Source organism: Aotus nancymaae, unplaced genomic scaffold (genome assembly GCF_030222135.1).
Source record: "Aotus nancymaae isolate 86718 unplaced genomic scaffold, 86718_ANA_hifiasm-v0.15.2.pri h1tg000033l, whole genome shotgun sequence".
In the NCBI taxonomy this organism is placed as follows: domain Eukaryota; kingdom Metazoa; phylum Chordata; class Mammalia; order Primates; family Aotidae; genus Aotus; species Aotus nancymaae.
The window spans coordinates 18,840,155-19,987,218 of NW_026988447.1; the positions used below are offsets into that span (position 1 = coordinate 18,840,155).

The 1,147,064-nt window shown below is 39.3% G+C and overlaps 4 protein-coding genes and 3 pseudogenes across 12 annotated transcripts; 3 read left to right on the plus strand and 4 right to left on the minus strand.

Annotated features, from left to right (window-relative positions):
* The first annotated feature begins 10,987 nt into the window (after positions 1-10,987).
* LOC135277730 (ATP synthase subunit g, mitochondrial-like) lies at positions 10,988-11,297 on the plus strand (annotated as a pseudogene).
* An 81,666-nt stretch (positions 11,298-92,963) lies between these two features.
* On the minus strand, positions 92,964-93,726 carry LOC105729351 (elongation factor 1-alpha 1-like; annotated as a pseudogene).
* Positions 93,727-234,891: 141,165 nt separating this feature from the next.
* LOC105729353 (keratin, type I cytoskeletal 18-like) lies at positions 234,892-236,499 on the minus strand (annotated as a pseudogene). The gene has a single exon (XR_001110227.2). The product of XR_001110227.2 is annotated as a keratin, type I cytoskeletal 18-like (transcript).
* Positions 236,500-258,423: 21,924 nt separating this feature from the next.
* NR3C2 (nuclear receptor subfamily 3 group C member 2) lies at positions 258,424-616,991 on the plus strand. 3 transcript variants are annotated; one of them, XM_012470050.2, is made up of 9 exons: positions 258,424-258,678; positions 263,890-265,648; positions 432,273-432,412; positions 498,269-498,385; positions 548,688-549,038; positions 550,953-551,097; positions 582,018-582,148; positions 587,975-588,132; positions 614,252-616,991. In XM_012470050.2, exons 2-9 carry the CDS (start codon positions 263,892-263,894, stop codon positions 614,405-614,407), a joined length of 2,955 nt encoding a protein of 984 aa, XP_012325473.1. In that variant the 5' UTR covers positions 258,424-258,678; positions 263,890-263,891; the 3' UTR covers positions 614,408-616,991.
* Positions 613,229-950,662, minus strand: ARHGAP10 (Rho GTPase activating protein 10). Of its 4 annotated transcripts, none has more exons than XM_064383837.1 (24): positions 950,290-950,662; positions 861,698-861,793; positions 861,563-861,624; positions 835,904-835,975; positions 824,039-824,140; positions 816,810-816,920; positions 814,971-815,075; positions 808,968-809,097; positions 805,703-805,809; positions 802,489-802,583; positions 778,496-778,574; positions 775,462-775,507; positions 772,412-772,477; positions 744,792-744,866; positions 738,033-738,120; positions 730,521-730,579; positions 722,846-722,951; positions 720,730-720,889; positions 666,694-666,844; positions 645,960-646,119; positions 629,794-629,946; positions 628,577-628,668; positions 619,950-623,763; positions 613,229-615,955 (listed from the first exon to the last, which is right to left on the minus strand). In XM_064383837.1, the coding sequence occupies exons 1-23, from the start codon at positions 950,441-950,443 to the stop codon at positions 623,675-623,677; spliced, it is 2,358 nt and encodes a 785-aa protein (XP_064239907.1). In that variant the 5' UTR covers positions 950,444-950,662; the 3' UTR covers positions 613,229-615,955; positions 619,950-623,674. The 4 variants fall into 4 exon arrangements, with proteins under 4 accessions (XP_064239907.1, XP_064239906.1, XP_064239908.1 ...); XM_064383836.1 differs by having other exon boundaries at positions 613,229-617,516; XM_064383838.1 differs by lacking the exon at positions 835,904-835,975 and having other exon boundaries at positions 613,229-617,516; positions 950,290-950,467.
* Positions 950,663-1,007,536: 56,874 nt separating this feature from the next.
* PRMT9 (protein arginine methyltransferase 9) lies at positions 1,007,537-1,055,624 on the plus strand. Of its 3 annotated transcripts, XM_021666714.2 has the most exons (12): positions 1,007,537-1,007,901; positions 1,010,603-1,010,751; positions 1,017,225-1,017,461; positions 1,017,983-1,018,150; positions 1,020,525-1,020,627; positions 1,022,683-1,022,789; positions 1,028,273-1,028,465; positions 1,031,190-1,031,373; positions 1,033,882-1,034,599; positions 1,047,461-1,047,614; positions 1,051,972-1,052,094; positions 1,052,374-1,055,624. In XM_021666714.2, the coding sequence occupies exons 1-12, from the start codon at positions 1,007,713-1,007,715 to the stop codon at positions 1,052,587-1,052,589; spliced, it is 2,541 nt and encodes an 846-aa protein (XP_021522389.2). In that variant the 5' UTR covers positions 1,007,537-1,007,712; the 3' UTR covers positions 1,052,590-1,055,624. The 3 variants fall into 3 exon arrangements, 2 of the variants coding, with proteins under 2 accessions (XP_021522389.2, XP_021522391.2); XR_010345365.1 differs by lacking the exons at positions 1,051,972-1,052,094; positions 1,052,374-1,055,624 and adding an exon at positions 1,034,989-1,035,289 and having other exon boundaries at positions 1,007,582-1,007,901; positions 1,047,461-1,047,548; XM_021666716.2 differs by lacking the exons at positions 1,007,537-1,007,901; positions 1,010,603-1,010,751; positions 1,017,225-1,017,461 and having other exon boundaries at positions 1,020,560-1,020,627.
* Positions 1,053,385-1,073,031, minus strand: TMEM184C (transmembrane protein 184C). The gene is given in 11 exon segments (XM_021666717.2): positions 1,053,385-1,056,584; positions 1,056,817-1,056,988; positions 1,057,750-1,057,849; positions 1,059,255-1,059,367; positions 1,061,387-1,061,480; positions 1,062,963-1,063,037; positions 1,066,007-1,066,212; positions 1,066,919-1,066,955; positions 1,067,049-1,067,179; positions 1,072,335-1,072,504; positions 1,072,507-1,073,031. Coding segments are annotated over 11 exon segments (1,410 nt in total). The 5' UTR covers positions 1,072,553-1,073,031; the 3' UTR covers positions 1,053,385-1,056,318.
* Positions 1,073,032-1,147,064: the final 74,033 nt, after the last annotated feature.

A 1,147,064-nucleotide genomic window follows, 5' to 3' on the forward strand; every position in this document is an offset into this window, starting at 1 on the left:
ATACCCAGCTAAGACATGAATTTGTATACTAACAATAGATAAGAGCTTTAGATATACATACAACTGTGCATTTATGTTCATGTGTGTGTCTGTGCAAGACCTAATAAAGAAAATTACTTATGGATTCTTTGCAAAATAAAATATTCTTCTAAGTCTAATGTGAGCTTGCTAAGAAAAGAATAAAAATCTAGAGGTCTTTACCACTAGAATGCAGAATATGATATCTGTTGGGGCAAGATAGAGCCTTGAAACTGCTTAAACATACTTAAAACTAAATAACAATTCCTAATATAGTTATAGGAGATGAATGAAAATGCCATAAATAAATGTTTGAAATAGGAATATAATACCAATTCAAAACAATTTATAGCAATATCCCAAAAATAAGCATTCAGATTAAGTAGTTTTGACAAACGGAGCTATTTTAGAAATTGTATTGCTCAAAAACAATGTTATCACTAACTGAATTAAAAAGTCAAATTAAGAACTGAATATATTGTATAAAATGTTTTTAACATCTTAAATAATCAAAACAGTGTAGAAGCATAGAATTAAATCAAACAGGAAAGTGTGCTTGCAAACAGGCCAAGTGCTAACACACATAAGAATTCAATATGGGATAAAATGATGCTTCAAATTAGTGGAGAAAAAGAATTCGTTTAATCAATGGAATTGGGAAAGTCAACCTATTATTTGGGTGAAAAATTGAATTGCTATTCTCAAACCATATCCCCAAACATGTTGCAGATTGGCTAAGAATTTACATTAAAGTAATAAAACAAGATGTTTTATTATTATAGGGGAACATTTACACAGATTTAGCATAGATAAAAGTTTTCTACACATGCCATCAACTCATCCAGGCAAAAAGTATTAAGGAAAATACGGATATATTTATTATACATATATTTAAAACATAGTTTTTCTAACTAAAGCTATATTAAAACTGAAGAAAATATTTTAAACATAAATGCCAAGTAAATGTTTAATATTCTTATTTTATAAAAATTCTTAGAAATCAATAAGACAAAAAAATTCAATTTAAAAATGGCGTATGTGATTTCACTATTAATGAAATGTACATTTAAAAAATAAGGAAATAACATCTTGGCAAAGATTATTTATTTGTAATACCTAAGTTTAGCAAAGGTGTGAAGAAATTGGCTTTTTATACACTGTTGATAAAATTATAAATAAATTCATCTTCTCCTGGGTAACAAGTTTGCTCCAGCTCCTTATGAATATGTGTCCACTTAGACCCAGCAATTTCACTTGTAACAATTTACCCAGAAATAATCATGGAAATGCACAGCTACATATCTATAAAATTAATATAAAGTGATCTGACACTTACCTATAAGATATTCCTTAAAACCTGAAATACAGGTGCCCTGTAGTGATATTTACTGCTCATTGATGCTATCACTAAATATTTGTGTTCCCTTCTAAAATTCATATGTTGAAGTCTAATGTCCGATGTAATGGTATTTGGAGGTGGGACCTGTGGAAGGTAGGTCATGAGGGTGGAGCCCTCATGAATAGGATTAGTGCCCTTAAAAAAGAGACATGAGATTGAGGATGATGGCTATGCCTATAATCCCAACACTTTGGGAAGCTGAGGCAAGCCCAAGAATTTGAGATCCAGCCTGGGCAACATGGGGAGACCCCATCTCTACAAAAACTTTTAAAAATTAGCTGGGTGTATTGGTATGCACCTATAATCCCAGCTACTTGGGAGGCTGAGGCGGGAGGATTGCTTGAGCCTAGGAGATCAAGGCTGCAGTGAGCTATGATCACTCCACTGCACTCCAGCCTGGGTGACAGAGCAAGACCCTGCCTCAGAACAAAAAAAAAACAAAGAAGAAGAAGAAGAAGAGAGATGAATGCCCTCATAAGAAGTGCCACGTGAGAATACAGTAAGAAGACAACTGCCTGCAAAATAGGAAGAGTGTCCTCACCAGACACTGAGCTTGCCAGAGCCCTTATCTTGAACTCCTTACATTTCAGAACTGTGAGAAATAAATGTCTGTTGTTTAAGCCCCCCAGTCTGTGGTGGTCTGCTATAGCTGCCCAAACTAAGACAACTGGAATTAAACATATTTTAAATATGGTATACCTTGGGTAGTATTTGTTAATTGTTCAAATTCATGCTATGTAATTACCCTTAGAACACCTTCAGCCAGGGAAATGTGAATAAAGGAAGATAATGAAACAGCAAATGACTGTGTTGGGCAAACTTTTTTTAAAGAGATAGTGGATTTGCTTAATTTTTAAAAAAATAAAGAGGGAGTTTTTTTAAATGGATGAACAAACTGACAAATCTAGTACCCTTTTCCCACCTTTGCCCAAACAAGAAATTAAGTATGTTGGAACTGTGCTCCCTTTCCATCGTTAACGAAGAATCAAAAGCATGATAGGTTCAATGCAGTGGGTGTCTCTTGCACTCCTATATCCACATCTTCCCCAGGACAAATGGCTCTGGGAACCTAGTGTTATTCCAAAAGTTTGAATCTGTCTGCAAAAATGGCAAATTTAATTGATAAATGTCATGTGTGTTCTCACCACTCCACCAGCTGTCCATTCTCTCATCTCTCTTCATCTCCTCAGGCTTTCCTATTCTTTGAGACACAAAAATATTGAAATGAGACCACTTAACCCCACAATGGCCACTAAGTGCTGAAGTGAAAGAAATTCCACATCTCTCAGTTTAAAACAAAAGCTAAACATGATTAAGCTTAGTGAAGATGGCATGTAGAAAGCTGAGATCGAGTGAAAGCTAGACCTCTTGCACCAGTTAGCCAAGATGTGTTTGCAAAGGAAAAGTTTTTGAAGGACATTAAAAGTGCAACTCCAGTGAATATATGAATGTTAAGAAAGTGAAAAGCCTTACTGCTGATATGGAGAAGGTTTGGTCTGTATAGAAGATCAAACCAGCCACAACACCCTCTTAAGCCAAAGCCTAATCCAAAGTAAGGTTCTAACTCGTTTAGGTTCTTTGAAGCCTGAGAGAGGGAGGAAGCTGCAGAAGAAAGGTTTGAAGCTAGCCGAGGTCAATTCATCAGGTTTAAAAAAAGTCTCTGTAACCTAAGGGTGCAAGGTAAAGCAAGTTATCTAGAAGCTCTAGCTAAGATAATTGATGAAGGTAGCTACACTAAACAACAGATTTTCAGTGTGCCCAAAACAGCCTTGTATTGGAAAAAGATACCATCTATAACTTTTCCTAGCTAGAAAAGAGAAGTCAATGCCTAGTTTCAAAGTGTCAAAGGACAGGCTGACTCATTAAAGGTTGATGTAGCTGATGTCTTGAATTTGTAGCCAATGTTCATTTATCATCCTAAAAATCCTAAGGCCCTTAATAATGATGCTAAATCTATTCTGCCTATGCTCTGGAAATGGAATAACAAAGCCCATATGACAGCACATCTGTTTAAAGCATGGTTTGCTGAATATTTTAAACCCACCAATGAGACCTACTGTTCAGGAAAAAAAAAATTCATTTCAAAATACTACTGTTTGCTGACAATACATCTAGTTACCCAAGAGCTCTGACAGAGATATAAAAGCAGATCCATGTTGTTTTCATGTCTGCTAACATAACATTCATTCTGCAGCCCATGGATAAAGGAGTAATTTGACTTTCATGTCTTATTATTTAAGAAATACATCTTGTAAGGCTAGAGCTGCCATAGATAGTGATCCCTCTGATGGATCAAGGCAAAGTAAATTGAAAACCCTCTGGAAAGGATTCACCATTCTAGATCCATGAAGAACATTCATGATGCGTAGGAAGAAGTCAAAATATCAACATTAACAGGAATTTGTAAGAAGTTGATTCCAACCCTTGTGGATGATTTTGAGGGGTTCATGAATTTAGTGAAGGAGGTCACTGTGGATGGGGTGGAAATAGCACGAGAACTAGAATTAGAAGTGGATCCTGAAGATGTGAATGAATTGCTGCAATATCATGATAAAACTTGAATGACTGAGGAGTTTCCTCTTCGGATGAGCAAAGAAAATAGTTTCTGGAGAATAAATCTACTCCTAATGAAGATGCTGTGAATACTGTTGAAATGATGACAAAGGATTTAATATTGCATAAACGTAGTTGATGCAGGAGTGTCTGGATTTTAGAGGATTGACTCCAATTTTGAAAAAAGTTTTTTTTTTTTTTTTTTTTTTTGGGGCGGAGTTTCGCTCTTGTTACCCAGGCAGGAGTGCAATGGCGCGATCTCGGCTCACTGCAACCTCCGCCTCCTGGGTTCAGGCAATTCTCCTGCCTCAGCCTCCTGAGTAGCTGGGATTACAGGCACGCGCCACCATGCCCAGCTAATTTTTTGTATTAGTAGAGACGGGGTTTCACCATGTTGACCAGGATGGTCTCGATCTCTTGACCTCGTGATCCACCCGCCTCGGCCTCCCAAAGTGCTGGGATTACAGGCTTGAGCCACCGTGCCCGGCCTGAAAAAAGTTTTATGAGAGTAAGATGTCATCAAACAGTGTCACATGTTACAGAGAGATCTTTCTGGACGGGAAGAGTCAATCAATGCAGCAAACTTCACTGTTGCCTTATCTTAACAAATTGCTACAACCACCCCCATCACTGCCATTATCAGTAATCACCACCCTGATCAGCCAGTAGCCATCAATCAACCTCAAGGCAAAACTCTTCACTAGCAAAAAGATTACAACTTGTTGAAGTCTAGGTGATCATTGCTATTTTTAAGCAAGAAAGTATTTTTGTTTAAGACTTGTACATTTTTAGACATAATGCTATCAAATACTTCATAGACTACAGTTTAGTGTAAATATAACTTTTATATGCACTGAGAAACCAGAAAATTCTTATGACTCACTTTATTGAGATATTCACTTTATTAGGGTGGTTTGGGGCCAAGCCTGCACTACCCCTGACGTACGCCTATACTTGAATTGCTCAGTTTCCTTCAAACCAGTAAGTGCTTTGAGTTGTTACTTCTCCCTGATTGTAAGTTCAGACCTAATCAGAATTGTTCATGATTGTGACAGACATGAGTCACTCTCTTGAGATTTCCTACATTTGGGAAAGTTCACTTCTTATGAGTCTTGATAAGAGATCAGCTGAATTACCTTTAGAGAAGTAGATTGTCTTAACATCCTACAAACATTATTCTTGTTCATTTTGTTAATAATATAACCGTAAGCTGTAAAGAATGGAAAGCAATAAAAGTCTTAAGTAAAACGTGCCTGGGTAAAATTTACATCTACCAGAAGATTGGAGATAAAACCACAAAAATATAGACACCTAATATTAACTTCTCTAAAAGATATTTTTAGGGGGACTTGGTCTCTCACATTCAAAGGGAATGACATGGTGGAGTAATTTGTGCCCACTACAGAAGGGCACAACACTTGGAGCATTTTAGTTTCAGGAGAGAAAATATAACCATTTTGCATATACCATCTGAGCAGTTATGAAATATGCTAACAGGCGCCAGTATTAAGTAAGGGCCCAGAGGAAGAGAAGGTGCTTCAGCTGATCAGGGTGTACTGGAAGCAGCTCAACTACTTTGCCTTCTGCCCAGAAAACCCAGTGATATTCCAGTGGTTGTGTTGGCAGCCAGCTGTATTAGGAGAATCATAGCAGAAACCATAAATCTTTGTGGGCAGGATCTTTACCACTTTCTCAAGTGCCGTGCTTATTTCGAATAACAGATCCTGGCTTCTCCCTGGTACCTGTTTACAAGAAAACATATGACCATGGACCCTGGAACTCCACATTACAAGTCTGATATATAATCCACTTGTCTATAAAGTCGGGTGTGCCCCAAGGGTTGCCTTACCAAATAGATATGAGCACACAGAACTGAACTTGATTAAACACAAGTTAAGTTTGGAGGCTCATTGCCATCCCTTCCTCTATTCTTACTTAAGGTGTCATAAAGAGCTTCTACAATCAATTGACTGAAAAGGGACAAATCCTGGATTACAGAAGGTTCTACCCAAAATACAGGCACTAAAAAAAATCCAGCTTTCCATCTATGAAACTCTGGTGCGGTTCCCTTGGTGGTCTTGGTAGCCAAAGCAGGAATGCTTATATCAGAGACATTTAGTACAAAAATGGAACTTGGAATTAGTAAGTGGGCAATGCCACCTGGCCAGTTCAGGATCTTTATACATCTAAGTGAATAGGGGAATAAAAGGGATGTGGGTGTTGACTTTTGAGATGGATCCTGACTGTTAAAAGAGATTAGAAGTACTGCTACACAACTAAGAAAGTAGGAAATGTGGATGGAACTCAAAGAATGCCCTGAGATGCTTCTAGGTACCAACATGTTCATTGACAAAATTAACTGAGAGACCACAGCATCTGCGTAGGAAAGACAACCAAAGGTTAAGGTTCGTCAAGAATGAACCCTTGTGACACTCCATCAGATAAATAATCTTGAAGAGTTGAGGTGCCAGTGGAATAGAAAAAATAGATACATGAAAGGAGTAATACAGCAAAAAAGTTATACTTATCAACTTCAGGCTCATGAACAGTTACAGAAAATAGGATTGCAACAACTTGTGTTTTCTTCCTTTCTTATGTTTATATATTTAGTTAACTTCTTTCTTCTTTCCAATCCTTTTTTCTTACTATTTTATGTAGGACATGTTGGTGCTGAACAGCTTTTCAGTTTGGCCCACAGGATTAAAACGGATTACAAATTAACTAGAAGAAGAATGAGTTTGTCAGGATCTGGGGATGAACAAGATTTTGTGTTGCTCCCCTTAGAGGGAGGAGGCAAATGCATTTTTTATATATGCATGTTAGTTGATTACGTTGCATGGAGAAGTTTCTTTAAAAAAATATTGAAAAAACAGTTTGAGTTGATGTTACACACTCCAAAATGGATTTCAGCAGACATCTGGCACTCTTCTTCACTTCTCAGTATCCAAACAGCCTTCTTAGTGAGAGACACAACCTATCTCTCACTATAGAAATGAAAACCGCCAAGTTCTCGCTTTTCCCTTCTCCCTTGCAGGGCATGAACCTGTGACAAAGGCTCCACCAGTCATACTCGCCAACCTTAAACTCAGGAGGTAGTATCAGAAAGAAACAGGACCAAGAGAATCCTCTCTGGCAATCATGATGTCTTAAACAAGAACAGTTCCTGAGGCAATTGCAGCAGTGGTGCTGCTATGACCACTGAGTGTGGGTGGTGTGGAATCAGCATTTAAGGGTTTGAGGTGGATGCGTTTTCCTCTTCGGACAGATTCTGTAACACTATTTTGATGCTTTCCACACCTCTTTAGACCCCATAGAGCCATATAGTATGTTCTTTTTCCATTTCCTAATACATTTTCTTTTGTTTTTCAGGGTTTTTCACTTGTTAAATTGAGGAAATTTTCTATATAATATCTTTTAAATAAATCTTTTTGCTGTTTAAATTGGCCAGGAATATGTTTTTGTTACTTACAACTAAAAATACTGCCCATAGAGTTATTAATGTTCATCACAGTACTGTTAATAAGAACAATAATTGTAAGTTGACGAGCATCCGAAATATGGTATTGGGGTCCAGTGAACGTTATTATATTTGTACCACAGAATACTAGTACTCATTTTGAAAGAACATTGCAGGATAAACTTAATGAAATGAAAGTGTTCATAATGTACTGAGTGGAAAAGCATGTTACAAGTTGCGTAGAAGGATACAGATTTATAATTGATACCTTCTTTATCATTTACATCTGTCTATCCTATATTAGTGATCTGTCACTGGAAAACTAGTTATTCTAGAGCTAAGCAGCTTAAAACAACAAATATTTCTTCTCCCCTAGTTTCAAGTCAAGAATCTGGGAATAGCTTGCCTGGGTGTTTCTTGTACACGGTCTCTTACGAAATTACAGTCAAGTGGTTGTTCAAGGCTACAGTCCCTGGAGACATGACTGAAGCTGAGGGAACCTCTTCTACACCCACGAAGATTACAAAAGGCTTTATTTCTTCATCATATGGACCTTTCCCTAGGACTGCTCACAATCTTCCTTTCCCCAGAGAGGAAAGAAAAAGAGAGAGAGGACATGCTTAAGATACAAGTACAGCCTTTTATAATCTAATATTAGAAGTGACATCCTACCACTAGAAGTAAGCCACTAAGTCCAGCTCATGTTGAAGGGAAGGATAACTAAGCTTCACCTCTCAGGCGGAGGAGTATAGAAGGATCTGTGGTATATCTGTAAAACTGCCATATACACTCTACATATAAAAATATTTAAAGATATGATATTTTATAATAAACACATTCAGAAAAATACATGGTATAAATATTATGCATATTATTAAAATTCTCCCATAATTCTAAGTGTATGTGGGTGTTTGTGTGTGTAATAAAGTACTGTCTGTGCCAACCCCTCTCTTAACAACTTCTGGTGAATTACCACAGAGCAGAGTCACCTCTGGGAAGGGGTATATTTTGAACTGTGTCTACAATTGGGTTGCACACAGGTACAGATATAACTCTCAGACTACAGGAGGTGAAAGGGTGATAATCCAAAGTTCAGATTTCAGGGAAGGACTATGGGTCCCTGAGAGAACCCTAAGGAGAGAAATACCTTGGTAAAACGAACTGGATGAGGGTCCCAGCTGGAGAAAATTAGTGGTTCTGGATCCTAAAGAATAATGGCAGCCAATACTGTCTCCACCCCACAATGTCTCTGGAGGAAGATGGCTTATTAGGACCTCTCATTGCAACAGTGCACCAGACAGTTGCTAGCAATAGATGAGTGAGTAATGCAAGTGAAATCTATCAATGTTCCAATGTGAGGAATGCCTATAAATATTCAGAGTGAGCAGGAATAGGAAAGAGAACTTTGCAGAAGTCTCGTGTTCTTTAGCTAGTGAGATCTGGGTGTTGATATTATTGTGATCTCATTTCTATCCAAAGACTATTTGATAGATTCAGAGTGGATAAATGCCAAAAAGTTAATATTTTTTGCCAATCTGTATCTCCTAAGCTTTTTTATAATTGATACATATTATTTTATAATAATAAAAAGTTAGTTTATTAAGACAGTTCCTCAAATATGAAGAAAAATCAAAGAAAGATCAAAAGAAGAAAGATCAAAATGTAACAGAAATTAAAAGCAGGACACAAAACTATATACAGTAGGAATCTCATTTATTTTTAAATGGAGATATATGGTAAGACAAAGTATTAATGCAGTTAAATGTGCTTTACATGCATATATACTCTTACATATATACATTAAACTATCTTGATATCTACATCTGTATTTATTGCTCTATATTTATTGAGGAGGAGAAAATCCAGAAGGAAACATAGCAAAATGCAAGTAGTTATTTTTCATAGGGTTATAAATTATTGTCGTTATCTTCTTTGCACTTTTCTGTATTTTTCCAAATATCTGTAATGAGTGTGTATTACCATTACAATCAAATTGTTAAAATGAATATTTTAAACAAGCAAAAGGGAAATAAATTATGATACTTTCATGTAATAAAATAATATGTAACTATAGACTTAATATGATATTTTTGAAAAGATAAATGATATGATTACGAGTATAAAGGGGTTAAAAATTATATCATAAGCAATGTGACATCAATTGTGTGTGTGTGTGTGTGTATGCATATATAAATATATATATAAACAGGAATTTGAATGGAATTCTTCCTGTTGTCTTAGAATTTTGGCTGAAACCCCAAAACTGAGAACAATGGGTTATAAATAACCCGTATTCTAAAGAGAGATGTTAGACCTATTCATGAAGGATTCCGAAAAGAGAGCAGAACTGGTCCAGCAGTTATCAACTCCCACCACCCACCTCTAACCTATTTAAGTGAAGTCTAAAGTTCAAAAGTTGATTAAAGAGCATCTTTAAGAGAGAAAAGTAGTCAACTTCAAAGGGAGTACAGTAGCATTTTTTCTCCCTTCAAGCCCTTCGTTAAATACTCCAAAAAGAAACACATGTAGAGAGGCAGGATGTCCACAAGACAGGGAGACAAACGTCCCTCAGAGGCCCAACCCTGTAGAATGGTTAGGCCCATTGTTGCTATAGGACTAAAATAAAATGAAAGTTCATTACACAGCTTGATGTGTTTCTCTTGGATTTTGAGGTGACTGTAATTATATATATAATTTAATGTATAATTATATATATAATTATATAATCTATATAATATATAATTATATATAATATATATTATATAATTATATATAATATATTATATAATTTTTTATATTATATATTATATATAATTATACATATTATATAAGATATTTCTTTATATATAAAATATATAATATATATTATATATATTATAATTATTATATAATTATATATTATATATATTTTATATATTATACATATATAATATATATATAATATATATAATTATTATATATATTATAATATATATATCTTAAGTATAATATTAGGTATATATTAGGTATATACTATAAATTATAAATTATAATTTATAATTAGGTATATATTATAATTTTATATTTTATATATTATAATATATAATATGAATATAACTTTTATATTTTATATAAAACATAAAATAATATATAAAATATAAAATATAAATTAGGTATATAGTATAAAATATGTATTAAAGAGAAGAATTTGTATATATATACATAATTTAAATATATATTATTATTTATATATATCATTTTATATATATTATATATTATTATATGTAATTATAATAATATATTATATATAATTATTTATATATATTAAATTATATATATATTAAATTTTATATATATATATATATATAGGGGGTTATAAAAAGTAACCCAACAAATCTGAGAAAGGATAAAGCAGATATTCCAGAATTTTAAAAAATATTTTTATCTGCATTTTAAAACTCAGTTGATGTGTTTGTGAGCAGATTAAACACAGCTGAGGAGAAAATTAAGCAGTGTAAAATAGATTAGAAGAAAGTGATACAGCTGGTCATTTGGGGTGACAAACTTTTCATCCTAGAATGATGGCCCAATTTGTTCATAACCTTGCAGTGAAGGCCTCAACACTGGTGAATGCTGCTGTGACTTATTTGAAGCCTTGTTTGGCCAAATTTTGGTATACACCAAGGTTGAGCTGATTCCTCCACCCCCTGCTGATATCCCTACAGCTATTCAGAGCTTTAAAAAATAGTCAGTAGTACTCAAACTGTTAGTTTCAAACAGCTTACAGTTAAGGAAGCTGTGCTGAATAGTTTGGTGGTCACTGAGGTGTGGATGTGCTTTTATATTGGAGAGATCAGAGGCAAGTGTGGCATCCTTGGCTACAATGTTTGAAGACAACACTTTAACATTTAATTATATGTGATATATTATTTGAGTGTTCTTGGACCATGTGTAATCAGATTGCTATCTGAATAAAATGTGTCAAAAAGGAAAAGAAAAGAAACTCTCCTAAGCAACATAAAGAAATAAATAAATGGGGTTGAGGGGTAGACAAAGCAAAGTTAAGAAAAATTGAGGATAGAGTTAGCGTTAGCATGTATAACAAATTTTTTATCAGAGCTCCAGAAGGAGAAGTAAGAGTGAATGAGGTAGAGGCAATATTTGGGAAGATAATGGCTGAAAATATTCTAGAAGTAATAAGAGACATCAATCTTTAAATTAAAGAAACCTAATATATCCCCTCCCAGGAGAAATGGCACATTATAGTAAAGAAGCAGAACACTAAAGACAAAGAGAAGATGTTAAAGAAGCCAGAGAAAAACAAAAGATTACTTTCAAAAGATCAACAATTAGACTGACAGCTAACTTTTCAAGAACATTAGTAAAACCAAAACATAATGGAATGATACTTTCAATGGGCTGAAAAAATGGACTTTCAATCTAGAATTCTGTATCCAAAGAAAATACATTTTTTCAAAATGAGGAAATAATAGATTTTTCTTGCAAATAAAAATTAATAAAGTTTGCCACTAACAGATCTTTACAAATAAAATTCTAGATGACATTCTTCAGATAAAATAAAAATGATCCCAGTGGAGTGTCAGAAAGCAAGAAAAAATAAAACAGCAATGAAATTAGAAAATATTTGAGCAAACATAAATGAATTTTTACTATACAAAACCATTAACAATCATAATGTATTATTGAGGATAAAAATAAAATTAAGATGCATAGCAAAATAACATAGAACAAAAGAAGAGTAATGGGATTAAAGTATTTTAGGATTTGTATTGCTTAGGAAAGAGGTAAAGGTATCTTTTGACATTAACTTCTGATGTGTTAATTATTGACATTATACTTTCTGGGAAAGTGACTAAAGGGAAACATAATGTCCAACTTTCAAAGTACTAAAGGGGAAGAGTAGAATAATCAAACATAACCCTGAAAAGGCAAGAAAGGATAAAAAAGACAGAACAATTTGAAACACTAGTAATTTCATCATCTATATGCACTAAATGTTCCATTTCAAAAAACAAAAAACAATTATGCTATATTTTTAAAATTCCAACAATATATTAGTTATAAGAGATACAACATAAAAGTTGAAAATAACAGAATGTTTTTCATATATTTACCAGCCATTTGTATGTCTTCTTTTGAGAACTGTGTCTTCAGATCCTTTGCCCATTAGTTAATTGGATTGCTTGGGTTTTTTTTGTTGTTGTTGAGATGTTTGAGTTCATTGTATATTCTGGATATTAACCCCTTGTCAGATGAATATTTTACTAATATTTTCTCCCATTCTTTAGGTTGTATTTTCACTTTGTTGCTTGCTTGATTTGCTGTGCAGAATTTTTTTCATTTAATATAACCTCATTTGTTTATTTTTGCATTTGTTGCCTGTGCTTTTGAGGTAATGTGGTGTCTATTTTATTCTTATACTTGATTTTTGTAATTAAAGGAGCTTTTACCACTAATCTAGCACTCACTTGTTAAAGCGAACTTTCAGCTCCTCTCTCTAACCAGGTACACATGAGACATTCTCATTTATACTCTATAGGTGCAGAAGCAGGGTTCAAGCTGCCCATGTCAAATATAAAGGATGTCTAGCCTCATTAGTGACAGTAGTGGTCAAGCCTGAGGGTGGAACATAAGAATTAGGGACCAACTCCAAGGTCTGTGGTGTTTGGACTGGACTTACTGAAATAAGACCTACAACTAGGCAAATTTCATGAATGTGTAAACATCACTGGGGATTTCTGAAAGTCTGGGAAAATGAACTTAAAAAGATTAGACTTCCTGGTTTAAGCAAATATAAATTAGGATTCATCAAGATTTGGCTAACTATGTTAATGAAATAGCATCTGTGTTCACCAGCTGGTAGTGCCTTTACCAACTTCCCTAGAATGTATTTAGAGAGACCCCAAATTATACAACTTGAAACTATGCAATGAACATGTAGCTCAGGCTGCTTAAGCAATTAAGGTGAAACATGTTTGATTCCATTTTTTAATTGGGATAAAAGATTTGTAATAGGAAGCTAATGCATTTTAAGGTTCTTTTCTTAAAAGATGTTCCCCTGACATCCTTTCAGCTCCAAGCTGGTGCAATGAGGTTTATAGCTGAAAAGCAAAAACACAGGTTAGGTTTATGCAGGTGGAGACAGTAGCATAAACACTGATAGGCGGCAAGGAAGGGCGGAGGACGTTTAAAATAATACATGGTTCAAAATGCTTAAAACACTTGGCAAAGCAGGACTAGAGAAATAGAGCTACAAACAGAGAAATAATAGGCTAGTGTAGTAGTTCGGTTTGATTGTTTTTCTCACTCTGTCACGCAGCCTGAAGTGCAATGGCACCATCTCAGCCCACTGCAACCGCTGCAGTTTTCCCCTACTATTAACATTTTGCATTATTAACAGTAGTATGGTACATTTGATCAAATTGAAGAACCAATATTGATACATTACTTTTTTTTTGAGACAGAGTCTCACTCTGTTGCCCAGGCTGGAATGCAGTGGTGCCATCTCTGTTCACTGCAGCCTCGACCTCTTCAGCTCAAGTGATCCGCCCACCTCAGTCTTCCAAGTAGCTGGGACTACAGATGCACGCCACCACACCAGGCTAATTTTTGTATTTTTCGTAGATAGGGTTTTACCATATTGCCCAGGCTGGTCTTGAACTTCTGAGCTCAAGTGATCCACTCACCTCAGCCTTCCAAAGCGCTGGATTACAGGCATGAGCCACCATGCCCAACCCATGTAGTAGTTTTTAAACTGAACTTCACTAAGCCATTAGAGTTTTGTCATAAGAGAACCACTGTGCAAAGTAAGACTGTTCCCCATCCCAACTTCAACCAGACAAGTAGTCCATCTACATGGAATTGCATTTTAAGAATGCTTGTGCTGCTTTTGAAAAGATTGTGTTAAATTTTAAAACCATTTGTAAGAAGTAAATAGGTCTAAATAATTCTTAAATTGCCCCCAGTGATTAACTGCGGAACCTAAATAAAGTTGCACAGAAGTCTTAATATCACCATTTCTTTATATAATGTAATCATGCATGATCGTGACCTCAGAAAAATACTGTCTCTCACTATGTGCTAGAACCCTTGCAAGTACTTTACATGCATCATTACAACAAATATTCACAATAGCATTTGGATGCCAATGCCATCTTTACATTCTACTTATAGATAATGAAACTTAGGCTTGGTGAGTTTTGCAAATTACCCAAGGTAAAAAGATAATAATTGTCAGAGTCAGAAGTAGAGAACTCTCTCCCTTCAGAGTTCAGGCTCTTAGCAAAGTGACAATACTTGAAAGCAATAAGCAGTTAGTTTATAACATCTAAAGCATCTGAGCTACAAAATAATCTATGATCCATCCTCTCATTTATACCAGATCATGAATATAAATCTCACTGAAAGAAAAGCAAGATTATGGGGTAAAAAATACAATTTTTTTTTGAGCAAACATATACAACGTACAGATCTTCATCAAAATTCTAGATTGCTTACTAGTTTATTTGTTTGTTTTAAGGTTACTATGTCATTGTGTATTTAGCCACTTTTTCTTCCGTTTTTTTCCTTTTTACACTTTCAAACACTCAAAGAAACTAATCACATGAAAAAATGGTCAAAAGTATGGAAGAGAGAAAACGCCAAATGAAAACCCGGCAGGAAATTTGATTGCTGTGTTTTATTGTCTTCAGGGAGAGAAGGGAGGGGCTTCCAAAATGCTAATATTAGTAGTTTTCTGATTCATCCCTTTATCCCCCACAGCACCTGGTATATTACTTTGCATATGTACATAATCAACATTTAAATGAATGGATGAATGTATATGAAGCTTAGAGTTCCAAAATGCTGTATTTCAATTCTCTCTCTCAAATCTAACACCATATATTCACTATGGTTTTGAAACCTGATCCCATTGAAATGAAAAACAGAATTTGGGCCTATTAAGGGTATAAACTCTAATATTTTGAGGTTTCATATAACACATACTGCATCTTTATATAAACATGTTTGTATAAGCCATCATGTAATTTGCTTATAAGGCTGTTCTATCATATATAATAAACTATCCCAGAACTCAGTGGCTTAAAACAACAATTTATTATTAACTCCATGACTGGTGTTTCTTATGTGGTTGTAGTCCAAAAGCCACAGGCAGCCTTGACTGGGCTGGTCATCCAAGGCTGGCAGTAGATAATGGTGGCCAACTATGGCTCAGCTGGGGCTGCCAACAGGAACTCCTACACATGGTTTCTTCTTGTGTGGATTTCTCACAGCTCAGCAGATGGGTTCTGAGAGGAAATATCCCAAAAGATCAACAAAGTAGCTTTGAAACTTCTTATAACCTAGCCTCATAGACTCCAGAGCACCATTTCTGCCCCATTTTATTAGCCGCACTAGTCACCAAGCCCAGCTTATATTCAAGGAGATGGAAATGAGACTCCATCTCTTGGTGGGAAGAGCAGCAGACATGTACAGGGAAGAGAGGGATATATGGTAACCATCACTGGAGACTATCCGCCACAAATGCTTGCTACTTATAAATGTTTAACAGATTAACGTGAGCTGCTACATCTGAGGGTTGTGTTGTATTTAAACTTCCTGAAGTCCTCCTGGCATAATTATGAACTGAGTATTTGCATTGGACAAAATATACATTTGGGTTATACATAATATTTTCAGGGGACAAAATACAAAGTTCCAAACCAACTCCATTCACTGAAATAATTTGTCAAACTAGAGAGTAGTTTCAATGGCTAAGACAATTTCAAATGAGTATACCTTGGTTACACCTGAGAAAACATGTGAAACAATGCTATCATTATCTCCTAGTACTAAATCCTATTTCTTCAGATTGACAATCTTATACGTTAAAAATGTAGTATGTAGTCTTACCACTTCTCACAGCTCTTTGTGTGAAACAGTAAAGAATAATTTGCTTTACCCTGCTAATGTACTCAATAACTAACATTAAGGAGGAAAGGCTGACACTTTTCTATAATTTGTCATAATCTATTTCCTTTGCACATTAATTTAAACTTCATGAAACCCAAAATAGGTAGATACAATTAGCTCCATTTTGCAAATACAGAAACTGCAGTTCTTAAAGGTTTAGAAACTTGCCCAAGTTTAGAAAGCTTTAGGCTTCAGAAACTTACCCAAATGGCGGAAATAATGATAGGTTCCTAATTTTTTTTTCTTGCACTCCCTTGTCTCATGAGGCAAAGTGAGTGTGTCCCACATATATGTACAGATGGTTCCCAAACTTGTGATGGTTCAACTTAACCATTTTCAACATTACAGTGGTGTGAAAGTGATAGGCATTCAGTAGAAATCACACCTTGAGTAACCATACAACATACTGTTTTTCACTTGCAGTATAATACTCAATAAATTATGTGAGCTATCCAACATTCTATTAAAAAATCATAAATGATTGTGTTAAATGGTTTTGTCTAACTATAGACTAATGTAAGTGTTTTGAGTATATTTAAGGTAGGTTATGCTAAGCTATGATGTGCAGGAGGTTAGGTATATTTAATGCGTTTTTGCCTTATGATATTTTCAATTTACAATGAGTTTATCAGGATGTAACCTCATTACGTCAAGTATCATCTCTGTGTGTGTGTGTCTGTATGCATAGACACACACGTGCTCTTCCTTTCTCTCTCCATAACGTGTATCTGTATTAATTACATAGTACAAACTCTATGTATACACACACACTCTTCATAAAGAAGGTAGTACTGCAAGAATATTTGCTGAGATAAAGAAGAAAAAATTGCTTGAAAAGGAAAATGTAGTCTAGTCACATTCCACTGGCTCATCTGATATATGAAAAATGAAAAAGAAATAGCTATATTCATAAAGAAATCCTAGAAGAATGCCTCACTTTCAGTTATTTTGGGAATGGAAGTGATTCAAATAGGTGAGGAAGGACATGAAACAAATTTCATTATAAGGATATATTGGATGCTGTGCTCAATCTACACTCCTATCAAATATACTGAAAGAACACTATAAGTAACGCTATATTATATTATTTGCCTTATGATTAAATCTTGACATAAACTGGTCAAATAAATAACTCAGTAGGAGAATCTGAAGTAATATTTGCACAACTGCTTTTTGGAAGCAATACTCTCACCTTTCCAGAAAAGGGAAGGATTAGATAATTTCACGCTTTCAGTAAAAGCCTAAAATCAAAGACGACCAAAACATCGAATCAAAGTCTGAAAGATAGATCTCTTGTATTAGTCAAACATTGGCACAGATGCACTCTTGAATGTGGAGAATTAAAATTTAAGTTGTTTATCTCTGAGACAGATTTAATTTAATATCATGCAAGGCAAATAGACCTTTACTTATTCTGTTAAAGTAGTGCTGAATCAATTATAGCTACTGCCTATTTAAAAAGAATAAAAAGAAAAGAAAAATGTAGCAACAATCATTTGTGTGTGTCCAAAGAACAGAGATTTTACATGTTTATGAAATCATTTATCTTTGTGATTAATAAGCTAAAAATATGCAGTTCTCTTGGTCCTTTGCTGTAATGGACATCAATATTCTGTATGTTTTAGAATAGGTAATAAAGGCTGACATGGCAACTAAGGTCAAATAATCCTGCTCTGTTTTGTACAATCTGTCTCACTAGCAGTATATTCAGTAAATATTCTTTTTTTAACGATGGAATTTTCTCCATAGCTAATCCATAGTCACAGCTGCAATGCCTGACATAAAATATAGATTCAATAGATATCTTGGGATTGAATTGAATGTGTCATTTTCTGTTCTATATAAGGCCCACATTGAGTTATAGACAAGGCCTCCTGCTTAATTTCTGGATGTTTTGTGAAGTGTACATAACCATATAATTCCTACACTGTATCAATGTAGGGAATTTACACCTCCCTTAACAACTATGGCAAGTGACTATAAGGCTTTTCCTTCAAAGTTGGTTTATAGATAAAAATCACAAAATGTGTGGAAGAATACCTCCTCTTTCTTCCTTGTTTAAAACTCACACAGCTCTAACTGATTGCCATGTTTTATGAGCACCCAGCAGTTGGAGAAACAAGTCTTGTCTTTCAAATAAATCTCTTATCTCTGTCTGTGTTCAAGACTCAGGTCTGCTGCAAAGGCTTACGTCTAATGCAGTGTCACAAACTCTAAAATTGGAGTCATTTAAAAGTTTGTCCATGTCCTCTGTGAGATAAGAGATTGGCAGTGTTAAATTTGTAGATAACCATTAAGGTAGTGATCCCAAAACACTATGTTTCTAAGCAACATCTACTAAAGTAGGGTGGCATTTGCTGTACTTGACCTAGTCTACCTAATCAAAGCTCCTGCCCCTTATAGCAATCAACAAAAGGTATTTCAGAGGAAGGGATCTAACTTTTTTTCTTTTTTGCTTCTTAAAAAAATAGTACAGCATAGGAAAAAGCACCGCTTGGAAAAGACTCTCAACCCTAATTCCCAGGGGCAATAAGCTCATTTTCAGAAGCCTTAAATAACCTTTCTCTCATATCTCCACTGACCAGGCTATAGGTGGCTAATGCTGATCATAAAATTATCCAGTACTTCGGAAAACCCAGACACTTGCCTCAATAAATCTCACTCAGATCATACAGCCTGCACTCAAGAGCAATTCTTGCTCTCCAAGAACATTTCTTTCTCTTTTTTAATCCACTTTTGCTTTCTAAAAGATATCCTGGGCTGTAAGATGTGGTTTCTCAGGCTAATGGGGTGCCAATTTATTCTTCAGCTTGACTCATGCCTTCTTCATATATGAAGCAAAACAGTGGTAACCTTTTCTTAAAGGACAGTGGTTGACCCCATGTACTTTGCTCAGATTCTATAAACTGAAAACTCTCTTATCTCAGAAGAAGCTGCAGATGCTCTTTGGCCTTAGAATGTCACTGAAGAGTTCCAGGGTACTGCAGATGAACACATTTAAAATTGAAGGTCAATATAAGGGTGATAGGATTGACTGCCAATTTCAAATATTGAAGGCGCATTTCTGTGAAAATGCATTCCTCTTATAATCTGATATCCCCACTCTTTATATAAATAAAGAACTTCATGACAGTTTTACTCATTCTAGCACAATATTGTATACAAGATATCTAGAAAGTTTTTCTTTTCGGTTGAGTTACATTGTGAGGGTTTTTAAACCATTCTAGAGGAGACCCAAACAATAAGGAACCAATCAAGCTTTTCAATGGTAAACTTAAGTAAGGTTTAGCACATTTTGTTTTTCAAAACCCAGGATAATCTCCTACAATTCTTTCATTAAACTTTATCATTTATGAACTTTCAAAACTAAAAGAAAAAGTATGTGTGCTATTGTTGCTCACAGGAAATTGGTATATTTGTGTATTTATTCAATTCTTCATTAGCTATAGAATTACAAGAGATGTTTCAACGGAAAAAACTTAGTGGCACTGAACAGGATTCAGATCCCTCCTGATCCACTGCATAGACCCCTTTCTAGCATTTATTGAAATAACAATACCTCGCATCGGGATTATGGAATTCAATTAGAAAATGTATGAAAAGTCCCCAGTAAAATACCTAGCACAGAGGAGACAGATCCAAGATGGCTGATCACTAGCAGCTCAGGCTCGTATCTCCCAGTGAAAGCACAGAGAACAAGAGGACGCCACACTTTCAGACGAATATTTGTTGCTCATGGACCAAGAGATTCCCAGTGTAGGAGCCCCACGGGTCGCCAGGGTGACTCTTGTGGCCGGCGCAGCGGTTTTGCTGGTGCCTTAGCGCGGCAGTTCTTGGTGCAGAGTCCGGAGGTTCCCAGGCAGAAAAGCACCATCGATCTTAACACCGCTGTTTTGGCCGGAGCAGTGGATTGCTCAGATTTCAGCGATGGGAATCAACAAGTTGGACGTCCGCTCAGAGACCTAGTTAGAAAGTCGGTAATTACAAAGACGACAGAGGGATAAATACATAATGAAGGGAAGAAACCAGCCTAAAAAGGCAGAGAATACTCAAAATCAGAATGCCTCTCCCCCTACAGGGGATCGCAATTCCTCATCAGTAACGGAACAAGGCTTAATAGATTACGAGTGTGTTCCAATAACAGAAGCAGGTTTCAAAAGGTGGGTGATAAGAAACTTCTGTGAATTAAAAGAACTTGTTCTAACCCAATGCAAAGAAACTAAGAACCTTCAAAAAAGGTTTGACGAAATGTTAACGAGAATGGACAATTTAGAGAGGAATATAAGTGAATTGATGGAGCTGAAAAACACAACACGAGAACTTTGCGAAGTATGCACAAGTTTAAACAGTCGAATTGATCAAGCAGAAGAAAGGATAACAGATGTCGAGGACCAGCTTAGTGAAATGAAATGAGAAGACAAGATTGGAGAAAAAAGGATAAAAAGGAATGAGCAAAGTCTCCAGGAAATATGGGACTATGTGAAAAGACCTAATTTACGTTTGATAGGTGTACCTGAACGTGACGAAGAGAATGAATCCAAGTTGGAAAATACTCTTCAGGATATCATTCAGGAAAACTTTCCCAACCTAGCAAGGCAGGGTAATATTCAACTCCAGGTAATACAGAGAACACCACAAAGATATTCTTCAAGAAGACCAACCCCAAGGCACAAAATCGCCAGATTTATTAGGGTTGAAATGAAGGAGAAAATACTAAGGGCAGCCAGAGAGAAAGGTCAGGTTACCCATAAAGGGAAACCTATCAGACTTACAGCAGATCTCTCAGCAGAAACCCTACAAGCCAGAAAAGAGTGGGGACCAATATTTAACATCCTTAAAGAAAAGAACTTTCAACCCAGAATTTCATATCCAGCCAAACTAAGCTTTACAAGCAAAGGAAAAATTAAATCTTTTGTGAACAAACAAGTACTTAGAGACTTCACCACCACCAGGCCTGCTTTACAAGAGCTTCTGAAAGAAGCACTATACATATAAAGGAACAACCAATATCATCCTTTCCAAAAATATATCAAAAAGCAAAGAACATTAACACAATGAAAAATTTACACCAACTAATGGGCAAAACAGCCAGCTAGCATCAAATGGCAGTATTAAACTTATATATATTCTAATTGGATAAAAAGTCAAAACCCATCGGTATGCTGCATCCAGACCCATCTCACATGCAACAATACACAAAGACTCAAAACAAAGAGAAGGAGGAAGATTTACCAACCAAACAGAGAGTAAAAATAAACAAATAAATAAAAAGCAGGAGATGCAATTCTTGCCTCTGATAAAGTAGACTTTAAAGCAACAAAGATCAAAAGAGGCAAAGAAGGACATTACATAATGGCAAAAGGATCAATGTAACAAGAAGAGCTAATGATTCTAAAGATCAATGAGACAGAAAATTAACAAGGACATCCAGGACTTGAACTCAGACCCAGAACAAGTAAACTTAATAAACATTTATAGAACTCTCCACTTCAAATACACAAAACACACATTACCACCTCACACCTATTCCAAAAGTGACTACATAATTGGAAGTAAATCACTCCTCAGTAATCGCATAGCATTTCATAGGTTTAAATGAAATATTGGTTAGCTGCTTGTTTGTTATTTTCTTCCCTTATTCCTTCCTGTCTACATCATTAAGTATAATTATTGGTATAAAAGAGGTTTTCAATACCCATTACTAAACTGCATTCTAGCCTGGGCAAGAAAGCAATACTCCCATTCTCTCTCTCTCTTTCTCTTCCTTATTCTTCCTCTTCTTCATTCTTATTTTTCTTTCTTTCTTTCAAAAAAAAAAAAATACCTAGCACATACGGATCACAGTAAGTATTTACTGATCTCCACATAACCAAATACGAAGACAGGATAAATATTAGACAAAGATTCCTCATCCAACGCAGATGATGAGACCAAGGCCTTAGAGAGCTTGCCTAATTTTATAAACCAAAAGATTTGCACCATTTTGGTTTTTCCGAAAGAATTTTCACTACCAAGTAAGAGATCAGTGGGCGTAAACTCATTCATTCAGCCTAAAAAAAAGTCTTTAGGTTTACATCACTCTGAGGAAACATTAAAATTTCATATTTCTTTCTGAAGTCTTATTTCTACTGAGTTAGTGAACTTGTCATCTGTATATAAAGAAGACTCGCTTTCAAGGAGAATGAAAAATGGTTCTCTTCTATAATCAGGGACTCACCGCTCTACCTTCCCCGGTAACATCAGCCATCATGACTCTGTCTCCCTAGCAACCATGTCTCTATATCAGACAGCTTTATTTGAAACAATCATCACTGAAGAAAAGGTAGTCAAAAAAGAGCTCATGTAAAAATAAAAATAAAGCATGAAATAACCATGGGAATAGGTATAATCAATGCTTCCTTGGGATGCTAAGCAATTTTCTTTGTATAATTTTAACAAAAATTAAAAGAGCAGAGATTTGTCAGAATGCATATGTATTTCATCAGGTTAAAAACTTTGTTTCAAATGTTATGCTAAAAGAATGTGACTGATAAGATATAATAGAGCTGCAACAAAACAAGAGGCAATTCTGTTCACACTAGAAAGTTCTAAAAAGCAACATGGCAAATATTTCCTGAGACCTTTGTGTTACTAAACACAATTTTGATACAACAGTCTGTACTTTGAGTCTTTCTGCCCCAGGGTCTCTGGGTGAGCTAATTTCTATATTGAGTTGGTTCTCAGCGCCAAAGGTCTGAGGGAACACAGGAAAGTTTAAGCAAACAGCTCACTTTATTTGAAACGGATTTAACACTGTCATCAGGAACACTGCGTCCCTCGTGGCCTCATTTTATGGCCCATGCACCTGATGGGCGAGTTCCTGCCAAACTCATTCCTCGGTACCTGCCAAGCCTTCCCCCTCAGGCCCTCCATGCAACCTTTATCCCACTCCTCACTTCAAATTCAGGATTTTCTCAGCCCAAGTAGGTGATCTTCAATAGCCAAACATCAGTTTCTGATTGCCAGTGGACTAACCTCAGTTCATATCCGAATGAAGAAGATACAAAAAAAAAATTATATAAAAACTCATTGATATTCTAAACCAGGAAATGTCTCCTATGGAAACTAAGCAAACAATATTAGCTAAAAAAAAAATATCTATCAAGCCTTAAAATCTCAGCCTACACATAGGGATATGGTATCTTAGGGAAAAGATTTAAAGATAAAAGCTTTAATAATAATAATGTGTTTACAAATGTTTAGCATCTTCAACTTTAAAGCATTTTACTGTGTCTCATGTTGTTATCTTAAAAAGCTTTATGTAATACAAAAAGGTAAACCGTTATTACCCTCATCTCATAAACAATGAAATAAACACAGTAATCTGTTCAACATCATGTAGTGCATCTGTGACAGAAATAGAACTAGATGCAAGGTCTCCTAACTGTAAGCTGGACACCGAGGGAAATTCTGGGCCTTTCTAATTAGAGTCGACTCGAGCAGAAAGCCCTTTACGTTGTGCTTCAGTCTTTCTGGGTCCCAGGTCAGTCCCAGCTGAATTTATGTTCTCTCTCTCCTTTCAGGCCAATCCTGTTGTACTTGCTCCCAACTCACAGAGAAACAAGAGACTATGCTCATTTTAAAATCTGGCTTTGCTGCTCTACTTGCAAGGAATGGAGAATGATGGGACCATCAGACATATGCCACTAACCAAGATATTTAACGAAAGACCCAACAATTTTGGCAATATTTACCTACTCAATACTTCCTAGGCCCTCAGCACTGTTCTAGGCATTCGGGAAACAAAAACTAAGAGAAGAGACAGCATCCTCCACCCTCATGGGGCTTGCATTCCAGGAGAAGGAGACGGATAGCAAATTATAAATATAATATATAGGTACATTATATAGAATATTAGATCATGATAAATGCCAAGGGGATAGATACAGGGCCAGGTAGGGAGTTTGCTAGAGGGTAGAGATGCAGGTGGGGGTACAGTTATTAAGCTGGGTGGGCAAAGTATGGAACAGTGTGGAACAATAGGCATTACAGTCAGTCCTCTATCCAGCAAAATCTAATGAGGGAAAGGGAACCAGAGAGAGAAGGACTGACAATAGACAATTACTTCCAGACACCTGCCATAATGAACACATCTAATACTAACAAGATACACTGTCTAGACACTGAAAAGTCTAGGGAGACCTAACATATACAAGCCAGTTTACATCCCCCCAAAATTTCTGGGGTTATGTCCCTCCCAGGGCTGACCTATCAGATTATAAAGTGTGTTGGTTTCTCTGCTCAGGCTGCAGAGTTTCCCATGTTTCATCATCCTCCTTATCAGAGCTTGCTCCTTCCTGAAGATCCATTCTGGGTGCAAAAGACTCCTTCCTCTAGGTATGTCCTTGTAGTTAGCACCCACCAAGCTCTGGAACCAGGTTTCGGTTGATTCCAGATCAACTGCTGTCTCTCTTCGCCATTACGGCTGGACCTGTCAGCCAGGCACTCCTGGGTTGATGGGCTTTAATTCCACTTGCTTTCCATTCAAGGCTATTTTACCCTAAAGCACAGTGCTTTCCAGAGGGAGCCGGACGCTGGAGCAGCTTAGTGCATTTTTCTCTCTCCCTACAGCACCACCAGGACATAACCAAGCTCTGTCTTATTTAGGATATGGCTCCTTCCTCCTCTGGTCTCTTTTCCCTCCTCCCACCAATCTGCAGATTCTGTTTCCCATAATAATTTACAAATCTCTGTTTTCTCTTCCAAATTTATCCAAATTGATCAGCACTGCTAAATTCTTCTACTAAATTCTTCAGCTATTTGAAACATGATAGCTCTTGGATACAAATTGCTTCCTTGTAGGAATTATTTCTCCACAATCAAGAATGTTCTCCACAGCCAAGCTAAAGCAGAAGGTCAGGTTCCAAGGCAGCAGGTCCTTCAGCTCAAAATTCAGCTTCTGGAAAATTAAAATGGATACAACCATTAGGACAGCACCTAAATATGGTTTAAACCTCTACTACCCTTCAATTGTATGGTGACCATCCAGAGCACAGAGACTGAAAAGGTAAGTCGAACATAACAACAACAAATGAAAAGAGAAATTTAACCAGGAGGGAAACATCCCACAAATGGAAAATAATATAATAAACTATGGTATATCTTGAATTCTTGAAAGGCTTGGTATTAAATATATTAATAGCAAGCAGATATACTCAGACAAGGACTGTTTTTTTTCCAAAAGGAACCAGAAAAAGAAAGCAGAAATATTCACAAAACTTACTTTAAATGTGTTTTTTAAAAACATCAAAAGTAACAAATGGCATTTTAAATGTGACAATTTATATTCCAGTGATAATACCAATAATAAAATTAAACTGAAATTAAGAAGGAAAAAAATCATATAAAGCAAACTACGTCATGAAAAATTTCTGCCCCACTGGTCATCACGCCTGTGTCTAGCTCTGGTCCTGCCACTATCCAGCTGTGTGAAGGGGAAACCTTTGGGCAAGTTACGGAATGTTCCTCAGTGAAACCTCTGACAAATATAAAATGATTTTTTGAAAAAGATCTTCAAGTTCCTTCCAGTTCTGAAGTTGTATGAATCTTCTGATGGTTTACATCAGATTATAGAACCCACAGGTTATAAGTTCTTTAATCATTTATTCCTGTCCCACTAGTTCTAAAACTCTATTCCTGTCCCATTGGTTCTAAAACTCTAACTATTATGTCAATTTGAACTAGATCATCATATAAGTTGAAATATTGGTCCTACAAAGTAAAGTCTAGAAAATAAATTGATATCACTCAAAATAATGTATCTGAGATTCAGACTCTTTTAATCAAACACATTCAGTAAAAGCCAGTCTTTCTAGAAAAGCTAAAATGGTAATAATTCTTTTCACTATAAAATTCAACTTGGGCAACCCACAAATTATCTATATAATTTATCTTACAAACAATAATAGACTTCTGTCTTAATTATTTGAAAAGAAAATGGAATATGAATTATTTCTTCTCATTACTTTTTCCCCCATGTTCTAAGAAAAATTTTAATGAAAACAAATTTATTTTCTTGCTTAGGGCCAGAAAGAAAACAAAACTACCTAATTTTAATTTCTACAGCTGGGATGAGAGAGCTTAAGCCGAAAAATATTTAATCATCCAATGTATTGAGTATTGTCAGGATCAGAGCAGAGCTCTCTGAATAAGATGACCATGCTGAATTAGAAGAATGGCAGCAAAATAGCAACTGGATTTTTCTCAAGACCATAGCAAATGTCCTTTTCCACATGCACCAGTTCTCGAAGTGTTTCATACCAAAGATCTATCAAAGATTAATTATTAGTAAATTAGAAAGACATTCTTCTAGTCCTTACACTTTGTTTTACTTGCTGGATATCCCTAGAAACCAACCTAACTCAGCTTACTCTTATTTTTACAGCCAAATCATAGCAAATCTGGGACAATCTTAACTTAGATAGTCAGCAAGGGATTCTTTGATATTGAATACTTCCAGTTACTTCTAAACAATAAAAATAGCCAACTCAAGACTCTCTTATGGAATGTTTTTATTGCTTATTTCATCCTTTATTTACAAATATTTGTTGTGTGCCCTCCATGGAAGCACTATTGTAGGCCTTTGGGCAAAGATCCTTGCCCTTGTGCCTTTGAGAAATCTTACATTCTAATTCAGAGGGACAGACAATAGACAATACACATTATTAATGAGTGAATCATACAGTGTGTTAAGAGATGGTAAGTGCTATGGGAAAAAGAAAAAGTCAAGTAGGGTGAGATAGAGAAGGTAGACAAGGATAGTATGGGCCAAGGTGATATGGGGATAGCTGGAAAGATGATGATCCCATCAACTGGTATTGATGAGGTGCAGGAAATAGCAGGTTGCCAGAGGGGAGGGTGGTAGGACATGTAGCCTGGGGTTTGGATATCAGGAGTCCACCTTTAGATACACTGAGATTGACACTTCTATTAGAAATGAGCATCTGATTATACGTTTCATTCTACATTATGTTAGCACAGAGCACCAGAGTAATTTTTGTCACATTCACTCAGAGGTTGGGGAATAGTTGGAAATCCCTAAAGGAGAAAAAGAAACAGATGTTCAAATGAGCCATTAGCCTTCTAATGAAAAAGATCTGCAAATATCTTAGATTTCAAGATGAAGAAAGTTAAAATCCTTTTGTCTAGTATGGACACAGCCACATAAGAATAGTTGTGCTAGCTTTTCTTTTCAAAAATGTAGTAAACTTTGAAGGAAACAGACACTTGAGTCCTAGCAGAGAAAGGCACAAACTATAAACCACAGGGAGAGGTTTCACAAAGAGAAGAAATGAACTTCCCTGGGAATATGGAAACCTAACACAAGCTAATTCATCCCACACACACCCCGTTTTCACAGATTCTTATTGTCCAGAGACCAGAATCTAAAAGAAAGAATGCTACAACCAAGAAAATGTCAGCAATGACCATGACCTCTTGCTGAAGAACATGTTGTATCAAACTTAGGAAAAGAAAGTTGCTGATTAAAGTATTGCCTAAAAATCTCTGATTTTATGAAACCAGATAATGTACTATAAAAATGGCTACATACGCTTTTTGAAATAAATATTTTAAATAAACATGATAAAATTGATAATATATTGACCTTTTTTAAAAAAGATCTCCCAGTAAACCGAGTTGAAGACTTTTAAGAAGAGAATGAGTAAGGGGTTGCTGCTCCCATTGAATACACTAGACCTTCGTATACCTAGAATAACTCTCCCTCTGTATCACTTTCAGAATGCTGCAACTCAGATTCCCCTCATCTCCATCTTCATCTGTGCCCCAAATCAAGTATCTAAAGGTCACACAACAGAAATAAACCCTCTCATATCATCCCTGTATTTCACACTTTTAAAGTACCAGATTTATATTAAGCAGCTTATAAAATCATAATGGGTTGCAAACAATGTATATATACATAAACATTCACACAAATACAGATGCTATATGTATACATATACACAATACATATACAAATACCAGCATATATGCATATATACACACAAACTATGTATATTCATAATACACTATATGTATATATACACAGACACACACAGACACAGTATACACACACACACACACACTTAGATGTATATTTAGTATCTATTCAGTTCCTTAGCATACTTATCTAGTTATATCAGTAGAGACTTGGCATATGTTGCTAATCTATTGATAGCTACGAAAAGTCTCTGAAGTTCAATGTAACTATTGAGACAACATTTGAAATAATTCATCCCGATTTCACTATTCACCACAGGAAAATGACCAAAATATTGGAAGTGATGAAAGAGATTAATTTTAAAGCACTTTTTAAAGTTATTTCTAAGTATGTCTTCGATAACCATAAATGAATTTTTAAAGATAACAAAAATGTAATTAGAAAAGAAAATTCTATTTGCTTCATAGCTACAGTCGAACTGAATCAGATTACTCGGATTTGGTGAAGATTTCTGCTTAATTAACATTTTATGATTCATTTAAAACGTCACATAAATTCTAGAGCATTGCTGAGCCAAGCCAGATTTGATCTGTTGGCATTTTATTACATCTGACAAGCCATAATTTCATTAGTTTTCATTTCTGTAGTGTTTAACTAACGTAAAAAATTATGTTAACTATAAGTAAAAACTTATTATCAAAAGAGTTATTATTATGTTGCTTTCAGCCTGTTTATTGGACAGTAATCCCATTCTCTAGCTTTTAGGGAAAAGATGCAACTCTCAGTTAATTAGCGTTTCATTGCTAGTACCCCAGAGCAAGCACAGTTAAGTGTTCAATGTTCCAAAGTAACTGGCAAAGACTTAGAAGAACCAGGACATATAAATCTGCACTAACAACTTAAGTTAATTGGCAAAATGGAAATAAATACATGAAGTTAGTGATTACCCCACACTGAAATGAAAGGAACAGCTGACAGTAAACACAATCCAAGCACACAAGTTCAACCAAGCTTGTACAAGTGACAAGACACTTCACTGGGATTTCGAATGAAATAGTGTGCTTGGATATCCTCTGTTGAATCACTCTACACACATATTCAAAAAAGAAATATCTATATCGACAAAGGGCGGCAATAAATAGCAACACTTTATATGTCTTCACTTTTCCTAAAATATACACTAGTAAAATAGGGGAATCCCTTTGTGAATATAGAAGAACGCCTCAAAAAACATGATTTTCCTATACAAATTATAAAAACTGTCACTGTAATGTTGAAAAAAAAAACCCTAATCTACAGCACAATATTTGAGTGATGATACATAATGGAGAGATGTTTCTACATATTTGATAATCAAACATTCATATGCCAATAAAATGTTAATACACCACAGATCACTGGCACTACTCTAAATGTTACCACAAGTTTTGTTATTATTAATTATTATTATATCTTTAGCTTTGTTGCCTAAAGTCATTAAATAGAATATAGAGCATGTATTCTTCAGAACACAGGTGTTTTGGGATTTTTGTTCTCTTGCAAAGTTCAACCATAGCAAATCATTAAAAAAAAAGTTGTTGCTTGAAAATCCAAAGGTGGAGTTTAGTAATAAACTGAAACAGATGCTTTGCAGCAAGGGAAGGACAGTGCAGTGAGGCCATCAGTGTTTGCAGGGCAAACACCACATCAGAATGGTAGGTGCAGCCTGCATATTTGACAGTAGCTCTCTGGTACATAAAAAATTCCCACAAAGCAAATGGTAACAGAATTCATTCACAAGGCCAATATTAACTTTGTCTTATTTAAATGTACAACAATGGTATACTTACCCCTAACTGCAATTAGTAAAGGGGTGCCTCACCCCTTTACTCCTCTTGAATCCTGGTGAAGTGCTATGGCTGGCCAGGATGCTCATAGGCTGCAAGGTCCTGAGGACCTGTTCCCCCATTTGACTTTTCCAGACCCATCTTCATTCCTCACTCACCTTGCCTCCGCATTTCCTATGTTGCCATCACAGCAAGCTGCACCCCATTTTCAGACCCCCACATGCCTTTAGGACTTTTTTTTCAAGAACATCGGTGACTGGCTGATGCCTCCTCATCCTAGACCCAGCTCAATTGTCATCTCCTGTCTGAAGTCCTCCCCAGTTTCTTCTCATAAAGAGTGGTTTAGAGCAAGAGACGTATGCTTGAAAAGCCAGTTCTGTCACTTACTAGGGGTATAACTCTTGTTCCACAGATGAACTCTGTTTTCTCATTTATAGAATGAGAATATTAACCTGTGTCTTTCACTGTTAGCTGCCTCTCAGAGCTGTCACTAAAACTGGATCTTTAGCACAGTACCTGGCACAAAATAAATATTCATAAACTGCTGCTATAATTATTATCTCCTGGTCTCCCAGAACACTTTGTTCTGCAATAGTGTTTATCAGATTGTGTAAGAACTGTTCTTTAATCTCCTCAACGAGATAAGCTCTGCTCAGCTTTGTGTCTCCAGTGGCCATTATATGATGATACATGTGTGCTTAACTAACGTATGAACAGTAAAACAATCATCACCCATGGTCATAGTTAATGTCATTTACATTCGTGTTTTAAAATATTCTTAATTGAAGCTTTTAAATATGGCTCTTTCTTATCCACAAGTATATGGATGAAATGAAAATAGAAGAGTATAGTTTCATGGGATAGTGTTTCAGAAATCAGGGGCACCAGGCACTTCTGGAAGTAGAGAGGAAGGCAGGTCTGAAAATAGGAAGGTCCAAGACAAGGTCTGTCTTGGGGAAACTGAGTCTCCCTGAATGTTGCAGCCCTTGGCCAAGGCGTGTGGAAGAGTTTTCACAATAGATAAGGTCACAGTCAAAAACTACAGCAGAAGAAAGCAAACCAGCACAGAAAAGAATCAGCTGATATAGAAACAGCATAATTCACAACCTAAAAGTTATGGGTAAAAAGCAACTTAAGATTGTCTTCAGTGCTGAATGAAATCAAAGAAATTATATAATTTGCATGTTTTAAAATGCAACTAAACAGAAATACTAGAAATGAAAACTCTAATCAGTAAAATAAAAAATCTTAGTGTATTGATTAAAGAATGGTTTGGGCACAGGTTAAAAAAAAAGAATTAATGAATTATAGAACAGATATAAAAAAGAAAATGACCAGAAATATATCTGGAATCTCTAAGCATAAAGATCACTGTACAACTTCAATATTCAGAAAGGCAGTAGGATATACAGAGATAGTGAAAGTAAACTAAATATGTAATAAATTCTCTAGTCAGATTGATTCTTTTCTAACAGCATGTAATACTACATATTCAACAACCATCAAGTTATTTATTGTATCTGGAACAGAACTATATCAATTGATTCTAGCATCTAATATTTCCAGGAAATAGTTATTTATATTTTGCCTAATACTAAAAATAATAAACCTTCATATTGATATATGATTATAAAATTATTTCAGAACTTAAGGAGGATACATGGTTAAGTCAGACTGCCTCAAAACATCATACACTGAAGCTAACTTAGAAACTTTAGGCAACCATATAAGAAATCTCAAACTTGGTGATTTCTAGTGTAAATTGTGAAGCAAACATAATTAAACTTGACCTTTCATGCTGAAAAAATTTTAAAACACACATGATACAAGAAAGATTTTCAATTATCTCCTTAGACATACAACTAATAAAATTTCAGAATCAGAGAGAGGGAAAGAGACGACCTGTGGGAGTCATTTGGCCTTTAGTTAGGGACCGAGGTTCTCCAGTGATTTCCTGGTTGCAGGACAGGGCTGCATACACACCCATGTGGTGGTGGCACCAGTTATAGAACTAAAGTATCCTTATACAGCTTCAGAAAGAACATAATCTTCAAGAACAACTTGTTAGAAACACACGATGACCCAAAATGCCAACATGACAAAGATAGGAACAGAAAGATCTCATCTCAAAGGTAAAAATAAAGAAGGGGCTGATTCCGGTCCTTTTTCCACCAATATCAGAAATATTTTTCATAAAAACCTAAAGTTAGAGAGGACACAGACATTTTATATCGTCTAACATCAGTTGTAAAAGAAACCACTGGGAAATGTTCTCCAAGACTAAATGTGATGCAATATTAACAAGAATAACAACTCCTTGCATTTAGGTAACATGATTAGAATTGGAATTTTATTTTCTCATCTCTACTTCCCTGTGGACAGGTGGAGCACGCTGCTTGCCACCAGTTTACAGGGAAAGAAGCTGAGAAACCTAGTGGTTAAGAGACTCGTCTCGTGTTGCCCAATGAATGGACCAAGTAGGATCTTTTCATTTAACCATTAATGTGGTTGTTTTGAAATAGATCTTGCTCCTAGAAAGGACTGGAAGCAAAGTGGGAAAACTCACCTTTGTAAGAAGGATTCTCAGCTGGAGTTGGGATAGTCTCATTCTGTGTCCAGAACTGAACTCGCCATCTTCCTGCCAGAGTTCACAATCTATCTAGCTGCTCAACTTCAACCTCTCCTTCTCTCTCACGTCCAGTGTAGCACCAACTCCTGGCAAGTCTAACCTCTAAATGTTTCCCAGTACTTCTCCCCACCCCACTGCCACTGTCATCACTAGAGATTCATGATCTCTTGCCTGGATTACAGGCATCTTAGCCTTCAGACTTGCCCTCTCCAATCTACTTCCTACTCTGCCATGACAGTAATTCTTCTAAAGCCACATCGGATAAAGACTGTACTTTGCTATGTCCCCATCAATGAAATTTTTACTTCAGCATAATGCCCACCTTCTGCAATGGCTTATAAAGAAGCCCTAGTTTATCTATCTGTTTTCCTCTTCTATCACTTGTTCTCTTACTCACCACATCCCAATCACGCTACATCATTGCAGTTCCTCTGTTCCACCCTTCCCTTTCACCCTTCAGAACCATGTCCATGCTGTTCCTGCTGCCACGAACATCCTTCCTTTCCCCATCCCTTACACTAGTCAATTCCTATTCACATAGCAAAGCTCATTTTAGCTGTCATTCTCTCCAGAAAACCTCATAATGTTGTATTTACTCTAACTTGCCTGTATTCCCAATCTGACTGTATATATTATAAAGGCAGGGCGTGTGTCTGACTTATGTACCACTGAATCCCCAGTGGCTTGCAGTGCCCAGTAAATATTTCTCTTTATATAGTTTTTAAACTTGTATTGCAATATAGAATAGCTACAAAACATGCCCAAATCATAAGTAAATAACTTAATCCATTCTTACAAATTGAATATACTCTGTATCTAGGACCCATAGTAGGAAACAGAGCATCACTTACACCCCAGAAATGCCCCCACGTGCCCCTTCCACTCAATATACCCCCATGGGTAATCGCAATCCTAATTTATAACAGCATACGTTAATTGTATTTGCTTTTACTTTACAAAAATCATATAGTACATTTGCTTTTGTGTCTGAATTCTTTTGTTCAACATTATGTCAGCAAGATTCATATTGTTGCATGTGATCATGCATTTTCATTGCAGTAGTGCCCAATAAATATTTATTAAGTGAAGATAATGAATGAAATAACAATCACTAAACTCCAAAAGAGGAAAAAAGTCTCCACATGTCATGGAATGAAGGAAATGGATCAAGTCCAATCTTCAGCCTGAATCCCCCAAAGTAACAGGAGATATAAGAAATGACATAATAATATGTGCCCCAGGACCCTTCCCCATGTCATAATAGTAAATTGAAACATCAGCAGCAATAGGATCACTCCTCCTTTTCTCTTGTTTTATCGTTAAGGTGTGTCACCTTTATCATCAGAATCACAGAGCCAGGTGCAAAGGGCATCATTTGAATTATAGGATGGTGACGAACACACCTTCCTGGATGTTACAAGCAAGCAATACAGACGTTAAATGCTGATTTACTTCCTGCTTTTTGTGCTTTACACTATCCCTTTTAATATGCTAAACGGTCTATGAATCCCATCTGTCAGGAATTAAAGATGCACAATGCAAGTAAAGGAAGTAGCAAATTTGATAGAACAGGGGCAAAATACAGGGACGGAGGGAGGATGCATTGACAGTATCAGGCAGGGAACCTAGAAGGATTGCCTTGATCCTCAACTCTGGCTTCAAATGAAAATCACTTGGAGGAAATGCTGATGGCTGGGCTCCATCCCAGACCAAAATGTTTCAGGATCACTAGGCATCAGTATTTTTTCAAACCTCCCCAGGTGGTTTGTACATACAACCAGCTTTGAGAACCACCAGTTAAAAGCAAAGACCAGAGGGAGACAATAAACAGACACACCTGTAGATGTTCCCAAACTTTATTATAGGGAAAATCACCTGGAGAACTTGTTTAAATTGTGGATTCTCCCAAAACCACTCCACTCCACCTCTAGAAGATCAGATTCAGCTGGTCTGGATAAGCCTAGGGCTCTACATTTGCCACAATCTCCCCAGTGATCCTGAGGGAGTAAAAACCCCAGGGAAAAGATGGCTAATGAGGATGAAGAAAGAGAAGAGAGGTGGAACTTCAATGAAGAGGATAACTCTCCCTAGCCTTGGTCCAGAGCGAGCACGCTAAAACTCTGTCCTGAAAGAGGTAACAGACTTTATTTTTTTCCTAAAATGAAGTTTTGTATAGATAACATATAAGTACTTAAAATTTCATTTGCCCTTAAATTTAAATCTCTCTGAAAGCGTGTGAATATACTAAATGGGCACCGATTTACCTCTTCACTTTTTCCTTTACACAACAGTAAACCCACCATGCCAGACTGAAGGGGACCCACTATTGAATAGTTTCTAAAATGCATAACTTATAAAATGGCAAGCTCTATAACCATGAGTGTGCTTTAATAGGATGATTCCATGATAATAAGCATCCTTTAAATTAACAGATAGCTTTTAGGAAAGCCAGTGCAAAGACTTTATTTGTATGACCAAATGTGGAGGATACATTAAATGGCCTCTGAAGTTCCTTTAATTATAAGAAATGAAGAATTCAATTTGAGAATTTCTGGGGTGTTTTTCCCCTTGACACCTCCTAGATCATTCAGTTATCTGCTTTCACATTCCAAGAGATTGCAATGTAAAAATTAATACAAAGAACAGCTACTGTACAAGATAGTATTCAACAAAATTTAAGTGAAGGGTGCATCCTTGAGCATGGGAAGAGAATCCTAGCCACCTAAATAAGGACCAGTGGGCAAGTCACATGGCCGAGCCCTGAGTGGACCTCAGCACATGGCTCAGCTGTTCTGGCTCAATTTTCTAACCTGTAAAATGAAGTGACTAATATCAGCTACCATAGACTGAGCTCCTGTGTACTAGGATTTTTGTGCATACCTTTTTGCAATAATTCTATGAGTTATTATTATCCCCAATTTATAGACGGGGAAACTGAGACTCTAAGACAGTTAGGTAACTATCCCAAGTCTAGTTCTTGAGTGGTAGAACAAGAAGCCAGTTTCACTCTTCTTGAAGCCCTAAAGTTCCAGGGCCATGTCTGGCTCATCATGGCAGCCCCCAAGTCTTGCCCACGCAGCACGTGCCTGACTCACTTAGGACCATGTCTTCAGTTAGGGAATCAACCCAGCTCCAAAATCATTCCAGCTCCAAAATCATTTCATTTATCCTTCCAATTATGCTATTATATATGCCTCAAGAAATGGATACTGGTATGAATATCTCAAAATAAATTTCCTAGCCCCAAGATGAGAAACATTTGAAAAGCTCAGTATTTGGTTTCAGGAGAGTTGGACAGGGGAGGGTTGAGAGGGTTTTGGTAGCAATTTGCTACAATAACCAGAGAATAAGATAGAAAGAGCCTAGATGGACTCCTTTCCTTCTTAGTTTTGTGACTTTAAGGCCAGTTAGCTAATCTCCATTTCCTCATCTGTGAGAGGCAATGTGAATTCGTGATCCCTGTGACTCATTCAAACACTAAACTTCTATTGTATGCAGTCCTTTTTATTTTAATAGAATGCTATCCACCACCTCGGTTTCACCTGTCCCTGAACATTCACTCACCTAGGAGAAAATCTGTCTGATTTGCACAGGAGTGTCTAAACAAAGGTGACTACTCAGACCTATTGCCTATTATATTTATCTGAGAATCTGCAGTTCTTTTCTACTCCTTTTAGACTGTAGGTAGTCTCTTTTTCAGATGACAGGGAGGGGTAAACCAAACATTATATTTAGAGTGAGAAAAATTCTCTCATTTCACTCAACACTCCTTGAGTGTTCTTTTTACCAAGATCAGCCCACAGTGCATTTGGAAAACTATAGAAAACTGTGCAAATGGAAGTTTTGTTAGACAGCTAGCATGTTCAGGAAATGGAAAGGGCCAGTGAGCCAAAAATTATTACAGATTTAGAATGTTACACTAAACAATTATGATCAAGGGGTCACTCTGGGGTAATTCTTAGAACAGTCAGATAAGCAGAAACAGAGATCTGGAGATGCCTACAGACCACCTGGGAGAGGGAATAGTAAACCAAGCTCAGGTCAGAGGTAGCTTTTTTGCAGTTGGACTTCAGAAGGTAGTGATTACTTCTCTATCATCCTTTGAATCTTCTCATTTTTCCATTCCACCTTTCCTTTTACTCTTTCAGTTTATCTGCATCACACACCTACTATGTGCACAAAGTAATACAGATCAAAGAATCCATAGGAAAAGGGCCAGCTTTTTTGGAGGAAATATTGGGGAGACACATACACACAATCAAGTGCCATGAAATAATACCGGCACTAAAAACTCAGACTTTGGAAACAAACATATCCGGGTTTTAATCCCAGCTCTACTAGCCGTGCAAACTTGGGCAAGTTATTTATACTGAGTAGAGCTTCCTCATCTGCGATAAATTGATGGTGATGGTGTCTGCTTCATAAACTTGCTGTAATGACTTACATAGATAATATGTGTAAGGGAGGTTATGGTGCCAATTGTAGATTTGGTCCTTCCAAAAGTGGTAGCTGTGCAAGGTGAGCAGAGATGAGAGGGTAATCCATGCTAACCAGGGCTGCAGTTTAGGCTTCCTAGATTCTTAACAGGCTCCACTGCCTTTGACTCCAAAGAGCATTCTCTTCTTCTTAAAACTCACTTGATTTTGCTGTAATTACAGTAGCCTGATTCAGTGTTTATCTCTTGAACTTTGTACAAAGCTCTCTGACTCTTTGACTCCTATCTCTCTTATCTCTTCACAACTCTTCCCAAGTTCTCGTCCTTGATCCTTGCATCTCCTGTCTTAACCACATTCCTTCCCATGGGTCATCTGCCACAGTCGTGCTTCTGATGCATTCACCTCCGCCTTCAGAGCTGACTGGAACTCCAGATGGAAAGGTGGAGCATGCAAAACTCCAGACACAGCAAGGGTTATAACATGGTCCAGAGGACAAGGTGCTGGGGGGTGTTGTGGTCTAAGAATGTTTGAGCTCATCTCAAGTACAGGCTGTCTGCTAAGGTTGGCCTCTGCCGTCAACTTCTCTGCATGGGAGGAAACACTGCCATGAAAATCTTCCTAAAGCATTGCTTTTATTTGTTTGCTTTCCCCCTTCTAGGTCTCCCTGTTACCTACTCTCTCAAACATGGCCTTCTCTGCAGGGTCCCTTCTGTGTACTCAGTCATATATTAAGCACCTCTCCCCAAAGCTACTCTCATCAAGCCACCTCCTTGCTAACAAATTTGGTAGCTTGTTTTTTTTTTTCCTAAAGCAATAATAGATGTAAAAGTGTTTAGCAGTTTGCCAGGCACAAAAACACTGGTCAATGACAGCCCTGTATCAATCCCAGCATGATCTGGGGAGACCATAGGAACAGTTTCGTCTGTTGTATGATCACACAAGTATGGGTGGGTGAGTGTCTGTTTTTGCCATTTCCAAGTGGTGACTCCACCTTTTCCCTGCTTCCTTCCCACAGAAGCCCCCAGAGATGGAACCCTCTTTTCTTTCCCCTTAAAAAAGAAGACTTCTGACTTGTCTCCTCACAGTACTGAAGAATCTCTAGACACAGGATAGAACCCTAATAGTCAGAGGGGAAAACAACTATCACTCAATTGTAGGTCAGGATGTAGGATATTTATAGAGTGTAATTGTAATACACAACCTTAATGGAAACCTGTGGGAAGAACAAGCAATATTCTAAACAGTGACTTGATCCTTTTTGTACAATGGAGAGTTGTTTTTTAATTGCACAGTTAAATCTGGGTCATTTGGTTGGAAGGACAGTGAGATTTATGCTTCCCTGGGGATTACATCTTCTCAACTACAAATCTCAAGACCTAGCTGGCATTCACAGAGAGGAAGAACTCATCTTTTCACCCATTGAATAAATATGACACATTATGGCCACAACTCCGGGGGAAAAAAATTTCAAGAACCTTTTACCAAAGAAGATGATCCAAGAAAGTGAATTATGCAAATAATCACATTCTGGTAAAACATAAAAAGAGATATACATGGCTAGCGGGACTGAAGCAGGCAGGAGATTATGTATTCAGAGATCTCTCAATATCTTCACAGGTATACTGTTATTTGAACTGGAAAGATAAGTAAGATTTTTGACAGAGGAGAAGAAAGTTTTATAGTCAGAGTAGCATGAGCAGAGAAGGGACATGGAGGCCTACATGGGGAACAGTGAATAGTCTGGTCCAACTAGGATATACAATATATTTGCAGGAGTAAAATAAGACAAGGCTGGAGGGGAGGTAAAGGTCAAGACATGAACGACCTTGATTTTTAAGCTAAGACATTTGGCTTTAGTTTAATGGTAAATGCAAACCCACTGAAGGATTTTAACAGCCATGCTCTGCACTGTGCTTTATAAAGTTTAGTCTCCCAGATGATCTTAAAATCTTTGCCTGTGAATTAGTTAAGGTCCTCACCATTGCTTGCAGCAATTATTGGTATAGTAAGCAGTCTCCCATCCAAAACCAATTACCTGGGGGTATACACAAATAAGTAGATGGTTTGTTGTGTGATATCTTTCTTGTTTAACCTACCAGACTCAGTTGTAATCATATATTTACCTAATTCTTCTTTCTATTAGACTGTAAGTTCCTTGATGGCAGACCAATACCTCTCAGGTCTGTATATCCCCGCTTCTCAGCACAATGTTGACACACAAAAGATTGTTTTTGTTCACATTCCTGCTTATGCTCTCATTCATTCACTGAATGAGCAGGAACACCAGACAGGAGGTTATTGGAATGAGCCAAGTGAGAGATCAAAGCTTGAGCTGAGGTTGCAGCATCAGGAGTAGACACGAAAGACATTGTGAAAATAGGCTAAGCCCTGGAACGCTTTCTAAAATAATAGTGAAAAACATAATCTCATTTTCTCTTTGCTGAGTTATAGGCCACTGTAGTAAAAAAATGACTTGCAGAAAATATAAGAAATCTTCTTCTACAACTGCCTCATGTATGTACACTTAGGTGTGCATTGTGCACACATGCATGCATGCACACACACACACACACACAGCATCCTTGATGCCTGATTTTACTACAATAAAAAACAAAATAAAAGAATAACAATAACTCAAAAAAGCAGTGAGAATCAAAAGAAGCAGTCAGATAACAGGTTCCTTCAAAACAGACAAGGACCTAAGAAATGATAATGACTAACAAAATGGACTTACAAATAGTCGTGATAGAGCCACTGATCTAATCTTTTCACCACAAGAAAAGAAAAAGATTGGGACATCAGTAATGGAAAAATGATGTTAGAATGGCTAAAATCCAATACACTGACAAGAAATGCTGGCAAGAATGTGGAGCAACAGGAACTCTCATTCACTGCTGGTGAGAATGCAAAATGATAAAACAACTTTGGAAGACAGTTTGGCAGTTTCTTACTAAACTAACATACTCTTACCATATGATCTAGTAATTGCATTCCTTGGTATTTACCCAAATGAGCCAAAACTTATGTCCACAAAAAAAAAAAGCCCGAACATAAATGTTTATAGCAGCTTTATTCATAATTGCCAAAACTTGGAAGTAATCAAGAATGTCCTTCACAAGGTAACAGGGTAAACAAACTGTGATACAGCCATATGATGGAATATTATTCAGCAATAAAAAGAAACAAACCATCAAACCACAGAAAGATGTGGAGGAAACTTAAATGCATATTGCTAAGTGAAAGATGCCAATTTGAAAATGATACATACTGTATGATTCCAACTATATGACTTTCTAAAAAGGCAAAACTATGGAGACAGGAGTTTAGAAGGAAAGAGAGAGGGATGAATCGGTGGAATTTTTAGAGCTGTGAAACTGTTCTATGACACTGTAATGGTACATATACTACATCAAACATTTGTCAAAACACAGAGAATATACAGTCCAAAGAATAAACTCTAATGTAAACTATGGACTTCAGTTAATAATAATGTATCAGGTCGGGCATGGTGGCTCATACCTGTAGTTCCAACACTATCGGAGGCCGAGGCTGGTGGATCACTTGAGCTTAGAAGTTTGAGACCAGCCTGGGCAACACGGCAAACCCCATCTCTACAAAAATTAGCTGGGTATGGTGGCACATTCCTGTAGTCCCAGCTACTTAGGGGGCTGAGGTGGGAGGATCGCTTGAGCAAGGGAGGTCGAGGCTGTAGTGAGCTGAGATGGCACCACTGCACTCCAGCCTGGGTGACTGAGCAAGACCCTGTCTCTAATAATAATAATAATAATACACAATGTAGCAATATTGGCTCTTCGATTTTATCAAATGTACCACACTGCTGTTAATAATGCAAAGTGTTAATAGCAGGGGAAACTGCATATGTAAGAGTGTAATATATGGAAACTCTGTGTACTTGCTGCTCAATTTTCTCTAAACCTAAAAAAAGAAGTTCATTAATTTAAAAAAATATGAGACAAGTAGAATTAATTCTATACTATCACACCATCTAAACACTGTCTTAAACTGATAATAATCTGTCGATCTATATCAATCTTGGTCCAAATGGGAAAATATAAAGCACCGTAAGCATTTAAACCAGAGAAAATTTAATATCAAGAATCGATTACATAGGTAAGGGGGAAGGTGAGAAATCAAAGTAGATACAGACAGGCCAACTGGAATAACAGGAAACTGCTACTTCCCTAAGCTGAAAAGACAAAGAGAGAAAGACATGTTATAAAAAGCCAAGGACTTGGGCCATAGAGAAAGCTGAAACTATAATGGCCCATGAGGGCTGGAGCTGCAGGCAAGCCACTGACACCAAACTAGATCACACCCGAGGAAGTGAAAGATGAAAGGAGTATTGTGTTTCTCCACTCCATCCACACGTTAGTCTCTTGTAGGTGCTGTTTGTTAGTGAACCATGGTATCATGGGAGGCTGGGCAATGGGCATTCAGCATTGGCTGCCCCTGTGATGAAGACCAGAGTAGGATAAGGGAAAGGAAAGGATCGGGGCTGCCTGTCCCAAGACTAGCATGCCATCTCACACGCACACAAATGATAAATACAATAATAAGACCTCTCGAGGCTAACTAATCTGATTTTCAAAATGCTTTAACCTTGGCAGTACATTTTTAAAAAAAAGACAAGCACAGAATAGATATTAAGGCCTAAATTTGCAGAGTAACCATAGCGATTTATTCAAAATACCAGTCACTTCTGCCCAGTCTCCATGTCATTTCTTTTACTATCTACTCACCACCAACTCCCAGCCCTAGGAAGGCTGACTTGATTACATGACACCTGAGCCAATCAGAGTCTCTCTCCTAGGGACTGGCAGCCAAAGACACCAACTAAAGACATTCTGTCTATAATGACAAGAAGACGGGAAACAAGGAAAAATCAGACTTTCAAGCTCCCAGAGAAAGATCATGAGATGCACCCTGTTTATTCAAGCTAGTTTCAGTGGGTTTCTGTTTTTGCTAACACCATCCCTAAGATAGTTAGCTATGAAAAGAGCTATTTCAAATTTTCAGATTGAAGCTTTTCCTTTACCCGTGATAACAGATATGAGATACATGACAGGGACATCTTATTATAGCTTAGCATTGATTGGACCCAAATCATCAGAGTATATATTGGATATATTTGCATGGGATTTAGAATAACAGACCTCAGACATTAGTTGCAATCAAAACAAAGCTCAGAAGAACATAAAGAAGTAAAAGTTAAGGCTACCAGCTGTCTCACAACCAATAAAAACATTTTCTAAGCCAGTTGTAAGAAACATCCAAAAACACAGGTGTAAGGAAGATGCCCAGGCTGTAGGAGGAAATGTTGAAGATATCCAAAGGCAATTTTTAAAAATTATTCACTGAAAAGCCCTGTGTCAGTCTTTTTTCAAATGCCAGGGCTTAAAGGAGGCTGTTGATTTATAAAATAATAAACTATTTCAATACCAGCTTGTTATCCTCCACATTTTTCTATTTTGCTTCCCTTAAAAATTTTCCCCTTCATCCATAAAGAAATTCTAGAATTGAGGTGGAATAACTGAGCCTCTCAGCGTCTATCACGTGGCCTCCACAGGGAGTTGTATAGAAACACATGTTTGCATCTGTGTAAGTTAGTTAGGCCAGGATTTTCATCTGACTCTATCTTGGGGTGGAATATGACCTTACTTATTTGTATGCTGCAACTTAACATTAAATTCCCCATAACTATGACATCATAGGAAAGCATTTACTAAAAAAAATTTTAAAAACTATTATGGGAAAGATAAAGTTGGCATGATTATGTGATACGTGATTAAAGTTCAGACTGCTATGGCAGCAAGTGGTATATTGCATATGTTACAGCAAGATGTACAAGATATATCGTATTTTGCTTTACAAGATGTACAAGATATGTTGTGTTTTGACCACCTGTGAACAGTTATTAAAACTATTGCCAACAGTGCCTAGGCCTTTGACAAACCAGATACACACGCAGTGGATGCAGCACATATATTAAAACAAGCTCACTGTCCATAGAGATGAGAGTAATCAACTGATTGGGATTAATCATATCACATGAGGAAAAGTTAATTTTTCAAAAAATGGTTCTCTTGTGCAATGGTTTCCAAACCTGGCTAATCACAAGAGTTCTATTCTTTAATAAGTTGGGGAGAAGCCTGGTTTGAGACTAATGACTTAGAGTATTTTCCAATTGTCGGCCAGAAAATACTGGTGATGCCAAAATGAAATTTAACGTGACTTAGTCAAGCAATAAACAGCTTCACTGTCTTCCTGACTTCATGGATGTTTTGAGGTAACGTATCCCCTGTTGAGTGTTGTTTACAAACTGCAAAATCTTATGCTTATTATGAGAGACATAGAAATCATCTGGCTGCTTATTTCATACATGAGGAAATAAAAGTTCAGAGAATGTTGAAATGAACAAGTGTTTTGAGCATCAAAGCGAACATAACATACTCTAGAACTGAACTTCAAATATGTACAAGTCTGTCTTTTATCTAAAAGAGGCAGTGTTCTTTCTATCCCATGAAAATTAGCAGCAGATCCTCAATCTCTTGTCAAATTGAAGATCTGCTGTTGGATGAGTACATAGCTAATAGAGAAATTCTCCTTTTTATCCCCATCATATATAAAATTCCTAAAAGAAACCTTACAAAAAATAAGAACTATTCATTTAAGAGCTATATTACTTTAATCACTTAGATTGCATGCATATCCCTTTCCTCTTGTTAGAGTGAAAATACCCAAATTAAGAGTTCTTCTTTCTAGAAGATCTTAACATAGAAGTTTTGTAGCTAAAGACATTTTTACACTCTCTGGACTGCATTTTAACAGGCAGGTATTTTTAGAACAGTGCAGCATTCTATAGTCTGTCAGGTATTTAGATCATCTTTCAACAGATGTCATTTTAAAAGTCACAATTTTGTGTACATTATCTCATCTGATCTTATTTAAAAACCTTTGAAGTAGGATATTTTAATCATGTTTGCAGATGAGTACAATGGAGTTTCAGAAAGCTAAAGCAAGTCAGACTAAGAGACTCTAAGAAATGACTAACCCATCAAGGACTACACTAGAATCACTCACGGGGTGAGGGGAATTTTAAAATTCAGACTCCTGCGCACTGCCCAGTGCTGCTGAATCAGTCTCTGGGGGCACAGTCCAAGAACCACTGAGATTGTCTAATCATTTCCTAGCTATTTTCTGGGTCCTGGGGCTCTGCAGAGGTGGCTTAAGGACTGCTAGAGGAGAAGAGAGCTTAATGGCTGTCCCAACTCAGCATTAAATCTTATATATATTAGGTTTTTACTTATGATTTCATTTAGAAAAAAAAAGTAAGGTAAGTGTTCTACTGTTAAAAAAAAAAAAAAAAAACCACACTGAGATACCATCTCACACCAGTTAGAATGGCGATCATTAAAAAATCCGGAGACAACAGACGCTGGAGAGGATATGGAGAAACAGAAACACTTTTACACTGTTGGTGGGAGTGTAAATTAGTTCAACCATTGTGGAAGACAGTGTGGCACTTCCTCAAGGACCTAGAAGTAGAAATACTATTTGACCGAGCAATCCCATTACTGGGTATATATCCAAATGATGATAAATCGTTCTATTATAAGACACATGCATACCTATGTCCACTGCGGCACTGTTTACAATAGCAAAGACCTGGAACCAACCCAAATGCCCATCAATGATAGACTGGACAAGGAAAATGTGGCACATATACACCATGGAATACTATGCAGCCATGAAAAACAATGAGTTTGCATCCTTTGTAGGGACATGGATGAACCTGGAAACCATCATTCTCAGCAAACTGACACAAGAACAGAAAATCAAACACTGTATGTTCTCACTCATAGGCAAGTGTTGAACAATGAGAACACATGGACACAGGGAGGGGAGCTTCACACACTGGCATCTGTTGTGGGGGACTAGAGGAGGGTAGGGAGTTGGGGAGGGATAACATGGGGAGAAATACCAGATATAGGTGACAGGGAGATGGAGGCAGAAAACCACATTGCTATGTATGTACCTATGCAACAATCCTGCATGTTCTGCACATGTACCCCAGAACCTAAAGTGCAATAATATTTATATAAATTTTAAAAAGGCATCTAAATTTTTCAGATGAAGAACCAGTGCCTTAAAGGCCCCCCATCAAACAGCTCATCAGGACCAATCCAGCTTCCGATGCTTTGATGCCTGTTCCAGGGTTTTCCCTTACACTACAGTAAATCTTTCTGCTGTCTAGAAAAGTGCTCAGCCCAAAGCCTCCGCTATTGCAGAAGATTTACAAATACCAGATGCATTCACATTAATATAAAATTAGCACTTCAATGGAGCTTTTCAAACCATAGTATTATGGTTTTCACATGAACCACTAGGTGAATCAAACAGACTGTGGGAATTTTAAAGCAGGAAGATGAAGACTTGATGGTTTGGGTCCCTGACCTTCACTGTTTGATCATTAGAACCCTACTCCAAAAGTAGCCAGGCCTCTAGCTGTACCTTCCCTCTTGCTCTACTTCCCCGCAGCTCTGTTCCCTTGAAGGTGCAGAATGTCAGGGACAGGATCTTTTTCTCCCCTTTCATTAATTTTCTACCACCTGTTTGGGACAACAGGGTCCATGAGTTCCAGTGAAAGGTCCCAACTGCACCAGGGTCAAGCTCAATGTTTAGGCTGCCTTTTCCGAGGGAGTCCAATCTAGGCAACTGAAAATAATTAGTCCACCTGTAATCCCAGCACTTTGGGAGGTCGAGGTGGGTGGATCATGAGGTCAAGAGATCGAGACCATCCTGGTCAACATGGTGAAACCCCGTCTCTACTAAAAATACAAAAAATTAGCTGGGCATGGTGGTGCGTGCCTGTAATCCCAGCTACTCGAGAGGCTGAGGCAGGAGAATTGCCTGAACCCAGGAGGCGGAGGTTGCAGTGAGCCGAGATCGCACCATTGCACTCCAGCCTGGGTAACAAGAGCGAAACTCCATCTCAAAAAAAAAAATAAAATAAAATAATTAGTCCAATTTAGACAACTGAAAATAATTAGGAGGAGGAAATCCCAAGGAAAATAAGACTCACCAAATATTTCTACATTTGTATACATGCCTTGATCAAATAGAATAAGCATTTGATCATTGGAGTTCCTTGTTTTTCTCTCTCTCTCTCTTTTAACCATGGATTCTTCACACCCCTCATTAAAACTGTAAATGAAACCTCCTTAGGTGTGGTGCTGTGAAGCAAGTGTATACATTGAGATCCATATTCTGTGACTGGATTGCATAAAAGTATTATAATAATATATCCAGCTAAGAGATTCACAAGTACCTTTAGAAAGTGGTAATGTGTATATATATCCACTTCTTATCCCTAGTTAAATATGTAAGTATCTAAAGTGCATATTTGTACTAGAGACATAAGGAACTCTGCATAGCCTCCATCAGCTCCTTAAGCCAAGCCAGGCATGGCTTGTACCACATAACCTCACTGGCACCTACGTGAGACCAGGTACATCAAGGTAGGCATCACTGCAACCTATGAGTGGGTGGGTTTTGTTGCATAAACACATTCTGAAGATGAAGTCTTGACATGTAGGGAGACACTGCAATGACCTTGTACACACTGAAGTCAGGAGGGAGCAGAAGCTTTAAATAAACAGAAGAAAGCTTCTAGAAGGAAGAAAGCCAAAACAGATACTCAGAGAAAAGCTAAGACCCCATGAGTGAGATTAAGAAAAAGCAGTTCAGAACTCTTCCTTCTCAATGAGTTTCCTCTTCTAGTTCTAAAAAACCTCTCTCTTTCCAATAAGCCCCTATTGCTTGCTTTGATAGAGTGGTTCTCTATGTCTTTCAACCAAAACAAAAATGCCTAATATTTAGCACAAAGGAGGAAATAGCAAGAAATATTTAAATTGTGTTTGATTTTACAAAAGAGCCTTACATTTGGAAACTCCTGACTTCACAGTGTTCAAATGATCTACTTAAAGATAAGTTTGAACTTTCCATTAAAATTGAATTATCTGAGTGTGGTTGTGTTTTTGTATGTGTTTGTGCAATTTTAAGAGAAAAAAATGATGCTATCTGAAACAATCAAAATTGGGGCCATGTGCTATTGGTACTTTCCATTAAAAAATTTAAAATTCACTGGCCAATAATAATTAGATCAAGCTTGTCCAACTCACTGCCCTCAGGCCACATGTGGCCCAGGATGCCTTTGAATGCAGCCCAACACAAATTAATAATCTTTCTTAAAACATTATGAGATTTTTTGCGATTTTTTTTCTTTTTGTAGTTCATCAACTACCATTCATGTTATTGTATTTTATGTGTGGCCCAACACAATTCTTCTTCTTCCAATGTAGCCTAGGGAAGTCAAAAGATTAGAAACTCCTGATTTCGAATATTCAACTACTTTATATGTTTTTCTAACAAAATAAGGAGTTTAATTTGAACAAAATTAAGCTACCAATTCAGCAGATTGAGGGTTAAATGAAAGCTTAAAAAGTCTGTGAGTTTTCCACAATTCTTTTCTTCTTTAACTTTTCACTAATTTGATGTATCTGAAAAGAGTCTGCCCAAATTTTTCAAAATAAAATTACCTCTGGGCTTCGACCACGCATTTTTCGAGCATGGATAATTTAAATCTAAAAGATATTATTTCAGAAGGCTTTGAATGACTGAAAGGAAAGGCTTATAATGAAAATTACTTTCTCCTTCTAACACAGCATTGTATTGTAATATGGAATTCTCATATACTCAAACATAGCTATTTCCTCATATGCTCCCACACAAAATAGAATCTAACTCAGTGCTTATCATGGTTCCAGAGACTGGGCACTGCAGGAGCAATCAGAGCCCAGGATGTACCGGTGGCTCTGCTTCTAACACTCTACATGACCTGGATCTATGTTATACTGATTCTAATTTTATTTCTGTGAAAAATATGGAATTAGATTAAATTGGCAGCCACTTATTACACTTAAAATGACATTTGCCTTTTAGCTGAAATTTTCTGGAGGCTCATTTGGAGATGGAAGTCATTCAGGGTACACTGTGTAGAGTAGCTAAGCTTTCTAATGAACTGTATTCCCTTTCCATACCATGGGCATAATGGGAGTAACCTGCTTAGAGCACCACAGAGGATGATTCTTTATCTACTACAATAAGTAGGGGCTAGTATTCAAAATCAGCTCTAAGGCCACTTCCTGCACAAAATGATATGATTTGAATTCCAAATATACAAAAGGTATCATTGTTTCCCCTATCAACTGACACATGGAGTAGAAATTGGAGTTTTGACCCACACAATGTTACAGCAAAGATTTTCAGTGACTGATAAAATGGTAACCAGGAGGGTTTGAGGCTCTCAAGTCTGAACTTAATCCTAGAGAATACCAACACATAATACAGAGGGGATAGTGGGTAGAAGGTGGTCATGACAAGCCAGAGGTGGTTGAAGGTATGCAAAAGTACTTCTTTAGTTCAGAAAGAAGATAGGATATAGAAACTTAAAAATTAATAGAGAAAAATAAATTTAGTTATGAGCCCTAATTGGTTTGGTATAACCTCCAGAAGAAAAAAAAATGAAAGTATACCTTTAAAGTCAGAATTAAATGCGACCAGTAGAGTAGAAGGCAGGAAACGAAGCAATAAAGCAAACATAGCATACGAGATAACATGAGAGAACCTAACATGTTTTAACAGAAACTCTGATAAATGTAAATGATTTAAATGTACAAGTCAAGAGAAAGACTTTTAAATTGAACCAAAAAGGACAAGATTTAGCAGTACATTGAGTATAGCAGGTATACTAAGGGCAGTCAGATATAGGAAAGCTGAAAACAGTAGAACAGAGGAAGATGTATCAAAGACGTAAGATGAAAGCTGAACCTTAGGTTTCAGCCTGGATGTCATCAGTCCCATCCTCACAACAAGAAAAAGCCAAACAAATAAACAGATAATCAATAACTTTTCTTAAACCCATCAGAGAACTTAGTTTACAAGGCAAACTGTCTTTTCAAAATCTAGAGAGACAAATCCAGAGATTCACAGCCAAGATCTACCTACCTTGGGCAAAAGCCACTGGTGCCATAAACTGGTAGGAATACTTAAATGGCAATTTTGATGAATTGCTGGAGGCTGAGTGTAGATTAGCTTGGGAGAAAGAAAAGTCTGGGACCCATAGGCTTTACCTCAAGATGAAGATAAACCACATTCTGGGCCATAAGGCATATCTAACCAAACTTAAAAGAATAAGAATTATACAAAGTCTATTCTCAGACCACAATGGAAATGAACTAGAAATCAATCGATGAAAGATAACTGGAAAAATCCCAAATATTTGGCGGGCTTAACAGGGGAAGAGAAACAGTAATCTTTAAGAAATACATACAGAGCCCTCTCCATTAATAAAAGTCCTACTCTTACAAAGAAATACTTTATCAGAACCTCATCTGATGGCTGTGAGGGAGGAGATTCCTCTCACTTCAGCCCCCTTAACCTTCTTAACTCACCTAAAGGGGTGACTCTATAAGAATAAACATTTGTGAAGGTCACCAGCCAAAGACCCAGACTCACTAAAAGACTACAATTGAACTGGAATATTATAGAATGTTCTCACACCTTACCTCCAGAACTACAGGGTTCCAGAAGCATGATAATGGATTACAGATAAAAGAACTGCAAGAAATAGACTCTTTCTGATGAGGAATACTTAGAGAAGTCAGAAGTCAAAAGGGGAGTTAAAAACCAGGACACAAGAGGAATTTGAAGTCTCTGGCATCTATAGCTACAGTGAACATTAAACAAAGACTAACTCCTCCCCAGATGCAAATAAATCCTTAAACTAGAGGCCTCATTACTTTAATTTCTACAACTGATTATAACATGCCCAACTTTCAACAAAAATTGCAAGGCACACCAAAAGGCAAGAACAAAACACAGTCTGAAGAGACAAAGCAATCATTAGAATCAGACTGAGATATGACACATATTTTAGAATTAGCAGAAAAGGAATTTAAAATATCTATGATTAATATGTTGAGGGCTCTAATAGAAAAAGTAGGCAGCATAAAAGAACAGATGGGTAGTATAAGCAGACAGATGGAAGCTCTCAGAAAAAAATTAAAAATAAATGCTATAAATCAAAAACACTGGAAGAGAAATGAAGAATGCCTTTGATGGACCCATCAGTAAACTGGGCACAGCCAAGGAAAGAATCAGTGAGCTTAAATATATGTCAATAGAAACTTCACAGATGAAAATGCAAAGAGAAAGATGAATGAAAAAATAAAACAGGGAACATCCAAGAATATTGGAGTAAGTTCTAAAGAAATTTGTAGTGAATTCCTATAATTTTACATTGCCTTGGCATCCATTTTGAATATAAATTGAACTTTCTCATACCAGAAGCAGAGCTAAGTCACTGTGGACACAGTTTCCATTCTCCACCTCCTTCTAATTCCTCAGTGTGTTCATTCCAGACATCTGCCCTATACAATTACCTCCTGGTGACCACATTCCCATGGGACTCCTGAATAGTACTTAGTTGACTCACACCACTGACCCCACATCCCAAATGGACTACACAGATATAACACAATGACCACCTCTCAGTCACAGTGTGACCTCCTAGAACTTACGCCATCTTGTTTTAAACCCATCAATTAGAACTCTCCTCAGGAAGTCAGCTCGGATAATGCCTTGGACCTCAGTAAAGGCTTCAATGCACAGGTTCTTCTCTCTTGCTCCCACCAAGCATGCTTGTCTCAGTTGGCTCCCCGTTTCTCCCATTAGACCTGAGAGATGTGGCACCCTCTTTTCTCTGGGATATGTAAGTAATAAACGGCTTCTGTTATTGCATGTGTGTTGGCGAGTTGCCTCCTCTGTGTCTTACTTGACCAACACACCAGAGCCTAACTTCTTTCCTCATCAGGTCTCTTCTAAAGAGTGACTGTCTTAGTAGGAATGAACTGGACACAGATCAGACAAGAGTCACAAGGAGATGTGTCATTCAAAACAAGTTTTCTTTCAGAGGAACACCTGGTCATAGGTCAGACATTTAGGCATTAGGCAGTAAGCCAAGATATAGATGTATACCATGAAAGGCATATTGTGGACATCCACAACCAAGTATCCTATGTTACCATCAGGACAGGGCTAAAGTTTATAGTCTCTTTCCAGAAAGAGGCCTCAAGAACAAATTAGAAGAAAATACCACAGACTTGGGTTACACAAAGAGAACACAGAGAAAACAGAGCAGCAGAAACATTTGAAGTACTAATGGAATACTCAGAAAACACAAAGCAGAATAAATATCAAAAACCCCTATAAATGTTAAAATGTTTTCAAGCAGAAGGAAATTCAAATATAGATAAATACAAATATATTCCCATATAAATAAAGGAAGAGTATCAGAGAAGAAATAAAGGTAAAATAAAATATTTTTATTTGTCTTAATTGATCTGAGAATAACTGTTTAATAATGGTAACAATGTGTTGCAGCATATGTACAAATGAAGTGAATGATAGCAATGTCACAGAAGGAAAGCAAGCAGGACTAGAAATACTCCATTATTAAGTATCTGTATTGCATTTGAAGCAAAATCATGATATTTGAAGGTGGATTTAGATTAGTTTAAAAAATGTATGTTGTAAAACCTAAGATAACCAGTAAAAAAATGTTTAAGAACTATACTTTTTATACACTATGAGAGGAATTAAACGGAATCATATAAAATGCTCAATTAAAATCAGAGAAAAAAGAAATCTCTGTCAACAACCATAAAACAGAAACGTGTTTTACATAAATCCAAATATACCATTAATTTCTTTAAATGTCAATGGTCTAAATGCAGCAATTAAAAGACAAAGACTTGTCAGCATGGATTAAAAAAACTATCTTGACTCATCCAAGGGGAAGCAAGGGGTAACTATACATTGTCTACAATAAGCTCATTTTAAATATAAAGACACCAGCAGATGAAAAGCAAAGGGATGGAAAAATAAAATGAGTCAAAAGAAACTGGAATATTTATATTAATTTCAGACAGATGATGTGGACTTCAAAACAAGGAAGATTAGAGACACAAAGCAGCACTACATACTAGAAAAGCAATTATCCATAAAGACATAACAATCCTAAATGTGTATATACCTAAAAACAAAATGCCAAAACACATGAGACAAAAACTGATAGAAATGAAAGAAATAGACAAATGTACAATTACTTTTTAAGAGTTCAACATCCCCCCCATCAGTAATTGATAGATCAGGTAAGCGGAAAATAAAGATATAGTTGACCCAAATGGCACCATCAGTCCACTTGATCTTAATGACATTTACAGATCACTCCATCCTTCAACTGCCAAATACACATTCTTCTCAAGCTCACATGGAGCACGAACCAAGATAAACCACATTCTGGGCCATAAACCACATCTAACCAAACTTAAAAGAATAAGAATGATACAAAGTGTGTCCTTAGACCACAATGGAAATAAACTACAAATCAATTGACAAAAGATAACTGGAAAATCCCCAAATATTTGGAACTTAAACAACACACTTTAAAATAGCACATAGCTAAAAGAAGTCTCAAGAGAAATTTTAAAATATTTTTAACTAAATGAGAAGTAAAATACAACTTACCAAAGTTTGTGGGACACAGTAAAAAAAAAAAAAAAGTGCTCAAGAGAAGTATATAGCATTACATGCACATATCTTTTAAATGAAGAAAGATTTAAAATCAGTAACCTAAGTTTCTGCCACCAGAAACTGAAGAAAGAATACTTAAGCCTAAAAGCAAGTTGAAGAAAAGAAATTATTAAAATTGAATCCAAAGCAAATAGAATTGTTATCTGCATCTGATAAAATAGGGGAGAAAAATGAAGTCTATGAAACTGAAAGGCCTGGTGCAGTGGCACAAGGCTGTAATCCTAGCACTTTGGGAAGAAGCCAGCAGATCACTTGAGATCAAGAGGTTGAGACCAGCCTGGCTATCGAGGCAAAACCCTGTCTCTATTAAAAATAAAAAAATTAGGTGGTGCACATCTGTAATCCCAGCTACTCAGGAGTCTGAGACAGGAGAATCGCTTGAGACCAGAAGGCAGAGGTTGCAATAAGCTTAGATCTCACCACTGCACTCCAGCCTGGATGATAGAGAGCAACTCCATCAAAAGAAAGAAAGAAAGAAAGAAAGAAAGAAAGAAAGAAAGAAAGAAAGAAAGAAAGAAAGAAAGAAAGGAAGGAAGGAAGGAAGGAAGGAAGGAAGGAAGGAAGGAAGGAAGGAAGGAAGGAAAAGAAAGAAAGAAAGAAAGAAAGAAAGAGAGAAAGAAGGGAGGGAGGGAGGGAAGGAAGGAAGGAAGGAAGGAAGGAAGTCTGTGAAATTGAAAACAAGAAAACAATGAAGAAAATTAACAGAACTAAAAGCTGGTTCTTTGAAAGGATCAATGAAACAAATAAACCCTAGCCAAGCTAACCAAGAAAAAATTGAAGCAAATACATAAATTACCAATATCAAAAATGAGGCTGGGTATCATGGCTCACACCTGTAATCCCAGCACTTTGAGAGGCCAAGGCAGGTGGATTACCTGAGGTCAGGAGTTCAAGACCAGCCTGGCCAAACTGGTGAAACCCGTCTCTACTGAAAATACAAAAACTTAGCAGAGCATGGTGGTACATGCCTGTAATCTCAGCTACTTGGAAGGCTGAGGCAGGAAAATCGCTTGAGCCAAGATTGCATCACTGAACTCCAGCCTGGGCAACAAGAGTGAAACTCCATCTCAAAAATAAATAAATAAATAAATAAAAGAGAGATCACCACTACTGTCCCCTTGGACATTAAAAGAATATAAGAATGCTATTAATAGTTCTATACTCAGAAATATGATGACTTAGATGAAATGGACCAATTTCTGGAAAGATACAAATGACCAAAACCCACAAAAGGGGAAATAGCCTAAATAGCTCTCTATATATTAAATACATTCAATCAATAATTAACAATTGATCACTTTCTAATAAAGACAATACCTGGCCCATATGGTTTCACTGATCAATTTTACCAAAATTTTAAGGTGGAGATGATATCAATTCTTCATAATTTCTTCCAGAAAGTAGAAGCAGAAAGACTACTTCTTAGCTTATTCTATGAGATCAGCATTACTTTACTACTAAAATTAGACATAGCTATTTATAAGAAAGGAAAACAAAAGATCAATATCTCTCATAAACGCAGACATAACAAATTGAATTCAACAATGCATATCAAAAATTATACATGGCAACCATATGGGATTTATTTCAAGTACGCAAGGCTGGTTAAACACTTAAAAATCAGTCAGTATAAATCACTGCATCAATAGATTAAAGATGAAAATTAATGTGATCATATCAATTGTTGGAGAAAATAATCTGACAAAATTCCACACTTCAACAAATTTACAGGAAGAAAACAAACAACCACCTTCACAGTCTTCTCAAAAACATGTTACTCAGTCTAATCATAAGAAAACCTCAGACAAATCCTCACTGAGAGACATTCTACAAAATGCATGACTAGTAGTCATCAAAATTATCAAGGTATTCGAAAACAAGCAAGGTCTAAGAAACTGTCACAACTAAGAGGAACCTAAGGCGATGTGGTAACTAAATTTGGATGAATTCCTTGATTAAAAAAAAGGATATGAGAAGAATACTGAGGAAATCTGAATAAAGTATAGACAAGCAAGGCACAGGCAGTTGAAGAAAAATACACCAATTAGACTATATAAAAAAATTAAACCTGGCCAGGCACAGTGGCTCAAACCTGTAATCTCAGCATTTTGGGAGGCCAAAGGTGGGTGGATTACTTGAGGTTAAGAGTTCGAGACCAGACTGGCCAACATGGTGAAACCCCGCCTCTAATATAAAAATTAGCAGGGCATGGTGGCAGGCACCTATAATCCCAGCTACTCAAGAGGCTGAAGCAGGAGAATTCCTTGAACCCAGGAGGCAGAGGTTACAGTGAGCCAAGATCATGCCACTGTACCCCAGCCTGGGTTACAGAGCAAGACCCTGTCTCAAAAAAAAAAAAAAAAAAAAAAATTAAACCCTTATTGCATCAAAAGGCACTATCAACAGAGAAAAAGGCAACCCACAGAATGGGAGAAAATACATGCATATTATACATCTGACAAAATATTAACCTCAAGAATATAAAAAGAACTCCTAAAATCCAACAACAAAAATAACCTTATTCAAAAACAGGAAAAGGACTTGAATAGACATTTCTCCAAAGAAAATATAGAATCAATATGCAAAAATCACAGGCATTTCTATACACCAATAACAGACAAACAGAGAGCCAAATCATGAGCTAATGCCCATTCACAATTGCTACAAAGAGAATAAAATACCTAAGAATACAACTAACAAGGGATGTGAAGGATCTCTTCAAGGTGAACAACAAACCACTACTCAAGAAAATAAGAGAGGGCACAAACAGATGAAAAAACATTCCATCCTCATGTTTAGGAAGAATCAATATCATGAAAATGGCCACACTGCCCAAAGTAATTTATAGATTCAATGCTATCCCTATCAAGCTACCACTGACCTTCTTCACAGAACTGGAAAAAACCACCTTAAACTTCATATGGAACCAAAGAAGAGCCTGCATAGCCAAGACAATCCTAAGCAGAAAGAACAAGCTGGAGCCATCACACTACCTGACTTCAAACTATACTACAAGGTGATAGTAATCAAAACAGCATGGTACTGGTACCAAAACAGAGATATAGACCAATGGAACAGAACAGAGGCCTCAGAGGCAATGCCACACATCTACAACCATCTGATCTTTGACAAAGCTGACAAAAATAAGCAATGGGGAAAGGATTCCCTGTTTAATAAATGGTGTTGGGAAAACTGGCTAGCCATGTGCAGAAAGCTGAAACTGGACCCCTTCCTGACACCTTATACTAAAATTAACTCCAGATGGATTAAAAACCATAAAAACCATAGAAGAAAACCTAGGTAGTACCATTCAGGACATAGGCATAGGCAAGAACTTCATGACTAAAACACGAAAAGCAATGGCAACAAAAGCCAAAATAGACAAATGGGATCTAATTAAACTAAAGAACTTCTGCACAGCAAAAGAAATTATCATTAGAGTCAACTGGCAACCAACAGAATGGGAAAAAATATTTTGCAACCTATCCATCAAAGGGCTAATATCCAGAATCTACAAAGAATTTAAAGAAATTTACAAGAAAAAAACAAACACAAACAACCCCATTAAAAAGTGGGCAAATGATATGAACAGACACTTTTCAAAAGAAAACATTTATGCAGTCAACAAACATATGGAAAAAAGCTCATCACTGGTCATTAGAGAACTGCAAATCAAAACTACATTGAGATACCATCTCACGCCAGTTAGAATGGCTATCATTAAAAAATCTGAAGACAACAGATGTTGCAGAGGATGTGGAGAAATAGGAATGTTTCTACACTGTTGGTGGGAGTGTAAATTAATTCAACCATTGTGGAAGACAGTGTGTTGATTCCTCAAGGATCTAGAAATAGAAATATCATTTGACCCAGCAATCCCATTACTAGGTATATATCCAAAGGATGCTAAATTGTTCTGTTATAAAGACACATGCACACTTATGTTCACTGTGGCACTGTTTACAATAGCAAAGACTCAGAGTGAACCCAAATGCCCATCAATAATAGACTGGATAAAGAAAATGTGGCACATATACACCATGGAATACTATGCAGCCATAAAAAAGGATGAGTTCATATCCTTTGTAGGGACATGGATGAAGCCGGAAATCATCATTCTCAGCAAACTGACACAAGAATGAAAAACCAAACACCACATGTTCTCACTCATATGTGTGTGTTGAACAACGAGAACTCATGGACACAGGAAGGGGAACATCACACACTTGGGCCTTTTGGGAGCTGGAAAAGATAGGGGAGGGATAGCAGGGGGTGGAGGGATTGGGGAGGGATAACATTAGGAGAAATACCTAATGTAGATGATGGTGGGATGGATGCAGCAAACCTCCATGGCATGTGTATACCTATGTAACAAACCTGCCCAATCTGCACATGTACCCCAGAACTTAAAGTATAATAATAATAATAAAAGGAAAATATACAAATATCCAATAAGCACACAAAGAGATGCTCAACATTACTAATCCTTAGGGAAATGCAAATCAAAACTACAATGACATACCACCTCACACCCACTAGGATAGCTACTATCAAATAAACAGAAAACAAGTATTAGCAAATATGTAGAGCTATTAGAACCCTGGTGTACTGTCGGTAATGTAATATGATGTAACCACTGTGGAAAACAGCATGGCAGTTGCTCAAAAGATTAAAATAGAATTTCCTTATAATTCAGCAATTCTATTTCTCATTATACATCAAAAAGAATTGAAAGCAGCATCTTGAACTGGTATTTGTATACCCATGTGTATAGTAGCATCATTCACAATAATCAAAATATGGAAGCAAACAATGTATCTATCAACAAATGAACAGACAAAAAAGAATGGTATAAACATAGAACAGAATATTATTTGTTCTTAAAAAAAGAAATTCTGACACATGTTACAACATGGATGAACTTCGAGGGCATTATGCTAAACTAAATAAACCAACAACAGCAAGACGAATCCTATATGATTCCTCTTATGTAAAGTACCTAGAGCAGTCAAATTCATAAAGGAAGAAAGCAGAATGGTGGTTGCAGGATGTAGGGAAATGGGGATGAGGTATTCTTGTTTCATGGATACAATTTCAGTTTTGCAAGATGAAAGGAGTTCTGGAGATGGAGGTGGTGATGGCTGCACAACAATGTGAATGTTCTGAATACCCCTGAACTGTGTACTTGAGAGTGGTTCAGATGACAAATTCCATTTTATATATATTTTACCACAATAAAAAGATTTTATTTTAAAAATTTAAAAGTAAACACTTAAAATAATAAAAATACCACATGAGCTAATAAATAATTCAGCATAATTACAAAATAAAGATTAACTTATAAAAGTGAAAAAGGTTCTTCTATACTCCAAAACAAACTAGAAAATAAAATAACCCTTTTTAATAGCAATACAAACAACAAAGTATCTAGTATAAATACAACAAAACAATAAAGTACCTAATAAAGGATGAAAAAGATCTTTAAGGAGGAAAAGCTTAAACTCTTTTAAGGACATAAAGTGAGAAGAACTAAATAAATATATAGTACAGTGTAATATTGTAAAGATACCAAAACCACTCAAAATGTTTCTTGCATTTAAAACAGTGCTAATAATGTTCCAGTAACATTATTTTTTTGTAAATTTGGCAAACCTTTTCTAGTATTTTGATGGAAGAATAAAGATTTATAAATAGTTGTCGAATTTTGTTTTTTCCTTTTACAATTGATTTTTTGTATTTATTTTCACAGTAAAAATATCTTCATTACTTTTTCCTGATTATGTAAAAGAAAACATTGTCTTTGTAAGAAATTAGAACAATATACAAAGGCATAAAGAAATCAGCTAGAATTTCACACTTCTCTGTAATGCCCACCTTTGACACACAGTAATAATCTATTCTTTTTTTTTTAAGAGACGGGACCTCACTATGTTGCCCAAGCTGCATAGCACACTGCAGCCTTAAGTCTGATGGGGCTCAGAGCAATCCTAGGACTTGGGCCTAAGGCCCATACATAACTTTACATAGGTATGATCATACCACACATTCTCTCTTTATTACGGACACCTTTTCTCCACTGTCTTCCCCAATTCCATGCAGCCATGTTATCATTCTATTTCTCCATAATCGTATATCCTACACATACATATATGCATATTGTTCTAAATCATTCTCATGGCTATAGAACACTACATAGCATTTGAACCATAAGTCAGTTATAATCATGTCATTAGGCATATTCTTTACTTCTAGTTTTTGGTGAGTATAAACAATAGTACAAGAAGGATCCTTGTATATTATAAATTCACACACTTTTTTCCTTTAATTCCATGGACAAGATTTGTACTTTTATTTCTATAAGAGAGATTTCCAGGAATAGAAGGGTTGAGTAGAAGAGAATGTGTATTTTTAATTTCTGTAAATGTTGCCATATTTCCTTCCCAAAATACTATAAATCTTGACACTCCACCAGTAGTATGTATCGTACTATCCTTTCCTCTACATACTTGTCCAATGAGCCATTGTTATTATAATGTGAATTTTTCTGTCCTTTTTTGAATTTGTGTTTCTTTTCATATTTATTGGCTGTTTTCTGGATTCATATCTATATTCATTTTAATTGGATTGTTCATCATTGAATAATGTAGAAATTGATGCTTTGTCATCTGAGTTGAAAATATATTTTTCTTGTTCTATTAGTGCCTATTGATTTTTATGGGATGTTTTTCCATACAAAATTTTTAATTTTTATATAGTCAAATATTTCTATCTCCTATTACAGATTTTGGATGTCCAGTGTTGCTAGGAAGATTTCAGAAATTCAACTACTGTGTATGTTTTCTCATAGATTTTTGGCAAAGTTTTTTTTGTTATTTCTAAGCTTTTATTCATCTAGAATATTTTTAATACAATGTATTTTTATTTCTTTCCATATAAATAGCCAGTTCTCTATTAGGTCAATTTTGCAAAAAGGAAAATAGCTGAGGACTTAAACTCAGATATTAAGGCATGCCAGAAAGCTACAGTAATTTAAAGTAATGCAGTATTGATAAAAAGACAGATCAATGAAACACAACAGAGAGCTCAAAATATGCCAATATTTTTGTGATATGTGACTTGCTACGTTATAAGGTTGACATCAAAAAAAAGTGAGAGAAGATGAAAGATGGCTTGTTTAGTAGATGGTCTTAAAGAAGGTAGTTTACATGGAAAAATAAAATGAAAAATATAGGTGTATTTCAAATGCGTTAAAGACTTGAGCATGAAAGTTAAAATATAAAGAAAACAGAAGAAAATGTAGGGGAATATCTTGGTAATCATGGGGCAAAATATAATATATACATGTATATATAGAAAACATGTATATATATATGTATTTCTATATATGTGTAAATACATATATATGTGTATATCCATATATACACATTCATAGGGATATATCCCTATATCTGTGTATACATAGATATATATCCAGATATATCCCTATATCTGTGTATACATAGAGAGAGAAAGTTGAATAATACCAAGTTTTGAAGAGAATATAGAGAAATAAGAGCTTTTATGTAACACTGATGTGAGTGAAAGTCATAAGATTTTTCTGGAAAGCAATCTTACTATACTTAATGAAATTGTGAATTTTTATATATTAATCTCATCATAAAAATAAATCCCAGAGAAACTCTTAAAATTCCTATAAGAAACATGTACAAACAGACAATTTGCTATTGCTGCTTTATGTATTTGCCACAAGAGAAACCAATAAATACAGTAATAATGGGTGTGTATTATGGGATCCTACATGTACAAAACATGTTTCATGAAAACAGAATGAGATCAGTAGCATAATACCAGTTGCAAACAGTTAAGTGTGTGTGTATGTATATACACACATTTATATATGTATGTATGTGTATATACATATATGGATACACACTCCTCTCTGCCAAGGTCACTTAGTCAATTAGTGGCAATACCAAGACAAAGCCAAATATACAGACCACTCTATCCTCACTGCCTCCTTTACATAAGCTTTAAGCAAAGGAGCTATAGCTTAAAAGTTGTCAGGCTGGACGCGATGGCTCATGCCTGTAATCCCAGGACTTTGGTAGGCCGAAGCAAGCAGATCATGAGGTCAGGAGATTGAGACCATCCTGGTTAACATGTTGAAACCTCATCTTTACTAAAAATATAAAAAATTAGCCAGGCATGGTGGTGGGCACTTGCAGTCCCAGCTACTCAGGGGGCTGAGGCAGGAGAATTGCTTGAACCCGGGAGGTGGAGGTTGCAGTGAGCTGAGATTGCGCCACTGAACTCCAGCCTGGGTGACAGAGGGAGATTCCGTCTCAAAAAAAAAATTGTCACGGGCTCTTGTTTGCTATAAAATATGCCCACCACGTATTTTAAATCAACTTAACTATAGCAAAGATTTGGGGCAGTATATCTTGGGTTTCTTCTGCCCAACCTCTTTTCCTTTGGGATTAGTCCTCTCTAGCTCCATATGTTTCTGGCGGATTGCTGGTCCCAGAAACCCCTGCATAACCACCACCACAAACACCAAGATGGGCACCTAATCCAAGCTAATTTAATTATGCTCTTTCCCAAGGAATTGACTCTTGAGCAGAACACAGAAACTGATATGGGTGATGGACCCAACCAAAAGAGAAAGCCCCAGACTCCTGCTCATCAGATGGGTGAAGCAGATGTTCCCGTCTTTCTCAAAGTCTGCTAGTTCAGCTCTTTCTTGGATTGTGTGGGTTGCCCAGCCTCTCCCCAAAATGTTTTTGTTGATTAAATTAGTCTTTGTTGTTCTTAGCCTGTCTAAATGTAATATGCTAATTACAATAAACTTGAAACATTCAATAAACAGTCGTTTTTCATGGTACTTTGGAATGTGACTGGGCTGTGGAGGGGGTTGATCTGGATGGCCCATGTTTCTTAAAACAGATTTTCATGAAAGTATAATTTTTTAAGGCTTTTTATTCTATAACAAACAGAGAAATTCAAATTCATTGGATCAGTCATTCCAGAAGGGTCATTTCGGTATCCTAATGTCTGGAGGCACCTTCAGCATTGTCGAGTGTTAGAAGATCTGGAATTACCTGAATGTGAACCTCTCTGACTTCTTTCTTTGCTTTCTTCCTTCCCTACCACCTCTCCCACCTCTTTCCTCATGGGAAGGAATATATAAATCACAGTAGCGTACTGGTTGGATGTAGACAAGGGTGCATTAGTTGCTGGATGACTGTATATTTTCTGAGGAAAAAATTGTTTAAACACTTTCTATTTTTTCCACTACTGAATTACATCCCATGTGGAGTCTGCTACAGAAATTAATGAAGTGAATGAATATATTAAGAAGTAAAATTCCGCTATAGCTACCTAGAACATAAATCATTATAGCAAAAATGCATTTGCTGTTTGTATTTCTGGAACTCAAAATATTTCACATATTATCTCAGTTCCTAACATTTCCATGAGATAGACAGATAACCTTAGGTATGCAGCACCTTTGACCTGGATGTCTAGAACATTCTGTGCACACTTTCTCCTCCTTAAATTCTTATGAGTCAGCAAGATGACAAGGGCTAACCTCCTTGCTTTACGGTAATGGAAACAGACTCGAGAGAGACAATGACTTGCCTGCTGTCAAACTGCAGTTTGGCCGCAGAAGTAGATATTGTGCTATCCCTGGTATCTCCCATAAAAATCACTTAAGAAGATGAGAAATGAGAAGCTTGGGTCAAAAGAAATGAAAAGTGAGACAGAAGAGGGGAGAAAGTGATGGTCACCTTACTTCAAGTTATTAAACTGCTCTCACAAAGCAAACTAGAAAAAAAATCTCTTGGCAAAAAAAAAAAATCTCAGCTAAGACAAGGTCAGTTTCCAGGAAAAGTAAGTCTCTTACTTCCTTCTCTTCCCTTCTACTTATGGTGAGCAAGGTAAGAAAGAGTGAAAATGAGGGAAGGGAAGAACACCAGACCCACAAGGCAATTATCAAACTGTCTTAAAAGGTAAATCAGCACTGATTTTAGAAGGTTTTTTTATGCAACTAAAGGCAGGAGAAGATGACCATGCCTCTACAGGAGGAAATGACTGTCATGCTCTCATTCAGGTTGCCTGTTGACCATGGCTTGGCAATGCAATAGTGAAATGTCTGAAGCTACAAGGGCCTTTGGTGGTAGTAACAAACACTAGATATTACCTTAAGATCCCTGGCATGATATTTTCTTCCACCAAAATTTGAATTTTTTTCAGAGGACACTGGAGCTCTAAACCTTCCCACAAAAGCAAATCCAACATGTTTAAACTACTTCTCTTAATCTTCCCAGCAGATAGTCCAATAGATAAAGGAGCTTTGGTACCAACTCACTTCTCATTCTCTTGATAGAGAAACTAATGATCTAGAGACTTCTATGATGTATTTTTGAGCTAAAACATTACCATATGCATTTATATGGCTTCTTTATTTTTGCACTAACACATACCTTAGCAAGGTAAAGATAAGAAAAGTGGCCGCCCGTAACAAAAACAAAACTTTGTGTGCATCTGGAAAACTTCTTTTGAATGAGAAAAATGATCAGTTGTCAAATGTGATATGGAAGTTATTTTGGTGAATCACATACCTATTTCTATTAGGGAAACACGTCACATGAAATAGTTTGTGCTACAACAGGAAGAGAGCCTCTCTAATAAAAATGGAGCAATAAAGAACATTTCCTTCTAGCCATCTAGTATGTCACTAAATGCATTTCTACCTGGTTTTGTTTATAGAGATAAGACATTTTTAACTATCCAACTAAGCAACAAATATACTGTAAGTAGTTGGACAGAACCTTGTTTGTGTGGACTTTGGGATCAGACCTGATATTAGAGAAATTTGGAAATTGAAGTATTTTCAAAGAAGTTAGAATTCAACTCCACAAGGATTTGCATATTGTTGGCGATCCACTCAGATCACTTTGGACCCCTTTTACCATTTCTGTGCCAACCCACCTCTACCCCTTGCTCCTCACATTCATCTCTGGCTTTTAATGGCCAATACCATCCCCCCTACACTGTCCTCAGAGGCCCTGCCCTCAGGCAACTGGAAGCAGGGCTTTGCTCAAAAATGGTAACAGGAAGTTCCTGGGAATGTATTCTCCTTGCCTGCTCCTCTTTCCCCTACCCTCACTATAGCTCTTAGCAAAGGACTAGCTGGTGTTGGACTGGAGACATCCCAGTTTCTTTGCCTAGGGCCAAGACACTCAGAGATGTGAATAACACTCCAGCCCTCCTCTTTGGGATCAGGCTAAGGCCCAGAAAGATGCCATTTGAAATCCCACCTTTGCTAGGCCTGCCCCCTCTCCCTTCCCAGCTTTCCCTGGAAGTTGCTCCTTAGTAAATGACTTGGCCACAAATCCTCTCTGAGCCCGCTTCTGGGGAAACTAACCTAAGACAGTAGCTGAAAACAACTGATAAAACAACACCATCTGCATTGCCTACTGATCTGTAATTAGTACTGTATTGTATCTATACTGTTCCAAAACAGAATTTTCTCTGAATTAGTTTATACTAATCAACTATAATTCCACATAGTCTACTGATTACCTTCCTAAATCTTTCCATCAAAGAGAATATAAAGCTAAATATCATCATATTGCATATGAATATCAAATTGAAAATTGAAATAATACAAAGAAGATTTAAAAATCACATTTAGCTTTTAGCAGTTTTGAAGATGTTTGGATAAAAAAAATGTAAGTCAAATGCTTTTCAAGTAATTTTTAAAAAAATAATCTGTATTTCTTTATGCCCTTTCAGAGAGATTTGTCTACTTTCAAATTAAGATAGCAGTTATTTAGCTAATAGGATTTAATTTTGAGAGAGGACAAGCTATAAAAATGTTAGGGAGAAAGTCATGACAAATCAGGAGCATTTTTTAAAATGAGTAGTAAATGTTTTCTGACCCACTTCCAACTCATTAAAGTATTTCTGAATCCAACTTAAATCCTTGCCTCAGAACCTTAATAGCCTTTAGTGAGAAAATTGAATTAATTTTTTGAATTTAACTTATAAAGGTCAAAAGGAACATATTTCAGATGACATAGGAAATTAAGTATGTGCTATTTCATTTTCCATTGTTTAGTGCATAATATATCATTTATTTAAAAACAATGAGGGAAAAAATATTTTCATACAGAATGATGTTCATTTTCTAATTAGAAAAACATGATCAGACTCCTTTTAGATTAGTTTTGTCTCTATTGTTTGAAACTGGAAAAAAAAATCCATATCTGATGTGGGTTACATTTTGAATTATAAGTAAACCTATATATAAGCAAGAGTAAGCTGGAGAACAGAAGCAATATATGTCCCTCAAAGCAAATCCAAAATCCAAAAGGTAAATCTGTTTACTCCATAAATATTTTTTGAGCATCTAAGATGTGTCAAACACATATATGCCTCCTCCCCTGATGGAACTTAGTCCAGAAGTTTTCTTCTCAATTTTTTTCCTTTTGTGACTTCTTTGCAGTGTTTGACACTGCTGACCAATGTACTCCCTCAAAATTACCTTCTCGAGAGTCTAGAGAGAGTCTAGACCTCTGAAATATTGATCCTTCCTGGCTTCCTACTGTTTTTCTTCATTTCCTTCAACTCCTTTCTTTTGTTCCTCTCCAAATGTTGATTTCTCCGAGTCAGTTCACATCTAGCCATTTACTCGGCTTGATCTACTCTGCACAAGTTGCTGACACCAGATAAACTTTTCTAATTTCAACTAACTTTCTGGGATCTAGATGCATACTTTTAACTGTCCACTTCACTGCTCCACCTGGATAACCAAAATACTTCAAACTCAAGGTGTCCTCCTTCTTCTCACCAAAAAATAAGCAAAGGGAAAAATTATCCCTCCCTGTCTTACCAATCCCCATGAAACACAGAAGCCCATTAATGACAAAACCAACTTAGCTGCCTTAGAACCTATTATCTGGACCACTTTAATAGTTCCTATCTGATCCTTTGGTTTCCAATCTCTTCCCACTTTTCCACCCAATCAAAATTCATATATTACCATTAAAGTTATCAATTATTAATCAGATATGAATAATATTAATCTTCACTTCAAAATCTGCATAGCCATTTTTTTAATCATAGTGTAAAAGCGAAACTTCTAAATAGCTAAATAGGGTACACAATGCTCTTCCAATCTAATCTCAGCCTGCCTTTTACAGCTTAATCTATACCCAAGCCTATTGCAGATCCAACAGAGCTGGTTTATCATGGTTTCTTGAAATCACCAGGCATTTTCAAGCCTCCGTATTTTTGCTCATGCAATTCTCACTGCCTGCAATGCTCCCTACACCACCTCATATCTGACTCATTCACATAACTGAAAGCATCTTGAAAATAGGTACTGACTTTTATTCATTTTTATACCTTCAGAACATAGTCTGTACTTAGATTCTCTCATGGATGTTCAATTAATGTTGAATTCAAAATCCTTTCCAGTGTGGTTCCCACTTTCTTTTACTGTCTTATCTCTGGCTTTTCACCCAATTTAACAAATTTTCTAGTCAGATAAACTATTCATCATAACTGAACCTATGAGGCTGTCTCAAGCTTCAGCCTCTTTGTTAAATCCTATTCATCCTCTAAGAGTTAACTCAATCTAGACGAATCTATACTCTAGACACGTGTTCTCATTTGTTCTGTGATGGTTTTCCCATTTTCTCTCTTCAGACACACCCGAATGAAATTAGTCAATGCTCTTTCTCAATAACTAATTATCCAAAATACAGTACTTACCAGATTAAATCATATATGTATATGTCTTGGTCTCTCACACTGAATCATAAGATACTTATCTTGTTTCACTTATATATAGCAGAAACTAGCATAATACAAGGTACCCAGTAAGTGACTGAAATTTTGAATGGAATTGATGTGAATTGAAAAATAGACCAGATTAGTTGGGGCATAGGATTCTTATATTCTCATGGTTCGCAACTGTAGCTAACATTAAAATATCATGGGGAGCTTTTATAAAATACTAACACCCCTGCCCCATCTCAAGATAATCTCATTTAGTTGGCCCAGGGAGGGTCCAGCACCAGTACTGTCTGCAATGTTCCATAAGTGATTAGAATGTTGCAGTGATGGTGGCGGGCGGCACTGGAGCAAGGGTCAGATTGCAGAGTTCCGCAGATGCCAGCCCAAGGAAATTCAGGCGCTAGCTTGCCCTGGGGCCACATCCCTCACCATGGATTTGCTGACTGTACAAGGGTCTTCCGAGACTTGAATGAGGGGTAATTTTCCCTAATGAAATTATGCAGTGTCCTGAGAGCTACTTACCCTATCCATGCAAGATACATAGCACTAAAAATCCTCTCTTTTTCTTTCTCTCTCTCTCTCCCTCCCTCCCTCCCCCCTCCCCCTTCAGGTACTTGAAACTAAAACAAACATCCTCTGTCCGCCTCTTGGTCTACATGAAGAGCTAATGTTATAGTGGTGGAACACTGTAAGCACCAACATGGGTTCTCAGACTCCATTCACACACCTTGGCTCATAGCCGTTGCTGGTGAGCAGACCCTCTTCAGCTTGAGTCATTTTGACAGAGACAGCAAAATTTACAACAGCTTCAGCACAACACTTAACAGAATCTGGCATCCCATAAAGCTGCCAGCCAGAACATGAAGTTCCAGGGACGTGACTCCAAGACTGCCTCTGAACCCCATGAACCAAACCCGCTTTTGGTTCATGCTTCCCCCAAGAGGTGGTCACCCTGGCTACATTACCTGGTAGTGCCTAATTTTCATAGGAAGGACACACAGATCTCATGGAATTACTGATCCTGCATCATCCCTCCACCTTCAGACACCATGGCATAGACCCTACGTGTGCAAGGTCTTATCCCATGGTCTGTCAGCTTCAAACCCATTCTATACTCTGCTCTGTGATGCTGAAACTGGGCCACTGCAAATCACATTTCAGCTTGCTGGCTGGCTCTGTCAGACTCTTTTAATATGACTGTTAGAGAGAGATTTCTTCTTTCTGTTCACTCCTGTGGCCTTCCTCTTCCTGGCCACATTGACCAGCAATGCCTACTCTTCACCCTGGTCATGCCAGTTAATTCCATTACCAGCCGTTGAATCCAGGTTGCAGATTTTTTCAACTACATCATGTTGTCTCAAAGACACCAGCAGTAGCCCTCTTTAGAAATATGGATCTTAGTTTCACAGGGCCCCTCCTCTGACTATCAAATACCACAGCAGTGAAGCAACAATCCCATCCCTTCTCAGAAGTCTGAAATCCCAGCCGTCTTGGAAGCCCCCTCCAAGCTTTTAAGTTTTAAAGACTCCAGCCACTTCATGCTGTCAGCCCCTCTCAGCCCTGGGAGTAATAGCCACCTTCTACAGTTGTTAACTTGGAGATATTTTTGTGTTCTCTTTTTCCTTTTAAATTCTTCACTGATTAACTAAAAATTCTTTATGCTAAATTCTCACTTTTAAAATAACTGGTAGCGTTCTTTCCTTTGATTGCATCCTATTATTCTAGGCCTGGCTTTAACAGCAATGTTGGCCAGAATTATGTCACAGTTACTTCTATACCTTGAATCTCTCAGCAGTCTTCATTGGCATCTGTCTCTGTAACCTCAGCCAGAAACACTTGAGTTGTTATATTTGATCCACTACTGATGTAGCAGGGCCACAAGTTATGGACTATTTAGCATGAATTCTATTTACTTACAAAATAAGAATGATATTGGCAGCCTATTCTTTTAGGAATAATGAATATAACCAGGAGATCTTTAGCACTTGTAAGGAATGTTTCCATGGCATCTTTGGATTTACCAATATCACCACCTACACAAGTACCTGGCTTCCTTTCCAGGTCTCTCAGTTGTACCAGGCATTAAAGGTAAAAGGACAAATTACAATGAGATGAATGCTAGGGGAGAATAAGCTCCCTCTCTAGCTAAATAACTCACTCTTACACCATGGTTTCATAGACACGTGATATAAAATTTTCCCTCAACATGCCTTAATATGATGTTTATCTTTAGATTAATTCCAAGGCAGTTGAACTTTTAAATAGATAGACTTACAAAGTATTGATATGTATAAGACTATCAAAACTGATATTCAGGGCTTAATGCATGTAAGTATTAATGTAAGTATGCATTAACCCCTGAATATCATAATCTACGCTTACATTTTGCATGAATTATTTTAATTAATTCTTACACAATCCTACAAAGCAGACTATATTATTATGTCTCTTATTGCAGTTGAGAAAACTGAGACACCACGAGGTAGAAAAACCTGTTGATATTTTCCTATCTCCCATCTCTCACCTTCCTGGCCCTGAGAAGAAGCCTATTTTCCCTCTTAATCTTAACTCTGGTGCCCTTCTCTCTATATTGTTAGCTGGCGCTGTACCTGTCGCTAAATTTATCTGATAGGTTCATGATCCCCAACTTCTTCCCTCCCTTTTTCCTATGGGAGAACATAGTCTGTGTTGATGCTGGGGCGTAAGAACTTATAAGCAGCTGAAGTGGAATTCCGACGACAGAGTACAAAGCCCACAACTGTTTGCTTGCCGTGCTACTATTTTTGTTCCACATACCCACTTAGTGAATGTAGCACTTACATTAAAGGCTCCATATCGTTTGTCTTCACTAATGATCAGATGAGTGATTACTTTTACAACAGTTTAAGGAATTATTATCTTTCACTCAAATCCATTCCATAACTTCCATGATTTGGGATTATAAATATGTTTTTCTATATATTACAGTTTTTACCTTATGAGCTTATGAAAGTTCATTAGCAAATCATGCTAATTGAATATGATGTATTCGTCTGCGGGAATTAAGTTAGACATGGTGGTAAGTTTCTTAGGTCAGTCCACAAAAAATGTGCAGTTGCTCATCATATGCCCAGAAAACTGTGATAAGTAGTAGAATTAAGTAGAAAAAAAAACAGTTGCATTTTACTTTTAAGATTATAAAATAGATTTCTAAAATAATTTGTAATAATTTTTTAAAGCCTATAGAAGTCAGCAGAGGTATAAGAAGGCCAAATCTTGGGGGAAACACACAGAGGAAATAGTAGAGAACAGAAGTGAGCCTGACCCCAAGCTTCACCCAAAGGGAAACTACCACTCTGTTGTTTTCTTTCTGTCTGTCTACACACCCCACAATCAACACAACTATGTTCTCCCATATGAAAAATAGAAGAAAGAAGTTGGGGATTATGAGCCTATCAGACAAATTTGGCGACAGGCATGGTGCCACCCAACAATGTAGAGAAAAGGGTACCAGAGTTAAGATTAAGAGGGGAAATAGGCTTCTTCTCAGGGCCTGGAAGGTGAGAGATGGGGGGCAGAAAGAAAACTCCTCTGAGTGACAGCTTTGTTACCAGAAGTCAATGTGTTGGAACCTGATCAAAGAATGGGAAGAGGATATTTCTTTAAGAAAAAAGCACTTTACTGTGATACCATCACAGGTCAAAGCCATGTAATACATAAGCCACAGGTAAACTGCACGTATTGTTGAGGTCATTTCTACACAGTACTTTCGAGAATCACAATTATCCTCGTTTTCTATTATTTAGTTGTTTAGATAAGATTTTAAACAGATCTTGTTTCCAGGGATAATCTATTACTCAGAAACACTTTTAGCAAAATCCTACTGATAAAGAATAAATCCCAACTGTTTAATTCTGAAGAGATTTTACATTTTTAAGCTGATTCATTTATTCTTTCACTCAGCAAGTATTTAACACATACCATGTGCAGGGTACTGACCTAGATGCTGGAAGATACAACAGTGAGCAAAACAGATAAAAAGTGTCTGCCAGCTGGGCACAGTGGCTCGTGCCTGTAATCCCAGCATTTTGGGAGGCCAAGGAGGGCAGATCACCTGAGGTCAGGAGCTCGAGACCAGCCTGGCCAACATGGTGAAACCCCATCTCTACTAAAAATATAAAAATTAGCCCAGCATAGTGGCATACGCCTATAATCGCAGCTACTCAGGAGCCTGAGGTGGGAGGATCACTTGAACTTGAAAGGCAGAGGTTGCAGTGAGCCGAGATTGTGCCACTGCACTCCAGGCTGAGCAACACAGCAAGGCTCCATCTCAAAAAAAAGAAAAAAATGATGTCTGCCATCAGAGAGCTTGCATGCTAGTTTTATGATAAATGGAGATTCATCTGCAAGTAAATTAATTTTCAAAAAAGTTTCTTTTTATAAGATATCAATCCTGAACTTCAGTATTTATAAATATGTAAGATTTAGGATGCTGTCCAGATAGCTTCAATATTATGTAAATTTAAAGAGAATATATGACATAGGGCAGGCACAGTGGCTCATGCCTGTAATCCCACCACTTTGAGAGGTCAAGGTGGTAAGATCACTTGAGGTCAAGAGTTAAAAACCATCCTGGCAACAAAATGAGACCCCATCTCAACAACAACAACAACAACAAAATAGCCAGGCATGCTGTTGGATGCCTGTAATCCTACCTACATGGGAGGCTGAGACAGAAAGATTGCTTGAGCCCAGAAGGCTGAGGCTGTAGTAAGCCATGTTCACACTACTGCACTCCAGGCTGGGCCACAGAGACCCTGTGTTGAAAATAAATAAATAAATAAATAAAATGGATTCACAGACTGAATTAATTGTCCTCTTGAAGACATATCAGAATTGTCCTCATAAGGCATATCAGCACAAATATGACTTGTGCTGTTTTTATTTTGCCTTATAATTTTTGGCTTATACATGTCTAAACTACTTAAAGCTATTACTTAGAGCACAAACATAAAAGACAAAGTGATACAGGAAATGTAAGGTATGTACCATGATAAGCAACAGGATTTTGTCCTGCTGCTCTGTTACTTCACACCTGTGTGAGTCACAGCTGAAACTCGTCTTTGAATGTGTTTTACACAATATGTAAGAAATTTCGACCTCATCACAGAGGTTCCAAATATTGTCAACTGACCACATATGTGGATACTTCTCTAAGTCTGTTGGAAGTTCTTAATTCAGGAAATAAAAACATGATACATATGTGTCTACTGAGGGCTAGAGGAAATTATCCAACTTAAAAAAAGAATATAATACTGTCGAGAAAAGAAGTGTCAGGATGTCAAAACCTCTCTCAGGTAGAATCTTATGGATAAAGCTCAGCCTTGCTAAATAGAATGACAGAGGATTTGGATATGATCTCAACTTTTAATAGATGTTTTTCTCTGAAAGGGATAACTCAAGTCTATGAAAAAAGATAGTAGATAAAAATTTGAGTGATATCAAATCAGTGAAATGTAATATGTAAACGGGAAAAAAGGCAATACAATTTGATTAGTTTTGACTCCACCAATTCAGAACTTCGGAAGCATTCATGAGGCATTAACTAAAGTTTATCTTTGTTGTGATTTGGGGGAAAACATCTTCTAGGTCGATGTTTCCCAAATTTTAATGTTCATAGGACTGACCAGAGGATCTCACTAAAATTCAGATTCTGATTCTGTAGCTCTGTCGTGGGTCCCAAGATTCTGCATTTCTGCCAAGTTTAATTGAGATCCTTCTGCTACTCATCTAAAACATGCTTTGAGTATCAAGAATTGGAGTAAATCAGTATAAGGTAGATTGCAAAAGGAATGATCAACCAACCAACGCACACTTTCACAATACCCTTGGGGGAAAAATGACTACTTACAAATGATTCTATGTTGTTCATCAAAACAGTTGTGGTAGGAGTTCTACTTGGCAAGATGGTGTAAACAGCTAATTGGAGTTAATTCACATTGTTAAAAATGCAACAAAGGTTTTCTTTAAAAATACTCTGCCAAGTTTTCATTCTAGTTTCTCTTCATTTATATCACCTTCATTTTAATTAAAAAACATGGGAAATTTGGACAAGTAAAATCAAAACAGAATGATATGATTATTCATCTTTAATTCTTGTTGAGTCATTTTCCTATCAGGTTTGAGATCTGCCCATTTACTTACTTATTCGTTTACTAAGAAAAACAGGAAAATGCTGCTGAGAGCAAATTGGAGGGAGATAAATTAAATACAGATCATAAGATGTCTTTCCCTCCCTCACTCCACCCCACACCTGGTGAGATAAACAGGTAAGATTTGTTTAAGGTAAATATTATATAGCCCATACTATAAATAAAAATGCATTAAAAGCTTCAACATGGTGTTTTCATGGGTCACTACCATGGCTGGCAATTAGCTGAGACTATCCAAAAGACTGATGTACCTTAGTCCTATTTGCAGGACATGTTAAAGAAACAGAGATCCTGCGGCATATCCGTCTATATTCACCAATGATTTGGTTTCTGGTGGCAAAAGAAGAGTCCATCTACCAGAGGAAAATAGCAGCAGAAGACAGAGGTGAAGGTGCAACGTCAGAAGTAACAGCAAGGCATCTGGAGTGCAGTAAGGGAGAGTCCAGAGGAACAGCAAGAGACAGGAAGATGAGGGGAAAGGAGAGAAGTACCAAGATGCATCATTCAAGCAAGAGAAAAGGAAAGTAGATGCAAAAAAGATTTTGAGAAGGTGGAAGAACTTTTAAAGCCAAAGTTTTAGCCACACAAACTTCCCTCATTGTGCCTGGAAAAGGAGGTTTCCCAAGCTCCACAGAACACATGTAACACCAGTACCATCCAAGATGGTGGAGAGATTCCCAGGCACGAGTGTATGATCCATGTGGAAAGCACTTTTCTGCTGCAAAGATGCATAGATTGTTTAGTTTTCTGCCATCAAATAATCCAATAATAATTGGCTACTCTATGTCTGAGTTTGTGTTCACTAAGCAAATTTTCTTTTCTCTGGAGGAAAAAAGTCTAACAAAATAAGCACTGCAGTAAACTTGACAATTGTATTTCTCATTATAATTTAATAAACTGGCACAGATGAAAAAAGAAAGATGCAAGGAGGGGTAGAGGAGGAAGAGGAAGAGCCCAGAGATAAACCACGGCTTCAGCTATCCCTCGTCGGAGTAACTTGGGCGTAGAAACCAGGATTTGCCAAGTAAAGTGTAGCCTTGGTAGATCAAACTTCACAAAGTGGGAGTGAAATTAAATACCAGATGAACAGAATCAGATCAGAAATCAAAAGAAACCTTTTGGGCATTAGAGTTAGAAACAATTGAGTAGGAGCCAAAGTAAAATAATAATAATAATAATAATAATAAATAGAGGAATCAAAATTGAAAAAGCAAAGAGAATTGAGGTTCAAGAAAAGAAAGTATGATGTTAAAATAAGCTGTAAATATGGATTTACTTCATTCATAACATTCTTTTTATGGGAATTCCAGTGTAATTCCAAGAGCTCAGAATGTACCTAAAAGAAAACTAAAAGATCTAATGTCTTAAAGGTCTTCTATTCCCAGCCTGGAGACTATCAAAACTTTACCAGATAGCTAAAGCCACTTCCAGCTAGCAGGGGTGGCCATTTTCTCCCATGCGTGCAGGAACAGAGTGGTGAGTCTCCAGCCTCACACAGCTCTTCCTCCCGTTGCATCCCATTGCTCCAGAGCTCTTTCTAGCTCTGCTGAAAAGAACACCAGAGACCATATAAAGGTAAAATAGACAGAAGACATAATAGCTCCCTTAAATTACCTTAACAAGCCACGTGTTCTGACCCTGAGACCATTGTTACATTTGGATAAGTGGGGCCAGTCTCAAATAGAAAGGAAAGAAAGCATTTCGAGCTACTGAGGAATTTCCTTGAGTATGGCTCTTCTATAAATTGGATCTTCCAAGAGCTATGCTGGGGTGAAGAGCAACGATACTGCTGTCAGTCTTTGCTTAAGTTGAGTAAGTCACAGTACTTCTGACAACTCCTATGATTTACTAAGGGGTCGTCTAGACTGATATTTCTTTAGGAAAGAAGAAAAAAATAATAACCAGAGTTACTTCAGCCCTCAGCAAGTCAGAGCCGATGGGTGATCCTGTAAGTTTCTTGACGTCTTTTCTCAGCATTTCTTACTAGTCAACAGGAATCCACACCTGAAGACACCAATTTCTACTCATCCTTCACTCTCTCATTAAGGATGCAATACTCTGCTTTGACTGATCTTTATACCTCTTGTTACTGACTAATGATCTGTTGGTGAATTGAAAATATAGGCCCTGTCCAGCCCTGAAAAAGACATTCCCTGGAAATGCACTAAAATAAAATACTCACGTGAGCGCAATGATCTTACAAATCTCAGTATGTATGTCTTTAATACTCACCAAGATATTTTGTAATAAAAGCAACACTCAATCTTTTCCAGCAAGCACTAATGGCAAAGTTAACAATAAGAATTACAGAGATCTCAAGAGGAAAGTTGCAAAAAGAAATGAGAACTCTGCTCCCACGACTTTTCCTAAGCAAAAGTATGAAGACAGGGAAGTTTTTTGAGGGGCCTCTGCCCATCTCACTTTTTCTAGGTCCTTCTTTCAGCCCTGCCCTCTGAGTTCCATCCCCGCTGCCACCCATGCCCCATGCTTCTATCTGCATCTTGGTGACCCACAGCACACTTGTACTCCTGAAGAAGCTCCATTTAGGTGGAGTTCCTTGGGCAATATCCTACCTAAGGGTAAGACATGGGGCAAAAGCAAGGTGAAAATCAACATGCCTGCCCAGAAACAAAATTCTGATGACCTAAGTTATTAAGTCCTCAATAAAACCAGTTTGTGCTGTCAGAAGTCAGAATAGTGTTGACGTTTAAGTGGGTGGTTAGTGATTGGAAGGAAGCATGGTGGGCTTTGGGGTATTCGTAGTTTTCTATTGTTGACTAGTGCTTGTTCCAAGGGTATGTTCAGTTTATGAAAATTCATTACAGTAAGTGAGCTATACAGTTACTATATGTGCCTTTTATTGTATGTATGATACATCAAGAAAAATGTTAAAATAAAATATGATGGCCTTAGGAATGACACCATGCAAGAGATTAAAGGAGTTCAGAGTAATTCAATATTACCTAAATATTTTAAGAAAAAGCAGAATGACATCTGATGACACTATTCCTTGCAAATATTTTTTCCCAGTCCATCCTTGCTGGGAAGTATAGTTTTGAAAAGGTTTTCACCAGCCCCAAACTGGCTTTCGATGTCTTTATTTTGCAGGAAGTCTAAAGAAAAAGAGTTAGAGGACGTCTCTAGCATTGTCCTGTGAAGAGGGCAAGAATTGCTCAATTGGATCATTTGACCCAGAGGACACTGGTTGATTGGATTATCCATCCAACTCCCCTGGTTCAGAGTCTCATACTTAGCAAGCCATCCATAGAGAGAGAACCAAAATTACATTTATTGTTTAAATTAATAATGTTCTAATTTTACATAAATCTCTTTGGAATACCAATCTTTTTTCAATAGGAAGATCCTTTATAATCTTAAAAAAAAAAACTTATCAAATTATCACATAACTGTAACCGTAATTTTTTATGTAGCAACTGTGTTTGTAGTAACAATGTTTGCAGTAGGCTGGGACACAAACTACTCTTCCCTAAAAAAGCAACTGGTGCAAATCACTGGGACAGGCTCCCTCACTGGCATGTGTATAGGTTGTGTCCCATTCCCTGGGCTGATGCAGTCAGACTGTGGACAATTGCCTGCTTTATCCGTGAATGAGACTATGTGTGACTTCTACTGTGTGTCAGCCATAACAAACCAAGTTATATTGAGGCAATGGAAAAATGTTTTGATGTTTCTATCAGCCTGATTATATTGTGCATTCTCAGATAAGTCTTAAAAGAGATTTGTTAAAAACCAGATCTCTTGAACAATCGCTACTCTGGCAGTAGTAGACTTGGAGGAAAAGAAAAGATCTGGAATTTGATCAGGTGTTTTGTATTAGTTTTATATTAATGGCGTTGAATTACATCATAATACCTGTTGATTCAATGGGATTTGATAATACCAAGAAAGAATCTCATATCACTAAAGGAGAGAAATAAAGGGACAAACATTGACAGGCAATTTTAAATATTTGTAAATACATAAGGTTTCCAAATTTTCCATTAGTCTGTTTGTATGTTTTCTGTAATTAAAATCTATTTTTTTCTGCCAACTGAAAGTTGTTTGTATTCATCTACTTAACTCATTTTTCTCTTCCTTCATCTGTCAGGTATTCCCCTGCTTCAGAATGGAAATATTATACCTTATATATTTCATGCAGATATTTCAAATATGAATTTTCCATTCAGAGAAAATCTTGTCTTTTCTCTTTTGGAAGAACATGTCACCTTCTAGTTCATGTCATCATTTGAAAAATACCTAAAACATACTGTGTTGTTAATCATCTGTTTCTCAGCAATCACAAAGGAAACACTCACAGAAACTTAAAGTCTGGCTCTTAAACATGCCTAAGTCACTATTCTCATACTTTATTCTTCTATACCCCACGCAAAGAAAAGTATCAACTGCTTTCCCAGAGAAACCTTGGAAAAATATATAAGATATCTACATTAGTTTAGATCAATTGTTAAAATAGTGCCTAGTGATATGGTTTGGCTGTGTCCCCACCCAAATCTAAACCTGAATTGTGTCTCCCAGAATTGCCACGTGTTGTGGGAGGACCCAAGAGAAGGTAATTGAATCATGTGGGCCAATCTTTCCCGTGCTATTCTCGTGATAGTAAATAAGTCTCATGAGATCTGATAAACCCATCAGATCTCATGAGACTTATTCTTCCTCATTTTGCTGTTGCCAATGCCATATAAGAAGTGCCTTTTGCCTCCTGCCATGATTCTGAGGCCTCCCCTTAATTAACTGTAAGTCCAATTAAACCTCTTTTTCTTCCCAGTCTTGGGTATGTCTTTATCAGCCACATGAAAATGGACTCATGCAGTAAATTTGTACCAAGACTGGGGTGTTGCTGAAAAGATACCCAAAAATGTGGAAGCAGCTTTGGAACTGAGTAACAGGCAGAGGTTAGATCAGTTTGGAGGGCTCAGAAGAAGATAGGAAAGTGTGGGAAAGTTTGGAAGCTCCTAGAGACTTGTTTAATGGCTTTGACAAAACTGCTGATAGTGATATGAACAATAAGTTTCAGGCTGACGTGGTCTCAGATGGAGATGAAGAACTTGTTGGGAACTGGAGTAAAGGTGATTCTTGTTATGCTTTAGCAAGGAGACTGGTGGCATTTTGCCCCTAATCTAGAGATTTGTGGAACTTGAAACTTGAGAGAGATGATTTAGGGTATCTGAAAGAAAAAAAAAATTTTTTTCTTTTTGTTTTTATTGTACTTTAGGTTCTGGGGTACATGTGCAGATCATGCAGGATTGTTGCATAGGTACACACATAGCAAAGCGGTTTGCTACCTTCATCCCCCTCAACACCTACATCTGGTATTTCTCCCCACGTTATTCCTCTCCACCCTCCTCACCCCCGTCCCTCCCCTAGCCCCCACAACAGACCCGTGTGTGATGCTCCCCTCCCTGTGTCCATGTGTTCTCATGGTTCAACATCCGCCTATGTGTGAGAACATGCAGTGTTTGGTTTTCTGCTCTTGTGTCGGTTTGCTGAGAATGATGGTTTCCAGATTCATCCATGTTCCTACAAAGGATATGAACCAATCATTTTTGATGGCTGTGTAGTATTCCATGGTGTATATGTGCCACATTGACAGAAAAAAATTTTAAGCAGCAAAACATTCAAGAGGTGACTTGGCTGCTGTTAAAAGCATTCAGTTTTAAAAGGAAAACACAGCATAAAACTTCAGAAAATTTGCAGCCTGATGATGCAGTAGAAAAGAAAAAAAAGTTGCATAAGTAGCAAGGAGACTAATGTTAATCCCCAAGACCATGAAGAAAATGTTCCCAGGCCATGGCAGAGATCTTCATGGAAGCCCCTCCCATCACAGGCCCAGAAGTCAAGGAGAAAAAAGTGGTTTCGTGGGCCAGGCCTAGGGTCCCTATGCTGTGTGCAGTCTAGGGACTTGGTGCCCTGTGTTCCAGTCACTCTAGCCATGGCTGAAAGGGGCCAATATACAGCTTGGGCTGTGACTTCTGAGGGTGGAGGCCCCAAGACTTGGCAGCTTCCACATGGTATTAGGACTGCAGGTGCACAGAAGTCAAGAATTAAGGTTGGGGAACCTTCTCCTAGATTTCAGAAGGTATATGGAAATGCTTGAATTCACAGGTGAAAGTTTGCTGCAAGGGCAGAGCCCTCATGGAGAACCTCTGCTAGGGCAATGCAGAAGGGAAATGTGGGGTCAGAGCCTCCACACAGAGTCCTTGCTGGAGCACTGCCTAGTGGAGCTGTGAGAAGAGGGCCACTGTCCTCCAGAACCCAGAATAGTAGATCCACTGACATCTTTCACCATGTGCCTGGGTAAGCCACAGACACTCAATGCCAGCCTGTGAAAGCAGGTGGGAAGGAGGCTGTACCCTGCAAAGCCACAGGGGCGGAGCTGGTGTTGGGCCCACTTCCTGCATCAGCATGACCTGGATGTGAGACCTGGAGCCAAAGAAGATCATTTTGCAGCTTTAAAATTTGACTGCCTCGCTGGATTTTGGAGTTGAATGGCCCTGTAACCCCTTTGTTTTGGCCAATTTCTCCCATTTGGAATGGCTGTATTTACCCAACACCTGGACCTCCATTGTATCTAAAAAGTAACTAGCTTTCTTTTGATTTTACAAGCTTACAGGTGGAAGGGACTTGCCTTGTCTCAGATGAGACTATAGACCGTGGACTTTTGGGTTACTGCTGAAATGAGTTCAGACTTTGAGGGACTGTTGGGCAGCTGTGATGGGTTTTGAAATGTGAGGACGTGAGATTTGGAGGGGCTGGGGTGGAATGTTCTGGTTTGGCTCTGTGTCCCCACCCAAATCCCAACTTGAATTGTATCTCCCAGAATTCCTTCATGTTGTGGGAGAAACCCAGGGGAAGATAATTGAATCATGGAGACTGGTCTTTCCTGTGCTATTCTTGTGATAGTGAATAAGTCTCAGGAGATCTGATGGGTTTATCAGGGGTTTCTGCTTTTGCTTCTTCCCATTTTTGTCTTGCTGCCGCCATGTAAGAAGTGCCTTTCACCTCCTGCCATGATTCTGAATCCTCTCCACTCATGTGGAACTGTAAGTTCAATTAAACCTCTTTTCTTCCCAGTCTTGGGTTTGTCTTTATCAGCAGCAATGAAAATGGACGAATATACCTAGACATAAGTTAAAGTCATCCACATCTAGAGATGAGCAAAAAGCTAGAAATAAAAGTGTCTTATTTTAATTTGTTGAGCTTATTTTTTTCTTTCACAGTTACAGTTAACTAGACTAGTTAGAAATCACTACCACCCGGAATATTACTTCTTGGGTCACATGATGTACCAAAGCCAGGTCAGAGAATCAAAGGAAAAGATGAAAGCCACGACTTCACATCCATAAGCAAAATAGAAAAAAAGAGAAGAAAAACAAGACCCTAGCAAATTTGCAAAACACTTGGGGAGGAAAAAATGTAGCATTCGATTTACAGAAAAAGTTGTTTAATGCCCAGAAACTTCCACCCCTAAGCACAGAATTCCTTTTTTTCCTGACTACTTTAGTGATTATTCCTCTGGCACTAGAGCTGTGAATGATTCTTTATATTATAAAAAGTTTTTTTCTCCTTGTTTGCTAAATGATATGAGCTAATTTAAATTATGAAAGTAAAATTTGACTGTTGCCTTTTGTCCATGAAACACAGTGGTTCTCAACCAGGGACAATTTTGTCTCCCAGGGATCATGTGGCAATATCTGGAGACATTTTTGGTTGTCACAACTTGTGGGAGGGACAACTGCTACTGGCATCAAGTAAGTAGAGGCCAGGGATGCTGTCAAACACCCCACAAGGCACAGAACTGTCTCCTCCTTCTCACTAAGCCTCATTCCAAAAGAATCATTGGATCATTACTCGAGGTCATAGATCTATCTAGAGAAAGTATAGGATACTTACAGCACACCCTGCGATACAGATTAACTTGGTGTGGATATAGAGATCTGATGCATAGATCTACCTTCAGTGAATGAACTGCTGTCCCAACTGTTGCAAATACTATCAGCAAACAGCCTCTAGTTGCCAGCCGAGCTGCTTCAAGATTTGATTCAGCTGCAGGGGCCATCCTTAGCCAAGGCCAAGCCCTTCCAACTGTGGGCCGCAACCAGTGACTGATTGCAGCAAGGACATAAAGGCCTGGCCATTTCAGCCCACCATGGACAACTCTAATGGATAAATATACTCCAGAGCTTCCATAGGAGGTTTGGCCAGCGTTGCAATTCAACTTCTCCTTTTGGCCAATCCTGCTTCTCTCTGAAGATTTTGACTCATAATGTACATCCTTCTTCTCAGTCCCTGAATCAGCATCTGCTGCTGGAGGATCCAACCTGGGACCAGACTCCTTTGTATGGGAAGCTTCTGAGAAGAATAATTTGGGGAACCATAACACTCCACGTGGAAAATAACCAGAAGAGCTTTATGGCACCCACAGAACTGCTGAAGAAAGGTGCTGAGGGAAAATCAGTGGGTGTGGGCTCCCTGTCAAAGTATGAATAACTGAGCTACAGAATCAGGTTAGAAATGCCCCTGAGACATTGACCATGGCTTATTCAAATTAAAGAAAGCTATATGGTTTTTAAAACTCAAAAAGCCTGCTCAGTGCTGGCAAAAACAAACAAACAAAAAAATCTTCCTCTGAAGTTACATTGGGGTATTTTAAAACAAAACCCAAAAAAGTGCTTTACTGTGTCAGTGAAAAAGGATAGCAATTGACCTGTCAAAAAGAGCAGCGATCCCAGCACCCTGAGGCTCCCAGGCTGTTCCACACCCCTCAGCCACTAGACTGAGTCATCTCTGACCACAGATATGTATCTTTATAAGAGGATATAACTGGAAGGTTCTGCTTTGACTGGTTGTGGGCTCAGAAACCCTGGCGGTTACTCAAACCGACTAGGATCTCAGGCTGGGAGCACACCTCTCAACCATGGACCTGTAGAACATGAACCATGGCTATTTTTAGCACTGAGTTGTCCCAACATTGCTGAACCATGAAACCTTGACTTTTGCAAGAGGTTTTCATCTGTGAGAAATAAAAATTGGAATATATTTATTGCAGGAGAGGGTGGGCCATAGAAAAGATTTAAAAGTTATTTGAAACTGAATGAAGAGTTTACACATGCCGGTGTGCAAAGAACTGTATTTTATGGGTCATTATAACTTGTGTACTTATGGAAATTCATTTTTCAAACATTGTATTTATTTTTCTCTATTCTGGTTTTACATGTAGGCATTTATTCCTTACAGGTGATTCCAGCTTTTACAATGCAAAACCACTTCCAGAAATTGTATCTCAAGTGAATCTTCATAAAAATAAGCATAAGCATTTGCATTTGTCAGTTAGGAAATGTTTAATGTCAGTGAGATATTCAATAAACGAGCAAGTAAAATTGAGAAGAAATAAACACAAATGTTTATTAGGCAGTGTCAAACAAGCAAAACAGGAAAAAGTAGAGATTTCTAAAGGCTAGTCCTTATACTCAGCTTCAAAGAAAATCTGGTAAATAAACATTAATCCAGATCCAAATGTTCAAATGTCCTAGGCAATCTGCAGTCAGCACAGTCGTGGTTACACCATAAACCTAGCATTGTGGAGCTCAAGGTCCAATCTGGATGATTTTTTTGCACATGCTTCACCTTAGAGTTTCACAGACACTCAAAGGCAGCCTATTGAGACCTGTGTTCCCCAGCCCAAGGCAATGAGAGCGAGAAACCAGTTAGAAAGAAAAGATGCCTGAAGAAGATGGACTGCCATCATAGGACCTAGATCCCACTAGAAAAGGAACAAACAGAAGAACAAAGAAAGAGACAAAGAAACCTTCTGCTGGGGACAGAGGGAAACAGGCAGTCATCCTAAACAGCCTCTGTGGACACCGGAGAGGAAGGTCTCATTGAAACACTGAGACCACCAAGTACAAGAGCCTCTGAAATGAGGAGCCAGTCAGAAATTTCCTATCGGAGAGTCTGAAATTCATGGTTCTGTCTCATGAAATTGGGTCCCTGCTATATACACTCATGCACTGCATAACAATGATATGGTCAATGGTTAGATACCCGATAGTGATTTCATAAGATTATAATGGAGCTGAAAAATTTGTATCACCTATTAGCTGTCATAATATCTGTCACAGCACAGCACAGTATTCATCTGTTTGTAGTGATGCTGATGTGAACAAACTTACTACACTGCCAGCTGTACAGAAATCTAGCACAGACAATTATGTGCAGAACGTACCATTTGATTAGGATAAAGGACTATGCTATTGGTTTATGTATTTACTATATTATACTTTTAATCATTGTTTTAGAGTGTATACCTATTTATAAAGAAAAAGTTAGCTATAAAAGAGCTGCAGGCATTTCCGTCAGGAGATATTCCAGAAGAAGGCATTGTTATCATAGAAGATGGCCGTTCCATGCTGTCATTGCCCCTGAAGACCTTCCCAGGGGACAAGATGTGGAGGTGGAAGACGGTGATATTGATGACCATGACCCTGTGTAGGCCTAGTGTATGTGTCTGTGTGTTCTTTTTTGACAAAAAAATTTAAAGAAATTTAACAGAAAAGAAGCTTATAGAATAAGGATATAAAGAAATAAAATATTTTGTACAGCTGTATAATGTGTTTGTGTTTTAAGCTAAGTGTTATCACAAATGAGTCAATGTTTTTAAAAAGTTTTAAAGTTTATGAAATTAAAAAGTTACAGTAAGGTAAAGGTAACTTATTCTTGAAGAAAGAAAATTTTTATCTAAATCTATGTAGTCTAAGTGTACAGTGTTCGTAAAATCTGCAGTAGTGTACAACAATGTCACATTCACTCACCACTCACCCACTGACTCACCCAGAGCAACCTCCACTCTGCAAGCTCCATTCATAGCAAATGCCCTATATAAGTCTACCATTTTTATCTTTTTTACCATATTTACCATGCTTTTTCTGTTTAGATTTTTTTTGACAAATCAAAAAGATAACATATTTTCATTTTCCTCAGGAAGTTTATATATATATATATATATATATATAATTGCATATATATATAGATGTATCATTGCATTTTATGTTCTGTGGTACAAGTAAAGAACATGCAGGATTGTGGCATAGGTACATACATGGCAATGTGGTTTGCTGCGTCCATCCCCATCACCTGTATCTGGAATTTTTCCCCATGTTATCCCTCCCCAACTCCCTACCCCCTCCATCCCCCCCAGTCCCCCCACCCACAGGCCTCAGTGTGAGATCCTCCCTTCCCTGTTACACAAATACCACTGTGTTACAATTGCCTACAGTATTCAGTACAGTAACATGCTGTATAGGTTGTAGCCTGGAAGCAATAGGCCATACTATACAGCTTAGGTGTGTGGAAGGCTATACCACCTAGGTCTGAGTGAATATTCTCTGTGATGTTTACACAATGGCAAGATCACCCAATAATGCATTTTTCAGACTGTATCCCTTTTATTAAGTGACACATATAAAGATATATATGCAGACGTATATATGTGTATCTATGTCTTCCTACATATGTATATTTATGTGAGTATATGAATATATGTGTGTAGACACACATTCATAGTCATATATACTTACCTACATAAGCACATACATATGCACATAAACATACATGCATACAGCAACACAGACGTTGAAATGTTTGTTTTTTTTTTTTTTTTTTTTTGCTGCTATAACATAATAGCACAGACTGGGTAACTTATAAAGAACAGAGAAGTTTATTTGGCTCACAGTTCTGGAGACTGAAGTCCAAAATGAAGGGGCCTTATCTCGTGAGGGTGAAGGTCTCCACATGGAGATAGAGGATGAGAGCACTATAAACAGAGAGAGAAAGGGGATAAAACTCATCTTTTTTATCAGAAACTCACTCTTGAAATAATGGCATTAATCCATTCATGAGAGCAGAGCCCTTATGATCTAATAACCTCTTAAAAGTTCCACCTCCCAACACTGTTACATGGTCGTTAAATTTCAACGTGAATTTTAGAGGGGACATTCAAACCATAGCACCTTGGAACTCAGCTACATAAAGAGCTTTTTAAGAAATAAGCCCAAAAGTCATAGACTTATCAATGACTATTCCTCTAATCATATTCTCAACAAAGAACAATTTTGTTAAGAGTTACAGACTCTTCCTTGTGGCCTTATGTTTGTTACCTGAAATCTTCCTAAGTTTTCCAAGATATCTAAGCATGCTTGATATTCTTTGGGTAAATGACAAAACAAGCAGAGACTGGCCTATCATTATGTATTTTTACTTTTCTATATTCTGTTCTCGGTGGTAAAAGTAGAAAAGGATTTAGGAGATGCCATGTTAACATTTGCATTAATTCACACTTTCTTTGGAAGTTTAATCCTATCAGTCAGGAAATGCAAAATTTAAGGTTCTTCCATTTATGTAAATTTTCATGCTTTTAATTGGCTGCATTTTTAATCACTAGGGAGCATCTATTATTTTATTGTCCCATTTTTACAAGATAGCAAGTTAAATTTCATTTGTAGCACTTAATTCTCAAATTACTCATCAGTTTTGAGCTCAAACTAACTACATTTCCATTGCTCAATGCAGAATACTGTTTAAAAGAGTGTACATTTTGCACATCCAAAATGACATGCATGCACAATGACTTTACAATTCACATTGCTAAATGAAGTCACAGAGCAATAAGCGGATTGGTAAGCCAAAAACCTAAAGTTTTTATAAATGCATGAAGGTAGCTCCCCATATCCACATCCCTGGCTTCTCCAACTCCCACCATCTCCTTCTCCTTTGGGCACCTCAATGATCATTATCACTTCAACCAGGGAATAAGCAAGTGGAAAAGAAAAGCATGAAATTCAAATCAGCTTGTTGCTTTTTAGTAGACTCTTCAAAAGGTTTGTGGGAGAAAAAGTCAAAATAAATGGCTAAAATGAAGTTTGGAGAATATGTTAGATTTCATTTATTTATGCTCTCTGCATTTGCCCAGCCCATTAGCACTAATAATTGAAAGTTCGTTTTGTTTATCACAGCGCACTAACCAAAAGCTATTGTTTTAAGTCAAGACCACGAAAACAAAGTAAGATTTTTGTTTTTGCTGCAAGAGGGATTATTATAAAAGTAAACTAAATGACTTCAAGGAAGAAAAAAGAACTAGTTACTAAAAGAAGTTAAAGAATCGTCCTCTCTGAAGATTTTTAGAAATCCAGTAAACAATTCCTTCAATGGGGACATGCTTGGACACAGAGAAATCAATCTGTAATTTCTTAAGGTCCTACACTTTATAGTTTTACATTAATTCACTTTTTAAATGGGCAATCTGTTAATTATTTTAAAAACAAGGGACAATTTGGTATGGCTTAATTAATGATAAACAACCCAGAAGTCCCCAGTCCTTCTCAAACCATGATTACAAAATTTAGCTGCATTCCTGTTAAAATTCAATGTATAATGACCCAAATCTCCACATTTCTAGAATAGTAATAGTGTCCCCTTCTTCATTCATATGCACAAATTATGCAAGATCCCAGGTTTTAAAATTCCGGTTTGTGAGTCAAACATCCTGTGTAGAGCTCCACAGCTTTACCTTCCAAAGAAGTTGACCTGCTGATCATGGCTCTCATGATTTACTTCATCAGTAACTACTGAAACCTGAATATCCTACAAAAATGACCGTGTCCCCAGAACTATGCCCCCTGTTTGCACGGCTACTAAGGAAGTGTTCTGTTGATGAACCTAGAGTTTAGCAGTTTCTTGAGATATAAAGAGAAACACCCCTCACCCACAAGGACAAACTAAATCAAAAAAGAACTGCTTGGGCCCCAAGCATTAATTGTTTTTGTAGCTCCTATTTGGCTCATTGAATCTATACCCACGGTATTTTTAGACAGAGAATTGTTATTCTTACCCCAGAAAAACTATGCTCCAAATCAAGTTGCATAAGAAAATTTGGGCTATGCATATTGAGGTAGGAATATTTAGCTTCAGTTCTCATCTGCTTCTCTCCAGGTACCACATGCAGCTTGACCACATGGTAAACCATAAACCTGAATAGCAAGCTCTGCATTTCCTGAGGGAAATCATAGTGGCTCAACTCAAAATTCCTCACTAAACAAACATTTATTAGATACCTATTGCTAGTATACATTGCATGTGAACATAGGAAGACACCTGCTGTGCCCGGCTAGAGGAAATAGAAGACACTGTGTGAACATCTCAGAGACACCTGATCCAGTCTTGGGGGATCAAGAAGCTTTCCTGGAGGGAGTGACATCAAAATTGCGACCTGCAAGAAGATCAGGAGGCTGTCAGGTAGAAAAAGGTAAATTAGTATATTTCAGGAAAAGAAAATAATTTTACAAAGGACTACACACACAGGAGGACATGTGCTCATGAAACTTCACATGATTCAGCACAGCTGGGGCAGAATAGCAGTGAGACACCACTAGAGCTAGTTGTCAAGCATCTTGAATGCCATGCCAAAGAACTGGAGCTTTATCTTAAGGGCCAGAGATAGTTGTTAATTGCTTTTAAGCACAGGAGTGATAGGATCAAGTTTGTGCTTCAGAAAGATAATTCTGAAATTTTGTTGTAGAAGACTGAGGTTGGAGCCCCTTGGTAGCAGCACAACATACTGTCAGTTTATAAAAAATAATACAATTTCCTGAAAGAGGTAGAATTTGATCTGGGCCTTGGAGTTGGAGAAAGGCCATTTAGGACTAGGAACAGCATGGATAAGGTTAAGGAGACAGAAAAATGCAAGGACAAATTGTGTAATGAGTGGAAAGTTGACTGGGCCAAAGTGTGGGCCTTGAGAAAGAATTTGGTATGCAGTGATGCTATGAGAATAATTGGAAACAAAATCAGAGATCTCAAATTGCCCACTGACTAATTTTATTCTGATAGCAATGTAGACTTTTTAAAGTGTCTTGATGTGATCCAGTTCTAGAAAGATGATTTAAGGAGTGAAGAAATGTTATTTTGTACTCTGTACTGAGACATGAGCTTTTCAATGGAAGAGATCATCTCATTCCTATCTGAATTTTCAGGACCTTGTCATACATTCAGTAGGTGATCAATAAATACTTACTGTTTATCCAGAAGATGGTTGGATGGATGGGTGAGTGGATGTATGAATGGATAGAAGGATGAATGAACAGATGAATCATTGCACCCCCAGGATAAGTGAGCTTTGGGTGAAATAATTTATCTGAGCAAACAAAAACCTAGGAAACCTATAAAATAGGCAATGGGACCCTCACCACACCTGCAGAAGCTAACAGAGAAAAATATCTTCTTTATCCTCTCTAATGAGGTCTGCATCTTGGTTCTCTACAACTCTTTTAAGTGTCTCTCCCAAAAATATTCTGTGTGAACTATCCATTGAGACATTGTTTCCTTCAAGACTTTCTTCAAAATCTTGAACTTTAATAGGTATGAGTTCCCACTTTCCCTGAGGAATAAGGCAAAGGGCTTCCCTTCCTGAGATCATATACTACACCTTGGGTACAGAAATGAAAATACATTACATTTTACAGGGCAACCATGTATTCTTTTCCCCAGAAATGAACATCACTTCTCACACCTAAAATAAAACTCTTAGAACCAGCTCCTTAATTAAAAAGCATAAGTTGTTTCCTTGATTAATTGCACAGTACAGAAAAAAAGACTATGTAGGAGGTAATAATTTATGGTAGCAATTTGAGGTGGTTTTGTCTTAAACTTTCCATGGTTTCATATTGCAGATTTTGGAAAACATAGTACTTTGTCAAAAAGGGAAGGGGTGGAGGAAGTAAAATAAATATTTAAGCCCAGGGAGATCATTCCAACAAATGTTCATTCTTAGATCATCTGTTCTTCATTTCATGATATATGTTATAAACAACAGCCTCACTCCAGTTTTTGCATTGCTGAATACTTTAAAATTCAACAAATATGTTAGTGAACATATATAATGTATTGTTGTAGTTTGCATTCACAGATAACACTACTAATGGAGTTGTTTGCCTTGTATATGGGTAAGGTTAAAAATCTGAGAGACATGAACAGTCTTTCCACATGGGCAGATGCATGGGAGGACTGTCTTATTTTTATAGTTCTAGAGACCATTTTAGAACAAGTCATTTCTTATGACTCTGTCTTTGCTCAATGGGTTACCAATGTCTTTGCTCTAAAAGAGCTACGTGAATTTACTCACTGCCAAGTGGGTCTTTTGGCTGCTGCTATACCCAGAATATCTTAACAGTATAGCAAGGCTGTAAATTGTATTTCAGGATAATAAGTTAACATTTCTTCTTCTGGAACCTACAGTCATCTCCTATTTCAGATTTCCACAAAGCTACTAGTTTTTCTATCTTTTGGTATGGGAAGAACATAGCATTAGGGCGGGATTAGGCGGGATTAGCAACTACAAGTCCATGGTTAAGTTTTACAATTTACAGAAAGGTAAACAAGTAAACCAGAAATGCAAACACACAAAATTGTAAGTTTATCTAAAAGCCAAATTTATTCCATTTAAGTTACTGAACTTCTTTTCATTGTGTTAATATCATGACCTCTACCCTCTTGACAATTTTTAAGTGTACAATATAGTCTTGTTAATTATAGGCACAATTTTGTACAGCAAACTTACTCATTCTTCATAGCTGAAACTTTAAGCATGCTGAATAGCTACTCCCCACTTCTCCCCATCTCCCTTCTCTTACAACCACCATTCTACTCTCTGTTTCTATGTGTTCAAATTTTTTAGATTCCACATCTAAAACGAGATCATGTAGTATTTGTCTTTGTGTGCCTGGCTTATTTCACTTGGCATAATTTTCTCCAGGTCCCTTCATGTTGTCACAAATGACAGGACTTCCTTTTTTGTATGTTTGAATAATATTCTATTGTATGTATATATCACATTTTCTTTATCAATGGATACTTAGGTTGTATGCACATCTTTGCCATTGTAAATAATACTGCAATGAACATAGGAGAATAAATGTATCTTCAAGATCCTGTTTTCCGTTCCTTTGATAAATAACCAGACATGGGATTGCTGAAACATGCGATAGTTCTATTTTTAATTTTTTGAGGAGCCTCCATACTGTTTTCCATAGCAGTGGCAAAACTTTATACTCCTACCAACAATGTACAAGGTTCTAATTTCTCCACATCCTCACCAACACTTGTTTTGTTTTGTGTTATACTAGCTACTCTAATGAAGTGAAGTGATACTTCGTTTTGGTTATGATTTGCATTTCCTTGGTATCTAATGATGTTGAGCAACTTTTCATACACCTAGTAGTCATTTGTATGTCTTCTTTGAAAAAATACCTATTCAATTCTTTTGCTCATTTTGTAATTGTGTTATTTGTTTTCTTGCTATTACCTTATAGGAATTACTTACATGTTTTGGATATTAACCTCTTATCAGATATATGCTTTATCATTATTTTCTCCCATTCTATGGATTGCCTTTTCATTCTGTTGATAGTTTTCTTTGCTGTGCAGAAGCTTTTTAGTTTGATATACTCTATTTGTCTACTTTGTTTTCATTGCCAATGCTTTTTGTGTCATATGCAATGCATCATTTCTAAGAATAATGTCATAATGTTTTTCCCCTATTTTTTCTTCTAAGGGCTTTACAGTTTGAAGTCTTATATTTATGTCTTTAATCCACTTTTAGGTGATTTTTGTGAATGATGTAGGATAAGCATCCAATTTCATTTATCTGCATGTGCATATCTAGTTTACCTAAGATCATTTATTAAAGAGACTCTCCTTTGTCCATTATGTATTTTTGGTTAATTTGTCAAAGATCAGTTGACTAACTCAAAAGATTATTTCTAGGCTTTCTGTTTTTTTCTATTAGTCAATATGTTTGTTTTTACACCAGCAACTACAATTAACTACTGTAGTTTTGTACTGTATTTTGGAATAAAGGAGTGTGATGCTGTGATGCTATCAGTTTTTGTCTTTTTCTCAAAAATCTTTTAGCTTTTTGGGGTCCTTTGTGGTTCCATGGAAGTTTTAGAATTGTTTTTCTATTTTTGTGAAAAAAAAATTACATTAGGATTTTAATAGGGATTGCAGGGAATCTGTAGATCACTTTCAGTAGTATGAACATTTTAACAATATTAAGTCTTCCAATCCATGGACACAATATGTCTTTCCATTTATTTGTATCTTCTTCCTTTCCTCAGTGTTTTGTAGTTTTCAGTATAGAAATCTTTCACATCCTTAGTTAAGTTTATTCCTAAATATTTTGTTCTTTTCAATGCTATTGTAAATGAGATTTTTTTCCCTTAATTTTCTTTTTGAGTAGTTTGTTGTTAATGTATATAAACACAGCTGATTTTTATATGATGATTTTGTATCCTGCAATGTTACCGAATTGGTTTATTCATTCTAATAGTTTTTTTTTTGTGAAGTCTTTAGGGCTTTCTATATATAAGATTATGTCATCTGCAAACTGGGATAATTTTACTTCTTCTTCATCCAGTTTGGATATCTATTTCTTTTTCTTGCCTAATTGCTCTGACTAAGACCTCCAGTACTGGTATGGTTTGAATATGATTTGTCCCCACCAAAACTCATGTTGAGGCTTACTTCCCAATGTGGTGGTGTTGGGAGGTGGTAATTTTAAGAAATGATTGGATTATTAAGAAAAATTAATGCCTTTCTTGCAGGAGTAAGTTCTCACTCTCACAGGACTGGATTTGTTACCATGAGATAGGGTTGTTATAAAGCAAGGATGCTTCTCATGTTTGGTCTCTTTGCATGAGCACACTTCCCCTTCCACTTTCTACTATGAGTTGAGGAAGTATAAGTTACCTCACTAGATGCAGCTGACCAGTCTTGAACTTCCCAGCTTTCTGAACCATGAGCCAAATAAAATTTTTTAAATAAATTACGCAGTCTCAGGTATTCTGTTACAGCATCAGAAAATGGACCAAGAAAAGTACTATGTTGAACAGTGGTAGTGAGACTAGACTCTTGTCTGTTCCTGATATTAGAGGAAAAGCTTTCAGTTTGTCACCACTGAGTATGATGTTAGCTGTGAAATTCTTACTTATGGCCTTTATTATGTTGAGATAATTTCCTTCTATTCTTAGTTGGATAACAGTTTTTATTATAAAAATGTATTTAATTTAAATTTATTTTATTATAAAAATATATTTAATTATTAATGTATTTAATAACAGTTTTTATTATAAAATCTATTGAATCATTTCAATAGATGCACAAAAAGTATTTGACAAAATTTAATTTGTCAAGTGTTTTTTCTGCATCTATTGAGATGATCATGTGATTTTAATTCATTCTGTTAGTGTGGTTTGTCACATTAATTTATTTTTATACATTGAGCCATCCTTGCATTCCAGGAATAAATCCCACATGGTCATGGTGTACAATCCTTTTAACATGCTGTTGAATTCTGTTTGCTGGCTTTTATAGGGATTTTACATCTATGTTCATCAGGAATATTGGCCTATCATTTTCTTCTTTTATATTGTCTTTATTTGGCTTTGGCATCAGAGTATTTATGGCATCTTAGAATGAGTTTGGAAGTATTTCCTACTATTCAATTTATTTTTTCTTCTCATTAAATTTGTTAACGGGTCTCAAAACTCTGTGTCAAATTTTTGGTCAAGTTGTTTCTGTTAAAAAGTACTGATTTTAAAAACTAATAACTTAAAACTGCCACTCACAAAAAAGAAAATCAAAGTGGTTCACAAAACATTCTCCTTTCCTTTTGAAGGCTTTACAATGCATTGTTATCATCAACCAGTCTTTTACTACTAAAGTTAAATTGCCAATTGAAACAAACAGTTCTGAGACCATTCTTCCACCACTGATTAAGACCAGGGTGGTAGATATTAGGGATAACATTCATTTAGCCTTCTGAGGCTTCTGAGCAGACTTCATGACCTTGCCACCTTCCTGCAGTCTTCTTATCCACTACTTTGATGACATCATGGCAACTGTCTGTCTCATATCACGAACAACAAAGTGACTCAGGGGTGGATAGTTTGAGAAGCTCTCGACACACATGGGCTTGCAGAAATCATATCAACAATGGCAGCATCACCAGACTTCAAGAAGTTAGGGGCACCTTCCAGCTTTTTACCAGAACACCAGTCAATCTTTGCCTTCAGCTCAGCAAACATGCTTGCAATGTGATCTGTGTGGCAATCTAGCACAAGAGCATAGCCAGTGCTGATTTGGCCTGAATGATTCAGGATAATCACCTGAGCAGTAAAGACAGCTGCTTCCAGTGGTGGGTCATTTTTGCTCTTACCAGCAACATTGCCATGACCAACATCCTTGACAGACACATTCCTTGACATTGAAGCCCATATTGTCCCCAGGAAGAGCATTACTCAACTTCATGGTGCATTCAACAGATTTTACTTCAGGTGTAATGTTGACTGGAGCAAAGGTGACCACCATACCAGGTTTGAGAATACCTGTCTCCACTCAGCCAACAAGAACAGTCCAATGCCACCAATTTTGTAGATATCCTGGAGAGGCAAGCACAAGGGCTTATCAATTGGATGAGTTGGTGGTAGGATATAGTCCAGAGCCTCAAGCAGTGAGGTTCCACTGGCATTGCCATCCTTATGGGTGACTTTCCACCCCCTGAACCAAGGAATGATAGCACTTGGCTCCAGCATGTTGTCACCATTCCAACGAAAAATTGGCACAAATGCTACTATGCTTATGAGGTGTAAAATTGTTAATTTGAGATCTTCCTTCATTTTTGATGAAGTCACTTTTTACAGTAAACTGCCCTTTTATTACTGCTTTTGCTATATTCCATAGATCATAATATGCTTTGTTTTCATTTTCATTTATCTCAAGATATTTTCTGATTTAACTTTTGATTTTTTATTTAACCCATTGGTTGTTCAGGTATGTGCTGTTTAATTTCCACATATTTGTGAATTTTCCAGTTTTTCTTTGCCATTGACTTCTAGTTTAATTTCATCGTAGTCAGAGGAGATACATGGTATGATTTTAGCCTTCTTAAAATTGTTAAGACTTTTCTTGTGACCTAACATGTGATCTATCCTGAAGAATGTTTTATGTGCACTTGAGAATAATATATATCCTGCTGCTATTGGGTGGAATGTTTTGTATATATTTGTTGGGTCCATTTGGCCTATATTATTGTCCACTGTTTCCTCATTTATTTTCTGTCTAGATGTTCTAGACATTATTAAAAATGGGTACTGAAATCTCCTAGTATTATTGAATTGCTATTTCATCCCTCTGTTTAATCAATGTTTGCTATATATTTATATATGCTTATATATATAAATATATAGCATTTATTAGCATATATAATATATAGCACTTATATATTTACATATGCTTATATATAAGCATATGTAAATATATAGCAAATATTGATTAAACAGAGGGAAGAAAAAGCAATTCAATAAAAGTATGAGATTATGAACATATAGTGGGTATTGAAATCTCCTACTATTATTTATAGATCTATAGAGATATATATATATGTCTAGATATCTGTATATATATGCTCTGATGTTTGGAGTATATTGATTTATAATTGTTATAGTTTTCTTGGTAATTAATCCTTTTATAATTGCATAATGTCTGTCATTGTCTCTTGTGACATTTTTTACTTAAATTCTATTTTGTTGGATATGTATAGCTACTCATATATTGCTCTTTCTTGGTTACCATTTGCATGAAATAGCTTACCATACCATCTCTTCACTTTCAGCCTATGAGTATCTTTAAATTTACAGTGAATCTCTTTTAGACAGCATGTTCTTGGATTTTTATAATCCATTCAGCTACTTTGTATTTTGATTGAGAAATTTAATCCACTTACATTTAAAGTAATTATTGATAGGGAAGGATGTACTGTTGCCATTTTGTTAATTTTTTTTTCTGTCTTGTAGCTCTTTTATCTAGATTCCTCACTTGCTTTGTTTTTTTGGGTTTTCTTGATTTTTAAAATTGATATCCTTTGATTCCTTTCTTTTTAAATTTATCTATCTCCTATAGGTATATTGTTGCAGTTACCACCGTTTATATAAATCATCTTATAGTTATAACGGTCTAAGCCAATTACAACTTCACTTCAATAGCATACAGAGACTCTACACTTTTCCTTCTCACACATCCTTACTTTATGTTATTGGTGCTACAATTTATATCTTTTTATAATATGTATTAACATATTTTTGTAGTTATAGTTTTTTAAAAATACATTTGTCTTTTCACTTTTAAACTAGAGTTTAAAATGGCCTATCTGCCAATATTAGAATATTATAGTTTTCTGTATTTCCATATATTTACCTTTACCAGTAGGTTTTATACTTTCATAAGCTTTTGTGTGGCTGTTCAGCAACCTTTCATTTCAACCTGAAAAACTCCCTTGAGTATTTCTTGTAAGGAATGCCTAGTGGTGAACTCCCTCAGCTTTTGTTTTTCTGGAAAAGTCTTTATCTCTTCTTCATTCTTGAAAAACAGTTTTACTGGAAATGCTATTATTGATTGACTTTTTATTATTGTTATTATTTTTTTACTTAATTTCAGCACATTGATCCCACTCACTTCTGGACTGTAAGATGTTTGCTGCAAAATCCATTAATACTATTAATAAGATTTTCTTGTACTTGAGAAGTCCCTTTCCCCTTGCTGTTTTTAAAATTTATTCCTTGTCTTTGACATTTGACAATTTGCTTATAATGTGTCTCCATGTTGACTCCTTTGGATTCATTTTATTCAGGATTCACTGGGCTTTTCAAATCTGCTTGCCCACTTCCTTCCCCAGATTTGGGACATTTTCAGCCATTGTTTTTGAATAAGTTTTCTGCTCTCTTGTCTCTCTGTCTGTCTGTCTGTCTGTCTGTCTGTCTGTCTGTCTGTCTGTCTGTCTCTCTCTCTCTCTCTCTCTCTCTCTCGATGTGATTGGTCTGCTTAATGTTGTTCTGTAAGTCCCTTACATTTTCTTCACTCTTAATATTCTCCTCTGAGTGGATAATTTTCAATGTCCTTTTTCAAGTTTGTTAATTTTTTCTTCTGCTTTACCTAGTTGACTGTTGAACTGCTCCATGGAATTTTGGTATTCAGTTATTATATCCTTTAGCTCTAAAATTTCTGTTTAGCACTTTTTAATATTTTGTATTTTTTTGGTGGAATTCTAACTTTGGTCATGCATTGTTCTCCTGACTACATTAGCATATATATATATATGCTCTTTCTCGGGTTAAGGATGCTTTTTGTACTCTCAGCTGTTATCATAAATATAGGTTAAATTTTATCAAATGCTTTTCCTGCATCCATTGAGATAGTTATGTGGATTATTTTATTTATTATCTTAATGTGATAAATTAGATTAATATTTTAGTTCATTGATTTTTGAATGTTAAGCCAATCTTGTAATTTTTGGATGGAACTCACTTAGTCATGAGGTAATATAGTTTCATATATTAATAGATTCAATTTGCTAATCTTATATTTAAGAATTTGCATCTGTTTTCATAAGAGACATAAGCCTATAACTTTCCCTTCTTGTGATATTCTTTGCAGGCTTTGAAGTTAGTGATGTTAGTATTATGTTGGTCTCATAAAACAAGAAGTATTACCTCTTTAGCTGATCTCTGAAAAAGTTTGTTTAAGACTGATATATTTTCTTCTTTAAAAGTTTTGAAGAATTAATCAGTGAGGTTATCTCTTCCTGAAGTCCTTATGGGAAAGTTTTTACTTGCGGATTTAATTTCTTTTATATATATATATATAATTTAGGTTTTTCAATTATTTCTTGTGCCAGTTTTGGTAAGTGTATTTTTCAAGATTTTAAAAAGTTCATCTTAGCTGTTAAGTTTATTGCCATAGAGTTGTGCAAAATATAATTCATTATACTTCTACTTTCTTTAGGGAGTATGGTGACAAAAACTTTTCTTTCCTAATAGTAACTATTGTTTTTTTTTCTTTCATTTTTGATGCCTTTCTAGTTATATAATAAAACATTTTTTTGAAATGTTCAAGGATGTAACTCATATTAGTCAGGGTTTCCAAAAGAAACAGAACCAATAGAGGATATACATAAAATATATTTATTATAAGAAATTGTTCATAAAATTACATAGGCTGAGTAATCCCAAGATCTTCAATCAGCAAGCTGAAGACCCAGAAGGGCTGCCAGTATAGTTCCTAAGTCTGAAGGTTTGAGAATCAAAAGAGCTAATGATGTAAGTTTTAGTCTGACTCCAAGTCCAAGTCTAAAGGCAAGAGACTGACATCTTAGCTCAAAGACAGTCAGAGAGAAAATAAAGACTCCCTTACACAGCATTTTTGTTCTATTTAGGCCTTCAATAAATTGGATAAGGTCAACCCACATTGGGGAGGGCAATCTGCTTTAATCAGTCAAATGTTAACCTCATACAGAAACACCCTAACGGACACACACTGAAAAATGCTTAACCAAGTATCTGGGTACCTCATGGCCCAGTGAAGTTGACACAAAAAACTAATCATTACACAATTTTTGACTTTGCCAATATTCTTACCTGCACGTTTGTTTTGTACATTATTTTTGCTTTTATATTTATATATAATTCTTTCGGCTTTCTTTGTGTTTAATTTGCAGTTCTTTTCTATTCTTTTGAGATATAAGCTTTGATGGTATCTTTCCCATTTTTTTCTAACATATACATTAAAAGCTAATAGTATACTCTACTGCTTTACCTATGTCTTATAAGTTTTGATAGGTCCTATTTTCATGACTGGTCAGTTCACAATATTTTATAATTTCAATTGGTCTTTCATTTTTGATGCAGTGAGTTATCTTGAAAAGCACTGATTAAAAATTTGAAGTTTGAGATTTCCAGATATTTTAAGATTTTTTTTATGTTCCTGCTACTTATTTCTGGCTTACTTCCAATCGAGTAGGGAAACATACATTGTATACTTTCAATCATTTCACATTTCTTAAGAATTTTTCATGACTCAGAATGTGCTCTCTTTGTTCAATGTTCCATCACCATGTGCAAAGTGTATATTCTTTCTTATATCAATTGGTCAAGCTCGTTAACGATGCTGGGTACTTTATAAAGAAAAGAGGTTTATTTGGCTTCTGGTTTTGCAGGCTGCACAAGAAGTATGGTGTCAGCATTTGCTTCTGATGGGGGCCTTAAGCTACTTCCACTCATGGCAGAAGGTGAAGGGGAGCTGGTATGTGCAGAGATCACATGGTTAGAGAGGAAGCAAAAGAGAGAGGAGAGGGAGATGCTAGGCTCTTTTTAACAACCAGCTATCAAGGGAACTACTAGAGCAAGAACTCACTCATTACCACAAGGATGGCACCAGGCCATTCATGAGGGATTCACCCTCATGACACAAGCACCTCCCATTAAGCCTCATCTACATGATTGGGGATCAAATGTCAACATGAAGTTTACAGGGAAATATCCACATTATAATATATAAAAAGTTTTATAATTTCTTGGATATCTTCAAATATTTTTCTCTCTCCTTAACAGGTCAATGACATCTAGTTTAAATAGAAGACTCCTGAATTATATCTCTTTTCTTTCTGTAATTCATAGCTATTATTCCATTATTCTGCCTTCTAGTGTTGCAGGTAAGTGGTTGATGATATTCCAATTCATTTTCTTTGGCAGAAAACATTCTTTTTGAATAGTATTCTTATTTGGTTTGAAAATTTATAATATATCTTTATACTTAGATTTCACTATTTTTACAAGTATCTTCAATACTGTATGAATACTGCATTCAATCTTTCTTCAACTTAGAAAAAAAAAATCTCATTTGTTTAATAGTTGCTTGTCTCTATCTGTTGCATACCCATCTGAAATGCCAATTTTTTAAATTTTAGATGTTCTGAAGCTATTCTTTCCTGTCCTTTCCCTCATGATTTCCAATTCTTCATGTTTTTGCCCTGTGCTTTTAAATCTTTCATCCAACTAATCTTCTAAGCCATTAATTGGCATCTCAACAGTAGCCATCTTTTCTCCCATATAAGTTATTCATTTTCAGATGTTCTTTATCTGGATGAAGAAGTTACATTCTGTTTCTGGATGTATTATTATAAATGAGTACTAAACTCATTTATAATAAACTTTGCTATTATTTTCATCTATTGATATGATTGTGTGGGTTTTCTTTTTTAAGTCTTTTTTAATATTGGAAAATACATGGATTCATCTTTGACTGTTAAAGCAATTTGCATTACTGAGAATAAACACATTTAATAGAAATACAGTAATCTTTTTCTTGATTGCCAGATTTATTTACAAATATATTTTAAAGGTTTTTGCATCTATGTTCAGAGATATTGGTCTGTAGTTTTCTTTTCATATAATTTCTGATCCACTTTTGGTAACAGGATAGTGCTGGCCTTTTATAATAAGTTGGGAGGTATTTCCTTTTCTATTTTATGAAAAAGTTTGCATAGCATTGGTATTATTTCTTCCTGAAGTGTTTGATCAAATTAGCCAGTAAAATTACGGATATTTGGATTGAGGGTAGGGGATTAATTCAATTATTGAATTAAGGCAATTTCCTGAATAGAATAAGGATATAAAAAAACCAGGTTTTCCATTTTGTTTACTAATGATGGACTAAAGTTTATTAAAATAATCCCTTTTTATCCTTTTAATGTGTGTAGAATCTGTGGTAATTTCCTATCTTTCATTTCCAATATTGGTAATTTGTGTCTTTTCTCTTTCCTACACCATCTGTCTAGCAAATATTAATCAACTTTGCTGATATTCTCAAAGACCTAGTTATTGACTTCTTTTTTTTTCTGTTTTGTTCATTTTTTCCAACCTCTTTTCTCTCTCTGCTATAGTTTAAAGTGTTTCTATTGTCATATCTTCCAGATCACTGAGAATTTTCCTACAGAATTTACTCTATTAATTTCTTGCAGTCAATTTTTCATTTTAAACATTGTATTTTTTACTTCTGGAAATACTATTTGTCATTTTTATATGTTCTATTTCTCTCCTCTTTATATTCATAGCTCCCTTTATATGCTATAGCTGTTTCTTTGACTGATATTTTCATTATCTCTAGCATTTATAAGTCTGTTTCTATTGATTGATTTTTCTGCTTATAATGAATACATTTTCCTGCCTTGTCATATCTAGTAATTTTATTGGATGTGGAATATTGTGAAATTTATGCAGTTAAATACTGGATTATATTTTTTTCCTTTAAAGAGTGGTGGACTTTGTTGTGACATTCACTTAAGCTAAGTACATTCTTAATTTAAGTGCATACTTAATTTAAGTGAATGTCACAACAGATGATTGTTTTTAAACTTTCTTAGGATGGATTTAGAATAATCTTTATGCTGGAGCTAGACTTGTACTAATACTAAGGCAAGACTCTCATAGGATTTCCACTAAATTGTCTGTGTTTTTAACAAGGACACTCTGGTCTGACTAGTCAGAACTCAAATACCTTCCCAATCTATGTGCGCTCTCAGAATTGTCATGGAGTTTCACCTCAAAAATGCAACAGATTCAAAGGAACTCCTCTGAAAATGCCTGTAACTCTTTTCTGCATGGTTATTTCTCCTTTGGTACTCAGGCCCAAATGTTTAGCTGCCTTGAACTACCCAAATTATTATTTTTGTCTCCCAATTCATTGAAATTACTATGTTCTGCTTGGAAGACCATACATGCACAATGATCTGGAAAATGCCTGCAGACAACAAATCAATTGATGAATAGATTGTAGGGCTCACCTCTTCTCGTGATAACCTTCACCACCTGCTGCCCACTGTCAGAAAACTGTTTTTCCATATATTTGTTCAATTTTCTGTTTCTTCACTGTGGGAGGGTAAGTTAGCCCCAGTTGCTACATATTGCTGGCAGCATATAGTCGATCCATTGATTTATTTAGTTATGAAGCTATGCTTTTGGCTTATGTACTGCACTTAGGTCATTTTGGGGGTATGTGGTTCTATTTTAATTTCTTCACATGTTATTATTGTTTTTCTGTTTGTATCGTTTTCTGCCTATTTTAGTAGTTCTAATTCAATTTTAATTTCTTCAAGTGTGATTACTGTTTTTCTGCTTATGTTATCATCTGCCTATTTCAGTAGTTCTAATTCACTGGGTATGTGGTCTATTTATCACATAACTTTTCTCAGGCTTTTGGACCCACTAAGATGATGGTGACAATGATGATGATGATAATAATGATTTTGGATGCTTTGTGGGTTTGTTTTTTTTTTTTTTTTGTATTTGACTGCTCACTGGGACTAATAGTTGTTAGATTTCTCTAAGAGGCAGCATTCCCCAAAATAGCTAATTGCTCAACAGTGTCCCTTCTCATCCTCTGGTGGATGATCAACTTTGAGAAAGCTTCCCTTTTCCTCACAGTCTCCCAGGCTCAGGGCTGGAATGACTCAATTATTTCTTTTCCTTTGGAAGTCAGGAAGACCAGTAATATTCATGAGAGCCAATGTTACCTATAACCCTCATCCATAATGCTTACAGGATCCAGCTACTTTCTAGAATTGTTCACTTTACAATCCTTACATCCATGCTCTCATGCAGATCTCCAAGTGCTTCTTGAACTCATGGGGGAAACCCCTTCACTATTATTCTCTGCTGGTGCTTCTGCAGAACCAAACACCTCACTGAACCTGGATGCCTATAAACCTCAGCAGAGGTTTAGCTAAGAAGACATAGCTAAATCAAAACTGGACAAGGAAAAAAGATGACAATGTGTCTATTCCCATCAGGCAATATTAATTTTAACTTTCAAGATGTTTCTTTTGGGCTCTCCCGTACGTGTCACTCTCTTAGTACTGTTCTCTAGGAGATAAAAGCTACATTCATAAAATAATCCATGTTGTTGCTTAATAATTTATTCTTCCAATGAAAGCTGTTTGCACTTCAATCACAGCCTTTTATAAACACTAACTTTATCTGAAGGCATGTATCCGTTTGTAGGACTTTTAAATATCATGACAAGCTAGGGAGGAAGACATTTGCTGTGTGAATCCCATTATAATCATCCTAGAAATGGAATTACTGCATCATAGGATGTGAGCACATTCAGCTTTCTTAGATATTACTAGGAATTTTGCCAATAGCGTGCATAAAACTATTGTTACTCCTCACCCTCTGCAATGCTTGAAGGTTTTAAAGTTATGTAAGTCTGATATGTGTAAAATATTAAATTATTGTGACTTTAATTTTCATTATTATTTCCCATTTGGATAACCTCTCCTGTGAATTTACTATTCACATTATTTATTTCCTACTAGATTTTATCTTTACTTACTGGTAGGTGGCCTTTGAATAGTCTGGGAATGAATCCTGTTCTGAAAGGTTGTAAATATTTTCTTTCAAATCTGTCACTTGCCTTTCAGATTATAGTTTTAATATTAGAATTATCAAAGTTATCAATATTTCTGTTAGAGTTGGTGCCTCTAGTTCTTGTATTCTTATTTTAAAAGTCTTTTTTTACCCTGAAATTATCCTATGTATTTTTATAAAACATTTAATATTGTTCTTTGTATTTATAGTATTTTCATCTGGAATTTATTTTGTATGGTGTGAGATATGGATATGACCTAGGAACGTGATTATTTTTCCTTAATCCAAGCCAGTTTTTATTGGGTTATTTATTTTATAAGCCCTGTTTATTATAACTTTTCCTCACTGATCTCCCACTGGCCAGTAAGTTTATTACTGTTTTACCCCAAATTCCCCAAAGATAGTCTATTTCCAGCCTCTCTTGTCTATTTGCCCATCTCTAATCAAGCCCAGGGATCAATATTTTGTTGTTCGGGGAACTGGAATTTTTGAGAAGTTCACTGGTGACTGTCCTCTACTGTAGAATTAAGCTCCAGATTGGCAGAAGGTTGTTGCAAATACCCAACCATCAGAGGCAAGGTAGATGTAATTAATATCATGGCATCTAGACCAGAGAGGTACTTAGCGTGCTTGACACACAGGGATTTCCAGTGATGGTGAATAAATCATGATGTCTATACAGCTGAGATAAAATAGCTAAGTTCTAAATTGTTCGATTTGTGCAATAAGAAAAGAAATTAAGACTCAATGAGCAGAAAGCTGATGTCAGGTATCATAATGGAAAATTGCCTTATTCATCCAGCTTCTAGATCTACATGTGTCAACATTGTTTGAATGGGAGATAAGATCTCTTTGAAGAATGACCCTGCAGTCAACCAGAGGAATATATAATAATTATCTTTCTTGCTTGCTCCAAAGAAGCCCTAAGCTATTTTCCAGGTTAAAGGCCACTGAGTAACAAGTAATACCCAGACCTTCCAAGGCAATGCAAAATACAATCTTAGTCCTCTAATTTGAAAGAGGGCTTGTAGAAGCCAAGTAATCAATGCAGTTATAGCTCAGGATAATCTGATAGTGGGTCCATAGGTCCTTGAACTCACTCTGGTTATTTCCTCACACTAAAATTTGTAATTGATGCAGATATATAAATAGCAGGTCACATTGGCAGGAATGGGAGTTATAGTAGAAAGCCCCTGATATTCGTGTCCTCTGGCCAAGGTAAATAATCCAAAGAAAGTAAATCAGAAGAAATACCACATCTCACAAAGAATTGCAGGGATATCTACTACCATCAAAGAATTGAAGGATGTAGTCGTGATGCATCATTTCTCTGTTAATTCATCTAGGCCTTCACAAATACTAGATGAACAAGGGCAGATGAGGGTACTATAAGCATAACAAGGAGGCAGCTCCAATCACAGTAACTGTGTGAAATATAATGCCTTTACTAGAGCAGATCGGTGCAGATTCTGGAATTTAGTAAGCATTTATTTATTTTACAAAATTTTCTTCTCAGTACCCTGCGTATGGAGAATCAGAGCTAGTACCTTTTCTTAGCAAAAAAGCAATTTACCTTCACTGCCCTGCCTTATAGCTGTTTGACTCTCCTCCCCTCTATTATGTAACTTAATTTGGTACTCGATGATGGAAAAATCTGTGCATATATATATTTATATGTATATGTGTAGGTTTTTTCCTTTGAAATTGCAAAAGGTAACATGTATTTGATCGTGATGAGTTTCCATTTCATTTCCTAAGTTTTCATATTTCTATTCATGGGTAGACTGTATCTGGAGCTCTGTAAGAAATTGGTCAAATATTTCATTTTTTTCTCTTTCAGCAGCATTAAACACATAGAGCTCAGAAGTGAATTTTCCTTTGACGTGCAATAATCTTCAGACATTTTGAATGCAACAAATCTTTTCCATGTTTCCATTTCATAAGGAAAGGGTATTGGCTAAGGGTATTATAAAACTCTCCAGCCATCTGAAGCTCTCTTGCACAATAAAATACATGAAATACTGTAGCGTTAGAGATTGTTGGTTGATTTCAACATACAGTTGAAACTATAACTGCTTTATTTGAATGTTGATATTTCTGCTACTACATTTTTTTTTTCAAATCTTCATGCCTGAAAAACAATGAAAAGCTTTTCACAACCATTCTTAAATTTCTCTATGCATAATTAAATAATAAAAACCTGTTTGGTCCTGCAGAACCCAGACTCCTTTATATCTCCTAATATATTATTTTTATTTCCTGCATGGATTTTGTTAACCTGTCAGGAGTTATAAAACAGATAACAGAGAACTTTAGAGAATTAGTAATCTGTTTTTACAGATGTTCTCTTCTGTACCTCATTAGTAGACCTGATGTCAATCTACTTTCCATGTACTGGCTGAAAAATCTCACCTCAAAGAATTGGACACCAATACTAACACTGTCTTAGAAAAAAAAATGTGCAAAAGTATTCATCTAGTTATTTCCCATTTTCACATTTATAAATAGTAATTTATCTATATAGGTGACACCTTCAGATCGGAAAAATTTCAAGTGGTATATAATGGAAATAAATCTTTAAAGACACTGGACCAAGACACATGAGCTAAATATACAAAGGTCTTGTTTAAGATGACGGTTAGGAAAGTACCAAGAGCAGATTTTACCTAATTGATAATTTTTCATAAGACCACTGATGCTTATCAATAACTATTAGCATAGTAACAAATCCCTCAGAGAGGATGGAAATATTAGACCCAGGAAATCAGAGTGATGTCATGAGATGAGCAGAAACTTTATGGTTAGTTCTGACTTCAGACTTCAGTTGATCACTTATAAGCTGTGTGACCTAGGGCAAATTATTGTGCCTCGGTTTTACCATCCGTAAACTGTAAATAGTAACACATACTTCTGACAATTGTGAAAAATAAGTAATGAAATACATCTAGCACATCATTAAAGCTCCGTGAATGTTAGCTTTTTAAAAATATACATCTCTTTTAATAGGAAAAGACTCAAAAATCAGAAAGTCATGCAAGGTGATTTCTTACATTTCTTCCAGTTTGATGTTTCTGATGACAGGTTTCCAAATGAAGGCAGAAGAATCAGGGAAGCTTGCTTAGCTCTTATTTAGAAATTCAAATGCCACCAAACATCATGTCTGCAGAATGGTGTTCTCATATACAGTCAGTTTCCACTTATACAAAGCAATTTGACCATGCAGCGTATTCACTATACCCCTGGGAGAAAAACAAGTATTCTAGTTAAGAAGATAGACTTTCCTGGGTTGGAATTACAGTCCCTAAATTCAAACTTAACTCCCAGGATATCTCTCTTCCCAACATGCCTGAGAACACAGACTAATCAAGTCCATATATCTCCTACCTTAAGGGAGATCCTGCTAACAGCTTTGTAAATAGTGCTTTTACAAATCTTAAAAGTCAAGATTAACAATAAAAGTAAATGCATACCCATGGGAAAAGCTGATGGTAAAAATGATGAGATTACCTCTTGCTCTCCTCCAGATAAAAAGTTTTAATGTTTCTCTTTGGATTTGTTTTGTTCAAGCGTATTTGGTTTCTCTTGGATTGTTTTTATGTTTTTGTTTCGTTAAAACATATTCTGTTTTTCTTGTATTGTTTTTATGTTTTTGTATTTGCAGCTAGGGTGTGGAAAAATAAAGACAGCATAGCAATCATGTAGTTTCTGAGATTACTTAATGGTTCATTGGATGCCCTCTTGGTAATACTAGGATGTATATTTAAAGAAGTGAAATTATATCTACTTGCAGATAACATCATTCTGTATGTTAAAAAAGATTCCACAAAAAAACTATTAGAACAAATAAATTCAGTAAAGTTTCAGGAAGCAAAATCAGCATACAAAAACCAGTAGTTTATTTATTTATTTATTTACTTATTTATTTATTGAGACTGAATCTGGTTCTGTTGCTCAGGCTGGAGTTCAGTGGCTCACTGCAACGTCTGCCTCCCAGGTTCAAGCGATTCTCCTGCCTCAGCCTCCCTAGTAGCTGATATCACAGGCACCCACCACCACACGCAGCTAACTTTTTTAATTTTCAGTACAAATGGGTTTTCGCCATGTTAGCCAGGCTGGTCTCAAACCCCTGGCCTCAAGTGATTCGCTTGCCTCGACCTCCTAAAATGCTAGGATTACAAGCATGAGCCACTGCACCTGGCCCAGTAGTAATTTTTATGCATAAATAACAGCCTAACTGAAAAAAAATCAAGAAAGCCAGACTATTTATGATAGCATCAAAAAAATTAAAATACTTAGGAATAAATTTAACCAAGGAGGTGAAAGACCTTCACACTGAAAACTATGAAACATTGATAAAAGAAATTGCAGAGGACACAAACAAATGGAAAGATATTCTGTGCTGATGGATTAGAAGAATTAATATTGTTAAAATGTCCATACTCCTCAAAGCAATATACAAATTTAATCCAATCCCTATCAAAATCCAATGATATTCTTTACAGAAATAGAAAAAGTAATCCTAAAATTTATGTGAAACCACAAAAGATCCTGGACAGCCAAACAATTCTTAGAAACAAAAGTTGGCAGTATTATACTTTCTGATTTAAAACTCTGTTACAAGGTGATAGTAATCAAAACAGTATGGTACTGGTGTAAAAACAGACCTGAAGGCACAAGAAAATAGAGAGCCTAGAAATAAATCCAACCATATATAATCAACTAATTTTTAACAAGGGCACCAAGAGGACACAGTAAGGAAAGGATAGTCACTTTAATAAATGAGGCTGGGGAAACTAGATTTCTATGTGCAAAAGAAAGAAATTTGACTTATATCTTATGCTGTACACAAAATTTAGCTCAAAAGTGTAAAATACCTAAATGTAAGACCAGCAATAATAAAACTCTTAGAAAAAAGCATAGGGGAAAAGCTCCTGAACATTGGCCTTGGCGATAATTTTTTTGGATATCACATCAAAAGCTCAGGCCCAAAACCAAAAATAAATAAATGGGATTACATCAAACTAAAAAGCTTCTGCACACAATCAACAAAATGAAACAACATCCTACAGATTGGAAAAAATATTTCGAAACCATATATCAAATAAGGGATTGGTATTCAAAATTTATAAAGAACTGGGACAGCTTAATACTAGAAAAACAAATAATCCTATTGAAAAATGGGCAAAGGACTTGAATAGATCTTTCTCCAGAGAAAACATAAAAATGGCCAACAGGTATATGAAAAAGTGTTCTACATCATTAGCCATGAGGGAAGTGCAAATCAAAACCATCATGAGAACTACTTCACATCATTAGGATGTCTACTATAAAAAAGGAAAATTAAAAAAGATAAATGCTGATGAAGGTATAGAGAAAAGGAAACTCTCATGTGCTGTTGGCAGAAATGTAGATTGATACAGCCATGATGGAAAACAGCATGGAGATTTCTAAAGAAATTAAAATTAGAACTACCACTCCCATATTCATTGCAACATTATTCTAGCCAAGATGTGGAAATGACCTATGTGTTCATCAAGCGACACTTGAATAAGGAATATTATTCATTCCTAAAAAACAATGTGATCTTGCCATTTGCCACAACATGGATGAGCCTGGGGGAAATTACTAAATGAAATAAGCCAGACACAGAAAGAAAAATATTGCATGATCTCATATGTGGAATCTTTTTAAAAAAAATTAAATATACAGAGACAAAAAACAAAACAATGGTTACTAGGGCCAGGGAAGATGCGGGGTGGAAATAGGGAGATGTAGGTCAGTCAGAGGATCCAAACTAGCAGATATGCAGAATGAACAAGTCTAAAGATCTAACGTACAACATGAGGACTATAGGTTATAAAAATTGTACTGCATACAGGATTTGTGATAAATGAGTCGATTTTAGCCATTTTTACCACACACAAAAAAATATGAGTATGTTAAATTATGGATGTCAATTTCTTTCATTTTAGCAATCTTTTTACTATCTAATGTATCATATAACATCATGTTGTACACCTTAAATATACACAATAAAATTTATTTAAAAAATTTTTTAAAACATTGCTTTTAGCACCTTTTTCTTTTTTGAAAGAAGGAAAGAAAAAGAATAAAGAAGAGGAGGAAAAAGGAAGAGAAAGAGAGAGAGAGAATGGGATTATTGCTTTCTTGCCCAGGCTAGAATGCAGTTTAGTAATGGGTATTGAAAACCTCTTTTATCCAATAGTTATACTTGATGTAAACAGGAAGGAATAAGGGAAGAAAATAACAAATGAGCAGCCAACCAATATTTCATTTAAACCTATGAAATGCTATGCGATTACTGAGGAGTGATTTACTTCCAATTATGTAGTCACTTATGGAATAGGTGTGAGGTGGTAATGTATGTTTTATGTATTTGAAGTGGAGAGTTCTATAAATGTTTATTAAGTTTACTTGTTCCGGGTCTGAGTTCAAGTCCTGGATGTCCTTGTTAATTTTCTGTCTCATTGATCTTTAGAATCATTAGCTCTTCTTGTTACATTGATCCTTTTGCCATTATGTAATGTCCTTCTTTCCCTCTTTTGCTCTTTGTTACTTTAAAGTCTACTTTATCAGAGGCGAGAATTGCATCTCCTGCTTTTTATTTGTTTATTTTTACTCTCTGATTGGTTGATAAATCTTCCTCCTTCTCTCTGTTTTGAGTCTTTGTGTATCGTTGCATGTGAGATGGGTCTGGATGCAGCATAGCAATGGGTTTTGACTTTTTATCCAATTAGAATATATATAACTTTAATACTAGCATTTGATGCTAGCTGGCTGTTTTGCCCTTTAGTTACTGTAAATTTTTCGTTGTGTTAATGTTCTTTTATTTTTTATATATTTTTGGAAAGGCTGATATTGGTTGTTCCTTTATATGTATAGTGCTTCTTTCAGAAGCTCTTGTAAAGCAGGCCTGGTGGTGGTGAAGTCTCTAAGTACTTGTTTGTTCACAAAGGATTTAATTTTTCCTTCGATTATAAAGCTTAGTTTGGCTGGATAGGAAATTCTGGGTTGAAAGTTCTTTTCTTTAAGGATGTTAAATATTGGTCCCCACTCTTTTCTGGCTTGTAGGGTTTCTGCTGAGAGATCTGCTGTAAGTCTGATAGGTTTCCCTTTATGGGTAACCTGACCTTTCTCTCTGGCTGCCCTTAGTATTTTCTCCTTCATTTCAACCCTAATAAATCTGGCAATTATGTGCCTTGGGGTTGGTCTTCTTGAAGAATATCTTTGTGGTGTTCTCTGTATTACCTGGAGTTGAATATTATCCTGCCTTGCTAGGTTGGGAAAATTTTCCTGAATGATATCCTGAAGAGTATTTTCCAACTTGGATTCATTCTCTTCATCACATTCAGGTACACCTATCAAACGTAAATTAGGTCTTTTCACATAGTCCCATATTTCCTGGAGACTTTGCTCATTCCTTTTCATCCTTTTTTCTCCAATCTTGTCTTCTCGTTTCATTTCACTGAGCTGGTTCTCGACTTCTGATGTCCTTTATTCTACTTGATCAATTCAACTGTTTAAACTTGTGCATGCTTCGCGAAGTTCTCGTGTTATGTTTTTCAGCTCCATCAATTCACTTATATTCCTCTCTAAATTGTCCATTCTCATTAACATTTCATCAAACCTTTTTTCAAGGTTCTTAGTTTCTTTGCATTGGGTTAGAACAAGTTCTTTTAATTCACAGAAGTTTCTTATCACCCACGTTTTGAAGCCTGCTTCTGTTATTGGAACACACTCGTAATCTATTAAGCCTTGTTCCATTACTGATGAGGAATTGCGATCACCTGTAGAGGGAGAGGCATCCTGATTTTGAGTATTCTCTGCCTTTTTACGCTGATTTCTTCCCTTCATTATATATTTATCCGTCTGTTGTCTTTGTAATTACCGACTTTCTAACTAGGTCTCTGAGCAGATGTCCAACTTGTTGATTCCCTGCGCCGAAATCTGAGCAGTCCACTGCGCCAGCCAAAACAGCGGTGTTAAGATTGATGGTGCTTTTCTGCCCGGGAATCTCCGGACTCTGCACCAAAAACTGGCGTGCTAAGGCACCAGCAAAACCGCCGCACCGGCCACAAGAGTCGCCCTGGCAACACGTGGGGCTCCTCTGCTGGGAATCTCCTGGTCCGTGAGCAACAAATATTTGTCTGAAAGTGTGGCATCCTCTCGTTCTCTGCACTTTCACTGGGAGCTACGTGCCCGAGCTGCTAGTGATCAGCCATCTTGGATCTCTCTCGCTTTTAGCACCTTAATAACCTGGTTTGAATTCTAATATCACCACTGCTAGCTTTTTGATCTTCCACAAATGTTTAACTTGTCTGACTCTCAGTGTCTTCATGTGCATAAAGGGAAAATTACATGAAATTAATTCAGAAAGAATAAATGAAAGTGGCATAGTAGGCGGCAAAATGTCAGTTCTTGCTTCCCACCGTTGTGTTTCCTCTTTGTATTTACCTCATCATGAGAAACTACCAATGCTTAATGAAGAATAGTCTCTCATCTCACTTCATTTATATTTGTTATAATTTTCTCCTTACTAATACATCTTCATCTTCAACAAAACCGAAAAAGTGGTACTAATGAAAAGCAAATAAAGGTTAAGGAATTCTTACAGATTAAAGGAGACTGAAGGGATATGACAACAAAATGAAATGTGATTCTTGATTACATTCTGAAATATAACAGCCATTAGTGAAATATATGGTAAAATGTAAATAAACTCTTCAGCTGTGATAATGGGATTTTGTTAAGGTTAAGTTCTTGATTGCGATCATTGTAATGTGGTTATAGAAGATAATATCCCTGTTTTGGTAAACATATATTAAGTCATTTAGAACTAAAGAAGTATCGTGTTTGCAACTTACTCTCAAATGACTCAGAAATATGTGTGTGCATATAGCTACATATGCATGCATGTGTAGAGTGTATACTTAAACACATATGCCTATGTACATACATATAGCCAATCCTCACTATTGATGGGTTCCATATTTGCAAGTTCAATGCCTCACCAAAATTGATTTGTAATCACCAAATCAATACATGTGACACCTTTGGAGTCATTTGTGGAGATGCACAGAGTGGTGAAAATTTGAGTTGCCAAATAAGCACAAATCCTGCTGAGGTCGAACAAGTTATCCCCTGCCTTTTTGTTTCAGCCTCACAGTGTAAACAAATTTCCTTTTCACGGTCTATTTAGAATAACATTTTTCACATGCTTATGCTTTGTATTAGTGATTTTGCTGTTTAAAATGTTCCCCAGACATAGTGCTGAAGTGCTGTCTAGTGTTCCTAAGAGGAGGAAGTCTGTGCCTTGTGGAGAGAATATATATGTTAGAAAGTCTCTGTTCAGGCATGAGTTATGGTGCTGTCAGCCATGAGTTCATGTTTAATCAACAGTATATTTTAAATAAGATATCTTTAAACAGAAATACACACGAAACAAAGTTTTGTGTTTGTGGAATACAGTTGTGGAAAATGTTGTGTCCAGAGGCTCATGGGAACCTGACCTTGTATTTCCTTTAAGAACAATGACTCAGTATTTGCTAATTCAGTGTTTGCAGTGGCTTTATAGAACAAAACTACGACAAATAACAAGAATACAGAAAGAGAAAGAATGAGAGTGAGAGGACTGATAAAGCAAATGTGGTAATATTAATTTGGAACATCTGGAAGAAAATTATACAAGAATTATTTCACTATTTTTGTAGGTTTTCTGTAAGTCTAACTTTTACAATGAAATTTGAAGATCAAAAGCAAAAAAAATGCTGCACCCTTAGTTCAGAAACTTCTTTCAGGATCAGGAACAATCTAGAGGCAGATAAGGGGAGGTACACCAAGATGTGGGAGTCTGAGAGGCAGGAGTCTGTTCACTCTGGGTGACCCTGAGCAGAATAACTAGGAGAGTATGAATAATGGTCAAGAAAAGAAGTAAGACGTACAAGAGGTATGAAAAGTCCTGGATATGAGAAGAATCATGGGGTCAAAAGCTACTCTGATTTGTGGAAAATTGGAAAACAAGGTAAAAGATAGATTTGAGCAAGCATTCAGATTTAAAGCCTTAAGCAATGTGAGGTGATTGGAAATTCTGCTTGATAGATACTGTTTACATGGCACTGAATCGACCCGATAACTTTAAAATAAACGGGCAGGACCAGCCACTTCCTTCCTCTGCATTAATATTCATCTTTTCACAACATTGTAATTCTTCCAGAGACATTTGTCAAAACTTCTTTTGATTTTAAAAAATGAGGTAAAAAAGAGTGATGAATAACAACAAAAACCTTCTGTTTATGTTGCATCTGGGGAAAAATGTTTATTTGTGTGCTAAAATTGATACATGTGTTTCTTTTGTTATATGGGTTTGGGAGTATCTTTTTGTTTGTTTAGGGAATTAGTACATTTAACAATATATCCCGGACACATTATTAAGTGAATTTGTTATTAGAGTTTGTCTTACTCTGTCATGTGTTGCTATAACAGAATGCCACAGACTGTGTAATTTATAAAGGAAAGAAATTTATTTCTTCAGGTTCTGCAGGCTGGAATGTCCAAGGTGGAGGAACCCACAAATTTGGTGAGGACTTTCTTGCTGCATCATCCCATGGTGAAAGGTAGAAGGACAAGAGACAGAGAGACAGAGAGAGAGACAGAGAGAGAGACAGAGAGGCAGAGACAAAGACAGAGACAGACAGACAGAGATAGACAGCAAGTGGTGGTTGAATTCACTTTTATAACAAGTTTACTCTTGTGATAAATAATCCACACTCATAATAATGACGTTAATCCATTTTGATTACTTCTTTTTTATTATTACTATGCTTTAAGTTCTGGGATACATGTGTAGAACGTGCAGGTTTGTTACATAGTTATACAAGTGTTATGATAGTTTGCTGCACCCATCAACCCATATTCTATATTAGGTATTTCTCCTAATGCTACCCCTCCTCTAACCCCCAACCCCTGACAGACTCCAGTGCGTGATGTTCCCCTCCATGTGTCCATGTGTTCTCACTGTTCAACTCCCACATATGAGTGAGAACATGTGGTGTTTGGTTTTCTGTTCCTGTGTTAGTTTGCTGAGAATGATGGTTTCCAGCTTTATCCATGTCCCTGCAAAGGACATGAACTCATCCTTTTTATGGCTGCATAGTATTCCATGGTGTATATGTGCCACATTTTCTTTATCCAGTTTATTATTGATGGGCATTTGGGTTGGTTCCACGTCTTTGCTATTGTGAACAGTGCTGCAATAAACATACATGTACATGAGTCTTTATAGTAGAATGATTTATAATCCTTAGGGATATACCAACAATGGGATTGCTGGGTCAAGATCCCACTGTCAACATTGTTGCATTGTGGATTAAGTATCCAACAAATGAACTTTGGGGGTACATGCAAACCCTAGTATCCCACCCTGGCTCCCAAAATTCATGTACTTATCATGATGCAAAATACATGTATTCCAACCCAAGAGTCCCTGAAGTCAACTTGTTCCAGCATCAACTCAAAAGTCCAGAGTCTCATCTAAATCAGATATGGGTGAGACTCAAGGCACAATTCTTCCTGACTCAAATTCCTCTCTATTGTGATCCTGTGAAATTAGCAAGTTATGTGCTTCCAAAATACAATGGTAGGACAGGCATAGGACAGACATTTTCATTTCAAAAGAGAAAGGGGTAACTGGTCCCAAATAAGTCTAAAATCCAAAAGGGAAAATATCATTAAGTCTTAAAGTTTCAGAATAGTCTTTGATGTCATGTTCCACATTCTGGGCACACTGGGGAGGGGGCTGGGCCCCCATAGACTTAAGCAACCCCCTACAGTTCTGCTGGGCTCAGTCCACTCAGCAGCTTTCATAGATTGGAGTCTTGTACCTGCAACTCTCCCAGGCTGACTTCTGGGGGTCTTAGGAGTAGTCCCACTTCCACTGCTCCACTAGGCATTATCTTAGTGGAGGCTCTCTGCGGTGGCTTCAACTCCACATTTCCACTCAGCATTGGCCTGGAATGGACTCTCTGTGGTGGCTTCATCTCTAAAGCAAACCTCTTCCTGGGCAGCTAGGCTGTCTGCAACACCATGTGAAATCTAGATAGAGGAAGCCCCACAACTCTTGTGTTCCACGCACTTGCAGAATTAGGACCACATGGTTACTGCCAAAATTTATGACCTGTACCTTCCAAATCAGTGGGTCAAGATGCACCCGTGCCTTTTTGAGCCCTTGCTGGGGTAGCTAAGGAGCACTGTGCCAGAATGCAAAGGACGTAAACCCAAGGTTTCTGGGCACCAAGCCCATGGAGGGCTCTCAGGCCCATCCCTCAAAATCATTCTGCCCTCCTAGAGGTCAGGCATGTGATTGGGGTCAGGCCTCAAATATCTCCAAAATGCTTTCAGGATCATTCAACCAAAGTCTTGATGGTTCCTTCTACCTGGACAAATTTTAGCATAGGATTTCTCGGATACACCTATGGGTTGCTTTCCTGAACCTGCTTTTTTGTTCTCCACATGGCCAGCCTGAAAATTTTCAAAATCTTTCCATTCTGCAATCCTTTTCATTATAAATTCCATCTTTAAGTCTTTTCTTTCATCTTGCCTCATACCATGTGCAGTTAAAAGAAGCCCAGTAACTCCTTCAATATTTTGCTTAGGAATTTCTTCAGCCAGACATTCTAGTTGAGTGCTCCCAAATTCCTCTTTCCATAAAGCCCTAGAACATGGACACAATTCAGCAACATTTTTTGTCACTTCATAACAAAGATGGCCTTTACTCCAGTTCCCAAGAAGATACTTCTCTTTGCTGTCTGAGATTTCATTAGAATGGCCTTTATTGTTCATATTTTTACCAACATTCTGATTATAACGACTTATGAAATCTTTATAAAGATTCAAACTCTCCTTACAGCTCTCCCCTTATTCTAAGCCCTCATCAGAATCATTCTCAACACTCCATTTATGGCAGTCTAGAGTTTTTCTAGCCTGCTCCTCAAAATTCTTCTAGCCTCTACCTACTACTCAGTTCCAAATCTGCTTCCACATTTCAGTTATTGTTATAGCAACAGCCCTGCTTCTCAGTACCAATTTTCTGTCTTAGTCCATTTCGTGTTGCTATAACAGAATTCCACAGACTGAGTAATTTATTTTTAAAAAGAAATTTATTCTGATAGTTCTGAAGGCTAGGAAGTCCACGGTTAGGGGCCTCAAATCTGATAAGAGCCTACTTGCTGCATCATCCCATGACAGAGGAGGAAGGGCAAGAAAGCAAGAGTGAGAAGAAAGCAAGAGGGGCCTCAACTTGTTTTTTATAATAATCTCACTACCCTAATTCTCATGATAATTATCCAACTCCCATGATAATGACATTAGTCCATTCATGAGGGAAGAGCCCTCATGATTGAATCACCTCTTAAAGGTCTCACCTTTCAATATTGTTGCATTGGGAATTAAGTTTCCAACACGTGAATGTTGGTGGAGACATTCAAACCATAACAGAATGTGTCATATATACAAAAGGTGCATAAATCATAAGCCTACAGCTTAATAAAATTTTACAAAGTTGTCAAGAAAAAGAACATTATCAGCACAGTGGTTGTATTCATACTTCCTCCTAGTCACTATTTCCCTCAAAGTTACCATTACCTCACTCCCATAGGTTAGTTTTGTCTATGTTTGAACTCTACATAAACAATATTACACAGTATGTACTCTTTCTTACCTGGATTATTTTATTTAATATTGTCTCTGTGAGTGTCATTTAGTTGTTCCATGTAATAATGGTTTGTTCATTCTTATTTCTGTGTAATATTCTCTTATTTGAATACTAATATTTATTCTGTTTACTACTGAATAATATTTTATTGCTTTCAGTTTGGGGTTCTTATCAATAGTAATATTATAAACACCCTTATATTGCATTTGGTACACACCTACGCTTACTGTTTATACCTAGTTGTGATATTGTTGGGTTATTGAGTATGTGTATGTTCAGTGATCAGTTTTAATCTGTCAAACAGTAGTTATGGTTGTTAAAAAAATTAATATACATTCAATAGTGGTGTATTAAAATTATCCTGGATTTTTTTTATTGTTGTTTCCTATTTTTATTTGACTCTATTCAGAGAATATATTCCACAAAACGTGTACTTCTTGAAAGGTAAAATTGTAATTGTGACCAAGAACATGAACAACTTTAAAAAATATTCCCTGAAAATAAGAGAAAAGTGTATAGTTTACGTTTGTTTATATACACACACAATAATCAAATTGAGACCTGAATAACTTTGGAGCAGCAGCATATTCCAAGACACAAAGACAATAGCATATGAATGCCAATATCCCCAAATAAATATGTAAACTAATGCACTTCCAAATAAATTACAATAAGGTGTTTTTGTATATAAAAAATTATATACAAAAGTATATAAATTTTATATTAAAAATATATAAAAGTACATAAATTTTATTAAAAAGTATATAAAAATTATACTATGTTTATACACAAAGACAATTTTTTAAAATCAACTATCATGAAAAATTGAAACTGAAGTAGTAAAGAGATGCTTGTCCTACTACATATGATGCATTACCATCAGGCTACTATAAACCTTAACAGAATGTGTTGGTAGAGGAATAGCCAAATAGAAAAATATAGAGTCTAAAAACCAATTCAAGTATGTAGAAGCTTTACATATAATAAATATAGTTTTACAATATGTTTAATAAAATGAACTGTATTTAATAACTATCCTGAAATAAATAACATTATTTTTCAGGATCCATCTAGCATAATTGGCTATTCATACAGATAAAAATAATTATACCGTATTTGATATCACACAAAAAATAAATCACATTAATTTAATAACTAAATATTCAAAAAGTAAGTTTATCAGTAGAATACTTAAAAGAATATTTGTGTAACTTTGGGATTGGTGGATGATTTAAGAATATTTGAGAATTCAGAAGCCACAATGATCAATAGATTTGACTAAATAAAAATTAAAACTTCACTTAAAAATTTAAAGATAGAATAGGAGAAGAGATTTGCAATATATTTAACAAAGGTTAACATCAAAGAAAATGATTGAATAAATTGTGTTTTAAACCTAAACATTACTCAGCTATTAAAAAGAATGTGTTAGAAAAATGTCCATATTTTTTGGTCATTTACCAAAATTATTTTTTTAATCTACATTCTGAGAATGTAACGGCAGCAGTACAGCTTTTGGCTCCCCTTGAATCCTCACGTAAAAACAGTCAAAGTAACTAGAGAGAAAATTCAAAATATTTATAACAAAAATTGGTAACAGGGTACCCACCATGAAACCTAAAACACAAACAGAGACAAAGTACCAACAACCACAAGATCTAAATGTTACTGAAACATGTATGAGAGAAAACAGACAGGAGCAAGCATATACCTGATTGACCTCAGAATAGGATAGCAAAAAATAGTCATCTTAAACTTCGGCAGACCAATTTGAAAACAGCAGCTGCATCTAGGAAGGGTTTTGCATCCTCCAGTGGTTTTTAAGGGCAGAGAGCCACAGTAAGGCTAAAGAGTTTGGAGCAGTCTAGACCCTCTGAACTCTTGAAACTCCCTTATAGGACAGGGTCACACACCAAGAAGAAACGTCTGGGAGCCAAATGAAAACTGAGAAGGATTGGTATAAGAGAAAAAAAGAAAAAAGAAAAGCCAAATAAAACTGGGCAAACTGAATAAAGCCAGCAAATCATAGAAGGCAGTATGCCATATATTTAACACTACACAAATACAAAAAGAAAAAGAAAATTTGTGAAGACAGAAAGCTATCTAGACAAAGATTATTCAGAAAATTTAGAACAGAAATCATGTTAAAATGAGAAACATGAAGATATTGAGATCAAATTCCATATAAAATTACTGCAGGACATCTCTGTATACAATAAAATATACCAGAAAGATATATTCAAAAGACAGTAACAGGTATAAAGTACTATTTCCAAACAAGCTAAAAGGCATTAAGACAATGAAAGAACAGTGTAACGTAAAACTACAAAAGTTCAAAACTAAGGTAATGGAACTCAAAACTTAGAAATGAGGGAGAAAATCATTTTAGAAAGCAAGATTTAAGCTAGAAGAAACAGGAGTGAATAAACACAATAAATATTGTCTTAGGGACTTTAGGAGAAAATGGCAGATAGGAGGCAGGACTAACTTGCAGCTCCTACTCAACAGGACAGAGCAGTGTGTGGAGACCCACATCATGAACTTTTGCTCTGAGAACTACTGCAGGAACATACCAAGAAAGCCAAGATAATCCACAGACCCTTTGAAGAAGGTGAATTCCCACTGCAGACTCCGTGGGACAACTGAGAAACACCGAAGACAAAGAGCATCATCTCTTGAAAGCTCTATGGCCCCGCCCACTGCCTGATCTTCCCTAGACTACCACAGTTGATGCACTTTTGGAAGGGCCACATCCTGGCTGGAGGCCAGTCAACACAGAACCAGTGCACTTAACAATAATACAACCAAGGACCCTCAAAGTCCACTTCACTCCCCTATTGCCTCCACCGGAGCCAGGTGCTGGTATCCATGAGTGAGAGACCTGAAGTTGAATCACATCACAGGACTCTGCAGATATTCCCCAGTCCCAGCCTGGAGCTCTGCTGGTTGGGTAAATCAAAAAGAGAAATAACAATCGCTGCAGTTCAGCTCACAGGAAGCCCTGTCCCTAGGGGAAAGGGAAGAGCACCACAACAAGGTAGCACTCTGTGGGGCAAAGGAATCTGAACAGCAGCCCTTGAGTCCCAGATCTTCCCTCTGACATGGTCTACCCAAATGAGAAGGAACCAGAAAAATAATTCTGGTAATATGACAAAACAAGGTTCTATATCAGCCCAAAAAGATCACACTAGCTCACCAGCAATGAATCCAAACCAAGTGAATAGAAGTAGCTATTCTTATATCAGACAAAACAAACTTTAAAGCAATAACAGTTTAAAAATACAAAGAGGGAAATTATATAATGATAAATGGATGCGTCCAAAGGGACATTATCACAGAAAGATAATTGAGAAGATTCAAATAAGCTCAATTAGAAATGAAACAGAAGATATTACAATCAATGCCACAGAAGTACAAAAGATCATTCAAAGCTACTACAAACACCTTCACATGCATAAGCTAGAAAACTTAGAGGAGATGGATAAATTCCTGGAAGCATACAACGCTCGTAGATTAAACCAGGGAGAAATAGAAACTCTAAACAGAACAATAACAAGCAGCAACGTTGAAATAGCAATTAAAAAGTTACCAAGGAAAAAAAACTCCAGGACCAGATGGATTCACAACTGAATTTGATCAGAAATTCAAAAAACTGATACCAATCCTATTAACACTATTCCAAAAGATAAAGAGGGACTCCTCATTAAATCATTCTACAAAGCCGGTATCACCCTAGTACCAAAACCAGGAAAGGACATAGCAAAGAAAAGAAAACTACAGACCTGATGAATATAGATGCAAAAATCCTCAACAAAATATGAGCTAATGGAATCAATTAACATATTAAAAAGGTAATCCACCATGATCAAGTGATTTTCACACCAGGTATGCAGGGATGGTTTAACACCCACAAGTCAATAAATGTGATACACCACATAAACAAAATTAAAAACAAAAATCACATGATCATCTCAATAGATGCAGAAGCATTTGACAAAATCCGGCATCCCTTTATAATTAAAACTTTCAGCAAAATCAGCATAGAAGGGACATACTTTAAGGTAATTAAAGTCATCTATGCAAAGCCCACAGCCAATATTATAGTGAACAGGGAAAAGTTGAAAACATTCCCCCTGAGAAATGGAAGAAGACAAGGATGTGCACTTTCACCACTACTGGAAGTCCTCGCCAGAGAAATCAGACAAGAGAAAGAAATCAAGGGCATCCAAATTGGTAAAGAGGAATTCAAACAGTCATTTTGCTGATGGCATGATCATATACCTAGAAACCCCTAAAAACTTATCCGAAAAGCTCCCAGAACTGGTAAACGAATTCAGCAAAGTTTCAGGATACAAAATTAATGTACACAAATCAGTAGTCCTACTATACACCACCAGCAACCAAGCTGAGAATCAAATCAAGAACTCAATCCCTTTTAAAATAGCTGCAAAAAATGAAATAAAATACTTAGGAATATATTGAACCAAAGAGGTGAAAGACCTGCACAAGGAAAACTACAAAACAATGCTGAAAGAAATCATAGACAACACAAACAAATGGAAGCATGCCTCATGCTCATGGATGGTGTATTAGTCCATTTGCACACTGCTGATAAAGACATACCCAAGACTGGAAAAAAATAGGTTTAATGGACTCACAGTTCTGCGTGGCTGGGGAGGCCTCACAATCATGGTGGAAGGGGAAAGGCATGGTGGCAGCCACAGAAAATGAAAACCAAGTAAAAGGGGTTCCCCTTATAAAACCATCAGATCTCATGAGACTTATTCACTACCACAGGAACAGTATGAGGGAAACCACCCCCATGATTCAATTATCTCCAATGTATTCCCCCTCATAACACTAGGGAATTATGGGAGCTATAATTCAAGGTGAATTGGGTGGGAACACAGTCAAACCATATCAGATGGGTAGAATCAATATTGTGAAAATAACCATACTGCTAAAAGCGATCTACAAAATCAGTGCAATTCCTATCAAAATACCACCATCGTTCTTCACAGAACTAGAAAAAAAAATCCTAAAATTTATATGCAATCAAAAAGAACCCACATAGCCAAAACAAGATTAAGCAAAAAGAACAAATCTGGAGGCATCACATTACCTGACTTCAAACTGTACTACAAGGCCATAGTCACCAAAACAGCATGGTGCTGTTATAAAAACAGGCATGCAGACCAATGGAACAGTGTAGAAAACCTGGACACAAAGCCAAATACTTACAGCTAACTGATCTTCAACAAAGCAAATGCAAACATAAAGTGGGGAAAGGATACCCTATTCAACAAATGGTGCTGGGATAATTGACGAACCACTTGTAGAAGAATAAAACTAGATCCTCATCTCTCATCTTATACAAAAATCAACTCAAAATGGATTAAAGACTTAAATCTAAGACATTAAACCATAAAAATTCTAGAAGATAACCTCAGAAAAAGCCTTCTTGATTTTTTGCTTATTTGCTTAGGCAAAGACTTCATGACCAAGAACCCAAAAGCAAATGCAACAAAAGCAAAGATAAATAGATGGGATTTAATTAAACTAAAAAGCTTCTTACTACAAAGAAGTGGTAAGCAGAGTAAATAGACAACCTACAGAGTGGGAAAAAATCTTCATAATCCATACATCTGACAAAGTACCAATATTCAGAATCTACAAGGAACTCAAACAAATCGTAAGAAAAAAATCCAATCCCACCAAAAAGTGGGCTAAGGACATGAATAGACAATTCTCAAAAGAAGATACACAAATGGCTAAGAAACATATGAAAAAATGCTTAACATCACTAATGTCAGGGAAATGCAAATCAAAATCACAATGTGATACCACCTTACTCCTGCAAGAATGTCTATAATCAAAATTCAAAAAATAATTCAATAAGTCAATACAGAAAATGTGGTAACTATATCATGGAGTACTACTCGGCCATAAAAAGGAATAATATATTGGCACTTGCAGCAACCTAGATGGAATTGGAGACTATTATTCTTTTTTCTAATAGTTTTATAATATTGAATCTTTCTTTTTTTTATTGTACTTTAGGTTCTGGGGTACATGTGCAGATCATGCAGGATTGCTACATAGGTACATACATGGCAAGGTGGTTTACCACCTTCATCTCTCCATCACCTATATCTGATATTTCCCCCCACGATATCCCTCCCACCCTCCCCACTCCCGCTGTCCCTCCCCTAACCCCACCAGCTGACCGCAATATGTGATGCTCCCCTCCCTGTGTCCATGTGTTCTCATTGTTCAACATTCACCTATGAGTGAGAACATGCAGTGTTTGGTTTTCTGTTCTTGTGTCAGTTTGCTGAGAATGATGGTTTCCAGATTCATCCATGTTCCTATGAAGTACATGAACTCATCATTTTTGATGGCTGTGTAGTATTCCATGGTGTATATGTGCCACATTTTCTTTATCCAGTCTATCATTGATGGACATTTGGGTTGGTTCTAAGTCTTTGCTATTGTAAACTAATTCAGGAATGGAAAACCAAGCATTGTATATTCTTACTCATAAGTGGGAGCTAAGCTATGAGGATGCAAAGACATAAGTATAATACAATGGACTTTGGGAACTTGGAAGAAAGAGTGGGAGGGGTTGAGGGATAAAAGACTACACATTGGGTACAGTGTACACTGCTCAGGTGATGGTGTGCCCCAAAATCTCAGAAACCACCACTAAAGAACTTACTCATTTAACCAAATACCACCTGTTCCCCAGGAACCTATAGAAATAAAAAAGTAAAAATTTAAAAATATATATTGTCTTAAAAATTAAGTGATAAAAAGTAGTAAAACAAACTTCTTAAAAAGAAGTGAAAAATAAATAAAAGGATTTGAGAGTAACATAATTAAATATGGTAAAAGATCCAATAAATAGATAATCAAAGGAAATCACCATGTAACAAAACTAGACATTTATAAAAACTTTCCTAAAATAATAAGAAACAATTTTTACAACTAATATTGAGAGATCATAATGTGTACTTGACAAGATAGACTCAGGATGATCAATACCAAGACATTTTAGTGAAATTGCTAGACAATAAAGGAAAATAAAAGCTCTTTAGCTTTTTTAAAAAATAGCACATAATGTATAAAGGGTATAAAAGCATATTATCATCAGACTTTCTGGTATAATATTTTTATGCCAAAAGAAAATAAATATATTAAATGCACTCAAGGAAAGAAAACGTGAAACAACTATTTTGTACCCAGCTAAACAGACCTTAAAGAATAAAGAGCATGAACTATTATAATTTAGGGAATGGTGTTCCCATGAATCCTTCTTGAAAAATCTACTGAGAAAATAACTTAAAGCAACCCAAATGACCAAAGAGACATTTACATAAGTATCAGTGGGTAAGAAATAAATATAGAAATTCATATAAAACTAACTCATTATATGTAGAGACATTAAAACTATTAAAAAGGAGAGAGTAGGGTAGCATAGTAAAAAGTTTTAGCTGTTTTCTGTAATGCTAATTAGTGGTAGTATTGTTATGGAACTGTTATAGCATGGAATAAAACAAATGACTAATTATGATTATTGTTTGTTTTGTTTTGTTTTGAGAGTCTTACTCTGTCACTCAGGCTGGAGTGCAGTGGCGTGATCTCGACTTACTGCAACCTCCTACTTCTTGGTCCAAGTGATTCTCCTGCCTCAGCCTCCCGATTAGCTGGGATTACAGGCGTGCACCACCACGCCAGGCTAATTTTTCGTATTTTTAGTGGAGATGGGGTTTCATCATGTTAGTCAGGTTGGTGTCGACTTCCTGGCTTTGTGATCCGCCCACCTCGGCATTTTTTTTTTTTGAGACGGAGTCTTGCTCCATGGTCCAGGCTGGAGTGCAGTGGCAACATCTCAGCTCACTTCTGGGTTCAAACAATTCTCCTGCCTCAGCCTCCTGAGACCTGGGATTACAGGTGCGTGCCACCTCACCTAGCTAATTTTTGTATTTTTAGTAGAGACGGGGTTTCACCATGTTGGCCAGGCTTGTCTCCACTGTGCCCAGCCTGAAATATTTTAATTGTAACATTTCCTATGCCTTGGAAGAATTCTTGGAATATTAAAAGGACACAGCAGTGTAATACAGACTAGGTTAAGTAAAAATCCTGTAGTTGCAAATTTCAACTAGATGTATCAGTAAGAACATATGAGGTACTTTATGAAGTATGTTTATATCCTAATTCTATACAAAGAAAGTGCCTAGAAACAATGATAAATCCAAAAGCAATGAACATCAGTAGAGACTTGACTGTGGTCTTGAAATGCTATTTCCCAACAAATATGGGAAGTGGTGTTTCCTGGAGACACAATTGATTCTGGTCTGAGAAAGAGAAAATAAACAAAACGAGTATGAAATACCTTGACATACCTGGTGTCATGGAACGTATTAAAAACTCTTAAGGCGATATTTTAAAAAACAAAACCAAAACAAGACTCAGAAACAAGCTTCAAGAGAATTCTCAATCCAAAAATGAAAATTTCAAACCTCAATAAGAATAAGGATTATAGCATGTTAAAACTCAATAAATACAGCACGTTTGAATGCATGATTTTACAATTATGTTCTTGCTTTCTTACTACATTAGCTAGGGCTTCCAGTACGATGTTGAAAAGGAGCACTAGAAGGGAACGTCTTTGTCTTGTTCCTGATCTTGCAGGAAACTGTCTAGTTTCTTACCATTAAGTATAATATTCACTGCAGGGTTTTTTGTAGATGTTCATTACCAAATTGAGGGAATTCCACTCTCTTCCTAGTTTCCAGAGAGTTTCTATCATGAATAGGTGTTGGATTTTGTCAAATGCTTTCTCTGTATCTGATATAATCATGTGCTTTTTCTTCTTCAGCCTGTTAATGTGATGGTTTATATTAATTCTTTTTTGAATGTTGAACCAGCCTTACTACCTGGGATAAATCCCACTTAGTTGCGGTGTATAATTTTTTATACATTGCTGAATTTTACTCAACACCCACTTATGAGTGAGAACATGTGGTGTTTGGTTTTCTGTTCTCGTGTCAGTTTGCTGAGAATAATGGTTAAGGAAGAAATTTCACATTTAACTTCACCCAGTGTTTCCCAACTTCTTTTAAAGAATGAATGCTTTCTTCACAAATTTCCTATTACCATCTAGCAGCCATGGTGTGTTGGAGCCAGCTTGTACAGCTTGTGAGAACTGCCTGGGCACAATTCTTCCCAATTTTGTGTTCAGCGACATCAGGTTAGTAGCTTAAAATCAGCCACGGTGGGAATATTTACACCATAGAAATCAGCAATCTATAAATCAAGACTTCACCTACCCTCCAGCGCCAATTGTGAAATATTTTCCAGCACACCGCAGTTTAGCAGACTCAACATTTACACAAGACATGGAGAAATTCTGCTTTAGATTATTTCTTTACCTGGAATCTGGTGGCCCTTATTAATTTTAAATTTATTTTATTTCTAACATATAATACCTAAGCAAAGCAAGATTTTATTAATCTCAGCATACTAAAATGTATTCATAAAGATTTTTTAAAACACTAAAAAGAAGGTTGGGGAAGAATAGAAGTTGAGAGAGTAAAAGAAATTTAAAGGTACCTCCTATTAATGTTGCTGTACAAGTATAGAAATCTGAGGGCAGAACGAGACATTTATAGTACATTCAATGCAGCAGGAAGAGACAATTCTGGTAATTTTCCGTTGATGTGATGCTGCTTTTCTTGGGCGGTATGAAGTTCTAATCATTTTTGTCTCCAGCCACAACTACCTCTAACACAGCATGTGGAAATAGCTCCAGCTCCCCCCAGGGTAGTATATGAAAGTAGGTCTGGATTTGTATATTTTTGGCTGAAGTGACCAATGTCCTAAAGAATGTTGTCACTTCTACGTGGAACCAGTAAGCACCTCCTGTCAGACTAGTCTGAAATATGTTTCCAGTAAGCGCCATCCTTACTGGCAAGTACGTCATTCCCTTATCCTCTCTCAGCTACTTTCACATAGACTTCTTGAGATTAAAACTTAGTACATCTGCAGAAGAGTGGGACAAGGGCCAGTGGTTGAAGATTTTTGAACAGGTGGTGGCAAGCAAAAGTGTGACAATAGCATCAATAAAGCTCATCTCTATAATGGAAAATTTATTATGACAAAAACCGAAAGAGGCAAATGTTATATAACCAAAGTCCCACCGTTGCCAAGCTTGTGTTGCTGGCAGCAGCCCTCCTTACACAGAATTAGAACACACCACACAGATAAATAATGTTACACGCATCTATGAGAGCAAAGTGGGAATCCCAGCAATGAGAAAACAAACCCAGTTGCTCAGTAACGCAGTGGCCATGTGCCGTACAGTAACTTTGAGCCCAACCCTTGAAGCAAGACTCCAATTCCTCATCCATGGAGTCATGCATACCAGGATTACAGGCTTGCATGCCATAGGCTTCTGAGTGAAAGAGGAAACCCTGATGGTGAATTGTGCTGTGGGTTTTCCTTACACGTGGTGGTAGAAACAGCATGAGCTCAACTAGAATTCTCACTGCAATGGGACTGTTAATGATACAGGCCTTTTGCCATTTACTAATACATGGCAAATCACAGCGAAAATAGATACAAAGTATGTGAATATGTTGATAATACCATTCACATGATCATATTTACATAATTTTAATTTATAAGAACTATATTTATATTTATTCTGAGGAAATTAAGCAGTACACACACAGAGAGCAGGGGAACAAGGGGGAGAGACGGAGAAACTATGTAGATGAGTGTTACCAAGAGGAAGAGTCAAACCTGCTTCTAGGCATTTCCTCCACTGTCAAAACATCTCAAAACATCTCAGACTTGCAAAAGCATCATTTGTTTTCAGTAATTACTCTGGACGTCTCTCCATGCTGACAAGCGAGCTTCAAACATCTTTCTAGGCTTATGTGAGAAGCATGTAGCATTCTTATCTCATAATGAGGCCCATGGGAGTTGAAAATTCTCTAAGGAGTTCTTAGGTCTTATTTTACCTTCTTGATTACTGTCATTTGCTTCCAAAGTTTAACTCTTTATCTGACTCTTAAAAATATAGCTTTCCACCTCTAAATTCCAAATGAAAGGGAACATTATAATCTTGATGATATTTTGCCTTCGTCATAATAGCTTCATTTATTGTGCACTGTTTCCAGTTGCTTTATTTTATGTATTTCTTACAATAACCTTGTGGAGAAGACAGATTACACATAAGGATACTTACATCTAGAAAAATTAAAGAACTTGCCTAGAGATGTAAAACAAGAGATAGAGCTACAATTTTCCCTTTCTTCCTAAAGAGCTGTTGAATGTTCCCGCTTCAATATTCTCCTTCCACGTAGCACCAAATATTCACTATTCCTCTTCATTCTTACTTTTTAAATTTCTTGAGTCAGCCATAGGCACTATAGCCCAAACATTCTTGTGAAAATCAAGAACAGGAAAGTACGTCTCCTAGTTTGTTTCCTACCAGGTATTCCTGTTGAGAGTGAGCCCAGTGAAAAAGTTCTGAACTGCCTCTCAGATTCCCTTCTGACAATGCAGTTCTGAGGAAGAAGGCCATTGCCACATTGTAATTGAGATGAGTTGACTTTTGTGCTGTCTCTGTGAGATATGCCCCTGGCACTCACATTTCCTGGCCCTTAACTTGATGAATGTTGGCACAGCACAGTGGCTTTTGCCTGCAGGAGGCTTAATGAATGATTGCATCCTGATTGACTTCTAGCCCAGACAAAATGCTGAATATTTTCTGTTTCAATACACAGTGGCTCTTCCATTAACATCCAGGTGAGTTTTACATGTAGACCCAAGTCCCTAATAAACTTAATGTTAGATTCAGTCACAAAACTACAAATCGTCCAGTGAGATTTGCAGCATGTGGAGAGATGTCAAGGTCATAGGTGCAAATTTGTAATAACAAGTTTATTTTATGTGCCTCAAAATTAGTAGCCCAGTGAAAACATAAAAATTATTATTAATTTTTCTTGGTAACTGTAATTTTATACAATTAAGTTAGCTTTTTGTAATATGTTACTGCTAGAAATAAAATGTTTCTGTATCTACCTTAGGTTGTGTTGACACAATGGCAATACCACGGGATACCAAGATCCTAATAAAAACTCAAAGAGAGGGAAGCACCAGATTGTACTTTCAAGTATTAGTATGCATAAAGAGTGCAGGTGGATTGCTGGAAAGAGCTCAGGATTTTATCCATGTGTCTTTGGGCAAGGAACTTTTTCTGACTCTAAGTTTCCTCATATGTAAATTGGGGATAATGATGTCATCTTCAGAAAGTACTTGCGAAAGTTAAATAAGATAATGACTATGAAAATATTTCCTAATTGATACAAATACTAATATTTACTAATATGATAGCAAAACCTCTCAATTTATTGGGCTCATGTTCCAATTTTTCAGTTATACTCAGTTTTCAGGGAGGAAGACAATAGATTAATATATTTGTTTATAGATATTTCTTTCATCGCAAAAATCAAGAATCAGAAAAATGTATTTTTCAAAGCATTTCAAAACATTTGTTTGGCATTTCCTTGCTTTTTCTTTTCTAAATTTTTTTCATTATGAGTGATCAATATTTAATGAAACACTTAGAAAATAAACAAAAAGGGGCATGAAATAGTATCTATACCACCACCCAAACACAAATACCATTAACATCTAGTCATATTTATTTTAAAATATTTTCTATACACTTACTTTTTTATCAAAAATTGGACTATGCTATTTATTAAATCATGTAATAATCTCTTTTGTAACAATAATAAATATTATTATTTTTCTTTGCCTTATATCAATAAGGATTCTTCAAGAAATTATTATAGATATTCTCACACACACTATTTTAGTGTATGGCAAAATAACTTATCTAACCATTTTATTTTGTCTATACTGTTTGTCTATTCAAATAATTCTGCAATCAGTGTGAACAAATAGAAATCTTTGCTCAATCTGTCTCCAAGAGGCAAAAATACTTTGATTAAAAACATGAGCTTTACTAAGGCTCTTGAAAAATAAGACCAACTTGCTTTTTACATATATTATATTGATTTACACAACTACTGGCCATGAGGTTATCCATCTCAACACACACTTGTTAACACTGGTTATTATGTGCTCAAAAATCTTTTGCTCAGTTGATTGATAGAAAAAGGTATCTCATTTTAATTTAATTTTCATTCCAATGATGCTGAAATTAAGTATTCATATTTTTAATAACTTATATTTCTAATTGAGCTAAGTCAGTAGTTAAACTATCTCACAGTAATTAAATTTTCCTAAAACTCCTTTGAATTTCCAAATGCTTTTACTTTCTCTATTAGTGATATTATATTCTGAATATGAGGATTTTTTTGGTGTTTTTATTTCATTACTATTTCCTAGGCTGTAGTGAAGTGGTGCCATCATAGCTCAGTGCAGCCTTAAAATCCTGGGCACAAGCCATCCTCCTGACTCAGCCTCCAAAGTAGCTGGGACTAAACACATGTGCCATAAGGCCCAACTAATTTTTTACTTTTTCTGTAGAAATGATGTCTCACTTTGTTGCCCAGGGTAATCTCAAACTACTGGCCTCAAGCAGTCCTCTCACCTTGGCTTCCTAAAGTGCTAGGATTACAGGCACAAGCCACTGCTTCCAACCAATCTTACCTTTTTCTGATTAAAATGACTCTCTTTGTGGGATGTAATGTTTTTGCCTTAAATTCTGCTTTATCTAATAGTAATATTAGTTTTTAAAATTTGCATTTGCCTTGCATTTACTTGCCAATATTTCCAAACGTGTTTTAGTGGAGGAAATTGTAAGTAGTGTATCTCTGAATTTGCCCTTTCATTAGGGTATTTACGAAATATACATTTGATGGTCCTACTAGTATTTTGTCATGCTTCTATCATGCTTTTATATGTATTTTTATATTGTCTTTTAAAAATATTTTCTGGCTGGCTTTCTCCTATATTTTTGTCTGAAGAGAGGGTTTATTTGAGGTGGATAGTACGCTTTGGGTCTTTTGCAGGGGTTGGGTTTTTTGGTTTTGTTTGTTTTGGGGGGGATTTGGTTTTTGCTACTGTTTATTAGCTTTAGCTTGGAAAGAAGAAACTCCATTTATTTCTTAAGTGATTACTATAAAGTTTTCCAAATACAATCTTAATACTATATTAAGCAAGCCAAAAGAGTTAAGGGTAAAGTAATCATTGTCAGCCACCACTGACGGTAAAGAAAATGCTCATGTCTTTGCTTTTAATCCTCTCCAATTTCTAGACTTTAATTTAGGATACCAACTCTGTATTTTTTGTTCTTTAATATCGAAAAAAATAGTCATTTATTTTAAATGGAAAACAAATTTTGTAATCCAAGTGTATTTTAATAATTATGTAGAGTAAGTTGGTCTACATAATTTTTACTAATAATTTAAACTAGTGGCCCTTTGCAGCCACTAGTTTCTTTGCCAAGCATTCTGATCCTCAATGCAACTTGCATTGGTTTAACTCAGTACTTAAAAATTTTTATTCAAGTTGCCTGAATAGCATATTTTGAATTTATGTGTATCAAAGAATGCCTTTCTGTTGCCTTCACACATTGTTAACTTAGCTGGATATAAAACATTTTCGAAGCTCTGTAATAAAAAACAATGAGGAGGAGGAGAAAAAAGGGAAGAGGAAAAGGAAGAGGAGAAGCAGAATAAAAAAATATGTTTTGCTTACTATGTTTCATGTACTCTTCTAAGTACTCTAAATATATTAACTCATTTAGTCTAGTAATAGCCATATGTAAGTACATTTATTATATGCACTGTTTGTTGATGAAAATAAAGCACAAAGAGGGTAAGGACTTTTCCCAGGCTTACATAACTAACTTTCCACAGTGCTGGGTTTTGAAACCAGTCTGGCTCTAGTCTCTCCATGATCTTGACCATTAACTTCTTACTTTATATTCTAGCATTTAATAGTGAAGAAATTAAAAGACAATGTCCTTTATTGGGAACTTGGTAAATCTATATTAACTTTTTATTGTTGCTGTCCTTTGTTTTTCTTGACGTTTAGGTGATGCTGGATTTTTAAGGCATGCATAAGGTTATGTCTAAGTGTGGTTCTGTTTTTATAAAGTTGACCTGTACTTCAATGTACATTCTAGCTCTTGAGGCTGAAATTATTCTTCTTTTTAATTTTAATTTTTATTTTAGATTTAAGGGATACATGTTCAGGTTTGTTGCAAGAGGATATTGCATGATGCTGAGGTTTGGGCATCTACTGATCCCATCATCCAAACAGCGAACATGGAACCCAATAGGAAGTTTTTCAGGCCCTGCCCCTCTCCCTCCCTCATTTTGAAGTCCCCAGCATCTGTCATTCTCAGTCACGTATATCCAAGATTTAGCTTTCACTTATAAGTGAGACTATGGGATTTTTGGTTTTCTGTTTTGGCATTAATTCACTTAGGGTAATGGCCACCAGTTTGCATCCATGTTGCTCAAAGGACATAATGAAATTATCCTTCTTTTCAGTTAGTGTTTCCTTTTTCCTTTGGCCATTGCTCTTGGTTCATCCTTTCTGTTTTCTATTCATAGAAGTCCTATTTTATGTAGGTTAATCTCATAGATGAGTCATCTATGCCATTCATATTTTTCTCTTCTTAATCTCTGAATTCTGGGTAAGCACATTTAATCTTTCACTAAATCAGTTCAGTTTTCACCAGATTCTCTTCTACTATGTAACTCCTCTATTTAACTATGAATTAAACAATGAAGTTTTCCATGTGCATGTAATACTTTCACATCATAGATTGTTTTTTCTTTTCTATTATGTCTCCCCTCCCCTTTCTCTCTGAGCTTTAACAATTTATTTTCCTAAGATGACTTTCCTATTTACTTATCCTACAGAGAAGAGTGTATGCTCACTTAGAGTGGCTTATAATCAAATATAAGACTGATAGGAATTTATATGGGTCCTGCTTAAAGCTCTCACATTTTCAAAGACCTAGAAATAAAGAATAAGAGAGAAATTAGATTCACAGTAAAATTGCATCAAAGGTTCTGAGATTAATAAGTCTAGGGGAATTGTGAAGGGAACTGGAGCCATAGACAATTATAGCAAAGAACTTCATTTCAGTATTTGTACTGAAGTCCTGCTGGAAAAGAAGGCCTTGGCATTACCTGGATCTCTCCAGGATTGCAGCTCCTGACATTTGACACATGTCCCATTTCAGTCACTTCCAACAACTCACTGCTCATTCTACTTGCCACCTTGCTCAGTGGCCAGTTATACAAAGTCTTCCTGCAATGTGCTAAGCGCTGAGCTAATTACTGGAAACATAAGGGGAAACAGACTTTTCTTACTTTCAAGGGTCTAATCGGGGACACAAACACAAAAACAGTGTGTTCTAACATAATATGGTAATAGCTATGATATGCAAATCTTGGATACTATAATGGTTTAGAGAATGGACACATATTATCAGGTTGGACTATACCACATATAAATGAAACTATTTCTGTAGAGTTACTAGTTGAACCAACTCTAATTGAATTGATTTTTGAATGTATTGGGATAAATTTATTTGTTGGTTTGACTTGGTTTGGTTTGATTTGATTTTTTTAACCTCATTAACCAACAATCAGGTTATTTTGTTCTTAATAAAATTTAGCCTTTCTCCTCTAAGTCATTTTACACCAAAATCAAGCGAACAAACTGTTCTTTTCTTCTTGCTTCTTTATATATCTGTGTATCTCAAAAGCTCTCCCAAAAAAGTGCAGACACAATATCATCAACTTATTCTACTCAGACATCAGCAAATCAATTTGCACAGTAAAACAACCATGATCACCAAACTGTATCACAGTTTGTATAGACCATTACAATTCACCTTTAGCGAATTATTAAATAAGTTAGACATGAGGTTTAAAAAATGCATCTTTACATACATAAATAAAATATAGAAATAAATATATAATATATTCAATATATAATACACACATAAATATGTATATTTTATACATAAAATATTATATATACATAGATATACCTATATCTACAGATATATACTTGTGCATATATGTCAGTGTCAGTTTGAAATCTGACCATTCACTGATGGCAACATGTATATAAACATTTGCATGGGGACTCATTCATTATGAAAACCATTATCACTACGTGAAAATAAGGCAAACACCAGAAGACAAATCCGAAAGGAAGACTGAGGATGAAATCTCAAAGCCTTGACAAATCACTGCAATAAGAGATTCTTTTCTCAATTTGCTGATGATCTGTTTCTCTAGATTAATAGTAATCCGATACCATATGTTTAGTTCAACCCCTACAGCTTTTAGTGCGTGCCTCTTTCGGAATCAGCCTGCTAGGTCAGCGGCTTCAGCTGCTTTTGGCAGTGTTTTGATTTTTCACAAGAATTGATATAGTAACTCTGAATCTGAATTTCTTAGATAAACTTTGAAGCTAAGAGCTTTTATCTCTTCAACAGAATATCAGACTGCCAAAGAAGCCAACATATTTGTTTGTATTTGTATTTATCTAGGTATATGATTAGGATTCATAAAAACTCTTGACAGTTTATGGAGACTTTGAAAAACTGACAATCTAGATTGATATTTATGTTCCCAAGTTAGATTTTTTAGCATTCTTTTGTTGGTAATATTATTTATTTTGATGTTTGGATTACATTTCAATACAAGTGAGATCCTAAATGCTTAGAAAAATATTATTCTCTGTACATTTCATCATAAATTGAAGCCTTTTTCATAGAGACATTATTGTTTACCTTTTGAGGGGATTAAGATATCACACACAAGTACATGAAAGACAAAATAAGTGAAAAAATCTAAGGCCTTAATTTATAACAAATTCACCCTATTCACTTTTAATAAACAAAGAGTCAATAAAATGAATGTGCAAGTAAACAACTAGAAAGGCCATTGTTTAGAGATCCCTGGAAGATCTCAGATACTCTTAATTTATAGGAAAATTGATTTCCAGATCTATTTAGATTTTCCTAATGTTTTTTTTTGCCAGGTGAAGCAATATCATTCTCTGAAAGGCTTTGAACTTCATAATTTGAATTTTATGAAAAGGGAGGAACAACAGGTACAGGCAATGACTTCAGTATTTTCAAAGAATATTTACCTCAACCTTCTGGAAGTGGACTGACTTGGAAAGATAGATTTTTTGAGGGACAATTTTTGCCAACACCTGCGGTTTAAAAATACTGCTTGAAGAAGTGTATTTCTTATATTATCTCTAATAATTCATTTAGGGAAAATGACCTTGTTGTGCAACTCTGTTTGGAACTGTTAATTAAAATTAACGAGTATCTTGCTGTTTTGCACTGGCTTGTTTCTTAGATCAAGCTAGTTTAATCTGCACTGGTCTGACGTCCTGCTTGGACAGGCTTGATACTCTGCCAAGCAGCCAGCAATAGACTGTGGAAGGCTAAAAATCTGAGCTGCCAAATAGCAGAGTTCTGCAAGTTGAATTTGGGACATGAACAACAGAAAAGGGAACTGCAGCTCAGAAGTAAAGGTGGCAAAATTCTAAGTTACTCCCAATACAGAGGAAAACTGCTCCCTCTATATCAAAATGATTTCTTACGCTTTTTTCAGTTATCAGTTTAGAACTATGCATAGACATTCAGAAAATTTCAATAATTTCCTAGAATTGGCACTAAAATATGTAGACTCAAGAAATATTGAAATATTCAGGGTCAGAGACCTCCATTAAATCTGATCACTGCTTGTCTATTTTATATCTTTAAAATAATAATAATAATAATAGTAATAATAGTACAATGAATTTGTATCTTATAAAAATCCCAACTTTTGGTTTTAGGATCAGAGACTATTTAATTTTTAAAATATACTTTTAAGTTATGATTGTTTTAATAACATTTGGGATTTCCTAAAGACCTACAAATGATATGTAAATTACCCTTGGCAGATATACACATTCCAGTCACACAAAAGGGGAAACTAGAAAATTTAGAGGGGGCTAGAATGAGCCTCAGATATCACTGTTACTTCCAAATCAGCACAACTAGTACTCTTCTCCCAGCCAACAACACAAGGCATATCATTTGTTGTTATTTATCATATGAAAACTTGGGAGACAGAAGTATTCACAATTTCCTGGCTACTTAGCACTTACACTTTAATACACATGCATTCCTTTAATTATAGTGCTTATGTACAGTCCCTCTATGTGACTACTAGTTGGTAATAAGGGGACTACTATTATGATGCCAGTTGTCTCCCAAAATGATCATAGACTTAACAGAATTTCAATCCAAATCCAGCAGGATTGGTTTTTGGAAATTATCAAGGATTGGTTTTTGGAAATTGTCAAGCTGGCCCTCAAATGTATGTAAAAAGGCAAAGTCATTAAAATATCAGAATTAATTTTGAAAAAAATTATATTTCAAACTATTTTGCAAATTGAAGGAATAATACTATCTTATGTCCAGACCTTCTATAAAGATACAGTAGTCATATAGTATGATACTGAAGAAATGCTTGACATAGATCAATGAAACAGAATAGAGCCCAGAAATAGACCTACACATATATGGTCAATTGATTTTCAATAATGGTGCAAAAACAATTCGATGGCAAAAAGACAGCCTTTTCAATAAATGATTCTGGAACAATTAGCTTTCCATATTATAAAATATAATGTCTTGATCCATACTTTCCATAGCACAAAAAAGTAACTCAAAGTGAATTATATACCTACATGTAAAATTCTAGCTTATTTAGAAGAAAACAGAAGAAAATCTTTATGAACGTGAATTAGTCAAAGAGTTCTTAGTTCACCAAAAGCACAAATCATAAAAAAAAAAAAAGTAGACCAATTGAACTCCAAAAAATTAAACGCTGCTCTCAAAAGACAAGGAAGAGAATGAAAAGACTAGTCACATACTGGGAGAAAATATTTGTAGTACACATACCTGGTTTTTTAAAAAAATTGTATGCATAAAATATAAAAATATCTCTCAAAAGTTAATAATAAGAAAGTAAAAATTTCAATAAAACAAATGGGTAGATACTTTACCAAGGAAGATATACAGATTGCAAGTTAATACATGAAAAGACATTCACGATCATTTGTCTTTAGGAAAACACATTAAACCTACAATGAGATTTGACTAGCCACCGATTAGAATGACTTTTAAAAAGATTTTAAGTGCTGGTAAGAATATGGGACAATGCATTAATGGTGACAATGTGAAATTGCCAAAACAGTTTGGCAATTTCTTATAAAGGTAAACATACACTTACAATAAGAGTCAGTAATCTGACTCCTAGGTATTTACCCAAGTGAAATGAAAGCTTAGATTTACATAAAACCTCTGTAAATGCTTATAACAACTTTCTTTGTAATTACTAAAAACTGGAAACAACCCAAATGTTGCTCAACTAGGGAATGGATAAACATTGTATGGTGCAGCCATGCAATGGATTATTATCACTCAGTAAATTAAAAGAATGAATTATTGGTACTTGCAACAACTTGGGTGACAACGTATTTTGTAAAGAAAATAGGCCAAACTCAAAAGGCTAGGTATGGTATGATTTTGTTTATGATATTCTTGCAAAGGATGCAAACAAAGCAAATCTAGCGGTGGTGAGAGGCTAGGAATGGGGAGCGGGGTTTCTGGCAAAGGGCCATGAGGGAGTCTGGGGATATTAGAACTGTTCTCTAGTTTGTGGTGGTGGCAATGGCGGCTATGGTTACATGGCTATATGTTTACCAAATCTTGCAGAATACTACACTACAAAATGTAAATGGAGGGAAATAATAGTGTTGGAAGAGGTATTACAAAAAGATAGAAAGAAGACAGAGGGGCTGGGCGCAGTGGCTCACGCTTGTAATCCCAGGACTATGGGAGGCTGAGGCAGGTGGATCACGAGGTCAGGAGTTCAAGAGCAGCCTGGCCAACATAGTGAAACCCTGTCTCTACTGAAAATACAAAAATTAGCTGGGCATGGTGATGCGTGCCTGTAATCCCAGCTACTTGGGAGGCTGAGGCATGAGAATCACTTAAAACCCGGGGGTGGAGGTGGCAGTGAGCGAGCTGAGATTGTGCCACTGCTGTCCAGCCTGGGCAACAGAGTGAGACTTCAAAAAAAAGAAGAAAGAGAGAGAGAGAAAGAAAGAAAGAAAGAAGAAAGAAAAGAAGGAAGGAAGGAAGCAGAAAGAAGAAAGAAAAAAGAAAGAAAAGAAAGAAAGGGGAAATAAAAGAAGACAGAGGGCAGAGTTCAGAGTCATTGAGGATAAATGAAGTATTATATTGTTGAGCTAGGGATATGGGCAACATGGGCCAGGGTGAGGATCTCATGTCAGCCAGGTGTTATCTGAGGCATTTGATATATTTGCATCCTTGACACAGGGTAAGTTACTTAACCCCTCTCTAAATCTCCATATCGTCTGTGAAATGTGGATACATAATACGCACTTCATGGGTGGCTCTGTGGCTAAAGGAGAAAACATATATCTTTTGTCTTAGCACAGTGTTGGATGCATAATGCTCAGTGAACAGTAGCTGTAGCAGATGCCTCTGGCACGCTGAGTCACATTCACTTGGCCCACCTCTGCCACAGATGGAGTGGACCAGATTTGTACGTCTTAGAGTCAGACGCACTGACAGCATCCCATCTAGTGCGTGCACCTCTGACGTCTGCATTCTGCCCCAGGTACCGGAAGCACTGCTGGCCCGGCCACAAGTGCAGCCCAGAAATGTTGGGGAGTTGAGATCCCTGGGGCAACCTCAACAAGTGATGCAGGGCAGCCAGTGTCTTCTTTTTCAGGAGGAAAAAATGTGGAGGTTCTAACCAGATCGAGAACGCTTGCTCACAGTGGCAACCACGATAGTGTATGTATTGTCTTCTTTTTCCCCAATATCGTACTTCTTACTCCTTCTCTTCAGCCTCCTGAGATCACGCCTCCAGTTTACCATCTATCCTAATGCCACCTTTCAGATTCTATTTTCAAGAGAACCCAAACCAAGGCAACTATTACCAGAAAGCTGTTTTTTAAAAAGTCAGGTGCAATGATTTCATGAAATATCCATTCCTCATGCCTCCTCTTAGACATCTTTTCAGTCAGTACCATTTATGTTGTGATTTGTAGCTTGCTAAGTATCTAGATTATCCCATTACTCCAAAATTTCATGCAACCGTGAAGTACAAAGTTTACAAATACACTCACCACTTTGCTGCTGTGGCTTCTGTGTCACGTCCATGCTCCACTCAGGGATCTTCCCCCTTTTTGCTACCCAACAAAATAATCTCAGCTTTAAAATAGGTGACATCCCTGTTCTTACAACTCCGATCCCTGCTTCTTCCATTCATGGTAACTTGCCTACTTCCTCCCCATCCACAATACCATTACATCACTGAGCTACTCTGTAAAATCTGCTGGGGTGACCCTGTGGCTCCGAGGTACAGACTCAGCTTCAGTGCTCACAGGGAGCCTTCATTCTCCACACAGAAGAACACAAGGAGCACTCAAGTGAAAAGGGTTGAAAGGAGAAACAGACGTAGCAGTACCCTGCACTACCCCAAGAGATTAATGCTCTCAGGTTCTCCAAACATCTCCTTTTGCTATTTCCTCTACCCCTCACTCCCATTCATAGTTGTTTGGAAAACTGCTTGTAGCTATTTGCAAAATTGACTTATACCATCAAAGAAAACTTGACCCTGGACTGTGGAGCAAATAAGCCCCATTGTAACAAGATTTAACAAACACAAAAGCAGTTTGAAATATTGCTGGATCCTTTAAAATGTAATTATTATCTATATATGGCACTCCACATCTGGTTATGACACCAGGCTGTGCTTTCGATGGTTTTATAGCTTATCCTAGTGCTGTCTAATAGAACTTTCTGTGGTGATAGAGAGGATCTATATCTGTGCTGGCCATTGAGCATTTGAAATGTGACTAGGGCCACTGAAGAACTGAACTTTTTACTTCCTTTCATTTAAATAACCGTATTTAGGTATTCCCTCCTACCTTATTGCACAGGCTTATAGTTTCAACACCAGTTATCACAGAAACACCAATTATCACAGAAATTAAAGGTGTATCTCCTAAGAGGACTCTTTTTTTGTCTTTTGTTTTGTCTTTTGGTTGAGATTGGTAAAATAGGATTTTTCTAAGAAACACTAGTAGTTGAATGTTACTCATTTTAATTATTAGTATACAGAAATACTTTCATGCTTTTAAGTTTATTAATATCCCAAGAGTCACAAACAAGACATATTGCCTTTTCAAAATTATAAGAATTTAAACAAAAAAAGCTAAAAGCCTCTTGAACAGGAAGGCTTTTCTCTAAAACAGAATGTATAGTTTGACACCAGCCTCTGTGTACTCTGGGGCTTCCCTAGAAAGAACAGTTTTAAGCAGATTATTAAATAAATCTGGGCGTCTTAGATTATTTTGTTTCTCTAAATTGGGCATATAAAGAGTCTCCAATAGTGCCATGTCCTTTTTCTTTATTGCCCATATCATTATTGAAAGCCTAGAGACATAAATGATTACTTTTTCCCAATCTAACCTACTTGAAAACTATCAGAATATAGGCAACTAACAAGATCAGGCAACTCATTGTGATCAGTAAAAACATAGTCTAAAATAAGGTCTTCTCAACCATTCCGCAGTTTTGATATTGGCTAAAGGGTACAGAATTTCAGTTATACCAGAGGATTAAGTTCAAGAGATCTATTGTACAACATTGCAAACATAGATATATAATTTTTTTTTTTGAGACAGAGTTTCATTCTGTTGCCCAGGCTGGAGTTTAGTGGCATGATCTCGGCTCACAGCAACATCCACCTCTTGGGTTCAAGCAATTCTTCTGCCTCAGCCTCCTGAGTAGCTGAGATTACAGGCATAAGCCACCATGTCCAGATAATTTTTGTATTTTTAGTAGAGATGGGATTTCACCACGTTGGCCAGGCTGGTCTCAAACTCTACCTCAGGTGAGCCACCTGCCTTGGCCTCCAGAGTGCTAGGATTACAGGCATGAGCCACTGCACCCACTGCAAACATATTTAATAACAATGTATTGTATCCTTGGAAATTGCTAAGAGAGTAAATATTAAGTATTCTCACCTCAAAAAATGTACGTGAGGTAATGCATATGTTATTAGTAATTAACTCAATTTAGCCATTCCACAATATAAGCATATTTCAAAATATGTTGTCCACAACAAATACAATTATTTGTCAACTTAAATTAATTAATATTAAAATGCAGACTACAGCTTCCTACTTCTAAGTTTTTGCTCACAGAACAAAGTGAATGTCTTCTCCTCCCTACGCTATCCATTCAACCCTTGCCTGTTTTAGGTCCTAGCTCAGTTCAATCTTCTCCATGCAGCCCTGTAGAGGTTAAACTTCTCCTGATCTTCAAGAACAAATATTGTCCACATCACTGACTTGTCATTTATTGTTAGTTGACGTGTGTGTGTGAGTGTGTGTGTGTGTGTCTGTGAGAGAGAATAAGCCTGTGAACCATGCCTAGCACATGGTGAGTGCTCAATACCTGTTACCATTATTAATATTATTATTGCTCCACTAGTAGTATCCTAATACCCAAGCATAGTGTCTTAAAATTAGTACATATTCAATAAGTGTAAACCCTATAAAATAACGTTCATGCATGGATGCTTTGCAAGGCATTTCATAGACACATAGAAAAAAGTAAGCAAGGCAGGGGGGACTTAACTAATTATTATGAGTTTGAAAAATAGATTTCACATTAAAATTCTTTTATAAAAGCTTTATCCAGTTTGTGTATACATTCAAATTATAATATATTTAGACTCTTCTCAGGGATAACAGCCCTCCTCCTACCCATCTGTCATGTCAGGTTGCACTGAGCAAATGCTAATCTACCTTTTTGATAGATCATTTGACAATTTCTGGTTTCAGATATCACACGCGAGGTTGCACATCAGTGAACTAAATTTGAATCCATATTGTCAAGTGCATATTTAGAATAAAATTATGTTGCATCTTTTATATAAACTTAAAAAGTAAAGCTGTACATCAAGTGAGTGTGTGCATATAACTTGAATGCAGAAAATAAAAGCAAGGCAAAGGAAGACATTATCTTATTGGCTATGAAATTACCTAATCAACTCAGTTGATTTATGGAAGCAGGTCTAAGCAGCTCTGGTTGAACTTTTGCAGTACAATTTCTGGATGCCCCTTCCATAAATTCATTAAATAAAATGAGCATTCTTTTCATTCTAATTATCTCAGCTATACATGTTAAATATGTTAAAAGCTAAACACAAGCAATAATATTCCTGTCATTTGTTTCATCTGCCAACTCCTCAGAAATAATTAACCTATATTGAGAGAAGTAATTCTTCACTCAAAATGATTTTTACCAATGCAAAGGAAGCAGCATGCAATAAAAATTCATATAACCTAGTATTCATTACCAAAATAGAACTGAAAAAGCACTAACAGCAATTTAGTTTGATACAAAGGAGAAAATTGCTAGTGTTTCCTAATTTCATAGGATAACATTATATTTCAGATTTGCCAGATTTTTTAAAGGTTTATTTTAATTTTAGAGACTAACTTTATTGGAATCGGGAGCATTTGAAGATTTCTCAAGTTTTGAATTGAGAATATTTATTTTTAATGTATTTGAATCCAAAAAATAGCAACATGATTTCTGACCTCTAAAGTTAATAGAGGCAGTGTTACATACATGAGGAACAGCCTCAGTCCCCCATTGCTAACTAGAGAGCGAGAAAGAGACCAAAACAAAGTTATGGGCCAGACGCAGTGGCTCAAGCCATTATTCCCAGCACTTTGGGAGGTGAGTCGGGCAGATCACACCTGGGCTCAGGAGTTCCAGACCAGCCTGGCAAACATGGCCCCGTCTCTACTAAAAATACAAAAGATTAGCTGGGCATTGTGATGATGGGCTCTTGTAATGCCAGCTACTTGGGAGGCTGAGGCAGGAGAATCACTTGAACCCAGGAGGCAAAGGTTGCAGTGAGCCGAGATCGCACCATTGCTCTCCAGCCTGGGCGACGGACTGAGACACCATCTTGAAAACAAAAAAGAAAAAACAAAGTTACGATTATTATGATTCCCTACAGTGTGGCAGCTAATTCGCAAACGACACCTTGGGTTATACATGCATTTTCTAGCCCCTTAATGTTCTGCACCCTCGCGCAAAAGCAGCTGACCACAACACGGTAACACAGCTCTCTGCCCCAGTCAGCAGACAGTCCTGTCCCAACGAAACAAGTACTGTCTTGGAAGTGCTTGGAGGGAGGTTTTTCTCCTTTTGTGCATTTTGCGCGAAGTCTGCAACTGTTCCTCCATTTGCAATTTATCCCTCTTCCCTTATCTTCTTAACTCAGAAGCTCCAACTCTCATATTCACTATCATTTAACTACATATTTTTCCCAGCAAGGGCAAAATTCAAAATTTACTGTGGCCTTATTTTTTAATAATACCTCTCTACTTATCTAATCTTATTTTTTAAATAAGGCCACAGTAAGTGTCCTTTTAACCAAATTAGTGTTAATAATTAGGACTTTTTCTGTCATGCACTGGCAATAAAGTTGTACAGATTTGAGTCGCCCATCCCAATTCTATCTTTTTCATTCTGTTCTTTTCTATTTTTTAGATATGATGTTGCACAACATGAAGGGGTTTTTTTTAGAAAAGCATGCATTGTACTACAGCAGAAAAAAAAAGGTTTGTTTTCTAGTTTAGATTTTCTCAATAAAAAAATTCATCCTTACTCTAAAAATCACATTGCTTATGTTCAGGGTTTAAGACATCATACATCTTTGTTTCTAAGATTACCCCTAAGGCGTTTACAAACCTCCCCTCTTTTTCCCACAACCTCATCTAGCCCTGGATGTGAAAAAACCCTCAATATACGTGGTTGGGTTATTAATAAATCTATTTTAGTGCTGTCAAGTGCACATCAAAAATTATTTTTTTCAAAAATATTATTTAATATTAATTGGTTAAGTCATTAAAGTTTTTTATTCTACCAATAATCTGTGATTTACAATGTGCTACCTATCTAATTATAGCACAGTGACTCATTTCTTCTATTTCATTGCACAAGGCTTCTTGTAAAAGATAAAAGGTTTTTGTTCACCTGTCATCTCTCTTTTCCCTTCACTTCCCATGTTGGTCTTCATCATGTGGACTTTGGGATGCTAGTCACCTGCCTGCTATCTTGCTGACATATTTTTGCAAGTATTTTTGGCATATCACTGAATGGCAAACTTGCCCTTTCTCTCCCAGAGGCTATATACTGTAGCACTTTCCCCCCTAAGCTGAACTCTTCCATCTGTCTAACAAGCAATTAATTCTCTTGACAAAAATAAATAGGCACCAGTGGTAATTTCTAATATGTCAGTTTTTACTACACCAAAAGAATGCCTTGGTCCAGTATGAGTGGTGTTTCTTTAGCTGTTACATTCTTTTAATTTTGTTCATTTTGTTTCTTCCAGATCAGTAAATCTCTTTTTCAAATTAGAGTAATAGAATATCTAAGTTAAAAAGATGAACTCCAGAGCCAGGTTTTTGAGTTCATATTCTCTTCCATTTATTCATGACGTGGTCAAGTTATTTAACTTTCTCGAGCCTCAGTTTTCTGATAGAATTGTGCGTAAATTTAAATGAGTGAATATATATGAAGTGTTTATAGCATTGCCTGACATATAGGAATAATAAATAAGTAAATTATGCTATCATTGTTACCATCATCTCCCCATGTCACTGCTTCTTATGACATGTCATTCCTAAATGTTTTTATGCTGTATATTTGTGGGTATTAAATTATGAAGTACACCTCAGAGTTTCACATACTAAGTTGCAGTAAATCATAGTTAATGTCTTAAAAAACATGCCTATGTGAACACACATGCATGTACACACACACACATCAGGCAGGAATGTTTTAAAATCTTGTCAGCCACACTAAAACACTGACTAGGAACCCAAGGCAGTAGACTTGGTAAAGGGGGAATCTCTCATCTTCGAATGACTCTTCCAAAACAGCCATCTAATATAAGCAAAATAAGGAAGCATGAATTCAAATTATACTCTACGACTTACGTGTGGGAACAAGACATTTCACTATATCATTAATTCACTGAGAAGATAATAAATAGTTACTGTCCTGTGCCAAGCTCAGTGCAAGGAGCTGGGGGTACAAAAACAAACAAAAAAAGTCATGATTCTTACTGTCTCAGTTGATAATCTGGTAGAGAAAATATACGAATAAAACAATGTAGCAGAAGGGTTGAAAACTAAATAACGCAAAGTTTCATGAAAGTACTCAGGAGGGCATGTCTATTTAACCTGAGTGGTCAAGGACTGCCTCCAGAGGAAGGGCTGTCTACATGGAGATCTAAAGGATGAAGAGGAATTAGTGCAAGTCTAGGTGAGACATTTCCGAGGTATGTGAAGGCTATGGTATCTGTGGTAGACCGCATGGACTTAATTGTTTTCTTGGTGCTTGCCTAGCCTCCTCTAGAATAAGAGCAGATTTTTCTGAAAGTGCACTGCTATATATTCATCTCCTAGAAAAGTGCATATACTCTATACAGTGGCATAGAATAGGAACTCTATAAATATTTGTGAGATGAATGAATAAATGTCAACAGCTCTGTTATTTTCCTCTTAGAGCTTCCAACCAGGAACTCTGGTTAGTTTAATCCAATGATTAAACTTGAGGGTTTGCATTGGTACCATTTATGCATGTCAAGGATCTATTGCACAAATAATGGTACATGTCATCCTTGTGTTTATATCAAAAGCTATGGCTTACGCTTCAGTGTTGTTGAAGGGCAAAGAGACAATGAATATTATCTACGTTAAGAAAAGACTGTATCAGTATTTCTTGCCTTTCCACGACCTTTATGAACCGCCTTTAAGATTCAGCTACACATACATATGTGGGTGTGGGAATGAGTATGTTCTAATGTTTGTATGTTAGCATTTTGTGCAGATTCTCAATTATCTTCCCATCCTAATCATAGAAAAGGTGAAGAAAGGAAACCTTATTCAAAGTCTTGGTCAGGAAAATTTACATTCAATGTTGGGTTAAAAATACAACAATTTCAGTTCTCAGTTCAAGACAAAAATGTTGCCATGATTCCTAAGTAAGTCCTAAAGTCCTTCTGAAGAATCACAGTAAAATACTAATTTGAAGCAAACCCAACAAATGTGAAAGGTAGCTTGAGCTTAGTTCTAGGAATCAGTAATCATGCCATAAGCACAGAACAGGTGGGGGAATTGTGAATGAACCAGTGTATCTTTCTTCTTCCCCATTCAGATATGTTCCCATCTCACTGCCCAAACCATCCTCTCCTCCAATACAGTCCCCACTTAAGGTTGATCCTCTCAGGCAATACCTTAAGCTCTCAATTTGTCTCTTTATCCTTTTATCTTTCAAAAGCTCAGCTAAATTGCAGGCTTCATTTCTATGTAGTTGAGGTATTCATGAAAGGCAGTCTGGCAGCCAGTTCAACCAGCTATGCTGTGCAGTCCTTGGCAAGTTACATGAGCTCTCTGAAGCTCTGATTCTCATCAGTAGAAGGGAAAAAAGCCTCAATGGCTATTACATTAGGAAAATGTAATCAATTAATCTGTATTGGCAAGTTTATGATAAAAATACTCATTGCATCCTTCAGAAATATCCACATTTTCAAACATTAGTCCAAAGGAACACAACGCAAGAGATTTTCTTGCATCACTAAGACAATATTGAGATTAAAGATTTTTTGTGCAAATTTTAACCTGCATTTCATGGGCAGCTACCTACAATATCTGGTAGAATGGGGTGCATACAGAAAATGATTAACAAATAGAAATTGCTAGATAATCAAATAGTTATAAATCAATTATTGGACCAGGAGTTAGCCCAGAGCTAAGCATGTATTAAGTGCTTTAATTTTTACCTAAAGGAAACTGGCCACTACTTTATATATTTTAGTGTGCAATTACCTTCTGAGTATATATGGATACTTCCCATAATACCAACACTTTTTATTCATGCTAAAATGCAATTTTCCCTCACACTCACATCTCTGACAAGATACATCCTCTGACATCAGGATACATCCTGCCATTTATTACAATTAATTAGTCTCTTTCTTCTTGCTTGTGGGACATAATCAATGCAGTCTTAGATTCACAAAAATGTAATGTATTAAATTCTAAACAATGAATATTCAGTAAATTCTGATGGTAAGTCAGACAACAAGTACAATTGTACCACGGTATTCATGGGAGATTGGTTCCAGGACCCCAGCAGATAACAAAGTCCTCAGTGCTTGTCTCTTACACAAAATGGTGTCATGTTTGTATATAACCTGTGTACATCCTCCCATATAATTTAAATCGTCTTTAGATTACTTATAATACCTAATGCAATATAAATGCTGTGCAAATAGTTATACTATATAGTTTTTTAATCTGTATTTTTTAAACGGATGTATTGGTTTTTTGAAACTTTTAGGTTTAGGAGTACTTGTGCAGGTTTGTTATATAGGTAAATTGTGTGTTATGGTGGTACTGTTATTTTTATTTTTTTTCCAAATATTTTTCATTTCTGATTGGTTGAATCTGTGAATATGGAACCAATGGTGTGGAAGGCCAACTGTACGTAATTTAGTGGACCACAGAGATGTATTTTACTTCTTCGATGTTTAGTCCCTGAGCATCAACTCTAATAATATTTATAAAGGCAGATATAAACAAGATATGTGTGATTTAGAAAAAAGAGGGTACTTCAAACTGCATAAAGCAAAATTTCTAAAGTTATAGCAACTGATGAAGACTTTACTCAAGCTCTTGAAAGAGTTCACATCCTAGCAGTTTTTGTTTCACTTTGTGATATCTTTAAATTTTTTATTCATTCATTCATTCATTCATTCATTCATTCATTTTTGAAACAGGGTCTTGCTCTGTCACTCAGGTTGGAATGCAGTGGCAGTATCTTGGTTCACTGTAGCCTCAAGCTCCTGAGCTCAAGGGATCCTCCTGCCTCAGTCACCCAAGTAGCTAGGACAATAGGCACATGCCACCATGCAAGGCCGTTTTTTAAATTTTTTATAGAGATAAGGTTTCAATGTGTTGCTCAGGCTGGTTCCAAACTACTGGGTTCAAGTGATCCTCCTCTCTTGGCCTCCCAAGTGTTAGGATTACAGGCATAAGCCATGGCACCCGGCCAACTTTTTTATATTTTTATTTTTTAATTTTTATTTATTTTTAATTTTATGTATGTATTTATTTATTTTTAGAGAGTCTTGCTCTGTTAACCAAGCTGGAGTGCAATGGCGTGATCTCAGCTCACTACAACCTCCACTTCCTGGATTCAAGTGATTCTCCTGCCTCAGCATCCCGAGTAGCTGAGACTATAGACTTGCACCTCCATGCCCGGCTATTTTTGGCATTTTTGTAAAGACAGGGTTTCGCCATGTTGCCCAGGCTGGTTTCGAACTCCTGAGCTTAGGTGATCCCCCTGTCTTGGCCTCCCAAAGTGCTGGGATTACAGGCATGAGCCACTGTACTTGGCCTACTTTTTTTTTATTGTACTTTAGGTTCTGGGGTACATGGGTAGATCATGCAGGATTGTTGCATAGGTACATATATAGCAAATGGTTTGCTGCCTTCATCCCCCCATTACCTATATCTGGTATTTCTTCCCATGTTATCCCTCCCCACCCTCCCCACTCCCTGCTGTCCCTCCACTAGCCCTCCCCTCAACAACTGACTGCAGTGTGTGACGCTCCCCTCCCTGTACCACATGTTCTCATTGTTCAACATCTGCCTATGAGTGAGAACATACGGTGTTTGGTTTTCTGTTCTTGTGTCAGTTTGCTGAGGATGATGGTTTCCAGATTCATCCATGTCCCTACAAAGGACACAAACTCATCATTTTTTATGGCTGTATAGTATTCCATGATATATTTTTAAACAACCATTAAGGCATGTACTTTTTAAAATTAAAGTAAATATATATTCACCCTATTTTGAGATTTGCTCACATCTCATGAAATAATTATATATTCTCTAGGTCATCACAAAGCCTGACTTTGAAAATCACTACCTTGTACCCACTACCTTGTATATTTATGCAAAAATACACAGGATATTATGGCTCCTTTAAGGAATAACTAACCTGTTCATTCTACCCAACAAAGGGTTTACTGGATATAAATCATTTTTTAATGATTTTTGAGGTGATGGAAACAATTTTTTAGAAAAAAAAAGAAATCCTGCAGTGATAGAGACACATAGTAAGTTTATATTTAATATATTTAAAAGACGCATTTAAATTTATATTTAACTTTACAAAGCTTTTATTATTTGAGGTTAATTTAAACAAAGCCATGTGACTCACCACAACATACTTAATATGTCTGAATAGCACAATGATCAGTGTTGACTGTCATGTATTCACCTTCAGTAAGAGGCTGTTTATTTGCAAAATGACATTTCACTGTCTATGAAGATGCAAGCATTCTTATTGCTTTCATACATTTTGGTTTTAAATTTGTGATTTGCTACCCTGGGTGCAATCATCTACAGCCCAGATCAGAATATCTTCTTTTTTTTTTTTTTTTTTGAGACTGTCTCGCTGTATCACCCAAGTTGGAGTGCAGTGGCATGATCTTGGCTCACTACAATCTCTGCCCAGCCAGGTTCAAGAAATTCTTGTACCTCAACCTCTTGAGTAGCTGGGATTATAGGTATGCAGCACTATGCCTGGCTAATTTTTGTACTTTTAGTAGAGACAGGCTTTGACCATGATGCCCAGGCTGGTCTCTAACTTCTGGCCTCAAGTGATATGTCTGCCTCGGCCTCCTAAAGTGCTGCAATTACACGCATGTAATGGTCAGAACAGGTGAATCCATCATACAGCGAGTAGATTAACCATCACCTAGGGCTGACGAGGGGTGGCGGATGGGGAGCGACTGCTAATAGGTACAGGGTTTCTTTTTGAGGTAACAAAAATGAGCTAAAATTTTTAACAATCTATTAATTAGTAATTATTAATGGATAATCTATTAATTATTCATTAATAATCAGTTAATTGTCAGTCAATGTGGTGACAACAGCATAATTCTGAATATACTAAAAACCATCAAATGGCACACTTTAAATGGGCAAATTGTATGATATGTGAATTATCTGTAAATAACACCATCTCAAAAGAAAAAGAAATCGCTTAAAGGTGAAAGCTTTTCCTCCTAGAATGGCAAAAACTTTCTCCATGGGCAGATACAGAAATGATCTGCCACAAGCCCTGAAAAATAAAAATTTGCAAAGGGAAAGGAGGTTCCCTAGCAGAAATTTGCTGCAAAGAACTCAAAATGAAGGCAGTTACTGCTTCTAATATCTGCATTTAAACAAGTGATTCTGGTAACCAGGAAGCAGTTATTGGAGCCTGAGTAGGATTGCTGGATGAAAAGCAGGAAGCCTGGTTAAATTTGAATCCCAGACGATGAATCAAACTTTACTATATGTATGTTCCCAAATATTATATAAATATTAAATTAAATATTATAAAAATATTGCATATTTGGGGAAAGGAATATATTGAACTAAAAAACTATATATTGTCTTTCTGAAATTAAAATTTATTTGGATTCTCTGTACTTTCTGTTGTTCTTAAATCTGGACACGTAGGCCTGTGATTATTTATTTTTAGAGGTGTAAGAGCTCAGAGCAGTTGAACACAAAACCAGGGAAGATCTAGGTAACATTGGGAGAAACTTGTTCCATACCCTAAATCACCTATTTATAAAATAAATAAATATTTAGTTATTTATTTGGTTCTTTATTTGCCCAGCATTATGCAAGACACTGGAGATAACAGAGTAAGAAAGATGGACTCCCAACTTAGAGTCTGGTAAAGACAGACAAGTGAAAATGCAATAATAATAAAATGTGATAAATGATGGAAGATGAGAAGAAGGCAGCAACTGAATAGAAAAAGTCAGAGAATCCTAGGTAAAGGGAAAAAGATGGGCAAAGACTCAGAGATGAACAAGAACATGGCTAGGTCAAAGAAACAAAGTAATTTCATATGAAAAAGTACAGCAGGTACAGAATGGAGAAGGTGTTATTTTAAAAAAGTATAGAGAAATCAGATCCTGGAGGGTTTTTTTTTAATAGACTTCATTTTTTACAGAAATTTTAGGTTCATAGCAAATTTAAGCAAAAAGTATAGAGAGTTCCCATATATCCTCTGTCCCCAACACATGCACGGCTTCCCCACCTATCAACATCTCTCAGAGATGGTACATTTGTTACAATTGATGAACTTATATAGACAACATCATCACCTAAACGCCACAGTTTATACCATGGTTCACTCTTGATATTGTATATTCTATAAGCTTGAACAAATTTATAATGGCATATATCCACTATTACAGCATAGAGAGGAATTCCATTGCCCTAGAAATCCTCTGTGTACCTACTTATCCCTCCCTCCCCTTTAAACTCTGGCAACCACTGTTCTTTTTGTTTATTGTCTCCTCTCCACAGTTTTGTCTTTTCTAGAATGTCAGATGGTTTGAATCATACAGTATGTAGCCTTTTCAGATTGCCTTCTTTCACTTAGTAATATGCTAAACATGTAAAGTTCCTCCATGTCTTTTCATGGCTTGGTATCTCATTTCTTTTTAGGACTAAGTAATAGCCCTTTGTCTGGATGTACCCATGGAGGGTTTCCTTGATTTTGCAAGAGCCTCAAGCATTTGCTTCATCTACCTGTTGGATAATCTTTTTCTGCAGACAGAGGATGTTTAACAGTATTGAATATTCAAGAAGACATTGTAATAAAAACTTCAACATGCCCACTGGATTTAGACACAAAGATAATGGAAACTTGATAAGTTTTAAGTAGAGAGATGGATCAGAATCCAGATTGAAACTAGCGCTAGACTAAATAGGAGGTAGAACAGAGGCAATGGAATAGAGCCAATGAACATACACAACTCTTTCAAGGAATTGGCTCCAGAGCAAAGAAGAGAGTTTTCAGCCTTAGAACTTACAGCTCTTTTTTTCAGCTTTATGAGGTACACGTGACAAATAAAAATTGTATGTATTTAAGATATACAACTCAATGTTTTGATGTACATATGTACTGTGAAATAATTACCATAATCAAACTAATTAATATAACTATCACTGTATTACTCTATTTTCACACTTCTATAAAGAAATACCCGAGACTGGATAATTTATAAATTCGCTCACTATCACGAGAACAGCATGGGGGAAACTGCCCCCATGATCCAATCACCTCCCTCCCCTGACACATTGGAATTACAATTTGAGATGAGATTTGGGTGGGAACACAGAGCCAGACGGTATCAGTTACCTCACATGGTTAGCATTTTTGTGTCTGTGATAAGAATGTTTAAGATCTACTGTCTTAGCAGATTTCAAGTACACAAAACAGTATTATTAGCTATAGTCCCCGTAGCTCTCCAGAACTTACTTATCCCGCGTAACTAAAACTTTGTACCCTTTGATTAACATCTCCCCATTTTCCCCACCCCACCCAATCCCCAGCCCTTGCAACCACCATTCTACTTTCTTCTTCTGTGAGTTCAACCTTTTCAGACTCCACATATAAGTGAAGTCATGCAGTATTTGTGTTTCTGTGCCTGGCTATTTCACTTAGCATAATGTCCTCCTGGTTGTTCATCTATGTTGCCAAAAATGACAGGATTTCCTTCTTTTTTAAGTTTGAATAATAACTACTGTATATATACACCACATTTTCTTTAGCCATTCATCCTCAATAAGCACTTAGGTTGATTCCATAGCTTGGCTGTTGTGAATGATAATGCAGTGAACATAAAAGTGCACCTATCTCACAGTTAGTGGTGTTATTTCCTATGGATATACATCCAAAGGTGGGGTTTCTGAATCATATGAAAGTTCTATTGTTATTTTTTTGCAGGAACTTTCATACTGTTTTCCATAATATCCATACGCATTTACCTTGCCACCAACAATACGCAAGGGCTCCGTTTTCTCCACACCCTCACCAACACTTATCTTTTGTCTTTTGCATAATAAACATGTTAACAGGTGTGAGTTGATATCTCATTGTGGTTTTGGTTTGCATTTCTCTGATAGTTTGTGACATGGAGCATTTTTTTTTCATGTATCTCTTGGCCATTTGTATGTCTTCTTTTGAGAAATGTCTCTTCAGTTTCTTTCCCCATTTTTTAATCAGGTTGTTTGTTACTATTGAATTGTTTGCATTCTTAAAAGAAATTTTAACGAGACAATCTTGAGTGTGATTACATGCTGATGGAGAGTTACTGAGGTCTGTAGAAAGTGCAAGAAGATGGTCTCTTGTGAAATAGGAAGAAAAAATAACTGCCTGAACATAAAAGGAGAAATAGAGCAGTCAGAAATTCAAGGTGAGTGATGAAGGACTGAGCTCCTGGACGAATAGGGTAGTTGACTAGGAACTCACTGTGGCTAGGAAGGAAAGTCAGACAAAATATGAATGATACAGTGCTTCTTTTCACTGAGTAGGTATTTCTAAAGTAATATGAAACCACTATTACACAGACACACACCAATGACAGAACTATTTTAACAACATTTTTGATGTATTATAAAGATTCAAATAAAAAGAACTTCATCTGTAGTAGAATAATCTGTCCTTCGAAGCAGCACACTCCAGAATGAGAGTCTAGAAAAAGCATCACTGCCACCCAACTCCTTAAAAATTCAGAGAATCAGCTTCAATTCTATTATCCACAGTTAGATGCTAGAAGCATTGATCTGAATAATTTAAAACAGCAGATAACTCAAAAGTGATTTAAATCAGGTCCGGAAAAACATAATTATTTACATTAAATTTACATTGTTGATTTGCTTCACTTAAGCAAACATTAAAACTATTTTAAATTCTTGGAGAAAATACTCAGCGATATCAAGGATCAGAAAATGATTAAGTTCAGAGAGAATCTAGAGATTAACAGTTAGCACCAAATGACAAAGAAAATGAATCCCCACAATGGTATTGAGACAAACTTCTTCTTTTCTCTCTCTTTTTTTTTTTTTTTTTTTTTGCAGAAATAGGGAGCAAGGAGGGCCTTGCCATCTTACCAGGCTGGTCTCAAAATCCCGGGCTTAAGGAGACAAACTTCTAACAGAGTAGATTTTTTTCTTCCAGTTACAGAAAAATAAATGATCCCCAAATTTTCAGAACTAGAGCTGTTTCTGTTGTCAACAAGATCTTACTCCTACCCTGAGCTGAAACTTAACTAACTCTAAGTGCACTCCTTCCAACACCCAGACTTAGCTAAATTACTTCTCAGTAATAAACAGTTCTGCCATGTGTGTACATTGAATAAGATGCAGCCAGGACACATGGCCACTGTAATAGAATTACACTCCTGTTACATCCTTCATCTACTCACTCATTCATTCAATCAGTTCATTCAATCTCAGTCATCATTCAAGTCCTACGAGCTTACTGTGTGTCAGGGACTGAGTTAACTGATAACATCACACAGATCAATGACGGAGATGACCTAAGTAAATCACCAATTAAAAACCATGGAATGTGATTTAGGACAGTTATATACTATAAGGGAAAGTAGTGGACTGCTCACCTAAGTCTGGTGTTTACTTAGGAATACTTCCAAAGCAGATTTTTTTTTTTTTGGTTAATTCTTGAAGAATGAGTAAGAGTTAACCACGTTGAGAAGGAAGAGGATCAGGACGGATAATAGGAACAGGGGTTCACTTTGGACAAAGAGGTGAGAGATGTCCTGATAGACACAAGAAAGGAGTTTTCTCTGGCTGAGAGTTACATCATGGGTTAGACCATCAAGAGACTTGTATGCCAAGATAATGATGTCATATCCTAAAGGTTATAAGGATTTATTGATGGAAGCCTTGGAATGACATGATGAGTTTCATGTTTCAGACAATTGCCCTACCTGGACTGGAGGAGTTTGAGGAAAATGTGAAGCAGATAAATAAGTTATGGAGTCTGATTAAGACAGAAGCTGTGGAACTGGAGGCGCTGAAATCAAGAAATACTAAGGGACAAGAAACACAGATTTGGAGATTGGTAAGTGGAGAGCAATGACGGGAAGGAATAGTGGTGACTCACTCCTGTAATCCCAGCACTTTGGGAGGCCGAGGCGGGAGGATCACTTGAGCCCAGGAGTCCAGGACTAGCCTGGGCAAAATACTGAGATCCCTGTCTCTAAATAAATAAATAATAAAATGCTATCATTTTGTCTGGATACAGTGACTCATGCCTGTAATCCCACCATTTCAGGAGGCTGAGGCAGGAGGAGTTAGAGACCAGCCTGGGCAACACAGGGAGCCCTCATCTCTACTAAAAATAAAAGTAAAAATAAATTAACTGGGTGTGGTGGCATGCACCTGTGGTCCCAGCTACTTGGGAGGATGAGGCGGAAGTATTGCTTGAGCCCAGGAGGTGGAGGCTGCAGTGAGTCACGAAAGCACTCCTGCACTCCAGCTTGGGTGACAGAGCAAAACCCTGTCTCAAAATAATAAATAAATGTTAGTTTGAGCATGTAATGAATGTTGGCATTACCTCCCACTGTTAGAGACTATAGCAGAAGAAAAGATTAGAGCAGAAGGCAATGAGTTCATATGTGGTCATGCCAAGGGATATCCTCATAGAGTCACCACAAAGTGAATTAGATCAGTCTGTCACTCAGGAGGCAGGTCAAACCTGGAGATATACATTGGGAGTCATCATAATATGAGTGGGTACAGATAAAGGCATAGCCCATAGGGTGTGGAACAAAGAGGAAAAAACAGAGAAAAGGAAAACACAAACAAAGCAAAGACCTGTACATATTATACAAACTAAAGGATAGTAAGTGTTTTACTCAGTGGGGCTGAAAGGGGTAAGGCTAAGGTAGAGTTCAGCCTTTCTTTATCCCTATTGACTTACCCTGCTTATTCCACTCAAAATAATTTTTAAATGTTTTATTAGTTTGTCTTGATGAATGTTTCTTATTCATTAATTGTAAGTACTTATTCATTAATTGTAAGTGTAAGGCCGGTTGCCTCGCCAGGAGCTCGGACGCACACCCCACCCTCCTTTTCTCCGAAAGCTCGGACACGCTCGGACAAGCTCAGACATGATCGGACATGCTCGGACATGCTTGGGCATGTACCCTTCTCCCCTTCTTGCACAGGCTGGCCTTCCCTTAAAGAGCACAGTATGCAAACGAGGTCTTGTAATTCTAGCCAATAGCAGCCAAGTCTTTCTAGCCAATAGCAGCCGAGTCTTTCTAGCCAATAGCAGCTGAGTAATTCTAACCAATAGCAGCCAAGTCCTGTATGCAAACAAAGGCTCATAACTTTACCCAATAGTAGTCCTGCTTTGCCCACACTCTGCTCTCCCACAACCAATCTAGCTTCTTCACTCCCTATAAAAACCCATGTCTGAGAGGAGTCTGTGCGACTTCTCCGGCCCCTCCTGTCAGACCACAGAACCTCATCCAGGAGCCTGAATAAATTCCTTCGCATTGGATCTTCTTGTGCTGGCCTCAGTTTCTTCGTTTTAAGCTCAGCAAGAACAAACCTTACAGTAAGTAAATATTACTTTTCAAAAATAGCTCCTAAGTTAAGGAAGCTAAGTTAATACATTTGCTTTGGTTTTTTAATTTCAAGAACATGAATCAATCTACAGATCATTTAATATTTATATGATATTATGTTTATTGACACTCATTGACAGAGGAGAATGAAGTATAATTTTGTAGAATGCCTTATGGTATATCACAAATAAATGACTAAAGATTCCTCCTATTTCTGGAAGTAGATGCCTATGCGATATGACTTTTTCTCCCAAAAAGGTAGAGAATCTTTACCCCCTTTCTTACGTTTAGGGACTTTTTGTTTTGTTTTGTTTACTTGGTTTGGTCAGAGATGCAAATGATGCAGGCAGAGACTTGACAAGGCCTGCACGCTGGAGCTGACTCTCTTGCTGCTGGGAAATCTCCCACCACCATACGAACAAGCCCAGGTTAGCCTGCTGGAGGACGAGAGACCATGTGGCACAAAAATGAGCCTCTCAGATTAAGGGCCCTAGATCTAACCAATCTTCCATCCAACAGACATGCAAAGTAAATCATCCCAGACTATGTAGCCACAGTTTGAGCTGCCAGTTGATTATAGATATTAACAAAACTGCCTCAGAAAAGAAGAGCCACCCAATGATTTGTTATGTGACAATGGGTAACTAATGTTACCACCTTCTAGAGTTGAATAAGAAATCATTTAATATCTCTGATATATGAAGAGAACCTCACAGTAGGCAAAATTTACCTCTCTGTGACTTTATTCAGAAAAACATACTACACTTAAGCATGTTTTAGAGTACACAGACATATATTAAATCATAACAATTAAGTATTTTGATTTTCAATCACAGTTAACAGCATGGATTAATTCTGAGTAGAGACAAGCAGCTCTAATGAGTTTTCACCCTGAAGCTACACATTTTTAAACTTGATAATTGTAATGAAGGCACATAATGAGGTTTTTTTAAATCCAAGTAGCACACTGATACTTATTATTGACCTCTTATTTTATTTTTGCTTAAAATCCAATAGATGTTCTAAAACATATTTTGAGAAAGATGCCACAGAAGTTTCTCAAAAAAACTAGGATGAAAATATTTCATAAAAGAATTCATATCGTCACAAAATTTTCAGCAAGATTCTTCTAGGATACCAATCTCATAAGTTAAAACTAGTTTTCATAGAATAATTACAGACAAAGATTATGAATTATTCATCTTTGTATTGCCTATAATCCCTCCAGTTTAGGAGGCTCTTGATATATATTTGTTGAATGAATGAATGAATGAATTATTGAGTGAGTGAATGATTAATGGGCCAATTGCACTGTTTCAGCTTTGTTATATGTGGTTGTTATACTTCAGGAGATGTGATGTGACCCAAGGTATAACTGACTTGATATAATTAATGAGTCATTTCATAACAAGGTTCTACTGGTATTGTACTCATAAATGAAACCATGCTAATGACTCAGAAAGATTCATCTCAACTAAGAGATCCCTTTGTGCAAGTTAAACTTGTCAGTTTCTACCCAGTAGCTAAAATGGATTGTATTCTTCTATCTAAAGAACAAAATCAGCCGATCTAACTTCCACCTAATTTATAAGTCATGTGTGTAGTTATAGACATAGATGTATAAAATATGCATTTATCTTTATATAGAGAGATAACACTACTGGTGGCGATTGTTATCTGAGTGAACAGGTGTGGCTGAAAAATCCTTTGCCTGACCAACTGTTCTTTCTACACTACACACACATAAAGAGTATTCTATGGTTGGCAGCTGTAGCCCTATTTGCAGATCCCACAGCTATTTGTAACCGTATCATTTAAAATAATACTCTACCCATTACCATTATTCATAAATAGCTATACTTCTTCTAACTAATGCAAGTAAAACTGTTCTGCCTATTATCACTTGGAATTTCAGAATTACACTGAATCATATGAAGTTTTACTTTGTGAGATCTTTATAGTTTTTCTTCTGCTCACTGGTTTTGCCTGCCATCCTTGACTTAGCAAACAACTTTGTGAGTATCCTATTGTCACACATTCTTTACACCTGCCCAGTCTCAAAGCCTCGTGCTTCAGTAAGAAAATACACACACTAGCTCATTTAGGCCCTCACTGTCTGACTTATATATTTAAAATTAAATATCACTCACAAGGGGATCTAATAGAACTCTTCAAGAAATAATTTGTTCATGTACTTCCTGACTATTTATTGAACCAGCAGGCACTGCTCTAGGTGCTGGGAATATAGCAACATACTTAGTCACTGCCATGATGGAACTTCTGTTGGATGCACCTTTCTCTTTCCACTTCGGAGCAGCGATAGCATCTCTTCCTTAATATCACTTGGACCACCGTTTTGCGCCTCGTAAGTCCTTAACAAATGCGGATAGGTAGGTCAGCACTCAGGAAACCCTCAGTTCATGCTGGACTTCTGACTGATTCCATTCCCACTCCTGCTTGCTGGATCTCTTGGATCGCCATATGACCTACATAACAAAAAATCATGATTGCTTTTAGCTGTCTATTGCCAATCAAAATAACTGACTACATTGCTTTCTTTCTGCAAACTGAAATTTGATTTTGCTTTCCCTAGATGTATTACAGCCCTGTGGTCCTATGTTTACTCTGCCAAGCTTTACATATGTTTCCTTAGCATTTTTCCTGAGTGCCCTAAATTTATTCTAGGAGTGCTGGTACAGGATCACAGCATGGATTTTAGGAGGCTTGTCTGTGACTTGACGCACTGCCTCATTCTCGCTCTCTCCATGTGTTTTTCAAACACCAGTCTTCATCAGAACACCACATCAGCTGGAGGCAAGACACCAGAAAAGATGAGTAGTAAACACAGATACAAGCTTATTGTTCATTTACCTACTTTCTGGTAATGAACAGCAAGCATCAAGCATCTTAGAGGTTTGCTGGTCAGTTGATTATTTCCAAGACTATATTTTAGAAATCCCAAAGAGAGCAACTGATATATTCCTGTGACAAAAGTTCTTTGACAGATCCTAACTACCCAACTTCATATTTCTTGCTCAGTATAAATTCTCCCAAAAAAAGGGTCTTGCTGCTTTTATAAATTTGGATTCAAGAAGGTTAAATATTTTATTATCCAGGTTTCATTTCCCATTAGATTTTTATAAATACCGTGTAATTGCCAGCCTTCACCCTCTGTATAATCTAAGGCAAAGTTGGAAGAGAGGAGGAGAAAACCCATTTGTAAGCAATACATATACTCCTGGAGAACAAAGAATTGAGATTGTGTAAATTGCTTTGTATCATGGTCTGGATAGCAGATTATGCACGCATATATTTGTTAAAAATTACCTAAATATAATTTCTATCCCTCAAGGCTCAAACCGTAGAACAATAAAAACCAAGTGTTTATTTCATACCTCCTAAGTTCACAGCAGTATACCAATTCCTGTGAAAAGAAAAAAATGTCACTCCCCATGGCAAGGATCCCCAAAACTTTTATGAAGCAATAAGACCAAATAATTAAATGAAAATATGAAAGGGCCGATAATAAAATGTTATACTATTTTAACAAAATCACAAATATCATTTAAAAGCCAATGGTTAATTGAATGGCAACACTAATCAGTGCTAAAGAAACCCAGAGACAACAGTATTCTGAGAAGTCCAGGTGCTTCACTCAAAAGCAAGTACTTTCAGAAAATGGACCAGATGTACACAGTTGGACCCAGACTCAAGGCCTTGTAGTTGGATGAGGCAAGAATTAGCGTGAAAGTGATGGCTTGTCAGGGATGGATAGACACTGGTCACACTTCCTTGGCTGTCCAGGAGCTTTCTAATGTTGGAGAAGTTGTGCCTCCCCAAAGAAGAAGCTAAAAAATTGCTTTCCCAGCTTCCCTTAGAACTCATGACCTGGACTCTCCGATGCACTGACGTGAGACATGAATTCAGAAGTAGATGAAGTGAATGAGAACGTGCAGTGCTGAGCTGATGCCAGCAAGGGCAGCAGGGACAGTCAGCTTCAGAGGCTGCCGTAACAGTAGTCCTAGCTCCAGTATCCTCTGAAAACTTTACAGCCTCTATATTTGGCAGCAGGTTGTGTACTAGAGTAATGTCACACCAGAATTTGAAGATTTTTCCTAGCTGCAAAGTAATCAAGTTTAATCCTGTGGTTATTGTAGAGACTTTATTATTTTAAAAATAATTTTTAGTGATGGGGTCTGATTCTGTCACCAGGTTGGAGTGCAGTGTTGTGACCATAGCTCACTGCAGCCTCAACTCCTGAATTACGGGCGTGTGCCACCACACCTGGCCATTTTTTTTTATTTTTAGTTTGTTTTTTAGAGACAGGGTCTCCTTATGTTGCCCATGCTGGTTGTGAACTTCTTATCTCAAATGATCCTCCTATCTCAGCCTCCCAAATTACCGGGATATAAGCACAGTCCACCACATCTGGCAGGAGAGACTTTACAATGTACCTACTATCTAAAAAATGTCTTATTCTGCTTAAAGTAGTGAAGGTGGGTTCTGTTGTTTGCAACTAAAAACCTTAACAAAGACCAGACTGACTAGAGCAAAATGTGCATCTTGAGTCAATATTTGTCTAGGAAGGAAAAAAAAGTATATTAGTAAAAAGTCCAGAACAAGTTCTGGAAAACTAGAGAGAAAGCAAGTGGCCAAAGGATAGAAAGAGTGCATGATACGTTTAATATGAAGGCATAACATTCAAACAACATTAATGCTGCATATTTGACAGAGGCATGCAGCTCCTCTGCCCCCAGCTGCATTCTTCCTCTTCCTCTGTACACTGCACTCTGGGAGGCTGAACTCTGTCCTCGTCATCACTGGGCTCACCTGCTTTCTGCATTTCAGCTGAGTTCTCCCAGTGAGGAGCACTATAAAGCAAGAGTGTGAGATCAGAGAGTCCATTCTGTTTTGTGTTTTGTTTTTTTGAGAGAGTCTTGCTCTGTCACTCAGGCTGGAGTGCAGTGTTGTGATCTCAGCTCACTGCAACCTCCACCTCCCAGGCTCAAGCTATTCTCCTGCCTCAGCCTCCTGAGAGTCCATTCTTTTGACTCCATCCCTGCAAGTTCTCACAGACTGATACTTATCTTGATCAAAGGTGCCAGCTCCTGTCAGGCAGGCTTTTCTCACCACATTCTTTCTTTAAGTACATTTTCTTACTCTTGAGACATGGGGATGGTGATGAAATTCCAAAGCCACTAGTTCTGGAGTCTAATTTTATCCTCTGGTGTTTCCATATGATACCACACCTCTGCAAATACTATGCTTATAAACACTGCTCCATTTACCCAGTTGAGCATGTTGGGACCCCAACTAATAAAGTATTATAGATTATTTGGGAGTACATGTCTTATAAAACTATAAAACCCTGCAGGGAAAAGATGAACACAACATTCAGAAGAGTGGTCAACCCTAGGGAATAGAAAGAGGAGGAGAGTAATTAGATTAGAGAATGGTAAACAGGAGACACAGCAGGCAGTAACTATCGATGTAATATATATCATATAAACATTTATTCTTACAGTGGGTCATAGAAACATAAATATTTTCTACAGCATTCTTTATGATTTTTATGTTACAGCCCATAGCTTTACATTTTTTTTCACCCTCTTAAGGCTATCTTTCAGTGAATAAAAGTTCTAACTTTAATGTAGTTCAGTTTATTAGTCTGTATGCTTATGATTAGAGCTTTTTATGTCCTATTTAAGAAATCTTTGCCTGTTTAAGAACATCTTAGTCATTAAAATATTCTGCATGTTATTTTCTAGATGTTTTATGAGGTCATCTTTCTCATTTAGGCCCACAATCTATTTCACATCTGTTTTTTGAATGGTGATATGATTTGTATGGTTAACATACTGTGAAATTCTTGTGGCTAATACTGTATTAGGATTTTGCCTTTATGTTCATAAGTAAGATTAGTCTGTTGATTCTTTTTTAAATAAGGGGCTGGTAATTGGCTATTAGTAATATTTCTTCCTTAAATATTTAGAACATTCACCAGACCTAGATGTTTTTTCCAAGGAGGTTTTAAATGGGAGATTCAATTCTTTAATAAAAGTATTCTATTCACACTTTATTTTCTTGCACCAGTTTTCATAAATTGTGGCTATTTCATCTGAATTTTCAAATTTATTGTCATAAAATTTTATCTGTAGTATCCACATAGTTGCAAAAGAATATTTTTATCTTCTTAAACAGAACACTTGGCATCTGTGACGGATAACTTCACTATCACTCAGAACCACCCCACGATTAAATATCAGCCTTATATTTGTATAACTTAAGAAAGCAACGATCTGTTTCAAAGTGAATGTCTGTCTCCACTAGGAGCTAAAAGCTCCTAGTAACTTGACAATAAAACCCATTCATTGGAAACACAACTTACACTTCACCTAGCACTAATTACACAAGTGATAAACGTACAGGCAGCAACTGGGAAACTCAGAGTGCAACTCTGATCAAATCAGAGCAAGAGATTTAGATTTTTAGTTACCAGATTAGAAATAGTAGATAAACCCATAAGAAAAAGCACATATTTCAGAAAAACATGGAGAGTGGAAATCACCAACTTTAAAGAGGAAGGAAAGTGGAAAAAAATTGCAAGAAAAATAAAATAGGAAAGGTGAAAAGTAGAGGGAAGAACTAGAGTGATGGCATTGGTCATGTCAAAGGGGAGTTTAAAGAGGGAAGACTTGGTCAGCCATGTCCAATTTGAATAGTGGTTTTGGAGAATGGGTACTGATTAAGATCATTGGCTTTGATTAACATTTAAGAGACAAGTTTCAGTAAAGTAGGAGATGTTAATGAGGAAGTAAGTAGTTAAAAAATGTGGGTAATGGGCTGTTTCTACTTATTTCAAAGGAATGCCCATACTGAATTGCTGTGGTACCAGTAGTCAAGAGATATTGAAATGTCTCTGTGTAAAAAGAGGGAAAGTTCTAAACTGTAGCCTTACCAATCAAGATGTAAAAAGCATAAACAATTTAAGCAGTTTCAGGTGAGCCAGGCATAACACTCAAAGGTCACGGACATTACAATCCAAACAACAATCCCTTCTTCCTTCAACCTGATATTTAAAATCCCACAAGGCTTTACATTTTTTTTTTAAGCACTGCTTTTCTTCTGGATCTTTGTATCACTTAAAGTGTTTTACCAATCTCTATAATAAAAGAAAATACAATTCTAAGAGGAGTCATTATACTCTATCATTTTAGCTATGTTTACATGAAACAAAGAAGTAATGTGTACCCTGGGAAACTGAGCACAGTGAACTCCTATTACCCTCACTCTGTCATTACATGATTTCTGAAAACATCAAAGATAAAGGACCATCTTAATTCCAGAATCTCAGGTAGCATTGTGATAAGTTTAAAGGTTCTGACAGTGAAGTTATTACCCAATCCTGCACCAAAAAGAAAGATTTTTAAAAGAAGACTCCTTACTTCCAGGAAGAAGTTCTATGTCTTGGACACTTGCAGTATCTTAAAAGAAAATCTTTATTTGTTTTGGTATAAAGAAAGAGATTGGCACAAAAAAAACAAGTCAAGTCATCTCTTCAATAAAGATATTTCTCAGGTTATTACAGAGTAATCTTAATACTTCAAATGAATAATCAAACTATCTCAATATAAAGAGTCTAATTATTTATTTTAAACATCTTCATTGACAACATATTAATTTCACAGAATACATGAATTTTAACCAGTCTAGTGTCTCAGGATACATTTTAGCTTCCCCTTAAATTCCTTCTCTAGAAAAGAGTCTTGCCTTTGTCCTCTATAGCAGAGATGAGCAGTTCTTCCTCCCAGGACTCATGCTGTTGGGGAGCAGGTAGCAGAGGGAATAGGTGAGGTGAATCCTCATGACTCTTCCCCTGCACAGATTTAGTGATTCTAGGCAACCCTGCTCCCTCTTAGCTGGACTAGCGGAAAGTTTTCAATTATAAAAACTTTTTCATACCTTAGTCTTTCTAAAAATAGTTTCCTATAGCTGAATGAATGCATAAACTGAAATTATGAATAGGAGAGGTTTTCCTACTGTAGTCATGTATCATTTAAAGATGTGGATGCATTTTTCATCCTTGTGAAAAACATCAGAGTGTACTTACACAAACCTAGATGGCATAATCTACTACACACCTAAGCTAGATGGGACAGCATACTGCTTCTAAGCTACAAACCTGTACAGCATGTGACTGTACTGAACACTGTAGGCAATTGTAACACAGTTGTAAGGATTGTGCATCATAACATAGAAAAGGTACAGTAAAAATACAGTATGAAGGTCAGGCACAGTGGCTCATGCCTCTAATCCCAGCAGTTTAGGAGGCTGAAGTGGGCAGATTGCTTGAGCCCATGAGCTTACGACTAGCCTGGGCATCATGCAGAAACCCCATCTCTATTAAAAAGTACAAAAATTAGCCAAGTGTGGTGGCAAATGCCTGCGGTCCCAGCTATGTGGGAGGCTGAGGTGGGAGAATTATTTGAACCCAGGAGGTCGCAGCCTCAGTGAGCCCTGATTGTGCCACTGCACTCCAGCCTGGGTGACAGAGTGAGACCTTGTTTAAAAAAAAAAAAAAAAAAGGAGGGGGTAGGAAGGGTCAGCTACCTCTCTGGGGTTCAGCAGACTCAGCCATTCCAGCCTGCCAGCTGTGGAGAATATGAACGGTCTGGACAAGGAAGGACCCACACAACACAGCACAGCTGCCTGGCCAGATCATGATCGGACTGCTTCTTTAAGAAGGACCTTGATCCATTTCTCCTCACTGAATGGGACCTCCCTGAAGGAGCTTTCACCACTCTGGCCATGGTTCTATGGATAGAGATCCAGTCTCTTCCTGGGACAGGGCTCCTGAGAGCGTGGCAGCTACCATTTCTGCAGTTCAGTTGACTCAGCCTTTCAAGCATGCTGGCTTTGGAAAATACAGTCTGGATGAGGAAGGGTCCCATTTCTAACCCCACTGCAACACATCTGCTATATCAAAAAGCAGTGAGAATGCTTCTTTAAGAGAGTCCCTGATCCCATTCCTCCTGACTGTGAGACTTCCCAAAAAAAGTCTCCAACCACCTCCTACAGGTGCAGCCAGGCTAGCAACAGGTCAGTACCCCCTTGGGATGGAGTTTCCAGTGTAAGGAGCTGGCTGCCATCTTTTCAGTTTCATGGCTTTCACTGATGATACCTCTAGGCATGGGAAAAAACAAAGCAACTAGGGTCTGAAGCAGACCCCCAGCAAACCTCAGCAGCCCTATGGTAGAGTGACCTATTAAAAGAAAAACAAACAAAAAGAAAACAACAACATCAACAAAAGCACCACACACTAACCTCATTCAAAGAGAAGCAACCTCACAGACTGAAGGTAGATAAGCCCACAAAGATGAGAATCAATGCAAAAATGCTGACAATTCAAAAAGCCAGAGTGCTTCTTCTCTTCCAAATGACCACAACACCTCTCCAGCAAGGGCACAGAACTGAGCTAAGGCTGAGATGGCTGAACTGACAGAAGTAGGCTTCAGAGGGTGGGTAATATCCAACTTTGCTCAGCTAAAGGAGCATGTTGTAACCCAATGCAGAGAAGCTAAGAATCATGATAAAACAATACAGGAGCTGATAGACAGAATAGCTAGTTTAGAGAAGAACATAACCAACCTGATGGAGCTAAAAACCACAACATGAGAACTTCACAATGCAATCACAAGTATCAACAGCAGAATAGACCAAGTGGAGGAATGAATCTCAGAGATTAAAGACTATCTTCTGAAAGACGGGCAGACAAGAATAGAGAAGAATGAAAAAGAATGAACAAAACCTCTGAGAAATATGGGATTATGTAAAGAGACCAAACCTATGACTGATTGGGGTACATGAAAGAGACAGGGAGAATGGAAACAAGTTAGAAAATATCCTTCAGGATAGCATCTAGGAGAACATCTCCAACCTAGCAAGAGAGGCAAACATTCAGATTCAGGAAATGCAGAGAACCCCAGTAAGATACTCCATGAGAAGATCAACCCCAAGACACATAATCTTCTGATTCTCCAAGGTTGAAATGAAAGAAAAAAAATGTTAAGAGTACACAGAGAGAAAGGCCAGGTCACCTACAAAGGGAAGTCCATCAGACTAACAGTAGACCTTCCAGTGAAAACCCTACAAGCCAGAAGAGAGTGGGAGCAAATTTTCAACATTCTTAAAGACAAAAATTTTCAAACCAGAAGTTCATATCTGGCTTAAACTAAGCTTCATAAGTGAAGGAGGAATAAGATCCTTTTTAGACAGGCAAATGCTTAGGGAATTCATTGCCACCAGGCTTGCCTTGCAAGAACTACTGAAGGAAGCATTAAATATGGAAAAGAAAACCCATTACCAGCCACTACAGAAAAACACTGAAGTACACAGACCAGTGACACTATGAAGCAACCACATAAACAAGTCTTCAAATTAACCAGCTATCATCATAATGACAGGGTCAACTTCACATATAACAATACAAACCTTAAATGTAAATGAGCTAAATGCCCTAACTAAAAGACACAGAATGGCAAGCTGGATGAAGAGCCAAGATCCATTGGTATGCTATCTTCAAGAGACCCATCTCATGTGCAAAGATACACATTGGCTCAAAATAAAGGGATGGAGGAAAATTTACCAAGTAAATGGAAAGCAAAAAAAAAAAAAAAAAAAAAAAAAAGCAGGGGTTGCAATCCTAGTTTCTGACAAAACAGACTTTAAACCAACAAAGACCAAAAAAGACAAAGAAGGGCATTACATAATAGTGAAGTATTCAATTCAATAAGAAGAGCTAACTATCCTAAATATACATGCACCCAATACAGGAGTACCCAGATTCATAAAGTAAGTTCTTAGAGACCTACAAAGATACTTTGAATCCCACACAATAATAGTGGGAGGTTTTAAGACCCCACTGACAATTTAGACAGATTATTGAGACAGAAAATTAACAAGATATTTAGGACCTGAACTCAGCTCTGGACCAAGTGGACCTGATAGATACCTACAGAACTCTCTACCTGAAAACAACAGAATATACATTCTTCTCATCAACACACAACACTTACTCTAAAATTGATAACACAATTAGAAGTAAAACACTCCTCAGCAAATGCAAAAGAACTGAAATTATAAGAAACAGTCTCTCAGACCATAGTGCAATCAAATTAGAAGTCAAGATTAAGTAATTTGCTCAAAACCACACAATTACATGGAAATTGAACAACCTGCTCCTGAATGACTCTTGGGTAAATAATGAAATTAAGACAGAAATCAAGAAGTTCTTTGAAACTAATGAGAACAAAGAAAAAACTTATCAGAATCCCTGCGATGAAACTAAAGCAGTGTTAAGAAGGCAATTTATAGCACTAACTGCTCACATCAAAAAGTTAGAAAGATCTCAAGTTAACAACCTAGCATCTTAACTAAAAGAACTAGAGAATCAAAAGCAAATAAACACAAAGCTAGCAGAAGACAAGAAATGACAAAGGTCAGAGTTGAACTGAAGGAGATAGGGACATTAAAAAGTCTTCAAAAAAATCAACAAATTCAGGAGTTGGTTTTTTGAAAAAATTAATAGAACAGATAGACCTCTAGCTGACTAACAAAGAAGAAAGAGAGAAGATTCAAATAAACACAATCAAAAATAATAAGGGGGATATCACCACTGACCCCACAGAAATACAAACAACCATCAGAGAATACTATAAATGCCTCTATGGACATAAGCTAGAATATCTAGAAAAAAATGGATAAATTCCTGGACACATACACCCTCCCAAGACTGAACCAGGAAGAAACTGAATCCCTGAATAGACCAATAATGAGTTCTAAAATTAAGGCAGTGATAAACAACCTACCAATAACAACAACAACAAAATGCCCAAGACCAGACTAACTCATTCTATGAGGCCAGAATCTTCTTGATACCAAAACCTGGTAGAGATAAAACAAAAAAGAAAACTTCAGGCCAATATCTTTGATTGATGATGAACATCAGTGAAAAAATCCTAAATGAAAGTAATTTATTGCCAGTAGGCAAATCAAATCCAGCAGCACATCAAAAAGCTTATCCACCACAATCAAGTTGGCTTAATCCCTGAGATGAAAGTTTGGTTCAACATACACAAAACAATAAATGTGATTCATCAAATAAATAGAACTAAAGGCAAAAACCACATGATTATCTCAATAGATGCACAAAGGGTCTTCAATAAAATTTAACATCCATTTATGTTAAAAACTCTCAATGAACTAGATATTGAAGGAACATAACTCAAAATAGTAAGAGTTATATGTGACAAACCCAAAGCCAATACTATACTGAATGGGCAAAAGCTGGAGCATTTCCCTTGAAAATCAGCACAAGACAAGGATGCCCTCTCTCACCACTCCTATTCAACATAGTACTGGAAGTTCTGGCCAGGGCAATCAGTCAAGAGAAAGAAATAAAGAGTATTCAAATACAAAGAGAGGAAGTCAAACTATCTTTATTTGCAGGTGACATGATCCTATATCTAGAAAACCCCATCATATCAGCTCAAAAGCTTCTTAAGCTGATAAGCAACTTCAGCAGAGTCTCAGGATAAAAAAAAAAAAATCAATGTGCAAAAATTGTTAGTATACCTATCCACCAATAACAGGCAAGCAGAGAGCTGAATCAGGAATGAACTCCCATTCACAATCGCTACAAAGAGAATAAAATACCTAGAAATACAATGATTGAGGTAAGTGAAGAACTTCTTCAAGGAGAACTACAAACCACTGCTTAAAGAAATCAGAGAGTACACAAACAAATGGAGAAACATTCCATGCTCATACATAGGAAGAATCAATATAGCAAAAATGGTCATACTGCCCAAAGTAATTTATAGATTCAATGCTATTCCCATTAAATTACCATTGACATTCTTCAAAGAATTAGAAAAAATTAGTTTAAAATTTATATGGAACCAAATAGAAGCCCAAATAGCCAAGACAATCTTAAGCAAATAGCTGGAGGAATCATACTACCTGACTTCAAACTATACCACAAGGCTGCAATAACCAAAACAGCATGGTACTGGTACAAAAACAGACACATAGACCAATTGAACAGACTAGAGAACCCAGAAATAAGACCACATGCCTACAACCCTTTGATCTTCGACGAACCTGACAAAAACAAGCAATGAGGAAAGGACTACCCATTTAATAAATGGTGCTGGGAAAGCTAGCTCACCATATGCAGAAAATTGAAGCTGGACCCCTTCCTTAAACCTTACACAAAAATTAACTGAAGATGGATCAAAGACTTAAAAGTAAAACTCAACTCTATAAAAACTCTATTAGAAAATCTAGGCAATAACATTCAGGGCATAAGCATGAGCAAAGATTTCACGATGAAAACATGAAAAGCAATTGTAACAAAAGCAAAAATTGACAGATTGAATCTAATTGAACTAAAGAGCTTCTGCACAGCAAAAGAAACTACCATCAGAGTGAACAAACAACCTACAGAATGGAAGAAAATGTTTGCAATCTATCCATCTGACAAAGGTCTAATATCCAGAATCTACAAGGAATTTAAACAAACAAGAAAAAAGCAAACAACCCCATTAAAATGTAGGCAAAAGACATTAACAGACACTTCTTGAAATAAGACATACATGCAGCCAACAAACATATAAAAAAAGCTTAAAATCACTAATCATCAGAGAAATGCAAATGAAAACCACATTGAGATATCATCTCGTGTCAGTCAGAATGGCTACTACTAAAAAGTCAAAAAACAACAGATGCTGGCAAGGTTGTGGAGAAATATGAATGCTTTTACACTGCTGGTGGGAGTGTGAATTAGTTCAACCATTCTGGAAAACAGTGTGATTTCTCAAAGACCTGGCAGCAGGTATAACATTTGACCCAGCAATCCCATTACTGGGTATATACCCAAAGGTATTATTCTATTATAAAGAAACATGCACATGTATGTTTATTACAGCACTGTTCACAATAGCAAAGACACGGAATCAACCTAAATGCCCATCAATGATTGACTGGATAAAGAAAATGTGATACATATAGACCATGGAATACTATGCAGCCATGAAAAGAAACAAGATCATCGAGATCACAGCCTTTCCAGGGACATGGATGGGGCTGGAAGCCATTATCCTCAGCAAACTAACACAGGAACAGAAAACCAAACACTGCATGTTCTCACTTATAAGTGGAAGCTGAATGACGTGAACACATAGACACGTGGGGGCAAACAACACACAATGGAACCTGTGAGATGAAGGATTGTGGGGAGGAAGAGCATCAGGAAGAATAGCTAATGGACGCTGTGCTTAATACCTAGGTGATGGGATGATCTGTGCAGCAAATCACCACGGCACACATTTACTTATGTAACAAATCTGCACATCCAACACATGTACCCCGAACTTAAAAGGTGAAGGAAAAAAACAAAACCTCCAAACCTATTTCTTAAAAAAAAGAAAAAAATACAGAATGAAAGATTTTTAAATGGTATGCCTATACAGGTGAATGGAGCTTGCAGGACTGGAAGTCACCCTGGGTGAGTCAGTGAGTGACTGGTGAGTGAATGTGAAGACCTAAGACATTACTGTATGCTACTGTAGGCTTTATAAACCCTGTACACTTAGGCTACAGTAAAATTATTTTTAATGTTCTTTCTTCAACAATAAAATTAACCTTAGCTTACTGTAACTCTTTTACTTTATAAACTAATGTTTTAACTTTTGACTCTTTCATAATACTACTTGGCTTAAAACACAAACATACTGGGCTGGGCATAGTGGCTCATGCCTGCAATCCTAGCACTTTGGGAGGCTGAGGTGGGCAGATCACAAGGTCAGGAGTTTGACACCAGCCTGGTCAACATGGTGAAACCCCATCTCTACTAAAAATACAAAAAATTAGCCAGGCATGGTGGCAGGCGTCTGTAATCCCAGCTACTCAGGAGGCTGAGGCAGGAGAATTGCTTGAACCCAAGAAGCAGAGGTTGCAGTGAGCCAAGACCGCACCACTGCACTCCAGCCTGGCAACAGAGTGAGACTCCATCTCAAAAAAATAAATAAATAAATAAATAAACCACACACACACACACACACACACACACACACAAACACATTGTACAGCTATACAAAAATATTTTGTTTCTTTTTATCCTTATTCTATAAACATTTTTCTATTCATTTTTTGTTTCACTTTTTAAACTTTTTTTAAAAACTAAGACACAAACACACACAAGTCTAGCCTACACAGGGTCAGGATCATGAATATCATTGTCTTCCATGTGCACAACTTGCCCCACTGGAAGGTCTACAGGGGCAATAGCACGCATGGAGCTGTCATCTCCTATGATAGCAATGCCTTCTTCTAGAATAGCTCCTGAAGGGCCTGCCTGAGGCTCTCTTACAGTTAACTTTTTTATATATGTAAGTAGAATGAGAACACTCTAAAAGAACAATAAAAAGTACAGTAAATGCATAAACCAGTAATACGGTTATTATTATCATCAAGAATTATGTACTGTACATAATTGTATGTGCTAGACTTCTATATGACTGGTAGGTTTGTTTGCACCAGTATCACTACACACACGTTTGTGTGATGACATTATGACAGCTATGACATCACTAGGCAATAGAAATTTACCACTCCATTGTAATTCTTATGGGACCACTGTCACATATGCCATCCATAGCTAACTGAAATATCATTATGTGGCACATGACTGTACTGTTTTTTGGCATTTTCTGAACAACACAGATCAACAGTCTTGGGCTGTAAGAGTTACATTGTCAATGTTGTAACACCATAGAGTTGGAAGAGACTCTAAAAAGTTCTGGTTCAAACACTTCCTCTTACTGATGAGACAAAAGCCCAGAGATGTGTGGTCACTTACACAAGGTCACACAGTTAATGGAGGATTAAATACTAAAACTCCAGTTACGTTCTACCACATAAACTTTTCTTGCAAGAATACACAACTAATTTATTTTTCCTTCTTTCTTCCTTTTTCTTTTCTTTTTTTCTCCTTTCATTTTTTCTCTTTTCTTTCCAAATTTCCTTCTTTCTGTTCTCTCTCTCTCTCTCTCTCTCTCTCTCTGTTTTCTGTGTCCACTTAGCTGGGTTAAGAGATACCCAGACAGCTGGTAAAACATTATTTCTGTGTGTGTCTGTGAGGATGTTTCCAGAATAGATGAGCCTCCAAGTGAAGAGGATTGAAACTTGTCACACAGGTTTCTCAGTCTAGAAACAACCTCATTATTTGTGGAGTGACTTAAAAAAATAATAATTTGAGAATAATTCCTTATGTATTTTACTTTTTTTTATTTTGCATAACTCAGTGTATCTCCATACTATCCATTTTAACACTGTTTTCCTATAAAGTCATTTAAAATGCATCCATTGAAACTGATTAAAAATTTACAACGCAGGTCAACAAACTTTGGCATGGGTTTCATGCATCCAGGTTTATTTTAGCATGTTAGATATCATTTTCATTTGGTCTTTACCCAGATAGCGTTTTAAAGTTGAAAAAACATAAACTTGAACACTAATGTACTTTGACAAGTAACTGTGATCCAAAGAAGCTAAGTGGCATGCGTACTGAGATCACATAGTTCATCAACAATAGAAACAACTAGAACTCAAGTCTACTGAATGGAAATCCAGTTCAACTGTTTAACTACCACATCATATTGACCCTCCCTCCAAAAGAAAGTTTACAGATCAACGCAGAGCCGTTTGCATCTTTCCAGCCCCAATGTTCCTAAAATAAACTTTTATCTGTAAGTCTTGCTTCAATAATTATTCTTATTTGGGGATGGGAAGGGCAGTGAATGTTTTGATTCTGTGTTCTTTTCTTGGGTTCCACTTTTCTGTCATTGCTGGCCCTTCACTGCAGTTGCCCTACTGAAATGGTAAACAAACCTCCAGGTTCTTGTCTTACATCACCAAAGGGGGAAAAAAGCAGTTTTTTACATCTGTGAAGCAAGTTTCTTCCTGCTTGCCACAAGTCATCAATTCTTAGGAAAATAGCTGCAAATGAAGTCATCTATGCAGTTCCTTAAGGATTTGGGCATGGTAGAAGGTGGCAAATGAGGCTGAACTTCCATGTTTCAACGTTATTATAGAGTCTATATAACTGTACTCTCAGAGGAAAGCTTTCACCTACAATATCTCCTCTTAGTCAACTCTGAAGCCCATCAAAATATTGTTCTACCTCTATAATCTCCTTACTGCAATATTTCCAAAGTGTCTTCTTCTTACTTGCTGAAGTACATACATCATAAAATCTTTCATCACTGTTAAGCACTCCTTGACAGTGTCAGTCTCTTTGATTACCAAACCAGATTCCTCTAGGCCTTCCCCCAATCCCTTGACTAATCTTTAGCCTTCCTTTGCAGTCTTATCCTCCGTCAATCCCTTAAATGTGGTACCCTGCTCTTTTCTCAATATCCAAGCTCCTCTGGCCAGTGCATCTATTAAATCGGCACCTAACTGATCCCTCAGGAAATTACACTTTAGCCCAGATCTCTCTCATATCCTAGCAGATAAATATCTAGAGTTGTGCTAATACAAAAGCCACTACATAAATTTAAGTTAATTATAAATTTAAGTTAATTAACACTTAATATAACCTAAAACTTAATTTTAAGTTCTCACTAGTCACATGTGGCTACTGGTTACCATACTGGACAGAACAAATATAGAACATTTTCATCAATGCCAAAAGTTCTGCTGGATAGTTCTGCTCCAAAACCTTCTACAAATGGCATCGAAATAACTCACCTCTACCTTAAAATGCCTCAAACTTATCTTATATGAATGTCCAAACCCGTTCTCTCACAAGCATCTTCTTTCTTGTCTCCACTCTAACCCTATTGCTACTGCCTTAGTTCCCATAAACTTTGCAAGAGTATCCTAACTGATCTTCCTTCCTATATCCCTGCAACCCTCCAAATGCACTTTTCACCATGCAGCCAAGGACCTTTTTCCAGAATGTAAGTCTGGATGTGCTAATCTCCTGGTAATAACTCTTCAGTTGTTTCCCAGTGACTACATAAGGTAACCACTTAATTTATCATCTGAGTCCAGGCAATTTTGATAATTTGGTGTTATTAATAATTATGCAGCCATAATAGGACAAATTGGAACTCTCAGAAGTAAACAAGTCTGTATGGTCACCTTGCGTAGAGACTAAATTTCTTAGCATAGCTCCTGTTCTCTTACGTGATCAGGCCCCATCTGTGTCTTCAGCACTATAGTCCTGCTTGCCATTCACTGAATGTGATGTCCTCTTTCACACTTCTGAGGATTTGCTTGTTCTAATCCCAATGCCTGGATCAGCCACACCCTCCTTGTTATGCCTGCAAAATTACAGAATTCTAAAAGATGCATGTGGCCGGGTGCAGTGGCTCATGACTGCAATCCCAGCACTTTGGAAGGCCAAGCAGGCAGATCATGAGGTCAAGAGAGTGAGACCATCCTGGCCAACATGGTGAAACCCCGTCTCTACTAAAAGTCTAAAAAATTAGGTGGGCATGGTGGTGCATGCCTGTAGTCCCAGCTACTCCGGAGGCTGAGGCAGGAGAATCACTTGAACCCGGGAGGCAGAGGTTGCAGTGAGCTTAGATCGCACCGCTGCACTCCAGCTTGGTCACAGGGTGAGACTCTATCTTAGAAAAGTTAAAAAAAAACAAAGATGTACATAAGCACTATATATATATACTGTTTTATTTTAAAATAAGTATTTCCTATTTGTAAAATAATATATAATTCTCAGAGAAATTTGGAAAATGTGGAAAAGTTTTAAAGAGAGCAAAATTATCCACATTTCTACCACTCTGAGACAACTACAGTGAATAATTCGTTGTGTATTTTTTTATGTATGTGTACCTTTGTATAGTTTTCTTTCCAAAATTTAATTTTTCTTATTTTCCAACAAGCTTTTATCATGTAATATATTATTTACACTTTATGTCATTAAATAGCCTCTACCATTAAAACTCATAATTACTGGAATTAATTTACTGTATGAAGATATAACAGTTTAATCTTATATTGGATATTTAGATTGATGAAATTTATAAAATTTATAAGAAATTAAATGTTTTCTCATAACAAAAGCAATTCATATTTATTGTAGACTTTTGGAAGAAAAATGCACAAAGAAGAAAAGAGATTTATCACCTTCTAAAAAGTTACTTTTATAATGTTTGCAAAATAAGTCTGTACGAAAATATATTTTTGAAATTGTTTTAAGTCATTCAAAAATATTCTATTTCTAGAAATGTGGACAAGCAAAATTTCAAGAATGCAAGTAGTGTATAAAGGTAAATTTTTATAGCTATGAATATTTTTTAATATTGAATGCTGCCACTAAGCTAAATTCTTCTAAATGTATAAGATTAAACACGTTTATAAGAAATACTTAAGATATTTAGCAGAATTCCAGAAATTCTACCCAGGAACATTAAGATGGAATGCAACCTTTCTGAAAATTTCCACTGCATTTTAATCATGGATGAAACAGAGAGAGGTTCATCTTTCAAATGTTATGCAAAACTCTTAACCATTTTTGGAAATTTTTGAAAATTAAAGTTATTTATAACAAAGATGTAAGACTTAACCAAGTATAATTGAACCTGAATTTGTGGTTCTAGGAAACATAATTGATATATCACAGATAGAGTCACCATTTTCCTTTTCAGCAAGTGAAAGCTAGACTTGTGAATATATGAATACCAGAATATGTGTGAAAGCACAACCATAATTTTATTACTTGCTGCTATTCTGTTCATTTTAAAATTACTTCATTCAATCTTAATTAAACTTTTAATATGCCACATCTTGGCAGGAAAATATCACAACTTTATTCCAGTGGTCTCTACACACTTATCTGTCACAGAAATGTTTTTGCTACCTCCTTTCAAAAAAAGAGATATCAAAATATTTGGAATGGAGACGTAGTGACTGAGTAATACTAATATGGTATTGGATTTTGGAGAAGGTATTTCAGAACTATAAAATATTCATAATTCTTCTCAGCTCCAAGCCCTGAACATATGCATAGTATATGACCTAGAAATTATGGTTGAAAAAACACCATCTTCAGAGATAGGACAGAAATTTCAGTGAACACACCAGCATGTAAACATACCACCAACCAGCTGCCATGGAGAAATTAACAGGCACAGCAGCACTTGGCCATTCTGAACTAGGCCCTGAAAAAGAGCATATGACTTATCACTGTAGGTGGTGTTTGGGATTATCTGGGAACATCTGGTGTGAGAGTGCAGCCAGTAGGCAGTGCACCTTTGCACAGGCTGATTATGGAAATGTAGAAATACTGTCAAACATACCTTGATCTCTTTGGACAAAGAAGGAAAAAAGGAAACCTAATATGAATGACTAAACAAAGCTGAACACAAAGGGTGATGTTTATTTCAGAAGATAGAGTCTTAATGTGTTTACTAGTGAATCAAGTGTGGCATGCACTAACAGGTATGAAAATGTGTACTAATCCTAATATCTAAGGGTGAACCCAAATCAGTTCAGATTTACTTTGCCTCAGTGTTCAGTTTAATTAGTCATTTCAGATTGCCAATGTATTTGGTAGGAGAAGATTTAAACTACAGTTTGCTATAAGTCCATCCTGAGATTCTGTATGGCTTTCACAGAACATCAGAGGGAGAGGCAGGGATCACTGATAGCAGAGTTGATACGAGTTGCCCAGGCTATTGAGATAAACACACAGTTGTCCTAGCACCAGTGAACAGAGATCTGCAGCTCACACTTTTCACCCTGAAATGTGTAATTCCTCCCTCAACTAGGGCATAATGCTAACATCATTTTTTACCTCACTTATAAACATTCTTCTATGCGTAATTATCCACTCAACTGCATTTCTCATTCCTTTAGTAAATGTTATAGATAAAACAAATATTGTTATAGACAAAATCACATTTTCCTTTGGCTTCCAATAGGATTTTGTAGAAGAGATCCCTAAGGAACTTACGCTAAGTTGATGACCACTGCAGGCAAGTGAAAGAAGCTTTCATATTTAATAATAAAACTTTATGAGTGGCTGGCAAGATGGCTAAATAGGAAAGCTCCAGTCTGCAGCTCCCAGTGACACCAACACAGAAGGCAGGTGATTTCTGAATTTCCAACTGAAGTACTTGGCTTATCTCATTGGGACTGGTTAGACAGTGGGTGAAGACCACAGAAGGCAAACTGAAGCAGACTGAAGCATCACCCCAACTGGGAAGTGCAAGGAGTTGATGAACTCCCTCCCCTAGCCATGAGGAACAGTGCATTGCAGCCCAGGTACTAAGCTTTTTCCATGATCTTCGCAACTCACAGACCAGGAGATTCCCTCAGGTAACTATACCATCAAGGCCCTGGGTTTCAAGCACAAAACTGGGCAGGCTGTTTGGGCAGACGCTGAGCTAGCTACACGAGTTTTTTTAATACCCCACTGGCACCTGGAATGCCAACCATACAGAATCATTCACTCCCCTGGAAATGGGGCTGAAGCCAGAGAGCCAAGTGGTCTGGCTCAACAGATCCAACCCCCACAAAGCCCAGCAAGTTAAGGTCCACTGGCTTGAAATTCTCACTGCCAGCACAGCAGTCTGAAGTCAACCTGGGACACTTGGCTTGGTGCAGGGAGAGTCATCTGCGATTACTGAGGCTTGAGTAGGTGGTTTTCCCCTCACAGTGTAAGCAAAGCCACTGGAAAGTCTGAACTGGGTGGAGCCCACTGCAGCTCAGCAAAGCCACTCTAGATTCATCCACCCTGGACAGGGCATCTCTGCAAGAAAGGCAGCAGCCCCAGTCAGCGACTAATAGATAAAACTCCCATCTCCCTGGGATAGAGCACCTGGGGGAAGGGGTGGCTATGGGTGCAGCTTCAGTGGACTTAAACATTCCTGCCTGCTGGCTCTGAAGAGAGCAGCAGATCTCCCAGCACAGTGCTCAAGTTCTGCTAACGGACAGACTGCCTCCTCAAGTGGGTCTCTGATGCTGATGCCTCCTGAAAAGGAGACAGCTCCCAGCAGGGATCCACAGACACCTCATACAAGAAAGCTCCAGCTGGCATCTGGCAGGTGTCACTCTGGGACGAAGCTTCCAGAGGAAGAAACAGGCAGCAATCTTTGCCATTCTGCAGCTTCCACTGGTGATACCCAAGCAAACAGAGTCTGGAGTGGACCTCCAACAAACTGCAGCACACCTAAAGCAGAGGGGCCTGACTGTTAGAAGGAAAAATATCAAACAGAAAAGAATAGCATCGACATCAACAAAAAGGATGTCAACACAAAAACCACATCCAAAGGTCACCAACATCAAAGACCAAAGGTAGATAAATCCATAAAGATGAGGAAAAACCAGTGCAAAAAGCCTGAATATTCCAAAAACCAGAATGCCTCTTCTCCAGAGAATAATAACTCCTCAACAGCAAGGGAACAAACTGGATGGAGAATGAGTTTGACAAATTGACAGAAGTAGGCTTCAGAAGGTGGGTGAAAGCAAACTCCTCTGAGCTAAAGAAGCATGTTTTAACCCAATGCAAAGAAGCTAAGAACCTTAAGAAAAGGTTAGATGAAATGCTAACTAGAATAATCAGTTTAGAGAAGAGCATAAATGACCTGAATGGAGCTGAAAAACACAGCACAAGAACTTCATGAAGCATACACAAGTATCAATAGCCAAATTGATCAAGCAGAAGAAAAGATATCAGAGATTGAAGATCAACTTAATGAAATAAAGCGAGAATACAAGATTAAAGAAAAAAGTATGAAAAGGAACAGACACATATAGGACTATGTGAAAAGATCAAACCTATGTTTGATCAGTGTATCTGAAAGTGATGGGGAGAATGGAACCAAGTTGGAAAATACTCTTCAGGATATTATCCAGGAGAACTTCCCCAGCATAGCAAGGCAGGCCAACATTCGAATTCAGGAAATACAGAGAACAAAGATATTCCTCTAGAAAAGCAACCCCAAGACACATAATCATCAGATTCACCAAGGTTAAAATGAAGAAAAAAATGTTAAGGGCAGCCAGAGAGAAAAGTCCGGTTACCCACAAAGGGAAGTCCATCAGACTAACAGCGGATCTCTCAGCAGAAACCCTACAAGCCAGAAGAGAGTGAGGGCCAATATTCATCATTCTTAAAAGAATTTTCAACCCAGAATTTCATATCCAGCCAAACTAAGTGAAGCAGGAATAAAATCCTTTACAAACAAATGCTAAGAGATTTTGTCACCACCAGGCCTGCCTTACAAGAGCTCCTGAAGGAAGCACTAAATATGGAAAGGAAAAACTGGTACCAGCCACTGCAAAAACATACCAAAGTGTGAAAACCATTGATGCTATGAAGAAACTGCATTAACTAACAGGCAAAATAACCAAGCTAACCTCATAGTGACAGGATCAAATTCACACATAACAATATTAACCTTAAATGTAAACAGGCTATATGCCCTAATTAAAAGACACAGACTGGCAAATTGGATAAAGAGTCAAGATCCATCAGTGTGCTATATTCAGGAGACCCACCTCATGTGTAAATACACAGATATGTCAAAATAAAGGGATGAAGGAAAATTTACCAGGAAAATGGAAAGCATAAAAAAACAGAGGTTGTAATCCTAGTCTCTGGTAAAACAGATTTTAAACCAACAAAGATCAAAAAAGACAAAGAAGGGCATTACATATTGGTAAAGGGATCGATACAACAGGAAGAGGTAACTATCCTAAATATATATGCACCAAATAGAGGAGCACCCAGATTTATATAAGTCCTTAGAGACTTAGAAAAAGACTTGGACTCCCACACTATAATAGTGAGAGACTTTAACACCCCACTGTCACTAATAGACAGATCAACAAGACAGAAAATTAACAAGGATATTTAGGACTTGAACTCAGCTCTGAACCATGCAGACCTAATAGACATCTACAGAACTCTTTGACACAAATCAACAGAATATACATTCTTCTCAGCACCACATCACACTTATTCTAAAACTGATCACATACTTATTCTAAAATTGATCACATAATTGGAAGTAAAACACTCCTCAGCAAATGCAAAAGAATGGAAATCATAATAAACAGTCTCTGAGACCGCAGTGCAATCAAATTAGCACTCAGGATTGAGAAACTCACTGAAAACCACACAGTCCTGGAAACTGAACAACCTGCTCCTGAATGACTACTGGGTAAATAACGAAATGAAGGCAGAAATAAATAAGTTATTTGAAACCAATGAGAACAAAGACACAACATACCAGAATCTCTGGGACACAGCTAAAGCAATATTTAAAGGGAAATTTGAAGTACTAAATACCCACAGTAGAAAGTGGAAAGGATCTAAAACCAACAGCCTAACATCACAACTAAAAGAACTATAGAACCTAGGCAAACAAATTCAAAATCAAGCAGAAGACAAGAAATAACTAAGATCAGAACAGAACTGAAAGACATAGATCCACAAAAAACCCTTCAAAAATTCAAGAAATCAAGGAGCTGGGTTTATTTTTTTTTTAAGATTAACAAAACAGATATACCTATTAACAAAATAGATACAGATATTAACAAAATAGACCCAGATTAATAAAGAAGAAAAGAGAGAAGAATCAAATAGGCACAATAAAAAATGATAGAGGGGATATCACCACTGATCCCACAGAAATACAAACTACCATCAGAGAACACTATCAACATCTCTATTCAAATAAACTGGAAAATACAGAAGAAATGGATAAATTCCTGGATACATACATCCTCCCAAGACTAAACCAGGAAAAAGCTGAATCCCTGAATAGACCAATAACAAGTTCTGAAATTGAGGCAGTAATTAATAGCCTACCAACCAAAAAAAAGCGCAGGACCACATGGATTCACAGCCGAATTCTACCAGAGGTACAAAGAGGAACTGGTACTATTCATTCTGATACTATTACAAACAATAGAAAAACAGGGAATCCTCCCTAACTCATTTTATGAGGCCAGCATTATCCTGATACCAAAACCTGGCAGAGACACAACAAAAAAAGAAAATTTCAGGGCAATATCCCTGATGAACATTGAGGCAAAAATCCTCAATAAAATACTGGCAAGCCGAATCCAGCAGCACATCAAAAAGCTTATCCACCAGGAAGTTGGCTTCATCCCTGGGATGCAAGGCTGGTTCAACATATGCGAATCAATAAACATAATTCATCACATAAACAGAACCAAATACAAAATCCACATGACTACCTCAATAGATGCAGAAAAGGCCTTCAATAAAAGTCAACACCCTTTCATGCTAAAAAACTCTCAATAAACTAGGTAATGACAGAATATTATCTCAAAATAATAAGAGCTATTTATAACAAACCCACAGCCAATATCATACTGAATGGGCAAAAGCTGGAAGCATTCCCTTTGAAAACCGGCATAAGACAAGGATGCCCTCTCTCACCACTCCTATTCAACATAGCATTGGAAGTTCTGGCCAGAGCAATCAGGCAAGAAAAAGAAATAAAGGTATTCAAATAGGAAGGGAGGAACTCAAATTGTCTCTGTTTGCAAATAATATGATTGTATATTTAGAAAACCACATTGTCTCAGCCCAAAATCCTTTTAAGCTGATAAGCAATTTCAGCCAAGTCTCAGGATACAAAATCAATGTACAAAAAACACAAGCATCCCTATACACCAAAATGGAAAAACAGAGATCCAAATCATGAGTGAACTCTCATTCACAATCGCTACAAAGGGAATAAAATACCTAGGAATACAACTTACAAGGGATGTGAAGGACCTCTTCAAGTAGAGCTACAAACTACTGCTCAAGTAAATAAAAGAGGACACAAACAAATGGAAAAACATTCCATGTTCATGATTAGGAATAATCAGTATCATGAAAATGGCCATACTACCCTAAGTAATTTATAGATTCAATGCTATCCCCATCAAGCTACCATAGACCTTCTTCACAGAATTAGAGAAAACTACTTTAAATTTCATATGGAACCAAAAAAGAGCCCACATAGCCAAGACAATCCTAAGCAAAAAAAACAAAGCTGGAGGCACCACGCTACCTGACTTCAAACTATACTGCAAGGCTACGGTAATTAAAATAGCATGGTACTGGTACCAAAACAGATATATAGACCAATGGAACAGAACAGAGGCCTCAAAAGTAACATCACATATCTACAACCATCTGATCTTTGATAAACTTGAGAAAAACAAGCAATGGGAAAAGGATTCCCTATTTAATAAATGGTGTTGGAAAAACTGGCTAGCCATATGCAGAAAACTGAAACTGGACGCTTTCCTTACACCTTATAAAAAAACTAACTCAAGGTGGATTAAAGACTTAAACATGAGACCTAAAACCATAAAAACCCTAGAAGAAAACCTAGGCAATACCATTCAGGACTTAGGCATGGTCAATGACTTCATGACCAAAACACCAAAAACAATGTCAACAAGAGCCAAAATAGACAAATGAGATCTAATTAAGCTGAAGAGCTTCTGCACAGCATAAGAAACTAAAACGATCATCAGAGTGAACAGGCAACCTACAGAATGGGAGAAAAATTTTCCAATCTAGCCATCTTTGTCAGATGACAAAGAGCTAATATCCAGAATCTTTAAGTAACTTAAACAAATTTATGAGAAAAAAAAACACAACACTGTAAAAAAGTGTGCCAAGGATATGAACAGATACTTCTCAAAAGAAGACATTCATGAAACCAAGAAACATATGAAAAAGTTCATCATCACTGGTCATTAGAGAAATGCAAATCAAAACCGCAATGAGATGCCATCTCACACCAGTTAGAATAGTTATCATTAAAAAGTTAGGAATCAACAGTTGCTAGAGGATGTGGAGAAATAGGAACACATTTACACTGTTGGTGAAATGTAAATTAGTTCAACCATTCTGGAAGACAATGTGGCTATTCCTTAAGGATCTAGAAATAGCAATCCCATTACACAGCAATCCCATTACTGGGTATATGTCCAAAGGATTACAAATCATTCAACTATAATGATACATGCACATGTATGTTTATTGCAGCATTGTTCATATTAGCAAACACTTGGAACCAGCCCAAATGTCCATCAGTGCTAGACTGGATAAAGAAAATGTGGCACATATACACCATGGAATACTATGCAGCTATAAAAAAGGATGAGTTCCTGTCCTTTGCAGGGACATGGATGAAGCTAAAAACCATCACTCTCAGCAAACTAACACAGGAAGTTAAAACCAAACACTGCATGATCTCACTCATAAGTGGGAGTTGAATGATGAGAACACATGGACACAGGGAGGGAAACATCACACATGGAGGACTGTTGGGGGCTAGGGGGCTAGGGGAGGGATACCATTAGGAAAAAGAGCTAATGTAGATGATGGGTTGATGGGTGCAGCAAACCGCCATAACACGTGTATACCTATGTGACAAACCTGCATGTTCTGCGTATGTATCCCAGAACTTGAAGTATAATAAACAATAATAATAAAAACTTTACTGTTGCAGAGGCCTTCAAGGGTTTTTAATCACTTTTACATATAATTACTTTATTTTATGATTACAATAACCTAGTAAGCAGGACAGGAGTTATTATCATTATTGTACCAATGAGTAAACTACTCTGGGTTTAGTGATGTTTCGTATGTTGTTCAAGGACCTATGACTAGTAAGTGACCAGGATTTCTAGCTTTACAGTTCAGTATTTGTTCTTCTACACTGTGAATTGAATAACTACCATTTTTTTCAAAATTTCAAGATATACATATATGTCTCTAGATAAGTTTCTGTATCTATTTCTTATTTAAGTTCTATAGGTAGAAATGTAGATAAGATTTATATGGAAATCTAGATTCAGAAATCTAAATAAATTTTTATATGCCTGTGTATGTATAACATTTACTTTGGAATGTGGAATTTCCTTTGAAGTCAGGGAGTAGTGAGAGGATGACCCCTCTGCTCTGCCTACATGGGAAGTAACATAGGAGGAAATAACTCTTCATCCTGGAAATACACAAAGCGTGAGTCATCTATTTAATGTGATGGCAATGGTCTCTACTATCTGAGGTCACTTCTTGTACTTGGAGAAAGTTGGCAGAATAACTTCCAACCCACAAGTCAGGAATTTGGGCTATTGAAAGTTTTATTTAAATGACCTTTCCCTTTTGCAAAGTTTGAATGTGAGGCTTCCTTCCAGTCCTACAGACCTCAGGCTATAAGTAAAATAGAGTAAAAAGAGGAATAAAAATATCAATAAGAGTTGAGTAAATAATGAAAAGTTGATACCACAATAGATGAAGTCCAAAAGACAGTAAAGCATAATACATGAAAATGTCAAGTGAAATGAAGGCAAGATTTGTCTCACATGGTTTGAATTAGTAAAATCTCTTAGGAATAATTGTTATTAGCTGCCAAATCTTAAGAAAGATTGAATTGTATTTGTCAATGCAACATCAATCGGGTCTTATACCGTGCTGTTGTGCTTGGCACTTCAGTAAGTTACTTTTGCACAATTATGTCAACACATTGAGTTAGCCTTTGTCAAGAAAGGCAAGCACTTAAATTCCTGTCAGCCAGTCATGTCATTAAAAAAAGGATCTAAGAGTCAAGAACAATAAGCAACTATTCCTGGCTTCATTAGTGTCTTTATTTTGATCTTTTCCTTTTGACACTCTTTCTCAGGCACATCTGGGCAAGTCTAGTTACATTAAGCCCTGTTTAAAGGAAACTGAAAATTCCACAGTGAAGTTCTCCACTTGACTGAAAGATATTTCACTCTCAGGAAGAGTGGAAATATAGTATGATTATCTTTCACTTTGAGATGCATTTGTAATAGGAACAGGTGCATCCAAGCTAAATTGGGATTAGTAATGAATGGAAGAATCTGTAGTGACTGTTGGAACCAAAATTAATGTGAATAAGGCAGAGAGGCTGCCAGAGAGATGAGATCAAGGATAGATTAAGTATCACAAATCTCATTAGTTGGTACCTAAGACCATAAATAGTAGATGGTTTAATCGCATTTTACAATGAAAGAAAGCATATATTGGGGAAGGAGTGCAATGTTAACTATTAATTAGATACATGAATGTTAAGCTTCATTAGTTCGCATTCCTTAAAGTAAATAAACACTCAGAGATCATGTTCAATTCTCTGCTGACTAATAACGATGTTAGAAACAGGAATCATAAAAAAGTCAGTTCCTGGAAATAGCGTACCTTTGTTTCTCATGCAATCAGTATTTTAAGTGGCTTCATTACAAAGATGAAAATAGTCTTGGCTAATTTTCATTCTCAGTGTAAGTAAGCATTTTTTGCAGTCAGAGATCCTAACTCTGAAACAGGGGAGTTAGGGAGGTGCCTTGTGGTTGGTGAGTCTTCAGAAAGAATCTTCAGGGTCCAAGTCTACTGGGGAGGAATGACTTTATCGTTTGAAGATGCAGTTGAAAGTATGTCTCTATAAGAATTCTCTTTGCAACCATTCATTAGAGCCAAAACGCAAGAATAAAAATGACTGCATTCTCTCCTAATTTTTTTATAATTATTATTTTTGTTTTCTTAAAGTAAGCTTGGAGGGCTTATAATAACAGGCATTTATGTCTTTCTCCTTACTAGAATAGTTAACTACCTAACTTCCCGACAAGGTAGGAGGACTCTATGAGAATAGGAGCCCTCTGTGGGTTTTGTTTATCAATGTAGACTCAGTTATTATAACAATACCTGGACTTAATAAAATCTCAATAAGTATTTTTGGAATAAATGAATGCATTTAAACTGTGTATTTAAACTGCATTTGTGAATGTTAACATCTCTACACCCCCTCTACACCATGTGAATGGTGAAAGATCCTTCTTCATGACCTTTTGAGTTAGACAAGGCTGGGTTCTACTCTAAGCCAATGATCATGATTCCTTAGTTTCCTTTTATATAAAATGAGACTTACAATACTCACTTTGCCTGGCAATCCTCCCCACAACCCTTATCAGAGGAAGATACACTGCAGCATTCCCAGAAGATGCCTGAAACTGTGAATAGACCCAAACCCCATGAGTGCTGGGGTTTTTTTCTATACAGTAGCAGGGAGGTGGCACATACAACATGGATACGCTGAACAGGGTATGATTCATATCCAAGGTAGGAGACTTCATTGCTCTACTTGGAATGGCCAGCAATTTAAAACTTATAATTATTTGTTTCAGGAATTGAACATTCCATTTACTGTTTTAGACATTGTTGACCGCAGGTAACTAAAGCCTTAGAAAGCAAAGCTGCAGATAATGGGAGGACGACTGTCATGTAGATTGGAGATAATGTGCACACATGAACAGAAAGTCCAGCAGAATATTTGATATATATTATATGTGGAATAAATTCAGATTATTTCCACCATTTGTTACCTAGACCATTCTACTAAAGTAACTTAAAATAAAATGTTAAGCCAAAGACTAGTGCGTCCTCTCGTAACCTGAAAAAATTAACCAAGCAAGAACAAGAGATTTGTGGAAGGTTCAAAAAGTCGTGCTTTCTGGGAGCAAGAGGGTCTGTACTAATTCCTACTGAAGGATTTGAGGGCAAAATTCACAGGATTCATCCTCTATTTTTAATTGCACATTGATTTTGGTGTAATGCAACATATGTTTTGTTAGGCCTCTCAAAGCTAATGTAATCTCTTTTTAATACTAATCTTAACCTCATATTTTTTTCAGTTCCTGTCTTCACAACAAGATAAATAAACTTGGAAACGCTACATGATGAATCACTTCTTCAAATAATTATAACATATATTAATTTAGATTATCATGAGTATTAGTTGAACTGGATCAATTCAGCTTTTTTTTATGTTTCACTTCAACTTTTTAGAGTTTAAGAGCTAAACAATACTAAGTAAAATACTTCTTCGCCTTATCAAAACACTAGAAAACTCGGTCTGTGCCTAAGGCAAAGTGGGATACTGTTAGGTGGCATCCTGCCACTTTACAGAGGCCTCAGATCACGCTATTCTTTTTAGCAAATTAAAATTATCCTGAATGACTTGAAAACATCTGGAGAAGCCTTCTTAGCTCCCAGCACTACAGTTTCTTTCTGCATCTGCTTCCACCACACCTTTTAACTACCTTCTCCACCATCATTTCATGCCTTATTCCTGCTTTTCTAATCACTTAACATCCTGCTTCAGTAAGTATGGTTAGGCCTCTGAACCATCAGCGTATCCATCTACAGTCAACTGCAAGATGCAGCAGTGAGACACTTAGAGCAATGAAAACACAGGATCAAGGACAGAAGATCTCCGAGTTCATCACACAGACGCAATAGGTCTTGGCCAGACAACTGACTGAAGCTGGCTTATCTGTATGTTACGGGTGGTGAAAACACTGGCTGAAACAATTCTTCAAGGTCATTCAGAGGTTTCAAGTCTGTGAAAGCATGCTGTAACTGTGCTCTACAAATATTGGTTACCTTTAGGGTTTTTACAAGAGAATCTCTTTTTTCCCAGACTTACTTGCTGAGATAAAGTTGCAAGGCAATTGATAACCACTAAAGAGGTAAGCTACAACAACATTAGTAGACTCAAGCACATTGAAGTAAAGGGTCAAAATAGTCTGAAATATCCAAGACACCACACTAGATGAACAATGCACTGAATTGGGAACTAGGCACAGATTTTTAATTCAGGCTCTAACTCTCACTCTATAAATGGAGAAAGTCACTTGGCAAATTAGCAATTAATTATGTATCACATTACTGTACTAGGTATGCAACTCACATAATCTCTAATCTTAAAATATTATAGCAAGGTAGGTTTAATTATCTCTTTGTAGATGAGGACATGGAGACTCTGAGTGGCTTAGAGCATGACTAAGATTACGGTCATATGAAACAGTAGTTCTCTTTCCAAAGTCCCTCCCTTCCCTACTCTCTCATGTTACTGCTTTCTCCCTTAGTTGTCTGATCTGTGAATTGACTGGTCGCTCCAAAGGTTTTCTTAGGTCCTCTTCAATTCTAACGTGGCGATTGACTGCAGGTGATGAGTACTTGGCCAGTTAGTGGACTGCAAATGATCTATTGAAGTAGCTTGAAATAAATCAACCCCGTGCTTATGAATAGATTCTAAGTGTCCCAAGATGTTGACGCTCTTCGCCCTCAGGCTTGTGGGTAGTGGCAAGGGGAAGCTGGCGCCCCTGGCTCTAGCACTATATGTTCCCTATTCCATTTACTCCAGTTCACTATGCAAGACAATTTTCAGCATGTTAGGACCAAAAGCCTTTGGGAAGTTCTGTAATAAATGCACCACATGGTCACGTATAACACAAAAAATGCTTTGTAGTTTGTATCTATTGAATCTATATCATTCAGGCCATGTTGTGACTTTGGAAATGACTTGAATTCCCCAGCAAAAACCCATAGCATAACTTATACATTCTCCAGCTTGCAGAGTCGGAGTCACAAATAAACTGTAGAAGCAGACAAACTGATTAAGCCAAGAAAACTAAACACAATTTTTGGAGCATAACCTAGGTAACTGGATTTATGTGAAAGTTTATTTAAGCTAATGTTTTGCTACATTTAAAGACGTTTTTGGGGAAATCAGGACATATGTTGACCTTTCCCTGTGGACCAAATCCGTCTTGAATTCTGAGGCACAATATGAAATTCCCCTTAAATGATAGTAATCTTTTCTTTCCATCGATTCAGTAATCTTTAAAGCATACTGCATTGTAGAAACAGCCCCTGAAAACATCATCGACCTAGTTGATATTTAAAAGGTTATCAAGTATGTACATCTTTGAAATATTAAGATTAGAGTTTCCTGGACAAATTATAAAGCTAGCACTTCTTCTTGGTTAGGAGGTCAACTTCTAAACTTTTTAACTAGAAACTGACCTTGACCCTCTTTGTGAAACAAAACTGTGGAAGTACAGTCTGCTATGGTTGCTACAGTATCCTTCTTTTCAGGCAGAGCCTTCGGGGGATGAGAAAGATGCTAAGGACAAAGGAAAATGAGTCAAAAACAAAGGATCTGATGGGCAAAACCTCACCCATGCAATTAACTGAATCAGCCACTTCTTACTGGGGCATGTGCCCTAAAAACCTGCTCTTCCAAAAAAACCAAATACTGCAAAGTGACTGCAGCTGCACCCCACTGCTCCAGTGTAAGACCAGTAGATATGCTCACATTGCATGCTGAAGAAGCAAGTCTCCACTGCTTCTCTCTTCAGTCTTTTGCCAACCTATACTTACTATGGGAACAGTATGGCATCACATAAAAATTGCAGTTATTGAGGCTTGTTCAGATAAAAAGTTAGGATGAAGGTGAGCATGTCCCCAATACAGAATAATAAAATTATTGGTTTTAATCTTCAGTCATAGATCATATTCTTCATTAAATGCATGTCATTATTTATGGTGTACTAATATTATTTTTATTTATTTTTATTTTTTATTTTTGAGACAGGGTCTCATTCTGTCACCCAGGCTGGAGTGCAGTGGTGCAATCTCAGCTCACTGGAGCATCAATCTCATGGACTCAAGTAATCCTCCCACATCAGCCTCCTGAGTAGCTGGGACCACAGGCACATGCCACCACAACTGGTTAATTTTTGTGTTTTTTTTTTAAGAGATGGGGTTTTAACATGGTGCCCAGGCTGGTCTCGAACTTCTGAGCTCAAGCGATCCACCTGTGTTGGCATCACAAAGTGCTGGAATTACAAGCATGAGCCACCACACCCATCTACTGTGCTTATATTAAAGAGTTTAAATCTGAATGCTACTGTCACTGTTGGATTTAGAAAACAAAACCAGTAATCTATACATATAACCACAACAAAGTTTTCTTTCTTCCTCAGAAGTCAAATTAATATCTCATTTTGCTTGTTGTGTTAAAAATGAGAAAGCTGATTGGGGACCAAAGTTTATTATTCTTTAGCACTTGCGCAAATTACAGAATGAAAATAAATTAGCTTTATATAGATATAAAAAGTATCTCTAATTGTGTTTTTTTTTACATATAAATATTGGTGTTTTAAAATATAGACTATAAGAGACTTTTAAATAAGAATACCAGATTTATAAAAACTTTAACTAGGGCTTTCTGGGATAAAACGGAAGAGTTTGCCCACCAACAGTCCTATAAACCAGAACATCTAGAGGCCTCAGAGAAAGATAATATCACGTCAAGCAGGTGATAGAAAGGATTCAATTTTTTAAAAACATACTGCATTAGTGAGGTGTTTATTTTTGTTTTCTCTTTTCAAAAAAAAGAGATATACTGGGAATCTGGCAAACTTTGAGGTTTTAATTTGTCCCTGAATGTGTCATGCTATATCACGCTATATCCCTGAAATGTGTCATGCTACCTCATGTTATATCCCTGAATGTGTCTTGCTATCTCATGCTATATTCCTGAATGTATCATGCTAACTCATGCTATATCCCTGAATGTGTCGTGCTATCTCATGCTATATCCCTGAATGTGTCATGCTATCTCATGCTAGATCCCTGAATGTATCATGCTATCTCATGCTATATCCTTGAATGTATCATGCTAACTCATGCTATATCCCTGAATGTGTCATGCTATCTCATGCTAGATCCCTGAATGTATCATGCTAACTCATGCTATATCCCTGAATGTGTCATGCTATCTCCTGCTAGATCCCTGAATGTGTCATGCTATCTCATGCTAGATCCCTGAATGTATCATGCTAACTCATGCTATATCCCTGAATGTGTCATGCTATCTCATGCTAGATCCCTGAATGTGTCATGCTAACTCATGCTAGATCCCTGAATGTGTCTTGCTATCTCATGCTAGATCCCTGAATGTGTCATGCTATCTCATGCTAGATCCCTGAATGTATCATGCTAACTCATGCTATATCCCTGAATGTGTCATGCTATCTCCTGCTAGATCCCTGAATGTGTCATGCTATCTCATGCTAGATCCCTGAATGTATCATGCTAACTCATGCTATATCCCTGAATGTGTCATGCTATCTCATGCTAGATCCCTGAATGTGTCATGCTAACTCATGCTAGATCCCTGAATGTGTCTTGCTATCTCATGCTATATCCCTGAATGTGTCATGCTATCTCATGCTAGATCCCTGAATGTATCATGCTAACTCATGCTATATCCCTGAATGTGTCATGCTATCTCCTGCTAGATCTCTGAATGTGTCATGCTATCTCATGCTAGATCCCTGAATGTATCATGCTAACTCATGCTATATCCCTGAATGTGTCATGCTATCTCATGCTATATCCCTGAATGTGTCATCACTACAATGTGTCATGCTACATCATGCTTACATCCTTTTCAACAGTTGTTCCCTCTGTCCTAAGTGCTCAGCACTTCTCACAACAAATTTAGAGTCTTCATTTAAGGTCCACTTCTAACGTGACCACCTCAAGGAAGTCACCTTCGGTAATGGTTAACTCGATCCATGATATCCGTGGCTGTGACACTTCTAGTCCCGTACTCCTCACATCGTCTGGTTAAGGAAGTTGCTATTGCTGGATTTTTCCTTATAAGCAGAAACCAAGTTAGACATTGCTTTGCTTTTGCCCTGAGTTTTTCTTAGGATTAAACATAATGAATTAAACCACCTAGCACAAGATTACATGTTTTGTCTACACGAAATAAATGCTTTCTTTGTTATTATTGTAATTATGATTAAGTTGCACAACCCACAGAGAGCACAGCTAAAACTCAGCCAACACAGACACACTGGACTTGAGTGGTGGCACACAGGGTAGGTTCCTCCTATGCACTCAGGCTCCCGGGTTCTTTATTCTCTCTCTTGTGTTCCAATTAAACCTTAAAACATGGTGGATACTTTGTGGTGTGTGTCAGAGAGGTGGAGTGGCAGATTAATGAAGTAAACTTTTCCATGCATTTAGTCATAAAAACAGACTCACATACTTCTGTTCTACTCTCACTGACTTTTGGTAAAATCCTATGTGTATCTGGTATGTAAAACTAATGGGGTTTTTTGTTGTTGTTTTAATGACTAATATATGATAAATTGCAAATGGAATTATTGCATTACCAGCTTGATCTATTTTAAAACTTTGGACACTTTTAACCTTTGTAATTATTTATTCTTAAACATAGGAGAAAACTTTATGTATCAAACATTTTTACAAAAAGGAAATTGCATAAAAAGGGACCAATTGGAACAAATAATAGGTCTGTCCTTCACAGTATTTAATACCATAGATATTTGGAAATGTCTAGATATTTAGAAATATCTAGATTTTTGTTCACATATTGCTGTGATAAACTAAAATCTACTTGTACAGTTTTATACATATACAATGTGTGATTGTAAAGTGATACAACTGATTTCTCATGCTGTATGCAAAATATAGTCTTTATTCTACAGTCATATTAGCTGTGTGCTTTTCTTTGTCTCAGAGTTACAACACATTAAACCAATCATAAATGCCAGTGATGTGCAAATCAGTGTGTTTGATGATCTCAAGAATAAAATAAATCCCCGATTTTTAGGAACTTATAGTTCAGTAATATATATTCCTTGTCTTTGTGTTTTTCTTGCTTTCTCTTATTTTTGACAGCATATGAAACTTTGCCGGCAATATTAGAAACCTCTAGAATATAAAGCAGATTGACTCTCAATCTTTAAAGATTTCAAGCTGAATTATAACAGCAGCATATATGGGTGTAGGAAAGTAACTTTTATAATTAAATATCTCCCTGGTAAACTAACACATATTCAGCACTTTTATTTTATTTTATTTTATTTTATTTTTATTTGTTTGGAGAGACACTCTGTCGCCCAGGCTGGAGTGCAGTGGCGCAATGTCGGCTCACTGCAGCCTCCACCTCCTGGGTTCAAGTGATTCTCCTGCCTCAGCCTCCTGAGTAGCTGGGATTACAGACACGTGCCACCACGCCTGGCTAATTTTTGTATTTTTGCTAGAGACGAGTTTCACGATGTTGGCCAGGCTGGTCTCGAACTCCTGACCTCAAGTGATCCGCCCACCTCGGCCTCCCAAAGTGCTGGGATTACAGGTGTGAGGCCAATACGTTTATTTCAACCAAGGCAACCATGATGCTTGCATTACCACAGTATCAGGGAAAAGTACTTGCTGTTTTAAGTTCCAGTAGCGGAACCCCATCCCTCATGTGCACCTACTCCCCTGTTATTTTTAGTCACCGTTTGAGCAGCATTAGTTTTCTAATTAGTCTGATCAATGGTATCCAGTATGTTCTGTAGCTCTTTGCAACACTCTTTTCAGAAAGTGAATCATTTTATCTAGTAGAGTGCACATAAATTTCCACGACAAAAGAATGTTTACTAGAGTAAAGTATTATAGATTTTTGGAAAATAAAGTCCTGTACATGAAAGTATTAAATACTATGTCTTAGTCTGCTGGGGCTGCCATAACCAAGTAACACAGACTGGGTGGCTTAATCCACAGAAATGTATTTCCTCACAGTTCTAGGGGCTCGAAGTCCAAGATCAAGGTGTCAGCAGGTTTGGTTTCTCCTGAGGTTTCTCTCCTTGCAAATGATGAGCTTCTCACTCTCTCCTCACATGGCCTTTTCTCTGTGCAAGTGAATCTCTGGCGTTTCTTCTTCCCTTATAATGACAGTTCATATTGAATTGGGGATCTACACTTATGGCCTTCTTTAACCCTGGTCCCTCTTTAGAGGCCCTGTCCCCAAATACAGTTGCACTGGGGATGAGGGCTTCAACATATGAATTTGGGAAGGGGGCCGGGGGAGATGAAATTTAGTGCATAACACTTCAACAAAAGATATAAGTAATCCCACTTAAAGAAATTCCTCTAAATATTTCTGAGCATTCTTTCCCAACCTCTGAGAAACTAAATTAGGCAAAGTATACAGGAAAGCTGTCATGGATTTTATTTTACATTTCAGGTTTAAAAAATGCCACATTTGTTACTTTTCTAAATTATCTTTAATGAGATCAACAGGGTGTGGAAAAATCAGATGTGATGATTGTTGGGGCTCCATCACCCCACTTCACTCAGGTCCAATGTAGAGCCCGAAATTCGTATATGGCTGAGAACATTTGGGAGACCCCTGGTGTTCAGCCCTCCACTGGTCATCATCATCACAAGTAGACTAGCCTAGTCCAAGTCACATGATGGCTTCAGGGCTGAAAGGTAGGTGGAGGTTCTGCTGAGGCTAGAAACCTGGTACCTTGGGTCCTACCTCCCTAGGGACATGACAGGGAGGAACACAGCAGAGATTTCTGCCTCTCTTGGAGCCCCCAGACCATTTGCTTACCTCCCTCTCAGATTTAGCAAAGAGTGCTGCCCCTTCCTCCAGCCCTCTACTTGAAAATCTCTCCTCACTGGGGTTTAGAAATGCAGGTTTCTCCTTATATCCACCATTTTTTTGTCACTATTACAAAAAATAAAAATAAGAAAAGGCCTGAACGGAGCTGCCTTGCAGGCTGACTTACTCAGTAGAGACGACAGCTGAGTCTACACAACCCAGGAAAATGCAATGTTCCACATCTGTCTCATCATAGCCACCAGGAGGAGAGCACAAATCCCTTCTAGGAGACAATGAGAGACATCATAAACTAAAGAGATAAAGACATTGAATGAGTTGCATTACAGGCTCTTTCAGTGTCTTTTAAGTCGTCTCTGTTTTACTTTCCTCACCTGCCCTCCATTCTTAGTTTCTTCAGAGTGTCAAAACGAACCTCAGTGTCATCACAGGAAGAGGAAGGCTGATATCAGGAGAGAGTATGTAAGAAGAAATGTGAATTTTGCCAACAACATATTCTTCCCCCTTTCATATGACTCTATTGTTCTAATTTTATCCAAAGCTCTACAAGACTATTCACTTCAAGAAATCTCAATAGTTCAGTGACCATTCTGTAGTCAAATAAATTCTGCAAATGTGTTGATAAGAAATTGGATTGGTAAAATATAAATACATGAATTAGATAAGCAGAGTAGAAAATGTTCTTTAGCTAAGACACCTGGTCAACACCTGTATTCCTTATATATCTCACCTATTCCTGTTAGCTAGCTCTCAGGGTTTGAACAAGATGGACAAGACTGATTTCTGTGTTCTTTGACATTACTCTGTACTTCTACATTCAGGATTCTTATAATAAAAAAGATACTTTGTATAACTATTTTCTGTAAAATTAAATAAAATATAAATCAAATGTCATAATTTAAAAAAATTGTCATGTTAAAGTGTTATCACTAAATTTCCCCACATTAAGATTCTTTTGTCAAAAACTTCTGTCATATTTTTAAAAGAAGTAAAGCATGAAATAATGTGATTACTGGAATTTGCTTCAAAATAATTCAGAGCTGGGGCAGGGAGAGAATGAAAGCGAAGATGAAACAAGACTGACCATGGGATGTTAATTTTCAAGGCTTGTGATGAATACATGTTCAATATATTATTCTCTCTATTTTTGTATATGTTTCGGTTGTTCTATGATAAAAGCTGGAAATGAGAAGTAAAACTTCAAAATTGAATTTAGGACTCCTTACAGAAACGAAGACAGAAACAAATATAATAGAAAGGCCAACTTATAAGTACTTGAGAACACTGGACAAGTGTCAGAGTGATTTGGAAAATTTCAACTACTGCAGTTAAGGCGTTTAGAACCCCAGGGAATTGAGCTCTTTTGTCTTCTTCTGTCATGACTGTGAAAGCTGATGGGTGTGTCAGTCACCCCTCAGAGTGGTGCTCTGGGGAATAACATCACTGTGGCAGCTAGTGCCAACTGGTGCTCATGCTGTTTTCCTATTCTCTAAGGTCTTGTCAATCACTAGCTGCACTTCTGAGAAGAATTGAAAACCAAACCCCAATGGCAATTCTCCATGCCCTAATAATCTAATAACGGGGTAAAGAAATAGCAAAAGGCAAAGATGCTGGCTATTGCCCCCTCCTTTGTCCTTAATCTTCTGGATCCAAGGCTGGCTCTTCTCCTCTTGCTATCTTAATCTTTTGTGTCCCACTGGTGGGCAAATATACTCATTCCAGAATTATCCATTTAATGGGGTAGGGAACTTTGCCAGGTGTTACAAGGAATGCACAGAAGCATCAGCCATTCTCTCTTCCCCAAAGGGCTGGCAACCAAGATAGAATTAAGAAACATAAAGGTGAAATAAGTGAAAAATGCAAGGCAGTGTAGGACATATGCCCACAGAGTAACACAGGTATCAAATACTGTGAGAATTCAGAGTAGAGAAGGACCCATAGTTGAGGAAGTAATTTGGAAAAGCTTCATGGAAAGGATGGGATTTAAATGGAGGATTTACCTATATCCAAATTCAAGGACTGAGTGAGAAGCACATAGTACAGTAGAAAGAGTGAAACAACTGAGTCAGACACATCTGCCCTCCAATTCCAGCTGTTATCTCTGAGCCTGCATTCTCTCTTGTGTAAATCGTGTAAGGTTGTTATAAGGACTTAAAATATTAACATTTGGGGAAATGTCTATAAGTATATAGGTTCCCACTGATTGTTTGCTTTATATATATATATACACACACACATATATATGAAGTCATGGGATAAAAATTTCTAGATCAAAGTTACAGCCAGATTGTAGACATCTTGAGTACCAGACTGAGGGATTTAGACTTTATTCTGTGGGTGTCCAATGTTTAAGCCAAGAAGGTCATGATGAAAGTAATATTTGGGAAAGATTATTGCAGGAGTTATGCAACCTGATTGAGAGGGGAGACTTGATCCAGATAATTCATCAGGTTAATGCAATGATCTAAGCACAAAGTACTAAGGGCTAAGACCAGAGCTGTGGCCAAAGATGAATGTATCATGCAACTTGCATGGGCCCCTTCCAAGGCCTCAGAAAGAAATGCTAGACATACCCTCACAGAGTCATGTGGGTTTGTAAAATTTGCAAAAATAAGATACTGTAGTTGATTAAGATCCCTGTCTCTTTCCACTCCCAGTTCTTCCTTCAATATCACTTTCCTCTTGTTGGGCTCTGGAGTGGCAGTGGGCACTTTGAGAATCAGACTAGGGGGATTTCTGTTGGAGAGAAATCTAGTTTGGGTTTAGTGGGGTATGTTTATGTGGATTTCAGTCACTTCCCTGAAGAATTAGGTTATTATCTTAACCCACACAGAAATGGCTTCAGAAATAGTCCTATCTTACAGTGCCAACTGCCGTGAAGATGCAGAGCCACAGGTTGCAGTGAAACATACCATGACCTAAGACCCCAGAGGCAATGGGTGATAGAGGCAAGAAACTATTTTGAAATGTATGAAGCCATAAGCAAGTCAGTGGAAAATTCTTCCAATTTTCAGTTGTATAACATTGGAAGTGGATGATTTGGTTCTCATTGACAGCTAATCAAAACAGATGTTCTTTCCCATGAGGAATATATTGGACAGTGCAGCATATTCATTATAACTGTATTACCACATAATAATAATAAACATATGATACTTTGTTTCTGTTTATATTGGAATTGTAAAATAAATAGGTGTACGCTGGGCACAGTGGCTCATGCCTGTGATTCCAGTAACATGGGAGGCAGAAGCAGGCAGATTGCCTGAGCTCAGGATTTTGAGACCTGCCTGGGCAACATGGTAAAACCCCAACTCTACAAAAAAATACAAAAACTAGCCTGGCATGGTGGTATGCTCCTATAATCTCAGCTACTTGGGAGACTAGAGTAGGAGGATTACTTGAACCAGGGAGGTTGAGGCTGCAGTGAGTTGTGATCATGCCACTGCATTACCAGCCTGGGCTACAGAGCAAGACTGTGTTGAGTATCAGACTAAGGGATTTAGACTTTATTCTATGGATGTTCAATAAGAAGGTCACAGTGAAAGTAATATTTGGGAAAAATTATTGCAGCAGATATAAAACCTGGTTGAGAGGGGAGACTATATATATATATATGGAGAGAGAGAGAATTCCTAGGTTTATAGAACACAAACATTTGATCCCATCTCACAGTAAGTCTAAAGCAGCTTATGACAAAAAAAAATTGAAGTTTTTTCATAGATTTGAGAACAATTTTTTCTGACATTACCAGTAATGAACTGATGATGAAAGGAACTTTTCCGAACTATTAATAGTTTTTTTAAATTTCAATCTATTAAGTTGGAGAAAGACTGAGTTGTCCTTCTTTCTACAGAAAATATTACACAGTGCTTTGCTTAAAAAGAAGTAATCAACAAGTACATAGTCCCCCCAGAAAAAGAAGTATCAGGGAAAAATCAAGGTGTTTGAGGTATATCAGGCAGTGAATTAATAAAAATGTTGTGTTGTTTTATGAATTTTGTAATGTTTATGATGTTTGTATGCTATGATTCCTTTTCCCAGTCTAAATAAAAATTAACTTCCATGCCCTGAGGAACTGGAAGAATGAAAGTATCCCTTGAATTTGGTTTTTAGATATGGTGGATTGACCTGATGGAAGAGAATAGAAGAGTCTAATATCATCCTGAAGCCTAAGAAACAGATTTCAGTCAAAAGACTGTTTACATCATGTCCTTGCTGGGATTATCTCAAAGTGTGATTGGAAAGAGTAAACTAGCTTCAATCATCTTTTCTTTACTCTTCACTGTCTCTATATAGTATGTCTAAACTTCAAAGACATAATTCTGTGGGCTGTTCATAGATAGTACATGAAAGAAGTTGTAACCTAACAAGTATACGTGAGAAACTGGGAGAAAGAAAATTGAACTTGTTTATTTTTTTGTGTGTGTGATTTTTTTTATTGCATTTTAGGTTTTGGGGTACATGTGAAGAACATGCAAGATTGTTGCATAGGTACACACATGGCAGTGTGATTTGCTGCCTTCCTCCCCATCACCTATATCTGGCATTTCTCCCATGTTATCCCTCCCCAACTCCCCAGCCTCCGCTGTCCCTCCCCTATTTCCCCCCAACAGACCACAGTGTGTGATGCTCCCCTCCCTGTGTCTATGTGTTCTCATTGTTCAAAACCCGCCTATGAGTGAGAACATGTGGTGTTTGATTTTCTGTTCTTGTGTCAGTTTGCTGAGAATGATGGTTTCCAGGATCATCCATGTCCCTACAAAGGACACAACTCATCATTTTTGATGGCTGCATAATATACCATGGTGTATATGTGCCACATTTTTCTGGTCTAGTCTATCATAGATGGGCATTTGGGTTGGTTCCAGGTCTTTGCTATTGTAAACTGTGCTGCAATGAACATTCGTGTGCATGTGTCCTTATAGTAGAACGATTTATAATCCTTTGGGTATATACCCAGTAATGGGATTGCTGGGTCAAATGGAATTTCTATTTCTAGGTCCTTGAGGTATCGCCACACTGTCTTCTACAATGGTTGAACTAATTTACACTCCCACCAACAGTGTAAAAGTGTTCCTATTTCTCCACATCCTCTCCAGCATCTGTTGTCTCCAGATTTTTTAATGATCGCCATTCTAACTGGCGTGAGATGGTATCTCAATGTGGTTTTGATTTGCATTTCTCTAATGACCAGTGATGATGAGCATTTTTTCATATGTTTGTTGGCCTCATGTATGCCTTCTTTTGTAAAGTGTCTGTTCATATCCTTTGGCCACTTTTGAACGAGCTTGTTTGTTTTTTCTTGTAAATATGTTTTACTTCTTTGTAGATTCTGGATATCAGCCCTTTGTCAGATGGGTAGACTGCAAAAAATTTTCCCATTCTGTTGGTTGCCGATTCACTCTAATGACTGTTTCTTTTGCTGTGCAGAAGCTGTGGAGTTTGATTAGGTCCCATTTGTCTATTTTGGCTTTTGTTGCCAATGCTTTTGGTGTTTTGGTCATGAAGTCCTTGCCTACGCCTGTGTCCTGAATGGTTTTGCCTAGATTTTCTTCTAGGGTTTTTATGGTGTTAGGTCTTATGTTTAAGTCTTTAATCCATCTGGAGTTAATTTTAGTGTAAGGTGTCAGGAAAGGGTCCAGTTTCTGCTTTCTGCACATGGCTAGCCAGTTTTCCCAACACCATTTATGAAACAGGGAATCCTTTCCCCATTGCTTGTTCTTCTGAGGTTTGTCAAATATCGGATGGTTGTAGATGTGTTGTGTTGCCTCCAAGGCCTCTGTTCTGTTCCATTGGTCTATATCTCTGTTTTGGTATGAGTACTATGCTGTTTTGATTACTGTAGCCTTGTAGTATAGTTTGAAGTCTAGTAGAGTGATGCCTCCCACTTTGTTCTTTTTGCTTAGAATTGACTTGGCTATGCGGGCTTTCTTTTGGTTCCATATGAAGTTTAAGGTGGTTTTTTCCAGTTCTGTGAAGAAGGTCATTGGTAGCTTGATGGGGATAGCATTGAATCTGTAAATTACTTCGGGCAGTATGGCCATTTTCACAATATTGATTCTTCCTAACCATGAACATGGAATGTTTCTCCATCTGTTTGTGTCCTCTCTTATTTTGTTGAGCAGTGGTTTGTAAAGTGGTTTGTAAAATACAACTAACAAGGAATGTAAAGAACCTTGAAGAGGTCCTTTACATTCCTTGTTAGTTGTATTCCTAGGTATTTTATTCTCTTTGCAGCAATTGTGAATGGCAGTTCATTCTTGATGTGGCTCTCTTTAAATCTGTTATTGGTGTATAGGAATGCTTGTGATTTTTGCACATTGATTTTGTATCCAGAGACTTTGCTGAAGTTGCTTGTCAATTTTAGGAGATTTTGGACTGAGACGATGGGGTCTTCTAGATATACAATCATGTCATCTGCAAATAGAGACAATTTGACTTCCTCCTTTCCTATTTGAATACCCTTTATTTCTTTTTCTTGCCTGATTGCTCTGGCTGGAAATTCCAGTACTATATTGAATAGGAGTGGTGAGAGAGGGTATCCTTGTCTAGTGCCAGATTTCAAAGGGAATGCTTCCAGTTTTTGCCCATTAAGTATGACATTGGCTATTGGTTTGTTGTAAACAGCTTTCATTATTTTGAGATACGTTCCGTCAATACCTAGTTTATTGAGGGTTTTTAGCACAAAGGGCTGTTGAATTTTGTCAAAGGCCTTCTCTGCATCAATTGAGATCATCATATGATTTTTGTCTTTGGTTCTGTTTATGTGGTGAATTACATTTACAGACTTGTGTATGTTGAACCAGCCTTGCATCCCCAAGATGAATCCAACTTGATGATGGTGGATAAGCTCTTGGATGTTCTGTTGCAATCGGTTTGCCAGTATTTTATTGAAGATTTTTGCATCTATGTTCATCATGGATATTGGCCTCAAGTTTTTTTTCTTGCTGAGTCTCTGCTGGGTTTTGGTATCAGGATGATGTTGGTCTCATAAAATGATTTGGGAAGGATTCCCTCTTTTTGGATTGTTTGGAATAGTTTCAGAAGGAGTGGTACCAGCTCCTCTTTGTATGTCTGGTAGAATTCGGCTGTGAACTCATCTGAACCTGGGCTTTTCTTGGGTAGTAGGCTCTTAATTGCTGCCTCAACTTCAGACCTTGTTATTCGTCTATTCAGGGTTTTGACTTCTTCCTGGTTTAGGCTTGGGAGGATGCAAGTGTCCCAGAATTTATCCATTTCTTCCAGGTTTACTAGTTTATGTGCATAGAGTTGTTTGTAATAATCTCTGATGATAGTTTGCATTTCTGTGGAATCTGTGGTGATATCCCCTTTATCGTTTTTTATTGCATCTATTTGATTTTTCTCTCTTTTCTTTTTTATTAATCTGGCTAGTGGTCTGTCTATTTTGTTGATCTTTTCAAAAAACCAGCTCCTGGATTTATTGATTTTTTGAAGGGTTTTTTGTGTCTCTATCTCCTTCAGTTCTGCTCTGATCTTAATTATTTCTTGTCTTCTGCTATGTTTTGAGTTTTTTTGATCTTGCTCCTCTAGCTCTTTCAATTTTGATGATAGCATGTCGATTTTAGAGCTTTCCTTGCTGCTCATGTGGGCATTTATTGCTACATATTTTCCTCTAGAGACTGCTTTAAATGTGTCCCAGAGATTCTGGTATGTTATGCCTTCATTCTTGTTGGTTTCGAAGAACATCTTTATTTCTGCCTTCATTTTTTTGTTCATCCAGTCAACATTCAAGAGCCAGTTGTTCAGTTTCCATGAAGCTGTGCAGTTCTGAGTTAGTTTCTGAATTCTGCATTCTAGCTTGATTGCACTGTGGTCTGAGAGACGGTTTGTTACGATTTCCGTTCTTTTGCATTTGCTGAGGAGTGATTTACTTCCAATTATGTGGTCAACTTAGAGTAGGTGTGATGTGGTTCTGAGAAGAATGTATATTCTGTGGACTTGGGGTGGAGAGTTCTGTGAATGTCTATTAGGTTTGCTTGGTCTAGGTCTGAGTTCAAGTCCTGGATATCCTTGTTAATTTTCTGTCTCGTTGATCTGTCTAATATTGACAATGGGGTGTTAAAGTCTCCCACTATTATTGTGTGGGAGTCTAAGTCTCTTTGTAAGTCATTAAGAACTTGCCTTATGTATATTGGTACTCCTGTATTGGATGTGTATATATTTAGGATCGTTAGCTCTTCTTGTTGCATTGATCCTTTTACCATTATATAATGTCCTTCTTTGTCTCTTTTGATCTTTGTTGCTTTAAAGTCTATTTTATCAGAGATGAGAATTGCAACTCCTGCTTTTTTTTTGCTCTCCATTTGCTTGGTAAATCTTCCTCTATCCCTTTATTTTGAGCCTTTGTGTATCCTTGCATGTGAGATGGGTTTCCTGGATACAGTACACCAATGGGTTTTGGCTTTTTATCCAATTTGCCAGTCTGTATCTTTTGATTGGGGCATTTAGCCCATTTACATTTAGGGTTAATATTGTTATATGTGAATTTGATCCTGCCATTTTGATGATAGCTGGCTGTTTTGTCCATTAGTTGATGCAGTTTCTTCATTGTGTTGATGCTCTTTACCATTTGGTATGTTTTTGGAGTGGCTGGTACTCATTCCTTTCTGTGTTTAGTGCCTCTTTCAGGAGCTCTTATAAAGCAGGCCTGGTGGTGATGAAATGTCTGAGTACTTGCTTGTTCACAAAGGATTCTATTTTTCCTTCACTTATGAAGCTTAGTTTGGCTGGATATGAAATTCTGGGTTGAAAGTTCTTTTCTTTAAGGATGTTGAATATTGGCCCCCACTCTCTTCTGGCTTGTAGGGTTTCTGCTGAGAGATCTGCTATGAATCTGATGGGCTTCCCTTTTTGGGTAACCTGACCTTTCTCTCTGGCTGCCCTTAGCATTTTCTCCTTCATTTCAACCCTGGTCAATCTGACGATTATGTGCCTTGGGGTTGCTCTTCTTGAGGAATATCTTTGTGGTGTTCTCTGTATTTCCTGGACTTGAATATTGGCCTGCCTTGCTAGGTTGGGGAAGTTTTCCTGGATAATATACTGAAGAGTATTTTCCAGCTTGGATGCATTCTCTTTGTCACATTCAGGTACACCTATCAAATGTAGATTAGGTCTTTTCACATAGTCCCATATTTCTTGGAGAGTTTGTTCATTCATTTTTACCCTTTTTTCTTGAAACTCACCTTCTTATTTTATTTCATTGAGTTGATCTTTGACCCCTGATATCCTTTCTTCTGCTTGGTCAATTCGGCTGTTGAAACTTGTGTATGCTTTGCGAAGTTCTCGTGTTGCATTTTTCAGCTCCATCAATTCACTTATATTCCTCTCTAAGTTGTTTATTCTCATTAGCATTTTGTCAAATCTTTTCTCAAGGTTGTTAGTTTCTTTGCATTGGGTTAGAACGTGTTCTTTTAGCTCACAGAACTTTCTTATTACCCACCTTCTGAAGCCTGATTTTGTCAATTCATCACACTCATTCTCCATCCAGCCTTGTTCCCTTGCTGGTGAGGAGCTGTGATCCCTTGTAGGAGGAAAGCTGCTCTGGTTTCAGGTGTTTTCATCCTTTTTGCACTGGTTTCTTCCCATCTTTGTGGATTTATCCACCTGTCATCTTTGTAGTTGCTGACTTTCAGATTGGGTCTCTGTGTGGACATCCAGCTTGTTGATGATGAAGTTATTTCTTTCTGTTTCTTAGTTTTCCTTCTAACGGTCTGGCCCCTCTGCTGTAGGACTGCTGAGGTCCACTCCAGGCCCTGCTTGCCTGAGGATCACCTGCAGTGGCTGCAGAACAATAAGGGTTGCTGCCAGTTTCTTCTTCTGCTATCTTTGTCCCAGAAGGATACCCACCAGATGCCAGTCTGAGCTCTTCTTTATGAGGTGACTCTTTGGATATACAGGGGTCAGGGAGCTGCTTGAGGAGACAGTCTGTCTTTTATAGGAGCTCAAGTGCTGAGCTGTGAGCTCCATTGTTCATTCAAAGCTGCTGGGCAGGTACATTTAAGTCTGCTGCAGCAGAACTCATAAACCTCCCTCCTTTTTTTTTCCCAGGTGCTCTGTCCTGGGGAGTTAGGGCTTTATTTATGAGTTTCTGTTGTGCTGCTGCCTTTTTTCAGGGCTGCCCTGCCCAGCGAGGAGGCAGCCTAGCCACTGTCTGCATGCAGAGGCTTTGGTGAGCTGCTGTGGGCTCCACTCAGCTGCCATGTGAACTTCCCTGCAGTCCTGTTTATGCGGGTGTAGTTAGAACTGCCTCAGCAATGGCAGGCCCACCTCTATAATGGCAGACTCTCTCTGTAATGGCAGGCTGCCTCAGCAATGGTGGGCTGCCTCAGCAATGGCAAACTACCTCTGTAGTGGTGGACTGCCTCGGTAATGGCAGATGCCCCTCCCCCGCAGAGCTGGACCATTCCGGGTTCAAGTGTGCTTGCTGTGAACCTCAATCCAGAGCATTTCCAATTGCTGTTTTTTTGTAGGGATTGGACCAGCCAAGCCTGATCACCTGGTTCCCTGCCTCAGAGCATTTTTTTTTTTTTTTTAGTTGAATGGTTGACTGTCTCCCAGGTGTTCCAGTCACCTGTTGAAAAGGTGCCGGGATCTGTGTGATTTCCCATGCAGTGACCCACTGCACCAGCTGAAACAGCAGCACTGAGATTTGTGGTGCTTTTTTGCCCGGGAATCTCCTGGCCTGGCTCCCTGTTTCAGTCCCCTTTTTAATCAGATGAATGGGTGACTCTGCCTTCCTGGAACTCCAATCGCCAGCTAAAACAGCACCCGGACCCATGTATTTTGTATGGAGAACCACTGCACCGGGGTGCTGGCAAAACAGCTGCACTGGCCAAACCAACCACGCTGGCGACCTGTGGAGCGCCTCCGTGTGGGAATCTCCTGGTCTGTGGGCAATAAAAATCCATCTGGAAATGCAGCATCCACTCACCCTCTGCATTTTCACTGGGAGTTGCTATCCTGAGCTGCTCCTAATTGGCTATCTTGGATCCCTCTGAGGTGGAGAACCTGAACTTGTTTCTTTAACATCCAACATCTTAGATCCGTTGATATGCTAACTTGCATTATTAATCTCCTGTAGAAAGCTATCTCATGGACCATGGAAATATTGTCCATGCCTCTTTGGTTGTCAGAAGTTTTGGGAAAAATGGTCAATAACACAAGTTTGGAGTACTCATGTCTAGCAGAAAATAAATGAAATGAACATCACGTGCCCTCAATGTCCCACTGCCACTACCCACACTGCATTCTCTCTCATCTTCAGCGAGCTCCCAACTTATCTTTGCCCTTATCACCACCACCCCTTCACCCCAGACCATTCTCCAAACTCTGGACAAAGTCATCTTTCTAGTATGCAAATCAGATTATATTATCATGTTCTTACTGCTTTTAGGAAAAAGATACCAGTTCTTAGCATAGAGATATGGATCTCTTCCCAAGCTGTTGCTCCCATCTATCTATGTGGCTTCCATGACAGCTGTGTTATTAATCTTGCCATACTTGATAAGTCTCTTTTTCTGGATTTTAGGACTTGGGACTAAGAGAGTCAGTGGTCATGTTTTCTATTATGTGACCCTTAGAAGAAGAGGTGACTGCAGAGAGAAAGAAGTCAGATGCACAGGATGAACCTAGATGAGTGGGTGCTGATGGTATTCAAGGTCAAATGTCCCTGTGAACTAGCCCCACCCCTGTCCTAGGGCCCTATAGATGGTGCTTCATATTTATAATTAAAATATATTTGAGTTGATTGAAGTGTGCTTCTAGTGCTTGCCACCAAGAGTCCCCATGAATGCAAATAGTTTCCAAGAACTTTTATGACTTGGATCCTATGTAACTGTCCAAACTCATCTTTACTTCCCATCTCACATTTTATGTTCAATATCGCAAACATGTTAAGTCCATCTCGCCTTCAAATCCTTCTTTGCACTTACTCTTCTATTTCTTTATTTATCCTTTAGGTCTTGATTAAAATATGTTTCCTTACAGAAGCCGTTCCTGACTTCTAAGTCTGGGACACATGCCTCTCACAACTGTTGTCCTCCTATAAGAGGATTTATCTCACTGTGTATCATTCCTTATTTGTTTCCTCCCCTGTGTATTTCTTTATCATAAATCCCTTCTGTAAAGTCAGGAGTCATGACTATTTTATTCATCATTCAGTTCTCATTGGCTAACACATGTCAGGCATATACTAGGCTCTCAACATATATATTTGTTGAATGAATAAGTAAATTAGTAATTCAGGCAACATGTGTAAAATAGTAGTAAGTGAATAAAGAATGGGATGAAAACCCATGAATCCATCCCCATCTAAAAGCAGAGCACTGCTGGAACCTACAAATTCCTCTGTTCTTTCATTTTGCCATCCACATCCCCCAGAGGTCACCACTGTCCCAAACTTTGTTGCCTTTATTTCACTTGCTTGCTTTTTCTTAAGGGTCATACCACATACAAGCGAACTTAAAAAGTTTGTGGAAAGTGGAACTAAAAGATAAAAATTAAAATTATAAAAAGAAGAGAAGGAGTTACTATGCAGTCATTAATATTGTAAAATATTTCAAACAATATATGGGTATATGGGCACTTTTGTTAAAGATGACAATTTGAATGCATGTATTTACCTTTGCCTGCTTGGAAAACTCTACAAAATTACATGAACAGAGTCACAAAGGAGAAAGGAGAAAGTGCCTAAGGTTTAAAGAATAGAAGCACAGACAACAGCACATTAGATATGTCAACAAAATGTTAGAAGCTTGAAAGTAAACAGATGCACATTCACCAACTTGACACACCAACAAATGACCGCTGGCCAAGCATGATGCCACTCTCTAAAAGAGAGTCCCCTTCACCTGAATCTGTTCCCTAAATGTGACAATGAGAATAAAACTGAAAGGACAGATGCAGACATTCAGGAGGAATCATGAAGAGGGAAGAGGCCTAACCTGAGGAATTGGAAGGAAGAAGACACCTGTTGAATTTCGTTTTTAGATATGTTGGGTTGATGTGATGGCGCAGAATAGTAGAGTCTAATAGCATCCTAGAGACTAAGAGAGAGATTTCAGGCTAACAACTGTTTAAAGCAGCATCCTTCCTGGGATTATCTTAAAGTGTGGTTGGAAAGAGTAAACTAGCCCCAAAAACTTCTTGAAAACCTCTCATGTATAGGTATTCCTAAATGATAACATTGTATTGCTTATTTTAACTATTTTGAAGTTTATAAACTGGTAGCATCAAACTTTTTTGAAACTTTTAACAACACGCAGTATTTTTTTTGCTTCATCCATGTTCATGTATGTAGTGGTAGTTGACTCATTTTCACTGCTGTATCGCATTACTTTGAATAAACTTTCCACAATTCATTGATCTATTTTTTCCCATTCTTCCAGTCACTCAACTCCCTAGATTCCTTCTATAATCTCTGTGAAAAATTTTATTTCCCAAAGATGGCACAACAACATTTCTCATACCATGTCCTCTTCTCTTTATGATATTGCCACTATCCCACCAGGAAGGGGAGTGCAATTTCCCTCTCTTTGAATCTAGGTGGTCTTGCGACTGCTTCAACCAATAGAGCATTGCAGAAGTGATGCTGTGTGACTTCTGAGACTAGACCGTAAGTCCAATGATGACGCAGCTTGCATTTTGTTCACCAGAACACTCATGCTCTTAGAGCTTTGAGCCACCATGTAAAAAGTCTAACCACCTGGAGGCCACCATATTTTGAGGAAGCCATGCCACATAGAAAGCCCATGTGTGGACACTGCAGTCACCCATCCTGGTTTCCAAATCAGTGCAGCCCAGGTGTCAGGAACATCAGTAAAGGTGCTTGGTGATGGTTCCAGACCCCATCCGTTGAGTCACTCCTAGCCTTTTTGTCTTCTCAGTTGAAGTCCCAGATATCCTAGAGCAGAGACTAGCTAACCCCCATGCGCTCAATCCACTTTTACAATTGTGCCATGGGCACAATTGTAAACAACGATTGATAAGTTTTGGTGTGCAGCTATACAAACCAGAACCATTTCTTAGTAATGTCCTACCTCTCTGCCCCATATCTACCTGGGAAAAATCATCCCCTTGCCCTCAATACCCCTCTATCAGCCAATGTTCTTTTCTCTAATACCCACCATAGTTCCTTCTAACTATATCAGCTCATAATTCTTTATTTAAATACTATAAAAATTCCTTACTAAAATCTTTTTTCTGCCTCTGCCAATTTCACAGGATTCTAGGCCTCCTGCTCAAGCAGAACCACCTTTCAACCATTTATCACGCATTTTAACATTTAGTTTCTTTAAAGACTTCTTTACCTTTGAGTAAACCATGTTTCTCCCAGTGTGGTCCACAGACCACCTGCGTCACAAGCACCTGGGTCCTTATTTAAAATACAGATTCTGGGCAGCACCCCACACATACTGAATCAGGGTCATTACATTTGTAGCAAGCACCCCAGGTGTGCCTTAAGCATCTCAGAATTTAAAATTCATGAATCTCTTGGGAATTATTTAAAGGGGGTGGGAGGTCAGGGCATGTAGCACTTGGAGTAAACTTGAGAAAAGAGACCTAGGAGAACTCAGACAGAAATCCTTTTCTTTTTGTCAACTAAAGCAATTAAAACTCAGTGCTCTATATCTCTTACCCTGTTTGTTTTCCCAGGCACTATAAAATCATGACCCCAAAGTTATACAGCAGATGCTTAGAAAGCATTGCAAGCCTTGAACTTAAGGCAAGAAATAAATTGTCTACAAATCATTAGAAAAGAGGTTCTGATTTTCAGATCATGGTTTGGATTAGTGTCAAGGCTGGGGAATATATTTATAATTTTCAATGGTATTTAAAATTCACAATAGTCATATATACAAACATGCATGAATAACCATTATGTCACTCACCCCAGGCATGGGTATTTCACTAATACTAAACAACCTTTCTGTGGAATTGCTCTCTCATTGTGCACCTTTATAAACATTCTTTCAATTCTGTTTTCTTGTTTCCACATTTTGTTGTTTATATGTTTGTATATGCCCTGACTTAATTCACAAAGAATTTTGAATATTTATTCCAAGTGTATATGAAAACAAATACAGGTCGGGTACAATGGCTCATCCCTGTAATCCCAGCATGAGGCAGGCAGGTCACCTGAGGCCAGGAGTTCAAGATCAGCCTGGCCTACATGGTCAAACCATGTCTCTACTAAAAATACAAAAATTTGCAAGATGTGATGGTATGCACCTGTAATCCCAGCTACTCAGGCTGAAGCAGGAGAATCTCTTGAACCTCAGAGGCAGAGGTTGCAGTGAGCCAAGACTGTACCACAGCATTCCAGCCTGGGCAACAGCGGGAGACGCTGTCTTAAAAACATAAACAAATCAAAAAACAAATACAAATAGTGGCAAGAGTGTTTCTGTATTCAAGTCAGCTGTTACCCAATATTAGAGAAACAGAAGCAAGAAACCATGATTTCCCCATCCCTGTTTATCTGAGAAAATTATAAAATTTGCCTGTTGCTTGTCATGTAATTATCTAATAGTGTTTGAATATAACATTAAGAAATGTGTTGTTAAGTTCCTCTTTCTCAAGCCACCATTTACTATTTGTCTTCGTCTTGTAAGCCATCACAAAATGTGCATGTAAAATGCAGGAAAGCAAGAAATGAAAGAAATAGAAAAAGATGAGGAGAGGAAAAACTGATATAAGGAGAATTCCTAAATAGAGAAATCTATCTCTTATGTCATAAGAATAAATGAATTCTGAAATCTCAGAGATGATTCACTAGATTGCTGCATCACCTTGACACTTGCCTTGTGTCAGTTTATCTTTTTTTTTTTTTTTTTTTTTCCTTGAGACGGAGTTTTGCTCTTGTTACCCAGGCTGGAGCGCAATGGCGCGATCTCGGCTCACCGCAACCTCCGCCTCCTGGGTTCAGGCAATTCTCCTGCCTCAGCCTCCTGAGTAGCTGGGATTACAGGCATGCGCCACCATGCCCAGCTAATTTTTTGTATTAGTAGAGACGGAGTTTCACCATGTTGACCAGGATGGTCTCGATCTCTTGACCTCGTGATCCACCCGCCTCGGCCTCCCAAAGTGCTGGGATTACAGGCGTGAGCCACCGGTCAGTTTATCTTATACAGTGCTCTATTTACACAGACATCTTTCAGTAATTTATAAGTGCTCTGAAAGTAGAGATAAAGTGTATTTTCACTAATGAACCTTAAGATTATGGCAGTTGCTACACGTCCTTTAAGTTCTCTGTCAGATAATTTCTCTCTTTTAATGAGATATAAAAGAGTTCACTTTGCAACATTGAACTATAAAAATAGTAACCACATAAGCAGCAAAATGAATTTAATGCTTAAAAATATATAGATTGGGCTGGGCGCAGTGGCTTATACCTGTAATCTCAGCACTTTGGGAGGTAGAAGTGGGAGGATGGCTTGAAGCCAGGAGTTCAAGACCAGCTTAGGCAACATAGCAAGACACTGTCTTTATAAAAATTTTAAAAATTAAGTGGGTATGGTGCTGCACACCTGTAGCCCCAGCTACTAGGAGGGCTGAGTAAAAGGATAGAAAGGATAGTTTGAGTCCAGTAGTTTGGGGCTGCAGTGCGCTAAGATTACAATTCTGCACTCCAGCCTGGGCAACAGAGTGAGATGCTGTCTCTAAATACACACACACACACACACACACGTACCTACATACAGATCATATATATTAGTTCATTTGATCCTCACAGCAACCCTGTAATGTAGACGAAAAAAGAAATTATTATTTTTTCTGGTTTTTTTACATGTGCTCTTTTTCTTGACACATACTCTCTTCTGATATCTACGTAGCTTCCTCTCACTTCTTCTAAGTTTTCCCTTAAATGTTACCTATTCAGAATTCTCCCTTGACTACTCAAAAAAAAAAAAAAAGTACCCCACCTCCTAGTCTCCCCCATCCCACTTACTCTGCTTTAATTTTCTCCATAGCAGTTTTGCCATATGAAAAAATGTAGTTTTTTGTATGCTTTCTCTATTTGAATGTAAACTCCACAGTGGTGGTAATTTAGTTTGTTTGCTACCATTTTTCCAATCCCAAAAGAGTATCTAGCACATAGTAAATGCTCAATAAACAAGTGAATGCATTATTCCCATTTCATGAAAAACAAGTCAGGAAGTATTGGCTTAAGAGATTTGACCAACATGGCACATCTAATGAGTGGCAGATTAGTTTCTGCATCACAGGTGTTAATTCCAAGTCTCCCTATATTTTCAGAACCATCAGAAAGAAATTGTGCTAACTTGACATACACTATTGACTTCACTGGCATTAATTTCTGGAATAATGTGGACCTTCTTTTGCTGCTTCATGAATGTTATCTGGAGAAAAAAAAGGAAGCAGGCCATGTTTACTAATACTGGATAACATGTTAGGAAAATGTCTAAGCTGAGCCATGGGCAGGGTAATCTGCATCCCACCAAGAAATGATGCACATTTCCTCAGGTGTCAATCTTACTTCGAGGGTCCCTAAACAAGCCTTTTGCAAATCTTTTCAAAGCATTCTTTGCCAGTAAGCAAACAGTGATTTCTTCCACAATGATAGCATCTTGAGAGATGATACTATTAAGATAACAAAAGCCATTCGCTATTCTCATAGTGGACCATTTAGCAGTATGACAGGTATGCAATATTGCATGGACACTGGCAAGGGGAACAATCTTTGCAAATGGGTCCAAAAATTGCTGTGCTTTGGTCATACTATAAGTATAGCAATAAAGAAGACCAATAAAAATTACATGTAATTTTAGACAGTACTTTCCCTTGGCCTTTAAAGATGACTAACACACTTCTAATACTAAACACAATTTAATTTAACCTAACTCACTTAGAAATAGTAAACTCTCTATTGACTACCATCCTATTAGCCTATTAACCAGCCTATCCTCTACTAACCAGCACTTTCAAACAAATCCTAGTAGTGAATGTTAAAATTGCAAGAGGCTTAAGAGATCATCCACTAAAAGTCCATTATTGTAAAAGAAATTTTTGCTAAGTAACTTATGTTATACCCAGTCAGGAAGCAGTGCAGTCAGACTAGCACCCCCAATGTTCCTTCTACTGCACACAGTAGGATTGCATTTTGCACAGGGTCTGCCATTCCTAGCGAACCATTAACTGGATGGATATGAATTTAATGGCCTTGAAGCCTGGCAACATCATGAAGTAATTTTGAATGATTTGTAAATCATTGGAAGGAACATACATTAAATGATCTTCATTACACTATTCATGTTCTTTAGATAGTGTTAGATCTCTGAAAAATTTATAATGTCAGTACAGGTTATATATAATAAATGTTATTAATGAAAATGTTTGTTCAAGCAGTACAATCAATTTTCTGACCAAACCTGAAGGTATAATTTTTTTTTTTGGAACTACAAAGTCAGAAGCCAGTAAGGAATCTGAATAGCTAGAACACTGATAAAGAATTACCTTAGCTAATGCCCATTCTATTATAGTGTAGTCACTCAATTCACAAACATATACTAACCAACTCCCATGTGCCAGTGTGAAAAGCCTTTATAATCTTTTCACTAAACCATTTCCCTCTTCCTTCTAGGCACAACAAGACTACCCTTTTCAGCCTCCACTGTAGTTAGCTACATCCATGCGTGTGAGTTCTGGTCACTGGGTTGTCAGCAGCAGCGATATATGCCATAAAACTCTCCCACATGTGATCTTCCATTTAACTTCCTCATCTTTTAACCAGATGCAGAAAATCTAATGAAACTCTCTAAGAGCTCCAAGAGACAGCAGAGCCACAAGGTGGAAGGGGCCTGGGTCCCTGAGTCACATGTGCAGGGCAGGAATGTAAGTGCCATGGAAACACAATGGACTATCTTAGGAAAGGCTTTCCAGAAGCTCTGGTAGCAGAGATGGACATTGAATTAAGGTTTAAATTGAAAGAAAAGAAAGCAAACTCACCTTGGACAGAAAAGAAAGCATACATAGAACTTTAGATGTGAAAATATTAGATGATGTTTCAGAAACAACAAGTTGTCTAAAGTAACTGGAGTATGTAGTAAAACGCAGGTTAAGCTTTGAATCTTAAGATAAAAATTGAGTTGTGAAAAGATTATGAAGAGGTTTGTGTGCCAAATTAAGGAATTTAGACTTTACCCTATAGGCAGTAGAATCCAGGAAAAGGCTTTAAAACGGGGGAGTGACATAAACAAAACTATCCATTAGAAGGTAAAGTCTGGTACCCTGTGGAAAATAACTTGAAAGGGGAAGCTGGTGTGAGAGGGAGGCGAGTATTAAACTATTGGAAAGTCCAGGCAAGAGACAACGCAAGGAAGGATTCAGGTGGCATCAGAAGAAATTGCTACAAAAATAGATACAGGAGACGATAATATTCAAGCAGCTGTTAGGTGTAAGCCAGTGGTCCCCCAACCATTTTGGCACCAGGCAGTTTCACGGAAGACAATTTTTCCACAGACTGGGGTGGGGGGGGATGGTTTTGACATGATTCAAGGGCATTACAATTATTGTGCATTTTATTTCTATTATTATTACATTACAATATATAATGAAATAATTATACAATTCATCATAACGTAGAATCAGTCCACTGAACTTGTTTTTGTCCTGGATTCCACTGCCTATAGGGTAAAGTCTAAATTATTAAACTTGCCACACAAGACTCTTAATAGACAATCTTGTCTGGGGGTGAAGGGAGACAGTGACAGATCATCAGGCATTAGATTCTCATAAGGAGCATGCAACCTAGATCCCTGACATATGCAATCACAGTAGAGTTTGCACTTCTATGAGAACCTAATGCCACTGCTGATCTGACAGGAGGCAGAGCTCTGGCAGTGATATGTTTTGGCTCTGCTTCTCCACCCAAATCTCATCTGAAATTGTAATCCTCATGTGTTGAGGGAGGGACTTGTAATCCCTACATGTCAAGGGAGGGAGGTGATTGGATCATGGGGGTGGTTCTCCCATGCTGTTTGCATGATAGTGAGTGAGTTATCACAAGATCTGATGCTTTTATAAGGAGTCCTTCCCCCTTCACACTCAGTCTTTTTCTCTCACCTGCTGCCATGTAAGATATGCCTGCTTCCCCTTCCACCATGATCATAAGTTTCCTGAGGCCTCCCCAGGCATGCAGAACTTTGAGTCAATTAAACCTTTTTAGAAGTGACCCAGTCTCAGGCAGTTCTTTATAGCAATGTGAGAATGGACTAATATGGGGAGTAATGTGAGCAATGGGGAGCAGCTGTAAATACAGATGAAGTTTCACAGACTTACACCAGCCTTTGGCCCCAGGGTTGGGGACCCCTGGTGCAATCAGTTAAAAGTAACATTAACCAAGACAGGGAACATAGAAAAGATACAGACTAGAAAGAAAAGATGATAAATTTGTTTTTAATTATGTTGAATTTGAGGTCCAAATTAGAGAAGCTTTCCAGTGGGTATTTTGTATTACACATGTAGAACTTAGAAAAAAAATCAAAATTGGAATTATAAATTTGGGAGATGGCAATGGAGAGATGGTATTTAAGCCAATGGAGTGGATGAGATCTGCCAAGCAAAGAGTATAGAGTGAGAAGAGAAGAAAGAAGAGATCTCACAAGATATTGTAAGAATAGTTAAAGGAGTACAGAAAGGATAAGGAGAGGAAAGTGTCATGAAAACCAAGGGAGGTGAGACTTTAAGACTCCCACATAAGCAGAGGAGGTCAGACCAGACCCTGCAGGGAAACCAGATATGCTAACTAGCCACAGAGTAGGGTTACAGCGCCTGGAACCCTGTCAGACACTGTGGGCATGTTCCAAAGATTTGCCGGAGAATGCAGATCTGTCAATAGATTGAAGTGATAAGTTTTGGCTGGAAGTCAGAGACTGAGCAAAAGGTCAAACATCAAGTAAATGCAGAATCTCAGAGGTGGAGGATTAAGACTGGAGAAAGGCTCCTACTTACCACGTTCTGGCAGAAGGGTAGACTGGGTCAGAATAAACACAAGAGGTGGTCAATTGTTTCCAGGAACTAGAAGCCTGAAGGGCCACTGGAAATTGGCAAGTAGGTATTGTAGCAATTTTGTTAGTTTTGGAGGAAGAAATGGCAAATTACTGAAGGCAGTGAGTGGAGACAATTTCTTCAAGTTTGCTGAATATAAATGGAATTTTGTGTGGAAGCTTGAAGAGTAGGCAGGCTGAAAAGAAGACTCTTTTAAGATATTTGTAGGCTAAGGGTAAGAATCTACGGAAGAAAGTGACATGGAAGATTGAAAGAACACACCATGTAAGAAATCAAGGTGGGAGTCAGATGGGACCAAAGAACCCATGAAGATGCTACCTGCAGAAACAATGTCTTATCTTGCTTTATTGTCTTGGCCAGTTCCTGCAACTAAAACAAAACACCTGAGACTGGATAATTTATAAATAATATAAATTTATTTCTTGCAGGTCTAGAAGCTGGAAAGTCCAAGGTGAAGGTGCTGGCAAGGCCCCACTTCTTAATACTACATATCACATTGCGATTAACTTTCATCATACGCATTCTGGAGGACACATTCAGACCACAGCATTGATCTTGTCTTTTGGTGGGAGAGGGGAACAAAACCAGGAGAATAATATAGATAATGGTGAGGGATACTAAGGGAGTTCATGACGGATGGTCTTTTCTTTGTAAAGCCAGTCTGGGTCATCCACTCAGAGAGCTGGAATGTGGAGGGTGCCACAGGTTTGAAGAGAGAGTAAAGCTTTGGAATAATGGGGCTGCAGAGAAAGAGGACTGTTTGGGATATATGAGTAATTAAATTTGCACTGAAGGCTCAGTTCAGGCAGGGAGTCAGAAGGAGACAGGATGTTCTCTAGAGATGATTAGAGGCAGAGGGTCTGAGAACAGGGAAAGAAAAATATAAATCAGATAGTTTGCCTGCTAGAAACAAAGGAAAGAAAAGAGGATAAGGAATCCAAAAGTGTCAAAGAGGGTATGATGAAAGGACTGATTGACCAGCCTGTCCTGAGTTGATTCTAGGATGAGATCAGAGCCTAGCACAGTTCCTACCACAGTGTCTGACACACAAAATACACTCAACAATGTGGAGTAAATGAATGAACAAGTGAACAAATGAAAGAACAAGCACATGCTGGAAATTCAGGCTGGTTATGGAAGAAATGAAGTGAAGGGCGTGTTCATAGACTGAATGACTAGGGAGGATTCAAGAAGCAGGAGTGCATCCTGAGGCAGAACAGGTTTTGTGGAACTAGAAAAGTTCGAGAAGAGAAAAAATACAAAGTTACCAGCAGAAAGAGTCATTTCAAACTTCAGATTTTCAGAGGAGCAGTTAAAAGTGATCCAGAAGTCTGAAATATAGTTCTGCAAATAGAATTAGTAAAATGAAATGGAGATAAATGTCCATGTAAGGGCAGGCCATTCGATGGCTCATCGGCAAACATCACGATGTCACTATAGTTGACAGTAGATGTTGGAATAGAGAAAAACTGAGCCAAGCTCCAAAGTCCTTAAGGGTTAAGAAGAAATGACCCAGAGGTGACAACAACGAGAACTTGAATATAACATGGAGATAATAACATGGGCCCTCCTTGCCACCTGGAATTCTTGTAAGGATTAAATAAAAGAATAATTGCATAAATGTTTTCATTTGAAAGTAAAAGATGCAAGTGTCCATTATAGGACAAATCATTGTTAAGTGAAAACTACATAAAATTGTCAGAAAGCAGTTTTGGGGAACCAGGATAATACTGAGTCCTCTTCAAGAAGCCAAAATAATGGCCATTCTGACTAGAGTAAGATGGTATCTCATTTGGTTTTTTGTTTTTCTGGGTTTTTGTTTTTTGAGACAGAGTCCCACTTTGTCTCCCAGGCTGGAGTGCAATGGTGTGATCTCTGCTCACTGCAACCCCCACCTCCCAGGTTCAAGCAATTCTTCTGACTCAGCCTCCCAAGTAGCTGGGATTACAGGCACATGCCACCATGCCTGGGTAATTTTTGTGTTTTTAGTAGAGATGGGGTTTGGTCGTGTTTTCCAGGCTGGTCTTGAACACCTGACTTCACCTGATCTGCCGGCCTTGGCCTCCCAAAGTGCTGGGATTACAGGCATGAACCACCGTGCCCAGCCCTCATTTGGTTTTGATTTGCACTTCTATAATGATTAGTGATATTAAGCATTTTTTCATATGCTTGTTGGTCATTTGTGTGTCTTCCTTTGAAAAGTGTTTATGTCTTTTGCCCACTTTTATTTTTTTGAGACAGAGTCCAGCTCTGTTGTCCAGGCTGGAGTGCAGTGGCACAACCTCAGCTCACTGCAACCTCCACCTCCCAGGTTCAAGCAATTCTCCTGCCTCAGCCTCCTGAGTGGCTGGGATTACAGGTGTGAGCCACCACCACCAGCTAATTTCTGTATCACCATGTTGGTCAGGCTGGTCTCGAACTCCTTACCTTGTGATCTGCTTGCCTCAGCCTCCCAAAGTGCTGGGATTACAGGTGTGAGCCACCACACCCAGCCCTTTTGCCCACTTTTTAATGAGATTGTTTTTTGCTGGTAGACTGGATAAAGAAAATATGGTATATATACACCATGGAATACTACACAGCCATAAAAAACAGCAAGATAATGTCCTTTGCAGCAATATGGATGGAGCTGGAGGCCACTGTCCTAAGTGAACTAAAACAGGAACAGAAAACCAAATACCACATGTTCTCATTTATAAGTGGGGGCTAAACCTTGCTATGCTTATTACCTGAATGACAAAATAACCTGAGAGTGGAGGGAGAGGGAGCGTGACGACTGAAAACCAACCTATCGGGTGCTGTTAGGATTATAAATTTGGGAGATGGCAATGGAGAGACGGTATTTAAGCCAATGGAGTGGATGAGATCTGTCAAGCAAAGAGTATAGAGTGAGAAGAGAAGAAAGAAGAGATCTCACAAGATATTGTAAGAATGGTTAAAGGAGTACAGAAAGGATAAGGAGAGGAAAGTGTCATGAAAACCAAGGGAGGTGAGACTTTAAGACTCCCACATAAGCACATACATGCTTATATATATGCATATATATATATATATATACATGCTTATTACCTGAATGACAAAATAACCTGTGCACCAAACCCATACAACATGGCAATTTACCCTCTAACAAACCTGCACATGTACCCCTGAACCTAAAATAAAAGTTTTCTTTTTTTAATTTTTAAAATTCAAAAAAGAAGCCAAAATATAAGAGCAGCAGCCAGAGTGTTTTGATGGAAGCAGCGTCACTTGGAGCAAAGATGGATTTCAATAAAAGGACACAGGCAAGGAAAATCATTTTCACTACTAATGAAGTGCTAAATCCTGGGAGCTTTATCCACATCATCTTAAATTCCCACACCAACCATGCAAAATGGGTATTACCGTCTTCAAATTGCAAATGAGGAAACACGGACTTTGGTTAAGTCACTTTCTGTAAGTTGCACACTTATAAAACTGAGTAGTTAGCATTTGAACCCAGCTCAGGCAGATGAAATCCCATTCCCTTTATACTACATGAAACTTTGATGTATTCAGCACTTTACGGGGGAAACAGAACATGAGCATTAGAATGGTGCACAAATCACTAGTATAAGATAGAGGCAAAGAGGACAACTGAGCTGGAGGGGACTGGAGTGTGGGCACAGGGAGGTGACAAGAGGTGTCTGCCTTTGCTGATGGATGAGACTGGAGATAGAAGGAGTTGGAAGGAAAGCAGGAAGAGAGAAGATGAAATTATCTGGGCTTGCATTTCAACTGGAACTTTGATGTTCAGTGATGTTCATCTGTATGAAGTTCATTACCACCGGTATGGAGGTTAACTGGCTACTTTTTTTATGTTAGTTTTTTTTCATTATTTATATGAACAGTCAAGGAGCCATCTTGCCAGTTTAACAAGCACCCTTCAGGAATCAATTAAAAATTCCTATCTCAGAGGACTTACATATGCACAGTAACAGCTTGGGTTAATTTACTAATTCATCTAATCAGCCTGCCATATTATTAGCCAACTTCCCTAAATCTTGTTATAATTTACACATTAAAAAGGAAATGTCTTCCAAATATCTTTCTGCACAATTAGAAAAAACATATAGACACATCATTGTAGATGATTGGTCATAATTTTAATGTACTTTATGAAGGAAAATGGATAAAATCACATTTTAAAATACTTAAGGTGTTTGAAAACTTCTTTCAAGCAGGGTTTTTTTTTTTTTTTTTTTTTTTTTGAGTGTCATTTTCATGGTCTTGTTTGTGTAAATTTTTTTGGACAAATCCTTTCTTTATATATAACACAGAGATATACATCAATCAGTTTCCAAATGGCTCATCAAAAATTCTGAGTTAGAGAATTTAGAAAAAGCAAGTTATTATTTAAGATGAATGCTGTGAAGCAGGGATAGCTTTCTCAGCCAGAGATTGTGAGACATGCAAAGATCCCATGGAACCCAAAGATGACTGGCCTTTTTTGGACAGCTTCTCTTCTCACTCTTGGCACACATGTTAGATCCCTTAGATGCACTTAGTTGTACTTTGCAATACGTCCCCGGTACCTTGTCAACCGGCCCCAGTATTCTAACTCCAAAACAATGGGCAAGGCTTATGGGCACATTCACACAGCATGCAGAAGAAAATTCCCCAGATTCCCTCCATTACACTTCTCTTGTCTAGTGACATCTTCCTTCCTCTGTTTCCCCACTTGGCCTCTCAAAAACTTTATTGTCCTATGAAATTCAGCTCTTTTTCACTGTCCTTTAGAATGCAGAGAGGAATTAATTTTTTTAATTGTCCTCTAACACAAAGAAGTCATTTATACCCAAATTCTCACTTTACTGATAAAACATTTTAGGCTAAAGCAGGTACGCGTGGCACAGCCGGGAAGAGGATGGGGTTGTTTTATACTGCTGCTTTTGTTGGCCCCACATTCAGTTAGCCCTGAAGATCCTTCCAACTCCTAATTCTATCATTTGTCTGCTCTATGGCTCATGATGAATTTGGCATAAAGTTATAATATATAGTGGCCTAAAATTATAATAATGTGAATGGTTTGGGATGAGGAGACTTTGTGTCTCTACTTTTTGTTGTTGTTGATTTTTTTTCTTTTTTGAGATAGAGTCTCACTCTGTCACCCAGGCTGGAGTGCAGTGGCATGATCTCAAGCTCACTACAACCTCCACCTCCTGGGTTCAAGCAATTCTCCTGTCTCAGCCTCCCGAGTAGCTGGGATTACAGGCTTGCACCACCGCCAGGCTAATTTTTGCATTTTTAGTGGAGATGGGGTTTCATTTACCATGTTGGCTAGGCTGGTCTTGAACTCTTGACCTCAGGTGATCTGCCCACCTCGGCCTCCCAAAGTGCTGGGATTGCAGGCATGAGCTTCTGCACCTGGCCTTGTTCTTGTTGATTTTTTAAATTGATAAATAAAAATTGTATATATTTATGCTGCACAACATGATGTTTTGAATCATGCATAATTGTGAAATAGCTAAATTCAGCTAATTAACATATGCATTGCCTCACATACTTATTTTTTGTGTGGTGAGAATGTTTAAAATCTACTCTCTTAGCACTTTGCAAGTACACCGTACAGTGTTATCAACTATAGTCACCATGTTGTATAATAGAGCTCCTAAGTTTATTTCTCTTGTCTAACTGAAATTGTATATCCTTTGACCAACATCTCCCCAATTCTCCCTCCCCTCCCAAACACCACTGTACTTTCTATTTCTAGAAGTCATATTTTATAGATTCCACATAAAAATGAGATCACGAGGTATTTGTCTTACAGTGCTTGGCTTATTTCATTTAATGTCCTCCAGCTTCATCCATGTTGATACAAATGACAGGATTTTCTTCTTTCTTAAATTTAAGTTTGAATAATACTCCATTGTGTGTGTATATGTGTATATAAATGTGACATGTGTATTATATATGAAATATTTTTAAATGTTTTAAAACATTTCATTGTGTATATGTGATATATGTGAATATATATACATATATATGTATGTGTGTTTGTGTGTATGTGTGTGTGTATATATATATATATATATATATAAAACCTTTTTAAAAATCCATTCATCCTTTATGAGCACTTAGGTTGATTCTGTATTTTGTTATTGGGAATAATGCTATAATTCATATGGAAGTTCAGATCTCTCTTCAACATACTGATGTCATTTTCTTTGTGTATATACTCAGTGGTGGGATTGCTGGATCATATAGCTCTATTTTTTAATTTTTTGAGGAATTTCCTTACTGTTTTCCATAACTGTACTAACTTACATTCCCACTAACGGTATGCAAAAGCTCTCTTTTCTCCACATCCTCCCTAGTACTTGTTATCTTCTGACTTTTTGATAACAGCCACTCTAACATACATGAAGTGATAGCTCATTGTAGATCTAATTTGCATTTCCCTGATAATTAGTGATGTTGAGCATTGTTTCATATACTTGTTGGCTGTTTGTATGTCCTCCTTTGAGAAATATCACTCAAGTTCTTTGCCCGTTTAAATTAGGTTATTTGTTTTGTTGCTGTTAAGTTGTTTGAGTACCTTATATATTTTGGATATTAACTCCTTATCAGATGCATAGTTTGAAATATTTTCTCTCATTCTATAGGTTGTCTCTTCATTCTGCTGGTTGTTTCCTTCACAGAGCAGAAGCTTTTTAGTTTGCTTTGATCCTATTTATCTATTTTCGGTTTTGTTGGCTATGCAAAACCAACATTATAGAACTTTCCTCCTGTGTTTTCGTCTAGCATTTTTGTAGTTTTAGGTCTGATGTTTAAGTTTTTAATCCATCTTGAGTTAATTTTTGTGTATGGTATGAGATAAGGATCTAATTTCATTATTCTGCATGTGGATATTCAGTTTCTCTAAAACTATCTATTGAAGAAATCGTTCCTTCCCCATTGTGTGGTCTTGTCATCGTTGTCAAAAATGAACTGACTGTAAATGGCATGGATTTATTTACAGTTGCCCTTCTCTGATTCTGCTCCATTGGATGATGTGTCTGTTTTTATGCCAGTGCCATGCTGTTTTGATTACTGTAACTTTGTAATACATTTTGAAATCAAGTAGTGTGTGTGTTTATGCCAGTACTGTTTTGATTACTATAACTTTGGAATATATTTTGAAATCAAGTGGTGTGATGCCTCCAGCTTTGTTCTTTTTGCTTAAGATTGCTCTGGCTCTTCAGGATTTTTTGTGATTCCATACAAATTTTACGACTGTTTTTTCTATTTCAGTGAAATATTTCATTGGAATTTTGATACAGATTGGATTGAATCTGTACATTGCCTTGGATAGTACGGACATTTTAACAATATTAATTCTTACAATCATTGAACCCAAAATATCTTTCCATTTATTTGTTTCTTCAATTTCTTTCATCAATGGTTTACAGCTTGCAGTGTACAGGTCTTTTACCTCCTTGACTAAATTTATTATTAACTATTTATTTGTAGCTATTGTAAATAAGAAACTTTCTTGATTTCCCTTTTGAATAGTTCATTGTAAGTGTATTAAAACACTACTTATTTTTGTAGGTTAATTTGTTTTCCTGCAACTTTACTGAATTCATTTATTGTAACTTGGAGACTTCAGGGTTTTCTGTACATAATATCATGTCTGCAAACAGACAATTTCACTTCTTCATTTCATATCTGGATGACTCATTTATTTCTCTTGCCTAGTTACTATGGCTAGGATTTCCAGCACTACGGTGAAAGCAGTGGCAAGAGTGAGCCTCTTTATCTTGTTCCTGACTTTAAAGAAAAAGCTTTCAACTTTTCACTATCAAGTATAATGTTAACTGTGGGCTTGTCATATATGGCCTTTATTGTGTTCAGGTGCATTCATTCTATACTTAATTTGTTGAAAGCTTTTATGCTGAAAGGATGCTGAATTTTGTAGAATGCTTTTTCTGTATCTATTGAGATGATCATGTGGTTTTTGTCCTTCATTCTGTGAATGTGATGTGTCACATATATTGATTTGCATGTGTTGACACTACCTTGCATCCAAGGATAATTCACATTTTGGTATTATGCTTTGAAAGTTTGAGAAAGATTGGTATTAATTCTTTAAATAAAGATTGGTATTAGTTCTTTAAATATTTGGTCAAATTCAGCAGTGAAGCCATCAGGGCCTGGACTTTTCCTTGATGTGAAACCTTTCATCACTGATTCGATCTTCTTACTTATTATTGGTCACATCTCTAATTTGCTAGAATGATTCTTGACTGATCTGAAATGCCCAGATAAGAGGGATAATTTATGATAATTCCTACTATCATATACATATATCACTTCCTGCACTATTTTCTGGTTTTTAGTGACTATGTGAAGCTCGTTAGGCTCATTTCTTTTTGGTTCTCAACTTTAAGTTGTTTAATATATAAAGAAACACCAATCAACCATGCACAAACACACTTTTTGTATAGTTCTACATAGTAATGTAAATGTTGCAGAGGACGGTTTGAGACAAGGTCTGGCTCTGTCTCTCAGGCAGGAGTGCAGTGGCACTACCACAGCACACTGCAGCCTCAAACTCCTGGCCTCAAGCGATCTTCTCACCTCAGCCTCCTGAGTAGCTGGGATTACAGGCATGCACCATTATGTCTGACATTTTTGTATTTTTTGTAGAAATGGGATTTCACTATGCTGCCCAGGTTGGTTTCTAACTCATAGGCTCAGGCGATCTGCCTGACCTGGTCTCCCAAAATGCTGGGACCACAGGTGTAAGTCACTGCACCTAGCCTGTAAATGATTTCATATAATAAATAATGTTTAAAGATACTGAAAGGCAGTGACTATAAAGTTTGATTCAGGCACAGGCTTGCAATGTGTCCAAGAGATAATCTAAAGATGATAGTCCATATAGGAACGTGGCTTAATGTGTTCATGTCTTCAGGCTCTGAATTTCTTGACTCATATCAGGTACCACAGTGTTAATTGAGAACAGTGGAGTATTATGAGACTACAATATACTTATATCAGTTATTTAGTTTATAGCAATTTAGGCTGAGCTCAGCTGGACAGTTGCTCTGATCTCAGCTGGGCTCCTGCCTGTGTCTGCGATTGGCTGTAAATCAGCTTTAGGTCAGATCTGTTGATCTTGGCTGGGCTCTTTCATGTATCTGGGGCCTCTGTTAGCATAACTGGGTTGACTTAGCTCTAGTCCTTGTGGTGTTATCCCCTAGCTAGGTAGCCAAGGCTTGTTCACGTGACAGAGAAAGGAGTCCCAAGAGAAGAGTCTACAAAGTTTCTTAAGTACTAGTCTGGGTACTGCCACATCATTATTTCTGCCACATTCTATTGGTCAAAACAAATCACAAGGTAAGCCCCAATTAAAGGGATGAAGAGATACATTCCACTCCTTGATGAACAGATCTGTGAACTCTCATTGCTAATAGCATGGATACAGGGGATATGGACTATCACTATCATGGCTCTTTTATGTGCCTAGCATAGTGATTGGCTTCCCTGAAAAGGTATGTTTCACTAGCTAATTAATTCAGTAAATGTAAATAACCCTTCTTTCCTAAAGTTGTCCTAATTAACCAGGTGAAAAAGACTAATCAAATTTTTCACTCTTATTAAATTCTATTTTACAAACATAATACAGAGTTGAAATCTTAGAGAAAATGTACCTGGTCCTTTCAATTCTCATTTCTTATACTTTGGGCAGTTAAGAATTTCACAATAGCCTGTGGATTGCTTTATGCTTTCCTGAAGGCAATGCAGAGAAAGTAGCAGCAGTGTTTGATATGCCATGAATTTGGCTCTTGAAATCTCTAGTTGGGCAGCCTCATAGGAACTCATACAGCCTTCTTCTGGAAGGTGGGCCAGTCATCTTTATCAACTACAGGTTGAAAGATATAAAGTACCTTCAGAAACACTTTATTGTAATAGGTAATAGGATCCCTGGATCTTTATTCTGTAGTTTATGTCCTAAAAACTGTTTGAAACCAGTATTTCATTAAGGGCTCCATGATAAGTAGTTTGTTCAGATTAAGCATTTGAAATTCACATTCATATGATGAGCAAGATAAAACTTGAACTCAATTTTAAGAGTCTATTTCTGTACCATACAGCTTTATTCATCCTATTTATGTCTTACAGCAATGTTGAGTTGGTAATACAGTATTTTCAGAAATAAAATTCTATTTACCACAAATGCCTATTTACCTGCTATTTGAAAATACTGCTTTGCTTTCACCTTTTGCAGAAAAATGTGAAATGTACTTTTCTAAGTAACTTGTCTTATATATTTGCCATTTTTGAAATCTCACTCTATGGAGTTTTGAGCATATTTGTTTGTTTGATATGCTTTTTAAAATATTCGGGTTTAGATCTAGTGATGCTGATTCAACAGGCAGATTCCTTTCCTAAATGTGCAGATGTGAGGTGATATGGTGACCTTTATTTGACTTTTTTGGTGGACAATAAATTATAAACCAGGAATGGAGAGTGGCTATTTGCTGGGGCTTTAATTGGCATCTCACTCATTTGTCTAGTTAGCTTAATAATTAAATTTTGCCTAATTTGATATAAGAATTTTGCCAAGTGATGCTCATTTATGAATTTATGACTGTATTAAAGTCTTTCACCTTTAATAATAAAAAGAGCAATACAATGTATTTAGTACATAGCTAGCTTTTGATGGCTTCTACTTTCCTTGAAAATAGGTGCAACCCACCAGATATATATAATTACACAAGAAACAACGAAAAACCAAGTAGAAAACAAAACTTGACTCAAGATTTGAATATGTATAACAGAGCTTTTTAAAGACAGCTTAATTTTCTTTATCTGCTTATATACAGTATATTTTAAGTGAAAACAGACTGATTTCAAAGTAATATTTTTTCAATTAAATGTAGCGCTTGAAATTAAATTTTAATATAAGAAATGCTGTTTCTCAGCATTATGAATTATTTTAGGAAGGAGACTCTCAGAATCAAAATTAGAACTTTTAAAGAATCATTATCAATCTCCAACTAAAACAATGTAGGAATCTCTTGAGCTCAGTATAACCATTTTCTCTTTTATCAAATTGGAAATTGAGTCTATTTGGCAAACCAAAACATTTTAGAAGTGGGGTCAGGGAGGGAAGCTGGAAGCACTAAAGGGAGGAAGAAGAGGAAGTGTTAGAAATGATCATTTAATGTAAACACAGATAATTTTTTTCTTAAAGCCTAATTACTTCATTTTATAAATATGGGTTTCACACTTTGAACTCTGTGGAGGGTTTTTTATTCTGACTTAAAGACAATAGGAATGATTAACTATAGAGATAAAAAATAATGTCCCACTACAAATCTCAGCAGCCATTCCTCATAATTTAACTAAAACCTCTATTGACAGGAAATCCTTATGTGATATGTAACTTAAAAGTAATTAATATATCTATGATGACACTGTGAATTTTATTCTTTAACTTTTTTTTGTCTTTACGGCATGACAATCTCTCAAAGAACACAACTTCAAGTCAACATAAAATATGCAGATTTCTATATGCGAGAGATAAGCCAACTACGCAATCACAATGACTTTGAACTCTTCATCCCAAAGATGCATTGGGTGCATTTTTTATAAACTGAAATAATAAATAATAGATTGGGTCTAAAAGTAATCTATGTTTTTGCTGAGCCATCTACTCCCAAAATATCTGGATTCTGAGTCTCTAATACATTACACTAAGAATTTTATTCCAATCTCAAGCTTTTATGCATGCAAGCAAAGACAAAACCTTGGTAGTTTTGTGTTCCCTTGAAGTCTTTTCTTCCTGTCAACTAAAATAGTTCTTTTTTCATTCAAAACATATAAAAAGAAGCAGGGAGAGATTAGAGATTATGCAACATTCTGCTCCATCCATTCCAGGTTGTCAACTACTCCAATTTATTAAAATGTAGAGTTTTCATTAGAAAAAAGTAATTCTTTAACTCTTATCTAAATTCTTTAGATATTAGATGAGTTAAATATTAAATTCTTTAAAAAACAAGCAAACAAATAAACATTTTCTAAAGGCACAGGCAGCCGTCTGCCCTGCCTCCCCATTCTGAGTGGCTCTTTTCTCAGCCAGCAAGTGGTGCTATAATTTGCTGCAATAATAAGGCAGGCAGGCAGGAAAGTGTCTTTTGGACTTTGCCTGATTGGGAAATTGGCAAGTTTCCTTTTGTTGTCTGATGCCATCATGGAAATATACAGAGATGCTAATTACCCTAATTGTTTGTGCTTAAGATTTAAGTTGTTACACATCACACTTCAAGAGATTCAGAATAATATCAAAGAAAGATGTGTGACTCAGTGAATCTTTGATTCTGGGATCCAATATATGGAATGTAGTTACTACTAACTCTGGCTTTTACTCCCTATGTGATCTTAGACAACCTCAAGTTTCTCTCTATACCTACTCATTTAGCAGTGGTTATTTTCTAACGTTTACTGTTTTGCTTTTTATTTGTCTGCATGTTATCGTTGCAAACATATTGCCAGCCTTAGGTAACTAAGGACCCCTTAACCAATACATACGTATTTATGTTTCATATTCTCTATATTCTACACGTGTGCTGATTGATTTTAAGCTAATTGAATAGTTTCTTTACAAGTCAATTCTATTGAAATTTTATGCCTGTAGAAAGGCTATTCATTCTTGAAGCCATCGTAAATAAGTCCCAGTTCCATTCTCTTCCCTTCCAAGTCGACCCGCTGGATGTGTTTAATTTGCAATGAAAAGTGGAAGAATGCTTAAGGCATATTTTCCAAAAATGTTTCTCTCTGTCAGATGTTAATAGATGTTATTTTTAGGGTTCCATAGTCAAATGAGTTTGTGAAATGGAAGATTAAAATTAGTTAATACAGGTTTTCTAATGGAAAGACTGCTTAGGAAATTTAATATGCTAATAAGCAATTATAAATCCCTGAGAGAGTGATAAAGCATGCGGTTTCCTACTTAGTTGACCATAAAAACCATGATTTTGGAGAGCAGCTCACATGACTAGTTTTCAACAGAACACACTTTGTGAAATCCTGATCTTGAACAAGACAAAAAAGAATGTTAAGTAAATACATATGGCAAGAAGTAAGAAGAGAAATCAAAGACGGTTAAAGTGACACTTAGAATCAAAAGGTGGTATCAGTCTACACATGGAGGTTATGCTGCAGTGACAAATAACCCCAGTATATCAGTGATGTACAAAAGAAAATGTTTACTTTTTGCTCAGGCCTCATGTTGATTACAGGATGGCTGAATGCACTGATTCACATTATCTTCATTGAGAAATGCAGCTGGAAGAGCTTCTACCACCTAGAATGTCACAGATCATCAGAGTAGTGGGAAGGAAATTTGGAGAATTACTTTCAAACTATTAAAAGCTTCTACTTAGAGGTGACCCATGCAACTTCTCCTCCCATTCCACTGGCCAACTCTAACTTAAAGGACATGGGAAAGTATAATGCTACCATATTTCTAGGAGAGTAATAGAATATTGGTGTTGAATGTTCCTAATGACTACACAGAGACAGAGGAGAGCTGCCTTCCCCGGTTCATGCATTTTCCTGTCATCCAGTAACCCATCATTGCAGGGCTATAAAGGCAAGGGCCATCACCTTGACTCAAGACAATTCTGAAGGGTAATCTCAGTTTCAGAGACCTCTAGAGGGGTTGAATGGGGTCTTTGTTAGGTCTGCATCACAGCCCAAGCTCCCTTCTGTACAATCCTCCTTCACCTCCTTTCCACAAGATGTTGTTCCCAAAATCACTCACTAAAGAACTTCTTGCTTGATAATCTCTATCTTAGAACTTACTTTTTTGGGAATCCAGTCTGTTATACTATACAACATATGTCCTTCAATGATAGAAAATATTGTTTTGTGTGTTTTCAAACTTTATGTAAATGGTATAATGCTGTATACACTCAATTTGCTTTCTTCAAATTATGTTTTTTGAGGTATATTCATATTGACTCACATAGCCCTAATTAGTTTACTTTTAACTGATTTTTTTTAAACACCATAAGTTATTTATCTATTCCTTTGCTAGTGAGAATTTGGGGTTTTCCCAATTTTTTACCATCACAATCTTCTGGAGATGTAACTACTTGTTCACATATAGAAGAGTTTTTCTAATACACATATATACCTTAAAAAAGAATGGCAATAAAATAGAGGATCTGCATTCTCAATTTTATTAGATATTGTAGTTTTCTGGATACTAGTAGAGAATAACATAAATGATAATTTGTTTTTCTGTTTCTGTGAATTGCCTATTCATATCCTTGCCCATTTTTTCTATTTAATTCTTGTCTTTTTCTTATTAAGTTTAAAAAATATATATTCTTGATACCATTCTTTGTCAGATATATGGTTTGAAATATCTTCTCTCAGTCTGTGACTTGCCTTTTAACTTTTTTATGATATCTTTTTATAAATAAGCTTTAAATTTTAATGTAGTCAAATTTATTCATCTTTTTTCTTTATGGTTTATGCATTTTCTGTGTTGTTTAGAAAATGTTTCCCTATCTGAAGCCTTGAAAATATTCTGCATTTTTCTTGAATGTATTTATAGTTTCTGCTTTTTACATTTGCTTTATTAATCCACCTGAAATTCATTTATTTTTGTATATGATATAGTAAATACAGTTTTGTTTTATACAGTTAGTCAATTGTTATAGCACAATTTTTTCCAACCTGATATTCCATGCTCATTTTTTTGTTTGTTTAGAAATGGGGTCTCATTCTGTTGCCCTGGCTGGAGTGCAGTGGCATGATCATACTCACTGAAGTCTCAACTCCTTGGTTCAAGTGATCCTCCCACTTCAGCCACCCAAATAGTTGGGACTGCAGGTGCTTAAGCAATTCTCCCATCTCTGCCTCCCAAAGTGCTGGGATTACAGGCAACAGCCACTGTGCCCACCATCCCCATACTAATTTGTAGTGTCACTTCCGTAGATATAAAAATGTATGTTGGGCCCTCTCTTCTGTTTAATTAGTGTGTTGTCTATTTCTGCACTAATATCACTTTGAATTAATTAATATGGCTTCACAACAAATCCTGATATATTAATAACTAAGTCGTCTTTCCTTCATTCTTCTTTAAAACTGCCTTGGCTTTTCACCACCTTTTGTTCTGAGTGAATTCTGGAATCAATTAACTTTCACTAAATAAAATTCTCTGTTGGGATTTTGATTGGACTTGGAACATATTTTTATATATGAATTTGAGGATTATTGATATCTTTATGATATTGAGCATTTCCATTTATGAAAATAGTACCTCTCTAGAGAGATTCCATTTTGCTATAGACATGCCCAATTCCCATGTTTTCTGTGTTGAGATACACTCAAGGGAGTGTAGACATGAAGGAGCAGCCCACACATCTACATGGCTACCCTGTTTTCTCTTTCAGTATAAATGAATTAAACTTGGCACAAATGTGATTTGAAATAAGTGCAGTGCAAGGAGAGAGATCCAAGATGGCCGATTACTAGCAGCTCAGGATTGTAGCTCCCAGTGAAAGCGCAAAGAACAAGAGGATGCCACACTTTCAGATGAATTTTTGTTGCTCACAGACGAGGAGAGTCCCAGCAGAGGAGCCCCATGGATCGCCAGCGCGACTCTTGTGGCCGGCGTGGCAGTTCCTGGTGCAGAATAAACGGGACTGGGTCCCCTTTTGATCGACGTTTGGAGCTCCGGGAAGGCAGAGTTGCCTATTCAGCTGATTGAAAAAGGGACTCAATAAGGAAGCCAGACCGGAGATTCCCAGGCAGAAAAGCACCATGAATCTTGACACTGCTGTTTTAGCCAGCGCAGTTGGTTGCTCAGATTCTGGCACTGGGAATCAACAAGTTGGACATCCACTCAGAGACCTAATTTGAAAGTCAGTAATTACAAAGATGACAGGTGGATAAATTTACAATGATGGGAAGAAACCAGCGTAAAAAGGCTGAGAATACCCAAAATCAGAATGCCTCTCCCTCTATAGGGGATCACAGTTCCTCATCAACAAGGGAACAAGGCCTGATGGAGAATGAGTGCGTTCCATTAACAGAATTAGGCTTCAGAAGGTGGATAATAAGAAACTTCTGTGAGTTAAAAGAACATGTTCTAGCCCAATGTAAAGAAACTAAGAACCTTGGAAAAAACGTTTGACGAAATCCTAACAAGAATAGACAATTTAGAGAGGAATATAAGTGAATTAATGGAACTGAAGAATACAATACGAGAACTCCGCGAAGTATGCACAGGTTTTAACAGTCGAATTGATCAAACAGAAGAAAGGATATCAGAGGTCGAAGACCAACTTAATGAAATGAAACGAGAAGACAAGGTTAGAGAAGAAAGAGTAAAAAGGAATGAGCAAAGTCTCCAAGAAATGTGGGACTATGTGAAAAGACCTAACTTACGTTTGATAGGTGTACCTGAATGTCATGAAGAGAATGAATCCAAGCTGGAAAATATTCTTCAGAATATTATTCAGGAAAACTTTCCTAACCTAGTAAGGCAGGACAATACTCAACTCCAGGTAATACAGAGAACACCACAAAAACATTCCTCAAGTAGAGCAACCCCAAGACACATAATCACTAGATTCACCAGAGTTGAAATAAAGGAGAAAATTCTAAGGGCAACTAGAGAGAAAGGTCAGGTTACCCATAAAGGGAAGCCTATCAGACTCACAGCAGATCTCTCAGCAGAAACCCTACAAACTAGAAGAGAGTAGGGGTCAATATTCAATATCCTCAAAGAAAAGAATTTTCAACCCAGAATCTCATATCCCGCCAAACTAAGCTTCAAAAATGAAGGAAAAATAAAATTTTTCATGAACAAGCAAGCACTCAGATATTTCATCACCACCAGGCCCGCTTTACAAGAGCTTCTGGAAGAAGCACTATACACAGAAAGGAACAACCAGTATCAGTCATCCCAAAAACTTACCAAAAGGTAAAGAGTATCTCCATAATGAAGAATCTACATCAACTAATGGGCAAAATAGCCAGCTAGCATTAAACGACAATATTAAACTCACAAATATCAATATTAATCCTAAATTTAAATGGATTAAATGCCCCAATCAAAGACACAGGCAAATTGAATAAAAAGTCAAAACCCATCGGTACGCTGTATCCAGATCCATCTCATAAGCAAGGACACACTAAGACTCAAACAAAGGGTTGGTGGAAGACTCACTAATCAAATGGAAAACAAAAAAAACAAAAAAAACAAAACAAAACAAAAAACAGGAGTTGTAACTTTCGTCTCTGACAAAATAGACTTTAATAGTAACAAAGACTAAAAGAAACAAAGAAGGACATTACATAATGGTAAAAGGATCAATGCAACAACAGGAGTCAATGATCATAAATATATATGCACCCAGTATAGGAGCACCCAGATACATAAGACAAGTTCTTAATGACTTATAAAGAGACTTGGACTCCCGCACAATAATAGCGGGAGACTTTGACACTACATTGTTAATATTCGATGGATCAACGAGATTGAAAATTAACAGGGACATCTATGATTAGAACTCAGACCTGGAACAAGTCAACTCAGTGAATATTTATAGAATTCTTCACCCCAGGTCCACAGAACACACATTTTTCTCAGTATCACATTACACCTATTTTGAAAGTGACCACATAATTGGAAGTAAATCACTCTTCAGCATTTGCATAGCATTTCACAGACTTAAATGAAATATTGGTTGGCTGTTTGTTTGTTATTTTCTTCCCTTATTCCTTCCTGTCTCTGCTGTTAAGCACAATACTCAGCATAAAAAAGGTTTTTAATACCTATTTTTAGATTGCATTCCAGCCTGGGTAATAGAGCAAGACTCCTGTTCTCTCTCCCCCTTTCTCTTTCTCTTTCTTTCTTTAAAAAAAATATATATATATATATATACATATATATATACTATGTGCAGAATATTAAAACAGCAATCTCTGAATCTTAATACCTTTTTGGTAGTTATGTTCTCAGTGAGATAAAACACCCATAATTGTTTATTATTCAACCAAAGAGCAGTTAAGGGATTTTTCATGTGTAACAGAAAACACAGCATTACGACTACATAAATGATCTAAACTGTCAATGTCTGTGGAGTTTGCGGTACTTAATTTACTTGAATTTTCTGTGAAATATCACAGTTTGGCTTTCTGCGAACTCCTGACTTCCATGATAAAATACCCTCAATTACATTATAATGGAACTAACAGAATTTGTAAACCTGATTGGAAGAAAATAATATATTTTCTGCAAGGGTTGTTTGGTATCTAATAAGAAAAAAGAACTAAGAATTTATCATTAAAAACAACACAGGATTTGTATCTTAGGTTTGCTCATATTTGATACAACTAAGACTAAAGTTACACTATAGGGTGTCAATGGTATGCCTTATAAAGGACCCTATTCACAAATTTATTGGCCATAAATCCTGTGTAGGCACCATTCCATTACATCTGAACAAAACAGCACTTTTAAAGAAAGATAACTGTAAAACAAAAATTTAACCAAAAAATATATGTAATTTTCAACTTGAGATAAGAAAAAAAAAAGAAATAAGTGCAGTGTTTAAGAGTGACTAATACTACACTGAAGGAGCTAGATAATGCCATTTGAAATTATCTAAAAGGCTGAGAAAGTCAACAAAGGAGTTATAATAGAGTTAAGGGAGAGATGAAAAAGTCTGAAATAATATGTGAGAAAGACAAAGAAAACATATTGTTCTGCACTGCTGTATTTCATAAAGGTTGGCATTCATTAATTCAGTATTCATTAATTAATTCATTCAAGAAATTCATTAATTCATTCAATAAACATTCATTGAGTACCCACTATTTCCTAGGCAAGTTCTAGTTTTGGGCAAAGAGTAGGAAACAAAGCCCCTGACCTTGCTGAACTCATTTAGGGGAGGGACTTACAAAACACTGAGTAAGTACTAAGTACCTACTACATGAAAACTGCAAATCACTATTTTAGTCCTCAAGCTGATTATGAGAAGACTGGCCATCATAAAATCACCAAGAGAACAATAACGAATGTCATGGGACATAGTACTAAATATAAACGCAATTAAAAGTGTGAAAGAAAGGTAACTGGTGATTGGGAGTCAAATAGGTTTCTTGGAGGAACTCCGTCTCTTGCTAGACACTGAGATGAAACTCTTCATGCTATGTGAGTAGACAGAGAGGAACTCAATATTCCTGGAAAGGAGAACCATGTGGGCAAAAGCAGATGAGGTTAGATAAATGGAATGAAGCTGGATAACTAAGGAATCTGGCCACCATCAGGAGTTTAACATGCGGAGAGCAATAGCGGGGCCCTCCTCTTCCCCTCTCCTCTTTTTCCTTCTTCTTCTATAGATCTGGAAACCGACCTGATAAAAGCAAAATTGTATCAGTTATCAGCCCAACATTGACATAGAGAAGGCAATAGAAAGTGGAGAGGCAAGGGATATAGTTACTTTGAGCTTGACCCAGTGTGAGAGAATTTGAGATAGGAGAGACAGCATGGACTCTACTCATGGGATTTATCATCAACACGGGGAGGCAGGAGTAATTTGCCTACTACCAAATGAATAAACACTTATAACCCAGATGATTGTTGAGACATCCTGCCCTTTGGCTTGAACCCCCAAATCCAGACATGGTTAGGTCTTGAAACTCCTCATGTTTTCTGCAGATCCCCAAAGGCTGTTATCTTTCATGGCCACTCTGCCTACAGCACCTGCATTCATGTGTGTTTCCTCAGTTTTTCCCCTTGACAAGCCAGAACTCTATCCCTTCAACAGTTTCCATAAAATATGCATGTTCTCCAAGCGTTTTATGAGTTTGCTTTAATTTCCTGAGGAATTGGGAACATGGAGAATAATCACATCAGCCTATACACAACCTCCCAGTGCTTGCTGCTCCACTCTCCTCCTTTCTCTCAAACTTCCATCTCTGCTCTTCATTTCTCCCTTTCTGGATTGCTTGCAAGAGTCTCATATTCTGCTCTCTCTTTTTTTTCTTTTTGACCTCTGAAATTTTTATTGGCCTCCTGCTCCCCAAAGGGTCCCCTGCTTCTGCTGGCCTAATGTCTCAGAACTTTGGTGTCGTTGGTCTCAGACACCACTTTGCCATCCACTATCCAGCTGATGGTGGTCTTTTGGATGGTTTGCATGGAGTTGCTGCTGTTCAGGACATCACCAAGATTGAAGTCCTTGCCATCTTCCAGCAGGCGACGGTAGATGGCGATCTCAGCCTCCAGCTTGACCTTGATGTTCGGCAGGGCCTCCTACTCCTGTACGTGGCGCGGTCCCTCTGCCTGGTCTGTGGGAGCTCTGATTCCAGGTGCAGCAGGATCTTGTTGAGCTGCTCCATCTGCAGGGCGTAGCGGGCCTCCACCTCTCTCGGGCTGTGCTCCAAGCTGGCCTTTAGATTTCTCATGGAGTCCAGGTCGATTTCCAAGGACTGGACTGTATGTTTGAGCTCTGTGAGTGTCATCTCAGCAGATCCAACCTCAGCGGACTGCGTGGTGACCACTGTGGTGCTCTCCTCAATCTGTTGAGACCAGTACTTGTCCAGCTTCTCTTGGTTCTTCCAAGGAAGCTTGTCATATTGGGCTCAGATATCTGCCATGATCTTGGCAAGGTCCTGAGATTTGAGGGCATCTACCTCCATGGTCAACCCAGAGCTGGCAATCTGAGCTTGTAGGCCTTTTACTTCCTCTTCATGGTTCTTCTTCATTAAGAGCAGCTCCTCCTTGAGAGCCTCAATCTCTGTCTCCAGCTGCAGCCGAGTGACATTGGTGTCATCAATGACCTTGCGGAGTCCATGGATGTCGCTCTTCACAGTCTGACACATGACCAGCTCTGTCTCACACTTGACTCTAAAGTCATCAGCAGCAAGATGAGCATTGTTGATCTGCAGAATGATGTAGGCATTGTCCACAGTATTTGTGAAGATCTGAGCCCTCAGGTCCTCAATGGTCTTGAAGCAACCAGACTCGATGGCTCCAGTCTCTGACCTGGGGTCCCTTCTTCTCCAGGTGCTCCCATATTTTGCTCTCCAGCTTCCAGTTCTTGGTCTCCAGGCTCCTCACTCTGGCCAGGTAGGAGGCCAGGTGGTCACTCAGGCTTTGTATGGCCTCCTTCTCATTCTGGATGCCTCCCATTCCTGCCAGAGTCCTGGCCATCCCTGCGGCCAGGCTCCTGGACCCCATGCCACCCCGGAAGCTGGTGGAGCAAGACACGGAGATGTGGGAACCAGAGCCCCCCACACCTGCACAGACGGTGGCCATGCTGCTGACCAGCCAGATGCTTTAGCTGGGTGCCTGGACAGAGCCCAGGGCCTGGTAGTTGGTGGAGAAAGTAGAGTGATCAGTGAAGCTCATGCTGTCCCACTCTCCAGAGGAGAGAGAGAGGAGAGGACTTAGGCTTTGCTGATCTCTGCTCTCTTTTTTATGTAGATCAGTTCAATTCTTCTCTACTCCTCACCCTAAAGGGTCATGTCCAAACAAATCAAGGAACTAAAAACTTTGTAAGTAAATAAACACACACACACACACACACACATACACACACACAAACTTACACACAAAATACACAGGAAAACAAACCAAGGCAGAAAGATAAATCTGCTTCAGACAATATAGAAAAGCTGGGAATATAAGAGGTACAGTAGTTCAGAAAAGGAAAAGATCAATCAAGAAGGGTTCAGTAGAGCAGATAAATGTTGAGCTAGACCCTGAAGAGAGGCAAGAATTAGTATTATACAGCGAGGAGGCAAGAGGTCATTCAAGAAAACCGCACAACCGAAAATGAGCATGGCGTCTGGGAGAAGGCAACCCTTGACTGGGAAACTAGAAGCAAGATAAGGCTGACTGGTGCGGGAAATGTCAGACTGTCAGACTCAAGAGCTTGGATTTCATCCAATAAGAACCAGAATAAGCCCTAACAAATATGCTTTGGAAAGCAAGGAAGCTTTGGGAGTGGTCTCAGAAAAAAGAACCAGGGGTCCAAATACTATCAGAATTGTCTGTTTCTGATCTCTCCTTTTTTGTATAGATTGGCTTTAAATTCTTCTCCTGAAAATGTGCTTTCTCTACCCAGGGGCTGGAGTGATTCAGCAAATTTCTGGCTCACTATCCATGGAGAAAAGGCTTTTGCCTCTTTCTTCAGCTCCAAAAACTCAAGAGAAGGATTCTATTTGGCTTGCTTGAACCAAGTGCCCATTCCTAGAAGCATCACGGTGTTCAGGAAGGTAAGTTCATGGAAAAAGACAGCAGTTCCTAATGGACCACATAATAATTAAAGCATGACCAGATCTGAAGAAGGGAGAAAACAGAGAGTGAAAAAGTGCCTCACGTCACTTCTTTATTCCCTGTGTTTTCCCCTCCTCAAATCCAGACATCACTATTGGGGGATGAGTTATGAATGAGGAAGCAATCACAGTTTGTTTCTAAGACTGTACACACTGACAAGATTTAGATAAGGAAAATGTATTTATTCTTCAGTAAGTGTTTTTTGTTAACAATCCACTATTCTCTCTCTCTCTTTTAGAGATAAGGTATTACTCTGCCACCCATGCTGGCATGTGTTGGCACAATCATAGCTCACTGCAGCCTCAAACTCCTGGGATCAAGTGATCCTCCCACTCAGCCTCCCTAGTAGTTAGGACTACAAGCATGCACCACCATGCCCAGCTAATTTTTTTATTTTTTTTAAGAGATGAGGTTTTGCTGTTACTGAGGCTGGTCTTGAACTCCTGGCATTAAGCAATCCTCCCACGACTCCCTCCCAAAGTGCTGAAATTACAGGCATAAGCCACAGCATGCCCAGCTGACAACCTACTATTCTTAAGTTTCTATTATATCTTCCTTATTTTTCCCTCACTTTTTTTCTAATCTAAGTCATTAGCCAACATTTTGTGTCTTCTTTTAAGCCACCTTAAATTCTTTTGAGGAAAAAGGAAAATATTAAAATCAACTACATAACAGCTGTTATGAACCAATTATGTCAAGACATAGTTCTTGTTTTCAAACAGCTCTGAGTCTAGGAGCTGTGTACCCTATGTACACAAACAGCTATTACAATGGAGAAAAATGATAATGTCATTAAGGAGGCATAAATAAAATTCTGTGAGTTTAGAGTTTGGTTTACTATATGAAATAGTTACCACTGGACCAATATTTTAAAGTAGAATAGAATAGATCAAATAGATCAAATTAAGACCTGAAGATATGGCAATGAAAGGCCCTCTATACAGAGGGACAGCTTGAGCCAATAGCACAGGAGTGATCAAGAGTAGAATGTATTCAGAAAACAGTTCATATTTGACAGGATAAATCTGGGACTAAAAGGGGAGTGGGCCAAGAGAAGTGGAACCCTGCCATACCTGTAGCCAGGTGGCGTGACAAAGTGACAGTTCTAAATTTTTTATACAAAGCTTTATGGGATGTTGTTTACAGGGTAATAGAGGAGGAACAAAGCTGAAGACGTCAAAGAGACTGCAAGATTTTGAGGGTGAGGAGCAGGAAAATTAGCAGCATCTTGGGGCAGATTCATGTTACAAGGTAAAGATCATCCTCACAATGAGATCACTTCCCATTTCTGGAAGAAATTCCAATCCTAATCCCAAGACAGATATGGGTAGAAGAGAAAAGCATCTTCTTTTCCTCCCACATTAACCCTTGCAGGAGTTGGTGGTGGCTCTGTGTGGTCTATGGCATTGGTCCCTAACCTTTTTGGCACCAGAGACTGGTTTCATTGAAGATGGTTTTTGGGGGGTAGGAGGATGGTTTTGGGATGGAACTGTTCCACCTCAGATTATCAGGCATTAGGATCATTCTCATAAGAACACAACCTGGATCCATTACATACACAGTTCACAATAGGGTTTGTGCTCCTGTGAGAATCTAATGCTACAGGTGATCTGGCAGGAGGTGGAGCTCAGACAGTAATGCGGGCTCCTCCGCTGCCTACCTCCTGCTGTGCGGAGGTAGGTACCTCCTGGTTCCTAGCAGGCCATGACTGGTATCAGTCCCTGGCTAGGGGCTTGGGGACCCCGGTCTATAGAACCCACAAGTCATGGAGTCATGAAACCACTCATGGTGTCACTGAGAGGCTCCCATACTTCAAAGAGCTAGATAAGAGTGTTTAAACCTGGCCAGGCGCGGTGACTCAAGCCTGTAATCCCAGCACTTTGGGAGGTTGGGGCAGTTGGTTCACCTGAGGTCAGGAGTTCAAGACCATCCTGGCCAACATGGTGAAACCCCGTCTCTACTAAAAATACAGAAATTAGCCAGGAGACAGGTGTCATGGTGTGCACCTGTAGTCCCAGCTATTCGCAAGGCTGAGGCAGGGAAATTGCTTGAATCCAGGAGGCAGAGGTTGCAGTGAGCTGAGATCGCACCACTGCACTCCAGCTTGGCAACAGAGTGAGACACCGTCTCAAAAAAGAAATGTGTTCAAACCTATAATCCATGCATCATGGAAATTCAAGGCTTTTGTGTCACCCTTGTTGATTGTAGTTGGTTCCAAGATGCCATTTCTTCTGAATTAAGTAAACTTTCCATGTGGGTCCTTATTCCACATCATGTCAGCTCAGATGGGGGACTCATTCTCTTCCTTAATGGCCATAAGTTAGTTGTTCACATATGATGTTGGTATTTACAATAGACTTGACTGGAGGTTTGAGAAATGGAAGGGGGTTCATATAACAGAAAATAGTTTCAAATCAGATTTTAGACATATATATATAAAGACAGAGTCTTATTCTCTCACCCAGTCTGGAGTGCAATCATGCCATCTTGGCTCATGGCAACTTCCAACTCCTAGTTCAGGTGATTCTCACCTCCCTAGTAGCTGGGTCTACAGGCAAGCACCACCATGCCCAGCTAATTTTTGTGTTTTTAGCAGAGATGGGGTTTTGCCATGTTGCCCAGGCTGGTCTTGAACTCCCAACCTTAAGTGATCTGCCCACCTTGGCCTTCCAAAGTGCTGGGATTACAAGAGTGAGTCACTGCACCCAGCCTAGACATATATATTATATAAGCCTCCAATCAATCATCCCACGACTAAAGGATTTTCAAAGGCCCCTCCACCTAACATAGTGCCCAGTCTTGCTCCAACTCCCACTCCATATCCCCTTTTCATGTCTCCCATTTAGAATTGCTTCTGAAAATTTTCAAACTCTTTGCTCTATTATAATGAGAAGTGTTTTTCAGTCATGGGTGATACCTCCCTCTGCCCTTGACACACACTGACAAGGGGTGATTCAGCAATGTGCGGAGACACTTTTGGTTGCCATAACTTTGGGGAGATTACTACAAGCAACTAGTGAGTTGAAGCTGGGTATGCTGCTTAACATTCTACAATGCACAGGACAGCCGGCCACAATACGGGACTGTCCAATCAAAAATGTCAATGGATCCAAGGCTGCAAATCAGTTCTCTCCATACTCCATACTTACAGATATACAATCTTCTTCATCTTTGTATGATTTCAACCTGTGAAGTGTTCACTCCATTTTATCAAAGGAGATTCCTGTTACAGCACACAATGACAACTGAGACCCTAAAGTTTCCTCTAACATGAGCTGCCCTTCTAAGTTATGGTTTTAAAAGGCATATTTCCTCAATACATATAGAATAAAGTTCTCATCCATACTCAATTATACTTTCTCTGCCAGGAAGAGAAAGAGAGAAAGAGGAGAATGTAAATAGTGTGGGTGATTCTGTCCCACGTTCCACTAAAGCATATGCCCCAGAGGAGCGCGAGAAGGGAGATGTGAATCTGATGTTCCTTCAGTTGGTCTCAGTTCCTGAATTGCTCTCATAGTATGAGCATCTCACCATGCTGAGTGTGATTCAAGTGTTTAAAGATACATTTTTTTTTCTTGTACAACATGGCCCCCAAATGCAAGCCAACCACTTTATCAGGTGTTTAGCTGAGAAAACAGCAATTTGTTCCAATGCTGGAGGAAAAACTGGCTGAGTTGGATGGTATAGAGGCCTCAAACATGACACGTAAAAACTGCCATGTATATTATACTTTAAGGGTGAATGAAGGAATTTTTTTCCCTGGGTATTTCTGAATTTATATGCTTTTTTACCTCACCTAATGATTTTAGAACCAAACTCTATGTAAAATGCAACTCCATATTACCAGGGAAGAGGGTCTGGGGGAGTACTGGAGAAGTAGAGGTATTGGAATAGAGCCTTAGGGATATTACAGGTTGGAATGGTGATAAGAAAGAGAAAAGAAAAGAAGGAATGGTGAGTAAACATCAGAAAGGCAAAAAGGACTGAAAGATCACATTGCTACTTTATCAATTTTTAGGGACATCTATTTGATAATTGAATGAAAAGTTTGCTAATTTTATAAAAGGAAAGCTATGTGACAGAGAGCTTAGTTGGTTCCAGTATTGACCTTTCAAAAATATTACTGAGCAATGTAGAATAAAGCAATGTAGAATAAAATAACTAAAGTTACAGTGCAATACTTGGCGAATTGTTAATTCTCTTTTTCTGTGTGCCTAATGTGAAATGTTAGCAGCTAAGCACATTTATCTGTTAATTTCATAAGTACTATATATGTTAGCCGTTCTTTTTTTAATTTAAAAAGCTACCAAGTATATGCCATAAGTTCCAAATACTACTTTGTTTAAATATTAAACAGCAAGTGACAATGGCAGCTTTAGCAGGTGTGCCTTTGAAGTCTGCGTTTATATTGTGGTGAAAGTGACTGTGTGTAAGCGTGTAAACAGTGAGGTTGACAATTAAGTGGTCGCTAGGTATCTCTAACTTTGCTGGCAGTTTCTGCCAGTGGCTCACCCTCAATAATTTAAAATGGAGACTATTCTTTTTACTAAGATGATATTACAGGTCAGGATTCTTCTCTTTCTCCCTTTCTCTTCCTGGCTGGGTAAGTAAAACTTAGTATGGAGAAGAAGTTTGTTCCATACGTACTGAGGAAATATGCTACTTAAAACCACAATTCTTTAAGAGGGCAGCTTGTATTAAAGGAAATTTCAAGGTCTTAGCTGCTCTTGTGTGCCATAACATGGGGAAAAGGCAAATTAACTCATAAATATTTTATAGGTCAAAAACTGTATGTGAGGTTTTGAAAGATAAATGCTATAGTAATCATTTCAGAAATTCCCATTTTAATTAAATACAATATTTTCAAAATTGTGCTGAGGTGCATGGCATAGGCTTTTTAACTTCGGAACTTCCTGAATAATGCACTAAATAAAGGGAAAATTGTTCTCTACTAAGTACTATTTTCAACACATATGATTTTATAATGATTTTCTTTCATTTGGCCACAAATTAAGGATATGGGTACTTTTTCTGGACCAAATTGCTACCCTTTGTTTTCGAGACTTTAGTTCCATGATCCTATGAGGTAAAATTTCTAAAAAGTGGTTGAGAATGCAGAATCTAGATTGGAAATTAAACACTGGATTAGCAATATTAGGGTACTGGGAAGTACAAGGAGTTGGAAGAGTTTGCCTAATGGGTCTTAGTTGACTTATCCAAGAATATTATGAGAAATTATTTGGATTCTAGAGAAAGAACATATGAAAGTCAAAGCTTATACACATTTGGAACAGAATTTGAATCTGGTTCTGTGGGATTCTACTGTTCATATTCTTTTCTCTACAACATGCTGCTCAGCTACTTAACACTCCGTGTTCAGTAATAGTTTCCCAGTATAAATACATTCAAACTTCACTATAATACTCTTACTATAGACTTACACTCTATCCACATTTTTTTATTCTGTATCATGTAAATTAATCAGGGCAATGCAGTAACATATAAACATCAATGTCTCACAGAGTGCACACAGTAAAGATTTATTTGTGACTCACTTCCCAGTCCAGTGCAATGCAGGCAACTGTCTTTGGTAGCTTTCCCGCAGGAAGCAATTCAGAGGTACAATCCCATATCAGACTATGATGCTACCATCCTAAACTTGAGGTCTCTCGGGCATTCATGACAAGGGAAAACAGCTTGGGCAATCATTCCAGGGGGTTTATGACCAGTACAGAAAGTACAACACATCACTTCCACCAAAACACCAGGATCCAGACTCAATCATTTGGACCCAACCTAAATGCAAGGGAGGGTGAAATACATAGCTATTCTGTGAGCCCCAAAAGAGGAAAATGAAGTCAAATTTGGTGAACCCATAGCATTATCTGTTTCACACCATCTAAGAGTTTACTTCTTCAAATAGCAAAAGAATCCTATAAATATTCTCTAAAGGCTGAAGTTAAGTTCATGTCATGGAACACTGGGGGAATGAAATTGTGCCATAAGAGTAGTATGTTTTGCAATGAGTGGGTTGAGACAACAGAAGAGGATATGCCTGAATGTCAGTGAGAGGAAGCCAGGCAGATAGCCCAGAATACCAAATAACCCAGTAAAGAAAATACAAAAAAAAAAAAAAAAAGGAAAAATTATTGATAAGGTCAGATGCCAAGTGAATGGCGAAAAGAAAAGTAAACTGCCGTAGGAGCAAATGGTTTGGGACTCAGAGTATATTAAAAATATCATAGCTAACATGGTTTACTATAAGCCGGCCATTATATAGGTTGTTAATCTCCAGAGTAACCTTATGAGGTAAACCATGTTATCTGATTTTGCAGATGATGAAGCTGAGGCACAAAGTTTAAGTAATTGATCCATAGTCACACAGCTACTCAGTGGCAGAACTGGTATCCAAACCCAGGCCAAGTCTGGCTGCAGGGTCTATGCTTTTAACCTTCATACTTTACTTCCACTATAAAAGACAAACACTGCTGGATTTCTTCTTTCATGAGATACCTGGTATATGACACAAAGGCAACTTTTCAAAAAATGTCCAAGTCTCAATGCACTTTACTACCCACCAATTTATCAGGCTATATTGGCCTTTCTTCTGATCTCATTTCCTCTGTGCAAAGTAATCATTTAAAAGGCTAAACCAAATGGATAGATACCTTACTCCATCATTCTTCTTACACATTCTTCTCCTTGCCATTCCAGCAAAGGAAATCCTACTTTTAAATTCCTCCAGAGTAGGAAGTTCATAAGTTCCTTTGTAACCTGTATCAGTATTTGGCACTCTGAAAGCAAAGTAGATATTTTGCATTTGGAATATATGGGAAATCTGGAATTTTTCACCAAAATTCCAGGAAGGCCAGTAAATCCTGGATAGCATATAAACCCAAAATGGCAGAATGTATGCTTTCTGCAGACCTTTCACACTTCTCTCAAACAGGGGTTGACAAATAAATCTGGGTGTTGTCTCTTTCTTTCTCCTTCGTATCCATCCCAATGGTCGAGTTTTGCACCTTAGGAAGAAACTACTAGTTTTTTTCTTAGGAATCTTTCCTTGGCCATTTATGGTCCAGACATCTCTCAAAAACATTCTGAATAGCCCCTGGGGTAATGTTGACAATGTTTAGTACCCTGGATGGTGGCACTGACTGACCAGGCATGGGTGTCAGCCAACAAGAATGGACACTGGCTGTAAGCACCAGGTCTGGCTGTTCTAGTACTGACCAACCGTACATCAGCCTGTCCCTAACTTTGTGCATTGGTGTTGGGGCAGGCACGCTAAAGGAAACTGACTTCCTGCACATTCTCCCCTGTGCTAACATAATACTAAGCCAGAGGCCTAAATACTAGCTATCTGCCCGTGACAGTGGTAGATTAAAATCTGTGGGGTTTTTGGCTTTTTGTGGAATAGTATTACTTGTAATTCAAACCCTGCTGATTAATCTCGTGTAGCTTAAATTCTTGTTATCTTTCACTGATTATTTTTAGAGATTGGTTTGAGACGGGTATGTCTCATCTCACTTTAAAAAAAATCATTAATTGAATCTAGCCTGTTCTGCAAACTTACCATGTGGCTCAATGAAAAATCAGCTCATCTTCACCAGAATATTTCGCTACCTGATTCCACTATCTCTGTTTATTACAAATGATAGCCTCCCCTGGTTTTGAGATTGTAAATCCAGATTCCAGGGACTGCATACAAGTTGCCAAATGCATCCCGCCCTCCATTCATCATTTCTTACACCTCTCCTTAGCTATAACCTTAGATCTTATGCCATGGTTCAAGCCTATCTGCCCAGTGAAGCTGGCCAGCACTTATGGCAAAAGCCATTAATTGCCCTTCTGTACTTATGCTTGCCTTTTTCTTTTTAAAGTAAAACTCTAGTTTTATTAGGGCACATGGCCGAATCAACATTTCTTGAGGTTTGCTCAGCTAATGCTATGTAGGCAAAACTAATGCATGCAAATTACCAAGTCGAGGTTTTTGCTTTTTAATAGAAAATCATGGCCATGAAGCTGGCGAGGCAGCCTCCACCATACAGATAAAGTCAACACTCTATGGAATTGGGGAGCAACAAGGAACCCAGCTTCCTAAAGATCTCATGTATTAGACTGTGAGCTCTGCAAGGAGTGAAAGAAAAAAAAAGAAAAGAAGGAAGGAAGGAGAGAGAGAGAAAGAAAGAAAAAAGAGAGAAAGAAAGAAAAAGAAAGAAAGAAAGAAAAAAAAGAAAAGTAGCAGAATCTTTTTTCTTATTTCCTATACATTTTCCTAAAGTTCAGTTTCCTAAACTTTTTTCCTATTTGACCCTCTGTATTTTTTGGAAAGTCTTTTTGCACAGGAGCTTTATCCGTACCTAATACATCAGTATATATGAAACACTTGAGTATTATTTCTAGGTTAAAGATCAGCATATTGGGCCAGGTGCGGTGGCTAACACCTGTAATCCCAGCACTTTGGGAGGCGGGTGGATCACTTGAGGTCAGGAGTTCAAAACCAGCGTGGCCAATATGGTCAAACTCCATCTCTACTAAAAATACAAAAATTAGCCGGGCATGCTACCATGCTCCTGTAGTCCCAGCTACCCGGGAGGCTGAGGTAGGAGAATTGCTTGAATCCAGGAAGCGGAGGTTACAGTGAGCTGAGATTGTGCCATTCAGCCTAGGTGTTGCAGGGAGAGACACTCTGTCTCAAAAAAAAAAAAAAATTTAGCATATTGCCAAATAAAGTGAGTTGTTAAACTCACTGAATTCCTAAGCCCTGTCCGATTTGAACTGAACACTTTTTCTAGAATGACAGTCAAATGACTTACCAATCCATACAATTTGGGCTGACCAGAATAATAACCAGTTCAGGTAATAACTTCAGATTAGCATGCAATGATCTACATTATCTCTGCCTTTGGTTGAGTAAAAGATGAGTCAATTAAGAAGAAAGAAGATTGGAAAGTGATCGAAAAAGAGTGCCATTGGAATGTATTGAATTTGACTTGCTTTGTCCTAAGGATCTGTAGTCCCCTAGGTAAGCAGTTCTCCTTGCCCTGAGTTCATTTTCATTCCTGTTCTCAGTTGATTTTTAAATTCCTCCCCTCAACTGAAGCCATGAGCTAGGTTAAGTAGCAACCCCCGTCTGAGCGTTGTTTGGACCTGACTGCCTGGAGGCCATGTTACCTTTTGGATATATTAAGAACGGATTCCGTCTTCTCAAGATCTGGGGCAAGGAGTGACTGCAATACCCAGGGCTTATAACAAAGGGTATAAACTCCCAGGTGATGAAAGTCCTAACCTGCTGTAGTTTTTTCCTCCCTCCCTCTTCAACAGTAGCCCCCACCAAGAAATGTGAATGTATCACTTTTTATACTTCTATAGTAAATATGACAAAATGTTCACATCTGGTAATATGAGGGTGGTGACTACTTGAGTCTGTGGGCTTTTCAATTTTTCTGTGTTCTTGAAACATTATTGAAATTTTATGAAACATTTATAAGCTTATGAGATATTTTATGCTTAACATTTGCAATTAAACATAATAATATTTATAAAGAAGCCATCAAAAACTTTAAGTGACTTTTACAATTGCAAAAAATAAAATTTTAGAACTCAATGGACTACTTAATTTGTTTATTTTAGAACTAAATGGGCTACTTGATTTGTTTCAATTAGCTTTCTATCATGTCACTATCAGGTTAAGGAAATCTAATCTTTTTTCATGTAAGTCTTCCTTTCAAAAACTGTTCATGATGTTCGTCTTTCTTTCAGAACTATTTCCATAATGTATGGATTATCTCTGCACAATGCTCCAATCAGAGAGTACTACTAATTATAACACCGACTTTCCTCACAAGCGAAATACTGGGCATTACTTTTTAAATGCTGCTTACTTCATTTTGAATTTGATTTTAAGAAACACTAGAAAAGTAGCTTTATTTTATTTCTGTTGAATTTCTTTGATTATTCATTAAGTCTGTCTCTATAAAAACAAATTTTATTTATCTTGATTGAATTTCATTTCTCAACTTCTCAAAGAAGTAAAATCCTACAATGTCAACATTGTTTCCTAATAGAGGGATGAAATTGTTATAGAAGTAAACAGGAGGCTTGTGTACCTGAGAAAAATATTGGAAATCCTCTCACAATATGTTGGTCAAATCCTAGGAATGTTGCTTGCAAGGTGAAAGGAATTCTCAAAGGGGATAGCAGTAATGCTTGCACAGCAATATGAATGTAGTCAAGACCACTGAACTGCACACTCACTAAAAATGGTAAAGGTGGTAAACTTCATGTTCTGTGTATTTTACCACAGCTTAAAACTGTATGTTTTGTTTTGTTTTTTGAGACGGAGTTTCACTCTTGTTGCCCAGGCTGGAGTGCAATAGCGAGCTCAGCTCACCGCAGCCTCCCAGGTTCACGTGATTCTCCTGCCTCAGCCTCACGAGTAGCTTACAGGCATGCATCACCATGCCCAGCTAAAATTTTTTTTCATTTTTAGTAGAGATGGGGTTTCTCCAAGTTGATCAGTTTGGTCTTGAACTTCCGACCTCAGGTGATCCACCCTGAGGTGGATCGCCTCAACCTCACAAAGTGCTAGGATGACAGGCGTGAGCCACCATGCCAGTCCTTAAAGATATGTTATTAAATTAAGAAAACAAACAAACTTGGAATGGCCACTGGCTTTGTTAAAAGGGCATCACATCTAATTGATCTAAGCTTCCCATTTGATAAGATGAAAGCTAAAAAAGAAGCATTAGTTAAAATCTACCTCAAGAGTAATGAGCCCATCTTTATGACATACACAGAATAGAGGGAGAAAGGTGATCTGAACTTGACCACAGTTAACTGTCTGGAAAGGTAGCTGAAGCAACAGGATATGGTGGCTCATGCCTGTAATTCCAGCATTTTGGGAGAGCAAGGCAGGAGGACTGCTTGAGCCGAGAAGTATTAGACCAGCCTGGTCAACATAGCAAGATCCCTGTCTCTACAAAAAAAACCTTTTTTTTTTTTAAGAAAACCTAGGAACTTGTTAGAAATGCAAATTCTCAGACTCCACCCAAGACCTACTGAATGGGAAACTCTAAGGGTGAGGCCCAGCAGGCTCTTTTATTTATCATGTTCTCCAGGTGACTCATGCGTGCTAAAATTGGAGAATCATTGTTTTAGATTCTTAGATGTGTGAAGTGTTTGAGGACTCAAGCTGATTCTCAAAAACCCTCTTAATTGGCAGTGTTATCTTCAATCTCCCAAATAAAAATATGGTCTTGGTTTTCTGTAACAAACGTCCAGGGGTAGACAGCTAAGATTTTTTGAGCACAATAACTAGATACATGTACAGTGATAAGTACTTATCCCATTGTAGTATCAATAATCAATATGTGGCTGGGCATGGTGGCTCACACCTGTAATCCTAGCACTTTAGGGGGCCAAGGCAGGCAGATCACCTGAGGTCAGGAGTTTAAGACCAGCCTGGCCAACATGGTGAAACTCCCTCTCTACTAAAATACAAAAATTAGTGGGGCATGATGGCAGGTCCCTGTAATCCCGTCTACTCGGGATGCTGAGATGGGGGAATCACTTGAACCCGAGATGGTGGTTGCAGTGAGCCAAGATCACGCCACTGGACTCCAACCTGGGTGGCTGAGTGAGACTCTGTCAAAAAAAAAAAGTTTCAGAAATAAAAAAACTTAAACCTAGAATAAGTTATTGCCCTGGGTCATAAGTAGGTGATGAAGCCAGAATTCAAAGCCATTCAAGCTGACTCCGCTGTACTGCTCAGATTTGCTTGTCCTGTGAAAAGAACCCATATGAAACACAGCTCTAGGCTGAAAATTTCTGCTTAGACTTTTCATTAAGAAGACATAGCCTTGGGACCCTTTCTTGCATCTTGGGATTTTTGAATTATCTGCAAAAGTTTGTGTTTGCTTGAGTTTCTCCATAAGTGTACTTGCTGTGATTACCTTGATTTGCTTCTTGGGTCCATAGTTTGTTTTTGTTTGTTTGTGTGTTTGTTTGTCAAGGTACCACTAGTATCTTCTAGTACTGGTCTTGTGATGTCATGGAAATAATGTGGTAGATAAAAAGATATGTATATATGATATTGCATTTTGTTCCTTGGCAGTTGCTACTGAATTATAAAAATAACAATTTAGTTTACAAATAAAGGTAATTTAAAAACTGTTAATTACATTTCAGACAAAACATCAGTTCAGTAGTACTTAAATTTGAAATAAAAACAACATAATTTATAAATGAAAAGGTAATAATATACAACTGATCATGCTGAAATGATCAATTATAAAAATAATTTTCCTGGAATTTTTTCTTCTTTAAGATATGTAATTATTGTAAAATTATGTGTCTTGTATCAAAAACAAAAAAGAAAATGTTTTGTGCACACATATCCTAGTAATCCTGACTTCAGGTACTTATTTGATCCTTTACACAAGGAAGTAATCAGCACTATCATCATACATTAGCATTGTTAAGTCTACCCAGACTTTGCTTACAAGATGTGGTTCTACCACATTCATCGTAAAGACCATTACATATTCGTTTTTTCTCTTTGAGACGGAGTTTCACTCTCGTTGCTCAGGCTGGAGTGCAATGGCATGATCTCGGCTCACTGCAACCTCCGCCTCCCAGGTTCAAGTGATTCTCTTACCACAGCCTCCTGAGTAGCTGGGATTACAGGCATGTGCCACCACACCTGGCTAATTTTGTATTTTTAGTAGAGATGGGGTTTCTCCATGTTGGTCAGGCTGGTATTGAACTCTTGACCTCAGGTGATCTACCCACCTCAGCCTCCCAAAGTGCTGGGATTACAGGTGTGAGCCACTGTGCCCATCAAGAAATTTTTTTAAGTACTAAAGTAGGTTTATTTCTAAACATGTCTACTTGTTTTGATAAAATATTAAAGTCTAGTTTTAACTGGCATTGAATACTTCAAAATAGATTATAGTTTAAATATTAAGAATTGACATGTCATATACCTTCCATATAGAAAGTGTTCATTTTAAACATTTTTAAAATGGATATTCAATGTCAAAATGTACATATTAATAAAACTATATAGTACTCTGTGAAAAACAATCTGCATTGAAAAATTTGCACCTGGTTAGAGAAGAGGAAAAGATAGCTAACCTCGACTTTTACTAAAATTGTACATGTCTTTTGAAAAAAGAAATCCCATCAAGCAATTAAAAAATGCTTCATATTGAAAGAGCTAATGGATTAGTAACCCCAAAAGGATTAGAGAACACAAATGCAATATAATAAAAATATCATTTGATATAAGAATGCATAAACTCTCCACTCTACCAGCTAGATGAAGTGGGAAATACTCAGCTGCCTTACTTGGGACAAACTCAAAAGTTGGATTAGGTCTTCGAAATGAGCAGATGACCTATGAAGAAGGGGATTCAGTAGGCTTCTTTAATATTATGCCATTACCCTTCTCTTAGAACAAAAATCACTCAATTTGGGGAGACTACAGGTGAAAGGGAAATTTGACACTTGCAGAGATTTAGTTTTAGTTTGCTTTGTAATGCATTACCCATAGCAAATTTACCTCTATCTTTAGGAATAAAGAAGGCATCTGTCATGAAGCTTCTTACATTTTTTTGTTTGCTGCTTCCAGTGTCACATATCTGACATGTAATAACCTCCCTCTATTAACTCTAATGTTAGAGAGAAGATTTTATTCATTTTGGCTGTCTACACGGCTATTCTTAACCTGGAATTGTAGTGCCAGTTTCTGACACTAAATACACATTTTAAAAAATTTCTTTTAAAATTATCTTTATTATGTGTACCTAGGCATTAGAAAATTAATTTTTGTTTTGTTTGTTTTTGAGACAGGGTCTTGCTCTGTTGCCCAGGCTGGAGTACTGTGGTGCAATTATGGCTTACTGCAGCCTTGACCTTCTAGGCTCAAGTTATCCTCCTGCCTCAGCTGCCCAAGTAGCTGGGACTATATGTGTGTGTCACCACACTCAACTATTTTTTAAAAATATTTTTTAGAGACCAGGTCTTGCTATGTTGTCCAGGTTGAGAAAAATAAAATATAAAAATTCAAGTGGCATCATTTTATGTGGATACCTTATTGCCTGTCCCTGATGCATTAATAACATTTTATATCACAGTAAGTTTTTTTATGGCTAAAGATTAAATCCTGAAGCATTTTTTTTGCAATCATCTTTGCTAGAATTAAAAAAATAGTGTTGATCAAGATGTTGTCTTAGTTGTTACTGACAGCTGTTAAAATGCTGCTAAAAATATAGTGCCAACTACTGAAAAGCTAACTGCTCCTGTGAAGTCCTAATGAGAAATTCTAAATGAGTGTTTCATCAAGTTCAACAGAGACTTACGTTTCCCACACCTGACCCGCTGGATTGTTTCACTTTCTTTTGTGCCTGTTACTGTACATAATATTACAGAAACAGCTTCAATATATAATTTTAATGAGCACACAAATCATGCAATTATTTATGTAAGATTAGCACAGTTATTTAAAGGTGATGAATTTCTTGTACTAAACCAAGAATATATGAAAAAAGAGAAATTGAAAATATCTTTATTGTTATTAAAATATACTGCTCTAAGTTCCTCCCCTTTTTCAACTACTGTACATTATTTCTAAATTTAGAACATCAGTGTAGGCACAGTGAAATCTGATTTGCTTCTAATAATATGGCATACTAATTGTGATGCATGTGCTGTTTGGTGCTCTGTCATCTCAAAATCTGGCCATAAAAATGTATTAAGTTTGCATATTTTCTATTTAAAATGACTACAAATGGAATTAAGGTAGACAGATGAATAAATAGTAAGGTAAACAAACACAGAAAATAACAAATAACCAAAGCTAATAAAAATAATCCAAGTAGTCTAGGAAATTGAGTTTGGACTATTTTGGATATTAACAAAAATGCTGATATGTTTTGTATTTATCTTCTGGTCCACAATTTCTTATTTGCTTGCAGTGTTTATAAACTGTAACGTGTGTTTTGCAATAAACAAAGAAGAAGTTTTATCTTATATTATTCCTCTATTCATCTTCTCTCTCTAATACCCCCCTCCTTTCTCTTTCTGACTCTCCCTGTCTTTCTCAACTCTTTCCAACAGCTGGTAAGAGACTGAAAAAAAAAAAAAAATCCCAGCTTTTTAGAAAGAAAGAAAAAAAATGCCAACATGGCTCGGCTTATTAATGAAGTTAACTAGGACCAAATGCTTAGCCTTTAACTTTAAAAAATTATTGAATATGATTAAATTATACTATACCTGTTGGTCTTTACTTTCTTGTCAGTAAATAGATAATGGAGAGGTACATAATACATTTCAAAATATATATGTTCAATTTTTTTTGGCTTATAATTTTACCGTTAACTCCATGACTCCATGGCTTTCCCCCCACCCCTAAGTGTCAGCTGTTGAAGGAATGGATTCAGAGCAGAGAACTAAGGGGTGGCTCTGCTAAAGCTGAAATAAAGAGCTAGGGAGGATTTTTTCCAACACAAACTTAGATGATATTAGGCTTTGTATCTGAAGTTACATAATAGAGGATGTGATGTCACACATGTAAATTGCAAACGCTGAGTCGTGCACTTTGGTGGCAAACCTCAGGGAGTTTGACATTAATGGGATGGGGGAGGGAGGTGTCCCAAGGTTCAGCGACTGCGAATAGAGGGTGAACAATTGTCAAAAGGGGATGTCTGATGCTGCTTCAAGCTTTAAGCTATCTGGCAGCTACATGAGATGAAGTTAATGTCCTTTTCTGTGTGATAATTTTCCTTTCCTAATTCTTATTTTTCTTGAAAAAATGCTATCCTTTTGCCAGGAAAAAATTCACTTATCTAAAAAGACGAAAGCAACAAACTTTGTTAAGAGACACCTCAGAAAACAACTAATTATTAACATTGCTAGGCACACATGTTTCTGAGGTGACAGGGCTCTCTATGAATGGGTGTTGGAATGAAGAGTATTCCTAACAATCTAAAACCCATCTTCTTTGAAGACATCTCTCTGAGGCATCACTTGTGGGGTGATCCCAAGCAAAGCCAGTGTCACCTTCTCTTCAGATGAGGGAGACTCGGATCTTATCCCAAAGTTGTTCACTTTTCAGGGTGTCACAGGACCACCTTTTGTCTTATAGTCAGCAGAAGAAAATACAAAAGTGGTTTACCTGAGGGAAACTTATCATTCAAATGTTTGGGCAAATGTGTAAAGACTCAGATATCAAAAAACAAATAAGCTTTGCCTATTAATAACTGCAAGTTCCCCTAACATCTCTCCCAAGGGGTAAGATAAGATGATACTGTAAATAAAAGGGCAAATGGACTCCTCATAGGCTATTTTGTGAAAAAGTTTCACAAGAATATCCATATCTGCTTAAAAATTCAATCTTAGCTTTATAATACCAACTGTTTCAAAAGCAGGGAAGATGAAAATTTGAGAGTAGTTGGGGTGTGTGTGTGTGTGTGTGTGTGTGAAATGGACAAAAAGAAACAGAGGAAGAAATCTTATAAATTCCTAAAATATAGCAGTTATAATAACCCCACTGTACACAATAGTTTGATCAAGTCGTCCTTAATTGAATTCATTGTTTAAAATAGTGGTCGGAGTACCTAGATAAAGAATTCTTATAGAAAATCATTTTGTAAAGGCGAAAAGAATAATCAATGACCAGTTTATAAGTTTTAGAAACAATTTACATTGTATAGGTTACCTTAAGTAGGGGGTTCTTTTTATCCAATATTCTCTTATGAAAAATTTCAAACACACACAAAAAATTGAAGGAACTTTACAGTGAATACCTGTATACCTAGCACTTACATTCTATTAATATAGCACTATTAACATGCTTTTCACATATCTATCCTTCTGTTCATTTTATCATTCCACCAATGTCACTGCATCTTATTTGTGATGCACGCATTTCCAAATTAGTTTGCAGACATCAGTGCACTTCTAAATCTTTCTTTTTAAAACTCAGTGAATATTATTTTTCAAAATATTTGATATTTAAATATTTTTTTGATCATCATCTTAAGATATACCTTAAGAATGTCATAAGTATGAACCTAGAAGCTTTTCCTACAAATAAGAAAAGTCAAAAGGTTGTTTTACTAATGGCCAAAATGTTACCTTGAGCCATCCAAGAACCGAGTGGTGCCCAAACTGTGGGTGATGAAGGCAACGGGAAGCTCGCTGTTAGGACAGTGGGAACATGGAAGGAGAAAGGCAGTGATTGTTTTAACAGGGCAGCTAGGTGTTTAACACGGGTCTCTGTGGGAAGGGATTAGCAACTTTCACAGCTATTTAGGAATAAAATGGGAAAGAACCCAAAGAAGGGCGGAGGTGGAGGCGGCTAATACACCCTGTAGAAAAAGGAATGTTAAGCCAGAAAAGGGGTGTGTATGTGGTCAGTTCGCGGGGTTGAGTCAAAAGGGACCACAAGCAGGGGAGCCCGTAACTGGTGGTGACACTCACACTTCTCCCCACTCCCGGGCCCCCATCGTCCACCTAAGGGTGAGTGTAACGGTGCGGGGGAAGAGTCTGGGGCAGAACGTATCTCGCACACCCGCGAGTGCGCGTGAACACGCGCGCACACACATGCACACGCAAACATATCTCCTGACGTGCTGATCTGCGTGGCCGGGGTGGGGGGCGTGGGACTCCGGGGAGGCTCCGCAGAGGAGCAGCGGGCGCGGGAGAATCCCGGGAACTGGGTTCACCTTTCAGTACTCCGCCCCCTGCCGCGTGCTCGCGCGCCGCCGGCCGCCCGCCGGGCCGGGTCACCCCCCTTTCACTTTCGCGTCTGCGTAGGTGTCTGCCCGGGCGGGCGCGAGGGCGCGGGGGCGCGCCAGGCGACGCGGGGGCGCGCGGCGCGCCGCGAACGGAGGGGGAGGGGTCCCGGCACTCGCCCCCTTCCGCGGCTCGCCCCGCGGAGCCGCCTCCGCGGGCGTCTGAGCCGCCGTCAGAGCAAGGGGACCCGTGGCGACCGCCGCTCCCCAGCCCGCTCCCCGCACGCCTCCGCGCTCAGACGCCCGCTCCCTCCTCGGCGCCCCCCCACGGCGGGGGTGGGGCAGTGGCTCGGCGAGCAGGAGAGGGGCGGGGAGAGGAGCAGCCTAGCGGGGTGGGCAGCCGGGAGCAGGAAAAGAAACTTTTCCCTCCCGCCCCCCACGCGTGGTCCCTAGCCTTCGCCTCCCCCCGCAGGTGGGAACTGCACCTGAGGCCGGGCGCGAGGTCTGGGCCGGACTTTGCTGGGCTGCGGGGAGGGCTGAAGCGGGTGCGTGCATTTGGGGCTCAGTTTTCCTTCCGCTCCCGGGCTGTCAGTGGCCGGGGTGGGAGGGCGGCCGCCGGCGCCCCTGCCCGTTTCCCACCGGCGGGTGGCCGGACGCGGTGCTGTCTCCTCCTGCTCGTGAGGGTGTGACCCAGGGAGTGGGGCGCAGGCTCCTCCTGCCACTGCCCCCTCCTACACGCGCTCGGCCGCCCGAGCTGTCACCCGCCACCCCGGGCCCAGGGAGGGGGCGCGGAGAGCGGCGCTGCGGAGAGGCGGGCGCGGGATCCTCCCGCCGGACTTCCCGGCTCCCAGGGACGCCGCCGTCAAAGCCAGGCGGACGCGCAGCCCCGGGAGAGGGACCCGCCTGAGACCCGGCCGCCGCCGCTGGGGGCGGGCGGGTGCCCGCGTCCCCCTCTGCGCGATTTGGCGCTGCTGCCTCGCCGCCTCTTGTAGGGTAACAGCACTATTGCTCTATTGCTCTACGCACCGTCAGCAGGGCGACTCCCGGGATTATCATCCTCTCCATCCTCACCGCCCGTCAGCCAATATTGGACTTGCTGGTGGCGGCGGCAGCAGCGGCGGCGGGAGTCTCGCCGTCCCCCTTCCCCCGCCCCAGCCTCCCCACCATGTCCTAGAAAAGGTGAGTGCAGCGACAGTCACTTTGAGCTGACAGCGGCAAGAGGGGGCCCGGAGAGCGCAGGGGCGGCCCTGGGCAAGGCAGGTTGCGCGCCGAGGGCAGAGGGCTCGGGTTGGCGAGCCGAGGTGGGATGCGGGCAGGAGACGAGTTGCCCGCCGGCGGCCCTGGGGCAAGGGTGCTGGGTGGCGGGCGAGCGATCGCGGCGGCTGCCCCTGCACGGTTCTAACCTAGATTTTGCAAGAAGCTGAGATCCAGGGCAAGACCGTCCCTCCTCAAAAGACCGAGGTAAAAACTTAGTAAAAGAGACACGTCCGTTCCTTTAAGAATGAATAATTCGGCAACGCTTGTTGAGCCGCCGCCGCCTCGCGTGCCCAGGCGCTAGGTCTGGGACTCCCCTTGCTCCCGCCCGCCGCCCGCGCTCGGCCAAGGTGCGATCGATGCCCGGCTCGCCGTGCAGGGAGAGTGCGCGTGACGGCGGGCCCCGCGGGAAAGTTGGGACGCTTGGCGGGGACTCCTGGCTGCGGGGACGCCGGGGGCAGCTCCGCGCTGGGGACGGAGAGGCATTGGAGTCGGGGGTCGGGATCAGCTCGCGGCGCTGCCGCTGTCCCCCTTATCTCCAGGGAGTTCCTGACTGGAGCGGCTGAGAGTTCAAGTCTCCCTGGGTTAGGGGTCGGGAATCTCGAAGCTTAACTAACTGTAAGGAGAGGAAGGGCCTCTGGGCATAGGGTGTCCCCCTGCCCCCCGCCTCGGGCTTTGGCGAGCGCGGAGCGAGGGTGAGGCGGGAGGCCGCACAGCTGCCGCCGCCGGGCTGCGGGTCGCCGCGGGCCGGGGACCAGATTTAGGTGTATACGTCACTGATGCTGACTCCGGGCCAGCCGGGAGCCTAAAACCGGGCCTTATACGCGGAGCTTAAAAGTCCTTACAAATCAAAGTTAAGCCCATCCTTTTGCTTAGTAACTGCAGCATTTGGGTGGGCGGGAGGAGAACCGAGGAGGGGGCGGTTGGAGGGAAACCGAAATTTCTTCGTGCAGACACCCGCGATCCTTAGAAAACAGTTTGGTTCCTTTTCCCCTCCTGTCTGTTTCTCCCACTTTTGTGACCCATCCCCTCCACCCATTATAATGTGAATATCCTCGATGGTAAGCTTGCTTTAAAATTGAACTAGTGGAAAAAATCCAATACTAAAGTAGTAAGTACAGTGACAAAATTATAAGGAAGCAGAGGAGCAGCTCTTGACCATGTCACTGTTTGCATTTTTTTTTTTCTTTTTTTTTGGTGGCAGGGGGCTAAGGGATGGGAGGAACGCTGCGTTTAAAGGGCTTTTCCAGCACGGTTAAAACAAGCAAATTCAAATCCAGTGAGAACGTGATCCTCTTGCTCGCTGGCAGCGAAGTCTGCGGCTGCTCTGCCGAGAGGTAACTAGTGAGACACAGGAAAGGGGCTGGTAGAGGAACCTCGGGGGTCGGGTGAAGCCCACCCGGAGTCCTCCCCGCGCGCGGACGCTGCTGGGCGGCGCCAGGGCTGCCGCTCACCTGGCGCTGCAGGTGGAGAGCGTGAGGGGACGACACTTTGACTGCTCGCGGAGAAACCGACTTCTTCCGCGTCACCACACTTTTCACATCTCCCCAGATATCCTGGGGTCGGCCAGGAGGAGAGCAGGGTGGACGTGAGCAAGTTTGGGGCGGTCGAGCGATGGGGGTAGGGGGCAGCGTGCGGAGGCCGCCTGGTGTAGCCACCGCCCGGCACCCCAAGCTCCCGCCGCTTCTGCGGCTTTAAGGAAGCTGCCGAGTCCAGGCTGTGTCGCAGCAACTTTGTATCAGTCATGTCGCCCGCCTGGTGACTGACAGCCTGGATTGTCCAATAAGAAGCCCGCCTGACCCGTGGAGTGTGGAGCCTTGCTTCTCTTTGGGCCAATAGGAAGGGCACAGTGGGGCGGGATAGCAACCTGAACTTTATCTGGACATGTGACCCGCTTTTAAAAGGGCCAGCCCTCCAGCTGGCCCACTCCCCCTCCGGGCTTTCGCCCGCCCTCTCTCCCTCCCAGTTTTGCCCGCCCTGGCCCTGCCCCTGCCCCCTCCTCTCAGCCCCTCCGCGCCCGGGGTGTCATTGGGCCCGGTAGACGGGAGCCAACTTCAGGCTGCTCGGAGGAAGCCCGTGCAGTCAGTCACCTGGGTGCAAGAGCGTTGCTGCCTCGGGCTCTCCCGCCGCAGGGAGAGCGGCACTCGCTGGCCTGGATGTGGTTGGATTTAGGGGGGCTCCGCAGCAGGGGTTTCGTGGCGGTGGCAAGCGCTGCAACAGGTAGACGGCGAGAGACGGACCCCGGCCGAGGCAGGTGTGTAGGGGTGCTCGGCGGGGCACCGCTTGCCCTGCTCGGCTTGCGGCCGCGGCGCGGGAGCGTGCACTTTGCAGGGAGAAGTGGCTGCGTAATCCGGAGGCACAGTCAGTATGGTGCTGTGTGCTTGTTGTTTTGTTTTGGTTTTCCACTTTTCTCCCCCTTTGGCCACCAGAGGACTATTTTGGGAAAGTTTGGCCACTTTGGATAAATGCCCTCTAACTAGCAGCTTTTAACTGCCTTTGGCAGTGGGAGGTCTACCACCCTTCGCTTTCCCCAGAGATGAATTTCGAATCGTTTTCCCTATATAGTTTTTAAAGGACGTTTGAATAATATTTCTTTCCTTTATCAATTGCGGAAGCTCCCAAATCTCAGCCGGAGGTGTGTAGCGGGTAAGGGCAGTTGAAGGAGATATAGATCCTAACAGATCCTGTATAAAAGGGGCTCTGGAAATTCGTGCATTTCCCGTTCCCTAGCATTCGCGAAACTCTTGAGAGGCTACGCTTTCTATGGCATCAGTTGGAATTTTAAGGGCAAGGGAAAAGGGACGAAGCTGCTTTTGGTGGCATCCTTACCCTGCTACTGAATTTTAGGTGCGTGGCTTTGCCTACTCAATTTAGAAAGACTAGGTTTAAATGATAATGGTTTATAGCACCATCAGTTTTAATTATTTATTATGACACAGGAGTTAGGAAAACTTTTGATAGCAGACTAGCTTTTGAAACCGCTGAATTTTAAAGGCACCAAATTGCTTCTTAACATTTTGTATTGCCATTTCTCTAGGTGCTGTTATTGATGATATTTACATAGTAATTATAACAGCATTCTCCATCTGTGAAGTCCTGCTGTGAAGTTTTAATTTTATGTTTGACATCGTGGCAGCTATCATGGAAAAGCTTGAGAGAAGTTTTAAAAAATAATTTAAAGTGGAGCTTTTTCCTTTAAGGGAGGCATAGTCTGGTTTGGCGATTTTTGGGAAGATCAGGTGGCTCGGTAAATTAGGTGAGTGAATAGAAATCAGGTGTGCTCAGTTCTAACTGGTTCTCCCGCTCTCTTAGGTGACCTTGGGCAGATTTCTATCATTTACCTCATCCATAAAAGAGAGGAACATAATAGTTCTGTAGTGGGGAATGACAAAAAATAGTTACTTATAGTGAACTTTTGCAACTATGCAGCCTAGAAATGATTGTGAGATTCTTAAGCTTTCGTCTTTAAAATACCATAGTATAGCGAAATAAATATAAAAAATGATGACTTTTCTATCATGATGAGATTGGGTTTTGGGGGATGCTAAAAGTGAAAGTGTTTCCAGATAAAATACAAATTCGCAAGGATCTTTGTTAATATTCCTGAAAAAAAGTACTTCCTTATGGAAGAGGGCGATTTAACACAGACTGTAAAACATAGAACTTTAAAGTAAGGTTTTCCTTTGTGAAAACAGCATTTCTTTTGTGTTTGAGAGCCTATGTATGGTTTAAAGTAGCACCTCCATCAGTGCTTTTCCTTTTCCTTACGTGAATTATTTGATGTTTCGGGGTGAGGCCCATTTGCGTAAAAATTAAAGGTTCAGAATGTTTTTTTTGCATTTGTCCTAAGAGAATCTTTGTTATGGTGTCCATTGGAAGCCAGGCAAGTCTGATTTTTATGTCAGTTAGATTTGTATACCTCTATGTGCTTCATTTTATACTTTAGTTACAAAAACTTTTTCTTTATCCTCTGGATATTAAGATCTACGAGGATCAGATTCATCGACTAGTATTTTCAGTATTCACTAGTAAGTACAGGTTGACTGAAATTCTACTAAAGCCATGGTCATTGTGCCAATTCCAAAAAAGATAACCTCAGTTTCCTGGACGATATAGGAAATAAATTCCTAACTGGATCCATTTGTTTACAGAAAAGACTAATTAAAGTGGTAGGGAGACTCAATATAAAATATTTCAATAATGCTATTTAAAAAATCTGATCTTAAAAAATATTTGCATGGAAGCCATGCAGATGCTAGATGTCTTGTATTCTTTTGTGTTTGACTATTGCCAATGTGTATCGTTTCCTTTGTTGAGAGGTGCATTAAGTTGGTGGGGGAAAATACCTTAAACAAACTAATTTAGATTTCAGCAAAGCCTTTTGCAAATTCCTTAATGAGAGTCCTGTCAGTAATGTGGTGAAATACAGCCTATTTTATGTTATTAAGGGAGTTCAAGGTTAGCCAAACAGGACTTGGAAAGTTGTGATCAGCTGTATGATGTTAGCTGATAAAGCACTTCCTTGTCCAAGGCTTTAAGACTGTCTTCGGTGCCCATCATCGCCCATATAGATTCTCTTCAAGTCTTCTGTAGCCTCACAAATGTGGGATATGGTTCTTGTTTAGAGAGTGCTGAAAAGTGCAGATTCTTAGTAGATGTTCTTTGAGAAAAAGATGTAGTGGTAAAATTATTTGGGGAATGCTGGATTAAAAAGTAAACATAATCGCCCAGAGGTTTTGGTATGCAAATTTATGTAGAGACAATTCAAAAAAGCCATGAGTGACCGCCCTCCCCAGAAGACAGTTTGGAGAATGGGTTTTGGAGAGGGGTCTGGGTGGGGGGGTCCCCCTTGAGACACAGGACAGAGAGCCCTCTTGTCTATAACCAGGAAGAGAATGAGGCTGTGTGAGTGAGGCAGAGTGTGCCAGTGAAGGCCTCTGGGTAAGGTTGTTGAGACAAGAGTAACTTCCAGGCATCTGGGTAGATGGTGGTGCAGTTTGCCAAGAGAGCGAATGTGAGTTTGGGGGTGTGTGGGGGTGAAATGTGCAGAAAAGTGTTCCGTTTTGAATACAAAAAGACATATTTATTGTGTTGTTTAATGTATTTGGATCTGAACTATTTATAGCTTAGCTATATAGTCATTCATCTTTAGTGTGGGGAGGACAGAATATTCTTAGGTAGAAATAGAAGCAGCACATAATATTTACTGCTATTTTTCAATGCATAGCTATGACTAAATGGTTTTTTAGTAAAGCATAAAAGGGCAGTCTTAGCTATTTGGATCTCCATTCACTGCTTTTTAGTTTAGTTTCTTTGTCAGCTTTTACTTGGCTTTCATCCGCACCAACCCTTTTGGCTGGAATTACTATTAATAGATAACTACCTTAACCTTTGTAATTTCATTTATTTTCTACTGTCTTGTGATTGATTTTTGATTAGGAATCTATAGGATGTTCTTTAGGTGAAAACATACTATATAATTGATAGATTTTAATGTTCGCAAATTGAGTATTGATATTATAATAGTTGAAAATTTTTTGTGATGTGCTATCCACTTGGGATACAGTGGTGAACGTGATCATTTCTGCCCTTTTAGAACTTAAACTCTAGGGTAAAACACAGAAAAGTAAGAGGTAATTATAATACTTGGACAATTTGGACATTAAAGTTCTTTGTAGGGCTTTGTGCTATCTAAGGCAAATTTATGAGGCCAGTTCAGATTTATCTAATGCAAACTTATTTAGTAACATTATTTTTCAATATTAATTAATATAAGTTCTGTAACAAAAGGACTTCCTGTTTTTTTTTTCCAAGGGAAGGTAGGCAGGGTAGAGACATTGGCAAAGGGGGAAAGGATGAGAGGCCTAAAATAAAGCTTGTATATAGAATGGCAGAAACAGCATTTTTTCAATCAGAACTTTTATTGGGCCTTAGATTCAAAATGTTTGAAAAATGCATAATACAGATTTTAGGAGTTTTAAAATACTAAAATGTACAAATAAAATTTTACTGGGAGTAAGATACGTTTCTTCAGAATGGTGGTTGCCAGCCAGGGGTGATTTTGCCTCCCAGGGTTGTTTGGTAATGTCTGGAGACATTTTCAGTTGTCACAACTGGGGAGGGAGAATGCTACTGGCATCTAGTGAGTAGGGCTTAGGGATGCTGCTAAATGTCTTAGCAATGCACTGGGCAGACCTCCACAACAAAGAGTTGAGAAACTGGTGTAGAGAGAGACCTGCAATCAGATTGCAGCTCCAACACTTAGCTGTGTGCACAGTGCCTCAGTTTTCCCAGTTGTGTTATCTGGATAATACTTTTATCAGTCATTCAGGGTTGTGTGTAAGGATAAATGACTTAATATATGTAAGGAGTTTATAATACTGCATTAAATTATATGGGTAAGAATGTTATCAATAGCCTATTGTAACAATTCTGTCTGTGAAGTAAATTAATCTATAGAGTGCATGGATATGGTTATATATCTGAAACAACCTTGTGGGTTCCTTGAGGATGGGGATTGTGCCTTTTTTGTGTATCCCTACCTATTCACTGACTGGTCTAAGGGCCACGATGTAGCAAGCACTTGGTAAATATTGTTGAATGAATTCTTAAATTTCCAGGACTCCTCTCGAACTTCCTCCATTTACCATTGAGAGTAAACATTTCTGGTTGTTGGGAGTTGTTCTAGCAGAGGTACCACTAGGTCAGGGCGCATGTCGAAGTCCTTGCCAGTATTGAAATACGGAGAAGACACTGGACAGCCCTGAGTTGTCATACAGCCACTCTGAGCTATGGACCATCTTAATCAGAATGTATAGATCTTGACTTTTCAGAACTGACATTAAATTATTTTAATACTAATCTATGTTAAGAAAGGTAGATTTAAAAAAATTCACAAATTATTTTTCCCATGATAATTCACTTGGTATGTTTATGTTTGGAAAGAATAACGTTAATTACATTTCTATACTGTTTTTTAACAAGGCCATATATTAAATATGGAGGTTGGCTACTGTATGATCCAAAGACTCCAAAGGCGTTGGAGTCAGAAGATTTAGATTTAAACACAACTTTGTCACTATGTCTTTGACTTTGGGCAAGTAACCCACCTCACTAAGTCCTCAGTTTCTTTTTTGCCTGCCTTAAAATTCCCAGAATTACTTTGAATATCTACTAAGTTAACATTTGTAAATATTATTTGCAGACTCTAAAGACTGTATTGTAGCAAACATGTTACTTTTATTTAGATCCAAAACAGTTTTATATGATCACTTCTCTTATCTGACATCTGGACAAGTTATAGTCAATACTCTGTTATGTCAGCATCCAAAAAGGTAACCATTTTAAATGTTGCTTATAATAAGTAGAATATGTTTTGTGGCTTAGTAAATGCAATTTTAGAATGTCTTTTAGAGTAATATTGCTATAACTGACTCTAATTTTTTAATGTGAATTTATTTGTTAGCTATGGAGACCAAAGGCTACCACAGTCTCCCTGAAGGTCTAGATATGGAAAGACGGTGGGGTCAAGTTTCTCAGACTGTGGAGCATTCTTCCCTGGGATCTACAGAGAGGACCGATGAGAATAACTACATGGAGATTGTCAACGTAAGCTGTGTTTCCGGTGCTATTCCAAACAACAGTACTCAAGGAAGCAGCAAAGAAAAACACGAACTACTCCCTTGCCTTCAGCAAGACAATAATCGGCCTGGGATTTTAACATCTGATATTAAAACTGAGCTGGAATCTAAGGAACTTTCAGCAACTGTAGCTGAGTCCATGGGTTTATATATGGATTCTGTAAGAGATGCTGACTACTCCTATGAACAGCAGAACCAACAAAGAAGCATGAGTCCAGCTAAGATTTATCAAAATGTTGAACAGCTGGTGAAATTTTACAAAGAAAATGGCCATCGTCCTTCCACTCTAAGTTGTGTGAACAGGCCCTTGAGATCATTTATGTCTGACTCTGGGAGCTCCGTGAATGGCGGTGTCATGCGCGCCATTGTTAAAAGCCCTATCATGTGTCATGAGAAAAGCCCGTCTGTTTGCAGCCCTCTGAACATGACATCTTCGGTTTGCAGCCCTGCTGGAATCAACTCTGTGTCCTCCACCACAGCCAGTTTTGGCAGTTTTCCAGTGCACAGCCCCATCACCCAGGGAACTCCTCTGACATGCTCCCCTAATGTTGAAAACCGAGGGTCCAGGTCACACAGCCCTGCACATGCTAGCAACGTGGGCTCTCCTCTCTCGAGTCCATTAAGTAGCATGAAATCCTCAATTTCCAGCCCTCCAAGTCACTGCAGTGTAAAATCTCCAGTCTCCAGTCCCAATAATGTCACTCTGAGATCCTCTGTTTCTAGCCCTGCAAATATCAACAACTCAAGGTGCTCCGTTTCCAGCCCTTCCAACACTAATAACAGATCCACGCTTTCCAGTCCGGCAGCCAGTACTGTGGGATCTATCTGTAGCCCTGTAAACAATGCCTTCAGCTACACTGCTTCTGGCACCTCTGCGGGATCCAGTACGTCGCGGGATGTGGTTCCCAGTCCAGACACACAGGAGAAAGGTGCTCAAGAAGTCCTTTTTCCTAAGACTGAGGAAGTAGAGAGTGCCATCTCAAATGGTGTGACTGGCCAGCTTAATATTGTCCAGTACATAAAACCAGAACCAGATGGAGCTTTTAGCAGCTCATGTCTAGGAGGAAATAGCAAAATAAATTCAGATTCTCCATTCTCAGTACCAATAAAGCAAGAATCAACCAAGCATTCATGTTCAGGCACCTCTTTTAAAGGGAATCCAACAGTAAACCCATTTCCATTTATGGATGGCTCATATTTTTCCTTTATGGATGATAAAGACTATTATTCCCTATCAGGAATTTTAGGACCACCTGTGCCCGGCTTTGATGGTAACTGTGAAGGCAGTGGATTCCCAGTGGGTATTAAACAAGAACCAGATGACGGGAGCTATTACCCAGAGGCCAGCATCCCGTCATCAGCCATTGTTGGGGTGAATTCAGGTGGACAGTCCTTCCACTACAGGATTGGTGCTCAAGGTACAATATCTTTATCACGATCGGCTAGAGACCAATCTTTCCAACACCTGAGTTCCTTTCCTCCTGTCAATACTTTAGTGGAGTCATGGAAATCACACGGTGACCTGTCGTCTAGAAGAAGTGATGGATATCCGGTCTTAGAATACATTCCAGAAAATGTATCAAGGTAAGTTGGCTCTTTCGTTGTTTTTGAAAGTCATGGCTTTATAAATGTCGAAGGTTAGCATTATCTTTACAGTTGATAAATGGAACACTTCAGATTACTGTTTTAAGGATGGTCATATGGTGCTTCCATTTGCATGTTGATATAATGTTATTTTTTTGAAGTAGAGGGAAAAAAACATTCTTAAAATCACTTAGAAAGTATCTGCGTTGATTTTGAAGGGGCATATGTAGGTGTCCCCCAATCACCATTGCCTGTTTTATGTGTTTGGAAAATTTATGTTTTACTGGCAGTTACCATATTTACTGTAGCAGACTAGTACTAGATTTTTTTCCTTTAGCTGTTTGCTGGTTTACTGAAATTGCTTTAGGTCAGTTTATTCGTGGTCTTAGTCCTTTTTTATTATAGCTTTCTTTATTAATCATCACTTCATCGGTTGTGAAAAATAAAATTGAATCCTGTATCTGTTACCCACAAGCTTCCCTCCCTTCTGCCCTTTTCTAGGTAGGTTAATTATATGAAAGTTGTGGTTTTTCAATACAAATAAATCATTTCCTTAACTGTTGAGGGCTTTTAAAGACTCAGCATATCTAAAATTACTAAGTGGACAATCTTGCTTTCTTATATTGGAAATGAAATATGTAACTGCAGTTTTGAATTGGTATATTTATAACTTTTCAGATCAGCAAGAAGACATATTTTATTTACTGTAAATTATCTCTTGGCTTTCCTTGTTGCAGATAGCATGTTGTATATATTTAGAAAAAATAAGGAAGAGGTTTTAGATATGACTATAAAGGGTGGTTCTAAGTTATACAGTGAATACCTGGATTGGACTTTGCTTCAGTACTGTTTTTATTACTTGGTTGTAATAAATTATTCCTTTATGGACTATATAAAGAGTAGATTTCCTAGGTATAGTTCATTCCTTTGGCATCTAGAACTATGTGGATATTTTCCTTATGTCATGAAAAATTATTTTGTGGGAAATATGTCTATCCCGTTAGTAGGATACAGGGTTTACATGTATTGCTGTAGCTTTCTCCTATTCTGTTTTTTCCCAAACCAAAAGCAAAAACTTTAATTTATGCATTCTTTTCATTGTCATTGGCTCAAACCTTGCTTTTCTTGCTTTTATGGAAGCAAACATTTCATAAAGGATACATTTTTATAGTTCCCCATAGCATGAAGTATTCAATCATATTCTAATGCTGTCTCAAATTATAAGCTCTAACAAGAGTCATGAGATAGCATGGCTGCCATCAGAACCAAACTCAGCATGTGTTTTACTGCTAGTGCTTTGCTTTACTTTTAGAGAAGGAAATTTTTTCATGTGATGTGAATATTTTTGTAAATGATGTTTTAAGCGAGCTGGTATGAGGTAGTATAGCCTGGTAGTTAACAGCATGACTGGTTGAAATCCCAACTCTACTACTTAATTGTTTAGTTTTCTCAAGGTATAAAGGGATTAAACAGTAACCATCTCAAATGTAGTTAAAACAATTTAAATGAGTTAATTTATGAGAAATACTTTGAATTCCTTCCGATATGTTAGTATGCATTATACATGTTTTAGCTATTATGAAATGGTTTTATAATTTTTAGTTTTCTTTTTTCTTATGTGAAATTCCACAGAATCTTTTAAAGAAATATTTAAGCATTTGTTAAAGTAAATATTTGACAATTTCTTATGATCAAACTCATTTTTTAAAAATGATTATGCACTATACCATTGTTATTACAGTTCTATTTATGCTTTTTTAGTTTTAAAACCTTGCTTTGGGTAATGATATTTCTGGTAGAAATACTGCAGATGCAGTAAGTTAAAATGATTGTCTCTTATGTTTGTTCTATATCCCTATTTCTACTATTTTAAATATAGTTTTCATGCTCATGAAGCCCCTCCTGATGGTCCAGTGACCCATGCATAGCCTTAGACATGTTAGTATGAATTAGTGACCTTGAGCCTATCCTGTCTTTGCGGGCACAGGAGGCAGTGTCTTGTGTCTCTTTTTGAGTATTCCAAAATGCTTTATGTATTTGTTAATACAGTCAACAGGGATTCATTCCGCTTATATACATACTGGTTTTGTGCCAGCTAAATTTCCTAAAAACTTTAACTTAAAGCTTTAATGTGATTTGACATCTCTTATAGATTCATGATTCTTTACAGCTTTTCTTGGTGAATAGTATCCAAACCTATTTGTTTTAATGATTATCAGAGTAAAAGCTCAAGGATCAGAGGAAATTTAGATGTTTTTCCAGATTTCAGTGTACACATTATATTTAACCTCATGCAAGTATCATCCTTGGTCTCTTATTTTGAACAAAAAATCCAGCCTTTTTGCCTATTTCTTAAAATATGATCACTTGTTTCAGGGAATATTGATAAATGAATGAATGAAATATAAAGGATCAAGGCAGTGTATAGTGCTTCTAGGTTTAATAGTATCCTTCATCATTAGGTTGAACTTTGAACTACAGTATTTTCTGGTAGATCTCAAATCATGGTTTGAGGGTTCCTGAGACCTTTTCAAGGACGTTCATGAAGTCAGAAATGATGCATTGGTAAAAATATCCACTAAAAATGGAACACAGATTAATGGATTTAGATATAATGGTGTACAAAAGTTCACTGATATTGTTTCAGATTCCACATTGAAACTAATTTTTAAGAAACTATTCAGTGTTAATTTTCAGTGTAGTATCAGAAATTCATGTCTACAATTATCTTAAACAGTCGTTAAAATATTCTTCCCCTTTCCCAACAGCATTTCTGTATGAGACCAAATTTTCTTTATATACTTGAAGAAAAACATAGCACCACACATAGATATGAAAATCTGGCAGTCTTCTATTAAGTGTGACAGTAGTCTTGCAAAAATGTTAAACAGTGCCAGTCTTCTCACTAAGGTTTTTGTTTGGGGAAATACAGTTTCATAAACAGTTTTCGTATTGTTTATGTTAATGCATAATGACTTATTTTTAAAAGATTTTAAAACACTTGTTTTAATTTTTAATTTAATTTAAACTAATTTAATATTAGTTTTAATTTCCAATATGGTATTAATAGCTATACCTCATATAAACAAATGCTCTTTGGGATCCTTCATAGTTTTTAAGAATGAAAAGAAGTTCTGAGATCCAGAAGCTGAGAACTGCTGGTCTGTTCTCTTCTGTACACCCTTTGGAGGTTAATGAAGAAAGAAGATATTACGTTATTTGTATTAGCGTTACTGAATATTATTCTGAGGAAGGAGTGTCCTATTCAAATAGGAAAAGTGATTCTTGCCAGATTAATTTTTTAAACGGACAGAAATGAGTAATGGCTGTGAGGTGCGTGTTGTCTTCATTTCAGTCTGTGGGCATTCTGTGAGAGTGGTGACGAAAGTCATCTGTTAATAATTTCCAGTGAATGAATTGTCTGAGTGCCAAATTGTAAAGTAAATTATGACAAAGCTAAATGTAAAGCCCTTAGAGTGGACGCTGGACCTAGTTGTGTCAGGTAGATTAGAATTCCTCTGCTTGGACATCAACAAAACCTCTCTGAGACTCAGTTTCTTCATTTTAAAGTGATTAAGTTGAACTAATCACTTCACTAATCACTAATGCTCTGCAAGAGCTGCCAATGTAACTTCCTTTGAAGAATCAAAATAGAGTATCCTTTAACATACTTGCTAATCTAGTTGCAAGTATTTTGTAGTCACAAGTCTAGCTTCATGGTTTTCATAGTAGTCTGGGGAGAAAAATATCATTTCTATGTACAATTTTAAAGTAAAAGTGAGGAGGGGTAGTCTATGATTTTACTTGAAAAGCGGAACAGTTTCTGTGTGTGTATGTGTGTGTGTGTGTGTGTGTGTGTGTGTTTTAAACCAGATTTTTTTTTTTAAACAAACTGAAACTTACTATGAATTCCTTGTTCTTTTTATTTACACTATTCCTCATGGAAACAGGGCACTTCTGTTGACATAACACTGGCTGTTTATGGCGATAGTCATAGTCACTTTGATAGCATCATAACACAGTGCTAACATTGACTTAGACTTTTAAATGTAAAGTTTACTGTTTCAAAGGGCATATTCTGGTAGGTCTTAAGACAAGTAATTAGGTATTTATTTTAATATGTGCTGATTTTTTTCCGCCATAGAATGAAATAGTTTAGTAAATAACCTATAGTTATTCTTTTATTTTTCAATTGCCCCTGAAGTTTCCTTGAAACTCACATTATATGATAAACCGAAAGCGTCAGAATTCAGGGAGTTTGTGATAAAGTTTGCCCTTTTACTAAACTTTCAGAATAAACACTTGAGATGTAAATATCTCTATGTAATACGGTGTATGAAAGAATGGTGTGGGGAGGGGTGTGTTTGTATGAGAGAGAGTATTGGTGCTTACTCTAATAAATAAATCCATTACAGCATTGCTTAGGTCATTTGGGAATGAAAACATGTAACTTTCTTTAACTTATTATTTGTCTCATAATATTCTGATTTTGAAATTGCTAATGTACCTAGAATTTCACCAGGAAAAATATTTAAAATATTTTTATAAATTATTTTAAAATGAGAGTTGTTTCTCCTGATATTCATTTTCCATTCACTTATTATATTTCTGGAAGAGTGGTGATAATAAAAAAATTAGTGTTTTATAATACATAAATCACTATGTACAATGTACTTTTGTAAGTTTCATTTTTAAACATCACAGGTATCTTAGGTTTACATGTCAGTATGTCTGCCTCTCATCATCTAAAATACTTGTTTATTATTTATGCCGTACTTTAAAAATAATGCTGAGATAAAAGCCATGGTTTCACTTAGATAACCTCAAATTATTCAACTTAATGCAGTTTTCATACCAGCAACATACTAGGGACTTAGAGCTTTGAATGGGAAGTTCATACCATGAGGACATCACTTATAGATTTGATATTCAATATTGCCTTTTGCAATATTGAAATTCTAGGTGTGTCTGATCTTTTCTGTCCTTGGAATGTTAGAGTAATAGCAGATGTTATATTGAATACCACTAATTTAGGAGCAATACTTTGCTTCTTTTCATACTTTGATGTCATTATGTTTTTCTGCAAAATAATACTTTTTTTTTCACTTTCAGCTGTTGCTTTAGTTTTGTACTACTCATTTGCTCGTAAAATTTTACCTCCACTGCTAAATAATTTATCATTTTCTTTCACTTACTAAATTCAAATTGAGAGAAAAATGTTAGCTTCTTGATTACATTTAAATATATCCATTAACTTGGATATCTTTGATGACATTCCAACATTTATTAGTGAAAACCAAGGAAAAATATAAGCGTGTTAAATGGATAGTGTCTTCATTTTAAACATTAGGGTCTCTGGTTTTAAACTTGTGCAGTATAGGCTTTGTTTTTAGTTTTAAGACTTCTATGTTGTTCCTTATATAGTAAGGTAATGATGAAGTTAAAATGTAATTACATATAAGCACTTGTTAATTTATGCTCTAGAAACCTCTGGATTTATGATTGTTAGTGGTATGGCTAAGGCCAATATTTCTATGTAGAAAAGTGGTAGAAATTGTTTGTGTTTTATGCTAGAAATAGAAAACTGTAGTTTAAGGAAGGAAACGGGACAAACAAAAAGTAATTTGAATGTTTAAAAAGTTAATACCTTAGGGAGAGAGTATGAGATAATAACTGGCTATCTGGATTCATAACTGTGGCTATGACTTAATTTTATTTCTGATGAATGCTTCATTGGTATGTAATGAATATTCACCTTATATATTAGGAGTTGTTGAGATAAATATACAGAAACTGTGATATGAAACTGAAATTTGGCCAGTAAGTGGCAAAATTGACTTTAGATATTCTGACGGGGAGGTTATATGGGCAAGTCTTGGAAAATGGTGATGTGGGGAGTGTTCAGAATTGGTATTTAGACTTGGCATTGAAAATTTTGCAGGGGGTAGGGAGTGCGTACTTCCTGGTGGAGGGAGCTCTATGAGCAAAACCCTGGAGTTGGGGAGAAATCACTGGGTGTGGCTGAGCCTCCTGGTAGGCTGTGATGTGAGGGTTGGGGGTGAGAAAACCTGGAAGCGGCTAGTTGGAACTAGAAGGGAGTTGAACTTGAAACTTACAGTAAGAAATTTATACTCAATTTGGTAGGTAATGAGTTGTTATGGAAATATTGGAGCAGGATGTGGCAGGAGAGGAAGTGCACTTGGGGAAAGGTTAATTGGGCAGCGTATTTGTAGGGTGGATTGGAGCATAAAGAGCCTTGTTAAATTATTTCAGCTGTGTAGAAGGATGGGCACTAGGCTCTCTGGGGTAAGGATGTTGGAGGTAATAGAAAGAAGGGGACAGGTTTGAGATATTACAGAAAAAGCCTATGTAAGCGTCTGTCTTTTTATATAAAAATTAATTTTGAAATAATCACAAATTTACAAAAAAAGAAAGCATAGTACAGAGAACTGTTATCATCAAGGACATTCACTTACATAACCATAATATTACCATCAAAATCTAGATATTAGTATGGATGTTACTAGCATCTACTCTTTTGCCGGTTGTCCTAATAATACCTTTTATAGCAAAAGGATCCAGTTCAGAATTGTGTGTTCTGCTTAGTTGTCATGTCTCGTTTAGTCTGGGGTAGTTCCTCAGTCTTTTCTAGATTTTGTGACTTAATACTGCTTTTGAAAACTAAAGACCAGTTATTTGGTGAAAGTCTTTCCATTGGGTTTTCTCATATGTTTCCTCATGATTCAAATCAACTGATGTACCTTTGGCAGGAGTATCATGGTCTCCTAATGTTAGCATCAGCTTTTGTACCACCATCTCCCACTGGAATGGAAGGATAATGTAACAGAAAGACAGAGGGCAGGATTCCACTCCCCAGCTCTGTTCTGTGCATTCTTCTCATTGCATCCTGTCCTGTGGCATGTGATTTCCATTTAGGTTGTTACTGTTTATTTAGACCACTTGATTCAGGTGCTCTTTGCAGGGTTTCTCCATGATAAAGTTACTCTTTTCCTTTTGCGGGTAGAAGGTACTTTGAAACTGTGCAAGCACCCCATTCTTCATCAGACTTTGTTTATTCATACATTTATGTGTATTGGCGTGGCGTCATTGTTTCTTGTTTTGTGAAGTGAGTTACATACAGACTGTTACTGTCCTAAGTTTTGATGGTCAGGATGTTCCTGATTAAGCTGATGGAAGCCCATTGAGGGTGCTTTCTGTGTCCCTTTGCCTTGTCTCCATCATTCCTTGAGCACATCGTTGCTTTAGGCCCATCTTGTACTTTTCCTGACCCAGACCTGGAATTGGCCATTTCTTCAAGGAGGGTTCCCATCCCTGAACACACTTTCTTCTTTCTGATTGCAGCCTAATGCCACATTCTGGGTCATAGGGACACCCCACTTCCTATGGCTGCCCTCCTTTTCCCACCCATGCACAGACTCCCGTGCTGGACTGTCCTCACCCTGCTTGTGTTCTGACACCCTCCACTAGACCACACACACACACACACACACACACACACACGTACCTTCATGTCTCTGCTTGACTCTGACCTTCTACATCAGGTTTCAGAGCCACCCTTGGGCTCGACAAACCCAACTATAGGCCACCACAGTTGGCCACCCCCCTTCCCCACCTACTTTTCTGTCTTATGTAATGATTTTAGGACTAAATTGTTAAGGAAGAAGAAGGGGAGGAGCTGATATTTGAGTAGAAATAGTAAAGTATGTGGAAAATCAGCAAAAACATCATGTTACCACCTTAACTCTCATGGATAATGATGAGTAATTAAGAGAAATGAAGAGGTCAGCCAGGCACAGTGTTATCCCAGCACTTTGGGAGGCCAGGTGGGTGTATCACTTGAGGCCAGGAGTTCAAGACCAGCCTGGCCAACATGGCAAAAGCCCATCTCTACTTAAAATACAAAAATTAGCCATGCATGGTGGTTCATGTCTGTAATCCCAGCTACTCAGGAGATTGAGACATGAGAATTACTTGAATGTGGGAGGTGGATGTTGCAGTGAGCCAAGATCGAAATGAAGAGGTTGAGAATAGGTTTGGAGTAGAGGTACTGTTACCTTGGCTACATGAGTTTTAAGTGCCGAAACTACCTATATTTGGAAACATTCTTCATATAGTTGGCAGTGTTGGTCTGGAGATCAGAGAGGCCTCTTCATACAAATTGCAATTGAGGGAGTCAGTGTGGATGCTGTTAGGCTGGTGCAAAAGTATTTGCGGTTTTTGCCATTAAAGGTAATATTACTGGCCGGGTGTGGTGGGTCACGCCTGTAATCCTAGCACTTTGGGAGGCCAAGGTGGGAGGATCATGAGGTCAGGAGATTGAGACCATCCTGGCCAACATGGTGAAACCCCGTCTCTGCTAAAAATACAAAAATTAGCTGGGCGTGGCTGTGTGTGCCTGTAATCCTAGCTACTCAGGAGGCTGAGGCAGGATAATTCCTTGAACCTGGGAGGTGGAGGTTGTAGTGAGCTAAGATCATGCCACTGTACTCCAGTCTGGGAACAGAGCTAGACTCCGTTTCAAAAAAAAAGTAACATTACCCAGGGAGGGAATGTGTATATTGATATAAGTACAGTTTAAAGTGCATTTTGTTAGGAACTTGGAGGAATAGTGCCCCACTAAGAAAATGAGCAATACATCCTAATAAAGGAGACAGAATTATGTAGATGACCAGGATTGTGCTAAGTTATAGATGTCAAAGGGAAGAATCAGATAGTCTTAGAATTTCCAGTAAGAGGGCTCCAAGACTATCTAGAAATCTGACCCACTATGGTCTTGGATACTGAAACTAAGGCCCAGAGAAACCACATGGCTTTTCCAGTATCATACAAAGTAGCTAGTAACACAGCTGGGAATAGAATCCTGCCTTTTTGTCTTTGTTGCCTTATCCTTTTCTTCCAATGGGTGATGGAGGTACAAAACCTGATGAGAGGGTTGGGAAGACCAGGAATAGAATCTAAGAGTTGGTGACAGATGGGTGCTGGTGATTTTCAAGAAGGGATTGGATTGGATTGTGATTGGCTAAGGAGTAAATGAGCATTGAAGAGGAGAGCCTGAGGGGTGGGGTGGAGGCACAGTGCTTACTCTTGGGAGTAAGTTTGCTTTGTCATCTGTTTTGGTGACAAAGGAAAAGGGGTAGAGGGAAGAGATGGTAGTGCAAAGAAATGGCAGGTTCAGAGTAAGGATTTTGTTTCACAGGTGAAGTATGAAGAAGGCATTGTGCTGAGACTGAAAATGTGAGAGAGACAAGAGGATTGATGGAGCAGTGTCCTGGGAAGGTGAGAATAGAAATGGGACTGCAGTTAGCCTCAGAATTAAATATTTAATTGTGAGATTGAGCCCCACTATGTTTCGGCACTTGCTGGTGACTGTCATCACTATTTTACAGCTATTAAAACTGAGTTGGAGACAGTATTCGTGATTTGCCTAAGGCCGCACAGTGAAGGCCAATGAAGAAACAGGTATTTGAGATAGAGAAGAAGAAAGCTGACTATCCTAAATAATAGGCAGCCAGATGGATCTTTTAAAAATGTAAATCAGATTATGTGGCTGATAGTTTAAAGCCCTCTGGTGACATTCCATTGCAAGCAGCAGAAAGTAAAATAATTTAGGGTCTGTAAGGCACTAAATTACCAGGCCCCTGATTGCTGTATTTAGAATCTGTTCTTCCTTGCTCATTCCACATACTGACCTTTCTGTGGTTCCCGCAAACGAAGCCTCCTTCCTTTTGGGGGCCTCTGTATTTACTGGTGCCTCTGCCAAGAAGGCTCTGCCTCCAGATTTTGGTTTCCTGCCTCTTTCTTGTCACTCAGGATTATTCAAATGTCAGCCTCTCAGAGAGGCCTTCCTTGATCATCTTATTCAAAGTGGTAATCTGCTGCCTTCTAACACATTACCTTCTTTGGCTGTCTTCATAGCAGTACCTGTCAGAATGATCTCTCTTTACTTCATTTCTGCTGATTAGCATGTAAGCCGCCTGAGAGAAGGATCTCATCTGGCCTGTTACTTGTACATTTTCCATACCTGAAACAGTGCCAGGTATGTTGTTGATGTTCAGTAAATACTGAGAGAATCAATGGATGGATTGACTAGCAGAGGGAGTAGGTGTGTATCTGGCATGACTAGATATTGTTGATTATGTAATATTAAGAAAATTATTAAATGACAGAGTTCTACAGAGTTTAGCAAAAAAAAAGATTGTTTTGACCTCTGTCAGCATATTATTAGGATTTTCCACAAAATACTTAACAAACACTGTTCTTCCTTTTTCTCATCTCAGTGTAATATAGTGGTTGGTAATGATGTATTCCAAGCAATTGATGACTTATACTCTTAGTCTGTACAGTGAGGTTACTTATTTTTAATTCTTACTATAAAATTCACTCTTTTGGTGTGCAGTTCTACATGTTTTGTGAAATGAGTAGTCATGTAACCACAACCGAATTGAAATACAGAAGAGTTCTATCACTCACTAAAATTCTCTTGGTCAACCCTTTTCCTCACTCCCAAACCCTAGTGACCACTGTCTGTGCCTTATTGGTATAATTTTGTTTTTTTCTATATTGTCTATAAATGGAATAGTACTTTATGTAGCCTTCGATTCTGGCTTCTTTCACTCAGTGTAATGCATTTGAGATTCATCCACATCATTGCTTATTTCAGTAGTTAGTTTATGTTTATTGCTGAGTACTATTCCCTTTGGGGCTGTATCACATTTTATTCATCCATTTACCTGTTGGTAGACATTTGGCTTGTTTCCAGTTTTGGCTACTATAAATAAAGCCACTATAAGTATTTACATACACATATCTGCGTGGACATATGCTTTACTTTTTTGTTCAGTAAAAACCTAGGAGTGGAATGGCTAGAACATACAATAGGGGTAATTTCAGTTTTTAAGAAATTATCAAATTGTTTTCCAAAGTGTTTGTACCATGTTAATATTCCCACAAGCAGTATATTAGAGGCCCAGTTGATTACATCCTTTCCAACACTCGATAGTTTTTTTAAGCTTAGGCATTATAGTACACGTGTAGGGGTATCTCATTATGGTACATGTGTAGGAGTTTAGATTGGCATTTTGTTATGTTTTAATGATACCAAACATCTTCTCATGTGCTTATTTGCCATTCATATGCCTTCCTTTTATGCCTACATACTCTTGCCCCTTTTTATTGTGTGGTCTTCATCTTTTTGAGTTCTGTTATCAATATACTTTGATGTAAACTTCTTGATAGAAGACCTAGAACTAAGAGCACAATAGCTATTTAAAATTCTGCATTGTCAGAGGAAAATATAATAGGCAATCTTCAAATTATTTCATCCCCACTGTGTTCTTAATGTGGGTGAACAAAAAAATGAGTATGAAACAAACCAGATGTCCCCACTATATTCCTCTTTAGTTGAGGAAGATGGCTCACATGAGTGTATATAGCCCAGCATTTTTTTTGCCCCCTCCCCAATTATGTGTTTGATTGTGTGACGGGGATAAAGTTGTTATCAAAGATTAGAAAAGGAAGAGTTCTGTGTGAGCTAGAATAGCCAAGGAGACCCTCATACAAGAGGTGAAGATTTCAGTAGATGTTTAAAGATTGGTGATATTTGAGGGGAAGCAGAGAGAGTATTCCAGGAATAAGTAATAGCATAAGTCAAGTGCTAGACAGGACAAATGAAACTTGCCTGGATGGGTTTAATGGTAGTTGAGGAAAACTAGATTATAGACATCGGTGAATGCTGAAATGAAGTTTGGGGCACTGTTAATATAGTGCTATTAAACTTTTTTTAAACTTAGGAATGACATAAAAGGGGGTAGAAAGGTTAACCTGGTAAGGGAAGTAAAAAATAAGGACTGAGACAAAAACACAGTCTAGAGGCTGTCATGCTAGTAATTTAGGCAGATAGAGGCCCAAGTGGTGGGGATAGTGAGCGAGAGGTAAATACTAGAGACAATTTAAAGGAAGAAATTATTGAATGCCAGGTTATCTGACCCAAAACCTGTTCCTTTTCCACTGCACTACTAAACCATGTGTGTTCACAGCACCACAAAAAGTAGATTGCCAAGGAATACAGGAAAGAAAAACACAGGAGTTTATAGGAACAAGGATAAACTTTAAGCAAAAACTTTATCACTCTAATGTAAGAGAAGAGGAGCAAAATAGTTTTGTTTGAATGAAGGTAAAACTTGACAATTTCAATACCAAAATAGAATACTTTTTATTAGACTACAGAAAAAAAAAAAATACCCCCAGGAAATGGAAACAGGAAAAGCCAACTACTGGTTTGGCAGAGTTGGAAAGCAAACTGGTGAAAGATTATGTAAATGAATTAGAAATAGTGACATATGGATTTTGATATGCATACAAGATCTAGGCTTGTTTGGAAGTCTATTAATTGTGTCCTCAAGTAACTGGTGTTTGAATTCACAGTACTCTTTCCAAAAGTAGAAATGTGCTTATTTTCTTCCATCACGTGGTAGAGTTTGTATTTCCTTAAATATTTTTCCAATATGTTTGAGATTCTGGGTGCAAAGCTTCAGGGTATAGAGATGGAATGGGAGCAGATATTCTTAAGTTTATGCCAATTTGGATTCTTTTTTTTTGAAATGGAAATTATATCCTGAGAGGCTTTTGTTCTTGGAAATGTTAGGTATGACTAAAGAACTTACGATCATATAATACAAAGATCTTTTTTTCTGCTTTTCTCTGACGTTTTCATACCCAATCTAGGTAAGTATACATGTGAGTGATTCCCTTGAGACTTCTAAAAGTATTCTGGACTTTCTGTTTGTGGTAGAAATGATCATTTCATTGACATATATTTTGAACTTGGTTGCTATGTGTAAGGTGAAAATAGCATTTTTCCCTCTCTTAAGTACTGTTTTTTAGGGAAATGAAGAAATTGGCAGATGCCTGGAGTAGAGGAAGGAGGAGTTAGAAGCATAGCAACCTTTCACTGTGAAAATCTAAAGCTGATAGCTCCTACATTTGTATGACTTCTGAAACATTCAGATCCATGGGTGGCTCCTGGATGTCCATTAGCAGGTACCCCTATTTTGGAGCTAATTTTCATTTAACAAGTGAAATATTTTTACAAGAGAGTATAATTTTGTGAACTGTGCATTGTTTGAAGGCTGAATTTGTTGCCAGTACCTGAGAATGGAAGAGGTAAAGAATAGAATTTTATGAACATGGCCTAGCCTCTATGATTTCATAATGCTGAAGTATGCTTTTTAAAAAAATTAAATTCTTGGAAATTTTACTCTAGCAGGAATAAATAAATCTAGTATTCTGAGTGTTTTAACGAAAGTAGACATAAAACAAGTTAAAATTAGTGGGGAAAATGGCTAGATGTCCATGACTGTCAGAGTCAGTACGTTGTCAGTATCTCCCAGAAATGTAACTGATATTAAGCAAGCTGAGTTATTTCAAGGCATTGAATCCATGAAGAATGATCAATGTTTTCTCATCATGTTTTTTCTTAGAATGTTGTGATGCTTTTGATATTTCAGTTACTTGGCTTTAAAAGGGGAGTGCCCTTTCCTGGACTTTGCCCAGGAGAAGAAAGAAAGACTATTTTAAGACAGAAAACATGGATATTTTAAAGAGAGGAATACACTGCTATGTGACATACCAGTTCTACTTAGTAAACTCCCTGGAACCTATAACAAACAACAGTGCACATTAGAAGCACTTAATCCAAAAAGAGTTCTGAAGATGGATGGTGGTGATGGTTGCACAACAGTGTGAAAGTACTTAATGCCACTTAACTTAATGGTTAATATGGCAAATTTTATGTATATTTTATCATCATAAAAAAGGTAGTTTATTCCTTAAAAATAGGGAGGTGCTGCATTGTCTAATAAATGCCATATCGTATATGTACTTTGTTCAGTACTGATTTTCATTCAGCAAGCATTTATATAAGCACTTGACTCAGTCAAAGCCTAGTCCTCAGTGTATAAGTCTGTTCTTGTATTACTATAAAGAAATACCTGGAACTAGGTAGTTTATAAAGAAAAGAGGTTTAATTGGCTCATAGTTCTGCATGCTATATAGAAAGCATGGAGGCATCTGCTCAGCTTCTGGGGAGGCCTCAGGAAACTTGTAATCATGGTGGAAGGTTAAAGGGGAACCAGGCAGGAGCAAGAGAAGGGATGGGAGGTGTTATGCACTTTTGAATAATCAGATCTCTTGAGAACTCTATCACAAGACAGCAGCAAGGGAGTGGTGCTAAATCATTCTTGAAGGATCCACCCCTGTGATTCAGTCACCTTCCACCAGGCTCCCATCTCCAGCACTGGAGATGACAGTTCGACATGACATTTGGGTGGGACACAGATCCAAACCATATCACTGGGTATGTGGTCAGAGTGGAAAATTAGAAAGTCCACACTTTTTAGGAACACTCAATCTAGATACATTCAGGATCCCTTTACAAAGTAGGTTATGGTAGGTGTTATTCTGGAGATACCAAATAATGTTTTGATAACATAGGGAACACTTAGAAATTAAATACTACTTCATTAATAAAATTATGTGATAGTTATAAGTAAATATAATATGATTCGTCAATACCCTTGGTTTGCAAACAGCACAGGAACCCATTTCATATTAGCTTAAATAAAAAGAATCTCTTGACTAAAACAAATGGGAATTCAAGAAGTATACCTTAGGCTTGGCAAGATCGTAGGTTTCAAATGGTGTCATCCTAAATTTCTTGGTCTCCATCTACTAGGGCTTTTTATTCAGCTATATTTTCTGGTCAGCATCATTCTGGGCTTATATTTTCATTAGTTATTCAGGTTAAAATGAATAACCTCTCTTGTTAGATTCTGATTTGTCTGCCTTGGGTCACTTGTCCAGCCTTTAGTAGGGGTGTTGTGTGTGTGCTCATATGAGTGGACATGTATGCATGTAGGTGTTGAGGTCTTGGTCTCACCCAACCACATTGACTAAGAGTACAGGAAAATGTATGTTCAAAGAGTTTGTCCAAACAAAAACTGTACCCTATGTCAGTTTCAAAAATTGATCATACAGTTATTGGTCATTTATTAATTGATCAAAAATTGATCATACAGTTATTGATCATTTATTAATTATTCCCTGTTTAAATACGTTGGTCACATTGCTTTGCTAAGCATGCATTATCATTAGTAAGAATTATTATTGAAGTGATAATAATTACTAGATACTAGAAATATTGTGATCTTGTGGAGAACAGAAAATTAATGATTGGAAAAGGCAAAAGCAACATGTTTTTGAGAGGGAGGATCTGATAGTTTTTTTTTACGGAGTACATTTACAAATGCTTTAATAATGAGAAAATTTAGTGCTAATCAGAATGTTTTCCGAAACAGTGCACTGCATATAGATCATCAGTCACTGATACATAAAGAATGTTGTCATTATTCTAAAAAGCTCATTAAATTGGTCCCATGAATAAATATGGCTCTAGACTATCCAGCTCATTATCATCCACCTAGGAGCACGTAAGAAGTGTTTTATATAATATCTTCTTTGGCCCGTTTGCTGAATGGCTTGTCCCATTCTTGATGCAAATAATCTTTTCTGACTATGGAAGAATTACTAACAAAATAAATTTATACCTGCTCACTAGGACGCTATACATACTTGCACATGTAATTTTTCTTATAGCTTCAGAAGATTCATGGGCCCCTTCCTTCCCCAGCCATTTCATAAACCCATGGACTTCAGATTAAGAAGTCTTCCTTTTGGTCATTGCTAAAATGTAACTGTGTAGCAGAAAGAGACCCATCGTGGTCGACTACCAATAGGACATTTATAGTTGAAAATGCAATCTGAGTTGTTTGTTCAGTGGTGCTAAGTTATTCATTTGTTCACATCTCAAAGCGTGGTAAATATTTATGCAAGATGGCTGTCCAGGCAAAAATAAAAACCCATGAAATAGAGAATGCAAAGTGACCCATATAAACAGGCTAGAGATAATATTTGAAAAAGATGAGGATTAAAGAGTTTGCAGATGTTGACAGGTAGAGAGATAGCATCCTCTAGGGAGGATATTATCAGGAGTCAGTGTAATCTTGGTAAATGGGAGAAAATGTTAAGAAATGAATGTATAGGAGAGTGGAAAATCAACTTTGAGGTCATACTTCCTCTTGCTCATTGTATGGCCTTGGGCAAGTTACCTACCTTCTCTAGGAGTGAATTTTCTTCCACATCTGTAAAATAGCGACGCTAACACTCCTTTCTCCTATGCTATGGGGAAATTTTCTGAGCTAATCTATGTAAAGTACTGGCATGTAGAGAGTGCTCAGTAGAAATCTCAGTTCTTATTATTGTTGATTGTCATTAGTTTCAATTAAAATTGAAATAGAGGAATAGGAACAAATAGAAACTACAATGGATACTTAATTACTCATATGAGAGTATGACCTAAGAGATTCCATTTTGAAATGAATTAACAATGTAGTATTAATAAATTTAACCTCAAAACTAACATTATTATAGAGAGAGGAAATTCTTCTAGTTCTTTGTGCCCTTGTGAGAGCCTTAATTGAGAACTCTATTCTCTCAATTTCAAAAATAGAGATTATTATGAAGATAGCTTAGTGATTTTTAAACTCTTTTTTAGAGCAATACAAATGAAGACTAACATTTATATATATCACATGCTCCATGGTGGATTTGATTGAAAAGCATTGTGTGGGTATGTGTGTGGGGGCAATAAAGCAAATAGCACAAGTTTTTGTTTTTGTGATATTCATAAAAATCAATACTCAGCATAAAAATGTGACTCAGTAAGAATTGCTTATTAGGACTATAACATAGGTAAGATAGGCTGCATGGTGATGTACTGTGATAGTTTTCATCTCTACCTCTTTACTCACTTGTAAAAACCATCAGAATGCAAACACAAGAGTGGCTTTATTATAGGAAGAATCATGGACCCTTTCTGTATTTCTGTTTTAACAGTATTTCATTCAAAAACATCAATATTATTATTAACAAATTACTTGGCACACAATTCATAACAGATCATACCCTGTTTTCTGGATTCTCATTATAGGGACCTGTGCTTTGGAGGACAGACCGAGAAGCCAGTAAAAATGTCAGAAATCTCTCCTCCTTCCCCACACATTAAAAGTCACTAAATAGATAATGCTATTCAAATATAAGCACTGTTAAGCAGATGATTACCAAATATATAGTAGTTATCTTCTTTAGACAACAGAAATAAAAACAAATGAAACCCTGTTAGGGGTTTAAATCAGCTATGAAAAATCTGCTGATTTTATATTATTGTTAAACACTGGGCTAGAATTGTTGTTTAGGGAAGGCCCTTGAGAGCTTTTGCTCTGTGGGTTTTTAAAGGTAAGAATAAATTTCATGTTTGAGATGTTTTTGATGTGCCTGTAACCAGAATAGAAGTGTCTTAGATTATAACTTTCTCTCAGATTGAGTAATTCTGTTGTAATAAGTCAGCATATGTTGCCGTCTAGTCTAAAAACTGCATGAAGATAAAAACATATTATATAAAACCATCTATAGTATCAAGTCTTTACAATTCCACTATGCTTAAGATATAATGCCAACACCATACACTAGATAATTTCCAGATGGTTTAAAGAGAAACTCAATTGAGAAAAACACTGAGTTGAACACATATTCTGACTCCTAGATAGAGAAGTCTCTTTATAAGAAGGGAGCAGTAGAAGGAAGTATGTGTGTGCATGCGTGCACACACACATGCATATATACATACAACGGAACATTTTGATTATATAAAAATTGAGGCTGAGCTCAGTGGCTCACACCTGTAATCCCAACACTTTGGTAGGCCAAGGCGGGTGGATCACCTGAGGTCAGGGGTTCAAGACCAGCCTGGCCAACATAGTGAAACCCCGTCTCTACTAAAAATACAAAAAAAAAAATTAGCTGGGTGTGGTGCCAGGCAATAGTAATCCCAGCTACCTGGGAGGCTGAGGCAGGAGAATTGCTTGAACCTGGGAGGTGGAGGTTACAGTGAGCCGAGATCGCACCATTGTACTCCAGCCTGGGCAACAAGAGCAAAACTTCATCTCAAAAAAAAAAAAGTAAAGCAAATACATATGGAGTGTATAATAGTAAATAGAGAAATAGAAGTGAAAGCAACAATTTGGTATTTTTTAAGTCAGATTTTCCAAAAAAGCAAATGGTAGGTAGGGAGCATTGAGAGCATCATTCTTGGATGGATTCCAGTGGGGAGCAGAAAGAGACACAAGTAATTTGGCAGCATGCACCATCAGAAGTAGTGTAATGTGATTCCAGAGCATGGACTCCAGCCAGATGACCTCAGTTTTACTGCTTTTACTAGCTGTGTGATCTTAGGTAAATTATTTAAACTTTCGGTGCCTCAGTGTTCTCATCTGTAAAATGGAGATAATCATAGAATGCACCAAACAGTATCGTTGTAAGAACTCATTTAGTTAGAATATGTAAAGTGCTTAGAAAAGTACATGACCCATAGTAAGTCTTATGTAAATATATTTGCTTTATTATTATTATCATTGTCCTTATATACCTCAAGAGATCCAGTTTCTAGGAGTGTGTCATCAGGAAGTTGTTATACGTATGGAAAAAGATTCATGTGTAATGGTGTTAACGTAGCATAATTTACAAAAATTTAAATAATTTTTCCCAGTGAATTAGTGATTAGCCAAATCTTGATAAACTTATTTTTTTCTTATTATGATATAATAAATGCAGCTATGTCTGTGAAGAAACTTTATAGGAAATTATTAAAATTTACTTTTTTACATTTAATATTATGATATGCAACTCTATAGAAAGAATTTGTGTCTGCACAGTTATGTATGTGAATATTTTATTCTCATTGGAAAGAAATGCATATATTTTACTCTTAGTGAAAGAAAATGCCTCAAAATCAGTGATGTTTATCTCTGAGTAACAGAATTACTGCTTTGTTAATTTTTCGTTTTGTAGTTAGCAAATTTTCCACAATGGGAATATATTGTTTTAGGACAAAAAATTATTAAAAGAGAAGCAGTAATGATTTTATTTGAGAGTATATTAAATCTCTCACATGTAAGAACAAGATCATCTTTGCCTCCAGATGGCACTACCATTTTCACAGAGAAGTAAAGAATTCTGGGCTGATGAGCATTTTGTCAGTTAGGATCTAGGCTTGATGATTATGTTTGTCTTGCTTCCTAAACCAGCCCTAGACGGATGGGTGGAGGGAGGCATGGACCCTGCATCATGCCCCTGTAGAATGCTGCTTTTTTTCTTGCAGATTTTTGCCTGCTTGTGGATTCTTTAAAGTTATAGGGCCATTTGTTTTAACATCTATTAAAACCAATTGAGAGCAAATGAAATTGTTTGTTTATAATAGTCTGAAAAGCAAGGATGATGAATAAAACACATTTTTCATAGTATAGTTTATTTCCTAAGCTAATAGAGCAACTTTAAAGAGCTATTAGGGCCGAATAAAAATACTGCTTTAAAAAAAGTCATTATTCCAACATTTGTTTCTCCTCTATGTTAATGATCTTTCCTTCTGCTCCATCATTCTATCAGGCCTGAAATTTGACCCCTTCAGTTCCTGTGATCCTGTAAGAATGGTTCTTTTAGATTCTTAGGTTAGATGGACAATCCTTTGCTTTTTCTTTTCTGTTTATTATTTTAAGTTGCACTATTCTTACATAATGATCCTTTTACTTAATGAGATGAAGCAAAGTTAACTGAGTAAATAGCAAGAGTTTTATTTATTATTTGGTATTAGGTGAATCACTGAAAATTGAGCCTAATATATTTTTCTGTAGGCAAATCAGTTGCTAAATATTTTAAAGATTTGCATTTATGCATATCATGAAAAACTTACTGTTCTAAAAATAATTTTGTTAATAACCCTAATACTGTTAATAACTTCATGGTTTGTAATTGGCCTGCTGGCTGAATATTCATGGAGTCTCTGGACATAGAAATAGTGACTTACCTAGATTTACATTTATGATTTATTCAGCTGTTATTGCTAGGTAGTATTTTTGTAGTAAAAACTAAATATTTTATAAGACAAAGGCAAAGGAAAATAGTTATCACATAAATTTCCTTTCAGAAGCTCTCATGTCTAACATCAGTATATGTGACAAATTATTTCCCAAAAGTCTTTAATGTATTTAAGTTTGACCTATTGGTAATAATTTTTTAGTATATTTTTCAAAAATAACATTAAGGTCAAAATGCAATTATTTGAGATTGGTAACAACCAAGGTAGATTATAGTATCTACTGGAAAATTGAATTAGTTGGACCGAACGGAGGCCATATCATCTAGACAGGGGTTAGGAATTTTCATATGATGCCTTATTTATCTCTTTCTTTATTATTTTTTAAATTAATTACCAAAAGCAAAGTAATAGATTTGCTTCCCAGAGTTAAAAAATGTTAATTTTTTATTTGGTTCAGCTCTTCCTTTAAATGAGAGAATATTACAGACAAAGTTCGAATCTGATTTAGATCTCTTCCCCATCCTTTTCACTTCCCCTCTGTCTTTGCAGAAGCAGTCCAAATCAAGAATGTCATGTATTTTCTGCCCATGTTTTTATCAAGCACATATAGGTATTTGCATATATTTAGCAATTTTACAGAAATGGAATCTTACCCTTGCAAGCATCTAACGATTTTTGAGCTCTATGTGTGTTGATACATTTAGCTGTAGTTTATTTTACTGTAATTGCTTGATAGTATTCTATCACTTATCTAGTTCCCTATTAATGGACATTTAGATTGTTTCCAGCTTTATTGCTGATAAAAATAATGCTGCAGAGACAGATCTTGTAAACGTCTGCTTAAACACAAGAGCAAAGATTTCTCTAGGATATATAATTAGAAGTAGAATGTCTGGGTAATGAAGAAATGTATACATCTTGCGTTTTATAAACTTTGCATAATGCGTGACAGTATGTTTGTACTGGTTTACGTTCTCAACAGTATGTATAAGGTACTGATTTGCCACATCCTTGCTTATAGTTTGTATTGTGGGTAGGAAATAGTGTATCATTTGTAATTTAAATGTGAATCTCCTCATTACTAGTAAAGTTGGGCATATTTTCACAGGTTTATCAGACTGAGTTTTCTCTTCTATAAATTGCTACTCATCTCCTATTTACCTATATTACTTGTGACTTGATGTGTGTTTATTGATTTGTAAATGTTATTAATCTACACATGAAACTTTTGGTTATGTGAGTTGGAAATATGCTCTCCCAGTCTACTGCTTGTGCTTCAACTTTGTTATAATGTTCTTTTTCAAACAGATGCTTTAAATTTTGATGTTGTCAAAATTTCAGTTTTTACTGCTTTAGGTTTATGCTTCTTTATATGCCCTGCCTAAGAAACCCATCTCTGCTCTTACGTTCACGAAGGCATTTTTCAATGTATTCTTGCAGGTGTATTTATATTTTTCTTTAAGTCTCAAAGTTTTTCATTTGTAGTTGATAAAAGAATTTTTTGGAAACATAGTAGTTACTTTAGGAAATGATGTATTTCTACCACCATCCTTTAAAACAATCCTCACAGTGATAAGGATGATTTTCTATGACATTTAAGAGGCTAAAAACATAAAACAATTATACCCTGTGACTTACCAAGAGTGAGTGCTACATGGCTGTTTAGAAGCTTTCAATAAACACTAGATAAAATACAGAAGTTGGGGCTGTTTATTTCTTGTGTGGTTTTGAGGTTCAAATATTTGTGAAAATGTTGTGCATGTGTGGAAAGATAAAATAGAGGACACTTCAAGTTTTGATCAGTTATTCATTGCAGATTTAGATTGCTATCTTAAACTTCTTTTGAAAATAAATAAGGCCATACAGACTGGAAAAGCTCAAATGATATGTATTTGTGTTCTAAACTCTCAACAGTTTGTCACCTGAGGTATGATGGGGCACTCAGTCCTCCTTCTGGGATGATGCGTAACTAAGTTGTGTGTGTGTGTGTGTGTGTGTGTGTGTGTACATACATATTCACAGTAACGTAGTCTGAGTCAGAGAGGGAGGGTTCAGTCACAGATTAAAAGATAAAAATTATATGCTTTTAGAAAATATAAATAAGTGAAAGAATGTAAGCCTAGAATGTGCTGAAAGTTGAGTTTTTGAAAATACAATTCAAGTTGCCATTATAAGACTCTTAGATGAAGCTAATTTTTGTTCCTAATAAAGGAAGGAGCAGTTTTTTTACTGTTTCTCTCCATTTGTCTTGTTTCTGCATCTCTCTTCCATTTAAATTACCAATAGATAGTGCCTGCATTTTATTATTGAAAAGCTAAATCTGAATCTCCAAACTGTGAATACTTAGCCAAAAATCTAGTTAGAATTCCAGCTTGATCTTTTTTTACTTCACTTATGTATTCGAATACAATTTTAGTCTTCTGAAATTTAACCAGTTTTCATTGTAGTTTTAGGAATAAGTCGGTCCCAGGAAAATAAGTGATTAAAGGGATACATTGCTTTCCTAACAGTAAGAATGGCACAGCTCCACCCACCCCTCCCTGCAAAGAATGAAAGCCACCCATTGGTGTCTGTAGGGGAGGGTGTGTGCAGCAATGGTCAGTGCCGCCTTGAATGTTTATTGTGTTCACTGAGTCTCAGTCATGATGTGCTTTCTAGGCATTAGTCCCTATGGTGACCCGAGGAGACAGGTGTGATAACCCTGCTTTGCTGATGCAGAAATTTAGGCTTTTGAGAAGGTGAGTATCTTGGCCAGGATGGCAGAGTTAGTAAATGCAACAACTGGATATGTTATAGTCCCGCTGTGACCAACCTGGAAACCCCCTTTTAAAAATTGATGCTGTCTTCCTAAAGTGTGCAGTGTTAAGTTTTATAATTGGATTTTCTTTTTCTTTACTTGGGAAGAGATGGGGTAGGAGAGGAAGAAGAGGCTTGGGGTTCCTTCATCTTGGTATGTGTTACAGAGGAAGCAAGATAAAGGAAAAGTGACTATTTATTCTAGCAATGCTGAAGACTAAATTTTGCCTGCTTAGTAGTTAATCTTAGAGCTTGCTCTGGGTGTCTGTGCATATGGCATCTTACGTAAGTATCATTTGATATGACATTGTCTGAAGATGATGTGAGTAGGACAACACTGTCCGGAAGGTTTGAGGACAGATCTCAATAACATTGTGTTGAATTAAAAAGAAAGAAAAAGCAGAGTATCAAACAATATAGACCTCATGGTGCCATTTATATAAAAATCTAAAACCACATAGAATATGTCCATTTGTTTATATGTGCATATAATGGAAGTATAAAAATATGGAACAAAGATATCAAACAAAATTTAATTAGTGCTTGACCCTGGATAGGGAGGGACAGAGGACAAACACGTTGCCCTTGTCTGTAATATTTGAATTTTATATTTGAAAAATATTTGAGTTGGATTTGGATTTCATTAAATGTTAACATCTTTTAAATCTAAGTATTAAGTATATGGATATTTTGTTAGATGCTACATTATTGCTCCTCCTTTTCTGTATTTGAATTTTTTCCCTAAGTGACAGCAACGACAAAATGTGGTCATAGCCAGGAGGATTTGCTACCAATTGCTGTGCCCCAAAACAAAAATAGTTTGGAATCTAGAACTAGCTTCTTTGATTCTTTCTTTGGGCCAGTAGGGGGTGGTGAGGGACGGGGGGAAGGGCAGCTGATGCAACCAGCCAAAATGAAAGACGTTAAGCTCTTACTACAACCAAAAATGTGTAGTTGGAATATAGCAAGAAACAGCATTTTAGGTCTCCTAAATTGTCTAAGATGACATTGAGTTGAGAGCTGGAGTACTGAAGATTATCTGAGGCTTCCTCCTATGGTTTAGTTTGGCTTATGTCTTTGGTGACTATATGTGTTCTGTGTATCTGAAGCCTGACAGTGGTCTGTAAAGCATACGTTTGTCACTACTCCTGGCCAAATGATATGTAATACTCTCTTACTCTGTGGGCACATGAATTATAGCATTATAACCTCCATTATTTTAGGTAAGAAAGAAATCTGAATGGCTAGTCTACAAGTACTCACTGCTTGGAATGACATTTTTTCCCCATCTTAGTCTAAGATGTTCATGTTAACTCACAGATAGGTAAGAAAAATACATTCTTTTAGGGATTCTGCTTCTTTGAGTTGTGAAAGGTCCCTGGTCATGTACATCAGTCACAAGACAAGAAATTGTATTTTAATTTTATTTCCGTATCTTAAACTTTGATGTAAACTTCTGCAGTTAAACTAGGATGTAGTGATAACAGTTCGCTGAATTAAGGCTCTGTAAATTTGAAGCCCATAAACTCCTGTTATTGCTCATCTAAAGGGGAATATACTTTGAACTGAAGATTTGAGAAAATCTGGATTTGTTAATTCTTGGAGGATGGTGTAGTTTCTTGGAGCCATCTCTCTCCATTGCCCCATTTTAATAATGCACTTGTATTCAAAACTTTATTAGATAACTTAAGCACTGTTTCATTTATTGAAAACACAGGTAACTTGACTTGGAATGGTGTGGGTGAGAAGCAGCCAGCTGGTTTCAGATGAGCTGAGTTTAGATAGCATTTGATTACAACTTACATTTCATAACAATGGGAAATATACATGTGTGTACAACATTATTGGCATATTTTCTAAAACTTTGGACATGATTTTTGAATTTAACTATTCAAACATTGAAAAATAAAACATTATTTTTTAAAGGTACCTAATTTTTTATGTGACTTGTACTTAGTAGCTTTTATAGAAAACATCATGTATAATGGTAGTTTAAATATGTTTAAGTAAGTTTAAATATGAATATCTTTCCATTTTAATATATTTTCAATGAACATTTTATTTTATAATATGCTCAGTTTTCAAAAAAATAACCTAGAAATTCTTAATAATTACAGATAATTTTTTAGGTAGCTAATTCGTTGGAAAAGAAAAATAACATTTTTAATATGTTTACTGTCACCTGAGAAAAGGTCCATCAGAAAAGACGAAGTTTAGGTTTAAACGTTTTGACAAAGATATTATGACAAGACAGATAAGGCCTTCATCTAGTGGATGAAGACTTGAGAACGTGTAACTATCCCTGAAGATGGCAAGTCACAGGTTATTTAAATTAGGTTCTGAATAGTTCATGGCTCAATCTGATAAGGAAAAACACCAAGAATTTTAGAGATAGAAGAGAAAATAAAAAAGGCCAATAAACATAAGATTTTTATCTCACTTAATATCAAAGACATAATTAAGACAATAAAATCTATTCCTTGCTTTTCATATTGACAAAATTTTTAGAATAGTTTGCTTTTTAAAATGAGAATGGACATATGCTTCTAATAACAGTCTAAACTGGGATATCCTTTCTGGAAAGCGGGTTAGCAATATGCTAAGAGCCTTGTTGGTTTACCCTTTGACCCAGTATCTTCACTTCTAGGAAAGGATCCTAGGGGAATAATGAAAAATGTGGACAAACATTTACAAAAATTCATTGCAGTATTAGCAAGACCTAGAAAACAACTAATAGAATTATTCAATAAAGTTTGGTATGTTGCTATTATTTAGGACTAGCTTTTAAATATTTTCTAATAACTTTCAAGATACAGGAAAATGCTGTTTCTTATAATCTGAGTGAAAAACCAGGGTGTAAACCAATATATATAGCATGATCTCAGTACTTTTCATATATGCAGAAATACACATTCTTAGATATATTAATAAATCAATTAGATGAAATACACGAAGTAAATATTTCTCAGGTGATATTATGAGTGATTTCATTTTTTCTTAACACTTTTATTTTGTTTTCTACAGTCTATTATTTTTGTAAATAGATAATTAAATTGTTAAAATAGTTGCCTATTGATAAATATGCCTATTGATCAGTAAGAAATGTAATTTAGCATTTTTTATAAAATAAAATATCTTTGAATTATAAGGTTTTAATGGATGATTTGATCATTTCAATGAGTTTAAAAACCTGAGTTTGATGCTGTGGAATATAAAGAAATATTGAATGAGGCCTTTACCTTCCAGGAATAGAAAACTTGGTGGGGGAGTCAAGATAAAACTCTACTGAAAATCCTACAAATAAGACTTCTGAATTTTAAAGAACCTACATCTATAGTCACCTTAAAATAGAAGATGGAAATCTAGCTTATGTTCTTATCACATAAATTTGTTTTTCATCAGTTACCTGATAACTGGCTAGCACTGATCAATATAATTAATTATTTTGATCATTTTCTCTAATTCATTGAGGCCTGTCTTGGCCCATCTGTGACATGTAACACCCCTTTCCTCTGTTTTGATGAAAATTTGAAACACGTTCACTTAGAGGTACTGGTCCCCTGCTAGTTCAAATGTGATAGCTAATAAAGAACATTTTTATTTTGTAGCTAAGGGTATTGATTAGGTCACATGTTGGGTCGCCTCCTGCTTCAGCACAATAGCTGGAGGAGGTAGATGAGAGGGAGCGCTCTTCTAAGGGTGTGTGTAGTTTTTGCTTTTGATGTGCCCTGAAAAATCTAATCTAAAAACTGTTGCTTTTTAACTTCCAGGAAGGTTTTACTGAGGGCATGCTAACAGGTTATTGGGACTTTCTTTACATTAACTTGCTAATATATATTTTTGATTAATATGTGTTAAAAGTCAAGATTGCACATCATTCCAGTAGTAAATAGTGATGGGACAAGGATATTGATGTTTTCTAGTGTGCCATTTTACAGTACTACAGTAAGACTAAAAGAGTTGCTAACTAATGTAAAAATGGAATGGTGAACTAATTTCTTTAGAAGGCTGTATTCCTAATGAAGTGAGGCCTCCGATAGATTTGAGTGATTTACATTCATTTAGATTCATTATGTGCATATGCTTGCAAATCATATTCTTGAACTATGAAAAAAGCTTTTTGGTATACTTGGAAGTCGAGTGAAATCCTGTCTCAGTGGTAATTTATACAGACTTTAACACTGTTTTGTTTGAAGAATAAGCTGTTTAATGAATGGATCAATACAATTTCACAAAAGTAAACTAATCAAAACTAATTATATGTTTGAGAAGCATGATAAAATCATTTTTATATGGGAAAACACATGAAAAAGATACATTTTTACAACCTTGTAAGCCACTTATGGCCATAGACTCTGATTTTAAGACTTTCTTTAGTTGAATAAAACATGATCAAGTGAACCCTACATGTAACAGGGGTTTTTGTTGTTGCTAGAATACATTTCCCCTGTATTATAAATACCATCTTCCTAACAGACATCTGTGACTTTGAGTACTGTATAGTGACTGGATTGAAATTACACTGCTTGGATTTGAATTCTGGCTCTGGACAGTTGTTAGTATTGTCATCTTGGAAGTTATTAATTTTTGTAAGCCTCGGTTTCTCTATTTGTAATAATCTGCTTAATTTACTGGGTAGTTGTGAAGATTAAGTGAATAATACTCACAGATCCATTAGAGCAATGCCTGACACTTATATAAATGTTAACTCTTTGCAAATGGTTGTCATGATTTAATTAAGACATATTTTTAATACTTGCTGTTACATTTTCTTAGGCTAAAACATGTAAGTCCAATAATTATGCAACTTAAACTCACATCTCCCTGAAACTATCGACTGTCATATTTTAACACTGATCCTATACCTACTTTGCATTTTCCAGGCTACACATTCTGATGGTTAAGAAATTGAAACAAATTTTTTCTTAATAATTATCTTGGGCAGCAATGAATTGTTTTATGGTAACATTCTTAGGGTTTAGTATTTGAAAAGTCCTAAATGTAAATATTTAGGATCCTATCAGTCAGATCCTTAGTTAAAGCTTTTGCTGGCCTCCTATTTCTCTTAGGATAAAAAGACCAGACTCATAATATGGCCTGCAAGACCCTGGCCTGGCTCTGACGAGCTTTTTGTCTCATCTCTTACTTCCTCTCTCACAACTTAGCTCCACCTGGGCTAAATTTCTCCGAGTTTTCCAGCAGTGTGTATATACTCTCATCTGTGGGCAGTTTTCTCTGCCCAGGGCAGTTATCTTTCCATACCTCCTAACCACCACAACGTCCTTGCTCACATCTGTGTCCTACCACTTAGTACTCCAAGAATCAGCTTAAACTGCTCCATCCAGAAGGCATTCCAATCTCTGACCTTAAATTCCCCTTCTCTGTACTTACCACTCTTTATACTTTGCCATCAAATTATGTTTATTTTTAGAATTGTTGTTACTGCTATTTTATTATTTTTATTACTTTGTTTTACTCTCCTCACTTCTGTAATGCATGCCTCATGAAGACAGTGCTGTTTACCCCTTGTTCACTATTACCTTTTTTTTTTCTTTTTTTTTGAGACAGTCTCCCTCTCTTGCCCAGGGTGGAATACAGTGGTATGATCACAACTCACTACAGCCTCAGTCTCCTGGGTTCAAGCAATCCTTCTGCCTCAGGCACTCAAGTAGCTGGGACTGCAGGAGTGTACCATTGCACCTGGCTCAATTTTAAAAATTAAAAAAACTTTTTGTAGAGACAGAGTCATGCTGTGCTACCCCAGCTGGTCTTGAACTCCTGACCTCAAATGATCCACCTGCTCTGCCTCCCAAACTTCTGGAATGACAGGTGTGAGCCACTACCCCTGGTTGACTCTTCTTACTGAGACTCGGGAAGTCTAAGTTGGAGAATAGTGGCAAGGCCAGCAAGGCCAGTGACAGGACACCTGTGTGTCAAACAGGCTCTGAGTCCCCCACAGCAGTTCACCTGCCCTTTGCGTATGAAGCAGTTACTTCCCTTTGGAGGTTTTCTCTAACTTCCCCTGAGAGAGGTTATGTTTGTGAAGTGCTTTGAAATTCCAAAGGCCTCTCAAATTTTTATCAGTATAAAGCATTCAAACGTGGCTGGAAATAGGGCAGTTCTTATTGTGAGTAAAACTCAGGTATAAGTGGTTCAAGTAGTCTTCTGTACTCCTTGCTGCAGTGGAATTTTTGGTAAAGTTTCAAAAGTGAAATCCTTCACTAGGGAGAAACAAAGTCTTTGTGCCTTCCCTACAAGTGTGGATGTAACAAGAGGTGGTGTGATCCCCGTGGTGGGCAGGTATGCCTTGAACCTACTCTCCCTTTCCGACTCCCAGCTTGGGAATGTGTAAAAGGAAGAGATGTGTGTGTACACACATGCTGCACATCTGCATAGTTGGCAAAAGATTTGCAAGATATTTTTACTACCCGTGAGAATTGGAGAGAAAAGGGTTATGGCTATGTCTAATGATCTTTTGTGTAGCCCTATGGTGACAATAGTCTATCTTTCTATACAAAGACATATAATATGTCAAATTGCCATTGTTATGATCTATTTCCATCTGTTGGCTCTTCCTTAAGAAAAATAAGTTTATTTTGAATTTTTTGATGTGATATGAGCAGAAGACAATTTTAACACCACTATGTTTCTAGAAATTAATCCTCAAGAATATAAAGTATTTGAAATTTAATAATTCAGTGACTTTGTATACTGACATAATTTGCTAAACATCTAATACATGAATTTGGAACCATCTCATTCTCCACATGCATTTAAGTTTATAAGCTTAGAAGATTCTGCTAAATATATGTTTTTATTTCTGTTTTTTTTAAGTCAGTTAAATTTGATTATACTTTTTTCCTTCAGGTAACATTCTCAGAAGCAAATATTACAAATAAATTGTGAATGTAAATGAAAAACATTACATAGATTTTCATCATTGCCGAAAGTATGCCCCTAAGTACATTTCCTCCTTTTTTTTATTATGTTTTCTTGTGCTTTGATATTATGTTTTAAAATCGTTTTATCATTTTCCTTCCAAAAATTCATCAAGATCCATGTTTATTAGTTTGAATTTGAATTTCTAAATGAGATGGTAGATCATAAGTGCTGGAAAGCGATTGCTTGAAATTAACAGAGCATTACAGTAGCATTGTACTTATGCTTATGAGGAGACTTAAAATATTTTGTTTGCATTTTTGTGCACAGATACTTGTGCTTGCTCTAGACTCTCACAAAAAACAACTAAACAGCACAACAAAGACTCTGGGAGCCTTGGAATGGTCTTTGACCTGTAACAAAATTTTGACGATTAGTGTAGTGTTAGTGTACCACATTTAATTAATAAATGTGTTTTTTATTCCTCTTTTGTTCCATATGTCATAGTTAAAGTTTATTCGATGAACTCTTCTTTTAAGTGAATCCTGTTCTAAAGAAAAATATTAATCAGTGAATAATTTCAGTTTTGAAATGCTTTTATAGACTGTAGTTTTCAGTTATTTTATGCAGGTGTTTCAGGCTTTAAGCCTGCTCTATGAAATGAAATGAAGCCAGCTTGGTCATGAATTTTTGCTTTACAAAATAGTTCCAAATAAAAAGCATCAGAAGAGCAGACTTTTAAACTCAGATACATCTGAGTTCAAAATGTCTGAGCAAAATGTTTATCTTCTGACATGTTATATTCCTTATCCAAGAAACAGGGATAATACCTACTAAAAGGAAAAGGCAAATAACATGTAACATTTGTTGTGGAAGGTGAAACTTTACATAGTTAACAAATTATCACTGCCAGCGTATTCAGTTCCCCTGGTGTGTTTAAAATAGAAAGTACATAAATGGAAACTTGAAAACTTTTGGTATTATTTCCAAAAACATACCTTCATTGAAAATATAAACTAGTTATCAGAGGAAATGTAAAAAAAGCGCTCATAATTTTTAGGACCTTGAACTTCTACACTGGTATTTACTTTCTTCTTTATATTATTTAGGACATTTAAAATTGCAAATTACTGTGATCAAATCTAACACAAGAAAAAGGTTGTCTTAATATTACCTTATTTAAAAATCAGTCTCTGGCTCTGTATAGAAATGTATTTTCTGAAGCATGGGAGCAATCTGTAAAGAATATTTAGAAATAAAATTGAGTAATATTATGTAGAGAGGGCAGGCATTGAAATAGATATTTTTTTCCCTGTCATTAGAAAATAGAACATTTCCCTAAACTTGTATATTTCTATGGGCTTGATCACTTTCCTTTTCAACACTTGACTACTTTCTAATGGAAAATTTCCTTTTGAAGCCATAAGGGATTTAGTATGTAATAAAGATATTACCCAGCAAATGGAAAACAGACCATAACAAAGTATAAAAAATTAGGGGCTAGTGGAATAGAGAGAACTCTTTCTTTTTCCTTTTCAGCATCCAATATGTGGTTGGGTCTCAAATAGTAATTTATTGAAACATACAATTGAAGCTTTATAGTAATATGAGAGGGGAAATGTAAGGATTTTATACTGTAGACTATTTTTGTAATTTCATTTTTTAAATTAGACTATTTGGGTAATACTCGTTCATCAGGTAACTTAATGATTTTAAATGCCTTATAGAATGTGCATTTAAAAATGTGTATGAATGTGTATATGTTTTATACACATACAAATATATGTGCATATTTGATGTAGAATTTTATATAAAGTTTCCTATTGCTCCTCATTACAAAAAAAGACACCCTCAAAACCAAAGAAACCATTATTGTGTGCTCTTTAAGATTTTTCTATAAATTTACTTGTTGTTTACAGCTTGCTATTTTCAATTTAATAACATATTTTGGGTTTATTTTCATGTCAGGCAAGAGTGCCTTTTAAGCTTGTTTCGTTTGCCATTGTGTGTGTATGTTTTAATCTTAATATTCAAAACTTTTAAATAAAATTGAGGCATTTCTCACCTCACATAGTATTTATTGAATGCCTATCATTTGCCACATAGGTACTAGGGATATTGAAATGAAGATATTGAAGTCCCTGACCTCAAGGACTTATATACCTATTGTTGTGTTCATATACAAAAATAATATAAATATTGAAGACATGTTCTGACTGTGAATTTAGCAATTCATCCCAAAGAGGAGCCCAGTGACTGTGCATCTCTACATCCGTCTCTGAAGTGCTTCACTCCTGGATACTTCACGTGAAATTATGTCTCACGGTAAACCTGAAACAGTAAGAACCAGCTTAATTTGAATATAACAAGACATATCCTGGTCAGATATTTCAGTATATCCTCTGCCTACAGTACAGATGTAGCTGCTGGTGTTTTCTTTATTAAATATCGAGTGGCTTTGGTATTAAGTGCTTCATCTTGATTAGCTTCTTCTCCTTCCCTTACTTCCAGTTTTTCCTAGTTCAGAATAATTACTGAAACATAATTTGGTTTCACAGTTTATTGTTAAGAATTCAAAGCCTAGAAGGTAATTGTTACATCTGTCTACTGTCTGTGTGGCTTGTTACTGTAATATAACACTGACCACACCATTGGGCTAAGATTAGAAACATGTACATGGCCTGACACCAGAGCCCCATTGTGGAACCTACAGCCTGGGGACTTCCATACTTAAGATCACGCACCAAAATTCTTCTGCTTAATTTAGCTCTCTAAAGTATCTGCAGTTACCCCATGCCACTTAGGACCTACCTCAGACTGTAACAAAGACCTTAGAGTGGCTTAATAATGATTTAGGATTTTTTGGTTTTGACTCATGGAAAGCTGGTTGCTGGCATGGGTTTAGAAGCTCAAAAGCATGAGGGCCGAGTCTTTGTGATCCCTTTGGCCTTTTCCTTCTGGTCCCAAACATTAGGAGGGAAAACAGAGGCATGGAGAAAAGGATGGTGTCTATTTTAAGAAATACAACTTTATCAGAAGTCTTTAGTAAGCTTCTGCTTGCATCATTTAGACCAAAACGGTGTGACATGACCACCTCTAACACCAAAGGAAGCTGGGAAATGTATTTTAGCACATTGCCACCCTCAACAAAGTAGAGCTTCTGCCAGTAGGAAGACAGGAAAATGGATATTCTCCTAGTAACCTCTGCTATACTTTGACATCAGATGGTAAGCGCCATGTGAGGATGATTCCTCATAGTAGATGCAATGAAGGAGAGAGATGTATTTTCTCACCTAGTTGGTTCACATGGTGGGTATACCGTGAGTCTCACCAGTGTGTTGCCACCATGGTGATTATAATGCCTACCTGGTGAAGTTGTTATGGGAATTAAATGAAGTAATGTGTAAAACATCTGGCCAGCACCTGGCACATAGTGAATACCCACTGTGTTTGATGTTATTAGTTCAGTAAATAATACTTGGTAAATAATAAAATGTGATATTAGATATTCACATTGAATGTATACAATATAATTCTATATATTTAAGGTATGCAACATGATGTTATGGGATAGAGATTCCCCAAATCACAGAATAGAGGAACCCAAAGTTCTGTGTAATTGTTAAAGCAAATTTGTCTTGTATTTCTACACCAAAGCAGTCTTTAAAAACAAACTCTCTATATATGTGTGAAAATATAGCATTAGATCTCTCTTACTCTTTTATGGCTTGGGAACAATCTCAGAGAGCAAACAATGAAGACTGGCTTTCTGAATTGATTAGGTTTTACATAGAGCAAATGTCTACTTCCCAAGCCGCAACTATTAGTATACATTACTATAAGCAGAAGTCAGTCTAGAAAAACAGCCTATTCGTGTTTCCAACCCAGCTCCCTACTTCACATGGGTACACTGCTAGCTCAGCCTTTGAAGGTTTTTGAGCTTTTGATACTTGCCTTAAGAATGTGAGAAAAGTAGACCTGGACATTTAATCAAATCTCAGACTATTGGGCTATAAAAAATTCACTGACACTTGAAAAAGTGTCAATTTCTGACAAATGCCAGTATAATTCTCCTTTACACAGAGACATAAAACGTTTTAAGTCCATGTGGCTTAAAATACAAATAGCTTCTTGAAAAATTAAGATAAATTGAAAGACGCTACATTCTAAATCACTGTTAAATTACCATTCATCGGTATTTTTGGAAGACATTAAAGCAGAAAAGTGTATAGTTTGCATCTGTATTCCAGTAGCCACACAGTGAGCTGTGCCACTACCTAATATGTGTTAGCACTCATATCTGGGTTGATTGTCCATGGGCTTGAATAAAGTAAGCTTTTTTGGATGATTAATCAGGAATAAAAAGCCACGGAAGGTTTCCTAAAAATATTAATATCTGTGATGGTGAGTGTGTGTGTGTGTGTGTGTGTGTGTGTGTGTGTGTATAAACGTTGTCGATGATGGAGAGTAGTGTTGTTTATGAAAGAGACATAAAAGTTTTTTAAAACATGCTAATATTGAAAATTTTTTTTTCGCCGGGCGCGGTGGCTCAAGCCTGTAATCCCAGCACTTTGGGAGGCTGAGGCGGGTGGATCATGAGGTCAAGAGATCGAGACCATCCTGGTCAACATGGTGAAACCCCGTCTCTACTAAAAATACAAAAAATTAGCTGGGCATAGTGGCGCGTGCCTGTAATCCCAGCTACTCAGGAGGCTGAGGCAGGAGAATTGCCTGAACCCAGGAGGCAGAGGTTGCGGTGAGCCGAGATTGCACCATTGCACTCCAGCCTGGGTAACAAGAGCGAAACTCCGTCTCAAAAAAAAAAAAAAAAAAAAGAAAATTTTTTTTTCAAAAATAAGGTTAAAATTATTTTGTATTCTCTTGGTATTTCATTTTGAAAATTTGATACGGATAACCCTTCCAGGAATTAAAAGCTTGCTATAATGAAGATATTTGTTCTACTATTATCTAGTGTTTTGAAAAATTATGTTCTTATTAATTATATATAATACACTGTATACATATATCATTTAACATGTGATGTATATTAATATAATTTTGAAAAACAATGTTAAGTATTTAAAAGTATGGGAATGATACTAGAGTAAATTATGACAGTATTCAGTGGAATATTATGTTGCCATTTTACTGCAATCATGACACTCATGCAGGTGTATAGAATGTTTAATATATACGGAAGCAGAATGCAATCTCTGCAATCTGAGTACAAGCAGGCCTACTGTGCTCAGTTAACGTGAAGGCCAGAGGCAAGAGTGGCCCCTGGTTTAAGGGATGCAAAGTGGTGCTGAAAGGGTGGCTGAAGGGTAGAGTTTGAGTTGGGCAGAGTGGCGAGAATGTTCCTGGAGGGATAACCAGGACATAGTTTACAAAGTGTATTGTCTGTGCCATCCTACATAGGCACTTGTTCTTTTTTCCTAGAATATTCTTCCAGTGTCTTTTATGACAGCTTTGCCTCTTCCTCAGGCTGTGGCTCACCAATTACTCCTTAAGAGGCTTTCCCCAAACATGCTTTCTGAACCCCTCATTCCCACACAGACACAAACATGCACACGCACATACACACAATCATTACTCTTTATCTCACTACCCATTGTACTTCTTTCTTAGTGCATTACAATTGGTAATTATTTTGAACTTCTTAACTTCTTGTTTCTACTAGAATGTAAGCTCCATGAGGGCAAGGGTGATCTGTTATGTTTACAAATTTATGTGTCTTACATATAGAGCAGTCAGTAAATATCTTTGAATAAATGAATCAGGAGTTTAAACTCTGTCCGAAGCACCATTTCTGCTAACCGTGTGGCATTGGGCAAATTACCTTTGAATCTGTTTTCTCATTTATGAATTTGGTATACATATACCTTAGTATCTTTTCTTTTCTTTTTTTTTTTTTTTTTTTTTAATGGAGTTTTGCTCTTGTTGCCCAGGCTGGAATGCAATAGCGTGATCTCGGCTCACTGCAACCTCCGCCTCCCAGTTCAAGTGATTCTCCTGCCTCAGCCTCCTGAGTAGCTGGGATTACAGGCATGCACCACCACGCCTGGCTAATTTTGTATTTTTAGTGGAGACAGGGTTTCTCCGCGTTGGTCAGGCTGATCTTGAACTCTCAACCTCAGGTGATTTGCCTGCCTCGGCCTCCCAAAGTGCTGGGATTACGAATGTGAACTACCATGCCCAGCCCTTACCTTAGTTTCTTATTTCAGATTATAAAATGTGAGTTAAGGTGATATTATACAAATTCAAGATCATTATGTAGAAATACACATACTGCAAATAAAATTATACCCAGTGGTTTTACAGAAGTGTTATTTTATATATTTACTTGGATACTTTAAGGGTACATTGATCAAAAGAATGTACTGCCATCATTTCTAACACTTACTTGATTTGCAAAAGCTTAGCTAGGGTAAAAATATTCTAGGTTAACCTGAACTTGTTAGATAATTAATTATGCAGCTTTTGTGAGCAACACCTATAGTGGGTTAAGTAGCATCTCCTAAAAAGATACGTCCACTTCCTAATCCCTGGTATCCGTGAATGTGACCTTATTTGGAAATAGGGTTTTTGCACATGTAACTAAATTAAAGGTCTCAGGATGAGGGAATCCTGAATTCAATAGCTCATGTCCTTATAAGAGAAAGGAAAGGGAAATTTGTGATAGAGAAACATAAGGGGAAACCATATAACAATGGAGCAGAGAATGAAGTTAAGCCGAGGAATGGCAGGAGCCAGCAGAAACTGGAAGAGGCAAGGAAGGTCTCCCCCAGAGCCTTCAGAGAGAGTGTGGCTGTGAAGACAACTAGATTTTGAACTTCTGGCCTCCACAACTGTGTGAGAATAAATGTCTGTTGTCTTAAGCCACGAAATAAATGTGTATGGTATTTTATGTCAGTCTTAGGAAATGAATTCAGTATCCCAGATATTTTGGGTTGACTGAAAACCAAAAGAAAGTTCAAGTGACAGTTTCCATTTTTGCACTCTAGCTGTATGTATGATGAGCTGCTCACTCTCAGTTTAGAGCAGAAGAACTATTCACATTTATCAGAATTCCTTCAATTAAAAAATTGAAAAAAGGTGCTTGGGGATTAGGAAAAGGAAAAGAGTTTTTGTGTGTTAGAATTGTTAATGAATTATGAGAATGCTATCAGGTAAAATGAAGAATAACAATAAGGAAAGATTTCTTGTTATTTTGTATGCATGTTTGCTAAAGGTGTGATAACACATTTTGGCAGGATTCCCATCTGAGAGATTGGTGGCTCTTTGTATTTTATCCACAGCACAGAGATGATCTGACTGGCCAAAGGCCTCATAGTTCCTAGGCACTAGCGCTAGAATTAAAACCCAGGACTCTGGCTCCAAAAGCTGTCCTATTTTTACTGCACAAGGCTTCCTGAAAGACAGTCAAGATGAAAGCCCATGGCTCACCCAGGTCTGCACACCAGACACTGAGGCCTTGGTGTCAGGAGTGAGGCCACCCTGCTCCTCAGGGTTGCTGGGCCCTCTCTGGTGGTCAGCACAGCAGGTCACAGACTGAGAGAAATTGTGGGGGCTGGTCTTTGCTGGCCACATTTCCCATCATGGAAACCCAGAAAGGATGTTGAGTGAAAGCAGCTGTTGTATATAATCCATGGTATAGAATGCCTAAGTAGCTATCCACACTTCAAATTTCAATAGGGTTCCTGCGGCAAATTTTGAAATTTCCAGAGAACATTTGTACAAGTTAGTTTATGTTTAATACTTAAAGTCTTATAATTCATAAAAAAGAAGGGTTTTTAGATCTTTAAAATAAAAATGAGCAAAACATCAACTTCTATAAATTGAATTGTCCTTTATGTGCAAAGTAGGGATTGGAGAGAACCAAGCTCCCTGTGGTAATATACTTACTGTGTAAAGAAAAGTTTAGAAATTAATGAAATGATTCAAAGTTGCTTTAGAATTATGCAAAGCTTATTAGAGTATACTGTTTTCAGCTAATCAAGAATACATTTTACTTCATGGAATACATGAAAATGATCTGTTGTATGATTTCTAAATGAATTAAGGAACTTTATAGGAACTTGTTTCCAGGGAACCCATACATTTTTGTCCCTATATTATTATTTAGGTTTAAAAACATCAAGTCGTGGTATGAAAGTTGTGCTTGTTTTTCATTGTTTAATGAAACTCTTCTCCTCACTATAGAAGGAAAATAAATCTTTAGTGTTTTTGCAATTAAAAAATTTCAAGTAAAGCTTCAGTTACCTTTCTAAAGTCTTTTTTAGGAAGAGGTGCTTTGTTATAAAAAGTTGAGGGTAATCTAGACATGTACAGAATGGTTGGATATAACTTTTTCTCAAATTGACTTGAACTTTTAATGGATAAAATGAAGAGACTTTGCCCCGGGGAAAACACAACTATTTCAAGTGTTATTACCCATAAGTAGTAACATATGAATTTTTAGTCTGTTTATGTATGAAATTTATGTGCTGCTTTATATTTATGTGATGTATCATGAAATATTGCATATGATATGTTCAGTACAACTTTGGTGTTGGGATTATTCCAGAGAGCTGAGCATTTGCTTAAAATTCAAGACTGTTTTGTTTTAGACATTTGGAATAGAAATCTGTCTAAAATAAATTGCCCGTTTTCCTGTCTTCTTAAATAGATTGTACTGACCAAAACCTTTCCTTGATGAATGATCACACTATGGTTTATTTTAAGCTCCCTAGGAGCTTAGTTGCATTTGCGAGCATAGTGGAATGCCTTGTCCCAAGTATAGCTTCTACCTCTAGCTGCCTGTAAGTACACTGAGGGCAGGATTAACATTTTAAAATTCCTGGCACATCCAGCACAACACATGGTCAATCATTTTGCTTGAATGAATGAAACCATTATGACAAAATATGGTGCCCTTTAGGATCAGCTGATATATTTAGTGTTCTTTGCCATCATAATAAATAACCCCAGACTGCTGTTACTGCTTCCTGCTTTGGGGCTGTTATCTTGTCTGGCTTGTATAGCTCAATATAACATACCTTCTTGCTCTGTCATGAGTTTGGAATATTTAATTGAGTATGGTTCAATATCACGTACAGTGAGAGCAAATAAGCTCTAAGAGCCTGACTTGGTATCTATGTATGAGCACATTTAGCACACACATTTGGTATTATCTGCTTGAATCACAGAAATCTGTTTTACTTAATTTTTCTGCCATTTGCTTCAGTTCTTTTCTTTTGAGAAGTGGATCTCTGCAGGTTAGGATAACCCTTGTGGTACAGTTGTAGCTCCATGACTCCTTGTTGCCATGATTCTCACCTTGTTGGGAACATTAACTGATGCCAGGTTTCCAAAACCCAGAGTTGAGGATTCATCTAAGTGGCTTATCTCACTGCTGCCCCCAGTAAGTGCCTATTCTGGAGGATTTAGGGGGAGAGCCCTAAACCACAAGCCACAAGAGTAAAATTTCTTTGAAGTTGTACATTCTTTCTTAAAAATTAATGACAATTTAGAATCTATACAGAGTGATTCATATTTATTTTGATGTAAAACAGTATTTTAAGTAACTAGTTGGAAAACATTTCGTCTCTCCACACATACACACGTGTGTATTTAAGTGCATATCCTGTTTTTTTTCTACTGTATCTCCCACTTCCCTCATCCCAACACACACATTGATTACCTATCACTTCCAAAACTTTGAGAATGAAAGACAGCTTTATTTCCAACCCAGCAAATCCTGAACTATTTCCCCCTACATTCTGCTTGCAAACTGAACAATTCCTTCTTTAGTTGATGTTTTTTTCCTTCCTATGCCGTTATCATAGGTAGAAACCAGATTATATTTTCAGCATCCTGTCTAGAAATTGTCTTAGCCACATCTATTAAGTTCATTATGTGTATTTTCCATCTTTCAAGTTATCTCAGGCAAAAATGTTACCAATTATTTTACCACAATAAACTGCTGTTTCCCCAGTCTTTATCTTTTTATAATTTTCCTGCTTCTATGTAGTACCCAGTCCCAAAACTGATGCTGCATGTTTTTTAATTTTTATTTTTTGAGACAGAGTCTTGCCCTGTCCCTGAGGCCAAAGTGCAGTGACGCAGTCACAGCTCACTGAAACCTCAACCTCCCAGGCTCAAGTGATCCTTCCACCTCAGCCTTCTGGGTAGCTGGAACTACAGATGTGTACTGTCACACTCTGCTGTTTGTTTATTTATTTGTTTATTCATTTTAGTAGAGTTGGGGTTATGTTATGTTGCCCAAGCTGGTCTTGAACTCTTGGGATCAAACGATCCTGCTGCCTTGGCCTCCCAAAGTCCCATGCCCAGCTGTTTTTTTGTTTTGTTTTGTTTTTTAATGATAGTACTATACTTTCTGGGTAACAATTTCTATATTGGCTTTCTGCTTAATAAACTTTCCAAACTTATTGGTTCAGGCAATATCTATTTATTTGTTCATAATTCTGCAGTTTTGGGTGGGCTTGGCTGGGCAGTTTTCTGGATTTAGCTGGACCCAGTCAGGCAGCTGTCATCCTCTGATGACCTCACTGGGGCTGGAGAGTTTAAGATGGCCTCAATCATGTGGGAAACTTGCTAGGCAGGCCCTTTTCTCTCTGTGTTCTTTCACTATTTGGTAACCTGGCCCAGGCTTCCTGAGATGGCAGCAGGAGTGTTCAAAGAGTGGAAAGGTGAGAGCTGCAATGCCCCTTGAGGCCCAGTCTCTGGACAAACACAGTGTCACTTTTGCCTAGTCCTGCTGGTCAAAATAAGTCATGAGGCCAGCCAAGACACAAGGGGTGGGACATAGATCTCTCCTGTTTATGGAAAGGGAGGAAAATATTATGGCCATGTGTTTTAAAACTGCAACCCCCACTATTCCATAAATTCAGAGTATTCCAGTTGAGAAGCAAAAATTATTCACCAAATGCCAGGGCCTCACTGAGATCATTGGCGTGTTTAAAAAACAACGCAACATTTCAGCATCGAGAAGTTTTACATTTAGCTGAATCCTGATTTCTGTCTTAACAAAATGGAAATCCTGGTAATACCAGTCTTGGATCCTCATGTCCCTGAGGAGCTGGAGCTAAGTAGACTGCCACCTTTAGGTGAGGCGTGTCTTTACTTCATCGCTGTCCCCACCACTGCCCATTCACTCGGGCACGTTGCCCACTCATCTCCCAAAGTATCTGAGCCCCATGACAGCTCCTCATTAGTCAGGGCTGTGAATCAGAATCATCTGCAGAGCTTTTAAACGGCACATTTCAGGGCTCTACCCAAGACCTTTGGAGTTAGGTTTGCTGGCAAGCACAGTCTGGGTGTATGCATTTTCACAAAGCTTCACACTTGCTTCTGCTGTACACCTGTCATTAAGAACCACTGATTTAAGACAATGTTCCCACAGACTCGTGTGAATCATTGAAAAATGACTGTACTTTAAACCTATTTCCCTACTAAAAAATGCCATGTGCCTTCACATTTATTTCATTTCCCTTCCCAGTTTCTCTGTGAGGAAAGCATGTGATGAAACAAAGATAGGGAAATTAATTTGTGAATTGCTGGGAAATCTAATTTTGTCTCCTAAAACTCTACCTTCTTCAAATTTCAAAAAAAACAAAAACAAAAACAAAAACTTCAGCATTTATTACAGCCTGAGGGATCTTCCTCTTGCCAGGAAACTTGTATAGAAACAATACATTTTAGTAATGATCCTTTTACCAGCACTTGAATCTCTACCTATTGAAAAGTATATTTATAAAAATGGAAGAGAACTGTGAACATTAGCAGCTGCTGACTACCTATGGAAGATACTGTAGAGATACAGCATTTACCTTGAAACCAAAGGAAAGCTTTGCATTACTTTAAAGAGGACCGGAAAACATGCATGTATTTTCACAGATGTACATGTCTCAGAAAGAAGCTTTTATTTTAGTAAAATACTTTACAGTGGTCAAAATTATGTTTTTTAGATATAGTGAACTCTAATTTGAGATTCTTTTGAAAGAACCGTGTTCCTTGACCTGCGTTCTCAGTCTTGGTAGCCAGTCCTCTCTTTGTGTCCAGTACACATTCATAGAGCAGTAAGTAAGAGCTGAGCTAGCTCATGGGGACCCGTAGAGCGTGCCCGCCCTCACTGAGTGCAAGTGCAGTGGGGGAAAGGTACAGTGAGAAAAGTGACACTGCACTGCAAATGCCCTAAGAGAGTTTGGATTCATTGCTCTAGAAGTCAGTGGTAAAAAACACAACTTAAATCTTGCTTACAATAAATATTTCTGAAACAGTTGGTTTCTATAGTGAATTCAGTGAAGTCTGAACCTTAAAAGCAGAGTAGGTACGTTGTTATCTTTCCCATTTCGTATTTTAGGACATTCATAGAACATCTGGATTGATAATATAACGTGAAAAGGATCATGAAATAGTTGCTTTAAAATTTCTACTCATGGTCTGTCTCTTCTAATTCAAGTTTCTCTGTTAATATCTGGTAAATGCCTCTATTTTTTCTATCAGATCGTAAGTATATTTTGGAAACGGTATACATTCAGTACGTTTGGCTGACCAGATTATTTTCAGGCCTTTAAAACATTGCCCTAAATTTCAGGTATGGGGCTTTCTGTTTAAACGAAGCGCTTGGTAGTAGTGACTGATTTTGTACTGAAAAAATTATTTACCATCTTGAAATATGTAAAGTTTTTATTTCTCCAAAGGTTTTTTTTTTAAACTACATTATTCCTCCAAAGGTTTTTTTTTTTTAAACTACATTGTTCCTTATAATGACTTGTTATATAAAACATTCTCAGGTCTCTAGTAAAGGAGATATTTGACTTTATGGAGTCTCCCTCTGTCGCCCGATCAGAGTGCAGTGGCCCGATCTTGGCTCACTGCAACCTCTGCCTGCCGGGTTCTAGCAATTCTCCTGCGTCAGCCTCCTGAATAGCTGAAATTACAGGTGTGCACCACCATGCCCAGCTAATTTTTTTTTAGAGTATTACGATGATGGCTAATTGTTATTATACTTTAAGTTCGGGGGTACATGTGCAGAATGTGCAGGTTTATTACATAGGTATACATGTGCCATGGTGGTTTGCTGTATCCATCACCCAGTAATCTACATTAGGTATTTTTCCTAATGCTATCCCTCCCCTATCCCCCACCCCCTGCTATCCTTACTCTAGCCCCCAACCCCCCGACAGGCCCCGGTGTATGATGTTCCCCTCCCTGTGTCCATGTGTTCTCATTGTTTAATACCCACTTATGAGTGAGAACATGTGGTGTTTGGTTTTTTGTATTTTTAGTAGAGACAGGGTTTCACCATGTTGGCCAGGCTAGTCTCGAACTCTTGACCTCAGGTGATCTGCCTGCCTCGGCCTCCTGAAGTGCTGAGATTACAGGTGTAAGCCACCACTCCCGGCCTTGATCTTATATTTAAATACTACACATTTTACTTATTAATATATGATTTGTCAACATCCTGCTAAATTTGGATCAAGGTCATGGCTTTCTCTCCTTTCTTTGGGGAGCAGAAATCTCTGCTTTGCTTGCTCCAACTATTCAATGGATGGACGAGGTTAAACAAAATAGTATCAAGGCCAAAGACAGTATTTGTGAGAATTATACAATATGCTATTAAAAGATTTCTAAAATTAAGAAAACCTTGATTTTTTTTTTCATATTATTGTAGTTCACTTTAAATATGAGATGTACAATTGTGACTCAAAATGAGAAACAGAACAGAAAACTATTTGTGTTACATGTCATGGTTCTATGAAACAGATTTTATAAGCTTTGGGGTCTAATAAGAGGCTGAGCCCCTGTTTGGTTTATAAATATGTGTGGGATATTATTTAGGTCCTCAGAAATAAAAGCAGAGAATCATTTCCTTATGTTATCAGTTCCTCTATGAGAAAGCATATTAAAATATAGAAAATATAATGGTGTATAATTTAGCAACATAATATACAATGTGGGTTGAGAGACAATTACAGTGTTTTATTTCCCTGTATTTTCCATTTTAACTGAATGCATTTTAGCAACAATTGGTTTCTGGCCGTAACATTATTTTAGCTGTTTCATAAAGCTTTATAGCAAATTACTGTGGTGTACCAGATAAAATAAATTCCCGACTTCACTCTTAAATGTCATATTACGAGAAAGCATAATTTTTTACTTTTATAGGTAAGCATGTACTTTATGACAATTTTGGGGGCCTGTCAAAATCTTAGTTCAGGATTGCTGTTGCTAACATTATTTTACTGATTTCCTCTGTATTTAAGATTAAGGGTTCATTTTATGCAACGAATCAACCGTCTTAATGCCTATTTGGTTTATAGTAAGCTGATCTATACAGTGCTGAATTCTGAGGTCACACATCACCCAGTAAACAGCAGCTGCTTGAATAGAAGCTTGTTGTGTTTTCCATTCACACAGTGCCCATAGTGTACCATCTCCTTAGGCAGCCCTGCCTTGTCCTCCTTTCAGGTGATTCTGGCGCTACTCTTTGGCCCTCCTGAATACCTTTCCTGCCTGCCACCTCCCAGAATGTTTGAGTTCCTGCTACAGTCTCACACTTCTTACCTAATCCTAAATCCTGTTTGGGCATATTTTCACCAGAGAATATTGTAACTCCACCCCAAGATACTTTTCTTTTGGAAAAGACTAAAGAAGAATAGAACAAACATTCATTCATTTAGCTCTCAGATGTAATTGTCAACATTTTGGATATTTCTTGCAGACTTTTTTTTTAAGGAATATGTACTTGAAGGATTCCTGATCACATTTCCTTCCCTCCATGCCCAGACATTACCTCTCCCCGGTGTGTCCCTCCTCAGTCTATGTTTTATCCTTTTGCCATTTTCTTATCAAGCCACAAACAATGCAAATGATCATATTACACGTTCTTAATTTGTGTATATAAAAGGTAATGATTTTGAAAGTTGAGGCATAGAGTTACAGGTCAGATTTTTTCAGTAGTCTGATGTTCTTTATAATTTAGATTTCACAATTCTTGTTTCTCTTTATGCATTTAGTATTAATATTTTTGTCCTTAATGCTCTGTTATAGTAACCAAAAGAATGCCTTTTATAAATTTAAATAAAGTAATATATATGTAAGACTTGATGATCTCACTGTAATCACCTTTGGAATGCACAGAAGATGCAAGATATATTTTTATCAGTACAAAACAAGTGCTTTTTGTACAGTTTAGTTTTTAAATTCTATACAGATTCTGTTATTAAACTGGCACATTCTCTTAATACAGTCTTTTTTCTGTAACTATTAAGAGATGAAAGCCCCATCTCATTCCACAAAAGTAATACTAGGAGATAAACGAGGAAAGAAACGAGCAAAGGACAAGAAGACTTCTAAAAGTACAAAAAAATTCAGTATGTTTTTAAGTGCTATATATACTGGAAAGAGGAGACACAGGTAAATTTTCCAAATTACTATCTTGAAGAGAGTGTGTTTGCCTTTGAAACTCTTACCTGTTGAATCCTGAACTGAACACCTTTTATCTGTGTCCTGTAGAATCCTGGCAAAGCACCTGCCATCTTTCTGTTCGTACACAGGTAGGCCAAGTTCTCTCTGCAGTGAGTCCCTTATTATTATTATTATTATTATTATTATTATTATTATTATTTTAACCGAGGTCCCTGCTTTTTGTGCAGGGCCTGACCAGGCTCCTCACTGCTGTTAATTACAAGCTGGATTGCTCCAAAAAACCTGGTTGTGTGGCTGAGAGAGGCTTTCCTGTACTCTTAAGAAGAGCTAAGTGTAATGCTTTGGTAGACGAAAGTGGAAATTTGAGATGAAAGCCCTCTAAGTTGAACATTGAGTTAATTGAGGTATAACATAAGTCTTTACAAAATTGATAGATAGCACAATTAGTTATAATCTGGTAGCCAGGCAAGGCTTTCTCTTGTAAGCTAGCAGGCTGTAGGGTGTCCTGCAAAGGCAAAGAGTATGCGAGCATATGCCCCTTTCCAACCTGCTTGCTATGGATAGGTGTCACCCAGGTCCCCTAAGTGAGGTTGGCTGATCTGCAGAGGAGTAGGAAAGTACCATTCTCATCTGGGTCCTCTGCCAGCCCTGCGACTAAAGATACTTTCCAATTGTCAGCCACTCCTACTGGTTCTTCTTACTTATTACCCTTTTATTAGTATTTGGGCATCACAGTGACTAAATGATAAACAGTTTTAAGAAATAGCTTGGTTCAATTCCGAATAATAAGTGTTTAAAAGTCTCCCCAACTTATATCTAAGCATTCAAAAAATGTTCTATCTGGTTATATATGTTGGAATTGTTAATGGTTGATATAGTTGGATATGATGTTGGGATGTAATGTAAATATACTTTTTGAAGATTGAAATGTTCATGATTTATAATTTAGGAGAGTGACTAAGGCTGATGCATTCCCTCAACACAGGTTCAGCATCTCTAATCTGAAAATATGAGATCTGAAATGCTCTGAAATCTAAAGCTTTTTGAGCACCATTGTGACACCAAATGAAACGCTCACTGGAATGTTTTAGATTGCAGATTTTCAGGTTTAGGATTTTCACCTAGTAAGTATGATGCAAATATTCCAAAATCTTAAAATGTCCAAAATCCAAAATACTCCTGTTCCAGGCATTTTAGATGAAGGATGTTCAGCCTGTACTTTATTGTTTTCCCTAAAATACTGGATTTTTATTGACTTGTCTAATCGGGGGAAAGTAAGCTACCATAGCACGTAAATTATTTTCTGAAGCCATTTTCTCATTTCAGCTTACTAGAATTTCCAAACAAGACATGAATAGAGAGGAATGTGTTTGGCAAAGGTAGCAGTTCAGAATTCTTGGGTAGCTCAGGACTGACTCTAAACAAATTGACTTATTAGAAATGCAGTGTAGTCGCAGGATTTTTAGTGATGTGTTCATATCCTGACCAGGTTTTTGGCCACAAAAAATTTGATGGTAAATAGGTAGCAGGTTGCCTTGATGGTCTTTGTACCACCTGTAAAATACTGCTTGCTCCAAATTTCATAATTAAGACATTTAGAGTTAGCTGTGTAGAATAAAAATCTATCCTCCTGAGAAAACAGCATGCCCAGTTCATATGTTGGATGATGCTGTCACTGTTAAATTCTTAGAGATTACCACAGTTACTGACATAACTTGCCACATCTTTTCTCAGGATACCACTGTTTTTAACACTTTATGCATTGAGATGAGTGTATTTTACCATGAGACATAGTGTTATCACTTCCAGATTCCCCTCCCTTCCAGTGATTTTGTCATGTTCCTTTAAATAAGTTAGCAGCTGGTCTAAACATGTGACCAAAACAATTTGAAACATACAATTGAGATTATACAGTTGTGATTTTTTTTGTTTTTGTTGTTCTTGGGGATATCCATTAACCCACGATAGATATCTGTATCAAAAATAATTCCAGCTATATATAACAGAAAACTCAGGCTAAAGTGGCTTAATCAAATAGGGGTCTCCCTTTCTCTAGTTTAGAGGAAGGCAGCCCAGGTCAGGCAAGTAGGTAGCTTTGTAACATTGTTGGATCTGAGGTTCTTTTTGACTTTCTGTTCAGCCTTCTTTTTGGTTGTTCAGTTTTCATCCTCATGCTTGTTGCCTCATGGTGGCAAAGTGGCTGCTGTGCCTCCAGGATCCTTGAAAAAGGTGAAAGTCAGTGAAAAGCAAAAGGTACAAACCAATAAAACCTGCTTTAAGCTTTCTGCAGGAAAGAAAAGTCAAATCCACTTAAAGAGCTTTTCTGGAATCTCCAGCTGATAACTCCATTTATATAACATTGACCAGAAGTAGGTTTCTTTGCTGTCCATAACTGTAGTGAGGTTGAGATATTTAGTTTCTTAGCTGAGAACTGTAGCTCTGCAGAAAACATGGGTTAAGTCACTAAGAAAAAAGGAGGTTAGACTACACTAGACAGGCACAGGCTGAAGGGTCCATCCCATAGTGCCTGTGTGCCAGAGACTGCAGAGTAGAGAGATCGAGACAAAGTCCAGGAAGAGGGCATGTATGAGAGAGCTACATTTCTTTCCCATTGATTTAAGAGCAAGACAAAACTCTACTATTAGGAACAATAAGGTAGAAGGAAGTTAACATTCTATAGTCCTTTCTCTTGAAATTGACCACAGGGAATTCTTGAATTACAGCAATTTGTAGTGTAATAGAAATTTTGCAGAGCCTGAGTTAGGCGACCGCCGGGCCTGGCCCTAGATCTGCCAATATCTGACTTCATTATGCTGAACAAATCGCTTCATTCTTCTTGGCACAGAGTTTCCTCCTTTCAGCTCTAAAATGAGGGAGTCGAACTAATCACTGTGATCCTTCCAAGGTAAAAGACTTTTTGATTATCTGAGGTCGTTGTTTACAGTTTACTCAGTTTGACTCCAAACTCTCTTTAGACAGCTCTCTTTAGACATCCCCAAATGTGAAGTTGGTTAAGCATAGTATTTGTGGTCATTTTTATGAAAAATTACCATCAGGTTACTTGGTTGCCTTAGTTGTTTGTATGGAAAGCTGAGGTATGCTCCTTTTCAGGAATGTTACCCCTTTGAGACTCACCTGCGGCTCAGACCTGTGACCACACAAGGGAGTGGCCCTGTTAATTTTGGTATTAACGTTGGATTTTCTTTTTTGAACCCTCCCATTCAGAGCTGTGGAGAGAGGGGAGAGAAGTCCTCAATTTCATGTGAGTGAGGAGAGTTTATTCCCAGGTTCATTGTTGTTGGTGTTAAAGTAGCTCCTTTCCTGGGAGTTGGGAGCAGGAGGGATTTAGAGTGGTTTTTATCTTGCACACACCAATAGCATTCCTCTGTTTGTGTTGGCATTCCAGTACAGGGCCACCTTGGGTCCTCCCCTTATCTCTGTCTATGCCTCCAGCAGAGAGCACCTCTGGCACACCCCCTGCATATCTGAAACAAGCAGATGATTAACCCGATGACAGTTGCTCCATCTTGAGTGGCAAAATGTGCCTGAAAGTAACTCAAGGAGGCAGTTGTGATGTCAATTCAGATGATCCTGAGTAATGATGGGAAGGAATGTGAGGGTCTTGCCCCAACAATACTTTGGTCAACCTTCAAGGTTGCAGCAGATCCTAGGGACTGAGAGCGGCACAAGATGTCTGTGGGAGGCAGGCGGTGTGGGGCGGGGCGACGTGCAGCTGAGGTGCAGGAGGAGGACCTCTGTGGAGAGTCTTGTCAGACTTCATTTAGGATGATGAAATTGTGTATCTGTCTTTCTCTCTCTTTCCTCCTTTCCTCTCTCCCTTGCACTTTCTTTCTGGCTTTAATTTAGTATTTAATTCTAAGCAGATACGCCTTTGTGTTCAGTTGAAAATGGTGGACAAAAATTTTGGTCTCTTAAGGCATTTGCCCTTGAATAAGGAAAAAAAAGATTTCAGATAGAAATCTGAGCAACCTGAGGTTTCTGTATGGAATATAAGAAGAGTTGCAATGAATAATTAAGCAAGTTATAGCTAATAAAATATACAGCACATTGCTTCAAACTAAAACATTCTAACTCTGCCTCAGGGATGAATGCTTTTCATTATTTTTTAATTGTTGCCAGGGTTGACCTTGAAGGTCTTGTCTGGCAGATAATTTGTTATGGTAAGAATGAGATAACTAAGCATTTTAGACGAGCTACATGATGCATAGAGTTTCTTCCTATTATATAATTTTGATGTGATAAGTCTGTTTTCCTGAGAATGTATTCATTCATTTGGGTAGTATTTTATTTCTCAGAGCCCGTCTTTGGCAATATCATTGTGGCTGTCCTACAGAAGATCTCCGTAGCTGTGATGCTGATTTCTGAGCTCATGTTGTACTTATGCTTAAGGGACTGCTGACTCCTGATGGTCTGCTAATACCAGAGGAGCAATTGTCCATTTGGACAAAATGGACATGGGAAGATCCAGGACCTACTTTCTAGTCTCAGGAAAATGGCATTCTAGAAGAGCATTCTTCCATGAGTAGAGTTTACAGGTTTTGTGTGGATGGCCTAGTTATGTAGCCTTTGCTACTATTTGGTCTTCCTTTGCAGCTGTTACAGAACCTATAATTGCAGAGTGGTTCAGTAAGCCTAGTTTCTGATATATTTTATAGTTGATTTTGAAGAAAAATATGGTGAACAGTAATTCAATGTTTTATTAGCTTAATTCACTTTGTTTCCATTTATATTGTACTTTACGAAGGAGAGATAATAGAACATTCTGACTATCAAATGATAACCGCATAGAAAATCTCTGTAATTTTCACTAAATAGAACAAGCAGAACCTGTCATATTGGGGAATTAAAGTTAGCAAATATAGTTTCTTATTTGTTTGGAATGTGTACTAAATCTTAAACTTCAGTATTAAGTTCAGAACCACATGGTATTGATATGCATAGTATTAATGGGTTTTATGTGTACAGTTTGTAAAAAAAACAAACTCTTATTCAGTTGATTGTATTTTATATAGTATGTCTTTGTTCAGTATTTCCTCGTAGAAAAAAATAAAGCAGTAATACAATTCTCATGATACTTTCTTCCTGACAAAGAAGACCCAATGAGCTGTTAAATAAATATGATTTATATTATATGAAACATATATAAGAATAAGAAATATAATTACATGTTCTCATATTGATAATTTGAAAATTATCAATTTTAAATTGAAGAAAATTTTAGTTTCTATTACTGTAGAGAAAATATTTGTACTTTAAAAAATTTTTGGTAATAGAAAATATGACTCATATATTATAAATGATAATTTAAATTCTATTTTGGATATGTAGAAAATAGATGCCAAGTAGAGTCTACATAAAATGTATTGGTTTTTCTTCCTTGTAATTGCCAGTGAATCTTGGTTCTAAAAATCCAACAAAAACCCAATTATTGTATTAAGTGTGTAGTAGTTCCTTATTGCTGCCATCATTTTAAAAGGTGCTTATTATTATTATTATTATTATTTTGAGACAGTCTAGCTCTGCCACTCAGGCTGGAGTGCAGTGGCACGATCTCAGCTCACTGCAACCTCCGCCTCCCAGATTCAAACAATTCTCCTGCCTCAGCCTCCTAAGTAGCTGGGTTTACATCCGTGCGCCACCATGCCCAGCTGATTTTTGTATTTTTAGTAGAGATGGGGTTTCACCATGTTGGCCAAGCTGGTCTCAAACTTCTGGCCTCGTTATCCGCCTGCCTTGGCCTCCCAAAGTGCTGGGATTACAGGCATAAGCCACGGTGCCTGGCCAAAAGGTGCTTATTTATAGACCCTATAAAGTCAAACTGTCCTTGGATTATAGTGTTAAAGTTGTAAACTTAGATCGTTTGCACTGGTAATGTTAGTTTACTTTTTTTTTCTACACGGAGTCTTGCTCCAGTGTGATCTTGGCTCACTGCAACCTCTTACTCCCTGATTCATACTATTCTCCTGCCTCAGCCTCCTGAGTAGCTAGGACTATAGGCACGTGTCACCATGCTCAGCTAATTTTTGTATTTTTAGTAGAGATGGGGATTCACCACGTTGACCAGGATGGTCTCGATCTCCTGACCTCGTGATCCTCCTGAGCTGGCCTCCCAAAGTGCTGGGACAGGTGTGAGCCACCGTGCCCGGCCAGTTTATGTTTTAGAATGGTAAATTCCTACCCAAATAGCTGTTGTTTAATGTTTATAAAACTTCATAAAATTGCAGCAAAGCTGTCATGTTTGATTTCAGATATGGTATATTTAAAGTATAAAAAAACCCATAATTTTTAACCAAGGGCAAAAGTATGGACTCACTCTAACAGAAGCAAAAATCTACTAGATTTCTAGGATACTACAAACTGGAGCATAGGAAACACATAACTAAGTTGTCTTGATTTTGTATAAACATAAAACATCTCTTAATACTGTAGACCTATTTCTTCTTAATGCCTCATGCTTGATTTTTCCAGTTCAGAAAGGAAAATGCTAAAAAATTATTCAAAATTGCGGCTTTAATTCCTGTTATAGCCACTTTTTATGCATTATAATGAAAAATGTAGCGTGATGACATTTCATGCTGTTCTACGTGTCACACATTAAAATATCAAGTTGCAAATGTTTTATTTTTCTCAGATTAATTTTGAGAGTATTTTGAGTGTTTTAAAATCTATTTTATAGGACTTATTTATACTTAGGGTAAATTATATTTATTTATAGTTACAAACTGGATTTGAAAATATTTTCTTTGATAAAATTGAGGCATTAGCCATTTACATTTTTTAAGAATTGAGGTGGTGGCAGATCATTTTTTTGTTGGAGAGAAGGGATAGTACCATTCTGCTTTATATGTAACAGAACTTTATTTATGAGATGCTGTTTCCTCCTTTTAATATTACTCAAAGTGACTTTTACTTCACTGTTTTCTCCAAAACAGATCTCTTAGTTGACAGTAGGAAGTTGGTAACCTACACATAGGTTGTGTTGTAAAAACTCAGTATTAAATTGATTACTGCTATATATAGCATTTTTTAAAGAAATTGTTATGAATTAAAATATCCAGACTAGTTCTTTATTAAAATTAATATAATATACATTTATATATAGTTAATATACATTAATTAATATAATGTGCATTATATTAATGTATACTGTCATGGAAATTATAGACATTAATTTTATGTGCTATAAACACAGTTATTGCATTTTAAAATATATATTTTATACCTTTCATAACTCCTCACTGAGTTACTTGTGGCATTGTGGTTCAGTGGCTTTGGAGTTGGACACATCTGTGTTCAGATTTAGGCTTGCCTACTGGTTGGTTTTGTGAACTTGGACAGGTACAATAGCATTAGGGTCTTGTTGTGATGATTAAAATTAATAATGTGCATGAGGAGCAGCTGTTACATAGTAAGTGCTTGATTAATATTAGATATTAAGTGCATGAACCATCTTCTTATTTTATTCTTAGCACCTAGTTCAGGGTCTGGCACTGAGGAGGAGGTGAAATAAATGTTGAATGAATGAATGAATAAATAATAACTAACTCATTAGAGAACCTAGAGAGGACTGCCACTACCTTTCTGCCTTCTAATTTGGAGATTGTTCTCTTTGACTTGACTCTTAACTTCATAAAGGCTTATGTGGAAGGGCTTGGCCTTGTATGAGTCTCAATCAGCCATGCTGCAAGCCTGAGGGTAATACTTGATTCCTCAGAATCAAACTTATTTTACCTACCAGTGAATTTAATTGCCTATACTGATCTATGGTGTGTCTCGGGTGGAGGGAATGGTCAGGACCAGGTTTTTATAAAATAGGGAATTTGTATCGGATCTAGGTAGATGATAGTGGCATAGGAAAAGAAAACTGGAGAAAAGAAAATTCTAGGCAGGGAGACTTGCATGAACAGATGTTATAGAGAGTGGAGATGTATTGGGGTGGTTAGATCAGAACATCTGAAAAAACACAAGTGGCCAGGTGCGGTGGCTCACGCCTGCAATCCCAGCACTTTGGGAGGCCGAGGTGGGTGGATCATGAGGTCAGGAGATGGAGACCATCCTGGCTAACACAGTGAAACCCTGTCTCTACTAAAAATACAAAAAATTAGCTGAACGTGGTGGCATGTGCCTGTAGTCCCAGCTACTTAGGAGGCTCAAGCAGGAGAATGGCTTGAACCTAGGAGGTGGAGGTTTCAGTGAGCCAAGATCATGCCACTGCACTCCAGCCTGGGTGATAGAGCAAGACTGCATCTCGAAACAAAAAAAAAACAAAGCAACAACAAAAACACACATGCACACACACATGTTAACATAGCTCACCAGTGGAACTGGTACTTCCAGTGGAAAGACTATGGTATCATTTCCTAGATGATAAAGTGAGCGTACCCCTGGGTGAGTGAGTGATCCTGGACTGAATGAGTTAACTGTTGCCATCAGCAGTACTTTGAGCTTTTGATTTCTGATTTTATGTTTTTAAAAATAGAAACATTTTGATTGAATTTTCCGTGTTTAAAGATTAGTCTCCACATGAACTTTGATTGTACAGATGTCTTGTTTGTCTTGGGTTTGGACAGTAATGTATTTTGTCATGTAAGAAAGTATACTTTCTCGTATCTAAATTAATAATGAAATGTTTCTGAAGATAATTCAAGTTAATGTTTTATTTTGGTCTAGCAAGTAAAAAGGTCACAGAAATAGGTTTTAAAGCAATTTAGAAACTTTTACAAATAGGAAACAGTGATTAGCATCAGTATATTTTTCTAGAAAAATAATACATGGCATTTGAACAACTGGGCTAGCTCACTTACCACTATTTGCTACTTTTGCTGTAAGACATTGAACTGCTTTTTCCAGATTTTATTCTTATCACAATGTTCTCTTTTTTTTTTTTTGAGACAGGGTCTCACTCTGGTGCCCAGGCTGGAGTGCAGTGGTGCTATCTCAGCTCACTGCAACCTCTGTCTCCTGGGTTCAAGCGATCCTCCTGCCTCAGCCTCCTGAATAACTGGGACTACAGTCATGTGCCATGTTGCCTGGCTAATTTTTGCATTTTTCTTTTGTAGAGGCAGGGTCTTTCTATGTTACCCAGGCTGGTCTCAAACTCCTGAGTTCAAGCAGTCCACCCACCTGAGCTTCCCAAAGTTCTAATGTTCTCTTGATTAACAGTTTTTAGTATTGCAGGATAAAGTATATATGTATTATAAGTACACAAATGTATAAAATTTTATATCAGTCTGTATAAGTTTTTAATATTTACTTTTTTATTAAAGTTTTTTAGTCACAAAATATTAACTATATATGTCTGTTAATGAGATCTAAATATGTAAGAAAAATTATACAAGAATTTAAAAACTCATTGTTGTAGCACTTGTTAGATCAATCTAAACTATACAGGAAAAAATATGCTTCTAAAAATCTACATGCTGAAAAGATGCTCAGCATCCATAGTCATAGGGAAATGCAAGTCAGGACCACTGAGGTACCACTTTATGTCCACTAAGATGAGTATAATCAAAGAGACAGTAACAAGTGTTGGTAAGCATGTGGTGAAAATAGAACTTCCATGCATTGCTGGTGGGAATGTAAAATGGACAATAGCTTTGGATAATAGTCTAACAGTTCCTCAAAAGTTTAAATGTAGAATTCCCATATAACACAGCAATCACAAGAGAACTGAAAATATATGTTCATACAATAACTTGCACATGAATGTTCATAGCAGCTTTATTCATAATGGCTCAAAGATGGAATCAACCTAAAGGTCTATCGACTGATGAATGAATACACAAAATATGGCTTATCTATAGGAGTGGAATATTATTGAGCCAAAAAAATGAATGAAGTACTGATTCATGCTACAACATGGATAAACCTTGAAAACGTTATGCCCAATGAAAGGCACGCACAAAAGGCCCCATAGTGTCTGAATCTGTTTATGTGAAGTACTGCGCGGTTTCTTATAGTTGTACAACTTTGTGAATATACTGATAACCACTGAACTGCACACTTTAAAGTCAGGAATATTATGGTATCTGAATTATATCTCAATAAAAAAATCTACGTGCGTTTGTAATACTACAGCCATTATACTTACCCTAATGATATTTTCAAAAAGATACCTAACTTTCCTTTACACCTTTTTGAATAACATAAGAATCATTTAAATTTATTTTATGAACTTTTTAATATAATCTTTAATTTTAGTTTCCAAATTAGGTGGAGATCAAGGATTAGGTGGTATTAAAGGGTATTGAAACTGAAATATGGACTTAATAAGTGAGCATCTGTGAGGAAGAACAAGAGCAGAGGCCAGGTTTAATGTTATCATGCTTCTTATTATCGTTAAGCTTTGAAAATATGTTTTCTAATTACGGTTTGAACCTTTTACTGCATCTCATCTTTCTCTTTACCACTGGGATCATTAGAAAATGGAAGATGCTTATTTATTGGCTAATATAAGAGAATATGATACAATTTTGTTTTTCTCTCATTTCAAAATTGGCCTATTACCTCTTGTCAACTCTTGTTTCTGAATAGAAGCTTACTTTTACAAATCAATGGTTCCTTAGACCTCTTTGGAAATTTAGCTTAGAAAATCTCCTGATGCCATGTTGATGCTTCTCTATGACATTGATTATCTCTTCAGATATAGCCTGGCTTGTCACCGCGGGACTCTGGGAAGGGAGAGTGAGCTTACTGTGCACATTGCCATTCTGCTGTGCGGTTCTGCTCTGACCATTTGCACACCATGGTTTGAAGCTTTTCCTCTCATCCTAGTGGGGAAGTAGGAGAGCAGCTATATGCCTGCAGGATTCATTGATGAATTTCTAACTACTTTGATTTGAGCATTTCTGGTAGTTAAAATAAATACTTGATTTACATCCCTAAATTGAATTGTTTAAAAAATTATCTTAAGATAATAATATGCACACTCTGAAAGAGATCCAGATTTTCTAAAGGGTTAAATTTAGACACCTAATTAAATTATGAGATAAATTTTAATTTCCAGTCCTTTTTTATTAGTGCTTTATCTCTCTCTAGTGTTATCTTTTAGTTTTTAATCTTAATATGTCATATTGTATGCTCTTTTGTAACTTGCTTTGTTTGCTCTTCCTTTTTTTGAGGTTTTTGCTGGTACAGGTTGACTTAGTTAATTCATTTTCATTGCTATATAGTATTCTATTATATGAACACAATTTTGTTTCTTTTGATGAAAATTCTTTGTAATCTTTATTCTAAATCATAGTGCAATGAATACTTTTCTGTATTTCCTTTTTTGAAGATAAAACAATTCATCTCGTGTGTTAATCTGTTCTTGCGCTGCTATAAAAAAATGCCTCAGATTAGGCAATTTCTGAAGAAAGGTTTAATTGGCTCATGGTTCTGCAGGCTGTATAGGAAGCATGACAGCATTTGCTCAGCTTTCGGGGAGGCCTCAGGAATCTTACCGTCGTAGCAGAAGGTGAAGGGGGAAGCAGGCACATCTTCTGTGGCTGGAGTAGGAGGAAGAATGAGACAGGGGAGGTGCCATACACTTTTAAACAACCAGATCTCCTGAGAACTCTACCAGGAGAACAAACAGCACCAAAGGGGTGGTATGCTAAACCATTCATGAGGGGTCCACCCCCATGATCCAGTCACCTCCCACCAGGCCCCACCTACAACGCTGGAGATTACAGTTCAACATGAGATTTTGGTGGGGACCCAGATCCAAACCATAATCAGCACAGGGTGTGTGTATCTTTTGTGTGTGTGGGGTGGGGTGTGTATCTTCATTGTTTCATACACTGTTGCCCAGTTCTTCTGCAAGTGACAGTGTATGAGTCTTCCTCATTACACATTCTTGCTAACAGTGTTGTTAATGAATTTAATTTTTTTGCTAGGCTCATGGTTATGAATGTTTTCTTATTGTTATCTTTCAATGACTTTTTTTCTTTCTGAAGACCCCCCAGCAACAAGATTGTAGGGAAATGGCATCTTCCTGGTTTATACTCATTGTTATTCCTATAACAACCTCCATGGCCCATGTGAAGGAAGCAGTGATTAATTGGAGTGGAACATTTGATGAGTCCCTCTGGCTTTGAGTTTACACTTATCTCCCTGTATATTTGGCATGTCTATTTCCCAAGTCTGGGTAACCCCTTGAATTGACACTAAAGCTTCTGTGCCATGCTTGCACAGTCTTTACTTCCAGCACACACCCATTTCTGTCTCAGGTCCTGCTGTCTCCTGGAAACTGGGAGGCCCTAATGCTTACATCCCAGAGAAGATCTCTTCTCCATCTGCCACTGAAGGCAAGGAACAAAATAAAGGAAACAGAACAGAAATAAAGTCTCAGGAAACTACTCTGCTGTAGAAGTGTCTGACATTGCCTGACTAAGTGATTCCTCTACTTAGTACTCAAGCTCCCATGAGATGACTCTTCCAGGCTGTAAGTGTTCATATACTCTTTACAAATGTTCACTGTCCTGCTGTTATAAGGATTGTTGCTATGATTTGGGACACTACCTCAAAATCTTTGTTCTTTGCATCATTTCCCAGCTGTCTGCTGCTTTGCTGCTTCCCCCCAATTCATCTGCTTTTTCCTTACCTTTTCTCTTTGACGTTCTTGCCAGCTGCTGTGCCTCCTCTGTCACTGAGCCAGGTACTTGTCTCACTTTATGGACAGCATCTATTTTTAAACAAAACTCTTTGCCATTCCCCACCTATGGGAAGAGCTTCACAATAATTGAGAATATATGTTTATTCTATAGGAAACCCCATCATTAAGTGTTCTTCCCCACCATAGCCACAGGCTAGTGCCCTCATACCATGCAGATGTGAATGCCACATTCACCTTCCAGAGACACTTTCCTTGAACTCTTATCTAAAATGTTATACTCTTCTTCCTGCCCCAAATCGCATCCCCTCATTCCTCCTTTATTTTTTTCTCTTAAGCAATAATCACTATCTAATAATCTATATATTATACTTATTTACCTTTCTTTTGTCTTCCTTCCCTACTAGAATAAAATGTCAGTGAGAAAACTAAAAATTAAATTAGGAATATGTGGTCTTTTATATTGGTAACTAAGATTTAAAAAGTTTTACCCATGCAAATATGTTACTCGATATAATATGTAAAGAAAATGAAATATCAGTGTACTTAATTTTAATTTCCATTTTATTGGGTCATAATTTCAAAGATAGTATAACTTTGAGGAGAAAGAGTTTTTGTTGTTGATTTTAATATGTTGGTTATAAAATTATAAGTTTTCATCTCTGAAAATAAATTAGAAATATCCTATATTAAAATAATGATTGACTCTAATATAATTTTTCTGTTATTCAGTTTACTTTTTACAGTTTCTAATAATATAAGGCTATGTATCAAATCTTACCAAGAAAAATTTAGTTAAAGCTTTTGTTTCAGGTTTAGCTGCCTGAACTTAACAGCAGAACTACCTGCACTGCCAAACGTATGCTTAACCTTTTGAAATTCTGAAGTTAAAACTAAATTAATAGATAGGCTGCATTTTTATAAGTAAAATAAATGACTGCTGCAAGTTTAAGCTAAAACTCTTGGAGCTCTCTCTTACCTGCTTACAGACTCATTTGGCCATATTTTGAGAGTCATTGAGGACAGAGAAATGTAAAAAGGAAAGAGTCTATTGCATGTGGGGCTACATTCCTTCTTTCTGCAATATTTGAAACACACAAAACCAGCAGCACTACACTGAGCCCTTTGTTCTTCCTGTTGGGCAAAACACTAGATAGCTTACTGTAAATATGGCCAACTGCCAAGCTGTGGCGCAGATTCTTTTTTTTAAATACTGTAAACTGGCACGGGCTCAAGAATTACAGTTCTTCCTTCCTTTTATTTACTTTCTCCTTCTACACCAAAGAGTTTCATCTATGGTAAGAGAGAAAAACAGTTGTTGTGGTTGAGGAATAAAGTGCCCAATCGTCATGGTTTTTCTTTTTCTTTTTTCTTTTTTGCCTTACTCCTGACCTTGAGTAGATTTCTTATAAAATAAGCAGAATAAAGTTATTATTCTTAAAAGAGTGATGTCCTTTCATGACCGATATAAAGGACTGAAGTAGAAAAGTGGAATGTGAACTGAGTTCAATTCAGAATATTCGTTAATACCATGCTACTATAAAAATTGATTTTGTATTGGTGTCTTCCTACTTCTCTTTTGTTAATTTCAGAGATATTATCTTGGTGTTACTTGTAGTAATCTTAGAATATTTTGGTCTTAGATTTCATTTTTAACATGCCTGCTTTATTTCTGACGTTAGTAACTTGCCTCCCCTTGTGTTGGAATTTGTATGACTGCAACTGAATTGAAAAGAGGTACAAGGAAGTGTGTGGAGTTCTGCTTTTCAACTGCAGGGTGTGTCTCTTTTGAAACTTTTTTTTTAATTCAAGAAAAAGCTTAGAAATTTTATATTTTTTGAAAGAATGATTTACTATGTGTATTAAAATAGACGAGGCAAACACCGAAGATCTGCATTATTAAAATGACATGACTCTCAAAAAGAGAGAGATGTCTGAAGTCAGTTGATACGTTTTTGATATAAATACCATCTTGTCAAGAACATTTTAACTTTTTGATATAAATACCATCTTGTCAAATACTTTAAATTTTGCAGTTTTGTTTATTTATTTTATTGAGACAGGGTCTCTCCCTGTCGCCCAGACCAGAGTACGGTGCACTTGGCTCACTGCAACCTCCAACTGGGTTCAAGCAATTCTCCTGCCTCAGTCTCCTGAGTAGCTAGGATTATAGGCACCCACCACCATGCCTGGCTGATTTTTGTATTTTTAGTAGAGGTAGAGTTTCACCATATTGGCCAGCCTTGTTTCGAACTACCGACCTCAGGTGATCCGCCTGCCTCTGCCTCCCAAAGTGCGGAGATTACAGGTGTGAGCCACAGCGTCCAGCCAGTTTTGCAGTTTTATTGATTAATTTTATACAGGGAAACTTCTAGGTCTAAGTAGAAATTAAATGTATATTGTAATTATTTTTTTTCAAAACATCGAACTAAGATTTTGTCTTTATCCAGTGCACTGACCATTAAAATTATTTTATACAGTAGAAAATTGACAACATACTTACTTATTAATTTCACTCATTAATCTTTGTTTTTTTTTAAGAAGGAAGTCTCACTAGATATAAATAAAAGGATATTTGTATTGTTTTTAGATACACTGAAAAGTAGAGGGTGTTATGTTTATAATCAGATTTCATGTCAGTCTTTTTGGGAGATAGGGAATCTCAGAAAGCACAGGTGATTAACCAGAGATAGAGAGCCTGCTTCTACTCAACTGATCTGCCAGTTACTGGGACGAAATTTTTAGTAGTCTCATATATTTTTAATTTTAGGGGGATTTCCTTTGGGCTGATTGAAGATAATTTTAAAACTTGGGTAAAATATTGGCCACTTTGCCTCAGTTTCCTCTTAAAAATGAAAATTTAAGTTATTAGACTGAGATCTAAGCATCTGGGAGGTTCTTTTATACATCGACATATATAATTGACAATTGTTATTTTTTCTGTGTTCTCTAGAATTTTCATGTATAATTACACCCATATACTGGATAAAGTAACTAAGTTGGGAGTTAAGAGGCAAGCTTCTTACCCTGGCCTTCATTTAATAATAATCTGACCTTGAGGATATTGAATCGTTCTGGCCCAGTTCCCTCATCCATGAAATAATGAGTAGGACTAGACATTCTTAGAAGTTCCTTTCAATATGAAAAGTCTAGACAAAATTCTATGATTATTTTGCTTTTTTTAAGAGACTGGAATTTATGAATAAGAACATGATATTCTGATGTAGTGAATATTTAATTTATATTCAAAGAATGTAGGTGTAGAATGTTGCATAACTTGAAGAAATTTTTCTTGTATCCTTAGTTCCTACTGATTTTAGGATCATTTTTCTTTTATGATAGGCTATTGTCATTTGATATCATTCATAGAGAGAATGTGAGTAAAAATGGCTTACAGATTAGTATATTTGGTAATTTCGAAGATGTTCCAGTACAGATAAAATCTAGGTGGAGGATACCATTTCATAGCTCGAAAGGCAGCTGCAGAGGACTGTGCAAGGCTTGGAGCCCAGACCTGCATTTAAATCCTGGTTCCATTGTCCAAGAGTTTTCATTCCCAGGATAATTCACCAAAATGTTCTAATTCTGAGTTTTCTTGCCTCTAGGATGAGGATAATAGGATGTCTGTTTCACAGATATATCCTATCAACTGAGTTTAAATTAGATTGCATGTGTGACTATACCTCACTGCAATTTTAACATTAAAAATGTTATCCTTTAGTTCAAGTCAGCAAACCTTTGCTGGTATTCCAAAGTACTCGGCTTGGGAGAAGCATATACATACCTAGATAACAAGACTGTAAGGCATGATGCAGGGTAGTTGGTTGTAAATCAGAAAAATGCGAGTGTGATGCAGCTGGAACAAGGGATTTCAACTGCTGAGATTGTGCAAGACTGCCTACGAGGATAGAGTTGAGCTAGGCTCAAACAACTGGTAGGATTTTACCAGTGGGAGAAGAAGGGACAGAGAGCCAAGAGAGGCTTCCAAGCAGAAGGAAGAGTGCCATCAGCATTGGAGGGTCGGCTATCTTGGTGGAACTTGGCTTCCCTTAGAAAGACAAACAAATAGAAGTTATTCAGGAGGAAATCAGAGTAAAGTATTACTTTAAGAAGTAACGTTTAATTCCATTAGAAATTGATTCTACTTACGTAAAGTACTGGTTTAATGTCTTATCAAAGATATCTGTTTTCTTAGGCTACTTTTCCAAGTCTAAAGCATGCATACGTGTGTCTGTGTGTGTGTGTGTGTGTGTGTGTACACACATACATGCTTCAGACTTGGAAAAGTAGCCTAAGAAAATATGCATATATATGCATATATATATACACATATATATGCATGCCTTGTATGTACACACACATATACATGTGTATGTGAGTGTATAAATCAGATAGTGCTGAAAAATCTTTCAATTTCAAGCAGTATATAAATTCCTCTGGTAGACAGAGTGTTGTACTCCTGGCTTTTAAACTAATTAAAGCAGAAACTTCTTGAAAAGGGTTAAAGTATCTGAAGCATAGTCAGAAATCAGTGGAAGGATTGGGATATTTAATCTTGGTTATTATTCCTTAAAATCATGCTATAACTTAATAAATTTTCTTTGGAATTGATCCAGTGAATGTCTGACTTTAAGTGTTAATGTCTTTGAAGAATAAAGAAGTTATCAGGTTTTTTCCTTTTATGTGCCTTGCATTTGGAAACAAGCCACTTTTTGTAATATTTCATAATGTATTATTTAAAATAAGGTTGGTGTGAACTAGATTGCTTGTAGGCACATTGTATTTCTGGCTGCCAATAGGAAATGTTTTAACATATGAAGAACGTCTCTTTTGTTTGTGTCCTCATCTGTTCACTTTTGGGGATGCTGAGATTGCTGGTCATATCACCTTCAAGGATCTGAATAGGATCACTGAGAACCAGTGGTCAATACCAGGGCTTTTATGTGAAGAAAAGTTAAACTAGATAGAGAAATGAGAGGGAATATGACATATTTTAAAAACAAGATGAGAGTATAGTATCTAGAATTCTATTCCTGTCATTGTCATTAAGTCACCAGAACATTTTCAGAAAATTAAGACATCTTTCTGCTTTAGTTTATCCATGGAACATTTTTAAAGAAAAGAGGATGATATTTAATGTTATTATGTTTGATCAAATAAAAGATCTTTAAATACATTCTGGTTTAAAGGACCAATCTTTATTTGCTAAAACACTATGCAGGTGTATTTTACTTCAAGTTTTAAATATATTCTGCCAAATTGTGACCATGAGATTTTTATACATGAGCAATAACTCATCCCTTGTTATTTTTCTGACTAGGAGGCCAACTGCAGTTGGTATATGATAGTAACAGATATTTCTGGAATGAATAAATGAAAAAATCAAGGGCATAGAAATAAGTGTTGTCATGGAAAACAGTTGAAACCTTGTCGGTCTCCCTCTACTCATTCTAATCTTGTACTGTTTGCCCTCTGTCACTCACTAGCTTATGACTTGAAGCAATGACTGTGTGTAATATATCTAATTTTTATTTTCTCAAGTAAAATCTCTATCACAGTACCTATCTCTCAGGTTAGTGAGGATTAAGTTAGATACTGTTTTTATTTTATCAAAAATTTAAGGGCAATGTGCAGTATAAATTTGACATCTATTCCAAATTTTAGGTGCTTTTGAATATCTTTTCCTCTATTTTTTTTTTCTCCTCTGGTGAATTAGACACTAAATGTAAAGGGATTGGGTGCATGCAAGGTCACTAGGTATAAAATTTTCCAGTTTCCATAAGATGGGATATGCTTGTTTAATTAAGTGGTGTAATGTCTGAGAGCCTCTTCTGTCTCTGTATTTACAGAATTGTAGAATCATTAAGTCATCAAACCCCAAGGGGGTCTCAAGCATTTATCTAGTTTGTTCTGCAGACAGATCTGGAGAAATTTTTACTAGCTGTCTCTCCTACTATGATTATAAGAATTAAAAGTAAAAGCAAGTAGAGGGGTGCAAGAGAAATGGAGATGGTTAATGGGTACAAAAAACAGAAAGAATGAATAAGAGCTACTATTTGCTAGCACAGTGGGATGACCATAGTAAAAAAAAAATAGTTGTACATATTAAAATAACTGAAAGAGTAGAATTGGATTGTTTGTAACACAAAGAATAAATGCTTGAGGTGATGTTTACCCCATTTACCCCAATGTGATTATTATGCACTGCATGTAACCCATAAATTTGTACACCTACTATATACCTACAAAAATTAAAGACTGGAAGGCAGGCATGGCGGCGCATACCTGTAGTCCCAGCTACGTGGGAGGCCAAGGCAGGAGGATTGTTTGAGTCTAGGAGTTCCAGGATGCAGTGAGCCATGATTGCTCCTGTGAATAGCTATTGTACTCCAGGCTGTGTGGGGAACACAGAGAATCTTCCATCTATTATCGGGGGTCAGGGAGCAGGAGGAAGATACTGACCTTCAGTGTAAATTGGTGAAAACTTTTCTAAAAGTAGTGAAAGGAACCTTACATTTGTAATTCCCTAAATAAATATTTGTAAGATGGAGTCTTCTCCTTTATTTTATAGTTAACCAGACTGTGGGAGTGTCATGTGCTTTCTTAAGATATCTGTATTTTAGCACCCCTCCCATTCATCCATTTTAATTTCTTATAAACTTCATAGTTGGAGAAACTCCTACCAAAACTCCTGATTTTGACAGCATTTCATGTAATTTTACTCCTAACAATATACCTCTGTTTCTTTCATGTGTAGACATACTGATACACTCACATGCAGTATTTGAAAAAAGTTATGTAGGAAGGCTAATTATATGTTTCATCTAACCATAACACACTCATGATTACATTCACAGAAAAAACTTTAACAAAATAAAAGTGAATGCCAACCTTCTCCTTGCTTAGTATTTTTTTTACTGTTGAATTATCTTAATTGGTGTGCATTGAGGTTGCTCCAAATGCTTATCTAGAGAAAAATAAATTTTCAATAGGCTGAAAAATTGCCTTCTGAATGCTTGCCTTCATTTTTGTACCTTCCGCGGCCTGTTTGACCAGGTCAGTAATGGGGTTCCTAGGGCCCAAGGTGCAGGTGTCCTCCCATAGGAAGCAGAAGCCCTGCTTTGTTCTGTGGTCACATTGCATGGCTGACTCTGGCCAGTTGTCTTGCACCTGTCACTGGTCATCTATCTCCATGGGACAACTCTTACCATCCATCACTGCTGCTAGGAAAACACTTCAAAGTGCATGCCTTCCTGTGGATGGGCTGGCGGCATCATCTCGGGATAGAAGAAAGCATGTTGTTACTGATTTAGAAAGTTACTGCTTCTAAAAAGGTGGTGCTTGGTTCCAGCCCCTCAATGCCCATCAGTTGCACCCGGTTCTTTGCAGCATATGAAGAGACTGGGACAGCTAGCGTGGCTCCCCATGAGCTCAGTAGCAAGTCTTATTGCCCTTTGCAATATCACTCTTTCCTCACCTTTACTGCCTTTCCTTCTACAAAACTATTCTATTTGTTTTGACTTGTTCTTTTCATTCTCCTTATTAAGATCCTGCCACAGGGACACATAGATGTCTTTGTATGTGGATTGATTTTTAATGACATCAGAGTGGGCACAATCTATTTACTATAGAGAAATGGCAGATTATGCTTTAAAATAAAGAGAAATCGTGAAGAATTTAACAGAAACAGTGAGCGTGATGATTATACTCAATGTGCTAAAGAAGTATTTAAATATCAGTTTTCGGATCTCTTAGCAGTTAAAGTTTGTCAGTTGATTTTATTTATTTTTTAAGCCAGCTCTAATTTTTCATGGCTCAAAGTGAAGTATGTGTTTCTGATCATGCTACCATTTGGGGCATTTATTTATGTGGGCAAATGCTGTCATCATAAAGTGTGTTGGGAGAGTACAAATTAAGCACATTGAAAGGGTTTTATACATGCTAATGTGAAATGGTGTTGTAATTTCTGTTAAATTCAGTTATGGATACCTTAATAAACAAATTTTCTAAAGAGAGCTTCATTTTATCAATTTATAACAAGCATTTTGAAACCATAAAAAATCACAAATAGAATGCCATGTACAGAATCATGAGTTAGATACTTTCCCTTGTAATCCATTCTGGATTAGTTTTGTATAAAGCAGAATAAGGGAAATAATTCTGTTCTCTGCTGACAGGTAATTGCCAAATGTGACCAGCCCTACTTCCCAGGAATTCCAAAAGTACAGACTCTATTTTTTACAGAATGTAATTAAAGGCAGCAAGTGGGTTGAAGAGGGGAGCTAGAATGGAGCTCACAGAAGCAAACTCAGCAAAGGCCAAGAAGGAAAGCTAGTGAGGACCCTGAGAACCAGGGAAAATGTTCCCAGTCTAGCGTCAACAAGTTCTGTCTCTACATGGCTGTATCTTTTGGGAAATCATGCTGGACCAAATAGAGCAGGAGATTAATGAATTGAGATTAACCGCGTTCTGGGTCTCCCTGTGGATGTCTCGTAAATATTCATTTATACCTTTTATTGTGTTCTATCTTTTCTTCGACTCACTCTCCCCAGTGCTGGTTTCCATACCAGTCTCGTCTTTAGGTATCTTTCTGTTGCTTCCTTTCTCCCTGACATTTGAAATTCAGTGAACCATTATATATTGCTATAAAGTGCCAGAGGCCTATATAACTTGCAATAGCTAGGGCCAGGGAAGGATTAAATACATGATTGTGTATATGAAAGTATCATGTTTATTTTATTAATAAAAATATAGCACTGTCATTTGTTACTGCAAATGACAATAGTGCATCACTATGATGTAATAACAATAGCAGAGACAGGGTGGGGAAGCTATTTTCTTCCCATGATTTGATTTTCTTCTTTGAAGAGGTAGTAATTCAGTTGTACACACTTAATGTTAAAGCACATTCCAACCCAAGAACTAAGTAACTATTGTTATACACATCTTCTTCCCACACTAAGGGATTTTAAGCAGAAACCACAAGTGTGCAGAGGCTCAGAGGTGAGAGACACAACATGAATCTCAGCTGGGGTTTGTGAGGCTGTGGAGTGTGGTGGAGAGGAAGAGGGAGAGGTGACTGGGGTTGTGTGGAGAGAGAGGGGCCCACTATCCTAACAAGGGCATCAGGAGAAGTGACGAAGTGATGCATCTGAGAGACATTTAGGAGGCATCAATAGGGAGATGTGGAGCTGATGCATGGTGGGCCCTGAGGGAGGGAAGAAGTTTAAGATGATATGTGGGGACCAGTTTTGTGCACATGGGTAGGTTGTAGAGGAAATAACAGCAGGAGGGCAGATATGAAAGACTGTTGCTTTGGTGCATCTCTGGGTGGAAGGATAGTAGGTAACTTGTAGAAATCCCCCTTGACGTTTTTTTTTTTTTTTGAAAAGAAGAATGTATTTCTTTCTGAAGATGTTTGCATTGTACCTAGGAAAAACACAGGTTTTCAATGTTTTTTTTTAATTGAATTTCTTCTTCAAAGATTGTTCTAGCTCTCCCTTCACTGTCACTAAAGTAATGCTGAGCATAAATCTTTCTTGAATAATGACACATTTTTGTGTAGTTCTCTAAATTTAGGAGGTATATTACACTTGCTTTTGTGATTTTATGGATATTAGGATGGGATTGTGGTTAAGCTAATGAACTGAAGAACTCAATCTGATGGTCTCATTATTCAATCCAGCAGCCTGTCTTAAATTTCAGGCTAATATCTATGTTTATACGTGATTGCTTAGCTAGAGTTCTTTAAGTATGATAATATTGTTCACATTCAACCCAAGCTGAATTTTAATACAATGACTTTTTAAAGTTTATTTAAATATACCTTTAAGCTTTTTAATATTTTATGATTTTCACTTAAATGATGGCATTGTTGATTTCACATTGTAATTGTATTTGTGTAATATGACATAGACTAATAGAGCAACTATGGTATGCCAAAAGTATATGTATAATATTTGGGGTGCTGTATTGACTCAATTGCATTCATTAAAACCATCCATTAATTTTGGGGCAGCTTTTGAAATGTAGCAAAGCACACAGTCTCATGACAAATTCATTTTATTCTGTATTTTGTTACTTTTGGACAGTACCTCAAATGTAGAGGGTACTGAAACCTTTTTGTGGTTTTCAGATGACATGAACACTTGTTTAAATGGGTAAACCTAGAAGTGACAAAATGCAGTTCTGTGTTTATAGAGTATAACATACCTCTTTCTGCCTTTATAAGGGATGTTTCTTACTTATTAAAATAGTACACAGACTTAGCACACCCCATAGAAAATAAGTAAACCTTCATAAATCATAGGAGTGAAGTAGTTTTTTGTAAGTTGGTGTTATTGAAGTCATGTTGCCAGTGTAATTATATACCTAGCTATTCTCTTATGAACAAAATACTAATACAGTACAAGGTCATGTTATTATTTGATATAATAGTCTAGAAAATTAATTCCTGCTATAGTTCTTGGCTGGGTTTTTTGGGGGGTAATTTTAGCTTTTGATATTCAGGATGGAGAGTAGTCCCTCTGGATTTAAGTATGTGAGGAAAGAGAAAATAAAGCGGATTTTTTGATGATTTGGCAGGTCTTATTTTTGCTTCGCGTGCAAGGATTGTGAATGATGAGAGAATAGAGACATTCATTTTGTGTGAATTTAGCAATTTAGACTTTATTGAATTGGTACTCTTGTCTTGAAATTTATAAATGAATTCTAGAGCCAATTATTTTTTTCCATTCTAGAATATCTTAGTATTCTTTTTTTTTTAAAAAAAAGTACATTAAAGAGTAGCTGAATTTGCCTTAGAAATTCTTAGACCTTTCCATCATACAGTTGATGAAGAATGACTACATTTCCCTTCAGTGCACAGTGTGGAGACTGGGCATGTAGACCAATTGTAGTTCAAGAAGGTCAGCCTTATTCAGATGAGAAGAAAGAACTTACTGTGTATGCATTAAATTGTCCTTTCTGCATTTCTAGGAGCCTTCTCATATTTGTCAATTCATGTCTTTCTATTTGGGGTTCAGAAACTGTGGTCTCTATATTTGCACATAGTGAATTTGGGTTGTTTGAAGTCTCCTGACACGGGTACCTTGGTGTGCTTGGTAGAGCTGTAGAGGGTTCTGCTGAAGCCAGGGAGCAATCAATGAGTGCACAGCATTCTTGGAAAGGCACAAGAAAGAGGATTTGGGGAAAGGCATGGAAACAAGTATCTCTTTCTTCATAATTGTTAATATCCTTGTGTATGGATACATCGGCTTTGTTATCATTTTGTTTGATTTAGAAACCAAAGTAAATTTACCTAACATTATATATTTTCAACAGACTAGGTGTTTAAAATTCCGTATTTCCTGAAATCTTTTTTTTTTTTTCGAGACGGAGTTTCACTCTTACTACCCAGGCTGGAGTGCAATGGTGCGATCTCGGCTCACCGCAACCTCCACCTCTTGGGTTCAAGCAATTCTCCTGCCTCAGCCTCCTGAGTAGCTGGGACTACAGGCTGCGCTACCATGCCGAGCTAATTTTTGTATTTTTAGTAGAGACGAGGTTTCACCATGTTGACCAGGTTGGTCTTGATCTCTTATCCACCCGCCTCGGCCTCCCAAAGTGCTGGGATTATAGGCTTGAGCCACTGCGCCCGGCCTCCTGAAATATTTTTAGAAATGTATACAAATATTTGGAATACTAATGTTGGTGGAGGTTAGGAAATAAAAGGTTTGAATTTATGAGATGTACAATTTTCTGGGTATTTTTGTTTTATTTTTAAATTTTGATATTAAAGATGACTTTTGTTATACATTGAAATACTTAAATATTTCCTGTGGCTGTCTTATCAATTGGTGAGATTTTTTGGGAGAGTTGACAAGGGTCTCAGTGGGGTCAGTGCCTGGAATCTACAGGAGTTTGTGAGTTTGGATGGGAAAAAGTTATACTTTTATTTTCACTAATATCTGACTGAAATTTATCATTTCCCTTGATTATGAATGTAGGCAAAAAAATTAGTAGCAACAAAAAACTGTGACTTTGCCACTAATACAAATTACAGATGTTTTCATATCACATTGGTTGTAGAGATCTCAAAATATTTAAGTTACTCACTACTGTAAATTACAGTATTTATTAATTACAGCTAGATCTTATTTCCCACCCTAATAAAGCCATATATTACTGTATCACATTTTAAAATATTTTGATAACTGTCAATCTGATTGATTTCTCAGCAATCTAGTTATGAAACTTAAGAAACATAATTCTGAGAAGGGGTACATAGACTTACCAGGCTGCCAAAAAGATCCGTAGCACAAAAAAAGGTTGAGAAATCCTGGGTAGGGGAACCAAGGAGACAAGTATTCTATAGCTGGTTTTACCAGTACAGGTTGAGCATCCCTTATCTGAAAATTTGAAATCTGAAATGCTTCAAAATCCAGAACTTTTTAAGCCCTGATATAATGTCACAAATGGAAAATTTCACACCTGACCTCATGTGAGCAGTCGCAGTCAAAATGCAGGTGCTCAGCACAGTATATTCAGCATCCCTAAGGGAAAGAAGGCTTTCCTAGCCCCCTTTAGCTGTGATGTGTCTTTTCTGCACATGCCAGGTATGTATCTCCTACTTTTTATTATTAAGTACTTACATGGAAGTAAGTGTTAGGAAAAGGATTGCTTATTGGTAGCATATAGATTCAGAGTAAGGAATGATGGTGTTTTCAAACAACCACAGATTGTCCACATGGGCAGCTGTGATAGTGACACCTTTGCTCTCTAATGTTTTAGTGTACATGACTTCGTTTCATGCACAAAATTATTAAAAATATTGTGTAAAATTAGCTTCAGGCTATGTGTATAAGGTATGTATGAAACATAAACAAATTTCATGTTTAGACTTGGTTCCCATCTGCAATATATCTCATTATGTTTGTGCCAATATTCCAAAATCAAAAAAACAAAACAAAACAAAAAAACCCCACAGCCAAAACACTTCTGGTTTCAAGCAGTTTGGATAAGGGATACTCAACCAGTCACCTCACTGTGTGACCTTGGACAGTCAGGCCATATGGCACATTGTGCCATATGATGACTGCACGGATCAATATAGGAAAGTATTGTGAAGATGAAACAAAGGAAATAGCTGGTTTTAGTATTACGCATGTGAAAGATGTTATTAAATGCAATTGTTTCTTTGCCTTTGTAAGGACATAGCGCATATTGTTAAGGGTTGTTAAGAGGCATCTAATATAAATTCTGCATTCACTCTACAATTTCAGAGTGGCTCAGTATCATTATTCTTTATGGGGAACTGCTATAGGAACACGCCAATTCCAGTATAGTTCCAGAAACATTACCATTTTCATGGAAGCAAAGAGGATTACTTTTCCCTAAATATTTCTTCTAAAATTGATTCCTGTAATCTCCAATTCTGTAATCCAAACTGATGGCTTCAGTGCTCCCCAAAGCAATGTGTCAGTCAGGCAAGGCATGGGAGGAAAGGGCATGTTTCCTTTCCAGCACACCGAGGTGTAGTAGTATGGCGAAGCTCCTTGAGTTATTTAAAGGGATTAATCAAGAAATGTAAGAATGGCAGGAGGGAACAACATACCGAGCACTGTGTTTGGTGCTTTACAAGACTATAGTTTTCATTACAATCTTATACAGATTATAAATACTATGGTGCTTTACAGAGAAGTAAACTGAAATGGGTAGGCAATTTACTAAATTTTCACCTTAGCCACAACTTATTAAACTTAGATTCAAATTCTAGACTAATGGTAAGGGCATATGTTTGAAATGAAATGAGTAAAATTTGGCATTAATTTTGAAATGTGAGATCTTCTTTAGAATTTTTTATCTGTAACACAATTCATTTTTCATTAACATGAGAGACTGAATACAATTTGAGTGGAAGAGTATTTTTACCCTTTTGAAATTACAGGGGAGACTCGATGTAGAGATATATGAAAAGTCTAGACTTTAGTGACTATGAGTAGTGCCGTAATTTCATTTAAAAAATACTATCCCCTGATGCCTGTGACTTTGATACATACATATATTTTGAAGTCTATTAAGTGAATAAGTGACTGAAAAAATGGATGGAAGGTATGTTGTGATGGGTCCAAATTCAGACTAGAAAGAAAACAGAACTTTGATTGGGGATTTAAAATCTCTCTGCTTTTCAGACAATGCCAACAGTCCTAAAGAGATCACTAAAAGCAGAAAAGAATACAAAAGAAATATGTTGTAGGAAAAGTAAATTTGCACGCTGTTGATTAGCCCCTCATGGTCTTCCAGGGCTTTGGCATCTGTCATCTCACATATTGAGGAATTCAGGTGTGGTGGTTTAAAGCAGTGTCCTGTTCACTTTATGGATGGAGCACAGGAAGGCAAGGCAACATTGTCACCTTTATAAATGACATTCAGTACTAGGTCTTCGGATTTAAAGTCTGACCACTTTTCAACTGCATCCCATTGTTGTTGGGTAGTAGAGGAGAGAGAGAAATGGAAAAAATGAAAAGGGCTGAACGGAATGCAGAAAGATGTGGTGAACAGAAACACTGCAAGAGCCTTGGAGCAGGGCCTAAGTCGCTCTTCCTACAATCCCCTGCTTAAGTGAGCCCTTCCCTCTCTCTTTAACCATCCCTCTGCAGTCAGGTTTTCCGGTTGTTGATTCTCTCACATACTCCACAGCAGTTATTACAGTTTGTAATTGTTTATAGGGGGAACTTTTTGGTTAAATGGCTCTGACTTCTTTCAGTCTGGATGGTAAATTCCACAGCTATGGGAACTGTGCCCATTTTCTTCACTGCTGTCCTCTCCACACGCAGTGCCTGAAACTCTGTAACTTTTGAGCAGATGAAGGCTGGAGTGAATATGTACAATTCTATAAATGAATGGAAATAATAGAACAAGCATTGTAGAGGTAAAGGCTCAGACTTCAAATAATTTCAGTTTTTAAATTTTTAATGGCTCAGTTTTAAATTGTAAATTTTTAAATATTTTAAATTGGTGAATAATTGTACATATTCATTAGGTACATAGTGATGTTTTAATACATATATAGTGATCAGATCAGGGTAATTCATATGTTCATCATCTCAGACATTTATCTTTTTTTGTATTGGGCATTTAGTATCCTCCTTCTATTTGAGACTGTCTAATGCAATATTGTTAACTGTAGTCATCCTCAAATGGTACAGGACACTAGAACTTATTTCTCCTATCTAAAAGTAAATAATGCAAACAGCCTGAAATCTTGGGATATGCCACGTGAATACCACACGTGGCATATCCCAATATTTCAGGCTGTTTGCATTATTTCAGGAAATCCGTAGGGACTGAGTGTGGTGGCTCATGCCCGTAATCCCAGCACTTTGGGTGGCCTGAAGCATGTGGATCACTTGAGGTTAGGAGTTCGAGACCAGACTAGCCAACATGGTGAAACCCCATCTCTACTAAAAATACAAAAATTAGCTGGCCATGGTGGCATGCACCTGTAGTCCCAGCCACCCAGGAGGTTGAGGCAGGAGAATTGCTTGAACCTGGGAGGCAGAGGTTGCAGTGAGCCAAGATTTTGCCACTGCAGTCCAGCCTGAGTGATAGGAGTGAAACTCTGTCTCAAAAAACAAAAACAAAACAAAACAAAACTTTAGGGTAGTTATCTGGTTATGTCTCTCAATTTTTGGTTCAGAAAATATAGTTACCTATACCTCAGTAACCATTAAAAGTAAGGTACACCTTGTAAAAATGGAAGGAGAAGGAAGGGCCCTGAAGGCCGTGAACCTCTGTGATAGTCCCGGATCAGGTAATATTGACTCCAATTTAACAGCTAGAGAGGTGGTGAACCAGAGAGATTTAACTTGTCCAGGATTCAGATGATAAGGTGTCAGAGTTGAGATTAAACCAGAGACCACGATTTCCCATTAATTACTCAGTGTTGGAGGAGAATGGAAAAGGACGATCTCACAGGCCCCTAAGGGCAGTAGCTTGCAGAGCTACTTCTGGGCAAGGTTCAATCTGGAATGCTCATTCTTTGGCTTCTTCAAAGTCCTGTCTAATGATAATGTTTGCAATAATTACTGAGTCATTGACAGAATGTTAAATTATGTTACATTTAAAAAAGAAAAGAATATTGGAGCCTGGAGATTTTTATTCAAAATGATGAAAGGTTTAGCACTTTAATTCCGATACTGAGGATTCTTATGTCTAAATTGATTCTGGATAACTGATGTGAGCTATCAATTTAGAGAGTCTATTTTTCTTTAAAATTTGTTCTGGATATATATTATCTTTGAATTTTTAAAAATCCCCAACTTCTACTGGAAGGTTATCTGAAAACAAACACTTCATTGTTTATATTTAGCAGAGATTTATTGTCAGGTGCTAGAATACACTATAATTAATACATAGTCTCTGTCTTCCTGGAGCTTTCAATCTAGTAGGGGAAAAACACACAAAGATAATTACAATTGAGGGTGTTAATGTTGCAAGGGGCCTTGAGTGGCATCCTGAGGAGGCAGTCTATGAGGGTGACAGCTGTGGCCAGAGTCATACACATTATTATGAGTCCCAGACTTCATGAGTATAACATATAACTCACCATTAGTATTTCTTGCCAACCGATACTTAATATTGTGTTATAAGCGATGTTAGCATTATATAATTAAGATGAACACTTACCTGAAAGCATCTATTAAAATCCCTGGTACATAAGATTTTTTAAAAATTCTCTCATAAACCCAGTTAATTACTCTGTGAACTGGAAAAATTTCAATCAGAATCAAAATATTTCAAACTGATTCAAATTATGTTTCTTTTTATAATTCTAATACATCCTAAATCCAATAGGGATGATATTAATATGTCAGATGCTTATAATTCTTTTTTAAGGTTCTTAAGGGAAAAATGGGTTTGTTACTGAAGAATATATACTAATACAATTTTTGTGATGCTTTTGGCTGAGTTGTTTTGCCTAGAAGCACCTTAGCTTTATCGTAAGAGCCTTTAATACACAAATCATAGAGTAGGAAAAGTAATGAGCACACTGAAGGCAGTTACACAGTGTATAGATCTTGGACTATGTTACTATGTTCCACTTGCAGTTGGAGCTTATTTTTTGTTTTGTTTAAAGAAGAAAGCACATAGTGTTACGTAGGACAAAGAACATGTGTACATTATGCGTATATATATATTTATAAATTAATAATGTTAATTATATAATTTTGTTTTTCCAAAGTTCTGAACAGTACCTGATGCTAAATAAGCAAAATGATAATAAAGTGTAAAGTAGGGGGAGATAAGCAATGTCTTTGTATTGCTAAGGTTTTACTAAATGACTTAGGATATCCCTTTTATGTTTTAGTACTTGAGCAGTCTTGCCACAGAAAATTCCATTTCTTCTCAACCACTCTCACTAAGAAATTCCTTTCACTTTGCTCTACTACCTTTTCTTCCTGTTTAGAAAGAAACAAAGCAAAACCCAGGGTTCCTCCTCCACCACTGTGCACCAGTTCCTCATTTGTACCTATTCCTGCCTTATTTTCTCATCCTGAACGCTTACCTGGCTCCAGCCTCTGTAATTACACTGGATAAGCTGATTGTGTGTAAAGATGTAGCTCCCCTGTACATGACATTGCCGTTCTTAAGGTTTATAAATTATTAACCTGGAGGTTTCTGTGAGCCAGTTGAAATGACATGTAACATTCCGTGTGTATACATGCTACATGGGAGAGTGGGGTACACAGCTTGCATGTGTTTCTCAAAGGGGTCTGGAACATCTGAAAATACGGAGAATGTGGGAGCTGACTTTTAGATTTCCACCTGTACCACGATAGCCCCTTTTTTAAAAGAACAAAACTCTTTAAACTCTGATACTTGGACAGCAGTGAAAGATGTACTGATGACTCATTTGTTTTAGCACATATAAAATTTATTGGTACTCGTTTGTTTATCCCTTAGTTTCGTAGATGTATCTGCCATTTGTGAATAGTAAAACCAAAGGTCACTAGAAGGCTTTGTTGTGGGGAAGTGTAGATCCTACACATAACCCAAGCAGATGTGTATCACCTATCGATGATCAAAATCTTAACTTCTATAAGGAACATGTAAGAACTATGTGGTCTGATACCTTCTAAAAATTATATCTAGATTACAAAATGTTCAAATTATTAACTTTTATTTTTTTCTCTTTAAAAACCCATGGTGAGGACAAGGTAGAGGAAGTAAATACATTTGGTCAAATGTTGGGTGTAGTTGTTCTAAGGAAACCAGCTTATAATCTTTTCAGATGATATTTAAGTTGAATAGGTCAGAAAATAAAAAGAGAGAGAGGACTGTGTAACGAAGTTGGACCAAAATCCTAGATTAGCAGAAGCATTTCAATGATCAATTCATTCAAACATTAATTTTTTTCTTTTTACAGCTCTCTCCTGGTAAAATGATCTGAATGAATGATGCTTGAAAAATTATTCTTGCTGTGTGTGTGTGCGTGTGTGTGTGTGTGTGTGTGTGTGTGTGTAAATTGTGGTTTAGCTTATTTTATATGATCTACTTAGTGTTTTTGTAGATGTTTTCTTTTTCCAAGATCAAACTTGGCTAATGGAAATACTCTTCTTGGTATGTTATTACTGTGTTTAAAGGAAATTGCAAGTTAAATATTAACTTATTAGCCAGGTACTCTAATGGATTAGTTATAAGCATAGCTATAAGAGTCTTGAAAATGCAAGCCTTCTGTTTTCTTGAGATTCTAAGACTACTGCTTTTATAACCTCAGTGATTAAACAGTTTCATATAATTTAAATTTAGCAAACAAAGAACTGAGGCATGGCATTTTAATAAGGGATTTACCTTGTGTTGGAAACACGTAGTTAAGTAAATATAGTCCTTTGAAAGAGGATACTTTCAGTGCATTTTCACAATTTAAAGATACTTGTTTTTTTCTTTACAACAGCATAAATTAAAAGGTAAGAACTTCTATTCCCTATGTTTATTCGCTTTTTTCTGACCCTTCTCATCAAACCTTTGCCTTGGTTTTAACATGCCAGGAACTAAAGTGACTGATGTCATGGTTGCACTTTCTTTTAAAATGTCAACTGAAAAGGAAAAGATGGAGATTGACAAACAGAAAAATCAATATAATAAATATGGTATCATTTGGCAGAAGTAATTAATGTTAAAGGAAGAGCCTTTGATGGAGGCTTTGTTGTATGTTACATAAAAGCTTATCATGTTGGGATTTTCCTAGATTCTTTTAGGAAGAAGTTTATAATTTTTAGATAACACAAAAAAGTATTATATTTGGAGGAATATGTGTTTGGATTATATTTGTATAACTGAAGTTATGACTTGGGGAAAACTTCCATGTTATATGTACCATGTTAAAAGAGATGTATAGTCCAGCCATTTCATAGTGTAATGAATTTATATTGAGAGATATACCTTATGTGAAGGAATCTGATTCTCTTAACCACAGAGGATGAAAATGAGGGTGATAATATTAAAAAGCATCAATACTCATTTCAGTAGAATAAATGAGTTTGTCTTGGATTATACTAACACTTTTTAACTACAGAAATGAATGGCTTCTAATTTTAAAGGTTTACAAATGAAGATTTAATAAAGAACCATTTTGGTAAGCTCATTATAAGATAAAAGAAAATATATTTTTTGACTGAAAAGTATTTGCTAAGAATTTTCCTCCACATGTGCCAGATCTGCCTTGGAACACACACGCCACCCCTTCCTCCATTATCTATTATAGGATTATGGATGTTTAGAGTATTTATGAATATATAACATTTTGATTCAGAGTGTTCAAACTATATGAAATTGTCACTGAAGGTTTTCAGTCCTTCCCCATAATAGCAGTTGTTCCTATGAGGAGTCTGTAATACTGCACCTTCTAGATTGCAAACAAAAAGTACTCCTTAACACACACGCACAGTCTTGCTTAACGTGTGCTTTTGTTCGTTGAAAATGTAAGCATATGTGAGAAAGGCTCCTTTACCACAGACTGTTTGAACTACTAGGTCATTTTATCTCTAATTTCTTGCATTAGAGAGTTGTGAGAAAGTCAATTTTTTGTTTTGCTAACAACACTATTTTTATGTACACACACATACATAGGCTACTGAGATAGCATTTTTGTAAATTAGTATACCCTTGGGATATGTACCATATACATTAGGCTACTTCAAGAAGCTGTCTTTTTGATTGTGGAAAATAATTTCATAGGTTTATATGGTTCCTAAGTATTCCTTTGGCAAATTACAATTAATGGTAGTTTTATATTAAACTCCCGATATATTAACATGTAGAAAATTGTGCCTTAATATGCTACAGCATACATGTGACACCTTTATGAATGGCACTACAGAAAAACATCACTTTTTTCTCTCCCAGATGTCTATTTCACAGATGTCTATCTTCTTCAAATGAGAAGTTGCTGATTGTACATTGATATAGTTTTCTTCCAGTTTATATGGTGTACATATATAGAGGGGCACACACAGAAAGTAATGGAACTAGCAAAATCATTTGTACATTTACAACAGATTTTAGTTTTCATCAGTATTTTAAGTTCATCAAATTACTTTTTAGTACCTTGAATAACATTTTCGCAAATATACAGAGATCATACTTTATTACAGCAACAGTGGCTTTCTTTGATTAATATAACATATAAAAATGTTTTTAAAATTTGTCTCTTTTTATTTCCTTGCCTAACGAGAGTTTTATTCTGTAGATCTGAAGTTTACATGTGAAAATTATGGGATTTGTCACATTCAAGATCTTGATTGATAGTGGCACTCAGTAAACACTTGCTACTTGTTAGGTACTAGGCTGAGAACTTCATGCACATGACTGATTTAATACTCGCTAACCTAATGTAGTGGGTGCTAGCCCTGTTCTCATTTTAAAAACAAGGAAATGACAGGCTCAGAAAGGTTAAGTGATTTGGCCAGGGTCAGGTAGCAGGTCCAGGATGTGTTCTACAAAACCGAAACTTTGCTTTTCCTCTTTAGATTTCTGACCAGAAACTTCTTTATGCGAAGTGTTATTATTAACATTGTTTTTGAGCTTTGTTAGTAGATAACTTGCCAATATCCTCCCAGTGATCATAGTGGACCTCCTAGCTTTAACTCAGTTTCGGTGACATTTGTTGTTTGCTAATGATAAACAACTGACGGGATAGCCCTGCCCTTCCTCTAGGGGATGAGAGGTGCTTCAGATGCCAGAGCATCCAGTGAGAGAGGAGTGGTGGCTTTGTTCCCAGGTATCCCAGGAGTACAAAGGTGGCCACTGCCTGGGAAATTCAGGAAGGCTTTATTCTGGATGTTATACCAGGATTGAAGTTAAACAGTCAGTTACTGAAAAGAATCAGAGTGGGAGTCGGGTAGAGGGTTCAGAGTGGGAGTGGGGTAGAGGGTTCAGAGTGGGAGTAGGGTAGGTGCTTCTAGGCAAAAGAGATAGACTAAGCAAAGATGGAGAGTCAGAAACATTATGGTAAATGCAAGGCTTTTAAGCATGTTGGTGCTTATGTGTCACATTTTGTATTAAGCATTCTACTCCATAAAGTAAACTTATGGTGCGTGCTGTAGTTTTCCTTGGGAGTTCTTATCTCTGGCACTCCTCACTTTCCCCAGAAGATATATGGATCTCACCTTGAGAAACCTGACGTATAAGTAGATATCCTGATGTGGGGGAGGGTAAAGAATCTTTACTATAGAACATTTACACTTAGACAATTTCTCAAAAAGAAAGCTCATTTTAAACCTTGGAATGTTACATAAACAAGTGGTAATTTAATTTTGCTCAATTCCATTAAAACTGTATTGTCCCCCCTTTGCTGAAATAATTTAGTGATATTAGTTTTATGATATATATATATCTTTAATAGCAAAAAATCGGCATAAAATCATCACATCACGTCTTACTTTCCATTGCTAATTTGCAGTGCAATGTTTTAGTTCTAATTTCATGTTTCTCCTAGCTACAAGACATTGATTTAATTTTATAACTCCAAAATGAAAATATCCTTGATTAACATGATTCTTTATCCTTCATGATTGAATGTGGAGCAGTTTTATATTTTTTATAAAAATAATTTCATGAAATTTGTTTCTTTTGGAGATACTTTATACATGAATGGCGTTGAAAAAAATCTGTATTTGAATTATTAATCTTCTATTATTGTTTTGTGTCAGGATCTTGTTATTTTAGGATATCTGTCTAGCAGAGGCCTGAATAAAAAACATGTCTTGGCAACTGTTTGTCCTGCAGAAGAGTGTAATTCGTTTTGTTAATACAATTCTTTGGAAAATATATACACATATTTTCAATTATTTATCTTCCTTGGGAGAGTGGCTATCTGCAGGATTGCGTATGTTTAAAATACAGTTGACTCTTGAACAGTGCAAGGGTTAGGGACATTGACAACCTTACGCTATAGAAAATACATGTATAACTGTTGGCTCCTCCCAAACTTAATGGTTAATATCCTGCCATTGATCAGAAGTCTTACTAATAACACAATTAGCCCATATTTTGTATGTTTATGTATAATGTACTATGTTCTTAAGTAAGCTAGAGAAGATGAAATGTTATTAAGAAAATCATAAGGAAGAAGAAATATATTTACCATTCATTAAGTGGATCTTCAGTAAAGGTCTTCATCATTGTCATCTTCATGTCAAGCAGGCCAAGGAGGAGGAGAGGGAAAGGAATAGATGGTCTTGCTGTCTCAGAGGTGATTCCCCATATATAAGGACTTAGGCAGTTCCAACTCATTGTTCAAGGTTCAAATATAATTTTTTACATGGCTAGCTCTATGGTATCTTAGAATCTGTGATTTGTAGAATAATTTTTCAGGCTCTGTAATACTATTTTTAAGGGATGGTAAAATACTATTCATCCCTAAATGAAAGATACCTTTAAGTAGACTCCATTAGGTATGCAGTAGACATCACTAGGATATAGTTTCTTGTTTACATGGGTTGGCCTAAGGTGAAACTCTGTCCTACAAAACATTGAAATCTTGATAAAACATGTTAAGTCAATAAGAAGAGTGATATTAGATCTTCCATTATGACTCACATACAGAGAGTCTGTTGTTTTGAGTAGCAGTGATGGTCTTTCATATAGGAATATAATTATAAAAACAATATGCATTTGTGTTAAAAATATGTTTTTCTACCTTGTAAAACTCATTCATTGTAGAAAACTTACAATTCCAATGTTTGATTTCCCTCCTCTATACCTGTCTATACATATTTTTAAAAGTAAAAATTGTATACTTTTGTGTAAACCTTTAGTAACCACTTACATTTTCTGTATTTCATGAACATTTTCCAGTGTTACATATTCTAGAAAATGTATGTATGTGTATATATGGAAGATGTATATTGTTGACAAAATTATGTTGATGTATTTAAACAATCTTCTATTATTAGACAGGTGGTTTCATATGATGGTTTTGACAAACTGTAAATTTACCATAGACTCTTGGATTTCCATAATTTAAAAATTAAAATGAATTTATATAATGAAAATATATTGGTGTTTCAATTGTATATTTTATCAGGGTTTTCAAAATTAATTTAACTGTAGGGTTTTAATTATAGGCCTTCTTAAGTTTTTTTAAATTGTACTTTAAGTTCTGGGGTACATGTGCAGAATGTGCAGGTATGTTACATAGTTATACACGTGCCATGGTAAGGCAGGATATAAATAAATACTGTATTATCTGGATTAATCATGTCTTGGGAGTATTTCGAGATTGAGACTACTTATTTAGGCAGAAAAATAAGATCCTTCTAATTTTGTAAAAACTGACACATTGCCCTAAAGTGAGTTCTTCACTCTTTTTGCTCTCTGTAATCTATACAAACAGCTTTTGAAGTTTTTAAAATAAGATCTGCCTTGCCACTTCTGGTGTTCTCATTAATGTTTATTCATTCATTGTTTGACTTTATATTTTATGTTATTTTAGAAAATGTGTTATATGGCTTGTTAGCTACTTTACATCTTTAAATCACATTACATAAGAATCTTTATTTTTAGGGGTTTGCTGGTGAGTTTAGTGGTTAGATTATTTGCATCTCTATCCTTAAAAATAAAAACAAAAAGAACCTGATAGTTGGCATTTCCAAAACATTTATTAAAATATGATTTTAAGACTATGAAAAATCTTCAGTTTGCTCTCTACTGGGTTTCATTGTAGATGAAATTTGTTGTTGTTTAATCTTGAAGATGATTGATGTATAATCTTGAATCATCTTGAATAAGATAAATAGAGATCAGTGACCAAATGTACATGATTTCTCATCTTTTCCCAACAGCCTGCTGTTGCCAGTAGGAGAAAATACACAGTGTCCCATTGGGATGAGGCCTTTCAATTTCATCCGAGTGGCAGCCTGCAGTGAGAGTTGCAACTCCTGGGTGAATAGAATCTCAAAGATATAGCATCATTTTGGCTAGATGAACAAGGAGAGAGAGAGAGAGGGAAGGTGGAGAGAGAGAAAGGAAAAAGAGAGAGTCATAGTTGTATGTAGAGTTAAGATTTATTATTTTAGTTAACACAGAAAAGGAAGACAAATACTGAGTGACCTCAAAAATAAAGTATAAGGTAATATCCTGTAATCTTTACTCTACAAATCACCCTTTCTCAAGATGACTTCCAAAAATGAGAGAGGAATCCAGAAAAATGTTTACAAATGTTTTGTTGCTGGACAGTGGGTAGTGCACTTCTCCCAGGACTTATGTCACAAAAATACATCCTCATTGTTTAAGGAAGTCTGCAAGGGAACAGATCTGATTGCTCTATCAGCCGTTCTCCCTACAGCAAGTTAGAAAACTAAAAACCTATATTTCCATTGGTTATTTAAGAATAATATTATAAAATTCCTTCATTTTTCAACCACACATTCATCTACCTTTTCAATATCCTGAGTTTAGGATACTGAGGAAACACATCTTATGGTACATGACCAGCCAAGGCTTAAGAACAGAATAGTGAGACTGCATTTTAAGATTGTCTCTCTGATAGACCCCAGTGTGTGATGCTCCCTTCCGTGTGTCCATGTGTTCTCATTGTTCAACACTCGCCTATGAGTGAGAACATGTGAAGGCAGCAAATCACACTGCCATGTGTGTACCTATGCAACAATCTTGCATGTTCTTCACATGTACCCCAAAACCTAAAATGCAATAAAAAAAGGAAAGAAAAAGAAAATTGTCTCTCTTGAGGCAGTAATACCACCTACAGTATCTAGGGTCACCTTATAGGTAGGCATTTATCACCCTTTTATGACTGAGGAAACCTAGACTCTTGAGTATTCCATTGTTAGTCAATTTATTTGCTCTTTTATTCACTCATGTACTCAAAAAGCATTTGCTGATCACTTGCCAACTGTCCTGGGAAGATGCTGGGGATACAAATTGAACAAGATGCTGTCCTCACCCTGCTCTCAAGTGGCTCACATCTTTGATAAGGCTGTTATTAAGCCATGGGGCCTGGGGTCTGGATAGGCTCTTTCCAGGATCCTACTGCTGACAAAGGTCAAGGGTAGGGCATCCACTGAAAGGTGAAGTAATAGATGGTCCTGATCAGAAAGAAGAAAGAGGCAAATGTTACATATTAGAAAAGACAAATTAGGTTGAGCACAGTGGCTTATGCCTATAATCCCAGAACTTTGGAAGGCTGAGGCGGGCAGATTGCCTGAGCTCAGGAGTCTGAGACGCAACTGGCCAACATGGTGAAACCCCGTCTCTACTAAAATACAAAAAATTAGCCAGGTGTGGCAGCTTGCGCCTGTAATCCCAGTTACTCGGGAGGCTGAGGCAGGAGGATCTCTTGAACCTAGGAGGCAGAGGTTGCAGTGAGCCAAGATTGCTCCACTGCACTCCGGCCTGGGTGACAGAGAGAGACTCTATCTCCAAAAAAAAGACAACTTAGCCTAGAATATGAAATTAATGTTAGAACAGAAGATTAGAATGCATATGCAACACTTTTTATATATTTATTTTTATTTTATTTTTTATTTTTTTAAATCTCAGAAAATATTAATGCATCTCCACTCTAAACAATGGGATTATATATATATATATGTATTATTGCATTTTAGGTTCTGGGGCACATGTGTAGAACATGCAGGATTGTTGCATAGGTATATACTTGGCAATGTGGTTTGCTGCCTTCATCCCCATCACCAATATCTGGCATTTCTCCCCATGTTATCCCTCCCTAACTCCCCACCCTGACTGTCCCTCCCCTAGTCCCCCTCCACAGACCCCAGTGTGTGATGCTCCCTTCCCCGTGTCCATGTGTTCTCATTGTTCAACACCTGCCTATGAGTGAGAACATGTGGTGTTTGATTTTCTGTTCTTGTGTCTGTTTGCTGAGAATGACAGTTTCCAGATTCATCCATGTCTCTACAAAGGACACGGACTCATTGTTTTCTATGGCTGCATAGTATTCCATGGCATATATGTGCCACATTTTCCCTGTCCAGTCTATCATCGATGGGCATTTGGGTTGGTTCCAGGTCTTTGCTATTGGAAACAGTGCTGCAGTGAACATTCGTGTGCATGTGTCCTTATAGTAGAACTATTTATAATCCTTTGGATATATACCCAGTGATGGGATTGCTGGGTCAAATGGAATTTCTATTTCTAGGTCCTTGAGGAATTGCCACACCGTCTTCCACAATGGTTGAACTAATTTACACTCCCACCAGCAGAGTAAAAGTGTTCTTATTTCTCCACATCCTCTCCAGCATCTGTGGTCTCCAGATTTTTTAATGATCACCATTCTAACTGGTCTGAGATGGTTTCTCGATGTGGTTTTGATTTGCATTTAGTGATGATCAGCATTTTTTCACATATTTGTTGGCATCATATATGTCTTCTTTTGAAAAGTGTCTGTTCATATCCTTCGCCCACTTTCGAATGGGTTTGTTTGTTTATTTTTGTAAATCTATTTTAGTTCTTTGTAGATTCTGTATGTAAGTCCTTTGTCAGATGGGTAGATTGCAAAAATTTTTTCCCATTCTGTTGGTTGCCAGTTCACTCTAATGATTGTTTCTTTTGCTGTGCAGAAGCTCTGGAATTTAATTAGATCCCATTTGTCTATTTTGGCTTTTGTTGCCAATGCTTTTGGTGTTTTAGTCATGAAGTCCTTGCCTATGCCTATGTCCTGAATGGTTTTGCCTAGATTTTCTTCTAGGGTTTTTATGGTGTTAGGTCTTATGTTTAAGTCTTTAATCCATCTGGAGTTAATTTTAGTGTAAGGTGTCAGGAAGGGGTCCAATTTCTGCTTTCTGCACATGGCTAGTCAGTTTTCCCAACACCATTTATGAAACAGGGAATCCTTGCCCCATTGCTTGTTTTTCTGAGGTTTGTCAAAGATCGAATGGTTGTAGTAGATGTGTGGCGTTTCCTCCAAGGCCTCTGTTCTGTTCCATTGGTCTATATCTCTGTTTTGGTACCAGTACCATGCTGTTTTGATTACTATAGCCTTGTAGTATAGTTTGAAGTCAGGTAGCATGATGCCTCCAGCTTTGTTCTTTTTGCTTAGAATTGACTTGGCTTTGCAGGCTCTCTTTTGGTTCCATATGAAGTTTAAGGTGATTTTTTCAAGTTCTATGAAGAAGGTCATTGGTAGATTGATGAGGATAGCATTGAATCTATAAATTACTTTGGGCAGTATGGCCATTTTCACAATATTGATTCTTCCTAACCATGAGCATGGAATTTGAAACACAGACACATGAGGCTGGTTAAGGATTTTTTTTTGTAATCCATTATATTTTATTTAACACCTAAAGCATGTTAGATATTTTAGCATTCAGGGTTGTATACAATATAGTTCCTTTCTCTCAACATGGGAAAAAGAATAATAGAAGGATATTTTTTGCACGATTGAAGGCTATTAATTTATTTCATCTCAATAAACATTTACTAATAATAAAACTTGTTTCTTGCCCTTGAGCTCACAGCCATTTAAGACACCTGTGACAGATACCAGCCACTAAGGGCTCTCTCTGTATTAGAGTGTGGCCTGAAGGTGATGGAAACAGCTGAAGGCTTCTAAAAACCAGGGAGGAGCACATTTAAATTTGTATCTTGGCTCACAAGATACAAATTGAAGTGTACAGGTGGCTCATGCCTGTAATTCCAGCACTTGAGAGGCCGAAGCAGGCGGATCACCTGAAGTTGGGAGTTCGAGACCAGTATTACCAACATGGAGAAACCCCGTCTCTACTAAATATACAGAATTAACCAGACATGGTGGTACACGCCTGTGATCCCAGCTACTTGGGATGCTGAGGCAGGAGAATCACTTGAACCTGGGAGGCAGAGGTTGTGGTGAGCCAAAATTGCGCCACTGCACTCCAGCCTGGGCAACAAGAGCAAAACTCCATCTCAAAAAAAAAAAAAAATTTGTATCTTAGATTTACTGTGGTGACTTTGTAAAAATGGATTTGAGGCGATGAGTTAGGAGACTCTTCTAGTAGTCTGAGAAAATATCATGGCCTGAACCAGGGTGTAATTTGGAAATTGAGTTAACTAATTTAAAAAGTATTTTAGAGGTATTTCTAAAATGTTGAGCTTTTTATTAATGTATTAGTGTCAGTTGCATAAAAAATTAAAGGATATGTAGTTGATCTTTTCTATCCAAATACTTATTAATCAAAAATCTTACATGTTATGAATAGCATTTCAATTAGTTTCAGTCTCACCACCTGAAATGCCTTGGAAATTTCCATACTCAGCCACAGGTCAATACACAGATGATTTCAAAAAGGCCAGCCAGCAAGGGCACTAACTTGGGAGCAAACAGACCTCCATACATACTTTGTAATTATGTACATTGATTTGGGTAATTAATCTTTCTCAGCCTTGATATTCTCATCTATAAAATGGAAATATGCCAGAATTGCCTGGGCTGTAGAATTTGTGATGATAAATGAGACACTGAACATAATGCATCTGGGACAATATTAGCTCACATTCTAAGCGATAAGGAAACATTTGTTTTTATTTAGAATGTACTTTCAGAAAAGAAAACTGTATTGTATTTGGCTTATTCTACCGCTTGCATAACAGGCCACTTGTTTGCATGTTTACTGAATTTTATATTTATCCTTTCTTTTTCCTCCAAATGTTTTCCTGCAGCCTCATAACACTACCTTGGGAGCAGTATAGTGTAGTGTTATTTGATAACAACAATATAGACCGTAAACCTTTCTTTTACACTTTTCTGGAGACTCAAAGAAATTTAGCAAGTAATGAAAAAATTGTCTATTGGGAAACAGAAGTCATGAAATTAACTGTGATACTGTTTGTCATACATTAACATCAATAACAAAACATTGAATGTGTTATAAACACTAAGGAAAGTAGTTTATTAGGATTTTTTTTCCCCAGGACACCACCAGAGCCTTTGCAGAAAGGAGAGGATTTTCATTTAAAAAGGTTTGCTGGAGAGAGATCCAAGATGGCTGATCACTAGCAGCTCAAGATTGTAGCTCCCAGAGAAAGTGCACAGAACGAGAGGACGCCACACTTTCAGACGAATTTTTGTTACCCACGGACCAGAAGATTCCCAGCGGAGGAGCCCCACGGGTTGCCAGGGCGACTCTTGTGGCTGGCGTCACAGTTTTGCCAGCGCCCTGGCGCGGTGGTTCTTGGTGCAAAGTAAATGGGACTGGGTCCCCTTTTGATCGTTTTAAACTCCGGGAAGGCAGAGTCACCCATTTACCTGATTGAAGAAGGGACTCAAGAGGGAAGCCAGACCAGAGATTCCCAGGCATAAAAGCAACACAAATCTTAATGCCGCTGTTTTGACCGGCACAGTGGGTTGCTCAGATTTTGGCGCTGGGAATCAACAAATTGGACGTCCACTCAGAGACCTAATTTGAAAGTGGGCAATTACAAAGACGACAGGTGGATGAACTTACAATGATGGGAAGAAACCAGCATAAAAAGGCTGAGAATATCCAAGATCAGAATGCCTCTCCTTCTACAGGTGATCACAGTTCCTCATCAACAAGAGATCAAGGCCTGATGGAGAATGAGTGTGTTCCATTAACAGATTTAGGCTTCAGAAAGTGGATAATAAGGAACTTTAGTGAGCTAAAAGAACATGTTCTAGCCCAATGTAAAGAAACTAAGAACTTTGAAAAAATGTTTGACGAAATGCCCACGAGAATTGACAACTTAAAGAGGAATATAAGTGAATTAATGGAACTGAAAAACACAATACGAGAACGCCGCGAAGTATGCACAGGTTTTAACAGTTGAATTGATCAAGCAGAAGAAAGGATATCAGAGGTCGAAGACCAACTTAATGAAATGAAATGAGAAGACAAGATTAGAGAAGAAAGAGTAAAAAGGAATGAGCAAAGTCTCCAAGAAATATGGGACTATGTGAAAAGACCTAATTTACGATTGATAGGTGTACCTGAATGTCATGAAGAGAATGAATCCAAGCTGGAAAATATTCTTCAGGATATTATTCAGGAAAACTTTCCTAATCTAGTAAGGCAGGACAATACTCAACTCCATCTAATCCAGAGAACACCACAAAGATATTCCAAGTAGAGCAACTCCAAGACACATAATCGCTAGATTCACTAGGGTTGAAATAAAGGAGAAAATTGTAAGGGCAACTAGAGAGAAAGGTCAGGTTACCCATAAAGGGAAGCCTATCAGACTCACAGCAGACCTCTCACCAGAAACCCTACAAACTAGAAGAGAGTGGGGGTCAATATTCAATATCCTCAAAGAAAAGAATTTTCAACCCAGAATCTCATATCCTGCCAAACTAAGCTTCATAAGCGAAGGAAAAAGAAAATTTTTCATGAACAAGCAAGCACTCAGCGATTTCATCACCACCAGGCCTGCTTTACAAGAGCTTCTTTCTGAAAGAAGCACTACAAACAGAAAGGAACAACCAGTATCAGTCATCCCAAAAACTTACCAAAACGTAAAGAGTATCTCTGTAATGAAGAATCTACATCAACTAATGGACAAAATAGCCAGCTAGCATTAAATGACAATATTGAACTCACAAATATTAATATTAATTCTAAATTTAAATGGATTAAATGCCCCAAGCAAAGACACAGACAGGTAAATTGAATAAAAAGTCAAAACCCATCAGTATGCTGTATCCAGATCTATTTCACAAGCAACGACATACAAAGACTCAAAACAAAGGGATGGAGGAAGATTCACCAATCAAATGGAGAGCAAAAAAAAAAAAAAACAGGAGTTGTAACTTTCGTCTCTGACAAAATAGACTTTAATAGTAACAAAGACTAAAAGAAACGAAGAAGGGCATTACATAATGGTAAAAGGATCAATGCAACAACAGGAGTCAATGATTATAAATATATAAGCACCCAATACAGGAGCACCCAGATACATAAGACAAGTTCTTAATGACTTATAAAGAGACCTGGACTCCCGCACAATAATAGTGGGAGATTTTGATACTACATTGTTAATATTCGACGGATCAATGACATAGAAAATTAATAGGGACATCTATGATTTGAACTTAGACCTGGAATAAGTAAACTCAGTGAATATTTATAGAATTCTCCACCCCAGGTCCACAGAACATACATTTTTCTCAGTATCACATTACACCTATTTTGAAAGTGACTATATAATTGGAAGTAAATCACTCTTCAGCATTTGCATAGCATTTCACAGACTTAAATGAAATATTGGTTGGCTGTTTGTTTGTTATTTTCTTCCCTTATTCCTTCCTGTCTCCGTTGTTAAGCGCAGTTATCGGCATAAAAGAGGTTTTTAATACCTATTTTTAGATTACATTCCAGCCCGGCCAATAGAGCAAGAATCCTGTTCTCTCTCCCCCTTTTTCTTTCTCTTTCTTTCTTTCTCTCATAAATATATATATATATATATATATAATAAAAAGGTTTGCTCAGCTCTCAGGCCAGAAAGTGTCTTTGTAGGTATTTGTCATCTATTTTGTTGAAACCCTTGTGAGGCTACCCTAAAGAAGGTTGTATGGCTTTCCTTCTCTGAGTACAATTTCTTTTCTTTTAGTTTTGTTTTCTAGCTGACCTTGACAGCATTTCCAACAGGCAAAATTATGAGTTGTCCCTGGAGAGGTGCTTCATCTCAGACGCAGGTTATAATACAAGAGAGACGTAATGAAACCAGAAAAAAAAATATGTAGAGACAGCCAAATTAAAAGATCACTGACAAAAAGGGACCCTTCTGAGACAGAATGCTTTTAACACCAGAAACGTGAAGGCTTATTTTGCGTAGTATGTACTGGAATTTTCAACAAGAGGTGACAGCACTCAGAGTCTGTGAAACTATTGTTTTATCTATGTCGGGTTCTGGGTTAATGATAAGGAAGGATCTGCTTCAGGCCTTTGAAGTTGTTGCCACCGCTGTGAAACAAATGGATAAATTAATTCAGCAAATAATGAAATATTGTCTAACGGTCATTTCATTTTTTTAATTTCCTTTCTTGAGTTATTTTACTTTTCTTTCTAGAGTTATTTTCCTTGTGCTTGGTAATACCACTTTGCAGCAAAAATAGAGTAACACTTAAGTTAACCTGAGCACTTGAATATGGTTGAAAAGTCGGAAGAAGGGAGGAAAGTCATTCAAATAGTTAAAATAGATAGAAGAAAATGTCTGTAGCAATGCCCTTTTGATAAGGCAATAAACAAGTCACAGCTTTCTTGGATTATTGTATATTAGAAGCAGCAAATTAGGAGCTAAGAGCATACATAGTGGAAGTGGTAGAATAGGACATTAAAACCCTTACAAGTGGACATAAGTACTTAGTGCAGCAATTAGGGAGCTATCTTATCCAGGCAGAGGATCCTATAAACCTCATTAGCTCCCCAATGGCACCTCTGTGTTTACAACCAAGTACAAAAATTAGAGTTCATAATGATGACCCTGGGAAGGTATGATTACATTTATCTCATGCTATACAAAAAGGCAGAGAAGAATAAGATTTCTCTTTGAATGGTAAAGATAAAAGTTTGGGCACATACATGAATAAATTTCATGAATTTGGAAAGCTGATTTTATTCAACTATTATTTTCTGAGCACATCCTAAGCTCTAGATAGTTTCCAAGTGCTGGAGATATAAAAAACAGATACAATCCTTGCCTTCATAAAATGTACAGAATAGTAGGTGAATTGGACATAAATCACATAGTGTAAATTATCACCATGGTAAGTGCTGCCCTGGGAGGACAGAGCATATTGTAACATCATGTTTATGGCTGATAGGGCTGGTGGGGGAATGTAACTTAAATCCCCAACTGAGTGATTTAGACTTACCGAAACAGAGTGTGACTTGAGACCTGGCTGCTCTGAGATGAGCTTTGCATGCTCCATTCTCTTAAATTCTCCAGAGGAAAGGACAGAGAGACACCAACCAAGAATGTCCATTCCTCTTCTCTTCAGAAACACCTGGGGTGGGAAGTAATGTAAAGGAGAAGTACATGGTGCTGGTAGAATTTATAATCCCGATCAAAGTCTTTGGAAGCTGTATTTTCATTCTTTTCCTTGATTTTTTCATCTGTAAAATAGGCAAACAGGGGTGACCTACTATCAAATGAAGTCATTGATGTGAAGCACTTAAGATGCAATGATTGGCAGTTGTAAGCTATGTAAACTACTGCTGCTGCAGTGGTGGTTGGTTGGTTGTTGCTATTACTATAAAACAATGGTATTTATTTTTGTGTCACGAGATTGTAAGCTCAGTGAGTGCAGGGACTGTGGTTTGTTCACTGCTGTAGCCCCATTGGGGCATGCGTAGGTGCTCAATAAACATTTGTTGAATAAATACTTTGGGAAAGTTAGTAGAGAAACGGTATGTAAATGTTTATTTCCAATGGTGCATTTATTGAGGCCAGCATATCTTGAGGGAACACTGATTTTTGGGGGGAATGGAATGAAGAATTATGGGGAAAGCAATAATTTTAGAATTTGAAGAACTTTAGGGATTATCTAATCCAAGATTCTATACTGGTAAGCTAACATGAAAGGAGATGTCGTTTGAAAATGATAGAGTATTCCCTTTTTCTATTCTTTAATTTATTTTCAGGCATGATATGTACTTGGGATTTCAAATAATACTGGAGGAACATTTTGGGGTAGTGGTTAGAAGTGTGAGTTAAGAAAAGGTGAAAACTCTGATTTAAAATAACATGCCAGTTGGAAGGCAATGCAATAAGTTGTATAAAAAAATTTAAAAAATGTACAAAAATATACATAAAATACCAGAGAATTAAATTGCAATAATATAGTTATGGTTTTTCACTCGTTCCTATTTCAGAAGCCATTTGTTGTTCTACCTGTGTTCTAGCTCAAATATGCTTTCCAGTGCTTTTCCTACATGGCTTTACAGCAGAATTTGACCCTTAGGTCTACTTCCTGGCTGTTCAGAGCCTTCTTGCCTTCCATTGTACCACATTGTCTGGCTTTATTGGCTTTTTCCATGTTTTCAGCTCTTCCTTGTCATACCACTCCACGAGTTGAACCACACAGCTCTATCAGAGACAAACTCTCATTAGTGCTCCTTTTTGTTCTTCCAAACTTCAATTACTGTCTATATCAGTGCTGCCCGATAGAAATATGTGAGTCATGATGTAAACTTGACATGTACTTCTAAGTTTTCTAGTAGCCACATTACAAAAGTAAAAAACAGAAGAAAATAATTTTTATAATATATTTTGTTTAGTCTGATATATCAAAATATTATTTCAACATGTCAGTATAAAAATAGAGATCTTACATTCCCTTTTCATACTGTCTTGGAAATGCAGCATGTATCTTATTTATAGTACATTTCACTTTGCCCTAGCTGTAACCCAGGTGCTCCGTAGACAACTTGTGGCTAGTCATACCACATTGGAACCTGTATGTCTGTGGGCTCACAAATACCAAATATTTATCTTTAGTGCATAACTTTCCCTGGGCTCTAAACCCATGATGTGGTGTCCTAGGAAGCACTTCAGACTCAGCCTGTCTACAGCTAAGCATATCCTCTTCCTTTCCTTCCCCAAGCCTGCTCTACCTCCAGTGTCTGCATCCCATGAAAGATGCCTTCATCTACCAAGGATCTGTCCACTGTTCCCCATCATTGCCAGTTCCATGGGCCACGTCACCATTGTTTCCTATCTGGGCTATGTTGGTAGCCTCCTAACTGCTCTTTCTGCCTTCATTCTTGCCATAACACAATGTTGCTCACAATTCCTGCATGGTTCTAATAGTCCCCCCACAGTCTACCATCTTTCCTTAGTTTCCATTGTCTTTAGAATCAAGTCCAAACATGCCTTATTGTATCCATCAAGGGTCACTTCCCTGCCTGCCTTTCTGGGCTTCACCCTTCTCTCTCTCCATTTTAGCCATCCTGCTTTCCTTCAATTCTCGCTCTCACTTTTCTCTGCCTGGAGCATTCTGCCCTCTCCTTTTATGTAGCTAAGTTAATTTTGTCCCTTGGGAGGTTTTGGTAGAGAAGTCTTTCACTGCCCTTGGCCTAGGTCATTCTCCTCACATCCTCTATCGCTCTCATCATTTGTAAAGCCTTGTATTTGTCTTCTTTACTGGACTATAAATTCTGGGAAGGGAGGGACCAGGTTCAACTTTTGCTCTGCCATATGTGTGGTATATAGTAAGGTACCTTGCTTGTAGTCAGTATTTCATGAATAGTTAGAAGGATGAATGAATGAAGACATCCAGAAAGAACACTGTATTAAAGTCCTCAGGTTTAATTAACTTTACTGAGCACACGAATAACCTTTGGAACATCTCAGCCTCTGCTTGAATATCTAGTGATAGAAAGCTTACTAACTAGAAGAATTTCTTCTTTGGAACAAGTCGTTATTAAAAAGCTGTTTCATTATATATAGAAAGTATGTCTTAGGTAAGAAAATGGCTTGTAAACTTTAAAGCATTACCCCCCTCAAAAATACATCACATAGATGTTGTATTGTTCTGAGTACTCTGTTTTAACTTGTCATCGTTGAGCGTGGTTAATAGATGCATCATGGTTTTTATTTTCTATTGAAAAACAATGTATATATTTTTTTACTCTTGCCAATTATTGTCTACAATAGAGAAATACATGTCACCTCATTTTTCATTTTCTGTCTTCTTTACATGGGTCTGTGTTTATATGCATTCATGTGCATGTGTGTATATGTTTTGTCTGTCTCTGAAATTAAAATCTAAAATATCCAGTGTTTTCCATTAGGTCTCATTTGTTACACATTTCTACTTTTAAATTACTTCTGAACCACAGAATCTGGCAGGCCTTTTTGGAAGGCATTTGAGGATAACTACTCTATCTGGAATCCAGCCATTTACAGTATTTGGAAGCAAAGAACAAAGCAAAGCAAATTGAGATTATTTTGTTGAATGTTTTAAAGTTTTGGAAAGAACAATTAAAAAGAAATCCTTCATGGGTGCATGCTTTGAAAACACCAAGTTTTCTCAGCCTTTAATTTTTTGCATCTGAAAACCAACTTGAATTTGTCTTTAATCCCTTGCTAGTCAGTAGAAAGTAAACAGAATTTTCTACTTACATTACGGCAGAATTTCTAATCCTATATGGCCTTGGAGTAATGTTTAAAGGAACAGGATAGTTTAATGGATTAATCACTCTTCTTTACACTATTAGATTCAAATCCAGCAGAGGTCCAATCTTGATGATGTGTGTCATTCCCATTTTTTCTCAAGATAACTCATATGTAATTGTCTGATTTTTAGAATGTCTAAAACCTCTTGATAATGTTAAGCATGTTAAGCAATCGTAGTGATATTGACCTCACACTAATAATCGAGAAGTAGTGGTGGTACACAGATGTGGACTCAAGTCTTGGCTGGCTGTGGGCTGTATTCCAGCTCTTGCTAATAGCAGCTAACATTTATTGAGTGCTCACCAGGTGCCGAACACTGCGCTGCCTGATTTAGGTATGTTATCTCATTCAGTTTTGAGGACAATAGTGGTGTCTCTATTTTATAAATTACGGAGGTTGAGTAACTTGCCAAGTTTACGTAGCTCCCAGTGGAGTTTGAACTCCATTCCTGATGCTTAGCTTTAATGCTTATGCTTTTTTCAACCATCCTGTCTCTATGTTGTTTAAATTTGAGTTACTGTCTTTGTCGTTACTTATAATTGCAGTATTTCATTATGTTGGATATGCTTCTAATAATGCTTTAGTTGACCTAAATATAAGGAATACACGTGAGTATTTTCAGAAAGTTTTAAGAACTCTAGCTATTAATATTTCTGAAAATGTAAACCTGCAAATGGCCATTTATGTTACTTTAGAGGGAAAGTGGGTAGAAGTTTCTCTTCCTTGTTGTAGTTAAGTCAATCCTAAAAAAATGAATAAGGACTTTAGAAACATTCTTTATGTTTTGAATGAAACATGGATCTGTCCCTCTTTCTCTGGATAGAGCTTATGCAGTAGTTGCTATTCAGCAATTAATTTAAAGCCGTGTCAAGAATTGTCACCAATGTTAGTCCTGCTTACTATCATTGAGGGTCAACAAACAGTAATGCAACTGGCCTCAGAATTTTTTTTAGTTGAACCACAGGCCACTCTGCAACCTGTCTTTCTATGGAGCAGTGGTAATTTAGCCCCACGATTCTGAATGTCCAGACCTCAAAAGGAGAATAGTACTTATTACACCTTCTTTTTCCTTTGCAGTTTTTTGGAGTGCATGTTTGTGTATATGAGTTTGTCACCGAGTGGCTTTTGCTACCTAATCTGACCTTTTAAACTTTCTCATATACCTTTAAAATGATTCTTAGGGGGAATTTAGTTTGCCATTTAGAGGAAGTTTTAGTTCTAGTTTCAGAAAACATAGGTTGGCACTGTCTGCAAATCACAATGAGAAATCCAGGCTTCATATCCCCCCCCCACTTCAAACATTGATAAAAAAGAATGAATCTAATAACATTAACAAATCCCAGGGACCAAAAGCATGCCAGTCACTGACAATGGGTGTCCTGGGGAACACGTTTATCAGTGTTCTAACCTCTCTCCCCTTGAAGTTTAAGTAAGTTTAAAAAAAAAAAAAAAAAAAGATAGATGCCCCTGCTGCCTTGGTGCTTGAATTCATGAGATGAAGAGAGCCTGTGTCTGGGCTAAAATAAAGGGTTACACTCTCTTACTGAGCAGTTCTTGCACTGGCACAGAAAGTGAACTTGAGATAAAATAACAAGGACCAGCAGAATGGAGGATGGATGAGTTACATGTGATAGATAGTAAGGCCATCAGTTTTTGCCTGAGTCCTGTAGAGTTGGTGTAATGAGTATCTATCTTTGCTTTGTAGTTTTCAGAGTTTGGGCTGCTTAGTAATCTTTCCTAAGTTTGATTAGGGAAAAGATGCCATGATATTTGATTTAATAATTATTGTGGAGTCAGATGAATTTCATTCTGTATCCAGTTACCATATTAATCTCCAAAATGGGTTATATTTTTCTTTCCAGGAATGGGCTCAAAATCTGCCCTTGTCTTTAATGAACTAAAGAAAGATTACTTTATATCTGAAGTAGTTGCATTAGTAATGGAGTCATTCCAAGCACTTTGAAGTTTCCCATACCCTGAAAGAGATGTCAATTAACCTTATAGCTGAAGTAATTTACAGTAAAAATACAGATAAAATGATTGAAGTAGTATTTCTGTGAAAATCTTACTGTTTCTCTTATAAAAATGGTGAGATTTAGAAATGAGATAAAAAATTTCACAGTTCTTTAATGCTACTGCACGATAATTGTATGTGTTAATAATAAAGGCATAGCAGGGGATTAGAAGTTTTAGTCACTGCTAATAGCAGTTTAAAAAAATCCCCACAGCAGGTTCAGATATGTGGGAAAGGATTATAGTGAAAGCTCAGCTTAGCTCATAAGGGGCTTATTATGGATCAGCAAACTAGGGCTTCATCAGATATGAAATACAGGTGTATTCTCAGAATTGTTTTTACTTTGTGCCGCTTGATACCTCTCACAATACATGTATGGAGCACCCTGGAAAAACAACAGCTCTTGAACCAATTCTTATCAGGTGTTTATAATGGCTCAGGGCCTTGGCTGTAATAAATTTCCTATTAATGTTTGTTGAATTAAACAGAGATCTTTCTGAAATGTAATGCTGACTGTCATGCACCTTTGTCCTGAGAGCATAACATAGGGCTGTGATTGTGTGTGTGTGGTGTGTGTGTGTGTGTGTGTGTGTTATTTGTGGTACAGTTTGAACTATTGTGCTGTGTAGAAAAGCCAGGAGGGCCTTTTGCCAAAGTACCTCGCTATCCACTGAGCTCTGTGGGTCAGGCTGGGCAATGTGACCCTTCATCAAAGGTCTCAGGCTCTAACGTTTGACTCCTTGTACCTGTCTTCTTTTGTATCATTAGCTCTGTTGTTAACAGTGGGCCTGTCTTCAGTAACCCCCTCGTCCCTCTGGCTGGTTACATGTAAAACCAGAGTAAGACAAGTCAGAAGAAGCGACAGAAGCCCTATGTAACATCATGTATGTGCATCCAGTGTAATCCAGTGTGCATCTATGTAAATCCAGTGTGTGATCTATGTAAATCCAGTGTGTGAAGTTGTGACCATAATATTTTCTGCTCAGGAGCTGTTTTGCTTGTCAGTTGTTTTTGACTATGTTGCAAATAGGCAGGGTTTGGGTATGCCTCAATTACAACTGCATGAGTTATTTTCTAGTTTTCAAGTACTTTTTCTTCAAAAATAAGTGAATATATTAAAGTGGTGATGTTTGCAAATAATGCAAGGTATGTTTTTCTGGGTAGCCATTGCTGCTTATGTTTGTTTGTTTTTATTTTTTTATTGATGCATAAGAGCTGTACATATTTTAAGGGTACATGTGGTATTTTGATATATGCATACAATGTGTAATGATGAAACCAAAGCAATTGGGACATTTGTTAGCCCAAACATTCACCCCTTCTTTATACTGAGAACATTCTAATTCTTCTCCCCCAGCAATTTTGAACTATACAACAAATTATTGTTATAGTTGCCCTACTGTGCTTTCAAACACTAGATCTTATTCCTTTTATCTAACTGTATATTTATACCCATTAACCATCCTCTATTCTTCCTTCCCTCTCCTTACCCTTCTCTGCCGAGGTAACCACCAATCAACTATCTTCATGAGTCCACATATGAGTGAGAACACATGATATTTATCTTTCTGTTCCTGGCTTATTTCACTTAATATAATGCCCTCCGGTTCCATTCATACTGCTACAAATGACAAGATTTCATTCTTTTCATGAGTGAACAGTATTCTACTGTTTTATTTGTATCACTTTTTTTTTAATCCATTCATCTGTTGATGGACACCTAAATTATGTATCTCAGCTATTGAATAGTTTGGGCTATTGTGAATAGTACTGCATTAACATGGGAGTGCAGATATCTCTCTGATACACTGATTTCCTTTACATTGCTGGATCATATGGTATTTCTGTCTTTAGTTTTTTGAGGAGCCTCCATGTGTTTTCCATAGTGGCTGTACTAATTTATATTCCTACCAGCAGTGTAGAAGTGTTCTCCTTTCTCTTCATCCTCACCAGAAGCTGGGTTTTTTTGTTTATTTGTTTGTTTTGTTTTTGTCTTTTTGATAAAAGCCATTTTAACTAGGATAAGATGATATCTCACTGTGGTTTTATGTACATTTCTCTGATGCACATACATGATGTTGAGCATTTTTTCATACACCTTTTGGTTTGCCATTTCTTTTGAGAAATGTCTATTCAGATGTTTTGCCCAGTTAAAAAACTGGATTATTTGGTTTTTTAAATTTGTTTGAGTTTCTTATATATTCTGGTTATTAATCCCTTGTTTCATGAATAGTTTACAAATATTTTTTCCCATCCTGTGGGTTATCTCTTTGTTGATTATTTCCTTTGCTGTGCAGAAGCTTTTTAGCTTGATACGATTCCATTTGTCTATCTCTAGTTTTGTTGGTTGTGCATTTGAAGTCTTACCCAAAAAATCTTTGTCTTGACAAGTGTCCAGATGCATTTCCCCAGTAGTTTCTTCTAGTTGTTTCATAGTTTCTGGTCTTAGATTTAAGTCCTTGATTCATTTTAAGTTGATTGTTGTATATGGTAAGAGACAGGGGTCTAGCTTTATTCATTTGCATATACTTACTCAGTTTTTCCAGCTCTGTTTATTAAGGAAGGAGACTGTCTTTTTTCTCAATCAATGTTTTCAGGCACCTTTGCCCAAAAGTGAGTTAGCTGTAAACGCACAGATTTATCTCTGGGTTCTCTATTGTTTTTTATTGGTCCATGTGTCTGTTTTTATTCCAGTACTAAGCTGTTGGTTTACTATGGCTTTGTAGTATATTTGAAGTCAGGTAGTGTGATGCTTCCCCTTCTGTTCTTTTTGCTCAGAATTACTTTGTCTATTTTGGGGTCTTTTGTAGTTCCATACAGATTTTATGATTGCTTTTTTTCCAATTCTGTGAAGAATGTCATTGGTATTTTGAGAGGGACATTTTAATGATACGAGGTCTTTCCATCCATGAGCATGGGATATCTTCCCTTTTTTTGTCCTCTTCGATTCCTTTCATTTTGTAGTTTTTCTGGTAGAGATCTTTTACTTCTTTGGTTAAATTAATTCCTAGGAATTTAAAATTTTTTTTGAGCTACTGTAAATGGGATCACTTTCTCGGTTTCTTTTTCAGATTGTTCACTGTTGGATTATATAAGTGCTACTGATTTTTTTGTATGTTGACTTTGTATTCTGCAACTTTACTGAATTCATTTACCGATTCTAACAATGTTTTGGTCTAATTTTTAGGTTTTTAAAAATATCACGTCTTTGAACAAGAATAATTTGACTTTTTTCTTTCTAAATTGGATGCCATTTATTTATTTCTCTTGTCTAATTGCTCTGGCTAGGACTTACAGTGAAAGGGCTTTTTTTAATTAAAATTTATTTTTCTTACTTCAAATACTGCAAAAAGATATGTTATTGAAAATGTTTTAGATGATTGGGAACATTTATATTGTAGGTTACAAACTGGCACCAGTGCAAGATTCCACCCTGAGATGTGTGTGTGTGGATTTTTTTGTTGGTTTTGTTTTTGTTTTTTTGCCCCCTATGCTTTTATTGTTAATTAAATGAGTTCCTAACTTTTAGAACCAAGTTATTTCTGTTATTGGAAGGATGGAAGTATCAGACTGTCCCTTTGAGCATTATTGGATTTGAATTCCTGCTTGTCCAGAGAAGATATCCCCTTGGGGCTCATGTCCCCAGGTCACTGCATTCACCCTATTCCCTATTCCTCCTTTGTGCTGAGAACAAGGGTTTGTTGCCATTCAGCAATGGGCTTACACTGTTCATCCTGACAACTTTCTTCCTGTATTTTAGCTGCGTAACTCTATAATCATTTGATTTTTGACCTAATTTTTACATGAATACACCAATCCTAGATAAATCATTAGAAAACTTTTACACCACTGGAAAACTGAAGTGCGTAGTAAGATTTCATTATCTTTACTATTTAATAATAAAACCATTTTGCAGGGTTTTTTTTGGAAATAATATTTTTTAAGATCACATAACATTTAGCTCTTTAGATATTTTACCATTTATCATTTGTCTGTAACTATACATGGTTCAATAAAGGGGAAAAAGTTGATAACTTCAGTGATTCTCTTCCAAGATAGTTATTAACACTGTAGAAATAACAGAGATTTCTGAAGGGAAAATGAATTTTGTGAGTTACATTATAGTTTTCCTGTTCCTTGTAATGAAGGGAAGCTTTCTTTTTTGAGAATAAATCCTATTCCTAAATAATAACAATAGTAGAAGAGTCATAATGCTAACCCTCAATGGCCTGTACATGTAGCATTTGATCTACATAGTACATTAATGAGACCCGTTTTATTTAATCCCAGTGCGACAGATGGGGAAAAAATTAGGTATGTAAAGTTTAGGAAACCTTACACTGGATCACAAAACTAGTGAGAAATTCAAGATACAAAGTGCAGGTTTTCTGTTTTTATAAGCACTTAGCCACCATCTGTACCATTTTTCCAAAATTAAAGGGAGAAATACCCTTTCTTCTACTTTCTTTTCCCAAGAAACAAAAACAGAAAGTAAAGTCCCATTTTGTATACTGAAATCATTGCATTATAAGTGTGTTAATGAGGATATGGATTTTCTTTGCCTAAAATCTTAACTTAATTTTAGAAATATACCATATATTCCCCCCCACCTTTTTTTTTTCTGCAACCTCTGCCTCCCATGTTCAAGCAATTCTCAGCCTCCTGAGTAGCTGGGATTACAGGTGCCTACCACCAAGCCTGGCTAATTTTTGTGTTATTTTTAGTAGAGACGGAGTTTCACCATGTTAGCCAGGCTGGTCTCGAACACCTGACCTCAGGTGATCCGCCCACCTTGGCTTCCCAAAGTATTGGGATTGCAGGCGTGAGCCACTATGCCCAGCCTGTACCATATATTTCTACTCATCCACAGGAACATTTTTAACATTAGTGTTCCTTTCAGTTGTTAAAATATAGCCAAACCTAAATATTTACCACATATCGAAACCAAAGCTTACTAGACCAAATTAAATCCTTTTAACAAAATAGATAAATGTTTAACTTAGCAGCAAATCTTGATTGTTAAATATAGCTGAAACTTAATACGTTAATAAAAGAACTTTTCTTCTTTATGTTTCAACTTTGTAGCATCCCTGCTTAAAGTTTGATAAACCAACCCTAAACTGTAACTTTTATATCAGAAGTGGTATTATGAATATCAGGAATCATAAAATAGTGAGAATGCCATGTGAACCAACAGTTAACTTAGGTTTGAAAGGAAAGAATATTCTAATCACATATTCATTTTGAATTGTTTCTCATTTTTAACAGTAAGATATTCATATTGCAGAAAAAAGAAACAACGTCCCCTCTTCCCTTGCCACTGAAAAAGAGGAAACAGCAGCTATTGGCTTTTGATACATTTCCTTATAGACTTCTTTCCTGTGTGCTTTAAAACAACACCAATATATTATCATATTTTCATATATTTTTGTATTCTGCCTGTTTTCTCCCTAACATTATAGTACGAAAACTTCTTGGCTGGGTGTGGTGGCTCATGCCTGTAGTCCCAGCACTTTGGGAGAGCATGGTGGGAGGGACACTTGAGCCTAGGAGTTCAAGACCAGACTGGGCAACATGGCCAGACCCCATCTCTACAATAAATGTAAAACAATTAGCCAGGCATGGTGGCATATGCCTGTAGTCCCAGATACTCATGAGACTCAGACAGAAGGATTGCTTGAGCCTGGGAATTGGAGGCTGCAGTAAGCCATGATCATGCCACTACACTCAGCCTGGGCAACAGAGTGTGACCCTGTCTCAAAAAAGAAAGAGAGAGAGACAAAACAAAACCTTTCATAATTATGTTTTTATACCATTTTAATGGTTAGGTAATATGTATAATTCTTAATCCAGGAACTAGGCTATGCAAGATACCTGTACTTGCTTTCATCCAAAATCTAGAAAACTGCTCGGTCAGGTTAGGGAGAGGGATGTTCAGTTTCTCAGTTGTAGCTTACTTCTCCCCGGGCCTTGCAAAGATTCCATGGTGTGTGTGTGTGTGTGTGTGTGTGTGTGTGTGTGTGTGTGTGTCTCTTACATGGCACTATGGAGGCCTCCAATTATGCTCTTGCCACTAAAATTCCCATTATCCAAGCCTCCATGATCCTTCTGAGTGTGATGGCTCCATGTCTTTGGTGCCATGTCAGATTTGTGACCTTTGGAACATGGGGCTCTGCCTGCATAGTCCTAGCATGTAGCCCTTTTCTCCTAGAGTGCCACCACTGCCTTAGGGCTTCCCTGTTCTTGACATAGATCTCTTTAATGCTGCCATCATCCTGCAGCTCTCAAAGCCACCCATAGGAACACTTGGTCTGATCCCCTCTAGGAGCACAGGCTGCCAGAAGATGTCAGATGTCAGAAGTCAGGTTGTCTGTGAGCCACAGCACTCTCTGACTCTCTGAAACACCATCACTCAAGGCAAGAGAGGGATAGAGCATGCTTGGCCTTTGGAAAGAAAAGGAATTAGAGGAAGGTTACAAAACAAAAATCAATAACTTTATATGTTATTCAGTCTCAGTTGCATAGTATAGTATGGTTTTGCGTAATATACTTGGGTATACTATGATTTTCTAACCATTCCTTTTTCTCTGACAACTGTTTTTTCATGTTTTCAGTGTTGTAAATAACACTACAATGAACATTTTTCGTATATAAACATTTTTCTTTATGATTTTCTTATGGTAAAATCTCAGAAGTAGCGTTATAGGTTATGAAGTTTTTTAAAATTACTTTTTAGACACATAGCCAAAATGCCCTCTAACCCTGAAATTGAAATTGAAAACTGACTAGAACATTCCAGGGGTTACAGCTGTATAGTGAGGAAGGCAGCCTTTTAAAATCATTTTCTTAAGTTTTTAAAAATAGTGACTACTCGGGCCAGGCTCAGTGGCTCACGCCTGTAATCCCAGCATTTTGGGATGCCGAGGTGGGCAGATCATGAGGTCAAGAGATCGAGACCATCCTGACCAACATGGTGAAACCCCATCTCTACTAAAAATACAAAAATTAACTCGGTGTGGTGGCGTGCACCTGTAGTCCCAGCTACTTACTTGAACCTGGGAGGCAGATTTCAGTGAGCCAAGATCGTGCCACTGCACTCCAGCCTAGGGACAGAGTGAGACTCTGTCTCAAAAAAAAAAAAAAAAGAATATTCAAGCAATTCTAATATTACTTTAAATAAATTTTACCAATTGAGCCGAACACACTGGGCACTCTGAAGTACTTGAGACGATGGGTTGTGTCCAGACCGAACAGTAGTTCTGCAGTGATCACTCCTGTAGTTTTACCTGCTTGGGATATGGCCCCCAGCTGTGCAGGTGTCTATGAATTTTCTCATTACAACTAGAAACTCCTTTTTAGTAAGCATTTGTTTAGTATTTATTTCTATTATTTCATGATCATCTGCTTTGTGAGTTTACATGTCTCAGAGATGTACATAAATAAGTACAAGTCATAGATCAAAATTAAATGGTACATTGTTAACATCCACCAGCTTTAATCCAGCTATAATGGGAAAGAATAAGAATCAATTCATCTGTTACAAGTCCTTATGGGCTGAATTATCTTCTCCCACCCTGACTTCCGTGCCAATTTATAGGTTGAAGTCCTAACCCCTAATACATCAAATGTGACCTTGTTTGGAAATAAGGTCATCGTAGATGTAATTAGTTACAATGAAGTCATACTGGAATAGAGTGGCCCCTAATTTAATATAACTGGAATCTTTATAAAAAGGGGAAATTGGGACACAGATACCCACAGAGCAAGAATGTCATGTGAAGACGAAGGCAGAGATTGGAGTGATGCAGCAGGAGCCCAGAATGCTAAAGATTGCCAGCAAAACACCAGAAGCTAGGAGAGAAGCATGGAGCACATTATCTCCCATAACTCTCAGGAGTTACCCAACCCTGCCAACGTCTTGAACTTGGACTTCTAGCCTCCAAAATAGTGACAATACATTCCTGTAGTTTCAGCCATGTTGTTTGTGGTACTTTAAGGCAACCCTAGCACACTAATACACTAGTTCAAGAATGTTTTCAGATAATCTGTTTGATAGCTACAGACAACTTTTTTTAACCTTTTAGATTGGTTGCTTCTTCTCTTTGCCATCTGGAATATATTATCATTACATCGGTGCCAAAATTTTTTATGTGTACTTCCTCATTTGTGTAAGTTTTTGTTTGTTTGTTTCTGAGATGGCGTCTTCTGTCATCCAGGACAACATGCAGTGGTGCAATCTCTGCTCACTGCAACCTCTACTTCCCGGGTTCAGGCAGTTCTCCTGCCTCAGCCTGCTGAGTAGCTGTGATTACAAGCATCTGCCACCAAAACCGGCTAATTTTTGTATTTTTAGTAGAGATGGGGTTTTGCCATGTTGGCCAGGCTGGTCTCAAACTCCTGACAGGTGATCTGCCCACCTAGGCCTCCCAAAGTGCTGGTATTACAGGTGTGACCCATCATGCCCGGCCCATTTGTGTAAGTTCTATAACTAGCTTTGAAAGATGCTTTAAGCATTTTTTTTAATGCTCGTGTACTTTCTCTAAATCAAAGGCTTTTTCATTTTATCCATAAATGTTTCTAGTATTCTTCATAATTTTTCTGAAGGCTTGTGTAATCTTTATGCTCAAGTCAATTATGGTACTTGATGACATCTGGTTGTTGGTATGTTCACTTTATTGTCTCTCATAGTCTCCAAAGTTATTTCAACTTCACAATTTGTTTTCTAATTATCAAACCATATTCTCAGTTGAAAATTTAAAATTTATTTTTAAAGTGTGTAATCAAAAGTAGAAATAAACATGGTTTTTGTCTAGTCTTTCCAAGCTAGTTTCAAAAAAAGCTAGCTTTGTTTACTTCCTAGGACCAACCTTGAAATTACTAATTCCAGCTTTTTATTCCTGTGGACTAAGACTGATCCAGTGGTCAGGGTCCTAGATACAGTCTGTTCTTGTGACAAAAATGTATCTGGCTCATGTTGAAACAACTCTCACACTAATACTGCCTTGCTTTTCTCGATTTTATATCAGCTAGGGGTAGGTTCAGTTATACATACAGAAAAATTGTGGTTTAAATAACATATTTCTCTCATGTAGAAAAGCCTAGAAGGTGGTTGTGTGGGACTAGCATATGGGACTTTGCATAATCTTTGGAGACTCATGGTCATTCCAACTTTTCATTCTCCAATCACTAGGGAGATTTTAAGGAGACTTTTTCTGGAAGTTCCTGGTGATAGCTCTGTTTATATCTTATTGGCCAAAACTTAGTCACATGGTTATATCTAGCTACAAAGGAAACTGGGAAATGTAGTCTTTTAGGTAAACAGCAATGTGCTCAGCTTAAAAATCAGAGTTTGTATGTCTGTGTGTGTGTGTGTGTGTGTGTGTGTGTGTGTGCTAGGAATAAGAGACTAGTTATTAGAGATAAGTTGATGATACAAAAGTGATAACTTTTCTGGTTGTTCATAACATAGAAAGGTTTTCTTTTGTTGGTTTATTTTTGTTTTTTTCTGTGGTCCAAGCTAGTGTGCAGTGGCATGGTGTGATCTCGGCTGACTGCAATTTCCACTTCCCGGCTTCAAGGAATTCTCCCACCTCAGCCTCCCAATTAGCTGGGACCAAAGGCACATACCACCACACCTGGCTAATTTTTTTTTTTTAGTAGAAAGGGGGTTTCTCGAGGTTGACCAGGCTGATCTCAAACTCCTGGGCTCCAGCAATCCACCCAACTTGGCCTCCCAAAGCCCTGGGATTACAGGCCTGAACCACTGTACCAAGCCAGAAAGTTATTTTTTATCCAGAGTGAGTGTGTGTGTGTGCGTGCGTGTGTGTGTGTGTGTTAATGAAAAATACACAAAGTAAACATGGAAAAAATAGGGATTTTATGTATAGCCTTATCTCAAAACACACACACACACACACACACACGCACGCACACACACACTAACACACATTCCAAAAGAAACCTTTGGAGGAAAATAAAAACTTTCTCTAAAACCAAATCAAATTGATATTCCATAAAGAGATAATACTTGTATCCCATGACTATCTCTAACACTCCATAGCACTGGAGGCCCTTTGTAATACCAGTATCTCAGTGTGAGAAGCAAGGCTCTAAAGTCACATGGAAACATTACCCTAGTCTTACTATGCATGTGTGATGTTTTGACTAAGATTCTCTGCAGATGTTAGCATACTAAGGACAGTCTGTATTTTGGTACAGGGCATTTTGACACAAATAAAAAAGCAAAAGCAAGGAAACCTTTTGGAGATAACTACTGTGGATGTTCTCCCAAACTTGATAAATGGGAGGCATGTATATTCATAGAGACATCATCTAGGTATCAGGGAAAAAAGACATTCCCAGTCAATTTGTACATCAAAGGTTACATTATAATGGTTTCATTTTAAAACAAAAAATGTCGTCCTAAAAGATTGAATCTCTTTACATTACCAGAGGTAGTGATCAGTATAAGTACTATAATCTTGGGCAAAAAAAGTGAGGTAATTATTATGTGCATTTATTTGTTGCCATGATAATGTGTTGGCATTATTGAACATATTTCTTTTTCTGAGTTTTATTTAGATATAATTCACATACTATATGATTCACTCAGTTTACAGATTAATGATTTTTAATATATTCATTATCACAATACTTTTTTATAGTGTTACAGAGATACTTGGCATTAATACTATTTTCAAGTTTGTAAGTATCTTTAGGATTTCTGATTTTAGAAAATTCTTTCCAATTCACAGTTTATGGAATGATTCTCCTAAATTTTCTTTTAATACCCTTATAAACCATCAAATTTTTAGAATTTTTTAAAACAAATAATGTACAAAGCCGATAGTTTTACTACATCTCTTCAACCTCATGAGATGGGGCTATGAAGAAGAATGAATGAGCACCAACATGAGAGTTGACAGCTTTTCTTATTACTCAGTAATAAGAGATGGTACTTGGTATGCGACAAGCCCAGATGTCCTCTGTAAGATGTTATGCTTCATCTTATCACATCCTTTGTTCATCTGGATTTGAAACATCAGAATATATAGATACTATCTCCCTTCACATTGTCACCATTTCTCTTTACTAGGGAGCTGCTTCTTTCTGTTTCTAAAATGAAAGTCCATGCATATATATTTATGGAAATGGCAGTTTTTCATAGGATTTCTAGAATTTTTACATAAGTGTAGAAGAAAAAGTTCAATTTAAACTGTACTTTGAAACTTTGTAGATATATCATTTATGTAACTTTCATCCTGGGAATACCTCTGATATGTAAGTTTTCTAATTGATGTGTCTTTATTTTTTGAATGGGGAGAATTACCTTGGTCATTAAATGTAATATTTACACTTGAAAGGCATTGTCGCCTCTTTATACTGCCCCATTATGTTGATGGATGTAGCCCTGTGAGGGGATTTTCCTAAACTCTTGCTCTGCAGATTCTTTTCATGCTCGGGAAATCTATTTTCATATTCATTTTAGTTTTTCTTTTATCCCACCTGCTTCTTTTTTCTTATAAGAAGAAAATTTCAAAGATTTCTAGGTATAACTTTTACTACTAGCAAAATGACTTTTGCACTTGTCAAGAAACCTTATAAATGACAAAGATTGGGATTAGATCTATTTCTATTAACCCATTTTGGACAATATATATATATTTCTTTTATATACTGAATTAGTCCTTTTGCATTACCATAAAGGAATACTTGAGACTGAGTAATTTTATAAAGACAAGAGGTTTAATTGGTTCATAGTTCTTGGCTGTACAGAAAGCATAATGCCAGTATCCGCTTCTGGTGAGGGCCTTAAGAAGCTTAAAACATAGTTAATATAGTGTAGTGCATTCTAAGATTGAATCAGTAGGAGAGAAAGAACAGAAAAGAAAGACTGATTAAAAAAATAGAATAAATACACAATACTCGTGGTTCTTACACTAGAAAATTCTGTAGACCTCGTGCCCTTGGGTGTAGAGGAGTATCACTGTGCTGTTCCGTCCACCAGGGACCCCCACACGCCCTGGAGTCTCACACTCGGTCGGTTTCTTCATGTATGTGACCAGTTTCCAGACCCGTGAAGGTGTTTGCAGTTTTGACCCATGATTGATCTTCCTCACACCATCTTATTTTCTAGTTTTTAAAATAAATTTAGAGGTTTTAGATGTCTACAAAGGTAAAGAATGAAAGGGGAGAAAATAACATAGTTTTATCATCAAGAAATCTAGCAGAAATATGTTTGGAGTCTCGGTGAACCTGCACATTAAAGTCTGGCTTTGAAGTCACCAAGAATTCATTTGGACTCAGAAAGCCCTGGGTTTGAATTTGTGCTTCTCCATATACTGGCTGTGAGACTTTGAATAAATTCTTTAGGCTAGCACAGCATAAGCCTCGTTGGTGGTACTTAACTTGTTATTAGTTTCTTCCCTTTGTTGATTGAAAGTTGAATATAGTTCTGTATTCATGATGACCTCTTTACTAATCAGACTAAAGGATACCAATTTAAGAATCCAGGTTGGCTGGGTAGATAACTCCTGAATACAGAGGAGAGGACAGAAGCTTGGTTGCTGTTATTTAGGAGAGAGCTTTTGAGGGGGCATGGTGCTCTGATTCCCTTTGTGCCAAACTGAGTTGGTCATCATTTCTGTTTCTTCGGCAGGAGAAGACCAAGGAAGATGCTGGGATCTCCTGGAAAGTCAGGGCTTTGGCTTTCTCTTTCCTCCCTTTTGAACATAATCGTGTCCACCTTGCAAGAATGAGAATTTGTGAAGTTTTCGTGTGGGGAGCAGATTTGTCTTGTGTCACATGAATGCCTTTCTTTCCCCTACGCATACCTTCTTCCCTATACTGATTCCTCCCCTCCTTCTCCCTTCTTCTGCATTGGGAAATAGAGTCTCCATCCCCTTCATGCCACCATACGATGTGAGTTTATGTTGCTACAGGCAAAGAGGGCAGTAGAAAGATCCGTTCCTTCCACAGCTGCTGCTGCCATCTCTTTCCTCATCACTCCAGACATTGTTTTAGCAAAAGGAGGCTTGGCTACAAATGGCAAAATCCTGAGCAAGCCAGTGTTGAAATAAACCCAGAGCTTCTGGGCCCCTCTATTGCCTCTGGAAATGGACAAGCTGGGGTATAGTATTAAGGCAACAAAAGACAATTGCAAAGACTAAAATCCCCCCATGAGAAGGAAGAGGCTTTAGGTGCTAAGGATAGGAAAGCACCTTGCCATTAACATGCAGGCGCACGTGCTGCTTTGTGGTTAAGCTGTATAGCCCTACATATAGGTCAGAGGGTGTATGTGAGACGGCAGATATAAGGGAACCAGAGAGAGTAAAGCCAAGCAGGTTAAGTCTGTGCTGAGAGATAAGACCACATAATTTCATCTCAGCTTAGTAGTAATACTAATAAGTCAACTACTAGCAAGAACAACGATTTGTATTTCATTGCTGTGACAGCATGCCCCCACTCTTGTTCAAGCCCTTTGTTCAAGTGTATGCACTAGTGTTCCATTACTCTTTTATCACTTCATTTAGTAAAATCATCAGGAGGTCATTGCAGAGGGACTTTGGGAGCTCCAGTGCCTGGATGTTATCATCTCATTACTGACTATGGGGAAGAACAGGCATTCCAGAAACCATCACGACCGTACCTTTGGAGGTACTCCAGAACACCACTGTTGCCACAATAATTGTTCCCATGATCTGATTAGGATTTTTGTTTTTAGATTGGGACTGAATAAGGTTGAACTCCCATTTCAGGATTCATATATCTTCAGCCAAGTTAGTTACACATCCTTAATTTTAAACTGTACTTTTAAAACCTCCCCTCCAATTTTTGACATTTCACAAATTGAAATATTTCTTTCTATCATTAAGAACATAATATAGGTTTCTTTTTTCCCAGGTAAATCAGTGCTGCATTGTACCATTAATCATTACTTAGAATTGAGGAAGTAAGATATTTTTATTTATATTCCTATTGAGCTACACTGATTGTTGAAGATTTAATACCCTAACCCCACTCACATCTTTTTCCAATTTACTTTTAATTTCTTCCCATTATGTAATATCTACTTATGAAGAGCTGAAAATCTAGAACTGAATAATCAAAAATAATTCTTATTCAACCATGGACTTTTCTTAGATGGTATATCCATAAAGAAGAATTTAAAGTATTATTTTAAATCTTTTAAAATTATTTTAGATCTTTTAAAATTATGTTTTATAAATACATTTAGTGATATCTGTATTACTGAACTCTTTGAATTATTCTTACTTTTCTATTAATTTACACAGCAGATTAATTTTTTAGAAAAAATAAAAAGTTTATATCAAAAAAATATAAATTTTCATGATAAATTTATGGTTATACGAATGATCCAGTCATTTATGATACTGGTTTTCTCTCTCATGCTCATGTAATTTATAAAGCAATATTTGACTTTTGTCACAGATATTTTGCCATATCTTTAATTTACTGGTTTGTGGCAGCGTCAGACAATAAAATACATAAGCCCTGTGGCACAAGCTTCCTTCGTGAAAGGAAGACATTATTAGTAGTGGTGAAGCTTCACCATCACAAAGGTTAAGTCTGTCAGTCCTTGTCTCTAATGTATCATTTAAATGTATATATTATGTAAACAGTGGTGTCAAAATCCTGCAAGCCCTAAAGAAAGAAAAAACTTGAGTAGTTCCTCTTTTAAGGATTGACAGCTTGCATACCATTAAAACAATAAAATAATGGACAATAGTAAGACACTAGCCTGGACCACCTAGCTATGTGTCACTGTTTCCTTTTCTCTGAAGAACTCTCTCACCTTGGAACACTAACATTGGCAACTTTAAACTTTACAAAAAGCTTATAAAGATGCTTTAAAAAAATATTTTAAAATAAAACGTCTGTAGTTTTTACCCCAACCTGGGTCCAGTGGTCTTGCTGGTTGAATTTCATGTTAAAATTGAATTATAAGTTAGCAATTAAGTATATTTTTGAGGATCAAATTATCTGTCTACAAACTTAACAATGGTGTAACTGTAGATTTCTGGCAAAGTGTAGAAATGTGGATGCTTCCTCTCCCTCTTGTCATACTTGCTCAGGTCTTTCATTTTCACCTCAAAGTATGGGATCATATATAGCTTTTGAAGATCTTTCCCCCATATGGTCTTTTTGTGGTTTCTTTTAACTGAGTCCAGTCTTACTTGCCCTCTGTAGAATTTGTGATTCCTTAGTCACAAGTGGAATTGTAGTACTGTGTACTTGCTCTAATAATAAAATACATCTCCAACTTTTGAATCAAAGTTGGGATATATACAGCTTCCAACTTTGTAAAAATGTTCCAACTTCCAACTTTTTTACATCTTTTCAAGGAGAAAGGTAGGTGATAAATGAGACCCTTCCATCACCTGCCTTCTTCCTTGAAAAGATGTAATGCACATTTTATATTAGCCATTTTAATAAAACTCCCAAGTTTATGCTAGCAAGAAAGGCTTGCTGTGTGATATAGGGATCTTAGTTTTTTACTGTTGAACTTAGCAAGAGAATTGCCTGGAGATATGTTTACCATCTTTGGAAGACAGAATACATACAGGAAGAAGAAAGCCAGGCTGCAGTAGGTAAGATTAAGCAAATAAAGAGACTTACAAGCAAATAAAGTTTATAAAATGATAACTGAAGAACCTTTGAGAACTCAGCAGAGTTCTTAATGGAATGGTAGAGAATTCAGAGTCAAAAGCTGGGACCCGTTTTCCCACCTTACTAATTGTGTTCTTGAGTATATCACTGAAGTTCAGTTTTCTTATATTTTTAAAGCATGTCCTATAATACCTACCTCATAGGATTGTCCTTGAATTTAAAAAGATTTTAGCATTTTGCAAAATTTATAATAATATTTTATTAGTAGTTTTTAGCTTACAAAACATTAGAGGTTTTCCAATTGATATAAGATCTATTATGGAACATACCAAAGCATATTATAGTCCTCTACTATGTTAATTTTCTCACAATATTACACATTGGATGGTTCAAATATATTTTTATACATAAAACTTGTACTGAGTGAAATGGACTTGTTTACAGTTTGAAGTATTTCAGGGCTAAGTATGTTTAAAGTGGTTGTGTTTTTTGTGTGTGTTTTAATAGATCACAGTAAGTCTGCTTAATCCTCACAGGAGGAACGCTGTTGGACTGTAGCCCAAGGATTTTCTAAATACTCAGATGTTTCCCTTCTCTGGTAAATTATCCATCATGTTCTATCTCATTTCAGTATGGCTTATTCCCTGCAGTTGGTAATAAAAAAGTCCTGGGTCATTTAAACAAGTAATTAAGAGCACCATTTTACTATGTCTTGCCTTTGAAGAGTGTTAATTTTATTTGTTGTGGGTTAATGATGCATTTATTGTCTATGCTTACAGCTTCTAGTAGTTCAAAGGTGAATCATTCTAAAAGTAAAAAGATTTTTTCTTTGGTGATATTTAATTGGGCTACTGCTCTTTAACAAAAGACATATGCTTCTCCCATAAAAAAAAAAAATCCTTTTTATAAATGAAATGCAAAACTAAACGTAACTCTGAAGCAAGAAAATATCAACTTAGAAAGTCTGATTATTTGCTTGGGAAAATGCCAATATAGCTAAGTTGAATTATCATTTCATGAGACATTTATTTGAATAATGTGGCGTTGTTTAACAGGGAAAGTATCATATACAACTGTATATAACTTGTATAATGAGATACAGTTTTGTACTTTCTTAGTATACTTTTGCAAGTGGCTTTCACAAAAATTCCTTTAGTATTTTAGTACCTACTATATGCCAGGTATTGTACTAGATGCTTTAGTATTTTAGTATTTTAGTACCTACTGTATGCTAGGTACTGTACTAGATGCTAGGATATGTCATAGTAGAGTCAAACAAACCATCAGTGCTATTTTGATAAGTCTCCAGTACACCACTACACAATAAACAAATTAAAAAAGTAAAATGTGATATGTTAAGTGGTGATACATGTTGCCCCAAAATATAGTATTAAATCATAAGCATCACTGTGTGTGCGTGCACATGCACGTGCATGCATGAGTACTGCTTTAGAAAGTACTGCACGATCAATAGAGGCCTCACTGAGAAGTTGATGTTTGAGCAACTGTGTGAAAATTGTAAAGGAGATAGTTATACAACTTCCGGGGGAAGAACATTCCAGACAGAGTGAGTAGCAGATGCAAATATCCTAAGCAGGAGTATCTTGGCACATTCCAGAATCATCAAGGAGGCCAGTCTGGCTGGTGCAGACTAAGCAAGAGTGTAGTGTAATTGGCAATAGGGTGATTAATAGGGCCTTCTCATGTAGGCCTCTGTAGGCCACTATTAGGACTTACGTTGTCACTTGGACAATTGGAAAGTTTTGAGGAAATGAATGGCATCTGACTCATACGTCTCAAGATTACTCTGTCTGCTATGTGATACTAGGGGCCAGGGGCCAAGGTATGGAATCCTGTTTGGATACTATTGCAATAATTCACTTGGTGATTGCTTGAGCATTGTGGTAGTGATTGAGGTGGTGAGAGGTGACCAATTCTGGAGGTATTTTGATGGTAGTTGATTGGATCTGCTGATGTGAAGTGTGAGAGAGAAAAAGATGACTCTGCCGGGTGTGGCGGCTCACACCTGCAATCCCAGCACTTTGGGAGGCTGAGGAGGCAGATTACTTGAGGTCGGGAGATCAAGACCAGCCTGACCAACATGGAGAAACCCCATCTCTACTAAAAATACAAAATTAGCCAGGTGTGGTGGTGTGTCCCTGTAATCCCAGCTACTTGGAGGCTGAGGCTGGAGAATCACTTAAACCCAGGAGGTAGAGGTTGTGGTGAGCTGAGGTTGTACCATTGCACTTCAACCTGGGCAACAAGAGCGAAACTCTGTCTCAAAACAAACAAACAAACAAAGATGACTCCAGGGCTTGTGTTTGAGAAGCTACAAGAATGTGGTTGTCATTAACCCAGATGGGGAAGATTGCTGCAGGTTTTGAGGGGAGAAGTATGTTTTCTTGGCTATGTTGAGGTGCCTATTAGATGTTTAAGTGGATATGATGAGTAGATGGTTGGATTTCAGAATCTGGGCAGAAGTTTGGTTTGGAGATATTAATTTGAGAGTCATAAGAATAGAGCTGAATGAGGTTACCAAGAGAATGGAGAAAAGATCCAAGAGCAATTCAACCCAATCGGAAGATAAGGAGGAATTGGCAAAAGAGATTGAAAAGTACAGCCTAAGGATTAGAAGGAAAACAAAAAGTGCATCATGTCTGGAAAGCAAACAACATATTTCAAGGAGAGTGGGATCAAATATGTCTGATGCTGCAAGTTATAAGATCAGATAAGGCAAGAACTAAGAATCATCCATTAGATTTAGACTGTGAAGGTTACTGGTGACAACGGTAAGCAGTTTTGCTGTGAGTGACCATGTGCGGGGAGTGGGATCATGAGAGTATGGGAGAAGAGAAACTGGAGACGGGGAGCACAGAGAATTCTGTCTGTGGTTTTGCTGCAAAGAAGAGAAATTAATGGTCACTGGCAGGGGAAATGGGATCAAAGTCTTCTTTCTTACAAAGAAATTATGTTAAAGAAGTAATAGCATGCTCATATGCTAATAGACATGAACCAGAAGAACTAAAAGGAGGAAATTGAAGTGGAGCATCATTTCTGAGCAGGCATGAGAATGTGGGGAGCTGACATATGAGACGAAGAGTCAACATTAGTTAGAAGCATCTTTGGGTCATCTGTAGAAACTTGGGGGAACAGAATATACAGGCCCAGCAGGTGCAGGTGAGCAATTGTGCTGGCTGGTGGAGACTTATGAATGCTCTTAAAATCACCTTTGTTTTCTCAGTTAAAGGAGATTGTATAAATAGTTTTGTATGTCCATGTGACAATGAATAGAGCAGGGAAATGCACTGTGATGCCTGGGAGATTTCTGGGCAATCCTAAAGGTTCATGTGCATTTGTTGGCCTTAAAATGAGACCCATAATCTTGGATGAGTTTCATCTAGCCATTTTCAGCTGCATGGATGCAGGTGTGGAGTAGATGGAAACTTGGATGTAAGCACAGGTGGGGTTTTGCTTGGGAAAGTATGATGAAATGAGCACCAGGAAGCCAGAGGAATTGATATATGCAAGTGGAGTGATTAAAAGACACTGGAATGAAGTAATTTAAATTCTAGCATATGTCTATGTAAGTAGTTTAGGAAGAAGTATCTTAAAATTTAGTTAATTTTCATTTAAAAATAATTCTAGTTATTATGATGAAATAATTATATTCGTTCATAGGCCTTAAGAAGCAGGAATAGTATTTTTTAAGCCCTGTGATTTTTTTTTTCTCATTATTTCCTCCACTCCTACCTTTGGAAAGTCTTTATTTTTTGTTTGCTCATTTTTTATTTATTTACCATTGTTATTAAATGTTTATATTATAAACATTTAAAATATATATATAAATATATAAATACATATATAAAAATATATATATATTTATATATATATAAATATATAAATATAAATATATAAATATATATATAAATACATATATAAAATGTCAGATATTATCATCTAATTGTTTACGTAACAATTCTATGAGATTTATAGTTACTATGTTGAGATAAATAAGGAGTCAAATAATTTAAGTTTCTGTACCACATGGCTTCTTGTAGCCATGGGAACTCGGACAATCCCCATAATCTTTCAGGGTCTGTAAAAAGAGGTAAGATTTCTGAAGTCTAAATCTATTCATAAAAACACCATGTATTTTAACCATGTGTATGTGAATCTCTTCTTACTAGATTGTGGGTTCTTTAAGGGGCAAAATTGTGTTTTGTTCATAACTATAGAGTATATATTCAATGTTTATTAAATAACTAGTTTTAAACAGTTTTAACAGGTTGACATCACGTTTGTTTTCCATTTCATGTATTGTTTTTCCAGTACACAATAGTTATAAATGGTGGTGTCCCTCCCCTATTTTTTCTTTTCTTTTTGTTTTTTACACAATATTTTAAATTGACACATAATAATCATACCTATTCATAGAGTACATAGTGATGTTTTGTTACGTATAATGTGTAGTGATCAGATCAGGTAATTATATCCATCATCTCAAACTTTTTTTTTGTATTAGGAACATTCAATGTCCTCCTTTGAGCTATTTGTAATTATATGTATGTATTATATATATATATATTTTGAGACAGGTTCTCACTCTGTTGCCCAGACTGGAGTGCAGTGGCATGACCACAGCTCACTGAAACCTCTACCTTTCAGGCTCAAGTGATCCTCCCACCTCACCCTCCCAAGTAGCTGGTACCACAGGCATATGCCACCATGTCTGGCTAATTTTTTGTATTTTTGGTAGAGATTGGGTTTTACCATGTTGCTCAGGCTGGTCTCAAACGCCTGAGCTCAAGTAAAGTTCCTCCCAAAGTGCTGGGATTACAGGCGTGAGCCACTAAGCCTGGCCTGGAAACATATTATTGTTAACTGTAACCATCCCACATGCTATGGAACACTAGAATGTACTCCTCCCTTTTAGCTGTAATTTTGTATCCTTTAAGACATCTCTCCCAATTGCCCCTTCCCTTCACCCTTCCCAGCCTCTAGTATCCGCTGCTCTACTTTTTGCTTCTATGAGAGATCAACTTATTTTTTGGCTTCCACATATGAGTAACACAATGTTTAACTCTCTGTTCCTTTGTCATTAGTTGGTACTGATCGTGTAGTTGTTTAGAGTAAATACATCAACTTTATATGCTGGTGGCTTTCAAGTAGAAAACAGACTAAGATCTTTGGGATTCATATATGCAACAAATTTCCCTACCGTATTTCTAGGGTTCAAAATGTTTGGGGGTTTATTATTCTTTAGAAATTTTCCTCCATAATTCGTAAGGGCACAGATACTAATTTGGATGCTGCTGATGTGTTTGTATGGGTTTGTATTTGTCGCTTTCTAGAAAAAAAAGACTGGCTGCTCACCTCTGCAGATCAGCAGATGCCTCCCTCAAGCCTGAGAGACACCCAGACTTGGAACTTTGCATGTCCTTGGGTTCTTGTAATGAACCCAAACAATGTGAAGTTTCTTAAATGTTTGGTGGTATAGATAAAAAGAGAGGCATTGTATCTCACAGACCTCATAGGTGAAACTTAGAAATCCACGCTTAGAGAATTGCCTTCTCCACTGTCTCTGTTAAGTCCTGTTGCCTTGTGTTTTCCTCTGATCCTGCACCTGGGGGTCTTGTCTTCTCTAGTTCCTCTGTGCCTCAGTCCTAACTTTTTTTTCTTTTAGAGTATTTCCAAATGCCCTCTTTATTTTTTTTTAAGATGATGTAAAGCTTAGCTTTATGCTGGCTCTTTTTGCCATATATAAGCTTATCTAAAACATTCTCCTTCATTCAGTAGGACCTACCATCCTTAAAAGATCTATTTGTTTTCATCCTTTGTGACTTTACCCTTCCCTTTGGGGAAGAAGCTTGTTCTGTTTCCTGACTACCCTCAAGGTAGTGCTGGCACCATCTCTAGATGATTATGTATTGTTAAACAAATATAAAGATGAAATCGTGAATGAAGATCACATGGGCGTGTTTGCCTTTGTGCATAACTTTATGCCATTCATAAAGTACAAATTCTCATGATTTAGATATAAAAGATATTTAAGTAGTTGCTCTGTGTTGTGCACACATCTCACATTCTCTGCGTCTCTTCGTTTGTCAGATGGAGCCTACAAATCTCATTTGATCTTCATATGAGTCTATGAGTTAATACTTTGAACATATTTTATGATTCTGTTGAAAATCATATAGTAATAACTGATTGATTTCCTTAGCTCACCATTTTATTTTCACCTTCTAGTACACAACACATTTTAACTGCTATAGTAAGGTAGATCTGAAGTCATAAAAAATGACCAATCCCCGAGAGAAATCAACAGAGAAAATTGTCTTAAGTGGAAACATTCTTTCAATGATAGTTGTCATTTCTCTTTGCCAAGTTTTTCTTTTTTTGCGTTTTTAACCTAATAAAGTAATATAGTAGCTAACTCTCTTAGCGTTTGATTATAACATGGTTTCTTATCAGTGAGGCTGAAATAGAAAACAAATTGAATTTAAAAACACTAAGTATCACAAAAATATTCATGTTCAAGAGAAAGCCTTTCCTCTACTATGTTAAGATATTAAGATGTAAATTAAGGAAATAGTCTTAAGAGTTATTTATGTAACCGTCAAGTTTAATCCATTAATTCTATTAAAAGAGACACACAGTTGTAAGCAAGTATTATCTTTTAACTATGTGTTTATTCACTATAAAATTCCTTTTATCATTTCATTTGCCCCATAAGATATATGTGCTAAAATCTATTTTTAATGTTTTACAGCATATTTATAGGGCAAAATTATGCATTTAACCCTATGAATGTGTTTGGAAACCATCTGTTAGAACTTACTGGAAAATAAAACTTCCTTCATTAATGTTTTTTTCCTATTTTTGGAACTTAAACATTTAATATTATCCTTCCTAGTCCACAGTGAGAGATGAAACACATTATTGAAAAGCGAGTTCTATTGTGTTCCCACAGGGGGAATCAAACTCACTGTTTTGTAGTCTGGCATATTCCAGAATTGTTGTGTTATAAAAATAAACATTTCTGATTTATTAAGGCAGGAAATAAATTTATCTAGTTGATGGTAGTTTAGTATTTTAAACTTCAGAATATGTTGGAAGAATATACTTGATAGACTTACCCTCTGATATAGGAGTGATAAATTGATTCACTTGAAAATTCACTGAGTTGCAGAAGGTGAAAGAGGTGAATGTGAAAATAACCCAACAGTGTTTCTGATTTCAAGGAAGCTAATAGAGCTGTAAAATATGCATAATAATTCATAGCCGAGGGGATATGATGAGTTTCAAGACATGGGTATATTTAAGACCCTGTTTTACCACTTGCCTCCTTAGGCAGTTAATTGATTGCTTTTCATTTCTTTTTTGAAAATGGAGGTAAGATTTCCTAGAACATTGTCTGCTAAGCTGCAGAGAGAGAATTCAGTTTGTGAAAACATGTCTTAAACTGTAAAGTACCATGCAAACAAATATAAGGCAGTGGGATGGCACATATTTTTGTCCAAATAGCTATTATGGAATAGTCCATTTCAAAATAGAATCACTTTTGTCCTCTCCATGAGTCTATCCTCAGAATCCTTTCCATGGCCATCTAGCTCTGGCAAGTCTCCTTTCTGAGAACTCTGGGAGCAGCTGCTTACTTGACATATACAGTAAACGCAGTTGGAACAGCGAGGAAACATATTGAATTGATAACTTCTATGAGTTTTTATAAAACATGCTTATTCCTGAGAGAATGTTCACCTGTTTTAATAGTAGCAGTGTTTCTTCACTTCTGTGTTGTCAATTCAAACCAAGTTAACGCCTGCAAGTCCCAACTTTTCCTAGCTTTATGTCATAAGCTTTCATGCTTGCACAATGTACTGCTTTGCTCAGAGAGGAATTTATGTGCATAGCTGCAGAAGAAATTTGTCCTAAAGTTCTCTCAAAGAATATCCTTTTCTTCGTTTTTAGGTTTTCAGAGGAGTTTCACAAGTTGTGATTTTTCTTTTTTTTTTTAAGAAAGAATGGGATTCTTGCAAAATGATCCAGTGGACTCTGTTAGTTCTTCAGTACAATGCTGTGCCCTTTGCCTCACCTGTGTACAGGCCTGGAAAGTGGGATCACAGCAGATGGGACCTAGAGTCCCCTCTAAAAGACTCTACGTTTGTTGGGAAAAGTAGCACCCTCAGCTTCTGAAAGGCTGACTGTTGCCTCTTTTTTCAATGGCTTTAAAAGAAGACTGTGTTTTATTCTGAGGGGAATGGAGGAGAAAAAATTTATTCCTTCCTGGACCCAAAAGATAATTGATCTAGAACAAAAATTGAGAAAACGTAGAGCAAGATTTGGAATTAATTAGATGGGAAATGAACAATTTCATACTTTTCCATGTATGTATACCAGGATTTTTTGTTATTCCAGTAAAACCAAAAAAGCTTTGCAGTTTTTTCTCCTTTATTTTGCAAATGAAGTTTTATTTTATCATTTCATTGACCACTCAAGAACTGCAAGTGATGATGAAAGATTTTTTTTTTTTTTTTACTCCTTAGTTGAGCTAAAATCTGGATTCTTGTGCCACAACTGGGAAAAATTAGGCACGTGGACACATTGACCTCACAAACTGAATACCACACATGAGCTGAAGAGGCCGGATTCCTCCCCACTGCATAAAGAACGAATTCCCAGTGACTCCACCCATTATCTCAGTGTTCAGGCAGGCCCCCAAGTCTGTTTCAGGCACACCTAGACAAGGCCCTGGGCAGGTTCCCTTATCTTCCTCTTGTATCTATGATTCCCCCCTCTAAAGAAGTACATCTAACTGCCATTAGAATAAGGATAAGAAAGAGGATAAAGACCAATCTTAACTACTTCCTGCTGACAGAGGGTGCTGTTTTGGGAAAATGGCAGTCAGGTCTCCCTCAGAGGCCTATCTAAAGGTCTCCACAGCAGGGGCCATTGTCTGGGGGTCTGGTTGCATGATAGTTTGGAGTTGGATGGCCTGAAGGCAAGAAGAGACAAACCGAGTTAAAAAAAAAAGCACATATCAAAATGAAACAAGCTGGGGTAAATCCCGAGGCCTTTTACCAGTTTGTACAGGGAGAGGGAGGCCAAAAGCCCACCTGGTTAAAACAAACAACAAAAAACAAAAAAAACAAAAAACACTTTTATCCTTTGGCCGGCATGTCAGGCTTCTGGGTTCCCTTCTTCCAAACCCAATCATTAGCCAACCAGTTTAAGGTTTGGGAAATAAACTTTTCCCAGGTTGGTGGATGCATCCTAGGGGAGTGCCCTATAGTACGGCAACACAAATGCCTGTGAAGAGAGGACAGCAGAGGAAAAAGGAAACCAGGGTTCAGGATGCATTTGAAAGGGGTAAAGACTGAAGACAAATGACAGCTCGTCTAGAAAGAGGGGAGCAGGCATCCCTGGTTCCTCTCTCTTCCCCTTGAATACCCAAGGTACGTGAGAGAGAAAAAGTGAGACATCCCTTTCTTTCTTCTGTCCTCGCATCCCTGAGACCTGGTGACCACGACAGGATGCCGCCCATGGGAGTCAAAGTGGCTTTCACCCATGTTAACAAGAGGACCTAGGGGATGGAAATATCCGCTCATACCATGTATGCCCTATCTCCCCGGTGTGAGGAGCTTTGAATTCTCTAGACCTCATTTATGTCATGGATGCTAGCATGACCTTTATTCATGAAATGGAAGGCTTGGCTTAATTGTCAGGAATTAGTGATGATCACTTGCACTGTGCCTTTGAACTTCTGTTATTGTCTGCCTCTGGATCCCTCAGATCCAGTTTTATTTTCAAGGACTTTGACCTGAAGTTTGTAATGGAGTTTGGGACCCAAAATGTGTCTCCAGGCGATCAGCCATGGGTATATGGACTCCTTAGCATAAGCTGAATGCTAAGGTAAAGCTGTGGAATTGAGTCCTCCTCCAACAAGGGATAGAAAAGGATGTCTTGTGACATGCCCAGATAACTGGTGGCTATATGTATATAGTTATGCTTGCTAAGATTTGGGTGCATGGGACTTGGCTTTGGTTAGCCCCCTCGGTCTTACTTTCCCAAAAAGGAAACCTATGGGTGATGGGCACCCTATTTATTCCCATCACCTGGCAGGATTTGCAGGATAATTGCTTAGAACTAGAATATTGAGCTCAAGCCTGTAATCCCAGCACTTTGGGAGGCCGAGGTGGGTGGATCACAAGGTCAAGAGATCGAGACCATCCTGGTCGACATGGTGAAACCCCGTCTCTACTAATACAAAAAAAAATTAGCTGGGCACGGTGGCGCGTGCCTGTAATCCCAGCTACTCAGGAGGCTGAGGCAGGAGAATTGCCTGAACCCGGGAGGCGGAGGTTGCGGTGAGCCGAGATCGCGCCATTGCACTCCAGCCTGGGTATCAAGAGCGAAACTCCGTCTCAAAAAAAAAAAAAAAAAAAAAAAAAAAAAAAAAGAACTAGAATATTGATCCAGTTTTTTACATTACCCATTCCTCTTGTTCCTTCTGAGCTGCAGCTGGAGATTGCTAGTTAGTTCACAGGAATAAGCAAGATTAGTCTAAAATGTAGGCAAAAACTTAAAAACAACTAATGAGTCTAGAATTTAGTGGCAAATATATGTTTTGAAATATAATTTGTCTCTCTAGTCCTCATTTTTGTTAAAATTATGATAGGACTGAGTTGTTTGCAAAATAGACTTTAGTCTTATACTTGGCCTGATTATTTGCATAAAGTACAGCAAGAATACTTATTTCTACATAGGCCTTTTAGTCTGGCTTTGATGGAACTCTGTTCCACAAGGAATCTGAGATAGGACTTTCTAAAACTGAGCCCATCCATGGGTTTATACCCTCAAATACCTGTAAGCTGGGTAAATTTTTCTCTTCTTGAGGTCTCAAGAGCATGTGGTTCCTGGGCCTGCTGGAAAGTGATATTCTTTACTCACCATAGGTTAGGAACCCTGTATGGGGACTGTGTAGACAAGGTGTGAGGCCAGTTTTCCCAAGGGGCTTTTTATCAGCTCTTCAAGTTGAGCTTGATTCCTTAAAGGGAAGCATACCCTTTCAGTCAAAGCGTTGGTAAAACAACCAGTTTCTCCAGTTGTGTCCTATTGCAAAAGAAAATGGATTCTTATTTCACTGATACAAACTACTATATTGTCATAAATTAAGAATGCTCACAGCTAGTTTCCAAATTCTGGAGAAGCTAGGTAGAGAGAGACAAACATGCTCCAAATTTCGTTCAAAGAAGTATACCTTTCTCAATTATTAAAGGCCATAAATAGCTCAAAATAAGTTTTCTTGACTCTGAAAGACAAAACAAAGATCAGCAATGTTCCAAGAAGAAGTCAAAAAGATTATTTCAGTTTTCTATTGTTCAGTCCACTTAATTAACTCTTGTTTTGCTTGATATTTGTAAACATTTTAGCTCTCCATGAGTCCTGTACTTTTTTTTTTATTCCAATGTCACAATCTCCCAAGTTATCAGAAACCTGCATTTGAAAGTGCCTGTCAAATTCCATAGCCGATTATAAACCATATTTTGAAGAAGATCAAAACAGGACAACAATTATCTCTGAATAACAAAATGTCTGGGATAGTTATAGTCAGAAACACAATTGAAAAAGAAATCTGGTTATCCCTGTGGTTTACAGTAAGTTAGCATAACAATCTTAATTGTGATTGATAGCATATACTCAGACATTAGAATTTTAGAAATACCATACAATTTTGGAACATATATTATTATTCCTGAAAATACAACCTGAAGATTAAACATCATTTTGGCAATCCTATGTACCTAAACACGTCAGGTAACCCTGTATACCTCTCTTCTGGGTGTTCCAGTGGCCCTCTGTAGCATCCAAAAGCTAGGAAAGACAATTTTCAAACTGAAATTTGATTTTTGGAAGCCTGTTAAATATGTGAGAGGTTTAAAACACTTGATGTTATGAAATAGAATTCTGAATTACCAAGTTATTTATTTTTCAAAAATAATGACTCAAATTTTAAAAAGCAAAAAACTTTTTATAACACTTTACAAATTTTGTTAAAGAGCACATTAGGGCCTAAAGAGAATCTTATTGTGCTTTTATTTCAATGCTCAATTTGTGGAAAAGCTATATAATACCCTTTTGAATTTAGCCAGATGTTCAGACATGGAATTTTGTTTGCAAGATTAATTTTTATAATCTTTCCATAACTTGTTTAAACTTTGAACATTATCTTAACTATTTCAAAACAATCCTTTAACCCTAGGCAAAAATTTACATTTTGACAGGGTCTGCATTTTACCAATAATCTTTAAGGTTGTTTTTATTTCTCAAAGATTAAAATCATATGAAAAAAAAGAAAAATTAAGTCACATGAACCAGAAGATACCACACTTTTATCTTCCCTTTAAGAAATATTTGATCCAAGCTCGTATCCTTCTTTAAGTCAGTTAATTAGAGATCGTTTTTATAGACATCACACATGTAATACATATATAACTACACAGACAGAAGAAGATACACTAGTTATAAGATTTTTCATTTGCCGTCTCCTGATTGAACTATTGGCCTCTGGGTGGAGCCCTTTAAGAGCAAGGCTAGGAAAGCATGTAGTTTCTAGGGCCTAATAAACAGGTGTAGCTGATAAAGACAGACTTTGACAGGGATCCATCTGCCTCTAATTGCTGGGGCTCCATGAGGAAAACGGAGGTCTCTCCTAAAATGGAAACTTTAGTACCTTTTCTGCTTTCCCCAGGCCTTCAGAAATTATCTTAGGGCCTCTCAAGTGTGCATTCAGAATAGCAAGGCAAGGCCAGGCACAGTGGCTCATGCCTGTAATCCCAGCACTTTGGTGAGGCTGAGATGGGTGGATCACCTGAGGTCAGGAGTTTGAGACCAGCCTGACCAACATAGTGAAACCTCATCTCTACTAAAAATACAAAAGTAGCTTGGTGTGGTGGCACATGCCTGTAACCCCAGCTACTTGGGAGGCTGAGGCAGGAGAATCACTTGAACCTAGGAGGTGGAGGAGATCATGTCACTGCACTCCAGCCTGGGCAACAACAGTGAAACTCTGTCTAAAAAAAAAAAAAGGAAAGAAAGAAAAGAAAAGAGTAGCAAGGCAAAATAAAGAAAAATAATTCAGTTGACTGAGAAAAAAACCTTTTTCCAACAAAACAAGTTCCCAAAAGAGAAAAACATAAAGGCCTTTTAAATATACCTACAACATGGATATCCACTTTTAATTAACCTGAACGCCCTGCAAGAAAATTGTTTTAAATCCCTTTTTACCCAACTTTAGCTGTGACAAGCAGCCAATTATTTCTGGCTTTTGAATTTCACCGAAGTTAACCTTTCAGGTGCTCAGAGAAAGGAAAGTTCAGGGCTTTTCATGGAGTGGAAGAGAATCGAGAATCAACAAATGGCAAAGGTCACACAGATATCAAACAAGAAAGGACTCATTTTCTAAGCTGGGATTGAACCTGGGTCACCATTGTAAAATGGCGGAAGCCAAACAAACCATTGCCATGTGGTTACAGGTCACACTTTCAAGGACATAAAACAAGATGGAGGCCTGCAATAAAGTTTGCCACTGACCAGTTTGCTGGGCTGGCTTCAACAGTGGGCCTATCGAGTCCTGGGCCCACATCCCTTCCTAAAGTACCCCTCTTTCTGACAGAACCATACAGTGAAACATGTAAAGCATACCATATTGGCTACAGCTTAAGGCCAACCTCATGAATCCCTTTTGATAATCAAAACTTTACAGAGAATATAAGCAGTGGTAGCCGGGGTCCTGGTCTAGCAAAACAGCTTCTAAAAGGAAAAAAACAAAGCCTTTCGCATAAAAGTTAACTCCTGACACGGTGGAGAAAAGAAAAAACCAAACAGCTGTATGTGCAGGGAAGATGCTCTGGGGAAGACCCTTATTCTTATGCATATGGTTTCTCCAACAGGGAGAGGAACTTCTAATTTCTGTTTCTTCCCTGGAGCTTGGATGGAGCTCTATCCCTTGACTGGGAGAGGGCAAGACTCTCTGGACTTGTGTTGGAGAATGCTGGCCAGCCTGCCACACGGGAACTTGGGCCAGGTGCCCCAGCCCCAGTCAGGAGGGGAGGCATCCAGATCCACTGCTTACCCATCCAACCACGCGAGTCTGTGGCTGTTGGGTGAGGTAGTGCCATTACAGTCCCAAAAAGAGAAGGACAATGCATAGAAGAGACTGGGTTGGAACAAAGCCAACTTTCCCAACCCCCGAGAGCAACAGGGTAGGGAGTGCAGTTTCCTCTACCCTCAGAAGACATCCAAGGACAAAAAGCCTCAGAAACGAAAAGGAAAAAGATTTTTTGATCCACATTTTACTAACCTTTCCTCACGTCCCCCTACAGGCCACCAAAATGATGCAGGCCTTTTTGCTCCTTAGTGCCGCTACAGTCTAGGTTCTTGTGTCACAACCAAGAAAAATTAGACACGCGAACACATTGAAAGGTGAGGAGAGCAGAATTTATTAAAAGAAAGCTCTCAGCAGAGGTACAATAAAATAAAAAAAGATGAGGTCCTGCCAACAGGCTTTCACCTCACAGATTGAATACCAGGCCACCACACTCGAGCTGAAGAGGTCAGACTCCTCCCCCTTGCATAAGGCGAGGATTCCTGGTGGCTCCACCCCATTCTTCCACTGCACAGGTGGGCCCGCAGTCTGTTGCGAGCGCACCCGACAAGGCCTTGGGCAGGTTTCCTTATCTTCCTCCTGCATCTATCAATAGTAAATTAAATAGAAAAGTATGTACAGGTAGCTTATTCATTAAGTATATATTTTAAATATGAAAGCCTTATATAAGACACAGCATATTTGCAGTAGCATTTATAATTTCTCTGAAGCAGGATAACTAGAATTTGTGTGCCTTTTTGAACTCTGATCAGCCAAAGTGCTAATTAACAGTGGGTGATGAGAGACTGATAAGGAGTAGCAGTTCTGCAGAAAACACTCTTTTGTGATTACTCAGCTGTATGTTCTAAGACATCCACGTAAATCATTTGATCATTTTGTCATATTTCAGTTCCTTAATTTGCCATTATTGATTCTTAATTTAGCTGTACCTTTGCTAGTAAAGAGGAAACTAAATTAGCAATTTGTTCTTATTTTATGCCACTTCTTTATTTTGGTTAAAAACCAAAACCTGTCAATTCTAAAAATAGTAATCAAGGTACAACCCATTTCCATCACCCCAGTTGTTCCCCTCCCCATCTCCTTCTAGTGGCCATTACTGTTCAGGGTTTTGTTTGGCTTGGATTACTTATAGGTTAGTTTTGCATGTTCTAGAATTTCATGTAAATGGAATCATGTAGTATGTTTTCCTTCTGCTTACCATAATGTTTTTGAGATGTATTTATATCATATGTAAAATTGTTCTTTTTTATTGCTGCATAATATTTCATTGTCTTGAATATACTACAGTTCATATGACTTTCATTGTCCATAGGCTCCTTCTTTGAATGTTCTAATATGAGTCTTTCTGAGGACATGTTTTCATTTTATTGGATAAATATCTAGGAGGGAAACTGTTGGACCTTGAAGCAGATAGGTGTTTAGTCTTAGAAGAAACTACTGGACATTTATCTACGGCGGTGAGAGCACTTTACGCTCCTTCCGACAATGCCTGAGAATTCTTTTACTTAACATTCTCACTAGCATTTTGTGTTGTTCATCTTTTTCATTTTAGCCATTCTAGTAGATACTGTTTGTTTTTTTAATTTATAGGTGTAGTTTAAAAGAATTCTGTGGTTGATTTGAATGTGATGAATTATTCTAAGTTATACCTATGTATTTTGGTATTTTTAATTAGAAAATGCAGAGTCTTTTCAAACTTGCACAAATGTTTTTGTTCTCTGGTTTGAGTGGAGAACTTTGATAATTAAATACAGTATCAGTTTTGTAAGATAACTAGGCAACTATGATCCATCCTTACATTTAATATGGAAATTTATGATTTTAATTCATGTGTTTGTTAATTAGTCAACAAATGACAATGGTGTGTCATTTCTTCATCGATTCATTCAGTGTCATTTCTTCATCAATTCATTCACTTATATACGATTTTTCCTTGTGATTGTCTAGCAGCATGGTCCAGTAGAGCTTTCTGTGTTCATGAAAGGGTCATTCTATGTTAGTACGGTAGCAACCAGCAACATGGGGCTCTTTAGCACTTGAAATGTAGCTAGTGCAACTGAGTTTTTAATGTTTTTTAAATTATTGCTAGTGACTACTTTACTGGATGATAGTGCATGTCTAAATAAATATATTTAGGTGTTATCTGGTCTTCTATTGTAAAACAAAGAAAATGTTTTCCTTATTTATATACTAGAAAGTGCAAGCCTGGCTGTAATCATTGCCTTTAATGTCTCTTAAATTTTTGATGTTTGGAATTTTAAACACAAAATACTAAGTATTGTGAAGTTATATTTTGTGTAGACTTGGTCTAAGATTATGTAAAATTATAGCCACCCATAAAAACATGCATTCTGCTGGTCAGTTGTTGCTGTGCATAAAATGAAATGGGCAGCTGATCCAGTTCTCCTGTCTTTATAGCATTGGAAAGCTTTCTCACATGTTCCATTTATGTTATAGGTATGTGTGTTTTTTTAATTGGTCAGATCATTTGAGCAGACTGAAGTCATAAAGACAATGAATCATTAAAAATCTAGTTTTCTTAAGAATGAAGTCATTTGGTTTCAATGATTATGTGAATATGAAAGGTATAATGTCTCGCTGTGAAAAAGGAAAACAAAATATTCTGATTAGACAGTAGTCTTTCACTGTTGAATATAATGGGTCAAAATAAAATATCACTTGTTTCTGCTTTTCCCAATCTAAAATCTTTTATAGATCTTAAAGAACAATTGTGACTACTGCTTTTTTTGGGGTCAGTTCCCAGAAAAGCGGTACCATCCTTAGGTGATGCTGGAGCATGGATAAGTAAGTTGACAGTGAAAAAAAATTTACTTTCATTCTTAAAATAATCTTTTAAAATAATAAATATTAAATAAATACATGTTTTGATCATGATTTAAGAAGGATGTGAATCCAGTGAAATATTTTGTGACCTTTCCAAGTTTACCCTTGGTCTGCCTAGCCCTGTCTTGATGACCATTCTTGACATTTTTTTTTTTTTGGCCTCAGCTCATAGTAAGGATCTCTCTGCATCAAGCAGAGCCTTGACTTGAATAAAATTGTCTTCTGTGTTCTGTGTTTGCCATGTTTCTGGATGAAATGGGTTGATTCTGTAAAAACAAAACAAAACAAAACAAAACAAAACAAAAAAAACTCTTAGCGCTCTTGTCAGGCTACAGTCTGTATGTGTTCCAAATTGTGTGGGTAAGGTAGGTAAGATCACGTCACCTGCCACTGCGACATCTTCATGATGCACTAATTGCACCCTTTTTGCAAGGGCCTCTGTGCTAGGGGATGTGGTGACATGAAGATAAATTAGTCTCCTGTCCTTATTGACCTTAGGTTCTAATGGGGGGCAGTAGACATGTGTTAGACAAATTCACAGTAATGCCACTGGTGAGAGTATGGGAAAGCATGAGCTCAGGTATCTTGGAAGCACAGAGATGGGCATGTGGAGGGGCTGGCAGTGAGACATGGCCTTACAGGCTGGGCAGGAGTTTTGGTGGGCAGAGATAGCAGAATAAGACATTCTAGATGGAAGGGATGATATAGATACCAGCCCATAGACCAGTTATATCAGAAATGTCTATGCATTTAGTATCTAGAGTGTAGCATGCACATGGGGAAGTAGCACTGGATGGAGGGAGTTGGATATTGCAGAGGGAGCCTGCTGTGAGTGTTCTCAAGCAGCACTGGCTGTCGCTTTTGAATTTTATCCAGGATAGTGCTTATTTACATATTTAAATATATGTCTGAATTCATTATGTTTTCTTCAAATGTCTTCAGATTTTTCTTTTCTTATTATGTCAGTATATCTTATATATTGACTTCCAAAAAAGATCTGACAATATAGCTTATTCTAAAGAAAAACTTCCATTTTGTAGAATGCCTAAGATCAGGTAAAATACAAGATCCTCCCATCTCTTTTACCTTTTGTGGTTTTCATTATTTTCGTTGATATATTTAAATGGATTTTTAAATTTCATATTTTATTAATATTTAAATAAGATGAGAATGCTTATTTCATCATCATCTGATTGACCGTGCTAGAAAGTACATTTATTTTTACTTTGTTTTTTGTAGAACCAGGGTCTTACTCTGTCTCCCAGGCTGGAGTACAATGGTGTGATCATAGCTCACTGTAACCTTGAACTCCTGGGTTCAAGCGATCCTCCTGCCTCAGCCTCTTTAGCTGGGACCACAGGCATGCACCACCACACCCTGTTGATTTTTTTATTTTTATTTTTTTGTAGAGACAAGGTCTTGCTATGTTGCCCGAGCTGGTCTTGAGCTCCTGGGCTCAAGTGATCTTCCCACCTTAGCCTTCCAAAGTGCTAGGATTGTAGGTGTGAGCCACTGCACCTGGCCCATGTTTTTTATATCAATGAGGACTTTTAGAAGGATTTTTTTAGCTAGAATGAAGGTACAGGTACTATATTAGAGTGAAATTTAGATTATCTGCAGTTGAGTTACTTGCATTAAATTACAATAGGAAACAGGGAAAAACTTGTTTTGTGAGGGAGTAGGTAGTGATTATGGTTAAGAAGTTTCCAGATAATTTAAATATTATACTATTAAGGATAGCAACACATAGGTTATGTATATACAGAAAAGGCCTATGATATATAAATGTAAATATAATAATGTCTAATATAGATGAAATCACTTGAATTGTATTAAAAATAAAGGATGAAACTACCACGTAGTATTTATCAAAATTTATGACATAGACTTGGGGATTAATATTGAGCACTGACCATGTTCCTAATACTGTGTTCAGCATTTGTCTCAGCTAGTCCTCAAAGTACAGCTATGAGCAAGTACTATCCCCATTTTGCAGATGAGGAAACTGTGGCTATGAGGCGGTACATATTTAATTCAAGATGACCTATTGCTAAGTGGAAAAATGCAATTTGAACCTACCTTCTTTTGCCTATAGAGATAGTGCTTGTATTCACCAGTAATTTCTCAGGATCAGTGTTTGATGAATGTGCAGGTACCTAGGAGGACACCCAGTAGGGCCAAATCCCTTGGGAAGGGTTTGTTGAGAAGAGTGGCTTTGAGTACAAGACAAGTTTACGATTTTGCATGGAAGATTGGCCCTGTCCTCCACCCTCTGATGCAAAGAGCAAATGATTGGCACTTAACAAGTCATGGTCATGTATGCATAGGTCACTGTTGGGTGGTAAATCTTGTTTCTGGGAAGACTTTCGTAATTGTTACCTCTGGAAAATCTGAAATGATGATACCAAACATGTTACTCGCCAAACTGACCTCTTCCACCCTGAGAGGCAGTGATCAAGTTCAGTGTCAAAGACTGAGCTCTGCATCTTCCCTTCTGCCTCTGAAACTTATTAAGTCTGTAGGCTAGACCCTAAATGGTTTATGACAAACACAATAAGCACTCACATAGAATGCTAATGTCTCATAGGGAAGAGCAAGACTAGTTGTGATGTTAAGAAAATAACTTTTAAAATGTGAGTATTTCAGGTGTGCACATATTGTTAGTTATCTGTGCATTTCCAGTCAGTAATGAATTGAAGGAGGGAACATACCCACACTAACCAACCTTAGCATCGGTAGGCCCCATCTATAAGATAGCGAGTCACTGTTTGGGAGTTCCTGAATAATTACTGTCTCTAAATTTCTAAAACGTTCACAGAACAGTCTGATTAAATGCCCTTTAATGTGGTTGATTCTGGTGCTGAGTTTAGTGTGAGGACTACCAAAGAAAAATAATTTTCCTGCACATGCCCAGGTGAGAAATTTCAGCCTCTGAATGAATGGTTATAAAATGATGTAGCTTCTTCTGAGAAGTGCTTATATCTAGTTTGATTTCACTGGTGGTCAGTGTTCTGATATTATTAAATATAAATATATATTATTGGAAAGAGGTATAAAACTTTCCTTATTATAATTCTGAATTAAAAAACTTGCCGTGTGTTCAGATATTCTTCAAGATGTTTCAAGGTCTTCTTACCAGGGCGTTAATTGTTAACTTTGTTTCATATCATGAATTCTTTCAAAAGCTCTAAATCAATATGTATTGTAGTGTTCTGTGCAGCTGTTACTCAATATCATCTCTCTGTCCCCTTTCCTTGTGCTCGCCTTGCTGTCTAGAAGGCAGTGAGTATAGTTTGCTTGTTTAACAGGGTATACAGAATAGATGCATTCTAGAAGGTTATCTATCAAATCCTATTTTTCTGTAGACTTTAACCTCTCATATCAGAATGATGGCTGGTTCTGTTGGCCAATTCTGGTGATAGCTCTGAGTAGTCCAAAGATCTTTGACAGGTATTGTTGGGAGATAGTCAAGGACCTCGGTGTTTGACTTTTTTAAAAACCTTATTAAAATGTCCTGTATTCTTATCCCTTACTCCCCTTCAGACCACAGTCTGAGAGAAACCTCATAACCTGGCTACCAACATAGAATGGATTGTTTTGGACTGTAACAATGGTCAGATAGGGACTGAGAGGAACTAGTATGCTTTCATATGTAAGTCTTTACCTTCTAACTGCATACATTGTTAGTAAAATGTTGTATAAAATATTAGAATTTTTCTCTTTTAGATCTATTTTAATATGTGTTATACATCATAAGGGTTTAGCAATATTAACATGACATTCTACATTTTTCTTCTTAACATATAACTATATAAAGCAACAAATATTTAGTGGACATTAATATATGCCAGATAGCATTTCAGCTAAGAAAGCTTAAGAAGTAAATCTACAACCAGAATATTTCTTACAGAGAATATAGAATGACAGCTGATTTTATGTGTGTAAAGTGGTATATCCTCTCTGGGCTATAAATTACACCCAGAGGTAGTGGTAGTCAAGTATAATAAAGATAAAAAAGAGAAAAATTTGGAAACATAAAAAATAAGACATAATAGGAAAGTATTTTTGAAGAAAATTAAGGCAACTCCAGATTTAAAAAAAAAGAAATACAGGCCGGGCGCGGTGGCTCACACCTGTAATCCCAGCACTTTGGGAGGCCGAGGCGGGTGGATCACGAGGTCAAGAGATCGAGACCATCCTGGTCAACATGGTGAAACCCCGTCTCTACTAAAAATACAAAAAATCAGCTGGACACGGTGGCACGTGCCTGTAATCCCAGCTACTCAGGAGGCTGAGGCAGGAGAATTGCCTGAACCCAGGAGGCGGAGGTTGCGGTGAGCCGAGATCGCGCCATTGCACTCCAGCCTGGGTAACAAGAGCGAAACTCCGTCTCAAAAAAAAAAGAAATACAAAAGAAATTCTTGATTTACAGTGTTTCAACTTATTTCCTCAATGGTGCAAAAGCAATATACATTCAGTAGAAAGCTGTACTTTGAGTGTGCATAAAGCCATGATATTTTCACTTGTACAATATTCAGTAAATTACATGATATATTCAACATGTTGTTATGAAATAGGCTTTATGTTAGATGATTTTGCCCAACTGTAGACTACTGTTCTGAGCATATTTAAGGTAGTCTAGGTAAAACCATAATGTTCAGTAGGTTAGGTGTATTAAATGCATTTTCAGTTTACAATATTTTCATTTTATGATGAATTTACTAGGAACTAACCCCATTGTAGGAAGGGGGCCGTCTATACATTAGTAGAAATAAATGAGAGTAAAGTTGAGCATGGAAATGTGTCTGTAGTATTTGCTCAGTGGGAAACTCAGTGTTTTAAACAATGTTAAGAAAGTAATCAGACATCACTTATAGTATAGTGAACAGGTCAAAGAGAAAAGAATATAAGCAGAATCTCTTCACTGTATGTAAATACTGGTGGGAACTGAATGAAAGAGAATTGGATTTCATTGACTAATGTTCAGTGACGTACTGACATATTGATAGTAACAGGAAAAGATATAAATACTTTGTCAAACTTCAAATTAATATCAATAAAAATAGAATTAAAAAATGACAGGAGTTCTCTAAGATAGATTTCATTCACTAAAACATAAGTACAGAGACATTTTTGGAAAACAGTGTATCATATGGCTAAATTTGTGATATTATCCATATTTTTTCCCTTATATAGCAAGCTAGAAATCATTGATGTAAAGATTTAAGTGGTAAAGGCCTTCTTGGAATGGTTAGGAAAAAAAATCCTAAGTCATAATCTAATTACAGGTTTGTCATTAGGAGGAGAGAAATGAAATTCAAATGGAAAGAAAACTTGCTTTTTGGCCTTTAAATAATGTGGATCATTCATTTTAAGTAACAAGTGGAATAAAGAATAAATGTCAGTCTAAAGAGCTGATGTGTTGTGGGTACCATCTTACAATAAAAATGCTAATTCACTTATATGGTTTTTAAGTAGAGGAGTACTGAAGATGGAAGGAAATAGATAACAGATAATTCATTGGTTTGCTCATTCTGACAGGTGATTTTTTTTTTTTTTTTTGAGACGGAGTCTTGCTCTGTTGCCAGGCTAGAATGCAATGGTGTGATCTTGGCTCACTGCAACCTCTGCCTCCTGGGTTCAAGCACTGCAACCTCTGCCACCCAGGTTCAAGCGATTCTCCTGCCTCAGCCTCCTAAGTAGCTGTGACTACAGGCATGCACCACCATGCCTGGCTAATTTTTGTATTTTTGGTAGAGACGGAGTTTCACCATGTTGGCCAGGATAGTCTGGATCTCTTGACCTTGTGATCCACCCACCTTGGCCTCCCAAAGTGCTGGGATTACAGGCGTGAGTCACCACGCCCTGCTACTTGTAACAGTGATTAAATCTAAAGCTGGAATATTTTTCAAATATAGGACATAGAAGATGACCATCTTTTCTTTAAACTGATGAACTACATAGTTTTCCACATACTGCGTGTTGATGATACAGGTATGAGAAGTAATGTCAGAAGTGATGACAGACTAGAACCCGCTAGAGAGGTATTTGAAATCTAGAATTGGTGTTTATGAGATGGGCATGTTTCAGGCTCATGTATGATAGTTAAGCAATTATTTGCATTCAGAGGACATTGACCATTTCAGATATATATGCCTTCAAAAGCAGGAAGATATGAAATAAAATTTGAGTTGTTGTGTTTAAATTCATAAGAAAAATTTTAATAAAGTTGTTTTTTCCTGGGCCCAGAAGGTGAATGATGATAACTGTTTTACCTGGTATATTATGTTAGTTATCTGTGCTGCATAATAAATTACCCCAGAACTTACTGGCTCGAAACAACATTTACTACCTTACATTTTCTGTAGTTCAGGAATTCAAGAGCAATTTAGTTGGGTCCTTTGCTTTAGGTTCTGTCGTGGGCTGAATTTATTCTTCTTTCTTTGCCCTCTCCCCACCAAATTTATATGTTGCAGTCCTAACTCTCAGTACCTATATTTGCAGATAAGCTCTTTAAACTGGTAGTTAGGTTAAAATGAAGCTGTTAGGCTGGACCCTAATCTAATATGGCTGATGTCCTTGGAAAAAGAGGAAATTTAAATACAGCCATGTACATCTTCTATGTACAGAGCAGACCATGTCGGGGCACAGAAAGAAAGTCCCTATCCTCAAGAAGACAGAGAGAGGCCCCAGAAGAAACTTAGCTTGCTAACGTCTTGACCTTGCATTTCTAGCCTCCAGAAATAAATCTCTGTTGTTTTAACCACCCAGCCTGTGGTAGTTTGTTATGGCAACCCTAGGAAATTAACATAGGATCTCTCACAGGCTGCAGTCACTCAAGGGCTCCCTGCAGAAGGATCATTTTCTTCAAGCATGTGCCTGTGGTGGGAGGCAGACTTGAGGTCTTTGCAAGCTGTTGCACTGAGGCCTCAGCTCTTCATAAGCTTTTGTTTGCCACCTAAGCCGCTCCACAGGGCAGCTCGCATGTGGCATGTTCCCTCACATTATCAGAGCAAGCAAACAAGAAGGAAAAGAAAAGGGAGAAAGGGAGACAGAGTCAGGAAGTTGTAGTCTTTTATAATCTAATATCCAAAGTGACAGCTGGTAACTTTTGCTCTGTTCTGTTAGTTATGAATCTCTCAGCCCAGCCCAATTCTCAAGGGGAGAGGATTAATTTCTGTTGTTTGCAAATTACCCAGTCTAAGGTATGTTGTTATAGTGGCCCAAACAGACTAGGACATCTATCTGACCATGATACAGTCCAAAACAGTCCATTCAGTGTTGGTGGCCAGGTTATGAGGTTTCTCTCAGAAATCAAATCATTTTGGTTTCTATTTTCTTTATGATTGTTAGTTGTTTTGGTATTTTTAAAATACTGTAATTGGATTATGTAGGAAAGTACAAAGTAACAACCTGTGTATAGTTTTAATGTGTCGATGTAGGAGGCTTAAGGCATATTAAGGCCTATGAGTGCCAATAGTTATTGAGCATATCATACTTTTTAAAATGTTCTTTTATGAAAAACATCAAATGTACAGAAAGCCAAGAGAAGTATATAATGCACGCTCATCACTAAGATTTAACAGTTGTTGGCTGTCATATTCACATCATGGTTTTTTTTTTTTTTGGCTGTAAATATTAAAAGTAAAATTCAGACATTGTGACTTTTTTACTTCTAAATATTTCAGTAGTCATATTGTTTAAAAAGTATGCTTTACCACATAACATACTATCCTAGTGATACCTAAGAAAATTAACAATTACTGCATATCCAGTTTATTTTAAAATTTTCCTTGGTTGTCTTTAAAACACCTTTTTATAGCTGACAAGGATGCACTCGAGAACCACATATATTCTGTTTGAGTTTTATGTCTCATAAATTTCTTTTAATAAGCTGGATTTCCCTATTGCGCCCTCATTTCTTTTTTCTATGCGTTGACTTGTTAAAGAATGGGGCATACTTAAATTGGTGCACTTTTTTGCCTCCAAACATTCCTTTAGCACTAAAGTTATTCCCACCACAATCTTGCACTGGAAGCCTAGTATATTAAACAGGGGGGATAACACCGATAAAATAGAGACAGCTGCTCTGATTTGGGCATGGCTGAGTGACCTGTTTTTCCATGCCTGCCCCCTCCCTTCTCCCGGCCACCTTCCTGGCTGAATTCCAGTGTTTGGCACAACTTGAAGCATACTATTTTAAATCATAGACGGTTGAGACTGGAAGACAGGGTAGGAAAAAAAAAGAAAGGAGCAGATAAAGTGTATAAGGGAGAAGTAGTAAAGCAGGTGGGCAGTACTCAAATACAACCTTTCCTATGCTCCAGAGCCATTGGCTGGTGCCCAGCAACCCTGTACTCAATGGAGGGGTGAGGACAGGTTGATTGAGAGACCACTCATTGGCATTTATGTCACAAGCTCTTCATTGTTATTCTTACTAGAATGACAGCTCCACGAGAGCAGAGACACTGTGTGGGTTGTCCACTCTGATGCCTAGAACAGTGCCTGGCATTTAGGCATGCAGAATTAATATTGGCTGAATGAATTTGGAAATAAATTATGAGTGAACTAACATTTACAGGGCATCTGTCAGTTATGCTTTGTGCTGCTCACATAATTTATAAGAAAATAGTCATGTATTTATTAGATCCTTATGAGGTAGGTATTATTGTCACAATCTTATAAGAAAGACAAGGAGCTAGAGAGCTGTTTGAATTTACCTGAAATTTTCAAAACAAGGTCCAGCCACCTCTAACATTTGTATCACTTGTACCGTGGTATCAATAGGACCAGAAATAGCCAGCAGTAATGAGAGCTGGATTTTCATTTCAGCTTTTCTGTGTGCTGTTTGCAGACTGTTTTTTATGGAAATGATTTTATGAAAATCATTTTGGTTTTTTCTTCAATTCTTATGAGAATGTAGTTAATTAAATGTTTTCATGGATCATTTAAGGGTAAATATGATATAAGTGTTTTTAAAAAATACTTCAGTAGGTATTATCTACTGTCTACTGTAAGGTTTAGCATGTAGTTGGCACTTTCATTTTGTCTGTCCTTAAGAACTTCTGAAGGATACAGTTGAGACAGTTTGTGCATGCTATATTTTTGTATATTTATGTAACCAAAAACTATTATATACTTTTCCGGGAGTTACTATATATAAAAAATATTTACAATACACACTTAAGGCATTGTGTGAAATATTTCCTATTACAACTTGATTTAATGTAATAGTGAACTAAAATGAAAATGATATGGTACCTGATTGTTTTATCAAATAGTTTTCTTTTAATGGTATTTGCCTTAATGGAATTTGAATTTTTTAAGTATAGTAATTTATAGGAAAACTTTGACAGTTTAAGTTGGCAATTCCAAATCAGCCCACTCATTGTGTTCACTAAAGTGTTCTTCCAAAAATAAATGAGTAGGCTGGCATTGTGTTTTAAACATCAAGCTAATTTTGGTTAATTATATAAATCCAAAAGCCATGGGCAAGGCAGCAATTCAGTCTTACTAGATGATGATCACTGAAATTGTAAGACAGCTTGCTGAATGATGCACATCAAGCTAATAACCTGAATGCATTGTGTCCAAAAGGACAGTGTCTGGCAGAGCATCAGATAGGAAGCCTTCCCAGAGCTTTAATAAGGGGCTTGTGAATGCTTGCAAAAGAGGGTACAAAGTTAGAAACAGTAGTAATGGCTCTGATCAGAATTCAGAAACATTGGAGAAAAAAATGGTTAACAGTAGAGAAAAAAAAGTGGTTTCCATGCAGACCTAATAATTCTGTTACATAGTGGAAAGCTGGGGCTGAACAGCCTCATGGGCCCTCCCTTACTTGCTGCTTATCTCTAGTTTTTGTTTAAATAAAATGAGAGTGCTACATTATGTGGGGCTTTCATTTAAATTAGTTGAAATTAGTATTCTGCCACTAGCAAACAGGAAATACAGATGCAGAATAAGAATGTGGTGCGGCTGGAGAGTTTAGAGCACTTGACTCTCTAACGATGTTCCCATTGATGTTCCCATTCAGAAAAGAATTGTGACTCCCTTTGTACATGATTGTAAAGTAATAATGGGCACAAATCATGTTATGAGAATTTCTTTGCTATTATTGTGTTCAGTTGGTGTATTTATATTGATGTTTGTAAAATTAGAGGTTGAATTTATTAAAATGCTTCTATGATTGAACATAGATTTCTTTAACCCAGTATCTCATCCCTTGTCTTAAAATAAGACTATATATGACTATTTAGAAAACATCTTTGTACCTGAAAGTTACATGATTTCTTTATCCTGGTTAAACTGATCTGTGATTGTCTCTTGGATTTATTCAGGAAAGAGGTATGTCTCTCCTTCATCCGGATTCTAATGGATGAGCCAAGAATGACTATTGAGGCTATTTTACTTAATGAATTAACAGATTTGACTGAATTTTCTTTTTGCAGTGACCATATGGTCATTGTGAAGATCCATGTAATTATTTGTAGCGGTGAATCACAGGGAGTTTTTGTTGCTGTAGACTCTGAACAACTGATTAATTTTATCAGATTGTTTTTTCCAACTCTGTACAGCCTGATTTTTACTAGCCTGTACATTCAGAAACAATTAAATAAAGACCTCCAAAAACAAGCAGAGACGGGCTTAAAGCTAAGCAAATAACCTAGCTGAGTTGTTTTTTTGTTTTGTTTTTTTTTTTTGAGACGGAGTTTCACTTTTGTTACCCAGGCTGGAGTGCAATGGCTAGCTGAGTTTTTACAGTGTTTCCTTTGGTCTGTTACTTTTATCACTGGGCTTTATAATTTTATATATCTTAATAGTTTAACATAACCCCATAACATTATATTCCTGTAACTGCTGGAGAAATTTACATAACAGAATGATTTGTGCCACACACCCAGGCTCGTCCTGCAGTATCACTTTAGATAAAGCGAACATTTTCAACTGTTTCTATTTAATACATTGCTTTCAGACTGTTCTAGTCATATGTTAATTACAAAACAAATGATGTATAAAATTTCATTTGTTTTTAATTGTCTTTTTAAACACACATTGTAAAATCATTCTTTGAATAAAACTAACACGTTAATATTTTCCCTCTAGAATGAATTCTGTGAAAGATAAACATATTTTGTAACATACCATATATGCGAAATAGAACATTGATAGAAATTATGCAAGAAAGCATTGTACTTTTTAAGGTAACAGTGCATTTGACTATCACTGATGTTACTTTATCACATCTCTACGTGTAAGAGACAGGGAAGCAGCTGCAGTATGTGCCAATGGAGGAAATTTTTAAATTTCAAAAGATGAAGTATGTTCTCTGGACCTTTCTGTAAATCAGTTTGCTGCTTCTCTTGTTGATGCTACTAGAATCTATACAACTCCAGCAACATTGGGAGAGAGCCAGTCTTACCTGTCTTCTACAGTAAAAGTTAGAAAACCCTAAATATTTTTTAGCATATTCATTTCATGGTAAAGGCTGCAATAAGAGGTAAATAACTTTCTTCTTATTGCAGAAAACATTCTTATGAAACCCCAGTGCCCTTTTTCACTATGGTATTAATGCATGACGGTTGTAGGGTAGGACCCTCAGAACTGCAGCTCACATCAAGCGGTGTCGACTCTGAAAGTGAACCGTATGTTGCTATAGTCCAGAAGAACACCAAGAGGACTGGCTTCTTAGTCCAATAAACCTGGATTCAAGTATTCCCCTGCCAGTAACTGCTCTGTAACTAGAGGGGAGTTATAGTTAGCTTTTACTCGGCCTGAGATTTTCATATATGAAATGAGAACAATGACCAATAGTGAGAAGACTTTTTTGTAGGAGTATGTAAAATAATAAATGCAAAGACCCCAACCCATCAGTGCCCTCAGCTAAGCACATATTAGTCTCCTGCCTCTCTCTTTGAAGGTCACAAAATTTGGACAGTGGCCTAGGATTCCAGTGCTGTGGGCCAGTGTGCCATCTGATGGCAGAAAGCACTAATTGGATTTCTGCATGTCAGAGTAACATAAAGCTTGGCTTACAACATAGAAAGTCATAGATCCTTTCTCAGCCTCCTTTGCTGTTAAGAAGGCTATCACTGACATTCTTGACAGCAAAATGGAGGATTTGGAGTTTTTATAGCAACTTGAATGTATTTATTCATTTACCTGATGTGTTTTTTTTAAAAAAAAGAAATCTATTATTTGTATAGGTAAAAGTAAAGATTGCTAGTATTACTATACATAGCATGAGTACCTAATCTTGATACTGTCATGAGCTATAGACACTCAGACATGTTCTGTTGTCCTTTGATTCACACCTTCATCAGCAAATGTATGTTGAGTATTAATATATGGCACCCCTTTTGCTGGGGACTCAAAAATTAGAAGGCCAACCCTCTATTTATAGGTATATAAGCCTATGGACTCCTTCAGAGTAGAGGGTTGGCCTTCTAATTTTCGAAACCCCAGCAAGAGAGGGGAGCATCCCATACATAAGACTTATGTTCCATACATTAGGCTCTAAGGAGTTTATGTTCCGTACATAAAGCTCTACGTAACCCAGAGGAATACGTGTTGGTCGAGGCAGATCCAGGCCAATCCTGCATGCTGCATTTGGCACCCACCCCTTTGCTGTTACACTTTTTCTTCTGTATAGATTTATCTCTTACATAGAACAAGGTATGTGGTAGAAGGTCAAGAAGATGTTTCCTGAAGTGAATTGAATTGGTATATGACACTTCGGAAGTGGATCTTACGAGGGTGGGAGAGCCCGGTAATCACCCACAGTCTCAGTTGTCTCCCATGTGATGTGAAGGGAGATGTGATGTCCATCCTGTGTAATGTCCTTTGAATCTATGGTAACCACTGGTAAACATCAAATAGTAATTTCCCAGAAACTGATGAAATCAAATATAAATCAATGAACTATATTATTTGTTGCCTAAGCAGCATTTATGAATTAACCAAGTAATGAGTTAACGTTATTTTGTATTATATAGGTTGCATGATTTTTAGCACTTTTCATATTATTTTCTAAAAACCATTAGAGGCATTATCAGGACTTTTTGCCGAGTGAACTATAAAAAGGGTAGATAAGGCACTGAATATATAAGTATAAATGAAGTTCAACTGAAAGCAACCTCAGGTTCAGATGACTGTTAACATTTTTTTCAATTTCTTGGGCCTTTCAGGGCTTTTAAAACACTTGTAAACCTGGTGATCACCATGGGGAAAACACCAAGAGTTATTGGGGTCACCGTTGCTCTTGTGATTTCTTTATCAATAGGTTCTTTATGAAAATAACCTTGGCATGAAGGGAACACTGTCAATCCTAAGGGTTGTAACTGGGTATCATTTATTTAAAAGTTTAGTAATCCTTTGAAAAACCTCACCAGTTTTGTAATGTGATAATTTTTAAGCCTAACCACTGGTGCTTATGTTTTTCCTGATCCATTAGGTTCTATGTAATGGCTAAAATTGGCTTCCCTGATCCCACTTTTGGCAAGGTTGTTTTAATTTTTATTTACTTTTATGAAAGCTATCTTCTTCCTGCTGCTTATCTTTAAAATGACCCAATTAGTCAGATTGTTTACGTCTTTAAAGTGCTATATGTTTACACTTGTAACATTATTTTAAATAACTTTTCCTTGTGGTTTGCTCTGTGCAATTTTTCCCCCTCAACTCTGTTTCCTTCCCTTTCCTTCTAACCTCATCCTTGATTTCATTGTGGTTTTTATCCCTACCTTTGGAAGGAAGCTCACATCCTTCCTGCCATATCCTTTGCCTGTCTTTGCAGTCCTGTAAGTCCCACTCTGCCTAGATTGATGCCATGTTTTGCTTATGTCCCTCTCATGTATCCCTTCCTTGCTGTTCTGTCTTTTTAACTATTCTCATATTTTCTTCACTTTTAATCTCCTTCCCTCATCAACACTCTTGGAATTCTTTAGTCTCCTCTTGCCAAATGAATTAGGCAATATCGGGATATTTCCGTCCCTTGGAACCACACCCCCTCCAACTCCCTCACTCCCACACACCCTGTGTTTAATTGGGATTTTCTTCCTTGTTTCCTTGCTCTTTCCCTTTGGGGACTTTGTCACCATCCTCTCTGCATTCTGCTAACACAACTTGTTCAATGAATGTTTGTTGAAGGAATAGACTGACTTTTCTACTTTTATCCCTACTGTTATGTACATACTCTTATGCTGTAGGATTTATCTTGAACAAATTTCCATTTAATTTTCCTATTACATAAAATGGTTTTATTTCTAATTGTTTTCTGAGCTTATCATGTAGGAAATAAATAATCTGTAAGAGATACTCAGAAAAACTATGGCCAGGCATTGTGGCTCACACCTTGGGAGGCTGAGGCAGGCGGATCACTTGAGGCCACGCGTTTGAGACCAGCCTGGTCAACATGGTGAAACCCTGTCTCTACTAAAAATACAAAAATTATCCGGGCATAGTGGTACACGCCTGTAGTGCCAGCTACTGTGGAGACTGAGGCAGGAGAATCGCTTGAACCCTGGAGGCAGAGGTTGCAGTGATCCAAGATCACACCACTGCACTCCAGCCTGGACAACAGTGAGACTCTGGCTCATAAACAAACAAACAAACAAACTGAAAAATTAGTGAAAACTTTTAGATGTTTTTACCAGTACTTCAAGGCGCACTTCAAGTATCACTGACTTTGCAATGAATTAATATCTTACCAGTCTGTTTCCATGACTCCATTTCTATGTATTTTGTAGCATTCATAAATATTATACATGATTATCTTTATATATGTTCATACTTCTCATTAGTTCCTTGAAAAGACAGGAGCCTCTTTCCATCTCCTACAGCATTTAGCATGATGCCTTGCATTTCAAGGATACTTGTTGACATAACATAGCATAGATGTTTGCTAGACTGAATCGAGAGGTATAATGAGTGTAGAAAATGAAAATTTCGAGAATGTGGATATTGAGCTAGATCTCCTTATGAGGGGAAAAGAAGCAGTGGAGCCCAGGGCGAAGATTGGCCCTTAAATAAGAAAGCACAAAGTATAGGGCATATCTTAGGAAACACTGATTTTTGAGGCTTTAAGATAGATGATGACTATTTGAATGTTTTGTAGTCAAATTTTCTTAATTTGTGAAGGAGGAAATGTAAATACATTTGGTAATGACTGAAAGTATAGAAATATACATAATGTGCTCATTTTGATTTTCATTGAAAGGATGCAAGTCACTGTGATAGTACCTAGAACCATAGTGTTCAGCTATGTTTCAATAATTTGAAACTTTTGTTTCAGTTACATGTAAGTAACTACAGTTCAAACTGGTTTCCCTGCATTTACATATAACTGCAGATACTAGTTTTGTGGAGGAAAATAAAGCGTGCTTTCTCTTATCTTTCACCCACTTTTTCCCCATGTCTACTCCTCTTAGTACTATAGTCTGCTCCTCTTTTTTTGAAGTTATAACTAGAACAGTGATAAAGAAAAAGCAGAGAGGGGTCCTTCTGCACGTAGAGAATTGGGGAGCAACAATGAAGTCTCAGGAGACGAAGGGAGGGACAGACACTAAGTGGAGTTCTCAGGAAAATGGCTCCAGCAGGTGCCGCAGCTCTAGCCCAAGAAGCAGAGACTGGGACTCAGTTTCTCTTTTTGCTTCTTGCTTTCTCAACTAACCTCTACCTCTTATCTCAAACACAGTTTAATAAAGGTTAGTCTAAAAGAGGAATTAGTAAACACATTAATCTGTTTCTCTTACCTTTATATAGCATTTACCAGAGAAAATAGCCCATGCACAGGTGTATACATGTTCTAAAACAGAATTAGGCTAGGCATAGTGGCTCACACTTGCAATCCTCACACTTGGGAGGCTGAGGCAGGACGATTGTGCTTGAGGGTCAGGGATTCAAGACTAGCCTGGACAACATAGTGAGACCCTGTCTCTACAAAGAAATAAAAATAACAATAAATTAGCTGGGTGTGATCCTTCACATCTGTAGTCCCAGCTACTTTGGAGGCTAAGTTGGGAGGATTACTTGAGCCCAGGAGGTTGAGGCTGCTGTGAGTCCTGATTATACCACTGTACTCCAGCCTGGGCAATAGAGTAAGATCTTGTCTTGAAAGAGAATTAATTTTATTACTAATACAAACTTGAAGTGCTAAGGCAATGTGAAAACTCCCATTCTTGTTATTCCTAAGTACACTGTTTTCTTTTTCTTTATTGTAATTGACATTATTTTTGGTATTGCTTGTAACTTTCTTTCCATGTTGACCCATCTAGGTGAATAGGTAACTATATTTATAAACTGAAAAACTACAGAACAAGTCATTTTTATTTCTCCAGGGAAATAGGATCACATTAAGTCTGACCATAGTTAGACAAAAGTGCACTTCGGAAAAATTATGAAAATATAGTATGCTTTAAAATTTCTTTTAACAGTTGTTGAAAACTAGATTTATTCTTCCATAGGAGCTCAGTGAAATTTTGTTAAAGGCTAAGTTTATCTACTGTTATTAAGTTTACATTTTCCTGATGCAGATTATTTTATGGTAGAAATAAGATATTTTTGTCAGTTTTAAGCCAACTGAAATTACTATTTTAAGGTTGGGTATGATGGCTCATGCCTGTAATCCCAGCACTTTGGGAGGCTGAGGTGGGAGGTTCACCTGAGGTCAGGAGTTCGAGACCAACCTGGCCAACATGGTGAAACCCTGTCTCTACTAAAAATACAAAATTAGCCGGCTGTGGGGGCAAGTGCTTATAATCCCAGCTACTCTGGAGGCTGAGGCAGGAGAATCACTTGAAACCAGGAGGCAGAAGTTGCAGTGAGCCCAAATCACACCATTGCACTCCAGCCTGGGCAAAAATCAAAACTCCTATCTCAAAAAAATAGATAAATAAGATAAAATTACTACTTTAAACAGTGGGTACAGAATGTGTGCAGTGCTTGATTTGATTAAAGTTAAATTCTTACTTCATCCTCCCTCAAGGATAATAAGTATATTTTATGTTTATATTCAAATTTGTTAACCTATGCATTGCTTTTGTGTAAAGACTCTGAACCCTCTGGTTGATACTGTGAAATGGAAGACCTAGGGCTTGGCTTTGTTCATATTTTAATTTTGAATTGCTAGTCATGAATTTTTAGAGTGTCTGTTTCCTCTTTCCATAAGCCTTGTGTAAAATGCACATTCTCAATGTTATAGCTCATCCAATAATAGGAAGAAAGAATTAAAGATTGGGTTCATTTAGCGTTCTGTCCTCCACCAAGTTTCAGTCTAATTTAATCACTCATTATTTTGTCTTTGAATAACAGCTTCTGCAGTTTTTCCACTAACATGTTAGGGTGAAATTTACCTATTTTACAAGCCAAGAAATCAGTTTTGATTTTTTTTCCCTCCTTGGCAGTACTAGCATTCAAAATTCAAGACTAGTTTCAAAGCCAGAACTTGTTTTTTCTTTTTTTGAGATGGAGTCTTGCACTCTCACCTGGGCTAGAGTACAGGGGCGCAATCTGGGCTCACTGCAACCTCCTCATCCCGGGTTCAAGCCATTCTCTTGCCTCAGCTTCCCAAGTAACTGGGATTACAGTGCCCACCACCACACCCAGCTAAATTTTTGTATTTTTAGTAGAGGCAGGGTTTCACTGTGTTGGCCAGGCTTGTCTCGAACTCCTGACCTCCTGATTGAGCCACCTTGGCCTCCCAAAGTGCTGGGATTACAGACGTAAGCCACTGTGCCCAGCCACTTTTTTTTTTTTTAAGGGTGGTTGTTGGTGAGTAGTTTGCATTTTTAAAAATACATACTTTGTCTCTTTACCTAGTAGTGTGAAATATAGTAGTCTGCGTAGGTTAACTATGGGTATATGTGTGTTTTAAATTTAAGAATCTAGAGCATTTCTCACCAAAGTTTCTTAAGGAGGCATTTCCTGACAAACCCATAAAAACTGAGCTTTTTTGAAGGGTATTTGGAGTTTGGTAGGGGAGCAGAACCAGGCATTATCCAAAACTTTAAAATGTGTGTGTGTGTGTGTGTGTGTGTGTGTGTGTGTGTACACACATATATATGTATATATATGCATAAAATATATATATATATATATATATTTATGCTTATGGTCATGCGTTCCTATTTAGTCTTCTCTAGTTACCATTCGTAATCAGACTAGGGTCCTGGGAAAGTTTTTTGCACATCATTTAGTACGTACAAATGTAAGCTGTTTTCACTTTATAAATAGGTTGTATTTCAAAACCTGATTCTGGGCCAGTTGTAGTGGCTCATGCCTGTAATCCCAGCACTTTGGGAGATTAAGGCAGGCAGATCACTTGAGGCCAGGAGTTCAAGACCAGTCTGGGTAACATGGCAAAACCATGTCTCTACCAAAAAATCAGCCAGGTGCGCATCTGTGATCCCAGATACTTGGGAGACTGAGGCATGAAAATCACTTGAACTTGGGTGGTGGAGGTTGCAGTGAGCCGAGATTATACCACTGCACTCCAGCCTGGGTAACAGAGTGAGACCCTGTCTCAAAAACAAAACAAAACAGACTTGATTCTTTAAGTCCTTTGAGATGTATTAAAAATATTTCTTTTATGGAATAGTATTATTAATAGCATAGAATTCCACCTTGGGCTGCTAGGAATGTATTCTCTTCTTGGAGGATACGTGTTGGTTCCCTGGAGGATAATTGATTTGGTGACTTACATTTTGGGCATTCTTTTCATGAGATCCTATAGGTGAAGAGTTGTCTCCTGAATTTCTGGGTCTTGGCCTGTGCATTTGGTTTTGTGTGCTGAAGACTAGTATGACCGTTGATACAAAGCTAGCAAGGTGGTGGCATGAGTGCTGGTTTAGGGTAGGGGTCATATGAGCAGCCTTCCTGAGGTACAGATTATTGTAAATTTGGTCACCATTTGTCTACAACTTTTATTCCCTGTTACTCACTTGAACTTTAGATTGCATATAAAAGAACACATCACTTTTTATTTGATATTAGTTTTTGTTTATTTTAAAAATTTGTTTTAATTAAAATGCAGTTTTGCTGTGTTACCCAGACTGGTCATGAACTTGTTTATTTTTAGAGATGGGGTCTTGCTATGTTGCTCAGGTTGGCCTTGAACTCCTGGGCTCAAGGAATCCTCTTGCCTCAGCCTCCCAAGTAGCTGGGCTACCGGCATGTACCACTGTGCTTGGGCTTACATATCTTTTTGATGTAGATTAATTTGCTAGAGATTTGAGTAGTTTAACTTCACACTGCCTATGAGGATGATCTATAGCCATGAAGATTCAAGGTACATTATTTTCTATACAGCAGTGATTCATATTGTTTTAATAGTTTCTAAATGTTTTCTTTGGGTATTTGTTATCTTAATATTCCAAAGTAATAGACTTGAACTTCTTTAGAGCTGAAATTTAAGCTTTTATTTATGAGACTATTCTGATTTGTAGAATTTTATGCTAACATTTACCAAAAAAAAGATGATCTCGACCTTCAAGTCACTACTCTATATCATTTCCATAAAATATTTTATTCTTAAAGAATAATACAGAATATATTATTGATAAATATTTTGATTTCTTTTGTTTGTTTCTAAAGATCACGTGAAATAAATGTGATTAAATGTTATTAAATTACTGAACACACAGTAAATTATGTTTAGTCTTTGCTTGAAATAATACACTAACAAATGTAATCAGATATTTTAACTGGAGTGAAAGACAGCTGTCAGTATTCTTGAAACTTTATAAAAGACATTTATCACTGGGTTATGGTAGTCATGTTATAAATTAGCCATGAAGGATTTTCACAGTGTAAAAGAAAAATAATAAAATTATTGTCTCCCCTTATACCTTGGAAGTGCTGCTGCACTTTTCTCTTGAACAAACAATAGGAGATTGTAGTACACATTTGAATAATTGACATTTGTTTCTTGGGAACAGCCTATTATTGATTGTGGGAAAAAGAGGTTGCTCCTACTCATCTATTTTCATTTAGTTCCACTTGCTAAATGAGCACCGTTATATAACTGTTGTTATCAGACAATAGTCCTTTATCTAGATTTTGGGTAAAGCTTGCCGGGACTGTACCTATCATTAGAAAGAGGAAATCTCTGTTCTACAGTACTGTAATATCATTATTTGTTTAATTTTATACTAAGTCTTTTAACTTTGTGCAACTCTTTGAGAAGTAAAGGTAAACTCTCCTACCTTTGGACTTGCATTAGTATATTCTTAGTCTATTTGAAGATCAATAAAATGCAAATCATAAGATGCACATCAGAGTTGTAGGTATGTAAATAACACTGAAAACATGCAGGCAAATATATCCAAATTAATCAGAACCTGTAATTCCTAATTTATATGCAGAATTCTGGTATTTAAGGAAATCAACAAAATAGCACCTCACTCTTCTGGTGTCCCCCCCTGCACATGCCTTCCCTCTCATATTCCAGAAAATGTTTGGGGTCAAACATGTTAAGAACATAAAGTGTTCACCATAAGGACTCCAAGATTCTGAGTCAGATGACAATCTTACATTCGGCTCGCTGTGCTCTGTACTTTATTCTTTACAACACTCATTGTAAGAATAAAGGAGCTTATGAATAATACTTAAGTAGTACTATGGAATTTTGTAAGCCAGATTATCCCATCTTTAATACGATAGCATTTTATGTTAATACATAATGTGTCATACATAATATGTTTGTTTAAAAAAAACCCTCAGTTGAAATACTTTTCCCTATTTCAGGAATTGAACTTGTATTCAAAATTTATTCAAAATTGCTTGATGTCTCTTGACTCTTGGGAACACCAGTATTTTTCCCTAATAGTTGTATAACATATGATAATATTACTTGTTTTCATTATGGCTCATATTTTTTACTATTTATAAGATAAGATTGGCATCCAGGCACAGTGGCCTATGCTGGTAATCCCAGCACCTTGGGAGGCTGAGGCAGGTGGATCACCTGAGGTCAGGAGTTCAAGACCAGCCTGACCAACCTGGTGAAACCCCATCTCTACTAAAAATGCAAAATTAACCAGGTGTGGTGGTGCATGCCTGTAATCCCAGCTACTTGGGAGGCTGAGGCAGGAGAATCACTTGAACCTGGGAGGTGGGGACTGCAGTGAGTCAAGATCATGTCATTGCACTCCAGCTTGGACAACAAGAGTGAGACTGTATCTCCAAAAAAAAAAAAAAGATAAAAAGATAAGATTGGCTTATCTACTTTATACCAAATTGAATTCCTCATAATGTCTTCTTTGCTTTTACAATTTATATTTTGGAAATAAAATTAAGCCCTTTTAAACTTAATTTTGGACATCGACAGATTTTCTTACCCTACAAATGTACAGTAGAAAGTTTTCTTCTGCCCTGACAAATCCATTTTCCTACATTTAATTTCTTACTTACACTTATTAGAAAAATTCATCAATTTACCTGTGTACTTTAAGGTAACCCTTTGCAACTCTGTCATAAACAAATATCTAATGATCTTTCCATTTAGTTGGGCATAATCGTTTCAGTTAATAGTTTTCTCTGTTTAGAAGATAAGCAGTGAACTTAGATGTGTACTTTAGAATTATTCTCTGTATTAGTCCATTTTCACACTGTTATAAAGAACTACCTGAGACTGGGTAATTGAATGAGTCAATTAAACAGACTTAACACGCTTTGCATGGTTGGAGAGGCCTCAGGAAACTTCCAGTCATGGCAGAAGGCAAAGGGGAAGCAAGGCACGTCTTACATGGCAGCAGGAGAGAGAGAGAGCAAGACCGAGAGGGAACTGCCAGACGCTTTTAAACCATCAGCTCTCGTGAGAACTCACTCGCTATCAGGAGGACAGCATGCAGGATACCACCCCCGTGATCCAGTCACCTCCCACCGGGTCCCTCCCTCAATATAATGGGGTTTACAATTAGAGATGAGATTTGGGTGGGGACACAGAGCCAAACCATATCACTCTCAGATTTATTTTTGCCATTATTTGTCTTGAAAATACCTGCCATTGTGCAGTAAATTTGCTGACTAAGCATGTATACACCTGTCTTTCTAAGACTCTGATAAACTATTTGTCATGTGAGGTAAATTTGCTGACTAAGCGTGTAAACACCTGTCTTTCTAAGACTCTGATAAACTATTTGCCATTTTTCTTTTTGAAACACCATCTGTTCTTAACAGCAGATCCCATAAAACACTTACTATGTTTGGAAAGTTTTTGCTGCTTCTGACTACTTGGTTTTTTAAAAAAGATATTATTTTTCTCACTTTCTTTTCTCACCTGTATTACCTATCTTTTTTTTTTTTTTCATGAGCTGACTTTTATTACTTGTCAAGCCCACTGGTTTCTGTTTTGCTTCGTGTGACATGGCCAGGGCTGGGTTCCAGTGTTCCTACTGTGAAGCTGGCTTCTACAGACCTCAAAGTTTATCTGCCGTTGACATTGTTACATACATCTGTCCCCCAACTCCACTCCAGCTGTACCAGCTGCCTCATCTCTTGCTCTGGAGTGTGACCCCCCTGTGCCCACTGCAGAATCGCTATGATTCTGTTGCCTGGTTTCTGATAGCCCTTCCAACTTGGAGCCTTTTCTTGGTTATGACTCTCAGCGTCTCTCTGCCCACTGGCTCTAGCTGGTTCCTAGCCTTGACCTGGTTTGCCTACTTTGCTTCTCGTTGTCCTTCTGCTTCCTGACCACCTTGCTGTCTCAGCCCTGTGTTCCTTCTCCTATCTTTGTTGGCTCTTCTAAGTTGTCTCCTGTCCCTGTGATACACTGTGCTGGGAATACAGCCAGCACCCCTGGGGCCGACTCCCTCTGTTTTTTTGGTAGCTTTTTGAAAATTATATTTCAGTTTGGTTAAGTTTTACTAAATTAAGAAAAAAAAAAAACGAAGATGCCATCTGATTCCTAACCTTATTTTACTATATATATATATATATATATATATATATATATATATATATATGTATAAATTTAGCAACCATAATCTTTAAAGCTTGGGAAATGTTGCTTAGGTATATACATGTGTGTATGCATATGTGTGTTCTGTCACTTACATTTCAAAATATTAGTCTCTTTCTCCTAAAGAGTGAATATTCTATATACATTGTTTTAAACTCAAGAAAGAGAATATTGCCATAGATTTCAAAATCTTCATCTCAAACAGGCATTGATGGTACAGTTTTAATAGAGGACAGATGTAATGTCCTTGAAATCTAGTCAAAACATCTAGCAGTCCTAATTTCATGTTCCAGTGGCATTGAAATCAAACATAGGAGATTACATCAATCTGACTTTAGGTATTTCCATTTAATAAAATGGATGGAGAAAGGCTAGACTCACTCACATCTTTGTGGCGGGTTGTCAAGGAGTATCGATAACTGTCCTTCTGTTTCTCATCTGGCCTCAGTACATGGCAAGAAGATAGTTGAAGCAAGACAGATCGAAGTGACTTCACTGTTTCTTGCCTTCTTGCAGTTAAAACCAAAGAAACAGCCTACTTCAACTTCTTTATCATCTTCTATCACTATTTATAGGTAAACTGAAGTCTTTTTCTTATTTTGCAAATGTTAGTGGAACTGTGTACTTCTGACCACTAAACAATATCATGTTTGCTCTGATATGTATCCGATTTGCCTTGTTCTCAAAACCTTTTTCTTCTTTTCTCAGACCCGCGCCAAAGATAAAACCCTAACTTTTATTTTACAAACTTCTGAAAAAAATATCCGTAATTGCTTTTAAGAATGTTAGGCAGAAGATGAAAGTTATTTTGGTATACTTAACAATTGCCTTTTTTAAGTACAAATTTTCATAACCTTGGAAAATACTTGAATTGAACATCAAAGCCAGTAGTAAAAATATGAATGCCTTTTTATTTGAAGGACTACCATATCTCACTGAAGGCAAGAAAAGACTAGAATATAGACTTAAATTCCATGAAGTCCTTTCACACACTTGTACGCACACATCACCGCCTTAAATAATAAAGTTATGTAAGTCAATCCTGGCTCAGTCCACCTGAGAGCACTTTCTTGAATCTACATCATTTTTATCTCATTTATATGAAATAGAAGTTACATTGAATTAACTGAATTTGGAACTTCCATTTTGATTTTTCTTTCAAGAAAAGCTATTTTAAACAGGCTTGATATATTTTTGTAAGAGTGAGGAGGTAATGCAAAATTGTCATAGAAGTTAATGTATATATTAATATTCCTTTACTTTCTAGTAGGGATTTATCTGCCAACCCTCCCCCACCACTTCTTGCTATTCCCTGGTGCTAGAATATGGGTTCTAAGTATCAAGATTTTTGTGTATTTTGTTAGTTGATACATATCAAGAGACTTAGAACAGTGCCTGGTATACATTAGTTGCTTAGTAATTTTGTTGAATAAATGAATTGAGGGAAAAAATAATTGTCTCAGTACCTGCTTATTTCTCATAATATAGAATCTACAGGCTTAGGTGGATATTCCAAGGTAACTATCCCTATTCTTTAATACCAGGACAGCAACAGACATAAAGTGAGGCAGGAGGTAATAGCTAGCTAATGAATTAGCTAGAAAGAAGCCAGGCCCTGATTAGTTCTTTCTTCTTCCACTCCAACCACTGGCAAATATCTAAATAGTCCTTTTAATTTAAATTAAATGTTTAAGTAATTTTAATATCTGTTCTAATAAGGGCTCCCACAGCTCCACTAATAGTGATAGATTTTTTTCTCGAAGCCAAAATATATATGAGAGGAGGGTATGGGTGGGCAGAAAGGGGGCAGAGATGGAAAGAGGCAGAGTATTTGGTAGCTTTTGCTTTTTTTAAATCTTCCTTTCAAGTAGGGTACTGCAAGACATCTAGAAAACATGGTGTCTAAGAAAATAAATAAGTACTGTATTTTAATGTATCTTCATGTGGCCACATGGAGCAGCACTGGTTCGGTGTGTGCCGAATATCTTAGTAGCCAAGAAACAGTTTCTGAAACCTTAAGCTTCAAATATTTGCGGATGGAGGAAGTCAAAGAAACAGCCCCAAACTTCAAACCCTGAGAAAAACAAAGACCCAAAGAAACCACTCAGGATTCCTTCATTGTTCTGGTCATGCCAACTCAGGAAATGAGCATTCAGTTTGGTTTATTAAAATCATTTTTAAAGTAGCATTTTCCCTTGAAAAGTGGAAACAGTGAAATGGATCAGAAAAAAATAACAAAGCATATGAAAATAATAACAACAATAAGAATTTTAAAACTAACAGCTCAAATTCATAGAGAATGTGGTAATGGAAGGGAACTCTGCTCTCTGGGAGTGGAAGAAGCAGATCCCAACTTCCCCTCCATACTTTAATATTTATCCTTGAAGACCCAGGACCACCATACTTAGTAAAATAATATTGCCCACATAATAGTAAAGAATGATTTTATTTAATTGGAAAGGCTATCCTATAACAGAATCTGGTTTTATCATTAAAGCCAGAGGTCAGAAATGTGTTAAAATGAACCATAAGAAATTCTTGATTTTGCAATCAGGATTTAAAAACAGGTAGGAAACAACTATTTCCTATGACAGAATCCTACAAATTGTGCTTGAGAGGAAAAATTTTAAAAGGGAGATCAGTTAAAAGTGAGCATAGGAAACCATTGTTGGAACAGTACAGCACCGATTCATCAGTCCTGAAGGATATTGGGGGTGGATTAGAAAAGGTGGCTCTGAATTTCTTTGCAGGGTCAGTCATGCAAATCTACTGACTAGTGCCCTATGGTCACTCTTATTTAAAGCCTCTGCTGTTTTATGCTGGGGAAATTCTTAATGAAAAAATACCCAAAGACTTCACTGATTATTCAGAAACTAAAATGTTAAAGAATGAATTTATTTGAACCCATGAATATGGGTATTCTTTGATGTCATCTTAAGATGCCATTTTAAATATTTTGAGGAGTGGTAATTCCACTCAAAGTCAGACAGTAGATTTGAAATAAGTATGGCATAGTGTCATGTCAGTAAATGCACTGTAGCATTGCCATTAATTGCATTAATGACTGTGAAGTGTTTATGGATTTTTAGAATGAGCTTCTATAAACATAATATCATGTAAATTTCTGAAATAATAAAAGATATCCTTTTATCCTTTGTGAAAGAAACTTAGTGTGAGAGAAGTAGAAGAGGGTGCACGTAGAACTGATGGAACAGCATCTGTGATCCTGTGTCTCAGTCACACACAGCGTTAGTAAGAGCTGAATTGAGAGGTCAGTTCCAGGGGCAAGGGAAATGATTATTTCTACAATGTAAGGAAAAACATTAGGGGAAAAAAGATGTCTGAAGCTTTGATGTGTTAACTAAATGTATAGAAAGAAGCCATATTTTGTTGCTCAGAAAGGTCAGCATGATGAAACATGTTTTACATCAACTTTTTGAAAATGTGGTAAACAAATGCTGAAATCAGTAACTTCTAAATAACTCATGTTCAAGATTGACATTAGGTCCAGTACCCATCAATCCTCAGAGTTTCATGCCATCTGTATCAGTATTTAAGTCTGAATCTTAATGTAAGGATAATATTAAAGGGGAAAAGTTAAATTATGTCACATACACATGTGTACATATATATAGTCTTTTTTCAAAAGCAAAGCCACTGTATTTATGAATAAAAACAGTCAAGCATTTAGCAGTCATTTTCTTAAAATATATGTTGCAAAGTACTGATCTACAGACGAGGTGATAAGTTCATGATTCCTTCCCTGGGAATTCTGAATAACGTGTAGTACCTTTAAGGACGCTCATACATGCCATGGATTGCAGAGGCCAGTAAGTTGTTCTGGCAGGTGTGGTTTTGTTGTTGTTGTTGTACATAGATACAGTCATTGTTATCAGCAACCACTGATTGACATGTGTCTGCTCAGTAAATGTTTCTGGAGATAATTTGATGTTAGATATTTTTAGAGACTGTGTATATGCTCAAGTACATACTATCAGGTATGGTTTTATGACAAAGACAACTTCCCTGAGTATGGAAAGTCCTTAATAGAAAAGATGTGGAGTGATTTTTTTTACTTTAATACAGTTTACATATGTGCTTTATACATGTGCATAGATGCTTAAAAACTGCCATCAGTAAGGTCAACAGTATCAACAATCACCACATCCCCATGGTCCACCTTCACTTTTGTCCTCTCATTGGCAGTTGACACTCTATGCAGTCCACCACGGATGCTTTTCCTCCCTTTGATTCCCAGATTCTTCCTTATCTTACTTCCCCACTTGAACTTTTCTTCCTCAGGTTTGTTAGCAATCTCTTCTTTCCCTGCCTAACCAGAAATGTTGCTTTTTGTAGATTTCTATCTAGGATCTTCTTTACTCCTTACTCCAGCTTTTGGGTAAGCTCATTCAGTCATTGTTCCACAAAAAGAACATGAAGTCCTTACTCTCTGAGGATAACTCATTTTTTTTTTTTGAGACGGAGTCTTGCTCTGTAGCCCAGGCTGGAGTGCAGTGGCGTGATCTTGGCTCACTGCAACCTCCGCCTCCTGGGATCAAGCAGTTCTGCTGTCTCAGTCTCCTGAGTAGCTGGGATTACAGGTGTGTGTCACCACACCTGGCTAATTTTTGTATTTTTAGTAGAGACAGGGTTTCACCATGTTGGCCAGGCTGGTTTCCCAAAGTGCTGGGATTACAGGCGTGAGCCACTGCACCCAGCAACCTAGCTTTTAAGCTACATTCCAACCTTTCTCTTGTTGAACATGTTTTTCAAGCTTGCCCTGTCCAATGGTCCCTGGTTTTTCCATTAGGCCTTTATTCTTTCATTGTCTCTATTGTGCATAGTAAAAGTTGTAATCAGTCACTTAATTGTATCCTTTAACATGGTAGATTTTTTAAGCTATTTCTTTATTTTCCATGCCACATCGTGGTTGCTTATCAGGTATTTCAAGAATCATAAACACTTAATCTCATGTTAGAGACCCTCCGTGATTTGGGCCTTTTTCCCTGCTTTTCTCTAAGGTACAGCTCCTTGAGTTTTGGATCTCAGTGTGTTTTGGCATCATCTGGACTTGGCATAATTTTTTCTTGACCCAGCTCCATTTTTACCTTGCTCCAATACCCCAAACAAAATAGTAAATTGTGGAAAACCAATTGCCATCACTGTGCTTTAAATTTTATTTTTCCAAGGTATTTATGTCCTTGAGTTTTCTCAGTTTAGCTGTAACTTTATTCACACAGCTCAGATTATAAGGTGTGCATCAGTTGTTTAATTCCTATCTGTAGTGCATTATGAATCATGGCTTGAGAGGATGAACCTTATTTAGTTAGGAAGTATCTTCCAAAACATTAATGATTCATTTGTCAGCAAAGATAATATCATAAAAGAAAATATTACACAAAACAGCTCCCAAATATTCCCCCTAAATAATAAGAAAATTAGAATGAGCTACTTCAGGTTAAATATTATGACTCAAAATATAAGCTTTTCAAAACAAAAGGAAACAGTAAGCAAAGAGGTTTTTAAAGCACATTTTAAGTATGGGTGAAAATAAAGATTTCAGTAAAACAATTGTTAAAGGTTGATTTATGTTTGTTAAATGTATTTTTTTAAATATTGATGGTGTCCAAATCCTTCTGTTTCTTATATTTAGTGTTCTGTATATAAAAGAGTATTTATTTGAATCTCAATAATAATTTATCCTAATGATATAATGTGGTTGTTCCCAACCTATACACTCAGACACCAGGGGAGCCAGAATTCTTACAAGAAATATTAAAATCCATATGCACACAAAGCTCTGTTTACTGTTTACAGTAAACAATATGGCTATTGTGGTATTATTTTAAATTATATATTTTTAAACCCTCTCTTCTGCTTACCAATGTTTTACATGCTTTTACAAGTTAAAAGCCATACAGAAAAATATAATACAGAATGGTAGAATTACCTACAGGTTCACTATTATGGCAGTCACCATTAAGAACTATAGATTCAGCTGGGTGTGGGAGCACATGCCTATAGTCCCAGCTCCTCAGGAGGCTGAGGTGGGAGGATCCCATGAGCCCAGGAGTTTGAATTCAGCCTGGGCAACATAGCAAGACTTTGTCTCTTTTTTAAAAAATTAAAAATAAAAAAAGAATTATAGATCAACTGGTAATACTAATTAATCATAGTCGGAATTAAAATGATTTGTCAGACACTGTTCTAAGTGTTCTTGAATATACTGAGTAATTTACTCTACAACAATGCAATATAGTAGGGTCTTTGCTATCGTTACCTAACAGATAAGGAAATTGTGGCACACAATTAATAAACCTGACATATATGGCTCCCAGGTTTTCCTGTGGGTAGACTATAATTCTATTATCTACAAAAATAGGAACATGTCATCCTATATATACTGTTCTGTAACTATCAGGTCCAAAAGAAATTCCCTGTAACTCTCCAAACTGCTCTTTGTCCCATCTTAGATATCAGTTAATAGTGTCACCGTCTAGTATTTCTGCAAGTCCTGTTGGTACTGTCTACTTTTAAAACATTTCTCTGAACTAGCCACTTCTCACTGTCTTTACTCCTTTCACCCTGCTTCAAGCCATTATTATCTCCTGCCTGGACAATTGAAGAAGCTTCTTTGGCTGGTCTGCCCACTTCCAAGGTCACCCTCTTCTGAGTCCATTCTCCAAATCCAACAGCCACAGTAAGATTTAAAAATGTTAATCAGATCCTGTGACCTGACTCCTTAAAACATTCCAGAATTCACAGCACTGTAATGGCATGCAGGATAATAGTCTGCCTCTTTAGCCTTCCAAAGCCATGGGATCCAGCCCCACCTTCTTTGTGGATCTCACATCCTGTGCCCTTCCATCTTTCCTTCCTCCTTGTTGACTACATTTTGGCCCCATTGGCCTTATTTTTCTCTCTCGAATATGTTGCATTCATTCCTGTCTCAGAGACTTTGCACTTGTCCTTACTTTTGTTTGGCATCTTCACGTGGCTGGCTACTCTGTCATTTCAGTCTCACCAAAGAAAGAGGCCTTCCGAAGCTACCTTATCTAATGAATCCTGTCTCCCCATCCTCCCTGTCCAATCTCAGTGTCTCTCACTTTCTTTGTAGTACTTATCTCTCTGTGAAATTGTTTACTTCTGTATTGTTTCTCTGTTCCTCACTGCTATAGAAGTTCCATGAGGATAGGGACTTTCTCCTTCTTGTTTTTCTGAGTGTCTAGAACCATGGGGCCCACAGTAGGCTTTCAATACGTGGCCTAATTAATGAATAATTTAAACACACCACCATGTGCAGATTAGTATGTGAGGATGTTTACTGATCTGCTGTTTATATGGTCCTCCAAATTCTCAGTGTGCCTAAGATAGGTGAATACATATTTGAATTGATTACACAGAAAAACAAAAAACACTCCAGCTGGTGGTAGTGGTGGTAGAGGCTTTTATCTGATTAAGTGATAGTATAAAAGATAGGTTTGTTTAATTCATATTGAGTGAGTTTAAGAAATAAGACTATAAAAATAGTCTAAGAAGAATTTCTAATCACTGAAAGTGGATCAGTCACTACTGTTCTATCAGGAAAGATAGCTTTACCTGTGATAATTCCTAGACCAACATGGTGCCTTAGAGATTCTCAATGAGCCAATTTCTCCAGGCGTTTTTTGATTTGTAAAAAATCATTTTTTTTCTTACCTAGCTTCTTGTTACTTCTCCCTAAGCATCTATTCTTTTGGGGAAAAACATAGCACACTAAGTGATTTTGATGATTGGCTAGTGTATTTCCTCCTAACCATCACTAAAACCAGTATAAACCTTCGATTAATCTTTTCTGTCTCTTTAGTGAGTCATTAGAAGGAGTCTATTTAGTATTGAAAATAGTTGCAGCTTGCCTGTGTTTCCTTAAGAGAAATGCTGTCTTTACAAATGGAAATATAATATTCACTCATTTCTGCCTTTATATTATTTTCACATTTGCATAAAATCCTTTGAACTACCTTTGCTGATAATAAACTTCTTTCTGTGAACAATGTTTCTTTGATTATCAAGCCCCAAAATGATGAGTTTGGGTAGTTTTTTCTAACTCTTCAATATTAAAATGGTTTGGAGGGATGTAGAATACTATCTAAGACTTACATTTATTCAGACATGTTAACTAAAATCAGCACAGATATTATATTGATGTAAAAAAGATTTTAAGTATCATGTATTTAGCTGATTTAGAAAGAATAATATTTTACATTTTTTATGTTTGATCCAGATCGAACAATGTTTACTGGGTTTCAGAATACATTGTTTTTCATTTAAGTTTGCAGCTCAATTTGGATTAAACTTGATCGTGACAGGGTATTCCATTATTTTTATACTTCTCTCTATCTTAAAAGGATATCTTGAAAAGGATCTAAGCTATCATCTATTGAACCTCTTTTTGGTGAGAATTATGGCTCAGAGAGGAGAGGTGATTTTGCTAAGATTTCACCAGTGAATGGCTGAGCTAGAACTAGATCCCAGGCCTCCTTACTGAGCCTCCATTCCTGTCTTTGACCCCTGCATGTTTGGCCCTCAGTTTGGGCTTTATATCCTATGTATAGATGTTTAATAAATTTATTATACTCTAAAGTTGAATTTTGACATACAGATCACTAGACATGCTTTGTATTTTAAAGACATTCAGTGTCTAACAAGAAGATGAGTTCAAGATCTGCCCCCTCTCTCTCTCTGTTTGTGATACGTATAATCTAAATGTGTTTCTTAAAACTGGATGCGTACAACTTTCCAACCGTGCGCCATCTTTTAGCTTCAAAGATAACCACATTATAGTGTGTCAATAGAGACCAGAGTTTTCCAAACCCATCTATTTTGCAGCCTGTCTCTTGTGTTAATGACGCATATGTTTGCAAGACAGCTGGCTGCACTTTTGACAATAGTCTGTCCCTGGATTCTTTTTTTCCTCTGTGCAAAGCTAAATGAACCATATGAGAATTGAACTGATAACCTTGGCCTCATTAATTTACCTTCTGTAAAACTGCCTTTTGTAAATTTATGTTCTACTGTAATGAGATTAGGAGTGTGATTTCATTCACTCAATAAATAGTACCAACACTGGGCTAATGGCATTGGGAACACAGAGATGCAGACAGTAAAATTTTTGCCCTTAAGGTATTAGGATAAGTGCACAGGTCCTTAATACAAGGGCAAAAGTGGTAACTGCTGAAGAAGATGGAGTTAGGAGAAGGGAGAGTGGTACTTCATGCTGGGATAACATCAGGGCCCTTTAAAGATGGACAGGGTTTCCAGCGGGAGTGAGGGAGAGGCAATGCTAGGTCGTGTAAATGGTGGTTGACTAGAACACGTCAACAGGGATGTTGGCATGTGCTGAGCATAAGGTTAGGCATTATGAGTAGACCCTGAAGGAGAAGGTTGATAGCCAGGAGAAAGATTTTAAGTATCCTGCTAAGGTTTTTATTTATGGTGGCATTCAGAAGGGATGATTGAAGATTTCTAAGCATAGAAGTAACACAGTCAGAACCTTTATATTCAGATTTGTCAGCAGTTACTGTAGAATGAACTGGAAGAGAAAGCTAGAGTTATAGAAGAACCCCTGGGGAGTAACAAGGGCCTGAACCAGCGTTACCTACCAGCAGTGGGGTGCAGAGAAGTGATGTGAGAGTTTGCAAAGCTGGACTGAGCAGGATGTGGTGGTAACTGATTAGATTGGATAGTTGAGGGAAGAGTACAGCATTTGAACCTGGGTAACTAGCAGATGCCAGTCCTCTTTCACAACATCAAAATCTGGAAAAAGAAAGTAAATATTGTTTTGAGCCTGGTATGTTTAAGAAGCTAATAAGGCAGATTTGAAATTGGAGAACTGGGGAGAGGTTGGAGCTGACTGTAAAGATTTAGAAAGTCATTCAGTAAGCGAGCTGTTTGAAGCTGGGGTTGTGGATGAGATCATTAAGGGATAGAGTACAGAAATAAGAAAAAAGATGGCCGAAGGTAGAGCTCCAAAGTTAGTGGTTAAAAAGATGAGAAAGAACCTGAAAAATAGAAGAGGTGGTGTTAGGATTAGAAAGGAGCTCAGTACAGTGCCAGAGAAACCAAAGAAGCAGAGACCCCCAAAACGCACGCAGAGGCAGATTCACTGTTTTGTCAGTGACAGTTGGTAATGAACACAGGGAAAAAGAATTTATGTTTTGCTTTAATTTGTAATTACACAAATTTATTGTTTTTTGTTTGTTTGTTTTTCTTTTTCTTTTTTTTTTTAAGATGGGGTTTCACCATGTTAGTCAGGCTGGTCTCGAACTCCTGACCTCAAGTGATCCGCCTGCCTCAGCCTCCCAAAGTGCTGGGATTACAGGCATGAGCCACTGCGCCCAGCTCACAAATTTATTGTTTTAATCTGAATTTCACAGTGCATTTTTTTGGTTCTAGACCTTCTCTTCAACTTCTCATAGTTTGGTTTAGTTTCATGTCTTTCACTCTCAAGTGAATTAGAAACAAGTCACATTGGTTTACCTAAGCACTACAGTAGGACATCCGAATAGATGGCATGGTGGGTTTTCTGATGACTGCTGTGCAAATGTCAGTTCCTGCTTTGGTCCAAGGTTGATTGGGCGTCACCTAGGTTTCAGGTACTGTCCCCTGCACTGGGGACACAACCACCCATAGCACAGATGACATTCCTGGGCCATTCTGAGCTTAGTCTCTTGTGTGGATGTGACAAACAGTAAAAGACTGACAAAAATAGACACCACATTAGATAGTAATGTTGCTTTAAGAAAAATGAAGCAGAGAAAAGGGGGTAGGGAGTCCTGGGGGAGGGGTGGTTTCAGTAAGGTGGTCAGGAAAGGCCTGACTGAGAAAGTGACATTTGAATAAAGACCTGAATGAGGTGCACTATATATATATATAATATATTATATATATTATATGTATATATAAAATATATTTATATACATAATATAAATTTATATATAAAATGTATATATATAAATATATATAAATATATGTGTAATATAATTTATATATAAAATATAAATATTATATATATATATAATATATTATATATATATATATATCTAGGTAAAGTGGGGAGAGCAAATGCTAAGGTCCTGAGGTGGGAGCACATCTGGTGTTTGAGGGGGAAGCTAAGGGGCTGGTGATGCTGAAGTGGAATAGGCAAGGGACATTGATTAAAGAAATCTTGGGGGACAGACTGTGGCCCTTTAGTCATAGGGGTAACTTTGACTTTCACTCAGCATGTGAGGGAAACCCTTTGGATGGTTTTGTGAAAAGGAATGAATAAAAAAGGGCCATTCTGGCAGGGGCTGGCAGGGAGCGGGGGAACGGAGCAAAGAGAAACCAGAAGATCAGCTAGGATGCTTCTGCAGAATCCCAGGTAAGAGGTGTTGACAGCTCAAAGTAGATGGTACAGAAGGAGGCTTTGGAGAATGATCAGAATCTGAATGTGTTTTATGGGTAATATGAATAGAATTTAATGGATCTGGGGATGGAGAGGTGTTGTGTGAGAGAAAGAGAAGTATCAGAGATAAGTCTGTGTTTTTTAGCCCAAGCAACTGGGAGGAAAGAATTCCAGTATTAGTTTGCTAGGGCTGCCATAACAAAGTACCACAGACCAGGTGGCTTAAGCTGTGGAAATTTATTGTCTTAGTTTTGGAGACTGGAGATCCAAGATCAGTTGATGTGTTCCTTCTGAGGGCAGTGATGAAGAATCCCATTTCTCTCACCTAGCTTCTGGTGGTTTGCTGACACTTGTTGGCATCCCTTGGCATGCAGAAGCATCCCCTCATCTCTGCCTTAATCTAAACATGGTGTTCTCCTCATGCAGGTGTCTGTGTGTCAACTTCCTCTATATGTAAGAACATCAGTCCTATTGGATTAGGAGTCTACTCTATTCCACTATGACCTCATCTTAACTAATTACATCTGCGACAACTCTAATCCCAAATAAGGTCATATTACAAGGTACTAAGGGCTAGGACTTCAACATATGAATTTTGGGGGGACACAATTCCACCCCTAGTCATTGCCATTAACGAGAAGAGGATATCTGTGAAATGAACAGCTTGGGAGGCAGGGAAAGGTCAGCAAAGTTTTGCCCATGTTAAGGTTGAGGTGCGTGTTAGACACCCAAGTGCAGATGCCGAGTGGGCAGTTGAATATATGGGTCTGAAATTCCAGGGAGGGGTGTGGGCTAGAGATGAACACTTGGAAGTCGCCAGCATATTGGTGATACTGAAAGCCAAGAGACTAGATGAGATCACCAAGGAAGTAAGTTGGGATAGAAAAGTAGGAGAGTTCCAGAGACGGAAGCTAAGATCCCAATAAAATAGTACTGAGACCAAGGCACACAGAAATGTGGAATAAAATTCTCATGTATGCTTGTAGTTGTGAAAAAGCAATTATATTTTCATGATGATTTTAAGTTATAGCCTAAATATTTACAAAGCCGTGACATTTTCGTGTGAAGTGTAAGACGCGTCAGACAGGGTATGGATTGAGTTTTACTGGCTAATATGTTGAAGAAGTTACTGGTGCTGAAATGGAATGTTTTGAATGCCATAAAGAAGTCAAAGGATACCAATAAAAATAATAAAGAGCACTTTTCTCAGAGGGAGAAACAACTTTGGAGAACGTTATTTCAGTCCTTGATTTAAGAAGTCATTTTCTAGAAAGGCAGTCATGCTCCAAGCGGCTGGGTAGCTTGTTCTTTCATCTGTTTTTGGTGAGAGTATAGTTTGAAATACTTTAAACAAATATTAACACAATATTATCAAACTTTAGCAGACTTGAAAAATAGAGAAATCATCCTGTAACATAACCATTTTAGCCTTTTCATTATCATTTTTCTGTTTCTGCTGTTTGGCATGGAGGCAAAAGCTTTGACAGCAAGGTGATAGAGGTGACATACAGCAACTCTAGCCAAAGGTTTCTGAGTCCATCCAGCTCCCATTTCTCTGAGCCACTGCACATTCTGTTGCCTCTGCTCTCTCTCTTTTTTTTTTTTTTTTTTTTTTTTTTTTTGAGACAGTTTCACTCTTGTTGTCCAGGCTAGAGTTCAGTGGTGCAATCTTGGCTTACCACAACCTCTGCCTCCCAGGTTCAAGAGATTTCTCCCACCTCAGCTTCCCAAGTAGCTGGGATTACAGGCATGCACTAAAATTATGCCAAAAATTTTTGGCATAATTTTATGCCAAAATAAAGTGAGTCTGAGTGAAGAGTGTTGAGTAGTAGTAGAATAGCTCTTTGATGCAAAAACAAAAGGACAGCAAATATGTTCCTAATGACTTGGTTCATGCCCAGCTAATTTTGTATTCTTAGTAGAGATGGGGTATCTCCATGTTGGTCATGGCTGGTCTCAAACTCCTGACCTCAGGTAATCTGCCCGTCTTGGCCTCCCAAAGTGCTGGGATTACAGACATGAGCCACTGTGCCTGGCCACCTCTGCTCCCTTTCTTACTCTGGCTGTCACCTAGTCATGCTTCAAAACAGGTTAGCTGTGACATTTGGGGAAGTGTTTTGTAATTCCTTTATTCAGTGTGCTGCCCCCTGTTACCCTGCACCGTAGCATTTTCCCTGGTTCTACTTTATGAAGTGTTGCTACTAGATCTTCATAATAGTTTATGCCCCCACCAACTTTAAGGGCAGAGACTGGATTTCTGTATTTTTTCCCTTGGTATCTTGCACAGGACCTGCAGGTAAATATTCAAAAAATATATGTGGACTGCAAATTGAAAAATCAACTTGTTTGCCTGCTTGATACATATCTAAACTGCCACTGAACTACAATTCCTTATCAGAAGTTAAAACATTTTGTTTAGAGAGTGTCATCAACTAACACAGTACTATATAATATATCAACGTATCTTGAGAAGATTCCCCTTAAAAAAGTATTCAAACAGATTGTTGCCTAAAGGGTTACATTTGTCCCTAAAAACTGTTTTCCAGAGAGCCCTTGCCATGAAAGATACCTGAGATATTTACCATATTTTGCTTTTTGTTTTATTATTGACTGTGTCCCTTCAAATTAGTAAGCAAAATGAAGTAATTAGAACCCACCTATATAAGATAACATGAAAAAATGCAGGAGCTTAGAGGGATAAAATTGATGTCAGTTGAGGCAAGATACATTTTTTTAATTAGTGGATTATTTTGGAAAGAGGAGGTTTAAAATTTTTTTGGCATAATTAAATGAGATATGTAAAGTGAGTCTGAGTGAAGAGTGTTGAGTAGTATTATAATGGCTCTTTGTTGCAGAAACAAAAGGACAGCAAATATGTTCCTGATGACTTGGTTCAAGATTCTTTGCACCGCCCACTTAAAGTGCAAAGAATGTGGTTTTTTGGTAAACCTTCTCCAAAAATCGGAAAAGAAGGAAAGAGGTTTACATTTGATTATTTCTCACTTATCAGTACTGAGAAGAGGCTTTGCTATACAATAGTCTTGATAGCATTGCTCCACCCCTTGGGTTTTACCTTTATTTTGCTAAGTCACGTAGTATGTGACCATTATATACTGAATTCATGTAAGGAACCATGATTATTGACAAAATTTGAGCTAAGCTGTGCAGCATGTTACATGTGCCATTACAGCGTAGTTATTTAAATCTCAATTTCTTTCCCCAGCTCTACTTTACGAAGTGTTTCTACTGGATCTTCAAGACCTTCAAAAATATGTTTGGTGTGTGGGGATGAGGCTTCAGGATGTCATTATGGGGTAGTCACCTGTGGCAGCTGCAAAGTTTTCTTCAAAAGAGCAGTGGAAGGTAAATGTTCATGTGGGTGTTCCTTTTACATATTTTTTCCTAGTATGTAGTTTACTTGTACAGCTAATGCTATAGCATTATTGGGAATTCTTCAAAAAGATTTTTGATGTAATCTGTCAGTGATAAATAGTAATAGTTCTTTATATAAAAACCACCTGGAGATTTTCCACTGAGCAATATTTAATGAGCAAAATTTGAAATTTTGAGCAAGGATCACCAAAGAGGTTTTTTTTTTGGTTGGTTGTCACATTTTGTTTTTCAGTGAGACTCAGAAAAATAATTCTGTGTCATCGTAAATTTAATTTGTGTGATCTGGAATAGCAGTTTTACTAGGCACACACAGAATATGTGATTTCTGCCTTTTCTGGGTTTCTGTATAAATATGTGTTTGTGGCAAATTAAAACATTAATATCAGAATCAAGTCTGTGATTTAAGTTGTGTTCCATACGGAATAATTGCATTTACCAGCTGGTTCAAGCTCCAGGCCCCTGTGTGAGTCCTACCTTTATTTTTCCTGAAAGTTTCCAAATGAGCATATTAAATGAAATGCCTGCATGAGATTCACTATGCATAGTTAGGCTAGCTTTTGCTTCTGCCCCAAAATTGTACTTCTGAGGGAGAAAATGTCTTTAATTTATTTTAACCTCTCCCCATCCTGACTTACAAGGAGTTATTTACCATCAGACTTAGACCAGATGGCTTCATTGATGGTTTCATTGATGTTGAAAACTGTGTCTGGTTAAAGTGTAGGATTTTTGCTATTAGTAAAAGTTTCATTGTGTAATGGACCATTATATTCACTAAGGAGCTCCACATGACGTCTCCCTAAGGTTTATTTCTCAGCGACGTTTGCTTAGAGATGATTTGGTGCTTCAGAGGCTTAAACATAAGTGACTTGAAGGTTTTCCCTCTGTTTTGCTGGAGACCACAAGATCATATCTTTAACTGTGGAATGAAAAAGTTAACCAAGTAGTTATTCTTTCTTTTGAGATTGATTTTGCCTTAATTGGTATTACATGATTTTTACATTATTTACACTATTAATTATTTGGTAGTCCTCAAATCTACCATTGAATTGGTAGAAGGAACTCAGTAATTCTTTCTCAGGATTATGAGCTCGTGATTACAGGTGATAGAGAATTCAGCAAACTGGCTTAAGCACCAGAGGAAATTCATTGGCCCATATGCTGGAAAGTCCTAGTGTAGGCTTGGCTTCAGGCAAACCATGGTCTTAAGCCAGGTCATTAGAACTCAATCCCACTCACTCTTGGTTTTGTTCTGGCTCTGTTCTCATGCACATTCTCTCATGGTGCTGAAACAGCTACCAGACCTCCATTAAAAAGAGGTTTTCTGTTCCTGTAAAAGCTCCCAGCGGAATCTCCTCAGATTGAACTTGGCTCACATGCCCACCTCTGCTCCAGTCCCTGTGGCTGGAAAAGGCAGTGATCAGATTGGCTGGTTCTGGCTGGAGTCGCACAACCTGAACCATCTAGACCAAGAATGGGGAAGGACATTTCCCTTAGGAAAATGTGGGTTCTGTTACCAGAAGGCCAATTTTTCAGAAAGTAGGAAAAGTAAATTTGTACAGTACTGAAGTCAGTCCCCTGCCTCCTTCTCCCATTCCTTAATTATATGATTGACTCAGTAGAAGATAAATAGTTGAAGTTTACATCCAGCACCTTCCTAAGGCCACTTTGTACTTTCCAATATAAGAATCCCCCTTTCTGGTTCACTTAATTAGTAAACAAGTAAGTAGTATGTCAGAATAAAGTGATGTGGAGAAGGGCATTTTGGAGCAGGCAGTGGGAGTCCCTGCTGGCCAGCTGGCCCTACCTATGGATCCAGCTTCATGTCAGAACCCATATTTTGGTTATTTGTAGAATCTGACCCTTCTCTACTTCTGAAGCAAAAGGTTTTCCAGAAGTTCTTGCTTGCTTTTTCATGTTTTAAGTAGTTTCTGTGGAAGTACATAGGGAATTGTTTTTATAGCTCAGTTATAAATAAACATACAAAAACCTAAATGCAGGCACAACTTTTCCTTCATTGGAAAGCTGATTGACCCATGGATAATGAAACTTGGTAAATGCCTTTTAAGACTTGTATTAATATAGTTTATTTTGTATTGATTTGGGAATTAGACTTTAATCATTCACCTGCATGAAACAGTGCTGTAAATTTAAAATCTAAACTTCATGAGAGTGAAGACCTATTTGTTTTTGTGTTTTTGTATTTTGTATTTATTTACTCTTTTATCCCATGTGTGTGAGAGAGGATAAATATGTGAAAAATTTGGCTATCTTTATAGAAAATATTTTTGAATTAACAATAAGAGATTATTTTTATAAAACTTTATAAAATTTACAACACACATTTCACAAAATCATGGTATATAGGTATTATTTTCCTTTTCTAGATGAAGACATTTTGGATCAGACTTAGTCACCCAGTTTAGTCCTAATCATTAGGCCAAAGTTAGACCCTTACTCAAGTTGTAGGACTCCAAACCTATACCCAACCTAAAGTCTGGATTCTAAATCTCATAATATAGTTTTGTTATTTTGCCACATCAGTTCCTGAGTTTATGAAAATTATACCCTATATGTTAGTCTATTCATGCCTCCTTGACTCTAATAAAGAAAGTGATCTATGCACTAAGAAGGCACAGTCCAGTACTCTTAGTCTGTGTGTATATATGTAACTCTGTATGTATATACATATACAGATGTGTGGATGTATGTTTGTATATTTAAATACTTACAAAGCTTGTTTCCAATGTCCCTAAGCCCCTCCTTAGATTGCAGAAGCAGAGAATTCTGGGCAAGGTGGGTAGAGGGAGCTGAGATGAGGGAAATCATTTAAAACTGAAAGGAAATAATGGCACCAGGCATAGAACATGAAGATAATCCCTAGAGAACAGACAAGAGGAAAAGCACACCCGCCTGAGTTTTGAGTTGATGTCCTCAAGGCTTTGTGCTCTAGAGTGCATCACCCTAAAACTTACTATAATAGCATAGCAGTGACTGTGTATGCAGACTGTAAATTATGTTTTTAAAGTATAAATTTGTGTGTGTATGCTCTGTTTAATGGGATGTATGTGTGAGCTTATTTTTTTCTTCTTAAACATTTAATATAAAAACACTTAGAATTTTCTTCCAAAGTACCTTATTTGCCAATAATGTCAGTTAATAACCATATTATCGTACCTTACAAATGAGTTTATAGGTTTATTTTTAAATTTGAATCACTTATTTGCCTTGAAGGTTTCAGAACCTTTCTGTCCTATAAAAAATAAATAAATAAATAAATAAAAACAAAACTTTAAAAAGGGTTCTCCCTTGTGGTGGAAGCTAGACTGGCTTTAAGGGTGAGAAACTTAGTTTTAATTTTTGATGTCTCTCACTAGGTATGAGATTAAGACAATTATTTAACTTCTCTGGGCCTCAGTTTCTTTGCCTATAAATGGAGAAGTAGTGTCGCCCTACCCGAACATTGCCATGAAAAATTACCTGAAAACATGGTGTTTGTACAGGTTTTAGAAATTATAAAGTAGCACCAAAATATTATTACTGACCTCTACGAACAAATGCTAAAGTTCCTGGTAATGTCTGTGTAGAGAGAGGATGTAAATGATACAATCACATTGCATTGTTAGATCTTCATTTTTCAGTCCTTCATTTTCCTTTATTAGATCTTCATTCTTCCCGTAATGTTATTTTGTCCTGAGAGCTGCCTTTGAAGTGGCAAGATCCTTCTAAACCAGTAGTTCTCAAAGGCTCTGCGTGTGGGGAATGGGGGTCTTAGAAATTTCTTAGAGGTGCTTTTCCAATATGGACTGAACTGTTGAGATTTACTCCTATAACAAGCCTCTGTGGCAGTCCCACCATTGGGAGTCTCACAGTTGAGAAAATATTGAGAGCCATCAACCAGGCTTTACCTCTTCTGTTAGAAGTTTTTAGGGAAGGCAGTCTTATCTCCACAATCTAGCAAGGCTGTGGATATTTAGTAGCCACCAAATAAATGTTTGAATGTACCCATGTGGCATAAGAGCAGTCAAGGTTGAATGACTTCCGCCCAAACCAGTAAATTATCAATGGAACTAGCCCAAGATTTTCTAGGCCTTTTGACTTCTAATCTGTAATTTCTCATTTGTCTGAGTTTTTACTTTCTCAGTTTCTTTCCAACTGTAAATTGCCATTAGTTCCATCTCATCTGTGTTTTTTAGTTTGTGATTCCTCAGTGAACAGAATTGACTATATTCAGCACACTATTTTATAACCTAATTTCCTTTTTGAATACTGAGTATCTATGCAGTGTCTGGAAGACACAGTTACCACAAATCACTAAATAGTTATATGGCTGTAAAAGAGGAAGAGAGTTCATTATTATGTAAAGTCAACTGGATTTAAGTTTTTTAAGCAGAACTGAGAGTCCATATTTTGGCAAGGTCAGCCAGATTGTATGATGTCAGTTTCCACACTCAGACATTTACCTTGAAGGAAGAGACTTATGTCTATTTCTTGAAACTAAATGGCTTTAAAAGATACAATTACACCTTAATCTTGGGGTTTTTCAAATAGGCAATATTTTAAGACAGCCAAGCCTGTGAACAAGTACTCATTTTTTTCCCTTGTAGTTCAATTCACAGCATACATTTTAAAGATCTTTAAATTTATTGACTGTGTATTCTGTAGGAGAAAATATTTCTAAGGAAATGTAATGGTTGATGAATCGTTAATTTTCTTTGCTTCTCTAAAATTAATGAGTAAACTGAACAGTTCCAGAGGAAAATGTGTTTCACTGTGTCATCAACCATGTTATCCCTGTCAGTGCTGCGTGTGCACACACTCGTAAGCAAGAGGGAAGAGCAAGTGAGAGTGCCAGCAGCTGGTAGGTGTGTGTTTGGTGGGGGGACGGTGAGCATTTGTGCCACAAAACAGAAAACTTTATTGTAGTGGACACAAGACAAATCAGAATGTTATTAATATTACATAATAACTCAAATATAGCTATCTCCTAATAGCTGGCAATGCACAGCTAACTAATAAAGCAGGGGAATAATTTAATGTATATTTATTAGATGTTTCCAATTAATGATATACAGCCTCTGGTGTTTCCATGAACCATGTACATGAAGCTCATGAGCATCTGAGCCCACTGTTACATTTACAATATTTGCTGTGTCTGATATAGGAAACCAAGGACTGTCTGCCTACTATTTTCTCACGAAGCACCTTAAAGATTTTTTTGCTTTTCTCCTTTTTCAGAATTTAGGAACCAGGTAACCTGACTCTAATTATTTACTGCAAGAGCCTAAATAAGTACCTACCCATTAGGTTATATCTAAGATTTTAATGAACACTCCTTTCCTCCTTCCATAAGCATAAGGCTTTCGTGCTAATGTCAAATGTTTGCCCAGATTTCTGATATCCCTTCAGTTCGTTGCTATGGGAACCCATAGAGCCATGACATTTAGTCCACCCTGAAAGGTTAGGGAAGGTTTCTCCAAGAATTGACCCCCACGCTGAATCTTGACAGATTAGACTTGACCTTGTTCAGGGGCATAAGAACAGGCTGTTGTTGCACAGGGCACCAGAAGCAATTTTGTGTTACCACTGTGTAAACTTTCAGATGTGAAGTGATAGGAAGTGAGGTTAAATGAGCAGATTGGGACCAAGTCCTGGACTCCAGGGAAGAAACTGAATTCATCCTTAAGCAAAACAGAACCTCTGAATGTTTTCATACAGCAGAACGGTAAGCTCAGTTTTGCATTTAAGATCTGGCTGTTGTGAGGTATACTTATTGAAATGGTGGCTGTTTTCATCACTTGAGCTAGAAATGACCTGGGATGGACCTAGGCCAGTGTTACCAGGGATTGCGAGGACAGGCAGATAATAAGGTCTTCTGAAAAGTAACATGGGCAGCTCTGTGTTGGAAGTGAAGAAGCGAAGATCAAGGATGACTCCCCAGGCATGGCTGCTGATGCCATTCACTGAGATAAGGAATGCTGGAGTGGGGGCAGCTTTGAGGGCAAGAGATAAAAGATTCATTCACTCAGCAAACATTTACTCAATACCTACTAAATGCCAGGTACCATTCTAAGCATAACTAGAGACATTTTGGACAGAGATCCCTGTCCTGGTAGAGCTTACATTCTAGTGAGGGGTGATGAAGAGATTAAACATAACAAATGAGTGAAAAGGTGATTGGTTATGGGGGAAAAATCATTGCTAGGATAAAGGGGAATTAGATGAGGTTTGGTTTAGGACAAGTCTAATATGCCTGTTGGACATTCAGGTATATCTAAGAGGTAGTTGGATGTCTAATTCTGAATCTTGGGAAACAAGGCAAGATTAAAAGTAAGGATTTTGCAGTCATCGTCCATGAAAGTGGATGCAAATGACCAAGAAATAAGTATTCAGAAAGACAGAGTAGGCCAAGGTTAGAACCTTTAAGAACATAAGTCTAGGACACTGAGTACATACATGGCACGAGTGTGTGATTAACTGGTCTCTCTCCTGTTTCCAACTTGCACACAGAGAAGGCTTAGTTACTTTGTCTCTTTATTCGCCATTTTTGCTGAACTTCAGACATTATTGAATTTATGCAGTTTTCAATCCTAGGTTTGATTCTTTATCATTATGCTTTGATTATTATGAATGTTAATCAGGCCAGAGCCCCAAACCAAACACGATATTGAGGGAATTTGGTTTGCTAACCAGTGCGGAGGCGACACCCAGCATGCAACAGGTGCTTAGAGAACATGGGTTGATGTGTTGTGGATAACTACTTACTTATGTGAGTAGGGTTCGCACTTGTTTCTGCCACTTGTTTCTCCAAAGTAGAAAATACGTTGAAGTAATTTATTAGAAAATGACTTGAAATAGGGATGTGCGGGCCGAAAGTAAATTAGCATTATCCAAAGACAGCTGCTTGTAGCTTAAATTTTAAATCAAGGTGCACTTCACGCGGCAAATTTGAAAACTAAGTCAGGAGCACACTATATAATTTTGAAAGTCATTTCCCAAGTTTATGTGTTTGTTTACAACCCATCTTATTCCAGAAAATAATCCAAGGTACCTCACAGATGAGTTAAAATGAAATTTAAGTGAAACTAACAAACAAAACGGCAGAAAGGGGAGATGAGAGCAAGAAACAGAAAAGTTGAGCCAAGAATGGAGATGATGTAATGGACATATGTCTCAAGGCATTTGTCGAGGCTGGCCACTTATTTGATGCACAGCTTTCTAGCAGCCAACACAAAGCCAGTGAAGAGTCACCTGACTCATGATGTTCTTAAAAGCTAGTTTAGGGAATCGCCTGATTATAAGAAAATTTTCATGAGCTACTTTGGTTTTAATGTGCCTGCTCTTGTCATCTAAATTATATGTTAAGATTTAAAAAGTAACTCTCCCATTGATACTAATAGAATAATTTGGTATAGATTTAAGGAGCAGTTCTGAGAAAATACTTAGTTCTGTGTCCACCCGGTCCTATAAGAATAGCTACTGAGCACTTACTTGGTGCAGGCTCTGTGCCAAGTACTTCATATTTTATCTCATTTATTTCTCATAATAGCCTTCTTAAGTGAAAGTGTTATGAGTTTGGAAAGATAATGTCTGAATCTAAACTCCCTCAACAATTGTTGTTACAGGGAAAACATTGGCTATTTCTTAACAAGGCTTAAAGGTATGATCCTTTATCTATTTAAAAATAATAAATATTTATTGAGTACTTATTTTGTGTTGTTTATGCTAGGAACTTGATTGCCTATTTGCATTTTAATCCTCTTAATAAGTCTATCAAAAGTGTGCGGTTATTATCTATCCTCATTTAGAGATCAGTCCACTGAGTCATGCATGTAGTAAATAACTTGTCCAAGATCACCCAGTAAGAAGGAAGAAGTGCAGCTGGGATTTGAACCCAGGCAGCCCAGGCCTTCTGACTCAATGTACTTAACACATAAGCTATATTGCCTCTCACAGAGTAATATCAGATACCAACTATTTTTACCCATCAAAAAGTAGGGCAAAAGCTCAGGCTTTAGAATACTCAGGAAGACCACATTATAATTTAACAGTCATCTTGCTATACTCTGAATAATTAACTCTTACCCATTCTAAGTTGAAACCTTAATTTGAATTTCTGTTGCCCTAATGGGAAAGAAATTGGGTAATCTCTATTTTTTCTTAAGGAATGAACTTCATATTTTAAAAAAATTACCGTTACTATCCTGAAGTACATCTTTAATATCTTGATATTAATCTAAAGCTTTATTTAAAATTTTTATCTTCCTGTGTTTCATTTCCTGTGTGTGATAAAAATTAGATGTAACCTCTCAGGCTCAGAGACCCATTGGGAGAATGGCATTCCTCATACAGAGCTGAAAGCTACTAGGTCTTCAGCTCTTTGATGTCTGCTCTATGCGTAGTGGCTCAGAAACCATACCCAAGTGTCCTAGGACATGAAGCTGCTCTCACAGAGCTTGCACTCGTGGTGTGGTTATTTATGATCATATAACTTGTGCGATTTGATATTATTGAGAATGATTTGACACCAGAAATGAAAATTGCTAAATTGACTGTAGTCAAATACTAAAATTGAGCCTTGGCAGGATGAGAAGGATGGGAGGTGAGTGGTAAAGGAATAGAAGATGGAGACTGGGCTGGGCATGTGGCTCATGCCTAAAATCCTAGCACTTTGCGAGGCTTAAGCAGATGGATCACTTGAGCTGAGGAATTCCAGACCAGCCTGGGCAACATGGCAAAACCACATCTCTACAAAAAGTAAAAAAAAAAAAAAAAAAAACTTAGGCATGGTGGTGCATGCTTGTAGTCTCAGCTGCTTGTGGGGGCTGAGGCAGGATGATTGCTTGGACCCAGATGTTGAAGCTGCGGTGAGCTGAGATCATACCACTGCAATTCAGCCTGAGTGACAAAGTAAGACCCCGTCCCCACCACTACCACCACCAAAACAACAACAAAATGGTGAAGGAGACTGGAGGCTAAGGACACCTGCTTGAGCAGACCCAGCTCCATGAAAGCCTTGCCTGGCTAGAAGTAGTCCATGCCCAAGTGATGTCAAGGAAGAGACTAAACAAAGAAGAAAGACCCTGGGGTCAGATTATGTAAGGCCTTAATATCAGAATGAGAAATCTCAGCTCTTCTCTTTTAATTTTTGAAGACAGTCTTGCTGTGTTGGCCAGGCTGGAGTGCAGTGGCACAATCTTGGTTCACTGCAACCTCTGTCTCCTGGGCTCAAGCAGTTCTCCTGCCTCAGCCTCCCGAGTAGCTGGGATTACAGGCATGTGCCACCACACCTGGCTAATTTTTGTATTTTTAATAGAGACAGAGTTTCACCATGTTGGCCAGGATGGTCTCAAACTCCTGACCTCAGGTGATCCACCTGCCTTGGCCTCCCAAAGTGCTGGGATTACAGGTATGAGCCACCACTCCCAGCCTGCTTTTCTCTTAAATATGGCAAGTCCTTTTATAAAGTCCTCTACTGCAGAAAAAGGCACTGTGGCTTATGCAGTTTTGTCCCTTGATGCTGTGCAGCGGCTCGTGCAGGGTACCATTTAAAGGAAAAGACGACCCCTGGGATGCAACTGTGGAGAAGGAAAAACAGAAAGGGCCTGGCCACAAATGATCCTGTAGAGCCGAAGGCCTGCCTGGGGATATGAGAAGGAGGAATTGGCAGGACTGGGTGGTGGTTCAGTTCTGGGGAATGATGGCAACCTCTGACAGACTCAGGAAGAAAACACTGAAAACCCTAAGAATAGGGCAAATGAGTGCTGGGTTTAGAACTGCTGAGGCTTCAGAGATCAGTTTGCCAAAAGGGATGAAACTGGATAAAGAGGAATACAAGAGCAGAGAGACGAAACTCTGGAAAAGTTTATTCTTTTCCTGGAGATGTTTTCTTGGGAGTTTTACAGTAAACAAACCACATAGTTAGCTTCTAGACAGTTTGGCAGTAGGTTGGCTTAGCCAGATGTACGTGGCGGTTGGGGCCGTTTGGTGCACTGTGTGAGAAGTTACATAATGAAATTGAAAGCCTGGGGAAGGTATTGGGTCCTCAGTACCAATGGAACAGGGTTGCTTGGTTTAGTGATCACTGGGAATTATGTGCTATTGTCAGTCCTGGTGTTAGAACTACTGATTCTAGTGGGTTATGACCCCATGTAGAGCCACAGTATGAAGTTATTAATAATTGAGAAGGCAGAAAATTTCTTTGTAGCAAATTTAAAAGCATGCCAGTCTTTCAAGCCCCTCAATTTTTTCATGTAATATTTTACTCTTTAAAGACATGCACGTCTAGAGAATAATTCTTTCCTTTTAACCTTATTCCTCAATATCTAAATTTACTGTCCTTTTGACTTGTTAGATAGGAAAAAGAGAAGCTGATAATGATTTTTCTAGAGATAAGTAGATACATTTAAAATATAAATACATTTTTTCCAGAGTCTTCCCCCACCTCACTCAGCCACTCAGTGAGCACTGTTCTGGGGCAAAAGGAACAGAGGCAAAACCTCGTGTGTTATCCAGAAGACTTCAGACCCACCAGAAATTATATAAAATTATCTTCTCATATGCCCACATGCTCACATTTTCTCTCTCCCACCCTCTCATCTTTCTTTTTTTTTTTTGGAGACGGAGTTTCACTCTTGTTACCCAGGCTGGAGTGCAATGGCACGATCTCGACTCACCGCAACCTCCACCTCCTGGGTTCAGGCAATTCTCCTGCCTCAGCCTCCTGAGTAGCTGGGATTACAGGCATGCGCCACCATGCCCAGCTAATTTTTTGTATTTTTAGTAGAGACGGGGTTTCACCATGTTGACCAGGATGGTCTCGATCTCTTGACCTCGTGATCCACCCGCCTCGGCCTCCTAAAGTGCTGGGATTACAGGCATGAGCCACCGCGCCCGGCCCCCTCTCATCTTTCTAATACCATAAACCAAATCCGCATCAAGAAAAGAACAAGTTGACACCAAAGAACTGAGCTCACAATTCTTGCAAAGCCACTTTGCCCTCACGTTGGCCCTATTTGAAGCTCTTTAATAAATGCTAGCTCTTGGAATTTGTTGACTCTAATATTACATTTACAAAACCGTCACCTTCCTGTATGTGCTGTGTTGCTAATTAACAGTGAATTCTTATACCTCACATAGCCAAGAACAATCCCATGGAAGAGAGAGAAATTTATTTTCTCCTTACAGGTATAAGAGACTGAATCTCACACCTCTATGGGGTCCTTAATGTCTGTACTGGAGCCATTAGCTTCATTAAATCACTGACATTTGACAACATAATGCATCTTTATAAAATGTTTACTCTTCTGTATGAGGAATAAGTTTGAAAGTAAAAACATGAAATAAAGGAAAAGATGAAAGAATACACATCTAGAAAGGCATCGTGACTATCAACAAAATTGAAAAGTCACAGCAAACTGAGGAGTAGATGGTATGAGTTTTTTGATAAGTTTGATATAAATTCATACATACAGTACTCTAGATACAGTACAGGCTCATTACGTTCTTTTTACTTGTTTCAAGGAATCAAAACTAGAAATTTTGGGGGGGGCATGGGAAAAGCAAATACCTCCTCCTTCCTTTCAATCCCATTTTATATTTTATTTTCTTCTTCAATTTGGAAAGAAGACCCAGGGCTTTAGTTTGGAGATTCATACCACCCTCTTAGAAGCTGTACTGACCATTTATTACTATTTAGTGAAAGGCTACCTAACATTTTGGACCCTTGCTGTGAGGGTTTTCCAGTAAGAGGCTGTATAATGAAGGCATCACCAATGTAGGTTCCAATATCACTTCTATGTAGTGTTCTACAGAATGACACTGCTCACTCTGAGACTCAGCAAATAAGTCTGTTTCCTCTTCTATAAACAAGGAAAATCATCAAGGTATCTGCCCTGCCCATATTTGAGTTAGAAAGATAAAAATTAACACACATATGTTTACACTGCTTTAGAAACAAGGGAGTGCTTTATAAACATTATGTTTTAAAGAGTTTTTCTCTTTGTTAAGAAGTGATACTACCTTGGCTCTCAATAAAATGTGGGATATTTAAACTGTGGCTACTTTATATACATGTTAAATATTTGATTTGAAGGGGGAAAAGTAAAAATTGCAGAAAAATATATGTTACTTAAGGTAAGACCTGGAGTGTTTACTTGTCACTGGTTTAGGAAGATCTCTATTGTTTATGAATATTGTGCCAAAGGGCCAACTGAGAAAGCTGTTGCATTTAAGACCAGGATTTAAATTTCGTCTGGCCGAATACAGAACCAGACAAAGAACAAAGATATTTTTCACGCTCTTTCTACATCTTAAACAATTTAGAAGATCACAGCTACTTTTTACTTCCGTTTTTTCCCTCTTTAATTAACTGTACCAAGATCTCTAAAACATACTGCATTCTCTTACCCTCCCACAACTTAATTGGAAAACCAGTGCAGAATTAGTCTAGGTTGGTGATTTTTCATCTGGCCTGCGCCATAGCATTTTCCTGTCTGAACCAGGCTCAGCAATATGATATTGCTAAGATTACATAAGTTTTAATTATTTTGTTTTTTAGCATCCAGTATAAACTGAAAGCACATTTGAAAAAGAATTGGAATGATAAGAGTATTAGTAGCCATTAATTAGAAATCTTTAAGTAGAAAATCACTGTTTTTAAATGAGAATGGTTGATGAAATTGTTGTAGACATACCATTTCTAAATATTAGATCAAAAATTCCTTCAAACAATGTCTCCTTTCAATTTTTTTAAATTAAATATACTTCTGATACATCAGATTAGGATTTATTTGAAAATCTTAAGTTGTTATCACTGGTGATACTTAAAATTCAAAATTACGTACATTGCTTCTCTAAAACATTGAGAGAGCTGACCTTTGCCTAATTTAACCGGCATCTGACAGACCAGAGCTATAATAGCGACTGAAGTCAGATCACACTGAAACATGAAAAACCAGGTTCAGAATTTAGAAAATCAATCCATGAGCAAGTGCTGAGAAGACACATGATGGGGTAAGGGACCACACGGCTAGTCAATTTGTGATAAAGCAGTAACCAGAAATGGAAAGGGAAACACTTCGAGTCTAGAGCCAGCAGAAACCGGGCACATGCATTCAATTCAGCAACAGCCGTGGAGTACTTACTAAGGACCAGGCACCAGGAATGTGCTGTGGTCATTCCTATTAATAAGAAGGCCCAAGGATCCTAGATTCCACAGTTGACTTTATTCTCAGCAGTGTACATCTATTTTTTAAATCATCTCCTCTATCTTGAAAATTATCTGCAAAGCAGACTAAACATACTGGGCCCTCGGAATTAACCTTGTCTTTCTCAGTGAAGCAGTACAAATTGCACAAAAATCAAATAGAAGCAGGAAAGATTTCCCTTTTACAAAGTTGCCCTCTACTAAACTCAGTTCACTAGGCAGAAAATTGGAGTTTTCAGATACGGGTAGCTATTTTCTTTATCAGACTAAGTTGTAATTTATAGTAGTGACCCATAGGGAGGAGCTGTGAACAAAAAGAACTGATTTTAGTGGGAAAAATTAACCTCTATTGAGCCATTAACACATTCACTGTAAAACCAGAAAATTATTGCATTTTTAAAGTTACTTAAAAATTTGAGTAAATTACATTTCCCATAGTGAAGAGATACATCAAAGTGTAACATGAAAGTATGTTTCTCCATTTATATAGGAAACCAGAGTAGACTTTCTGTCTTTACCATAATTTACCATTACATAAGTACTAATTGTACTTTTCTCTTTATTTTTTTTTACTATCAAAGATGAGGTGACATTACATTTTAAAAAGGAATAGTAATAAAAATAATGCTAATGCATTAATAAAAACACTTTTTATAGGAGACTAGATTAAGAAATACTTATAAAATATCATTATTAAATGATTTTAGATATAAAATTCCTTTATGCAATTTTCCCTTTAAAATCATAAAATTAGGTGAGGCGTGGTAGCTCACACTTATAATCCCAGCACTTTGGGAGGCCGAGGCGGGTGGATCACTTGAGGCCAAGAGTTCGAGACCAGCCTGGCCAACATGGTGAAACCCTGTCTCTACTACAAATACAAAAAACTAGCCAGGTGTGGTGGCGGTCACCTGTAATCCCAGCTACTGTAGAGGCAGAGAAATGAGAATTGCTTGAACCCAGGAAACAGAGGTTGCAGTGAGCCAAGATCATACCATTGCACTCTAGCCTGAGCAACAAGAGCGAAACTCCATTTCAAAAAAATAAATAAAATTATAAAATGAAATATACTCCTAATGGATCTGAGTAGGATGTATTTGAAGATCCTTAGTTACTAACTGGACTACAAGAAGAATGTGATTTCAGATACTTGTGGATATGTTACCTTCAATAGTGAATTTTTTAAAATCCTCAAGGTTACTGAAATATGTTTAAGATTTAAGTTGAAAAATCAGCAAACATTTTCACCTTGTAAATAATTTTTTCTTTAGTAATTGTATTATGGTATCATTCTACTATGTATTATAGGTGATTTGGACTTTTTTTTGCTTGGGAAAAAGGCATTACTAAAGAAAATGTTATTATGCAGAAAGGTGTGTACCTGGAATGCTACCTGTTATAGACCAGTCTTTTAAAAAATGGAAATGGCCTCATATAGACTCATGGAAAGAGCCTTCTGGTTTTATTTGTTGTTGTTGTTGTTTATATCATCTGATCAGGGAACACCATTCGTTTCTTACACTTAGACTTCTAGAACATTTTCTGTGTGCCCACTCATACTTATTGAATGACTAATTAAGAAATCAGTGGGAAATTAATCTGAGGCACTGATTTCAATTTTACACAAGTAAATCATAGGATAAGTATTCTTCCCACTGCCTAAGATTCAATTAAAATCCTGTAATAAAATAGTTCTGTCATATGTTATGTAGATCATACAAAATTTTCTTCATACAAAATTTTCATTGAAAATGAAAAGTCTTTCTTCATACTAAATTTTCATTGAAGACAGTATTTCCAGGTTCAGTCTAATAAACCTTACTGTTTAAAGGTTTTGCTTGACATACGCTTTCTTTCATTTTAATTGTAATTGAGACTACAGGATACTATCTGATTTCCTAGGTTCAGTTTAGATGTACTGGGTTGTCATCAGAATCATAGCCTTAGGAGGCCATGTTCAAACTCCAGTGTCATCATTTATAATATTCATCAGTTAACATCTATTAAATGCTACTGTAAGTCATGCACCAAAATGGACATTCTGTTATTTTATTTTCTGTATAATTTCTTTAGAAGTTAAACAATATTCTAATTTTAATATAAGGAAATTAGAGAAATTAAGCAGTTTGCACATAGTTACACTGTGAAAGACCGAGCTAGGAATTGCACGCAGGTTTTTCTGACTCAAAAGTGTTTCTTATTTTATTTCATCATGTGACACTCCTGGCCCTAGGACTTTGGGCAAGATACCCTGCCTCTCCCTGATTCTGAACTGTAAAATGCAGATCTGGTAAAATGAAGATTCTGAACTGTAAAATGAAGATCCTTACCTTATCATGATGCTTCAGTGATTGAAGACGATGTGTGCCAAGTACCTGGCACATTGTGGACATTAAGTAAATGATAGCTGTTCACAGTGCTCTTATTACTTGTCAAGAGTGGACATGTAACACGTAATATGCAAAGCTCTCTAAGTGTTATTTGATGGAATAGTATATAAAATGTCAGAGGAATAATAATTTTTATGTCAGACTTCAACATTACCTGGCTCCTCCAAGCGCTAAACATAAAATGTGTATTTGAAACCAGTAAGGGGCTGCTTTGAATCCTGGTGAGAAAAAAAATCATTGAAATTGGATGCAAACGTCCACAGGCAGCTTTTCCAGTTGCTCAAATAGCTCTGTTGTATTATCAGATAGGGTGGTGAATGACATTAAAAGCTATAGCACCATTTTATAGAAGAGAGTCACTGCGTGATGTTAGGTGTGGGCACAGATCAAAAGTCCTGAATATGATTTTGCTAAAAGGAATTATTTAAATTCTAACTTGCAACAATTTTACCAAAATTCTGACCATGCAGTCCTTATATGGAAGTATCCTTTAAAAAAAAACTTTTAAAATAAAAGGGAAGAGAATACAATAATTGATTTTTTTAAAAATTACTAGGCAGTTCCTCTCCCTTCAAGACCAGGTCTTTAGTAACCAGATTCGCTGACAGCCAGTAATAGCCTAAGTTAAGACGCTGCATGCATGTTCCTAGGATGAAACTGCACAGTGAAACTCATCTCCCTTTCCTTATGCACAGTCATAGTAACAGCTTATATTTGTGCAAGTGGTCATACCAATAGACACTTGCCGGTAAGTGATTTAGGCAAGATCTCACAGCTATAAATGACTAGACTTAGACTCAAGCTTGAATCTGACTTCAAAGCCATTGCTGGTACCCTGACAAAGTGGATGAAATTTTGAGTATAGCCTATTGGAGAAAAGTGGAAGGGAGGGAGTGTCTTTGGTTAACAATTTTAAATTGAAGTTGATTTATGTTGTCTAAAAACATGTTTTTAAACTTCCAGCAGTTTTCCCTAGAAATACCTGGGATGTACACCCCTGTCACCCCAAAACCTACATAGCTATCTGGCCCTCAAGAAGCTAATAGGTACACTAAGATAAAGAGCATACTGTTTACTGAGGATGGCTTTTGTGTTCCTGGCATTTTAAAACAAGTCAATAAATGTCTCAGGATAGGATCATAGGCACCATCTGTTGAAGTGGTAGTTTTGTCAGGAGTTAACTGCCAGCTCCACCTGTACGTGGACGTCACTGCTGGTACATATTAGCCAGAATTTACTGTGATATAAACTCACTCTCTTACTTAAACCATTGTCTGCCTCTTAAGCCAACCTGTCTTAGTAACTTTGTATGTATTAGTGCCACTTGCAAATGACCTAACCACAGGAAGCTTTTCAGATGCAGAAATTATGGCAGCAATCATATAGCACTTTTCCTAATAAAATGGTACCAAAGTCATACTTGGCATGATGTTGGAATCCACAGCTAATTTGCTTTTCAGGAGTGCCGAATTCCATACTATGGTAAGAAATCAGAGCGGCGGCATGTTTTTAATCTATGAATGTGTCATTGTATATTTTCTTTGACAGTGGGGTAACAGGGAAGTAGTCATGAGCTCTGTTCTGGGCTATTGAAGTATACCCCATTTAAAGAAAACCTATGTGGAAATTGTATTTGTTAAAATGAAAATTAAATAAATGAGACTTCAAGTGGCACATATTTTTCCTTAGTATATAAGGAGGTATCATGGAGCCCTTTGAAATCCAGTGAAGCAAGTCTGGTCTCAAATGGAAATGGAGAAAGTATATTAGGTGGATATTGGAAATACTTTTAAAAAGTAATCATTAAGGCAGTCAAATAAAGTAAAATTAACTTCAGTCTGAGATGTAATAAGGAGCATATTAGTGGTCCTTGCAGAGATACTATTTGTCATGTGACCATCTTTCCCAAAGTTAAGGAAGTGTCTTCAGGGCTGAGCACAGTGGTTCATGCTTGTAATCCCGGTGCTTTGGGAGGCCAACGTGAGAGGATTGCTTGAGGCCAGGAGTTCAAGACTAGGTTGAGTAACATAGCAAGACTCCATCTCTATAAAAAACAAAAATTAGCGCACACCTGTAGTCCTAGCTACTCAAGAGGCTGAGGCAGGAGGATTTCTTGAGCTGAGAGGTTCAAGACTGCAGTGAGCTATGATTATACCACTGTACTCCAGCCTGGGTAAAAGAGTGAGACTCTGTCTCTTAAAAAAAAAAAAAAAAAAAAAAACCTGAAAAGTATGAAGAAATCCTGCCACCTAAAATAGTAACCATCTTCCAACCAATTAATGTTCCTACTCTTATTGGAGTCATTTTAATAGTATTTTTATGTGTTAAGTTAGTCCCATTGAGTACACGTAAAATTTTTGATTTGACAGAATGTCTCGGAAAAGTGTTTGAAGCTTAACATGACAGCAGTTCACTAACTCATATACCTCAGCTTCTTATATATACAAACTGTGTCTCTTTGTAATAGATTTTTAAATTTCTTATCCTAAAGAGAAGTTGATTTGATGATACATTTGCATTGGTTAACTGGTTTTTTAATAAGTATTCTTTTCCCCTGCTTCTGTAAGAAAATATTTTCTGTAAAATTTTAGAGAAAAAGAATGAGGAAGAGAGAGAAAATGTCAATCCTTTAAGCACAGCAGGGGATTATATGACAGCTAATTATGTTGTGATGTTGCTTTACTTGTCCAGTAAATTCAGGGCCCAAAAAAATCAAGAAATATGTGTGCTGTGGCCCCCCTACATGTGGCTCACAGCTTAGTGGGAAGAGCGTGCTGCTCAGAACCTACTCTATACGTATGCATATCCTGCATTTATTGCATTTAATAGGATTCCAGATTAAGTTTCTGAATCAGATTATTTTAATTTTAAGAAATGTTTTCAGATTGCTTTCCAAAGATGGAAATCATTCACATTCCTGTCAGTAGTGTATTTGAGGACCCTTCCTCCATCCCCAGCAGCCACAGGTGCTGCCATATCTTTATGCCTATTTGATAAGTGTATATCATTGTAGAAGTTTTAAATGGTGATAAAATATACATTATATTTATCATCTTAATTATTTTCAAGTGTACAGTTGAGCAGCATGAAGACATTCACATTGTTGTGCAACCATATCACCACCATCCATCTCCAGAACTTGTTTTCATCTTGCGACAGCTGGAAGTCTGTACCCATTATACACTTAACTCCTAATTCCTCCTCCCTCCAACCCCTGGCATGCACCATTTTACTTTTTGTCTCTGTGAATTTGACTTCTCTAGGTACCTCATGTAAGTGGAATTATACAATATTTGTCCTTTTTTTGACTGGCTTATCTTGCTTAGCATAATGTTCTCAATAAAATATCTTCATGATGAAAAATAACTCCTTACAACATGATTTGCTATAGTAGTTAATGATGAAAATCTGTATTTTCATAGCATCCATTTAATCACATAATCATTATTTATTGAATATCACCTGGGTGTCAGATGCTGTTATTGTCACTGGGGGCAGAGGCTACTACTGCCCTCACAGAGAATAAGTCCTAGTGAGGAAGACAGACAATTTGCAAATAAGCAACAGGTAAAATAGAGGGGGAAGGGGAAGGAAAAGATGATCAGATGGAGCAGCTGAAATGCAGGAGAATGGTTAGATAGTCAGTGTGATCTGGAGAGGCCCAGTTGGAAAAGGAACTTGAGACTCGAAATATGAGACACAAGAGCTTGAAGTGTTCCCTGGCACAGTGCAAAGGCCCTGGGGCAGGAAGGAGACTAGAATGACAGAGGAAAAGGCGATGTCTAGTGTGGTATGAGAGGGAGATGAAATGAATGTGACATTAGAGTTGGGGCAGAGATATAGGTTCTCCTAGATCATGCAGGGCCTCAGAGACCATTGTAGGGAGATTGGATTTTTTTCTAAAGGCATTGGGAAGCAAGCCATGGAATGATTTTCATCCTTTATCATTCCAGAGGAGTATGGCACTTCATCCTAACAGTAAATCCAGGAGGAAGTGAGAAAAATTACAAAGGCCAATGGCCAGACACAGCACTTAGCGGCTCTGCATTTCCTAGGGGAGGTAACTAAGGCTGAAGACTTGCTTCCTGCTATCTCACAACAGCAAGGACGGGCAGATGTGTTCCTTTGTTCCCAAACCTTTAGTTTGAAATAATAGGAGTGGATGGAAAAGTGTCTGTGGAAAGCAGACCTCAACAGATTTTGCATTAGGAATAGCTCTGTTCCTATAATGGGGAGCTACAGGTTTAAGATACAAGTCCATCTCTTCTGCCACTTGCCCTCACCCTTGACCCAGCCTCTGTCACTGCATATTTCATCCTCCGCCCCTGGGCATTCTGGCATGAGCCTGATGAAACTAGCATCCCCTGGCAGTGAGAGCCTCCCCCAGGCTGGCTGCTTTTGCTACAAGAAAAAGTCTATGTATTCTGATGGCCTGATAGTATAAGGCAGGTGGAATGTCTGGTTAGAATACTTGAAACCTGCGCTGTCCAATATGGTGGACACTAGCCATATGTGACTTTTGAACACTTGAAATGTGGCTAATTTACATTGAGATGTTCTATAAGAGTAAAATGCACATTGGGTTTTGAAGACTTGTGTGAAGAAAAGATATAAAGTATCTCTGATAATTGTTATACTGATTACATGTTGAATTGCTAATATTTTGGGTAGGTTGGATTAAATAAAATATACTACTAAGTTAATTTTCCCTGTTTATTTTTACCTTTTAATGTATCTGTGCCAGGAAATTTAAAAGATGTGCTTCTGTGCTCTTGTCTTTTAACTGTTATTTGCCTCCCTGCCACCCCCCCAACACACAACCTCTTGCTGTGCTTTCTCACCACACAGCCCTGTGTGCACTAACTAAACCCCATCCTCGTGAAAGAGGAGGGGAGAAAACCAGACCCCATTATTGTGTCTTCTCTGAAGCTTCCAAAGTTTAACCACCAAGGGAAACCACTTGAAAATTTGTCCACAAAAGCTTCCAAAAGGTTCTAGTCTCCCAAACAGCAGGGAGTCTCTCCTCTCACACCTCATTTTTCACATGGTGTTTTCTTCATCTTCCCATATACCAAAAAACCAACAAAATATTTTTAGAAACTGTGGGCCTCATACAGCTTCTTAGAGCCAGATATAGTAAGCATATTGGCAAGTTTTAAGAACTGTGCCTTCTGGTGGCCTGGTGGCCTCCAGGCACTTCCTGGCAACTCACCAGTTGCCTGTCCTCTGCCTCTTTGTAGTTGTGGTTCTTTTCACATTTAAGAAACCTGGAGCACGCGGAAGCCTCCTAATGGTCCCTGTTTAATTGTGGCATTACTCTCAGATAGCCTTGAACGAGAGGCAGAGGCAGATACTCTCCAAGAGTGCGGGTAGGTGAGAGAACCAGAAGCAGCAGCAGGCAAGGGAAAGGTAGCCCCAGTGCTGAACTGAAGGCACCATGCCTTGCTAGGCCTGCAGAAACCCAGGGTTGCCAACTGTGCTGAGCAAACTCATCTTACACACTGGGACCCCAGCCTTAAGAGAAAGGCCCATGGCATTTAATAATGTTGCAGATACATCACTCAGAATCACTGTGCAGTGAGGATGGTGCTAGGGGACAGGTATCAGGGAGACAAATGAGCTCACCCAGCATTCACTCATTCACTTGGCTTCGCTTTTCAAGCTTCCTCAGGATAGTTCAGAGTCATACATGAACTTTGGAATCTGCCTGTCCCTCTCTAGTTTCATCTCTTTTCACTCATGCCTCTAAGTCTATTCTTCAGCTGTGCTTAGTTGATGAAAATACCAGCCTCTCCCATCTATCAGGCTGTCCCACCTCCAGCCCTTGTACTCAGAGTTTCCTGTGTTTTATTACTCTCCTTTCCATCTTCACTTTAGCTAATTCCTCCTACAACTTCAGTACTCCTGTGTGTCCAGTGGCACCTGAACTTGTCCTATCATGGATTTTAACGTGATTTATTAAAATTCTTCTTCATTCTTTCCTACCAGACCCCTGAGAGCAGGGACTCTGTCTTCTTTAGGCTTTAATCTCTGCAAATAACATAGTACCTAGTATACTGTAGGTGAATGAATAAATGTATGAGCTGTAAACCCAGATACCAGAGTCTCCTCAAAGTCATAGGTGAATGCTGGACAGTTGTTAAATGTCTATCTTTATCAAATCTTAGGGATTATAATCTTTAAAAACTCAATGATGAGAGAAAACATGGAAACTTCTTACCTTTTGAATTGGGTTCCTGTGGTGCACTGTAATTCAACATTTAATTCTAGTTTTTTGATACCATTTACATTTATTACCATTTTTAATTTGTTCTTGTACTTTTGATAGCTTACTTCAGGTCCATGTCTGTGTTGGTTTCTCTGACCTCTCCTTTGTCTGGCAAAATGACTTTTGTTCTGGCCAGCATTACTGATAATGATTTGCTCAAATTTCTCCCATTCTTACAGATGATATTAAGAAACTGAAATTATTTTTGTCTTACAGGATCAGACCAATGGTGAGATACAGCTGAGGGAAACATTGTTTTGGCTTTGGGAAACAAATATCATAGATAAATTTGAGTGTCATTTACATTTGCAATTGTGTGTGATTGCACAGTCTTTCCTGCCAAGGGCTTCTTAAGTGAGGACGCCTAAAAATAGATACTTTTGCAAATAGAGTTGCTAATTTTAAATAAAAATATAAAATGGTAGTAATAGTAGTGATGAGTTAGGAAAAAATAAGTGTATTTGATGGTGTCCTCAGATGATTTGCTTTAAATATTAGTAGAAAATCTATATTTAGGTTTCTCATTTGGGTTCATTAGAATGTTTCTAAATCGCTCCTTGTGATATCTTGTATAAATGGAAAAAACTGTCAGGATCAATATTTAAGCTGGTGTCATCTTGATAACAAAGTATCTAAATGAATGATGTTAATAGTTTTGGAAGTTCATTCAGAAATAGTTTTAGCATATATATTGCTCGTTTCTGAGAAGGAAATTCACATAGCTACTATTCACCTATTATAAACCATTTTAGCTTTGTGCCATGTATTTGTTCTGTAATTTAATTTTAAGTGTAAATCATTTTGGCTTCTGCATAGAAAGCAACCAAAAAACAGTCCCATTTTGTTTTTGGGCAGTGCTCCAACTTATACAATTTTTGAAGTGCTGCAGAATGTAAATTCATTTAGTTGGACTAATAAGTTCATAAAATTGTGCCATATTCCATTATAATCTCTTTACTAAAGTGGAAAATGCTCCTGGTTTATAAATTTCAGTGGTTTTAAAGTTTTTAGTTTGATTTTGATTTTAACGTTCACAGACATAAGTACTGCTGAGAATTTTAATTCTGACATTTTTATTGTGAAGAGACCTTAAAGAAAATTGAAGTGTTATTTAAATTCTAGGACTAGCTAAATGATATAAATCTTTGTGGGGAGCACCTCCAGGTGGACTCTTTTTCTATTTGGATTTCTAATTTAAGTTACTCAGTAATCTGAGTCTCACATTGTTGTTGGTATTTTACAGTGATAAGGGTTCTTGGCACTGTATCTTAAACAATTAAATCATCCAGTTGCAAATCAGGTTCCCTAGAATTTGATTTTCTTTTTTCCTAAAATTTCACAGTTTGGTGATTGTCAAAATTTTCATTTGATCAATTATAATCTGTTTTGCTAAATTGACTATCGTTCATTGAAGTTCATAGTTCAGTGAGATATAAATGTAAAGATAAGAATGTTAATGGTACAAAGGTAAAATATTATCACAGCTCAAGGGACGAAATTATAAAAGAGATTCTTTTGGCTTCTTTCCCCTACTGATGGCTAATGCTTCCCAAAAGTAGGAGCTTGGGAAGAACTATTGAAGATTTGATGATAGCTCCTTAAGAAGTGGGAATATACCTCAATCCCATTAATCTTAAATGCTTTTGCATTGATGTGTTTATAACTAGGGTTATCCTGTGTCCCCGTTAGCCTGGGAAAGTTTTGGTATACACCTGTGTCGTGGTGTAATTTTTAATAGCACCTCCTTTCACACTCAAAGCTGTTTGGATAATAGATTCTATGTATGATGCACATTCTGTTGTGATACATTATCAGTGATGACCGTGACTGTCCAGCTATATGTAATTTCCCAAGGCATTTTATTTAAGTGCATAAAACAGTAAAATGTGAGCATTATCACTGATTGTAAACGCTCATATTTTATTTATAGTAAGCTAAACCTTCAAACAAAACTTTTCTGAGCTTTTTTAAATGTAAGAATATCAATTGCTAACTATATATCTTGTTATATATTAATACTATTATATATTAGTGTTGTATGTCCAGAGGAAATTTTAAAATTATCTTTCCACCCATATGAAAGGCATATAGGATTTCATTTAAAAAATCAACTTTTCTTCTTCCATTGAGGCGGGACATTTGAAAATGAAAGCACAACTGCTGGTCTCTAGAGCCGATACAGAAGTAAACACAGAACAACTCCTACAGAAACAAATACCAGAAGCCATTGTTAGGTGGGGGATCACTTACCCCTACACCTTAAAACCTGGGTAGAAACGACAGTGGTGCCGCCACAAAATCAGTTTACCTGAGAGTACAGTGATATTTCGGCCTGCTCTAGTGGGTTCAGGTTTGTCCCCCCACTTCCTCAGAAATGGGAGAGATAAGTTATAATTCTGCCATTCCCAAGGGGACCTCGGATGGGTGGTGGGAGCCCTCCCTGGAGCTGCGCTGGCCTAGCTTTAGCAACACAGAAGAGTCGATTCAGATCTCGCATCTGCCCGCTGCTGCTGGCAGTGGCTGTCTGCCAAGGGAGAAGATATATGGAAAAGAGGAAAAAATGTTGGCAACTAAGAAATATGTCAGTAAAGATGGAGGAAGAAAGATAGCTTTAGTCAAAAAATCTAGTTACTGATAAATATGTTTTTTTTTTTTTAGAATTATTTTGATATTTCAAGAAGAGAAAAATAGATGTGGTTCTAAAGCATAGCTAAGCTGTTGTCCTAACCGTTATTTAAATAGAACCTTGTTTCACAACCACAACAAAATACTCTTCTCCCAACACTAAAACAGATTCTCCTGGTTTAAAATCAAATTATCGTTTCTATGATTGTACAACCGTAAAACTTACTAAAAATCAATAGACTGTACACTTACAGTGGGTGAACCGTGTAGATGTAAATTATACCCCAATAAAGCAGTTAAAAGTGAAAAAAATGCAATCAGATTTCAGAATGGTTGTTTATATTTTAAACTTTAAGAAAAGTCCACTGAACAATTCTGTTTATAATTCTTTTGTAGAAAGCTTTCTAAACTTAATATGGAGAATTTTACAAACACACAAAAGAAGATAAATTAGTGCAATGAACCCTCAAATATCCATGACCTCACTTCTACAGTTAGCAGCACATCCCTTTTTCCTGCCTCACTGGATTATTTTAAGGCATGTCCTACTGATCAATAAATTCTTCCATATGTATCTTTAAGAGATAGGACTCTTGAAAAAGAATATAATTGCCACTTAAATTTTTAAAATACTATTATTACTAAAAGAATAATCTTTGAAAATTTTCTTAGTATTATCTCATAAAGCTCTTTTTACAATTGTTTTTATAAGTGTTTACAATGCACTTTTTACAAATCAAAAACCAAGGAAGCATCCTGTATTTTAAAATCCTAAATAGTTTATAACGAGGACCCTCCTGTAACCAGGAGTTGTCATTTTAAATGCAGTTTATTGACCATACCAAAGCTCTTCTGAATATTTTCATGATATAATAAAACAGCAGGTATAGTTTAGTGCAAAACATTGTGAAAATATTTTCATGTTTAGCAGGTGTTTCTAGTTTAAGTTTTAAAGGCATCACCCAAAATAATCTGTCCACCAAACCTCCATGACACAAGTTTACTTATATAACAAACCTGCATATGCACCCCGAACCTAAAATAAAACTTAAAAAATAAGAAAATAGAGGTAGGAAAACCCAAGTTAATCTGTGTTCCCCAATCCATTCATTCTCCCTAGTAATCCATGTATTGCTCTTCAACAGAATTACCTGTATTCCCCATTTCTCCCTCCCATTTTAAAATAAGGTTATATAAGTACTGGAGACCCACTTATCCTCACAATAAACAATATTTAAAAGTTGTCACCCTCCTAACACCTCGCCTAGAGAAAATGAGCATATTGGTACAGTGTATTCAGTAGACAGAATGCTTTGTGTTAAGACGCTTAGCATGACAGAAACCAAACTTGCACACGGAAGTTACTTTAGGGAGATTGCTTGTGGATGATAGTCACCCTATCATTATTCAGTATATGGGCCACTTATTTCAATGATCTTTAGATGTAGGCATACCTCATTTTATTGTGTTTTGTTTATTGTGCCTTGCAGATATTTCATTTGTTAATTACAAATTGAAGGTTTGTGGCAACCCTGCATTCAGCAAGTCTATTGGTGTCATTTTTCCAACAGCATGTGCTCACTTCATGTCTCTGTGTCACATTTTAGTGATTCTAGCAATATTTCAAACTTTTTCATTACTATTATTTTATCGTTATTACTATATCTATTATAGTGATCAGTGTCTTTGATGTTGCTATTGTAATTGCTTTGGGGTACCACAAACCGTGCCCATATAAGAAGGTGAACTTAATTTATAAATGCTGTGTGTGTTCTGACTTCTTCACCAACCAGCCATTCCCTCCATCTCTCTCCCTCTCCTCAGGTCTCACTATTCCCTGAGACACAACAGTATTTAAATTATCCCAATTGAGTTGGGCTCTTTGGGAGGCTGAGGTGGGAGGATTGCTTGAGTCCAAGAGTTTAAGAACCAGCCTGGGCAACATGGTAAAACCCTGTCTCTATAAAACATACAAAAATTAGCCATGGCACATACCTGTGGTCCCAACTACATGAGAAGCTGAGGTGGGAGATCATCTAAGCCAAGGGAAGTTGAGGCTATAGTGAACTGTGGTTGTGTCCCTGCACCCCAGCCTGGGCAACAAAGTGAGACCCTGCTTGAAAAAAAAAAAGAAATTATTCCTATTAATAACCCAACATTGGCCTCTAAGTTTGCAAGTGAAAAGAAGAGTTACACATCTTTCAAAAGCTAGAAAGGATTCAACTTAGTGAGGAAGGCATATTGAAAGCTGAGACAGGCTGAAAGATAGGCCTCTTGCACCAAACAGTTGGCCAAGTCGTACGTGAGAAGGAAAAGTTCTTCAAGAAATTAAAAGTGCTATTCAGTGAACACACAAATGATAAGAATTCTGTGGTTGGTTTAATTTGTGTGTTCACTGAGTAGCACTTTAAAGGCTGATAATCAGTCTTATTGCTGATATGGAGAAAGTTGGCGGTTTGGATAGAAGATCAAACCAGCCACAGCATTCTCTTAAGCCAAAGCTAATCCAAAGCAAAACCCTAACTCTATTCAATTCTGTGAAGGCTAAAAGAGGTGAGGAAGCAGCAGAAGAAATGTTTGAAGCTTGCAGAGGTTGGATCATGAAATTTAAGAAAAGAACCTGTCTCCAAGTGCAAAATGAAGCAGCACTTCACCTTGATGGAAGTGCTGATGGAGAAGCTGCAGCAAGTTATTCAGAAGATTGAGCTAAGATAATTAATGAAGATCGTGACACTAAACAATAGATACTCAATGTAAATGAAACAGCTTTCTATTGGACGATCGATGCCACCTACGACTTTCAGAGTTAGAGAAGAAAGTGCTTAGATTCAAAGCTTCAAAAGATAGATTGACTCTCTTGTTAGGGGCTAATGCAGCTGGTGAATTTATGTTAAAGCCATTTCTCATTTATGATTCCAGAAATCTTAGGGCCCTTAATAATTATGCTAAATGTACTCAGCCTGTACTCTATACGTGCAGCAATAAAGCATAGATGACAGCATATTTGTGCACAGCATGCTATACTGAATATTTTAAGTCCATTGTTGAGACCCACTGCTCAGACAAAAAGATACCTTTCAAAATATTACTGCATGTTGACAATGCACCTAGTCACCAAAGAGATCTCATGCAGATGTACAGGAAAATTAATGTTGTTTTCATGCCTGCTAACACACATTCATTCTGTAGTCCATGGATCCAGGAGTAATTTTGACTTTCATGTCTTATTATTTAAGAAATAAATTTTATAAGGCAATCACTGCCATGCATAGGACTTTGGAAAAAGTTGATTCAAACTTTATATCTTTCATGGATGACTTTGAGGGTTCATTGGTAAAAGTAACTGCAGATGTGGTAGAAATAGCAAGAGAACTAGAAATAGAAGTGGACCCTGAAGATGTGACTGAATTGCTGTGATCTCAGGATAAAACTTGAATTAATGAGGAAATGCTTTTTATGGGTAAAGAAAGAAAGTGGTTTCTTGAGATGGAATCTTCTCCTGGTGAAGATGCTTTGAATATTGTTGAAATGACAACAGAGGATTTAGAATATTACCTAGTTCATATAGCAGTGGTAGAGATTGAGAGGATTGCCTACAGTTTTGAAGGAAGTCCTGCTATGGGTAAAATGTTATCAAACAGCATTACACGCTACACAGAACTCTTTCATGAAAAGAAAAGTAAATCTTTGCAGCAGACTTCATTGTTGTCTTATTTTAAGAAATTGCCACAGTTGCCCAAGCCTTCAGCAACCACCACTCTGATTAGTCAGCAGCCATCAACATCAAGGCAAGACTCTACCAGCTAAAAGATTATGACTCTCTGAAGGCTCAGATGATCATTAGCATTTTTAGCAATAAGGTTTTTTTAATAAGGTGTATACTTTTTTTTTGATGCAGTACTGCTGCAGAGTTTATAGACTATGGTAATAGTGTAAATATAATATGCACTGGGAAACCAAAAAAACTATGTGCTTGCTTTTTTGGGATATTTGCTTTATTGTGGTGGTCTGGAACAGAGCTCTCAATATCTCTAAGGCATGTCTGTATGTTATTAGATCTTCACAATGAATATATTAGAATTTATCAATAGTTGTGGCAAAAGAGCCAAATTGAAAGTTTGGGTTTTTTGTAAAAGATCATCATTAGTTTTTAATCTGGACTTAGAATCTAGGTCCTTACATGCATTATATAATTATATCTCTCTAAGAAAATAATACTTTTTGTCATAGTTTAGAACACTGAACTTTTCAGAATACTATTTGAAATAATTAATCTGTCATAAAGATTGGAATACTCACCAAAGAGTGAAAATTCACAAGTAGGACTTAAGCATCCTTTAGATGGTATTAAGAATAAAATGCAGTCTTAGGCCATGTGACCACCACACACATCTTAGAATTTATTTTCAGTTTGTATTACAAGAGTTTATTTTCAGTAATTGATATTTAAATTTGCGGAATTTGCTGAGCATCTTTCTCATTCTTTAGCTGTTGTTAACCTATAATGTGATACTGGGAAATCACATGATCTGTTGGATTTAGAACTAAGACTTAAAACATAAATACCTTCTCCCATTTTGTATGTGAAACTTGAACTTTTGCTTACTCTTCTTTCATCCTACTGCGTGGTTATTGTAAGGTTTGTTCTTGCCGAGATTAAAATGAAGAAACTGAGGCCAGCACAAGAAGATCCAATGTGAAGGGTTTATTCAGGCTCCTGGGTGAGGTTCTGCGGTCCAACAGAGGGGGCCAGAGAAGTCACGCAGACTCCTCTCAGACATGGGGTTTTATAGGGAGTGAAATAGCTTGATTGTTTTGGGAGAGCAGGGTGTGGGCAAAACAGAACTACCATTGGGTATGGTTACAGGGCTTTGTTTGCATACAGGACTTGGCTGCTATTGGCTATTAAGACTCAACTGCTATTGGTCAATAAGACTTGACTGCTATTGGTTAGCAAGAGGCTAGGGTTACAAGACCTTGTTTGCATACTGGGCTCTTTAAGGGAAGGCCAGGCTGTGTGAGCATGGGAGAAGGGAACATGCCCAAGCATGTCTGGGCTTGTCCGAGCTTTTGAAAAAAAGGCAGGGGGCGGTTTGCATCTGAGCTCCCGGCGAGGCAACCGGCCTTACAGTTATAACTAAGCGTGCAAGCTTAAATGAGGAAGACTTTAGAACTAAGGTAAAGATATTAGATATTAAGTAGGATATACTATCATTTCGAGTGCTTTGCCTATAATTTTTCAAAAATCCTATACAAATTGACTTCAATAATACAAAATATTACTGCCTCACATAATTGCGATTTCAGAAGAAAGGCAGTTATCAGGATTGGCTAATACAAGAGAAGAGCAATATCAAGATCTGTCTTCTTGCCATGTGTGGTGGCTCACACCTGTAATCCCAGCACTTTGGGAGGCCAAGGCAGGCAGATCACTTGAGGCCAGGAGTTTAAGCCCAGCCTGGTCAACATGGCAAAACCCTGTCTCTACTAAAAAAATACAAAAAAAAATTAGCCAGGTGTGAAGGCACACACCTGTAATCCCAGCTGCTTGGGTGGCTAAGGCACAAGAATCCCTTGAGCCCAGGAGGCAGAAGTTGCAGTGAGCTAAAGATTGCACCACTGCACTCCAGCCTGGGCAGCAGAGCAAGATGCTGTCTCACACACACAAAAAAATGCTGGGTTGTTTTTATCTCTCTGTTCTCTCCTCTAAGTGCCTGTTTTACTCCAAAACTAATCTTTAGTACTGGAGCTATGTGGCTTCTCATTTATGTACTGAAGGAGAGAGATAATTCTCTCAATTAATGAAAGACAGCTTTTTTTCCCCAGAAGGTCTCAGGAAACCTTTGACCTCAGAGTTCTGTGGTCATTTGTGAACAGTTGTTGTCAAGCAGATTGCTATTACCCTAGATAACAAAGCATTTCCCTGGAGTTGAGATTGGAGTTAGCACCCTGGACATAAGTAAGCTGTGTGTGAAGGATTGGAAAGGGGACAGATGTAGAGTTCTTTAGGGAGGGGAGAAAGGAGGAAATGGGTGGCACATAGGCTACAATAATGTCTCCTATAATGTCCCTTTGATTTTAAGCTGCTTATGAAAAGTAAACTTTCTTCTGACTATTTAAATTGGTATCTTTCGATGACTTTCATTTTGGTGTCTTTTTGCTTTACTTTAGCAGGTCTTAGAACTGGGAGACCTGGCTATCAGAGGAGTGTCTGTGGCCTCTGGTAACAGGTATCTATGGGCTGAGAATGTCAGTGCTCTCTAACCATATTTCATCTCCTTCTGCCAGGAAAGCCACAGTCCACATATCATCTGTTTATTTATAATTAAGATCCTGTACTCTTTTCAATTCCAAAATTGGTCATGTACACAGGACTATAACTTCATTTTGATGCAGGATTTTTTTGCTCCTTAGTTTGGCTAAAGTTCTTGTCTCATGACCAGGAAAAATTAGACATGAGGACACACTGAAGAGTGAGGAGAGCAGATTTATTAGGTGAAAAGAAAGTTCTCAGCAAAGAAAGAGGGGATTCTGCCAACAGGCTCCCACCTTACAGCTTGAATTCCAGGCCATCACATGCAAGGTCAAGAGGCCAGGCTTCTCCCGCTGCATAAGGCACAAATTCTGGGTGGTTCCACCTTATTCTCCAAGTGCGCATGTGGGTCCCCAGTTTATTGTGGGCGTGCCTGGGCAAGACCCTGTGCAAGTTCCCTTATCTGCCTCCTGCATCTATCAATTTTCTTTAATCTCCTTTCAGCCAAAGACTGTGAGATGATTTCTTGGCCTAGACCTTGTGTCTTTGCTCAGTAGTCTTCTTCATGGAACCTGGACAAGAATCTTTCTACTATTAGTCATCAGCCCTTTAACTGCAATTGTTCATCCCTTCTATGACTCTCAGGTCTTTTACAGGCATCATACAGAAGTTTGGACTATACCCTTGCCTTTCTTTCCTGCTGACAGTCTGGCTGTGGTGGAAACATATTTTCTGTTTTTCTGAATACCTTTATTATATGGGGTTGGATATGAGGTTTCATAAACAGTAGTCTCCTGCTTTGCATATCAAGCCACTTTAAGCAATAGGTAGTCAAATTTCAATAGTTCTTTTGACTTTTTAAGGTTGCCTTCTCCTTTACTATGTTTTCAAAATTTGGATGTATCAATCAATTGAACTTCATTAAAATTTAAAATTCCACTTATCAAAGGTACCATTAAGAAAATACAAAGGGTAAGTCATAGACTGAAGAAAATATTTGTAGTATGTATCTGACAGAGGACCTGTATCCATAATATGTAATGGAGATATATATAGCTTAAAAAAAGAAAGACTTGAAAAGCTGGCAAAAAATTATTGCAGCTTTGCTTTTTTATTGCAAAATGTTAGAAACCCCAGTGCCCAAACCTAGGATAGTGCTTACATAAACCATGGTACATCCACACAATGGAGTACCATGCAGCTTTATAAAAGAATAAGAAAAGTTCCTCTGAATTGATATGGAGGATATCCTGTCACTAGAAAAAACAAAGCACTTGAAGAGGGGAGAGAGAGAGAGAGAAAGAGGGAAAGAGTGTTTGTGTGTGTGTGTGTGTGTGAAAAAAGAAAATATATAATTCACATATATCTGCATATTTGTGCAAAGAAATACAGGAAAGATCAGCCAGGAACTAATGAGATTGATTACAAATTAGGAATGAACCCCATAATGTTGGATTGCAATAGGAAATTGCAATATGAACTCCTGGCTTTTAATATGTGTATATACCTATATGTGTCTCTATATATGTACATACTTACATTTCCTTGTTCTGTCTACTGAGAAGTCCCAGATACAGTGATACCCAGTAACAATAAGCATACCTAGCACCCAGATCTTGACTTGTGAATACCACTCACCACAAAAAAGAGTTAGGACCTTTAAGCAGTGGATAGATTTAGGTCTAGGAGCAGAGAAATTACGAATTATCTTGGAGCATCAATATGTTGGGGCTCCAGAAAGTAAGGAGGTCTCAAAAAAGGATCAAGGCATTTCTGAAGGCCACAAGAGCCCATTTGAAGAAGGTCCTGATGGCAAATCTGGGACACCTTGAACAACAAAATAGATGAATAAGGGTGAATAGATTATAATCCATAGCATACATCAAATATCTATAATTTCATACACAGTAATTCTATCAATGGTGGAAAAGGGACAGCTTTCTTTACAGTGCAATGCCATCGATAAATGCAGAAGGAATGAGGAAAATAGAAAAACACTACTTGGCCATCATTATGGTAATAATTGTTACAAGTAAGAATGATTAATGGATGCTAAATTAGTAGATGAGAATATAAGAAGCAGAGTATTTACCTAGTCTTTAAATGTCTCCCCAAAAGATAGTCATTAACAACAGAGGAAAAAAATAACACTGTAGTAGAGAAACCTGGTGGACACCTTACCAAGTAATCAAAGTTAGTATCACCAGTAATAAGAAATGTCAATATCATGTACCACCTAGAATTGTGCACTGAGAAGGGTAGAACATCACTCTTGTTAAATTCTTGCCGAAAGTGCCTAACTTGAATTTAAACAAGAGTTGATATCGGACAATTCAAACTCAGAAACGTTCTACAGAATAATGGGCCAGTATTTTTCAAAAGTGTCAAGGTCATGAAAACAAAAACTGAGAGACTGTCAGTTGGAGACTAAGGAGATATGACAGCAAAATGCAGTGTGGGATACTGGATTGGGCCCTGAACTAGGAAAAGGACATAGGTGGACAACTGATGAAATGTGAGCAGAGTCCAGGGGTTTGTTAAGCATATTGACAGTGATCATTATGCTGTGGTTATATAAGATATTTATATGACATTTATAAAAGTTATATATTTATATAACATTTATAATATATAACATTTGGAGAAGTGCAGTGAAGGTTATACAGGAACTCTATGTACTTTTTTTTTTTAAACTTTTTTGTTAGTCTGAAATCATTTGAAAATCAAAAATTAAAAAAATAGCCAAAGGCTTGAAGACAGGCTTAACCAATGATGCTGGCCAATAAGCACATGAAAAAAAAAATGCTCAACATCATTTGTATTCAGAGAAGTACAAATGGCAAATTCAAACCTGAATTAAATGCTATTTTATACCTACAGAAATCAGTGATAAAGATAGGAAACACCAAATATTGGAAGGGATGTGAAGTAGCTGGAAGTCACATGCTGTGCTAGTGGGAAGCATAAAATGGCACAACCACTTTAGCCAATGGTTCATCAGTTTCCTATGAAGTCACTGTTTATACTCCCTAGGCCTGCCTAGTATATACCTATTGCTATGACCCAGGAATTCTACCCCCAGGTATTTATCCAGGAACATGAATGCACACATCTAAAAAAATATGTACACATGAATGTTCACAGCACCTTTATTCATAATGTGGGTTAACTATGTATATCCATATAATGGAATACTATTCAGCAATGAAAAGAATGAAGTACTGATGCATACAACACAGATAAATCTTAAAAAGTTTACGCTGAGAGAAAAAAGTCAGACATAAAGGAGTGCTTACTGTATGGTTCATTTACATGAAGTTCAAGAAAAGGCAAAAATCAAACTATTAGACTGAAATGAGAATAGTAGTTTCCTAGTGGTGGGTGGGGACTGGCTGGAGAGAGCACAGGATAGCTTTCTGGGGCTGAGGGAAACATTTATCCATACTTACTATATTGTACAGTACATTTTACCTCAAACAAAAGGCCCAGAATGGAGCAGAATGCCTGGTTTGATTAAGCTCTTAGTGAAATTTTGAGGTGTTAACATTCATGTATACAAACCTTTCAGCAACTTTTTTTGTGATAGAGGCCTTAAAGAAATTGTAGTGTTGTTATTTTTCTGATTACACATGTCTTAGGAAAGCATAAAGGCTTATATTTTAGTTAAATGTTGTTAATGTTATGCATTACAGATATCTGAAAATACTCTTAGTTAAGTAAACTTCTGTATAAAGATAGGACATTTATGAATAAGTCTTTGTTGAAAGAGAAAAAATGACCCAATGAGTGATACAGTATAGGGCCAGATGTTTGAGTTCGGCTCAAGTAAGAGTGTGAAAACATTAGGATTATAATCTCCAAGATGAATCTTCTGTTAAGCACCTTGTCTTGATTTCATTTCCTTAGGAATGTGGTTTTGTTAATAAAAAATGTTTTTCATGTGTTTTTATAGTGACGTTTTTCTGCAGCTAAGTAACTCCATTACTAGTACAGAGGAGATACCGAGATTTTCTTTCCATAAGAGCTCTCATTATTTCAAAATTATTCAAATTTTAACATCCATATATTATATGTAATTCATTAGATGATGGGAATGAATATTTTCTAAATGCATATTGGTGTCAGTTTCAGCAATCAAAAAAATTAAACTCCTACAGAATTCATAACATTGTTATGTATAAACTTTAGAAAACAAGGTTCTAAAGATGAAGGAATTTATATTTTTAATATCTGTCTTTTGAGTCATGATTTTATGTTGTTTCATAATGAATTAGCAAGCACTAACTCATATTTTCTGATAGGTAGGAGGTAGGTAAACTTTTCTAAAAACTCACATACAGTTTTATAAACCACTGTTTTATCTGTCATTCAGCAGAAAGCTCCTGTCAAATTCTCAAACCTCTTTGTTTCCTGCAGTCTACCCAGAACCATACAGATTTGGTAACAGGATTCTCTAGCTTCTTGAGTAAGCTAGGGTTGAGAGTCAGACTGCATTCTAGTTAAGTGAGGTGGCCTACAGGAGAAGGAGAGGAACAATAAATGGCTCCTCTGCAATATTTTCATGCCTTCTATTTTGTCCAGGAAAGATTTAAGGTTCCAATTCTTACATGGCATCCTTGCTGAAGTTATAATTTCTTAATACTTAATTCCTAATAATAAGCTGCACTTTGTTAATCAGTTTTGCCTTGCTGTAGCAGAAAGAAGAAATAACTTGAATAAAATGGAAATAAGATTTGGAAATCCCAACTCTAGGAGTTTTTTCCTGATGCACCTTTCCTGAAATAAGAAGGAAAATAAACATTTGTCAATTTCCTTCATCTAGTCAGACTTTATCAGATGTAACATTTCTTTTATTCCTTATAATAATCCTGTTAAGTTAGATATCTTTATCAGTATTACCATTTAAGAAATGAGGACATTCAAGTTGCTACTTTCAGAAGCTTCACAGTTTTCTAAGAAATGGCAGAGCTGGGATTCTAACCCGTATTATTCACTTCAAAGCCCAAAAATTTTCCCACACACCACATTATTTCTTGAGGTTTAAAGTCTGCTGAAATTCATAAACTGAACAAATGTAAAATGATCTCCAGCTATGGAATACTAATACTGGATTTGCCATAGAATTGAGAAAGCTTCATTTTTCTGTTTCCCCACAATGTAATGCTGCTTCATTCTTTCTAACTGGAAAGAAACATTTTGCACACATGTGACAAACATTTATTTAGTGCTTGCTTTGAGCTTTACTGTGTGTAGCACTGAGGAGATGAAATAGACAAAATCATTGAGCTTTGAATGTTAGATCATAAAATAGTATAATACATTCTATTTTAACTAATATGTGTGTATGTATATCAATATTCTTTTATAAAATCTTTAAAATTCCATTTTTCTCTTAATCATAAAATTCTTGACTCTCCAACTCATTTAATTTACTTCAAGATAACCTACTTCTTCCTGAGATTAGGGATTTGTGTATTGTCTGTGCTAGTTCGGTCTTTTTCCTCTGCTTTTTCCTTTCTTTGCCCATTCTGTCTGTGATCCCTATTCTTCCCACCTAACTTGAGATTCTTGACTCTGGTCTTTTCCCTTTTTCACTGAATCCCTTTAGTACATTCAGTCAACATATGTCTGTGAACGTCTCCCAAATCAGCATCATCAACATCTTGCTCTCTCTAACTTCAGTTTTTAGGTTCTGTATGTTCATTTGCTTATATTTTCCAGGTACCTAAAACATAACAATATGAAAATTTAACTTGCAAGCCTTCCTGCAAACTTGGCAGTTCTTCCCAACTTTCACATTACTGTTAATGATAACATCATGATTATCTCAGGCACTAACGTTTATAACCTTAAGGTAATTTGTGATTGATTCATCTCTCACCTTTGTTCTTTATGTAAAATCAGTCTTCGAGTCTTATTAACGCTTCGTTCAAAATAATCTCTGCTCTACCTCTTTCTTCCAATTCAGGTATTTCTTCTCTTTCACTTGACAGACTCTTCTCTATCCCTAAACTAACCATACTCCTCAGTTGGTATTTTACCAATACTTCTTCTTTGTGTTTTCCGTTAATAAAAGCGTATCATAGCTCAGTAACAGTCTGACTTTGCTCTTAAGTCAGCTTCCACCTTAATCAACTACCAGATATTTATTGACAGTCTGCCAAGCACCGTGGGAAAGGCACAGATTTGTATAATACACAGTCTGTGTGCTCAGCCAGTTTATGGTCTAGTTGGAGAATAAAACATCTGTATGAAAACAGCACTAACAATACATGGTAGTGCTTAGTGAGGTCAAACGAGTGGTTTCTTACGTGTCTTAAGCTGAGTCTTGTCTGTCAGCAGAGAAGTAGGGATGCATTTGAGGCTGGGGAGAAAGAATGCATTGAGATTTGAAGGGGACATAAGGAATATTTGGAGCCTGCTGCATAGGTCTATATTGCTTAAGGGGAGTGTCAGGGGCTGAGCAGGTGGTAAGGTTGGAAAGTGAAGCTGGAACTTGAGTCATTTTTATTTCTGTATTCAATTTCTGTTGCTTTTTAAATATTATTTCTAAAGAATTCTAGTTTATATATATTTTTATTTACTCTATTGCCCATATTATCTTTACCACATATTTATTTTTATTTATTTGTTTATTTTACCACTGATATCTTGCTATTCCTCCGTTCCCTCTCTCTCATACATGCATTTATGTATATAGGTCTTATTACATCTAATCTACTTCGTGCGCTCCCAAGAGTGTAAAATGTTATCTGAAATGGCTCTGTACCTGTAGTATCTAAAAAGCTGATTGGCACATAGTACATGGCCAATAAACACTTGTTTAATTGAATTTCAGTAAAATAAATAGCAAGCTTCTACCTTCTCTGCTTCTTCTCTGAAATGTAATCATTTCAAATGGCAAGCTAAAAACTTACCTGAATTAAATGAGGTATCTCCATCAAACAGAATGTATAACCTGCATTTTAAATTGTGTTGCTTTTATTATGTTTTGTTAATTTCCTAAGTGATTGTTCAGCCATTCAGTTGTTAATAATAAATCAGAGTATACATTGCTAGGTGTATTACTTCTCTTTCAATTATCATCTTTTGAAAATTTCAGGAATTACATTTCCATTTTTACAAGAGAGCAAAGCTGTTATTGAAGAAAATACAAATATTTTCATCTTCTTTTTCAGTAGCTTTGGATAACCAAGGTGAATTTTTTCCAGACAAACATTGTAGGCTAATGTGGGCTTTGAACTCATTTATTAAATCAATAGGCTTTTGAGTACTTAGCACAGGGTCCCCTCCTACGTAAGAAGTCCGTTGGGGATTTTAATTATTCATGCTATCTTCATTCCCCATAATTGTAAATAATACAAAATGTGTCATTTTGGGTGGTATTTTATGATTCTTCATAATATATATTTGAATTCCAGTGAGGCATCATTCAATTTCAAGGCAATACAATGATGGTGTTCCATAGGTTAAACAAATGAAAATTCTATTTAGTATCAGTGAATTTACTTTGGTGTCAATAACAGTCATAGTAGTAACTAACATTTAATTATTGCTTGTTATGTACCAGATATGTTACAAGGTCTTTACATATTATATTAACTCTTTTACTGTACACACATATACATACACAGAGAAGAATGTACAAATTTATGTTAGATTACTATAATTATTACATGTTAGAGATTAAGATTGTAGCATTTATTCTAAAACTAACTTCCCAATGGAATAAAGATATGTTTTACCTTTAAGTCTTACAGTTATTGGAGGTTTTATTTATCTTCAGTCTTGATAAATAGAAAAAAAGATAAATATACATCAATTTGTTTTGAAGAGGTTAATCTAATTTACTGCTTCACTTCTTGCCATCAATTTTCATTTGTAATATTTCATGACATTATTATGACAATTAAATAGAGTCCTGTTCTCTCTGACAGTGAAGTACAGTGATTAAGAAAGAATTGTTCTATGAATTGTATGTCCACTTCATGTAACTTTCTAAAGCTAGTACTCTGGAAATCCTGGGATTTAACAGGTATATTCAGAAGTAAATTATTGATAGGTTCATACAGAAATAAAGGCTTACAGTTTACCTTTTAAATGTTTCAGCCCCTGTATTCTGACAAAAATGTCCCCGGAGATAGATGAGCAAGCTGACATAGAGGGAGACATATGGAAACATAATCACAAAGACCGTCTGTTTCAGGGTCCATATAATGTACAGAGTTTAACAGATTTTCAATAATAATCTCATCAGAAATTTGGTCTCACCCCCAGATATTCTTTGTACATGTTTCAGTTGCTAGCTTCTTCATTTTACTCCTCTCAGCATGTGATGGCAAAGGCCTCAGAACCTTCAGAAATGTTGTTCGAATCTGAATTAAGGAAGCAGATGTTTAAAACCTTGTGTGTTGCACCTCTCCTTGGATTCCACAGTGAAGCTTTCACTTGATTTTTAGGGATTGTTTGCTTGACTTTGGTATATGGAAATGTTTTCTCTTTTTTTCTTTTTTAGAGATGGGGTCTCACTCTGTTACCCAGGCTAGAGTGCAGTGGCACAGTCATTGCTTACTGCAGACTTGACCTCCTGGGCTCAAGCCAATCTCCCGCCTCAGCCTCCTGAGTGCCTGGGACTACAGGTGCACACCACCATGCCTGGCTAATTTTTAACTGTAGAGAAGGTGTCTTGCTGTGTTGCCCAGGCTGGTCTCAAATTCCTGTGCTCAGGTGATCCTCCTACCTTGGCCTCTCCAAAGTGCTGGGATTATAGGCATGAGCCACCACGCCTGGCCAGGAAATGTTTTCTGATGGCTTCTGTAAACAAAAATCATTCCACTATTTCCTTAGCTTGTGGTTTATCTCCCTCTCTTGTTCTTAAGCCTTTTAGTTACAAGATTACAGGATTTCTTCATGCTCTTTTTTTTTTTCTACCTCACAGGTTCCTTTCACAAGGATGAGGGACAAGGCATATAATTCAGGAGTCCTCAGTCCTGGAGTTTCCTTTCTTAATCCTCTGAATCTTCTCTTTTTTTGATTTTTTTAAATTATACTTTAAGTTTTGGGTTACATGTACAGAACATGCAGGTTTGTTACATACATACCCCCATCATCTACATTACGTATTTCTCCTAATGTTATCCCTCCCCAATCTCCCCACCCCCTGTATCCCTCCCCTAGTCATCCCCACCCCCTGACAGGCCCCGGTGTGTGATGTTCCCCTCCCTTTGTCCATGTGTTCTTATTGTTCAACACCCACTTATGAGTGAGAACAGTGGTATTTAGTTTTCTGTTCTTGTGTCAGTCTTTATGCTCTTAAAAATTATTGAAGATCTGGCAGGACACAGAGACTTACATCTGTAATCCTAGTACTTTGGAAGGCTGAGGTGGCAGGATCACTTGAGGCTAGGAGTTCAAGACCAGACTGGGCGACATAGTGAGACCCCATCTCTACAAAAAAATTAAAACATTATCTGAGTCTGGTGGCACTTGCCTGTGGCCTTTTTCTATTACCTGTTGTTTCTGCTGGTTCTCCTTTAAGCACTGTTGCTTTTATGTGAGTGTGATTCTCTTTAACTATATGTTTGACACTGTTCTTGAAAATTACACATGAGGATTTCCTGAGGTTTGGGATGAATATGCCTTTCCCTGGGAGGCTGTGCACATGCTGCCTTCAGATGCTTAGACACACTGCTGCCTGGGAACCATCTCAATCCAAATTAATGCTTGAGGCTCTGTGGCTCTCTCAGACTCTGTGTGCTCAGAATGCAAATACATGTGAGAGCTGGTCTGTGGCCAATATTGGATTGCCTTTAAAAATTGAAAAGCTGAAAAAAGTTGACAAGTGGGGACTCAATGGCCAGTTTGGGGATAAAGCCTATTTTCAGAATAATATATTAAATGGGGTTAGGTGAGATCCAAGCTACATATTCCGTAAGGGAATTGGTAGGATTTTTTCCTTTTCTTTTTTCTTCTGTTTTGCTCAGCTCCAAGGTAGCATTTTCTAGTCTCTGGTGGTGATGAGCCAGAAGAGCATGTTAAGTTCTGTTTAGCTCTCATGCTGTGGGGGTTGCACCTGTGGTTAAGGGCTATAGGGACACTTCTGGAACTGCCCCCCTGTGCTGGACTTCTGTCCCCTTCACTCCACAGGGCTAACAACCTTGGCTAACTGGCAAGTGCCACCGTGCCTTTTCAGATCATTGTGAATACTTCTTGTAGCTGCTGGAAAACTCCATTGCATACTCATAAAAGCATAAGATGAAAAGGTCAATTAATGTCCAAGTATAATTATGAAAATACTTTTGACTTCTTGAACCCCCATAACAGTCCCTGAGACCCTGGGCCACAATTTGAGAACCCTTGTTCTAGCTCATCAAATGAAAGATAATTTAATTTTGGAGTTCCAGGCAAAGTTAAAAACATTAATTGTGAACTTGTATTCAAAATATATAAATTACCCCTAGAACTCAATAATAAGATGACAATGCTTTTAGAAGTAGATAAACGATTTGAGTAGACATGCATAATCTACATGTCTACATGTTGCAGAGGAGATACATAAATGGCTAATAACCACATGAAAAGATACTCAGTGTCTTTAGTCATTAAGGAATTGCAAATTAAAACCATAATGAGATATAATTCCATTTCCACTAAGAGGCTACAATAATAAGTTTTAAACAGCAGCACTAACTTTTGGTGAGGATACAGAAAAACACGTCATACATTGCTGGTGGAAATGTAAAATGGTATCGCCAGCATGGAAAATGGTTTGGCAGTTTCTTAAAATATTAAACATACACTTAACCTAAGACCCAGCAATTCCACTTCTAGATATCGACCCAAGAAAAATGAAAATCTATGCCCATACAAAGATTTATATGCAAATATTAATATGAGTATTATTCAATACAAGAAAAATTTGGGAACAATCATATGCCAATTGGTAAATGTGAAAACAATGTGGTATATCCACATAATGAAATACTATTCAGCACACACTGCACGTGGATGAACCTCAGAAGCATTGTGCTAAGTGGAAAACACCAGAAACAAAATACTGCCTATTATATGATTTCATTTATATGAAGTGTCCAGAAAGACCAACCTAAAGAGACAGAAAGTAGATTAGTAGTTGACTGGGGAGTGGGAACAGGAATTGACTGCAGATGGGCAGAAGGGACCTTTTTAGGGCAATGGCAATTCCAAAAAACTGAATTGTGACGATGGTTATGAAGTTCTGTAAATTGACTAATTGTTGAATTGTACACTTGAAATGGGGAAAAATAACTTCTATGTTTTTTAAAAAAAAATGTGTACTTGAAAAATAAGATGGAGGAAGTACACCAAAATGTTAACCAAACCAAAACAATAAAACCACTAAATGAATATTGGATTCTTGTTACCAATGAGAGAACATGTGTATCTTCTGTAGTCTTTTGGATCCCTTAGAAACAGTAGCATTTCCTATGATTTTGCAGACTCCTGCGTCATTTATGTGATAGACTATTTAACTGTAACATGTTGGTTTTTATTTAAGACTTCTGTTTCAGCCATGTTTTCATTGTTTTCCTGGTATTGCCAAAGGTGCTCTTGTCACTAAGATCTTATTTCTATTCATTCTCATTAATGCAACAGCTATCAGTTGTAGCTGTATTTACCTTTGTTTTTGTACTTAGACTTATAGCAAATTCACAGCCTTAACGCACTCCAGACACTGGACTCCTAGTGGTATCTTAAGAGGTTGAGATCATATGTTGGTAACTTCTTCTTTCTTTTTCTTTTTCTCTTTTTCTTTCTTCTTTTTTTTTTTTTGAGACGAAGTTTTGCTCTTGTTGTCCAGGCTAGAGTGCAATGGCATGATCTTGGCTCACTGCCATCACCGCCTCCCGGGTTCAAGTAATACTCCTGCCTCAGCCTCCCGAGTAGCTGGAATTACAGGCACCCGCCACCACATCTGTCTAATTTTTGTATTTTTAGTAGAGATGGGATTTCACCATGTTGGTCAGGGTGGTCTTGAACACCTGACCTCAGGGATCCAGCCGCCTCGGCCTCCCAAAGTCCTGGGATTACAGGCATGAGCCACCACGCCCGACCCTGTAACTTTTTCTTTTGTACTACTCTGCTTAAGTTACATGGTATCTTTTAGAAAATTAAAACAAGACAACAAAACTATTTATCTGATGGAGTAAACCTCCCAGTGATTATAGACATGTAGTTACAGTAGATTTGCCTTGAGTTTAAAAGGTTTTCATTGTCCTTATGTTCAAAGATAGCATTGTTGAAAGTTCTTGCTAGTTCATTACCAAGGCTGCAGTCCATTACACATGGGTTCTATCTGCCATGTGGAGTTCTTCTCCTTGTCTTCTCAGTTTATAGCTCTAGGCTTTTTGAATACTTGGTTTACAGCAAGCCCTCAAGCCCAGTCAGAGGGTGGAAAACTTGAGACTATTCTTTTTCACAGAACTCACTATTCCTGATACATATTTGGTGTTAGAAAAATGTACATGGTTAAGAGGAGAGAAACATCAACTGGGGTCAAAAGGTGGTGGCTGCAAACCAGCCTAAGTCAGCAAAAAGGAAAGATGGAAAGAGGCAGGACCTCCATTGGTAGGATGAGACTACAATAGCGAAGTGGATCTGTTTTGGGAAGACTTAAATGGGACAGTCACATCATTCCAGTGTTTCAAACACTCCATTGCACAAATGGCCTCTTGTTCAGGGAAGTTTAAGAAGATATGACTGGCCCTGTCCCAAGGCTGAACATCTCTGAGGTGTAAAGTACCAGGTGGGGATCTGTGGGGAATGAGAGATTTTTCCTGTGCATGTCCTAGGAGTTTTCTGTATTTGCGTTCTGAAATGGAAGCGTAGTTCTCTGGACAGATTGCCTTCCTGTGTGGTTTCTGCTAGATTAGGTCTGGCAAGGGAGGTCAACAAAAGCTTCATATGATGAGTTTTCTCCCAGCCAGAGACTTAAATACTTTCCAGAGCTGTAGCAGGGAACTCTGACCATGGGGAACCCATTGCCGTCGTGCAAATAAATGCTTTGCCACAAGTTAGGTTGGTTTATCTATGCTTATTTTGTTAAAATGTACTATATAAAGTTCTTAAGTGTCATCTATGTTGTCTTTCCTAGCTGTCTTGCCACTTTTTGCTCTTGATATAATTTAACTTCCAGTTTCAGTTTACCTTTGGCTTATCCCCATCTCTGTGGTGGTAGCTTTCAGCAAATGTGACGTGGGTAAAAAAGACTTCGGCCACCATCTAAGACAGTTTCTTGTGGGTCTGATCTGTAATTTGGTGCCTTTTGGAGAACTTACCTCTGGTTGTGATCATGGCTAAATAACATGTCCAAATAGCAGGGTGATTTGACATTTAAGATACATAGGTTGTTTATCAGTAGGACCATGTCTGATAATACTTGGTCCAACAAAGCAAAGATCTGGGCATATAGTAGGTCCCAACTGTTGTCCAGAAACATTTGTGGGAAATGGCTTTTTAGAGCCTAAAGATGCCTGGGTACTATGTCTAATTTAATAAATAGAAAGGATCCAAGTATTTTGAAAAGTTTCCAGTAAGATTCTGATATCTGATAGCTAAGAACTGCTATATGCACATGTGACCCTCAGAGTGTAGCATAGGTCCCAGAGCTAGTCTGCTTGGGCTCAAATCCTGGCTCCTTCATTTACTCTCAGTAAACACTTAGGCAAGTTACTTCACTGCTCCCAGCCTCGGTGTTCTCATATATAAAATGGAGATACTAAAACTGTTTCATAAGATTGTTGTCTTAGTTAAATGATCCAGTGAAGTACTCAGCACAGTTTTGACTTATGGCAGTTGACCAAGAAGTGCTGTTTCTTCTTTGGTCATTATCCTAGATCAGGGACCAGATCTGGACCCCTGATGACTACTTCTATATTAAAAACTAAATGATGGGGTGGGGGAATAAAAAATATTTGTGATATATTAAAATACATGAAATTCACATTTCAGTGTTTATAAATAAAGTTTTATTGGAACAGAGCCATACTCATTCATTTACATATCATCTATGGTTGCTTTCCCATTATAATGACATAGTTGAGTAGTTGTAACAGAAACTATGTCTCACAAAGCCTAAAAGATTTACTACTTTTTTTTTGTTTTTTGAAACTGAGTCTTGCTCTGTCTCCCAGTCTGGAGTGCAGTGGCTCAATCTCGGCTCACTGCAACCTCTGCCTCCTAGGTTCAAGCGATTCTCCTGCCCCAACCCCACAAGAAGCTGGGATTACAGGCGCCTGCCACTGCACCCAGCTAATTTTTGTATTTTTTAGTAGAGATGGGATTTCACCATGTTGGCCAGGCAAGTCTCAAACTCCTGATCTCAAGTGATCCATTTGCCTTGACCTCCCAAAGTACTGGGATTACAGGTGTGAGCCCCCATACCTGGCCAAATATTTGCTATTTAACCCGTTTGCAGATCTCCTAGATCTTTGCAGTGCTCAGACCCTAGCAGGTTAATCATGACCTTTCTCAAATGGACCAAAGAATGAGGAAGACTTTTTAACTTGATGTTCTTAAATTTTGGGGCCAGTGCTACCTTCCAGGATATGTTGAAGGGTACATAAATTCAATAGCTATTTTAATCTCAGTGTTACCAATGCATATCTTTGGTCATGTGTGGCATTGCTGTGATGCAGGTTAATGAATTACATCCACTTTCTCCATGCTATTTATCCACAGCTCTCTATACTGTTTATCCACAGCATTTGCTTCCTCATAAGGAAGGCCTGGATCAGCTTCTGTTAGCTCCAGCAGTCACCACCAGCATGCAGCAGCAGTTCATGGATAAACACCTCAAGGGCATTGAATAACATTGCAGTTTAGTGAACTGGAATGGTTTTCCAGAGAACTGAGTGTCGATTTGAATGTTTTTTTCCCGATACTTTATGAAACACCAGAGGCATATAGCTGTGAATCCCAAGGACATAAGGGTAACATCATTCAGGGACATGCCTGTGCTCTACGTGCCTTGTTTTCCCTTTTCATACCCTGAACAGATTTTATGTTATTTATCCCAATGCCAACTTCCAGGATTTGTTTTTAGTTCTTAGACATAAAGATAAGAATCCAAATACGAAGGGAAATAGAAGGTCAGAATCCTGCTCAGTAGTGCTTCAGCGGAGAATGCACTCCTCACCCAGGCCCCCGTCCCCTTGTTGAAGGCTACATGCAACCCCAGCCGGCATGCCTGGGTGCTCCTGTCCTTTCAGGGCTCTTAATCTGATTTCTCCTGATTGAAATCAGGCCAGCCAAGATGTTTTGTTTGGCCTGCATAGTTTTTTAAAAGTTTTTAATTATTTGCCAATATTTAAAAATGAGGAGATTTCATATAAACTCTTGACGTCCAGCCTCTCCTGAAGCAGTGAAAGGCCTGGCAACACAGAGCCTGCATTCCAGCATGCCAGCCATTGGCAAACCCTGAGCAGCAGCTGTAGCAGCTGCTCTTTTTTTGAGCCAGGGCATGCAGTCTCCTGCTGCTTCACTCATTTCATCATCTCATGGCCCAGCCTGGTGGCAGGTATGCTGGGTCCCACATTTCGGCTCAGGTAGCTTCTCAGGAGCAGTCTTCTCTTCCCTGGTTTCTTTGTTATATACCCACTTTCCAGAATTTGGGTTTTTTCAACCCTAAAAACAAGAATAAAAAATCATGGTCTAGGTGCCCATGAATGCATTTGGCTCCATGACCATTTAGCCATTCAGATGGACAACGGAAAACTACCTACAAAAAACTTTCCAAAAACACCAATAAAAACTGCCTAGACAGTATAGTATGTAGACTGACAAACAGGAGATCTTTCTTAGCGTAAGGCCCAACTTTAGAATCAATGTTAATAGCTAAGTTCTTTAGGTACCTATTCCGCTAAGCACCGTCCTTGACATCCAAAAATGTTTCTTCTGTACTTCTCAATAATCTAGCTAGGTATATATTTTTACAATTGCACAGAAGTGGAAATTGATCCCTAAGAAGTAAAGCAACTTGCACCAAGTCACAACTAGTGAGTGGATGAGTTTGGTTTCAAACCCAGGTCTCCTGATTTAAAGTCTGGTATCTTTCCATTACTTCTGTGACCTGGGGTAAGTCCTAGTTAGAATGAAAACCCCTCTGTTTTCTTCCACAAGAAGCAAAACTTTCTGTTCAATAATTCGAGTTAGTATTTAGTATTCAGGCTTCAAGGAGTACCATTTGCGCCATTTTCTCCTGCCTTTTTGGAGTTCAAGAACAAGGGACTATGTAAGTAGTAAAATATTCCATACATAGCCACAGTGACTATAGTTCCATGGTGCATTCGTTGTATGGCTTTACTGGTTGAAACAGAATCAGATTACAGAGATGTCATTTGCAAAAGTTCTAAGAACCTTGCATGCCCCATTGAAGAAGATTTTATTTTAACTTTAATCAGAATTCTATTTAAATAATTTAGAGTGTTTGTAGGCAGAATGGCTCTCTGAAATATAATGTCTTCTTAAACTATTAGACTGTATTGACTTAAAGGTTGAGTACACGTGAAAGACCATATCCTTTGGAACTGCTGCAGAATAATGCTCAGCTTTAATTTCATATGGGATAAACAGATTCAGTTCAGAATTCTATAAATATGTAATCAGAAAACTGAATCGTAAGTTATTATGTAACTCTACACATACATAAAAATTCCATAATTATTGGGGGTCAGTTTCTCACCTTTTGTTTGACATTCCTTAGACTTCAGCACCGTTTCTAATGATTTCTACTTTTTGTTGGGTTGGCAATATGATTATCTTTGCTAAGAGTTTTATCATACTGATTTTAAAATGAATTACCATGACTTTGTCAAATTTTATTGTACACCTATTTAATCAGTCTATGGCACTGTGTCAAGGCAGCTGTGACTCCTCCTAGAGAAGTATGGTCTTGTCTAAAACAAGCCATCATTGTCCTTCCTCTCCTTCTCGTCTTGGAAAAATTGCATTTCTCCTTTAAGGTTCAGATGAAAGATGACTTCTTCATAAAACCTTTGTGATGACAACTTTCTGTCCTCCTCTCCTTCCCTTATTAATTTCTTCTTCCTCTGTGATCTCTTAACAGTTTTTATACCTTAAAATGCACTTAACACATTTTATCATAGGTAATTGCATGTAGTTCTGTGAACTCCTTGCAAGCAAATATTTTTATTACGAACCTTCCTCTGCACAATAAGCAAAATGCCTATCACACAGTAGGTCTTTATAAAGGGGCAGAGGCTAAAACTATGCAATTAAAAACTACTTTTGTTGTATCACAAATGGATCATGTGATTAAACTTTGATTAAATGAGAATCTATTTTTCCTCCTGTTGCAGACCAGTAGAAATATTTGAAACATACTTTTCATTTAAATTTTCATGTCATTCAAATGAACATCTCATGTACTTTTAGATATTTTCTTGGCTCCCTATGTGTGTTGGCCTTGTTATATGATGATACCATGGCTAATGACCCCTCTGGGACAAAGTTTTAAACAGTAACTTCTACTACTGCTAGACAAGACATGGAGAGGTTTAGGATTAAGCTCCAGGGTCATAGCACAAAATTAGTCCCCAGCTGAGAAAGGACAGCTGATCCTGCCCCAGGCTCTAGCCTGTTACTAAACAAGAGGATGACACTGGTGAGGGTAGCTCAGTCCTCACTTCAGATACTAAGTGTGTAACTACTTGAGCCACGTAGGTACCACACAGCTCTACTGATGCATAAGATATCCCTACCTTGGAAAGGCTGTGATATAGATAAGAAGAAATGACATGCAAATATCAGCCTTCACATAGGAAAGAAAGCAGTCATTGCCACTAAGATCTTGCCAGAGCAATAAGAACAACATGAAATGGGAATACTTTTAATAGTGGATGGTGTTTCTTGCAAAGCTTAATTAAGATAATGCAGTGCTACGGGGCCCACCTTGTAATAGTGCTCAGCCAATGTTAGCTGTCTCTTTGACTTTTCAATAAAGTGTGTGGGTATTTTAGAGAGAGGAGACATTTCTAACCAAGGTCAGGGAAGGTTTCCAGGAATGTTGAGGTTTAGAGAGGGCCTTAGACTTGGTAGCGAGGATGTGAAAGTTTCTGACTCTAGTCTCCAGCAGGGAAAGAAGAATGGGCTGATGATAATTGACAAAGCCTCCATTATGTAACCATTTTTACAAATTCCATTAATTGATGTCTGATTATTATTATTATGAATAATAAAACTAAGTTCACCAGAAAATGATTGGATCAGTCTAGCTATATACACATTGCTGGTATCTGATGAATGCCATCCACCTTGTTTTGACAGATGGAATGCAGAGCTGGGAAAACTAGGCTATTTTTGGCCTGCAAGCTGTATTTTGTTTATCTCCATCCTGCTTCATAGAGGCACATTATTTCACGTAACTTGATCCGAGGTGTTAACCAAACTCTCTCTTTCTTTAATATTCTTCCAGTGAAGCCATAGCTTATCAAATTTAATAAGTGCCTCTAATTTTTCTTTGACTTAAAATATTACTTATAGGCCTTTTCCTAACATATTTTATCAATTGTATAATTGCAACATAAAAATAAATACATAAACAAGTAGCCTCCTTAAAAATGTCTAGGACTGCAGTGAGTAGAGAAAAAAGAGAGTGAGCCTTCCATTTCTGCATTTCATTATCTTACACCTAACGAAAAATTCTAAAGCTTTTTAAAGACTCTCGTGTGATCACAGTTTGGCTTTCAGCAGTGTTGGAGCTGTTTAAAATTTATGCATGAATAGATACCTATACACGTGCATATACAGTCTTATATTTTTCGGTTTTTGTATCTCCCGGAGTAATTGGCTTAGAAGTATTTTTGTAAGTGCTTTACCTGATCTTTGACTGCCTTTCTCATCAAAGGCCATTGTGACTGCTTTGGAATTCTTTTAACTAGTTTACAACTTAAGACTTCCATGAAATAAGGACAGTGATTGCAGCTCCCTTTCCTGTCTTTAGCAGTTAGCTCTGAGTTGGGCTTCACAGGTATGTACCCTGGTCACAGGCAATGCCAGGTCTCTGGATTTACTACCAATTCATTCTAATGATCACTTTATATCTTTTCTTCAACCATTCTGCTTTTCGGGGCCATAGAAGCAATGAGATATAAGCACAGGGCAATAGAGATCATCTAATCTCATCTCTACTTTGTACAGATGAGGGAAGAGACTTAGAAAGGCTTTAATTTGACAAGACGACACAGCAAGTTAGTGATTTACAGATTGCGGTGGTTTTATATATGAAAATGTTTAACATATTAGAGTAATAATTTATTGGTACTTGTGGATAGAAAAGGCTTTTAAAACATATTATGATTGCTTTGCACTTGTTATGTCTCAGTTTATTGGAAAACCAGCAATCTAGGACAGGTTCCTCAGATAGAAACTCAGAATGGGAGCAAAGGCCCAACCATGCCTCAAACCACAGGTTTTTTCCCCTTTGGGAGTATGCATAGAAAACACCGACAAGTGAGAAAGCAAATTACCTTGTCTTAATTCACTGGGCTTGGGTCTGGAGCCCACTGGAGAGAACATTAGAAACCCAGAATTAGTGGCCAGGCACAGTGGCTCATGCCTGTAATCCTAGCACTTTGGGAAGCCAATGTGAGCAGATTGCCTGAGCACAGGAGTTCGAGACCAGTCTGGGTGACACGGTGAAACCCCGTCTCTACTAAAGCACAAAAAATTAGCCAGGCATGGCAGCATACATCTGTAGTCCCAGCTGCTTGGGAAGCTGAGGCAGGAGATTCTCTTGAACCCAGGAGGTGGAGGTTGCAGTGAGCCAAGATTATACCACTGCACTCCAGCCTAGGAGACAGAGCAAGACCCCATCTCCAATAAAAAAAAAAAAAAGGAATTAGTGAGGTATATCACACCAAAGCATGCCTCTTTCTGCCTACTTTTATTCTCATTAGCAAAAAGGGACTGTCCTCTAGAATGTGACCCATCCAGAACCTCCTCCCAGGAGAGGAGGGAATGGAAGGGAAGGACCTTGGTGACATATAACCTGGGGCCCAAGGGAAAGTTGGACCTGAGAAACGCTGGACAGCAGGAGAACATTGCTCGGTAGCAAGGGCAGGCTGCAAGTTGGGAGAAACGCAGCAATGGTGCCCTAAGCAAATCGATCAGTCCAGTATCATGGATTGGAGAGATGCGGGGTGGGGAAGGGCTGGAACATTCTAGGAACTTCTAACATTAGGATTAAACCAAGACTTAAGGCTGGATAGGATCTGGAGATGGCAAACCTGGAAGAGCAGAGGAAGGCACAGGCAAGTAAGGGTGAGAAGCAACCATCCTAGGCCTAATTGGCTTCTCTTGGTAAGCTACAAATCAGCTGGTGGTTTTGTTAGACAGGACTGTAAGATCAGTGAGTCCTTCTCTTTTACAAATGACTGAAATGATAGTTAGACAATCAGGTATAGATCTATATGCTTTCTTAGGCCAGGCCCAGTGACTCATTCCTGTCATCCCAACACTTCGGAAGGCCAAGGCAGGAGGATCACTTGAGGCCAGGAGTTTGAGACCAGCCTGGGCGAGATAGTAAGACCCTGTCTCTACCAAAAAAAAAAAAAAAAAATCAAAAAGTTAGCTGGGAGTGCTGGTTGTATACCTGTGATCCTAGCTATTCAAGAGGCTGAGGCAACAGCATCGCTTGAGCCCGGAAGGTTGATGCTACAGTAAGCTGTGATAGCCCACCCGTGATTGCACCACTGCATTCCCACCTGGACAACAGAACAAGACCCTGTTGCAAAAACAAACAAACAAAAAATGAACAAAACTAAACTATATACTTAAAGCATTTAAAAAAAATTTTTTTGAGACACTCTCACTCTCGCCAGGCTGGAGTGCAGTGGCGCAATCTCGGCTTACTGCAACCTTCGCCTCCCAGGTTCAAGCAATTCTCCTGTCTCAGCCTCCTGAGTAGCTGGGATTACAGGCACGTGCCAGCACCCCAGGCTAATTTTTGAATTTTTTAGTAGAGATGGGATTTCACCATGTTGGCCAGGCTGGTCTTGACTCCTAACTTCAGGTGATCTGCCCATCTCGGTCTCCCACAGTGCTAGGATTAGATATGAGCCACTGCACTCAGCCATTTTTTGCATCATCTTCATGAAAAGCTCTTGCTTTTTGAGAGAGAAAAAATACCATATAATTCCAAATAAACTAAATTATTATTGTTCCCTATTGTATTATTTTATTATTATTTTTCCTTGTATATAGGAGAAATGGTGACAGGAATCCAGAGAAAGGAAATATTTCTTTGGAAATTAAGGTAATAATGGGACAAAATGGAAAGGCCTGGGATATGAATCAGACCTGCCCACAAAGGTGGGGTGGTAACTGGAGTATGTCACAAGGAAATCCAGCACAGAAGGCAGAGCGCAGAAACTGCTGGTGGTCTGAGTAGACATCATGAGGGTCTTTGGGTTTACAAGGAGACAGCATTTAGACATCTCAGCAGGTGGGCTCTCAAGAAAGGCAGGTGTCAGAGCCCCAGTCTTGGGATTGGGCTTTAGAGGGAGTTAAGAATTTTGTCCTGTAAGAACTGGGGTACTACAAAGGCATTAAAATAAAGAATGGGACACAGAGGAATGATGCACAAGACCTATTAACAGAAACTGAACCCAAGATGCAAGCATAATGGATAGAAAAGTAACTTAACACAGAGATCCCAGCTTTGGAATAGAAAGACTGGATCCTTTTGCCCAAAGTTGGGATTGACTTGAACAGGGCTGAATGCAGCCCGGGATGGGGAAGTACCATTACTGTGACCGTTTTAAAGATGGACATACTAGAGCTCGGTGAGGCTGGCTGACTCTAACTCTTACAGTCAGTGTGTGGTGAAACCAGGTGGGAACCAAGCCATCTGCTCCGGGAGCAGTGCTCTGCCATTGCACTTAAGTGCTTCCTAATCTCAAGGGCTGTGACCTTGGGGAAGAGTAGAAAGTTTGTTGAGCACCTGTGGTGTTCCACACATGGTCCTGGGCATTTTAAATTTGTAGTAGTTCCCCACTTGTCTGTGGTTTCATGCTCCCTGGTTTCAGGTCCCCACAGTGTCAACCATAATCTGAAAATAGGTGAGTATAGTACAGTAAGATATTGTGAGAAGAGAGAGCACATCCAAATAGCTTTTATTACATTCTGTTATTATAACTCTATGTTATTATTAGTTATTAATTTCCTAGTGTGCCTAATTTATCATTAAATATTATAGGTGTATATATATATAGGAAAACACATAGTGTATATAGATTTTGGTACCATCTGTGGTTTCAGGCATTCACTGGGGATCTTTGGAACATGTCCCCCATGGATAAGGGAGGACTACTGTACTGTTGCATTAATCTTTATAAGCCCCTGTGAGATAATTTTTGTTACTGACTTTATGGATGAAAGAATATAAGGTTAAATGGCCTTCTCAGCATTTCATAGCTGCTAAGTGACACAGTCTGCATATAACCGACTGTATCTGACCCCAAGCCCATTACTACCTTATGAACTACATTAGGAACCTCTCTTGTCCTGAGTTTCAGCTGTAAATAAGAACTAAGCTATTTTTTTAGATAGAAAATTATTTTAAACAATTTAGTGAAATGATCAAATATACAAGGTTAAAACATATCTATAAAGCCTTCTTAGAAATTGTGAGCTAGATGTTTGCATGCATGTGAAGATTTCAGTATTGCTTCTGTTTGACTGGCCAGGTGATTCTGATGAATGTGGGCTTTTGTCAGACCTGAGTTTGAATCCTACCATCACTGCTAGCCCTGTGAAGCACCATGGACAGCTACCTATTTCCTTGCTCAGGACATGAGGATCATTATCATAAGGACAGAAACAGTGGCTCACACCTATAATCCCAGCAGTTTGGGAGGATCGCTTGAGTTCAGGAGTTGGAGACCAGCCTGGGCAACACAACAAGACCTCATCTCTACTAAAATTTTTTTTTAAATTGCCAGGGTGGGGGCATGTACCTATAGTCCCAGCTACTCAGGAAGCTTATGTGGGACGATCACTGGAGGCTGGGAGGTCAAGACTGTAGTGAGCTGTGATCATGGCACTGTACTCCAGCCTGGGTGACAGAGCAAGACCCTATCTCAAAAAAAAAGAAAAAAAAGATTATCATAAACATTAAACATAAGAATGTAACTTGCCTAGCCTCTTAACCCAGATCATAATTCATACCCTACAAGCCAGAGTCTTCTTCCCTTTCATCTTATGCAGTCTGTCATATTTTTATGGCTGCTCCAGCACACTTATGATCTGGTCCCTCCTCCAACCCTGCCATTCTCATTCTCAGCAGATAGTTAGCTCTGTTTCAAAGAACAAGGCTTGCTGGCTCAATACCGCACACAGTTCTTCTCCCTCCCACCCTCTCTTATCAGATTTTACTCTTCAACTCCACGTGATAAAATCATATACAAAGCTCTGGCATAGGCAGATTTTACCCCTTGTATCACTTTTTCATCATAAGCACAAGAATTTTGGTTCAAACAGACTGGAATTTATGAGTTGTTTCTACTGGGGATAATTGGATAAAGGGGGAACTGGCAGGTTTAGAATATTAATGCGAAAATATCTACCAGACTTTGACAAGCTAAGTGGATAACTTGAAGGCTCCCATATTTATCTCAAGCATACATATTCTCTGCTTCTTTGAGACGATGATGGGACCAAGAAGGCAGAAAACAACTTTGAGTTATAAAATTAGAAAAGTGGGAGTATTTGCATAGAGGGCCACAAAGAAATGATTTAGGATGGCTTTGGCTTTTCTTATTTGGATGAGTGGGTGTCAAGGCAATTCAGCAATGGAAAAACAAGTTTGGAGCCAGAAAGTAACAGAGACAAGGATGATTAATTGGAATTATATCTCCCAATCATGCTCTTTGGAAAGAGTCATCTAGATTCTGAGCCTCACTGGTCCCTTTGCCATTACGCTAAACATCTTCCACCAAACTACTAGAGTGAACTCCCAAAACACAAATTAGACCTGGACTGGCTTCCCCATTGCCTAAGATTCATGTCCAGACTGTGTCATATGGTCTAACAAGTCCTCACAATTTTGCTGTTTCCTAATTCTACACACATACCCCACTGTGCTCTAGCAACAAAACTCACCCATCCCAAAATATATATGACAGCATTTTTTAAATATATTGTTTCTCTGGCTAGGAAACTTCTCTAACTCCCTTTCCATCCAACAAACAGTCTCAAGATGCAAATCTATTGTTATTTCTTCTGTGAAGCCTTTTCTGATTTCTGAGGCAAAAATAGTTACTTTCTCTTCTGTATTCTCTTAGCACTTATTCATGTGCTGTTCTTGCCCTAGGGTTTAATTTGCTTAGGAGCCACTCTCCCACACTGGATTATGAGTCCCTAAAGGACAGGGACTTTTATTCATCTCTCTTCCCAGTGCTGTAACTGGCATGTAATATCCACACGATAATTATTTGTTGAATTAATAAAAGAGCAAGCAGACATATTGAATTAATAATGCCTAATTTAACAAACAGAACATATTTACTGTGGTTAAAAACATGTATCCTAGAAAAACCTCTGGAAGGATACAGAGCAATTGATAACAGCGGTTTGCCTTTGGGGAAGGAAACTAGGTGGCTAGAGGATAGGAGAGGGGGAGAGAGAGAGCCTTTTCACCAGATGTCCTATGGTACATCTTGAATTTTGTACCACGTGAATGTATTATATCCTTATAGACCCGAAACTAGTCTAATTTAATATTTGTGTCTGTGGCAAAACAAACCTATATCAAATAGTAATAGTTTCATACTTTTCTTGCAAACATTTTAGATTGTTGGTAGAAGTTTATGATTCAGTTGTCCGTTGTTACCAATATCCGCTCTCATCTGGGTTTCATTTCGGTCTAGAGTTATATTGTTGTTCAGAAACTGGGCTATGCCTGAGATGGCAAATAAGGACCCACTGAACTGTGTTGAAACCTTCAAATCTTAACAAACAGTTTGAAGCCAGAGTAGCTGAACAACATTCCCTTCTCTCTACCCTGGCCTCATTTCTACATTTGAGGTTTTGAGGGATTAGCTGGTTGGGCAAAAATCTGATCACTGAGAACCCAGCATGCAGGATTTTTAAATTCTTGCAAGGGCTATGCATGTGTTGGCTTCCAGGTCTGGAGTTTAGAGGTATATTTAGATCAGGCAAAAAGTGGTGGATCAGGCAGTATGTATATTTGGCATTCTACATATGATGTAATTAGAATTATAGGTATGACTAAATTCATATGGTTTTCTTTTCCCAGTGTCAGAGTGGTTAGTGATGTATTGGTCTATGAGTTATCCCTTAAGGTAGCCTAAACATGCTTTTCACTGCAAAGGTTCTGTTTCTGCACCATTTTGCCCTGATGGTATCTTAAATATACTTCTAACATGGATGAACCATAGACAGAGTAAGTGCTGTAATGAAAGTGCTACAAGTATGAATCCCAGCTAAGCTAGCCACATGATTTCACCTCTCTGAATGTGTCTTAATTGACAAAATGGGGATAATATGACTAATCTCATGGGATTCCCCCCATAGGATTTTTTTAAAGGATTAAATTAAGTATGATTGGTAAAGCACCTGTCACATAATAGGAATTCAACAAATGCTAGTTCCCTGTCCACTGCCCTGAATAACTTATTAGTTTGTCTAGATAACAAATGTTTTTGCATAGTGAAGTGCAGCTATGTTAAATTCCTAGTATTGAATGTGTGAGAGGCGTAAGTCACTCCTCCTGAAAAAATGTTCCTTGTTCCTTGTCAGTAACTTACTTGTTTTATCTTATTGCACACCATAATAAGTGTTTCTCAAGGTTAAAATCATATAGCACTTGGATTTTGTCATACAATATTATCTTTCATTATCTTTTACTAAACTATGCTTAAAATTTCTTACAGTGATTAAAAGTACATTTTGAGAAACGAACACTTTTCACAACAAGAAGGATGTTTATTTGGGAATTTTGTGCTTACCCACATGGGAAGAACTCTTGAAACACCACAGGAAAAAAAAAAAACAATGCTAATCTGACTTCTAAATTAAAATGTTAGAATCCTAAAAGCATAAATTCAAAGGATTTGTGCTCCAAGGTGGCAAAGGCAACCTATACTTACTTCTCAAGTCAGTTCTTTTCCCCCTGGCATTTTAAAACATGTTAATCCAGGCCCACTCATAAACCTTAGCAGCAGGGGATCATTGTTCATTGGTTTATTATGGGCAGACCAAACTGGTTTTAACTGAGCAGAGGAAGTTAATTATCGAATGTTTTAGTTGGCTCCAACAATGAATAACTAGTTCTTGTTGGACACCGTCTTAACTCACCATGCAACATTGTAAGAATGGGGGGCACGGGCGGGGTGGGGAGATGGGGGGAAGGGAAATCGCCCATCAGAATCTGCAATGCGGGAATTTGCTGGGACTGCTCTAATCTGTTTCCCAGGTTGTTTGAACCAGTTCAAGAGCAGTTAAACAAGGTTATGTAAGTGACATGTGATGTAGCCCAAAATAGTGACTGCAAACACAGGCTGCTGTTGCTGGGCAGTTGTCAACTGCTTAAAAAAAAAAAAAATCTTGCAGCAGGACAACAAATGGATCTTTAAAAATGAGAAAGAGATTCAAGCACAAAGTTAATTTTAAAAGGGATTTGGAGAAATTGCCTTTCTGATGCTGAAAATAAGTGATTTTTTTTTTTTTAATAGGGAAACTTACATTATACATAAGGTCTGGTTATTGTAGAGTATCCACCAGGGGTAGTTGTGAAGAGGTACTCGCAGAAAGTTTGATGCTCTACTAAACATATAGTTCCCATGTTTGAATGAGCAGCAGCAACAACCAAACCCTCAGATTTGTTCATGGCTCTGGCATATAGCAAACTATTAAGCAATAGATCCTTTAGAAAGTGATAAATATCAAACTTTTTTATAAGTTACCATCCCTTTTATTTAAATACTTTTGCATCTTCAAGGTATGAAAAGAAAACATTTCACATAACATAGGGAGTGTAAAAATAAGGTTTTAATGGAAAACAAAGATTCAGTGGTGAAATTTGTTCAAGATTGTTTTTTAGAAGGAAAACCAAAACACCAGAAGAGGGTTTAAACTATGCCTTCACTGTCATCAACATTTGGATTCCCATAATGACTACATTCCCTGGGTTCCATGCCTTTTAATGAGCTCCAGATCTGGGGAACTAGGAATTAAGGAGCAAGATACAAAGGAAGTGGGACAAGGGGGGAACCTTAGGGCATTTGTCAGGATTCAAGCTCAGGAGCTCACTCTGTCTGTGTCCGTATTTGTGAGATCTGAATCTCAGGGACTCTGGTGTTAACTCTGTCTCTCTTTATCTCTAAGGGACCTATAAAATAGTACATTCCCCTGCCCAGATTCTGGACAAATTGAGTTATAAAACAAAGGAGTGGCTGGTGGAAGATAAAACATCAACATTTGGGAGTAAATCAGTTGAAGTACATGACTTAGTGACAAGAGCCAAAAGGGCCTGTCACCTGAGCCCCCAGATTAGGTGCAGGCAAGGGAACAGCTGGATCAGGACAGGCCTCCCCAAGACTGGAGGCTGAGCACCTGCTCCCAGAGGGAGCTTTCCCACGAGAGGATGAAGCCACTGTGTAGGCAGGCAAGCCAGATTTACTCCTCTCAAATGTACTAATAAAACAGACTGAGTAAAAGAGATGGAGAGAGGCCTGTGGGTGGCATCTCAGAGCTCTCTCCCCCTGGAAAAAAAGATCAAGGGTGGGCAGAGGTGTTCCCCACTGGGAGGCTCAATCTGAGGCCCCACCACCGCCTCTGTGGGGACAGGAAGGAATCTGGGTACTGGGGCAGGAGCAAATGTCAATGTCCAGTGTGTTCTGATTTTCTATATTCAGGACCCCCTTGTGTAAAAGGCTGTGTTTCCAATGTGTGATAAGTCAGTTTTTTAAAACAAGATTTTGGGCATTCTGTTCATAAGATCTAGTTCTAGCACCTCCTTCTCTGCAAATCCTTCTTTAAAGATTCTCGAAGGTATTTGTAGGTGTCTGCTGTGGTTTGGGGGCTTCCGGAACCTGGTTCTTTTCATATCTAACTCTCCCTGAGAACCTTAGTGTCTTTCTTGATAAAAGGGTACTGCCCTGATGATCAGCCGCATGTACAGAGGGAAAGAGTGTTTTCCAGATATAGGCAGAGGAGCAGGACACTGATGGAGAGTTGAAGGAGGTATATGAATCCATTGATGTCATAGAACATGAAAATTAGTAGAACCAGACAAAAACAGAAATGGGACTCCCTTCTAAGATTTAAAAGAAAAGCAATGGGGGAGATTTGTCAGAAATGCTGCCAATGTCATCTAATAACATCGGATTATGTTTATTGGTGGTTTTAGTTTTCGTGTTTTAGTTTGGTGGTTTTAGTTTAGTTTTAGTTTTGGTGCTGCCACCCATGACCAAGCATCAGCCAGGATTGGCAGGCAGAGGAGACAGTGCATGCTGACTATAGTCTATAGTTGAGGATGTCTGTAGCAGTGGTGTTTGTGATTCAGGACCAACCTGTACGTCTGTACCTGTGAACAGATACAAGCAGGCAAAGGACCAATCTTCAGAGTTCTTTGATTTCTTAAAATAAACCATAAGCGTATTGTCCTTCACATCCATAGTAGGAACAATACATACCAATAAAAAAACACCCAAACGAGGAGGCCGAGACAGGTGGATTGCGAAATCAGGAGTTCAAGACCAGCCTGGCAACATGGTGAAACCCCATCTCTACTAAAAATACAAAAATTAGGTGGGCCTGGTGGTGCATGCCTGTAATCCCAGCTACTCCAGAGGCTGAGACAGGAGAATTGCTTGAACTGGGATGGGGAGGCGGAGGATGCAGTGAGCCGAGATCACGCCACTGCACTCCAGCCTGGTCTACAGACTGAGACTCTGTCCCCCACCCCCAAAAACACCCAAACTAAAACCACCAATAAACATAACCCAATATTATTAGATCAGATGCCTCTGACCAAGCTTTGGTTCCTTTTTCTGAAATAGTCATAAGTTTTGCTAAGCACATCTTTGAGCTCTGGCCTACCTACCTCCTCTCCCTGTGCCCCACTGCCTGGACTCACATTGAATATGGAAGTTATAAGAGCTTGGACTTGAGAGTTTAAGTAGTGAAGGGTCCTAGAAGACCTTTAAACAGATGATGTCATAATCAGATCTGTGATTCAGGGGCATAACTGTGCAGGCTGTACAGAAACCAGAGAAACTTCTGCTGAGGACCAGGGTCCTCAGTGCCTGCCCTAGAGGCCTGAGTTTCCCATGTTGTGCCTCCCATGCCACTGATGGGAACAGATGGAGGGAAACACCAGGGATACCTCTCACCTTCATTTCAACCAAAATGGCTCTTTCTTTTTTTAACCTATTGATGTCTTTGTAAGAGTTTGTTTTTTTTTTTAATAACTTTTAAATTGAAATTAGGATCATTTGATTTAGAAGTGGTGAATTAGTAGAGGCAGGTAGACTAGTTACAAGTCCATTGAAATTGTACTGATAATACACAGTAATACATGATAATAGTAATAATGATAATCACAGAAATACAGTGATAACAGCTACTATCCATTTTATCCTTACTGCATAGCAGTGACTATTTTAAGTGCTTTATGTGGTGTGTTATTTTCATGATAACTCATGAGATAGGCACTTTTATAATTCTTGTTTAACAAGTCAGGAAACTGATATATGAAAAGGTTAAGTAACTCCTCTAAAGTCACACAGATAGTAACAGGGATTCAAACTCAGTAATTCGGTATAACCAAGAGATCCTGTGATGAGGAATGTACTGATGGACATAGATAGAACTCAAAACACACTTAGAAGGGAGAATTATCAGTACTTTGCCAGAAGCTGAATGTAGAGGATTATGGGGAGAAGTGGTGTAAATCATGGATAACTTGCAACTATGGTTCATACAACTGCTTGTAGCTTTAAAATTGGGCGTATAGCAGGTGGGAAGGGGGTCGTGTGGGGAGAGGGGATGTGACATTTGATTGGTGAACAGGGAGGGATTGAAGTGTCAGACATACGGGTGGGAACATTCAGTGGACAGGTATATGCATGAGGCTGAAAGCCAGAAGAGAGGAAGGGACTCTGGAGCCCACAGGGCATTGGCAGCCTTTGGAAGTGGCCGGGCTACCAGACTGTGTGGATATTGTCTGTTCCTTCCCTGCACCCACCCTGCCTGGGCTTCTGCCAGCCAGACCAGTTGCTTACCTCACACTTAACTGTGTCTTACCCGTCCCTAGGCTAATCCTTAGTGTGGAACACCTGTACATCTGTCCTTTTCATGTTTCAAATCCAGAACATTCCTTAAGGCTTACCCCAGATACTTTCCTTCTCCATAAGGGCTGACTCATTCCCCAACTCCAAAATGATCCCTTTCTTCTTTAAAGTCAGAACATATCAAGACCACATGATTTATCTTTTTTTTTTTTAACTTTTACTTTAAGTTCAGAGGTACATGTGCAGTTTTGTTACATAGGTAGATTTATCTTAATCATTTCAATTTCCCCAACCTCATCCTAACCCCTAGAATATAAGGCCTTGGAAGAAACTGACCATATTTTACCTTTTTATATACTGCCTTAAAAAATCTCTGTGGAATGGAATTAACTCATTGTCTGGGAACATGTGTTCCCTCTTTTTCTTGTTTTCCGAGGGTCTTGCTCCTCAACCAGCTTTTTGGTAAATATCAGCTATCTCTGCCTTCTCTTGTCCACTGGGGTGCAGTTTCCCTCAAGGCTCCTGGCAAAATGGAATTCAGTCTCCCAGGCTCACCTTTGCTTCTGCCCCTGAGTGTATGTGCCTTCTTACTTTTAAGAGTCTTGACATTAAGTAATATATAAAAATAAGAGATACCAAGAGAAATAATACAACGAAGTTATAACTTTCCAGAATCTTATCCCATGCTTAGTCTTGGGCCCTATCCTAGGATATGGTTCAACACACTCACATCCTTGCCAGCTTTCAGAAGAAAGCTAAAGATGTGAAGATGGATATGGAGCTGAATGGCGTTTGTCTTGTCTCAAGTGGACTCTTTTCATCTAGAGGCCTTCCTAATCAAGAGCGACAGTCTGCTCCCGCAGGACGCTCTTTACTCACTTACCTTTCATTAAGAGTTGATTTTTGTTCTTTGAATTTTATCATCCTACTTTTTTTTTTAAGTGAGCTAACAAAATAGGTCATCACTACCACCTTTATTTATTTATTTATTTATATTTTTGAGTTCTTTCTTCAGGCCAGGCTTTTTGCTTCTTGCTTTATGTATATATTATTCATTTGAATCCATTTAGCAATATAGAAAGCAGGCATTACTATTTGCATTTTATAGATCAAGATACCAATGCTCAGAAACATTGCTCCTTATTGACTGAGGTAGGATTGGGACCCCGATGAACCCTGGTTGCAAAGCTGGTCCCCTTTGCTTTGTGCTTTCTCCTCCTTGCCCTTTGTTTTTCTACTTTTCTGTTCTTACACTATTGATGCTTAGAGACCTGCATGTTACACAATCTGTATTTTCTCAGTTGGGACCAGCCCAAGTACAACAAAAAGTTGCTTCTTGATTTCAAAGTAATTGAAAATTGTAAAAGACAATTTTTATTGAATACAGTAACTTTTAAAATAATAAGATTCACTTTTAAACACTTACTGAATTATTCCACAGGTAAAAGCAATACCATAGTTTAAAACAATAGAAAAAAAGATATTTCTGATTTATTTTTGAACTCAACTTTGTTGTTATTTTTTTAAGTCCATAAAGCACTTTTGCTTTTATTTTCCCTTTTATTTTAGTTCATCTGGTTTTCCTACAAGTCTTTCAATTTGTGTTACACATGTACTAACTGACCTAAGTGTCTGGGTACTTCCTTCAAATTTATCCTAACCTCAGAAGCTTTCTGTCTTTTAGAATGGCTGCCTTGTGTCCAAAAAGCGGCCCCAACCTCAAGTAGGAGGTATACTGAACTCGAGTACACAGATGGATGGATAACTAAAGTTCCCTGAGTCCTACCGGACAGATTTTGGTTGTGTGTTGTGTTGGTTTCATATGAATTAAGCAATGAGACACACATTACGTATTTGTGTAGGTGTAATTTAAATTTTTAATGTTTATACAACTAAAAATATAGATGACAGAATTTTCTGGAAATGATAATGACTTGTCTGCAACAGTCTCTTACAACTCTCCTATCCTAGTTGTGGAAGATAAAATATTGTCCTGGGGAGAAAATCATCCTGCATTGTTACAGTAACAAATTTTTGAAGGGTATTTATTTTTTTTAGTCCTTATAGAACAGTCCTAGCATTTGAAAGTCTCTGTTTTTGAACACCCAGAGGAGAAAATCTTCCAATGTGTTTATAAGACAGTGGCCATTTTTTTCCATTCTGTATGCCTACAATCTAAAAAGTCTTAGTTACATTTATTGAAAATTCACAGAAGTGAATCTTAGGCTACAGCAGACCAACCCTTATGCAAATGATGCATGACCCTGCAACACATTGGAGGTTCCCCATAAATTCATGTTGAATTAAAACAAATTTAAGCTACATTTAGTTATTTCTTTGACTTTAAAGTTTATTCAATTCAGTGTGTATTATAGATGAAATCTGTGGTTTTGTATTCAATCGAATAATATGCAAAAGGCACATGATGTCAGTTGCCAGTAGAAATGCTGGCTAGTAGAGTGTGCTTCACTCAACATTCTGTTGCTTCGCATTTCCAAAGAGCACCTTCACTGTCTTATTAGACCAACAGTAAATTATATTGCAAATTAGTATTTAGAAAACCCTCTGCTGGCCTTGAGGCACAGCAATATTATCAGACTTTCTAAATTCTGCTTCCAACGCTACCTTTTTGGGAAGTGACTTTATCAATTCTAGAATTAGTTTCTTCTGGTGAATGGTAGCAATAATGATCTTACCTGTGCCATAGGGCTTGTTGCATAGGTTAACTAAGATAGAACTCTAACGTGGTGTTAAAATTTTATTTTAAAAGTGGAAACCTCTCTAAGCTGCTGTACAGCATCATGAAATGTTATATTTATCAGTTACCATTTTTACCATGGATATTGATTGCCTTTGTATAATTATGTACACCTACCCATATTCATTAAGAGCCTTCCAATTTTTAGAAAAGGCATTAGATTATTATAATGGTGGGGTTTCATTTCTTCACTTTGATAGGTTTCCCTATTCTGTTACTATTACATTGTTGTTATTATTATTACTAAGATTTACTATAATGTTAGAGAATATACTTTAAATTAATTATATTAAGTGATACACATCATTTTTATTGAGTATTTACTGTAATTTACCTAGTAATTCTTAAGAGAACATGATGGTACACAGAAGGGAGTGCTTTGGAGCCTGTTCACTACTTTGCAGTAATCAGTGGGCTACTCTCTCTCCTTTGTCTATATATTTTCAATAACCCATGACTCCTCAGGCCTCTCTCTCCAGTCTACAGCTTCAAATAACATCCATAAGCTGATGGCATCTCTAGCCCAGCCCTCTTCCTAAGCACGGACCTGACATCTCCACTTGGATGCTTGTCAGGCTTCTCTGACTTGCCATGTCCAAGACTGAGCTGGGGTCATTCCCAATAAACCATTGGCTCCTTCTGTCTTCCCCTTTTTAATTAATGACAGCTGCCTTTTTCTACTTGTTTAGCCCAAGAATCTTAAGGCCTCCTTAACTCCCCATTGCCTCTGGTCTGTCAGCAAATCCTAGCAGCTCTACCACTGCCACTGCTACCACAATGACCCAGCCCACTTTACTCTCTCCTCTAGATTATAATAATTTCCTTACCCCTGGTCTTTTTACTTCTGTCCTTAGTCATTGCAGCCAGTTTCAACACAGCAGCCAGAGTGATGCTGTGAAATGTAAATCACATTAGTTGACTCCTCTGCTCAAAGCCCTCTAGTCTAGTGGCTTCATCTCAGAGTAAAGGCCAAAGTCTTGAACATGACCTCTAAGGACCTATGTGATCTGGCTCACATTAGCTCTTTATCACCATCTTTTCTTACTCTCTACTCATTTTCTTCTGCTCATTCACTCTGGTGTCCCTGCTGTTCCTAGAACATGCCAAGTAATCAGCCCTCACCTTTATCCCTACCACATTTTCTTTTCCTTCTTTCTGGTATATGTTCTCCCCGACATGTCCACACAGTTAGATTACAGGATATATAGGCCTGATGGATCTATAGACCTTTATTTAAAAATCACCTTCTCTGTTCCCTTCATTTTTCTCCCTAGTGCTTATTATTAACATCTTGTACATTGTATCTAATCACCTTGTCTATTGTCTGTCTCCCCCAAATCAAATGACAGTTAAGAGCAGAGGCTTTTGTCTGTCTTGTTCATCACTGTATCCCTAGTGCCCATAGTAGTGCCTGGTACCCAGTGGGTGTTTAGTAAATATTTTTGAATAAATACTAATAAAGCGAGGCTACAATTTCATATTTTGCCAGTAGATGCCACTCTCTAAGCCTGTGCTGTGCCCACATCTGAGTTTTTTTAGTTCAGTTTGTTTTATAGGATGAAATAGTTTAGCATTTCCAATTGTGTAATTTGAAAGTGAAATTACTGTGAAATCCCAGTGAAGTCACACATATAAATGGTGGGCAGGCATAGCAGCTGAAACAGCTGCAGTAGGGCTTTTGTTTAGATTGGTGCTGTTGTGATATCTGCAGGAAATGTGCATTATTGCCTGATCCCATGCAGCTATCAAAAAATTCAAACAATGGAGAAATAGGGCTCTGCTCATATGGGAGCCTGCTTGGAAATAAGTGTAATGTTATCATATGTAATCTAAAGTCTCAGCTGCATTAAGCTGACCATTTCCTTCTCTATATTATCCACAAGTCATGTTTTTTACTTTTTTGAGAAAGAGGTTTCAAGGCAAGAAAGAAGTAGTTTTATATTCTGAGCATACATATTAATATTTTATAGTAGTATACTCTATTTTAACTGTTATTTTTTATTATTTTAATCAGGGCAACACAACTATTTATGTGCTGGAAGAAATGATTGCATCATTGATAAGATTCGACGAAAGAATTGTCCTGCTTGCAGACTTCAGAAATGTCTTCAAGCTGGAATGAATTTAGGAGGTAAGTTTTGTATTTTTAGTTTAAATAAAAATTGTTAATAGGTAATGCAACACCACTAAGATCTGTGTGCTCTCAAAATTGAAAACAAAGCCAAAATGGAGCAAAGGTCTCTAAAAATCCGATGAGTTCTGTTTTCCTGCTAAAACATTTTAGGAGAGAAATATTTATTAGCTGGAGTCAAAAAGAGGTATGTTTTATGGCTATAGTCCTTGTGAATTTTTCAAGCCTGAGTTTGCTATGTTTCAAGAACCAGGCACTTAACAAAACTCAAAACAAAAAGGAATGACTTTTATATAAAACCATAGATAATAGTTTGTATTGCCACTTCTGTTTAGAAATTAAACCTATATGTGATAACATTACCCATATAAGAGTACATACCTAACTTTAGAGGTAAATGTATTAGAGAAATATATATATGAAAAAAGCTTTGAAGTGTTCCAGAGGCTCACCAAAAGAGGGGATGAGGGTAAAAAAGTAGAACTAAATGCAGAAGTATACAACATCCATGGATGGGAAGACTCAGCATCCTCAAGATATAAATTTTCCCTAAGTTAATTTGTAATTATAGTATAATCCTAAGAAAAATACCAACTGATTATTCTAAGTTCCTAAAGAATAGCCAGGAATATTCTAGAAAAGACAAATGAGAGGAACTAGTTCTACCAGATAGGAAAGCATATTACAGCTACAATAATTAAGATAGTCTATGGTATTTGCTTATTGATTGTCAGACAGATTAACAGAAGGTCAAGAAACAGATCCAAATAATAGAAGAATTTTGCACATAATAAAACTGGCATTTCAGATCAGTGGGGACAAAGAAGATTATTCAATAGAAAATACTGTGACAATTGGATAGCCATCTGGAAAACAAGAAAGTTATATACCAACTCTTAACTCTATACCAGAATAAATGCTGATGCTTCAAAGATGTAAACTTAGAAAAATAGCCACAGAAGGAGTAAAGGAAAACATGAATTTTTGTTAATACTCTCCAAGTAGAGAAGACCTTTCTAAATCCCACTATCCATGGTTTTCATATTGCAGATTCAACCAACCATGAATTGAAAATATTTGGTTTAAAAAATAAAAATAGGCTGGATGTGGTGACTCACACCTATAATCCCAGCACTTTGAGGGGCCAAGGTGGGCGAATCACAAGGTCAGGAGATCAAGACCATCCTGGCTAACACAGTGAAACCATGTCTTTACTAAAAATACAAAATATCAGCTGGGCATGGTGGCACATGCCTGTAGTCCCAGCTACTTGGGAGGCTGAGGCAGGAGAATCACTTGAATCCAGAAGGCAGAGGTTGCAGTGAGCCGAGATTGTGCCACTGCACTCCAGCCTCGGAAATAGAGCAAGACTCCATCTCAAAAAAATAAAATACAAAGTTTAAAATACAATGTAACATGTGTATAACATAGCATTCACATTGTATTAGGTATTATGATTCATCTGGAGATGATTTAACATGTACATATTGCACGTAGATTATGTGCAATACCGGATTCAGGGGATCATGGCAGACAGGAGGCAGGACTAGATTGCAGCTCCAGCCAAAGCAGCCCGTGGAGGCTCGCATTGTGAATTTTAGCTCCAGATCCACTGCAAGAACAAACGAGCAATCCCAAGAGGACCCACAGACTCTCTGAAGGAAGCAGACTGCTCCCGCAGGACCTGGGAGACACTTCAAATACTGTGAGTGCCCCAACTGCAGAAGTGGGAAAGGGAGACCCTCTTCTCCCGAACACACACCCCCACTGGAGAAGCTGAAGGTCTATTTGCGGGAGAAGTTTCTGACTTTATCTGGAGCAGAGTCAAGTTAGAGAGCTCAGTGAAACCCGGGTAGAGGAAGCATCAGAAAGGCCCTGGGGGCTCGCTGGGTCCCCAAGCAGCACATTCCTGCCTGATACCACAGGGATCCCTCAGGAGGGTGGCCAGAGGAGTGGGAGGAAAAACTCCATGAGGAGAAGGAATTCTCTAACTGAATATTGTAACAATTTGAACAGGGCCAGAAGCCTCCTGGTTAGAACTCAAGGAAGGGTGCAAATCAAGCATGCAGACTTCACAGGCAGAGAAAGAACTAAAGCCCTTTTCTCTCCCAGCTGGGAGGCAGATAGCCTTGGGCAAGTTTTCAAGTCCCTCTTGCTCTCCCCCTGGAAACAGACTCAGGTCTAATGTAGGGGGCTCAGTGGGAGTGAGACTGGCCCTTCAGTTTGCGTGGGAGCTGGGTGAGGCCTGTGACTGCCGGCTTTCCCCCACTTCCCTGACAACCTGCATGATTCAGCAGAGGCAGCCATAATCCTCCAAGGTACACAACTCCAGTGACCTGGGAATCTCACCCCCATCCCCCACAGCAGCCTCAGCAAGACCCACCCAAGGAGAGTCTGAGCTCACAGATGCCTAGCCACGCCCCCACCTGATGGTCCTTCCCTATCCACCCTGGTAGCAGGATACAAAGGACATATAATATTGGGAGTTCTAGGGCCCCACCCACCAATGGTCCCTTTCCACACTGCTATAGCTGATGCTTTCTGGAAAGCATCACCTCCTGGCAGGAAGCCAACCATCACAAAAATAGAGCATTAAACCACCAAAGCTAAGGACCCTCATGGAGTCCAGTCCACCCTTCAACACCTCCACCAAAATAGTCTCTGGTAGCCAAACCTGAGAGACCCATAGACAGTTCGCATCACAGGACTCTATGCAGACAACCCCCAGTACCAGCCCAGAACCAGGTAGACTTGCTAGGTGGCTACACCCAGAAGAGAGACAACAATCACTGCAGTTTGGCTCACAGAAAGCCACATCCATAGGAAGAGGGGGAGAGTACTCCATCCAGGGAACACCCCATGGGACAAAAGAATCTGAACAACAGCCTTCAGCCCTAAACTTTCCCTCTGACAGAGCCTACCCAAATGGGAAGGAACCAGAAAACTGACCCTGGTAATATGACAAAACAAGGCTCTTCAGCACCCCCCAAAAATCACACTAGTTCACCAGCAATGGATCCAAACCAAGAAGAAATCCCTGATTTACCTCAAAAAGAATTCAGGAGGTTAGTTATTAAGCTAATCAGGGAGGGAACAGAGAAAACCAAAGTCCAATGCATGAAAATCCAAAAAAGTACACAAAAAGTGAAGAGAGAGATATTCATAGAAATAGATAGCTTAAAGAAACAGCAGTCAGAAAGTCTGGAAACTTTGGACACACTTTTAGAAATGTGAAATGCTCTGGAAAGTCTCAGCAATGGAATTAAAACAAGTAGAAGAAAACAATTCAGAGTTTGAAGACATGGTCTTTGAATTAACCCAATACAACAAAGACAAAGAAAAAAGAATAACAAAATATGAACAAAGCCTCCAAGAAGTCTCGGATTACATTAAGCAACCAAACCTAAGAATAATTGGTGTTCCTGAGGAAGAAGAGAATTCTTAAGGCCTGAAAAACATATTTGTGGGAATAATTGAGGAAAACTTCCCCAGCCTTGCTAGAGACTTAGACATCCAAATACAGGAAGCACAAAGAACACCTGGGAAATTCATCTCAAAAAGATCTTCACCTAGGCACATTGTCATCAGGTTATCCAAAGTTAAGACAAAGGAAAGAATCTTAAGAGCTGTGAGACAGAAGCATCAGGTAACCTATAAAGGAAAACCTATCATATTAACAGCAGATTTCTCAGCAGAAACCCTACAAGCTAGAAGGGATTGGGGACCTATCTTCAGCCTCCTCAAACAATTGTCAGCCAAAAATTCTGTATCCAGTAAAACTAAGCATCATATATGAAGGAAAGATACAGCCGTTTTCAGACAAACAAATGCTGAGAGACTTTGCCATTACCAATCCACCAATACAAGAACTGCTAAAAGGAGCTCTAAATCTTGAAACAAATCCTGGAAATTCATCAAACAGAACCTCTTTAAAGCATAAATTGCACAGAAGCTATAAAACAAAAATATAAGTTAAAAAGCAAAAACAAAAAACCAAAGTACACAGGCAACAAAGAGCACGATGAAAGCCACAGCACCTCACATCTCAATACTAACACTGAGTGTATATGGCCTAAATGCTCCACTTAAAAGATACAGAACTGCAGAGTGGATAAGAACTCACCAACCATTTGCTGCCTTTAGGAGACTCACCTAACACATGAGGCCTCACATAAAGTAAAGGGGTGAAAAAAGGCATTTCACGCAAATGGACACCAAAAGTGAACAGGGGTTGCTATTCTTATATCAGATAAAAAACTTTAAAGCAACAGTAGTTAAAACAAAGAGGAACAGTATATAATGGTAAAAGGCCTTGTTCAACAGGAAAATATCACAATCCTAAACATATTTGCACCTAACACTGGAGCTCCCAAATTTATAAAATAATTACTAATAGGCCTAAGAAATGACATAGACAGCAACACCATAATAGTGGAGGACTTCAGTACTCCACTGACAGCACTAGACACGTCATCAAGACAGAAAGTCAACAAAGAAACTATGGATTTAAACTCTACCCTGGAACAAATGGACTTAACAGATGCATACAGAACATTTCATCCACAGAATATGCATTCTCTTCAACAGTACATGGAACTTTCTCCAAGACAGAGTATATGATAGGCCACAATATGAGCCTCAATAAATTTAAGAAAATTGAAATTATATTAAGCACTCTCTCAGACCACAGTGTAATAAAATTAGAAATCAATTCCAAAAGGAACCCATACAAATACATGGGAATTAAATAACCTCCTCCTGAATGAGCATTGAGTCAAAAACAAAATCAAGATCGAAATTTAAAAATTCTTTAAACTTAATGACAATAATGACACAACCTATCAAAACCTCTGAGATACAGCAAAGGCAGTGCTAAGAGGAAAGTTCATAGCCCTAAATGCCTACATCAAAAAGTCTGAAAGAGCACAATCTAAGGTCACACCTCGAAGAACTAGAGAAACAAAAACCAAACCCAAACCCAGCAAAAGAAAGGAAATGACCAAGATCAGAGCAGAACTAAATGAAATTGGAACAAACAAACAATACAAAAGATAGATGAAACAAAAAGCTAAGCTGGTTCTTTGAAAAGATAAATAAAATTGATAGATCATTAGCAACATTAACTAAGAAAAGAGAGAAAATCCAAATAACCTCACTAAGAAAGAAAACAGGAGACATTACAACTGACACCATAGTAGCCTCGAAATACTAAGATCATTCAAGGCTGCTATGAACACCTTTACACACATAAACTAGAAAACCTAGAAGAGATGGATAAAGTCCTGGAAAAATACAACCCTCCTAGCTGAAATCAGGAAGAATTAGATACCCTGAGCTGAAATCAAGAGAATTAGATACCCTGAGCTGAAATCAGGAGAATTAGATACCCTGAGCAGACCAATAACAAACAGCGAGATTGAAATGGTAATTAAAAAATTACCAACCAAAAAAGTCCAGGACCAAATGGATTCACAGCAGAATTCTACCAGACGTTCAAAGAATTGGTACCAATCCTTTTGGCACTATTCCACAAGACAGAGAAAGAAGGAACTCTCCCTAATTCATTCTATGAAGCCAGCGTCACCCTGATACCAGAGCCAGGAAAGAACATAACCAAAAAAAGAAAACTACAGACTGATATCCTTGATGAACATAGATGCTAAAATCCTTAACAAAATACTAGCTAACCAAATCCAACAACATATCAAAAAGATAATCTGCCATTATCAAGTGGGTTTCATACCAGGGATACAGGGATGGTTTAACATATGCAAGTCAATAAATGTGATACCCCACATAAACAGAATTAAAAACAGAAGTCACATGATCATCTCAGATGCAGAAAATGCATTAGACAAAATCCAGCGTACCTTTAAAACTCTGGCTGATTAAAACTCTCAGCCAGGCATGCTGGCTCATGCCTGTAAAGCCAGCGCTTTGGGAGACCGAGATGGAAGGATCACCTGAGGTCAGGAGTTCAAGAGCAGCCAGGCCAACATGGCAAAACCCCGTACCTACTAAAAATACAAAAATTAGCCAGGTGTGGTGCTGTGTGCCTGTAGTTCCAGGTTCTTGGGGAGATCAGGCAGAAGAATCGCTTGAACCCAGGAGGTGGAGTTTGCAACGAACCAAGATCGCATCACTGCACTCCAGCCTGGGCAACACAGCAAGACTCCATCTTAAAAGAAAAAAAAAAAACTCTCAGCAATATTGGCATACAAGGGATATACTTTAATGTAATAAAAGCCATCTATAACAAACCCAAAACCAACATAATACTGACTGGGATAAGTTTTAAGTATTCCTTCTAAGAACTGGAACAAGACAAGGATGCCCACTCTCACCACTCCTCTTCAACATAGTACCGGAAGTTCTAGCCAGAGCAGACAAGAGAAAGAAGTAAATGTTATCAAAATTGGTAAAGAGGAAGTCAGACTGTCACTGTTTGCTGATGATATGATTGTTTACGTTGAAAACCCTAAGGACTCCTCTAGAAAGCTCCTAGAACTGATAAAGGAATTCTGCGTGCAAGAATAATGTACACAAATCGGTAGCTCTTCTATACACCAACGGCAACCAAGCAGAGAATCAAATCAAGAGCTCAGCCCCTTTTACGATAGCTGGAAAAAAATAAAATAAAATAAAATAAAATATGTGGGAATATAGCTAAGAAATGAGTCAAGAGACCTCTACAAGGAAAACTACAAAACACTGCTGAGAGTATTTTGAAAGAAATCATGGACAACACAAACAAATGAAAACACATCCCATGCTAATGGATGGGTAAAATCAATATTGTGAAAACGGCCACACTGCCAAAAGCAGTCTACAAATTCAATGCAGTCCCCATCAGAATACCACCATTATTCTTCTCAGAATTAGAAAAAACAATTCTAAAATTTAGATGGAACCAAAAGAGAGCCAAAGCAAGACTAAGCAAAAAGAAAAAATCTAGAGCCATCAAACTACCTGATTTTAAACTATGCTATAAGGCCATATTCACCAAAACAGCATCATTCTGGTGTAAAAATAGGCACATAGACCAATGGAATAGAATAGAGAACCCAGAAATAAACCCAAATATTTACAGCCAACAGATCTTTGACAAAGCAAACAAAAATATAAAGTGGGGAAAGGACACCCTTTCGACAAATAGTGCTGGGATAATTGGCTAGCCACATGTAGGAGAATGAAACTGGCTCCTCATCTCTCACCTTACATAAAAATCAACTCAAGATGGATTAAGGACTTAAACCTAAGACCTGAAACTATAAAAATTCTAGATGATAACACTGGAAAAACCTTTTTAGACATTGGCTTAGGCAAGGATTTCATGACCAAGAACCCAAAAGCAAATGCAATAAAAACAAAGATAAATTGTTGAGTCCTAGTTAAACTAAAGAGCTTTTGCACAGCAAAAGGAACAGTCAGCAGAATAAACAGCAAACCCACAGAGTGCAAGGAAATCTTCACAATCTATACATCTGACAAAGGGCTAATATCCAGGATCTACAACGAACTCAAACAAGTCAGTAAGAAAAAAGACAAAAATCCCATCGAAAAGTGGGCTAAGGACATGAACAAACAATTCTCAAAAGAAGATAGGCAAATGACCAACAAACATATGAAAAAATGCTCACCCTCACTAATGATCAGGGTAGTGCAAATCAAAACCACAGGGAGATACCACCTCACTCGTGCAAGAATGGCCATAATAAAAAAATCAAAAAACAGTAGATGTTGGCGTGGATGTGGTGATTAGGGAACACTTCTACACTGCTGGTGGGAATATAAACTAGTACAGCCACTATGGAAAACTGTGTGGAGATTCCTTAAAGAACTAAAAGTAGAATTACCATTTGATTTAGTAATCCCACTACTGGGTATCTACCCAGAGGGAAAGAAGTCATTATTCAAAAAAGATACTTGCACACACATGTTTATAGCAGCAAAATTCACAATTGCAAAATTGTGGAACCAACCGAAATGCCCATCAATCAAAGAGTGGATAAAGAAACTGTGTGTGTGGGGTGTGTGTATGTGTGTGTGTGATGGAATACTGTGCAGCCATAAAAAGGAATGAATTAACATTTGCAGTGACCTGGATGAGATAGGAGACTATGTTTCTAAGTGATATAAGTCAGGAATGGAAAACCAAGCATCGTATGTTGTCACTGATATATGGGAGCTAAGCTACGAGGACATAAAAGCATAATAATGATAGAATGGACTTTGGGAACTTGAGGGGAAGAGTGGGAGCAGGGAGAGAGATAAACGACTATTAATACTGTTCAGTGTATACTGCTCGGATGATGGGTACACCAAAATCTCAGAAATCAGCACTAAAAAACTTATGTAACCAGATACCAACTGTACCCCATTAACTTAGGGAAAAAATATGTGCAATACTGTGCCATTTTATGTAAGAGACTTGATAACTCATGGATTTTGGTATCTCAGGGCAGGGAATGCGTTTTCCTGGAACCAATCCCCTGAGGATACTGAGAGATGACTATATGAAATAAACTCAGAAGCTATAAAAGCAAAAAATTGAGAAAATGAACATTACTTACAAATCAAATATTACTGCAATAAGTTTCTTATTAAACAATAAGAAACTGGAGGAAATACAACTTATAGACAAAGGGTTAATTTTTCTCATAAGGAGCTCCTATAATTTCATAAGAACATAAAACCCAACTCATTAAAAAAAAAACAGGTAAAGGATATGAACAGAACAATCACAGATAAAAGAAATACAATTGGTTCTTGAAACACATGCAAAGATTCTAAATCTAATCATTATAATAGAAATGCAAATTAAAAATGTAATGAGTTGTAATTTTTTTGACAAGGATAAAACATTTTTATGACACTGTTTGATGAGAGTATGGAAATAAAGTTAAGCTCATTGATGATCTCCTGCATTTCAGGTGGGAGAATAAATTGGTACAACCCCTATGGAGAGCAATTTGGCTATTTCAATAAAATGTTAAAAGGCACATACCCTTGGACTCAACAATTCCACTTTTAGGAATTTATCCTAAGTATATTCTTGCAATGTAAGAAATTATCTCTACATAAAATACTCATTGTAGCATTGTTAAATATCAGAAATTTATTAAATATTCATCTGTTGAGGGTGGATTAAATAAATTACAGAATACTCTCGGACATTAATAAAAATAAAGGGAGCTCTATATGTACTAATATGGACTGATCTCCCAAGTAGTATTTAGTGAAAAAAATCAGGTTGTAAAATAGATATACAACTTATATAAAATATGCTGTTTTAGAAAAAGTATATTCTATAGAACATTTCTGGAATGATATGTAAGATGTTAGTAGTGGTTGTTGTCTCCACAGATAGGACCTGGGTAGCTGGAAGATGTGATAGGAAGGAAAACTGATTGTCACTGTAGATCCTTCTGTGCCTTTGAATTTTGTGTTGTGTTGGAAGCATGTGTTGTATACACATATTGCCTATTTACAAAAAAAGGTAGTTCAAAAAATTAATTAAATGAGACTTCATTCTTCTTTGCTTTAATGAATGAAAATTGGCTGGCTAATCAGGACCAGGGAGTAAACAGGACTGCCCTATAGAGCAGAGCAACTCCTAGAAATCAAGAGAAGAGTGAGCTTGGCCTCACTGCTAATGTGAGGGCATGCTCCAAGCACCAACACCAGCTCAGAGAGAGGGCCACACTGGCTAAGACGGCATGCCCTGGAACCAGGTTATGTGGGTGGGAGCCCTTGTTCTGCCACTCACTGACCTTGTAACCTCAGGCAAGTTGTCCTTTCTTTGTGCTCCAGTTTTTTTTTCCTCACATTGCGTTGATCAGCATACCTACCTCTCAGACTGTGATGACATTTGATGAGTAAATCTATGGTGAAAAGAAAGTGATCGCTGAGTGTTGTGTTAGTTGGCGGTGGTTGAGGTAGAGAATGTGGGATGGGTGGTTGTGGCTTCCATAGTGCTTTCACACCTTATCTCATTTTACCCTGTACCTCTGAATCCCCAGCAAAGGCATTATGGTCTTTTGGTAATGGTGGGTGTCTGGTGCCCAGAGAAGTTAAATGACTTGCCCAGGCAGAGAGATAATTAAACTAGATCTTGAACTTCTGAGCTCCTTTTCTGGTGTCTCCAGTGCATGACACTGTCCACTTGTCTGATACTGGAATCATTGCAGATGTGGCCCAAAAGATTACCCTCTGTAGTATGTGAGTGGGAATCAGGAGAGATTATTAATAACTTAAAATCTAGATGGCACAAGGGTATAGCCATTGGTTGTAAAGTGAACTCAATCTATTTTGTAAAATCCATCAGCTGTTTTTCTTAAGAAAAGCACATACTAGGAAGGTATGTTTTAATGTATCTGTATATAATGTTTAGAATACTTTAAATAATAGCATATATTACATAAAATATATAAATGTTATAAATATGCATATGATATGGTACAGTCTTATTCACTCTGTAATATATGGTTACTATTGGTTATTATAAAAAGAAAATGCCTATTCTTATCATTCTTACCTCATAGGATGTTCTAAAGATTAACTGAGCTAGTAACTTAGAACAGGATTTCTTAATGTCTGTACAGGTGACATTTTGGGCCTGATAGTTCTTGTAGAAGACGGTCCTATGCGTAGTAGGGTGTTTATCGGCATCCCTGGTCTACCTACTAGATATATGTGGCAATTCACTCTGCTTCAATTGTGACAACTAAAAATGTCTTCAGACTTTGCCAAATGTCCCCTTGGGGACATTAAGCACTACTGGTTTGGCAGTAATAGTAAGCAAGTATTGGGTATTATTTTCTATTAAATATATATTCCATCAGAGGAGGAATTGTTTTTGTTGTTGTTGCATTATCGTCAGTGACTAGAACAGTACTGGGCACAAAGTTTGGGGCTCACTGGCTACTGACTGAATAAGTAAATGAACAGTTGGCATTTTTGAGGGCTTGCCCTGCTGTAAGCACTCTGTTGAGCCCTTTAGATGCACCATCCCCACTTACACCTCACAACAACACTATGAGATACGTACTCTTCATGGGTCCATTTTACAAGCAAGTTAATGGAGGCATGGAGGTTAAAAAGATGGCCCAGGGCCACCAAGCCAGGGAATGGCAGAGCCAGAACTCAGATCTCTGTTCCCGGCAGCAAAGCCTGTGCCCGACCTCACACAGCAGGTCCCCTGTAGGCATAGTGGCTCAGCTATATTTTAAAGATAGCTGTGGTACAAGTGTTTGGCTGGCATTCACAATTATCTATAAGTGAGGTTTGGCATGGCCTGTGATATAAAATTCACATAATTTGTTACTGGTTTCTGTATATACAGGATAGATTTTGTGGGTTTTGGTAAAAAATCTTGCTGGAAAAAGCTCACTCTGAATCTTGAGGTCATTTAAAAGAAGTAGGTGAGTCAAAAATGGGCAGAGTGAAAACTGGTATTTATGAAAGTAATATTTACTTTAGGTTTAAGTTATAATTCAACCACTTCTGGTTCATGAATTAAATAATTAACTTTTATTAGTTGTCCAGTTGTTTACATTGTAATTTTTTTTCTTTTATGATTTATTTTGAAGTCTTGCTTTTAGTTTCAATTTGGAAAAAAGAAACACAAGCAATCTTACATTTTAAAAGGATAATGTGAAGTTTAACCTCTAATGTGAAGCAATTTCTAAAATTAAAAACGTGAGTTAAAACCTCTTTATGCATTTTTCGATCTCACCTCTGTTTTCCTAGCAAAGCAAGGTAGTTCAGTTTCTTTTAACCACCTTCTTCTTTACCATCTCTTTTGTGAGTAAGGCAGATGGCAACATAGTGTAATACTTGGAAGACCTTTTCATTTTGCAAATGATCATGACTCCTGGAATGAAATCCAAAATACTATAGAATAATTTTTTCCTTTCCGATGAGTTGTTTAGCATGCAGTCCTAATCATGTTCCCAAACTGGCCTTTCCTTTGAGTGTGGGAGGAAGGAAGAATGAAGAGTGCATAGATTTGTATCTCTCAGAAATTAAAGCTATAGAATGTGCCTATTCCCATTTCTCTAGACCCACTCCTTCCCTCCTGCCACAGGTACTATTCTTTCTCCTTAAAATCCTATGGGCTGTAGGTAGCATGCAAAGGAAAATGCAGCAGAAGATGTGAGAATGTCAACAAAGAAATTGAAAGAAAAATAACAGTTCTTTGCCCCTAAGGTGAGCCTGCCACCCTTGCTATAGCTCATATTAGTGGATCTAAAAAAGCCCCATGGCTCTCTGTACATGAGAATTTGCTGCTTTGTATAGCTTTTTTCAAAGGAATTAATTTACTTCACTTTTACCAGTGTTCTGAAGGGGTGGTCTGTACATGCCTTTTAGAGCTTTTCCTAAAATATATAAAGCATAGCACTGAAGTTAGCCAGCCCTTAGACCAAGAATGAGTCCTTTGCAGGGTTTCTAGCTTGACTGCCCCCAGTCATAGAATATAGAGGGGATTGTAGAGGTTTTCCTATTCCAGTCTTCCCATTTTACAGATGAGGAATTTGGAGTCCAAGATGGTATCATTAGAGACTTGAAAAATATAATGTAAGGATCCTAATTAGTCATCTTCTCTCCTTTCTAAACTACCCTTCTTACTTCACATTTCAATAGGAGGCTAAGTCCTCTTTCACATTCCTTTAGTGAAGACACTAAAATACTAAAATCTTGCTTCTTGTAACTTTAAAAAGGTAGGCTTTACAAGCCACAGTGTATTTCTGAAACTGGGTCCTAATTCTGGTTCCAGTGTACTTCCAAAAAGTATCTGTAGCTTTCCTGGATCTCAGAAATCACGTTACTCAGTTTAGCAGGATCCTGTAAAGGTGGCCATATCAGGTCCCCCTTTCCCTCTTAGAAAAGGACACGTCACAGGAAAAGTGAGAAGGATCTAAGACACAGGAAGCAGGAGCAACAGCAGACGTCATGGGTGCTTTTGAGGGCTGGAGAGAAGGCAGCTAGGGGAAAAGGGAAGGGAAACGTAACGCCAATACTGGCAATATTCAGTAAGACAGGTGGTCTTGTACGTTACTGATGACAATGGAACCATGGTGGGGAAAATATTTACATTAGAATGCATCCACATAATGCAATATTAACGGACCAATAAAATTATGACCATGAAAATTTATAACAACATAAAATAGCCTCTGAAAAAAGAAATTAATAGTAAAAAATTAGTATGCAAAATTATTTAGGTTACTTATTCTATGATTACGACCACACTAAAAAGTTGGCATGAGTCAGTAGACTAGAAAGAAATGTTAGAATACCAAAGATGGTTTGCTAGTGAAGTAACATTATGGTTACATTATTTTTCTTATCTCCTTTCTAGTTTATTAATAATATGAGCATATTTTATAATAAAATTTAAAGAAAATAAAGCTCATAATGAACTAGGCAGAAAAGGTAAAGACACATAGATGGCCAAAGCAGTTGTTCCTGAACACGAAGAAAAAAAAAGAAAAAAAGCCAACAGTAAGTTACCTGCCGTGCAATACTTTTAAAAACTGAAATGTAGAAGTGAGCAGAAAACAAAAGACCCAGAGACCGAGGAATTAAAGAATCGTGACTGACACACCAAACCCAGAGAGAGCTCTTTATACGTGAAGAAAATTGGCTTTACCTGCCAGCAACTTGCTGCAACTAGTTGGCGTGGTCACCTGCAAAACTCCCTCTCAGTGTAGGTCTGGTGAGAGAAATTACAGGATCAACGCCAGCAAGAGAATAGGTTTAATATCTGAAATCCAATAAGAAAAACAATTCTTATGTCTTTAAAGGGTCTCCCAAGGCAGGATATGCGGTAGTTGTAGAATTTTAGAAAGCCCAAGTGTATTGAGTTTTATAAAAGAGATATTATTCCTCAGATTTTTTTCTTTCCATTCTCCTTGCTTATAGACAATAAGAATTTCAATGGGACTTTTAAACGGTAAAGTTAGGAAAGAAATAGTAAATGTTTATAAGTCAGCGAAAGTATAGCTTTTGCATCTTCAATATAAACTAAGCCATATTAATTGTCATAGTAATATAACTTTTGAATTAAACAAGTGGTATTTTTACACTGCAAAATTTCATGGAGGAAATTCGGGATTGGCTCTAAAGCAGATAGAATTTAAAAGATTTGCTATACCTCTTTTTAAGACTTTTTTTTCTGTAAATTTTAACTATTGTGATTATAATTTGCAGTTAATATATACATCTAATTTTTGTTAGTTTCCTTCCAAACTCTCATTAAATTGGTGTCTTATTTTGTGAATGATGACATCTTAGAACAGGAGTGCAGGCATTGAATGCAAGCGTTATCTCTCCCCAGAAATACATGCATTTTTATGCACTCACTCATGTCTTGCGAGTTTACCTAAGGAAGCGGCTTTATTTACGTTGTCTTAAATGTAAAATTCAGGGATGTTGGAAAATTTTTGCTTGGGTATACAGATGCCCTCTGTTGCTTTCAATTTTCCTTTGCCTTTTTTATCTGCAGTTTGTCCTGGTATGTTGTCGTTCTAGCCTGCCTTAAAGGGCCAGAGAGCTTAGCATTTCAAACTTTTTGGGCATAGGAAATCTTGTCATTTGTTTTTGGTGGTCTCAAGAGACCTGGAATCCGAGCTGTCCTTTCTCTTTCCAAGTAGCATCCTCAATACACAGTTCTCTTTGGGCCAGGACCCCAGCAGGCTCCCGAGTTCACATACTTGCTGATACCGTTTGTAATATACAACTGTTTTCTAACTCTGTTAAAATCATTTTGTGTTTTTTGTTCATGATATCTCACATTATTGTTACATTATTTTAGGTCACCACAGATAATGGAGTTTTATTATGATACTAATAATTGCACAGTCTTTGTATAGTGCTGGAGTATTGCTCAGGATGTAAGAGGCTTTCAATTTTTAGGACTTTCTCTTTGTTTTTTACCTGGTTCTTTCTGCTGTTTTCACTCCACCTAACTCTCTTTGTCCTAACATGTTGCTTTTGCATCCTCGTGGTTTTCAGTACAGGTTTCTACTTGGTATATTCTCTCTGCCTGTCTCTCAGCGTCATTGGCACCCGGGTGTCCTGCATTCAAAATTCCCAAGAGAGGGTCCAGATTAATTGGTCAGTCACCACCCAGAACAGGGCTTCCGACTGGGTTGAGAGAATATAGACAATGTCTGCCTTTGACCCCTTGCCCTTTTCTCACCCAGGCTGGTGTAGTCAGATCACAGGGCCCGGTGGTAGAAAGTGGGATAACCTTTTGAGAAACATTTTGACTCCATTTTTCAGAAAGGAACCGTGACTGTAACAATCAGAGTGTAATAAACACATCTCTAGTACAAACCATAGCAGTTACAGTCATCTGTTAATTGTGGAACATCCTTGAAACCATGGCAAAATTTTCAATATCCTAATTTTTATTTACGTATTTTATGTTATCCATACATTTAAAAGTGAAAAAAATCAGTTTTTAATAAGCAGATTATCAAAGCAAAATATTAGCTTGTCACGTTTCTTGAAACAGAACTACTGAAGGCTTTTTTTTTTTTTGAGACAGAGTCTCATCCTGTTGCCCAGGCTGGAGTAAAGTGGCACATTCTCGGCTCACTGAAACCTCCGCCTCCGGGGTTCAAGTGATTCTCATGCCTCAGCCTACCGAGTAGCTGGGATTACAAGTGTGCACTGCCACAGCTGGCTAATATTTAGTAGAGACAAGGATTTTACCATGTTGCCAGGCTTGTGTCTAACTCCTGGCCTCAAGGGATCCGCCTGCCTCTGCCTCTCAAAGTGCTGGGATTATAGGCGGGAGCCACTGAGCCCGGCCCTGAAGGCTTTATTTTGGAGTCGAAAACTTTTTACTATGGCTACTTTGAAAACACACAAACCAAAACAAGACAGAAAAGCATAAATTAAGCAAATCTTGGAAGCTTTAAAAAATACTAATTAATGTGTAAAGTGGACATTCTCTTGTAGAACATTATCTCTATAGCTGAATTGTTCCCTAAATGCCAGCACTGACCCCAGGTCCTAAGATTGAGAATAAGTTCTGGGGTCAAGAATGAGATGAGGGATATGGAGATACTAGGGAAGGGAAGGCAGACCACTTACAACCAAGCATCATAGATCACTCAGTCATCTCAGAAAGGGACGATCAACCATCCTAGGTAAAGTACCTGACTGAGAATTCACTGGTGTCATCTGCCTCAGACTTTTCTCAAAGTTGTAATCATTGCATTCATTTACTTTCTGTGAATTGGTGTGTTCTCTGAGGATTAAAACTTAGTGGTTTTTTATTTTAAAATCTAGTGACTAATGATCTGGTTATTGTAGGCTTTTTGAACAGGCATCCTATTTTTCCCATTTTCACACTGAATTATGTGATTGTGAAGATGGGGAAGCTGTTTATGTTACAATAAAGTCTTCTCAACTCTAGAATGTTGAAAACCACAAAGCTAACTTTCCTCCAGCTAACAGTCCTTCAGTCTTAGTAGTAAATGTATGCTATTTCATATCATTAGTATCTTTTCAGATGATCATTTTTCTGGACAGATAATATACCTTTAAAGGCTAACACAATTCTAACATATTTTAAAACTATTGATTTGTCAAATTATAAAATATACTCATTACCATGATTAATCAAGGAGAGTAAAAGTTATTTGTATAAATTGGAATAAAGATGGAGTAAGAGTCAAGTATTTGCTGACCACTTTATTTGCTGCTTAAAAAATAATTTTTTTCCTTTAATTTTCTTTATTTTCACACATTAAAAAACGAAACACACTATACAAATGGTTTTCCATAGCAGATCACATGTGGGTCCATTCAGACTTGCTCTCAAAGTCCTGCCAATGTGACAGGTGCTGCCAAGGCGACAGCGGCGACCCTGGGAGCCCCTGTACTGACTGAGACGCAGTAGCATGCAGCCCTCGGCGGGAGGGTCAGTCCCCACTCTTCTTAAATTAGGATAAATGGCATTGGTGTCCATATTTAAAGACTTAAAATGTATCAATCCTGAGCAGTTCCGATGTAAATCCAAGACGAGCTGATGGGAGTCTTGGTCTCAGTTTTAAAAAGGGTCTCAGTTTTACAGTTTCACAGAGAGGTTCTTAAAAGCTGAATTAGTAAAGCTAATAAAAATGGGTTTGTTAGAATGTAGTGCTTAATTATTTTGAAAAGAATACTTAACAACAATATAAAGGCAGTTTTTTATTTAGATCCTGAAAATAAGAAACTCCAAAATGTAATTGTTCTTATTCCTTCAGTGTTTTGTACAGTATTTGCTTTGAGAGCATACTAATGTGAAATATTTTAAGTGGGCATGAAAATAAGCATATATTCTGTTATCACATAATTATTTTTCATATTAAGATTAGTTTGTGTAGGGGGATCATAGTGTTTTAAAAGCGTATCTCTGATGAATCCATTCATTTATTCAGCAAAAACCCATCACATGCCTCTGACATGCCAGGCATCCTATGCAATGATGTGATTGTGGTAATAAGAAGGTAGCCACTGGCCTTGCTCTTTCTAGGAGCTAATCTTTAAAATGAAGAAATTTATTATAGATCTGATAAGCACTGGAAATTTGGCAAAGAGACTCGAAAAGTGCCGTTAGTGTTGACAATGGCCCAAATCCCTAGAGTTTTTTTTCTTTGCTTCAAAGTAGTATCCACAACTCCTTGACTTCTATCTACTGGGAAAAGGCAGAGGTATCTCAGGATGGCTTCATGTGACTCTGTCCCTCACTATGCTGGTGGGTTCATCCCAGATGCTCCCTTTGTACATCGCTCCCATGAAATGGCCCTATGCTATCTACTGATGCTTGCATGGGTGCTCTCTGGAAAGAGCAGCTCTGCCTCATGCAGTCTTGCAGAAAGCCCACTCACCTTCCTAACTGCAGACCACCTGAGTTCCAGTTTCAGCATCTACACTAGACAGAGTTGCTCCTTGAACTCAGAATATGAAAATCAGCCCCTCAAATTCTTACCAAAAAAAGAATCGTTTTACTGTAAAGATTTCTAGCTCACGTGAAAGATACTAGGAAATGCGCAGGAGTCAGGCTAAGACTAGGGTAACCTCTTTCTAGCAGCTTTCCTTCATCTCCCTTCAGCTCTGGAACCACCTTGAAACATTACTGTTTCCCCCAGAAACTCTTCACAACTGATATCAGCAACTGCTAGAGAAGCTGGGAGGCAGGCTTTATGAACAATTTAAAATTTTTATTTTTATTTTATTTTATTTTAGAGATGGAGTCTTCCTGTGTCTCTCAGGCTGGAGTGCAGTGGTGCAGTCATAGCTCCTGGGCTCAAGGCATCCTCCTGCCTCAGCCTCCTGAGTATCTGGGACTACAGGCACATGCCACCATGCCTGGCTAAGAAATTTTTTAAAAAATTCTTACAGATTTCTTTCAATTCACTTTTCTTACTCTAGCAGTCTTCAAGCCATTCTTAACTCTAAAATTACACTAATTCACAAGTAAAAATTCAAACTGTTTCATCTTTATTTATATATGAAAGCATAAAATATACTACAGTAGAAAAATAGAAAAATAAAATAAGAAATGAAAGACATGTTGGAAACATTTGCATATGTTAATTAAACATATAATGCATGCATATAAATATATTTTTTAAGGCAAAAACTTAAATCTCATGGCATTAAAAACACTTTTCCATCTATATATACTCTTGGTTTTAGATAAATAAAGTTGAGTCAGATTAGAAATTTTAAGCCAAATTCAAAAGCTTTTGTGGAGGAATGATGGGATGTCTAGGCTGTACGTAAGCTATCCTGTTGAACAGTTCTCACTGCAACTCAGAATCATCTGTCAAGTCTTTCTTTTAGACATACTCACCCATGCCCTGCTCCTAGAGATTCTCATGCAGTAAATCTGAATGGAGCACAGGCATCCTTCCTTTTCTAGACCTCTGTTGTGCATCAGTTCACTAGGGCTAGGAACCACTGCTCCAGGGGTTGCTGACATTGGCAGCGTTCTCCTTAGGATGAGAAAGTCCTTTTGCTGATTTTCTCACAGGCCGTTAGTTGTTTTATTTGTTTTGTTTTTTTTTGGGGGGGTTATTTTATCTTTTTTAAGGAAATCACTGATCAGCATTCTGTAACTGTTTCTTCATTGGGAGAAGTCCCTGAATACGATGTTCCAAGTTAATGTATTTGCATTTTCCTTGCCAACGCTAACATGGCCTTACAAAGGGACATATTAACTTTTAGTCTACTGACTTTACTAGTTTTATGTTTCACTAATAACTTTTAAATATATTTGATAAGCTGTACATTTAAATGCTACAGACATTTGGAGTAGAGCATTTAAAATGTGAAGATTAAGGTAGGTCAGATATTGTTGGAGAGGACAAGCACTGAAACAGTGACCCTACTTGCTTGTATTGGGAAGTCAAGAGTCGGGAACAGTCTCGGGAAGAAAACTGAGAAGGAGGGACCTGGCATGGCTTGCGATTCATTAAGAGAGAGGAAAGCAACCTGGAGATGCTACCCTAAGTGTTACTTCACTTCCACTCACCTGCCCCACCTCAGACCCTGGGCGCATGTAGACATTTGTATTTATACCCCTGGGGAGATGCACAGCAAAGGGAACTGGGGTTATACCCTGCCCCCCGACATGCTCCATGCCCCAGGCTCCCACCATGGTTGCCTTTGCTCATGCTGCTCATCAGTATGGTCAGATAGAAAGGTCTGTGCATGGCTGGTGTCTTCCAAGTGCTCAAGTAGATGTGTTCTCCATTCTGTTCGTTCTTCAGAGGAGATACCCTCTTGAACCACTTTGTTTTCACTCCACAGAGGTGATTTGGGTCATGCTATTGAACTCTTTTAGATAATACCTGAGGGGTGATGCTATTTTGGGTTTTCCAGGTGTTTTATGGGTAAAAAAAAGTCCTTATCTGACTTCTGAGTATTATATAAGAGATTCGATTAAAATTCTCTGGAGTTTAAAGACAAATCTAGAATGAAGGGGAAATTTTAAAAGGGTTGACTTTATTAGCTTTATTTTTTTTTTTTTTTTTTTTTTTTGAGACGGAGTTTTGCTCTTGTTACCCAGGCTGGAGTGCAATGGCGCGATCTCGGCTCACTGCAACCTCCGCCTCCTGGGTTCAGGCAATTCTCCTGCCTCAGCCTCCTGAGTAGCTGGGATTACAGGCATGTTATTTACTCTGAAACCCACTAACTGTCCCATTTCCAAGCAGGGGAATCCAGTAGCTTTCATATCCAGTAGCTCAGTTTTTGTCAAATCATTTGACTTTTTTTTAATTGCATTTTAGGTTTTGGGGTACGTGTGAAGAACATGCAAGATTGTTGCATAGGTGCATATGTGGCAGTGTGATTTGCTGCCTTCCTCCCCTTCACCTATGTGTGGCATTTGTCTCCATGCTATCCCTCTCCAACTCCCCACCCCCCACTGTCCCTCCCCTATTTCCCCCCAACAGACCTCAGTGTGTAGTGCTCCCCTCCCTGTGTCCCTGTGTTCTCATTGTTCAACACCCGCCTATGAGTGAGAACATGCAGTGTCTGATTTTGTGTTCTTGTGTCAGTTTGCTGAGAATGATGGTTTCCAGGTTCATCCATGTCCCTACAAAGGACACGAACTCATCGTTTTTGATGGCTGCATAATATTCCATGGTGTATATGTGCCACATTTTCCCCGTTCAGTCTATCATCGATGGGCATTTGGGTTGGTTCCAGGTCTTTGCTATTGTAAACAGTGCTGCAATGAACATTCATGTGCATGTGTCCTTATAGTAGAATGTTTTATAATCTTTTGGATATATACCCAGTAATGCGATTGCTGGGTCAAATAGAATTTCTATTTCTAGGTCCTTGAGGAATCGCCACATTGTCTTCCACAATGGTTGAACTAACTTACCCTCCCACCAACAGTGTAAAAGTGTTCCTGTTTCTCCACATCCTCTCCAGCATCTGTTGTCTCCAGATTTTTTAATGATCGCCATTCTAACTGGTGTGAGATGGTATCTCAATGTAGTTTTGATTTGCATTTCTCTAATGACCAGTGATGATGAGCATTTTTTCATATGTTTGTTGGCCTCATGTATGTCTTCTTTTGTAGAGTGTCTGTTCATATCCTTCACCCACTTTTGAATGGGCTTGTTCGTTTTTTTCCTGTAAATCTGTTTTAGTTCTTTGTAAATTCTGGATATCAGCCCTTTGTCAGATGGGTAAGCTGCAAAAATTTTTTCCCATTCTGTTGGTTGCCAATTCACTCTAATGACTGTTTCTTTTGACGTGCAAAAGCTGTGGAGTTTGATTAGGTCCCATTTGTCTATTTTGACTTTTGTTGCCAATGCTTTTGGTGTTTTGGTCATGAAGTCCTTGCCTACGCCTGTGTCCTGAATGGTTTTGCCTAGATTTTCTTCTAGGGTTTTTATGGTGTTAGGTCTTATGTTTAAGTCTTTAATCCATCTGGAGTTAATTTTAGTGTAAGGTGTCAGGAAGGGGTCCAGTTTCTGCTTTCTGCATATGGCTAGCCAGTTTTCCCAACACCACTTATTAAACAGGAAATCCTTTCCCCATTGCTTGTTTTTGTCAGGTTTGTCAAAGATCGGATGGTTGTAAATATGTTGTGTTGCCTCCGAGGCCTCTGTTCTGTTCCATTGGTCTATATCTCTGTTTTGGTACCAGTACCATGCTGTTTTGATTACTGTAGCCTTGTAGTATACAGTTTGATGTCCAGTAGTGTGATGCCTCCTGCTTTGTTCTTTTTACTTAGAATTGACTTGGCTATGCGGGCTCTCTTTTGGTTCCATATGAAGTTTAAGGTGGTTTTTTCCAGTTCTGTGAAGAAAGTGGTAGCTTGATGGGGATAGCGTTGAATCTGTAAATTACTTTGGGCAGTATGGCCATTTTCACAATATTGATTCTTCCTAACCATGAACATGGAATGTTTCTTCATCTGTTTGTATCCTCTCTTATTTCATTGAGCAGTGGTTTGTAGTTCTCCTTGAAGAGGTCCTTTACATTCCTTGTTAGTTGTATTCCTAGGTATTTTATTCTCTGAAGCTTCCCTTAGATTACTTGAAATGCAAAACAAATAGGAGTCTATGACTGAACATAAAGCAATGAACACAGTGCTAGTTTGTTTTCAAACCAGAAACACACACACCCCCTCTGTCTCTGCCTTCTCCCTCACCCCTTGAAAGGGTCTCAGCCACTCCCATGAATCTACTTGTGCTAGGAATCCTACCACCTGCCTCCCCAGCCCTGTCCACACAGTCAGGGGATCCTCCTGCCCACGTTCACTCTGCTTCAGTGCTGGAGCAATTTCTGCTGTATTAGCACTGCTGGTTTGAATGACAGGGCCCTCTTTGTCAGCCACAACAAGGGCCTCTCATTTGTACCAGACACATAGGAGGGCCAAGAAGGAAGCCCCCTGGATTCCTGTGGGAATTAGTTTCCTGTTGCTGCTGTAACAAATTTACCATTAGCTTATTGGCTTAAAACAATGCAAGTTTATCACCTCACCGTTCTGCAGGTCAGAAGTCCAAAATGGGTTGGGCTGGGCTAAATTCAATGTGTCAACAGACTGTTCCTTAGAGGAGCCTCTAGGAGAGAGTTCAGTTGCTTACCATTTCCAATGTCTAGAGGCTGCCCACGTTGTTTGGCTCATGGCCGCTTCTATCTTCAAAGCTAGATTAAAGGCATCACTTACACCCCTGCTTCTGTTGTCACATTTCCCTTTTTCTTGGTCTTGCCTCCATCTTTCACCAGTAAGGACCCTCATGATTACATGGCACAAACCCAGACAATTCAGGATAACTTCCCTATCTTCAAATCCTTGACTGAATCTTCAGCGTTGCTTTTGCCATGTAAGATGACACTTTCACAGATCCCAGGGATGTGGAGTTGAATGTCTTCATCATTCTGCCCGGCATACTATGTAATGACCTATGTCCAACAAATACATGTTACCACTCTGTCACCCACCTCATTCCCTTCTCTGTCCTTACTCCCTGACACCATCCCTCCTTTCCATGAAGTCTCTCTGAATTCTTGCTCACAGACTTCCAGATGTGCCTTTGTTGACACAGTTCTGAAATGGCCCCTACATATTCCTCTCCTGTGCTAATAAATCTCTGTAGCCAACTCATCACCTCTAAGTTAACTGTACTCCTCATAGATCAGCTTTACACAGTGGAGAGAGCTTTCATTCCCTTTTAGACAGTTTTACAATGTTATATATGTGTATAATTTATTAAGACTTTTCCTATAAAGCTTTTAATCACTTCCTAGATGGAGTTGATTAGTACCTTCTCTGTGCTTCCAGAGCCTTTATTATAACATTCATCACATTTTATTACAATTATCTGTTTATGGGTTATTTCTTGACAAATAATCTGAACTTACAAGAACAGAGTTGTCCTTTTGTCTTTTTATTCAGAACAATTAGCACAGTAGATGCTTAATAAATGTTTATTGAATAAATGAATGAGTGAATGAATGAACAAACATGTTATTAAACCTTGCCTGTTTGACCAAAAAATAACAATAACAGCAAGGTTTGGCAATACAGTTATTAAAGACAGAAAATACTTCATTATAAAACTAGTCCTATAGCAGAGTGTAATGATGGTATTTTAACAAAGTTTTAGTGTAATATTATTTTTTCCATCCTTGCACCAGGAGGGTGCAGTTTCCAAAAAACACATGATAAGTCTTGATCCTTACTGTTGAATTATATAGCATAATTTGGCAACTTCTTAAATGATAATATACTATAGGAAAGTCTTTCATATCTCTTCAGTCCTTGGCAAGGAATCCTAAGTATGTTTGATCTTCTTGATTATGCTTACTTAACTAAAATTTTTGTCACCGGAATGGAAGAAAATGAGGTGTTGGGATAACTGTTGCTGCTAAGGTGGGAATTTCAGTCCTGGTTTGATGGTTTTGTAGTGAACGTTGAACCTCATTAGGTTTAAGGAGAAAGAAAATTAGGATGAGTTGACTTAGATTAAAGGATGGATAAATGAGCCCCCCAAAAAAACGTACAAAAGAGGTAATGGAAAGAAAAGAAAACCAAGAGTGAAGCAAACCCACTATGAGTAAGTTAAGAAAAAGGTTTAGTTGAGGAGCTTAGTGGAGTAAACCCCCAGGGATTATCAATGAAATTATTGGAATCCGTGGTTTCTAGAATACAAGTAACCCGAGGTCGGAGTCAGGGATATGTACTAATTTCAGGTAGGAGGAGCACCTGTCTTCCCAGGAACTTCAAGATTGACAGGAAGCCTTAGCCCTTGACTGGGTGGCCGCTTGAATAGAGTGGAAATAAGCAGTGCTGTGTTTAAGACAGTGAACACAAAGGCAGTAGTGCAGCTCCACCTCTGGGAAATAGAGAAGGCTGCCAGCTGAAAAAAGGCAGCGTTATCAGGCAGGACCTATAAGGCAGCAGTACTGAGTCCGTGGCCTGTTGGGAACTGGGCTGCACAGCAGGAGGTGAGTGATAGGCGAGCTCCATCTCCTGTCAGATCATCTGCAGCATTAGATTCTCGTAGGAGCACAAACCCTATTGTGAATTGCATATACAAGGGATCTAGGTTGCGTGCTCCTTATGAGAATCTAATGCCTGATAATCTGAGGTCGAACAGTTTCATCCCAAAACCATCCTCCCCACCCCTGTCCATGGAAAAAATGTCTTCCACAAAACCAGTCCCTGGTGCCCAAAAGGTTGGGAACACTGCTATAAGGTTTTCATCCCTGAGAAAAATGTGTGCCTAGATAACTGAGGAGTGTAAGCTGCACTCGCGATTGAAGTAACTCTGTAGAGCTTTTGCCTGGAAATTGAAATTCCTTCACCATGCAGTCATATTCAATTGCACACCTAATTTGGCATGGGATAGGGAAAGAGGTGCAACTTTCAAAGATGAGACATAGACCGTAAACCTAGGGGTGTGGACCTTTGTCAGCAGGAAGTCAGCCCTGGGGACTAGTAGCAGCAACACAGCTGAAGGAAGTGTGTGTTTAGGGGAAGCCCTGTTCTGTCACAGGAACGGATATTCTTTTTAATGTATGGCTAGTAAGGAAGCCTATTGTAGAAAGCCCAGCTTGAATTTTAATGTGAGTGTGAATCATTACTCATTTTTTTATGAGTGTAATAACATCCAGGATATGTGCTTGTCAGTCAGTACATACGCCCTTTGGGTGTGGCTGGGTACTTGGCCATCTCTGGTGAATGATAAACCTGATACGACAATTACACTAAACTTTGGGTACTTCTCTAGTGGACTGTGTACTTGTGCTTGTGTTGCTTATAAATTATGTTTGTAGTTTAAAAGTGTGGCCCTACTACTAAGACTTGGGCATCTGGGAAACTAAATGTAAGTTTTAAATAATCATGTGAATAGGTTCTAATCTCATACAACACCCATGACATATTTACAGAATTTTTTTATAGAATTCACCCATCTATAAAGCATGGTTGGGGGCGGGGGGCATGAATGCTCCATCGAAGGGGAGTGGCCCAGCTGTTTGTTTCCATGCCAAAGTGAGTGGCTGGTTCCAGGTCTACCTGTTAGTTGCAGGTATTGCTAGCTTCAAAAAAATTTTTTTCAAGCCATGTGAGAAGTACAAATGTTTGTGTGAAATATGCTAAATTTTGAAAGATGAAAATGAATTTTTTTTATTATGCTGAGTTCACTTTCCTAGTTTATGACTTCTGCCATTAAGGAAACTAACTTTAGGAGCATAGTGAATTAGCATGCTTCTTGTTTCAGTTTTCATTTGTTTTTTATATAGCTAAGGGATTTCATTATCTTTCTAGCCTACTGTTCTTGTTCTAACAACTTCCTTAGTATAGACCCGTGATTCTCAACTAGGGGTGATTTTACCCCCAGAAGGGACATTTGGCAAAATTTGGAAACATTTTTGATTGTCACAACTGGAGGTTGAGGGATTGCTACTGGCATCTGTTGAGTAGAGGGCCAGGAATGCTGCTAAACGTTCTACAATGCACAGGGCTGTTCCTACACAAAGAATTATCCAGCCCAAAATGTTAAGGAAGTTGAGAAACTGTAGTATAGACCAAATTTTTAATACCTGTTCTTCCTTCCCTCCCTCCCTCTCTTCCTTCCTTCCTGTTAACGAACCACCTTTTCTCAATTTCCCTCTTCCTCCTTTCTCTAATCTCATTCAGAACCTTTAGGTTGATAGTTCTCAATTCCAAAGTGCAGGAAAAATCACATGGGAAGTTTGTTAAGAATGAAGACCCCCAGCCTCCACTTGTAGATATTCTGCCATGTGGACTTTGGGCAGCCCCAAATTCTGCATCTTGAGTAAGCCCTGAGGTTTAACAGAAAAATAAAATAAGAAATGAAAGACATGTTGGAAACATTTGCATTTGTTAATTAGACATATAATGCATGCATATAAATATATATTTATAAGGAAGATCAACCACTGACCAAAGTTTGAGAAGCAGTATGATCATCTTTGTTTTCATGGTCTTTGGCTTTATGTGTTTCATCATTGTTTAGATCTTTTATCATTTGAACTTCTCAGTTATATCCCATTAGTTTTATTAAGCCCTTAAAATATCCATAGTTTTTAGTAGTTATTTATACTTTGGGAAGTAAGTAAATTAAAGCGTAGTGTGGATAAAGAGGTGAATATATATATATAAAATCATCATATTTGGTCCTTATGAATTGTCAAAGTAGATACATAGTATATATTACAGGGTTCCTTTCTCAAATTCCTAATTTCTTTTCTTGATCTTTTTTGTAACATATGTGTTCTTCAGAAGAAGTTAGTTGACAGGAGCTCCCTGCAAATACAATATTAAAATTTGTTTAGTTTTTTAAGCATAGGAACCAAGTGAAAAGAAAAGTATGGACTATAACAGGTGATAATATTGAGAATAATTTATGTAAGTGATTTCTTAACCCAACTGATGTTAATGAAATGTTATGAAAGATTAACTTCCCAGAGAGATTAGTTTAGGCCATATACAATGAGGGCAATACGGTAATCGTAGATCTGTTCATCCACATGCTGCTTGGTACTTAGAAAAACTGATGTTTATGCCACCGTAGTTACTTGCCTTTAGGGCTTCAATTTGTATCTAACATTCACGTGTTATAATATATTGATTTCAATTCATAAGGCTTTGATAAGTCAGGTCTACAACAGTTCTTCAGTGTCTTCTTGAACTTTACAGTTAGAATGGTGCATGGCAATTATTGGGTACTTTATGAAGACATATTTTTGGTCAATGATTACTAAACATAGGTGTACCATACAGGTAAGACAACTCACAGTCACATAAACACTAGCTGTCTGCTAACCAGCTGGCCACCAAGAGTCATGGATACATTTGTCATCCAACTTTGTAGCTTCTCACAGTAATTCTGGAGAAATTATTTTGTAAAAAGGTGAAATTCCATTTGGATGGTTTTGTGTTTATGCCCAATTAAACAGATACTTCAGTGGTTGTTGGATGGCCTTGGGATAAGTCTTTAGCCTTCCTCTCATAATTTTCACCAATCGCCTTCCAATCTACCCTAAATAAATATCAATAAATGTCTTATGAAGCAAATGTGTTTCCACACATTTCTCTAAGTCCCTCCTACATAAAAATCATGGTGCTGACACTGCTAATAGGCCACTGAACTTGAAATGGTGAGTCTCTGTGTATAAGCCATCTCTATGAGCTGGAAGCCTGGCAAGCCAGTTTATCTTTCTGGAACTTTATTTCCTCTCATTTAACATAGATTAAACTGGATGTTTTATGAGGTCCTTTCTGGGTCTAGAAGGCTCTCATTCTCTTAGTGTGCTCACAATTTGGGTACTAAAACCTAGACTTGATGATGGGCATTTGTGGCCGGGGGAAATTAGTCTTACTCTGCATCACTTGCCCTTCCATAAGGAAGGGTGGGTCAAGGTCAAGTATGCTTTCCATCATTCTGCCTACAAAAAGGAACTCATACTGCTGTGGCACATTCCGTTTATTCGATCTGAATTACAGCCCTAATACCCCCCAAAAAAACTTTTGGAAATGACCCAGCTGCCCTACCCAAATTAAAATTTCCAGAAGTCCTCCCAGGACTGGTCCTTCACAGCTTTGATGGATAACATCCAACTGTTTCTATCCAAGTCTTTGGTTGGAGCTCATATGAATGGAAAATACAGATTATAAGGAATCACTAAAACTAAAAAACGCTTTAATGTTAAAACTTTCCCTAAAAGCTTATTTTCAATGAGTTGATATCTTATGTATTAAGAACTTTCTTAAGTTCTCTCTTGGACCCTTTTTCTTTGGGGTGGTAGAGTATGACTAAATGATAGAAATACAAAGAATACTTTTGAAACTGAAATGGGAAGCACATTCTTTTAAAGAGTCGTTTGTTCAGCCTGCTGTGCAGAATTAGATTTTGAGAGAGTCACCAAAGTTCTGGAATTTACACTGTGGCAGAATACCAAATGAAAAAATAGAAGTTAGTCTTGTAAACAGAGCTGGGCAGGGCAGGCTTGTGTATCTGCCCCCATCCTGGCCACCCTGGCGTGGTCCCGCTCACCACCAGGTCCTCCGCAGTGCCCTGAGACCTAATGGCACAAGACATCGTCCAAGTGCCTGAGAATGCTGCAATACCAACCCTGTGTGCAGAGACAAGCTGGAATCCAAACAGGAGAAGCAACTGCAAGAGAATCACTTATTCAAAAAGGCCATTTTGTTTGGCTCTGCTTTATCTGGGAGTTTCCAGACCAATTCAGTCTGTATCCTGAAGAGATCCCAGCCTAGAAAAATAACGTTTTTTTGAAGTACATGCATCATTGGCTGCTATTAATTCTTAATTTAGACTAATTTTGATAATGGCAGTGGAATAAAATGAGGAGTATCATTTAAATGCATAAAAGCGGTAAATATTAAGGTTTGCTTTCTCCTTCCTCGGGCCTATTTAATTTTACTCTCCAACTTGCATGGCATCCTGTTAACTGATTAATATGTACTTACCATGCTTATCCTTTTTTATATTAGTACTAGCTTCTGACTTGAAGATTGTTTAAAAACTCTGCTTAGCTTCTTTTGTCTTGCATTTATAAAATGTTCTTAATAATAGAATGATAGTACTCAGAAATACAGACTGTTAAATCAATTGTGAAAAAATATTTTTGTATCATTTCACAAGATTATTATTTTGTTTGGTTATCTGGCTCATCAGTTCTTTTTCTTAGTAAGCAATTTAAATAATTTTTAGTGGTTCAGTTATAATCGCAGCATTAGTATTCTTGAGTAAACCTCAGTATAATTTTTATATAAATAATGTAAAAGATTACTTATGATTTGATTATAATTAAGGTGGTTTTTATAATATATGTTGTTAAGTAATAGTTATTCAAAAAATAACTAAAATTATAATGATGTAGCTATAAGTAATTTATTTTACAGAAAGACCGTTGAACTAAGAGGGAAGAAATATTTTGAAGAAAATTAATATTGGAGAGGAAACTGCTCTCCTGGTGTGTATATTTTTTTATTCCTCATTAAGAGTTTTTATTTCTTAGTACACAAATTATACTAATTGCAAAAAAAATTCTGAAATTAAATTTAGACAACTTCCTTTGCTGTCTTAGAAGTCTTGGGTACTTCCAAGTCACTGGATATAATCAAAAGACCAAGATGCAGAAACCACTGCACTGAAGTAGCAACAAATGTTTAGAGGGAGAACAGAATAACTGAACAGCCTAAAAAGTGAAATGCAAACAAATGTGTATGTATTATAGCTTGAATATTTGTTAAATGCTTATTCAAGGAATCTTTGGCTTAAAGTTTTGTTTAAAAAAAAAAAGTTACTTAGTGTAACTATTCCCCTCATCTATCTGTTTGGTAAGCTCTTATTTTTGTATATCATATTTGCTTAATGTAGTACCTGCTTGAGTTTGGCTTGACAGTTTGTGGAGGTATGCACAAGGCCCTTCCTGGGGCTTTTCTACCAGTTAAATGCTGGTTCCAGCATTTAACTAGTTATTAGCAGCCCAAGCCTAGTGAAGATCATGCTGGAACTTGGGAAGGCCTAGTTAAGTAAGCTGGGTGCTGTAGTCCGTTTCCAGGTCACTGCCTTTTGCCTCTTTCTCATACCTTATTCACCCCGTGACCTTGTTAGAGCAGTAATGTTTCTTCATAAAACATTCTTAATGAGTCTTTTTACCTTGCATGCCCAATAAGATTGTGTTTCATGTAATAAATTCCCTGCTCAAACATATGCCAAGAAGGCAGCCCTTGAAGCTGTTAAAGAATTAACTTTTTAACTGAGGGAGGGGCTATTTGCTGTGTGACTACAGCTTTCAAGTGCTATTTTTCTTATTTTACATGTATTATAAAACTACTTGGAGGTTTTCTTTTTTCCTCTTTTGTTTTACATATGCACGTACATCAGTCTTCAACATAGTTATCCCCAGAGAATAAGCATTTACAAAGCAGATACTCTGTTTTCTAAAGAATGTAAATTTGATTAGATATTTATATCTAAATAATAATATATTTGTTTGAAAAACTCATCAGTTGCAATGGAGCTCAGGAGCTTTATTTTTAATAAAAGAAGTAGTAGGTTCTTTCCCTAGTAAGTTCTATTTTTTATATGGACTGACTGGATTGATTTCTGCATTGTTAAATTTCTCCTCCAATTAGAATCAAGGTGTCACAACAGGGAGCAAAAGCAAAAAGCCTGAGCTGTCTGTATAACAGTGAAATAGCCTTCCAATGTAAAGAATTTCACTGTGCTGCCCAGGGAATTAGAAATGAAAACATCTTGTGTATTGGTACAGGTTATCACAAGCCTCCTATTTAAAAGACTAATCTCTGTCACTAGAGGTGATCCAGTGGTGACCTTATAGATCATTCAGAAAAGCCATTTTAGCTGTCGATCCTCTTCTCACCCTCTTTGACCTTCTGATTAGATGTCATTAGATGTCATCTGCAAATATAATAGGATTTCTCTGTTGTAGTTGTTGATGTCATTACAATAAGTCACTTCCCTCTGATGCTACTTACAGTTATTCTGCATAAGTCACTTTACCCCTCTGTGCAATGGTGATAACACACCTCAAAGTATGCGTATGAAGACATTAAATGGGGTATTTCTAAAAGGTGTTATCTTAGTACCTGACATATAGATTCTCCATTAATGATAACTCTTTACTCTTTTCTCTACTAATAAAATAATTTAATCTCAAGATTAGGAGAAACCAAAGAGTGTGTTTTACATATAGTACTGAGCAAACAGTTTGCTTTATAATGGTGAAACTGCTTTTATAAAAGGAAGGTGGGTGGGATAGAACGCAGAAGAGAGCAGAGAGGATGTTAGGTGTTTGTTTTCTTCCCATGGTGCTGGACATTCTCTCTAGCTGGCATTCTGAGATCACAGTCTTTGCCCTTTGTGCATATTTTGGAAACATATTTCTGGAACTGTCTTTTACCACACATATAAATATAAGGGACTTATTCCTGTTTTTCAGAAGAGTATGAACCAGGGAGATTTCTTTCAGATAAATGTAAGTCTGAAATGTACATCAGAGGGTCTTATTTACTTCAATTGTAGGGCGACCAGATCTCAATAATTCATTTAATCACTTTCTTCTGCCTTAGGGTAGAACTGCCCTCAGGCAAGCAGGATGCCTGCCTACCTATTACCTTAGAATTTTTTAAAAAGAATAGTACATGTTTTTGCTAGTTGTGCATTCCAGACTTTCTCCATAACACATTCCAGGATTCTGGGAGGAAATTCTCCTAATGTCTAATCTAAATCCCTTCTTCTGCCTTTAAACCCTTCATATCTTATCTTGACCTCAGTGGAAATAGACAGTAGATGCTCACCCTTATTTAGCCAATGTCTCTTTAAGTTTTTGAAACTGTTACTGGGCTTCTCATAGACCTCATCCTCTACTCTGGAATAAGTCAACCGTAGTATTTCTCCACCTTTTTTTCTTTCAGAAGTATGTTTTGTTTAGAGCTTTGTGGATAGAGGATTTGTCATTTTGTTACTCCCTCCTGAGACTCCTCAAGGTATATATCAGCACAACAGTGACAGGGCCCAAGTAGGAGTTGTCATGCATGATCAATCCACTGTCCACTCACCCTGACAGGGAGGCACCAGCCACCTCTTTGCTTCACCACTGCTGCAGCTCTTCCTAAGAGGTGCCGGGGGGCGCTTGAGAGTTACAGGGCAGGCTCAGCCCCATGCCACGCAGTCCAGTGATGGTCTGTCTTGTTTTCATTCAAAACCAGCCAGGCTTTGAGCAGAAGAAAGCTCCAGAAGCTTTCTCATTGCCTAGAGATGATTACCAGAAGCCATTTCTCTGATCTGAGTTTCATCTTCCCCTGAGGTTCTTGCTTGGTCTAATGTGGTCCCCAGCCTGGCCAGACCTCAAAGACCTGTTGTCTCACCTTGAAAACCCCTCCTGTGTGCACACATCCCTGAGTTTGATTGGCATTAAAAAGAAGAGGGGGGATGGAAAATGTACATATTAGAGGAGAAAAAAAGAATATAGTTACAGAAAATACAAATACCGTAAAAGTAATTATGTTCACCATCTGTCTAGCCCCAGAAGTACCTCAGAAGCATCTTCCCAGCTTTGTCCCTATCTGACTTCCTACCTGTCTCCAATAGGAAAGATACCATATTTCTGTCATGGGGAATCATCTTTCAGAAATTGGTTACTGTCTCTGTAAAATCAAAGAACATCTTTTCTGACTCCCTCAGATTCCCTTGAGCCCCTCTGCCCAGTTCTGGCTTCTGACCTAAGGGACTCTCCTCTTAGGTGGGTCAGTGGCACTTCACTCTAGGTGGATCACCATACAGCAAAGTGTCCTGGTCCTCATGGGCCTTCAGTGTAATCTGCATCACAGGAAAAGCAAACCAGGGCTTGGTGGGAGTCACTATAGAGGGGCCAGAAAAGTGTGAGCCCCCATGGAGAGAGAAAACAGCTTTTCTCTGCCATTGGCTTTCTCTCCAAATACATTGTAAATGCCAGTGACCCAAAACTTACCGTAGCCAACTTTATAAACCTAATTACTTTATTATGCATCGATTCAACTTCCCTAAGATTGTAATCTCTTATCAGGGCTCAGATCTTTTTAGTCAGCATTACATTGCTCACAAAACTTATATGTCTTATACAATGGGTGGATATTAGTTATTTGCTAAGTAAGTAATAAATGTATTCTATAACAATTGCAACAAAGTTATATGTATTATAGATATAGATGCAAGTATCTGTGGATAGCTTTACACACTTATTTGGAATATCTTCTTTTCTTTTTTTTTTAAATTATACTTTAAGTTCTGGGGTACATGTGCCGAATGTGCAAGATTATTACATAGGTATACATATGTCATGGCGGTTTGCTGTACTCATCAACCCATCATCTACATTAGGTATTTCTCCTAATGCTATCCCTCCCCCAGCCCCCCACCTTCTAACAGGCCCTGGTATATGATGTTCCCCTCCCTGTGTGCATATGTTCTCACTTTTCCACTCTGACTAATGAGTGAGAACATGCAGTGTTTGGTTTTCTGTTCTTGTGTTAGTTTGCTGAGAATGGTGGTTTCCAGCTTCATCTATGTCCCTGCAAAGGACATGAACTCATTCGTTTTTATGGCTACATAGTATTCCACGGTGTATATATGCCACATTTTCTTTATCCACTCTATCATTGCTGGGCATTTGGGTTGGTTCCAAGCCTTTCTTATTGTGAACAGTGCCACAATAAATGTACATGTACATGTGTTTTTATAGTATTTATAATCCATTGGGTATATAACCAGTAATGGGATTGTTGGGTCAAATGCTATTTTTAGTTCTAGATTCTTGAGGAATCACCATACTGTCTTCCACAATGGTTGAACTAATTTACACTCCCACCAACAGTGTAAAAGCATTCCTATTTCTCCACATCCACTTCAGCATCTGTTGTCTCCTGACCTTTTAATGATCACCGTTCTAATTGGTGTGAGATGATATCTCATTGTGGTTTTGATTTGCCTGTCTCTAATGACCAGTGATGATGAGCTTTTTTCCATGTTTGTTGGCTGCATAAATGTCTCCTTTTGAGGATTGTCTGTTCATATCCTTTGCCTACTTTTTGATGGAATTTTTTTGTCTTGTAATTCTGTTTTAAGTTCTTTGTAGATTCTGGATATTAGCCCTTTGTGAGATGTCTAGATTGCAAAAATTTTCTCCCATTCTGTAGGCTGCCTGTTCACGCTGATGATAGTTTCTCTTGCTGTGCAGAAGCTCTCTAGTTTAGTTAGAGCCCATTTGCCTATTTTGACTTTTGTTGCCATTGCTTTTGGTATTTTAGTCATGAAGTCTTTGCCCATGCCTGTGTCCTGAATGGTATTGCATTGGTTTTCCTCTAGGATTTTTATGGTTTTAAGTTTTACATTTAAGTCTTTAATCCATCTTGAGTTAATTTTTTGTATAAGATGTAAAGAAGGGATATAATTTCAGTTTTCTGCATATGGCTAGTCAGTTTTCCCAACACCATTTATTGAATAAGGAATCCTTTTCCCATTGCTTGTTTTTTTCAGGTTTGTCAAATATCAGAAGGTTGTAGATGTGTGGTATTATTGCTGAGGCCTCTGTTCTGTATCATTGATCTATGTATCTGTTTTGGTACCAGTACCATGCTGTTTTGGTTTCTATAGCCTTGTAGTGTAGTTTGAAGTCAGGTAGCATGTTGTCTCCAGCTTTGTTCTTTTTGCTTAGGATTGTCTTGGCTATACAGGCTCTTTTTTGGTTCCATATGAAATTTAAAGTAGTTTTTTCCAATTCTGTGAGGAAAGTCAATGATAGCTTGATGGGGATAGCATTGAATCTGTAAATTACTTTGGGCAGTATGGCCATTTTCATGATATTGATTCTTCCTAACCATGAGCATGGGATGTTTTTCCATTTGTTTGTGTCCTCTTATTTCCTTGAGCAGTGGTTTGTAGTTCTCCTTGAAGAGGTCCTTTGCATCCCTTGTTAGTTTTATTCCTAGGTATTTTATTCTCTTTGTAGCAATTGTGAATGGAAGGTCACTCATGATTTGGCTCTCTGTTTGTCTGTTATTGGTGTATAGAAATGCTTGTGATTTTTGCACATTGATTTTGTATCCTGAGACTTTGCTGAAGTTGCTTATCAGCTTAAGGAGATTTTGGGCTGAGAAGATGGGGTTTTCTAAATATACAATCATGTCATCTGCAAACAGAGACAATTTGACTTCCTCTTTTCCTAATTGAATACCCTTTATTTCTTTCTTTTGCCTGATTGTCCTGGACAGAACTTCCAATACTATGTTGGATAGGAGTGGTGAGAGAGGGCATCCTTGTCTTATTCAAAGAGAATGCCAGTTTTTGCCCATTCAGTGTGATATTGGCTGTGGGTTTGTCATAAATAGCTCTTATTATTTTGAGATATGTTTCATCAATACTTAGTTTATTGAGAGTTTTTAGCATGAAGGCTGTTGAATTTTGTCGAAGGCCTTATCTGCAACTATTGAGACAATCGTGGTTTTTTTCATTGGTTTATGTGATGGATTATGTTTATTGATTTGTGTATGTTGAACCAGCCTTGCATTCCAGGGATGAAGTCGACTTGATCGTGGTAGATAAGCTTTTTGATGTGCTGCTGGATTCAGTTTGCCAGTATTTTATTGAGGATTTTTGCATTGATACTTATCAGGGATATTGGCCTGAAATTTTCTTTTTTTGTTGTTGTATTTCTGCCAGGTTTGAGTATCAGGATGATGCTGGCCTCATAAAATGAGTTAGGGAGGATTACCTTTTTCTCTGTTTGGAATAGGCTCAGAAGGAATGGTACCAGCTCTTCTTTGTACTTTTGGTAGATTCAGCTGTGAATCCATCTATTCCTGGGCTTTTGTGGTTGGTTAGCTATTAATTATTACCTCAATTTCAGAACTTATTAACAGCCTATTCAGGGATTCGACTTCTTCCAGGTTCAGTTTTGGGAGAGCGTATGTGTACAGGAATTTTCCCATTTCTTTTAGATTTTTTAGTTTATTTGCATAGAAGTGTTTATAGTATTCTCTGATGATAATTTGTATTTCTGTGGGATCAGTGGTGATATCCTCTTTATCATTTTTTATTGCATCTATCTGATTCTTCTCTCTTTTCTTCATTAGTCTGGCTAGTGGTCTATCTATTTTGTTGATCTCTTCAAAAAACCATCTCCTGGATTCATTGTTTTTTTTTAAAGGGTTTTTCATATCTCTATCTCCTTTGGTTCTTCTCTGATCTTAGTTACTTCTTGTCTTCTGCTGGCTTTTGAATGTGTTTGTTCTTACTTCTCTAGTTCTTTTAATTGTGATGTTAGCATGTCAATTTTAGATCTTTTCTGCTTTTGCTTTTGGGCATTTAGTGCTATAAATTTCCCTCTACACACTGCTTTAAATGTATCCCAGAGATTCTGGTATGTTGTGTCTTTGTTCTCATTGGTTTCAAAGGACATTTTATTTCTTCCTTAATTTTGCTGTTTACCCAGTAGTCATTCAGGAGCAGGTTGTTCAGCTTCCATGTAGTCATTCAGTTTTGAGTGAGTTTCTGAATCCTGAGTTCTAATTTGATTGCATTTTGGTCTGAGAGACTGTGTGTTATGATCTCCATTATTTTGCATTTGCTGAGGAGTGTTTTACTTCCAATTATGTAGTCAATTTTAGAATAAGTGTGATGTGGTGCTGAGAAGAATGTGTATTCTATTGATTTAGAATGGAGAGTTCTGTAGATGTCTGTTAGGTCTGCTTAGTCCAGAGCTGAGTTCAAGTCCTGAATATCCTTGTTAATTTTCTGTCTCATTGACCTGTCTAATATTGACAGTGGGGTGTTAAAGTCTCCCACTATTATTGTGTGGGAGTCCAAATATCTTTGTAGGTCATTAAGAACTTGCTTTATGTATCTGGGTGCTCCTCTATTGGGTGCCTATATATTTAGGATCATTAGCTCTTCTTGTAGCATTGATCCCTTTACCATTATGTAATGCCCTTGTCTCTTTCTATCTTTGTTGGTTTGAAGTCTGTTTTACTAGGATTGCCACCCCTGCTTTTCTGTGTGTGTGTGTGTATGTGCTTCTACATTTGCTTGGTAAATCTTCCTCCATCCCTTTGTTTTAAGCTTATCTGTCTTTGCACGTAAGATGGGTCTCCTGAATATAGCACACTGATGAGTCTTGACTCTTTATCCATTTTGCCAATCTGAGTCTTTTAATTGGGTCATTTACCCTGTTTACATTTAAGGTTAATTTTGTTTTTATTTTTTTATATAGAAATATATATATTTTATTGCTTTTTAGGTTCTGGGGTACATGTGCAGAACATGCAGGGTTGTTGCATAGGTACATACATGGTAATGTGGTTTGCTGCCTCCATCACCCCATCACCAATATCTGGCATTTCTCCCCATGTTATCCCTCTGCAACTCCCTACCCTACGCTGTCCCTCCCCTAGTCCCCCCCAACAGACCCCAGTATGTGATGCTCCCCTCTCTGTGTCCATGTGTCCTCATTGTTCAACACCTGCCTATGAGTGAGAACATGTGGTGTTTGATTTTCTGTTCTTGTGTCAGTTTGCTAAGAATGATGGTTTCCAGATTCATTCATGTCCCTACAAAGGACACAAACTCATTTTTTATGGCTGCATAGTATTCCATGGTGTACATGTGCCACATTTTCCTTGTCCAGTCTATCATTGATGGGCATTTGGGTTGGTTCCAGGTCTTTGCTATTAAAAACAGTGCTGCAATGAACATACATGTGCATGTATCTTTATAATAGAATGATTTATAATCCTTTGGATATATACCCAGTAATGGGATTGCTGGGTCAAATGGAATTTCTATTTCTAGATCCTTGAGGAATTGCCACACTGTCTTCCACAATGGTTGAACTAATTTTACATTCCCACCAACAGTGTAAAAGTGTTCCTATTTCTCCACATCCTCTCCAGGATCTGTTGTCTCCAGATTTTTTAATTATCACCATTCTAACTGGCATGAGATGGTATCTCCATGTAGTTTTGATTTGTATTTCTCTAATGATCAGTGATGATGAGCATTTTTTCACGTTTGTTGGCTTCATATATGTCTTCTTTTGAAAAGTGACTGTTCATATCCTTTGCCCACTTTTGAATGGATTTGTTTGTTTGTTTCTTGTAAATCTGTTTTAGTTCTTTGTAGATTCTGGATATTAGCCCTTTGTCAGATGGGTAGTTTCCCGTTTGTCTATTTTGGCTTTTGTTGCCAATGCTTTTGGTGTTTTAGTCATGAAGTCCTTGCCTATGCCTGTGTCCTGAATGATTTTACCTAGGTTATCTTCTAGGGTTTTTATGGTGATAGGTCTTATGTTTAAGTCTTTAATCCATCTGGAGTTAATTTTAGTGTAAGGTGTCAGGAAGGGGTCCAGTTTCTGCTTTCTGCACATGGCTAGCCAGTTTTCCCAACACCATTCATTAAACAGGGAATCCTTTCCCCATTGCTTATTTTTGTCAGGTTTGTCAAAGATTGGATGGTTGTAGATGTGTGACATTGCCTCCAAGGCCTCTGTTCTGTCCCATTGGTCTATATCTCTGTTTTGGTACCAGTACCATTCTGTTTAGATTACTGTAGCCTTGTAATATAGTTTGAAGTCAGGTAGCGTGATGCCTCCCGCTTTGTTCTTTTTTCTTAGAATTGACTTGGCTGTGCGGGCTCTCTTTTGGTTCAATATGAAGTTTAATGTGGTTTTTTCCAGTTCTGTGAAGAGGGTCATAGGTAGCTTGATCGGGATAGCATTGAATCTATAAATTACTTCAGACAGTATGGCCATTTTCACAATATTGATTCTTCCTAACCATGAGCATGGAATGTTTTTCCATCTGTTTGTGTCCTCTCTTATCTCCTTGATCAGTGGTTTGTAGTTCTTCTTGAAGAGGTCCTTTACATCCTTTGTTAGTTGTATTCCTAGGTATTTTATTCTCTTTGTAGCAATGGTGAATGGCAGTTCATTCTTGATCTGGCTCTCTTTAAGTCTGTTACTGGTGTATAGGAATGTTTGTGATTTTTGCACATTGATTTTGTATCCTGAGACTTTGCTGAAGTTGTTTATAAGTTTCAGGAGATTTGGGGCTGAGACAATGGTGTTTTATATATATTCAATCATGTCATCTGCAAACAGAGAAAATTTAACTTCCTCTTTTACTAATTGAATACCCTTTCTTTCTTTTTCTTGCCTGATTGCTCTGGCTAGAACTTCCAATACTATATTGAATAGGAGTGGTGAAAGAGGGCATCCTTGTCTAGTGCCAGATTTCAAAGGAAATGCTTCCAGTTTTTGCCCATTCAGTATGATATTGGCTGTGGATTTGTTGTAAATATCTTTTATTATTTTGAGATACATTCCATTGATACTTAGTTTATTGAGAGTTTTCAGCATAAAGCGCTGTTGAATTTTGTCAAAGGCCTTTTCTGCATCTGTTGAGATAATCATGTGGTTTTTGTCTTTGGTTCTGTTTAGGTGGTGAATTACATTTGTAGACTTGTGTATGTTGAACCAACCTTGCATCACTGGGATGAAGCCTACTTGATCGTGATGGATAAGCTTTTGGATGTGTTGTTGCAGTCGGTTTGCCAGTATTTTATTGAAGATTTTTGCATATGTGTTCATCATGGATATTGGCCTGAAGTTTTCTTTTCTTGTTGAATCTCTGCTGGGTTTTGGTATCAGGATAATGTTAGTCTCATAAAATGATTTGGGAAGGATTCCCTCTTTTTGGATTCTTTGGAATAGTTTCAGAAGGAGTGGTACCAGCTCCTCTTTGTATGTATGGTAGAATTTAGCTGTGAACCCATCTGGACCTGGGCTTTTTTTGGTTGGTAGGCTATTAATTGCTGCCTCAACTTCAGCCCTTGTTACTGGTCTATTTAGGGTTTCGACTTCTTCCTGGTTTAGGCTTGGAAGGGTGCAAGTGTCCAGGAATTTACCCATTTCTTCCAGGTTTACTGGTTTATATGCATAGAGTTGTTTGCAGTAATCTCTGATGGTAGTTTGTATTTCGTGGAATTGGTGGTGATATCCCCTTTATCATTTTTTTATTGCATCTACTTGATTCTTCTCTCTTTTCTTTTTTATTAATCTGGCTAGTGGTCAGTCTATTTTGTTGATCTTTTCAAAAAACCAGCTCCTGGATTTATTGATTTTTTTGAAGGATTTTTTATGCCTCTATCTCCTTCAGTTCTCCTCACATCTTAGTTATTTCTTGTCTTCTGCTAGCTTTTGAGTTTTCTTGATCTTGCTCCTCTAGGTCTTTCAATTTTGATGATAGGGTGTCGATTTTAGGTCTTTCCTTGCCTCTCATGTGGGCATTTATTGCTGTAAATTTCCCTCTAAACACGGCTTTAAATGTGTCCCAGAGATTCTGGTATGTGGTGCTTCGTTCTCATTGGTTTCAAAGAACATCTTTATTTCTTCCTTCATTTCATTGTTTATCCAGTCAATATTCAAGAGCCAGTTGTTCATTTTCCATGAAGTTGTGTGGTTCTGAGTGAGTTTCTTAATCCTGAGTTCTAATTTGATTGCACTGTGGTCTGAGAGACTGTTATGAATTCCATTCTTTTGCTTTTGCTGAGGAGTGATTTACTTCCAATTATGTGGTCAATTTTAGAATAGGTGTGATGTGGTGCTGAGAAGAATGTATATTCTATGGATTTGGGGTGGAGAGTTCTGTAAATGTCTATTAGGTTTGCTTGGTCCAAGTCTGAGTTCAAGTCCTGGATATCTTTGTTAATTATCTGTCTCGTTGATCTGTCTAATATTGACAATGGGGTGTTAAAGTCTCCCACTATTATTGTGTGGGAGTCTAAGTCTCTTTGTAAGTCATTAAGAACTTGCCTTATGTATCTGGGTGCTCCTGTATTGGGTGCATATATATTTAGGATCGTTAGCTCTTCTGGATGCATTGATCCTTTTACCATTATGTAATGTCCTTCTTTGTCTCTTTTGATCTTTGTTGCTTTAAAGTCTATTTTATCAGAGATGAGAATTGCAACTCCTGCTTTTTTTTGCTCTCCATTTGCTTGGTAAATCTTCCTCCATCCCTTTATTTTGAGCCTTTGTGTATCCTTGCGTGTGAGATGGGTTTCCTGGATACAGCACACCAATGGGTTTTGACTTTTTATCCACTTTGCCAGTTTGTGTCGTTTGATTGGAACATTTAGCCCATTTACATCTAAGGTTAATATTGTTATGTCTGAATTTGATCCTGCCGTTTTGCTGCTAGCTGATTGTTGTGCCCATTAGTTGAGGCAGTTTCTTCATTGTGTTGATGCTCTTTACCATTTGGTATGTTTTTGGAGTGGCTGGTACTGGTTGTTCCTTTCTATGTTTAGTGCTTCTTTCAGGAGCTCTTGTAAGGCAGGCCTGGTGGTGATGAAATCTCTGAGAAATTGCTTGTTCATAAAGGATTTTCTTTCTCCTTCACTTATGAAGCATAGTTTGCCTGGATATGAAATTATAGGTTGGAAATTCTTTTCTTTAAGGGTGTTGAATATTGGCCCCCATTCTCTTCTGGCAAGTAGGGTTTCTGCAGAGAGATCCGCTGTGAGTCTGGTGGGCTTCCCTTTGTGGGTATCCTGATCTTTCTCTCTGGCTGCCCTTAGCATTGTCTCCTTCATTTCAACCCTGGTCAATCTGGCAATTATATGCCTTGGGGTTGCCCTTCCTGAGGAATATCTTTGTGATGTTCTCTGTATTTCCTGGACTTGAATATTGGCCTGCCTTGCTAGGTTGGGGAAGTTCTCCTGGATAACATCCTGAAGAGTGTTTTCTAGCTTGGATTCATTCTCTCCGTCACGTTCGGGTACACCTATCAAACGTAGATTAGGTCTTTTCATATAATCCCATGTTTGTTGGAGAGTTTCTTCATTTCTTTTTACCCTTTTTTCTCCAACCTTGCCTTCTCATTTTATTTCATTGAGTTGATCTTCAATCTCTGACATCCTTTCTTTCGCTTGGTTGTTTGGGCTATTGAAACTTGTGTATGCTTCACAAAGTTCTTATATTGTGTTTCTCAGCTCCATCAATTCATTTATATTCTTCTCTAAGCCGTTTATTCTCGTTAGCATTTCGTCAAACCTTTTTTCAAGGTTCTTAGTTTCTTTTGGGTTAGAACATGTTCTTTTAGCTCAGGGAAGTTTGTTATTATCCACTTTCTGAAGCCTTTTTCTGTCAGTTCATCAGACTCATTCTCCATCCAGCCTCATTCCCTTGCTGGGTGCGGAGCTGTGATCCCTTGGAGGAAGAGAGGTGTTCTGGTTTTGGGTGCTTTCTTCCTTTTTGTGCTGGTTTCTTCCCATGTTTGTGGATTCATTTACGTGTGGTCTTTGTAGTTGGTGACTTTCAGATAGGGTCTTTGAGTGGACGTCCAGTTTGTTGTTGATGAAGTTATTTCTTTCTGTTTCTTAGTTTTCCTTCTAACAGTCAGGCCCCTCTGCTGTAGGACTGCTGGAGGTCCACTCCAGGAGCTGCTTGCCTGCGGATCACTTGCGGTGGCTGCAGAACAATAAGGGTTGCTGACAGTTTCTTCTTCTGTTATCTTGGTCCCAGAAGGATACCCGCCAGATGTCAGCCTGAGCCCTCCTTTATGAGGTGTCTCTTTGGATATATGGGGGTCAGGGAGCTGCTTAAGGAGACAGTCTGTCCCTTATAGGAGCTCAAGTGCTGAGCTATGAGCTCCATTGTTCTGTTCAGAGCTGCTGGGCAGGTACATTTAAGTCTGCTGCAGCAGAACTCATAACCTCCTTTTTTCCCCAGGTGCTCTGTCATGGGAAGATGGGGCTTTATTTATAAGTTCCTGACAGGCTGCTGCCTTTTTTCAGAGATGCCCTGCCCAGCGAGGAGGTAGCCTAGTCACAGTCTGCCAGCAGAGGCGTTGCTGAGCTGCCATGGGCTCTGGCCAGCTGCCGTGTGAACTTCCTTGCAGTTTTGTTTATAGAGGTATAGTTAGAACTGCCTCGGTAATGGCGGTCTGCCTCAGTAATGGCAGACTTTCTCTGTAATGGCGGACTGCCTCGGTTATGGTGAACTGCCTCATTAATGGCGGACTGCCTTGGTAGTGGTGGACTGCCTCGGTAATGGCGGACTCCCTTCCCCGCACAGAGCTGGACCATCCCAGGTCCAGCTGTGCTTGCTGTGAAACTCAGTCCAGAGCATTTCAGATTGCTGGTCTTTGTAGGGGTAGGACCCACCAAGCCAGATCACCTGGCTCCCTGTTTCAGCCCCGTTTTTTTCAGCTGAATGGGCGACTCTGTCTCCCAGGCATTCCAGGCACCAGTTGAAACAGCATCCAGATTTGTGTGAGTTTTTGTGCAGAGACCCTCTGCGCCAGCTGAAGCAGCCATGCTGGAGACTCCTGGAGCTTTTCCACCTGGGAGTCTCCTGATCTGTAGGCAGTGAAAACTCTTTTGGAAATGTGGTCAACACTCACCCTCTGCATTCTTGCTGGGAACTGCACTCCAGAGCTGTTCCTATTTGGCCATCTTGGATCATCTCAAGGTTAATATTGTTAAGTATGAATTTGATCCTGTCATTATGATGCTAGGTGGTTATTTAGTTGATGCAGTTTCTTCATTGTGTCATTGGTCTTTACACTTTGGTATGTTTTTACAGTGGCTGGTACCAGTTGGTCCTTTCCATGTTTATTCATTCCTTCAGGAGCTCTTGTAAGGCAGTACTTCGGGAGAAAAATCTATCAGCATTTGCTTGTCTATAAAGGATTTTATTTCTCCTTCACTTATGAAGCTTAATTTGGTTGGGTATGAAATTCTGGGTTGAAAATTCTTTTCTGTTACAATGTTCAATGTTGGCCCCACTGTCTTCTGGCTTGTAGGGTTTCTGCCGAGAGATTTGCTGTTAGTCTGATGGGTTTCCCTTTGTGCATAACCCAGTCTTTCTCTCTGGCTGCCCTTAACATTTTTTCCTTCATTTTAATCTTGGTGAATCTGACGATTATGTGTCTTGGGGTTTATTTCATTGAGTTGATCTTCAGTCTCTGATATCCATTCTTCTGTTTGATTGATTCAGCTATTGAAACTTGTGTATGTGCTTCATGAAATTCTCATGCTGTGTTTTTCAGCTACATCAGGTCATTTATGTTCTTCTCTAAACTGGCTATTCTATTAAACCGGTTATTCTAATTAGCAATATATCTAACCGTTTTTTCACGTTCTTAGCTTCCTTGCATTGGGTTAGAACATGCTCCTTTAGCTCAAAGGAGTTTGTTATTACCCATCTTCTGGTGTCTACTTCTGTCAGTTTGTCAGACTCATTCTCCATCCAGTTTTTTGGACTTGCTGGTGAGGAGTTGTGATCCTTTGGAGGAGAAGAGGCATTCTGGTTTTTGGAATTTTCAGCGTTTTTGCTCTGGTTTCTCCCCATCTTCATGGATTTCTCCACCTTTGGTCTTTGATGCTGCTGACCTTCAGGTGGGGTCTCTGAGTGGACCTCCTTTTTGTTGATGTTTATGCTATTCCTTTCTGTTTGTTATTTTTCCTTTTAGCAGTCAGGCCCCTCTGCTGCAGGTGTGCTGCATTTTGCTGGAGGTCTACTCCAGACTCTGTTTGCCTGGGTATCACCAGCAGAGGCTCAGAACAGCAAAGATTCCTGCCTGTTTCTTTCTCTGGAAGCTTCATCCAAGAAAGGCACCTGCTAGCTGCCAGCCAGAGCTCTCCTGTATGAAGTGTCTGTTGGCTCCTCCTGTGAGGTGTCTCCCAGTCATGATACATGGGGGTCAGGGACCCACTTGAGGAGGCAGTCTGTCCCTTATCAGAGCTTGAACATTGTGCTGGGAGATCCACTGCTCCCTTCACAGTGGTTAGGCAGGGACGTTTAAGTCTGCTGAAGCTGAGCCCACAGCCACCCCTTCCCCCAGGTGCTATGTCCCAGGGAGATGGGGGTTTTATCTATAAGTCCCTGGCTAGGGCTACTGCCTTTTTTTCAGAGATGCCCTGCCCAGAGAGGAGGAATGTAGAGAGGCAGTCTGGTTACAGTGGTTTTGCTGAGCTGCAGTGGGCTCCACTCAAATCCATCTTCCTGGAGGCTTTGTTTACACTGTGAGGGGAAAACCACCTACTCACGCCTCAGCAATGGCAAACACCCTTCCCCCTACCAAGCTTGAGCATCCCTGGTCCTCAGACTGCTGTGCTAGCAGTGAGAATTTCAAGCCAGTGGATCTTAGCTTGCTGGTCTCTGTAGGGGTGGAACCCCTATGAGCCAGACCACTTGGCTCCCTGGCTTCAGCCCCTTTCCAGGGGAGTGAATGGTTCTGTCTCACTGGCGTTCCAGGTGCCACTGGGGTATGAAAATAAAAACAACTGCCATTAGCTCGGTGTCTGTCCAAATGGCCACCGAATTTTGTGCTTGAAACCCAGGGCCCTGGTGGTGTAGGCACTGAGGGAATCTCCTGGTCTGCCAGTTGCAGAGACCATGGGAAAAGCCAGTATCTGGACTGGAATGCACTGCTCTTCCCGGTACAGTCTCTCGCCACTTCCTTGGCTAAGGGAGGGAGATCCCCTGACCCCTTGCACTTCCCGGGTGAAGTGATGCATCACCCTGCTTCAGCTCGCCCTCCGTGGGCTGCACCCACTGTCCAACCAGTCCCAATGAGATGAACCAGATACCTCAGTTGAAAATGCAGATATTACCCACCTTCTGCATTGATTTCTCTAGGAGCTGAAGACCAAAGCTGTTCCTATTCGGCCATCTTGGGGGCAGTACCTGGAATATTTTTTAAAGTGATCAAAGATTGGGTTTGTGTTTGTCTTAGCACGTTTTCTATGTCTACAAAATCAATAATGCTTGTTAACTTGTTAAATTATAAAGATTATTCTGAGACTATTTGGAGATTTTTTTTAAAAAATAGCCTATATTCTACTTTTTTAACCACTCTAAGAGTATTTATAAACAATTAATATGCTACTTCTTTATAATCAATTGACAAGCTAATTATTGTGCCGGGACCCAGTTCTATTGGTGTATATTGCATCAGGATTGATTTAGATGATCTTTTTCCTATTAGTGCAAATTAGCCGTTAAGCCTGTAGAAGGATGACATTGCTTCCTTTGGTTTCATGGCTAGATTACTTAGTTGTCCCCTGTCTTAGAGAGTACTCCTCCTTTTACAGTAGAAAGGCAAAGTGAAGTCATACAGATAAAGAGATGAGGAAAACAGGAAAGCACAATTAGGGTTATTGGGCTGCAATCAGTGCCCCATGTATGAGGGTGACAAGAGAAATGGTCTGTTAAAGAGGATAGTGGGCAGTGGGGGCAAGGGGGGAGAATGCTGTTACTGTTTTATGGGCAGTAATTACATTTGGCCTATGACCAGAAAAATATATTTTTTAATATAACCTCAGTATAGCGTCTGTAATGTTTACTTCCAAGACCTAAAATTTCGAGGCATGGCATGAAGCATTTTTGCAATGACAGAATTCTCACTTTATTTTCTTCTAATGAAATAATGTAATTGAACAAGATTCCATATTTTACTATGCATCACTCTTTTACTGTACTCCAGAGGGGGAAAGTTGTCCTGATTGCCAGTTCTAAGAGTCAAGAATCTTTACATGGTGAAAGTCCTGGCCAGCCATCATTCGGCCACAACAGTGGCTTGTCAGAAGGGTATGTAGCAGGTCATACCTGCCTCTGGAGGTAGAGCAGTGCAAAAAAGGAAATCTTGCCATGTCATGTTTCAAAGGTCTTATGAATCTTGAGATCCCATTGGAAATCTTTCACAGTTTAAATAGAATCCCACAAAGATGTGCTCTGCCTGCTCTCTCACAGGTTGGTCAGGACAGGAAGCAGGGCCTCCCCAGTGCTAGTTCCTCAGGGAACAATTCAGGAATCTAAGGAGTTGTCTCCCAGCAGTGCCAGGAAAGAGTGGCTGCCAAAATGTTGCTAGTAATTAAGGACGAGGCACCTGAGGGCAGCCACTAAGCATGTACTAGTTGTTATAACATCCAGGTGGAACAAGTGAAACTCCTCTTTTAAGTGAGTTTAATTGGGACTGGGAGACATTTACAGTCATATTAATGTACCCTGCATGTGTGCGCATACACACACACAGAGCTACTGTTGCTGGCAATGGAGAAGATGGTGTGTGTGTCTGGCCGCCTGGGAACATGAGATCACTAAGTATAATGGCCATTAACTCAATATTGATTTAGTAAGGTGCTACATACTGGTAAGGTCCCAAATGTATGTTCACTGATGCTTTTGGATAATAGAAACATCTTCCTTAAATATCTTCAGCCAACAATGTTTCTGTGTAATTAGCAAATATCTTAATTATATACTTGGATTTGAAGCTTATGCTAGCTAATCTTAAAGTATAAAATACATACAAATTAGATAAAGGGAAAAGGTTTGGAAGAAAGATTGCAGTAGCACAGAGGTTAAGAGCGTGAACTCTGAGCCATAGCTGGATTCAAATCCTCACCCTGGTATTTACTACCTCTGCAATATGAAAAAGTAGTTAATTTTTCTGTTTCAGTTTTTTCACCCGAAAAATGAAAGTAGTGTCTATCATAGGGTCATGGTAAGCATTGGAATGCTGAAAACATGTAAAAGCTCTTTTTCACTGTGCTTGGAACATGAAATGCTAAATACATTTAGCTTATTGTTATTTTAGATATGGTATTTTAGGAGTAATAACTCCACAAATGGGTCATTACACAGTAGACATTTTGAAAAGGAATAATAATTAACAATTCAGAAATTTTATCTTAAAATCTCAGAAGCTTGCCCACATTTCCCACAGAGAAGTAAACTAATACTTTATATATGTAATAGTTTGTTAAAGTTTACTAAAATTTCAAAATAAGGTAAAGTTTTTCAACAAACATTTTTATTGAGTACCCATAGGCATCATGGGAAGTGATATGATGTGATAGGGATACATAGGACATTATTAGCATCTTTGAAGAGCTTCAGTTTTACAATGCAGCATGTATTGGAGCAACATAAAATATTCAGTCATTTTAGAAACATTAGTTTGAGTGATATAACTACGTAACCATATTTTTGGTGCTTTTAGAAAAGATATTGAGTAAATACCCGTGGCTGAAGAATGTGCACACTGGAGATATTTATGATCTTGAACTATTGGAGTAAATATGGATTATTACTCAATTCCAAGTGTCCTACATATATTCACAAAATCACAGCATAAAGTTAAATGTACCTGAGATGCTAATTGTGATGTTGATAATCAGCTCCATAAGTTCATGCTACAGACCACAGCCTTGTGTATAAGTGCTGGAGAAAATATTAAGTATTCTTCATATTTCCTAACATTGACCTTAAATCAGCCATGGGAATAAGCACAGCATTGTAGACTGAAAACCTAAAGCAGTATGAATTTTATCATTAATTTGCAAGCAAATATCACTTTTAATAAAATTTGAAAATAGCACCCTTGGCTGTTTCTAGTCAATTAAATTATGGTTATCATCAGAGGTGGTCCTACAAAGGATGAGAACATTTTAATGTGCTAGAATATTTTTAATACTTACAGAAATTATGGGGGAAGAATGGAAGTGACATTGACATATTATTTCAGATGTTGATCATTTCTAACGTATTTTTATTTATCATACCCATTTAATTCTCTGAGACATAAGAGAGGGTAACATTGTCATGCCTATGTTTCATATGAATCAGTTGAGACTTAGAGAAGAGTTTATCTAATTGCCCCAAAGACAGGTTAATGCCATTGAGAATTTTCATAAGCTCTGATAGAGTCATCATTTGACTAGGTTTTTAGATTACCTGGGTGCTTGATTCTTTTCTGTTTTGTCTAGTTTTTGAGGCACTTTGCTGAGTATTTTTCATTTGCTCACTCATCCATTCATCAGAAGTATCTTGAGTTAGTAGTGCCAGCTCAGCACTCCTGGAAGTACTTGGTCAGCATCTTCCATTAGCATATGTGAATATGATACATCTGCTTTTCCTTGAAACAGTTCTAAAAATCAGATTTCTGTGCCTCAAATCTTTTATTAAAGAGACAGTCTATAAATTAATTATTGAGGTTTAAAAATTTTGTTAATTTTAAACTTTTTAAAGACAGGAGTTATGTCTTATTCATCTTCTAAGCCTGGTTTCAATATTTAATATAGCTCTTTGTGGATGATGGCTTATCTTTTATCTGAATTGTAAAATTTTCTGTGATGAATATGTTAAATATTTATGGCTGTCGTTGTAAACAGAAATTACTCAATTTTTAAATAAAGTTAATTGACATAACATAGTCCTATTCTATGTTAAATTTGTGTCCTATAAGTTCCTTATGACTTTTAGAATTAAGTAGAAGGTGTCTGTTTCCTTAAGAATTTTAAATAAATTGAAATGTGACGTTTGATAAAGTTAATTGGCATAACATAGTCCTATTCTATGTTAAATTTGTGTCCTGTAAGTTCCTTATGACTGTTAGAATTAAGTAGAAGGTGTCTGTTTCCTTAAGAATTTTAAATAAATTGAAATGTTACATTTGAAACCTAAGTGATTTCCCGCATACCTGAGCTCAGTTTGACACTTCTGAACTTTATTTTTTTTTAATTCATTCTCTCATTCATCTGTCTTCCCAATTATCTATCCATCTACCCATCTACTTTCTAACATCTCCCACCTCCCCTCATATTCGCATATGAAGTAATTTATCCTTCCTCTGAACTCTACTTCAGATATACGAGATGTGTGATCTGATATTTCTTAAACTTTCTGGTCTCTGTTTCCTTATTCTACAATGAGAATCACAACAGTATAAAAGTATTAAATTGGTTAATTTATATAAAGCATTTAGAACAGTGCCTGGCATTAGTAAGCGTTTGATAAATTTTAGCTGTTTTCGTTTTTATCATGGTACCAATCTCTGCCTGCACTGCAGTATAGTTGGTGGTGCATTTCTTAACTCCTCCCACACTGGGCTGAACACTTGTTGAGGACAAGGTAAGGCTTGGTTATACTGAACATATTAGCTGGGTTCTTGTGCAGCTTATGCAGTCTCTTAATAGAAGACAGGCAATAAGGATTTGTAAAATGAATGAAAGAAGGAAGGAATGTGTTCTCCTAATACCCATAATAAGCAATAATATTTGGGCTTTATATGTTTTCTCTTAATGGAATAAACAGTCATCTTCCTATTGATGTAACAAGACCTGTTGAGAAGAAAACTGTGCTTTAACCAATGTAAGTCAATAACTTTCCAACATAATTTTAATTTGGCCTTATCATTTATGGTTTCTTATAGCACGAAAGTCAAAGAAGTTGGGAAAGTTAAAAGGTATTCACGAGGAGCAGCCACAGCAGCAGCAGCCCCCACCCCCGCCCCCACCCCCGCAAAGCCCAGAGGAGGGGACGACGTACATCGCACCTGCAAAAGAGCCCTCAGTCAATACAGCGCTGGTTCCTCAGCTCTCTACAATCTCACGAGCACTCACGCCTTCCCCCGCTATGATCCTTGAAAACATTGAACCCGAAGTTGTGTATGCAGGCTATGACAACTCAAAACCAGACACAGCCGAAAATCTGCTCTCCACGCTCAACCGCTTAGCAGGCAAACAGATGATCCAAGTCGTGAAGTGGGCAAAGGTACTTCCAGGTAGGATTGCCCCTCCTTTCACAGGCTGCATCCTGAACTAAACAAATCTGGGCAACAGACTTCACCATCTCCAACCATGCAGCAGGAGTTAGCTTTCCATGAAATCCTGATATCACGTTTTTTAATTGGTAGCAAATTGATCAAGTGTATAGGAAAAATATGGGTACTGTATTCACTTCTTCTGAGAATACAGGATTAAGGATTTTATTGTTAAAATGGCAGATACACTTCTTATGCTGATAATCAAAATGGAAAATTTCATCCAAAAATATTAATAAGGTAAAATACATTCTGTTCATGAAATCACAAGTTGAACCATCATTAGCAGCTCATAACGAGGGTTAATCTAAGCATAGACGAAGTAAGCCAAAGCCTACCAACTAAGTTGTAGGAGACCTGGAATGACTCTTCTGTCTTAAAAAAATCACCTTGCCTCCAGCACCCTTTAAATTGTCCCTGAAATTCCTAATTTAGTCATTTTTTTTGTTTCATTGAATTTAATTAATAAGGCTCCTCTTAATCTACAGAAACATCACTTAGAAATTGCCATTATAGGCCAGGTGCAGTGGCTTACACCTGTAATCTCAGCATTTTGGGAGGCTGAGATGGGTAGATCACGAGGTCAGGAGATCGAGACCATCCTGACCAACATGGTGAAACCCCGTCTCTCCTAAAAATACAAAAATTAGCTGGGTATGGTTGCATGTGCCTGTAATCCCAGCTACTCGGGAGGCTGAGGCAGGAGATTCACTTGAATCCAAGAAGCAGAGGTTGCAATGAGCCAAGATCACGACACTACACTGCAGCCTGGTGAAAGAGTGAGACTCTGTCTCAAAAAAAAACAAAAAAAAGAAAAGCAATTGCCATTACATTGTCTCAGTTTGATAATCTAAAGCAGTTTCTTAGATTACCTGTGCTCAGCCAGCAGTTGTAAGGAAAAAGTTGGGCAAGCTCCACTGACTGATTCTTTGAAGAGAAGCTTGCCCAGTGAAATTCCACAGGCAGAAGAATAACATGGTGCCCCTGGGGACAGCAGGGGTGATTTTTAAAAAAAGAACAAAAGAAGGCCTGGTGCAGTGGCCCAGCCTGTAATCCTAGCATTTTGGAAGGCCGAGGTAGGTGGATCACTTGAGGTTAGGAGTTCGAGACCAGTCTGGCCAACATGGTGAAACTCCGTCTCTACTGAAAATACAAAAATTAACTGGGCATCATGACAGGCATCTATAACCCCAGCTACTTGAGAGCCTGAGGCAGGATAATCACTTAAAACCCAGGTTGCAGTGAGCCAATATCATGCCACTGCACTCCAGCCTGGGAGACAGAATGAGACTCCATCTTAAAAAAAAAAAGACAAAAGAAGAGCTTGAATCTGTCAGGCAGGGAGGACAGGTGCCAAGGAAACATGTTCTACTACAGAACTTTATCATAAAGTCTGGTATCAACCTGGACCATAGGAGACACCACTTGCTCATTTTTTAAGCACCACAAACTCATAAACAATGGAATCTCCCACCATTATTGCAGATACGAAGGGGTTGATGGATATTAAATTACCCTTTATTTTAGTGTTATTAATTATGGGTGGGATCAAGGAAGTTTTGCAGGTTAATACAAATTCTCTCAATCTAACCAGGGGTTTTAGGCTGTCATCCACACTGAAACTCGCTGAATTTTGCAATTTTAGTTTGCCCTGACAGTTTGCCCTCATCAAGAATTTAGGATGATTTTAAATGAAATGTGGAACAGGGCTGGGCCTGTGTGGGTGCCTGTAAATGACTGTTGAGTTGATTTGAGTCTATTAGAGAAGAGAAAAGTGAAAGAAAGGTGGCTGTTTAGGATTGACTTAAGAAGCATCTTCCTGGAATGTACTTAAATGCTAAGTGTATTTCTGTGATTAATTGTTCTGTTCTTCAGGATTTAAAAACTTGCCTCTTGAGGACCAAATTACCCTAATCCAGTATTCTTGGATGTGTCTATCATCATTTGCCTTGAGCTGGAGATCGTACAAACATACGAACAGCCAATTTCTCTATTTTGCACCAGACCTAGTCTTTAATGAGTAAGTACCTATTAATTAGCCTTCATAAAATAAACCGCAGAGTTATTCGTTATGCTTTTTTTCAATAATATCTAAACAGATGTACATTTGTGAAAGAATCTACTGAAACTGGCATCTTTTAACGTTAAAATTTTACAGATTTGGGGGAACTTAAAAATTACTCTTTGCAACATTATACTGTACACTTCTGAGTATATATAAATCAGTATATATAAATTCCACATAATAATATGTGGGATATATCCCAAAAGAAAGATGGTCCAGTTGGCTCTGAAAATTGACTGGTACAAAGCCACAATTAATAGAAAACAGTCTCTTTTGGTATCGACTCCAATTGGGAAGACGATCTAATTTCTAGGAAATGTGAATGTATAAAGTGCCAGCTTTTATGAGCATCATATAATGGTTCTTTTGTTAACAGTATACAGCTGCTCAATGTGTTTTCATGACAATCGTAATTACCCTTCTTTGCCATCATAAAAGAAGCCAAAATGTTATTCCGTAGCGAAACATTTTTAGTTTTATGATACATTTTAAAAGACTGAAAGAATTGTAATCTATTTTTCTTTGGCCACAAATTCCTTCCTATTTTAAGTTTACATTTTAATACTGTTTGCATTCCTCATTAGCACATTTTATTTATGTTTATATATAGCAGTGCTTCTTTGTAATTGTTGGGTCAAGAAATACTTAAAAGGGAATATTTGAATTATGATAGCAACCAGAGCCATATTCTAACAGATGGCTCTCTCTAGTGATCAAATAGGTTTCAGTACAGGAGGAGGCAGATGAGAAATAGGTTGGTGATAAAAGCAAGAAAATTAATGCAAAAGGTTAAAAATTTAGACGGTGCCAACATACCTTAGTAGCACCAGTAGTAATTTACCTAAAAGTACCAGTTCGCCCACATGTGATGTACTGCAAAGACAATTTCCTTCCAAACATAAATTAGAAACATCAGTTGTTGGTTCTCAAGGTGGCTTTCTTTTGGCAATTTATCAAAAAGAATAATTCTAGTACTGCATCAGTTTTCACCAAAAGCATAAAGCCAGACAACTGGCATGCATGTTTTCATTAACTTGTATTCCTCAATAATCAACTGATACTGTTGAATAGTAAACCTGTTTTAAAATATGTTCTATAAACCAGAAGAAAAAACGTATTAAAGAGGGTTCTTGTTTTGAAAGTACATGTGGGTAAATAAGAATCTCTGTTAGTGCAATCGGTGTTTCAGCATTTGATTTTAACAGATTGAAACAACCCATTTAATCTTGTTAAACATCTATCAGTTTTTATCACAAAATGTGTATAACATAAAATTTTTCATTCTTAAGCGTACAACTCAGCGGCATTAATTACATTCACATTGTTGTGTGACCATTACCACTATCCATATCCAGTACTTTTTCATTATTCCCAAACAAACTCTAAACCCATTCAACAATCATTCCCCATTGTCCCTCCCCTAAGCTCCTGGTAACCTATAGTCTATGAATTTGCCTACTCTATATATTTAATATAAGTGGAATCATATAATATTTGTCCTTTTGTGCCTGGCTCATTTCACTTAGCCTAATGTTTTCAGTGATCCATATTTAGTGTGCATCGGAATTCCATTCCTTCTTGTGGCAGAATAATGTTCCATCATAGCTATATCAAGTCAGTCCTTATTAGTGGATTCTGTAGTTGCATACTTGCTTACTGACTGTATTTATTTGTAATCTCAAAATCAGTACTCACAGGATTTTCATGGTCATTCACAGACAAATGCAGAGCAACAGAGAATTTGAGTTGCCAAGAGAGCACATTGCAGCTGAGCTCACACAAGGGGCCGCTCCACCATCTTGTTTCAGCTCTCGTGCTATAGATTGTCATCCTTTTCACAGTCTATTTAGTGTCACAAGAGTTGCATTTTCATGCCTTTTGGTGATTTCATCATTTAAGATGGCTGGCCCCTAGACATAGTGCTGAAGTGCTAGCTAGTGTTCCTGAATTCAAGACAGCTATGATGTGCCTCACAGAGAAAATACGTGTGCCAGATAATCATCACTGAAGCATGAGTTATGGTTCTGTTGGCTGTAGTTCAATGTTAAAAAACCAGGAATATGTGTTAGTAAGATGTCTTTAAGCAGAAATGTACAGAAAACAAAATCAGGTATAAATCAGTTAATGAAATGTGACCAGAGGTTGTAAGGACCATTACCCCAAACTTCCCCCAGGAGGAATAGTTGAATATTTGCTAATTTAGTGTTTGCTGTGATTTTATAGAACATGACTACAGCAAACATTTTATCTAGTCATCTGTTAATGGGCACTTCGGTTGTTTCCACCTTCTATTATTGTGAATAGCGTTGCCCTGAATATGGGTATGTCTTTGAGATGCTGCTTTCAATTCTTTCAATACTTAGAACTGGAATCTCTGGGCATATGGTAACTCTATGTTTAACTTTTTAAGGAACCACCACATCTTTTTCCACAGCAGTTGTACCATTTTACATTCCCACCAGCAACGTACAAGCGTTCTAATTTCTCCACATCCTTGCCGGCACTTTTTTCTTTTTTTTAACTAGCCATCCCAGTAGGCGTGACATGGTATCTCACTGTGGTTTTCATTTTCATTTCCCTAATGACTAATGATGTTGGACATTTTTTCATGTGTTTATAGGCCATTCGTTTATCTTCTCTGTAGAACTGTTCACGCAAGTTCCTTACATAGTTTTTAATTGGATTATATGTCTTTTTGTACTTGAGTTGTAGGAGTTCTTTATATATTATGGATATTAAACCCTTATCAGATACATGATTTGTAATTATGTCTCTCAGTCTGTAGGTTGCCTTTTTACTCAAAGTATCTTTTGAGGCACAGACACTTATAATTGTAGTGAAGTCAAAATCTCTTCTTTTGTCGCATTTTCCTTTGGTGTCACCTATTACTTTTTAATTGCTTGTAAATATCTGAGTATACAGGGCTCCAAACAATTACAGAATTGTAAGAATGTTTTTTCATAAATGGAACCTAGGGGAAAGCACTTTATATTGGAAGCCTGGGAAAATTAATGTACTTAAAGGGTTTTGGAAATAAATACCCCCCCCCCCACCAAAAAAAAGGTCATATAAGCTTTGTGTATTTGTCTATTCTAGAAAATATTGATACAGATAAAATGGAAACAACAAAAGATAAATTCTTTCTAATATTAAAAGTAGTTAAATGTTACTGATATCATTATTAGAATGAATGTTTTGTTCTGTTCTTAAAACTTTTGACCTCAACCCAACCTAGACTTCTGTAGCATTTGTTTCTCTCAACGGGAAAAACAGAGCAGAGCTGTGCTTTTCCAAGGGGCTAGGGTGGGTACTACTCTGGGGAAGCAACTGGAACTTATATAAAGTCTTCTGGTCAAATTGCATCAAAAAGAGAGCATGATGTGGTAGCTCCATCACAGGGCACCGTGATAGACCCTATACTTTTTAGGGAAATCAGTAAGTTACAGAGGATGGCTGAATGCCTATGTATACATGCTTCATCTTGAATTTATTCAAGGAATTTTTTTTTAGCTGTTGTCAATATTCTAAGCAGTAATTTTAGAATAGTGAGAGAAAAAAAATCCCTCTCCTAGAACATACAGTCTAATGAGAGAGACAGAAATACTGAGTTCTATTAGTAAAATATAATTGTGATAAGTATTGAAAGGAAAAGTGGTCTGAGAGCAGTTAATGGGAGAGATTAATCTAGTCAGGAAAGTCTTCCCTGGGAATGATTAAACTGGTGCTACCCAGGTGAAGGAAGTATAATGAGGAGGAAAGTTGATCTAGCCTGAGAAACCAGCATGTGCAAAGGTCCAGTAGCAGGAAGGAACATGGGCCTTCAGTGAACTGAGAGCAAGACAGTGTGGCTGAAGGGGAACCTAAGGCCAGGTCATGTGAGTTTCAGAGGCCACCTTGGAGACTTGGTTCTTCGTTTGAAGAGCAGTGGAAAAGCCATTGAGGTTTTCTAAGTGATGGGGTAACATTCCCAGATCTGCTTCTTGTAGTGATCCCTCTGAATGCAAAATGGAAACAGGTTAGAAGTGAGTCAGGGCTGATGTTGGGAGACCAGACAGGAGGCTGTGATGGGAATCCGGGTGATATTATAAGGTGAAATTAATACAAATTGCTAGTGGTTGGATATTGGTAAGGACTGGAGGGGAGGAAGACATAGCTGTCTAGGGAGACTTCTAAGCCTCTGCTGCAAGTGCCAGGAAGGATTTGGTGCCCCTCACTGGGATAGGGAATAAGGGAAGAAGACCCAGGTTTGGAAGGGCAAGGGGAGGGAGAGCCTGGGGCCAGTTCTGAGCATAAGTTTGAATTGCCTTTGAAAAATTATCCAAGAAGACATATTACATAGGCAGTTATTTCTACAGGTCAGAAGCTAAAGAGGTGTCCTGGCTAATGTTAAAAATTTTGAACTCATTTTGGAGGTAGTAGTTACAGGAGGAATGTTGTGACATGGATCGCAGGGAGAGGGCTTTAAGAAAGGAGATGTGACTACCCTATCATGTGATATGCTGTTGTGATCCAGTGAGGTGTGAACTAGAAAACTCAAAGCATCCCTCGCTCATTGCCTGTCCATGCCTTACAGATTCATATGTTCTGAACATGTTCTATGCTTTCCCTGAGCCATTACCTGTGCTTTTGTACCTTCCACCAAAGGGAAGGCAGCGATCTGGCATTTTGTGTAAAGCAGTAGTGATGCCACTCACTGGAGGGCAGAGTGCATCCTCCCTTGCTCTCCCATCAACCCTTGGCTGTTTACACCACTTCTGACCTGGTGTTACCAGCTCCTGAGTGCATGTATCTCTGCCTCATTTTACTGGCACACCTCATTGAAGTCACAGACTCTGGCTTAATCATTTTTGAATCTCTAGCACCTGGCCTTATGCCTGAATCATAGTAGGTACTCCATGAATATTTGCTGAATAAATGAATTATTGAACAAATGAACCAAACAATCTATTAATCAGTCTGAAAGGGGCTTCCTAAGTTTACATTTCTGGCGATGAGGATGAAGTTTATGATGGAGTGTGATGTGGGGATGCATGGCTGTCATGAACAGAGGCATTGCAGTATTGAAAACAGAGGAACAAAACTTTAATGGTTGATCATTTGGGTCTGCCTTCAACTGTGACATGGATCTCAAAGTTCCCAAAGATCTTATCCTCCGGTATTAGTGTCACTGGAGACGAAGGAAAGGTGGGAAATAGGGAATAATAAAGGAAACATTCTTTCCAATTTTTTTATTAAACATTGGGGTGAAGATATGAGTTAATACTTTAAATTAACTTAGAACTTTTCTTATTACAAACTCAAAACTTTTCAAATATGTATTAAATGATTAATTATTCAATCTTACCTTGAAATAGCTTATCATATATTGCTACAGATCACTGCAAGTATTCAAATTTCTTATCAATTCACTACACATATTAAAACTCCCACTGAAGCCTGTAATGACATTTTTTTCCATTTTTTTTTTTTAAATTCTGAAATGAAGTTTCAGTATTACTCTCTTTCACATCTTGGCTGATATTTGAAAATTAAGCATATAGACTTGCTTATACTACCTCAAGTAGTAGCCCAATACAAAATGTTTTCTGGATGATCTTTCACTGTCCTCATCGTCTGAACTTTGTATCATTTTGGTTCACAGACTGTTGGCGAGAGTGAGAGAGTGTTGATGTCTTAGTGGCACTTCGTGTGCCTCTCTGGACTCTCTGAGTATCTCTCCGGGAGGAAGGTGACTCCCACCCACACCATCCTGTGTCTGAAGTGCTAGTCGTGTGATGGCAGCTCCATTAGAAGAGTACACAACTCAGTTGCCATCGGTTACCTCTTGTCATGTTTTCATGGGGTGCTGCCTGTTTCTTTGTGTCCCCAGTCGCTGGGGTCGTTGTGCTGGCGCAGTCCAGTTGTCCTCAGTGCGGGCTCTCCCTGGGCCAGCCTGCCGATGTTACAGTGCCATTGAGGTCCCTCTGCACCTAACGTTCTGAAGTGGGCTGTGTGTTCCAAAGTCTGTCCCACCGTGGTGGAGGCTGGGATCAGAGGATTCTCATGGAGGCCAGGGGTGGGAGCCCCACCGTCCCCTACCACAGGGAGTGCTGGATCTTCCTGAGCCACTGGAGGTGACTTCTGTACCTGGACCCTTGCCCCAGCAGGGTTAGGGCCAGCGATAGATGAAGACAGCATTTCTGATGAGAGAAGTCAGGGTTGTAGGATGAAGTGGTCAGCTGCCCCTTCAATGGTGGCTTTTGTTTCTCCTCCTCTCCCCCCAGCCCTCTTCCCCTTCTCCTTCTTTCATGTTAGGATTTCTTACTTCTCCTTGGCTTACTGGGAAACTGTTGTGTGGTTTCTGCACCCGTTTCTTCTCACTTCTCCCCACTCCTTCCCTTTCTTTCCCTTCCCTCTCACTCCCCTCCTTCCTTCTCTCCATCTCTCTCCTTCTCCTTCCACCTCCTGTTACCCCATATACCTCTTTTCCTGCAGCCAAGAAGCCTCCTCCTGAGATTTCCTTTGTTTTTTTCTTTTTCGTTTTTAATTTCTGGGTAAGTATGAGGGAATAAAGTTCAAAAGAAGGAAAAAAGTCCTCCTTCCATGCCTTATTTTTCCGTTGGACCCTATGAAAACCCAGGCCTCCCAACAGCAGCTAGAGGGCCAAGGCCCGCCGCAGACGGCCTGACCGTGAAAGCAGCGCCCCCTGCAGGTGGTACACGTGCTGCCGGCCTCACCATAACCCACTGTTCCCAGCAGCGAATCTCTGGGTCTGCGGCAACCTCAATTCTTGCCTCCTCAAAAGAAATAATTTGAATGAGGGGCAGAAGGAGAGACTGAGTCAAATGTTACAGCAGGAGTGAAAGTTTATTAAAAAGCTTTAGAGCAGGAACAAAAGGAAGTAAAGTAACCTTGGAAGAGGGTGAAGCAGGAGACTTGAGAGATCAAGTGTGCGATTTGACTTTTGACTTGGGGTCTTACACGCTGGCATGCTTTCTGGGGGATTGTGTCTCTTTTCCCCTGATTCTTCCCTTGGGGTGGGCTGTCCACATGCGGGCTGGCCTGCTGGCCCTTCGGAGGGGAGCATGCACAGTGTGTTTACTGGACTTGTACACATGCTCACTTGAGGTGTTCCTCCCTCACCAGTCCAGTATTCTTAGAAGGCCATACCAATTAAACTCCACCATTTTGCCTCTTAATGCGCATGCTTGAGCCCACTCACCTAGCTCCTGAGATCCTATCAGGAAGCTGCTGATCACCAGTTTCAGGTTTTTTTGTCTATTAGGACACCGCCTTTACCTGGCACTGGCTGACACCAATTATTATTCTAGAGAAAGTATAACAACTGCCTGACCATCACCTGAGGGTCGCCTGACATTCCTGGTGGCAGTGAGAGGGACCTCTCCTGCCCTGCGCACGTCTGCCTACCTACTGTAACACCACCAATGCCTATTTTGCATCTGGCTGTCTTCATTCCTACCTGGCCCTCAGAGACAGTGGAGCCTGAGACTCTTGAATAAAGAAAAGCAACGTCATAAGTAGAAAATAGTTCATTTTCATCTGCAAAGGGCGGAAGCACTCCAGAATAGAAATTGTGTTTTTACACAAAAGGGGTGTTGAGAGACCATCTTCCCACCTGAATGAGGCTAGACAGGGAGAACTCTAGGAGGAGGTACAGTGGCATGGAGGAGGTTTTATAAGCTACAAATAAGAACAGTCATTCAGTTTTATATATAATGACAGACGAAAGGTAGATACAAGTCCCCCAAACCAGAATTATTTCCTTCCCTCCTTTCCCCCACTTCTTTTTAAAATAGTATTTATTCCTCTTTGTCAATCTGTCATAGTGATAAGAATTAGAGTTGAAGTAGAAAGTCACTTCTAACCAGACATACTACCTCACACCTGTAATCCCAGCACTTTGGAAAGCTGAGGCAGGAGGATTGCTTGAGCCCAGGAGTAAAAGTTCAGCCTGGGCAACAAAGACCCTGTCGCTACAAAAAAATTAGCTAGACAGAGTGGTGTCCACCTGTGGTCCTAGCTACTTGTGAGGCTGAGATGGGAGGATCACTTGAGCCCAGGAGTTCAAGGCTGTCATGAGTCACAACTGCACCACTGCATCCCAGCCTACTACATGACAGAGCAAGACCCTGTCTCAAAAAAAAGAAAGTAATTTCCAGACATTTTAGCAGAGGAAGTGAGAGGAGGGAAGTTCTGGAAGAAATGAGTAACCTGCTGCGATGGTGATCCTGAGTTAGACTCACAGTAAGAGAAGTTCCAAGACTGAGCACACAGAATATAGGGACTGCCTGTGCCCGAGAAAGGTGCAAACACCTAAGAGGGGAGTGTTAACATGAGAACCGAGGGAACACTTCCCAACTCAGTTCTTCAGTTGTCTTCTTTTTTTTACAAAGCCCTGCCTCTCATTTTGGACTACTCTTAGAAGGAAATAAATTATATTTTATTGTCCTTTCATTTGGCAGATATTTATTGAGCAACTTAAGTGTACTAAGCCCTGTTCTAGGCACTGAGAATACAACAGTAAACAAAATAAAATTTCCTTCCTTCCTAGGGCTTACAGTCCAGTAGTAGGTACAGGTGGGTGGCATAGCAGAAAAACTGAAGGCGGCATTGTGAAACAGTCCTGCCTGCAGTGCCGCCAGAGAGCAGAGCTTGGATCCCAACCCTGACAGTTGTATATGACAACAGCAAAAGTACTACTTAAAATAAGTTGTTGGCTGGGCGTGGTGGCTCCCGCCTATAATCCTGTAAATCCCACTTGGGAAGCTGTGCGGGCGGATCACAAGGTCAGGAGTTCAAGACCAGCCTGACCAATATGGTGAAACCCTGTCTCTACTAAAAATACAAAAATTAGCCAGATGTGGTGGCAGGCGCCTGTAGTCCCAGCTACTCAGGAAGCTGAGGCAGGAGAATTGCTTGAACCCAGGAGGCGGAGGTTGCAGTGAGCTGAGATCATGCCATTTCACTCCAGCCTGGGTGACAGAGTGAGACTCTGTCACAAATAATAATAGTAATAAGTTGTCATCTCAATGAATTTCCTCAAGGGCTTTACTAGTGCCCTTGGTAGCCACATTGTCCTCGTTTTGGTACATTGAGGATCCAAACTCATTCCTGACTCAATGTCTGTTCTCTGTGCAGGAAGATGGCTCTTTCGAGCCTTCTCGTCTCAGCTCTAAATATTCCTTGTTCAGAGAGATTTTGCCTGACCATCTGTATTAGGCTGTTCTTGCATTGCTGTAAAGAAATACCTGAGACTGGGAAATTTATATATAAAAAAAGGAGGTTTAATTGGCTCATGGTTCTACAGACTGTACAGGAGGCCTAGCACCAGCATCTGCTTCTAGGGAGGCCTCAGGAAGCTTCCCATCATGGCAGAAGGTGAAGGGGGAGCAGGCACATCACATGGCAAAGGCAGGAGCAAGGGGGGAGGGGGTGCGCCACACACTTAAGTGACCACTATCACCGGGAGGACACCATTCAGACCAAGGAGATGGTGCTGAACCGTTGATTAGAAATCCACCCCCAGGGCTAGGCTTGGTGACTCACGCCTGTAATACCAGCACTTTGGAAGGCTATGTGGGTGGATTACTTGATTGCTACTCAAGAGTTCCAGACTAGCCTGGGCAACATAGTGAAACCCTGTCTCTACCAAAAATATAAAAAATTAGTTGGGCGTGATGGTGCATGCCTGTGGTCCCAGCTACTCAGGAAGCTGAGGTGGGAGAATCACTTGAGTCAGGAGGTGGAGGTTGCAGGGAGCCATGATTGTGCCACTGCACTCCAGCCTGGATGACAGAGCGAGGCCCTGTCGAGGGAGGAAAAAAAAGAAAGAAGGCCATCCCTGAGATCCAGTCACTCCCATCAGGCCCCACCTCCAACACTGAGAATTACAATTTGACATGAGATTTAGGAAGGACACATAACCAAACTGTATGATCTAGAATCTGCAGATCCTACAGCTGATCAGATCTAGGATAGACAGATAGACTCCTGCCACTTCCCTCCCCCTTTTATCACGTGTGTGTTTTCTCCCTAGCAAGCCTCCTGCCCATATTAGTGTAGGCTCTGGGAGGACAGGAACCTGGCCTGTCTGATTTACCTTTGCATTGCCAGCTCCTAGAATACTGCCTGGCATTAGTTAAGCACTTGATGAACTAATTAATTTTAAAATGATATTTTCAGCATTATTTCCTGCTGCTTCTCTGCATACAGTCCACACCAGCCAAATTAACCTTTCTCTTCCCTGGGTCTTTCCACTGCTGTGCCTTTGCTCCTAATACTTCCCTTCTCCCTCCCTGAAGCCCAACCTAAAGCATACTTTCTCCCTGCTGACTTGTCTTACTGTTAAAGAATGATGCTTCCCCCATAAATTCCATAGCAGCAGTCTCTAACCTTTTGGGCACCAGGGACTGGTTTTGTGGAAGACAATTTTTCCACAGACCTGGCAGGGTATGGGGATGGTTTCAGGATGAAACTGTTCCACCTCAGCTTATCAGGCATTAGTTAGATTCTCATAAGGAGCATGCAACCTAGATCCCTCTCATGTACAGTTCAGCTAGGCTTTGCACTCCTATGAGAATCTAATGCTGCTGCTGATCTGACAGGAGGCGGAGCTCAGGCAGTGACACTCACTCACCTGCCACTCACCTCCTGCTGTGGGGCGCAGTTCCTAACAAGCCATGGACTGTAATACAGTCAGTGGCCCCAGGCTTGGGGACACCTGCTCTATAGTACTTCTTTTATATCTCAGTCATTTGGTACTTACTGTGTCTTTATATGTTTTTTACTCCAGATACACTGTAAATGCCTAGAGTACAGAAAATACCCTTGTTAAAGTTATCCATAGTGTCTAGCAAAGAGTGTGTGTGTGTGTGTGTGTGTGTGTGTGTGTGTGACAGATGGAGTCTCGCTCTGTCGCCCAGGCTGGATGCACTGGTGTGTTCTTGGTTCACTGCAACCTCCGCCTCCCGGGTTCAAGCGATTCTCCTGCCCAACCTCCTGAGTAGCTGGGACTACCAGGCACCCACTAGCACGCCCGGCTAATTTTTGTTTTTTAGGAGAGACAGGGTTTCACCATGTTGGCCAGGCTGGTCTCAAACTCCTGAGTAACAATAAAGCAATCTACCCACACGGCCTCCCAAAGTGCTGGGATTACAGGCGTGAGCCACCATGCCTGGCTGCAAAATACTTTATATATAACTGGCACTCAGTATCTGTTTCTGGTTTGTTAATGTGTGCTCTTTCTGGCACATGGGTCAGAGCTCAGTTTCCTGATGTGGATTGACCTATGTTTTGGGAGCTTAACATGTAAAGTTAATGAAAAAGATTCAGTTTTGCAGACTTCTTTCAGTTTTACTGCAAGAGTACTGCTGTATGTTAATATTCCATGTATGATATTTCTTGTAGTGTTCTTGAGAAATTTCCTAAGGAGTTAATGAAGCTGGGTAATTGCCAGGATAGTATGAGATTAAAGCAAAACAAATATGAGACTGCAAATGGAATGAACTGTTTAAGCTATATATTACCATATTGGGATCAGATAGAGTAGTAATAATGCAAGCAATACACCCAAGCTTTATTCTGGCTAACTAGGGAGAGCTATTTTTCATTTTTAATAAAAGTCAAAAACAGTTTAAGATCATATATTATCTTTAAAAGGCTTAGTGTGGCTAAATTAGCATATTGCTTTTTACTTCAGTTAACATGCTCAAGGGCGTTGGTCTCTTCAGCTAAAAATACTCTTCTTTGCAATATAAAATAAAGTCCCTGGAATGAATTTCTTTCTTTCTTTTTAACTTTTGTAGTGACAGGGCCGCACTGTGTCATACAGGCACCGCACTGGCACAATAGCTCACTGCAGCCTCAATCTCCTGGGCTCGGGCGACCCTCCTGCCTCAGCCTCTTAAGTAGCTAGGAATATAGGCACGAGCCACCACAACTGGTTAATTTATTCTTATTTTTTAGAGATAGGGTTTCACTCTGTCACCTAGGCTGGAGCATACTGGCATGATCATGGCTCATCGTAACATCGAACTCCTGAGCTCAAGCAGCCCTCCCACCTCGGGCTTCCAAGTAGTTGGATTTACAGGTGTAAGACACCATGCCCAACCTGGAGTAGATTTCTTTATTGAAAATTTGGTACATGGAGAAAAACTATTTTTTATGTGGTGATTCTATTCCAAGATTAGGGCAGGCGGTAAGGAATGGGTCAGTCAACTATAAGACCAAGGAGGGCTCCAGACTTCCCCCACTTGACAGAGGTCACAAGACCTAGAGATAGTAGCTTTGCTGGCACTGCTCTGGATTGAAGAAGGGGAACACACTTGAATGTGTCTTGCTGTTTGAAGCATTTTATAAACTTCTGTCCTTAGACATTTCCAGAACTGAAACTGAACCACACGATTATTTTTTTTATATCACATGAGCGATGATTTTCGTTTTATATTTTTCCCCTTTTCCTCCCATGAACCCCAAGCTTATTTAATAGGGTTATGTTGGGGAGGGCTCTGAAAAGGTTTCTTAGTTTTCCCTGGGTTCTGGCATCTGACACTTTTCTGAAAGAAACAAGTGGAGGATGAAGGGAAACAAACAAGAAGGTCCTGTTTAGAGACCCTCAGCCTCGTTATTAAAGCACACTTGTGAATTTGGATCAGGAGAGGTGCAGTCAGAGTGTTGCCTGAGCCAATATGCATACCTGCAGGTGTGGCTGCCTTGTCTAATGTCATCATCACAGACATCATCTGTGCCCCTCTACTTTGAAACAGACACCACTTCAAGAGAAGCAGTGGAATTAGCAGTTTATAAACTCCCCACTTCCTGTCTGCTGCAGCTGTATGCCACTCTCCACTCACCTGGGCACTGCAGTGCAAAAGTAACTGATAATCAGTAGTTTAGAGGGCGATTTGAAGGATTCTGAGCTGATGCTGGAAGCTTGTGAAAGGTGTCGTGCTAAATACCATCTCCAATACCATGTATTTATTTAATCCTCATAACTCTGTGAGTCTGGAATTTAGTATCCTGCTTTTAAATATGAGGAGACCAAAGCCCAAAGTTTTGAACACAGGTGTCTCTCTGTCCAAAGCTCAGATTTTTCGGCTACATAAAGGCTTCCACCTTGACTATGATTTTTGAATTTTCAGGCAGTTACACACAGTATAGAGCTTTGGAGCCTAATAATGGTTTCAGACACAATATATATTTGGAACTCTTACTGACCAATCATCATTGTTTCCAATAACACAATCCCTGAGACTCGTCAATTTAAAGAACCAAGATTTATTTCTTACAGTTCTAGAGACTGAGAAGGCTAAGATCAAGGAGCCCACATCTGGCGGGAACCTTCCCGCCACATCATCTTATAGTAGAAGGCAGAAGGGCGAGAAAGAGAGAGAAAGAGAATGTGCATGAGCACAAAGGGGCTGAAACTTGCTTTTATAACAAATCCTCTCTCAAGATAACCCACTCCTATGAACATTAATCCATCTATGAGGGCAGCATGACCTAGTCACCAGTTATTAGACTCCACCTCTCAACACTATTGCATTTGGGATTAACTTTCTAACACATGTACTTTGGGAGACATATTCAAATCATAGCACTAATCATATATCATCTCATAAGAATTATCCTTTAAAATAAGTGAGATGGCCAGGCTCATTCCTGTAATCCCAGAACTTCAGGAGGCTAAGGTGGGCAGATCACTTGAGCCCAGGAGTTCAAGACCAGCCCAGGCAACATAGCAAAACGCTTGACTCTACAGAAAATACAAAAATTAGCCAGGTGTGGTGGCATGTGCCTGTGGCCCCAGCTATCGAGAGGCTGAGATAGGAGGATCCACCTGAGCCCAGGGAAGTCGAGGCCACAGTGAGCCTAGATCACACCATTGCACTCCAGCCTGGGCGACAGAGCAAGACCCTGTGTCAAAAAAAAATAAAATAGGTGAAAGAGATGTGCCTAATATATAAACAACACAAATGGGAAATAAAGTATTCTTAGAAAAACTGGCAGGGCGCGGTGGCTCACGCCTGTAATCCCAGCACTTTGGGAGGCCGAGGCGGGTGGATCACGAGGTCGAGAGATCGAGACCATCCTGGTCAACATGGTGAAACCCCGTCTGTACTAAAAATACAAAAAATTAGCTGGGCATGGTGGCACGTGCCTGTAACCCCAGCTACTCAGGAGGCTGAGGCAGGAGAATTGCCTGAACCCAGGAGGCGGAGGTTGCAGTGAGCCGAGATCGTTCCAGCCTGGGTAACAAGAGCGAAACTCCGTCTCCAAAGAAAAAAAAAGAAAAAAAAAACAGAAAAACTGGAACTTTGGTTCATATTTTAAATTATTTCTCCATGTTTGTTTTTCTTCTTGATATCATGACAGTACTTAAGAGCTCAACTGTTGCAAACGTAAGGCCGAGTCACGAACGTTGTTAGTAAACTTCGTTTGTAAACATGGTGTTTTCAGAACCCTTTTATACTCTCAAATCATTGACAGTCCTAACGAGCTTTTCTTTATGTAAGTTATATCTGTTGATATTTACCCATATTAGAAATTAAAACAACTTTTCTAAAATGCTCATTTATCAATTTATTTTAAAAGAAGCATAAAGCCATTATATATTATATAAATAACATAAAACAGATATTTTTATGAAAAATAACTTTTTTTTTTTTCAAAAAAAAGTGAGAAGAATGACATTGTTTTGCCTGCTTGCAAATTCCTTTAATCTGGCATTCACTCTTCTTCTTACATTTAGTCTGTTGTGATGGGTTGTTTTCAGGGAGGTATCTGAAAAAAATTTAGCCTCACCCAGACATGTGGTTGGAAAAAAGAGGATCTAACAGACTCTTTGAAAAAGTTTTGGGGTCATCCTGGAGCCCTCAGACCACTCACTAAAGTGATCTTGAAAACCAACCCAGACCCTAATTCTGCCTGGCTTTGGGGAAGCCTCACTCAAGGTCTGGATCTGTTTCCTCATTCAAGAAAGGCTTAATCTATATATCAGATGCTGGAAAATCAAAGCTAGATAGAACATAGTCCCTGAAAGGGCTGGTGTCTAGTAGCAAACTATGTACAGAGCCTCCCACATGCCATTTACTATACTTGATGCTTTTGTATAAATCATATTTTTTATAGACAATTGTATTTTAAAGCAGATATTATTGTCACTCTTTCATAAATGATGCAGCTGCCTTGGCAGAGAGAGATCCAGTAAATTATCTAAGATCACATCACACTGAGAAATGGGCCTCAGGTCTGAGTCTAGGACTCTCCTCACAGCGCATGCTATTTTCATTATACCACATTTCTCCTCTCATCTGCAGAATGATGGAGATGGAAGTCTCCAAGGTTCCCTATGGTTACGATCATACAGTGCTACCATATCAGTGAGATAATTTATTCTCATAGCTATGAGAACATGTAGTTAGAATGTGTTCAAAAAAGGAGTACAGTATTATAAATTAATATCCTAATCACTTCCCCTAAAGTGAGATTAAAAATCTCTTTATTTTTACTATTTAGCTGAAAGATGAACAAGGACCAGCATTTCACCAGTCAGTAGTAAATACTGAAACTGTCTACACGGTGGACACTTCGGCTACTGTGTAGAATCGAAGGAAATGAAACATATAAGTTCCATCCTCTAGAATTCTATAGTGTAGTTGGTGAGGTACTGGACAAGTAAGACCTAGATGCATTAATAGTGGCCCAACAAGGTGAAGACAAATGACAAGTGACAGGTGTTACAGATGGGCACTGCAGGAGTTTAAAAAGCAGGTGGTTCTTCTGGACTGCAGTGGTCAAGGAATGCGCTTGGGTAAAACTGTGTAGCTTGAAAGCTATGTTGTCCTCTGAGAGGGTCAGAATTGGATGGGTATAGTGAAGCAGGTGGCACAACCCAGGCGTGAGATACAGGAAAGGGGATGGGTCTCTGCAATCCAGAGTTGAAGCTGTCAAACCACAGGGCCCAAAGAACTGCAGGCTTGTGTGTCAGAGGGAGGGGGCTGTTTCTTTTCCCCTCTCCTCTTGTTCCCTCGCCATTTCCACTTCCCTTCCTTTCCTCCATGGCTGGTCCCCTGCCTTTCCCCTCTCATTTTTTTGTTTCTGCTTGACCCATTCTCTTTCCCTTCCTTTTGCTCCATTGCCCTTCCCAACCTTATGTGGAATGAGTGGGACAATATCATTTTTATTGAATAAAAATGCTACATCCCATTGTCTTACATTTGAAATTAGGCATCTTAAGGCTTTTACAGACTTTTCCAGAGAGAACACAGACTGGACAAATTTTTTTTTTTTTTTTTTTTTAACTTCAGTATGAACTTCCGTGCTCTTTTCTTAGAGATGGTTGCTCTAAATTGAAAACGTTTTTTTTGCAGCTCCACCAGTCCTTGGTCTTAAAATCATTGAAATTTCAGTTCCAGAAATTACTCAGAGGAATGACTTTGCTTTATTATTATTTTTTCCTGATGGCTTGTCTTAGTTTGTTTGTGCCACTGTTCACAAAGTACCTGAGACTTAGTAATGTATAAACAATAGAAATTCAGTTTCTTACAGTCCTAGAGGCTGAGAAGTCCAAGATGCAGGTGCCAGCAGGTTGAGTGTGTGGGGAGGGCTGCCACCTGCTTCCAAGATGGCACTTTGTTGCTGCTTCTACCAGAGGAAAAGCGCACCATGTCCTCACTGGCAGAAGGGACAGAGGGCCACACTCACCCCCTCAACCCTTTCATAAGGGCCCTGATCCCATCCATGAGGGCTCTGTTCTCACTACTTGATCTCCTCCTACAGGAGGTGATTGTAGCAGGTTATTGAATGGTGAAGCCTAGGCCTCACCTCTTACTAGCACATTGATAATTTGTGTCAATATATGAATTTTGAGAGACACACTCAGACCAATACCACCGCTGTTCCTTTTCCTTGTTGCAGAAAGCATTGCTGTCAACTGGCTGTCCCCACCCGCTTTCCTTCCGTCTCACGTTCTGCCGCTCCCCAGCTCTTTGTACAGAGCATCACAGTGAAGGATGGCTTGGATTGCACTCGCCTCTCTCTCGCAAGGTTGCCAAGAGCCCAGTGCTCTACTCAAGAATCACAGGGACGGCCATGCATGGTGGTTCACGCCTGTAATCCCAGCACTTTGGGAGGCCATGGTGGGTGGATCACCTAATGTCAGGAGTTCAAGACCAGCCTGGCCAACATGGTGAAACACCATTTCCACTAAAAAAAAAAAAAAAATTAGCCAGGCATGATCACATGCCTGTAATCCCAGCTACTCAGAAGGCTGAGGCAGGAGAATCACTTGAACCTGTGAGGCAGAGGTTGCAATGAGCCGAGATTGCATCACTGCACTCCAGCCTGGGTGACAGAGCAAGACTCAGTCTCAAAAAAAACCAAAATAGAATCACAGGGATCTAACACTTTTAAGGTGTTGTCCTTAACACTTACTGCTTCTAAGCAATGAACACAAAAAACCAACAAATCATTTATCATTAAAGAGAAACTGTGCAGCTACTTAGTTCTGATTAGAGGACGTTCGCAGAATTTTGAAGTAGAGGAGAAGGTTAGAAAATGTCACTTTTACCCCTCATCTATCTTGAAAAGGAATTTCATACAAGTGGATTAAAAGGATAAATATTTAGGCTATATGTTGACTAATCATTGTGTTCATGTCATTTTGTGTACAGGAGTAGTGTGTGTTTCAGTGTTGATGTTTTATGAGAAACGAATGTCACTGCTAATATAGTGGCCCGGTGCTGTTACACTTATTTCACCCAGTAATGAATGATGCAGTGGTTCATAGTGTCCTGAACAAAATCTACTTTGTGACAGATGTTGGGAATCAGTAATAAGAAAGGACACGTAGCTAATCTCTAATAAATTCATTGAGTTGGACATCACCCTTCTTTTCTATTCAGGCAGATGATGTATCAGCTTTTAGATTATTCAAATAGAAGAAACTACCTTTCCCACAGAATTGTGGCATCCAAAAATGTTTTCTAGGGTCTAATTTGATTAATGAATTTAATCATGTCTATGAGAACAGAGCCTCTGGGGCTTTAGCTGTTTGCTTCTTCCAAAGTAAAAAGAAAAGAGAGGAAACAAGTGTGCTCACTTTATAGGATCACAGATTTCAAGATAGAAAAAGAAACCTGTGATCCTATAAAGTGAGCACACCTGCTTTCTGCCGTCCTTGTCCCCACCCTAACACATTCACACATCTGCCAAAATCACATCTGCCCATGTGAGCCGCTCTCTGCCTTTGCCTTGGAAGCACAATTGTGCACCCAGATTTTATCAGAATAAATGTCCTTCTCTTACACCATCCTGTGCCAGCTTGTGGTAACTGGAGTAATAAGACTTTTTGCTTTAGGAAGAATATGCCTCCGTGATTTGCTGGTTAATACAAAACTTTTATTGTTCTAGGAAAAAGTGATTTCCTGTCACCCTTTACCCCAACAGTAGTCTGGCAACATTTCTAAATTAGCATTTGACTATTGAATTTTAAGAATGTGAACAAAGTTAGTAAGTAAAGGAATCCTTCCTTTTTGCAGACCCGTTTTATAAGTGGAGAAACAAGCGGTAGTCTTTTATTGACAGTCAGCAGTGTCTTTACATTTATACCCAGAATGTCCCTGTATGAAGCAATAGTAGCTCTCCGAAGGTTTGCTGTCTTCTGTTTAACCATCTAAGATCTCCACACCATTAAATTTTCAGAAATTTAGTATTAAAATCTATAGCTTTGCCTACAAATATGAGGCTTGACAGTGAAAAAAAAAATTTCACTGGAGAATTTTTTTTTTTTTTGAGACAGGTTCTCACTCCTGTCGTCCAGGCTGGAGTGCAGTGGCACTATCATGGCTCACCACATCCTCAGCTTCCTGGGCTCAGGTGATTGTCTCATCTCAGCCTCCTGGGTAGCTGGGGACTAGAGGCACACACCACCACACCCTACTAATTTTTATATTATTAGTAGAGATGGGGTTCTGCTATGTTGCCCAGCTTGGTCTTGAACTCTTGGACTCAAGTGATCTGTCTGCCTCAGCCTCCCAAAGTGCTGGAATTACAGGCGTGAGCCACTGTTCCTGGCACTGGGAATGTTGTTCTTCTGTATTCTTTCTGTGAATGTAGCAACTCTGGCAATAAGTCTTAACTAGCATTTATTAAGTGATCATGAGTCTCCAACCTTGCTATTGGGCATTTTAACCTTAACACAGCAGTTAGGAGACCAGAATCTGAGACCAGACTACCTGGATTCAAATCCTAGCATGTTCTTTTCAGTAAGGTTTGACTGTCTTTCCAAAATATTTCTTGGAATAAGCAAATTATTGTAGTCTAGTCAACACCTAGAACCTGTTCATCTGTCAAAGCCATGTATAAACTTTCTTACCAAAGCCTAGAATTTAACAATTTATTTTACTAAATCTTAAAATATCCAATGAATTTCTACTAGAATGGCCTCTGGTAGTAGCTCTTCTAGTAAGAACTCAGTGCCAGGCATATTAATGTATTTCTCTGTACCAAGGCCCCCTAATATCCATATAGATAATATCCAGTGAACTGTTGTTCCTTTTTAATCTCCTGCAGTTTGCTCTGTATCTTCCTTACTTTAGTGTGTGGTGTCTAGACACATATCTCAGAAACAGATGTGCCTCACATGATACAGTAAGCGGTCCTGAAAAGTTGCTTAGAAATCAGTTTTTTAAGTGAATTGTATTGGTACTGGCCTGCCTGGGGAAATTCACAGTTCAAGGAATACTCAGATCAAATCTTTGGTCAAGCGAAACATTTTTGTAATGTGATTTATAACAGATTTTAACTTTCTCCAAAATCTGAATTTTACAGTGGATGATGGCTACATGTTTTCTTTCCTGCACTAAAGACATATATCCTTGTACCCTGCAAAGAAAACTGCTGACTAAGTTACTTTAAAATCTACTATATAAGGGGATGTTTTTAAGAATACTATATATAGAATTTACGGTTTAAAAATTTGTTTCCAGACTTTTAGGACTCTCAGTGGTAAATTACAGTTGCCATAGGACAAGACCCCTTCTAGATTTTTAGATTGTCACATGTTATTCTGATCTGCGTAACGTGCATTAAAGTCAGTGGATATTGTGATGTTGAAGTCCACGGGCAGTTGTATGAAAACATATCTATTCTGGAACATCAACTGAGGTGATAAAATCCTGAATTAGCTTTTAACTATTATAGAATTGACCACATAAAATTAAAAGAGAACAGATGAATGTTGTGGAGGCCAGTGGGACATTGGTCTCCCTAACACATTAGTTCAGTGAGGCAGACCACAATGGCGTTCTCAGGTGACTTCTAGACCTCTTGACTGAGTTCTACCCTGCTCATAAATAAACTATCCAAGTACTATACAAATGATCAGGTGTCAGAACTGCAGCTAGCAAAATCGTCCTTCTTCACATATATCTTGTCAGTTAAGGAAAAATTAGTAAGACTCTAAAAAAAAACTAAAAACAGTAAACTGGAATAATTTGAATGTTCAAATTGGGGTCATTTTTATTCTAATTGAGGTTCAAAAGAAAAAAACCTGTTTTTCTGCAAGCTGTTTTTTAGGAATATAATAAGCCTGAGACACGGACCATCTGTTATACTGACCATGTAACAAGATGTTAGATTTATTTAGACACGATGCAGTTTGCAGTATCAGATGTAAGGTCTGGTCTTTCAGGTTGGCTGTGATTACGTGTGTGCACCACACCAGTCAAGTTATTTAAACTATCTGTTGCAAGATTGACATTATTGCTGCCTACATTCTGACAATGTAACACACACACATTCCTAGAGGTGGTTAACTGAAGTAATAAATCGTATGTTAGCAAACGTGTTTATTGAGAGGCCTCCTCTTGAGATTCCAGAGACTTCAACCCTGACTGAGCAAAACAAAACAACCTTTGTTTTGTTTATATCTACAAAGAAAAGAACAGCTGAAAGTCTGTGAAATCTGCCAGATTTACCTGCTTGTGTTTGTTGCCAGATATTTATTTATCACTCACATAATTGTGGACCTCTGCACCATAAAAAAATCAGTCACAGATATGCACCCCACTATCCAGAAGAGTACACAGACCTTCAGAATGGTGAGAGCTATCGTAGAGTTTGATCCAGGGGCTAACATGAAATATTTCAAAGACTTCTTTTAGTAGTTCCTTCTTAAATAATGTCTTACACACCTATCAGATATTTAGTTGACAAGGTACACTTTAGCGCAGTATTACTAAAAGATCTTACGTTTAAAAATGTCATTGTTCTTTTCATTGGTTGCCATAGGTGGAAGAGTTGGGAACCTTTTGTGCTTTGGCATTTATAAAATAGGCCGATGTGAAACGATTACATTTATTAAATGTGAGTTTGTGGAAAAAGAAAAGAGTGATAAAGGTGGTTCTATTTTCCTTCCCCTTTAGGGTACCGAAACTGTATCAGAAAGGTCTTTGAGGAACTGTTTCTGAGTGACTTTTTGAAATCATGGTTTATTAAAGAATTTTTACCCCACATGCTTTTCCAAAAGCATTTTGAGTAGCTTGCAATAAAAACACAGATACAGTAAAACTAAAAGCCGATCAAGACACAAAAAGGCAAAAAGCAAGTAGCTAAAAAGAGAGTAAGATAGATATTTTGTATATTATAAAAGAAGAAAGAATGAAACACCTGAGTACTAACAGAAGTTGCATTATTAAACACAATTTCTGTCAAATAAACTTAATTTATCTCAAATAATGTTAATTTCTCTCAAAGTATAGGCCAGGTGTGGTGGCTTACGCCTGTAATCTCAGCACTTTGGGAGGCTGAGGGGAGCAGATCACCTGAGGTCAGGAGTTCAAGACCAGCCGGGCCAACATGGCAAAACCCCATCTCTACTAAAAGTACAGAAATGAGCCGGGCATGGTGGCACGCACCTGTAATCCCAGCTACTTGGGAGGCTGAGGTGGGAGAATCGCTCAAACCAGGGAGGTGGAGGTTGCAGTGAGCCGAGATCATGCCACTGCACTCCAGCCTGGGTGACAGAGTGAGACTCCATCTCAAACAAACAAGCAAAAAAATAAATAAAAGGTAGGATCATGGGTTGTAGAGATTCTTGTTTTTCTAATACTCAAAACTTTTTTAGTTGTGATAAAAAAAATACACATAACAAAATGTGCCTTCTAAGCCTGTTTACGTGCACAGTTCAGTAGTATTGTTACATTGTTGTGCAACCAGTCTCCAGAACTTTTTCATCTTGTGAAACTAAAACTGTACTCAGTAAACTAATTCTGCATTCCCACCTCCCCACAGCCCCTGGTAACCACCGTTTTACTTACTGTTGCTATGAGTGTGGCTACTTTAGATAGCTCATATACGTGAAATCATGCAGTATTTGTCTTTTTCTAACAGGCATATTTCATTTAGCATAATATGAAGGTTCATTTATGTTGTAGCATGTGTCAGAATTTTCTTTTTAAAGCTGAATAATATCCCATTGTCTACATATACCACATGCTTATCCATTTATCTGTCAGTGAACTCTTGGGTTGCTTCCATCTTTTGCCTATTGTGAATAATGTTGCTATGAAAGACAAATATCCCCTCGGTGGCCTGCTTTCACTTCCTGCAGAGATTCATTAAGTAGAAGTTAGCTTTAAGAAAGAAGCTTTCTCCAGGCCTAAAGTTCAAGGCCTATGTATCACATGAGTCTTAATAAGAATGATGAATAAGAAAAAATGGAAGTCATCTTCAGAAGCCGTCTTGCAAAGATGCAGAGATTTTCTACAAAGGGCTATTTCTTGGCAGAGTTCAGTAGAGGCATAATGTTAAATAATATCTGCGAAATGCACTGCCTTGGAGGCCTGCCTCTGTGACTTCCTAGTGGTCTAGCTGAATTTCACGGGTAACACCTTGGGAGACCATTAAGGAGCCGAATGGTAAGCATGCCCTTAAAACTAGCCACCTCCAAAGGTTGCAGTGAGCCGAGATTGTGCCACTGCACTCCAGCTTGGCTGCTGATGAGAACCTGGAATGGGTGGGAAATTCACACCATCCCACAGGTTTAGACACTGGAAGATGGACGAGCCTAGCTTGTGTTCTCACTGTGGTAGATGGCCACCACATGAAGTATCCATGAACGTGTTCAGATTCATACTTATAGCTCCCGAGTTCTGCAGGCGTTCATAGCTGTAATGCTTTGTAGTTTGGGCGAATCAAATATCTACTTCTGTCAAAGTACATGAATATGATTCTATGATTACATTTAGTTTGGGGCAATAATTTCTCAAATCAACTACTTCTAGAAGGTCTTCTAGATACGCAAATGGTAAGCCAGTACTTACAAAACAAGAGTGTTCCTTCTGACAGGCATTGCTAATAGGTTCAAAGGACTAGTCTCAAAATGTGAAATAGGCCAACACAATTGACATATAATGATGGCAAGATAGCATGAGTGGGTCCTGTAAATGAAACAGTTGCTCAGATTGCTTCCGTGCTAAGTTAAAAGCAGGCAGCCAGCACCCAAGTCATTTAAATTGTGAATGCTCTACCCACACTCTGATTTTAATGGACTTTTTCTAATTCCCACTATTATTATGTGAATTTAACCCCATTTCTAACCCCAAATTCTCTCCAAAGCAAGGAAGAAAATATTGTCTAACTCTCATTATTCACTTTAGTCCCAAGTGAATAAGATTTGGAGAAGTTAGATAAGTTTAACATAATATTTAAAAACTATTTCCAAATGATCATACGATTTTAGTTTTAGTATAATGGATGTTCTAAGAGAAGACCAGATGAAGTTATAGCTACAAGTAAAATTGGTTTCCTCATTTGAGAAAATTTCAAGTTTACAAAACTATTGAAGTGTTTTTAAAAAATATTTTGAAACTATTATTGTCATAGATTTTAACCCAGCCTCCTTATAATTGGAACTGGGTCTCTAGACCCACTTTGGCTGCTGTGTTTATTTATCCAAAAGTAAAGTTTTTATTCTGTTCCTGCAAATAAGAAGATATTTAGAAATGACTGACATATGCAAGAATATTAGTACTCATGGTTCTTAAGTAGAGACTGGCAGCCATCAGTTATTCAGGTCTGATGTTCACTATACAGCTGTTTTCTACATCAGTAATCTGTTACCACGTTTGTATTAGTCCACTTTCAAGGGTGACTTTTGATCATGCATCTACTTTCGTTTTACAGAGGCATTATACAAGCTTGTTTCTCTTTCTCAAAGTAGTCAGTATATTTTTACATTATTCTGTTCAAAATGAGCTAAACTTACATGAATAAAAAGCATGTAGCAAAGAGTATATTCTGTGAAGTGATATTGCAAAACTAATAGCAATGTCACGCCAAAAATATTGTCCTAGTTTCAACTTCCTTGGATGTACATTTCTATACATTTAATCCAATTGTGCAAAAAATTGCACAATTAATTGCACAAAAAATGTGCAAAATGATGTGATATAAAATGCATTTTCTTTTTTTTTTTTTTCTTTTGGAAACGGAGTTTCACTCTTGTTACCCAGGCTGGAGTGCAATGGCGTGATCTCGGCTCACCGCAACCTCCACCTCGTGGATTCAGGCAATTCTCCTGCCTCAGCCTCCTGAGTAGCTAGGATTACAGGCACGCGCCACCATGCCCAGCTAATTTTTTGTATTTTTAGTAGAGATGGGGTTTCACCATGTTGGCCAGGATGGTCTCGATCTCTTGACCTCGTGATCCACCCGCCTCGGCCTCCCAAAGTGCTGGGATTACAGGCGTGAGCCACCGCACCCGGCCATAAAATGCATTTTCAAGATGGCCTATGTTCTTGAAATTTCAAACTATATTGAGTGCTCAGTACTCTTCATTTAGAGAGTTCAATTTCATGCAATGGAAACAGCAATGGAATTTGAAAACACAAAATCTTACCACATAATGGGGAGCAAAGAATTAACAAATGAGTGACTGTAATAACAAAACATCAGAGGTACTGAATAGAGTTGTATGCCTCCGGAAAAAAGAGCTAAAAATGATTACTCAGGCTGGCATATGGAGAAAGTGAAAGGCATGAGTTTTGTAGTAAAAAACCTGGGTTTGGATCCTGGCTTCACATGTACCTAAAATTCCTTACTATGAACATGAGAATAATTCCTCACTGGGCATTGCAAGATTTAGCAAGAAGAAATTTAGCTCTGGTGTATGGATGGGCAATTCATAAATGATAGCTATGGAGACTGTAGAGGTTATTTAGTTACTACCTCACAAAGACTTAAAAAGAGATGCTGTTCATACTGAAGTAGCAAAAAGATGCTTTCTTTAGGTGTATTGTCACACATTAATGTTCTAATCTGTTTCCAAGTGGAATCTGAGGTCTTTCTTTAACCTTTAATCTGTGTATGAATGTTTTGTTAACACATCTGATGACAGAAGCACTCTGACATGGAGGTGTTCTCATGTTCTACTCTTGGCAAGTTACTTCTACCTTCTGAAAATCTACATTATCTTTGGTTTTTCCCTAGATTTACCATCTTCTATATAGAAATAATTTAAAATAATAACATAATTCTGTTTTCCTGAAAACTCATTGTAAGACTTTGACTCTTTCTTGGTTTGTTTCAACCTAAATGATCATTTGGTCTCTCAAGAAGCATTATATTCTCTCTATGATTTCCAAATAAAACTAACGTGTGAAGTATTTTATAATTTAAGACCTTCCATATAATTCATTCATACATCCTGCAAGATTGGAATTTTTATTAGTATTTCAATTTTACATGTAATATGCCTGAGATCTTGGATGCTACATGATTACCAGATCACAAAGCCAGCATGCTGAAAGGCTGATGGGCTGTGCACCTCTAGGACCTGCTAGGGCAAAGCCAGAGATGTCCCCTTAAGGAATCAAATGCACGTGAGGGCACTTTTCAAACCACACAGTATGAAATGCATGTTGTGTTATGCTCTACAGACATCCTGATTTTCCAACTTGCTTTACCCATGTCACAATCTAAATCAGTCTCTCTCTTTCCCTCAAAAAATTTTGTAGAACTTCGTAAATGCAATTTCTAATTTTGTGGCCACTTTTTATAAATTGCCAGTATTCCTTTTCCTTAATCATCATCATCATATGCAAATCTATATGTTTTCATTTCATAGCCTTTAACTGTTCTCTTTGCTTTTTTCCTTTCTTTTTTCTCTCATTCATGCACGAGAAATACTTAGCAAAGACTGACACATAGCACTTGTCTATTATATTCTTTTTGACATTTAAAAAGGTTAGTCAGACATGGATCCTGCCTTTAAGAAGTTTGCAGTTACCAATCAAAATGATGGAACTAAACTGCGCTTTTTATATTTTTTAATTTTTTATTTTTTGGCTCTAAACACACAAAAATTCTGCATTTAAAAAAGTTTTAAATATATAGCCAAGCTCAAAAGAAAATTTTTTAAAAGGTGCAAAAACAGGAAATTCATAGCTAGGGTGTTTTAAGGCAGAACTTATGTCACAGATGGCCCACAGACTATTAAATGCAGATATGTGCTTTAGGAGTAGGTATTAGAACACAAACAGGGAAAGGTGACAAGAAGTTAGACTCCAACAAGGCCAGTGCCTGAAATAGAGCCCCCTGCATGAATCCAGGGCTTGGCAAAGATTTCATTCTCTGCTGACAAAGACAATAAAACTAAACCAACAGCCAGTATGACAAGGAAGCTGAAAGAAATAAGAAACACAAACCTGCACCACATCAAGTGCGGAGTCTAAATTTAAACTACATGAGTCTTGCAAAAAGTGTTTAAGCTGAGAAATTAGCATAAAAACTGCTCCAGAACAAGTAAAATGCTTATAGCCATGACAGTTGCAAATACTAAAACTCTGTAGAGTCCCATCCAGAAGCCAGAACCCATGGGATTCACCCAGAAGACAATACATGTTAGATATGCATATTAGCAACCCCAAAATTGAATAAAACATCTGAAAGAAACTATAAAATAAACATGTTTAATATCTAGATATGTAAAGGAAAAATATGGGAAATCACAGAAATGTTTGAGAGAAAATTAAATAGAGCATTTTTTAGCTCCTCAACATGAAAAATACTGCCATTAAAATTAAAACACTATAGACATTAAGCAGTAGATTATATGGAAAATAGATCTGAGAAAATCACCCAGGAATGCATTACAGAGAGATAAAAAGCAAAAAATATGAGAGAGAGGCTGATGTGGAAGACCCAAGGAGAAGGTCCAACATACTGCTAATTGGAGTTTTAAAAAGAAAAATAACAGGAACAGGTTAGAGATGATAATTGAAGGGACAATGGCTAAAAACATTTTAGAACTGAAGGAATACTTACATTTGCAAGTTGAATAAGGACACTGAGTCCTGAACAGGAGAAATAAAAATCAGTCTGTACCTCGGTACATCATAATGAAACTGCAGGCATCATATACATGGAGAAAAATTTTTAAAGCTTCCAAAGAGAAAAATGCAGGCTACCTTCAGGAGAATGACCATTAGACTAACAGGAAATTTCCCAAAAGCAACAATTAAGGCCCATGTATAGTCAAATGCTATCTGCAAAGTAGTGTGGTAAATCACTTTTCAAGCTAGAAATCAATAGCTTTTTAAACTATCATCCAGGAAGGAAGGTAAAATAAAGACATTTTCAGACAAATTGAGACCAAAAGACATAAATTTTTTTTTTTTTATTTATGAGACAAGAGTCTTGCTCTGTCACCTAGGCTGGAGTCCAGTACAATTTTGGCTCACTACAACCTCCACCTTCCAGTTCAAGTAATTCTTCCACCTCAACCTCCCAAGTAGCTGGAATTACAGGCATCTACCATCATGCCTGTAATACAATAATTTTTGTATTTTTGTAGAGGTGGGGTTTCACTATTTTGGCAAAGCTGGTCTTGAACACCTAACCTCAGGTGATCCACCCACCTCGGCCTCACAAAGTGCTGGAATTACAAGCATGAGCCACCGCACCCAACTTCTGAACATTATCAACTAATCACTGCTGAAAGAATTACTAAAATACATTCTTCAGTAAGTAAGAAATTGAACTCAGGAGTGAAGTGCAAGAAGTGAGGGTAGTCACAGAAACACTGGGAAAATCTAAGCAGACCTGGAGTGTGTGCATCTGAGAGAAACTGCATTTAACAATGATGACTTAAGGGGTAAAAACAGAATGTACCGCTTCTAAATCCAGTAAAGCCATAAGAGAGGGGAGTTAAAAAGCTAGATCAATTCAATGAAAGGAAGAGAAGGAGAAAGGAGGGAAAGAGGAAAGAAAGTAAGTTAAAACAGTAGAGAACATCCAAACTTGTCAGTAATCATGATAAATAAAAACAGATTAAACGGAGTTATTAAAATACGGAGACTCTCAGATTTTTTAATCCAGCCTTTTGTGTTTATACGGTATGTGTGAAATATAATTACATGGGAAGTTTGAAACTAAGGATCAAAAGAAAGGTGGATGGCACACCTGTCAAGTTCCAAAGTGAGCAGAAAAAGAAGCAGAGAGAAAGAAAAACAATGTGGAAGATCAGACAACATTTTTAAGTCAAATTGTTAGGAATAAAAATGGTGTTACTCAGTGCGAGAAGGAAAAAATGGGTGAAATTGGTAAAGATACGAAGAGTCAAATCACCAAAGACACCCAAATGATGAGTAAACATTTGGAAAAAAATGTTGAACCTACTGTTGATGATGGAAACGGAAACAAAAGCAACCATGTGCTACCCATTCAACCTCCCATCAGATGGAAAAAAAATGAAATTGGATAATGGCAAGCATTGGTGGGGATGTGGAGTAAGGGTACACTCATGCCCTGCTGGTGGGAATGAAAGCAGGAAACATGCACCCATCTATGACTCAGCAGCTGAGTTCTGTTTTCATTCTGTGTCCTATAGAAATGACAAGGATATTCCTTGGGCATCATTTGTGATAACAGTAAAGACCAGACAACCTAGGTGTCCATCGGTAGTGGAATGGATAAGTAAATTGTGGTACATTCAAACAAACGAAGCTCAAAACAGTTAAAATGGATTAATTTAGTTACCTGTATCAAAAGTTACTGTTGAATAAAAATAAGTTGCAGAAGGATGTGCATATCTAATTTCAAATTTACTTAAAGCAGTACTGTATCCTGTTTTTATAGATACATACATGTGTAGTGCAATACACACATCTGAGAGGAAATGATAATCACCCAGACTGCGTGGTTCCCTTCTTGAAAGAGGAAGAGATGGATGGGATCGGGGAAGAAGACAGAGTGGGCCTTAACTTTGCCATGTTTAATTTTTAAAAATCTGATGCACATATGGCAAAAATAGTAGCATTTGTTTACAATTGTTAATTCTGGATGGTAGATCCAGAAGCTCCTGCTATTAGCATGTGTGTGTTTAAAATATTTCCTTAATTTAAAGTGGTTTCTAGTTTATTAGGAGGAGAGGAAAGACATAAAATAATGCAGAGAACATGTGCTGTGTTTCATTATGGGTTCCTTATAACTGGCATTCAGAGTTGAGACACAAGAGATTTTGGCCAATTGATGGGAGCCCAAGAATGCATCCTAGAAGAGAGATCCCCACATTGCTGTCCTGTGGATGCCACCTGCTTTCAGTCACCTTTGGAAATGGATCCACTATCCAGACCTCATTTTCTATTTCTTTGGCCTTTGTCAAGTCCTTTCCCATTGTTCGCCAATACTGTCTCTTTCTTTTTCTTTTTTTTTTTTTTTTTTGAGATGGAGTCTTGCTCTGTCATCAAGGCTGGAGTTCAGTGGTGCAATCTTGCCTCACTGCAACCTCCACCTCCTGGGTTCAGGTGATTCTCCTGCCTCAGCCTCCTGAGTAGCTGGGACTACAGGCACCTGCCACCATGCGTGGATAATTTTTGTGTTTTTTGTAGTAGAGATGGGGCTTCACCATATTGGTAAGGCTGGTCTTGAACTCTTGACCTTGTGATCCACCTGCCTTGGCCTCCCAAAGTGCTGGGATTTACAGGCATGAGCCACCATGGCCTGCCCTCTTTCACTTTTTACAGTCTGGTCACTATGAACCAGTATTACCCAGGGTCTTACAAAAGGTTTATTACTTTCAGGAAAAACATCTAAAAAAACAGTAATGCCTTGCTTACTTCTCAAGCAAAGAGGAAATTATGACCTCTGTTGTTATATAACATGGATTTTTATGGAAACATTTGGATAGTGATGTGAGGGGATTGTTGGTTGTGTGTGTGTGTGTGTGTGGAAATATTTGTATATGTTGTGCCAAACCCCCAAATCATTTTTTCTCTTTATCAGAGAGATTCCATTTGGCTTTCTCACCTTTTAAAGTATTTTTTAAATTTCCCTTTTAAAACATGTTGCTGTATATAGTTAATAACGTGTTCCATGACCTCTATAAGTAAGGCCCATGCAGAAATCAGATTGGTTATCCCCATCCTGTGTTCATAGCATCTAGCCCAGTCCTTTCCAAATACCAAGTACTGGATATCTTCGCTGAAAAGGAGTAAGAGTCCGTGGGCTTTGCCCCAGGTCGCAGCAGCTTCTCCACTTTGTGGATGGTCTCACTATAACACACCATAATCCTAATCAGTCAGTATTAGTCTTGACATAAAATGAAATCATGGCACACTTTGAAAAGGGTTCGTTTCAGTGCTCCTGACACATTCTCACAGGATACAAGTAAACAGCCCAGCAGTATTGGTCTAGAAGCAATTTACCAATCACTGTGAAAGGCGTCTAACTTGTCTTTAAAATACACATCTGCTCCATGTTGAAGCCAGAAGGAGAATTCTGACTCAGATCTCTTATTAAGCTGCCTCAGGCTGCCAGTCTGGGTTTGATAATGAATCTTGCATTCTCAGACATTTTCTTCTTTTCCTTTGCAGAGAGAAGATGCATCAGTCTGCCATGTATGAACTATGCCAGGGGATGCACCAAATCAGCCTTCAGTTCATTCGACTACAGCTCACCTTTGAAGAATACACCATCATGAAAGTTTTGCTGCTACTGAGCACAGGTAAAACGATGCCCATCCTAGTACTTTTTCTATATTATCAGATCATCTTCCCCATAGGGCAGTAGCCTGTTTATTGTGTTCAGGTAGTTGGTACCAAAAACAAAAACAAACCAAACAGAAAAACACACTGAAGAAATGGGAAGAAGGCTTTACCCTTTGATGAATAAGTTACTTGCAAAGTATGAAGCTTTGGGCATGTAAAGAGCATATCCCACTATTCCTTCACTCATCCAACCACTCAATGTTTATAAAGTGTCTGTTATGTGTATGGTAGGATTGGGCAATTCAGGAAACACAAGGGTTAATGAAGCACAGTCTTTATCCTAATGGAGTTTATACTTTAAGAAAAGTTCAAAGATTTTATTTTTTGAGGTGGAGTCTTGCTCTGTTGCCCAGGCCAGGGTGCAGTGGCATGATCTCGGCTCAAGGCGACCTCCACCTCCTGGGTTCAAGCAGTTCTCCTGTCTCAGCCTCCCAAGTAGCTCGGATTACTCGGATAAAGGCGTGCGCCATTATCCCTGTTAATTTTTGTATTTTTAGTAGAGATGGGATTTTGCCATGTTGGCCAGGCTGGTCTCAAACCCCTGACCTCCAGTGATCCACCTGCCTCAGCCTCCCAAAGTGCTGGGATTACAGGCATGAGCCACTGCACCTGGCCAAAGATATCTTTAATACATAGGGAAAGTGGTTATATACTGTGATAGAGGTAAGGAATGTCATGGTGGTTCAAAGAAGGGAAGAGCACATTCAGTTCTGGGGACCTGGGAGGGATACATGGTGCAGCTGGATCTTGGAGGATGTTGCAGGGGTTGTAGGCTGGATAGGAGGTGTGAGATGGCATTGCTGTGAGCATCAGTATGAATGAGTGCGGACCTGTGGGGAAGTCTTTATAGGCAGTAACACTTAGTTGGGGGAAGGGTGGTTTTACCTTCAAATTCTTTACTTATGTATTAATTTATTTTTTAAAGGTGCATCAGGTTATGTTGGGTGGAGGAGTTGTGGGTAACAAGATTGGGATGTCGATTAGACCAGTATATTCGATGTCCATTGAAGAAATGTGAACTTTATTAGGTGGGCAGAAAAGGGCAATGCTGAAGGCTTTTGAGCAGTGGGATGATGGGATCAAAGCCATATTGTATGGCTTTATAAGGCTCTCCGGCAGAACAGATTCAAGAGGAAAGAGACAGGGTGGGAGAGAGGCAGAGACAGAGAACTTAGCCCGACTGGAAGCACAGAGGCCTGCTGGAGCCTGTGGAAATAGCGGGCTGGATTACCATGACTGCTAATATGATGGACAGGAGCAGGTGGAGTCCAGAAACATTGTAGACTTGGCCTTGGCAGCTGCCTGGGAAGGGAAGTAAAAGTGCTGTAGGTCAGAGTGACACAGGTTTCGAGCGCAAAGAAATGACTAGCCACAGCAGTGATGCCATTGATAGGAATGTTAACATCAGGACTTGGAGCAGATTTTGTGGAGTGTAAAATGAGTTCTGTTTTGGATAGGTTAATTTTTTGATGCCAACTCTGTGTCCTGATAGAAACAGCCAAAAGATGGAGAAAACTGGGGACTGGGACTATGAAGACAGGTTTGAGCACTGAGATACACATTTGAATAACCTTATAGAAAATTGTAGTGTAATTCCAGTGGTGAGTGGGGTTACCATGGTCCAGAGAGAGCCAGTGGAGTTGTGTTACGGGAGCGGGGCAGAGACTGCAGGGACAGAGACAGAACTGTCAGAGAGGTAGAAAAACTGGGAGAGTGTATGGTACTGGAAGCCAGGAGGTGAGAGTTTCCAAAAAGCGTGTGACTAACAGCATGGCTTCCACAGAGAAAGTTGAGAACCCTCACAGAAGGCCCCTGGAGTTGACCATTAGGCATCAGCAGGTGCCAGCATGCCAGGAACTTGCAGATTGATGAGAAGCTTTTTTGGGCTTCTGGAACCAGGTATGAGAGGATAGAAAGCATAAAGCTCCAGTGGAGACAAGAGAGGACAGGATTGGCCTTGGCAAGGATGTGCGGCACCCGTAATTCCAACAACGGCACAGGAATTTTCCAACAGAGGGGAAAGAATTTGAGACACTCCCATCAGATGAGGGCAAGACCCAGAAAGATGACAGGAGACAGTCTGGAGAGGAAAACTCTGAGCCATGTGCGACGGCCACAGAGGAAACTGAGAAATGTTCTGGATGTCAAGAGCCTGCAAGTATGCCAGGGCGAGTGGCATGGACTTAAGAGGAGAGAGTGCTTAGCGACAACCTGGCGGAGCCAGTCTGTGCCTCGCTCTTGCCATGGGCCCCTGAATCAGAGGTGTGAGAGAATGGGCAGTGATCAGTAAGTCATTTGGAGAAGAGGGGCAAGACTAGCCAAGGTGCTCAGGATGGAATGTGTATGAAGAGCTGCTGTTTCCAGCAGAGAGGGACTGAGTCGGGGGAAACTAAGCTGGAATCAGGTAGCGATCAGAGCAGGAAGAGGGATGCGGTGGTGACATGGGTAATAATCCTGCTTCATCTACATTTAGCACCTTGTAATTTGCAAAGTGTTTTTCCATATGTTATCTAATTGAATACTTAAAATAACCCTGGGAGATCGATAGCCCCCTTGTCAAGTTGACAAAACGGAGGCACTTAAGTGTGATTTGTTGAGTATCCTCTATGAGCTAGGACTAAAACCAACAGCTTGGAACTTGACCTCCAGTGTCCTGCCTGCTCCCCGAAGAGCAGGGACCGAGAGGCTGAAAGGCAGGCGGATGGCAGGTGGCACACAATGGCAGCAGCGAGGACGGGGTGTCCAGTAGGCAGAATCGCAGACTTCATAGCAGAGGGGGCAAACCGGCAGCCCTGGTAGGGAGGTGGGGCCAGCAGTTCACAGCTGTGTTTTATTTGGCCAGCACAGGTTTTTGGGGTTGCTTTTGGCCTTTTGTTTTATTTTCATTGAATTCAATTGCCCGGGGCAGGGCATGTTCTCTCCAGTTTGCCACAGGCCCCGCCATTCCTCACTAATGACACCCAGCCCCATCTCCCGCAGCTCTTGTGTTTGCACCCCTCACCTGCAGGGTCGGCCCCTGCTCCACTCTTCACCAAGGTATCTGTTGTTTCTGACTTATTCTTTATCGAGTATAACTTTGGAACTATAATCTTTAAATTCACTGAAAATGATTGTATTCCCCTTCCAAGCTAGGTTATTAACCATTACTGGTTCGAAAAATATTTTGAAAATTATGACGAATGGATGGTAGACTATAAATGAAACATTTTTTAAAGTGCTTGTGATACTAATTCTTCATGATTGTTGACTACTCAATCTAAATTGATCTTATTCTTTTATATACTCAGCCTATAATAGATTCTGATATCATTTTGAAGCTGCTTGAATTAATTTATTAGCCCCCAAGTAGCTCAGTACTTTGAATTCTGATTTTTTTTTTAATGCAGAAAAAGCAAAATAAAAAGGTAGGAAAACATAAGTAAAGCATTTTATGAACCATAAAACCCACAGGCTTTAGTAAGCTTGTTTTGCTAATCTGTGATAGAACACATGAAAATGTTTCATCTCAGGAATGTCAAATGCACACCTGATGTCCAGTGTATCAAAGTTTTTTGAGACTGACGTCAGAGGCTCTCATGTTCTTTTTGCTTGCAGAGGAAAGCAGACAGACTTCCACACCAGTTGTCTCTTTGCTCTTCTCCAGATTCTGGATGATTTCCAGCAGCTCTGCTGCATTTAATAAGTAAATTCAGAAACTCTGGGCAGAACTCCAAAATTTGAGGTTTTGCTTAAGTTCTCTGTATTTGTGGGTTTGTTTCAACTTCTAAAAAATCTGGCTGGGAAACTGGTACAATATATTTCACTTACTGCAATAAAATATAAGTATGATATTTGACACAGGTTGCTATAATTTTTAGAATTTTTGATCTACAACTATCAGAAATACAAATTTGGTTAACCTTACATATACCAAATGGTATTGAAATATAATAGTGAAACTTATTTATTCTACTACTAATTTTTCATGTATAAGATGATGTCCATATAAGTATCTATATTGAAAAACTAAACATTTACTTTGTGCAGTCTTATAACTTAAATGCTAATCGGTGGGTGGAAAGTGTAAGATATTTGCACACTTTTCCTGTCTTTTAGAAAGTTTTAACATTAAAATTTTGGTAGAAATTGGATCTATGGTTTTATTACTAACATCTGGTTATTACTGTTCTTTACTTTTTTTTACTTTTAAAGCAAAGTTTTATTTTAAGGAGAAAGAAATACTATTTGTTATATAATGGACAGCTTTTAACATTTAATGTGAATGTCAAATATTTTAAACCACAACTAATATTGTGACAGCCTCAGGAATCTGTGCAGTTGCTATTAGGGATTTATTTTTCCCCCTCACAAAAATAGACTTAAATAAACCACAAATCAAAAGTCTCAACAATTAAACTCAAGACGATTATTATCATAATAGTAGAAGTTAATTTGCAAGCTAATCCATGTCTTTTTGTAGGATTAACAGGGTTTATTTGGAAACAGCAATGTGCCTGGCTTCCAGGGTTGCACCCAATACTCAGAACCCTCTCAAAGTGCTGATGACCCAAGTAAATACTTATTTATACCAGTTATGGGAAATTAGCAAATATAATGGGTAATTAAGAAGTGAAAGTCAGAGCAGTTTCAATACCAGAATGTTAATATCCGAAGATGAATTTTCATTAGATGTTTATCTCCTAAAAATAAAATTCTAGGTGATTTTCTTTTTCAGTGTTAAGGCATAAACATACTATTTATTGGCCGTAGTGGGAAAAAAATGCTTAAACTTTGTCCTACACCTGGACTTTATTTATTAATAAAGTACTTTCGCAAATGTCCTGGGACCTGCCTCTCAGCAGGTCACAGAAGCACTTGATAAGCTTACAAGTCCTGAATTTCAAAGTATTCTTTTTAAGTGAATTTTTTAAAAAAAAATATGAAAGCTAGCCACCACATGAAAGGAAAGAAGAAAATATTATCCTTAGTTTTCTGCCTTATCAAAGATACAGATGAACATGGTTCATTCTCTTTGAAAGTTTTAAATTTTGCCTTGCGTGTGGAACCACTGTTGATGTTCCCCCGTCCCACACATAAACCAGTGTACAGACCCTTCATGAGGTTGTGCTGGGAAGTCACGTGCCTCAATGGTCATGCGATCCTGGTGCAAAGTAGATAGAAAGTGCTGCTTTGTAAGCAGCGTCCTCCCCTTCGTAGATGGCCAGTTCCCCTGAATGTCTTTAATATTTGAACTTGAGAATGAGGATGTTGATTTCTAATTCTAGCCCCAGCCTAGATTGTCTGTGGCTCTTCAGTTATCCTTGAAAATCAAAATATAGTTTTCTATCTCTGAGGTATTGGCAAGTTAGGATTCATAAATACTTTGATGACCGGCCACAAGGCAAAGTGGCCTTGCAGTTGAGAGGCAGGCTTTGGAAACAGACAGACTTAAGTCTATACCACCCCTTCTCTGCCATTTTTTATTGTGTCCATGGGCAAGTGATTCAGCCTCCAGTCTTCAGTTTCCTCATCTGTAAAATGAGAATGATATAACAGTTATGTCATAAGATTGGTGTCATGGTTAAGTGAACTAGTCTGTGCAAAATATATGAAAAGACACATCTGATAGTTGTTCTTGTGTATGTACACGTACAAGTATTTGCCAGTAGACAGCCGCCATATTTTTTCACAAATGTAATTAATTGAGATTCAGTATCTAACCTCAAAATCATTATATGACCTTACCTGCTAAGATGCTAAAGTTGTTTTCCATCCTGGAAATTTACATGTCTGTTTTTACACAGTTCCAAAGGATGGCCTCAAAAGCCAGGCTGCATTTGAAGAAATGAGGACAAATTACATCAAAGAACTGAGGAAGATGGTAACTAAGTGTCCCAACAATTCGGGGCAGAGCTGGCAGAGGTTCTACCAACTGACCAAGCTGCTGGACTCCATGCATGACGTGAGTAGAGCCCCTCCTTGGTTCCTAAGTGAAGGATCAACAACCACATGCACTCTATTGACCAAAGGAAACAGATACTGAGAGTTTTCAGGGTGTCATGCCAGATCGCTATTGACTCCAGTAAGGATGTCATCATGCCTAAGGGGCTGAAGAAGAGACCTGAAGCCAGGGAATGAGACATAGGGTTTATTGGGTACTTACATGCAGGATGGTCCGGGAGCAGTGCGTTTATTAAAAGCATGCAGGTTATATAGCATTTTCACCTAGCAACCTCCATTTAACCCATGACAAAGGACCTCAATCCTCTGGACAACTCGCGTTCCAAAGAATGGGCCAGCCAGGGATTCAAATGTCCTCTTCAGATAAGGAGTGAATCTCCAGGTTGTCCACTCCCAGATTCCTTAGCTTAGAACTCCGAACACACATTCTTCTTACACCATAGCATCCTTCTCAGGGTATGCTTGAGTTACTGCTGTCAGGTGCATCTGCCACACACAGGGCTTTGGGAAAAATCAGGGTAAATCATCCGGTGGAAAGCAGCAAGAGTTAAAAACTGAATAAGGATTTTTTTTTTTTCCAAATAACCTTTGGAACAAACCTCATTTACAGCAGAGAGTATGCCCTGGACCAGGGAAGGCCCTCAGATTTGCTACAGGTGTCAGATTGAGTTTCACATTTTTGCTTGCAATTTAGGAAATGTTTGGTTAATAAAAATGTTTGCTTTAACGTTGCATAAATAGTGTCCATCTTCTACAGCTGTTAATCTAATAACCCAATCTTTCAAAAACATTATTAGTGGTTCAGGGCCAGCTTGGATCATCTCAATCTTTGCCAACTTTTGAATCCTATATTCATTATTCTTCATAAGATTTACCTTTCTTGTCTTGTGTCAATACAGAAAGGAGATTTTAAGCTTGTTTCTAATTTAATCAATTATAGATATACCCAAGGTGTTTTTAGCAGTTTCTACAAAATATTGATTTGGATAACTGGCTTTGTATGTCATTTAAAATATGCTTCTTCTTTCATTTTGCAAGCAGCTTCTCTAATTCTGGCTCAAAGAATGCTATACACAGTCATGCTAATTTAGTTCTTCATATTTGCGAAGTTTCCACACTTTCTTTTGAAAAATTTATTGCCCAAGTTCAGCCTGCAAGATCTGAGTAGTAAACTCTTTTAAAAATGTTTCTTTTAAGGAAAATGTTGACAGGCTTGATGACCAGTATTATAATGGTGTTATTATGGAAATAATGGTCCATCTTTTAGAATTGCCATTATGACAGTGGAATGTTCTCTCTGTGGTAACTAATGGCATAAAGTTGATTGATAAAAGCATGTCACTTCCCAGTGTTTGACACTGAGACCCTGTGTATATCATTTACCTCTGCTTTCTCTGAACTTCTCACATGATAGAAGTCAAATTCCCACAAGGCGAATTCAGTGATAAATAGTTTTGCTAATTGTTGGTGGCTTAAAGAGTGTGACTTAGTGGAAAATCTTAGAAATAAGAGATGATGGTAAGCAAGGCTTTGGGGAACACAGCAAATTATGCTCTCCATGACTCACACAAAAGGAAATGCAGGGAACTGGAGCAAAGTCTTCCCACTCGTTTTATGTTGAAGCCACAGATCCATCTACATGAGAGCACACAGCAGATTTACCTTCTTCTGTTAATTTTGTGGAAAGGCCCTCTGAATAGAGAATAGAATGAGGGTTTTGTGGTTCTTTCTTCAATTCTTTTATTTGTACAGTTAGGCACAAGTGCAATATCAAAATTCATATGATTATAGATGAAACATTCTGAAGCAATTTCCATGTAATGAGACTGACAACAGAAGTTAAAACTTGGTTTTTCAAAAGCCCTTCAGAATTGACTTTCCTTAAGCAGCAAAGCCCAATGGAAACACTAGAGGCCTCACTTAGTGGTCCATGGGTCAAAACCTCCTTTGCTAATTTTTGTTTGTTTGTTTGTTTTCACCAGCGCAGTGCTTGGCATAGATAGGAACTCAATGAATAGTTTTTTGAATGGCTATATCATAAATGCTGATTTTATGCAAAGTTTCCCAAAGTAAATTAGTATCTTTTGGGGATTTTAAATTGAGGTATAATTGATATACAATAAACTGAACAAATTTAAAGTGCACAATTTTATAAGTTTTGATACACACCTGTGAAATTATCACCCTAATGAAGATAGCGAGTATATCCATTACCCCAAAAGTTTTCTCCAGCCTTTCTTTAACCTTTCTACTTACCCTCCTCCTCAGTTGCTTTCTGTATTGCTTCTGTTACTATAGATTAGTGTGCATTTTCTAGTGTTACATATAAATGTAACAATGCAGTATGTAGTCTTTTTTGGTTTGGCTTCTTTCACTTAGCATAATTATGCTGAGATTCACTCATTCCATCTCATATATCAGTAATTCAATAATTTGTTGTGTTTTTTATTGTTAAGTAGTTTCCCATTGTATGGATTTTCCCCTAGTTACTTCATGTAGTCACCTATTGATGGTTGTTTGAGTTGTTACCAGCTTGGAAGCTGTTACAAATAAAGCCGTGCTGAACCTTTATGTGCAAGCCTTTGTACGGACATTTACTCTCTCCTTTCTTGGATGAATGCCTTGTAGTGGAAAACCTGGGTAATAAAGCAGGTATATCTTCATATTACAAGAAACTGCCAAACTGTTTTCCAGAATGGTTGAACAGTTCACTACTCCCATGAGAAGCATATGAGAGTTTGGATCACTCCACACACTGGCTGACTCTTGGCATGATTAGTCTGTTTACTTTCAGCCATTCTAATAGCTGCAACAGTGATATCTTACTGTAGTTTTACCTTGGATTTCCCTAAAGATTGATGATGGTGAACATCTTTTCATGTGCTCATTTATCATCTTTATGTCTTCTTTGGTGAAGTATCTGTTCAACTCTTTGGCTCATTTTTCATAATTGGGTAATTTGTTTTCTGATTGCTGAGTTTTGGGAGTTCTTTATATTTTCTGGATACAAATCCAGATATATGACTATTTTCTCCCGGTGTGGCTGATCTTTTCATTCTCTTAGCACTGTCTTTTGAAGAGCAGGAGTTTTTAATTTTAACAAAGTCCAGTTGATGATTGTTTTCGGTGTGGGTCATGCTTCCAGGGCTGTGTCTGAGAAGTCCTTGTGTAAGCCAGCGTCACAGAGCTTTTCTCTGTGTTTCCTTCTAGCATCACTGTCCTTCATTGATAGCCTGTGTTTTGGAAACCATTTTTTCATGGTCTTTATTCTGAGTACTTTTGGTTGTTTCAAATGGAAGGGTAGTTTCAATTCATCTCACTCCACCTTGGTTGGAAGAAGAATACCACTTTTTTTTAAATTATTCTAATTATTTTAATTCTAAAATATTTATTTTGAAATATCAAAAATGTTTGATCAGAAAGGTGGCCTGACAGAAGCATCTTCAATACTCTTATTTATATTCCTATTCCAGACAGAACATTGAAAAATGCATTGTAAGTCTAGAGGGACCTTTCTGACATTCACACTTACTCAGACTTGAGACTGCCTACAGCTTTTTTATTAGAGTAAATTAGTGAATCAACATTTGTAGAATTTTCTTCAAGGGAACAAAGAACTGCACAATGCACTGGCTGTATACTCAGAGCCTAGTTCTGATCGCCTTGTGGAAAAAAGAGCATTTGTTTCTAAGGGTTACACAGATAAGAACCTTTGACTGTAGATCAAAGTTCTGCTTAAACCGTGTGCGTAGTATGCCAGCTCTCAGGACACGTCCACACACCGCTCTCAGGACACGTCCACACTGCTCTCAGGACACGTGGATTTCCTCCACATGGTGCGTATATGTGCTGGTAGAATGGTCCCAAGGTGGGTGAAAGGAACATTCTCTGAAAGAACAGGTTGATAGTTGAGTGTTTGAATTGGTCAATGACTTTAATGAGTCATAAGCCCTCTGAACATCAATCCTCCCCCCCAAAAAAAATTTCAAACAAAGCAGCTGTGGTAAGGATACTAGGACTTTTGCATTATAAATGTTTAGGTGTCATATGTAAAGCATATAGAATCCTTATTCTATTAGAAAGAATGGACAATAATGTTTTAACTATTACTAAGAATAGCAATTTCCTATGAGTAAAAGAAGCATATTTCTAATGAATTTATTGCTAACTTCTGTTCATTCTTAGAAAGATCAAGGACTATTTATGTTATGGTCAATGTGTAGAACAATTAGTAACAAAGATGATATTAATAGTACCCCTTGACGCAAAAATTGCCCTTTTCCTATTAAACAGCATATGTTGCAGTTTTATGTCAGTATATACACTTAGCAAAAATGTGCCCTCTCCCTAGCAGGATAGACAGTGCTGCAGAAGATACACAATAAATGTGATACCAACCTGACCCCTGATAAATCGTGTGCATGGTGTGCCAGCCCTCAGGACACATGCACACAACTCACGGGGCATACGTGGATTTCTTCCACATGATGCGCATATGTGTTAGTAGAATGGTAAACTTAGAGTTTACAGAGGTGACTGGAGCACAATGCAAGGCAGAAGGTAATCAGGTGTTAAAACCAGCTCCCTGGATGATGGGACCCTCGGGAGCACATGTTTATGTATTCATCTGTTGATGAGCCCTTGCCACATTTCCAGGACCAATGGGCCAATGCAAACAGAAAGTCTGTCCTTAGGAATTGACAGAGGATGATGTTCATCTCATTCAACAAACACTTGAGTGTCTAAAAGTGGCAGGCAGTGTCCTAGGAGGGAGAGACGCCAGACAGGGCAACCAGACAGTGCCTAGAAGTCACAGGGCAGCATGCTGGGACCTCCGAGGAGGTGAGCACATCGGGAGTTGTAGGCTCACTGACACATTCTACGTTGGTACCAAGCCTTGTGAAGAAGGCAGAGGACTGTGCTGGGCAGGGGTCATGGAAACCTTCCAAGGGGGTGTCAGAGAATCCTTATTTAATGGAAGAATCAACAGCCCCAGAGAGTGATCTCTTAAGGTTCCTAGATAGCTGGTGAGAGCCAGAATGTCCTTGACTCACTGCTGAGTGCTCCAGACACTGCCATTGTGATGAGAGAGCACTTGTGGCTAATAGCAGCTGCTTGTTTTTAGGCTGGCCTGCATTTTGGAAATCAGAAAACCAGCATCTAGGAATGTTAGGGACAGCTGCACTGCCCTCCGGCACTCCAGATTCGTTTGCGTCTTCCCTGGCATGTTCTGCAATTCATCGTTTCTGTTACGACTTGTAATGTACAAGAAACATGCAATGTACAGAAACAGGGTTACATGTTGAAGGCAGTCACCTTGTTTTGTATTAAAATGTCATGTGTGTGTAGCAGATCCCAAAACAAAATGTTAAATTGGCCTCAACGTGAGCTGAGCAGGCCTTGGCTTGGAGGCGTTTGCTTCTGTGCATGACCACCATGTGCCAGCCCTCAGGACACATACACAGAAGGAAGTTCCCAGAAGGAAGTTCTCAGATCTCTGAGGATCCCCTTGCTGAATAGCTGCTTTCTGTGTCTCCAGGGGCCATGCTAGAAGCTGACGTGGCTCTTCTCTATCCAGGCTCTGGGAGCCATGGCTTCCCTACTACAAGAGGGGCAAGGTGGGTGGTGTGAGGAACAGAAATCTGGTGGTACAGAAAATACTACATGTACACACTGGGGAGATGTCGCTCCTTAGGTGAAAAGGGTGTTAAGTATCCTTGACATGGTCAGGCGCCATGGCTCCCACCTGTAATCCCAGAACTTTGGGAGATGGAGATGGGCAGATGATTTGAGGTCAGGAGTTAGAGACCAGCCTGGCCAACATGGTGAAACCCTGTCTCTACTAAAAACACAAAATTAGCCAGGTGTGGTGGCGCACACCTGTAGTCCTAGCTACTTAGGAGGCTGAGGTGGGAGGATTGCTTGAGCCCAGGAGACAGAGGCTGCAGTGAGACAAGATTGTGCCACTGCACTCCAGCCTGGACAATAGAGGGATACTTGTCTCAAATAAAAAAACAAAGAATCAGCGACACAATAACCACAAAAGAGATACTGCCACAAGCAGCAGAGACTGTTCACAAATTATTATTATTTTTATAAATTATTTTTTTACTTTAAGTTCCAGAATACCTGTACAGAATGTGCAGGCTTGTTATGTAGGTACACATATGCCATGGTGGTTTGCTGCACCTATCTACCCATCATCTAGGTTTTAAGCCCCGCATGCATTAGGTGTTTGCCCTAATGCTCTGTCTCCCCTTGCCCCCCCGACCCTTCAACAGGCCCCAGTTTGTGTTTTTCCTCTCCCTGTGCCCGTGTGTTCTCACTATTCAACTTCCACTTATGAGTGAGAACATGCAGTGTTTGGTCTTCTGTTCCTGTGTTAATTTGCTGAGAGTGATGGTTTCCAGCTTCATCCATGTCCCTGCAAAGGACATGATCTCATCCTTTTTATGGCTGCATAGTATTCCATGGTGTATATGTGCCACATTTTCTTTATCCAGTCTATCAATGATGGGCATTTGGGTTGGTTCCAAGTCTTTGCTATTGTAAATAGTGCTGCAGTAAACGTGCATGTGCATATGTCTTTATAGTAGAATGATTTATAATCCTTTGGGTATATACTCAGTTATGGGATTGCTGGGTTAAATGGTATTTCTGGTTCTAGATCTCTGAGGAATCACCACACTGTCTTCTACAATGGTTGAACTAATTTATATCCCCACCAAGAGTGTAAAAGTGTCCCTATTTCTCCACAGCCTCACAAGCATCTATTGTTTCCTGACTTATTAATAGTCACCATTCTGAGTGGCATGAGATGGTATCTTAATGTGGTTTTGATTTGCATTTCCCAACGACCAGTGATGATGAGCTTTTTTTCATATGTTTGCTGGCTGCATAAAGTTGTTTTGAGAAGGGTCTGTTCATATCCTTTGCCAACTTTTTGATGGGGTTTTTGTTTTTTTCTTGTAAATTTGTTTAAGTTTCTTGTAGATTCTGGATATTAGCCCTTTGTCAGATGGGTAGATTGCAAAAGTTTTCTCCCATTTTATAGGTTGCCTGTTAACTCTGATGCTAGTTTCTTTATGCAGAAGCTCTTTAGTTTAATAAAATCCCATTTGTCAATTTTGGCTTTTGTTGTCATTGCTTTTGGTGTTTTAGTCATGAAGTCTTTGCCCATGCCTATGTCCTGAATGGTATTCCCTAGGTTTTGTTTTAGTGTTTTTATGGTTTTGGGTTTTACATTTAAGGCTTTAATCCATCTTGAGTTAACTTTTATATAAGGTGTAAGGAAGGGATCCAGTTTCAGCTTTCTGTGTATGGCTAGCCAGTTTTCCCAGCACCATTTGTTAAATAAAGAAGCCTTTGCCCATTGCTTGTTTTTATCAGGTTTGTCAAAGATCAGATGGTTGTAGATGTGTGGTGTTATATCCGAGGTCTCTGTTCTGTTCCATTGGTCTATATCTCTGTTTTGGCACCAGTATCATGCTGTTTTGGTTACTGTAGCCTTGTAGTATAGTTTGAATTCAAGTAGTGTGATGCCTCCAGTTTTGTTCTTTTTGCTTAGGATTATCTTGGCTATATGGGCTCTTTTTTGGTTCCATATGAAATTTAAAGTAGTTTTTTCTAATTCTGCAAAGAAAGTCAATGGTAGCTTGATGGGAATAACATTGAATCTATAAATTATTTTGGGCAGTATGGCCATTTTTACAATATTGATTCTTCCTATCCATGAGCATGGAATGTTTTTCCATTTGTTTTTGTCTTCTCTTATTTCCTTAAGCAGTGGCTTATAGTTCTCCTTGAAGAGGTCCTTCGTGTCCCTTGTAGGATGTATTCCTAGGTATTTTATTCTCTTTGTAGCAGTTGTGAATGGGAGTTCATACATGATTTGGCTCATTGCTTGCCTATTGCTGGTGTATACGAATGCTTGTGATTTTTGCACGTTGATTTTTGTAACCTGTGACTTTACTGAAGTTGCTTATCAGCTTAAGGAGATTTTGGGCTGAGAGGATAGGATTTTCTAAATATAGAATCATGTCATCTGCAAACAGAGACAATTTGACTTCCTCTCTTCTTATTTGAATACCCTTTGTTTCTTTCTCTCTGATTGCCCTGGCCAGAACTTCCAGTGCTATGTTAAATAGGAGTGGTAAGAGAGGGCATCCTTGTCTTATACTGGTTTTCAAAGGGAATGTTTCCAGCTTTTGCCCATTCAGTGTGATATTGGCTGTGAGTTTGTCATAAATAGCTCTTATTATTTTGAGATATACTCCATCAATACCTAGTTTATTGAGAGTTTTTAGCATGAAAGGCTGTTGAATTTTGTCGAAGGCGTTTTCTTCATCTACTGAGATATTTTGTTTTTGGTTCTGTTTACATGATTGATTACGTTTGTTGATCTCTGTATGTTGAACCTGCCTTGCATCCCAGGGATAAAGCCTACATCATCATCATGGATAAGCTTTTTGATGTGCTGCTGGATTCAGTTTGCAGTATTTTATTGAGGATTTTCACATTGATGTTCATCCAGGATATTGGCTTGAAGTTTTCTTTTTTTGTTGTTGTGTCTCTGCCAAGTTTTGGTATCAGGATGATGCTGGCCTCATAAAATGAGCTAGGGTGGAGTCCCTCTTTTTCTATTGTTTGGGATAGTTTCAGAAGGATGGTACCAGCTTTTCTTTGTACCTCTGATAGAATTCAGCTGTGAATCCGTCTGATCTTGGGCTTTTTTTGGTTGTTAGGCTCCTAATTACTACCTCAATTTCAGAACTTGTTACTGGTCTATTCAGGGATTCTACTTCCTGGTTAGTCTTGGGAAGGTATATGTGTCCAGGAATTTATCCGTTTCTTCTAGATTTTCTAGTTTGTGTAGAGGTGTTTGTAGTATTCTCTGATGGTAGTTTGTATTTCTGTGGGATCAGTGGAGATATCCCTTTATTATTTTTTATTCACAAATTATTTTGAGAGACTCCTAGCTCATATAATTAGTGGGTGCTTTTGTATCTGGCTGTGGTCCTAGTAATTTGTCTCAGGATCACACCAGAGGCGGCTTAGAGGGAGACACAAACTTACTTTAAGCATTTCTTACCTCATGCGGAAGAATGGAAGCTGCACATTTGGCTCTGTTCACCATTTAGTTGGGTAGCCCATTCACTTCATATGTTATTCTGTCTTACATCTTTCCACTAAGGAAAAGTTTCTCCTCAGAAAACGTTTTGAGGCCAAAATAGGAGCCTGCCATGGAAATGAGACCACTGCGGAGAACAGAAAGAATGTGGCCTCTGGCACTAGATCTCCGTTTCTTTCAGCCATGTTGGTGCTTCACTTCAGTTTTTGGCTTTCAGTTTCTTCAACTGTAAGGCAGTAACAATACCCATCTTATAGGAAGTTTGGGGAATGAATGAAATAACACAGGAACTGAGACATCGATCACATAACAGGCACTGAACAAATGTTCACTCTCTTTTCCTGTTGCTCAGGAGACAGTGAAATAAGGCTATTTGCTTCTGTGTCTGTAATAAAGGACCCAGTGCTGGCAGTACCATGAATGTGCTGCAGAATTTCCTTGTATCCAAGAAAGCCATGGGAGGAATGGAGAGAAAGAGGAGAGAGACAATGATGGAATCCATAAGCCAGGTCAAGGAAGCTGTTGAGGGATTTTCACCACATTTGTAGAGAATCTGGAGCTGCAGTGTCCAATGGCATTTCCACCGCCATGTGGAAAATTTAAATTAAGTAAATTAAGTAGAGTGGAAAGTGAGTCCCCTGGACACACTACCCGCATTTCAAGTGCTCCACAGCCACATGTGGCTAGTTGCCACCATACCAGGCAGTGCAGAAAGTTGTGCGGACGGTGCTGTCTGACAGATTCTAGAGGATCAAGGAGGGCCAGCAGGCAGCGTCCCAGTTGGGACATGGGTGCTGTGGTTCAGTGAGAGATGGTAGAGCCAAGTTGGGGCAGGAGCACCAAGAGAGGTTCAGGTGGTGGAATGATGACTCCTGGTGATGAATGGGATGGGGAGGTTGAGAGAGGAGAGAGCAAGTCAAAGAGGACTCCCCAGGACCGGAAGTAGATAGCTGCAGGGTGGCGCCTGCACAGAGGAGGGGCTCAGGGCAAGGAGATCTGGGAGTGGGGATGAAGAGCTTGTTTAGGATATACAGAATTTGAAAGACCTTTAGGACTTTCTGGAGAAAATAGCAGGTAAACACGGAGTTCTGTGGGTGAAGGTGAGGAAGGCAGCCCGCTGCTGCAGATGTGGGAGGCGGCAGCATGTGGGTGGTCACTGAAGCTGGGAGTGGATGGAACTGCCCAGGTGTTGGTGCAGCTTGAGAAGAGGGCCCAGAGTGGAAGAGGGTCCAGAGGAAAAACGGTGGTCAAATGGGGAGGTGGCTGCAAAAAGTCTGGGAAAGAGCTGCTGCCAAGGGAAGAAAAGGAGGCAGAATGGGGACATTCAGGACAAGCCAGAAAAGGGAGTGTGTGTGCCCCACTTTGCCAATGAGGGGTCTGAGGGGCAGAAGCTGCAGGAAAGTCAGTTAGCAAATGGCCTGAACAATTGTTCAGTAGCCCTTACAGCTGGGAGGTGGTTGTGAAGAATAGTGGATCGACTCAAGGCATGGTAATGCTCATGGGGTTTTCAGTATCTATATTAGAACCCACAAAGCAAACAGGGACAGCTGTTTGTTTTTTTTTTTAATGTGGAGAGTGTTGTCCAGCAAACTTCCTTAGTAAAATTGCCGTAATAAATAGAAGAGAGTGGGCTGGGCGCGGTCACTCATGCCTGTAATCCCAGCACTTTGGGAGGCTGAGGAGGGCAGATTATGAGGTCAGGAGTTCAAGACCAGCCTGGCCAATATGGTGAAACCCCATCTCTCCTAAAATAGAAAAATTAGCTGGGCATGGTGGCAGGCACCTGTAGTCCCAGCTACTAGGGAGGCTGAGGCAGAAGAATCACTTGAACCCAGGAAGCAGAGGTTGCAGTGAGCCAGGACCGTGCCACTTCACTCTAGCCTGGGTGGCAGAGCGAGACTCCATCTCTAAATAAATAAATAAATAAATGATGGCCCTTTCTGTCATGTGATAGAATGTGTGTAAATGTGCAGTTTGAATGTGGTTGAGAGAATATGCAGTATCTTTGTGTTTGTATGTTCAAGCCTGGCTAAGAAATCGCAGCAACTTAACAAGCCTATCTTTGTAAATAACCCCAAAACTCTATTCCAGACCATGGCTGACTTCATTATGTACTATGTGCATATATGTGTGTATATGTGAGGATGTGTATATGTCACCATGTGAAGAGTTCAGCATCAAAGGCAGCCATGAAGCTTCTGAGCTGATCCTTGTGTTTTAAGTCATGATTTAGTTCAGCGATGCTGGTCCTGAGCCCTTCCTCACCCATCACAATACATTATACCTTAACTATCACGATGGTTCATTCCCACTTTCAGCCATAGAACTTTTATCTTCTTCAGCCTTTCCTGCTTGGTCATAACTTTCTGTGGCTGACTTAATGTAAAACCTGGGTAATATGCTTACGTCTTTCAAGATGGTTAATGTCTTTTCAGTGGCTGGTTTTTAGATAATTCACAGAGCTTACCAACTCTCGGTCAACAGCCGGGCAACATTCGAAGATGCAATTATACTATATTTTAGAGGAATGAGGAGGGGAAATGTCCATATAGGAGTTTATGCTTCCTTTTTTTATTATTTCATTTTTAATTGTGGTAAAATACACAAGCATAAAATTTACCATGTTAACCATTTTTCACTGTACAGTGTAGGTGTCAAGTACATTCACATTGTTGTACAACCAATTTCCAGAGCTCTTTGTCTTGAAAAACTAAAACTCCCCATTCCCCTCTCCCCCAGCACCCTTCTACTTTCTGTCTCTATCAGTTTGACTACTGGGAGTAGCTCATACGAGGGGACCATACAGTATTGTCTTTTTATGACTGGCTCATTTCACTTAGCATAATGTCCTCCAGGTTCATCCATGTTGCTGCAGATGTCAGAATTTCCTCCCTTTATAAGGCTGAATAATATTTTATTGTATGTGTACAGCACATTGTGTTTGCCTACCAATCTGTCAAGATTCATCTGGGTTGCCACCTTTTGGCTATTGTGAATCGAGCTGCTATGAACATGGATGTATAAATATCTCTTTGAGACTCTGCCTTCAGTTCTTTTGGGTATATTCCCAGAAGTTAGATTGCTGGATCATATAAAATTTCTATATTTATTTTTTTGAAGAACCACCAAACTTTTCCACAGCAGATACACCATTTTTCATTGCTAACAACATTGAACAAGTATCATAATTTCTTCACATCCTTGTGAACACTTGCTATTTTCTGGGATTTTTTTATAATGCTCATCTTCATGGTTGTGAAGTGGTAACTGATTGTAGTTTTGGTTTGCACTTCCCTAGTGATAAGTGATGCTGAGTGCCTTTCCATGCACTGTTGGTCATTTGTAAGTCATCTTTGAATAAATATCTTTTCAAGTCTTTGCCCCATTTTTTAATCAATTTTGTTGTTGTTGTTGTTGAGTTGTAGGAGTTCTTTCTATATTCTGGGTGTTAACTCCTTATCCAATCTATGATTTGCAAATATTTTCTCCCATTCTGTGTTTTTGTTTGTTTTCACTTTGTTTGTTTTGGTGCCGAAATCATCTTTCTCTTATGATGACAACAGAAAATAGTTTGTTTCTTTTACTCCTTAACTGGCAAAAATTAAAAGCTGTGTTTGATCCCAGTTTATTTAGAGAAGGGAGAAAGTATTTTTCTTATGATCACCAACTCATTTTCTTCATCATTGATATCTCAAAAGTTACAGACCCACACAACATGTGCCGATGTTCACAGCTAGTTTTGAAGACTTAACAAGCACATGATTTTCTGTAAGAACGCTGCGGAAAAACTAGGGTCTTGCCTCATTCTGGGAGAAAATCAGGCATTCTCACCTGACTGCAAAATTTGTGCTGTCACAAGGTGATCTTTGTGGAAAAAACAAAAGTTTTATGTAGAAAAAAACCTCTGAAGGTCCTGTGCGCTGCACTTCTAGAAGATCACATCTAAATCAAACCTGACACACAGAAACCTCTTCCTGATGTGAAATATATCTAGGGGAGATTTTGGGAAACTATCTTATTGTCTAACACCTGTGTCAGTAAATCCCCTGCTCCTATGCAGCTCAAATCCCTCTTCTTATGATATAATAATAACTGTGTAATACCTGGGATTTACATGGTGTCTTTCTTTCTAAGTTCTGTCATTAAATCCTTCTAATGTTTCCATGAGGCGAGGATGAGTAAATATTACTATTTAAACTTAATCACCCTCCTTTCTTAATTCCTTTCTCTATTAAAAGAAAATAATAGTAATGCTTACTTGGATTATTTTTACCCTTTTTATAGAGAAAGGAATTAAGATGGGGGGATTAAATGCGTTTTCACGGACTCATATGTGAGGCAGGAGGGAAGGAAGCACCTGAGAGAACCATCAGGTGGCTCCTGTGGGTGGCAGGTCAGCCCTCCTCCTGGGTATCACCAGGACCAAGTGTCGTGGGTGTGTCGCCTTGCAGTCCCACTCTTGGCATAATATTCTGCTGCTCCCATCTTGAAATTCTTAGTAAACTTTGAACGAGTGACCCCTTATATTCATTTTGCACTGGGGCCCCACCAATTATGCAGCCTGACCTATGTGTTTAAGATTGTGTTTGTCAGAATTCAGCCTGAAATGCAGCTTGCAGTGGGTAGAACACCTTGCAGGTGTGGGTAGGGAAGAAGACAGCAGTGATAACAAAGACAAGCAGTTTGGATGGAGCAGGACACAGAATTCAGGCAGACAAGAGACTCACTGATATGCTAAAAAAGGAACTTTTAAACCCAGGACCTAATTTGATACGAAAAGGAAATAGTGAAGGAATTTTATAAGGAGTGAGACACCCTTAAGCAATAGAGAAATGTTATTGTCAGTATCTTCATAGAATAGAGGAGATAATTTTATATGATTGATATTTAAAAGGCTAGGAAGATGCCAGTTGACCAATTAAGTTTATCAAGGTCATAAAGGGACTAGAAAGTATATATAGGTTAAACTACAGTCAGTCCTCATCATTCTCAGATTTTGTATTTACAACTTCACCTACTCACTAAAATGTATTTGTAACCCTAAAATCAATATTCAGGACACTTTTACAGGCATTCCCAGATGTGCAGAGCAGTGAAAAATGCCTGCCATCAATGTGCATGTTCCTGGCAAGGTCAAACAAGGTGACTCTACTCTCTTATTTCAGCTCTGATGCCATAAATACTTATCCTTTTTGAGGTCTATTGCATGCCATGATTTTGTTTTGTTTTGTTTTATTTTGCATTTTTATGCATTTTGTTGGTGAGTTTGCTATTGAGATGACCCCCAAGCATAGAGCCCAGTGCTATGTTCCTAAGTGCAAGAAAGCTATGACGTGGCTTGTGGAGAAAATATGTGTGTTAAAGAAGCATCCTTCAGGCCTGAGCAACAGTGCTGTTTGCCATGAGTTCAAGGTTAAGGGATTGGCAATATACATTAAATAAGATGTCTTTAAACAGAAACACGCATAAAACAAGGTTATATATTAGTCATTTGTTGAGAAAGTTGTGACCAGCAGTGTAACCGTAATAGGTTATTGTCTGATGCACACAGAAAGTCAATATGCCAAGACAGTGGGTTGCAGCAGAGAGGTTTAATCAGAGTCACATCAAAAGAGGAGATGGGAGGAAACCTCAAATCCATCTCCCCAGGAGTGTGGGACAAGCGTTTTTAAGGGTTTGGCAGTGGGTGGAAGTGTGGAGGTCATTGATTGGTTGAAGAGTTTGGGGGAAGTGGCTCAACAGGGAGAGGAAGAAGTCATATTCTCATGCTGACCCTGTTCCTCTGTGGGGGTCTTCAAACTGGTTGCTGGAATTCAGGGTCTGAAAAACATCTTAAGCCAGGGATGTCCAACCTTTTGGCTTCCCTGGGCCACATTGGAAGAAGAATTGTCTTGGGCTGCACATAAAATACACTAACACTAGTGATAGCTGATGAGCTAAAAGAAAAAAGAAAAAATCACAAAAAAATCTCATCATGTTGCTGGGTGCGGTGGCTCACGCCTGTAATCTCAGCACTTTGGGAGGCTGAGGCAGGCAGATCACGAGGTCGGGAGATCGAGACCATCCTGGCTAACATGGTGAAACCCCCGTCTCTACTAAAAATACAAAAAACTAGCTGGGCATGGTGTTGCGTGACTGTAATCTCAGCAGAAAAATTGCTTGAACCCAGGAGGCGGTGGTTGCAGTGAGCTGAGATGGCGCCATTGCACTCCAGCCTGGCAACAGAGCAAAACTCCTCAAAAAAAAAAAAAAATTTCATCAGGTTTTAAGAAAGTTTACGAATTTGTGTTAGGCCACATTCAAAGCTATCCTGGGCCATATGCAGCCCCTGGGCCATGGGTTGGACAGGGCTGTCTTAAGAGATCCTTAAACAGAAGTCTTTGATTCTGGTGTCAGAGACCTGTCTGTATGGTCAATATCTAGTGCTATGTAACGTTTAGCAACTAGGAAGTGGGACAAAGCGCAGCACAATTAGTAGTTAATTATAACTATATTTCTCTCCAGAACCTGGCATGCAATTCTTATCAACCCTATGGGGGTGGTTACAGTAGCTTGTGGGAACCTAACCCTGTATTTCCCCTAGGAGCAATTGTTCAGTATTCATTAAATCAGTGGTCAGGTGACTTTGTAAGATATAGTTAGCTACCATGGATATGGAGGATCGACTGTGAATATATATAATGCCCAGGGAATATAGGCTCAAAGGGAAATGACTCCTTAAGGAACAGCCAAGAATAGGAGACATACGTGACAGAGGCTTTCTATTTAACTGACAATTTCTGGAACCTTTAAGTTGCATGATGTCTCCGGTTACCTAGCCCTATCCCCGTAGGTGCTAGGATTCTTTCCAAAGCATTTCCTAAAGGCTAGAAGAATCCGTACGGTAACAGGAAAGCTAGATCTAGGCACCACCATATCGCTTAATTTGGAGACCTTTTTCCTCCACATTTTAGTGGTTTTGAAAACTAAATACTAAATAAGATGGAGACATCTTATACTTGATTTACATATGTGTGTGTGTGTGTGTGTGTGTGTGTGTGTATGAGATGGAGTTTCACTCTTGTTGCCCAGGCTGGAGTGCAATGGTGCAATCTCGGCTCACTGCAACCTCTGCCTCCTAGCAAGTGATTCTCCTGCCTCAGCCTCCCAAGTAGCTGGGATTACAGGTGCATGTGATTTATGTATTTTAACGAACAAACAAAACCTGTTCCTTCAAAAACTATTATTGAATCTCTGAGATGCCTTCCAATCCATACGTCAGCAAACTTTTTCTGAAGTGAGCCATGTAGTAATGTTTTTAGGCTTTGTGGGCCACACAATCTTGGTTACAGCTACTCAGCTATGCCACTGTGGCATGACAGCAGTCACAGGATATATGTGAAGGAATGAATGAGTGTGGTTGTGTTCTAAACAATTTCATATCATTTGAACATGTCACAAAATGTTATTCTTTGGCTTTTTTTTCTCAGTCATTTAAAAGTATAAAAAAACACAAACATGGAGAAAGCTTACAAAGCATGAGGCCAGATGTGGCCTGTGACTGTAGTTTACCAGACCCTGTTTGCTTTCTGTGGCATCATAGAATGAGGGAAGAAAACAGTCCTTATCTATTGACTTGAGAGACGCCTTGCTCGCACGTGTCCCTACCTAAGGCTGCCTCTGGCCACTAGGGTCTGCCCCTTATTGCTTGGTGTTCTTTTTTTTGGGAGGTTGAAGTAAGGATTTAATTGCCTAATCTAGATTAAACCTAATGTTAAAGTTGGTAACATATAAACACAAGCCAGCTTAGATTTTTACTTTGCTCAGCGTAGTGTACATTTGCAAGAAAGATCTCGGAAATATTGAAAACAAGATTAGGAAAAGTTCATACTTCTATATACAGTAACATGCCAATGCATTTCAAACACCACCCTTTCATTAGATTTCCTTTGTTCAGCAATGTTCTAATTACCCCTCTATCTTTAAGCTCGGCTTTCTTCTCTTCCCATTGTGTCATTTTTCTTTGTGGTTTTCACATGTACAAGAGACCTTATTCTCAAGAAGGCGGAGCTGTGATCTAGAATGAGGCTTTTAAAACAAGGAAAGTTAAACAAGGTGGAAATTAAATAAATTTAAACCAAAAATTTAGAAGGAAATTGAGCCCATCTTGCTTAGCACAGCATCCAAACATGTTTTGAGGATTTAATATTCACCCCTGACCAGAGATCAGTGATTAGTGTTGAACTTGTTATACAAATGGGGATGAAGGGCCGGGCGCAGTGGCTCATGCCTGTAATCTCAGCACTTTGGGAGGCCGAGGTAGGCGGATCAAGAGGTCAGGAGTTCGAGACCAGCCTGGCCAACGTGGTGAAACCCCATCTCTACTAAAAATACAAAAATTAGCCAGGTGTGGTGGCAGGCACCTGTAATCCCAGCTACTCTGGAGGCTCAGGCAGGAGAATCGCTTGAACCCTGGAGGTGGAGGTTGCAGTAAGCCGATATTGTGCCACTGCACTGCAGCCTAGGCAACAAGAACAAGACTCCATCTCACAAAAAAAAAAAAGGAATGAAGAACAAATTAAAACATAGTCTCGATAACAATTCGATGCTAATGGATGGGGGCCAGGGTGAGTTTTCAGAAAGCCCTTGGTCTCTCATGAGACACTGTAGCACCTACTCCACCCTCCACTCTCCCATCCCAGCCAGCCCATTCCTGGGCAGGCACTGGCCAAAGCCAGACTGTCTGAACCTGCAGCAGCCTAGACTCTGGAACCAGCCCTGGGAGGCTGCATGGGACAACCCTGCCTCTGTCACTCCATCAGCATCATTAAGCATCCCACTAAGGTCCCCAGATGCCTCTCACATGCCTAGTGTTCAGCTGATGCACCAAGCGTGCTCACTGACAAAAATGCCTTTTGGTCTCTCTTGGTCGGATCTAGGAGGGCTTCAGGACTCTCCAAAACTCACCCACTGAGACAGCCTGCCAGGAACACTCAGCTGCATGATAGCATTTTGGAGCCTGGGTTTTCAGAACAGAGCCCATAAGTGAGTGGTAGTATAACCTTTTCTTTAGGTATGGAAACAAATCAAATGCTGCTGAATTTGTAAGGGATGGGCTTTTCTTACCATGTCACTTTCTGCTGAGATATAACCAGACAGGGAAAAAGCAGAGCCACATGGCTCAGGGGCCCATCTGGGCACAAGCGGTCAGCTTCCCTTCCGCCTGCACTGGGAGCAGGTGGGGGTTTAGAATCTCTTTTGTTAATATTTATTGCAGAATATACATAGCTCACAGTTTACCATTTCAAGTGTACAATTCAGTGGTATTAGGTCCATTCAGATAGTTGTGCAACCATCACCACCATCCATCACCCCAAACAGAAACTCTATACCCCCTAAACACTACCTTCCTTTCCCCTCCTCCTGGTAAGCGCTATTCTGCTTTGTTTCTATGAATTTGGCTACTCTAGGTGCTTCATATAAGTGGAATCACATAGTGTGTGTTCTTTTGTGTCTGGCTCATTTCACTTAGTTAATGTTTTGGAGGTTCATGGTGCTGTAGCATGTATCAGAATGTCACTTCTTTTTGAGGCTGAATAATAGCTCTCTGTGTATGCCACATTTTGTTAATCTGTGGATGGACAGTTGAGTTGTTTTAACCTTTTGGAATTCTGAATAATGCTGCTGTGAACACTTTTTTTTTTTTTTTTTTTTTTTTGAGATGGAGTTTTGTTCTTGTTGCCCAGGTTGGAGTGCAGTGGTACAATCTCAGCTTACTGCAACCTCTGCCTCCCTGGTTCAAGCGATTCTCCTGCTTCAGCCTCTGCAGTAGCTGGGATTACAGGCATCTGCCACCACACATAGAGATGAGGTTTCCCCACGTTGGCCAGGCTGGTCTCAAACTCCTGACCTGAGGTTATCCACCCAACTTGGCCTCCCAAAGTGCTGGGATTACAGGTGTGAGCCACCCCGCCCAGCTGTGAACACTTATCTACAAATTTCTGTTAGAGTAGTTGCTTTCAGTTCTTTTGGGTATATGCCCAGAAGTGGAATGGTGTGTCATATGGTAATCCTCTGTTTAATCTCTTTAGGAACTATCATACTGTCCTCCAAAGCACGACACCATTATACGTGTTCACCAGTGGCATACAAGGGTTCCGATTTCTCTATCCTCACCAACACTTGTTATTTCCACTTCTTTTTTGATAACAGCCATCCCGATGGGTGTGAAATGCTATCTCATTGCAGTTTTAGTTTTGATTTGCATTTCTCTGCTGACTAGAGATGTTAAGCATCTCTTCATGTGCTCATTGACCATTTGTGTATCTTCTTTGAAGAAATGGCTTTGGCAAGTGCTTTACCAATTTTTGATTCCGTTTGGTTTTGTCGTTGTTGAATTGTAGTTGTTCTTTATATATTCTGGATATTAACCCCTTATCAGATATATGATTGCAAATATCTTCTCCTATTCTTTGGGTTGCCTTTCACTCTCTTGATGGTGGCCTTGGATGCAAAGAAGTTTTTAATTTTGATCTACTTATATTTGTTTTTCTTTCATTGCCTATGTTTTTAGTGCCATATCCAAAAATAACATTTTTTGTTTGTTTGTTTGGAGACAGAGTCTTGCTCTGTTGCCCAGGCTGGAATGCAGTGGTGCTATCTCAACTCCCTGCAACCTCTGCCTCCTGGGTTCAAGCAATTTCCCTACCTCAGCCTCCCAAGTAGCTGGGAATACAGGCACGTGCCACCATGCCTGGCTAATTTTTGTATTTTTAGTAGAGATGGGGTTTCACCATGTTGGTCAGGATGGTCTTGAACTCCTGACCTTATGATCTGCCCACTTTGGCCCCCCAAAGTGCTGATGATAGGCATGAGCCACCGCATTCAGCCATAACATTGTTTTGTTTCAGATGAAGGCCATACTCCCTATGTAATCACTTCAGGTCATTTTCCAGTGTTCACAAAGCTATTTCTGGAACACCTGGACTAAATAGTTGCCACTCATTTGTGTCCACTGAAACTACTAGCGTTGGAGTATTTATAGTTGAATCGATGTATCTTTTGCTCTAACGCCATCAATATCGCTGACTAAAATTTTGATCTTTGAAAATGAAGTTCCCAATATCCCCTGCCCCAATGCCCATTTTAGGCAAAAGCTCATTCCAATTAGGCAAACAGTCTGGAGTCAGCAGATAACATATAAGAAATGAGCATGCTACTGAAATCATGTGGGACCTGCTTTAGAGAGGCTGTTATCATTCAGGCTTCATCACCACTTAAGTGATTGTGTAACCTCAGAACAGCAGTGGCCCCAGATGTGCAGCAGGGAGACTCTCCCTGCAAGGCATTCTGAGAAGCCGTCATTTGCAGTGAGAGCAGGGCGTGGGGAGTGGCCGCTGGCCTGACCCAGCAGTGACTCATGAGGGGAGTAGGGAAAAGGCAGATTGAGCCCCATGGCCTCATCGGAGCGAGCCAAGTGCCATCAGCCGCCCTGTGACCCTGCCAGGCTCCTCTTGCACCCTGACAGCTGTGGACCATCAGCTGGAAAAATCATGCTGGGCGTCTGCTAAACTTCTGAGATCCCAGCAGATGCATTTTGTACAGAATGAAAAGTCAATGCACAAGTCGTTCTCTGATTCCTAATAATGTGGGACTCTTACTGCTGATTATAATTAGGGTTCTTGCCTCTCCATCTAGCCTGGGATCTACCAGGAAAGGTCAGTGAGAATCAGCATTGAGACAGCAGGCCGGGCCATCACTGCATTGTGTATCTTCTTTGGAGAAATGGCTTTGACATTCAATGGTCTCATTGAAATGAAGTCACTCGTGCTGATGAGCAAAGGTAGCACTTTGGGCTTAGTCGCTGTGACCACCCTCCCCACTCCGACCCCGGTGCCTCTAACCACAGTGAGCAGAGAATGGGGCTCATAGAGTGCCCATGGCATGGCGTGTGGATGGAGTCATGTTAAATAGGTTGAAGGAAACTGGAGTCTAGGGGAGGATAGAAAGGGGTTAGCTTGGTGTATTGAGTTTTGCAATATTGGTGCCACAAACTGAAGATGCTCATTTAAGTTGCCCAGTTTTTTTGTTTGTTTTTTGAGATGGAGTCTCGCTCTGTCACCCAGGCTGGAGTGCAGTGGTGTGATCTCCACTCACCACAACCTCCACCTCCTGGGTTCAAGCGGTTCTCCTGCCTCAGCCTTCAGAGTAGCTGGGATTACAGGCGCACGCCACCATGCCTGGCTAATTTTTTGTATTTTTAGTAGAAATGGGGTTTCACCATGTTGGCCAGGCTAGTTACAAACTTCTGACCTCATGATCCGCCTGCCTCGGCCTCCCAAAGCGCTGGGATTACAGGTGTGAGCTACTGCCCCCGGCCAGTTGCCCGGTTTTTGACTCATTGAATAAAACTAGCAACATGCTACCCTAAAAAATACTGTCGAAATAAGTTATTCCCAAGCACTGGGAGTTTGAATAAGTCAGAGAAACTGAGGAGCAAGAATCCAGGCAACAGTAGCTTGGAATCCCTTTAACCCTCAGCCCACCCCAGGGCTGCACAGCAGAAACATGAAGGGGTACTCCTGGGAGCTGTGAGGAGTGAGTAGGTGATTCCTCTGTCAATGAGCTTGCAGGCTGCAGTTTAAGGAGTTGCACCATAAATAGGACAGGTTAAACCGATAAAGATGTGGACAGCAGGATAAAACAGGAAGTGGGGTCACCGGGCTCCAAGGCTAATTGTCAAGTAAATTAGAAAAACAAAAAAAAGTGTCATCTGCGAGGTGAGAGGCCAGAAAGGATTCCTTCAGGCTGGGTCCCAGCAAGGCCTGCAGGGAAGAGGTGACTGCATAGAAAGAGCTGGTTGAAAGCAGCAGCAGCTACCCATGAGCGCAACATTTGCAAAAAATTATTCCATGCCAAGTGTCTGAGGAAATTGCCAGGGCATTCCCGGGAGAGCCGTGCACGCAGTCGTTCTGAAGTGATTTGCTCTGAAAGGTGACCTTTGGCATGGTCTGGCTTTCCCCCCGCCATTCCAAAACTGACACATGCTGACGAACCAAACTCTTCTTTGGTGGTTTCACACTTTGCAGTGGGAATAGTGGTTTGGGTTCAAACTAGAAACGGTGCTCATTTAGAGATGAACAGCCTAGCTCCTGCCCTGCCCTGCATCCCCTTCCAGGGCATGAGTTCAGCCTGTCCTGCCTCTGCCAACCCTGTACTGGGGACAGTGGCCTATCGTGCACTGAGGGGCGGTTAGGGACAGTGTCTGATGATGTATGATGCCTTATATGCATCTGTATCCTCATTTCCTGGCTTTTTTAGGCTCCAGAAGAGCCAAGTCTGCATATTCCTCAATGTGTACCTGTGCACTGCACCAGGCTGGTACCCAAGAGATGCCCATACGAATGTACAGGGTGACTGTTAGATGCTTTGCCATTACATAGCAGTGTGGCACAGGAAGCAGTGTCCATTCTGGCTGGTCAGCATCCAGGCTGACCCAGGTGTTTGATATGTGACTCACCTAGCTCTCCTGGCCTTGTCCCCCACCTCCTTGAGATCTAACCACCGGCAGCTACTAACTTCATGCGCCTGGAATTTTCCAGTTGAGATGGGGCTCCGTACTGTAGCGCCTCCCTACCTTAAACATCTGCTAAGGGCCAGGCATCTGTGCGTCCTGCCCTGAAGGCTCCCTGGGCCCACTGGCTGTAGCAGACCAGGGTTGGGGAAGGTTCTGCAGGTCAGTGAGCACACGGGGCCCAGGACCTGCAGCTCAGACCAGCTTGGTCACGTTCTCCTAGTGACTTGGGGCCCCCACTTCGATTCCCACAGATGTTCCCAGACCTCAGCAACTGCAGTCATGGTGCAGGATTTAGGTCTGCAGAGGTTTTCAGCCTCGTCCCAGGGCAGGGTGCGCCAGATGGGCTTCTATGGCTGCCAGCATTTCTGGTAGCTGCTGAGGCCTTCTGCACACCCACCCCCGTGGGCATCCTAGCTGCCTCAATACAGGATAAGCCCTTTCCCGATAGTGGTTGGTGGTGACACCCCCTCCTCCACTGGTGACGTCATGCCTACAGAGTCAAATGCCCAGCCCCCAGCTGCCAGGCCAATCCCACCTGCTGGCTCTGATACCAGGCCCAGGTTCTGCACACAGGCTCCATCCCTCCGCAGCTGACCAAGACATAAACAGAACCCCTCATGACTGGGAATGAGCTGCTTTCTCCATCTGTGGCACACGGAACAGAGGTGGGTGGGAAATGCCAACCCCAGGTTAATATGCATGGTTAGTGAGTAGTGTCTGGGACACCTGTTCCCAGCCAACCTGTGAGGAAAACCAGCTTATCCCCTAGCCCCAGCCTCTCTCCGTTCTGGTCTGTTTTCTCAGCATCTCCTGGGTGATGCTTAGTGCTGTGGACATGTCTCTGTGGGTGTTACAGATAGGGACAGAGGCTCCAAGAGGGCCTGGCCCTCTCCCTGTTAGCAGGTTCACAGGTGTGCCTGGGCTGCACGCTGCCTCTTGTTCAAGGGTTGACTTACTGTGTTCCTTCTCTTATTACATATATGCGCTAGCATTGCTGTCACCTGCGTACCAGTATGAACCCTTCCTTGGCCCTGGCCCTGCCGTGTAACTTGTTGGGGATGTCAGTCGGCAGGCAGGCAGGCTTCTCTGCTCCTCAGGAACCCCTAGGTAACCCTGCACTTACTGGTCCCCTGATGGCCATGCAGCCTTCAGATCACGTGCCAAGCCCATCTTTCCTAAGAGTCCCTCTGAACTGGACCTCCTCCCTTCGCCGCTTCCCTCCTTACACTGGCAGCACCTGCCTTTCTGTGTGTATTTCTGCTAAGTAGAAATGAACACAGATGCCTTGAGACAGAGACTTGTTCACTGCAGCTTCCCCAGTGCCTGGCACAGAGCAGGTGCTCGGTGGCTTAGCTGGATAGATGGCAAGGATGAGTTGTAGATAACAGATGCTGGCTCTTCCCAAACCCCTTGTGGCTTGTGGACAGGTAACCTTTATCCCCAGACATGAACAAGGCTCAATCCCAGAAATGTGAAAGGTGTATCCACCAGACAGAGTCATCCTTGTGGTGGTTGATATTGCCTAGAAACCAAGATGTCTACCCTCAGGTTAAAACTTTAAGAAAGTCCCCCTCACATCCCTTCAGGCACCCACATGGAGGGACTCCAGAGCATCCGGTTCCCGAGCACTGCGGTGGGTGTGCAGGACTGTGCTAGCCTGGTCAGAGCATCCCCACCTAGCAGTTGGCACTGCTGACAGACAGTGGCACCACATCTGGACTGCCACACCCAGTATGGCTGTAGCTTTGACAGCCATGGGCCTGCCATGTGAGAAAAAACAGAAGTGAGATGGCATGTTTCTTAAACATTCCTGAAAAGGCAAAGAAACAAGGTTCTCCCATTCCTCCTTTTATAGAAGGGGAACCCAAGGACCAAGTTCCACCAGAATGGCACAGAGCAGGTTTCACAAACTGTTCCATAGAGGAAAATGGTGTTTTACTGTGGAAGCAGCTTGAGCAGCACAGAATCAAAGCGGTCCTGCTCTAGCGGTACTTCTCCACATCTGTAATAACTTGTTCCAAGTAGAGTTTGAAGCATTTCACCTGAGTCATTCAGTCCTCTGAAACAACTCTGAGGCTCAGAGACGGTTCTTATCCCCATTTTACAGATGAGGAAACTGAGGCATAGCATGTGTATGAACATGGTGCTATTTCTCAGCTTTCTGGGCCCAGAAATCCTGCGGGTGCAGGGCACGTTAAACCCCACAGTCCTTGGTAGCTGATTAGGAAAAGACCACTCTGCAGATTGAGGGTAGTGACAGGCACCAACAGAAGCACAACAGTTTTTTTCCCGATGAGATTTTCTTGATTCCTGGTTTGTATCGAGGGCTTTACCAAACAGTTGTTATTTACTGTCTGACTCAATTAAAGCTTGCCAATTGAGTGTTTTTTTAAATCATTAGGGTTACAGATGCAAGTTCAACAGAATCACTTTATTAGAGTTATTTTATGGCAGGTCACATTCATATTGCCAGCTATAATACAGTTGGAAATGACCAAAAGACATTTTTCCCATAGTGGAATATAGAATTAACTACAGAAAAAATAGTGTATTTTTTCTTTTTTTATTGCATTTTAGGTGTTTTTTTTCTTATTTGGAATTACCATTCCTACTAAATGGAATAGCAGTGTTCTTGTTGTGCAACGGTAATGCCGTGCTGCATTTAGAATGTTATTTTTTACATAAATTAGGAGCAGTTCAGGTCTGGAGGGGCTGAGAAAGGTTCTTGGTTCACAGAGTAGGGAAAATGAGCTAGGGGGACACCTCAGAACTTGTCCTTGATAGTATTCACTGTCTCAAAATAATCAACCTGAAATAAAGTAGCTGAGGAGGCTCAGATTTGCCCCCACAGGGCAGAACCGGAAAGGAGGGAAAGGACCTGGGACTGCAGGTGGAAGTGCTGGCTATCCCCTTGGCGGCAGCTCCATTGGCAGGCCCAGCTTAGGGGACACCACAGCTGCATTGTGGGGTGCTCTCTCCTGCTCCTTACCCTCCTGGGCATCTGTGGTGCTTAGACCCTGGGCCAGCACCTGCCCCTCCCTGCCAGCCCACCTTACAGCCTGGGAAGGCCCATCCCCACATACAAAGATACACGCATATGCACACTATTATTAGAAATTAGAATTTGATGAGTGTAGTTCAGTGACCCAGGCACTATTAGCTCTGTCACTGTCCCTGCTGCATCTGATATAGTCAGTGCTCAAAAATGACCCAGCTCTCAGCTGAATGTGTTTTCCATGGAAGGCAGATGACATGGGTGACATGAGCACCCTTCTTTTCTTCCTCTCCCAGGACAGATGACTGTGCTCAGTTAACGAAAACATGGTTTCCTTGGGAGGCTTTCGGAATGTTGCCCTTTGAGTTACCACCAAAGTCAGGACGCAGAGGTCGGAAGTGGGACTCCCATGTCATGCCCCATCTGTGTCTGTGTTGCAGCTGGTGAACGACCTGCTGGAATTCTGCTTCTACACCTTCCGAGAGTCCCAGGCGCTGAAGGTGGAGTTCCCGGCAATGCTGGTGGAGATCATCAGCGACCAGCTGCCCAAGGTGGAGTCGGGAAACGCCAAGCCGCTCTACTTCCACCGGAAGTGACCGCCCGCCGCCCCGGAAGAACTTTGCCTTAAGTTTCCCTGTCTTGTTCCACACTCACGAAGGACCCAAGAAATCATGTTTTTAACATGTGATGATGGTTGATTCACACTTCAACAGTTTCTCAAGTTTAAAATCATGTCAGGGGTTTGGAGCCAGGAAAGCTGTTTTTCCGTGGATTTGGCGAGACCAGAGCGGTCTGAAGGATTTCCCCCCTCTCCAGTCCCCCAGCGCTTAGAAACATGTTCCTGTTCCTCGGGATGAAAAGCCATATCTAGTCAATAACTCTGATTTTGATATTTTCACAGATGATGGAAGTTTTAACTATGCCATGTAGTTTCTGGTATCGTTCGCTTGTTTTAAAAGGGTTCAAGGACTAATGAACTTTTTAAAGCTTACCCTTGGTTTGCACATAAAACGTATAGTCAATATGGGGCATTAATATTCTTTTGTTATTTAAAAAAACAAACACAAAAAATAATAAAAAACATATACAGATTCCTGTTGTGTAATAACAAACAGAATTCGTGGCGTGGGGCAGCAGCCCCCTCTGAGCCCTTGCTCGTCCACGGTCTTCTGCATCACTGGTATACACACCCGTTAGCGTCCATTTCTTATTTAATTAGAATGGATAAGATGTTAAAACAAATGCCTTGGTTTCGATTTCTAGTATCTACTGTGTTGGCTTTACAAATAATTTTTGCAGTCTTTTGCTGTGCTGTACATTACTGTATGTATAAATTGTGAAGGACCTGAAATAAGGTATAAGGATCTTTTGTAAATGAGACACATACAAAAAAAAAACTTTAATGGTTAATAGGATGAATGGGAAAGTATTTTTGAAAGAATTCTATTTTGCTGGAGACTATTTAAGTACTATCTTTGTCTAAAAAACAAGGTAAATTTTTTTTTGTAAAGTGCAATGTCCTGCATGCATAATGAACCGTTTACAGTGTATTTAAGAAAGGGAAAGCTGTGCCTTTTTTAGCTTCATATCTAATTGACCATTTTACAGTCTCTGTTGTAAATAACCACACTGAAGCCTCTTTTTGGTTGTCTCGAAGCCTTTCTACTTTTTCTGTACTTTTTGTTTTGTTCTTGGTCTCCCGCTTGGGGCATTTGTGGGACTTGAGCACGTTTTCCGGCTTCTGCTTCATCCTCCTCCGTCGGGGAATGGCACACTGCAGTGTCTGCAGCTCCTGGAAGGTGTCATTTGACAACACACGTCGGAGAGGAGGTCCTTGAAGTGCTGCAGCTTTCCTAAAAGCTGCCTCATTTCCCTTTTCCTCCAGAAGCAGAACCAGCTCTAGGAGAGCGAGACTGGGAATTCGATGGCTCAGAGTGCATCTTTTCCTCCCATTCTAGAAAATCAGATTTTCTCCCGTGGGGAAAAAAAATTCCATGCACTCTCTCTGTTAAAGATCAGCTATTCCCTTTTGATCTTGGAAAGGGGTTCTGCACTCCTGGAACTGGTCACAGGAACACACAGATCATGGCAGGATGCACTGGGACAGCCCATCTTGGCAAGGTTCAGTCTGAATGGCGTGGAGACTGGGAGATAGATAGAGGGTTTTTAGATTTTTAAAAGGTTGGTTTTAAAAATAAATTTTATACATAAACAGTTTTGGAGAAAAACTACAGATCATACAAGCAAGACAGTGGCACTAAAATTTTTAATTCATTAATCTGTTTGGCACTGATGCAATTTATGGCTTTTCTCTTGCCCGAAACCACAAACATATATATCGTTGGGGAAACTAACGATATGATTGCACTAAATAAACTACTTTGAATAGAGGCCAAATTAATCTTTTAAAAGTGATGATAATCGTCAGTTTTGCTCAGTGAAATCATATTATTTTCCAAAACCTAAAAGCTGTAGCTGGAGAAGCCCATGGCCAGGAGAAAGCAGCAAATGGATCAACACTTATCTCCAGGGTTCACCATGCAGGCAACATTACCTTGTCTTTCAAGAGACACCTGCCTTATGCAAGGGGAAACCTGTGAAAGCTGCACTTGGAGGGAGGAGTTTTTCTTACATAATTTGCAATTTCAGGAATTTAATTTATAGGCAGATCTTTAAATACAGTCAACTTACATGCACAGCAATATGAAAGCCACACTTTGAAGGTAATAAATACACAGCATGCAGACTGGGAGTTGCTAGAAAAGAAACGGCTTACTTACAAAAGCAGCTTTTAGTTCAGACTTAGTTTTTATAAAATGGGAATTCTGACTTAACCAGGTTTGGGATGGAGATGGTCTGCATCAGCTTTTTGTATTAACAAAGTTACTGGCTCTTTGTGTGTCTCCAGATAACTTTGCTTGATTAAACAGCAAAGCCATATTCTAAATTCACTGTTGAATGCCTGTCCCAGTCTAAACTGTCTGTCTGCTCTTATTTTTGTACCATATTGCTCTTAAAAATCTTGGTTTGGTACAGTTCATAATTCACCAAAAGTTCATATAATTTAAAAAAACACTAAATTAGTTTAAAATGAAGCAATTTATATCTTTATGCAAAAACATATGTCTGTCTTTGCAAAGGACTGTAAGCAGATTACAATAAATCCTTTACTTTAATCACCTTTTGTTTTGGAGATAATTCATTTGAATGTCTGTAGGTACACCTGTATTTTGTGCCCTCCCAAATCTTGATCGTATGTATTCAGCCTACATCCAAGATGGAGGAACAGTGTTTTTCCATATTAGGAAGAATCCTATGTTAGCCACATGTTAATTCTGCTCTTTGGGGACTGCTTAGAGACCTTGTCTCTAGTACTTTTAATATTTGCTTCATTAAAATACTCTATAGCCATTGAAGAACTGCTGCCATGCAGCTGCTAAACCCTATATACACATTGCCTCATTTAGCTTCACAGCCACGTGAAAACTTGTTTATTCTGCAGAATTTGAGACTAAGGTGAGTTGAGCCCCATCTGACGCCAAAGTTCTTCCTCTATATGGCCTCACCCTGTCATCCCCCAGGACCCTTGTACCGTCAAGATGCTCAGCTCCCCGTTGGCCACAATGCTTCTGACACTCCTGCAGGCTTGTCCCCTGGATTCCACTCATTAATACGGGCCACAAACGAGCAGTAAGCAATCACCAGCTGTTTTTTTTTTTTTTAAAGAGAAAACATTTCCCACAAGATAAATTCCCGTACAGTACATTTTTAATGTGTTACTCAACTGGAGATTGTGCAAATTATTTGCTTTCAGCAAGAGAAGACTATTTGATAGTAAAACAAATTCAGCTTTGTGTAACACAACAGATGCATTTCTGGAACACAGCATACCCACTGAACATAGCACAGGAAGAAAGTTGTGAGCACAAATTTTTGGTGTGTAAAATACTATACATGCAATTTTGGATTTAAAAATTTGAGAAATTTGACCTATTAGGGAGCAGGGCTTTTCACAGAGAGCCCCTAACTTCAAACAAAAGCATTTGGGGCTGGGAACCCACCCGAAGCTGGCAGGAGGCTCCTACGATGTGCACCCTTGGCTAAAGGGGGAGCCCTTTCTGAACAGACTCATTCTTGGGTCAAATATGACTTTATTTCTAAGAATTTCTAAAAGTGCTCTCAGGCCCCAAGAATTCCACACACAGGAATCATTCGCTGAGAACTCTGTCTCTGCCACTGAGACAGCCAGCCACTATATGCCAGAGCAGTTAAAAACAAATTACTCCCGGTGATGCCTATGTAGTTAGAGGCTTGTTTGCTTCTATATGCTGAATTCCCTCCAAGCAAATGGAAAACATTGCCCCTTTATGTACAAATCAGCTCTAACATATTTTTATAAACTCTGCAAATATACATAGATTAAAATGACTTGATTACAAGTATCTCTGGCACTTTAATTTCAAGTCATCCACTTGCTACTGCAGCAATTTTCTTGAAAATAAAACAGTAGCTTCCCGAACAACATTGGGTAAGGCATGATCTCAACATTGAGCATGGACCAAGACTGTCCAAAGCAAAGTGAACAACGGGGTGATGTAGCAGGCAGTTAGCTGCCACTGTATAACAAAACATCCCAAAACTTAGCGGTTTAGATCAATCACAATTTACTATTTCTCATGAGTCTATGAGTCAGCTGGGGGAAGTGGGGTGGGGTGTGCTGATCTGAGCCAGGCTTGGCTGAGTTGGGGTTGTTTGTACATCCGTGGTCAGCCTGCACCTGCCTGTTCTGCAGTTAGCACTGCTCCCTGCAGTCTCTCTCGCTAGCCTGGGTTTATTTTCACGGCAAAGCCAGGGCTCTAAAACAGACCCTGGAAAGGTATATAACATTTTCCATGCTTCTGACTGAATCGAGTTTGCTCCTATCCCATTGGCCAAAGCAAGTTGTGAGGACAAGCCCTGGATCAGCCTGAAAGGGCTCCACAGAAGGGCATGGGCTTGGGGAGAGGCGAAAGATCGGGATTTTTAAGTGTCTACCACTAGCGGTTACTCGGATACTTCGCTGCAGCATGTATGTTGCCAAGACAGTGGTTTCCAAGTTTTCCGTAGTCTGAGAAACCCATTTATATGGATCTCCATGCCCTGGGCCAGCCTGACCGAGGGTAGATGGCAGCGCCTATAAAAACTGGCCTGGCTGGGTCTGATCCTGCTGCTCCCAGCCTGGGAGCCGCTTCACCTTGCAGTGTTTCTTTAGTTGCTAAACTCCGCAAGGAAGAAGAAATCCAGACACCAATGCATAGTCCTGACCTGCCATGCATTCATTCACTGCCCAAATTTAAAGTGCAGGTCTCTTGTTGGGCCAAAAACAGAAGTCTCCTTTCCAATCAAGTTAACCTTCAGAGGGAAAGTGTTTTCCAAGGTATTCGTCTAACCGGTAGACTGAGATACTTTTAGCTAGACATTTAAGCATTAGAATTAGCTGGGCTGGGCTGCCCAAATGATGTAGCAATAAATTACTGCTTAGGCCAGTCAAGGAGGAAGAGTGCTGACAAGCATCTGAGAAGACACATGCAGAACCAGGAACAGGAGAGCTGGCTGAGGACACGTGCCTGGAATAGCATCTGCAGAGTGGATAGAGGAAAGCTATGTGGCTCAAGAGGATTCAACGAGTCATGGAAAACATCTGGCCAAAAAAGGGGTAACCGGGACTGGCTTTGAGAGACTGGAAGGGAGAACCCCTCAGAAGGTGAGAAGATGCCCAGCCTGGAGGTTAATGGGAACAAAGGCAAGCCCGAGACAGCAGGAGCCCGAAGAGGCTGGTGGAGAGTGGCGATGGGAAGGAGGGAGAGGCTGAGCAATGTCAGCAAAGCAAGAGCAGGGAATGGCTTCTGGAGAAGACACACTGGCGGGAAGCAGGTAGTGGCTTAGAGATGAGAAGAGGGCAGAAACCGACCCCCATCCACCACAGCACCCTGCTGCCTTGCCTTCTCCGGTCTCTCCATTTACTAAACCCCAATTCCTGCCATGCGCCCATCTGGCACAGGACATTCACTCTCATTTAACTGTCACATCCCACAGGGTGCTTCTCCTCTCTCCATTTCACAAGCACAAACAGAACCATAAAAAGGTCAAGTAACTTACCAGAGGTCACCAGGATACAAAACAGCGAAAATAGGATTTCAAACCAGCTTGCTTGTAACGCAACACGCACTTCTCACCACTGTATTATTTCCGTAGAGACACCTTAAACAGAAATGCGTTTTCTCCCAGTTCTGGGAGGGTGGAAGTGCAAGACGGCTCGAAGTCCAGGATGGAGGCATCCACAGGGTTGGTTCCTTCTGAGGGCTGTGAGAGAAGAGTCTATTCCAGGCCTCTCCGCTTGGCTTGTAAAAGGCTGTTTTTTCCGTTTCTCTTCATATCATCCTTCTTCTGTGCATGTCTGTCTCAAGTGTCCAAATTTCCCTTTTCAAGGACATCAGTCATATTGGATTAGGGGCAACCCTACTGTGCTCAGCTTAACTAGCGACATCTGCAAAATTCTATTTCCAAATGAGGTCACAATCTGAGGGAATGGGGGTTAAGGACTTCAATGTATGAATCTGGGGAGTGGGAAACAATTCAACTCCTAACAGCATGGGCCTGGGGACAAGATGGCACAGCAGAAAGAACATGTGACTAGCTCACTGAACCCGAGCAAGCAAGTGCTCTTCTCCATTTTCTCAGCCATAAAGTGGGACAATAGCTGCTGGCTTGTGCAGTCACTGTAAGGAGAGAATGAATTAGACATCCGTCTCTGACACAGACACCCATTGCTTTTCCCTTCCATACTCCCAACTGCAGATGTGGCTGCTGCTACAACGGAAGGAGGATAGGGCTGCAGCGCCTGCAAGTCCTTTGGCTCTGTTCTCACCTGGCATTTCCTTTACAGGTGCAGGGACCACCAGCGAAGGCCCTGTGGGTGGCACCATCAGATGCAAGCCCTGCATCCCCAGTGCCAACAAGAAATGCATAGCCCAAGTGCTCTTTTTTGCCCCAAACCACCATAGTGTCTCTGAATGAACACAGGCTATGGACATGGACCTGGTCTAAGCAGCCGCAGTTGGTGCTGCAGGATCAGAGCGAGGTGGGACTGAGGGAAGGCCGCGCAGCCTCAGCAGAGCCTGGGGAGCAGCTGCACCCGTCCAGCTAAAACAGCAAAACACACTACACTCCTCTTCTAGGGGAAGGAAGATGATCCACCAAAGAGATAACACCTCCTGATCCCATTCCTCAGTACATCTTGGGCCATGCCCAGGGGTAAGCTCCCTGCCCAGAGGCCTTGGCAGTCCTGGCCACACTGCTGTGCACGTGACACATTCTCAGAAACACCCCTGCTTCCCTCTAGCACTACCCCACTCTTCCCCAGAGAGCCACAGGAGGGGTCTTCAGCTCTTAAGGCTACAGGAGCCCCCACATGGCACAGTTGTGGAACTTCACACTTGTCACCCTGTCATCCTAAGGAACAGAGAGAGCCCTGATGACAGATGCACGATGCTGCTTTTCTTATTCATAGGAGTAAGAAAAACGGGAACAGCAGTTCCTATTAGCCAAGGCCTCCCCACATATTGGGTGCGCTGCTTCTATTAGGTCATTTCAACCCCAAACCTCTCGGTATTGTTTTATTTTTAGGATGCTGGAACAGAATCAGAGAGGTGACTGATCTTGACCATGGTCACACAGGTAGCCAGACTTGGTGGTGATTTCCCTAACTAAGTGGTGATAAAAGCACTTGGAGGGGAACAGCAGGTTGGGTGCATCTCACTGTTCACAATGGGAACCTCTGGCAAGCAAGCAAATGAATCAAGGCCTGGTGCAGGCCTTCATTTTATTTGTAATGGACCCTAGGGATACACCAATTAGGGATCTGCCAGGAAGCCACTCCCAACACTAACCTGAGCCTGCTCCAGCTGCCCACAGGCTTGCCACTTCCTACAGGGGGGCTCTCACCGAAGTGGAACACAGCAGCAACCTCTTCTCAAGAGCCAAATTTCCCTTCTACATCCCAAGCAGCGAGTCAAGAGTGGCAATGACAGCTCAGAAAACAGGCTACTGGAGCTTATGCTGCCCCAGCCCCAGGGCCAAGCTGGCCCCTGCCCAGGCCTCAGACCCGGCTGCAGTAGGGCAGCCCTGGGCTCCTCTGCAGTATCAACGCTCTTCAGTGGGCCCATGATTATTTTAAATTATGTTGCATCAAAATTGTCCTTATTTTTATTTACAATACAGATACTTTTCAACAAACCCTTCCCCCATATACATACAACTCCTAACTCCACACCCTCACGTGATCCACATGAGGTGACTTCCAAGCTGTTCACTGGCAAGCTCTTGAGTCAGTTCATCTGGGAATGAAGCAACGGACACATCCATCCTTTGATAAAGGCTTGAGAGAAGGCAGACAGGTCCAGGAATCTCCCACGGGGATGTGTGGAAAGACATGCCTGGCCACAGAGCAGCCTCTGGGGCATGGGGCTGGTTTCAGAATCCTGGGGCCACTAAAACTAAGCCCCACATTCCAAGGGAAGCCCCCTCTTCCCCGAGAGGTTGCTTGCACCTGTGGCTGGGAGGTGGAGGAGAATGAAGAAGAGTCAGAGCAAGGCCTGCCCATGCTGAGGGCAGCAATCAGCACGGGGCAGGGCAGGGTCAAGGGCAGAGGCTCCTCCGGGAAGGTCTGCTCTGCCTTCCTCTCCTCCCCCTACACTGAAATTAATCCAGATGAAGAGATTAGTAGGGAGGCCTGGAAGGCAGAGGCATGCTGGGTGGTGTGGGAGAGGGGTGTACCATGGCGCTGGTAGGAGGGCTGGTCCCAGGGCACTGAGACAGCTGGCACAAACCACCCACGGCCAAAGCCCCCCAGCCCTGCTCCAGGTCCTGCACACACCTCCCGGGGCAGAGAGGCCTATGCAGCCACTGGTAGAAGTGTGAATGCCCTTCCAGGATTTCACACATCAGAGACGGCCGCTGCCCCCAGGAACACACCCCACTGCGAATACTCCGGGCTCCCCGCTAATAGATTCCACCTGTGAGCACACCAAGAGCAGAAGGAAACGAGTCCCCATCGCAGGCTGCTGATTCATCAATCATGACGGGGCAATGAGTTCCACGACCACTTCCCCACATTAGGACGGACAAATCAAATAGTAAATTACAGTTTATTTCATTTACAGAGACCTTGAGGCAAAAAGGTGGTGTTTGGAAAACAGCACACAGGTGAGGAGCACCAAGAAGCCTGTTACAAACACGCCAGTGCACACTGCCCGCGCAGTGAGTGTGGGGTCCTGCAGGTGGCCGTCTAGGAAGGGGCAGGCTTGAGAGGCACATCTCTCTGCTTCCCTCTGGCTTGAGACCATCTCCCCTGCACCAGCAACAGCCCCCTTAAGGCTAGACCGCCAGAGCCAAGCACGCACTGTGCAAACCTAACCCTGCGAGTACTACAGTTCCCTTTACAATCAAAACAGCAGGTGCTCTGGGAGGGGAGGGAGCCAGTGTGGCTCTGGTGGCATGACTGCCAGTGGGGACAGCACAGGTGGCAGAAGGCTGCCATCCCTCTCATCCTATAGGCTGGATAATTAAAAATCACAAATCCCGATGCTTGACAAATGAAAAGTCCATTCTGCGAATCCAGACATTCCCCTTCTAATCCACAAATCACAGTTCTGTGCGGTGCGTCCCACCCCTGCCTCCTCCCCGCAAGGCTGATTGTGATGATGGTAACTCCCGAGTGTGGAGGTACCTGTGGGTGCAGCCCAGAGCCTCGGAGGAGGAAGGCAGCTCTTGCCCTCAGGCAGGTCCCTGGGTGCCAGGGTCAGCAGGGGCTCAGAGGCCAGGAACTACAGCAGCTTGACGTAGTTCTGTGGAATCAGCCCCCTCTTGCCATTCAGAGTCCCTTCTAGCCAGCCAGGTTCCCTCGAGGTTTGTACTGAAAAGGAAGAGAAAAATCACTTTTACAAAATGCCCAAGTACTTGCCTCCTGAGTGTTCACTGTCTTTTAATAGCTCAACAAGGGAGTGGCCAGGAGAGAACAGGGCCCACTTCTGGGATGTCAGGTCGCAAAGTCTGCACCAGGGTCATTGACAGGCTCTGCCTCCCTGCACTGGTCACCACAATCCTCATCTACACAATCCTGAAGAAGCCTCCTAACTAGTGTCCCAGTTTCCAGTCCGGCCCCTTCCAATCCACTGTGCACAAAGATGCTCAGGGAACTCTCTAGAATACAGAGCTGATCACATCACTCCCCTGCTGAAAGTCAAACTCCTGCTGCTGCCTTTTTTTTTTTTTGGAGAGGAAGTCTTGGTCTGTTGCCCAGGCTGGAGTACAGTGGTGCAATCTCAGCTCACTGCAATCTCTGCCTCCCAGGTTCAAGCAATTCTCCTGCCTCGGCCTCCTGAGTAACTGAGATTACAGGCGCGCACCACCACGCCCAACTAACTTTTGTATTTTTAGTAGAGATGGGGTTCCACTATGTTGGCCAGGCTGGTCTCAAACTCCTGACCTCAGGTGATCCACTCACCTCAGCCCCTCAAAGGGATTACAGGCATGAGCCACCACTCCCAGCCTCAAACTCAAGCTTCTTACTGGTCTGGAACAGAGGCCCCTGGCACCTGGCTCCGGCCGCCCCCTCCAGAAGCTCTTCACACTCCACCGGCACATCATGCATGTCAACTGCAGTGAATCATCCAGAGAAATTCCAACTGCAGCTCCAGGCCTTTGCAAGTGCAGTGCCTTCTGCCTGGAATGCCTTTCCCCCACCTCTTCACCAGGTAATTCCTCCTGTTTAGAGACCTAATTGGATGCCTCCTCCTCTGAGAGTCTTCCTGACCCTTCTAAGCCCTCACAGGAATTGTCTGGGCATTGGTCTGACTCCGATGCTGGATGGGGAACTCCTGAAGGCAGTCTGAGTCTTACACATCTGGGCACGGTGCCTGGCACGATGGACTGTTCATAAATATCCATGTGATACTTAAGAGAAAAGTGCAGTCTGGACAGCAAAGGCACAGGTCCAACCACTTGTCACCAGGGTTCAGAAATCCAGTACAGAAGCATTTAATAACCCCCAGCTGTGGACAGGCCCCAGCTCAAATCCCCAACTGTGGTGAAGTGCAGGCGTGGCAGCTGTGGCATAAACAAAAGGGAACACGTGGGCTAGCCCAGCAGACCAACTCGAAAGGTGGCTGGGAAAAGTGGCTTCTGATCACAACTCAGGAGAAAAATTTCATCTCAAAAACCAAGTACAGGCATACACATCCATAACCCATACAAGTTTCACAAAGCAATACTCTCACCCTCACTGTGTGCAATGCCTTCCTTTCTGTATTCTATTATTTAATTTTCCCCCCGGGGATTTGTGTAGAAAAATATCATTCTTTGAATGCTAATTGTAACTCAGCAAATTGAGTTTATGGTCCTCTAAGGTATAGCTGCCCACAGTTTGGAAGACACTAACAATCCAGTTCTGATTATCCTTTGCAACAAGGTAACCATTTGTTCTTCCCTCCCTTGGATGAACAGACACACATTCTGGCTGTCTGCATTCCCCTAGCTGCCTGTGCTTTCCCTACATTCAACAAGCTTCTGGCTTCAAGGCCTCGGAGGAGCTGTTCCCTTGGGCCTGAATGCTCTTCCCTGCCTTTATGCCTGGACAGCACCTACTCATGCTTCGATGAGCAGCTTGAGCAACCCCCCACCTCCAGACTCCTCCCCAGGCTCCAGATCAGGTTGGGGTTCCCAGTTATGCACCCCACATGTTCCATGTGCGTGTGTGCATGCATACATGTGTATATGAGACAGACACACTGAGACACTCTCTTCTAGTCTAGACTGTGAGAGCATAAAACATCTATAACATGAGACACAGCACCTAGCAGTGTCAGATGCATGATGATCTGTGTAATGAATGAATGCAAAATCAGAGATGTGCTCTCCAAGTGATCTGGCAGCAAGTCACTTTCTTCATGCCTTCAATGACCTTGACCCTGACATTGTTCCTCATACCAGGATTTTGAGAGAATTCTCAATTCTTCCAAAAGCCCCAGCTGGCAATGCTACTAGTGTACCATCACCATCAGGGAAAAGCTTTGGATTCTATGCAAAAGAGGCCCTCAGGGTTGTAACTGTGTCGGGGCCTGAGTGGCAAAGAACCCTGGGCTGAAGTCAGAGCCCTGGAGGAGACTCCTGGCCAGCTGGGTGCACCTGGGAAATTAACCCCTGGGCGCCTCGCTCGGCTGTTACCCGCAACATGAGGTTACTAGCACTTGGCTTCCAGGACCTGCTGAGAGGAGGCAGTAAGATAGTCCCAAATATAGTCTCACCTGCACGTGCTCACTGTTTCTTCTTCTACCCTATACACACCGCGCTATGCTTTGAGCCAGGTCGTGTCTCCCTCAGGTTCTGGGCTCTGCAGTGCTGGTGTCCAGCTCTGTCAGGACTTTGCTGGCTGGGGCACCCCAGGTGTCTCAGGGGCTCCTTAGTCTGACCCTCCTCTAAGGCTGGCTACTTGGAAAATACCTGTTGATGTGTTGAGACCCTCTCCCTCCCCAGGGCTGTGAGCATCGCATTGAATGCGAGCTGCTTGTCTTGCCCGTGCCCGCCTGGTTCTTTTGTAGCAGGACAGATAACATAGTGGAAGGCGTTCAGAATTAACAGTATTCAGCTTGTGGCTTAATAAGGACAGTTCTCAAAGGGTACAGTAAGTTTAAAGCCCTTAAGCAGGGTTTATTTGTATGTGTGTTTGCACCTTCATCTTCTGTGCATAGTTGATCTCTTAGCTAGTTGAAAGCAGATGCTTGCCCAGAACCTGTCTAGGGAAGCCCTTCCTTGAATGGCTATGGGGTCTTCCTGTCTGACAACTGACATGGAGAGGACAGACTGGCAGGTCATGTGACCTGTGGAGCCAGGCAGTGCTCCAAGTGGCCACTCTATACAGCTCAGCTCATAGGCGTCCTGCCAGGAATGCTTCCTTTCTGCAGACCAGCAATACTTAGTGTCCCTGGAATGCCCAAGACATTTTTCCTGTGTTCACTTACCCATTTGGAATCTTCCAGCATCCATAGATGCTCTTGCCATGCAATCCCTTTTTGTACCTCATACAGGCAACAAAGGAAATTGGTTTATGGCATGCAGTGGACTTTGGAGAAAACAATCTCGAGGTCAGAGTGACCCCTGGGCGGCATGCTTCCCGTCCGTAAGAATGGACTTCGATAACATCTTTGAGCATATGAATATAAATTAAAGCTCCCTACCTCCAAACTTACTATTGTGTAAACTAATCCTTTTTTTTTTTGAGATGGGGGTCTATGCTATCCAGGCTGGCCTCGAACTCCTGGCTGCAAGTGATCCTCCTGCCTCAGCCTCTGCAGTAGCTGGGACAACAGGTGTGCACCACTGCGCCTGACTTTAATCCATCTTCATGACTGATTCAACCAGTTGTGTCAATTTTTGTTACCTGCAGCCTACGATATCCTAATAGATACACCTTCTACCAAGGTAACGATTTCACAAACCATACTGCAGGGAGGGAGTTCAGAGCCTTCGAAACAAATCTAATCACACAAAATAAAAATTCACCACATTTCTCAAATGAGTGTGTTTCAATACTACCATCTCAGTCTCCCCTTCAGCCATATGGTGTGCCGACATGAGACAGGGCAGCTATGTTCCACGTTCTCTTGTCAAAACTGCATGTATTAGTTATGGTGACGGAGGAATGATCGTCTTCTACTCCAAGAACAAAATTTCTCCACAAAGTCTAATTCTGTTCCATGTTGGGTTTTGTTGTTGTTGTTTGTTTTCTGACACTACCAGGAGTCTCTGTCTCTGAAGAGTACATATCACGCGCATATAGAAATCTATTCTAAATGAGGCAACTTGCTTTCTAAAAAACAATTGTCAGCAAATGCTGCGTTACTGACAGTACACCACTGTGCCTCCTGTTGATATATTCCACATATCCCAAACATTCTGGATAATCAGCCATTCCATTCCAAGCATCTAAGGTTTCTACTGCTTCCCCGGAACTCTTCTGAGGAGCTCCGCCCACACGCAACATCACGGTTTCCACAGCAACCTATGCATTTCATGATGAGCAGGACTGGGGAGGGAAGAAAGCAAGAGCAGGAGAGAAAAGACACTGAGCCCTAAGAGAACTTTTTAAAATATTCAAGCAGACGTAGCTCCTAAATGCTTGTGTATGAATATTAAATACTCAAAAGCTACACCCTTGTTTCAATATGCGAAGTCAATACCCGTATCTGAAGACTCACACACTGTTCAAACCAGCAAAAATGTAAAGCAAGAAAATGGTAAGGGAAATAGAAATCAAAATTTTTTAGGAACAGTAGTATTCGCTGATGACTCAGGGTTGGTAAACCTTGAAGCGTTTAAACCACCTTGGTTAGGGACTCTGAGAGAACAAAGAAAATAAAGCGTGCAAATCAGAAATATTTCTTAAGTCCCAGTGACACTAGCTTCTTCCCATCAGGGGAGAGATGACCTGAATGAAGACCCACAGGATGAGATGGGTCTGAGAATAACAAGAGAAAAGCACAGCGGCATTCTAGTCATCAACGACAGGTCCCTGGCCTGGGAGCCCAGTGCAGCAGCTCCGCGCAGTCCGAGGCATCAAGGAGACGACTCGCCCTGCCGCGTACAGCACCATCGCTGACTGCTCACTCCGTGCTGCAGACGTTCTGGGGTGAGAGGACGTGTCCGACCACAAAGCTCCCGCTAACACTTACCATCCTCAAAAATTGCTCCTATTTCAAAAGATAATTCCGAGCTGTGTTCTGCTTCACATGGATACACAGCTCGAGCCTTCCGACTGTTGACGCTGCAAAGAAAGAGAACACAAAAGACACCGATGAAAATGTGAAAAACAGACAGAAACCTCACCCCCAACCCCCTTCCAGATCTCATTGATATCACCAGTGGGGCAACTCCTCCCAAAACAGAAATTAACGTGGTAGAAGTGAACATCAGGCTAAGCACAGCACTTGATTTTCAAGTAAATGATGGGTTTCAAATTCAAGCCTTTCCTCGGGGAGCCTCTTTGAGGAGCTGTCACTGAACCACTTCACCTAATTCTCCTGCCTACCTGGTGGGATGCCCTTTCCTCTGTTCAGCACTGTTGCAACCACAACACGTTTATTTCCAAGCACTCCGATTGGTCTATTAGGAAAAGCACACACACCTGGAGACACTGGCCAGCTGGTGAAGGGAGGCGGCACATCCACACTCCACATGTGGGAAACCACGAGCCCAGATCCGTCCCGGGCAGCGACTGCTCCCCACACCGCTCCGGAAGGGGCTTGTTGCTCTTGCCTGAGTCTTCTGTATTTAGACCCTCCCTCCACCCCAAGAAAGGCACACCAGGCCCAGCTTCTCACCATTTGTCAAAGCAACCTCTGTGTCCTTGCATGAAAAGGACACATTGGGGAAGGATGGAAACCATGCTTTTAGCCAGTCCAATCAAAGCCAAAGCAAAGGCCTCATCTCACTGGCACGGGGGAAGCCACCGACAGGAAGAAGCACCTGAGCCACTACCAGGTGGAAGAGCCTGCCGGACGCCAGCAGCTCTGTCCTCTATGGACCTGGCCACTGAATGCCATGGAAGTGAATGTTTCCAGTGCCAGTTTGCCTACCTTTAAAACAAAGAATGTGCTTCATACTCATGAACAAGAAGTTCTTCCAAAATGAGAACTTCCTCATAAATGCACCACCAGCTCCACAAAGACGGAGTAGGTTCAAGCAGGTCTCATGTAAGGCAAACTCTCCCAAGAACATCCTCGCTACTGAACTGAGTGAGGCACAGCCCTGATACAAAGTGGTAAGTGCTGTCTATCAAGTGCGGGATGCCGGGGGCATCTCGGCAAGCCCTTGCCAGCAGAGAACACAAGAACCTGCTCAGGTTCTGTGTGCTGCCACCGTATTCCACATTCCACTCCAAACCACGTACCTTTCAGGTGGCTTGTCCGCTACAGTAGCAGGAGGAGAAAGGGGGAAAGGGGATGACTCGGGTGAAGGAGGTGTCACAGCCGGGTTGGAACTTGCCGTGCTTGGAGACTGTGGGTTAAGCCACTGGACCATAGATGACCGGGTCTGGCCTGGGCTAAGGGTAGGAGTTTGAAGGACAGGATTAATAGCAGAAAGGCCACAGAACACCAAATGCACCACATCCCAATCCCAGACGACTAGGTCGCTAACTCCCCTATCACTCCTGACCAGTAGGGACAGAGTCCTCTCTGCATCCTCCCAGGCCTGCAGCCTAAACGACGGATACCAACAACCCAAAAACCAGCCACAACCCCACACTCAAGCTGTCCTGTCCTTCTCCAGGTTCTCCAATCTGTCCAACCTAGCACCCTATGAGTTCACTAATTAGAAAACCAGAATCTAATTGCTCAAAAGAATAGCAAGACATTCGAAGTATTCATTTTTTCTAATTATAAGGAAAATCACGGGAATCTAGCATCAAGCACATGACCAGAAGCTGCAAAAGATCAGCTAAACATTTAAAGATCTTTCACCTGCTCCTACATGTATGGCAGTTCAGAAAAAAATGCCACTGAGATTCAGGCTTCCTCTAGAGAGGGCCAAAGACTAGAGTTCAAGGGAGAAACCAATGAACAGCAAAAACCTCTGGTGACCAGAGCATTCCGTAATATTTCCATTTGTTTTTTAATTAATGTAAAGAGATCAGTGAGCAGACTCCTGGAATGGCCTCTAAGCACAGAGGGAGAGTTGCAGTAGTTGATGTGTGTTGATCTGAATTAGTCTTCAGTTATCTTAGAACTGGAGGCTTGTGACTATGATATATGAAGTTCCCTTAGAAGCACTCATTTCATTCAGTGACATTTTGAACACACACGTGTTCCCTGACTGCTGCACCCAGGTGCTCTTCACCTCAGATTCCCCCTAGTTGCTAAACCAGTACACCAGTTTCCATGAGAGGTTTCCCGGGACTTACGCATCCCTCAGCATGGTCTTTGACTGTTTCCACTGCCTGACAACTGACACCGTGTCCTTCAGTACCAGCGTGATCTCCTGGCCAGCCCCCCAGGTGCGACCTCCAACACGCGACACTCAGCAACCTAGGGCCAAGTTCACCCACCTGTCTCCCATATCCAATGCTTCTCCACCTGCCCGCCTACCCGGGGCAGCCCGCCCCTGCAGCCTCCCCGTCTGCCACAGCTCTGCTTCCTGGTGCTCCCACCTCTGCCTGAGGCTTTGCCTCTCCTCTCAAGCTCCCCCGCCCTCCTCTGCTTGCTCTAATCTTGCCCTTCTCCTTGGCTCAGCTCCAGTTCCACCTCCCCCAAAACTCCTCCTGTGGCCTCCCTAACTCATACACCTTCCCTCAACACCTGCAACACCAATAAATGAAAGGGCAAGTTGACACTGGTTGTTCTCTGATAACTTCAAGTATTTCTCTTGCCTCTGCAGGAAGATCTTTAACTCTTTTTCCAGATCTCACGAAGCCAGGCAGAGTGGCAGGGACATGGAGCTATCAGCCAACATCTGAGCAACCAAATTAGAAAGTTCTAAAACCCAAACTGGATTATTTATTTATTCTGAGATGAAGTCTTGCTCTGTCACCAGACTGGAATGCAGTGGCACAATCTCAGCTCACTGCAACCTCCCCATCCTGGGTTCAAGCGATTCCCCTGCCTCGGCCTCCCAAGTAGCTGGGATTGCAAGCACGTGCCACCATGCCAGGCTAACTTTTTGTAGTTTGGTAGAGACGAGGTTTCACCATGTTGGCCAGGATGGTCTCGATATCCTGACCTTGTGATCCACCCACCTCTGCCTCCCAAAGTGCTGGGATTACAGGTGTGAGCCACCGTGCCTGGCCCCCAAAACTGGATTTTACAAATCTGGTACACAATTGACTTAGTAGGTATTTAATACACAGAAGCTTTCCTATCCTTTGGTCAGAAAAAAAGAGGATTATTTTAAAAAACATTATTCTTTGAAGAGCTTATTTACAATTTCCTATCCAGCCATTCATTTGGGAGTCATAAACCTATTTTATCCCAAGGCAAGATAAATCTTAAAGTGATCTGTATCACCAGTCACAAAAGTCACACCATTTTTTTAAGAGAAAAGGAATCTTTCATGTTGTCCTACTAATCAGGAAGGGAAAGGAGAAGCAGGTGTGAGTGGAGCCCTGGCCAGAAATTTAAGACCTAGTTAGCCAGACAATTGCCAAGTTATCTACCAGAGCATTCAAGGTGCTTGGAGGGCAATGCTGGAGGAAGATGAGATGTTTTGCCACACCCCCCATCAACCCTTCAGAATCATCCATCTGCCTAGAGGGAGGACAGTTGCAGGAGGAAGATAAAGTAACTATGTTACTATATTTATATGGCCCTTGTAAAATAGCATAAATTTTACAGCTATTGTCTACTGAATCCTCACCTTTCTTTAAAAAAAAAACCTGAGTTTTAGAGAGAGTGTGTGTATGTGCATGCGTGCTCACATGCATGTGTGTAAAGAGAAAATATCCCGCCATTTTAAGAAAGTGAAAAAACCACTGTAATCACAGATACAAAACAGAAAGGCCTGCCTGTCCCTCATCTTGGCTTTCTCCATCTCATCCCAAAACAAACATGCAGAATCAGCAATCCTTGTCCGGGCTCCGGCTCTCCACACTGTTTTCTGTGATCTTTCTGCTGCTGTTAAACACATACATGCACTTTGTAATCTAGCACTAACCGGTTCACCAAGATTATCTCCCAGACTTCCTGTGTAGACCTAAGTCTCTGTGAGCTCCTCAATGTATCTCAGAAGCCTCCACTAGGTAACCCTCCTTTGATTTCAGAAGCCCACATGGGCAGACACACTGTGAGCTGGAATATTCACAGGATGGAGCAATGTGCGAGGCTGGAGACAGTCTCTATGGAGATGAGGCAGTGAGATGCGTGCACAACTGGAAGCCTGTGAAAGAAGAGACCTGTGCCACCAAACAAGGTTTGGGAGGCAGCAGAGTAGCTTCTGGGATACAGGAAATTTTTCAGAGGCTTGTCTGCTGGGAAGAATCAGGGATGAGGCAAGAAGTGAGTAAATATAATTAAATCATGTAACGAGTTCAGATCTCAAGCCAGTAGTGGTCAGACGACGACGGCATGTTTCATAGATGTGCTGTCCATATTTTTTGGAAGTCCAAAAAAAAAAAAAAAGAGCTTCATTATGTAACCATCTCCTACCTTCCAAACTTTAAGTAACTTTTTAATAAGAAGAATCAACATTTAAAAAATATATATTTAATTGTCTAAAATGTAATATATTTTCTCAAAAAGCAGTAGAGGAAAGCATTAGTTTTAAAAGAATTTCTCATACTCTCTTTTCTTTTGTTTAAAACAGTTTGAAGGAACACGAGGCATCTGGAATGGCAGCCCACAGCAAACAGCTAAACGAACAGCTTTTCCTCAGCCTGGGCTCCAAGAAACAACTGAGCCCTAAGGTCTCTCTCTGTCTCTCTCTGTCTCTGTCTCTCTCTCTCTCTCTCTCTCTCTCTCTCAGAGTGGGCTTTACCATTATAAAAGATCTAGGTTTTCTAAGCTCCAGGTTTCTCTCCTGTAGCATGCAGGTGTGACCCGGCCCAAGCTGCATCGCCTTGTTAGAACTGGGACTCAGGGAAGTGGCACAAGAAAGCACTGATACTGTCATTGCTGTGATTAGTGAGGCTGTTGGCTCTGACTGTGGGTCCCACGCCTTCTGCCAGCATCCCAGAAACAATGGTAGGCTAATTTGGTAGCTTGCAAGCAGGGTAAAATTTCAGACCCTTCACGGTTCTTGACAGTATCATCCTTGGGAGAACCAAAACGGTCACCAGATCATTTTTGTGTATTCTGTGGTTCAGGGGAGAGCCACAGCTGAGAACGTCTTTGGGAAAAAGATCAAAGGTGATTAGTGAAATAATAATTAAAAGCTCATTATGTGCTAGAACATAATGAAATATTTTCAAAGTCTTTTCCTACCATTTCCCAAATTTAAACATTTTAAAAATCTATTTATTGCCTTTTTTCTTCTTGTCCCTTTAAACTACAGGTTTTTGACTAGTACGACTGGCGTGAGCACAAACCACCAATTCTGTTTAATGCCAAGCTACTGACCAAGTACAAAAAAGTACCTAAATGCCACACGTTTCTTGAAAGCCAAGCTGCAGTTTGCAAAAATGGAGAAAGAAGTCAACTGTTCCTAAAAAGCTCAGAAACCACATTTAACAAGACAGAAATATAAAAAACTACTAATATCTGTTCGCTATCCCAGCTTAACACACTACACTGCAAAAGCCTTCTCCTAAAACAGGAGTTCCTCTCCATTTTCAGTACGAAGAGCCAACATCACCCTCCTTCCTTCTCAAAGAAAGAGGACAAATAGAAACAAGAGTGTTTCACTAAAAGCAGATGAGGATTTCAAATTGCTAACTTGGAAACACATTCCTGAAAATACATAGATTGAAAGTCTACCTGACTGTTCCTGAAGCCACAGAGGCATTTCTTGTGTTTAGGCGGGGTGGGTGAAGAGCTGGGGAAGGCAGTAAGCAGGGAAGAATATGCATTTGTGTCAAGGATGAGGAAAGTCTTTAAAAACAGTCAACACTCTTGTTTGGAAACACAGGCCTGAATTTCAGGGCAAGACCTTATAGCTTTCACGTACAGCAGTGGGGCCAAACCCCAAAACATGAAATTATAACAGTGTTGATACTTTACAAAGCGTATTTTTAGAAAACGGAACAGATCAGCAGTCCATGCTGCTTCTGATTCAAACTGTGATCCAATCTCCTCCAGTACCAGACTCTACGCTCCATGCATATTAAAAAAGTTCTGGCAGCGGCAGATCACACACATTTCAGAAAGGGGGAAGGGAGCAGGGCCTTAACTGTTAAAACTCGACACCAGCTGCACTGGTCACCGGAGAAGTCCTGCATCTAACAAACATTTCTTGCATAACATAGACGGGTCAGGCTTTGGGCAGCGCCAGAGATACAAGCGCCCCATTCCAGGCTGTATAAGCCCTGAGTGCGATCTAAATTCAAAAGGGTAGAGCAAGGAGAATACGCATTAAGAAAAGAAATGAATGCTTATTTGAAGTGACTAAATCCCCCAAATACCAAGATATTTCACTATAGTTATACAATACGAGATCAAATCCAAAGTTTGCACTGCTATGAAAGATTCTAAACTCTCATTTGCCAGGTCTCTGAGCAGAAGCTAACACATTAGTGAAATGATCTTTCATGCCAGTCTGGGAAACATACAGCATAAGTCTAGAACAGCTGTCCTGGGCAAGAGTGTTTGAAAATGTTAATAAAGACAGAAGGAAATATTGTAGATCTGTATATTATGGGAAAATTTCTATTCAAATAAATGCCAGTTATTCCTTCAGTGCCAGGAGAGGGAGAACTCCACACGCAAGCACACTGTTTGGCTCCACACGAGCACATCAAGGGGCCGCTGCAGCGCAGAGAAACAAAGGCCTGTGGCATGCAAGTTGCCAAAACCCATGGGGTTGGGAAAGGTGGCCTTTGCTGCCCATCAGGAAGATTCGGAGCAGACCCACTGGCTCATCATTTATGGTCTGAGGACTTCCTGTCAGGCCCTGGGGACACCCAGGTGACCGTGACAACACCTGCTCTTCAGCCAAGTGAGTAGAGAATGCCCAATTAATAACCATAATACAGGTACTGATTGCCCTGTAGAGATCTGCCCAGGGTCCCTCAGAGGAAGAGTAACCATGGGGATAGCCAGGAAGGCTTTCTGGAGGAGGCAGCTTCTGTGTGGAGCTAATGCTGAAGCTGATGCCGCCATAGTCAACACTGTCATCACCTCCCCACACCCAGGCTCATGCAAGGCACAACTGTGCAATCTAGCCCTGTGCAACACACAGGCACTAGTTCACTTACTCCCAACCACCCTATTACTCCACATGACATATGAGAAGACCATCTCAGAAAGATTAAAGCAACTGACTCAAAGACATGTTTCTAGTAAACCCTGTTCTGACCAGACAGCACAGAGCAGACCCTCAGGTCCTTCTGAGTGACTGGAACAGAATACGGAAAGAACAGTGAGAGATGTGAGTACCAGGACGTTCAGGAGGCCTGAGCATAAGCTAAAGGCAAAGAAGGGCCACTGAAGGATTATACACATGCAAATAACAAATGCATAAGACCCTGCCACTCTGCAAAGAGACCTGGGCGCCAAAGCCGGCACTGCCATTGCTGGCTGAGTGCCAGTGTGCAGTTTCTTCCTGCCCTAGTCTTGTTCCTCTTTTTGTCAGTAGCTAGAGGCTATGCTGAGGAGGAAGTGAATGACTTAAGAGTGCCCCCTAGAGGCTGGCCCACAGTTGCCATCGTTAGTCTGTACTTAGCATCATCCACAACTGAAACGGATGAGCAACTTCAACTCCCTCAGCCAACGTGGAGAGAGTCATGATTCATAGGCTGGGGCACTGTGGGGTTTAAATGAGATGATAGGCATAAAGCAAGGAAGCACAGTAAGCAGTCAATAAATGAAGCCCTCATTACTATTACATATTTCTGGGTCAGACCTTACCTCTGATTTTTAGGGGTGTATCATCACTAACCATTTAATTTACCAAAACACAGCACATCAGCTATGCAAAGGGAAAAAAGTTCAAATATATTAAGATGTCATCATTTAAAAATAAAGTTGCTAAAAGAAATATGGCATCCTGGATTTGAGCTGGGAACAGAGAAAGAACATTATTGGAAAGACTGGTGAAGTCCATATGTTTAGTTAACAGTACTATATCAACACTAATTTTATTGTTTTTTAACAAAGGTACCACAGTTCTGTAAGATGCTAAGGGCAGGGTGGGGGAGTGAAGGGTCTCTGGAAACCCTGTACTATCATGGTAACTTTCTGTAAACAAACTATTCCAAAATAAAAATTTATTTAAACGATACATTACAAAAAGAACAACCCCACATAGATTTTTCAGTCACTGAAATACCAAAGGCCTTTCGAAATTATAAACAAACACTTGAGGGCATCCAAAACCCATAAGGAAAATGTCTGGCTGCTTTAATGACAAGAAGAGATGTGTGAAGCTTACAGTTAACATTACCACCACCGCAGTGGTTAACTGCACTTCCTGAAGCCGGGTTTGAAGAAAGGTGGGCTCTTCCAAACAGATTAGTTTTGATGACTGATTAGCTTGAGATCAGCAAACTTATTCTGTAAAGGGCCAGAGAGTAAATACTTCAAGCGTGGCAGTCCTTCCGCAACTACTCAATTCTGCCATCGCCGTCAGTCAAAAAGCAGCCGCAGATAAAATGTAAACAACTAAGTGTAGCTGTGTTCCAATAAAATTTTATAAAGACAGGTAGCAGTGGGCCACAGTTTGCTCATCCCTGGATTAGATGGACCAGATAAGAAGCCTGGGAGGGGTGTGGGGGTTGGGGGAGAGACGACAATTCGGATGGAGTATCCCCTCTGTCTTCACTGGTTTTGTGGTGCGGGGCTCCCTTATTCATGTCTGGGGCTGACCTGCACATACCCAGCGTTTTCTTCAAGCAGAAGCCCTCTTGAACTGTACAAGATCACCTTTCAGGCAGGAGGGAGCCAGCCAATACACAAAGCCAGCACACAAAAGCAGTAACTTGTTCACCCTTGAGAACCAGTATTTTTTTTTTTTTTTTGAGACAGTCTTGCTCTGTCAATCAGGCTAGAGTGCAGTGGCGCCATCTCAGCTCCTTGCAAACTCTGCCTCCCAGGTACAAGCAATTCTCATGCCTCAGCCTCCTGAGTAGCTGGGATTACAGACATGCACCACCATGCCCGGCTAATTTTTGTATTTTCAGTAGAGACAGGGTTTCAACATGTTGGCCAGGCTGGTCTCGAACTCCTGACCTCACGTGATCCACCTGCCTCAGCCTCTCAAAGTGCTGGGATTACAGGCGTGAGCCACCACACCCAGCAGAGAACAAATATCTTATGCAGGAGGTACGCGGTCAGGGAGAGGAGAAAGGGCACCGTGGGAAATCCCTCGAGCCCCGTGAAGGAGGGCCTGCCACGTTTAACACTCAGTCCTCAAGCTGTGTGATGCTGAGGCTCCTATGTGGATTTCCTCCTTTAACAAGAAAGGACATCACCATCAAAGTTCACTCCCAAAGTCCACTCTTTTACAGCAAAAGTTCTTGGTTTTGCTGTAAGGGAGCAGGCACAGAATTATGTCTCTGACCAATCTCCCACTCAGAGTTCTCCTCTAATCCCATCTTCCTTCCAGATGATCAGTGTGGAATCAGGTGAGAGGACTGAACTTTAGCTTGCTAGCTGAACAGAAAAGGAACTGTAACTTCAATTCAGAAAATCAGGGGACATTCGAGGTCTGAAGGTTATAGTCCTGCAGGGTCACTGACAGGAATGTCTCGACCAGCTGCCACCCAATGTGAGGGCTGAACATCTTCAACAGGGCCAAGCACAGCTCCAAAGGGACACAGATACTCTGCTCAGAAAAATCCTCCAATTATTTACGGAACAGATTTATGGGTTACTTGTTGTAATGGGTGAGGTGCCTGGGTATAAGGCTCAGAATAAGTTACAAATGTGGCTGGGTCCCAGTAGGTTCCCCATGCTTGAGCCTGTGACAGCCAAGGATCTATTCTCAGCGGCTCTGACAAAGCAGATCCCCGAGAGGCTAGGAGAGGAGCCCCGGCTGAGTCCCCCGGGAATAAATACAGTAACTGCTCAACACACAACTTCAGGTCAACATCTAGAGCTTCTCCAAGGCTAGAAATCTGAGCTATTTAGTGAGGAGATTATGTAACTGATGAACCAGGAAGTTGGGGTCAAGTTAAACTAAGAATATTAAATTACATTCTCAGAGGGAAGGAAAATCCCAGCAGGTGGCTGCCTTGAGCTCTCCGGGGGCAGTGACTGGGTTTTATTACATGTGGTATCTGGAAACCTCACCCCGACCCAGAGGGGCGGATGTTATTATTCCCCTTTTAACAGATAATCTTGCTAAGCCTTGGTTTGCTTAAATAACTTATATAAGGTCCCCGAGGCTGTAAGAAACAGAACTCAGATGCAAAGCCAGGCCTGCTTGGAATCAGTGCTCTACCAATGTAAACGGTCTCGAACTTACACAGAGTGCCCATGAGGTCCTTACCTTAGTTAGATATTGAGACACAGATAGCCAATTCACGAACAGCAAATAATAAATTACAACAATGGCAGCAAGTAAGAAAATCTTTAACAACAAAAACCAGTTAAACTAAAACCCAAAAATGACTGATCCAAGACTTAATTGTTTTTAAAGTCTTAAATGGTGGAAAAGCCACTACAAAATTCAGGCATGTGTTTTTATTTTGGAAAGTCATCTTTTCATGGTAGGGCTTTAAAGTTACATGGACTATCAACATTCTGACTTAAAAATAAAACCTCCAAATTTCAGCACCTGCAGCTACAGCACAGCAAAGGAAGACACGAATTAGGCCACACACAAGTGCCAAGTACACAACGCAGATCCCAAAAATACCCCAGCAAGCCACAATGGATGTGTATCGAAGCATGTAAGGAAGCCAGGCAGTTGGCATGGCATAATTTCTATACAAAGTTGGAAAGAAGGAATTCAAGGAAACACACAAGACAAAAGCTGCACCCCCAAACTGAAAGTGAACAGACATTGATGGTAGATGGCCAAGTATACAGGCCCTGAGACTCACTTCCAGAGCTTTTCTGAAGCTGAACAGAGACAACTGAATATCGTATTACTCAAAAAAAGATTATGGATGCTGCCTGGTTGCACAGATCAAATTTCCAAGTCTCTCAAGCTCTGCTGTGGAGGAGAATGCCCTCCTCCCCGAATCTCAGCCAAGGTGTTAGATGATGAATTTGCAGCAACCAGATTCAAGTGTTTATTCCCCATAGATAATTATACACCACAGCCACATGAAGTAATGTAAGGTCATTGCTCCCTCTTCAAACCAAGGGCACTGGCCAGTTGACAGCCATGGCTGTCTCATTGGGTTTCAGAATCGGGACGGGGTGGAGAATACCCACAATTCAAACAATGTCCCCACAGGCAACTACACAATTTCAATTTCTACAGTAAAACAAGTCACTGGGCCAGACACATCAGGGGTCAAACTCTCCTGTCCTTTACTGCTTATGTGGCTTGGGCCAATTTTCCTATAACCTTTGTGGCTTCCAATCTTTAAAAACGAAGATGTATCTACCCCACTGGGTTGATGCAAGCATTAAGATGAAATGTCATTTACAACACAGCTGAAACGACGTCTGGTGCCCCATAATACTAAATGCTCTATGGTCTCTGAGCCTGGAAATACAAGAGGGTAACTATCTAATCATACTTTCTCTGCAGCCTGAACCACCAGCCTCTGCTAAAGCAAAAGGTTCTACTCCCTTAAGTCCCCAGAGCCCCAAGAGGTAGGGGAAGGAGCTAACCTCGGCCCAGAATTTAACAGGCTGCTGTGGGCTCACAGCAAGAGAACACGCCCTGCCTGTTCATTTGGCTTCTGTTCTTCCTTAGATTTGAGCTACCTTAGACCCTGCTGTTCACTTAGGTATGAGAACAGGTACTGGCCTCCAATTCATTCTTCACAGTACTCACATCAGAGAGCACATCCTTCCAGAAGGTACTAGCTCTACTAGAGATCTCAGTGTAACCCACCGCATTCTATAGCCGGGGCCCACATAAGGGTAAATAGAGTAAAGCAGCTAAATTAGGAAATCATCCCCCTACTAACCAATAAGGATGCAGGAAGTTTTTATAATGGGAAGTTCATTCCTTTAGGTTATTTATCACCCTCTCCTGACCTGAAATTTACAGAGCTTCCCACCCCTTATTACAAAAGCAGTATATGTTCATTTTGGTCAAGTTAGCAAAAAAAAAAAAAAGCAAATGTGCAAAAAAAGCACTTTTAAAAGATAAGTCTATTTGTTTTTGAAATAATCAGATTAAGATACCAACTTCTAGGGTAAACTGACCGCCCTGGTCCTGAAGGAGTGCCAGGATTGAGGAAGCCCTCTCTGAAGGAGGAGGGAGAGGGAAGAAGGAAAGACAGAGAGAGAGGAAGGGTGGAGGTGAAGATGAAGTTCGCCAGTGACTGCCACCCTCTAATTTCTCAGTAGGTGCCAGACTTCACAGAAATCTATTAAAACTGACCTAAAATGATTATTTTTCTGAACTTTAGGCAAATCATTCATGGTTTACTGTGGTATACTAAGCCACAAATCATATTTAAGGGGGTACTCTGATACCTCCCAGGAAAATTTATTGACTTCCTGAACAGCAATCACGGAACCAGCAGTCAAGTAATTTGAAATGCCAAGCAGTTGTCTCTGAGAAACCCCTATTCATTCACCCAATTTAGAGGAAACAAGTGATTTCATTGACAGGAATAAAAATGGTTCCCAGTGAGTGCACACAAACTATATGATGACATGCACAAGGCTGTATATGGGAATAGGAAGGTGTTATCTAGTGATCTTAAATAACTGACATCAAGTCTGAGTAGGCACAAATCTCAGTGGCACAACGACAGCTTGAAGCACTAGCTGGAAGAGATGCTTTAGGGATATCTTAACATTCAGGATAAACAAAGCCAAGCCTCTCAGTGGGTAGAGAGAGGAATCTACTGCCCTCCTGGCCTGCCAGGGCACAGAGTGAGATGCATCTCAGGGTGCCGGCACCCCCAGCTAGAAAGAGCTATTCTGAGACCATGCCATCTTGAATTTGAGAATGTGCTGGCAGAAAAGGAGGTGGTCCTTTTCAGTTGAAATCTGTAGAGGCAGCAGATAGCAATGCCTGATATTTCCTAAAAGAGATTTTCTTTTATGGCAAAGAATCTAAAAGGATTACTTGTCAAGGACTTCGTTCCATCAATTACAATAGAAGAAAACCTGTTTAGAGAAAACTACTTTATTGTGGGGAAAAAATGACTTTGGAACATTTGAAATACCTTGACCTATGATGTAATGTCCTCCAAGGAGACTGAGCTAGCAATTCTTCACTGGCAATGAAGTCACCCATCACCTCACTGAGTGTTCAGGTAAGTAATAGCTACAGATGATTGACTGCAATGAATAATACCCACAAGTCATAAACATCGGCCGAAACCCAAGGAACCCAATTCTGCCTCATTGTTTTCTACCTATCATACAAACAGCTGCACTGACACACCGCCTGTGTCAGAACCACAGCTGCTGTAAGTTTTCCTCTGCAAATCTGCTTTCCAGTGGACAAGATTTTGGCATTTTTGTTCAGCAGATCTACTGAGGCCCTATGTGATCCACACACATTTGGACTCCATTCCTTAGAATCTGAGATCACAGTAAAAGCCCTGAGTAGAGTTTTAATGGCCCCATAGCAACTTTGGCTAAAAGGGATCTTAATGAGCATTTACTCAGAATCTATCATATTTAATACTGTACAGCTGGTATGCAGAGATGAGGGCAGGCCAGAAGAGAACATACAATAAGAACTTACAAATGCTAAGGAAACAAAACACAGCAAGGAGCGAATGGCAAGATTAATTCTGTGGAATTCCTAGAGGAAGAGTTGGTGATCTTTATTTATAAGAAAGATGAATCGGACACCAAATGTAGTAGCCTAAGAGATATTCAATGACATACAGAAAGAAATGAGATTTCCAAAAGGAAGTATTTTTACACATAATTAAAATAAGAGATTAAAAGTTTACTAATAATTATGTCAATATCACAAAAAAGTTCAAAGAATATAAGATCTAACTCCTAACATTAAGAATTTTATGGCCAGGCATGGTGGCTCACGCCTGTAATCCCAAAACTCTGGGAGGCCAAGGCGGGCAGATCACTTGAGGTCAGGAGTTTGAGACCAGCCTGACCAACATGGTGAAATCCTATCTCTACTAAAAATATAAAAATTAGCCAGACGTGGTGGTGTATGTCTGTAATCCCAGTTACTTGGGAGGCTGAGGCACAAGAATCACTTGAACCCAGGAATCGGAGGTTGCAGTAAGCCAAGATCATGCCACTGTACCCCAGCCTAGGTGACAGAGTGAGACTCTGTATTCCCCGCCACCTCCCCCTTAAAAAAGTAAAGAATTTTATGATCTAGCTTGGGAGGGAGAGATTAGCTATGTAGAAACATTTATTCTACATAAATATCAAATAATATTAAAAGGCAAATATTAACCAATACTCAAAGGCATCTTGAATTTCTTAGCGCCAAATAATGAGCTATCAGCAGAAATACTGATAAGGAATCTCTTTAGAGGTTCCCTGTAGATTGGAGCATGAGGAAGACTTCCTGGAAGTGAAGATTAAATTGGACCATGAAGCTAGGTCAGGATTTCAGGATTAGCTTGAGCAAAAAAAGCAGGACAGATATTTGAGGCAAAGAGAACCAAAGCATGTGGGAAGCACACACAGGCTATTGGAAGGACAGCAATACACGACCCTAGAAGAGTCCTTTATTTTTCTGAGATGGAGTCTCACTCTATCGCCCAGGCTGGAGTGTGGTGGCGCAATCTTGGCTCAGTGCAACCTCCACCTCCCGGGTTCAAGTGATTCTGTCTCAGCCTCCCAAGTAGCTGGGATTATAGGCAACCACCACCATGCCCAGCTAATTTTTGTATTCTTAGTAGAGACGGGGTTTCACCATCTTGGCCAGGCTGGTCTTGAAGTCCTAACCTCGTGATCCACCCACCTTGGCCTCCCAAAGTGCTGGGATTACAGGCATGAGTGACTGTGCCAGCTGAAGAAGAGTGTTTTTTTAAACAAAAGAGGCGGAGAAATCACTTATCCTAATTACGCTCCTCAGAGAAGCAGCTTATACTCAGCATGGCCCTGGAAGCAGGCGGGGAGCAGGGGATGGTCTTTTACATCAAGGCTCATTCATCGTCACCTTGGAACTCCTTAGAAAGGCAAGCTCTCAGGCCCTTCTCAGACCTACTGCATCCTCAGCTCTGGGGTGAGGCCAGCAGTGTGGGTCTTCGGGAGACTACAGTGGGTTCAGGTGCATGTTCAAGTCCAAGAGCCACTCACCTAACATACACACTTCCTAACATCACGACAAATCTGGACTGATACACCCTCATCAGCAAATCCTTTAAAAGATATGTAAGAAACATTCTAGTATATACTTCAGAGAAACATAATGTATTCCATCCATGGCACAGAAAAAAAAAAAATCAAGTTTCTGAAGTAGGAGAAAGTCTCCATTATAGAAAAAAACAAAACCTCCTTTCCAGACTTGCTTCAACTACTCCCCCAACCCCCTTCTTTGGCCTCTCAAGGTTGGAGTGCTTTTCATGACATTTTAAAATGCGTATGAATAGGCAGCTGGGGAATTCACTCCTCATTTGATTTATGACCCAAAATATCAAGCTCTTCTTGTTTCAGGCATGGACGTCTTGTGAATTGAGTGTTGGCCGTATCGTGGCTCATAATGTCACTTTTCTGCAGAACCGCCACGGAAGAAAGATGACTGCCTAAACGGCACTCCACTGCCTGTGATGTCCACGTACTGAAAGGCAGAATTAGGGATCTGGTTTTCACTAAAACACACACACAGGCTAAATTCCACCTCTGATGAAACCAGGATTATAGATTCTGGGTGCCTAGGTAACTACTGTTATTGTTGCTTGTAGTACTACAGTGAAACAGAATTTTTACTGTGGAAAAAGAACAGCAAAGGTGGCAAACATACCTAAGTAACACAGAATTTAAATCCACAACCTTCAGCATAAAAAATATGCACAGATGAAAACAGCAGCGGGAAAAACCTCTTCTGGAGAATGTGTTGCCGTACTTGGAGTTTCAGTCAGATTTTCAGTCTTCAGGTCACCCCAAAATTTTGGCATACCAAATGCTTCCCAGCCTCCCTTAATACTTAGTAAGTTCATAACCATTTCATGTGAATCCAGCAGTAACTATAAAAAGGCAAGTAATCTGAGGAACACTTTCCAGTCCATTTAAAGTCCCAAGAATGCCCAGCTAGGGTCAGATGACATCGTTATCTATAATTTAAGCAACTTTGGCTTTAAAAAAAATTTGTAAGACTCTCTGGATGGTCCAGGCATAGTGGCTCATGCCTGTAATCCCAGCACTTTGGAAGGCTGAGGCGGGTGGATAACCTGAGGTCAGGAGTTCAAGACCAGCCTGGCCAACATAGTGAAACCCCATCTCTACTAAAAATACAAAAACTAGCCGAGCATGGTAGCGTACACCTGTAATCCCAGCTACCTGGGGGGCTGAGGCAGGACAACTGCTTAAACCCGGGAGGCGGAGGTTGCAGTGAACTGAGATTGCACCACTGCACACCCCACCCTGGGCAACAAGAGCAAAACTCCATTAAAAAAAAAAAACCCTCCAGATGAATTATAAATGTATTTTTAGATAAAATTTCATTGACTAATCCTGTATGGCCTTGTAATTATTAGTGGAGTTTTCTCTTCCCCGAGCACTTGTTTGAAACGAGATGTCCTTCTGGGTTCCACATCACCACCATCCTGACTTTACTCCACAGCCCTGGTCAACACAGCCAGACAAGCCTCACAGAGTTAAACAGGTTCAAGGTACTTTATTTGCGTTAATGTTATATGTCCCAATATATTTGAGCTGATCTGCACATGCCTGGCACTAAACCAAACTGACAAGATAAAATCAAATATGTCAACCATCAAGTCTCGACTCTGCAGGACACAATGGAGCAAAACAGAGCAGAATGCTAGCATCACGCTCTCAGAAATTCATGTAAGTAAAATATCTTTCTATAGACAGTTTCAAGAGTCTGTCCATCAGCGCATGCACTCTCACGTCTCTAGAAGGGTGCATAACTAGTGGGGAAACATCTTGTGTGGGACAGTAACAAATTTCCTTAGCCGAATCCAAAACTGCCCAGGAACTGAACTTAGATCAGATTTGACCTGTCATCCATCTACGCCTTCCATACTAGAAACACAGAGAGAATTCAAGAAAGGGTCTGTTTTAAGGACCCTTCTCCCTTTGGTGGCCCCTCTAATAAGAGAACAAGGGTTCCTAGATCTAATGGCTTCAGCACCCACTGGTCACTGGTCATAGAAACTTCAAAATGAACAGTCACAGCTTCCTCCCTTCAGCACCAAACAGAAGCATGGTTACTTACACAGTGGATGCCCAGTCCCCAAAGCTCCCTCCATCTGCCAGAAGGTGGTTTTTGTCTGGTCCAGGAGGCCCAGGGACAGCTGCAGTCACGGGAGACGGGGAGGAAAGTGAGTCCAGACTGCTGGTAGGGGTGTCCTCCTTAGAAGGGTTAGGATTGTCACCTAGGAGAAAAAAAAGCACAGCACTGAATTTCAAACAAATACTCAGAGGAGAAAAAACTCCACTAATAATTATATGGCATTACTTGATCAATCAAATTATTAAAGTACATTTACAATTCAGCCTGACAGTATCTGGGTGTCCTGTGTTTACATTTTCTTTAATCAAAGATACTTAAAATAAACCATAGATAATATGCAGTGAGGAATGTTTTCCCTACAAGAAAACACAATGATCAAAATCAGATAATGGAAGACAAAAGCCACAATGGTGGCCACAATGACTTCCTCATCTATAAGGAGTCCATGTATAAACAGATGAAATCAAGAATAGCTCAGAGCAGCACACCAGCCCCGTGGAGTCAACCTCTTACTTTCTGGTTAAGTCATTCTCAGTTGCCACTTAACGCATAATAAGCTAAACAACTCTAGGAGGGCCTTGTCTTCTGAGCTGGTACTAGGATTATAATTTCTAATACCTCAACATTAAAATCCCACACATAGACAAACTTCCATTTCCCTTTGGACATTGTGGGGCGCTACAAGAGTGTTAGTTAAGGCTTTTGTGGTAATGGCACAGGATGAATTTAAACTGAAACTAAAAAAGAATTTTAAATGAGTTACACAACATGCATTCACAGAGGGCCATTTCATTAAATGTGTTTAGTATATTATTTGTACACATTATGGGCTTGGGTAGAAAATGCAGAAGATGGAAAAGAGAGCTCACAAGAGCAGCTATTTCCCTCTACTAGTCTTCTTGCTTTCATGGTACTTACTCCCAGCTACCACAAAATGCACCTGATTTGCATCCATCAAGGCTTGGCCCTTTGGCCTAATCCTCAGTTCCCAGGCAATACTAACTGCTCCAGGCAACCCTGCAGAGGCAGCAATGTTCTGTAAAGATGGCGATGGTCCTAAACTGCTATGGAAGCAGATGTGACACACAGAGAGGTCCATAAACCCTGCCACCAACAGCTTCTAGCTGATTAAAGCTTCATGCTTCCCCAGTCCCAGGTCCCAGAAACAGAGCAAGAACGAATGCCAGCAACAGCAAGGACCTTGCTCCCAAAAAACATCTTAGATGGATTTCGATTCTCCTAAAAATGAAGCACAAGAGAAACTCCAGGCTCTGATTAAGCTAGCTCCTCAGACTCTAATCTTGAAAACTGATTGTGCAAAATAACTCTTATTGACTCCTGACCCAGCTTATAACTAAGGGTTAAGCCAGAGAATCTTAGAAATGGATATCTAGAACAACTGAATCCAAAGAAGCAGGAGTTGGAGATGGTGGTAATGGCTCAGAGAAGAAATTGTTTATGGGGGGTACTGGGGAGGGAGACACCTGGAGGACCCTGTGCAGAAGATTCTATTGAGGGAGTTTTCTGTGTAAGTGCTGCGTGCTAACCAACTGTGCCACTGGAGCTCCAAGGAAGAGTTTTTTGAACTCTTTCTTTCATAAGTGTGTTCCCGGGGAGGGTGGGGGACATGGCAGAGCAAGAGATGAACCGTATCTCCACAGGGCAGTTCTCCCTGTCCTGAGTCTCTCTACTTATAAAATCTAGAAGACTCTGTGATTGCTCTTTCAGTGAAGCCACTTTTTCCACAGCCCTTCACCACAAAAACGTTTAGCTAATTGGAGAAATTCTGCTCCAACAGAAGGGCCAATTTTCAGGCAAATGGACCAAAACCCACTGGTAGACCACTGCTATGATTTCCTTTCAATTTATTTTCTTTCTGGGATACAGTCCACTTTGGAACAAACACCACATCATCCCCTGTGCCCAGCAAGCTCAAATCTATCCAGTTCTTTTCCGTGGAAGGGCCGCAAGGGGCTGGCCTCCAGCTTTCCCAGGGCTCTCCTTGTCTCTCTCAGTCATCATGAGCAATGACTCCCCTCAAAATTAAGAGAGTCTCAAATGGAACCCCAGCACGGAGTCCAGAGTAAACCCGAATGTTGACCTGGCATGACGGCGGCCCTTAGGGCTCAGCTAGACGTAGCAAACTGTCATCAGTTCTGAAGCAGAACAGGATCACCTTCACAGAAGTCAGATGCCAGCAGCTCCCTGGCTGCAGGAGGCTGGACCCAGGCCCTCAGTCCTCCCTGGGCTGCATGCCCTGACAGCCAGGCAGGGCATGACATGGCAGAAGCAGCAAAGGAGAGTCTGGGACCGGTTTATTCCCTGACTCACTCCTACCAAGAGAAACCTGTCAATGAGAAGCAACTTTGGGGAACTGGAGAGCAGGAGTTTAATGTTATTTTTGAAAGATGCCTGAAATGTTTTTACAACCAGATACAGCAGATCATTTACACTGCCTCTAATCCTTTTCCCAAGCAGACTGACACAGCACAAATTGTCATTCAACATATTAAATCACATTCTATTAAGAGACTTCTCTCTTCCTTCCTGCCAAACAGTGGCAATCCGAAACCTCAAGTGAAAATAATATTGATAGAAGGGAATGTTGACACAGGCTGATCAAAGGAGAAGACACCTTACCGACTTTCCAAGTGTATACAGTTCCTTCTTCCTTTACTATTCAGGAATGAGCTTACCTACTTGAGAGGATCACTGAATTTGAGGGAGAATAAATCATCAGGTACGTAAACATTAAATACTTAACAACCATTTCTGAAACTTTAGTTCACCAAAAATCAAATCAGCATTTTTTAACTAGTACGAAAATAATAAAACTAAAAAAACATTCTATGCTCAACAACTTCTGGAATGAATAAATACATATATATGAAAATGCACATATATTTTTCCTTATACTTTTATATATTTATATATCTATATTTATATTTACGTATCTAAAAAATTATATAAATACATATTTTAGAGATAGAGTCTCCCTATGTTGCCCAGGCTGGTCTCGGACTTCTGGGCTCAAGTGATCCTCCTGCCTTGACTTCTCAAAGTGTTGGGGTTACAAGTGTGAGCCACCATCCCTGGCTGGGAATAAAGATTTTAAATCCCATGGAACTAACTTAAAACTGAGAAATACAGTCAGAGACACAGTTATTTTTCCCCTATCATTTCTTCTGAGTGATCACACAATCTCTTCCCTTAGGTGTTACCCTTTAAGGGCATCTTCAAAGAGACAAATCACCACTGGGTAAAAAGGCTTTTCCAGTGAGTGAACAAAAATGGTGCCAAAGGATTTACGAACAGACTCGAAGACACTCATTGGAAAATGAACTACCACTGATTAGAAGAGAAAATGACTTCCTCGCAGCATATCCACAGATTAATTCCCGCAAAGTACTTGCCAACCCCCTCATCTCCTGACTCGGTCCTCCTTTGTCACAGCAGTATGCAGTCAACAACTGTGCATTTCACCATCATAACTGGTTTCACAACCTGGTTTTAGGTGCCCATTTCCCTTGCACATTTTGTCAGGGTGGAGACCATGTCTGGTCTTGGGAAGCCTTAAGGAACACAATGCAGTGCCAGGCAAACCAGGAGTCATCAGGAAGCAGACTCTGCCGCAAGAAACAGCATGAATGAGGAGAGTCACTGCCTCTAGAAATTGGGAAGAAAAAAAAACCTGAAGACCCCAGCATATTCTCACAAAATCTGCACACGGTTTTGGATTCTCATCCTCTCCCCTTCCAAGCCACAAGCACCTCTAATCCACTTTATTCACCCAACTAGCATCTACTGAGCTTCTCCTTATGTACAAAGGCACATCACCGATGCTGAATTACACATGCAGAAAAGCAGTCCTTAACCCAAAGATGCCCAGAGTGTAAGTCAAAGACAAACAAGGTGGTTTGTGCTGTAATATGTTTATGTCAAGGAGCTTTGAGGCCCAGAAAAAAGGAAGTTTCAAAGTTGCCAGTGTCAAGAGTGAAAGACATGTGGGAGTGCAGCAACAGGAATAGGAAGAAATTATTGCCAGTTTCAAGGAAAAAGCCTCTGGTAGAGAAAATATCAAAATCCAAAGAACAGAAACAGGAGAGCATGTGGCCATTTTCAGAGCCACAAGTAATTGGATTTTGTTGGAAAATAGCAGGTGCATGAAACAGGGGAAAGAACTGTGCATCTAATGTAAAGGCATATGAATTTACTCTGCAGACACTGAGAAGGTATTGCAGGGATTAAGCAGGGAAGTGATATGATATGGAGAAAAGCTGCAAAAGATACTCAGTTATGACAGTCATTAGAACTCAGTCAGCAAAGGTGAAAGATGAGAGAGAAATTTCACATGAGCCTCACGTTCATGGCTTAAGAACTGGGTATATGGTAGAATCATAAACTGAAATAGGGAATAAAAAAACAAGGAGCATATTGGGTGAGGGGGATAATAAGACCACTTGTAGGTATGTTGGGTTTGGGGTGTCGATAAAAAGTCTGGGTGAAAATATCTAGGGGAAAGTTGGTTATACAACCCTGGCACTCGAAGAGAAGCCTGGGATAGTTTTATTGATCTGAGAGTCACGCACAGAGAGTTGAAGTCACAGCACTGGATGGAGAGAACAAGGAAGAAGATGTGGAAAAGTAAAAGAACCTTGAGGGGTCTTCAGGCCAAACAAGCTGGCTTTAAAAAGCGATGTTGTTGTTCTGTTGTCGTTTTAAATACAACGCGGTGTTCTCTTGCAAATATTTAGGAGTCCTGCACAAACATCAGTCCTCATAAAAGCTGGACAAAATTGGTCAAGAGGACATGTCTTTGGTGATAGCAACTGTATTTCACTCCTTAGTCTGATTTCTTCATGAGCTTGAGCACATGAACAAGTGCTCTATTTTCACAATAGACTAAAATAATCAAAGATTGGCAGAAAGTATTTTTGAAGGAAGGCTATAAAGTCTTAACAAATTCCATTAGATAAACAGTATATAAATTCTGTTCTCAGACCAATATTGTGAAATAATTCATATACTTAACAAATTCCATTAGATAAACAGTATATAAATTCTGTTCTCAGACCAATATTGTGAAATAATTCATATACTGGTAAACTAAACATGATCAAAAAGAAAATTATAATAAAAATATTTACAACTCAATAATAAAAACATTTCACATCAAAATTTGTGAAACATGCCAAAAAATGCCAAATAGAGCTTTATGGCTTTAAAATATTTGTTAGGAAACAAGAAAGGTTCAAAACATTCTTATGCCATATATAAACAGGTAATTTTCCTAGATATTGGTAGTCAAAGAACAGTCATCACTGACTGTTTAAATATTGAAATTAAATTCAATCAATGTGAAGTTGGCTATGAAACTAGAATTTACTGAAATACATTTGATGTCTTTTTTATTTTAGTATGTTTAATCAATAGGAATTACTTGTATACTATAATTAATACACATGACCTACTCCATAATAGTGAAATACTATTATTATTAACTATTATTTTATTTATTGGATGTAAGATTTTGAGGGAAGAAAAATCTCCAAATCACAGTGAAAATCGATGAGAAAATGTTATCTGACATATAAAAGCTCACTTTAAACACAGAGAAATAAATCTCAAGGCTAATCATCATCGATGGTACTTAGAGTGGCTTCAAACAGAATTAGATGAACTCTTTCACCAGCAGGGGGCGAGCACAACTGCCCCGATTAACATCAGGCCCTTCTCCACTTGTGCCTGAATTCATCCTCTGGTCACCCTGCATTTTCTATCTTTTAAATAGGGCCACCCAATAATAACCAATAATTTCTTGGTTTGAGTATTTCAATGGCTTCTTTGCCCAAATGATGTGTCTGCTCTAATGATGCCGTACCCACGAAGGACTAAAGCAACCACAATGTTTCTGGATGTCTTTATTGGAACAGGGCTCAGGAGGTCGGGGAGGAGAAAGGATACCCTCAAGGATCAACATCTCTGGGAAAAAGTCACAGCAGGAGACTAACAGCTTCGAGAAGAAAATCTACAGGAAGAGCCTGAAATGGAGGGGATTATAAAATGCTTCAGTAGGATGAGAGTTTTGTTTGGCTAATTTCTATAAGCCTGTTTAAAACATAATCTCTCAAGTAAGCAGGAGATAGTCATCATGTCCTAATTTCTACCACACGGCAAATACTATGACAATAAAATCTCCTAACCATAGTGGCCTTTCCTCCTAATGTTACCCAGGACATTCAGGGCAATGAAAAGGAGAGTGGTGTCTAGTGTCAGAAACAGAACTGCCAAACTCATTTCATGTATATTCTGGCATAATTTCTACTCTGCTGGGTCTGGATTGCTATTATATACCATGCCAAAAAGTAGTACCTAATGCTACACTGAATAGCGAAAACTAAAATAAGTCAAAACTTTTATTTTCCTACCCCAGTTCAAATGCTTTTCGACTTGACGCTGTAAATAAAACCTAATTCTTAACAATGAATGTGGAGGTGACCTATATAAATGAAGTTAAACCTGTCTAAGAGCTGGTGAAAAGCTTCAGCCAACATGGGAGATGGAACCAACAACTGGATTTTAAGATTGACAGAGATCAAAGGATACAGCTGATATCCATTCTTTAATGATCTGGTGCTTGGAAAGAATAGAGTGCACCATACTGTTTCCTCAAATGCAGTAAATACAGGTCAAAGTATACTACTTAATCACTGAAAAAGGAGATATCTCAGAATGTCATATTGGATCAGAACAATGACCCATCTAGTAAGGCATTCTGTTTTAAGAAGGACATCCAAAGATGCTCTAGCTGTCCACGGCCTCTTCCTTCCTACCCAAGTCTTAGAAGTACATATATCCACTTGCCTTCAACTACTGGGATGGTAGTTTGTCATGGACAGTCAAACATTCAAGTCTTCCAATTCTGAATAAGGGAGCATGACTTCCAGAAGAGTTTACAATTTATTATTGCCCCAAAGGCAGAATTACAGTTTTGTCCAGTATTTTGATTTTGCATCTTGTCCCTAGCACTCCGTAATTATTAGCTTGCGGAAACTGGGTAACCAGATCTTCAAACTTACTGTAAGACTGAGGGAAACTGGAAAAGATCATTACCAAAGAACACAGAAAAACCACCTTTCTCACCTAGCTGGATTACCTAAGACTGGTTTTTTCCAAGTAGCCCACTCCTTGGTTGTTAAAGAAAACTGAACGGGCTTGTTTCTTCACAGCTTACCCAGAAGCTTAGCTGGACCAAAATGTCATGGTGTTCCAGGACCTCGTCTAGGTGGAAGTTGTAATCTATACATGGAATGACCAGTGCATGAAGAGCAGTCCAAGCAGCATGGCTGAGAAGGGACAAAGTCAGGTCCAAAACCCAATCAACGCCTAACCAGCCAAAGAAAACCTGGCACTCCCCCTCCATCTTTCCCTATGCTAGTCACTATGTATTAGTCCATTCTCACGCTGCTAATTAAGACATATCTGAGACTGGGTAGTTTATAAAGTAAAACGGTTACCTGACTCAGTTCAGCATGGCTGGGGAGGCCTCAGGAAATTTACAATCATGACAGAAGGAGAGGCAAACACGTCCTTCTTCACATGATGGCAAGAAGAAGAAGTGCCAAGCAAAAGGGAAAAGCCCCCTTATAAAACCACCAGATCTCCTGAGAAGCCATGTGATACCACAAGAACAGCATGGAGGTAACCACTCCCATGATGCAATCACCTCCCACTGGGTCCTTTCCACAACATGCGAGGATTATGGGAACTACAATTCAAGATGAGATCTGGGTGGGGACACAGCCAAATTGTAACACAACTTCAACTAAAATGGCTCAGGAATTGAAGTGAGATAACTTTCTTCATGAAGCACTATCAACAGAGACACTTAACAGGTAAGATCTACGGAAAGAAACAGTCCAAAGCAAGACAAAAATTAAAGTTGAGATATTTTTCAGGCCAGATATTTATTCTCATCCTCCACAAAACCTAGGCCAGGGAATTCTATCATATTATCTTAAACATTAGTTTTCCTTAACTGAAAAAGTATACACATGCACACAGTTCCTTTATTAAACAAATTAGAATAGTAAAGACAGGTTACAGAACACTAAGTCTGACTTTAAAACGAAACCTTTTAAATTGTGAATGTACGGGGTATCTTAAAAAAGAAAATCAACTCTACGCTACCATCCAAAGGAAATTCTTCTTTACTGTCCAGAGATTGTATGATTACTGTTTTAAAAAAAAAAAAAAAGTCCAGATTCTTTATCAGAAAATCGTAAGTCTTACATTAGAGAAAAAAAAAGGTGAAAGATTAAAACATTAACCCTGCCAACTGCCCATTAAGGGAAGAAGCTAAATGTGTTTCTCAGCGGGGCAGGTGCACTGAGATGCACGTTATAACTACCCCATGGTAGGGAGCTTCCTAAAGTCCTACTTAGCCCAACGCTCAGTTACACTGCAAGCTCAGGTAATGCCATCTTAGGCAGGGGGCAGAGTGACCACGCTCCTCCCATTTCATTTTCCCTCTGAGACAAGGCAAGCCATAATGGGAACCATGACAAAGCTAACTAATGTACAGATGAATGACAGTCAGTTGCTAGGTAATAATTCACTTGGCTAATGTATCTGAAATCGTCTCTAGAAAAAGAAAAATGTGACTTCTCAAGAAAATAGCTTCCTACTCCCCAATCCCAAAAGCACAGAAACAAAACTACAAACAGATCTGCATGTCCCTCAAAAATGAAAAGGCAACTCCTGAATATAAATTAACATGTCACATTAAGGCATGAAAAGATGATGAAATCACCATAAACTTAAGAAGATTTTATTTTATGTTGCCCAAAGATTTAAAGAAATTAAGCATAACGATTGCCCCAAAAAGCTACTATGACAGCTAAAATATGCCAAAGTACACGCCAGGAAAAGCTGATGAGAGAATCAGCTGTTAAAACCAATCACGTGACAAAACATACAGACCCCATTATAAAGTTATAGCAACAGCTAATAGGCATCAGGTTACAACTCCAGAAACCACCTCTACCTCTTGCAAAGGTCGATGGAAATCTGCAGCAATTCAATTATAAAGCAAGTAAGACCAGTTCAGTTGCAATGTCAATACAAGTCAAAGCAAATTGCTTTGCTCTATAAAGCAAAGAGCATTTTTATGTCATAATCACACTCCTGGGGCATTATTTAAAGACTAAAATTTTTGTCTACATAAACAAAAAACATAACAACCAGGTGCTATTATTCTTAGGAACCAAAAACTAATCAGATACTTATCAAACTGTCTTCCATAAACTTTGAGGAAGCTGCCACTTTGACAGCTCAGGAAATGTAGAGCACTGTGCTCAAAGCACAACCTCCAGTCTAGCTGAGACAATGAGGGCTGCCAGACTCCTTGCTTTTCACCTGTCCTCCCTTAGCTATTCTCACCTAAGGAAAAGGAAAGTTCATTATTATTAATTGCCAGATGGAGGCCAGGCCCAGTGACTCACACCTGTATTCCCAGCACTTTGAGAGGGCGGGTAGATCACCTGAGGTCAGGAGTTTGAGACCAGCCTGAACAACATGGTAAAACCCCATCTCTACTAAAAATACAAAAAAAAAAAAAAAAAATTAGCCGGACATGGTGGTGAGGGCCTGTAATCCCAGTTACTCAGGAGGCTGAGGCAGGAGAATTGCTTGAACCTGGGAGGCAGAGATTGCAGTAAGCCAAGATCGTGCCACTGCAGTAAGCCAAGATCACGTCACTGCACTCCAGCCTGGGCAACAAGAGCGAAACTCTGTCTTAAAAATGAATAATTGCCAGAGAGAGATGTGAGTTACCAATAAACCTAGGTATAATGTGGGACAAAAATAACCAAAAATAAAAGACTAAATTACATTTTATTTGAAAGCATACCAAACATAAAAGCATATCTGAAGCTCTTCTGCTTCAGATATCAGGCTCTCAAGAAAATATAAACTAAAATTATTCAATATATACTATATATTGGCTGGTTTACATCCATTAATTCAGTTGTTATTGGCAAAAACCATGTCAAAATTTTATTGTCCAAACTTGTGAGGCTTAGAGGGATGTGCTGAGAGAAAATTAAACCCAAGTTTGTTTAAATCCAAACTTAACCACAAGCAAATTAACCATTCAATAAAACTCTTTGTTGCCTAAGTATTTCCAGTAATAGGGACCCCCAAAATGCCAGGACAACGTGACCATGAGAGAGCAGCCTGGGCAAAAGGTGAAAGATACATGAAGTCTAACAGGAAAACATGAGGCAGTAAGAGAAAGTCATTTCAGTCAGTGCCAGTGAAGTCTCTCCGGCCAGCTCATGTTAAAGGGACTCCATTCCCTTTCTTTCCAAAGTCTGCTTCTCATTCTTTCCACTTCAAAATTTTAAATGTATACCCAACACACCAAGTATGAAACACAGCTTGCTTCAGAGTTAAGCTGAAACGTTTGTAAACTAAACATATATAAATGTATGTGGTATGTACATGTGTATTTATATGTGTGTCTTATAAGTAATACACTACAGACACAAGTAGGAAATACCAATATGTATAAAGAAAATCACCAACTCTTACCATCTAAGGATAACCATTGTTATAACTGATCATTTTTCCAGATATACTTGTATGCTTATAGTACATTTAAATACAAAGTTTTTTCTTTAAAAGTGAGATTATTTTTGAAAGTTCCATTTTAAAACTTTTTTCATTCAAAAGCATACTATACATTAGTTCTATGGAAACATCTTTTATCATCCCAGGATGGCTAGAAGCCTATGTGTGGCGAGTAAGACATCTGCATCATCTGTGTTTGGCTGGGCTGAAGAATAAAAGGTCCTCTTATGAGTACATCCATTTAACAGAATGAAGAAAATACTATACAGCAGTGAAAAAAGCAGAAAACTCTCTTTGCACTGACATAAAAAGCAACACAAGTTATACTGTAAAATTTTAAACAAAAAAGGTACAGAACTGACTCTTCAGTGCAGAAGAGAGTAAATAAGAATCCATATTCATATTTGCTTATTGTGATGGTTAATATTGAGTGTTAACTTGACTGGCTTGAAGGATGCAAAGTATTGTTCCTGGGTGTGTTGGTGCGGATGTTGCCAAAGGAGATTAACATCTAATCAGCTGTAAGAGCAGCTAGAATAAGGCTGGCAGAAGAACGTGGAAGGATCTGACTTGCTGAGTCTTCCAGCCTTCATCTTTCTCCCATGCTGGATGCTTCCTGCCCTCGAACATGAGAGTCCAAGTTCTTCAGGTATTGGACTCCTGGACTTCACCAGTGGGCTTTAGGCCCTTCAGCCACAGACTGAAGGCTCCACTGTCAGCTTCCCTACTTTTGAGGTTTTGGAACTCGGACTGGCTTCCCTGCTCCTCAGCTTGCAGACAGCCTATTGTGGGACTTCACCTTGTGATCATGTGAGTCAATACTCCTTAATAAACTCCCCTTCATATGTACATCTATCCCATCTGTTCTGCCTCTTTAGAGAACCCTAATACACTTATATATAAAGAATTCTAGGATAGATAAGAAACTATAGGTCGAACCATATAAAACTGGTGATATTCAATCATGTTCGGCATATACCAATAGCAGTTTCACGAGGTACAAACTTGCTAATAACTGATCATCAATCCAATTTACATCTCTACTCAAGTAGAATTTCAGAAACTACAAGTTGAACTACATGAAATTCTCAATGATTACAATGTTTGACCTACAACATATGAGGGCGGAACATTTGAAATTGCTGATATTAGATAATTTTTTGACCTACAAGATGGCAATTTTATGTGGCTCAACCCATGAACACGAGTGGTTCAGATCTGGCTTGCAGATGCAGGCACTGAGTCAATAGCGTGGAGTGGATCTTTCCACTTTGTATCTATAAAAAGATTCTTTTTGATTCTTCAAACATGGGAATATATTATTTACCTTTAATTTAACACAAAAAAAAAAGAAGGGGAGAGGAGTAGGAGGAGAAAAAAGAAAACTAACAGCAAAATCTCATATATTCAGGCAGCATCAAATTCCAAATTGTGTTCACTTTCCAAATTTCTAACAGCCTGTTAAATCATCAAGTACCCGAGATATCCTCACTACAACCAATCCAAGACCAGATGTTTGTTCATTTAGGTTAAGTGGTTGCATAAATTACAACAAGATGCTTTTGCAGTACTTAATATCACTGAAGTAAGATGGGTCACTTCCCTCCCATCTCTCTCATAAAAAGCAAACCTGGACTTTTCTCCTGGAGGACCTATGCTTGTTACAGTGTTTTATGTCCCACATTTAAAACCACAGTCTTCCCTGGTCCTTCCTTCTCCTTTATCTCCTGATTCAGGACCACAGCTCTGACTCCCTTACAACACTAACCATTTCTTTAATGGAAAGACTAAGAATCATTCATAAAATTAAAAAATAACAACATTAGAAATGCATAGAGTATCTCTGAAGGGACCCACAAGACAAACAGCAATGTGTGCTGACCAGGGAAGAGAAGCTCATAGTTGCCCTTATGTGCAGCACTCTAGCAGAGTAAGAACCCAGACCCTGGAATCAGACTGCATGGGTTCCATCCTAACTCTCTCACAGAGATGGGTGAGTAACTGGCCTTCGCTATGCCTCAGTTTCCTGAACTATAAAATAGGGATAATAATACTACCCTTAGGATTGTTCTGAATATTATCTAAGATTAATAAATATTACCAATATTACAGTACTTGGTATATAATATGCTAATATGTAACTGTTCAATGTTACTACTCTCCAAATTTTGTATCATGCTCCTGGCTGAACTACTAAACATTTTAACAAAAAGAGTATACTTTTAAAATAGCCAAGATAATAGAGACTTAATCACTATTTCTCTTAAAGAGAAAAATTAAAAACCATTACCATCATCACATTTCATGCTCAAAAACTTGTGCTGCTAATTTTAAAGACTATTAGCAGATCCAAAATGCCAGCCTCAAAATTCATTTTATTTTCTTGTTGGAGATGGGGTCTTGATGTGTCACCTAGGCTCAGTGGTGCAATCACGGCTCACCACAGCCCAATCTCCCAGGCCCAAGTGATCTTCCTACCTTGGCCTCCCAAAGTGCTGCAATTACAGAAACCAGCCACTGAGCCTGGCCCCAAATTTCATTTTAATAGGCTTAAAGGGTTTTTTTTTTCTTTTTTCAACTAAAGGTGACTGTGTAACCCTTCTTAGTACAGCCTGAGAAGGCACAGAGGAAGGTAGAATCAACATGCAGAGGGAACCAGGCTGCAAAGATGCAACCCCGAGCTAAGAAAAGCCAACTGGAGACAAATGATAAATACGAGGAGCATTCTCTGGCACTGACTCAGTCTTGCATCATTTCTTTTTCCTCAACAGCTTGTAAGAATTCAGTAAGCAAAACTGAACTGGCCACACGTTTCCTTTGTTATATTAATTGTACACGACACTCTTAGATCATCGTCATTTAATCATGGGCCATTGAGTTTTCTGAGCAATAGAAGTCACCTGGAATTGACCACACAGAAGTACCTTCTCCCTCAAGATTTCTGCTCATCTTTCTGGCTATCAGAGAAAACGTTTCAAATCAGTCACTCTTGACAGCCTTAAAATTCCATTTCATTCAGGATAAACAATACTTTGGTTAGTTTGAAAAGATGTTTCTTAGACAGCCCAGCTACCTCCTACGCCACAAGAGTTTCAAAGGGGGCTGTAAAGAGAGTGACAGCTGCTTGAATTCAGAACTAGAAATTAAAATAAAAGCTATTAGAAGTGAAGAAAAAGCTCACTCCACAGGGACACAGGCTTTAAAGAATTTTTCTCTCTTCTATAAATTCAAGTTACCTGCCATGAACTTATTTTCACCACGGAAGCAGCTATGTATTTTTTTAAGGCATTAAATAAGCCTTTTTTGTCCTCCTTCAGAGAAAGGGGTAAATGTGCATCCCACACAGAAGCACAGTTAAGATTACATAGGAAGCAATAGAAGAAGTTGCCTTTTACTTTGTCACTAACATTGGGCGGGGGAGCACGGAGGGAGGTTTCTGGGGAGACATCAACGCAGGGGAGGCAACCCACATAATTTCTAGGCACGCCACAACTCAATTACAGCCCTGAATTTTCTGGCTGCCTTTTCCAACCCATTGATTTCATCATTGTAAAAGTGAGTTAAGAAATAATCTGTCTACATATGCTGTCACACATTCAAGCCTGGTCTTAGATTAAACTTCACAACACAGTAATTCCATGTCAAGGAATCATAACATTGCTGTGACGAGATGGCAAGAGGCTTCCGGGCTTGAGAAGTTATTACCCAGAGCCCACCTATGAAATGCCATGCAAAAAAAAAATTGATAAGAATGGAGAAAAGACAGACTGCCATCTTAAGACCAAGATCTGCTTGGCTCAGTTACCTGGACTGATTATATAATTCTTTATCAAACTGATAGCATGTTTACAAGGAAACATCAATAGCTACAGAATGTCAACGAAAATCCATGCCAACAATGGTTTTCCAGTGGTACTTTTCACACTTCCACGTAGTTTGCATCCTGCTAACATCATGGGAAACACAGGGTAGTTATAATTCACTTATGAAAGCACATTTTCATAAAGAGGCGTTCTACAGATGCTCTCTTGGGAACTGAGATTACAGAGTGCACAGCTGCTGTGAATGTCAGCTATCCAACCTCGGCTTCTAATGAAATAAAGGTCTCACTGTAGTGAGTGGCCTCCCATCCCTTAATATGAGCCTATGGATGAATGTGGATATATGTGCCTGTGAGGTAAAATAGGAGAAAAATGAGCTCTACTTTGCTCATGGTTATTAGACTGCTCTTTTTCTAAGAAGATGGAACATTTTAGTAACTGTTTACTATTTCTCTCTTTCCACTGACTTTCCATATATACTATTTATACCAAGACATTCCACACTCTTTTTTACTAAATCTATTTTTCAAAGCAGTTACAGATAAGAATACATATTGAACACACTAACAAAATGTCATGTTTCCTTCCTTTTGATGGAAAGATGGTCTATTTTTAAGCTGCAAGGAAAAAACTGATGACAAAAACAAAAACATAAACACAATGATAGATTTTCCTATGAGCCTAAACTGTGGCTAATAATGTCCATTTTATCTGTCTTGATCTCCCCATCTAGTCAGTTAAGAAGTCCCCAATTCACTTTAACATCTCTCCCAGATATCCATTTTATTTTTGCTTCCTAGTGCTAATTCAAGCCAACATCAACCTCAGCCTAAATTACTTCATCAGCCTTTTACCACAGCTGCCTTTCGGATTCCTACTGGCAGATTAAGTCAGATTAAGTTCCTTAAATGTTGTTTTCAAAATGTTATAACTCTTCTCCCGTGCTGAAAAATATTCAGTGGTTCCTCTTACCATTTTAAAACTAAAGTGCCTTTCCCTGGCTTTAAGAATGTTACCCTGCAGCAGCAGCTCGAGTTCGAGTGCTTGCTATGTGCCAGACATTATGCTAAACACACAACTGAACCTTCTCAACCATCCTCAGTAGTAGATACTATTATTACCCTGATTTTGTAGCTAATAAAATAGATTTAGAGAGGATAGGCAATTTGCCCACGAGTATAGCGTTAGAATACATATTCCCCGGCCCAGGCTCCAATCCACCCATTCATCCCCCTTAGGCTGTCTCTCCTAGGTCTGGCCAAGTCTTCCATATCAGGTCCACCTATCATTCACAATCTTCAACGTTGTCCCCTTCTAATTAGGGGTTCTCCCCCTGCCCTCACACCTGACTCTGGCTCTCTACTGATGCCATGCCTCAGTCAAGCTACTTCCCTCACCTGAAACCCTTTCCCTCCCAACTGCCAAAATAGCTCATTTCAAGGAAACCAGAAAGCCTCCCCTACAGACTTCCTTTCCTCAGAGCTAGCACTGGGCACTTATTGCCACGTTGTTTTATATTTCACTACAGTGATGAACAGAATGGGAATAGAAAATCAGCTCCTTGAAAGGAAAAACTGTGTGGCAAGTTGTGGAGAATATAAAAGCTCTTCAACAGATATGTGGTATAATTCTGATTTTCATATCTAGTATAATAAAAACCACTAATAAATGGCAGAGACAAAAAAAAAAAACTTCCAAATGGCTAACAGCATTCCATTGTTTAGAATTAAAAATCTACATTTAAAAAGACCTCACAGTGGCCTGGCTTCTAGTTTTCTATTCTCTTGCTCATGCCTCAAAATCGAACTAGATTCTTTCAACCTACCTAAGATGGCTAATTTATACCATTAGTATTGCTCTCGTTGATGTGTGATATTTAAATTTTAGTTAATTATTCAAAGTTCTAATGCGATATTACTCAGGCTGAAAGGACCTCTATATATGACTTATTTGCCCTACTTTGATTTTAGAGACTCATCCAGATCAAGGTATGTTCCTACGTAGGACCCAAGGAAAGGATCACGTCTCATTGCTTATCCATCTCTTCCCCACTCAACAGTAGTATTTTCACTTTTTGCTGAGAAGGCTCTGTATCCTCATCATGGTATCTACCACGCTGTAGGACTACAATAACACATGCTCAACAAAATGTGCTGCAGTTAGCACATTCATGATCCAAATGTTAAAGTGCCAACCCGTCGATACCCAAGTAAGACCAACACTCAAATGCTATTAAATCCTGCCAATTGGCTTGCAAGATGATTTTGTTTTCAACTCGCTATAAGTCATATTTTTTTAAGTTGCTAAATAAGTAAGCTGCTATATTATGTTACAAAAGAAGACAGGCACAGAATACTTAATTACACAAGAAGATACATATAAAACCCAGTTCTGTAAATGTCTAGTTCTGTTTAAAATTAGAGCTAGCATAAAGAAAGAGATTCAGATGGTAATCCTCTTCTCCCCAACTCCCCAAATCTTTGCTTAAAATTTCTTTTGCCTTGAATGAAAAATAACAAAGATCACTTTGATCTCATATAGGTTCCTGAACTTTCCTTGTATTTGGGGGAGCTACAACAAACACAACAGCCCCTCTTTATGTAAGAGACTGTAAGGACGTGCATTTGGGGTGGGCGAGAGAAAACGCACACACAACATATACTTAACATTGTTAGGGTTATCTTACTAGTAGTTCTAAGGAAATAAAAACATGGGATATAACTTGAAAATGAAATGAAAGCAAACCTTTGATTTCTAATCTTCTTTTTACCACTTAGCAGTCTACCTCATATTTTGCTTTTTCATAACTGACTTAGCCAAATCTACTCAGCTTTGATGGTCATGAGATTATGAAACGCTATATGAAAAATCAGCAATATGGCTTCAACAAAATAAAAGATGAGAATCTCAAAAAGATTTAACAGCTGCTCTAATTTAAGAAAACTAACCCAATACTATATCCATTTTAGTTCATATTAATCACCAATAAACATCCTTAAGCAAGTAAGTAGAATTTTAAAGTCTTTTGCAAGTAAGTTTAATATTATTTAATCATATATTACAAAGAAAAATAATGAGCATACACAGTATGACTATGGCTAAATGTGCCAATGCCAATGGAAGTCTTTACCAAAGTAAAGATACTCAGTTTATTTAATTCAACTGGTCATCCCTCAACTGGGAGTTGGGGTGAGGTTGAATGAACATAACAAAAAGCATGTCTCACAGCAGAGGATCTCCCCTCCTGCTTCATGCAGGCTGGGTTTTCCTGCATCCAGGCCTATCCTACTGTGGCTCATGCTCTAACAGGCTAGCTGACTCTTCGCTGATGTTTTTTTGATCTGCCTGATGTTGAACTGAAACCAGTTCCTAGTGCGTTCCAAGATTGGCTGTTTGGGACATCACATAGCTTCATATGCTACTCAATGTAGAAGAAGAAATAACATACCACAAACCACTTCACTCAAACACCAAATCTCTGACCAAATCATAGGGCTGAAGAACATCTCCAGTCAACCAAGCCAGTTCCTCGAATCTTGGCAGATAGTCTACCTAACTTTAAAGCAAAAACTATTCATCCTGGATTTAATTAAGTCAAATTTAACTTATACTACAATGAGTCAAGGGGGTCAGCATATTCATATACACATTTTCTATCTGTCCCATAAAAACTAGAACATTTGGAAAAATAATCAACCAAAGTTGTCTATAATGCATGTTTTAGCCCAAACTAGATTAACATGGGAACTCACTTCACTACTAACAATAAGAAAAAAATACGGAAAAAATATTAAACCTTTTGAAACCTTCAAGTTATTTTGACTATTATATGATTCAAGCTACTTTAAAAAAAAATTAAGTCCTAATGACAATATACCTTCTTTTGAAAGTAAAGTTTTCAATATGCTAAGTGACTTTCAATAACATGAATAGTTTTTTTAGTATTCTTTCCCTGTATGCTTCCTTTCAAAGAAATGTATTCGCTTTTCTTCATTTTCTTTTTTTCTATAATATGTAAAACATAAAAGACTACAACAAAATACAGACCCTACTTTGTTCTCTCTGAAATAACTTTTTTTTCACACAACTAAATCTTAACTACAAATAACTGAGGGCAAGGGAGAATAATAGCTTTAAGTTGACTTATCATATGACCTCTAAGATAAGATAAAATCACTCTATGATCAAACTTAAGAGTTTTCCTGATTCTGATGACTTAAAAAAAAATCCCAAAGTTGCAATGAAGAAGGATGAATATAAAGCTATAAAATACTTCATAAAGTATAAAAGTCACTTTGTGACCAAACTTAAGAGTTTTCCTGACTCAGACAACTTTCCAAAAAAACAAAAAAAAAAACACTATGTTGCAACCAAGGATGAATATAAAGCTATCAAATACTTCATAAAATACAAAATGTAGAACAAATCATATAAATAATGAATGTAAAAACCAGACTAAAGAAGTTGAGTATCTGACAATCTTTTCCCTTAAAAATCAAGTGATTGTAATGAATTATCTTATCACCTACAAGTTAGGAAGTCTATGATTATCCACTAACTTGAGTGTTCCCATAAGAGATGGTGCCAAATACCACTACAGAAGCTTCTTACCATTAATAATCACTTAGCAATCCAATGATCAAAAGGTGAATCCACTAAATAAATATGACTGGATATTATGATTCCATTGCTAAGAACATCAAAATAGTAGAAGTGATCCTAAGACAAAAATGTCCTTCTTTAACCATCTCCCTCATGAAACACAGTCAATTCCATTTTGCTCAAGGGCCAATGAGCCATTTGAGGTATTCTGTGCCCTCTTGATTTCTTTTTCCTTTCCTACTTACCAACATTTGCTTATTTCACTATTTATTAACACTTCCACCAGAGGACAAGTGAGATATAAGAGAAGGTGCAATTCAAACCAGTCAGTTTTACTCCTTATTAGCAACTCTGCTGAGAAAGAATGAACGTGAGAAAGAGACAGAATTAAAAAGTTAGCTGGGATCAGGTCTAAAAGGAAGTTCTGAAATTATAGCTTAATTTTGATGATTCCTGCCCTTCCACTGGAAATTAAGTATCTGATTGTAAAATGAGTATTTGTATCATATGTACTTATGTCTTAAGCAATATAAAAGAATCCCAGAACGTTTTAACCCCGCTGTGTCATTACAGGAGGCATTCCGAGTCTTCCTAGAGATACCTGTAAGTCAGGTGAGCTGAAGACAGTTGTCACCTGCTTTCGTGAATCTCTGGACATTAACCACCTGGTCATGTGCACATGCAGATACCTATGACAATGGCACTGTATTTGTTCCCATCCTCATCCCCTTCCTTCCTCTGCTAATCATCTCACACTTTCCAATTTTTTTTTTAAAAACGGACCAGAAGAAGAAGAATGAAGTCTACTTTCAAATTCAGCAAATGTTCCCAATAAAGAGAAAGGCCTCACAACACAAGTCACAGCTTCAGGCTGCACGCTGAAAACCCAGGTTTGGATACCAGAATCATCTTATTCTCACACCAATAACCACATGGTTACAAATCAGCAATGGGAGGCCTGTGCACGGCTCCCAGTCTTGTTTTGTATGGATCAGTGTTGAAAACTCAGATTTCTAGGCTCTGTAAAAACTGGGCAATCTGGCAACACTGAAACAACACGGCCACATGGCAATGATTAGCTGGCACAGGGTGGCTCGGATGGGACGCGAGAACTTCCACTGGTCAGGGTTCCACTGCAGCCCAGTTCCCACAAGCCTGGCCTGGGTAGGCAGGTCAACTTGCCACGCCTGTCATAAGCAGCAGCATTCTGCCTGATGAGAAAGTCAGAAAAATGGGGCAAGTAAGACACACAAGCTGTAAACGCCTGTGCGATGGTGAACTGTGCCTTTAATCTAGATGCATTTAACATGAGACTCCATCCGCTTCCCTCATAAGAGATCTGCTTTAATTTTAGTTCCCCTTCCATTTGTCTCAGGGTTATGTAACCTCACAGGAGGTCACACAAGTCTCCGAAAAAAGAAATTTAAGCTGTCTTTTAAAAATAAAAAAAGAACCATGCATAACAAAGACAAACAAAACTGAAACTTGTGTTATCTCCCTGACAAAAAAGCTTCATTCTCCCTGTTAATCTCAAAATTATAATCTTAAGGGAAGAAGAAATTAAAACACAGATGACAGAAAACTGTGGCCTGCCCTGAGGACATATGATATGCCATACTCTCAACATGCTGTCAAGCAAAAAAATATCATTAGCATCTTACTATCTTCCAGCTCAAGACAAAGATTGTAGACGGCCACGGGCCTCTTGGTTCTCTGGCCTTGTCTCTTCGACTGCCTTGGTGGTGCATTCGGGGGTGATGACGACAGGCAGGTGGGCTCAGGGAATGTGGTATCAGGCGGTGTCCGAAAAATCTGCCATCAAAGCATAGAGGACATGAATTACTTACCATGAACAGAAACCTGTATGCAAACCAGTATCACAACATTTGATCTGGAGTTCATTCAATTCAGGCTAGAGCCCAAAATCCATTCCTTCCAATGAAGGGAGGAGGTCATAGCCTTTTTTTTTTAACAGAAGATTCCAAAATAAAAATATCTGATTAAATTTAAGTCAAAACAACATCAGATTGTTACACATCAAATAAGTCATTTCAAAACTAAACAAGTACAACTATCTTTAGCAGGTATAGACAGTACCACAGCCCTTCATCTCCAAAGGAAGCAGCCAGGATAAAACATTAACAACAAATATTCCCTTAAATTTTACAGAAGGTTATATTTATACCAAAACGTTGGTCTCAGTTTTTTCCAAACTACGTAAACAGAAACAGATGACTGCAAATACTTTTTACACATTTAAAAATAGCCGATGCTTATGAAATTACCTTTCTAGATTTCCATTTATATTTTTCATAAAATGTTTTCTAGATCTTATCAATTCATTTAATACCCTCTAACCCCTCTTTTATTTCCCCTTTCATTTATGAAACCCAGAATATTAGCACCTTAATTTATCTACAATGTCATTCATGTATCAGTAATAACAACATTAATTAAAATCTGCTGCTCCTTTGCTTAGCAAATTTCTTTTTAGAAAACCAATTTGTGCCACAAGGGAAAGTGTATCATACAGAAGTGATTGATAATAGACCCTCCCTAGCTGCCGAGACCTCAGTTCAAAGGTTTCTTTCCAACAAAACTGCAGGCCCTTCATCCTTCGATAAAGTCATAAAGTAAAATACATTAGAGATACCAACATAACAGAAGCTGCACCTCCAAAGGTGCACATTTTGGAGCTGCACCTCCAAGGGTTGACATTCCTCAGGTGGAAGCAGAAAACAGGAAGAAAGCCAGTTAGCTTTAAACAAAACATGAATATAAAACCCTCAAATAGCTAATGTATTCAGGGCTTAAAACTGAGAGGGCAGGTTGATAGGTACAGCAAACCACCATGGCACATGTATACCTATGTAATAAACCTGCACGTTCTGCACATGTATCCCAGAACTTAAAGTATAATTTTAGGAAAAAAGTACTGTGTAAATGTCCCACAGCTGTTTTATATATTTTTAATATTAAAAGAAACAGTGGCACAGAACCTGTTACAAGTGAGGGTGTATCTCTTACATACGTGTATTGCTGAACAACCAACAATGATGTTGGAGTTTTACTTGAACAGTCTAAAAGTTCACACTTAAAAACTATTATATACAATAAAAATAAGCTATTTCAAGAGAGCATTTCCTTTATAGTCCCATACTGCCCCCTCATGTGTAAATGAAATTTTTAAAAAATGATTTAAATTACTATAGACAAATATGTGCCAGTGAACATTCAATTTATTGTTCCAACTGGTAACCTGCTAACACCACGTTTCCACAAAATCTGTGTTCCAGTAGGCCACTCTGGTCAACAGCAAACTACTATCTGCCTGAAAAACCCTCTGCTCCCTGGACTACCATCCACAGCTGGGTTTACTGCCATCTGTCATTGTTCAGATGTAAGAAGGTTGTGGGATGGTGGGAACAGGAGAGCAGTTAGGTTGAGAAGTTCAGGAGAGCAGTTTGGTTGAGAAGTCCAATAATAGTGAAGGAGAGAAGAAAAAAGCCAGGGAACATGACTCCAATGGCGAAAAAAAAGGTACCTGTAACCAACATTTAAAACAGCTCCCTGGCTTACCTATTAGTATGTTTGATGTTTACAAATACAGCCGATGGCTCCAGGATGTTACCAGAATAGAAAACCAAACCATACACAGAGCCAGTATATCCAAAGCATAAATTAGCAATGAAAAAGTTATAATCCAACAACTGGTGCTGGATAGATGACAACCTTCCAAACACACCTCCTTCTAGGATCATACTGACTGGAATGGTGCAAATGCTGAAAACAGTCCCACCTCTTTCCTCCAGTTTGAAGTAAGGGTGTTGGGGAAAGGGTGTAGGAGGTGAGACATGGAGGCAACCCCAATCTGCAGAGCCAGACTACCAAGCAAAATGAGACCCTGCTGAGGACTGACCTTAGTCCTTCCCAGCACCTCAGTCCAAATCCCAGGGCTGGGTCCACCCTGGGCTGGTCTCCAGAAATCTTAGGCACTGTTTAGCTCACATCAGAGTATTTTGGAATGGGGACCAGTCTTTGGGGTCTGTTTTGTTTTCTTTGGTTTACATCTTAAAGCTCCCCAGGTGATTCTTTTGTGTAGCCAAGACTAAGAAACAGTGATTTAGATATAGGCATTCCACAGTTATTTTACACTTGTCTCGGATGAACAAAAGTCAAAATCAAAACACCAGAAAATGCAAGTGTAAATGAGTTCAACCATTGTGGAAGACAGTTTGGTGACTCCTCCAAGATTTAGAAACAGAAATATTAATACCATTTGACTCAGCAATCTCATTACTGAGTATATACCCAAAGAAATGCAAGTCATTCTGTTATAAAGATACATGCACATGTATGTTCACTACAACACTATTCATAATACTGAAGACATGGAATCAACCCAAATACCCATCAATAATAGACTGGATAAAGAAAATGTGGCACATATATACCATAGAATACTATGCAGTCCTGAAAAGAAACAAGATTCTGTCCTTTGCAGGGACATGGATGGAGCTGGAAGCCATTAACCTCAGCAAACCAATATAGGAACCAAACAAAACAAACACCGCATGTTCTCACTTATAAGTAGGAGCTGAACAAGGAGAACCCATGGACACATGGGAGGGAACACACACTGGGGCCAGTCAGGTGGCAGGCGGAGGAAGAGCATCAGGAAGAATAGCTAATGCATGCTGGGCTTAATACCTAGGTGATGGGTTGACAGGTGCAGCAATCACCATGACAAACATTTACCTATGTAACAAACCTGTACATCCTGCACATGTACCTCAGAACTTAAAAGTTGAAGGGAAAAAAAATTCATAAAATTTGGCACTGTACACACATAATCAATTCCTTGGACCTTGCCAAGTCCTAATGAGGCATAAAGTATGTCTAAGATTCTAAACACCAACCACACCCTCAATAAGCTCTATGTTGTATAGGCTGAACATCCCAAATCCAAAACTCTGAAATCTGAAACACTCCAAAATCTGAAACTTTTGAGTGCTGAAATGACACTCAAAAGAAATGCTCATTGGGGCATTTTGAATTTCAGATTTTTGTATTTGTAATACTCAACTATTACACATAATACAAATATTCAAAATAAAAAAAAAATCAAAATTCATAATACTTCTGGTCCCAAGCATTTCTATTAAGGGATACTCCACCTGTATTAGCATTTGAGAAAGCTACTGGCATCCCAATTAACATGACTAGCAAATCACAGATGCTGATCTGAAATAGCACTATCCTGGCTTTTAAATCTTAGCAGCTATGGAAGTTTAGACATATTTCCTAACACAGTGTGTCTCATCTTCTCATGTGTATAATGAGAACCACAATGCCTGTACTATAGAGATTAAGTGACAACATGTTTATAAAGTGTTCAGCACAGTACCTGGCACACAGTAACCAGAAATAAATGGTAGCTAGTTGCATTTGTAATATAACTGTAACAGTAAACAATTATAAAAATTAATTCAGACCCTCATGACTCCATTCAACTGCTGTTTTAGAAAGCACTAATTTCTTGGAGTCTTGAGTATTCCCCAAATTCAGTGCTTTGAGCCAAGTTATTCTAAAGTGCTCTGGAAAAGGACATCAAGCAATGGGCTAAAGAAAAGTAACAAATGGAGCACCTTTTCAAAATCCCCAGGTAATCTAGAATCAAACAATTGTTTCCTATATTTATTTCTGCACTTTAGCACTGAAATTTTGGATATAAATTACTTCCTAGCTCATTTAATACATTTAACATTTAATAAATACCTGCTAGGTGGCAAGATTTCTCATAAGCAGTTTAATAATCTCAACAGCCTTTGAGGTAAGTACTGCTCCCCACATTTTACAAATAAGAAAAGCTCAAAAATTAAACAATTAGCACAAGTCTCCACGGTTTCAAAATGGTAGAGTTGGCATCCAAAGTCAGCTTTTATTCCAAAGTGCCTGCTGCCAAACTATAAAAATATTATAGGTTTATGAAACAAACAACATTTAATTCTTAGGGGAAAATATCACCAGCTAGTACCATATCTGTTTAAAAAGAGTAAAATGGGGAATAGCTACATAAACTCACCATCACTGTGCTCTACCGTTCTGAGAAGGCATTACCTTCATATGCATTTACTTTGTCTTTCAATGCCCCAGTTCTGAAGCCTTTTTTTTTTTTTTTAAATGATACAAAGCCATACTCTGATGGTCTCCCTGAAACACCAGGAATGACTTAAAGGGACATTGCTTCCAGATCTACAAGAAGAGCAAATAGCAAAACCATTTACTTTAAAATTCTGACCTGTGACTTTGGCAATCAAATTCTAGAAGATAACATGTAGCTTATCTTATTCTACATTGCCAAGACGTGTGTCATCTCTAAATATAATACTGATTTGCCAATTCTAGAACCACTGCCTGAATGCAAATTCTTCTGAGCACCCAGGTCTCTTTCTAAGATTATCCAGCTCTCCCAACTTTCCTGGCATCACACCTCTTGTTCTAGGAGAGATGAACTCATCTTAAGCAATATTGAGAATCAAGAGATTACATCTATTTAAAACTTATTTTTCTTCCCTAGGGTAAAAATTGCTTCCCGGCACCTACATATTTACAACATAACAAAAACTCAAATCTGATAATCCAATGACAAAAAACACTTCACGCGTAGGCATGCCAGGTAAAGAAGTGCTTGCTTACTTGGGTCTCCTAAAAGTGCCAGCACAAACAGAAGTCTGGCACTGCTGTTCAGAGTTACAGACTCCTCAGACACAACACAGTAGATGTTTATTCCCATGGGACTCAGCCATTTATATAAATCCCTCCCCAAGTCCTTCATGCTCTGCTACCAGGGGCTACATGTGGAAATGACTGCACCACTTCTGCCAGAAATACTTTGCTGACGGTCTCGAAAATTTTGCTTCAGCATACAACTCAAACCTGCAGCATTTGATGCAAGATGGTCTTGTTTCAGAGATCAAACGAGATGGTCTCCGAAAATTTTGCTTTAGCATACAACTCAAACCTGCTGCATTTGATTCAACTGAATTAATAAAAACTCAAGTCCACAGTATCTATCTACCTGTGTAATGATATCACACTTCCTCTCCCTGAATTCCTTTACATACACACACACTCTCACACACATATATATATATATGGTTCCTGGCTCATAACTATCACAGCTCTTACAATAATGTTGGGATGTTTTAGCCTTAGAAGCAGGCCTGAGAAAACAGAATCAATCTCTCTCTCTCTCTCACTCTCTCTCTCTTTCTCTTTCTCTCTCTCTCTCTCTCTCTCTCTCAAGGAAGGTCAAGAAATTCTCTGACCTTCCTTGTCTGACTGTAGGTCATAAGACCTCCATTTCAGAAGGGGTCTCACTCCATATTCTGGAAGAGGGAATGCTGTACAGAGAGGCCAAGAAGAATCTGAACAGTCAGGCATTGTTGGGTTTCTCTATCTCAGTCCATTAGCAATTGTACAATTGCTACAAGGATACAATTTTATTGTACCCTTTTTGTATAATTTTATTTCTGCTTGGTGGTCAATCATGCCCATCCAATAAAGTCTCCATAAATGGCCCAAGAGGGCAGGGTATGAAAAGCTTCTGGAGAGCTGAACACAGAGGTTCCTGGAGGGTGGTGCACCAAGGCGAGGCATGGAAGCTCTGCGCCCCTTCCTCCATAGCTCACCCTATGCATCTATCTGTATTCCTTGCAATATCCTTTATTTTATTTTTACTTCTCTGAGACAGAGTTTTACTCTGTCACCGAGGCTGGAGTGCAGCAATCTTGGCTCACTACAATCTCCACCACCCAGGCTTAAGTGATTCTCCTGCCTCAGCCTCCCAAGTAGCTGGGATTACAGGCGTGCACCACCACACCCAGCTAATTTTTTTTTTTAGTAGAGAGGAGATTTCACCATGTTGCCCAGGTTGGCCTCAAGTGATCTGCCTGCTGTAGCCTCCCAAAGCGTGCAATATCCTTTATAATATATCAGTAAATGTGTTCGAGTTCTGTGAGCCACTCTGGCAAATTAATCAAAACCAAAGCAGGGGTTGTGGGAATCCCAAGTGGAAGCCAGTCAGTCAGAATTTCTGGATGCCTGGACTTGCAACTGGCAGGCAGTCTTGGGGAATAAGCCCTCAATCTGTGGCATGTGACGCTACCTTCAAGTAGACAGTGTTAGAATGGAATGGGAGGACACCTAGCTGGTGCTCACTGTAGAGCTGATTGCTTGCTTGGTGTATGGGGAAACCCCCCACACATCTGGACAAAGACATTTTCTGTATTGATTGCTGTGGTATAACAACAGAGGAAAGAGAGAGATCCAAGATGGCTGACCACTAGCAGCTCGGGATTGTAGCTCCCAGTGAAAGTGCAGCGAATGAGAGGACGCCACACTTTCAGACAAATTTTTGTTGCTCACGGACCAGGAGATTCCCAGCGGAGGAGCCCCATGGGTCGCCAGCACGACTCTTGTGGCCAGAGTGGCCGTTTTGCTGGCGCCTCAGCGCGGCAGTTCTTGGTGCAGAGTGAGTGGGACTGGGTCCCCTTTTGGCCGATTCCCAGGCAGAAAAGCACCATCAATCTTAATACCGCTGTTTCCGCCGGCACAGTGGATTGCTCAGATTTCAGCGCTGGGAATCAACAAGTTGAACATCCACTCAGAAACCTAATTTGAAAGTCAGAAATCACAAAGTTGACAGGTGGATAAATTTACAATGATGGGAAGAAACCAGCATAAAAAGGCTGAGAATACCCAAAATCAGAATGCCTCTCCCTCTAAAGGGGATCACAGTTCCTCATCAGCAATGGAACAAGCCCTGATGGAGAAGGAGTGTGTTCCATTAACAGAAGTAGGCTTCAGAAGGTGGATGATAAGAAACTTCTGTGAATTAAAAGAACTTGTTCTAACCTAATGCAAAGAAACTAAGAACTTTGAAAAAAGGTTTGACGAAATGCTAATGAGAATAGACAATTTGGAGAGGAATATAGGTGAATTAATGGAGCTGAAAAACACAACACGAGAACTTCGCAAAGTATGCACAAGTTTTAACAGTTGAATTGATCAAGCAGAAGAAAGGATATCAGAGGTCGAAGACCAACTTAATGAAATAAAATGAGAAGTCAAGATCAGAGAAAGAAGGATAAAAAAGAATGAGCAAAGTCTCCAAGAAATATGGGATTATGTGAAAAGACCTAATCTACGTTTGATAGGTGTACCTGAATGTGATGAAGAGAATGAATCCAAGTTGGAAAATACTCTTCAGATTATTCAGGAAAACTTTCCCAACCTAGTAAGACAGGACAATATTCAACTCCAGGTAATACAGAGAACACCACAAAGGTATTCCTCAAGAAGACCAACCCCAAGGCACATAATCGTCAGATTCATTAGGGTTGAAATGAAGAAGAAAATACTAAGGGCAACCAGAGAGAAAGGTCAGGTTACCCACAAAGGGAAGCCTATCAGACTTAGAGCAGATCTCTCAGCAGAAACCCTACAAGCCAGAAAAGAGTGGGGACCAATATTCAACATCCTTAAAGAAAAGAACTTTCAACCCAGAATTTCATATATAGCCAAACTGAGCTTCACAAGCGAAGGAAAAATAAAATCTTTTGCAAACAAGCAAGTACTTAGAGATTTCACCATCACCAGGCCTGCTTTGCAGGAGCTTCTGAAAGAAGCACTATACATATAAAGGAGCAACCAGTATCAGCCTTTCCAAAAATATATCCAGCTAGCATCAAATGGCAGTATTAAACTCATATATATTATTAACTGGATAAAAAGCCAAAACCCATTGGTACACTGTATCCAGACCCATCTCACATGCAACGATACACAAAGACTCAAAACAAAGGGACAGAGGAAGATTTACCAACCAAACAGAGAGCAAACATAAATAAATAAAAAGCAGGAGTTGCAATTCTCACCTCTGATAAAATAGACTTTAAAGCAAGAAAGATCAAAAGAGGCAAAGAAGGACATTGCATAATGGTAAAAGGATCAATGCAACAAGAAGAGCTAATGATCCTATATATACACGTACCCAATACAGGAGCACCCAGATACATAAGACAGTTCTTAATGACTTATAAAGAGACTTAGCCTCCCACACAATAATAGTGGGAGACTGTAACATCACATTGTCAATATTAGACTGATCAACGAGATAGAAAATTAACAAGGATATCCAGGACTTGAACTCAGACCCGGAACAAGTAAACTTAATAAACATTTATAGAACGCTCCACTTCAAATACACAAAACATACATTCTTATCAGTACCATATCACACCTATTCCAAAAGTGACTACATAATTGGAAGTAAATCATTCCTCAATAATTGCATAGCATTTCACAGGTTTAAATGAAATATTGGTTGGCTGCTTGTTTGTTATTTTCTTCCCTTATTCCTTCCTGTCTCCATTTTAAGCACAGTTATTGGCATAAAAGAGGTTTCCAATTCCCATTTTTAGACTGCATTCTAGCCTGGGCAATAAAGCAATACTCCCGTTCTCTCTCCCTCTTTCTCTTCTTTTTTCTTCCTCTTCTTCATTCTTTTTTTTTTCTTTCTTCCTTTTTTCTTCAAAAAAAAAAAGAAAGAAAACTAAATTTCCCTGAATATGCTTCATGTTATAACTTTGACTTAAAAAAGAACCCCAGAGGAAAAAGCAATTTGCATTTTTTCCCTCTTTAAGTCTTTTCTTTCTTTCAGAGACAGGGTTTTGCTCTGTTGCCCAAGCTGGAACACAGTGGCACAATCACAGCTCACTGCATCCTTGAACTCCTGGGCTCAAGCACTCCTCCTGCCTCAGCCTCTTAAGTAGTTAGGACTTGGGGTGTGTGCCACTACAACCAAATAATTTTTCATGTTTTTGTAGAGACAGAGTCTCATTCTGTTACCCAGGCTAATCTCAAACTCCTGGTCTCAAGTGATCCTCCCACCCCAGCCTCTCAAAGTACTGAGATTACAGGCACAAGTCACGGCATCTAGCTCCAGTAATTCTTTTTTAAAAAGACGTTTTCTACCAATGAGTACCCTGGTCCTTATTATGATAGGAAGATTATGTCTGTATATTCCTGACATCTCAAATAATAACAGTACCAACTTTTGGGTACTTGCCACATGCCTGACATTACCGCAAGTCTTTGATTTAGGAAGATTCGAACCAGCTTCCCTCACTCCACTGCACATGTCTGGGCCACTGCGTTCCATTGCCTCCAACATCACTCAATCATACCAAGCCCCATTCACAGTGTGACCTCTGTGCTGATGTCCTATTTCACAGAACTATACTTATCCATAAGCAGACAGAGGTATTTCCAGAAGACAGCTAGAATCGACGCAGACTCTCCAAAGTTAACACATAAAGGAGGGACAGAAATCAAATGTCCAATCATCTTTCTAAAATAGCATAGTTACGAAATGGCCAAAGAAGATTTTCAGTTTTAGAGCCTACAGGTTTAAACAAACCCTGATCACCTTGGGGTTGCGTTACTAGGTTGGTTCCAAGGTAACCCGACTTCCACCTACAACTTAACCTCAGAGTAGCTACTATGTGAACAGTACACGGAGAGAACTGAAAACCTTTTCCAGCTCTCTGTCCTTGAATCACCATGACTAAATATGGATCCTTTCTAGAAAACTTAACTAGAATTAATGACAGGGTCTGACAGTAAAATACCAGTTGGGTTCAGGCTTGAGGCCAGAAATATTCTAAGGCTTCATGTTTGTTCTAGTTCATTAAAACTCAGAATCTTGGAGCTGGAAAGTATCCTGGTTATCCCTTAGGCCAACCCCATTATTTCACAGTTGGGCAAACTGAGACCCTGTGGTTAAAGGTTTGCTCATATTCACACAACTAGTCAGTGGCAGAGTCAGGCCTCAAGGCCAACTGCTACTTCCTATCTTGCTGGCTCTGACCCTTTCTTTCCAACGAAGTACCCTTCATGCATGTACTTCCTCTCTGGGGCAGATTTTGCTGAACAACTAAAATTCCTCACAGCGATTTCCTATGCATTATAGATACAAGAGTTTGACAGTAGAGCAAGTTAAGGGTCCTGTTTGGAGTCCTGCTGCTATCTCTCAGTATGAGGCCCTCTCTACCATGTCCCAGGAGATGGAGAAAGGCAGCCAGGAGAAAAGAGAGGGAAGAAGGGAACAGGAGACAGTCCCCTGACAGGGCTCATCCATCCTACAGGCTCAGGCCCTGACTTAGCATGAGCTTTTCGAAAAACATCTTCAACTTTGGTTTACAACTAAAAGAAGAAACAAGTATGTTTCTGCAATATATCAAATTGGTAGACCTTGTTTTTCCTTTTTTTTTTTTTTTTTTTTTTTTGAGGCAGAGTTTTTTGCTGTTGCTCTTGCTGCCCTGGCTGGAGCCAATGGCACTATCTCGGCTTACCATAACCTCCACCTCCTGGGTTCAAGAGATTCTCCTGCTCCAGCTTCCCAAGTAGCTGGGATTACATGTGCGCACCACCACATCCAGCTAATTTTATATTTTTAGTAGAGACAGGGTTTCTCTATGTTGGTCAGTCTGGTCTTAACTCCCGACCTCAGGTGATCTGCCTGCCTTGGCCTCCCAAAGTGCTGGGATTACAGGTGTGCACCACCGCACCAGGTTGAGTTTCTGTTTCTCTAAATTTTTTTAGGTTTTATTTCAGGAAACATTTTCATACCCCTTTCCCAAGTTCCAGTGGGACGTACCATGTTGATTTCAGTAGCACTCTACACGCAAAATAGAGTGATACATAATCAAGTTTGTTTTTTGCATTAAATATTTCAGCACATTGACAAGCTTTATCAATTGGACTTCATAAAGTACAACACACTCCAGAACTACTCCACCCATAGGCATTTTCAGTGCCACTAACTATGGACACAACATCAGTACCTTCCTTCTTCCAGTGTTTCACGAAGACCAAGAGTAATAACTTTGATACCATGCTCAGAACCAAATGGCATTCAAGAAATTTTCAAATTTTCACTACATAAACTTTCTCCCCATCTACATAAGGTGAACCTCTTCTGATTAAGCCAAAGCTGCATCACTGTTACGTTCATGGTGTGAACATATATCCCCAATTATAAGATGTTGTTTTCTGGTTTGCAAATCTTTAAAAACACTCCAGGTGCCACTTTATCAATTTGCACCTGCAAACATTTGGAAAACACAGCATATGATTTCTGAAGTTAGAAGGATACACTTCTCCAAATATAGCTGTAATGTTGACTTTCATAACCCAAATGTCTACAAATACTCTTTGGTGAATAAAAAGCCGAAGCCGTTTTTTCAAATGTATCCTTTGCTCACATGCAAACAAAAAGTTTACATTTCAGTGATAAACGCCTCGAATAACATTAATAAAATATACTCTATGTCAACTATAAGGCATACTCCACACACGACATTCCTTTTTTTCTCCTCCTTCAATGTTGATTACTTCTTTTGAGGTTCCTTTTCTTCTCTCTTTTCACCCTTCTTTCTGAGCCTCGAGCCTCCCTTAAAAATCACTGGGTCCTACTAGCAGCACAGCAGATGAAAACACAGTAAATGTAGCACTGGCAGTCCCAAAGACCTGAGGATCCCCAAGAAGAGGACTTCCTCCCCCGGGCTAGTAAGAACCCCGATAAAAAGGAGTCCTCCTTAAATGACACTGGTCAAACTTTAACTTGAGTGTAAGTAAACACATTTACAACTAACTGACTCATCATCTTATGAAATTTCCAACGTGAATGATATTTTTCTTTTGGAATACAAGCCACAACCCCTAGTCATTTGGGCAGGCTAGAGTAACTTTTCCTAGAAAGAAAAAATAAGTCATAGACCTATTCATTCTTCAAAAGGAAATGTGTAAATTTTAGTCACAGTGAAGAACACACCTCTTGAAGGCATGTATATGTATTTATCAGAATCATCTGAAACCTTTTACAAATATGCATGTTTACAGGAATGGCTTACATATTTAAGAGAAAATGCAATATTTTCTTTTTTTCGTTTTCTTTTTTCGATTTTAGCTCTCACAAAAATAAAATGCCTAAAGCAAATCCATGTTTTGAAAGTGGTCAATGGTGGCACTTTAGGACAAGCTGAACTGGGGGTGGGGAGCGGATTATTATCAGCCTTCATACTGAATCACTGTTTCTAAAATTTATAGGAACAGTTTTTTTGTTTTTTTGAGATGGAGTCTTGCTCTGTCACCAGGCTGGAGTGTAGTGGAGTGATCTCAGCTCACTGCAATCTCTGCCTCCTGGGTTCAAGCGATTCCCCTGCCTCAGCCTCCCGAGTAGCTGGGACTACAGGCACGCACCCCCATTACCTAGCTAATTTTTTGTATTTTAGTAGAGATAGGGTTTCACCATGTTGGCAAAGTAGTCTTGATCTCCTGGCCTCGTGATCTGCCTGCCTTGGCCTCCCAAAGTGCTGGGATTACAGGCATCAGCCACCATACCTGGCTGCTTTTGTTTTTAATTGATAAACATTTTTCCCAAATTACAATTTATTCATGTTACAAAGGTGATAACTAATATACATTATATTCCTTGTAGAAATGTTGGTAAACACAAAGAAGCTCTTGAAAGAAGGTTAAAAAAAACAGATACTCATCATCCCCCACACAAGAAACACTTCTATAAAATTTTGATGACTATTCTTTAGGGTCTTTTTCCTTTTCTTGCAACATTTTGTCATTATAAAGAAGGAAACAGTCAACAGTCAATATATTTCATACAACTATATATGGATCTTAGGTTCCTAGAATTTATTCAGTCCCTGGTTATACATGAGACATGGCCTCTGCAATATATGGGTTAGTACAAAAGTAACTGTGGTTTTTACAATTACTTTTGCACCAACTTAATGCATCTATTAAGACTCAACTTTGAGGCAAGATTCGATTTCTAAACACATTAGGACACAGCTGGATTTTACCATCCAACTGAAATGTTTCTAATCAAAGGTTTAGAAAATCTACAAGAATACATTTTAAAAACATTCCAAACAGCGCACTGTTCCTACTCTCACCCCTGTCAACTTAAGTCTATGTGAAGGTAACACATACTGGAGTCAGGCACCAGCCTCTCCTTCAGTATGAACTGTGCAATTCAGTTTAAGACGTCTTACTTATGATGACAAAGCATAATCTTTACCTCGCTCCTGCACCTTAAAAGGTATAAAGGTTCCCGCTTAGATTCTCGGATGACCCATTAATTTGGAACTTGCTGCCTCTTAGACATAGCAGTCGTGTCCCAAAAGCACAGGGGGAGATTTCCCTTGGTGGGTATCACTTCACTTAGGCCTTAGACCAATTTTGACATAACTGTTTGCAATCATAATAAATGAAGTAACGGCACACTGTCAGGTTCATCCCCTTAATTCGCAGGAAAGAGAACAGTCAGGATAACAGCCACAGAACCACACACACAGGAAAATAGAAAGCTATCATCTGTATTACTGTTGACACGCTAATAACTGTTTGGCACTTCCATCGGTAAGACACAACCCACCAGTCAAACTGGGTCATGCATGCTTATCTTTGTCCAAGAAAGGATTTTAAGAACCCAGCACTGTCTGTTATCCTTATGTGTTTAGTTACTGGGAGATTAGCACATAAAGATTTTTATGTAATTCAAATCCCAACTAATAAACATAAAGGAGCCGACAATGAATGCTAAAACTAACTGGCTACAGTTTCCAAGAACAAGATTCTTAAATATTCTCTAGGTATCTTCTGATGGATTGCAGTTAATTCCAAAGAGAAAATGGGTATATTTACAGTTAGGAAATAAAGCAGTCACTACCAGTGGCAATTTTAAAACACGGATACAAACCCTTTGACATTCTTTCTGTCAAGAGGTGGAGTCTATCTCCCCACCCCAGACTCCCCTAATCTGGGCGGGCTCCTGAGTGCTTCAATAAATAGCTGATGTGAAAGTGAACTATATACGACTTCTGATGCTCAATCATGAAAGGTCCTACAGTCTGTAGCTTATTTGCTAGAACTTGGAGCCCTTAGGCAGCCATGTCGGTGAGGAAGCTCAAGCTACATGAAGAGGCCACATGTAGGTGCTGTGCTCAATGGTTCCAGGGGAGCCCAGCCTGTAACTCAGCTCAGTGTAGGCACCAGATATGAGTGCAGAAGCCTCCAGATGATTTCGGCCCACAGCTATTCAAAGTGTCCCAGCTGAAGCCCCAGACATCAAGAAGCAGAGACAAGCTAAACTCACCCTGCCTTGCCTCAATCTGTCTGCATATCATGAAAATAACAAGATTGGTTGTTTTAAAACACTAGATTTGGGGGTGATTTGCTATGGTCTGATAAACAACCAGAATAACACCTAACCAAGGAATGAAGGTAAAATCCACCAGTAATGGAATAAACTGACATCATGTGCCCCTTGATGTGACGCACTTAGAAGAATCAGCATCATTTATGTACCTCCCAAAAATACATAACTTGAATCTGATTGTGAAGAGTCAAATTAAAGATCATTTTATAAAACAATTGTCCTGTACACTTCAAAAGTGCCAATGTAATGAAAGACTAAGGCTGAGAAACTATTCTAAATTAAAGGAGACTAAGGTGGCATGGCAATTATTAAATATAATGTATAATCCTAGATTGGGGGCAATTTTTCTATTAAAAATGTCATTGAGTTTTTTCTTCCCAAATAACTTTTGATCATGTAGATTATCTGTTGATACTGACAGTAAATGAAATTAAAAACTGAAATTTTTTAAATTTTATGTATACGTATTATTTAATACTAAACCATTACATATTAACAGAATGATTTTTCCAAAGCAAAAATAATTCAGTGAGAAGATGGGCATTGTATCACATTTTGCAAACCTCTTTGACGTCTGACTTAACAGTAGACAGCCGGATTCTCTACCTCCCTCTGCATTCAATGTCTTAGTATCACAGGTCAGATTGTCTCTAGAAAACACCAGCCTACAACTTTAAAGAATGAGAGTGAAAAAGGCACTTATCAGAAAAATAGCTCTCACCTCACAGATACCTGAAAAGGTCTCAGGTGACCCCAGTTCACACTTTAAGAATTCAGTACTACATACTAATATAGTATGTCTGATTAACAAGATCATAAACATCATACCCAACAGACACTTAGTAGAACTACATTAATCTGATGAGGGCTTCTCAATCTCAGCACGATTAGCCTTTGCCCGCTAAGTCTTTGTTGTGGGGGGACTATCCAGTGCCCTGTAAGATGTTCGGCATCATCCCTGGCCTCTAGCCACTAGATATACACCAATAGCACCACCACCCCAGTGGGGAATCACCAAAAATGTCTCTAGACACTACCAACTGTCCCCTTCAGGGCAAAATTGCTTAAGGTTGAGATCCACCACTTTAAACCTACAAAAACAATTTTAGTAGTATGTCTCAGAGCTCTAGTTCAGTATTTGTTAGCACTGGCTTTGCATTCATCAGGAGACAACACAAAACTAGGAGAGATACTGTATAATTTCCTGAGCAAGAAGTGCATCCAAGAAGCTTTCAACAGGTTGGAAACAAACAAGCCAGCAATTCAAGATTCAACAGAAAAATCTATCAAGCATGTTTTAAAAAGCAGCTGCACAAGACTAGCATGGAGACTGTGTGCCTCAGGAGCAGCAATGCAAAAGGTCAGCATGGTCAGGAAGCCGAGAATGAGGCCACCACAGGCCATGACTGCATGCTGATAACCTTTTAGACAGGATTAACAAACACAGGGCACGTCCAGAAGGAGGAAGATGCTAACCACAAACTGCGGTCCTGATTGCCTGGGGCATTCTAGGGCCTCACATTTCAGTTCTGCAGTAAGAGAATCACTGAGAAACACAAGTGTCTCCAAAGTGTATGGCCTGGAAAATTCAAAGCTAAGTCATACACCTGGAGTAACTAGAAAGAGACCCAGCACAATCCATTTTTAAGTTCTAAAAGTATATCAAGTGGAAGAGGAATAACCTTATAAACCTTGTATTTGGCCCCAGAGGCTAAAACAGGAAATTTGGGTTGAGAAGATAAGAAGGTGTATCTCAGTTGAGTAAGCCTTCCAAATTGCTCAAGATACACAATGCTTGAGCAAGTGAACTTGGGAGACAGTGAGTTCTGTGTCAGCGAAGTTTTACAAAGTTAAGACAGGACGCTTTCCAAAGAGGTTCACACACAGCCTGCAGGGCTTGAAGAGCTGACTCATGAATCTCTGAGGAAGAAGATACACACCCATCCCCAGAAGATATCCTCACCAAGCTCTGAGAGCCCAGTGACTCATACTTCTCCTCGATACTGAGCAATCCTGTCAAGCTGACCTTTCACCCTCTTCTGTGGGACAGGTTAACCTTTCCCCCACCACTGATAAACATACCCTGTACCATGCTGGGATCTGAGCTCCCTTCCTTCCCTGATGACATCCACAGTGTAACCATGTGAACACTCCAATGGGGTTGCCCTGATCATTTCAGGGAGGACCTGTAACAGTCATCTCACCTTAATATTCTTTTTATTCCGATTTTCTCTTTCCAAAAGAAAAGTGTGTCAGATAATAAGTACACAAAAAAGGTTGATAAACTATAAGCATTTCATAAACATATGCGTTAAAGTCATTCTAATTAAGCTCTGCAAACAGTAACCCTTTTCTTCCTTCTACAGAGAGAGATTTTTGTCCAAGAATATGATGGTTAACCTCCTTGAATTTATGGAGTACCACCGCACCTACAGGCAGTTTGTCTAATTTTTCTACGTCCTATTATGCAAAAATATGTAAATCAAGAAAAGCTATCCAGGTAGTATAGTACTACTGAGTGCTGTTCAGAAAAAGGCCACAAAGGTCCACTGATAAGCAAAGCCTGTATGAGAGGGAGGGCTGACGGGGAGGAAGAGAAGGGTATGTGGAAATCTTAGCCATGGGGCTGACACTCCCAAATGCTGTTGCTATGGTGAGACCATATGTAAAGAAGGTAACTAATCACCTGTCGGATTCTGCACTGCATTTTCACTGTCAGAGTTTTTTATCACACAAAAAGATGCAGATAACATAGTTATTCTTCCTTAAACACATCATCTTTTAAAATGTTCCCCTCTTTCCCCTTAAAAGTATTCTCCTCTGGAAGTCAATAAGAAGGCAACAGGGAAATCAAATTCACAAAACCAAAATTCATTTTCAGTGAAGCTATGGGACACAGCTTCTGTTTACTGATAAAAGATCTCTCTAACGCTCCACAGTGGCAGACCACCACCATTTTATTACGCTCAGAAGACTATGGCTTGGGAATGTGGGCATGGCACAGCAACAATGATAGAACGCAGCTGGGGTCAGGTAAAAGACTGGAAAGAGCTGGAACACGCTGACAAAGGTCATATATTTGATGTCCCTGACACTTTGGTTGTCAGCTGGGTGCCTCCGTCTTCCTCATGTCATGCCTGCTAAGCTCTGGGATGACCAAGACATTCTTTCACGTGTCCAGTGCCTGGATGGGAAAGCCGGAACAGCTGGGGCTGGCCAGGCACCTCTCCCCCGTCTCTGCAGCCTCTCTATGCGGCAGGCATGGGCTTCCTCAACGCTTGGCAGGCCCAGGGTGGCTGAACTTTTAACACGGCAGCTGGCTTCCTCCAGAAAGAATGTTCCAAGAGGAAAGAAGTGGCAGCAGCCAGTGTTTTGGGCCTTAGTTAAGAGTCAGTCCTGCCACAGAATGATGATCAAAACAGTCTCAGGTTCTACCCAGGTTTAAGGGAAGTAGATACTTAGACTACCCTATATCATTACAAAAGGAATGTGAAAGAAATTTGTGGCCAACTTTCATCTGCACTAAGAGACACATGTATTTCTTTTTTTCACCTAATACTGTGTACACGTGTAACTAGACAATAATTTGCATGAGTAAAATAATCATTCCCAAAGTAACTTCAATATATAAATGCTTCAAATTAACAAAACCAATTAAATAGATCGTACACATGTAAATATTTCTCTCATTGCTTCAAGGTTTTGTTATCGAAGGACAAAAGAACCTCATTCATGAGAGAGAAAGGGCATAAGAATGTAAAGTGTGCAAACTCAAAGAAGAATCAGATTCACTGTTTAAAGTTTCTTCAAATGAAAACCTGGTCTCTTCAGCAACTTCCAGTTTTACCCAACAGATTAGTCAAACTGGCTTATTTCTACACTCTGAGATACAGAAATAGAGTAGTTGTTTTTAACTCATATAAATTTTAATAGCCATTTAGTTGGCTTTTTAGTCAAAGAAGAAAACCACAAAAGGACATAATAACTGACAATACTGATACATACAGAATACAGTAAAATTCACTACCCAAGCTTTCTTTCTCCTATGTATTTCTATTTTTTTTTTTTTTTTAAATAGAGATGGGGCCTCACTATGTTGTCCCAGGCTGGTCTCAAACTCCTCATCTCGAGCGATCCTCCTGCCTCAAGCCCTCAAAGTGCTAGGATTACAGGCATGAGCTAGCACACCCAGCTTATATATGTATATGAATATACAAGGGGTCCTAGTAGAGATACAGTTCCATACTTAAATATTATTCAAATACAAGCTGAATGCCTAATATAAGACATGCAGTGTTACAGACACTGGGAAAAAACAAGTAAGTGCAAAGACCCTGAGGCATAAATGTGCCTGGCACGTTCCAGGCATACCAAATAGGCCAGTGTGCCTGGAGTGCAGTAAGCAAGGGTATGAAGATCAAGCTGGATCAGCAAGTGGCATGAGATTCTTTTTTTTTAATTTAATGCAGAGTGAGACAGGATACCAGTGTCTTGGAGATGGTTCCACTTCTCAGTGTATCAGTTTTTTATCGCTTTGCAACAAATTACCATAATCTCAGCAGCTGAAAACAAAACATTTACTCTTATTACATTTTCTGACTCATGTTTTATATAAGGAAGCTATCAATGATCTCGTTTTTTCTTTTTTTAAAAGAAAGAAAGAAAAAAGAATGAAAGCGAGAAAGAAAGAGGAAGAGAAAGAGGGAGAGAGAACGGGAATCTTGCTCTATTGCCCAGGCTAGAATGCAGTCTAAAACCTCTTTTATGCCAATAATTGTGCTTAACAATAGAGACAGGAAGGAATAAGGGAGGAAAATAACAAACAAGCAGCCAACCAATATTTCATTTAAACCTGTGAAATGCTATGCAGTTACTAAGGGGCGATTTACTTCCAATTATGTGATCACTTTTAGAATAGGTATAATGTGATATTGAGAAGAATGTATGTTTTGTGTATTTGAAGTGGAGAGTTCTGTAAATGTTTACTAAGTTTACTTGTTCCAGGTCTGAGTTCAAGTCCTGGATATCCTTGTTAATCTTCTATCTCATTGATCTGTCTAATATTGACAATGTGGTGTTAAAGTCTCCCACTATTACTGTGTGGGAGTCTAAGTCTCTTTGTAAGTCATTATTAAGAACTTGCCTTATGTATCTGGGTGCTCCTGTATTGGGTGCATATATATTTAGGATCATTAGCTCTTCTTGTTGCACTGATCCTTTTACCATTATGTAATGTCCTTCTTTGTCTCTTTTGGTCTTTGTTGCTTTAAAGTCTGTTTTATCAGAGATGAGAATTGCGACTCCTGCTTTTTTTTTTTTTTACTCTCCATTTGGTTGGTAAATCTTCCTCCATCCCTTTGTTTTGAGTCTTTGTGTATCCTTGCATGTGAGATGGGTCTGGATGCAGCATACCGATGAGTTTTGGCTTGTTATCCAATTAGCCTGTCTGTGTCTTTTGATTGGGGCATTTAGTCCATTTAAATTTAGGATTAATATTGATATATGTGAGTTTAATACTGCCATTTAATGCTAGCTGGCTGTTTTGCCCATTAATTGATGTAGATTCTTCATTATGGTGATGCTCTTTACCTTTTGGTATGTTTTTAGAATGGCTGATACAGGTTATTCCTTTTTATGTATAGTGCCTCTTTCAGGTGCTCTTGTAAAGCAGGTCTGGTGGTGATGAAATCTGTGAGTACTTGCTTGTTCACAATTTTATTTTTCCTTCACTTATGAAGCTTAGTTTGGATGGATATGAAATTCTGGGTTGAAAATTCTTTTCTTTAAGGATGTTGAATATTGGCCCCCACTCTCTTCTGGCTTGTAGGGTTTCTGCTGAGAGATCTGCTGTGAGTCTGATAGGCTTTCCTTTGTGAGTAACCTGATCTTTCTCTCTGGCTGCCCTTAATATTTTCTCCTTCATTTCAACCCTGGTGAATCTAATGATTATGTGCTTTGGGGTTGGTCTTCTTGAGGAATATCTTTGTGGTGTTCTCTGTATTACCTGGAGTTGAGTATTGTCCTGTCTTGCTAGGTTGGGAAAGTTTTCCCGGATAATGTCCTGAAGAATATTTTCCAGCTTGGATTCATTCTCTTCGTCACATTCAGGTACACCTATCAAACGTAGATTAGGTCTTTTCACATAGTCCCATATTTCTTGGAGACTTTGCTCATTCCTTTTTACCCTTTTTTTTCTAATCTTGTCTTCTCATTTTATTTCATTGAGTTGGTCTTTGAACTCTGATATCCTTTCTTCTGCTTGATCAATTCGACTGTTAAAACTTGTCCATACTCCGCAAAGTTCTCGTATTGTGTTTTTCAGCTCCATGAATTCACTTATATTACTCTCTAAATTGTCTATTCTCGTTAGCATTTCGTCAAACCTTTTTTCAAGGTTCTTAGTTTCTTTGCATTGGGTTAGAACATGTTCTTTTAGCTCACAGAAGTTTCTTATTATCCACCTTCTGAAGGCTGATTCTGTCAATTCGTCACACTCATTCTCCATCAGGCCTTGTTCCCTTGCTGATGAGGAGCTGCGATCCCCTGTGAGAGGAGAGGCATTCTGATTTCGGGTGTTTTCAGCCTTTTTGCGCTGGTTTCTTCCCATCTTTGTAGATTTATCCACCTGTCATCTTTGTAATTGCTGACTTTCAGATTGGGTCTCTGAGTGGACGTCTAGCTTGTTGGTGATGAAGTTTTTTCTGTTTCTTAGTTTTCCTTCGGTGGACACTCCTCCCCCACAGAGCTGGACCTTCCTGAGTTCAGCTGTGCTTGCTGTGAAACTCTCAGTCTTCAGCATTTCCAATTGCTGTTTTTTTGTGGGGGTGGGACCAGCTGAGCCTGATCACCTGGCTCCCTGTCTCAGACTATTTTTCTTTTTAGTTGAATAGTCAATTCTCTCCCAGGTGTTTCAGTCACCTGTCGAAAGGGCACCGGAATCTGTGTAGTTTCCCTTGCGGCGACCCACTGCACCAGCTGAAACAGCAGCATTGAGATTCGTGGTGCTTTTTTGCCCGGGAATATCCTGGTCTGGCTCCCTGCTTCAGTCCCCTTTTCAATCAGCTGAATGGGCAACTCTGCCTTCCCAGAGCTTAAAACGCCAACCAAAAGGGCACCCAGTCCCGTATACTCCGCACTGAGAACCACCGCGCCGGCCAAAAGAGTCGCGCTGGTGACCCATGGGTCTCCTCCACTGGGAATCTTCTGGTCCATGGGCAACAAAAATTCGTCTGGGAGTGTGGCGTCCACTCACTCTCTGCGCTTTCACTGGGAGTTGCAATCCTGAGCTGCTGCTAATCGGCCATCTTGGATCTCTCTCGGAAGCTATCAATGATCTCGAAGGTCCCATGAGTTCAGAAGCTAAGCACAGCTAAACTATGTCCTCTGCTCTGGAGGTCCTCAATCCACAAAGCTATAATTAAGGTGTCAGCCAGGCTGTATTCTGGAAGTTGGACTGGGATCAGTGTGCTTCCAAGCTCATTCAGGTTGTTGGTTGAATTCATTTCCTTGCAGTTGCAGGACTAACGGCCATGGCTTTTGCTGACTAGGGGCTGGAGGCTGCCTCAGCTCCTAGAGGCTGCCTGCAGCTCCCTGCCATGTAGCCCTCTCCATAGATAGTTCATGGGGTTGATTACTTCAAAGCAAATGGGAGGATTTCTCAATCTGGTCTAAGACAATTTTATATAATAAAAGATTAACCTCTGCCATATTCTACTGGGTAGAATCAAGTTAAAGGTGCTACCTGCACACAAGGGCCTGAATCACTGGAGGTCACCACAATTACTATGTCTGCCACAATTACTATCACTATTTAAATCTATTCATTCTTTTCAACAGGATACAGAATGTTTCTTCCTCCTCTTGAAGACTCTGTTTCTGACTGTTGCATTAAAAGACAATGTGGTGGTCAAGGTGCTCTGCATTCTTACAAAATTTTGAGACACCATCTGTAGAGTATTTGGTACCAGAGAGATAGCCTTCAAGGCCTAAGTCTATTTTTTATTTTCAAGATGGGGTCTTGCTATGTTGTCCAGACTGGATTCAGACTCCTAGGCTCCTCCCAACTCAGCCTCCTGAGTAGCTGGAATTACAGGTGTGCACCACTGGACCTGGCTCCAAGTGCATTTCAAGCTTTGCTGGACATTGCCAAACCCTCTCAGAAAGGATGCAGCAGCTCACACCCCCACCAGCAGTACAGAAAACCATGTAGTTCCTCCCCTCAAGAAGATGTTTCTCAGCAGAACTTTGCAGGCTTCTTCACATAGGTGTTCTTCACCTGTTGACTTAGGCTGACACTCAGATAAAAGACACTGTTCACAGGAGCTATTTTTTCCACTGTATTTTCTGATTCTTGTATTAAGGAAGCTATCCATTTTTGGTAATTACTTTTAATCCTCAATGCTGATGAATCATGTTAGCATAACAGTTCTTCCATTTGTTTTCCAGGGCGCTCTATGTACACAGTCATATCTGTCGATAGTGCAAAATTTTCTCCTTCTAGGTTTTAAATACCATCTCGTTTCCTTCCCCCCTCTTTTCTTGTCTAGTACTTCTGTGGCAATAATCAGAAATAGTAAGTCACGTTGTTAATATTATAAACACTTCAACAATTAAACAGAAGACTAAATTCAGGGCTAAAATACATATCTGAAGATATATTTAGTAAGTAGCTACAATTTCTGTTTCACTGAAGCATGATATCAAGAATTAATGTAAATTTTGTCAAATACTTTTAGGAATCTGCTGACTTTCTCCTTTCACTTAATAATATGATATATTAATGTATTTCCAAATATTGAGCCAGGCTTGTGGCTCAATATCATCCCCTTTCAGGGATGAAACCAACCTAAACTGAAATGTTATAAAGAATTAATGCTATTTTCTGATATATTATTTAAGAGCTCTATATAATATTGATAAGTGAAGCTGATCTACAACTTCATCTTTCACAGACTTGGCATTAGTGCCCTGCCAACATCACAAAAATAATTTGAAGTTTTCCTTCACTATGCTGTGGACCAATTTCAATATCCAAAGATTTAACTGTTTCTTCCAAGCTTAAAAGCATTCAGCAGTGAAAATATCCTGACTCTGGTGCTTTTTGGGAAATAGATGTTGCTCTTTGAAAATCCTCTGTTTGATTATTTCACTAACTTCATTCAGATTTTCAAGATGATATGCCCTGTGTATCTATTATTTCCATATTTGTTTTCATACATCTAAGCCTACTCTCCCAACCCTTTGCTTGACTAGCCTATAGTTTATCTGTTTTGTCCTCCCAAACCTCACTGAAATTTAGGATTCATAAGTGCTACCTTTTTTTCTCTTTTCTAATTCATTGATTTCTGCTTTTATATGTATTATTATGTTCTAATTTGGGGAATGGGTAAATGCTTATTTCATTTTTTCTGACTCAGTTATACAATTCCTTAAAGTTATAAACTTCTCTCAGAATGTAAGTTGTGCCCTGTCATTTCAGATTTGATATGCTTTTGTATTTTTTTATAATTTTTTTCTAGATATAATTTTTTGAATTTCTACTTCAAACATGAAAGTTTTTAAAATTCCATATGACTGGGACTGATTTTTTGCTCCTATTATTACTGTTAATTCCTAAATTTGAGGATTATTACTGATCAGAAAAAAGTAGTATTATTTCTGCCTTTTGAAATTTGATCTCTGTGGCCAGAAATTGATACTCAAGACTTATCAATTAATCTTTCTTGAAATTCAGTGGATTTGACCAGGTTAGGTTATCCTTTGATTCAGAAAAAATTCTGTTTAACTATTAAAATTATTTCTGTTCTATGTGTCTGGTTCTGTACCCATGCTGATGCCTTTTGATGGGCCATCTTCGTCTTCCACATCTACTGCTTTCTCTGTCTTCTCTCATCTGTCTTTCTCCTTTCGTTCAATGTAACTGTCTCATCAATGACAATCTTTTTTTTTAACTTTCAATTCTACTCATTTCCATTTTTAAATCATTCGTTTCGAAATGCTGTTTTGGATGTCTGTTGTCTTAGCTCAGCAGTCTCCTTTAAAGAATCATATTTAATCACTTTATTTTTGAATTCCCATTTTACTGAATATTTACTTCTATGGAGATTAATTTTAGTAAGTTCATTTCTTCTCTTAGATCAGTATTTCTTCCAAAATGGATTACTGATTTACAGTTTACACTTTTGCCTCCTGCTCCAATACGTTTGCAGACTCCACACTGGGTATTTTGGTTGGTTAATTTCCATTATACGAACGTTTTCAGTGGACAGCTTTGTTAACACATCTTATTCACACCCCTACACCAGGGGTGACAACTTCTTGAATCTCTTCCCATGTTTTGGATGTCTGTGCTGTTCTTCCGTGCACTACAGTTTTGCCCGCTCAGTGTTCTATTGCCTGAGAGAATGGTTATCAGTCGGCTGGGGCTGCTATGACAGAATACCACAGACTGGGCCACAACAGAACTTTATCTCCTCACACTTCTGGAGGCTGCAAGTCCAAGGCCATGGTGCCGGCAAGGCTGGCTTCTCCCAAGGCCTCCCTCCTTGGCCTGCGGATGGCTGCTTCTCCCTGTTCCCTCATAACATGGCCTTTGCTCTTTGCACCCGCCTCTTCCTCTTCATGTAAGGACACCAGGCCTATAGGGTTAGGGCCCCTGCTTCATGACCCTCATCTCACCTAATTACTTCCTTAAAGACCCTTCCTTCAAATACAGTTACACTGGGTTAAAGTTAGGGCTTCGACCTAAGAATTTTGGGAGGGGTCACAATTTAGTCCATAACAAATGGGTATAGAGAGGATGAGGACTCAGTCAGGCGTCTATGCGGCCTGGTCATTGCCCTCATCGCTGTGGTTTTGCTAGCACACCCCGAGCTGTGTTCACTCCCCTGCCTGGGCTGTACACAATTCCAAAAGAGGCTCTGGTCCTCCAGCCACCCAGGGAGTCTCAGTCTCAGGTGGCCATTTAGGGCAGTTTATCAACCACTTCCTGTCATTCTCAAGGCACAAGATGGACAGAGTCTGAGATGATCATGTCAAGACGACCACATTGGAAGTTAACAGGGTAGGAAACAAAACCTCCCCCTCTGTCTCAGATTTCATCTTTCCCACCTTCCTCTCCTGAGGCAATTCATTTTTTATTTAGTTTCCATTTTGATGTTTCGTTTTCGACTGCCTTTCTGTTTATTGCTGGAGACGGCTAACTGGGTGTTATGATAGAGGTTCCCATATGCCACATCCTAGCCATTCTCTCCTTTCTCTGAAAGAGGAGGAGGACAATCAGGAGGAGCCTGTACCTTTGTGGAAGTTACAAGTGTTCACCCAAAGCTGCCCAAGCCATCTCCTGCACCTACTTCTAAAGAAGAGCTTTTTGAGTATTTCACACACACAGGCCTCCTGTGAAGGTCAAGTTGGGAGTATAAAAGAGACGGACCATGCAAATTCTTGGAAATTCTGTTTGCCGGTCTCTAGCCTTTATCTCTGTCTGACTGCTACCAGGTTTCTTTTTTTTTTCTTTTAACCTGTTAGTCTATACTGTAAGGTTAACAGATCTGTCTTTACTCTGCCATCTTAAAACATGCTTGAGATACCTGTTTTATGTAACAAGTAGGCAAGAAATAATACTGGTAAAATACATAAGTAAAACGTAATACACTGTAACATGTGGCAAGCTCTAACTTGATGAGCTTACCTACTCTTCCCACACTCCACACTGTAGGTAGATCACATGTTTTTATTACATAATCTTAATATCGCCCTTCCTTTTTTCACCTAGAACAGGGGTTTCTAAACAGGTCTATTCATAGACTTTGGAGTTACTGTTTGCCCTTAAATCATATGTGAATGGTGTATACACATTGGTATGTTTTCAGAAAGTGGATTATCTTTCATCAAATCCTCAAAGGGGTGTGAAACATAAAAACTGGTTATCACTGACTAGAGTAATGAATGGGAAGGCTGCCAAGAATGGGTAACAATGGAGAATGAAAAACAATTTACAACAGTTTGGATCCATCTGAATAATCAAGTAAAGTAAAAGGGTTTTAAGTTATACAGAATGTGAATAAAACAGACTTCTAAAAAAGTTACACTGTGGATCTGTCTGTGGCTGTAGAAACATATTGCTGCAGGAACCACAGAATGATATTACACACAAGAAACAATTCTGATTTGAAGGACCTTTCCACATCGATCCATCAATAAGTACAGCTTACTCTGTGCTTATTAGCACATTAAGCACAAATGACCTAATTCCTTCATTAAATTATTAAAATAATGACTAATCCTCTTAGTGGTGATTTCCCCCCATTTCCACCTAAACATAAACGACATTCCAGAGAAATCAAGTATTTGAAGCCTTCCCTAGGAGAATGTTTCAACTTTTACTTAGTGCTGAGGCAGGGAAAGACAGACAATTGCCTAAAAAAATGGGGCAGCCTACAAATAAATTCCATTTTCCATCTACAAATAAAGCAATGTTGATTCAGCAACAAATTAAAGAGTACAGGAGATGGATACTGAGAAGAACATTGAGATTACAATCCAGACTTTACGTTTCTGATGTGAACTGTTTCTTTATATGAACATATACAGAATTACTATCATTCACAAAGAATTATAAATCTTCCCCATAACCTATTAATCCAACTACTTTAGAGATTTAGTTTGGCACAGGCTACAATCTGTAGCCCATGTGCACTTTCGGTAATAAGAATAAGTAATAATAATGACAAACACTACACCAGCTGTACAAGGATTAACAAGAACTTTCTTGTGCACACAGCCAGGCATCAGCATGTGTGGCTCAAGCAACTATATAAAGCTCATGACTTTATGAAATCAAATACAGGGATTTCCTTTCTTTCTTACTCCTACACATTCCAACAGAGACATACATAAGCACTTTTGTGCAATTTAAACTTGAAGCCATCCATGTAGTAATGTTGACTGAAACACTATGCATCATTTAAGCTCAAAAAGAAAAAAAATACAGCCTTGTTTTTCTTGGGACAGTAGAAAGACCACAAGGAACTTTCTAACTGTGTGGCTTAGCTGCCCGAAATCCCTTTTGGAAGAAGGCAGGCTATAAATGAATAAAGCAAGCTGTGTGACCTTGGACAATATCAACTCTCCAAGCCTCAGTTTCTTGCACTGATCTGTAAACTTCAGATACATCAATACTATCTATCCTTTCAGGGTTGGCTATTGATTCATGGTTTGCATGAACTAGAGCCTGCCCATGTCTGAAACACCAGCTGCTCAGTGAGCCTTTAGTGCCTATCCTCTCCTCCAAGCAGACTAAAATGCTTAGGAAAAGGAATTTTGTATTTTATAATTACATCTGTTATATCCTCTGCAGGCCTACTACTGTGAATGGAATAGGTAAATCTGAAGAAACAACTATGTTGACTCACAAAGAAATGCTTAGTACATGAAGTCTTTAAATTGCAGAAATGGTGTTAACCTGGTTTTGAACAAAGAAAACGACAGGCTCCTTGTAGGTCCAAACTCAAACCATCTCCAGGCCATGCTAATGGGCTTCTACTGTGTCACAGTTGCACTGCTGTCTTTCTTACTAAATGTTGGACTTCTAGAAAGCTGATGCAGTTTTTCGTTAACTTCTGTACTTGTTCACATAGCATAAGGCATGTAGGAGCAGCTTAATAAATGTTTGCTGAATAAATTAATAATTGTATACCAAGATGCTAGCTACAAGTATCAGATGATTTAACTATTGTTATGAATAATTTTAGATATACATGCAAGAAAAAAGAATAATATAATGAATTCCTCTGTACAAAATCACCTAGCCAAACCTATTACTAACTCATGACCAATCTTAATTCATCTATATTCCTACCCTTAAAATTAATTTGAAGCAAATTCCAGGCTAAGTACAGATCTTCAGCGCTTCCAATGATTAGGTTTGACTCTGCTCTAGAATTCTAGATAAATGTATCTCTATCATACCAAAAAAAGTTACATAATAATGCATGACAATCAAAAGAATTCATCACTATCTGGTGAAGAAAGAACAAGAAGATATAAACAAAAGCAAACACCAAACCTTTCTCCCATATTATTATGAATTTGGGGTTACTCTCAGTATGCATAGGTAAAGTATTAGAAAGAAGATAATTCTACAAATATCTGCATGAGAAGAAGTAACGACTAATAATGTCCTGAAGGACAGGGGTGCCTTCTTCAATATGCCCTCCAATCAATTTCTTTCTTCTTCTTCATTCAGGCAGAAGGCTGAATACCAGAGTATCTCAAAATAATGGAAGATGGGTGTCTTTCATTATTTAAGTAGAAAGTCTTGTGGTACAGGCTCATACCTTCCATGGCCATCTTAAATGACTTGAAGATGGTTCACGGGAAGAGGAAAATAGTACTAACACTAGATGAAAGAAGGCTAGAAATTGTGTTTTAAATCTTTTTATTAAAAGGCTTTTTACACCAGGCGCAGTGGCTCACACCTGTAATTCCAGCACTTTGGGAGGCCAAAGTGGGCAGATCACCTGAGTTCAGGAGTTCGAGACCAACATGGTGAAACCCCGTCTGTATTAAAAATACAAAAATTAGCTGGGCGTGGTGGTGGGTGCCTGTAATCCCAGCTACTCAGGAGGCTGAGGCAGGAGAATCACTTGAACCCGGGAGGCAGAGGTTGCACTGAAAGGAGATCACAGCATTGCACTCCACCATGGGTAACAGAGCAAGACTCTGTCTCGAAAAAAAAATAAAATTTAATTTAAAAATAAAAAATAAAAGGCTTTGTAGAGAAAAATCCAAAAGACAAATAGAGGAGGGGGCAGATCTGGGAGGGGTGGTCAGTGTGACTCAGTGTGAAGGTGAAAGTTTGACCAGATGTAGAGGAGAGAGCAGGACAAACGTGGCAGCACCTAGCTTCTCCAGAAAACGTGGGGCCCTAAGAGCAGCATGCAATTGGGCTTAGGGGTGAATGGAGAAAGAAAGCTCACAGAGCTGATTCTGCCCTCCAGGGTCACTCTCAAAGAGAAATCAATCAACTGTAAAGTTAAAACAAGAAGCACTTTTGAGGGACTTTTCATCCCGTGCCAAATTAATCCAGTGACATAAGGTTGCATGGCTTGTAATTTACTTAACCCTTAATGACCACATTCTTCTGGATTCCCAGGCTCCTCACTAAAGTTAATCCTGCACTGTTTGAATGTGGCTGACAATTCGCACTTCACCTATAGAATGGGGGAGAGCCTGCCAAAGCAAAAGAGGAAAGGCCTATGAATCCTAATGACAGAGAGCATCCTTGCAGGAGAAACAGAATGCCATCCTCGTCCCTGCTAAGTTCTTCACTGTGGCAGTTAAAAGGTATTCAGCATGCAGAAAAGAGTAAACACAGCAGGCCTGAGACTGCTATCCTTAGAAAGGCCTGCCTGCAAACTTGGACCTTTTTGGTATCTGGGAACGTGGCTGGTACACAGTTCTGTAAACTGATACAAAACATTCCCTAAATGGTTAGGGTGCATCCGATGTGCCCAAACTGTTGTAGAAAAATGTGCATGTGCAGGTGTCGTGCTGAATATCTCCTTGCCTTCTAGAAGCCTGGAATTTTGGTACACACTAGGTAAAGGATGCGCATGTGACTATCTCCCAGCGAAAACCTGGGGGACTTAGTCTCTAATGGGCTTCCCTGGACTGAAACATCTTCCACAGGGGGCTGCATTTTTGTTGCTGGGGAAGAGTAAGCTCTGTAAGATCCCTCCTGGGAAAGCACTGAGGAAACCGGCATGTGGATTTGGATTCCTGTATACACCACCTGTGTCTTTTTCTCTTATAATCTGGCTTCATATTCTCACTACAGGGCTGTCTTCAATCTAACTGTGAGTGCAACTATATGCTGAGTCTCACGAGTCCCTCCAGGACATCTCCAGACAAAGGGGTGGCCCTGAGGACCTCTAACATACCCAGAGAAGTGGGCACTAGACCTAACGTAAAGACTTTTGTTTTCCTTTTTATTTTAGGTTCAGGGGTACACACGCAGGTTTGTTATACAGACAAATTGTGTGTCATGGGGGTTTCATGTACAAGTTATTTTGTCACCCAGGTGAAAAGCATAGTAAACAATAGGTAGTTTTTCCTTTTCTTTGAGACAGGGTCTCTTTCTGTCACTCAGGCTGCAGTACAGTGGTGTGATCATGGCTCACTGCAGCCTCGACCTCCTGGTCTCAAGTGATCCTCCCACCTCAGCCTCCCAAGTAGCTGGGACCACAGGTGTGCACCACTACACAGGGCTAATCTTTTTGTATTTTTGTAGAGACAGTTTCACCATGTTGCCCAGGCTCTAACAGGTGGTTTTTGCATCCTCACTTCTGCCTTCCCCTCCCCTCTCAAGTAGACCCCGATGTCTGTTGTTCCTTTTTTGTGTCCATATGTACTCAATGTTTAGCTCCCACTTATAAGTAAGAACATGTGGCAATTTTCTGTTCCTATGTTAGTTCTCTTAGGATAATAACCTCCAGCTCCATCCATGTTGCTACAAAGGACATGATCTTGTTCTTTTTAGGACCCCGTGGTGTATATGTACCACAATTTCTCTAGCTGATCTACCACTCGTGGGCATTTAGACTGATTCCACAGAAAGACTCCTATCTGGAGGACCCTTTTAGAGGCCTGCTTCATCCAGTAGCCACGTTGCCCACTCTGACTTTTAGTTATCATGGAAATTGGAAGATTAATCGAAGTCTAGCAGAACTAGAACTATTATGCCCAGTGTGCATGAGCTACCACTGTTAGCCGTTAGTTTAGCCATTTTCTGGCTAAGATTCATTAGTCAAAATGTTTACTTAGATGGGATCTTAGTGTTTGCCATTCCCAAGATGCAGGAACTGAGATTTCTGCAAATGCTTCCCTATTGGTTATCACTAACTAAATGCAGCATTTGTGCTTCTGAATGTTTTGAATTTGGGAGACATTCCTAACAAATCAAATGAGATGATGAGGTTGCACCATGAAGACGTGACCTGAAGGACAGGGGTACCTTCTTAATCTGCCCTCCAATCAATTTCTTTCCTCTTCCTCATTCAGGCAGAAGGCTGAACATCTGAGTTTCTCAAAACAATGTAAGGTGACTATCTTTTATTACTTAAGTAGAACATGTTTTGGTACAGGCTCATACCTTCCATGGCCAAACTCAGCAATGATTGATTGATTGATTGATTGATTTTGTGTGTGTGTGTGTGTGTGTGTGTAAGAGAGAGAGAGTGTGTGTGAGTGTGTGTGTCAGTCTCACAATGTCATCTGGGCTGGAGTGCAATGGCCCAACCCCAGCTCACTGCAACCTCTGCCTCCCGGGTTCAAGCAATTCTCCTGCCTCAATCTCCCGAGTAGCTGGTATTTCAGGCACCGGCCACCACGGCCAGGTAGTTTTTTGTATTTTTACTAGAGATGAGGTTCCACTATGTTGGCCAGGCTGGTCTCAAACTCCTGACCTCGTGATCCACACCCCTTGGCCTACCCAAAGTGCTGAGATTACAGGTGTGAGTCACCGTGCCAGGCCAGGAATCTTCATTTTAATAGGAGGTTTCCTTGGTGGCTGGCCCCAGGTGGGGAAAGGAACATAGCATCGCTGACAGAATAAAGCATGAGTATGAGGTGAGGGTCATCTTTACCTCCTCTCCTCTCAGTTCCTGCACAGAAGCATGGGGAAAAGTCACACTAAAAGACCACAAAGGCTGACTCTGAAGAAATGTTCTAGACTCCAACTTTTCAGGGATTATGCTGCAGCTCTTGCTTTCCCCATGGTTCTAGGTTTCTCATCTGAGAGGTCCCCAAAATTTGTGAAACTGTATATACTTTTTTTTGTGTGTATATATAACATTCAATTTTCTGGAAACAGAACTCAAAGCTCTCATCACATTTTTAAACTGGGTGTCAATGTACTAAAGCTTCAGAACTAGATAGAGGAAAAAGCTGTGAGATGGAGGAGTGAACTGTAAAATGCTACCCCACCAATGAATGGCAGACCAGAGGATCAGCCAGCCAGGAGATGTGGAAGAACGCAGGGCACAGCAGAATAGAGACCAGAATCTCAGAAAACATGATCTAGTAAATGAAATTACGGGGGAGTTCAGAGAAAAGCTACTTCTGGTTTAAATGGTGGGCTGAGTAAAGAAACTGAAAAACAAAGTTAAACAAGTTTTAGCCATAAAATTATGGGAGTCAACCAATAGGCTCAGGTTTGACTGGCTTCAAAGGGCCAGTTTCCACCAAAACTATATTGACCAGACACCAGACACACGCTCAATCTGTTTTCCTAAGGACTGGGCCTAAGAAGCAGCCAGCCTCAGGGACAGGCAGGAGACACCCGAAGTGAAGGAAATAAAAACTACACGGAGTTAAACTCACTGAGTGGACTATGCATCTGTAAATTTATTGAACTGCAGGTACCTTGCACTCTACATTTTCTCACATTGCTAGAAAGACAATTTGGTTGCAACCAAAACTTTGCCAAGTTGGCCTAAGTAAAAGCGGATTTATTAAAAGGAATCAGCAGGAAGTAGAAAGAGCTGGGACTCAAGACAGCTTTGGAGTAGCAATGCGAGGCCATCAAGAGTCAAGGCAGCAAGTCTCCATTTCTCACCTTCCCCTCTCGCTCCTAAGGAGCTGCCAGGTCCTCTCCCCCGCACCACCTTTCTCTGTTCTGCCTACACCTGACCCAGCACAGAGGTGTCTTCAGCCCCAAAGCCCAGAGACAATCTCATAGAAACTGGCTCAGCCTCCCCACATCCTAATTCCCAATTTCTAGCAGAGAGAGACTCTGTCTCAGCTCAGATCGCAGTCTGACAATTCCTGTGCTTAGCTCCGTGTCAGCAGTAGACCCAGACAAGACAGGCACCAAGCCTCACTCACATGGCAGGAGGGGTTCATCTCCACTGTGAGCAGTTCTCAGTGTGGCTGGGCTGACGCCTGAAGGAAATACTTGTACCAAATGACTAGGGGCACTAGAGACTGAGGAGGGACCCAGAGAAAGGTAAAAAGAGGAAGTGGCTATGAGTTCAGAGTCCAGAAAAATACCCTTCTCCCAATCCTGCTGATCTAGAAGTAGCAAGAAATCATTCTAGAAAAAAATTTTTTAAACTTCTCTGCAAGTATCCTAGTCTGATGTAAATGGCTATCTGATTATTATAGAAGCTTCAACAGTATACGTATTAATGTAAACTTTATCATTCCTAATTACACCGATTTTGCTAAAAACATGCAGCTTATTCTCAATACATTTGTTTTACAGTTTAGAAAACTTCATTTTTCATATATTATTATGTGATGCCCCATGTTTCTCTTTTCCCACCTAGACTATCTAGTGTAATTTCAGATTTCTGAAAATATATTTGAGATGTCAAAATACTCTGTTTTCAAAGATTTAGTTCAATCCACAATAATTCCGTATCTGCTGTTTCTGAGGATCAGTGTAGCCTATTAGATAGTGACAATGAAGACAAAAGCCTTTTACTTAAAGCCATTTTAACGGAAGGAGCAGCAGCAGAGTTGAGGGCTTAAGAATTCCACCTCCAAAGCCAGGCAGCCTGGCTCTGAATCCCCACTTACCAGCTGTGTGAATTGGGGAAAATTCTTCGCCTAAACCTCAGTTTCCTCATTAGTAAAATTGGATGAAAGTAATATCTGCCTCTCAGAGTTGTTGAGCAGTATCTGAATCATGATGTATTTTCAGAATATAAGCACTTAGTACATGTGAGGCATACTCTTACTCTGTATTAATTATATTGATGGTGAGGAAGACGAGGAGGAGGAGGATGGTAACCAGAGAGGCCTGACACTGTCTGAAGATCCTGGAGAGACTGTCTCACCTGTGGGGTGTATATCACCCTGGAGACAGCACACTAAAAGCAACATGAGGGGAGGGAAGGCAACCAGGGGACAGGAGTTTGCTTTCTGTCGTTACCCTCCAGCTGGTAAAAATCAGTTAACCCTTGATTTTCCCAAAAGAGCAAACAAGTAATTGCAGTCATTTACTATTAAATGTGTATATTCTTATATTTTTTATCAGACAATAGTGGAGGGGCTAAGGGGCAGGCTTTGCAAACAGTGGGTTCAAGTCCCAGTTCAGCCATTTTTAGTTCTATGGCCTCGAGCAAGTTAATGACCCTCCAGGAGCTTCATGTGTCTCATCTGGAAACAGCAGTGAGAGGCATGGAGTAGCTCACTTCATCCCTGTAACCACTCCATCAGGGAGGTATTTCCGTTTTTCTTATTTCACAGATGAGGAAACTGATAATGAGGTTAAACGGGTCACTGAAGTCCCTCAAAAGCCACATGATATTTTTTTCCAAGATGGCAGATGAGAGGCTTTCTGCGTACCTCAGCCACTTAGAAATAGCAAAATAGTGCCTAAAGCAAACTCTGTGAGCTTTAATTCAAAAAGGAAAATAGAAATCCACTTCTATAGCAAAGGACACCCCAGATTCCAGAGAGGAGAAGGTGGGCACACAGCCCCCATAATGGCATCTGGCTGGTAAAAGTGAGTGAAGTCTCAACATGTGAGGCAGAGAATCTCCCTCTGTGACTTCCCTTACTGCCGGGGATCTGTGCAATGCGGGGAGACAGAGAGCCCTTCGTTTCTCTTGAGCCTTTGAGCTAACTTGAGGAGAAGCTTACAGATGCTGAGATGGAAAGACACCAAGAAAAGCTGCAGGTATTTTCCCAGACCCAGGAACGACAGGAGGCTGCCATTTTTAATCCAGGCTCATACAAGTCAGTCATTCCTCAGCAATTTGGCAGTGTGGACATGCAGACGTTTTAGTCTTTGGTCAAACATTGCAGCATTTGCTCTCGAGCAAGGAAAGGCCTCCAGAGCCCAAACTGAGCAGCAAATAGAGAAAGCTACCGAACAGTAGGTACTAGAATTGTGTTCTCCCCCATCACAGGTCAAAGAGGAGAGTTGCCACAGCCATGGTTTGTCTGGGCAGTGAGGCTTATAGACAGGGCCAGTTTGGCGACCTGGAACTGGTTTGCATGTGTTCCTGCTGTGTGCCCAGCCTGCTCTCCTGAGGTTATGGTGCAGTGGGGCCTTCCATACTCCACCCCCAGACAGATTTCCAGGCATTCAGAGCACGTCCTCACCAGATCAGTAGCCTGAGCAACCCATCTTTCCCGTGCAGAGACCGTGGTGCAGGGTGGCCCTCTCTTCCCCATGCCCAGGACTATCTCCAGGCATTCAAAGCACCCACTGCCTGGATCTGCAGCCAGAGCCACCCTTCCCTTCTTGTACAGAGACCGTGGTGCAAGAGGGCCCTCTCTGCTCCGTACCCAGGCAGATCTCTCAGCACCTGGAGGACCCACTCTCCTGGATGAGAAGATTAGGTAGCCCCACTGTCTCATGCAGAGAACTTGGGGCCAGGTGAGTTTCCCAGCTCCACATCTAGGCACACCTCCAGATGCCTGGTAGCCACCCACTGGACCAGCCCCTCAGAGCTGGTGCTCGGACCTGCTACTGGGAGACTGTAGGTGGGCCTGCCTGGTCTCGCCTGCCCATCTTGATGCCCTCCTCCAAGTTGAAGCAGGGAGCTCAGACCACTGTGTACTCCACAGATCGGCCCTGAGACAACAGAGAGCCTCCACAGTAAACAAGGATCAAGTATATACTCAACTGTGTTGGCCACAGCTGACTCTTACCCCTAAAAGCCAAATCTTGGCCTAGAGGTTGAATGGCACAACACAATAAGAAATCTACTGATGTAAGCAAACAGCACTCAGGAACGAGGTAAGTTTCCCGAGACCACCGACCCCTGGTCCTACAGGAGGCAGTGAGTCTGCTCACAAGCCACCACAAAAAGGCTCTCTATAATCAAGGAACTCAGACAGACACCTTGCCAGTGAAAACAGTCAGATCTGGAGACCCAAATCTTGGTGCGATCCTCCCACAAGGGAGGTGGGAGCACAGTCTCCAAAGCCATCTTGGGTCAAAGGAAACACAGGCATGGCATTAACTGCTAAAGGTGGCACCACCACAGCCCTGGAACTAACATGGAGAGAGTGTCATCCCATACTCCCTGCCCCTCTCCTCACTGTGCTGTGGGGGACTTGGCAGTGCCTCCTATTGTGGTCTGGAGAGTTTGGGCTGAAAGAAACTGATTCCTGGGCTTCTCCAGTGGCTCCACCCGCTAAGGCGCATGTGCAGTGGGGGAGGATGCTTTTCATGCTTCTCTGTTGCCTCCCTCTGCCCATTCCCCTGGCAGCTATTACTCTTAAGTGCCATCTACTGGACTGCAGCCTAAACACCACCAGCAAACAAAATTACATCCCTACAAGCAACATCTGAGAAAGCCACTGCAGGAACCTATCTACAACCAAGAAAAACTCGTAAACAGCCATGAAACTCTGAAAATACTCAGAAACAAAGCCAAACAATCATACACGGTATATGCCACAGTAAGAGCCCCGAGGGCAAGAATAAAAAATCAAGAACTCTCATCCAAACAACAGCAAAATCAAAATAAAGAAAACATCAGTTCTTTCAAATGAGAAGAAACCAGCATAAGAACTCCAGCAGCAGAAAAAGCCAGACTGTCTTGTCACCTTCAAATGATCTCATCAGCTCCCAGCAATGGATCCTAACCAGAATGGAATGTCTGAAATGACATACAAAGAATCCACAATCTGGGTAGCAAAGAAATGCAGCAAGATCAAAGAGAAAGTTGAAATCCAAGACAAGAAACAACACAAAAATGATTCAAGATTTAAAAAAATGACGTAGCTATGTTAAGAAGGAACCAAACAGAACTTCTAGAATTGAAAAATTCACTGCAGGATACAGTTAGAAGCCTTAATGGCAGATGAAACCACGCAGAGGAAAGAATTTCAGAACTCAAAAACCAGTCCTTTGAATGAACCCAGTCAGACAAAAATTAAAAAAAAAAAAGAATTTTAAAAAATGAACAAAGCAGCCATGCATGGTGGTTCACGCCTGTAATCCCAGCACTTTAGAAGGTCGAGGAGGGCAGATCTCTTGAGCCCAGGAGTTAAAGATCAGCCTGTACAACATGGTAAGACCCCAAATCTACAAAAAATTTAAAAAATTAGCAGGGCATAGTCGTGCACACCTGTAGTCTAGCTACTATGGAGGCAGGAAAATCACCTGACCCATGAGGTCGAGGCTGCAATGAGCCACGATTACAACTCTGCACTCCAGCCTAGGCAACAGAATGAGACCTTGTCTCAAAAAACAAAAAAAGTATTTCAGAAACATGAGATTATGTCAAACAACCAAATATATGCCTTACTGGCATTCCTGAGAGAAGAGAAGAGAAAATAAGCAACTTGGAAAGCATATTTGGGGATAAAATCCAGGAAAATTTCCCCAATCTTGCTAGAGAGGTTAAAATGCAGATATAAGAAATCCAGGCCAGGTGTGGTGGCTCACACCTGTAATCCCAACACTTTGGGACACTGAGGTGGGAGGATTGCTTGAGCCAAGGAGTTCAAGACCAGCCTGGGAAACATAGGGAGACCCCATCTTGACATGAAATACAAAAAAAAAAAAAAAATTAGCTGCACATGATAGCACATGCCTGTAGTCCCAGCTTCAGTCCCAGGAAGGTGAGATGGCAGGACTATCTGACCTTGGGAGGAGGTCAAGGCTGCAGTGAGCCATGACTGTGCCACTGTACTCCAGGCAGAGCAACAGAGTTAGACCCTGTCTCAAAAAGAAAAAAAAAAAGAAACCCAGAGAACTCCTGTGAGATACTATACAAGAGACCATGTCCAAGGCACATAGTTATCAGATTTTCCAAGATCAAAGCAAAAGAAATATTCTTAAAGGCAGCTACAGAACAAAATCATGTTACCTCTAAAAAGAAATCCACTAGACTGACAGCAGACTTCACAGAAGAAACTTTATAAACCAGAAGAGACTGGGGGCTGAGGCAAAAAGATCACTTGAGCCTGGGAGGTCAAAACTGTAATGACCCATACTGATACCACTGGACTTTCAGTGTGGGTGATGGAGCAAAACCCTGTCTTAAAAAAAAAAAAATTAAAAATAAAAGACATAGAGTGGCAAACTGAATTTTAATATCAAGATCCATCCTTCTGCTGTTTGCAAGAGACCCATCTCACATGTAATCACATCCCTAGGCTCAAAGTAAAGAGATAGAGGAAAATCTATCACACAAATGGAAAACAAAAAAGGGCAGAGGTCCCTACTCTTATATCAGAAAAAACAGAGTTTAAACCAACAACAGTAAAACAAATAATAGCATAATGACAAAGGGTTAAATTCAACAAGAAGATTTAACTATTCTAAATATATTTTCACCCAAAACTGGCACATCCAGATTTATAAAACAATTACTTCTAGACCTAAGAAAATGCTTTGACAATCACATAATAATGGGAGGAAACTTCAACACCTCACTGATGGCATCAGACACATCACAGAGGCGGAAAATGAACATAGAAATTCTGAACTTAAATTTAACATGTGACCAACTGGACCTAAAAGACATTTACAAAATAACCAACAACCCCAAAATAGTCATTCTCCTCATCTGCACATGTTAACATTCTCAAAGACTGAACACACGCTCAATCAAAAAGCAAGTCTCAATATATTTTTTAAAAACTGAAATCATACCAAGCATCTTCTCAGACCACTATGGAATAAAAATAGAAATTAATACCAAGAACAACTCTAAAAAACACACAAAAACACATGGGAACTAAACAACTTACTTCTGAATGACTTCTGGGTAAACAACAAAATTAGGGCACAAATAAAAAATTTATTTGAAACAAACAAAAAGAGAGATATAACATACCAAAATCTCTGAGATATGCAAAAGCAATGTTAAGAGGAAAGTTTACAGCACAAAACACCGACATCAAGTACAAAGAGCTCAAATTAACAACTTAACCTTGTACCTAAAGAAGCCAGAAAAACAAGAAACCCAAGGTTAGCAAAAGAAAAAACTAAAATCAGAGCAGAATTAAATAAAACTGAGACCCAAATAACCATACTAAAGTTCAGTGAAATGAAAAGCTGGTTCTCTGAAAGGATAAACAAGACTGATAGGCTGCTGGCTAGATTACAAGGAGAGAAGATCCAAATAAGCATAATCAGAAATAACGTAACAACCGATCCCACAGAAATAGAAAAGATTCCCAGAGACCACAATGAACATCTCTATGCACACAGATTAGAAAATCTAGAAGAAGTAGAGAAATTCCTGGAAATACACAACCACACAACTTCCCAAAATCAAATCAAGAAGAAAGAGAAATTCTGAAAAGAACAATAATGAGTAATGAAATTGAATCAATTTTTAAAACTGACCAACCAAGAAAAGCCCTGGACCAGATGGATTCACAGCCAAATTATACCAAGCATACAAAAAAGATATGGTACCAATCCTACTGAAACTATTCCAGAAAATAGAGGAGGAGGGATGCCTCCCAAACCATGTCTTTGAAGCCAGTCCTGACACTAAAAGCTGGAAAAGACAAAACAGCAACAAAAAACTATATGCCAATATCTCTCATGAACACAGATGTAAAAATCCTCAACAAAATACTAGTAAACCAAATCCAGCAGCATATCAGAAGTTAATTTGCTATATTCCTGGGATGTAAGAGTGGTTCATCATACACAAATCAATAAATGTGATTTATCACATAAATAGAAAACAAAAACTATATGATCATCTCAATAGACAGAGAAAAAGCATTTGATAAAATCCAACATGCCTTTATGATTTAAAAAAACCAACGAACTAGGCATTGAAAGAAGATACCTCAAAATAATAAAAGCCATTTATGACAAACCCACAGCCAGCATCATACTGAATGAGTAAAAGCTGGAAGCATTCTCCTTAAGAACTGGAACAAGACAAGGATGTCCACTTTCACCATTCCTATTCAACATAGTACTAGAAGTCCTAGCCAGAGCAATCAGGCAAGAGAAAGAAAGAAAGGCATTCCAAATAGAAGAAGATGAAGTCGAATTATCTCTCTCCACTAACAATATGATTATCTACTTGGAAAACCCTAAAGATCCTGCTAAAAGACTACTAGGCCTGATTAACAACTTCAGCAGAGTCTCAGGATACAAAATCAACATACAAAAATCACCAACATTTCTTTACATCAATAACATCTGAGATACAAATCAAGAATGCAATCCCATTACAACAGCCGCACATCCAAAAACCTAGGAATATACTTAACCAAGAAAGTGAATGATGTCCGTGAGAAGAACAACAAAACACTGCTGAAAGATACCACAGACAACACAAATAAATGGAAAAGCATTCCATGCACATGGGTTGGAAGAATCAGTATCATGAAAATCTCCATTCTGCCCAGAGCAACCCACAGATTCAACACTATATCTATCAAATTGCCAATGTCATTTTTCAGAGAATTATAAAACACTTTTCTAAAATTCATATAGAATGAAAAGAAAATCTCAATAGTCAAGGAAATCCTAAGCAAAAAGAACAAAGCCAGCATCAAACAATACTACAAGGCTACAGTAACCAAAACACCATAGTATGGGCACAAATATAGACAAACAGACCAATGGAACAGAATAGAGACAACTCTATTCTGAAATAAAGCCAACTCATCTTTGACACAGCTGACAAAAAATAAACAAGAGGGAAAGAACTTCCTATTCAATAAATGGTACTGAGAAAATTGGCTAACTATATGCAGCAGAATGAAACTAGACCTCTACTTCTCACCATATACAATAAATTAACTCAAGACGAGGCAAGACTTAAATGTAAGACCTCAAACTATAAAAATTCTAGAAAAAAACCTAGGAAATACTATTCTAGACAGTCACCTAGGCAAAGAATTTATGAAGACCCCAAAAGCAAATGCAGCAAAATCAACAACAGACAAATGGGACTTAATTAATCTAAAGGGCTTCTGCACAGCAAAAGAAAGTCTCAACAGAGGAAACAGACAATCTACAGAACAGGAGAAAATATCTGCAAACCATGCATTCTGGACTAATTTCCAGAATCAATAAGGAACTTAAATGAAGGGGGAAAAAAGCCACATTAAAAAGCAGGCAAGAGACATGAACAGACACATCTCAAAAGAAGACATACAAATAGTCAAAAAACATATGAAAAAAAATGTTCAACATCATTAATCTTCGGAGAAATGCAAATCAAAACCACAATGAGATACCATCTGTATTAGTTCATTCTCACACTGCTATAAAGAACTACCCAAGACTGGGTAATTTGTGAAGAAAGAGGCTTAAATGACTCACAGTTCCACAGGCTATACATGAAGCATGGATGAGAGGCCTCAGGAAACTTACAATAATGGTGGATGGAGAAGGAAAAGCAGGCACATCTTACTGTGGTGCAGCAGAAGAGAACGAACAAACAAGGGGGGATGTGCCACACACTTTTAAACCATCAGATCTATAAAATCTCACTATCACAAGAACAGCATAGGGAAAATCCACCCCCGTTATCCAATCACCTCCCACCAAGTCCCTCCCTCAACAATGGGAATTATAATTCAACGTGAGATTTGAGTGGGGACACAGAGCCAAACCCTATCACCATCTCACACCAGTCAGAATGGGGATTATTAAAAAGTCAAAAACCAAAATGCTGGTGAGGTTATGGGAAAAAAGTGAATGCTTATACACTGTTGATGGGAATGCAAACTAGCTCAGCCCCTGTGAAAAGCTGAACTTTGGACATTTCTCAAAGAACTAAAAACAGAACTACCATTTGACCCAGCAATCCCATTACTAGGTACATATCAAAAAAAAAAAATGAAAAATTCCACCAAAAAGACATATGCAGTACTTGTATGTTCACTGCAGCACTATTCACAATAGCAAAGACATGGAATCAATCAAGTGCCCATCAATGGTGGATTGGATAAAGAATATGTGGTACATATACACCATGGAATACTATGCACCATAAATTTAAAAAAAAAAAATCATGTCCTTTGCAGCAACATGGATGCAGCTGGAAGCTGTTATCCTAAGTGAACTAACACAGAAACAGAAAACCAAATGCTATATGTTATCGCTTGTAAGCGGAAGCTAAATCCTGGGTTTACACAGAAATAAAGATGAAAGTAATAGATATTGGAGACTCCAAAAGGAGAGAGGGAGAGAGAGAAGGAGAAGAGAAAGGGTAGACAAACTTCCTACTGAGTATTATGTTCACTATCTGGGTGACAGGATCAAAACTCCAACTTCAATGCCACACAATATATCCCTGTAACAAACCAGTACATGTACCCCTAAATCTAAAATAAAAATTAAAAAAAAAAAAGTCGCACAATTTGGTGGAGCTGAGATTTCAACTCAAGGAATTCCACTTTAGACCCCACTATGCCACATTAAAATATATTGTCTATGGAATGTTTCAATTAAATATCACATAAGGAGCCCAGCCTATGCCTGGTACATAATCATCTTTTGATCAATGTTACCTATTTTAATTATTATTGCTCCCAATTTTATCTTGAGACATACAAAAGAGGCAGCTCTGAAAGCTTCACTTTACAAAGAAAAAAAATAGCACTAGCTCAAGGTAAAAAATCAAGCCCATATATACCCCACACTACCCTGTTCTCAAGAAAAGGCATCTGATGGTGCCGTCCCTGGCACCCACCTACACATATGCCACCACGCTCACCCTCTTATTCTTTGCTCCCTATCTTCCAAGTACTCTTGGTGTTCCCGGGAATATAAACAACCTAAAAATGCAACAAAGAAAAGGGGCATATTCTTCATCATTATTTTTTATTCTGCACATACTGATTGAATGCCATGTTCTAAGCACTGAGCTAGGCTCCAAGGAGCTATCTTTGCAGCTCTGCATCTCCAGACACTTGGGCAGAGAATGTCAGAGTGGGCAGGACCTCAGAGGCCTGCTAGCTTTCTTCCACCTCAATCCCATCCCTAGCATGAACACATTCTCATTATTATAAATATTATGAAGGTCTTCCTTTTATTGAATCAAAAATTCACCTCCTGGCAAGTACTGCTCACTTGTACTCAGTATGCTTTCTTAGACAACAAAGAATAAATCTATGCACCCTTTATACTGAAACCCTTCAATTTTGTGAAGACCGCCCAGTGCTTTGCCTATACTGGGCACTAAAATGATGCAGAATGACTCTCTCCTAAATTTGCTCTCATCAAACCACTCTGGACCCAAGGGAAAATACAATTCACGATTACAGAGCCACATGACAGCAGAAGCTTCCTATGCCACAGCTAAAGAAAAACAGAATAAGGAAGACAACGTCATTTTTATTTTCCTTCTCTCCTTAAAGGAAAGAGAAAGGAAGAGAGAAAGTTTCCTGTGCTTTTAAAGTCTCTTTTTAAACACTCCAGAAAATGCAAGGCCCTGCTGAGAAAAAAACACACACACACACACAAAACAGTAAAGTTTCGTAGCATCGCCAAAGAAGTCAACATTCACCAAAACTGGGGGAGGAAAAAAGTCTGAAAATTTGTCAAATATTCTTGCTATGGGGTTTTGACTTCTACACTGAACAGTCAATACTCAGGCAGACACAAAGCTTTTAGAAACTTTGCAGCTTTATTATTGCTGCTGCTGCTGCTGTTGTTGTTTAAGGCATTTATTTTTCTCTCACATGAAAACTGGTGCTGCCTAGCAACCCAGTGCCAGCAAAGCTAAAACAAGAAGCATTTTTGGCTAGATGTTTTTTAAAGAGATTTCTTTTTCCCGTTAAACGGCAAGCATGCTACAAGACTGGAAGACTCCTTGCACTTGATGGAAAACGGTTTGCATACTACTCAGTGTCTTTACATATTAACGGATGACAGAGACCAACCTACAGAAGAGGGCCAGGATGTATATTGTGTTTGCAGCTACAGGAACGGAGCAGTGGATGCTCCTTATCAAAAACAGTCCACATGTGGCTGTTACTGGGACAGCAGCAACTTGAGACTGAATGATCCAATTCCACCAAGGAACCTAGGAGCACGAATGCATTCTATCAATTTTGGCAAAGATAGGTAGATGCAGGTCAGAAAGTGGGTTGGGTTGCAGGGTTAACGAGTTAACCAATGCAGTGTGATACTCCTCTATATGTGCATGTAATTTAATATTCTGGTGATTACACTGGACACTGCTATGGTCTGACTGTGCCCCGCAAAGCTCGTATGTTGAAAACGTAATCCTCAGTGTAACAGTGTTGAGAGATGTGTGCTTTAAGAGATCATTAGGTCATGGGGGCTCTGCCCTCACAAATGGATTCATGTTCTTATCTCAGGCGTAGGTCTGTTATCAAGAGAGTGGGTTCCTTAGAAAAGCAAGTTTGGCCCTCACTCGTGTGCACATGCACTCTCTCTGTTACTCTGTTTTTTCACATGCTGTCTTGTCCTTCTGCCTTCTGCCATGAGATGATGCATCAAGAAGGCCCTTGGCAGATGCAACTCATCAACCTTAGGCTTTACAGCTCACAGAACTGTAAGAAATAAAGTCTCTGTTCCTTAAAAACTACCCAGTCTCAAGTATTGTTAGAGCACCACACTGCAGACTAAGATACCTGATGGGAAATACATATGCCCTTCTCCCTACTGCTTTGTCTAGGTTCCTCTGTGACTGGAGGACACAGGCTACTTGAGGACTTTGCAGCACATGTTGTGAACAGGGATAAATCAAAGTGCCATGAAGATACCTCTGAACAGTACAAGGCCATCAGCCATTTTGACAAAGCAAGACCACCACAATGCCCTCCACTGTCACACCAAAAAATGACACATTCTACCAAGAGTCCCGATGACAAAGGCTAAAATTCTTACTACAAAGTTATAAAGAATCCTTGTCCAGGAAATGTTTAAAGTACATGAAATGTAATTGTCCCTTGGCACAAAGTCATCCAGAGAAACTGTAAGACATAAAGGCTATGATGTGGTTTGGCTGTGTCCCCACCCAAATCTCATCCTGAACTGTAGCTTCCGTAATTCCCATGTGTTGTAGGAGGAACCAGGTGGGAGATAATTAATTCATGGGAGTGAGTCTTTCCAGTGCTATTCTCAGGATAGTAAGTCTCATGAGGTCTGATGGTTTTATAAAGAAGAGTTTCCCTGCACAGGTTCTGTTCTCTTGTCTGCCACCATGTGAGATGTGCCTTTCACCTTCTGCCATGATCGTGAGGCCTCCCCAGCCAGGTGGAACTGTGAGCCCATTAAACCTCTTTCATTTGTAAATTTCCCAGTCTTGGGTATGTCTTTATCAGCAGTGTGAAAACAGACTAATACAGGCTAATATTAGAAAAAACGTCCTGATCATCAGGAAATCAATGAAACATCAGGGCACACTGAAGTACTACACAAAGCTAAGGTCAACCAAAGCACCACATTTCACATATCTCATGGAGAATCCAATTCAAACCCTCAATAAGATCAATCTAATCTTAATTATATTATTAAATAAAGTAATTCTGAGAGTAACATTATATTCCTTTTTAATTGCAAATTCTTCAGAATTGACAAGACACATATTAAAAGAAAACCACCCTGATGAATACGGTCTTTGATAATTTTCACAAGCTCTTCAGAATCTTCAAGGGCAGGGCCCTTGGGAAGTGGGAGGAGAAGAGGAGGGAGACAAATCATAAACGTTAAGTTTTGATGACATTACAATGTACACAATGTAAGAATGAGGTATGTGAAAGGTTCTCAACATCACTAATCATCAGAGAAATGCAAAGCAAAACTACAAGGAGGTATCATATCACCCTAGTTAAAACGGCTTTTATCCAAAAGTCAGGCAATAACAAATACTGGCAAGGATGTGGAGAAAAAGAGAACCCTTGTACACCCTTGGTGGAAATGTATCACTATGGAGAATAGTTTGGAGGTTCCTCAAAAAACTAAAAATAGAGCTATCATATGATCCAGCAATCCCACTGCTAAGTATATACCCAAAAGAAAGAAAATCAGCATATCAAAGAGATGTCTGCACTCCCATGTTGACTGCAGCACTATTCACAGTCGTTGAGATTTGGAAGCAACCTAAGTGTCCATCAACAGACAAATGGATAAAGAAAATGTGGTACACAATGGAGTACTATTCAGCTATAAAAAAGAATGAGACCCTGTCATTTACAACAGAATGGATGGAAATGAAGGTAATTATGTTAAGTGAAATAAGCCAGGCTTAGAAAGACAAAGTTTACATGTTCTCCCTTATTTGTGGGAGCAAAAAAACAAACAATTTAACTTATGAAGACAGAGAATAGAATGACAGTTACCAGGGGCTGGGGAGGGTAGTGAGCAGTGGCAGTGGTAGGCGGGGAGCGTGGGGATGGTTAATAGGCATAAAAATATAGTCTGTTAGAATGAATAAAATTCAGTATTTGATAACACAACAGGATGACAGAAGTCAACAATTTCTTATACATTTAAAAATAACTAAGAGTATACCTGGATTATACTCATAACACAAACAAAGGATAAATGCTTGAGATAATGGAGACTCCATGTCCCCTGATGTCACTATTACACATTGTACTCCTGTATCAAAATATCTCATGTATCCCATAAATATATACACCTATTATGTATCAACAAAAATTACAAATCAATAATAGACTCAATCTGCACAGCCTCAGTAACTCCTGAGAGAGTACATTGCCTGTTTAACTAAGTTCCTTTAAAGAACTCCCTGCCCCAGACGTGAGCTAACAGGTCACTAGACTATGAGAGTGACCAGTGAGCCACGTAAAACTCAGGCACCAGTGGTCCTGCTCTGTCCTTCCCCTCTACGTCTTTGCTAGCTTCTCCTCCAGCTTTATTCTTGCCACAGGAAAAAACAAAAGGAAACTGACACTGGATATCACTCATTCCTGAACACTCACTCACATACACCTTACAAGTTGATCTCAACTCTGGCTTTCAACAGAAACGTCACTGTTAGGCCAGGTGTGGTGGCTCACACCTGTAAACACAGCACCTTAGGAGGCCAAGGCGGGTGGATCACTTGAGGTCAGGAGTTCAAGACCAGCCTAGCCAACATGGTGAAACTCCATCTCTACTAAAAATACAAAATTAGCTGGGCATGGTGGCACATGCCTGTAATCCAAGCTACTTGGGAGGCTGAGGCAAGAGAATCACTTGAACCCATGAGGTGGAGGTTGCAGTAAGCCAAGACCACAACTGCACTCCAGCCTGGGCAACAAGAGTAAAATTCCATCTCAAAAGAAAAGAAATGTCACTGTTGAAAGAGCTCACTCATGCCATCCATCTCATGAGGCGTATCTGGCATCCTAGACAATGCCCCTAGACAACTCTTGACAGTAGAACTGACCTGACCCTGCCTGGGTTTCTTCTGACTCCTCTATTTCCCTTAACAGGAAAATCTTGGTATTTCTCAAGGATATTGTTGTCTTCTCCTAATGATGAAAAGTGAAGGCTTTGGGGATCAATCTTGGTTCAAACCCAAGCACTGCCGTATTTATTAGCTGTGTGCTCATGAGCAAGTTAAGTTCTCACCCCTCACTTCTCTCACATCTATAAAAAGATAACATACATACTAATAATTTTACACCCATATAGGGATACTATTACATATATTTATGCAATGGAAATTTTATGTTTTAATATATATATTTTTTAAGTGTATGGATACACAAAGAAGCATCCACATGCACTAGAATTACATTAATACCCTTTATAGTAGATCAAAAGCATTTAACATCATGCATATCCAATAAACATTTTATTATGGCAATCTCTTGTCTTCAACTATACCTTATTTTATACTTTTTATCCCTAAATTCACTCATAAGTTTGAGCACCAAATCGCTGTCTAATGGGCTTATCTTGAACAGACAACTACAATTCACCACGTGACAAACTTAACTCATCTTACTCCTGCCCCAAACCCTTTTGTTTCTTCCTTTTATCAGTGACACCCATATTGTCCCGGGATTGAATCTGTATCACACTTCCCTCTGAGACCCCTTACAAACCCAGCCCTTGGGTTTTGCCTATTCCACCTCGCCAAATGATGCTGTCCACCCTGAAACTCCCCATTCTCACTCCCATGCCCTTCGACTATGCCAGATAACCTCTCTCCTAGCCTTTTATTCCTCTACTTCCTATTGCAAATCCTGCTGTCAGATGAAGTTTTATGAAGCAGTTTACTTGAAAACCATGAGTGGTCCCAGTACCTATAAAAGTAAATGCAGAAGTCCTAAAGCAGCATTCTCAACCTCCCACACCTGGCCCGAATCTCCTTCCAATCTCATCTCCTGCCATTCGCCCATGTTCCAACAAGAGCTGCCTTCCCAGAACACGTAACTCCTCTCTGTGTTTCTCTGATTACGTGGTCTCCCATACCCAAAATGTCCTCTTAAAACATCTCCACCTGTTCAAACTCCATTCTAAAACTGATTCAAAGCACTTACTGGGGAAACTTTCCAGATTCCCTGCAGTTGAACATAAACTCTCCTCTGAAGTCTCCGCCACTTTCTCGCTCGCTCTCGTCTCGCTCAGAGCACTTATTCTCTGCCATATCTTGTAGCTACTTTTGGACATTTCTTCTTTCCCCTACTGGACTGTCTTTGCTTCCCCCAAATCTCACACCATGAATGACTCACAGCAGGCACTGGGGGGAAAAATGCACCAAATTAATGCATAACAAGTATACTCTGTTAAGAACAGAACTTATGCAAAACTCACAAATCCTGTGGCACAACCCCAATTTGAAAATCTCTGAAAACTTCACAGCACCCTCTGCCACCTGGGAAATACAATTTCCTCATTTATAAGGGAAGAAAGACCTTGATAATACTTTGGCCTCGGAACCTTTTTTTTTTGAGATGGAGTCTTGCTCTTGTTGCCCAGGTTGGAGTTCAGTGGCGCAATCTCAGCTCACTGCAACCTCCACCTCCTGGATTCAAGCAATTCTACTGCCTCAGCCTCCTAAGTAGCTGAAATTATAGGCACATGCTACTACGTTCAGCTAATATTTGTACTTTTTTAGTAGAGATAGAGCTTCACCATGTTGGCCAGGCTGGTCTCGAACTCCCGACCTCAGGTGATCTGCCCCACTCAGCCTCCCTAAGTGCTGGGATTACAGGTGTGAGCCACTACGTCCGGCCTACATCTTAATGTATTATGTATAAATAAAGCCAAAACATATGGATTAAGTTTCCTATAAAATACATACAGATTTATAATTACAGCAAGGAGGCTAGGGAAAATTGTGATCTCCAAAGCAGATTAACTAGGGACCTTTTCCTAACTCCAAAATTCATCTAGAGCAACCTTGCTTTAATTATACGTTGAAGTTTCCTCTTTGCTTTAGTGACTTTCCTGGAGCCAACATTTTTCACATTCCTAGGGAGGAAAAATAAATAACTGAGGAAAGGAAAATGACTCCCCTCTCTTGTCATTTTCCCCTCTGTTAGTCACTTTCAGTGACACGCATAGGCCTCTTCCTTTCCTCCCCAATTTACCCCTCCAATTTTTGCCCCCCACCCATTGCTGTAATGTCTTCCTTTCTCACAGACTATTCTTTTAAATGTTTCCTGCCCTTACTCTCGTTTTCATCTTGTCCTGAAACGCTAAGAGGGACTAGATCCTTCCCTCCCCACTTTCCCTTCAAATGTTAGGATCTCCTGGAGGATTCGTGTAGGTCAGTTGTCAGGGAAACCTGTGGCTAACGCCGACCCACACGTCCGTATGAAGTTTTTCTGCACAAGCACCCTTGTCAGAAATATTCTTCCTCATCACAGAGCCTGGGCTCCGCAGCGAAGTCCAACTGAGCAGGAACAAAGAGCCAGGAGTGGGAGCAGAAGTGTACAAGGATGAAATGGGGGAGACGAAGCGAGGTAATGGGGAAATTAAGGTTCTCAGAACTGTTAACTAATCCAAACTGACACCCCGCCTTCTCCAACCCCCTAACCCTGCCACACAACCCTGCTTCCAACCCTAAAGCCATACACACAGTGAAGAATCTGAAACTCAACGTCCATTCCTCCCTTCTGAACAGAAAGCCTGAGCACTTAATTAATGTTGGTTGTGCATTCGTAGCACTATGTAGCCACAGAAAGGAAGAGAAGGAAAATCGAAAGACCTCTACTTAGCTCTGTAAAGCTCTGAGAGCGAGGCCACTCTCGTCTGCGGAAACTATGATAACTAGCTCACCGACGCTACTTGAAAATTCCTGTAAGATTTATTAACAAGGTGAAAGCAGCAGACAAATTCTACTACTTCCCAGCAGACAAATCACGTACTTATCTCCCCAGCTTCAAAAAGGGAAGAAAACAGGTAGCTGCAGCATGAAATGGAGATCCTTTTATCCAAAAGCAAGACCCAGAGCCAGTATTTTCCCAAATAAATTGCATAAAAGTTTCCTAATTAGGATTTAATCGAATGATTGTTGAGCTACTGTAACACTGTTTCAACGCTTATAGTCTAATTATTTTTCTTTCTAAAAATGAACAGTAGCCATCTTTCCAGGAGCCGTCTGGATGGTTTAGTGCACACTGATGAGGCTTAATGACAGTTTGACAAGACCATAAAAGGAGGCATAAATGTACCACCACTGGGGCGGGGTTGGGGGGAAGCAAAACAAAACTTCTTACACCCATAAACAAGCTGCTTTTACCATAATGGCAAAGAAAATCCCCAGCAGCTTTCAAACTTAACTTTTCCATGAGAATCAACATTAGCATAAGCTAGAATTGCTCCAGCAAACAGCCAATGCAACAAGCACCCAAGAAATGCTCTTGCTATGTCTTCCCCAAAGGGACTATATTTCTGTTTGCCTGTCTCTTTCCCAGTCCTCGAACCCCCTCAAAATGTATCAAATTCATTATTTCATTTCATAAATATTAACTGAACACCTAATATGTGCCAGGTATTACTGTAAGCAGACAAAAAGATCTCTGCCCTCAAAGATCTTAGCAAGGGGAAATAGACAACTAAGAAAATAAGTTATGTAACATGTTAGACTGCGGTTAAGTTTACGGGATCCGAGTCCCAAAACATGGCTTCCGCCCCCAGATGACGGCCTGCTTTCCAACGGGAGCTGGAACGTTCATCTGCACATCCGGCACCTACTATATGTCTGGCAATCTCAACTTTTAAAAAATCCTTTTAATCAACAAATGAGTGACCAAGCATTCTAACAGTTTTCAAGCTCCCTATCTTAGAGGCAGAAGTCAGGAACATTTATTAGCAAAGTGCTGATCTACAGGTGACTGAGTGAAGAACAAAAAAAAAAAATCTAAAAGTTCTTGAAAGAAAATAATATGGTTTTTAAAATCATGTTTTCCCTTGATTACAGAGAAACAGGTAAGAAAGCAAGTTGCTTAAGAGATTATTCATTTTAAACCAGACATACTTAACCTACAGTTCACAGATTCAGGAATGCAGGTGAGCCCACTGAAAATGTTAGAACAATTAAGGGGAAAGAAGGATTTATGTGCATTTATCTGGGTTACTAACAAAAAGGTTAATAACCTTGGTCAGCTTCTCAGAGGTCTGTGATCCCAAGAAGATTAAAAAGCACTGCCCTGGCTGAGCACAGTGGCTCACGCCTGTAATCCCAGCACTTTGGGAGGCTGAGTCGGGCAGATCATGAGGTCAGGAGATCAAGACCATCCTCGCCAACATGATGAAACCCCATTTCTACTAAAATACAAAAAATTCGCCAGGAATGGTGGTGCACACCTGTAGTCCCAGTTACTTGGGAGGCTGAGGCAGGGGAATCACTTGAACCCAGTAGGCAGAAATTGCAGTGAACCAAGATCTCACCACTATACTCCACCCCAGTAACAGAGCAAGACTCCATCTCAAAAAAAAAAAAAAAAAGCACTGTCCTAAAGAGTAAGTGTTTTTAAAAACTGTATTTACATTCTTATATAAAAAAGGTACACTTTTAACTATGAGTCACCATCTTCATTTTTCTTAATAAGCAAAAGCTTTATTTTGAAGGGGCTTGAGACAATGGGAGGGGCAGGCCCTCAAGGTGCTCCTATCGAGCACAGCACTCCAAGGGCATCCTGAAACCATTTTTGCCGTATGTTCCCCCATAAATTGTCTCATCCCTACTTATAAATGAAGCCCAGCTAAACTGAATAGACACCAGCTCCTTCCAATTCTGAGTCCAAACACAAACTGCCATGGGTCAGACCTAACATCAACAAATGCCATACTCGGGTCTTGTTTTAACTATTATGAACAAAAACCTCTCAGATATGAATGAAACCTTCTTTTGTGTTCCAGGCTGAAGTCCTCTCCTAAGTTCTTAATAGAGAAAGAAGAGACATTTCCTCCCTAGATCAGCGGTTCTCCTTGCTGGCTACTTATCATAATTCTGAGGAAGGCAAAAACTGAACGGAACACACACGGTTATGCAGCCACTTAAAAGAGTACCTCAGGTGATTCTGGTTTGTCAGGGTTGAAAATTATTGGTCTAGAATGGGGGATCTGCAAGGCTTTTCTGTAAAGGACCAGGCAGTACATAGTTTTGCCTTGCAGGCTATCTGGTCTCTGTTGTAACTACCAGACTTTTATCCTAAGAGTAGCCGTAGACAATATGTAATCAAGGAGAAAACAACAGTAATTTGGGAAAGCGATCCCAAGGTGACAATCATGAAGAGTACTTATTTCCAGGATTTAACATGTCGAGTGGGTATGGTGGGAGGGAACAGTGTATTAAAACAGTTTCTGCTCATCCCAACATGGATCTCCTGAGTTAAACCAAGCTCAAACACATCCACCACACCTCAGAAATATGTACCCTTCCCCGGTGCCCAGATGCCCTGCCTGAGCCTATTTGAAGAGTTTATCCTTCCCTAACTTCTCCTCCTTTACATGCGATTCACAACAGTGAGGTGCAACCAAAAAGACTCTTTGCAGGGCAGGCAACCTTCCCGGGTGCAGAGCAGGGGCTGGCCTTGATGACTCTCAACGCCGACTCTCAATGAGGCTCACGGTCCTCTGGCCCCATCTCACATCCTTTCAACCTTACTTGCCTTATTTTCTCTTGCAAGTTGCAAAGCCCTAACTTGATCAAAAGTACAGAGTCACTGTGACACATAGAATTTGAGTGAGAAATCCAAAGACAGGAGTAAAAGTAACAAAAAACAAACAGTTCACAATTGCCTTGATACTCACTCACATCTGGATTAAATGCTTCTTCATTAAACCAGTGAGATAACAAAAGACTAGATATATTTCAGATTTATGGAACTCCGTAAGACAGAAGCTCAATGAGAACTTAGAACCAAGCTCATCAGTGACAATAAAATAGTATTTTTAAACAGAGAGAAAGAGAAGGGAAATCTAAGAGGATTGTTGTGTATTGCATGGCAGTAAGCCGAAAACAAAATCTCTTAAAGAAAAAAAAAATAATTCTACCTTTTCATGGTTTTCAATTAAGATTTCCACAACAATATTCTGAAACTTCAAGTCCATGATGGCAGCGACAGTTTCCTCCTGTGGCCTCATCAGAGTTGGTCCAAATACCACTCCTAAGTTTGCCACGGTCATTAGGTTCTGCTTGGAGTGATTTGAAACACTAAAATTGATAAGGGGGGGGAGAAATCTGTTTAATCAAAGGGGCAAAAATTGTGGACTGTAAATGGTCTGCAACTCTGCATATCCTTAAAAGCAAGGGGTCAAGAGACTTGACCATCCTCAACATCTACCTCTGAAATAACCAGCTCCGAGAAACCCTCCGTGCTGATGCTCCTGCCTACTCCTTTACTTCCCTCTCTTTGGTGCTCTACTGTAGCCACAATGGCTCTCTTAATAATTCCATGTACAGTCGGCCCTCAGCATTCCCTGGAAATTGATGCCAAGACCTCTGCAGACACCAAAATCTGCAGATGTTCAAGTCCTACAGTCAATCCAGGAAACCCACGGATAAAAAAAAAGTCAACCCTCATGTCCACAGGGAACACTGTATTTTTGATCAGCAGCTGGTTGAATCTGCCGATGCAGGACTCACAAAGGACCAACTGTACGCGCTGAGCTTACTTCCCCCAAACGCCTTAATATACTGTTCCCCTCTTCTTAGAAAGCTCCCTCTTTCCCCACATCATTATACTTTTGCTTCCAAGGAATACTAGACTGCATAGTACCTTTGTAAAAGCATGCAGAGTTTGGTCAGAGCACCCACAATCACTCCTTCAGCCTAGTATCATTGTGCAGTGAACCACCTAGACAACCGTTCTCAGCAGCCCTGCAAGTTAATTCAGGTCTCAACTCAAAGATGTCATCCTCAAAAAGACTTTGCATAATAACATTCTTTATAGTCTCACACTCAGTATATGCTCTGTCCCCTTACTGTGCTTTGTGTTTTTGCCACTTATCATTTGAAGCTATTGTATGTTTTTATTTGTAATCTGTTTTTCGTCTTCCCCCTTTAGAAAGTAAGCTTCATGAAAGTTGGAACTTAATCTTATTCAACTAGGTATCCACTAGCACCTAAAAAAGGCATTCACTAAGTATTTGTTGACCAAATGAATAAATGGCTAAACTAGTAATGGGACCTTTGACAAATCACAGTATCTTCTGATCTTCATTTTCTTTATATGTAAAATAAAGATTCTAAAATATAGCTGGGTGTGGTGGCTCATGCCTATAAATGGCAGCATTTTGGAAGGCCAAGGTGGGGTAGATCACTTGAGGTCAGGAGTTCAAAACCAGACTGGCCACCATGGTGAGCCCCTATCGCTACTAAAAATACAAAACTTAGCCAGGTGTGGTGGTGTGCACCTGTAATACCAGCTACCCAGGAGGCTGAGGTGGGAGAATTGCTTGTACCCAGGAGGCGGAGGTTGCAGTGCCACTGCACTCCAGGCTGGGTGACAGAGAAACACTCTGTCTCAAAAAAAAAAACTGGAGTGAGGTAGGTGGTAGAACTATAGAGGAGGAGGTAGAGCAAACAATTATAGATGCTCTTTGACTTACAACAGGGAGACATCCCAATAAACCCATCGTGAAGTCTTCAGCTTCCTTTCACCTCTAAAATTCTACAGTTAGAATAATCGCTGTACGTAAAGGGCTGATTTCTCCACTGATTTGATTTTGCTTGCTTTTAAAAGAAGGAAGAAAAGAGAACGAAATCTATGAAATAACTACCCATTATTGAATTAAGCCAACTTAAAGGACATGTTCAAATTTAAGGGTTAGGTAGGTGTGAAACCAAGCTAATATTCTAACAAACTTATAATCACATTTCCAGAATCTCTGTATAGGGTAATGTATAATATTCTCTTCTTTCACTTCAAATCAAACCCTGAGTTGCTGGCAGAGATGTTAAGCAAATAATTATACAACTTGATGAAAGCATATTTCAACAGGCTCGTCCAAAACACACACAGTGAGTCAAAGGTCCAGCCTGCCCTTCCAGGTGTGGTCCTTGGTGTCTTGTATATGCAGCCCCAGTTCCACCCGTCACAAATCCCAGATCACTACCCAGCACCTAAAGCAAAGGGAGGAAAGTTAAAAGGAAGAAAAAGAGGCTTACTTTGTTAAGTGTTTCACCAAAATATCCAACATCTCTTTATTTTTCTCTGGCAGTTTGTGTACCAAGAAATGGATCGCATTCACACGAGATTCTGGGCTGCCGCTTTCTTAAAAAAAAAAGAAGATTAAAAAAATCAGTAGAGAACTCAGAATCAAATACATTTCCCAAGATAAACAATGACCACAGCTCCTCTGTTCAAGATTATCAAACATAGAGAATGTAAACATATTTTGCCACCTTTAAAAGGAAACAAAAAAATCTTTTTCCTTATGATGAATATTCTCATGCCTCCCCTGATGAGGTAATTTCAGCGTGGCTGCCATCGGTGCCTTTCCCTCCATTTATATTAAAGAACACACAGCTGCTGCAGCTTCTCCTTCCAGCATGCTGCGTTTCATGTCTATTTGTCATTTACTTGATGTAGTCTAGTCATTGGGTCATGCCACAATGGAATACAAGTAAAACATCAGCAAATAGGCTATTGCATGTTACAGGTTGAACAGGATTTCCCCCCACCCACCCACCACCTCCCCCCCCAAAAAAAAAACATGTTGAAGTTCTAGCCCTTAGAACTTGGAGTGTTACTGTTTTGAACTGCACTTGGGATTTACTGTCATCAGGTATGCTAAGGCATGCATGGAAATGACTGTCAGGGAGGGAAAAGTTTAGACTCGCAGAGCCCTAGAAACAGACAGCACAGCATGCTGTGCAGAGCCATGTGGGGAAGCACCAGCGTTGATCAACAGGCAGAGGAAGAACAAATAAACGTAAGCAAAGCCCTTACTGTAGTTTCTGCAGGAAGGAATGGGCGAGGCAGGGTGCACAGGGTGAGGACTGGGTGGTTTAAATGAGTTCAGTGGGGAGTGCAGCGCAGGGGCTCTCCCTAGTTGCTGGTAATTGGGACTGAAGTGACGAGGGCAGGAGAGTACAGCCTGCAGTGTAAGGGCCCGCAGAGGAGGCTAGCGGGGAGGGGGCTAAGGGGGCTCTGGATTGGAGAGTTCCACGTGAAAAGCCTGCAGAGGTTTAATATCTTCAGGAATTGGCTAGCACTGGGAAGGGCAGTCTCCTCAGGTCAGTGGGGCCCCAGATGTCAAAACATCAGAATAAAAAGGCGTGTTTGATACACGACCTTATTTGGGAAGAGAGCTGTTGCAGATGTCAGTTCAGATGAGATCATAATGAAGTAGGGTGGGGTCTCTTCAATCAATATGACTGGTATCCTTATAAGAAAACACAGAGAGGGGTGGTGGCCATGTGCAGACAGCACAGCGGAGGTTGTCCTGTCACTGCACAGGCAGAGACTAGAATGAAGGACCTACAAGCCAACGGACGCTAAGGACTGCCAGGAACCACTAGAAGCCGCGAGTGGCAAGGAGGGATCCCTCCTACAGCCTTCAGAGGGAGCACGGCCCTCCCGACATCTTGATTTCAGACTTCCAGCCTCTAGAATAGTGACAGAATAAATGCCTCTTCCTGGAAGCCACGTGGTTAGTAGTTCCAGCAGCCCTGGGAAACTAACACATTCCCTTAACAAAGCTGCCCAACTTCTACAGAAAGCTAACTGAGTGCACTGCGGGGAAAAGGGCTCCAAAGATGTACAGGAAAATGTGAAGTCAAGGGCTAAGACAAGCAGGCAACGCAACTGAGGAGGAGGAAGGGGTGGGAGGACCAGCGAGGTTTGACGTCATCAGGAAGGCAAGTGAGAAGAAGCCACAAAGGCTGGGCACTGTCGGTGGACTCGAGAGTTAAGGAGAGGTCAAAATGGAAAGACTGGGAGAAGCAGCCCTGGCATCACCAAGTTTATGGAGAGCCCCTTTCTATGAAAATGAGGGGGTTAAACAAAGAGGGAGCTGCTGGAGAAGGGGTGAAGAGTGGGATTTCAGAAAACTTGTTCAGCAAGCAAAAAAGAAGAAAATGGGAAGGAGAGGTAAACCAGATCAAGAAAGGGGCATTTATTTTTTCCAAATGATAATAGTTTCTTTCCTTATGACAAAAATTAAATACCTGTAATACTAAAATCCTGGAAAACACAGAGAAAATGACTTTAGTACAAAGTACTAAAAATCTGAAATACATATATGAGAAATAATATATATTCTATTAATAATATATGAGAAATAATGTATCTCATATATATAATAAATAACATGCAATCAGATTAGAAAGAAAAAACCAATTAGGGAAAAAAGAGTGATACAACCTAAAAGGCAAACAGGCAAAAAATATTTATTCTTGTGACCAAAGAAACCTATGAACACAGAATAAACCTGTATCAGTGAAAAAGAAATTAAAACCACAATGAGAGAGTAATACTGACAGAATGGCTTTAAATGAATACTAAGCTTTGGCAAGGACATGAGGCAAGTGAAACTTCCATACACTAACTAGACAGGAATCATTAAAGGGTTCAACTACTCTGGAGAAGTGTCTGGCAGTTATCTACTAAAGCTGAACACACCATTCCCTACGACCGACTGAAAATTCCACTCGTAGGTATACAACCAGGAAAAATGCACACAAATGCTCATTAAAATATGCATACTCATATATTCACAGCAGTGTTCTATCAGCTCAAAACTGGGGAAAAAAAAAAAACAAATGTCCATTAACAGTAGAACAGATAAATCTATTGTGGTTTATTCAAATGGAATGCAATGAGAACAAATGAACAACTGCTTTACATAACATATCCATGTTATGTAAATATCCACGGATGAGTCTCACAAGATGAGTAAAAGAAACTAGATACAGAATATACCCTATTCCATTTACATAAAGTTCAAATGCTGCAGCCCCAACCTACAACATCAGGAGAGTGGTCGCACTTCATAGGGGTGGATAATGACCACATGGGCATGAGAAAGGGCTTCTGATGATGTTTGATTGCTTGATCTGGGGCTGATTGCATGTGAAAATTCATTAAGATATATACTGATTTGAAACCACATTACATTTCGACAAAAAGTTCACTTAAAGCTACCCATAATAAATCTCATCCTAAAATAAACTGGTAAATTTTAGGAATAAATCCTGCAGAGTTTTCCTTCCTTTCTTGTAATGAAATGCCGAAACAACCTATTTTATTTAATATATCATGGACGTTTTTCAGTGTCATTAAATGGAATACTTTAACATCGATTTTATGAACACTTAGATTGCTTAAATGTTTGCAAAGATAAGCTTGTTCCTAATAATAGTGTTTGAGAATGAGAAATGATATTTTACAATAGAGGATACCAAGACAGTTGTTGCTAAAGAGAAAGAACGCCAAAAGGCTAAGAAATTAAAAGGCACGTAAAGAACACAATTAAATCATATTATATCATAAAAAAACTTCTAGATACAAACTAAATTTATCACTGAAAACAAAAACACAACTGTCTAAAGCGTTAGGTGATAAATTATAATCCAGTTATTAATCTGGTGTAAAAACCAAGACAGTAATCATTAACACTAAAGAAAATAAAAACAATATAACAATATCAATGCACAGCTTTGATTTTAAAAAATAGAATTAAAGCAGAGACTGCAAAATAGTCAAAATTCCAAAGAAATAAAAGGATAACCACTGAGGATAAGAATTTTATATTGCAAAACTTAAAAAGTTTGAAAAACTTTGCAGTAAAAAGCTACCACTAACTTGTGAGTCTACCTTGCCATTAATAATCATCTTTTTCCAGTGAAAATCTAGTTTAAATACTTTAGGATTCATTATTTAGAAACACAGGCTAGAGAAACAGTTTCTCACCCCCTATGAATTATTTTCTTCATTTCTCAAAATAGTGGAATCGACTTTGAAAATAGAGTCAAAACCTTTCACTATCTCAAGTCTATCTCCTGCTAGCCCATCCCTATCTATTTTAAAATCACACATACATTTCTGCCAAGACTTTTTCTTCTTCAAAAACAAAAACAAAACAAAAAAATACTCTTTAGGCTTTTAAAATAAAACTATTTTTCTCTATCTTGTTTTGACATTAATTAGAGCTTTGTATTAGCAGGCATTTCTATGTAGCTACAACAAAACATCTTTAAGGTACTCCAAAAAGTTTTTGAAGTCATCTAAAGTTGCTTATGCTAAAGTAATTTATTTTATTTTAATTCCTACTGATTTACAAAGAATGAACGGCCTACCTTTAAAAAAAAAAAAACTAGGATACTAAATTAATCATAATATCAAATTCTTGAAATATGCCAGGGAATTAGGAGCTCACTGTAGTGGAAAAGGCATTTTAATTGTGTAACTACAAATCAGCATCTACCACACTGTAATGTCCATCTGCTTACGATGCTGTGCCAACTAACAGAAACTGAAAAGATGTGATCGTGGAGCTTATCAAAGACACACAGGCAGATAAATTATTTCAATATTGAAATGTCAAAAGTCAGTAATACTGTAATTTTAGAAAGGTATTAGCAGTAACCATCCAAACACTTCCCAAAGGATAAGGTGCTTCAGTCAACAGACATCAAGTGCTGCAGTTCTCCTGTGGCATTCGCATCGACTGTGAAATGAATACATCGGTCTAAGAGCAAGGCGTGCCATTAAGCATTCAGTTCCCTTAATTCCTGGGTTTCTGAGCCCTTCCCCAGCAAAAATCACATGATTTGTGTCTTGCTCCCAGGTAGGTTTATTGAAAAGGAGAGAACATTCTGGTTAGGCAAACATCAATGTCTTGGGGATCCGATTATAGTTATGTTTCTCATGATAAATAACAAAAGACCTTTGTGGTAATGATGTTGCTTCCCAAGTAACGTGACTGCAGGAAGAAAATATATTGAACACAGCAACACAAGCATTTTGGTTTAGTGACAGTGAGATCATCCTTCTGATACAACTGGCATTCGGTCTTTAGTTGTCATTCTCGTACTAAGCACCATGACTCCAACCCTGAGGCATGAGTCCATTCTTATCAAAATGATACAGCAATGACTTTGAGACCAAAAGGCTGACACACAGATCATGGCCTACAACATTCTCAAAGGCAGTAGAAATCATGCAGTAAGGCATCCAGCTGGATGCCTGCCTGCCTTCCGGTGGTGGACACCATCTTTTTGCATTTCTCATAGACCAGGTAACTGCATTTTCATCTTAGAAATTTCTATGTCAAAAGTCCATTATAGTCTCCCCCAGGATGGATGGTCTCTAGGTTCCTTTTAGCAAGTGTAATTTGGAACTCAGCTAACGGAGAAAGTTAAATTAACTCTCTTAATTTTCTCAAAGAAAAAATAATTTTGCAGTCGACCTTGAACAGAAAATTGATTTTTTTTTTTTTTTTCAGAAAAAGGAACAAAAAAAAAATGTGTTTTTGGTGGTGACAAAATAGAAATGAAATTTATATTTGTATCATGAACCCCAGAAATTAACATGGAGGTTCACAACAGAAAACTACAGGAAAGAAACTGATGAGAAAATGATGGGACCCAGGAGAAACCTTGAGAACTCTCAGCAGGGAGGGCAGAAGAGAAGAGATGATCTCATTACCACAGAACAGATGGAAACCACTGCACATGACTGAGAAGAATCAAAAATTAGTCTTCAGGCTGGTGTGAGAAGTGGTAACAAAGACTGCTGATGCTTGGTAATTTTAGCAGTCAGCTCAGCTAACAGACACTTGGGCAAAACAAGGTAAGCTGTGTCATTGTTCATAGAAAATGATGGCTTAACCACAATCCCGATTTTCCAACAACATTCAAAAAGGGAGACTAATTTTGGCCACCTGATTTCTGTAACTATTTTATTCGACACTTAAAAGTCCATACGTAAAAAATTAGGAGCTCGTTCCCACAGTCTCTAGAAGAGGCAATGAGTGCCGATAAGGGTGCTCAAGAGATTAAAATAAAAAATTAAAGTCTACATTGGAAATGTTGGGCCCTAAAATACACCCATTTAATATATGTACTTTTTCTTATTAAATCAACTTACTACAGGTCCCAGTCCAACCACAATTGCACTTAGGTGCAAATCCATGCCAATGATTACAGTAGAAACAGTATTTCTTTCTGACAGTCCCGTTATCCAAATTACTGTGAAGACTATCACAGCATTACCACAAAGTCAGGAAGCAAAACACAAGGTGATGATATTATCTGCATTTCTACAATCCTTATCACCACGCTGTTCAAAGATACCTTCAACAAACTCTTTAAACTTATTTTCTATCTGCATAGATTCTATTACCTCTTAAGAAGAAAGTTCCTACCCTCTTAGGAACCTCTTCATCTCGTAAAACATACTAACATTCCAATTTCAAATACACTGCCATCAGTTATGGGGTAGGATGATAATACTAATGATTGTGGTCATTTAAAAGCTTATTCCATAATCACTTTATCTTTCCCTAATTCTCAAAGGATTCTAGATTAAAATTGGCAGTCTTTTGCTTTTTCCAGTCTCTAAGGCAAACAACATGAAACAATTGTCCTCCAACTAAATTTTATTTCTCTCCTCCCAGTTTGCCAAAAATGCCACAGGGAAGAAATCAAAACAACTCAGCATTTATCTGAGTTTTTGCCGAGAAAATTTTCCCCCACTCCCTTGATCTCAAATTCTCTTTTTTAAAATATCCTCTCTCCATGTGAAAACAAAAGTTCATAGAACCCAATTTTGCTTTTCCAAAAGCCTCTTTTATATGTATAGTCTAATGGGGCCTATACACTACTTCTTCCTGCAACGCAGAAGGAACCTTTACACTGGCTGGAGCAGGGACCTCACAAGGAGGTAACATTTAGAGCAATGTTCAGGCAGCAGTTAACATTGGTCCCAAAGGGAATGTTCTAAGTTTTTCAACAGATTAAACTGTGGAATGCAGCCAAAAGGAGAAAATAAAAGGAAATGAAAATACAATTACAGCTACTGTCAGTGCACCTGTGAAAACCAATACTGCAGGTTTTAGCTAGTGGAACTAGGCTTTTGAATTTTAAATAAGGCTCCCTATAACCTGGCAAGTTACTTAACATGTCTTAGCCTTCATTTCCTTCACTATGAAATACCTAACACCAGTGTACTTCGGAGGCTGTGATGATTAAACAACACGCATCAAATATAAAAAGTGAGCTATATGATAATAGAAAACAAGAAAGCCTCAAATGAGTATGACTCACAAAAAATCCAATCACAAAATTCACCAACTACAGGCCTTTTTCATTTAACATTTGATCACATATAATTCACTTTGTATCAAACACTGTTTGGGCTCCTGGCATTATCTCATAATATTCCTTCTGTCTGTAATTTAGATCTGAATATCCTTCTATGTGAAGCCATCTCCAAACTACTAATCTTTCCAAATCTGCTCATCTCCCCAACCTTTCACAAGTTAAATACTTCTGTGTTCCCTCAGCATTTTGCTCATGCCATTACTGTACATTTTATAGTATAATGAGAAGTAAGTATGCTCCAATACTTGCTACAGAATTGTCTCATAGAGACAAGAATCCTGTCCTGGATATCCAGTAACATAATAGGAAATGATTAATGTACGTGAACAAATGAATTAATATACTGTCCCTTTTATGCACCTTCTAAGGCTGGGAGGAGAGACCAAACATTAAAAGTGATTTCTATTTTTAACACAAATTGCAATAACAAGTTGAATTTTTCATATGGAAATGTTTAGTTTATGCTCACTACCAACTACAAAGCAGTTTCTATGTACTTTTACATAATACTTACTGGCTGGAACAATGAACTCTCCATGTAACTCATAGGTCATGAGAGGCTCTGGAAGACTCCTGTACGAAAAGAACAGCTCAGAATTAGCAAATAAATCCAAACAAGTCACTTCTAAGTTTTTTATGAAAGGATGTTAAATAGGTTGCACATTTCTTAATTAATGTGTAAAAGTTCCCTAGGGAATGAATACCTTTACATATCAAAAAAAGATACAGAAATCAAACAGATCACTTTATCAACTGCTGTTGGCACCAAGCACTAACAAAGCCTAAGCAGCCACAAATCCCTACTAGATCTAAGCATACAGTATTTCATATCTAATCTGGGAAAGTACCTTTGTGAACATCTGGTTTTATATATAAAACTTCCTTCTAAACATTAATGTATTTAAAGCCAAACATACCATCTAACCAAATGTAAGCAAACAATTTTGAAATATCATCTCCAAGGTATTAGCTGAAGGTTCCACACAAAATACATAGAAAACAACCTCAAATCCTCTCTGCTTAAATATATTACAAAACTAAGAATTTATCTTTATGCCTATAAAATAAGAGATGAAATAAAATTGATGACAACTTTAAAAATATACACAGCATTTTCACAGTCTACAAAACAAGTTACATAAGGTAGTTTATTTTATCCTGTGATCAACAGAATACTACAGTTCAGTCCACCTTGCAACATATTTTAAAATTATAAAAGACCAGAGCACCTAGCTTTATAAACACTTAAAGAATACCTAGATAAGTGTCAGTCTGTATAGCCTTTCAGGAGGGTAACCTCACAAGATATTAAGAACGTTTAAAAGGTTACAATCCTGTAACTCAGAAATTCTGCTTCAAATGTTAAAAAAAAAAAAAAAAAATCAAAGATGCACAAACAAAATATTTTAACCTATGCAAAGCCAAGCATATTGCCAGGGATAAAGAAGGTCACTTCATATTGACAAAAGTGTCAACTCGTCAAGAAGCCAAAACAATACTAAATGTTAACAGATCTAATAAGAGAGCCCAAAACCACTCGAAGGAAAAACTGACAGAACTGCAAGGAGAAACAGGCAAATCCACAACTATCATCAGAGATTTAAATACCTCTCTGTTTCAATAACAGAACAAGTAAACAGAAAAATCAGGATACAGAAGATCTGAACAAAAATATCAACCAACTTAATCTAATTGGGCATGTCTGTCACCTAAATGACACTCCACTCGAAAGCAGAACACACATTCCCAGTACATACAGACCATTTATTTTCCAAGATGAACCATATTCTGGGCCATGAAACAAATCTCAAAAAATAAAAAGGGTTCAAGTCATACAGAGTATGTTATTTGATTATAACAAAAATTGGATTAAAAATTAATAACAGAAAGATATCTGGAAAACTCAAAAGAGAGAAGTTAGAAAGTATTCTGAAATGAATGAAAAGCACAACATATCAAAATCTGAGGGATGATGGTACAGCAGTACTAAGAGGAAGTATACTACTAAACACCTATATTAGAAAAGAAGAAGGGCCGTAAACCAAGCACTTCATTTTGTACCTCAATGAGCTATGAGGAAAAAAGTGTAAATTAAACCCAAAGTAAGCAGAAGAACAGAAATAAGATCAAGCAGAAACCAATAAAATAGAAAACAGAAAAATAATAGAGAAAATAAATTAATCCAAAACCATAACTTAAGATAACCAGTAAAAATGATCAATATAGCCAGAATGATTAGGAAATAAGAGAGAGAAAACAATGCTAGGAATGAGAAAGGTAACTGCAGAATCAGTGCAGATTCTAAAGATATTAAAAAGAAAATAAAGAAATATTATGAACAATTTCATGCCTATAAATTCAACAATTCAGATGAAATGGGCAAATGTATTAAAAGACACAAAATACCAAAGTCCACTTAAGAAATAGATAACCTGAGAGGTCCTATTAAATTTATGGTTAAAAATCTTGCCAGTTAGAAGACTCTAGGGCCAGATGATGTCACTGAATGAATTCTACCAATTAAGAAAGAAAAACTACTAATTCTATACAAATTCTTCCAGAAAATAGAAGAGGGAATAATTTCTAATTCATTCTGTGAGTTAAGCCTTATCCTAATATCAAAGTTACATTATGAGAAAGACATCAGGAGAAAACTAAAGACCAGTATCACTCAGGAACATAGGTGCAACTTTTCTAAATAAAATGTTACTAAATCAAATCCCACAAGATAAATAAAAGAATAATATATCACAAGTTGAGTTAATCACAGGAATACAACACTAACTCAGTATTCAAAAAAAAAAAAAAATTCTATCTACTTCACCAAACAGAAAGAAAACCATATGATCATCTCAACAGACAATTTAGGAGAAATAACAGCCTCTCTCACAAAATGGTACTAGAACAACTGGACATCCCTATGCAAAAATGAACTTGAATTCATACCTTATATCTTATATAAAAATTAACTCAAAATGGATCACAGAACTAAGTATAAAACCTAAAACTACAGAACTTATAGAAGAAAAGCTTTGTGACCTTGAATAAGTACAAACATTTCTTAATATAGCATCAAAAGCCAGTTCATCAAAAGAAAAACTAATGAACTAGACTTCATCAAAATTGAAACTTCCCTGAAAGACACAATTGAGAGAATGAAAAGACAAGTTGCAGAGTGAAAAAATATTTGCAAAGCAGGTATCTAAGAAATTACTTGTATTCAAAACATATTTTAACTTTTAAAACAGTATGACAATCTAAGTTTTTAAAAATTGGGCAGAAGATATGTATAGACACTTGACTCAAGAAAATACATCAATGGAAAATAAGCACATGGAAAAAGAGTTCAACATTACTGGTCGTTAGGGAAGTGCAAACCAAAAGCACAACAAAATACTACCACATACCTATTAGGATGGCTAAACTGAAAAAGACTGACCATCCTAAGAGTTGGTAAGAATGTAAAGGAAGTCGAACTTTTGTACATTGTTGGTGAGGATGTAAAGAAATACATCAACTTTGGAAGAAAGTCTGTCTATTTCCCAAAAAGTTAAGCATACACCTACCACATGCTCTAAATATTCCACTCCTGGGATTTATCCAAGAGAAATGAAAGCCTATGTCCACTCAAATATATGTATACAAATGTTTTTAGCAGCTTTATGTGCAATAGCCAAAAGTTACAAACAAGTTAAATATCCTTCAGTAGATGAACTGATTTTTTTAAATGCTGGTATATCTATAAAACGGTCCATTAGTTAGCAGTGAGATGGAATGAACTCCTCGTATATACTACAACACAGGTGAATCTAATTATCCTAAGTAAAATAATACAGATTTCAAGTGTATACTGTATAATTCTATTCATATGAAATTACAGGAAATGCAAATTAACACATAATCATAGAAAGCATGTTGATGGTTACCAGTGGATGAGGCTACTTTGGTGGGATATGAAAGAGAGATTTCAAATAGTAGGAGGAAACTTTTTGCATAGGGTCGCTACCTTGATTATGGTGATAGTTTCAAAGGCGTACATATATCAAACTTATAAAAATGTACATTAAAAATATATGCAGCTTATTGTATGTCAACTGTTTCAATAAAGCTGCCTAAAAAACAAATAAAAATAGGCCAAGCATGGTAGCTCACACCTGTAAACCCAGTGCGCTTTGGGAGGCCAAGACAGGAGGATTGCTTGAGGCCAGGAGTTCAAGACCAGCCTAGTCAATGAAGTGAGACCCTGTCTCCACTTTTTTTTTTTTTTAATGTTTTGAAAGGAAAATTGAAAAATAAAAGAAAAAATGTTTAGGTACATATATTCCTTACATACAATTTATGATGGTATGGTATATACATACAAACACATAATGACAACCATAGATAAACTAAAATTTAATGCATGAGTGAAAAAGTCCTGCTCTTATTTCCTCTCCTTCTCCTTTTCCCCTAGATTCCCATTTCAAGAAGAAAATGAAAAAAAAAAAAATCAACTATACCACAGCCTAAATAAGGAGAAAGAAGGGCCAATCAGAAGTAAGCCTTTAGGGGTATCATTTCAAAATACAGACAAGCAGGAAGTAACAAAGAAGAAAAATGGTTATCTAGCAGAGAAGGAAAGTTAAAGGGTGCTGAAAAGAAAAGCGGGGTTGGGGGATATGACAATACTTAGAAAAACCACAGAGGGCCAGGCGCGGTGCTCACGCCTGTAATCCCAGCACTTTGGGAGGCCCAGGCAGGCAAATCACTGAGGTCAGCAGTTCAGGACCAGCCTGACCAACATGGAGAAACCCCGTCTCTACTAAAACTACAAAATTAGGCTGGCATGGTGGCACATGCCTGTAATCCCAGCTACTTGGGAGGCTGAGGCAGGAGAACTGCTTGAACCCAGGAGGCGGAGGTTGCGGTGAGCCCAGATTGCGCCATTGCACTCAAGCCTGGGCAACAAGATTAGAACTCCGTCTCAAAAAAAAAGAAGAAAAACCACAGAGAACATTTATTTTCCAATAAAAATGCATTTGTATCTGAATATCTTCTACACATTACTTACATCACTGCCATATGTCTAGCTAGGCAATGCAGCATAAAAAATAAATATTGTTAACATTAGGGAAGCAGTCATACAAATGACAAGTTTCCCATACCAAATGTATTCTGCTGAGTCACTGCAACTCTCAGCCTCCCACCTGACATGTTTTTGAGCCACCTCTCTTTGCCACTCTTTGGGATCTGTTGGGGGATATAAATCATAATATTTACCTAAGCTGGCATTTCCTTCCCAAAATGTCCCATTACAATTTCCAGGCTTAAAAGAAAGATTCCTCCAGGTAAAATCATTTGACTAGAAACATCACAAAACCACTCATTTGTCCCCTCACAATGGAAAACTGCTGTAATGAATACGGCGCTAGAAATCAAAATAATTGTCTGTATAGATAAGAAATCATTCAGAGAGCTGGTATTCAGCTCTCTAAAACACTACAAGCAAAAAAAATGAAACATTGCCTCAAGTCAGTAGAAGAAAAGGGAGATACCATGCATTGGTCCACTGCACATATTTTTCCTTCTCCAAGACCATGGAGGACTTGCTTCTTGTTTTAGTTCGGTGCTTTGGGGGTTTGGCTGTTTTCCTCCCTCCACCTCCAACATCCCATCCAATAAGATAGCTGGGTTATTTGCAGTGAGAAGAATTCAAGGGCAAGAGCTTTTTTGGGTGAGGAAAGCTATATTCAGCTTCACGCCATGGTGCCATGAGTGACAGAGCTGGGGCTCCAACCCTGGCAGGCAGGCTGACTCCAGACCTCCTGCTCTTGACCATCACATTCTATTACCTCTCATGCAGAAAGAAATACACTTGCTTGGGCCAGAACCCTGTTGCCAAAATGGAGGTAGATAAAAACTCAGTTTTCTCCCATTTGATGCATCACCAAAATTTAAAAAAAAAAAAGGTGTCAATTAAATCCTAATTACTGCATTTTCCATCACTAAAAATAACACGGGGAAAAGAACAGCAACCCAACTTTCAAATCTCCCAAGGCATCTGCCATCTTACGAAAATTCACTTTATCACATTCAGGCAGAATGTGTATTTTGTTAGAAGTTACATAATAATAGCATCTCATAATGTCATTCTGTAGGCAATGTTTGTTTAAAAGTGGAATTCCATAGGATGAAGCAAGGTAATGAAAGAAAAAGGCAGAAAAAACAACACAAGACCAGAGGCAAGAAGGAACTAGCTTCCGAGAGTATCAAGAACCAAAAAGAAATCCTATGGACTAAATAAGAGCCTCTAGTTTATTAAACAAATTCCTCCCACACAGCAAAAGAAAAGAACCATATGGAACAGAGGAAAAAAGCATGTGATTTATTGCCAAAAAGGTGGATTTCACCCTTAGTTTTCCAGCAATAACTGAGACATCTTAGTCAATCCCTTTACCTGTACTAGATACGAGTCTACTAAACAGTAAAATGGATTTCAAGCTAACTCCTAGAGTGGCAGTACTTCTTCTGGTCAAGTTAACATGTGCAATTCATTATATGTTTATATCCCTTACCTATTAATTCCTTCATCTACCTAATACAGGTTTCTCAATCTCAGCATTATTGACATTTTGAATCAAATAATTCTTTCAGTGGGAGGGTGGGCTGTCCTATGTACTACAGGATGTCAGATGCCACCAGATGCCAGGAGCACAGCAAACCAGCAATGATGAAAATCAATAATGTCTCCAAACATGGCCAAATATGCCACTGAAGGCAAAATCTTCCTCAGTTGAAAACCACTGCTCTAATTTCTCAGCAACAGGTACAGCTCCAAGTTGCTGGGGATATTGCAGTGAATAGGACTTAAAAAATGCCTATCTTCGGGAAATTTATATTCTTATCCTAGAGTTGGGAGTAAAGAGACTCATTTTTACCATGATCCTCACCTAAGCCACAGTTAGTCACTATCAGTGGCAATACTGATATAAGTATACACCCCTTTATCAATTAGGAATGACAACAATGCACATAATAGTTTAAGAAAAAAATGTAGAGGCTGCGAACGGTGGCTCACACCTGCAATCCCAGCACTTTGGAAGGCCGAGGCAGGCAGATCACCTAAGGTCAGGAGTTGAAAACCAGCCTAGCCAACATGGTAAAACCCCGTTTCTACTAAAAATACAAAAATTAGCCAGGTGTGGTGGCAGGCACCTGTAATCCCAGCTACTTGAGAGCCTGAGGCAGGAGAATCGCTTGAACCTGGGAGGCGGAGGTTGCAATAAGTCAAGATCGTGCCACTATACTCCAGCCTGTGTGACAGAGAGAGACGCCATCTCAAAAAAATAAAAAAAATAGGCCACTTGTTTACCATGAAAAATCTAAGTTCCCAGTAGAACCACAGCATATAAGAATTACAGTGTGACCTTTTTTCATTCTTTTCTTTCTGTTTTTACTGTCTAGATACTTGCTCTTCATCTAACCATGAGCTTATCATTAAATTCTTTTTAATAAAAAAAGGACAGTGACTCTGAAATAATCCTGCCCTCTTCTAATGCTAGTCCTAAATATTTTCTATTATAAATAGAAAACAAGTTTATCTTAAAACCTCACCAAGTAAACTTCTTTTCAAAGAGTTTGGATTTACATGTTGTTGTAAGTCTTTAAGTTTAAACCATCTAAACTTTAAAAAAATCATTTCAGCATAAAATATAAAGATAAAATGAATTCAATAAATAGCCTTCATTCAATCAGCAGCCTCAATGAGTTTTTTCATAGTGTTTAATTCCTAAAATGTACATCTACAAGAAACACCTATTTCAAAACCCAAGTCTATATCAATTTCTGTTCTGCTGCGATTTACTTAATTACTGATGTTTACCCACTACTTACCTTTCTTTCTGGGACACTGAGACACCTGATAAATAATCCCTTTTTAAAATAAGGCTTAATTTAACTACTGATACTCATGTACGCAACTGGCATCTGTTTTATGTTACAGATCCAAATAGTCCATTCTTCTTTCTCATTACTGAGAGGAGTTTACCTCAAATACTGTTTCAGGGCACTTGTTATCGTCTTCACTTCCCAATCTGCAGAATTCTCCAGGTCTACCTCATTGCATGTTTTTACATCTAGTGAGCAAGCAAACAAGAAAAAAATAATTAAAACCCTTAACATCAAAGGTCCTCCTGTCTAGCTCACAAAGCTTCCATTTTTAAATGAGCAAACCACAATCCTGCAGTTTCCTAAAAAAAAAAAACATTTTATACAATTTCTCTAAAATACTATAAGCTATGTTCTATGACTAGACACCTCTGGCACTTCAGGAAATCTGTCGTACAGATCAAAGCAAAAAATAAGAGATGAGTTGGGGGTAAGGAAGAATTAGACACAGTATTTCAACATCCACAACTGCAATTCATGTACAGCTATCATCATCATCATCATCGTTAACAGTATCACTCAGGAGCCTTGGCTTACAGCAAGTGGCACTTTCAGCTGTATGCACATGGTTTGTTTTACGTGGAATCGTTGTTCTCACACTGTGTACTGATAGAGGCAGGAGACAGTCAAATGCCTAGGCAAGTAAGGAAGGGTCCCCAGAGAACCTCCGACGCACCCAGGTCATTGTGCACAGGAGGCTTGCCTAAACATGCCCACGGTGATATTTCCGTTGTTAAACACACGCTCAGTAAGGGAACAAAATCAATGTGGAGTGGTTTAGACTGAGGGCCCGCATGCGCACTGGGGGAAAAGGATGGAACTGCCGGGCATCCGCGCTTTATGCAAGGAAGGAGCCAATGTGTGGCGGCCTCACAATCTGTGAGGGCGGAGCCAGCTGGTGGGACTCCTTTCCTTGCTGAGAGCTCCCCTTTAGCTTAGTAAGTTCCACTCTCCTCACCCTTCACTATGTCTTCATGCCCAATTTTTCCTGGTGGTGACACAAAAACCCGGATATAGCTGAACCAAGGAGCAAAAAATCCTGCATCATTATGACACAGAAAACGGAGGGTGGCACCGTGAATGGCACAATGCCAGTATCAGAATGGCAACAAACTGGTGGGGGAAAGAGTGATGACCTTGTCTCAGATTTTCAGGATTTCTGTTCGTTAGATTATCTTTCTGAAATTAATATACGATCAATCAAAACAAAAATGACAACATGGAGACTTAAAAAGTTATTTACAAGTAATCTTTCACATAAACACTGTGTAATATATACACTCATCTGGGAAATATTTATTGGAAGCCTCTGTGTCACACTCCTGATATTCATTCTAACTTAAACTAGTTTTCTTTATCCAAATAGCATGTAATGATATGTTTCTTACAAACATCCTTTGAAATGGTAAGTCAGTTAATAGGGTTGCTCCTTTATAAAGTAAAAGAAAAAAGTTAAATTTAAAATAGCTAGAAAGTTCAAAAGAAAAGGTATGTGACACCAAGAAAAATAAAAAGGAGATAGGAGAGTTAGTAAATTGCAGAAAGGAAAGTGTCAATCCTGGTAGAAATAAAATGAAAGGATGGCAGGAAAGGCAAACACCCTGAGGAGTATGGTGGCATCTTTGACTCCTGTAACTCTGGGCTGGTACACTCAGCTGTGTCATGGCAGCAGGGAGGAGTGCAGCGTGGGTATCACAAAGCTGGGCTTAAATGCCTGTAACAACCTGGCCCAACCATACCACCGCAAGTGAGTTCCAAACCTATCTGAACTTCAGATCTTCATCTGCACGATAGAGATAATGTAAATGCTCTCACAGAACTATTGAAAGCATCAAAGCAAATAATGTATACACAGTTCCATAAATAATTAAATGTAGCAGGTTATTACTGCTGCTGAGTCACTAAAAAGTATAAGCAAGCAGTGATGGTACCTTCCCAAAGGGAGGAGACAGGAAATGGGTTATGACAAATGATATTGAGCCATCAATATCAATTTGCCTGGTTTTCTACACACCCACTATGCAAAAGAGAAAATAAAGAGATTCGTGGAAAAGACTTTCTCCCGCACTCTATGATGATGTCTTAACTAAGACCAAAAAAACCTAGTTGTTTCAGGGTTTTTTTCCTCCCTTATACTGTATTTGTCTTCATCGAAAAGGAAACATTTTGTTAGCATTTCCTTTCTAAAAGCACTAAAAAGAAAAACCTGTCAAAATGGGACCAGCGCATTAAGTCATGCATGCCACTTAAAAAGTTTTAGGCTTGGGATGATGAAGAATGGATGACAACTCAATGTTGGTCCGAAACTTTCTGAAGATAAAATCAAACGGGAAGTGATGGTTCTTTTACAACCATAGCATCATACATGAGGTCAATTACTCAAAGGTCTGAAGACTTTTAAAGCACTTCAACATTTCTTGATTACAGCGACTGACAGCAATATGCAATAAACTACAACAATGGCAATTGACACTGATTACATTTTGATCAGTTCCTACAATTCAGAACTCATTTGTTACTGAGCTTGTCAGACAAGCCACAGATACATTCAAGAAATCAAATTAAGCACCCTGATTAAAGGTGCAATCCTTTATAACTAGGACTAAATAATTCTGTTCTAAAGGCTTTGCCAACCAATTACTTCAGTAACTGAATATTCTCTCTCTCATTAAATCAATTATTTAAATCTCTTTTTAACATACAAGTAGGATAACATTTTCAATCAACTTGCTACCCGAAAATCACCTTTTTAAAATCAAGATGCTTCTAAGGGAAATCTTTTATTTCCAGCTTTCTACCAAATTATGATTCTGTATTTTGAGAATCATATTCCTTCTATGGAAAAATAAGCCATCATTCTAAATTCATGGAATAAAAAGCAGCTGTCACATCAGAAGCAAATGACTACACAGTGTCTATGTTACTAATTCTCTCTTAAATTTTCACTGTTTTCAAATAGCTCAATCATCCGTAGCAGTCCTTTACAATCAGTGGATGCACTGGGACTAGGCAGAATTTAATGCTTATTTGGAATTCCAACGTGAAAATATATTTGGAGGTTCATTCAGAATATATGTTCTACCGTAAGAAAGATAAAACAATTTGCTTCCTTTCTGACCAAGGAAGGACACTTCATAGATATGTTAAAAATCTAAACTAACAAGCACAGATAAAAAGAGCTGATTTCTTTTTTATTTGGGTGAATGCTTCATACTTACATAACCACTGGTCATTTTTTTGAAACTGAAAATCTGCAGTCCAACCTAAATGCAAAGTGCAATTTTATGCAGCTTCTAGCACCCTACTCAACACTGACTTAGGTCCAATTTTAAAGTACTTGAAAAAGCACAGTGAATGGATGAATTTTGAAAATATGTTTTATAATCAAAAGATCAGGTTTTTTTTCAGCTGCATTAGTTCACTTTTCCCCCAATCTATGAGACAGAACTGTCCTACGAAGTAAACACCGTAATGTTTTTCAAGTAAAACTCTTTTCAATTATTTTTATTTCTTGTTTTCTATGGTTCTGTGTGAAAATGAAATCATCCAGGCCTTCTTGAAAATCAGATTTAGAATTAACCACTGAACTCACCAGACCACACAAGCTACTACCACATTTTCTCATAACTTCCTCTTCCTCTGCTCAGATGCTGTAAACTAAAGTAGGGAAGAAGGAAGAATGCATAACAATTCCACCTCCTATCAGTTCTAATCTACCATGAACTATTGTAATTGATATTTTACATTCTCACTCCATTTACTAAAAAACCATGACTCACCCAAAGACAACTCATCTGATACTTCTCCCTGCCTTTCCCAACTGTTCTAAGTGTCTCCTTTACAAAAAAATAACAACTTCTACCACACTCCGTGAGCCCTGTCTCAGAGCCTGCAAAGGGGAAGAAAAAAGCAGGTGTCTGCTCACATGGGCATGTTCTTTCGGAAACTTAAGAAGCTTGGTCCAGGGAAAGGCTCAGAGGCTGCTGGAAATCCAGGTGACAGTTGCTTTAGGCTCCCAGAAGTGAAGACAACTAAGAATGCCCTCATCACCAGGTGGAGGAAGGCAGCTGCCTGGTCCCTTACCTGGCCTGGAGGAGAATACCTCTCTATTTAGACAATTTTCTATCGTCAATGCCATTGCTATTTCTTGCCAGCTGGGAGATAGGGGAGAAGAAAAGAAGGAGGAGAGAAGAAAGAGGATAAGGAGGGAAGAAAGGAGCAGGAGGAAGGAGGAAAGAGAGAAGTATGATAATGGAAAAATATATATATTTTCTTCTGTTTTAATATTAAATATGAAGGGAAAAAAACACCCCCAAAAAAAGTGACAAGTGAAAAAACATGCAAGAGATTAAGCATATACCCTTTCTTTAGAAATCATCATAAACTTTTACATGAGTATTTAAAGAAGACTTAAAACACTTGAACAAACTATACAAAGTATTCTGTGTAAAAATGGCAATAATTAAAAATTCTAAATAATTAGCTCTCAAGAACTATAGAGAATCAGGTAAATGGCAGCTCTCCTCAAAAAATAGTACATGGCTTGAAATTGTTTCTCAAATACTTATATTATTTTCCATTTCTACGAAGAAAAATACATTACAAACAAAATGTACTTTGAAAAAAATTCAAATTTGAAATAAACCTATTACCTGCAGGAATAATAATAAACACTAATTGCCTTAAAAAAGCAAAGTTAAAAACGTGGCAGACCCACACAATTTTTTTCTCTTCAGGATATATATGAAACCCTCTAATAACGCAGCAAAATGGGAAAAGTTGGAGAAAAAAAAAATCCTTAAGATTATGTTGACATGACTATTCGAAACGCTAAAACCCTTGTTTTGGGAGAGGCATTAAATTATTTCCATTTGAACACTCAGGATAAAAGGAAAGAAATAAGGAAATGTTAAATTGATTAGGAAATGGCAAGTAAATTTATTTTGTCAAGGGTTAAGGTTTGTATTGGTAGCATAAGGTAAGAAGAAAACAGTATTAATGCTAATGAAAATCCAAAGTTTTTGACTGACAATCTTAACTTCATACTAGGGATTATTTATAGACTACTCAAAACAAATGTGTATTGTGTAGCCCTCTTAAATAAATGGCTTAATCAGGAGGTAACAAGTCAGTATCTCTGTTTCACATCAATTCTCTAGCTCTCCTGTTTGCAGAATGATATTACTAAAAACATAAGCAATTCCCTTGCCAGCATTATGTATGAGGTTGTGTCACACTTATGTCCTGGGCTTCTCTACTCTCAAGCTCATGAAAAGTGAAAACAGTTTTCCAGGTCATGAATTTTTGAGGGTTTAGATATTTAAAAACACCTTGTAAGTTAAGGACTGGCTTGGGACATTTCCCATGAGCAAAGGAAACTACCACCCTGAGTTGAGCAATGCTGTACATGTAGAATTTTATGAGAATTATGAACAAATTTTGAGACAGCTTAACACTTCAAGGTGACCACAGAAAAACCCTTGTTCAAACTCTTCTTGAACAGGAACAAGAAGATAATAAAAATAATGCCAGGTCCTTAGGACCAATTTACCACCAAAATGTGCCTTTCAGTCCAAATTCCCCATTCTGATATCGAAATACTCTTCCAATTCTAATCATCATAACACCATCTTGGAAATGAAAGAAGTGTTTCTAATTTTAAAATTAAGTAAAAGCAGATGCTGTAGTCCCGTTAAATTCTTCCAGCTGCTACTGAACCACTGGCAACCTGAGTCTATTTAATTTGGAGACCGCTAATGGTAAAAAGGAAAATCTGACTGCCAAAATTGCACACCCAAGTTAAACCAGAGAGGCAGAAAATGAAAACAGCTTATGGAAGTGAATGTATTCTAATAAGGCTCTCCAACTGATGACGGGCAATTTCTCCTGTGGTTAATAGCTTACAAAAGATTGTTGCTTATCAAATCCTTAATTCAAATACAGCCAAACAAGCAATCCTATCCATAATATGTCAGTTGATTTTATTCATCTTGGCTCATGTTTTCTAAAAATGAGTCTTTGCTATAATGCTTTAAGATGCAGACAGGTTTCAATGCATTTACAGCACACCTGAGGGCATTGTTAATATTGATTAAAGTAAGATATCAAATAAATTAATATGTAGCAAGATCATAATGACAGACCGGTTTGATACGCAGGCCCTCTAGCCTGATGAGTTATTATCACTCCTCGAGAGGCAGCCTGTTTTGGGGTGGGGGAGAAGTGGAGTGTCTTACAGGTGGCAATGAACTGACAGCAGTGTGTAATGTAAAAGCGCTTTGTCATTCACATAATGTCTGGGGTAATGAAATGAATTCACTTTCTGGCTTCCTCTAGTCTGCGATGCCAAAGAACACTGTGTTATCAGCACAGATGGAGCATGCATGGTTCTGGAGGAGAGCCTGGTGTGAACTACAAACAAGCCACTGTGAATACCAATGAATCCCTGAGAATCAGACCCTTGCAGTCAAATTACAGTTTTGGAAGCTCCATAAAAATAAGCGAGTCCCAGTGGTCTTGTCCAACCAAATGTACTGTCACAATTCTGGACAGGCTATTTGGAAGCCATGCAAATCACAGAGGCCTGACGGCCACTTCCCTGTGAGAAGCAAGCACAGGAAGGCAATCAACCAGGGGGGTGCATTCTTTTTTCTCTCATTTCTTAATCAGAGATAATAGATCATCTATGCTGATGAAAATACTAATCTACTTCTGTGGGTCAACTGTCTCTGCCCAGCAGAACACTCTTGTAGACAGAAGAATGGAATCACTAATATTCTGTACATTACTATGAAATATTAATCTGTGAAGTCAATGAACATACATAACACATGGAAAAATGATTAGAAAAGAGGCATACCCATCAACATACTCAGAAGTCTCTGGACCTTTGAACTCACCCCCACAACTCTGTATAATCCTTGGTCATTTATACCTATGGGAAGAAACAAACTATTAGCAAAATACAAGACTATCAAATTTTAAAAGCCATCATCAAACAGTTGCATTCAGAATCTTTGCTAACAAACATTAGCAAAATTCCTGTTAATTATAAAAATAACCTTTGAAAAAAGCAAGTGTTTAACAACTTGTTTTACTAGCTTTTTATCTGTGAGTTGTGGTTAATAATAATCTCAGCAAACAATGTTCCATGTGGACAAAATGAAATGCCTCAATGTTAATAAGTATCATGGATACACTGAAATGAATACCAATGCCATTTGTAAAGATGTACTAAAACTTTTATGTTTATTGTGTTTACCTGTTTACATTTTTCTTGAAAAGTTTTAGCCTTTTAAAAATATGGTGATGATTAGTACATAAAAAGAAATCATTGTTTGAATGATTCTTGAAAACCATGGAAATTCATGTAAAACTGAAGCAAAACTGTAATTTCTTTAAAGTTGTCATATGCCCTGTCCAATGAGGAGCTCTGAAACTGCAAATCAGTATCACCACAAAGTATACTGCAAAATGAACCAATAGTGCATCCTCTCTTTCTACAGAGATCTGAAAACAAATTGTCCCTGAGCACAACAGACATAGAAAAGCAAGAAAATGTACTGTCAGACATAACTTGGTATGCCAAACAAATATCCTTATCATTTGGATTCTGATCTGGACAAATCAATGATGAAAGGATATTTTTGATGCAATTAGCAAACTCTGAGTGGCATTAAGGGTATGCAAGAAAATCTCCATTTGTTTAAAGTTGCATCCAGAAAGGGGTGAAAGTAATCTTACATTTGCTTTAAGAAGGAAAAAGGGATAGATCAAACAACTGTAGCAAAATCCTGATAATTCTTGAATCTGGATGAGAAGAATATGGAAGTTCATTGTACCAATCTCTCTACTTCTTTACGCTTGAAAATTTTCATAATAATGACTTCCAAAAAATGTGACTTATATTTACTTCTCCAACGAGTTGCAGCTTTCTGGCTATGTGTTTATTTTCTCCACTACGAATGTTAAAACTAACAAGAACACAACTGGCTGACAGGCAGATGATGCCTCTAATCTCCAAAGTTTCCAAAACAAAATAACACAACAAAAGGCCATGGAATTTGCCCAGGGGAGTTTACTTTCTTTTCACCTCCCTGCTTCAAGTGATGAAAAGAATACTAGTACAAGTCTCAAGAATTGGATGATTCAAGTCACCGTTCAGTCACTCATGAGGAAGACAGGAAACCTCTCCGAGTCTCTATGCTGTATCTGAGATCAAGGACTGCATCCTATACCCTATGTTATGCCAGGAGGGAAATGAGAGGATACTAACACGTGTCCTATAGATTATAACTCACAGTGCACACACAAAAACATTGATTATTCCTTGCCAAGATTTTTTCCCCTTTTTCTCCTCTTTGCTTTTTTTAAATGATAGTTATATACACTATTTTTTTTAAGTTCAGGGGTACATGTGCAGATTTGTTACATAGGGTAGGTTACCTGTGTGGTGGCATTTGTTATACAGATTTCATCACCCAGGTACTAAGCCTAGTACCCATTATTTTTCCTGATCCCCTCCCTCCACTCTCTCATAGGCCCCAGTGTGTGTTGTTCTCTTCTATGTGTCCATGAGTTCTCATCATTTATCACCCAATTGTAAGTGAGAACATGTAGTGTTTGGTTTTCTATTCCTGCATTACTTTGCTAAGGATAATGACCTCCAGTTCCATCCATGTCCTGAAAAAAGAACATGATCTCGTTCCTTTTTAGGGCTGCATAGTATTCTATAGTACATTAGGTACTTTTTTTTTTTTTTTGAGACAGAATTTCACTCTTGTTGCCCAGGTTGGAGTGCAATGGAGAGATCTCAGCTCACTGCAACATCTGCCTCCCAGGTTCAAGCGATTTTCCTGCCTCAGCCTCCCAAGTAGCTGGGATTACAGGTATGCACCACCACACCCAACTAATTTTGTATTTTTAGTAGAGATGGGGTTTTACCATGTTGGTCAGGCTGGTCTCAAACTCCTGACCTCAGGTGATCCACCCGACTCAGCCTCCTAAAGTGCTGGGATTACAGGCATGAGCCACCGTGCCTGGCCCCACATTTCCTTTATCCAGACTATCACTGATGGGCATTTAGGCAGAATCCATGTCTTTGCTATTGTGAGCAGGGCTGCAGTGAACATATATGTAGCATGTGTGTATACAATAGGATGATTTATATTACTGGGTATATACCCAAAGGAATATAAATCCTCTTTGCTTTTTATTCCTTATTTTTTAAGTTTTGAAAATGTCCTATTTTTCCTTCTGTTATAGGCTGAATAGCATCCCCCCAAATTCATCTGTGGACATCCTCATCCTCAGAACTTCTGAATGTGACTGTATTTAGAAATAAGGTCTTTAAAATAGGTAGTTAAGTTAAAATGAGGGCACCAGGGTGGGGGCAAATCCACCATGACTGGAGGCCCTGTAAGAAGAGATGAGGACACGGACATGTACAGAGGGAGACCACGAAAAGACACAGGGAGAAGACAGCCATCCCCACGACAGAGAGAGGCCTCAGAAGAAATCAACCTGCTGATAGCTTAATATTGGACTTCTAGCCCCCAAAACTGAGAGAAAATTAATTTCTATTGTTTATTCAGCAGTCCCCAACCTTTTTGGCACCAGAGCCTGGTTTCATGGAAGACAATTTTTCCACTGACTGGGGTGGGGGGATGGTTTCAAGACGGTTCAAGCGCATTACATTTATTATTAGATTCTCATAAGGAGCATGCAACCTAGATCACTCACATGTACAGTTCACAGTAGGGCTTGCACTCCTATGACAATCAAATGTCGCCACTGATCTGACAGGAGGCCGAGCTCAGGCTGTAAGGCTCACCCTCTCCTCACCTCCTGCTGTGTGGCCTGCTTCCTAACAGACCACGGTCTGGGGGTTGGGGAACCCTGGTTTAAGTCACCCAGTCCTCGACACTTTATTATGACAGCCCAAGCAAACTAATACACTTACTGTCTCTCAATTATCCCATTAGCGCTTAGAGAACCAGAAGGGCAAAGGCTAGCCCTTAGTCTATCTAAATCTACTCAGAATGCTAAGAAGTCACAGCAGCAGAGACAAACCTTCCTGAGGGGGAGCGCTCAGTGACTACAAGGGAGGGGGAGGCGGCTGCACAGCCCTGCCAGGAGTTGGAAAAAAAGAAAAGGAAGTTGCCAAGAAACACAAAACTCAGAGACCTTTTGAGCCTGATACAGGAGAAAAGATTGAGCTTCATTCCTTCCTTCTTTTTGGAAGCCAGAAGGGCATGTCCAGATAGTTTAAAATACCAGAGGGTTTCAATACTACTCTATTTAAGAAACCTAAAGAAGTTTGACCTAGAAGCCAAAAGAGCAAATCATACTCTGCCTTCAAACAAACATGCCTCTGTGAAAAGGACCTGAATTATAGGGAGAGATGAAATAAGAATGTCACTTCGGCACTAATAATCACTCTGTGCTGGTAATTACTATCAGATAATTGATCAAGTTCAAATTCATCAACCTGAGAGAAGCAGAGTTAATTGCTAATGCATAATGAGAGGTGCAAGGGGGAATTAAAGCTACTCGACACAGTTTTTACATTTTCAAATGAAATTTAAATAAATCTTGCACAAAAGCAGCTTGGAAATAGCACGTAAAATACATACACTCAAGTCCTGTTGGATTTTCTATTTCTTGCTAAACTGTTCTCAAAGGCTCTGAACTAAAGGACAGCTGGAACACACTTTATAACTATGAACACATACATGTTCATATAAAAGACATCAGATACGTTTTAAGGATAGAGACCAACCAATATGCCAAGGCATATTAGTGAGTTTATCATGTCCTTTCCAGCTTGTTTTCCAGATTTCCCTGTGAGCCAAAGGGATCACTATTTCTGATCAACAAGTGTTAGAATTTTGAAATCATCTTTGACTTCTTCGCTGTCACTTTCCAAAAGCAACAAGTCAATGTCCACTCTTCCTTCAAACTTCAGACTCATTTCTGCCTCTTCAACACAGTCTTGAATTTCATGCACACACATTTATTATGGAATCCCTAAAAAGAAACAACTACAATCCATTCTGAACATTTCTTTTTCTATCTATTTTCACTTTTTTCACTTTTTTTTTTTTCTTTCTGAGATGGAGTTTCACTCTTATTGCCCAGGCTGGAGTGCAATGGTGCGATCTTGGCTCACCACAACCTCTGCCTCCCGGGTTTAAGCAATTCTCCTGCCTCAGCCTCCCAAGTAGCTGGGACTACAGGCGCATGCAACCACACCTGGATAACTTTTTTCTGTATTTTTAGAAGAGATGGGGTTTCACCATGTTGGCCAGACTGGTCTCGAACTCTTGAACTCAGGTGAGCCACCCACCTCAACCTCCCAAAGTGCTGGGATTACAGGTGTGAGCCACTGTGCCTGGCCTCAAACCACTTTTATTATCTAATGTCCCCTGGATCCCCATTTAAGAACAAGCCTTTAGATCCAGCCTACATCCACTAGTTGTAAGGCACACAGATGCACACATCCATGATGGGCCTCACCTCATCTTCCTACAGGGACTGCAGCGTATTAACCTTAATCACAACAGACAGCTTGACCATCACCCACAAAAAACCAAGTTCATTCCATCCTCTGTGGCTATATTCAGGCTGAAGTCTCCTCAGCAGAAATGCTCTTCCCTTCTCTTCACAGATTTATTCAATAGTCATATATTTATTCATCAGATATGTGTCAGGTGCTATTCTGGTTGCCCAAGATTCAACAGTGAGTAAAATTCCCATCTAAACCTTCGAAACCAGATAAAAATCCCCTTTCGACACCAGCCCACAGTGATATATCCTTCTTCTAAACATAACTCATAAGTAATTCCTTTTAACACTTGATTACATTTAAAATTTTTTAAGACAGGGTTTCATTCTGTCACCCAGGGTGAAATGCAGCGGTGTGATAATAGTTCACTGCAGCCTTGACCTCGTGTGATCAAGCAATCCTCCCATGTCAGCCTCTTGAGTGGCTGCAACTACAAGCACATGCTACCACATTTGGCCAAATTTTTTACTTTTTGTAGAGACGGGGGTCTCACTATGTTGCCCAGGCTGGTCTCAAACTCCTGGCTCAAGTGGTCCTACTGCTTCAGGGCATCCCAAAGTACTGGGATTACAGGCAAGAGCCACTGCACCCACCAGGTTACATCTTAAAACAAGTCCACAATCTTAGTCACAATTCCCAAAATCAAAAGCGTTAATGGATAGAGGAGTGGCATCACCAAGATGGTGGCGTAGAAAGTAACCTGCTCATCCATCTGTATGACAGCTTGTAAAAAAGAAAAAAAAAAGAAAGTAACCTGCTCATATCCCCATACAACAATAAGAATCCTGCATCTATCCACCATCAAAGTTTCTCTGAGAGCATCTCAGGATTCAGGTAAAGTTTGTGAAATCTTGGTGGAGCCCAAGACCTGGGAGGCTCACTTTGAGAGTGCAGACCAACGTCCAGGTGGCTGATGTGCCAAGCTTGCTCCTAGGTTCAAGCATGAAAGTGGCCCAGTCCTCCAAGGGACTTTGCTACATCCCTGTTTGGCCTTGAGCCTGCAGCTGAAACTATCTGCCAAGGGGTCCAAACGGAATCTTGCACACTGGTGCTTTGGCAGAAAGGTTCGTCTGCATACTAACAGTGGTCTCGGCAGTGAACCTGAGACTTGCTCAACGGCTTGGCTCCGGGCCCCCTCACCCAAGGTCCCAGTTCAGAGCTGTTTGCACAGGGACCCAGAGGAAGACTCACTCATGTCTCATAGCCTGGGAGTCTGAGCCTTCTGGATGGGCTTGCAAACCTCTGCCCCACAGCAAATCCCAAGGGGACCCAGCCTCATTTCTCACCCCTCCCGCTGCAATCAGGTAACAACCTTGTGTTGCGACTACTAGGAGGCATACACTTAAAGAGACTGGTTCTCCAGTCTCTGCCCCACAGCAGATCCCAAGAGGGCCTCATCTCAACTCCAGCCCATTCTGCTATAGTCAGAAACTCATCCTACCCACGCAGAGACCTGCTGGGAGACACACCCATCTGGGCCACTGCAACAGTCTTCTGAACTCAGGTCTCTGGCCTATATTCCCTAACAGCCCGACTACCTTCTTTGGGTCTTCCTCAGGTCCATCTGGGGCAGAAAGCCACGTCAATTTCTGAGTCCTAAAGAGACTACTGGCAAGCCTGGGCTTAAGTCATCCTTTAGTGCTGAGACAGCTGCAGTGGTCACAGGCCCAAGAAACCCAAGAGTCAGTCTGCTTAGAATCCCTGGAAAGCCCTCTGAAGAACAGGCACAAAGCCAGACTGGGAAGATGAAAATAAATAGCTATTCCCTCAATGTGCAGCCATTGTCACACATCTACAAGCATCAAGAGCATTCAGGGACTGGCACAGTGGCAAGTGCCTGTTATCCCAGCTATTTGGGAGGCTGAAGGAGAAGGATGTTTGAGCACAGGAGTTCAAGGCTGTAATGTGCTATGACTGTACCTGTGAATAGTCTCTGCACTCCATCCTAGGCAACACAGCAAGACCTTGTCCCTAAGAAATAAACAATTTTTAAAAGAACATTCAGGGAAATATGACCTCACCTAAGAGGCAATATAAGGCATCAGAGACCAACCCTAAAGTGATGAAGATGTGCAATCTCTCAGACAAAGAATTCAAAAAAGCTGAGCTTCCTTCTCAACAAACTTCAAGAAAAGACAGAGAATCAATTCAGAAATTTATTGGGGAAATTTAACACAGAGATCAAAATAATTTTTAAAAATCAAAAGAAATCCTGGAGCTGAAAAAGTATAAATGCATGACCTGAAATCAGGTTATTTAAGTATTTTTTCGACTCAGAGTGAATGTTTGTATTTCACATGTTAAAAGTAATTTCCAAACCAAACCTTTCTGGAGATGTAATATTCTATTCAGTATATGTCCCATATTACCTTTTTCAGTTTTTTCTGTTTTTTATTTCCAACTTTTAAGTTTAGGGGTACATGTACAGGATGTGCAGATTTGTTAAATAGGTAAATGTTTGCCATAGTGGTTTGCTGCACAGATCATCCCATCACCCAGGTATTAAGCCCAGCATCCATTAGCTATTCTTCCTGATCCTCTCCCTCCTCCCACCCCCCTGCCCTTCGACAGGCCCCAGTGTGTATTGTTCCCCCATGTGTCCATGTATTCTTGTCATTTAGCTCCCACTTATAAAGTGAGAACATTAGGTATTTGGTTTTCTGTTCCTGCATTATTTTGCTAAGGATAATGGGCTTCAGCTCCATCTACGTCCCTGCAAAGGACTTGATCTCATTCCTTCTTATGGCTGCATAATATTCCATAGTGTATTATAGGCAGCACATTTTCTTTATCCGGTCTATCATTAATGGGCATTTGGGTTGATTCCATGTCTTTGCTATTGTGAAAAATACTGCAATGAACATATGCATGCATGTGTCTTCATAATGAAGCAATGTACATTCCTTTGGGTATATACCTAGTAATGGAATTGCTGGGTCAAATGGTATTTCTGCCTCTAGGTCCTTAAGGAATCACCACACTGTCTTTCACAATGGCTGAACTAATTCACACTCCCACCGACAGTGTAAAAGCACTCTGTTTTCTCCACAATCTTGCCAGCATCTGTTGTTTTTTGACTTTTCAATAATAGCCATTCTGACCGGCATAAAATGGTATCTCATTGTGGTTTTGACGTGCATTTCTCTAGTGAATAGTGATGTTGAATTTTTTTTCATATATGTTTGCTGGTGACATGCATGTCTTCTTTTGAGAAGTGTCTGTTCATGTCCTTTGCCCACTTTTCAACGGGGTTGTTATTCTCTCATAAATTCAAGTTCCTTGTAGATTCTGGATATTACACCTTTGTCAGATGGATAGATTGCAAAAATTTTCTCTCATTCTGTAGGTTGTCTGTTTACTCTGGTGTTTCTTTTGCTGTGCAGAAGCTCTTTAGTTTAATAAGATCCCATTTGTTAATTTTTGCTTTAGTTGCAATTGCTTTTGCAATCTTCATCACGAAATCTTCACCTGTGCCTACGTCCTGAACGGTCTATTACCTTTTTTAATTAAAAAGAAGTCTAAATTCCAAAACACACCAAGCCTTGGACTTTTCGGATGAAGAATCAACCTGTATTCCACCTTCTCTCCAAATACATAGAGATATTACTTCGGAAAGATACTAGGTCAACCTTGGTTTTTGCTTTTAATAGATTTTATGGTACCTTGCATAGAATAGTTGGGCACAGAATAGGCATAGCTAGGTTGATCTGAATTGAAATTAATATGGAACCATAGATACAGACTTGGGCCAAAATGGACATCACAATTCAGAACTAAAAAATTAAAGTTAAAATATCCAAATTACAGTGATTTTTCAGGATATAAAAGCTCAGTGATAATACTGATATCAATATTTTCTAACTTTTAGCAAAAATCTGTAACCTGGTCAATGTGTTTACAAGCCCAAAGATTTTTTTTTCTCTTAATAAATGAGATTGAGATTGGTTCCGATAGTTAGCAAAGAAAAGGTAAGCTTATCTCCATACAGTGATGACAGCTGTCCCTGGGCAAAATGGATAAGGTAAAATCGAATGTGTCTGACTTCCTACCATCTGTCTCCTCCAATCCCCCACAACACTGTCATAGAGCACTACTCACATCACCCACATCTTCCTTGAGGAGAGGGTCAAAAAGTGGGAAGCAGTCAAGTTTCATCATCATCTCTGCTCAGCTGTTTCCCTCTCAAACCCAAATGGTGTTACCAGAGCCAGAGACCAGTCAGCTCCAGAAAACACCTGCAGGGAACTACTGAGCACTAGCGGGCATCCACAGGTCCCTGTAGGTGGGCTAGAGAAATAAGATGTTCTGGGATAGTTTAAAAAATTAGATGCAAAAGGAAAATAAATCTTAAGAGGGCTGAAAAATGCAGATAAACAAGAGAGGTGGAGATAAAGGCTAGAGTGGCTACAACTAGCACATAAATGATAAATTTGAGAACAAGTGGCCCTAGAATAAAGAAAGCAGAAGAGAAAAGACCAGTAAGTTTTAAAAATAGAAATGGTAAACAGGGAGAATACAAAATGAAAGGGACAAAAACTTGGAAAAATGAGAAGATAGGTTAGAAATTACATAACATTTAACTTCCTGTTAATTTCACAAGAGTAATTGAGAACTTATATTTTAGGCAGTGAGGTTGAATCAAGTGAAGACACATGGTAAAATTAAAGAGTCAGTTAAAATTAAAAGAGTAACTTGAAACTAAATAGATTAAGAAGTTCTTTCTTATCTTTTTGGCTTCGGGAGCAGTTTTTATATCTGATAGCTCTACATTCTTAATATCTCACCTTGTCCTTAGCCTATGGTATACATTTAACAAATGAACTGAAAAACAAGCAAACAATTAATATACCAATGATTAATCAATAAAGGGAATACAGAAATAAAATACAAGACAGAAAAAGATATAATGACAAAGGAGAAGGGCTCAAAGTGAAAGATAAACACTTTTGATGGTAACAGACATGAAATGATTAAAAAGGATTTTGCAGCTGTATGATTCTACAGAAATACATTCCCAAATTCCATTGTTCTATAAACTAACATTAAGCTCTCATCTAGTAACCAGCAGACTGCCTGGCATGGAATGAGATACTTCAGCAATATCTGTGGAGTGACTGAATCATTTATTTGCACTTGCATGTGTTGACAACAGGGGTGAAAGGTCATTAATGTTCCTACTGGCATTCACAGGGTTTACATCAAAAGTCTCACATTTCATTATTAATGAGGCACATGTGCCTATATATACACATGTGTATGCACAAATACAAATACAGGTTTGCATATTCCTCTAGCACTGCAAAGACAGATTTCCCTATGGGTTCTACAATGAACAAACATACGCTTTTATGCCCATAAAAAATAATCAATCAATATTTTAGATGCCTTATATGTATATATTTTATATAATTACATATATTAGCTAACCTCAAAAGATTCTTGAAAATGAAAGAAAAACACACTCTTCATGAAATAATTAGAAAAACTTGTGAGAAAATACTTAGCAATCTGGCTAAGAATGATGTATTATGAAGGTAATATAAAGAAAAGCAATGAAGAGACTCATGAATATTGTTTCAGATCACAGGTGGATTACTAATGTGTTCCTATATATTCGTAAGTAATCCTCAGTAAGCACTAATGTTTAAATGTCTGTGTAAGTATAGTAAACACTTCCCATGCTATTTGCTGCACTGGGTTACATAAAAATAAACAGGTTCATACACAAAGATACTCTTCCAAGATACTCAGCAATTCATAACATTATAACATTCTGTCAAAAATGTGTATTTATATTAAAATGGTTTTAAATATAAGCAGACAGAACAATGATCCTCTCTGTTCTATCAAAGGGATATATACACCATCACAAATTTAAGATATGGTATTTACATAATTCTAAACCTTTGGGAGAAGAATGTGTTATTTGTAACACTTACAATGCATTAAGTACTGCCAAGCAGCAGGGTAAGGGATAATTCCTAAGCATTGAGACAGCAGATAAAGTATAGCTGTACAAAGATGAGAAGTTCAACATAATACTGAATAACATTTTAAACTTTCTGGACCTTGGTACCTCCATTTAAATAAAAAACGAACCTTGGAAATACAAATGTGTTGAGGTTACAAGATATGAATTATTACAGTTTAAGGTTACCAACATCCTGAAAACTTCCAACTCTGCCACCTTCTAGCTATGTGACCTAGCAAGTTACTCAACCTCTCTGTGCTCAGCTTGTTCATCTGAAAATGGGGTTAATGATGGGAACTGGGTTTTGTTGAACACTAAAGGAGAGAATGTTTATAAAGCAAGTGCAGGGCCAGGCACGGTGACTCACGCCTGCAATCCCAGCACTTTGGGAGGCTGAGGCAGGTAGATCCCGAAGTCAGGAGTTCAAGACCAATATGATGAAACCCAGTCTCTACTAAAAATACCAAAAAAAGAAAAAGTTAGCTGGGCATGGTGGCACACACCTATAGTCCCAGCTGCTTGGGAGGCTGAAGGAGGAGAATCACTTGAACCCAGGAGACAGAAGTTGCAATGAGCCGAGATTGCACCACTACACTCCAGCCTGGGCACAGAGCTAGACTTCCTCTCAAAAAAATAAAACAAGTGCATGAGCTTCACACATACCAAGCAATCATTAAAAGCTTTAATTGTAGTATAAAACTCAAAATTAATTTCAAAACAGCTAGGCACGATACATGCAAGTGCCCTAACCAAGGCATGTACTCTATAAGCCCACTTTCATAAAATAAAGCACATGCTGGGAAGAGAGTCAAAATTTATTTAACGAGAATGACTCATGGAAAATATACAATTCCAGCTCACCAATAACATTTGTAATTTCTTCCCCTGGATAATTATTTGAACAGCAGATAGAAAAACATTACAGACAGCTATTATCTGCCAGCAACTAATCTGCATTTCCCCTTCCTGTAAGTTTTACTCTCGCTTGCACGTTCGCCTTCACCTACTCTTTTTGTGCAAATGCATTTCTGCATTGGGATGAATAGCCTCCCCGACAGCAGGCACTGTTAGGAAAGGTCTTAGGATCTCATTCCCCCAGTCTTCCCACTCCCAAACAAACCAGACGCCAAACACAGGAAAGAGACAGTTTGGCACATGAGGGTGGCTGTGCCCACTGGGGTTGTGTCACATTCACTCACCACTGTCCCATCCCAGGAGATGAGTGAGAAATAGTTTTTAAAAAGTGCAAAGCAAATATCCACTTCTGGGTCTAAACCCACGTTTTTGGAAGTACTGACAGTTTTAGACCTCTTAAGATACATCTTAAGATACACTGAGCCTCATCCTCTGGAATCTAAGTCTCAAATACAAAAGGTGGATGGTTTATTAGCTGTCACCTATTAGGGTCAAAATGGACTGTATACTACAGGTGGCTGGCCTCGTTTTCAGTTTCTAGCCAACACAAGAGAAAGCATTTTTACTTCAGACCAGACACCCTAGACTTGTTGCTATTCCTCTACCCAAGCCACTGGCAAAGTGCGTAGATGGGAACTAGAGGAAAGCGGCAGAGTAACAGGGAGTTTCCTCTTTCATGAGTAACACTTGGGGACCCACACTCTCCCAGAGGCCTCATGTCTACCATCCCAGCATCTAACAGAGGCACTGGCTGTGACTCACTTAATGTGCCCTTCAGTCTTTCCTCATAGCATGGACCTTGGCAAAAGGAGTATCTCGCAGCCTCTGGGCCTTCCCATAGGATCACACTTCCCCAACATCACTAAGTTACACTGTCCACCAACTCTTCCTCTCACCCTGTTTCTGCTGCCATAGAATAATTCTGACTTAGAGCCAGGAGAACCAGGCTCCAAACCCCAGCTTTGCCTAGTTGCGTGATGAATGAAAAGTTTACCCTACCTTGTTCTGGCCTCTGATACCATATGTGCAGCAACTGAGCCTAATAAGTAATATATATCTGCTCAACTACCTATTGAGTTTTGTGGAGATTGTGTGAGAGAGTGTGATATACTCCAAAAACACAAAATGTAATACCTTAGAATTTTTAATATATTGTCATATGCAGATTCTGTATTGACGTTATGTCTGCTATGAAGAGGCCTCCCGAGCTGCTGCAGCAATCCTCAGTAAAGACAGCGCATCTTTCTTAGGCCAAGGATGCACTTCAGAGGTCCATGAAGGAGTTGTTATGGAAAAAAGGCAGGTGTAACTTTAGAATGGCTGAACCTTAAATCTAGATGAACACTTTCAGAGAGTGATACTTAAATCTTCCCTCCCTACTTCCCTTTCCTACAGGACTCTCAAACTTTTAAACTTTCTCTGTGTTATAAAAGCTTGTCTTCTGTTTTCCTTTCCTTCATCTCCAACATTCTCAAAAAAAGATCCGACGACAGCATCTCCATCTCCTCATGCTCACTGTGGTTAAGAGCATGGGTATTTAAAACACAGTCTTGCTGGCAAGTTGTAGTATACTGCTCTCAACCTCTGAGACTTAGATAAATCACATTTCTTCACTTCAGCTGCTCATGCAAATGGGATAAGACCACCTGTCTCATATGGTTCTTGTGAGAAGAATAACACCTACGGGAAAAAAAGTACAACCTCGCTATCATCTAGTTTGACTTCCCAACCACTAAACCCAATGGTTGCTTCTTATTCCTCCACCAAACCGACCCTTCTAGAGTAGCTGACACAGCTGACTTCTTCCTCTTTGGAATCTCCCCTTATCGATTCCCTTACAACCATCCTCTCTTGCTTCTCCTCCTATCCCTCTGTCTTATGTCTCCATTTTTCTTCTACCTCTCTTCATCAAAATATAAGCATTCACAAAAATTCCATTCTTTTCTCCATTATCATCTTGTCTTAGACACTCAAAACCTTAGCTCGCTAAAAATAATGCCTGCCATCTCTCCTCTTGCCTTCATTCTATTTCTTGTATGTAATATGCCACTTAACACTGTTAATATTCAAAACCAGTCTATATCCCTCCCAAAACTACTGCTCATCTTGTATTCTGCCTTGGCTAAAGGTGTCATCCACCCCGTCTGGGAAGCTTAAGAGTCCATTCTTGCTTTCCCCTCTCCCTGATTTCCAATATCCATCAGGTCATCAGATTCTGTTTGTCTGCGAAGTCTCTCTTCCTATCTATCCCTTCTTTCCATCGCAAACAGTCTAGTTTAAACCTCCATCATTTCTTATCTAAATGACTCCTCAAATTCAAGCAACCACCCTGCCTTACATCTTAACCTCGTTCTATTCCCACCAATTCTACTCTCTGTCAAAAGATCTCAAGACACACTCCCATCCAAATCTATCAATAGCTCACCAGAGTCTACAGAAAGAACTAGGGCAAACTACGCAACACAGACCTGGGGTCTGCAACAATCTGGATACAAGTGCTCACAAAGCATCTTCCCACATCATACCACCCACTCACCACTATCAACAACACCCCAGAGTGCTAGGAGCACCCTCTATTCCAATATCTACCCTCCGGAGCAAAGAGCAGCATTGCTTGCAGCCTTAGCAAATAGAGACGGTTGACTCCTAGAGCAAAAGGCCTGCTTGCTGGCCATTATAAAAGATTTGAGTTTCCTACATTCAGAGTTTCTCCTCCTATAAGACAACCAACTATATCATCCGTAGGTATCACCTGGTCACCTGTGCAGTGCCCTTAGGAATCAGGGCTCAGGGAACAAGCACAAAATGCACTACTCTAGCTACTGACAGTACTAAACTGTCCTGTGTCAAAGATCCAGGAGTCTTGTGTCTTCTACTAGTATCCATGGAACTATGCAGGATAGCTTGTTAACATGAAAGTAGAGTAAAATCTCTGTCTTGAAGTTATATTGAAGCTAATCTTTAAGAACGGGAACCATATTTCTAATATTTTTTCCAATACCTTCCCTGTAAGAAATACCCCAAAAGTACAGACTACAATCCATCTAACATGTGTGTGGCCAGGCATAAGGTAAGTATTAAAGTAAGCTGGAAAGGATGGGACAGCTAAATAAATTTATTTTCAAGCTCATCACTTGGGTGGCTCAGGTTTAAGTACTAGCAAAATTTGACTAGAATAAATTAGAAAAGAGACTCAAACTCAAGGCAAAAGTGGGGCATTGCTTTTTGCAAGATTCCTTTTCTTTCCTCTGCTACAGAGACGAAAACATCAGAAAAGGCCTAACAGTGTCTCACTGCTGCCATCTGCCTCTCCACCTCAGAGCAGCTACAGCAGCAGGTACTAAATCCAGGGAGGAGGAAGGCCCGTTTTTGGTTCTGGGGGTGTTTCGTAGCTTTTGTTTGGCTTCTGAGGAAAAGCTTTAGATAATCTGAAAACTGTCATGTTCTTCCTAAGCCTCTGGCTATTTTACTGCTCCGGACATTTTAATGCTCACACGTCCACAAATCACTGAAGGAAAGGAGGTTAAAAGCCAATCCAGTTAATTCTGCTGTTTGTTCGAAGAGCCACATGAAATTAACAGATAAAGTGAACTTGGATGATTTATTTCCCAATGCAAACTGCTATTTAAAAAAAAAAAAAATAGAAAGTTCCTCAATGCTCCTAGAGTCTTAAATCAACAATGAGACTACTTAATTATAATTGCCCTCAATTACTGGATTTATCTCTAAATAAGCAATGCACACTTGCTGGGCACTCAACGTGCACCAATGTCCTAAGCATTCTCTTTTAGTTCTCACAACAACCCCATGAAGGAGATATGACCCTTATTATCCTGTTTTACAGATGACAAAATAAAGACACAGCGAGGTTATATGGCAGAGTTAATAAGAGGTAAAACTGAGATTACAGTCAAGATAGCCTTTAGGTTAATGCTTTCACCACTATGCTAACAGTGTACTATAAAATGTCACAGACCTTATCAGAATGCGATGCAAAAACGTAACGCCTAGCATGCCTGCTCTGCAGCAAGACAGTTCCACCAAGTTTCTTTGGTCTAAAAACATCTTCGGCACAACTTGAAAATATACCATTGTCATTTTCTGACACCTACCCAACCTCCAACCCCAAATACACCCAGAAGCAAGATGATTTATTGTAAGGATTGAATAAAGTCCTATGGATGTGTTAGAGGAGGAAAATCTATGAAACCATGGGTAACAGAAAGAGAAAAGAAGGTTGAAGAATTCATGGGCTGAAAAAAACAGTCACTGGACAACAGGAAAGTAGTAAGAGTCCTAAACCAAACCCTAAATCCCAAGTGAGTGGTAAAGGCAAGGTTTCCTGTCTCAGAGGAAGTATCTGCCCCTATTAATTTAATGCGACCACTCATTTGGAAACAAATAGTTTTTCAAAGTTTCCTTAAAACAAATACGATTACTGATTGAGAAAATGAATATTCATTCTTGATTTGCCTGGATTTAGTGCTTCAATTTCGCATTTGCATTTCTGCAGACACGGCAAGACTCTTCAGCTCCCTCCCACAGAAGACTGTCCTCTATTTCCACCCACATTCACCTCACACCCATTTTGATTAAAAAAGAGACTGAGAGAGAAACTCTAGTTTACTTGCTGTAAATTTTCCAAGGACAGCTGTTCTTTATTTTCTTCATTGCCCTTGGAGATTTAAAATTAATGTGCAATTGGTAAAATATGTTTCCGGTTCACTTTGGGCATCTTCCTTTCCACACCCCGAAAGATTAATACTGAAATTATGCATTGTAATCTTCTACCAGAGCCCATCTTGAGACCCCCATACAATTCCAAAGTGCTGTGGAGGCAAAGCAATCTTCTAGCCAACTTCGGGTAAGGTTTTCCAAAAATCTAAAACTTTCCTTTGCAAAGGAAGATAAATTCGCTTTTACATGTGACAAAGCAAAGATTGCCACATCTTATATGTGGCTTCCTACTTCTATCCCATGAATTCACAGCTTTGTTACAATGCTGAATTTGATAACTGACAGCTTGCCTAGACCGACATTTTAATGCCATACTCTAGAAAATTAAAGTGAATATTCAAATTATCCACATATGGAAGATTTTTAAAGAAAAACTTCATAAACAAAAACGGCATCCAAATTTAGTTTTAAATGGTAATGACTATTTTAAAAATAGCAACTGAAAGATGTTTTTAAGCGCAAGAGTCATACTTTGTTTGTGCATATTATATAGTACATGCACCTAGGTGTCATGTAGGCCCAGAAAGAGACAATGCACTGCTCATGGGAGGCGGCTCATTTGTATTTACTCAAAGAAATTATATGTGTCTCAACAATTTCCTGTGTGGGAAAGCATTCCCTGATTCTCACGTGGCTTTATACCACCTTTCCTCCACTGTCTTGGTCTTGCTGAAAACAAACATTACTGAGTAAAACAAAAATTACGCTCCGATCTCTGAAACCATAAGACTCTTTCACACGTAACGTGATGTACCTTTCTATGTGTAGTATATCACCCGCGATTCAGAAAGGTACTGACATAAATTCATAAAGAAATGAAAACCAATCCTACATGTGAAAGTACTAATTCCAACCACCTATAGAAGAATAAATTCTTCTAATAACTTTAAAAAGTGTTGAGACACATAGTATTACCAATATGGAATTTTAGTCAAATCTGAATACTCAAGCAAAAAGCAACTGCTTGTTGAGCGCTTACTATATGTGCAAGGCATGCCTGTATTTAGATATGAGACGAGGCAGGCAAAGGATAAATAAGACATTTTCTCCGAGTAAACAGTAAAGATCCAGAAACAAAGTAAACATAGAAAACATAATTTAAAATACCAAGCAATATAACTGCCAAATGAGGCGCACACACATTTCAAGATTAAAACAATGCAGGAGAAGAATGAAGGAGGAAATGAAGACAGACATTTAATGAATATCTACTATGTACAAAGACTCGTTCTTTAATCCTCACAAAGCTGGGAGGCAGTGTGAATAAACTCCCTTGTTTTTTCTTTGAAGAACTAAGGATCTGAGACGTTAAGAATACTTCCAAAACTTTGGAGGCCAAGGCGGGCGGATCACTTGAGGTCGGGAGTTCAAGACCAGCCTGAACAACATGGTGAAACCCCATTTTTAAAAAAAAAAAAAAAAAAAAAAAAGAATACTTTCAAATGCTTATCTGATTGCAACACTTTGGAACTTAACCCTGACAGCTCCTTATCACTCAAAGACAAGGCAAACCCTTCAGCGAAGTAAACTGAGTGCCTGCCTCCCTCCATTTCTCCCTCCCTCTACTCTCCGCTTCTAAGCTCCTCCTATCTTGCCTGATGACCCTGGGGTCCCAAATACATCACATTGTTTCCAACATCTACACTTTGACCCTCATTCATCCCTCTGCCTAAATTCCTTCCTTCTAACGCCCTGCATCCTTGCAAACCTGGACAATTCCTCTTGCCCTGCAGAACTCAGCTCAAGAGTGAGCGATGTCTCAGAGGTGCAGGAGGGGCAGGAGAGTAGACCACGCCTGCTGTCTTTTCCCAGAGATACCCGCAAAGCAGACGACTTCATCATGGGAGAGCTACAAATCCTGGTGGCTGCACAGTAATGTTTGTTTTCAGCAAGACCAAGACAGTGGAGGAAAGGTGGTATAAAGCCACCTGAGAATCAGGGAATGTTTTCCCACACAGGAATAAATGACTACAGGGCACCAGAAGCCAGGCCTCATGCATAGACGGTAGGTGAGAGGGACTGCAGGTAAGGCAGTGGGATGAGTGAACAGGGGCTGCCACAAACACTTCTGATCAGGTTTGTCGGGCATTCACCTAAACCGCATTTGAAATTGTAACTGCTTTTGGTTTCTGACATAACAAAACTTGACTGCATTTAACATTTTGTTATTTCTGCCCTCAACCTCACATTTTAGGATGGAAGTTCTACCTTACATCCATACGCTGTCATTATCCCAAACGCTATATGGCCCCATGACCCAGGGCTCTCATAAACCCTACTCTCTCAGGAAAGCCCTTGTGGCTTCTTCTGTCCCTTAAAGGCAGAAGATTAGGACTTAAACAAAATTTACATGAAAAAAAAAACAAACAACCCCATCAAAAAGTGAGCAAAGGATATGAAAAGAAACTTTTCAAAAGAAGACATTTATGCAGCCAACAAACATATGAAAAAAAGTTCATCACTGGTCATTAGAGAAATGCAAATCAAAACCACATTGAGATACCATCTCACGCCAGTTAGAATGGCGATCATTAAAAAGTCAGGAAACAATAGACGCTGGAGAGGATGTGGAGAAATAGAAACGCTTTTACACTGTTGGTGGGAGTGTAAGTTAGTTCAACCATTGTGGACAACAGTGTGGTGATTCCTCAAGGATCTAAAAATAGAAATACCATTTGACCCAGCAATCCCATTATTGGGTATATATCCAAAGGACTATAAATCATCCTAGTACAAAGACACATGCACACATATGTTTACTGCAGCACTGTTTACAATAGCAAACACTTGGAACCAACCCAAATGCCCATCAATGATAGACTGGATAAAGAAAATGTGGCACATATACACCATGGAATACTGTGCAGCCATAAAGAAGGATGGGTTTATGTCCTTTGCAGGGACATGGATGAAGCTGGAAACCATCATTCTCAGCAAACTGACACAAGAACAGAAAACCAAACACAGCATGTTCTCACTCCTAAGTGGGTGTTGAACAATGAGAACACACAGACATAGGGAGGGGAGCATCACACAGTGGAGAATGTCGGTGGGTGGGAGGCTAGGCAGGGATAACATTAGGAGGCACACCTAATGTAGATGATGGGGGGATGGATGCAGCAAACCAGCATGGCACTTGTATACTTATGTAACAAACCTGCACGTTCTGCATATGTACCCCATAACTTAAAGTGTAATTTTAAAAAAATCAAAAGAAAAGCAATATATGGGAAACCCAGACCATGAAAAATAACAATGTCACATAGTATTTGAATAATTTTGGATAAAAGTCCTAGTAAAATAATTTGCTTATAGAACTAAAACAACAACAAGAAAAAGAGTAATCAGGTCATTATTAACAAACATTTGATCCTGTTCCTGAATCAGAGAATCAGATGAGGAAAAAAAAAAAAGAAGAAGAAGAAAATTATTCTCTCCACCTATTCTCAATGGATTTCTCATTGTCTAAAGCAGAGACACCCAGCCATCAACAATTCTGATTCAACAGATGTGGACTAAGCCCAATAATCTGCATTTCCAAGAAGCACCCCTAGTGCTCCTGGCATATCTTATAAAGTCTGTCATGACCTCTGAATTTCCTTGACATCCTTCATTACCCAAACTAACACTTTAAGGTAAAATTCCTTGCAGAATTCCTACCCTCTCTATACAACCAACTGCTAAATGTGACTGGTACGACGACTTCAGCAAAATCATTCAGATGTGTCTGCAGTATCCACCCCACTGCCAAACTTAATATCCAGAATCAGTTACCTCACTTAGAAATACTACATCCTAAGCAGAACCCTGGGGCATCCCACGCATGACAACCATTATTAGTTTTCATATGTACTTTTTGAACACCTGTTTCTTTGCTACCTGCTACCTTCTAGCATTTACCTAGTTCCTTTGCAATCCAATGCATATGCCTGATTACCTGCTTTTACCGTTTCTCCATGTTTCCTTCACAACCAAGTTTGTCTTTTCTCAGTCACTCTGTCTCTACATCTTTGCCGAGTTTTCTCTAAATGCCAAAATATACTTTCCTATCCTTTAAATCTGACAAAGCCTACTCCTAAAGACAGTCCTCAATTAACATCACATTTTTCCCAATCCTTCAACACACACTCAGATTCTCTTAATGGGTGCAAATTGGTAACATTTTTATCATCCAGCATATTTCAATTACTTACAAATCTTTTATTCTGTCAGCCACTAATAAATCAAGGATTATATGTAACCAACCTTGAACATGTATCCCAGAGGCCTAGAGCATGACTATGCACACCCTGTGATGCCTCAGTAAATACTGGTTAACTGACTGGCTTCTGATTAGAACTAGGGTTTGGCTATGATAAGTCTTCTGCTACTGAGGGAACGAAAAGAACATTATGCAATTTTCTTTGGGACTTCACTGTTTTGTTTGGATTTAGGTTGCATTATTTTTTAAAAGACATTAAGAGAAAAGCTCCCCATGTAGTGGGACACTATCAACATGAAGGTAACAATCGTGTATTCCATTTCTCCAGCACACAAGCCAACCCTTCCATTAGGACACTGGTCTCCAAACTTTGCTACATATTAGAATCACCTGGGGAAATTTTAAAAATCCTACTTCCCAGTCCACATCCAATAGCAATTAAGTCTGGCTGACAGGTTTTGAGAGCTGGCCATCTCCATTTTTAAGGCCAGGCACCGTGGCTCACGCCTGTAGTCCCAGCACTTTGAGAGGCCAAGGCAGGCAGATTACTTGAGGTCAGGAGTTCGAGACCAGTCTGGCCAACATGGTGAAATCCTATCTCTACTAAAAATAAAAAAAATAAAAAATAAAAATAGCTGGGCACGGTGCATGCCGGTAATTCCAGCTAGTCAAGAGGCTGAGGCAGAAGAATCACCTGAACTGGGAAGGCAGAGGCTGCACTGAGCCAAGATCATGCCACTGCACTCCAGCCTGAGCAACAGAGGGAGACTCCATCTCAAAAAAAAAAAAAAAAATTACTTTTTTAAAGATCCCAGGTAATTTCAATGTGCAGCAAAGTTTGGGAACAACTGCTTTAGGAAGTCTTTTAGCTCAGTATAAGAAAGCAGTCACTTCCTAGTGGTAGAGCCAGACCAAATTATTAACAAATATTAGGTAAATAAAAAGACCAGTTGATGTGACTCCCACCTGTGCCAAAACATCATAAGCAAGCTACTCTATGGAAAAATATGGTTTGTTAATTTATACTGATACTGTAGCAAAATGGAGTTTTTGTCATCTCAAAAGTAAAATAATTTCCAAATAATTGCCAGTCATACCCAGACCAAGATATATTAATATCCATAGGTCATATATTTATGTTTATTATAAGTATCATATATATGTTATTTATGTTGTACACTAAAAATGTCATCTCAGGGTACTGAGAACAATAGTACATCTTAGACATTTGTCTGAAGCCTGGCAAATACTGCAATATCACAAAGTTCATAACAGAAATTTCAAATGTCATTTCCAAAAGAACATGTAAAGAAAGAGGTAAGGAGAACTGAGCCACCTTCAGCAGCTGGAGGCTAGAGGAGAATTTAGTAGAAGAGGAGGAATGAGTTCAATCTTACATAATTTCCTTTTTAATTCTTAGTTCTCTACAAAGGTAAATATAAGAGAGTAAGGTGCCAAGAATTAAATAGTTAATACAGCAGGTGTTTTGAGGCCGACTCAATGCAGGTACAACATGTGTCCTTAGGGACGCTTGGTCCTCTGCTCTAAGAGCTACAGGCAGGACTAGATTCTCAGCATCCATGTGAGAGACATGACATAGTCTTTCTTTTCTCAGTCAGTCATAGCTTGGACTACTCCAGGAGATGGTGAATAAAATTTCCCCGACTGGCTTACTCAACCTCACAGCTGCCGTGATGGGTCTGTGCCCCAGGTAGGCTGGACAGCTAGGGAGCTGAAGAGTCCCTAAGTCCAGACCAGGGATGGCCAATAGAAAGACAATGTGACCCACCTATGCAATTATACGTTTTCTAGTAGCCATACTAAATAAAGTAAAAGGAACCAAGTCAAAATGATCTCAATCGGCATAATGTTTTATCGTTTTTCAACATGAGTTTACGTTGATCATAAAAACATTTTTCAAAGATCTTAATGAGCGTTTATTTTTGTTATTCAGCCTTCAAAATCCAGTGTATTTAAATAAATGTATCTCATTTTTTATACACATGTTGTGATATAATGGAAGCAGTAAGATTATAAAAATATCTTTTGGTTTTGATACTGTAACCAAACAAAATACAGGCCTTCCTAAGGCTGGCTGATTGCAGGTAAATAGTTTTATGATTTTTTTTACACTAAACTTTTTTTTTTGACACAGAGTCTTGCTTTGTCCCCAAGCTGGAGTGCAGTGGTGTGATCTTGGCTCACTGCAACCTCCCCTTTCTGGGTTCAAGTAAGTCTCCTGCCTCAGCCTCCTGAGTAGCTGGGACTACAGGTACACACCACCACGCCCGGCTAATTTTTGTATTTTTAGTAGAGACAAGGTTTCACCATGTTGGCCAGGATAGTCTCGATCTCTTGACCTCATGATCTGCCTGCCTACACTAAACTTCTAAGTGGGCATCTTCATCACCTTGGAGAAAAAGTTCTTTTGAATAAATGACTGGTTTAATAAATGCAACTTTAGGAAAGACCTCTGAGTAAAATTTGATTAATCAAAATGAGATTTTATTTTCATGACCAAAAACTACTTGAAATTATTTCCATTCCTAACAATTTCAAAGCCAAATATTTCATTTTAAAAGTTTTAGTCATAATCCTATATCTTATATTAACATCCATAATATATATGACCTAATCTAGATTAAGACAATATTTTGTCCATATTACGTTTTGAAATTCTTAAGTTAAAATGATCTCCTTTATTTATGGTAATCTGTCTGTGTCTATGGCTTCAGAAAAAACTAATTTATGGCAGAATTAAATCAAAATCCAATGGAATTAAGGATTAGTAGAATGTGAATAAGGTGGGAAGAGACCTTCCATATACAAGCCCCTTGTAAGGGGAGCTCACTTCACAGTCGAGCTGTCAGTGGAAGCAGCTGGAGGACACAGGAGAACCTAGTGGAGGAGACAAGTGGCCATGCAGAACAATTTAGAGAAGCAAGTACATGTCTTGTCTGCTTAGCGTATCCTGAAACACCCATGTCCCTAAACTGTGGATCTGTCTGCTGCCTCCAACATATCAGCTCAATTCTCAAGGAACCTGATGGGGAAGGTTCATGGTGCCTCTTCTGCTCTGTGGTCACTCTGAAGAATGCCATCAGGCCCAATTACCAGGTGGGGAAGACAGTTTCCAAATAAAGGAACAAGAGGCCCAGCTGAGAGCTATTCTACACCTGAACCCAAGGATGCTGATGTTCCAAGGGCATATGATCTTGGATGGTGACAGAGAAACAATCAATTTGTCATTTTTGATGACTTGAGGTATGTTTGTCATGGACATTTCTGAAAGAACCACAGAGAATATGCTGAGAGATTCAAATATAGAATCTGTGTCCTGGCTCCCCTCAGTTCATCTCTGACCACCATTATTGGGAGGCAGATGTGCAGGCAAGCAAAGAATGGGATCTGGGTGTTTGCTAACAATCTGTTAATTATAATAACAAGGGGCAATTCCACAGACTTCAGAACTTGGCTTCCAGGCTCTAGGTTTGAGAAAAGAAGAGTTCCTCTCAGGCAGCACACGGTGCTTTTACCCTCTAGAAAAGCCCCCACAGCTATACTATACAGCAATTTTCCTGGATGTAGACACTGAAGTCACTTCCTTTTATAACACCAGCGATAGATTCCATATCTTTACCATTCACTAAAGTTTCTGCTACAGAGCCACAGAAATTGCTCCTGTGAATCCAATTATTGATGTTCAGGCTTCCTATTTGTCCTGTGATAAATCTGGGAACTAGCTAGATCTCCCATCCTGAGCAAGGCAAATAAACTTTTGGCCACAAAAACAATTAGAGGAAAAAGTACTTTGTGCTCAAAGCTAAAAACTTTTTCTGGTTGGTGCAACCCAAGGGACAAAGTTACAGGGGAAAAATATGGAACATTTCATAAATCATACACATAAATTGAATAGATGGATTAAGAACAATTACAATTAAATAGTAAGTATTGTCACAGTAGTCTTTTGGGTTTTATGTTTATGTTTCTGTTCCAATAAATATGTTCTCAGCACTCAGATCAAAAACATTAAAGATATGAAATGAAAAAGAAAAGGCTAATGGCTTTAGCCAAACCATATGAAATACTAGTTTTTAAATAATGAAAATCATATTTAGAACATGAAAACAGGGAATAAAAGTAATTCTTCAATTAGATCTCATTAAATGCTTCTGGTCATTAGTCATGTAGACTCAAGAAGCGTTCAGTACTTGTTCATATTATTTAGCAACTATTTCCAGCTCTCTACCTTTTTTCCAGGCTCAATGCGGCCTCCGCCCCTGGAATCAAGTGATCCTCCTACCTCAGCCTCCTCAGTAGCTGATACTACAAGCACACACCATTACATTCAGATGATTTTTTTGAAAAACTTTTTATACAGACAGGGTCATGCTATGTTGCCCAGGCTGGTCTTGAACTCGGGCTCAAGCAATCCTCCCACCTCAGCCTCCCAAAGTGCTGGGATTATAGGTGTCAGCCACTGTACCCCACTGTCCTCTTCATTTTTAATAAAAAGTTCTGACTGTTGCTTCTTTTAAACTCGTATTTTTAGTCTATTACTCCACTGAAAGCAAAAGTTTCAGTAAAGGAAGACCTTTAGGAGAAAAAATACTCAAAAAGAAAAATACATGCTTTTTGTCTCTTATTTTTAAAAACACATTCAATACAGCCAGATTCCAATATATTTATGTCATTCAATGTATATAACACTCCATAAAACTACATATACCAATCAGAAAGTCTTCTAGATACTAGATAGGTCTGCATTTGTTCAGGCAGAAATAACTATAAAACGTGCCCTTTTGTGAAAGAATTTATCAAAGTTAATAAGCATGCAAATGACACAAAGTTCTACTTAAGAAACTCAGAAAAAAAGAAACAAGAGTGTTAAGTGAGAGATACTAAAATGGAAGGGTTTTTTTTGAAATTCTTTCGAGGTATCAGGATAATAAATTTGTCAGTTCAACTTCAGTGCAGATTGAAATGAATGAAAACCTGTCAGTGTGAACTGCCACTGTAAGAGAATGTGGGAAGAATGGCTTTCTGTGGCATGGGTTCTTACTATTGATGGGCAAATCCCCAAATAATAAAACGGCTCCTATTCCTCCATTACCTGACACACTAATTTCACAGGTGGCAGTCCTGTCTTTATAACAAAGATCTTGTTTGGAGAGAGAATGTGAAGGCAGTGCCTCACCCCGCTAAGTCATCCAAAGTCAGACTGGAATATAGAATATATGAGGGTGAACTAAATATTCAATTTATCCACACTTCACTAGATCTCTAAACAAAGAGACTGTCAACCTCCAGAAACCGCGTGTTTTGCAACGTTCAATATTTAGTTTCTCCAAAGTCTGCTGGAATGGCTGCATAGCAAAACAGCCCAATTTTTGCTTAGAGACTTAAAAAAAAATGCTTTGGGTTATTGGTCAGTGGAGGAAGTAGCTTTCCTTAAATTTAAAATGGAAACACAAACAACCCAAATATTTGTCAACAGGTGAATGGATAAACAAATTGTGATATATCCATGTAATAGAATATACCAGGCAATAAATAGAACTCAGCTAAGTATCCACCAAACAGATGAATCTCAAAGGCATTACATAGACTAAGCCAGAGTCAAAAGACTATAAACTGCATGATTCCATTTGTACAAAAATGCTGAAAATTTTAAAAAGGGGGAGAACTCAAGTGATAAAAAGTATCTCAGGAACAGACATGGTGGCTATGTCTGTAATTCTAGCACTTTGGGAGGCCCAAACAGAAGGTTTGCTTGAGCCCAGGACTTTGAGGCTGCAGTGAGCTATCACTACACCACTACACTCCAGCCTAGGTGACAGAGTGAGATCCTGACTTTAAAAAGTAAAAATTAAAAAGCACCCCAGCAGATACAAGGACCAAGGAGGGAGGCAGGAGCCAGAAAACCATTCGGGCAGAAATTTTCTATGTATATAATAGTTTCACAACTGTGTATGTTTTCTGTTTTCCAAACTCCTCAATTTGTAGAATCAGTGAATTTTACTGTCTGCAAATTATACCTCAATAAAGCTGATTTTTTTTTTTTTTTTTTTTTTTGAGATGGAATCTATCACCCAGGCTGGAGTGCGTGGCGCAATCTCAGCTCACTGCAATCTCTGCCTCCCAGGTTCAAGCAATTCTCCTGCCTCAGCCTCCCAAGTAGCCTGGATTATAGGCACTATCCCGCCCAGCTAATTTTTATATTTTTAGTAGAGACAGCGTTTCACCATGTTGGCCAGGCTGGTCTCAAACTCCTGACCTCAGGTGATCTGCCCTCCTCAGCCTCCCAATGTCCTGGGATTATAGGCATGAGTCACCACATCTGGCAAGCTTATTTTTTAAACAGGGACCCACACAACAACGGAGGATGGAGAGTATCTTCAGAATGCATCAACAACAAGGGATTACAGTGAGTTATATATCACTGCTGATTCTTTTAAGGATTCTATGGTCTGAACTGTATGCCCCTAAAATTCATGTTGAAGCCCTAACCACCAGTTTCTCAGAATGTGACTGTATTTAGAGATGACAGCTTTAAAGAGGTGATCAAGTTAAAAGGCGGCCTTTAGGGTGGGCCCTAATCCAACAGGCCCTTCAATATGTAATCCAATAGAAACTTCACCATGTAAAAGAGACACCAGAAACGTGCGTGCACAGAAAAAAGAGCAATCTGAGGACACAGCGGGAAGGTGGCCATCTGCAAACCAAGGAGGGAGGCCTCAGAAGAATCCTTGAACTTGACGCCTTGATCTTGACCTTCTACCCTCCAGAAACAGTAGAAAATAAATTCTATTCTTTAAGCCACCAAGTCTGTGGTATCTTGCTATAGCAGATCTAGTAGACTAAAACAATTCTCATCTCAACACTGACCTTACATTTTAATACGTAAATAAAAAGGAAAATCCCACATTGTCAGAGTAAATGAATAACTGACCCTTCTGATACTCAGAATGAACATTCTATATTAACATATTTCATTTTATAACACTTAAATGCAAGAAGTATTTTTAAAGACTTTTAGATTTTACATACCTATAGCCTTTCATGAATGAAATGATTCAATCATATTACCTCGTGTTTCAACAGCACTGATGCATTTTCTGATAATTGTGAATCCCATCTTATCCAACTGTGCACCTACAAGAAACAGTTTAAAACATTAAGTGTACAATTATTTATCACATTTCTCTTCCTTACAAAAATAGGAAAAAATTATTTAAATCCAATCTAATTTTTATTTAACTATTAAAAAGCTAAAGGCAGATTGGCACAGTGGCTCACACCTGTAATCCCAGCACTTTGGGAGGCCAAGGGAGAATGATCACTTGAGCCTGGGATTTCCTGACCAGCCTGGGCAACATGGCGAGACCCTGTCTCTACTAAAAATGCTTCAAAATTAGCCAGGTTTAGTGATGGGTGCCTGTAGTCCCAGCTACTCAGAAGGCTGAAGAAAGAGGATAGCTTGAGCCCAGGAAGTAGAGGCCGCAGTGAGTTATGATCATGCCACTGCACTAGATGACACAGCAATACCTTGTCTTAACCAAAAAAAAAAAAAGCTTAAGGCTATGTATTCCTTATTTAAATAATATAGAAATTTTATATTTAATAATATTTTTTATTTTTTTCAGATGGAGTCTCACTCTGTCAACCAAGCTAGAGTGCAGTGACACAATCTCGGCTCACTGCAACCTCCACCTCCCAGGTTTAAGCTATTCTTCCACCTCAGCCTCCCAGGTAGCTGGAATTACCGGTATCCACCACCACCCCCAGCTAATTTTTTGTATTTTTAGTAGAGACAGGGTTTCACCATGTTAGTCAGGCTGGTCTCAAATGCCTGACCTCAGGTGATCCGCCAGCCTCGGTCTCCCAAAGTGCTGGAATTATAGGCATGAGCCACTGTGCCTGGCAGGAATTTCATATATTTAGAGCACTTCCTGAAATTAATATCAGGATATCTATTTACCAATAATATATAAATTTGTATTGTAAAATAATAAATATAAGTCATTTTAAAAGTCAAAAAGAAAGTGATACAAATCTCTAGGGGAAGCTGTCTAAAAACAGTTAAGATATACTTTGCCAAAAATTCCAACAGCAGCTTAAACTCACTCTCTCTCTCTCTCTCTCTCTCTCTCTCTCTCTCTCTATATATATATATATATATATATATATATATATGAATGAATGTTCTTAAATTACTTGAGAATCTAAGAACACAATCCTTTTCTTAAAAAAAAAATAGGAGGAAAAATTTTAAGAAAAGCTTTTTTAAAATATTTGGGCAATGAGCTTGAATTAAAATTTTGATATTTTACAGCATGCTCCAAGCTTTTAAAATAATATTTTATTATTTTCATAAATTTAAAACAGATGATTCATATGGCAGAGCAGACAATTTTAGAAATATAATTTTTATACTTTTTCTAATATAGTAGATGCTTGTCTATGATTAGGCTGGCATATTTGTGTATCCTGATGAATGACAATTCTTGTTTCAAAAATTAAGAAGAGTACCCTCAGCCACTGCATTTAGAACCCAGGGAACAGTAACACTAATCCTCAGAAGGGTTACAAAAACAATTCATGAATATAAACTTCATACATAACCCATAATGTGAAGCTTGAAAAAAATTTTAATGAATTGGGCAGTGGTTTTCTGCTCAAAAATCCAGTATTCACAAAGGTGTATAAAATGGAAGTATTTATTTCTGCCTAGCAAAACCATGTTTTCCCAAAAAAAAAAAAAAAAAACCCATGTTTTAACATCTCTGTAATAAGTAAGAAGGGAAAGAGAAAAAAGAAGGAAAGAAAAGGGAGAGGAGGGAACGAGAATGAGGGAAGGGAAAGAAAAAGGAGTAGGAGGGGCAAGGAGGAAGGAAGAAAGATGTTAGAAAAGAGCAAAGGAGAGAGGGGGAAAAGGAAGAAGAGAGAGCGGGAAGAAGGGAGGGGGGAAGAAGGTGCCTCAGGATATGCTGCTTGTGGCATCCTGTCAGTCGCCAGTGCCAAGCTACAAGAGTTGTCTTTTATTCAAACACTGGCTCAAGTAATCACAATTATTTTGAAATCCTATGTTACATAACCACAGTGTTTACAAACTGTGGACCTTTGATAAATGTAGCTTAATTTCTCCAAATACGTCAAAAGTAAATTTGTCAGGAACCCAGCAGATCATATCATATTTTTATTTAACGTCAGTAAAAAAAATGCAGGGTACAAAGCTGGGCATGTTTCATTTTCTTCAAGTATACACAGTGGCATGTGAAGATCATTGTCCTCGAATATTTGAATATATTTAGTCGTTGTTGCTATTGTCCAAGATGTACAGATAAACTATTTATATAGCCTGTAGTCTGACACTATACAGATAAAGCATATCAAGGGTAGGAAACGGGACCTCGATAAACAGCTCCTACTCACAGGAGTTAACAAATCAGACTGGAAGTTGAAAGGTGCATAATTGAAACTCTTATGTGATTGTTTATGGCTATGAGAATAAACATCAAAGTGAAATGTAGAGAAAGTATTTTGTACAGTTTTGTTTTTGTTTTTGTTTTTTTTGTAGAGAAAGACTCATAGAAAAGCCCACAGGCCAGGCAAGGTGACCCATGCCTACAATCTCAGCACTTTGGAAGGCAGAAGTAGGAGGATCACTTGACCCCAGGAGTTTGAGACCAGGCTGGACAACATAGCAAGACCCCATCTCAACAACAACAACAAAATTAAACATAAAAAAAATTGGTTGGGTATGGTGGTACACGCCTGTAGTCCCAGCTACTCAGGAGATGGAAGTGGAAGGATCACTTAAACCCAAGAGGTTGAAGCTGCAGGGATCCATGATCATGCCACTGCACTCCAGCCTGGGCGACAGAGCAAGACTCTATCAGAAAAAGAAATGAAAAGAAAAGCCCACAGATGGGAAAGATCAACAAGGTCTACAGTAGTCCAAGAAATGTTATAGAGGTCCCCGCTGGGTAAAACAGAAAACATGCAACAGAGGACTATTACATGTAATACCCCTCTATATAACAGAGTGCAGAGGGTAAGAAGCTTGACATCCATAATGTATACAAAATAATAGATGGAAAAGGATGATATAATCATTTTTATAAATTAGCACTTACTTCCTTCTGGTCTTGGGATGATGGCTCTATTAAAATTATGGGACAGCTAGTAAAAGAGAATGGAAAAACAGTATCTTTTAATCAAATCAGCAAAAATTATTCAAGTAGGCACAATGAGGACCATACAAAAAAAAAATACATTTTCATAAGCTTGCTATTGGTTAATGTGATAGAGTAAGAAACTGGTCTTCATCCCTACTTCCTGGCACAGAGCTTCTAAACTCTTGCAACTTCCTGAGTAATAAGAATGCCTTTTGTTATTCATAACAAGATCCTTTTGATCACATGTGAGTTTATGCTAATGAGGTAACCTCTTCTGATAGAGCCCTGGGATAGTCCATCTCAGAATGGGGCTGAATACCAGAAAGACCCAGTGATATTTCTTCCAGCCCTACCCACCAACCTTTCTGGGACTGAGCTGGCGATTACATTCTGAAACAGCAATGAGCTCTGATAAACTTCCGAGTTGGTGAACATGAGGAAGTGCTGGGAGGGTGGTGCACCCACCTCAACCTCACTTCAGACTTTGTCCCACGCATCGTCTCTTCCACCTGGCCGTTCCGGAGTTGTATCTTTTAAAATACTACTAAATGTAAGTAAAGTGTTTCTCTGACTTCTGTGAGCCAATTTGGCAAATTATTAAACTGAGGAAGGTCATGGGTATCCCCAATTTATAGCCAGTTAGCCAGAAGTATACAAGGGTCCAGACTTGTGAAGGGCATCTGAAGTCGGGCACTCTTTCAGGAGTGAGCCCTACAAGTGTGGGACACTAACTTCAGGCAGATAGTGTGTTGTGTTTTCTCAGTTATTAACATATTATCATATTCTTAGATTCAAAGCTAAATAACAAAAAGGGACATCTCTGAGACGACTTTTTCTCTCCCTAAGGTATACCAAGTGAGTAAAAATAAGACGAAGGGGGCAGGGTCCTTAAGGGACTTATTGAAAGTTTGTGTATATTTGAAATACTCTGCCATAAGCTATACAGTGATAAAGAAACTGCTGTATTCTAACCATTAAGATGGAGCTCATGTTTTTACCACTATTTCTAAAAATTGGTATTTACCTAAAGAGATAACTCCTGCCCATAATTTAAGTAACTACAACAGAAATAGTAAGGTGACAATTCTAGGCAACCTCTAAGAACTATAAGGCTGGCAAATTATTTGCAAGGCTTACAACACCCACCAAAAATATGCAGTCCCTTCAGTGTCCCCATATAAATACATAGCTGAGCACTGTTTTTCTGCAGACTTGGCTTTGTCTGTGTATCTCTGAGTTAATCACTTGGCTCCTGACTCTGAAAGAGAGGTTATATACTACATCTTCAAGGTTACACTGACACTGGCAACAGACTCATTTCTCAATGACTTAGTCTTTTTGCTATGCAAACTCACTTTCCAAAGTACCACTAATTTTTCTTCTGTATTTTAATGGATGCAAATCCAATATATTTCCTGAATCTCCGGGTAGATATATTCTAGTGAGTGTGCCGTCTTTACTAAAGAAGATTAGTATAACCTGTTTTGCAGTCTCAATAACCATAAATGCTGTAAATATTCTTGATTCCCAGCTAAAAATTTCAAGGACAAATTAAGACTAAATAAAAATAAGACCGGGTGTGGTGACTCATGCCTGTAATCCCAGCACTTCGGGAGGCCAAAGTGGGTGGATCACTTGAGGTCAGGAGTTCAAAAACAGCCTAGCCAACATGGTGAAACCTCACCTCTACTAAAAATTACAAAAATTAGCCGGGCATGGTGGCATGTGACTGTAATCCCAGCTACTTAGGAGGCTGAAGCAAGAGAATCACTTGAACCTGGGATGCAGAGGTCATAATGAACCAAGGTTGCGCCATTACGCTCCAGACTGGGTGAGAGAGTGAGATTTTGTCTCAAAAAAAAAAAAAGAAGAAAAAATAGAAGTAAAACTACAGAGGCTAAATGCAGCCCAAATATGGTAAGATGACACCCAATTCTGACAATTTTTTTTGGGGTGCAAGAGTGATGCGGTCCCCAATATAGCATCAATTTTTATAACATGTTAATTTGAGTTTTCATTTTCCAAGTACTTCAAGATCGCCACACGCGTTGCTGAGTGGCCTCCTTGCTCTTGTCTCCTATACACTCACCAGTGTGTTCTCTGTTACCACGAGATTACATTAGCTTTTGCCCATTTCATAAGCTCTATTCTGAAATCTGTTTCTGCGCTAGATGACCCCTCTTCTATCAAACCATGCTCTTTCCTTTTTTTCCTCAAACCTGCTAAACTGGCAAATGCTTTCCAGATAAGCCTGCCTGTTACCTGCACTGGCAGTTTATTTAGAGTCATACATAATACTTTAAGTAGAATTTATTTAAATTGGTTTTGTGGCGTTTTCCATAATTATCCTCACTAAATCCCCAATACATGATCTGCCAAACTTCTCAACTCTCAAAAGCCACTAGTCCACCAAAATCAAAGTAATGCTTCAAGAGTGGCAAACAGACTGAATACCAGTACCTCTGGATCTACACCAATACCTTCAATTTATTCCTCAAAGCCCTCTGAATACAGAGGCCCATTCACTAAAGCTACATAATACTGCATACTGTAAACCACTAGATAAAACTTTAAATTGTTATATCAAGCAAAATAATTACAGCAGGTATTTATAATATTGCCTGCACCGTCTCACATTTCCTATTTCATCTCCACTAAGATCAAAATGCATTGCAGGCATTATTGCGTTCATCACCCAAAGTACTGTCAAGTAGGAAAGAAGAAATTGAGAATTTAGATGACTTCCTCAAGCAAAGCAAATCGGAGTGGCAAGTCAAGAAATTTCAGGAATAAAAACTAATGATACATCAGTCTTATATGTACTGCTGCTTGCCCAGGTCAAATTACTAGAATCTTGAATGCTTTCAAAATGATTTCTGAAATACCTGTTTCAGCAGGGAACTTTTCTCAAATATTAAACAAAAATAACAAAAATGAATGCAAGTCAACTCTAAAGGCTTTGAAATAAAACTCAAGCACTGATTATTCTTACAGCTTCTTTTCCACCCAGGGCTTCCAACCACTGCTTCCTTTCCTCTTCGGAAAATGCCTGCATTGTCAAGGGACCCGGCCTGAAAGACACCAGTAACAGATCAGGTTACTCCTTGGCCACAAAAAGGCAAGTTTTTCCTAAGGTTTAATGCTGGTAAGTTTTTTTTGTTTTAACTTTTAACTGTGGTAAAATACATGCAACCGAAAATTTATCATCTTAACCATTTTTAAGTGTAGAGTTCAGTGGCATAAATATGTTCACAATGTTACACAACCGTCACCACCATCTATTAAAACCTTTTTCCTCTTGCAAAACCGAAACACTGTACCCACTGAACAATAACTTTCATTGCTGTTCTCCCCAGCCCCTGGCAACCACCATTCTACTTTCTGTCTCTGTGGAACTGACTACTCTAAGTACTACATGTGACTGGAATCATACGTGGTTTGTCGTTCTGTAACTGGCTTATTTCACTAAGCATAATGTATTCATGGTCTATCCATGTTGGAACACGTGTCAGAATCTCTTCCTTTATAAAACCCTAATATTCCATTGTGTGTGTGCATACCACATTTTATCCATTCACACATCTATTGACACTTGGGTTGCTTCTACCTTTTGCCTGTTGCGAACAGTGCTGCTATGAACATGGATGTACAAGTACCTGTTTAGGCCCCTGCTTTCAATTCTTTGGGGTATATATCAAGAAGTGGAATTACTGGGTCCTATGGAATAGACATATGAATATACAAATGGCAGAGGAGCATAAGAAAAGATGCACCCTATCAGATGTCAAGGAAATGCAAATTAAAAGGAAATACCACAACACACTCGCTAGAATAGCCAAGATCCAAAACACCGACAACACCAACTGCTGAAGAGGATGTGGAGCAACAGGAGGAGCAACAGGAACTCTTATTCATTGCTGGAGGGAATCCAAAATGGTACGGACACTTTCAAAGTCTGGTTGTTTCTTACAAAAGTAAAAATACTGTTACTGTAGGATGCAGCAAACACATTCCTTGATGCTTACCTAAAGGAGTTGAAAACTATGTCTACACAAAAACCTGCACATGGATGTTTATTCACAAAAACTACCAAATTACGTTTGACTCACAACTGTCAATACTTTGTAGCAACCAAGATGTTCTAAGTAGATGAATGAATAAACTGCAGTACACCCTGACAATGGAGTATCATTCAGTGCTAAAAAGAAATGAGCTACGGAGCCATGAAAAGACATGGAGAGCCAGGCATGGCGGCTAATGCCTGTAATCCCAGCACTTTGGGAGGCCAAAGTGGGTGGATCACCTGAGGTCAGGAGTTCAAGACCAGCCTGACTAACATGGAGAAACCCTGTCTCTACTAAAATACAGAATTAGCTCGGCGTGGTGGCGCATGCCTGTAATCCCAGCTACTCAGGAGACTGAGGCAGGAGAATCGCTTGAACCCGGGAGGTGGAGGTTGAGTTGAGCAGAGATCGCACCATTGCACTCCAGCCTGGGCAACAAGAGCAAAACTCTGTCTCAAAAAAAAAAAAAAAAAAAAAAGATATGGAGGGAGCTTAAATGTATACTACTCAGTAAGAACCCTATCTGAAAAGTCTACATACTGTGTGATTCAAGTACATGACATTCTGGAAAAAGTCAGACTACAGAGACAGTAAAAAGATCACTGGCTGCCAGGGACTGGAGGGAAAGGGATGAACAGGCAGAGCACAGAAGATGTTTAGGGCAGTGAAATCTTCCGTATAATACTAGAATGGTGGACACATTCAGTATATGTTTGGGCAAACCCATAAAATGTACAACCCAAGAGTGAACCCTAATGTAAACTATGAACTTTGGGTTATTATGATATGTTAAGGTAGGTTCATCAACTGTGACAAATGCAATACTCGGGTGGGGGTGTTGATAATGGTTGTAAAGCTATGCATGTGTGGGAGTGGGGGGAATAAGGAAAATCTCTGTATCTTCCTCTTTTTATTGTGAACTGAAAACTACTCTTTAAAAAGTAGTCTCTCCGAAAACATTTTTTTGAATGCAGAGTTGTCTCCTAAGCCGAGAGGGTGCACAGGAGACCAAAAGCACACCCTAGAGGAGCTCAGATCAGGACCCTCACTGGCGCCATGAGCCTGCTGGAGAGTGGCACAACTGAAAGCTGGGGAGGCAGACGGGGGCCCAGCCACACAGGGCCTCCCTGGCCATGTGAAACAGATGGGCTCTGTGTTCCCACCCAAATCTCATGTGGCATCTACAGTTCCCAAAGTTGGAGCAGGGACCTGGTGGGAGGTGACTGGATCACAGGGGCGGACTTCCCCCTTCTTCTGATAGAGTTCTCACAAGATCTGGCTGTTGGAAAGTGTATAGTACCCCCCGCTTCTCTCTCTCTTCCTCCTGCTCTGGCCATATAAACATGCTGGCTTCCCCTTTGCCTTCCGCCATGATTTTAAGTGTCCTGAGGCCTCCCCAGCCATGCCTCCTGTTCCTATATGGCCTGCAAAACTGTAAGTTAATTAAACCTCTTTTAATTTTTTTTTTTTTTTTTTTGAGATAGAGTTTTGCTCTGTCTCCCAGGCTGGTGTGCAGTGGAGCAATCTCAGCTCACTATAACCTCCGCCCCCTGGGTTCAAGGGATTCTCTTACCTCAGCCTCCCAAGTAGCTGGGATTACAGGTGTGTGCCACTACACTGACCTAATTTTTTCTATTTTTAGTAGAGATGGGTTTCTCCATGTTGGCTAGGCTGGTCTCGAACTCCTGACAGGTGATCCGCCCGCCTCGGCCTCCCAAAGTTCTGGGATTACAGGCATGAGCCACCACGCCCATCCTAAACCTCTTTTCTTTATAAATTACCCAATCTCAGGTAGTTCCTTGCAGCAGTGTGAGAACAACCATGCTAAGGATTTAATTGATCCTAAGTGCCACTAAAGGTTTTTAGTAGGGGAATGACCAGATCAGGTTAAAATTACACATGAACACTCTGGTTGCTGGATGGAGAATGGACCGAAGACAGGCAAGAGTTGACTGCGGAGAGATACTAAAAGACTAAAAGGAGATACAGAATGGCAGAAATGAAAAAAGAAACAATGAATGGGCTTGAGAAATATTCCAGAAGTGCTTCTACTTGCCACAGGCAACAAAATAATGAGTATGAAATCTTTTGCACCCAGAATAACAAATAACAGACAGATCAACTACAATATACCATCAGTAACTAGTAAAGGAATTCAGTGACAACCAGGAACCACTGCAGCAAGTTAAGTACCTAATACATGTACACTCTCAAAGTCAGACCATGAGCCTAAGAAAATTCCTTGTCCTCTCTAGTTCCTTTTTGTTTTCCCTTAAAGTTTCCCACTGATGCTCATATCTGGAGGAAAAATAGTATTAACTGAAGATAGATGGTTGTATATTCCTCACCAGTTACACATAGAGCAGCAAATAGAGATGCTGGACAGAAAGAAGAACGGCTGATTCTGGGAACACAGAACACAGAAATAACCGCTGAATGATGAAGGGCTTAAAGAGTTACGACTGAAGTACAAATACTGAAGTGAGGGAAAAAGCAATTATCAGGTTTCAGATCAAACAGTCGTATTATTTCTGGATAAAAATCCAAAGAAGCATAAAAAGTAAAGTATTATTATATGCCTTTCCTCCAAGCACAATGACTCAAACTTGAGCCATACAGCCCTTTGTGGAAGGCAGCAGAGAACAAATTTGTTGAAAGATGAGTAAGTAAAAATGGATCATCTACAAGGAAAGAATTCTATGTTTGTTTATATTTTGGCAAATAATACAACTCAAAACAATTCCACTATTGAGAATTAACTCATTACACTATACATTCTTCAGAACACTTCACACTTGCAACACGTTACTTTATCATTAAAGGGATCAGACACTAGTATTAAATAAGGTTGGGTTCCCATCTTCTCACAAAGACTGCTCATATTCATTTTCTATTTACTGAGTCCCTGCCTCTAAAGTATTAGCGTAGGAAAAATAAAACGTGTACTAAAACATGTTTCAGCCATTTTGAATTTCTCAAGTTCTTCTTTTCTAACAATCAATTGCTAGAACATCACTAAGAAAAACTGAGACTGAGAAATACTGGACACATTTCAAACTGCAGCATCAGTAGCATCACACTGTTAAACCAAAATCCAAAAATTTTGTAGTTTCTGAAACAAAGGACATATTTTATTAATAAAATTTAATGGATGTAAAGGAAACATGGTGAATCTCAGAAAATAGGAAAGAACAAAAAACTTTACAAAATGTGTTAGATTATTTGCAATTAAACAAAAAACAAAATTGAGAGTCCGAGGCAGGAGGATTGCTTGAGCCTAGGAGTTTGACACCAGCCTGGGCAAACCAGCAAGAAACTGTCTCTAGATGGATGGACGGATGGACGGATGGACGGATGGATGGATGGATGGATGGATGGATGGATGGATGGATGGATGGACGGACAGACGGATGGATGGATGGATGGATATGGATGGACAGGCAGGCAGACAGGCAGACAGGAAGGACGGAACGATGGAAGAGAGAGAGAGAAGGGTGGAGAGGGAGGAAGGAGGGACAGGAGGAAGGAAGGAAAAAATAATGATCACATCTTTGTTTCATGGAGAAGCTAAGATAACATTAGTAACTCCATTAGGGCAAGAATTAGAACTGAGAAAGTTCTGACTGGGGGTTCATGGAGCCATACTGCTGCAATGCTTACACGGTACAGCTGAGAGCACTGCCATCTTCTTACTCACCTAATAATTCATTTCAACCAACTACAATCTGAGTACCTACTAAGTTCCAGCTACCATTTTAAGCTCTGGATAACGCATCATATACCACAGGTCAAAACTGAGTCCTGGTGAATACATAGGTGACAGTATAAACTTCATGAAGGAAAAAATAAACCAGGTAAAATAAGGTAAGCTGCCAGGATCTCTTCCTTTATCTAAAACCCTAATTATTATCTGTAGTATATAACTTTGGGAATTGGAATCTAAAGGAACATTAAACAAGTTCTTAAATTCATAAATTATTTTTAGAAGAAGAGTTTTTTTTTTTTTTTTGAGACGGAGTTTCGCTCTTGTTACCCAGGCTGGAGTGCAATGGCGCGATCTCGGCTCACCGCAACCTCCGCCTCCCGGGTTCAGGCATTCTCCTGCCTCAGCCTCCTGAGTAGCTGGGATTACAGGCACGCGCCACCATGCCCAGCTAATTTTTTTTTGTATTTTTAGTAGAGATGGGGTTTCACCATGTTGACCAGGATGGTCTCGATCTCTTGACGTCGTGATCCACCCGCCTCGGCCTCCCAAAGTGCTGGGATTACAGGCGTGAGCCACCGCGCCCGGCCTAGAAGAATTCTTAAGAATAAAAGAACCTGGCCAGGTGCGGTGTCTCACATCTGTAATCCCAGCACTTTGGGAGGCCGAGGTGGGCTGATCATGAGGTCAAGAGATACAGACCATTCTGGCTAACATGGTGAAACACCGTCTCTACTAAAAATACAAAAATTAGCTGGGGGTGGTGGCACGTGCCTGTAGTCCCAGCTACTTGGGAGGCTGAGGCAGGAGAATCACTTGAACCTGGGCGGTGGAGGTTGCAGTGAGCCAAGATCGCACCACTGCGCTCCAGCCTGGGTGACAGAGCAAGACTCCGTCTCAAAAAAAAATAAAGAACTTAAGTTCATAAATCAGCACTTCAATTTTTCATTCGTTCATTCAAAAAAAATACAAATACAAATACATGGCTATTACCAATCAGGCACTACACTCAGCCAAAGCATAAGAAACTGCCTATTATCTATATTCTACATTTCACTCCATTTCTATTAAGTCTATTTCAATTGCATGTTCTGTAGCTCTCTCTAAGCATGTAGAAGACAGGTTTTACGCTTGTATTTTAAGTGACAGATACTGAGCTTATAAATTTGGAAAATACACAAAGAAAAATGTAGAGAGAAACATTCACGGGTCTAAGGAGACATTATTGTAAATAGAGGAGCTGTGAAGTGAATAAACAAAAAAAGCAGGTACCAAAACTTATAATGGTAACAATCAGGGATATTCTATCGCTTTTCTAATAGGAATGTTGAAAAGGAAAAAGAAAAAAACAAACCAGCACATAACAAATTCTGCCCTGCATTTTATTATGAGAAGGCTGAAGCCAAAAAAAGTTTTTAAAGTTATAGAGATGTAGTTAGTTTCTCATAGGGTTTCTGGGGAAAAAAATATAAAGTATAAATCTATGACTCATACATTTTTTTCCATAGATGATAAAAGTACATTGCCTAATTTTACTCAAGGTAAAGTCTTTATAATAACTTGTTCTTCTGTCCACCAAAAAAAGTTTTAAATAGAGCACATGAGCAGTGACAGTCAGAAGATTATAAGTCCCAATAAAAGTGAATTCAAGCAATTAATCATTAGAGAACTGTTGCTTCCACCTGGAATGTAAAAAAATTATGAGAGAACGTCATTCCCATTCTACCAATAAGAACAAGATGGAGAACCTATAAAATTACTGTTTTTCAAAAACTAGTTTAAAAGCCAAGATGTAAAAAAGACCTAATGAATGAAAATCCAAAGAGTGACAAGCCACTCCCTGGACAGAAGACAAAGACACAGGCACACAGGCACACACACACACACACACACACACACACACACACACACACACACCCCAGCTGCTTTCATCTTTGGTGGAGCAGCAGGACAAAAAGGAAACCATCATAGACAAAGAAAACAGTGGAATTTTAACAAAATTTTAAAGGTGGAGCACAGGCTGGTGTGATGGTTTAGAATTCCTAGGAGACCTAGATGCAAAGAGAGTCTGAACCCACCCTCCAACTCTTGTCCATGGGACCTCAAGTGCTCATGAGGAAGTCTGAGAACAGGAATGAAAGAGACAGCCCTGCTGTGATCCGAGGGGCTATTCATATACACCTACTGTGTCCGACTCAGAGATGGCATGGCATGCCTGGAGGGATTCTCGAATTGTAATCCCCACAGGTCGAGGAGGGATCTGGTGTAAGGTGATTGGATCACCCGGGTGGCGCGCCACACACACCCCCACCCCTGCCCCCGTCCCCGCCCGGTGCTACTCTCCTGATAGTGAGTTCTCACAAGATCCGATAGTTTAAAAGTGTTTGGCAGTTCCCCACCCAATCCCACCCCACCCCATCTCTCTCTCTAAAGACAACCTAGGCAGAGGCTGAAACAGTTTGGAGGGCTCAGAAGAAGACAGGAAGATGTGAAAAAGTTTGGAACTTCATAGAGACTTACTGAATGGTTTTGAAGATGGATCCACAGAAACTATCCAAACACAGAGATAGAAATCAGGTGGGAAAAGTCAAACAGAGAAGCTGAAATCTCCAGGGGCAGCATCAAATGGTCTAACATAAGTTAATTCGAAACCCAGAAAAATCAACAGAAAATGGAGAAGAAACATCTGAAGAGATAATGACTAAGATTTTCTAAAACTGATAAGAAATATCAAACCTACATATCCAAGAACCTCAATGAACCCTGAGCAAAGCAACATTAAGGGGAAAAAAAACCATAAAAATCATTTAAAAAGAAATCCTGAAAACAGCAAGAGAAAAAGAAGAAAGAGGAGAGAGGAGAGACTGATAAGAAAGATGGATAATTTATCATCAGAAAATAAGTGGAAGCCTGAAGACAGTGAAACGACTTCTTTAAAACATATGAGGGGAAATCTATGAAAATAATTCTATATCCATCAAAAATGAAGGCAATATAAAAGACATTTCCAGATAGGCAAAATAGGAAAGAAGTCTTCTCTAGCAGACCTGCATTACAAGAAATGCTCAAACTAAGGAAGCCTCAGGAACTTAAAAGAAATGGCACAAGATAAAAACCCAGTTTTGCAGAAAAGAATAAAGACAACCAGAAAGGACAAATATCTTACTGTTAAAAATATAGCCAAAAAAATTGCACCCACATGTATGCATATACCTATATGTAAATAAACATTAAATTTATTTAAAAGACCACTGATTACTGATTTCATAAAATAAGTCATGTATAATTACTTCATAACACATGTAGTTCAAATGCTATGTCATTCCCACATTCATACTATATGTAGAATTAGAATATATACTAACAGCAGCATAGAGAACAAAAGGATGACTGGAAGTCGTCCACTGTTCTAAGGTTCTTTATTTTTGAGAAGGTAGATACTGTGATTATTTTAAAATTCACGTTATACTGTGAGACACCATCTAAAAAATACGTAAAAAGGCATAACTAAAAATTCAATAGAAAAGGCAACAGCAAAGAACTAAGAAAAGCAAACATGGAAACTAGAAATCAAAATCAAGATGGCAGTTTAAACCCTTACATATCAAAATTATATATGAATCAGCTGGGCAGAGTGTTTCATACCTGTAATCCCAACACTTTAGGAAGACAAGGAAAGAAGATGGCTTGAAGCCAGGAGTTCAAGACCAGCCTGGGCAACACAGCAAAACCCCATCTCTTAAAAAAAAAAAAATTAATTATATCATATATAAATTAACTAAAACTCCGATTAAAAAGCAATGGTTCTGTAGTCCCAGCTACTCAGGAGGCTGAAGCAGGAGAATCATTTGAACCCAGGAGAAAGAGGTTACAGTGAGCCGAGATTGCGCCACTGCACTCCAGCCTGGGTGGCAGAGTGAGACTCCATCTCAAAATGAAAAAAAAAAAAAAAGCAATAGCTAACATGGTTTTTTTTTAAAGCAGGACTCAATTATATGCTGTTTAAAAGGAAAAAAAAGTTTAAACATAAAGAATCAGATAAAAGGAAAAGGATGAAAAAAGATATGCTATACAGACTGAGTGTAAGAAAGCAAGTGTAGCTACATTAATATCAGAAGGTAGATTTCAAGATATTATCATAGATATTTCATAAAAGGATCATTAAGACAATATAATATGTACACATACAAAAAAAAATCTTTTCTATATTCAATACATATTGATAGACTATAAGCTGTGTTTTCTGTGACCAAAAGAGTACTAAAGTAGAAAAAAACAATAATATTACATGTGGAATATCTCTAGCCATTTAGAATTTTTAAAAAATACTTCTAAATATCACGTTTTCAATCTATAGCCTAATCACATAGGAAATAAATTATTTTTAACTGAATAATAAAACAAATCAAAAATTGTGGAATGAAAGCTGATATAGACCTTAGGAGAAAATTTATAGATTCAAATGCCCACCTCAAAAATAAGGTGTAAAATTCATGATCTGTGCTTCTAACTTAGAGAATGAAAAGGAAAACAAATTAAATCCAAAGTTAAAAAAAATAAATAAATGCAGAAACAAATGAAATAAAAAGTGGATTATATGGATTCTCTGAAAATATTAACAAAATTGATAAACCTCTAGGCACAACTTATCAAGAAAATATGAAACAAAAATACCAAGCATAAAAGAAGAGTTATCATTATAAATCTAAATCCTATAGATACGAAAGGAACACGTAGATATTATGACACTTATGCCAATAAAGTCAACTTAGAGAAAATAAATTCTTTGAAACCAAAATTTATCAAAACCCAAGAATAATAGGAAATCTGAATATAATTATATATACTAAATAAAATGAATTTAAAATTTTTAAACTTCTCACAATGAAAACTCTAGGCCAAGATGGCTTCCCAGGTGAATTACCTCAAACACTTAGTACCAATATGACACACACATTTATTAAAAAAAAAAAAGTGAAGAAGAGAAAACTTCCCAACTCTTTTCTATAGCCATCGTAACTTTGGTACCAACAAGGACATTAAAAAGAAAGATCATAACACACATATCTCTCATGAACATAAATTTTTAAATCCTTAACCCCAAATACCAGCAAAATGAAGCAATGTACAAAATGCTAGTACATCACCAAGTAAAGTTTAATCTCAGAAATATGAGGTTAACTTACAAAACTCAATGTAATTCACATCAAAAGATTAAAGAAGCATATTTAACGATTATTTCAATAAACACCAAAAAACATTTTGTCAAAATTCAAACCAATTCATGATTAAAACTGGGAATAAATAAAAACTTCCCCAAAATGAAAAGGGTATCTACAAGCAATTTTCAGCTAAGGATACACTTTGAAGTAAAATAATGAACACTTTTCCCACTAAGATCAGGAACAAGGCAAGATGGCCAATATTACCACTTCCATTAAACATTTCACAGGCAGTCTCAGGCACTGTAGGCAGGCAAGTAAAAGAAATAAAAGGTGTACAGATTGGAAAGGAGGAAATAAAGCTGTCCTTTTATTTATTTATTTATTTATTTTTTTGAGACAGGGTCTTTCTCTGTTGTCCAAGATGGAGTACAGTGACGTGATTATGGTTCACTGCAGCCTTAAACCTCCTGGGTTCAAGCTGTCTTCCCACCTCAGTGTCCTCAATAGCTGGGACCACAGGCAAACAACACAGTATCTGGTGAAATTTTTTTTTAAGAGACAGGGTCTCACTATGTACACAGGCTGGTCTCTAACCCTCAGCTCAAGTGATCTTCCTGCCTCAGCTTTCAAAAGTGCTGGGATTATAGGTGTGAACCACCATGCCTGGCCCTAATGCTGTTTTGATCACATACAAAATCACTGTGTACCTTAAAAAATCCTAAAGAAACTGCTAGAACTAACAGAACTACTAAGTGAACTTAGCATGTTTCTACATACTAATAGTGACCAGTTGGAAATTAAAAGTAAAACAAGTATCATTTTAAATTATCATGCAGAAACACAAAATATTTAGGGAAATTTTAACACCAAACAAATGTCCATGACCTCTATGCTGAAAACTGTAAAACATTACTGGGACAAGTGAAAGCTCTAAATAAATGGAAAGTCAAGTTCATGAATTGTAAGGTTCTACATTCACAATACTGACCTATGAGTTTTCGGTTTTTTGTAAAAATAAATTAATTCTAAAATTTATATGGAAACACCAACAAGGCCCTACAATAGCCAAAATTGTTTTAAAAGTAACAGAGGACTTTTAACACATGACTAGCAATACAGTAATCATGGTTAAGTGTGTTACTGGCAAAAAAAACAGAGATGCAACAGAATAGAGAATCTAGACACAGTCAAGTGATTTTTTGAGAAAGGTGCCAAAATAATGAAATGAGAAGAAAGTCTTTATCAATAAATGGTGGAAATACTGGCTATTTACCTGGGGAAAAACCAAATAAACCTCAACCCTCATGTCTCACATCATGCATTCCCCAAAAATCTTTATGGATCATAGACTAACTATAAAGTTTTTATAAGAAAACATGGGAAAATTTCTTCAAACTTAGAGTAAAAAAAAAAAACGTCTTGGCACAAAAAGCCTTACCAATAAATTTTTTTAACGGATAAATTCAACTTCAAGTTAAAATATTATTCTCATCAAAAGACACTGAAGAAAAAAATAGGAAAGCCACAGATCAGAGAAAATATTCATGATTATTATGTCTGGTAAATGATTTGTTTCTAGAATAAAAAATTCCTACAATTCAATAACAAAAAGACCAACACCACAATTTTTAAATGGGCAAAACATTTTAACAAGACACTTCATAGGACAGAAAAAACGTAAATGGCCAATAAGCACAGGAAGAAGTGCTCAACATCAATAGTCAAAACTGGCTAAAATGAAAAACATTAACATAACCAAAGGTTAGTAAGGAAACGGAGCAAATGGAACTCTCATACTTTGCTGATGGGAGGGCAAAATCACTTTGTAACCTAATTGCCTGAAAAGTCAAACATACATCTACCATACCCCAGCAATCCCACAACAAAGCATTTATGCAAAATTAATGAAGACGTATCTCCACAAAACTCTTGTACAAAATGTTTGATTCTGGCTTTATTCAGAAAACTAAACATTTTTCTATGGCCCACACTCCAATGTCCTTCAGCATACAATTTAAAAATAAATCCATATTAATGTCAATTCAGATTTCCATTTAAATATCAGAGCCAAATATAAAACGTCTTTCAATACATCACCATCAACAATATCATCATTAGAGCAAATTCTTACGTTCTATGAAAAAAACAGAGAGCTATATATTAGAAATGCTGTTTCTAACTGTACCCACTTCATGTTCCACCAGTTCCACTAAAATTCTTTTAGAATAACTTTCTGTGCTCTTCTCTCTACACTGGTATCTTGGTAGTTCCTGAATAACTGGATCATCATTGAATGAATCACATGGAAGAATCAAGAAGCACAGAGCCCTTTCCATCATTGCTTTACTTCATGCTTATACTATAATTAAATTAAGCTATGGTTACTTTTCTATTGAAATATATATTATATATATATATATATATGATACACTCTTGAAAGGATGGCAAGATGCTTCTGACTTTTAGAATTCACTCATTGATGTTTTTATGTTGAGGATGAAAGGAGGAAATCACCTATGTATCTGAAGCATTAGGCGTTTTAGAGTGATTTTATAGCAATGACTTTATTTAGCACCTGTGTGCATGATGCCATTCCATTTCTTACTTTAAAACAGTGAGTTACAAGCGTGTTGCCTTCAGAAGCCCATGTAATTTGACTTGATATAAGAATGTTTATGTAACACATTAACTGTACTAATATTTGTAAGCATTTTATAGAGTCTCTCATATATATATATGTGTGTATATATATATATGTGTGTGTGTGTGTGTGTGTATATATATATATATATTCATTGAAATATATAGTCATTGAAAAATATATGTATTCACCGAAATGCATTTATATTTCAGCCAGGTGTGGTGGCTCACCCCTGTAACCCCAGCACTTTGGGAGGCCAAGGCAGGCAGATCACCTGAGATTGGGAGTTCGAGACCAGCCTGATCAATATGGAGAACCCTGTCTCTACTAAAAAAAATACAAAAAATTAGCCAGGCATGGTGGTGCATGCCTGTAATCCCAGCTACTGGGGAAGCTGAGGCAGAAGAATTGCTTGAACCTGGGAGGAAGAGGTTGCGGTGAGCCGAGATCGTGCCATTGCACTCCAACCTGGGCAGCAGGAGCAAAAACTCCACCTCAACAAAAAGGTATAATTCCACTTACATAAAAAAAAACTTACATTTAAAAAGCTTACTACTTCCATTCAATTCCGCAAGTATTTGTAGGGGTCTCTGTCTTAACACATGCATTAAAGCAGGACTTCTCAACAGTGGCACTCCTGACATTTTGGACCGGATGATGTTTTGCTGCAGAAGCCTGCCCTGTGTACTGTAGGGTGTTCAGCAGCATGACTGTCCTCTACCCTCTAGATGTCTGTAGCAACTCCCTGCCCTCCTCTAACCCCCAGCCCCAAACATACAGTTAAAATAAGTTATATCAGTGTCTCCAGATAGTTCCCAATGTCCCCTGGGAGCAACATCACCCATAGTTGAGAACCTGTGACTTAAAGGATTATCTCAACATGTGTTCTCCATACTTCCTGTGATTCCTGTTTGCCTTGGGCCCCCCGTCCTCTGAGTCTCCAAACTCGTGACCTAATCTTCAAGAGTCGATTTTAAAAATCACTGTCTTTAGTAAGCTCTTCCAGCCAACCGCACACTCCCTCACGCTGCTCATCTTCCACAGCACCTCAGACCTCTGAATTGTTATTTGATTCTAAATCCTCCTGGTCTGTGAGTTCCCTGAATTTCAAGTCTGTTAGTTTCTAGTTTATTGTTGCATCCTCAGTGCCAAAAACAGTGAACAACTGTCAAGGTGCCTGGGTGAGAGGCTCTCTAAAACGTTTACAAATGTTAGTACGGTTAATGTGTTCCATAAACATTCTTATATTCAGTCAAATTGCATGAGCTTCTGAAGGCAACATGCTCGTAACTCACTCTTCTAAAGTGAGAAACGGCACAGCATCATGCACACAGATACTAATTAAAGTGGTTGGGATAAAATCACTCTAAAATGCCTAATGCTTCCAGATACAAAGGTGATTTCCTCCTCTCATCCTCAACATAAAACTATAAATGAGTAAATTCTAAAAGTCAGACGCATCTTGCCATCTTTTCAAGAGTGATATACGGGAACCAGGCAAAATGAAACCAAATATAATATTTGAAATGTCAGATTAATGAGAGCAAAACGGGAAGCATTTTCTTCAAGCAGTGCCTGAATGTGATGTGTGGGAGAACTTTTACAGAATGGTAATTATTTATCAAGCAAATGTCGGGGGGGGGGGGGTCACAGCAAAAAGTGGCATGTGGCAAGCATGCCAACAAAGCTAACAGCACGTTATGTAACAAAATTGTTGGGGCAGGGGAAGGGTGATATTCCACCCTTCAGGGAAGAAAGCTACACCTAACAGACTACCACTTGCCATGGAGAAAATGTCCATACAAAATACAATGTCTCCAACCTAAAAAATTGAGTGACCTGATCTTTTCACACCCCAAGGTCTCTGAAATGTGGCTGATGTCATGCAGTGATAGTTTATAGTGATTTAAGACCCTTCTTTTAGTTATGGTAGGTATTCATTTGTAGCTGTGTTTCATTGTTTAAAATAGCTTTATTAACATGTAATTCACACCATAAAATTTATCCACTTACAAGGCACAATTCAACAGCTTGTAACATATCCATAGATGCATAACCATCACCAAAATCAATGTCAGAACATTTTTATTACCCTGAGGGGAAAAAGAAAACCTGTACCCATTAGCCATCACTCCCCATTTCTTTCCAAACCTCCAGACCTACGTAACCACTCGTTTACTCTCTGTCTATATAGATGTGTCTGTCCTGGACATTTTGTATAAATAGAATCATAATACACGGCCTTTTATAACTGGCTTCTTTCACTTAGCATTATGTTCTCAAGTGTCATTCATATGTAGCATGTATTAATTCTTTTTTATTGCTAAATCATTTTTCATTGTATGGCTCTACCACATTTTATTTATCCATTAATGTCTTAATAGACATTTGGGTTGTTTCTACTTTTTTGGCTATTATGAATAATGCTTCTATGAACATTCATGCACAAGGTTTTGTGTAAACATATGCTTTCATTGCTCTTGAATTTATAGCTAGGAGCAGAATTTCTGGGTCAGATGGCAATGCTGTGTTTCATTTTCGGAGGAACTGCCAAACTGTTTTCCAAAGCAGCTATTCCATTTAAAGTCCCGCCCTCAGTGTATGAGGATTTCAATTTCTCTATATGCTTGCCAGTACTTGTTATTATCTGGCTTTTTATTTATAGCCATCCTAGTAGGTAAGAGTGGTATCTCATTGTGGTTTTGATTTGCATTTCCCTAACAGCTAACAATAGTAAGCATTTTTTTCATGTGCTTATTAACCACTTGTATATTTTCTTTGGAGAAATGTCTAATTCAGGTCTTCTGACCATATTGTTGTTACCTATCTATGTATTATTGAGTTATAATGGTTCTTTATATATTCTAGAAGTAAGTCCCTTATCAGACTTGATTTTCAAATCTGTGATCTTAAATGCTGTCTCTTAGCTAAGAAAAATTCAGAGTAACCTTTTAGTAAATTGAGGGAGAAAAAAATGAAGCACACATCCATCTAACCACTGACAATCAAAGCAGTAATGGTTAGCTAGGCTCCGCCCCAGCCTCCATTAGCCATTCTCCCATTGGTTCTCAGTAACAGTCTAATGGCTAGCTAGGCTCTGCCCCAGCCTCCATTAGCCATTCTCCCATTGGTTCTCAGTAAGTCTAATGGCTAGCTAGGCTCCGCCCTAGCCTCCATTAGCCATTCTCCCATTGGTTCTCAGTAACAGTCTAATGGCTAGCTAGGCTCTGCCCCAGCCTCCATTAGCCATTCTCCCATTGGTTCTCAGTAACAGTAAAGTACTAGAACAGCACATGGACCTCTGAAAACAAAAGACTGCAATTTCCCAACCTTAGGATTTAGAAGCCCCCCCCCTTGCAACTAGAGATGTAACCACATAAATCCATTCCAGCCAATGGTCTGTGAGCAAAAGCAGTCTATGCAAGCACTGGGAAATGTCCCTACAACCAGAGACAGTGCTATGTGATAAAAAGAACAGTGCTATATGCTGCCTCGTGCCTTGGGTGACTGGGAAGGTAAACCAAGCTCAAGAAAGGGCAGGATTATGTCAACCCTGATCTGGCAACCTCTGGACTTCCAAACAAGAGAAAAAAATAAACTTTGATACCATTTAAGCCATCTTGACTTTTTCTGTTATATGCAACCAAATCGGATCTGAAATAATGGCACAAATAAGTTAAAGCTCTTGATTTATATCTACACAGATCAAATGCAAGCCCAGACTCCACTGTGCAGTTTCTTAAATATCACCTACTTCAAAATGCTACCCGACTGCCCTTTCCAACACAGGAAATTAAAAAAATAGCAAAAACAGATACTTGCAAAGAAGACAAAATATGTTTATATTAGACATATACAATCAACTGTTAAATTGCTGTAATAAGGTACCCAATACAAGGGCCATGCCAATATCGTAGCTCAAGCCTATAATCCCAGGACTTTGGGCAGCTGAGGGGGGCAGATCACCCGAGGTCAAGAGTTCAAGACCATCCTGGCCAACATGGTGAAACCCCCATCTCTAGCAAAAGTACAAAAATTAGCTGGACATGGTGGTGTGCTCCTGTTCCCAGCTACTTTGGAGGCTGAGGCAGGAGAATCACTCAAACTCGGGAGGCAGAGGTTGCAGTGAGCTGAGATCCCGCCATTGCATTCCAGCCTAGGTGACAAGAGCAAAACTCTGTCTCAAAAAAAAAAAAAGAAAATAAGAAGGCACCCTATATAAATATTGTACAAACTCCATCAGAGATCCATTTATAATACCCACACACTCCACAATAGGTTAATTTTTCTTGAAGCAGAATGAAGACGCTGGAGCTCATGGTGTAGCAGTGTGGGGCAGACGAAAAGGACAGCTGACTGACAGTTGCTTGATTGAATCTAATCACAGTTCAGTCACTTCTGAGCAACAATTCAATTTCATTTAATCTAGTACAAATCTGATAAATGTCCACCATGTACAAAGCATTACATTCGGTATTACGATACCAAGCAATACTAAGTAAGGCAGTGTTCCTACCCTCATAGAATTCATAATCTAATAGACAAGGAACAAATTACTTTTAATTCCCTGATTCCTCATTCCACTTAGGAAAGTAGACAAGAGCCTATTTCATTCACATTTTTCACTAAGTAACACTTTCAAGACCCCAGAATTACAGATCTCAAAGTACATTCACCTCCTGCCAGATTTTGTTCCACACGAGATTAAATGTAAACATAGAAGGTGGTGAATGGTAGGAAATTAAGGGACCCCAAACAGCATCTATCGGTAACACCAAACCAGAATGAATGTTTCTCTGTTTAGAAATGAGGAAATAAACTAAAAACGGGGGGAGTCTGTATTTGTTTTTTAAAAGCAGCTTGATCTTCTAGACTAAAGGAGATGCACACATAAAGAAAATTATTTTCTAAGTTAACCAAGAGGCTTTAGAAAAAGTTCAGACTAAATAAGCATGCATAACTTTTCAGAAAAAAATGAAGATTTATATATTAGTATTTATATGGTAGGAGTGAATTCATATACCTATATAAGATGTTAGGGGAATGTAACAACCCCCCTCCCACCCCCAAGACTTCTTGGAAAACCTTCAAAGAACAATCACTATTCCCCACGACTACACTGTCTGAAATGCCTTTTAGACCCAGAGAACTCCAGCATCCAGGGGTCTGAGAAGCAAAGAACTGGCAAAGGGTTATAAAGAGTGAAGAAGCTAGTGATGCGAGGAGGAGGTGTGATGTCCTTGAAGCAAGTGTATGATGGAGGAGAGAGTGATGGGCCATGTCAGGGATGCTGCGAGGGAAGACCACGAGCACTGGAATCGACCACCAGGCACAGCAACACGGAGACCACTGATGACCTTAACAAAAACAACTACAGTGGAGAGTGGGGCAGAGGCCCAAGCACAGAGCTCAAAAGAGAAGAGAAAAGAAATTTTTTTTTTTTCTTTTGAGACATAGTCTCACTCTATCACCCAGGCTGGAGTGAAGTGGCATGACGTCGGCTCACTGCAACCTCCACCTGCCGGGTTCAAGCGATTCTCCTGTCTCAGCCTCCTAAGTAGCTGGGACTACAGGCAACCACCACGCCCAGCTAATTTTTATATTTTTAGAAAAGATGGGGTTTAACCATATTGGTTAGGCTGGTCTCAAATGCCTAACCGCAGGTGATCCACCCACCTTGGCCTCCCAAAGTGCTGGGATTCCAGGTGTGAGCCACTGCGCCTGGCCAGAAAAGAAATTTGAGACCATAAATATCACAGCTTTTTCAGGAATTGTTGCTGTTTAGAGAGTAAAAAGAAATGGGTAGTAAATGAAAGGGAAGGGTGGTTTCATTGGTCATGGTGGCTGTAGTGGCTTTTGTTTTTTAAGATGACTGAAAAAGAGCATTTCACATGCTGACGGGAGACAAAACTAATGTTAAGAAGAAAGAAAAAGTAGAGTTGCTTGAGTAATATCCTGGAGAAGTGGAGAGAGGATGGGAAGAGGAAATGGAAACACCTCAACAGGGGAGTTGGCCTCCATCAGGAACACAGGCAGCTCCCACAGTCAGGGAGGAAAGGCAGGGTGTCTGGACACTGAGGGTGGAGGTGGGTATATGCAGTAGGAAAGAGCTCTTGTTACAGCTTCTATTTTCACAACGAAATAGGACACAAAGTCATTAGGGAAGGGAGGCAGTGTCAGAGCTTAAAAGAGAGGAAAATATGAAATATTCAACTGGGAGAATACAAGAACTAAGAAAACACAGTATAGGCCAGGTGCTGTGACTCACGCCTGTAATCCCAGCACTTTTGGGGGCCAAGGTGGGTGGATCACTTGAGGCCAGGAGTTCAAGACCAGCCTAGTCAACATGGTAAAACATCGTCTACTAAAAATACAAAAATTAGCTGGTTATGGTGGCAGACACCTATAGTCCCAGCTACTCAGGAGGCTGAAGCAGGAGAATTGCTTGAACCTGGGAGGCAGAGGTTGCAGTGAGCAGAGATGGTGTCACTGCACTCCAGCCTGGGTGACAAAGTGAGACTCCATCTCCACAAAAAAAAAAAAAAAAAAAAAAAGAAAAGAAAAGAAAACACCATATGATGAGTGGCTACCATGAATGGCCTATTGGAGGACAGTGGTTATGTATTTCAAGTGATCCCATGAATACGGCAGAACTTGCCTCTCTAGAAAGAGAGAAGGCAGATCTGAATCTTAAGTTGGGATTGTGCAAAAAAGCACAATAAAGAAGGAAAGCAGCAGTGGAGTGAAGGGTATGAAAAAGGGACTGTGATGAGCGACTATGAAATTTCAACTAGTAAAGGAAGAAAGTGAGGGCACAAGGAACAACAGACTGTAAGGCATAACTGGGGAATCTAAGGGTACTTATTAGGAAAGAAGGTGGTGTCTGAAAGCGGAAGTCTTGCAATCAGGATTGCTGAGGACTACAGTTCCTTGCAGTGACAAGGTCTAAGGAATGAACACCAGAGGGAATGGCTGAGGTACAGTAAAGAACAAGATCACCAAAGGAGAGGAGCTCAAAAACATGCCAAGTGCCAAAATGATCATCTAAAGCCATACTGAAATCACCAAGAACTGTAGAAAGAGCAGAATTGGAGATGCACAGGTTAAGTATCCTTTATCCAAAATGCCTGCAACCAGAAGGGTTTTGGATTTCAGATTTTTTTGGATTTTGGAATATTTGCACATACAAATGAGATATCTTGGAAATAAAACCCAAATCTTAACAAGAAATTCATGTATCTTTCATATACACCTTATACATATAGCCTGTAGGTAACTTCATACAACATTTTTAGTAATTTTGTGCATGAAGCAAAGTTCTGACAACAACCCATCACATGAGGTCAGATATGGAATGCTCCACTTGTGATATCATGCCAGTGCTAAAAAAGTTTGAATTTGGAAGCATTATAGATCTCAGATTTTAGGATTTGGGAGCTAAAGATTCTAGAAGCAGCTCAAAACACAGAAAAAGGTAAGAAAACCACATATTACAGAGAGATACACTTTAAGAGTGAAACCACGAAAATGGTTGGATACGGAAAGACAACTATTGGAAATGGCAACATTTAAGGAGCGATGGCTGAACTGGAGAGGACCAAGGGATCTGAGGAGAATCAGAACAGTTTACTGCCATGGAAGTAAAAGGATGGAGAGTTTCAGGAGGTCAAATGTGAATACCTAATCAAATGCAGCCATAGCCACCAAGCTCTGTACCCAGTTTCCTACCAGGTTTCTCTCTATAATGACCCACAGCTATCTAACTCCACATGACTGATATGGTTTGGCTGTGTCCCCACCCAAATCTCATCTTGAATTGCAGCTCCCATAATCCCCATGTGTCGTGGAAGGGACCTGGTAACTGAATTATGGGGGTGGGTTTTTCCCATGCTGTTCTCATGACAGTGAATAAGTCTTAGGAGATCTAATGGTTTTTATAATGGGCAGGTCCCCTGCACACATTTTCTTGCCTGCTGCCATGTAGGATGTGCCTTGCTCCTCTTTCACCTTCCGCCATGATTGTGAGGCCTCCCCAACCATATGGAACTAAGTACAGTAAACCTCTTTTTCTTTATAAATTACCCAGTCTCAGGTACTTCTTCATAGCAGTATGAAAATGGACTAATACAATAACCCAAACTAACTTCACATCTTCCACCATCCTTATGCCCCTACTTTGTTTCCCACCTTAGTAAATGGTACCATCTAGTTACTCAAGCCAGAAACCTTCCCTGCTCCTTCACCCTCCACTGCAACATCCAGTTTATCTCCAAAAATCTCCCCTACTTGGCTCCATCCCCACTGCCCCCGCACCAATCCTGGCTGTCCCACCCAGTCCTTAAACTACTTCCTCTTGTCTACTCTTGCCACCTCCAAATCTTTCTTACTCTGCCAGAATGAGCTTTGAGAAATACAAATGTAATTGTCACTCACGGCCCTGCTTAAAACTATTTAATGGATTAAGCTCACAAACCTCAAGTTCAGGCCCTTGCCCCATCTCAAGCCTCTTCTCCCATTCTCTCTGGCCCTTGCACTAGTGATGCTGGGTGACTCAAATAGGTCACACCCTCTCCTGTCTCCAGGCCTCCACATGCAACATTCACTCTGTCTGGCACGGACTCTCAATCCCAGCTGACTCCAGATAACCCTCTAGTTAAGAATTTAGATGTCAGACCCTCTGTGTGCCTTTCTTTAACCATCTAAACTAGATTAAGTCCCCCTGCCAGGAGTTCCTAGAAAGGAGTTTTGGGCCTCAATAGAAATAAATTAGAGACTTCCGCAATAAAAAAAAAAAAAAAAGAGGAAAACTAAAAGGGAGGGACGGGAGGGGATCCAGGTCCCCTCTGCCTCTTTAATAAGGAAACCTACTCTTTTGGCTTTATATATGCATTAGCACGCAATTTCATTTGAAAAGAGGCTCTCCCTATAAAGTAGTTGAAACCCACTAGAATAGATCACCGACCTAAAGTCCTCCCCAGTTCCAAGAGTCCAACACCTACAGGTGTTATCCTTCATATGTGTAAGAACCAATCTCTTTGAGGGATGGAGAGTGGTTCCGACCATAACAAGGATCATGGCTGACCAAAAAAAAAAAAAAATTGGGGATGATCAAGGTCTCAGAGAAAATACAGAGACTCTAGATGATTAAAATGATTAAACTGCATTAAAACAATACGTGAAAGTACTAGAAGTGCCCTGCTCTTTTAAAACTAATCAGATTCACCTCACTTAACACATTCTCTAGTAGACAGCACTGCTGACTCATCTTTGTCAATTATTTAGGAAACATCCTGATCATACGGTACTCTGCAGAGACTTATAGCTCAGTGGTTAACAGGTGGGGCTCAGGTTGGGCGCAGTGGCTCATGCCTGTAATCCCAGCACTTTGGGAGGTCATGGCAGATGGATCACTTGAGGTCAGAAGCTCAAGACCAGCCTAGCCAACATAGTGAAACCCCATCTCTACTAAAAATAAAAACATTAGCCAAGTGGGTGTGGTAGTGCATGCCTATAATCCCAGCTAGTTAGGAGGCTGAGGCAGGAGAATCATTTGAACCTGGCAGGCAGAGGTTGCAGAGAGCCAAGACTGCGCCACTGCACTCCAGCCTGGACAAAAAAAGTGAGACTCCATCTGAAAAAAAAAAAAGGAGGAAAGAAGCAAAAGATGTGGGGCTCTAGGCAGAGAATTCAGGGGTTCAAATCTCAGCTCTTCAACTGCCCACTAGCTACGTGACCTTGGGGAAATCACTCAAATGCTCTGTGCCTCAGTTTCTCATCATAAAATGGAAACAGTAACAACTACATTGAGAGAGCTGTGGCAAGGAAATAGCTGAGCTAAAACACAGAAGCATTTAGAACAGTGGCACTCAGAAAGGAATCCAATGCTACCCATGGGTGTGTGCACACAGATGTATGTTCAACTTGTGTTATACAAACTAACTCCCTTCTTAAAATTCGGAAGAGTTCTTATTGGCTTGAAATTTAGGCCAGGTACAGTGGCTCACACCTATAGTCCTAGCACTTTGGCAGGCCAAGGTAGGAGGACTGCTTGAGTCCAGGAGTTTTGAGACCAGCCTGGGCAACAAAGCAAGACCCAACCTCTTTTCACCGACATTCTCTTTCATATTTTTCCCGTCTTGACAGAATGCTTATTTAACCACTCATCCTTTACTCAGTAGTGCCAAATTTATCACGACGCTTAAGGCCCTGTTTCTATGTACCATAAACGGTCTTCAATTCATGTACTATAAAGTGAAGCACTGATCCTCCTTCTCTGCACTACCCCTTGAGACTCAACTATATCACCTAGGAGAGGAAGCAGCATTAATTACTTGTGTATTCCTGGGTTCTGACCCAAACTGAACTTTTGCTTGAACAAATCTCATAAGCTTTTATTATACAAACATGGAACAGCCTTATCTAAAAACCATCACTGACAAAACCAGGGCTGGCAAGGAATCACTGTACTGTCGGTCATTAAAACATAAATATCCTATGAGCACTAAGATTTTCCTTCATGCTGCTGAAGCACATAGAAATTAATGCCAGACAAGTAGTAACACTGACAAACCTTTCTCTTCTACTTCTTCCTCTATGGCAAAGATTCTTTTACAACTAAATAACTGGAAATCATAGAATAAGAAAAAATAATAATTCATCTTTGAACAAAAGGAGTTTGCCTAAGACCCTCCCATCACGTACAGGATATAGACACTGAAAACCCACACGCACAAATGAATGAACGTTGTTCCATATTAATAGCTACCTATCACCCCTGTATAGCTTTGTCCCCAGTTCATCTTACCATCGTTCTCTTCATGCTACAAATTAGGCTTGGATCAACAATGAAAAGTTCCAAGGCAAATTTTTGTTTTTTTGTTTTTTTTTTGAGGAGTCTCACTCTGTCGCCCAGGCTGGAGCACACTGGTACCATCTTGGCTCATTGCAACCTCCACTTCCTGGGTTCAAGTGATTCTCCTGCCTCGGCCTCCCATGTAGCTGGCACTACAGGCGTATGCCACTGCGCCTGGCTAATTTTTATATTTTTAGTAGAGACAGGGTTTCACCAGGTTGGCCAGGATGATCTCGAACTCCTGACCTCAGTGATCTCCCCACTTCGGCCTACCAAAGTGTTGGGATTACAGGCGTGAGCCACTGTACCCAATCTCCAAGGTTATTTTTTAAGTGACAGCCCTAGTTAGAATGATTCCTAGCTAAATCAAAATGAAACTATCACCCCATAGCTAAACCTGGTGACCAAGACTAAACAGCTTATAATGAACACACAGCCTGGAAGTATAACAAGATAACATTCTTCCAGGTCGTGGAAATCACAGTTGCAACTAACTTCTATTTTTTTTATCATCTTTTAAAACAACTCTTTCACCATGTCCAATAATTCCATTAACTTACCGATCAGCAGCTTCTATGTCAAAACAAAACCGTCTGTCAATGGAGTCAGTATGCCTCTTGGTACATTCTTTCAAAGAGAACACCTCTGTATCCCCCTGCAAATAATCATTTTGAACATTCTCAAAAACTACAGAATAAGCATATATACACTCAAACATTCTATACTGCAGAACAGGGGAGCAAGGTTGAAGATCTTAAGTCCCTTCTCTTTACCCTATCCTCTTTCAAACTGGCTTATTTAAATGCTATTTAGAATCTAAAACATTAATATTTTTGTCCTTCTCCCGATTCTTTTTTTTTTTTTGAGAGGGAATCTCGCTTTGTCACCCAGGCTGGAGTGGTACAATCTCAGCTTACTGCAACCTCCACCAACCAGGTTCAAGCAATTCTCCTGCCTCACCCTCCCAAATACCTGGGATTACAAGCATGCGCCACCACACTTTGCTAATTTTTGTATTTTTAGTAGAGACAGGGTTTTGCCATCTTGGCCAGGCTGGTGTTAGACTCTTGACCTCAGGTGATCTGCCCACCTCGGCCTCCCAAAGTGCTGGGATTACAGGTATGAGCCACCGCACCCAGGCATTCTCTTGATTCTTAAGATTTTCTAGATCTTACTGATTATGGTAATGTTAAACCAGACCATTCCATTGTTAATTTTTTTTTTTTTTTTTTTTTTTTTTTTTTACAGAGTCTTGCTTTGTGCAATCTCGGCTCACTGCAACCTCCTCCTACTGGGTTCAAGTGACTCTGTGACTCAGCCACCCAAGTAGCTGGGATTACAGGCATGCATCACCAGGCCTGGCTAATTTTTGTCTTTTAGTAGCAACATGGTTTTATCATGTTGGCCAGGACAGTGTCAAACTCCTGACGTCAAGTGATCTGTCTGCCTCGGCCCCACAAAGTGCTGGGATTACAGGTATGAGTCACTGTGCCCAGTCGAATGTTAATTTTTAAAGGCAGATTAACAGTATAGTTTTTTGATACTGGAATACTGTTAGTCTCTTATTGTACTCTTTTTTAAGAGTAAAAATTTATTTCATACTATGTTATACCACAGGTCACAGACAGTACGTGACCATTTTTGGCCTATTAAAATTGCAATTCCATAGAGGTCAACCTAAAAGTACATCAATAGCCCTAGATCAGGTATTTTGATAATCTAAAGCTAGAACCATTTAATCTATGCAGTTTCTCTCTTTTCTATGTGAGTCACCCTGAATCTATCTTTACTTAATTTGCAATGCTACACACTTACTGATTTTTTTTTTTTTGAGACAAAGTCTCACTCTGTCGCCCAGGCTGGAGTGGCACGATCTCAGCTCACTGCAACCTCCACCTCCCAGGCTCAAGCAATTCTCCTGCCTCAACCTCCCAAGTAGCTGGGACTACAGGCGAGCACCACAACGTTTGGCTAATTTTTGTATTTTTAGTAGAGACAGAATTTCACCATGCTGGCCAGGCTGGTTTTGAACTCCTGACTTCAGGTGATCCGCCCACCTCAGCTTCCTGAAGTGCTGGGATTACAGGCATGAGCCACCATGCCCGGCCACTTATTGAACATTTTAACCTCTTCCAGAACATGAAGATCTCTAATAACAAACATTAAGATATACAAATATTCAAAATCTCACAGATATAGTCCAAAACATAATTATTATTTGGAGGTTAAAACAGAAAGATACCACTAAGCAGAAATATCTTAGGACTTGAATTAGCTCTGATAGGAAACTTGGTCTCAAACCCGTTGCTTAATCTTAACCTTCAAGAGCCATCGCCTCACTTCCTTCTCTTGCCATGACTAATTTTTCATGTCAATTTCATTATTTTCTAAATGTGTTTTTAGTATAAGATGCTTTAAATACTTTTCAGGGAAAGGCATAGTGTAAGTAAATAGAAGTGAACTTAGGTTGTCTTTTTTATTCACCTAAGCAAAACCATACCCATTCACCCAGCAAGCAATGAATTAACCTGCTTTCTTAAAATGTGTTACCACTTATGTTCAACACTGGCAGGAAGAGCACTGTCTCTAGGCCATCAATTATTGTAATAAGCTGCAGGTTCTATTTAAAATACATATGAAGATCACCTTTCCTACACAGCCAGCTCCATAGGTCTTCTTGCTCTTTTCTTACTATCATGCTTTGCTTTTTTTATTTCAAAAGGAGCAGTTAACTAAATGGCAAATACCTACTACATGAGAACTTTGTAAGCCTAACTGAACAACAGTAAAATTCATTACAGATCACTCTACTACGTTCTCAGGCTATGAATACATTTGTGCAAGTCAGTTTCATTGTATCAATACTGAGGAACCAATGAGTCATGAAAGCTTGCTGTCAGTGCTACCTTTATCTTCCAAACAGTGACATAAAAGGATTCTATGGTTCACCTAAAAAGTATCTAGTTGTTAAAGCTACATGTTCTCACTCATAAGTGGGAGCTGAACAAGGAGAACACATGGACACAGGGAGGGGAACATCATACACCAGGGCCTGTCTGGGGGTCGGGGGGTTGGGGAGGGATAGTATTAGGAGAAATATCTAATGTAGATGATGGGTTGATAGGTGCAGCAAGCTACCATGGCATGTGTATACCTATGTAACAAACCTGCACATTCTGCACATGCATTCCAGAACTTAAAAGTATAATTTAAAAATATATACATATAGATATATAATATATATGTACCAGTTAAAAACCCATGCATGCAATTCAGAAAACATATATGTCGTTGTGTTTTCTGGCCCATTTCACTTAAAAACAAAACAAAGATTTTTTTTTTCTTTTTTTTTTTGAGACCAAGTCTTGCTTTGTCACCCAGGCTGCAGTGCAGTGGCATGATCTCAGCTCACTGCAACCTCCGCCTCCCCAGTTCAAGCAATTCTCCTGTCTCAGCCTCCCGAATAGCTGAGACTACAGGTGCTCACCACCACCCATGGCTAATTTTTGTATTTTTAGTAGAGATGGGGTTTCACCATATTGGTCAGGCGGGTCTCGAACTCCTGATCACTCATGTGATCCACCCGCCTCGGCTTCCCAAAGCGCTGAGATTACAGGCGTGAGCCACCACGCTCATCCCAAAACAAAGATTTTAATACTAAAATTTATTTATCAGTGAATGAAAACCATTAAAATATAAACTATTAAAATGTTTAACCCTCAAACACTAGCTCTGACAGCCTAAAATTTATTCCACGTTGAATCCAGTACTTACAAGTTTCCCTCCAGATCTGTGCTCAAATGGGATCATGTTGAACTTCTTTGCTGCTTTTCGATACATGCAATAATGTTTGACCCAACTGGAACCAAACGGAGCAGGCCCTTCAACAAAAAACAGCCCTTTATATTTTCCCTCATAAACAAGCAGACGTGCAGAGCTATAAATGCATTAGTAAAGAAGAAAAGTCAAAAAGTAGCGACGAATACAGTTGAATCAATGAAACAAATCAGCAATACTGCTGGTTCTAATAAGAGAAGGAAAAAACTAAAGAGAGTAAGACACACTTTGAAACAAAATTCTAAGACAGTTTTAGCAGCACAGACATGATTTAAAGACATGCTGTTTAAACCGTTTGCTAGAAAAATCAACAGTTATCTCCTACCTGAAAATCTCTTAATTGTAAGCTCTATTTTTGGTTTGTTTCTAGGTAGTAAGAGCTCCCAAGGGTTTCAAAAGTTCCATCCCATATATGAGATGGTTTTGGATTTAATTCTGGCCTCTCAAAATGATAAAACTGTAGAATCACAGTGCTAAGAAGCATCTGATCTAAAAATCCGCCTAGTGCTGTAAGTCCACAAACAGCACCCTGGTAAGCAGCTACTCTTACTGATGACTGAAAATTAAGCATTAAAAATGAAGTATGAAGAAAAAGAAATGTAAGACTCAATAGGAGTGATTGTCCACGTATGACCCAGCACATTCTCTGAACTCCTCTTCTCTTGCTAAGTCAGCAGTACCACCATCAGAGCTCACAGGACAGTGCTGTATGTCAGAGGGACCTCTAGCATCTGGAATTTCACATGCCAATAAAAGTCCCTAACAAATCAAAGTTTAGGCCCAGCAGAAGTTGACAGTTTTTCACTTTACTAAGTAAAGACACTTTTTAAAAAGCAATTAACATGTTATTACCATAATTTCATGTACAAACAAACAAACCTTCTACACCTAAAAATCGAAAAAGACAAACTCAGGAGGGAAAAAAAAATAACTCATGTAAAATGAATGCTTTTAGCTAACTTTGGGAAAAGCTAATTACATTATTTGGGAGATGGGTAACAGATGAAAGGGGTGACCAGACAGCAATCAATTTTATCTCAGAACATAGTTGGTCCAAAGACCTGAATTTGGGAACCACTGCTGTGTGTTTTAAATAACTAGCATTTGCACTGTGTTCTTTGGTTCACAAAAATATTGCACAGATATTTCATTTAACGCTAAGAAAAAAACTGCCCAGAGAAGACGATACTGTCTTTTTAACCTAAAACATTTTAAGCTTAGCCCAAATGCCTGGAAAATGACAAAGCCTAACCTCAAATCAGAATCTCTGGCCCCAAATATCAAGGTCTTTACACTATTTAAACCACCATCCACTTCTGACAACCAACAGAGCCCACTCGACCAGCTCTGGGCACACACGCTAATGATGCTCTTTCATGCCTGTCCAAGCACCAAGCAATTTACCAGAGCCATCACCAACACAGACTGCAGTTTCAGAATGACAATTGCAGCATTTAGTGGTTGTATGATTTAGGGAACACTAGTTACCTCTCAGTGCCTCCATTTTCATTCATAAGTGGGGAATAATAGTACCTTACACTTCACAGGGCTGTTTCATGGATACATGAGACAAATTGTATGCAAGTTTAGCACAGTCCTGGGCATACAGTAAATGAGGAAAGAATTTTACCACTACTGTTTATGTCGTTAGAGTCCAATTTCTCTCAAAGGCAACAGTGATGAATCTAAAAATTACAGTTTCCTGTGATTTTCACTTGGGCATATAATACAAAGACTTCTAACATTCTCAAGACTATCTTGAATTTTAATTTAGTTCATTCAAATTCAATTTTAAAAACTGGGATTAAGAAGATAATGTATGAGAAAAATTCAGACTTCTACCATATCGTACAACTGCTCACAAGAGGTGAAGGCTGTGAGATTCCAGATTAAATAGGGGCACATGGAATTCCTGCTACCTGCATATAACATTAACTTCCATTCAAAGCATAGATACCCTGTAACCATTCTCTGAGTCATCTCTACTACTAAATTGATCGGGTTGAAAGTCCTGTAAATCAGCCACACTTAAATGAAGTGAAAACTGTAAAACACCCTAATTACAGTTAAGGGTGGAGAGGGAGGGAAATAGTAAAGAGAGACTATTTTAATAATAGTCTGTCTTCACATTCCCATCCTTTCTGCTAACTAGCAATTGGGTTCTACAGCTGAAGTAGTAAACTTTAAGAGCTTAGCTGTTAAAATAAGACCAAATGTTACATGTCTGAAAGAAATGCCAGGTCTTTTAATTTTCAAAATGAGAATAATCTACACACTGCATACCGGTTAAGACAGCCACAAATACTAAAAACCCTGCAAGTTAGGATGCCACGTAGGAATATCTTTTATCACCATCTGCAATCTTCCTGGTGATTTTAGTAAGAATCAACGATCTCAGATTGCTGGGAACAAAAATGAAGGAAGAAGAGAAATATTAATTCCCCCCCACTTTTTTTTTTTTTTTGAGACGGAGTCTTGCTCTGTTGCTATGCTGAAGTGCAGTGGCACAATCTCAACTCACTGCAACCTCCACCTCCCAGGTTCAAGCCATTCTCCTGCCTCAGCCTCCCGAATAGCTGGGACTACAGGCACGTGCCACCACGCCCAGCTAAGTTTGGTATTTTTAGTAGAGACGGGGTTTCACCATTTTGGCCAGGATGGTCTCAATCTCTTGACCTCATGATCCATTCACCTTGGCCTCCCAAAGTGCTGGGATTACAGGTGTGAGCCATGGCACCCAGCCAATATGTCCCTCTTCATTTTAAGATGAAGGGGAGGCAGGGTTTTGGGAGGAGGAGGATGTGTACGTGTGTGTGAATGTGTGTGCCTGTGTGCATTGGTGATGAGGGCAGAGGTGAGAGGGAAGGAGAAAAAAGACAATACCCTCGTAACTCTGGCTCATTTTCAGCCCTACACCCAATTCTGACTCCCTTACAAGCACATTCCTGGGGTGTACACAGTGTGGAACAGAAGCTAGTGGGGTGTCTAGAGAGCAGTGTGTTCACAGCCACTCTGAACCTCACTGTACCCCCTTCTCCAGAGCTGGAATGTGTTTCTCCTAACATGCAAAATACACCTACTAGGCTGGAAGCAGGCAGAGAAAGGGGTAGGGATAATTGCCCAAAATATCACAGTAGTGACAAGAATAGTGGAGTTTTCAATAATTTGCATTATCAGGCAGCCACTCTGGAGGGCCTCTTACTTTTTTCCTGGACATACAGGTAGCCTTCTGTTGTAAACTGACTTGCTCGTTTGTGGTCCTTGGGATTCTGTCTGATTTTGTTCATAAGCTCTTCCACTTCTGACCTTGTGCCTTCAAATCGATTCCGTGTCTGAAACGGATTAAAAAACACACATAAATGGTAAGTTCTCATGTGACTTTTCTCTTGCACATTTTAAAGTCTCTGGATAACTGTAATTACATTTTTTAACGCTAAGTAACTTTTTAATAAATTTCTCAAAATATCCCCATTCTTTCCAATGTGCCTCTTTATTGAGATTCATGTTCAAATTTAAAAAAAAAAAGTGGTAAAATAGCTACTAGAGGAGTTCAAGCCAAGGTTACTAGAAGTTACTTACTTCAGAGGCTTTCCAACATCATGAATAACTTTATCACACAATGTAACAAATTCCTGCCTTCAGGTCTCACACTATTATTAAATTGCAGGTTTAAAAAATAAATAGGTTTTAATATATCTCCCTGACAAGTATTTCCTTTGCCATAACCAATCTGACTCAATCAATCTGATTTGTTACCATTACATTAGCAATCTATAAATACCCAGAATCTGAAAAGGTTTAACTCTTCTTTGCAAACTAATAAATACAAGTGTCAGTTTTTCCAGGTCATGGTAATTGCACTTGAAAATGGCATTTCTTCTCTGAAGAAGGAAGCGGGGAAAATCTCACCTACACAAATAATGTCTTTGATATCTTAGGAGACAAATCACATTTCTGAAACCCAGGAGACTTGGTGTGCCAATATCTGTCAAACGGCTACAGTGAAAACGTCTGTGCAAGGTGAAGTGACAGAATTACTATGGCAATTGTGATGAGTCGGCACTACTGCGTTCCTGGACACGTCTTTCATCCAGACTCAAAAATAATTGTATTAATACCAAAAAACTGCTGATGTGAAACTGTGGAGGAACTGAGATAGAAAATTATTATTGAAATTTCTCCTCTTTCCTCCCTACAATAAAAGGGGTTACCAAGGGTCCTACAAGGAGGAAAATGGGAGAATGGCGTTTTTTTTTTGTTTTGTTTTGTTTTTTTTTGGTAAAGAGATGGAGAGTCTGATAAATGTGATGCATGTAGACTGTAAAAGGGAAAACCTGTCTGCAGAGGTTTTTTTTTTTTAAACACAAAATAAGAGCTACCAGAAAAATCAGCTTATGTCCTTTAAGAAAGTACAAGCCTGCAAAGAAACTAGAACTCCGTTGTTGATGGCTAGCTTCCTCTCTTCTTCCATTTTTCCAAGTTTTCTCATCCCCATTTTTTTTTTTTTTTTTTTTAAAGACAGGGTCTCGGTCGGGCATGCTGACTCACACCTGTAATCCCAGCACTTTGGGAGGCCAAGGTGGGCCGATCATCTGAGGTCAGGAGTTCAAGAGCAGCCTGACCAACATGGAGAAATCCCGTTTCTACTAAAAGTACAAAATTAGCCAGGTGTGGTGGCACATGCCTGTAATCCCAGCTACTTAGGAAGCTGAGGCAGGAGAATCTCTTGAACCCAGGAGGCAGAGGTTGCAGTGAGCCAAGATCGTGGCACAATTGCACTCCAGCCTAGGCAACAAGAGCGAGACTTCATCTCAGAAAAAAAAAAAAAAAGAGTCTCACTCTGTCTCCCAGGCTGGAGTACAGTGGCACAATCACAGTCCACTGCAGCCTCAACCTCCTGAACTCAAGTCACCCTCTCACCTCAACCTCTAGAGGAACTGAAACTACAAGCACACACTACCATGCTAGGCTAAATTTTTTTTTTTTTTTAGAGACAGGGTCTCAGTATGTTGCCCAGGCTGGTCTCAAATTCCTGGGCTCCAGCGATCCACCCACTTCAGCCTCCCACACTGCTGGGATTAGGAGTGTGAGCCACCATGTCCGGCCCTTATCCCCATCTTTGTACTAATTTCACCCTGATTTTACTCCCCTTCCTTTGCCATTTTGCTGAGACTCCTTCCAACCCTCACTTCTCCCCGTGTGTGTATAACATACACACACATATGCATATATGTGCATGCCATCCATGTATGGATGCCATCACATGTGTGAGTAGGCACACACACTTCTATTTAAGCCAATAATCTGATGATTTATGTTCATGCTCAAGTTGCCCTAGATTTGAGCAGCAGGAGCCCCTTCAAGCTGGCTTCTGTCTTTTGATACGATCCCTTAATTCTTCAAGCAGTTCCTTATTTTCGGGCCCAATAAGGTATCCTAGGCTCATCCTATACTCTCCCTGCTCCAGTCCTGGAAATAAGCCCTCATTCTTTTTAACGGAGACTATTTAGTATTTGGAAACCAACATCCAGGCACAGCGTGCTCACAGTTGAGAAGGTGTCAGTGCTTCTAAGTCTTCTCAGCAGACAGACTTAGGAAATACATGTACATTTCAGTTGACCCTTAAACAACACAGGCTTCAACTTTGTGGATCTACTTCTACATGGATTTTCTTCCCCATCTACACTCCTGAGACAGTAAGACCAACCCCTCGTCTTCTTCCTCAGCCTACTCATTATGAAGACACACATGAAGGCCTTTATGATGATCCACTTCCACTTCATGAATAATCAGTATATTTTCTCTTCCTTATGATTTTTGGAATAACATTTTCTTTTCTCTAGCTTACTTCATTGTAAGAACACAGTATATCATACACAGAACACACAAAACATGTGGTAATCAACTATTTCTATTATGGGTAAGGCTTCTGATCAACAGTGGTGATTAATAGTCAAGTTTTGGGGAAGTCAAAAGTTATATGCAGACACCAATAACCCAGGGGTGCTAACCCCAGTGTTGTTCAAGGGTCAACTGTAAACACACACACATGTGCTAATACAGACACACAATCACTACTTCACTTCTGTATCTATATATATTTAAAAACCTATGACTTCCACCAAGAAATCTAATTCTACCCCAGTTCTTCAGGTTTCTTTCCAGTCTCTCTCCTTCCAAGTTTGTGAATTTCTTCCCAGACAGTAAGAAACCCGGTTCTCATTCTCAACATGTTGCTCATGTGCTCACTTAACATCTCTGCTCTGCATAAGCAACCTCCCAAATGCCCCAGCAGCCACCTGACTCATCACCACTTCACCATCCCTGCTGTAGAGGCCTCCATGAGGTCCCCTTCTCCCTCACCACCCAACTTGACACATTTACTATGACCACATCCTTAAGTGCCAGAGAATACAGAAAAGGCTTTTTTTTCAATAAACTGTCATTTCCCCATTTCCCTATGGAAAATGGGTACTGTTGTCAACTGTGTAAGTTATTAACATATTAAGAATTCTAAGCCAGGCGAGGTGGCTCACGCCTGTAATTCCAGCACTTTGGAAGGCTGAGGCGGGCAGATCACCAGGTCAGGAATTCAAGACCAGACTGGCCAACATGGTGAAACCCCATTTCTACTAAAAAATACAAAAATTAGCTGGGCATGGTGGCTCGTGCCTGAAATCCCAGCTACTTGGGAAGCTGAGATAGGAGAATTGCTTGAACCAGGACCCGGGAGGCGGAGGTTGCAGTGAGCTGAGATCATGCCAGTGCACTCTAGCCTAGGCTACAGAGCAAGACTCCATCTCAAAAGAAAAAAAGGAATTCTAACCAGGTCATTTTGTGAAATATTTCAACTGATAGCTTATCTTCAAGTTTTGTTCATAAGATTTCAAAATTGAATATTGCTCATTCCCATCTAAATATTTCATGCCTCTGAAAATTTTTTGGTTTATATAAGGTAAACAGACCCTCCCTTCCCCACAAATGTGTTATATACATACTTCCACAAATAAAGAAGCTGTGCAAGGGGTTTCACTGAACATCCCAGGAGACTGACGTTTCCCCACAGCTCACCCCAGAGCCTGAGGCAGAGAGCTGGCTTCAAGGGCATTAGCTTATGCAGTCCACAGGGCCCTGTGCTCAGAAGAGCTTCTGCTTGGTTTAATGATCAAATGTCCCTGTCCTGAAACTCTTCATTATCTCTAAATAAGGGGCACTATTTTCTTCACTTCGCACTGGTTCTAGAAATCGTATAAATAATGCTGCCTGAAGGTTCTCATTCTGGTCAGCACTGCACTGGACAGATGAGGTCCAGACAGAAAAGGTGAATTTCTACAACTCATATAGCCACTAAGTGGAGGGTGAAAAATGAATTATCATCTCAAGCAGGGGTCCCCAACGCCCAGGCTGCTGACCAGTACTGGTCCATGGCCTGTTAGGAACTGGGCCACACAGCAGGCGGTGAGCGACTGGTGAGCATCACCACCTGAGCACCACCTTCTGTCAGATCAGCCGTGGCATTAGATTCTCATAGGAGCACGAACCCTATTGTGAACTGCACATGCAAAGAATCTAGATTGTATCCTCCTAATGAGAATCTAATGTCTGATGACCTGAGGTGGAATAGTTTCATCTCAGAACCATCCCCTGCCCCTCCCCAACCCCGACTGTGTCCATGGAAAAATTGTCTTCCTTGAAACTGATCCCTGGTGACAAAAAGGTTGGGGACCACTGATGTAAACTATCTAGTGTTCTCTTACATAATTATATTCTGCTGCCTGCAAAAGTATTCTGAAAAATCTCAACCTCGGTCAAGCATGGTGGCTCACCCCCATAATGCCAGGATCTTAGGAGGCTGAGGAAGGAGGATCACTTGAGCCCTGGAGTTTGAGAGCAGCCTGGGCAACACAGTGAGATGCCATTGCTACCAAAAACAAATAAATAACTGGGTGTGCTGGCATGCACCTGTAGTCCCAGCTACTCAGAAGGCTGAGGCAGGAAGATTACTTGAGCCGAGATCGAGGCTGCAGTGAGCAGTGGTTATGCCACTGCATTCCAGCCTCAGTGACAGAGTGAGACCCTGTCTTAAAAAAAAAAAAAAAACCTCAACATCATTAGACTCAATATTCTACTATTTGCAGGGACAATTTTGGGGTGACTACAATGAATCCACATATACTCATTTTACATTTTTAAGTTTTGTTATATTACAGTTATACCAAATATTTTATAGCTGTTTTCACAAATTGTGAGACCACAGAAGCAAAAAAAGAATCTACTCCAGGACTCTATCACCAGCCCAGCTGAATGTCCGAACAATCCTCAGATCGAAGTTGACACATATATTATAAAAACAAGAGGTTTTTATCATGAACATTCCCAAGTATAGGGAACTGTACATTTAAAAAAGTTGGAAAGAAAATCTACAAAAAAGGTATTCACTCTCAACTTCTAATTGTGAAAGAAATGAAGAGCAGGCAACAACCACATCTTCCCATCCATCCACCTATGTGTCTTTCAGTATGTGCTGTGAGTCTGTCACAAAGATATCTCACTACATTTCTAACGAGACCTCAAATTACACTCACCATACCCTGACCAGCTTGTCAATGAGAATGCTTCCAGGATCAACTGATGTTGAGAGGAAAAACATCCACCACCTGATCATACAGTATACCGCTTAATAACATACTCCTAAATCTCTTTATCCAAGACCTGGCAGAAAGCATGCATTTTCCAAAGGAAAAAAATCAAGACCAATAGCAACTGTGAACACCAGTGCATTAGTAAATATGCATAAAATGTAGGAAAGAAATTCCATTCCAACGATAAGCCTATTTGGGAACAAAAATCAAGATGCCCAGTTAAAGAAATGTAGTGCATTATATATTCAATGCCTTAAATATAAAGTGGAGTGCTCTTTTGTCTGTTGTAGACATAGCTGATTTAGAGTTAACAAAAAAAAGCTTATCCTTAGAACTGACCCAGAAACTGCAGGAAAAGCCGCCAGGTGGCAGAATTTCCCAAGCCTCAACCAATTGAAGAGCAGTTTGTCACACCAAGAGTTGACCAGCAGGTGGCAGCATACCCTCAGTTTCTCAGTACCAACAGATCAGCGTTGTCTTCATTTAAGGCTTTTCATGTAACAAAAAAATGAAAAATACACTTTTAAAACGTATTTTTATAAAGAAAGCTTTCATTTCCTTACATTCTGAATGTTGATCTGTAGTTCCATTTTGTAGTGATTGAAGTCTTTGGCAAGTTCATGGCCCTGATGATAGAAGGTAAACATCCCCTGAAAAAATGACAGCATCTAAGACACAGGAAGAAAAGGGATATTAGCACAAAAAAATTCAGAAGAAAAAGAATCATATAAACAACCAAGTTTTCCTGCTCCCCACCAGCACCACCACCATCTCACTGTTATTCCACTGAAATATTAAAGGGAAATCATTAACATTCAAGTAACCCCAGTATATATTATCTATTAACTGGTCTTTGTAGAAAAGGATGCTTTTTTCCCTTAAATGTCACAGGCTTCGGATAACTTGTATGGCATGCTCTATAGGAAAAACTGAACTGTAAAGTCATCAGTCTGTCCTCTTTAGTCAGGAGAATCCCAATATTCATTTGTAACTGAAATCTTATCACTATAGGTTGATACAATCTAAAAGCAAGTAAAATCACAGAATCAGAAAGCTCCAGGCTCTCCCCAGTCACATCCAGCAGAGTGCAACCCTTCTGTTTTGTTTATAAGGATAGTCTGTGACTTGCCAGGGGCAGCTGCAAACCCCTAATGAAACCCAACCTGTCCCTGAATTACAGGGCTGCTGCCTCTGCTCCACATCGAATAAATAAATCTAAAATGAAGAGAAGTGAGCTGGGGAGTGAGTTAAGGAAATTCTGAGATTCGTTTTCTTCCTAATGCCACGCCATGGGTGGTTAGGAATCTGGGGCTCTGACACCAAATGCCCAGCAGGCTCCATTCCCAACATCAGCCAGGACTTGTTAAGGGACTGTGGGCGAATTACTCAGCCTTCTCTACTTCTATGTCCTAATCTCCTTATCGAGTTATAGCATGGAATAATGAGTTCGATACAACACTTAGAACAATGACTTGAACAGCCACTGGGCATTATAAATGCCCAATAAAGGCAGGCCATTATTATTTCACATAAAAAGAAAACTTTGAGGAAGTTTTTCTCTAATTGTTTAGGTTAATGACTATCACTCCACCTAAAGCACAGCTCCACAAATGATTTTTAATCATTACTTGGTATTCTTGTTTCTATAAACCATACATACAATCGGTCTGTATAGTGTGTGAATGTTATTTTAATAAAGCTGTTTAAGAAAAAAAAAGCATTCAACAAGTCGATATTAAAATTAAAATGAATCTTGAGAATCATGAATTCCAGTATTTTTTTGCTGAAATCCACAAGAAATATCCTTTACATTTTAAGAGATATATATATTCATGTGCATGTATCTTCATATATAAACAACTGAAGCTGTTAGAAAACACCTGTATAATCACAAACAGAAATCATGTGTTTCAAACATAATTAAAAGGAAATGCTAGAGGAACTCACAAAATTGTCTCAAATGTTCCATATCCTGCTTCTCAACTTTGATTGCCATAAGCATTGTGGGTTGTGTTCAAAGTCATATTACAATTGTTTAAAGTACCAAAGTTTGAACTGGTATAAGCAACCCATGTTCACTCATTCTAACATAAATTCTTTCAGGAAAATTTTTAAAAGATAGAGTTAGACTAAAGTGGCAGAAATTACACCTGGTTGCCTTCCTTGAGATCACACAGCAATGGGAATATTACATGTTGCTGTGCAAATACAGCTGAGAAACAGTGATTTAGAGGCAATTCCTTGACTTCATGGGATCTGTGTTTGCCCTTTTCAGTATGTTTCCTTCATATTTATGCACTATAGCCTCTGAAAACTATAAAACATAAATTAGATCTAGGAAGTAAAATATTTCTCTTATATTGCAAAAATCTACCAGAAAACAACTTGGCAGTAATACTCACAGGTTCCACAAACTCAAACTTCTTTCTTTCTTGTATTTCCTGCAGCTTACACACATATTCGAGAGACAGTTCATAGAAGTGTTGCCGGTTTTGCTCCACTTGGATATCTGCCTATGTTAAAATTATAGAGGTGAGTCAAACTGGAGATGGTGAAAAGTGAAACTCTGCATCATAGGTCATCACACTGTGGTCCTGGGCCAAAACGCGCTGTGTTGCCTGACTTTGTAAATCAAGTTGTATTGCAACACAGGCACGACCATTCATCTACGTAGTCTGCAGCTACTTTCCTGCTGCAGCAGCAGAATTGAGCAGGTGCAACAGAAACTTTATGGTCCACAAAAGTCTAAAATATTTACAATCAGATTCTTTGCAGAAAAAGTCTGACTCCCACTCTGCATATTGAAGTTGACCCCCAAGAAGTAATGATCAAAAAGAGGCTTCCGTTTGTGAAAAACTCACCCCAACCATAACCGATGCCCCAATGCTGAAACACATGCAATCGCAATCAACAAACGTTTCCCTGAACAAATTCTTTAAGAATAAAGCCTGCCTGAGAAAGGAAACTCCCGGCACCTCGGCGCTCAGGGAGTGATGGCGGCAGGTGACGAAGAGCCAGCCATGGCAGCATCTCAGGAACCTGGCTCTCAAAGGCGGGCCAGGACTGGACGCCTATCTGTGGCCCTCACAACCTCTGATCCCCTGGGAGGGAAGGGGGCACCAGCTGGTCAGGAGGCTATTCCAAAAAAAGCTTCCAGCTTAGCTTGTCTAACTAGAAAGGAACTAGGAGAAGAGCATGACTCCACAGAGAACAGTGGAGAGAGAACTCACGTCCCAGCAACCATTCTTACTAGGTATCACGTGATATTTTTCCTAACTTAGCTAATTTTACTCTTGAAAATATTTATCTGGGCATTTCTCCAGAGAGGATACACAAAAGGCCAATTAGCACATGAAAAAGACACTCAACATCACTCATCATTAGGATGCAAATCAAACTCACAATGAGATACTGCCTCACACCCACTGGGATGGCTACTACCCAAAAAGAAGAGAAGCAGTGTTGGTGAGGGGGTCAAGAAACTGGAACCCTTGTGCATCATTAGTGGGAATGCAAGATGGTACAAGCACTGTGAAAAACAGTGCTTTCCGTAAAATAATACTGAAATACAGTGTGTTGCTGAGCTAAAATGAAAATTTCCACCTAACACTCCTCAAAATCATATTTTTGTGCCTCCATTAACCAGAATTCAATCATTCAGCCACCAGCAGTCAACAGGTCCAACTCCCAACAAAAAATTAAAATTATTTTTTTCCTCAAATTAAAAATAGTATCATCACATGACCCGGCAATTCTACAACTGGGCATACACCCAAAAGAACTGAAAGCAGAGACTGGAACAGATATGTGTACGCCCCTGTTCACAGCAGCAGGGGAGGGAAGCGACCCAAATGCCCACTGATCAATGAATGAATGGGTCAAGAAAATGTGGCAGATCCATACGTGTAACAAAATATTATTCAGACTTAGAAGGAAATTCTGACACATGCTACAACACGGAGGAACCTTGAGGACATCAGGCTAAGTGAAATAAACCAGTCATAAAAGGACAAATACTGTGTGATCCCACTCATATGAGACACCTAGAGTAGTCAAATTCACAGAAACTGAAAGCAGTTTCGGTTTTGGCTGCCAGGGGCCGCAGCGGGGGAGAATGGTGCATTATGGTTGATGGTACAGAGCTGCAGTCTGGGAAGTTTATGAAAAAGCCCTGGAGATGGATGGTGGTGATAGTTGCAAAACAATGTGAATGTACTTAATACCACTGAGCCATAGACTTTTAAATAAAATCATACATTGTATTCATATATTTTATAACCAAAAATGTTGTTTTAGAAAAGTACTTTTGAAACAACACATTTCAAAACATAATAAAAAGTATCTCAGCATCAAATACTTTAACATTTATTACTAAGCTACAATGAGAATTTCTACCTAACGCTCCTCCAAATCATATTTTTGTGCTTCCAATAATCAGAGTTTGAGAGTTCAGCCATCAGCAATTAGTTGGCACATCTTCCAGCAGAAACACTGTAATTTTGTTGAGTATTTAATAAAATAAAGACATAAGAAGGGTGGTTTCTTCATTTGTTTTTACTGGAAAGGTCCTTTAAGAAATTTATACCAGCATCAGATTTATCAGGTTGATTTTATCTTTCAGCAAATTCTCTCTCCTGATTGTTCTTGCTACTGTAATTGCCCTTGCATTGCCAGGCAACCTCTATCACCACTTCCATAACGTTCTGAAAATCCAGAACTGTTGTGCCATGTGCTTTGTGATTAATTCACCAGAATCCCTGGGATCACTGGCAGTGATGGCAGCAGCAGCTAGTCTGGAGCAGCCACTGCGTTGATACCAGCTGCAGAGGGGAAAGGGCGGCCAGGGCTGTGAGCTCCACAGAGCCCACAAGGGCCAGAAACAGGCAGGAGCCCCATGCTCCCAGGCGCAGCTGTAGCCACGCGGCCACAGTTCTGAACCAGGGCATCCATGCACTCTTGGGGGCCTGGGAAGGCCCACTGCCCCCCCAACCCCTGCAGGCTCAGAAGTGCCTAGCCTCTCCCTGCTCCCAGTGCCTGATCTGGTGCTGAGCAAAGTTCTAGCCCAGCCGAGGTACTGTCGTGACCCAGCATGGTATGTGCATACTCAGGGTGGTTCCAGCACCCCCGTACCCTCCACCTCCAGCTCGGCCCCCTCTGGACTTTGGGTGCCAAGAAGCACAAGAGGGAGGCCGGAGGGCTGAGGGCAGCTCCACAGGGGCCTGCAGGTGCCTCTTGCGCAAACACCTTGGGTGCCATGGATGACATGTAGACAACTGCAGGGAACAGGTTCCTAGGTGGGAAGGGACAGATCTCTGGTGAAACCCCACCTTCAAGCCAGGGACAGCCCGAAGCCTGGGAACCACTGGGCTGCCAGCTCTGGGTGGAGTCTGCAGCCAGGGATCACAACTTATGGTGCTTTTTCCAGGCCCATCCATTGCTGCTCATGGGCCAATCAGCACAAACTTTCTCCCTCTGGAGCCCATAAAAACCCTGGACTCAGCCAGACTCAGAAAGATGTGGGGAGGGCCAGGTGGGTAGCTCACACCTGTAATCCCAGCACTTTGGAAGGCCGAAGTGGGCAGATCACGAGGTCAGGAGATGGAGACCATCCTTGCCAACATGGTAAAAACCTGTATGTATCTACTAAAAAATACAAAAATTAGCCAGGTATGGTGGCGCATGCCTGTAGTCCCAGCTACTCAGGAGGCTGAGACAAGAGAATCGCTTAAATCCAGGAAGCAGAGGCTACAGCAAGCCAAGATCACACCACTGCACTCCAGCCTGGGCGACAGAGCAAGACTCTGTCAAAAAGACAGAAAGACAAACAGAAAGACAGAAAAGAAAGGAAAAGACAAGACAAGTGGACTACCAGCTGCTGGAAGGAGCAATGCCCTCAGGATCTCCTCCACTAGTCGGGACCACCTGCCTGTGGAAAGGAGCTACCCACTATGGGTCTCGTCTCCACTAAGAACTGGGCACTCACTGTGACAACCTGCCTGCAGAAAAGAGCTATTCACTTCAGGTCTCCTGAGCACTGTTCTGTTGCTCAATGAAGTTCCCCTCCACCTTGCTCACCCTCCATTTGTCTCCATACCTCATTCCTCCTGGATGCCGGACCAGAACTTGGGACCCACAGAATGGCCAGACTGAAAGAGCTATAACACCAACATAGGTGAACCTGCCCCTCCCCAACTCACCACATTGTAGGTGATGAAAAGCAGAGAGGAGCTGCAGCCCTTCAGGGAGCCCAGACCTAGGCGTTCCCTAGGCCAAGGCTGTGACACCCTCTTTGGGGCTCTGCGGTTCCTGTTGTCTCCAGTTTCCAGGCGCCACCGTGTTCCCCCTTGCCCACAATGGAAGCCACGTGCAGTATTCCTGGTCCAGCCACAGCCTTGCACAGAGCCAGTACCTGTGCCTGGAGCTGCCTGCCCCACCGCAGTTGGCATGCCTGCCTATGCACAGTGGCCGGACCCTCCAGTCGCTCACAAACCCCTCACCACTCCATGCCTGACTCACTCTCGGCAGGCATGAGATCCGGGCCAGTAGCACAAGCCAAGTGCAGCCTGCCAGGCGGAGTGGGCAGAAAAAGCCCAGCAGGCCTGAGCAAACTCAGGAAAAGCATCATAAGCCACAGAGGTTACTGGCTGGAAAAGTGACATCCTAACGATCCTGTGACAACAGCTCTCACTTAAAAGAATGCCCCTAGTTACAACCTGGACGTTCATGGCATTCTTGTATTCTTGTTCCTTTAGCCTGACCAAATCTAAAAGGCAGTCACTATACTTTTTACTACTCCAAGCAAAAGTCACTAATTTCTAACAAATACACAAGTTTAATTTAATCATCATCTATTTGTAGCCATTCCAGCTGTAAATATATGTAAGAAAGTAGACAAGTCTCATACAAAGTTATTCAGGGAATCTGCTTCTCAAGTAGATTATTGTTATACTGAAATATTATCATTTGGCTACTTGGGAAGAAAAAATAGACTTCAAAAATCAACAGAAATGGAATTTTCTCAACCAACCAATACTTTTACAGTGTAACTATTAAGTAGAATGTAGGGGTGTGGAGGGAGGTAGAAGCTATCTTGCCCAATAAACACAGAGCTAGAGCGGCAAGTCCTCAGGGAACTGCCAAAATAGCCAGCATGGCATATGCCACAATTTTCTCCTGTTATTTTCATTTGAAACAAGAGGAGAGAATGAATTATGTACGTTTCTAAGCCTTTGTTCGGTATCAGTCTCTGCAACTTTTATTAGTCTCTTGAGCATTTCAACTCAATTCGCTGAAGATTAGCATTACATTAACCACTGCCAAAAGTTAACGAATATCCAAACCTAGTATTTTCCCCTTTAAAAATCATCCCCCTTAGGCCGGGTGTGGTGGCTCACGCCTGTAATCCCAGCACTTTGGGAGGCTGAGGTGGGTGGATCATGAGGTCAGGAGACCAAGACCATCCCGGTTAACATGGTGAAACCCCGTCTCTACTAAAAATACAAAAAAATTAGCCAGGCGTGGTGGCATATGCCTGTAGTAACAGCTACTTGGGAGGCTGAGGCAGGAGAATCGCTTGAACCTGGGAGGCAGAGGTTGCAGTGAGCAGAGATTGTGCCACTGCACTCCAGCCTGTGTGAAAGAGAGTGACTCTGACTCAAAAAAAAAAAAAAATCATCCCCCCTTTTAAGGTCTTCACACTTAAACTAGAAGGCTGTTTGAAGTGAGAGCGTGTACGTTTATAAAGAGCAAACAGAGCAAGATTAAAAAGTGTATATAATTTAAATGAAACAAGTTACTCATCTTAGGATCTCTTCATGTTTCTGGAGGTTAATTATCTTTGGGACTGATAAACTGCTGGAGAGCCAGCTCACTGTGCAAGCATCTCCACACTTGTTCATTCAATAGATATACATTAAGTACCTACTCCCTGACAGGTACTGTTCTAGGCACTGAAGACAGAGCACTGAGTAAGACAATGTCGTTGCCTTCAAGGAGCTTACATTCTAGTGGAAGAAGCTACGTAACAAATGCACAGTGTGTCAAACGGTTATAAGAACACGAAAAAAATATACAAAGCAGAGTAAAGGGGACATTCTCTATAAGGAGGTCAGGAAAAAACTTTTAATAAACTGACCTCTGAGTGGAGAGTATTTGAAAGAGTACTTGAAGGGATGGGGCACACGGATCCATGCTGAAATTACACCAGGCAGGAGGAAAACAAACACAGTGGCCCTGAGAACGGACTCTGCTGACCCCGGGTGGGTTGGGTGAAGAACACACAGGATTTTGTGGGCACTGTGGACTCTGGAGAAGCCATTAGGAGGGTTGGAGAAGAGGGAGTCATGAGAAGTGGGCACACTCTGATTATATTCTGGAACTAAAGATGACATAACTGACGGACTAGATGTGGGATGTACGAGAAAGGGCCACGGTGATTCCAAAGATTTTGCCAAAGCAACATTTAAAATGAGATACCTAATGAGAAAGTGAAGTCATTTGGAAATTTACTTGGGGAATGAAATTCTTCTTTAGGATACCTGAAAATAGAGGTGACAGTGAACAGAGGTAGAGAACTGCCGGCATAAAGGAGCCTGTAAAAGCTGCAGCTGTCATCTCACCATTGACAGGGCAGGAGATGAAGGAGCACAGGCTAATAGGCAACAAGGAGAGAACAAAGCCATGCCCAAAGTACTGCAGTGAGGAAGAAGTAGCATAAAAGCTCCTTTCTCTATTATGAACTGTCAAGTGCCATCCAAGTATCAGTCAAAGGTATTAGAGAGACAAAAGAAAAGTCACATGTGATCATGTCGAACCAACCACATACACACACACAGTGTGTAACTAAATTTAAATATAATCCAGGTTTACACTAGACTTAATATTGTGTAATTTTGATAATACTTCAGTAAGTGTTTATGACAGTAGTACATAATGCCCAGATTCCTTATGTGGTAAAAAATAATCAAGGGGAAAAAAATACAGTTTTGTGGGATGAGACAAAACCCTAATGATGGCAAACAGCATTATTTTTAATAAAAGCATTATGTTTCGAAATGTAAACAACTGAGTTTCCATCCAAGTATGTGAGTAAGAGAAACAAATGGCAGGGAATTTAGAAATAAAGAAAAAATGAAAAATAAAATATAAATTCCTTTCTGCTTACATATGGCTGCCTCCAAAATAAATGAGTCTATTAATGCAAGTAAAACAGATGCTCTCTTTCCAACGAAGCTGAACCTCCTGAATCCTCAGCGTCAAATAAGATTAATGCTGCCTTCACATAAAAGCATAGTGGTATATGAGCGTAAGTTCAATTCATTTCTTCAGGAACTCCTGAAAGTCAATTAATTGATCTATTCCTGCAAATAATATATCTGTTCTTCACTAATGCTGGTTTAAAGTTATGTTCCTGTAAAAAAAATCCTCAGAAACAAAACTTTTACTACTATAAATCCACTTCATTAATCACTTTAAGATGTATTTATTATTTTGTCTTGTTTCACAGGACTCTTTAATTTATAATACCTGTTCACTTTTTGTTATCTCTATATAATGCCAGATGAAGTTATCAAAAGCACATTTTTAAGACATGCATTGCTTATTAAATTTTGAAAGCAAAAATAAAAAATACCTCTTGTAAATGTGAGTCTTTCTTTTTTGCTGATAAATTCAAATGTTTATCAATTAGACTGTAATTCTTTTCCGTCTCTTTGTCAAACTTCTTTTTTTCTTCCTACAAATCAAAAAAATAAAAAAGACAGTTATTATTAAACAGAAACAAAAGGATACACATAGTTAATCCACTGGGGAACCCAAAATTATGAAAAATATCTGAAAATAAAACAGAGTACCACTCTGAATGTGATGAAGCTATCTTTAAAAAAACGCATCTGTACCAAGCCCACTGCTTAATCATCCAGACAGCATTAGAATAGGAGAGACTTTTTTTTTCCTTTAATGGACTTTTTTCCAACTCGATGTTATTTTTCAGTTCTTCATACTTACCAGTGTTAAGAATTAATGGCATGTCACTCACCCCTCAGCAACCAAATGAAACAGAATATGTAAGAAAAATAACATGAAGCTTAAAAAAGCAAACTTGCTCCAGATATTGGCACAGACATGGAATTTGTTTAAAATGGAATAATAGGCCAGGCATGGTGGCTCACACTTGTAATCCCAGCACTTTGTGAGGCCGAACTCCTGAGGTCAGGAGTTCGAGACCAGCCGGTTTTCATGGTGAAATACCATCTCTACTAAAAATACAAAAATTAGTGGGTGTGGTGGTGAGGAAATGTGTTCTCTTTCCAGGTCCACAAGGGGGCGTAGTTTTAAGGGCAAGAACTTCCCAGCGCCATGCCCCCCTCCCATTTCTCTCCATCTGGGAGATTTAAAGGTTTATGTTTAAATTTCGCAGGTGCAGGAAGAAATTAAGCGTCAAACACCCCAGCAGAAGTTCTAAGGAACTCCTTTCATTGGCCAGGGGTCTTAGAGAAGGTGGGGGTTCCTCCCAGGTTAAAAGTCCCCTTCTTACACACCCCTTTGGACTCCATGTTTGGGTCCCCTTCCACAAACACTCCCTTCATGGAAGCTGTTTTTCTCTATCCTGGATTTTCCCTCTGGAGTTCCCTTCCACACTCTCAGGGAAGCCTGTCTTCCCCTCCTAAGCTCCATCTCTCTCTATTCCCTTCCACTCAGTGTGGAAGCTGCTTTCCTCTCCTGGATTCTCTCACGCAGTGTGAGAATAGCTGTCTCTTTCTTTCTGTTTCTCTTTAAATAAATCACTTTCTACAGACACTTCTGAGTCCAGCATTTACTGCGCACTGAGCCGTGGTCCCCTCTCTCATTCTTGAGAGGGCAGGAGACCAAGAACCTGGAGAAACATCCTCTCAGGGGAGCTGAGGGCACCCTGAATCCCAGTATAACAGTGGCACATGCCTGTAATCCAAGCTACTCAGGAGGCTGAGGTAGAAGAATCACTTGAACCCTGGAGGCAGAGGTTGCAGTTAGCCAAGATCATACCATTGCACTCCAGACTGGGCCAACAATGAGACTCTCACCAAATAAATAAATAATTGTTTAAAAATAATGGAATAAGTTTTAATCCAGATTTTCAAAAAATAATATTACATACTCAGTGTTGCAAAGAAAACATCTTGGGAAGGATCTTCCCTAATGGTCCAGTATGAATACAGGTTGAGTATTCCTTCTCTGAAATGCTTAGAACCAGAAGTGGTACAGATTTTTTGGTATTTCTGAATTTTGGAATATCTGCATATACAAAGAGAGGTATCTTGGGGATGGAGCCTAAGTCTAAACATGAAATTCATTTCTGTTTTATATACACCTGTCACACATAGCCTAAAGGCAATTTTATACAATATTTTTAGTGATTTTGTACATGAAACAAAGCTTATGTACACAGAACCATCAGAGAGCAAGAGGTCAGGTGTGGAATTTTCTACTTGTGGTGTCATTTCAAATTTTAGAGCATATCAGATTTCAGATTTGGGATGATCAACCAGAAATGCCATCTACTTGCCCACATCTTTCCAGTGGTTCTGTAATGCTATTTAGAATATGCACCAACAGGTTAACAGGGCCTAAAGTAATACTGACATACTAGTACTCACCCTCTGTTAACATCACGAACATTACTTAGGTACTGTCTAGAAGTAGGACATACATGCTTTTTGCTATAGAAGCTTTTTGAGAAAACAAGTACACACATTCATAAATGCAGAGAAGACGGACTGTCTCCCCTAAACCTGCTTGGCAACCTGGTAGATTTTTAATAAACATTCTTGAGTATCAATGAGAACACACCAGGTCCTCATGCTGTCAAAATGTTTCTATTAATTTCAAATTCTCCCCAACTCTTCACACCTCCTAAAAAAGAACATTCTCTTTCCTAACTTTCCGACTTGCATTTTCCAAAGCAAAATTAATGAACTATTCCAGCCTTTTCTGGTATGATTTCTTTCCTGTTTGGCAAAAAGATTAAACAAAGCATGTTAATTCTCTATTTCTTGTATTTATCTTTTTTCACCACATGGGACCACAAACTGTTCTTCTGGAAACCTAGGACAGTATGTCCTCTGTCAGGTCATCCAAAAACCCTAAGTTAATCCCCCACTCCCCCACACTGATGGAGGAGGAGAGACTCAGGAACTCAGGTTTCTTCCCTTTTCTACTGCAAGGTTGATCACACACACACACACACACATACACACACCCCTGTCTAACAGTGCAGAACCTAAATTTTTTTTTTTTTTTTTTTTGAGACGGAGTTTCGCTCTTGTTACCCAGGCTGGAGTGCAATGGCGCAATCTCGGCTCACCGCAACCTCCGCCTCCTGAGTTCAGGCAATTCTCCTGCCTCAGCCTCCCGAGTAGCTGGGATTACAGGCACGCACCACCGTGCCCGGCTAATTTTTTGTATTTTTTTAGTAGAGGCGAGGTTTCACCATGTTGACCAGGATGGTCTCAATCTCTTGACCTCGTGATCCACCCGCCTCGGCCTCCCAAAGTGCTGGGATTACAGGCGTGAGCCACCGCGCCCGGCCTAGAACCTAAATTTTCTTACCAAAAAGATCAGGGACTTTTCTTTAACTGCCTCATTCTTAGATCCAGAACTAAAATTCTGTAATCCTATGGTTCACCCACATGTAGGAAAGGAACGAAAAAGCAGGCAGTTTTATTTTAACCTGTTTTACTTAATAGTCACTCTGTTGATAAAGAGGACCCAGAAGACTTTTTCTTTATGCACTAGGGTTTTTTTTTAATTTACAACTTTTTTTTAAGTCTAAGATATTGATATTACATGGTTACTCTTTTCTGCTTTTCATTATTATGCTCTTCAACTATTTTAGCAACTAAGAGAAAATAAACTAAAACAAACAGACACCCATTACCTAAAAATGTCCACTATTTTATAAAGCAGATGTTGTGGAGTACACAATGAATTAGGTGTCAGAAGACCCAAGCTGCAGTCCTAGCCACTCATCATTCTGTGACTTTGTACCAAGGTCACAGCATTCTCTGAGCATCTGTTTCTCAGATTTAAACAAAAAAGGAATGGAAGTCATGCCCCTGCATTTGCCCACAAGACTGCTGCAAGGCAAGACCACATAGTAAGAAACATTTGCTATCGCTACAGACTAGTACTTACCAGGAACACAGAAAACATTTTTACCACCTCATTTGATTTAATCCGAATCACACAAAGGGACCGAGGAAGGGGTGAGCTAAAATAAGCAGTCAAAATACCCAGCGCGCTCAGCAACAGAGGCTATGAAAATCAACATGTGGGTAAGGTTGGGAATGAAAGAAAAAGGAGACATCAAGGCTTTATGGAGAAAGAATTTAGCCAAGAAGCAACATCACATCCAGCAAGTTTAGAATAGAAATATCTTCGTTCATATATGGTATGGTATTATACCAAATGCTGCAGTGTTTTGTTGTTGAATCTTAAAATGTAGGTAATTATTTCTTCCTGCATTTGTTCTTAATGTCATTATAGAGTATTATTGTTTCTTTGTGCTCATAAGATTTCTTGTGGTGAAATAATACAAATTTCAAAGGAAACTATTCAAGCAGGATTCAATAAATAATGGAGCTTTTTTTTTTCCCAACACTGCATGACAGAAAAAAAATATATTTATCAGCATAATCCAAAAAGTTCCATCAAGGATCAAGCTAAATAAAATGTGAAAATTTTTCTTATAAATCAGACATTACAAAAACTGAAATGAGTGTGGGCCAGGCAGTCAGCTAATGAGTGAAACAGGCTGGGACAGAAACGCAATCAGGAGTGGCAAGCAATGAAAACCAGATAGTCCCCGTCTACTCCAGAGAAGAAGGCAGCCATTACTCAGCGCCAGAACATTTTTGCCTTGTGAGAACACAGGCCCTGTACATTGGCTGTGTCTTCTGATTTCTCTGGAACTGCTAAAAAAGCCAATGATCTTTATGGTGGCAACGCATTTTCTTTTAACTGTAACAACATGAGTAAGCCAAGCAAAACTTATCAGTTGAAATATGGTAGAAGTCAGCTTTCTGTTATAAAACTGCACATGCAAACCTTTTTTAAAAAGTAGAGCTCCTACTTAAAACAGCATTTTGGGTCAAAAAAAAGACATACATTGTATAAATGGTAGAAAAGAAGAACCTGTGATCCACAATTCAAATGACCAGATCTTATGAATACCATTAGGGATAAAAACTATATACATTTGTCATTACAAATCACTGGGTTAAAAAAGGAAGAGATGATTCAATCGCTGGTGCTGGCATGACTGTTTAACGACTGGGACGCAGAAAGAGAACCTCACTTCACATCAAAATTAATTCCAGATGGACTCAAAGAGTCACAAGTAAACACTGAAGCCATGAAAAAGAAAATATTTTCAACAAATCTCAGAACAGAGAAGGATCTTCTAAAGTAAAAGAAAAAAAAAAAAAGGAAGAAGTCATAAGAATTTAGATATCAAAAAATTCACAATAATCAAGCAAAAGGGCACACAGCAAAGGGGGAAGGATTACAACCAACATGTAAGAAGGAAACATTCGTAATGCATAAAATATTCTTCATTAAGCAGGATTTTTGCAAAAAATATATTAATACTTCCACTGAAAAATGGAAAAAAGATAAAGAATCATAAAATGTTTAAACATAATTGTGAATGGTCCATTTTTCTATAGAGTACTAGATTATTTTGCTTTAAAAAAGAATTTTTTTAAAATTACTAATGACTTTTTTCGAGTTTTCTATATTTTCCAATTGTTTAGGATAAAGAAATTAAAAAGCCTTATTTTCAAGCTATAAAATTAAATAATGTTTAATGTTGGACTATCCTAGAGAAGAACTTAAATATGACACGTCCTTGAAGAGCATAGTTTCATTATAACATTAATAAGGGGAAAATGGCTGGGCACAATGGCTCACACCTGTATTCCCAGTACTTTGGGAGGCCAAGGTAGATGGATCACGAGGTCAGGAGTTTGAGACCAGCCTGAACAACATGGCGAAACCCCATCTCCACTTAAAATACAAAAATTAGCCAGGTGTGGTGGCACACGCCTATAGTCCCAGCTACTCGGGAGGCTGAGGCAGGAGAATCACTTGAACCCGGGAGGCGGAGGCTGCAGTGAGCCAAGATCGCGCCACTGCACTTGAGCTTGGGCGACAGAGCAAGACTCCGTCTCGAAAATAAAAAAAATAAGCGAAAAATAAAAACTGATTCATGGCTAGGGCTACTGTTCATGCAGAGTCTGCATTTTCCTGTATCTGTGTGGGTTCTCTCTGGGTATCTATGATTTCCTCCCATATCTTTTAGGTCAGTTCACCGGCATGTCTAAACAGTCCTGTGTGAGGGCAGGATAATGTCCTGTGCAAGGCTGGGGTCCACTTTGCACTCTGAGCTGCTGGGATGGGCTCTAGACACCTCCGACCCTGAATAGGAATAAGTGAGCAAATAATTACCTTGTTTTTATTAATCTTTCCTAAATGTAGGCATAGTTCACATTTATTTCAATACTTAATATTAAAAGTGTTGTGGTCTTTATTTACAAGTTTGGTGATGTTGAGGTCAGGAGTTTGAGACCAGCCTGACCAACATAGTGAAACCCCGTCTCTACTAGAAATACAAATTAGCTGGGCGTGGTGGTGCATGCCTATAATCTCAACTACTTGGGAGGCTGAGGCACAAGAATCCCTTAAACCTGGGAGGCGGAGGTTGTAGTGAGCCAAGATCACACCATTACATTCCAGCCTGGATGACAAGAATGAAACTATGTTCTGTCACACACACTCACTCACACACACACACTCACACACACACACACACAGTTTGGTGATGTTATTGAGACCAGAAATATGCCATAAAAACAACTTTTGGCTGGGCATGGTAGCTCACACCTGAAATCCCAGCACTCTGGGAGGCCAAGGCAGGCAGATCACGAGATCAGGAGTTCAAGACAAGCCTGGCAACACAGTGAAACCTCACCTCTACTAAAATACAAAAAATTAGCTGGGCATGGTGGCAGACACCTATAATCCCAGCTACTTGGGAGGCTGAGGCAGAAGAATCGCTTGAACCCGGGAGGTGGAGGTTGCAGTGAGCCAAGATTGAGCCACTGGACTCCAGCCCGGGTTACAGAACAAGACTCCGCCTCAAAAAAAGAAAAAGACTTTTCTTTATGTCAGTTGGCCCATGGTAAAACTGGCTTCCTCATGTGTTGTGTTGTTTTACTTCGATTCAGTTTCCAAGAACCTACTGATAATGTTAAGTGAGGATTTACTGTGCTTTCTTAGAGAATCCAATTCCTCCCCACCCCACATACGGGAAACAAGATTCATGCTGCATGTGATATAATCAGCTGGAACCCTTTTTAAAACACAATCTTGTATTTCCAAGCTAACCAGAGTGCTGTGATCCCTTGTTCTTATCTGCCCCTGGTGTGCCAACATCCCATAGCCGAGCTCAAATCCCACCTCCCTTAATTCCCACCAAAGTGTCACTCGTTCCTACTTGACACTTCATTTGCCCTGTCCTACCCCAACCCACTCCTTTCCTTTAAGCTCCTCTAGCCTCTCTAAAGAGATGAGAATTCAGCTTTCATCCTCACAGAATGGAGCACTTTAGTCCACACCCAGGAGGGTGCCTGGGAGACACCTGTCAGAGCACTGGTGAACAGTCAGCACAGGACTGCAGCAGCACCAGCACTGGCAAAGTGCCACCTCGGTTCCTGCACGGTGGCTCCAGAGTCACCAATCCAGTGCCTTAACACTATTTGCCCATAAAGGTCATAAGCTACATGCTGTGGCATGTCACCCCTAAACCTAGTATGCAGAGAATAGAAAAAAATATGAGCAATTTTTTTTTTTTTTTGACAGAGTCTCACTCTGTCGCCAGGCTGGAGTGCAGTGGCACCATCTTGGCTTACTGCAACCTCTACCTCCCAGGTTCAAGCAATTCTTCTCCTGCCTCAGCCTCCCAAGTAGCTGGGACTACAGGCACGCACCACCACACCCAGCTAATTTTTGTATTTTTAGTAGAGACAAGGTTTCAGCATGTTGGTTAGGATGGTCTCGATCTCTTGACCTTGTGATCCACCCACCTTGGCCCCCAAAGTACTGGGATTACAGGCGTGAGCAACCGCGCCTGGCCAAAATCTGAGCAATTCTTGTTTGGCAAGGCGATAGGAAGCAAATCATGAATGGGATAATAAAATTACTCTATGAATACCAGGCCCCAAACTAGACAGTTGAAACACGTTATCAAATTCACTTAATTCTCACAATAACCTTCTGAGACAAGCATCATAACGAAATTCTGTTCTCAGACCCGGAAACTGAGACTTAAAGGCCTTAAGTCGCTTGCCCCAAATCACATGGCTAATTAAGGCACTGAAAGAGGATTCAAACCGGGAAGAATTAAGTCTTCCTGAAAGACTTTCTAGTGCTCTACAGATGAGATGGTAGGGCACATCCCAGGGCACCTATGCTTACCCCTATTACAGCACTTTTCACAGTACATTTTTACTGCTTTTTTATTTGACAGTCTCACAAAGAGTTGCTAACTTCTTGAAGGCCAGCCAGTGTTGTAATTCATAGCTGTATCTCAGGGCCTCTAACACCATGCTGTATGATAAGCACTAGTGTGTTTTATTACTGAATGAAAGAAATGTAATTAAACTAAACATTATTTCTGCTCTATCAAACAATGTAATACGAGAAATTATTCAGACAGGTTTATTTTTTACTCATATTTTGTAGTAATTTACAGAATCTTTGAAAGTCTGTTTTTATTTAAAATGTATTCATGAGGCTGGGCACAGTGCTCAAGCCTGTCATCCCAAAACTTTGGGAGGCTGAGACAGGAGGATCACTTGAGCCCAGGAGTTCAAGACCAGCCCGAGCAACATAGAGAGACCCTCTCTCCACAACAAAAATAATTTAAAAATTAGCAAGGCATGGTGGCGTGCACATGTAGTCCTGGCTACTCAAAAGATCATTTGACCCAGGAGTTCAAGGCTGCATCCCAGTCTGGGCAACAGAATGAAATCCTGTCTTTAAAATATATATATATTTTAAAGCCTATTACCAGACCTCTGCTCCAAATTTCTTTCCAAGACTATGACTGAGATATAGATAGATAGATAGATAGATAGATAGATAGATAGATAGATGGAGCAGAAGTCTGGTAATAGGCTTAGGTGATAAGTCGTAATCTGTGAAATGAACATCTATTAACTTTTCTGCTTACAATTTTTATTCTATTGGATAAAATTATAATTGGCTCTTTCCAAGATGGCATCTGAAGAGATTCTATTATCAATACAGTTAGTCACATCCACTTAACATGTGTGTGCTGCTGCTTGTCCAAAACCACATTTTCATTACTTGGTCAAATGTCCAAAAAAGCAATTTAAATTATCCCACATAACTCTTACCATGTTCTGGTATTTCTCAGAGTTTTTACTCTGGTATCACTCAGAGTTTGGCTCCTATGTTGTTCAGGACCTGTACTGGTTCCTGTAGTTACCCACAAAGTACCGTTGGACATTTGGCAGTAAGTGCCAAGCTCAAGAAGGGTGAAAGAGCTTCAAAAGAAGGTAAGAACTGAGCTAGGCCTTGGAGAAACTTTGAGTAGTCACTGGATATGATGCATCAGGGAACAACCTGTGTCCCGTGATGGCAAATGGGCTTTTTAAACAAAAGCTAGAACCCAGCAAGCATGTAAGAAAATGCAGCAGAACCTATAAAAAGGAGCAAAACATCCAAACCAAACAGATAGGGCTCAAGGAAAGGAAATCCAAATACAAGCGAAACAGTAGACAAGAATACCTGGGAGCTTTTCAAAATCTAATTTACAGAAACCACCTAGCCACTTAGAATACGGTTAAACCACAGTTAAACATGTAACTGGGCTTCTGGAAACCAGAGAAGCACAGGGAACTGAAAGAGCTTCGGGCAAGGACTACACCACCACCAGATGGGAAACAGGAGAACGGGAAAGAGAAGATAAACATGTTGACCCCATATCTAACAATTCTGATGTGGTCAACTTTTAAAGACCTTTTTCTTAAATCCCCATGTGAAAACTGTTTTATGCTGTTTACAAAAAGCTCTTTAACCTAAAAGAGTCAAGTCTTTTTAAAGTATCCCATGTAAGCAGATTAATCAGAGGAACAAGACTATGTGCTTGCCAAAATATGACTGAATGTTTAAGCAGCACAGATGGGGAAAGTAATTCAAATACACAAACTTAAACTCTGTCCTGTTTCTTCTAGAATTATCAGTTGGATAGGCTATGTATTAGGTACCTTATCTATTAAGGCAGGGTAGAGGCTGGGAGAGAATTAAAAAAAAAAAAAAAAAGAGCACAGTCTTTTAAAGATTTAACAATCTAATAGAAAGGATAGATGCTTACATATCGTTACACAACACAGGCAACCACCTTTCTCTACTGTTTATTATGGTATACAGAACTGCCAGGAAAAAGGGCTTCTCCCTGTGACCCACAATGACTGGCTCTTCACAGGCAACGTCTATAGGTACAAAAGTCAACACACACTGTACTAAACAAGACTGTACATGACAAAAATTCTTTTATAAACTTGAAGCCAGAAGAACAAGGAGGGATACATAAATAGGACTTCAGGAAAGAATTTGGTCATTAAATAGCTCAAAGCATAGAATAAACTATTGTATGAAAGAGAAGATAAACATGTTGACTCCATATCTAAGGATTCTGATGTGGTCAACTTTTAAGACCTTTTTCTTAAATCCCCCTCTGAAAACCATCTTATGCTGAAATTGTAACCATTTCTCCTTTTAAAAGGATTACTTTATCGTGTAAGTTTCTTTGCAGGATATACTCTGAACAAACATAACATCAGAAGCTGGAAAGTTTAGGGGGGAAAATGAGTCAATAGAAGATGCAAGGTCAGACATTTCTAAATTCCAGTAGGGTAGATGGCAAGTAAAAGTAAATATATTCACTCACACTCACTTTTCATTTCCATAATATAACCTTCACACATATAGCACCATCCAATTCAAATGAGAAAAACAGAAATAGACATTGTTTACCTGGAATACCTGCCAATGAAATGTTAAGAGAATGAACCAATAGGCTCAAGCCTTAAAACAGCTTCAAGAGATACAATCAAAGAAAACAAAATCATAAAACTATTAAACAACAGTCAGAGCCCCCAAGCCCTTCATTTCACAGATAAGAAACTAAAGCCAGTTACTTAGTCAAGGTCACAGAAGTGAAAGCTGACCTCCAATCTCCTGCTGCAAAGCCAGACAGAACAACCCAGCTGCCTGCAGCACAGAAAACAATCCAAGGAAGGGGTCTGGGGTGGTGCCCCCAATGATCTCCCAGTGTTCACAGGGTCTGAGCCTCAATTCATAGCCCTTCATTAAAAACTATAATACAGTATGCCAAAAAGAAACGTCTAATATTTTCACAAGTCACTTTAATGAGAATTCATTCCATAAACAGCAATTACAGCGCTGGAACTCCTGGGGTTCATCTGTGTGGTTAAGCTACTAAAGCCACAGTGTTTATTTCCACCAAGGGATTTCAGTCGCTTCTTTTAGAAGAAAAAACCTCACATTCCCAGCCATGTGGGGGGGAAAAAAACATAAATACAAAAACCCCCCTCCCTATCTAAAATTGATGTTAATTCCGCTCTCCTTGGGCCAAGCCAAAAATGGTCAACAACATGCAAATGTTAATTTTTCTTTCTCAAGTACATACACAAAATTCAGGAAAGACTGGGAGAAATTATGTCTCTGGGGTAATTTCAAAGCTCAGATGGCAAATTTTAAATAAGTTGCTAAATATATCCCAGGCTCCCTGTGGCAAAACCGCTGCATTATTCCTGGAAATCATGGTTAAATAACAGATTCCTGAGTACAGAGTATGTGGTTCACTCACCTTTGAATCCCCAGCACAAGACTATACAACACACAATACAATGTACAATACTATAACAATACTGGCACATAACAGAGGCTCAATAAATTTGTTAAATTGAAGGAAATTACTTCCCAATAATGTAATAGTCTCTTCCTTGTTTCAATGGCGTCACGGTGTGGCAGTGTCTCTAATCTTAAACCCTATTGTAATGCTACACTCCATAAAACTAGGGTGCGCACAGAAACAACTACACTCCCCCCAGTGATAAGCTCCTTCCATTCAGTGCAAATGTGTTGTTTGGTTACCAATATTTTTAACACTCTATATGGAAAGGTGTAGCCCAGGAAGATTACTAGAGGTTTTACTACCTTGTCCAGGTGTTTTTATTCTGTTTTCAATTCCATATCCCCCAAAGGGGGAAAAGCACATTTCAAACATAAAACAACAGATGGTTTGCTCCAGCATCTCCTTCAAAGCTGCCAAATGTGATTAAAGTGTACAGTGAAGCAGCAGAGGCATCTATGTTTTCTGTTTACAAGTGTATTCAAATTAGACACAAACCTTTACAGCTCCAAGTTGCTCTTTTCTGAATTTTTCCAAGGGTTTAATCAGGGTTTCAGTTACACTTAATGCCTAGAGAACAAGAGTGATAACAAAAGAGCACAGCATTAGATTTCCAAAGAGGAAAAAATAAGTCTTCATTTCCCTCTTCCACCCCACCCAGAAAGAAAATGAACAGCATATTTAACTGATTTATCTCACTCTGCCAATGCAACAATTAAATCACTTCAACTTACTAAAGTACTAGAACTCCATAAATATTTTCAGGGAAGAGGAGGTGGGCAGATTGCCAGTGAAATGTGCAACACAGTCCCAACTCTCTTCGACAAACAGCAAGAGGCCTGTCTGTAAACAACAAAGGGGTCTATCACATTCATTAACAGAACACTTCTGTTTGAGATCGTTTTTTCCTTCCCCCTCCTTAGAAATTTTAAATTCAATTACATTCCTTTATTGATAATCAGACTACATTATGTAAAGAACTAGGACTGTAGCTACTTGTTCGAATACAACCAGTCTGCCCTTCATTACAGAAACCTCCTAAGGATTTAAGGTATATCAGCAAAGCAGAGTCACTGCAGGCTCAGGAAAAAGTCAAATGCTCCGGTGTGCTAGAAAACATGGTATCAGGAAGCATCGACATGAGAGAAGTCACACACAAGCTCCACCCACAACCACAGTTATTTCTTATGTTGGCTGATTTGGGGCTTTTCATGTTAAGCCACAAAATGCTGAAAATGCAAGTAAAAGAAAATATTCATCGAAAGAAAACATACTTGGTAACAATGTACTCGTGAGTAGTGGCTTCTCACCCTCTGCTTCCAGGAGACCAGAAATATCCAAAATAGAAAAGAAAATCTCAAAACACTATTTAAGAAGGTGCCATCCCTCTTTTTAGAAAGGTGCTCAAAAATCCAAGCTTAACATTACAGAGAAAATAAGTGATTTGGAATAGAAAAGGATTCTTCATTTAACCAAAGGCTCCTCAGCCGTGTTTCATTATGTGAGGGTTTCTCCCAAAAAGACCATTCATACTCTAAGGTAGGGAACACTCAAAATAAGCGACTATATCCACATTCGAGATGCTCAGTTTCAACTTTCTACCCCAAGATGACCCCTAGAATCTCCTCATTCTCACCTGGATAATTTGCTGCTTGGCTGTAAAATAGGTGGGGCAACAGAGATCTAAAACAAAGAATTAAGAACAACCACCACCCAGGGAAAAGGGATTATCTTTCAAAATATCATTTTATCCTCTCTCCATTTTAGACCATGTGACCTACAGCAATGACAAACCAAAGAGTCCTATAAAGCACCACAAGCCAGGAATCCTGACTCCCCAAATAATACGGAATGCCCCACATTCCATTTGAGAGTGCAGATACAAGAAGTTCTGGCATACACTTTCACGGTGAATCAATTTACACACAGTGTCTCATCAATTAACTTAAGGTATACTTATGTGAGCACCTATATCATTTTTTAAGCTCCCACATCTGCATCTAATCAACTAGTGTTCCCAAATAAACCTCCATGTAAAATGTCTTCTGCAAAACTGCTACACTCAAGAAAGAAGTCAGCCCAGAATGAACTGCAGGAATCACAGAAGCTAACAAATGCTCCAGTTCACAGAAAATAGGAACAGGGATTCTCAGTCACATAAGTCTGGGTCCACCAAGTATAACTACCACAGAAGATGGCAATAAAAGTACCAAAGAGGTGCTTCCTCAAAGTCATCGTCTTAATAAACTTTAATATTTCCTTTTTTTTTTTTCCCTAAGATGGAGTCTCAGTCTGTCGCCCAGGCTGGAGTGCAATGGCACGGTCTCAGCTCACTGCAACCACCACCTCCTGGGTTCAAGAGATTCTCCTGCCTCAGCCTCCCAAGTAGCTGGGATTACAGGCACGCACCACCATGCCCAGCTAATTTTTGTATTTTTAGTAAAGACGGGTTTCACCATCTTGGCCAGGTTGGTCTTGAACTCCTGACTTCATGATCCACCCGCCTCAGCCTCCCAAAGTGCTGGGATTACAGGCATGAGCCACCGCGCCTGGCCAATATTTACCTATTTTACTAGATAAATAGCTGTTGAGCATGCAATGCCAGTTGACAGGGATATAGCTATGAACAAAATAAGCACAGCTCCCTGCCTTCGTGGAACTTGTTTAGTAGAGAAGACGTAAACTGGATACGTGAACACCTAAGGAGATATGTAAGTGCACATTCCAGTAATTCCTTCCAAAGAAGAAAAGTAGGGGTATGGTAAGGAATGCATTAGAGGGGGTATAGAGAGAAATGTGCACAAAAAGAGCTTCTTCAAAGTAGTGACATTTAAGCTAAGACCTAAAAGGTAAGAAGGAATCCATGATGCAAGGGCAAGGGAAATTGTTTCCAGCCAAGATCAGCAGAGGCAAAGGATGAAGGTAAGGAGTTTGAGCATTACAGGAAATGTCAAAAGGCCAGAATGGCTGAAGCATAAGGAGCAATGAAGTGAGCTCGCAGAGCTGAGTGACAGCAGGGGATCAGAGCATGCTGGGCCTTGTGGGCTCCGGGAAAGGGTTAGCATTTTATTTGGGGTACAGTGGAAAGCCACAGAAGCAGTGAATTGACACAGCTTTTTAGCAGTGAATTGACACAATGATAATTAAAGCTTTTCAAGATCACTCTGGCTGCTGAGGAAGAGATGAGAGGTACAGAAAACTGGAAGACGACAGACTCATTAGGAGGCTTCTAGAGTGGTACAGGAAGAGGTGGTGGTGGTTCAAATGAAGGCAACCAACAACAGAAATATAGAAAAGTAGATTTGAGAGATATCTGCAGGTGGAGTCAAAGTAATGAGAGATTGACCAAATGGAAAAGGTGGAGTTTTCCAGGATCCCTCCCAGATTTCTGGCACAAACAAATGAAGAGATAATACTATTTATTGCCAGGCACAGAAAGACAAGCATCACATGCTCTCACTCATTCGTGGGATGCAAAATTCAAAACAATTGAACTCATGGAGACAGAGAGTAGAAGGATGGTTACCAGAAGCTAAGAAGTATAGTAGGGTGGAGGTAGGGATGGTTAATGGGTACAAAAAAATAGTTTGAAAGAATGAGTGATACCTAATATTTGATAGTACAACAGGTTAACTATAGTCAAAATAATTTAATTGTACATCTTACAATCTAATTATACTCTTTCAATTATTTTAACACAAAGGATAAATGCTTGAGGAGATGGATATCCTATGTTCCATGATGTGACTTTTATTTTTTTTTAAGACAGTCTTGCTCTGCCGCCCAGGCTGGAGTGCAATAGAGCGATCTCGGCTCACTGCAATCTCCCCTCCTGGGTTCAAGTGATTCTCCTGCCCCAGCCTGCTGAGTAGCTGGGATTACAGACATGTACCACCACACCCAGCTAATTTTTGTGTTTTTAGTAGAGACGGGGTTTTACCATGTTGGTCAAGCTGGCCTCTAACTCCTGATCTTGGGATCCACCCGCCTCAGCCTCCCAAAGTGCTGGGATTACAGGCATGACCATGATGTGATTATCCATCCATTGCCTGCCTGTATCAAAATATCTAATATACCCCATAAATATATATACCTATTGTGTACTCGCAAATCTTAAAAATAAAAAATTTAAAAATAAAGAATAAAGAATACTATTTACTGAAACGGAAAATCTTGAGGGAAAGAAGCTAGGATCACATACTAAGGGCTCATGTTAAATCCAAGATGCTGAGAAACACTCAAGATCTTAGTAAAACGAGTTGTCAGAGGCACAGGCCCACACCTAGAAGAGACACTTAGGTCAGAGACAGAAATTTTGTCATCATCAGCAAGTAGATGGCATTTGAAGTCATGCAAGTAGATAGGTAAGATGTTAGAAGAAAGGAAATGTCTCAGACCAAGTACCTGGATCAGGAAATGAAAGAACAGAGGGAAACAATGGCAATGAGACTGGAGGAAGCTACCAAGGTGTTGGATGAAAGAAGAAAGGGGTTCAGCCATGTAGGTGCAGAGATGTTAAAGACAGAACGAGAGCTCAGCAATATCCATGGCAAGGTGGCAGAAAGGGCCAGGCTGGAGTCGAATTATGACTGACAGGTGAGACCACGTGGGGAGCAACCCTTCCTCCAAGAATGACTATGCAGGGCAGTGCAGAGAGAGGAAGACTGCTGAAAGGGAGCATGCCATGAAGTGAAGGCATGTATTCTTTCAAGACAGAAAGCTGGTATTTAAGAGATGGGAGCACATCTTAATGTCCATGTGAAGAATCCAGAAAGAATGGTTCAAAGTCTCTAACATGGGAGAAGGGATGTTGAGCATGCATGGAGGGGTAGCCTGTCACAGGAGCGAAGATACTTCCTTCCCTTGTGATAGAAGGAGAAAAGGGGTGCCAGCAAAAATGGATTTGTGGACTTCGTGACAAAAAGCTTAAAGTTGCTACCAAAAGGCTATTTTTTCCACGATGTACAAAGCAAGGTCACTTGCAGAGAGTTTGGGCATGAGAACTTTCATGCCTGACTAACAGAGAGGAGAATGAATGAAAGAATCATTACAGATGGGACAGCGCTTCTTAGAGAAACAAGAAGGCCTTTTGAGTTAGGTGAGGAGGAGTTTATGAAGAGATCTGCCTTACTGTGGGATTTTCTCCAGCAAGGAAGTGAGAAGGTGGGTGGCTGAGTTCATCCCAGGTGAGGGTTTCTAAGAGATGTGAATGCGTCGCCACAGTATGATGTGGTAGGCAAAGTGCTGGCAAGCTACAGAGAGCTACTGGGCAACAGAAGAGGAAGGCCCCCAGGCTAAGAGCAGACTTCCTGAGGAAGATCATGCACAGCTCGGCCTGAAACACAGGGGAGGTGTTCTCCAGGCAAAGGAGAAGAGTTTCTAAAAGGCCCTCCATGTGAAGAGGGGAAACCAGCAATTCCAGGGCATGGAACCTAAGCAGCTCAGTGTCACTAAAGCAGATGAAGAAATCAGAGATGATCACAAGACAAGGCTAGAGATATCAGATGCTCTCCATTAGCCATCAGAATGGGACCCAGGAAATGCTCACAAAGTAGATGTAGGTTATCAATAATACGAATATATGCAGGCCTTTTAAAATAAGAACCCCCTTGGCCGGGCATGGTGGCTCACGCTTGTCATCTCAGCACTTTGGGAGGCTGAGGTGGGTGGATCACCTGAGGTCAGGAGTTTGAGACCAGCCTGCCATTACAGTGAAACCCTGTCTCTACTAAAAGTACAAAAATTAGCCAGGCATAGTGGTGGGTGCCTGTAATTCCAGCTACTCAGGAGGGTGAGGCAGGAGAATCACCTGAACCCAGAAGGTGGAAGATTGTAGTGAGCCGAGATTGCACCACTGAAATCCAGCCTGAATGACAGAGTAAGACTCTGTCTCAAAAAAAAAGAAAAGAAAAGAACGCCAAAACTCCATCCTCTGGAGTATACACTATCTTTCCCCAAAAGAACTAGGCTACAAAGATTACACAAGAACAATTTTAGGTCATTTTATTTTTCGTTCATCTGGAGAATTCAATGCAATATCCATCTGAGGTCCAAAGGCTAACAGTAGAGTAGGAAAAGAATATAAGGGTTTCATGGCCAGGTGTGGTGGCTCGCCCCCATAATCCTAGCACTTTCGGAGGCCAAGGTGGGCAGATCACTTGAAATCAGAGTTCGAGACCAGCCTGGCCAATATGGTGAAACCCCATCTCTACTAAAAATACAAAAAAATTAGCCGGGTGTGGTGGCAAGCACCTGTAGTCCCAGCTACTCAGGAGGCTGAGGCAAGAAGAATCACTTGAACCCAGGAGGTGGAGGTTGCAGTGAGCCGAGATCACACCACTGCACTCCAGCCTGGGCAACAGAGCGAGACTCCGTCTAGCGGGGAGAACATAAGGGTTTCTGCCTTCCTGTCTTCAGATCAATAAGCAAATTTCCAAAACAAAGATAGTAGTAGTTGTGGCAAATAACACTATATTCAATTCATTAACAAAATTTTATTAAAAGTACTTTTTTATTTTCTCGAGACACAGTCTCACCCTGTCACCAGACTGGAGTACAGTGGCGTGATCTCAGCTCACTGCAACCTCTGCCTCCTGGGTTCAAGCAATTCTCCTGCCTCAGCCTCCTGAGTAGCTGGGATTACAGGTGCATACCACCACCCCAGCTAATTTTTGTATTTTTAGTAGAGACAGAGTTTCACCACGTTAGCCAGGATGGTCTCAATCTCTTGACCTCGTGATCCACCTGCCTAAGCCTCCCAAAGTGCTGGGATTATAGGTGTGAGCCACCACGCCAGCCAAAAATACTTTTAAGAGCTTAAAATTTGTTATGATTTTCCTTATTTAGGAAAGTCTGATTTTATAACTTGTAAACTGAACCTAAAAAATTTTACCAAAGAACAAAATAATAAAGAAGCCAATAAATGTTTCAATAAGGCAATGTTAGCTGAGCAACAAGAATTTTCTTTTTCTCAAAATAGATTGGAAGCTCCATGGAATCTCCCAGTTCCTTTTATAATTTCACAGGAATATTATATAATATTTGTTAGTGGTGTTACTGATGTTTCCTAATGGTGAAACATGATTCTTCTTCCCCAGCAACAAATGAATACCAAGTCTAGGACTGTCCCTGAAACTTAAAAGGCAATTTACAATGATGACAGTTTCCCAATGTCAAGGAGACAGCTGCAGTAATAATATTGAGAAAAGTTTTCAAATACTAACGTATTAGAAATCAGATAAGAGATCAAGTACAGAATGTGACTTTATAACCACACATACAAATTATATAATCATATTCCTATAAAATATCTGAACCAGCTAAGAAAAGAAGTCACAAAATGCCTTTGCTCATGAGCCTTGGAAAGGGTTTTGGATAGTTCTGTTTGGAAACAAAAGGCAGCTTATTGAACATGAAATAATCAGATGCCCTCTCCTCAGAGCAGGAGTCAGCCAACTTTTTCCATAAAAGACCAGGTAGTAAATAATTTAGGCTTTGCAGCCATGCAGCCTCAGTTCCAACTACTCACCTCTGCTGTGGCGGCATAAAAGCAACCCCATCGAGCAGATGAATGATGGGCGCAGCTGTGTTCCAACAAAACTTAACTTACAAAAAGAGGAACCAAGGTAATTCAGGCCCATGGGTCATCACTTGCCAAACCCTGCCTGAGAGGATTATCTTGAGCATCATGGCAATAAAATGCTCTACTTACGCATATCTTATGTTTTTTTGAAAATACGCATTTACCATATTTGCAGAAAACCGTAAGTTGGGAAGGAAGGTAGAATGCTGGATAAAGAAACACAGTTCTAGGAGCTCTTGAGCTGAAAACAGGGACCCAAAAGTAGTGCCATTAGGATTTGCCTGGGATAAGCAATCTACAAGATGCTGAAAGGCAACTGCTCAGGTGTGGAAGATGTGTTGAGAGCAGTTCATGTTAATTTCATATTGGGCTCAAATCTCCTAAAATTTTCCGTTAACTGAAAGTTTAACATAAGTCAATACAGCCACACACTGACCCTGTGCCATACACAGGTTACACATACTGCTTGAATCCAAACAAGGTAAGCACTCAACTGCATCCCATCAGGTCACAGCTTACCTCAACAGCATGGTTACCACATTTTAAAAGAGACATTTCCAACTAGGTAAAGCAGGAATGTGATCAGAAAGCCAAAAAGATTGAGGAGGAAGAAATTTAAAAAACTAGAGATGTTTCATGTGAGTGGGGAGGAAGAGAACATTTAGTGGAAACATTAAAGCTGTCTTCAAATATTTAAATGGGTACTGCATGAGAGAAGAAAAAAAATCATTCTGATTTGCTTAAAGGGAACAAAGCCAGGTTTGATGGGTAGAAGCTGTAGAGTAGCAGATTTGGTTTTCCTATCATAGGAACTCGAGAGAACTATAATGAAACAGGCTGCCTGGCCAGGTGGCGACCTCCAGCTCCCTCCACATAAACAAGCAGAGGCTAGACGACCCATGACCAGGAATACCCTCTCACACATGCCTGCACTGGGAGAAAGCCGCCCAAGAGACAGCAGAGGTCGTCATCCATCTCTATGAACCTGGGATTCTAAATGAGCTGGGAGACACAGAAGTACAAACTATTTCCATGCTGTAGTTGGGAGAATCACGCTATGATGGCAAACTAGAGAATCCACTAGAACGTCACGATTCAAAATAAAAGGACAGGATTGTTATATAACAGTGTGGAGGATTAAAATGTTTCTCACCATTACTCAAGTCTGAAGTCATTTTTCATCAGACATTCAGATGTAAGGATCTTAAATGTCTAAAAAGGAAAGAAACGTTATATTACCTTAATCTACCTCCATAGTTCAAGCTAGAGCTCAAAAATCTGTTGAGAAAAACAACCAAGCTGCAGAGAATCAGACTCCACTGTGGGGAGGAACCACTCTACCAACTTTACGTTCCCCCACACTGGAGATCAAAGTCTAAGTTCTGATGTTATAAATTCTAAAGAGAATAGGACTTAGGGCTATAACCCCTTACTCAGTAAAAATGTAACAAAGGCATGTCTGCCTCCTATGGTATCTTTAGTAACAATTTTCTAAAGTCTCAGTCTAGGTAAAACATAATTAGGTCAGTATAACTACTAAATCATGGTTTTCTAATTTCTCAGTACTAACAAGGATAGGCCGAGTATAGTGAAACAGAAGAAATTTTACATCCGTTCCCCAGAACACTCATTATTTTAAGCCTGGATTCCAAGTGTTTTTGACCCCAGAGGAATGCATAATCTGAGAACAAAGGAATATTTTCCCTATTTTCTCCCATGACCTTCCAGATACTTCCCATTTCATTAAACTAAAGGGAAAATTCTACTTTCCAATTCCAACGTCAAGAATAGCAGCAAAGAAATCATTCAGCAAAGAGACAGCTCTTATTTTCCTTAAAACAGAATCTTAGTGCCTAGAAACTTTATATATACAGATAGATTAAACAGATCTAAACATAAAGGAATATTTTTCTCAAAATGGTCCATTAGAAAAAAAAGAATCTGCCTCGTGTAAGAAATCATTAAGAATCTTCTAAAGGAGTGTACTTTCCCATTATTTTGATCAACAATTGTTTGAGGAATCTTAGCCTAACACAGCCCTAATCACATCTAGCTTCAGATGCTTAACAGGACAGGGTTACAAAACGAGGCGAAGGTAAGGAATTTAAGAGATTTAGTTATGATTCCAGAGATGACTTCAAAATTTTGTATTCAGTAATTGGGCAATATGGCAAAATCCCATCTCTATTCAAAAAAAAAAAAACAAAAACAAAAAAAAATCTAGCCAGGCGGGGTGGCATGCATCTGTAGTCGCAGCCACCCAGAAGGCTGAAGTGGGAGGCTAGGTTGAGGCTGCAGCAAGCAGTGATCACGCCACTGCACTCCAGCCCAAGTGACAAAGTTAGACCTTGTCCCCCCACCTGCTACCAAAAAAAAAAAAAGAAAGAAAGAAAAAAGGAAAAGAAATCATGAAAACACGCCTCAGAGTTTTTTGTTTTTTTTAAGAGACAGGGTCTCTGTCACCCAGGCTGGAGAGCAGTGGTATGATCAAAATCACTACAGACTAGAAATCGTGGGCTCAAACAATCCTCCTGCCTCAGCCTCCTGAGTAGCTGGAATTACAGGCCCAAGCCACTGTGCCAGGTTCAGGAATAAGTTTTTTAAAGAGACTGTCCAAATGGGCTGCTACATGTACTTTTTTTTTTTTTTTTTTTTCTTTTTGAGACGGAGTCTCGCTCTTGTTACCCAGTCTGGAGTGCAATGGCGTGATCTCGGCTCACCGCAACTTCTGCCTCCTGGGTTCAAGCAATTCTCCTGCCTCAGCCTCCCGAGTAGCTGGGATTACAGGCATGCACCACCGTGCCCAGCTAATTTTTTGTATTTTTAGTAGAGATGGGGTTTCACCATGTTTACCAGGATGGTCTCGATCTCTTGACCTCGTGATCCACCCGTCTCAGCCTCCCAAAGTGCTGGGATTACAGGTGTGAGCCACTGCGCCCGGCCCTACATGTACTTTTGACATGAGATAAAATTTTCAACAAATGCATCAGAGATTTTAAAAGTTGTTACAGCTCAAAGAACTCAGGCAAATGTGGTCATTAATCCTCTGGAAAGCTGTGCTGAAAATTTCAGAATGTATCCATGATGAATATAATAATCTCCAAGGTGTCAAGAGTAGGGACACATTTTTTATAAAATAAGTGAGAAAAATATTTCTAAAATATATGCTGATTTTGCCTATTACTTTAAAATATGCACACATTCAATCAAGTAAATGATGAAGACGGACATCTGATTATCTAGAGGATGTACATATGCATACTTAAAAGTATACGTGTTCAAGTTGTCTGAAAGAATTGTATTATGTTTAATCTTCTCCTGGGAAAATAATGTCATCTTACAATCAGGCACATACACGAGTATCTGTCCTTTTGGGCTTCCCAGCACTTGAAACCCCTTCCTTTGTTTGAGGAATTCTCCTTCCCACTGAAGCAAAGCCCACCTCCCACCATAAAAGCCAAAAATGACAGACACTGGCTTGCAGTAAGGTAATGACACCTGACTAGGGTTCCACTAATGAGATACTCACATCCAAGACTTTGATTCAGAAGCTAGTGCTTTAAAAAAAGAAAAAGAAAAACCAGCAACCAGAGAGATTCTACGGAGGCGGCAGCAACTAGCCTAATTTCTAGAGGCAGCAGTTCTTCCAACAGCCGCAGGGCAGTGGGGCTCTTGGTGCAAACTGTGATGTCCACATTCAGTGGCAATAGTGGTGTCTTCTCTAAGCCCAGCTCTGTGGTGCAACCTGGGCATCATCCTAGTTCCCCAAATCTCTTAACGATACTATAAGACACCTAATACCCTTTAATAAATTTCCTTTATGTTCAGACTAGGTAGTGCCTGCAATTGAGAATCCAGACTAATAAAGGATTAATATTTTTTAAAATTTCAGAACCTTATAAACAATCTTACCAAAATGCTTTCGTACTATCTTTTCTCTATACTCCTAATACAGGAGTTCCCCTAATTAAGCCAACTGATAATTAATTAATTACATCACTCTCCCTCCACACTCATCCTTTGGTACCTTTCTCCATCTATCCAACCTCCCCATCCTGTACCTTCCCCATCAGTCTAGGCTTAAGTTTTAACAGAAAGATTAAGATGGCCAATAAAGCTCTCCCACTTTGTTTAATACCTGTCATAATAAGACAGAGAACAAGAGTCAAAAGACTAATGTTGGCAAAAAGTGAAAAAGTTTCACCATCAGTTTTGCTACAGGAGCCCTCCAGCAGGGAAAAATAGGAAGTCAATGTGTTTTCATTTTGGCTCTGCCTTAACTAGTCCTATTTTTAGATCACAGAAAGTAACAATTTCCTTTTGTTACCTGAATATTCTCAACTACAAGGCAGGAATAATACTTTCTCCCTACCTAAAACAACTGTTTAAAAAAAAAAAAGTGGGGGGGGGGGGGCACATCATATTTGAAGCAATTTTAGCTTCCAAACAAATCCCTTTATATTTCATTTTCAAGCATGGCTCAAGCTAATCTAATTTTCCCAGTAGAAAAAATAATGTAAAATCTAAATTCAATTTTATGATGGTAGTAGCTCAAACTCATTAGCTAAGTACTAGTGAGATTTTAATGAACCCATGCACAAAGCTCTAACTGGGACATAGGTTCTCAGGTGCTATAAATTAATTCTACAGGGTTTAAACTTGAAAATCAGGAGCCAATTAATATAAAATGGCTCTTGAATGCCTGGTTCTTTCAGACAACAGAAGACTCACATAAGCTAGAAACGACAACTGTAAAGTATATATCCCAAATTGACTAGTTCAATTATCACACTTCTGCATTCATTTGGATAATCCAAGAATAAAAGGTCCCCAATAAGAATTTCATCAACTTTCAATCTTAAACTCTGAAAAACTTGAAACCTAACAAGAGTATTAGGGCTGAAATTCTGACAACTTGTGGCCTCTGAATTCATTCCCTGAATATCTGCCTATGACCTGGCTCCCTCAAAAAAAAAAAAGTTAGGTCAATGTATCACCAAAGTCTACGATTCTCTTAATACCTATCTTCTGTGAACAAACATGGGTTAGGGTCTGGTTGCCTACTACAAAAGAAAAGCTATCATCCATTCTGTAGGACATTAACTGAAAAAAGAAAGTAGAAATTTTACTCAGATTATTTAAATCACACACAGTCTACCTGTAAATATTTGTTTTTAAGTACACTTAGAAAAAAAATGAGAATCTTAAAACAAAGGCTACTTAGTATTTAAGGAATGAGTTTCCCTAATAAGGATGTGCAGATGTTGAACCTTGATCTTCCTTCCCTCTGTGCCTAAGGGACAGTAAGAACCTCGCTTCGATATTTTAAACAAAGTAAATACTTGGGCAGAACATTATGAGAGAAAATAAAAATCCCATAGAAATGAAAGTTTCATGAGGCAGAATTTAAATTCTTTTCAGTTTTACATAAGAGGAAATTTTAGTTTCTGAAGTGAATGATATGACTCAGTGGCACAGCTAGAAATGGAACCTCGTGCAAACTAAGGCAATAAACTGCTGAATCAAGAAAATAAAATAGGATGGGCGCAGTGGCTCATGTCTGTAATCCCAGCACTTTGGGAGGCTAAGGCGGGCAGATCACCTGAGGTCAGGAGCTTGAGATCAGCCTGGCCAAAATGGTGAAACCTTGTCTCTACTAAAAATACAAAATTTAGCCAGGCATGGTGGCACATGCCTGTAATCCCAGGTACTGAGGGAAGTTGAGGCAGGGAGAATCACTGGAACCTGGGAGGCAGCGGCTACAGTGAGGCAAGATCCTGCCACTGCACTCCAGCCTGGGTGACAGAGCCAGACTCCCTCTCAAAAAGGAAACATTCAGAAAATAATAGCTTTGATCAATGACAAAAGTTTTTATTTCCAGCCCACCTGTGATGCATGTGCTAAGAGAAAAAAGTGGCAGCCAATAGCAAAAAGGAGGGGTGCAGGGTTGAAAGACTCTTGGAAACTCATTCTCTACCAGGTGACCACTAGCTGAGCACTCTGGACAAGGGCTTCCTCGCTGTATCCTCAGGTGTGAGAACACAGAATAGCTCATAGTAGTCACTCAAAATATTTATTGTATAAATGAATTGTATAACTGTATAAATGGGATTCTCCTATAAATTTAGATAATTTAAAGAACAGCATTTCTACATGAAAGTAACATTTTCTGCTTATAGTGATAACAGCAACCAATGAATGACCATGCTAAATACCCCAAATCTTTTATTCAAAATGGTCTATTTTTGTGTTAGTCCAGGTCCTCTAAGAAGCAGACACCAAGACAGGATGAGACACACAAGAAATTTACAAGGGGAAACGTGTGTGAGAAAAAAACGGGAAGGGTGTCAGGAAAGACTGGAGGGGCCATCAGACAGTGATGCGGTCTGACCCAGGAGAATGAGACAGGGAAGGCAGGCAGGCCGGGAGGTGTGTGTTAGGCTGCAGTGCCATTTCGGGGAAAGTCTGGCAAGGCTTCGGTCAGAAGATCTGGGGCATTCAAACAAGTCAAAACTTAATCCCCAATCTGGCATTGCTGAGAGGTAGGGCCTTAAAAGATGAATGGATTCATCCACCAATGAATTAATGGATCAATGGATTAATGAATTTTATTAGTTTCTTTGAGATGGGGGTCTCACTCTGTCACCCAGACTCTAGAGTACAGTGGCACAATAATGGCTCTTTGCAGCCTCAAGCAATCCTCCCATCTCAGCCTCTCAAGTAGCTGCGCCTACGGGTATGTGCCACCATACTTGGCTTCCCCCTCCTCTACCTGCCCCCACCCCCGCCATAGAAACAAGGTCTCATTATATTGCCCAGACTGGTCTTGAACTCCTGGGCTCAAGCAATCCTCATGCCTCAGCCTCCCAAAGTTCTGGGATTACAGGTGTAAGCCCCCATTCCTGGCTTAATGAGTTAATGGATTAATGAGGTTATCACAGGAGTGGACAGGTGGCTTTATAGAAAGAAAGAGGAAGAGAGACCTGAATTAGCTCAGCCCTCTCACCATGTGGTATACGTCACTGCCTTGGGACTCCGCAGAGTCCACACCATCAGTAAGGCCCTCAGCAGATGTGCCCCCCTCCCCCAACCTTGGACTTCTCAGCCTCCATTAACTGTAAGAAACAAATTCCTTTTATTTACCCAGTTTCAGGTATTCTGCTATAAGAAAGAGAAAACAGACAAAGACAAGCAGAATGTGGGAGGCGTGGCTTTCACACTAACACAATGGAACCAGCTGGGCCTGACAGTCAATTTCACTCCTCCTCCCTGTATCTGGGAGGTGTCCCATAGCTGCCACAGCTTCGAGACCATATTTTCCCCCTATACTGGCACTTCCTTGAATCTCTAACACAATCTCCACCACCAATTTAATATATATGTCATTGAATCGAATCACCACCAGCTGTAAAATCCTCCATTATTTTATATCCTACCCCCAAAAAAATATCCTGCAGGGCTGGGCGTGGTGGCTCATGTCTGTAATCCCAGCACTGTGGGGGGCCAAGGTGGGCCAATCATCTGAGATTGGGAGTTCGTGATCAGACTGACCAAGATGGAGAAACCCTGTCTCTACTTAAAATACAAAATTAGCCCAGCGTGGTGGCACATGCCTGTAATCTCAGCTACTCGGAAGGCTGAGGCAGGAGAACTGCTTGAACCTAGGAGGCAGAGGCTGCAGCGAGCTGAGATCACTCCATTGCACTCCAGCCTGGGCAACAACAAAACTCCATATTAAAGAAAAATAATTCTGCTAATTAAATCTTTAAATAATAGCTTAACACTTTGCACTTTTATATATATTGAAAAAGCTCTTTGAAAGGTATGTTTTCATCATGTATCCCTCTCATGCACAAATTAAAAAAAAAAGCCAACTACATTTATTAAGATATTTCTAAAACTTCTTCAGAGTCCAAGTCCTCTGAATCACTTTTCATCTCAGTCATTAAAATCTGGTTTTCCCACATATATTAGTCTGTTTCACACTGCTATGAAGTTACTACCTGAGGCTGTGTAATTTATAAACAAAAGAGGTTTAATCGTCTCACAGTTCCACATGGCTAGAGAGGCCTCAGGAAACTTACAATCATGGCACAAAGTGAAAGGGAAGCAGGGCATGTCATACAAGGTGGCAGGACAGAGACCAGATTCACTTTTAAACCATCAGATCTCGTGAGAACTCCCTCACTGTAACAAGAACAGCACAGGGAAAACCGCCCCCATGACACAATCACCTCCCATCAGGTCCCTCCCTCAACACATAGGAATTACAATTTGATGTGAGATTTGAGTGGGGACACAGAGTCAAACGATATTACCACACATATTTTTCCCCCGTGCCACTGAGAATACTAGAGATTCATTATTTCCTTAAGGGTTGCTCTTAAGGACCTCCATTCTTGTATCCAAGATTTTCTTCCAACATGATGGCAGGCATCCACTCTTTGGATACTGATACCAGCACTTCCTTCACCTAACCAGTTCTCAATGAAAGGTTTTCAAACAACCACCAGGATTCTTATGTCTTAAGTGGCCTGTAGACTGAAATATTGAGGAGCTACAGTTGTCCAAAGAGTAAAGGAGAAGTAACCTCATGTCCCTTTCATGACTGCTGCCTGATGGACAGCAACGATAAGATACACATGCATTTCACTAATGTTCAAATATAGAAGGAAAAATATTATGTCTTACGAAGAGAAAAAGGCAAGGCATAATGTCTTTAGGATACCATAATGAGAAAGATTCTATTTTCATCTCTTCCACGAACTTATTTAGTGATGTAGATCAAGTAACTCCACCCTCAATGAGCTCCAATTTCCTTTTTTAATTAAGTGGTCAAATATAAGTTTCCCTAAGTTCTCTTCAGTTCTTTGTTTTCAGAGCCAAGACTACAACATGTAATATTTTTATAACATGGTCTAAAAACTGATCCTGGGTACCCTGGCTCATCCCAAAATATTTTCCTAGTAAAACAGTAGACTCAGTTGTACAAATTCCCAATAATGGAATCACTCCTCTGGATTAGACAATTAAATGAATGGGCTGGTTACATTCTAGTGTCTCTTGTGTGTGTGTGTGTGTGGGTGGGTGGTTGGGTGTATGTCAGGGCAGTCAGGGAGAAGAGTGCAGAGCTGGCTGATTCCTCAGAAGTAGAGAATACACCCTAAGGATATGAAATTCAGGAAATGTAAGTTTCAACAGGGAAGTAGAATCTGATGATGACAAGGCTGGGAGGTCACAGATGATAATGAGTCACCAACAGAAAGGACACTGAGTCACAGGGCAAGGCCTTGCAGGAAAAGGGGTCCAGGAAGGAGACAGGTCTCCTGCTTAAGACAGTCTTCACTCCTTTTTGAATTTTGATTTTAGTCATTCCCAACTATAATCTCTATAGGATTCTGGGTCAGTAAAATTAAACTCTCAAAAGGTACATTCCTGAAAAACAGGTTTTACAAAAACATCCCTATCTGACTGAATAACAGGTTTATGGGGGGAAAGAGAAGTGTAAGAAAAAGCAACATTATCCAATTATAAAGGTCCGTTCCACGGAGGAAAAAGTCTTCATAAAATTAGGTCACTGACAACTTTTAAACCAAACTGAGAAATGTTTTCACAAATAAGTTCAAGATGAATTTCCCCTATTCTGAATGTGCTTGCCAACAGAAATCCACATAAACTGTAAAAGAATTGATTAAAACAAGTACAATATGCCATAGAAAATATTATAAGTATAATAAGATGAAACTAAAGGCATAATCTTTCCAATGGCATCTAATGCCTTAGGTACTTACCCTATAAGAACTCACAAGCAATATTAAATGCAAAGTAAGTAACACTAAAAATCCTAAAAATCCTAAGAACTAAACCTGTTCCATTAACACAAACCAGCTATGGTCCCAAATCCTTTGGAAATGAGAGATGAAAGCTTAGGCTTACGATCACTATTTTAACCTCCTGGCAGGGACACAGTCATCACAAAACAATTCAGAGCATATCCAACTTCCAGACAGATCCAGCCCTAAGGAAAGGATTGCCAGCCAAGATGTCACTAGCACTCCAAGCCAGTAGCTCTGATTTCAGCCTGCTTCAGAAATCACCTGGAGGGGTTAATGAAAGACCAGCTGTGAGAATTCACCCCAGAGTTTCCGACTCTGTAGTTCTGGGGATGGCCTGAGAATGTGCACTTCCAGCATGTTCCCAAAGTGATGCTGGACCAGGGGCCATACCTTGATGACAAGTGCCCTAGGGCATACTAAAGAAAGAATAGCATGATATTTTCTCCTAAAACATAGAATAGATTTCATTCATTTTAGCCGATTATATTATTTTAGTGATACTCTGAAACACTTTTAAAAAATATATTTAGGTTGGTGAAAAAGTTAATTGTGGTTTCAACCAGGCACAGCGGCTCATGCCTGGAATCCAAGCACTTTGGGAGACCAAGTTGGGCAGATCACGTGAGGTCAGGATTTCAAGAGCAGCCTGGCCAACATCGTGAAACTCATCTCCACTAAAAATACAAAAATTAGCTGGGTATGGTGGAGGGTGCCTGTAGTCCCAGCTACTCAGGATGCTGAAGCAGAATAATCACTTAAACCCAGAAGGCGGAGGTTGCAGTAGGCCAAGATCCCACCACTGCACTTCAGCCTGGGCAACAGAGCAAGACTCCCAACAAACAAAACAACAACAACAACAATAACAAAAAGTAATTGTGGTTTAGACCACTTAAAAAAAAAAAAAAAAAAAAAAGTCAAAAACTGCAATTACTTTTGCACCAACCTAATAGTTTGGAACCAAAATCCATGTCAAAAGTCCAAAACGTTATGGAACAAATTTGAAAGCATGAAAGGATGATGAGAAGGGAGTACAGTAAAGCACAGGCCAGGGCTCAGAAAGCAGCCATCATGTCTCGCCTGTGACCAACCATCTGAACTACTAACGAAAGCTTTGGTGCGCAGAAACTTAGTACCTTCCCTAATGGGGCAAAAGCTCAGGGCAGGTCACCCAGGAAGTGATCCCTGGCCTGGTATTTTCACAAGGGTAAAGTCTGTGGTAGAGAAAAACAACAGAAAAAAAAAGGTCTCAAAAGCCTGAAGAGTCTGCATAGGCAAAAGGCCTTCCTGCCCAAATAGGGAAAGGGGTACAGCCATGGACAACACACTTCCTCATATCTGCTTCACAGCCCAGTCTGCCCCCAGCACCCCTTGGGTTAAGAGGGAGGCGAACAGCTCCATCTCAGGCACCTTTAGTGCACCATGGGGCAAGCTCCACCTTCTCTCTCCTGGTACCCCCGCTTCCCCGCAGCTTTCCTGAACCTCTGGGCCTCAAACGATTGCCCTGATTTGCCAGAATCCTGAGAAAGTGAGCAACCATTTTAGGCTAGGGACGAAACTCAATGATCTGATAAAAGAATACATGTAGAGAAGTAAATGCAATATGAAGGGCTCTTAAAAGAACAACATAAACACTACAGCACTATTTTAAAAGTCCTTAGATTCCTGGACAGCAGCCCACCACAGATAAGTACAACATGTCCTGCCATACCAGAGAGAACATTTCTGGAATTCTGGCAGCAACACAGCCACAGAGCCCTTTCCTCCAAAAACACGCACAGAAGTGAGTGCACCAGGTGCAGCCACTAACTATACCCGATCTGGCTCCCCAGGTTGAGTTCTTCACCTCCAAAGTCAAGGGTGGCAACATTATCAGCAAAAACTACTCAAAAACACTGTCCTCACAAGGCACGGTGGCTCACGCCTCACACCTGTAATCCTAGCACTTTGGGAGGCCAAGGCAGGCAGATCACTTGAGGTCAGGAGTTCGAGACCAGCCTGCCCAACATGGCGAAACCCTGTCGCTACTAAAAATACAAAAATCAGCCAGGTATGGTGGCGGGCGCCTATAATCTCAGTTACTCAGGAGGCTGAAGCAGGAGAATCACTTGAACCCATGAATCAGAGGTTGCAGTGAACCAAGATCGTGCCACTGCACTCCAGCCTGGACGACAGGAGCAAAACTTCGACTCCAAAAAAAAAAAACCAAACCACTGTCCTGAAAAAAGCCAATATTGACTTTTTAAAGGGTGGAGGAAAACACTGACTTTTTTTTCTTAGACTGGTGATTGCTCTACTTCTCTCTCCAACAATTCATTTTAGTAGTAACAAAGCTGGACATTGTAGGGGAAAAGGAGGGGACTATGCAAATATATCCTTCCCTCTTTTCAAATTCTCAACAGTTTTCCCCTCAAGGAGGAAACCAGACATAGCTAAGGCTCATCCTTCAACTCAGCTCAGCTATCACTTCTCCAAGATGCCTTCCCTGAATTCCCCAATCACCTGATTACCAAGAAGCATGCTGGAAATTACATGCTTTTAGCCATCTCCTCCAATGGATGACTCACTACTCAAGGACAGGACTTAACATCTTTATAGCATGTGGCACGTGGCAGACACACAATATTTGTTGAACTGTGTAACTAATACAGTCTATTTAGGTATACAGATGAGGCATATGGACATATATAACCGGTGGCTCAAAACCAACAGAAATTGCTGAGCATCCAACACACATGACTTTATCCCTTAAAACCTAAAGTCCTATCTTACCCTTAGGATTCAGAAAGCTTTTTAAAATATTTGGCAATACAGTTTTAATATTTTAATGAATCAGTCTTAATTAGGAATATCCAATTATTAATATTATGCTACACCATTATTCAATTTAGGATTTCAAAAAATACTAAACTAATTGCTTTTAAAGATTAAGCGGGCCAGGCACAGTGGCTGAGGCCTGTAATCCCAGCACTTTGGGAGACCAAGGCAGGCAGATCATGAGGTCAAAAGATAGAGACCAGCCTGGCCAACATGGTGAAAACCTATCTCTACTAAAATACAAAAATTAGCCAGATGTGCTGGTGCGCACCTGTAGTCCCAGCTACTCAGGAGGCTGAGGCAGGAGAATCACCTGAACCCAGGAGGCAGAGGTTGCAGTGAGTTGAGATAGCACCACTGCACTCTGGCCTGGCAACAGAGACTCCATCTCAAAAAAAAAAAAAAAAGATTAAGTGACCACTATTAAATCCTTTGAATCAATTTTAGACTATTTCTACCTCTTTTTTTGCAGCTATCATTTTGCATTCCTTTCTTTATCTGTGGCTTTTAACATGCTAATGGTTTGTAAAAATTTTAAGTAAAACAAGAGTCTTTCGAAGTTCTCAGAACCTACTGGCATCCATTTTAGAGCTGTCATTTTGCATTCCTTTCTTAATCTGTGGCTTTTAACATGCTGATGGTTTGTAAAAATTGTAAGTAAAACAAGAGTCTTTCGAAGTTCTCAGAATGTACTGGCATCCATTTTAGCTGCTTAAAGACCTTTCTTATCTCCTTGTCCCAGTGTCGGGGGTATGGGCTCCATAAACTATACAAAGACCCTCTGCTGTGTCTCTACCCCACAAACTCTCAGCTCAAATACTTCTTCCATAAACGCTCTCCTAACAACCACAAACTCAGGGGCTGCTCACTCCATGTGAGCCACTCTCTCTATCTTTGCCGGCGCACTGTGTATATTCTGTTTTCTTTCCCATTCCTTGTCTGAAGCACTTAGTATAGGCTGTTTTAATTAGCCCTTTACCACTTACTCTCCAGTACCACAATGGAAATTTCTTGAGGCAAGTATCTATTCTTACTCAAAAGTTGCAGGCACTGTTTAGCAATGCATCAGTTAGGTTTTAGTAAGCATTCAAAGGTATTTAAAGAAACAAAGGTATACACGGGGTCTGTTGTGAGGGAGTGGGGGGGACAGCGGGGGAGGGGGGAGTTGGGGAGGGATAGCATGGGGAGAAATGCCAGATATGGGTGAGGGGGAGGGAGGCAGCAAATCACACTGCCATGAATGCACCTATGCAACAACTTTGCATGTTTTTTACATGTACCCCAAAACCTAAAATGCAATAAAAAAAAATAATAAAATAAAATAAAATAAAAATAAAAAATAAAAATAAAAATAAAAATAAAATTAAAAAAAAAAATAAAGAAACAAAGGTAGCCATAGTGATTCTACTTGAAAAAAAAAAAAGATCCGTGACTATCAAGACTAGAGGCACTCAAACAATGTCAATACGGGTTAAGTGTCCAACTTTTCCGCTTTTACTAGTTTCATTATTGCAACTCACTGCTAAGTTAGGAAAGTACTATTTTTATTTATTTCTTTTATTTTTCTTTTCTTTTTTTTTTTTTTTTTGAGACGGAGTCTTGCTCTGTCACCCAGGCTGGAGTGCAGTAGCGTAATCTCGGCTCACTGCAGCCTCTGCAGCCAGGGTTCCAGCGATTCTCCTGCCTTAGCCTCCCCAGTAGCTGGGATTATAGGCACCTGCCACCATGCCCGGCTAATTCTTATATTTTTAGTAGACAGGGTTTCTCCATGTTGGTCAAGCTGGTCTGGAACTTCTGACCTCAGGTGATCCACCCGCCTCAGCCTCCCAAACTGCTGGGATTACAGGCACGAGCCACTGCGCCCAGCCAGAAAAGTACTATTTGCCCTAAGGCAAATAGAAAAGGATCAGGAATTCTTGTCAAGGGGAAAAAAGCAGATGGGGAGAAGAACCTATAGATTTAAAGTGACTTGGAAACATATCAATTTAATGTAGTTTGGATTAAGATTCAAACAGACCAACTGCTATTGGGGGCAGGGGTAGGGGAGGGAAGGAGAAACAGAATTTAAATGAGTATCAGGAAAACTTGAATATGACTTAATTCTTCAAAAAAGAAATTATTGATTGTGATAAAGATGTTGCTTTTTTTTTAAGTGTCTTCATTTTGAGATATATACTGAAGTATTTACGGATGAAATGAGGTGACACTGGGCTTTCTGTCAAAATACCAGGGAGAGCAGGGGCTCAGGGTGAGTAAGGAGCACAGGAGAAATGAGTCTGGTCTGAGGCTGCATATTGAGTCCATGTAGTTTCATTGCATATTTCTCTCGACTTTGGTATGTGTTTGAAATTTTTCAAGCTAAAAAGGAAGAAAGCATTAGGAGGTGTCCTGTAATTCCATGGTAGGTTGTCACTGGCGACCACTGCCCCCACCACAGGTGTTTCTGTTTCCACAACGGGTTCCGTGTGTCACACCACACCACTCCTCTCTAAAGTTCATGGTCTTATACGGACACCACCCTGTTCTCATTCCTACCCTGCATTAGAGCCCAACTTTGTCTAAGACAGAGACCCTATCAACCTCCATCACAGCCGGAGATTAAACCAGTAGGTCAGCTAACAACAGCTCTGCAAACCGCGCTGTCTATTCCCCACAACCTGGAGCCAGTACCATGCTCCAGTTTTTGGACCTCGTCACTCCATTTCAAGGAACCTAAAACAGAAACACAATACTAAGCCTGACATCTGTAGAGCTAAAATCCAGCACCACCCTGCTCAGAATTCTCTTCCTCCAGACACCAGGATGATGCCTTTGTGCAGTATCCTGCTGAAAAGGCCGTCAGCACCTCACCACTCCAGACATGCTACAGCCCCGCCCCATCTAGCTTCTTGACCTTTATTCTGTTGTGCAGGATTTTTCACTGTCTGCCAATGGATCACAGGTTTATTTCTACTTCTCGCTACCCCTGCCTAGAATCTAACCTCCATGAAGGTGGAGACTTTGCCTTCTTTGCCTTTACCTACATCCTGAGATTCTCAACAGCAACTGGAACATAAAAAGAGATCAACAGGTATGTGCTAAATGTTCAGGATGCAAGGAAAGTGTAACTATCAAAGAAGGTTAAGAACAAAAAATTGATACTATTAACATAAACTAAGAACACATACCTCACCAGCCCACACATCCAACCCCGTGTACTAGAAAGTGACATCATGGCATAATTTTTATCCACTATCTTATTTAGTCTTTCCTAAATAGCTGAAAAACTCATGTCTACAGGATCACATGAATAATGATTTAATATGTCAGTGTGTGCCAGAAAAACCTCACGGGACCACAGTATCTTCACACACCATCTACAGTATCTACCCTATTTACACACAAATTAACTTAAAATTTAGGAACAAGTGCAAGTTATATTAGGGCTTTTTGAGGACATATGTCTCTGTCACTTTTTAAATCCAAATCAGTGTCCTCCTGCAGCCCTACCCAACATAAACCCCGACTACCAGCCACAACCCAGGAAATTAGAGTGACACCTATGAAGCCAGCTGCAGTGACAGAGAGGGCAGTTCAGAATGCCTGCTTCTTAACACATACAGCTCTACCTCCTAGGTGCCATGTCATTTAGGGCAAGGTAATGTGTCTCCGTTTCCTCGTCTGTTAAATGGGGAACAATAGCAGAATCGACCTCATAGGGCTGATGTGAGAATTCAGTGCCTTAGTATGAGGTAAACAGCTTAGAACAGTTCCTGGCTGATACGGTTTGGCCCTGTGTCCCCACCCAAATCTCATCTGAAAGTGTAATCTCCATAATCCCCACATGTCAAGGGCAGGGCCAGGTGGAGATACTTGGATCATGGGGGTGGTTACCCCATGCTATTCTTGTGATAGTGAGATCTGATGGTTCTGTAAGCATCTGGCACTTCCCCTGCCTGCACTCGCTCCATCCTGCCACCTTGGGAAGAAGGTATCTGATTCTCCTTTGCCTTCTGCCACAATTGTAGGTTTCCTGATGTCTCCCCAGGATTGCGGAACTGTGAGTCAACTAAACCTCTTTCCTTTATAAATTACCCAGTCTCAGGTATTTCTTCATAGCAGTGTGAGAACAGATTAATAAACTGGTACACTGTCAAGGTAAGCCAACTTAGCTAATATGTCCAGTATTATTTCTACCACATCTGAACTCACTGATATGCTTATACTGTAACATAATTCTAGATAGTACTCATTTTCAAGAACATAGAAAAAAGACTCTTTTTTTTTTTTGAGACAGAGTCCTGATCTGTTGCCAAGGCTGGAGTGAAGTGGTACAATCTTGGCTCATTTCAACCTCCAACTTGCCTAGCCTCCCAAGTAGCTAGGATTATAGTTGCATGCCACCACACCTGGCTAATTTTTTTTTGTATTTTTAATAGAAATGGGGTTTCACCATGTTGGCCAGGCTGGTCTCAAACTCCTGACCTCAGGTGATCTGCCTACCTCACCTCGGCCTCCCAAAGTGCTGGGATTATAGGCATGAGCCACCTCACCAAGCCTGAATCTGTATTTTTTTTTTTTTTTGAGACAGAGCCTCGCTCTGTCGCCAGGCTGGAGTGCAGTGGTGCGATCTCGGCTCACTGCAACCTCCACCTCCTGGGTTCAAGCAATTCTCCTGCCTCAGCCTCCCGAGTAACTGGGACTACAGGCTCACGCCACCATGCCCAGCTAATTTTGTATTTTAGTAGAAATGGGGTTTCACCATGTTGGCCAGGATGGCCTTGATCTCCTGACCTCGTGATCCGCCCTCCTCAGCCTCCCAAAGTGCTGGGATTACAGGCGTGAGCCACCACACTCAGCCTGTATTTTCTTTTTAAGCCTGAAATAAATGGTGGGAATAGATGGTGTGTCATAATCTGGAAGCCATTCTACTGTAAATCTGGTTTAATTAAAGAATGTTAGGAAGGTAATATAAGCTTTTTAAGAAAAGCAGGCAAAATAAAAAGAAAAGCACGCAAATATTATTCAATAATCTCAAAATTTACAGTTGAGTGCATGTTTAATGAGATCATACACTCAAGGCACTCAGCATAGCACTGCATATGAAGAGCACCCCATGGGGGACAGCTGGTTATTTTTGCTTGTTTTTGAGACAGGATCTTGCTCTGTCACCCAGGCTAGAGGGCAGTGGCACAACCTTGGCTCACTGCAACCTCAGCCTCCTGGGCTCAAGTGATCCTCCCCACCTCAGCCTCGTGAGTAGTTGGGACCACCGGCACATGCCACCATGCCTGGCTAGTTTTTGTATTTTTGTAAAGACGGGGTTTCACCATGTTAGCCAGGCTGGTCTCAAACTTCTCAACTTGTGCAATCTACCCATCTCAGCCTCCCAAAGTGCTGGAATTACAGGCATGACCCACCATGCCTGGCTAAGGGTAGTTATTCTTATTCTTGTTACGATCATAAATCTTGATACAAAATGGGATCTGAAAAACCTGCAAGGCCCAAGTTCTCCCCCTTTCCACAGAGCCTAGAAATCTTCAGGGGTGTGAGTCAGGTGTTAACATTGTCCTACTGTCCTCTACTTCTACATAAGAGTTTTTGCTTTTATCTCCTTGGCATATTAAGCTTCTGCATGAGATTCTACATAAATGAAAGTGCTCTGATGCAACAAAAAGCTAGAAAGCGGTGACACAGTCCAACTGTCCACTTTACAGATGAAGAAGCAAGACCTTGTCAAGAGGCCCAGGAGCTTCTCCAAGTTCTGACCATGGTCAGCACCCTCATGGAACTAGAAATCAGGGATCCTGAAACCTCATCTTTCCAATACAATGCACTACTGTATCCAGAGATAAATGCATCAAAACTTCTACCAGAACCAGCTTCCAAACCCAGATTTTTCCCCCTTGAAATCTGACTTACTAATTTACACCCCGCTCAACTCACCATAATTTCTCTCTGTTCTTCCAGATTCTTCAAAAAATTTGAAAATTCACGTAAGGAAGCATCTGTAAGAAGAAAGGAATGATTATTTGGTGGCCATGGCAAAAGAAAACAACCCAAAACCTCATGTTTAATTACCTATGCATCGTTCATCATCTGTCTCAGCATCACCAATAAACTCAAACTTGAAGTCTCTGAGTGAATGAGCAAACTTCCGCTGGGCCACTGACAAACCTAGAAAGAAAAGTATAATGATGACTTGGGTCCTTGTTTTAAGTCAAGGCATGAAAGACATTTATTTCTCCTAAAATTGGTAAAGCTGTAGAGCTCTCCTCCACTCAATTTCTGAGAAGGCACGACCCAACGCCCTTGTCAAGTGGCCCGCCATCTTCAACCTGGCACACTCCGGGTAGCCTCTGCCTTCCAGTCTATACCCTGCCATAGAACAGATACTGGAGAAATGTTTATTCCCTCCCCCACCTCCTTCTTCCTCAGATCTGATTATTTCCCATTGTTCACTAAAGCATTTTCCCTTTCTCTGCTCACTCCAGCCAGGACTTGCCCAATTCTGAAGTTCAGGCTGTGATTAGGAACACACACGCCTGGTAGTGGCCTGATGCTATCTGGCTGCCTGCCATGGTTTCAAACACCAGGATCTCAAAAGCCCAAGGTCAGCCAACCAGGTGCTCTCTTCACTGACTACCAAATAACTACTCCAGCCAGGGAAACTCAGAAGATTCAAAAAGAATGTTCATAGAAAACAGCATCAGAGAGGTAACTGAAGGCCCAGAAGAAATGGTATAAAGAATTATTCTGCAAAGAGACCTACAGAGGTCCTCATCTTAATTGGAGATTAATAGAACAGTGGAAAACGCTACTAAAATAGTCTAACATTTATTTTACAGGCCTTGCACCATGCCTCATGACATGCATATTTTATTTCATTCAAAAATTCTCAAGAGATATATAAAGATTATTATACCATTTTACAAACAAAGAAGCCAAAACTCAAAGATGTTAAGTAATTTGCATAAGATCGGCACAGCTACAAACAATAGCAGCAAAGCCTTAATTATTCTTCAGAACCACCTATCCAAAGGCCATGGCCTGACCAGTACGCTACAATCCTGCCTCTGGTTTAAAGCACTTTCTAAGAAAGTGTTCACTGATTTCTACACTTGACACAGCTCTTGTCTTCCTGTGTGTCTCCTTCACACATTACTGTCATAATGAAGGCTGGTCATATTATGGTAATAAAATGGTTTAATAGACTGTTTTTAGAGCAGTTTTAGGTTCACCGCAAAACTCAGATGAAGATACAAAGGTTCCCCACAGAGCCCCTGCTCCGCCACGTACACAGCCTCTAACCTTTTCAACATTCCCCACTGTCAGTTTTTGAAACTTCATTTTTCCTCTAATTCGTTTATCATGCTGTTCTCAATTTTTTTTTGTTTAAACAGAATCTCACTGTGTTGCCCAGGCTGGGGTGCAGCAGCGTGATCTCAGCTCACCGCAACATCCATCTCCTGAGTTCAAGTGATTCTCCTGCCTCAGCCTCCTGAGGAGCTGGGATTACAGGCACATGACACCACACTCAGCTAATTTTTTTTGTTTTAGTAGAGACGGGGTTTCACCATGTTGGTCAGGCTGGTCTCAAACTCCTGACCTTGTGATCCACCCACCTCAGCCTCTCAAAGTGCTGGGATTACAGGCATGAGCCACCACAGCTGGCCTCAACTTTTTAAATAATATTTAAACACAGAAAGACCTAGATATGAAAAGGCAAAACTGTGAAACTTTTGGATCATATAAAGATTGTAATTTCTTACGCGTGGAGTACAGAAGAAAAGCACAACACACAAGGTAAAATGAGATGGACTGCAAGCATGGACCAATCCTCTAGCCCTCCTTGTAGGCACATCTTAGCACACTGTGATGTTGCAGCTTCTCCCATAGAAACGCATCTAATTCCCATCACTTGAACCTGGGCTAGTCTTGTAGCCAATAGAATACAGAGCAAGTGGCACCCTGCCAATGCAGAGCCTCCACCTCAAGGAATGTTACTCACCTCTACTTCACTCTCTTGGAACCCTCAGTCCTCCATGAGTACAAGCCCAGGCTCTCGGGCTCACTAATGAATGACTCCTGGCTCAGCGGCCCTCTAGTTGCCAAAGCAGCCACCAGACAGCCTGCAGAAGCAGAGCTTCCCTGTACTCCATATGGCTGTTCAGAGGGAAATGTAACTGCCCAGTGAGTAGAGCACACACTGGAATAAATAAATGGCTGCTGTTTTAGCCATCAGGTTTGGGGCTGATTAAAAACATAACTGATAAAGAAAACTTAATAAAATTTGCTTGTGTTACAATGTAAAATGTGGCCAGGTACCGTGGTTCACGCCTGTTATCCCAGCACTTTGGAAGGCCAAGGTGGGCAGATCACTTGAGGCCAGGAGTTTGAGACTAGCCCAGCTAACATGGTGAAACCCTTTCTCTACTAAAATGACAAAAATTAGATGGGCATGGTAGAGCATGCCTTTAATCCTAGCTACTTGGGAGGCTGAGGCATGAGAATAGCTTAAACACAGGAGGAGAAGGTTGCAGTGAGCCAAGATCATGCCACTGCACTCCAGCCTGGGCAACAGAGGAGATCCTGTCTCGGGGGTGGGGGGAGCGGGGGGGGCGGGGGAATGGCTGTGGTAACTCATGCCTGTAATCCCAGCACTTTGGGAGGCTGAGGCTGGCAGATCGCCTGAGGTCAGGAGTGGTGCCAGCCTGTCTAAAACCCCACCTCTACTAAAAATACAAAAATTAGAGCCAGACATGGTGGCAGGCACCTGTAATCCCAGGTACTTGAGAGGCTGAGGCAGGAGAATCTCTCGAACCTGGGAGACAGAGGTTGCAGTGAGCGGAGATCGTGCCATTGCACTCCAGCCTGGGCGACAGAGCGAAACTCTGTCTCAAAAAAAAAAAAAGTTATACCAAAACAAGTTAAAGTATTTGTTTAGGTTACATATATAGGTCACAAAATCAGACTAGAACATGAATCATCATCTCAAAACTCAAGCAACATTTACCTCTGGGGCCAAGGGAAGGTATGTAGTCAGAAAGTTATGAGGGGATTAGAGGTATTTTATTTCATAACCTAGTGGTGAGTCTATGGATACTGGCTTTATCATGCTTTAAAATGTACATGTGTTTCATATGCTTCTGTATTTTTGCCATAATCGCACAATTAATAAAAATTTTAAAACCATAATAAAATTAAAGCCTAGCTATTTAGGCTATTCTAAAATAACTTTAGTTACAGCCAGAAGTTGTGGCTCACACCTATAATCCCAGCACTTTGGAAGGCTGAGGCAGGCAGATCACTGAGGTCAGGAGTTCAAGACTAGCCTGCTAAACATGGTGAAACCCTGTCTCTACTAAAAATGCAAAAATCAGCCAGGTGTGGTGGCGGATGCCTATAATCCCAGCTACTCAGGAGGCTGAGGCAGGAGAATCACTTGAACCCAGGAGGCGGAGGTTGTAGTGAGCAGAGATCGCGCCATTGCACTCCAGCCTGGGTGACAGAGTGAGACTGTCTCAAAAAAATAAATAAATAAAAATAAGTAAATAAAATAACTTTGTTCCTAATGTAAACCAGGCAAAGATACAATTGTTCTCTAAGATCGAGACACACTGGCTGCTCCTGGTTCACACATGCCAAACTCACTCCAGTCTGAAAACCCCTAACTTGCTGTTTCCTGAGCCCACATCTTTACTAGACCACTCCTCCAACACCAGCTCGGGAATCCTCCTCTTCTCAGCCTTCCTAGGATAGGGCCAGTCCTTGGCACTGCGGCCCTCTCACCTTCTACTGCCATCTTATTTCCTTCATAGCACTCACTACTCCAAATTTATTTAATCAATATTTACGCATTGTTACCTATCTTCCCACTCCAGAACCTCATTTCCCTGAAGCAACAGCTGTCAGTCTTGTGATTCACTATATCCATGAAACAGCTGCCAAAACTATAAATAAAATATAATAGGCTGGGCTCAGAAGCTTACACCGATAATCCCAGCACTCTGGGAGGCCAAAGCAGGCAGATCACCTGAGGTAAGGAGTTTGAGACCAACGTGGCCAACATGGTGAAACCCCATCTCTACTAGAAATACAAACGTTAGCTGGGCGTGGTGGCAGGCACCTGTTATCCCAGCTACGAGGGAGGCTGAGGCACAAGACTTTCTTGAACCTGGGAGGCAGAGGTTGTAGTGAGCTGACTTTCTTGAACCTGGGAGGCAGAGGTTGTAGTGAGCTGAGATCATACCATTGCACTCCAGCCTGGGCTACAAGAGTGAAACTCCGTCTCAAAAAAAAATAAAAAATAAAAAGATATACTAGGATGATTTTGATTTATTTCATGTACCTATTTGCAAATAATGATAGTTTGTGGGCTTATTATTTTTTTTTTCTTTGGTGAGACGGAGTCTCTGACACCAGGCTGGAGTGCAGTGGCACAATCTCAGCTCACTACAACCTCTGCCTCCCGGTTCAAGTGATTCTTCTGCCTCAGTCTCCCATGTAGCTGGGATTACAGGCACGTACCACAACGCCTGGCTAATTTTTGTATTTTTTAGTATAGACAGGGTTTCACCATGTTGGTCAGGATAGTCTTGATCTCTTGACTTTGTGATCTGCCCACCTCGGCCTCCCAAAGTGCTGGGATTACAGGCATGAGCTACCACACCCAGTCGGCTTATGATTTTAAGTTACATATTATTCCATTTTGCTGTTTGCTTTGCCAGATCACAAAAGGGTCCTGAATATATGTGTACATTTACACATAACATATACAAACATATTTGTATTTATTCACCTATGTATGACTGTATTTTTTATACATTGCTATGGATAGACTGGTCTAAACTATATATTCTTCCATTAGAGCGGTTTCCTTATTTTATCCAAAATTACTAGGTTAAAGGCTAAAAGGTATTTTAAAGATGGTGTTTCACATCGTCAGAATAGAAGGCTCTCTGGAAAGTTAAAATTTAAATGCACCAACATTTCATGCCTAATATCATTAGTTGAAAATGTTTGTAATGGTAGATTAAATTGGGGCTCATTTGCATAACTAATATGATGTATTTCTCCGTCTGTAAATAGCATGCTTTACACTTAAGAATTATAGTTACATAATTTCTTCATTTAAAATGTAAGCATTTTCATCACTCATTTTCCCCTTTCTGGTGATCTCCTCCTAATGTTGGAGTTCATTATTTAAAACTTCCACTGTTAAAAATCTGACCACATCATATTCTATTTCTTTTGATAAGTATAAATTTAATTGCCTTTCCATTACTTTGTACATTTTAAATTTATTTTCCCATGCAGTTCATATTTTAAAAATGTCTTCTTCCTTTCAAAACAAATTCATAAGGCAGTTTGCTAAACTTAATGTAGTCCATTAAATGTATTTTCTTTCCAGTATCATTGCACATGAAACTCAAGCAGTTTTTAACTGACATAGTTACAAAGACCAGCAATATCTCTGCCTGGGTTAGATGCAAGGTGGGGAGAATAGAGGAAACTAACCAACTAACTTTTTTTTTTTTTTTTTTTTGAGACAGAGTTTCACTCTTGTTGCCCAGGCTGGAGTGCAATGGCACAATCTCGGCTCACCACAACCTCCAACTCCCAGGTTCAAGGGATTCTCCTGCCTCAGTCTCCCCAGAGTGCCTAAGACTACAGGGTCCCACCGCCACACCAAGCTAATTTTGTATTTTTAGAAGAGGTTCCTCCATGTTGGTCAGGCTGGCCTCGAACTCCCGACCTCAGATGATCCGCCTGCCTTGGCCGCCCAAAGAGCTGGGATTACAGGCATGAGCCACTGTGCCTGGTCTAATCAACTAACCTTTATTTAGTACCTGCTCTATGCTAACTGACTTATAAATATTATTTCAATTACTCTTAGTATGCCAGAAGGGTAGGTATTGGTGTTATCTTTCTTTAAAAAAAGAAAACTAGGTTCAGAGATAGTTTAGTGACTCGATCAAAGTCACAGACCTCTTTACACTGCTGGTAGTAAGTCTTGGAGGCAAAGGATCAACTCCCTGGTTTCTGAGACTTCCACCAATGTCCTTTCCATTACACCATTCCATCTTTCAGGAGATTTCACATTATTCCCAGGTCCCTTCCTAGATCTCAACTGGTATAAAACCATCAGACTCTCTAAATGACTCTGACGCAGAATTCTAACTAAATGGAAAAATCATTTATGTGTACCTCCATGCCCCCTATTCTCCTCTGCCTGCTAATTCCTGACTATTGTGAATTAATACTGTTCTTGAGATACCCTTGGTGGATGATGCCAAGTCTGAATGTGCACAAAAGCACAGCTAACATAAAAGAATGAATGTTGGGGTCTGTTGTGGGGTGGGGGACTAGGGGAGCAATAGCAGGGGGTGAGAAGGTTGGGGAGGCACAACATTAGGGGAAATACCTAATGTAGGTGAAGTGGGGATGGAGGCAGCAAACTACCATGGCCCATGTGTATACCTATGCAACAATCCTGCAAGATCTGCACATGTGCCCCAGAACTTTAAGTATAACAAAAAAAATTAAAAAAAAAAAAAAAAAAAAAGAATGTGACCTGCACCCTTCAAATGAACTTGCCACTTCAGAGTCTTCCAGACTTGAATTTTTTTTGTGCATTGATCTGCAGGCACATAGGAGAAACAAGGTAGGTGATATCGTTCTTCCCGGGGTTAGGAGCAGTTTGAGAGATTTGGAGTTATATTTGAGATGTGCTGAGTCTGAGAGGTAGGATACCACATGGAGAGATCCAACCACAGTTTGAATTTAGGCGTGGAGAGCCTCCAAATTCTGGCCTGCACTGCCACTGCTTGCCTTTGATTCTACAAGTGAGAAAAATATGCCTTATAGCAGAGCCACCTATTTATCAACAATTTTTAGTTAAGAACATGAGATATCAGACAAACAGACACTCTGCTGGGGATATGGGGAGCATCTCTGGGTCACCCTACCTTGACTGTCCCTCTAGGCAGCACTGTCAGTGCAGGATAAACCCAAGTTACAAGCCTGGCCATGGTCATGAAGCTGTCACTACTATCTGCTACAACTTCCCACCCCACCAACAAAAGCACTAACGGAGATGCTTTTAAAAATGCGCCATGTTCCATAATCCTGGGGATGAAAAGAAAAGGGATTTAGTGAATAAATATAGTCTTGTTGCTTGTTAAATTTGAAAGCAGGTTTCTTTATAAATCATAGTAGATTCCACCACCCTTTTTAAAATAGAAAAATTGCAGCTGGAAGCTCACATTCTTTATATAAAGTACCAAATAACTAGATTATCAACTATGCAGAGGTCTGCCGAGGGAGCTGCCCCCAACTCTGCATGTTGAAACATGCACCCAAATTCTTCCATGTTTTATCTAAAGAGGAACAGGGTACAGACTCTAAGAACTTACTGTCTTTCATGCCAGATTCATGCTAGGGAAATAATGTTGACATTAATCCAAGTAACTTGGAGGTGAAATGAAATTCCTCTAGGATTGTAGACTGGCTTCATATTTTCCTTCATGTTTTCCTGTTTAACAAAATCAGCAGTGGTACTATATGCAAAAATGGCATTATGGCTTCTCCGTACAGGTCAAAAAAGAAAGCAAATAACTAACTCATTTTGTAGGTTTTTTAAATGATGCAAACTACTCATAAGCCCAGAATGCATCATGGGGCTAGTTTAGGCCTAAAGGAGGAATCACAGGCTGTTCCAGAAATGGCTCATGGGCCAACACTGCTCTGGCTCTACTCTGGTAAAGCATTCCTGGCCCTAACTCTTTCAGTCCAGCCTGCCTAGGATGTCTGGGTAGTGAATTCTTCTTACCATAGAATAAACAACATCTGAAGTCACTTAAATGACCTGAAGGGACAAATTTATGGGGTAAAAGAAAAACAAGTGGAGCCCACAAAGGTGCATAGGCCCCAAAACAAACGCATAAACCTGGAGCACAGAGCTCAAAGCTAATATGGCACATGTCAGACAACTAAATACTAAAATAGCCAATTAATTACGAAGAATCCTTCAGAAGGATGTGGCGACTGGAGAGAATCCCACAGGTGGGTCCACCCTGGAGACCACCACCCAGCCTTCCTTAAACATTCCACAAATGCTGAAAAACTACTGGGGACAGACACTGTCTAGAGAGAATACCTGCCACATCAGGATGTGAGATGGGAAGAGAATGCTGGTGATCACTTAACCCATTCGTGTTCCAACTGTCTTTGGCCACAGATTCCTCTGCTCAAATAAAATCTTACGAACAGTAAGAACAGGAAAACCAGATAAAACAGCTGACACTTATATATTCATTTCCTATTGCTGTAGCAGCAAATTAGACAAATGCAGTGGCTTACAACTACACTAATTTATTATCTAACAGCTTTTGGACATCAGAAGTGGGTCTCACGGGGCTGGAATCAAGGTGTCGACAGGGCTGTCTCACTCTGTCACCAAGACTAGAGTGCAGTGGTACTATTATCCCTCCCTGCAGCCTTGAACTCCTGGGCTCATGAGAAACTCCCACCTCAACCTCTTGAGTAGCTGGGACTATAGGCATGAACCACAACGCCTACTTTCTTTTAAATTTTTTGTAGAGATGGGGTCTCACTATGCTGCCCAGGCTGGTCTTGAACTCCCAGGCTCAAGTGATCCTCCTGCCTTGGCCCCACAAAGTGCTGGGATTACAGGTGTGAGCCACAGCGACCAGTCTGACCTTTGTTTCTGTCATCACATCTCTTCTCTGACTCTCAAGGACCATCGTGATTACACTGGGCCCTGGGATAATCCAAGATAACCCCCCATCTCAGGGTCTTCAATTTAATCACATCTGAAAGTCCCTTTTACTGTATAAAATAACATATTCACAGGTTCCAGGGACGATTAGGACAGGACATCACTGGAGGGCCACCATTCTGGCTACCACGTCTTATAACATCAAGCACTCTACTAATCACTTTATATTTGTAGATTCAGTTAACTATCACCACAGCAGAGGAGGACACAGATACAGAGGTTACCCAACTTGCCCAGGGCCATACGACTAGAAGTAGTGGAACCTAGAGATGTGTCGAGAGCAGACTGAAGGTGGACAGGGCAGCAGCAGGGTGACAAGTTAGGAGGCTCCTGTCCTGAGCCAGGTGGGAGATGAGGAGGGTACTTTAAGGATTTTCTGGAAATTGTGCCAACACCTAGTAAGACTCAGAGGTCTCAATGTAACGATTGTGGGCTCTAGGTACAAACAAATCTTTTCAGCTTCTTGGCTTCGACACCAAGAAAGCCTGGTTTACGGGTGCTATGGTAATTAGTAGGGTGGTGGTTCCTCTGTATTATGGGTTGAACTGTGTTCTCCCCAAATTTATATACTGAAATCCGGACCCCCAGAACCTGAGAATGTGTCCTTATCTAGAACTAGGGTCTTTATAGAAGTAATCCATTAAAATAAGGTCACTAAGAATAGGCCCTGCTCCAATACGTGTGTTCCTATGAAAAGAAGAAATTAGGACACGAGGTACACAATATACAGATGAGAACACTATTTGAAAGCATTGTCTTTAAAGATCATGGAAGTTACGCTCAGTGACAAAACACAGTATTATTCAAACATTTTGATAGCAAATATAGTAATTTGGCAAATAAAGTAGTTTCCCAAATGTTCTAAGAAAGGAAATACAAAAAGAAAAATAAACCCACATCCAGGAGCAAATTACCTTGTTAATCACAGTATATACTTAGGGCCCAAAGCAAATATGAGTAGGGATTTAGATGTCAGGTGTTCATCTGGCTTAATAAATATGAGTTTGTTCACTCCTCTGTCATTGGAGTATCACCATTTCACAGCACAATTGAGAATCTTAGCTCCCAATCAAAGCCAAGAGTTACTGTGTAACTCCCTGGTTTCTCTCAAATTCTTTCTTTTTTTTTTCTTTTTTGAGACAGAATCTCACTCTGTTGCCCAGGCTCGAGTGCAATGGCGTGATCTCGGCTCACTGCAACCTCTGCCTCCCAGGTTCAAGCGATTCTCCTGCCTCAGCCTCCCAAGTAGCTGGAATTACAGGTGCCTGCCACCAGGCTCAGCTAATCTTTTTGTATCTTTAGTAGAGACAGGGTTTCACCATGTTGGTCAGGCTGGTCTCGAACTCCTGACCTCATGATCTGCCCACCTCGACCTCCCAAAGTGCTGGGATTACAGGTGTGAACCACTGTGCCCGGCCCTCTCAAATTCTTTAGTATTTATTTTCCTTCAAATAAACTTTGGGGAAAAAAAAAAAAGATGCATCCTAGCAAAGGGCTAAAACATCCTCTTGTATGTTCCAAAATAAGCCAGGATGACAAGAACTAAAAGAACCACCACAAGAAATGACCAACGACTTGGGCATCTATCATTTGCTCAGCACAGCCCATGGTGCTGTATGAATACAAAGAGGGTGATGCTGCCACCCTAAGGAGTTCACCCACATCCTAGATCTGAGAGAAATCACCATCCCATGTTGCCTATGAACTGAGGGGTCCAGATTTGCAAATTCCACAGGAGTGCCATAGAAGACATATCCCGGGGGGGGAAAGAAAAGGAAGAAAATAAATCAATGCTATCAGGAAAACACAGCACTGAATATGGAGACGTGAAGACAGTACTAAAAAGTGAGTTCAGATTATATCACTATAAACTGCAGAAGAGGCATTAAGGCATTAAGAACAAAATGAGGGGAATGCTTTCTGTGAAAGGACTACATATGCTATACGGCTGCTGTTAAGTTAGGACCTTTTGAATGCAATGCCTCGAATAATGAGAATACTATTGCAAAGAGATCAGGAAAAAACGTGAGCAACTTGCTGTGAGAAAGAACTCGCAGTACAGTTATGCCGGATCTTCTCCCTGGGCCTCTGCCATAACCTAACTTGGCTTCTCTCTGCATGTTTACTTTTCTCCGTCACGTGCGATTGTCACATCTTCTACTTCACATTAATTCCTGCTGTCAGACTCTGGGTTTGCTGCCTTGTCACTGCCTGGCAGGCCTGTGCTCATGCCATTAGCTCATGGCATTCTTTCGATTTCGGCTCCCACTGCTTTTTCCTTCTGATTTCCCAAATTAAAATTCTCAAGAGAATCAAACTGGCCTGGCTCATGTTTTTCCCACAGAAGGCCATGACAGAGGTAGCTGTCTGGTGTCCCACCCCAATCAAATCAGCTACCCCAGAAAAAGGAGAAGAGGGAGGACACAGTCCTCAGAGAGCTTTCTCCCCAGCAGGGGCTGTGGGCAGAGCAGTGTCCTTCATGGGAGCTGTGAAGTAGCTAGCAGAGGCCATGAGTGACAACTCGGGTGTAGGCCAGTGAGTATAAAAACATCCCTTAAAGGCAAAAATTATGTTTGAAGACTTTACTACATTAACACATACAATTCTTTCATTTAAAATAATAATAATAATAAAGTTCCTAATGGCAGAAACCAATACATGTAAAAAATTGCAGGAGGCAGTATCTGAGGTCCATGAGATGGGCCATTTAAACATAAGGAAATGTGTTCAACATAAAGAAATCTGAACACTCACTATTAACTAGAAAACTGTTACACACCAGTGCTTCTAAGCAGTTTAAGTATGTGCAATAACCATCTGACATTTATTTAGTACTCCCTATGTGCCAGTCACTGCTCCAAGTGAGGACTTTGCATGGATTGGTGCAGTTAATGCTCACTATACCCAATTACGTGAACATTTTCACACTGTATTTTACAGACAAGTATAAGAAGGCACAGAGAAGTCAGAGTACATTAAATGGTAAAGCCAGGCTTTGAGCCCTGGGTTTAGTTCTCAGTCTAAATCATCGCAATATACTGCCTCGGTGTGGGGAACAAACACTGCTCAGGCCACAGGTGGGCCACGTGGCCCTTTCTTTACAATGTCCTTGTAAAATATATGTGAGTCAAATATCTTGATTATGTTGAAATATTAGAAGAGAAGAAAGAAGCAGAGGTGGGGGAAAGATTTTATGGGCAGCTCCCGGGGAAGGAACAGTTTCCAGGAAGACTGGCAGGAAAAAGGAGAGCTACACTGAGGAACACAAAGCCAACAGGAGGAAAGGAGGAAGGAAAGCAAATCTGGAAATGCAGCTGTGAGAAATGAATGTGCTGGCTGGGTACTGAGGCTGGCAGGGTAGTGATGTCTGTGAAGTATTCCTCACAAGCAAGGGCAAGGTAGACCCCAGAATCAACATAATCCGCAGCTCCCTGCAACATCCTGATGCGGGCATGGACCTCCTGAAAACTAGCTGTGTTCAAAGAGGGAAAAGGTGTTACATAAATATGTAACCAAGTACCCCCATTTTTCAAAGAGATGTTTTCTTTGTTTCATTCCCCACTTCCTACGCAGCCTTTTAGAAATGCTAAAATAGCCTTTTACTCCCTCCTTCACCAGCCATTCCCTACAAAGTTCATCCAAGTCCTCGAGAGTTAGTCAACGGAGAGACCAAAGCATGCCAGCTATGGAACTCTCACCGATAAGGAGGCTGCCTCAAGAGAGAACAGTTGAAAAACAAGCCCACCACTCTCTCCCACCTGAGGGGTTTATGGCCTAGTCAGGCCCATGAAGATGCTGGCAGTCACCAGCTCAACCGCCTGGTTGATAAGGCACCAAGCTAACTCAGGCATCACCCCCTGCTCACATCCTCCCTTGACTTTTAAAAGTGCCCACTTTCTGTTCCAAGAGCTAAGGAGTACATTTGGAGGTGGGACACCTGTGCTTCTTCCCCTAAGCTAGCTTTGGAAATAAATCACTGTCTTTATACCAGAGCTCACTCTTGTTAATTTACTCTGGAAGTGGCTAGCGACCAATCTGCAAGCAGGTTACAGATAAGACACAAATGTCAACTTGTAAAAAAAAAGTTGAAGGCAGGAGAAAAGTATATCACTGTACATAAAACAGCTGTTTAGAAGGTAAGCTTCTCGCCCCTACCAAAAGAAAACTTTAACCAATGCTTTAAAAAACAAAACATTTCATATTTGTCAGTATTTTCAAAATATTCTTCACTGAGCACAAACTGCTTTTAAGTAAGTTAAAACAAAACAAAATGAAGAATGGATGGTACCCAATCATCAGGACAGTCAGAGCTGTAGAATAACGTGTCCATGCTCACAAATTAGGATTATCATTTCAGGGCTGTTACTTGAGGAACCATACAAACCACATGCCTCAGGTAGACCAAACTCCCTAGGGAGTAGTGACCCCAATACTACAGTGGGTGCATACATGTTCTACATGTGTTTCAGAAGCCAATGTGTTAAAAGAATGGCCAGTATTCCAACAAAGAGCTACAAAAGAAAGAGAATTCTCACAAGAGGACACTGGGGGTGCGGGGCCAGCACTTATCAGCCAGACTTGAGTGGGACTGAGTGTTGCAGCTAGGACATGGTGAAGCCAGGAATAAAAGAAGGTTCTTAGTAACAGAAGCTGTTGAACTTAGTAGCAGAACACTGAAAATGAAGAGCAAGCCAGGCTTGATCTAAGGGCCACAGGAAAGAGGATTAAGGCAAGAAGCTAGGAAGCAAAGAAGAAGTTAGACTTGAGAAAGTCAAGAATGGAGAGCCTCCAGGGGACCTCAACTTGTCCCCAAAGAGAAACTCTGAGGTCAGGAATATTTCTATTCATTTTGTTCACTGATGTAACCACAGGGTCTAGAACAAAATGAGGCACAGAGTAGGTGCTCAATTAATATTTGTTGAATTAATGAAGTGACAGACCCTGTCATGAGACTCCTCAGATTCCTAAGAATCCAACTTTCCGGGCTCTGTTCTCAAAGATGGAACAGTCACTGACCGCCATCTATCTGGGCTTCTGCCCTCACCATACCCTAAAGCACTACAGAGAGGTCTTTGATGTGGAGACAAAGCACTGTACATGCATTTAGGTTCTGCACAAATAGGTTTACAGTTGCATTACTTCAGACCGAACACATTCTCTGGCTGAACCTAAATTGCTCGAAAACTGGCAACTCTGCACCACTACTTCCAGAATTTGTAAAGATGAGATGTAAATGTTAAGATAGTTAATATAAAAATTTGTTAAATACTCAGAAGCCACACGTTCACGTAAGATATCTTCAACCCAATTTCTGATGTGTAAGTTAGAAGACTGTTTGCACCTTTTAATTCATCTCTACCAAGTTTCAGAGCTAAGCACCAACAATAATAATGGTAATAATGGGGATAATGATAACTATGAACAATGAATGCGATTCACAAAAGAAATAGAAATCATTAGTAAACACCAAAAAAAAGTTTCCAACTTCACTAGTAATAAAAGAAACCAAAGTTTTATATAACAGTTTTCACCAGATGGCCAACTATGTTTCAAATAATCAAACGGTATTTTTAAGAGCAAGGAAAATGATCTCTTGCCTATAATGGTAGGGAAGAAAAAATGAATCTTGTGCCCACCACTCAGTATCACTCCTTTCTTCTTCCCCCCCAAAAAGGGGGAATGTAAATAAGCTGCCATAAGAAATTGACAATCTCTATAAAGAGATACTATATGTGGCATACTTACAGAGAAAATACTAAATGATAGCATGACAGTTATTAATAGTAGTCCCGACCTTAAAATTTAGCACTTTTTTAAAAAAAGTAAGGTTCAGTACTTTTGGAAAAGCGTTATCCTAAGTCTCCTTGGCCTATAGCAGGAGTCCCCAACCCCTAGGTCTCAGATCAGCGGGGGCATTAGCTTCTCAAAGGAGCGTGACCATATTGTGAACACATGTGAGGGATCTGCATCACATGCTCCTCATGAGAATCTAATGATAAATGTAATGCACCTGAGTCATCTCAAAACCATCCCCCAAACTCAGTCCATGGAAAAACTGTCTTCCATGAAACCAATCCCTGGTGCTGAAAAGGCTGGGGACCGTTGGCGTAAAGTACAGTGCAGTGATTGAGAATGTGGTCTGAAGTCAGAGTGGGGCTCGAAAAACTCTGTCACCAGTGACCAGCTGTGTGACTCTGGACAGACGACAATGCTTCCGAGCTTTAGTTTCTTCATCTACAACCTGGAACCAATATTGGAGTTTACATGTTGAATTGCAGTGAAGGAAAATAATGAATCAAATATTACTAAATTATCCTGTCTGGATGACAAAAACTGGTGGAACCATTAAAAAGAAAAAGGGAAGTCAAGAGAGGAAGCTAATTTAAGGTCAAGAAAAAAACCACACACACACATTAGCTATTTCAGAATGCAACAGATTAGCTACACAAATTCTACAAATGGTTGCAGGTGATCAAAGTTAAATAAATAATGATTTTTTTTTTTTTTTTTTGAGATGGAGTTTCACTCTTGTTACCCAGGCTGGAGTGCAATGGCGCGATCTCGGCTCACCGCAACCTCCGCCTCCTGGGTTCAGGCAATTCTCCTGCCTCCGCCTCCTGAGTAGCTGGGATTACAGGCACGCACCACCGTGCCCAGCTAATTTTTTGTATTTTTAGTAGAGACGGGGTTTCACCATGTTGACCAGGATGGTCTCGATCTCTTGACCTCGTGATCCACCCGCCTCGGCCTCCCAAAGTGCTGAGATTACAGGCGTGAGCCACCAGGCCCGGCCCTAATTTTTTTTTTTTTTTTAATAAAGACAGGGTCTTGCTATGTTGCCCAGGCTGGAGTGCAGTGGTGATTCACAAGCATGATGTCGTACTGATCAGCACAGGAGTTTTGACCCATTCCGTTTCTAACCTGGGCCAGTTGGCTCCTCCTCAGACTCTCAAGGGGTCACCACACTGATGCCAAACTTAGTAGAGACACCTGATTAACATTGCACACCATACTACAGCCAGGAACTCCTGGACTTAAGAGATCCTCCTGCCTCAGCCTCCTGGGAAGCTGGGACTACAGGTGCCACCAGGGGCAGCTGGCAAGAAAGATTTTTAAAAGGAAAAAGTGGAGGAAATCTAGAGTTGAAAATAGAGAATTAAACTAAGAAAGAGACTCACAAATGGAGAACAGAACAGAAGGGAGGGGGCAGAGGAAGAAAAAACAGCTAAAATGAGGTCTGAGAAGAGTGCGGAACCAGAGGGGACCAGAGTTGAGAGTGCTCAAAAATGCCAATTGATTTCAGGTTGTCATTTTTGGCAAGAAATAATTCTATGATTCTATGACAAATGATGCTTGATCTCTGCCTTTCCCTTGCCCCCCTGCACATCCACTCTACATCCAAACATCCCACGATCTGCTCACTTCTCTATCGCCACTGCAAGCACATTACTCTGCTCCCACTCTTTCCTCCAACGCAACTCCCACACAGCAGCAAAACTTAACTTAAAATATGAATTAGATCTCCTTACTCCCCTGCTTAAAACCTTCAATATCATTCTGTCGTATTTAGGATAAAATCCAATTACTTCCCAGAGCCGGAAAAACCCTGCATGATCTGATCTCTGCTCACTCTGCAGCCTTCTTAACCCCTAAGCCTAACTCCAGCTTCAATAGCCTCCCTTCTGTTCCTGGGGGAAAAAAAAAAAAGCCAAATTTCTTGCCTTCCTTGCAGTCTTTGTACATGCTCTGCCTTCCTCCTAGAATGAGCTTCTCTCACCTTCTCCAAAACCCAAACACAACCTGCATAAGAAACCCCCAGCCAGCTCTCAGTGGGCTTACCTCCAACAGCCTTTGTAACTGGGGTCCCACAGTTGTTAGCTGTATATAAAGTAGATGCAGGCAGTGGCAGGATGTGCAATCCATACTTTCTAACTTCAACTAGCTTTTATTCTAAACCAGTAGATTACTGAAAAGACCACACAAAGACATGTAAGAAATAATTTTTCATTGAATGAAGATCCACATGCCTGTAAAGCATTTTCCAGTTATCTTTCTATTACTGATATTCTAGATTTAACTTCATTATTGATTCTCTCTTCCACTATACACACAAGTCCTTTGTCAACCAAAGGACTTTCATGGACTTTTTCTGGGTCATTAATAAAATTCAGGCTCCACTTCAAAGGACACTAAGCAGGAGATTGCTAACATTCTCTAGTCACCAAATGATATGTGTTCATTATTCTATTTGTTCAATTTTTTTCTAAATTGATTTTTTTGTACTTTTTTATTAGATTCCAATTATGTCTCTGGTATAAAATGCCATTGATGTACACAGTCTATTTTCTCTATTGTAAGTTTGATATATAATAATCTTGTTCTAAATATTTTCCTCTGGTATGGCCTTTTTTGGATTACACTTTTGAACTCTGTATTTTTAGGTAGTCAAATATTTTCCCATTATTTTGAAGAAGGCAGTTTCTTGTCACTTACACACTTAAAATACACTCACCTCTTTACATTCCTGACCATTTTAGAAAAATTCAGTTTAATTTTCTCCTAATTGTCCTACATTAAAAAAAAAAAATTCTGAAATCTAAGTTATTTTATTCCTTTTTCTTCCTATATCACATTTTGAACAAGTTTCATGTCATACTTTTATTACCTAATAAAATCACCTATTTTTTTTCTTTTTTAGAGCTTGCTTTAATTATTGTTTCAAAAATCTGAACAATAGTAAGTATCTACTATTATGCAGGGTATTTCATATAAAAATCATTCCTAATCCTTAGAAATCTTACAAGGTAGATCTTATGTCTCCATTTCATGGATTGGGGGTGGGGACAGGCCTCACGGGAAGTAAAATACACGACACAGTAAAACCAGAAGCAAACCCAGGTCTCTCCACTTCCTAACTCATGATCTCGTTATTGTCAAAGTTTCATTCTCAAACTGTGTGTCAGAACTACTGCCCCCACACTAAATGGCATTGGGCTGTTGGGTTTAATTTGACATATGAAATAGGTGGAGCATCCTCTCACTTGGTTTCACACCTACTAGAAACTTGGAAAACCAACGGATCCACTTGTTAGAACTGGGTGACGGGGGGTTTCGTGGTACCCACAAGCAATGCTATTCAAAATGTTGGGCCCTTTAGCTGGGCACGGTGGCACACACTTGTACTACCAGCTACTCAGAAGGCTGAGGCAGGAGGATCACTAGAGGCCAAGAATTGAAGGTTGTACTGAACTCCCTATTCAATAGTGCTGGAATAACTGGCTAGCCAGAGGCAGAAGATCGAAATTAGACCCCTTCCTTACTCCATATACAAAAATCAACTCAAGATGAATTAAAGACTTAAATGTAAAATCTAACACTATAGAAACTCCTGAAGAAAACCTAGTAAATACCATTCTGGACAGAGGACCTAGCAAAGATTTCATGATAGAGATGACAAAAGCAACTGCAACAGAAACAAACATTGACAAATGGGACCTAACTAAACAAAAGAGCATCTGCATAGAAAAAAGAAACTATCAGCAGAGTAAACAGACAACCCACATAAGAGGAAAAAATAGCTGCAAACTACGCATCTGACAAAGGTCTAATATCCAGAATCTATAAGGAACTTAAACAAATTAACAAGCCATAAACAAACAACCTCATTAAAAAGTAGACAAAGGACAAGAATTTTTCAAAGGAAGATACACACGTGGCCAACAATCATATTAAAAAAAAAGCTCAGCGGCCGGCCATGGTAGCTCATGCCTGTAATCCCAGCACGTTGGAAGGCCTAGGCGGGCAGATCAGGAGACTGAGACCATCCTGGTCAACATGGTGAAACTCTGTCTCTGCTAAAAATACAAAAATTAGCTGGGTATGGTGGCACGCATCTGTAATCCCGGCTACTCGGGAGGCTGAGGCAGGAGAATCACTTAAACTCGGGAGGTGGAGATGGCAGTGAGCCAAGATCGCACCACCACACTCTGCCTGGTGACACAGCAAGATTCCATCTCAAAAAAAAAAAAAAAAATCAGCATCACTCATCATTAAAAAAATGCAAATCAAAACTACAATGAGATACCATCTCACACTAGTCACAATGGCTACTAAAAAGTCAAAAAATAACAAATGCTGGCAAGGCCGTAGAGAAAAGGAAACATATACATACTACTGGAGGAAATACAAATTAGTTCAAACAGTCTGGAGATTTCTCAAAGAAATTAAAACAGAATTACCACTCAACTCAGCAATCTCATCATTTGGGTATATACTCAGAGGAATATAAATCATTCTACCATAAAGACACACACACATATATGTTCATCATAGCACTATTCACAATAGCAAAGATATGGAATCAACCTAGATGCCCATCAATGGTAGACTAGATAAAGAAAATGTGGTAGATATACACCATGGAATACTATGCAGCCATAAAAAAGAACACGATCATGTCCTTTGCAGCAACATGGATGGAGCTACAGGCCATTATCCTAAGCAAATGTGGGAACGTAAAACCAAATATTGCATGTACTCACTTATAAGTGGGAGCTAAATGCTGAGTACACATGGACACAAAGAAGGGAACAACAGACCTGTTACTTGAGAGTGGAGGGTAGGAGGAGGGTGAGGATCAAAAAAAAAAAAACACTACCTATTGGATTCTATGCTTATTACCTGGGTGACAAAATAATCTGTACACCAAACTCCTGTGACACACAATTTACCTATATAACAAACCTGAACATGTACCCCTGAACCTGAAAGAAAAAAAAAAAACTAAACTAAAAATAGAACTACCATATAATCCAGCAATCCCACTACCGAATATTTATCCAAAGGAAAGAAAATCAGCATATCAAAGGGACACTTGAAAGGGACACTTGAACACCCCATGTTTACTACAGCACTAGTCACAGTAGCCAAAACATAGAATTAACTTAAGTGTTCATCAATGGATGAATGGATAAAGAAAATGTGGTCTACAGATAGATAAAATGGAATGCTCTTCAGCCACAGAAAAGAATGAAATCGTGTCATACAAAGCAACATGGATGGAACTGGAGGTCATTATATTAGTAAAACAAGCCACACACAGAAAGACAAATATCACACATGTTCTCACTCAAATGTGTGGACTAATAAAGTTGACCTCATGGAGGTAGAGAGAAGAATGGTGGTTACCAGAGGTAGAGAAGGGTGGGAGAGGGTCAATAAAGAGGTTCGCTAGGCCAGGTGCGGTGGCTCTCGCCTGGAGTCCCAACTGTGGGAGGTGGGCAGATTGCCTGAGGTCAGGAGTTTGAAACCAGCCTGGCCAACATGGTGAAACTCCATCTCTACTAAAAAATAATAATAATAACTGGACCCGGTGGCGGGCACCTGTAATCCCAGCTATTCAGGAGGCTGAGGCTGGAGAATCTCTTGAACCTGGGAGGCGGAGGTTGCAGGAAACTGAGATCCTGCCACTGTACTCTAGCCTGGGCAGCTGAGCAAGACTCTGTCTCGAAATAAAAAAAGAGGTTGGCTAATGGGTATAAACATTGAGTTAGATGGAAGGAATAAGTTCTAGTGTTTGACAGTACAGTAGGGTGACTATAATTAAAAATATTTCAAAATAACAAGGAAAAATATGAAATGTTCCCAAAACACATGATTAGTGTCTGAGGCAATAGATATCCCAATTACCCTGATTTGGTCATTACACGTTGAATGCATGTATCAAAATATCACGTGTATCCCATAAACATGTACAGTTGTGTATCAATTAAAAAAAGAAAAAGAAATAGGCTGGGTACAGTGGCTCATGCCTGTAATACCAACACTTTGGGAGGCCGAGGCAGGTGAATCACTTGAGGCCAGGAGTTCGAGACCAGTCCGGCCAATATGGCGAAACCCCATCTCTACTAACATTATAAAAATTAGCTAGGCATGGTGGTGCACACCTGTGATCCTAGTTACTTGAGAGGCTGAGACAGGAGCATCACTTGAACCCAGGAAGAGGAGGTTGCAGTGAGCCAAGATCACACCACTGCACTCCAGCCTGGGCAACAGAGCAAGACTCTATCTTAGAAAAAGTAATAAAACTAAATAAAGAAAAAAAATGGAGAGAGGTTGATAAATAGAATTTACAGACACCCAACTCTTACATGTCACAATCCACACTTTCACACAGTAAAGGAGTTCTCCAAAACTTTGGGGGCACTGTTTTTGGTTTGGAGGACCACATTTTGAAGGGACACTGGCAAAACAGAGCATTCAGAAAAAGGCCGGATGATAAGGAGTCCTCAAGATTGATGAGACACAAAGTCACAACATCTGTTCTGAATTTGGACAGACATTAACAAGAACAATTGTTAGATTCACCCTGCATGGTCCTAGACCCCCAACTGAAAGCCACTGTAGGCAGAAGTTACAGGGAGGCAGAGCTGGTTTAGTGCAAAGCAGAACTGGCCACCTGCTGTACAACAGGCTGCCTCATTACAAGTAACTATGAGATACAAATACCATTATTTATATTGTAGAGACACTCGGCTGAGGGCAGAGAGGCTACAACCATGGTCCAAAGGGGGCCCTGCCCTATGCTAACGGTCTTTGAGTCTGAGCCGGTAAACACACAATACATTGTTGGCATTAATACCATCTAACCTTTAGCATCATAGCTCAGCTACATTATACATTAGAGAAGACAAGTTTACAAAATCAACCATCATTACACTGTATCACATTTTTTAAGAAACTTCACCCTAAATCCTGAACATCTCATCTTAGCCTATGGATCACCTAGGTTGGAGTTTTACTATGAGTGATGGGAAAAGTTCTCCCAAACCCAGTATGTTTAATTTCCTTCTTCAATACAGGTCAGAGAGATTTTTAAGCAAGACTGTAAGTAGGGCACAGGAAGGAAAAACAAAAGCAGAAGCAAAAGGAGTAAGTCCATGTGGAAAGAAGAAAAACAGAGCCAGTCCATCCTCATACGCCCCACTCCTCTGACCCTTCAGTCATCATTACTCAAGCAAACGGGGCCAGTGTTTGGTCCCATTTACTCTGCCTAGGTCTTGCTGTGCCTCAGGGAAAGAAATCAGTGCCTCCCATCCCAGACCTCTAAAGGGTTTGGGGATCAGTTCAACTCTGGCTCCATTTTCTGTAAAATCCCTGGGGACTTCAAAAAACATTACAAACAACTTCAAAGTTAACTTCTGGGTTTCTCCATTTATCCCTCTCTGCAACAGAGGGAAAAGAACTTCATGGAGAACTATTTTGAGAAGTATCTGATGTCTGTGGAGTAAACAGCGATGACCTGATGAAAAGTCTCACATAATGCTAAGCTGTGAGTTAATTTGTTTAGGTGGTGCCACCAACCTTAATTATATTCTTCACTCTCTTTGAAGTAGGATACAAATGGTGATGATAACCATTGAGAGAACCTTCTTTTGCAAGAAACATTTTATAAGGTCATTCAAATATTTTATAGTAAAAAGCAGAAGGTATGTTATTTTAGAATTTATAAAAAATGATTAATGTTAAAATTGGAACAAACACAGCATGTTATTCACTCTTAATCAATAAAATTGAAGACTGGATTCTTTTCCTGTATTCTAAGAGGTTTTCCACTCGAAGTATAAATTCTTCTGTGTGTTAACATAAAGCCCAGAGCATTACAGCACAGCAATGGTTCTCTTTTCTTCTACAGAAGTCGTCAACTTACTTTGCTACAAAGAAACAAATAGCGAATTCATTAAGAGGAGTCTAGCTCTAGTCTATATTCTGTAATTAATGACCAATAAAGCCCCAGGACCAGTCATTTAACCTGACTGCTTCTCATGTTTCCTTGCCTCTCTAAGACCCTTGAGTGATATGATTTACCGAACCTAGAAGAATAAATGCTAAATTTTTGACATTTATTATTGCTTTTTAAAATTCCAACATCTACAAATGAATGAGGCTGGGCATGGTGGCTCACGCCTGTTAACCCAGCACTTTGAAAGGCAGAGGTGGGCACATCACTTGAGGCTAGGAATTCAAGACCAGCCTAGACAACATGGCAAAACCCTGTGTCTACTAAAAATTCAAAAATCAGCCAGGCATGGTGGCAGGCACCTATAGTCCCAGCTACTTCGGAGGCACAAGAATCACTAATTCCACGAGGCGGAGGTTGCAGTGAGACAAGATCGTGCCACTGCACTCCAGCCTGGGCAACAACAGAGCAAGACTCTGTATCCAAAAAAAAAAAAAAGAAAAAAAGAAAAAGAATGAATGAATGAATGAATGAATGACTAGGCACAGAACTATTTCTCTCTGCTTCTCCCTACTAAGCACTATAAACCCTGGAAATACCAGAGGAGATAATCAAAGAATTCTGAAAGATGGTAAGAAAAAAACAAACCAGTTTGTGATACCAGGAATGGAAGAACGGTTCAGCAAAACAGTATCTTGCACCCCCCCATGCAAAGTGGTCACCCAGCATTTCCGAACCCATGACATGATAAAAGGCAGCTCAGGTAGGCTCATTCCTAAGATCCAGATCAAACGAGGGCCCACCTCGCATCAGATAAGCCCAACACCATCCAAAAGAAGGACCAATCTAAAGCCCCATCAACAATAACTAGGGGGAGCCCCGACATATGCAATAAGGCAGGGCGGACACAAGACTGCCCAGCTACAAGTGACCTTACCCAAGAAGCCTCTCTGGTCACACAGGCCTTAGACTCCCTTCAACTGCACACAGACATGGGGAAAACCGTGGGGCACGGGTAGAGAGATTCCATCTCAACAAGTGTCTGCCTCAAGGAGAGCTGTCTGTCCCCCACAGGAGGGAGATCATGCCACAGTCAGGAAAGCCCCGCAGTCCCCAGGGTCCTAAGATTACGTTTCCCCACTGGGAGACATCTAGTAGCCCAGACTAGGGAAATCCCTTCTGCCTCCAAAGCCAGCAATAATAGCAGGGGGAAATGCGATGGGAGCCCTAGCGGCATCTAACCACCAAGGAGACATACGCCACAAAGGCTCTGAAAATTAAGCTGCCACTGGAACCACAGCCCACAAACATGTAAGGCAGGACCTGTTTGCTAAGACTAACTGGGTGGCTCCCTGCTAAAACAAAAGATTTAAATGAGATTCAGAACATTCCCGCTGCCCACCCCCCACCAAAAAAAAAATAGGTGAAATGTTCATGACACAGTCAAAAATCATCTATCATACCAAGAACCAGGAAAATTCCAAGTCAAATTCTCATTTCAGCCAAACAACTGACCCTAACCCTGAGATAAATTAGATGTTGAAATTATCTAGTGAGGGTTTTAAAGCAGTCCTCTTGCAAGTGCTTCAATAATCAATATAAATTCTGTTGAAACAAATGAAAACAGTTATTTTTAAAAACCAAATATAAATTAACTGAAAAACACAGTAACAAAAACTCACTTGATATGCTCAATAGTAGGATCAAAATAACCGGGTAAAAAAAAAATCACTGATCTTGAGGAAAGAGCAACAGAATTCACTCTATCAGAACAACAGAAAACAGGCTGTGAAAATAAACAGAGCCTCAGAGACCTGTGAAACAGCAAAACATCCAGCCTTGTACCATTGAGCCCCTACAGGAAAAAGAGAATAGGGCTATAAGAATAGTGAAAGAAATAATGGCTGAAAACATTTCAAATTTGGTGAAAGACACAAACATACAGATTTAAGAAGCTGAGAAAATTTATGATCAGAATAAACAAAAAGAGGTCGCACAGTGGCTCATGCCTGTAACCCCAGCATTTGAGAGGCCAAGGCAGGTGGACCACTTGAGGCAAGGAGTTCATGACCAGCCTGGCCAACATGGTGAAACCCTGTCCCATTTCTACTAAAAATACAAAAATTAGCCAGGCATGGTGGCGCATGCCTGTAGTCCCAGCTACTCAGGAGGCTAAGGCAGAAGAATTGCTTGACCCCTGGAGGCATAGGTTGCAGTGAGCCGAATAGCACCATTGCACTCCAGCCTGGATGACAGAATGAGACTACATCTCAACAACAACAAACAATAAACAAAAAGAAACTCAGGCCAAGGCTAGGGTCAATGGTAAACATCATAACTAATCTTCTAAAAACTAAAGACAAAGAAAAAAATCTGCTTGAAAGCAGTCAGCGAGAAATGGTTTATAATCTGTAAGAAAGCATGCATCATTTATGAAACCATGGAGAATAAAGGAGGTAGCACAACATTTTTCAACTGCTGGGGCAAAACAAAAAAAAAAATTGTCAACCATAAATTCTATAGCCAACAAAACTATCCTTCAGGAATGAAGGACAAACAGATATTCCCAGAGGAAGCAAAACTAAAAGAATGTGTTGCTAACAGGCCTATTTTTAAAGAACAAATGACAATTAAACAAGGAATTATACACACACACACATCTATATATATATGTCTGTGTATATATATATCTATATATATATATATAGAGAGAGAGAGAGAGAGAGAGAGATGTATTTTGAGATGGAGTTTTGCTCTTGTTAGCCAGGCTGGAGTGCAGTGGCACGATCCTGTCTCACTGCAACCTCTACCTCCTGGATTCAGTGATTCTCCTGCCTCAGCCACCTGAGTAGCTGGAATTAAAGGCACCCGCCACCATGTCCAGCTAATTTTTTTTTTTTTTTTGAGACACAGTTTCACTCTTGTTACCCAGGCTGGAGTACAGTGGTACAGTCTTGGCTCACTGCAACCTCCGCCTCCCAAGTTCAAGCGATTCTCCTGCCTCAGCCTCCAGAGTAGCTGGGACTACAGGTGCCCACCACCATGCCCAGCTAGTTTTTGTATTTTTAGCAGAGACAGGGTTTCACCATGTTAGCCAGGCTGGTCTCGAACTCCTGCTGTCAGGTGATCCACCCACTTTAACCTCCCAAAGTGCTGGGATTACAGGCATGAGCCACTGCACCCAAAGTTATAGATTGTAAACACGTGATTCAAAATTGTCTACAAAATGACCTCTAACTTCAGAGTTTATAATCTAAGAAGGGATGAAATATATAAAACAAAAATACAAATAATAATAGCAGGTGTTGTGTAAGTAACACAGCCAGAGACAACAAAGATGGTTCAGAGGTAGGTACCAATATTCTGGGCTGCCATCATCAGAGAAAATTTCAAAGACAGGGCACAACAAACGGTCCATGCACTACATTTAGATAAAGCTACTAAAAAACTGTATCATTCATGGGGGGAATAAAACCATAAAAGCAAAACTGAAGAGATATGAAAACAGAAGTATGTTTACAGGGGAGTACAGGGAGGAACTATTCATCTTGCCACTGAAGAAGCACCTCAACAGGGGACAAAGAAGCATCAGTCACAATTCCTGGTTCTCAATCTAATTAGAAATGCAGAGGAAAATGTAAGAGATGGATGAAATGGGAAACAGGACACAGAGGAGAGGGATGGGATGAGATGGCATGGGATGGGCTGGGGTGCGATAAGCTGGATGAGATGGGATGCCACTCAAGAAGATTGACTGTATAGACCTCAGGGAACACAGCAGAGGGCACAATTAACTCTTTCTGGAAAAGGCAGAGGAGGTTTCACAGGGTCAGGGCTGGATCTCAAAAGATCAGACCGAAGTGACAAGTTTAAAGTGGGAGGGTACCACTGAACCATGAGAGAAACAAACAACTCCAGATATGCACACAGTATAATGGTGGCAGCGGAAGGGTAAGGAACACGTAAGGCAGGCTGGGGTCAGTGTAAAGACCTGGGCTAAGAGGATGGATCTTCATCTTGAGGATTACAAGGACTCATGAAAGAATTTTAAACAGAGGAGTGATACCAAAAGAAAAAAAATGAGTAACTTTGAGGACACTGAATAGAATTAAAGGAAAGAAAAAGGCATTAGCGGAGAGAAAAACAGAGGATATTCAGTTCCTTTTGGTTTAACAAAGTTTGAACCTCATGATATGCCTTGCTCCAGGTCAGATGCTTAAAACACAAGGATTATTTCCATCACCGTCCTTCCAAACCAAAGAGACTGCAATGTCAGCAGAGAGAAGGGAAGAGAAAGAGGAAACTAACATCCTAAAAGCATTTAAGAGCTAAAATCGACAAGACTCTGTGGAAGAAGCGCTCTGTGGCATGAAGGAAAACACAAGAACAAGGTTTTTACATTACAAATCATAAACTGTAATGACGATGGGCAGTACTAGCATTCTAGAAATAAAGAACAAAAGAGATGAAACAGTATTTGGGTACCAGATTGAGGAGGAATTATGTACTTCCTTTAAGAGGAAGTTCTGTTGTCTCTTCCAGGAGGGCCCTTCTCCCAACCTCCCAGGTGTGTCCTTCCACTATGCTTTAAAAAAAAAATGCTCACAGATATATATTTTACCACAATGTGTAAGTATATGTGTGTTTGTCTCTCCCACTATATATTCCTCAAGGGCAGGGATTAATTATATTCATCTTTCTATCTCTATTGCATGGGACCCAGTAGGGTTTCAACAAACGTTCAATGAATGGAGAAAACAGAAGAAACTTCATACTTTAACAAAACCGTTATAAACTTATTTTCTATCATATTCCTAAACCATTCTTTCTCTACTATCAGAAGGGGGGAAAAAAGTATAAACGAATAGCTCAGGGTATTCTATTTCTGCTTGAAAATCCTAAAAATTAATCATGTTCGCCAAAAGCAAAAATCATAATATTGTAAAGGTCAATCAAAAGAAGGCTGGGTACGGTGGCTCATGCCTGTAATCCTAGTACTTTGGGAGTCCGAGGCGGGCAGATCACTTGCAGTCAGTTCGAGATCAGCTTGGCCAAGATGGTGAAACCCCATCTCTACTAAAAATACAAAAATTAGCTGGGTATAGTAGTGCACACCTGTAATCCCAGCTACTCGGGAGGCTGAGGCAGGAGAATCACTTGAACCTGGGAGGCAGAAGTGGCAGTGAGCCAAGATCACAGCACAGCACTGCACTCCAGCCTGGGCAACAGAGTGAGACTGTCTCCAAAAAATAAAATCTGAGGCTCCAGCAGTTTCTCATCCAGTCACCTCATATTTACTGAACACCTACTATGTACCAAGCACCATGGTGAATACTGCACAGCTCCTACCTTCAAAGAGCTCACACTCCAGAAGTTACCTTTGTAAACTGCTGCACTAGATAATGTTTCATAAAAGTCTATCTCCTCTGAAGGACCCACAGAGAACCACCTGCAAGACTCAATAGCAGGCCAAAGAGCAGAGCTACCCCTCAGGTAAAGAAATTGAATTTCAGACTGCAACAGAACCAAGATTTTCTTACAGGAAGTTTTGTAGGAAAAAGGGAGAGCAGGTATAAAAAGACAAACGTAAGATAAAAGGAAAAAAGTAAACACACTAGCAGTACTCTTACAAAGCACTTTCAAAATGCAAGTCGATTACATAACAAAACTCAAATGGGCATAGCATGGTGGCTCACACCTGTAATCCCAGCGCTTCAGGAGGCCGAGGCAGGAGAGTTACTTAAGGCCAGGAGTTCAAGGGTGCAGTGAGCTATGATCGTGCCACTACACTCCAGCTTAGGTGACACAGTGAGACCCTGTCTCTAAGGAAAAAAAACTACAAAGGCCACCCTTGACCAGCAGCTACTACCTTATAAAGAAAGCCACAAGGGAAAGTAGTATTTCGCCAGCTGCCACACTATATGGAACTGATTACAGTCAATTGCAAAAGTGGCCAGAAACCTCAAAACATACTTTAACTATTGAATTTTTATGGTAAAGTATGAGTGATAACATGTTGGAAACAACCTTGATATCCATCAGAAGACAACTGGTTATACTGTCCTGTACTTACATGATTGAACAACACAAGAACATTAAAATCATGTTTCAAAAAACCCTTAATGGCATTGCAATATGTTTGTTAGGCACTGCATGATCTTGGGCTACTCTGACATCTCAGTCTCAGATTCCTCATCTGTAAATAGAGACAATGGAATACTAGACATCAATGGGAATGAACAATCCCTAACTATACACAATAGCATAGAACATAACAAAAGAATATGTACCATATGACTCAATTTCCAGAAAACACAAAAACCGGCCCAAAAAATCTGCTACTAGATGTCAAGATTATGATTAGTCTTGGGGGCTCTGAATCCCCTGAAAGGGAGACTTCGTGAGCGTGTATATGTTCTGGTTTGCTCTGGATGCTAGATACACTGGTGAATGTGATCCATGAAAATCTATCCAGCTGTACACTTATAAAAGTGCACATACATATAAGTGCTACACTTCAATAAAAAAATTTTAATGGGGATAATTACAGGATCCTCTTCATAGGGATGTTGTGAGAACTAATATTATGTTACAGAGATTAACTGTACATAAAATGTTGGCTGTCTAATCATGGGTGACTGCACAATAAATTTAGGTATTCTTATAATCCTCCTAATGCTGACAACAGAAGAAGCTCTACTAAATGTTCTCTCAATTAACAAATTTCTGAAGTGAAATGAATCACTCACAACCTCTGCAAAACCATAACCACTCTGTAAATTTCCTATGGTACTTACTTTGCACTATAATTATTTGTGTTCAAGCCTGTTCCTCCCCTACACTTACTCCCTAAAGGTAAGGGCACTTGGCAGTCTTTGTATCCTTCATAACACATAGAACAGCAGGCTACTTAATCAATGTCCGCTGAGTCTATGATCTGCAAAACATTGTAAGAATGGAAGAATTGTTTGAAAAGTAAACATTTTAACTGGACAAAATAATGTCCCTTCTACACTTTATCTTTTAAGGTGCAGAAAACCTACTTTGTGGGTTGAACTCTAGATTCTAGAATGCCTAGGTTTCTGGTTGTTCATTTCTTCATTCCACAAATACACATCAATGTACAAAGATGTATGAGAACAGATTCCCACTATCCAAGAAGCTTACTATTAACAGGGAAGGCATGCAAACAGGCACGGATGATTTGTTTCTTCAAGGTGCCTCAGCAGAGGAGGATTCATGGCTCCGAACTGTTTATGTTAATTCCCTGACTTGGTGATTCCTGCACACTTAAACAGTATACATATAAATCCTAACTAGTGAGGGCAAGCTGATACCAGCTTTCTCATTTTAGGAGGGGATCTGAGTACTTTTATTCCCAACTCAGAGCCTAGGCTGAGATGGACAAACTTCTTTATATTTATGGCTATGGGGGAAGATCCCACGTCCAACTCCTCCTTTCAAGGCCCCATTCTTTCTCTAGATATAACTGTTAGACTCCAGGCATTTTATCTCTCACTTTGGTACAAGTTCAACTCCTAAGATATTGCTCTGAAATTCTGTTCTTTCCTCATTATCACATCCTGGGTATCTTTCCCAGAATTTATAATCACAACTGTACATTTGTAAAAGAAAAATATTGGTTATATTTTATCCAATATTGCTAAGTATTTTCTGAACTGAAACACCTACCATATATATGTATATATACATATATACACAAAACGCCAACCATATACATACCACACACACACACACCACACACACACACACCCACACACCACACACATAGTCTTACTCTGTCACCCAGGCTGGAGTGCAGTGGTGCAATCTCTTGACTCGCCACAAACTCTGCCTCACAGGTTCAAGCGATTCTCCTGCCTCAGCGTCTGGAGTAGCTGGGACTACAGGCATGCACCACCATGCCAGGCTAATTTTTGTATTTTTAGTATAGACAGGGTTTCACCATGTTAGTCAGGCTGGTCTCAAACTCCTGACCTCAAGTGATCTGCCCACCTCAGCCTCCCAAAGTGCTGGGATTACAGGCGTGAGCCACCACGCCTGACCAACTACCTTATTTTAATATACTTTCAACCCACATCCCCCAGGACTCCTACAAAGACAGCTCAACTGAAAAAGAATTCACAGGGTGAAGCTACAATCACAAAAGAAAAAAATCTGTAAGCAAACAGAGCAGATACTACACAAGAACAGAGATTAGACCCACTATGAACTTCAAATAAGAGATCTATGAGAGAGATTATAAAACCAATGCATTTTCAGTGATTACAGATCTCTAAGAAGGAAACAAACACACGTGAAAAGCGGTGTTCAAACTAACCCATGTGCACTTGGCCATCCAGCAAAAGTCAGGTTCTCTTCATAAACACCAATAACCTCACACAGGTACAGTGTAGGCTTATTTCTTGCCCCTCTACCCATTCCATAGCAGCCAGTATCCTACAAGCAAACCAAACCTGACTAGCAATTCCACCAAACTAACAAAAGTTTACTGATGAGAAATATATACACAAGCACTAGAAATTGACCAGAAAATCTAGAGCAACCTCATCTCTTATTTGTTGCTTGTGGGAAAATAAATTCGTACAATTCTGAGGGGGAAAATGGCATTAAGTACCAAAATTAAACATCAGGATACCTAATCCAGCATTTTCAGGCCCAGATAATATTTGAGAGACCATCATGATCATAACCAGCAAGACTCACATACAAGAATGTTCATAAGAGCAAACTGGAAACAACCCAAATGCACATTCAGACATGAAATGATAGAAAATTAATATCAACCCAGGAGAATGCTGTGCAGCAATAAAAATAAATGAACCCAAGCCAACACAACAACTTGGATAAATCATATTAGTAATGGAGAATAAGAAACGCAAGGCCCCAGAGGACCACAAAGAGAACTAGATAAGAAACAATAAAGCTCAGGTAGTATATATACAGAGGGAAGAGGCCAAGAGATGGAGTGGGGAGAAGCACAGTAAGTTGTTGGTAATATCTCAGACCCTGATGAGCTCATACGTATTCATTATATTATAAATAAAGCAAATAAAAGGGCCATGCAAAGACCAATGATAACAACGGGTTACGAATCAAGGATTATAATTAACCTACTTCTCTGAACCTGAGTCCCTGTCACCAATAAAGGAAGAGGGAAAGAAGAGTACATATTATAAATAGGCAGCTCAAAAAGAAAAAGCCCACTAAGGCCAATAAATATGTGAAAAGATACTCAACCTCACTGCAATCAGGAACATGCAGTGTTAAAGTGAGAAACAATAAGGTATCACTTTTACATCAACAGATGAGCAAAAACTCAAAAGTTTCACAATATGAAGTACTGAAGAAGATACAGCTCAACAATATCACTGGTACAATGCAGAGGGACTGTAAACTGACTAATGCGTACTATCTAGAAAAGGTGAAGATAAACTTAGAGTGAAAGATCGTCATATGCTATCTATCACCCAGCAATTCCATTCACAAGTTACGTCCCCAGAGAAACTCATATACACAAATCAGGAGACATGTATAAGAATGTCCACAGCAGTGCTATTTACAATAACAATTTGGAAACACTGCAAAGATACATGACAACAGGAGAACAGACTAATATACTATAGAACAGACTGGGCCAGGTGGCTCACACCTGTAATCCCAGATCCCAGCACTTTGGGAGGCCAAAGCGGGCAGATTACCTGAGGTCTTGAGTTTGAGACCAGCCTAGCCAACACAGTGAAACTCCGTCTCTACTAAAAATACAACAATTAGCTGGGTTTGTCGGGGCGGGGGGTGGTGCCTGTAATCCTAGCTACTTGGGAGGCTGAGGCAGGAGAACGACTTGAACCCAGGAGGTGGAAGTTACAGAGCCAAGATCATACCACTGCACTCTAACCTGGGCAATAGAGTGAAACTCCACCTCCCTCAAAAATGTGTCTCTGTGTGTGTGTGTGTGTGTGTGTGTGTGTGTGTGTGTGTGTGAATATTCCATGGAATATTACATATTAGTTTTTTGTTTTTTGTTTTTTTTGAGACGGAGTTTCGCTCTTCTTACCCAGGCTGGAGTGCAATGGCGCGATCTCGGCTCATCGCAACCTCCGCCTCCTGGGTTCAGGCAATTCTCCTGCCTCAGCCTCCCGAGTAGCTGGGACTACAGGCACACGCCACCACGCCCAGCTAATTTTTTGTATTTTTAGTAGAGACGGGGTTTCACCATGTTGACCAGGATGGTCTCGATCTCTTGACCTCGTGATCCACCCGCCTCGGCCTCCCAAAGTGCTGGGATTACAGGTGTGAGCCACCGCGCCCGGCCCATATTAGGTTTTTTTTAAAAGGAACTACAACCTGTGGCAAAATGAAAAAATAACATGGCTTTTTGTTCCTCTCAAAATACAGAAGAGGCCAGGCATGGTAGCTCATGCCTGTAAGCTCAGCACTTTGGAAGGCCAAGGCAGGCAAATCACCTGAGGTCATGAGTTCGAGACCAGCCTGGCCAACATGGCAAAAACTCATCTCTACCAAAAATACAAAAATTAGCCAGACATGGTGGTAGCCACCTGTAATCCCAGCTTCTTGGGAGGCTGAGGCAGAAAAATCGCCTGAACCAGGGAGGCGGGGGCTGCAGTGGGCTGAGATCGTGCCACTGCACTCTAGCCTTGGCAACAAAGTGAGACTCCATCTCAAAAAAATTAAAAAAGAAATATATTCAGTTTGCTGTTATTTTCATAAAGTTTCAAAACAATATACCTTACATTGCTCATAAACTCATATAATAAAAGTATAAAAACTTATGTGGCAATGAAACATCCCAAATTCACAGTAGTGGTTACTTCTAGAAAGGACACAGGATGAGCAGAGTTCACAGGGGCCTTGAACTCCCACAGAGATTTATTTATCATATTTTTAAAAAAGATTTTGACTGGTTTCCTTCAAATATTAAAATGTGATAAAGCCAAATGCAAGTACTGAAGTATTCAGTATATTATTCTAGGTACTATGTTTACAATATTTTCATCCAAAAAGAAACACAAAACCAGAAGGCAACTTGATAAAACTTAGTTAGAATATGAAAGGAAGAAAATAACAGCATGTGACTTTAACACTGGCTACCAAATATGGGCTCCTCTAGCTCAGGTTTTCCTTACTATCCCTTTGGCACAGAATCTAGCATAGGGCCAGACTCATAAGAGGTGCTCAAATAAATATTTGCTTAGTGAACTGGACAAGCAGGTAGAAAAAAGTCCAATTATTATTCATCTCTGAATATTTTCAAATGTGTAGATACACCTCAGAATATTTGCGAGTATGAATAACTACTGATACACTGGATCTTCTCATCAATTGAGAACATACTTTCTGCCAGACACCCCATTTTTTAAAGGCATTATTATTATGTATTATGAACTGAATGTTTGCATTTCCCCCAAAATTCGTATGTTGAAACCTAACCCCCATGTGAGACGGCACCTCTGGGATCGATTAGGTTTAGATGAGGTTGTGAGGGTGAAGCCCACCTTGTGGAATTATTGTAAGAGGAGGAAGAGACTCAAGCATGTGTTTTCTCTCTCTCTTCTCCCAAGGACAGAGTGAGAAGGTGGTGTCCAAGCCAGGAAGTAGGCCTCACCAGACATCGAATATACCAGCACGTTGATCTTGGACTTCCCAGCCTCCAGAACTGTGAGAAATCAAGTCTGTTGTTGGAGCCACCCAGTCTATGGTATTGTGTTATGGCAGCCTGAGCTAAGAGACTAGGATAAAAAAAAAAAAAAAAAAATCTCCACACACCAACACACCTTTCTGCTCATTAAGAACACACCTTCTTAATTGCTAATAGGAAAGGTCCCGATGTGAGCGCTCATAAATGCCTGTCTTGGGAAGCTGATGAGACTCCCACACATCATCTGGATCCTGTCCCCCTGGACCAACAGGAATGCTCTGACTTTTAATGACTTCCATCTGTTTTACAGATAAAGCTTTAGTGTATTTGGGAAAGACCGAACTAGGAATTGAAAATACAAAAGGTCAGAGTTCTGACAGCACCTAGCTGTGTGCACTGGGCAAGCCAGTTAGTCTCCATTTACCTGAAAACTATCTAAAATGTGAGATTGGGCCAGGTGGCCAAGGTGTCTCCAGTTTCTAAATCAGAATATTCCATTAATTAGGAATGTCATTTAAAAGATGTCATTTAAAACATGTAGGTTGGGCATGGTGGCTCATACCTGTAACCCCAGCATTTTGGGAGGCCAAGTCAGGTGAATCACTTGAGGTCAGGAGTTTGAGACCAGCCTGGTCAACATGGTGAAACCCTATCTCTACTAGAAATACAAAAACATAGCTGGATGTGGTGACATGCACCTGTAATCCCAGCTACATGGGAGACTGAGGCTCGAGAATCGCTTGAACCAGGAAAGCAGAAGTTGCAGTGAGCCAAGATCGCACCACTACACACCAACCTGGGTGACAGAGTGAGATTCCGACTCAAAAACAAAATATGTGGAAAACACAACCAAGTGGCACTCAGCCCACTTAAATAGAAATGCACCTTGATGAAATACTGCTTCGATAATAATTATGCCATGCTGAACTTAAGCTTATAAAGTTAAATTGACTTCACCACCACTGAACAGAAGGCAGATAATGCTTACAAAAATAGCCTCTTTTCCCAGTGCTCATTCCCAAAGACAGTTTGAGATGCTAAGAGGGGAGAGGTCACACTCACAAAAGCAGTCACCACCATGCAGCTTTCACTGATGTCATTGGTTCTGTGAAAATTTCATTACCTGAGGGAAACTGCTGCTGCAAGAACCCGATGAGTTTATGGCATCAATATTATGTTGATGATTCTTTCCTAACATTAACTGATGTTTTAACCAAAACCTGGTTTTATTCCATCTAAGTGACTTTCCAGATGTTGCTGTACAGCTTGTAGCTTAACAATAAAGCACGAATATTTTCTCAGGCACGTGAAAATATCCAGATTTCCTGGTGTCATGGGAATCTGCTAAAGCACTGATAATTATACTTCTCAGCAAGTATCTCAAGAATATTTTTCCCCATTTTTACCAACAAGAGAGATCAAGCATGGATATCATTTGAGATAATCAGACAGTTTATAACCCACTGTGCAAATTATACACACCAAATACCCCAAATGCGTACAAAGGAACAGAGTGGGCTAGTAGCGGTGAATGGAGGAATCTGCCCTTCCCAGCCCATGTGCTGATCTCCTTACCCTTGGTCCTCACCCCAAATCTCACAAGGACTGGACAAACAAAAATACTTTGACAATTTTCCCTCATACTTTCACTGGACCTCAAAAACTTGACCTCAGAAGCACTTTGTAAAAAACCAAACCAAATGTTTAAAAAGGAGCTATTTATGGTGTCCATGTGGAATCACAGGGGCGTTTGGTTTGTGGATATAAGGAAAAGAGACTTTGGGAGGAACGGATGATAAATCCTAAAGTAAATTCTCACGAAGTTTTTTCATGTTCAGGAACTATTTGGGTTTTAAATTCTTAGCCCTGATTTTGCCTAAGCCCCTTATTCCTAATCCTATCAAAGGTACCCTCCTCATTCACTTTCTAAATCACAGACCCTCTTACCCTCGCGGACTGGGTGCCTCACATTAACTCCAGCCACGCTGCGGCTGTCTTCCTCCCCGCCACCCCACCCCCTGCCCCGGCGTCATGACTTCCAGAAACGAGGCTGTTACTACTCCACAGGCTGTGCACACAAGGCCACCGGATTCAGTGGTCACTGGTCATGGCACCAGGAGACCAGGTGAAGTAAGAAGGACAACAGGGGAATCAGTTGTGAGGGCTGAGCCAGGGAAGCTCGAAGGCAGTGGACTCAGACTTGGCCCCCTCCAGGGCTGAGACCACAATGAGGTTTTTCTCATTTTAATCCCATCCGACCCAACAAACTGCTGCCAGATTAGTTTTCCCAATTCCAACCCCCTCTCCTGCCCAGAGTCCCCCGGATTCCTTAGCTGATCCTCACAGACTTCCACACTCTGGCAAGAACATGCACTTGCAAGCCTCCTCCCCTACACCCTTCCATCACTCCATTCAGCCAAGAGAGAGATTCATTTTCACCTTCACGAGCTTCATCTTCTCCCCCTGCTGATGATGTGTTCATGTTTCCTAAACTGACAATACTCTTCCCTCATCTGTTTGTTTCAACCCTGCCTTTATTCATTCAAATATTGAGCCCTCACTGTGCCAAGGGCATCTCAGATCCCACTGAAAAGAAAAAAAATCAATACTACTTCTACCAGAATATCACACCTGATCCTCCAGCTGAAAATATCCTCTTTGCTTCTAAAGTCTCCAGCACCCAATTACGTGACAACCCTGATCTTCTAGCTTCCACCTTGGTCATTTGCTGGGGAGATATGACTAGTGAGAAGAGCTGTACCTTCTTCAGCACACAGGCCAAGGACTCCAGGCCCCTTCAGAATAGAGAAGAAAGCACTTCAGGAACAAAACAGTGACCTATCACATGCTCTCAAGAGGTGGAGATAAGAAGTGAAAAGCTTTTTTTATTTTTATTTTTTTTTTGGCCGGGCACAGTGGCTCACACCTGTAATCTCAGCATTTTGGGAGGCCAAAGTGGGAGGATCACGAGGTCAAGAGATCGAGACCAGCCTGGCCAACATAGTGAAACCTGTCTCTATTAGAAATACAAAAATTAGCTGGGTGTGGGTGGCACATGCCTGTAGTCCCAGCTACTCAGGAGGCTAAGGCAGGAGAATCACTTGAACCAGGGAGGCGGAGGTTGTAGTGAGTTGAGATCACATCACTGCACTCCAGCCTGGCAACAGAGCAAGACTCTCTGTCTCAAAAAAAAAAAAAAAAAAAAAAGGTGAAAAGCATCCTCTGGACTGAGTTCAGGGAGGTCAGAGGTGAGACCCTGGAGAGGACCACTGTCACAACAGTGAGGACAGCAGAGAACTGGGGAAGAGGGAGAGTTGGTCAAAGAAAGAGCAGGAGAAAGGAGGTACAGGCTGAATACAGACTCATTTCTGTAACCCACCTTTCCTCCACCCATGCCCCCAAATAATTTTAACAAGTCTTACAGGTTCAAGACAGTAATTACTGTTGAATAAATTTCAACACAAAAACCAATCTATGCCATCCCATAGGCACCATCTGCATAATATTTACCAATGCTTTAAGTTACCATTTTATCCTCAGTTATCCTTTGAAACATTACAACTTTGTTCCTACTGCTGTACACTGAAACTCAATGTTTCATGGAATTTCCCCTCTTTTGCTCCTGCAGATGGGAAAGTATCTGGGTTAAGGGAAAGAGGTAACAACGGAAAAGCGAAAAGAAAATCCTTCCTACAGATTTTGAGTCTTACAGCACTTCTCTCTGCTGTTGCTAAGAACTGAGCTGCTTTTCACGGAGGCCAAAGCAGACTCCTGGACTTCGCAGTCTCACCCGACAATTACGCAGGTGGTCACACAACCTGAATGTTGGTGTTTCCAGATTCACAAAACAGACACATTTAGAGACACAATTTGGTCTGTTTTCATAGTAACATGAGTACAAATCAGTTCTCTGATTTGATGCAGCTGCTTAAGAGAGGCTTCCAGGCGCTCCAGCTGCCAGCTAATAAGGTTACTTCCGCTTAATACCCTACTTCATGGCCCTATTTAGAGCTTTCATAGCTCCTTAGCCCAGGGTCTCCCTTTGCCTTACTTTTAATCAAAGAAGCAGCCATACACATGGAAATCAGGAAAGCAACAGCTTTTCAACAATCTACTTCAGAAAAATCCTTCTTGATAAAAAAACAGATCTCAATTTTCCTGAAATTAGAAACAAGTTAGTCCTGTAAAAGGAGTTAATATGTTCGGTTTTCACTACTAGAGACTTGAAAAATTTATTCGGTGACAAATTATGAAACTAGGGAGTGGTTTGCCTAGCTAAAGGATAAAGAAAATGAGCATCATTTAAGTCAACTATGAGCTATGCCTTTATAATTATTAATAAACCTATTACAATATTAAAATCTCAGAGTACAATCTTCCTTGTATGAAATAATTGCCAAAAATCCACACTAATTGGCCAAAGTCACAGCTAACAATGACAGAGTGAAAATCAAATGCATGTCCTCCTAGCAGTAAATTTCTTCGAGCAGCTTAGTATTTTCAGAAACAAAGAGCCCAGATATGATAATGTTGTAGGGGGAGGGAAGGTTGCCTGGATGATTTCTATTTGAAAGCACAAACTACATGTCATGTATGTCCTGGATATCACAGACATACACCCATGGGACGCCCAAGGAATTCAGGGCAGTACTTATGGTATCATAAACACTATCTTTGCAATATTCATGTTCTCAAAGTTATACACTACTAATCTAAAGGTTCCTCTTATGCCTCAAGTTATCAAGTCACCTTTTGAAAGCAACTGAGAATCTGTACCAATACATGTCAAATCTGAGAACAGAAAATAGAAAGAAGTAAAATGGAGCAGTGGATTGCAGACCCAGCCAAAGAAATAAAACACCACAAGCCATCACTTGAAAACTGGGAAATCTAAAAGCAAAACTCCAGCCTTGTGATTTTATTTTTAGATTTAGTGATGCTTCAACATTCACAAACTCTCTTGCTTCAATCTTAAGTACTCATCATAAAGGTTCTGAAAGCTAAACAAGTCAATATTCAAAATTGTTCTTTAGCTTGGATGTTATTTTTTTGTTAGAAAACAGTCATCCATACATTTCACCATTTTGGAATCGACAGCAATCTGTCACATATAAAATACAAGAAAATTCTTCCTGGGTCTTTGCAGTCTTGACTAGCTGAGCTGTGAATAACTCAGGAATGCTGTCAAACTAACCAGGAAGTCTTGACACAAATTTTCCAGAAGTCTCTTCTTTTCTGTTTGCAAACTGGTCTAACCCCTCAGAGCAAGTTGGAACACAGTCAGTACTGGGCATCTCAGACTGCTAATATCTAAATGCAGCATGCCAGTCCCTGCATCTAAGCACTGGCATGCTGATATTAGCAGTGACTGAACCGATTACCACACAGGGCTTTACAAAACACCTTCAGGTCATTTGACCCAGCGAGGTACACACAGTTCTCACAAAGCAGATTTCTCAGCTTTAGCTCTTGCTGATATAAAGACGACTCTTTCTGCTGACAACCGTTTCCACAAAGTATTCTTTAACTAGTAGCTGACTCACACCGGAAGAACTCACTCCTGAAAATGTGCTAATTTCATGCTGATAATATAATGCATATACCATGTGGAAAATGCCACCAGCACTCCATGACATTATACAACTTCAAAGACAAATGAAAACTCCTCATGAAAACTAAAAGTAGTTCAACACGCCCAATACATGATCCTTCAACCATGCTGTGCAAAACTGTATTTGTATGCCTAAACCCACGCACCCACGACAATTAAATTCAGTGTGATTCATTCTCTCTGCAGGACATTCACCTTAAAGCAATGTGGAAAATGCTGCACTAGCAATAAAATTGTTCTCCTCATTCAAGTTGTTACTTCACTGTATTACCCCTTTGCAAGGCAAGGTAACATGCGACATACTAAGTCGTGAAACTATTCCGTGACTTTTTAAAAACCATTTATTTCACAGTATTTCAGAAATCAATGCAACTCAACTGTCAGAGTTTTCTAATTTGGAAATTCAGACACCTAGAGCTTAGCAATATGTATCAAGAATTATACAAATCTGACTCTGCTAAGAACTTGACTATGGAAATACTGAGGCATAAACACTTATTTTGCTATCACTTATAACAAACAGCTGGAAAGAAATCTAGATTCATTAATTGTATGCAATTAATAAAGAAAACTTGGCCAGGCGTGGTGGCTCATGCCTGTAATCCCAGCACTTTGGGAGGCTGAGGCAGGTGGATCACCTGAAGTAAGGAGTTCGAGACCAGCTTGGCCAACATGGCAAAACCCTATCTCTACTAAATATACAGAAATTAGCCAGGTATGGTGGCAGGTGCCTGTAATCCCAGCTACTCGGTTGGCTGAAACGGGAAGAACTACTTGAACCCAGGAGGTGGAGGTTGCAGTGAGCCATCAACTCAGTTTAGGGTCTTGACAATGAGATATTTAAGATATAAAAGCAGCTCCCCATTTTTTTTAATGTGTATATGTGACCTGGATATTCCCAATATGTAGGGTGAGCCTACATCCTGGCTTGCCATGTCTAGCCCAATGTAAATATGAAATCATGCCCCAGTTTGGTCAAAAATTAAACGGTTGCCACACCTATCCCCCAATACTTTCTGAGTCCTAGGTTAGGTCACTAACAGTTACTCCATAAATCTATAGGCTCCCACCATCAATACGAATCTGAGCCCTTGCCTCTTCTCTCTCTCATTCTCTGGAATTCTCAAAAGTAGGAGGTGGAGGACAAAGGGCTTAACCCACACAAAATCGATGCTGGCAGCCTAGCGAGGCATATTCCCTTGGCCCAGTCCACCCTCAGTGGACCTGCTCTCACAGGATGCCACACCAGCAGCACTCCTGTGGGCACCTGCTTACCCTGTTGTGCCTCAAGTTCTGTCACTACTTGCCTTTTCTGTCACCCCATGGCTGCTGCCCTGCTTGGTCCACCCACAAGATGAGGCAAGACTGTCATGACCTGGGGCATTTCCTTCTCTCTGAATGATAAGCAAGTGACTTCCCCTTCTCAAGTCCCTCTCCATGCAAAGGAAAAGAGGGGAATTCCACAACAGGGCTGCCTGGTCCCTGCACTGATAATATAGTTCATGCAGTCTTTTTGTCCGAGTCTCCTTCTTCCCAAGGCCCTAAAGCCTCAAAAAGACACACACAAATGAGACCGAGCTGAGTACATTTCATCACCTCTATAAATTCTGACCTCTTCCCCTCAGGCCTGCTGGCGAGGCTCCCTCCTCTACTATGGTACCATTTTGTTTTACCCTTAGTGGGGGCTATTGTCACTCTCAGTAATGTGACCCCAGGCAGATTTGGGGATGTAGCTAGATACTGGGGTAGGAGAGGAGAGGAAGGGCAGAATCTGTCACCTAACTCCACACACTGGCATACTGCGCCTCGGCCCTGATCCAGACAGGACCGGCTCTGCTCCCAGATCCACGTGCAGCCACGGAAAAGGGCAAGTGAAATAGGTGCAGGCATCAAAGGAGTAATTTATGGGTAGCTCATAGCGGATTTTTAATTTTTAATTTTGTAATTACATTCCAACTTTTCTACAATAAGCAGAGGGGAAACTGAAATATAAACAAATCTGTGAGTGTTCATAACGTTCGGAAAATTAGCAATTAGTAACTTCAAGAAAAATTAAAGAGAGCTACTGCAACCCATGTAACAAGGGTTATGTGCAAAGAGCAAAAGTGACTTATATAACATTGTGCCACTCATACTTGGGCAAGACTATCAGGGTGTAAGTGTCAGGGAAAATACAGTGAAATGTCTTAGGGGTTATTTAAACAATATTCTTCCATGTAAACCTCAGGATAAAATTAATTTCAGAGAGAAGAGATTACATATTTAGAATCATGAAATGCTTAAATATTCCAGACAAAAACCATTAAAATGTACAGTACATTTATAAACCCATTGTTCTGAAAACAGGACAATCATCTTTGGAAGAAAGTAACTTCAGTTCAGTTTTAAAATAACTAATCATTTTTGCTCTTGCTGTGACTTCCCCTGTCTGGCAATGTGATCACCATTCTCCAGGCTCCCAAGCTGAAGCAAATGTTAGGTCATCTTTACATTCTTCTCTTCCTTACCTTCCTCACTGAACATCCAGCCTTCCAATTCGCTCTCCCGAATGCACTCCTGAGATAATCCATCTGGGGGGCACTGCACTATGCTCAGCTTGCTTTACCCCCTCAGGCCCCTTCCCCATCTACCAAATTAACTGAAAGGAGATGCCAATAATATTCTCCTGATCAAAATGTGTCAATGGCTTCACACTCCCTAAAGAGAGTGCCAGCTCCATAGGCTGTTACTCAAGACCACTGGGCCCAGGGCCACTGCTTCATACAAGTCACAGTGCGGTACACACCCATAAAGGGTGGTCCCTGAAGGTGGGTGCCAGGCTGCCCTACCCACCACCTCTGCTTCAGCGTGACTCCTCTGGCCGCAGCTTACACACTTCGCACAGCAGTGGTTCTCGAGTGTAGCCCCAGAACCAGCAGCATCAGAATCACCTGAAAACCTGCTACAAATGCAAATTCTAGGGTCCTACTACAGAACCTACTGAAATGGAAACTCTGAGGATGTGGTCCAGCAGATGCCCGATACACACAAACACTGAGAATCACTGCCTCACAGAAACCTCCCAAGTCTACCAAACTCACTGATTCGCTATTCCCACATCATGGTTTGTACTTTCCTCTTCAGTCCCTTAGTTCACAGGACAGCTTCCTCCCCACCACCTACCTAAATCCTATCTACCTTTCAAAGTACACTAAGTCCTTTCACCATAAAATCTTTACTGGTCATTCTAAGTGTTCTTATTTTTTGGCCTCCAACAGAATTCATTCCCTGTACCACTCACTCAGCACTTATTAAAATGAAATGGAGCAAGGTGATAACACTGCAAAGAAGATTACAAACAGATTTTATAAAATGTACCGATTTGGAGCAAAATCGAGTGACATCCAGGAACCATTTGTTAAGAAATACTCTAAGGCAGGCCGGGTGCAGTGGCTCACACCTGTAATCCCAGCACTTTGGGAGGCCAAGATGAGCAGATTGCAAGGCCAGGAGATCAAGATCATCCTGGCTAACACAGTGAAACCCCATATCTACTAAAAATACAAAAAATTAGCAGGGCGTGGTGGTGCGCGCCTGTAGTCCCAGCTACTCGGGAGGCTGAGGCAGGAGAATCACTTGAACCTGGAAGGCGGAGGTTGCAGTGAGCTGAGATCCCGCCATTGCACTCCAGCCTGGGTGACAGAACAAGACTCCATCTCAAAACAAAAAGAAATACTCTAAGGCTATACTCAGGCAGGAATAGGACATTTTGATTAGCAACGCCCCATGAGCAGTTTCTTGGGGGATGAGGCAGAGAACAAGGGCATATTTACTGCAAACTTCTCGCCCCTGCTCTAGGGCGTGAACCCTAGCCTAAATATGAAAAAACGGCTGTGAAAGACCCTAAGACAAAACAGACTCCAGTTAGCATAACTTTTGCCCACCATTTAATGCTCTGTACCCTTGGCAGGCAGGTCTCCAACAGGACTGTGAGAAAGTGGCCCATGTCATGGCAGATCTCAGTAAGTTATGTCCCAGGTTAAAGAGTTGTAAGCACACTGTAAACACAATGCACACCTAATTGTTTTTTCCAGAATAACCCCACAGTTACACTAGACCACGTGATGCCAGGGGCAAAAAGATGAATAGGTCAGACATCTGTCCTACAACAGGCAACACCCACCTCTCTAAGGTGAGGAAATTCACACACACGCAAAATTCCCGTCTGAGCAGGCGCCGAAAATATGCCTCGATCTATGTCAAATCATTTTGCTCCTCTCAGTACTAAATCGCCACTTCTAGCAGGATCTTCCCTGTCACAAACCTATGTAGTTTTTACTTCACTGATCTCTCCACCTAAAGTATAAGCAACTTGAAGGCAGAAAGCAAGACTTGTCTGGATCCTCATGTCAGGTAGGGGAGTGCCATGCATACGCTAATGAACAGTAGCTGGACCTGCAATGCGCCTTTCTAGTGTGAGAATTCCAATTCCTCAAGTTTTCTCTCCCCACCTATAGAAAACACTCTTCTTTTCAGAAACTTAGATTATTGATTAAAAACACAAAATTGATGGCACAATAAGGACCACAATGTATAATTTCACATTATTCTTAAGAAATAAAAATAACTTTTTATTCAAAGAATAAAAAAATAAAGAGTCCACTCCCCCAACACCTCCTGGTTCACCTTACTACTTAGAGAAGGAAATTATCCCTACCAGAGGTATATTAAAGATGCCACTGTAAATGACACAGACATGAGTCACCCTTGAAGACCAGTCAGTGTGATCCAGAGTTAGAGATCTGACCATCTGACAGGAAGGTGACATCTCCAAGCCTTAGGTTCAACGTGAAGCCAACTTTGAAAATCACACCCTAACCAGGTGATTCTATCCAGCCACACAAATCCTAATTCAATTAGCAAAGACAGAAAACCAAATTTCCTAATGGTAAAAGACCACAGATACATAGCTGAAACTCAAATCATGCATATGCACCTTAAAACAGCTTTTTGTTTTGTTTCTGTTTTTGAGACGTAATCTCACTCTGTTGCCAGGCTGGAGGGCGGTGGCATGATCTCTGCTCCCTGCAACCTCCGCCTCCCGGGTTCAAGCGATTCCCCTGCCTCAGCCTCCTGATAACTGCAATTACAGGCGCATACCACGCTTGGCTAATTTTATATTTTTAGTAGAGACAGGGTTTCTCTATGTTGGTGAGGCTGGTCTCAAACTCCCGACCTCAGGTGATCCATCCGCTCAGCCTCCCAAAGTACTGGGATTACATGTGTGAGCCACCGCGCCCGGCCAAAACAGTTTAACATTAATGTAAACTTATGTCCAAAAGAAGAAAACTGACTGTGACAGCTATCAGCGTAGCAGTATTTCCTGCTGCCAAGACAAGTGCAGCCCGAGGTTGATCTGGTCAGCGATGAATGAATATAGCCAAACATGTATGTCCAGAGCCTCAATGTCACTGGAGGCCACCACGAAGGAAAGACATGCTCTCTCGCAGGACAGAGCCCAGCCCAAAGCTTTTTACCATAGTACTACCGCCCTAGCAAAAGTCCTCAAAACTCTTTGCGGCATCTGGACAAACTGCATTTTACTGTCTCCGCCTTCAACAGGCAAGGTGAAGTCTATGCCTCAAGTCCCAGTGCACCAAGTTCCCGATGCTGCCCCATGAGCGGGCCAGCTGTTCTCTACCAAACCTTCCCTCAGCAGAAGCAGCATAGCTTCAAGTTACATGCGCAAGGAAACAAAGCGATCAGAAGTTTCTCTCTTGTGCACATTTATCAGAAGTTCTAGAACAATGATTCCTAGCCTGCTTGCTGTCTTTGTCGGGGTGGGGGGGAGGGCACCACAGGTAGTCTCTGAAGGGAGAAATACGCTTCAGATTGAACCAGAGCAACTATTAAAATTCTATCATTCAGGCCAGGGACAGTGGCTCACATCTGTAATCCCAGCACTTTGGGAGGCCAAGGCAGATGGATCACTTGAGATCAGCTGTTCTAGCCAAGCCTGGCCAACACAGTGAAACCATGCCTCTACTAAAAAAAAAAACAAAAATTAGCTGGGCATGGTGACTTGTGTCTGTAATCCCAGCTACTCAGGAGGCTGAGGCAGGAGAATTGCTTGAACCTGGGAGGCGGAGTTTTCAGTGAGCTGAGACTGCACCACTGTACTCCAGCCTGGGCAACGGAATAAGATTTAAAAAAAAAAAAACTTCTATCATTCATCTGCAAAAGGGCAATCTTCTCATTAGCAGCAGGTTGTATCTGTTGCTACTGGCAGGTCTACAGAAGATAAATGCAACAGCTACAAGTGAATGGTTATGCAGAGGCCATACCTGCCATAAATGATTAGAAGTAGTGGTATTTTATATTATCAAAAGTCTTAGAAATCTCAAAAAATTCTCCATCTGGAAAACTGTGTCACTAACTTTTGAGAGCCTGGATTCAAATCTGGGCTTCGTGCTCAGTGCTGTCACATTCAACTTACTGAACTTTTCTGTGTCTCAGTTTCCTAGTATGTAAAATGGAGATGTTGTCGTGGGAAGGATCAAATAACATACGGTGTATCTCAGGACAACAGCTGGCATATAGTAAGCATTCTATCAGTATCAGCAATATTATCATCATCAGAGCCTGCCACTATCCAGATGTGCTGCACACATGCTGCTTTACACTGTAACCCTGTGCAAAAGAATTTAGCACCCCCATGCCTAGGGAGGAGGAAACCAAGACTCAATGTGCGTTATTTATTTGTACTAATATGCCGAGTGGCAGAGTCGGAATTCAAACCCAGGTCAGCCTAGCCACAAAGCCTGTGATTTTCCCATATTCCCACTCTGCCTTCTGGGTGACCCAAAGGAAACAAAGACCACGGGTACTGACAATAATCACCTTTCTCCTACCAGTCCAGGCTACAGTGTGCTGATTCTGCACATGTGAGAGCAAGACTTAGACAGGCCCCTACTACAGCTCTGAGGAAGTCTTAACTGTCACTGGCCTCAGAGGCTGGCCCCTAAGACAACAGGTATTGCTTTCTTACAGCAACCTCTCACACACAGCTCTCCTCATAAAGAGAGACCATCTCCATTATCCTCAGCCAAGGGCAGGGCAGCCAACAGCAGGGACTCCCTTAAAGCCTATTTATTTCTAAATGCTGAAAACTGGCCAGGAGGAGGGATGCAAGCGTTAGGCCTGGACTCCAGGAGCAAGGATGCTGAGGACACTTAAAGACCATCAAGGAGGAAAGGGCTGTGACCAAGGATAAGCATGGAGAAGACGGCAGAGCAAGTGTTGCTGTGTCAGCTCAGGGTCCTATTGTGGCTCTGTCAATGATAAAATGTTCTTCCTATCTCTGCCAAGAATCTTCTCTTTGCCCCAAGAGGTAATCTTGCTTACCTCTTTAAGCAAGTTCAAGGAAAAAACAAAACACACGCTAGTGCTCAGGTAAAAGCATGATTTGAATTTTATACAATCTTCCACAACACAAAGAAGCAAGCTTCTAATTCCTGGGTGGTCCCCTTCCCACAAAATAAAGTCATAGGAAATAAAGAGGCTGAGCCCTAAAGGTTATAATAAACAAGTAATCCCAGCACTTTGGGAGACCAAGGCAGGCGGATCACGAGGTCAAGAGATCGAGACCATCCTGGCAAACATGATGAAACCCCATCTCTACTAAAAAGACAAAAATTAGCTGGGCATGGTGGCAGGCACCTATAATCCCAGCTATTCGGGAGGCTGAGGTAGGAGAATCGCTTGAACCTAGGAGGCAGAGGTTGCAGTGAGCTAAGATCACGCCACTGTACTCCAACCTGGTAACAGAGTGAGACTCCATCTGAAAAAACAGAAAATAAATCAACAAGTAAATATGTTATAGAACAAAGAAACCAGGAGGGAAGAAAAAGAGATAAAAACTTTGACCTCAAAATTGCCCTTATATAACCCTCATCCTGAAGACACACTTTAAACACTACAGACACAAACCCAGGTCATGTTTTCCACCTGCACACTCTCTTACAAGCAAACCAAACCCATCCAGCAACATTGGATACCTGCAGAAATAAATTCTGCCACGCAGATTCCAGTAAGAATAAGAGTTCATGCTTATCTAGCCTGGAGAATCTTACACTTCAGCTGAAGAACCCAAGACAAATCAGGTCAGGAATGTGGAACAAATAAAAGTCGGTATCAACTTGGTCTGAACATGACCAAATATAGGAATTTAACATGTACTAAAATAATAAGAGTCAACACGTTTATACAGGGCTATATGCCAGGCACTATCCTAAATTGCCTTACATTTATTAATTCATTTCATTCTCACCACAACCTTATGAATATTATGATCCCCATTTTACAGCTGAGGAAACTGGGGCAGAGGAAGACAAGTAACTTGCCTGAGATCACATAGCTGGAGTGCCAGAGCCAGGAGTGACTCACCCAGCCAATCAGGTTCCCGAGTCTCTGCTTCTAACGAGATGTGCTGCTTCTCAAATGGCTGCAAAACGTATCTCAAGCTACACTTGACAACTAATCAAGGACTAAAGAACAAAGACAAGGAAATAATCCTATAAATGGGTTTCCAGGAGCTCTAAAATGTGCCGGTTTCAGAGCAGTCCAGGTTTTTAATGCGTTGACTCACATTCTAAAGAACCAAGGTAGAGAACCAAGAATCTTCTCTTTACCCCACAGGGATTCCCTATCACTCCACTTTAAGGCTTTTGGTACACAGAGTGCATGCTTTTTAAGACTGTTGTAAATTCTGCCCATGAAGAACAGATAACTGTTTTTAAATCCTTATGACATCATGACAACCATGAAAACCACATACTGGAAAACATTACAATGTCAGTTTGCTGTGTTATAACTCAGAATAAACTAAGCATACATAGGGATCTGAGTTGATTCCTAATACATACTGTAAAACATAACACTGCTTCCCAAGCTGTCTCTAGGCAGCTGCAATCCTAAAACACAGAACCTTCCATGGTCCCCCTGCTAATGGAGGGTAACATTCCAAGGGTTGTTTACATTAGCCAGCACAAAAGCCACTTTCCACAAGATAAATATAATATAGTGTCTCTTCCCAAGTGTAGTATAGGAGGCAGCAAAAATCTAATTTGTAATGAATTGGATGAACTTACTATAAAGTTCTGTAAAGTGTTTAAAAGAAAACATGATAATATATACATACATATGTACATTATTGAAAGTAAGGTCACATTAACCTACAAGAAATAAGCATGTTTGGAAGGGAAACCTGTTATTTTTAAATATTTTCAATTAACTCTATCTTGACAATTCATTTTAACAGCTTCTGAATGTAAAGTGTCCCTTCGACCAACAAAGAAAATAAACTAAAGCAAAATGCAGAAGACAGTTACCTAAATACTTTGTACATAAAGTGTTCTTTTTACCACTTAACTCTGGAATGCAGGAGTTCTGTAAAAATCTTTTCTAATGAATTCCAAAAGAGTTCCACCTAACTGCCTATCTGTATTGCTTTTGGAATTCTAATCAGTTCCGCCCACCCAATGACTCAAACTGAAATACTGAGATACGACAGCTGCACTCATCCACCCCACCAAGAATAGCTTTCAGGAAACCAAGCTCCAGTTGGAAAACTACATTTAGTAACCCCACTAGACTTAAGAGAATGCTACAGGAAGCTTCTTATCGTTAATAACAAAAATGCCTGTAAAAACTCTGTAACATTTATGGAATACATATTTTCCCCTAGAAGTCAACAAGTTAAACGATTCTGTGGCTGTTTATACCCTCGGATTTTAAACTCATGCGTTTTTGTTTGGAATTCTCTGGGCGATAAACGATTGCTAATGCCTTGTCAAACATTCAAGAGAGACATTCTCGGAGGAATTACAGCTCACTCACCACAAGGCACTGGCCCGTGGTACAAGTCTGAGCGAGAACATTAAGTCAATAAAGCTTGTGTTCATTTTTCTCTCATGTTGCTTTCTCACTCACCTATCCCACTTTGCCCTAAACTTCCCATCTTTGTGTAGAACTGTGGCTTAAATGGGGGGGGGAAAAAAACTGCTAAGTGAGAAGAGAAAAGCAGAGCAGACCTAAAAATCACAAACTGTGTAATGTAAAGTGTCAGTTGGCAGATACACACTACCACCAGTTGGAAACACGGAACCCAGGGAGAGGGAGCTAAAGTCCACTGCTGTTATCTAGAGAAGTCTCAGACACTCCTGCCAACTGAGAAGGGAAGAAGAGCCCAGCGCAGTTTAAAGGTAGAGATGGCATGTCCTGGTGGGTAGAGAGCAGAAGCAGAGAGAACTTCTCAGGAAAGATCCTCTTAAATTAGCATTAAATTACTCATTTAGGGCAGGGCATGGTGGCTCACGCCTGCAATCCCAGCACTTTGGGAGGCTGAGGCAGGTAGATCACAAGGTCAAGAGATCCAGACCATCCTGGCCAACATAGTGAAACCCCATCTCTACTAAAAATACAAAAATTAGCTGGGTGTGGTGGTGTGTGCTTGTAGTCCCAGCTACTCGGGAGGCTGAGGCACGAGAATCACTTGAACCAGGAATTAGAGGCTGCAGTGAGCCAAGACTATGCCACTGTACTCCAGCCGAGCGACAGAGTAAGACTGTCTCGAAGAAAAAAAAAAAAGTACTTATTTCATTGCAAGAGTGGAGGCAAAGATGAGAATTACGAAAAGCAGCACCTACATAATTAAAATACAATTTCACCAACATTCATTTACTGTTTATACTTGGATAGAATATAAAGACAACAAGATTCTACCCAACTCTAGCAGGGAGAAAGCTAACATTAAGCATGCACTAAGCTCACGTGCATATATTATTTCATTTAATCCTCACAATACAACACTTGAATGGGTACAAAAAAAATCATGAGACCTACTACTTGCTAACACAACAGGGTGACTATAGTCAAAAATAATTTAATTGTACATTTTAAAATAACAGTATGTTGTTTGAAAAAAAAAAATGCTTCAGCTGATACCCTATTTACCTTGATGTAATTATTATGCATTGCATGCCTGTATCAAAATATCTCACATAACCCATAAATATATACCTACCTACTGTGTACCCACAAAAATTAAAAATGAAAATGAAAAAACCTACTTGAGGCCAGGTGTGGTGGTTCGCACCTGTAATCCTAGCACTTTGGGAAGCTGAAGTGGGAGGATCACAAGGTCAAGAGATCGAGACCATCCTGGCCAATATGGTGAAACTCCGTCTCTACTAAAAATCAAAAATTAGCCAGGCATGGTGGTGGGTGCCTGTAATCCTAGCTACTCGGGAGGCTGAGGCTGGAGAATCGTTTGAGGTTGCAGTGAGCTGAGATCGCACCACTTCACTACAGCCTGGAAGACAGAGGGAGACGTCTCAAAAAAAAAAAAAATAAACAAAACACTTAAGCATATGTCATTTTCACTGCTGTTACAGGCTGCTGGACATGTCTCTCGAATATCCGTGTTGAATTCCTAATCCCCATAATGTGACTATATTTGGATATGGGATTCTTTTTTTCTTTTTAAACAGAGACAGGAGTCTCGCCATGTTGCCCAGGCTAATCTCGAACCCCTGAGCTCAAGTGATCTGATGGTCTGAATCTCCCAAAGTGCTGGGATTACAGGGAACATAGGGTCTTTAAGGAGGTAATTAAGTTAAAATGAGGTCATTAGGGTGGGCCCTAATCCAATATCACTGGTCTTAAAATCAAAGAAGATTAGGACACAGATACAGGCACAGAGGTAAGACCATGTGACCAGGGCCACCTACAAGGCAAGGAGAGAGGCCTCAGAGGTAACCAATTCTGCCAACACCTTGATCTCAGACTTCTAGTCTGTGGTACTTGGCTATGGCTGTCCTAGCACACTCATACAACTGTCACACAGAAAAAGACATCGAAGCTCAGAAGGGCTAAGTAACTTGACTGAGGTCATGAAGCCAGTATGTGGCAGAGGTGGAATTTGAATCCAGGACAAAATACAAACTACTCTTTCCAAGTTACTTAGCTTGGTACAAAGAGGTGCTCAATATATACTGATTACTTTTTTTATGACACCACATGACTATAAGTTAAATACAGGATACAGAGATGTAGCCATAAAACAATGTGATACGGGCTATCATTTCTTTGAGACTGAGTTTCGCTCCATTGCCCAGGCTGGAGTGTAGTAGCACAGTCTCAGCTCACTGCAATCTCTGCCTCCTGGGTTCAAGCAATTCTCATGCCTCAGCCTCCCAATTAGCTGGGATTACAGGCACCCGCCACCATGCCTGGCTAATTCTTGAATTTTTAGTAGAGATGGGGTTTCACCATGTTGGCCAGGCTGGTCTCGAACTCCTGACCTCAAATGATCCACCCACCTTGGCCTCCCAAAGTGCTGGGATTACAGGCGTGAGCTACCGCACCCAGCCACGGGCTATCATTTCTAAGTGCTGTGACAGACAAATACTACTGTATCAGCAAGTCTATGGACTGGAGTTGAATGCAAAATTGAGGTAGATTCCCCAATTACAACATTTATAAGGCCTAGATGTCACCTGGTCTAAGGCAGTGGTGGGAAGGATGGACAGGAATCGCTGGTAGACGAACATGTCTATGTGATCAAAGATGACAGCCCCAGAAAACTTTTTTCTTTTCACAGGCTCTTATGTTGTTATTTGGAACGTGTGCATAAAAGACAGAATGATCTTTCAACACTCCACATTTTAATTATTCTTAGCTCAATGAAGTACTCCTTATTCCACCATTAAAGAAAACCAGCAGTCCCTTCAGGCTCCTTCTCTTTTCCCTTTTCCTCCCTCAACACACGTCTTAATTCCAGCCACTGGTTTTAAAACCAGGGTACAAGAGAAAACAGGTGCCATGACAGTATCCTTTAGTTTCTTATCTGAAATGATCAGGAAATAGGTCATTATAACCAACAGAAAAAAATATCTAAACAGATGCCCAACTTTCAAAACAATTAAAAGACAATAAATGCATGGCATTAAAGTAGCAATGAGTAGAATTTCATCTCTGATGATTCAAGAGGATTTTTGTGGAACCTCAGGGTGATCATTTTAAGTATTAATCATCTCTGTAGAAAGAACCTGCTAACATATGGAAATCCCAGGGAAACAATGTCAGCTAACAAGGAATTTATTAGGTAGAGAGAAGCAATGCAGCACATACCTGAAATAAAATCCTTGATGCACAATTTTTAATGTTTGTAATATGATTAAAATGAAACAACAGAGAAACATAAAAACCTTAGATGCCTATAGAATGTATACTTATTCTCTAAATAGGGGATTACCTTGAGTTTACAATTATGAGCCATGATGGATACCTTCATTTTTTTTTTCCTCAACATTTATTAATTTCCCTAATGACCAGAACTGCTATGTATGGTGAGAAAATGTCTCTTCATTGAAACAGATTAGTGCTACCTTAAAAGCATCATCCAGTTCCTGAGAGCAATAATGAAATCATACTACATAGTTAATTTGCCCCATGTTTTTGTTTTTCTTTTAATTTTCATAGGCTGAATGAAGGCTAGAAAATTTTCCCCCTAGGCCAGGTGCAGTGGCTCACACCTGTAATCCCAGCACTTTGGGAGGCCAAGGCAGGCAGATCACTTGAGGTCAGGAGTTCGAGACCAGCCTGGAGCAATCCTGTCTCTACTAAAAATACAAAATTAGCCAGGCATAGTGTACCCGCCTGTAATCCCAGCTGCTCAGGTGGCTGAGGCAGAAGAATCACTTGAACCCAGGAGGTGGAGGCTGCAGTGAGCTGAGATCACACCACTGTACTCCAGCCTGGGCTACTAAAAAAAAAAAATTCCCCTATTTTTAAGCACTTAAATGTTTAAACTCAAAAACATAAATGTTGTCACCAAATTTGTTCAGCTTCTACAATGTCTACCATCCATTTCTACTTTAAAAGGACAAAAATATTATGGTTTTGAAAAAAATAAACTCAGCAGAAGAGATTCCTAGAATGAATAATTATTTCATTATGCTCAAGTCTCTGACTTCAGAGAAAATTTAGTCAGTAAAATTCATTAAATCTCAACATTTACTTTTTTTCTTTTTTTTTAATTAGGGAGACCGCTGTGATGGGGCAAGGAATATGGCAAGCTAAGTTACTGACAAACCTTTCAGCTGATGTTAACAGTGGAATCTTTGGAATTATTTGACAGGTTTACGTTTCCAGACACTCAAAAAATCACAAGTACATTCTTATCAGGAAGTATTTTACAACATAATAAAGTAATATAAGTACTGCCATGCTCAGACAGCTCCGTGATTCATTCAGCCTGACATTGAGCTGTGGGAATAGTAGTGGGGAGTAGGAACCAGAGGGAGGGCCCAGAGAGGAAGAAGATGCCACTCATAGTGTAATTGCATTGCTAGTTTCACCAGAAATCTAAGCCTCTCAAAGTCGGGAGCCATCTCATTCTTTCCTGAATATTCAGAAGCTAGGACATGGGCCAACCAGATACAGGTATTTATTCAGTATTTGATATATGATCTAAATCAAACATTTAAAAGTCACCCTGAAGTGGTCAATTAATAAACATGTTTCATGCCTGAAGACCTATACTGTACCATGGGTGCAGGGGAAGGTACTCCCTAGTATATTCATATATAACACATTTCATAATTTTAAAATCTTGTAACTTTGCTCCTTACTAAAGTGCTCTAATGTGTCCATCCTGTTATTTAAGAGCTATTCCCAATCATACAAAAACATTATTCACTGGTCTTCCATTCCCATCATGATTATTTTCAATTTTGCCTTTTTGCTAGGGAAAGGACACCAGTTGGACAAAAGCCACAGGTTAGTAGTAGAAGAAAACTGTAACATGTTTTATTTTTTCAGAAATGTAATCTCACTATGTTGCCCAGAGTAGAGTGCAGTGGCTATTCACAGACATGACTATAGCACCCTACAGCCTCGAACTCCTGGACTCAAGAGATCCTCCTACCTCAGCCTCTCAAATAACTTGGTCTACAGATGCACGCTAATCCCCAGATTTTCAACATGATTCCTGACAATCTTTTAATATAGTCTCAGTCTTCTTTATAGAAGCAAAACCAGCTATTTTTTAAAGTTATTGTTTAGGTAAATCTCAGTACTCACAATGTTTTTCAAAATTCTGATACTAGACAAGCAGGGAAACTATGTTACCACTCAAAACCCCTACATGATTTTTACCATGTGGCTTACAAAAGATAAATTCTGCAGCCAACACATATTAAGGCTTCATTTATATCTCACCCAGCCAACTTTAATTAGAAGAAGTTAAACTAGTATTTACCAATCTCTGTCATCTGAGAAGGAAAAGAATGTTTTGAGAAGAGAGACTCTGGTTAAATAAACTTAGGAACTGATGGGTTTATAAACAAAGCTAAACAGATGTCTTTGCTGCTGGATTTGCAGTCAGTCTGGGCACAATGGCTCACACCTGTAATCTCAGCACTTTGGGAGGCCGAGACAGGTGGATCGCTTGAGGTTAAGAGCTTGAGACCTGCCTAGCCAACATGGCAAAACCCTGTCTCTACTAGGAATACAGAAAACGTATCTGGGCATAGTGGTGGGCACCTGTAATCCCAGCTACTTGGCAGACTGAGGCAGGAAAATCATCTGAACCTGGGAGGTGGAAGTTGCAGTGAACCGAGATTGCATCACTGCCCTCACTTCAGCCTGGGTGACAGAGCAAGACTGCATCTCAAAAATATATATAGTTATATACACATTTTATATTATTATATATGTTTTATATATTTTTATATTATATATAAATATTTTATATATTTTTTATATATATAAATATATTTTATATATTTGAGATGGAGTCTTGCTCTATCGCCCAGGCAACCAACACACACACACACACACACACACACACACACACACACACACACAGTTAATATAGTCATCCCTCTGTATCCATGGGTTCTGCATCCATGGATTCAACTGATGATGATCAAAAATATTTGGGGGAAAAAAACTGATGGTTGCTTATGTACTGACTTTTTTCTTCTTATATTCCCTAAGCAGTACAACTATTTACATAGCATTTGTATTGTATTAAGTATCATAAGTAATCTAGAGATGATTTAAAGCATATAGGACGATGTTTGTGGGTTATATGGAATACAACCTTCCCCCCCGCCCCCAAGACAGAGTCCTGCTCTGCTGCCCAGGCTGTAGAGCAGTGGCATGATCTCAGCTCATTATAACCTCTGCCTCCCAGGGTTAAGCAATTCTCCTGTCTCAACGTCCTGATGGGACTACAGGCACCCACTACGACACCCGGCTTTTTTTTTTTTTTTTTTTTGGCTTTTTTTTTTTAGTAGAGATGAGGTTTCACCATGTTGGACAGGCTGGTCTCAAACTCCTGACCTCAAGTGATTTGCCAGCCTCAGACTCCCAAAAGTGCTGGGATTACAGGTATGGCACCCAGCCAACAAATACTACCATTTTATAAAGGACTTGAGAGCATCTGCAGATTTGGGAATTCAATGGCTTTCTGGAACCAATTCCCTAAGGATACAGAGGGATAACTGTCATCACAGCATTGTGTATCTCCAAAATGGGATAAAACATGTCATGAGCTACAGAGTAAGTTTAACTTCAGATACTGTTTTCATGAAACTTTTGGTTTTTTTTGTTTTGAGACAGTCTTGCTCTGTCACACAGGCTGGATAGCACAATCTCAGCTCACTGCAATCTTCCCACCTCCCGGGTTCAAGCTATTCTGCCCCAGCCTCTTATGTAGCTGGGACTACAGGCATGCACCACCACGCCCAGCTAATCTTTGTATTATTAGTAGAGATGGGGTTTCACCATATTGGCCAGGCTTGTCTTGAACTTCTGACCTCGTGATCTGTTCACCTCTGCCTCCCAAAGTGCTAGGATTACAGGCCTGAGCCACCACGCCCATCCACTTCTTTTGCTTTTGAGACAGGGTCTCATCCTGTCACCCAGGCTGGAGTGCAGTGGTGCAATCATTGCTCACTGCAGCCTCAAATTCCTGGCCTCAAGTAATCCTCCCACCTCAGCCTCCCGAGTAGCCCCGACTACAGGCACACACCACTACACCCAGTTAATTTTTGTATTTTTTTGTAGAGGCAGGGTGTGGCCATGCTGTTCGAGTCAGGCCTATCTCGAACTCCTGGCCTCAAGTGATCTGCCCACTGTGGCCTCCCAAAATGCTGGAATTACAGGCATGTGCCACCACTCCCAGCCTCATGAAATGTCTATCAGCACTAGCCTTCTCCAGCAAATGCTCAGAATTGCTGGGTTATATCCCACCTTGCCTTTTACTCAGAAGATGTAACATAATAGACACACCCATTACTTTGCAGTCTGTCTGGAATGAAAATGGGTGTGGCACACTGAAATACACACACACCACACACACCCATCCCTGTTCTAATGTGTACTTTATATTTCCAGGTATGATATGGAAACACTTGGCTGTGAATTTATAAATTTCATTCAGAAATATTTGCTAAATAGATGTTAAATGACTCACAAGTCATGATGAATTATGGCTAATAAAACAATGAAAATGTCGTAACTCCTTTATTTCCCCTAAAATAAAATGATGCAACATCATTGTTAGTCCACATTCTATTCTAAAGATTACTGTGGAATCTATGAACACCTACAGAGGTTATGAGTTGACTTCAGAGTATCCAAAAGCCCTAAAACTTATGCAAGATTCCTTGTATTTGGGCATTTTAATGGAAAAGTAGCCCTACTTTTATTTCTCAAAGAGTTCCATGGCCCAAAATATTACCTTTAAAACCACTCTCAGGCCAGGCACAGTGGCTCATGCCTGTAATCCCAGCACTCTGGGAGGCCGAGGAAGGCAGATAACGAGGTCAGGAGTTTGAGACCAGCCTGGCCAACATGGTGAAACCCCACCTCTAATAAAATCACAAAAATTAGCCGGGCGCAGTGGCAGGCGCCTGTAATCCTACTAGGGAGGCTGAGGCAGGAGAATCACTTGAACTGGGAGGCAGACATTGCAGTGAGTCAATATCATGCCACTGCACTCCAGCATGGGCAACAGAGTGAGACTCTATCTCAACAAATAAAAAAAATTAATGTTTGCAGAATTTTAATTGATTCCAGATCTGGAGGCTTTTTACCTCAAAGTCACTATTACTGCATGGGAGCTGATGGGAAATCAGCCACACTTCAAAGTCACCTCCCACAGAACAGGCACTTCCTACAATGTTAAGTGTGCCTGGCCTTCAGGTGTGTTTACTGACCCAGCTCTCTCAGGGCAAGCTCAGACTAGGGTCTCCAGCCTCACCTCTCTCCAAGGCTAAAAATATGACATCTAAATTCCAAGTGGCACTGAAGGCTACTTTCCCACCCTCATCTCATATTACTCCCCCTCCAAAATTAATTGGATCAATGCCTCAAACAGATCTCGTACTTTCCCACCCAGTTTTCTCACAAATTGTATATATTACTCAGAAACTTGCTCACGTCCTATCTTCCAGGAAACTGACCAACTACATTCAGTTCCCAGTGATTTTACTAGCCAATACTCCATACTTACAGTAGTGTTCCCCAAATAGTGGTCTGAGATCCTGCCACACACATCAGATAGAAGGTGAGGGAAGACCAGAAAACTACATTTTTTTTTTAGGCTAGTCAAGTGAAGCAGTGAGAGTGGAGAAGGTACAAAGAAATCTGTAACTGGTTGTGATCAATTAGTTGTAAACACCACTGCACTCGGACTAGCCGAAAACTACATTTTTAATGAGCACTCTTGCTGATTTTGATTCCCACTAAAGATCAAGAATCACTGTCTGGGCTAGGCACGGTGACTTATGCCTGTAATCCCAGCACTTTGGGAGGCCAAAGTGGGTGGATTACCTGTCAGGAGTTCGAGACTCGCCTGGCCAACATGGTGAAACCCATCTCTACTAAAAATACAGAAAGTAGCACACCTGTAATCCCAGCTACTCAGGAGGCTAAGGCACAAGAATTGCCTGAGCCCGGAAGGTTTAGGCTGCAGTGAGCCGTGATTGTGCCACTACACCCCAACCTGGCCGACAGAGCAAGACTCCGTCTAAAAAAAAAAAAAAACAAAGAATCACTATCTGTCTATAAAAATTATTCTCAATCCTCACTACACAACAGAATCATCTGCAGAGTTCTCAAACATACCAATACCCTGCCTTCATCCTAAAGCAGGTAGAATAAAACCACTCAGCCATTTTCTTAAAGGCATTAGTATTGAAAAGTTTCCCAAGTGATTCTCATACATAATGAAAGTTGAGAACCACGGTTCTTTAGTAGTCATCTTGCAATAAATCTTATACATCTTTATTATGGGCTTTGTTTTCGTATCGTATAAATAATTCATTCTGCTTTTACTTTTCTTATGTGTATGTCCTGTCAAAGTTTATGTCCTGTCTCTTTAACCACAAAAGTCTTTTGCTATCCTTCATTACCCCTAGCAAATGGGATTCAGAGTAGAAAAGGGCAGACAGATGTTCTGATTAGCAACAATCTACCCCACTCCCCATCCCAGTCCACTTGGTCAAGTTAAAAAAAAAAAAGCAATTATCTTTTTTTGCTAGTTCACCTACCCAATTAACTCTCTTGCTTTCTTAAACCCCCACTAGGCTATCATTCTGTATCTTCTAAAACTAATTCAGATCTACCAATGCTAAAGAGTATAACCAGTTAGAAGATAACACATTAATTTGTAGCATACTTAGATTTGACTCAAAAGAAATGAAAAATTTGCTGGGCGTGGTAGCACACGCCTGTGGTCCCAGCTACTCAGGAGGCTGAGGCAGGAGAATAGCTTGAACTTAGGAGGCAGAAATTGCAGTGAGCTGAGATTGTGCCACTGCACTCCAGCCTGGGTGACACAGCAAGACTGTCTCAAAAAATAAAAATTAAAAAAGGAATGAATTTCTAATGGTGGAGAATCTGGCAATTTCTGATCTGGTAGAAGCATGGAAAGCAGAGTCACAGCCTGATGACTATGTGCCTAGGTGTAAAAAAAAAAAAAAAAAAAAACCCACAAAAGAAAAGCAGACTCAAGAGAATGAACAAGAAAAGATGTGGTTGCTGCTGGACTACTGCTACATAAAGTCCAAAGCAAGTAACCACTCATTTAATTCATTTAACTTTTTCTCCTTCTTGTGTCCTAGTAAAGCCTTCTTTAAAATCACCTTCAAAGTCACTTAGCATCAATCAGCACAAGATCTTAAGAAGACTCTAGCATACGAAAGGTAAACTAGTCCACATATTCCAAATGGGCAGATCTCCCAATTCATTCTGTTTGCTGTTATTTGGTTACAGAATTCCAGGCAATCATATTTTGCAGAGAATAAATTTAAATGCCTGATATAACTGCTGACTCCTCAACAAAAACATTCCTTCCTTTCATGAAAGACCGCTGCTTCTCCTGTGGAAAAGAGAAAGAGATAAATCCAAATGTCGAGTTTTGAGAATCAGAGAGGAACCACTAAAATAATGCTTCAGACCCACAAGGTTGAAATCTAATGCTATTGCCACCACCCGAAAGTACCGAAGAAGCCACATACAGATGTGAAACACACACAGAACCCACTTGTGGTCAGTAAAGAGATTACTATTAAAAGGAGAAAACCCTAGAAAGATTCTTTAAATTTTAAACAAATTTAACTCTATAAAGAGATTAGGCCAGGCACAGTGGCTAATCCTAGAGTGTTCAGAGGCCAAGCAGGGAGGATTCCTTGGGGCCAGGAGTTCAAGACCAGAAAGAACAACGTAGCAAGACCCTGTCTCTACAAAATTTTAAAAATCAGCTGGGCATGGTGGTGCGTGCCTGTAATCCCAGCTACTCAGGAGGACTGCTTGAGCCTGGGAGGTAGAAGCAGCAGTAAGTTATGATCAAACGACTGCACTCCAGCCTGGGCAACAGAGCAAGACCCTGTGTTTTAAAAAAAAAAAAAAAGTTAACTCTAACTTACAAATTAAACTGTCTCTTGGAAATTTTTACCTACAACCAGTTCTTTTCCAGTTCTCAGTTGAGAGCTATTAATTTCACACTCAGCCTTTTGTTCCAATACACATAGTTTGCCCAAGTCTGGCAGGCTGGCAACCACCCAGGAACTACCATCTCTCAGCCACTGAGAGCCCCACCCACCATTCACAGCACAGCACGGTTTTCCTATCCCTCCCAGGGGAGACTAACATAGCCCCTCTTCAACTGGAACTTAGGGAAAACAGCCTGAATGAGACTGAAAGAAGAAATAAGACATGAATTAGGGTAGGGAATGAAGGGCAACATTCAAAACAAGAGCGAAGAAATGTGAGGAGGTCAAAATGAGCCAAGGCTAAAATCATGCACAAGGAATCTCTGTGTATGTCCAACACAGTAAGGCCCTCAGAATGCCAGGTATGGACTTGGGAGACATACAGGCAAACCCTTTATGTTGAAGGACTATCCCAAGCCTTAGAAAAGTATGGCCCCTCCCCATCTACCTTCCCACCCAGCCTCTACCTCTCCCCCAATTGCTGCTCTGTCCAGAAGCGGCACACAGTGATGTAGCCTCACGGGAGCTGGATTCAACCCCTGACCTTGCCAAGTGGAAACCTGGTATATCTGGACAAGCTGGCTTCGCTCTCTAGATCTTGATATAGTTTTCTGTAAACATTTGTATGCTAACTGGATATTGTAACCTGACGCACTTACCTCCTTCAGTTATTGTGAAAATCGAATGAGCTGAGAATGTAAACCTAAACCTTTTGTAAATAATCAGCCTGTACAAATGTCAGGGGTAGATACTGTGTTATCCCCCCCAAACTGGAAGAGTGGCAGCCTGAATACAGGAAAGCAGCAAGGTTACAGATCTAAGACCATGGGGCTAGTGGCCACTGAAATGTGCCTGGGCTGAATGGGTTCATACTCTATGTATAAAATACACAGTGAAAGGCCAGGCCCAGTGTCTCATGCCTGTAATTACAGCACTTTGGAAGGCTGAGGCAGGTGGATCACCTGAGATCAGGAATTTGAGGTCAGCCTGGCCAAAATGGTGAAACACCATCTCTACTAAAAAATACAAAAATTGACCAGGCATGGTAGCAGGCGCCTGTAATCCCAGCTACTCAGGAGGCTGAGGCAGGAGAATCACTCAAGTCTGGGAGGCGAAGGTTGCAGTGAGCCAAGATTCTGCCGCAACACTCCAGCCTGGGTGACAGAGTAAGACGCTGTCTCAAAATTATAATTAATTAATTACACAGTGAAGTCCAAAGACTCCATCTGAAAAAAAACAGCATACAAAAATCTCTCAATCATTTTTATGCTGTTGGAATAATATTTTGGCCATACCAGATTAAGAAAAATATTACACCAGTTTCCTTTTTAAGGTGTGAGGGTGTTCCTATGCTGCCCAGGCAGGAGTGTAGTGGCTACTCACAGGCACAGTCATAGCAGACTACAGCCTCAAACTCCTGGCCTAACGGAATCCTCCCACCTCAGCCTCCCAAGTAACTGGGACTATAGGCACATGCCATTGGGCCTTCACCTGATTTTTAATTTTTTAATGAGGTTACTAGAAAATTTTAAATTATATATGTCTTGAATTATATTTGTATTCATAGACAGCAATGAGCTACAATTTGACTTATGAATTCATTCTCGCAGTTTCCTACTTTGGTCAAGTTATTTCATCTCTGAGCCTCTGTTTTTCTCTATGGGTAAAATGTAGACAACAGCTGTTCAGTGAGACAACATACAGAGTTCTCAGACAACACTGGTAGGTGGAAGTTTAACAAAGTCATAAACCACTGTTCAGCAAGTATCTTAGTATCTATCATGTGCTACCTATTCTAAGACAAAAACCAATGCCCCCATGAAGCTTGCAATGAGGAAACATACAATAATTAAAACAGATACATAAAAAATATTTCACCTGTTTTGGGGGTTTTTAGTTTTTTTTTTTTTTTTGAGACAGAGTCTCGCTCTATCACCAGGCTGCAGTGCAGTGGCACGACCTCAACTCACTGCAACCTCCACCTCCTCCCTAATTCAATCGATTCTCTTGCCTCTGCCTCCTCAGCCTACCGAGTAGCTGGGATTACAGGTATGTACCACCACACTCAGCTAATTTTTACATTTTTAGTAGAGATGGGGTTTCACCATGTTGGCCAGGATGGTCTCGATCTCTTGACCTCTTGATCCGCCTGTCTCGGCCTCCCAAAGTGCTAGGATTACAAGGGTGAACCACCGCACCCAGCCTTGGCTTTCTTTTTTTTGAGGCAGAGTCTTGTTCTGTTACCCAGACTGGAGTGTAGTGGCATGATCTCGGTTCGCTGCAACCTCCACCTCCCAGGATCAAGGGATTCTCATGTCTCAGCCTCCCAAGTAGCTGGGACTACAGGCACACACCACCACGCCTGACTAATTTTTGTATTTTTAGTAGAAACCGGGTTTCACCATGTTTGCCAGGCTGGTCTCGAACTCCTGACCTCAAGTGATCCTCCTGCCTCGGCCTCCCAAAGTGCTGGGATTACAGGCATGAGCCACTGTGCCTGGTGGGGAAGGAACGCACATTTGAAGAGTGTGGTCAGAATGGCCTCCCTGAGCATTCCACTGAGGCACTGACCTGTTGTCAGCATCAAAAAGTATTAGCCAAAGGGGGACAGAGTTTCTTTCTGGGGTGATGAATATATTCTAAAATTGACTTTGGTGATGGCTGCACTAATCTGTGACTACACTAAAAGCCATTGATCATACATTTTAAATGTGTGAACTGTGTGGTATATGTATTTTATCTCAAAAAGCTGTCAAAAAATTAAAATATCAAAAAAAATAGTCAAAGGTTTACTCATATGTAACTGCACCAAATTCTTTATAAAGGTGGAAAACAGTTCCTTTCTCTAATGTAACGTTTACAAAATCAATAGGGGTGCACAAAGCAAGCTAGGGCACACATGCCAGGCTTGTATTTGTATGGTGCCTGCCCCTTTTCTCCCCAGACCTGGTGAGGTAGCAGTCTCAGGCACACCTGTTCTGTATCACAGGTGGCTGGACAGGGATGGGCACCAGATCCCAGGGAAGCCAATAGACAGGTTGGCCAATGACAGCATAAGCCAGACCTGACAGCCTTTTCTGAAACAAGGACAACAGTAATTAACTGGGCCAACCAGATTCTCTTAGGAAGGTGACTGAAGAACAGGTAAGTACCCAGGTGCACAGTTGTGGAAGGTGAGGCTGAGGACACTCACTGTAGAGGCCCATGAGTAAGCCAAAGTTCAGAGGAAGCAGAAGCTATGAACAGACGGAAATTGTCAATGCTACAGCAGATGGAAAGTTGGTAAAGGGAAATCTAGATGATGGACACAGCAGCAAAACTGGGAGGACCAGCTGGGCCACAAAGCCTTCTCTCAAAGCTAGACAGCCCTGGGTTCCCATGGACTTTCAGGTTCTCATCTCCTATGTTTGCCTCATCTACCAAGCTGAAAAAAGTATTGTCTTTGATTTACATTTTTCAGCAAATTTTAAAAAGCCACCATAGCCTGCTTTCCTTCCGGCATCGTTCCTTTCCCTCTCTCATGCTCTCTCTGCAACTGCACTGCCACCAGGCTAAACCAAAGTCCCCTCGTCAAGGTGAGACTTATCCATTACACCAGGTATCCATGAATGCTCTTCCCTCTTCTAATAATCTGATGAAAAAAACAAAACAATTACACAGAACCTTTTGTGTTTTTTATTCCCATAACTAGACTGTAAATTCTACTAAGACAATACGTTACATATTTGCATCTCTTCCTCCAACTCCCTAAGACCAGTAATAATATAGCGGTCCCTCCTTATCCAGGGAGGATACATTCTGAGATCCCCAGTGGATGCCTAAAACCATGAATAGCATTGTAAACGTTATATATACTATTTCTTCCTATACATACAACCATACAGTGTGGATACCCTGGACAAAGGGATGATTCACATCCCATGTGGGATGGAGCAGGATGTCACAAGATTCCATCACACTACTCAGAAGAGCACGCAGTTTAAAACTCATGAATTATTTCTGAAATTTTTCATGTAATATTTTCAGATCACAGGTAACTGAAACCATGGATAAGGGGGAACTATGGTACACTTCACACTGACAGTGTTGGCCGAACACAGTGGCTCACGCACGCCTGTAATCCCAGCACTTTAGGAGGCCGAGGTGGGTGGATCACCTGAGATCAGGAGTTCGAGACCTGCCTGACCAACATGGAGAAAGCTCGTCTCTACTAAAAATATGAAAAACTTAGCCAGGCGTGGTGGCACATCCCTGTAATCCCAGCTACTCGGGAGGCTGAGGCAGGAGAATCACCTGAACCTGGGAAGCAGAGGTTGCTGTGAGCTGAGAGCGCACCATTGCACTCCAGCCTGGACAACAAGGGTGAAACTCCAACTCAAAAAAAAAAAAAAACAGTGCTCATTGAAGACCTGCAGATTAACTGATGTTAATGGAGAAACACTCCTGAGACCCTCACTCTAGAGTTTTTTAAACTGTTTTTGGAAGATCCAAAATTGGTTTATTCAACAGCCATTCCAATATTTTATACTCCTCCCTACCCCCACCTTCCTCTACAACAAGGACTGGACCACAAACAACTTTTTCCCAGACTTGCCTGGGGCTAGGGACAGCAATTAAAAACTGTGGCCCCCTGAGATCTTGGCAGAAGCCTATTGGAGAGTCCTGGGAAAGCCTGGGATACAGATCTTTCCTCCTTTCCTCTTCCCCTACTTTTTTTTTTCCCCCTCCCCCCCCCCTAGAAAATGGGTGGGTATAAGGACTAGGCCATCTTGCAACCATAAGGAAAAAGGCAAGAAATGTTTAGAATCTTCACCGGTGACAATTAGCCAGCAACCACTTACTATTGACTTATTATGTGACAGGAAAAAAAAACTGCCAACAGGGTCAAGGTCTATCAACTGGCTCTTGTTACGAGCAGCCATTCATTACTGATGCATTGCTCCTCAACACGTATGTGAGATAAATACAAAACAAGGAAAAAATCCACAGCAAACAGCCACAGAGGCTGACTCACAATGCACTACATACACACCCACAACCACTCACACACACCCACACACCCCACCTTCTTTCATGATAGTTCAGGTTCTAAAAGAGTCAAATAGAAAAGTATCGCCTACACTACGTAAGGGCAAGAGAAGGACAAGAGGCAGTATCTATTTTATTGTGTTCATAAGAGCAAAAGCACAGCTACTTCCTAAAATATTTCAGCAGCTTGCCAAAGAAAAGGCCAGTGATGTTAGTGTTTTCCAAAACAGCCCTCTCTTCCTTCTTGCTCACGTGGAACTGATATTCTTATAGCTAAACTAGGGTCCCTTCCTGTCTACAAAGAATCAAACGGAATCAAACACCCTGCAGTTTTCTAGAATAAATTAACTGGAAAGAGATGCCATGAACACAGAATGCCCAGAGTGAGCTGATCACAAGAACTAGTCATGTAAGAGAAAATTTAACAAGTAAAAATAAATAAGTAAAAATTTTAATGAGAACAAAATGATATTTCATTCTGAAGACAAAAAAATTCAAATATTGTATCTTTGGTTTTACTTAAATAAGTATGCTCTTATATCCTTATTGTTTGGAATGTTTTTAAAGTGGTCATTTTAAAAGGATTTTTTTTTTTTTTTGAGACAGAGTTTCACTCTTGCCCAGGCTGGAGTGCAATGGCACGATCTCAGCTCATCACAACCTCCACTTCCTCGATTCAGTGAATTCTCCTGCCTCAGCCTCCCAAGTAGCTGGGATTACAGGTGTCCACCACCACACCCAGATACTTTTTGTATTTTTAGTAGCAATGGGGTTTCACCATGTTGGTCAGGCTGGTCTCCAGCTCCTGACCTCAGGTGATCCACCCACCTCGGCCTCCCAAAGTGTTAGGATTACAGACGTGAGCCACTGTACCCAGCCAGATTTTAATATTTCCTTAGGGACTTTATCATAATTCTAACAAAAGAATTATGTAGCAAAATCATTTATTTGTCTTTTTCCTGTGTAGCAAAATCATTTAATTTATTTGTCTTTTTCCTGTTATTTTTCTTCATGTTAAACAAATTCAGTGCTAAGGCACATGTGTAACAGTAAAATTTCACCCAAATTCTCTCTAGATGGTGAAAGACAATAAAAAAATGTATAAAATAATATTCAGTATGTTGAATATAAGCTATCAAGGAATAACAACAGAAATTCATTCCAAGGAACTAAACTTCTGACAACCCCCACTGAGCTTTTCTTTCTATCTAGAGGCAGTTTGGGGCCCTCAGAAGTTTTCAACACTATCCCAACTGTACCCCAGAACAGCAAGACTCCTTCTAAGCCTATCTCAAAGTTCTGAAGTTTCATCAACTAAGCCAAAACAACTTTCTAGCCCCTTTCACCTCTTGTGCATTATGATTTTCATCATTTTCATCAGATATAAAGTACTCAGCAGGAATTTGCAAGAGAAGCTACAATAGCAACAAATGGTACCAAGTTACTTAGAAAAGGCATTGTTGGCCGGGCGCAGTGGCTCACGCCTGTAATCCCAGCACCTTGGGAGGCCGAGGCGGGTGGATCACGAGGTCATGAGATCGAGACCATCCTGGTCAACATGGTGAAACCCCGTCTCTACTAAAAAAAATATATATATACAAAAAAATTAGCCAGGTGTATGGTGCACACCTATAGTCCCAGCTACTCAGGAGGCTGAGTCAGGAGAACCACTTGATCCCAGGAGGCAGAGGTTGCAGTGACTGGAGATCATCACATCACTATACTCCAGCCCGAGTAACAGAGACTCTGTCTCAAAAAAAAAAAAAGAAAGAAAGAAAGAAAATTGGCCAGGTGCAGTGGCTCACACCTGTTTCTAGCACTTTGGGAGGCCGAGGTAGGTGGATCACATGAGGTCGGGAGTTCGAGACCAGCCTGACCAACATGGAGAAATCCCATCTCTACTAAAAATACAAAATTAGCTGAGCATGGTGGTGCATGCCTGTAGTCCCAGCTACACAGGAGGCTAAGGCAGGAGAATCACTTGAACCTAGCAGGCAAAGGTTGTGGTGAGCTGAGATTGCGCCATTGCACTCCAGCCTGGGCAACAAAAGCGAAACTCCATCTTAAAAAAAAGGAAAGAAAATTGACTTCAGAGTAAACTCAACACTACAGATGAGCTTCATAGACCAACAGAACAGAGCAGATAGCTAAGTGGCCGCTGCAGCCAAGTTTCACATCTCCTCATCTATGGTATAAGAAGGCTGGGCATTCCTTCCAGCTCCAACATAGAAGTCAAGAGACAAGTTTTATTTCCAGCTTTCCATGTGCAAAGTGAGGTTTATTAAATTCAGTATTTACTGGGTAAACTCTGCAGTGTTTTAAAATTGACTAGAGAGTCTTCACTGATACTGTTATTACTTTGCCATATGACTTTGGACAAAATGCTTAACCTTCTGGGTAGCAAGGTCCTCACAGGTGGATCAAGAGAAAATTTACTTCAGCTTAAATACATCGAGAATATCATCACCAAAGAGAATGAAAATATATCTAAAAAGAAAAGGAATAGCTATTTGTGAAGAAAATAAGATAGCAATACAGGTATAAGATAAGCAGCAAATTTAATCAAGGGTCCAGATCAGCATTAATAGTAAAGCAGGCTGGGCGCAGCAGCTCACGCCTGTAATCCCACCACTTTGGGAGGCCAAGGTGGGAGGATCAGTTGAGGTCAGGAATTCAAGACCAGCCTGGCCAACATGGCAAAACTCCATCTCTACTAAAAATACAAAAATCAGCAAGGCGTGGTGGTGCACACCTGTAATTCCAGCTACTCAGGAGGCTGAGGTACAAGAATCACTTGAGCCCAGGAGGCAGAGGTTGCAGTGAGTCAAGATTGCACCAGCCTGGGCAACAAAGTAAGATCCTGTTACCAAAAAAAAAAAAAAAATCAGACTGTGAGTACAGATCAAACCCGTGTACCCTCTATTAAATCATTAACAGCATCATTACTTTTTAAAGTCTGCTTTGTTTAAAAGCAAACAGCAGCCTGTTTTTAAATTTTGAGAATGCAAATAGTATAGACACTATTCCAGATTATATGAAAATGACTTCCTTTCCTATAATTTTTAATAGCTTAAAGGAAATTTCTATCACTTGATGGAAAATATTTAAACTCCTGAACAATAAGCTTCGCAGACATACAACCCCAGGGCTTTATGCAAGATAATACCCCAAATCAGGTCTGTGAAATACTGTATCAATGACGATAATACATATTCTTCTAGAAAACTAAAGGCTTCAGAGAGTATATAACTCTCTGAAGTTACTGTAAAACGGCATTTATTACGAGATTAACTACAGAAGAGGACTGCTGTGAGAAACACTAACTCATATGAAAACACTTAGCACAGTCTCTGAAACACAGTAAGTGCTCAAAAAACAGCAAAAAAAAAAAAACAAAAAACCAGGTGCAGGCTGGGAGAGGTGCCTCACACCTGTAATCCTAGCACCTTGGGAGGCCAAGGCAGGCGTATCATCTGAAGTCAGGAGTTCAAGACCAGCCTGACCAACATGGTGAAACCCCATCTCTACTAAAAATACAAAAATTAGCCAGGCATGGTGGCAGGCGCCTGTAATCCCAACTACTCGGGAGGCTGAGGCAGGAGAATCGCTTGAATCTGGGAGGCAGAGATTGCAGTGAGCCGAGATCACGCCACTGCAGTCCAGCCAAAAAAAAAAAAAAAATGGTGCAGTGGCTCACACTTGTAATCCCAGCACTTTGAGGGGGCCAAGGTGGGTGGGTGGATCACTTGAGGCCAGAAGTTCGAGACCTGCCTGCCCAACATGGTGAAACCCCATCTCTACTAAAAATACAAACAATTAGCCAGGCATGGTGGTGCATGCCTGTAATCCCACCTACTCGGGAGGCTGAGACAGGAGAATTGCTTGAACCCAGGAGGCGGAGGTTGCAGTGAGCCAAGATCGCGCCACTGCACTCCAGCCTAGGCAACAGAGCAAGACTTTGTCTTAAAAAAAAAAAAACTATTATCTATTCCTACTATAACCATCACCATTATTATCATTAGTTCCAGTAAACTTGTTTTAATACATCTTAGATCATGTTTAACAGTAGCTAAACTTATAGATTATCAGACCAATTAAAATCTAACATCTCTAATCTAAAATAATAGTAATCTACTCATTGTTGAGTTTTGTTTTTTGTTACAAGGCAATGTCTTGCTCTGTCGCCCAGACCAGAGTGCAGTGGTGCAATCTTGGCTCACTGCAACCTCCGCCTCCTGGGTTCAAGAGATTTTTCCTTCCTCAGCCTCCCAAGTAGATGGGACTATAGGCATGCACCATCACACCTGGCTAATTTTTGTATTTTTTAGTAGAGACGGGGTTCCACCATGTTTGCGAGGCTGATCTCAAACTCCTAAGCTCAGGTGATCGGCCCACCTCAGCCTCCCAAAGCTCATTGTTGTTTTAAATTAAAGATATTTTATATGCACTTCCATTTAAGCAAACCCAACATATAAAAATTGTATACTAATGCACACAAAACAAGTAGGTTGGGTGACTATTTCCTTTAAGGAAATCACCAATCCCTCTAAAATAATAAATATAATTTAGTTATATCTAAACTACAATTAGATTATGCACACTCAAACACAATGTACACACACAAAGCTGAGTATGTATTAATTCCATTCCATCCTTTCTTCCTAGTATACAGTCTGACTTTCGGTATGCATTCATTAAACTGACGTCACAGTCAGGAAGAAATTAAACACCTCTCTTCATTCTAGGTGAGCCTCCAACACCTTCCAAGGGTCAAATGCTCCCTGATGCATTCACTTCTACCATGGTACCAACTCCCTCTCCACTCCTTTCCATTTTGTTCTCACTGCATGCATTAAACTGAAGAACTGTGTTGACTCAAGACTACGCGTTCAGCTTTAAAGCTTTTGCAATAAAAACTTTAAGGTCAAAAAATACAAAGGTCTTTACAAAGTTGCCTCTTTGTTTTCTGGACAAAGAAGCACTTTTTAAATCTTTGTTCTATGCTTGTCAAGATAAATCAGTCCTGCCACACTCAGGTAAACACTGCCAAAAGGCACTCAACCATCTTATAGCAAACAAAACACTGTTAGCTGTGGTTAAGTGATACATCCTGTTTCTGGATACATGACTGTTCATCAACAGGTTAATTTGCATAGCCATTCAAGCCTTGTAGACAATCTCAATTAAGCCACAACAGTCAATTCTAAAAGATTTCTGAGTTTATATAAAAAATATTTAATTTGACCATTTCAGTTATCCTATTGCAATGAAAAGAAAATAGTGCAAATAGCTACCTACTTTCAAATCCTTACTTTGGATTTCATCCTACATACACAATAAACTGGAAAGATGGAAAATACTTCCAGAGACTATCATACAATTTCAGAAGAAAATAATTTAGACAACTTTTCTAGATGCTTATAGGATTTCTCAATTGATTTCAAATTTAAACTTAAATCAAGAACATACAAAATTAGAAAACATATACACTCTAATTTCCATTCAAAAAATGTTTTCTTTGTTTAAAGGGAAAAAGAATGTAAAATTATTCAACCCACTCTGCTGGATGAATTATACTCACAAAAATTAGTTTTTCTTAATAATGCTTTCTTTCTCTAAAAATAAATAGGAGCACTACCAGCGTCAAAAATTTAAATTAAGCCAGTGCACTGCTATTTAATTTTTTAAATATTTTCTTGGCCTATAACCCAAGCTAAGGTGTTATAAATATTAAGTATTTTAATCTAAGTTTAGGGGTTCATATTGTAAGGCATAGACACCTTACAATACCAACAATCTTGACCTTGTATCCAGGCAAGCTACAGGGACCAGAGTCTTCACTTCCACCCTCTCGCCAATTTTGTCTCTGTCACCCCTTCTATTATGGTTAAAATTAATCAACCAAGCAACGGAAGAAAATAGAAGGCATACTCATTTTGACTCACTATCTTCAGATAGTCCTCATTTGTTTTGCCACATGCAGCCCCTAAGCCCAGATCAAAACAGGTCTAATAAAGTGGGTTTCAAAAGTAAAAGTTCTCTTATATATATGACATAAGCTTTTTTTCTTTAAGACGTAGGGTGTCACTCTGTTGCCCAGGCTGGAGTGCAGCGGCATGATCATGGCTCACTGTAGCATCGATCTCCTGGGCTCAGGCAATCCTTCCACCTCAGTCTCCCAAGTTGCTAGGACTAGAGGTGTGTGCCACCACGCCCCCATCCCTGTTTTTACAAACAGGGTCTATGTTGCCCAGGCCTAGTCTCGAACTCCTAACCTTAAGCAATCCTCCTGCCTCAGCCTCCCAAATTGCTGGGATTACAGGCCTGAGCCACACAGTCCAGCCTATGTACCACTCTTTGCATGTTTAATGTACATAACTTGATGTGTTTGGAGATAAGTATACACCTGTGAAACCATCAAACCAACATCACTATCAATGCCATCACATCCGAAAGTTTCTTCCCACCCCCTCCGGTATCTTTTTGCTTTTGTTTTGTTTTCCTTTTGTGGAAACAGTACTTAAAATGAGATCTACCCTCTTAGGAAAATTTTAAGTATACAATATTGTTAATTGTATCCTCTGTATTACACAGTAGATCTCCAGATCTTACTTATTTTGCACAACTAAAACTTTGTACAGGACATTAGCTTTTTTCCCCAGTTTCTATACCCTTTGTTGTGAGCTGTGGCATTCTGCCCAAGCAATTACTTGCTGCCCACCCCTTCACCCCACTGGTAAGGCACATGATTCGGGCTGGCCAAAGTACACCATCCACCACAGCTTGGCGATTGGTCTATGCTGGGCAAGTGACCCAGGACTGATAGGGCTTTTGTGTACAGCAACTGAAGGTCCAGGTATACTTGTAGCAATTCCAGTTCATGGCTATTGTTTTAGCATAACTGTAATTCTCAAGAGTATCTGGGTTTAGATGACATGGTCTCCCTATCTCTAAGGCAGAGTTTCTCAACCTCAGCACCATGAACATTTCAGGCTGGATCATTCTTCGTTGTAGGGGAGCTGTCCTATGCATAGTAGGATGTCTGGCAGCATCACTGGCCTCTGCCCAAGAGAAATCATGGCATCTCCCTAAAGTAACAACCACGAATTTCTCTGGGCAGTCAAAATCATCCAATTGAGAACCACTGGTCTAGGGAAAAAGAGTCAGTATTCTCTGGAATTCTCAGTGCAGTAAGAAAGGTGTCAGCTTTAAACTACAGTCACCATGGGAAAGTGCCAACCCGAGACAGAAGCCAACTAAGGGAAACGCTACAAATGCAGACAGAACTGACAACACTGTCTGAACCTCTGGATTCAGGGGTGTCTAAATCAAGGCCCAGTCTTTAGTCTTCGCCCATAAGCCAAAATTCCCTTTTTTGCTTCAGCAAGGTTTTAGTCGGATTTCTCTCACTGGCAGCTGAAAGGAATGAGGATCCATAGTATTTTTATAACAACAATCTGAAGAAGGGGAAAAAAAGGTTCAGATTAATTTCTAAACCCTATCCTTTCCACAAAAACAGGACACCAACTCTAGCTCTAGAAACACATGCAAAGAACTTCTCCACCAAAGTCCTCCCTCTGAAGCATCTGAAGGTCTCCACACTCCACATCCCTGAAGGGAAGACAAGGGCTAACTGCATACCACCCACTGAGGGGTATTTTTGTAAGCATTTATTTCTTCTAGGCATTGTTTCTTAAACTAGTTTGAACCTAAGTAGTTAGCTAGAAAAGAGCAAGAGAAGATATTTTTATACCATAGATAATTATTCCACTTTTAACTCTTAAAAGTTCTATTCCTCCTCTTCTCCTGGACAAAGAGGCAGGCACTTGAAAATCCTAAGATCTTCCCAGATGCTGCCAGAGGCATTTTCTTCTCTACAGAAATCCAAAGAGAATCAGCAAAGAACGGTTTTCATGTAATACTTTGGGAAAAAAAAAAGGATTAAGGACCATTTGGGTCTTTTAAGTGCAACAGAACAAAGCGTGAAATGAAGCCTAAAATAGAGGCATGTCTTGATGTCTTGAGGGTTGTTTACCCAAACATTTAACTCCTTTTTCTCCCCTTCAGCCCATTACCTCTTCTCAGCTTAAGGCCATCCCACTCAGTTCAAACAATGAAGAAAACCACTCTTACAAGTCATATATTATTAATATCTATCAACCAGAAAAAGAAAAGTGGCAGGGGAGAGATTAAAATAGAATTACTGAATCTTGTCCTCCAACTCAGAGAAACTAATTCCATCGGCTGACAGTTTCTTCGACGTCCTGCCACAAATATACAAATTTGAGTCTGTAGACATCATTTCCATCACCTCTGTCATCACACAGGTGAGAGAGGTAAGTCCCCCCCTTCACCTGCCCCTTCTTCAACTAGAATCTGAATCCACCTTCTATATTAAGAAGCACTCTGCCAGACACAGTGGCTCATGCCTGAAATCCCAGCATTTTGGGAGGCTGAGGCGAGCGGATCACCTGAGGTCAGGAGGTCAGGAGTTCGACATCAGCCTGGCCAACATGGTGAAACTCTGTCTCTACTAAAAATACAAAAATTAGTTGGGTGTGGTGGCAGGCGCCTGTAATCTCAGCTACTCAGGAGGCTGAGGCAAGACAATCACTTGAACCGGGAGGTGGACTGCAGTGAGTCAAGATCACACCACTGCACTCCAGCCTGGACAAAGAGCAAAACTCTGTTGTTGCTGATGTTGTTGTTGTTTTTTGAAAAAAAAAAAAAAAAAAAAAAAAAAAAGCAGCAGCAGCACTTTGTGCTCTGAGATGGACCTTGAATCTTCAATCTCCTCCTCTCTCCCACTGACCACATGATTTGGGTCTGCAGCCATACCATCCTGAACACATTCAACCTGTCTGATCTCAGAAGCTAATCAGGGTCAACCCTGGTCAGGCCTGGTTACTGGACCCTGCTTAACTTCTGAGATCAGACAGGGTTGAATGTGTTGAAGTATTTGGCAGACCAAATAATTTAGGAGAGCTATCTGTACCCAGGCTCACTGACTTCCTGTGCACTCCCTTCTCAGCCCTTTGCAAACAGGCTCCCAGTCCTGGTTGGCCACCTAAACTACTCTCACAGTATTACCAAGGTCAGTGTGTGGCCCATGCAATGTCAACTGGACTCAGGCTACTTACCTCTCTGGGACATGGCCTTGTCCACTCCCTCCTGCTTCCTGAACACTCTTTCTCCTTGGCTTCTGAGACCCTCTCCTGGTTTTCCATTGCGCTCTCTCAATAGCTACTGCTTCTCGGATCTCAAGTTCTTTCACCCACCCCTTCAAAGATGGAGTTCCTCCAGATTTGCCCTGACCCGCCCTGACCCACCCTGCCTTATCCCTCTACATTCTCTCTCTAGGCAGCCTTGGGCTTCAGCTGCATCTCCAGAATCTTTATCTCCAGCTGTATTCCCCATTCCTGAAATACATACTCATTAAAGAAACACACTACTGAACATGTCTCCTATCAGGAAATACCTCAGCCTCCACATCCAAAACGAAAAACTGATCCTCTCTCCTACAAAAGCTGCTGCTGTGGCTGGACCTCAGTGAATTGCACTCACCGGCCCACAACAAAATCCAAGGCATCAGGGCAGCCCCACACCCAAACACCCCCTACAGCCTGCAGCTGCTAAGTCCTGACTCCTCTTCTGCCACCAAAGTCTCTGGCCTAGCTGACTGACCCCCCCAACCTCAGTCCTGCGGTCCTGGATTCATTTGCACAACCGCAGCCTGGGAAAGCTTTCTACAATGCAAGTCAAATCATGCCACTCCCCTGCTCAAAACTTTTCAATTACTTCCCACTGTCCTTAGAGTGAAGCCCTCAACCAGCTTTCCAAGGCCCTTCCCCACCCTGCCCTCACCCCCTCGGCAGCACCATTCTTCCCCTCAGTGCAGATTCTCAGGCCCACCTGAGCTCCATTTTTCCATCCGCAGGACGTGCTCTCTCTGGCCTCTCAGATGCATTTTCCCTGCACCTGGAAAATAGTACTTCTTCCCCACTCTCAGCAGGGAAAGCTCCAATCCCTCCTTTTGGTCTCGGCCTAGAAGTTTTACTTTCTTGAAGCCTTTTCGAAACCCGCCAACTACGTAGTCCTTTTAACCACGATTACTGAATCCCATACTCATTCAACAACATGAATGTAATTGCTTTTTAAATGATTTGCTGTTTCCTGCACTAGAACTCAAACTTCTACACAAATATACAAGTTTCTTCTCACTGTTAAACCTCTAGCTACTAGCCCACCATAGCTGGAGTTCAATGACAAGATGACACCACTTCACCATTGTTATAAATAAGGTTACTCTAGTGATGACTGTGAATAGATTTTTAATTTTTTTCTCTACACCTTAGAAAACACAGAGAAGTTCACTATGGTTCAGACAATTTTCTAAGTACTTTAAAAATAATTTAAGCCTAGCAATATTTTAAACATTTAACTTATTTTTTTTTTGAGATGGAGTTTTGCTCTGTCGCCAGGCTGGAGTGCAATGGCATGATCTTGGTTCACTGTAACCTCCAAATCCCTGGTTCAAGTGATTCTCCTGCCTCAACCTCCCAAGTACCAGGGATTACAAGCACATGCCACCACATCCAGCTAATTTTTGTATTTTTAGTAGCGATGGGGTTTCACCATGTTGGCCAGGATGGTCTCAATCTCCTGACCTCGTGATCCGCCTGCCTCAGCCTCCCGAAGTGCTGGGATTATAGCCATGAGCCACAGTGCCTGGCCCATTTTAAACATTTAACTATTATCCACATTTTACAGAGGAGGAAATCAAGGCACAGAGAAGTTAAACAACTTGCCCAAGGTCACGCAGTAAGTAAACCTGATTTCTAAGACCTATTTTAATATCTTTGCCATGCTGCCTTTGACTTACGTTTCACAAAATAAAAACAAAACTATCTGTCAGCATGGCAGAGAATCTGTCTGATTCTCAAATAAATGTAATGGCATGTCAAGGACACACTATTCCCTTGTACTTCTGGCTTTGTCCTGAAAACTTTAAAGCAAAGGTTTTCAGTAATACATTAGATTTTAACACACTATTATGGATGGTTTCTCCTATTCATAAATGAAAGGACGCTATATTCAGCTCTGTCCTTCAAAATATGGCAGATTGGAAGAAAAAAGAACATGTGCCAGGCACGGTGGCTCACACCTGTAATCCAAGCACTTTGGGAGGCCGAGGCAGGCCATCACCTGAGGTCAGGAGTTTGAGACCAGCCTGGCCAACAAGGTGAAAGCCCATCTCTACTAAAAATACAAAAAAATAAGCCGGGTGTGGTGGCACGCACCTGTAATCCCAGCTGCTCAGGAGGCTGAGCCAAGAGAATCACTTGAACCCAAGAGGCGGAGGTTAAAGTGAGCCAAGACTGTGCCACTGCACTCCAGCCTGGGCTGTAGGAGCGAGGTTCCATCTAAAAAGAAAAAGAAGAAGAAGAACATGTATTCACAGACTATTTCTACCCTACTATGGGCAACACCACAACTGTGCTCAAGTTCAACCAAAGGAAGTCAAGATAGAGTTATTTTAATAGTAATAAAAACAATAGGCACCTACCATAGCCAGGCAGAGTCCTAAGATCTTTTAATATGTAATGTGAGGACTAAATACCACCGCCCAGTGAGGCAGAGTTCTTACTAGGGCCATATTACTAATAAAGAAAAATGTAGGCACTGAAGGCTTAAGTTACTTGCCCAAAGTCACACAGCTAATAAACAGTGAAGCCAACTTTACAGTCAGAGAAGAAAGCACTCATTTTTAGAGACCATTCAACATCCTGTATTCAGACCCGAGATGACAATGCTGTGGCCAAAGTGAATTCTCCTCCAGCCACACACCTCACCATGACTTGCCACCGGAGAGTAATACTGATGGTAGAAGGTGCCTGTGGGTGAACAAGTCAACAAGTCCAGAGAAATCATACTCACCGTTGAAATATTAAGTGGTACTAGATTATCTTCCTGAGGAAACACAGGGAGGAAATTCTAGTTGGACCAGAGAGTCAGGCCTAGCAATGGCAGCAACCTGGGGTGTGATTCCAGTCCATCTCAGAGATGACAGAGATGCCTGCCTTTACAATGTAAAGCATCTGGAGTTCTTCTGTGTGTGTGTGTGTGTGTGTGTGTGTGTGTAGAACTATTATCAACACCTTCTCAATACAAAAGCATCCTCCTGGCAATTACATTTCTGTGTTAGGATAAGTAAAGGAAACAGGCCTGCCAGTGTTAGAATGTAAAGCATCTGGTGTTTTCGTGTGTGTGTGTGTGTGTGTGTGTGTGTGTGTGTGTGTAAAGAGAACAATATCAAGTCCTTCTCAATACAAAAGCCTCCCCCTGGCAATTGTGTTCCTGTGTTGGGATAACTAAGGGAAGCAGGCCTGCCAGTGTTTGCTTTGGGGCTTACCACAAGATACCAGCCAGTCCCTGCCTGAAAATCATGTTCATCTGCCCCAACTAGCTTGACAGTTACCAGAATTCTTCACGTGCATTGTGTTTATACTAACATCTTCCTTCTAGTCAGAAGTCTAATTTCAATGAAGCAAAAAGGCTTTTAAAGATTTTTTGTTTCTGACTCAAATCAGTTCTCTTACAGTCCTGAGACATGAACTGGCTTACTCTGATTATCCATCATGCTAGGCTGGTAACAAAATATCAAAAAGAAAATGGGTTAAATGTTTTTAAGATTCACGGATTCATTAATTACTGACCGTTTTGAAAGCTAGTATCCTAAATTTATAAAACTAATTTCAATAAGGCTTTCATAATATTCTCTAAATATATTGTTTTTTCATCCAAAAAATACATAGGTAGAAGGTACATCATAGAACATCAATTAACAAAATCCTTTTAAATGTCACTTGTAGGAAAAAGAGGTTGAACTCAATGAAATAAAGCTACACGTATCCAATTGGATGAATCTCACAAAATATTCAGGGAGAAAAAATGTAGGATGAAACCATTATATAAAATCTAAACACATGCAAACACATTATATATTGTTTATGGATGTGCACAACTGTATCAAAATGCCTAAGAATAATAAACACCAGATCTGAGATAGTTCCTACCCCTTGGGGAGAAGAATGGGTATAAAAGACGCTTTCATTAAGCTGGGGGGCAATGAATGTTTATTGTGAGACTCTGTATCTTTTTATATTTCTAAAGTATCTCAAACTTTTTAAGGAAGAACAAGCCTAATATTAAAAGAATAAGTTAAAAGTTACTCTACTAAAGGGTAGGAAAAGGAATGGGGAGGAAAAGAGAAAGGTGGAGATTGAGAGACAGACACAGAGGGTCTGTGTCTGGTAATGGATTCTAAATCAGCCTAACCTTGGAAGGTCTATACTGTACTCACAGTACAAATTAGCAATCAGTTTAAATTATAATAATGACACCAGAGGGGCCTTAAAATTTGACAAATTTTAAATCATAGTCATTATAATAAGCTAAGAATAATATTCTAGGTAGATCATCAAATGTACACACACTCTAGATAACCAAGATTGATCATCACTTCCCCAGAAGACCATGGTTACAAGTTACACACCTTTACACACAGACAGCTCATTACTGTGGTTAAGGATTTTGGAGTTAGAGAAACCTAGGTTTACATTCCAGCTCCACCAATGACAAATTGTGATTTAGACAAGCTATTAATCTCTCTGAATTCAGGTTCCTAATCTATAAAATATAGTAAATAATGCAACCCACTGAGTAATTCCTCATTTAACATAATGCTTATGCTGAATTTAGCACAAAGTAGAAACAGTAAATGCTTAATAAACCTATTAAAATTAAAGTATATGCATTTTCAATAACATAAAACATATTTATCAAGTAATTTATAATTGCCTAAAACATAATTTCATTAAAAGTAGCCTAGTAAGGTCAGGCGTGGTGGCTCACACCTGTAATCCCAGGACTTTGGGAGGCCGAGGCAGGTGGATCACCTGAGGTTAGGCATTCAAGACCAGCCTGACCAACATGGTGAAACCCATCTCTACTAAAAATTACAAAAAATTAGCCAGGCGTGGTAGTGGGCGCCTATAATCCCAGCTACTCGAGAGGCTGAGGCAGGAGAATCACGTGAACCTGGGAGGTGGAGGCTGCAGTGAGCTGAGATTGCACCACTGCACTCCAGCCTGGGCAGCAACAAGAGTGAAACTCCATCTTAAAAAAAAAAAAATATATATATATATATATATATATATGGTGATAAACAGCTACTGAAGTCACAGAATTCAAAACAGCTTCTTTGGGAATTTGTCCAGGGGACTTTGAGGATTCTGCTGTAGAGAATAGGATTATCTAACAGCTCTTAGGAAAATCCCTCTTAGGGATGTCTCTGGCTGTCTTTTTTTTCACTGTGAATTTACCACAGCAAAGACAAGCTGTTAATTTTGAGTTCACATCCTCAAAAAGTATCTCTGTAATTTGAAGCATCTGAAGGTTGCAGTCATGTACCAAGTTGTCATGTCAATACCCTAAACTGCTCTCTCTCTGTCTCTCTTATCAGTCCCTCGGAGGAGAGGCCTGCTGCTGACTGCTTGAACCTCGACTGTAGATTGCTTACTAGATTTGCAATGACCTTAGCAACACATTCTACTTCATCCTCAAATCTTTGTGAATCAAAAATAAATTCTAGAAAATATTTTCCCAAGATACTACTGAGCTCTGATTTGCCAATATATTTTCAAGATTTTCCAGCATCCTAAACTACAACCAAAATTTGGAAGCCTTTCCAGGGTCTGACAATTTTGTCTCTCTTCTTGGTCACTGGTAATGGTGCTTTGGAGAAATATACTGTTAGGGGTAATAAACGCTAAAAGGTTAGATAACTGGTCTAGGGTGCAGAGCAGCTATTGTGAGGCAAGAACAGGGCCTTAATATTAAAACATATACCTGTAATTTAGATATGTCATCATAATTGTTAACCTTTGAGCAACTTATACTAAATGCTTTACAAGTACTAACAAATCCTTTAGTAACCCAATATAGTAGGTAGTATTATAATCTCTATTGTATTGACCAGAACAGAGATACAGAAAAGCTAAGCAGCTTGAGCAAGGATCCCCTGTTAGTAGGTGGCTGAGCTTGGGTAGGAACCCAGGCAGGCTAGTACACCTCAGCTTATGCTCTTAATCGTCTATATTATATTCCATCAGCTGTTTTAAAGATTAAACACAAAAATGCCCTCCTCTGTCTTCCTTATTAAAAGTCTACAATGTACGCTAGTCCCTTAAAAAAAAGCACAGCAAAAATGACTAGTCAAAGGAACCCCAGCAAATGGGAGGAGACAGGTGACACGTCAAAAAAGACAATGAGGACATGAGATTACTGACTGGCTAATAAAAATCTCTTCTTCTAAATAAACATGGCTCTGCTGCTGGCCTGGTGGCAGGCTCTAAATAGGAACAACTCTAAGTGGAGTCAAAGACCACCTGCAGTGAGTAAAGCTTTTCAAGGCTGTCTGAGTCCCCACCCTGGCTCACATCTGACTGTAATTATTTACACAGCCAGTCCGCATTCACATTGGGGACCAGCCCACTGGAATAAAACCCCAAGTGACAGTTTGACTTAACCTAGGTGATGCCCCAAATTGTACGGGGTCTATGATAACTTCTTTGGGACAAAGAATGCAATGAATATTCCTTTCCATTAGGGAAAAAAATATATTGCAATTTTAAAACTTTTTAAAATAGCATTTTATTATCTATAGCTCTCTAAATCCCACTTGATGGGTGCATAATCACAAAATTTACAACTATAGGGCCGGGTGCAGTGGCTCACACCTGTAATCCCAGCACTTTGGGAGGCCAAGGCAGGCAGATCACCTGAGGTTCGAAGTTCAAGACCAGCCCGACCAATATGGTAAAATCCTGTCTCTTAAAAAAACAATTTTAAAAAAAGAAAAAAAAATGTACAACTACACCACTTTATCAAAATTAGGGCATTAAGGCCGGGCACAGTGGCTGACACCTGTAACCCCAGCACTTTGACAGGCCGAGGGGGAGGATCACATGAGACCAGCAGTTCAAGAACAACCATGGTGAAACCCTGCCTCTACAAAAAAAAAAAAAAAAAATACAAAAATTAGCTGGGTATGGTGGCACGTGCCTGTAATCCCAGCTACTCGGGAAGCTGAGGCATAAGAATCACCTGAACCCGGGAGACGGAGGCTGCAGTGAGCTAAGATTGCGCCACTGCATTCCAGTCTGGGCAACAGAGGGAGACTCCATCTAAAAAAAAAAAAACCAACCACACACAAAAACAAAACCCTAGGGCATTAAGTAGCAGAAAACCCAACTCAAAACTGTCTTATGTCATTTAACAAGACATTCAAAGCATAGAAAAACCCATGGGTCCCCCAACAGCATCAAGAACCCAAACTGAGTTAGCACACCATGCCACTTATTCTCAGGCCAAAGATAGTGGGTAGGAGTTCCGTTCCAGGAATCACAAGAGAATACAGAAAAGTAGAAAGCCACATTTTTTTGAGTCTCCTATGACAAAAGGAAACCTCTCTCTAAAGTATCCAGAAGACCTTCTGTCATGTTTCACTGGCCAGAACTGGGATACAACCTCATTCTTTTAATAATTACCAATCCAGAGAATGGGTGTATTATAACTGAGTTAGAGTTTAGCTTCTCAACCCTGACTGCTTCTTTTCAACACTTCCCCAAGGTGATTTTATTGAGTAGCTAGGATTGAGAACCACTGAGTTAAATTAATCAGAATGACCCTGAATTGCCTTCCCCTGTGATTTTATTGAGCAGCTAGGATTGAGAACCACTGAGTTAGATTAATCAAAATTACCCTGAATTGCTTTCCCCTGAGTCATTTGAAAAGGATGCAGATACTTGAACAAAATCTGGATTGTCAGAGGGGAAAAGGAATGTTGGCTGAACCGGCAATCGTGTCTACACAACCATTTTACATTTGTGTTTCAAAACACTTTCACACCATTTTATTCATTCCTCAATGCTTTCTGTATCAGAACCATTTTACAAAAAAGGAAATCGAGGCTCAAGTTTACAAAATAGAAAAATTATTTTTAGTCTTCCAAATCTCAGTAGGTTTAATGTAATGGCAACTTTAAAAATTTCCCCAAAAGAATATTTCTCTGAAATAGTAAACATACAGACAGCAAAAGGGAACTTTTACGTTTTTCCTAAGAGAAACAAAGCAAAAACCATTAAAATGCCGAGGCTTAAAAGAATTACTAAAACCGCCGGGCAGTGGCTCACACCTGTAATCCCAACAATTTGGAAGGCTGAGGCGGGTGGATCACCTGAGGTCAGGAGTTCGAGACTAGCCTGACCAACATAGAGAAACCCCATCTCTACTAAAAATACAAAAAAATTAGCCAGGCATGGTGATGCATACCTGTAATCCCAGCTACTCAGGAGGCTGAGGCAGGAGAATCGCTTGAACCCGAGAGGCGGAGGTTGCAGTAAGCCAAGATCGCGACATTGCACTCCAGCCTGGACAAGAGCGAAAATCCGTCTCCAAAGAAAAAAAAAAGTACCAAAACCAAGTTTGGAATACATAAATTCTTGTCCTGGCTCTGCCACTAACAAGGTCCTTTACATCCTTTTCCATGCCTGTTCAGTAGGAGCAGACTCACTAATGAGGGCCCCTTCCACTTCAGAAACAGAGCTAGACAATTTCAGTTTACTACAGAGCATTTTATATAACTATATTAGTGCTTACTAACTGTAAGGACTATTTGTTTTAAAAAATATTTGCCCACAGAACAAGGTATGTTTTCTCAAGACTGCCTCGTGTAAAATATACGAGAAAAGCATATATGGCTTATTGCTGTTTCTGGCAACTGTGCTATCTACCCATATAAATCATAAGCAATCGAAACTACACAGACATCATAAAGTCTTCCAAAAGTTTAAATTGCATTGAAAGAGGACACTGGTTATTCTAAGAAAGGAAACTACTTTAAAAAGAAAACTAAAAAAGTCATTTGAACAAAGAATTCATTGAATTGAGTGAATTATCTCCAAATCTACCACTTAAATCAATGGCTCTTCTCTTTGGAGTTTCTCCTCACCCCCAGTGCTATCTCCAAATTCACCCTACACACAAATGTGCAGTACTGTCTCCAAACCATCTCTTTTCTATTAAGTCAGCCTTCTGCTGAAAAGCCTTCAGTAACTCTCCACAATATAAAGTCCTGACCTTTCCATTCACCCCAGCCTACTATTCCCTGAAAAACGACCATTCCAGCCAAACTAGTCTCTTCACTCTTCCCCAAATACTGCAAATGTTCTAGTCTGTCGTTTCCAATATAAGGTTCTACTCCTTTCTTAAAATACCAGTGAGTTCCAAACTTCCAACAAACTTCCTCCACTGTAACATACAAACCCTCATTCCTGGAAAAGTTAGAATACTTTTCACCAAATTTTTAACCTTGTAACATGTATGTGTGTATATCCTTTGTTTCTTCAAGAATTTAGCACAGTGCAGGAAAGAGTTCAAAAATGTTCCTTAGATTGAAGTAAATTCAACTACAGGACAATAAACTCAAAGGCAAGGGCCTCTACCCTATAGTAAGTCTTTGTATCTAATTCCAATATTAAACAAATTGTAGATGCTAGGCTGGGCACAGTGGCTCACACCTGTAATCCCAAAACTTTTGGAGCCCGAGGTGGGTGGATCACCTGAGGTCAGGAGTTCCGGACCAGCCTGCCCAAAATGGCGAAACCCCGTCTCTACTTAAAACAAAAAACAAAAAAATTAGCCGGGTGTGGTGGCAGGTGCCTGCAATTCCAGCTACTTGGGAGGCTGAGGCAGGAAAATCGCTTGAACCCAGGAGGTGGAGGTTGCAGTGAGCTGAGATCGCGCCACTGCACTCCGGCCTGGGGACAAGCGTGAAACCCAGTCTCATAAAAAAAAAAAAAAAAATTGTAGGTGCTAAATATTTGTTGATTGCTATCTAACTGAACTCATCAGTAAGTCTTCAGGTCCCGTAGGCCTCAAAACTCTGTAAATATTTATGGAAGATTTCAAAGCGTCAAGACATCAAAATTACATATTGAAATCTTCCAAGAATGAAATGCATGCAGGAGACACTAGGCAGGGCAATTAAAAATGGAAATCACTTTAACACACAATTCTCGAAATGCTCAAAAGCCATTTTTGTAAAACAAAATGTAAAATATCTGGAAACATACACAATCTGACCTAGTGGGTTTTCTTCTGCAGATCCTCCACCTAATGCCATTCCTTGACTCTCTGATGTTATACAAAAGCTCAACTGGTAGGTGAACCATTTACCTACACTGCAATTTCAAACAACCTCATCAAGCCATTTTCAAATGCTGCAGAACCTTATTAGTTCCCCTAAGAAGTAGGGAGGGGAAACTGGATGCAAAAGAGTTACAAGACCTGCTCAATTTTCCTACAGCCAGGCCCTATCCAGTGAAGAAGAATTAAACAACTCAGGTCCCCTGTCTTAGTCCAGGGCTGTCTTTTTGTTGTTGTTGTTAGATGCAGTCTCTGTCGATAGACTGGAGTGCAGTGGTGCGATCTCGGTTCACTGCAACCTCCGCCTCTCGGGTTCAAGCGATTCTCCCTCAGCCTCCCAAGTAGCTGGGACTACTGGTACTCATCTCCACGCCTAGCTAAATTTTGGATTTTTTTTTTTTTTTTTAAGTAGAGACGGGGTTTCACCATTATAGGCACGAGTCACCGCACCCGGCCTACTCTTATTCTTAGTACATGTAATAAGTATGCCTGTCCAACTTTTTATTTTTATTATTTACTTATTTGGAGACGGAGTCCCAGTCTGTTGCCCAGGCTGGAGTGCAGTGATGCGATCTCGGTTCACTGCAACCTCCGCCTCCCGGGTTCAAGCGATTCTCCTGCCTCAGCCTCCCAAGTAGCTGGGATTACTGGCACACGCCACCATGCCCAGCTAATTTTTGAACTATTTTTTTAGTAGAGACGGAGTTCACCACTACAGGCGTGAGTCACCCACCGCGCCCGGCCGACTCTATCTTAGTACATGTACTAAGTACGCCTAGCCAACTTTTGATTTTTTATTATTTATTTACTTATTAGGAGACAGAGTCCCACTCTGTCGCCCAGGCTGGAATACAGTGGCACGATCTCGACTCAGTGCAACCTCCGCCTCCCGGATTGAAGCGATTCTCCTGCCGCAGCCTCCCAAGTAGCTGGGACTACAGGCGCCCACCACCATGCCCAGCTAATTTTTGTATTTTTAGTAGATGTGGTTTCACCATGTTGGCCAGGATGGTCTCCAGCTCCTGACCTCGTGATCTGCCCATGTAGGCCTCCCAAAGTGCTGGGATTACAGGCTCTTAGTCTTTGACAAGAACTGTAAGTAAACTTTATGGACCAAGCGGGAAAAGGCATGTGAGCTACAGCTGTGTTCCTGTCACCTTCTGGGAAATAATTTAAACATAAATTCTTAATGAACATAATGAGAAAAAAAAAGACTTCTTTATTACTCTAAAAGCGTGATTACAAATTATGTTTCCTATGCTAAAGGACAAGAATCAAAAGGAGTAAGATACCAACTCACAAATTCAAGAAAGTCTACAGTCTGGACCGGGGGCGGTGGCTCACGCCTGTAATCCCAGCACATTGGGAGGCCAAGGCGGGTGGATCACGAGGTCAAGAGTTCAAGACCAGCCTGGCCACGATGTTGAAACCTTGTCTCTACTAAAACTACAAAAAAAATTATCTGGGCGTGGTGGTGGGCAAGTGTAATCCCAGCTACTTGGGAGGCTGAGGCAGAGGACTGCTTGAACCTGGGAGGCGGAGGTTTCAGTGAGCCGAGATCCCGCCATTGCACTCCAGCCTGGGCATCAGAGCAAGACTCCGTCTCAAAAAAAAAACAAAAAAAAAAATACTCCACAGTCTGGAGGAAGGCTGACATCTGGTCCCCCAGATGCACTGGCTGCTCTTGGAACCTAAGGTATGCGTTCTGATAGCAGGAAAGCTAATATGCTGTCACAGAAATAGCTTTCTACCAGTGGCCAAACTGCCTTTGCCCTCGGCCTCTCTCCACATATCTCTAGCTCCAAACGGAGCTACTACAGCCAATAAAAGAGAAGGTACGTTCCCGGCCCAGTGATTCTAGCTAACACCAAGTGCTCATTCTCATGTTGACTCTGCACCCCCTCCCCCAACTCCTCCTTTTTATGCTCACTCCTCCATACGTATAGCGCCCTCCTACTTCCCACCCAACACACATACCAGATGCCAAGGGCCTGGAGAACCCTCAACCAAATAAGCCCACTTGTAACATGTCCCAGAGTCCCATTTCTGATTCAAGCAACAGAGACTTCAAAACAAAACAAACAAACCAAAAACCCCTAAGTGAGTCCCAATCCTGATTCTGCAACACCAATGAGGTAAGAAAACCAAAAGGAACCTTTGGAGATCATCCAGAGAAGTTGAGCGACTTGCTTTCAAAATTACAGGGATGGCTCACTAAATACTTCCCACAGAAACGTACTTCAACTCATTCATTAAATGCATATTTACTGTGCCAGGCACCATGCTGGGTGCCCGAGACACTATGTTCAATATGTTTTATTTGTCCTTAATGAAAAATAGAGCGGGGACGGTGGGGGGTGGGAGTGGGGGCGCGGTCTGGAGAACAGTGAGATGGGGGATTTTCCCCAGAGGCGGTATCTACAAACAAATGCACAACGAACGAATACCCTAGGCTGAGAATTACTGAATTGAGAATCTAGGTGAGTGATAAAGGCCCTAAGAACCCAGCTCCCCAAGGCTGGATACTGCCCAAGTCCCTGTCTGCTGTATGGGCAGGTCTTTTAAAGAGGGAAAGGGGGCATTCACAGCCATCCTCCGAAGGGGTTGTGGGTCCAAGGGACGGTCAGGCTGCCCAGCTCCTCACTGTAGCTAATTCCGCCCCATTTTCCAGCAGCATCACTAACTCAGTATTTCTGCAGGAATGTTGGCCCTCTCTCTCCTAGAGTCTTCTCAACTACACTAAAATACACTTAACTCTTCTATATCTCCATTTTTCTTCCAAGTTTTTCAAAAGACAGAGAAGTTCGGGGGAGGAAGGTATCAAGCCTAACTGGGGTGGAATTCCCTGTTTGCAAGCGGTGCCCGCCCGGGCTAGAGGGCAGGCTGTCTGCTCACTCTTCCAAACCCAATCTTTGAACCCTCCTCAGCACCGGAGGGGAGGAATGTGCGGAAGCAGCATAAAGCCAGGTGGACTTTCAGGTTTAGCACGTGAAGGGCCTGGAACAAGACTGTAGGGGAAAATCAGACAATGAGAGGGAAAGGGTGAAGCTTAAGGGGACTCCGGAAAAATTCAACACCCCTGCAGGGTTTCAAACAATCCTCAGGAAAGTTCTTTTGAGAGATCACAAGACAAAACTAGGCAAACAGATGCCTCTGTTTTAAAAGAGATTGTGAGCAGCTTGAGGCAGCAATGAAACCTGACTCCGGGCCAGGAGAGCCTAGGGTCGGTCCACTGGAGCGCGCAAGCAGCGAGGGGTGCTCGGTGGGGGCCAGGCGGGGCCCGCTGGCAGCTCGTTCCGCTGCCGCAGAGCCGCCGGGAATGGGGACTCGCCTCGCTGCCTGGGGGAGGAATGACCCCAGGGACCCGCCCCCCCGGGTTCAGAGAGAGCCGGGCAGGTCCGGAGCGAATTCCCAGGACAGGAGACCCCCCAGTCCCCCGCCGGGAGAGGCTCCTCCCCTCCTCGCCGCAGCCCGTCCGCGCCCGGGTCCCCGCTTACTTTTGGTAGCAGCGATGAGGTTCTTCCCGTCCTTGATGAGCTCTTTGATGAACTTGTTGGTCCTCTCGAGTTCCGCTTCGTGAGCGCGGATCCTCTCCCGGAACCACGGGCTGTCGAGGTAGCAGTCGCTGAACTCCAGGGGCTGCAGCCCCATGACGGCAGCGGTCCCGGCGCGGTGCGCTCGCCGCGCCCTACTGCCTGAGCCGGGCTCCGAGGCCGCTGCCAGGTGCGGCGCCGCGCGTTCGGGGAGCCCGCAGGAGCTAGCAGGCCCGGGCGCGCGGCGAGCGAGGCGCGGACATGTCCCACAGAGCCGAGTCCTGCGGCGCGGAGGAGCGGCCGCCGAAGCCGAGACCAGCGCGAGCCGCGGCTCCCCAATCCCGGCAGCCCCCGCCAAGCTCTGAGCGCCCGGGGCCCCGCCCAGCCCGGCCCCCGCGCGGCAGACACTCCCCGAGGCGCCGCCCGGCCCGGCCCTGCCCGCGTTCCCGTTCGCCCCCTTCTCTTTCCTCCGCCTTCCTTCTTCCTCCCTTCCCTTCCCTTCCCCGGACTGCTCTTCCCCACGCGCAGCTGCCCCTCCTCTTCCTTGCGAGGCGTCCTCGGGCTAGAATCTCGCCCCGCGGCTCGCGCGGGCCCTCCCCTTCGCTTGGGCTCCCGGGGCCGGGGTGACTCACAGTCGGCTCCCGGCTGTACGGAATCCGACCCGGACGGAGAAGGAGCGTCTTAATTGCAGTCCTTAGTCCCCGCAGGCGAGCGACCTAACTCGGAGGCAGCTGCCTTTCAGAAGGAGATGATTGACTCATTTATCTCATTTATCCTGGGACGCCCCGCAACCCCCTAGCTGGGAACGAAGTCGCACAGGGGGCTTTTTCCGTATCTCGGTTCCTTTCCCCATTTAAAGTGAGATGCGTGGTAAATCTCCGCTTGAGATCGAAGCCTTACAAAGGCAAGAGCGTTTTCTGGGTAGCCCAGCAGCTCCTATTACACTCCTCTGCGTATCCACACTAAATGACTTAGGTGAAGGGAGCGGATGGCTAAACCACAGAAAAGTTGTTTCTGTTGTGTTCAGCAGATTAAATTTGCTTGGGTAGCTAGAGATGATCTTTATTATTCTAAAAATAACCACCGGAAAACATGCTAGGTAACCTGTGGTTTTCACCGCGTGGGGGTCACCATCACTGAGAATTTATGCCAGTGCCCTCAAAAAGCCTATTTTGTGTGTTCTGTAACAACTCCAGTGTGTCCCAAAAAAAGTTAAGGCATTTGAAAGTGTTGAAATGTATACCTTAGGCCACAAGCGGTGGCTCACACCTGTAATCCCAACACTTTGGGAGACGGAGGCGGGTGGATCACCTGAGGTCAGGAGTTCGAGACCAGCCTGGCTAACATAGTAAAACCCCATCTCTACTAAAAATACAAAAATTAGTCGGGTGCGGTGGCACGTGCCTGTAATCCCAGCTGAGGCAGGAGAATCGCTGGAACCCAGGAGGTGGAGGTTGCAGTGAGCCGAGATCGCAGCACTGCACTCCAGCCTGGGCAACAGAGCTAGATTCTGTCTAAAAAATAAAAATAAATAAATAAAAACCCTCTGGTTTATTCAATGTGCCCATATTTTTTTTTTGGAACAAAAGTTGTATAAAACAATGTCACAACATCATAAAAAATATTACTTATTTCACACACATGTAAATCCAGTGTTAAAGAGCTGGTGAATATGAATCTTAATTCAGTACTGAATAGGTCTACTATAACCACAATGAGGGGAGGGGCCTGATTAATTTTGTTTTATTCAGCTATGCCTTGTGCAGTGTCTGTTACAAGTGATAAGTAAATGTGAAATGAATAAGTATAAGCAAGTGAAGCAAAATCTCTGTACAGTGGACAATGGAAAGATAAATATTTAGAAGTTCCAGCACCAGCTTTACTACTTAATAGATGTTTGACCTTACAAAGGTAATTTTCTCTAAACCTCACACTTAACCATCAGTGAAATGGAGATGACGACATTGCAGCTGCAGGTTGCTTGAGAAGATTTAATGAAATTGTGTTTGTAAAGTGCCTGCTGAAAATTACGATAATGATGAGACTCAAGGAGGAAGGAGGTGTGGAAATGGGCTGAAGAGAGAGATGAGGGAGAGGAGGGGGAGACAGATTACATTCCATCAATATGGGAAAGATTTGCAGGGCAGAAGAGCCCTTAAATCATAGTTTTAAACCATATAAGACAGAACTTAAGAAAAGTGGCCACAAAAGCAGATGCTACTGAGTTTCCAGGTTTCATCTTAGTTAATTAATCAGTTATTCCCACAAATATTTACTGATCATTTATATGTGTTAGGCAACATATTAGGTGCTTGTGATGCAGCAACACACAAAACAGTGTCTGTCCTCACTGTGCTTTTGGTCTTTGCGGGGATACTAACCTCATCCCCTCAAAACAAGCAAAAGAAATATCACACACGTATATCCAATTGAAAATTAAAGTGTCATACAGTTAAACTAAAGGGTATGTGAGAGGTTATAATTGGAAGACCTGATAGATTGGGGATAGGTCAAGGAAGGCCTCATTAAGGAAGTGATAAGGAAATTATAATTTAATCAGTGACCAGGAATATCAGTAGGAGTTAGCTGGTTATTTGTTTGGAGATGGAGTTTTGCTCTTATTGCCCAGGCCGGAGTACAATGGCATGATCTCGGCTCACTGCAACCTCTGCCTCCCAGGTTCAAGCGATTCTCCTGCCTCAGCCTCCTGAGTAGCTGGGATTACAGGCATATGCCACCATGCTCGGCTAATTTTGTATTTTTAATAGAGACAGCGTTTCTCCATGTTGGTCAGACTGGTCTTGAACTCCCGATTTCAGGTGATCCGCCCGCCTTGGCCTCCCAAAGTGCTGAGATTACAGACGTGAGCCACCACGCCCGGCAGGAGTTATCTATTAAATAGGGGTAGGAACAGAGTAGTCCAGACATGGGACCAGCCTGTGCAAGCCCCTGAGATGCGTGGTAGCATCTGCCTATAATCCCAGCTACTGGGGAGGCTGAGGCAGGAGAATTGCTTGAACCAGGGAGGCAGAGGTTGCAGTGAGCCAAAATCACATCACTTCACTCTAGCCTGGGCAAAGAATCGAGGCTCCATCTCAAAAAAAAAAAAAAAAAAAAAAAACCTAGCGTGATTCATGATCTCATGGACTAATATTCTCCAGAGTGAAAGAAAATGTATCAAATAATTACAAATATAAATGTCAAGTGAAATCTCTGGTAAGCACTAGGAAGGAGCCTGCTATTCAGGGGCCTTTGGACTATTCTGAGATGTCAGTGAGGATGTGGCAACTGCACTGAGACCTGAAGCACCCAGAGTGAGTGGAAGGAAGTGGAGTGGATGAGATGCACAGAGGGAAGAAGCATTCCCAGAGGAGGCTTTGTGGAAGAATCCACTACAAGTAACTAAAACTGCAGCCATGTGGCGGGAGCACCATGGGCTGAGATGAGGCTGAAGAGGGAGTGAGGGTCCGTCCTACCTGCTCAGCCAGCCCTGCTTCTGTCCTTCAGAACACTGAGCATGGGCTTCTGGCTTTACTGCTTGTTTCTCAGGAGAGCTCACCTTTTCCAATACTTCTGGGCATCAGAGCTTGGAAGAGTTTAGGACCTCAAGGAAGTTTTAGAACTGGTACACTTACCTAAGAATATTCAGTCAGCAAATATTGAGTACATGGGGTGGGGAAAGCACTGCGGTAAGCAAGAGTCCCTAATCTCAAGCGTTTACAATCTGGTATACTCTAGCCATGCAGAATAAGCTGACATGAGGATAATTCTAAAGCAAAGCACACTGCTGCTTCCTCCAGCCAGTCTGGCAGCCTAGCTGAGAAGTGGGCGTTCCTACTGAAACTAGGATGAGGAACAAGGAGGATGGGTATGTGGGGAAGATTCTCCAGTCCTCCCACATTGAAATTCATATCTTCTCAGCTGGGCGCAGTGGCTCATGCCTGTAATCTCAACACTTTGGGAGGCCAAATAGGGTGAATTATTTGAGGTCAGGAGTTTGAGACCATACTGGCCAACGTGGTGAAACCCTGTCTCTATAAAACATTCAAAAATTAGCCATCTGTGGTGGCACGCACCTGTAATCCCATCTAGTGGGGAGGCTGAGGCTGGAGAATCGCTTGAACCAAGGAGGCAGCGGTTGCAGTGAGCTAAGATTGTGCCACGGCACTTCAGCCTGGGAGACAGAGTGAGACTGTATCTTAGGAAGGAAGGAAGAGAGGGAGGGAGGGAGGGAGGGGAAGGGGAAGGAGAAGGGGGAAGAAAGGAAGAAGGGATGGATGGAGGAAGGAAGGGGAAGGGGGGAGGAGGAGGGGGAGGGGAGAGAGAAAAGGGAGGGGAAGGGGTGGGAGGAAAAAGGGAGGAGAAGGAGGAGGAGAGAGAAGGATGGGGAGGGGAGAGAAGGGGGGAGGGGAGGGGGAGGGGAGGGGAGAAGGAGGGGTGGGAGGAAAGGGAGAGGGGAGAGAAGGAGGGGGAGCGGGGAGGGGAGGGGAAAATAAATTCATATCCTCTGAAGAAATCTGGGACACTTACCTTTCCAGGTTTGGAGGTAGAAGAACCTGGCTCAAGGAGATATGGGTCAGGAGATGTGGGTCAAGGCACACAACCAGTACCTGCCCCAGGTGGAGTCTCCTGTTAGTGTAACCACTGCTTCTCTCACCCCCAGCCTTTGGAGAGACTTGGCACGGAGAGGAGGGAGCTGGAAAGATTTCATACAGTAATATCTGAGCACACACTGCATATAGCAGCAGGCATTCTGCACTGCCCATAGTCTTCTCAGGCAAATGCTGCCCACCTTCCTATGACATGTGGATTGACTGACCAAAGCAGAAACCTTGCATTTTGTTTAATTCAGATATCAACCAAGATTTTTTAAATGATAGAGGGAAAGAGAAGAGCTCTGAAGAGAGTGTTTTTCCCGCCACTCCAAATGTCCCTTCTGTGACCCAGAGAAAGGTTTTCACAAGGTAACTTTGAACCAGGCAAATATCCAGCCACCGGAAATCTGACCTGCCACTATCAGAGGCATATTCTGAGTCCACTGGCACCTCAGTAAAACAAGAAGTGAAAAAAATATAAAAATGTGTGTACTTATCCTTTGACCCCGTAATTTCAGACCTGGCCATTTGCCCTAAGAAAAGTTTTGTTCTGTCTTGTTTTGTTTTTTGAGACAGAATCTCAATCTGTCACCCAGGCTGGAGTGGAGTCGTAAAATCTCAGCTCACTGCAACCACCACCTCCCCTGTTTAAGCGATTCTCCTGCCTCAGCCTCCCGAGTAACTGGGACTACAGGCGTGCACAACCATACCCAGCTAATTTTTATATTTTTTGTAGACGAGGTTTCATTTTGACCAGGCTGGTCTCAAACTCCTGGCCTCAAGTGATCCCCAGGCTCGGCCTCCCAAAGTGCTGGAATTACAGGCGTGAGCCACCACACCCAGCAGAAAATTATTTTTTTAATGTATATGCTAGGGCCGGGCGTGGTGGCTCACGCCTGTAATCCCAGCACTTGGGGAGGCAGAGGTGGGCGGATCACCTGAAGTTGGGAGTTCACAATCAGCCTGACCAACATGGAGAAACCTCATCTCGACTAAAAATACAAAATTAGCGAGGTGTGGTGGCGCATGCCTGTAATCCCAGCTACTTGGGAGGCTGAGGCAGGAGAATCACTTGCACCCAGCAGGCAGAGGTCATGGTGAGCTGAGATCACGCCATTGCACTCCAGCCTGAGCAATAAGAGCAAAACTCCATCTCCAAAAAAAAAAAAATAGTATATGCTTAGGGCTATTTGTTGTAGGAAAGAAAAAAAAAAGCAGCAGCCACCTAACAATTAGAAAATGGTAAAATAGACTAGGCGTGGTGGCTCATGCCTGTAACCCTAGCAGTAGGTCGAGGCAGTGGATCATGAGGTTAGGAGTTCAAGACCAGCCTGGCCAACATGGTGAAACTCTGTCTCTACTAAAAATACAAAAATTAGCCAGGCATGGTGGTGGGCACCTATAATCCCAGCTACTTGGGAGGCTGAGGCAGGAGAATCACTTGAACTCAGGAAGAGGAAGTTGCAGTGAGCTGAGACCGTGACACTGCACTCCAGCCTGGGCGACACAGCGAGAGTCCATTTTAAAAGAAAATAGTAAAATAAATCAGGATATATCAACTCAATAGAAATCCTGGGTTTATGTGCTTTGATGCCATTAACATGATAATTTTTACTCTAAGTAATGGACACTGGCATTTTAGGATGCTCAGCCTTCATTCCCACTTCCCAACATTACCGTGATTTCCACTGGGGTAATCATTTCCCCACCTAGTATGTAGTCTTGGTAAAATTCCTGTGCCTGCCTCATGCTAGGGAATCCAGAGAGATCCCTAGAGGTTCCTTCTACAAATCTTTCTTCCCAGACCTGCCACAGCCAAGGGCTGGGCACATGACCTAAGCTTGGCCAACCCAACTTTCCCAGGACTTTGACTTTTGAACATAGTAAAGTACTGACAGAAGAAACAGAGTTCATCTGTTCTAGCCAACAGTGTGAAAGAGACCTGCTGCCGGACAGACTACCAGGCTTCTTCTTCCAAAGCTGGTTCTTCAAGGCTTCCCTAACCCCTCCATATGCTTCGAATAAAATGCCCTTTTGCTTAAGTTGACAGAATCACTGTTTATTCCCTGCAACCAGAGATTAGTAGACTCCTAGATTGGTAACAGAAGGAAGCAGACCTTCAGGGAAATCATGGGGCATTTAGAATAGGTTATCTGGTTGAGATAGAACAGAAAACAGAACACTCCCATTTATATTCTAAAAGGGGAACCTGGTGGTTCATGGCACACACTGGAGAAACAAGTCATTAAGTTATCATCTCAGATTATTTAGCTCTAAGTAGCATGACCTTAAATCCTCTTTTGTTTGGAACTGGTCTGCTTTATACCTATTGTCCTGGCATGCCCTTCATTTGGCCTCTTTCCCCTGGATTTTGTTTGTTTGTTTACTTGTTTGTTTTAAAAGACAAGGTCTCCCTCAGTTACCCAGGCTGGGGTATCATGGCACAATCATAGTTCACTGCAGCCTTGAACTCCTGGGCCCAAGTGATCTTCCTATCTCAGCCTCCCAAAGTGCTGAGATTACAGGCGTGAGCCACCAAACCTGGCCTGGTTTTCTGATTTTTAAATGGAGTTCTACTACAAATAATGCGTGGAAACTTTTCAAAAGAGGCTGGGTGCGGTGGCTTACACCTGTAATCCCAGCACTTTGGGAGGCCAAGGCTGGCTGATCACTTGAGGTCAGGAGTTCGAGACTAGCCTGGCCAACATGGCAAAACCCCATCTCTATTAAAAATACAAAAATTAGCTGGGCATGGTGGCAGGCGCCTATAATCCCAGCTACTTGGGAGGCTGAGGCAGGAGAATCGCTTGAACCCGGGAGGCAGAGGTTGCAGTGAGCTGAGATTGTGCCACTGCACTCCAGCCTGGGTGACAGAGCGAGCCTCTGTCTCAAAAAGAAAAAAAAAAAAAGAGGCCAGGATGGGTTTCCTGGAGCACCACTCTGGGTTTCTAACTCCTACCATGGTCTTATCTAGTAGCATGCGAGACACATGTGCAGTGAACAGAGTTCTCACTTTAACATGTGGACAGTCTGACAGATGACCAAGGAAAACCCATCTCTCTTTTTCTGACATTTCCAGCAGCAAGGTAACCAACACTTATTTTTAAGAACAGCAAGAAGGGCACTTGCTAATAAAATGAAGCTCTCTGAAGTTGGGAGCAGTGGCTCATGTCTGTAATCCGAGCACTTTGGGCGGCCAAGGTGAGTGGATCACAAGGTCAGGAGATCGAGACCATGCTGGCTAACAGCGTGAAACCCCGTCTCTACTAAAAATACATTTAAAAAAAAATTCACTGAGCATAGTGGCATGCACCTGTAGTCCCAGCTATTCAGGAGGCTGAGGCAGAAGAATCGCTTGAACCCGGGAGGCAGAGGTTGTGGTGAGCCGAGATTGCACCACTGCACTCCAGCCTGAGCGACAGAGAGAGAGCTCTCTGAGATATGATCAGATAGTGACAGCTACTCCTTCCAGTATTACTGGCCAGAGGAGAAGCAGTTGATACTGCTAATCTTGCGGGCTATTTTTGTGTAGCAACTAGTTTCAGAGTGGCCCGGGCAGCAACCTGCAAGATGAACAAAGTTGCCAGGCCAGTCAGCAGGGTCAACAGGAAGCATAGAAAATTACAGGTTGAGTGTAAGATGTACAGGAAAATGGAGCTGAGCAGAGCTGCCATAGAGCACATAGAGAGTAGACTGAACCCTATTGCTATAGCTATTTGTCCTTTGTTATATTATACAAATCTACAGCTATTTAAATATTTTACAGTTTGGTAATACTTTTTTTTTTTTTTTTGCAAAAACAAAAGGTTTTGGCAGAAATGGGCTAAATGAAAAAGTGTATATTTAACGAAAAATTAAGTACTGATATCCCATTTCTCAAAAATGCTGCTCGTGAACTTGTAAAGAGTTTGGGCATTCACCATGGGGCTTATTCTGTGACATGACTAACCACATGAAAACCATAAGGTCCAAGGCTGCTGGAAAGCATCAGCATCTACTTCAAAAAGTAGAAGTTATTAAGAAAGCTAGGCTGGGCTGGGCGCAGTGGCACACGCCTGTAATCTCAGCATTTTGGGAGGCTGAGGCAGGCTGATCACAAGGTCATAAGTTCGAGACCAGCCTGGCCAATATGGGAAAACCCTGTCTCTACTAAAAATACAATAATTAGTCAGGCATGGTGATGCGCGCCTGTAGTCGCAGCTACTCAGGAGGCTGAGGCAGAAGAATCACTTGAACACAGGAGGCAGAGGTTGCAGTGAGCCAAGATCATACCACTGCACTCCAGCCTGGGTGACAGAGTGAGACTCTGTCTTAAAAAAAAAAAAAAAAATCTAGGCCCAAAGGTGGCAATTTAACATGTTTAGATATAAACATATAACAGGATGTTTACATACCACTTCATGAAACATGACTTTTCACTTACATCAATTGACTATTCTTCTAAATTAATTGTTTTCTCTTCTCCTTCCAGGATTTCTTGTGGTAAAAAACAAAACATTAATGTTTGGACTCCATTAATAGAAAATAAAACTTTGTAAGGAGTTTTGAAGCCAGCTTTATATAACCGTATGTGAATGAAGATATAGAGACTTCTGGCACTGACGCATATCCAATTCTGTCTTCTAAGATCCAAGGAAGGGATATAATTTCTACCCCCTGCTGTGTTACTCATTTTAACTGTGTTCTACCAGCTCTAGTGAAAGGAACATGTGCAATTTTCAGGCTGAAGGACTTAATTTCTGGTGCAAGGCTCTCCAGTATGTTCTTGCCCTGCCTTTGTAACTATGAAATCCCCGTGTTCCCAACAGAAAATCTATGAAATGGTTGGACCCTCTATTAGCCTGGAACTCTGAAAGACTGTGTGAAGCAGAGACACTCACTGGCTGGCACAGAATATGTAACTTGAGTGAGAAATAAACTATTGTAGTGTAAGCCAAAAGATTTTGGAGTTGCCTGTTACCACAGAACAGCCTTTCCTATTCTGACTAATTCATTCTGATTCCAGTCTTTTAGGAAAAAGGAAGAGTACTACTGATGGGATTGAAGAACATATAGCAAAGGAGTGGCAAAATTGAAGAAATATTTTTAACTTTTTCTTGGTTTTGTGGGTATAGAGTTTCTATTGGGATAATGAAAAAGTTCTGTAAATCGATAGAATTAATATGGTTTAATATGGTTAAAGTGGTAAAATATGTATTATGTATATTTACCGCAATAAAAAATTACCAAACAAGGGTTTTTCCACCAAAGTCTTCCATTATTGTTAAAAGTTAGAAAAATAGGCCAGGCTCACACCTGTAATCCTAGCACTTTGGGAGGCTGAGGCGGGTGGATCGCCTGAGGTCAGGAGTTTGTCACCAGCCTGGGCCACACAGTGAAACCTCGTCTCTACTAGAAATACAAAAAAATTAGCTGTGTGTAGCGACATGCGCCTGTAGTCCCAGCTACTCAGGAGGCTGAGGCAGGGAATTGCTAGAACCTGGGACGCAGAGGTTGTGGAGAGCTGAGATTGCGCCACTGCACTCCAGCCTGGGCAACAGATTGAGACTCTGTCTCAAAAAAAAAAAAAAAAAAAAAAGAGTTAGAAAAATATTGTTTGTGAGAATATAAATAGGTACTTCTTTTTAGAGATAATTTTGGTGGTACTTATTAACAGACTTTTGAAATGTTTTGCCCTTCGATTGATTTATTCCTTTTCTGAGAATTAAACCTAAATTTTTAAAAAGTTTACAAAGTTTTATGTAAAATGATCATAACTCCTGCATGATACTTAAAAAATAATTACATGCTCACACCTGTAATCCCAACACTTTAGGAGGCTGAGCTGGGTGGATTGCTTGAGCCCAGGAGCTCAAGACCAGCCTGGGAAACATGGAAAAACCCTGCCTCTACAAAAAATAAGCCGAACGTGGTGGTGTGCGCCTGTAGTCCCAGCTGCTCAGGAGGCTAAGGCAGGAGGATTGCCTGAGTCTGGGAGGTGGAGGCTGCAGTGACCTGAGGTTTCACCACTGCACTCCCACCTAGGTGACAGAGAGAAACACTGTCTCAAAAAAAAAAAAAAAAGAGAGAGGATAGAGAGAGAGAGAGATGAGGTCTCGATATGTTGGCCAGGCTAGACTGCAGTGGCTATTCACGACTCAATCATAGCTCACTGTGGCCTCAAACACCTGGGCTCAAGAAGACTTCCTGCCTCAGCCTCCCAAGTCGCTGGGACTATGAAGCCTGCCACAGTGCTTGGCTTCCCAGAATGATTTTTATAAGCTAAAAATTTGAAACAGTTTAGACTTGACCAGGATGAATTGCTTAAGCAACTTGGAAAATATTCATATAATTGAGCACTATGTGGATATTTTAAATTATAGTGTGGGAGAGTACTTAATGACATAGGAGAAATGCTCCAATATAATGTTTAGTGAAAAAGATACAAACCCTAGGTCTTGAGTACTGAGTTCCTAGGTGTTGAGTTTATTAAGTTTTATTACTTAGATTTATATAAGGTTAGTTTGACAGCATTGATTTTTTTTTTTTTTTTTGAGAAAAAGTTTTGCTTTTGTTGCCCAGGCTGGGAGTGCAATGGTGAGATCTTGGCTCACTACAACCTCTGCCTCTTGGGTTCAAGGAATTCTCCTGTCTCAGCCTCCTAAGCAGATGGGATTACAGGCATGTGCCGCCACACCTGGCTGATTTTTGTATTTTTAGTAGAGACAGGGTTTCTGCATGTTGGTCAGGCTGGTCTTGAACTCCCGACCTCAGGTGATCTGCGCACCTTGGCCTCCCAAAGTGCTAGGATTACAGGTGTGAGCCACCGCACCTGGCCTGACAGCATTGATTCTTAATGAATTCATGCTGACTTCATGTTCATAAAATTACTTTGTTTTTTTTTTTTTTTTTTTTTTTTTGAGGCACCTGCACTCTGTCAATTAGGCTGGAGTGCAGTTGCACAACCTCGGCTCACTGCAACCTCCGCTTCCTGGGTTCAAGTAATTTTCCTGCCTCAGCCTCCCCAGTAGCTAGGATTACAGGCATGTGCCATTACTGTACCCGGCTAATTTTTGTATTTTTAGTAGAGACGAGATTTCACCATGTTGGCCAGACTGGCTGGTCTCCAACTCCTGACCTCGTGATCCGCTTTTCTCGGCCTTTCAAAGTCTGGGGTTACAGGCGTGAGCCACTATGTCAGGCCCCCATAAAATTACTTTCTAAGACAATATTAGTTGCATGATTACAACCCAAGTTCTCTCAGTATCTTAGAGTATACCTTATCTGGGTATAGATTAAATACATTATTAAAATAACTAAGTGTTTTAAAAATCTCCTCTCATTTCTTACCTTCCTTGGCTTTAGTTTCCCTCATGACCATTATTCTTTTAACCTTTCCATTTGAAGGTAGTTATTGAGAGAACAGAGAAAAAGAGACGCTAGTTCTGCTTTCTCTGTTATCTTTTCAATATTACCTCATCTTTCCCTGAGCTGTCTTTTTGTTTTTGTTCTTGGGTAAGAACATGACCTTGAAAAGATTCTTCTGGGTATTTTTTTGGTTATTTTTCACACCTCTAAACTCATCCTGGATTCTGCTTTTCCTGGTATTATTATTCAAGGGTCATGCTGCTCTCTAATATCAGGTAAATTACACGTGTCCATTGTCTCATATTTTGTGTTCCATAGAGAAATGTCTCTACAGTCACTCCTGGTTTTTTAGATAACTCTCTTTATTTTCTCCCTCCATATTGGGATTACTTAGACAACAGCATTTAACCTGAGTTATAGGAATCCTCAAAGATGAGTAAAGACTTTCCAAGGACAACCAGTATGAGTAATTTTATTTCCAGATCCATTTTCATTTCTCCTTTTTCCCAAAATTGATCTGCCTGAAAAAATGTCTTGCAAATTCTCCTTTTCCACTTCCCCTTTAACGTCAACCCTTTTCCCAAGGAAGAGGAGAAGGTGGAAGACAGCAGTGCAAATTTATTTATCCTGTATCTTAGTCTCAAGATATAAAAATATCTATGGTATCAAGGGGACAATTTGAAGTTTTTTTTTAACTGGAAGCTTTCTGTAGGAATTAACCCACCATCATGCTTTTTGTCCTTCCCTGTCTAATGCACATTTCTGTTAAGGGCAAGTCATAGCCTTAGAAACCGACTCTTTGAGAAGTTCTGAATATATATTATAGGGTGAGCTACTAGGAGTAATGACAATTTCTCTTTATTGATTTGCCTCTCCCATCCCTAAATATAATTAGAGAATGCATGGTTCTTGAGGAAGAGATACGTGAAAGCAATTAGAGACAATGTCTTTTAGAAATGCTGAACACTAAAAATGGTTCTCCTTTTTTCTAATTTGAACATAAGCATTTTTTTTTCTTTACCTCCTTCAATCTTCTTTCCTAAAATGTGTTGTCAGCTGGAAAAAAAAGCACTTTGAACAGATTAGTCAGGCTAATTCTTTAAAATATAACTGAAATTTCTTCTAGTACTACTAAGATTTTTGAAACATACGGAAGAAAACCTGTGTAAAAAATTTTTGCATGACTTATTTCAGATTAACTTTGCATTATTCAGTAAGGGAGATAAAACTTATTTATCAACTCATATCATGAAATAATTTATCCATTTACGGACAATTTTCTGTGCCTCTGATTCTTCCTTTGCTAAATGGAACCTCTATACTAAACTGTACCTCTTCATTGAGTTCTTTTAGACGTTAAACAAGTCAATGTAGAATCTATGCAAAGCACGTAGAACCTTACCTGGTGAATAGTAAGTGTTCTTCATGCTGAAATGCTCCTTTTCTCAGTTTTGGTCCTCTTCTCTTTGTCTGTATCTCCCTTTGTAATCTCACTCAGTCTCCTGGCTTTACACACCACCCATATCCTAATAATTTCCAAATTTATATTTCTAATGCCTGCCTCTTCACTCCAGAACTCCAGACTCATCTATTCAACAGCCTATCGAACATCTCCATGTGGATTAATTGATATCTCAAACTTACTATCTCCAAACTGACCTCTTGTTCTTTTCTCTTTCCAAACCTGCTCCATCTTTAGCCTTTTCCCTGTCACTTGATGTCAACATCATTATTCTAATTGTTCAGGTCTAAAAAACTTGGAGTTAATCTGCACTTCTTTCTTTCTCTTATACCCCACGTGCAATCTGTCTTCCTACAAAAATATATCCAGAATCTGACCACCATTCACTCCCACCACTGCTGTCTCCTGCTGCAAGCCACTATTATCTCCCTCCTGGATTACTGAAATAGACTCCCTGCTTTTATCTTTTCTTCTATCTTTGCTCCCTGCAGTCTATTTGAAGCATAGCAGCCAGAATGATCCTTCTAAAATGAAAATCAGATCATGTCATTCCTCTGCTTAAAAACCTTCAATACAACCCCCCATAAATAGCATAACAACTTTTTAAAAAAGTTATATAGGCCGGGTGCTGTGGCTCACGCCTGTAATCTCAGCACTTTGGGAGGCCAAGGCAGGTAGATCACTTGAGGCCAGGAGTTCGAGACCAGCCTGGCCAAAATGATGAAATCCCATCTCTACTAAAACTACAAAAATTAGCTGGGTGTGGTGGCATGCACCTGTAATCCCAGCTACTCAGGAGTCTGAGGCAGGAGAATCTCTTGAACCTGGGAGGCAGAGGTTGCAGTGAGCTGAGATCCTGCCACTGCACTCCAGCCTGGGTGACAGAGCGAGACTCCATCTCCAAATAAGTAAGTATGTAAATAAATAAATAATAAAAAGTTGGCCAGGCGTGGTGGCTATGCTTGTAATCCCAGCACTTTGGGAGGCCGAGGCGGGCAGATCACCTGAGGTCAGAAGTTCAAGACCAGCCTGGTCAACATGGTGAAACCCTGTCTCTACTGAAAATACAAAAATTAGTTGGGCATGGTGGCATGCACCTGTAATCCTAGCTACTTGGGAGGCTGAGGCAGGAGAATTGCTTGAACTAGGAAGGTAGAGGTTGCAGTGAGCCAAAATCACGTCTTTGCACTCCAGCCTGGGCAACAAGAGTGAAACTCTGTTTCAAAATAAATAAATAAATAAATAAAATTTTAAAAATAAAAAAATAAAAAGTTATATAAACTTGCCAGGCATAGTGTCTCACACCTGTAATCCCAGCACTCTGGGAGGCCGAGGTGGGCAGATCACTTGAGGTCAGGGGTTTGAAACAACCTGGCCAACAAGGTGAAACCTCAGCTCTATTAAAAATACAAAAATTAGCCGGGTGTGGTGGCACATGCCTGTAATCCCAGCTACTCAGGAGGCTGAGGCAGGAGAATCGCTTGAACCCAGGAGCCAGAGGTTGTAGTGAGCTGGTTGTAGTGAGCTGGTTGAGATCATGCCACTGCACTCCAACCTGGGCAACAGAGCAAGATTCTGTCTCAAAAAAAAGTTACATAAACTTACATTTGTGTACATACATGTTAATTTTTCAAAACAGAGTGAAAATATGCACTGAATTGTTTCCAGTGGTTATCTATTTCATGGTGGTAACATTGTATAGGTCATCATTTAAAAATATTTGCCATTAGACCCAGTCACATTACTTCAAGAAACTTATGTATAGAACATAATCAGTCTGTACCCAAAGATTTAAGTTTAAGAATGTGAATCACAACAATATTTACAGTAGGCAAAAATTTAAAATAGCCTAAGTTTCCAAAAACAAGAAACTGATAAATTATGTTATAGTTAGGCCAGATGATGGATAACCTCACAAGGCTAAACGTGGTTTTTAAAAAATCAGTCACGGCCAGGCACGGTGGCTCACGTCTGTAATCCCAGAACTTTGGGAGGCCCATGTGGGCAGATCACAAGGTTAGGAGATTGAGACCAAGCTGGATAACATGGTGAAACCCCGTCTCTACTAAAAATACAAAAAATTAGCCAGGCATAGTGGCACACATCTGTAGTCCTAGCTACTCAGGAGGCTGAGGCAGGAGTGTTGCTTGAATCTGGGAGGCAGAGGTTGCAGTGAGCCGAGATTGCACCCCTGCACACCAGCCTGGGCAACAGAGCAAGACTCTGTCTCAAAAAAAAAAAAAATCAATCACACGTTGTTAGTGAAAAAAATATTATAAAATAGCAAGTAAGACTATGAGATCAGCTTTGCAAATTAAAGAACATATATGATGAAAGAAAAAGACTTGAATGATATGCACCAAAATATTAATAACAGTCATTGCAGAGGAACGACAGACACACAGGTGGCCATGATCCAGGGCTGAGTAGCTGTGGAAGAGCCACTACTTCCTATTAGCCAACCTGCTTGGAATTCATAAACTGAGAACAAACATGCGGATTCTAATCAACACTTCTTGCAATGTTCTGCAGTGTCAGCTTAAGTAACCATTTCTTTTACAGGCTGTGAATGCACTCAGAGTGTATTACATGAATAAAAAGATGTTTTAACTCTGAATTTGGTATAACAAAAATTCTTTTCTTTTTTTTTTTGAGACTGAGTTTTGCTCTGTCGCCCAGGCTGGAGTGCAGTGGTGCGATCTCAGCCACTCCTGGGTTCAAGCGATTCTCCTGCTTCAGTCACCCAAGTAGCTGGGACTACAGGCGTGCGCCACCATGTCCATCTAATTTTTGTATTTTTAGTAGAAACAGGGTTTCGCCATGTTGGCCAGGCTGATCTCAAATTCCTGACCTCAGGTCATCTGCCAGCCTCCCAAAGTGCTGAGATTACAGGTGTGAGCCACCACGCCCAGCCACAAAAATTACAGCACACTTGGGAAGTAGGGGAAAAAAGCCCCTAATGCTTTTAGGAATTTACGCCCTCTAAATCTTTGCCAGATTAGAGTGGGTTGAGCTATTTTTTTGCAATGACTGAAAAGAGTTCCCCAAGAACTTCCTATCAGTCTTAATTTGTTTTAAAAAGTGGGTAGAAGTACAAGAAATAAGTTACTTGTCTTGCTCAGTGCCTAATATCCAGTTTTTAGTTTTAGTTTTTTTGAGATGGAGTTTTAGTCTTGTTGCCCAGGCTGGAGTGCAGTGGCGTGATCTCAGCTCACTGCAACCTCCGCCTCCCAGGTTCAAGTGATTCTCCTGCCTCAGCCTCCTGAGTAGCTAGAATTACAGGCACCCGCCACCACGCCTGGCTAACTTTTGTATTTTTAGTAGAGACAGGGTTTCACTATGTTGGTCAGGATGGTCTTGAACTCCTGACCTCATGATCTGCCTGCCTCAGCCTCCCAAAGTGCTGGGATTACAGGCATGAGCCAACACACCTGGCCAATATCCAGTTTTTAACTCACAGTTTTCTTGAGCTTTTAATATTGAGCTTAACATAGTCCTTAGAATTTTGTTTTATATGTCTCTTGTTACCTGCTGAATGAAGTGATCAAAAGAAGAAAAGATATTCTAAATTTATAACTGTCTATCAGGCCATCAGCCCTCAACCATCTTTACCCAGAGAACAAAAACAGTATGATTAAGGAGTCTAAGAAGTCTTCCCTCTTTATCCTTTTTTTCCCTTCTTTTTCCTTCTAACTATTATTTTAGGTTCAGGGGATACTTGTGCAGGTTTGTTATATAGGTAAACTGTGTGTTGCTGGGGTTTGATGTACAAAGATTTCATCGCCCAGGTAGTGAGCACAGTACCCGATAGATAGTTTTCCGCTCCTCCCCCTGGTTTCACCCTCCACCCTCAAGTAAACCCGTATCTATTGTTCTCCTCTGTATGTCCATGTGTACTCAATGTTTAGCTGCCACTTACAAGTGAGACCATTTGGTATTTGGTTTTCTGTTTCTGCATTAATTCATTTAGGATAACGGCCTCCAGCTCTGTCCATTTTGTTGCAATCTATTCTTTACATAATTGAAGCATAGATCCCACTTGAACTATTGATTTATTTTCACTGAAAAGTAAAACAAACAAAAAAGCAGAATACAAAACTCATAAGAAATAGAATGAAGGCTGGGCACGGTGGCTCACGCCTGTAATCCCAGCACTTTGGGAGGCTGAGGCGGGTGGATCACCTGAGGTCAAGAGATCAAGACCAGCTTGACCAACATAGTGAAACCCCGTCTCTACTAAAAATACAAAATTAGCTGGGCATGGCAGTACATGCCTGTAGTTCCAGCTATTCGGGAGGCTGAGGCAGGGGTATCGCTTGAACCCAGGAGGTAGAGTTTGCAGTGAGCTGAGATCACACCACTGCACTCCAGTCTGAGTGACAGAGCGAGACTCTGTCTCAAGGGAAAAAAAAAAAAGAAGCGACCTAAAGCCAAGCTTGTAGTCTTTTTTCTCCGAATTTCAGGTAATGAAATGGAACCATAAAAGATATCAAGTATACAATAAAACAGATTGACCATCACATTTCTTTGTCACTTAGTTTGACAAAAGGCATGGAGGCTGCCCTTAAAATGCACGTTTAATAATGAGAATATAAAATTTTACATGACTTTCGTTGCAAAACTAGAAGTTTATTAGAACACAGCCACTTTGCTCTTTTGTAACATAAAACAGAGTTTACCAATCAACGGTCCCCATGAAAGACAGGACGATCTGATTATGTGCTTACGAAAGCTTAAGACTCATTGGTTTTATGGGTTTTGTTTTTTGTTGCTTTCTTTTTGGCAGACTATTTTGGCATTCTTTGAAAGTAAGTTAAAATTCTGTTGTTTTCTGGGGAGAGAGAAAAGTAGAAATTGCTAATATAAGTTTCTCATCAGTATCAAAACAACATTAACTGCAGGCTTACTTGGTGTGTGTGAAATGAGAGAAATGCCTGTTTTGGTAATCTCCAAAGAGATGTATATCATGTATGTTTATTGAATTTAAAATCTGAATGTAATGACAATTAGATTTTAAAAAAAAACTCTAAAGAGTACAACAAAGAGAAAATCATCTGCTCCTGGAGATGTAGTCAAATCTAAAGTGGAATTTTCTCTCTGAATTTATACTGTGGTTCTCAATTTAGGAAATGCTATGCTTTGAAAGATGCCTCAAAAAAACTACCCTGAGGTCTAAGCTGTTGCTGTTTTATTTGCGACAGTTAATTTTAAAACTATACTTAGCACAAATACAAAGTAGATATTTCATTGATTTGAAAATGGACATGCTTTTCTAATTCAATAAGTGAAAAAAATAAAAATAAAATTGGACAGACCGCAATCTGTCTAAATGTATAAGGGCTGAAAATTACCATTATCAATGGATATAGTTAGGGGCTACTTTAGTAGTATTTGCAATCACACAGAAGTAAAAGGAGCACTTGCTTTCAATACATAGTCATCAAAACTACACAAATAATTAACCCTGGACCAGCTAAACTGCTAATATTTGACACTAGGTACCTCCTGCAAATTAAAAGGGCTTAACTAAAGAGGGCATAAATACTCATTGGTGTATTGAGGATAAATTTCATGGGTTCTTTATGTCCTTAGTACTGCTCTTAGGTGCTAAGCCTCTGCTATGGGTTGAATATTTGCCCCCTCCAAAATTCATGTTGAAACATATCCCCAGTGAGGCAGTATTGAGAGGGCCTTTAACAGGCAATTGTCTTTTAAGGACTCTGCTCTCATGAAATGATTAGTCCATTCATGAATTCATAGATTCATGACTTAATCAATTAATGGATTTTCATGGAAGTGGGACCAGTGGCTTTATGAGAAGAGGAAGAGAAACCTGAGCTGCTTCAGCTCCCTTACCAGGAGGCCTTACCTTAATCCCCACTAGCAAGAAGGCCCTCACCAGATGCAGCCCCTAAGCCTCCTTAACTGTAGAAAATAAGTTTTATTTATTTATTCATTTATTTTAAAGATAAGGCCGGGTGTGGTGGCTCACGCCTGTAATCCCAACACTTTGGGAGGCTGAGGCAGGAGGATCACGAGGTCAAGAGATCAAGACCATCCTGGCTAACATGGTGAAACGCCGGCTCTACTAAAAATACAAAAATTAGCTGAACATGGTGGTGTGCACATGCAGTCCCAGCTACTCAGGAGGCTGAGGCAAGAGAATTGCTTGAACTTGGGAGGCGGAGGTTGCAGTGAGCCAAGATCACGCCACTGCACTCCAGTCTGACAGAGCAAGACTCCATCTCAAAGAAAGAAAAGATAAATTATTCATTTTCAGGTATTTTGTTATAAGCACAGAAAATGGAATAAGACAGTTCCTTTCTCACAAAAACTTAACCTTCTATGTGAACTTTGCAATTTATAGATTTAAATTAAGTTGGTCTACGGTTTTGCCCATCTTTCTTTTCCTTCTTTTCTCTGGGGATTTATGTTGTATAGACATCAGAGGCACCTGGCTCAGGATGTGTTGGCATGGACCATTCCCTGCTGGTCTTTGGCGGTCAGCCCCTTTCCCTCCAGCTCCATGTCTGCTAGCCTCACTCCCACCACAATGCCCCGCCCACTTTTACCCACTTCTGTGTTGCTTTGGATAGGGGCTCATGAAACTGTGGGATGTGCAGTGTCCTGGAGAGTGGGGAGGAGTATCTATTTCAGTCACCTGCCTCTGCGTGTAGTGAGCGGGGTCCTCTCAACGAGGCCTGCTGGAAGCAAGGCGAAGACTCTCCCTGCACTAAAGTCTTTACTATCCTCCTGGAGAATCCCTGCCTTCTTAGCTGGTTGTGGAGAGTGGGAAGGGGGTACAATTCTTTCCTAGGAGCATCTAAATTCTAGTCACATGGTTAGAAAGGGGTCCCAATCCAGACTCCAAGAGAGGGTTCTTGGATCTCATGCAAGAAAGAATTCAAGAGGAATCCATAAAGTGAAGGCAAGTTTATTAGAAAAGTAAAGGGATAAGGCCGGGCGTGGTGGCTCAAGCCTGTAATCCCAGCACTTTGGGAGGCCAAGGCGGGTGGATCACGAGGTCAAGAGATCGAGACCATCCTGGTAAACATGGTGAAACCCCGTCTCTACTAATACAAAAAATTAGCTGGGCATGGTGGCGCATGCCTGTAATCGCAGCTACTCAGGAGGCTGAGGCAGGAGAATTGCCTGAACCCAGGAGGCGGAGGTTGCGGTGAGCCGAGATCGCGCCATTGCACTCCAGCCTGGGTAACAAGAGCGAAACTCCGTCTCAAAAAAAAAAGAAAAAAAAGAAAAGTAAAGGGATAAAGAATGGCTGCTCCATAGGCAGAGCAGCCCTAGGGGCTGCTGGTTGGGCTACTCTTATGGTTCTTTTTTCTTCTTTCTTTTTTTTTTTTTTCAGACAGAGTCTCATAGACACAGAGTCTTACTCTGTCACCCAGGCTGGAGTGCAGTGGGGCAATGCAGTCAGCTCATCACAGCCTTTGCCTCCAGGGTTCAAATGCTTCTCAAGCCTCAGCCTCCCAAGTAGCTGGAATTCAGGCATGTGCCACCAGGATCTGCTAATTTTTGCATTTTTAGTAGAGATAGAGGTTTCGCCATGTTGGACAGGCTAGTCTCAAACTCCTCACCTCAAGTGATCTGCCTGCCTGGCCTGGGCCTCCCAAAGTGTTCGGGTTACAGGCGTGAGCCACCGCACCTGGCCTTATTTCTTGATTATATGCTAAACAAGGGGTGGATTATTCATGAGTTTTCCGGGAAAGAGGTGGGTGATTCCCCAGAACTGAGGGTTCCTCCCCTTTTAGACCCTATAGGATAACTTTCTGACATTGCCATGGCATTTGTAAACTGTCATGGCACTGCTGGGAGTGTCTTTTAGCATGCTAATACATTATATAATGAGCAGCGAGGACGACCAGAAGTCATTCTCATCACTGTCTTGGTTTTGGTGGGTTCTGGCTGGCTTCCTTACCGCAACCTGTTTTATCAGCAAGGTCTTTGTGACCTGTACCTTGTGCTGACCTCCTATCTAGAATGCAGCCCAGTAGGCCTCAGCCTCATTTTACCCAGCCCTATTCAAGATGTAGGCACTCTGGTTCAAATGCCTCTGACAGCATGTCCTCAGATTCTCTTCCAGCAAGTTGAACTTTCATTTCCTCTTGGTCGACAACTTCATACCTCCCAAGGATTTGGTTTATGGTATAATCACTCTGCCCTGAGTCCTCCCAGCTTTAACTTATTCAGAACTTCAAAAACTTGTTTCTTCTCTTAAAACAACAAAAAACCTGGCCTTTATAATAAAAATCCTACCGTTTTACCTTTGATTTTAAAATTTCATTCAGAAACGCAGTTGTCGTCTTTGCTCTTGGCTGTGTCACCCTTATCCTGAAGCAAACGATTGCTTTGATTCAGTCGGTGAGGAGGAATGCCTTGTGGTTGGAAGAGGAACTGGAAAACCTGTGAAGAAGAGAAAGATTCATTATGATATCTGGAGTGTTCCCCACTACATTCATCAGGAAGTGTGTTTTTAGCAAATATGTGATAAATGGTAATCAAGGGTGATACAGGCCCCCTAGTGGGCGTTTGGAACTGTGCAAGATATTTCTAGTTGTCATAGTGACTTTGGGATTTAGTGGCATTTAGCAGACCTACGGCAGGGATAGTAAATATACTGAAATGTGCAGAATGACTCCATATACAATGTCAATAGCTCCCTGATAAAAATACCAAAAACGTTCTTCTCTGCTGGGGCTTTTCCAGTCGCTGGTCCCATCCATGTTACTATATGGCACAGCCCCAGGGCACTCTGCCTAGGGGTCAGGTACTACTTGCTTACTTCTGAGACCTGACTCTTCCTCTCCACAATTCCATGGGACTAGCCTGACACCCTCCCACACTGCCCCGCCCCATGACATCTTTGCATCTGTCCAGCCTGAGTTGTTTTGGAGAAAAGCAAGGTGACCCACCAAGAGGTACACTTAGGTGTTCTATCCTTTAACTTCAGGTTCCTCTTGTATCCTAAATCCATGAAGTGGCTTAAGGATTTTGACGCTGAACTTGCTTAGCCAGTTTCCTATAGAAATGCATGGAAATTGTTCTCCTGGTTCCCATTGTCATCCCTATCATTGCTATGTGCAAGAGAAAAATGTGAAAGATCTTAATTTTTAGGCTAGGCACAGTGGCTCATGCCTATAATCCCAGCACTTTGGGAGGTCGAGGTAAGCAGATGACCTAAGGTAAGGAGTTTGAGACCAGCCTGGCCAACTTAGTGAAACCCCATCTCTATTAAAAATACAAAAGTTAGCTGGGCATGGTAGCACATGCCTGTAGTCCCAGCTACTCGGGAGGTTGAGGCAAAAAGTTCACTTGAATCCAGGAGGCAGAGGTTGCAGTGAGCCAAGATCATGCCATTGAACTCCAGCCTGGGTTAAACAGTGGAACTCAGTCTCAAAAAAAAAAATCTTTTATTTCAGTCCTGTCAGTAACTATGATTTTGGGCCAGTCATTTAGCACCTCCCACCCTGGCACCCTTTGCTCTCTTTTTAATTTAGAAGTCAGTGGGGTATATTCACCAAAGGAAATAGTAATAGTGAAACTAGATTTTCACATCATTTTGTGGCATTTTGGTTAATTATTGAGCTAGATGTAGTAAAATACATACATTTTAAGTTACTATTCTATGTTCTACAAAGGATTAATCTCTCATCTGTGTTTATTTTATTAAGACATTTTGGAAACATTTATTGATCATCTGTTGTGTGCCAGGCTCTGTTCTGCATACAACAGTGTTGAAGATACAACAGTGCACAAAACAAATCCATTGTTTTCTTTCTTTCTTTCTTTTTTTGAGATGAAGTCTCACTCTTTAGTCCAGGCTGGAGTGCAATGGCATGATCTTGGCTCACTGCAAACTCTGCCTCCTGGGTCCAAGTGATTCTCCTGCTTTAGCCTCCTGAGTAGCTTGGATTGCAGACATGCACCACCATGCCCTGCTAAGTTTTGTATTTTCAGTGGAGATAGGGTTTCCTCATGTTGGCCAGGTGGTCTCGAACTCCTGATCTTAGGTGATCCACCCACCTCGACCTCCCAAAGTGCTAGGATTACAGGCATGAGCCACTGCGCCTGGCCAAACTCTTGCTTTCATAGGGCTCACATTCCAGATCAGCCGTTCTCAAAGTGTGGTCCCTGGATCCTTGGAGGACCCTAAAAGTATCTCAGGAGGTCCAAAAAGTAAAAAAAAAAAATTTCGTAACATACTAAAGCATTGACTCTTCCACTGTATTCACATTTGTACTTGTAGTGCAAAAACAGTGGTGGGTTACATTGCTGGTGCCATAGCCTAAATCAAGGCAGTGGCACCAACTATACTAACAGTCACTATATTCTTCACATTGCAAGGGAAAAAAGTTTTGTTAAAGATGTCTTTGGGCCTGGCACAGTCGTTCATGCCTGTAATCCTAGCATTTTGGGAGGCCGAGGTGGGTGGATCATCTGAGGTCAGGAGATCGAGACCATCCTGGCCAACATGGCAAAACCCTGTCTCTACTAAAAGTAAATACAAAAATTAGCCAGCACTCTGAGAGGCTGAGGTTGGTGGATCACAAGGTCAAGAGATCGAGACCATCCTGGCCAATATGGTGAAACTCCATCTCTACTAAAAATACAAAAATTAGCCAGGCATGGTGGGGCGCGCCTGTAGTCCCAGCTACTCGGGAGGCTGAGGCAGGAGAATTGCTTGAACCCTGTAGGCGGAGGTTGCGGTGAGCCGAGATCGCGCTACTGCACTCCAGCCTGGTGCCTGGTGACAGAGTGAGACTCTGTCTCAAAAAAAAAAAAAAAAAATTAGCTGAGTGTGGTGGTGGGTGCCTGTAATCCCAGCTACTTTGGAGGCTAAGGCAGGAGAATCGCTTGAACCCAGGAGATGGAGGTTGCAGTGAGCCTAGGTCGTGCCACTTCACTCTAGTCTGGGCAACAGAGCAAGAGTCTGTCTCAAAAATAAAAATAAAAATAGGCCAGGCACAGTGGCTCACACCTGTAATCTCAGCACTTTGGGAGGTTGAGGTGGATGGATCACCTAAGGTCAGGAGTTTGAGACCAGCCTGACCAACATGGTGAAACCCATCTCTACTAAAAATACAAAAATTAGCTGAGTATGGTGGTGTATGCATATGTAATCCCAGCTACTCGGGAGGCTGAGGCAGGAGAATCACTTGAATCAGAGAGGCAGAGGTTGCAGTGAGCCAAGTGATTGCGTCATTGCAGTCCAGCCTGGGCGAGAAAGCAAGACTCCATCTAAAAAAAAAAATTAAAAAAAAGATGTCTTTAATGAAGCACAGAAAATTATTAACATGACATTCAATTATTACATTAAGTTATTACATTAAATTTTCCTTTCTGAGTATACGTTTTTTACCATTCTGCGGGACAAAATGGGAAACATGCATAAAGCACTTCTGTTGCATACAGAAGTATGATGGTTGGCCAGAGGAAAAGCACGTGTGTTACTGAATTGCATGCTGAACTAGTCACTTGTTTTCGTGACGTCCCATCTTTGCTTGAAAGAACTGGAGAACACACTGTGGTTATTCAGATGTGGAAATTTGGCAGACATTTTTCCTGAAAATGAACCAAGTAAGTCTATAACTTCTAGGAAAATAACTGACAGTACTTGTTGCCAATAATAAAATTTGAGATTTCAACCAAAAATCAGAATTGAGAAAGTTTGTATTCATCACAGCCAGCTTGACAGCTTCCCAAAACAGAAAATTTATTCTTTTCTTTTTTTTTTTTTGAGATGGAGTCTCACTCTGTTGCCAGGCTGGAGTGTAGCAGCGAGATCTCAGCTTACTACAACCTCCGCGTCCTGGGTCCAACCGATTCTCCTGCCTCAGCCTCCCAAGTAGCTGGGACTACAGGCACGTGCCACCACCCCAGCTAATTTTGTATTTTTAGTAGAAACGGGGTTTCACCATGCTGGCCAGCATGGTCTCCATCTCTTCACCTCATGATTCACCTGCCTTGGCCACCCAAAGTGCTGGGGTTACAGGCATGAGCCACCGTGCCTGGCCCCAAAACAGAAAATGGCTAATGATATTTGTGGCAATATTAAAAAATGTAATTTTTTGATAGTTCTCAATAAAATGTGCCAATATTTAGAAAACCTAAATAACCTAGTAAACTAATGTTTTCTAAATGCCAATGTATAATGTTACCAAATCATGCATGGCTTAAAATTGCAAACCCATTAAAATTGTAAGCTAGATGACTAAACTTAAAAAAAAGTTTTAGAGATGGGATTTCTCTATGTTGGCTAGGCTGGTCTCTTAACTCCTGGGCTCTAGCCAACCTCTTGCCTCAGCCTCCTGAGTAGCTGGGACTACAGGTACAAGTCACCGTGCCTGACAAAGACTAAATTTTTATGTAACAGTATGAAAAGTTTATTGATGTATTCTCAGATTCTGTATTGTGACTGGCCTTTAAGAAATCATTACTTTTTGAGTATTGTATCAAAGAAAAATATGCTTGATTACCAAAAAAATACTATCAAAATACCTCTCTCTTTTACAACACCACATATGTATGTCAGGCCAGATTTTCCTCATGCACTTCAACCAACATAACATATTGCCACAGATAGAATGAGAAGTGGACCTAAGGGTACAGCTGTCTTTTATTATGTTAAACATCAAAGAGATTTGAAAATATAAAAATGCCACTCTTTTACGTTGTTTTGAAAATGTGATTCTTTTTTTGGTAAAAATATACTATGTAAGGCAGTATTTGATGAGTTTATCCCTATTATTTTATTTATTTATTTGTTTTTGAGACAGAGTCTCACTCTGTTGCCACGGCTGGAGTGCAATGGCCTGATCTTGGCTCACTGCTACCTCCGCCTCCCGGGTTCGAGAGATTCTCCTGCCTCAGCCTCCCAAGTAGCTGGGATTACAGGCGCCTGCCGCTACACCCAGCTAATTTTTTGTATTTTTAGTAGAGACGGGGTTTCACCATGTTGGCCATGCTCGTCTCGAACTCCTGACCTCATGATTCACCTGCCTTGGCCTCCTAAAGTGCTGGGATTACAGGCATGAGCCACTGTGCCCTGCTTATCCTTGTTATTTTAAATAAATAAAATTTTTAAAAACTTATAATTTTTAATAAGATAAACAGAGATAGTTACAACCCACATCAACAAAAGCTCCTTGGTGTCCTCAATAATTTTTAAGATTGTAAAAAGATCCCAAGACCAAAAAGCTTGAGGACCATTGTCCTAGGTAAAACTGTTACGCTCAATGTAACTTTATATAATCATCATGATCACACTTGTAGTATAGTCACTATTAAGAAAAGCTAAAGGGCCTGGCAAGGTGGCTCATGCCTGTAATCCCAGCACTTTGGATGGCCAAGGTGACTCCGAGGTCAGGGGTTCAAGATCAGCTTGGCCAACATGACGAAACCCCGTCTCCACTAAAAATACAAAAATCAGCCTGGTGTGGTGGCACATGCCTGTAATCTCAGGGGGAAACTGAGGCAGGAGAGTCACTTGAACCTAGGAGATAGAGGTTGCAGTTAGCTGAGATTGCACCACTGCACTCCAGCCTGGGTGACTGAGCAAGACTGTCTCAAAACGACGACAACAACAACAAAACTAGTAATAATCAGACTGGGTAACATAGTGAGAACCCATCTTTATGAAAAAATAATTTTTAAAATAATAGCTAAGTGCAGTGGTGTGCACCTGTAGTCCCAGCCTACTTGGGAGGCTGAGGGGGAAAGTTGCTTGAGCCGAGGAGATGGAGGCTGCAGTGAGCCATGATCATGCTGCTGCACTCCAGCCCGGGCAACAGAGCAAAGCCCTGTCTCAAAAAAAAGAATAACCAGTATTAATCAATAAACTATTTTGTAACTTGTAAAAATATTGAATGAATGCTATGTATTATATTTCCTTAAAGAAGACTGTAATGAGGGGGCAGGGCCAAGATGGACAACTAGAAGCAGCAGTGATCAGAGGCTCCCATGCAAAAGATCTAAAATAGCCTGTGAATCCTGCACCGGCAATTGAGTTATCCAGGTTCTGTCATTAGGACTGACTGGGCAGCTGTTGTGATCCATGGAGAGAAAGGAAGAGCAGTAAGGTGCAGTGGCCCTCCTGAGAGCCACACGGGGCAGGGGAGCCCTCACCCCTAGCCAAGAGATGAGGTGAGGGAATGTGCTACCCAGCATGGGAAACTGTGCTTTTTCCATGGAACTGTGCAACCCACGAATCGGAACATCCCACTCATGAGCCCACGCCACCTGGGCCTTGGGTCCCAACCATGGAGCCACAGAGATTCTCACTCCACTAGAATTGGCTGGCTGAGTTCCTGGGGCAAGGGGCAGCCATCACCACAGCTGTGGCCGCCTGCTGTCTAAGCCATCTGAGCTCCTTGTGGGAGGGGTGACAGATCCGGCCAGGGGAACTCCAACTCCAGCCAGTGGCTCAGGGACAGAACTGTGATCTCCCGGGGCCTGAGCCTCTAGGGGAGGGGTGGCCATAATCTCTGAGGACCAGCAGACCGTCTTTCTTCCTGCTAGCTGTGAGGAATCCAGGCAGCCCAGATAAGTGGGTTTCCCCCTAGCGCAGCACACCTTCTCTACCAAGGCACAGCCAAAGTGCCTGATTAAATGGATCCTACTTCCTGTGCCACCCAACTGGGTGAGACCCCCCAACAGGGGTTGTCAGTCATCCTAAAAAGAAACGTCCCTACTGGCATCAGGTTGGTGCCCCTTGAGTTAAGAGATCCCAGTGGAAGGAGTGGGCCCCCATCTTTGCTGTTCTCCAGCCTCCTCGAGTGACATCTCCATGCATAGGAGCAAACCAGATGAATAGGTCCTTAAGTGAACCCCCAGCAAACCACAGCAGCCCTGCAGAAGAGGGACGTGACTATTGAAAGAAAAGCAAACAAACAGAAAGCAACAACAATAGCATCAACAAAAAAATCCTCACCAAAACCTCAGCCAAGGGTCAGCAGCCTCAAAGATTGAAACTAGACAAACTCATGAAGATGGGAAAGAATCAACCAAAAAGCACTGAAAATGCAAAAAGCCAGAGTGCCTTTTCTCTTCCAAATGATTGCAACACCTCTCCACTGAGGATGCAGAGCTGGATGAAGGATGAGATGGATGAATTGACAGAAGTAGGCTTTAGAAGGTGGGTAGTAACAAACTTCACTGATGTAAAGGAGCATGTTCAAACCCAATGCAAAGAAGCTGAGAACCTTGATAAAAGGTTAGAGGAGCTGCTAACTAGAATAACCAATTTAGAGAGGAACATAAATGACCTGATGTAGCTGAAAGATGCATCACAAGAACTTCATAAAGCATACACAAGTATTGATAGCTGTATCGATCAAGTGGAGGAAAGAATATCAGAGATGAAAGAATATTTTGATGAAATAAGGCGGGCAGACAAGATTAGAGAAGAAAAGGATGAAACGGAATGAACAAAACCTCTGAGATACATGGGACTATGTAAAAAGACTGAACCTACAACTGATTGGGAGTATCCGAAAGTCATGGGGAGACTGGAACCAAGTTGCAAAACACACTTCAGGATACAATCCAGGAGAACTTCCTCAACCTAGAAAGACAGGCCAACATTCAAATTCAGGAAATACAGAAAACTCCACTAATATACTCAAAGAGAAGATCAACCCCAAGACACATCATCTTCAGATTCATCAAAGTCAAAATGGAGGAAAAAATGTTAAGGGCAGTCAGAGAGTTTAGGTCACCTGCAAAGTGAAGTCCATCAGACTAACAGTGGATTCCTCAGCAGAAACCCTAGAAGCCAGAAGAGAGTGGGGACCAATATTCAGCATTTTTAAAGAAGATGATTTTCAACCCAAAATTTCATATCTGGCCAAACAAAGTTTCATAAGCAAAGGAAAAATAAAATTCTTTTCAGACAAGCAAATGCTGAGGGTATTCATCACCACCAGGCCTGCTGTGCAAGAGCTCCTGAAGTAAGCACTAAATATGGAAAGGAAAACCAGTACCAGCCACTGCAAAATACACAAAAATATAAAGACCAATAACACTATGAAGAAATGGCATCAACTAGTGTGCAAAATAACCAGCTAGTATCATGATGACAGGATCAAATTCACACATAAAAATATTAACCTTAAATGTAAACAGGCTTAAATGCCCCAATTAAAAGACACAGATTGGCAAATTGAATAAAGAGTCAAGACCTATTGGTGTGCTATACTCAAGAGACTCATCTCATGTGCAAAGACACACATAGGCTAAAAATTAAGGGATAGAGGATAATTTATCAAGCAAATGAAAAGCAGAAAAAAGCAAAGGTTTCAATCCTAGTCTCTGACAAAACAGACTTTAAACCAACAAAGAGGCTGGGTGCGGTGGCTCAGGCCTGTAATCCCAGAACTTTGGAAAGCCAAGGCAGGTGAATTGCATGAGCTCAGGAGTTTGAGACCAGCCTGAGCAACATGGTGAAACCCCATCTCTACTAAAATAAAAAAAAAATTAGCCAGGCATTGTGGCGTGCACTTGTAGCCCCAGCTACTCAGGAAGCTGAGGCAGGAGAATTGCTGGAACTCAGGAGGTAGAGGTTGCAGTGAGTCAAGATCATGCCACTGCACTCCAGCATGGATGACAGAGTGAGACTCCATCTCTTAAAAACAACAACAACAACAACAACAAACAAACAAAGATCAAAAGATCAAAAAAGACAAAGAGGGGCATTTCATAATGTGTATAAAAAGAATGATTTCTACTAGGTATGCCAGGCTGGTTCAGCCTTTGAAAATCAATTCATGTAACTCATCACATTAGCAGGTAAAGTAGCAGCATCACATAATCATATCATTAGGGCCAGAAAAATCATTTGACAAAATCCAACACCCGTTCATGATACAAACTCTCAGCTAGAAAAGGAGGGAAATATCTTAAACCTGATAAGGAGCATCTACAAAAAACCTACAGCAAACATTATACTTAATTGCAAGTAACTAGAAGCTTTCTCATCAAGTTCAGGAACAATGCAAAGATGTCCTGATCCATCACTCTTTTTCAACAATGTGCTGGAAGTCCTAGCTAATGCAACAAGCCAAAAAAAAAAAAAAAAAAAATGGTCCGGGCACGGTGGCTCATGCCTTTAATCCCAGCATTTTGAGAGGCCAAGGTGGGCAGATCAAGAGGTCAAGAGATCGAGACCATGCTGGCCAACATGGTGAAACCCCGTCTCTACTAAAAATACAAAAATTAGCCAGGTGTGGTGGCGCGCGCCTGTAGTCCCAGCTACTTGGGAGGTTGATGCAGGAGAATCGCTTGAAACTGGGAGGTGGACGTTGCAGTGAGCCCAGATTGTGCCACTGCACTCCAGCCTGACAACTCCATCCCCCCCCAAAAAAAAGGAAAGAAGAAAAGGAAATAGTAAAACTATGTTCACAGATGATATGAATATTTACAAAGAAAAATCCACCCAAAAACTTCCACATGGATGTTTACAGCCAATTTATTCATAACTGCCAAAAACTTGGAAGCAACTAAGATGTCTTTTAGTAGGTGAATGAATAAACTGTGGTACATCCAGACAATGGAACATCATTCAGTGCTAAAAAGAAATGAGATCAAGGCCAGGCTCGGTGGCTCATGCCTGTAATCCCAGCACTTTGGAAGGCCATGAGGGTGGATGGCCTGAGCTCAGGAGTTGCAGACCAGCCTGGGCAACCTGGTTAAATCCCATCTCTATTAAAATACAAAAAATTAGCTGGGAAGGTGGTGTGTGCCTGTAGTTCCAGCTACTCAGGAGGCTGAGGCAGGAGAATTGCTAAAACCTGGAAGGTGGAGGTTGCAGTGAGTGGAGATCGTGCCACTGCACTCCAGCCTGGTGACAGAGAGAGACTCTGTCTCAAAAAAAAAAAAAAGAAAAAAGAAAGAAATAAGCTGTCAAGCCATGAAAAGACATGCAGGAATATTTAATGCATATCACCAAGTGAAAGAAGGCAATCTGAAAAGCTGCATACTATATGATTTCTCTATGTGATATTCTGGAAAAGGCAGTAAAAAGATCAGTGGTTGCCAGGGTCTACAGAGAGAAAGGAATAAATAAGTGAAGCACAGAAGATTTTTAGGGCAGTGAAACTATTCTGAATGATACTACAATGTCATTATACATTTGTCAAAACCTAGAGAACATAAAATGCCAAGAGTGGCTGGGCGCGGTGGCTCACGCCTGTAATCCCAGCACTTTGGGAGGCCGAGGCGGGTGGATCACGAGGTCAAGAGATCGAGACCATCCTGGTCAACATGATGAAACCCCGTCTCTACTAAAAATACAAAAAATTAACTGGGCATGGTGGCGTGTGCCTGTAACCCCAGCTACTCAGGAGGCTGAGGCAGGAGAATTGCCTGAACCCAGGAGGCGGAGGTTGCAGTGAGCCAAGATCGCGCCATTGCACTCCAGCCTGGGTAACAAGAGCGAAACTCCGTCTCAAAAAAAAAAAAAAAAAAAGCCAAGAGTGAGCTCTAATGTAAACTATGGATTTGGGGTATAGTTAATACAACTGTATTAACTATATTTTCTTGTTTTCTCTACAGGTATACCTCATTTTATTGTACTTGACTATACTCTTTTGCACCAACCTAATACTTTGCAGATATTTCTTTCTCTCCCTTCCTTCCTTCCCTTCCTTCCTTCCTTCCTTCCTTCCTTTTTTTTAACAAATTGAAGATTTGTGGCAATGCTGCATTGAGCAAGTCTGTGGGCACCGTTTTCCAACAGCCTGTGCTTACTTCATGTCTCTGTGTCACATTTTGGTAATTCTTGTAATATTTCAAACTTTTCCATTATTATTATATCTGTTATGGTGATCTGTGATCAGTGATGTTACTATTAATTGCTTTGGGGTGCCACAATCTGCACCCATATAAGACAACAAACGTAATCTACAAATGTCTTATGTATTCTTACTGCTCCACCAACTGGCTATTCACTTGTTTCTCCCTCTCCTAGGATCTCTCTATGCCCTGAGTCAAAACAATGTTAAAATAGATCAATTAATAATTCTACAATGGCTTCTAAGTGTTCAAACTGAAGGAAGAGTCACTCATCTCTCACTTTAAATCAAAAGCTAGAGGCCGGGCATGGTGGCTCACGCCTGTAATCCTAGCACTTTGGGATGCTGAGGTGGACAGATCACTAGGTCACAAGTTCAAGAGCAGCCTGTCCAACATGATGAAATCCTGTCTCTACTAAAAATACAAAAATTAGCTGGTCATGGTGGCGTGCACCTGTAATTCCAGCTACTCAGGAGGCTGAGGCAGGAGAATCACTTGAACCTGGGAGGTGGAGGTTGCAGAGTGAGCCGAGAATAAAAAACAAAAAAAAGAGCCAGGTGCAGTGGCTCACACCTATAGTACCAGCACTTTGCAAAGCCAAGGCAGGTGGATCACAAGGTCAGGAGATCGAGACCATCCTGGCTAACATAGTGAAACCCCATCTCTACTAAAAAAATACAAAAAAATTTAGCTGGGTATGGTGGCACATGCCTATAGTCCCAGCTACTCAGGAGGCTGAGGCAGGAGAATTGCTTGAACCCAGGAGGCGAAGGTTGCAGTGAGCCGAGGTCGCACCACTGCACTCCAGCCTGAGCAACAGAATGAGACTCCATCTCAAAAGAAAAAAAAAGCTAGAAATGATAGAAATGATTAAACTTAGTAAGGAAGATATGTTGAAAGCCAAGATAGGGTGAAAGCTAGGCCTCTTGTGCCAGTTAGCCAAGTTATGAATACAAAGAAAACATCCTTGAAGGAAATTAGAAGTGCTACTCCACTGAATACACAAATGATAAGAAAGTGAAAAGTCTTTATTGCTAATATGAAGAAAGTTTGAGTGTTCTGGATAGAAGATTAAACCAACCACAACATTCTCTTAATCCAAAGCCTATTTCAGAGCAAGGCCCTAACTTCAATTCTGTGATGACTGGGAGAGGTGAGAAAGCTACAGAAGAGTTTGAAGATAGAAGAGGTTGGTTCATCAGGTTTAAGAAGTCATCTCCATAACATAAAAGTGCAAGGCAAAGTAGCAAATGCTGATGTAGAAGCAAATTATCCAGAACATCAAAGATAATTGATGAAAGTGGCTACATTAAAGAACAGATTTTTGGCTGGGTTGGTGGCTCACACCTGTAAGCTCAGCACTTTGGGAGGCTGAGGTGAGTGGATCACCTGAGGTCAGGAGTTTGAGACCAGCCTGACTAACATGGTGAAACCCTGTTTCTACTAAAAATACAAAACATAAGCCAGGCTTGGTGGTGCATGCCTGTAATGCCAGCTACTCAGGAAGCTGAGACAGGAGAATCACTTGAACCCAGGAGGTAGAGGTTGCACTGAGCTGAGATCTTGCCATTGCACTCTAGCTTGGGCAACGGGAGCAAAACTGAAAAGAACAGATTTTCAATGTAGATAAAACAGCCTTCTATTGGAAGAAGATGCCATCTAGTACGTTCATAGAGAGAAGTCAATGCCTGACTTCAAAGAACAGGCTGATTCTCTTATTAGGGGCAATGTAGCTGGTGACTTTAAGTTGAAGTCAGTGCTCATTTGCCATTCTGACAATCTTAGGGCCCTTAAAAATTATGCTAATTCTACTCTGCCTGTGCTCTATAAATGGAATAATAAAGCTTGAATGACAGCATGCCTGTTTATAGTATGGTTTACTGCATTTTTTTTTTTCTTTTTGAGATACGGTCTTGCTCTGTCACTCAGGCTGGAGAGTGGCATGATCATGGCTCACTGTAGCTTCAACCTGGTGGGCTCAAGTGATCTTCCACCTCAGCCTTGAAAGTAGATGAGTCCACAGGCACATGCCACCATTCCTGGCTAATTTTTTAGATTTTTTTTTTTTTTTTTTAGAGATGAGATCTCAGTATGTGACCCAGACTGGTCTTGAACTCCTGCTGTGGCCTCCCAAAGCACTGAGATTATGGGCATGAGCCACCACACATGGTCAGTTTACTGAGTATTTTAAGCCCACTGTTGAAACCTACTGCTACTGTGGGAAAAAGTTCAGAAAAAAAATAGTAGTGTTCATTAACAATGCACCTGGTCACCCAAGAACTCTGATGGAGACATATAAGGTGATTAATACTGTTTTCATGCCAGTTAACACAATATACATTCTACAGTCCATGGATCAAGAAGTCATTTCAACTTTTAAGATTCATTATTTAGTAAATACAGTTTATAAGGCTATTGCTGCAATAGATAGTGATTCCTCCAATGGATATAAACACAGTAAATTGAAAACTTTCTACACATGTTGGGAGGCTGAGGCAGGTGGATCACTTGAGGTCAGGAATTTGAGATCAGCCAGGCCAACATGGTAGAACCTCGTCTCTACTAAAAATACAAAAAATTAGCTGGGCGTGGTGGTGCATGCCTGTAGTCCCAGCTACTTTGGAGGCTGAGGCAGGAGAATTGCTTGAACCCAGAAGGCAGAGGTTTCAGTGAGCCAAGATGGTGCCACTGCACTACAACCTGGGTGACAGAGGGAGACTTCATCTCAAAAAAAAAAAAGGAAAACTTTATGGAAATGATTCACCATTCTAGATGCCATGAAAAACATTCATGACTTGCTCTTACATGCACCATGCACAGCCCTGATTGTTTGCTCCCGTTCACGCTGATTCACTCTCTGCTGAGCTGAGCTGGGGCATCCGGAACTACTGGATCAACTGCTGCCTGGACCACAGGAGCTGCCTGGTGGCCCCATGACCCACCACCAGCCCCCATGCCGTGGGGCTCCCACCCACAGTGCTGCCACCAGGGACCACGATCATGATCTTGAAGATGGCTGAATAGAAACAGCTCTGGAATGCAGTTCCCAGCAAGAACAATGCAGAGGGTGAGTGAACACCACTTTTCCAAATGAGTTATTACTGCCCACAGACCAGGAGATTCCTGGACTGAAAAGCCCCGTGAGTTTCCAGCATGGCTGTTTCAGCCAGCGCAGCGGGTCTCCTCATAAAAACTCATGCAAATCTGGGCAGCCATTTCAGCTGGCGCCTGGAATGCCTGGGAGACAGAGCTGCCAATTCAACTGAAAAAAGGGGGCTGAAACAGGGAGCCAGGTTAACTGGCTCTGCAGGTCCCACCCCCACAAAGACCAGCAATCTGAAACAGTCTGGATTGAGAGTTTCTCAGCAAGCACAGCTGGACCCAGGACGGTATAGCTCTGTTGGGGTAAGGGCATCTGCCACTACCGAGGCAGTCCACAATTACCAAGGCAGTCTGCCATTACAGAAACAATCTGCCATTACCGAGGCAGTCCGCCATTACCAAGGCAGTCTGCCATTACAGAGACAGTCCGCCATTACTGAGGCAGACCACCATTACTGAGGCAGTTCTAACTATACCTCTATAAACAAAACTGCAAGGAAGTTCACACAGCAGCTGGGCAGAGCCCACTGTAGCTCAGCAACACCTCTGCTGGCAGACTGTGACTAGGCTACCTCCTTGCTGGGCAGGGCAGCTCTAAAAAAAGGCAGCAGCATGTTGGAAACTTATAAATAAAGCCCCACCTTCCCAGGACAGAGCACCTAAGAAAAAAAGGCAGTTATGAGTTCTGCTGCAGCAGACTTAAAAGTACCTGCCCAGCAGCTCTGAACAGAATAACGGAGCTCACAGTTCAGCACTTGAACTTCTATAAGGGGTGGACTGTCTCCTCAAGCAGCACCCTGACCTCCGTATATCCAAAGTGTCACTTCATAAAGGAGAGATCAGGCTGACATCTGGCAGGTATCCTTCTGGGATGAAGAAAACAGAAGAAGAAATTGGCAGCAACCCTTACTGTTCTGCAGCTGCCACAGGTGATCCCCAGGCAAGCAGAGTCTGGAGTGGACCTCTAGCAGTCCTACAGCAGAGGGGCCTGATGGCTAGAAGGAAAACTAAAAAATAGAAATAACTTCATCATTGGCCGGGTGTGGTGGCTCATGTCTGTAATCCAAGCACTTTGGAGGCCAAGGCAGGCGGATCACTTGAGGTTGGGAGTTCAAGACCAGCCTGACCAATATGGTGAAACCCCGGCTTTATTAAAAAAAAAAAAAAAGAAAGAAAGAAATAATTTCATCATCAACAAAAAGGACATCTACTCAGAGACCCCATCTGAAAGTCACCAACTACAAAGACCAGAGGTAGATAAATCCACAAAGATGGGAATAAACCAGCACAAAAAGGATGAAAACACCCAAAACAAGAACGCCTCTCCTCCAAGGGATCACAACTCAACACCAGCAAAGGAACAAGCTGGATGGAGAATGAGTCTGATGAATTGACAGAAACAGGCTTCAAAAGGTGGGTAATAACACACTTTTCTGAGATAAAAGAACAGGTTCTAACCCAATGCAAAGAAACTAAGAACCTTGAAAAAAGGTTTGACAAAATGTTAATGAGAATAAACAGCTTAGAGAAGAATATAAATGACTTAATGGAGGTGAAAAACACAACACGAGAACTTCGCAAAGCATACACAAGTTTCAACAGCCGAATCGACCAAGTAGAAGAAAGGATATCAGAGACTGAAGATCAACTCAATGAAATAAAATTAGAAGGCAAGATTAGAGAAAAAAGAGTGAAAAGAAATGTACAAAGCCTCCAAGAAATATAGGATAACGTGAAAAGACGTAATCTACATTTGATAGATGTACCTGAGTGATTGAGAGAGTGAATCCAAGCTGGAAAACACTCTTCAGGATGTTATCCAGGAGAACTTCCCCAACCAAGCAAGGCAGGCCAATATGGAAGCCCAGGAAATACAGAGAACACCGCAATAATATTCCTCAAGAAGAACAACTCCAAGGCACATAATCATCAGATTCACCATGGTTGAAATGAAGGAAAAAATGCTAAGGGCAGCCAGAAAGAAAGGTCAGGTTACCCACAAAGGGAAGCCCATCAGACACACAATGGATCTCTCCACAGAAACCCTACAAAGCAGAAGAGAGTGGGGGCCAATATTCAACACCCTTAAAGAAAAGAACTTTCAACCTAGAATTTCATATTCAGCCAAACGAAGCTTCATAAGTGAAGGAGAAATAAAATCCTTTATGAACAAGCAATTGCTGAGGATTTTGTCACCACCAGGCCTGCCTTACAAGAGCTCCTGAAAGAAGCACTAAACATAGAAAGGAACAACCAGTACCAGCCACTCCAAAAACATACCAAATGGTAAAAAGCATTGACACAATGAAGAAACTGTGTCAACTAATGGGCAAAACAACCAGCTAGCATCAAAATGGCAGGATCAAATTCACACATAACAATATTAACCTTAAATGTAAAGGGGGCTAAATGCCCCAATCAAAAGACACAGACTGGCAAATTGGATAAAAAGTCAAAACCTATAAGTGTTCTGTATGCAGGAAACCCATCTCACATGCAAGGACACACATAGGCTCAAAATAAAAGGATGGAGGAAGATGTACTGAGAAAATGGAGAGCAAAAAAAAAGCAGGAGTTGCAATCCTAGTCTCTGATAAAATAGACTTTAAACCAACAAAGATCAAAAGAGATAAAGAAGGGCATTATATAATGGCAAAAGGATCAATGCAACAAGAAGAGCTAACAATCCTAAATATATACGCACCCAATACAGGAGAACCCAGATACATAAAGCAAGTTCTTAACAACCTACAAAGAGACTTAGACTCCCACACAATAATAGTGGGAGATTTTAACACTCCACTGTCAATATTAGACAGATCAACAAGAGAGAAAATTAACAAGGATATCTAGGACTTGAACGCAGATCTGGACCAAGCAAACCTAATAGACATATACAGAACTCTCTACTCCAAATCCACAGAATATACATTCTTCTCAGCACCACATCACACCTACTCTAAAATTGACCACATAATTAGAGGTAAATCACTCCTCAGCAAATGCAAAAGAACAGAAATCATAACAAACAGTCTCTCAGACCACAGTGAAATCAAGTTAGAACTCAGGATTAAGAAACTAACTCAGAGGGCCAGGCGCGGTGGCTCACACCTGTAATCCCAGCACTTTGGGAGGCTGAGGCGGGTGGATCACGAGGTCAAGAGATCGAGACCATCCTGATCAAGATGGTGAAACCCTGTCTCTACTAAAAATACAAAAAAATTAGCTGGGCATGGTGGTGCCTGCCTGTAATCCCAGCTACTCAAGAGGCTGAGGCAGGAGAATTGCCTGAACCCAGGAGGCGGAGGTTGCAGTGAGCCGAGATTCTACCATTGCACTCCAGCCTGGGTAACAAGAGCGAAACTCCGTCTCAAAAAAAAAAAAAAAAAAGAAAGAAACTAACTCAGAACCACACAACTTCATGGAAACTAAACAACTGGTCCTTGAATGTTGACTGGAGAAACAATGAAACGAAGGCAGAAATAAAGATGTTCTTCGAAACTAATGAGAATGAAGACACAATGTACCAGAATCTCTGGGACACATTTAAAGCAATGTCTAGAGGAAAATTTATAGCAATAAATGCCCACATGAGAAGCAAGGAAAGATCTAAAATCGACACTCTATCATCAAAACTGAAAGAGCTAGAGGAGCAAGATAAAAAAACAAAAAACAAAACCCTCAAAACCTAGTAGAAGACAAGAAATAACTAAGATCAGAGCAGAACTGAAGGAGATAGAGCCATAAAAAACCCTTCAAAAAATCAAGAAATCCAGGAGCTGGGTTTTTTTTTTTTTTTTTTTTAGATTAACAAAATAGATACACCGATTAACAAAATAGATACAGATACTAACAAAATAGACCCAGATTAATAAAGAAGAAAAGAGAGAAGAATCAAATAGATGCAATAAAAAACGATAAAGGGGATATCACCACCGATTCCACAGAAATACAAACTACCATCAGAGATTACTACAAACAACTCTATGAACACAAACCAGTAAACCTGGAAGAAATGGATAAATTCCTCGACACGTGCACCCTCCCAAGCCTAAATCAGGAAGAATTTGAAACCCTGAATAGACCAATAATAAGGGCTGAAGTTGAGGCAGCAATTAATAGCCTACCATCCAAAAGAAGCCCAGGTCCAGATGGGTTCACAGCTGAATTCTACCAGACATACAAAGAGGAGCTGGTACTATTCCTTCTGAAACTATTCCAAACAATCCAAAAAGAGGGAATCCTTCCCAAATCATTTTATGAGACCATCATCCTGATACCAAAACCCAGCAGAGACGCAACAAAAAAAGAAAACTTCAGGCCAATATCCATGATGAACATAGATGCAAAAATCTTCTATAAAATACTGGCAAACTGATTGCAACAGCACATCAAAAAGCTTATCCATCACCATCAAGTAGGCTTCATCCCTGGGATGCCAGGCTGGTTCAACATACACAAGTCTGTAAACATAATTCACCATATAAACAGAACCAAAGACAAAAACCACATGATTATCTCAACAGATGCAGAAAAGGTCTTTGACAAAATTCAACAGCCCTTTATGCTAAAAACTCTCAATAAACTAAGTATCAACGGAATACATCTCAAAATAATAAAAGCTATTTATGACAAACCCACAGCCAATATCATACTGAATGGGCAAAAACTGGAAGCATTCCCTTTGATATCCTGCACCAGACAAGTATGCCCTCTCTCACCACTCCTATTCAATATAGTAGTGGAAGTTCTAGCCAGAGGAATCAGGCAAGAAAAAGAAATAAAGGGTATTTAATTAGGAAAGGAGGAAGTCAAATTGTCTCTATTAGCAGTCGACATAATTGTATATTTAGAAGACCCCATCATCTCAGCCCAAAATCTCCTGAAACTAATAAACAACTTCCGCAAAGTCTCAGGATACCAAATCAATGTGCAGAAATCACAAGCATTCCTATACACCAATAACAGACTTAAAGAGAACCAAATCAAGAATGAACTGCCATTCACAATTGCTACAAAGAGAATAAAATACCTAGGAATACAACTAACAAAGGATGTAAAGGACCTCTTCAAGGAGAACTACAAACCACTGCTCAAGGAAATAAAAGAGGACACAGATGGAAAAACATTCCATGCTCATGGTTAGGAAGAATCAGTATCATGAAAATGACCATACTGCCCAAAGTAATTTATAGATTCAATGCTATCCACATCAAGCTACCAATGACCCTCTTCATAGAACTGCAAAAAACCACCTTTGACTTCATGTGGAACCAAAAGAGAGCCTGCATAGCCAAGACAATCCTAAGCAAAAGGAACAAAGCTGGAGGCATCACACTACCTGAATTCAAACTATACTACAAGGCTACAGTAATCAAAACAGCATGGTACTGGTACCAAAACAGAGATATAGACCAATGGAACAGAACAGAGGACTCGGAGGCAACACCACACATCTACAACCATCTGATCTTTGACAAACCTGACAAAAACAAGCAATGGGGAAAGGATCCCCTGTTTAATAAATGATATTGGGAAAACTGGCTAGCCATGTGCAGAAAGCAGAAACTAGACCCCTTCCTGACACCTTACACTAAAATTAATCCAGATGGATTAAAGACTTAAATATAAGACCTAACGCCATAAAAACCCTAGAAGAAGAAAACCTAGGCAAAACCATTCAGGACATAGACATAGGAAAGGAATTCATGACTAAAACACCAAAAGCATTGGCAACAAAAGCCAAAATAGACAAATGGTATCTAATTAAACTTCAGAGCTTCTGTACAGCAAAAGAAACAATCATTAGAGTGAACTGGCAACCAACAGAACGGGAAAAAAATTTTGCAATCTACCCATCTGACAAAGGGCTAATATCCAGAATCTACAAAGAACTAAAACAGATTTACAAGAAAAAAACAAACTCATTCAAAAGTGGGTGAAGGACATGAACAGATACTTTCCAAAAGAAGACATTTATGAGGCCACCAAACATGAAAAAATGCTCATCATCACTAGTCATTAGAGAAATGCAAATCAAAACCACATTGAGATACCATCTCATGCCAGTTAGAATGATGATCATTAAAAAATCTGGAGACAACAGATGCTAGAGAGGATGTGGAGAAATAGGAACATTTTTACACTATTGGTGGGAGTGTAAATTAGTTCAACCATTGTGGAAGACAGTGTGGAGATTCCTCAAGGACCTAGAAATAGAAATTCCATTTGATCCAGCAATCCCATTACTGGGTATATACCCAAAGGATTATAAATCGTTCTATTATAAAGACACATGCACACTTATGTTCATTGTGGCACTGTTTACAATAGCAAAGACCTGGAACCAACCCAAATGCTCATCAATGATAGAATGGACAAGGAAAATGTGGCATATATACACCATAGAATACTATGCAGCCATAAAAAACGATGAGTTTGTGTCCTTTGTAGGGACATGGATGAATCTGGAAACCATCATTCTCAGCAAACTGACACAAGAACAGAAAATCAAACACCAAATGTTCTCACTCATAGGCAGGTGTTGAACAATGAGAACACGTGGACACAGGGAAGGGAACATCACACACTGCGGTCTGTTGTGGGGGACTAGGGGAGGGACAGCGGCGGGTAGGGAGGTTGGGGAGGGATAACACGGAGAGAAATGCCAGATATAGGCGACAGGAGGATGGAGGCAGCAAACCACATTGCCATGTATGTACCCTATGCAACAATCCTGCATATTTTGCACATGTACACCAGAATCTAAAGTGCAATAAAAAATATATATATATATGTATATATATATATGTATTTAAAAAAATTCATGACTGATGTTAAGAGGTCAAAATAGGAACACTAACAGGAGTTTGAAAGAAGTTGATTTCAGTCCTCACAGACGACTTTGAGGGGATGGGTTCAAGACTTCATTGAAGGAAGTCACTGTAGATGTGGTGGAAATGGCAAAATTGGAAGTGCAGCCTGAAGATGTGACTGAATTGCTGCAGTCTCATGACATAAGTGAACAGATGCTTCTTACAGATGAGCAAAGAAAGTGGTTTCTTGAGATGGAGTCTCCTAGTGAAAATACTGTGAATATTGTCAAAATTACAACAAAGGATTTAGAATATTTCATAAACTTGGTTACTAAAGGAGCAGTAGTGTTTGAGAGGACTGACTCCAATTTTTTTTTTTTTTGAGACAGAGTCTTGCTGGAGTGCAGTGGTGCGATCTCGGCTTACTGCAACCTCCACCTCCTGGGTTCAAGCAATTTTTCTGCCTCAGCCTCCCAAGTAGCTGGGACTACAGGTGTGTGCCACCATGCCTAACTAATTTTTGTATTTGTAGTAGAGATGGGGTTTCACCATGTTGATCAGAATGGTCTTGATCTCTTGACCTCATAATCCACCTGCCTCAGCCTCCCAAAGTGCTGGGATTACAGTAGTGAGTGAGCCACTGCACCTGGCCTGACTCCAATTTTTAAGGAAGTTCTATTGTGTGTAAACTACTACCAAACAGCATCATGTGCTACAGAGAAATCTTTCTTGAAAGGAAGAGTCAATTAATATAGCAAATTTTATTGCTGTCTTTTTTAAAAATTGCCAGAGCCACCCCATCCTTCAGCAACATGTACCCTCATCAGTAAGCAGCAATCAACATTGAGGTAAGAGCCTCCACAAGCAGAAATTACAACTTGCTGAAGGCTAAGATGATGGTTTGCTTTTTTTTTTTTTAGCAATAAAGCATTTTTTAAATTAAGGCATGCACTTTTTAAAATACATAATGCTATTGCATACTTAATGAGTACAGGGTAGCGTAAATATAACTTTTTTTTTTTTTTTTGAGACGGAGTCGCCCAGACTGGAGTGCAATGTTTTTTTCTGTCGCCCAGGCTGGAGCATAATGGTGCGATCTTGGCTCACTGCAACCTCCACCTCCCGGTTTCAAGTGATTCTCCTGCCTCAGCCTCCCAAGTAGCTGGGATTACAGGCATGCACCATCACACCTGGCTAATTTTTGTATTTTTAGTAGAGATGGAGATTTCACTATGCTGGCCAGGCTGGTCTCAAACCCCTGACTCGGGTGATCAGCCCACCTCAGCCTCCCAAAGTGCTGGGATTACAGGCATGAGCCACTGTGTCCAGCCTGAAATTTAAGATCTTTCACATTTTTTCCCCTGGTTGGTCTTGAACTCCTAGGCTCAAATGGTCCTCCCATCACCACCTCCCAAAACACTGGGATTACAGGCGTGAGTCACCGTGACTGGCCCAAAAATGATATTTTAAAACAATAATGGCCTGGGCAACATAGGGAGACCTCATTCCTACAAATAATAAAATTAAAATTAAAAATAAGATGTCTACAAACCACAGTGCTTCCAAAATTTATCTTAAAAAAATAATAAATAAGATGTCATTTTTTAAATTATTGAGGTATGATGAAACCAACAGAGCAGGAGATGATTTCTAATATAGTGTCAATCTAAAATAGTCAAAAAGCTTAGGATCTAGTTAAAAGAGTTTATTTAAGAGCCATGTGTGAGGGCTGCCATCTGGGTAGCAGAGCTACAATAAAGAATGGTGATTGGCAACTGTAATCCCAGCTACTCAGTAGGCTGAGGCAGGAGAATCACTTGACCCCAGGAGGTGGAGGTTTCAGTGAGTGAAGATCACGCCACTGAACTCCACACTGCACTCCAGCCTGGGTGACAGAGCATGACTCTGTCACACACACAAAAAATAAATAAAAAGCATGGTGATTAGTGGCTGGGTGCCATGGCTCACACCTGTAATCCCAGCATTTTGGGATGCCGAGGTGAGTGAATCACCTGACGTCAGGAGTTCGAGACCAGCCAGGCTAACATGGAGAAACCCCGTCTGTACTAAAAATACAAAAATTAGCTGAGTGTGGTGTTGGTCCCCTGTAATGCAAGTTACTTGGGAGGCTAAGGCAGGATAATTGCTTGAGCCTGGGAACCTGGGAACCTGGGAGGTGGAGGTTGCTGTGACCCGAGATTGCACCACTGCACTTCAGTCTGGGGGAAAAAAAAACAAAGAATGGTGATTAGTGATCCTGATGTGGGGAAAAGTGAGAAATAAGGTTAGTTTATATAAGCAAAACAGAGGTGCTGAACAAAATTACATTTTCTTTTCTTTGTTTTTTGAGACGTAATCTCACTTTGTTGGTCAGGCTGGACTACAGTGTTGCGATCTCGGCTCACTGCAACCTCTGCCTCCTGGGTTCAAGCGATTCTCCTGCCTCAGACACCTGGGTAGCTGGGATTACAGGTGCTTGCCACTACACCAAGCTAATTTAATTTTTTTTTTTTTTTTTGTATTTTTAGTAGAGATGGTGTTTCACCATGTTGGCCAGACTGGTCTTGAACTCCTGACTTCATGACCTGCCCGCCTCGGCCTCCCAAAGTACTGGGATTACAGGCATGAGCCACCGCACCTGGCCCAAAATTACATTTTCTATACGAAGACTAACATACAGATATGAGATTTGATTGACTACTATGGATTACACTCTAATAGGATTGTTTAACATTTTATTATAATAGTCATAGGGTCTCTATTTTTACAGCATTTAGTCTAGGTTTGAATTGACAATAGGGATTCTGGTTAATGCATAATATCTGAACACAAAGGTTAGAAAGCAATGGTCATGCACCAGAGAAGAAAAATAGTTGTGTTATGTGAGTCAACTTTTAGGGTTTAACTATTCTCTTTGGCAAAATAAATTTGGAAAGTCGTAAACTTTTATTTATTTATTTTACAGTAGGTTCACTGATGGTAACAAATGTATTACTCTGGTGTGGGATGTTGATATCAAAAGAGGTTGCACGGGCTGGGCGTGGTGGCTCACACCTGTAATCCTAGCACCTTGGGAGGCCGAGGCTAGAGGATCACCTGAGGTCGGGAGTTCAAGACCAGCCTGACCAACATGGTGAAACCCCATCTCTACTAAAAATACAAAATTAGCCAGTGTGGTGGTGCATGCTTGTAATCCCAGCTACTCAGGGAGGCTGAGGCAGGAGAATCACTTGAACCTGGGAGATGGAGGTTGCAGTGAGCTGAGATTGTGCCAAGCCGAGATTGCGTCATTTGCACTCCAGCCTGGGCAACAAGAGAAAAACCCTGTCTAAAAAAAAAAAAGGCTGCATGTTGCTGGGTCAGGGGTCATATGACAATTTTTTGTACTTTCCATTCAATAGATCTGTGAACCTAAAATTGGTCTAAAGAATAAAGTCTGTCTTAAAAATTGCCAAATCCAAGGTCATGACGATTTGCACCTATGTTTTCTTCTGTAAATTTTGTAGTTTTTGTTATTATATTTAGATTGTTGATCCACTTTGAAGTTTTGTATATGTTGTAAGGCAAGTTTCCAACTTCAGAATTATTTTGGATGGGGCTATCCACTTGTCTCAACACTGTTTGTGAAAAAGACAATTCTTTCCCCACCAAATGGTTTTAGTACCCTTGTCAAAAATCAAGTGATCACTGGCTGGGCACAGAGACTCATACCTATAATCCTAGGACTTCAGAGGCTGAGGTGAGAGGATCATTTGAGCCCAGAAATTTGAGACCCAGCCTGCACAACATGACAAAATCCTGTTTCTATAAAACATAACAAAATTAGCTGGGCATGGTGGTGCTGTAGTCCCAGCAACTTGGGAAGCTGAGGTGGGAGGATTGCTTGAGCCTGGGAGGTCTAGCCTGCAGTGAGCCATGATTGTGCCTCTGCACTCCAGCCTGCATGACAAAGGAAGACCTTGTCTCAAAAAAAAAAACCAAAAACAAAAATCAAGTGATCATAAAGCATGGTTTTACTTATGAACTCACAATGTTATTCCATTGATCTAGCCTTATGTTAGTATCACACTCTGTTGATTGCTATAGCTTTGTAGTAAGTTTTCAGAATGAAGAAGGGTGAGTACTCCAACTGCGTTCTCAAATTTTTTTGGCTGTTGTGTCCTTTCCAATTCCACATGAGTTTTAGGATCAATTTTTCCATTTCCTTTTTTTTTTTTTTTTTGACACAGTCTCACTTTGTCACCTGGGCTGTAGTGCAATGCTGCAATCTCAGCTCACTGAAGCCTCTGCCTCCCAGGTTCAAGTGATTCTTCTGCCTCAGCCTCCTGAATAGCTAGGATTACAGGTGTCCGCCACCACACTTGGCTAATTTTTGTAGTTTTTGGTAGAGATGGGTTTTCACCATGTTAGTCAGGTTGGTCTTGAACTCCTGACCTCAGGTGATCCACCTGCCTTGACCTCCCAAAGTGCTGGGATTACAGGTGTCAGCCAAATGCCTGGCTGACAGTTGGAATTTTGATAGAGATTACACTGAATTTATAGAACACTTTGGAATATGACTATCTTAATGACAGCAAGTCTTAAAATCTGTGAACACAAGATGTCTTTCTGTTTATTTAGATCTTTAATTTCTTTCAGCAATTGTTTTTTTTGAGATGGAGTCTTGCTTTGTCGCCCAGGCTGGAGTCCAGTGGTATGATCTCGGCTCACTACAACCTACACCTCCTGGATTCAAGTGATTCTCCTGCCTCAGCCTCCTGAGTAGCTGGGATTACAAAGCAACTGCCATTATGTCTGGCTAATTTTTTGTATTTTTATGGAGACGGGGTTTCATCATGTTGGCCAGACTGGTCTTGAACTCCTGACCTCAGGTGATTCACCCACCTTGGTCTCCCAAAGTGCTGGGATTACAGGCATGAGCCACCATGCCTGGCCAATGTTTTTTAGTGTTTAGTGTACACGCCTACCATGTTAAATTTATTCTCAAGTATTTTATTCTTTTAATGCTTTCATAAGTGAGATTGTTTTATTATTTCATTTTCAGATGGTTCATTATTAATGCATAGAAATATAACTGATTTCTAAATATTATATTCTGCAACATTCTTCAACTTGTTTAGTAGCTCTAAGAGTTTTTTTGTAAATCCTTTGGAGTTTTCTCTATGTAAGATTATTTCACTTGCAAAAACTGATAATTTTATTTCTTCCTTTCAAATATGTATACGGTTATTTCTTTTTCTTGTTTAATTGCTCTAGCTAGAACCTTCAGCACAATGTTGAATAGAATGGTGAGAGTTGATAACCTTGTCTTATTTCTGATTTTAGGAGGCATGCTTTTAGTGTTTTACTATTACATATGTTATCTCTAGGCTTTTCATAGATGCTCTGTATCAGACTTAGAAAGTTTTCTTCTATTCCGAGTTTCTTATGTGCTATTGTCATAAAAAGGATTTACATGTTGTCACTTTTTCTGGGTCTATTGATAGGATTACATGGGTTTTCTCCCCCCTCATTCTATTACTATGGTATGTTACATTGATTGATTTTTATAAGTTAAATCAGTCTAGCATTCCTGGGACAAATTCCATTTGGTGATCGTGTATAATCCTTTTTATATGCTGCTGCATTTGGTTTGCTAGCTTTTTATTGAGAATATTTACATATCTATGCATAAGAGATATTATTCTCTAATTTTCTTTTCTTTAAATATTGTGTCCGGCTTTAGTATCAGGGTATTACTGGACTCATAGACTGAGTTTAGTGTTCCTTTCCCTTCTATTTTTTTGAAGACTTTTAGAAAAGCTTGGTTAACACTTTAAAAATATGTTTTAATTGACACGTTGTAATTGTACGTGCTGATTGGGTATGATTTGATAGTTCAATACACATATATGCTATATAATGATTACAGTAGGTTAGTTAGCACATTCATCATCTCATGCATTGATCATCTTTGTGCTGATTACATTTAAAAACTCTCTTTTACCTACTTTGTAATATACAATACCTTGCATCAGAGCAGTTACCCTGCTGTGTAATAGAATACCAAAAGTTATTCCTCCAATCTAATTGTAGCTTTGTACTTTTTGACCAATGTCATCCCCTCCTCCTCTCTTCTTCTTTCTGATAACCACTGCTCCTCTCTCTCTCTCTCTCTCTCTCTCTCTCTTTCTCTCTCTCTCTCTGTCTCTCTCTGCAAGATGGATTCTCTCTCTGTCACCCAGGCTGGAGTACAATGGCGATCTTCGCTTACTGCAACCGCCACCTCCCGGGTTCAAGTGATTCTCCTGCCTCAGCCTCCTGAGTAGCTAGTATTACAGGTTCCCTCCATGACACCCAGCTAATTTTTGTATTTTTAGTAGAGATGGGGTTTCTCCATGTTGGCCAGGCTAGTCTCCAACCCCTGACCTCAAGTGATCCACCCAACTTGGCCTCCCAAAGTGCTGGCATTACAGGTGTGAGCCACTGCGCCTGGCACCTGACTGTGCAGGTTCACCTTTTTGGGGCTGAGGTGAAACATGGATTTGGGTGCCCCCAAGTCTTGGCCATTCTGTCAGGCCTAGGCTTCAGGCAGCTGGTGTAGCGGTGCTGTAAGATCCTGTCTTTATGTGGTAGAATGATGATAGGGCCTCAAGGATGGAGAGAGGCAGTGAATATTGGCCTCCAGGAGAGGACACACTTTAGCAGTGGGTCCATTTTCAAGATGGCATCATGCTGTAGCACTTTAGGTTGTGGGGATGGGGGTGCACAATGTGGGTCCCTACTCTGGAGCAATGCAGCCATGTAAACTGGCAACTCCCTAAATTGGATATGTAACCTGTGAAAACTAGGGGACTCTCCTGTAGGAAGGTCTGCTGACATCTGTGGTGGTAATGGGAATCACTGGAAGTCTCCAGCTTATTTTTTCCGCAGAGGAAGACTTCCCTGGCCCTAAGCCAATCCTGTTGAGGGAGAGAGTGTTGTAGATGCAAGGTGCCTTGCGCTTTCCAGTGTACTTCTTCAGTCATTTGAGTTGAAATAGTGCTGTTTATTTATTGTTCTATTTCATTTTTGTGGGGAATAAGAGCATCAGGCAACTCCTGGCTGTCTTGCTGATGTCAGTTCATGTTACTCTTTTAAAAGTATTTGATAGAATATACTAGTGAAGCCATCTGGTCCTGGGATTTGTTTGTTTTTTTAGACAGGGTCTCAGCCTGTCACCCAGCCTAGAATACAGTGGGATGATCACGGTTCACTCCAGCCTCAATCTTCTGGGCTCAAGTGATCCTCCCACTTCAGTCTCTGGAATAGCTAGGGACTACAGGCAAGTGTCAACATGCTTGACTAATTAAAAAACAAATTTTTTTTGGTAGGGACAGGGTCTTGCCATGTTGCCTAGGCTGGTCTCAAACTCTGGAACTGAAGCAGTACACCCACCTTGGCCTCTTAAAGTGCTAGGGGTACAGATGTGAACCACTATACCCAGCTGAGTCCTGGCTTTTTTTGTTGACAGTTTTAAAAAAATTAGCTTTATCTTTTTACTTGTTATAGGTTTATTTAGATTTTATATTTCTTCATAGGTCAGTTTTGCTAATTTGTGTATTTCTAGGAATTTGTACATTTCATCTAGTTATCTAATTTGTTGTCATACAATTTTTTTCCTAGGATTTTATTACAATTATTTTTATTTCTGTAAGATTGGTAGTAATGTCTCATATTTCATTTATTATTTTAGTAATTTGACTCTTTTTTTTTTCTTGTTCAGATTAGCTAACGTTGCCAGTTTTGTAATCTTTTCAAGGAATTGATTTTTGGTTTAATTTATCTTCTCTATTGTTTTTCTATTTTCTAAATAATTTATTTCCACACTTTTGCTTGCTTTTGCATTTTTAGTAGAGAGGGGTTTCACCATGTTGGACAGGTTGGTCTCAAACTCCTGAGCTCAGGCAATCTGTCCGCCTCAGCCTCCCAAAGTGCTAGAATTACAGGTGTGAGCCACCGTGCCTGGTCAGAGTTATAAAGTTTTACTGATTGTCTTGCATGCAGACATTTTAGCCTGTAAGTTGCAATCTGCAGCCAATGATTATTACTTCTGTGTTACACCACCAATGAAAAAATACAACTGTGGTATGAGAAGTCCCCTTACCTTTTCCTATACTGTCTTATAAAAGCCTTCCCACTTGTAACAAACTCTGGAACACTCTCAACTTGGTCGATGTGTCTTCCTGGGTCAATCTTCATATTTGGCTTTCAGTAAACCTTTATCAAATTATTTCTCTCTTAACAGTCTTAATTTTGGTTGATGTAAGTAATCATTTTTCTCTTCAAATTTGTTCATCTTCCTTCCCTATACTTCATATCCTGGTTTATGGCACCAACTGGTTGCTCATTTCAAAAGTACCGGCATCACCTTCAATTTCTCCCTTTTTCTTATGTCCCTACTATTCCTATTATGTAATTGTTTTAAGACCTGTAGTCTTTATTTCTGACACATCTTTCAATTCTTCCTCTTTCTCTAGTTCTCTTTCACTGCCTCCATCTCAGGTTAATCAGATATTTAATGACTTCTTTTATTCTAGTTATGATTTTGAATGTTAGTGATGAAAAATGAATAAGACGTACTTCCTTGAGGCCTAGGAACTCATTTTCTAGTCAGGAAGAGACAGATCATTTTAACATAACAGGGTAAGTGCTAAAACAGCATTATGAACGGGGACTGAGAAATTTTAAAAAGGAAGCTTTGTCTAAACTGGGTGATCCGGTTTGGCTTTGTCTCCCCATCCAAATCTCATGTTGAATTGTAATCCTCACACGTCAGGGAGGAGCCTGGTGGGAAGTGATTGGATCATGGGGGAAGTTCTTGTTCTCATGACATCTGATGATTTAAAAGTGTGTAGCACTTCCCTCTTCCTTCTCTCTCCTGCCTCCATGACTTGTTTCCCTTCATCTTCTGCCATGATTATATGTTTCCTAAGGCTTCTCAGTCATACTTCTAGTTAAGCCTGTGGGACTGTGCGTCAATTAAACCTTTTCATCAATTACCCAGTCTCAGGTAGCTCTTTAGAGCAGAGTGAGAATGGACCTGGTACAGAGTAGCAGTTCAGTAGATTTTCCCTCTTATTGTCTCTGAACTCTGCTGTCACATTATTATAGGACCTTGTACACTCAGAACACTCAGATTCTAAGCCCAGCATTGGTCTGGCCATTATTATAATTTTATATTTAACATTGAGTTCTAGATTTTGAAACTGCATATGGAACAATTAGAAAAGGGCTCTGTAAAACAACAAAGTATCCTAATTGTAGCTAAATAGATTGAATAGCTGCTGGAAATACTAGCAGTGAGAATGTATCAATGTAAATGCCCAACAGTTGGTCTGTAGCCATAGTATTTTGTTGATCCAATTATAAAATTTTCTTTTAACAGGTAATTCAGTAAGGTGAACATTCTATTCTTCATCATATAATAATCACTTAAATTCAAAAGAATTCAACTGAGAGAATCCTCACAATTCTAACAGGTCATAAACAAATTACATTTTCACTCCCTACATTAAACATTGACCTTATGTCTTATAACATATCTCTTAAAGTATCTTTAATTTTGTCTTTTTTTTTGAGACAAACTCTCACTCTGTCACCCAGGCTGGAGTGCAGTGGTGCAATCTTGGCTCGCTGCAACCTCCACCTCCAGGGTTCAAGCGATTCTTGTGCCTCAGCCTCCCAAGTAGCTGGGGCTACAGGTGTGTGCCACCATGCCCGGCTAATTTTTGTATTTTTAGTAGAGACGGGGTTTCACCTTGTTGGACCAGGCTGGTTTCCAACTTCTGACTTCAGGTGGTCCACTTGCCTCAACCTCTGCAAGTGCTGGGATTACAGGCATGAGGCACCATGTGTCTTTAAATCTATAGATAACTATAGCAAAAATAGTCATGCCCAATCCTGTTCCAGGCTAGTTAAATTAGCATTTCTGGGGATGAAGTCTAGGCACTGATAATGTTTAAAACCTCCCCAAGGCCGGGTGCAGTGGCTCACGCCTGTAATCCCAGCACTTTGGGAGGCCGAGGCAGGCGGATCACGAGGTCAAGAGATCGAGACCATTCTGGTCAACATGATGAAACACTGTCTCTACTGAAAATACACAGATTATCTGGGCGTGGTGGTGCGTACCTGTAGTCCTAGCTACTCGGGAGGCTGAGACAGGAATTGCTTGAACCCAGGAGGTGGAGGTTGCAGTGAGCCGGGATTGCACCACTACACTCCAGCCTGTGAGACAGACAGAGACTCTGGAAAAAAAAAAAAAGCTCCCCAAATGATCCTAAAATGCACAAAGAGTTGAGAATAGGGCTCCAAACCAGAAATAAAACAAACCAGATCACAGAAAAAGATATAAACCTTACAGGGCACAGTGGCTCACACCTGTAATTGCAGTACTTTTGCAGGTTGAGGTGGGAGGATTGCTTGAGGCCAGGAGTTCGAGGCCAGCCTGGGTCACATGCTAAGACCTATCTCTACAAAAAATTAAAAAATTAGCTGTGTGTGGTGGTGGGGACCTGTATTCCCAGCTACTCAGGAGTTTTAGGTGGGAGAATCACTTGATCCTAAGAGTTTGAGGCTGCTGTGAGCTATAATCCTGCCACTGCACTCCATCCCAGGCAGCACAGAGTGATACCCTGTCTTTAAAAAGAAAAAAAAAAAAGAAGAAAAATGAACCAGGCTGGGTGCAATGACTCACGTTTGTAATCCCAGCACTTTGGGAGGCTTAGGTGGGTGGATCATGAGGTCAGGAGCTCAAGACTAGCCTGGCCAAGATGGTGAAACCCTGTCTCTACAAAAAAAAAAAAATTAGCTTGACATGGTGGTGGATGCTTGTAATCCCAGCTATTTGGGAGGCTGAGGCAGAGAATTACTTGAACCCAGGAGGTGGAGGTTGTAGTGAGCTGAGATCGTGCCACTGCACTCCAGTCTGGGCAACAGAGTGAGACTCCATCTCAAAAAAAAAAGAACCTCCACATTCAGAAACACAGGATAGTTTGTGTCCAACATTATCCCTTGTTAATATGCTTTATTTTTATTTTTTATTAATTTATTTAGAGACTGGGTCTGGCTCTGTCACCTAGGTTGGAATGCAGTGGCATGATCTGGGCTCACTGCCAGCTCTGTCTCTCAGGCTCAAACAATCCTCCCACCTCAGCCTCCTGAATGCTGAGATGCCAGCTATTCCCATCTTAGACTCTTGAGTAGCTAGGACCACAGGTGTGTGCCACCACACCCAGCTAACTTTTTAAAAATTTTTTTGTAAAGGTGGAGTCTTGCTATGCTGCTCAGGCTTGTCTTGAGCTGATTTTTGTATTTTTAGTAGAGAAAAGGTTTCACCATGTTGCCAAAGCTGGTCTTGAACTCCTGACCTCAAGTCATCTGCCCACCTCGGCCTCCCAAAGTGCTGAGATTAAGGTATAAGCCACTCTTCCCAGCCCCTTGTTAATACACTTTTTATGAGCATTTTTAACTTTTGCACATTGGAAAGTTGACTGATATCCTTCAGCTGGTTTTACTTCTGTGTTTGGCATGTGTGATTTGTCAACAAGCTGCCCAGAATATGATGAAACACAAATACATTTGAACCTGCTTCCCAGTCAGCAGTGGTTTTCTATATCATTGAGAGTTTTCTTAGAATCCTAAAAGAGGGTGAAAAGGAAATGTAAAGGAAGAAACTAAATAGACTCTCAAAGGTAAAGATCACAGTTGTGAGGGGCAAAAGGGCTATTGTCAACAAAAAAGTGATGCTTTCAATATTTCTAAATAAATCTTTGATTAAGAATAAAGAAGTAGTGGAGGCGGCAGCGGTTAAGGGAAAAAAAAGAATAAAGAAGTAGACTCTACATTCTGCCTTTGTAGATAGGGCTCTTACAAAAGGAATGAAAGGTAATTACAACAAATTCAGTTAATCTTCATAAAGATGAACAATCTTAAGTAACTCAGTCTCAACCGGTACCGAGGTAATAAAGGAACAGAAAATAGTCATCAAATATATTTACTATTCCTGTTTATTTATTTACTTGAGACATGGTCTTGCTTTGTTGCTATAGTGGTGCAATCATAGCTTACTGAAGCTTCAAACTGCTGGGAGGTTCTCTCGTCTCAGACTCCTGAGTAGCTAGGATCACAGGTGTGTGCCACCACACCCAGCTTTTTTTTATTTTAATTTTTTTTGTGGAGGTGCAATCTTGCTATGCTGCTCAGGCTGGCCTTGAACTCCTGGCCTCAAGTGATTCTCCAGCCTTGGCCTCTCAAAGTACTGGGATTACAGGCATGAGGCACCACACCCAGCTAATTTCAGTTTCTTAAGGTGACCAGCTGTTCCATGTTATTTGAATCATTTCACTTTTTCAAATGACCTACTCTATGTACAGAATATCTTGATGCTATAGATAAATCACAAAGAAATGCAAATAATCTGTGCATTCTCTAGCTTAATCATATTTTATCTCAGTGAAACCTGGTAGTTCACAAAGTTATTTGAAGTATTTCATATGGGCCAGAAAGCATTTCTCATACCTTTTCAGTGACAATCACTGCCCACAGGTGATACTCTAGTGGTGATGATGAAGTTGGCTTCTTTCATATCTTTTCTATCCTTTCTTCACTTCCTGCCAAGTCCCTCCTCCATTTCTTGTCCTCCACTGACTTGGTAGAAATACGTTCAGTATTAGTGTCATGCAGTCTAGGTGTTTTAGGTACTCAGGTTATCTCAATGAAACGAACGGACCAAACAACAAAATGGAGCAAAACAAAATAAAAGAAACCCTGCCCTTGTGGAAGCGGAAAACATGCCCTGGGGTACAAGATAATTTGTAAAGTGAAGTAATTCAGCTGAAGCAGGGACTCACGGAGTTGATTGGAAGGATGACGTTTCAATGATTCATCTCCAATCCAATTCTCTATAGTGAAAGACTGGGAAGTTCCCTTCTGCTTTCTGGAAAGAGTTTTCAGACAGACAACTACATTTGACTCTTGAAGGATATGAGTGCATACACTTTTGATCAAAGCTTACAGGTATTAGTAACCTAATTTTTACTTTAATAATCCAGATAATTTTAAATGATTCTAAATAATGGTAACAATGAAAAACTAACTCTGTATGCATGTCAGATATAAAATGTTTCTCTATATATTATCTCATTTGATGGTTATAGTGCTCTTGTAACTAAAGTAGGAAAGGTAGTTTTAATAGGCCTTTTTAGAATAAATAATCTTAAGGAATGCTCATTGGATAGGCTAGAAAGGACTAAGCTTGGTCTAGAATGCCCTTTTTAAAGAAGTCTGATGGCCATTTCATGTTCTGTTGATTCCCACTAGAAATAGAAAGGCCTTAGACTTAGACATTTCAGTCTTGTTAAGGAACTATCATACATTAAGTCCTAACTTGTTTCATACAGAAAGTAGCAATTAAGTATGGGAGAGAAATAGGAAGATGAATAGCTGGGAAAGTCTACGTGCAAAACCTAGGAGTGGGGATATACTTTGCATTAAATTGTTATTATTGACATGAAATTTTGCTCTTATTGCCCAGGGTGGAGTGCAATGGCGTGCTCTTGGCTCACTGCAACCTCTGCCTCCTGGTTTCAAGTGATTCTCCTGCCTCAGTCTCCTGAGTAACTGGGATACAGGCACCCACGAACTACACGGGTAATTTTTGTGCTTTTTAAAAAGTAGAGACAGGGTTTCACATATTGGCCAGGCTGGTCTCGAACTCCTGACCTCAGGTGATCTGCCCGCCTCGGCCTCCCAACTTGCTGGGAGCCACTGCGCCTGGCCCTTTGCATTAAATTAAACAAAAGTCACCATCCTGGCCAACGTGATGAAACCCAGTCTCTATTAAAAATACAAAAATTAACTGGGCCTGCTGGCACTTGCTCTGTAGTCCCAGCTACTAGGGAGGCTGAGGCAGGAGAATCGCTTGCACCCAGGAAGCGGAGGTTGCAGTGAGCCGAGATCGCGCCACTGCCCTCCAGCCCGATGACAGAGCGAGTCTCCATCTCAAAAAAACAAAACAAAACAAACAAAACACAAAAAATAAAAATCTAAGCCCTTACTTTGCACCATACTCCGCTAGGTGCAAAGGTCACAAAAGTGATTAAGAATAGCTCACAATCTAGTGAAAAATTGATTAGAATTTACACGGGCCTGTGCTCAGAAGAAAGGGTAGTTCAGATAATTGCATCAGAAGACAAAAAGGCCTGACGTGTTTTTGAGAATCGGAGGAGCCCTCAAAATGTATTAGTTTGATATGCAAAATGCTCGATTTAAGATATTCTCCATAAATGTATTTGAAAATATGGACTAAAATAACTTTTCAGCTGTTAATAACTATGCTCCTCTCCCTTTTAGAGTTTCGAATCTGTATCTTAGGGGCCACACTTGAATGTGGAAAAACTTTGTATTAATGTAACCACTACACAGTGATAAGACACGGAACAGTGAAATATCCCGTAAGCTCATTTTATAACTGGACAGATAGGTGGTCAGGGAACTTGGATTTGAACCATGCATATGCCATTAGCTGGTTGTGTGACATTGAGCAAGTCACTTCTCAGGATATCACGTTTGCCATCATTAAGATGCGTGTGATCCAAAGGTTCGCCTAGCCAGGTTTTGTGAGAATGATTTGAAATGCCTGTGAAAACATTTTCTCTACCACATCTGAGATGCTTTTGTTATCTTCAGGTTCTCTCCAGTCTTGAAATTTTGTGCATCACGATCCAAAATGTCTTAAGCATCATCACAAGCTTGACCGTCCATCATGAGCGGGTGCCGCTTCGCGCTGCCTAGGTCTGTACAACAGGGTCTTGCAGTCGAAAGCCACACACTCCCTGAGTGCAAGAGGGAGAGAAAGGTCTGCTCTCAGCCGGAAAAAAAACGGCATGAGATTGGACGCGTCTTAACATGCGCGGTCTCCTAAGAGCACGCGCAGTGGTCGCTCCTACGGGAATGGGCGGCAGCGACGTATCCACGTCGGGCGCGCTGACGTTAGCGTAGCGTGCACCTCCAGCCTGGTCCGCAGTAGTGTGATGTGCGTCACGGTCTGCGCCGCCCGCGGGGCCAGGAGAGGGCGGAGCTTCCGCCTCGGCAGCGGTGGGCGGATTCACCCGTAGAGGAGGGTAACTTTTCTGTACTGGTTCTTGAACCGTTGTCTGGTCCTTGGGAGTGTAGCATCCAGACAGTTTCCTAGTTCCGCTTACAAAATATCTTCCTTTTTGCCATCCACGTGGTGACTGTCATGTCGAACTCGCGGCCCAGGTCCCGCCGAGACCCCGGGGGTGGCGCCGGGGCAGCCGGCCGGGACGAGCTAGTGTCGCGGTCCTTGCAGAGCGCAGAACACTGTCTGGGCGTCCAGGACTTCGGCACTGCCTATGCCCACTACCTCCTCGTGCTCAGTCTGGCGCCGGAGCTGAAAGATGAAGTGAAGGTGAGGGCCCCTTTTTCTCACTTGCTGGCAGATCCATTGTCCTTGTAAAAAAAAAAAATTAGAAAAAAAGCAGAGGGGCTAGGGTGCGTGGCTGGGTGGTTGCTATTAATATTTAGGGCCTTTTTTTTCCCTCACTTGCTAGCAGATCCAACGCCCTCGTATATATAAAAAAAAAAATAGGCGGAGGGGCCAGGGTGCGTGGCTGTGTGGTTGCTATTAATATTTACTGTTCACCTTTAATGCCTTTCTCTTATTCACACCTACGACCAACTGAGAGGAGAAACCTGCCGCCTTCACCTTCGAAATATGTCCAGAATCTTACCACTTCTCACCATCTTCCCCTTTACTCCCCTGGTTCGAGCTTCAGTTATCTGCCAGCTGCTGCAATGGGCTTTCCACTGGGCTCTCTCCTGCAGTCTGTGTCAACATAGCTGGCTTTTGCAACGAAAGTCAAATGTTGTCACTTCTCAGTTTCAAAACTTTCATCTCATTTAAAATTCTAAAGGCCCTCAAATTGCAAATGAGTTCTCAGGTGATCCCTTTCTCCCTATATCCAATTTAAGCATGCTCTGGCATAAGGGCCTTTGCATTTTTTATACTGTGTAGTAGGAATATAGTGGGCCTCTAGTTGAATAAAGTGTGCAGTTAGCCTAAGGTGATTATCATTTAATGATGCATTCTTTAAACTTCAGCTATTGGATTATTTTGCAACAGTTATTTTGTTGAAACGCTGTACTTTTTTCAATTACTTGTAGAATCTAAATTACGAAAAATGATTTAAATTTGCTGTTACTTTGCTTTATTTAGACTGAGGGTTTCTCAGCCTCTGCACTATTGCCATTTTGAATGGGATAATTCTTTGTTATGGGGGGAGAGCAGATGTCCTGTGCATTGTAGTATGTTTGGCAGCATCCTACTAAATGTCAGTAGCGTCTAGTTGTTTGTAGTTCATGTAAACTTAGTGTAAACTTAAGGACCAACTGGCCTACTTTAGGAGGAGATGATATGTTGAGATGCAGTTTGCTTCTCCAGGTAGAAAATGTAGCAGCAGTAGAAAAATGTATCAACTCAAGTGATCTTTCCTCTCTTCCTTGTTTCCTAGTTTCCTCCTCTGTGAAACAGGGACACTGCCTCTGTTAAAAATATTTACTGTGTATTAAAAGTAAATTTAAAATTTGTAGTGCAATGCTTGAAAATCAGTACAGTAAGCAACTAGTTTTCTTTCCTGCCGAACAAAGTCTGTATTTCTTTGTATGGGCCCCTTGTAAAAATACCATTTCTTGCTACTCTATTTCCCATATCCAAACTCCAGCCACACCAACCCACTTATCTGTAGACCCTCTATCTGTGTTTTTTTTTTTTCTTTTTTTAATTTTGAGACAGAGCCTCACTCTGTCGCTCAGTCTGGAGTGGAGTGGTGCAATCTTGGCTCACTGCAACCTCCTCCTCCTGGGTTCAAGTGATTCTCCTACCTTGGCCTCCCAAGTAGCAGGGATTATAGGCGTTTGCCACCATGCCTGGCTAATTTTTATATTTTTAGTAGAGACGAGGTTTCACCATGTTGGCCAGGCTGGTCTTGAACTCCTGACCTCAGGTGATCTGCCCACTCTGGCCTTCCAAAGTGCTGGGATTACAGGCATGAGCTACCGCACCTGGCCAGAATCTCCTTTCTTATCCTTGTCTCTCTAGTAGACCCCATTAAGATTCAGTTCCAAGTATCAACTCTTTTGTATAAAATATGTGAAGATGACTTAAAATGTTTTAATGGTAAAGCTGTAATGACTAAAACTTTCCCTCTTTCCACAGTGTTGCAGCATGGAGAATGGCTGGAGGGAGATGCGATTGGAACTAGGGTGACAGCATGAAGGCTGTTGCTGGAGTCCAGCAAGTGGTTACAAGGGCCAGATTAGGTTGTAACTGTGGGAATGGAGAGGAGATAACAGATTTAATGGTATTGAGAGAGCATTGGCTAGGTTTGAAACAGTGTATGTGGAGTTAAGGTACCATTATAGGTGACTCTGTCGTTTGAGGTTGAGTAGTATCTTAATCTTATATCCTGTGTCAGAGGAATATGATTAGTTCAGTTTAGAACATTCTGAACTTTTCCAAAATTTTATGTTAAATTTCTCTCCATAGGGCCTCTGTGAGGCCTTTGTGTTGCCCCAGTTCTTTGCACAATAATTGTTCAGGAAATAATTTGAGTTGGACTACATTTGCAATGGCTGGAGCTCCATTGCTTGGTTGAAATGACTAATAGGAATCTGTATCTATGAGTCTGAGGTTCAGAAGAGAAGGTCTTCACTAGAGATGTAAATGTCACATCCATTAACACATGGGTGACAACAAATGCATTAGGGATGGATGAGAGAAAAAAGAAGAATGCTAAGTACAAGCTCCAAAACACAGGAACCAACAAAAATGAGGCAGTTGGAGAATCAGGAGAGTGTGATCCAGCAGCTAAGAATGGAGGGAGTTTAGAGAGTGGTCAGACTGTCTAATTCTGCTTATTATTGCCATATAGGTGGTAAGATTCATTCATTTGTGCACTTGTTCAGAAAATAGTGCCTACTAAAGCTAAATGAAATTTAAGGTGATCATTCAATGGTAATTAAGATATTGCTTGGAATCTTCAACTAATGTTGTATATTCTTTCATCTTTTATGTTATTGACTAATTCATAATTTTTTTCTTATTTGCAAAGGAAACTTTTCAGTACACGCTTTTCAGATGGGCTGAAGAGCTTGATGCTCTCAATCGGATACAAGACTTACTTGGTTGCTATGAGCAGGCCTTGGAACTGTTTCCTGATGATGAAGTGATTTGCAATAGTATGGGGGAGCATCTCTTTAGGTTTGTAGTCATTTCAATATTACTTGTTAAGAATTATTCTGTATTATCTGGATAGGGATAAATCATACTGTAATTTGAACAGGGAAAGTTTAATATAGAGGATTATTAAGGAGAACTGAAAAGAAAAGCAGATATATAATATCATTGCAGTTTTAATATTATATAACATACTACATAATAGCCACTGCTGCTAGGAGTAAGATAGAGTATCCAAGGAAGAGTTCTCCTCACTGGGCTGAGTTCCAGACTTTATTGGAGAGGGCACAGCTGTGATTCTCAGGATGACAGAAAAGTCACTGTAGTGCCTTGCCAGGGAACTTCTTATAAATTTATTTTCTGGATCTGGCTATAATTTTGCCTTTTGGGGTGCAGAGAAAGCCTCATGGGGAAGTATCTCATCAGAGATATTCCATTACAAAACCTTATAGTAGGATAAGGGGCCCTGAGGAAGCTGCTGATCTTGGATGCTGCTAGCTGCCATACATTTGAGGAGCTTGGTGCTGGAGAAGCCCTAAGCACACTGGAATCAGGAAGCAAAATGCTTTCTTCCTACAGTGTCTCTCCAGCACTTTTTTTTTTTTTTTGACAGAGTCTCACTTTGTAGCCCAGGCTGGAGTGAAGTGGCATGATCTCAGCTCACTGCAACCCCCACCTCCCGGTTCAAGTGATTCTCATACCTCAGCCTCCTGAGAAGCTGGGATTATAGGCACCTGTCACCCCACCTGGCTAATTTTTGTATTTTTAGTAGAGACAAGTTTTCACCATGTTGGCCAGGCCGGTCTCAAACTCCTGACCTCAAGCGATCCACCCGCCTCACCTCCCAGAGTGCTGGGATTACAGGTGTGAGCTACCATGCCTGGCTTCCAGCACTTTTTTTTTTTTTGAGACAGTGTGTCAGTGTGTCACTGTGTCACTCAGGTTGGAGTGCAGTGGCACCATCAAGACTCACTGCAACCTTGACCTCCCAGGCTCAGGTGATCTTCCCACTTCAGCAGCCCCCCCCACCTGCACCCCAGTAGCTGGAATTGCAGTACATGCCACCACACCTGGCTTATTTTTTGTAGGAACAGGATTTTGCCATGTTGTTGCCCAGGGTGGTCTGGAACTCCTGGGCTGAAGCGATCCTCTGGCCTCGGCCTCCCAAAGCACTGGGGTTACAGGCTTGAGCCACTGCACCCGGCCTCTCCACACTTTTTACCAACAAAGCTTATCCTTGTGCCAACTGGTGGGAGAATATTAAAGGGCTAGATACATTTTTCACAGAGCAGGCAGAAAAGGGTAAATTTGGCAATAAGTTGATAACTAGCTATGTTGGGAGTCTTGAAACCATTTCCAGATTTGCTGAATTGCTAGAAGGGCTCACAGGCCTCATCATATAGTCCTATTCATGGCTCTCGTGTATTACTGTGAATGGATACAAAGCCAAATTTGCAAAGGGTAAATGTGCATGGGGCAAAGTGTAAAGGAAAACCAGGTGCAAGGTCAAAGGTCCTTTTTCAGTGAAGTCACACAGGATGCACTTCATCCCCCCAGTGATTTGTGACAATACATGTGAAATGTTGCCAACCAGGGAAATTCATTAGAGGCTCAGTGTCCAGGGTTTTTGCTGAGAGCTGGACACTTAGGTACCCTCTGCCTGGCATATACCAAAATTCTTGATTCACAGAAGAAAAGCAGGTCAGGTGTTGAGCATAAACCACGTTGTTTTGTTTGAGCATAAACCATTGTTGAGCATAAACCAAACTGTTTAGGCACAGCGAGCCACTCTTAGCAGTTAGTGTAGTGGGAACCCTCTCCAAATCCAAATTCCCAGATGCCAGCTAAGGGACAGTTTTGTAAACAGGCCTCTCAAAGGATGGCAGTCAGGCCTGCTATGTTAATTAACTCTTTCTGCATACTAGTACATGTGCATGAAGAATTCTGTGAAAGTACAGGAAATAAAATGGTTAACATTGCTTCTGAGTTTGAAAGTTTCAAGAGTAATGGGGACTGAGCATGGTTCTGCCAAGTTGGAAAGTAACAGTTGCTCACATTCCAAGGAATTTAGTTAATGAAATCTCATTTTAAATGTTCCTTTTAGGTATTTTCATGCATTTCCTCACTAATTGCATCCTCTTTCCCTCAAATCACATCCAGCAAAAAAAAAAAACTTAATGTTGTGAATAATGAACTATAAAACTCCTAAATGACCACAGAATTTCTCCTCTTAAGCGTACCTTGAGTTTATTAGCTGTTAATAATCAATCCACTACTTTTGTTTCTGGTGCCCATTGGGCCCTTGCATGACTCACTGGACTGTGCAGGGCTAGGGACCCTAAGAAGGGAGTATATATACTCTGTAAAGTTTTGAGGAATTAAATTAATTGAGCAATCAACTCATTGTTTATATACTTTTTTCAGTATGGAGAAATAATGTTTTATAAATAACTTTTAAGAAGAACATGGATCATTAACCTGACAAATGTAAGCCTCTGTGATAATTAATGTAAACTCTTTACATGGTCATTCACAATAAGTTTTATGAATATTTATTACAACATTGAATGGTATGTCTCTCTTCAGAAAAAATTTTGAGATTTGATGTATAGAATTTTTTGCTTATTTAAAAAAATTCTAGGGTGGATGCGGTGGCTCATGCCTGTAATCCCAGCACTTTGGGAGGCTGAGGCAGGCGGATCAGTTGCGGTCAGGAGTTTGAGACCAGCCTGGCCAACATAGTGAAACCCTGTCTCTACTAAAAAAAATACAAAAAGTAGCTGGGTATGGTGACATGTGCCTATAGTCCCAGCTACTCGGAAGGCTGAGGCAGGAGAACTGCTTGAACCTGGGAGGTAGAGGCTACAGTAAGCCAAAATTGTGCCACTGCACTCCAGCCTGGGTGACAGAGCGAGACTCCGTCTGAAAAAAATAATTCTACCTGTCAAAATAGAATGACTTTGTTGAGGCTGCTTAATAAGTTGAAAATATAAACAAAGTAGTATTAAGTTTTTTATGTGTACGTAAGTGTTTTTGTAAATGAAATACAACTTTTTCATAGAACAGTCTTTTTCTTCATTGGAATTTTTGTGTACTCTCCATAGAAACTTTATAATTAGGAAAAATTGGTGAAAACAAAAAACTTTTGTTTTGGATTTGTTTTAATACATCTAATTTCACTGCCTATAAAATATAAAATAAAATAATGTATAAAATAATGGGAGAATTCTTGTTTAGGAAACATGATGATAATGTCCTATTTTATATAGAAAGATACCTTTACATGTTCAGTAATTGTTCTGTACTATCATTCTTTTCCTTATTTGGTTATATTAATTTTTTGTTTTTTTTTTGAGACAGAGTCTTGCTCTGTCACCCACACTGGAGTGCAGTGGCAGGATCTCAGTTCACTGCAACCTCTGCCTCCCAGGTTTAAGCAATTTTCGTGCTTCAGTCTCCTGAGTAGCTGGAATTATAGGCACACACCACTATGCCTGGCTAATTTTTGTATTTTTAGTAGAGATGGGGTTTTACCATATTGCCCAGGCTAGTCTCGACCTTCTGACCTCTAGTGATCCACCTGCCTTGGCCTCCCAAAGTGCTAGGATTATGGGCATGAGCCACCATGCCTAGCCAAGTTACATTTTTATTCAATGAGAAGTTCTGTATAAGAAATACTTTTGCCAAACTTTATTAGCCAGTCTCAGTAATGTAACTGCAAGGCATTTTAACAGTCTTAATTAACAGGGTTTAGGGAGTGACAATGAATTCTCCTTTAAGAAACAAATATTTGATAGTTTTTAATTGTAGAGTATGTTAATAAGTAGAAAAATAAGGCAGATAATCAACTGGGGGTTACTTGTTCATATTAATAGTTAACCTGATCAGATACAGCATCCATTTTCTACAAATTATCAACCTCTTTCCACTTAAATGAAATTTGTTTTAAAAGATTTTTTAAAATAAAATCTTTTTTGTGAGTAATCTCCTCAAGTTTGTTTAAAAAATGTATATTTTATAAAAAGTTTTTCTTTTGTTTAGTTCATATAATGGGAGTTACTCTAAGGATTCAATTATATTTCCAGGTTATACACATACAGTGATCATAACATTCCAAGACTTATGTTTCGGGATAAACTCAATTTAACAGAAAATTCATACTTTTGATAGATTGTAACTTTTGGTGACCTGTTGTTGTAGGACGTTAGTCTGAGCAGTTACCAGTCATTGAGACAAAAATACTTGGTATTTGTTTTGGGGAGATGTAACTAAGCAAAATTTCTAATTTGGACAGTAGCAATTCAGAATTTGTGACAGTGTGAATGTGGCTTTAGCTATAGAATTTACCTTTGTTCTTGGCTGTTCTTGGTGTTTTTGTTCTACACTCCATTTCTCATCAAAAATAGTGTATCATTGACTCTCCACCGAAAGAATCTGTTCCAGGAGAAAACTATTTCCAAAGTAAATGATAGCTGCTTCTCCTGACACTTATTTGTGTAATAAAATTTGTCTGGAGTGTCTCAACTTCACAACCTTTTGTTAGTCCAGTAGCATCAGATTTAAACAAAATGTATTTAAATTGCTAATCAGGAAGATAACGTTTTTCCTAGTTAAAAGAAAAAAGGCATTCTGGCATTCGTATACTTCACTGATATTGTGGATACACATGTTGAGTCTTTCAATGAGATATGCTTTAATAGAGTAGATTATATATTTTTTAGATTAGAATTGCAGTTTAAGGAAACTCATGATGTATTAAATATCAAACCTAAGGGGAACACAAACCTAGGAAATTATTGGGGGCATGTTTAATACCCATTGTTGAGTTAGTCTCTCAACAAATAATGATTACATACAATGTATGTAGTACTGTACTGTGTACGTTTGTAGTTGCAAATAAGAACAAGATAGTTTTGCTTTCAAGGTAACTTAAAAATAACGTATATTAACCTTACGCATTTAAATTTTCACCTAAATCATGAGTGCCTCTTACTTGACATAGGGCCATTGCTTTTTTTTTTAGAGTGCAGTCCCCTGTTTGGACTTGTAGAATGTCTTTTTTGCTTAAACTATGCCTAGAATGAATAGTATGATTAAGTTTCTCTAAACTTGACAGAATGCTTAAAGGTACTTGTTAAGAACCATGAATGAAAGTGTTCTGCTAGCTCAGTTCTGTTCATTGTGTGGTGCACACATTGGTTCTCATCCACAAATTACTGATTAATGACAGGTAAGTATAGAAATTGAGAGTAAGTGTTTGAAAATGGGTATAGCAACCTGACATTGCTGTAAATCCAAGCATATGGTTAGGAAACTCTTAATGTGGAAGAGAGTATATAGATCAGTTTGGGTGCTGCTGAAATCTGATATTACGTGAGCTGCATATGAATCATGTGCAACACAGTCATATTGGTCTGCAAACAATTGAGAAGGATTCCCTCCTTCTCACTATTGGACTTGAGTAGTCTTAAAAATAAAAATTAAAAAAGAAAGAGAGGAGAGGTTTTTCATTACAGGTAGTTTGAGAAGCACTGTTCTAGAAGGTTTAATAGGTTTTTTTCTCCTGTCTTTTATTTTTGATTTGCTCACATATAATTAAATAGTACTTTCTTGAGTGACTTACCTTTGATTTTTTTCCAGAACACTTAGGCACAATAGTTTCCTTTATTTGGTCATATTTATTTACTTGGTGTAATATTAATTAAAATATATAATTATAATAACAAGCACAAAACTGACATAAACTGATCTGGCAGCAAATACAAATGACTCTTAGTGACCGTTAACTCAGTTGCTGAGAGAAAAGGCATGCAGGCACACCAGAGAGGAGTCTACTAAGCCATAGGCATTAGTGTGTTATACAGAGGGAATGGAATTGGCTAAATGGAGGCTGACTGTGAGAGCTTCTGCTATTCATTAGTGCAATAGCAATTTATTTATTTATTATTTATTTTTTTTTTTTGAGATGTAGTCTTGCTCTGTCGCCCAGGCTGGAGTGCGGTGGTGCGATCTCGGCTCACTGCAACTTCTACCTCTGGGGTTCAAGTGATTCTCCTGCCTCAGCCTCCTGAGTAGCTGGGACTACAGGCGCATGCCACCACACCTGACTAATTTTTGTATGTTTTTAGTAGAAACGGGGTTTCACCGTGTTGGTCAGGCTGGTTGGTCTTGAACTCCTGATCTTGTGATGTGCCTGCCTTGGCCTCCCAAAGTGCGGCGATTACAGGCATGAGCCACCACGTTGGCCTACAATAGTAATTTGTAGTCAGATACTTGTTTGTGTCATGGAATATATAAATGTAGTAGCGGTTCAGAAAAGAAAGAAATCCTGAGCATTGGAGTCCTCAAAGACAGCTTCCCAAAAGAGGTAGCACTTGGATTGGTAGGATTTGGGGTGCCGGCACGGGATACCCAGGCAGGAGAGGGGCATAAACAAAGGTATTGCAGTTGATAGCATATAGTTGAATATATTTTGTCTTTGTTATTTTTTACTCTAGAATGGGCTTTAGGGATGAAGCAGCTGGGTATTTTCATAAAGCAGTGAAACTAAACCCTGATTTCAGTGATGCAAAGGAGAATTTTTATCGTGTTGCCAACTGGTTGGTGGAACGCTGGCACTTTATCATGCTTAATGACACCAAGAGGAATACGATTTATAATGCAGCAATCCAAAAGGCGGTTCGTTTGGGGTCCAAAAGTGTCTTGGACATTGGAGCAGGAACTGGAATACTAAGGTTGGTAGTAACTGCATTTTAATGATATATACGTGTATACTAATGTAGATTAAAGATTTTGCCAGATATAGAAAATTTACCATTGGAATTTAAATTTAAAAGTATTTCTCATAATCTTGTTAGGCTTATTTATGTAACTATTATTATGTTTTTTACTACAACTTTTATCAAGAACTGGGTGTAACTGCTAAGGAAAATTTGGGATTATTGAAATTTTTAATAATGAGTTTAAGAGTATTTTTTACGTTAACATTCTGGTGGAATCTACTTGTCCAAGTTCAAGCCCATTAGTATTCATTAAAGATACAATGCCAGTTGTGTTTTAATAGAGTAGATCCCATAGTTTATTGAATGATTTGTTTCTAGACAAGAATATTAGTTTATTTTTTAATGCAGAATGTGTAATGATTGTGTTAAAGAATAAAAGGAAAAACCCCATATTTTAGCATCATCATTTCCTTAAAATTTGAGAAAATACAGCAGATTATTTTTTCTTGATGGAACGCTTTTTTCTCTTGTAGCATGTTTGCTAAAAAAGCTGGAGCACATTCTGTGTATGCCTGTGAGTTATCCAAGACCATGTATGAACTTGCCTGTGATGTAATGGCAGCAAACAAGATGGAAGCAGGGATCAAACTCTTACATATGAAGTCACTTGACATAGAGATTCCGAAACATATTCCTGAAAGGTATTACCATGTAAACTTGATTTTAGTGTTTATACTTCTCTTTTTTTAAAAAGACTAAGATGTATTTCTAGTTTTTAGTCCAAACAAAATGCTACAAATCTCTTATTTTGTAAAGATATGGATATAGGATAGGATAGTTTATTGAAAGACATTTAAATAAAATTATATTCCTTAGTAAAAATATTTAAAGATCTTGAAAAATATTTGTGGCAAGGGATTTAATAAACTTGATCTTAGCAAGTTACTTTACCTTTGTGTAGTTTTTTTAAAATTTTTAATTTTTTAAAATTTTTTCTTTTAATAGAGACAGAGTTTCACCATGTTGGTCAGGCTGGTCTTGAACTCCTGACTTCAGGCGATCCACCCGCCTTAGTCTCCCAAAGTGCTGGGATTACAGGTGTGAGCCACCGTGCCTGGCCTTTACCTTTGTTAATTTCAGTGTTCTTGTTTGTAAAAATACATAATTCATCTTGTGGTCAATAACTACTTAAAAGTTGTACTTAAAAAGAAAACATAAGCAGTTCAGATTCAATGGACTTACCACATTTTGTGTTAATATCCTTGTTTAAAATGAAAGCTTTGGAAATGTCAGCTGTCAGCATATTTTGGCATGGGCCCTTTAAATGATTTGAATATAGTTCATATAAGTCTTGGGTTTTTAGTATATTTTCTCACTGTGATCCGTATCATAAGGGTGATGGAATTTTAGAGCTGGAAGGAATTTAAAAATGATCTGGTTCAACACTATTCATTTTAGAGACAAAGTTTTCTTTATGTGGCACTTACTTTACCTATCTCTTCTGGGTCTGTCTTCCCATCTTATTTCAATTCAGTTTGTATTGAAAGAAGACGGTTTTGTTCATTATATAAACTATGACTTTAAAAAGTCTTCTTCCATATATATAAAATAATGTTTATGTTAACATAGTGCCTACACTTTTCAATGGTCTCTACATTTATTCTCATGAGAAAATTCCTATTGGATTAAGGCAAATGTCATACCCATTTTATAGAAAAAAACGCTATCCTCAACTGTCTTGTTCCACTTGGGCTGCCATAATGAAATACCACAGACTGGGTGGCTTTAATAATAGACATTTATTTTCTCACAGTTCTGGAGGCTGGAAGACCATGATCAAGGTGCTGGCAAGTTTGCTTTTGTGAGGATTCTCTTCCTGAATTGCAGATGCTGCTTTCTTGTGTCTTTACATGGCCTTTCCTTCTCCAAATATAGTCAGTTTGGGGGTTAAGGGCTTCAACATGAATTTTAGGAGGGACATGAGTCAGCATGAATCAAAATTACCTTAATTTAATATATATTTTTCTCACAGATAATGTTTAGAAAGATCTATTGGTTTTGAAATCAGGAGCTTTGGATTCCAGATTAGACTGTTACTTAGTTTGACCTTAAGCAAATCTCTAGACTTCAAGATATTAGACTAGATGATTTGAAACACCTTTCACATTCTAGGTGTATGCAATCATAAATACTGGATATTTTCTGTATATGTTGGGTTTAGGCACTGTGGAGGATACCAAAGTCATTGTTACCCTCAAGGCACTTACAGTCTAGATAGGAAGATAAATAATATTTATGAAATTTTTCTTATCTTTGAACTACATAATGAGTGATACTGGCAATAAATGCTGAAGGAGTTCAGAGAAGGGAGAAACTATTTTAGTATGTCTTTGAGTAAAATTTTCTAGAAAGAAAGAATGGACAGAAGAGCAGAGTTCTGGGGACTAGGCTTTTGCAAAGACTTAGTGGGTAAAGGAAGAGAAGTGGTAAGAGAGGCACAGTCAACATGTAGGAGGCAAACATTGTTGATACAGTGTCATAGAAGGTAGAGATAGATTTTCAGAGGGAGGGCTCTCTCCTACAGTCAGTGTTATTTGGAGATAAAAAAAAATGACACCCAAGAAAGAGGATTCATTTTAATAAGTAGGGAGTTATTGATGGTAAAACATATTTTTATAGACTGTTGGAGATGGAAGTCTACTTGCTTGGCATTAAGGAAGGAGACTGATAAAGGTAATGGATATGAACCACTCTTAAATGTAGGCAATGAAAGAATAACCTGGAGAGAGAACAAGGCCAAGTGAAGATTGTCAATCGCCTCTCCCCCACTGCCCCTACCACCCTCCCATCTTCCAGACCAAGGAGAAGGAGCCAGTGGAGAACAAAGGAGCTTAAGGAACGTTCCAGTAAAGTTCCTCAAGATTCAGCAGTAGATATTAAAAATGAAATGTATTAGGAAATTTTACATATGGACTATTTCTATAATATACTCTTCCTTTCTCCTCTCAGCTTTGACATTTTTTTATAATAGCATGATATTTTACTTACATATATCTTTGAAAAATCATTCTATAGAGTGTCCCTAGTTGTAACAGAAACTGTCGATGCAGGTTTATTTGGAGAAGGAATTGTGGAGAGTTTGATTCATGCATGGGAGCATTTACTTTTACAGCCAAAGGTAAGTAGTATGAAAATACTTAAAATTGATTAAATTCATTATTTCATCAGAGATTTATTGAATCCTTAGTATATTTACAAAGCAATTTGAAATATATTTTCCATTGTCAAGGTGTACATACTGTGTGGTTGGAAAGAAATCTATGCAAAAAACATTTACTAACAACATGATACAATGTATACTTATGTGCCCAATGAGGTATACAGGCAAAAATACTCCAGGGAAGAATTCATAGGAATTGAGATTACTTTGTGGAGGGACTGACTATGGAATTCTTGAGTAGGGATGAAAAGGGAGGTACTTTCAGTCTTACAGACCTCACTGCCTAGAATTTGGCAAATTATCAAAAGGGAGTGTAGTGATAGCTGGTTTGGTACTGATTTAAGTTACCTATTGAACCCAGGCTATGGATTAGACAGGACTTTTTTTTTTTTTTTTTTTTTTGAGACAGTCTTGCTCTATTGCTAGGCTGGAGTGCAGTGGCGTGATCGCGGCTCACCGCAGCCTCTGCCTCCTGGTTCAAATGATTCCCCTGCCTCAGCCTCCCGAGTAGCTGGGATTATAGGCATGCAAACCATGCCTGGCTAATTTTTTGTATTTTAGTAGAGACAGGGTTTCACCATGTTGGCCAGGATGGTCTCGATCTCCTGACCTTGTAATCTGCCTGCCTTGGCCTCCCAAAGTGCTGGGATTACAGGCGTGAGCCAGCGCGCCCAGCCCAAGGACTAACTCTTGCCAAATTATATTTTGCATTGAAATCCTCCGTTGCAGCCCACAAATCATTGATTTGGTTTAAATGATATGAATTATCAATGAAAGGATTTTAATATGTAATAAAAATTCAGTGTTGACAGAAAATGATTTGGATTTAAAATTGCTAGTTAAGGTTGAAAAGAGCAATTTTTTTTTTTTTTTTTAATTTTTTTAAATAGAGACAGGGTTTCACCATGTTTGCCTGGCTCTAGTCTTGAACTCCTGGCCTCAAGTGATTCTCCTGCCTTGGTCTCCCAAAGTGTTGGGATTATAGGTGTGGCCACTGCTCCTGGCCAAACAATTTATTGTAGGTAATGATATTGATTTCTTGATCAAAGTCATACCTAAATCTCTTTTTCTATGCAGACTTACAGTCCTTTCCTCCGCCCATCCTCCCTCTTTTCTTGTATCCTTTGCATTTGTATTGTGGAAAAGAAAAAAAATATATATATAAATATATATATATATATATATATATAGACACACATATATACACACACATATATATATGTATGTATATATATACACACACACATACATATATAGCAGTGAAAATACTTACTCTGTTTTTTTTTGAGATGGGGTCTCACTCTGTTGCCCAGGCAGGAGCACAGTGGCACCTTTTTTCGCTTACTGCAGCCTCAAACTCCTGGGCTCAAGTGGTCCTTTCATCTCAGCCTCCCAATGTTACCATACTTGGCTAATTAAAAAAATTTTTTTCTTCTGTAGAGACAGAGTCTTGCTATGTTGCCTAGGCTGGTCTCAAACTCCTGGCCTCAAGTGGTTCTCTCTCTTTGGCCTTCCAAAGTGCTGGAATTACAGGTGTGAGCTGCCAGGTCCAGCCAAAAATAACTTTTTTTCTTTTTTGAGACAGAGTCTTGCCCTGTGGCCCAGGCTGGAGTGCAGTGGCATGATCTCAGCTCACTGCAACCGCTGCCTCCTTGGTTCAAGCGATTTTCCTACCTCAGCCTCCTGAGTAGCTGGGAATATAGGCATGTACTACCACGCCCAGCTAATTTTTTGTGTTTCTTGTAGAGACAGGGTTTCACTGTGTTAGCCAGGATGGCCTTGATCTTCTGACCTCATGATCTGCCTGCCTTGGCCTCCGAAGTGCTGGGATTATGGGCATGAGCCACTGCGCCTGGCCCAAAAATGCTTTTTAAGGAAGAAAAAAGTTCTTTAAGTTACGTATCCTTACTTATTGCCTTTAAGTTTTTTAAGTTACATTTTCATAGCTTATCATTATGTACACATAATTTTACATACATGTGATAACATAATTTTTATTGTTATTTTTTTTAGACCAAAGGTGAAAGTGGTAATTGTGAAAAGTATGGGAAAGTTATACCAGCAAGTGCTGTTGTATTTGGAATGGCAGTAGAATGTATAGAGATAAGAAGACATCATAGGTAAGTGTATTAGTCTGTTTTCACACTGCTGTAAAGAACCTCCTGAGACTGGGAAATTTATAGAGGAAAGAGGTTTAAATGACTCACAGTTCTGAATGCTCGGAGGCCTCAGGAAACTTACGAACATGGCAGAAGGGGAAGCAGGCACATCTTACATGGCAGTAAGCAGGTGAGAGGGAGAGGAGGCGGGGGAAGCACGAGACCATGTGCATGAGTGTAGGAAACACTACCAATTGTAAGACCATCAGATCTCGTGAGAATTCACTCACTGTCATGAGTTTAAAGGTCACAAAACTACAAATCCTCACCCGAATACATATTCACTAATATGATTTCTTTTATAACAAAGCATAAATATAATTGTCTATTAATCAGAGAAATGGCAATTAGAACCAATGGGATAACATTTTCTAACTGCTTATGTTAGCACATTAAAGTTGTATGATGTTTTATTTTCTCTTAGGTGTAGGGAAAATTTATATACTGTAGATAAAACATATTAGTAGCTTGATTTGGCATTTTCTAACAACACAAAAGATGTTTGTAGTCCTTGATCTAGCATTTCTATGTCTGGCAATCTATCCTGATAAATGCTCATACATGTGTGGAGTGATGCGTGTACAGGGATGTTCACGGTAATACTGTAATTGGAAAAATTAATGCAAACAAAAAATTATCTGAATGTTTATATTAATGAGAAAATATTTCAATAAATTATGATATAACAGTCACCTAATGCAAAAAATAGTTAAGGTATATGTATAGACAAGGAAAGAAGTTTATAGTATACTGTTAAGTGAGAAAGACAAGGTATAATCTTAGGAGCAGTGAGCATACCTAGAACCCAGATTTTGGTTTTTAAATACCATTTCTCACCAAAGTAACTATAGCTTCTTGAAGCAGTGGCTGATTCCAGTACTGGGGTGGAATAGATTCAAGATGATTCTGGGACATCTTGTATTAGAAGGTGAGGAAGTGCTCAAAAAGGATTTAGTGGGGGGAAAGGGGAGCAAAAGCACACAGCAACATGCTTGAAGAGTCTCTCACTGGCCAAATTTGGGACAATTTAATCACCAAAACAAAGAAGGGGTCTAATGGATTAAAACCCACTGAATAACAATCCATTAATTTCTTCATATCTTAAGCAGATTAATAAATACATAAAAGGGGATAAAACTACAACTCATCCTTACAGTAAATGCTAATAGTATAGGAAAAATGAGGCAGAATTACTTTTTGGGAGGCAAGAATCATGAATAGATGCTAAATCAATAGAGGGAAATCTGATGAGGATCAGGGCGTTTATATAGTTCCAAAGTATCTCTCAAATTACTACAAAAGGAAAGATTGTAAGTATGTAGGGAAGAAACTACACAATATCTTTTCTTTTTTTTTGAGATGGAGTTTCACTCTTGTTGCCCAGGCTGGAGTGCAGTGGTGCGATCTTGGCTCACTGCAACCTCTGCCTCCCAGGTTCAAGCCATTCTTCTGCCTCAGCCTCCCAAGTAGCTGGGATTACAGGCTACCATGCCTGGCTAATTTTTTTTTTTTTTTTTTTTTTTTTTTAGTAGAGACAGGGTTTCATCATGTTGGCCAGGTTGGTCTCGAACTCCCGACTTCAGGTAATTCACCCTCCTTGGCCTCCCAAAGTGCTGGGATTACAGGCCTGAGCCACGTTGCCTGGCCTTTTTTTAAAAAATTAAATTATTATTATTATTATTTTTTGAGACGGAGTTTCACTCTGTCGCCCAGGCTGGAGTGTAGTGGCACAGTCTCGGCTCACTGCAATCTCTGCCGCCTGAGTTCAAGTGATTCTCCTGTCTCAGCCTCCCAAGTAGCTGGAAATACAGGTGCCCGCCACCTCACCTGGCTAATTTTTATATTTTTAGTAGAGATGGGGGTTTCACCATCTTGGCCAGGCTGGTCTTGAACTCCTGACCTCATGATCCACCTGCCTCGGCCTCCCAAAGTGCTGGGATTACAGGCATGAGCCACTGCTCCTGGCCTTAACTTTAATTTTATTTTACTTTAAGTTCTGAGATATGTGTGGAGAACATGCAGGTTTGTTACATATATATACATGTGCCATGGTGGTTTACTGCACCTATCAAGCTGTCATCCAGGTTTAAAGCCCCACATGCATTAGGTATTTGTCCTAATACTCTTCCTCTCCTTGCCCCTATGCTGACAGGCGCCAGTGACCACACATCTTAACCAATTGATTAAAGCTAACATCACCAGTAAGATTCCTCCAGATTTGATACTTTGAGGATGCATTTCTTATATAGTACCACATCCAAAATGTACAACCTGCAATAATCTAATTGTGAGAAAACCTTAGACAAACCCAAGTTGGAACCATTCTGTAAAACAGTTGGCCTATTTTCTTAAAAAATGTCAGTGACATGAGAGATAGAGCAAAGATGAACTGTTTCAGATTAAAGGAGATTAAAGAGACAGGGCAGCTAAATTGAAACTGTGACTTGTGTTGGGCAAAAAAACTACATTTTTTGAGACAGGGTCTTGCTCTGTTGCCCTGGTTGGAGCTCATTGGTTCACTTATGGCTCACTGCAGTCTTGACCTCCCAGACTCAAGTGATCCTCCCACTTCAGCCTCCTGAGTAGCTGCAACCATAGGTGTGTACCACCATGTCTGGTTAATTTTTAAAATTTTTTATAGAGACAGGGTCTTGCTGTGTTGCCCATGCTGGTCTTGTACTCCTGGGCTCAAGGGATCCTTCTGCTGTAGCCTCCTAAAGTGCTTGGATTACAGGCATGAGCCACTGTGCCCTGCCTTCATTATTGATTTTTGATTCACTTGACAAGAACAGAATATGAAGTATAGATTAGATAATACTGGCCAGGTGCTGTAGCTCACGCCTGTAATCCCAGCACTTTGTGAGGCCAAGGTGGGTGGATCACAAGGTCAGGAGATTGAGACCATCCTGGCAAACATGGTGAAACCCAGTCTCTACTAACATACAGAGAATTAGCTGGGCATGGTAGCGCGCATCTGTAGTCCCAGCTACTCAGGAGGCTGAGGGAGGGGAATTGCTTGAACTGGAAGGTGGAGGTTGCAGTGAGCTGAGATCGCCCCACAGCACTCCAGCCTGGAGACAGAGCAAGACTCCATCTCAAAAAAAAAAAAAACCCCCCCAAAAAAAACCCTGAATTTGATTGCTGTGGTTAAGAGAATATTCTCATTTTTAATAAAGATACACCAAAGTATCTTTTGAGAAATAAAAAGACATGATGAATACAACCTACTCACAAATGGTACAGAATGTTTCAGTAATGTACAAATAGAGTGTTATAAAAAGATAATGGAAGGATACATGTCTAAGGATAAAATCTTAACAATGAAGAAATGAGAGGACGAGTACTGTGAAGGTGAACTTTTTACTATATTGCTCAAAGTTTTGACAGTATATATTCAAGTAGTTTATAATACATCAGAAAGAAATTGTCTGTCTGGGCGCAGTGCTCATGCCTGTAATACCAGCACTTTTGGAGACCGGGGTGGGCAGATCACCTAAGCTCAGGAGTTTGAGACCAGCCTGGGCAACATGGTGAAACCCTGTCTCTATAAAAATTACAAAAATTAGCCAGCCATGGTGGCATGCACCTGTAATCCCAACTATTCAGGAAGTGGAGGTAGGAGAATTGCTTGAGCTTGGGAGATGGAGGTTGCAGTGAGTCAAGATTGTGCCTTTGTATTTCAGCCTGGGTGACAGCATGAGACCTTGTCTCAAAAAAAAAAAATTGTCACATGTTTTTTGTTTTAACTTGTGACTTTTAATTTTGAGTTATTAAAATCATTAGTTCCATTTGCTGGTTCATCTTTCGAGAGTGTAAGAAAATAATCTGTAAAAGTATGTTGTTTGAACTTTTGAAACTTTATAAAGGCAAATTATCTAAAAAAAAGTAATGCCACTGATATGAGGTGAGGTGAGATGAGGTTGGAGTATTTTCCTTTTACAAAATCTTGTTTAAATTTTCATAAACTGTTTTTTGATTATAAATTTTCTTTTTTTCTTTTTGCTTTTTTGAGACAGGGGGTCTTGCTCTGTTGCCCAGGTTGGAGTGCAGTGATGTGATCATAGCTCACTGCAGCCTTGAACTCCTAGGCTCAAGTGATCCTCCTGCCTCAGCCTCCCAAGTATCTAGGACTCCAGGCACACAACACCATACCTGGCTGTTTTATTTTATTTAGAAGAATCTTTCTATGTTGTCCATGCTGGTCTCTCAACTCCTGGGCTCAAGTGATCCTCTCATCTTGGCCTCCCAAAGTGCTGGGATTACAGGCATGAGCCACCATGCCTGGCCCAATGTAAATTTTATTGACAGCAGACATTTTTATAGTAAGTGTGTAAGCCATAAATTTGTGATTTGATCAATTTTCATGACGTTGATAGACGGGTAATCAATGCTGAGATCAAGGATGAGAATATTATTGCTGTGTAATATAATGTGCACAGGAAGAAACCCCTTCTCTTTACCAGCGTCCACTCTCCCTAGAGCACTTACTATCCTGACTTCTAATACCATAAATTAGTGTTGCTTGTTTTGAATTTCATATGAATAGAACCATACAGTGTGATTTGTTTTTGTGTGCCTAGCTTCTTTTGTGTTTACTTTGTTTGTTCTCATTGCGGAATCAGACTCCATTATATGACTATACCAGATTTTCCTGCTTTAGTACTGATAGATGTTTAGGTTATATCAGTTTTTTTGGCTTTCAGAAGCAGTGCAGCTATAAATATTGAACATTTCTTTTGGTGATAATATGTATTAATTTCTGTTGACTATATTCTCAAGTGGAAATGCCAAACACTGTTCTTCCATTAAGAATGAATCTGAATAGGTATGTTCAGTTCAAGTTGGCACTACAAAGCAGCCTTCGAAAGTGATCTTACTAATTTGATACTCCAATGGTGTATATGAGTCTGTATCCTCACCATAACTTGGTATTGACTACTTGTTTTTTTTTTCCATTCTGCTAAACGTGTAGTATGCATTGTGATTTTAACTCCATTTCCCTGATGGCTGTTGAAGCTGAGCACCTCTTCATGTGCTTATTGGCCATTTGGATATGCTCTTTTGTAAACTAAGTCTTTTGCCCATTTTTGGTTTTTATTAATATGTAGGAATTTTAAAATATATTTTGGTTATGAGCCCTTTGTTGAATATAGTTATTACAAATATCTTCTCTCAGTGATTTACCTTTTACTTTCTTACAGGGTGTTTTTTTTTTTTTTTTTTAATAGCAGAAGTTCTTAAATTTATTATAGACCTGTTTATAGTTGTTTTCCTGTATACTTAGTGGTGGTATATATGTATATATGTAGTTATGCTTAAGATATCTTTGCTCATGAGATTTTATTTCATTTTTGTATTTTTTTCTGGACTCAATATTAGATATGTTACTTTATTCTAAAAAAAAATCCATTTTCCTTCCCTTCCCCTATTTTCTCTCTCTCCAGAGTGGATATTAAGGACATTGCTGGTATCCATTTGCCAACAAATGTGAAATTTCAGAGTCCAGCTTCTTCTTCTGTAGATACTGAAGAAACAACTGAACCTTACACAACTGAAAAGATGAATCAAGTTCGTGGAGGATATTTGGCTTTGACAGAGTGCTTTGAAATTATGACAGTAGATTTCAACAACCTTCAGGTGAAAAAAAGTTCGGTTACTATTTTCAAGCATTAAATTTCCATGCATTGTTTAAAATAATATATAGGATGGCTGGTCCGAGTGCAGTGGTGTTTACAACTAATTGATCACAACCAGTTACAGATTTCTTTGTTCCTTCTCTACTCCCACTGCTTCACTTGACTAGCCTTAAATATATATATATATATATATATATATATATATATATATGTATGACAGTCTTATTTTATGAGTTTGCATGAGATTCCACTTACTGTATGTAAAGAAAATGATTCAAGAGTAATTAGAATTTCTTGCTGAAATTATTCTCTTACTTAATTTATTTTGAGACAGTGTCTTGCTCTGTCACCCAGGCTGGAGTGCAGTGATATCATCTCAGCTCACTGCAGCATCAACTTCCTGTGTTCAAGCAGTCCCCTTGCCTCAGCCCCCAATTAGCTACAGGCATGTGCCACTGTGCCCAGCTAATTTTTGTATTTTTAGTAGAGACGGGGTTTTGCCATGTGGCCCAGGCTGGTCTTGAACTCTGAACTCAAGTAGTCTGCTGACATTGGCCTCCCCAAGTGCTAGGATTACATGCATAGGAGCCACCATACCCAACCTGCTTATTTTAAATACAGAGAACTTCCCCGAATCTCCCCCCACCCCCCCATCCCCCCACCCCATTCTTAGGCAGCTCTTAACATACTGCCATACAATTATAATTATCCCTGTGTTATGCAGATGAGGAAATTGTTGCTCACATTAAATAATTTTCCCCCAAATTATTCAGCATGTGAATACAGGGTCAGGAATTCTAACGTAGGTCTTTCTGACTTTTCTCTGTATCATGCTGCCATTTCAAATTAACAAAATGAACAATAATCCAAATCTCTAGGTTATATGTGTATTATGGTGACCAGCCTTCATGGTTTACCCAGGACCGAAGCGGGTTCCAAGACTTGGGACTTTCTGTTTTGAAACCAATACAGTCCTAGGAAAAGCAAGAGAAGTTGATTACCCTGGTGTGTATATGTGTGTGTTGGTGAATGGTGTGAGGATATTCTGTATAAGGAAAGTGCCCAAAGAAATTGGAAAGGTTACATGGAATTCTCTAAAGGTCTTTAATAGGTAAAGTTAAATGTTCAAGTACGTAAATGTTATAAGTAAAACCTGTTTGGAGATAGATGACTTTGTGAGGGTAATTTTAGCCTAAGTTGTTTTTTTATTTTTTTGAGACAGTTTCGCTCTTGTTGCCCAGGCTGGAGTGCAATGGTGCGATCTTGGCTTACTGCAACCTCTGCCTCCCAGGTTCTGGAGATTCTCTTGCCTCAGCCTCCTGAGTAGCTGGGATTATAGGCACCTGCTACCATGAGTGGCTAATTTTAGTAGAGACATGGTTTCACCATGTTGGCCAGACTGGTCTCCAACTTTTAACTTCAGGTGATCCACCCGCCTCGGCCTCCTAAGGTGCTGGGATTATAGGTGTGAGCCACCTCGCCTGGCTAGCCTAAGATTTTCATAATTTAATAGAAGCTTTCATTTATTATTTGTTACAACATTTTTCTTGAGGTGATCTGGAACTAATTTAACAATTTGGCCTTGCTTACTGAGGCTGAGCTTTCTGAGCTTCAAGAGCATTCCTTACCTGTTCTGACTTTCAATGGCAAGTAACATGTTTGTAGCTGCCAGTTACCCCCAAAATATCCTTTTATTATTTTAAGGCCTTTTAAATTTTTAATTTTCCTTATCCACTGCCAGTTACCCCCAAAATATCCTTTTATTATTTTAAGGCCTTTTAAAATTTTAATTTTTCTTATCCACACACACAAATCTTATTAAGGTTTTAATTTCAAAAGTCATACCTGCCTGTTTAATACTTTCAAGCAATACAGGATAGAAAGGAAAAAGTCCCAGTATTTTTCTTACTTTTTTTTGAGGCTGCTCTGTCATCAGGCTGGGGTGCAGTGGCATGATCTTAGCTCACTGCAACCTCCATCTCCCGGTTCAAGCGATTCCCCTGCCTCAGCCTCCAGAGTAGTTGGGACTATAGGCGCACACCACCATGTGTGGCTAATTTTTTTGTATTTTAGTAGAGAGTTTCGCCCTGTTGGCCAGGATGGTCTTGATCTCTTGACCTCATGATCCGCTCGCCTTGGCCTTCCAAAGTGCTGGGATTACTGGCATGAGCCACCAAGCCCAGCCATTTTTCTTCCTGTTTAAAATCTTAACCCTTCTTTTGCCAGGTCACTAGTTTGAAGTGTATCTTTCCAGACTTGCTTTTCTATTCTTACACACACACATACACACACATACACTCTCTCTCCTCACACACACACACTCTTTCACACACATGCGTGTGTGCGCACACACACACGCACACCCTCTCTTTCTTTCCCTGCCACTTCCTTTCTCTCCCTGCCCTACCCCCTATTTTTTAAACAAAACAATCCCCACTACTTTGTCACTTAACCTTTTTCATTCAACAATATATTGTGGACTAATTTCCATATCAGTAATATATATCTGCCTCTTTCTTTTTAATAATAGCTGCATGGTATTCCAGTAAAATAGGTCAGAGCTTCCCAACCAGTATGCCTTACATAGTTTTAGGTGTGCCAGGATACCCAATCCCCAAGGGAGCTGGGCAGGACTAAGAACTCCAGAGATGGACAATGGTAAGATATTGAGGTATGAACATATGAAATGTATAAAACCCTTTCATTCCTTTTACATTTCTCTCAGGAATTAAAAAGTCTTGCATCTAAAAAGCCTGATAAGATTGGTATTCCTGTTATTAAAGAAGGCACACTAGATGCTATTATGGTTTGGTTTGTGCTCCAGCTTGATGATGAACATAGTTTATCCACCAGTCCTAGTGAGGAAACATGTTGGGAACAGGCTGTCTACCCCGTACAGGACCTGGCAGGTAGGTCTTGTCAAATTTTTTTTAAAAACCTCTTGCTTTAATCTTCTAAGTATTTGAGTCAGTGGCAAAAAAAAAAAAATGGTAATAATAATAAATAAAATAAATAATAACTCTGCTGCATAGCACTCCAAAAGCCTATCATTAAATTATTTCTTCAGCTCTGATTTTTCTAGTTGCCAGTAGATGAAAGAAATCCTCCTCCATTATTTCATGGAAAGTAGTGGAAAAATACTGCTTTTAGTGCAGAAGTTCTTACTCCTTAGAGAAGCTGATGACGTCTGTGGAGCCCCGGATCAAAAAAAATGTACACACTCATATAAGCACAAAATTTTTCAGTTTTGGAGAGTTCATGGATCTGGTATTAAAGATTTTTTTTTTAATACGAATTTTTTTTACAGTGATGTGATGGGTTTCAATAAGTTTAAAGCAGATAAATTATATAGAAAAACTGCCCTTTTTAGGCTGGGTATGGTGGCTGATACCTGTAACCCCAGTACTTTGGGAGGCCCAGGTAGGAGGACTGCTTGAGGCCAGGAGTTTGAACCAGCCTGGGCAACATAGCAAGACCTCATTTCTACAAAATAATAGTAATAAAAAATTACCTGGGCATGGTGGCAAGTGCTTGTAGTCCAAGAAGGATCCCTTGAGTCTAGGAGGTTGAGGCTGCAGTGAGCCCAGATTGTAACGCTTTACTCTAGCCTGGGCAATAGAGCAGTGTTGCCCACACACACCACACACACATACACACACACACCCCCCCCACACACACACACACAGGTGCCCGCGTGCACACAGAAAAACTCTACCCTTCTTAAACTGGAAGTTAATACATCTATTTCTGTTTAGTTTCTTAATCAAGGATCTAATTTGGCAAGGTCATAAAGACCTGGAATTAGTATATTGTTGTGGCTAGTATGTTGTTTTTGGAGTCAGGTAGATTTTGATTCAGTTCTTGTCTCTGCTACTTACAGATTCCCTCTTGGTCATCCTTGCCAGTTGTTTTTTAGAGTTTTTGTTGTATCATATATAAAAATGGGACAATACCATTTACCTTGCAGCACTCTTATAGGGATTATTAGAAATAGTGGGTGTAAAATGCCTACCACAGTGACTGGCACTCAGTAAATGACAGTTTTTACTTGTGTTTGTTTTAACTCTCTTATACCTGTAGTAACTTAGACAGATGGCCTTTTGTTTTTAATCCTTAGAGAAAGGACATTTACATGTTTAAACATAAGAATAGCAATTTGTGGCTGGGCTCAGTGACTCAAGCCTGTAATCCCAGCACTTTGGGATCCTCCTGTTGAGGTAGGAGGATTGCTGGAGTTCAGGAGCTTGAGACCAGCCTGGTCTCTACTAAAAATTAAAAAAAATTCAGGCATGGTAGCAAGCACCTGTAGTCCCAGCTAGTCAGGAGGGTGAGGTTGAAAGATAGCTTGATCCCTGAGATTGAGGCCACAGGGATCATACCACTGCACTCCAGCCTGGGCAACAGAGCAAGACACTGTCTCCAAAAAAACCCAAAAAACAAACAAAATAGAGTAACAACTTGTATTTTCAACTGGTACCAGGGCTAATGAGAAGGAATTGCGATTATACATTTATACGTTTACATTGAAAAATGTTACCACATGTAGGCCAGACACAGTGGCTCACGCCTATAATCCCAACACATTGGGAGGCTAAGGCAAGAGGATCACTTGAGCCCAGGAGTTCAAGACCAGCCTGAGTAAAATAGCAAGACCTCATCTCTATTAAAAAAAAAAAAAATTAGCTGGGTGTGGTGGCATGCATCTGTAGTCCCAGCTACTTGGGAGGCTGAGGCAGGAGGATCACTGGAACCCAGGAGTTGGAGGCTGCAGGGGGCCATGTTACGCCACTGCATCCCAGCCTTGGTGACAGAGTGAGACCTTTTCTCAAAAGACAAAACAAAACAAAAGTTTTCCCACATATGAAAGGAGTATGATATGGTCTTTATTGTAAGACTTAGTTCTTCCTTATACTTTCAAGTTCCTAGACCTGCAAGAGTGTCTAAAATACAGTTAAGAGGTATTACTGATATGATTCTGTTGAATGTTATCTTGTTCTTTTGGAAATTTCTCTTAGTGAAAAGAATGTCCCTTTAAAGTGAGGTTTGATATTTATCCCTGAATTTTATCTTTGTTGTTATCTTTGGTGGAGTACTGCCCCCTGCAGTACTCCACCAAACCCTCAATGTGGGGATATGGAGAGACCTAGTGATTGCAGTAAAAGCCTTAGGGTCAATAATGGGGCTCTTGAATGTCTCCATTATGCTACTGGTTAATTGAGTCTTCAGACTTTACTTTCTCCCTAAGTAAAGCCGGTACGGTTTTCCTAGTTTTTTTTTGTATATGAAATGAATATTTGTAATCCTTTCTATAGTGATTTAAAGAATGGGAGGTTAAATGGAGGATGGAGATGTTTATGTGATCCTCAGGCTTATAAACACTCCTTATTAATTTTTTTCTTTCTTTTTATTTAATGAAGACTATGGGATAAAGCCTGGAGACCATGTGATGATGGAAGTGTCTTGTCAAGACTGTTACTTAAGAATCCAGAGTATTAGTGTCTTGGGTTTGGAATGTGAAATGGATGTTGCAAAAAGTTTTACCCAGAATAAAGACTTGTTATCATCAGGAAATGAGGCTGAACTTTGTAGTGCCCTCGCTAACCTTCAGACCAGTAAACCAGATGCTGTAGAGCAGACGTGTGTATTGGAATCTACAGAAATTGCTTTGCTAAACAACATTCCATATCATGAAGGCTTTAAAATGGCAATGAGGAAAGTTTTGTCTTCACTGACTCCAGAGAAACCATGTCAGACCATGGATACTCACTGTCAGAATAATGAGATGAGCTCAGGAACTGGGCAGAGTAATACTGTACAGAGCATCCTTGAACCTTTCTACGTGTTAGATGTGTCTGAAGGCTTCTCTATTCTGCCTATTATTGCTGGCACACTTGGGCAGGTTAAACCATACAGTTCTGTGGAGAAAGACCAGCATCGGATTGCTCTGGACCTCATATCTGAAGCCAATCACTTTCCTAAAGAAACACTTGAGTTTTGGCTGAGACATGTGGAGGATGAATCTGCTATGTTACAAAGGCCAAAATCAGACAAGTTATGGAGCATAATTATATTGGATGTCATTGAGCCATCTGGGCTCATTCAGCAGGAAATAATGGAAAAAGCTGCAATATCCAGGTAAAACACAAAATAATAACTTCTGGCTTTTTTTTTTCTTGAGCTCAAATTTTATGTAATTTCCTTAAGTTCTTTAATGGCATAACTGTAAAAATAAGATCATTGTATGCTCCTCAAGCATTATTTTTCAGGACCCATGACTTCATTTGATGCTAAAATCATCCCAGGTATGGCCAGTAGGAGCTCCTTTAAACTAGTTCCTATGTCTTTTTGACACGTTCCCATAATTCTTTGAGCATGTTCTTACTTTGGTGCAACCAGTTTTATTTTCATCTTGAATTTTTCTCTGCCCCAAGCTTCGAGTCTTAGAATCAGTCTTTCTCCAAGGGTCTCTGGTTCCTTTTAGTCGAGAATTATATTTTGAAACCAAGTTCTTTTTTTTTTTTTAGATGGAGTTTTGTTCTTGCTGCCCAGGCTGGAGTGTAATGGTGCGATCTTGGCTCACTGCAGCCTCCACCTTCTGGGTTCAAGCGATCCTCCTGCCTCAGCTTCCCAAGTAGCTGGGATTACAGGGGTGCGCCACCATGCTCAGCTAATTTTGTATTTTTAGTAGAGACAGGGCTTCACCATGTTGGTCAGGCTGTTCTTGAACTCCTGACTTCAAGTGATCCACCCCCTTTGGCCTCCCAAAGTGCTGGGATTACAGGCATGAGCCACCATGCCCAGCTGAAACCAAGATCTTGATGATAGGTATGTATACTCATTGCTACTGGTCATTGCTTTTAGGCCCTCTGAATTGAAAAAGCTAGGAAGAGGATGAGTGTGTTTTGTGTGTGTGTACACAGGCATGGATCCATATACACATGTGCACAATCATACACATACAGGTATTTTTTATTTCTGTATCTATCTGTATAAAACCATGAGTGAATACTGATACCTTCAGTTCTAATCCACTACCACATGGTACATTGCAGTGTTCCCTTTTGTCATATTTGCATTATTTCTCCATCAGTAAAAGCCTGGCTCTCACTAACGTAATATACTTACTCATTTGCTCATAGGGAGAATGCACATAACATTGTTTCAAACTTGCTAACACACACTACTGTGGAAAGCAAACCTACCAACCAGAGTTCAGTATTAGTTTATAGATTTTTTTTTTTCTTTAGACACAGGGTAGGGTGGAATGGGGTTGGATTGGGGTGGGATTAGAGTGGGGTTGGGGTGGTTCTCACTATGCTGCCCAGGCTGGTCTTGAACTCCTGGGCTCAAGTGATTTTTTCCACTTCAGCCTTCTGAATAGCTAGGGTTTTAGGCATATGCCACTGCTTATAGGTTCACAGGTTTTAAAATACACATACTGATGAAATGTCATTATTCAAATTTGGTAAGTTCAGTCTTTTTTAAAAAATTAATTAAATTAGAAAGTAAAGGAATTGGTTAAATTAGTACCAAAGATGTATTTCAGACATGTTTTAAATAATGGACCATTTTGGGGATCTTTTGTTTTTGTTTTTGTAGTTGCACTGTGACTGTTGAGAATGATGACATGTGCATTTGCAAATTCTGTGTGTGCCAAAAAATTCAGTATAATCACTTTATAGCCACGTTTTTATTAAAAATTGTTTTGAAATTATGATAAAATATGCCTAAAACTTACTCTTAGCTATTTTTCACTTCATTAGTGTGAAGTATATTCACATTGTTATGTACAAGTATCTCCAGAACTCTTTCATATTGTAAAATACTCTATACTCAATAAATGACAGTTTGCTATATGCTCCTCCCACCCTGGCTCCTGGTATCCAGCAGTCTACTTTCTGTTTCTATGAGTTTAACTAACTCTTGAGGCCTCAAACAAGTGAAATCATACAATAGTTTTTCTTTTTCTTTTTCTGACTGACTTGTTTCACTTAGCATAAGAATGTCTTCAAGGTTCATCCATATTGTACTATGTGTCAGAATTTCTTAATGATTAGTGATGTGGAGCATCCTAATGCTTTTTGGTCATTTGTACATATTTTGGAGAAATATCTATTCAGGTCTTGCCCTTTCAGAGTTCTTTTGGCTATTGCCCATTTTTTAACTGGGTTATTTTGTTATTGAGTTGTAGGAGTTCTTTCTGTATTCTGGATATTAACCTTTGATATATGATTTGTAAATATTTTTTCCCCACTTCACAGGTTGCCTTTTCACTCTTTTGATCATTTATTTTGATGTGCAGAAGTTTTAAAGTTTGATTTAGTCCTATTTGTTTACTTTTGCTTTAGTTGCAAAATAACTTTTGATATCATATCCAAGAAATCATTGCTGAATCCAGTGTTCTCCAGCTTTTCTCTTATATTTTCTTTCAGAAGTTTTATAGTTTTAGGTTTTACATTTAGTTGGTCAATCCATTTTGAGTTAATTTTTGTATATGGTGTATATAAAAATATACATATTTTTGTTTATTTCAGAAAACATATTTCAGATTTGTTTTCTGAACCTAATTTTTGGGTTTATTTATGGGCTCTTGTTTCTGATCCATTGGTCTGTATGTCTTTATGCCAGTACCATGCCACAGTCCTGATTACTGTTGCTTTGTAGTTTGTTTAAGGTCAGGAAGTGGGAGGTTTCCAACTTTGTTCTTTTTCAAGACTGTCTTGGCAGTTTGGAGTTCTTTGAGATTCCATATAAATTTTAGGGTAATTTTTTCTGTTTCTGCAAAAAACACTGTTGGGGTTTTCATAGGGATTGCAGGTGTTCCAGTCCATGAACACAGGGTGCCTTTCCATTCATCTGTGTCTTTAAATTTTTTTTTTTAATCAATGTTTTGCAGTTTTCAGTGTACAAGTAAGTCTTCCGCCTTTTTGGTTAGGTTTGTTCCCAAGTATTTTATTTTTTTAGATGTTATTATAAATGGATTTTTTTTTTCTTAATTTTGTTTAGCTTGGCCTTTGTTAGTACATGCAAATGCAGCTGATTTTTGCATGTTTGTCTCCCATAATTTTGCTGAAGTCATTTATGAGTTGTAACAAGTTTTTGTTGTTGTTTTTCTTTAGGGTTTTCTATATATGACATATCATCTGGAATAGAGATAATTATACTTCCTTTCCAATTTGGATACATTTTATTATTTTCTTGTTTAATTTCTGTGGTCAGTACTTGCACTACTATGTTGAACAGAAGTGTGGAAAGAGAAGGCATCTTTCCCTTGTACCTGATCTTAGGAGAAAAGCTGTCAGTCTTTAAGTGTGGTAATGTTAACATGTGTTACTTGTGGGCTTTTCATATGTGGCTTTTATTATGTTGAAGTAGTTTCCTTCTATTCCGAGTTTGTTGCATCTTTTATCATGAAAGTGCGTTGATTTTTGTCAAATGTTTTTCTGCATCCATTGAAGATCATGTAGTCTTCATTCTGTTAATGTAATGTATTATATTAATTGATTGTTTAGTAGAATTCTCCGCCATCCAATCCCTTTCTTCATTGGGAAGATTTTGGTGTTTTTGTTTTCATTGGGAGGTGTTTTGTTTTGTTTTTTTTGACAGGGGCTTGCTCTGTCACCCAGGCTGGAGTGCAGCGGCGTAATGATGGCTTACTGCAGCCTCGACCTCCTGGGCTCATGCGATCCTCCCATTTCACCCTCCTCAGTAGTTGAGACTACAGGCATGTACCACCATGCCCAGCTAATTTTTAAATTTTTTTTGCAGAGTCAGGGTCTCACTATGTTGCCTGGGCTGGTCTCAAACTTCTGGGCATTAGTGATCCTCCTGCCTTGGCTTCCCAAAGTGCTAGAATTACTGGAGTCAGCCACAACATCCAGCCTCATTAGGAGGTTTTCAATTACTGCTTCAGTCTCCTTACAAGTTATAGTCCTGTTTAGGTTAAATTTTTTTTTAAAATTTAGTCTAAGTAAGTTGTATGTTCCTAGAAATTTATTCATTTCTTCTGAGTTTTCCAATTTCTTGGCATATCATTGTGCATAGTATTCTCTTATGATCCTTTTTTAGTTTTATTGCATCAGTTGTACTGTCTTCTTGTTTCTAATTTTAATTATTTGAGCCTTCCTTCTTTTTTCTTAGTCTGGCCAAGGGTTTGTCAATTTGTTGGACTTTTTGAAAAAGCCAACTCTTGGTTTTATTGATTTTTTAAATTTGTTTTTGTATTTTTTAGAGACAGGGTCTCACTCTGTCACTCAGGCTGAATAGCAGTGGTGCAATCATAGCTCACTGCAGCCTTGGAACTCCTGAGCTCAAGTGATTCTCCTGCCTTAGCCTCCTGAATAGCTGGGACTACAGGTATGCACTGCAACACCCGGCTAGTTTTTTTTTTTTGAGACTAAGTCTTGCTCTGTCACCCAGGTTGGAGTGTGATTTTGGCTCACTGCAACCTCCACCTCCTGGGTTCAAGTGATTCTCGTGTCTCAGCCTCCTGAGTAGCTGGGATTACAGGCACCCACTACCTCACCTGGTTAATTTTTATATTTTTAGTAGAAACAGGGTTTCACCATGTTGTCCAGCTGGTCTCAAACTCGTGACCTCAACTGATCTGCCTGCCTCGGCCTCCCAAACTACTGGGATTACAGGCATGAGCCACCATGCCTGCCCCTGGCTAGTTTTTAAATATGATTTTTTGGTAGAGACAGGGCTTCATTATGTTGCCTAGGCCTCAAGTGATTCTCCTGCCTAGGCCTCCTAAAGTACTGGGATTTCAGGCATGAGCCACTGCGTCTGGCCTGATTTGCCTGCTGTTTTTTGTTCTCTATTTCATTTATCTTTGTTTTTATCTTTATTATTTTGTTCCTTCTACTAATTTTTAGTTTAGTTTGCTCTCTTTCTAGTTCCTTGAGGTATAAAAGTAGATTGTTGATTTGAAATCCTTTTTTTTTTTTTTTTGAGATGGAATCTCGCTCTGTTGCCAGGCTGGAGTGCAGTGGCATGATCTCAGCTCACTGCAACCTCCGCCTCCTGAGTTCAAGCAGTTCTCCTGCCTCAGCTTCCCATGTAGCTGGGATTACAGACGTCCTCCACCGTGTCCAGCTAATTTTTGTATTTTAGAGATGGGGTTTCACCATGCTGGTAGGATGGTCTTGATCTCCTGACTTCATGATCTGCCCGCCTCGGCCTCCCAAAGTGCTGGGATTACAGGCGTGTGCCACCGCACCTGGCCTGAAATCTTTTTTTTAAAGTGAGTGTTGACTGCTGTAAACTTTGCTCTTAGTACTTCTTCCACTGCATTTTGTAAGTTTTGGTATATTGTGTTTTCATTTTCATTTGTCTTCAGATATTTTCTTTGCGATTTATTTGACCCATTAGTTGTCTTAGGGTGAGTTTTAATTTTATTATTATTATTATTATTTGAGATAGAGTCTTACTGTGTTGCCCGGGTAGGTCTCAAACTCCTGGGCTCAAGTAATCCTCCTTGATCCTGCCTTAGCCTGAAAAGAAGCTGGGGTTACAGGCATGCACCATCATGCTTGGCAAGAGTGAGTTTTTAAATGTGGATTTTCCTGTTTTCCCTCTGCTCTTGATTTCTAGTTTTCATTCCATTGTGGTTGGAGAAGATACTTTATATGTTTTTAGTCTTCCTAAATTTGATGGGACTTGTTTTGTGATCTTATATGTGGTGTGCTGTAGAGGATGTTTCATGTGTGCTTGAGAAGTATGTATATTCTGATCTTTTGGGTGGAGTGTTGTGTGTGTGTCCGTTACATCCATTTGGTCTATAGTGTTGTTCAAATCTTCTTTTTCCTTATTGATCTGTCTTCTTTTTCTATTTATAACTGAAAGTGGGTTATTGACATTTCCTACTATTATTGTATTGCTGTTTCTCCCTTCACTTTTGTCAGTGTTTGGCTTTTATATTTGTGAGTGCTAATGTTAGGTGCATATATATATTGATACATGTTACATCTTTCTGATGAATTGATCCTTTTGTTGTCATATAATGTTATGTTTCCTTTGACAGTTTTTGTCTTAAGGTCTTTTTTGTGTGTTATAAATATGGGCATCCTGTGCATTTTTGGTTCCTGTTTGCATGGAATATCTTTCTAACCTTTTACTTTCTGCTATGTGTGGCCTTAGATCTGAAGTGAGTCACTTGTAGACAGCATGTCTTTGCATCTGGTTTTAAAAAAATCTGTTCAGTAAATCTGTATCATTTAATTGGGGAGTTTAACCATTTGCATTTAAAGTAATTATTAATAGGGAAGGACGTACTGTTGCTGTTTTGTATAAATATTTTGGTTTGTCTTCTAGCATCTTTGTTTTTCCTCTCCTCCCTCTCCTCTCTTGCCTTCTTTTGTTTCATTGATTTTTTTTTTTTTTTTTTTTTGTAGTGACATATTTTAATTGCCTTCTCGTTTCCCTTTGTGTGTACTATATAAAAAAATTTCTTGGTATGGTTACTATTCCAGTGACATGCAACATCTTGAAATTATTAGTCTGTTAGAAAATGGCAATAACCTAAGTTTAATTACATGTAAAAGTTCTACCTCTTTACATCGCTGTTCCTCCCTACTACTTTATTATTGATGTCACAAATTACCTCTTGTTAAATTGTAAAACCATTAACATTGACTTACCATTACTTTTGATGCTTTTGTTTTTAAAAATTCTATACTAGATTTAAATGTGGTATATACACCTACATTATAATACTATATGATTCTATATTTTCTGTATAATTAACTTTATCTGGCTCTCTCTAGGTATCTTATTTTTTATTTTATTATTTATGAGACAGAGTCTCACTTCCTCACCCAAGCTGGAGTGCAGTGGTGTGATCTTAGTTCACTGCAACCTCCGCCTTCTGGGTTCAAGTGATTCTCATGCCTCAGTCTCCTGAGTAGCTGGAATTACAGGTGTATGCCACCTTGCCTGGCTAAGTTTTAATTTTTTTTTTAGTAGAGATGAGGTTTCACCATGTTGGTCAGGCTGGTCTCAAACTCCTGACCTCAAATGATCTACCTGCCTCAGTCTCCCAAAGTGCTGGGATTATAGGTGTCAGCCACTGCATCCGGCCTCTCTTTGTTTCTTTAGGCTCAGTTTCTATAGATTTAATTTGTTCCTTTGGTTGGACCATATTTCTCTTTTCTTTTGTCCTTTTTTTTTTTTTTGAGACAGTTTTGCTTTCCTGCTTGTGCTGGAGTGCAGTGGCACTACCTTTGCTTACTGCAACCTCTGCCTCCCAGACTCGAGCAATCCTCCCACCTCAGCCTCCCAGGAGCTGGGACTACAGATGCACATCACCATGTCCAGCTAATTTCGTATCTTTTGTAGAGACAGAGTTTCACCATGTTGTTTACTTCTGGGATTACAGAAGTGAGCCACCGTGCTCAGCCTGTTTCTTATTTTTTACTGGAACTTACACATTTGAAAAAAACCTGCCACGTCTCCCGTTATTTACCTTCTGGTTTTTTACAGGAAGAACCTTCACCAATCATTCTGTCTAGAGATGCTAAAGACCTCTCAAGTCTTTTTCTGGGAATATGTTCTCTCTAGGTTTGTAATCTAGTTGAAGTTTGCTTATTTCTACTCAGGCGCTCCCTCAGTCTGTCTGCAGTAGTGCAGCCTCCATGGTGCTTTAGGAAACCAATGTATTGGAAATCTCCTTAGTGTCTTCCTGTGGCACTTCAGCCTCTCTGGCGCTCTACCTAGCCAAGGTGATCTCATACCTTCTCAGTGGCCCCCAGCATGGTTCCAGTTCCTGTCAATGCTTAGAGTCAGGAAAGACAGCTGTCTCCAGAAAGTCACTATGTTGGAACTATGTCCCACTCTTCTCTTTCGTCTCCTAAGGAGAAGCTGGGAGTTGGGAGGTTTTTTTTTCCTCCCAGTTGTGCTGTGTTGTGCTGTGCTGAGGGGGAGGGTTATGGTGAGTAAATGTCATGAATTTTCCTACCGTGTTTGATGTATTTCTTCTTCGCTACATGCTTCTCTGGGGTTCAGAAGCCTCCTAACTAGCTTGATGTTTCTTACAAAGGCAGTTGGTTTGTATATTTTTGTTAAGTTGCTGTCTCTGTGGCGGAAAGTGGGTCTGGGGCTTCTCTTTCACCACCTTGTTGACATTACTCTCCCTGTAGCTTTGTAATAAGTTTTGAAGTCAGGAAGTGTGAAACTTCCAAGTTGGTTCTTTTTCAGGATCATTCCCTTGAAAAGGGATTCTACATCTCTTGAGATTTCATATGAGTTTTAGGATGAATTTTTCTATTTCTGTAAAAAAACACTTGGAATTTTGATAGTGTACATCACTTTGGGTAATATTGGCATTTTAGTAATATTAAGTCTTCTAATCCAGGAACATGGAACATCTTTACATATATTTGTCTTTAATTTCTTTCATCAAAGTTTTGTAGTTTTCAGTGTACCAGTCTTTTACCTCCTTGGTTAAGTTTAAGTTATTGTAAATGGAATTGTTTTTTTTTTTCTCTCTTTCTTTTTTTTCGACAGTCTTGCTCTGTCACCCAGGATGGAGTGCAGTGGCACAATCTCTGCTCACTATAATCTCTTCCTCCCGGGTTCAAGCAATTCTTGTGCCTCAGCCTTCCCAGTAGCTGGGATTACAGGTGTGCACCACCACATCTGGCTGATTTTTGTATTTTTAGTAGAGACAGGTTTTTGCCATGTTGGCCAGGCTGGTCTCAAACTCCTGACCAAGTGATCCACCCGTCTTGGCCTCCCATGTGCTGGGATCATAGTCATGAGCCACCATGCCAGCCTGGAATTGTTTTCTTAATTTTCTTTTCAGATCATTCATATTTGATTTTTAGAAACGCAGCTGATTTTTGTTTTTGCAATTTTGCTGAATTTGTTCTAAGTTTTTTTTTGTGAGCTCATTAGTGTTTTCTACATGTCTGATCACAGATGTGATTTTTTTTCTTTACTGATTACTCTGGCTAGGATGTCTAATACTATGTTGAATAGATGTTCCCAAAGTAGGGATTCTTTTCCTATACCTGATCTTATGGAAGAGCTTTCAATCAGTCAAGTTTATATATATATATAATACATATATATACAGTTTTCCAGACAGTGTGATGTATAAAAAACTGTTTATATATATATACACACGTAATATACATTATATTTATTTTATATATATATAATATACATTATATTTATAATATATATAAACAGTTTTTCAGACAGTGTGTTCTGTCTGAATCATTGGTTATATTGGTGACAAATAACTTCTGTGAAGGTTACCTAAAAATTCACTTCTCTTCCCAGTGTTGTTTTTTTGTTGTTGAGACGGAGCCTTGCTCTGTTGCCCAGGCTGGAGTGCAGTGGCATGATCTCAGCTCATTGCAACCTCTACCTCCCAGGTTCAAATGATTTCGTGCCTTTAAGAGTCCAGATAATTAATTTAAAACTAATTCCATAGCAATTCTGGCTCCATGATTCCTGAGCAGTAGGGGATTATGGAAAAGCAAGTCAGGGTACAATGACTGGGTATCATTTAACTGTGCCTACATCTTAGCAGAACTCAGGCCCTTCTCATAATCCTAACCTTGTGGCCTTTCATTAGTTTTACAGTGGCTGTTTTGGTCCCTGAACAAGGAAGGGGTTCGTTTCAGGAAGAGACTAGTATTATCCTTCCTTTAAAGTTAAACTATAAAATTCCTCCCATAGTTAGCTTACCCTATGTCTCGGACAGCCAGTTTGTGAGGTTAGAAGCAAAATGGAGTGAGCTATATTAGTTTTCTTTCACTGCCATAATTTTTGCAAAGGTCATTTCAGATTTATAGATGCCCAGAATTACTGAAAGTCCAGGATTTAAAACTGGCATCTGAACTAGGGGCATTCACGTGAGATTATAGCGTCTGTTGCCCTATGTATACGTTATATTTGGCTATTCCCGAGTTGTTTCCTTTGTAAAAAATAGGTAAATATAAGTAAAGTGTTTTTCTGAGTTCTGTGAGCCATTCTGGCAGATTATTGAACTCAGAGAGGACATTGTGGGAACCCTTGATTTGTTATAGCCTGATGGGTTCTTCTTGCCCACTGCCCAGAAAAGCCAATTCTGTAGGAACAGCAGGAGTTGCAGTAGAGAAAGAGTTTAGGTGGGCTCATGCCTGTAATCCCAGCACTTTGGGAGGCTGACATGGGTGGATCACTTGAGGTCAGGAGTTTGAGACCAGCCTGGCCAACATGGTGAAACTCCATCTCTACTAAAAATACAAAAATTAGCTGGGCATGGTGACGTGCACCTGTAATCCCAGCTGCTCAGGAGGCTGAGGCAGGAGAATTGCCTGAACCTGGGAGGCAGAGGTTGCAGTGAGCCAAGATTGAGCCAATGCATTCTAGCCTGGGTGTCAGAGTGAAACTCCATCTCAAAAAAAAAAAAAAGAGTTTAATGATCACAAGGCAGCCAAGCAGAAGAATGGGAGATGTTTTTCAAATCCACCTCCCTGGAGCTCAGAGACTAGTTTTTAAAGATAATTTGCTGGATTGGGGGCTAGGGAATGGATACTGCCAATTGGTTGGCGATGAAATCCATAGGGATGTCAAAAACAGTCTTCCTGCACTGAGTCAGTTTCTGGGTGGGAGTCACAGGAGCAGTTCAGTCTGAAAATACCTCAAAGACCAATCTTACATTTTTATAGTACTGCTCATGATGTTACATTTAGTGAGTGAAGAGAGATTTTCTAGTGGTTTACCATTCTGTAATAGTTCTCTATAGGAGCAACTGGGGCAGTAGTGCCAAAGTAGTTTTGAGGAATGGGGTGTTTTCTGGCTTCGTTTGTCTAAGTTTAATGATCTATTTAGGGAGACTACATACTATATAATTTTAGAAATGTGTATGAATTACTTTTTAAGATATGGACAAATGTGTAGGTGAAATGTTTAGTTCTGTATTTTTATAAGTGAATTCTTACTCTAAAGATTTATTTTAGGAGTAAAAACTTATTGTGAACATACATATGATAATGTAAAGTTCACCTGCCTAGTATCCTGTTCTAGAAATTCAAGTAGAAACAAGCTTAAAATATTCAATAAAAATGTAGATTTGACATTTGATTGTAAATGTGGCAAATGAAAATAATTACTTGGTTTAAAGTATCCTCCACCTCTGTTTCATTGGATGTCAGTTGGTGGATCCTTCTCTCCCGTCCCACCTAGCACATAGCTCAGGTGTGAGGAAATAAGACTACATAGGTAGGTGTGGAAGCCGCCTTGGCTTAAGAGCCCTTCGCTTCATATAGCAACTATTCTCCCATAGGCACAGCTTCCATGGCCTAGCAATATGAACCCCTGGTTACAAGTTACCCCACTCTCAGGGAAGCCCACATGTAGTATGGGTTCCCATCAGGAATTTATCCTTTGTTCGTGGTTCTCTCTGTCCACATATAGTCTACCTATTAAGAGGCTTTTTTTTTTTTAAACCATAATCGGTGTTGCTGATAAACACAGCTGACATTCCATTCTTATAAGATTTTCAGGGAAAGAGCGGGTAAACCCAATGTCAGCTGTGGAAAGAGAAAGGATTTTGTTAACCCTTGACTCGCTCACTCTCCTAGAGTACTAGAGTATTTGGATTTTTTTTTTTTTTTTTTTTGCATTTGGAGTGTTTAACCTTTTGAAATAATTTTCAAGGCTTTGGATTAAAGAATAATGCAAATAACTTACCATATACCTTGCATTCAGATTCACAAACAACTAGATATTTTTCCACATTTGCTAAATTATTCAGGAAAAAACATTTCAGGTTCTTTCCCTTAACCATAGATATAATGTGGATGTCCTTGGAGTGCATAGGACATTCACTTATATAATCACTGTACTTATATAATCAATTATTAAAATCAAGAAATTTACAGGGACACAATACTGTTATTCTAAGCTACAAATCTTACCCAGATTTCACCAGTTGTCACAATAATGTCCTTTGTAGCTTTTTGTACCTGATCTGGAATCCAATCCAGGATCATTTATTACATTTAGTTTTCATGTCTCTCTAGTGGGGCAATCACTGCTCATTGTAGTGTGTACCTCCTGGACTTAAGCGATCCTCCCACCTCAGCCTCTTGAGTAGCTGGAACTACAGGTGTGCACCACCACACCTGGCTAGTTTATTTGTAGAGAGGGGTCTTGCTGTTGCCCAGGCTGGTCTTGAAGTCCTGGACTCAAGCAATCCTCTCACCTTGGCCTCCCAAAGTGTTGGGATTACAGGCATCAGCCACCGTGCCCAGCCTGTCCCATTATTTTTGATGTTAATATAATCACATGGTTTAAGTTGTATCCACACATTTCTCCATTCAGTAAGTTACTGTTTCCCCCTTTGTGATAAGTCATTTGTGGGGGTGATACTTTGAGAGTGTAAAAGGATATTTTCCTAATCAAACTTTGACCTACTAGTTTTAGCATCCATTGATGACTCTTTCCTCGATCTAAAGACGTATGTCCATTTAAATAGCTAACTGATCATTTTTCTCTTTCATTGATCAGTAGTCACTTTGAGTTGGGAAGTTATTTCTAGTGATTTACCATTTTGAAATACCAGCCATGAATAACAAAAAGTCCATTAGGCTATATGTAATCTGTAGTTCTTTACTGATTTATCATGATTCTTAGTTACTGATGTTTATATGGATTAAAAAGGTTTTTTTTTTTTTTAAGACAAAGTCTCACTATGTCACCCAGGCTGTAGTGCAGTGGTGGGATCTTGGCTCACTGCACCTGCCACCTCTTGGGTTCAAGCAATTCTCCTGCTTCAGCCTCCCAAGTAGCTGGGACTACAGGTACATGCTACCATGCTTGGCTAGTTTTTGTATCTTTTGTAGAGATAAGGTTTCGCCATGTTGCCCAGGCTGGTCTTGAACTCCTGGGCTGAAGTGATTCACCGACCTTGGCCTCCTAAAGTGTTGGAATTACAGGCATGAGCCACTGTGGCCCAGCCCCAAAAGCTTTTTAATATATATATATATATTTTTTCTTTAGGTGTTTACTACAATCCGGAGGCAAGATCTTTCCTCAGTATGTGCTGATGTTTGGGTTGCTTGTGGAATCACAGACACTCCTAGAGGAGAATGCTGTTCAAGGAACAGAACGTACTCTTGGATTAAATATAGCACCTTTTATTAACCAGTTTCAGGTAAGTGTCTAGAGAGGTTCAACCAGGATGTTGTTATCCACAGTTTACCTCCGCTCTCTCTTTAGTCACTGTGTTTAGCTGGATTAAAATAACTAAGTAACTAAGAATCCCAGCACTTTGGGACGGCAAGGCGGGTGGATCACTTGAGGTCAGGAGTTCAAGACCAGCCTGGCCAACATGGTGAAATCCCACCTCTACTAAAAATACGAAAAAATTAGCTGGGTGTGGTGGTGCATGCCTGCAATCCCAGCTACTCTGGAGACTGAGGCGGGAGAATCACTTGAACTCAGGAGGGAGGAGCTGCAGTGAGTCGAGATCATGCCACTGCACTCCAGCCTGGATGACAGAGCGAGACTGCATCTCAAAAAAAAAAAGGTTTATAGATACTCCTCTGAATCACTGTTATAAATGGAAGAAGGGTCCTAGGTTTTAATCTTATGAAAAAGAGTGGTCTTTGTCCAAAAAAGATCTATGTTCTAAACTTGAACCCTTACCTTGAGACCTCAGGCTGGTAGCTGTTAAGTATCAACAGGTAATGCTCAGATTCTAGGCAGACTGCAGAGAGCAGGAATGCAGGAGCCTAGGAAAACAAAGCTCAAGGCAAAGGGGTTAGTCTCTGTTTAAGAAATACAGAGTCAAGATTTAGAAATGGCTCATGCCTGTAGTCCTGGCACTTTGAGAGGCAAAGACAGGGCAGATTGCTTGAGCTCGCAAGTTTGAGATGAGCCTGGGCAACATGGGGAAACCCTGTCTCTACGAAAAATACAAAAATTATCTGGGCATGGTAGTGCATGCCTGTAGTCCCAGCTATTTGTGGGGCTGAGGTAGGAGAACTGCTTGAGCCTGGGAGGTGGAGGTTGTGGTGAGCTGAAACCACACCACTGCACTCCAGCCTGGGTGATAAGAGCCAGACCTTGTCTCAACAACAACAACAAAAAAGATTTAGAAATGAGCCGAAACTGGCACAGACACTAGCAATAGAATACAAAATAGTGGGAGTGGATGGAAGGTCTAGGGAAGAAGTTCGGGGTAGGAGACTGAGAAAGTAAGGAGGTGGGATCTGTCACGTAAGCCGAAACAATTTTGGGAAGTTAGATGGTGAGTACAGAATTGAAGTTATAGCTAACTTTTAGGTCTTCAATGAGCAATACCTGCTGAACAAATATAAATTAGTTGAGAAATGTTTTTCAAGGCTGACAAACTGTGGTTTTACAGTTTGTTTAATCTCAGTTTTTTTAAGGGTTTAATAGAGAATACAGTTACCAGAGGGTAGAGAAGTTTATTTCTTTGTATGGTCCCAGAACACTATCTCCTATCTTTCTGCCTCATTTACTCTTGATCATGACATCAGCAGTTTTTTGATTTTGCCAGAATTTACAATATATTGATCCTGCCATCTTTTCATTGTACTTCTATCTCATATCCTCTTTTCCCTGAACAGCTTAATTTCCATGGACTATATTTTTTATATAATTATTTATATAATTTAAAAATAAAAATATCTTCAGTTTTTCTACTGGCCTTAAAAAACCCTACCTTTGTTAAACACAACTCTGCATTCTCTACACTAGTACTGCTACAGCTGGCCCCTGCGACTGGAATCTCGCTTCAACTGATGACCTCTCATCTCAAGAAGCTCCATAATCTTTCCTGGCAGTTTTACATTTTGTAGACCATTCACTCATTTTCATAGATGTTATTGTCTCCTCTCCTTTAATATGATGATTATCTGACTATTATAGACAACTGACTGAACCAATGAAACAAAATGAAGTTTTAACAGAAAACAACTGTATCATTTAACAAATGTTTACTGAATGTCTACTACATGTACATTTTAGATTTTGGGAATATGGCTATGAAATTAAAAATAAGTTCCTGCACTCATGGATTTAGCATTTATTTGCATTGGAAGAGACGATAAACAAGTAAAAAGACTGCTGTGATAGACGGTGAGAAGTGCTTAGACATAAAGCACGCTAAGGGAGTTTGGAGTATGGGATATACTATTTTCTGTAGGTTACACCTAAGGAAAGGACTCATGGGTAAGTGATAGTTAAAAGAGACTTGAAAGAAATAAGGAAGCAATCACACAAAGGATCAGCAAGTGTAAATAGCCTGAGGCAAGAACATGATTGGAGTATCAGAAATCCCAAGAAGACACCAAGAGGGAGAGTGGTGAGAGATGCAGAGTATTAGGCCCTCTGGCCATTGTAAGGACTTTGGTTTTTGCTCTGAAAAGGGTAGTGAACAACTGGAAGGTATTGAACAGAGGCTTGACATGATGTGACTTACGTTTGTTTATGATTGCTATGGTTGCTGCGTTAGGAATAAAACACTGGTGAGACCAGGCAAAGGCATTAAATTATTGTAGTAATCCAGATGAGAGGTGTCAGTGGCTTTGACTGGAGTAGTAGCAGTGAAAGTGTTGCAAAATGGTCAGATACTAGATATATTTTAAAGGTAGGGCTGGGTGCAGTGGCTCATGCCTACATTCCCAGCTCTTTGGGAGGCCGAGGTGGGAGGATTGCTTGAGCCCAGGAGTTCAAGACCAGCTTGGGCAACAAAGTGAGACTCTGTTTCAGTTACAAAAATTAGCTGGGCACGGTGGTATGCCCCTCTAGTCCCAGCTACTTGGAAGGCTGGGGTGGGAGGACTGCTTGAACCCAAGAGGTTGAGGCTACTGTGAGCTAAGGTTGTGCCACTGCACTACAGTCCGGGCAACAGCAAGACCTTGTCTCTGAAAATAAATAAAGGTAGAATTTTTGATAAGTTGGATGTGGGCTATGAAGGAGGACTCCCATTTTTTTTTTAGGTGAAAGCATCTGGAAGAATAGTTCCCATTTACAGATAATAGGCAAAATAGGATCAGGCTTTGTGTGTAGCTTTGATCACTGAGCAATTGGGTAAGAATTCAGAGAAAGCTCTGGGCTGAAGATTTAAATTTGGCACTTAGCAGCATGTAGCTGGTATTTAAGGCCATAAGACTGGATGAAATGCCATGGGGGGCATGTAGATAAAGAGGGCTGGGAACTGAACTCTAGAGAACTAAAATTACGAGCTCTAGATTGGTTATATAGAAGGAGCTAGCAAACATGACAGGAGGGTCAGGCATGGTGGCTCATGCCTGTAGTCCTAGCACTTTGGGAGGCCAAATTGCTTGAGTCCATGAGTTCAAACCAGCCTGGACAACATGGCAAAAGCCCATCTCTACAAAAAATACAAAAATTAGCCAGATGTGGGGGTGGGCACCTGTAGTCCTAGCTACTTGGGAGGCTGAGGTGGGAGGATCACTTGAGCCCAGGGGGCGGAGGTTGCAGTGAGCAGTGATCCCACCACTGCACTCCAGCCTGGGCAACAGAGTGAGACTCTGTCAAAAAAAAAAAAAAAAAAAAAGACAGGAGTGGGCCAGTAAAGTTAGTGTGAGAGAAAAGTTGGGGCCAACTACGAGGTATGGGTTCAGCAGTGTGGGGATTAGGAGGCAGGTGATAAGAGGTGACATGGGAATCTAGGGCTTCTTTTGGTGTTTGATGTAAAAATAGGAACAAAAGGCATAACGAGGAGTCTTAGAAATCGAGTGGGGTCACTGTTGAGTTTTTATGGGAAGAAAGGTTTTATGCTTTCAAGGATGCCCAGGGAGAGGTGAATGTATCTGTGTCCTGTTTCGCCTTACTCAAAGAAAAGTGTTTTTTAAATGACAGTTTCCTTTCTGTTTCAAATGATGAGATTAAAAATTATTAGTATTAATAGTAGCATTCCATTGCTACTAAACTTGATAGAACACTTAACAGTGATTCTCAACTTTGTACATTGGAAACATCTGTGGATCCTAACGCCAGATGATTTGGGGGTGGCCTGAACATTTGGGCTTTAAAAAACCTCCCCAGGTGATTTTAATTTGTAGCCAAGATTGAGAACCACTGCCTTTTAGAAATAAACTTATTTTTCAAATGAAATTCATTATTGTTTGATTGAATCTGGCATCATTTCTGAAACAATTCATTTAGTGTTGTACTATTATTTCATAAGCAAATCTTTGACTTAAAAATTTTAGAGCTGTTTGGCTTAAGTAAAAATTTAATCTGCTCTCATCCAAATAAAAGATCTACAGGTAATGGAAACCATAGCAAATTGTCTAACCTGCCTAAACCTTGGTTTGTTCATTCTTTCTGTACTGCAGCAATGAAAGGCAGCCTTAGCTTGATGTGGGAATATAAAGGAGGTAATGTAAAAAGTAATCTATCATACTGAGCCAAGTGTCAAAGCAAGCCCTGACCACAAAAGGAATGCGTAAAAGTGAAAAGCTTGAGCCCTGACCACAAAACAAGTGAAAGTGAAAAATTTATACTTTCTTTAGGTACCTATACGTGTATTTTTGGACCTATCCTCATTGCCCTGTATACCTTTAAGCAAGCCAGTGGAACTCTTAAGACTAGATTTAATGACTCCATATTTGAACACCTCTAACAGAGAAGTAAAGGTAAGTACAACACAAAACAGGATTTTGTTATGTTTAGAATAATTAAATTAGGTAATACTTTGTATACATAGTTTTGGCTGCTTTAAAGATTTAAATCTTATTTTCTGAACAACATACAAAAATGGATATAAGTAAATATTAGTGAATAGGTTAATATTAATACAAATTGGGTGGTGAAATGTATTTTAAAATAATTTTTTGTATTTAAAAGTAAAAAGAGACTTATCTAAGTCTTGTCTATGTACTCTGATTATTTTCCTAATTTCTTAATTTTCATAGGTACACATTTGTAAATCTGGAAGAGTGACGGCTGTTCCATTTTGGTATCATATGTACCTTGATGAAGAGATTTGGTTGGATACTTCAAGTGAAGCTTCCCACTGGAAACAAGCTGCAGTTGTTTTAGATAACCCCATCCAGGTTGAAATGGGAGAGGAACTTGTACTCAACGTTCAGCACCACAAAAGCAATGTCAGCATCACAGTAAAGCAATGAAGAGCAGTTTTTCAATGAAAACTTTAAATACAGCGTCAAGTACAAAAATTCTTGTCTTAATTCCTGGGAATATATAAAAATTCCTTGTAATGGTCAAATATTTTTAAAAATTGACATTAATAAAGCATATTTTAAAAGATCCTAAATTAAAGAGTAGCCTTATTATAGAAATACTGCTGCAGACTTGCTTTCTAGAAAAGGATACATCACTAGTTTTTTGAATTAGGAAACTTCTTTTGCTTGATTTTATGGAATAAGGATTGTAATAGTCTCATTGTTATTGTCATGTGTCAGTAAGTAAAGCAAAACTTTAAATTTGTAGGCATCTTGGCCTTTTTTCTTAAATCCAAGCTTGCAATTGGGAAACACTGAAAGGCTTCCACTGAAGACTGAGGGTTATGGTTAACTGTAAATTCTGATCTTGCTTCCTTTAAATACTCAGTGTACATCTGAAACATCTCAGGTTTTGTTTTGAGAATGCAACTTGAATAAGAATTTAAGCTATAAGCTAAATGTAATTAAAACAGTAAAGGTGTCAGGGAATAAATCTTCAGGAGGCAGCATTTTTCTTGGTCTACTTTGGCAAAAGAACATTTAAAAGCTGGTAACAAAGCAAAATTAAATTGAAGAAAATTAATCCTAAACTATTTTTCACCAAGTTTTGATTTGGATGCACAGTAAGTGTATTAATTGATCCAATTTTTATAGACTTTTGAAATAGATTAAGGAAGATCATTATCATGCCTCCTATATGCTGTATGCTCTTCATAAGTCACAAAGAAAATAAGACACATCTTTGCTTCAGACTGCCTATTGTTTTCTCATTATACTACCCAGCTTTATTTTTAAAATAAGTTTTATTGCATACATTTAAGGTATATAAGGTGAAGCAAAGTAATATATCCATCATCAGTTACCCATCTATTTTTTGTTCTTGACAAAAGCAGCAAAAATCTACTCATTTAGCATGAATCCCAAATACAGTACAATTTTATTACCTAAAATCCTCATATTGTACATTAGGTCTCTAGACTTGTTCATCTTACATATCTGCTACCTTGAATCCTTTGAGCTGTACTTCCCCATTCCTCCCAGCCACATAACCAGTTTTATTTTTATATATATTTGATTTTTTTTTTAAGATTCCCCATATATGTGAGATTATGCAATATCTCTTTTTCTGTCCGGCTTATTTCATTTTAGCAGTGTCCTTCAGGCCTATGCCTGTTGTAGCAAATGGCAAGATAGCATTGGTTTTTTTTTTTTTTTTAGGGCTGAATAATATTCCGTTGTGTGTATGCATATATATACAGTTTCTTTATTCATCTGTCAAAGGACAATTCAATTGTCTCCATATGTTGGCTACTGTGAATGCTGCAGTGAACACAGACTGCAGATATATTTACAAGGTGGTGATTTCATTTCCTTTGAGTATATGCGCAGAAGAGGGATTGCTGGATCGTATGGTAGTTTTATCTTTCTTTAGAAACTTCCATTCTGTTTTCCATAATGGCTGTACCAACCTACATTCCCAACAATACTGCACAGAGTTCCTTTTACTCCACACCATCATAACATGTTGTCTTTTTTTTTTTTTTTTTTTTTTTGATAATAGCCTAACTGGTGAGAGGTAGTATTTCAGAGTGGTTTTGATTTGCATTTCCTTGATAATTATGTTGAGCACCCTTTTCTATACCTGTTGGCCATCTTGGCCATCTGTGTCTTCTTTGGAGAAATGTCTATTCAGGTCTTTTGCCCCTTTTAAAAATTGAGTTGTATGAATTCTTTATAAATTTTGGATATTAACCCTTTTTCAGATGTATGGCTTACAAATATTTTTTATTCAATCTGTAGGCTATTGTTTAATTTTGTTGACTTTTACTGTCAGAAGCTTTTTAGTTTGATGTAATCACATTTGTTTTTGCTTTTGTTGACTGAGCTTTTGGTGTGATATCCAAAAAATCATTGCCAGTGGTCAGTGTCTAGGAACTTTTCTATGTTCTCTTCTAGTTTTATAGTTTCTGGTCTTACATGTAGGTCTTTTATCCATTTTGGGTTGACTGTTGTGTAGGTCTAAGGGTCCAATTTCATTGTTTTGGATGTGGAAATGCAGTTTTCCCAACACCACTTAATGAAGATTGTTCTTTCCCTGCTGTGTCTTCTTGGTGTCTTTGTCAAAAATTAGTTGACCCTATATGTTTGGATTTATTTCTGGGCTCTTTCTTCTGTTCCACTGGTCTATGTATATGTTTTTATACCAGTACCATACTGTCTTGATTACTATAGCTTTGTAATGTAATTTAAAATTAGGAAATGTGATGTCTCCAACTTTTTTTCCTCAGTATTATTTTGCCTATTCAGGGTCTTTTATGGTTACATATGAATTTTAGGATTTTTTTCTATTTTTATAAATAATGCCATTGGAATGTTGATAGGATTGCATTGACTCTGAATTGCTTTGGGTAGTGTGACCATTTTAACTACTAATTTTTTCCAAGAGCACAGGATATCTTTCCATTTATTTGTGTCTTTAATTTCTTTCATCAATATTTCATAGTTTTCAGTGTACAGATCTTTTACTGCCTTGGTGTTAAATTTATTCTTAAGTATTTTTTTTAATACTATCATAAATGGCATCTTGCTTTTTCAGTTAGATCATTATTTATTTATGTATAAAAATGCTAGTGTTTTTTGTATGTTGATTTTGTATTCTGAAACTTTACTGAATTCACTTGTTCTAACGGATTTTTTTTTTTGTGTGTGTATCTTTGGGGTTTTTACATATAGCTCACTTTTACTATTAATAGAAATGTTTATAATAGTGGACAGAAAAAAGACTGTATAATTATTGTGAACCACTATATATACATAAAGCAAAGGCTTTGAGAAACAATACTTATCTATCTTTGCTTTCTGTAAAATACAGTGCATTTTCTATTTTATTATTTTCATTGTAAAATGTCAAACATGCAGTGGGGTTGTGATAAGCAATTCGAGAAACCCCATCCTAGGTAATAAACTTTTCCCAAATAGCACCTACATGTCTTCTGACTGTGGTTTCATGAGGAATTAAGACCACTCTGCCAAGATTTACATTTGCTGCCACCTTTAATAGCACTGACGAAAAGTAGTACTTTTTTTTGGACTGACTTCTTTTTCACTGTGCCTCTAATCAAGAAATTTTTGTTAAAACATTAAGAGTTTATGTTTAAAGAATGAGACATAAAAATGTTGCAGAAAATAAATGATAAATTCTTATTTATTGAAAGACATTCATTTGAGAAATAGAGATATAACTGTTTGTTAGGTGAGCTTATATGGCACATGATTATGATTTAAGTTCCACTAATTTGTATTTCTGCATTATGCTTTCTGTTAATTCCAGAGCATTATATTCATGCAGCAGTGGTAGGAAGTACTGATTTTTTAAAAAATGTCTATCCTCTTGATAAAGCAGTGTAACATCAGGAAGATTTAGTTGGGGTCATTGTCTACCATTTGAGTATGTGATACTCGAATGTTAAGAAATCAAGTCTAAGTCTAGGAAATTTAGACCAATTATTTTTGATATACAAAACTTACATATATAAATCCTGTAGTTGTACCTGGCTTTCAGCTATTTTTGTGTTGACATTTTCCATCTTTTATGGTTTGTCCCAAGCACAAAATCCATGGGATACCAGGTAATGATATAATACAGCAGTTGCACAGTTTGCTTTTCCATACTGTTCAGGAATCCACGGATTTATCTGAAGATTCTTTTTTCTCTCCTATAGTATCACTAAGTATTTCATCAGATATCTTAGCTGTAGTAGGTGTAGTCTGGGGAGTCACAGTGTGTCCAAACCCTTGGTAGTGACCCATGGGTGAAGGTGGCATAGAAGAAGCAATGGAAATTGCATCTTGTGATGATGATGATAATAAGCTTGTATGTTCATTTTGATCTTGATCCTCGGGAAACAATTTTTTCCTGGGATGTCCCCTGACTGTCCGTCCTTTAATAAAGTTTTCTATGTTAGTCAAAAGTTATTTTTACCATTATAAACTTACCATTCTAAAAATACGCTCCTCACTTCCCCCTCTCCCACTCCCCAAAGTTGATGAGCCTGGACTGTGGTACTGCTTTAAAGTGTTTTTTCATCTCTAAATAGCTACTAAATTGCTCTAGTAGGAGAAATTCAATATCTTACTTAACTTATTTGGTTTAATTAAATAGCTGGTACTTACCAACATGCCTTACTTGTTCAGAAATATCATCTGTAATATCTGAGACATCCCACATGGCAAGAAAGGAATCAAAGCATGAGCCCTCTTCTGCTTCTTGGACATATGGTTTATATGAGAATGTGTAATGATGAGCAATGGCAGCGAGGAACATCTCAATACAGATAATAAAGTCCTATAACAACAACAACAACAATATCAGCCATCTTTGGATTTAAATTTAGTTTTGTAGAGTGCTATATTTCTCTGCTTTTCACAAATGCCAAGATAAACAGTTGTTTACTCCTTCTCAGATTATATTCATTTTTCAGTTTTCTAAAATAATTATTTTTGACCTCTTCATAAAAAGACAAAATGTCAAAATGTAAATCTGTTTTGCACTTCCTCAAGTAGCAGCTTTGAACTCCTGCGCTCAAGCCATCCTCCCACTTGAGTCTCCCAAGTAGCTATGAGTATAGGCAAGTGCTGTTGTGCCTGGCTAAGTGTTTTATTTTTTAATTTTTTGTAGAGATGAGGTCTCTGTTTGTTGCCCAGCCTGGTCTCAAATGCCTGGAGTCAAGTCATCCCCCCAGTGTTGACCTTAGAAAGTGCTAGGATTACAAGTGTGAGTCACTGCACCTGGCCAACCTCAAGTATTTCTTAGCAAAGTACATTTCATTCTCAATCACATTAAGTATATTGCATTGCACCACCCAAAGATTACAAAGAGAAATGTAGAAAGAGAATTAGACATAGGAATAATGAAATCCAAGTTTTACTCATGGCTCTGCTACAAATCAGTAATTATGGCCAGTTTCCCTAGGGTTCCCCTATTTTCTCACCTGAAAAGTGAGGATAATAGCCCCATACCCTGTGTGTTGTCAGGTTTAGGGGAGATACATAGAAATGCTTAACAAATAGTGAAGTTCTACTGAATTCAGAGATGGCACTACTTACCTGGAGTCCTGTGGCCACAGCTTCTACAGTTTGCCATTCCCACGTATGCTTTTCAGAAATAACGCCAACTTTTACCAACAAAGCAATAACTACTGCTTGCCTATATGTTAGGAAAAGGTAAACGCCAAATCTATATCAAGCATAAAATGAGCAGTAGTTTTAAAAAATGTGCCATTAAAAAAAAGACCCCAGCACAACCTGTGGTCCACCACCACCCTGCCTTGACAGCATATTGCTGAAGAAACTGTATCTATGTTAAATATATTAATTTGCTTTACAAATTTATTTTTCTAGTACACTTGTCCCAAGATAGGGAGTGAAGCTGAGCATTTCAAACAAATCTAGAGATAGTGGCCCCAGGTAAATTTAAATAGCAAATAATGAATTAGACACACTTCCAAAGTTCTATATACAAGAATATTCACTTCAGTGTTTCTTGTATGGTCAAAAAATTAGGAACAACCTAAATATCAAAAGGAGATTAGTGAAAAGTTATATCCACATAACAGAATACTAAGCAAAAGCAAAAAAAAAAAAAAAAAAAAAAAACCCCACGAAAAATACCCACCCCTCTGCCAAACAACAAAATTTTACTTTTCTTTACTGACAAATAACTACATCTACAATATACTGTACACATTGTCGAATTCCACAAACTTTCTCTGGAGTTTTATATGTAACACAGGTTTACCAAAATGTTAATCATTCTTCGCTGGGTGGTGGGATTTCAGGGATTTTTCTTTTTCCCTTTTTGTATTATTTCTAGCTGTTAAATTTGGTATATTTGTTTCTAGGATCCTTATTACCCACCTCTTTATAAATTTTTTTTTTGTTCTTTTTTTGAGATGGGAGTTTCACTCTGGTGCCCAGACTGGAGTGCAGTGGTGTGATCTCTGCTCACTGCAACCTCCGCCTTCTGGGTTCAGGTGATTCTCCTGCCTTCCCTGCCAAGTAAGCTAGGATTACAGGTGCCTGCTACCATGCCCGGCTGATTTTCGTATTTTAGTGAGATGGGCTTTCACCATGTTGGCCAGGCTGGTCTTGAACTCCCAACATCAGGTGATCTACCTGCCTCGGCCTCCCAAAGTGCTGGGATTATAGGTGTGAGCCACTGCACCCTCTTTACTAAATTGAGACTATGTATAGTTTTCCTTCTGTTTTAAAAATATTTACTGATTATTTCCCCATATTATTAAATATTCTACATCATGCTTTCTTCCAAACTGCATAGTATCCTATTATATGACAGGGCCATGATTTATTTTTAATAATAATTCTAGTATTGAGATATTTAGGTTGTTTCAAACTATTTTCTTCATATAAATGAAGTGACCATCTATTTATTTTGAAAATCCTAGAAGGGCTAAAAGGATGAACTTTTAAAAATATAAGTATAGACATTTTAATCCATCGTCTGCATTAAGACTATGTTTAAAAATCATCCTTATTAACCGTTTTTATTGCCCTTCAGAAAATGAGAACATTTAAAAGAAATTAACACTTACCAAAAAGAAACAAAAACCACCAGCTTTACACAAAGAAATTTGCCAACAGGTTGGATTGGGCTTAGTTCTTCCTTTAGTACTTTATAAAATAGCAGGAGACAATACATGGCAAACTAGAAACAAGATTAACATTTAAACTTCTTCAGTATGAATAGATAGATAGGGTAACAGAAATATTAAAGTTACATACCAGAGACCTGGTACAGAGTAATGTTTCAGGCAAACTTTTCTAGGCTTTATTATTCTATTTTTAGATTAACAAGCTCTTATAGTTTATTATAGATGAAGATATACTATATACAATATCTTTCTGAAAAATGTTTTTAAGTGTTCACTTCCTGGGTTCCATAAGGGAACAATAAACAAATGACTGACATAAATGGAAGAAATGGCTCTTGTTCAGCTAAAATAAAAAACATCCATCTGTTGCAATGGCTTTTAAACATAAATGACCACTAATTTTATAAGGCTTTAGCTTATTACCTAGTCTATCCTATGTCATTAAGGTAACGCATTAAACAAGTACAATTTCAATAAAAATGGTGACTGAAATCTGAATGTAAAGAATCAATGAAACAATTTTTCCTGAGGGTAGTGTATTAGTGCAGCTAGATTTATTTTTAAAAATTAACAAGACAGTAACTATTTTTAGAAATCTGTAATAACTTAGTGTAGTGCTGAATAACAATACACATTTTCCTCAAAGTTCACTTTTCCCCATTAAAATAATATAAAATGCTAAATTTATTTTAGAATATGAAAGTAGTAAACAAAGAATAAAGTTTTTAATGGTCTCCAATCATCCTTTGTACAGATAAGCCAGTTTGTAAATAACTGTCATGAATTAACTAACAAAATTTTATTGCCTAATGTTTTTTCCACTTAAAATACCTAAGTTCTATATGTTTCATCAAGCTTATTCTTAATAACTGCCTAATATTTTGGTCAATGGAAAGACCATAGTGTATTCAACTAGTACCCATCATTGGTTTTTGGATTGCTTTTAGCCTTTTGTTATTTACAAGTAGTTAGCTTTATACACAAAGATACTTTAGGCAAACATACTTCTGAATATTTCTTTAGAATACATTCCCAGAAACAGAATTACTGGTTCCAAAGAGGATAAACATGTGGGAAAGCTTTGGCTACATGGACATTTAATACCAAATGTGCACACCACTGCATCTAAATTATTTTGCTGAAAGCATTAGCCAAAGAATATAAATAAAATGCACATTTTTTTAAGCTCATAAGATCAAATAGAACATTACATCATAGATCTTTGGAACATTACAGTTTCTAAAATATCCTCTATTTTTTTAAACTTGGCATTCTCTCAATTTTCCTTTTACTCCAAATATATAACAGAGAATTTTATTCTTGCATGTTAATTGAAACTCTGTACCGTGAAATACCAATTTGATATTTTCTCTTCTGAATATGCTCAGTATATGTGGGTGTGTTGTGTGTATGTATTTTTTTTTTATGTAGCACTGTGTTTTTATTTATGACATACTCATATAGCTATGCAATAAGCAACAGAAATAAATGAACAAACATGGTCAACATGTGAGGGTATAAGTCACCAAATAATAACAAAGACATTATTATATGTTTATATATGTATTAAGATGTATATTTTTTTTCAAGTCTTCCTATAAATCTTCCTATAAATTAAATTTATATTTGAAAAATTAAAAAAATTCAAATTTAATCTATAGAAAGATTAAAAAGAAGCAAGCCTTAAGAAGAAACTCTGTCTAAAGAAATTTATTGGCCAGGCATGGTGGCTCACGCCTATAATCCCAGCACTTTGGGAGGCCGAGGCAGGTGGATCACGAGGTCAAGAGATAGAGACCATCCTGGTCAACAGGGTGAAATCCTGTCTCTATTAAAAATACAAAAATTAGCTGGGCATGGTGGTGCACGCCTGTAGTCCCAGCTACTTGGGAGGCCGAGGCAGGAGAATTGCTTGAACCCAGGAGGCGGAGGTTGCGGTGAGCCGAGATCGCGCCACTGTACTCCAGCCTGGGTAACAAGAGCAAAACTCTGTCTCAAAAAAAAAAAAAAAAAAAAAAATTTATTTATAGATACTAATTTAGTACAGTTAAGAAAAATGAACATTTACTTACCAACTGTGACATGTTGTTTATTATAACCAAGTAAGTCCAAGCATTTGAAAAGCTAAAGTTCCCTTCGTCATATATACCAACCAGCTCACAGATTCTAAAAAATTAAAAATGAGATATCTCTATATTTAACTAAATCAAAATTGTACTTTAAAATACAGCAATAGCAATACTTAAATTTAGAAGTCAGTTTATTTGAGATCCCATTGACAATCACTCGACTTTGGACACAGAGAATTTAGAAGTCAGTTTATTTGAGAGATTCCATTGACAATCACTAGACTTTGGATATAGAGGTAGTTCAAAAATGAAAAGAAACCCATTTTTCTTTTTTTTTTTTTTGAGACGGAGTCTTGCTCTGTCTCCAGGCTGGAGTGCAGTGGCGCAATCTCGGCTCACTGCAACCTCCGCCTCCTGGGTTCAAGCAATTCTTCCGCCTCAGCCTCCCAAGTAGCTGGGACTACAGGCCCGTGCCACCACACCCGGCTAATTTTTTTTGTATTTTTAGTAGAGACGGGGTTTCATCATGGTGAGGATGATCTCGATCTCTTGACCTCGTGATCCGCCCGCCTCGGCCTCCCAAAGTGCTGGGATTACAGGCGTGAGCCACCGCGCCCGGCCCCATTTTTCTAGACATGTTACTATATGATTATTCCTTCATCTAGAAGGAAATTCCAAATAAGACACATAACAGTAAACCAGAAAGAGTACTAAATTTTAAAAAACCAACTTTGCTGTCTAATTTTGGGAAAGCTTGATTGTAAAACATAATATAATGCAGGTGTATGTAACTGTAGTTAATTTTTTCCCCTCAATTGTCTTGGAGGTAAATTTTATGAAGACCCAGATGCCTTCAAATAAATATTACCATCAGTATTATTAGAATCTTACCCAATTTCTAAGCTGCAGGGAAATAAAGCATGCCTTCATAATTAAATGGATAAATAATTGCTAGCTCAAAGGCAGAATAAAGAATTTTTTCACCAGTCTTTCTTTTCACTTTTCCTCTGTGAGCAAGAAGAATATTAGTAACAACTAAGAGATAAAACATGTAATCTATTGGCATTAAAGTATTTGATGTTTTTGAATTTTTAGGAAATAGTTTTGCCAGGTAGCGTAATGATAACCCATTTTACCTCAATTCTAAGCCTTGACAGAATATATTAAAAGAAAATATGACTTCTTTCTTAGAGTGCTTCTAACATATTCTACATTATGTAGAAAATAAAACTGGAATGAACTTAAAGTAGCATACTTTAACTTCAGGCAATAGGGTTTCTGTAAAGCTATGTATTTGAAAAAGAAAGCATTTTTTTTTCTTTTTTTCAAAATGCTTTAGAGCAAGCTAGCTCTAGAGAGGATGTAAATATTTAGAAGACCCCTGTGATGATTCTTTGCCTATAAATGGTCATGTTATTCATTTTAATAGAGTAAGTTTCTATATAGTGTTGTTTTTTTTAACAACAGACTAGACCTGCATTATAAATAAGCACATTAACACTTTGTTTTCTACTTAGTTGTTTCCACATAAGAGCCCAACGATTAAAAAAAAAAATTCATATAAAATGCAAGTACTTACAAAGCAACGATGGTGGTGAAAGTTCTGACAACTGTGTACTGCAATACACCTAGTTTGCACCTACACAGCAATACTCTGTAAAAGAAAAAGAACTTAAAATTTCAACTACTTATTAAATAGCATCAGATTTTCCCCAAAGCCTCCAAATTAAAATCACTTTGATGAATGATACCATATTTATAGTTAATTCTTTCAATTTAGTCATCCTTAATAACAGTGGCAGAAGAATATGGATGGCAGGAAACAAATTATCTAAATGCCATTTTTTTTTTTTTTTTTTTTTTCAGAGATAGGGTCTTACTCTGTCGCCTAGGTTGGAGTGCAGTGGTGTGAACATGGCTCACTGCAGCCTTGATCTCCTGGGCTCAAGCGATCCTTCCACCCCAGCCTCCTGAGTAGCTGGGACTATAGGTGTGTGCCCCCACAGCAGCTATTTTTAAATTTTCTGTAGAGATGTGGTCTCACTGTATTGCCCAGGCTAGTCTCAAACTCCTGGGCTCAAGCAATCCTCATGCCTGTAATCCCAGCACTTTGGAAGGCTGAGGTGGGTGGATCACTTGAGACCAGCCTGGCCAACATGGCAAAACTGTCTCTACAAAACAAATAACAAAATTAGCTGGGCATGGTGGCACATGCCTATAATCCCAGCGACTTGGGAGGCTGAGGCATAAGAATCGCTTGAACCTGGGAGAAGGGTTGCAATGAGCTGAGATTGTGCCACTGCACTCCAGCCTGGGTGACCAGAGCAAGACTCTTATCTCAAAACAAAACAGTAATCTTTGAAAATGAAATTTAGACACCTGTTTTCTGCATAACATCCTAAAAATGGTTTCTCATTTGATAAAGACTCATTTACCAAACTTTAGACAAGCTCTGACTCCTCTTTTCAACTCCTCTTCATCCTTGGACCCTGTCCTTGGTCTGTAAGTCTGTCTAGAAGAATCTTGCTAAGTCATTCCCCAGCCCCTTTTGTTACCTGATCACCTTTAACATCTGATCAAATTCCTCAGCCCCCACCCTTGATGACTAAGGCCTTGGCCTGTCTTTGGCAAGAATCCTGTTCAGTCAGTTTGATGAGAATCCTCCTAGCCCTGATGTCCCCTCTTCATAATTCTGCATTCACTGACCCCCTCAACATCCTCTATCTATAAATGCCCATTTGTCCTTGTTGCCTTCAGAGTTGAGCACAATCTCTCTCCCCTGATAACCAATCTACATTAATTTGTCTTTACTATTCTCTCTCATGGCCTCCTGTTCTTTTTCCTTCATTGCATTTTCTGAAATAAGTAACTATATATTTGTGTCTTCATTTAATTCCTAACTCTCCTAACCAAACTAAGTTCCATGAGCTCTATGTCTGTTCTGTGCACTAGGATCTATCTTTATACTAGCACATACTTGGTGCTCAATACATATTTGTCAAAGGAACACCTTAGTAGCTTATTATTTTAAAAAGCCAGGTAGCTCCCTGTCATTTCAAGGGTGTAAATAAAGACAAAATTTGTCAGGAGGTTGTACAAATGGTCCTGTACTGCATAGGAGGCAATGCAGCCATTCTTATGTTGTATGTCTAGACTCATTACCTTCATTTACTTTGGCTTGTAATTTCCACCTTATTCCTCATTTATTAGTGAAACTGCCTTTGCAAAATTATGACTGAGACAGTGAAAGAGATCTAACTTAACCGACTCTGTCTTGTGTCTAATCTCCAAGCTGTCCTTGTTCATTCCTGGGCATAGGCTGAACTAACTTTGGGAGAAACTTAGTTTATAGTTTTTCCCAAAGTTATAGAAACAGCCCTATCCCAAAGCAAAACCTCCTTCTTGCCTGGGGACTAGATTGCCTTTGTAGAACTAACCTTAGCAGCAGATTAGAAATTATGGTTTAGGAATCATGCAGCTGGAGGCTACAAGATTCTGACCCTCCCTAAACTACTCCTAAAATCAGTGCTTGAGATATTTTGCAGACCCTGCACTTGATGGAACCGTTGCACCACCCAGATCAACAAACTGGCTCATCTGATCTTGTGGCCTCCGACCCAAGAACTGACTCAGTGCAAGTGGACAGCTTCAACTCCCTATGATTTCATTTCTCACCAATCAGCACTAACTGGCTCACTGGCTTCCCCCTACGCAGCAAATTATCCTTAAAAACTCTGATTCCTGAATGCCTGGGGAGGCTGATTTAAGTAATAATAAAATTCCTGTCTCCTGCACAGCTGGCTCTGTGTGAATTACTCTTATCTTTTGTAATTCCCTTATGTTGATCAATCAGTCTGTCTAGGCAGCCAGTAAGGTGAACCCCTTGGGCAGTTGCATTAGTGGTCAAGTCTTACTGATTTTTCAGTTGCATTCTCTTATTGCCTTTCTTTTCTGTTCCAATCTCATCCCTCCTTTTCAGTTTTATTTCACAAATAGATTATTATAAACTCCTAATTTATTTCCCCATCTCTGCAATCTTCATCCCTCCAATTCATTCTTTATGATATTGCAAAATTAATCTTTCTAAAACACTGTTTCCAAATGTTTGCTTGTTGAAAAATACCAAAGGGTTCATTTGTATAATAAATGCGATTGCAATCTCAATTTATTTTTCAAAATGAAATGAACATATAATAATGTATTATATATTATGTTACCAAACACTGCTATTTATTGCTCCTATTTCATATATGCAGTTCTACAACCTAGACTATCTTATCTCTGTCTTTTAACTAGCTGTGTGTTCTTACATAAGATCTGCAGACCTTGGTTCTCAACTGCAAAAGCATATTGATTAAATGATTACTGTTTTTACCTGCAATACTTTAATTTTTTGATTTGGGATTAATAATGTAAAAAAGACTAACATGTATGTGGGATTACAAAACTGTGTTTTGTTAGCCTTCAAACAACTATGAGCTACATCAGGGTAGGAACTGTGTCTTATACTTACTATTCTGCTGTTAGTACTTAACACACTGCCTTGTAAAGAGCTGATAGCTACTTAAAAACTCGGCTTAGATGAAAAACCAAAACACAAAAAATTAAACCAAACATACTTACTCTCCCATAGCCCATGGTGGACAGCAACATAAAGGAGGGAAATGTTTCTGCTGATCTTTGGCTTCAAGGATTAATACCAGATTTGGATATCGGTTAGTTAGATAATTGGTAAGGAACCCCATAAAGTTGTAAATTACATAAGCTTCATAGCATTCTCTGCAGGTATCCACATATATTGCAATGTTGGGATATTTCAATGCTATCCACTAAGAAAAAGCACAGATGTTAAAGATAGTTGCAGCTAAGATAAAATGAATCACCACTCCTTTCATGGTACTCACAATAAGCTAACTTTTATGCTTTAGATGTCTTGTCATATACTTATAGGAGACTCTCTAAAATTTATCATGAGGGCTATCAGACAATCTGTGAAATGAATTTTTAAAAACAATAAACATCTTAGATATTGGTAAACAAAAACATAAGTGAGGGGTAAATAATAGAGAAGTTAAAGTAAGTACTTGAGTTCTTAAATCTGAAGCTTTTCTTAATACGATCACAGATAATGCTGCTAAAGATATTTCCTTTATATTTACTCAAATTAGAAGCAGTCATCTGTAACAATTTCATGTGTATCCACTGGGGAAGGTTTTTAAATTTGTGGTTCAAATAAAAGACTTAATAAAATGAGTGGTAATATAATTTAAAATATTACATTCTTTACCAATCTGAAAGTTTAAAAGAAAGCAAACAGCTGTAGATTTTTAAACATTTAAAATATCACATTTACATTTTTAATTATCATACTTTTTATTCTCTATCAACATCAGAAACAAGTGAACCTTTTTACTTTTCTTATTAATCTGACTCCTTATTGTCAGTAACATACTTTCATTATCTTAAGCATTCTGTAAGTATAGCTAGTATCATCAAACAAGTTTAGTTAATGAGATAAAAATGAAACATACTTACACTATCTAAACTGTAAATGGGTACCATCCAAAGAATCCTATTGAAAAACGAAAACGTAAATTAAAAAAATTTTGTCATGTTTATGAAATAAGCCAACACAACACTAGTGGAATCAAATATATTGTTTTACCTCATTATTGGTTTTTGTAGTTCAGGTTGTGTATAATGCACTAAGTGTTGCAATATCATCCACAGCGATATAGGTATAGTCAACAGCAAAAAGATCCCAGCGATAAACCAAGCCTTGGTGTGTATTCCAACCTTAAGCAACAAAATAATATGTTAGTACAAATTCTGATAATAAAATGAAAGAGCTTGGCTGGACTCAGTGCCTTGTGTCTATAATCCTAGCACTTGAGGAAGCCAAGGTGGAAGGATGGCTTGAGGCCAGGAGTTTGAAACCAGCCTGGGCCTACAAAGTGAGACCCTGTCTCTAGGAAAGAAAAATTGAAAAACAATTGGGGGAGTAGCCTTTTATACTAACTTGTAATCTTGCCTTAAAGAATATGATTTTTTTTTTTTTTTTAAAGAGGACTAGGTGGGCATTTATTTTTGATGCTTGAAGGGTTGAGCAGTTTACAATTAAAATAGAACTGAGGTCTACGACTTTAAGTACCACTGTTTCTTTTCTTTTTTTTTTGAGACAGAGTTTTGCTGTATTGCCCAGGCTGGAGTGCAGTGGCGCAATCTTGTCTCACTGCAACCTCTGCCTCCGGGGTTCAAGCGATTCTCCTGCCTCGGCCTCCCAAGTAGCTGGGATTACAGGCGCCTGCCACCATGCCTGGCTAATTTTTTGTATTTTTAATAGAGACAGGGTTTTGCCATGTTGGCCAGGCTGGTCTGGAACCCCTGACCTCAAGTGATCTGCCCTCTTCAGCCTCCCAAAGTGCTGAGATTATAGGCATGAGTCACCATGCCCGGCCCAGTTTCAGTTTTGAATAAGACTTTTTCTTCCTCTACCGGGGCCAAAGATAAAAGAGGTAGAAAACAAAAGTATGCAGAACAAATGTAATTTTACAACAATAAATTTCTACAGTAAAATATATAGAATGCTTGAAAGGGCTGGGTGAGGTGGCTTATGCCTATAATCCCAGCACTTTGGGAGGCTGAGGCAGGATGACTGCTTGAGCCCAAGGGTTCCAGACCAGCCTGAGCAACATGGCAAGATGCCGTCTCTACAAAAAATAAATTAGCCAGGCGTGATAGCATGTGTCTGTAATCCTACCTACTAGGGATGCTGAGGTGGGAGATTTGCTTGAGCCCAGGAGGTCAAGGCTACAGTGAGCCATGATCGTGCCACTGTACTCCACACTGGGCAACAGAGTGAGACCGTGTCTCATAAACAAAAACAAACAAAAAGCCAATACAAAGTCTTGCTGATTGTGGGGGTGTTAAAGCAGTAAATTAAAAGCAAATATATGGAGGTGAAGATTCTAAAAGGAATGTCTGAGCACTCAGTATGGGCTTTTTGCTTTCATTCATTTCATTTAAAATTGAGTACAGTAGTCTCCACTTATATGTGGGGGCAAGGTTCCAAGACCCCCAGTGAATGCCGAAAACCGTACATAGTGCCAAGTCCTATATGCATATACTATGTTTTTTCCTATACATATATACTTATGATAAAGTTTAATTCATAAACTGAACACACAGTAAGTGGTAACAACAATAATAGAACAATTATATATTGTAATAAGTTATTTAAAACTTATAAATTACTTATTTCTGAAATTTTCTATTTAATATTTTCAGACCATGGTGGACAACAGGTTACCAAAACCAAGGAAAGTGAAATTTCAGTGATGATCTAAGAAAACAGTAATAGCATAAGCATATTCTAGATCGGCTTTATTATAAAGTGATCATTAAGAATGGTACTGCAGCCAGGCACAGTGGCTCATGCCTGTAATCCCATCACTTTGTGAGGCTGAGGCGGGCAGATGGCTTGAGCCCAGGAGTTCAAAACCGGCGTGGGCAACACGGCAAAACTCCATCTCTACAAAAAACAGAAAAAAATAGCTGGGCATCAGAGGATCACCTGAGCCCAGAAGGTCAAAGCTGCAGTCAGCCATGATCATGCCACTTCACACCAGCCCGGGTGACAGAGCAAGACTGTGTCTTAAAAAAAAAAAGAAAAAAAAGAAAAAGAAAAGGAAAAAAAAGTATTGCCAAGTAATTGCTTTTTTTGATTGCTTCAGTTCCAAAAACTAGAACTTGGTTTTATGTGTGCTTGTGACTAATGAAGGTCAAGTCTCCTCAGTGTGCTCTAAGGAAGAAAGTTGTTTTTGTTTTTTAAAACAATCATAAATGAGTAGAGACTTGGTCACTGCAGGTCAAATTTTAAAATCCTGTACCACATAATATCATTTGTACATGGCAAATGGTAATTTAGTTTCAGAAAGACATCATCTCTCCACTTTAATGTCATTAATTTTAATTATTGGTTTTACAGTTGTTTTGATTTTTGAGCTATATAAAAGCTACATGCATAAGAAATTTAACCAATTTTATATGTGTATATACGTAAGTAACATTATACTAGAATAACTCAATACTAGGTATCTGCAGAAATTATCAATATAATTCTTTAATGTTTACCTCCAAATAATTTATTTAAATTTGACACACAATGATATAGATACTAGTAGTATTATTCTTAATCTTATCAGCCACGCGTTGAGTTTTTTGGCTTACGAAATGAGGAGGAGATAAAGAGAGTTTTTTTCTAGGGTAACTTGAGGAAAGTAGAGAGGAAAGAAAAAACCCTTAAAGACAAGCATCCAAGAATAAGTTAACTCTCCCTTAGCAAAATGCTTCAAAACAAATAGTGGAGATGAATAGGAGAGAGTGCTTTCTGGGCTCAGTCGTCCTGAGGGGAGAAAGAACTGACATCTGGAACTCCTAGGGCATGAGGATGAGTGGGATGAGGTAAACAGGCTACAGAGCAGCATGCCATCATGTGCGAATTAACTTCAGGTATATGTGGTCAGCCAAGAGAGTGGGAAAAATAGTTTCAACAGTGTAGATGGTCATTCTACCATTCCATAAATGAGTATATGCCCCACCACAGGCATGTGATGAGCTTTCAGAACTGTGGGAAAATAAATTTCTGTAGTTTAAGCCACTCAGACTACAGTATTTTCTGACCACAGCCTGAGCAGGCTAAGATAAACTCCCACATTTGTATCTTCAGGTCAAATCTTTCTGAGCATTAGATGTGTATATCCAGCAGTATATCTGACATGCCTATTGAATGTCTCTTATTAAACTAATTGTTCGTAACAGAACTCAATTTCTGTTAAACTTGTTCCTAACCCTCAATTTTCTATCTCAGTAATTGGCACCACCATTTACATAGTTGTTCAAACCAAAAACTTCAGAATCATCTTTGATTTCTTTCTTTCTCTCATTCCTTCTCCTCTGGAACCCAATCTCCTGCCAAGTCTTGTTTGCTCACTTCTAAGGATACTTACAATTCAGTTTTCCATTTCTACTCCTGCTATCCTTACCGGGGCCATAAACCATCAATAGCCCAGGCACCCACCACCTCTCACTACCATAAAGAGCTTTCTCACTTCACTTCACTCCCACTTTATTTTCCATAGCTGGTAGAGTGGTCTTTTGAAGTTATGCAATTAGACTGCTTTGCCTGTTAACTTCTCAGATCTTTTCTGGTTTCTTCCACAGCATTTTATACAATTTTATTGACTTGTTTTTGTTGGTTCCCTTTGTCTCCATCACTAGGTTCTATGGAGATAAGTGTTTTCTCATACAGTATACAAAGCCTGATTTATCACTGGGACTCAGTCATGTATTCAAGTATTAGTCATTTAGGCAGAAAGAGAGGGAAAGAAAACGAAGTAAAATATGTATTGTGGTAGATGGTGGTAAGTCCTATGGAAAAAAAAATAAAGCAGAGAAAGGAATACAAAGACTTAGGGAGGAGAAGTTTACAATGTTAAATAGAGTAGTCAGGCGATAATTGAGTAAAGACCTGAAGAACATAAAGGAATGAGAATAATACCTAGGGAAAGGACGTTCTATGAAGGGGAAACTTTGTGCAAAGGTTCAAGGAGGGAGCATGCCTGGGATTTTTGAGCAAAGCCATGCAGTGGAAGCCTAGGACTTGAGGAGAAAAAGTCAGAAGGGGATCGGGTGGGAGTGGTGTCAGATCATGCTGGACCTTGATGGCCACAGTGAGGAATACTGGCCTTTAAGACTAGAAGTGATTTAAGAGGACACACCTAATGTGCCATGTTTTAACTGGTTACTCCTCTGGCTGGTGTGTTGAGAAGAATCCAGGCAAGACATGCTGAGAAACTGGCTTAGGATGTTAGCAGTGCAGATTGCAGATTGAAATTTTTCTTAAAAGCTAGTGGCACTTAAAAACTACAGTTGAAACTAACAACTAAGAGAAGCCTTAAACTGGATTGATATTATGCATATTATTAACCTTTAAAGTAATTCCTATACCATATTCCAAGGAAATATTTCAAAGTAAGAAAATCCCATGTGTATTAAGATGCTTATACCTAAGTTTTTATAGACAAATTTTGAGAATAATCTAAATATGTAACAAATGGGAAATATCTAATGTAGCAGAATATTACGTGGCCATTAAAATAACTATATGGACTATGCTAGTATAGGAAAGTCAACAGAAAATAATTTAGTCTAAATAGAGAACACAAATGTATATTAAATACAGTTTGCTTAACTATGTAAAAATCATTTCCACAATAAAGACAGGCCTAAAATAGTCATGGTCTTGTTATAGTTGTTGTAATAGGTGTTTCTCTGTAAAAGTACTTGCTGGGTTATATTAACCCCGAATTTAAAGTTCATTATATAATATTTATATTGGAGTTATTTACCTTGGGGTTTTCCAGTTTGTAGTACATTACTGATGTCACAATAAGCATATGACATCAAAAATATATATAAGGGACTTTCTGCAAAACCTTTGTTGAGTAAGAGCTAATTTCCACAGTAAAAACAAACACTAAAGTTAAAACAACTAGAATCCTTTGATTCAGGAAGCTAGTTAAAAGCTAATAAAATTCAATACATGGTTTTCAAGGTAGTTTATTTGACCTACTTTAGTCCAGTATCTGAACTGATCAGATTTCAGGAATAAAATTACCTTTCAGGGAACTGATGAATGCTTGCAAAACGGTGCCCTTCTAAGCAGCTGTATCAATATATTCTATTTTCTCGACCCGGTCCCACCTCCACCTGTAGAGTGACTTGAAGAACCGTGAACAAGAAACTAGACAGGTTTATATCCTAAGAGTGGGCTCATTTACATTAGATGGTTTTCAGAATTGTCAAGGCAGAAATGGGGGAAGGGTGTCTCCTTCCCAATCTTAGATGGGTAGAAGAAAGTGTAGAGGCTAACGGTGCAGAATCCTCTTACCTCCAGTTTCTGTAATTCCCAGACGCATAGGGGAACCGCAACCACTATGGACACCAGGTAGAGGACCACTGCTAAAGGTCGAATCCACTGTCTCCAGTTCCTCCAGGTACAAGTGCAAGGCATGTTTTCACACAAATCGGATCCGGTTAGCAAGGGAAAAAAGCTTGAAAAGATTGTAAAGGGGAGCCCTGTTCTCTGGCTGTTTTGTCAACTCGCATACTACGGAGAAAAAGCTCTCGGGCGACTTTACTAACAGCTCGAGCCGCCTCCTGGACCGGCTCTGTGTCTTCTGCTGCTGCTGCTCCTGCAAATGTGGCCGATCAGGGTGCTATCGGGGAGCAGCGTGGGCAACATCCTTTCTTCTCCACCACGCATCTACTCGGTTCTACTGCAGTGGAATCCCAGGCAGAGCCGCTGCCCTCACCTGGGGATCGCCCTGAGCTCTGCCTGCACCATGGCTTCCAGAAGAGCAGCGCCGACCAGAACCGGCCTCTAGGGACCCTGCACACTCCGGTTCTGTCTTGCAGCTGCTGTACAGTGGCTCTTTTCTTTGGGGATCGAGCTCCCTACCTCCCGCACTGGCAGGCGTCTCTTCGCGCGATTCTGCAAGTAGGTAAAGCCCTAGGACCTCCTTACTCACTCGCACGGGACATCCCCCACAGCGGAACCCAGGGCCAAACCAGGACTTTCAGCTCTTTTCCGCTTCCGCCCCTTCTGTCTGAGGCAGGTGATTCGTCGTCAGCGCCAAACTGGACCCGCCCCATCCGGCTCACTCTGCGCTCTCTGATTGGTCACCTGCGAAGGCGGGCTGCAGGATTGCTTACCTGGGTTAGAAAGAAGAGCAGGTGTGTGGAAGTGGGTGGAGTTGCCTCAGGTGGTTCAGTGGGCTATTACAAGGATTCTGGAAGCTTCAGGAATTGTTTGAGGACACTCGAGGCACACCTACTACAGTCTTCTGCTGGCGTTATTCCAGCTCAACGAAAACTTGGGTAAGGGCGGTTACTTCAGAGTTGGCCTGGAAGAGAGAAGGCCCATCTCTACACAAAACATCTCTGATTCAGAAGCCCGCTGGATTAAGGAGACAGGGAAGAATGGGAAACCTCCACCTAGTTTTCTGTCAGTTGCTAGAATCTAGGGGCTGGGTCCCTTGGTTATTTCTGGATCCTACAGAAGGATTATTCTAAAGGTAGCTTAATTTTAGAATTAACTGCAAATACAGAATGTCCTTTCCACATTTGGAACTTGTGTTAAAAAATTGTACTCATTTAAGTTTTAAAAAGTTGACATCCCAGCAGACAAAGGAGTTTTATATGCTTAAAGCCGTTAGCTAAACCAGTAGAGCAAACCAATATCTGCTTCTCAATTACATATACAAGTGCGTTTTATTTTATAATTGTCATTTTCAGGGGGATAGGCACTGTACTGAGTTCATTACCTACATTATGTAAGTTGTTATGCACAAAAATTTTGAGAGGTAGGCATTTTTCCACTTTACAGATGAAAAAGTCAAGTGGCTAATTAATTTGCCCAGGCTCACTGAGCTAGTTAAGTGGTAGTGTGGGGATACTAACCTTGGTCTCTCTGACTCCAAACGGTATTATATTTGAGCATTTGACCTGCTAGTACCTGCCACCTGGGGAATTTCTGCCTAATGACCCTACAGATAAAGAGACTTGCAACACTGAGTACACCTAGCTTAGGATTCTTACAGAGACACGGGATGAATATTATGAGCCCTTTTCCTGGTATCATCTGTTTGGAGCTTGACTTCTGCAGCCTACTTCCCAATCATTAACATCTGTATTTTACAACCTGACCCAAACTGCTTTCTACCAGAAAAATAAGTCTTTTGTTTGTTTTTCCTAAGCTAACTTTAAAAACTGAAATTAAAAAACAATTCCTGATCATTAAATTAATGCTTGCTCTATTGTTAAAGTTCATAAAAGAGAAGAATAATGAAGAGAAAGTTAATCTTACTCTACAGCCAAGTATAACTACTCTTTACTTTTCTGATACACAGTGGAGGTAGCTTGGATAGGCTGTATGCATAGATTGTCTCTGTGCTTTCAGCTACCTATAATCTTCCCCATTCTTTCTTATGGGCAAACCTTTTTCACCTAACTTGTGAGATCTTCCTTTATTTTTGTTTCCCCAGGTATTCTTTTTTTTTTTTTTTTTTTTTTGAGACGGAGTTTCGCTCTTGTTACCCAGGCTGGAGTGCAATGGCGCGATCTCGGCTCACCGCAACCTCCGCCTCCTGGGTTCAGGCAATTCTCCTGCCTCAGCCTCCTGAGTAGCTGGGATTACAGGCACGCGCCACTATGCCCAGCTAATGTTTTTGTATTAGTAGAGACGGGGTTTCACCATGTTGACCAGGATGGTCTCGATCTCTTAACCTCGTGATCCACCCGCCTCGGCCTCCCAAAGTGCTGGGATTACAGGCTTGAGCCACCGCGCCCGGCCCTCCCCAGGTATTCTTACAGCATTCATATGGTGTTATAATCATTTACTTTTTTGTCTTGTTTAGATTTTGAGTTCCTAAAGCAAAAATATAAAACCATTAGAAAAAAGGAAAAGAAAGAAGAGATGAGACCGATGCACAAATGATTTCGCATACCAGTTTACGAACTGGAATTCTTCTATGGTGAAATTTCTTCAGATCAGCAGAGAAATTAAAAACAAAATTACAGATCGAGTATGTCAAATCTGAAAATAAAATTCAGAATGCTCCAAAATCCAAAACTTTTTGAGTGCTGATATGATGCTCAAAGGAAATGTTCCTTGGAGCACTTAAGATTTTGGATTTTCAGATTTGAGATGCTCAACTGATAAGTATAATGCAAATATTCCCCAATTCGAAAAACTCTGAAATCCAAAACACTGCTGGTCCAAAGCATTTCAGATAAAGTATATGAATTTTTCATTTAGTTATATTTATTAACTCTTAAGGACCATGTTTTATTTTGAAATTGTGTATCCTATTTTTAATATGATAATAGTAGTTGTTCTTCAAATGTTTTAACTTTGGAGAATAAAAGGTTGATAGCTTTATTTACCTACCATCTGGTTCATTTTTTCTCTTGACCTGTAAGATCCTAAAGTCTGGTAAGGATAGGGAATGACCACTGGTCTCAGCAGCCATAATGCTGGTGTGATCCTAATCTACTTGCTTTGCTTGCTATAGGCATTCTCTGCATTCTTTCTGGATATGACTTAGCCTAAATCTGAGGGTGGATCTGAGCTTGATGGTGTTTGAAAAATAAGAAATGGTTATAAGTGGCAGATGGTGCTAGGGTCAAAAAACAAGCTATTAGCCAACTTTGATGCAAATTATACAGGTTAATTGAAGTTTGTTACTGTATCACATGAAAATAGGTGGAATTTACTATCCTTGAAAGATAAGTTTGGATTAATCTGAATGAAGATAATAGATTAAATGCACTTTGAGGGATCCTGAGGGATAGGCACTGTTAACCCTTTGGCATGTATCTCCATTTCTCTATAAATACGTCCATGGTAGTTTTAAAACCTGGCTGCAACTTCTTTGATACTCTTCTGATAACAAGATAGAGTCTGTGTTCTGTCTCTTTACATGTATGTGGGCTTGTGACTGATTTTAACCAAAAGAAGTTGGTGAAAGTAGTCATAGTCACCATATGTGACTTCTGAGGCTAGGTCATAAGAGGCCATGCAGTGCCACCTTGTCTGCTGGAACATTTACTTTTTGGAATTCTCAGCCTTCTTGTGAGACATTCCACTACCTGAGGCTGGCATGTTGTGAGAAATCCCAAGACAGACAAAGGCCCCATGAAGGTAACACTGGTCAACAGTCACAGCTGAGCCCAGGCCTTGAGTCAGCCCAGCCTGGGTGCCAGTCATGTGAGTTGAGAAGCTGATTCCAGCTCCTAGCCATTCTCATTGCTCAGCCATTTGGGTCATTTCAGCTGAGACCCTTATCATGTAGCCAGAGACAAACCATGCCTGCTGTGCTTTGTCCTAAGTCCTGACGTGAAGAATTCATGAGGGTAATAAAATGATCGCTGTTTTACTTCACTGAGTTTAGGGTTATTTGTTACACATCTGTTCCAGTGAATAGATAACTGAAACCGTTGTCTTTGGTCTATACATTTATATATTGTTTGTCTAATCTGAAAGAAGTTTCTTGCTTATAGTGACTTTATTTTTGCCTGTAGCTTACATTCAATCCATCAGGTTTTTCTTCTTTTAGGGATGGGTTAGCTGCAGAATCTGAGATTGTGCTAACTAATCCATGAGTTAAGTGAGTTTTAGATTTAAAGGTTGTAAGCATGCATGGGAGAGATCTGAGCAGGTCTTTACAGTATGCTTAATTTTCCAACGTTTCCTTTTTTCTCCTTTCCAACAAATAGGAGGGGAAATGGTCTGCTATACACCAAATGAGTGAAGAAAAAAATAAAAGTAGTGCAAGTGGTAAAATCAAACTTTCAAATCGGAATCTTGAAGCTATTTCTGTCCGTATCTAAGCTTCAACTTTACCTACCATGTATTTCAGGCTACCTTTTAAACATCATTGAAGCAGACACCATGCCTTATTCATCTCTACTTCCCTCCCCCTCCCCTTATCTAAAACAGATAAAGTTGGATTGACATGTATCACCATATCTCTATATCTCTGTTTGTCTTTATGTACATTCTACTTCATTCTTAAAGAGATTTCTCAAGTATTTGGGGGTAAAGACTACATTTGCATTTATAAATTTTTGTAAATTTAGCAAACATTAAATATGAACATTTGTTTAACTTGTTGGTTAAAATAAAAGTGAATTAAATGACTTAGAAAATTTTTTGAATATTTCATTTCATTTTGTTTGTTTAATGGATCTTATGATTCAGAGCAGGGATTGGTAAACTACATCCTGCAAGCCAATTCTGGTTTGCAGTCTATTTCTGTATGGTCCATGAACTAAGAAAGGTTTTTAACATGTTTTTTTAATAGTGGTAAAATATCTATAATATAAAATCTACCATTTTAATCACTTTTAAGTGTATAATTCAGTGGCATTAACTGCATTTACTGCATTTACATTGTACAACTATCATCCCTACCATCCCCAGAACTTTTTCATTACCCCAAAGAGAATATGTGTGTTCATTAGCCCTTGCCTCAGGCCCTGGTAACCATTGTTCTGCTTTCTGTCTGTATGAATTTGGCTATTCTTGATAACTCATGTAAATGGAATCAGATACTATTTGCCCTTTTGTGTCTGGCTTATTTTATTAGCTTAATGTTTTCAAATTTCATCCATGTTGTATCATACATCAGAATTTCTTTCCTTTTTAAGGCTGAATGATATTCCTTTATATGTATATGCCACATTTTGTTTATCCATTCTTCTATTGAGATGACACTAGGGTGGTTTCCACCCTTTGCCTATTGTAAATAATGCTGCTATGAACATGTGTGTATGAATGTCTGCTCAAGTGCTGGCTTTCAGTTGGTTTCTACATTTTTAAAGGGTTGTAAAAGAATATTTTAAAATATTTACTATCAAACTTTTATAGAAAAAGTTTACTAACCCCTGATTTAGAGTAAATTTTAAAATTTTGGTAATGGGCTAATATGAAGTTGCTGAGTAAATCTTTCCATAAAGTTCATTCATTTCTTCATGAGAAAAATGATACTTAAATCTTAGTAGAATTTCTCTAAATATTTGAGGAGCTCTAGTTTGGTCCCAAGACCACCACTGAAAAATTACTGCTTTGTTTTTGTTTTTGTTTTTGTTTTTTTTTGAAAGAAAGAAAGAAAAAGAGTAAAGAAGAGGAGGAAAAAGGAAGAGAAAGAGAGAGAGAGAATGAGAGTATTGCTTTCTTGCCCAGGCTAGAATGCAGTTTAGTGATGGGTATTGAAAACCTCTTTTATACCAATAATTATACTTGATGTAAACAGAAAGGAATAAGGGAAGAAAATAACAAACGAGCAGCCAACCAATATTTCATTTAAACCTATGAAATGCTATGCGATTACTGAGGAGTGATTTACTTCCAATTATGTAGTCACTTTTGGAATAGGTGTGAGGTGGTAATGTATGTTTTATGTATTTGAAGTGGAGAGTTCTATAAATGTTTATTAAGTTTACTTGTTCCGGGTCTGAGTTCAAGTCCTGGATGTCCTTGTTAATTTTCTGTCTCGTTGATCTATAAAATCGTTAGCTCTTCTTGTTACATTGATTCTTTTGCCATTATGTAATGTCCTTCTTTGCCTCTTTTGCTCTGTTACTTTAAAGTCTACTTTATCAGAGGCGAGAATTGCATCTCCTGCTTTTTATTTGTTTATTTTTACTCTCTGATTGGTTGATAAATCTTCCTCCTTCTCTTTGTTTTGAGTCTTTGTGTATCGTTGCATGTGAGATGGGTCTGGATGCAGCATAGCAATGGGTTTTGGCTTTTTATCCAATTAGAATATATATAACTTTAATACTAGCATTTGATGCTAGCTGGCTGTTTTGCCCATTAGTTAGTGTAAATTTTTCGTTGTGTTAATGTTCTTTTCTTTTTGATATATTTTTGGAAAGACTGATATTGGTTGTTCCTTTATATGTATAGTGCTTCTTTCAGAAGCTCTTGTAAAGCAGGCCTGGTGGTGGTGAACTCTCTAAGTACTTGTTTGTTCGCAAAGGATTTAATTTTTCCTTCGATTATAAAGCTTAGTTTGGCTGGATAGAAAATTCTGGGTTGAAAGTTCTTTTCTTTAAGAATGTTAAATATCGGTCCCCACTCTTTTCTGGCTTATAGGGTTTCTGCTGAGAGATCTGCTGTAAGTCTGATAGGTTTCCCTTTATGGGTAACCTGACCTTTCTCTCTGGCTGCCCTTAGTATTTTCTCCTTCATTTCAACCCTAATAAATCTGGCAATTATGTGCCTTGGGGTTGGTCTTCTTGAAGAATATCTTTGTGGTGTTCTCTGTATTACCTGGAGTTGAATCTTACCCTGCCTTGCCAGGTTGGGAAAATTTTCCTGAATGATATCCTGAAGAGTATTTTCCAACTTGGATTCATTCTCTTCATCACATTCAGGTACACCTATCAAATGTAAATTAGGTCTTTTCACATAGTCCCATATTTCCTGGAGACTTTGCTCATTCCTTTTCATCCTTTTTTCTCCAATCTTGTCTTCTCGTTTCATTTCACTGAGCTGGTTCTCGACTTCTGATATCCTTTCTTCTACTTGATCAATTCGACTGTTGAAACTTGTGCATGCTTCGCGAAGTTCTTGTGTTGTGTTTTTCAGCTCCATCAATTCACTTATATTCCTCTCTAAATTGTCCATTCTCGTTAACATTTCATCAAACCTTTTTTCAACGTTCTTAGTTTCTTTGCATTGGGTTAGAACAAGTTCTTTTAATTCACAGAAGTTTCTTATCACCCACGTTTTGAAGCCTGCTTCTGTTATTGGAACACACTCATAATCTATTAAGCCTTGTTCCATTACTGATGAGGAATTGCGATCCCCTGTAGAGGGAGAGGCATTCTGATTTTGAGTATTCTCTGCCTTTTTACGCTGATTTCTTCCCTTCATTATATATTTATCCGTCTGTTGTCTTTGTAATTACCGACTTTCTAACTAGGTCTCTGAGCTGACGTCCAACTTGTTGATTCCCAGCGCCGAAATCTGAGCAGTCTACTGCGCCGGCCAAAACAGTGGTGTTAAGATTGATGGTGCTTTTCTGCCCGGGAATCTCCGGACTCTGCACCAAAAACTGGCGCACTAAGGCACCAGCAAAACCGCTGCGCTGGCCACAAGAGTCGCCCTGGCGACACGTGGGGCTCCTCTGCTGGGAATTTCCTAATCCGTGAGCAACAAATATTCGTCTGAAAGTGTGGCGTCCTCTCGTTCTCTGCGCTTTCACTGGGAGCTAGGAGCCCGAGCTGCTAGTGATCAGCCATCTTGGATCGATTGGTTTTATCTCTCTGTTTTTGTTTTTAAGTAAGAACAAGGTTCACTGGATTGAAAGCAAGATGCACTGATTTTAAGGGGATCCTGCAGTGAGTTTAGAGTGAGAGAGCACAAGTGTTCTTTAGAGCCAGCACTGAGCTACAAAAAGGCCCCACTGTGTATAATTAGGTATGCAGAAGCTGGAGGCACTGTTCTTTCCACTTTTCATCTGCTACTCTAATTTTACCCTGAGCAGGCAATGTCCTTTGAATTCTAGTATGTCACTAAGGCAGAAGTTTCCAAACTTTCTTGTTTCATGGTGCCCTTAGAATCTCACTAATTTTTTTTTTTTTTTAAGAGACGGGGTTTCGCCACGGCCAGGATGGTCTTGATCTCTTGACCTCGTGATCTGCCCGCCTCGGCCTTCTAAAGTGCTGGGATTACAGGCGTGAGCCACTGCATCCGGCCTGAATCTCACTAATTTTTTCATGGTGTCCCTCAGCCAAAGAAATATCTAACAGTTTCACTTATTAAGTAATTAGGTCCAAACACCTAATTATGGACATTCACATAATATCTGACAGACTTTTCTTTCAAAAATGTAAAACATTCTAAGGTGCTTCTGTGAGTTCCCTCCAGCACCCTGTTGCTCTTCAGCATGTGATTTGGGAGTTGCAGTCCTAGGGTCATCTACCTGTGCTTCTGACCTGGACTAGCCTTTGTCCTTGGTCTTGCTTCTTATTTTATTTTAGATATGATTCCCCACATTTTCAGGGTTTGCCCAACAGTCATTTCTCGTGGCTTTCTTGGCTTTACAGGTTTAAGTTTTATATTCTGGATTCACATTTATCCCCCCAGTATATTAACTTTTATATTGGATTTTCTTTATAAAGCTTCTTTGTTTAAACTACTGAAATAAATATTTAAATGAATAGAACATTTGCCCTCATCTTTAAAGACGTCTTACTAGAATTACTGGGTTGATCACTATAGGGCTCTCTAATTTCCTCACAAGAAAGGTGATAAAGCAGTTTGAGCACCCAATAGGCCTTAGAAGTGTGTGATGCTTTGTCACTGTGTGACGAAGGTACTGTGAATGGTGCAAACAACTTATACAGTAAATAATAAATTACCTTTTCTATAAATTATTACTCACTAGATAAGCTTTCCAGTAGCTCTATCTGGTGGGGAAGTTTTTTGTTTTCTCTTTCTTATCTCCACTGATGTTTTATTTTCAGACCAATTTAAGTGATACTTCTAGAATATCAAGTTTCGGGTTAAAAGGAATGAGAAAAACTTAAATAACTTTAACAGATTTAGAACTAGATAAATCAGTAGATTTGGGAGAAAAGGTACTTCAGGTTAGGAAGAAGATTCTGTGTATCATTAAAAATGCGAGAAAGGAAAAATATTTTTATACTAAGACAAATTCTTGTTAGTAGAGACGGGGTTTCACCATGTTGGCCACTCTGGTCTCTAACTCCTGACCTCAGGTGATCCTCCAGCCTCGGCCTCCCAAAGTGCTGGGATTACAGGTGTGAGCCACCACGCCCGGCTCTGTATTGTTTTCTATGGGTAGGATGTGTGCGTTTGCATGCCTGCGTACCCTGCATTTCCTTCTGCACTGTAAAATGAATGTTCTGTGCATGTGTAGCTCTGAATGGAGTCCATCAGGCTTGGGCCAGTGTAAATGGTGCCTCTACTTATGAGGTATCTTTACTATGTAGGGGTAGAACTAGATATTTTGCTTCTATAGTGTAAATTCTATGATTTGCATTTTCCAATTTTCTTGTTTGGGACAGGAGAGGAAAACAGAAGAGCAGGGTCTTTGTTTTCTCCCTTCTTGCTTCATCCTCTCCCTAGAACCACGTGTAGGTCAGGATATAAGGATCTGGCAATTGCCCTAGAACCAAGCTTTTAAAACGCTCTCTATTCTCAGGAATTCCAGCTTCATGATCAATGTCTCCAGGAAGGAAGATTTAAGGGGAAAAATTATCTTTTTTTCTTTTTTTTTGGACAGAGTCTCACTTTGTCACCAGGCGCCAGGTTGGAGTGCAATGGCGTGAATTCGGCTCACTGCAAACTCCACCTCCCTGGTTCAAGCAATTCTCCTGCCTCAGCCTCCTGAGTAGCTGGGACTACATGCGTGCGCCACCACGCCCAGCTAATTTTTGTATTTTTAGTAGAGACAGGGTTTCACCATGTTGGCCAGGATGGTCTCGCTCTCTTGACTTCGTGATCCACCCGCCTCGGCCTCCCAAAGTGTTGGGATTGCAGGGGTGAGCCGCCGCGCCCGGCCTGGGAAAAAGTATCTTAGCTGATGTACAAGATACATCTGTTTTCCATTGCCACCAGAACAAATGACCACAAACTTGGGGGCTTAAGTAATGCATATTTACTATCTTACAGTGCTGGAGGTCAGAAGTCTAACATGGTCCTCAAAGGGCTAATACCAAGGGGTTAGCAGGCTGCATTTCTTTCTGGAGGTTCTAGGGGAGAATCTGTTTCCTTCCTCTTTCAAATCAATGGCAGAATTCAGTGCCTTGCTGCTGTAGGACTGAGGTCCCTGTTTCTTTTCTGACTGTCAGCTGAGGGTCATTTATAGCTTCTAGAGAATGTCCACACTCTTTGGTTCTCCTTCCTCTACCTTCAAAGTCAGCAACAGTGAGTTGAGTCCCTTTCATGTAATATCTCTTCCTCTTCATCTTACACTTTTAAGGACTCATGTGATTAGATTGAGCACACTCAAGTAATCCAATCTCCTCACTTCTTCTTTGTTATTGGTTGATTGATTGTACAAATGGGTCTTGCTGTGTTACCCAGGCTGGTCTGAAACTCCTTGCCTTAAGCAATTCTGCTTCAGTCTCCCAAAGTGCTGGGATTACAGATGTGAGCCACTGTGCCTGCCAATGTCTTCATCTCAAGGTTCTTAACTTTAACCTAACCATGTCTACAAAATCCCTTTCTGCCCTGTGAGGTAACATATGCAGAGGTTCTGGAATTGGGACAGACATCTTTAGGGGAGGATGGTCATTATTCTGCCTACCACACTGGTAATGTTAAAAAATGACCTACCACTGAAACAAAGTCTTCAATTTGCAATCATCCCACAGTTCTCAGTGTGTATATTGTGGATTAATATCCAGAGCCCCCTTTCTTATGCTGAATTTAGACTTTTCTACATATACTGATAAGCATTTGAAGACATTCTTTTTTTTTTTCGAGGCAAGGGTCTTGCTCTGTTGCCCAGGTTGGAGTGCCATGGCATGATCTCAGCTCACTGAAACCTCTGCCTCCTGGGTTCAAGCAATTCTCCTGCCTCAACCTTCTGAGTAGCTGGGACTACAGGCATGCACCACCACGCCTGGCTAATTTATGTATTTTTTTTTTTTTTTTTTTAGTAGAGACGGGGTTTCACCATGTTGACCAGGCTGGTCTTGAACTCCTGACCTCAAGTGATCTGCCCGCTTCAGCCTCCCGAAGTGCTGGGATTACAGGCATGAGCCACCATACATGGTGGCAATTCTTTTATAATATTTAGTTATATAGAATAAAGGGAGAGAAATAGTGAGGGGGATATGGAAATGAGTTTTACTTTTCCTCCCAAAGTGGAAGAAAATAACAACAATCTGTGACCATGTTTAAATGCTGATCGGAAGGAACAAGTATAGAAGGAGAGCTCTATGTGGGGAACTGGAAATTATTCCCTGAATCTGTTCTTCCTTTTTGTCATAGTAAAAGAGTTTTAATTAGGCACATGACCATCCAGCTAGAAACTACGTTTTCTCAAACTCACGTGCAACGAAGGTTCTGAATAGTGATTAGGTTCCCCTAGTAGTGCACTCTCTTGGTAAGCTGGAAGGCAGAATGAGGTATCCCACACAGTTTTGGTCTTCCAGTGACATGCTAGGGTTTATCATTCAGAAACTGGTGGCAGTGGCAGTTTTTAAATTTGTCTCTTTAAAACCCTCTTATTAGCAACCAGCCCTGCTACTACCTAGCAGAAGGTTTGGAGATCACCTCTTCTCCAAGCACTGGGGAAGGGGCATCATTTGGTAGCTGTCCTTTGACATCCAGAGAAGACAATGAAAATGCTGCAAAAATTGCATGTCCTGATTACAATGAGAAAATGGGATTCCAGAGAGGTAGAGGCTGGTTGGTTGATGTTAACGGATAAAGACAAATTTATGTGCAGTTAATACGATGTGTCATGGAGAAGGAATGGGGTCATAAGAGTGTTTTGCAATGAAATCAAGGGGCAGCTTATTGAGGTCTACTGAGTAGACCTAGACCTTTAGCACTACTGGGCAGAAACAAACTAGATACCACTTTAGGATTCATGGCTTCCTACCAGTCTCAGAAGTCAGTCAGTGGATGGATGAAGCCCCTCAACAGAGGTTGAGGCCAAGTGCCTCTGAAGAACTCTATAGTGTAGTCATAGTATATCCAGTGGATTTCCTTCCAAGTCTTCCACAGGGTGACCTGGAGCTATTCACCCAGGGGTCTGTGGACTGGGAGAAGGAAATATAAAACCTTTTGGAAACTATTACATACTGGCTCTGATTTTACACTTATTCAAGAGACCAAAAACATTACAATCATCTGCCAAAGTAGAGCATATGGATGTCAGGTGTTAGATGAATTTGTGCCTTCAATTCATGTAACAGTGGACCTACTGGGATTGCAGGCCCATCCAGTGTATATTATCCCAGTCCCAGGATATATGGTGGGAATACATACACACACATATATATGCATACATGTACACATACATATGCATGTACAGATAGACACACATCTCCCCAAGAAGGGGCCTGATATATAGTGATGTTTGTGATCATAAATGTTAAAATAGAGTCATTTATGACAAGTGACTCAGGCCATCGTCAAAGTGAAAACCACGTGCAGGGTTAAGTGAAATAGCCACGCCTTACGTTATTGTCAAAGAATAGTTTTGCGTGAATACTAATTGCGGAATAGTTTTAAAAAATTATTAGTGATCATATAATTCAGTCAAGAGTCCAGCTGAAAACACATGATAAATTAAATTGAGTGATTTGAAGAGAGTTTAATAGGTTATTCACCAAGGCATGGGCGAGGAGCATAGAAACCATTTGAGATGGTACAGTAACAGGACAAAAAGGAAGAAGTAATGACTTCTAAAGGGAGGTAGACAGGCTGTGTGAATGAGCCATCTGAAAAGAGCTATGACCTTCTGTGCAGGAATGAGCCTCCAGAAGGGAGCTGAAACAATGAATGCTCAACCTCACTCTCTTCCCTTGTCTGATCTTTTGTTACTGCCCGTTCTTAGCCAAACCTGGTGGAAGCCAGAGGACAGGGAATCCTGCTGTAGTCCAAACAGATCAGCCTCCCAGGGTACAAAACACAGCAGAGAAGGGGAGAAAATGGATTTGGTGTGACAAATGGAAGAATTCCAACCCCATGTAATAAAAAAGAAAATATTTAAAACATACTTCAACACAAAATATTCTGATTCTCCAATGCTTCCATTACTGCATAACTTTTTTCCTCTTTTTTTTTTTTTTTGGTGAGAGGGAATGAGCTGGAAATTAGATGTTTGGGGCATGAATCTGCCTACATTCGTATGATACAGTGTTGTTTATTTAGCACCTATATAAATATTAATCATTTGTGTTTTACTTGCTAGTGTTTATCTGAAATTGGCTGATACCACATCATCTTCACTCCTATTGTATCCACAGAGAATGTGATCTATTATGATTTTTAAATATGCCCTCATTCTCCTATGGCCACTGAAATGGCCTGCTGCAGATTTGACTCAATTATTTCAGCCATCTTCATGTTTGACTCCATCACTATGGGTCGAATGAACTCTGTGGCTATCAACACTGATTATGAAGGGGCTTGCAGGGATAAGATCGGCTGTGGCACAGACTAATAATCTGGCACAGAAACGTTCCCAAGAATGGGTTTAGAAAAAAATTAGTGGAAAAGAAGATGCTGAACTGTTGGAATTCTTTTCCATTTGAATTTTCAGCTACACTGTCACCAGCATTTAATTAAAAAAAAGTAAAACAACAGGACAGGTGTCTTGAAATAGGTGCCCTGTGTCTTTGGAAAGAGCAAATGGGTGACAATATCCAGATCTGAAGGTTACAGCAACATGAAGCTGACCAATCTGGTTATGCTAAGGGACCCCAGAGCTGAGCCTTGTGTATTTTCTGAATGAGATGAAGGAAGGCATAGCGAAAACAAAGTTTGAAACTGAAGACTAGTACACTTTTATGCAAAAATATATAATACCAAAATGAAGCTGGGTGACCCAGCTTTCTTTTAAGTTATAGATAATTCCTAATATTTCTAATAGTGAGCCATTATTGTATTGTATTGTATATTATTATTATTTTTTTTAGACAGAGTCTCACTCCATCACCAGGCATCAGGCTGGAGTGCCGTGGCGCGACCTCGGCTCACTGCAACCTCCGCCTCCCGGGTTCAAGCAATTCTCCTGCCTCAGCCTCCCGAGTAGCTGGGACTACAGGTACGTGCCACCACGCCCAGCTAATTTTTTTGTATTTTTAGTAGAGACGGGGTTTCACCATGTTGGCCAGAAGGTCTCGATCTCTTGACCTCGTGATTCACCCGCCTTGGCCTCCCAAAGTGCTGGGATTACAGGTGCGAGCCACCGCGCCCGGCCTGTATTGTGTATTATTGTATATTGCATTAGCCATACCATTTTTGTCTTTACCCATGACCTGAAGGAATTTCAACTTTAAGAGGAGATTGTAGTCTCTTAATTACATTATTTTAAGTTTGGGAGATTATACATGTGTGCATGTGCATGTGCATATGAATATATAGTTATAAACTCTTAATCTAGCAGTTTTTCCCTAAAGATGGTTTATGATACTAGACACTTTCTTTTTGTGAAAGCTTATTGATTTTAACTCATATGTCTGTTTATAATATTTATATTTGTTTTTCTAAATATATCTTATGTATTACATGTATAAGATGAAAGATTATATTAATTTTGGAGACCATATAATCTAGTTTATCGCTGATTTAAATAAAAAGATTTCTTTAGCATTAACTGGCAGCTCTTTTTTCAAGGAAAGGTTAGAAATCTTACAACTTATCCCTTAGTTGCTATTTTAATCACTGTTTCTTTATTTTTATTTTTTTATTTGTATTTTTTTTTTGGACTTTAGGTTCTGAGGTACATGTGCAGATCATGCAGGATTGTTGCATAGATACATACATGGCAAGATGTCTGGCTATCTCCATCCCCTCATCACCTATATCTGGCATTTCTCCCTATGTTATCTCTCCCCAACCTCCCCACCCCCTGCTGTCCCTCCCCTAATCCCTCAACAGACCCCAGTGTGTGATGCTCCCTTCCGTGTCCATGTGTTCTCATTGTTCAACACCTGCCTATGAGTGACAACATGCCGTGTTTGATTTTCTATTCTTGTGTTAGTTTGCTGAGAATGATGGTTTCCAGATTCATCCATGTCACTATAAAAGACATGAACTCATCATTTTTTATGGCTGCCTAGTATTCCATGGTGTATATGTGCCACATTTTCCTTGTCCAGTCTATCATCAATGGGCATTTAGGTTGGTTCTAGGTCTTTGCTATTGTAAACAGTGCCGCAGTGAACACACATGTGCATATGTCTTTATAATAGAATGATTTATAATCCTTTGGGTATATACCCAGTAATGGGATTGCTGGATCAAATGGAATTTCTATTTCTAGTTCCTTGAGGAATTACCACACTGTCTTCCACAATGGTTGAACTAATTTACACTCCCACCAACTGGGTAAGAGTGTTTCTATTTCTCCACATCCTCTCCAGCATCTGTTGTCTCCAGATTTTTTAATGATCAGCATTTTAACTGGCGTGAGATGGCATCTCAATGTGGTTTTGATTTGTATTTCTCTAATGACCAGTGATGATGAGCATTTTTTCATGTTTGTTGGCCTCATATATGTCTTCTTTTGAAAAGTGTCTGTTCATATCCTTTGCCCACTTTTGAATGGGTTTGTTTGTTTTTTTTCTTGTAAATCTGTTTTAGTTCTTTGTAGATTCTGGATATTAGCCCTTTGTCAGATGGGTAGATTGCAAAAACTTTTTCTTGTTCTGTTGGTTGCTGGTTCACTCTAATGATTGTTTCTTTTGCTGTACAGAAGCTCTGGAGTTTACTTAGATCTCATTTGGCTATTTTGGCTTTTGTTGCCATTGTTTTTGGTGTTTTAGTCATGAAGTCCTTGCCTATGCCTATGTCCTGCATGGTTTTGCCTAGGTTTTCTTCAGGGTTTTTTTGGTGTTAGGTCTTACGTTTAAGTCTTTAATCCATCTGGAGTTAATTTTAGTGTAAGGTGTCAGGAAGGAGTCCAGTTTCTGCTTTCTGCACATGGCTAGCCAGTTTTCCCAACACCATTTATTAAACAGGGAATCCTTTCCCCATTGCTTGTTTTTGTCGTTTGTCAAAGATCAGATGGTTGTAGATATGTGGCGTTGCCTCCGAGGCCTCTGTTCTGTTCCATTGGTCTATATCTCTGTTTTGGTACCAGTACCATGCTGTTTTGATTACAGTAGCCTTGTAGTATAGTTTGAAGTCAGGTAGCATGATGTTTCCAATTTTGTTCTTTTTGCTTAGGATTGTCTTGGCTATGTGGGCTCTCTTTTGGTTCCATATGAAGTTTAAGGTGGCTTTTTCCAGTTCTGTGAAGCAGGTCATTGGTAGCTTGATGGGGATAGTGTTGAATCTATAAATTACTTTGGGAAGTATGGCCATTTTCACAATATTGATTCTTCCTAACCATGAGCATGGAATGTTTCTCCATCTGTTTGTGTCTTCTCTTATTTCCTTGAGCAGTGGTTTGTAGTTCTCCTTGAAGAGGTCCTTTACATCCTTTGTTAGTTGTATTCCTAGATATTTTATTCTCTTTGTAGCAATTGTGAATGGCAGTTCATTCTTGATTTGGTTCTCTTTAAGGCTGTTATTGGTATATAGGAATGCTTGTGATTTCTGCACATTCATTTTGTATTTTAAGACTTTGCTGAAGTTGCTTATCAGCTTAAGGAGATTTTGGGCTGAGATGATGGGGTCTTCTAAATATACAATTATGTCATCTACAAATAGAGACCATTTGACGTCCTCCTTTCCTAATAGAATAACCTTTATTTCTTTTTCTTGCCTGATTGCTCTGGCTGGCACTTCCAATGCTATATTGAATAGGAGTGGTGAGAAAGGGCATCCTTGTCTAGTGACAGATTTCAAAGGGAATGCTTCCAGTTTTTTCAGATGGAGTCTCACTCTGTCACCCAGGCTGGAGTGCAGTGGCACAATCTCAGCTCACTGCAACCTCTGCCACTGGGTTCAAGAGATTCTTCTGCCTCAGCCTCCCAAGTAGCTAGGATTACAGGCACCCACCACCATGCCTGGCTAATTTTTTTGTTTTTTTAGTAGAGATGGGGTTTCACCATGTTGGCCAATCTGGTCTTGAACTCCTGACCTTAGGTGATCCCGCTGCCTTGGCCTCCCAAAGTGCTGGGATACAGGCGTGAGCCACCATGCCTGGCAACTTTTTTCTTTTACTTTTGCTTAGTAGGAATCCAGTACTACTTTTCAAGCTTTTCCATTTTTATATCCCTAATGGCAGAGAAGATTGAACGTTTGTTTCCCAGGGGTCTGAGCGTTGCCTGGAGGTACCACAAAAGACAAATTTCTCTCAAGTTTTACATTTTATTTTAAGAATTTATTGGAACTTTGTAATTTATGTGTATATGTATACCATACATTCATATATAACATAAAATTGAAACAAATATATATTCATATATGTTTAATTTGTTTAGAGTTTTAATTTACTTATCAGTAAATCTGATAAAACTGTGGTTGTTTTTGTCTTAGTGCTCTGGATATTCCCCAAGACACTGCTACTCCTTTTATGCACCAAGGTTGAGATGCCCTAGGCATGCAGGTGGCCTGAATGTCTTTCAACCATCCAACAAAATATTTACTGAATACCTACTATTGCTCAGCACTGTACTGAGCACTTAGGTTACTACAGGGAACAAGACATCCTTTTTCCTGGCTCTGCACCTCTGCCTATGTCAGCCCCTTGCTTAGAATGCCCAACTGGACATGGTAGCTCATGCCTATAATCCCAGAACTTTAGGAGGCTGAGGCAGGAGGATCACTTGAGCTCAGGAGATTGAGACCAGCCTGGGCAACACAGTGAGACCCTGTCTCTAAAAAAAAAAAAAAAATTAGGCAAGTGTGGTGGTGTGTGCCTGTGGTGCTGACTACTCAGGAGGCTAAGGTGGAAGGATTGCTTAGGACTAGGAGTTCAAGGCTGCAGTGAGCTATATTGCATCACCACATTCCAGCCTATGTGAAAGAGTGAGACCCTGTCTTAGAAACAAAAAAGTCTTCGGAAATAAGCCTGGGCAACACAGGGAGACCCCCCCCATCTTTACAAAAAATGAAAAAACATATTAGCTGGGTGTGGTGACACACACCTATAGTCCCAGCTCCTTGGGAAGCTGAGGTGGGAGGATTGCTTGGGCCTCAGGAGTTGGGCTGCAGTGACCCATGATAGCACCACTGCACTTCAGCCTGGGTGACACAGAGAGACCTTGTCTTAAAAAAAAAAAATGCCCAACCCCTTTCCCCCTACCTACCCAACTTCCATCTGTGAATCTATCTTTCCATCTCACCTTACTCTGAACTACGTTTCTGAGAAGACTTAAACTGTTTCATTTCTGGATGAGTACATTGGCCCTCCCTCAACAGGGCAGCAGGTGGCTGGGAGGCGTATAAGTTTCAAGGCCTCTAGTTGAACCCAGTGCTGATATGCAAATTAACATCTGAGAAAAGATGTTTTCTTATACTAGCTAGGCTAGATCTCCCAAATTGTTTGAGTGATCCCTGCCTCTCTTAATGCTTTTATAAGTATGCAAGGTGGCAGGGGACCTGTGTCCTCTTGGAGCACAACCATGGTGTGTCCAGTTATATTCTTTCCAAGAGTTGGATGGCAGGAATCCCGAGTATGCATGCATCATGTTCCCCTTGTAGCATTTCTTTGAGCCTACACTATGAGATACAAAGTCCTCTTGTTACACAACAAGGACTATTTGGGCATTTCTTCTTACACAGACATTATTTAAAGGTTTGTGACATTTCTTCTTATGCAGACATTTTTTGAAGTTTGCAGACAGTGACCAGACTTTTACTTCATTTAGGGATCTAGCAGAGTTCTCAGCAGGTAGGAGACAACAAGTGACAGGTGGATGTAAGAGAAGAGTATACTATACATTTGAATTGTACTATTCTGGCAGTGGAATCGTATTATCTCCCATGACTCTCATGCCTTTTATCCAGGCTGTACACCATTTCCCATTTAGTCTTACATGCATTAAGCATGATGCCCAACTGAAGAACTACTGAATGTATGAGCAAATGATTGAAGGAATAAATGTTAGACATAATCCAGGCATGGATTCTTGCTTCTTCCACAATACATTTTCTGACTGTTGCAATCTTCAGAGATTACTTCCTATTCTGTATCATTCATTTAGTGTATTCATTCATCCATAGGCTACCATAAATGGTTGGTTATGGGCTTTATCTGTGTTCTGTCCACTCAACCAGATTTTTTTTTTTTTTAGATGGAGCCTTTTTCTATCATCCAGGCTGGAGTGCAGTGGTGTGATATTGGCTCCCAGGTTCAAGCAATCCTCACACCTCAGCCTCCTGAGTAGCTGGGGATTATAGGCATCTGCCACCATACCTGGCTAATTTTTGTATTTTTTTAAAGTAGAGATGGAGTTTCACCACGTTGGTCAGGCTGGTCTTGAACGCCTCACCTCAGGTAATCCACCCACCTCCGCCTCCCAAAATGCTGGTATTACTGTCATGAGCCACCGCGCCCGGCCCACTCAACCAGATTTTAAAAGGCTGGGACCATGTCTTACACACTTACATCTATTCATTTTGCCTGGCATTGTGTCTTGTAATAGTATGCTCAATATGTATTAGTTGTTGATAATGAAATTCTGCAAGGAAAATAATGAACTTCTAAGCTGTTGTTCCATTTTGCTGTGATCTTTCTGGTAGAAGTTCTTGAATCTGAAGTAGTGTCAATAGCAATTTACATGATTATAACATATGAATTTTAGCTTTGATTATGCTAAACTAAATGTACTCCAGAGCAAACACATTTTGTTCTTTCTATGAGAAAGAAATTGGAAGTATCTATCATATTTACTGCAGTGGATGATCAAGGGTGCAAGGCAATGTGTAATAAGGAAAAAACCACTGTGCCAGGAGGCAGAGTTGTTTCCAGGTGTGTAGAGCTGTGGTTATTTTATGTCTTTGTTACCTACAAAATGAGAAAGGACATAATAGAGTATAGTGTGGTAAGTTTGTTGATATGCAGTATTGGGGGAAAGCCCACGGCATCATGTCAAACAGAGCAGCTGGAGCCCCTAAGAACACTGGAAGTCAAGGATCCCTCTTTGGAGCCAGGCCAATCTTGCTATGGCTAGTTTTAGGACTTAGGTAAGATATGATCTTTTTGTATCTCAGTTTTCTTATCTGTAAAATGGGAACAATAATGGTAACAACCTCAAAGGCTTGAAGTAAGTACCCAATGAGATAACGTATGCAAAACTCTTAGCATAGGGTCTGTTATATTGTAAGTACTAATAAATAGACCTTTCCTCCTACAGTGGATGCCTATGAGCTGCTTTGCTCCACATTTACTTTCTTCTGAAAACAGTTCTCCCTTTCCCCATCCACATGGCACAGTGGGAGCAGCCATGATACCATGTGACTCAATAATTTCTTGGACTGGGTATGAAGAGACAGAGCTGAGAGTCTCTCTTCCCTTGACACATCTGAAGAAGCTGCAAGGAATCATGCTTGGGAGTTGTCAGAAGTTAGGTTTCCTGCCATGGAACAGGCCAGTCTATAGGGAGGCAGGTAAACAAGCAGGTAACTTGAGAGCAGCAAGAGAGGCAAGATACCCAGAGAGCTTGATGGTATCTGAACTCCTGTTTCCAGCTATTCTGAGATCCAGTCTCATTCCTTTCCTCAGTTCTGTGAGGAGCCTGAAGACTCTAATAACAAATTCATCTTTTGTTTAGCCATTGTGCTGGATTACGCTATGGCAAGTTGGTTAAGCTGGGAATTACCTTCCATGCTTGGTTCTGGATTAGAGTTGGCCATAGAGAAAGACGCACAAGATTTGGAAGTGGGGAAAGAAACAAAGACCATTATTCTTGGAAGGTTGTCATGGTCTGATAGACAGACACAGAGGTCTCTGGGTCCCCACTTATTCTTACTCTCCTCCATACTGTGTCCAGCTCGGCTTCCTGACTGCCAGGACAACTCACCAAAAGCAGGCCCAGCTCCCTCCTCCCCCTTACCCAGATGCTTGGCTGCAAACCCATAGAGTGGTAACTACACAGAGGGAACATCCTCCCATAGACTTCTTGGAGAGCTCCCACTTTGCAGTCTCACTGAAGTGGCTGGGTATACTTGGTGTCTCAGATTTTCTTGCAAGCTCCAACTTACCTACTCATGCCAGTGCTTTCAGAGGATTCATTTATGACTCTTTCTTAAATTCTCTGACTTTCACTTTCTCAGCTGCTCTCACATTTGTGTGAGATCTAATTCTTAAAATAAATCTTTTATTCCCATAATACTTTGGTGGCTCTGTTTCTCTGATTTAACCCTAACTACTATAGCTAGTTTGTGTTTCTTTCACAAGCTGAAATGATAGCAATAATTTTTTTCCTAGATATTTTGCATTTTTAAACAAAAGATCACAAAATAAAGGGAAATATCAAGACAACACTTTTGAGAAAATATATAATAATAATAATGATAATAAACTTTTTGAGACAGGGCTTGCTATGTTTCTCAGGCTGGCCTTGAACTCCTGGGCTCATGACATCCTCCCACCTCAGCCTCCAAAGTAATTGGGACTACAGGTGCATGCCACTGCACTTGGCTTTATATAATGTTTTTAAAGCAGACAAATTTTGGATTTTCTTGCAACATTCTTTATATATATAGGACAGATTGATGATAACTCTTGATGATTTTGTTAAAATTGCCTAATGTTCCTGAAATTCTTGAACCAAATTGAGAAAGATAGGTGTGACTTTTGCCTTTCCCAGGCAGGAAGAAAATGACACTTTAAGGAAGGTACATTAGGAGAACACCAAGCCCTGGGGTAAAGAGGATGCAACTTGAACATGAATTGGTGACAATGACCTCAATTTTATCACTATAGATTGAGCCAGAGGAGCAGAATCACCAGGAAATGTATGCTGTGCATGCATGCACACACACACACACACACACACACACACATACTCACATTCACACTGTATTTTATTTTATTATCAGAGATTTAACCTGATATGATTGGAGTAGTTGGTTCAATAGTGTCTTTAAAGGCTTTTGTCTTTGTGTCTGAGGCTGGAGCTCCAAGTCTAATCTTCCTGAGGCTTTGATACCTTCCTCTGCAATATACCAGGAAAGTTCTTCAGAGCAAGGTATACTAACTTCCTTAAACACAGTTGGAAAAGCTGCTTCTTTTGACAAAGAAGGCTCAACCAAATTTAGAGGCTCAGGTCCCCAACTTCATTGGAATCTGCCAACATGTCTCCATTCCAGTTTTCTAAGGGCCTATTCATTTTGGCATGCGAAGATACCCTTTTTGAGGTGATGGACAAGTTGTTGCATCTGTCCTCTATCCATTTTTCTATTGCTGAGTCACAAATCATCAGAAACTTAATGGCTTAAAATAACCCAAATTTATTGTCTAGCAGTTTCTGTAGGTCAGATGTTGGGGCATGGCATGGCTGGCTTCTCTGCTCAGATATTTATTGTGATGCAATCAAGATATTAATTAGCTGGGACTGTAATTGCCATCTGGGCTTGGCCATTTGTTGCTTTCCTGTTTAGAAGCTGTTTTGGAGATCTTCCTTTGTTAGTGGCCTCACACAGGAGGGTGTGCTACTAGAGCAACCTTTTACAAATTCTTCACAGTGACTGCAAATAAACTAGGCATGGGAGGCAGAGAGAAGGGAGGAGTAACATACTTGGGGTGGTCAAGGAAGGAAGAACTTCAGTAATGTGATTTTTAAGATTGAGCTGTTGGCACGTGCAAAACACATTTTGATAACAAGCTAGTAAAGTTATCTACATTAAACATTTTTTTTGGTAGCTGTGATCAAAATATATTTTATTTCATTAAAGAAAAAAATGTTGACATAGTTGGAAAGTTCAGAAGCTCAGCTAACTTCAGATGTGGCTGGCTCTAGGGGCTTACAGTGTGGCTGGGTATACTTGTTGTCTCAGATTTCCCTGACACCCACAACAGATTGGGGGTTGTCAGCAGTTAGGTCTCCTGCAGTGGAACAGACTGGTCTATAGAGAGGCAGGCCTGAGAGAATTTCTCTTCTCCAGTTTTAGCCAGCCCCTTTCCTAGTCTTCATTTCACCCTTTAATCTTCAAGTGTTAATTTTGAACTCCTACCTCCTAATATGGACTCTAATTGTAGCAGAAAGAAGTGCTTCTTGTTATTTCTGTAGAAAAATTTCATGGATAGTGATTGGCTTGGCTCCAGCCACATTCCTCTTTCTGAATCACTGTGCTATGCATGGGGCATGAGGTAGACAAACTGGCCAGGTCTGGGCTATGTGCCCTTTTTTGCAGCTGGACTAAGGGTGGGAGGAGATTGATGGGGGCAGGGTGGGATGGGTTCAACCTCACCTGTGCTGCATGGAATGTGATCTCTACATGAAATACAAATAGTGTTTCCAGGTACAGGGGGAGGGGATGTTGAGCAGGCAGAAACAGTAGATATCTTCTACACCCAGTAACGATTGGCTTTGGTGATACAGGGCTATGGAGATGGCTGGGGGTAGTGGAAGAGACATAGTGTGTCACCCAAAGGTTTGAGTTACTTTTGTCCACCGAGGGGGAACATGTCCATAATTCCACATCATTCAGAAAAATCTTCCTAATGTATAATTTTTAGAGAAATGATATCTTAAGAATTATTTTAGTCATTTTCTTATGTCCAACTTTCTGTTTTGTTCATGGTGCCATTTTCCCCATTACACTGGTACAGTGAAGGAGAGTTCTTTAATCTTTATCCTCTCTGACCCATCAATGACTCAGATTTGACAACTCCTGCTTTGTAATGTAGTCTACACCTTCCTGTTCATCATTCCAGGTTAGATCTTTATTACCATAGGCATAGCCTGACAGGAGTCTACTAACTAGTCTCTTTACTTCAAGCTCTACTGCCAGATGAATCTGATAAAATCTTATTTTGATCATGTCAATTTTCTACTTTCGCACCCTGCATTTGCTCCACATATATATTCAAATAAACTCCATATTGTTTACCAGGTGTCTTATCCATTTTCTTATGTTTATAACAGAATAACTGAAACTGAGTAATTTATGAAGAAAAATAATTTATCTCTTACAGTTATAGAAGCTTAGAAGTTCAAAGTCAAGGGACTGCATCTGGTGAGGGCCTTCTTGCTGATGGGGACTCTGCAGAGTCTCAAGGTGGTGCGGGGCATCACTTGGCAAGGGGCTGAATGTGCTAACTCAGGTATTTCTCTTCTTATAAAGTCAGGAGTCCACTCCCATGATAACCCATTAACTGATTAACCCCTTAATCCATGAGTGAATTAATTCCTTCATGAGGATGGAGCCCTCATGATCTAATAACCTCCCTAAGGCCCCACCTCTCGATCCTGCCGCATTGGATTAAATTTCAATATGAGTTTTGGAGGGGACACATATTCAAACCATAGCCCTTGGATGCCCTAGGCATCCCATATGGTCTGGTCCCCTCTATCCTGTCCTAAGGCCATCTTTCTGTTTACAGCCACAGCAAACATGCTCAGTGCTGCTTCTGCATGGTGCCTAATCATCCTTCTCAGTCACAACTCTCTCCCCACCCTGAGTCTCCCAGTTGAATCTAACTCATTCACTATGGCTCAGCCTAGGTCTAGCCTCCCATTAGAAGATTTCCCTAATATTCCCAGTTCACCCTTACTCTTCTGAACTCCATAGGACTTCTCTGAGCTACCTGTCACGCATTTCCCTTACTCTCTCGTGTCACTAGTTATTTTTACATGTATAAATGTTATATGTTCTTAACTCACTTTTAAGTACATCAAGAGAGTCGTATCCTAAACTCCTTTGTATTATTGTCTGTCAGGGAGGTGGTCTGTTGCAGGAGGATGACGTTTTTTCTTTTTTTGAGACAGGGTCTCTGTCACCCAGGCTGGAGTTCAGTGGTGTAATCACAGCTCACTGAAATCTTGAAATCCTGGGCTCGAGCAATCCTGCCTGAGTCTCCTGAATAGCTGGGACTACAGGCATGTCACCATACCCAGCTAACTTTTGTATTTTTTGTAGGGATGGGATTTTGCCATATTGCCTAGGCTGGTCTCAAACTCCTGGGCTCAAGTGATCTGCCCACCTTGGCCTCCCAAAGTGCTGAAACTTCAGGTGTGAGCCACTGCTCCCCATTGAAGGATGGCGTTTCTATGACTGTGATTTTGGAAAACCCTCTGAGCATCAATTTCCCCATTTGCAATTTGAGCATAATAATAGCTACCAGGCAGGATGGTGGAAAGGGTTAGCCAAGATGCTTGTAAACGGAGACTCCCAGGAGCTGGTACATGATAGGAGCACAATGCTTGGTAGCTAGAGGCAGTGCTGAGTAAGGGCTGAATGAGAAGGCCCATCACTATCCACCTTGGTGCCTTCAGCATCTGGCATGCTCCCTGAACCTCTTGTCTGCAACTGATGATTTAATTCAGTAAGCATTTTGTTTTAATTTGAGTTCCCTCAGAAGGAGACCTTGAGACAAGAATGTGGATGTGAAGGCTTATTTGGGAGGTGACTCTAGGAATCATAGAAAGAGGAGTGAAGGTGAGGAAGGAAAGGAAACCAACATAGAGTACATTAATGGGCAGGTTACCACTGAGGTCAGCTGGGCTCCAACCTACTGGGAACATCTGAGAGACTTTGTAGAACACACACAAAATCATCACCAGAGAGACAGGAAGTGAGTGCCTTTACCACCAAACCCCATCCGCCATGGATTGTGGACTGCTTACAGTAGTGCTGACAGCCCTACACTTCTGGAGTATTCCTCTCTATTGTTGAGTTCCTGCAGCCAACAGAACTCCTGGGCAGAGAAATTCAGGAAAAAGTTGCCAAATTTAGCCAGCAAAAACACAGAATGCCCAGTTAAATTTGAAATCCAGGTAAACAACAAATACTTTTAAAAATGTGTGTGTGCCCCATGTTGTATATCTTTAAAAATCATTTTCATGGTATATACTTAGAGTAAAAAGTTGTTTATTTGAAATTGAAATTTAACTGAACTTTCCATATTTTACCTGGCAGCCCTAATTCTGGGGCTTGCTTGGGGGATAAGGGTGGAGTAAAGTGTCTACATTTATTGAATACTTACCATGGGTCTAGAGTGGGATTTATCCTGGAAATGCAGAATTAATGAATAGGTCTCCAAACTCTGCCTTGCCACTTGAAATTGTAATTAGATTTGAATGAAAGATGTGTGTAGAACTGCTTTGAAAATGATAAATCCTACACAAACAAGTGACACAGAATTATTCACTTAAAAAAACCTATTTTTAAAAACACCAATAGTGTATGTAGCATAGTAGCTGCTCCATTAATATTTGCTGTCAAGCTGAATTATTAGCATGATTTTTTAAAATTCTTTTGTTTCTATTATATTTCGATCGTTTTGGGGGAACAGGTAATGTTCGGTTGCATGGAAAAGTTCTTTAGTGGTGATTTCTGAGATTTTGGTGCACCTGTCACCTGAGTAATGTACACTGTAACCAGTGTGTACTCTTTTATCCATTGCCCCCTCCTAACCTTCCCCCGAGTCTCCAAAATCCATTATATCATTCTTATGCCTTTGCATCCTCATACCTTAGTTTTTCGTTTTCCATTCCTGAGTTATATAATTTAGAATAATGGTCTCCAACTCCATCCAGGTTGCTGGGAATGCTGTTATTTTTTTTCCTTTTTGAGGCTGAGTAGTATTCCATGATATATATCTCCTACATTTTCCTTATCCACTTGTTGGCTGAGGACCATTTAGGCTGGTTTCATATTTTTGCAATTGCAAATCGTGCTGCTAGAAATGTGTGTGCAAGTGCCTTTTTCATATATTGACTTCTTTTCCTCTGGGTAGATACCCAGTAGTGGGATTGCTGCATTAACTGGTAGTTCTCTAAGGAATCTCCATACTGTTTTCCATAGTGATTGTGCTAGTATACATTCTCACCAGCAGTGTAAAAATGCTCTCTTTTTACCACATCCATACCAACAGCTGTTATTTTTTGATTCTTGATTTTTTTTTTGAAACGGAGTCTTGCTCTGTCGCGTAGGCTGGAGTGCTGTGGTGCGATCTCAGCTCACTGCAACCTTCGCCTCCCTGGTTCAAGTGATTCTCCTGCCTCAGCCTCCTGAATAGCTTGGATTATAGGCACACACCACCATGCCCAGCTATTTTTTGTATTTTTAGTAGAGACAGGGTTTCACCATGTTGGCCAGAAAGGTCTCGATCTGCTGACCTTGTGGTCCACCTGCCTCGGCCTCCCAAAGTGCTGGGATTACAGGTGTGAGCCACCGTGCCCGGCCTTGATTTTTTAATTATGGCCATTCTTGCAGGAGTAAGATGGTATTTCATTATTGTTTTGATTTATATTTCCCTGATAATTAGTGATATTGAACCTTTTTTTCATATGTTTGTTGGCCATTTGTGTATCTTCTTTTGAGAATTGTCTATTCTTGTCCTTAGCCCAGTTTTTGATGGGATTATTTGTTTTTTTTTTCTTGGCAATTTGTTTGAGTTCCTTGTAGATTTTGGATATTAGTCCTTTGTTAGATGCATACAAACTGAATTATTATTATGGGCAAATAATGCTATTATTTGTTGATTACTGTCATGAGACTCAGGCAAGATTGTTTTAACACCTCCCTAGGTCCTAGATCCATGCTTATTTTTGGAGTCTTGGTTCATATTAGACTATTCACATTAAAGTGAATATCTCATATGAATCAAGGGAAACATATTGCTTGAGCATTTTTTGACAGAATTTAAGAATTTTAAAATAGTTTGGTTTTTGAAAAGATTTAGCTGTGACTCATTTAAGATTAGCTTTGGGCTAGGCGTGGTGGCTCACGCCTGTAATCCCAGCACTTTGGGAGGCTGAGGTGGGTGGCTCACCTGAGGTTGGGAGTTTGAGACCAGCCTGACCAACATGGAGAAACCCTGTCTCTACTAAAAATACAAAATTGGCTGGGTGTGGTGGTGCATGCCTGTAATTCCAGCTACTCGGGAGGTTGAGGCAGGAGAATCGCTTGAACCTGGGAGGTGGACGCTGTGGTGAGCCGGGATCACACCATTGCACTCCAGCCTGGACAACAAGAGCAAAACTCTGTCTCAGAAAAAAAAAAAAAGATTAGCTTTGATTTCTTAATTCAGGAGGATAAGAAGGTCCATGAACTTGGATGAAAAAAAATCTGTTTTCATTAACTTCAAACTGAAATTTGTCATTTTGTTTATTTAAGAATATAGGCCATACATTGCATTAATATTAACAATATTTCTCTTAGAAATGATAGATATATTTATGTCATATTACAGAGATTATGATATCTCAAAACATAATTTATATTAATTGCTACTTTGAATATATAGTTATAATTAAATTTTGTTATTAAATTCATTAATAAATAAGCACATATTTACAAATTAGTTTTTCAAAGTTTTTTTTTTTTTTTTAGGTGGAGTCTTGCTCTGTCACTCAGGCTGGATGGAGTGCAGTGGTGTGATCTCAGCTCACTGCAACCTCTTCCTCCTGGGCTCAAGAGATTCTCGAACTGCCTCAGCCTCCCAAGTAGCTGGGATCATAGTTTTGTGCCACCACGCCCAGCTAAGAGAGTGTGTGTGTGTGTGTGTGTGTGTGTGTGTGTGTGTGTGTTTTAGTAGAGATAGGGTTTCACCATGTTGGCTAGGCTGGTCTTGAACTCCTGACCTCAGGTGATCCTCCCGCCTTGGCCTCCCAGAGTGCTAAGATTACAGGTGTGAGCCACTGTGCCCAGCCAAGTTTTTAAAAGTTTTTTGAAAATTTCATTTAAAAATAATTGGCTTTCTTTGTGGTGTATTTTAAAAGATTATTTTTTAAAAAAGTTCCAGGAGCTTCACTTAGGTTTCCAAAGGGATCTATGGCACAAAAGTGGAAAAGATCCCCTGCTAGTGCCTTTTGGATAAAACAGCCTGGGGCTGAGGCTCTTGGTGACTCTCGCCTGGTATTTTTTTCTTTTTTCTTTTGTAGAAAATAGTGGGGACTTAGCAGGCTCATGGGAGTGCAATTGCAGGCAGAAAAAAGAGAAAATTCAAAATATGTCTAAACTTTACTGGAAGATATACTGGTTATCAAGTCAGAAGGCTTTGGATCTAGTCGAGGGTTACCTTTAATATTCTCACAATAGGTGCATTTGCTCATTGAATCAGCAAACCTTTACAAAGCCTGACTCTGTGTCTGGGCATTGGAGTAGGCAGGCCCAGGGTTCACTCCATTCTGTCACTCACCCATGGAGTGACCGTGAACAAGTTATTTCATATCCTTAAGCCTCAGTTTTCTCATCTGTAGAATGGGGATACTGATTCTGAATTTAATAGGGTAGTTAAGAGGATTAGATAAGAATATGGGTATAAAATACAATAAACACAGAAGACTGCAGTTACTATGAATCACCATTTTGTCTATAAAGTCTTGCATCAATGTGCTGCTAGTTGTGAAATAAAAGCATATAAAACAGTCTTCTCTTTCAGGAAAAAATATTAAAGTATAGATTTCCTTTGTAAGAATGGAAATGAATTTAAGTTCTTGTTAGCTAAAATTGGAAGGCTAGGGAAAGTCCAACATCTTTTTTTTTTTTTTCTTCTTTTGGCTGTCCTTACTGCACAAAGAGGAAAAGAATCTTCCCAGGGCTGATAAACTATTTGTTTTACTTTCCTGTATCACTGATTAAATATTTTTTTCTGTTAACTGCTTTTGAAACATTGTTTAGAGAACTGTAAAAGTAATTAGAAAGAGGAAATATGAGTGAAAGTTCATATTTCTGAAAATATCTGAATGTTAAAAATTGTATCAGGTGATGTAATGACTCATCAATAACCTTACTAGACTATCTATTCTTAAAAGGTGTATAGGCCTGTAATCCTAGTACTTTGGGAGGCCGAGGTGGGTGGATTGCTTTGAGCTCAGGAGCTGGAGACCAGCTTGGGCAACATGGTGAAACCCCATCTCTACAAAAAGCAAAAGATGGCTGGGCACAGTGGCTCATGCCTGTAATTCCAGCATTTTGGGAGGCCGAGGTGGGCAGATGACCTGAGGTCAGGAGTTCGAGATCAGCCTGACCAACATGGAGAAACCCTGTCTCTATTAAAAATACAAAAATTAGCCAGGCATGGTGATGCATGCCTGTAATCACAGCTACTCAGGAGGCTGAGGCAGGAAAATTGCTTGAACCCAAGAGGAGGAGGTTGCAGTGAGCTGAGATCGCACCACTGCACTCCAGCCTGGGCAACGAGAGAGACTCTATCTCAAAAAAAAAACCCCAAAAACAAAAAAGCAAAACTGGCTGTGGTGGCTCGTGTGTGTGGTCTCAGCTACTTGGGAGGATGAGGCTGTAGGATAGCTTGAGCCAGAAAGCAGAAGTTGTGTAGTGTGAGTCGATATTGTGCCACTACACTCCAGCCTGGGCAACAGAGCGAGACTCTACCAAAAAAAAAATGTATACTATATTTAAAAAACTTTAAAAAGTTATGTTTGTAATTATGATTCTAAGAGAGCCATCCTGCTGTTTTCTTTCCTGATACTATATTTTCTAAAAGTCTAAACACAAGGCTTTCCCTTATTTTCTTTTGAAACTTTGACCGTTTATTCATAAACCATGCTAAAAACAGCAACTTCCACCAGGTTGCGCTGTAGTTCCACAATGAAAACAGGCTGGGGTCTAAGCAATTCTCGAAGGTCTTAGTTGTCACATCATTTCTGTGTTTTGAAGCTAAGAGGGGTGGAGGCGAATATTTAAAATGAAAAAGAAAAGCTTTTGCTGAAAGTAAATAATTTCAAATTTACTATAATTTAAACATTGATATTCAGCAAAAAAGATTTTATCTGAGAATGTTGCTATTGCTCCTTTTAGAAAAAATTGCTTTCAACTCAGTCCTGTTATTTTCTGAACGGAGAAATAAAAAATAAATAAAAACCGTGCTGAAAGTTTTCTTTTCTATTCTCTAGTGGTTGATGGATAATATTAGTTTTTAAAATCCCAAGATGAGGTATATTTTATTTAAAAATTATAGTGGTATCGTAGATATAAACCAGGCTTTAGAATATATAAACACTTCAACTTAAAAAGTTTTTTTTTTTTTGAAAAGCCCTTTTTTCTTTTTTGGTCTTATTTTTCCCAAATGTCAATATTTATGAGTCAGGGGTTGTGGGAAATGTTACCTAGAGCTACAAGGGCCAGAGATTGCCCTCTTGTATCCCTGGGGAGTTGAGCATGAGTGCCAGAGGGCAATGTTTGGCTGGAAGGACCCAAGCGTTTCTTTCTTTGCACCCCATAGTATGCCCTTTGAAGTGAAAGGCATTTCTGTAGTCAGCTCTACTTCATAGGAAGTCAACTCAACATGAGCAATGCACACAAATTTCTGTATATCCTTTTAGTATAAAAACAGAGGCAGACTAACAAAAAACCAAAGCAGCCAGAATTAATGCAGGCCATTTGGAGTTTTGGAAACGCTTCTGATAACTTAAGTCACAAATCTAAATCTCTGAATGAGACTGTTTTTTGATCATGTCACTTTCAAGACATCAGTCACTTGAAGTTTAACTCCTTTTAGGATTTGGGTGGTTTTATTAGTAGTTTTGTCAATGGCCAAGACAGAAGTCCATGAGAATGAAATCGTCACAGAATTACTAAATATAAGTGACTTGCGAAGCTTACATTTGTTTTGAAAATTAACTGTTGCCCATCAGAATAATGAAAAAAAAATTCATTATTTAATCCAAGTGTTTTAGTTTGCTTCCTTACAAATTGTCAGTTATTAGGGACTGAACAAGAAAATAAAAGCTGAAAATGAACAAGATTTACGGAGTGGAATACAGGGGAACTGGGAGATATATGCTGGCAAATTGGAGCCATTAACAAATTTAAAAAATCAGAAACACTTTTGAAAACAAGAAAGTCATCAGTAAAATGTCTCTAAGGTCAAATGAGCTGTCCTGACATTCTTAATTTCCTCCTGCATTTATTTGAAGGGGCTTCTCTTTATTATTGTTATTTTTTAATTTAAATCTTTAACCCCCATAGATGGTTAAGTCTCGGATCATAATTTTTTTCTTTGTTTTATGAACTTTGACAGTTCTTTATTTAGCTTGATTTGTTTTTAAATGTCCCACCCAAACACTTAACTGGTTCAAGCACTTAACTGGTTTCCAAAGGCTTGTTGTATAAATAACAAGATAAAAATTCATAGAACATTTTATTTTCCCACATTGGGAGCTAATAGTCCTATTTCATTTTTGGAAAAGCATGGCAAAGAATTATTGAGGTTAATGAAAAATTAGGGGAAATGATAGCATCAGGTTTTTTTGGAGAAAAAAAGATTCTCTCTAGGAAAAACTTTCATTTCATTTTCCAGACACATGGGTGTGGCCTTTGTCTTTTTTCTCCACCCATGATCAGCTATTTCTAAATGCATTTTCCCACTTGCCAATGGTATGCCAGCATTCTGCCTGCTGTTTAAATTCTCTAGCCTTGTTTTTTTTCTTCTGTAAATGGGGATTAAAATATTTAGCTCAGAGATGTTGAGAGCATCAAAATAGTAACATGTTCAGCCCTTGGCGTACAATAGGTATCCCATGTATGATAATTTCCTTCCTCCTTTTCTGATTAACAGGAATACACACACAAAAAAAAACACAAGTTTAGTCGTATTAAATACCTCTATGAGAATGTAATGCAAAACTTGTTTAAGCGAATTTGTACAGCATTTACCATTCAGCATGTACCATTCTTGCAACCCAGTTATAAATATGCTTAATGAAATTAGTTGGAAACAAGACTCTGAAATTAAAAGTATAAATTCAGGTGAGTAGAGTTAGCATTTAAATAGTTTGTATGTTAATATTTATATGTATATTTGGTTATCATTACATTTATGTTTAATTTAGTATTTATCTTAATTTATGTGTATATTCATATGTATTTTATGTTTATCAGTTGTGCATAGAATATTAATTGATTTCCAGATTATATACCCCTGTGAATGTTTTAAGTGTGTTTTGGAAGAGGTCACTAAAGCATAGTTCTATGAAGGTATTTCAGGTTTTGTGCTTCTATTCACTCCAAAAACGAATTGTTAAATAAAATTTGATACTGTAGGAAGCTGAAAATAGTCAACTTCCCCTTAGCTTGCCCCCAATAACATAGACTTTTTGTGAAAATCAAGCAAGGCGAGAATATTTTTCTCTAAAAAGTACATCCGTATGTTCAAATGAATGTCATCCTTTTCAGAGAAGTTGCTTTAGGAGTGTAGACACTTCTTTCAACTATACTACTGTTGCCCTAAATGTTTTGGGAACTTTTTTTGGAATTACCTTTAGGACTAATTACGGAATCAAACAAAGTAAAAACTAGTCTCATTATATTGTAGGCTACAGCACTTCTATGCATTCAGTTACCATCTGCGTTATTAAATGCCTTGGTTGTTTCCAAAAACGAAACTTACCCTGATGAAAAAAATATTTTTAAAAAACTACCAGGTACATTCAAAGCAATTCCCTTAGTGTGTGAAGGCAGGAAGTTCCTAATAGTTCCAAAACTGTTTTGAAAATCCTTGGAATGCTGCTGCCTACTTTGTTGGGGATATCATTCATTTGTATGGATGAATTCAGGTATATTTGTTCAAACCCAGTGACATCGTCTTATAGTCATGTCTTTTGAAAGTAACAATTAATAAAGTGAAACAGACATCCCTTTGAGCTGAGAGACCTCATCAAAACACAAATGCTATTCTTTAAAAAGAAATCATCGTGAATTTTTAACTAGAGTCTGCTGTGTTCAGTTACAGGCTCCAGAAACTTCTGAAAACAAAAGGAGAAAAACACAAAGGCCTTTGTGCCCAGATCAGGCCTGTGATGTTCCTTTTATCCTCACATGGATTTGTTTAGCGAATTACTGCAGTGCTTGTGTATGTGATTAAGTTTAAACCAGTCATCATGGAATACAATTATGAAGGCTGCAGGGTCCGTATTTTGAAACAGAAGCAGAAAAACAACATGAACTTATTAGAGGATGAATCCAGACTTTGATCTTAGCAAATACATAAACACTAACAAGATGGAAATAAAAGCTAAAGATATTTGTAATGTATTTATATTTGGTTATTAACATAAAGGAAGATAGGTGAAAAAGGCAGAGCTAAAAAGAGAAAAAAAAAAAGCCTCTGCTTAGGTACTTCATTAAACCCATAAAAACTGTGAGAGTCCTGAGTAAATAAAATCTGTGACACAGGCTGAAACCTTTGAACTGGGCCTCCAAGGGCTTCATGGTTTTAAAGAAGCTTTTCCAGACCTGGAGTTTTTCTGGCATGCCAGTCTCAGACCCTCCAGACTCGGGGGCTGCCAAACTGCTCATTTCCCACAAAACTTCGGTAGACTTGTAGTCTCTGAAGACTTCAGTAGACTTGTAGTCTCACATCCATCCATTTCCTACATCCCCAATAAAGCTATACATTCTTTCAGATTACCCATATTGTGGAAACCAGTATCCAAACAAACCTGGGACCCTTTAAAAAACCTCAGTAGCTGTGCTGTGCAAACCACAAGTGCACTATCTCCCATTTGATTAGACATTTTCTTCTGGAAATGATTTTTGGAATTGATGTGGTGTCTTTTTTTTTTTCTTTTCAACAAAGCTGTCTCTCTTTTAAAATAAAGCCCATGAATAATTTACTCTGCTGTCAGAAATGTGCTTGCTTTTATTTTTATTAAGGCCTGAAGTGTCTGGGATCAGCATCCTTGTGCCCCTCAGGGCAGTATGACCTTATGACCTTCTTGGTTCTGCCAGGTCGCTTTCAGGGAAGGAAGGTCTCTTGATGGCATGGAATGAGCCTCCTGAAGTGTCCACACATTCTCCATCCTGGCCCAGGCTTCCTCAGACCTCCACAGAAAGAGTTAATAACACACAGCAGAATGTCTGGGCAGATGAATAGCAGATAAGTTTCCCAAATCTTGGTAAAACAGTGATATAGAAAGTTGGTGAGGTTTTAAAGATAACTCCCAAATGTTTATATCACAAAATGTATTCTCCTTTCTATTTTTCACCTTCCCTAGCTAAGGAGGCTAAAATTCTTTACTAATGAAGGAAGCCAGACATGAAAGATCACATATTTATATGAACTCTCCAAAATAGGCAAATCTATAGAGACAAAAAGCAGATTCATGGTTGCCAAGGGCTGAGAGGAGGGAAAAGGGAGAGTGACTGCTTACAGGGTTTCCTTTGGGGTGATTAAAAAAAGTTCTCTTGGCTGTGACTTGGAGTTAAAAAAAAAAAAAAAAAGTTCCGGAGGCTGGGCGTGGTGGCTCACGCCTGTAATTCCAGCACTTTGGAAGGCCGAGGTGGGTGGATCACGAGATCAGGAGATCGAGACCATCCTAGCTAACACAGCGAAACCCCATCTCTATTAAAAATACAAAAAATTAGCCAAGCGTGATGGCACACACCTGTAGTTCCAGCTACTTGGGAAGCTGAGGCAGGAGAATCACTTGAACCTGGGAGGCAGAGGTTGCAGTGAGCTGAGATCATGCCACTGCACTCCAGGCTGGGCAACAGAGCGAGACTCTGTCTCAAAAAAAAAAAAAGTTCTGGAACTAGATAGTGGTGATGTTTGTAGAACATTGTGAAGGTAATTAATAGTTATTAAAATGGTAAGTTTTATGTTATGTTTATTTTACCACAATGATTTTTTTTCTTCCTTAGGTAAAGCTCAGGTGAAATGCAAATAGGAAAAGTAATTGTTCAGTCTTTTGCAATCATCAATATCTTAGTAATTTTTAGGGCAATTAAGGGGTCTCTTAGCAAGTCTCTGATTATTGGGGAAAACGAAAAAATTGGTTTATTTGTGAAAATGGATGAATGGGCAAAGCTGGTGTAGTGCATGTGAGGAAAGGACAAGAAAGCAGTTTGGGGTAGACTGACCTAGTGTGATGGTAAATTTTATGTGTTAACTTGACTTGGCCATGGGGTGCCCAGTGCCTAGATATTTGGTTAAACCAATATCTATGAGTGTGTCTACAAGGATGTTTCTGGATCAGATTAACACTTGAGTCAGTGGACCAAAATAAAACAGATTCCTTTCCCAAAGTGGGTGGGCCTCACTTAGGCCTGAATACAACAAAAGAGTAAGAAAGAATTTTTTTCTCCCTGTCTGTCTTTGAACTGGGACATTGGTCTTCTGCTGTTCATCTTAGACTCAGACTGGAACTTACCTGTTGTCCCTCCTGGTTCTCAGGCCTTTGAACTTGGACTGGAACTATACCATCAGTTCTCCTGGGTCTCTAGCTTGCTGACTGCAGATCTGGGGTCTTCTTAGCCTTCATAATTGCATGAGCCAGAGTAGCTGGGACTGCATGTGCACCACCATGTCTGGCTAATTTTTGTTTGATTTGTTTTGCTTTGTTTTTTGTAGAGATGGGGTTTCACCACGTTGCCTAGACTGGTCTTGAACTCCTGGGCTCAAATGATCTGCCTGTCTCAGCCTCCCAAAGTGCTAGGATTGCAGATGTCAGTCACTGTGCCTGGCCTTGGGTGCATTACTTCTTCAGTGGGTCCTGAAGGTGGGAATGCTACTGACTGGACATAGAAGGCAAAGCATGGGACCAAAGAGAGTTATTCTTGAGCTTTGAAATCTGATGGAATTCACCTTGCTAGGTTTTAGACTTTCTTGGGACTTGTCTTTTCCATCTTCTGGCTTTTCCCTTTTGGAATGAAAAAGTCTATCCTATGCCTGTCCCACCATTGTATTTAGGAAGAAAATAGCTTGTGTGATAAAACTAAATACCATTTAAGTCAGATGTGTCAGATATGGGTGAGACCTTATTTCTGGACTTTAGACGTGATGCTGGAATGGGTTAAGGCTTTTTGGGCTGTTAGAATAGAATAAAAGTATTTTGCACACTAGAAGGATATAAATTTTGGGGGTCCAGGGATAGAATGTTATGAATATTTGTGTCCCCTCAAAATTCATATATTGAAGCATTACCTGCCAAGGTGATAGTATTTGAAGATAGGGACCTTGGGAGGCAATGAGAGTTAGAGTAGGTCGTCAAGGTGGGGCCCTACTAAGAAGAATACTTTTTCTTTTTTTTCATTCCACTTAAGCACAAAGGAAAGGCAATATAAAGGCACAGTGAGGAGGTGGCCATCTGCAACCCAAGCACAGAGACCCCTCACCAGACACCAGCTTTGCTTATACCTCAATCTTGGACTTTCCAGCCTTCAGAACTATGACAAATCAATTCCTATTGTTTAAGCTACCCAATATATGATGTTTAATTTTGGCAGCCTGAGCTGACTAAGACACCTGGTGCATCTCAGTGGGGAAGGACAGAAAAAAAATGAAAGTGTGCATGAGCTGGGAAAGGGCGGAAAGCAAACGTCTGTCTTGTGTTTTCTCAGGGCCTGGCATACTTTGGAGCAAGAGATCTTAGATTTAGGCAAACATGTGGGTTTATCAGAATGGCAATCCGTCCGTTAAGCCTCCAATCATCAGAAGTTCACCAGACATGGGGAGGCACACCCTGCAGAGAGCCCAGTAATAGCCATTTACCAAGGTGACCAAGACATCACCTGTTAAGTACCACAGGAGGTCAAAACCAATCAACGTAAATACAAATTTGAAATTCTTTGATGGGAAACAATCATGTTCCAAACCCCAAATTCTTGAGTTGTTAATATACCACAAATTATTTAAAGGTTATTGCAATTATGCGTGTTTGTTTCTAGTGATGATTGCTGAATGACTTCTAGATGTTGGAGGGAGGTAGAATATAGGGAAGAAAAGATTCTCACTCCCACATATTTTCATTGAGAAAGACAAATAAAAGGTCCCAACCACACATCCATTTTCTATAATTGTACTTTTCAGCAATTACGGTCAAATGACTTCTTGGCATTTGTATGCTATTAGTTTAAATGGGTAGTTCAAAGGAGAAATATTAGAAATCACATCTCAATGTTTTGTTGAATTATAAAGCAGCAGATTGGACAGAAGCCTCCTTTTGTGAGCTCCCTGACAGAGCAGGGGTAGATTGGCCCTTGCAGTCTAGCTTTCTATCTTTACAGACTTGTCCCCTCCTAACCCTTTATCTTTCTCCTGTCCTCCGTCCTACACAGCCCTTGTGCTGCTGCTATGTTGAACTACTTAATCCCCATTCCCAGCACTCTAAGCCCTTTGAAGAGTCCATGCTTTGCACATGCATTTCTTTTGTCTGGAAATTCCTCTTGCCTTCTTTGTTTGACACAATTCCTACAACCTCCTAATAGCCCAAGATATTTTATGAGGTGTAAGAAACCTTAGAAATGACATCACACTGACCACCAATGTGGGAAACAACTCTTGGGATAATCTAATTTGTTTTTTTTTACTGAGTCTTTACTTTGGGTAGAAAAGTTATCATCTGAACTCTTAACTGGCTAAAAAAACATACACAAAAGCATTCTGTTACAGCACATTCCCTAAGGGAGGTTGACTTTGCAGATGCTTACTCTGTTGTGGGAAGTACAAGGAAATAATAAAAACACCCTGAGTCATACCACACAGGCCTGAGTGGTCCTCTGTAGCCATTTGTGCTGCTATAACAAAATGCCACAGACTGGGTAATTTATAAACAATTGAGATTTATTTCTCACAGTTCTGAGCTTGGGAAGTCAAGAACAAGGTGCTGGCATCTGGTATCTGGTGAGGGCCTTCTTGCTGTGTCCTCACATGGCAGAAGGTGGAAAGCAAAATGGGGCCTTTAGCTACATTATAAGGTATTAATCCATTTAAAGGGTGAAACTCTCATGATTTAATTACCTCCCCAAAAGCCCCACCTCTCAATACTACCATGATGAGGATTAAGTTTCAACATAAATTTTGAAGGAAGAACATTCAAACCATAGTATCCATGGATAATAGCATCCATAAAAAAGTAAGCATGGACATGCCCTTCTGGGAAAGGCTGAGGGTCTGAGTGTGCTTCCGGCAAGATAAATCATGGAGGAATAAAAATAAAGCACATTACTTGGGCTATTATCTACCTCTGGGTTAAACTGAACAGTGAGATCAAAGTGGTTTATTTGTTCTACTAGTTTGTTTTTTAGTGAAGCACTTGTTTATTTTGTTTTGAGGTAGTTTCTCTGGAGGGATTAAGGGCAAATCTGAGTGGAAATTACTTGTTTTTTCCATGTAATCCTATAATAAGTACAAGCTTTTTTTTTTTTTTAAATAGTCTTTTGGTTCCCACAAAGAAGTCTGTATTTGTGTGTGTGTGTGTTGTGTGTGTCTGTGTTTTGGGAGGTGAGGAGACAGGAAGCGGAATACAGAGGAGCTAAACTTTGAGAAAGTGAGAGTAGGAAAACAGGACCTGGTGTGGTAGAAAGCGAAATAAAGAGAAGTGAATACAGGAGTATCAGGAAAAAGGAAAGATGCTCACAAGGGATAGTGTGGGGAAAGGACACAGGGTAGGTGACACAGTAAATCATAAGGAAGCAGAGCTGACTTGAATTGTGATATGGTTTGGATCTATGTTCCCACTCAAATCTCATGTTGAATTGTAATCCCCAATGTTGGAGGTGGGGCCTGGTGGGAGGTGATTGGACCATGGGGGCAAATTTCCCCTTTGGTGCTGCTCTTGAAATAGTGAGTAAATGCTCTGAGGAGCTGGTTGTTTTAAAGCGTCTGTCACCTCCCCTGCCTTCCTCCCACTTCAGCTGTGCAGGACATTGCCTGCTTCCCCTTTGCCTTCCACCATGATTGCAAGTTTCCTGAAGCCTCCTCAGAGCCTGAACAGGCTGCAGAACTGTGAGCCAATTAAACCTCATTTCTTTATAAATTACTCAGTTTCAGGTGCTTCTTTTTCTTTTTTTTGAGATGGAGTTTTGTTCTTGTTGCCCAGGCTGGAGTGCAATGGCATGATCTCGGCTCACTGCAACCTCTGCCTCCTAGGTTCAAGTGATTCTCCTGCCTCAGCCTCCTGAGTAGCTGGAATTACAGGCATGTGCCACCACGCCCAGCTAATTTTCGTATTTTTAGTAGAGATGGGGTTTCACCATGTTGGCCAGGCTCGTCTCGAACTCCTGACCTCAGGTGATCCTCCCACCTCGGCCTCCCAAAGTGCTGGTATTACAGGTGTGAGCCACTGCGCCCAGCCTCAGGTATTTCTTTATAGCAGTGTGAGAATGCACTAATACAAATAGTAAAGAGTATTGAAGCAATCCTCTTCATTTTGAAGATGAAGGAACTGAAGCCCACGGAGGCTATGTGAATTAGCAAATTGGTTAAGGCCAGAACTAAGGTGAGCCCCTGTCTCCTGTTCTGCATGTGGTTGGTAGGGATAAGAGGGGAGACCTCTGAGCTAAAGACAGAATTATGATGTGATTTTTTTCCTGTTCATTATTGTTAAAGGCTAATTTTTAAAAATTTATTTTTACATTAATTTTTTTTTTTTTTAGATTCAGAGGTGCATGTGCAGGTTTGTTACATGGATACATTGTGTAATGGTGAGGTTTGGGCTTCTAGGGTACCCATCACCTGATCAGTGAACATTGTACTCAATAGGTTATTACTAATTTTTTGACATTTATTCTTCTCCCCTTCTCCCCCTCTTTGGAGTCCTCAGTGTCTATTATTTCCGTCTTTATGGGCATGTGTACCTGTTGTTTTGCTCTTATTTATAAATGAGAACATGTGGTATTTGATTTTCTGCTCCTGAGTTGTTTCACTTAGGATAATGACCTCCAGCTCCATCCAGGTTGCTGCAAAGAACATGACTTCATTCTTTTTTATGACTGTGTAGTTTTCCATGATGTATATATACTACATTTCTGTCATCCAGTCTTCCACTGATGGGCACTTAAGTTGATTCCATGACTTTGCTATTGTGATGAGTGCTGAAATAAACGTGAGTGCAGGTGTCTTCTTTATATAATGACTTAAAAGGCTAATATTTTTAAAAGGTGAATGTTTATATCATGCATCTGATATAAATGTAAAATGAATACATATAACAGATAGTAGTTAACTCATTAATTGTTGAGGGAACCCATAAAATGTTACTGGTTGACAGAATTCAAAGTACCATGTACATAAGTATAAGTGGATAAAGAATGCTTAAATGAATAAGTAAGTGTGACTTGATTTATGACTTGGCATAGATTTTATTTAAATCATTAACTATTGAGAGAACCAGTAAAAAGCTACAACAGGTTGAAAAGAGAATTTAAAGTACCAAGCACATATATAAGAAGATAAAAAATGCTAAAATGTGCTGGGTGCAGTGGCTTGCCTTGTAATTCCAGTAATTTGGGAGGCAGAGATGGAAGGATTGCTTGAGCCAGCCCAGGCAACATAGTCACACCCTGTCTCTACAGAAAATATAAAAAATTACCTGGGCATGGTGGTATATTTCTGTAGGATGAGGAGGGAGGATCACTTGAGCCCGGGAATGAGCCCGGGAAGTTGAGGCTGCAGTGAGCTGTGACCAGGCCATGGCACTCCAGCCTGGGCTACAGTGCCAGATCGTGTCTAAAAAAAAAAAAAAAAAAGAATGCTAAAATGAATTTAAAGGCATATTACAACATTGATGTATTCACAGATGATAATCAATTGCTTTCCGACACAACTAATTTACATTTGTATGGACAAGAATCGTTTGTATTATTTTTGGCTTTCTACAAATTATAGAGTTGTAAAATAGCTGAAAATACAATGAAAGGTAACAGTATCATGGGAAGATTATGCTGTATACACTCTAGAAAATAAATCTTTAGAGGCAAAAGTAATGTTTTTTTTCCACATTCCAAAGTCTTACAGGGGTACATATAATTGGAGCTAAAGGTGCTCCCTCAACTTTTTTGGTTCACAGAATAGTTGTCAATGATGGAAACCAGGCCAAGAAAAGAGGAGGATTCCAGGAATACATCCAAGGTCAAACCATAGCCACTTCCTCCATTGCCCTGCTAGATACTCACCATCAGCATTGCCAGATGACTCATGTGGCCACCTGACCCTGCATCCTTGCACTACATTTTCAAGTTTCAAAATCTAGGGCAGGGGCATTGAGTTGACTTAGATCCCATGCTCTCACCCTAGCTGCCTAGGCTGGGAAGAAGGAATATGAAACCAAATGGTTTCACTATGACAAACCAAGACTGATGCAATTGGGACTTCTTGCCACAGAGGAAGAGTATGTGATGTTGCCTAGTAAAAAGGAAAAGGCAAATACTTACTGCAAGCACTATACTAGGGATATGCAAAACCATCAGGGCAGATTTAAGCTTTCCTGGAGAAAGATAACATAACAAAGTGGGAAGATTAAGAGCTCTAGACTCATATACCTAGGTCTAAGCCAGGTTCCACCAGGGTGAGTTATGGTGAGAAAACTGCAACCTCTCTGAATCCCAGTTATCTCATTTATATTAACATTACTGTCTATCTCAAAGATGCTTACGATTCTGCATAGTCTGGTCCACTGTTATTTCTATGACCTTATATTCTTCTACTATTGGTCTCCTTGCTGAACTCTGCTCCACCCCTCCTAGCGTCCTTACTGTTCTTTGAGCACACAAACATCCATCTGCTGTAGGCCCCCGGTCCTTGCTTGCTCCCATGTCTGAAAAATGTTCCCCCATATGATTTGCTTTTTCACTTCCTTCATTCAGCTCTCTTCTTTCTCTCTCTCTCTTTTTTGGACAGGGTCTCACTCTTGCTTAGGCTGGAGGGTATTGGCACGATCTCAGTTTACTGCAGCCTCACCCTCCTGGGCTCAGGTGATCCTCCCACTTCAGCCTCATGAGTAGCTGGGACTACAGCTGCACACCACCATGTCCAGCTCATTTTTGTATTTTTTTTTTTTTTTTTTTGTAGAGATAGGGTCTCACTATGTTACCCAGGCTGATCTCAAACTCTTGAGCTCAAGTGATCTGTCTTCCTTGACTTCCCAAAGCACTGGGATTACAGGCATGAGCCACCACATTTGGTCAGCTCTACTCTCAAATGTCACCTTGGCTTTGGTATTATCTTCCCTGACAAGTCTGAAAAAAATTAGAACTCATTTTACCTGATACTACCTTACTTTATTTTTCTCTATAACATTTGTTATTTGTCTGTCTCCCTTCTATAAACTGTAAGTTCCATGAGAACAGAAAATCAAATCTGTTTTTACATGGCTATATCTCCAGAACCTTGAACAATGTCAGGAACATAAAAAGTGCTCAATAAATATCTGTTGGATGCATGAATAATTGTAAAGTGTCTGGCCTACAGTAGACACCAAACAAATGCTGACTATTGCCATTTTTATCAGACTCTTATTTCTCTTCCTATGCCCTGGCCAGCCACCTCTAAGCTGACCTGCTTTCCCAGAGGACTTATGATCTAGTAATAAAACTTACCAATGCAGGAACTCAATCTCCTAATTCAACATAAAACAACTAGAATATTGTAGTATTCATTTCAGCAATCACTTTTTTATTTCATACTTATTCTTTGTTGTTTAATGTGTCTGATCTATGGTGCTGCTACCAAATGATTTGTATTGGCAGCTGGAAAAATCTAATAAAATTACTTTGAAAGTACATTTTGGGCCAGGTGCAGCGGCTCACTTCTGTCATCTTAGCACCTTGGTAGGCTGAGGCAGGAGGATTGTTTGAGTTCAGGAGTTCAAGACCATACTGGGCAACATAGGGAGACTCTATCTCTACCAAAAATAAAAAAAACTAGCTGGGTATGATGGTGTGTGCCTGTGGTCCCAGCTACTCAGGAGGCTGAGGTGGGAGAATTGCTCCATTCTTGGAGGTCAGGGCTGCACTGAGCTGTGAGTGTGCTACTGTACTCCAGCCTGGGTGACAGAGTGAGATTCTATCTTAAAAAAAAAAAAAAGAAAGAAATGAAAAATCAAAGTGCATTTTGAAGCACATGAGAGTCAGAACATTTTTTTTAAAAAATCTGTATCTCTAGTAGGAAGTCTACATAAGAACATAAGACTGCACATGACTATGTCACTGTTTCAGTCAGCATTCTTCAGAGAAACATTAATTATAAGAAGTTGGCCTAAGCAATTATGGAGGCTGGCAAATCCCAAGATCTGGAGGATCAGTCAGCCAAGATGATATCTGAGAGTAGAGGTGAATGAAGAAGGTGAGAGCAAGTCATACGAGGGGACATTTTTCAGACACCAAGGAGAGCCAGTGGCTTAGTTCCAGCCCGTCTAAAATCCTGAGAACCAGGAAAGCTGATGGTGTAATTCTGGTCCAAAGGTCAACAAGCTCAACATTTAGGAGTTTGAGTCTGAGTCTTAAGGCAGGAAAAAAGCCAGTGTCAGCTGGGTCTGGTAGCTTATGCCTGTAATCCCAGAATTTTGGGAGGCTGACATAGGTGGATTACCTGAGATCAGGAGTTCGAGACCAGTCTGACCAGCATGGTGAAACCCCGTCTACTAAAAATACAAAAATTAGCTGGGTGTGGTGGTGTGCACCTGTAATCCCAGCTACTCAGGAGGCTGAGGCAGGAGAATTTCTTGAACTCTGGAAGTGGAGGTTGCAGTGAGTGGAGATTGCGCCATTGCACTTGAGCCTGGGTGACAAGAGGAAAATTCCATCTCAAAATAAATACATTAATTAAATAAGTCCCATATTGAAGATTGCCAGGCAGAAAGCATTCTCTTACTTGGGGGAGGGTCAGCCTTCTTATTCTGATCAGGCCCTCCAACTGATTAGGTGAGGCTCACTCACATTAGGGAGGATAATATTTCCTCAGCCTACCAATTTAAATGTTAATCTCACCAAAAAACACTCTCACATAAACACCCAGAATAATGTTTGACCAAATATCTGGGGACTCTGTGACCCAGTAAAGTTGATACATAAAATTAACCATCACATTTAGGCCAAGTGCAGTGGCTCATACCTGTAATCCCGGTGCCTTGAGAGACTGAGGTAGGAGGATCACATGAGGCCAGGAGTTCAAGACCAGTCTGGCCAACATGGTGAAACCCCATTTCTACTTAAAAAAAAAAAAATTAGCCTGATGTGTTGGCACATGCCTGTGGTCCCAGCTACTTGGGAGGCGGAGGCAGGAGAATCTCTTGAACCCAGGAGGTGGAGGTTGCAGTGAGCTGAGATTGTGCCACTGCACTCCAGCCTGGTTGACAAAGTAAGACTCTGTCTTGAAAAAAAAAATTAACCATCACATTCACTCTATTTTTTATACCTATCATCAATTCTTTAGTTGTCATGGAATAGTTGTAATAAAGGACAGTGGGAAACAATGTTTACATGCGTTAAGTCAGCTCCCATATGTAGATGGACCCATTCAGTGCATATATGGAGGCTTTTAATGCTGAAATTAGCATAGTGATCCCATTGACCATATAACACCAGAACTACAACAAGCTTTGGGCACTTGGATTCTAGTTCTTAACTAGAGATTCAACTTTTAGCAATTCACTTAATCTTTTTGGATTTGGTTTTCTCTTCTGAAAGTGAGGGGGTAGGACTAGATGATTTTTAAAGATCACTTGTAGCCCAGGAATCTTTGGTTCTAGATAATTGAATAAACTGTGAGGGAAGCCCTCTATGCTGCTAGTAGCGTGATACACAGGGACGAAGACGACACATATTTGGAGTTATATATGGCAGTGCTGTCTGACTTTGTAGCTAAATGACAAAAATAATTTGGCCTGGATTTTATTTGTTCCCAGTTGGCTGAAAGTAAACAAAAGATATTCTAGGAACAACTGTATCTTCTTTATTCTCTTTTCTTTTCTTTTCGAGATGGAGTCTTGCTCTGTTGCCCAGGCTGGAGTGCAATGGTGCAATCTCGGTCACTGCAACCTCCACCTCCCAGATTCAAGCGATTCTCCTGCCTCAGCCTCCTGAGTAGCTAAGACTACAGGCATATGCCACCACACTCGGCTAATTTTTGTGGTTTTAGTAGAGATGGGGTTTCACCATGTTGGCCAGGCTGGTCTCAAACTCCTGAGCTCAGGCAATCTGCCCACCTCGGCCTCCCAAAGTGCTGGGATTACAGGCATGAGCCACTGAACCGACCATGGACTGTCTGGCTTCTCTATTCTTTTTTTATTCATCAAACAGAGGGGCTCTGAGCATTTCATGCAGTCACCAGACTGCAGTGAAGGCGCCAGGCTCCAGATCCCTGAGAGCCAAGGTGTCTACTCTCAGCATCTTGCACAGTACCTAGCACTAAGTGGGCCCTCTAGAAGTGAGACATTGAATAAATGCATGTTTGGCCCCTTGACACAGCACATGAAACACCTTAGGGTACTTGACTTAGTTCGTTTGCACTGCTGTAACAAACTATAGTAGACCGCATGGCTTATAAACAACAGAAACATATTTCTCACTGTTCTGGAGGCTGGAAGTCTGAGGTCTGGGTGCCAGCATGGTAGTTTTGGTGAGTGCCCTCTTCTGGGTTGCAGGCTGCTATCTTCTTCTTGTATCCTCATATGGAGGAAAGAGAGCGAGAGAGATCTCTGGGGTCCCTTTAATAGGGACACTAATCCCATTCATGAAGGCTTCACACTCATGACCTAATCTCTTCTAAAGGTCCCACCTCCTAACATCAGCACAGTAGGGATAAGGCTTCAACATATGCATTTTGCGGGGACATGAACATTAAGGCCACTACAGTACTTGCCGCACTTGGGAGATTGCTCTGGTTTGGTCAGTTGCAGTGCCTTTGAAGCCCCTCTTTTCATTACTGCCCTGTGCTGTGCTTTTCTAACAGACACCAGATAAATTCTACCCTTCCTTCCATCTCTGTTACTTTGAACCTTGATATTGGTGTCAACAGCCCCCATCCCCAGGTCCCAGGCAGGGTAGCCCAGACACTCAGAAGCTGCTATACCTTGACTTCCCAGCCAAGATGGTGGAGGTAGGTGTAAATAACTTTCATTAGTGCAGCCATGAGCAGGAACTAGAAGAGTGGGTGTTTCTGAGGGTATTTCTTCATCCAGGCCTCTTGACCTTGTGGCCACTGAGAAAAGGAGAACTTCTGAAATCAAAGAAAGCCTCATGGAGGGAGTGAGAGACTGGGGCTCTAAGTATGTAGATGAAAATAAGTTGCATTTTTACTTTCATTCATTTCCAACTTAACATTTGCTTTAGTTATGAGTATAAAAAAACACATCACAGTGGTACTAACAGTACCTATGACTTTGTCAATAGAAATCACAGATATATTTAAGTATATTGGTTGCTGACAAATCTCTCAAAATACTACCTATGTTCAGGCCAGGGGTGGTGGCTTACTCCTGTAATCCCAGCACTTTGGGGGGCCGAGGTGGGCAGATCACTTGAGGTCAGGAGTTCGAGAACAACCTGGCCAACATGGTGAAACCCCGTGAAAATCCCATGGTGAAAATTTACAAATTTTACAAATACAAATACAACTTTTTATTGCATTTGTAAAATACAAAATTAGCCAGGCATGATGGTGCACGACTGTAGTCCCACTCAGGAGGCTGAGGCAGGAGAATCACTTGAACTGGGGAGGCAGAGGTTGCAGTGAGCTGAGATCATGCCACTGCACTCCAGCCTGAGTGACAGAGTGAGACTCTGTCTCAAAAAAAAAAAATTACCACCTATGCTCATCACTATGTGAAATTATGATAGTTATGTAACCTGCCCATAGATTTTATTATCTAATGTGTTAATAAAGAAGATATATATTGTCTCATCACAAATTTGTTTTTTAAAAATAATTTTGATAACCGTGTTTTAATATAAAATATAATTGGTGTTCATATAATTATATGCATTAAAATGCATTTAAGAGATTTCTTCACTAGACTTCCAAGGGGTTCATGATCCAAAAAAGATTAAGAGTCCTCTGTATAAGGAGAACCTTGCACTGAAAGAAATTAGTCATTGAGGTGGTAATGGTGGCATAGCATTTGCTGAACAAAATATCTTTAGGCATTTCATGAAATTGTTGTAATACTTCTTAGTAGTATTTTGATATCAGAATTGTTTCCAACTTATACTTAGTTCCTTATTAGGCTCAGCTAATTTCAACATGTGAGAATCAATAAGTTAGACTATAAAACTATTTCCTACAACAATTTAAAACATTTTCTTAGAAAAGTTTAACTGATCCATTGGCATCTTGACAGATACTTTCTTTGGTAAAGACACTAAAGACTCATTGACTAGCTTAGTATCTCACTTGGTTCTGTGTGTTGTGGGGTAGAATCGTTTATTCCTTTAAATGTCATGTTATTTATTTATTATCTCCACATATAAACATTTCTTTTTGGAGAGATCAGAAGATATAAATTATTATTGATTTATTTAGATAGAATGCTTTTATTTGGCTTTATATACAAGCTAAGTGCTCACAAAAGGTATTAGATTAATGAGACTGGAGACTAAAGTCTTCTGTTTATCTACTTATTTGGGAAGATCTCTAAGCCATTCAGTGTAAACATGCTTGCCCTGTGTAGCTAATTGACTCAAAGTTGACTCAGGAAACTTGAGAGCTTCATCCAAGAAGCCATAAAACACTAGCTACCACTTTAAATCATTTCCTTCCCTTTCCTCTTCATCCTTTTACCTTTTCTTCTGGGATCACCAGGAAGCCTCAGGTTGGTATTCTTAGACTTTTCCTCTCCTTTTTGCATCCAAATACTTAAAGTGCCCACAACAATCTCCTGTCTAGTCTTTCTTTTTTTTTTTTTTTTTTTTTTTGAGACGGAGTCTCGCTCTTGTTACCCAGGCTGGAGTGCAATGGCGCGATCTCGGCTCACCGCAACCTCTGCCTCCTGGGTTCAGGCAATTCTCCTGCCTCAGCCTCCTGAGTAGCTGGGATTACAGGCACGCGCCACCGTGCCCAGCTAATTTTTTTTGTATTAATAGAGACGGGGTTTCACAATGTTGACCAGGATGGTCTCGATCTCTCGACCTCGTGATCCACCCGCCTCGGCCTCCCAAAGTGCTGGGATTACAGGCTTGAGCCACCGCGCCCGGCCTAGTCTTTCCTAAATTCATTTTGTTCTTCTCTACCTCTTCTCTTAGGCTGTGTACTTATTTTGCTCTGTTAGTTGTGTTTAGCAATTGCTTCCTGAATTGAACAAAAAAGTGGGTATGTGGATTTCTAGTTATATTCTGTGAAGTTCCTTACTGCATAATCTGACCCAGGAAGGGGAGTGTCTGGTCCTGCTGGCCCTGTTTCTGCAAGAACAGCTTTTATCCATTACGTTTGTCTGAACACCCCTAGTAAACGTCATTTGAACAAAGGATTCTATGGGTAAAGGGTTTGGAAATCACTGAACTAGAGAATGCTCTTGGCCTGGTTTACCATTGTACTTTGGCTCTGGCACATGCTAGGAGAACACTTTGACTGCTGAGTTACCAAATAATGTAAAGCATGATAAATGTGTATAATAAGTTACTCTGTTGGCCCCTGAAGCCACATATCCATGTGGCCAAAAGAACAGAACTACATCATTAGTTATTTGTCTTTGGAGCCTGTGCTGGGTTGAACAGAGTTTCCCCAAATCCATGTCTACCAGGAACCTCAGATTGTGACTTTATTTGGAAATAGAGCCTTTGCAGATGTAATCAGGTTAAGATAAGGCCATACTGAATTAGGATGGTCCCTAATCCAATAACTGGTGCCTTATAAGAAGGTGGAAACTTGGACACAGAGATACAAACATACACAGGGAAGAAGCCATGTGAAGACAGAGGCAGAGATTGAAGTGATGGCTCCATAAGCCAAAGATCACCAAGGATTGCCTGCAACCACTACAAGCTAGGAGAGGGACATGGGATAGTTTCTCCTTCAGAGCTTCTAGACAGAATCTTTCATTTATTTCTCCTACTTTATTACCTGCTTCCTGAGATCATTTCCCAAATAAACTACCTGCACTTTCACTCAGGTCTGTGTCCAAGACAGGGAGTACTGGAAGTGGCTCTCAATCAGTGGTGGTGCATGCCTGTAGCCATAACTCCTTGGGAAGCTGGGGAAGATTTTCTAAGGCCCAGGAGCTGGAGGCTGTAGTGAGCCATGATCTCACCATTGTGCTCCAGCCTGGGCAGCAGAGCAAGACCCTGTTTCTTAAAAACAAAGACAATCAGGTTGACATTGTTTTTAGTAGGACTGAATTGCTCAACAACCAGATAGCAACAAGAACTCCATTGCTGGTGGAAGTAGCATCATAATAACTAAGAGTCTCAGAGAAAGTCTTGGCTAGGCTGGTGAGGAACTCTTGGACAAAGATTTCCCATTAGAGGAATCCTATGATGAGCAAGAATGGACAAGCTCTAGAAACTTTGCCATGTTTAGTCTTTGACCAGGACTATGTGGCCTTTGAGTGAACGCTGCGATAGACCTCAAAGTTGAGGCAGCTGTAGGCTGTCAGCTAACTACATTCCTCATGGCAATTTCTTCCTTTAAAGGAGATCTTAGCGGTATACCCCAATGGCTGGATGCCTAAGGCTCAATTCTGTGTGGAACTGGGTTCTATAGTGTCAACTCTGATGATAAAATTCCAGAATAGCAGAGGTCAGGTAGTAGCATTTAACCATCAGTATCATAATGGATGTAATTATCATGCCAGGCAGAAAGACCAGAGTTGCATCTGGGGCACTGAGTCCTGCACAGATCTGTGGCAATGTCTAATAGACTATATTTTTCTTGGGGCAAATGAGATAAAGAGTGAGCTAGAGCATTGCTTGGCTCATACAATCAGAAAAAAAAAAAAAAATCAAGAGCTGCTGTGAAGAAAACTGATATCAGCAACCATACTGGAAAGCTGCAATCTCTTGTCCAGTTTCCATCTTAGTTAATTCTCGTGTTCAGAGACCACCAATTGGAGGAGAGGCTGTGTCTGCCTAAGGAAAGACCCCTCAATACCACTGCAGGCATATACAATATACTTATATCAATTCTAACTCAAAGGAAACTGTAACTGTTTAACAGAGTGATTGTATGCTATAAAAAGAAGATGACTTTTGAGAGCTGTTGGATATAGGATCTGAACTGACACTGATATCAGGGGATCTGAAAATGCTTCATGGCTCCATGATTACAGAGGAGACACACGGAGTCTTGGCCCAGATCTAGCTTATGATATGTACGATGGGTCCAGAGATGCAATCTGTGATCATTTACTCAGTCCTCTTGGGCATAATTGGGATTGATATTCTTTGCAATTGGAAGAATGCTCATATTGTTTCACTGACCTGTGAGTAAGAACCTTTATGGTAGGAAGGGCCAATTGGTTAAGGCAACTACTTGGCTTCTGCTATTCTAAAATCCTATCATCCCTGAGATTATTTATCCAAGACAATAAGTCAGAGCAATATTATATCCTGGGTGGAATTGCAGACATTAATGGCATTTTTGAATATTTAAAGAATGCCTGAGTGGTGGTTCCCATCATATTCCCATTCAGTTTACGGTCATCCCTGGAAAAAAAAATGGATGGATCAAGATGGGTGATGATGAACTGAGTCAAATGGTAGCCCCCAAAGCAGTATCTTACTATAGCATAGTATCACATGTCCAGGTCCAGCCTCTGGCACGTGGTATGGGGATATGTAACTGCCCAGTGGGTTCACCTTGTCTGCTACCTAGACAGAGCTGATTTATCAAGACAGGGGAATTGTGATAGAGAAAACAGTTCACACAGAACTGGCTGTGAGGGAGACCTGAGTTTTGTTATTACTCAAATCAGTCTCCCCGAGCATTTGAGGATCAGAGGTTTTAAGGATAATTTGGTGAGTTACTGACAGCCAATGAGTTGTGAGTGCTGACTGGTTGTGTTGGAGGTGAAATCATAGGGAGTCGAAGCTGTCTTACACTAAGTCGGTTCCCAGGTGAGGGCTACAAGGTCAGATGAGCCAGTTTATCGACCTGAGTGGTGCCAGCTGATCCATCAAGTGCAGAGTCTGCAAAATATCTCAAACACTGATCTAAGCTTTATAAGAGTGTTGTTATCCCCAGGAGCAATTTGAGGAGGTTCAGAATCTTGTAGCCTCCAGCTGCATGACTCCTAAACCATAATTTCTTTTTTTTTTTTTTTTACAAGGGTGAAAACATTTTATTTATTTTTCTTTTTTATTTTATTGTACTATTACTTTTTTTTTTAATCGCATTTTAGGTTTTGGGGTACATGTGAAGAACACGCAAGATTGTTGCATAGGTGCACTCATGGCAGTGTGATTTGCTGCCTTCCTCCCCTTCACCTATATGTGGCATTTCTCCCCATGCTATCCCTCCCCAACCTCCCACCCCCCGCTGTCCCTCCCCTATTTCCCCCCAACAGACCCCAGTGTGTAGTGCTCTCCTTCCTGTGTCCATGTGTTCCCATTGTTCAACACCCGCCTATGAGTGAGAACATGCAGTGTTTGATTTTGTGTTCCTGTGTCAGTTTGCTGAGAATGATGGCTTCCAGGTTCATCCATGTCCCTACAAAGGACGCAAACTCATCGTTCTTGATGGCTGCATAATATTCCATGGTGTATATGTGTCACATTTTCCCTGTCCAGTCTATCATTGATGGGCATTTGGGTTGGTTCCAGGTCTTTGCTATTGTAAACTGTGCTGCTATGAACATTCGTGTGCATATGTCTTTATAGTAGAACGATTTATAATCCTTTGGATATATACCCAGTAATGGGATTGCTGGGTCAAATGGAATTTCTACTTCTGGGTCCTTGAGGAATTGCCACACTGTCTTCCACAATTAAACCATAATTTCTAATCTTTTGGCTAATTTGTTGGTCCTACAAAGGCAGTCTAGTCCCCAGGCAAGAAGGGGGTTTGTTTTGGGAAAGGGCTGTTGTCATCTTTGTTCTAAACTGTAAACTAATTTTCTCCCAAAGTTAGTTCAGCCTACACCCAGGAATGAGGAAGGATAGCTTAGAGGTTAGAAGCAAGTTGGAGTTGGTTAGGTCAGCTCTCTTTCACTGTCTGTTATAATTTTGCAATGGCCGTTTCAGTTGTTGATCTGGCAAATGTTTTCTTTTCCCATCTGGAAAGAGGATCAAAGCAGAGGACATTTATGCAGAAAAGACAGCAGAATATATTCCATCCTGCAAGGTTCTGTTAGCTCGTCTATATAACTGATATTAGCGTCAGTTCAGATCCTATATCCAAGATACCCAAAGAAGGAACTTTGTATATCTTGACATTCCACAAAGCATCATAGTATTTATTATATTGAGGACATCATGTTAATTGTGCTGGTGCAAGGACGTGGGAAGTACTCTGGATACCTTAGCAAGACCCATGGGTCTTGGGTCATAGCCTGGGAGATATATCCTACAACAATTTAGGGGCCTGCCATGTTTATGAAGATTTTAGGGACTCAATGGTTTGGGCTATGCAGAGTTATCCCCTGTAAGGTAAAGCAAATATTATTGTACTTCAAACTTTTCATCCCAGAAAAAGAGCAGAGTAGCAATGGGCCTCTTTGGACCATGGTGACAGTATATATTCTACTTCAGAATACTGCTCTGACTAATTTCTTAGGTAAATCAGGAGACTATTTTGAGTAGAGCTCAAAGAAGAGGACTCAGAAGCAGGTCCAGCCTGTAGGGCAAGCTACTTTACTGCTCAGGTCAGAAGACCAGGCATACCCAATGGAATTAGGAGTAATCATGCTAGATAGGGATGATGTGTAGAATTTCTAGAAAGCACCAGTAAGAGGTATGCAGGAAAGATTTCTAGAATTAGCACAAATTAGCATATCACAAAGGTACTCACCATTTGGAAAACAGCTTCTAGAATGCTACCACAGTAGAAATTGAGTGTGGGACAATGGTAGTATCAAATAACTATGGACTTTGTCATGAGTTAGATTCCCCCAAGTCATAATGTTAAGAAGGTGAAGTTACAACTTTGTATGATAGAAATACTACATTTGGGGTTCATTCCTGTGATCCCAGCACTTTGGGAAGCAGAGGTGGGAGGGTCACTTGAGGCCAGGAGTTCGAGACCAAACTGTGTAACATAGTGAGACCTCATTTCTACAAAAATAAAAACAACTTAGCTGGGCATGGTGGCATGTGCCTATAGTCCTGGCTACTTGGGGAGGCTAAGGTGGGAGGATTGCTTGAGCCCAGGAGTCCAAGGTAACAATGAACTATGATTGTGACACTGCACTGCAGCCTGGGTAACAGAGTGAGACCCTCTCTAAAAAAATAACTAACTAAATAAAAGTACATTAGGGAGCTTGTCAGAGGACACAAATAAGTCACAAAGTTCCAAGGACAAAGAAAAATTATAATTATGTGAAGAGAGAATAAAAGAACATATTATCTCAAATAAAAATGTGATTGTTGTCTCATCAACAAATATGGTTACTGAGGACACAAGCAATACCTTCAAACTTTTGAAAAAAATGACTCTGTACCTAGAATTTGTCACCCAGCCAAACAATCCAGTACAGGGAAAAAATAAAGACATTTTCCAATATTTTCAAAATAAAATAATTTTTTTCATTAAAAAAATTACCCAAGGATGTTTACTAGAAAAAATAAGTAAAAAACTTAAAAGAAAAAGATACAGCATTCAGAAACAGAAACCAGGAGTTCAGTGGAAATACTACATTTGGGATTCATGCCTGTAATCCCAGGACTTTGGGAAGCAGAGGCAGGAGTCATCCTGCAACTGATTTCCACTGAAAGCTCAGAACGCCGTAATAACACATAATAGAACAGGAAGAGAGAGGCTCTGTAAAGAACATCTTTTAAAAAATGGTGTCCATCCCCAACTTGTGTAATTAAAAACACAGAGCATCTTAATATCCTGAAAGCATATTTCTCTATAGTCATCAAAATAAAAAAAGGAGGACAAGGTAAAAAAAAAACAACACATAAAACTTTATATCATGCATAGTCCAAATACAAAAAGAAGCAAGGCCCACACTGCTTTTCTGGTTTGTACTGCAGTTTCTAGATAGTTCTGCCTGGCCCTACCTTAGTCAGAGGATGAGGCTTTCCCGTTGTTGTGATACTGTCATTCTGCAGCAGGAGAATAGGGCCTAGAGGCAGAAATCTAAGGACTTCCTAGAACTAAACCAAATGAAATGAAACACTTTAGCTATGACAGGAAATAATCTTCTTCATTTACATAGGGCATACACCAAGTAAATAACTTCATAACTTCACTTTAGCTTCTTCATTTGTATAGTGGATACACCAAGTAACCAGTGGAAACTTCTAGAGGGTATTTAAACCCTACAAAATTCTGTAATTTGGCTCTTGAGCCACTTGCTCTGGCCTGCTCCTACCCTGTGGAGTGTACTTTTGTTTTGAATAAATCTTTGCTTTTGTTGCTTCATTCTTTCTTTGCTTCCTTCGTGCCTTCTGTTCAATTCTTTGTTCAAGATGCCAAGAACCTGGACATCCTCCACCAGTAACAATTTCACAAAGTGTTCAAGTTTCTAGAGATTGATGAGCATTTTCTCAAACTAAATGCTCATTGATGATGGGTGGTAAATACTCCTTGGATGATAATGTGAGTGACAACTTGGGTTGAGTCAGGTTCCACTCTGTTCTTTTTATTGGGATGGAAATGTCTTCCTCTACCTTTTTCTTGGGGTTTGTCCAGTTCTTCCTCACATTTCTGATTGGCCCTTCTGCTTTCTTTTATATACTCTCCATCCCAGTTTTACCTACTTTCTGGGAGTAGAAACACTGAAACTGCAGGCACCCTTCCAGGTCTTCATGACTGACATTTTGTCCAGTGGCTTCAATTTTACTCTGAGTGTTATAGACTTTGTGGCTGCCTCCAAAGTGGGTAATTCATTTCTATTATGACCAGATATAGAAAGGAAATTTCCCATTGGCTCAGAATTTTAGCTAAACTCTCAAAGCAGAGGAAAATGGTTAAAGTATCCCCACATTCTAAAGAGAAGTGTTAGAGATGTCACCATTTGCTAAGGATTGGCTATTAGACAGCCAGACTGATACAGCTACCATTTCCTCAAACAGCCTACTTCAGGAAGGCTATTTGTGGAAGGACACATGACTGTGATGAATGCAGTCTCCACAGGACTTTCCCTGCCATCATCATGCCTAGAGCCATCCCTGATGGATGCTCTCTGAGCTGTGGAGTCCAGCTCCATGAAACTGGAGTACAGTTTGGTGAGAGAATTATTGGGAGCACTTTCTTGTGCATCCTGGAATTTGGGAGCATGTGTGACTCCAGAGACCAGTGCTTATTTGTCACCTCAATTATTTTAAAGACAAGGAGAGGCTGACTGAAGTTTCCTCTGGCAGCTGAGGACAGCTATGAGGGAAAGCCACACTTCCGTCATTCAGAGGACAGGGCACCAAGGGCCAAATGGATGCCAGGCAGGTGGCAAGGCTCAAGTCTGTTTGAAAAATTTTTGTCTTCCTGAGTGAGGAGGCCTTGGCAGGAAGAGGACACAGGGTGTACTGCCAGAAGATAGAGCTGGGTGGGGGTGGTGATGAGATAACACCTGGAAGGTGATTTAAGCGCATCGCCCACGTCAGGGAAGGGTGTAGTTTGGAGGTCTCTGCAGTTTTGTGTGGGGCTCTTGTTCATCAATGCTGTCAATGAACACCTGCCACATTAAAGCTCCTGGGCAACTATTAATTGGTCAAAGGAGAACCACCAACATGACCTTAGCAAAAATTCCTTTGCTCCTTTCTCCTCTGTTACCTCCCTTCCCTTCCTCTGCATCAGATGATCCTGCAGTAAGATGGGAAGAGAATTGGAAAGAGTAAGATCATTTCATCTTTCTCCACTGCTGCCCTGAGTGTGGGTCAGGCTTGAACTGGAGAAAGGAAAAGAGTCTTGAAATGATGGTAGGTTAAGATATTGGTTAGACTGAACTGGACATTTTAACATCTAAGAACATGAATTTTCTAATATCTGAAAGTGGCAGTTTCTGCTTGGGTTACTCTTAAAGAGTACAGAGGGTAAATCTGATGAAGCATTTTTTAAAAATGTAGGCTTTATTATTATTCAGGTATGGTAAGGCCAACAGATTAGGAAACGGGTGATTGAGAAGATGGCTTGTTATACTCACAGATCGCAAGAGGAGAGGGCATTTCATGCTGTTGGGGGCCACCTGGGGAAGCACCAGGGTTGGCTGGGAAGCTGAGAGAGGGAAGGGAAATGGGTAGGCGGTGCCTTCATTGTGATTTCCAGAGGCAAGGTCAGTGGGCATGTTTGAATTGGCTAGTTTAAATAATGTGGTGGGCTCTGAGGCCTAGGGGCTTTTTGCTGTCTGGTTTTTGGCCCTGGGGTGATCAGGACAGAGGAATAGTGACCCTGAGTGTGAGAGTGAACTGGATTTGAAAAATTATGACTGAGAATGAAAGAGATCTAACCTAACTGACTCCATCTTGGTTCTAACCTTTAAGCTGTCCTTGTTCATTCCAGAGGGTAGGCTGAACTATCTTAGGAGCTTAGTTTATAATTTGTGGTTTAAAACAAAGATGATAACAGCCCTTTCCAAAGCAGACTTCCTTCTTGCCAGGGGACTAGAGTGCCTCTGTAGGACTAACAAATAAGCCACAAGATTAGAAATTAGGTTTAGGAGTCATGCAGCTGGAGGCTACAAGATTCTGACCCTCCCTAAACTGCTCCTAAGGTCAGTGCTTGAGATATTTGGCAGACCCTGCACTTGATAGCTCAGCTGGCACCACCCAGATTAATAAACTGGCTCATCTGATCTTGTGGCCCCCACCCAGGAACTGACTCAGCACAAGAAGACAGTCTGGATTCCCTATGATTTCATCTTTGATCCAACCAATTAGCACTCCCGACTCACTGGCCTTCCCCCACCCTCCAAATAACCCTTAAAAACTCTGCTCCTCAAATACTGGGGGAGACTGCTTTGAGTAATAATAAAACTATCTCTTGAACAGCAGGATCTGTGTGAATTACTCTTTATCTGTTGTAATTCCACTGTCTTGATAAGTCGGCTGGGTCTAGGCAAGGTGATTACAAGAGCTCAATAAGGGAGGTGATTAGGAGCAGGGGCTCTGGATTGGTTGGTTGCATATGGAAGGCATGCTTGCAGGAAAGGCCTTTATTATCTCTAGATATGGCTAAATCTGGGAGAGGCAGTCCCACCCAGGTCAGCAAGGACTAGATGCCAAAGCATCAAGTATAGAAATGAGAGACGATGGTTATTACAGGTTATGAGGGTGGTAGGAAAGGAATTAAAAGAGTTGTTCTCTGATTTTACCCAATTAGGTTCATCCTCTGTACTTTGTGCTCTGTAACCCAAACAGATCCCAATTCTTTCATGCCACTTTCAGATATTAGAAAAGTCATGTTCCTAGATGCTAAAATGTCCAATTTAGTCTAACCCAAAACTTAACTGATCATCATTTCAAGGTTTTGTCTCTTTTTCCAGTTCAGCTTAGTAAACTGATTAATCCATATAGTGGGCCGGAGTTGGGGAGGGAAGACAGACTTTAATTTTATTTATAAAAGGAATGCATAAACATGGTGAAAACAAATTTGTTTTCACCATGTTTATGCATTCCTTTTATAAACAACACATACCATTTCAAAACAAAATCTTACAAAAGAAAAAGAAAAAAGTTTTTAGAATCTATATTTTTGAATGTCCCATTACAAAAAAGAACTCTATAAAAACGCTACTGGTTGTATTTGATAAAAATTTTACATTTGATTTTCCACTACTATTTAATTTATCATTGATTTAACTCTTTGAAGGTGGCAAACAGTTTTTTTCTTTCTTTCTATTTTCAGCTACTGCCTTCTTAAGCAGATTTTCAATGATCTAAGTCCAACTGGAAGTAGACTTAGCATAATTAGGGTGAACAGGAAACCTCTGAATGTGAAAGTAAGCTCTATTAATACTTACATGAGGGCAACAGGCATGAACTGGAACAGCCTTGGCCACACTGGACGTATGTTCACCCTAAGCAAAGGTCTTCTTCATTGGATTCTATTTGCTTTGTGGATAAACTTCAAACTCTTTAGAAAAGCACACAGCCCTGTATGATTTGGCCCTAGCCTATCTCTCATGTTACTCCATGCTACCATTTTATGCTTGGGCAGAGTGTAACTGCTTGCAGAGCCATCCCTGAACCACCTGCAAGCTATGCTCAACCCCCTGCTTGTTTCTGGAAGTTGGCTCATTCTGCACCCCACCTAATTGACCTCTTACTTCACAGGGATGATGCTTACCCCTACTCAACAAGTTTGTTAATTTCCTGCAGAAGAGCCTTAAGGGGGCTCATATGTAAGGCTATGCTACCATGTGCCTATTTGTTTAGTCATTTATTTATTTTGAGACAGGGTCTCACCCTGTTGCCCATGCTGGAGTGCAGTGGTGTGATCATGGCTCACTGCAGCCTCAATGTGCTGGGCTCAAGCGATCCTCCCACCTCAGCCACCCAAGTAACTGGAACTATAGGTACCACTATGCCCAAATAATTTTTGTATATTTTGTAGAGATGGTGTTTCACTATGTTGCCCAAGCTGGTCTCGAACTCCTGGTCTCAAGCAATCTGCTTGCTTTGGCCTTCCAAAGTGCTGGGATTATAGGTGTGAGCCACTGCATCCAGCTCATGTGCTTATTTTTATTCTCTGACACATTGTTTATATTTGTCTTAGCAACTTACTTACTTAGGTCTTGGTCCCTCCAGTAGAGTCAGAACTCCTCCATCATAACAGCTGCCTCAGTCTTTTTTTTGATAATTGGCCTGGACATTTTGGATTCTCTTGCCTCAGCCTCCTGAATAGATGGGATTACAGACACGCACCAACATGCCAGGCTAATTTTCGTATTTTAGTAGAGATGGGGTTTCACCATGTTGGCCAGGCTGGTCTCTAACTCCTGACCTCAGGTCGTCTGGGCCTCCCAAAGTTCTGGGATTACAGGCATGAACCACCGCGGCCGGCCTGAAGTCAATCTAAGTGTTGTCAGCACTTAGATGTATAAGAGCTAACAACATTCCATATATTAGGTGGAAAAATATAGAATAATACGTAAAGAATAATACAATTTTTGTTAAATATATGCAAATGTGACAAGATACAAACATTAAACTATTCGAATAATTTTTGTAACTTTTAGTTTTGAGATAATCATAGATTTTCATGCAGTTGTAAGAAATAATAGAGATTCCATATGCTCTGCACAGTTTCCCCAATCTTTTATGCTATTGTACAGTATCACAACCATGAAATTGACATGAATACACTTCATCAAACTTAGTTAGCTGAAGCTATTTTAAGTTAATTTTTATTTTCATGAAAATTAAAATTACCAAACTGCAGTGGTGTAATGGTCTCAGCTACTGTGAAACTGAGGCGGGAGGATCGCTTGAACTCAGGAGGTCAAGGTTGCAGTGAGCCGTGATTGCACCAAGGTTGCTCTGAGCAACAGAGCAACACTGTTTCGGAAAACATTTATACATGTACATAGTTTAAAAATTAGTGCTGAAGACTTGGTACTAAGTATGAACTGACTCGTCCCAGTTGTTTATTGCTGCATGGCAAACCATCCCGATATGCACTGGGTGAAACCAACAACAATTGTATTATACCTCATGATTTTATAGTTCAGGAATTCAAGCAGGGCTTGGCTGAGTGACTTCTCTGTTCCATGTGGCATTGACACGGTATGTTTCAACTGGTGGCTGGCCTGGTCTGGTGGGTCCAAGGTAGCTTCGTTCACATGCCTGCTGTCTTGGTGAGGTGGCCAGAAGTTCGGGCTGAGCTAGTTCTTTCTCTCTTTTTCTGCAGTCTCAGGGTCTCTCCATGTGTTTTCTTGAGTAATTCAAGAGACCATGGTAGAAGCTTCTAATCCTCTTAAAAAGCAAGACTGATCATGGGAAACTGTTCGGTCCACTGTTACATTATTGGTAAGTTGTAGAGGCCAGCCCAAATTCCTGGGGAGGAAAGATATTCCCCATCCCTCCATGTGAAGAGTGTCATTACTGGCCATCCTTAATCCCCTACAGCTGAAATGAGAAACAGAAGCCGTTGCTCATCCTTCACCTCTCCTGATGCCTGCTCCCCTGAGTCAACCACTTTCAACTGTCTAACTGCTTATGCTGGTGTTTCACTCCATGTTTTTGAACAACACGGCTATGCTGACATTTCCCTGGATTTATCAATTTCAGATGTTGTTTATTGGCTTCTTTTCAGCGTAGATGGGATCTTACCTCAATCTTTCTCTCTCTCTAGTCTCTCTGTTTCTGTCTCTCTTTCTTGCCTCCTTACACACACACAAATACATACATACAAACACACACAGATACTCACATAGACACACATAGAGATACATACAGACAAACACAGACACACACATTTTCCCTTCTCTGATTACCGCAAATAGAGCAGTGTCATAATTTGGACAATATTAGGTAATCTAATTCTGTTTCCTCCTGGAGACCAAACCTCCCTTTCAGAGCTTTCTGCCCTCCCGCTGCAGTCTAGACTGGTGTCTCTACGCCTATGGCTGTTAGTGGTCATGTTGGGGCTTCTCTTCATTCTTATTCTGGGAAGTCTCTTTGCCTGTCTCCTGGGTTGGGGTCCCTGTTTCTCTGAATCCCTTATTTTCTCTTTTTTGGTTAACTACCTTGTTAAACTGGAGACAATCTATTTTGGCCCCCAAACTCATCTTGGGTTTGTCTGTTTCCTATCTCCCTCCCTCCCCCAACTCCCTTTTTTCCTCCCACTCTCCCTCCCTCTCTCCTTCATGCTTTCTCTTTCTCTCTCTCTCTTCCTCTCTCTTAGTGAAAGTCATTTGTCCTGTTGGGCATGGGAGAAAGGTAGTAGTGAATGTCTGGCCAACCTTCTTTAGCATGGAAAGCAAACCTCTCCGTTCTCTTTCAGGAAGTGGAGATCTGGATATACTGTTTCTAGAGAAAGCTCTTCCTGACCTTGAGAAAAGGAATCAATGCTCTGGGGTCCAGGTTTAATAGATGATCATTCCTGTTAGCCATTAATAGCTACTGTGTCAGAAAATGACAAAATAGATTTTTTTTTCTGCAGTGGCAACAGATGAAAGGGAACATGAGTTAAACTGGCTGAGGAAGGGGGAAGAAGTGTATGTGTGGAGGTGAACACAGGGGCTAGGAGAGAGGTCACTGCCAGCAAAGTTCTGTGTCCCACCCTGATGGTCCTGGTCTGTATTGGGAGCATCAGCACTGGCCTTAAGCGTCCTGCAGGTGAACCACAGCCACTGTGGTGCCCAGCTGAGTCCTCTCTCCTTTATTCCACAGCAATCAGGGGAAACTGCTCTCTAATTTATACCCTACCTCTGTCTCCAGGATAACCATAAGACCAAAGGACTCCTGGGACACCTATTCAGGAGGTGGTGAGTTGAACTGAGCAAGCCTGAGCATCTCAAACCAGAATGTTAAAAGTGGACACTGGTGCTTTATATAGAGTAAGGCCCAAATTGAATTAATCTAGAGTGAGTATGCAACGAGCTTAGCGTCTACATTTCTATAACTTACCTTGGCTAACACTGGAGCTACTTAAATTCCTAATTATTTTAGAAAACTATTTTTTTTTTTTTATTGAGACAAAGTCTCACTCTGTTGTCAGGTGCCAGGCTGGAGTGCAGTGGCGTGATCTCAGCTTACTGCAGCCTCCGCTTCCCGGGTTCAAGCGATTCTCCTGCCTCAGCCTCTCAAAGTGCTGGGACTACAGGCGTGTGCCACCACGCCCAGCTAATTTTTGTAGAGACGAGGTTTCACCATGTTGGCCAGGATGGTTTCAATCTCTTGACCTTGTGATCCACCCACCGCGGCCTCCCAAAGTGCTGGGCCACCATGCTCGGCCTAGAAAACTATTTCTTTTAAAGTGTGTGATTAGAAGGTAAATGAACCTAGTCCAATTTAACTGCTTTATGTTTGTGGTTGTATACAGAATCACATTTAAGCACTTTAAAATCCAAATTCCCTTTTGGAGCTGTTTTATTTTCTGAAGGGTCTTTCTTCCTTTTTCTTATGCTCATGATGGTGTCTGGGTGCAGAGGGGAGCTTATTTATCTTCTGGCTTTGGGAAGGACTCCTGACCCAAGTCATGTGGTTCTCTTGTTTCCCTGATCACTAGTTGAGGTACATACTAACATCACTTGACTTCTGTCCTCACTGTGTCTACTGATGTAATGTCAGTTTTTTCCTCCATTAGCTTTCTGGCCTACCTTGTGTAACCCTAGGCCTTCAGTGTCATCTCCCTTCTCTCCATAGTGACCCAGAGGTGAGTTCATTGATTCCTGACTCTTGGCTGGCTTCTATCACTTTCTCTAGGAACAAGAAAGAGCTTCTAGCTCTTTTCTATACTGCAAGGGTACGTGTAGGAAACTTGAGGATGGCTAATACAGTCCCTTCTAACAACTCATGCTTCATTCTCCTCTGCTGCAAACCCCCATGCTGGTTTGGGCCAGCAGGCACTATGTGTGGTATGGTGGTCTGCCCCTCTGTCCTAGACAGGAATTGTAGTGCCTGAGGACCTTTTTCCACCTAGGGCACAATTCGCCAGTCTGAGGTTTCTAGCTTGTCTCTCTTCTCTGCCTCATTTCTGGCTCCACATTCAACTCCTCCACTGGCTAAATCTTAGGGGTCCAGAGTGGGACTATTGAGATCCTAAAGAATCCAGGTAGGGGCTGGGTACAGTGGCTCATGCCTGTAATCCCAGCACTTTGGGAGGCTGAGGCGGGTGGATCACAAGGTCAGGAGATCAAGACCATCCTGGCTAACAGGGTAAAACCCTGTCTCTACTAAAAATACAAAAGATTATCTGGGCATGGTGGCAGGCAGCTGTAGTCCCAGCTACTTGGGAGGCTGAGGCAAGAGAATTGCTTGAATCTGGGAGGCAGAGGTTGCAGTGAGCCGAGATCATGCCACTGCACTCCAGTCTGGGCGACAGAGCCACATCGAGACTTAATCTCAAAACAAACAAACAAACAAACAAACAAACAAACAAACAAACAAAAGAATTCAGGCATGATGTGCGCTTTGCTCCCTGCTAAACTCTTCTGCTGCTCCGGAGGGGTGTGTGCCCTTTCCTCAATCTTGTAGATACTTCTTTCATCATTGGTTTTGAAATCCTCTACTGATGACTTTGTTCTGGGTATTTCCTCCCCTCTCGTCTCGTCTCATATCTTAATTGTGGATAAGGTTTCAGGGGCATTTGAAATTATTTTTCTTATCACTTTTAAACCCATACTGAAGGTCTAGGACTGTATCTGTTCTGTTGGAATCTTGGGCCAGTCTCACAGTTTTTCTGGTCATTCTTGGAATAGTTATAATGGCCTTTGCTTACAAAAATGATTTCATATGAAAAATAAAATATGCAGTTCAGTATAATAATCAAATTCTTATACTCTTACCTAAATGTCATTATGTAGGTTTCCCTAAAGAAATCACCTACCCCGGGAGGCTTTCTGTGACCATTAAAGGTAGCCTCATGGAAGTTCTAGATAACCTTTGTCATTTCCTGTTGTAACACCTTGATTTAGTTTACTTCACATATGCATATTGGGGGTTTACTACGTACCATCCAGAATTATTGCAGGCACTGAGAATATCACAATAAATAAGATAGAGCATGTCCTTTATCTAGTGGAAGGAGACAAGCAATAGACAATTAAATGGGCAAGAGAACTATCATTTAGCAGCATGTGCTATGCAGAGAATTTAAACAGAATGATATGATAGAGTGACTCCATGGCTAGTTTAGATTGTAAGGTCAGATAAGGTCTCTCCTTATCCTGAAATCAGGACAACCACCTTTAACTTGTTGCATACTGTGTGATCAACAGGGACAAGATATTGTAGGATTGTATACTACGCAGCATAATTTCTGGATGAGAGTACATGAGCATAACTACAAAATATTCTCTGGAATATTCTGCGATGACCTGGTGAAATGATGAGTGATTCCATGCATGGTCAGAAGTGATTCCATTATTTTGCCTCATAGTTCAGAAGAATATTAAGCTCCCATGATCCTTCTATATTTTGATTGAAAAAGACATGAAATGCTGGGCTGATTACAAAAATGGGTGGCTCTACCTAACCAAGTTCAAGGAGTTTTATGATTTGTAATGTAATTGTTGGTTATCTGAAAATGATACTGGATCTGAGAAATAGGGGGACAATGTGGAGAAAATAGTGAACTCAGAATCCCTTCTGCCTAATGAATTTTGAGCCCAAGTGTACTTGGAATCTGGCACTTGGTAGGGGTGTGTGGGAGAGGAAGGAGGGAGTTAGAAAACAGTCTACTTTTTTTTTTTTTTTTTGGAAACAGAGTTACCCAGGCTGGAGTGCAGTGGCATGATCTTGGCTCACTGCAGCCTCCGCCTCCCAGGATCAAGCAAGCCTCTCACCTCAGCGTCCTGAGCAGCTGGCACTACAGGCATGTGCCACCACACCTGGCTAATTTTTATATTTTTTGGTAGAGATGGGTTTCGCCATGTTACCCAGGCTGGGACAATCTCCTGTTTTATAGAATTTCCATGGACATACACAGGAGTGGAAGATAGGCACATTAGACTGCCCTGGGGCTTCATCTCTTGCAGTCACCCTAACTGATAGATTTGGAACACTTAGAAAGACTCTTTAATGTGGAGCACCTTTGAGATTAGGACATGTCTGTCAAATGAAAGATTAAGGGATAGTTATACAGATAGTATACACCTTCAGCTTCTTCAAAATGTATTTTCTCTGATTGGTTCTATAAGAAAACATACATATATAAAGAAAGGATTTTGATTTAACTTGGGTATATAGTGTATAGTCAACTGTTAAACTGAGGGAATTTAAACACCATTATTGTAAAAAAGTATATATATATTTGTATATGTGTGTGTGTGTGTGTGTGTATATATATTGTGTGTGTGTGTGTGTGTGTATCTGACCACCAGAGCAATGAATATTCCTTATAGAAAATATTTGCATAGTTATGTTTCTGCTGGTACCCAAAGATAGCCTTGAGCATGACTGAGATGTCTTCTGACTCCAGCCTTAGGTGAGTCTTCCCCTAGTGTCCCTGGCTAGAGGGTGGCCAAGGTAAAGTGTTCATATGGTGCACTTGGATGTTTATCTTTCCAGGATGCTCCTATAAGGCACTATTTAAAAAGGCACTGATATAGTTTGGATATTTGTCTGTGCCCAAATCTCATGTTGAATTGTAATTTGCAATTGTATTAGTCCAATTTCTTACTGCTATGAAGAAAAACCTGAGACTGGCTAATTTATAAAGAAAAAGAAGTTTAATGGACTCACAGTTCCACATGGCTGGGGAGGCCTCACTATCATGGCTTAAGGCAAAGGGGGAGCAAAGGCACATCTTACATGGTGGCAGACAAGAAAGTGTGTGCAGGGAAACTGCCCTTTACAAACCCATCAGAGCTCATGAGACTTACATACTATCATGAGAATGGCAAGGGAAAAACCTGCCCCCATGATTAAATTACCTCCCAACAGGTCCCTTCCTCCCACGAGGTTCCTTCCGCAACATGTGGGGATTATGGGAGCTACAATTCAAGATGAAATTTTGGTGGGGACACAGCCAAACCATATCATTCCAACCTGGGATCCTCCCAAATCTCATGCTCTCAAATTTCAAACCAATCATGTCTTTCTAACAGTCCCCCAAAATCTTAAATCAATTCAGCATTAACTCAAAAGTCCACAGTCCAAAGTCTCATCTGAGACAAGGCAAGTCTCTTCTGCCTATGAGCCTGTAAAATCGGAAGCAAGTTAGTTATTTCCTGGATACAATGGAGTACAGGCATTGGGTAAATACACCTGTTCCAAACAGGAGAAATTAGCCAAAACAAAAGGGCTACAGGCCCCATGCAAGTCCCAAATCCAGCGAGCCAGTCAAATCATAAAGCTCCAAAATGATGTCCTTTGACATAATGTCTCACATCTAGATCATGCTGATGCAAGAGGTAGGTTCCCATGGTCTTGGGCAGCTCTGCTGCTGTTTTTGCAGGATACAGCCTACTTCCTGGCTGCTGGCATTGAATGTCTGCAGCTTTTCCAGGTGCATGGTGTAAGCTGTTGGTGGATCTACCATTCTGGGGTCTGGAGGCTAGTTGCTCTCTTCTTATAGCTCCACTAAGCAGTGCCCCAGTGGGGACTCTGTGTGGACCTCCTGCCCCACATTTCCCTTCTGCACTGCCCTCGCAGAGGTTCTCCATGAGGGCTCTGTCCCTGTAGCATACCTCTGTCTGAACATCCAGGGGTTCCATACAGACTCTGAAATCTAGGCAGCGGTTCTATAATCTTAGTTCTTGATTTCTGCTCACCTGCAGGCTCAACACCATGTGTAAGCTGCCAAGGCTTGGGGCTTGCACCCTCTGAAGCAATGACCTGAGCTGTACGTTGCCCTCTTTTATCCACAGCTGGGACACAGGGCACCAAGTCCCAAGACTGCACAAAACAGCAAGGCTGTAGGCCCAGCCCACAAAACTATTTTTCTTTCCTAGGCTTCCCTAATTGTGTTGGGAAGGGCTGCTTTGAAGACCTCAGATGTAACCTGGAGACATTTTCCCCATTGTCCTGGTGATTGACATTTGGTTCCTTCATACTCATGCAAATTTCTGCAGCAGGCTTGAATTTCTCCTCAGAAAATGTGTTTTTATTTTCTATCACATCGTTTGGCTGCACATTTTCCAAACTTGTATGCTCTGCTTCCCTTTTAAACACAAGTTCCAATTCCAAACCATATCTTTGTGAATACATAAAACTGAATGTGTAGTAGCCCTTAAGTCGCATCTTGAACACTTTGCTGCTTAGAAATTTCTTCCACCAGAGGCCCTAAGTCATCTCTCTGAAGTTCAAAGTTCCACAGATTTCTAGGGCAGGGGCAAAATGCTGCCAGTCTCTTTGCTAAAACATAGCAAGAGTCTCCTTTGCTCTAGTTCCCAACAAGTTCCTCATCTCCATCTGAGACTACCTCAGCCAAGTCTTTATTATCCATATCACTATCAGCATTTTGGTCGAAGCCATTCAACAAATCTCTGGGAAGTTTCAGACTTTCCCACAACTTCTTGTCTTCTGAGCCCTCCAAGTCGCTAGGAAGTTCTTCTTTCCCATATTTTCCTGTCTTCCTCTGAGCCCTCCAAACTGTTCAAACCTCTGCCTGTTACCCAGCTCCAAAGTCACTTCCACATTTTCAGGTATTCTTATAACAGTACCCCACTCTACTGGTACCAATTTACTGTATTAGTTCATTTTCATACTGCTATGAAGAAAAACCTGAGACTGGGTAATTTATAAAGAAAAAGAGGTTTAATGGACTCACAGTTCCAAATGGCTGGGGAGGCCTCACAATCATGGCAGAAGATGAAGGAGGAGCAAAGGAATGTCTTACATGGCGGCAGGCAAGACAGCAAGTGCAGAGGAACTGCCCTTTATAAAACCATCAGATCTCATGAGACTTATTCACTATTAAGAGAACAGTCTGGGAAAAACCTGCCCCCGTGATTCAATTACCTCCCACTTGGTCCTTCCTATGACGCATGGGGATTATGGGAGCTATAATTCAAGATGAGATTTTGATGGGGACACAGCCAAACCATATCACAGAGGCCTGGTAGAGGCATTTGATACATGGAGGCAGATCTCTCATGGCTTGGTGCTGTTTTCATGATAGTAAGTTCTCACAAGATCTGATTGTTTAAAAGTATATGGTGCCTTCCCCCCACTCTCTCTCTCCTTGCCCCTGCTTTTGCCGTGTGACATACCCGCTCCCCCTCCACCTTCCATCTTGATTGTAAGCTTCCCAAGGCCTCCCTAGAAGCTGAGCAGATGCCAGCACCATGTCATCTCCTGTAAAGCCTGCAGAACCAGGAGGCAATCAAACCTCTTTTCTTTATAAGTTACCAAGTCTAAGCTATCTTTATAGCAATGTGAGAATGGCCTAATACAGGCACTAGAAGTAGAAAACTATATAGCACAAACAGGCCTTTGTCCTTAAGCCTAAAATACAGACAGAGAACATGGAACTCATAGGAAATTTTTTGCCCGGAGAAGCAGGTGCTCTTGATCGTCAGTGAAGAATCTTCTTCCTTTCCAAGACTGCCATTTCCTCCCCTTCTCACCTCTGGGACCTTCATCCATCAAGCATCTTTTTTTTCCCTTTCATCCCTACACAATTTTTTCCTTTCACTGGCATCAATTCTTACGTCTTAAAAATGCTGACGTTGTTTTTTTCTTGAATATACAAACACCTTTCCTTTGACCCTAGAGAGGTAACAAGATTAAGTCACCTTTCCCACCAACCCTGACTTAATCTTGTTACCTCTCTTTCTGGTTTGCAGCTTCATAAATGACTCAAACTTTCATGCAACAGCTATTCGAGAGAGGCATGTTCTCTAAAGGGCAATTGCAGCAGCTTTCTGGCATGAGTAACATTTGGAGACACAGAAACGCCTAACAGCCATACCCCCAAAGAATCTGAAATGGAGCTCCTACAGGGGTCGATGTGACTGCCTCGAAGAGAAGCCATGCTCTTTCACAGCAGCTGGGACTGCAGCTGTCGGGGAGGAAGCTTGGATTGTCAATTACAAGAGAGATTTTAGCATATTATACTAAAATGCCCCATTAAAGAAAGTGAAAGAGTGGTTTTAAATAGGACCCCGAATTTAGTATACTCAAGAAGCTAACATGATCAATGTCTAGGATTTGTCATTCATGTTCAGCAGTGAAATAGAAATATGTGTCTTTGCTTGGGTTCTTCCTGAAGCTGATCTTGGACCAAGGATTTGGGTGTAAGTGGGTTGTTAAGGCACAGCTTCCAGAGGAAACTAGTAAGGGAGTGGAAGAAGCAGGCTGCGGGAAAGAAAGAGAGAAGCTAAGTAAAGTTGAGATGTCAGGTGAAGTCCCAGACTCAGCCTGATCTCCAGGGTGTGAGGTATTTACCTCATCTTCAGGTACAAGAGCTGGGGTAAGTCCACACCGGTAAGTCATTGACGATAGGTCGTGTGGGTGTGGAGGAGGACGTATAATTCCCAGGTGGTTCCTCTTCTTACAGTCTAGGCAGGCTCCAGTGTCCAAGGGCAAGCCGCTGAATGTTGCAGGTGTAAATATTCAGCAGTAGAAACACTGAAGCTGGGACTGGGAATGGTGGTTGGCTCCTGCCTGTAATCCTAGCACTTCGCAGGTCAGAGGCAGAAGGATCACTTGAGCCCAGGAGTTTGAGACCAGCCTGGGTAACATAGAGTGACCCCCTCTTTACTAAAAACAAAAACAAAATTTTAAAAGTCAGGTGTGGTGGCATGCGCCTGTAGTCCCAGCTACTCAGGAGGCTAGAGTGGGAGGATTTCTTGAGCCCAGGAGGTCAAAGCTATAGTGAGCTGTGATCACACCACTGCACTCCAGCCTGGATGACAGAGCGAGACACTATTTCAAAAACAAACAAAATGCAACAAAACCCCCCCAAAACATTGAAGCTGGAGATGAGTGAAGAGAGCTGGTAAAATGGATGCAAGGGGGTCGAGTCTGGTCTTTGACAGTGTCTGCTACATGTCCCTAATGGTGTATGCTCCTCCATCGTGATAGTTCCAGTGTAAAGTGGAACTATCTTTATACTTATCTTGAACTTTATACTTATCTTGAATGCAATTGCAAGGCATCTGGAACTGCTAAACTTTCAATGATGGATCAACCCAGGACAAGTGTGGCCATTCTGGATACAGCCTGGCTGTACTCAGTGATACTAACTATGCACAAACCTGATGACCCAGCAGCAGTTCTACTTACATCTCCCAGAGAAATCATGCAAGTCCCCCTGGAGACTTGACAATGATGTACAGCATAGTTGTTTAGGGTAGCAAAGGACTGGATAAGCAAGATACATATCCCCATATGTGTCTGTTTTCAAGCTACTGATAAAGGGATACCTGAGACTGGACAATTTACAAAAGAAAGAGGAATATTGGACTTAGAGTTCCACATGGCTAGGAAGGCCTCACAATCATGGCAGAAGGTGAAAGGCATGTCTCACATGGCAACAGACAAGAGAAGAGAGCTTGTGGAGGAGAACTCCCCTTTTTAAAACCATCAGATCTCATAAGACTTATTCACTATCACGAGAATAGCACTGCAAAAACCTGCCCCCATGATTCAGTCATCTCCCACTGGGTCTCTCCCACAACATGTGGGAATTATGGGAGCTACAAGATGAGAGATGGGTGAGGACACAGAGCCAAACTCTATCACCATATATGAGGTTTCCCTCCATATATACATGGATTGTTTATTAATTATTGTTCTATAAGAGTTTTAAAGATATTATTGATATATTTGATATATTCTTTTTAGAATTTGTAAGGGAAAATTATTTTTAAAAACTAATAAAAATTGACAAATGATCTGAGCTAAAAATGTCAAAAAGGAGCTGAAATAAAGAGTAGCAAGATATATAGACAATTCTCTTTCCTTCTTTCTTTCTCTCTCTCTCTTTTCTTTTCCTTTCTTTTTTTCTTTCTTTCTCTTTCTTTCTTTCCTTCTTTCTTTCTCTCTTTCTTTCTTTCTCTTTCCCTTCCCTCCTTCCCTCCCTCCCTCCCTTCCTTCCTTCCTTCCTTTTTTTTGACAGAGTCTCACTGTCACCCAGGCTGGTGTGCACTGGTACGATCTCAGCTCACTGCAACTTCCGCCTCCTGGGTTCCACAGATTCTCCTGCCTCAGCTTCCCAAGTAGCTAGACAACCTCCTGAGTAGCTGGGATTACAGGTGCCCACCACCATGCTTGGCTAATTTTTGTATTTTTCATGGAGGTGGGGTTTCGCCATGTTGGCCAGGCTGGTCTTGAATGCCTGAGTGCTGGGATTACAGGCATGAGCCACTGCATCTGTCCAATTCTCCTTTCTTTGGGAAGTCACCCTCCTACCCCCAGCTACAGGGGTTGGCCCTGCTTGCTACATCTAAGTTGGTCAGCAGAATTCCATTTGTCCCAATGGAATCTTGACTAAGAGGGAGGGGCAGTAATCCAGCCTAACCCTATATAAGATTTCATAACATAGAGGAAAAATTGGACCTATTACATTAATTTTTCATTAGGCACAAATGTGTTCCCTTCACCTGCTCATATTTAGTAGATTTTCTCATTTTAGGATATTTTAGAAGCACAAGCACTTAATTGAAGTTAACCCTAAAAGTCATACTCTGAGAGAAACAGAGAGATACAGTTCATGGAGAAATGGCTTTATTCTGAAAAAAGCATGCATAAAAGGAGTGAGTTAGAGGTCGAGTGGGGTGGCTCACGCCTGTAATTGCAGCCCTTTTGGAGGCTGAGGCAGGTGGATTTCTTGAGCTCAGGAGTTTGAGACCTCCCTGGGCAACATGGTAAAACCTTGTCTTTACTAAAAATACAAAAATTAGCTGGGTACAGTGACATGTGTCTGCAGTGCCAGCTACTGGGGAAGCTGAGTGGGGAGGGTCTCTTGAGCCCAGGAGGTTGAGGCTGCAGTGAACTGAGGTTGCACCACTGCACTCCAGCCTGGGCAACAGTGTAAGATCCTGTCTCAAAACAAAACAAACAAACAAAAAACCCAAACAAAAATGGAGTGTCAGAGCTGTGCTCTGGAGGTGCCTTGGGTCTGTGATTTGGCTGACAATGTGGTACTATGTAGACTGTGCAGGGTCATTACTCCCATCTGGGACAAATCTATGACACAACATCAAGTATACAATTGTATCTACTTTCATAGAATCAAATTCGAGTAAAAGATGATCAGTTCCATGTAGATAAACTAGATAAAGGGACTGTGGTTTAGGATTAAAAGGGAAAAATTTGTGGAATTCTCTATATTCCTCTAGGAAGATTCCATGACTCTTCCGATTCTAACTAGGGTTGGCACTGCTGTTCCTAATTTATTACCTCCCCCAAAGAAACACAGATGATAGAATCTACTTAATCATATTGACGCTAAAAGCTTGGGAAACTAGGAGACATAATGAGTCCTGGCTTCATCAAATCAAAAATGAACTATTCCAGCATGTCTCATAGAGAAAGCCCAGTTTTGCAGTTACAATGTTATTTTCAATCTTTGATTCTTTCCTGATTCTAGGAACCCAAGTCTGTCTCCTTTCAGTTTTAGAAACAAAAAGTCGAAGTGTATCAGTGCTGACCAAATATAGACACTGGTTTGTCTTGTTACTATTTAGAGAAAAGTATAGCAGAAGATTTTCCAAATGTAGGATTATTTAAAAAACCACTGGGGTTTTCAATATGAAGACCCCACTGGAATTTCAGAAACATTCAACTGCATATGGTGAACTTGCGCTCTGATTTAACTTTGCTTTGAAGTATAGAGTAAAATCAATAAATACAGTGCTATACTCTATTATTTTACAAATAAAGAAATAGAAGACTCAGAATCATGAGCTTGGAGTGGTTTCGGAAGGCTGGCAGTGCGTTTTCTTCACTCTACACATAGAAGGTTTTCCATGCTATCTCATGAACTAGTAATACTCCTAAGAACCACAGTAGAGGTAATAGATTAGTCAAAGATTGACATTTGTCTCAGCTATTTCCTAGTTATATCTAGGAATTGTGTTTTATTATTTGGATAATTTTAAATTTACTGGGTTTACTTTTGAATGGAAAATAACATGTATTTATTGACTTTATAAAAACTCATAATGTAGAGACAATACTATATTGCTTATTCTTATGCTATTCTCCTAGCGTTGACATAACATTCATGCAAAGTAAAATGAGAGTTATGGAAGCAAAGGCCCTTATGCTTGTCCGCTGATGTTCACCAACTGAAGTTAAAAGAATTTTGACTACTCTTTCCTTTGCGCCTTTACCAGCCCCTATGTTGATGTCTACTGAGTCACCGCTAAGCTTGTCACTGCATTTATTTACTTACACATCTGATTTCCTGTTCCCAGCTATTAGCACAATGTAATATGATGGTTGTTCATGGTATCTGTGTTGCGTGAACAGATAAATCAAGAGGGGGATGGAGGAAGGGATAAAATGATGCAGCACAGGGGATCTCTTCTGAATGATACTGAGATGGTGGCTATGTGACATTATACATTTGTCCAAACCCATAGAATGTCAAGCAGAGTGAACCTTAATGTAAACTATAATCTTTAGTTAATAATATTGCATCAATATTGGTTCATTTACTGTTACAAATGTGCCACGCTAATACAAGGTGTAAAAAATAGGGGGAAACTGTGTGGGGAAGGGGGAGAAAGGAGGGCATGTAGAAATTTTCTATAATTTTGGATCAGTTTTTCTGTAAACCTAGAACTGCTCTAGAAAACATAAAGTCTATTAAGTTAACAATAACAAAAGATGACTCAATTCTTATTTGACATGGTCTTAGAATGTGTGTATTGCAAGCAACAGAAAACCAGATTTAAGTAGTGTAGGTGAAAACGTAAATGTGTTGGTTTGTTTACTGAAGCCACAAGAAAG

Excerpts from the sequence above, each read along its gene's own strand:
- NR3C2 (XM_064383709.1), top strand. The coding sequence starts at position 263,892 with ATGGAGACCAAAGGCTACCACAGTCTCCCTGAAGGTCTAGATATGGAA. Across the intron at positions 498,386-548,687 it reads AGCTGGAATGAATTTAGGAG|CACGAAAGTCAAAGAAGTTG; the intron begins GTAAGTTTTGTA and ends GGTTTCTTATAG. Across the intron at positions 588,133-614,251 it reads TGCTGGACTCCATGCATGAC|CTGGTGAACGACCTGCTGGA; the intron begins GTGAGTAGAGCC and ends TCTGTGTTGCAG.
- ARHGAP10 (XM_064383837.1), bottom strand. The coding sequence starts at position 950,443 with ATGGGGCTGCAGCCCCTGGAGTTCAGCGACTGCTACCTCGACAGCCCG. Across the intron at positions 772,478-775,461 it reads CATCCCAAGACCAGAAGGAA|GTGCACAGTTGGATAAGATG; the intron begins GTAAGTGCTAAT and ends TGTTTCTTGTAG. Across the intron at positions 722,952-730,520 it reads AGAGTTCATTGTTCCAGCCA|AAAGCGGCAGCCCAGAATCT; the intron begins GTAAGTATTATG and ends TTTTTTTTTAAG.
- PRMT9 (XM_021666714.2), top strand. The coding sequence starts at position 1,007,713 with ATGTCGAACTCGCGGCCCAGGTCCCGCCGAGACCCCGGGGGTGGCGCC. Across the intron at positions 1,010,752-1,017,224 it reads ATGGGGGAGCATCTCTTTAG|AATGGGCTTTAGGGATGAAG; the intron begins GTTTGTAGTCAT and ends TTTTTACTCTAG. Across the intron at positions 1,028,466-1,031,189 it reads TAGATTTCAACAACCTTCAG|GAATTAAAAAGTCTTGCATC; the intron begins GTGAAAAAAAGT and ends CATTTCTCTCAG.